The sequence below is a fragment of the Bos indicus genome, chromosome 20 (genome assembly GCF_029378745.1).
Source record: "Bos indicus isolate NIAB-ARS_2022 breed Sahiwal x Tharparkar chromosome 20, NIAB-ARS_B.indTharparkar_mat_pri_1.0, whole genome shotgun sequence".
Lineage (NCBI taxonomy): Eukaryota > Metazoa > Chordata > Mammalia > Artiodactyla > Bovidae > Bos > Bos indicus.
In genome coordinates, this window is record NC_091779.1 from 64,761,787 (window position 1) to 65,915,219 (window position 1,153,433).

The 1,153,433-nt window shown below is 43.5% G+C and overlaps 4 protein-coding genes, 2 long non-coding RNA genes and 2 other non-coding genes across 12 annotated transcripts; 4 read left to right on the forward strand and 4 right to left on the reverse strand.

The window, feature by feature from the left end:
- Positions 1–303,007: 303,007 nt before the first annotated feature.
- On the reverse strand, positions 303,008–340,573 carry MTRR (5-methyltetrahydrofolate-homocysteine methyltransferase reductase). Of its 4 annotated transcripts, none has more exons than XM_019983016.2 (15): positions 340,494–340,573; positions 338,183–338,347; positions 336,064–336,217; positions 333,311–333,428; positions 330,078–330,450; positions 324,334–324,456; positions 322,334–322,487; positions 321,140–321,228; positions 318,566–318,746; positions 316,199–316,241; positions 315,467–315,653; positions 313,275–313,393; positions 312,002–312,094; positions 311,705–311,887; positions 303,008–309,161 (listed from the first exon to the last, which is right to left on the reverse strand). In XM_019983016.2, the coding sequence occupies exons 2-15, from the start codon at positions 338,309–338,311 to the stop codon at positions 309,020–309,022; spliced, it is 2,088 nt and encodes a 695-aa protein (XP_019838575.2). In that variant the 5' UTR covers positions 338,312–338,347; positions 340,494–340,573; the 3' UTR covers positions 303,008–309,019. The 4 variants fall into 4 exon arrangements, with proteins under 4 accessions (XP_019838575.2, XP_070630971.1, XP_019838576.2 ...); XM_070774870.1 differs by lacking the exon at positions 340,494–340,573 and adding an exon at positions 340,396–340,465; XM_019983017.2 differs by lacking the exon at positions 333,311–333,428 and having other exon boundaries at positions 336,078–336,217.
- Positions 340,574–340,651: 78 nt separating this feature from the next.
- On the forward strand, positions 340,652–352,260 carry FASTKD3 (FAST kinase domains 3). Of its 2 annotated transcripts, XM_019983105.2 has the most exons (7): positions 340,652–340,760; positions 343,110–344,593; positions 345,927–346,012; positions 348,215–348,389; positions 349,645–349,714; positions 350,051–350,165; positions 351,271–352,260. In XM_019983105.2, exons 2-7 carry the CDS (start codon positions 343,156–343,158, stop codon positions 351,367–351,369), a joined length of 1,983 nt encoding a protein of 660 aa, XP_019838664.2. In that variant the 5' UTR covers positions 340,652–340,760; positions 343,110–343,155; the 3' UTR covers positions 351,370–352,260. The 2 variants fall into 2 exon arrangements, 1 of the variants encoding a protein (XP_019838664.2); XR_002183169.2 differs by lacking the exon at positions 351,271–352,260 and having other exon boundaries at positions 349,531–349,714; positions 350,051–350,129.
- Positions 352,261–366,121: 13,861 nt separating this feature from the next.
- CFAP90 (cilia and flagella associated protein 90) lies at positions 366,122–381,578 on the forward strand. Its single transcript, XM_019982710.2, has 3 exons — positions 366,122–366,349; positions 378,787–378,903; positions 381,081–381,578. The coding sequence occupies exons 1-3, from the start codon at positions 366,203–366,205 to the stop codon at positions 381,258–381,260; spliced, it is 444 nt and encodes a 147-aa protein (XP_019838269.2). The 5' UTR covers positions 366,122–366,202; the 3' UTR covers positions 381,261–381,578.
- Positions 381,579–386,241: 4,663 nt separating this feature from the next.
- Positions 386,242–839,105, reverse strand: ADCY2 (adenylate cyclase 2). Its single transcript, XM_070774872.1, has 25 exons — positions 838,878–839,105; positions 820,058–820,255; positions 719,299–719,460; positions 605,352–605,501; positions 533,405–533,553; positions 527,987–528,098; positions 521,414–521,541; positions 517,162–517,320; positions 516,262–516,394; positions 514,410–514,586; positions 510,694–510,737; positions 505,942–506,022; positions 495,560–495,629; positions 492,754–492,851; positions 472,148–472,232; positions 458,184–458,321; positions 448,227–448,346; positions 440,525–440,694; positions 422,239–422,323; positions 418,934–419,092; positions 408,398–408,544; positions 406,087–406,194; positions 396,415–396,529; positions 391,050–391,174; positions 386,242–387,075 (listed from the first exon to the last, which is right to left on the reverse strand). Exons 1-25 carry the CDS (start codon positions 839,085–839,087, stop codon positions 386,923–386,925), a joined length of 3,276 nt encoding a protein of 1,091 aa, XP_070630973.1. The 5' UTR covers positions 839,088–839,105; the 3' UTR covers positions 386,242–386,922.
- A 55-nt stretch (positions 839,106–839,160) lies between these two features.
- On the forward strand, positions 839,161–844,549 carry LOC109575036 (uncharacterized). Its single transcript, XR_002183172.2, has 2 exons — positions 839,161–839,873; positions 843,924–844,549. It is a non-coding gene; the product is annotated as an uncharacterized lncRNA (long non-coding RNA).
- A 4,317-nt stretch (positions 844,550–848,866) lies between these two features.
- On the forward strand, positions 848,867–848,938 carry TRNAY-AUA (transfer RNA tyrosine (anticodon AUA)). The gene has a single exon. It is a non-coding gene; the product is annotated as a tRNA-Tyr (tRNA).
- A 262,041-nt stretch (positions 848,939–1,110,979) lies between these two features.
- LOC109574814 (uncharacterized) lies at positions 1,110,980–1,112,967 on the reverse strand. The gene is made up of 3 exons (XR_011562498.1): positions 1,112,603–1,112,967; positions 1,111,962–1,112,100; positions 1,110,980–1,111,249 (listed from the first exon to the last, which is right to left on the reverse strand). It is a non-coding gene; the product is annotated as an uncharacterized lncRNA (long non-coding RNA).
- A 7,531-nt stretch (positions 1,112,968–1,120,498) lies between these two features.
- On the reverse strand, positions 1,120,499–1,120,571 carry TRNAG-UCC (transfer RNA glycine (anticodon UCC)). The gene has a single exon. It is a non-coding gene; the product is annotated as a tRNA-Gly (tRNA).
- Between the last annotated feature and the right edge of the window lie 32,862 nt (positions 1,120,572–1,153,433).

The window sequence follows — 1,153,433 nt, forward strand, 5'->3', positions numbered from 1 at the left end:
TATATCCTTATAAAAATGCATTTCTTAGAGATTTTCAAATTCATTACAAGAGGTACTAAATTTTATTCTCTTTATTTTATTGTTATAGTGTTGTTATAACACTATAATGGTATTGTTTTTCTCCCTTTTTAATAGCCACTTAAATTAGGAAAGTCTACATAATTTCTCTGTTTCTCAGAATCCTCCTTTGTAGACTGGAACCGCAACACCTATGCCGCTCAATGCACATAAAGTGTCCATCGTTGTGTCCTGAGCAGCTTGGAGGTAACCGCCACGTCAACCTTGTGGGCTCTGGTTGGTTCTAACCCTGAAAGGTCTCGTTGTCTTTCCTCTGCAGCCAGAAGGTTGCCTGGGTGCTGGTGCGTCCAGAGACTGTGTATGCTGGACACAGGGCCCTCCCATCTGTCTCTCTTCTATGTGACAGACTCTGGGATAATCAGGATAATCCCATCCTGAAATGCCACACCCAGAGACTGACTTGAGCTGAGTCATTTTGCTTCCTTCCCCAGGACTACCATCTGGACGCGCCCTGGTTTGCTCCACTGGGCACCAGGCATGCCCAGACAGGTCACCAGAGACCCAGCACCAGCCTCTCTCAAAACACACGTAACAGGGATGGAGTGTCATCTCCGGGCCTTTGCAGGGGCGTCAGCCCAAGAGAACAATTTCTGTTCTTCTGAGTCTTGAGAAGTTTGATCTTCAGTGTTCCTACAGTTCCTACAGCAGCTTTCTGAAGTTTCACAGTGTGTTCTTACTTTTTCTAAATGTAGATGGTCTTCTTCAAGAAAATTTACCCTACGCACTTCAAAAATATTTACTATAGCTTTGAAAGCTAGTAAAATTCGTGTACATAGATCAAACCTACGGGAGTAAAACGGAGCCGAGCACAGAAGTTTGAATGGGGTTAAAATCACTTCTTAACTACAAATCCTGTTTTATTCCCTCACTAAGCACAGAGCAACTCTCAGTGTGAATCCACATTTTATTTTATTTTTGAGTCACATCAGTGTTCTTCGTACTCCCCTTGACACCGTGCTGACTCCACTGATTCAGGTCTCTAGGAGGCAGGTCCATGCGAGCTCAGGGCCTCCAGCTCTGCAGACCCACTCCTCTGCTCTGATTTCTGGTCCCACAACCTGTGGGAAGGAGCAGCCACCTCCTTCCAGTCCCAGGCCCTCCAGCAAACCCTTTAACTTGTTAAAACCTAGGTTTCTGCATTTGCATATTAATACAACTGTTGATGATAATACAACTATATTCAAGCAAACGGTCATTGACCTTATCACTTTGCCTTCATCACCCTGGAAAGAAGAAGAGGGCAAAACCAGAAAGAGTGGCTTGGAATTTCCTTATTCCAATTCTTGTCCAGGAATTCCTGGATTAATAGTGATTTTAATGTATCACAAATACATAACAAATGTATATATCACAAATGTATATATATGTGTACATATTAATGCATATATATATTTGTATATATATTTATTATTAATTATTAATGTACTTATTTTTTATGGAAAAAAAATGACTTTTAAGAACGTCAACCAAAGCTTTTTCTTTAATTGGAATGAATACTCCAGACAGAAAGAAAGGATTACCAATAATTTAGAAAATTATAAGGTATTCCTGCTTACTGATAGGCTTTGTTGGTATAAGAGTGTTTAAATGAGATAACTTTAAGGAATTTTTTAAAATATAAGAAAGTACAGAAAATAATACTCCCCCTGGGCTTCCCTGGTGGCTCGGACAGTAAAGAACCTGCCTGAAATGCAGGAGAATCGGGTTCAATCGCTGGGTCAGGAAGAGACCCTGGAGAAGGGAATGGCAACCCACTCCACTTTTCTTGCCTAGAGAATCCCATGGACAGAGAAGCCTGGTAGGCTACAGTCCATGGGGTCACAAAGAATCAGACACAACTGAGTGGCTAACACACCCCTTCCCATGCATCAACGACAAATGCTGAACAAATGTTGACATTTTGTCAAAGAGCCTTGGCACCTTCTCCCAGGTTCCTCCCTGCCTTCACCAGATCTTCCCCAGAGGGCCAGATGTATCATGGACCTGGGTGTGTACTTGCTGGTGTCCCCGGAAAGGGAAGAGATGAAACTGCAGATCAAGGCAACAGTGATGAGTCCTGAGCAATGTCCACATGATGCTGGGTTGGAAGAGCAGTGGGCCTCCAAGTGGCCTCGTTGTCCACCAGAATCCCCTCCTCTGACTGCTGTTCTCCAAAAAACCCTTTGGAGACATGCAGTGGAAGGCTTTTCTGGCAAAGCACTGCTTAGAAACCTGTTGCTCCCAGATTGGAGGCCTCAGAGTCAACATAGGGTGTAAGCAACCCCAGTTCTTGTTTGCTACAGAGCCCAGATGTCTTTGAGAAAACAGTCCTGTGAAGGTGGATCAGCTTTCTCATGATTTGCATTTGGTCAACACAGTTAATTGAGCTTCCCTTATAGCTCAGTTAGTAAAAAGAATCTCCTGCAATGCAGGAGACTTGAGTTTGATTCCTGGGTCGGGAAGATGCCCTGGAGAAGGAAATGGTAACCCACTCCAGTATTCTTGCCTGGAGAATCCCACAGACAGACGAAGCCTGGTGGGCTACAGTCCATGGGGTCACAAAGAGTCAGACACAACTTAGAGACTAAAACACAATCACCAGCACGGTTAATTAGAGTCCAATGCTGAAATATTGTTTCTGAATCAAGGGCAAGTCTGGGATATTCTGCCTCTTAGAAATAGGCCTGAATATGGCTCCATCTCTGCAAAGTTCAGTTTAACATGCACCTTTCTCTCTGCCTCAAAACAACAATTGAGAAACAGCAGAGAATCTGCACTTTGTGGAATCTTACCTGGTGTGGAGTCTTGCCTGGTGTGGAATCTTGCCATATGCAAGCCCTATATTTGTTAGACAGCAACTGGGCCTGGGAGAACAGGGCGTGACCCAAGTCCTCTTCTCATCTTCAGTTTTGCTTCTTGTCCTGGGGCGTCTGTTGACACCAATTTTAATTTACCAGTGGGAATTGGGCTTTTCCAGCATTGAATACTCAAAAAGTATTAAATTCTGGAGAAGGAAATGGCATATTCTTGCCTGGAGAATCCCATGGACAGAGGAGCCTAACAGACTACAGTCCGTGGGATCACAAAGAGTCAGACACGACCAAGCAACTAGACCACAACATATTATCATGTGCTGCATTATTAACCTAATTTCTGCACCATGATTAAAATGACCAGGTAACTAATTCCTAATGGTATATCAACTTCACCTTTCATCAAGAATTCTTTCTTACTTTCACCCCCTATTTTGTTAGAAAATGCATGCTTGATTGTCCACCAACGTAGGCAAAAATGTGGACTTGTGGAAACTCACATTTGCTAAATTCAAATATGATTTCTGTCCAATGAATATTATGCTAATGATGTTATAAGAAAAAATAAGCCCCCCAAAAGAGTTAATTTATACTTATTCTACTCTGAGCAGGTGGTCTGGGAATAGGCTTAAGAAAATGTACTCGCTTTTGCCTTAAGTATGGCCTGGTTTTTGTCTGTCGGTTGGTTGGTTGGTTTGGTTTGTTCTATTTTTGGTGTGTTTGTTTTGGGAAATGTGATGACATTTTACGTATGTCACTCCTAAGAAACCAAGACAGGAGCACCAGGCTTCCCTCTATCTGAACATGCAGATAGTTTGATGAACAGCTGGCATGAGAATGAGATATGCTGTTTTCTTTGCACTTTGACGGGCAGAAATCATGATTTAAGAAAAGAGTACAAATCCAGCAGTTAGCTCTTACATTTCCCGTGAGTCACATAGGTGTTTGATACATTCCAAACTGCAAAGGTGAGACAATAAAAGTATGAAGCATAATTCTTTACCTTCAAGGACCACTACCATCCAGAGGTTATGGATCACCCACCCAGCTCTGTACCAGGCTCTGGGTTACTTCTGGGGATACAAAAGGTAAATAAATGTGCCTGCTTTTCTGGATATACATGTACACTATTCGGATGTTTTGGCAGAGCTAGACTTGATAGAGTGAGTGGCAAAATCTTGCCTGCCTGCCAAAACGGTTTGCTTCAAAATAATGTTTGTATTGTAAATCTCTTCTGAGGGCTAAAGAGTAGTTGATAAAGATGTAGACTTATAATGATAAAAGCTAGTAGGAGACTGTTACGCAAACTAGAATTTTCAGCTCTTGTATTCATGAAAGAAACATATAGGCTAGCATGTTAAGGGTGAAATCTTAACTCACTATTTCTGAGATTTCTTTGAAATCTCCTATGAGTCCCCAAGGGGAGAAATCTTCTATGTGCTTTACTGCTGTCGGTGTGGTCTCAATCAAGCCTGTATTTCCTTTTTTTTTTTTAAGTACACAGATTAATTATATTTAAATGTTATATTTATACCCTCGTGGAACAGATGTCCAGAGCTACTTCATCCTGCAAAACTGAAACTCTATACCCATCGAACTGCTCCCCATTACCCTCTCACCCTGTCCCTCTGCAACCACTATTTTTAAAATGTATTTATTTTTAATTGAAGGATAACTGCTTTACAATACTATGTTGGCTTCTGCCATACTTTAACATGAATCAGCCATCCGTATACCTATGCCCCCTCCCTCCTGAGCCTCCCTCCCACATCCCACCTCATCCCACACCGCTAGATTTTCACAGAGCCCCAGTTGGAGCTCCCTGAGTCATATAGCAAATTCTCTGCCTATCTATTTTGTAGATGCGGTAATATTTATGTTACCATGCTACTCTCTCCTTTCGTCAACAACCACCATTCTACCTTTGGCATCTTTGACCACCTCACATTCTTTGTATAAGTGGAATCAGAAAGTATTACCCTTTTTGTAACTGGGATACTTTAAAATAATGTCTTCACAGATAACCCATGTGATAGCATGTGGCAAGAGTTTTCTTTTTTAAGGCTAACATTTCGTCGTATGTATATATAACATTTTCTCTATCCATTCATCTGTCTATATGGGCATAGGGGTTGTTTCGACCTCTGACTACTGTGAAAAGTGCTCGGTGTGAACAATGCAAGTGCGAGTACAAGTGACTCCGTGGTGTCCGACCCTGCGATTCCATGGCTGTAGCCTGCCGGGCTCCCCTGCCCATGCAATTCAGTCTGTATTTCTTAATATCAATTCTTCTCCACCTCCTCCTCCTTCCTCTTCTTTTTGCCTTTTTTTTTTTTTTTTTGGTGAGAATGTTTAAGATCTAGTTTAAAATACATATAAAATATTAATACTGTGTTTTCAACTATAGTCGTCAAGGCGCCATGCTGCACACTGAATCCTCAGGATTTATAACTGAAAATGCACAAGCTATGACTTACATCAGTTCGTTTTACCCTCCTCCCAGCCCTTGATATTCACCATTCTATTATTCTATTCTGTTTCTGTAATCAGCTTATCAGCTTTTTATGGAAAGAAAAGTTTCCATATATAAATGACACCATCTAATATTTGTCTTTCTCTGCCTGGCTTATTTCACTTAATGCCATCCAGGTTCAGCCACATCATCACAAATGGCAGGATTTCCTCCTTTTTTCCAACTGAATAACTTTCCATTGTGTGTATTTTTTTTATGCCTACATCCACCAAAGGGCGCTTAAGTTATTTCCATACATTGGCAACTGTGAGCAATGCTACAGTGAACATGGGAGTGTAGATATTTCTTCAAGATACTGATTTCAAGTCTTGGTGATTTTTACCCAGAAGTGGAACGGCTGAATCATATGGTAGTTCTATTTTTAATTGTTTGAGGAACCTCCATATTGTTTTACATACCAGCTGTACTGAGTTACTTTCCCGGCAACAGTTTATAAGGATTCTCTTTTCTCCACATCCTCATCAACATATTTTGTCTCTTTTCTCTTTGACAATAGATTGATTGTAATTACTCTAGGGTCTTGTACAAGAGCTTTGTGGGATTACATCTCTTTCTTTCAAATAAATGAGTATTAGATCTTAGGAAATCTTCAGTCACCACTGGCATATCTGAGATGTCTGCATTTTAAATTGTGCAAAGCGAAAGTACCACCTACCCTCCAAGGCTTTTACTTAATTCCAAGTATCAGTATGTTTAATTGGAAAGAGATTTTTAAAGATAAATAGTGTAAGTCTTAAGAGATCCTGCCGCCTTTAGGGATTGTTTTAAAATTATTGCATGAATTCTTTTCTAATTTTTTTTCCCACTGGGGGCTAGGACTGGTAGGCCACAATTGAATCTGTCATTCTCTCATCTGCTCTCATTATTTGCCCTGGGGGCTTGTAGATTAATAAAAAAAATTTCCTTAAGGTATGTTACAAGTAAAGGAAAATTAGTCAGCTTTCCCACCTCATTTTATGCTAATATATTAAATTATGAGCTCTGAAGAAATTAGCAAGGACATGAGATCAACTACTGTCTCTTCCTTTGAGCAAATTAAAATGCAATAAGTACAGATATTCTGTAACCATCAAGTATTAAACTCCTTTCCTCTTTTTTTTTTCTTTTAACATAATCAAAGCTGTGAAACCTAAATAAAATCTTCCATCTAGTTCAACCCTTTCCATTAGGAAAGAAGAGCATCAGATCTGGAGGAGTATAGTCACTGTCGGTCAATGGCAGGACTAAGGGGTGTGTGCACCTCATGTACACACAGGCACACACACGGGCTTCCCACCCGCCAACACAGGAGATGCCAGAAGATGCAGGAGGGTCCCCTGGAGGAGGAAATGGCAACCCACTCCAGCATTCTTGCCTGGAAAAAGTTGGACACAACTGAGCGACTAAGCATGAAGGCATTTATATGTGAATGTATGTACATACCATACATATAACATATATATATGTATATACATACATACATGTGTGTACATGACTGAGAGTATCACTCTTTCCTAAATAATTCTGTATTCATTTAGTGTGACACATGATAAAATGTATAATGAAATCTGGAAGATGATACTAGTTTTCTAAAGACTAGTAGGAGAAAAGTTGTAAGATTTCTATGGCAAAAAATACTTTATGTCTCTAATTAAATGCACACTTCAAAAAAGGAATAGTATTCAATCTTAACTCCCCACTCCAGTACTCTTGCCTGGAAAAGCCCATGGACAGAGGAGCCTGGTAGGCTGCAGTCCATGGGGTCGCTAAGAGTCACACATGACTGAGCGACTTCACTTTCACTTTTCACTTTCATGCATTGGAGAAGGAAATGGCAACCCACTCCAGTATTCTTGCCTGGAGAATCCCAGGGACGGGGGAGCCTGGAGGGCTGCTGTCTATGGGGTCGGCAGTTGCCATCACCCTCTTAATAAGCAATCAAGTTTTACACAAAACCCCAATGAGCTTACAGACAATTGGTCAACCCAAAGTTCTGACATGGGAGTTAAGGCAGGTGTCAGGTTGCACGTGCCAATCAGAGTGATAACTTCACCCGCATGGCTACACTGCAAAGCACCATCTGCCCCCAGCACACAGGCTGTCACTGGCATTTGGTGACAGTGGCACTCACAGTCAGTGCCTTTGGAGGAAGTATGTAAACACTCACTTCTTCAAACCCCAACTAGGTCATGATAGCAATTTGTCAACAGATGCCTTTGGAATATGCAGAACTCAGCACATTTCATTCGTCTGGCCCCAATTCCAAACACTACTTTGGTTTGTATGCCAGTGTTTAAAATGTCTCTAAAGAGCACCGTGATCATGTTCTCTCTCAGCCCAGTTACTAAAATTTTGTAATTCATGCATTTCCACATCACACACACACACACACACACAAAGGTCATGAAGACTTAGTGGTGTAAGGGATTCATCAAAATTTTGGTTGGGAGAAGAATGGCGTTGATGCCATCTGACACTCACCTGAAGACACATTATTACGTTACTGCAACATAGGGTGTTGTGGGGATTTTTTAAACATTGACTTGATTCAGTTTTGAGACCCTGGCCAAAAGACTAGTTTCTCTTCTTAAGCAATTGATAAAGTCTGTGCCCCAGCTGATGTACAACTGATGCTTTCTAATTGTGGTGTTGGAGAAGACTCTTGAGAGTCCCTTGGACTGCAAGAATATCAAACCAGTCAATCCTAAAGGAAATCAACCCTAAATATTCATTGGAAGGACTGATGCTGAAGCTGAAGCTCCAATAATTGGGCCACCTATTGCAAAGAGCCAACTTATTGGAAAAGATCCTGATGCTGGAAAAGACTGAAGGCAGGAGGAGAAGAGTGTGGCAGAGAGGATGAGATGGTTAGATAGCATCATCAACTCAATGGACATGAATTTGCACAAACTCTGGGAGACAGTGAAGGACACAGGAGTCTGGTGTGCTATAGTTCATGAAGTTGCAAAGAGTTGGACATGACTTAGCAGTCTGAACAACACAACAAATGCCCCAACTACTTCCCCTGTGGGACTCTGACACTCCAGGCCACTAGGAAGCCACTGGAGCTGCCCTGGAACAGTTATCAATCAACTAAGGCCAGCTCTGTGCCCCAGAGCCCAAGGATTGACTTAGCCCAAGTTAGCCAATTCACAGAGAGCTCTCAAGCCTCACTAACCCCACCCAGCTTGCCGTACCAAGCTGTGGTTCGCTGGTGCACTGTCCCCAAGTGTGGCCCAGGGCTGCCTTCTCTCCTTCAAAGCCAGAAGTAACAAGAGCTCTGCCTTTTGTCTATTTGAGCATCTCTGTGTTGTATCCTGCCATCCAAATAATGTATAACCCTACGTGTGCTATGCTTAGTTGCTTAGTCGTGTCCAACCCTTTGTGACACCATGGACTGTAGCCCACCAAGCTCCTCTATCCATGGAAATTCTCCAGGCAAGAATACTAGAGTGGGTTGCCATGCCCTTCTCCAAGGGATCTTCCCAACCCAGGGATAGAACCCAGGTCTCTGCATTGCAGACAGATTCTTTACCATCTGAGCCACCAGGGAAGCCCAATACTGGAGTGGGTAGCCTAACCCTTCTCCAGAGGATCTTCCCAACCCAGAAATCAAACCAGGATCTCCTGCATTGCAGGCAGACTCTTTATCAGCTGAGCTACCAGGAAAGCCCCTATAATCCTACATAACATCTTCTAACTACTAAACAATGTTGATTTGAGTAACTGATACCCCATTTCTCCAAGTTCCTTTGTGAGGCAGAAGTCTTTTTAAAGCACAGAAACTTCCACACAAACCACACAAATGTTACTCAATACACGTTGGGTGTTTGGTTTAAAAATCACTGGTAGAAGACATGTTCAGAAAGTTATCAAGAAAATGCCAGGTGTTTTCATTGTAATTTTTGTTTATGGCATTCTCAGACCATGATGCAGAGAACTCAATCTGTTTCCACTGAAAATCACCTCCAGGTACTTGGCATAGGCTAAGTCATTCAGTCACGTTTGATTCTTTGCTAATGTAGCCTGACAAGCTCCTCTGTCCATGAGATTTTTCAGGCAAGAATACTGGAGTAGGTTACTTGGCATGTAATATATATTAATTCATCACATGGAGGCTTATGTTAAGTGATAGATTTGCTAACTTCCCTCACAAACATTTACTGAACTCTGTTACAGACCAGGTCACATGCAAGTCACTGGGAGTAGAGAGATGAAAGACAAAGGTTGTTCAAGGCCAAAGGGATGAGCCTCGCTACACCAGAGTCTATCTCAAACAAGTGGAACCTCCTTAGAATAGTTAACAGCACATCTAAGTGTAACCACTGTCCCAGTGCTCTGAGTGACCAGCTGCTCGGGGTAACAGCTTTCATGGTGAGCTGTAACACTAGTCTTCCTTTAGTTTCTTTCAGTACAAAAGTCAATATATTGAGTGTGTTTGAAATTTGATTTCATATAAAATTAAAATTCAACAGGCTGAATTGCTTTCCAGTTTGTCTTTTACAACATGAAATGCAAGGTTTGTAGTTAATTACAGCCTGCTAGGAGAAAAACATTTCCTCAATAGGAACTGTGCCCAAAATACTCCCATATATTTGGAACCCAGTATGCCACAACCATTTTGTTCAATACAAGTCTTCCTTGACTAAGCACTGATCATAAAGACTGCACTTGAAAGCACCTTTCTCCAAATCGCTGGGATCCCTTTGAGATGAGGGATATAGCAGAGTGGTCCCAGGGTAGAGCTGTGCTCCAGGAATCCTGCCCACTCCTCCCCACTGGGGAGTGAGTCCAAGCTCCATCCTGGTCTTTCAGCTGCTGGGCAGACTGGCCAGCACTGCTCCTGAAAGGGTCATTGACTGTCTTCATCCATCATTGCACACTTGCCTGGCTCCATCTCTGCAGAAATGTGTCTGGTGGGGCTCAGAAAGACACCTGAAAGACACCTGAAACTTAAAGACACCTGAAACTCAGTCTACTCACCACATTGTGAGAATGACAATGGCAAGTACCTTCCACGAGCAAGGGAAGGATGGAACGGAAGGAACCTCCCTTTGTTCTGCAGAACATCTTGATGTGTTGGAATCCGTACGGTTGTGAAGAAGAGATGAAGGGAGATTAACTGTGCAGCGAATCTGGTTGATAAAAGGGGGATGAATGGGAGATTCCTCAGGAAGGTGAAAACGAAGGAGACTTCCCTCTGAGGAGGGCAGACTGGATCCTTATGCGGGGAAGGGATAGAGGACACCTGGGGAAGGAGAGTCCCCACCTTGAATTCATGGCTTCTTTGCTTCTCCGCTCCGTAAGCATCTGCTCTTTGCTCACCATGTCCTCCCTTCTGGCTGCACCTCACTCCATCTTCATCCCCAGTACAGAAAGCTTTGTGTATGTACCAATATGTGATGGAGGTGGATTCCCTGTCATTTATTTTGTTTGTTTGGTGGGAATGATCACAATAAACTGTGGAAAATTCTGAAAGGGATGGGAATACCAGACCACCTGATCTGCCTCTTGAGAAATCTGTATGCAGGTCAGGAAGCAACAGTTAGAACTGGACATGGAACAACAGACTGGTTCCAAATAGGAAAAGGAGTTCATCAAGGCTGTATATTGTCACCCTGTTTATTTAACTTATATGCAGAGTACATCATGAGAAACGCTGGACTGGAAGAAACACAAGCTAGAATCAAGATTGCCGGGAGAAATATCAATAACCTCAGATATGCAGATGACACCACCCTTATGGCAGAAAGTGAAGAGAAACTCAAAAGCCTCTTGATGAAAGTGAAAGTGGAGAGTGAAAAAGTTGGCTTAAAGCTCAACATTCAGAAAACAAAGATTATGGCATCCGGTCCCACCACTTCATGAGAAATAGATGGGGAAAGAGTGGAAATCGTGTTAGACTTTATTTTTCTGGGCTCCAAAATCACTACAGATGGTGACTGCAGCCATGAAATTAAAAGATGCTTACTCCTTGGAAGGAAAGTTATGACCAACCTAGATAGCACATTCAAAAGCAGAGACATTACTTTGCCAACAAAGGTCCAGCTAGTGAAGGCTATGGTTTTTCCTGTGGTCATGTATGGATGTGAGAGTTGGACTGTGAAGAAGGCTGAGCGCCGAAGAATTGATGCTTTTGAACTGTGGTGTTGAAGAAGACTCTTGAGAGTCCCTTGGCCTGCAAGGAGATCCAACCAGTCCATTCTGAAGGAGATCAGCCCTGGGATTTCTTTGGAAGGAATGATGCTAAAGCTGAAACTCCAGTATTTTGGCCACCTCATGTGAAGAGTTGACTCATTGGAAAAGACTCTGATGCTGGGAGGGATTGGGGGCAGGAGGAGAAGGGGACGACAGAGGATGAGATGGCTGGATGGCATCACTGACTCGATGGACATGAGTCTGCGTGAACTCCAGGAGTTGGTGATGGACAGGGAGGCCTGGCGTGCTGCGATTCATGGGGTCGCAAAGAGTCAGACACGACTGAGTGACTGATCTGATCTGATCTGATCTGAAACCTCTGATGGTTGAGAAACTAAATACAAGTTATTTTCCCAATCTGACCCTCAAGTATTAGAGAATGGCTAGAGAAAATACGGGAATAAATACACAAGGTTTTCCAAGAAGAAGCTGACAGCCCAGTCCCCCACTGACCAGTGGCCTCGCTTTGGGTCACTCTTGGCCATCCATTGCTGAGTTTAACAGTTACTCCTTAAACACTTGAAATGCTAATCAGAGGAAATGCACAGAATGGTAAGAATGCATCCAGGAGCAAAAAACAGGCTGGACTCTCTGAAGCACATGGGGACTCTAGAAAAACTGGCCAGGTGGTGCAGTGGTAAAGAATTTGCCTGCCAGTGCAGGAGATGCAAGAGACGTGGGTTCAATTCCTGGGTTGGGAAGATCCCCTGCAGAAGGAAATGGCAACACATTCCAGGATCCTTGTGTAGAGTATCCCATGGACAGAGGTGCCTGTCCGGCTACAGTCCATGGGGCTGCAAAGAGACATGACCAAGCACACACACACCCGACAACAGAAGTTTTTGCTTGAACCTTGTTTGAGATGTACTTGGTGTGATCTGGTTGCAGATGAAGACAGTTTAGTTCAACAGATGCACTGACATTCTCTAAAACAGGCATATTGCCCTTACTACATCACTCCACATGTGAAATTTCACCTCTGGTGATGAGAGTCCTCCAGGCCAGGCTGACCTCGGTGAGTGGGTTCCTGAATGAGAGCATTTTCCTGGTCTGTCATCTACTGGGAAGTGGGGCTGGGCTAGAAGAATGGGCACTCCAAAGTCAGGTGGGGACAAGTAGAAAGAGTTCATGTACTTGGTGCTGTCTGTCACAACAGGTTGTTACAATGAGCTAGGCAGACCCAGTGAAAGGGGCCTCTCCCATAGCTTCTGACTGTTCCGCATACTCACACACTTGTAGCCACAGGGCGAAGGAGGGGACGCGGGCACAGACGGAGGGCAGGGGGCTTGATCCTCCTGGGGGGGCAGATCTCCATGGGCTCCCAAGGCAGAGAGTCGCCAATACTCAGTTTATGGGCTTTCTCTGCTCTGAAGATCCAGCTGAACTCAGACTTATGAGACCAGCAAGTCTCGTAAGAGACCAGGTCTCTTACCTGGTCCAGTTCTGGGTAGTAAGTATCAGTTACTCCAACTCCTCAAATGGGTCACATTTCTTCTCTGTTTTTGGAACTGTAAATTGAAGATAACAGAGTCTGTTTCAAATGGTTGTTGGGGATGAAAGATGGTTCATTTGAAGTACTCAGCCCCGGGCTGGTACATTAGAATATCTTTCTGAATGTTTGTTTTCTTCCTTTATGCCTCTTAGCATGTGCAGAGAGGGGTCCAGGAAGCTTGAGGAAGGCGTGGGAAGGAGTCCCTCCTTTTCCCGACCTTCCAACTGCACCTGAGAAACCTGAAAGCTGTCCCGTCTCTGCCTTTCCTGGAAATGGGAACTTCAGAACTCCAGGGAAAAGTCCAGGGAATCGCTATACGCAGCATGTTTCAGGGTATCTTAAATGTGGTTCTTGTTTCTCTTTTCCTCTTGTATCAGTCTTTGTGTTTGCTTTCGTCTCACTAGGAAGCTAGCCCCTCACCTCAGAGCCGTTAGTCTGACTTATTCAGCCAATGAACTCCTGAATTGGGCTCAGGTGAGAAGTCTGAAGAGAAATTACTTTTTATCCCTTCAGTGGACTCATTACCCACAAGAAACACTTCCATTCTTCTTTGAAAAGTGAAGTGAGAGTGTTAGTCACTCAGTCATGTCCGACTCTTTGTGAACCCATGGACTGTAGCCAGGCTTCTCTGTCCGTAGGATTCTTCAGGCAAAAACACTGAAGTGGGTTGCCATTCTCTTCTCCAGGGGATCTTCCCCACCCAAGGATTGAATCCTGGTCTCCTGCATTGCAGGCAGATTCTTTACCATCTGAGCGACCAGGGAAGACATTCTTTTTTTTTTTTTTACTGGACTCAATTTCACAGGCATCATTAGGTTTTTTATGATTTTCAGTCTCTCGTGATCCCTCAGTTGTTTTTTTTTCTCTCCATCTATTTTGGTCTCATCTAATTTAATCAGGGAAAACAATTTATATAGCCTCTGGCCACGGCTTTGCAGTGGAAATTATTACAACTTTGTTTTTTTCCTGAGTTACAAAAAAATCATCTCGCTTATATTAAAATGCTATTACACAAAGTGTTACAAATTAATTTTTCATTAAGATGAATATGTTGTAATATTTTTATTGAAGTATAGTTGATTCAGAATATTATTAGTTTTAGATTTACAATAAAGTGATTCAAACCTACATATGTATACTCTTTCTCAGATTCTTTTCCCTTATAGGTTGATACAAAACACTGAGTATAGTTCCCTGTACTATACAGTAGGTCCTGATTGGTTGTCTATTTTACATATAGCAATGTGTATTTGTTAATCCAATATTCCTAATTTATCCCTCTCCCCATTTCCCCTTTGGCAACCATTTTATTTTCTGTGTCTGTAGGTCTATTTTTGTTTTGAGTATAAATTCATGTGCATTTGTATTTTTTATTCCACATAGAAGCGATATTGTGTGATATTTGTCTTTCTCTGGCTTACAGTGATAACTGCTAGGTCATGTTTCTGTTAATGGCACTACTTCCATTCTTCTAATTTTAAGGCTTAATAATATTTCATTGTCCAAATATACCAAATCCTCCCTACCCATGTCCTGGCTGCTGTAAATAGTGCTGCAGCGAACATTGGGGTGCAAGCGTCTTTCAAATTATGGTTTTCTCTGGATGTACACCCGGGAGTGGGATTGCAGGGTCATATGGTAGCTCTGTTTTAGTTTATTAAAAATGCCCATACTGTTCTCCATAGCGGCTGCACACATTTACCTTCCTACCAACGTGTAAGAAGGTTCCTTTTTCCCCACACCCTCTCCAACATTTGTTATCAGTAGACTCTTTGATTTCTATAAGACTGTGAAGAGTTTCTACAAAAACAAAGCACCATTTCCCTGCCAATGACTAGATCCCTTGGAACAAAATGTCTCTTGGGTGATGGCTGGTGGGCAGCTACCGTATGTGAAATACTTCTTTTATGTCAGCTTAGATGTGCCCCCTAGAGGATGAGAAATAAAAGCCGTGAGTAAGGTCAGTGTCATCTGAAGATGGGCTCAGAGTTCCAGGATCCTTGTGAGGCAAGCATCTCCCCATGTTCTGATAAGTCCACCTCCATCTTCCCATCTGATTTACTGCCCTTCCCACACTTGAGTTCATCAGGCACTGAGTGAGCGGCTCTGGGCACCAGTGATGGAAATGCCAGGGTTACGTGGGATCATCCATGCCCTTCGGGACCTTGGCACCCAAAGGCAGAGCGAGAATCTTAACAGGTGCTTTGAGTTAAAGCAAGACTGAGATGCAAACTTTATGACATGGAGACTTGAAAGATGAAAATGAAACCCAGTTAGAGAATTAATCACCATTAGCTTTTTGCACCCATCTAGGTTTTTGTCTCATCTTATTTTAGTTGCCAAACCAGAATCCCTGGACACCTGTAACATTTGGCACTGTGGCAATGGGCTCTGAAATAGAAATTGGATTAATTTCTGAAGGCATCACCTGAAGTGTGATATGGAAAGAGGATAAAAAGAAATCATTTGCCTTTGGGCACAGTGGGAGTTCTCAGGATGAAGGCACTCTTTGAAGAGTTTTTGCTCTCCGCTCTGAATTTAAACTCAAATCTGCAATTTTGCGGACCAGTCATTAATTTTCAGTGGTTATTGAAAGGGGCAGGTGTCAGTGGCAATCCATGTGGAAATGAAATAAAGACAGAGATGTGAGAGTCTCATTTTCCTGCCCCAAATCCACTGCTCAAGTAATCTATCTTGTGAAAAACAACAGAGATTAAAATTTTAAATGTTTTTAGGCAGCAAGAAAAATGAAAAATAAATCACATTCTGCTGGTTTGCAGAGTTCAAAGAGCAAAGACATTTCCATATCCATATAATTATGAATTCATTTTGACATTGTTTCCAAAATTAGTATTGTCCTGTGAAAAAAAATCGTATTTTATATGCTTTGCTAGTATTGCATAGCATAAATATTGACATTTGTAACACTTGCACAAAGTATAAAATCCCCACAAAATATTTAATACTTTAAGGAGAAGGATATTTAATTATACTCTACGGGAGAGTTAACCCTGGCCCTTTTCATTTATAAATATTCATTTCCTTTTCATCTTCTTCACATTTGCTGTCTCATGGCTGAAGGATGTAAAATTGGTTTTTTGTAATTAGGGTCCAGATAATGCTGCTAGTGGGAGGATGCGGGGAGGACAGGAAATGGGAGGTGGGAAAGGATATTTCTCTTCAAAGGACGTGTCACTCACCTGAAGGGGGGTTGCCTGGGGAGGACGTGTGTGTCCCAGGGGAAAGGACACTGATGGAGAGGTGGGATGATGCCCTGGGGTCCCTGCGGCTGTGCTATACACCCTAGGTTTTCATTTTTCTAGTTATCCTTAGCATCTGTATAATGACTTGCATCTTGTTTTAACTTTTTATTTTGTATTGGACTATAGCCATTTAGCAATGTTGTGATTGTTTCAGATGAAGAGCCAAGGGACTCAGGCATGCATATCCATGTATCCATTCTTCCCCCAACTCCCCTCCCACCCAAACTGCCACATAACATTGAGCAGAGTTCCCTGTGCTGTACAGTAGGTCACTATTGGTTATCCATCTTAAATACAGCAGTGTGTACATGTCCAGCCCGAACTCCTTAACTATCCCTTCCCCATCCCTTCCCCCCGGCAACCATAGTTAAGTCTATGAGTGTCCTTCTGTGTTGTAAGTATGCTCATTTGTCTCATTTCCTTTTAGATTTCACATATAAGGGATGAATGACTTACATCTTACATTCAGTTGTTAGGGCTGCCGTGACAAAATACCATAGTCTGGGGGCTTAAACAGTGGAACTTTATTTGCTCACGGTTCCCAAGGCTGCAAGTCCAAGATCAAGATGTTGGCAGGTTGGCTCCTGCTCCAGCCTCTCTCCTTGGCCTATGGATGCTAATTACTCACTTCCTTGCTCTGTCTTCACACGGTCTTTCCTCTGTGCCTGCATCCCTGGTGTCTTTGTTTAGATTTCCTTTTTTTTATAAGGATGTCAGTCAGGATGGTTTAGGACCTACTCTAACAGACAAGGTGGTTCAAATGAAAAAGAATCTGCCTGCAGTGCAGGAGACCCAGGTTCGATCCCTGGGTCAGGAAGATCCCCTGGAGAAGGGACTGGCAACCCACTCCAGTATTCTTGCCTGGAGAATTCCACTGAAAGAAGAGCCTGGGGGTTGCAAAGAGTCGGACACCATTATGTGACTAACAGTCCATGGGGTCACAAGGAGTTGGACACGACTGAGTGACTAACACACACTAACAGCCTCTCTTTAACTTAATCCCCTCTGTAAGGTCCTGTCTACAAATACAGTTAAGGCATTAATATGTGAAATTGAGTTTGAGCAAACTCTGGGAGATCATGAAGGACAGGGAAGCCTGGTGTGCCGCAGTCTATGGGGTCGCAAAGAGTTAGCAAATGAATAGCAACAATATGAAATTGGGGAGGACACGAGTTTGTCCACAACACATCTCGTAATTTTTTCCCATTTATCTTGTTTCATTTGACACATACATAGAAGATCTTATTATTCTTGCAGCTTTCAGATGAGGAGACAGGTCAGAGAAGTTAGGAGCCTGCCTGAGGAAACTCAGGACCTCTGACTTCCACTCACAACACTCCCCCACCCACCTTGGAAAAGATTCAGTCTCCAGCTGCTGGAACAAGCCCAGGCTATAATAAGCCGCTGTCTGACCTCCTCAGGAGAATCTGGCGAGGCTGTCAGGGGTGGATCCCAATGGGCTTTGTGCAGACAAGGATGCCCCCACCGGCCCTTGTGAGATCTGAGGGAAAGGGTCTAGTTTTCAGTAAAACACTGCATTCATTCGCAATGAATTCACACCCCAGTTTTTCACTGAGACGTTTTCCGCTTGCCTCGTTTCCTCCAGCTTTATAAGTTAGTCTGGAAGAATAAGGTGAAAGGGAGCTAAGAGGAAGATGGCGCCCGAAAGGCCACTAGCGGCTGCCTGTTTCTTCCTCCTCAGTGGAACAAATTGCTCTCAAGGAGACACCAGCTATATTTCATTTTGCCAATAAATATAACAAATGAGCTTGGGTTTTTGCTATTGTCTGGTACTCCTATTTTTCTAGTTAAGGCAAGGGAGGTTTTTTTTTTTTTATCAAATAAATCTGATTTTTGACATTCTTTATCTCGAGCGTGTTTTTCTGCCTTATCAGTGCCCACTCTGCCATTAGTCATCATCTGCACATATTTTACTTCGCCTACAACACACTACTTGTCCCTTGACACCTGGAGATTTCTTTCTGTGCTTGAAGGGAGACTGAGTGAAAGAGAGAAGGGAGCGGGGAGGGGGAGAGAGCGCACAGGCTGGACAAGACCTCGGTAGTATGAGGCCTATTTTTTTCAATTCTGAAGATCTTGCTTATTTCCTTCACTTCCTGTTCTCTGGGTTGGGGGCCAACACCCTCCAGTTCACCAAAGTTCAAATACTTCCCCAATCTCTTTCTTTCCTGACTTTTTGTGGTGCTATGTATATACCTCAAATATATATAAATATTTTATATACGTTTTAAAAATGTATTTATTTTGGCTGTGCTGGGTCTCTGTTGCTGTGCCTGGGCTTTCTCTAGTTGCAATGAGCGAGGGTTACTTTCTACTTTTGGTGTGTGGGCTTCTCCTTGCAGCGGCTCCTCTTGCTGGGGAGTACAGGCTCTAGACATGTGGGCTCAGTAGTTGGGGTATTTGGGCTAATTGCCCTGTGGTGTGCAGGATTGTCCCAGACCAGGGATTGAACTGTTGTCCCCTGAATTGGCAGGCAGATTCTTAACCACTGGACCACCACGAAAGTCTTCTATAAATACTTATGACAGTCACTGGTCAGTACAATTTTTCATTAGAAAATGAGGAAACTAAAGACCTCTGGAAGACAAGGGTTAGGATTAATCTACTGCCTCTACTAACAGTGAGTAGAGGCCCCTCCTTTGGCTTCTCTCTTCTCTGAAACACAGAAATCAGGCCAATCAATAACCTAACAGCAGCAGCAGCCTCTAAGTGTTCAAGCAAAAGGAAGAGTCACATGTCTCTCACATTAAGCAAAAAGCTAAAAATGGTAAGTCTTACTGAGGGAGGCATGTTGAAATTTGAGACAGGCTGAAAGCTAGTCCTCTTACCTAAACAGTTAGCCAAGTTGTGAATGCAGCCCAAAAATTCTTGAAGCAAATGAAAGTGCTGCTCAGTAAACACATGAATGAAAAGAAAGAAAAACAGCCCTACTGCCAACATGGAGAAAGTTTGAATGGTCGGGATAGAAGATCAAATCAGGCACCACATTCCCTTAAGCCAAAGCCTAGTCCAGAAGAAGACCATCACTCTCTTCAAATCTACTAAGGCTGAGAAAAGTGAGGTGCTGCAGAAGACAAGTTTGAAACTCACAGAGGTTGGCTCATGAGGTTTAAGGAAAGACTCCCACCTCTACAGCATAAGACTGCAGGACGAAGCAACAGCCCCAAGGTAGAAGCTGCAGCACCCAGAAGATATGGCTGAGATAATAACACAGGCGGTTACACCAGACAACATATTTTTAATGTAGACAAAAACGCCTTTTTTGGAGAAAAAAAAAAATGCTATCCATGACTTCCATAGCTATAGAGAGGAGAAGTCAATGCCTGGCTTCAAAGCTTCAAAGGACAAAGGGGCTAATGCAGTTGGTTACTCTAAGTTGAAGCCTTTGCTCATTTACCATTCTGAAAATCCCAGGGCCCTTAAGAATTTTACTAAATTTGCTCTGCCTGTACCCTACAAATGGAACAACAAAGCCTAGATGACAGCACATCTGTTTATAATATGGCTATTGAATATTTTAAGCCCACTACTGAGACCTACTGCTCAGAAGGAAAATAAAAGATTCCTTTCAAAATATTACTGCTCATTGACAACGTACCTGGTCAAGCAAGAGCTCTGATGGAGATGCACAATAAGATGAATGTTGTTTTCATGCTTGCTAACAGAACATTCATTCTGTAGCCAATGGATCAAGAAGTAATTTTGACTTTCAAGTCTTGCTGCTGTTCAGTCGCTCAGTCAAGTCCAATTCTTTGTGACCCCATGGACTGCAGCATGCCAGGCTTCCCTGTCCCTCACTCTCTCCCAGAATTTGCTCAGACTCACGTCTGCTGAGTCAGTGATAACATATAACCATCTCATCCTCTGTCATCCCCTTCTCTTCCTACTTTCAATCTTTCCAAGTATCAGTCTTTTCCAATGAGTTGGCTCTTCCCATCAGGTAGCCAAAAGATTGGAGCTTCAGCTTCAGCATCAGTCCTTCCAATGAATATTCAGGGTTGATTCCCTTTAGGATTGACTTGGTTTGATCTCCTTGCTGTCCAAGGGACACAGCATCTTCTCCAGCACCATAGTTCAAAGGCATCAATTCTTTGGCACTCAGCCTTTTTTATTGTCCAGCTATCACATCTGTACATGTCTACTGGAAAAATCAGAGTTTCAACTATATGGAACTTTGGCAGCAAAGTAATGTCTCTACTTTTTAATACACTGTCTAGGTTTGTCAGAGCTTTTCATCCAAGGAGCAAGCGTCTTTTAATTTCATAGCTGCAGTCACCGTCCACAGTGATTTGGGAGCCCAAGAAAATGAAGTCTGTCACTGCTTCCATTGTTTCCCCATCTATTTGCCATGAAGTGATGGACCAGCTGCCATGATCTTCAGTTTATGAATCCTGAGTTTTAAGCCAGCTTTTTCACTCTGCTCTTTCACCTTCATCAAGAGGTTCTTTTATTCTTCACTTTCTGCCATTGGGGTGGTGTCATCTGCATATCTGAGGTGATTTCAAGTCTTATTCTTTAAGAAATATGTCGACTATAGCTGCTAGAGATGGTGATTCTTCACTTGGATCTGGGCAAAATAAATTGAAAACCTTCTGGAAAGGATTTACCATTGTCAATGCCAAGGAGAACATTCATGATTTATGGGAAAAGTTGCAAATATAAATGTTGACAGGACTTTGGAAGAAGCCAAATCCTATCCTCATAGATGACTCTGAGGCACCCAAGACATCAGGGAAGGAAGTAGCTGCAGATAACAAGAAAACTAGCATTTTCTGTTTCCTGAGATGAAAGCTGCTCCCGATAAAGATGCTATTATGATTACTGAATTGACAAATGGATTCAGAATATTATATAAAGTTAGTTGATAAAGCAGAAACAGGGTTTGAGAAGATTAACTCTAATTTTGAAAGACTTTCTACCCAGGGTAAAAGGCTATCATACAGCACTGTTTGCTAAAGAGAAACTCTAAAAGGAAGAGTAGACCGATGAGGCAAATTTCGTTGCTGTCTTAGTTTTTAAAAATTGCCACAGCCACCCAAGTCTTCAGTGACCACCACTCTGATCAACAAGCAGCCATCGACATAAGAGGCAAATCCCTTGGACAATGGTCAGCATATTTTAACAATAAAGTAACTTTTAATTAAGGTAGCTACATACAATAGACAAAATGCTATTGTAGACTTAATAGTTTAGTATAAACAGTGGAGAAGGAAATGGCAACCCACTCCAGTATTCTTGCCCAGAGAATCCTATGGACAGAGGAAGCGGGTGGGCTATAGTCTATGGGGTTGCAAAAACTCGGGCGTGACTGAGAGACTAATACACTCTAGTGTTAGTGTAAGTTTTATAAGCACTGGAAAACAAAAATGTGTGTTATTTTATTGCAATATACACTTCATTGGTGCGATCTGGAACCAAAACCCACAGTATCTCTAAGGTATGCCTGTATTTCTCATTTTCTTTTATAGGAATAAACTCCAGTAACATCCCTGTGTGCAAAATTTGCTTTTGATAAGTACAATTAATCAAAATTTTAAAACCTAAATCTCTCTGATGCTTCATTCTGTGAATATCCTGTTTAAAGCTTTTCAACTAATTTTGAGCAACAGGCAAACAAAATGTGAAGCACTTATTTATAAATTTTACAAATAAGATTTAACCACATTTAGTTCATTATGCTTAGGAATATGCATTAATTTTCACTTCATAAAACTGTGTAAATAACTTTTTAAAATAAATTCTCTAATATATACTCAATCAGTCTTAAGCTATGCTTTCTCCATGTGTTTTACCAATTGTAAGTGATTGCTTTGGATGAAGGTACAGGATGATGGAGAAAGAAATATCTTCAAAAACAAGAAAACACAAGGCATGCTTTGGGAGCCAGGAGCAGTCCACCGTGGTCTCAGGGCCGAGCAGCAGTAGGCATCCCTGCTGCTGCTGCTGCTGCTAAGTCGCTTCAGTCCTGTCCGACTCTGTGCGACCACGTAGACAGAAGCCCACCAGGCTCCCCTGTCCCTGGGATTCTCCAGGCAAGAACACTGGAGTGGATTGCCATTTCCTTCCCCAATGCAGAAAAGTGAAAAGTGAACGTGAAGTCGCTCAGTCGTGCCTGACTCGTAGGGACCCCATGGACCACAGCCCACCAGGCTCCTTCGAACGTGGGATTTTCCAGGCAGAGGAACCCAGACTCTAAAGTGGACTGCAGACCCACTGTGGCGGGGGGAGGGGTTTCCATGTTAGGCCCAGGAGTTTGTTGTCAATTAGGGAAGAAGCCACTGAACTGCTTTGATTGACTGGTAGAGCCTCATTCATTCATTCATCCACTCATACACCCAACAACCTGCTGGGTGTCTCTCCAGCAAAGTACCATGAGGAAAAACGGAGAAAGTCATGGTTCTTGCCCTCATGAAACTCTGAATCTCCAAAAAGAGACAGGAATATGAGCCAATAACAAAAGTCCCCGGAATTAAAGGTTAATAAGGAGCCATGAGCAGGAGCATGAGGTGGGTGGGGTGAGTTCTCTAAGCACCCCATGGGTTCTGTGCTCCGGTCTTCAGGACGCCATGTATGATGGCGCGTGCAGTGCCCACGAGACCCTGGACCTGACCCCGATACCCCCGCCTAAGACGCAGAAGCACAGAGAGGGCGGGAACCTGCCCAGGTGCACACAGAGCTTCCAGGGGGCAGGTGGAATCCACACTGCACACGGATGCAAGCGATAGACCTCAGACCCCACTGTGCGCATTCTGCCTTCCTTCGAAACGGAACTTCCGGTAAACTGCAGACGTTAACCTCGTGTTAGTATGGAGTGTTATGTTATGACCCTTCAATGTTAGAAAGGAGTTGGTGGAGCTCTTTGACCTTTCTCTCGGCCACATATCCTAGGGCAGAGTCAACAATTCTTTGAAGAAAACATTAAAGGAGGCAAAAATTATCATCAGAGTAAGCGTAGATTCCACACCCTCCCCAGTCCTCAATGCCTCTTTTGTCTCTACTGTGCCCTTCTGAAAGAGCTGAAATTCAAAGCTATTGGAATGATGAAACTAGTTTGGTTTTAACCAAATATCTTGCTATTGGTGTCTGAAATAGCTACAGTTCCTTAGTGGTACATACACTTATAGTAGAGGAAAAAGGTGTGTGGATCAGGAAGAGGTCACACTGCTTTCAAAAAATGCAGACTGCTCCACCACTCACCCCTAAAATTGGTGGTATGGCTGGGGGTGTGTGGGGCATGGGGGTGGCAGAGGGTGGCAGATTCTGAATCAGAGAGACAGACTGAGGGTCAAGGAAGAGACTCTGGGGGTTACAAAGACCCTGCTCTGAGTTATCCTGTTTGTTCCTCATGAGAGTCCCAGGGGGCCCAGGATGGCATGATCTTCGTATGGCAGGTGTGGAAGCAGGGATGCTGAAGGACCAGGCTCCTCGCCCAGGTGGTGTGGCACGGTCAGGGGCACTGTGATGGGGTATGGACTGTGTAGAGGAGCCTCTGAAAAGGACCCAGCCTGGGAGACCCACTGGGCAGCAGGTCTGCCTCTGGTGGGGGTGCACCCACACCCTTCCTGCTGCTCAAGGCCTGCTGGTTGGAAATATACTTGCATTTTTAGATGCCAATTAGAGTCTGTAATTACAAGAGTTTGAGAGTTTTTTTATGTGTTGCTTTGTTTTTCAAAGTTACACATAGCTGGCCCATACTGAATTATAGCTATAAAGAGTTTCCAAATTCAGCAACTTCATAGAATGTATTTTCTTGTTGCAAACCAATTGGAACCAAGCACAACGCTGAAAGGCTAACCTCTGTTTGGATAACTCTACAAATATAATAAATTCCCCATGATAGACTATCCTATAATTGGCTTCGAGGGAAATAGCAGATTGCAATAACTTTGGGATATGTTCCTTTTGAAATTGCTTTCTGCGGTGAATATTTCTATTAACTCAGCCAAGTTCTCACTCCATTCAGGGTATTTTCTGCCACCTGCATCATTCCTTGTTAAGCATATTCAGGATCAAACTAGACTAAACAAGACTGCAGATACTTACAAGGTAGAACACATTTCAGTACACATTTATCCAGACTTCAGTCATGTCTCAGATGGGTTTTTGTGATAAAAGTAAGAGTTCTACAGATGGCTATCTTCTGCGTGCATGTGTGCCTGCTAAGTCGCTTCAGTCATGTCTGACTCTTTGCAGTCCTATGGACTGTAACCCACCAGGCTCCTCTGTCCATGGCATTCTCCAGGCAAGAATACTGGAGTGGGTTGCCGTGCCCTCCTCCAGGGACTCTTCCTCTGTGGCAGGAAGACATGTTTGTACGCATCTTATCAGCTGGGCTTGGTAAACTTATTTCAAGGAGTCCTTTGATAGCAGTGTAGCATATAAGCTTTCAGTTGGGGCAATATTTGGAACACATTTTGAATACTGAATATTGTTGACGTCCTTTAATGGACTGGAACCTGATGATCTGGAGTCGACAATAAGAAGGTAAAGGAGAGAGAAAGAGGCTGATATTCCTTGGTTTATGCAGAAAACCAAAAAAGTCCCTGACACAGGGCTTGCTCTGTTCACGAAGGCCTCAGGCGCCCTCTCGATGGGGTGAAGGCGCAGAGCACCTTCTCGAGAGGGTCTCAGAAGCCCGGGCAGGAAAGTCAACTCAGAGGGCCTCTGCGCTCCAAAGAAATAGCCTGAGAGAGGGAGAGAGAAAGAAAGAGAAAGAAAGACAGGGGGACAAAGCTCTGATGGAGCAAAGGTGTTTTAATCAACATGGTGTGGGCATATATACTATAGTTATTCTCAGCAAAGATAAAGATTAAAATTCCAGACTTACAAAACATAGGCAGTCTGTATTAAAGAGAGAGAGAGTTGTAAACAATCACTTTTACCATATGGTTCACAAAAAGGAGCTTCCCTAGTGGCTCAGACGGTAAAGCGTCTGTCTACAATGTGGGAGACCCGGGTTCGATCCCTAGGTTGGGAAGATCCCCTGGAGAAGGAAATGGTAATCCACTCCAGGACTATTGCCTGGAAAATCCCATGGACAAAGGAGCCTGGTAGTCTATAGCCCATGGGGTCGCAAAGAGTGGGACATGACTGAGCGACTTCACTTTCTTCTTTCTTTCACTTTCCTCACAAAAAGGAAGAGGGTACTTATCACCGTATTGAAAAACTAATGAAGGAAATACCTGGATCCCTCAGCCCTGGGAGAGGCTTGCCTCTCCTCTTAATTCGTGAATATTCAAGAATTAATAAGGAACAGAGGATTCCTTACAGATCCAAAACAGCACACAGGAAGCCTCCTGTTAAATGCTTCCTGACAGAGTATTAAGAAACTTGTTTGTGTAGATATCTGTATTAAGATAAAGAAGAGGCAAAACTCCTGCTTTATTCAATGGATATCTGTCTTAGATGCACTGTTCATTAAACCTAAGCTTGTGCTTCTGCTGGAACCAGGAACACCCAAAGGTCACCCCTTGTTTTCTCTATTTTAGGGGCATCTTCAGCAAAGGGTTACGAATGTTCTGGGTTTTGTAAACATCACTGGGGGCATTTGGTCACTAAGAGGGGACAAGAGATCTTCAATCACCTCCCCTAGAGGAGGGCCGGGGTTTAGGGGATTAGTGCAGCAGGATAGCACATGTTACGGGTTCAATTGTGTCCCCCCTCAAATATTCATATTCATATCCCTAGTTATCCAGGAAGTGATTTCATTTGGCATCAGCATCATCGCAGATGTGATTAATTAAGATGTGGACATTAGGATGCCTCCTACTTCAAAATTACTGGTGTCCTTATAAAATAGGAGAAATAGAATTACCATTATCCAGCAATCCCACTCCTGGGCATATATCCAGAGAAAAGTGTTGGTTACTTAGTCGTGTCTGACTCTTTGCGATCCCATGGACTATAGCCCACCAGGCTCCTCTACTCATGGAATTCTCCAGGCAAAAATACTAAAGTGAGCAGCCATTTCCTTCTCCAGGGGGTCTTTCCAGGGATTAAACCTGGGTCTCCTGCACTGCAGGCAGATTCTTTACCATCTAAGCCAGCAGGGAAGCTGCAGAGAAAATCATAATTCAAAAAGATACACATACCCCAGTGTTCACAGCCGCGCTACTCACAATTAGCAAGGACACGGAAGCAATCTAAATGCCCATCAACAGAGGAATGGATGGAGAAAATGTGGCATGTACATACAATGGAATATTACCCAGCCATTGAAAAGAATAAAATAATGCCATTTGCAGCAACATGGGTGGGCCTAGAGATTGTCATTCTGAGTGAAGTAAATCAGACAAAGACAAATATCATGATATCACTTATATGTGGAATCTAAAAAAAATTCCACAAATGAACTTATTTACAAAACAGAGTCACAGATGTAGAAAGCAAACTGATGTAGAGAGAAATGGTTACCAAGGGGTTAGGGGGAAGGGAGGGATAGAATGAGAGATTGGGATTGACATATTCACACTGCTGCTGCTGCTGCTAAGTCGCTTCAGTCGTGTCTGACTCTGTGCAACCCCATAGATGGAAGCCCACCAGGCTCCCCCGTCCTTGGGATTCTCCAGGCAAGAACACTGGAGTGGGTTGCCATTTCCTTCTCCAATGCATGAAAGTGAAAAGTGAAAGTGAAGTCGCTCAATCATGTCCAACTCTTAGCGACCCCATGGACTGCAGCCTACCAGGCTCCTCCATCCATGGGATTTTCCAGGCAAGAGTACTGGAGTGAGGTGCCATTGCCTTCTCCGAATATTCACACTACTATGTGTAAAACAGATAACTAATGAGAACCCACTGTATAACACAGGGAATTCTACTCAACAGTCTGTAATGACTTACATGGAAAAAGGATCTAAAAAAAGAGTGATTATATGCATATGTATCACTGATTCGCTTTGCTGTACAGCAGAAACTATTACAGCACAACATTGTAAATCAACTGTACTCCAATAGAAATTAATTTTAAAAGGTGGGAGGGTGGAATCTGGATACAGAGACAGACACACTCACAGGGAAAACACATGTGCAAAGGAAGGCAGAGGTGGGGCGATGCTTCTACACATCAGGGGATCTCCAAGGATCCCCAGGAAATCCCCAGACGTCAGGAGAGAGGCACGGACCAGATTCTCTCTCGTAGCCCTCAGAAAAAATACCGCTGACACCTTGATCTTGGGCTTCTGGCTTCGAAAACTGTGAAAACAAAACTTTCAGGTGTTAAAGTCACTCTGTTCATGAAACTTTGTTGTAGCAGCCTCAAGAGACTAATACAACACATCTCTGTGGTGTGTTACTGCCATGGGGAGTTCTCACTGGAAACACAGGGCTGCCTGTTGTTAAACCTGCCTCACTGTATACACAGCAGGAGCCTCTGGCATCTTTTAGGGACTAAACACTGAGTTGTGCTTGGGCTAGTTTGAACCAGGCCTGCGTGATCCCTGAGGAAAATGGGATATTTGCTGGGAGGTGTAGAAGGGCCAGTTCTGTCTCCATCTACTCCTCTGGGATCATAGGATTTGCACAGTTGGCATTGGACAATCTCAACTGCCTCTGTATCTTCTTTCCTTCTAGAAAGTTCTTTCTTCTATTTTACCCCAGGTTTATAAAGCGTCTGTCATAAGTACTGGCAATTTTCCTTGTGTTTGAGTCAGTCTTCCTGAAGGTGTCCTTTAGAGAGCTGAATTCTCGTTATTCCAACAAATGGAAAGTGACATGTATACCAGAACATCTATACTGAGCAACAATATGTCCCACATCATCCTCAGCTACACTTCCCCACTCAGGAAGTGAAGGGAAGTCGCTCAGTTGTGTCCGACTCTTTGCGACCCCATGGACTGTAGCCCACCAGGCTCCTCCATCCATGGGGATTCTCCAGGCAAGAGTACTGGAGTGGGTTGCCATTTCCTTCTCCAGGGTATCTTCTTGACCCAGGGATAGAACCTGGGTCTCCCACCTTGTAGGCAGACACTTTACCATCTGAGCCACCAAGGACGTTCTCTCCACTCAGGACCTGTTCCCAGAGCTGCCCCTTTGTCTTGGTAAAGTGTGTGCTTATTAGAGACATAAACTTGTTACCCCCACGAGGCCTGGTCACGGTGGGGCAGGCCACATCAGAGATGGCCAGGAGTTAGCAGAAAGACCTGGCTTCTCAGGACCCAAATGGGCATCTAAGGAGGTTCTGGGAGCAGACAGCATGGGAAGATGGCTCAGGAACCAGAGGCATGCCAGACATAGGGGAGGATGTGTCCATCTGACAACAGGGACAGGGAAAAGATGACCACCGCCCAGGGTCCTCAGACAGCGGTCCAGCCAAGAGTCAGGGAAACGCCTACCAAAATGAACTAAGCCTCCAGGTCATAACCCTGACCTCTAGGAAGAGGGTCAAGCAGAGCTTCTCAGAGAGAAGCTGAATTTAAGGTAAAAGGCAAAGTTTAAGGGAGATAGAGAAAAGAAGACATGGGAGCTTTGGGGAGGGCCAGAGATGGGTATGAGATTCTGTGGCTCAGTTGGAAAAACACATCAGACAGTACCCTGGTGACAAGACGAGACCAAACCCAGCAGCCAGGGCACACACAGTGAATCAGACCGACAGCAGACACCCAAGGCTGAGCCGACGGGCAGAACTTGGGCCCCAATGTCTTCTGACTTAGGAGATGGGCGGGCCTGTCTCCGGTGCAAAGAGTTTGGCAAAGCCAAGTGGATCCCTGTGCTTCCCCTTCTCACTTCCAGAGAGGTTCAACATCTCTGCAGTGCTTCCTTAATTGATCCATCATCTCACTATAGCTTTTTGTGTGAAATTGCTAAAGCAGCCCAAATAGTTCCCAATTCAGACCACTCATGAGAATCCCTTGGAAAACTTTAAAAAAAGAAGGAAGAAAATAAAAAAGAAAGATACTGATTCTCAGACCCCATTCCGAGACAAATAATTCATAACCTCTGTTGAGACCCACCCAAAACACACCCTCCCTTGAAATTTTCTGAAAATTGTTCTCTATTTCCAGAGTTCATGATAGTATTAAAGGGATGGTTACCCTCAACAACTGAAAACCCAACATTTATCAACTTCCTCCTGACAGTAGTAACCCAAGGCACCAAAGCACCTCATAAACCCTGTAGGGACACTGCCTCCTGAGATTAGACCTGTATCTTCCCACTTGTTCATCCCAATCCGTCAGTTCAGCCGCTCAGTTGTGTCCGACTCTTTACAGCACCATTTATGGGAGCACGCCAGACCTCCCAGTCCATCTCCAGCTCCCAGAGCTTGCTCAAACTCATATCCATCAAGTCAGTAATGCCTTCCAACCATCTCATGCTCTGTCATCCCCTTCTCCTCCTGCCTTCAATCTTTCCCAGCATCAGCGTTTTTTCAAATGAGTCAGTTTTTCGCATCAGGTGGCCAAAGGATTGGAGCTTCAGTTCAGCATCAGTCCTTCCAATGAACACTCAGGACTGATCTCCTTCAGAATGGACTGGTTGGATCTCCTTGTAGTCCAAGGGACTCTCAAGAGTCTTCTCCAACACCACAGTTCAAAAGCATCAATTCTTTGGCGCTCAGCTTTCTTTATAGTCCAACTCTCACATCCATACATGACTGCTGGAAAAACCATAGCTTTGACTAGATGGACCTTTGTGGGCAAAGTAATTTCTCTACTTTGTAATATGCTTTCTAGGTTGGTCATAACTTTTCTTCCAAGGAGTAAGCATCTTTTAATTTCATGGCTGCAGTCACCATCTGCAGTGATTTTGGAGCCCAAGAAAATAAAGTCTCTCACTGTTTCCATTGTTTCCCCTTCTACCATGTGCCCAAAATAGAACAGAAGGGCAACAGCTATTTCTGGATAAGTGAATAAAGGAACATACCAAAGACACATTTTATAAAACCCAAGTATTACGTGTTTGTGTGAGTTTAGGCCCATTCCATCCTGGTGGAAAGGGGCTGAAACATCCTCCCCTAACACCAGGTGAAGGACAGGTAGGGGACACGTGTGTGGACATGCTGGCCTATTCCATCTGCAGGTGTAGAAGGCCAAGGGGGCTCCCCAGCCCAGGACGAGCACCCATTTACAAACCGTAGCTGCTACTCTGAGTGTAGAGAGAGTTCCAGTCACCACTCCCATAAATACAAAACCCTGGTTTCAAGAAGAGCAGCTGAGGGTGTGGATAGCTCAGAACTGGGACTCCTGCAGGTGTGCGGGCTGGGACAGGAGCAGACTGGGACGCCAGGGCCCAGGAGGCTAATTCTTGTAAAAAACAAAAAGGTGCAGTAAGACTAGTGCACTAATCTCCCAAAAGGGCTGTGACAGAGTAGCACAAACTTAGTGGTTTAAACACAGACTTATTGCCTTAACTGGAGAAGGAAATGGCAACCCACTCCAGTGTTCTTGCCTGGAGAATGCCACGGATGGAGGAGCCTGGTGGGCTGGGGTACATGGGGTCGCAAAGAGTCAGACACTGCTGCTGCTGCTGCTGCTCCTGCCACATCACTTCAGTCGTGTCCAACTCTGTGCGACCCCATAGACAGCAGCCCACCAGGCTCCCCCGTCCCCGGGATTCTCCAGGCAAGAACACTGGAGTGGGTTGCCATTTCCTTCTGCAATGCATGAAAGTGAAAAGGGAAAGTGAAGTCGCTCAGTCATGGCCAACTCTTAGCCACCCCATGGACTGCAGCCTGCCAGGCTCCTCCGTCCATGGGATTTTCCAGGCAAGAGACTACTGAACAACTAATACACACACACACACACACACACAAACTATCGTCTTCAAATTCAGGAGATTAGGAGCCTGACACAGGTCTCAGAGGGCTGAAATCAAGTTGCTCTGGGCTGCGTTCCACCCTGAAGACCCAGGTCTGGTCCATTTCATAGCACTGTCCAGCTTGTAGAGGCCACCACTCTCCTTGGCTCATGGCCCCCTCCTTCAGCCTCCAGTGATGGCTTATAGGTCCTTTTCTACCTTTTCACCATGACCCGCTTCTGTGTTCACGGTCTCCCCCACTCTCCCGTCTCCACCTCCTACTTTTATTTAGTTTTATGATAACTCTTGGCCCACCCAGATAATCCAGGATAACCTTCCTGTCTTGTGTCAGATAACTAGCAACCATGATTGCATCTGTGACCTGAATCCCTCTTTCTGCAATGTGACATAGTTTCCGGTTCTGGGGATTTGGATTTCGGCATCTTTAGGGGCCACTATTCTCCTGGCACAGTCAGCAGGGCCCCATGACCAGGTGGGGACCCAGGAAAAGATGAGGACACGCCTTGTGAGGGGGAAGAACAAATCTGACTTCATATCAGGTCTGTTCCTTTCACTTCAGTCTTTGTGCTCTGTTGCTTGTGCTCAGTCATGCTCCCCTGAACTTTTTGTAAAAGGCTCAGCTGGTAAAGAATCCAACTTCAAAGCAGGAGACACAGAAGATATGGGTTTGATCCCTGGGTTAGGAAGATCCTCCGGAGAAAGAAATGGCAGCTCACTCCAGTATCCTTGCCTGGAAAATGCCAGGGCACCATCCCTGGGGTCACAAAGAGTCAGACACAACTGAGCACATGGCACGCACATAGCCTGAAATATACAGGATAGCCTGTTCTCAGGCCTCTGACCTTGAAGAGTCCATTCATATAGAGATAGAAAGTTGCAAACAGGTAGGAAAACATTTGTCTTGTTGGAGGTTTACAGGAACATGGTGACATGACCTGTGTGAACAGCTGCAAGAATAAAGGATTTCAATACCAAGAAGTCTGCAAAAACTAACCACATCCTTCACTCATCTTGCCTTTAAAAGGGCTTTGCTGAAACCCTTCAAAGAGTTTGGGGCTTTTGGAGGCATGAACCACCCGAGTCTCCTTGCATGGCCCTGCAGTAAACCTTTCTCTGCTGCAAACTCTGACATTTCAATACTATTTGGCCTTATCATGTGTTGGGCAAATGAATTTGTGTTCAGAGTGAAGGCGTGTGTGTGTGTGTGTGTGTGTGTGTGTGTGTGTGCTTGCGCACGCTCAGTTGTGTCTGACTGTTTGTGACTTCATGGACTATAATCTACCAGGCTCCTCTGTCCACGGAATTTCCCAGGCAAGAACACTGGAGTGGGTTGCCATTTCCAGGGAATCTTCCCAAACCAGAGATCAGACCATGTCTCTTGGATCTCCTACATGGGCAGGCAAATTCTTTGCCCCTGGCACCACCTGGGTATGTTCAGTAACATCTTTAATTGGGCAGAAGCTTATGTGACAATACGCACAATTTTCCTTCTCTCAGACCCTGTGTTGGGCGGCCTCATCAGATTTTCCCACCACCCTGCAATGGAAGCCTTTGTTCTGGAATACGCTCTCCTGCTTTACCAATAACTAACTTCTCTGAGCTCTCACTGTGTGGTCAAAGATGGAATTTGAGAGCAAACTGAAAGCGGGGTGAGCCCTTCTCATTAATCACACAGAGTAGAAAGTGATTCCAAGTTGAGAAGATGATGGCAAAAATAACACAAAATGCTGCATGAGTCAGGCTTTGTTTCTGGCCATGTGAATAACATAGACAGCACACTGGGTTCTGTTCCTCCTGAGGAGTCCAGATGCAGTGGGTTTGGGGCATCTTATACAACAAGCAGGATGGCAACTGGCAACTGATGTGATGTGACTTTACATTCTGAACGTGAGAGGTGCTCCCAGCACTGTTTCTCGGCTGGAAAACGCACAGCGCCTGCTGTCTGCTGGCAAAATAAAAGCATCGCATTGGGAAAGGGTGACCTTATCTGACCTTCAGGGCTCTCAAGCTGTCCTCAGCCCCCTCAGCCCCGGGTCTGCCTGTGCGGGATGATGAATGAATGGTGTGTCCAGCCTTTCGACCGGCTTTACTGACAACGTAGTGAAAGCACAGACAGAGCCTCTCAAAGGGCAGCTGGAGGCAGGCCAGGGCCGGCGGTGTGGACTGTTTGGGGCATTTGCTCCTCTGGATGGGAGCCCCTCCCCTCCTCATCCCGCAGGCCTCCACTTTCATCACTCCATCTTTTCTCTCCAAAGCACTCTATAAATGCCCATAGGCAAGCAAACAAAAGCAGACAACAAAACAACTCACTCCCACCACGCCATACGTGGTTGCAAAATTGGGCCCCTTCCCTGAGCTGGAAGGCCGCCTGCCTGTACCCAGGAAGTCTCCCAGGGCCCCTCACAGTCCGGGGTGTTCAGGAGGACGAGTAGAGGGAGCCCACCGGCCCGTCTGCATCCCAGGAGCTTCGTCACATCACAGACTCCTTGCACTTCACTCGGTCCCCTCTGGGGACCCCCAGGCAGGTGTCCCCAGGCCTCCTGGTGAAGGCAGATGGGGTCCCCGGGGCTCCAGGCATGTCTAGTGTCCTTCGTGGGCCACAGACCCTGCAGTCTGACCTTCAGATTCAGGGCAGGAAGACTCAGGTCCTGTGGACGTCACCTACCCCAGAGGGTAAAGTGCTTACACACATACGTACTACACACCACAACACACACACAAACTTACATACATACCACACACCAGCCACCGCCGGTATACCACACACACTCTGGGAAGATGTAGTGAGTGAAAGGAGTTTCAGCCTTAGACCCAAGCGTGAAATTAACTAAATTTTCGAAGTTGACTTTAAACAGCTGAACTAGTCCATGGCCCCATAGTAATTTATTTCAGAAAGAATTTTGCTCACCAATGATTATCACAGATTACACAGAAGAAAAAAATAACTATTTTTGATCAAATCCAAGTACTTCATCCTTTCTAAACAAAGCATCTATTTTGTGTTACAAAAACATAATGAAATCCAGTCAGTTTTTTTTTCCCCTCTGCTGACTTAAAAAGACAAATGGCTTTTGTGACTGTAAATTTCCCCCTGTGAGACTGTAACTGTGTCTCCCTGCACATAAATGCTCCTTCTGCTTTCTCTAAGTTCTGTAGAAACATCACAAGGCCCTCTCCTTTCCCCTAAAACTCAAGACATTTTTATGCTTTCCCCAGGTAGGGATAAAAGAGAGCCACTTTAGAGAAGCAATTTCAGAGACATTTATCCTGATGGGGAGAACTGAAGATTGTTGAGCTGTGTGTTCCAGTGTTCGACGTTTTTCAAAGGGAACAGCAGTTCTGCAAACACACACCACAGACGTGTCTGCTATTATTCAGAAGGTGACCAGGTAAACGTTAGAAACAGTCATAGAGGAAAGGGGAGTGGTCTGTCTTTATATTTCACCTGGTGTGAGCATGGTCTCAGGCCAAAGGACCACAAGGTAGGCAGCGTTAAAACAATGACATGCGTCCCACGATTCAAAATCAGCTGCTGGGTGGATGGCAGGGTAGCCAGCACACACAGGGCCTTCCTGTTTCAGCTCTGGGGAAAAGAAAAGTATTCGACAGCTCATTCAAAGCTCGGGCCTCTTTCTCTTCCTGGGAGTCCAGATCAGAAGCAGTTGTGAATCATTAGAAGTTCTCATTCAGAGAAAGGGCAATAGGTGGGTTACGGTACACACAGCAGATGCAGTTGAGAAAGATGGGGGATGTGAAATGATGTTTCCAGCCACCAACATTTCTTAAAATCCTTCTGAACCAGTCCACCTGTCAATCAGAAATGCTCACAAACGATACTGACAGAGCTCTCAAATGTACACAAAAACCCTAGGCTACCCCTGAGAATTCTCATGAGCTGGCATGTGTGCTTGGAGAAGTGTGTGTATGTGTGCCCAGGCATGTCCACCTCTTTGCAACCCCATGGGCTATAGCCCACCAGGCTCCTATGTCCATGGATTTTCCAGGCCAGAACACTGGAGTGGATTATCATTCCCTTCTCTGGGGGATCTTCTGATCCAGGGAACCAAACCCACATCTCCTGCACTGCAGGCAGATTCTTTACCAACTGAGCCACCTGGGAAGGCCATGTGCTGGGAGATGGAGACCCAAATGGTACCAGGGGCTCCAGGAGGATTTGAGAGGGGGCATCTCATGCTGCCTCTTGTTTGGGGCAGGAGAATCCTCCGGGACTTTTCTTCCTTGTTATCTTTTTGCACCACGAAGGTTAGGTTTATCCTCAGAGCAGAGGACCTGCTGAGATCCGGCCAGGTTTGAAAAGGTGTCCGGGACACGGGGTCCCCAACCCTGTCTTCAGGGCCCTCCTCCCAGTTCCTCCCTTCTGCTCAGATGGGTCTCCAGCACTGATACTTCCCACCATCCATGGCATCTCCATCTCTGAAAGGGAATCTGAAGCATAGATGCACATTCCAATCATCCCAGAGCCACTTCAATTCCTAGACTGATTTTGTGCAGGGAGTGCCTAACAGCTGGCTCTGCCAGCCCTCTTGCTTGGCCACCAGCTCATTTTCTGTTTCAGTTCAGTGTGGAGACAAGTGGATATGTCCAATTTTCTTGTGCAGATGGCAAACAGTGAGATAATTATTTTCAGATATACTCCAGTACCCTTGAAGTTCCCTTGCTGCAGATGAGTACCCTCATCGGAGACCTGGCTTCATGTCCACGATGGAAGCAGAAGCCCAAGACTCACCTGTCCTGTATCATGTTCCCAGACCCTCCTTCTCATGGCCAGGATACCTGCTGCTGGTACCAAAGAAATGTCCTCATCTTATTTCTTGGAAGAGTTACTGGTTCCACCATCTCTGTATCTAGGACTATCTTTCTTTTGTAATTATTACACCTTATCACTCTCTTTATTAGGACTTCCTTCCTCCACTTTCAGGGCTCCCCTAGTGGCTCAAGCCATAAAGAATCTGCCTGTAATGCAGGAGACCTGGGTTCGATCCCTGGGTTGGGAAGATCCCCTGAAGAAGAGCCTCTGGAGAAGGGAATGGCTACCCACTTCCTGTATTCTTGCCTGGAGAATTCCATGGACAGAGGAACCTGGTGGGCTACAGTCCATGGGGTCACATAGAGTCAGACACAACTGAGTGACTAACACTAATGACTCATTACTTCCACTTCTAGAACAGTCTGTGGGCCTCCATCTTGCCCAAAGTCCTGGCTCCCTTGTGAATTTTGTTTTCATCATTGCTCTACAATGTGCATAGAATTAAAGTTCAGCTTAATAAAATGAGAAATCTTGTCTCAAAAGAGATATCATTTACCTCAGTGGAAGGATACAACAGGGGGCAAATTAAGCTGACACATTTAATTCCTTCCTTGGCTATCTCATAAGACTGTAGAATCTAGCATGCAGAATGGATGTTTTGAATGGAATTAAAGACTGCAGTTTATCAGATGGTGAATACCTAACACAAGTGCTCCCTTTCAAAGCGAATCACTGAAAACTACTTAGAATAACTGAAAACCACTTAAACCCACACTGGGGAGCATTTTTCAAGGGCAACTCTGGCAGCTGGCGAACAAAGGGAGGTTTCAGCTCAGATGGTTGCCCTCCAAGTGAAGAGAAGAGCTTTCTTCCACCCTCAGGTCCATCAGCAGAGTGAACCCCTGCACAGAGCTGGAGCTGATGCAGCTGATGCAAGGTGGGGGCGGTAAGGTGGGGGTGGGGGGCCCTGCTGGATACCCCACCCCCAAGCTCCAGCCAGAGGGAGCCTGTGCTCCAGACCTTGTGATCAGCTGTGTTCCCAGGGAGGGCCAGGTCACAGGATGCTTGAAAGCTTCCTGGACAGCAGCCCAGGGTCTTGGAGGAGAAAACAAGCTGTGGGATTGTCCTGGCTTCTCGGAGGGTCCCTCAGAGGTGTGCCGACTGCATGAAGGGGGCTCGGGCTTCTCTGCTCTGAACCGATTGTCTCTGGGTGTCATGTGCCTGGCGGAATGGCCCCACGTGGCCACACTGCTCCCGCAGAGCCTGTGCCTACAGCTCAGGCACCCGGAGCCCCAGCCACATTCACTGACGGCCCTCACATGATGCCGCCTGATGACGCAGGGGGATGGATGCGTCGGGGACTAGAGTCCTGGGACACCTGTGCTTCGTCTCTGAGCCCCAGGAGAGGAAGGGCTGCACGCAGGGAATTCCTAACACGGACTTTAGACTTGCTGTACTGCGCTTGGGCCCTTCTCTTAGGGCGATCGACCCAACCTTGCCACTTTGCCCCCCAGCTCTTGCTGCATCACTCCCTGCACGGATATGACCTCTGACCCCTCCACTCATCTCCCTAAGTGCCTGATCAGGACACGATCTCTGGGCACAGCTGCTCCCCTAAGAGTTTGTTCCCACAGGTGATCTGTCTTTTCAGAGTCACTGAAGCTCTGAGATGCTGGAGCAGGTCTTCCGGTTGCACTGCTGGGGTGAAGGCAGAGCCAAGAAACAGCTTCCACTGACGGACCCAATGTCTTGGGCTCTCAAGTACCACACGACTTCCGGGTGGTGATGGCCTGGCACCAACTATAGGGACTGCTTTTCCTAGGTGCTGAGGTTCCTGAGATAGTTTGTTCTCATAAAGCCTATGAAGTTCTTAAAAAGTCAGTAATTCTCAGAGAGTTATTCCTCGCTATAGAGAGAAAGAGAGAGAGACAAAGAAGATAGATAGATGGATGGATACATAGATAAAGATACTCAGATTCACACACATCTCTCCTCTCATTTCACTGATCTAACCTCTTCCCCCTCTTAGCTTTCCAGTATAAAAACACAGTCTTTTATTCCTTAGAGAGAGATGGCACACGACAGTCATAGAATCTGCTTTCTTTGTGATTGCTCACTGCAGCTGAGAACATTTCTTGGTGCTTATTTTTCTTATGAGGAGAAACATTCTCTTCTCTAGAACATTAATTAACACAGAGCACTTTCTAACCTTTATTATCTTCAGCTATTAGATATAGAGAAGGCGCAGAGGTTTAGTTACTGAGATATCTGATACCCATCTTTCTCCAGGCCTTATTACATGGGCTACAGACTCTCCAGAAAGATTTAGAACAGTAATTACACCACGGTTATTTAAAATGTGTGCTACCCTTAGACGATATCTATATCTTTGTCATAAATAAGCCATTCGTTGACCCAAATGGTTTCTAGACTCTATCCTGGTAGAATTAGCCATTTGACCATATATTATTTTGTTTCTTATACGCTTTTCAACATTAAATCAAAGCATTTTTATGTGTGTGAATGTGAAATAATTTCTTGGATATGCAGAAGTATGTTTGACTGAGCTTTAAGAGAGTCAATTTCCAGATTCTTCAACCCCATGAGCTCTTTCCTAAGCTTGATGCGCCTGAGTGCCTTGTGGTTAACTGTTTCTCTTTTTCTTCTCCCCTTTCACAATTGTGCTTCCCTCACCTTACAGAAGGAAGGCACACTTCCCACTCATCCCCTGTTCCTATGATGCCTGGCTTTGAGGTGTGCAAGCCTGCAGGCACCAAATCCAGGTGTGATCTATAATTTCCACTTCCAAGGAAGAGTCCTAGGAAAGCAGAGAAAAGAAACTTCAGTAAGAAACGTTGAACCGAAAAACCATATTTAGCCAGGTACACTAAGTCCCTGTCTGTCTATCTAGCTAGCTGCTGCTGCTAAGTCGCTTCAATTGTGTCTGACTCTGTGTGACCCCACAGACGGCAGCCCACCAGGCTCCCCCGTCCCTGGGATTCTCCAGGCAAGAACACTGGAGTGGGTTGCCATTTCCTTCTCCAATGCATGAAAGTGAAAAGTGAAAAGTGAAAGTGAAGTCACTCAGTCGTGTCCAACTCCTAGTGACCCCATGGACTACAGCCCACCAGGATCCTCCGTCCATGGGATTTTCCAGGCAAGAGCACTGGAACGGGGTGCCATTGCCTTCGCCAATCTAGCTAGCTAGCCAGTTCCTATTTATCTATGATCTATCCATCATCTATCCTAGATCAAATCAGTCAATCTTCAAGGAAATCAATGCTGAATATTCATTTGGAAGGACTGATGCTGAAGCTGAAACTCTAATACTTTGGCCATCACTCACTGGAAAAGACCCTGATGATGGGAAAAATTGAGGGCAGGAGAAGGGGACAACAGAGGATGAAATGGGTGGATGGCATCACTGATTCAATGGACATGGGTTTGAACAAACTCTGCCAGATACTGAAGGAAGCCTGGCGAGCTGCAGTCCATGAGGTCACAAAGAACCAGACATGACTGAGCAACTAAACAGTAACAACAATCATCTATCTTGAAAATAGAAAAGTGTAAAGCTATTGTATAGTTATCTATTATCATGCTTATGTGAAATAAAACATGGACTCAGAGTATCTTCTTGAAGGAAGTAAGTCTGACTTGGTAAACATGAGAAGAAAACTTCACATCAATCTGTGTGTGCAGAGGACATTTTCCTTTAAGGAATGAGGTAAACTTGCATCTCCAACTGTTTGGTAAAAATAGATTTAATCCTCGTGTGTGTGTGTGTGTGTGTGTGCACGCACACACACATGCTCAGTCGTGTCTGACTCTTTTCAACCCCGTGAACTGTAACCCACTAGGCTCCTCTGTCCATGGGGTTTTCCTGTCAAGAATACTGGAATGGGTTGCCATTTCCTTCTCCAGGGGATCTTCCCTACCCAGAGATCAAACCTGCATCTCCTGCATTGCAGGCCTATTCTTTACCAACTGAGCCACCTGGGAATCCCCTTAATCCTCATACACAGTACATAATACGATAAAAACGTGTTCTTCGCAGATATGTGAAAATATATTAACAAATTTTTGATCTTTTTATAAAAATGTTCCGGTGGTCAATAGTTTTGTTTTGTTTGTTTTTTTTGTTTAGAAGCTAGGCAAGGCTCTGGAGTAGAAGATAATCCTTTTTTTTTTTTTACAAATGACAGAGGCCAAGCAAAAATAATACATTGAATTCTTCTCTATGCATTAAAGCCAGACAATTTGAGTAACTAAATTTGTTCATCTAGTTTTTGTCTTTGCTGAACTCCTAATGATGAAACTCTAGTGCCACCTATGAATCAGAGAGACTAATTGTGTTTGTCAGCTCTCCAGAGAAGAAACAGAACCAATAGGGTGGGGATGGGGTGGCGGGGAGTGGGGAGATGCAGAGACTGAGATAGGCAGAGACAGAGAGAGACAAAGAGAGATTGAGACAGCTTTACTCAATCTACCAAGTTAAATGTTTATATCAAGCAAAACCAAATATCTGGGTGCCCCGGGACCCAGTCAGCATGTACAAGTAACCATCATATTAACTGTATTATACCTTGACATATTTTATCACTGAGTATTGGGGAAAATGCTGAGTAAATGTCAGGAGAACTGAGGTTTGGTTCCAGCTTCATCAATTATGAACTGGTGACTTTGTCATTACTGAAGTTGTCTGAGCCTGGGTTTCTTCATCTATAAAAGATATAAAATAATTATCTTTTCTACTCTGTAGGGATGTTATACAGAGTTTGTGTGTAAATCCAAAATTGCTTTGTAAATTCCATTATAAAATTAATGATAGATTTATCATTGAGGACCTATACCAATGAGTTCCAAAGGATTGATACTTTTGAACTGCAGTGTTGGAGAAGACTCTTGAGAGTCCCTTGGACTGCAAGGAGATCCAACCAGTCCATCTTAAAGGAGATTAGTCCTGAATATTCATTGGAAGGACTGATGTTGAAGCTGAAACTCCAATACTTTGGCCACCTGATGAGAAGAACTGACTCATTGGAAAAGACCCTGATGCTGGGAAAGATTAAAGGCAGGAGAAGAAGGGGATGACAGAGGATGAGAAAGTTGGATAGCATCACCGACTCGATGGACATGAGTTTGAGTAAACTCCAGAAGTTGGTGATGGACAGGGAGGCTCGTGTGCTGCAGTCCATGGGGTTGCAAAGAGTTGGACATGACTGAGTGACTGCACTGCACTGAACTCGTGAGTGCACAGTCTGCATGTTAACAGCCTATGTTTTCAGACGGCAAGAAGTTCTTTGTGAATGAGATGCAACTGAACAAAAACACTCAACTGATGGTCATTTGTTACATATTGTTGGTAATTTTTTTTTGCTTTGAATTTTCTTGTTTTCTCTTTCTTTTTCATGATAGGAGCATTTATTTCCTAGGGAATGAACTTTTCTCTCAGTGACTACAGGATGAGACTCTTAAATATGTCAGTGTGCAGGCAGGAGGTGCAATTCAGGTAACAGATGATCCCAGAGTCCCAAATCTTCACGAAATTCCATCAACACAAGTGTCCCACGAATCCAGAACCTATTTTTCACATAATTTCTCTAACACATTAGCTTCGTCTCCCTGGGAGCTGGACAGTGGACATGAAGGCCAAAAGTTGGGCAAATGATTGGTGCTGATTCATGTGAAAAAGCAGCAATGGAGAGACGCCTTGTGACCACCAAGAGGAGCGTCACCCTCTGTGTGGCCCCCACAAGCATTAAAAATGGAGTGGGAACATCTTCTACGTGATATTGGTTTTATTGTCTGTGCCTTGTGCTATTTGTCCTTTTAACTCAACAAAATCTTTCTTCTTGTGAGTTCATTCATTCTGCGTGATTTAATGAGCTCTGGACTAATGTCACAGTCAAGACATCACTCACTGCTTTGAACAGTGAGGGGTAAAGGTGGAAAATAATTAGTATCTATTTTCAGTCTCGAGGTCTATCAGTGTCAATAGGAAAGAGAGGGGAGCAGAAAGACAGTAATGAGGAGAGGACTTTGCCCAGCAGGACACAGACTTAATTACCCCAGGCCAATCTGAAAAGAGTGGGAAAATGGACTCAAGCATAAAAGAACCTGTTCACACTCATGTGTCTATATTTTTCAATCACTAAGCTCATCTTATCAGAAGTTTTGTCTCAACCCTTTAAAAAACCAACCTAGTTAATTTTAATGGAGATGCTGTGTACTCAAAGCCCCAAAACGGGTACACAATCATTTACTCATATTTAATGAACTCATTCATTCATTAATACAAAATGTTGATGCTAAACAATGAAAATGCAGTTAAATGGAGGAGAACAACTTGTGAATAACCATCCTTGCAACAATAACATCAGCTTTCTCCTTGCTTTGCCAAGAAGTCCCAGATGTCACTTTCAAACAAGTGTATTTTTTTAAGTAGCCAATTGTGTGACTCCTTAAAGGAATTACACAAAGTTAGGACCATAGACCAACAGTCAGATTCAAAGCCCTGAATATATTCCAGATATCCCTGAACCATCAGGAGAAGTATAAGTGATGCTCTATTGAATCCAAAGAGCAGAAACAGTGATTTTAAACAGTTCATATGAGCATTACCCAGAGATTTGTGATCATATTTGTATTTTTCCTGAGCAACACCCCTGTGAATAGGTCTCAGCTCAACTGACTACCAAAATGAAAATGTAGTCATTGATCATGGTATCTCAGTGGCTCAGGCCCTGTGAAATCCAAAAACTCCTCAAGGTCTCTTTTCATCTCAGTTCTTGGCCCTGAAAACTTCCTCACAGCCCCTCCTTGTATATGTAGACATCTTTATTAAGAATATGCTGGTACTGGGCCGCCCTGGTGGTACAGTGGACACAGTGGCTGACTTTATTTTTTGGGGGCTCCAAAATCACTGCAGATGGTGGCTGCAGCCGTGAAATTAAAAGATGCTTATTCCTTGGGAGGAAAGTTATGACCAACCTAGACAGCATATTAAAAAGCAGAGACATTACTTTGCCAACAAAGGTCCGTCTAGTCAAACCTATGGTTTTTCCAGTAGTCATGTATGGATGTGAGAATTGAACTGTAAAGAAATCTGAGCACCGAAGAATTGATGCTTTTAAACTGTGGTGTTGGAGAAGACTTTTGAGAGTCCCTTGGACTGCAAGGAGATCCTACCAGTCCATCCTAAAGGAGATCTGTCCTGGGTGTTCATTGGAAGGACTGATGTTGAAGCTGAAACTCCAATGTTTTGGCCACCTGATGTGAAGAACTGACTCATTTGAAAAGACCCTGATACTGAGAAAGATTGAGGGCAGGCAGAAAAGGGGATGGCAGAGGATGAGATGGTTGGATGGCATCACTGACACGATGGACATGAGTTTGAGTAAACTCTGGGAGCTGGTGATGGACAGGGAGGCCTGGTGTGCTGCAGTCCATGGGATCACAGAGTCAGACACGACTGAGCGACTAAACTGAAAGCTGAACTGACAGTGGATAAGAATCCGCCTGCCAATGCAAGGGACACAGGTTTGATCCCTGGTCCTGGAAGATCCCACATGCCTCAGAGCAACTAAGCCCATGCACCGTAACTTCTGAGCCCACATGCTGCAACTACTGAAGCCCGCACACTTAGAGCCATGCTCTGCAACAAGAGGAGCCACTGCAGTGAGAAGCCAGTAGAAAGCGGCCCGTGCTCGCCCCAACCAGAGGAGGCCTGCACACAGCGACAAAGGCTCAGTGCAACCAAAAACAAACAAATAAAGTAAAAAAGAATCTGCTGGGACAACATGTGCATAAATGGTGTGGAAATGTGCAGCAGACATGCCTACAGTACACTGTGCGTTTGTGTGATGGGCAGACGTGATGCTGTAAATGCGGTCAAGTCACCTGGTGGGAGCCTCAGAAATCATACTGATTCCTGCACCGGGTCATGCTTTTCGGGGCCATCTTTGCACGTGTTTGTGGGCGTGGCTTACCTCGAGCTTGTGTAGGACCAGCACAGAAATGTGATGACCTTTTAGTGTCTTTTAGCAGAGCATTTACTCAGGAGCATATACTTGGTGAATTGTTATTGTTTAGTTGCTAAGTTTTGCCTGACTCTGTGGCCCCATGGACTGTAGCCCTCCAGGCTCCCCTGTCCATGGGATTTCCCAGGCAAGATTACTGGAGTGGGTCACCATTTCCTCCTCCAGGGTATCCTCCTGACCCAGGGATCAAATCTGCATCTCCTGCATTGCAGGTGGATTCTTTACCACTGAGCCACCAGGGAAGCCCATCTGCTACACTAAGTATCATTAATTCAAACATAAATGTTTGGCTTTATGAGTGTGTTTGGTTGGATATTTTATATATTTTAGCCCCTGAAAACACATTTCTGTCTCTTCATAAAATTAGATTTCAACTGTAGACCATGTGGAAACACTGTCTTACCCATGGATTCTGGCTTTCAGCATAGAAAGAAAGAAAGTGAAGTTGCTCAGTCGTGTCTGACTCCTTGCAACCGCATGGACTGTAGCCTACTCGACTCCTCAGTCCATGGAATTTTCTAGGCAAGAGTACTGGAGTGGGTTGCCATTTCCTTCTCCAGGGGATCTTCCCGATTCAGGGATTGAACCCGGGTCTTCTGCACTGCAGGCAGACACATTACTCTCTGAGCCACCTGCATACACTTATTCTTATCGGGTGAACCGACACTTGGAAGCTTCTTCTCCCCGACCCTTGCTTCGTGGTCCTAATTCCAGTTTCCCAGGAATACATCTACCTTAACATAGAGCACCACTTGCTGGGCCTTGCTTGAAGTGGGTTTTAATGGGCTCTCTTTCTGGTACATTAGTGGATAAGATGATAGGATTTCACACTAAAGAGACCAAGGTTTGAATCTTAACTTTCAAACACTACTTTTTGACCATTGATAAGTCACTTGGGTTTTTCAAATCATCATTTATTCAAGTGCAGAATGTTGATACTACTACACACCTATAAGGTTATTTTGTGAATCAAAAGGAAAAAATGGAACTGAGAATTTCAGCCTGACAGAACCATAATTGATGTTCAAGCAGTAACTATCATCAGTACTATGTAATTATCCCCTTATTTATTAATTACTCTGTGAATCATCCATCAATTAAGATTTCCTTCTAATATTAGGAATACAGGGAAGGAAGAACTTAGGACACTTGGAGATTATCTCTCACTTTGTTGAGAACATTGCATTTTAATCTTTCTAGGTATTTACCAATAGAAATTTTAAGAGAAACTCTTGGACATTCTGACCCATGATGTAGTGATACTGGACGGTAATTTTTGCCCTGTCAACAACCAACACTCAGTAGCTGAGGATGAGGGTCTCAGTTTTGAGGAAGTCTTGCCGGCCGTGATGCCACGATGCTCACCGCAACCACTTATGGAAACCCGAGCTTCTTAGCCTCACCTGAGTCAGAAAGCACTGGGGCCTCATTCTCATTTTCCTATAATCCCCCCTAAAAAGATATTTCAGACACTTCTTTCCTCTGATCATTTGCACCCGCTTAGAGACACCCCATGTCTCTATCTGTCAACATCAGCACGACACACGTAAAGAGAATGGGTTTTGCTCCTCACCAGTTTTCACCCCCTTGGGGGTGATACCACTGGTCGGCATGGTCAGTCTCTCTGCAAGACAGAGCATCTTTGAACGACCTGTGGCTGGAGGGAGAACTGGACCACAGCGAGTGCAGATCACTCTGTAACGAGCACCCGGAGAGTTTAGGGAGATGTTAGAGACTCCCAGGCTTGGCAGAAGTGGGATGCAAACAGCAAGCACGTCCCGTGGCTCATCTATTGTGTCTGGGAACAATGGTGCTTTGTCACAAGGCAACTTCCCAAAAATATTTAAAGACAAATGGTAAGGTTTTGGAGTAGAATATTGACATTATGAGAATGAATGAAGGTTATCTGTTGAGTTAGGCTGGGTAGACCTGGAGAGTAAAGATTATTTAAGGGGCTCTGGCAATAATGTGTGTGAGAAATACATAATAATCTAACAAGGTTTGTGGCAATGAGATAAAGGAAAAGGAAAAATTATCAAAATTGCATAAAATAGGCTGGAGATGGGCCAAAAGAAGATTCAGAGGTTGGAACCTGGATCTGAATACCTAAGAAAAATGTGTGTCATTCACATAATAAGGAAAATCAGTAAGACTATACAGTTTAAGAAAGAAAGTGACACATTTTAGCTATTGTCTATTGATAAATTTAATTGTTGGACTCAGCCACTCCATACATTTACATGTAATGGTATATACTTACCTGTGCTTTCCTGGTGACTCGAGGGTTTAAAGAATCTACCTGCCAGTGCAAGAGACATATGTTTGATACCTAGAGCAGGAAGATCCACTGGAGAAGGAAATGGCAATCCACTCCAGTATTCTTTTTTTATTTTTCCTTGTAAGCAGTTTATTTTTTTAATTTATTTTAATTGGAGGCTAATTACTTTACAATATGGTGGTGGTTTTTGCCATACACTGACATGAATCAGCCACGGGTGTACATGTGTTCCCCATTCTAAAGCCACCTCCCACCCCTCCCCATCCCATCCCTCAGGGTCATCCCAGTGCACCAGCCCTGAGCACCCTGTCTCATTCATTGAAACTGGACTGGCGATCTGTTTCACATATGATAATATACATGTTTCAGTGCTATTCTCTCAAATCATCCCACCCTCGCCTTCTCCCACAGAGTCCAACAGTCTGTTCTATACATCTGTGTCTCTTTTGCTGTCTTGTATATAGGGTCATCATTACCATCTTTTTAAATTCCATATATATGCATTAATGTACTGTATTGGTGTTTTTCTTTCTGGCTTACTTCACTCTGTATAATAGGCTCCAGTTTCATCCATCTCATTAGAACTGACCCAAGTGTGTTCTTTTAAATAGTTGGGTAATATTGCATTGTGTATATGTACCACAGCTTTCTTATCCATTTTGCCAATGGACATCTAGGTTGCTTCCATGTCCTGGCTATTATAAACAGTACTGTGATGAACACTGGGGTACACGTGTCTCTTTCAATTCTGGTTTCCTCAGTGTGTATGCCCAGCAGTGGGATTGCTGGGTCATATGGCAGTTCTGTTTCCAGTTTTTTAAGGAATCTCCACACTGTTCTCCCTAGTGGCTGTACTAGTTTGCATTCCCACCAACAGTGTAAGAGGGTTCCCTTTTCTCCACACCCTCTCCAGCACTTATTGCTTGTAGACTTTTGGATTGCAGCCATTCTGACTGGCGTGAAATGGTACCTCACTGTGGTTTTGATTTGCATTTCTCTGATAATGAGTGATGTTGAGCATCTTTTCATGTGTTTGTTAGCCATCTGTATGTCTTCTTTGGAGAAATGTCTGCTTAGTTCTTTGGCCCATTTTTTGATTGGGTCGTTTATTTTTCTGGAATTGAGCTGCAGGAGTTGCTTGTATATTTTTGAGATTAGTTGTTTGTCAGTTGCTTCATTTGCTATAATTTTCTCCCATTCTGAAGGCTGCCTTTTCACCTTGCTTATAGTTTCCTTCATTGTGTAAAAGCTTTTAAGTTTAATTAGGTCCCATTTGTTTATTTTTGCTTTTATTTCCATTACTCTGGGAGATGGGTCATAGAGGATCCTGCTATGATTTGCATCAGAGCCACTCCAATATTCTTGTCTGGAGAATCCCAAGGGCAGAGGAGCCTGGTGGGCTACAGTCCATGGAATCGCAAAAGAGTTGGACATAACTTAGTGACTAAACAACAACAACAGCTGCTTACTCCTATGTAGACCATATTTGTTACTCAAAATAAGTGCATTTAAGTTTTGTTTTAACCAGTGAGACTTAAAAGATTAGCAATTGCATTAGCTATCTAAAATAATTTGTCCTATAAAAATAGGTATTCTATTGTGATTTGAAATGTGTTTTAGCACACATTTTCATAACAAAAGGTGTTGTCAAGTGTTGGTGGACTTGTGTTTGAAGCTGTCAGGATTGTTAACTTTTTCCTGAACACAGGATGTTTCCATCCACATACTGATAATCATCTCAGGTACCCCAGCAGGCTGAAGAAAACTGTATCCCACCACTGTGCCTTCAGTGAAAAGTAGGTCCTGTGAGAATCAGTGATAGAAGTTAAAAAGGAACATTCCAAATCAAAAGATGAGCATCACGGACACAGTGGGCACATGAAAAGTCCAATCCTAGAGACATTTGTGAAGTGAGAATATCCCCTACAGTATTAATAAACAAGAAATGTCATGGCTGTTAGCAATTTCCGGCCTCCAGATGTGAATGAGGGCTCCCAAAACTGTGATCCAGTGCGTGCTGCCACCCACCACGGTGATTGCTGAGTAGCTGGGGGAATGCAAGAAGCAAGGAGAACAAGGAAACAGGATTTGGCCCCAGAAAGGCAATGGCATCCCCTCTAGTACTCTTGCCTGGAAAACCCCATGGACGGAGGAGCCTGGTGGGCTGCAGTCCATGAGGTCGCTAAGAGTCAGGCACGACTGAGCAACTTCACTTTCACTTTTCACTTTCATGCATCAGAGAAGGAAATGGCAACCCACTCCACTATTCTTGCCTGGAGAATCCCAGGGACAGAGGAGCCTGGCGGGCTTCTGTCTATGGGGTGGCACAGAGTCGGACATGACTGAAGTGACTTAGCAGCAGCAGCAGCAGCAGCAGCAGCTGAGCTGCACATGAAAGGAAAGAATTCAGTGAGCCCAGAGGCTTGCACCTTCCCATTCACAGAATGCTAAATTCCTTAACTTGATACCTGATCTTTGATGTTCAGACAGTCTTCTCCCTTTGTTGCAAACTTTTATATAGCCTCACTTCCCCTCCCTCCTCCTTGGAGCAGTTTTCTCTGAGCTTCTGAGATGCTGTTTCCATGGTTCAGAATCCTAAACATTTCCACTTAAATAAAATAACCCTATACTTCGGCAACCTGATGTGAAGAGCTGACCCATTAGAAAAGACCCTGATACTAGGAAAGATTGAAGGCAGGAGGAGAAGAGGACAACAGAGGATGAGATGGTTGGATGGCATCACCAATGGTCGTGAGTCTGGGCAAGCTCCGGAAGGTGGTGAAGGACAGGGAAATCTGGAGTGCTGCAGGTCCATGGGGTCGCAAAGAGCTGGAAACGACCGAGCGAATGGACAACTATTTTCAGGTTGTGGCTATATTTTTCAGTTGACATATTCTTCATTCTCAGAGCTTTGCAATGTGTCTTCTGGGCCTATTCTGTTATCGTGAACAGCCCTGAATAACAGGTAAGTTACAATGCTTATTGATTTCATTACTCTGGGTTTCTTTGCTATAATCAATTTTTTTCACTATGGATCTATCCAGTTGTAGTTATTCAAATAAAATTCGGGATCCAGTTTAAGGAGTGTATTACTACAGGGAGGTAAGCTCCCTAGGGGAAGTTGTAGCAATTCAAAGGCAGCCACTCCCAGAGCCAGAGCTGAAAAAACCTGATGCATGATGCAGAGGCTAAAATAGAAAAGTAGAATACACATCTTAGTTCAGCAAACACAAATGCTAGGGATTTGTTCATTAATTATACAGGCTCCAAATTCATCGTGGTGTCACAGATCCACGTGAGTTCTTTGGGTTCCCAATTGTTAAACCCACCACATGAGTAGAGACTGAATTTTCAAGATGGCTGTTTGTGTTACACATTTCAGCAAGACACACACCAGATGTCTTTGGCTTTGCTCGTAGACTGGAATTCCAATCTGTTCATCCTGGCAGAGAGATTCCCCCATCAGGTGCAAAGAACTGAAGCAACTCAAGAAAACAAGAAAACTGTGACTCTTTCTGCTACTCGCCCCCAACTTTCTCTGGGAGCCCAGACTTGCCCAGCTTCTGACCTTTGTAATGGGATTTTTATGTGCTGAACAATTACACATATAAATATGTCTTATAACGAGCTGGAGACAATAAAAATATCTTATGATTGCAAAACCCTAGGTGAGCTTACACAATCCTGTCAAATAGAATTTACATTACTTTTATACTGCTATTGAGATAGAGGCCTCATGTAAAATTTACAAATATTTTTTACTCTGTTTCCATGTGTATTAAGTCAAAGTAAAAAAGCAAGCACTATTTTCTCTCACTGAAGCTCCCATATTTAAATACTAACAAAGGAAATTGACAGGGACATTCAGTGATGGCGAAGACTATTGTTCTTAGAAAAAACTCTATGATGAAGCGGCATGTTACAAAATGCTTAGTATTCTGTCCTAGAATAATGATTGTAATTTTCCAGTATACTTCAAATTAATAGGCTAGATTTTATTTCAGTTCAACTTTTTTTTATCCTTAGAGAGGCATATATTTTATACTTAAGTCTACAGTGCCTAGGCTTCCTTGGTGGCTCAGATGGTAAAGAATCTGCCTGCAATGCGGGAGACTCAGATTTGATTCCTGGGTCAGGAAGATCCCCCTGGAGAAGGGCATGGCAACCCACTCCAGTATTCTTGTCTGGAGAATTCCATGGACAGAAGAGCCTGGCAGGCTACAGTCCATAGGGTTGCAAAGAGTCCGACACGACTGTGTGACTAACACTTTCACTTTCATGCTAGAGTGCCTAACAGAGCTTTGCACATAGCAACAAAAGAGTCAAAATTGAAATAAAATTGAAAGCCTTACATTAGGTGAGATAATGGCTAAGACTGGTTCCAAATAGGAAAAAGAGTACGTCAAGGCTGTATATTGTCACCCTGCTTATTTAACTTATATGCAGAGTACATCATGAGAAACACTGGGCTGGAAGAAGCACAAGCTGGAATCAAGATTGCTGGGAGAAATATCAATAACCTCAGATATGCGGATGACACCACCCTTATGGCAGAAAGTGAAGAGGAACTAAAAAGCCTCTTGATGAAAGTGAAAGAGGAGAGTGAAAAAGTTGGCTTAAAGCTCAACATTCAGAAAACGAAGATCATGGCATCTGGTCCCATCACTTCATGGCACATATATGGGGAAACAGTGGAAACAGTGTCAGACTTTTATATTTTTGGGCTCCAAAATCACTGCAGATGGTGATTGCAACCATAAAATTAAAAGACGTTTACTCCTCGGAAGGAAAGTTATGACCAGCCTAGATGGCATATTCTAAAGCAGAGACATTACTTTGCCAACAAAGGTTCATCTAGTCAAGGCTATGGTTTTTCCTGTGGTTATGTATGGATGTGAGAGTTGGACTGTGAAGAAAGCTGAGTGCTGAAGAACTGAGGCTTTTGAACTGTGGTGTTGGAAAAGATTCTTGAGAGTCCCTTGGACTGCAAGGAGATCCTACCAGTCCATCCTAAAGGAGATCAGTCCTGGGTGTTCTTTGGAAGGAATGATGCTAAAGTTGAAACTCCAATACTTTGGCCACCTCATGTGAAGAGTTGACTCATTGGAAAAGACCCTGATGCTGGGAAAGATTGAGGGCAGGAGGAGAAGGTGACAACAGAGGATGAGATGGCTGGATGGCATCACCGACTCAATGGACATGGGTTTGGGTGAACTCCGGGAGTTGGTGATGGACAGGGAGGCCTGGCATGCTGCAGTTCACGGGGTCGCAAAGAGTCAGACACGACTGAGCAACTGAACTGAATTGAACTGAATGGCTAAGATGAAAGCATAGCATGTGATTTTTGTCTTTGTTGGTTTGCAAACTCAGGAGCTTTCCTGGGTGAAATCTGAAACTGGCCCTGCTACATGGAGGGCAAGAAGAGATCAAAGAAAGAGGCAAATTTAACAAGCGAGGGGCTTACAGAGGAGAGTCTTAAGAACTCATGTAGATAAACTTGGGCTCGGGGGTCAGGTCCTGCCCAAAGTCTATGATTGTTCAGCTTATGAGCAAAGAATACTTTTTACATTTTTAAAGAGTTGTTAAAACACCAAAGAATATGCAACAGAGATATATGTGGCCCACAAAGAAAGAAAGAAAGTGAAGTCGCTCAGTCATGTCCAACTTTTTGCGACCCCATGGACTATAGCCCTCCAGGTTCCTCCATCCTTGGGATTTTCCAGGCAAGTGTACTGGAGTGGGTTGCCATTTCCTTCTCCAGGGGATCTTCCCAACTCAGGGATCAAAGCCTGGTCTCCCATGTTGCAGACAGACTCTTCACTGTCTCAGCCACAAGGGAAGCTCTATGTGGCCCACAAAGCTGAAAATACTTACTCTCTTTACTCTTTACAGGAGAAAATGTTTCCTGACTTCTGACTTAGAGTATGAGTAGGTACTTAGAGCAGTGGTCCCCAACCATTTTGGCACCAGGGACCATTTCCAAGGAAGATAATTTTTCCACAGACCACAGTGGGATTGGGGAGGCGGATGGCTCAAGTGGTGATGCAAGTGATGGGGGCAGCAGATGAAGCTTCGCTCACCTCCTGCTGTGCAGTCTGCTTCCAAATAGATGGGGCTGGGGACCCTTGGCTTAGAGGAAAACTAGACATAGAGATGCTTGACCGTACATCCTGACCCTGCACCCCTTCCACAAAGCGAGTGCTGTTAACTTTGTCTTCCAAGTAATTCTAAAGTGAAGCCAACAATCCTTGCTGTCAGTGAAATCAAAGTTGGTGGAAATATTTCTTTCAAAAAGGGATGGCTGCTGGTTAGTTAGAGGAACGGTAGCGACGTACTTGGAATGACTCAGTTGGGATAAAGCCCCACTTTTGCTGGACTAATACGACAGAGAGTATCTTTCTCCCTTACATAGCCATTCCATGGTTGTGTTTCTGCTCAGCACTTTGGTGGCTCAGAAGTCAGGCTTATCATCTTTGAAGTTGCCATTCATTGAGTCTTGGTGTGCTTAACTTCTAGATGAACAACAAAGATTGAAAAGAAAGAGTAAAAAAGGCAAAGTTATTTCTTAAACACACCTCCCCAAAAGTAATGCATGTCACTACCTCTGGCATAATATTGACAAGACTTCCCTGGTGGCTCAGATGGTAAAGCGTCTGCCTACAATGCAGGAGACCTGGGTTCAATCCCTGGGTCGGGAAGATCTCCTGGAGAAGGAAATGGCGACCCACTCCAGTATTCTTGCCTGGAAAATCCCATGGATGGAGTAGCCTGGTGGGCTCCAGTCCATGGGGTCGCAAAGAGTCGGACACGAGTGAGTGACTTCGCTCACTTTGTAATGCGACCTCACTTGCTGGGTTAGTAAATGAAGCCCCTGGTTGGACCACTAGAGGGAGCTCCTCACTATAGACAGGAGAGCAGGAAACCTGGTTGGCATGCAGTGGTCTCCACCAACTGTGTAGGTGTCAAAGGGCCTGGTTTCTTAGTGGAGATATCGGATTGGAAACACATGTGATGTCATCTTACCCCAGCACCCACTGCAAATTCCAGCTAAGAAACTAGAAATAATAATGTTGCTGTTGTGGCTTTCAGGAGCTCAGTCGTGTTTGGACTGCAGCACGCCAGGCTTCCCTGTCCTTCACCAACTCAGTAAGGAAGGCAGACTTGGAGGGAAACTGAGGCAATAATTATAATAAGGAGTCACTCATCTGAGCAGGGAGAGTGAGGTTCTGGAACTCTGTTCCTCAGATGACATTCTGTGCTTAAACGTGACTACAACATGGTCTTTTCAAAGTCTTCTTGGGACTTCCCTGGTGTAGTGGATGACAATCTACCTGCCAAGGCAGGGGACAGGGGTCCTGTACACGGTCCGGGAAGCTTCCACACGCAGCAGAGCAACTGAGCCCGTGTGTCACAACTGCTAAGCCCACGCGCTGCGACTGCCGAAGCCCCAGAACCTAGAGCCTGTATTCCACAAGTCACCGCAGCAAGAGAAGGCCAGCGTGAGGCAACAAAGACCCAGAACAGTCAAAAATAAATAAATTTTAAAAATTTTTTTCTTAATCTTGATCTATCAGTCTCAGAGTGGCCTTGTCTCATACTGATGTTCTGTGAAATTAAGTCCAACAACAGAACGCCAAAGTCTCCCTGCGGGTGCCAGGCCACCTTGTAACAATGCCAAGACCCGCCAGTCACGCCCGGAGACCCCCGATGCTGGGGCTGCACAGACCTTACAGACGGTGCATGGACCTCTGGCGTGGACTCCTTAGTAGCCCAGCTTCGGCAACAGGATGAGCTTGGCTTCTCTGACTGACAGGAGGGCATCTCTTCCGATATTCCAGCTTCCTGTTGTAGACCTTCAATTCTGTAGCTTATCTCCTAACTGTGTCAAGGCCGATTTCTATAATAACTGCCTTATCCCATAGCTCACGGTGTTTCTGCTCCCCTAATTAAACACGGATGGTGCTGCTGGGATAAATAAGGAGGATTAATTAAAAGCCATTTGAGAAGCACAGAGATCCCCAGAGACCCCTCTGAAAATCCATGCGTTGAGAGGCTGCCCTTCTCAGTCAATGCAAAAGAGAGGGGGGTTGTGCTCTTTAAAAAACAAAACTGACCGACTGAGGACTGAGGAGTTCCAGGTATATGTGAAGCCAGGGTAGGTTTCTAAAACCCGGGGAGTAATTTCAAAGTATGTGAGCTGAACGCTGATCTCAACGGTCTCCTTTTTCTGCTCAGCCCTGAAAGTTCAGCAGTCACACCCTGTAGAAGGAGCCTGGAAGAATTTGCTCTGTGAAATCTGACTAAATACATACAACAGTGGCGGGGTGGGGGAGTGCATTACTATCTGAAGCATTCAGTTCAGTTCAGTCGCTCAGTCGTGTCCGACTCTTTGCGACCCCATGAATCGCAGCACGCCAGGCCTCTCTGTCCATCACCAACTCCAGAGTTCACTCAAACTCACGTCCATCGAGTCAGTGATGCCATCCAGTCATCTCATCCTCTGACGTCCCCTTCTCCTCCTGCCTTCAATCTTCTCCAGAATCAGGGTATTTTCAAATGAGTCAGTTCTTTGCATCAGATGGCCAAAGTATTGGGAGTTTCAGCTTCAGCATCAGTCCTTCCAATAAATAGTCAGGACTGGTCTCCTTTAGGATAGACTGGTTGGATCTCCTTGCAGTCCGAGGGACTCTCAAGAGTCTTCTCCAACACCACAGTTTAAAAGCATCAATTCTTTGGCGCTCAGCTTTCTTCACAGTCCAACTCTCACATCTATACATGACCACTGGAAAAACCATAGCCTTGACTAGATAGACCTTTGTTGGCAAAGTAATAATATCTCTGCAACTGACTCAGTGGACATGAATCTGAGCAAACTCTGGGAGTAGGTGATGGACAGGGCATCCTGGCATGTTGCAGTCCATGGGGTCGCAAAGGGTCGGACACAGCTGAACGACTGCACTGAACTGGTGACTCCAAACAGCAGCAGTTGATTCTCTCACAGCTCTGGAGGCAGATGTCTGCAGTCACTGTGTCAGCAGGGCTGGGTCCTCCCTGAGGTTCTGAGGGAGAATCTCTCAGTGACCGCCTGGTGAAGCCTATGGGACCCTGTGGGCCTCCTGGGCAGGAAGCCTTTCAAACAGCTGCTAATCCAGGAAGGGGAGGGGATTGCAGAGACAGGGGAGAAGCAGCCAAGAAGCAGTAGCATCCAGATCCCAGTTTCACCTCAAGGGATACGCATCTTTGAGCTCTTTATAAAACTAAAGTGAAAGTGAAGTTGCTCAGTTGCATCCAACTCTTTGCGACACTAAAACTAAAACCCTCAGAAAAACACAAGGTGTTAGAATCCTTCATTCCAGCGAAGATCAGAGTTTGATAACTTTAAGAAGTTAATCAGGAGAAACCACCTGAGGCCAGATTAAAGGAATGCAGGCCTTCCACACACCCTGATCCTTATCACAGCAGCAGCCCCACCCCTGAACCATTGCTATTTCAGTTCAGTTCAGTTCAGTCGCTCAGTCCTGTCCGACTTTTTGTGACCCCATGAATCGCAGCACACCAGGCCTCCCTGTCCATCACCAACTCCCGGAGTTCACCCAGACCCACGTCCATCGAGTCAGTGATGCCATCCAGCCATCTCATCCTCTGTTGTCCCCTTCTCCTCCTGCCCCCAATCCCTCCCAGCATCAGAGTCTTTTCCAATGAGTCAACTCTTCGCATGAGGTGGCCAAAGTACTGGAGTTTCAGCCTTAGCATCATTCCTTCCAAAGAAATCCCAGGGCTGATCTCCTTCAGAATGGACTGGTTGGATCTCCTTACAGTCCAAGGTACTCTCAAGAGTCTTCTCCAACACCACAGTTCAAAAGCATCAATTCTTCGGCGCTCAGCCTTCTTCACAGTCCAACTCTCACATCCATACATTACCACAGGAAAAACCACAGCCTTGACTAGCCAGACCTTTGTTGGCAAAGTAATGTCTCTGCTTTTCAATATGCTATCTAGGTTAGTCATAACTTTCCTTCTAAGGAGTAAGCGTCTTTTAATTTCATGGCTACAGTCACCATCTGCAGTGATTTTGGAGCCCAGAAAAATAAAGTCTGATACTGTTTCCACTGTTTCCCCATATATCTGCCATGAAGTGATGGGACCAGATGCCATGATCTTCGTTTTCTGAATGTTGAGCTTTAAGCCAACTTTTTCACTCTCCTCTTTCACTTTCATCAAGAGGCTTTTTAGCTCCTCTTCACTTTCTGCCACAAGGGTGGTGTCATCTGCATATCTGAGGTTATTGATATTTCTCCCGGCAATCTTGATTCCAGCTTGTGTTTCTTCCAGCCCAGCGTTTCTCATGATGTACTCGGCGTAAAAGTTAAATAAGCAGGGTGACAATATACAGCCTTGACGTACCCCTTTCCCAATTTGGAACCAGTCTGTTGTTCCATGTCCAGTTCTAACTGTTGCTTCCTGACCTGCATACAAATTTCTCAAAAGGCAGGTCAGGTGGTTCTGGTATTCCCATCTCTTGAAGAATTTTCCACAGTTTATTGTGATCCACACAGTCAAAGGCTTTGGCATAGTCAATAAAGCAGAAATAGATGTTTTTCTGGAACTCTCTTGCTTTTTCTATCATCTAGCGGATGTTGGCAATTTGATCTCTGGTTCCTCTGCCTTTTCTAAAACCAGCTTGAACATCAGGAAGTTCATGGTTCACATATTGCTGAAGCCTGGCTTGGAGAATTTTGAGCATTACTTTACTAGCATGTGAGATGAGTGCAATTGTGTGGTAGTTTGAGTGTTCTTTGACATTGCCTTCCTTTGGGATTGGAATGAAAACCGACCTTTTCCAGTCCTGTGCCCACTGCTGAGTTTTCCAGATTTGCTGGCATATTGAGTGCAGCACTTTCACAGCATCATCTTTCAGGACTTGAAATAGCTCAACTGGAATTCCATCACCTCCACTAGCTTTGTTCGTAGTGATGCTTTCTAAGGCCCACTTGACTTTACATTCCAGGATGTCTGGCTCTAGGTCAGTGATCACACCATCATGATTATCTGGGTCATGAAGATCTTTTTTGTACAGTTCTGTCTGTGTATTCTTGCCATCTCTTCTTAATACCTTCTGCTTCTGTTAGGTCCATACCATTCCTGTCCTTTATCGAACCCATCTTTGCATGAAATGTTCCCTTGGTATCTCTAATTTTCTTGAAGAGATCTCTAGTCTTTCCCATTCTGTTATTTTCCTCTATTTCTTTGCATTGATTGCTGAGGAAGGCTTTCTTTTCTCTTCTTGCTGTTCTTTGGAACTCTGCATTCAGATGCTTATATCTTTCCTTTTCTCCTTTGCTTTTCGCTTCTCTTCTTTTCACAGCTATTTGTAAGGCCTCCCCAGACAGCCATTTTACTTTTTTGCATTTCTTTTCCATGGGGATGGTCTTGATCCCTGTTTACTGTACAATGTCACGAACCTCAGTCTATCTATCAGGCACTCTATCTATCAGATCTAGGCCCTTAAATCTATTTCTCACGTCCACTGTATAATCAAAAGGGATTTGATTTAGGTCATACCTGAATGGTCTAGTGGTTTTACCTACTTCCTTCAATTTAAGTCTGAATTTGGCAATAAGGAGTTCATGATCTGAGCCACAGTCAGCTCCTGGTCTTGTTTTTGTTGACTGTATAGAGCTTCTCCATCTTTGGCTGCAAAGAATATAATCAATCTGATTTCATCCTGCAAGGTTGGAACTTACAGTTTCTCAGGGCACAAGCCCACTGTTTCCCTCTTTATTTGGCAAAACAATACAACTATACTTCACCCAAAACTCTGTCTCTGAGATTCAATTCAGCCTTGATGCATGGAGGCTGAGGTTTCAGCATCGCTGGTGATCCTCACTATTCCTTGGCTCACAGCTGCATCCCCCCAGTCTCTACCTCCATCCTCATATGATCTTCTTCTTGGTAAGTCATGCTGTAGCTTCTTTTTGTAAGGACATCTATCATGGTATTTGGGCTTCCCAGGTGGCTCAGTGGTGAAGAATCTACCTGTCAGTGCAGGAGGCATCAGAGAGGCAGGTTCAATCCCTGGGTCAAGAAGATCCCCTGAAGGAGGAAATGGCAGCCTACTCCAGTATTCTTGACTGGAAAATTCCATGGACAGAAGAGCCTGGTGGACTACAGTCCATGGCGTGGCAAAGAATCAGACACAACTGAGCACACATCATGGGATTTAAGGACCACCCTAAATCCAGGATGACCTTACCTGAAGCTCCTTAACATAATTATATCTGAAAACAAACAAACAAAACACCTTCTTCCAAATAAATTAACCTCCATACACTATGGGGATTAGGACTTGAACCTATTTGGGGAGGGGGGCATTCAACTCAATAGAATTACTCTATTCAAGATACTGTTCTAAGCATTTTATAAGTATTAACTTATTTACTTCTTAGGTGTGTGTTGCTCAATCTCTCAGTCATGTCTGACTGCATGCCACCCCATGGAGTGTAGCTCACCAGACTCCTCTGTCCATGGAATTTTCCAGGCAAGAATACTGCAGTGAGTTGCCATTTCCTTCTCTGTGGGATCTTCCTGACCCAAGGATCAAGCTTGAGTCTCTTGCATCTCTTTCATTGGCAGGTGGATTCCTTATCCCTGTGCCCCTGGGAAGCCCTTACTTCTTATACCAAGTCTTTTACATATTTGCCAATATTAGAACTATTTTAGAAACAAAGAATCTGAGGTGTGAAAATGTTAATTTTCCCAAAATCCCACATCTGTAAGTGTTGTTGCTGTTCAGTTGCTCAGTCGTGTCCAACTCTTTGCGACCCCATGGATTGCAGCATGCCAGGCTTCCCAGTCCATTACCAACTCCCAGAGCTTGCTGAAACTCATGTCCACTGAGTCAGTGATGCCATCCAAACATTTCATCCTCTGTCATCCCCTTCTCCTGCTTTCAACCTTTCCCAGCATCAGGGTCTTTTCAAATGAGTCACTTCTTTGCATCAGGTGGCCATATTAAATTATTGGAGCTTCAGCTTCAGCATCAGTCCTTCCAATGAATATTCAGAATTGATATCCTTTAGGATGGACTAGTTTGATCTCCTTGCAGTCCAAGGGACTCTCAAGAGTCTTCTCCAACACCACAGATCAAAAGCATCAATTCTTCAGTGTTCAGCCTTCTTTATGGTCCAAGTCTCACATCCACACATGACTAATGGAAAAACCAAAGCTTTGAATATAGGGACCTTTGCCGGCAAAGTGATGTCTCTGCTGTTTAGGTTTCTCATAGCTTTCCTTCCAAGGACAAAGTGTTCAGTTATGTTTAATCCAGGCAGAAAAACTCCACAGATTACATGTTTAATCACTGTGCTTTAGATCATGCTAGCTATTCCTGACCCTGACCTATTCCTATTCCTGGCATTATTAATAATTAATTATTAATAATTAATATTAATATTATATTAATATTATATATTAATATAATATTAATATTATATATTAATTATATATTAATTATATATTATATATAATTATATTTTTATTTATATATTTTATATTATATATAAATAAATATTATATATAATATATATTATATATATATTTTATATATTATATGTATATTCATATATATGAATATATATGACTATAATATGAATGTTATATATGAATAATAATTATTATATAATATAAATAATAATTATGAATAATAACTAATAATGTTATTTATATATAAATATAAATTATTATCAATATATTTATTAATATATTATTGATTAATATTTTATTATTAATTTATTATTAATATTATATTATATATAAATATTATTGATTATATATAATATACATTTATAATATATATAATATGTATATATATAATATATTTATATATTATATATAATATTTATATATAAATATTATATATATTATATATATTATTTATATTACATATATATTATATATATGAATATACATATATGAATATATATATGAATATGTGAATATAATATGAATATTATATATGACTAATAATATATTATTATATATTGTTTATTATATATATTATATATTATATATATAATATATATTATATATAAATATTATATATATTATGAATATATTATATATTACATGTATATATGAATATATATTTATTATTTATTATATATATAAATATTATATATATAATATATATAATAAATAATATATAATAATATATAGTATTATTCATATATTATTCATATAATATTCATATTATATATTCAAATATATATTTATATGTATATATTCATATATATAATATATATATAATATTTATATATAATAAATAATATATAATAATATATATTATTATTCATATATAATATTCATGTTATATTCATATTATATATTTATATATATATTCATATATATATAACTATAATATATATAATATATATAATATTTATAGATATAATATATAAAATATTGTATATATAATATTATAATATTATATATATTATATATATAATTTATAAATATATAATATATTTAATTATTAAATATATATAAATATATATATATAAATATATATATTTAATATATTTAATAATTAAATATATATAAAATATATAAGTAATAATATAATTATATATATTATATATATAATATATATAATATAAATATATAAATCATATACATATATTAATTATATATTATTATTTAATATAATAATATATATCATTATACATTATTTATTATAATGTATATTATATGTGTATATAATGTATATACATATATATGTATATACATAATGTATAATGTATATACACACATATATAATGTATATACATAATGTATAATATATATGTATATATAATGTATATGATTTATAATGTATATAATGTATAATAATATATATTATTATATTAAATAATAATATATAATTAATATATATAATATAATATATTAATTAATTATAATAAATATAATATATTAATATAATGTATTATATTAATATATATGTATAATATATGTATATACAATGTGTATAATGTATAATGTGCATAATGTATATATATAATTATTATATTAAATAATAATATATAATTAATATATATAATATAATATATTAATTAATTATAATAAATATAATATATTAATATAATATATTAATATAGTTAATATTAATAATTAATAAACCTGACCTATTCCTGACCCTATTCCTGACATTATTAATAACAGAATAATACCTGTAAAGACACCAATGTTTGGAAAGATGCTACAGTTTAAATTCTAATATTAATAATAGAAGGAAAAGCCTCAAATCAAGAGTCAGCTGGGGCAAGTCCTGAAAAATTTTAAAAATATCCGACTTTTACTGGCATCACCCAAGTGTGACACCGGAATGCTGGATGTGCTAAAATAGACACAGGAGCCACTAGGATGGAAGCTTCTGGAAGGAAGGGAGGCTGTTTTTCATTCTCCTGTCACCGGCACCCAGCAAGATGGCACCCACGTGGTGTGGTCAGTAAGTGTGTGGACTGAATGAATGACTGAACCATAATATAGTTTTTTCAAACCAGCATTGTTAATCATCTCTCCTGTATATCATTCTCACTAGCCCTTGCCTTTTCAAGGTCAGATGGACTACTAGTCATACAAAGGAATTAATTTATGCTAATTCTTGAGCTCTATATCACATTTTTCTGGGGACCATATATGTTCAGCACCCATAGATCACACACTTCCCTATTATATTCTTCTGTTGCCCATCTTTCTCATGAATTCTCCTCATTCAAGATCAAGGTCAGCAGTGCTCACAAATAGGAGTTTATTTATGCAGATCCTTGTCTCTTCTGGTGTAGGTACATGGCAGCCCTATTACTTCCTATCCTTAGATAAAAGTTCTCTCATTAGAATGAGAAACATGGGCAGAAAGGTCGGGAGCAATTCCTCTTGGTGAGGCCCAAGGACATGGTGGAAAGCATACGGGTGTAGGGATTGGTGAAGTAGCTGGCTGAGCACATTTATTGTGGACCCAGTTTGTGCTTTGCTCTAGATTTTGGAAACAAGACAGACACCAACAATGGAGTAATAGATGAGGATGGATAGATAGATTTAATTCTCATACTGCCACTTAGTATCTGTGGAATCTTGCACAAGTTAGAGCAACAATCTAAGCCTCAGTTTAAATAAAATCATTTACATGCTTATCTTATAAGGCTTCTGTAAGAACTAACTAAATAATCATTTGTATATATGTGTGTGTGTGTGTGTGTGTGTGTGTGTGTACATTTTCCAGGTGGCTTAACAGTGAAGTATCTGCCTGCAATTCAGGAGATGCAGGAGATTTGGGTTTGATTCCTGGATAGAGAAGACTCCTTGGAGGAGGGCATGGCAACCCACTCCAGTATTCTTGTCTGGAGAATCCCACAGACAGAGGAGCCTGGAGGGTTACATTCCATGGGGTCACAAAGGGTCAGATGTGACAGAAGCAACTGAGCACACACACATGCACATATATGATCCTAACAGAAGCAGAAGATATTAAGAAGAGGTGGCAAGAATACACAGAAGAACTATACAAAAAAGATCTTCATGACCCAGATAAACATGATGGTGTGATCACTCACCTAGAGCCAGACATCCTGGAATGTGACGTCAACTGGGCCTTAGGAAGCATCACTAGGAACAAAGCTAGTGCAGGTGATGGAATTCCAGTTGAGCTATTTCAAATCCTAAAAGATAATGCTGTGAAAGTGCTATATACCAGCAAATTTGGAACACTCAGCAGTGGCCACAGGACTGGAAAAGGTCAGTTTTCATTCCAATCCCAAAGAAAGGCAATGCCAAAGAATGTTCAAACTACTGCACAATTGCACTCATCTCACACGCTAGTAAAGTAATGCTCAAAATTCTCCAAGCCAGGCTTCAACAGTACATGAACTGTGAACTTCCAGATGGATTTAGAAAAGGCAGAGGAACCAGAGATCAAAGTGCCAACATTCATTGGATCATCAAAAAAGCAAGAGAGTTCCAGAAAAACATCTATTTCTGCTTTATGGACTACACCAAAGCCTTTGACTGTGTGGATCACAATAAACTGTGGAAAATTCTGAAAGAGGTGGGAATACCAGACCATTTGACCTGCCTTTTGAGAAATCTGTATGCAGGTCAGGAAGCAACAGTTGGAACTGGACATGGAACAACAGACTGGTTCCAAATAGGAAAAGAAGTACGTCAAGGTTGTATATTGTCACCCTGCTTATTTAATTTAACTTATATCCGGAGCACATCATGAGAAATGCCAGGCTGGAAAAAGCACACTCTGGAATCAAGATTTCTGGAAGAAATATCAATAACCTCAGATATGCAGGTGACACCACCCTTATGGCAAAAATTGAAGAACTAAAGAGTCTCTTGATGAAAGTGAAAGAGGAGAGTGAAAAAGTTGGCTTAAAACTCAACACTCAGAAAACTAAGATCATGGCATCTGGTCCTATCACTTCATGGCAAATAGATGGGAAAACAATGAAAACAGCAAGAGATTTTATTTTTTTGAACTCCAAAATCACTGCAGATGGTGACTGCCACCATGAAATTAAAAGGCGCTCGCTCCTTGGAAGAAAAGTTACGACCAACCTAGATAGCATATTGAAAGGCAGAGACATTACTTTGCCAACAAAGGGCTGTCTAGGCATCATCAACTCAATGGACATGAGTTTGAGAAAGCTCTGGCTGTTGGTGATGGACAGGGAAGCCTGGAGTTCTGCAGTCCACCAGGTCGCAAAGAGTTGGACACGACTGAGTGACTGAACTGGACTGATATTCAAATATCTATATCTATTTACATATATAATGTGTGAGTGTATGTATACACAGATATATGTCTATCTATCCCTAGAGAGAAAGGAATGAGCTTGCTACATGATGTGATGCATTTGTCTTCCCTTTCTTCTCGGCCCCTGCACTATAACGCAGAGATAACTTCTGTCTGTGTATGGTGTAATCTGAGTCCCAGCTTTCTTCAAAGATCATCTCAACCTATAGTACCCACTTTGGGCCAGGATATGGCCCTGCACCTTCCTAAAAGGCTCTAAATGACTTCTAGGTTTCTGATGACCTTCACTGCTCCTGATCCATCCCTGATACAAGAAAGCACCTGGTAATAATGTTGGGCTGACCCAGGGGCAATTTCTGTCCCAGCTCCTCCAGACCTGTATGGACTGTGCTGGGGGCTGTCTTCAGATGGTAATGATTCTTAGCTGAAGCCATGGCCCCATTAAAGACATAACTCTAGAGAGAAAAAGTCCTGGATCCCATTATCAGTCCCTACTCAGACATAAATGTGGGACTCGACAGCTCTTCATGAGGCTTCCGCAGCTTAATGACACCATCAGTAAACTCCTACCTGAATCAAGGCTGCACTAATTACGGCACTAAGATGCATGGCCCTATTTCAGTTAATTGAGTTCATTTGCTAGTTTGCAAAGAAACACAATTAATAAAAGAAGTTGTGCATGCCATATTTTTTTGCAGGTCAACTTTGAAGCAATAGCGTTTTGACTGATCTGCTCTGAATAAAATAAGGAAAACAGCTCACGCTAAACTATTCACAGGCAGAGGTGATGAGCATATGCTTCTAATTTGAGCCAAGAAAAAAAGCAAAAATAAACAAAATTAGCAAATCTTAGTTCTTGACAACCGCTCACAGGATATTTCAGCTAAGAAATGAACATATGGTCCAAGGAATAAAGAAACTAGCTGATTTGGTGTGGAAATGAAATTTCTAGGCTCACAGTTTCATGACTGTGGTAATCTCATTCCTTTTGAGTCCTCTTAACTTATTCTGCCCTGCCTGCTCTAAGTTTCCACAAGTTCCCCTTTGTGGTCCAGCAGAATTATTGATCACAACTTGCTGAGAAAAGACCCCACAACTCATATTGGCTAAAATGACCTTTTAACCCATCAGCCTGGCCCTTTAGCCCACTCCAATTAAAGGGCCAAGACACGCTTCCTTGAAATTTCTAATGCAATGCTCAAGGTTAACTTTCAGGGCATCTCCGTAGGAAAGAAAACCTTTACAGGAAATTGGCATGAAAAGGGAATTAGATGCTCAGTTGTACTTTCCATTCCACCCTCACCTTAGCTGTCTCCTGTGACTTGTTTTCTTTCCCAGTAGCAAGGATGGATCTTGCAACAGTGAGATACTGAGCAGGGCCCTCTGGGGCTCCCGGGCACAAAGCCTTTCTGTGTCCCGAATTTCTTTGGTTACAGAAAACAGCTTTCATTTACCCTGCCTCATTTTCCCCAGCTTCCAACTTGCAGATTCAAGCAGTTGTTAATTAGGGAAGGGAAAGGATGCAAGACTAGGGAGAGACAGTTAAGAAAAACAATAGTTCAGCCTTGGGGCAAGGTCCTGGTTCCCCATCAACTGACACACACTGAGATATCTTAGAGCTGTTTTGCAGATACTGAAACCCTATCAAGGTGAGAGAAGTTAACAATTAAAGATGGTTCGGTGCCCACAAGCACATAGACCCCAGCAGACCAGTTGGAACCTGAGGGTTGATGATGCTGACTCCATTACTTCACCACCAACTCATCAAAAGAATGGAAGCCTGTCACTGCCTTGATCCTTATCACCTACCCTTGAACACAGGTGGTAAATCATCTGTCTGCAATGCAGAAGAGCCAGGTTTGATTCCTGGGTCAGGAAGATCCCCTGGAGAAGGAAATGGCAACCCACTCCAGAATTCTTGCCTGGAGAATCCCATGGACACAGGAGCCTGGCAGGCTACAGTCCACAGATCGCAAGACTCAGACACGACTTAGGGACTAAACCCCCACCACCAGGGAGGGAGGCACAGTCCCTGGGGCACTAGCCTACTGTGTTCCCTCTTTGCCTGGCAAGGGGATAAAGCCACTCTCTTTCTCCTCCATAATTCTGTCTCCATATCTCATTTCAGCATCAGTGTACAAAAAGCCAAGAATTTGGCATCACAGTGAAGTGTGTTCTGAAGCTTGCTAAAAAAAGTGGAGTTCTCTCACTCACCTCCTTTAAATGACCTGTTGCTGGAAAGTGTTAAAAAGAAACAAGGCCAAAATAGAGTCACTTCTACTAAACCTCACCCAAACTGAACACCTAACTCGTGGAGTGTCAGTCTCTCCACGAGTGAAATTTTATACCAGTCTGGAATTTTCTGGATTGCAGTAGTGAGGTAATCTTGCCTGAAATAATCCTTTCTGTTCTTTTGCTAATAACCTTTTTGTGGCACCCCATTTCTGTAAAAGCCTTCCGCTCTGTATAGCTCCTTGGAGGAGCTTTCTGTTTGCTAGATGTGACGTTATGCAATTCATGAACTGTTGAATAGAGCCGATTAGATCTTTAAATTTACTTGGCTGAATTTTGGGGTTTCTTTTGTTTTGTGTTTTACAAGAGAAATTTAGTTTTATGAAAATAAAACTTGATGGATAACTTTTAGCCCTTTGAGTTTTTCTCATTAACCAATCATTGTGCACTTAAATCAGAAAGATTGCCCTTAGACCATCACAGAAGAATTCCTGTGTGGCCATGGTAAAGCTAGTTAAGCCCCCTTGTGCCAGAAGTTAAGTTTCTATTTGTAAGAACTGCTGGGGCTCTAAATGACTAACTTGTCTTTTCCATTTTGTATTTCCGATGCATTCTCACTTGCTATGTACATTATTTGGAGTACAAAAAGAACCGCTAGTATTTACTTTTGCATGTCTTTGTTTCAAAAATAAGCAAAAATCTAAAAAATCATCTCTGACTAAAATAAAAATAATGCAGGGGTATAATGTACTGTGTTCAAGGTATTAATAAAAAAAAATCTGTGTGATCAATCCATATGAGAACAAAAGAAATCAAAATACTTTCCACTTGGGCATATGTCACGGTTTCAATTATTTTGTAAAAAAATTTTAATGCTATATAGTATATTATGAGGTCCATTTAATTATAGGGTTATTTATTTTTTAAACTGCATGATTAAACTGCATTTATTTCAGAATATTTCACTTGTCTTTCCTTAGTGAGGTGCTTAACAGTCCTTGATAACTGAGAAGCAGAAATGAACTTTTATTTCATATATCTGAGTTACAGTTATATAATTGATTGTCATAGTTCATCCACGGCAGGCTGTAAGAGAGTGAGAAAAAATTATTATATGCCAATGGCAGATATTAGTAATTCATATAATCAAAAGCATGTATCTGGCTGCTGTGGGCATAGTACTCAGTGCAGGAGTAAAGTTTTGGAGGGCATAGTTTGCCCCAAGAGAATATCTTGTTCAGGTAACGAAGGGATTTAAAGGAAAGTTAATTTGGGATTTATAAGTGCAATAAATGCTCAACATGTATTAAATATTACTGGATCAGAGCAACCGACTCCTCCCCCAGAAATGAAGAGAGGCAGGGAAGAAGGAGATATTTACAAAGTATGACTATATTTCATCAGGGAAAAGTAGGCTAAAAATCTTAAACTTCATCTGGTAGTTATTGAGATAGTTCTGATGACTTTTAATCAAAGAAACAAATACAAAATACTAATATTTTTACTATCAAATGATTACCATGGTAAATTGTTCTGACTTCATATTGAGGACTGGCTTCCCTGATGACTCAGAGGTAAAGAATCTACCTGCCAATGCAGGAAATGTAGAAGTGATCTGATCCCTGGATCAGGATGATCCCCTGGAGGAGGGCATGGCAACCCACTCCAGTATTCTTGCCCAGGAAATCCCACAGCAGAGAAGCTTGGCAGGGTACAGTCCATGGGGTCACAAGGAATTGGACATGAATTATTGACTAAATAACAATTGAAGACAAATTTCTGAAAAAACAAATAGCTGTTTTCTACAGTTGTGACTGGTGTCCGTGATCAGTCGCTAAGTCATTCAATCCCATGGACTGTAGTTCACCAGGCTCTTCTGCCCATGGGATTTTCCAAGCAAGAATACTGGAGGGGGCTGTCATTTCCTTCTCCAGGGGATCTTCCTGACCCACAGATTGAACCCAGGTGTCCTGTGACGCCTGCATTGCCAGGCATAAACTTTTACCACTGAGCCACTTGGGAAGCCCACAGTAGTGTCCTACTTCTGCTATTTATGTTCAAATATTTAATCTATCTGATTGCTGTTGTTCAGTAACTCAGTCATGTCCAAGTCTGTAACCACCAGGATGGCAGCATGCCAGGCTTGTCCATTACCAACTCCTGGAGCTTGCTCAAACTCATGTCCATCTAATCAGTGATGCCATCCAACCATCTCATCCTGTGTTGTCCCCTTCTCCTCCTGCCCCTAATCCCTCCCAGCATCAGAGTCTTTTCCAGTGAGTCAGTTCTTCACATCAGGTGGCCAAAGTATTGGAGCTTCAGCTTCAACATCAGTCCTTCCTACAAATATTCAGGACTGATTTCCTCTAGGATTGACTGGCTTTATTTCCTTGCTGTCCAAGGGACTCTCAAGAGTCTTCTCCAACACCACAGTTCAAAAGCATCAATTCTTCAGTGTTCAGCCTTCTTTATGGTCCAACTCTCACATCCATACATGACTACTGGAAAAATCAAAGTTTTGACTGTACAGACCTTTGTCAGCAAAGTGATGTCTCTGCTTTTAAACATACTGTCTAGGTTTGTAGTAGTTTTTCTTCCAAAGAGCAAGTGTCTTTTAATTCATGATTTAGTCACCAACCGCAATGATTCTGGAGCCCAAGAAAATAAAGTCTGTCACTGTTTCCATTTTTTCCCCCATCTACTTGCCATGAAGTGATGAAACCAGATGCCATGATCTTAGTTTTTTGAATGTTGAGTTTTAAGCCAGCTTTTTCCACTCTCTTCTTTCACTTTCCTCAAGAGGCTCTTTAATTCCTCTTCACTTTCTGCCATTAGGGTGGTGTCATCTGTATATATGAGTTTATTGATATTTTTCCCGGCAATCTTTTTTTTTTTAATTTTATTTTATTTTTAAACTTTACAATATTGTATTGGTTCTGCCATATATCGAAATGAATCCGCCACAGGCATACATGTGTTCCCCATCCTGAACCCTCCTCCCTCCTCCCTCCCCATACCATCCCTCTGGGTCATCCCAGTGCACCAGCCCCATCCAGTCTCCCAGCAATCTTGATTCCAGCTTGTGCTTCATCCAGCTCAGCATTTCACATAATGTACTCCACAGAGATGTTAAATAAGCACGGTGACAATATACAGCCTTGATGTAGTCCTTTCCCAATTTTAAACCAGTCTGTTGTTCCATGTCCAGTTCTAACTGAAAAACCTACATACCGGTTTTTCAGGTAAGGTGGTGTGGTATTCCCATCTCTTGAAGAATTTTCCACTGTTTGTTGTGATCCACACTGTCAAAGGCTTTAGCCTAGTCAATGAAGCAGAAGTGGATGTTTTTCTGGAATTCTTTTGCTTTTTCTATGATCCAACAACAGATGTTGGCAATTTGATCTCTGATTTCTCTGCTTTTTCTAAATCCAGTTTGTACACTTGGAAGTTCTACTAAAGCCTAGCTTGGAGGATTTTGAACATTACCTTGCTAGCATGTGAAATGAACGCAGTTATGCAGTGGTTTGAACATTCTTTGGGATTGAAATGAGAACTGACCTTTTCCACTTCTGTGGCCACTGCCGAGTTTTTCAAATTCCCTAGCATGTTGAATGCACCACTTTAGCACATGATCTTTTATTATTTTAAGTAGCTTAGCAAAATTCCATTACCTCCACTAGCTTTGTAGTAATGCTCCCTAAAACCCACTAGAATGGCTAAAATCCACAAAAATGACAGCAACGATTACTGACATGGATAAAGCGTGTAAAAATGCAAAATGACACATTCCTTTCGGTAGAGCTATGTAGTTTCTGACAAATTTAAACATTGTCCTACTATAAAATTGGGCTGACTTGAAAACTTATGTCCACACAAAATCTCCATGGGAGTATTTATAGCAGTATTATTCATAACTACCCTAAACTGCAAAAAACCAAGGTCTTTCAATAGGTAAATGGATAAACAAACAGTAATATATCCACACGACAGAATAGTATTCAGCAATAGGTAGAAAGAAACTATGAAATAATGTAAAGACGTGGATTAATTTTAAATATATATTGTTAAGTAAAAGAAGTCAGCTAAAAGTCAATCCACTGTATGATTCCATTTATAGAATATGCTGGAAAAGGCAAAAATATGAAGTTGGGAAGCAGATAAGTGGTTGTCAAGAGCTTGAGGTCAGGAAGGGTTGAATGGGTTGAGCACAGGGCAATAACTATTCAGTATGATGTCTCAATGGTGGACAAGTGATGTAGTGAATTTACCTAAACCCATAGAACTTTACCTCACAAAGAATGAAAACTTTAAGAAACACACAAAAACTTTAAGAAATCGTTTAGGAGATCACAAAATCCCAGGATGAAATGATAATATGGCCAAAGAATCTAACTATACTACAAATGTATGTCACAATCTCCTTAAAGAGGGGAGGAAAGAGGTAATATTGAAAAGGAGTGAATTCTTGGAGATGAAAAGCACAAGGAAATATACATAAGCACTGCACTCAATCTGATCAAGTTATTCCTACAGAGGTACAAAGTAGCAATTCTAAAACCGCTCACACGTTTATTGGAATACAAGAATTAAGTAATACATGGAAGATGGTGAGAGCCTGGTTTCTCACAGTTGAAGTGGAAGATTACAGATAAGGAGGTGAAGGAGCATGGAATAATCCTTATGGAAGTTGATTAGACTTGGACTTCAGTGTGAGCTCACATTTAACTTAATGTAAATATAGAATAAATTAAAAGATGCTTACTCCTTGGAAGGAAAGTTATGACCAACCTAGACAGCATATTAAAAAGCAGAGACATTACTTTGTCAACAAAGGTCCATCTAGTCAAGGTTATGGTTTTCCCAGTAGTCAACTATGGATGTGAGAGTTGGACTATAAAGAAAGCTGAGCACCAAAGAATTGATGCTTTTGAATTGTGGTGTTGGAGAAGACTCTTGAGAGTCCCTTGGACTGCAAGGAGATTCAACCAGTCCATCCTAAAGGAGATCAGTCCTGAATATTCATTGGAAGGACTGATGCTGAAGCTGAAACTCCAAATACTTTGGCCACCTGATGTGAAGAACTGACTCATCGGAAAAGACCCTGATGCTGGGAAAGATTGAAGGTGGGAGGAGAAGGGTGATGACAGAGGATGAGATGACTGGATGGCATCACCGACTCAATAGACATGAGTTTGAGGAGACTCCAGGAGTTGGTCATGGACAGGGAGGCCTGGTGTGCTGCAGTCCATGGGGTCTCAAAGAGTCAGACACAACTGAACGACTGAACTGAACTGAAATATAAAAGATACACATAGAAATTTTCATAGGTATGTGTATATTCATCTGTCTGGTAATATACATATTTTCTTGCTCTGGAAGCTGAGGGAGTTTGGAAGCAATGACACCCAAAGCAATGAGTACAGCTAGTACTCAGATTTACTTTCTAACACTATTCTCCAATAAAAGAAACTGGGACTCTTTGGAGAAATGGTTGGTTGTTTGGGACAGGAAATACAGGATGAGTCTGGAGTATCTTGCAGTTCCAAAAAGTGTTTTGTTTGTTGTTGTTCAGTGGCTCAGTCATGTCTGACTCTTTGTGACCCCATGGACTACAGCATGCCAGGCTTCCCTGTCCTTCACTGTCTCCTGGAGCTTGCTCAAACTTGTGTCCATTGAGTCAGTGATGCCATCCAGCCATCTCATCCTCTGTCGCCCCCCTTTCCTCCTGCTCTCAGTCTTTCCCAGCCTCAGGGTTTTTTCCAATGAGTTGGCTCTTTACATCAGGTGGCCAAAGTATGATAGCATTCAAAGACCCCACAATGATGGGTTATGTTGGCGCCAACTGAAAGAAGTCTCATTGGCCAGAGCTACTGATTTGAGCAAAATAATGTAGTACTGGGCTTAACCAAAAGTATAAAATTAATATTCACAAGCTCATACTGAAATAAAGGTCTGACTGACTCAATCAGTAGATGGAGAAGAATAGATAATTCTCCCATATAGAATAATTTTAAATAATTTCTATGGAGCCTCCACCCTTAAGAAGGTGAAGCATAACTTTTAACTTCCTAAGTGTTCACAATAGTGACTTTCAAAGAGTACTAAATGAAAAGAGGAGGAAATTACATAGCTATACAGTCAAGAAATCTGACAGAACTACCTCAGCGCAGTCAGCAAAATTAACACCAGCAGTGACAATTAGTGAGAATAGCACTTGGCCACCGTGTTCCTCCCTCAAAACACCCGTAGCCCCTGTCTCATGAGGAAAACATCAGAGAAGCCCCTGCTGAGGGATGTTCTGTCAAACACTTGTCCAGTCCTCCCCAACACAGCCACGGTCATCAAAAGCAGGAAAAGTCTGAGAAACTGTCACAGCCAAGCGAAACCTGGAAACGCAACAAGTAGGCATAATATGGTGTCCTGATGGAATCCACAAATGAGGTAAAAACTAGGGAAATCTGAATATAGCAGCAACTTGAGCTAATACTTTATCAGTATTGGTCCATACTTTTTGACAAATAGTCAATATTACATGTTAATAATAGGGACTCTGTGAGGGGAGAGATCCATGGGTTATATCTTTGCAACTTTTGTGTCAGTATGAGCTGTTCTAAAATTAAAAGCTTTGTTTTGCTTTCAAAAAACAGACTCTTGGGACTCCCCTAGTGGTCCAATAGTTAAGACTTCATCTTTGAATTCAGTGGGTGTGGGTTCAATCCCTGGTCGTGATAGCTTACAGTGAACGATGTCAGATTCATGATCTCCAAAGAAGACTTAGCTTCCGGACCAGGGACCAGCCTTGATCGCTCAAGAGCTTTTGTGTAGCAGAGTTTTATTAAAGTATGAAAGGGACAGGGAAAGCCTCTGACATAGACATCAGAAGGGGGGAGGAGAGTGCCCCCCTCGCTAGTCTTAGCAAGGGAGCTATATACTTTTTCAATTGGTTATTACAGTAAATCAAAAGAATATCTCGTTTGTAAAGGTCTTACCAGACCCGCTGCCACAATTTACATTTTAAGATAATGGGATTAGAACTAAAAATAGAAAGGTCTTACCAGATGCACTCCCAAAATTACATTTTAAGATGAAAGAATTAGTCAAAAGTTTCTCAAGAAGGAAAAACATATCCTCAAGCAGGATACATTGTTGCTATATAATCATTGGTGCAGAGTTTAAGGAAAAACATATCTTTGAGCAAGAAGGGGCTTCTCTTGTGGCTCCGTTGGTAAAGAATCTGCCTGCAATGTGGGTTGTTTTGCAGCAAGATGAGCAAGATGAGTTGTTTTGTTGTGCAATCATCAGCTCGGGGCTTAAAGAAAAAAATGTTTGTCCTTTTCTCCTCTTTGAGAACTCCTCCCTATCTCCTCCTCGAGAACTCCAGATCCCTTTCTTCTCTCCGGGGCCCTGGACCCCATATCAACCTACCTAAGAATTAGCTCTCTCAGGTGGGGAAACTCCTTGGCCAAAAAGCCAAAACATGAAACAGAATCAATATTGTAACAAATGCAATAAAGAGTTTTAAAATGGTCCACATTAACAACAGAAAAAAACTTTATGGTTAGTCCGATAGACATATGGATACTCTGGTGGCTCAGTAGTAAAGAATGCATCTGCAGGTCAGCAGCCTCAGGAGACCTGGGTTTGATCCCTGGATCAGGAAGAGCCCTTGGAGGAGAGCATGGCAACCCACTCCAGTATTCTTGCCTGGAGAATCCCATGGATAGAGGAACCCGGTGGGCTACCGTTCATACGGTAGCAAAGAGTCAGACACTACTGAACCGACTCAGCACACACACAAATGAAAAACGCATTTAGAGTAACTCCTTTAGGCAACCATCTCATGTAGCTTTGACTTCAAGTCTATCTGTCTTCTTTCCGAGGCCCTCCAGTGACTCTGTTTCCTGTATCCATACCTAAGTTGGAATCCCATTTTAAGTCACTGTCTTTGGTCGTGAAACATAGCAAGCAGTCTTTGTTCACCACTAAGAGAAAGAAGGGCTGTCCTAGTGGCTCAGATGGTAAAGACTCTGCCTGCCATGCAGGATTTCCGGGTTCGATCCCTGGGTCCGGAAGATCCCCTGGAGAAGGGAACGGCTACCTACTCCAGTGTTCTTGCCTGGAGAATTCCACGGACAGAGCAACCAGGTAGACTGTATAGTCCATGAGGTCACAAAGAGTCAGACACGACTGAGCGACTAACACTTTTGGAGAAGGAAATGGCAACCCACTCCAGTATTCTTGCCTGGAGAATCCCATGGACGGAGGAGCTTGGTGGGCTACAGTCCGCGGGTCGCAAAGAGTCAGACACAACTGAGCGACTTCACTTCACTTCAAGAGAAAGAAAGAGAAGTTGCTCAGTCATGTCTGACTCTGTGACCACATAGACTGTAGCCTACACAGGCTCCTCCGTCCATGGGATTTTCCAAGCAAGATTACTGGAATGGGTTTCAATTTCCTTCTCCAGGGGATCTTCCTGACCCAGGGATCGAACCCAGGTCTCCTGCATTGTAGGCAGACGCTTTACCATCTGAGCCACCAGGGAAGCCATTGGTGTTCACCACTATCCTACCCCAAACCTGTTCCCTGAAAATAAACTGCTCATTCTTCCCACTAGTTGAAATCAATAGTAAAAATAAGATAAGAACTCTTCTCCTTCCAAAAGCCTTTTCTGTTTGCTCCAGCCCAATCATGCCCTGTTTTTGGATGCCCAGATCTGTTCTCTCCATATAGCATCCACTATTCACATGATGCTGTTAAGCATTTCAAGTGTGACTGGTCTAAGTCAAAATGAACTGTAGGTGTAAGAAATATATGCTGGATTTTGAAGACTTAGTAAGAAAACAATGTAAAATGTGTCAAAGTTTTTATATCATTACATGTTAAAATAATAATATTCTGGATATACGGGAATAAATAAGTCATATTATTAAAATTGGGCTTCCCTGATGGTTCAACTGGTAAATAATCTGCCTGCAATGTGTGAGACCTGGCTTCAATCCCTGGGTTGGGAAGATCCCCTAGAGAAGGGAATGGCTACACACACCAGTATTCTGGCCTGAAGAATTCCATGGACTGTATAGATCATGGGGTCACAAAGAGTCAAACATGACTGAGTGACTTTCACTCACACTATTATTAAAATTAATTCTGTTTTGTTTTACTCGTTTTAGGAATTTTTCAACTCTCTATTTGGTTTGCATCATATCTTTTTTGTACTGTGTTGTTTTAGAGCATATATTCAACCCAACACAATACAGCTTATGTAATATTTTTCAGGATTCCTTGTGCTTTCCATTTGTATCATCTATATATTTCCTGACAGAATGGATAGAACTTCCTGGAAGAGGGAAGTCAGGCTCAATGATGCCTCTTGGGGATATCTGAACCCTCAACACACAGCTGGAGACTGTCCCTACTTTCCAAGAACTTGTAGTCTTCACTGGAGAATCCACCCACAGGAGGATTTTAATTAAAAAAATATATATATATATATTTATAACCTGAGAATCTGAAAAAGTCTTATCAAAATCTAGAAGATAAAATAATGCCAGTAGGCGAAAAAAAGTGGGGGTGGTGGTGGAAATATTTTTAGCTATTTAGCTATTTCAGGTAAGAATAGGTTACAGTGTTGGCTCAAATGATTGCATGTCAAAATAAATATCCAAGAGGTTCTAATAATGCATTTTCATTCTAGAGGTATTTCATTACATTTGAAGGTAGAAGCATATTTTTTTCTTTTTACGGCCTGTATTCAGCAAGGACATCTTTTTATATTTGGTCATTTATAGATCCCAGGCATAACTTATGAAGGGAAGTGAGAAAAAGAAACAATTGGAAAATATGAACTTTTTCCTTGGGACGGAAGAAACAGAGCAGAACACATCAACAATACAGCCATAGGATAATACTCCATATGTCTTCCTTCCCATAATGCTAGGGCTCTGGGCTATTTCTGCTAAATTCACAAACTTGGTAAATAATGAGTCTTTTCACTTATTAGCTTAGTTCTCCTTTCCCCACGTGGAAATTAAATCTTCAGGATTCCAATGAGAAGCACATTTTGAATAAAAAGAAGAAACCACTTTATCTTCCTCAGGAAAGCTGTCACACCGCTCACTGCATGAGCAAAAGCACTTATTTTTAGTACAGATTTCAATTTGGAGGTCATTAAATTTAACTTCTAAAACTCTAAGGCTTTATTTCTATTTACTCTTCAGAAACTTGTTCTTTCCAGATCAAGATTAAAGAAGACAATTGAAACACGTAACTTGTATCAAAAACCATAACATTGTAAAATAATTTTATGCTTTTGTGCTTTTTATCATGTATATTTGATATTCTAAGGGAATAATAGAACTGATCCAATTAGCAGCATTTTTTTCAAGTACCCACAAAATACCAGGGATGTGCTAGGGAAGAAGCCATCCCATCTTCTGGGGAGACAGACGACAAAAACTCATCACCTTGACTCTCAGTCGTGGTGTGATAAGGACAGCCCACTAGGCCCAGCCTGAGGTCCCAGGAGTGATTCCCTATAAAGGGGTATTTAAGGTGAGACCTGAACCAGGGGATCAGGGGTGAAGGATGAGTGTGGGGAAGAGGGTAGGGGACAGGGAAAAGGGCTGTTGTTTAGAGAACTTGGCCCCTTTGGGACAAATGAATAAGGTTCCCAAAACTGGTCCCTGCAGGAAGAGTGGTGAGCACGAGGGGAGGAGGGGCTGAGCTCAGAGGACTTGAGAGCCAGGTGGCTTGTTTTTTATCTACAGAGCCAAGGGAAGCCGTTAAAGAGTTTCCTTTCCATAATGTCTTTATAAATATCCCTCTGACGGCAGCCTGGAGGGGTAGCTTGGGCACAGGAGACAAACCAGAGAGCTAGAGCCACAGACAGGATCAAGATGACTTACAGACTCTACAGGGAATGGGATGGGGGAAATGGATAGATGCAAGAGCCATTTTAGAAGCAGAGCTAAAAGTACTTGGTGATTGAATGTTGGTGATTAAGAGAGAAGGAGAATATCAGCAGACCCCGTACAGTTGTGCACTAAGCAATCCAAGGGTGCCACTGCCATCCCATCTATGGGAAAGTCTCTCGATGAAGCTGTGCAGCATGGCAGAACTCGAGAGCCCAATGATGAAAGAGTGTCCCAGCCTTGACCCTGAGCAGCCGGGAAATTGTGAGTGTGAGGCAGGAGGAGAATTAGGGTCCATGATGGAGAGGGTGGGAGTAGAGCCGTAATGAGGGGAAATAATATCAGCTGAGTACCAAACAGTTTCCATTTGAATGGAGATGCACAATAGAAAAGCAAATACGTGTCTGGTCCTAAGGATACTGGTCTGCATGACAATGGATATTGATGAACGCTAACAGTCATGCAGTAAACAAGCAGAGACAAAAGAATAGAAGCCTGAATCAGAACCTTTGAAAGGACCCCATCTGATGAAGAGCAGATGCAGAGGAGACTAACAAAGAGACAGGAAGGTAGGTGTGAGACCAGGAAAGGGCAGTGCCACAGGATCCAGGGAAGAGAATGGGCAAACAGCCAGTATCTGGTGTTACAAAAGGCAAACTATATGCAATTTAATGGCGTGAGGGTCATAGGTGCCCTGATCAGAACACTTCTCTTGGAGGGCGGAGGGCAAAAGCCACATCGAAGTGAATTAAAATGTAATAGAAAGTGCAGAAACGGAAGGGGAACGTGTAAACAGTTCACTTTGTAGTTTAGTTGTGGATATCAGGAAAGAGAGCAGAGGAGACGTTGAGAAAAGGGAAGCAGTGAAGCCGTAAGGGACAATCATGTGTTGCTGTGGTCGTTGTCATCATCATTTAGTGGGATAGCAATAGGCTCTAGAACACAGATCAGCTTCCAGTAGGAGAAGGCACACCTCTTCTGTTACAATAAGAGGGTATATTCTCCCACACATTCCCAGTATTTTTTTCACTTGAGTTAGCTCAGAATGCCAAAAGGCTGTAAACTAAAAAACTTGACGTTCAGTGAAGAAGGTTTAGGGGAACCATCTTAAAAATCCATATGTTCCCTAACACAATGACTATTTCATCATTTTTCGGAGAAGTTCTCTTTCCCTTTTCAATTTACCTGTTCACTGATTTATAAAATTTTCATTCTAATAGTAGAGGAAATTCAAATAATGACATAGACACAGAAGAAAAAAACCATCAGTCTTCACCTAAATAAGTTATGGAAACCTGAGGAAATTGAAATAGTGACAGAGAAGTAGAAGAAAAAGACCATCAATCCTCACCTTAAAGCTTACGGGAACCTGTGAGGCTGAAGTTGGAAGCCGTGTCTGGATTCTTGAAAGGACAACTTTCTGCTAAAGATCTCCATCCTGACTGCCTGTAGTCCAGTTGGGAATGTTTATGGGTACATTGGGCTTCCCTGGTGGCTCAGATGGTAAGGCGTCTGTCTGCAATGCTGGAGACCCGGGTTCCATCCCTGGGTTGGGAAGATCCCCTGGAGAAGGAAATGGCAACCCATTCCGGTACTCTTGTCTGGAAAATCCCACTGACAGAGGAGACTGGTAGGCTACAGTCCATGGGGTCACGAAGAGTCAGACATGACTGAGAAACTTCACTTTTACTTTTCAGGGAATCCTGACTCATGCTGATGCTTGACTGGTTCAAACTTTGCTCTGGTCTGACTCTCACTCTGGCACACTGCTTCTCAGGAAGCTTCAGACATTGCCCAACCTCCAGGGAAATTTGAACAAAGTCTCAGATTTTACTCCTGATGGTCCATGAACTGGCATCATACTGGCTTTTGTTGAGAAGGAACTCTTCAGATACAATGAAAGGGCAGCTAGTGTACCTTGTGTGCCCAAGAGCTGGCACTTCCTCCAGTTAAGTTGGGGGCTAGGGAATAGCCTTCATTAAAAGTATTCCCCTCTGTGTTGTTCTTTCCTAGCTCAGTCTATGGTCGCAGGTCCTCAACGATCATGCTGTTAACCGTATCTTCCCTCTCATTCCTCCCTGACCCCATGTGGAAGATAGTTTTCCAAACAAATCTGGTGTTTCCTCCTATTATTTGAGTCTATTTCAAGAGTCTTTTCCATGTTCTTCAGAGGGTAAGATATTGAAAAGCAAAATCCCAGAAAGTATTATTTTTGCCCTCACTTTCTGTTGTTGTGCCCTTCCTACAAACAAGAAGTTTAGAATGAGAGCGAGGAAGAAATGGAATATTGAGGAAGAATGAAGCATAGTAAAGCAAAGTGTTCCATCCCAATGACAAATTATTAGAGTGCTCAGATTAGCAGGAAGGGTGTGAGCTTGGAAACCATACTCCCGGAGTGTGCAAGCCAGTGCAGGGTGTGTTGAACATGCATAGTCCGGGGTTGGGGGAAATGGCCAGCAGGACAGAGTCCTTAAAGCTCCATTCTTCTCCCCTTGCTGAGGGGTGCTGATGCCTATGACTTTCCAGAGAGCAAAGGATGGTCCTCACAAGGCCATGGATCTGACTCTGACCCTCATTTTAAAAAGGATTTAGTGGGGAACCTACAGGGTCGTCATTAGCACTGGAGGTGCAGGGAGTTACAAGGTAAACACAGAACTCCAAGCCCAAGGTGGGAAAGGTTGACATGAAATTGTACAAGTACATAACCAGTTATCATGTGATGGTACTATGAGGAGACTGCCTGTGATGCAGGAGACCCCCAGTTCAATTCCTGAGTCAGGAAGATCCCCTGGAGGAGAAATAGGCTACCTAGACCAGTATTCTTGGGCTTCCCTGGTGTCTTGGTCAGTAACGAACCTGGACGAAGCTGGTTTTTATGAACTTTGGGACTTTATTTTAATATAAGTGGAGGATGATTTTGGAAAGCTCACTCAGGCTGCTGTTTGGAGCAGCATTTCATGAGGCCGACAGTGGTCTGGAAAATGTCTGTTAAACAAAGTTATCATCTTCACTTTGACAAATACTGGCTTGCACTTTCAGGCACTGAAAAATCACCTGCTCCCTGTGAAAGCAGACAATTTTAATTAAACTCAAGTGTGACTTTTTACAGCTTCAGTGACTTTTTATTATCTGCTGTATTCATCAGGACGTTCTAAACTGTTTACAATAAGGTTTCCAAAATGCAAAGGCTAGAACAATAAGGCTAGAACTGACTCATTGGAAAAGACCCTGCTGCTGGGAAAGATTGAAGGCCGGAGGAGAAGGGGACCACAGAGGATGAGATGGTTGGATAGCATCTCTGACTCGATGGACGTGAGTTTGAGTAAACTCCGGGAGTTGGTGATGGACAGGAAAGCCTGGTGTACTACAGTCCGTGGGGTTGCAAAGAGTCGGACACGACTGAGTGACTGAACTGAGAACAACAGCGGTTTTATTTCTTGCTTGCAGAACAGGCTAAAGTTGTTCCCGTTGCTCTGCCACTTTAGGTGCGGTTTCCAAGGGTGTGGGGGCTCCTCACGCCAGTCAGCTGGAAGGACAGAGGATGGAGAACCTGGGGGTGGGGGAGGTTTCCTCCCGGGGACCCTTATCATGTCTGTCAGCGTCCCGGTGGGAGAACCAGTCACATGAGAACACATAACAGCAGGGAGGCAAACTGCAGTCCGCCTGTGCGCTCCAGAGGCCAGAGTGGGTTTCAGCGTATCACTGCGTCAGACAGTAGTCGGAGGGCTGCTGGTGGTGTTTTAGCTTCCGAGAGTACCTCCCAAAGATTAATCTTCCAGCTAGAGTAGGTGGACCCCAACAGCCTTCTTCCTATCTGCGCACCCAACCTGAAGGACCAGTTTCTCTCTGCTCTTGATTCTGAATCATATTTTTGGCTCAACAGAAAACAAAAAGGTGTTAAGGGCTTCTAGAGTTAGTATGAATATACCCTGTTTTAGGCAGTATCCTTTATTTTCTACTAAACCCTAAATACCAGAAGGTTTCCTTATTTGGCATAAACAGTACATCACAACCAACAATAAATTGAAGTTCGGTCCACCTGTTCTCTACTCTCGAGTCTTGCACTGTGATCCCCAGATGCCATGAGCTTCGAATGAAATAGTCTCTTTGTAAAAATTATTCATGAAGAGATTCCTCCCAGATTCTGTAGGAATCTCTGCAGGAAAAGGTTCTGTACCAGCTCTATGAACCCAAACAGCCAGTGTAATTTTTAAAGATTATTCTGTGGGGAAAACTCTAAAAAGCATTAAACTACCGTTAATAATGACTTCTGACTCTTCCTGCTCAGAGTTACTGTATCTCACATTAAAGCAGTCAGTCCTCTGTGTAAAATTCTTAATAATATTAATGTTCTGAGACTGATGCAATCTATCCATGATTGCATTCATCATACAGTTTTGTATTGCTCTTGTTTTTATTTGAATGGGACTTCAACGAAAGTAAGATGACGTCATCTTAGTTTAGGATGAAGTGAATGTGCACGCCTACCTCTCCCGTCTCAGGTCTCCGTACTTAACCTTGTGGAGCCTGGATTTTAAACCAAGTTGAGATGTTAGAAACCCAGAGACAAAGCAACACGTCTTGTAGAGCTTCTCCCTTCTTTAATTACTTTTAAAAATGACAAATTAGAATCCAACCCTTCTGTCTGAGGATGTGAGAAAATGCCTAATGGCAAAGTTAAGCATATAAAGTGTAACAGAGATACATACATGGTGTATAAAATAAACAAGGATCTACAGCATAGCACAGAGAACTGTATTCAGTATTTTTTAATAACCTGTAATGGAAAGGAACCTGAAAAAGAATAGAGAAGCATATAACTGAATAACTTTGCTGTATACCTGAAACATTGTATGTAAACCAACTATGCATGTGTGCATGTCTGCTAAGTCTCTTCCGTCACGTCCAACTCTTTTTGACTCTGTAGACTGTAGCCCACCAGGCTCCTCTGTCCATGGGATTCTCCAGGAAATAATGCTAGAGTGGGTTGCCATGCCCTCCTCCAGGGATCTTCCTGACCCAGGGATCCAACCAGCATCTCTTATGTCTTTAGCCTTGGCAGGCAGGTTCCTTACCACTAGCTCCACCTGAAAAGAGTATATTTCCTGTGGTTTGCTAGACAGCTACAGGTAAGCACTGATGTGCATGCATGTTTGTTACGTTGGGGGCGGGGAGGATTTTTGCAGATGGTGATAAACACTTGTAATATTCAAAGCTACTTTACCTTGAGAAATAAAAGCGTAGTAATGCCACTGAGGCTTTACAAGTACCTACTGATGTCAGTGCTATCGTAGCAAAATCTTTTTCCTTACGATTATTATTATGTGAAACTGTAGCTGTGAGTGTGTATTACTTAACAGTCAAATTATTCTTTTTCACTGAAAATGAAAAGCTTAGTGTTTAAGGGCATTGTAAAAACTGGAGATTGTAAGCACTGTGTTTATTTTCTCAATAAATATTTCAGGGAACAATAGTTTCTGGGGGAAAGTAGTTTAGGAAGCTTTACTAACTGTTTTATGAATACAGTGTTTGCAAAACTTTAAAAAACAGTTATTTTAAATAACCAGTGATTGCTTTGCTAAAATGTTACAAGCAATTTTTATAAGACAAGACTCATTATCCGTCTCATCAACTGCCAAAGATTCTAAAGCAGGACTCCATGTAACTAAATGCTACTGTAATACAGGTTTGAGTTTTCAAGACATTTTTTTTTTTTCCTTTTTGAAGATTTGGCAATAGTTCTCTCTCTCTCACAAATGCTGTTTAGTCACGCAGTCCTGTCTGACTCTGCGACCCTATGGGCTGTAGCCCGCCAGGCTCCTCTGTCCAAGGAATTTCTCAGGCAAGAATACTGGGGTGAGTTGCCATTTGCTTCTCCAAGGGATCTTCCCAACTCAGGGCTTGAACTCATGTCTCCTACATCTCCTGCATTGGCAGGCAGATTCTTTACCACTGCGCCACCTGGGAAGCCCTCACAAATACAGCCTGAGTTATTTACAACAAAACAGAGACATTAAATCAAACCAGGGCATTTGGGGTCTTCTGTGTGGTTCATTTTCCATCAATGTCCGTGTGTTGGCACGTCCATATGATGGCCTGTCAGCTGGAAAGCACCCTCCTGTCTGCCTCGCTGGGCCCCCTTGTTAACCCTCTCACCAGCACATCGGCAATTCTCCCAGCCTACGACCAAGCTGTAAAGCCCTGCTCTTCACTACTGTAGATCTACTCTTTTCTCTTGTGATGCAAAATTGATTGGTCCCATGTTAGATCCTCCCAGGGGTTTCGAGGGGAAAGATAAAGAAAACCCAACAAAGGACTTCTCACAGCCAGAGAAATAAAGTAAGCCATGGGGGAAACTTTGGGGGCTTTTATTTTGGTTTTGGCCGATCCATTGTTTTAAGTTGAAATGTCAAAAAATGACTTCTCTAGGTGGGAATGTAAACTGGTACAGTCACTATGGAGAACAGTATGTGAATTCCTTATAAAATTAAAAATAGAACTACCATGGTATCCAGAATTCCAATTCCGGGTATTTATCTAAAAGAAAACAAAACAGGAGTTCAAAGAGATATCTGCACACCTGTGCTCATCTCAGCATTACTCAGAATAAGCACACCACACCAAAAAGTGGAGAAAACCTAGTGTCCATCAGTGGATGAATAAGGAAGAAATGAAATGTGTGCACTCATGCACACACACACACAAAGGAATATTACTCAGCCATAAGAAGGAGGGAAATTCTGCCGCTTGAAGCAACGTGAATGGATCTTGAGGGTATTATGCTAAGTGAAGCCAATCTCATAGCACAGAATAGAAAAATGGTTGCTAAGGGCTGGAAGTTGGGGGATTTATATAAGGAGAGATTGATGAAAAGGCTACGCATTTTTAGCTACAAGATGAATGAGATCTGAGACTCTAATGTGTAACAGAGTGACTACAGTTAATAACTCTGTATTGTATCATTGAAAGTTGCAAATAGGGTAGAACTTAAATGCTTTCAACAACAAACATGTGAGGTGACAGATGTTTTAACCAAATGGGAGGAATCTTTCACAATGGATGCATATGCATCAATTCATCATGATGTACACTTCAAAATTCTTACAGTTTTGTCAGTTATACTTCAGTAAAGCTGAAAAAATGATAACTACCCTGTACAAAGAATGTGCAGAAACAAATGAGGGGAAAAAAACAGGCAAATAAATTATAGTCTTGGAAACTAGATGGTACAGTAGCTGGATGGTCTGTGGGAAGCTTGTTGATACTTTTTCACCTCATTTCCTCTTTCAGGAGATGTTCCCAAGCCTCTTCTTTATGTCTTCAATATTTGGCTTTATCTTTTTTTCATCATTTCTTGGTTATCTCATGCTCAGAGAAGCTAATAAGGCAGACTCTTAATTTTCCCAGGATGACATTTAAAATGACCTCATGACAAAACCCCCAGGACTTCTCTCCAAATCCCAACCATGATTAATGGCTCTGAATTTGGCAATTAGGATGAAAATGATAACGTGGGGGAATTTTGTTTGTTCCAGGCTGTTGAAATATGAAGAGCTTAACTTTGGCCTCCTTTCTACAATTCTCTTGGGCTTATTCTTTACTCAAATTGTGTATTTATAAGTTTTGACTAAAACCGTGAGAAAGTTTGTGTAATCTCTGCTTCTCAACTTCAGGAAGGGAAAGCTTGCTGTTGAAAATTCCCAGCATCATTTTTCCTAACAAGGTGATATTTCTCTTCTTACCACAATATTAAATATCATTTTGCTTGTCTAAAATATAGGCTTAAAATAGCCTTGCATTCCATGAAACATAAACAACTCTACTGGCAGCTGATTGAATTGTTAACACTTTCCATTACAGAGTCACAACACCATGGCAGACTACAAAATGTAAAGCTATTTCTAAAATAAATCTCAAGTCTGGATGGTAAAATAGATTTAAAATGTGCATAAAAAGAGATACGCGCATTCCCTCTGGAGAAGGGAAGAGCGACGCACTCTAGTATTCTTACCTGGAGAATTCTATGGCTAGAGGAGCCTGACAGGCTATAGTCCATGGGGTCACATAGGGTCAGACACAACTGAGTAACTGACACACACAAAAAGAAATAGGAAGCAGAATCCTGAAGACTTCCCAGTAGCAATGCAAACATTACTGCATTAGTGCAATCAGAATTGCAGTCTGACTATCTCTAGAGTGCCTGTATCCAAGTGCAACTGGGTAAGCTCAGTCCATTTGTTCTCAAGAAATGAAGAGAGAATTCTAGATTTAGTTGGGTCAAAATTAAACAATTGCCTGCTATAGGAAGAAAATAGGAAATTGGTTTTTTGTTTGTTTCTTAGCTTTTAAATACTTAAGGATGATAATTTTCTCAGATGAGTCACTGAACTTGGAATTAATTTATAATAACTCCCATTTATAATTAAATGCTTTTATTAGAGCCAAGGCCAATAAAGTAATTTTTTTTCAAGAAGTAACATGAGGTTGTTATTTCTCTAGGGTTTGATGAGAAGTGGAGACCAAATTAATTTTGACTTTTTAAAAAGAGGCTTATGTTCTTTGATATCTGAATATTAGTATATATGAACAATGATGAAATGTTTATTGCTGCCAGCTATTAAATTCCCAGCAGTTGTATTTAAGTCATGTAAATAACTTTGAAGATGCCTGCTCACTGAGGAGAAATTTATTGAACGTTTTTGTAACACTACTTTACATAGAGATATTTTTAAAATTAGAGTGCCCTGAAAATAAGCCTATATTGTATAATAGAATTAACTGAATTCTTTAACTGTATTAGCATTCTGAGAACTGTTTATCTCTTTAGGGACAATGTAATTATATATTGCCTATATGCAGACAGTGGTTTTATTGTGCTAATATTATAATTACAATATATGGAATTAATAGTTAAAACAGTTAACTTTCTTTAAAGTTTTAGAGCAAGTCTCATTAATCTGAGTTTTAATTATACTTGCACAGGGTAAACATACTGAGTAATTGATTGACAAAATTAAAGTATTAAACTTTTCTTCTCCATATGGTATTCTGGGCTTCCCAGGTAAATAACCCGCCTGCCAATGCAGAAGACATAAGAGACTTGGGTTCAATCCCTAGATCAGCAAGATCGCCTGGAGGAGGGCATGGCAACCCACTCCAGTATCCTTGCCTGGAGAATCCCCATGCTCAGAGAGCTTGGCAGGCTACAGAACATAAGTTGGCAAAGAGTCGGACAGGACTGAAGTGACTTAACACATACACGTGAATGATATTTTTATTTTTTAAAAAGCCATTACATTTATTATTCTAATAAAGAAATAGATGAAAAATAGCATTGTTAGATGGTTATTTAAATTATTAAATGTTGGATGCAATTTTCTCACACATTGATTCTAGCTTTCCCTGCCAGCTTTTCTTTACTTCTTTGAGCAATTATCTGTGACTTAATATAAGCTGTTGCACTCATAATGAATTGCAGCATCTCAATACTCTATTAGATAAAATTAATGTTTTCTCAGACTTAGGCCTTTATCAAAATTCAGCAAACACACCTTTATGATTTAAGCATTTCATCGCATATACATTTTACATAAAGCTATAAACAAATGCTGGGCTTCCCAGGCGGTGCAATGGTAAAGAATCTGCCTGCCAATGCAGGAGACACAGGAGACATGGGTTTGAGCCCAGGATTGGGAGTATCCCCTGGAGTAAGAAATGGCAACCCACTCCCACTTCAGCATGCTTTCTTGGAGAATCCTATGGACAGAGGAGCCTGGTGGGCTACCGTCCAGGGGCTGCAAAGAGTTGGACACGGCTAAGCACTAAGCACAAATGCATTGCAATGTTTTCTAATTGGTGGATCAGTTCAGTTCAGGTCAGTCACTCAATCGTGTCCAGCTCTTTGTGACCCCATGGACTTCAGCACGCCAGGCCTCCCTGTCCATCACCAACTCCCAGAGTTTACTCAGACTCATGTCCATTGATGTCCATGGCATCCATCTCATCCTCTGTTGTCCCCTTCTCCCCCCGCCTTCAATCTTTCCCAGAATCAGGGTCTTTTCAAATGAGTCAACTCTTCGCATCAGGTGGCCAAACTATTGGAATTTCAGCTTCAGCATCACTCCTTCCAATGAATACTCAGGACTGATGTCCTTTAGGATGGACTGGTTGGATCTCCTTGCAGTCCAAGGGACTCTCAAGAGTCTTCTCCAACACCACAGTTCAAAAGCAATATACATTTTATAGTTCTAGTTCTCCATCAATAGGTCAGTATGTGCAAGATATATCTTGATTGAGAAAGGAGTACAACAGGACTGTCTGCTGTTACCCTGTTGGTTTAATCTGTATGCTGAGCACATCATGAGAAATGCTGGGCTGGATGAGTTACAATCTGCAATCAAGATAGGCGGGAGAAACATCAAGAACCTCAGATAGGCAGATGATACCACTCTAATGGCAGAAAGCAAAGACAGCCTTTTGATGTGGGTGAAGTAGGAGAGTGAAAGAACCAGCTTAAAACTAAATATTAAAAAACTAAGATCATGGCCTCCAGCCCCATTACTTCATGGCAAATAGAGGACAGCAAAGTGGAAGTAGTGACAGATTTCCTCTTCTTGAGCTCTAAAATCACTGCGGATGGTGACTGCAGCCATGAAATCATAAGATGATTGCTTCTTGTCAGGAAAGCTATGACAAACCTAGACAGTGTATTGAAAGCAGAGACATTACTCTGTGGACAAAGGTCCATATATTCAAGGCTATGGTCTTCCCAATGGTCACATACAGTTGTGACAGCTGGACCATAAAGAAGGCAGAGCACTGAAGAATTGATCCCTTGAACTGTGGTGCTGGAGAAGACTCCTGAGAGTCCCTTGGACAGCAAAGAGATCAAAGCAGTCAATCATATGGGAAGTCAACCCTGAATACTCATAAGGAGGACTGATGCTGAAGCTGAAAGTCCAATACGTTGATCATCTGATGAGAACAGCCCTGATGTTGGGAAAGATTGAGAGCAGAAGGAGAAAAGGGTGTCAGAGGATGTGATGGCTAGACAGCATCACTGATGCAATGGACATGAACTCTGGCAAACTTCAAGAGATGGTCAAGCACAGACATGCCTGGCGTGCTGCAGTCCATGGCACTGCAAAGAGTCGGACACGATTGGCCAACTGAACAACAACAGCAGCAAACCAGTGATGACCCAAGTGCACATTTCCTGGTTGTGAGTTTTTATGTGCTTTTATAACCTTCATGTGCAAACTGAAACAAAAGAGCTTTTTATCTCAAACATTATATGTGCATTGCAATACACATTTTCTAGTTTTCTAGTTGGTGTGTAAGAGATGAATATGCATTTTGGGTTCTAGCTCTCTGTCAATATGTCAGTATGTACAAGACATATCTTCCCTAGGCTGAACTTGCTGTTTTGCGTTCTTAACAGTGTATTTTAATTCTCTAGTCCAGAATACTGGAGTGGGCAGCCTTTCCTTTCTCCAGGGGATCTCCCCAAACCAGGGATCGAACCCAGCTCTCCCGCATTGCAGGCAGATTCTTTCCCAGCTGAGCCACAAGGAAAGGCCATTTTAATAACAGACGTCCTTAATTTGAAAGTTATCCATCTTTAGACTTTATGGTTACAGATTCCTGGGACCTGTTTAGAGAACTTTTGGCTGCACCCAAACCGTGAGGAGAGTCTATGTTACTGTCATTTTGTTGTTGTTAGTTACTGTAGGGGAGCAAAGCTGGCCACTCCAAAACATCTCTTTAGTATGTGGATTATTTTGAGCTGAAAACAATGAACAACAAAAAGACCCAAGAAGAAGCTTTGATCTCCCCCATAACCACCTAAAAGAATTTAGATAGATAATTTGCTTCTGGAATAGAGCTGTGGCCAAAGACATCTGCAGGAAATATGGGCCAAATGAGGTGAGTAAAACTCAGCTAGGATGAGAGATCAGAGTCCATTCTGTGTCCCACCATCTCTTCATGGCCCAGCAAACATTTGTTTACCAAATCGCTGTTCTTTCAGCTCCTCGAGAATGGCCTTCCTTCTCTTTGACGTCCCAAACCCAGTACCCCCAACATCCTATTTTGTCTGAAGAAGGAATTTAAGATGATATTTCAGGCATTTTAGTGAGTTACTCTGCTTTCCTGAGTATCCCTCATTTAAAATGTGTCATTAAGGTTTTCATTTGATTTTCTCCTGTTAATCTGTCTCATATCAATTTACCTCTTAGGCCAGCTGGAAAAACCTAAAAGAGCAGAGTAAAATTTCTTCCTCCCTGACATTATCTTCTAGAAGATGCATCTTTTTTACTTTTACCTTTTAGATCTACAACTTACTTGAAATTGATTTTCTCTATGGTATAACGTAGGGCTTCCCTGGAAGCTCAGTAGTAAAGAATCTGCCTGCAATGCAGGAGCTACAGATGTGGGTTCGATCCCTGAGTCAGGAAGATCCCCTGGAAAAGGGCATGGCAACCCACTCCAGTATTCTTGTCTGGAGAATCCCATGGACACAGGATCCTGGTGGGCTACAGTCCATTGGATTGCAAAGAGATGGACACGACTGAAACACCTTAGCATGCACAAATGCATGGTAAAATGCAGAGGCCATGATGCATTTTTTTTTAACCCATATGGAGAGAGAATTGCAAGGACCATGTTCTAAAAAAGAATCATCTTTCACCAGTTGTTCTCAAAAGCCATCTTTGTCATAAATAGAGTGTGAGTGTGTGTATTGTGTGTGTGTGTATATATATGTGTGTGTGTACATGTGTTATCTTGGTTTTGAGTAGTGTTCTAATTTTTAATCACTTATAAGAAATTATATAACCTCTCACTTGAATGGCTCTTGTTAAAAAATGAGCTATTAAGAAATATGAGTTTATAAATTTTAGAATATTATTTTCCAACTCTTTTGTTATATTCAAGCTTTTTACATATGACCCAGTGATGGCAAACTATGTGTTTTTGGATTTCAGGAAAGATAAGTGCTAATTTTTTAACAATGCGTGCATATATCAGCAAACTTTGTTCTTAAGTAGCTAAATATAAAATGATATACATAATATTTGCTTACCCATGCAAAAGTGTTTTACAAATCCTCACATATCCTCATATATTTGCTTAATTTATTCCCTGGATTTCCAAGAGAGATATGTTGTACTTTTGTCAAATTCTCCTTGTATTTCTTTCAAATTTTAAAAAATATTTTAATCCCATGTTATTAACTAAAAGTAATTATTGGTTTAACTTCTTAGAATATTATTATTTTAATTAATATAAAGTATTATACTTTTTCTTTCAGATCTTAAATTAAGGCCTGTCATTTATTATTTATCATTATAACAATGATAAATATATGTTTATCATTTATCATTATAACATATAAAAATGTTATATGTTATACCATATATAACATAAATATAATATATTAAAAATACCATTTTCATTATAACAATGATATTATCATTGTTAGATATGTTTCCTTTTGCTTATCATTTTTTATTGATACTTTATTGTTATCTTTTGTGTAGCAGAGGTAGAATTTTCTATTTCATTTTCCTCATTAATAAAAAAATACACATGTCAGTAATTGCCAACATAAGTTGAAAATTTAAAAAGATAAAGCTATGAAATAAAATGGAAGGGACATAGTCAAGTTTTTCTTTTGATTATTCTTTTATATAGAACTATCCTAGTCAATCCTGTAGAGTGAAATACAATAGTATTTGTTTTTATTTTTCAAAAAAAGATATAGCTTCTTTTTAATGACATGGAACAATGGACTGGTTCAAATTTGGGAAAGGAGTACGTCAAGGCTGTATATTGTCACCCTGCTTATTTAATTCATATGCAGAGTACATCTGAGAAATGCTGGGCTGGATGACTCTCAAGCTGGAATCAAGATTGCCAGGAGAAATATCAGCCACCTGAGATATGCAGATGATACCACTTTAATGGCAGGAAATGAAGAGGAACTATAGAGCCTCTTGATGAAGCTGAAAGAGGAGAGTGAAAAAGATAGCTTAAAACTCAACATCTGAAAAATTAAGATCACGACATCTGGTCCCATCACTTCATGGCAAATAGGTGGGAAAAAAGTGGAAACTGTCAGATTTCATTTTATTGGGCTCCAAAATCACTGTGGATGGTGACTGCAGCCACGAAATTAAAAGAAGCTAATGAGGTGGATGAAACTGGAGCCTATTATACAGAGTGAAGTAAGCCAGAAAGGAAAACACCAATACAGTCTGCTGCTGCTGCTAAGTCGCTTCAGTCATGTCCAACTCTGTGAGGCCCCATAGACAGCAGCCCACCAGGCTCTGTCGTCCCTGGGATTCTCCAGGCAAGAACACTGGAGTGGGTCGCCATTTCCCTCTCCATTGCACGATAGAATTTAGAAACGTGGTAACGATAACCCTGTATGCGAGACAGCAAAAGAGACACAGATATATAGAACAGTCTTTTGGACTCTGTGGGAGAGGGAGAGGGTGGGATGATTTGGGAGAATGGCATTGAAACATGTATAATATCATATAAGAAACAAATCACCAGTCTAGGTTCCATGCAGGATACAGGATGCTTCGGGCTGGTGCACTGGGATGACCCAGAGGAATGGTACGGGGAGGGAGGTGGGAGGGGGGTTCAGGATGGGGAGCACGTGTACACCCATGGTGGATTCATGTTGATGTATGGCAAAACCAATACAATATTGTAAAGTAATTAACCTCCAATTAAAATAAATAAATTAAAAAAATAACAAAAAAATAAATAAATAAAAGAAGCTCAGTCTTTGGAAGTAAAGCTATGACAAATATAGACAGCATATTAAAAAGTAGAGACATCACTTTGCTGACAAAGGACTCTTTGTGAGCCCACAGAATGTAGCCCACCAAGCTCTTCTGTCCATGGGATTCTCCAGGCAACAATACTGGAGTGGTTTGCCATTTCTTGTTCCAGGGGATCTTCCTGACCCAGGGATCAAACCTGGATCTCTTGCATTGCAGTCAGATTCTTTACCATTGGGTCACCTGGGAAGTCCCACAATGAGTCATAGATCATAATTCTACAAAATTTTGATTAGGGCAACTTAAAATTTTTGATCTCAGTATCTGAGAATTCCATGTATCTCAGTGTGCGTGTCTCATGCTCTCACTGAGCCAGAAAGCTGGGTGTAACCAGGTTTAATCTTATTACTCAGTTGAGAAAAAGTGTAACTTACTGGTGTTAATCACTATTTGAAGGGAATTTAAAATAAAAGCTTTATATAAGGGGAGAAACTGTGTAACATGTATAATTGTTACTGTGCATCATGCCTAATTAAGATGCAAAATATATATAATTTATAAAGCCCCATCATCTTCTTTTTCCAGTGAAAGATATATGTATGGATTTAAAAGAACTATTCTGTGTCTCAGGAAGACACAGTGACCCAAGCCAGGCTGTTTTATGGTGTATAAAATTTTAATCGTTTGACATTTTCCAAAAATTCAGTGCAGAAGTATTTACATATGAATATCCAGTTATCTATTCATTCAGTAAGATTTATGGAGGACTTACTGTGTTCTCAAGGGACTGTGTCGAGACCTAGTGGGGCAGAAGTGTATGAGAAGTGGCCAGGGATAAACTAGACAAGGGATATCTTCACTTGTGTTTAAGTCTCCATCATGTCCTTCAGAGACTTTGGAGCACAAGGTTTAATTTTATGCTTAGCTCTTTTATCTTTTCATGTATTACATTAATTTCTGATATTATAAGTGAATCTGTTATGTTTCCAATCAATAACTCTTGATTCCTGATTATATAACCTGCTTTTTACTAAAGTCTCTTATTGTAGTCCTGTTTCACTGATTCTTGTGAATTTTTAAAATATGAGACCATCTTACCTACAGATACATGTAGTTTTACCCATTTTTGTTCTACATCCTAGGCCTTTAGTTAGTTTCTTCAGTCTAATTTTTTTCCTGTTTTTTGAATGTTTCAATATAAATGTGTATTCAACATTGTAACTCATTAAATCAACTATACCTCAATAAAATATATATACAAATGTGTATTAAAACTCAAAAATCATCAAACATGCATTTTCTGCAACAATGGAATGGTCATAGGATTTTCCCCTTTAGCTCTATTAATACAATGGATGTTCTTGATATCTTGTTAACCTATTCTCACATCCCAGCAATGCACCCCAGTTAACCATGATATATTATTTTCTTCAATGCATCATTTAATTAGATGTTGCAAAGTGATTAATCAAGGGAAGGTGCATTCTCCTTTTCTCCTGTTTCTACCCAGGAGACTGGCTTCCACTCAACTCCCTAAGAATGGCAACATTGGAAGAGAAGCAGTTAGTCATCCTTTGCACACTTTATTATTTGTTTCCTAAAATAAAGAGACTGCTAACCAGATTGTGTTTGTTTACCAGTGGTGAGGATATCGTGTCTGAAAGCAAGAAAGAAGAAAGTGTCTCTTGCTGTCTCTTCTAGGGATAAGAAAATCTGAGGGGATAAGAAATGGTTTTTGCTTTTTTTTCTTCCCAGGTTCAGTTCCTGGAAGTCACAACCTGGCCATATGAGAACTCGGTAAGGAGACTCCAGCAGAGAGAAAATTGCTGTTACACTGAGGTCTCCTCTGTTTTTACTCTTCCCTTTCCACTAAGTCTTACAAGTAGTCTAACCTCAGTTCTGATCCCAGCTTTCTCAAAGATATCAGGTAGAAAAACACATGAATAGAGTGATTAAAGACATCATTCTTGAGCAAAATTAAGGATGAATGTGTTCTGATCTTTTCCTTTACGATGACATTTCATTAGGGCCTTCTGCTGCTGCTACTGCTGCTGCCAAGTCGCTTCAGTCGTGTCTTTCTCTTAGCGACCCCATGGACTTCAGCCCACCAGGCTCCTCCATCCATGGGATTTTCCAAGCAAGAGTACTGGAGTGGGGTGCCATCACCTTCTCCGTTAGGGCCTTGTAATAGATGTTTAAAAGCCTGGAAAAAAGGCCATCATAACTTGATGATATTGCAATTCTCTTTTGACATCATGGTGAGAAAAACAGAGGAGATGGACTCTAGCTCCTTTGGAGTAACAGTGATTTTAAAACCTGATTGGAAAATCCTCAGAGTAACTCTGGTGGGAGATTCCTATGAAGCATTTTATGGACCGACTTTGAGTGTTACATCTAGGAAACTGTTGTGTCCATGCAAAGAGGTCACGTGCAGGCTTCCAACATCTGAGCTGTTGCCTACACTAAAACCATGCAACTGAGCCCAACTGGGTATCCTCAGATGAAGAAAGCTCTAAATTACATGAGTTGAGAAGTATGAGGTCATTGATAAGCAAATATTTAAGGCCATGTGTTAATTTTGTTGTACTATTTTATGTTTTAGATGGACCTGTACTCAGATATGAAGCAATTAGAAAGCAAGACAGATTTCCTAACCTTATTCTGGTGTTCAGTGAAAAAAAACAGAGTGGCAAGGTTTGTGTGTACATCAGTTTTCTCTCCTATTGTCAAAAACATTCTATGCTCTTTCTAGAATTTATGCACTTTATTTTCTGATGCCACTGGTGCTCACTTGGTTCTTTCAACAGACAGTTTAAGTATTCTAGCTATGTTAGCTTTCCTTTTTTAAGGCGCCTTTTGTTATATATGTATGTCATACCTTGGAAGAGAAAAATGTGGATTCAACTAATCTCTACAGTGAGCATAATTTTTAGTATTCTCTGGTAGTTAAGGTAGAATCCTAAATTTATTCATACCTTGAGACTCAATAGTGAAGGATTTCTTGGAGTTTGCCTCTGAAGAATTTTATGCAAATTATAATATTTCAAATTGAATCACCTTTTAATGCACTAGAGAAGTTCACTTCAGAAAAAAAAAAAGCAAAAGTCAAAAAACTTTAAGAAAGTGAAGAATTGGCTGTCTTTTAACTACCTCTAGTATTTGTTGTCCTGTGAAGACCAAGTTCAGCCTAATTGAATTTTCTTAGAGTTTAACAATTCTGGATTACTTTAGGAATGCTAAAAAAAATAAATAAATACTCAAGTTCAGGTTCAGATGCTAGATGAAGCTAGTTAATGTGACCTTGGTTATCTTGTACAAATAAAGGTGGGTCCATTTGTGAACTCATCTCCTGGTCTCTTTGTAACACTTTGCAGAAGAAGGAAATAGAAAAATGACCTGATTTCTTGATCAAGGGCTCCTGACCACCTGCCCATTAATAAGCTATTAATTCTGACTTCATGGCATTCATCTCGCTCCACACCTCAGCTGTCAAAATCATCATTAGACTAGCTGCTCACCTTGAGAAGGTTTCTTGTATCTACCCCTTCCTCTCCATCGTCCCTCCCACTGGCCTACTCTGCACTTTCATACCAGAATCTCCACCAGTAAGCAGTTATCGGCCACCCTGCCCAAGGCATCTATATTGATTTACCCATAAATTATACACAACTGCTAAAATATTACCTACATTATGAAACAAGTACAAAGGATGGCATTAAAAAGAATGATTTGAAAATAAACGCACACATACACTGGAAAATGTAGCACCTCTGGATGAATTGGCATGTACCCTCCAGCTTAGAGACCGCTGCTTAGACAACTGTAGTTCCTCCCCATGACTTCCCTCTGCTCCACTTTCTCTCCTGTTGTGACACAGACCACGCACTCTGCCTAGCTTTTCCAGGGTATTCCTTTCGTGATATCCCTTTCCCGCACCATTTAAGAATTTTCACACAGATCAGCTGGTTAGTTTCAAATTCCTAAACTTAGAATTGAATGATGTCCAAAATGAGCTTTGTCTTCATCCCCACCATATCCCCTCTCCCCGGGCTACCCCGTGTACACGTCCGTGTGTTGCTGTGCACCCCAGGCCAGGCAGGGGCACCCTTTTGCCCTTCTTGGCTTCCACACGCCTCTACTGAAGTCAGCCTGTCACTCTCTAGCCTGAGCCCACAGAAGAAAATAACCTTTGACAATGTATAAAATATATATATATCTTTTATACCCATTTGCATCTCCTCATTCCTGAAGAGAATTTTATTTCATGCTAATTTTAGTTTCTTAGACAGGGGTATGAGCAAGCAGGTCAAAGAAAACAAACAACAAGCAAATGAAGCATAGATACAGGCTTTTCTTTCCGTTAAATCATGTTCAAACTTGCACTTTCCATCATATTTCTAACATGAAAAAAAATACATCAACCAAAGAGATTTTTGAAATTGTGAAACTGAGTTTCAAGAGTAATAGGTTGTTCATGCACACTGGAATCACACAGAATCTTCCATTTTATTGCATTTGCTAGAAGAGAAAATATATCTAAAAGAACAAGTAGAAACCAACAAATATATATATAAGCATTAATATTTAAGGTAAATTATACATATTTTAGTAAAAGAAGCATTTTACATGAATTTTATATTTCCAAAAGACCTATATTTAGAAAGGTGCTGTTTTATTGAGACAACTATAGCTGTGAACTCTTTATTTCTTTATATTTCTTTCTTTAAACTACTCTAGAGCAATATAAACAGCAATAAAGCTACAATTGGACAGTCTGTTTTAGTGACAGATTTTTCAAATGCATGACATTTTGTTTGCTGTGTAAAAAGGCTTAAGTGAACTTGGAAGGCATGACAAGGGACTGAAGAGAAAGACCTCTTGACTCTGTATCAGCGTTAAGAGTTTGTAGGTTCAACAGTGACATCGGCCTTGGATAATGAAACCATAGCAAATAACATTTAAGGTTGAATGAATTTTTCCAAGGTCTATTTTTTCCCCAAATGGAGCTGGCAGTATCTCCTGCTTTAATGCATACAGGTTAGGATAATGTTTCAACACACATGCCTCCATAATAGACTTATACATTCCTGAATTTATTTACCAATTGTCATGCAAGAAGGACTAGCAACCCCACCAACTGAGGGTCAGAATGAAAGTAGACAGCACAGAAACATCAGGCGAGCCTGCTGGTCATTTCCTCCCCTGCATGTTCACTGCAGAGCCATAGCTGAGGTCCACCCAGTTGAGGGGGTTCTTGGCTCATTTGGGAAAGTGTAGAGAAGCTCATGTCTGAGTCACCACAGAGCAGTCTAGAAATCACAAATATGCAAGAGCTGAACTCCAGACCATGGGGCTATGGGAATGGAGGCGCCTAAAAGTACAGAAATTGTGAAGGCTTTAGGCTTCTCCAAGCCATGGAATTTGAGGTTGGAGATGTTCCTTTATCTCTTATAAGGATGACAAAATATCAGTATCAAGGCTTGGGCACCACTTCAGTGTCTCCCTATATACAACGAGTACCACTGACCTCCCCTTTCTCAGAAATAAGAAGATGCAAAGAAATCCCAAAATAAAGACCATGGCAATTCCATTGTCTCCTGCTGCAGAAGTGATGTGGTTTACTGGGAAGCTTTTAAGAGCCATAAGGTAAAAGTTATGTTTGTTGAAGTCAGAGATTCTATTCGTGTCTTTATACTCAAGCGTGGAATGGCTAGAATGTAAATGGATTGAGCTGAATAAACTCAGGGGTATCTCGAAGATGGCCCATTTGTGTGCTGTTACACCATTACCCATGCTGAGATTTTGATAATCTGTTACACACCTATAAAATCTATTTGCGATCACCCAAATTTCTTAAACTTCCCTGGTGGCTCAGACAGTAAAGCGTCTTTAAATTTCTTAAAGACTTCCCTGGTGATTCAGTGGTAAAGAATCCATCTGCCAAGGCAGGAGGTGTAAGAGACTCAGGTTCAACTCTTGGACTCAGATTGGGAAGATCCCCTGGAAGAGAAAATGGCAACCCACTCCAATTTTCTTGCCTGGGAAATCCCATGGACAGGTACAGTTCATGGGGCTGCAGAGAGTCGGACAAGACTGAGCAACTGAGGGTGCACACACACAAATTTCTTTAAATATATAGAACACAAGGACCCTAAAAGGTTGAAGGACAACTAATGGACCTGAACACAATTGATAAGAAGGGGTATTGGATGCGAATTAAACTATCTGCTTTAAAATGTGGTTTCTGAGAAGCTGCTGAAACCTCTCACTGAGAAATATCCAGTGTGGACCCAGGTCATCTGTGACCTGCAGCGTAATAGGAGGGTGTGGGGCTGTGGAAATAGGAATGAGAATTTTGCAAAGAATAGGATGCCCCCTGTGGAAAGGCAGACAACCTCGGGATAAAAGATTAAAAACAAAAGAGAGCCAGAGGCATGTTTACACGCATGCCTTCTTACTTTGTTACATATATGTCAACCATGAGTTCACTCTATTGTTACATGTATGTTAGCACAGACTTTCCTCTGGTAAGGTCCTAGTTCCATCCCACAGGGGAAAACAAAATTTCATTGGGTAATAAACTCAGGGTTTTATTGGGCTTCCCTTGTAGCTCCTTTTCAAACTGTTCATGGGGTCATCATGAGATGAGACATGAGTTTGAGTAAGCTCCAGGGGTCAGTGATGGACAGGGAAGCCTGGTGTGCTGTAGTCCATGGGGTCAAAAAGAGTTGGACATGACTGAGCGACAGAATGGAATTGTACCTCAGTCAGTAAAGAGTCTGACTGCAATGCAGGAGACCTGGGTTTGATCCCTGGGTCGGGAAGACCCCCTGGAGAAGGAAATGGCAAGCCACTCCAGTATTCTTGCCTGGAAAATCCCATGGACAGAGGAACCTGGCAGGTTACAGTCTATGGGGTCACAAGAGTCGGACACGACTGAGGGACTAAGCACAGCACAATAAACTAAGACTGATGCACTAAATATACCAGGCCCTCTGGGTTAAACACTCTTGTGGTGACTTCCCTAATGGTCCAGTGGTTAAGACTCAGTATTTCCACTGCAGAGGGCACAGGTTTCATCCCTGGTTGGGGAAGTAAGATCCTGCATGCCCTTAGCCAAAAAAAAAGTGTGTTGGTTTATAAACACTCTCGTGCAGAGAGAAAAATTCAGTTACATCTAAAATGTGTTTAATTCAGATCTGGATTGACATTTCCACTCTGAAGTCCCCCAACACCCTAGCCAGCTGGTCCATCTGGAGGGAGCGTCTGCCCTTGGCCCTGGCATGGCTGAGTCCCACCCAGGCTGTGCCAGGGCTGGGCTCCGTGATAGCTCTCCCCCTGTGCCAGCCCGGACCACCCCTCATATGTTCCATCCTATGTACTCCAGGTATTCCGAGGGTTACAACCTGGCCTGCACATTATATACTAATACATTTGCTCTATTACACTTAGGAAATTACAAAACAAGAATGTGTTATAATTCAACAGCATAAATCCATGGTAACTATATTTTTATTAGTACCATGATGTTAACCAATATTTCCTATTTCAGTAGCTAAAATGAATTTAAATTTAAATTCACATTAAGGAACTTGGTAGCATATACATATACACATATATAATACATATATGAATATTTTATATTTCCTCCAATATAACCATTTTTAAATTTAACTTCTTCCCAGTTCTAAAGGACACATAAAAACATGAAAAGAAATACCTCGGGTTTATTTTTGATCAGCATTTGTGTGTGTTTATGAGCTGTGTGTGTGTACTGCATGTGTATTATATGTATATATGTGCACATATGTATGTATGTATATGCATGTATTCCTTTGCTTAGGCAAAAAGTAGCAGACAATACATACTTTTATCATTCAGCCTGAAAATCACTCCACAGTATTACATAAATCTTATTCCTTATATACTTTTATGATAGTATAGTACCTTATTTTATGGGTGAACCATATTTTAGTCAACAAATTTTCTATTACTGGAAGTTTAAGTGGGGTCAAATATTTTGTTATTAGTTTTTAATGTTTTTGATAGAAATCACTAGAGTTAAATTTGGGGCAGATTTACTTTGGGGAAAAAATGCATGTTCTCTTAATCTGATCTAGTGATAAAGGGAGAAGTAAAAACAATATATTTTTTTTTCTCTTTGAGAATAATGAATAAAATAGTTTTGGGTCAATCTAGGGCCAAATCTGTGGGTCCACTAACTTTGACTTTCAGATTCGTCATGTCTGAAAGCATCCAGATTAGTCATGTGTGAAAACATTGCCCGTTTGTTGAATGTTAACTCCCAGGATGGAAACCGTGGGCTGCAGAGTTAGAGAATCCTGGGTTTAGCAACTGACTTGGCAATTTCCCAGCAAGTGATGCATGCCCTCTGGGCTTCAGTGTGGAAATCAAGTTCACTATAAAGAGTTAAAGTAAGGATCCCATGAGATAATGTTTATGAGTCATGAGTCATAGAGCTTCGAGTAGAATTTGGTGCTCAGTAAATGCCAAACTGTTATTATGATTATCATCAACAATGACAAAATGCTGTTGTCAGGTCACTCCCATGAATTCTTTTTGTAATCTGATATTTAAACCTTTGTCTGGGGAGCTTGGATGCATACTTGAAATTGAAGCTTTGGGCCTGATCTCTTTAGCTGACCTAAATTCCTTGGGCAAACTGTGGCCATCAGTGTTCGCACACGTTCACTCCATAACCTTCCAGGACTGTCTGAAGACCCTTAAAGACTCCTGTGAGGATAATTATCAAGGCAGTGTCAAAAGGGCTAGAGTGAAATCTTCAAATGTGATTATCCTCTCTGTATATAAGCCTCAAAATTATCTGACGAACCAACACTCATTTTACTTAATGTGCATTTTGGGTTTTGAAGAATTTCCTCAAATTAGGTATTAAAGGAAACCTACATTATTTTGAAAAAATATTTCTTTTTGTAGAACAAATTCCACCAAATTGATTAGGAAGATTTACTTTCATTGTGACTGATAGACACACGAGAATTTACTTGAAAAACTTAGAATAATCATCACACTCTAATCTTTTGCAAGTTGTGGTTTAAAAAAAATAACTAGTGAGAATAAGTCTTTTGGGGAAGATAGCATAAGAGTTCACACAGTTTTTCCCATTCTATTTGAGTCAGAATTTTCAATAAATTAGAATTCTACATGAATCCCTCTCAGGGATTATAATTTAAATTGAATATTACTACATTGTTATACTAAGAAATATCTCATTTTTCTGAGATTTTCCTTGGCTCAGCTCAATATATTTTAGTAATTTTCACTGAAAAATCACGACCTATGCAATTTAAATAAATCTGCTACTGAGCACTGGATTTCAGTATTAATTTTAGGAAGCAGAGCAGAGTAAAGAGCAGCACATAGATCCGGAAATGGTTTCCAGTCCAGAGCAGATTTTCAGGGATTCTTATTTTCCAAGCTAGGTTCCTAAAACTCAATATTTACAAATTATTGACCAAGACTTTTCCGTTTATGCTTATAATTAAAATTGTGCTAAAATGAAGATTTATAATTAGCAAAACATCTAACCTGTCATGATAAACTCATGAATTTAGTAACCTTTATCTTAACACTTCTCTAATGTTCCTAAAATCTGAAAATGACCAACATTTATTTTTTTCCCCTGACAGCAATATTGGAAAATGGTAGATAAAATTGAAGAAAAAAACAGAGAATTTACTAGACAAATGGAATCCATGGTTCTTTAAGTTAATAGCATAAACACGACTGAATCCAAACTTGTATATAAATAAACAAGAAAAGCTGTTGGTCACCAGGATGGTCTACAAATATAATGAAAGAATACTAGTCAAGTGCAAGAGTGAAAAATGAAAACTCTCAAAATATGTTGAAAAAAATCAATTTGCTGCCCACATCTTTTGATTTATGGGTCTTTCTTCCCACTTTTATAAATGCCATTAATGCTTACTAAATTAGTCAATATTTCTTTAAAATTACAATTAGTATTTAAATATCTGTTAGAGAGACTTCTACATTTTTCAACTTAAATAATCAGATAGCATTCAGCTCTAACATTAAGAGGTTTGATTGGGAAGAGTGACTGCTATCAACTTTTTATATTTCTTGGTAAAACTCTCAAACATGTTATCTTTTCAAATTTAATCATACTACTCCACTTTGCCTGCTGATTGACAACATGATCACAAATATTCTTTTTTAAATAATTCCTTTGATTTCTTTTGCTTTCATTTTGGTTTGTTTTGAGTATTTAATAGAGAAATTCTACATCAATATTTTATCTCTAGCAAGAGTATGAAATTCTTAAATTAACATTTGTTTGACATTAATGATAAGCCTGTCCCCTTATGTAAGCTAATTTTATCTAAAAGATTACTTTATCTTTTCAAGGAAGTTGAAAGAAATTTTAAATTTTATTCAAGTTTTCCACTAATGTTTCTGTCACTGTGTTCAACTTTATATAATAATTTTCATTATATCTTTTGCTATCCATTTTAGTGTGCTTCCTAAAATTTAAATGCGTTGCTGTTAAACCAGCTATATTAAGGCCATTACTGCACAGGTAAACTGAAGAATAATAAACAATTGACAGATTGAAATAAGAGTCCTCACCCCAATGACAGAGGTCATTATATGCCCAGCAGGGGTTGTAGAGTCAGATATGGCAAAATGCAGCAGGCAGTTTCAAGGTTTAATTGCTACACTTAAAGCCATTTTTCACACAGCAGCTCAGCAACCTGTTCACAGTTTAAAGAAAAAATTTCACATTCACCAGCTATCACAAAAATGAAATCCCCATGCAAAGTAAAAAGAAAAAAAAAATTCATTAGTGTCAGTGACAGAGCCTCAGGAAAATACAGAGCTTCAGAAACATGGGAAGGAAGGGAGAAAAGAAGCGGGGGAATATTTTATGCATCCTCACAGATAATATTATTTGGTGACATATCATCATATACTTGAATTCTTCTCTTGACTTATTATCTATAACTCAAATTATCTAAGTTTGACTCCAAAACTTTTATTGACTCACAATTTCTGATGGGAGTGTCACTGAGCATTAAAGGCATACACCCAGGTCCTACGCACCTCACTCTCTCTGTGGGGTAAGTGAACCCAGAGACCCCTGAGAATCTCAACTAGTCCCCAATTCTACGTGATGGCCAACCAGAGAGTGGGACATTCCCCAAATTTAAATGTGGGAGGAGGAGACGATGAACGCCCTCATTCATCCATGAGCTCAAGCACAGTTCCACATTGGAATAGAAATTAAATGATGCTGTCCTTCTCTGTTGTCCCAACGCACATGCTACCACATTGCTAGTAGAGAGCAGAGAGTGGGAAACTCTGGCAGGATCATGCACCATAACAGCATCAAATTCTGGCAACACTTGACCTTCCTGTGTAGTCACCATCACTAAGAGTGGCCAAGAAGAAAGCCTTCCACTATCAAATGGCCGTGCTTACTCTCAGAATCCCCTTTGCAAAGTACACCTTTTATAGTTAAATACCTTGATTCCTTCAGTCACTTGCAACAAAGCCTGGGTTACTATTATAACCCTGTATGATGACTTTATAAGCCCTTGCTTTTATCCATTAGGAATCTGGTTGTTGTTTTTTTTTAAATTATTTCCTAGCTTAACCTGCAGACAATGTTATTTTTCATCTCGCCAGTTTTGGAAAACAACTCATTGTAGTCCTCAAATGTAGACAATGTTGTTCTCAAAGTTTCATCAGACTTTCCTGACAGTGTTTTAAGTTGTGCCCCAAAATAAAACAGAGCGTTTAGTAAAATCACAAAATGAAAAAATTAAAACTAAAAATGAATGTGGGTATAGACATCTGCCTGCACCAAATAGACTTATAGAATTATATTTATCTAAATGAGAAAGAAAAAAAATTAAGCCTACCATCCAGACAATTGTTAATTGTAATTTTTGGTTATTTTAAAAGTAAAGAAAAGATATATGGTTTATACTCTCAGTATTCTCAGGTAGAGCAAAAAATGATGAGAAGAGACTGGAGAAGGAAACACCAAGAGGAAGTTTAAGCACATGGTATTATCTTTTGATGGCCTAGTGCATTTCAGGCTTTTATTTGTAAGCACATCAGATGGTAGGTTTATGGCAAAGCTGACATAATTTAATTTACTGGCAACCATGCCTTACTTACTCTGTATCAGCCACTAGAGGTTGAAGGCAACGTCCACATGAGAAATGTCATAATGGGCACTTTTGTCTAAAACCTAAATTCCTTTGTATTGTCACGTATCAGTGAATAGTATCTTTGTCAGAAATGTACAGCCATAGCGACGGCAATTCGAGTGAAACAAATTTCAGGATCACTTACTAGAATGATGCCTCAGACAGGACCACTCAGAGCTGGAATTGCAGGATAAACCCATGATCCTCTCATGAGATTTTCCTCCAACCAATCAGAAATCTGGATTTTTATTGCATCATTCAGAACTCTTTGAGCTTGGAGATTTGTCCTTATGTTCAGTGACCAGAGTATATATCTAAAGGGCCAGGAAATAATTCAGCAGTTAAAAATTGTAGAGCAGCTAGAGACAGTTGTTCTCATGTAGCAGTCTGGGATTCATGCACCCCAGTGTGTTCCCATGGAAACTCTAACTATGAGGATCCAGAGGAGAATGCAGAGTGGACAACGGCAGCTACAGAAATGAATGTGTTGCCTCATCCAGGGAGGCCCCCAGCCTACTCACCAAAGACCCCAGGTGGAAATAAGGCCCTGTGCAGCTGGGACAGGAAGGCTACAGGGCACAACTTTTAAAAGGATGACAGCAGAAGGAGACAACATAAACTGTTTAGAACCAACTAGGTCCAAGGTGGCAGATGAGTTGACTTCCGATAGACCTTGACCCTCAGTATGTGCTCATTGTAACACAGCATGCTGACCATACCCACAGGTGCTGGGACAGCTCCAAGGCCAACCATGAGAGGTCAAAAAGCGGGCATGTAATGATCACTATTACTATATGTATATTAAATATTAAAACATACTCACCTCTTAAAAGTAACAAAATTTGTTTGAACCAGTGAAGTTGCTCAGTCGTGTCTGACTCTTTGAGATCCCATGGACTGTAGCCTACCAGGCTCCTCCATCCATGGAATTTTCCAGGCAAGAGTACTGGAGTGGGTTGCCATTTCCTTCTCCAGGGGATCTTCCCGATCCAGGGATTGAACCTGGGTCTCCCACATTGCAAGCAGATGCTTTACCATCTGAGCTACCAATTTGTTTAGGTTCTGCCATTTTGTTAAATTTTGTAATCATACTGGGTTGGTGCTTTCTATTTTTATGAATTTTTAAGGTTTTAAAGGTAATTTAAAAATAAATATGCTTTCCACTGCTTCCCAAAGAACACACACAGGGAACTACTCCTTACCTATACATTATAAAATTGGGTATGCAATTAAAAAAAAAAAAGTATGAGTTAGATAGCAAAGCAGCAGTTCAATTAAAATCTAAGGCCATGGAACTTCCCTGGCGGTCCAGCAGTTGAGAATCCACCTTCCAGTGCCAGGGATGCAGGTTCAGTCTCTGATCTAGGATCAGTTCAAAACTGCTGTTTTGTAAATGAGTTCATTTGTACTTTTTTTTTTTGGTGGGGGGTTGGTGCTTCCCACATGGCACAGCGGTAAAGAATCCAAGTGCCAACGCAGGAGATGCAAGAGATGTGGGTTCGATCCCTGGGTTGGGAAGATGCCCTGTAGTAGGAAATAGCAACCCACTCCAGTATTCTTGCCTGGAGAATCCCACAGGCAGAGGAGCCTGGAGAACTTCAGGGGTAGAAAAGAGTCAGACACAACTGAGCCAGCATGCCTCCTTTTTTTAATTTTTTTTTTTTGAAGGATAACTGCTTTACAGAATTGTGTTGTTTTCTGCCAAACCTCAACATGAATCAGCCACAGGTGTACATATATCCCCTCCCTTTTGAACCTCCCTCCCATCTCTCTCCCCATCCCACCCCTCTAGGTTGAAACAGGGTCCCATTTGAGTCCCCATAGAAATGATATCATGTTATTTGTCTTTCTGTGTCTGACTTACTTAGTACGATACTCTTTAGGTCTACCCATATTGCTGTAAATGGCATTATCCTGTTCTTTTTTATGGTGGACTAATATTCCATGTATGTATGTACCACATCAGCTAATCTGTCAATAGACATTTAGGGGGCTTCAATGTCCTGACTATGTAAACAGTGCTGCAGTGAGCACTGGAATACATGTATCTTTTCAAATTATGGTTTTCTCTGTGTATATGCCCAAGAGTGGGAACACTGTTAAGTTTTATGGAAGCAGATTTTTACCCAAATCTCTTATAGTAACCTAATGATATAAAATTGTGTATTTAAATTATTTTCTAGCCAAAATTATCTTGAAAAGAATTAAATTTCTAATGATTTACATTTGGTTAGTGAGATCACATGTGAACTTATACATTAAAGGTAGCTATACATATACTACATAATATCCTTACGTGTACAATTTTCTTAAAATTACAAATGCAATAAACAATATTTATTGTATAAACGTTATATATTATACATATATTCTACTTATAATTATAAGTAAAATTTAAATTAGCGATGTAGTGATCACAAAGGTTTTTTTCTTATTTAGATAAAATTTGCCCAAAGAGTCATTTCCTATGTGCATGGTACTACTTTGAAAAAGCCATATATCAGTTCAGTGATTGAGCTAAAAAGTGTCAAAGTAAGTCAACCTTTCAAAAATAATAATGTGGACCTAATTTCATTCTGTTTCTCTTCCTGAGATATTTCTACTAAGCGTAATCTGTCAAGAGCAGGAAATTATTTTCACATTTAGATCATTCATATAATTAATTAAATCTGAATTCAGATACATTTTAGAGAAGTACCCTAGAGAGATTAAAAGTGTTAAGATGCAACATCATTCCTCATAGCTTGCTAGATTAGGGCTGTGTAACAAATAAAAAAGTAATACAAGAAGGACAATTTCTGAACTAGTGAATTACAGCTGATGAGTGAATACAGGCTGCTCTAAGCAGGGCTTGAAGCAAGTCAATTTCAATGAGACCTGTCTATTTCAGCCTAGCTTTCCTGGTATCTCCTATTAAATTTAAACTTTCCATTTTTGGATTTACTCTCTAATACATTAAGACCACAGCTGAAAAGATCAGGAAAAAAAATCTGATCACCACAGTCAACGTAAAAAGGGCTGAGAGAGCAATGTATTTTTGATATAATGTCAGATTTTACTTTTGCTTCTTTTCTATGAAATGGAATGAATCCAAAATCCATTCAAAGTTAATAGAATATAGTATTCCAGCCTGAAGTCTCTGGAAGAGTCCAAGGAACATGGCTTGTCTTTCTATCTATTCATTTTTCCCTTTTGAATCCTACCCTGATGAAGCTTAAGATAGTACAGAAAGAAGAATAAAACTAGAATAGAACATAAACGTGATTTCTTAAGCCTCCTGAAAATTAACGGGCAAGAACATTTCCTGTGTTCAAAGTGGATGCTGGGCTAAATGAGGACATAATTGCTAAGAATATTTTTAGGGTTTTGTTTTAAAGCTTGTGATTATATGCTAAGATTTTTAGATTCCTAGACCTTAGGTTGGGTGACCGAAGGGGATGGGCACCTCCTGTAATGGGGCTTCCCAGGTGTCTCAGTGGTAAAGAATCTGTCTACGGATGCAGGAGATGCAAGAAACTCAGGTTCCATTCCTGAGCTGAGGGGGTCCCTTGGAAGACAGCATGGCAATTCACTCCAGTATTTTTGCCTGGAGAATCCCATGGACAGAGGAGCCTGGCAGGCTACAGTCCTTGAGGTCACAAAGAGTCAGACGCAACTGAGCAATAGAGCACAGCAACACACCTCCTGTGATGAGTGAACGTTCTGTGGGTAGGAAAAAGAAGCTGTGATGTTGATGCTCAGGGAGATTTTCAGTTCCTGAATCCTATCAACTTCTCTTCACAGCAACTTAGAGAAGATCCAGAGAGTTATGACCTCCGTCTCTGGACAGAGGGCAGACCTGGTAAGGGGGCATGTGTTTTAACATAAAGTCAACCACCAAGTTCCACTAGCATCCCCTGGAACCTGGACAGGACCACGGCCCCATAGGGAGGCAGGTGCAGGGCAGGCTAGACTGCTTTCTCCATCTTTCCCCTTGACTGGACTCCATCAGCCCTCTGCTGCCACTTAGGGGAGACCATTCACCATCCCGTGAGACTGGATATCAAGACAGAATCAGACCATGCTCGTACACTCACGACCCAGGGCAAAGTCCTGGCCCTGAAACCTGCCCTAGCCTTGCAGAAAGGAGAGAAGGGCAGAAGGAAAGAGGGGAAGAGCCTGGCTGCCTTCTACCAGCAACTCATTAATCCACCAACTCCTAGGGAATTCAGATCCCACCACCCTAGGGTCTGGCCAACACACAGAGCACTGAGGCCCAGGATTTCTGAGCTTTGGTTTTCATGAAATTTCCTTTTCTGACTGTATTCACTCAGGACTCTGTGAATGGTGACATATTTCATCTCTTGATAGACTCAGGAAGGACATATTCCTATGGGGAACCATCTTAAAATAGACAAAGAATGCAGTAAAAAGCAAGAAGGAAAACAGAATTCTAAATGCCACCTTTTTACATTGTAAAATCAAATTTCACTGTAACAGCAGACAGGTTCAACCCCATTGAGTGGAATTAAATTATTGATTTACTTTAGCGTGGTAATCTTGACGTGTTGTTATTGTTTAGTCAATCAGCTATGTCCAGCTCTTTGCAACCCCATGGACTGTAGCTCACCAGGATCCTCTGTCCTTGGGATTTCTCAGGCAAGAATACTGGAATGGGTTGTGATTCCCTACTGCAAAGAATCTTCCTGATCCAGGGATCAAACTCACGTCGGCTGCATCTCTTGCATTGGCAGGTGGATTTTTTACTGCTGTACAACCTGGGAAGTTTCTGAAAGCCAAAAAATTGTAATTGCCCAAAAGCTGTTTGATAATATTTCTGCCATCCAAGAGGCATGAAGGCGTTACCTAAGTTATACTGTTCAGTGTCCACAAAACCTTAGCAATGAGGGATATTTGGCCACACCCTGAAGGAAGAGATTAGGCTACGCTTAGGCTGACACTAGAGGCTGACACAGCTGATGGTGGTGATCTTCCTCAATGGGAGTCACTAAAATATTTTCAGATCTCCAAAAATCATATCACTTCCATCTCTGCTTGCTTTTTGAATATGTATTAAAATCATTTTTCTATTTTTCTAAAAGTAATAATAAAATCAGTTCAGTACTGTTGCTAAGTAGTGTCCAGCACTTTGTGAACCAATGGATTGCAGCACGCCAGGCCTCCCTGTCCATCACCAACTCCCGGAACTTGCTCAAAGTCATGTCCATCAACTCTGTGATACCATCCAAGCAGCTCATCCTCTGTCATCCCTTTCTCCTCCCACCTTCAATCTTTCCCACCATCAAGGTCTTTTCCAATGAGTCAGTTCTTCCCATCAGGTGGCCAAAATATTGGAGTTTCAGCTTCAGCATCAGTCCTTCCCATGAATATTCAGGGTTGATTTCCTTTAGGGTTGACTGGTTTGAACTCCTTGCAGTCCAAGGGACTCTCAAGAGTCTTCTCCAACACCACAGTTCAAAAGCATCAATTCTTCAGCACTCAGCTTTCTTTATGGTCCAACTCTCATATCCATACAAGACTACTGGAAAACCATAGCTTTGACTAGATGAACCTGGTCAGAAAAGTAATATCTCTGCTTTTTAATATGCTGTCTAGGTTGGTCATAGCTTTCTTTCCAAGGACCAAGTGTCTTAATTTCGTGGCTTCAGTCATCATCTGCAGTGTTGTTTCCATTGTTTCCCCATCTATTCACCATAAAGTGATGGGATGGGATGCCATGATTTTAGTTTTTTGAATGCTGAGTTTCAAGCCAAATTTTTTACTCTCCTCTTTCAGTTTCATTAGGAAGCTCTTGAGTTCTTCTTCACTTTCTGCCATAAGGGTCATGTCATCTGGATATTTGAGGTTATTAATATTTCTCCCAGCAATTTTGATTCCAGCTTATAGAATCTAGCTCATCTAGCTCAGTATTTCACATGATGTACTCTGCATAGAAGTTAAATAAGCAGGGTGACAATATACAGCCTTGACGTACTCCCTTCCCAATTTGGAACCAGTCCATTGTTCCATGTTCAGTTCTAACTGTTGCTTCTTGACCTGCATACAGATTTCTCTGGAGGCAGGTAAGGTGGTCTGGTATTCCCATCTCTTTTAGAATTTTCCACAGTTTGTTGTGATGCACAAAATCAAAGGCTTTAGTCAATGAAGTAGTAGGTGTTTTTCTGGAATTCTCTTGCTTTTTCAATGATCCAATGGATGTCGGCAATTTGATCTCTGGTTCCTCTGCCTTTTCTAAATCCAGCTTGAACATCTAGAAGTTTGGTTCATGTACTGTTGAAACCTAGCTTGAAGAATTTTGAGCATTACTTTGCTAGCATGAGATGAGTACAATTTTGCAGTAGTTTGAACATTGTTTAACATTGCCTTTCTTTGGGATTGGAATGAAAACTGACCTTTTCCAGTTCTTGGCCATTGCTGAGTTTTCCAGATTTGCGAGCATATTGAGTGCAGCACTTTCACAGAATCATCTTTTAGGATTTGAAGTAGCTCAACTGGAATTCCATCATTTCCTCTAACTTTGTTTGTAGTGATGCTTTCTAATGGCCCCTTGACTTCGCATTCCAGGAAGTCTGGCTCTAGGTGAGTGATCACAGCATTGTGGTTATCTGGGTCATCAAGATCTTTTTTGTTTTCCTGTGTATCCTTGCCACATCTTCCTAATATCTTATGCTTCTGTTAGGTCCATGCCATTTCTGTCCTTTATTGTGCCCATCTTTGCATGAAATGTTCCCTTAGATCTCTAATTTTCTTGAAGAGATCTCTAGTCTTTCCCATTCTATTGCTTTCCTCTACTTTATTATTTATTTAATAATAAAATAAAGTCCCATAAAAGTCATACCTTATTTTGGAAAATAGGAAAGTCTGATTTTAGTACTATCTTTTATTATGATACCATAAAATAAATGATTAAAGATTTTTTAAAATGTGCACCTCAAATCCTAAACTCCTTGTACAATAGGTTTTACTTCTGCATATTTTTCTTCGTGTGTACAGATGTGCACATATATTATGCCATTGTAATAAAGTTGAAAGTGTTATCTTTTTCAGTAATTATTAACCTGTAGACCTTCTTCTCATTTTTTATATTATTTTCTCAATTATCATGTGTGCACAACCTAATGATCCTTTAGGACTTAACCATTTCCTGTGTGTTGGGTTAAAATTCTGGTGAGAGAGATGTTTTCCCTAATACATGTCTTATCCCTGGTCAGAACTGACACAACATTTGATTATTTCTGTATATATGTTGGGGCTGTCATCATTGCCACTCTAATAAGCATACCAATATGTATCAGCATATGATTTATCTCTAAAATTCAGCTGGTGGTAATCCTTATATTACTGGAAGCTAGTGGTCTTAACTGTTTCTACTTGTGAATGAAAAAATGTTGCCTGCCATATCAGTAAACAAAGGATGTTGCAGCCATCAGGTTATCACTTACAACCACCCCCATGGTGAGCCCTGAGGGGACTCAGGATGGAGACAAGCAGGATACTGGTCCTAGTTAGCTAAGTGTTAGTCACTCAGTTATGTCCTACTCTTTGCAACCCATGGACTGTAGCCCACCAGGCTCTTCTATACATAGAATTCTCCAGGCAAGAATACTGGAGAGGGTAGCCATTCCCTTCTACAGGGGATCTTCCCAATCTAGGGATCGAACCCGGGTCTCCTGCATTGCAGACAGATTCTTTGCTGTCTGTCTGAGCCACCAAGGAAGCCCCAGTTAGTTAAAGAGTACATCAAAGAAATGATTTCAATAAGCCCTGACTCTTCATCTTCCCGTATACAGAAAGGTGCTAAATTCATTCACTTGATATATCTTGTTTTCTTTAATTAACAGTCATCTTTTGAAGTTCCTACTACCTGGTATTTGTTGTAAAAAAAAAAAAAAAAAAACTCCTATGTTCCTGGCTCTTCCCTTACCTCTTCAGAGCAGACTCTCAGAGCTACCTGAGAAGCTGCATCCAGGGCTTAAGTCCTGTTTTCTCCACCAAATAAAACATAATTCTCAACCTTTAGGATGTGCATTTTTTTCAGTTGACATACTCCTTTCCCCTACAATGGCTCTGAGATTTGTAATGGAGGGAAAGTGGAGCATAGAGAAAATACAAAAGGAATTGCTAGTCAGGTGCTGTCCCTGCCTCATTAGAAAGCTATGTCTTTGTACGGTTCTGGGCAGATGGAGGGCTCTGTTCCACAATGCTTCACTCAGATTAATATTCAGTAATGACTAATCCAGAATGTTGGCACTCAGTATAGTGAGAGCACTTTAGTTATTATAGTCTAATGAACGAATGGCATTCTGCTACTTTTATAGTCGTATTATATATTATAGAGGGCAATATTTTCCATAACTAGTAACAATAATATCAATATTATCACATTATCCCTTGGAAGTGAGTGCCAGAAAATGCTAGGCTTCCTGTAGCACCAAGGGCTTCCCTGGTGGCCCAGCAGTAAAGAACCCACTTGCAGTGCAGGAGACTTGGGTTTGATCCCTGCATCAGAAAGATCCTCTGGAGAAGGAAATAGCAACCCACTCCAGGGTTCTTGGCTCTTTCCCAGTTGGCACTAGTGGTAAAGAACCCATCTGCCAATGCAGGAGGCATAAGAGACATGGGTTCAATTCCTGGGTGGGGAAGATCCCCTGGAGTAGGAAATGGCAACCCACTCTGGTATTCTGGCCTGGAGAATCCCACGGACAGGGGAACCTGGTGGGCTATAGTCCAACGGGATGCAGAGTCAGACACGATTGAAGCAACTTAGCACACCAGTATTCTTGCCTGGAAAATCCCCTGGGCAGAGGAACCTGGCAGGCTACAACCCATGGGGTCGCAAGAGTCAGACACGATTTAGAAACTAAACCATTACCACCACTGCAGCACTGAAAGCCTGACACAGTTGGTTTGTTCACATGGATTGATTGGACGAGACATTCCTGCAGCTGAACTTGGAGAAGTACCTTTATTTGGGGACAATGCAATTAGCTTGTTTCTCTGATGCTGAACAGTTGGTTTTCATTTACAATCATGTTTCAGAAATGCATAGTTAAATTGCATTCAGGAATGCAGCTTAATCTGACTTTTCCAGACTTTATGAAACAACCAAATACAGTGTCTTTCCAGGTCTTATCACAGACTGTCAGTATTGCTTCAAAGTCATTGCCAGAGTGAAAGAAACCTCTCGCTTTACTTAATGTGCTCAGTTGCTCAGTCCTTTCTGACTCTTTGCAACCCCAGGGACCATAACTCGCCACATTCCTCTGTCCATGGGATTCTCCAGGCAAGAACACTGGAGTGGGTTGCCATTTCCTTCTCCAGGAGATCTTCCCGACCCAGGGATCAAACCCCTTCTCTTGCATCTTCTGCCTGGGCAGGCATATTCCTTACCAAGCCATTCCTTCTAGTCTTAGAAGCCACCTCAGAATAGAAGTTTACAACCAAACAAAAAGAAGAAACCTAGAAGCTCTGTAGCCCTGGAGTAAAGTGCCGCACAAGCATTCATGCCCAGAACACGCTAGCCGGCAGGCAGAGAGCTGCAGTTATCTGTCCATGGTTTGCAAACGTGTCCTCTGAAATGAACGAGTTCCAACGCTCCTTGATTCTATACTGTGTGGAAAATTCTTCATCCGCAGATTCTTTAATGTTGCTGTTAGGAATCCTCAAATTTGTTCTGTTGAAACCCCATTTCCTGGGTACCTGTCGTTTCCCTTTGGTCTTGTCGGTGTCAACCAAGTCCTCTTCTCACAGTTACAGTCCTGTCGGATCCTGATGCTGCGAATCTGAGATCTGAAAATGCATATCCTTTACCCTGGATCCTTTGCTCTTGCAAGGCTTGTATTCATTTTTATTTATTTACTCCAGTGTATAAATGCAGGCAGCACTCCCTGCTCTTTGTTCAGTATTCATATTATACATACTTCTCTTCTTCATGCTTGCTTTTTAAAAAACTTTTTTTCATTTCTGCATTTTTGTTTGTTCTGTACATTTTGTTTTATTTTTTGTTCTTTTTTTTTTTTAAATAATGCAGGTTGTTGAGAAGGAGGGAAAACATTTCCTCTACCCTTTGAGGTTCTTTTGGCTGTCTAGTAATTACATTGTCATAAAATAAATTAACAGGAGAAAAACAAACTTAATTATTTAAATAGAGGAGTCCAATAAGACTGTGAGACCCAGAGGGAGTCAGGCAATTGGCACTTAGCTTCCCAGGCGGCACTTGCAATGCAAAGAATCTGCTTGCAGTGCAAGAGAGGCAGGTTCGATCCCTGGGTCAGGAAGATCCCTGGGAGAAGGAGATGGCAACCCACTCCAGTATTCTCGACTGGAGAATCTCGTGGGCAGAGGAGCCTGGTGGGCTACAGTCCATAGGGTCACAATAAGCCGGACATGACTGAAAGGACTTAGCACACACACACATACACACACACCATCCTGAGCTAAGGAGAAGGGAACAGGGCACTGGGACAGCAAAGGGGGGGAACGTAGCTCACGGGAACGTGAGAAGGGCAACTACGGGGTGAAGAGATGCTTGTCGGGTCACTTGGAGACGATGGGACACAAAGAGGAGTCTGATCTCCAGGCCCTACCATGCTCCCCCCAGCGCCCCACATCCAACCCATACACCTTGTAGTTCTCTTTGGTGATGGTTCTCTTCCTGGACCAGACTCTCGCTCTATAATCTTTTAGGCAGGTGAGGGAGAAGTAAAAGGCTCTTTCTGAGTCTTTTTTGGGTCTTGAACGTCTTCAGCTCAAAATAACCTACATGACAAAGTGGCATATTTAGGGGAGCCTCATTCTGAACCCCACTCAGGGTGAATCCACCCATCTTCTCATTTAATGCTTCTGATCAATAATTAGTGAGAAAGGAATCTTTCCTGCCATCTCAGTAAATGAAGGATGTCCCAGTCATCAGCATTTGAAGCCACCATGATTGTGAGCTGCTGAGCCCTGATGGAACTCAGGAAGGAAAGAATTCCTGCCATCAGACTGCAGCCACTCCTCACTATGAGGCCTAAGGAAATTCACAATGTGAAAACACAGGATACTAGCCGTAGATAGTAGATGCATATCAAAGGAATGATTTCATGGAGCCCGGACTCTTGATCTACCTATACACAGAGAGGAGGAGAAGGGAAGGACCGAGGATGAGAGGGTTGGATGGCATCAGCAGACATGAGTTTGAGCTACTCCAGAAGATGGTGAAGGACAGGGAAGCCTGGAGTGCTGCAGTCCATGGGGTTGCAAAGAGTCAGACACGACTTAGGGACTGAACAACAACATACACAGAAAAGCACTAAATTCCTTAACTTGGCATATCTGGTTCCTTTAATTAACAGTAATCTTTTAATGTGCTCTATGTTGCAAAATTTCCTATATATTCTAGTTCCTCCCTTTGCCTCTTCAAAGCAGTCATCAGAGCTATCTGAAACACTGCCTCTGTCCCCCAGGCTGCAGTCCTCATTTTGCTCCAGATAAAATTTAACTTGCAACACTTACATTGTGCGAATTTTTTTTTCAAAATTAGAAAACTTTCTTCTTTTCAAAATTATTTTTAATTATATCATGTTTGTGGTTTTAATTTTTCAAGTAATTTTTTTTTATTTGTTGCTCTTTAATCACTCAGTCATGTCCAACTCTCTGCAACCTGACCGACTGCAGCACTCCAGGCTTCCCTGTCCTTTACCATCTTCTGGAGTCTGCTCAGACTCATGTCCGTTGAGTCAGTGATGCCATCCAACCATCTCATGCTCTGTCATTCCCTTCTCCTCCTGCCTTCAATCTTTCCCAGCATCAGGGTCTTTTCTAAAGAGTCAGCTTTTCCCGTCAGGTGGCCAAAGTATTGGAGTTTCAGCTTCAGCATCAGTCCTTCCAATGAAGACCCAGGACTGAGCTCCTTTAGGATGGACTGGTTGGATCACCTTGCAGTCCAAAGGACTCTCAAGAGTCTTCTCCAACACCACAGTTCAAAAGCATCAATTCTTCAGCACACAGCCTTCTTTATGGTCCAGCTCTCACATCCATACATGACTGCTGGAAAAATCATAGCTTTGACTATATGGACCTTTGTCAGTAAAGTAATGTCTCTGCTTTTCAATATAGTTTAAGTTTGCCATAGCTTTTCTTCCAAGGAGCAAGTATCTTTTAATTTCATGGCTGCAGTCACCATCTGCAGTGACGTGGAGCCCAAGAAAACAAAGTATCTCACTGTTTCCATTGTTTCCCCATCTAATTGCCATCAAGTGAAGGGACCAGATGCCATGATCTTAGCTTTATGAATGTTTAGTTTTAAGCCAGCTTTTTCACTCTCCTCTTTCACCTTCATCAAAGATGAAAGTGAAAAGATATTCATCAAGAAGCTCTTTAGCTCCTCTTTTCTTTCACCTTAAGTGTGGTGTCATCTACATATATGAAGTTATTGATATTTCTCCTGGCGATCTTGATTCCAGCTTGTGCTTCATCCAGCCCAGCATTTCACGTGATTTCATTGCACAATTTCATTGTTAGTCTACGCACATAATCAAAGGAATCCTACACATACATTCACATCACAATAATTCAGGCAATGCTTTTCCCTTTATATTCCCTGAAAGTCACACCACTAACATTATCCAGACACCTACAAAATGGGTTATCATGTAAACAGTTTGAAAAGCACACAGGGGACTTCCCTGGTGGTTGAGTGTTTAGGACTTTCACAGCTGAGGACCTAGGTTCAGTTCCTGGCTGAGGAACTAAAATCCCAGAAGCCATGGGGTGTAGCTAAAAGGGAGAGAGGAAAGAAAGAAAGAAAAGCACATAGGTGTTTATAGCAGAAATAAATTGTTACTTAGATTCACGCACTGTATTTCGCCTAAATGTCTTTCCTGGTTAAAGGTTAATTAGTTTTCTGATGTATCTCTGCTCTCATTGAGATGTTACCCAAATAGATTCAACCCTGGATATCACCTGAGCTATCTGTACATTAGTTATTATCTTCTGAGTGTGTCTGTGTTCTGAGCTCTTTATCCAGAATTGCAGCACCAGTGTGAAACAGTAGTTATATACATGACAAAGATATTTCATAGATCATATATTTTCACACAATTTTTCATTTTAAAATAAATGAATACGACAGAGACAGTATTCCCATAAAGTTTTAGATGGAGTGTATTGGAAAGTTCATAAAACTGGATGATGGTAAGAGCAGCACGTTTTCATATAATTAAAGATTTATGGTGGCGTTATAATTTAATTTCTGCAAAGCAAGCTTTCATACGTGGGTTTTTCAAGCATGTAATTGTGAAATGCAATTGGAAACACCAAATGGAAGTCTGCATGTAGAATTCCTGAAGAGTCGTGTCAGGCACAATCTGCGCTTACAGGAAATTGAGGAGGTCAGAACTATGGCACTTCCTGTTTCAGTAAAGGAAGCCTGGAGTGACAACGGAAGCAGTAGAATGAGAGTGGATTCCTTACGGTGGGACAGCAGGGGACGCTGAGGTTTCCGGTGCGTATACAGACCATGGTAGCAGGGTTGTCGTGCGCTGTGTCCTGCCCTGGCACCTGGACTGACAAGGCTGCCTGCTATGTCAGTTTACAAAGGATGTTGCAGCCACCAGGCCACCACATTACAGCCACCAGGATGGTGAGCCCTAAGGGAACACAGGATGGAAACAAAGGATGCCCGCCATCTAGAGTCAACTGCGGCAGGCACCCTGACAGTGCACCCAAGGAAACTCAGGATGAAAAAGCAGACGATCCTGGCTCTGGGGAGCCAAGGTGCACATCAGAGGAACAATTTCAGTGAGCCCAGACTTTCCATCTTGCTGTACATAGAAAAGTGCTTAATTTCATTAACCTGAGATGCCTGCTTTTCTATTTTATTAACTGTAATCTTTGGATGTTCTGACCACCTGGTCTTTTGTTGCAAAAACTCATAGATGTCCTTCCCCCCTCCCCACCCTTCACCTTTTCAGCACACTCTCTCAGAGCGATCTAAGATGCTGTGTCCCAGATTTACATCCTCATATTTGTCCACTGAATGAATAAAACGTAACTCGACTTTAACGTTATGTGTTTTTATTTTTTTTTCAGGAGTGCACTGCCACATGGAATAGATTTCCCAGTTATTGTCAATTGCTAGTGACAGTCACAGAGGCAAGGGCTCAGGATACGTTGTATGATTAATAGCTCTAATGGGCTGAATTACATTCCTCTCCAATCCATGTTGAAGCCCATCTCCCCATTACTTCAGAATGTGACCTTATCTGGAAGTAGGATCTTGGCAGATATAACTGGGTGCATGCTCAGTCGTGTCTGACTCTTTGTGACCCCATGGACTGTAGCCTGCTAGGCTCCTCTCTGTGAATTCTCCAGGTAAGAATACTGGAGTGGGTTGCCATTTCCTACTCCAGGGGATCTTCCCAATCCAGGGATTGAACCCACACTCTGATGTCTGCTGCATTTGCAGGCAGATTTCTTTACCACTAGCACCACTTGGGAAGCAGATGTAATTAGCTGAGTTATGATGAGGTCGTACTGGTAGGTGTTAACCCAATATGACTGACATTCTTCTAAAACGGGAGAATTAGGAGGCAGACGCATGCAGGGAGGACACCACATGAACATGAAGGCAGCGACGGGGGGAGGCTTGGACAAGCCACAGAACACGAGGCTGAGCAGAAACTCCCCGAAGCCAGGAGAAGAGCCTGGAACAACTTTCCTCTCACAAATTTCAAGAGGAACCAGCCCTGTCAACATCTTGGTCTCATAATTCTGGTCCCCAGAACCCTAAGACAATAATTTCTATTAAGGTACTCAGCCTGGGAAACTGTTACAGCAGTCCTACATTTAAGTTAAAGAATGTACTTATAAAGGAGTGTGACTTAGTAAACAAAAATACACCTGACTAAGTTATAGATGTTATATGTTTGTAATCTCAAATCCACCTGAAAAAGCACTCTGTCAATGGTCCATGTATTTTAATTAGGCATGAGGCTTTCATGAATACAGAGTGGGTGAAATTCCATAAATATCTGAGGTATCTCTGGTTTTTTCTTGATTATCTATGGACAAATAGCTATGGAAATGAGCTGTAACAGTTAAATCTTGCCCTCTTAATGCCTGGATAACAAAGCTCTTGGGAGACTAAATTATGTAACATGAAAGGAAACATAAATATCATTACAAAGAGTATTATTTTAGATCTTTGTACTCATTAATTAACACTAAAAATTCCACTCATGCATGCATTGTTCTATTGGAAAATGGAATAAATCTGGAGAAACTGTCAAGAAACACTGTACCCAAAATGAGTGTTTTTCTTGAACACTAGTGATGTTGATAATTTTAAACCAATAAATTTAAATGGATGAAAGACCACATTCAGAAATATAAAGATGGTACAACCCAGTGTTTAAATAATATATAGGAGTCACTACCAATAAAATGTCCCTTCTACATTAAATCATTAAAAACTAAAAAGTTGTAGAGAGACAAAATAATTTAGTTGTTGCCTAGGACTGAGAATTGGAATAGGGACTAACTATAATGGAGTATAAAGTCTCTTTGTAGGGTGATATGGTAGGCTGAAAATGCTACATCCATCCCCACAACAATCTATCCATGTCTTCATCCCCAAATTGTGACCATTACCTTGTATGTATGGATATGAGAGCTAGACCATAAAGAAAACTGAGTGCCAAAGAATTGATGCTTATGAACTGTGGTGTTGGAGAAGATTCCTGAGGGTCCCTTTGACTGCAAGATCCAACCAGTCAATCCTAAAGGAAATCAGTCCTGAATTTTCATTGGAAGGTCTGATGCTGAAGCTAAAACTCCAATACTGTGGCCACATGATGCAAAGAACTGACTCATTGGAAAAGGCCCTGATGCTGGGAAAGACTGAAGGCAGGAGGAGAAGGGGACGACAGAGGATGAGATGGTTGGATGGTGTCACTGATTCGATGGACATGAGTTTGAGCGAGCTACGGGAGTTGGTGATGGACAGGGGAGTCTGGCATGCTGCAGTCCAAGGGGTTGCAGAGTCAGACATGACTGAGTAACTGAATTGAACTGAACATTATTACCTTAAATGACAAAAGATATGATTAAAAATCTTGAAATGCAAATCAAGGCTACAATAAGATATCACTTCACTTTTGTTAAGATATCTACTATCAACAAAAAAACAGCTAGATAAATGTTGGTGAGGATGTGGAGAAAAGGAAACTTTTCGGCATTATTTGTAGGAATGTAAGTTGATACAGTCATAGTGGAAAACTGTATGGAGATTCCTCAAAAAATTAAAAATAGGACTACCGTATGATTCAGCAATCCCACTTCTGGGTATACACACAAAAGAAAGGAAATTAGTACCTCGAAAAGATGTGTGCCTCTAGATTCATTGCAGCACTCTTCACAATAGATAAGAGATGGACACAACCCAAGTGTCCATCAACTGATGAATGGATAAAGAAAATATCACACACACATGCACAAGGCTATGTTATTCATCCTTTAAAGAGAAGGAAATCTTGCCACTTGCGACAACATGGCAAGTGGATGAAACTGGAAGACGTGTTAAGTGAAATAAGCCAGACAGAACAAGAAAAATTCTGCATAATCTCAATCATATGTGGAATTTCAAAAAGTCAAATACGTAGAAGCAGAGAGTATAAGAGTTGTAACCAGGGGCAGGGAGGTGGGGGAGATGGAGAGATGCTGGTTAAGATAAATAAGTCTTGAGATCTAATGTGCAGCATAATGACTACAGTTACTATTCTTATGTGCAATATCTTGTAATAAACTATAAAATGAAAGAATTTGAAAAAGAATATGTATATATACATATACATATAGATATATATAACTGAATCACTTTGCTGTACACCTGAAATGAATCGAACATTGTAAATCAACTATACTTCATCATAAAAAAACAGTAAATGGATGAGGAAGTGAATATGTTAATTGTCTTAACAATAGTAATGTTCTTGTGGAATATATGTATATCAAAACACAATGTTGTACTCTCTCTCTCAATAGGTAGATGGATAGATAGATGGGTTGATAGATGTTAGAGAGATATACAGGGAGATAGATTATACATGTATGTGTATATATATATATATATATATATATATACACACACACAATTGTATTTGGCTTCCCTGGTGGCTCAGGTGGTAAAGCATCTGCCTACAATGCGGGAGACCCGGGTTCAATCCCTGTGTCGGGAAGATTCTCTGGAGAAGGAAATGGCAACCCCCTCCAGTATTCTTGCTTGGAAAATCCCATGGACGGAGGAGTGTGGTAGGCTGCAGTCCATGGGGTTGCAAAGAGTCGGACACGACTGAGCGATTTCACACATACACTAAAAACTGTTACATGAAAAATTGAAAAGAATATTCCAACTAACAAATAAAACAGAAATAATATTGGAGTGTTACCATTTGACAAGCCCAGTGGATTAACAGATACAGGCATCAATCAACAATGGTACTAGCGTCACAAGAAACAGACAATTAGACATTGATAGCTTCCTCGTGAAAGAATGCAATTGTACCAACAGTCTGGCCAAAGAAATGGAAGCAGAATCAGCTGTTTCTGCATCCCGCTGCTGCTGGCGTATCTGAAATAAAATAGAAGAGCAGGTTAAACTTCACTGAAGCAGGCAGGCAGCTTCCTTCAGCCCAGGGGAAGCCCTGCAGGTCAAAGGCATTGAATCCACAGCAGGGACCTCCTAAAGAAGAGAGAGGAGATACACGGGAGTCGGCTGCAGAGTCTCCACCGGCAAACGGTGAGAAGTGACACGTAAGGAAACGGTCCCTACTACAGTGACGATGACGGTGCTTTCTGGGACATCCGTGCTGAGAAGCTGATTGGTTTCAGTGGGAAGACAAATTGAATAAGTTCTCAGATTTTGAGGTAAATAAATGTAAATAAACAGTCATATCCAACTCATACCCTTAGAATAAAAAATTTAAAGGAAATGTCATTCTCATATTACCTGCTAGCTCTTTTTAACACGTACATGATATAAAGTTCAAAGACAGTTTCTAAGATCCATGTTTTCATTTTCAACATTAAGATCCCCCAAGTTTTTCCTTTGACCTGGTCATGTCCCCCAAAATGTTGCTTTGTCTGAGTGCTTTACCGTGTGAGCAATTGTCAAACACTTGAGAAAAATTACTTACTTTCTTCTAAGTTGCAGAATAATGAAAGAAACATTGTTTTTTAAAATAGGGGTAGCAGTTTGAATTAAGATTTCCAAATAATGGATTTAAACTTCTTTGAAAGCAGTGTTATAATAATTGCGTACTGCTAGAGGCTGGGCGTGTGAAATCACATTTGACTTTCACTCTAAGCAGGTGGCATCACCGATGCAATGGACATGAACTTTGGCAACCTTCAGGAGATGGTGAGGGGCAGGGAGGCCTCACGTGCTGCAGTCCATGGGGTCGCAGAGAGTTGGACACGCCTGGGCAACTGAACAGCAACATAAGCAAGTGAGGATTAAGCAGGGTGATTCCATACATAGGAAAAGAAATGAAACGAGAATCATTTTACACTGATAAGTGCATTGGTTGTAACAGCTCAGAGAGGAAATAGTCTAATGTGAAGAGAGAGGAGAACCTTCTGGATGTCCAAGAGCCCCCACTTTATTCTAAAAGCTGCCCCAGTGAAACGTCCACCACTTTACCTGGTCAAGACGTCTAAGACTGCCCCCTCCTGCCTTCTGCCTCCTATTCCCTGCTGGGGTCATTCTGTCATGTGGCAGGACAGCTCTTCTATCTTTGGGGCCCCCCTGGTGGCTCAGATGGTAAAGAAACTGTCTGCAATGCAGGAGATCAGGGTTCGATCCCTGGGTCAGGAAGATCCCCTGGAGAAGCAAATGGCTACCCATTCCAGTATTCTTGCCTGGAGAATTCCATTGAAAAAAATTATCTCTAAAATGTTCTTCAATTTTAATATTTCATGTCTAATGGAAGACTTTTACATCCTGTGAATTATTTCCAATTTTGCTGTAGAGGAAGACCATGGGGGCTTGCAATGGCAGAATTCTAAACTCCCTAGAAACTTTCCATATTCACCTTGAGTTGAAAATAGTTTCAAATTCCCATTAGCTAGCTTCCCAGGGCTTCCCAGATGGTGCTAGTGGTAAAGAACCTGAATGTCAATGCAGTAGACATAAGAGACACAAGTTCGATCCCTGGGTTGGGAAAATCCCCTGGAAGAGGGTATGGCAACCCACTCCAGTATTCTTGCCTGGAGAATCCCATGGACGGAGGAGCCTGGAGGGCTATAGTCCATGAGGTCACAAAGGGTTGCGACACAACACAGCACAGAGTTTGATTTTTGAAGGAATCTAATTTCTTACTACAGTAAAATATCGCAGCTGAGAATGAGTCTAGAAAGTCTATAGAACTGTAGCAATGTCTGTCTAAATCTATAACAGAGCCCACTATGGGCCTTTTGTACCTGTGTGGAAGAGATTAGAAAGTTAATAGTATTTCTGAGCTTCATATTTAGCAGGCATTGTGTGGAATGCTTCATATGTGTTATCACATTTTATTCTCAGACAACCATGAACTTCAGTCTAATTCAACTTTTTGATAGAGGAGTGAAAGTGAAAATTGCTAGGTCGTGTCTGACTCTTTGCAACCCCATGGACTTTACAGTCCATGGAATGCTCCAGGCCAGAATATTGGCGTAGGTAGCCTTTCCCTTCTCCAGGGGATCTTCCCAACCCAGGGATCTCACCCAGGTAATTCATGCAACATCATTTAATCAACCTGAGTGGCCTTTAACCCCAAGTTTGGGCATCTCAGAACCCACTTACTTAAGAATGTGGTTTGTGACCTGAATCTCAGCCTTTCTAAGCTCCACTGAAATTGATCTGGGAGACTTCCCTGGTGCCCCAGTGGTTAAGAGTCTGTGTTGCAGTGCAAGGGACATGGGTTCTATCCCTGGTCAGGGAACTAAGTTGCACACACCATGGAGCAACTAAGCCCGAGCGCCACAACTAGAGAATGTGCACTGCGACAAAACGGTCTTGTATGACGCAATGAAGATTCCACCTGCCACAGCTAAGATATGATGAACCCAAATAAATAAAATTAAAAACTTTAAAAACAATAATAAATTGACTCTGAAGCTGATTCAGTGTTGGGTAATCCTCAGAACTTTCCTGGAGGTCATTAAAGCTCTCCCCACCATTTATTGCAGGATCCTACAAGTATGGCTTGGAAATGCCACACTGTAGGGCTTAAATCTTAAATTCATCACTGTAGCTTCCCATTTGAAGTGAGGCAGCAAAGCCCTATTGGAAACTCTGAATGTTCTCAATCCTTGCGTTTATTGTGCCAGGTCCAATCTCTGTGATTCTCCTAAAAGGAGACGTTTTTGGAGCAGGTCCTGGGGCTAGAAGAGTTTGAGGAGGAAGAAAGCAGTGAAGAGCTTCATTCTCACCCATAGCCAAGTTCACAGGTTTCTGATTTCATCACCCAGATGGTGGCTGTCCCCTGCTTTTCCGGGAGAGGCAATATGTGAAATTTGGCAGGAGTGGGGAGAGGCAGGAGGTGACACAGTAAGAGGTTCAGCCTGAGTTTTGCTTCTTCGCATTGAATTGAACCAGAAGTCACTCTCCTCTGAATCTTTCCTATTAACCTGTCTTGGACAGGTGGGAGTAAATCATTACTGAAGGAGATTGTTGTAAAAGGATTAGGGATTTCATGTTTTTCTGGTCTATAGGCAAAAAAAAAAAAAAAAAAAGTTTTGTTAGTGATTCCATGGGGAGCATCTTGCTTTTCTGTGAATCCTCCAGATGGCAGTTCCATGCAATGATGGGAAATGAAACTACTGACCTTGGGAATTTAGTCTGTGTTGCTGTTAAATCATTTTCATGCTTCTGTTTTAGGGAAGTGCCAACATCTTTTTTTCTGTGGGGTTTTTTTTTTTTTTTTTTGGATAGATCCCTTGCCCACAATCATACTTCTATTTTTCTTTAAAATTGCTAGGGCTTAGGAAATACCAAATATAAGTAAAATCTTCCCTATTTCCCATTGCTAACTTTTCTTTCTCTTGCCATTGCCTGGTTGGATAAGCAACACAGAGGACCTATTCAGTTTGTTAACATCAAGGTTTTGGCAGAAGAGAGAGGAAGCATGACAATGTCTATAAGATGTCTCTCTTCTCCCACCAAGCTATGCTGAATGTCTCTGGACCTTGTTCAGAAACTGCCTGGAGAACAGAAAGCATGTTGCACTGTGTGCGTGAGGGAGGTTTTCCTTTTGCTTAATTTGGAAGTGCTGCCTGCTGCAGTGGTCCCAAGCAGAACATTAAAATCAGAGGGCTGTGAAGCATGAGCTTCTCTCGCTAATTTATCATTGATTTGCACCTCGATCATTCTCTGACACTGAGCATCTGCCCAGTAGCTTATTGGGCCCAACACACCTCCCCAGAGCATCCCCAGCAGGAGCACAGCAGGCGGCCTCTGGACCAGCCCAAGGGAAGCCCAGTGCATCTCCTTCTATTAGCAGGTGCTGCCTGAGCTACTGTTAGCCTGACGACTTAGAGAAAGAGAGAAAAAATCCAAAGTGATGATGCCACGAACCATAACTGCTGGCTGAGTCTCCTAAGACTCATAACTTCACAACTTCTGTTCAGAACATAAATGGGGAGTTAATTAGCCATTGTTGTGACTGATTCTGAAATGCATAGTTTTCAGGCTGATTTACAGAAGGTTTAACAACCAGAGGTTTCACACCAGCGTGAAAAATAATTCACACATGCCAAAAAGCATTAACAACATCCAAATAATCAATCTCTAAACTGCCTCTCCTGATCATTAGCATCATGAAAAATAGCAACAAAAAGAAAAATTTCAAGAATTCAACTCAAGTCCCACTTTCTACCATTAAAAAATAAATAAATAAAAGACAACTTTCACATTCTAACTGGAATTTGGAATTTTAGAGACTCGACTAAAGGTACAGATGGCTTGAAGTGCAATTTGGATTTAATCTCATCAGGCTGACAGGGAAGGCATGTCATGAGACCAGCCCTGTCATCCAGGGAGTGAGGATGGAGATGCTGCCAGAGCTAGTGTTAAAATTCAGAATCAAGTGTAAATGAGAAGTTTCCAGTAGTCATGTAGAGATGTGATAGTTGGACCATAAAGAAGGCTGAGCACCGAAAAATCGATGTCTTCAGATCGTGGTGCTGGAGAAGACTGAGAGTCCCTTGGACAGCAAGGAGATCAAATCCTTCAATTCTAAAGAAAATCAACACTGAAGATTTATCGGAAGGATTGATGCTGAAGCTCCAATACTTTGGCCACCTGATGTGAAGAGCTGACTCATTGGAAAAGACCCTGATATGGGGAAAGATTGAAGGCAGAGAAGAGGGAGGCAGAGGATGAGATGACTAGATAGCATCATCAACTCCGTGGACATGAATCTGAGCAAACTCTGGGAGATTGTGAAGGCCAGCGAAGCTGGGCGTGCTGCAGTCTATGGGATCACAAAGAGTCAGACACGACTTGGCAACTGAACAACAGCAACAGCAGAAAGATGAACACATGAGTGAAATTCATAAAAGAGGTCTAGATTGGAGGTGTATATTTATTAGCTGACAAGGAAAGCATTGAAAGTTACAAGACTGGCATGGATAACCAAGGTGGTGAGCCACATGTTACAAGATGCTACAGCCAGAAAATTAGAAGTCACTCCCATCTCTCTTCTTTTTTTTATCTCCAAATATCCACTGTATTTTTCACCTTCTTCATCTCTCCTTACAAGATATCTTCTATACTGCCAGATGTCCACAGATGTTTTCTTCAAAGGTCCAGATAGTAAACATTTTAGATTCTGAAGGTCATGTGTGATCTCTGTTGCAGGGTTTGTTTTCCACAATTTAAAAATGTAAAAATTATTCTTTTTACTCAGAGAGAAACAGAACCAAATTAACTTTGGTCTACGGACTGTAGTTTACCAACTGCTGATCTAAACCATTTCTGACTCTCTGGGTTTCAACCATATTCTACCTGGCCTCCTTGTTTACATTCTTCTTCTGCAGTTTCTTCACCACAGAGAACAATAAATTACGGAATTTGTTTTTGCTGTTTTTAAATCAAGTTCACATGATGGCACTTAAATGGCTTTATATTGAAATGATGATAATGTAAATCATCATAGTTTCAGTGATAACATAAAATCTTTTTAGGATGATAACCTGAAAGCTTACCAACATTTACCTGCTCTGGCTGCTGTTGAGGACTGCCAATCCAGCCCACATCCTGGTTTTGTGAACAAAATTTTGCTGGGAAACAGTCATGTGTGTATTGTGTGCAGCTGCTTCACTTATGGCAGAGTTGAGTAGTTGTGATGAAAACAATCTGGCCCACAAAGCCTAAAATATTTACTATCTGGAGATTAACAGAAAAGTGTGCTACTCGTCTCTAAAACATCAACATTATTTACTACATACAAGGCTTTTCTATATATGAGTCCTCTGTAGGCTTTTGCATACCTAAGCCCTCCTGCTTCCACAGTTTTTTCATGGGTTCCAAGTTAAAATTTGAGTTGATTATTCTCTTTATTCATAACAAAATATCATCATTGATTTGTACAAGTTTCCTGTGGTGTATCATTTTATTGCATTGTATTTTATTTCTGCCCTTTAGTTCCCATCCAGTCTCTCATTTCACTCCCAAGTGTAGCCTAATTGAATTAAGATCTGAAAATAGAATCTGTATAATGAACTTCTCTGAAATTTGCTGTAACAAGTCATCCTTTACTTGTTAAGAACTTGTGTACCCCATTTTTATAGTTTTAATAACTAAGACATTCCTCCATGAGTCGTGAGATTATATTCACATTATTTATAAAATTTGGGGTTGTTTGATCATCTTTCTAGACAATGCAAGTTCAGTTTAGTTAAGTCACTCAGTCGTGTCCAACTCTGCAACCCCATGGACTGCAGCACACCAGGCTTCCCTGTCCAACACCAACTCCTGGAGCTTGCTCAAATTCATATCCATTGAGTCAGTGATGCATCCAACCATCTCTTCCTCTGTCATTCCCTTCTCCTGCCTTCAATCCATCCCAGCATCAGAATCTTTTCAATGAGTCAATTCTTCACATCAGATGGCCAAAGTATTGAAGCTTCAGCTTCAGCATCAGTCCTCCCAATGAATATTCAGGACTGATTTCCTTTGCTGGTTTGTTCTTTTTGCAGTCCAAGGGACTCTCGAGAGTCTTCTCCAACACAACACTTCAAAGCCATCAATTATTTGGTGCTCAGCTTTCTTTATGGTCCAACTCTAACATCCATACATGACTACTGGAAAAACCATAGCTCTGACAATATGGCCCAGTCAATCCTGGATATCCAAGAAAATAAGTCCTGAATATTCAGTGGAAGGACTGATGATGAAGCTGAAGCTGCAATACTTTGGCCACCTGATGTGAAGAACTGAGTCAGAAAAGACCCTGATGCTGGGAAAGATTGAATGCAGGAGGAGAAGGGATTGACAGAAGATGAGATGGTTGGATGGCATCACTGACTCAGTGAACATGAGTTTGAGCAAGCTCCAGGAGTTGGTGATAGACAGAGAAGCCTGGCGTGCTGCAGTCCATGGGGCTGCAAAGAGTGGGACACAACTGAGCAACTGAACTGATGACTGATATAGGCCTTTGTGGGCTTCCCTTGTTCAGTTGGTAAAGAATCTGCCTGCAGTGCAGGAGACCTGGGTTCAATTCATTGAAGAACTCCTGGAGAAGGAAATGGCAACCCACTCAAGTATTCTTGCCTGGAGAATCCCATGGACAGAAGAGCCTGGCAGGCCATAGACCATGGGGCCACAAGAGCTGGACACGACTTAAGTGACTAAACCACAACCACCACCACCACGGACCTTTTCTGGTAAAGTAATGCCGAGGTCCAGCCCCAGCTGATCCAGGGTATTCGAAGGAGAGACGGCCTAGGCGACTATTTATATGCTAATTAGAGATATAAAGAATAACAGAATGAGGATAGCTCAGTAGGAAAATTCAGTGGAGAAAAGAGGCTGAGTAGCTTGGTTTACGCGGGAGACCAATAAAACTTCAAGACAAGAAGTTTGCACCACTTACGTAGGCCGCAGGTGCCCTCTCGAATAGCGGAAGGTGTCCCACCCTAGACACCTTCTTGAGTGGGTCTTAGAAGCCCAGGCATAATTAGTAAGCATGGTGGGTTCCGCGCTCCAGATGGAGACTTCAGCCAGAATGTGAAAAGAATGACATGGGGAGACCAAGCGCTGGTGAGCAAGGCCCATAGCTTTATTTTCAACAGGGGCTTATATACCCTAAGTTACACATAGAGGATAATAGGGGATGCAAAGTCAGCAGTTTTTGATCCTTATCAAAAACCAGGGTTTCTTTCCTGCAAATTTATCGTATACAAATGGTTTAGGTGATTTACATCATCTTCTGGCCAGAAGGCCTACTAACATTTTATGACTCTTGACAAGGACTTATCAACAAAGACTTATTTTCTCTAAGAGTAATTATTTTAAGGTTTGGCGCCATCTTCCGAAGATAAAATTGCATTCCTATAGGGCGGATGTGTAATGGGTTTACAACAAAGGAAAGAATTTATTACCTTAAGGGTCTACAGTTATTAACACCAAGGCCACTACTTATTTTTTCTATATACCAACTATTAATTAATACATATTCAAGGATACAATTCAGGGGATGTGAAAACTTGGCAACAAACATTGACTCATCAATGAAATCCCTTACTAGTCTTATTCTGACAGTTTCTAACTCTCTGAGAGGCTCTAAGCTATTTGAATATCTTAAGCTTCCCGTGCCTCTCGAGGCTGGGAGACTGTAAACAATCGTATGCATAGCTGCAGGAGTCCGGGTAAACTTGTCAGGCAAGTTAGAGAGCCATCTGAGGGGTTTGGATTTAAACACTCCTAATTGCCCAGGAACTTTATTAATTGGAGCTGTAAGTTAACTCTTTGACAGAGAGAGCGAGATGGTGGTGGGGACAGCCCCCAGTAAAGTCAAAGGTGAGAGCACAAAGCAATAAAGTAGGTAGACTCTGGTTTTTGGGGGGGTAGATGCTCGAGAATATCCGGGCGGACTCCTGAGGCTCGATCCCGCCTTTGCGTATGCCGAGCCACCTTTGTCACGAGTGGAATGTTTCTCTCCAGCTCCTGGCAAAGTAATATCTCTGTTTTTTTAATATGCTGTCTAGATTTGTCAATTTCTTCCAAGGAGCAAGTGTCCTTTAATTTCATGGCTTCAGTCACCATCTGCAGCAATTTATGGAGTCCAAGAAAATAAAGTCTGTCACTGTTTCCATTGTTTCCCCATCTATTTGCCAAGTAATGGGACAGGATGCCACAATCTTTGTTTTTTGAATATTGAGTTTTAAGACAGCTTTTTCACTCTCCTCTTTCACTTTCATCAGGAGGCTCTTTAGTTTCTCTTCACTTTATGCCATGAGGGTGGTGTCATCTGCATATCTGAGACTGATATTTCTCCCGGTAATCTTGATTCCAGCTTGTGCTTCTTCCCGCCCAGCATTTCTCATGATGTACTCTGCTCATAAGTTAAATAAGCAGGGTGACAATATACAGCTTTGATGTACTCCTTTCCCAATTTGGAACCAGTCTGTTGTTCCATGTCCAGTTCTAACTGTTGCTTCCTGACCTGCATATAGGTTTCTCAGGAGGCAGGTCAGGTGTTCTGGTATTCCCATCTCTTTCAGAATTTTCCACAGTTTGTTGAGATCCACACAGGCAAATGCTTTCATGTAGTCAATTAAGCAGAAGTAGATGTTTTTCTGGAATTCTCTTGCTTTTTCTATGACCCAAAAGATGTTGGCAATTTGATCTCTGGTTTCTCTGCCCTTTCTAAATCCAGCTTGAACATCTGGAAGTTCTTGGTCCACATACTGTTGAAGCCTATCTTGGGGAATTTTGAGCATTACTTTACTAGCATGTGAGATGAGTGCAACTGCACAGTAGTTTGAACAATCTTTGGCATTGCCTTTCTTTGGTATTGGAATGAAAACCGACATTTTCCAGTCCTGTGGCCACTGCTGAGTTTTCCAAATTTGCTGGCATATTGAGTGCAGCACTTTCACAGCATCATCTTTTAGGATTTGAAATAGCTCAGCTGGAATTCCATCACCTCCACTAGCTTTGTTCATAGTGATGCTTCCTAAGGCCCACTTGACTTCACATTCTAGGATGTTTGGTGTTAGGTGAGTAATCACACCATCGTGATCATCTGGGTCATGAGGATCTTTTTTGTACAGTTCTTCTGTGTATTCTTGCCACCTCTTCTTAATATCTTCTGCTTCTGTCAGGTCCACACCGTTTCTGTCCTTTATTGAGCCCATCTTGCATGCAATGTTCCCTTGGTATCTCTAATTTTCTCAAAGAGATCTCTAGTCTTTCCCATTCTATTGTTTTCCTCTATTTCTTTGCACTGATCATTTGGGAAGGCTTTCTTATATCTCCTTGCTATTCTTTGGAACTCTGCAATCAGATGGATATAGCTTTCCTTTTCTCCTTTGCCTTTAGCTTCTCTTCTTTTCTTAGCTATTTGTAAGTCCTCCTTAGACAACCATTTGCCTTTTTGCATTTTTTCTTCCTGGGGATGGTTTTGATCACCACTTCCTATACAATGTTATGAACCTCCATCCATAGTTCTTCAGACAGTCTATCAGATCTAATCCCTTGAATCTATTTGTCACTTCCACTGTATAATTGTAAGGGATTTGATTTAGGTCATACCTCAATGGTCTAGTGGTTATCCCTATTTTCTTCACTTTACGTGTGAATCTTGCAATAAGGAGTTCATGATCTGAGCCACAATCAGCTCCTGATCTTGTTTTTGCTGACTGTATAGAGCTTCTTCTAGACAATGCAAAAACCTTCAGGATTTTAAATCTATTTAGCATTTTATGACTGAAAAAATATTTTTGTAATATAATATCCAAAACATTATTTCATACAGTGCAAGTTCATTTCTACTTGGTGCTGTGCTCAGTCACTCAGTCATGTCTGACTCTTATAACCGCATGTACTGAGGCCCACCAGTCTCCTCCATCCATGGGATTCTCCAGGCAAGAATGCTGGAGTGGGTTGTCATGCCCTCCTCCAGCGGATATTCCTGATCCAGGGACCGAGCCCAGATCTTTTGCATCTCCTGCATCAGCAGGCAAATTCTTTACCACAGTGCCACCTGGGAAGCCCTTATTTCTATTTACTCTCTTATATATCACCTCTTTTGTAAAAACATTTTTATTTAGGCATATTCAAACTTCTATCTGGAAAAAACTCCTCTCTTCCTATAGTAACTCTTTTCCTGTTTCTTTTACTTAGAACTACTGCTGATGACCTCCCTCAGTATTGGTTTATCTTAAAATATATTTATTTTGCCTTCTTTGTTGAAGGATATTTTCACTGGACATAGAATTCCAGGTTGTCAATTTTTTTCAATCTAGCATTTTTTTTTTTTTTAAATATCAAGTGTGTAATGTTGTGTGCTGGATATTCTCCTGGGCCAAACACATGTACATTACTTATACAAATGGCATTAATCTAGTAAAATCCAAATAAATCTAAAGTCGGTTTCTTAGTTTCAACTATGCAGTATAGTTATGTAAAATGTTAGTATTAAAGCAACGGGTAAGGAATATACCAAAATTTTCTGTACAATTTTGTGACTTTTCTGAAAATCTAAAGTTATTTTGAATAAAAAGCATTTTTAAATAATCAGTTCAACTTTGCACCTGTTTTTATTTAAGCAAACACTGTCAAGATAAACATGACTGATATTTGAGTATTAAGGTTCTCTAGGTCCAGCGCTTTCCTAGATCTGAGCTTTGCGATTTCATCTGATGCACATTTCATTGTTTCTTGTACAGTCTTCTAAAGATGTATTCATAGGTCAGTTTAATTCCTTGCTTCTACAAGCAGTGCTCCAAAGATTATCCTAATACCCGTCGTCTTGGACATGAATATACTCTAAGTGTTTGTCTTAATATATACACGTCTGTAATTGCACCAAATACTTCCAAATTAATTTTTATAATACCTGAAATAGTGACATCACAATCCTAGCAACTGTTTTTAATGTTTGAGATCCCACATTCTTACCATCACTTGACAAGTGTTAATAATTTTTGCCAATCTATAGGTACAGAGTATTTTCTCACAGTTATTTTAATTTGCACTTCTCTGATTGCTGGTGTGGTTAAGAATCTCTACATCTATTTATTAGTCATTTCTTCAGGATTTCCCTTTTGTGAATTGCTTAGTCATTTTTATCCTATTTTTTCTTATAGAAATAATTATGTCATGCATATTAATGCTTTGTCAATATAGCTATTGCAAATTTTGTAATTTATGTAATACATGTTACCTTTGTTTATACTGTTCTTTCTTTGAAAATAAATTTTAATTTTAGGGCAAACATCTATCAGTGTTCTCCATACTAATGTTAATATGTTTGTGGTCTAAAAAATGTCCTTGGACTTCCTTGGTGTTCTCATGGTTAAGAATCCTCAGGGATCACAAGTTTGACCCCTAGTCTGGGAAGATCCCACGTGCCACGGGACAACCAAGCCAGTGCCACACAGCTCCTGAGCCTGTGCTCTGGAACTTGCGGGCCACGACAGGAGAAGCCACAGCAATAAGAAGAATGCACAACGAAACTAGCGAGCAGCCGCGCTCACCACAACTAGAGAAAGCCCGGGCAGCAATGCAGATCCCGCACAGGCAAAAATGAGAAACAAATACAAAGTTTAAAAACTGTACTTAACAAATGAATCCAAATGTGTAAACAGAAATGCAAGAGACCAAGACTAGCCAGCACAGCACTGAAGAGCAAGCACAGTACCGAAGAGCAGGGAAAGGGCTGACTATTAACTTTAGGACTTGCTCTGAGGCAAATGACAGGCAAATGAATATTGGCCAAAAAAAAGGTAAACAGATTTATGGAAGAGAACAAAGAGAAATGCACCCAAATAAATATAGTCCACTAATCTTTGAAAAAAAGAGCAAAGCTAATTTTTACTAAATGGAAAAAGGCTAGTATTTTCAATAAATGGAACTGGAACAATTGGGCATCCCCATGTAAATCTAGACACGTAACGTACACCTTTCACAGTTATCTCAAAATAGATCATGATGTAAATATAAAAACCATAAACTTTTACAAGATAATCTAGGAGAAAATCTAAGTGACTTCAGGTTCTGTGATAAATTTTAAATACACTTCCAAAAGTATGATCCGTGAAAGAAATAATTGATAATGGGGACTTCATTAAAATTAAAAATTTTGCTCTGTGAAAGACACTGTTAAGATATGGGGAAGACAAACCATGGCCTGGTAGAAAATATCTGCAAAGGATATATCTGGTAAAGGCTAAATTATCCAAAATTTTAAGACAATGAACAATCAGTTAAAAACATGGACAAAGATCTAGACAGATACCTCACCGAAGAAGGTATACAGCACACAAAAGATGCTCACTGGGACTATGTAATGATACAGTCACTCTGGAAGACAGTTGAGCAGTTTCTTACAAAGTTAACACACTGTGACCATGTTGTTGTTCAGTCGCTCAGTCGTGTCCGACTCTTTGTGACCCCGTGGACTGCAGCACACCAGGCTTCCCTGTCCTTCACTCTCTCCTGGAGTTTGCTCAGATTTATGTTCACTGAGTCGGTGATGCATCCAACTATCTCACCCTCTGTCGTCCCCTTCTCCTTCTGCCCTCAATCTTTCCCAGCATCAGGGTCTTTTCCAGTTAGTTGGCTCCTAGCATCATGTGCCCAAAGTACCAGAGCAATGTGACCATAGGATCTAGCAATTGCACTTCTTGGTATTTACCCAAACAGAAAATTCATGCCCCCACCCCCAAAAAAAAAACCTGCCCACAGGTGTTTACAGCAAGTTTGTTTATAATTGTTAAAGCTTAAAAGCAACCAAGACATCCTTCAATGGTTTGAGTGGCTAAATAAACTGTGATATATTCATACAGTGACATATGATTCAGCAATAAAAAGAAATGAATTAAAAATAAACAGAGGAGGGACTTCCCAGGTGGTCCAGTGGCTAAGACTTAGCACTCCCAGTGCAGGAGACGAGGGTTCAAGCCCTGGTCTGGGAACTAGATCCCACATGCTGAAACTAAGACCCAACGCAGCCAAATTAATAAGTAGCTTTTAAAAACATAGGGGAAACAAATTCATATTATTAAATTAAATAAACCAGTTTGAAGAAGCTATGGAATATATGATTCTGACTATATGACATTTTGGAAAAGTCAAAACTATGGAAAAGATCAGTGGTATCCAGGGTTTGGAGGGAGAGAAGGAGGGATGAATAACACAGGAAATTGTTAGGCAGTGGAAATATTCGGTATGATACTGTGATGATGGATGTATAACATTTGTCAAAACCCATAGAACTGTACAGCACTTAGCCTTAATATAATGATGGACTTAGATGTTACAGTTAATAATAACGTATCAATAGAGAGAGAAAGAGAAGTTGCTCAGTCGTGTCCGACTCTTTGTGACCCCATGGACTGTAGCTGGCCAGGCTCCTCCATCCATGGGATTTTCCAGACAAGAATACTGGAGTGGATTGTGATTTTCTTCTCCAGGGGATCTTCCCGATCCAGGGATTGAAGCCTGATCTCCCACACTGCAGGCAGACTCTTTACCATCTAAGCACCAGGGAAGTAATATCTATTAATTAATTGCAACAAATACACAGCACTCATGCAATATATTAATAACAGGGAAATGTGGGAGGAGGAGGGAAAGTGTGAAGAAGTATCTGAGTTCTCTGTACATTTTGCTAAACCTAAACTTTCTGCAAACCTAAAATTTCAATTAAAAAATGTAGTCTATTCATTTTTTAAACATCACAACATTTAATAAAGATAAAATATGAAAGAAAGGTGGTGAAATAAGTCCTACTATAACAGTAGTTGTAGGAAACAATTTAATGATAATTTACTGTGAGTGGAACATCTCCCACATTAGATTTGTTTTTAATCCAGGAATATATTTATATCAAGAGAAAGACTTGCCTCAGGCTCTGCATTTACAGCAAAGGATAGCAAACTATGCCCATGGATCAATATAGTACCATCTGTTTTTATGTAAACTTCAATTTAAGAATTTTTTTCAGATGTATAGAACAGTCTTTTGGACTCTGTGGGAGAGGGAGAGGGTGGGATGATTTGGGAAAGTGGCATTGAATATCATATATGAAATGAATCGCCAGTCCAAGTTTGATGCATGATACTGGTTGCTTGGGGCTGGTGCGCTGGGACGACCCAGAGGGATGGTACGGGGAAGGTGGAGGGAGGAGGGTTCACGTGTATACCTGTGGCGGAGTCATGTTGATGTATGGCAAAACCAATACAATATTGTAAAGTAATTAACCTCCAATTAAAACAAATAAATAAATTTATTTTTTAAAAAAGAGAAAAAAATAATTTTTTTCATATTTTAACTGGTTTTTAAAAATCTAAAAAAGAAAAATATTTTATGATACATGAAAATTTTGTGCACCCTAAAGTTCATAAATACAGTTTTACAGGAACACAGTTAAGTACCTGGCCCTTGTGGATTATATACTTATTTTCTTTTCTTTAAATTCAAGCATGTGGTTGTGGAAGTACTCATTGATTAGCAAAGAATTACAATCGCTTATGTTACCTGAGGTGGCTTCCGAGGTGGCAGTAGTGGTAAAGAACATGCTGCCAACGCAGGAGACAAAAGAGACCTGCGTTAGATCCCTGGGTCGGGAAGATCCCCTGGAGGAGGGCATGGCAACCCACTCCAGTATTCTCATCTTAAAATCCCATGGACAGAGGAGCTTGACAGGCTTCGGTCATAGAATCTCAAAGAGTCGGACTTAGCATGAACCAACTTAGCAGCTTAACCACTGAACCAACCAACTGAACCTACTTAGCATGCACTCATGGTACCTGAGGAGCATTTTGCACTAATAAAAAGTGAAATACTCTTAAATTTGGATAGCCTAAAATATTCTTAAATCTGTATGCTCTACATACTCTTAAATATATTTAATCTAAATAATATACTTGAAGTATGATCTGATTCTTTACAGAGGCAACCACAACCAGTTAAAGATTCATCAAGACAACAATTGGAGATAAATATTAATCCAATATTAAAATGTGCTTACCTTAAAAGAAGTGTTCTCAAAGATGTATATACAATTATTTCATTGCATCACACATTAAAACTTGAAAATATCTTAAATGGCCTTACATAGGAGACCGATTAAGAAAAGTTTTATGCAAGTGTACAAAGAACCCTAGTACAGCTGGTAGATCTCTATGTAATAGCATTTAGTGAAAAAGCATGTTATTAAGAATATGTGAGAGGCTAAGTATCTGGGAATATTGCTTACCTATTGCAGTTTTTTCTGGATTATTTAGAATTTTTCACCAGGAATGCATATTTTTTCAACTATATTTCAGTTCTGGGGGGAAAAGGAGGTTTATGTGAGCTTATATATATATCAGTAAATAAATCTGAAATATTGGGTTAAAATGAGAAAGCCATATTGTACTAAAAATGGCCCATTTTCTCCCCTGGGCTGTTCTCTAGTCTAATTTTCTGTCTGCAGTTTATTTCAGAATTGCATGGAAGATTTATGGAATACCATTAGCTATGGTTGAAGAATTACTTTCATGCTAAAGTCTTGTTCTTAGCCACTTCTAACTTCTTGGGAAAAAACATTAGCCTTAAATTTCTCTTGCTGTTTTCAAGCCAAAGATAAATTTTATTTGAAAAGCTTAGAGGAGGAAAAAAAAAAAGATCCCCTTAGCTCTGTTAGTTATTTATGCATAAATCAAGGGTTTTTTTTAATGCATTGAAAGAAAAAGAATATCATTTACATTTTTAAAAATAGATAGCCTGAAAACATTTGCACTAAAAACCCTTTAATTTGTCATGGTTGTAGGTAAGAAAAATAATATAGTGGTAGCTGCAGCATTGCTGTCTTTGTGGGTTCTCTGTAACCACGATCTTCTCTTATGCAAATGCCATTCCCTAGTGTTTGTTTTTAATCATAGCAGCTGGACAAGATAGCATTTCTCCTGTTTTTATGTTGTGTTCTCTATCTCTTCTGTTTCCATTTTATTTTATAGCTAGGTAATGCACACGCATAAATTTCAATGAAATAAAATTTCAGGTGCACAAAATTTTAATGAAATAAAAAGGTAAATAGTGAAAATTAAGTCTCCACCACCCATTTTTCCCAGGATAACCTCCCAAGAGTCACATGATTGGACAAGCTTCTGTGTGTCCTGACTGTACACATTTACAAGCATTTGTGCACATAGGAGCCTCCCTTTTACTCAGGTCGATTTGTAAATATTCTGTATTGCAATCTGGGGAACTCGGAGGCTTTTGCAAAAACATCAGTTAAAAGAGGGCAGCTCTTAAACAATCTTGCCAGAGGCTGTTTTTGTATTCTCTCCTTAGTCAGCTTCAACCATTCACTGTAATCTCCCCTCACCTTGACGAAAGGAAACTTCACTGGCTTGCATTACACCTACCCGTTTACTCTGGAGAGAAAGAGGACCATGGATGGTGAGCCCTGCATGGATCTTACACTAACATTTTTAGAGTTTGTTAAATCTGGATGAGCTGTCCTCTTGATGCCAAAAATCTTGACTCTCCACCGATGCTGAAAAAATAAAACACGGAGATAGAGACTTGGAGGAAAAGAGAGATGACTTTATTCTTTTACTAGGCAAAGGGGAAAACGCAGGCCAGCACCTCAAGAACTATGCCCCTTTCTTTGGGGAATAGGGAGATGTTTTATGTCCTCTGAGGGTCTAGCATTTTTTTTTTTTTCTTCTGTAAAGTTTCAAAACGGCCGCAGCTGGTATCAGACAACTCAGCAGCTGGGTCTAGTGTCCCTGAAGTTATCAGCCATGACCTTCTTTCTGGAAGTGCAGAATGCTACAGGAGCGTTGTAGGGGGAGAAGCATGCCAGGTGCAGAGTACAACTCATATGAAGTCAGAGAGTAATTAGCTCTGTTTAGCTCTGTGAAGGACAAGTCCAGCTACAAGTGTTTGTTAGTAGTAGCTAAAGAATAACCAAGATTGCTTAACTCTTTCAGGTCTGTTTATGTTATTTTCCCAGCCTATTCATTGTTTCCTTATTTTCTTTTCTTTTTTTTTAATTTTATTTTATTTAACTTTACAATATTGTATTGGTTTTGCCATATTTCAAAATGAATCTGCCACAGGTATACATGTGTTCCCCATCCTGAACCCTCCTCCCTCCCCATACCATCCCTCTGGGTCGTCCCAGTGCACCAGCCCCAAGCATCCAGTATCGTGCATCGAAACTGGACTGGCGACTCGTTTCGTATATGATATTATACATATTTCAATGCCATTCTCCCAAATCATCCCACCCTCCTTATTTTCTTTATCTGAAAAGAAAAGTCTCATTTCCATTTTGGCTACAACACTGTCTGCTTGAGGCCACAGGCATCCTGAGATCTACACATACCCTCAGCCTGGGCATCTACCTTCTAGGGTCCCAGATAACTCACCTGTGCACTCCACAGGAAGGCCAGAACAGGTAGCCCCAGCATGCAGAGGGCCTGGGAGGCTAGCTAGGATTAACCAGGGAGGAAGCAGAGACTGAGGTCAGCAGAGACAGGACTGTATCAATACCATGCCAGTAAACTACAGCCAAGACAAGACATGAAAACAATTTAATGTCCATCGACAGAGGACTAGATAAAGATGTGGTACATATATACATATATATACACAACGGAATATTACTCAGCCATTTTTGTTGACTTTGTTGTCAGTCACTTAGTCGTGTCCAACTCTTTGTGATCCCATGGATTGCAGCATGCCAGACTTCCCCGGCCTTCACCGTTTCCCAGAGTGTGCTCCAAGTCACGTCCATCGAGTCAGTGATGCCATCTGACTCAGAATGACACTCTCTAGGTCCGCCCATGGTGCTGCAAATGGCCTTATTTCATCCTTTTTACACTTAACCACTGAGTGAGATAGGTAGACAGTTGATTAGTTATTCTTACCCATTGATTTTCACCATTTCTCAATTTACTCATCAAGATTCCTTGATTACAGAGTGTAGATCCAGATGTATTTCAAGACATAACATTTTAGCCTTTGAAAATCTATTGTTCAGAAATGCAGGGCTTCGCCACACTTTTTCCCTCTCTCTGCCTGCCACAGAAATAGCACACACTATACAAGAAATGAAGGTGCACATTTCAATAGGGAACACACATCCATGGATGGATGGGATGAAGATAGGGGAGAGCCATGCTCAGGTGTCCCTGGCAGCATGATAATGAGCCGCGAAGGGAAGTAAGTTGGGAGAAAAATACAGAGTTGCCTCTGGAGGATTAATTATGAAAAATAACAATGAGTCTCTGACAGCGCTGGGAAAACCCAGGAACACAGGCAACCAGACTGAAATGAATCAGACGCAGGGAGGCACCACTGCGGACCCAGAGGAGACCAGCCTCCACATGACGGTGTCACAGCAGAACCCCGACATTGAACAGATCCCAGAGGGGCCTACTGGCCCCTGAGCCCACAGTCTGGGGTCCAAAGCAAAGGTGAAGACCTGTGTTAGGTTCTGGGGTGGTGGAGACAATGCCAGCGGGGTGCATCCTTCACCCCTGATTTATTTTCCAGGGCATCTTCCAGGCGGGAAGATCACCGGTTGCATTGGCAGTGTCTGAGCTCAGTTATCCGCAGGGTCGTGGGAATGGGGGTCTCCACCGTGATGTGTAACAGCCTGCCCCGAGTGTGAGACCACCCAGACAGAGATGTTAACCCACCTGTCTGCCTTCTGGCCTGTGACTATCCTCCTACACTGAGATGACGGGAGGGCACAAGACTCACACCCCCTCACCAAGGGGTGTGAATAAGCAAATACACCAGTGAAAGATGCATACCAAATGCTGCTCACACCATCTGAGTGTGCAGAGCCCCACGTGCTGTTCACAGGTGCCTGGAGCAAGACGCTGTGGGGCCTGTGTTTGAAGCTGAGGATGTTAAAACCATGCAGGATGCCCAGGTGGTGACCTTAGAAAACAAACATGAGAGAGGATCTGGTTTTTAAGAGGTTAGTAAAGGACCACATGTGGGAAGCAGCATGCTGGAGAATGTCTTATAAGGAAGGATGTTGCCAAGTATTCTTCACACCCAGCTTGGTGTAAATACGTAAAACAGATCCAGGGTGAATCTTTGGTTGAAGCTCTGCTTTATTTTCCGGGGTTAAGTCAGCTCCTCAGCACATTGACAACAAAACAGGATCAATTTTATCCTCACTTTTCCCCTGTTGGAGGGTTTATCTTGTTACCATGACAACTCACTCCACAAATTTGTTGCCAGACAGGTGGCAAAAAAAAAAAAAGGGAGACTGCCTTATCTAATAAAATTGAAAATAAACCCTCAGAAGTACAATTTAAATAAGAATCCAGTAGCCAAGAGAATTAAAAGGTCATTGGAGAAGTTACTTCAGTGGTAAAACCTATTAAAAAAAATTTTTTTTTAATTTTTAAAAAATTAACAAAAAATTTTTAATTGTTAAAACCTTCACAAACAAATTTTGAAAATATATCTTCTTGAAATGTGCAAAATAAAATATTAATGTAAAACAAGTTTAACTTGTTCTAGAAATATTTACGGGCTTTGGAGTGTCCTCATGTTTATTTTACTTGGAAAGTAATATATGATGTCATACTTTCTGTAAAACAAGAGGACCATCCAGGACAGAACTTCTCTCCCTCACTCTCCCTACTTCACTCAGTTAGTAATTGCAACCTCTTCCCCAAAAGGAATCACTCTTAACAGGGTCCACCTTTCCATACTAATCTACAGTATGTACCCATAAGTGGATAAATTTCTTCTATATCCTTTTTTACAAATTTCCTTCTTTACATGTAACAAAATGATTTTGCAATCTTTTCATAGTACTGCATTCAGTTGTATACATATCAGCTCCCTTTAAAATCTGTATAGTGTAATGTGATACTCACTGAAAAAGACCCTGATGTTGGGAAAGGCAGGAGGAGAAGGGGACAACAGAGGATGAGAGGGTTAGATGGCATCACTGACTCAATGGACATGAGTTTGAGCAAGATCTGGGAATTGGTGTTGGACAGGGAAGCCTGGCGTGCTGCAGTCCATGGGGTTGCAAAGAGCTGGACATGATTGAGTGACTGAGCTAACTGACTGATAGATGTGTACTTGAACATGTAGCCAACGTTTTACTAGCAAGCATTCAGGTTGTTTCAGATCGATCATTACCCCAAACCAGGCTGCCGAGGACTCTTTGTCCTCATGCAGTAGGACACGTGGTTTATTCATTGCGTGTGAGGGATATTAAGGGTAGAAGTGCTGGTCACAGGACACACACCCGTAATATCTGATAGACACGCCAAGTTGTTCTTTAAATGGTCTGTGAAAAGCTGTCTATAAAAAAGTGAAAGTGCTCTTTTTTATATCGCTTTATATTTCCATCATTAATCTGTTTATTGTTACCAATGTGATAGGCAAATACCATATTGTATATAAACTATATGTACATATACAATTGATTTTATAATTTGCTTCCTATTACTATGGAATAATGTGTTGTCAGATAGGTGTATTAGCATTTCAACTTCTTTTATTAATGTCCTTATTTATATTCTGAATGCTTTTCTATATGGTCATTTGTATATTTTTATTGTGACAAAGGGCTCATTGTACATTTTGATATTAAACCTTTTCTGTGGTAAATGGTATATGTGTGTTCATTAGACCAAAGCTGTTCATTGTATTACACCTTTGGATTTTTTTCATATTATTTCTTTGAATTCTGAATATTGAGTATTATAATATTCAAACTGGGTTGTAGATTTCTCCTGGTAAGTTACATAATGTTTGTTTATACACTTGGAATCTTTACTAGCAGGAATAGACATGTACCCTATGTTTGTCATAGATTATAATTTTTATCTCCATAGGGGGCTTTCCACATGCTGTATTGGTAAAGTATCTGCCTGCCAATTCAGGAGATGCAAGAGATACAGGTGAGATGATCTCCTGGAGTAGGAGATACAGGTGGGATGATCTCCTGGAGTAGGAGATACAGGTGGGATGATCTCCTGGAGTAGGAGATACAGGTGGGATGATCTCCTGGAGTAGGAAATGGCAACCCACTCCAGTACTTTTTCCTGGGAAATCCCCTGGACAGAGGAACCTGGAGGCCTATGGTCCTTAGGGTCACAAAGAGTTGGACACGAATGAGCACACATAGCACAGTCCTATTTAATGTTTTTCAGCTGAAATTCTGATCTAACATCTCCAGACTTTCTTCTTTTTTAACTGATTCCTAATAGATCTTTTACCATACACTTCCTTTTCACTTTTTATAACTGTTCAAAGTACAGTTTCTAGAATCAAGCAGTTGGGTCAGTAATTGTGCTCTGCTCGTAATGTCATTTTGAGGATTAGATGATATGATCCAGGCAAAACTGGGACCAGTGCTTCTAACAGACTCAGCATATAGAACGGTGTTGCTTTATTTCTGGTGTGTGTCCTTGTAAATGACTATTAACTGAATTTTTATTTCATCTCAAACTGGGAAGAAATATATCTCATTCAAATCTACTGTGAAAACTAAGATAAGCCTTTTATATTCTTCTATTTGACTCAATTAAATATTTAACAAAACAAACTTTTATATCAATATTTAACCCTTTGTGAGATCTCTCTGATTTGAAAAGGATAAATCAGTCACATGCATCCATCAATTTCTTCTCACTTCTCAGGTGTTAAAATCGTCTAGAATTTCAATTTTAAGTTATTAATTTCTTACATGTGCCTTGACATTCTTAGGAATTGTTTCTTATCAATTGGAGTTTATATTTTCCTTGGCTTTCCTATATTTCCCATGGTTATATTTTCCTTAATTGTGGAGTCACAAATCAATCTCTTTTTTTAATTCACCATCAGTTTTGAATACTGTATTTGATCCTAAATTCTGAACTTTCCATCTTTGTAGTATTTTTGTAATTAATTTACTCTTCTTTTCCTAGCTTCTAAGGTGGAAACATAAATCAGTGTTCCAAAATCTTTCTTTTATAAGGTAAGCATTTAATATTATGTCTCCCTCTAAACTTTGAATGAGTGAGTGAAAGGAGCTCAGTCGTGTCCTACTCTTTTCCACCCCATGGACTCTAGCCCACCAGGCTCCTCTGTCTGTCGAATTCTTCAGGCAAGAATATGGGAGTGGGTTGCCATTTCCTTCTCAAACTTTGAATATTTTAGGTTTAACAGGCCAAGAGCCAAACTAAGGGCACTCTGTAAGTTCTTGCTGTGTTTTACCATGCTTAGTCACTTCAATCATGTCCAGCTCTTTGCAACCCCATGGACTGTAGCCTGCCAGGCACCTCTGTTGATGGGGATTCTCCAGGTGAGAATACTGGAGTGGGTTCCCATGCCCTTCTCCAGGGGATCTTCCCAACACAGGGATCAAACCCAGGTCTCCTGCATTACAGGCAGATTCTTTACCATCTGAGCTACCAAGGAAGCCCCTTTAAGTACTTATATAACAATATTTTTTAAAATTTTGTATCAATACAATTTTAAAGCGTAATATAATTGAGAAATTTTTGTAATACAGGGCTACTAATGAAAAAATTGGAATTCTGATTTAGGGGATAACATTTCACTTAACTTGGGTTTCTATATGACATGTAATTAAAATGAGAATAATAGCATGATTGGGATTAAGATTAAAGAGTTATCATCTATTCACCCTTCCAAAACGGTGAATATGGAGAGGTCAGTGTGAAAAGCCCTGTCATTCTTAAACTAAGATCACAAATATTCTGCCATAAACTGAGATGTAAGATGAGATTATGATTCTATTGTTTACTATTCTTTGGGAAGTATACCATGAAAATGAATTCTTAATGCTGAACTGAACAAGCAAATGTTTAGCTCACTAAAAGTTACCATTTTTATCTTAGAGCTTTTTCTACAAATAACCATATTTTTCTTTTGTTGAGGCCAAGTTTTTATTTATTTAAGATTTTTTTATGTGGACCATTTTTAAAGTCTTTATTGAATTTCTTACAATATTGCTTCTGTTTTATGTTTTGATTTTTTGGCCACAAGACATGTAGGATCTTAGCTCCCCAGGATTAAACCTGCAACCCCTTCATTGGAAGGTGAAGTTTTAACCACTGGACTATCAGGGAAGTCCCAAGGCCAAGTTTTTAGTGACAATATTATTTTAATGACTCATATCATAAAGCAGAAAAACATGGTAACAGCAAATGCTCATTAAGAAAGTTTTTGCATAAAATTATATATTAGTACTCAAAATTATCAGTTTAGGCTCACAACACAAATGTCTTCCAAATCATAATTTGAAAAGCATTCTAGAACATTCTGTACAGGCCACGCCATACACTCTCCCCCAAATAAGTCATGTGGGGCTTAATCAAAAGTTAACTTAGAGTTGTAAGCAACATCCTGATCTAATCTATTTGGAAATGTTTTAAAAACTAAAGCTAAGGTAATTGCAGTTAAAATTTGTTTTTAAGAAAGTCAACATTTCTGACATTACACTTGGTTTTTACCTGTGTATTTTCATACTTCCTCTGAAACGTGAGACGAAATGAAAACGTTCAAAGATAAAAACACATGTCATTTTCAAGTCAATTCTTCCCTTTTTCTTTCCCAGGATTGAAAAGGATGATGGAAGCCTAGAGACCTTTCTTAGACCTCTGAGACTTCCCTAGATAATGTCCCTGATTCTGTTTATCATCTTGTTCATGATAACAGATTTCTTTACTGGGTCCCAATGAGGAGCCTGGGCTAGATCCTGAGGAATCAAGATAATGAGACCTGAAGGGTTTAAAGATATTCATGAAACTGAGGGTCCATTAAGGGAAAACTGTACACACATCTCCGTTATGCTGTGTGCTCTGAAGGCAGCATGTTACACTGAGGTGGGGAAGAGGAAGACAGGGTGTTGAAATGACTACTGCCTCCCTGACAGGATCTGCTCTGGGCTGGACCTCCAGCAGAGGAGGAAGTCAGAGGGAGGTTGCAATCAAATTGAAAGATCTTTGGTAAATAAACTCTTTAAATATAATAAATTTGGTAAATGTATCTCTTTAATGGGCTTCCCTGGTGGCTCAGAAGGTAAAGAATCTGCCTGCAATGTGGGAGACCAGGGTTCCATCTCTGAGTCAGGAAGATTACTATTCAGTTCAGTTCAGTTCAGTTCAGTCGCTCAGTCATGTCCGACTCTTTGCGACCCCATGAATTGCAGCACGCCAGGCCTCTCTGTCCATCACCAACTCCCAGAGTTCACTCAAACTCACGTCCATCGAGTCAGTGATGCCATCCAGCCATCTCATCCTCTGTTGTCCCCTTCTCCTCCCACCTTCAATCTTTCCCAGCATCAGGGTCTTTTCAAATGAGTCAGTTCTTTGCATCTGGTGGCCAAAGTATTGGACTTTCAGCTTCAACATCAGTCCTTCCAATGAATATTCAGGACTAATTTCCTTTAGGATGGACTGGTTGGATGTCCTTGCAGTCCAAGGGACTCTCAAGAGTCTCCTCCAACACCACAGTTCAAAAGCATCAATTCTTCAGTGCTCAGCCTTCTTTATAGTCCAATTCTCACATGTTGTTCAAATTTTGTTAAGGGACAATGAGCAGAAGAGGTATCAGAAGCTATGGTTTCAACTTCAACAGGAGGAACATACTTAAATAAGAAGGAAAATGTGGTATTCAAGGAATTATGTATGATAAGTTCTCTCCTTGTGAAAGACTTTGGAGATGGACAAAGAAAAGGTTCCCTTATGCCTTCCAATCCATGTGATCCCCACAGCTCCTGGGGACTCCAGCATGTGTCAAACAAGTCAGTCTAGCTGCGAGCAAGGCCTGAAATTCAAAGCTCCCAGAAAGAAGTGAAATAACTAATGACATTGCCGCCCTGGGCTATGTCTGTCCACTTTCGCTCCATGGTTCCCTTCTTCTGAACAGAATGGAGAAGTCAGAACTGTGGGGGGCCCCATGCAGGTTCTGGAGCTGAAACTGCAGATGAAATTTCTGCTCATCACCTCTGAGTGTGACCTTGAACCGTTTACTGAGCCTCCTCCTACCTCGGCTTTGTTATCTCTAAAATGGGCAGAAAAAGTATTATCCATCTTCTTGTGTCACCATAAGAATTACATGAGTTAATATAAATATTAAGAATAATATTTGGCATCTAGTTAGGAGTATCTAGTAGGGCTTCCCTGGTGGCTCAGATGGTAAAAATTCTGCCTGCAATGCAGGAGACCCAGGGTTCAATCCCTGGATTGGGAAGATCCCCTGGAGAAGGGAATAGCAACCTGCTCCAGTATTCTTGCCTGGAGAATTCCATGGACAGAGGAGCATGGCCGGCTACTGTCCATGGAGTCGCAATGAGTTGGACACGACTGAATGACTAACACTTTAAGAATAGTAAACTGTTGCAATTGTTTTCTTTCCAATAGATATTACAACCCCTGGTACTTTACTTCACACAGAATAATTTAAAAGATAAACCAAAAACAGTGTCTCCAAAGGCATTGACTTGGATGCTCAGAATGTCAGACCAGAAATGATCCTGATAGCCATCTTGTCATTGTTCACTGTTCAGTCACTAAGTCACGGCTGACTCCGTCTGCAACTTCACGGCTGACTCCGTCTGCAACTTCACTCTTCTATATGGTGGCCACTAGCCACATGTGGTCACTGAGCATTAGAAATTTGGCTGGTCTGAATGAAATATAAATGCAAATACCCACCAGATTTTGAAGACTTAGACCAGGGGAAAAAAATATAAAATATTAGTAAGTATTTTTATATTGACTACATGCCCAAATGATAATATCTTGGATATATTGATCTTGACAAAATATATTATTAGACCTGATTTTACTTATTTTAATGTGGCAACTAGAATATTTTAAATGTGTTTCACATTGTATTTCTCTGGGACCATGCTAGCCTCGAGTCAACGTCCTCATTTCACAGAATAGAAGCATTCTGTTTTGTGACAGAAATCCCACAGTAAGTTCGTAACAGAATTTGGCTGGAATCAATGTCTGGGTATTGGGTCAACATACTTGCTAATACACTGTGACCTCTCTCTACAGAGATCTTCTTCCAGAATCCAAATGGAGAAATGTTTTTGAAAACTGAGAAGGAAAAACAGGCAAAATAGATTAGGTTTACTGTGGTTCTTTTGGACTGGATATTCTTGGTTGCTTTTCTCTCCTATAACTCATTTTTTAAATTTCTAATTCTCTACTCACATTGGGAGACAGGAAGAAAGAGTCATTCCCAATTATGCCACATTTTGAAAAGACACTGAATTTTCTACAAATGTCTTCCAAACTCTAGCTTCAATAAAACGAGACTCTCTAACCTTTTTATTGTCAAAGCTGTAACCCTCTGCAGCAGCAAACCGTGATGAGTCTATAAACAAATCATACAAAAAGGAGGCCCCTTGTTATTGTCTGTTGGGTTCAACACACCCTGAACCCTCCAGATAATAAAGTTAAACATCTCTCAAAGCTCTGGGTTCACACAAAGACAGTAACTCCAAGGAAATATTTTAGGCTGGATGGCCTTGTCCACTGTCTGGCCACTTTCCTAGCATTTTCCTACAGAAGATGCTAGAGTCACCCGGACTTCCAAGAATACACATGTGATGGGAGGAACAGAAGCCAAGGACCTGCAAATATCCGTCTTGACAGACTCTTTCAGGAACAGTAAGTGTTCAGGCCTATTCCTTGCCTGGATTCCTTTTCCAAGTAAAGTGAAAGTGTTAGTTGCTCAGTCGTGCCCAATTCTTTGCAACTCCATGGACTATAGCCCACCAAGCTCCTCTGTCCATGAAATTCTCCAGGCAAGAATACTGGAGTGGGTTGCCATTCCCTTCTCCAGGGGATCTTCCTGACCCAAGGATCGAACCCGAACCTCCTACATTGCAGGCAGATTCTTTACCATCTAAGCCACCAGGGAAGCCCAATAAATAAATAAAAATAATTAATAAATAAAGTGGCCATTCCATGGTGTCATCCTGAATTATGTGGCCTGAACAGCCTGCCAAGTTTTCTTGTTTCCTCAAAAAGAAACACACACACACACACACACACAAACAGAAAAACACAAGTCCCAGAACTTCCCTGGGGGTCTGGTAATTAGGACAAGTTCCTATCAGATCCAACTCTGCACCAGCATAGCTGAATATGGTTGGACAGAAACCCTTTAAATGCACGAGTTCCAACATCAAATGCTTGGTAATGCTGTCTAGCATTACCTAATTTCTCCCTTCCATTGACTTACTCTTACTCTCTTCTCTCCTTTTTCTCAAACTTCCTCCCCCAGCCTACCTCTCAGCTGAAGATCTGCATCCCATTCACTGGGAAACTGGACGCAACTCTGCCTCCGTGTTCTGCCCCACTGCTGGTGCACAGATGAATGGCCCTGAGCTGGAACCCACCATCATCTATCCTAACCTAGGAACTGCTCCAGGAATTCTTTCCCTCTCTCCTCCCTTCACCGATATTTCTCTACTAGGTCATCTCCATCTCTGATTCTGAACGTCTTTAGAAAATGTGTAACTGTCTCTTCACCCCATATCCATCTCCAGGTACCATGTATTTCTCTGCTCCTCCTCAAACCAAACTCATCCACTCACTGCCAAAGCCTCATCCCTTTTTTTTTTTTTTTAATTTTTCACATTTTTTTAAATTTTATTTTATTTTTAAAATTTACAATATTGTATTAGTTTTGCCAAATATCGAAATGAATCTGCCACAGGTATACCCGCGTTCCCCATCCTGAACCCTCTTCCCTCCTCCCTCCTCTCCCCTCCCTCTGGGTCGTCCCAGTGCACCAGCCCCAAGCATCCAGTACCGTGCATCGAACCTGGACTGGCGACTCGTTTCATACATGATACTATACATGTTTCAATCACAGCAGGATCCTCTATGACCCACCTCCCAGAATATTGGAAATAAAAGCAAAAATAAACAAATGGGACCTAATTAACCTTAAAAGCTTCTGCACAACAAAGGAAACTATTAGCAAGGTGAAAAGACAGCCTTCAGAATGGGAGAAAATAATAGCAAATGAAGCAACGGGCAAACAACTAATCTCAAAAATATACAAGCAACTCCTATAGCTCAGTTCCAGAAAAATAAATGACCCAATCAAAAAATGGGCCAAAGAACTAAATAGACATTTCTCCAAAGAAGACACACAGATGGCTAACAAACACATGAAAAGATGCTCAGCATCACTCATTATCAGAGAAATGCAAACCAAAGCCTCACCCTTCAGTCAAGTTTCTGATGCCACTTTTGCTCCGTGTGGCTCAGCTGGTTAAGAATCTGCCTGCAATGCGGGAGACCTAGGTTCAATCCCTGGGTTGGGAAGATCCCCTGGAGAAGGGAAAGGCTATCCCCTGCAGTATTCTGGCCTGGAGAATCCCATGGACTGTAGTCCATGGGGTTGCCAACAGTTGGACAAGACTTTCACTTTGCTTTGCTCCATGGAGCTTATTCTTTCTAAGGTCTCCAGTGAAGTCCCTTATGCTAAACTCAGTAGGCTAATCTCAAGTCACCCTTTAATTATATTTGATACAGTCTATCACTTCTTCTTTCTCAAAAACACACCCTCCTGTGTCTTCCAGGATGCTTGCTCACCTGCATTATTTCTGTTGTATCTTAATAAGAAAACTCTTCTTTGCGTGTTCCTTCTTATTTCAGTAAAGAATCTGCCTGCAATGCAGGAGACCAGACTTTGATCCCTGGGTCAGGAAGATCCCCTGGAGAAGGGAATGGCTACCCGTTCTAGTATTTTGGCCTGGAGAATCCCACGGACAGAGGAGCCTGGCAGGCTACAGTCGATGGGGTCCCAAAGAGTTGGACACAACTGAGAAACTAACATTTTCTCATCTCAGCCCCTTAACTCTTGGAATCCCTGAGGGCTCAGCCACCCAGACTCTTATTTTCTTCCGTCTACACTCACTCCGGCTTCCCAGGTGGTGTTAGCGGTAAAGAACCCACCTGTCAATGCAGGACACATTAGAGACACAGGTTTGAAACCTGGGTCGGGAAGATCCCCTGGAGGAAGGCACAGCAATCCCACTCAAGTATTCTTGCCTGGAGAATCCCATGGACAGAGAAGCCTGGTGGTCTACAGTCCATGGGGTCACAAAGAGTCAGATACAACTAAAGTGACTTGGCATGCATGCATGCTCACTCACTTGAGGATCTCATTCACATTTGTGCCTTCTATCTACAAATATAAGCTAATAAGTTTATATCAAGCCCGAGTCTCTCCGCAGGAGACCAGATCGTAAATCTCATTATCCTCTAAGCATCTGCACCTGAAAGTCTAATGCATACCCTAAAACCTTACGTGTTCTAAGCAAAGTCTCCAATTTCCCACACATAAAAAATGATTCTCTAGAATTCTCCCCTTGATCAATAAAAAGATAACTCCTCTCTCACAGTTGTGAAAACCAAAAACCCTGGAATAATCCTTGCTTCTCTTTTGCATCCATGTGCAACCATCGACAAATCCTTCCGGCTTTAAATTATGAACACAACAGAGACTCCCCACCACTACCACTTTCTCCAGGACCCCACTATCTTTCTGCTGGGCCAGTAGCCTCAAAACTGATCTACTACATTTACTCCTTAGATGCTATTCTCAACCAGAAATTGGGGTGATCCTCGTAAGGAACAAATCAGATCATGACATCTTTCTTCCCAGAGTCCTGGACGGCTCCAGATCTCAGTCAAAGTGAAAATCAAAGTCATCACCGTGAGTTTCATGGCCCCTCACAATCTGGCTTCCTGTGACCTCTCTGATCTCATCCACTGTCTTCCTCTCCTGGCTTTCTTCTGCCCTGTGCATCCTGGCCTACTTGCTCTTGTTGAAACTGACAAGCATGCTCTGAACTCAAAGCTTTGGGCACTCTCTATGTCCAGTACATAGTTAGATACTCCTGCTTTTCTCACGCTCTCTGTCACACTTAAACTATTTGTTTCTTCCCATTGCACATTTCATTAATATTAACATTGGTGATGTTATCTATCACTATCACTAATATGGCATGATATCAAATATAATAAAATACAATGTTCCTTTTATAAACTTATTAGTCGTTCCCAACTAGAATTTATTTTTTCCACTAGAGTTTAGTCTTCAAGACGGATTCTAGTCCATTTTGTTTACAGCTGACTCCCCGCTGCCAAATACCATGTCTAGCACACAGAAAGCACCTTTAGTAAACGCTACACTTGTTTAATTAATTAGTCAATTCATATCACATGGCCATCCAACTTACCCTTAAACCCTCTATGAACAGATATCCATTACCTCCTTAGATAATCTGTTCCATCCTCAGAAAATTATCTCATAAAATCATTGCATAATATCTATCATGTTTACTTCCGACAGTTTTGTATAAGTCCTAATACAGTCAAACAGAGTAAATTTAATCCCTCTCATATTTGGTAATAGCTCTGGATAATATCTTCATTAAGATTGCCTAAGGAATTCTGAAGAGAAAAGACCTAAAAATAAGTAGTTTGAGCAATGTAACACAGGGGATGGGGCAGAGTTTCTCTTGCTCGGCATCTCATTCTCTTCTTAATCAATAACGTGTCCATAATGATTAGCAGGGCACATTTATGTCCTCAGAATATATTTTGAGTTAGTTCATAGTCATTCTCTTGGTTCACCGAAAGATCCTCCTGGATATGGTCTGGAAAAATCTTCTTTGTCAATTAATATGCAATTGGGGTAACTCTTGAAGCCAGTTCCTAAAAATTAAGCTTTTATAAAATATACCAGCAGCAGTGAAAGAAGGGGAAAAAATAGTAACAAATAAGGCGAGAGTGGGATGATTTGAGAGAATAGCATTGAAACATGTACATTATCATATGTGAAACAGATCGCCAGTCCAGGTTCGATGCAAGAAGCAGGGTGGTCAGGGCTGGTGCACTGGGATGACCCTGAGAGATGGGATGGGGAGGGAGGTGGGCGGGAGGGTCAGGATGGGGAACACATGTACACCCATGGCTGATTCATGTGAATGTATGGCAAAACCCACCACAATATTGTAAAGTAATTAGCTTCCAATTAAAATTTTAAAAAAATAATAAAATAAGTCAAACATTTAAAAAAAAAAAAAGAATCTTGATGCTTCCTTTATTAAACTATGTTCTTATGGGCAAAAAAAAAAAAAAAGTTTTCAAGATCCAGGTCTCCATAACCATTTACAAAGCCATGCAAAGTCTTAAGATGTGGCATGAGGAACCAACCAACTAAAACATGGATTCAAGAGCTAATTCTCAATGCTTAAATTCTGACTGTGTTCTTCAATGATCTTGTTAGATTTCAGAATTATTGTGGACCAATGAATTGTGTTATTTAACTTATGTTCAGAATACATCATGTGAAAGGTCGAGCTGGATGACTCACAAGCTGGAATCAAGATTGCTGGAAGAAATATCAACAACCTCAGATATGCAGACAACACCACCCTTATGGCAGAAAGTGAAGAGGAACTAAAGAGCCTCTTGATGAGGGTGAAAGAGGAGAGTGAAAAAGCTGGCTTAAAACTCAACATTCAAAACACAAAGATCATGGCATCTGGTCCCATCACTGCATGGCAAATAGATGGGAAAACAATGGAAACAGTGACAGACTTTATTTTCTTGGGCTCCAAAATCACTACAGACAGTGACTGCAGTCACAAAATTAAAAGGCCCTTGCTCCTTGAAAGGAAAGCTGTGACAAACTTAGTGTATTAAAAAGCAGAGACATCACTTTACCGAAAAAGGTCAGTATAATCAAAGTGATAGTTTTCCCAGTAGTCCTGTATAGATGTGAGAGTTGGACCATAAAGGATTCTGAGCACTGAAGAATTGGTGCCTTTAAATTATGGTGTTGGAAAAGACTCTTGAGAGTGTCTTGGACAGCAAGGGGATCAAACCAGCCAATCTGAAAAGAAATTAACCTTGAATATTCATTGGAAAGACTGATGCTAAAGCTGAAGCTCAGTACTCTGGCCACCTGATGAGAAGAGCTGACTCCCTGGAAAAGATCCTGATGCTGGGAAAGATTGAGAGCAGTAGGAGTTGGGAGCAACAGAGGCTAAGATGGTTGGATGGCATGAACAACTCAATGGATATGAGTTTGAGCATCTCCAAGAGATAGTGAAGGACAGGGAAGCCTGGCGTCTTGCAGTCCATGGGGTCACAAAGAGTGGGACACAACTCAGCAACTGAACAACAAAGATAAAAAAAATAGGGCTTCCCAGGGGGCTCAGTGGTTAAGAATCCACCTGCCCAGCAGGAGACTCAGGTTCTATCCTTGGGATGGCAACCGGTTCTAGCATTCTTGCCTAGGAAATCCCATGGACAGAAGAGCCTGGCGGGCTGCAGTCCACTAGGACTCAAAGAATCAGACATGACTTAATGACCAAACAACACAGATAAAAAGATGCTATGGGGAAACAGTGGAAACAGTGTCAGACTTTATTTTTCTGGGCTCCAAAATCACTACAGATGGTGACTGCTGCCATGAAATTAAAAGACGCTTACTCCTTGGAAGGAAAGTTATGACCAACCGAGATAGCATATTCAAAAGCAGAGACATTACTTTGCCAACAAAGGTTTGTCTAGTCAAGGCTATGGTTTTTCCTGTGGTCATGTATGGATGTGAGAGTTGGACTGTGAAGAAGGCTGAGCGCTGAAGAATTGATGCTTTTGAACTGTGGTGTTGGAGAAGACTCTTGAGAGTCCCTTGGACTGCAAGGAGATCCAACCAGTCCATTCTGAAGGAGATCAGTCCTGGGATTTCTTTGGAAGGAATGATGCTAAAGCTGAAACTCCAGTACTTTGGCCACCTCATGCAAAGAGTTGACTCATTGGAAAAGACTCTGTTGCTGGGAGGGATTGGAGGCAGGAGGAAAAGGGGACGATAGAGGATGAGATGGCTGGATGGCATCACTGACTCGATGGATGTGAGTCTGAGTGAACTCCAGGAGTTGGTGATAGACAGGGAGGCCTGGCGTGCTGTGATTCATGGGGTCGCAAAGAGTCGGACACGACTGAGCGACTGATCTGATCTGATCTGATCTGATACTCTAGGACTTTACTCCAGGAACCATATTTAAAGGGCCTTATCCATACTTGCTACTTCTAAGTCGCTTCAGTCGTGTCCGACTCTGTACGACCCCATAGATGGCAGTCCACCAGGCACCCCCGTCCCTGGGATACTCCAGGCAAGAACACTGGAGTGGGTTGCCATTTCCTTCTCCAATGCATGAAAGTGAAAACTGAAAGTGAAGTCACTCAGTCGTGTCTGACTCTTCACGACCCCTTGGACTGCAGTCCACCAGGCTCCTCCGCCCATGGTATTTTCCAGGCAAGAGTACTGGAGTGGGGTGCCATTGCCTTCTCTGATCCATACCTGAATTGGACTCATATGATTAGATCTAGTGTACAAGCATAAGCTCAGGGCAAAGAAGTGAAAGAAAACTGAATTCTCTATTATACATTTCTCAGGTACTTATCTCTCTGATATTAAATAGCCCTAAATATAGATTAAAATTTTTAGTCAGTTACAATTTTCTTCTTATTTTTTGATCGTGTTTTTTCTGATTGAAGTATAGTCGATTTGCAATGCTATATTAGTTCCATGTGCACAACAATATTTTCATCGATTATATTCCATTTAAAGTTATTACAAAGTAATGACTGTATTTTCATGTGTTGTACAATACATCCTTGTTGGTTACCTATTTTATACAAAATACTTTTTATTCCTTAATCCCATACCTTTATTTTGCCCCTCTCCCAACTGGTAAACACTTGCTTTTTCTCTATATCCCTGAATCTATTTTCTGTTTTGTTATACACAACCATTTGTTTTATTTTTTAGATTCCATGTATACATGATAAAAAAGAGTACTTGTCTTTCTCTGACATATTTCACTAAGCATCATTCTCCCTGGGTTCATCAAATGGCAGAATTGCATTCCATTTAGTGGCCAAGTAGTATTGCATCGAGTACACACACGCACACCCCACATCTTCGACCACTCAGCTGCAGATGGACACTGGCTGCTTTCATATCTTGGCTGTTGTGAATAATGCTGCTGTGAACGTTGTGGTCACTCAGTCATCTAGTCGTCTCTGACTTTTTGTGACCCCATGGACTGCAGCACGCCAGACTTCCCTGTCCTTCGCTGTCTTCCGGAGTTTGCTCAAACTCGTGTCGTTTGAGTCAGTGATGCCATCCAGCCATTGCGGCTGCACCGATTTACACTCCCACCAACACTGCACAAAGTTTCCCCTTTCTCTACATTCTCTTGTTGTTCGTTGTCTTTTTGATGATAGCCATCCTGACTTGTCTGAGGTGATATTTCATTGTTTTAATTTGCATTTTTCTAATAATTGGTGATGTTGAGCATCTTTCTGTGTGCCTATTGGCCATCTGTGTATCTTCTACCAAAAAAATCTATTTAGATCTTCTGTCCATATTTTAATTGGGTTATTGGATTTTTATACTGAGTTGTACAAGATGTATATATATGTTGTATATTAACCCCTTATTAATCATATCATCTGCAAATATTTCCTTCCATTCAGTAGGTGGTATTTTCATTTTGTCGATGGTTTCCTTAGCTCTTCCCAGCATCGGTTTCCTGCATCCCCCTCTTTCCAGCCAGGACTGTCTTTTCTGGCACTAACTCACACAGCAGTAAAAACAACAACTGCTGGGAGTATCTTGAATGAGAGCCAATGAAATGTAAAACACAGTACACATCGTTATTTCTTTCAGTTCAAGGAAGATGCCAAAACCTAAGAGTTTGTAGCAGAAACCAGAGCACTGATTTCTCAACTACTACCAGCAAATGAGTGTCCAAAACCAACAATGGCAGGGTATGTAACGCTGAAGGTCAAGGGCCTCCTCAGTGTTCCAGAGGCAAGCTGCCCAGACGTCACTGATGAGCACATGGAGAAAAGAAATTCCTCCCACAAGCCCTGTTGGTTGAGACCCAACAGATTTCTACAAACTAACAAAGAAAAAAAAAAAGAAAACTGTGGTTGACTTTGAGTCAGGAAACCTGATATTAAGTTTAACTATAGGAGTAAGTAGGGCTTTCCAGGTGGCTCAGCACTAAAGAATCTGCCTGCCAATGCAGGAGATATAGGAGATGAGGGTTCAACCCTTGGGTCAGGAAGCTCAAGAGGAAATGGCAACATGCTCCAGTATTCTTACCTAGAAAATCCCATGGACAGAGGAGCCTGGCAGGTTGCAGTTGCAAAGAGTTGGACACAATTGAGTGACTGAGCACACACACATATGAGTTCTGCAAATCAAAGATAATCGCTTAAGCTGAAAAACCCAAATTTGTACACAGGAAATTGTATTTGTTTATTTGTAGTGGCCACAATCAGGCATGAAAAAAATGTTCACCACTACATTTCTTGAGTCCCATTATTGTAAGCCCAGCTACCTCTTCATGTCAGAAAAGTTAGTAGAGCGAACTGCAGATGAAACTCATTCTTGGGTTCTCTTCTCCCCAGGGCAGCACTACACTCTGGGGTGCACAAGAAGCCTGGCCCAGGATTGGGATGGGACCTAGGTTTCCATCAGCCCCATCAGAAGGTGCATCACTTCCACTGCATTCTGTTGGTTACACAAGCAGCCCCCCTCAGTGTGGGAGAGGGCTACCCCAGGACGTGACTCTCGGGCACACTGGGGCCACCTGGGAGAGCGGCCAGTAGTCACATCGTAAAGGGTATGGACCAGGGGCTTCCCGGCTGGTCCAGTGGTTGGGAATCTGTCTGTCAATGCAGGGGACATGGGTTTGATCCCAGGTCCATGAATATCCCATATGTCAGGGGGCAACTAAGCCTGTGAGCCACAACTGCCAAGCCCACTCACCCAGGACCAGCGCTTTCCACAACGGGAGAAGCCACTGCAGCCAAAAGCCCACACATACAACTGGAGAGCAGCCTCCGTTCACCACAGCTGGGGTGAGCCCGAGCAGCGGCAAAGAGCCCACGCGCTGCAACAGAGACCCACACACCACAACTGGAGAGCAGCCTCCGTTCACCACAGCTGGGGTGAGCCCGAGCAGCGGCAAAGAGCCCACGCGCTGCAACAGAGACCCACACACCACAACTGGAGAGCAGCCTCCGTTCACCACAGCTGGGGTGAGCCCGAGCAGCGGCAAAGAGCCCACGCGCTGCAGCAGAGACCCACACACCACAACTGGAGAGCAGCCTCCGTTCACCACAGCTGGGGTGAGCCCGAGCAGCGGCAAAGAGCCCACGCGCTGCAGCAGAGACCCACACACCACAACTGGAGAGCAGCCTCCGTTCACCACAGCTGGGGTGAGCCCGAGCAGCGGCAAAGAGCCCACGCACTGCAACAGAGACCCACACACCACAACTGGAGAGCAGCCTTCGTTCACCACAGCTGGGGTGAGCCTGAGCAGTGGCGAAGAGCCCACGCGCTGCAACAGAGACCCACACACCACGACTGGAGAGCAGCCTTCGTTCACCACAGCTGGGGTGAGCCCGAGCAGTGGCAAAGAGCCCATGCGCTGCAACAGAGACCCAACACAGCTGTAAATAAATAAAAATTTAAAAATAAATACATTCATTTAAAAAAAAGTGATGGACCAGGAAAAAAAAAAAAAAAGACATCATGATCAAGGGTGCACAGAAACTTGGGATCAGAACTCCTGAGAAGGAGGGATGTTTGTTACTTGGCAGGTGCGCTGATAACAAGATAAACTGGCTGACTCATTGCGTGAATACCACAGAGGAAGCCAGTTTAATTTAAAGAGGGGATTTGTCTATTTTGTAATCTTTATTCATATTGGATTGCAAAACAAAAGAGGAAGATCAGCAGGGAGTGTTTCTATTTCTTTTAAGGAAAACTTTATTATAAACGCCTCTCCTGCCTCTTGAGAAACCCGTATGCAGGTCAGGAAACAACAGTTAGAACTGGACATGGAACAACAGACTGGTTCCAAATAGGAAAAGGAGTACGTCAAGGCTGTATACTGTCACCCTGCTTATTAAACTTATATGCAGAGTACATCATGAGAAACGCTGGGCTAGACAAAGCACAAGCTAGAATCAAGATTGCTAGGAGAAATGTCAATAACCTCAGATATGCAGATGACACCACCCTTATGGCAGAAAGTGAAGAAGAACTAAAGAGCCTCTTGATGAAAGTGCAAGAGGAGAGTGAAAAAGTTGGCTTAAAGCTCAACATTCAGAAAACTAAGATCATGGCATCGGGTCCCATCACTTCATGGCAAATAGATGGGGAACCAGTGGAAACAGTGGCAGACTTTATTTTGGGGAGCACCAAAATGACTACAGATGGTGACTGCAGCCATGAAATTAAAAGATGCTTAGACAGCATATTCAAAAGCAGAGACATTACTTTGCCAACAAAGGTCTGTCTAGTCAAGGCTATGGTTTTTCCAGTAGTCATGTATGGATGTGAGAGTTGGACTATAAAGAAAGTTGAGCACTGAAGAATTGATGCTATTGAACTGTGGTGTTGGAAAAGACTCTTGAGAGTCCCTTGGACTGAAAGGAGATCCAACCAGTCCATCTTAAAGGAGATCAGTCCTGGGTGTTCATTGGAAGGACTGATACTGAAGCTGAAACTCCAATACTTTGGCCACTTAATACGAAGAGCTGACTCATTTGAAAAGACCCTGATGCTGGGAAAGACTGAAGGCAGGAGGAGAAGAGGACGACAGAGGATGAGATGGTTGGATGGCATCACCAACTCAATGGACAGGAGTTTGGGTAAACTCTGGGAGTTGGTTAAGGACAGGGAGGCCTGGCATGCTACAGTCCATGGGGTCACAGAGTCGGACACAACTGAGTGACTGGATTTGAACTGAACTGAACTGAGTGTATGGATGTGAGAGAGGACGTGTGTGAAAGGGGTGTGTGTTGGCATGTTCTGCAGAATTGGGGAAACGTGGTGAGAAGGGACATGGAGAGCGTCTTAGGCACTTTCCCAGGAAAACATGGACCCTGGCATTTCCCCAAACTCATGCACACGTCTTGCTGAACCACAAGACCCGAAATCCCATGAAAATGATGTGACAACCCTGCAAGATGAAAATTAGGACTCGGTAAACACAGGCCCCAGTGAGCATTCTTGTCCTGGCACTATGACGCCTTCATCTTGGTGGCAGCTCTTAGTCCAGGCATGAGTCCTTGCTCCTGATCTTTGCCTTCTCCCTCAGCAAGGGCAGGTCCCTCTTCCGGAGAAGTCCTGGATTGAAAGACTCCTGTTCTGGAGGCTGCAAACAAGTGTTGTTTGCTCGTGCCTGGACTTCCTCTCGAAGTCCACTGTAGACCCCCGTGCAGGTCAGGTCTCCTGCTGCCTTCTGTTTTCAGCCTGTCTTTAGTCTCTTCGTGCTCTCAGAACATATGATGCTGATCACTTCCAGGCAATAACTTTTGAAAGGAAATGATCTGGAAAAAGTCTATTTGCTCTCTTTAGATTCTGCTTCCATACACCTGTTATAGCAACTTATGGAGGAAAATCAGCAGAAACTTCAAGAGTTTATGAATTTGCTGTTTCTGTGTTGCCCCGAAGGAACACCTATAACTGGGCACTGAGAGCTTGTTGGAAAGTCCTAAGCAGGGGACCCGGCTGCACTATCTTCCCTTGCAGACAGAACATCCCTCCCCTGCAGGGGAAGGTCTTCCTCTCATAGGCGTTGAAGGGCTGTGGGGAATAAAGGGAAACTGTCACCACAGCCATCTCTTCTGCCAAATCTCTCTGAGAAAAGGAGTACTGTCAGCTTACATCCTCCAGAACAGCTTCCTTCGAGGCAGGACTTCTCCAGAAGAGGGAAACCCCCTCACTGAGGGAGAAGGCAAAGATGCAGGAACAAGGAAGGAAGACAGATTGTTGAACTTCCTGTGGCTGAGAACCTGGGGCTGACAGTCAAGACCCAAGGCTTTGTTCTTAGGTTTGCCTCTAGTGTGATCCTGGTTCTGAAACCATGCCCCACAGGCTTAACAGAAGCTGGTGACTAACAGAAATTCTTGAGTTTATATTTCAAGTTGCTAAAAGCCCCACTGCTGACAACCTGCCTTCCCTGAGCAAGGTCACTTTAATTATTTTGTTCCAAATCACGTACCCTCCGAGCTTCACATAACCTAAACAATAAGATGTTTGCTTGATTTGTTTTCCAGGAACTTGGGGTCAACTGTGCCTAATTTCAATTCAAACCAGCTAAGACTGGTTGGGACCACAGACTCTAAAACTGAGCCTGCTCAGGTGTCCAATGAGTGACCTTTTGACATCTGAGGACCAAAAATATCCCCTTCATATCATGCTAAGCACTTCCATTTTTTAATGTGCATCCCATGAAGAAGTGTGTGACTCAGATACACCTCCACAAACACTGACTGCCTCACCTTTTCCTACCTCCAGTCACCTGCGTTGTTGTTTAGTTGCTCAATCATGTCCAACTCTTTTGAAATCCCAAGGACGGTAGCCCACCAGGCTCCTCTGTCCATGGGATTTCCCAGTCAAGAATATTGGAGAGGGTGGTCATTTCCTTTTCCCAACCCAGGGATCAAACCCACATCTCCTATATCGGCAGGTGGGTCTTTTTACCACTGAGTCACTTGTCCCCATGCCTAATAACACCTTGATTCTCTATCCCATAAATATCTCGAGCCCTTCACCTTCCAGGAGGTGGAGCTGAGACTTGCCCTCAATCTCCTTGCTTGGCTGCCTTGTGAATAAACATTTCCTCTGCTGTAAACCTTAATATCTCAGCATTTTGGCTTGTTGCATGTTGGACACACAAACCTGGTTCAGTAATAGCTCTAGAATATGGACAGCCCCACATGAAAATACGTATTAATTTTTGAGAAAACTTGGCTTAACCCCTGAACACAGTGTATAAGCTCACAATAGAAAGTGTTCAACATAGACTTTTCAGACCTAGATTAAGAGTTTTCAGCAGTGGAACCTCCTGGAACAAAGCTGCTGAGTTACTTACTGACCCCAGCAAACAAGGATTGAGACCATTTTATCCTTTGCCCCTGGCCTTTGTTTGATGTCCACTCTGTCCCACTCTGGTACTCTTGCCTGGCAATTCCCATGGACAGAGGAGCCTGGTAGGCTGCAGTCCATGGGGTTGCGAAGAGTCGGACACGACTGAACGACTTCCCTTTCACTTTTCACTTTCATGCATTGGAGAAGGAAATGGCAACCCACTCCAGTGTTCTTGCCTGGAGAATCCCAGGGACGGGGGAGCCTGGCGGGCTGCCATCTATGGGGTCGCACAGAGTCGAACATGACTGAAGTGACTTAGCAGCTGTTGTTCTGCTGGGAAATGACCTCCTTGCAGAAGGGTCAGTGAGAAGAAAGCTGTGGGATCTTGAACTGTGACCTCACTCTGTTGCATGGTAACAATTGCTTTTTATCTTATGACAAATGCAAATGATACCAGTCCTTCACTTATCTATACCAATATATCTGTGATAAGACAGTGAAATGGTTGAGCAGATTGAAAGACTATTGTTTCTTCATGGATTTTCACTTTTATGATCTTTCCGTTTAAAGATTAAACCCAGAGCCAAAGACAAAATTCCTGCTAACAATGACAAAGGCGTTTTACTATAATTTTTAACATTTTAAGAAGCCAAGATATTTTTATTTCCCAAAAGAACATCACCTGCGGCAAGGACTATACCCTGGACTTTCCTTACTCATTTAAGGTAGAGACCCAGAAGGATTTTTGAAACTTCTTGATTAAAGAATGTAAGGGGAGAGTTCAGTTTCACATACTAATGACATTCTGGAAAATTATCTGGGTCACCTATTCAGGGCTTGTCTTAATCTTTCTACACCAGCACCTGTGGATACTCTGTCCAGTCGCAGAAAAACAACTCAATGTTCTCATCTGTTTGGCATGTGCCATAAAGGACTCAGCTTCCCAGGTGGCACTAGTGGTTAAGAATTTGCCTGCCAAAGCAAGAGACTTAAGAGACATGAGTTCGTTCCCTGGGTCAGGAAGATTCCCCTGGAGGAGGGCACAGCAACCCACTCCATTCATCTTGCCTGGAGAATCCCATGGACAGAGGATGCTGGAGGGTTACAGTCCATAGGGTTGCAAAGAATTGGACACGACTAAAGTGACTGAGCACACATGCATGACGAATTGAGAAGGAAAGAAGGCAGACAAATCAGACTTCATTTGAACATGACAGAATTTTTAATTATTAGCTGAAGTTTGTTCAGATGATCAAATTTCTATATTGCTCTGTGATTACCATGCTCTGTATCCAGGGATAAGTGCATCTCCTTCAGTAAAGCTGAGAAGAAGTGTCTCAACTTAAGCTGGTTTTGATTCATTACATTGAAAAGAAGCCAAATTGGTCTTTAAAACCAATCAATAAATGTTATCTGTAGAAAAAAATAACTGAAACTATCAAAATGGTTCACTCTAGACTTATAGAATATATACGAAGTGGGACTTTCTGGGTGGCTCAGTGGTAAAGAATCCGCTTGCCAACAGGAGACATGGGTTCAATTCCTGGAAAGATGCTAATCCTTGATGGATCAGAAACCTTCAGTACGAATCAATGAGAAAAGAGAGAGAAAACACTTGCATAGGAAGGTTTCAGACCACAGAAAAATTTGAAAAATAAAAATACTTAAAAACCTAAGCACTTTTAGCTGGTCAGATTATCTATTGCAGCTAACACAAGAAAGGAGAAAGTTCTCTTTATGTTCCTACTTTCTAGACAAAGCAGTGAAATTCAGGTCACAGCATTTTTCTGGTTATAACACTGGTTACACTGCTTTTATCTTTTCTTCTTAGCAAAGTATTTTTTCACAACTGTAATTTTTTCAGAATAAAGTGCTGCTACTGCTGCTGCTAAGTCGCGTCAGTCGTGTCCGACTCTGTGCAACCCCATAGACGGCAGCCCACCAGGCTCCCCCGTCCCTGGGATTCTCCAGGCAAGAACACTGGAGTGGGTTGCCATTTCCTTCTCCAATGCATGAAAGTGAAAAGTGAAAGTGAAGTCGCTCAGTCGTGTCCGACCCTCCGCGACCCGATGGACTGCAGCCTTCCAGGCTCCTCCATCCATGGGATTTTCCAGGCAAGAGTACTGGAGTGGGGTGCCATTTGGGCTTATTTGCTACGGAAAATTTCCAATGTAAAATAAGTTCAAAGTAAAAATAAATCAAATTCTGTTTCTTCTAATGGATTGTGTAGTGTAGTGAAGGCAAACAGTTCTGCAAAAAAGAAAATTACAGAACGTTCATAAAAAGAAACCCTGAAAAGAAAATGACTGAGAGGAAATACTGTGAGAAAACCCGCTCTGAGCAAACGATGTCTTGATTTCACATTTCCTACATCATTTGTAAAAATGTTCTACAAATGGCTTTTTGTGTTTTGAAAGACATTCAATAGATTCAGGCAAAGTTGAGTAAAAGTATCCACCAGGGAAAGCTAAAGTGCTTGGCTTTGGCGCCAAAGTTGGTCTTCAAGGCCTCTGACCCCAAGTCTCTGCCACGCGGTTGTCCTCTGACGTCACTCACGCTTGACGTCACTCACGCTTGACGTCAATGAGCAGCAGCCACGAGGGACGTCCCCCTAGGCAGGGTGAGGGTAGGTCTGTTGCTCCAGCCTCACTCACAGGAAAGAGGACACGCAAACCAGACATGGTCCTGGCACAGACTGTACAGTGTCCGTCCCCACGACAGGGAGTAAGTGACGGAGAGACCAAGGGTCCGGTACAACCCCAACCTCCTCCGCCTGTTTCCCCACCTGGGCTCTGCACCAGCTGGGGAGGGGAGCGGGGCAAGGGCGGTTGGTGAGCAGATGCCTCGCGGAGCATCACTGCAATACCTGATAGAGGCTGGTTGGGTAACACCAGCTCCTGGGGAGAAAAGGGGTTCAGCGAGCTCTGGTGCGCCCCCCGCTCCCTTCTCTGCCCAGGCCAAGGGCAGCGCCTGCGGGCAGACTCACTGGGTTGAGCAGGTGTCCCCACAGTGGACGGGACCAGGCAGCCCCAGGGGCTCAGCTTGCACTTCCCTTGGTCCACAGTGGATTCAGCTCCTCTCTGGGGCAGCGGTGAGAAGCCAGGAATCACGCAAAGGAATGTCCCTCCCTGGATGAAGGATCAAGCTTGGGAGGTGCCCACAGCACACGGGCTCTGGGTTGAGAAACCCTGACCTTGACTCCGAACCAGCCATCCAAGGGGGTCCAGCTTCCTGATTCTCAGGAGAGTTCGTTTCCTCGTTTGTAAAGGCAGAAACAGTACGTTATGTAGATTCAGGAATAGGAGATCAATGATGTGAAACACTTAGCAGATGTTTTCATACATGTAAGTTACTATAAAAATTGTCATTCTGAGCCAAATGTATATTTAGTCAATCATAATTTTCTTGGTATTTATTCCTACATTAACATCTCACTGGTTACAGACACACCACAGTGCTGCTCCATCTGTCTGTATTTATTTTGAGAAAAATCAAAGCACCCTGGATAATGGCTTATCCTCAATCAGATGCTTACAGGTGTAAGTAGTTTATGGCTAGTTTATCCCCAAAGTCCCTCTGTCACTTCTGCCTTCTTAATAGGTTTACCTTGCTTCACTGTCCCAGATACAACCTTGGTGAAGGCACCTCACACCTGTCCTCCTAAAGAGGCTCCTGGTCACAGGTCTACTTCTTCAGTCCCCACTTTGGCTAATCCAGAGAGAGAGTCTAAACAAGCAGATCAATTCAAGGACTTCCTTTGGCTCAAGACCAGATCTGGTCTCTGTGGCCCTCAGAACCTTCATCAGAGATAGTCATTTCCTAGAATTCTGAGTTCAGAGTATCCTTGTCTTCAGGCTAGGTCAGTTTCTCAAGAGCATCCTGTCTCTGAGCCTTGGCATTCTGGAATCTGGAATCTATAGTCTGTTCTCTCCCGTGCTGGAGACTTGGCTATTTTTTTTCAACTCTGTCTGTCTTTGTAACAGATTAGACATCACCTTCTCAGGAAAGTTTTCCCTGACGTTCTGAGGCTTGAATAAGCACTTATATTCAAGCCATCATCTCACATTTCACATAAGGGTAACTGAATTTTTAACTGCCCCTCCATCCAGACTAGACACTCCTCAAGAGCAGTAAATAGTTTCATGAATGTTTTCACTGCTGGGCACGAGAAGGCACAGTGTGTTAAATAACCATTTCTCTATACACACTGTACTTCAAAGTCAAATTGCCTGGGGGTTCTCAGTCCCTTTGCTGGTTCCCCAGCGTATCAAGGCTGTATATTGTCACCCTGCTTATTTAACTTATACACCGAGTACATCATGCAAAATGCAAGGCTGGATGAAGCACAGAGTGGAATCAAGATTGCAAGGAGAAATATCAATAACCTCAGATATGCAGATGACACCACTCCCATGGAAGAAAGAGAAGAGGAACTAATGAGCCTCCTGATGAAAGTGAAAGAGGAGAGGGAAAAAGTTGGCTTAAAACTCAATATTCAAAAAACAAAGATCATGGCATCTGGTCACATCACTTCCTGGCAAATAGACGGAGAAACAATAGAAACAGTGACAGATTCCAAGATGACTGCAGATGGTGACTGCAGGCATGAAATTTAAAGACGCTTTCTCCTTGGAAGAAAAGCTATGACCAACCCGGACAATATATTAAAAAGCAGAGACATTACTTTGCCAAGAAAGGTCCATCTAGTCAAAGCTATGGTTTTTCCAGTAGTCGTGTATGGATGTGAGAGTTGGACTATAAAGAAAGCTGAGTGCTGAAGAATTGATGCTTTTGAACTGTGGTGTTGGAGAAGACTCTTGATAGTCCCATGGACTGCAAGGAGATCCAACCAGTCCATCCTAAAGGAGATCAGTCCTGAGTGTTCATTGGAGGGACTGATGTTGAAGCTGAAACGCCAATACTTTGGCCACCTGATGTGAAGAGCTGACTCATTTGAAAAGACCCTGATGCTGGGAAAGATTGAGGGCAGGAGGAGAAGGGGACAACAGAGGATGAGATGGTTGGATGGCATCACTGACACAATGGACATGGGTTTGGGTGGACTCCAGGAGTTGGTGATGGCCAGGGAGGCCTGGCATGCTGTGGTTCATAGGGTCACAGAGTCGGACATGACTGAGCGACTGAACTGAACTGAACTGATGGACAGGGAAGCTTGGCAGGCTGCAGTCTGTGGGATCACAAAGAGTAGACACGACTGAGTGACTAAACTGAACTGAATTATGCACACTGTTGATACTGTGTATAAAAGAGATAACTTAGAACAGTCTTATGGACTCTGTGGGAGAGGGAGAGGGTGGGAAGATTTGGGAGAATGACATTGAAACATGTAAAATGTCATGTAAGAAACGAGTTGCCAGTCCAGGTTCGATGCACGATACTGGATGCTTGGGGCTAGTGTACTGGGATGACCCAGAGGGATGGTATCAGGAGGGAAGAGGGAGGAGGGTTCAGGATGGGGAACACATGTATACCTGTGGCGGATTCATTTTGATATTTGGCAAAACTAATACATTATGTAAAGTTTAAAAATAAAATAAAATTTAAAAAAAAAAGAGATAACTAATGAGAATTTACTGTATAGCACAGGGAACTCTACTCAGTGCTCTGTGGTGACCTAAATGGGAAGGAAATCCAAATAGGAGGGGTTATGAGTATACATATAGCTGATTCACTTTGCTGTATGGTAGAAACTAATACAACATTATGAAGCAACTACACTCTAATGTAAAGTAAATAAGTAACCATATCTCCAATTCCCTTGCTAATGAATGCATAGATAAATAAATAAATGAGATGCAAATTCAAGACATCACTCCAGTGACTCTCCTCGGTTCCCATCCAATATTCCTATTGCCCCAAGCACTGTCTTTTCATCCCAGAGACATCCCATCAGGTGTTTACATTCCATGACCCCGAGGGTAATCAGTGTCACTCTCACTTCCCTGTCTGGAATGACCAGGTTAAGACTCAAAGTCAAGGTTGCTATTGTGACAAGATGGTACAGTCAATCGATTCTCAGTATAAAGATTAAAACATGTAGAGTCCATTTGGGGAGTACTTGCGAGACTCTTTTAGAATTTTTTGCTCTCCAATTTCTTCTTTTTAACATCTTGCTATTCCTTGCTCTTTCACATCATACTTATCTCTCTCTTTTTGGCTTCATGAACACCTACTAATCTTTTAGCTTAAATATCTTCAGCTCTCAGCAATTTTGTGGACACTGGGAATAGAGCCAGTGTGTGGAAAGGGCTTTCCTTTCTTGAATGTTGCCAGCACCAGGGCAGAGTCCAGAGAAAGGGAGGAAAGAAAGGCATGACCTAAGGAGGAAGCCTCTGTCCCATAAGGCACTTTTCCTCCAGTGTTTCTCCTCTCCGCATCTCTCCACTGAACCATGGAGGTGCAGCAATCCCACAAGACGGGTGTCTAGCCACAAGCAGGCTGGACACAGGTGCTTTCCTTCAGGGTGCTTTGGCCTCCCTGGCGCATTCAGAACCTATTTTGTATGTCTTACGCTTGGTCCAGACTGGTCCACCAGGTCCAGCTTTCCCACACTGAACGCAGTAAGCTAAGTGGCTGTTAGTGGACTTTTCCTGTTTCCATCAAGTCCCTGTCAAGCTGTCCACAGGCAGCTGGTGGAGGCAGGAAAGACCCCAGACGTCAGCCACCCATCAACGTCTTTCCATCCTTGGGAATTAGAGCATCTCTCCTGAGGATGAAGGCTCTTCTCTCACCTAGTGGCCTTTGACATGATTTTACCTTATTTTTTGCCACCAGCCATTACTTCTATTACTTGTATCATCAGCTTCTCCTTCTCCTTCCCCACTTTCTTCCATGTATGAAAGTACATTCAGTGCACTTCCCTGGTGGTCCAGTGGTTAAAACCGCACATCCACTGCAAGAGGCGTGGGTGCAATCCCTGGTCCAGGACCTAGGATCCCACAGGACAGGCAGAGCGGCCACAGAAAAGAAAAGTCTCAAGAGGCGTGGGTGCAATCCCTGGTCCAGGACCTAGGATCCCACAGGACAGGCAGAGCGGCCACAGAAAAGACAAGTCTCTCACCAGTTCTAAAATCATTATTTCACTCCTAAGCCTGATCTTCCTTTTTCCTTGTATTAATACAATTGACCTATTTCCCCCTGTCCTTTCTGTCAGATTTCTACAGCATCTATGAGAGTAGTTTCTGCTTCCTGCTCTTCCATCCACTGACACCACCACAGCTTCCATAACCTCACCTGTCTCCTGAAACCTTCAGATTAAGGTTATCAATGACTTACTAATTACCACCCCCTTACAACTTGTTTTCGTTCATAGGACACTGACTAGTCTAGTTCTTAGATAAATAATGCTGGTAGAGACAAATCTGGCATTTGACAATGATCTGTTATGATTCTCCTCCAAATATTTGATTCAGCTGACATCACTTTTCTCTTGTTTCACCAGTTTATTATACTTACCCTTTCTTTTGAGTGCTCTGACATAGGTCAAATTTTTGATGGATCCAGCGTTCATATACTTCCCCAAATCATTCATTCTCGTGTCTTCTGGTGTCAATGACCAATAATCAAACTACTTTTGAATACCTGACTGCCTTCCTGAGGCTTTGATCTAGAATAACTTTATCAGAATATCCTAAAAGAAAGTCAACTTTAAACATTTCAATTAAAAAAAAAAAAGTTAAACCTGATCTCACTACCTGGACCTTAACCTTCTTTTCTTTTTTAAAAAATTAATTTATTTAATTGGAGGCTAATTACTTTACAGTATTGTAGTAGTTTTTGCCATACACTGACATGAATCAGCCATGGGTGTACACCTTCTTTTCTTCGCCTATATTCCTTCTATTACAAATAATAGTTTGGATAAATAATTAGTTCTTGCCTGAATAATTCCATGGACAGAGGAACCTGGCAGGCCATACAGTCCATGGGGTTGCAAAAGTAGGACACGATTAGCAACTAAACCACCACCACGATGCCTTTGAGAAGCAAACAATCAATTGCAAGGCCAAAGCATAAACAAATAATTGCTGCCACTTCCATGCAGGCTCCCTACCCCAGAGCCATACCAGAAAGGGAGGGGCAAGCAGCTGGTCCAGTCAGTTCGGTCACTCAGTCATGTCCAACTCTTTGCGACCCCATGGACTGCAGCATGCCAGATCTCCCTGTCTATCACCAGCTCCCAGAGCTTACTCAAACTCACGTCAAGCTGGTGACACCAGCTTATTGCCATCCCAAACTCTCTTCACTAAGACACAGAGATTTCAAACAATATTTATTATCTTCCTGTGTGTATTTTGACTGCGATTCACTTTTGTGCCTCTTTTGTTTGGCTTTCCAAAGCCAGTCTGATATTCAAGGAGCCAACGACCAAGCCCCATGTTCCCACAGCTGTCAAGGACTATGAATACATGTGTTTATATTAATTTGCAATTATCATACAAGAGAGAAATGTGTATGGTGCCACAAATATCAGAATATCCCTATAGCAAAATCTATTTTAAAATTCACTGCAGTATGCTTCCCCGCCTCAACTCACTGAATATATCCCAGAGCAGAAATAAATCTAAATGTGATATTTCTTAGAATTATCTGCACATCACCAAAACAACCTACTTCATTTAATTCAAAACTGACAGCAGTTTAAGCCATAATGCACATCTCGTATGAAACTCATGAAGCAAACCATAAAGAACCACAGATTGCAAGTGACGCCGGACAGTTCACCTCGGCATCTGGAGCGGCCCTGGAGAACCCAGACAAGTGTTCATGATCTCCATGCGCAGCTCTGAACAGAGAAATCAATATTAGCTAAACAAAAACAAAAACACAAGACTTAAAATTTTGAATATCAATTTTTATTTCTCAGCTTTCTCTTTTCACATACATTTAATCTGTTAGATAAAGCATTCATGGGACACAACTTAATTGCAGGGATAAAAATATTGAGGTGGAAGAAGCCCTCAAATTTATAAAACCAGACTAATGATTAGCGTTTTAATCAGCTGTTTCCTAGAGAGCTTGTGAAATGGCTTGTCGTAGCATTTTAACTCTAAACTCCATGCTCCTAATAAGGTTTAAATGAAGTATAAAATGAGAAGCCTCTGGGGGTCTGTGCCGGAGAGTCGAAAACTGAAACATGGGAATTAGAGAGTGCCCAGAGAACCGTGCCGCACATAGCTGAGGGTCACGGGGGAGGATAACCCGAAAGGAGGAGGACAGTGGGGAGACCGGGAGGGGCCTGGCAGACCCCGCAGAAGACCAGTGTGTAACAGGACACAGTCCAGCACGGGAGACACCAGAGGAAAACCTGCCCCACAGCGCAGAGTCAAAGGCTCCACCAGAAGCTGCGGCGATCGGGTCTGGCTTACTCCAAGCTACAAAACACACCTCGCCTGGATGGAGTAACAGTTCATTTAGATAAATGCACATTTAAAAAGGTATCAAAGTCATATGTTTGCATGGGCATTAGAATGATTATTTCTAGGCCCCCTGGGTCTCTAAGATGTTACGATCTGTATAACTATCATTTTGAAAGGAAATAATAAAACTGCCAGATATTTGGGGTGGGGGGGGCAGAGTATAAGAGGGTTCAGGATGGGAAATTTAAAAAAAAAATAATAATAATAGAGTTGTCTAACTTTAAAGAACTACCAATTCTAAAAGTGTGTGTACTCTAACTTTTAAAAAATGTGATTAGACTGCTCTGAGTGTGTGCAAAACTTTCATATTATACCTTTCAGATCTTAATAAAAACTTTCAAAATCCAAAAAAAAAAAAAAAAACCAATATTCTATAACAAGGGGACAGGAAAAGTTTTGTTTTTTTTTCTAAAGGGCCAGTTAGTAAATTGTTTAGGATTTGCAGTCTCTGTTGCAGCTGTTCTTCCCTGCTATTGTAGCATGAAGCATTCACAGACAATACAGAGATAACGAATGTGGGTGAGTTCCAATAAATCTTCATTTACAAAAACAGAAGACAGACTGGACTTGGCCTTCAGGTTGCTGTTTGCCTGCATTGTTCCATAGTGTAATCCTATGTTCTAAATTATCTGTGCGTTATCAGTCAGAGGTAAGGTTTTATTGGGAATTATTGGGCTTCACTGGTGGCTCAGATGGTAAAGGACCCACCTGCAATGCGGGACACCTGGGTTCGAACCCTGGGTTGGAAAGATCCCTTGGAGAAGGGAATGGCAACCCACTCCAGCATTCTCACCTGAAGAACCCCATGGACAGAGGAGCCTGGTGGGCTACAGTCCATGGGGCCACAAAGAGTTGGCCATGACTTAGGGACTAACACACACACAAACTGTGGCCCCCCAGGCTCCTCTGTCCAAGGGATTCTCCAGGTAAGAATACTGGAGTGGATGGCCATGCCCTGCTCCAGTGGATCTTCTCAATCCAGGGATATCTGAATCACTTTTTTGTACAGCAGAATAGAACATGACATTGTAAGTCCACTCAGCTTCAATTTAAAAAATTAAAATATACTGTGTGTGCCCAGGTGGATCTAGTGGTGAAAACCCTCCCACCAATGCAGGAGACAGAGACATGGGTTCGACCCCTGTGGCGGGCTATAGTCCATAGGATTGCAAAGAGTGGGACACGACCGAAGCGACAGCATGCACGTACGCATGTGTGTTCCCATCAGCAGAATCGAGAGCCCACAGCTGTCTGAGAACGCCGACTCTCCCCCTGCCGTGGGAATGCGGCTTCAGTGCAGGCTCAGGTCCACCTCTGGCAGGGGACAGTCACCTTCCACTCTACTTAGCACCATGGAGAAGGTGGTCAGAACCACATAACCTGTTCCTGGATTCTCACTGCAGAAGGACAAGGCCACCCCGGGCAGAGTTCCCAGTAGACTGACCTAGACGGCCACTGAGAGCTTCCCACGTGAGGAAAGGTCAGAGGGGTCAGCACGTTTAGCCAGAGGAGCAGACATGGTGGAGACCTTTCACTGAATCCCAGTTTCTGGCCAATCATGACATAAATGAAAACCTCTTTATTAAATATATGAAGTGACAAGGTGCAGAGCACAACAGCTATATGAAATTTCAGGGAGACAAGTTTTCTCTCAACATAAGAAAGAACAGTATAAAAATTAGAGCTTCCTGATAATGCACTGATTGTCTTTGGAAACTTCTCTAAAACTCTGGGTGTTGAGTAAAGACCAAATTAGCCTTTGTAAATTAAACTAACTGGACAGTGTTGTGCTTTGCTTTCTCCTACTGAGGTCCTGTCTAGACTTTTAAATTGAAACAACTTATTTAGACATTATGAACTTTCTTTCTAAATTAGGTGGATAATTTAAGCTCTCTGGCATTGTCTTAAGTGAGCCATCCTAATCAAACATTAAATTAAAGGCATGTTCTTTAATAAATAACCACCAACAATGTTCAATTATCTTGTGCCACATTTGCATACTTTCTCAGAATAAAAACCATGCTCTTCTCCACAGGGCATTATGTTGAACAAATAGTTACCCATCACTCAGGAAGCATAACTAAAGGATAAACATGAGAAAGAGGTGAGAGAGAAGCTAACAAAAATAGATCCCATAAACAACTCAAGAGCTCTTTGATTTTCCAAGTGACTATTTCATTAGGCATTCATCATTTGAGATATTTTGGTGCCAAAAAGTTAATTCACAAAAGATATTTCCATATATAGACAACCTACCTTTCTGTTTGGGGATATAGAGCCTAACCTAGAGCCTGGCCTACTTTTTAAGAAGCTAAAGTGACAGGCAAAGTAGAGAAAGGAAAGCAAATAAAGGACAAGTTCTATTCTGAAAAAAAAATAAATCTTACTATCAAAGAAACCAGATGATACCACTCTAATGGCCGAGAGTGAAGAGGAACTGAAGAACCTCTTGATGAGGATGAAAGAGGAGAATGAAAAAGCTGGCTTAACACTCAAGATCATAGCATCTGGTTCCATTACTTCATGGCAGATAGAAGGGGAAAGAGTGGAAGCAGTGACAGACTTTCTTTTCTTGGGCTCCAGAATCACTGCAGATTGTGACTGCAGCCATGAAACTAAAAGACGCTTGCTCCTTGGAAAGAAAGCTATGACAAATGTAGACAGAGTATTAAAAAGCAGAGACATCACTTTGCCAACAAAGGTCGTATAGCTAAAGCTATGGTTTTTCCAGTAGTCAGGTACAGATGTGAGAGTTGGACCATAAAGAAGGCTGAGTGCCAAAGAATTGGTGCTTTCAAATTGTGGTGTTGGAGAAGACTCTTGAGAGTCCTTTGGACAGCAAGAAGATCAAACCAATCAATCCTAAAGGATATCAACCCTGAATATCGATTGGAAGGACTGATGCTGAAGTTTCAATCCTTAGGCCACCTGATGGGAAGAGCCAACTCATTGGAATAGACCCTGATGCTGGAAAGATTGAAGGGAGGAGGAAAAGGGGATGACAGAGGATGAGATGGTTAGATAGCATCACTCACTCAATGAACATGAATTTGAGCAAACTCTGGAAGATAATAGAGGGCAATGAAGCCTGGAGTGCTGCAATCCATGGGGTCACAAACAGTTGGATAGGATTTAGCAACTGAACAGCAACAAATCAGGAAAACCAAAGCTAAAGCCCCACCTGCTGGATTTGAGCTTGTTCCTTTTAGGCCCAAGTTGTCCAAGTTCTGGATAATCTGCTCCCCATGTGCATCAGTCTCCTGGGGCTGCTGGATCAAAGTACCCCAGACCGGGGCGTACACAGGGGACATTTATCCTCTCACTATTCTGAAGGCTAGATGTCTGAGGTCAAGGTGTCTGCAGAGTTGATGCCTTCTGAGAGCTCTGAGGGAGGATCCGTTCCAGGCCTCTCTCCTTTGTTTATAAAAGATCGTTTTCCTCCTGTGTCTCTTCATGTAGCCTTCCTTCCCTCTGTGCCTCTGTCTCTGTGCCCAAATTTCCCCTTTTGGTAAGAGCATCAGTCATATGGAATTGAGCCCACCCCCAATGAACTCATTTCAACTTCATTCCCTCTGTAAAGTCCCCATTCCCAAATAAGGTCTGAAGGCGGTGAGGTCTGCTGGGGGTGAGGATTCCAACAGACGGTAAGTTCCCTACATGTGAACCTTCAAGTTTTGAGCTTTCAAAGATGTGGGTGTGCGGTCCATCAGTGTGAAGAGTGAGTCACGTTGCAGCCGGCCCTGCGTCTCCTGTTGCTGACGGCCCTTCAGCTCTGCCATCTCCCACCTCCGCTCCCTCCTCCAGTCAGTCACTCTTCTCAGCTTTTCTCTCGATGCCAGTCCCTGTGTGCCAGCTGCTGTACTGTACCACTGTACTTTCCAAGGTACTGTACTGTAAGGTTAAATTTAAAAAAATTTTTTTAATGTGCTGTTTGTGTGAAAAGTATTATAAACTTATTACAGTATGTATTATATAGCCAGGGCTTCCCAGGTGGCTCAGTGAGAAAGAACTCGCCTGCCAATGCAGGATATGAAGGAGATGTGTGTATGATCCCCAGATCAGAAAGATCCCCTGGAGTAGGAAATGGCAACCCACTCCAGTATTCTTGCCTGGGAACTCCCATGGGCAGAGGAGACTGGTGGACCACAATCTGGGGCATTGCAAAGAGCAGGACACGACTAAGTGATTGAACACGCATGCACACACTACATAGTGAATTGAGTTAGTTGGATGCCTAGGCTAACTTAGCTGGACTTATAAGTGGACTTATGAACGTGCTCTGGGAACAGAACTCATTCGTATGTAGGGGCCTTATTGTGTATCTCTTTGGTGGGAACACAATTCAACCCGTAATATCCCTGGAACATGAAAGTCTTCCTTCATGTCACAGGATTCTTATTAGCAAGGTAGGGCCTTGACTTTTGTTCAGGGCAGCTCGTCCTCATGCTTCCTAGGCAAATAATTAGGCTGGACAATGTAAAGCTGCTTCTGGAGACACCAAGAACCTTTTCATTATATCTCTGGCATTTGTGATTAATTTATCAGGAAAAGAATAGTTTCAAAGACCTCACTAAATCAAAACTGTCTTTGATCTTCTGGAAAAGACAAGTGTTCTCAACGCACTAAAGTCTCAGAGTGAGAACTCACGGTCCTCAAATCCCAGTGAGCTCCTGTCATACACTCTGACTGCCCTCAGTCACTATAAAATTGTAACTAAATGTAGACTGTTCAGCACTGTGGATCGGAGCTCAAGGTTTCTCAGCTCCAATGGATGGAGAGCTGCCAGCAACTGGTTCTGAACAGAATGTGCAACTGGGAATCAGGGTGGGTCTTCTCAAATGATGGGACTCATTAGGAACGGTCTGTGCTCATTACAGTTCATGTCAAAGTGAGCAGGAAAGGGAGGCCTGCGAGGGCATGGGTCCTCAGAACAGGAGGAGGCTGGAATTCTGTTGTTGGCTTTGTTACCACTCATCAAACGCAAGCTCTTGCACAGGCACTTCCATTTGTCAGATCCTGAAGAAGGGAAATCTCCCTTTCAGAGCATTCATGAGGGGAATGATGTTACAGGTTTTTTTTTTTTTTGGGGGGGGGGGTGTTTTTTGACTTATATTGTGTTTTGATATCAAGTTTTCATTATCATTATCATATCAGCTCTTCAGAAAAACATTTAAGGAAAATACAAGTATCTTAAAAACCATACCAGGGACTTCTCTGGTGGTCCAGTGGTTAAGATTCTACCTTCCAATGCAGGAGGTATGGGTTCAATGCCTGGTCAGGGAAATAAAGATCCCACATGCCTCACAGGTGAAAAAACCAAAGCAGAAGTAATATTGTAACACATTCAATAAAGACTTTAAAATGGTTCACATTTTAAAAAAATCTTAATTATTTAAAAAAAGATTTTTTAAGATCTTATCAGAGCTTCTTTTGGAGCAGGGCATGACAACCCACTCCAGTATTCTTGCCTAGAGAACCCCATGGACACAGGAGCCTGATGGGCTATGGTCCATGGGAGTCACAGAGAGTCGGACACAACTGAAGCAACGCGGCACAGAGCTTCTTTAACAGTATTAAGGGCTTGAGAATGAGGCAGTGTTGTGGGGTGAACTGTGTCCCCAGCCAAAAAAATAAAAAGATATATATTGACCGTCTTAGCCCCTGGTTATGTAGTCTTACTTGGAAATAAGGTCCTTGCAGATGTCATCAAGTTAAGATGAGGCAAACCTGGATTAAGATGGGTCCTAATCCAAGGACTGGCATCGTTCTACAATAAGGAAATGTGGACACAGTCATACAGGGAGAGGAGAGGGCCACGTGAGGATGCACAGAGAAGACACCATCACAGAACAACAGAGACAGAGGCTGCAGTGACAAGCCTGAAAGACAAAGAACCCCAAGGATTTCCAACACCCAGCAGAAGCTAGGAAGTTACGAGAAAACCCTAGAACCTTCAGAGTTGTTGCTTTGCCAACAACTTGGACTTCTAACTTCCAGAACTCTGAGAGAGTAAATTTCCATTATGTTAAGCTGCTTACTTTTGTAGTTTGCTATGATAGTCCTAGGAAATTAGTCCAGGCACTAAGATTCATTCCAAACATTTCACATACTCCTCCTCCATGCTGAGTCTGTAGGAGACAGCATGGTACATCAAGCATGACTCTTTTCTTGAAAAGTTCATAATTTGGGGAAATAATGCATGAATAACTACCATGCAGATAGAAAGTCACCCTGCCTGTTAAAGTAAGTTTATCATTGGAGTTTCACCTCTCACCTAAGAGCCTTCACTATTGAGTCAAAAATGAAATAGATTCAAGCCTTCTCCATGACTCCCTCTCCCTGTGTGTCTCAGATTAAAGATTTGTGGGGTCTATGTCTTCTACTTGCGGTGTCTTCCCAGGCGGCTCAGTGGTAAAGCATCCACCTGCCAAGGCAGGAGATGCAGGACTCATGGGTTTGATCCCTGGATGGAGAAGATTAAATGAATTAGATTTTAGTAGCTTTCAGGGGCCAGGGTAGGGGGTGCAAGGGAGATAAGGACTTACTGCTTAATGGAGTTGGAGTTTCAGTTTAGGAAAGTGAAAATTTTGGGAGCTGGATGATGGTGAGAGCTGCACAAAATGCGCTTTGTACCACTGAACTGTACAGTTGGATATGATCAAAGCAGTGTGTTTTATATTATGTGACTTTTACCACAATAAAAAAAAAACATTTAAAATGAATTAAATAAATTAAATATAGTAATTTACATATTTTATATAAATTTATATTTGTACATATACTTTATAAATATATAATTTATTTAAAATTTATATAAGAATAAATTAAAATATTACATCATTGGTCACTTTATGATTCTATCATTCAAGCTATGGTTAACACATTTTTATAACAAATTTTTTAAAAGGAAGAAAATGTTTCAAAATAAGGAATGTTCTAAATAAGGAATTTTTAGTCTTGCTGCCAAATCTATCCATGGGCGGATTTTCATGGGCCCCTTTTAAACCTCTTGTGGCCTAAAGAGGCTCTGTCCCAGCCCCTCCAGGTCCACAGGTATCTCTTTCCAGGGGTCCCACTCTCGATGCTGGACAGGTTGCTGTCCGTTTATTACAGTTTTGCTCTTTTCTGCGCCCTTCATCATCTCTTTCGAAGCAAGACAATGTGTTTCCTGTTTGCTTCTGTGGTGTGAAAGCACCATTTGAATAGTAGCATCGTATTCTAGGACACTGTCAGCATTATCTTATTCTATTGTAAAAGACCGCGCTCATAGTCATCAGTCTTCTCATCAGTCTTCCCTCACGTTTCGGCCCTGGGAAATGGAATTCTGCCTCCTCTACTGACCCATTTACCCTCGAAACGTCTTATAGCATCCCTTCCCAGGTTCATCAACTCCGACTTGGCCCATTTTGTGACACCCTTGATTAACCCCTCTCTGGAAGATGAGATGTCCTGTGCCTTGGTGACAGCAGGGCCGTCTTTTTAAGCCGCTCACTGAGCAATCGCGCAAGCAGTTAACTAAATCCATTCTGAAATCTGTCGCTTTCTTCTTCCCCTTCCCCTTCACTGCTGTCTTTGTTTTTTGTTTTGCTTTGAGCTAAAAACATAGCATGGGCTTATTTTTTTAATTAATTTATTTTCATTGGAGGTCAACTGCTTTACAATATTGTGTTGGTTTCTGCCATACGTCAACACGAATCTGCCGTAGCTACACAGATGTCCCCCGCCTTCTGAGCCTCCCTCCCGCCTCCCACCCCATCCCAGTCCCTCTAGGTTGTCACAGAGCAGCAGGTTTGCGCTCCCTGCATCATACAACCAATTCCCACTGGCTTTCTGTTTTCCGAACGGTAATGTATTTATTTCAGTGTCGCTGTCTCAACTCTCCCCCGTCTTTCCCCACTGTGTCCGCAAGTCTTTTCTCTGTGTCTGCATCTCCACTGCTGCCCTGCAAATAGGTTCATCCGTTCCATCTTTCTAGATTCCATGTATATGCATTAATATACAATATTTGCTTCTCTCTTTCTGACTTACTTCACCCTGTAAAATAGGCTCTAGGTTCACCTACCTCATTAGAACTGACTCAAATGCCTCACACCGGTCAGAATGGCCATCATCAAAAAATCTACAAACAATAAGTGTTGGAGAGGGTGTGGAGAAAAGGGAACCCGCTTGCACTGTTGGTGGGAATGTGAATTGATACAGCCAGTATGGATAATAGTATGGAGTTTCCTTTAAAAACTAGGACTAACACTACCGTATGACCCAACAATCCCACTGCTGAGCATATGCCCTGAGGAAGCAATAACTGAAAAATGCACACGGACCCCAGTGTTCATCACAGTGATTTACAGTAGCTGGGAGAAGGCAGTGGTGACCCACTCCAGTACTCTTGCCTGGAAAATCCCGTGGACGGAGGAGCCTGGTAGGCTGCCGTCCATGGGGTCACAAAGAGTCAGACACGACTGAGCGACTTCACTTTCATGCATTGGAGAAGGAAATGGCAACCCACTCCAGTGTTCTTGCCTGGAGAATCCCAGGGACGGGGGAGCCTGGTGGGCTGCCGTCTGTGGGGTCGCACAGAGTCGGACACGACTGAAGCGACTTAGCAGCAGTAGCAACAGAGACAAAAATAGTCACCAGAACCAGCAATCGAGCTTGGCCAAATAAAGTTCTTGATTTCCACTTAACCAAGTCGTGTTCTTCCTTCAGTTTCCCATGTTTCCCAGCTGTGGTGGGGGTCGGGCTGTAACTGTTAGGTAGTTAGAATAGGAAAAAGGAGTCCAGAACAGTGGTGGCTAAAAGACAAGGAAAGGAAAAGCCTGTGAAAAATAGAACAAAGGAAGGTCCGAGGATCGGAGTGAGGACCTCAGGGAGAACATACAGCACTCCTGACCAGCCCAACTTACAGAGGGCAGGCCATGGGGGAGGAGGAAAAACATATAAAAAGAGGAGCCAAAATTGGGCTGAGGCTTCTCTTCTCTTTACATCTTTTGGTTCAGGATTCCCTCATGCCTTGAGGATGTACTTTCCTTTACTTTCTAAATAAAATTGAGCTGTAACACAGAGCTGTAACACTGGTCCTTCCAGGGGCTATAACACTAGTCCATCCATTGCTTCAAATTTTGTTGCAACAAGACAAAACTGAGGAAATTACAAACTCTCCTGACATAACGAATACCTGACGTGTAGTATGATTATGTCGTGACTCATGAGAGGAGAAGGGAATCTCCCTGAGAGAGGACAGTGATGCACAGGAGGCCCCCTCCATGTCAAACAGCCTCTCACGTTTCCACTTCTGGCAAGAGCTCACCCTGCATTTGAGTATCTTAACATTCATTTCAAAAGATTTCCACTAAAAAGCACTATTAAAGTCCCATTGGCCTGCCCCCCATTCCCACCTCCTTCACCATGGGCTGCTATGTGCTCACCACAAAGCAGGCAAATGATCTCACATCCCCCTCAATGCGAATCCACCCAGTCCCTCTTCTGGAATTTAATGTCTTTCCAGCAGACCGTCTCTTGTGTCTCCATAACTTCAGCCAACGTTATAGCTCATTCGTCAACCTGAAATTGATTGCAGCAAGAATTTCATTTGGAGCCAGAGGGCTTTATTTTAAAGGTGTAAAAAATGTAAACACATTGGCTTAAATGCAGAGGCAGGAAGAAAATATATAGAGCGATATTGTCAGACGCACTTAAATAGAAAGATGTAGTCTCCCCAACCGTAAAAATATTACTGATTATATTAATAGGTGGACTTGACACAAATGAGTTGTTGGATTTACTCAGCATCTTACTCACTGCACCTGGGGACATTGAAGGCCGCTGTAAAAATCTTCTGCTCAGAGCAGGGACATGAGGCCTAGGCGCCCCACCCCCATCATGAGAAGGCCAACGAGACAGTTCTGAATCCATGGGAAGGGCAGGTGGTTTCTGGACCTGCACATCTGAGCACATCTGGACCTCTCTACCCCCTCCATCTCGTGTCTACATATCTAGAAGCCGAGTTATTATTGACACTGATACCAAGCAGGGCCCTATGGGATTCCTGAGCACAAAGCTTTTCTGTGTTCCCCATTTTTTTGATTATAGGAAATATCCTTCATTCAGCTTCCATGACCTTTCCTGAGTTCCAACAGGGCAAATTCAAGCAGTTGTTAATTAGGGAAGGGAGGGGAGACCTAATTAATCAGGAAGACCAGGGAGAAATAGTCCAGAGAAACAGTAGTGCAGCCTCCGGCAGGGTACTTCCTCCCCATCAATACACACATCGATATCTTTGAGCTGCTTTGCAGATACTGAAACCCCTCCAGGAGGGAGAAGTTAACGTTAACAATGATATGCTGCCCACAAGCACGGAGACCCCAGACCGAATAGAACCTGATTGATGATGCTGACTTCTATTTACCTTACCTGCAGCTAATCGGAAGAATGTCCATGAGCCAATCACGCCCTCTTTAAACCATTGCTATAAAACTCCTTACCACCCCTCCTCAGGGAAACACCAGGTCTTGGCGTCACTAGCCCACTGTGCCCCCTTTGCCTGGCAAAGCAATAAAGCTATTCCTTCCTACTTCACCCAAAGCTTTTGTCTCTGAGACTTAATTCAGTGTTGGAGTACAGAGTCCAGATTCAGCTTCAACACCACAAATCATAAGACGATAATGAGGCTCCAAACCAAACTGAAACATTTCATGTTCAAGTATTTTTTTAAACATCCCCATTCAGGTACTGTGTAAACACTGCTTAATCATGTCTTGTTCCTTTCACCATTACATCTCCACTATGATTTACTTTCCCATTCCTGCTGCATATCACTCTGAGAATATCTAAATTCTCTGAGGAATTTATCCTGAGTGAGGTAAGATGCATGATAACAAAAACATAAATATTTATGTGTCTGATTCATGCTGATGTTTGGTAGAAATGAGCATTTTCTGTAAAGCAATTATCCTTCAAATAAAAATAAATAAATTTTTCAATATGTAAAAAAAGTACATTACATAGGTGCAATATTTATTATATCATGTAAATATATGGAACAATATGCATATGCACCTCCATTTTCATATTACTGCATGTACTTTGACACAAAATAAACTTATAAGAAAACAGAGCTAAACAAATCAGCTCTGTTAATACTGTCACCTTGGCATTCTATTAGATCAGGAGAAGTCCTTGGAGAACAGAGACAAGGGTGACAAGAAGGTTACCTTCATAATCTGGGAACTGTGGCCACAGGAAGTCTTCCATTTATTATTTAAAATTTACTGCACTTGTACTGAAGCTTGCTGTTAATGTAAAGTTTTTAAATAAAAAGTAGACAGAAAATAAGGCGAGAAGAATGGACAAATTTTAGGTAAGAACAAATGCTAATCTGTTCAGATAAAAGGAGACATGTTTGTGAAAAAATATAAAGTTGACAGTGTGTTTCTGGTGGACAGTGATGGCAATGCAAAGTGTTGTTAGAACCTGTCCGCAATACAGGAGACCCAGGTTCAATCCCTGGATCAAGAAGATCCCCTGGAGAAGGGAATGGCAACCCACTCCAGTATTCTTGCCTGGAGAATCCCATGGACAGAGGAATCTGGTGGGTTGTGTGGGATTGCAAAGAGTCGGACATAACTGAAATGATTTAGCACACACGTATATAGATTCTTTCTCATGTTGTTTTCCATTATGATTTATAACAGAATATTGAACATATTTCCCTGCTTTGTTTCTTTCATCCTCTGCCTTCCCACAGTTTCAGTGTTTGAGCCAGAAGACGTTACACGACTGGTTCCTCATGCACCCTCTGTCAAGGGGTGATAATGTTTCTTAACGGCTTCTTGCAGAAGTCGTGAGGATTAATGAAACATCGTATCTGGCTTTGTGCTCCTCGGGGGAAAAAAATGGCATCAAAATGCAAGACTCACCCTCTTGTATCTTGTTGTTGTTAGGTCGCTCATTCATATACGACTCTTTGTGACCCTATGGACTGCAGCACACCAGGTTTTGATGTCCATCATCATCTCCCAGAGCTTGCTCAAACTCATGTTCAATAAGTCGGTGATGCCATCCAACCATCTCATCCTCTGTCATCCCCTTCTCCTCCTGCCTTCAATCTTTCCCAGCATTAGGGTCTTTTCCAATGAGTTGGCTCTTTGCATTAAGTGGCTAAAATATTGGAGTTTCAGCTTTAGCATCAGTTCTTCCAATGAATATTCAGGACTGACTTCCTTTAGGATGGACTGGTTGGATCTCCTTGCAGTCCAAGGGACTTGCAAGAGCTTTCTCCAACACCACAGTTCAAAAGCAACAATTTCTCAGTGCTCAGCTTTCTTTATGGTCCAACCCTCACATCTATATGTGACTACGGGAAAAACCATAGCTTTGACTAGATGGACCTTTATCAGCAAAGTAATGTCTCTGCTTTCTAATATGCTGTCTAGGTTTGTCATAGGAGAAGGCAATGGCCCCCCACTCCAGTACTCTTCCCTAGAAAATTCCATGGACGGAGGAGCTTGGTAAGCTGTAGTCCATGGGGTCCCTAAGAGTTGGACACGACTGAGCTACTTCACTTTCACTTTTCACTTTCATGCATTGGAGAAGGAAATGGAAAGCCACTCCAGTCTTCTTGTCTGGAGAATCCCAGGGACAGGGGAGCCTGGTGGGCTGCCGTCTCTGGGGTTGCACAGAGTCGGACACGACTGAAGCGACTTAGCAGCAGCATCGGCAGGTTGGTCATAGTTTTTCTTCCAAGGAGCGTCTTTTAATTTCATGGCTGCAGTCACTGTCCTCAGTGACTGTGGAGCCCAAGAAAATAGTCTGTCACTGTTTTCATTGTTTCCCCATCTATTTGCCATGAAGTGATGGGACCAGATGCCATGATCTTTGAATGTTGAGTATTAAGTCATGCTTTTCACTCTCCTCTTTCATCTTCATCAAGAGGCTCTCGTATCCTGCAAGGAAATAAATGCTGAAATAAAGTATTTTCCCTTTAAATGAATAGAAAGTTTTGCTGCTCATTTGGGCAGAAGTTCCAGCATGTGGGATCTTAGTTGCCTGACCTGGGATCAAACCCACGTCCCCTGCATTGGAAACGTGGAGTCTTAATCACTGTACCACCAGAGAAGTCCCATAAGGCCCGAACTTTTAACATCCTGTGACTCAACAACTTTCATGTTAGTGAAGAAGCACTTGTTTAGATTTTCATACCAAGGTTCCTAACTGTTCTTCTCTGATACCTTGGAAGTAATTGTTATTTAACTTCATCACCAATGCTGGGAAATCTAGAAATCTTGCTGAGCAGTAAGTAAACATATTTTTACATCTGAAACTTGATAGTTCTCATGTAATTCTATTTTAAAGTTAAAACCCAATGCCAAGGTGAATGTCAGGTCAAGCATTAAGTCCTGTGCATTATGATGTGGTGTCCATTATATAATTTCCATTACATAATATCCCCTGAGTCTTTTTGTACAAATGATCTTTTTCTCTTGCCTCTTTCATATCTGAACTGCTCCAGTTATATAATTGGCCATTTTTTCATATGTTTTTCATCCCAATTTTAACATATTTCAGTTATGAATGGATTTTACATAATTTGTTTATTTCATGGCTTTACACTAATATAAAAGAATTTGGCATAAATTAGGGTTGCAGAATCTTGCCAACAGAATCAGATGTCACCCTACTGAATCCAAAATAATGTAACTCTTCATAGTTAAAATGTGCTTCTGCTGTTGGTTCATTTACTTAGTGCAACCCCATTAAATGGATAATTTTACATCAGTCCTGCTGCCTTTACTCAAATCAACACTCCTTTCTCCATCTACTCTGAATTCTTATTAACACAGCAATTGGGCCATTACCAAGTACACAGTTAACAATAATTTACCCATTGAAATAGCTCCTATTTTCCCCAAAAGGCATAGGCTCTGATAATGAGTTTAGGAATCACTTGAAACATAGTAAAAATAGGGCTCACCACATCCAACATGGATGTTGATCTTGAGCAGCATCTAACTTAGTGAAAATGGCTTGTAAGTTGAGTTTTCACAGTATTTCAGAATTGTGTTGAGGAAAATATAAGATGCTCTTTTACAGAAAAATCAAAAAATGGCTGGTATAGCCTGAGTGAGATGTAGAAGTCTGTTTACTTTGCATGTTACCCAGCAAAGGGTTCACTGCCCCACCCACACAAAAGCCAGTACTATGGCCCTGGCTTCAAGAAAAGAAAACGCTTTATTGCAAGGTTGACCAGCAAGGAGACAAGAGACAGGGCTCAGATCTGTCTACACTATCTGGGGTTTGGTCACACTTTTAGGAGTTAGGGGAGGGCAGGGTGGTGAGCAGAAGCTTTCGCAGGCAGGTTTCCACCAGAGGGCTTTAAATCTGGCCATTTGTGGTATGGTATTGCAAAGGGGCCTTCAGCACCAGATCTTCCTGGACAAAGGACCCCTCACTTCTGAAAGGGCTCTGGCATTCAAGATCCTGTCCCGCTCCTTTGCTTCTTCCATGGTTTTGCTCTGTTTTCTCTGAAAAACAATCCAGTATCCAGTTAGAAGCAGAATACAGCCAGTTTGGTTCACTTCTGTGGTTACAGACGCAGCATATTCCAAATGGCCACTTTCTTTAGAGGTGTGTGTCAGTCACTCAGCCGTGTCCAACTGTTTGCAATCACGAGGACTGCAGCCCGCCAGGCTCCTCTGCCCATAGAATTCTCCAGGCAAGACTACTGGAATGGGTTGCCATTTCCTACCCCTCCTGACCCAGGGATGGAACCCATGTCTTTTGCATTTCCTGTGATGGCAGGTGGATTCATAACCTCTGAGCCACCTGGGAAGCTTCACTACAGGAGTTCAAATGAGTACTCACTTGAAGGCACTGGTATTTTCCAGTAATTTTAAGAGTGGCAGGAGGAGCAGAAGCAAGGCAGTGGGGTACAGATTCATGGACCCCAGGCTACATGTCAGAACCACCTGGAGAGGTTTTAAAGAGGACAGAGGAGCCTGTGCCCTGGACCCTGGTTCAGTGGTTCCAGAGATGGCTGGGGGACCTGAATCTTTAAAAAAAAAAAAAAAAACTCTCTGCAGGTGATTTCAACGTGAGGTTTATATTTGGTTCAAGTCACTGACACCGAGAAGTCACCTTTCTAATGCTCCAGAAGCTTTTCTTTTCCTGTTAAGTTAGTCCCAACCTAATTATAAAAATAAAGCAAGGGAATTTCACTTCCGAGAGGTTGAAGTATATGTACAAATATGCATCCTGCCTTCTTTCCAGCATGTGGCAAGGCTGGGCTTCTCTTTTAAAAGTAAGTCTAGTAACTTGGGCTTTTTTTTTTTTGAGAGCCTCTTGATGAGGGTAAAAGAAGAGCGTGAAAAAGCTGGCTTAAAACTCAACCCTCAAAAAACTAAGATCATGGCATCTGGTCCCATGACTTCACGGCAAATAGAAGAGGGAAAATGGAAACAGTTAGAGACTTTATTTTCTTGGGCTCCAAAATCACTGCAGACAGTGACTGCAGCCATGAAAATAAAAGACACTTGCTCCTTGGAAGAAAAGCTATGACAAATCTAGACAGCGTATTACAAAGCAAAAACATCGCATTGCAGACAAAGGTCCATCTAGTCAAAGCTATGGTTTCTCCAGCAATCATGTGCAAATATGAGAGTCGGATCATAAAGAAGGCTGAGTACTGAAGAATTGATGCTTTCAAATTGTGGTGCTGGAGAAAACTTGAGAGTCCCTTGGACAGCAAGGAGAGCAAACCAGTGAATCCTAAAGGAAATCAACCCTGCACATTCATTGGAAGGACTGATGCTGAAGCTGAAGCTCCAATGCTTTGGTCACTTGACGTGAACAGTTGACTCATTGGAAAAGATCCTGATGCTAGGAAAGATTGAAGGCAGGAGGAGGGGATGACAGAGGATGAGATAGTTAGATAACATCACCAACTCAATGGGCATGAGTTTGAGCAAATTCTAGGAGATAGCAGAAGACAGAGGAGCTCGTGTGCTGCAATCCATTGGGTGGCAAAGAGTCAGACATGACTTAGCAACTAAAGAATAACAAAAAGTATCTTGTTTGAGCCATTGATAAGTGAATGGAAGTGAAATATATCACTTCAGGTAGAAGCTTTGAGAATCAGTGTGTGACTTGCCACATTCCCTCTCATCCAGTGTGGAAACTGCAAAACTTGTACTGAAATGAATCTTTTGTCCATCTGAAGTTTGAATAACTATGAATGGCAGAACATTCCTGTCAATCTACACTGGACAGTGGTGTGAAAGAGAAATATTACTTAGCTGTTGTTAGCCACTAAGATTTGGGGATTACCTGTGACTTCAGGAAAGCATAGTTTATTCTGATTGATACCCTATAACCCAATGTCTGAAACCTTAAACCATTTTATATCCTACCTAGATAGCGTATTCAAAAGCAGAGACATTACTTTGCCAACAAAGGTTCATCTACTCAAGGCTATGGTTTTTCCTGTGGTCATGTATGGATGTGAGAGTTGGACTGTGAAAAAGGCTGAGCACCGAAGAAATGATGCTTTTGAACTGTGGTGTTGGAGAAGACCCTTGAGAGTCCCTTGGACTGCAAGGAGATCCAACCAGTCCATTCTGAAGGAGATCAGCCCTGGGATTTCTTTGGAAGGAATAATGCTAAAGCTGAAACTCCAGTACTTTGGCCACCTCATGCGAAGAGTTGACTCATTGGAAAAGACTCTGATGCTGGGAGGGATTGGGGGCAAGAGGAGAAGGGGACGACAGAGGATGAGATGGCTGGATGGCATCACTGACTCAATGGACGTGAATCTGAGTGAACTCCAGGAGTTGGTGATGGACAGGGAGGCCTGGCGTGCTGCGATTCATGGGGTCGCAAAGAGTCGGACACGACTGAGCGACTGATCTGATCTGATCTGTCAGTGATTTAGGACAATATGTTATGAAGATAATTCTGAAAGCAGCAATGTGTATTACTTATTAAAATGATATTGATATATGTTCTTTTTTTAATATGTGACATTAGAAAAAGACTGATGCTGAAGCTGAAGTTCCAATACTTTGGCCACCTGATGTGAAGAACTGACTCATTGGAAAAGACCCTGATGCTGGGAAAGATTGAAGGCAGGAGAAGGGGATGACAGAGGATGAGATGGTTGGATGGCATCACTGACTCAATGGACATGAGTTTGAACAAACTCCAGGAGTTGGTGATGGACAGGGAAGCCTGGCATGCTGTGGTTCATGGGATGGCAAAGAGTTGGACACAACTGAGCGACTGAACTGACTGACTAAATGTGTGACAACTATAAAACACCTTTATGACTTTGCTTGACATTTTCTGGTACTTGAACCATATAATTTGTAGATTTCAATCTGTTCCCAAGTTTTCTAATTCTGAAGCTGAGAACTGATAATATTGGATTCTTTGCAGGAGGCGGGGGGAGGGGGGTGGGCAGGAATTGGTTTAAAGTGACAGCACAGCTGCAGTGAGAGCTAACGTTACAATTTAGTGATCAGCGAGCTAGACTTCAATGAGAGAATTTATAGAAAATGTTCATTGAAATATATTAGCGTCCATTTTCCTCTCTGGGATTAAATTTTATTAGGTTTAGCGTTCTAGACTTGAAAGGTGTTATTGTTTACCTTTTATGGCAGTGAACTAGGTGAATGGCATTCAACTGAGTTCAGATGCATAACCTTACATGAAAAATTAAAATAGCAAGGTTGTTTAGCACAGCTGCTTGCTAATGAAGATATATTCCCAGTAACGATCATTGTCTTAGCAGGGAGAGCCACTTAAGCCTCTAAAGTCCAGAGGTGTAGTACAGCCATCAGAGAAATAGTTAAGCAAAGAAAACTGAGGAAGTATTCCCCATCAGTTCCTGAAATAGTAGAAATCAAAGTTGTTGGACATCAGAAAATGGGAAGAAACTTCCACTCCTTGTGAATGGGAAAACAAAGTTCTAAGAGTGTTTTCTGGCTGCCATCAACCTGCACTGATTTGAATTGAAAATCACTGTATCCTCTATGGGGCTTCCCTGGTGGCACAGAAAGTAACGAATCTGCCTGCAATGCAAGAGACCCAGGTTCAATCCCTAGGTCAGGAGGATCCCATGGAGAAGGGAATAGCTACCCACTTCCAGTATTCTTGCCTGGAAAATTCCATGGACAAAGGAGCCTGGTGGGCTACAGTCCATGGGGTCACAAAGAGTCAGAGAGAACTGAGCGACTAACATCCCCACAGACAGAGTCAAGGCAAGGTCTCTAACTTGTCTGATGGCTAAAAGGATAGCTTTGTTCTTTATGAATCTTAACAGTGCACTTGTACTGGAGAATTATGTGGTGAAACAGGGGAAAATCTTGTTTGATATTCTTCAGAAAGCACTCGGGAACAACAAAAATAAGTCTCTAAGGACGTGGAGTGTGAAGTGAGAGTGGACAACCAGGAAAGTCAGGTGAGCACAATTAGGAGATGTTAGTAGGACCCTGACAGAGAAGGCAATGGCACCTCACTCCAGTACGCTTGCCTGGAAAATCCCATGAGCGGAGGAGCCTGGTAGGCTGCAGTCCATGGGGTCGCTAAGAGTCAGACACGACTGAGCTACTTCACTTTCACTTTTCACTTTCATGCATTGGAGAAGGAAATGGCAACCCACTCCAGTGTTCTTGCCTGGAGAATCCCAGGGACTGGGGAGCCTGGTGGCCTGCTGTCTATGGGGTCGCACAGAGGTGGACATGACTGAAGTGGCCCAGCAGTAGCTGCAGCAGTAGCAGTAGGACCCTGAAGGCTGAATCACAAAGACTATTTCTTGCCTTGAGGAGGGCTGGTGGTGGCATCTCAACCCTTTAGTGGTAGACTGAGATATACCTGTTGGGTTGTTGTTCCATCACTGATATCTGTATTCTGTGTGTTAGTCACTGAGTCATGTCTGACTCTTTGTGACCCCATGGATTGTAACCCACCAGGCTCCTCTGTTCAGGGAATTCTCCAGGCAAGAATACTGGAGTGGGTTGCCATTCCCTTCTCCAGGGAATCTTTCTGACCCAGGGATCAAACCTGAGCCTCCTGCATTGCAAGCAGATTTTTTATCATCTGAGTCACCAGGGAAGCCCCCCATATCGGGGAGCAAGCCCCAGAGGGATTTCCATGCACTATTCTGATGAAGGCTATGTGCCACACAGTAGTTACAGACTTCCAGGAATGCTTTGATTTGAGTACTCAGCTCTTCTCTCCAAACCAGCCATGTGTTAATAATATTTGGGATCTGATGTTCATGCAGCCATCCTTGTGCTAAGACTTAGAATAGAAAAGTCAACAAGACATGCCTCTTTCTTACAACTTCCTGCTGAGAGAAAAAACTCAAAAACCCAAAAGCAACTCCCTCCACTCTTTTGATGACATAGCAGAGGGGCAGCAGCAGCTCAGAAGAACAGGCTGACACCAGCCACTGCTCAACTTTCCCAACAAGACCACCTGTCAAACCAGGGAGCATCCATTGGCCATAGTCATACAGGTGTTCCCTGTTGCCTGACCCCATAAATATGCACAGCGTCAGAGGAACTGGGACACTGCACACTGGAAGATTTGCTGCAGAGAGTAGAGATTGAGATGCTAAATAATGAGAGTTTAGGGGTTCCTACAGACTGTTTGTGTCCCCATAATTCATATGTGGAAACACTACCCCCTGACTGGATGATGCTTGGAGTTGGTACCTCTGAGAATTGATTAGTTCATGAAGACGGGGTGCTTAGGAATAGGATTAGTGCCTGATAAAAGAGAGCCCAGAGAGATCCCTTGCCCTTTTTGCCATATGTGGACACACCAAGTTGTCAGTCATCTACAAACTAGACTCTCATCAGATGCTGAATCTACAAGCACCTTGATCTTGGGCTTCCAGCCTTCAGAACTATGAAAAATAAATGTCTGTGGTTTATAAGCCACCTAGTCTATGGTTACTCCCTGGAAGGAAAGTTATGACCAACCTAGACAGCATATTAAAAAGCAGAGACATTACTTTGCCAACAAAGGTCCGTCTAATCAAGGCTACGATTTTTCCAGTAGGCATGTATGGATGCGAGAGTTGGACCATAAAGAAAGTTGAGCGTTGAAGAATTGATGCTTTTGAACTGTGGTGTTGGAGAAGACTCTTGAGAGTCCCTTGGACTGCAAGAAGATTTAGCCAGTCCATCCTAAAGGAGATCAGTCCTGAGTGTTCATTGGAGGGACTGATGTTGAAGCTGAAACTCCAATACTTTGGCCACCTGATGCGAAGAGCTGACTCATTTGAGAAGACCCTGGTGCTGGGAAAGATTGAAAGCAGGAGGAGAAGGGGACGACAGAGAATGAGATGGTTAGATGGCATCACCAACTCAATGGACATGAGTCTGAGTAAACTCCAGGAGTTGGTGATGGACAGGGAGGCCTGGCATGCTGCAGTCCATGAGGTCGCAAAATCGGACACAACTGAGTCCGAACTGAACTGAGTCTATGGTATTTTTGCCATATGGCCCCAACAAAGAAAGGTATTCATGTGTTCTGCTATTTTTTGGCCCCTAAGTGCTCCCTAGTAATGCCTATCCCCCTCCCCACCCCACACCATGTGCCAGTGGTGTCTGAAAGCAGTCTCTTCACACAGCTCAGGAGGAGCACAGACAAGCCAGCAACCAACCCAGGTGACACTGACATAAAAGTGACACTGTATTTCACCATAGAGCAAAGAGTACTGATTCTACCTGAGTCTATGAGAAGGTTTCATAGACAATGAGATCATGAGGTGGGACCCTGAGAACTGAGTAGGATTTGAACAAAGACAGGGAGAAAGCTTTGGGGTCCAGGCAAGTGTTTGGGAAGGAGCAGGGGTTTGGGTGGTGAGAAACCCTACAGGGCTCGTGTATTTATAAATACTCTTAGCAAATCACAGCTGCACAGACAGCAGAGGGCAAGGGAGTAAAGCCTGCACTGGCTTACGCTAAGCCCTCCTGCAAATACCTGTATCAGGAGGACAGCTATCATCAAGCTGTTAGGTAGTTAGAATAAGGAAAAGGAGTCCAGAATGGCGGTGGCTAAAAGATAAGGAAGAGAAAAGCCCTCAAAAATAGAACAAAGGAAGGTTGGAGGACCAGAGTGAGGACCTCAGATAGAACAAACAACGCTCCTGACTAACCCAATTTACATAAGGCAGGCCCGGGGGTGGGGGGTGGGGGAGGGAACATATAAAAAGAGGAGCCAAGAGGCTGGGCTCTCTCTCTCTCCAGCGCACTGGGGCACTCTTCTCTTCGCGTCTTTGGGTTGACATGCCCTCATGCCTCGAGGATGGATTTTCCTGTTATTATCTAAATAAAATAGAGCTGCAACACAGAGCTGTAACACTGTCTAAGAGCTATAACACCGTCTGTCCAAGACCCGAGAGCTGTGACATGCCGAGGGCTTTAACGCCTGTCACTCCAAATCTTTGTTGCGACGAGACAGAACCGAGGAGTATACACTCGCCTGACAAAGCCATGGAACATAGAGCTGAAATGGGATGAAATTCATTGAAATACCTTTTTCTCTTCACAGTGTTTTTCCATATCTCCTTCTAGGCACTGCTTCCTCTGAAGGAGAGAATCTTGATCAGAGCACACATTCTGGGAAACACACCTCTTTACATTTAATCGACACATTTTCCAAACATATGTCACAATTTTGTTTGATGTTGGATGGCATTGAAGAGTCCCATGTGTTCTCTGCAATAATTGGATTTGTGTTTTTTCTTTGTGTAAGTTCTGGTCTATGCATTTGTTGCTGAAACAGGTGTAAGGTTGTCAGTTTCAGATGTGGAAAGTCTGGTCCCCTTTAAAATTTGTAATAAAACACTTGGTGTTCTAACACCAAGTAAAATACATCATCACTCCATGACATTCTATAAAGAATTGTAATGTTCTGGTAAGGCTTATGGATATCACTGTTAGCAACATAAAGATCAGGGGAAAAATTATAAAAGGTCACCCAATTGCTTCTTTATATCTTTTCTCAAAAATGTACAATACCATTAACACAAGTTAGGATTTAAAATTTAACTAAAAATTCTATTAGTCAGGTGTTGAGGGCCTAGTTTTCCTGAGAACAAAGACTTTAAACATTTGAGGTCAGGGCAAAAATATAAACTTTATAGGAGAACTGAACTTGAAATATTCGGTTTCTGCAGATGGAACATGAATTGGTAAAAAGGGCAAGTTTATCACCTTAAATTAAAGATGGATGCAATGCTCTTTCTCATTCCTCATGCCAACTGCTTTATTTTCTTAACACGTTGCTGACTTTGACCTTCTTAACATCCATCCCCGGAAAGTTGGGGCAACTAGTCTCTCTGAATAAAAATGGCGAGGCATAACCATGTTCACCAACAATTTCTCTAAAAGAACAATTATCAACCTCAAATTCTATATTCAGTTTTCTTTTTTTTAGCACCAAAGCAAAAGAAAGATATTCTTAGGCAAACACAAGTAAAGTCCATCTATTGCAGTAACTGTATGAAAAAAAATTTAAAGAAATCTCTTTCAGTTGAAGGAAAATGACACTTCATAGAAACTTGAGAAAGATTGTGGGCAGGAGGAGAAAGGGGCAACAGAGAATGAGATGGTTGGATGGCATCACCCACTCAATGGACATGAGTTTGAGCAAACTCCAGGAGATAGTAAAGGACAGGGAAGCCTGGTCTGCTGCAGTCCATGTAGTCGCAAAGAGTCACACAAGACTTAGCGGCGGAAGAATAACAACAATAAAAACTTATATTTTCATGAAGGAAGGTAAAACAGCAGAAATAATAGTCATGTTATTAAATTAAGTTTTAAAAAATTATTTTAAGGTTTAAAGACTTAATTCTTAAACAGTTTATTCTGAAGACCCTTTAGACTAAAAAAAATGAGGATACTAAATAGCTTTTGTTTATGTAAACATATTATTTGACATACTTAGAAATATATTTAACATACTAGGAACAAAAAGAGAATCATACATCATATTATATTACATAGACAATATATAATAAACTTGGAAATAACAATAATCCCATACATGTTAATAAAAATAAGATCTTTTGAAAGATATGCTACTGCTAAGTCGCTTCAGTCATGTCCGACTCTGTGCGACCCCATAGATGGCAGCCCACCAGGCTCCCCTGTCCCTGGGATTCTCCAGGCAAGAACACTGGAGTGGGTTGCCATTTCCTTCTCCAATGCATGAAAGTGAAAAGTGAAAGTGAAGTCGCTCAGTCGTGTCCGACTCTTAGTGACCCCATGAACTGCAGCCTACCAGGCTCCTCTATCCATGGGATTTTCTAGGCAAAAGTACTGGAGTGGGGTGCCATTGCCTTAACTATAAAAAAAAAAAAACATTAAAAAGAAAATTGGGACTGTTTTATACTTTTGCAAACGTCTCTAATGTTTGAGTTAAGAGAAGATGCCTAGATTCTCACGTCTGTTTTGTATTGAGAGGGGAACAGGTAGGAAGGCTAGGGGTCCCCACCTGGCAGGAGGAAATAAACGGCAGGTGGCAGACTCTGATTTCCCTTCTCTATACAGAATTAAAGGAGGCTTCTTCTAAACTCTGTGTGGTCATGACGACACCTGGTTCCACCTGAACTTAACTTTTCTCAAACCTTGAGCTAACCAATGCATTTTTCTTACGGAAATGTTTTTCTTAAGCTATGTTAAGGAAACTATGTATTTGCCTCAGAATCTGCGTTTCTTCAAATCAGTTCCACCTAAGACTCGAACCTTGAACCGACAATGGCTCAACAAACCAGTACTTCTTACTCATGGAAATGTTCTCTTAAGCTATGTTAATGAACCTACACATTTGCTTGGAAATTTTCCTGTCTTTAAGATTCATGTCAGTTGTTTCATGGACGGGGACGAGTCACCTTGTGCCAATGCTATCTCAAAGTGCATGTTGTGGGAGAGGGGCCTGGTGCACCTCTCTCAGTTTTGAGGTGATTCTTTATCTGATTATCAACTTGCTAACAGATATATAGAAAAGAAAGAAAGAAAGTGAATTTGCTCAGTTGTGTCTGACTCTTTGCGACCCATGGACTGTAGCCTACCAGGCTTCTCTGTTCATGGGATTTTCCAGACAAGAGTACTGGAGTGTGTTGCCATTTCTTTCTCCAGAGGATCTTCCCGATCCAGGGATTGAACCCAGGTCTCCCGAACTGCAGGCAGACTGTTTACCATCTGAGCCACCAGGGAAGCCCATTTTTATAGATATATAACAGATATGTAGATGACACCACCCTTATGGCAGAAAGTGAAGACCTAAAGAGCTTCTTGATGAAAGTAAAAGAGGAGAGTGAAAAAGTTGGCTTAAAGCTCAACATTCAGAAAACTAAGATAATGGCATCCAGTCCCATCACTTCATGGCAAACAGTAGAAACAGTGGCTGACTTTATTTTTGGGGGTTCCAAAATCACTGCAGATGGTGATTGCAACCATGAAATTAAAAGACGCTTAATCCTTGGAATGAAAGTTATGACCAACCTAGACAGCATATTAAAAAACAGAGACATTACTTTGTCAACAAAGGCCTGTCTAGTCAAGGCTATGGTTTTTCCAGTAGTCATATATGGATGTGAGAGTTGGATTATAAAGAAAGCTAAGCGCCAAAGAATTGATGCTTTTGAACTGTGGTGTTGGAGAAGACTCTTGAGAGTCCCTTGGACTGCAAGGAGATCCAACCAGTCCATCCTAAAGGAAATCAGTCCTGGTGTTCATTGGAAGGACTGATGTTGAAGCTGAAACTCTAATATTTTGGCCACCTGATGCGAACAGCTGACTCATTTGAAAAGACCCTGATGTTGGAAAAGATTGAAGGCAGGAGGAGAAGGGGGTGACAAAAGATGAGATGGTTAGATGGCATCACCAACTCAGTGGACATGAGTTTGGGTAAATTCCTGGAGTTGGTGATGGACAGGGAGGCCTGGCATGCTGTAGTTCATGGGGTCACAAAGAGTCGGACACAACTGAGTGACTGAACTGAACTGAACTGAATAGTAAATAAATGAGGTAAATAGTAAATCAATAGCAGGAGGGAAGACCAAATCCCTGAATAGCAGAAATTACATTAAATTAAAAGTATCTAAATGTCTAAGTGCTCTTTAAAAATACATATAAAAGTATTTTGACAGTCTAACTCAAAACAGATACAGTAAGTCAGGATTTTTTTTTTTAAGTGGGCCACTTAAACTGTATGCTTAGTATGAAATGAAAGCCTTGGTCACTCAGTTGTGTCCCACTCTTTGTGACCTTATGGACTGGGGCCTGCCAGGCTCATCTGGAATTCTCCGGGCAATATGGAGTAGATAGCCATTCTCTTCTTCAAGGGATCTTCCCGACCCAGGGATCGAACCCAGGTCTCCCACATTGCAGGCAGATTCTTTAGCATCTGAGCCATCAGGGTAGTATACATTAAATATAAAAACAGAGTGAAAGTATAGAAAAAAAAAGATATACTATGGTGAATACTAATTATAACCATCTCCAAAAGATATATTAAGATTGGACACAGTGAACAGACTTGTGGGGCACAGTAAAGGAAGAGAGGGTGGGACAAATTGAGAGTGTAGCACAGAAACACATGCATCACCATACGTAAAACACACAGCCATTGGGAATTTGCTGCGTGATGCAGGGAGCTCAAACTTGGTGCTCTGTGATAACCTAAAGGGGTGGGATGGGGTGGGAGACAGTGGGGAGGTTTAAGAGGAGGGGACATATGTATATGTCTGGCTGATTCGTGTTGATGTATGGCAGAAACCAACCCAATATTGTGAAGCAATTATCTTCCAATGAAAAATAAATTATTTCAAAGGAGAATGGATTAGGTTGTTTTTAAGACAACTTAATGGAAAAAAAAGAAGAGCATTACATAATGGTGAGTGAATAAACCAAGACTTAAAATTTCTATATGTGAACATAACTACTACAGAGCTTCCACATACATGAACGAAAAACTACACAAATAAAGGGGTAAAAAACAAATCTACAATCATAGTGGTAGATTACACCAGTCATATCTCAACTGCCATGGCACATTAGACCAAAAAAGAAAAAAAATCCATAAAGATAGAAAACGATTGAATAATAGAGTAACACTATCAACCAACTTGGCCTTATTTATACTATGAAGCATTTTGCCCCAAAAGAGCAATGTATACATTCTTTTCAGCTGAACAATTAACATTCATCAAGATAAAAGTACATATGTGACCATAACACTTTTCAAGAAATGTAAAGGATTGAAATTATATAGTGCATGATCTCTGACCAAAAGTGAAATATATTAGAAATTGATAAAACTGTTTGAAAACTCACCCCAAATATTTGGAAATTAAACAGCAAAATTCCAAATAATACGCGGGTAAAAGAAGAAATCAAAAGAAACATTAAAAACTGTTTATTAAAGATAAATTTAAAAGTGCATGTTTGCCTCAGACAATAAAGTATCTGCCTGCAATTCAGACAATTCAGGTTTGATCCCTGGGTCAGGAAGATGCCCTAGAGAAGGGAAGGGAAACCCACTCCAGTATTTTTTCCTGGAGAACTCCTTGGATAGAGGAGTCTGGCAGGCTAGGACGATGGGGTTGCAAAGAGTCAGACATGACTGAGGGAGTAACACTTTCACTTTCACACTTCTATGAAATATATCAGATGCAGCTAAAGCAGTTCTTAATACAAGAAATGTGTAGGTTTGCATGCTTTTATTAGTACAAACAACGGAGAAGACAATGGCACCCCACTCCAGTACTCTTGCCTGGAAAATCCCATGGATGGAGGAGCCTGGTGGGCTGCAATCCATGGGGTCGCTAAGAGTCTGGCACATCTGAGCGACTTCACTTTCACTTTTTCCTTTCATGCATTGGAGAAGGAAATGGCAACCCACTCCAGTGTTCTTGCCTGGAGAATCCCAGGGACGGGGGAGCCTGGTGGGCTGCCGTCTCTGGGGTCACACAGAGTCGGAAACGACTGAAGCGACTCAGCAGCAGCAGCAGCAGCAGCAGCATTAGTACAAACAAAAGGTTCAAGTCAATGACCAAAGCTTCCACCATGAGAATCTAGTGAAAGAAGAACAATTTAAATGCTAAGTAAGTAAAAGGAAGGAAATAATAAATTTGAAAGCAGAGACAACAAAACCAGAAAGGAAATAGTAAAGAAAAGTCAATGAAATCCAGTCTGGCTTGTCAGTAGCTTGGAAGCCATCACTCCATGCTCACGAGGGACAAGTCAAACAAACTGAAAAATCAACAAATCTTAGCTCTATCAGAGAAGGAAGGTCTCAGGACAAACCACTGCACCCAAAACTGAAGATACACATAGAGAGAGAGAGAATCACAGACATCCATGAGCAGAAACCTGGAACACACATTGAAGAAACCTGCAGGAGTTTAAGCAGATTCTCACGGTGAAGATTAGAGAAAAGTCCCCTGTGCTTCTGGTAGGGGAGGGAAAAAGGAAACACTTTTAAATTAGACCAGAGCATTCTGTTCTATTAACAAGGCCTGCCCACAAGAGAAACAATTTTCCAGAGCCGAATCTATTGGAGCTTTATCAGAACATAATCAACCTGGGTTAAGGAGAATACTCAACTCCAGACCCTTTGGAGAAAGACCCTGATGCTGGGAAAGACTGAGGGCAGGAGGAGAAGGGGGCGACAGAGGATGAGATGGTTGGATGGCATCACCGACTCAATGGACATGAGTTTGAGCAAGCTCCAGGAGACAGTGAACGACAGGGAAGCAGGGTGTGCCGCAGTCCATGAACTCATAATGTTCAACACGACTTAGCAACTGAACAACAACAGCCCCATCTAGCTGTTGTGTACTATCCACAGACGTGAAAAAAAAAAAAAAAAAACAGAATCGAGAAGCATGTCTAAAGTTCAGAGTGCTAGGCACAGGTTCCCTGAAAATCTGAGAACTAATAATATAATAGGACTATAGAATAGTTCTCATTCCCCATACCTTACCACTACCTTACTAAGACCTATTTATGCCCAGTAGATCATATCTGCCCTGACACAAAAGATGGCAAGGCATGCCAAAAGGCATAAAACATAGTTTGAGAAGACAGAGCCAGCATCCAAACCAGAACAGGATATGGCAAGGACACTGGCTTTATTGACAATGAATTGTAACCTATGATTCAAATGCTGAAGGTTTTTTACTGTATTTCTTTATGTAGGCATCTAATAAGTGGAAAAGGAAGTTAAAGCCATACCATTTACGATGGCAGAAAAAAAATTCATGACATACTTAAGAACAAAATTAACAAAAATAGTCAAGACCTATACATAAAAGCTAAAGAATACTGCTACTGCTAAGTCTCTCAGTTCAGTTCAGTTCAGTTCAATTAAGTCGCTCAGTCGTGTCTGACTCTTTGCGAACCCATGAATCACAGCACGCCAGGCCTCCCTGTCTATCACCAACTCCCAGAGTTCACTCAAACTCATGTCCACCGAGTCAGTGATGCCATCCAGCCATCTCATCCTCTGTCGTCCCCTTCTCCTCCTGCCCCCAGTCCCTCCCAGCATCAGAGTCTTTTCCAATGAGTCAACTCTTTGCATGAGGTCGCCAAAGTACTGGAGTTTCAGCCTTAGCATCATTCCTTCCAAAGAAATCCCAGGGCTGATCTCTTTCAGAATGGACTGGTTGGGTCTCCTTGAAGTCCAAGGGACTCCAAGAGTCTTCTCCAACACCACAGTTCAAAAGCATCAATTCTTCGGTGCTCAGCCTTCTTCACAGTCCAACTCTCACATCCATACATGACCACAGGAAAAACCATAGCCTTGACTGCTGCTGCTGCTGCTAAGTCACTTCAGTCATGTCCGACTCTGTGCCACCCCATAGACGGCAGCCCACCAGGCTCCCCCATCCCTGGGATTCTCCAGGCAAGAAGACTGGAGTGGGTTGCCATTTCCTTCTCCAAAGCACGAAAGGGAAAAGTGAAAGTGAAGTCACTCAGTCATGACCGATCCTCAGCAACCCCATGGACTGCAGCCTTCCAGGCTCCTCCATCCATGGGATTTTCCAGGCAGGAGTACTGGAGTGGGGTGCCATTGCCTTCTCCGAGCCTTGACTAGACGGACCTTTGTTGGCAAAGTAATGTCTCTGCTTTTGAATATGCTATCTAGGTTTGTCATAACTTTCCTTCCAAAGAGTAAGCATCTTTTAATTTCATGGCTGCAGTCACCATTTGCAGTGATTTTGGAGCCCCCAAAAATAAAGTATGACACTATTTCCACTGTTTCCCCATCTATTTCCCATGGAGTGATGGGACCAGATGCCATGATCTTTGTTTTCTGAATGTTGAGCTTTAAGCCAACTTTTTCACTCTCTTCTTTCACTTTCATCAAGAGGCTTTTTATTCTTTTCGTTGCAATGGTGAATGGAATTGTTTCCTTAATTTCTCTTTCTGTTTTCTCATTATTAGTGTATAGGAATGCAAGGGATTTCTGTGTGTTGATTTTATATCCTGCAACTTTACTATAATCATTGATTAGTTCTAGTAATTTTCTGGTGGAGTCTTTAGGGTTTTCTATGTAGAGGATCATGTCATCTGCAAACAGTGAGAGTTTTACTTCTTTTCCAATTTGGATTCCTTTTATTTCTTTTTCTGCTCTGATTGCTGTGGCCAAAACTTCCAAAACTATGTTGAATAGTAATGGTGAAAGTGGGCACCCTTGTCTTGTTCTTGACTTTAGAGGAAACGCTTTCAATTTTTCACCACTGAGGATAGAACAGTCTTTTGGACTCTGTGGGAGAGGAAGAGGGTGAGATGATTTGGGAGAATGGCATTGAAATATGTATAATATCATATGTGAAACGGAAAAAAAAAAAGAGGCTTTTTAGTTCCTCTTCACTTTCTGCCATAAGGGTTGTGTCATCTGCATATCTGAGGTTATTGATATTGTGTCCAACTCTGTGAGACCCCATAGCTGGCAGCCCACCAGGCTCCCCTGTCCCTGGGATTTTCCAGGCAAGAACACTGGAGCGGGTTGCCATTTCCTTCTCCAGTACATGAAAGTGAAAAGTGAAAGTGAATACGCTCAGTCGTGTCCGACTCTGCAACCCCATGGACTGCAGCACGCCAGGCCTCCCTGTCCATCACCAACTCCCAGAGTTTACTCAAACTTATGTGCATTGAGTCGGTGATGCCATCCAACCATCTCATCCTCTGTCATCCCCTTCTCCTCTCGCCTTCAATCTTTCCCAGCATCAGGGTCTAGTGAGTCACATCAGGTGGCTGAAGTATTGGAGTTTTAGCTTCAGCATCAGTCCTTCCAATGAATAGTCAGGACTGATTTCCTTTAGGATGGACCGGTTGGATCTCCTTGCAGTCCAAGGGGCTCTCAAGAATCTTCTCCAACACCACAGTTCAAAAACATCAATTCTTCAGCACTCAGATTTCTTTATAGTCCAACTCTCACATCCATACATGACTACTGGAAAAACCATAGCCTTGACTAGACGGACCTTTGTGGAGATATCCACGTGGAGAAAATAAATTTTCACTCTTATCTCTCAACATTGCCAGAAATCAACTCAAAGAGAAACTTTCACATAAATGTAAAACAATATTCTAATATGGTTAAGCAGTTATACATTTGGGGAATTCTTTGTTGGAGCTGTCTAGAAAGCCAGAATTAACTGGTTCCAGAGACCATGCTGTCAACTCAGGCTATGGTGTTTTGTAATATGGTGTTGTCTTGTAATACGGTGTTTTGTTGTTCTTGCTGTTTTTCTTTTTTTTATTTTATTGGAGTATAGTTGATATACAACATTGCATTAGTTTCTGCTGTACAGCAAAGTGAACCAGTTATACATATACATATATCCATTTTTTTTAGGTTCCTTTCCCATATAGGTCATAACAGTATTGAGTAGTAAAGTTCCCTGTACTATACAGTAGGTCGTTATTAGTTATCTTTTTGACATATGTCATCTATTGGCTGTGTGCATGCCACTAGACATCACTTCAGTCATAACTGACTCTGTGCTATCCTATGGACTGTAGCCCACCAGGCTCCTCAGTCCATGGGATTCTCCAGGCAAGAATACTGGAGTGGTTTGCCATGCCCTTCTCCAGGGGATCTTCCCCATCCAAGAATCAAACTTGTGTCTCCTGCCTTGGCAGGCAGATTCTTTACCACTAGCGCCACCTGGGAAGCTCATTTTATATACACTAGTGTGTATAAGTCAATCTCAATCTCCCGATTTATCCCTCCCCCCTTTGCCCCGCTAACCATAAACTTGTCTTCTACATCTGTGACTCTATTTCTGTTTTGCACACAAGCTCATTTGTACCGTTTTTTTTTTTTTTTTTCCAGATTCCACATTTAAGCAACAGCATGTCTTTGTATAACTTACTTCACTCAGTGTGACAGTCTCTAGGACCATCCATGTTGCTGTAAATGGAATTATTTTGTTCTTTTTATGGCTGAGCAATATCCCATTGTATAGATGTGCCATATATTCTTTATCTGTTCCTCTGTTGATAAACATTTTAGTTGCTTCCATGTTCTAGCTATTGCAAATAGTGCTGTAGCAAAAACTCAGATCATGTATCTTTCCAATTTATGGTTTTCTCTGGATATATGCTCAGTAGGATTGCTGAATCAGGCTTCACAAATGGCGTTAGTGGAAAAGAACCCTCCTCCAAATGCAGGAGAGGTAAGAGATGCCGAGATGCTGGTTCAATCCCTTGATTGGGAATATCCCCTGGAGTAGGACATGGCAACCCTTCCGGTATTCTTGCCTGGAGAATTCCATGGACAGAGGAGCCTGGTGGGCTACAGTCCATAGGATCTCACAGAGTCAGACATGACTGAGCGACTTAAGATGCATACGTGTATAGCAGCTTTATTTTTAGCTTTTTAAAGAACGTCCATATTGTTCTCCAGAGTGCCTGAACCAACATCCATTCCCACCAACAGTGTAGGAAGGTTCCCTTTTCTCCACACTCTCTCCAGCATTTATTGTTTGTATAATTTTTGATGATGGCCATTCTGACAGATGTGAGGTGATACCTCATTGTAGTTTTGATCTGTTTCTCTAATAATGAGTGATGTTGAGCATCTTTTTATGTGCTTTTTGGCCATCTGTATGTCATATAGTGTGTCAATTCTAACAGATAAGAGAAGCTAAATACAGTAATGAAGTGACTTGCATCTTAGTTAGTGATTAAATGATATGGATCCTTCTGCCTTGGGCAAAACAATGTAGCCATAAGGAGTTTGCACACCAAACAGGAGGGGACAGAGAAGACCCTTGATTATAATAAAATATCATTAAATTGGGAGCAGGGATGGATTAGATAGAGCTTCATTCTACCCTTAGGACTGTGCAAATCTGCCTTTTTCACTCATGAGTCCAGAATGCAGGATTCAGTTCAAAAATAGGCTGATATAATTCTAAAGCATTGTGAATATTTCACCAGACCTAGCTTAGGCTTGTGTGTGTGTTAGTTGCTCAGTCATGTCTGACTCTTTGTGACGCCGGGGACTATAGCCCACCAGGATCCTCTGTCCATGGAATTTTCCAGGCAAGAATACTGGAGTGGGTAGACATCCCCTTCCCCAGGGGATCTTTTCAACCCAGGGATTGAACTCAGGTTTCCTGCATTACAGATGGATTCTTTACCGTCTGAGCCACCAGGAAAGCTTATGCCTAGAATGTGATACATTATTTATGCATATTTAAATGAGATAGAGTTCTAAGCCAAAAGGCTTGTCAAAAATCATAGTATATTCTAGGCTCTTCACTAGTTGATAAACAGGTTATAAAAGTAAATTATCCCCTCTCTATAGTGAGAAAATTATGAGTCAGGGGGTTATCAGGAAATTACAGAAAACTGTGACACAAAATAGAACATAAGTGTGCAAGAGAGTTATAACCCCGAATGCTCCAGACTGCTCAAATGCTCCAGACTGCTCAGGAAGACTTATCAGATAAGGCTTCTTGGAGAGGTAGGTATTTGAGATATCTTTAAACATAGATGTGAAAACTTACTAACAGTCATTCTGCCTGGGAGGATCATGCTCTTTATCCACATTACTGTTATTTTTCAGAGCCAGCCTTCTTCATGTTTTAAAGTTTAAAGCTCTTGGTAAGTGAACCCTGAATAAGGCTTTTGCACTTAAAGTGATTTGTACTTGGCAAGATGATGGACAGACTAATAGCACACATATTTGAAGTGAGGACTCCAGACAAGGGAGTTGCTTTAAATACCCAGGAACTTAACTTACAGAAAAACAATGGCACTGGCAATAGTGATCTTAAATAGAGTTGTGCATACTTCATGTCCATAGATATTAGCTTGACCCAAGATGGGGGAAATACGTAATAAATACAAGGTAGCAAAGAGTAAACAGGGGGCAAGGAGCAAAAACTGATGACCAATTAGATTAATCAAATTCATAAGAAAACCAGCTGGATATTCTTAGCAGACAGAGACTGGAAGAGAAATCTTGAGATAATAAAATGAATTTCAGTTAAAAAAAAAATCTTTAGCTTAATGCATGCTGTTGTTGTTGTTAAGTTGCCAAGTCCTGTCCGACTCTGTGACATTATGGACTGCAGCATTCCAAGCTTCCCTGCCCCTACCATCTCCTGGAGTTTGCCTAAGTTCATGTCCCCTGAGTCAGTGATGCCATCCAACCATCTCCTCCTCTATTGCCCCCTTCTCCTTCTGCCTTGAATCTTTCCCAGCATCACAGTCTTTTCCAATAAGTCAGCTGTTCACATCAAGTGGCCAAAGTATTGGAGCTTCAGCATCAGTCCTTTCAAAGTACTAATGCATGCTGCTGCTACTGCTGCTGCTAAGTCACTTCAGTCGTGTCCGACTCTGTGCAGCCCCAGAGATGGCAGTCCACCAGGCTCCCCTGTCCCTGGGATTCTCCAGGTAAGAACACTGGAGTGGGTTGCCATTTCCTTCTCCAATACATGAAAGTGAAAAGTGAAAGTGAAGTAGCTCAGTCATATCTGACTCCTAGCTACCCCATGGACTGCAGCCTACCAGGCTCCTCTATCCATGGGATTTGCCAGGCAAGAGTACTGGAGTGAGTTGCCATTACCTTCTCCAAACTATCCAAAAAAAAGAAAACCCCACAGAAACCCTGTTTCAGGAATATTTAGAACTAGCCCCTACTGGTTCAGAGACATTAGAAATAAGACCACTCTGGATGCAGGGCAAAACCAGAATGAAATCAAAAATCCTAATAATCATTGTAAAGGATCCCTCATGGCATGTTAACTTTCCTCACCTGTTTCTTTAACATTTAACTCTGTTTTGTATCCACATGAAGTGGAGTTCTGCATGGGACAGCCACATGCTTCGAAAACCAGAGATGCCAAATAGATCCCATCTCTAGGCAGTCTGTGTTAAAAATGAAATTCATTGGTTTCATCATTTTATATCCCCAGTAAAATTATAATCCCATGAGAAAAGAAACACTCTCCTTGATAGCATATCTCAATTTCCTCCTTCTTTCCTCTGTTTCTGGTGTTCCCACTCCATTTAAACTGGAATGCTATTTGCTTCCTAATCCTGAGCTGAGATTTTCATTCTCCAGTTTGATTCCCACCCCCCTGTTCATTTACTACTTTATGGGAACATCTAGGATGACCAAGCAAAGCAGGTGACCTCTCCTTTCAGTGCCCTAGTGTTGAAGAGTCATTTTACCCTGGAAATTGTGAAAGGGATTAGAGTGATATCTTCAACTACTCTACAAAGAACCTTCAATCTACCCATCATTTCTAGGACAGAACTATCTCCATCTAGGTGTCCCCAGGCTTCTTACTTATGAAACTTTCACAACCAGAGGGCTCAACACCAGCAGAATGCCAGAGAAGGAAAAAATTTTTTTCACACATTCAGTTCAGGTCAGTTCAGTTGCTCAGTAGTGTCCAACTCTTTGTGATCCCATGAACCGCAGCACACCAGGCCTCCCTGTCCATCACCAACTCCAGGAGTTCACCCAAACCCATGTCCATTGAGTCGGTGATGCCATCCAACCATCTCATCCTCTGTTGTCCCCTTCTCCTCTCGCCTTCAATCTTTCCCAGCATCAGGGTCTAGTGAGTCAGTTCTTCACATCAGGTGGACAAAGTATTGGAGTTTCAGCTTCAACATCAGTCCTTCCCATGAACATTCAGGACTGATCTCCCTTAGGATGGACTGGTTTGATCTCCTTGCAGTCCAAGGGACTCTCAATAGTCTTCTCCAACACCACAGTTCAAAAGCATCAATTCTTCGGCACTCAGCTTTCTTTATAGTCCAACTCTCACATCCATACATGACTACTGGAAAAACCATAGCCTTGGCTAGATGGACCTTTGTTGGCAAAGTAATGTCTCTGCTTTTGAATATGCTGTCTAGGTTGGTCATAACTTTCCTTCCAAGAAGTAAGCGTCTTTTAATTTCATGGCTGCAATCACCATCTGCAGTGATTTTGGAGCCAAAAAAAACACATTAGGGAAGGTGTATTTTTTCCTTTCTTCCCCTGAAGTTCTGTCTGAACTTCATTAGCTGGTTAACCACTAACAGTGTTTTGCTTAATGAGACGAATTAGCTTTCTACAGTTGTGTAATATCTTATCACAAAAGTAAGGGCTAAACCACACACATTTATTATCTTACTTTGCCACAGGTCAGATGTCCACGTGGCTCAACAAGGTTACCAGAGTCACCAGGCAAAAATCCAGCTGCGAGCAAGTTGGGTTCTTACCTGGCACTCTGGGATAGAATCCTCTTCCATGCTCATCAGGTCATTTGTCACATCAGTTCTCTGTGGTTGCAGGACTGAGGTCCCCGATTTATTTGCTGCTATTGTCTGAAGGGTTGTTTTTTCATTTCTAGAGGTTGCCCAGTTTCCTTGGCTGGTGGACCCATACACGTTCCAAGCATGTGGCAGCTAAACAATTCTAGTGCTTTAAATATCTGGCTTCCCCCTTGCCTTTCTCTTCTCCTTTTAGGCAGCTGTGTCATGAACTTCTAGCTAACCCAGCTAGTTTGGGACAATTTATCTGCATTAAGGTCAATTTATTAGAAGCCGTAATTACACCTATAGAATCTCTTTGTCAAGGTAACATATTTGTGAGCACAGTATCTCCAGGGTTTAGCACCTGGGATTTTGGTTGGGGGGAGGGGTGCGGTGGGAATACTCTGCCTATAAGATGAAGTCAAAAAATTATTTTAAAACATTAAAATAAGCTTCAAAATATTATTTTATTAACTCAATAATATGGCACCCCACTCCAGTACTTTTGCCTAGAAAATCCCATGGACAGAGGAGCCTGGTAGGCTGCAGTCCATGGGGTCGCTAGAGTCAGACACGACTGAGCGACTTCACTTTCACTTTTCACTTTCATGCATTGGAGAAGGAAATGGCAACCCACTCCAGTGTTCTTGCCTGGAGAATCCCAGGGACGGGTAAGCCTGGTGGGCTGCCGTCTATGGGGTCGCACAGAGTCGGACACGACTGAAGCGACTTAGCAGCAGCAACTCAATAACATCTCTTGTTGCAAGTGTGACCGCTAGTTACCTAAGCAAATTGGATTCAGACCATGTATTTTCTTTTCTTCTGTTGAAGTTATTTCTGTTTCCTGTGGTTGGCTCCAGGTCAGAGCTGGCATGGTTCTGGCCAATGTGTAAGGAGAGGTATAAGACACAAGGAGAGGTTTGCCGCTGGCTCTGGAGGACACTCCCAGAAGTGTGCGTGGAACTATCTTCCCCATTCCCAAGTGTGAATGAGGAATCATAGAGTCCAGATCCTAGCAGCCTCCTAGCTCAGGGAAGCAGCTCTGGGGAGATTTGGGCTGTAGGACAGAAAGCCTGGAAGAAGAGAAAATCTGGGTCCCACTTGACTCAGCTGAGAAGTGGGTCCTATCAACACTGAATCAATGGTACCTTGGATCTCCAGGGCATGAGCCCTGGACTCCTCGTTACTGTTCAAGGCAGATATAGTTAGTTTCATGTGATTGAAAACACTCCAAATGATACCCAGAAAAAAGAATTTGGTTTAATTAAGTGGACAATGTACACTGATAAAGAAATCACTAGTAGACTAAATCTGGGAAGTTTTCTAAACAGGAGACCTGGTCCCAGAGAACACCTTGCCTTTTAATTATAGACAAATGCAAATGTGTTATTTCCCTTTTCCAGGCTGTATTTTCTGTGCTTCCTCTTTCTTCACATGCATGCAGATTAGAAAAACTATGCCATGGGACTCAGCAAATGTGTAGATAATAGCAACACCCACCCAAAGTCAGTTATAATTAAATTTATCATGCTTCCATCTTGGTCTGATTTATTTTGAGGAAGTATGCTTTCAGATGACTTTGAATTAATACTAGACTAAACCTTACTATAATCCAGGCACTGACACAATACTTCAGAATATTATTTTAAATATTAACTCAATGACTCACTCTTGATTTCAGTTGTGCCCCTTGGATAATCTAAGTCAATCAAATTCAGCCAATCTATACCACCACTGTTTGAATATGAAATAGAATCATGGCACCATCTGAACCAACAAAACACAAGGAGTTCGCTGTTGGCTTCAGAGGAATTCCCTGTTGCTCTCCTAGGGAAGATCCTGGAGCAGCCCTGTTCATCCCAGGTCCAATTAGGAACACTGGACCCCTAGGTCATAGACACTTGACATACAGGGCACCCAGTGCTGGCAGAAGCTGGCCTGGGGACCAGAGACTAGAAATACAGCAAGCCTCGACCCTCAGTAATTTCACTGATCAGCTGGACCCATCAGCAAGGGCCAGCAGCTCCTTGACCCTTCAGGGAGTGTGTCAGGGCTTCCCATTTCCTCACTAAGCAGTTAGAAGTGGGTTTGTCCTTCCAACTGCTGGAAACACCCTCTACATGTTCACAGACCCTCAAAGCTGAGAGAATTAGGTTGCTTCTAATTACATGGACATTTGATAAAGAGAAAGTCCCAGTGGACTATGCCTGGGAAGTTTACTTGAATAGAAGACCTGGTCCAGAGATAAGGTTTCCTTTTAATTATAGGCAAATTCTTTATTGGGCTTCCCTGGCGGCTCAGCAGTAAAGAATCCACCTGCCAATGCGGGAGACATGGATTCAATCCCTGGCTCAGGAAGATCCCCTGGAGAAGGAAATGGCAACCCACTATAGTATTCTTGCCTGGGAAATCCCAAGGACAGAGGAGCCTGGCGGGCTGTAGTCTATGGTGTTGCAAAGAGTTGGACATGATTTAGCGACTATACAGCAGCAACCAATTTGTTATTTCCCCTGTCTGTGTTTTGGCCCTTCCTCAGTTTTAATGCTCAAGCAGGTAAGAAAAATCACTCCATAAGACTCAGTGAATGTGTAAATGAATGACAACACCCACACAAAGTCAATTATAATTAAATTTATCATGCTTCCAGCTGGATCTGATTCATTATGAGGAAGTAAGTTTTCAGACAACTTTGAATTAACAGCAGAATAGTATATCAGTCTACAGTAACTTCCTGAAGTCCCTCTTGACAGTCAGCCAGTGGCTGTGATTAAAATGTATTCCATTTGGAAGGCCGCCATACGAACTTCCTACAGAAGTAAGAAGAAATGAAGTATGAGCACGGCCCTCTTTCAAAATGCGCAGCAGCAAAATCCCCAGATGAAAATATTTATCATCAGACTTCACAATACGTTGATTCAGGTCTGATCATGGTTTCAAGGAACTTATTCAACTAGTATACGTCATCTCAAAGTCACTGAAATGACTGTATCTGCAGAAGAACCACTCTATTACAGATGCTGGTTTTGCACCTGTTTGAAGAAATTGACTCAGGAACAGTCAATCAAGAGGCTTCCCTGGTGGCTCAGTGGTCAAGAATCTGCTTGCAATGTGGGAGAAACAGGAGACCTGAGTTGACAAGGTCCCCTAGAGGAGGGCATGGCAACACACTCCAGTATTCTTGCCTGGAGAATCCCCATGGACAGAAGAGCCTAGCTGGCTATAGTCCATGGGGCTGCACACGGTTGGACATGACTGAAGCGACTTAGCACTTGTACACACAGCCAGTCAAATGGTCTTTCCCCAGGCTTAATATCATAAGCAAGTGACTACAAGAGGCGGGCCAGTTGGCAATCACGTCACCCCTGGAGGGAGTGGTGGTGCTGTGCAGACAGAATTCTTCACATAGCATGACCTCTGGTACCTATATCACCTTGATGCCTGTCCAGTTCTCAAGCCCTGTCCTCCAGCTTTTCCTCTGAGCTTCTACGGGGGTTCCAGCAAACTCCATCTTTGATCTAGATGGCCAGAATGGAGCTCCCCTTGTTGTTGCTAAGTCTGATTCTTTGCAACTCCATGAACTGTAGCATGCCAGACATCCCTGTCCTTCACTATCTCCCAAAGTTTGCTCAAACTCATGTCTATTGAGTTGGTGATGCCATCCAACCATCTCATCTTCTGGCATCCCCTTCTCCTCCTGCCTTCAATCTTTCCCAGCATCAGGGTCTTTTTGAATGAATCAGCTCTTTGCATCAGGTGGCCAAAGGATTGGAGCTTCAGCTTCACTATCAGTCCTTCTAAAGAATATTCAGGGTTAATTTCTTTTAGGATTGACTGGCAAAGTCTTTAAAAAGAGTAAAAATGGGAGGTGGGGGGCTTCTCTGGTGGTCCAGTGGTTGAGAATCTGCCTGCCAATGCAGGGGACACAGGTTCAATCCCTGTTCCAGGAAGATCCAACATGCCAGGGCAACTAAGGCCCCTCACCACAACTACTGAAGCCCACGTGTCTAGAGCCTGTGCCCCACAACAAGAGAAGCTACAGAAATGAGCAGCCCGCAACTAGAGAGTAGTCCCCACTCTCCACAAGTAGAGAAAGTCCTCTCACAGCAATGAAGACCCAGTGCAGCCAATTAATATATAAGAACAAAAAAAATTTTTTAAGAGTAAAAATAACATCCACAGGGTGGGCTCCAATGCAAACTGGTGTCCTTATGATGAGGACATAGACAGGCACAGAGAGAAAGCTCTGTGAGGACACGGAGAAGATGGCCATCCACATGCCCAGCAGCAAGGCCTCAGGAGAAACCAGCTCTGCTGACACCTTGATCTCCAGCTTCCAGCCCCCAGAGCGCCTCACCCCCAGTGGTGCCAGGTCTCATACCTGCTCTTTGTAGACTGCAGCTGTCTGGCTGTAACCACACAACAGCAACAACACATGGCCCTCCATCTCAGAAACCAGCGGGCATTAATGTGAAGGACACACAAGTACAACCCAGCCAGGCCATTTCCTGCCCCAGTGAGGGTCAGCTGTGTGGCAATTCACTGAAACGGCCATGATGTCTCAGAAATAGGATAATTCAGAGCAATTGTGATTCTTGAGATGACAGAAATAACCTAGTTGTTGCATTTTTGTCATGTACTTTAATCGATAAAATAGTTCAAATGAGGGGCCTTTGTATTGAACCCCCTGGTGATCTTTGTGTTATTCCAGGCTGTGGTATCTCAAATCAACAGGACCTGCAAACACAGGACTAAATCAGGGTGGAACCATAACCACTTCTGAACTCCTAGAATGTATTACTATATAAGTATAGACATATGCACACCATACATAAGGGCTTCCCTGGTGGCTCAGTGGTAAAGAATCTGCCTGTCAATGCAGGAGACGTGGGTTCAATTCCTGGGTTAGGAAGAGCCCCTGGAGAAGGAAATGGCAACTCACTCCAGTATTCTTGTCTGGGAAATCCCAGAGACAGAGGAGCCTGGTAGACTACAGTCCATGGGGTCACAAAGAGTTGGACATGACTGAGCAACTGCACATGAGCACACCATATATATGATAAAAATTTATATGTATCATATATATAATAAAAATGACCTTGGAAATCTATCTCATACCACATATAGAAAAATGAAATCCATGTGTATAAAGACTTACATGAACAAGACAAAACTGCAGTGTTGGGTAGAAACAGCAAGGTTCTCATGGAAAAGTATGTAGTATATTGCTTAATAAAACCAATATGGTTAAATATAAAGTGGAAAAAAAGGTAAAGAGAACATTCAAGCTTGCCTTTTCTCTTGGAGGAAATAAAAAGGGGAGATGGAGGATCTGAATGTCTTTGCTTTTTAAATTGGGTGGTGCCTACACAGAAGCTTGTTTAGTCATTCTACTTCATATCTTACACAATTTTATAAGGTTCTTTTGTAGCTACAAAGGACTTTTTAAAAAATATTTAAAACGTAGATATGGAAAATATGTCTTGTTAGATTATTGTGACTATCAGACATGAAAATATTTGAAGAAGCATTAAATAAATTTTTATCTACTACAAAAAAAAAATTGCACAGCATTTAGTAGAAAAACAACAACAACAACAAAAAAAAAAAACATAGTTCTGATGAGTAAAAAACCCCCACAGTCCTGGTGTGTAAAAAATCACAGTTCTGGTGTGTAAAACACTTTTAGGAAACCAATCACGTTTTTGGTGACTCAGGACCCAGAATCCTTCTAGCTTGCAGCACTCCACTCCCAAATCCATCATCTGCATCTGCAGAAGGGGAGGAGCAGTGGAGAGGAAGGTGAGCCTCAAAAGCCTCAGTGTTATTACCTCTTGCACCCCAGTGCTAAGACGTCCTCATGAGAAGAGTGAGCCCCCAATAGCAAAGGAGGCTGGGATACCTAGTTCAGCCTGGAGTCTGGCCACAGTCCCGTTTCCATGGGAGGAGAAGATGAATTTCAGCAGATAACCTGAAGGTTCTACTGCAGACTAAGGCAGAAGAAAAGCGTTAGAGCAAAGGCCAACTGGGACCGCCATTTAATCCACCCAATCACTGGTGATGATAAACCGGGCAGGTCTTCAAAACTGAGCTACCTGCCCAAGTAAGATATTGGACTTAAAAGTTACTTAAAAGTTCGTTCGGGTTAACATCATGAAGTTAGCAGAGGAGAACTGCACTGGCTGAAGGTAAGCTCACTTCTAAGAGAAGAATGGTTAGCCAGCAGGACATTCATCCCCAATAGGCTAGACAGAAGAAAGGGAAGCAGAGGTCAGGGTGTTACACAAATTGGGCCCTCCCCACAGGAAACATCAGGAGTAGGAAACAACTGTTCCACTCTAACGTCCTCCTTCAAGGGCAAACCCAATTGTTTCTACTTCCAAAAAACATTGACACTCCAGGCAGAGTCAATATGCCTTCCCTCTGACTTCCCTGTGGTGTGGACTCTCTGATGGAGCTTGCCTTCTTTTCCTTGTGTCACAGACTAGTTCATGTATATAAACTATATATACATTATCCATGAACAGACCGTAGGCTCCCAAGGAGAGTCCTCATCTCCTGTTATTTTGAACTATTCTCACTAACATTTGCCCTCAAATGCAGCAAAATCTTAATGATAAACAAATAAATGATTGGAACTTGTAATGTATGTTGAGCACAATGCAGATGGATGAGCATTTATAACAAAAGGGTGAGCTTCCTGTCCTTCCAGCACAAGACACTTATTCTCGGCATATGGAGTGCTGTTGGAACAAGCATGCTGGTTTAACTCCTACTCACAGAATGACGTGAAGCCAGTTCAGAATCTCAGAGGGCATGCTCATTGCAGGAAGTGAATACACAGACTTAGCATTTCCATTTAGCTCCCAGATGTCTAAAACTGAACTAACTACTCAACAGTTAGCAAACCAAATGACATAACATGAATTGGTCACAATTTTTTTTAAGTAAACTTGAAATATTTTCTGTGTTTGGATATCTCATTTCACCTAATGATTACAACGATGAATTATTAATATGACTGAACATTTTCCATCGGGAAAAAAAAAACTTACTAAAAGCTTTTAGTAACAGAAGTAAATTATAGACTTGGCATTTGTAAATTCTCACTTGAGGAATACCATCCCTATTTTTCAGGATGAGGACATTGTGAGGTAAAACATGAAAGGCAATATTTTCCCTTCCAGTTAGGGAAAGTCAGTTGTTGGAATCATGAATTACTGGACATCATTTTAGAGGAATGTGACATAAGAATATAAAGTAATTAAAACCCATGGCTTTGCTATTCTCCCTTTGAAACATCACCTTGACAAAAGGAAATAAATCCACTATGACTGATGTTAAGAATACTTCCATTTTAGTAAAAGAGTCTTTCCTGGTTAATACAGTACATAGTTACATAGGATTAACTCCTGGTTTATACAGTACATCGTTCATAGAAATAACTCCTGGTAAATACAGTGAATAGTTACCATAGAGTTAAGAAGAAGTGAAGTCGCTCAGTTGTGTCCGACTCTTTGCAACCCCATGGACTGTAGCCTACCAGGCTCCTCCCTCCATGGGATTCTCCAGGCAAGAGTACTGGAGTGGGTTGCCATTTCCTTCTCCCAGGGATCTTCCCGACCCAGGGATTGAACCCGGGTCTCCCGCATTCCAGGCAGATGCTTTAACCTCTGAGCCACCAGGGAAGCCCACCATAGAGTTAGCTCCTGATTACCACAGCGCATAGTTGAATAATACAGTGCATAGTTACCATAGAGTTAACTCCTGATTAATACCATACATAGTCACCATAGAGTTAACTATGCACTGTATTAACCAGGAAAGACCCTTGGAGCCCTCCCCTGGGCTAAGACCTCTCTTTGGGGCTCTTTCAACACCTGTTCAGGAGAGAATCACACCCGTCATATTGACTATCATTTTCAGCCTGCCTGTCGTCACATGTCTCCCACATGTGAGACCCTCGAGGGGAGAAATGGTCTCATTCAACCAGCACAGATCCTGGGCTAGGATGGATATTTCATGACTGATGTTCCTGAAACTAAGAATTGGTTCCTAGTGGTCTTCACACTTCTCAGCCCACCACTCCAAGCCCTTCACAACCTGATCCCTGGTTGCTTTTCCAGCCTTAGCCGTCGGCCCTATGCACGTACCCTGAGGTTGCAGAAAATCCCCCTGCCCACCCGCTCCCATGCCTGGGCTCATGCCCTTCGACTCCCAGCTCCTTCCAGGCAAAGTGGAGCAGTGCTTTGATTTTCCTCAGAAGCCTCATCCACAGAGGAAGCAGCATCTCCATCTTCCACCCACCGCCACGCACCATGGTTCCTTAGAGAATCACCTCATTACAATACCTCTCATGGTTATTGATGGGCCTTGTCATTCAGGCCCAATTGTCAGCTACTTTAGGGCAGGGGCCACATGTCCCTGGTGGTACCAGCACTTTGGGGAGCATTCTAGAACTGTTTCTTGAATTGAGACAATTTCCTAATGAGGCAGTATATTTACTGATAATATAAAAACAAGGGGGACTTGCCTAGAGATCCAGTGGTTAAGATATTGTGGTCCATGAAGGGGTGTAGATTCGATCCCTGGTCGGGTTGCTAAGATTGATCTCACATGCCTGGAGGCCAAAAATCCAAAACATAAAACAGAAGCAATATTATAACAGATTCAAAAAAGATTTTTGAAAATGGTCTGCATCCAAAAAAAAAAAAAAAAGACAATGACCTTCCTAACATTGGTGTCCTCTGTACTTAAAAGCTTCCCAAGGGCACAGTGGTAAAGAACCCACCTGACAATGCAGGAGACACAAGAGATACAGGTTTGATCCACGGGTCAGGAGGATCCCCCTGGAGAAAAAAGTGACAACCCGATCCAGTATTCTTGCCTGGAGAATCCCATGGACAGAGGAGCCTGATGGGCTACAGTCCACAGGGTCACAAAGAATCAGACATGACTGAGCATGCACACACCTACTTAAAAGCATCATTTCAAAAATAACTTAGTTATCACCACAAACTATGTCTTTTTTCATTACTATGGGGAAAAATACTTAAATAATCATCTTACTCTTAGAGTGTAAATTCAACACAATGTTAGAAGGCATCAGTGTCAAATTAAAATAATGAATTATTATTAAAAGAACAATACCCAAATTTTAAGAAACTAATTTAAAAATTTTAAATATGTTGAATATTGAAATAATTTTCTCAAAAATCCTAGAATGTATCTAAAATGAAATCAACCCTTGAAGATGTCATTTAATCAAATTACAAATGAGAATGTGATAGTGTTGGGGTAGAAACAAACCTCTCTCCAGAATAATGGCATAGAAAGAATTTTCAGTGTTTAAAGATGAGTACTATAAGCATGGTCCCCATGCCAGGGGGACCCAAGGCCAGGTCTCTTTTCTGTAACATTTCAGAAAGCATCTCTTTAACCTCTGTTACCATGAAAACAGACCCTAGTAATATAGGTAATCACTTCCAAAGGCAATTGTTAACACCCATGAAAAGTCCAAAGCAAGAAAAGTATAAGCAAATTAATATTTTGTTATGAACTAACTTGTGTTCCTACAAAATGTATATGTTGAATTCCTAGCCCCCAACCTTAGATTGTTGCTGTTGGTTAGTCACTCAGGTGAGACTCTTCGTGACCCCATGGACTGTAGCCCACCAGGCTCCTCTGTCCATGGGATTCTCCAGGCAAGAACACTAGAGTGAGTATTCTCCAACTCCAGGGATATTCCTGACCCAGAGATCAAACCCACATATCCTGCAAGTCTCCTACATTGCCAGCATATTCTTTACTACTGAGCCACCAGGGAAGCCCCAAAGTTAGATTAGATAGGGCCTTAAAGAGGTGCTTAGGTTAAATGAGATCTTAAACTTGGGGCCCTAAACCAACATGGTAGGTGTCCTTATAAGAAGAGATATCAGAGATACTTCTCCCTCTCTCTCTTTCCCTAAACACACACACACATACATACACACACATACATACACACAAACACAGAAACACACACACACAAGGCTACGTGAGAACACAGAGACAGTCTGCCGTCTGCAAACCAAAGAGAGAGATTGCCCCAAAAACTGACCCTAAAGGCACCTTGACCTTGGACTTCTGGCCTCCAGAACTGCGAGAAAATTAATTTGTTGTTTAGCCACCTAATCTTTGGTGTTTTGATATGGCAACCTGAGCAGACTAATGCAAGCTGTCTCTCTTAATTCAAGCTTATTACACATGCCATCAAAATTAATGATCATCTTTCTGGAAAAAAATATGAATTATCAGCACCTAAATGCATAAAAATTAGTAGGCATTGCTGAGGAATCTACACAGCATTGTGCATATATTTCAGTTCAGTTCATTTCAGTTCAGTCGCTCAGTTGTGTCCGACTCTTTGCAATCCCATGAACCACAGCACGCCAGACCTCCCTGTCCATCACCAACACCTGGAGTTCACCTAAACCCATGTCCATCTAGTTGGTGATGCCATCCAACCATCTCATCCTCTGCCGTCCCCTTCTCCTCCTGCCCTCAATCTTTCCCAGCATCAGGGTCTTTTCCAATGAATCAGCTCTTCACATCAGGTGGCCAAAGTATTAGAGTTTCAGCTTCAACATCAGTCCTTCCAATCAACACCAGGACTGATCTCTTTAGGATGGACTGGTTGGATCTCCTTGCGGTCCAAGGGACTCTCAATAGTCTTCTCCAACACCACAGCTCAAAAGCATCCATTCTTTGGCACTCAGCTTTCTTTATGGTCCAACTTTCATATCCATACATGACCACTGGAAAAACCATAGCCTTGACTAGACGGACCTTTGTTAGCAAAGTAATGTCTCTGCTTTTGAATATGCTGTCTAGGTTGGTCATAACTTTCCTTCCAAAGAGTAAGCATCTTCTAATTTTATGGCTGCAATCACCATCTGCAGTGATTTTGGAGCCCAGAAAAATAAAGTCAGCCACTGTTTCCACTGGTTCCCCACCTATTTCCCATGAAGTGATGGGACCAGATGCCATGATCTTCGTTTTCTGAATGTTGACCTTTAAGCCAACTTTTTCACTCTCCTCTTGCACTTTCATCAAGAGGCTCTTTAGTTCTTCTTCACTTTCTGCCATAAGGGTCATCTGCATATCTGAGGTTATTGATATTTCTCCCAGAAATCTTGATTTCAGCTTGTGCTTCTTCCAGACCAGTGTTTCTCATGATGTACTCTGCATATAAGTTAAATAACCAGGGTGACAATATACAGCCTTGACATACTCCTTTTCCTATTTGGAACCAGTCTGTTGTTCCATGTCCAGTTTGAACTGTTGCTTCCTGACCTGCCTATAGATTTCTCAAGAGGCAGGTCAGGTGGTCTGGTATTCCCATCTCTTTCAGAATTTTCCACAGTTTATTGTGATCCACACGTTCAAAGGCTTTGGCATAGTCAATAAAGCAGAAATAGATGTTTTTCTGGAACTCTCTTGCTTTTTCGATGATCCATTAGATATTGACAATTTGATCTCTGGTTCCTCTGCCTTTTCTAAAACCAGCTTGAACATCTGGAAGTTCATGGTTCACATATTGCTGAAGTGCATATGTTTACATCATGTAAAAAATTCTTTGTTAAGAATTTTTTGTTGATTTATTAAGAAATTTTGTTGATTTGTTAAGAAATTTTTGTTGTTGTATTCTGTTTCCTTGGATGGATGTGGGGACAGAAAGGGTTCCTCTCTAAAGTTTATTATTATGCTGTTCAGTGGGGAAAGCACGGCTTTGGAGTAAGTCACGAATACTTGACTTTGAATCCCAACCCTTATATTTATTAGTTGTGTGACCAGAGGCGATTTTTGTAATTTCTCTGAGCATCAGCTTTTTCCATTTCTTCAAGGGGAGAATTCTACCTCTCTTCATTGCTGAGAGAAACGTGATATTGTATTCAAAATGTCTGGTGGAGAATCAATACTACCTTTTGGTTTGCTTTAGCATTTTGTGGGCTTTCAGATACCAAAATCCGCAGAAGTTGCTTGGGAAGTAAATATTACTATGCAGATCCTCACTTGTTTATGTATTAAAGTGTTCACAGTATTTCTTTGATGGGAGGGCCAGAAGAAGAACTAGATTTTGATCAGTAGTTACTGAACAATAGGTCATGACTGTGAAGAATATTACTAGTCTTAAACACAACAGAACTGGGCTCAAGTCCGACTCTTCCACTTTCTATGTAACTTAAGCTTTATTATCTCTGCCCTCAAGCTCCTCATTTGTAAAATGGAAATAACCACCCTCTCAACCTCACAGATGTCTGTGGGATTCAAAAGCAACAAGCAAAAGCATTTTTCAATATGTCAGAAGAGAAAGTAGGCTCTAACACAAAAGAATCATTGGATTCTCAGGGGTGGTTCAGACTATAGTTAATAAGGGTTCTGGGTCACGTACTCATTCAACCACCATTTAGAGAAGTGCCAGGCACAAAGTCTGCCTGGATGGATCAAAGGAATTGGGTTCTGCCCTTCAGAGAGCTCACCATCAAGCAGGGAGGTAAGTAATACACATGAAGATAACTAATAAGTGTATTATTTTGAACTGTGATAAATCCTATGAATTAAAAGAATAGGCAGCCATGAAAAGGAATACCTTGGGGCTGGGGGGGGAGGTACTGATTTAGACAGAAGGTCAAGGACAGCCCTCTGCCAAGGGAATGAGATGGGCAGGGTGGGAGGAAGACAGGCAGGTGAGGCTGGCGGTGGGGAGGTATGGTTCTCTGGAAGGGAGGGGGTCAGTTCATGCCACCATCCTCAGACAAGACGAGGGGCCACCATGGCCAGACCTGAGAGAGTGAGGGGGTGTCAGGAGTTGGGAGGGAGAGAGGGCAGATGAGAGATGATTTTCACCCATGTGCAGTGGGAATCCAGGAGTTGATGTCACAGGGAATGGCAGGATCCAGTTAAGGTTGCAAGGCTCAATCTAGCCGTTCTGCACAGATAAAGCAGAGGGGGAACAGGCGGGTGAAGGAAGACCAGCAAGGACTGCACCCCTGCCATCAGGCTGCAGGGGTAGGGGGTAGACATCCCCTCAGTGCCGGAAGAGGATGGGGAAGGGAGTGAATCCGGGCACTGGGATGAGAGGGAGGGAGACTGGACCCAGAGAGAGGGCAGGAGATGGGCGGAGTTGCTATTATGTCTTGCAGGCAGAATAATGAAGGAGTTCTGCTCACCTGTTTTATCATAAGAGCCGGGCTGCCTTGTCACCTGTGGGAGAAGGAAACAGTGTGATGAGAAGTGTGAAATCACATGAATCATCCCTTCAAACAAAGCCTTTCGCTAAGCTGATCATTTTTGAAAAGTATCGGCAAGTCAATTTGAAGTGTTTTGAAAGTTCTTTCTTTTTCTCAAAGGAAGAGTAATGTAATTCCACCAATTTCACATCAAGGAATGAAGGTAACCCATGGCCTGGGGATAGGAGAGAAAAAGTGGTTAGTATTCTACTCAATAAAAACAGTCAATTTCCTAACCATTGTTTTTCTCTCATATTAATTGAGTGTAATAAGATTTTGTGATTATACTTCAACCTTAATATCATCAGTTATTTTTTTGCCTCTGGAATTCTTCTGAAAGCCTCCCTACATGTGTCTTTCACAGAAGTGTTTATACTTTCTTTCTTTGTGCTCTGTCGCTCAGTCATGTCTGACTCTTTGTGACCCCATGGACTGTAGCCCACCAGGCTCCTCTGTCCATGGGGTTTTCCAGGCAAGAATACTGGAGTGGGTTGCCATTTCCGTCTCCATATCTTCCTTTAAGTTACCATAATTATTTTAATTATATTTCTACTTCAATTTTATATTCTATTTTATTTTTCTTTCATTTGCCTTAATAAGGAATATGTTACCACTTTATAAGAAACAGCAGGTTTTCACAACTTTAACTTCAACACAATAAAAATAGCACTTTAACCATTTTTCCAAGGACAGCGGTTATGAAAAAAAGCTTTACATTGTAGAAACATCAATAAAAACCAAATAGAGTTTTCCAATAAAATGCCAGCTCACAGAATTTGGAATTACAATACTTTCAGGTTTCAGTCATCACCACATTTCAACTTGTCATCTCTTCTTCATTATTAATAACCCTTAAAGCATCTCTCTTTCAGTTTTTATCTGCTCTCATAACACTCTGTTCTCAAGAGTTGGCAGGAAGGGAGAATGACTGCTCTCTCACAAGAACCATATAAGTCTCTGTCATTCCTCACCTTCTTAAGTGATTTTGTTCACAGAAAATGTTTCCATAAATTCCTTCCTTTTTAACTTGCAAAGTGATTGATTCATTTTGTAATGCATCTTTCACTCAGCCATGTGCATATAAGAATAAATTATAGTTTACACCATTTCACCCAAACAGGAGTACCACCATCCTTTGCTAGCGTTAAAGATTCTATTTATATCAAATCCACTTGAAACAGACTGATAATGACAACACCAGTAACGCTATGTACTTGCATCACATCTCTTCTCTGGAACTTGAAATATGGCTAACCTGATAAATAATTGAGTCAACTCGTTTCAGAGAGATGACTGATTTTCTACCATCCAGTAATTAACTGAATCCTCTCAGGGTGGAGATGGAGACGGTTCCAGCTTCTCAAGAGCTTCAGCACTGACTTTGTCGGGACACCACACCCTCCTGAAGTACTCTCTCTCAGGAAAGGGAAGACACAGCTGGAATATAGATAATCTTAGCTTCCCTCACATTTTCTCACTGGGCAGATCCAATTGTAATTTACCCTGCTTAGGGGTAATAATGTCAAAACACTTGATCTTCTCTCTGGACCGATACAATTTATGTACATTTCAGGAACGGGAAAAAGTGGGCATTTGATATAGCTTTCATTCATGCTGCTGCTAAGTCACTTCAGTCGTGTCCGACTCTGTGCGACCCCTGAGACCGCAGCCCACCAGGCTCCGCCGTCCCTGGGATTCTCCAGGCAAGAACACTGGAGTGGGTTGCCATTTCTTTCTCCAATACATGAAAGTGAAAAGTGAAAGTGAAGTCGCTCAGTCGTGTCCAACCCTCAGCGACCCCATGGACTGCAGCCCACCAGACTCCTCCATCCATGGGATTTTCCAGGCAAGAGTACTGGAGTGGGGTGCCATTGCCTTCTCCGAGCTTTCATTCATAAATAATACAAAATTATTCAGCTAATAAATTTAGTTTCGCTTACTCATATAGATATGTTTGTTTTCTATGCTGCATAACACAACTATAAGGAGAAGAATTATAGCTATAAATGTCCTCTCTATAACTCTTCGAGGTTGATATAAGGCTCATATCAGCCCCTCCTTTTGACTTGGATGAGCACATCAATACCGAGGAGAAACAAGAGTAGCTACTGCCTCTATCTCATAGGTGTGTGTGTGTGCTAAGTCCCTTTGGTCGTGTTCAACTCTGTGTGACCCTATGAACTCCTGCTCATCCATCCATTGGATTCTCCAGGAAAGAACACTGGAGTGGGTTGCCATGACCTCCTTCAGGGGATCTTCCTGACCCAGGGATGGAACTTGTGTCTTACTTCTGCATTGGCAGGTGGGTTCTTTACCTCTAGCGCCACCTGGGGAGCCCCTGATTCCAACATGGTTTCGAATCTCACACTCAGCAACTTCTAGTCAGGCTTTCTGACTCCCATTCTGGTCTCTTCTGCTGCAGCCAAAGTCCCCTGACTGCTCCTCACTCTGCAGACCCACAGTCCTCCCACACCAGGAGTTCCTTAGGTTCTGTGGATGAAGGGATACAGGATGTGTGAAGACAGGCTTTGCGTGTGTTAAATGACCTTGGCACCTCTCTAATTTTTGACTTCATATTGACCTGGCTGTATTTTTTAAAGAGCTACCAGTGTATTTTGTTGTTTTTAGTAACTGTGAATTTTCTTGTTGCAGACAACTCTCCCACCAAGAACAACTAGAAAGATGGGAAAAATAAAAACTTCTGTTTGTGTGTGTGTGTATGTGTGTGTGTGTGTGTGTGTATTTGTGTGTTCGTTCACATCAAAGGCTTCTTTGTGATTTTTCTGTTGAGCTTTTGTTAGTTTTACCATGCTAACCTTGGGTTGTTGCTCTTCATTCAAAATTTGTGTTGAAGTTATTGTGTATTTTAATCTATGGCTTGATGTCTCTCATCAGTGCTTTAAAGTTTTAGGTCTTCATTAGTCAAATATTGCCTATCTTCCTTTCTCCTCTTCTCCTATGCTGGAGCCCCAATTCAACATACATTAAAACTTTCACCACATCCCATACACCCCTAACACTCATGTTTGTATTTTCTAGGAGAAGAAGACTTCTCAACAGAGGCAGGTGAGGCCAGGAGATCTGAGAATGTAATATGCAAAGTGTTGAAAGAAAATCAATGTCACTTTAGATATATACCCATTAAAAATATCATTTGTAAATAAAGGCAAAATAAAGACATTTTCAAACAAACGAAATCGGGTAGAATTTGTAGCCAAAAGTCACTCCCTTTAGAAAATGATCCCAGAAAGAAGATTAAAGACAACAGGAGTAGTGAAAACCAAGAAAATGATAAACATGCAGGCAAATCTAAAAGAGTACGAACTTTGTACAACGATAATATTCTACTGGCTTTGAAACAGCTAGGGAATGAAAACACAAGGCAACACAAACACAAAATATGAAAGAAGGCTGACTCATGGTGGGGGAAAGAAGAGTCTTTTGAATAATTTGTGATAAGTCAAATGGATATTCTCATGGAAAAAAATACGTTGGCTTCAAAGGCATACCATAGACAAAAATCACTTCCAAGTGGATTCTAGATATGAGAATTAAAAGGACAACAAAACTTCTACAGAGTAATATATGAGGATATTCTTTGACCTTGGGAATAGGCTAAACTTTCCTAAAGAGAATTCAATAAATGTTAACTATAAAGGAAAATAGTCCTGTATTAGGTTATGTTAAAATTACAAGCTTCTGTTCAATACAAGAAAGTGAAAAGCCAGAGTGGAAACATGCTCTCAATACATTTACCCAACAAAAATTTTGAATCAAGAGTTCCTTTAAAGTCTGACAATATAATAGTGAAGGACAGATGACCTTCAGTTAAAGACTTGATTGTGTGTGTTAGTTGCTCAGTTGTGTCTGACTCTGCGACACCATAGATTGTAGCCCACCAGGCTCCTCTGTCTGTGGGATTCTCCAGGCAAAAACACTGGAGTGGGTTGCCATTTCCTTCTCCAGGGGATCTTCCCAACCCAGGGATTGAACCCTGGTCTCCTGCATTACAGGTGGATGCTTTACCATCTGAGCTACTAAGGAAACCTAAAGACTTGATTATATGAGTTTATGTAAGCCTCCTTGGCATATGACCCAAGAAACCATGAATCAATAACTGGTATTATTTTTAGTAAAATAAGAAGTAGGGGGGAGAATGCAATGGCACCCCACTCCAGTACTCTTGCCTGGAAAACCCCATGGATGGAGGAGCCTGGTAGGCTGCAGTCCATGGGGTCGCTAAGAGTCGGACAGGACTGAGCGACTTCACTTTCACTTTTCACTTTCATGCATTGGAGAAGGAAATGGCACCCCACTCCAGTGTTCTTGCCTGGAGAATCCCAGGGATGGGGGAGCCTGGTAGGCTACCGTCTATGGGGTCACACAGAGTTGGACACGACTGAAGTGACTTAGCATAGCAAGAAGTAGGGGACACCTGAAAGCTACAACACTACTGACCGGAATATAAGCAATCATATTTTTATAAAACTGTTCAGCAATGCAGCTTATTTTTACTGTTTTAAGCTGTCTTGCCACTCATTGCTTTTTCACACTGAATTATGTAGATCAAACATGAATTTTCCCATAATTTTTATTCCCAGGCAAAAGTAGGTGTTTTGACAATGAATTTATTTGCAGGGAAGCAATGGAGAAACAAACATAGAAAACAGACTTATGGACACGTTGGGGTGGGGAAAAGGAGAGGGTGAGATGTATGGAGAGAGCACCATGGAAATGTGTATTACCATATGTAAGATAGGTAGCCAGTGGGAAGTTGCTTTATGTCTCAGGGAGCTCAAGCAGGGGCTCTGTGGAGGCCTGCAGGGGTGGGATGGGGAAGGAAACGGGAGGCAGGTTTGAGACGGAGGGGACATATGTGTACCTATGATTGATTCATGTTGACATTTGGCAGAAAATGACAAATTTTGTAAAGCAATTATTCTTCGATTTAAAAATAAATCAACTTTTTAAAAAGTAGGGGGGTTGAAATATGTTATTATTAGCTTTTCCATGTGTTCAATTTTTGTGTCTGTTATATATGTGTTTATGAAACCTCTGGGCTACCTATCTAACTCTACCAGGTTCTTAAAGCAACCATAAATGGGGAAATCAATAAACAGTAGAAAGATAAGCCACATCATATTCAGAGTGGAGTTTCCTAATGGTTTCATTCATAATCATTAACTTTGTGAATAAAAGAGACGGCATGTTTATATAGTGAACATAGCAACCTGCAGGAGAATATTCTAGCTAAATTAAAATAAGCCAGGATGGAAGGACACTTCATTCCCTTATAATTTATTGATGTCTCTAAGGGCTTCCCTGATCGCTCAGTTGGTAAAAAATCTTCCTGCACTGCAAGAGACCCTGGTTTGATTCCTGGGTCAGGAAGATCTGCTGGAGAAGCGATAGGCTAACCACTCCAGTATTCTTGGGCTTCCGTTGTGCCTCAGTTGGTAAATAATTTGCCTGCAATGCAGAAGATCTAGGTTTGATCCCTGGGTTAAGAAGATCTCCTTGAGAAGGGAAAGGCTACCCACTTCAGTGGCCTAGAGAATTCTATAGGCCATGGGGTCACAGTGAGTCAGACATAACTGAACGACTTTCACTTTCAAGCTATAACCAACTCATTTTTTCATTCCCCATGACGATTCTTTCAAATAGTTCCCCTTCTCCTAAAAGATCCACATACTTCTCATTAGAAATTCTTGTTTCTAACCTCTCAGTAATATTTACCATTGATCTGTCTCAAATTTCTATCAGTTCTTCAAACTCACCTACATTTTCATTCAGAGTTTTCCCTCTTTCAGGCCCTGGAAAGGGTTCCCCTTTCTGCACCAGTGGGACTGAGGCCTTGAAGTGTGAGGTGTGCTGCTACGCTTGAGTAAATAATGTGTAGACTAAGCGGAATTGCAGGACACTCAGCCAGTGTCAAAGAGTTTCTTGCTGGTGGGAAACACACACACTGGAATTGTTAGGTGCAGGAACTTTTAGATGCTACTATGAATGAAACTGTTTGCTTCATTTCTTTTACAGATTGCTTGTTAGCATATAGAAATGGAACTGAATTTCATATGTTGATTTTGTATCCTGCAACTTGGCTGAATTTGTTTATTCATTCTAACAGTTCATGCATGCGATGCCTGTGTGTGTGTTGTATAAAATATTTAGGGCACATTTTCTTTTAAACTGTTTTACAACGTAAGGCATAGGGAATTCACACCATTGCATTTTAGCATTGAATGTACCACTTGGGTAAGCACAAAGATGCGCCACCCGGGTGCCCCTTAAGGAAGGACTTTCTGCCCAGAGGTGGAGAGTGAGTCGGCAGACAGATGTTATTGACCTCCGTCCAGACGGTCTGCCTCTGCTTCAGGGAGCCACCTCGTCCACAGTCAAGCCCTTCCCCGGACTCCCGTCTCCAGAGACTGAGCAGGCATCAGATAAACATCTGGCCTATTCAGTTCAATGCCAACAATCCCTCACTGAGCCCCTGCCATGGTGGGAAGCTCACCCTATGAAACACCCAACCCAGCCCCTGCCCTTTCCTTTCATGGGTGATAACACAAATGAACACCTTGCATCCTAAAATCTTAGTGTCCGCTTCTGGAAAACTCAACCTGAGACATTATTATCAAAGATAATTGTTGTTTTAAAAGATGATTCCTGTTGTGTTATTTGTAACTTAAGATTTTGCAGTTTGAGAAAAGTTCATTTAAACAATGGCAATAATTCATTTTTTAGAATTCATTTTTAGAAACCTTATGACAGAAGCAATTCCAAAGTAGTAACTCTATTTCTGTTTTAATTCTTTCATCCTTGTTTTCAGAGGAATGAATAAGGATGACCTTAGGGTCTTGTTTATTTTTCCTGCAGAGCTGACATCAGGCACATGCAATTGTTTAAATCCCAGCTCCCTGTAGCTTTACTGAAAGGCTTAAGCTCTCTGAAGGGTTATTTCATATCTTGAACAGTTGTTTTAAATAAATCTATGATTAACAATCCAATCAAGAGTCATCATTATTGAAAGTTGCCTCTTATGTTTTTTCTGTACTTTAAAATGTTTTTTGTTTATGAAGACTCTGCCTAATTCCAACCCTTCAGCTTTTATTTTGCAGGGCTTTCTTTTCCATGAACAGGGATTGGGCCTCTGTCACTAAGGAAAAAGGAGAGACGCAGAATCCCTTACAGAAATGCGTCTTCTGTCTCAGCAACTTTCATAAAACCCACCTAAAGAACAGGCAGTGAGGGTGAAAGACAGGAAAAGGCAAAACTCATTCATGTAAGTTTCACATTGCTTCCAGTCCGATCAAAAGTCATCTCTTCTGGCCATGAAATGACCACATAAAATGACTAATGTCTTACATGACTGTGGCACAATCAGCCATGATCAACTGATTTTGTTGATGACTTAAAATAACAAGATTAAACATAAATAAAGCACTATATTCATACAAAGCAACTCGTTTATTTCTCATGAAATCTGCTGGTCTGGTTCCAACTTCAGAGGAAGCCTGGTAGTTATGCAATTATTGTCTCTAATGGCAATTGCCCAGATTGATAATTCAGGTAAAATTGGTCTCTGTTTCATGCTTCAATTATCAGTGTTCACTGATCCTTGCAATTTTACAATAACAGAGCAAAATAGAAAGTCACTCGATCCAGCCAGAAGACAATAAAGAAAACCATCAGGGTGCTAGTTCTGTCTAATTTGGGCACTGATACAAGTTTTCTGGGAAAACTTTAATACCATCCTTCCTCTCTTTTTACTGAAAAGCAGAATAAAGAGAAAAGTGTACTCTTTCAATATTTTTAAAACCTTTTCCAATTGAAATTCTTAGTGCCCAATGATTAAATATCAAAAGAAAACAAGAAAAACATATGTCTCTGCCTCTGTCTCTGTATATACACGTGTGTGTATGTGTATGTGTGTGTGTGTGTGTGTGTGTGCGTGCACATGAATTACTTTTTCTGTTTCACCTCTCAAAAATGCTTGTGGCTCCATTTTGTTGGTAGATATCTTTCATCATGTTTACTAAGAGTCCTGGCATTCCATTTTCCCTTGGAATATTTTGAAAACTCAGTATCAGTTAGGGTTTCCTTCAGTGTAAATAACAAACTTAGAGAAGTTAATTATCTGAATCTCTTTCTTCTCAGGTAGATAAGGACTAGAGGTGTACAGTCCTGAATGGAAAGAGTATCTACAAACTGTCCCCAGAGAATCAGGCTTATCCTTCCCTGCTCTGCCATCCTTAGCATGTGACTTTCATCCTCCTGTTCACAAGATGGCTGCTGTACCTCCAGGCACCACATCCTACATTCCAGGCAGCAAAACTGAGACAGAGACAAGGCCAAACAATATGCCATCTAAGTCTTTCCCTTTTTATCTGAGAAAAGTCTCACCCAAGAAGATGCTAATTATAGCTTACTAGACAGAACAGTCACATGGTCACTGCTAGCTAGAAGGAAGCCTAGGTAATTGAGATTTTTAGATGAACTCCAGACAAAATCAGTTCCTTAGAAATGGTGGAATAGTGATAAATATTGGGTAGACCAATTTCAGAGCCCTCCACAACTCAGTTAGTGGTGAGGATAGAGGGACATATTCATTTGTTGTCTGTTTATCTTTACTGAAGGATAGTTGATTGACAATGTTTCCGGTGTACAACAAAGGGATTCAGTTAGACAGAGGAGAGAGAGGTAGGTAGATAGATGAGACAGAGATTCTTTTTCTGCTTCTTTTCCATTACAGGTTATTATTACAAGATATTGAATATAATGCTGCTGCTAAGTCGCTTCAGTCGTATCCAACCCTGTGTGACCCCATAGGTGGCAGCCCACCAGGCTCCCCCGTCCCTGGGATTCTCCAGGCAAGAACACTGGAGTGGGTTGCCATTTCCTTCTCCAATGCATGTAAGTGAAAAGTGAAAGTGAAGTCGCTCAGTTGTGTCCAACTCTTCTCGATCCCATGGACTGCAGCCTACCAGGCTCCTCCATCCATGGGATTTTCCAGGCAAGAGTACTGGAGTGGGGTGCCATTGCCTTCTCCGATGACCAACCTAGACAGCATATTAAAAAGTAGAGATGCTACTTTGCCAACAAAGATCCATATAGTCAAGGCTATGGTTTTTCAAGTAGTTATGTATGGATGTGAGAGTTGGACTATAAAGAAACTTGAGTGCCAAAAAATTGATGTTTTTGAACTGTGGTGTTGGAGAAGACTCTTGAGAGTCCTCTGGACTGCAAGGAGATCCAATCAGTCTGTTCTAAAGGAAATCAGTCCTGAATATTCATTGGAAGGACTGATGTTGAAGCTGAAACTTCAATACTTTGGCCACCTGATGGGAAGAGCTGACTCATTTGAAAAGACCCTGATGCTGGGAAAGACTAAAGGCGGGAGGAAAAGACAATGACAGAGGATAAGATGGTTGGATGGCATCACTGACTCAATGGACATGAGTTTGAACAAGCTCCAGGAGTTGGTGTTGGACAGGGAAGCCTGGAGTGCTGCAGTCCATGGGGTCGCAAAGAGTCGGACACAACTGAGCAACTGAACTGAACTGATGGGTTAGAATATGTAAGGTTTGTAATATTTATGATGCCAAGAAGGAGTGATCTGGGGCAGAGCCATCAAACGCTGTCTGGCTAGTGAGTGGTGGTGCTCACGGGATGGTCAGATGAGCCCCCTGGAGAAGGCTCTAGTGCAGCTGCTGAGGCTGCTAGTGCATCTTCTCTGGGTGTCCTGGGAGGAGAGTGGGTGGGAGAAAGGCAGGAGGTGACCCTGGAGAGTAGGGTCTCTCTCCAGGAGAGAGAGAATGATATATGTAACCATGATGAAGGCTCACTTCTGCATGGGGCTTCAGATACCACGTCACTATTCCCCTTGATACCATGTTCATCAGAACAGAGTGTACTTTCCTGAAACCCTAAAATCAAAACAGTGTCTACTTTCTCCACAGGACACTGCTGACCCCAGGAAGGCAAGTGATTATTGTTATAAACACGAAAATACCTCCACCATGTGCTGATACTGAATAAGGCTTTTTAATGATCTTACAGCGGATCCCATCCGCCGTTAGGTTCTTTACATTTCATTTGAATGAATACGTAGTCAAAAATACGTCCTCTCGTCACTGCCTTTCATGGTAACTGAAAATATCATTTCTCTCCCCCTTGACCAGAACTTCCTCTGCTTAAACTTAGCATCTGTCAAGGCTGAAATTAACAGCAAAATTACAGGCTCTATTGTTTCCACTTCTAACTAGCTCTGTGCCAGGCTACCCATTGTTAAGTGCAACAATTGAACTAAATTACTGCTGCAAATTATCCTCATTTTATCCCCATTTCATCCACGCTATTGAAACCACACTCAGTGATTTGTTCTGTTTTGTCTTTCTTTCCTCTTCGTTTAGGGACTGAAGAGGTGAACAGATTACATGATAACCAAATCGGGCTTTGATCTTGTTCATAAGGGAGTTGTGCATTACAGTTGGTCGGAGGTCTAGTCCTCCAGATTCTGGTTGTTTCTAAGCTGGGAGGTTGCAGGATAGAAAGGATCAGATGTGGGGTGTCTTCTGCAAAATGTGTATCTGTGTTTTAGCTCCATAATGTCACTGAAAACATTTGTGGGTAGGCTAACTAACCATGGGGTTTCCCTCACAGCTCAGCTGGTAAAGAATCCACCTGCAATGCAGGAGACCCTAGTTCGATTCCTGGGTCAGGAAGATCCACTGGGGAAGGCATAGGCTACCCACTCCAGTATTCTTGGGCTTCCCTGGTGGCTCGGCTGGTAAAGAATCTGCCTGCAATGCAGGAGACCTGGGTTCAATCCCTGGGTTGGGAAGATCCCCTAGAGAAGGGAAAGGCTACCCACTCCAGTATTCTGGCCTGGAGAATTCCATGGACTGTATGATCAAAGGAGTCGCAAAGAGTCAGACACGACTGAGGGACTTTCACTTCACTTCACTTAACTAACAACCATGGGGGCTAAGAATTGTGACCATGTAGGTTAATTTTGTTTTCAGCAGTTATGGGAAAAGCAGATAGGATCCAAGAGATTAATAAAGCATAGAAAAGTGATGCATTTCCTTCACATAATGGGGGGGGGGGGCGGGCAGGTGGCGGAAATCTCTAAAAGGAAAAGCTTCAGAAATCTAGACATGAATAGCTCAAGTTCTCTGCCCATTAAAATGCCCATCCAATGTCCATTATTGGATGAATCATCGAAGAATTCATTTGTATGCAACTCTACAACTACAAGGGACTAAGCCAAGAAATTTCACGGGGCTTTGTGAAGAATGTATTCAGGACCTCAAACCAATTTTCTCCTGAGCTTTGTGACAAGCCTCAAAGATCGGGAGAAGCAAAAGATAGGATCTGGTTTGTTGTGAAAGCCACTGTCGCTTCCTGCATGAGCTTCAGTCTCGAGTAGCACGTTAGGAGGTTGGGATCTTGGAAGGGAGATGCAGACTCACTGTAAAGTTAACCGCCAGAGCAAGCCAATAAGTAGGCAAGGTAAACCAGACAAAATTCCCATTGATAAATTACCTAGAAAATCAAGATTCAGCAAAGTAAAATGAATTTAAGATAAGAACTCTAGTAAAACCAAGAAAAATAGGAACATGAAATGAGCTAATTTAATACAAGTCTGAGTCACCTGGAAACGTAGTCATTGATCTCATATTTAATTCCACAACCATTCTGTTATTATGATTCATAATATTTATTGAATAATACTGTGGAAATGTATGAAAATCAACGGCATGAGAAAAACATAGGTTATTTATGCAGAGTTTTCCATTGACAAGGGAGTCAGTACCATCACTCGTGTTTGGAAGAGACTCAAAGGCAGGCAGAGGAGTGAGAAAGGTTTTGTGGGGGAAGGACAAGAGACAGCTCAAAGGTGCCCATTGGACGATGTTGGTCTGGGGGGCCGGACGAAGCAGAAGGAGAGCATCCTGTGTGATTGGTTAGGGGTGCACATTTGGCTTTCTGTGTGTGTTTGTGCGCGTGTGTGCCCAACTTTGCAACACCATGGACTGTAGCCCTCCAGGCTCCTCTGTCCGTGGGATTCTCTGGTCAAGAATACCGGAATGGGTTGCTATTTCCTCCTCCAGTGGATCTTCCTGACCCAGGGATCGAAACTGTGTCTCTTGTGTCTCCTGCATTTGCAGGCAGATTCTTTACCACTGAGCCACCCGGGCAGCCCACGGCTTTCTCTGGCTTGTTCTAAGTTGGAAGCAGGGCAAAAGTTAGGGAAGCTGCTTCTTTAGAGCAGATGGTTCCAGGAGTTATTGTATGGTTATTGTGTGGTTGCCAGCATCAGTCCCTAGAGGTAGTCTGACTTCCTACCAGTCTAACACAGAGAGCAGACGCTTTCATAGAAAATGGGCTGGTTTCCTGAGTTGGCTACTGCAAGTTGTGGGTCGGAGTGCTATCTTTCTATCTGGTTAGCCCTTGTCCACTTGTATACTATCTCCCATTTTTCTATATTGTTGTGAAAATTCCAGTTTTACAGGGTAAGAAACAGAGGCTTCATCAGTTCAGGTTATGCAGCTGACCCACAGAGTAAGTGATGGGCTCAATGATTAGATTCAGGTCATCTGACTCAGAAGCCTGAGTTGGACACTGAGCAGGGCTCACAGGTGAGGTTGGTGGTACTTTATGATGAGGGCATCGAGAGGTAACTGAGACCAGCTTGTCTGCCTGGTTCTTCGTTCTCCATTCTATTGGGGATTTTACTCCAATCCTCTCTCTCAGTGTGTCTTTGTTTTCAGAAGAGTAAATCAACTTCTACTGCAGTAACTAAATAAGTATTAAGTGCTTCAGTCATGTCTGATTAAATGCAACCCCAAGGACTATAGCCTTTCCCAGGCAAGAATATTGGAGTGGGTTGCCATTTTCTTCTCCAGGGATCTTCCTGATCCAGGGATCAAACCCAGCTCTCTTATATTGCAGGCAGATTCTTTACCATCTGAGCTACCAGGGAAGCAGTGTGTTGGTGTCTATAGCAAGGAAATGACCTGAATGCATGAGTCTCTTGAATAGAAGGCCATGGTAGGGAAGGGCTCATATCTTCCCAGGGAAAGAATGCCTCATGCCCACCCCAGGCTTCACCTTTCATTTTATCAACAATGAACAAACAATACCTTCTAGGCAGGAGCTCAGGACACCCAGTACTAAAGTCTGCAGTAAAATCAAGTGAGAAAAGTGCTCAATTAAAAGTTTGGTCAAAAGTATAGTTGTTTCAGAAGAATGTGAGGACCTTTTAATGCCCCTTCTGAATAAATAGACCTTAAGTTGATATCCTTTAAAAATTCAAAAGCAAAATAATTTGAATGAAATAGCATAATTGGGAAATTATACAGAAATGAAGTGAAATAAAATTTGGGGAGCATGAATATTCTAATTAGATGCATTTTTGAATTTTGTTGCTATCGTAAGCCTCTGCATTTTCAAAGGTTAAAGTGCTTTGTGCTCTTCTGCTGCAGTGGGTCTGCGGCCCTCACAGATGAACATTAGGGATGCCGTGGGAGTTGTGAACATATGCAAATGACGTAAGTTCTGGATTCCATTTTGCAACATCTTTACAGAAAAAGAAAAGTGAAGAACAATTTTTCTTTGTTCAAATTGTCAAATAGTCTAGGCTGAATCAAAGATGAATCAGGATTATATTCACCAGTGCTAGAGAATATTAGAACTTGCCGTGCCTGGGAATGTGTGGCATGTAAAACAGAGGCTGGAGAAGAACACTGGCAGTGTGATTGATTTTGCTGCTCATTTACTAAGCTTCTCTGAAGAAGACTTTGGAAGTGATCTAATTCAACCTCACTGTCTACATGTTAGTCTTAGGAAAGGTGAAGGTTGAACATAGGCGTACAACTAGCTAGCTTCAGAGATAGTACTAGAAATCACTCTTGACTCCTAGCACTTTGTGCCTTAGCGACCTCCCATTTATTATTTCATCCATTTCCTCGCATTCCTTGCACGTCTTCAGTGTGACAACTATCCTGGGATCCGGATGTTAAAATGAGCAAAGAAGACAACTTCCCTGCACTGAATCAACTCTTGACGTTCTGTCTCCAAAACTGCTCTTCCCTGGTTTGGACTGTTAGACCCAATATCTTCAGATTCTGTCCAGTAAAATTTTCATTTCTTACAAAGGCTTTCTGTTTGTCCGTTTTTCTTATATATTATCATTTCTCCAAGATTAACCCGTAAGAATCTAAATAAAGCTAGACATTTTATTAGGCAAAAGAACTGCTCCTTGGCCCTTTGCTACAACTCACCTGTGGCCAGGTACTATTCCGTTTTCTTTTTGAAGTTTCAACAGTTGTTGATCTAAGGGCTCTGTCATTGAAGCCAGTTTAAATAAATATTATAAGGTATAGTGGTTTAAATGTTTTTTGTATCAGAGTCATAAAGACATGCGATGTCTGTTTTTTTACCATCTTCTTGTTGCTTTGCTGCTGCTGCTGCTGCTAAGTCGCTTCAGTCGTGTCTGACTCTGTGCCACCCCATAGATGGCAGCCCACCAGGCTCCGCCATCCCTGGGATTCTCCAGGCAAGAACACTGGAGTGGGTTGCCATTTCCTTCTCCAATGCATGAAAGTGAAAAGTGAAAGTGAAGTCGCTCAGTCGTGCCCGACCCTCAGTGACCCCATGGACTGCAGCCTACCAGGCTCCTCTGTCCATGGGATTTTCCAGGCAAGAGTACTGCAGTGGGGTGCCATTGCCTTCTCCGTCTTGTTGCTTTAGGGGCAGAATAAGAAACTAAGCTGTTAAAGGAATGTAATATCTTTTTTAAAGTCCTTTTGATGCTAAAATCCTTCATGGTTAAATGGAAATTTACTTTCCAAAATTAAAAACATGCCTCTAAAGGCTTTATGGTCATTTCTCTTCCCTGTTGGAACCTCACCATTTGCTGTAAAGGACACCTGTCATTTTTGCAGTTCACCAGCCATCACCCCTCATTTTAATAACAGCTTTTTCAGGGATAAAATGAATGACTCTTTGTGACCCCATGGACTGATGCACGCCAGGCCTCCCTTCATCGGACACATGTGGACCAAACCAGATTGATCACCCCTCTTACCCTGGAGTGATACCCTGGAGCAGAGGGACACTCAGGATCAGAGCTTCCCAGAGAGGTCTCTGGAGATGCTGAACCTGTTAATTCAGTTTCCTCTTAAATCACATCGTTTAAATCATAGCCTTATAAAAACTTCCTTTATCCCTGATTTCACCAAGTTCATTTCCATCTCTTAAAACTGAAAATACTTCATCCATAAAGTATTTATGTATTTAAGTATTTACTTAAATACTATTACTTAAAGTGAATGTTAACAGTACCTAAAATGTGCCAATCTGAGTTAAATGGAATGAAAATATTTGATATAGGTTATTTTTTATCTTTGTAACTTGGTACACCCATTACTTCATGGCAAATAGATGAGGAAACAGTGGAAACAGTGACAGATTTTATTTTGGGGGGCTCCAAAATAACTACAGATGGTGACTGCAGCCAGGAAATTAGAAGATGCTTACTCCTTGGAAAAATTATGACCAACCTAGACAGCATATTAAAAAGCAGAGACATTACTTTGCCAACAAAGTTCTGTCTAGTCAAGGCTATGGGTTTTCCAGTAGTCATGTATGGATGTGACAGTTGGACCATAAAGAAAGCTGAGCACCAAAGAATTGATGCTTTTGAACTGTGGTGTTGGAGAAGACTCTTGAGAGTACCTTGGACTGCAAAGAAATCCAACCAGTCATCCTAAAGGAGATCAGTCCAGAATATTCATTGGAAGGACTGATGTTGAAACTGAAACTCCAATACTTTGGCCACCTAATGAGAAGAACTAACTCACTTGAAAAGACCCTGATGCTGGGAAAGATTGAAGGCAGGAAAAGAAGGGGACAACAGAGGATGAGAAAGTTGGATGGCATCACCGACTCGATGGACATGAGTTTGAGCAAGCTCCGGGAGTTGAGGATGGACAGAGAGGCCTGGTGTGCTGCAGTCCATGGGGTCACAAAGAGTCAGACACAACTGAGCGACTGAACTAACTAACTAACTTGGTACAAAGAGAGAAAGTCTTTTTTGCAATTCTGCTGTATAAAAATGATCATTTATCTTTTTGCAAAACCCAACACAAATGTTGAATATTTTATAAATCCCCTTACTGATTCTCCAGTTAAAATAAAACTTAGGAAGAGTTACGCAGCAAACTTTAAAACAATAGAATTACTCAAAGTATCTACACAGTCACCATAATCACTACTGCTGCTGAAGCCACCACGGACTAGATGAGATAACCCATCGGTCAACTGTGGGGTGCTTTGCTGCTGTTGTTCAACCACTAAGTCGTGCCTAACTTTTTGTGACCCCATGGATGGCAAGCACGCCAGGCTTACCTGTCCTTCACTATCTCCCAGAGTCTGCTCAAACTCATGTCCATTGAGTCGGTGATGCCATCCAACCATATGTGCTTAGTATTATTCTAAATACTCCAAGGGTACAAAATTGTAGGCTTAGCTCATAAGCTCAAGGAACTTTCACTGACTAAAAGGGGAAAAAATAGCATAAAAGCAGGGACATGTTGAGTTTGAAAGTTGAAAAGGACATTTTTATAAGTAAAAATGTAAATTGGTTTTCCTGTGTTGAGTACATTAGGTTAGACGGAGGAGATACTATTTACAAAGGCAGTGTCTATGAATGAAGGATTTGAGATTTAATGATTTAACTGCCACTCCACAACACTGGGATTCCCAGGTGGCTCTAGTGGTACAGAACCCACCTGCCAAGGCAGGACACGTAGCAGACATGGGTTCAATCCTTGGTTTGGGAAGATTCCCTGGAGGAGGGCTTAACAACCCACTCCAGTATTCTTGTCTGGAGAATCTCATGGACCGAGGACCCTGGTGGGCTACAGTGCATAAGGTTGCACAAAATCAGACATGACTGAAGCGACTTAGCACCCACCCATAAGATTCAGTTCAGTTCAGTCACTCCGTCATGTCCAGTTCTTTGCTACTCCATGGACTGCAGCATGCCAGGTTTCCCTGTCCATCACCAACTCCCGAAGCTTACTCAAATTCATGTTCTACAAGTCAGTGATGCCATCCAACCATCTCGTCTTCTGTCGTCCCCTTCTCCTCCTGCCTTCAATCTTGCCCAGCATCAGGGTCTTTTCAAATGAGTCAGTTCTTTGCATCAGGTAGCCAGAGTATTGGAGTTTCAGCATCAGTCCTTCCAATGTATATTCAGGACTGACTTCCTTTAGGATGGATTGGTTGGATCTCCTTGCAGTCCAAGGAACTCTCAAGAGTCTTCTCCAACACCACAGTTCAAAAGCATCAATTCTTCGGTGCTCAGCCTTCTTCACAGTCCAACTCTCACATCCATACATGACCACTGGAAAAACCATAGCCTTGACTAGATGGACCTTTGTTGGCAAAGTAATGTCTCTGCTTTTTAATATGCTATCTAGGTTGGTCGTAACTTTTCTTCCAAGGAGTAAGCATATTTTAAATTCATGGCTTCAGTCACCATCTGCAGTGATTTTGGAGCCCCCAAAAATAAAGTCTACCACTGTTTCCACTGTTTCCCCATCTATTTGCCATGAAGTGATGGGGCCAGATTCCATGATCTTAGTTTTCTGAATGTTGAGATTTAAACCAAATTTTTAACTCTCCTCTTTCATTTTCATCAAGAGGGTCTTTGGTTCTTCTTCACTTTCTGCCATAATGGGGGGAGGATGTCATCTGCATATCTGAGGTTATTGATATTTCTCCCGGCAATCTTGATTCCAGCTGTGCTTCATCAAGCCCAGCATTTCTCATGATGTACTCTGCATTTAAGTTAAATAAGCAGGGTAGCAATATACACCCTTGATGTCCTCCTTTCCCAATTTGGAACCAGTCTGTTGTTCCACATTCAGTTCTAACTGTTGCTTCCTGACCTGGGATCACAAGGAGTCAGACACTACTTAGGGACTAAGCAACAACAATTGAATGTCAGGAAAGTACATGGCATGAAGTCAGACTCCTTCTAATAAGCTTCTTTCTCCACTTTGCTGAAATCAAGACCTGAAGAAATGATCTCTCTTCTTTCCTTCTACACCATCCAGTGGGAAGCTGGCTGCCCCTCCTCTGAACTAAGCTATCACTTTCTACCACTCTTTTGGAACTCATCAATGACATCCTGGAATGTGAAGTCAAGTGGGCCTTAGAAAGCATCACTATGAACAAAGCTAGTGGAGGTGATGGAATTCCAGTTGAGCTATTTCAAATCCTGAAAGATGATGCTGTGAAAGTGCTGCACTCAATATGCCAGCAAATTTGGAAAACTCAGCAGTGGCTACAGGACTGGAAAAGGTCAGTTTTCATTCCAATCCCAAAGAAAGGCAATGCCAAAGAATGCTCAAACTACCGCACAATTGCACTCATCTCACATGCTAGTAAAGTAATGCTCAAAATTCTCCAAGCCAGGCTTCAGCAATATGTGAACCGTGAACTTCCTGATGTTCAAGCTGGTTTTAGAAAAGGCAGAGGAACCAGACATCAAATTGCCAACATCCACTGGATAATGGAAAAAGCAAGAGAGTTCCAGAAAAGCATCTATTTCTGCTTTATTGACTATGCCAAAGCCTTTGACTGTGTGGATCACAATAAACTGTGGAAAATTCTGAAAGAGATGGGAATACCAGACCACCTGATCTGCCTCTTGAGAAATTTGTATGTAGGTCAGGAAGCAACAGTTAGAACTGGACATGGAACAACAGACTGGTTCCAAATAGGAAAAGGAGTTCGTCAAGGCTGTATATTGTCACCCTGTTTATTTAACTTTTATGCAGAGTACATAATGAGAAATGCTGGACTGGAAGAAACACAAGCTGGAATCAAGATTGCTGGGAGAAATATCAATAACCTCAGATATGCAGATGACACCACCCTTATGGCAGAAAGTGAAGAGGAACTCAAAAGCCTCTTGATGAAAGTGAAAGTGGAAAGTGAAAAAGTTGGCTTAAGGCTCAACATTCAGAAAACAAAGATCATGGCATCCGGTCCCACCACTTCATGGGAAATAGATGGGGAAATAGTGGAAACAGTGTCAGACTTTATTTTTCTGGGCTCCAAAATCACTACAGATGGCGACTGCAGCCATGAAATTAAAAGACGCTTACTCCTTGGAAGGAAAGTTATAACCAACCTAGATAACATATTGAAAAGCAGAGACATTACTTTGCCAACAAAGGTCCGTCTAGTCAAGGCTATGGTTTTTCCTGTGGTCATGTATGGATGTGAGAGTTGGACTGTGAAGAAGGCTGAGCGCTGAAGAATTGATGCTTTTGAACTGTGGTGTTGGAGAAGACTCTTGAGTGTCCCTTGGGACTGCAAGGAGATCCAACCAATCCATTCTGAAGGAGATCAGCCCTGGGATTTCTTTGGAAGGAATAATGCTAAAGCTGAAACTCCAGTACTTTGTCCACCTCATGCAAAGAGTTGACTCATTGGAAAAGATTCTGATGCTGGGAGGTACTGGGGGCAAGAGGAGAAGGGGACCACAAAGGATGAGATGGCTGGATGGCATCACTGACTCGATGGATGTGAGTCTGAGTTAACTCCGGGAGTTTGTGATGGACAGGGAGGCCTGGCGTGCTGCAATTCATGGGGTCGCAAAGAGTTGGACACGACTGAGCGACTGATCTGATCTGATGTGAATGTCTCCTGGGGTGGCATAAACACAGAATAAAGTACGAGCCTCTGGAAGGCACAGTCTGTGGTCATCTCAGATCCCAAACAGCCCTTGTGTCAGTCCTTCCCTGCAGTTGCTCAACCACGGTGTCTTCTTGAATGTGGAAGGATTAGTTCCAGGATCCTCACGGATGCTTCTTCCTCATCTCCATCCTCACCTGGACAGTGGCAGCCTATGAACAGCTCCCTCATGTCTAAGAGAGAAAATTCTTTCAGAACTTGGGAGGGAAAAAAAGCTGACATTTTTACTTGTCCCAATGCACAATTATGCTCCATAGGTCAGCTTTCTGCTTTTTTGATAAAATACCCTTGGCTCAGTCTATGGATGTTTATTGATGGCATGTCTTTGCTTCAGCACTCCTGGTTCCCTAGAATACTCCAAACCCACATCAAGTGCAGCAGAGCTCCACAAACTTATGCACGACCCAAAAGACAAGCACTGACACATCTCCTTGGTCCAGCTGGAAGATCAGTCTTAGGCAGTTAGGTGAGCGTGAGGACAGAGCCCTGCACGGGTCTGACAAATGGGTGTCTGTTGTTTCCTGAGGCTCAGAGCATTGCACGCCCTCTGCCTGGCTGAACTGGGGTGGGGGCCTTAGGGACCTGAGTGGCATTGATGGGGGGACAAGCCTGCTCAGACCCTCCCACATGGGCTGCTACAGCGTGTGTTAGGAAGGACGTGCACACAAAGACCCTATCCCAGGACACTGGATGTAAGAAGGGACCCCAGCCCTGACTCTGCCCCCAGTGAGACCTGGAGCCTGGGAAGTCACTTTGCCCTCCTGCCTCAGTTTCCCCAGGGGTGGGATGAGAGGGGCTGTGAACAGACTAGCTCCAAAGACAACACAAGCTGTATTAACTTTGCTCCTTAAAAATATTAGGGACCAGTACAGGTCAAATTGAGATTCATAACATTGTAAACAGGTCCAAGGGTTTCATAATATTGTAAAGGATGTGCCTCTGTCCGGAAAGACAGTTAAAATGAGATGTTTGCAGCGGCAGCCAGTCTCCTAGGATTGAGGAGCTTGTAGATGATCATAAATGCTTGTATGACAGGAAACACAAAGCAGAAGGCATCCCAAGATATCTACTCTTCTCCAGAGCATGGAAGCCAGAACCTGTGGAATTTTACATAGGGGTGCGGAATGACCCAGTGCAGTACAATCTAGGATTCCAGGTAGTTATTGGAGTAGAGCTGTGAATACGATTTTTGTCTGTTTTGTGCTTTGGGAAGATACACATTTTTAGTTCCTATCAATTATACTATCTTGAATCCAGGAGGAAATAACAAGGTGACAGGAATCATAAAGGCTTTTATCAAAACATGTTTCGATATAGCCACTGTAAAGCACAGAAATATTTTACATTGATTTTGCCAAAGATATTTTCTGAAAGATTATAAAAGTTTTATAAAGCTCTCATTGCAGTTCAGTTTCCTTTAATGGTACAATTTTCTAAAATCTAGAGTATATAAGTGCTGTTAGACACAGCTATCCTTCAATTATAATCTTCTCTGATGGGTTTATTGAAGCAGTAGAGTGTATGAAAGCCCCTTTGTGTTCAAGACAGTGGTCTATAGGATACTGTTAGGACATGGCCACCCCAGACTTCCCCTGGAGAAGCTACAGTCTGTGAGAGATGATACCCACATACCAATAACCACCAAATCAGGCAGCAATAGAGAAGCACTGTTGCAAATTTTCAGTCTACAAAGTCTTCTCTTAAACTCCTGCTTAAACTGCATAAGCTATTGCTGATTTTTCTCACCAAGTCTACAAAATAGAAGAAGGTGGGTACTCTCACTCCAAATTAACCCACAGAGGCGCCAACTCAAGTCACCAAGACCACGGTCATCAATTGAGAAATGCAGATTTTTACTTCCTCCTAATACATCAAGCTGTTCTTAGGACTAATGGGAGATACATGACATCCCCCAAGGTCAAGATGAGAAACTCAAGATGGTTTATTGAAGGTCAGCCTTCTGATTTGAGTCAGAAAGAGCAGGTGTGAGTTCTCTCAATGGAGTTGAGGCTGGTGAGTGTCTCAGAGGAGGAAGTGCGTGGACAGAGGATGGACAGGAGGCAGTAAGGGATGCCTAAGGGACCTACGAGCAGTGAGCTCTGCCGGAAGGACGGGGTTCCTGCAGAGCATGGAGAGGAGACAGCAGGTCAGAGTCTGCAGTGTCCAAGGAGGAGCCTGGGCTGAGCAGTTTATTCTGCAAAAAGTTGGAATCACTGGAAATATTTACGTAAAAGACAGTGATAGATGGAACGGGTAATTTAGAAACAGTAACCTTGAAAAGCCTTATGTTGTGTTTGTTTAGTCACTAAGTCACGTCGGACTCTTTGCAACCCCATGGACTGTAGCCCACCAGGGTCTTCTGTCCATGGGACTTCTTAGGCAAGAATACTGGGGTGGGTGGCCATTTCCTCCTCTAGGGGATCTTCCCGACCCGAGGATGGAACCTGCATCCTCTGTATTTGGCAGGCAGATACTTTACTGCTGAGTCACCTGGGAAGCCCAAAGAAAGATTAGAGTGTTAGTGTGTTAGTCACTCAGTTGTGTTTGACTCTTTGCGACCCCATGGACTGTAGCCCACCAGGCTCCTCTGTCCATGGGATTTTCCAGGCAAGAATACTGGAGTGGGTTGCCATTTCCTTCTCCAGGGGATCTTCCTGACCCAGGGATCAAACCCAGGTCTCTGGCATTGCAGGCAGATTCTTTACTCTCCGAGCCACCAGGGAAGCCCTTTCTCCTTTCAGTTCAGTTCAGTTCAGTTGCTCAGTCGTGTCCGACTCTTTGCGACCCCATGAACCACAGCACGCCAGGCCTCCCTGTCCATCACCAACTCCTGGAGGTTACCTAAACTCATGTCCATTGAGTCAGTGATGCCATCCAACCATCTCATCCTCTGTTGTCCCCTTCTCCTCCTGCCTTCAATCTTTCCCAAGGAAGATCAGTTCAGTTCAGTCACTCAGTCATGTCCGATTCTTTGCTACCCCATGAATAGCAGCATGCCAGGCCTCCCTGTCCATCACCAACTCCCGGAGTTCACTCAGACTCACATCCATCGAGTCAGTGATGCCATCCAGCCATCTCATCCTCTGTCGTCCCTTTCTCCTCCTGCCCCCAATTCCTCCCAGCATCAGAGTCTTTTCCAATGAGTCAACTCTTCACATGAGGTGGCCTAAGTACTGGAGTTTCAGCTTTAGCATCATTGCTTCCAAAGAAATCCCAGGGCTGATCTCCTTTAGAATGGACTGGTTGGATCTCCTTGAAGTCCAAGGGACACTCAAGAGTCTTCTCCAACACCACAGTTCAAAAGCATCAATTCTCCAGTACTCAGCTTTCTTCACAGTCCAACTCTCACATCCATACATGACCACTGGAAAAACCATAGCCTTGACTAGACAGACCTTTGCTGGCAAAGTAATGTCTCTGCTTTTGAATATGCTATCTAGGTTGGTCATAACTTTCCTTCCAAGGAATAAGCATCTTTTAATTTCTTGGCTGCAGTCACCATCTGCAGTGATTTTGGAGCCCCAAAAAATAAAGTCTGACACTGTTTCCACTGTTTCCCCATCTATTTCCCATCAAGTGATGGGACCAGATGCCATGATCTTTGTTTTCTGAATGTTGAGCTTTCAACATTTTCACTCTCCACTTTCACTTTCATCAAGAAGCTTTTTAGCTCCTCTTCACTTTCTGCCATAAGGATGGTGTCATCTGCATATCTGAGGTTATTGATATTTCTCCCGGCAATCTTGATTCCAGCTTGTGCTTCTTCCAGCCCAGCATTTCTCATGATGTACTCTGCATAGAAGTTAAATAAGCAGGGTGACAATATACAGCCTTGATGAACTCCTTTTCCTATTTGGAACCAGCCTGTTGTTGCATGTCCAGTTCTAACTGTTGCTTCCTGACCTGCATATAGGTTTCTCAAGAGGCAGGTCAGGTGGTCTGGTATTCCCATCTCTTTCAGAATTTTCCACAGTTTATTGTGATCCACACAGTCAAAGGCTTTGGCAAGGAAGATTATTGAACTCAAAATGTCCAGAAGTCAGATGGAAACGTGACCCTAGGGCATCCTACAAGGTCACTGTCAGAAGATTTCAACAGTGAAGACTCTTGTGAGCTGAATGGTGTCCTCTCTAAATTCAGACCCTAAAATCCTAGCCCCAGGTGACTCTATTTGGAGACAGCATCTTTTAAAAAATATTTATTCACTTATTTGACTATATCCAGCCTTAGTTTCTGCATGTGGGATCTTCACTGTGGCATGTGGGCTCTCCAGCTGTGGCTTGTGGGCTTAGTTGCCCTGCAGTATGTGGGCTCCCAGTTCCCTGACCAGGGATAAAACCCACATGCCCTGCACTGAAAGGCTGATTCCCAGCCACTGGATCACCAGGGACATCCTGGAGATAGCATCTCTAAAATAGTATTTAAGGTACAGTGAGGCTTCCCTTGTGGCTCAATCAGTAAAGACTCAGCCCGCAATGCAGGAGACTCGAGTTCTATCCCTGGGTCAGGAAGATCCCCTGGAGAAGGAAATGGCAACCCATTCCAGTATTCTTGCCTGGAAAATTCCATGGGCAGAGAAGCCGGGTGGGCCACAGTCCATGGGGTTGCAAGAGTCAGACACGACTTAGAGGCTAAAACACCAACCACCACCAGGTACAGTGAGATCACTAAGGTGGACTCCGATTCATCTTATTGGTGTCCTTATAGGAAGAGGAAGTTAGGACACAGATAAGGACAGTGAAAAGACCATGTGAAGATACCAGAAAGTGATCATTGCCATGCTCAGGGAGAACCTTCAGAAGAAACCAGCTCTGTGACAACTTAGTCTTGGACTTCCAGCCTCCAGGACTATGAGAAGATGAATTTCCATTGTGTCAGCTGCCCAGTCTATGGTTTCTTACCGTAACAGCCAGAGTGGACTTACACAGCAACTTCAGAAAGACTCTCCCAGGGATCACACTGGAGTTTGAAATTAGAATCTTGTGATTTCACATTTGTACCATTTGCACATTCCCACAGAAGCTGTGTGAGATGCTCTGAAACTCTGTTCAAGTTGCAGCTTGATTTGAGCTTCACTGGAGCTCACTGTGCTGTCATTATTTGCCCTCAACTACCCCTTAAGTGACTCAAATTCTTTAACCTATATTTAGAGGAAAATTGCTGATCAGAAGAGGCAAAGAGCCCCCTGAAATGGGGCAGTTTGCTGGCAAGCCGCAGGGAATACCGATGGCTCATCAGTGCTATAGGTGTTATTTTTTCCCCATGAGGCTGCAGTCGTGGTTCTGGTCTCTCGTGAGTTTTTCTAGGGCTTTGCTGCACCCCCTGCTTAGCTGGAGCAGTGCTCTCCTTCCCTTGACTGTGGGCTATTGCAGACACCACCTCTACGAATAGTGTGAGATGAAAGCGGAACTTTGGGGCCTGGCTGTCTAACTGTCAGACGCTCACCCTGGGAACCCAGCTGCTAGGTTGTGCAGAAGCTCAGGTCACATGGAAAGGCCACATGTAGATGTTTCAGGCCAACAGCCTGGGTTCCATGAGACAGTCACGCATGTGGGTGAATGAAGCTTCAGATGGTCCCATCCCAACCCTGCTACTTCCTCGCTCCCCCGTCTTGAGCTGCACAGACTCATGCCAAGATTTTTCCTTGAAAATTCAACGTTCTAAGGCCACCTTTGAGGAAGGGGAAAGGCACCTTTTCTCTTGGCCTCTGGCCAGCACCAGACGGCAACCTGGAGGTCCGACAACCCTGAGACCTGGTGGGGGGTCTTCAGTGTCCCTGTGAGTCTGGGGCAGCAAGAAAGTCCTTCAGGGGCATTGCAGGCAGAGTTCGTGGTCCATTGGTAATTGGCCCTCCAAGAGGCAGGTTTATTTGCGGGAACACATGGAGCACTCTAAAGACTTCCAGAAGTCATAGAGCATCCTCGGGGGAAAGAACTGAAGCTCCATTGCTCGCACGGTGGGGACTTAAACCAGGGATGAGCCTGCTACCTGCTCTCCCACAAGCATGCTTCTGCCCCTGGCAGCTCCCACAATCCCTCGGTTGAGAGGTTTACACTGTCCACGTGGGCCTCACCTTGTGCAAACTATACACTCTCATATTCTCAGACTCAAGCAGAATTCTAGATGGTTGCCACCAGGAAAGCCATCAAACTTTAAAAACATAATCCCCATAAAGCTGACAGTATGCTTGGTAAGCATTTTGACACACTGCAGATGGAGAGAACTTTGCTAAGGAACAATTTAGCGATGACACCAAAAGCCTGACATAGATGCACACAAAAAATAATTTTTTCCCAGCAACTCTTTTATTTTTTTTTATTTTTTAATTAAACAAAATTCTTCTTACATAAATTACAGGTACACAAAATACTGATTCACAATTGTTAAAGGTTATACTCCATTTGTAGTGAAATAGATGTATCAATTCGATCCCGTAACTTCACTCACAGGACTGAATCTTAAGAATCTAGTCATGGATGTACACAAAAAAAATCCTACAAAGACATTCACTGAAATTTGTTTTCAATAGTGGCTGTTGGAAACTAACTAAATCTCCAAAACAGAGATTGGGCATTCATGTAAGTGAAATCAATACAGGCACTGAGAGTGATCAGAATACCTATGCACACCTGCAGGGGGAAAATGCCTGCTCTCATGTCAGGAAGGACAGTACCTGGTAGGAAGCACTCTGAATCCATATGAACAGCTGCAACAGAGCAGGACGCTATGGTCCTTCCACCATGGCCTCTGCCTGTCTTTTGTCTGCAGAAAAACTTGAACCAAAGAACAAGTTTAATCAGAGAAGTGGGAACATGTAGAAACAAAGGAAAAGTCAAACAAGACCTAATAATAGCAGCTTAGCCGTTAAATACAATTCAGGACTTTAGCTCCTCCACTTCCCTGGTAACTCAGATGGTAAAAGCATCTTCCTGAAATGAGGGAGACCTGGGTTCAATCCCTGGGTGGGGAAGATCCCCTGGAGAAGGAAATGGCAACTCACTCCAGTACTCTTGCCTGGAGAATCCCATGGATGGAGGTGCTTGGTAGGCTACAGCCCACGGGGTCACAAAGAGTCGGACATGATCGAGCGACTTCACGAGGGCTGTAGCTAATATTCTGACCGTATCCTGTGAGCGCTATCTTGTAGACACTGTAACCCCCCACCAAGTGGAGAAGTTTACTACAGGATGGCCAGCCTGCAGCCAGGTCATAAGCTGCCACCATTCTGAGAACTGGCCTCAAAGGATGAAAGGAATGAATTGACCCTGGAACGGAAGACTAACTGTACTTAAAACAATCAAGATGACGCTGATCAGACCACAACATGACCGATTTCAAGACGACCTTTGGTGCTGACTACACTATTTCTGCACAGAGCCCCTTCCCTCCATATAGAAAAATTCTTGTCCACTGATTGTGGGTGGGGGGAGTCAGCCTTTGTACGAGAGTCCACCCTTCTCCCCCCTTACCCCTCCACCCCTGGTGCCCACCTCTGAAATAAACCAAATTTCCTTTCCACTAACCTTGCCTCTGAAGTACTGGCTTTAAAGCGATGAGTCTCCAGACCGCATTTTTGGTAACACAGCCTCCTTATCGTAAGAAACACAATCAAACAGTTTGCCATCACCTTCCTCAGGGCAGGAGGAGAGCCCAGCCAGCTCGGCTGCTGGTCTTCACGTTCTTCTTTCCCACCCTCTTCCTCACTAACAGTCCCAATCGTGCTTGGATCACAGTGTGCAAAGCACAAAGGCCTCCACTTCCCAGACCTCCCCAAAGCTAGTCAAGCAGATGAAGCAGAAGGCAGCTGCAGACTTCTGAGAAAGCCCTGCTTTAGTGAAGGGCCCCCTTTTCTCCTTGATTTCTCTGAATTCCCATCCTTCCTTCTCTCCCTTTCTAAAATGCAAACATAATACTTAGAGCAGCTGTCTTTTGTCCACAAGAGCGGATATCTTCAGGGGCCGGAGGATGAAGGACCCCTGGTTTCTGAAGGCGTTGCACCGGCCCTGGATCAGTTATATGAGAAGGACAACCCCTCAGGACATCAGGCCACCATTTCTTGGGTCTCTGTTGTTATCGTTCAGTCGCTCAGTCGTGTCCGACTCTTTGCAACCCTGGGGCTCTAGCCAGCCAAGCTCCTCTGTCCAAGGGATTCTCCAGGCAAGAATACTGGAGTGAGTTGCCATTATCTACTCCATGATTTCTGTTACTGCCTCACATTTTAAACCAATTTTAAAAAATGGGTAAAATGTTAAATGCAGAGTCAGTTTAAAAGATTTTTAATAAAATGTGCACAGGGCTGCCCTGGTAGCTTAGACAGTAAAGAATCTGCCTGCAATGCAGGAGACTCTGGTTTGATCTCTAGATCAGAACATCCCCTGGAGAAGGGAATGTTCTTTCATGCTATGCTATGCTAAGTCACTTCAGTCGTGTCCGACTCTGTGTGACCCCATAGACAGCAGCCCACCAGGCTCCCCCGTCCCTGGGATTCTCCAGGCAAGAACACTGGAGTGGGTTGCCATTTCCTTCTCCAATACAGGAAAGTGAAAAGTGAAAGTGAAGTCGCTCAGTCGTGTCCGACCCTCAGCGACCCCATGGACTGCAGCCTACCAGGCTCCTCTGTCCATGGGATTTTCCAGGCAAGAGTACTGGAGTGAGGTGCCATTGCCTTCTCCATGTTCTTTCATAATAGTGTTAAAATATATCATTTTCCTAAATATCCTTATCAAATGTCTCTACTGTGTAAGCACTTCATTTAAAGAGTGTGTGATGGTTGGAATAAAAATGGACATTTCTGTTAGTACATGAAGGGTGATGTTTGCCATTTCCAGGCATGTTAGCTGCCAGGCAGGTGGAAAGCAATGACGACCCTCTTGTACAGTTTAATTGCTTGATCTGGAAAAAGAGAGCTACTTTAGCACAAGGCTCCGGAGCTAGCCGAAATGTACAAGCACCATATCAGCAATGCTACCAAATTCTCTATACAAAACTGGAAAATGTTTTGTCTGGGTTGAAAACAAACAAAATATATCTATGGCTTTAGAATCCTGTGACAAACAAGTTGAAGTGTTAGGTTTCTCGGCGTTTATTCCATCTACAGAGCTGAAAACCATACAACTAGGAGTAAGCCCCACGGCACTGCCTTCAGACTGAAAGCAGCTCATTCCTGATTGACGTCAAGTAGCATCTCCAAACTCCCAGGCTCCTTAAATCTGAGACTGGAAAAGCGTTTAAGAACTTCAAGTACCGTTGCCCCCACAGGGCTGTCTCTCAGCCCCTCCTCCACCATATCTTTCACTCTCCCTCTTCCATCTCCTTTGTCCCGTTACCTGTCATCAACCAATCCCCTCTTTCCTGGAGGAAGGAGGAGTGAGCAAATACTTATTAGTATCAAGACCCTGATGTTGGGAAAGATTGAAGCCAAAAGGAGATGGGGCAACAGAGGATGAGATGGCTGGACGGCATCACCAACTCGATGGACATGAGTTTGGGCAAACTCCAGGAGAGAAGGAAGGACAGGGGAAGCCTGGCGAGCTGCAGTCCATGGGGTCGCAAAGAGTCAGTTATGACGTAGTGACTGAACAGCAACAATGAACAATGCAAAGTCGAGTATCTGTTAACTCAGATTTCCGATGTTTTGGTGGCAGCTTCTACTCCCAGAATCTGTGTTTTAAAAACACTAAGTGACATTCTGCGTCTTCAATCACCTGGTGGCCATCTTTATTGTACAAAGTAACATTTGACGAGCATTTTGAATATCCTAGGAGAAAGCCTGGACTCTTATACAGTCTGTGTGAAATTTTCCATGTAACTGGGACCTAAATGCATTCCTTCCAATAGAAACTACATAATACGTGTCACTGCAAAATTTTTTATAGGTCTGAGTTGATGTCATATCAAAAGGCAAAAATGCACAGTTTCTGTCCAGCCCATGTTCCGGAAGTATACAAATCTATCTGTGTAACTGCCAGTCACATTTCCACCCAACAAAGTACAGTAAGCCCGCCACACAGGCTTAGCACTGCATGCTGAGAAAGTGGGGTGGGGGCTTGTGAGTATCCCTTACCAACCTTCAGATCATAACTTTTGCACAGTTTAAGGTGAATTCTCTGGTGAGTTCTCAGGGGCTTCAGTTTCTTTATGATAAAGGACTTGAAACAAGAGAGGAGCTGGCCCTGGGAGTATTAGAAGGGAGTGGGCAGTTCAAAAAGAAAGTCATGTGTGTGCTCCTTAGACGTGGAGCCCAAGACTGTCTTGTTTTGTTGCTGTTGCTCAGTCACTAAATTGTGTCTGACGCTTTGTGACTCTCATGGACTGCAGCATGCCAGGCTCCCCTGTCCTTCACTATCTCTGATAGTTTGCTCAAATCCGTGTTCTTTGAGTCTGTGATGCTATCTATCTCATCCTCTGCTGCCCCCTTCTCCTTTTGCCTTCAATCTTTCCCAATATCAGGGTCTTTTCCAGTGAATCGAATCTTCACATCAGGTGGCCAAAGTATTGCGGCTTCAGCTTCAGCATCAGTCCTTCCAGGGAATATTCAGGATTGGTTTCCTCTAGGACTGACAGGTTTAATGTCCTGGTCTGATAAATATTTATAAATATGCTTAGGGAATTTTTTCCCACAAATTTCACAAAGACCCACCAGGAATCAATTATTCAAGAAAATTTAAATATATAGGTCCCAAACAATTTCCCTTAGAAATGTTACTTCAACAAAACATACAGTTCAGAATTTTAACACATAAATCCATCATTTTTACTCTATTAATATTTCTGAATATTCAGTAATATACCTTTAGGCATGATTAGTTGCTGACATTTATTTTATTTGACCTGACGCATTTGTCAACATGTAGGGCTAGTATTAATTAACCCTTTCCTTCCTTCACTTCTGGCATTCCACATACCCTGCTGCATGCATATTCTTCAACACTTATGAACAAGTGCAGGGCAAGTAGCTATGTACATAAACAATTTGAAATTAATCATCAGGCTCAACTGTTTAATATAAATTATATCTATGAACTTTTCAATACAGTTAAATTAAATGTTTTGAGTTTGAAGTCATTTAGACCAAAGAAATCATCAAAATTGTAAAGATTTATTTCAAGGATTATGAAAATTGCTACTAGACAATTTTAGTTCAGCTGATGGAGATATCTCTGTTTAAGTGCCAGATGATTTTAGTTCTAGGCACTTTGTTAACTGAGGGTCTGGGGTGGAAAAAAATCAGTGTGATTTTTTTTGTTTGTTTGTAAAATACAGAAGATGAAAATACTATCTACTGTCATGTCTGATCAGGAGGTTATTTTGAAACTAACAGGAAATGGAGAAGAAATCTTTAAAAATGTAAAGCATTAAGGGCATGTGAGATACAACTATGATAATCCCCTTGCTCTTTGTCATCAAATGTGTATGCTTTATGTCCTACCTACAAATGCGGATTCATAGGTAATGATGGGGGCTGAGAAAACACAGAGGGAATTTTTGAATTCAAGGTCCTGGGTTACATCTTCATGAAAGTACTTTTGTCAGTCAAACCTTCCATTGCCTTTCCCTGGGCACTGGCCTTTTCCTACCAGCCACTCAGGCTTCCCCATTTCTGACAGCAGAGTCAATATTTCCATGGACTGATCCAGCACCATAAACCTTAAAGTCAATGGGGTTCAACTCCAGGACTTTGGTATTGGAATAAGCAAGGCTTCTTCCAGTGGGTGCTCAAGAGGAAAGGGTGTCCCTGAGGAGGGTACAGCTGCAGGGGACACTGCAGGAAAGATGACAGGAGCCTCATGCAGACGTGTGTGTCAGGGCACGAACACCAGGCTCTGGACATTTGAAACTGACAAATTTTTGCTCTCACAAGTCTGAGATGGGGGCCCTTGAACTTGCAGTAAAAGATCCCTATCTATTAATAACATGCATCTTAAGACACTATCAATTTTTTAAATAAATGTATTCTTTTTAGAGACTGTTATTAGTAAAATGATAGGTAATAATACTTAGGCCACCAAAATTTAACAGAGTAGGTCCTAAATTCATTCTAAAAATATACATGAAAACTCTCCCAAATGCCAAATAGAGCGCTACATTCAAGGCCATTTAAACATGTGGTTGGCAAAGGGATGAAGTTCAGAGTCATAAAAATCAGGACCATCTAAGGGGCCCTAGAGAGGAAATTTGCACTGAAACTGCTTTGTCCTGCCTTCCCAGCTACTAATGGCAAGTGTGTGTCAACTGGTAAATGCAGGGTGTGCCCAGAGAGGGCCTCCCAGATTCCAAGTGCAGTGAGGTGGCTCCATTTGTATACCCTGATGACCTTCAGGTTCCAGCTACAAATCCAAGATATGGAAGAAAGGGCGCCAAACTCACCCCTACTTTGTGGACAAGAAAGACAAAACAGAAGAAATCCCATAGCATGTTTTCTAGATCTTACATATGCATGTCTATGTACTTAGAATGTAGCTTGCCCAGGCATCCCACCTTTGGCAGTCTATCTAATGTTCCAGTTGGCTACTGGTCCCAGGTCATTAAGAAGGGAAATTTGATAGTAGAGTTTTGGATTTGGTACTTGACAAAGACTGAGGGGGTGTCCCTCGTGACTCAGTGGTAAAGACTCTGCCTGCCAATGAAGGAGACATGGGTTTGATCTCCTGTGTCTAGAATCCTAGACATAGATTCTACACAAGAAGATCCCCTAGAGAAGGGAATGGCAACCCACTCTAGTATTCTTGCCTGGGAAGTCCCATGGATGGAGGAATCTGCTGGGCCACAGTCCATGAGGTCTCAAAGAGTTGGACACAACTTAGCAACTGAAGAACAGCAACATGAGTGATGAGACCTGTCGGCATATCACAGACCAACACACACTTTGAACCAATGGTTCATAAACATCTAAACCAAGCATTTCATCTGATTCTGCAGTCAGACTCTCAGACATTTCAAATATATCATGAAATTTGATTTGAATGGCTCTAGTTTTCTAGGTAACACTGAAAAATCAAAGTATTAAAATTTCTAAGGCAGGCTATTCAACCTTCCCACAGAGAGTTATTATGTTTTCATATTCTACACAACTCATTAAAACTTCTTTATCCTCTTTTAATCTTAAGATGTTTGTTTAGGATCTTTCTTCAGCTCATGCATTTATTTTCTAGAATTAGGTTGACTTTTTTATCATTTGTTGCTTTTGTTTCAAATTGGAAATGGCTTTATTTTTCTTATTACAAATTTAATGGACATTTTCAGAAAGAAATCATATATGAAAATACTAAATATTTAATCTATCTTTCCAAAGTTTTTTCAAGCACACATACATTCATATACATGTAATTATACAATGGATTACAATACAATGTTATGAAGTGACCTTGGCCACACTGTGAGACACTCGGAATTTTAGTTTCCCAACTAGGTATCAAACCTGCATTCCCTGCATTGAAAGTGTGGAGTCTTAACCATATGACTGCTCGGAAAGTCTAGAACAGTATTCTCTAAAATTTTTCTATGGACCTTTGAGTTCTCATATTGAGTTTCAAGATGCTAGACTGATATATATGCATTTGCCTCCACCGCCCTCCAAATCCCTCTAAAATGACTGTTAAGCCATAAAAAAAAAACAAAAGCCAGAGAGATATACCTGGGAGGCATCTCCAAAAGTTTGGAGACTCAAGATGCTGATAGGCAGGTACCTGTAGTGAAACACACAAAGAACAAGTGAACTCACACCACAGAGCCCCAGCGCTAAGTGTGTGCCAACTCTTCAGGAGTGTTTGCCTCTTTGCCGTACTCTGCTTCGTTGTCCACGAAGCTCTTCTGTCCATGGGATTCTCCAGGCAAGAGTACTGGAGTGGGTGGCCATGCCCTCCTCCAGGGGATCTTCTTGACCCAGGGACTGAACCCGCATCTCCTGTGTCTCTTGCCTTGGCAGGCAGTTTCTTTACCACCAGCACCACCTGGGAAGCCCCATATAGACCCCAAGATGGTCCAGGAACCAGTAGTGAGTGTGAGTGGGGCTGAAGAGAGGGATTGGTTACAAGTCTGTACAAGAAATGATTAAAGTCCCAAATTGCCTTCTTTACACAATGCAGTCAAACAAACACCAAGACCCCAAACCAGTAGAATATTAGCATTTCAATCCCCTGAGTAGTTGAATAGGAGACATCCTGAGTTCATGACAAGAGATGGCTGTAGGAGTGAGTATCATTATGAAAACAGGAGAGCTGAATGAAAATCTACTCTAAAAATGGTGAGTCATCCGCATCCCTTTCTATCTCAACTCGGAAAGCACAGGGAAAAGGCCTCATGGTCTAGGCAGGAGCTGGAAGAGTTCTCTTGGAGAACGCCTGCCCTGCTAAAAATCCTCCAGCTAGAAATTAGGTCTTTTGCTGCATTTACAACAGAAGTTAGGCTCCTACATGACTACCCTGTAGTGAAGTCCACCACTCAATAAGCCCTGGCTTACAGAACTTCCCCGGACTTCCCTGCAGGCTCAGACAGAAAAGCACCTGCCTACAATGTGGGACACCCGGGTTCGATCCCTGGGTCGGGAAGATCCCCAGGAGAGGTAAGTGGCACCCCACTCCAGTACTCTTGCCTGGAAAATCCCATGGAAGGAGGAGCCTGGTAGGCTACAGTCCATGGGGTCGCAAAGAATTGGACACGGATGAGCGACATCACTTTCTTACTTTCTTTTCTTTCACAGAACTTCCCAGTTCTGTAAGTTGCACGATGAGTATGTAAATTTATTTTTTAAAAACTGTCCATTTGTTTTGAAAGTATTTAATCCATTTTTTTTAAATCACCAATGACTTTGTACCATGTGTGACCACATATGTGTGGGCCTATTTCTGGATCTATAATGGTAACTTGAATTTTCTACCTTCAGGTCCTACTGGTCATTGTCATCCTACCCATGTTAAAACTCTTCAACATGTTATGATTTGAACACTCAGTTTTCTTTTGATGAGTTTAAAAAATGAGAATATTTTTCTCTTTTTTTACTATTTCCAGCATGTCTCATTAATTTATATAGATCCATATTTCCACTGGGCTTCCCTGGTGGCTGAGATGGTATACCTGGGTTAGGAAGATCTCCTGGAGAAGGGAATGACTACCCACTCCAGTATTCTGGCCTGGAGAATTCCATGGACAGAGGAGCCTGGCAGGCTACAGTCCAAGGGGTCACAAAGAGTCAGACACGACTGAGTGACTTTCACTTTCATATTTCCATCTGGGAATATTTTTATTCTTCCTGAACAAATTTAACATTTTTTTTAATTGCAAGTCTACTGGTAATTAATTCTCAGCTTTGTCTGAAAAAAAAATCCTTTATTTTATTTATAAAAGATCTTTTGGGGAAAATTAGAATTCTACCTTGAAAACTTTTTTCTTCCACTACTTTAAAAATGCTGTTCCATCTTCTGCTTCACATAGTTTCTGGAAAGAAATCTGGTGTAATCTTAGCTTTGTTTCTCTGTATGTAAAGTGTTTGTTTCTCTAGCTTCTTTAAAATATTCTTGTTATTACTAGTTTCAGAAATTTGATTATAATGTCCCTTTGTATGTATGATTTGCTTCATTTTTCTTCTGCTTGGGTTCCATGAACCTTCTTGAATGTGTAGGCTTATCATTTATATTAAATTTGTAAAAATTTTTGCCACTTATTTCTTCAAGTACGTTTTTTCTCCCCTTCCTCTCCTCTCTTCTGAGACTGCAGTTATAAATAACCACTGTGCTGTAATGCCATTATCCTTCAATTAAAAAATAAATAATAAAAAATAACCACTTTGTACCAGCCACCAGAGTTCTGTTATTTCTTTTCCAGTCTCTTTATTTCATTTGGAATAATTTCTATTAGTATGTTTTTTCTTCTGCAGTGAGTAATTTGGTTATAGATTTTGAATTTCGGGTATTGCATTTTTCAACTCTAAAAATTCCATGTAGATCTTTTCAAGTTTTTTACATTTCTCGCCTCATCGTATTCATGTTCTTTTACATGCTCTCAAACATATGAGGAATATTTATATTCCTTTAACATTGTCTGGCAATTTCAGCATCTCTTTCATTTCTAATTATTGGGTTTCTTTTGGTTTGGGGGTCATATCTTCCTGCTTATTTTTATGTTTAATAGTTTTGAGTGAATCCTAGAAATTATGAGTTTTACTTTATTTTGTTATTTTATTACATTGTTTAGGTTTCTTTTTTAACATTCCTCTATGGAGGGTTGGCATTTGGTTAAGTTCCTTTAGATCAGTCTGATTGTCTTGAGATTTGCCTTTTGAGCCATTTGATTATGATGTCCCTTGATGTGTTTGATTTTCTTCATCTTTCTTCTGCTTGGGTTCCATTGACCTTGAATGTGCAGATTGATCACTTATACTAAATTGGGAAAAATTTTTGCTACTTATTTCTTCATATTTTTTTAAAGAAATATGACCCCAAACCAGTTTTGGTAGTTTTATGGCCTATATGGACTAGTTTTTAACAATATATTTTTAAAAAACCATATATAGACTAGTGTTTAACAATTATTTCTATATTAATCTCTTTGATTACATGTAGTATGAATTAAGAACCCCAAACCAATGCATATTACAGGCTGGAATTTCTGTTTTCTTGTGGGCTCCTATGAGAAGCTTCTAAACGTAGCTTCAGCTAGAGCTCCATATGGCACCGGGTCCTGTTGTTGTTCAGTTGCCAAGTCATGTCCGGCTCTTTGTGACTTCATTGACTGCAGGACACCAGGCTTCCCTGTCCTTCACTGTCTCCTGGAGTTTGCTCAGACTCATGTCCATTGAGTCAGTGATGCTATCCAACCATCTCATCTGCTGGCATCCCCTTATCCTCCTGCCTTCAGTCTTTCCCAGCATCAGAGTCTTTCCAATAAGTCAGCTCTTCGTATCAGGTGGCCAAAGGATTGGAGCTTCAGCTTCAGCGTCAGTCCTTCCAATGAATATTCAGGACTGATTTCCTTTAGGATTCATTGGCTTAATCTCCTTGCTGTCCAAGGGACTCTCAAGAGTCTTCTCCAGCACCACTGTTCGAAGGCATCAGTTCTTCAGTGATGAGCCTTTTCTATTGTACAGCTCTCACATCCGTACATGACTACTAGAAAAACCATAACTTTGACTATAAGGACCTTTGTAGGCAAAGTGATATCTCTGCTTTTTAATACTCTGCTTTTAATAGGTTTGTCATTACTCTTTTTCCAAGGAGCAAGTGTCTTTTAATTTCATGGCTGCAGTCATGGGTCCCTAAGCATTGGGTCTCTAAGTTAAGGTTTTTCTAGTCTTTTTATTCTGGCCTTTTTTTAAAAGTGGGCTTCCAGTTCCACCCACATGAAAGGAATATTGTCCTAGCAGGGGCAGTGAACACCTAGTATGTAGACAATACGTGTTTCCAATTATCTCATGCTTAATACTCTCAGTGCTCACTCAGGCTCTGCATTTAAACCTCCCTTCATTTAGGCACTTTGTTTCTTTTTTTTCCGATCTCAGCTCTGCATTCAGTTTTACATTGATCATATTTATTCAGGCTTCCCAGGTGGTGCTAGTGGCAAAGAATCCACCTGCCAATGCAGGAGACACAAGAGACGTGGGTTTGATCCCTGAGTCAGGAATATCCTCTGGAAGAGGAAATGGCAGTGGCGACCCACTCCAGTGTTTCTACCTGGAGAATCCCTTGGACAGAGGAGCCTGGCAGGCTACAGTCCATGGGGTCACAAAGAGTCGGACATGACTGAGTGACTAACATTTTCACATTTTCATTTCCATTGTAATACAACTTAGTTGACGAACCTTTCAGTTCAGTTTAGTTGCTCAGTCATGTCCGACTCTTTGTGATCCCATGAATCGCAGCATGCCAGTCCTCCCTGTCCATCACCAACTCCCAGAGTTCACTCAAACTCACGTCCATCAAGTCTGTGATGACATCCAGCCATCTCATTCTCTGTCGTTCCCTTCTCCTCTTGCCCCCAATCCCTCCCAGCATCAGAGTCTTTTCCAATGAGTCAACTCTTCGCATGAGGTGGCCAAAGTACTGGAGTTTCAGCTTTAGCATCGGTCCTTCCAAAGAAATCCCAGGACTGATCTCCTTTAGAATGGACTGGTTGGATCTCCTTGCAGTCCAATGGACTCTTAAGAGTCTTCTCCAACACCACAGTTTAAAAGCATCAATTCTTCAGTGCTCAGCTCTCTTCACAGTCCAACTCTCACATCCATACATGGCTACTGTAGACATTTTTTAATAAGCACTTTGGGTGGTAAAGTGTTAGATGTCTGAATTTTTCCTGACTTTGCTTTTATTTTTATTTTCTTAAGGCTAGCCTTTGAGCCTTAGTAGAGTGAGCTGACGGAAATGGAAGGCTTAGGCCCAGGACACACTGGTCACAGTACTTTGGAGGTGATACAAAAGCAATGTAGACAGCTTTCCCACAGGAACTAGTTTATCTCCTCAAAATTCAGCCTATTGCAAAAGAGAAAGTCCAGTGTCGCTTAGCAGACACAGTAAACTTATTCTCGAAAGAGACAAACATTGCAACCTTCTTTCTAACCTATCATTTGAGAGTTAGACACGTTAACCCAGTTTTCTGCTTCAGGCTGTCAGAATTTTGTAAACATCCATGTCCAGTTCTGGAAGGATGAATGGAGGATTGAGATGCACACTGGATTTTTGCCCTCAATTCCTTCCCTTCTTTTGTTTCCCAAAATCTCAACTTTTTATTCATATTCATAGGATTAAACTTGGGCAAAGTGGGTTAAACCCTGAGCCCTCCTGGACTGGATAACGACTCATTGTTGACTCCGAATGCTGGTGACCCTCCCTCACAAAGAACCACCTCCACAAACTCCAACACCTCATGCTGGCCCACAAGAGGACCCACTATTACCCAAACCCCAGATTAATTTTGTTACACTGCTGAAGCTTGCTTTCTGAAAAATCTTCCAGAAAAGAACCTGACTACACTATAGAGTTCACAGTGCTGGGTGAATGGATAAAGAAGTTGGGGTACATATGCACGATGGAATATTACTCAGTCGTAGAAAAGAACGCATTTGAGTGTGTTCTAATGAGGTGGATGAACAGAGAGCCCGTTATATGAGTAAAGTCAGAAAGAGAAAAACAAATATTGTATAGTAATGCATATATATAAAATCTAGAAAGACGGTACTGATCAACCTACTTGCAGGGCCGTGGAGACACAGACACAGGGGACAGGCTTCTGGACACAGCGTGGGAGGGGAAGGGTGGGCAAATGGAGAGAGCAGCGTGGAGACACGTACACCACCGCACGTAGAGTACGTAGCCAGTGGGAATTTGCTGTATGAGGCAGAGAGCTCAGATCCAGTGCTCTGGGACATCCTAGACAGGTGGGATGGAGTGGGAGGTGGGATGGAGGTTCAAGAGGGAGGGGACACACATGTACCTATGTAATATTTTGTGTGTGTGTTTACCAGCACAATATTATATAGCAAATATCTTCTAATTAAAAATAAATAAATTAAAAAAATAAAGTTCACAGTGATGCATTTTAAAATAAACTGGACAGTTGGCTATTTTCTAAGCACTGAGAGCTCACCCTGCATCCTGGTCTCAAGTCTGGCAATCTGACCTTTATTGGCTGCCAAGGCCAGATCGCCCGTCCTTAACGAAAGTCCCATTCCTACCCAAGGGGCCTTTCACATTCCCAAGACAGCCACCATCTCTCCTTCTTTCTCTGCCTCTAGATTACAAAGCCCTTTTCACCAGCTGCACTGCATTTATTGCCTCCAGGCCTATGGAAGGACCATCTTCCCAGTGATGACTTCCGGGTGCTGTTCCTCCCGGAGTAGCAGTCTGGTTGGGGGTTTGGACAGTACCAGCTGCCCCGGGCGTGGGGAACAGCCCGGGAGAGGCAGGTGTCTCCATGTTCCAGCCCTGCCAGCTCCACTGATAACTGTCCTAAGTGTGCTGCACATACACTTTCATTTAAAAAGAAAGGAGCCACACAACGTAGAACAAAAGCAGGGACTTGCTTGGCGGCCCTGTGGTTGGGATGTCAGGATTTCACTGCGGTGGTCCAGGTTCCATCCCTGGTCAGGGAAGATCCCACAACCATGCATGGCACAGCCAAAAAATTACAAGTTTTTTTTTTAATTTTTAAACTTTACATAATTGTATTAGTTTTGCCACATATCAAAATGAATCCGCCACAGGTATACACATGCTCCCCATCCTGAACCCTCCTCCCTCCTCCCTCCCCACACCATCCCTCTGGGTCGTCCCAGTGCACCAGCCCCAAGCATCCAGTATCGTGCATTGAACCCGGACTGGCATCTCGTTTCATACATGATATTTTACATGTTTTTTAAAAAGAAGAAGAAAGAAAGAAAAGAAATTAAAGCCACTCCTCCAAGGGAGTAAGAGCTGCTTGTGATTTTGACAAAGCTTCCCAGAGCCCTGCCTGGGGCCCCCTCCTGACCCATCTAGCTTCTCCCCTCTCACCTCGCTCTACAGAAATGCTCTGTCCTGTCAAACTCTGTCTGTCCTTCCAGCCTCCCTGCAACCTGCCCCGAGCATCCTCGCCTCCCTTCACGATCAATACTGTGTGCTCTGCTACAACGTGAAGATGTTGGTCCTTCCTCTGCTCCGTTGCCACCTTTGGGGAGAGCGCCGCATGCCCAGGCTCTCAGGAGTCTCCCTTCCTCCTCCCTGGTTCTGGCAACTTCATGCAGAGCCCAGGTGCCTCCCCCTTCCAGATGTCCCAGGCTGTGTGCAGTACACTCAGCCCCTCCACACCCGACAGCTCCTCACCTGGTGCAGAGGAGCTACGTCTACTCAGGGACAGAGGAGAGTCCACCCAGGATCCGACAGAGTTGTCTCAGCATCATAAAGTCCCATTTTCCATTATTTTCTATGAAGATTTGCATTTTCAAGAAGGCATCTTCCTATAAGATTGCTCCTATGATGGAGGAGGTTTGTGTTTTGATTCAGCTGCTATAAAAGCGATCATTTTTGCTGAATTCCATTTATCCAAAGGCTTCCCACATGGCTCAGTGGTAAAGAATCTGCCTGCCAATGTGGGAGACCTTGGTTCAATCCCCAGGTTGGGAAGATCCCCAGGAGGAGGGCATGGCGACGCACTCCAGTATTCTTGCCTGGAGAATTCCATGGACAGAGGAGCCTGGCGGGCTACAGTCCATGGGGTCACAAAAGAGTCGGACATGACTGAGTGACAAAGAATAGCACATAGCACAGTACACGTCCCTATAAGTATTATAATTATCCCCATTATGCAGATGGGAAACTGAGGCATGTGAAGGTCAACTAGCATCCCAAGGTCACAGTAAGTGGCAAGGTCAGAGGATGAGCCCAGGCAGTCCCACCTGTGCCCACCCATTCAGCTGACCAATCTCCATTCCTACAAGAGGGCAGTTATAATTCCCTTGCACAACTTGCCAGATTAGTTTGAGGATATCAGTTTCTGAGGGGCAAAAGCACACTTTAGAAGATGTGTAAGTCAATATAAAAATGCAGAATATTACTCTGACACTTTGTACAATTGAGGGCTTTTTGCACTGCTTTCTCTAATGTTTACATGGTAAGTGCTTAGTTGTGCTTAGTTGCTCAGCTGCGTCCAACTCTTTGTGACCCCATGGACTGTAGCCCACCAGGCACCTCTGTCCATGAGAATTCTCCAGGCAAGAATACTGGAGCGGGTTGCTGTGCCCTCCTCCAGGGGATCTTCCCAACCCAGGGATGGAACCCAGGTCTATTGCAGATGAATTCGTTACCATCTGAGCCACCAGGGAAGCCCTTAAATGTTAAGGGATAAGTTAAATAATTTTTGAAATACTACTGAGTATATATAACAAAAGTTTGGAAAAAATGTTTCAGACTATGTGATCATAATCTCTCAGACTACTAAAATGTGAAATAGCCCCTTGGCCTGAATTCCTCCCAAAGATGTAGGAAATTACACTGAAGGTCCCAAAACCCACCCCCAACTCCCACGGCTTCCCACGTTGCATGGTTCACACTTCAGTTCAGTTCAGTTCAGTTGCTCAGTCGTGTCTGACTCTTTGTGACCCCATGAACCACAGCATGCCAGGTCTCCCTGTCTATCACCAACTCCCAGAGTCCACCCAAACCCATGTCCATTGAGTCAGTGATGCCATCCAACCATCTCATCCTCTGCCATCCCCTTCTCCTCCTGCCCTCAATCTTTCCCAGGATCAGAGTCTTTTCAAATGAGTCAGCTCTTCCCATCAGGTGGCCAAAGTACTGGAGTTTCACCTTCAACATCAGTCCTTCCAATGAACAGCCAGGACTGATCTCCTTTAGGGTGGATTGGTTGGATCTCCTTGCAGTCCAAGGGACTCTCAAGAGTCTTCTCAGCGGTGCCTAATTCTGACCATGTAGTCATAGTTAATCCATAGGATCTATTTTTCCTAGCTGTATTGTGACCTTGAGAGTAGGTAGTGGAAATCCTTTATTTCTTTATATTAGCACTGCATCTCCAGGATTAATAAAAGTCTGTGGATCTGAGCTGGCTCTGTCTCCCTCTCCTCCACACACCCCAAGCTAGGAATAGTGAGTTTTCTGCCATATATTAGCATAGTGTGGTTGACAGATTCAGACACAAAATTGTATTTTCACTTCAAGGGGAGGCTTGCGTGGGTGTCTCCATTTCTACTGCTCTAGGTGCTTTGCTGGTACATGCTGGTTTTCAAATATCTTCAGATTTAGTCAGGTCAAAAATCCACTCAGAAGCAAAGCCAGACACGGACCTCACAACTGATGGATGCTGGTCTTGCCCTGAGCATTTGGCTTTTGTTCTTAATAGAACGGCAGTCTTCTTGCTGTTTCTAAGCACAGATACACTTGTCCCAGGGGCTGCTGAATGCTGAAGTCATTGAGGCCAAAAGCTTGTCCTGGGAGGCTGAACTGATGGAAATGCCCCAGCCTGGCCCACAGCCTAGAGGCCGCCTTCCCACAAGCATTGTTATATATTTGGTTATTTTGCCAACCCCTGCCGGTTCCCTGAATTATGACACACTGCGATCTAGGTACCCACTCTGTTCTTCTCTTTGGTCCCTTCTTTCTGAAACACTGCTTGCTATCAGCAGACTTGACCATGATAAAGCCTGTCCCTTCTCCTAAGTCCTTAGAAAAAGCATTGACGCCATCCATCAACACAACCCCAGAGAACTCTCACTGTTCACCTTCGTAGGAACTGGCTGTTCACTCAGACCCTTCGTCCCCCTCACAGACAGCGGCGCTCATCTCTTTATGAACCATGTCTTCCTTAGCTTTTCATGAGCCAGTTAGAAAAAGCCTTTCCCATTTAGGAAATGTTGAGTGAATGAGGGAGTGAAGTCACTCAGTCGTGTCCAACTCTTTGCAACCCCATGGACTGTAGCCTACCAGGCTCCTCTGCCCATGGGATTTTCCAGGCAAGAATACTGGAGTGGGGTGCCATTTCCTTCTCCAAGGAAATGGTGCACATCTAAATAAATTACGTCTCCTGATATGTCAGCCATACTACGTCAACTTCAAAAGTCCTGTGATGGATTAATTTTGCAAAAACTGGCATTCTCTATTTTTCCTGTTAGTATTCAATCTCTGTTGGCTAAGGATTTACTTTGTTTTCTCTGTCCCTTTTTTTCTCTTGTTTCTCCTGACATTAGACTTCAATTCTAACCGTGTCCGCTGGATTCATGCTCACTTCAGATTCTTTTTCTCTCTCTCTCTTTTTTTTTAAGCATTTCACTCCTCATTGAATTTTTATTCTCATACAAAACCAGTCAGTGACATCTTTGGATGCCTTTTGTCAGGGTCTGTAGAATAATTACCAGGACATCTGTGTCGGTCTTTAGAGTTTATTCATGAAAGAACATCTGTACTCTAGATGGACATCTGGTCACCTCAGCGTAAGAGCTGACATTTCACACCTCTGCCCTTAGGCCTGATTGCATCTGCAGTAATGAGGGTCCATCCTGGGGTGACATTAAAGCCCCATTCAATTTTTTATCCAAAGACATCAAGTTCACATTTCACTCTAGAAACTTAAGCACCAGCAGCTATTAAATTGGGAAATATCCATCAGGAAAAGTTCAAATTAGCTCTCTCGTGACCCATATATCACACAGACATGTCCAACGGGCAGTAACTCCGTGTGGAGCTGCCCTGAGGACAGGTGTGGGTGGAGATCAAGACCATGCGGCAGTGACAGGGTCAGCGTCATGCATTCCGTCCACGCTGTACTATTACTGTGGTAGCCACACGTACGGGGAAACAAACTCACTCAGAAGAAGAATGCAGAGAGTGGAGTGCCATTTGTTATACCCACAGGCCCAAGGCAGAGTCTCCTCTTAGCCAAGTACCCCGACCAGTTTTTGTGAAAACCTTATATACCGTAAGCGATCATGCCCAAACCCACCTCCCCAAATTCCCTGAAACTAGTCTGAACAAAGGAAAAAGAAAGATACAATCAAAGTTAACTTATGATTCATATGCCTTAAGCCTAGGTAGTTAACAGTAAACAATTCTCAATACGCTTACAGTCATACCCCAATAAGCATAATAGAATGTCTGATTCTATTCGGTTACACAGATAATTAGGGTATTCTTTTAGGCGATGGAGATTCCTGGGGCTCTTCCTCCGGGGGCCTAGTTTTCCAGTTGGTATGTCATTTCCATAGGTACTGGGCATATAGCTTAACGTCCACAGTCCGGCCCAAGATGGAGTCCTGCTTTCAAGATAGAGCCTGTTCTGTTTCCTCCTTCATTGCAGCTGGAGAAGACCTAGGAAAGGCAAGGGCATATACGCACACAGGGTTGCCCTAGAAAGAGTCAGTGTCCAGGACTGAAGCTTCAAGAGAAGGAGGCTCAGGTTGGTGTTCTAATCAGTTGTTGTTGTTCAGTCGCTGAGTTGTGTCCAGCTCTTTGTGATCCCATGAACTGCACGCTGCCAGGCTTCCCTGTCCTTCACCATCTCCCAGAGTTTGCTCAAATTCATACCCACTGAGTCAGTGATGCCATCCAACCATCTCATCCTCTGTAGTCCACTTCTCCTCCCACTCTTTCCCAGCATCGGGGTTAGCTCTTCTCATCAGGTGGCCAAAGGATTGGGGCTTCCACTTTAGCATCAGTCCTTCCAATGAACATTCATGGTTGATTTCCCTTAGGATTGAATGGTTGGATCTCCTTGCAGTCCAAGGGACTCTCAAGAGTGTTCTCTAATCAGAGTGGCTGCCCACACCCAGATGGCTCAAAGGTCTCACAAGTCCCTGGTGGCAGAAGCAAATCCTCTTTCAGGCACACTTTTCTCTCCTCCCAGGTCAGATATCTGGTGCTCACCTGGCCAGGAACTACATCAGCACTATGAGGAGCCACAGTGCTGGTCTCAGCTTAGGGATGACCAGGAGAGCAAATCAAAACAGAAAGGAGGAAGTTGTTCTGCCTGGAAGTCTTATGGGAGCAGCACCCCAGAGAGGACCAAGTTTAACTTAGACTGAACCTCATGACCTCAACAGATCAGAAGAGCCTCTTAAAGGAGGTGATACAACCTCACTTTTTATTCCTTATCTGATGGTGACCACAAAGCAGCTCTTAGGCTCAACTAACCTAATGCAAATGAATTCGTTCACTTAACCACAGAATCCAGTGGTCAAGAGGAAGAGCAAAGAGAAGTGGAAAGAGAGAAGAGGTAAGGATGGTGGGAGGCAGGGATAGCATGGGAAAGACCACAAATGGTGAGGTTTAAGGAGTAGCTAATCCCTAAAATGGTCAGTGGGGAGCACTGTAGAGCCAAGCGTACTTGGCATCTAGGAGCCCTTGGTTTGGGGAGCTCTCTGGATGTCTCGCCCATCAGCTCCCACCTGCTGTCATCTCAGAGTCCCTGACTATCCCTTCCCCTGCCTACCAGGATCAGCACCATCCTGCTTTGCTGTTTTGCCCTTCCACCTGGTCAAAGCCCAAAGGAGGATAATTTCATATTCTGTGTGTGTGCATGCTCAGTCGTGCCTGACTGTGAGGCAGCCCCAAGGACTCTGGCCTGCCAGGCTCCCATATCCATAGGATTTTCCAGGTGAGAATACTGGAGTGGGTTGCCAATTCCTCCTCCAGGGGATCTTCCAGACCCACAGATCAAACTCGCATCTCCTGGGTCTCCTGCATTGGTGGGCAGATTCTTTACCACTGAGCCACCTGGGAAGCCCAGTTTCCCATCAAGCACCCTTAAAGTCCATATATTAATGCATATCTATGGAATCTAGAAAAGTGGTACAGGTGAACCTCTTTGCAGTGCAGGAATAGAGACGCAGACATAGAGAATGGATATGCGGACACAGTGGGGAAAGGAAGGCGAAATGAATTGGGAGGTAGACGTATATGTTACCATATGCAAAATACACAGCTAGTGGGAACCTGAAGTATAGCACAGGTGCTCTGTGATGACTCAGCTCAGTGCTCTGTGAGGACCTAGATGTTGGGTTGAGGGTGGGAGGGAGGTCCAAGAGGGAGAGGATATATGTATACATATAGGTGATTTGCTTCTTGTACAAATCACCTAACTAACACAACATTTTAAAAGAAACTAACACAACATTTTAAAGAAATTAACACAACATTTTAAAGCAACTATATTTTAATTAAAAAAAAAAAAAAAAGACAACCGGCAAGTTTGAAAGAAAAAAAGAGAAAAGCTATAAAAACACATTAGAATAGTTGTTTATATGATAAGAAAATGCCAACATCTGTTTCGGTGTATCCCCAGAACTGGCAGACTAATTTGCTTAGCAGTTTTCTATCAGGAGTTGCTGATATTTGAAAGGTTAAATGAAAACAATGAGACTGTGTTTTCCATAGCTTGACTCAATCGCTAGAATGGAAAACAAGGTAAGATATTTAAATTCTGATGTCTGAGCTTGATCGTTTTGGTTTATTGATCAATAGTGCCAAGTCCACAATTTTATAATTTCTGAATTGAGATTTTTTATTTTAAAAATTTATATTTTTAATACAAGCCATCAGGTTTTATAACACTTATGATAAAATCTTAAAGCCCAATCAGTTAAAGGCAAAAGCAATGACAATCTCTTACAAATGTCTCAAAATGTCAATCTAGACCTGCATACTATTTTACCTTATATGGAAAAGTTTCCAACCCTCTATGTACTCTGTTGTGTAAAACAGGCCTAAAATCTCTCAACTTATTTTTTAGCATTTTGATAGATCAATGTAATACTTTTAACTTTTTAGAATAAAAATTATACAGAAAGCCCAAATCTCTCTTTGGAAACACAGGTACAATCTCCAGAGTTCAAGAGGATATTCCTGTATTGTTTAGTCACTCAGTTGTGTCTGACTCTTTGCGACCCCATGGATTTCAGCACGCCAGGCTTCCCTGTCCTTCACCAGCCCCCAGTTTGCTCAAATTCATGTCCATCGCATCAGTGATGCCATCCAACCATCTCATCCTCTGTCGTCCCCTTCTCCTCCCGCCTTCAATCTTTCCCAACATTAGTCTTTTCAAATGAGTCACCTCTTCACATCAGGTGGCCAAAGCACTGGAGCTTCAGCTTCAGCATCATTTCTAGGTTTTGTCTTATATCTGGGAAAGATTTCAGGCCATCACCATAATTTAGAAAAACAGAACAGTTGACTGGTTTCTTGAAAGGAGTTCAGAAGTAGATACTGCATTTGAACTAAAAATCTGTATGCAATTAATGAGACAAAATAATGACGCTGGGGCTGGTTTCAGTCTGTCTGTCTCCCAGCTGTCTCCCTTGGGATCAGGAATAAGGATGCCTGCCTCAGTTAGGGTCCTTACAGCCGCCTTTTCCCGTCCTCTCCCCTCTCTAGGTCACCTAATTCTAGGACCCCGACACCTCCCTAAGCCCTTCACTCTATTTTATGGAAATCTCCTGAAACCCCTTACCCTCCCTGGACTGATCCCTCAGCCATCGCACGTTTACCAAACCCCAAGGTCTGCTGGCGCCTGCTTTCCCACCTGACTGCTTCCCCACCCGGAGGAAGGAGGGGAAGTTTCTTCCTTCTGCTGCCGGTGAACAGTGTCCGCACATGGCATCATCGCCTTTCCCACTTGTCTCTTGGAAATCCCAGGCCACAAGATGACTCCCTCTTTTCTCTCCAGCAGCGCCGGCACCTGTGTTTGTGCGCATGCTCAGACTTATCCGCTTCTTCCCGACCCCATGGACTGCAGCCCCCCAGGCTCCTCTGTCCATGGGAATTTTCAGGCAAGAATACTGGAGTGGGTTGCCATTTCCTCCTCCAGGGGATCTCCCTGACTAAGGGATCGAACCCCCGTCTCACGTCTCCTGCATTGACGGACAGGTTCTTTACCATTAGCACCATCTGGGAAGCCCTGTGGATTACTCCTCAATTCACTGTTCCTCTCTTGTTTGGAGATCTGCTTCTTGGCTACTTCTCATCTAACCTTTCTAACCCTAACCCTAACCCTAATTTGCCAGCATGAGTTCTAGCACCTCCGCCTTTATGCTTCACCAGTGATATGACATCAACTCCAGTGACAACTAGCCCAGGTGTTTATTGTCTTCAGATGGCACGGTCACACCTCAGGTGTCATTACCCAGGATGGTTCCACCTTGAAAGAAAGAGACCTAAAATTCCCTACTATGGTAACAGCCCTCTTTCTGCACTCTCTCCCCGTGCACTATAGCCTACTCTTAACTGGCTGAAATTGATTCCTTATATTCTCTGGGCACTCTTCCTCTCTAGCAGTCCTTCTTCTATTAACTATCTTTTCAATTTCATTCTTACAAATTGCACACGAGCTTTGTTTCAAGGGTTGTACTTCTTACCTTCATGGTGGTGATGACTTCACAGTGCGTACATATGTCCAAACTCATCAAATTGTATACACTAACTATATACAGTTTTTTTGGTTTATAAATTATACCTCAATCAAAGCCATTACAAAACAAAGAGATAAATGTTTTTATGCAAGGAAGAACAGAATATGGCTTTCTGGAATGAGCTTATGGTTACCAGGGTTGGAGGGGAGAGAAGGCAGGGATGGGATAGTCAGGGAGTTTGGAATACACGTGTACACACTACTATATTTTAAGTGGATAACAAGCAAAGACCTGCCATACAGCACATGGAACGCTGCTCGGTGTTATGCGGCAGTCTGGATGGGACAGGAGCTTGGGGGAGAATGGGTACACGTATGTGTATGGCTGAGTGCCTTGTCTGCTTACCCAAAACTATCACAACATGGTATACCCCAATATAAAATAAAATTAAAAAAAAAAAAAAAAAAAGAATATGGTGTGCCGGAGACAGGGTGAGTGTAACAGGACTTAATAAATGAATCATCAACAGGACCAGATACCAACCTCTTGTAAATTAAAAACCTGATTGGCTTTGTTTATCTAGTATTTCCTTTTGCCTCTGAAAATAACTGCAGAAGTTGTTTACGACGTCACAGAACCATCACAGAGCTCGTTGGTCACGTCGGAGCCTCACCCAGGAGGCCTCATTTCTGATTCCACAGGTTCGCAATGTGGGGTTTACCCCGGAAGGCATCTGCACCTTCGCTCTGACAAATGTGCTTTTTAAAGGTAAACCAGGATCTTTAAGCTGTGGTCATGCCTCAGTGAATCTGGGGATACCGGGGCCACTGAGGAGACGCAAGGGGAAGAACCATCAGATTGCTTCCTAAACGGTAGGATTTATTTCAATGCTCACACACAATGCAATGAGACAACCTGTTTACATAAAAGATAAGTACAAAGATATACTACAACTTTTTCTGTTGGGGGCCAGAGTGAGGTACTCCGCCCGTGACAAAGGTCATGAGGAAGGAGGCTCGACATACGCAAAGGCGGGATCGAGCCTCAGGAGTCCCCCTGGAAATCCTCGAGCGTCTACCCCCATAACCAGAGCCTGCCTACTTTACTACTTTGTGCTCTTTCCTACATCTCTGACTTTACAGGGGGCTGTCCCCCACCACCTCTTTCGGAGAAGGAGTTAACCTAGAGCTCCAGTCAATAAAAACTCTTGGGTGTGACAAGAGTGTTTTAACCTACAAACTCCTCTGAAGGTTCTCTGGCCTGCCTGACAGGCTCGTCCGGCCACATGTGATTGCTCACAGCCTCCCAACCTTGAGAGGCACGAGATGCTTTAAACCCTCTAAAAACAGGTTCTTTAGAGAAGTTAGAAAACTATTAGTATAAGTATAATGGGCTGATTAGAAATTGTGTTGGTGAAGGGTTTTTCATTTGTTGAGCCAATGTTTGTTGCTAAGTCTCCACATCCCCTGCCCTTACACACATTAATGAATATATAGAATTAACCTTTGATATTAATCACGTTAGACCTTAGGCTAAGTAAATTCTTTCCTTAACTAAAACCCACTACACCCTCACACTGTAGGAATGTAACTTTATTTGGGTGGCGTCTGTTTTGAGAATAATCAGCCCTGGAGAAATAAGTGTCCTGATTGACTGACCGCTGTCACAAGGAGAGGGTCGTAAATTGTCAGCAGGCCCCCCTGGCCAGAAGATGATGTAACACCCCTAAGACCTCTGTATACATTTGTATGAAGCACCTGACTTTGATAAAAGTCAGGACTGCTGACCCCGCGTGACTTTTGCATAACATCTCAGTGTATAAAAGTAGACCATGGAAAATAAAGAATTGGGATCAGTTTCTCGAAATACTGGTCTCCCCATGTCGCTCTCTCTCTCACTCTGGTTGAGTCTCCATCTGGAGCGCGGAACCCACCATGCTTACTAATTATGCCTGGGCTTCTAAGATCCGACCGGGGAGGCCTCAGTGTCTCCTCTCCTTCGGGAGAACGGAAGGACGCCTGCGGCCTACGTAAGTGGTGCAAACTTCTTGTCTTGAAGTTTTATTGGTCTCCCGCGTAAACCAAGCTACTCAGCCTCTTTTCTCCACTGAATTTTCCTACTGAGCTATCCTCATCCTATTACTCTTTATATCTTTGATAAAATATTTAAATAAATAGGTCGCCGACGCCGTCCCCGCTTTGAATACCCTGGATCAGCCGGGGCAGGACCCCGGCATTTTTCTGTACATATCAGGTACATATCTAGTACATTACTATACATATTGTATCCCCCAAATAGTTGGCAGATAGAGATGAGGAGGGGGCCACTGTGGAAGGAAGCTTGGGGGACTGTAGGACCTGGGATCGTCCCTCATGAATTGTTTATAAAGTGTAACACAATGCAGCAGCTTGGGTTCTAGAACCTGACAATTTGCCAGGAGCAGCGAGTGAGCAGGACACTTGCGCTTTCAGGGTACCAGCTCATTTTTACCTTGTAGACATGCTTCTTTTCCTCAGTGTTAAAGCTGGGAGCTGGCGAGAGTCGGTCTCCGCTGACTGGCTGTGTGACCCCCGTCCACCTCGCCCCTGAACGTCTATCACTGATCCGGGGCAGCGGGCAATGGGCTTCCTGCCTGGGCTGCCATACCGGTGTCTTATTCTGATTTTGAAAACAGTGTTATCTGTCTGGTGTCATTAGACAACTTTCTTAGATTTAGACCCGGACAGTCTCCAGTGAGCATTTGAGACCAGCGAACTGATGAACAGCAAAGATGAAAGTGAAGATCACTGGAAATCTGGATAGCACACAACCTGGTTTCCAATGACTGACAATTAAGACCACAAGAACCGAGAGTGAACAGTACCTCCAATGCCCCGGTGAGGAAACACCAGGCAAAACCGTCACATTCCAACAAGACGAACACAGTTCCGTTCTCTCCTTCAGTTGGAGGTGAAAGGCAATGCTATTTCATTCCACAGAAGCTCCACTGTAACTAATAGAGACCGCATTTTTGTTTAATGCAATTTTTGAGAAAAGTGAAGTTAGTAGTTTCTTGTGCTTTTCACCAAGGGTCGAAATTGGCTTTAGAAAATGTTCAATAACAAAGTAAAACAATTCCAAACAGATTTACTGTGTCACAAAACAGGAACAGAATTAATACAGAAAGCATTTAGTGGGCCTTCCCTGGTAGCTCAGATGGTAAAGAATCCACCTGCAATGCAGGAGACCCAGATTTCGTCCCTGGGTCAGGAAAATACCCTGGAGAAGAGAATGACAGCCCACTCCAGTATTCTTGCCTGGAAAATCCCATGGAGGGAGGAACCTGATGGGCTACAGTCCAAGGGGTTGCAAAGAGTTGGACACAACTGAAGCAATTTAGCAAGCAGCATGCATGGATTTGCCTGAGGAGAACAGTAATAAAGCTTTTAATTTCTATGTACACCGCACTGACATCCCTACTACAGAACCTACACTAAAGGGATGTGGGGATTGTCTTGTTTGTTGGTTTGCTTTGGAAGATACAAAAGTTGGAGGGATGTCAGATTCTGGAAGACAGTCTGTGTTAGTCTAAATCCTGAACAGCCCATGACATCTCTTCTGGGGCCACAAGGTGCAGAGAGATGACGGGCACATGGGTGGTTGTCTGTTCCTGAGTTCAAGGAGAGTAACAAGAACAAAGTTATTTAAAGTACAGCCTGACTCTTTGCTTCTGATTGATACCAATAACATCCAAGTGGAATGATCAATCATCATCTTAAACAAGGCACTGCCAACTTTTTATAAGAAATTAAACTGCTGCTGCTGCTAAGTTGCTTCAGTTGTGTCCGACTCTGTGCGACTCCAGAGATTGCAGCCCACCAGGCTCCGCCATCCCTGGGATTCTCCAGGCAAGAACACTGGAGTGGGTTGCCATTTCCTTCTCCAATGCATGAAAGTGAAAAGGGAAAGTGAAGTCGCTCAGTCGTGTCCGACTCTTAGCGACCCCATGGACTGCAGCCCACCAGGCTCCTCCGTCCATGGGATTTTCCAGGCAAGAGTACTAGAGTGGGGTGCCATTGCCTTCTCCGAAGAAATTAAACTATTTACATTAAAAAGAAGGAAGCTAATAGAAGAATAGTTTGGATTTTCAGAATTCAGATCTCCTTCTGAGCTTGTGAGCCTTTAACACTGAGCTTTTTAACTTGCAATCACTTTTCAAAATCCAGATGCATATCCAAATTATCTTGGAAGTTTTTGAAAAATACAAATGCCCAGGTATTGTTTTTTTCTCTAAAGCTCCAGATATGCTTCTAATTAGCAGCTGTGTTTAAAAATGACTGGACTGTATGATGATCTTTTACTTTTATTTAGTTTGTTTCACTTTTTCTATTTCGTATTCAGAGCTCTCATTTCATTTAGTTTATGTTTTCTAATTTCTCCATCTCTTCTTTTCTTTTTATATTCTTTATCAAGCATAGTAGAAAAGGCTATATATATGTGTGTGTGTGTATAAATAAATAAATATATATATATATATATACACCATGTATAATGGTGATTTGTTTTGGAAGATATATATATTCATCATATATATATATATATATCAAGCTTATTTTATATATATATACATAATAAGCTTGACTTTTTTCACTGGCAGATCTAATATGATCTTTCGAAAACACTGTATGTGAGGTGAATTTTCTGGGAACTGAACAAGGGGTGTCAGGCTCCAATTAGCTTTTTATGGGGCTCTCAGTCATTTTGCTATGGGGACTATATTTTCAAAAGAGAACAGGTCTCTATTCCTGTTGCTTCTGATACAAAATTTCCACTAATAAAACTGTATTAAAGTTGAATCAAAACTTATTCCATCTGCTAAAATGTATAATTCATCTTTAATATAAGTTTATTTTTAAAAGAGCATGGGATACAGTCATTAAAAAAAAAAAATCACTGCTGACACTTCAGCATCACAGAGAGGCAACTGAGAGCAGGGATAATATACCTCATTCATTGTTTTCCAGCATCCAAAAGAGCAAAGAAGCAAAGATTAGAGCAATATATTTTCTCTGATTTTGTCATTTCAAAACAAGTAACCTGAATGCCTTGGTTCAGTATTTATTGAGTTACAAAACATCCTTAAATCAATTATCAACCAATTATTATTAGTGATCTCAATAAGGGAGAACAGCAGAAATAAATTCCAAAATAGTGCTCAGGCTGCAAATATTTTTAACCTACATGGTAATGCCCTGTGCAATATTTCATTTCCCCTTTTGTGCATTTCTGAGGTCAAAGTAAATATTATTATACTTTCTCTCATTTCACAACCACTGACCAGAGAAGCAAGGAAGTCAGAAAGGCTTTCTGGCATCTACTATAGATAATTCACTAGTGGGTAATCAAACATTCATCAATATTAGCTCTGTTGTGTCAACAGACATCTCCAAATACACCATGAATGAATGGACACACTGGACATGCAATCATTTTTAAAAGAATAGCAAAGACTCTGCATAGGAGTTGATTTAAGGGCACCATCTGAATAGCCTACTTGTATGGAAATTTACTGCTGGAGCTGTGGTACTTGAGCAGCACCTCCATCCTATATGCAGAAGGGTTGCCTTGAAGCCGATGCAATTGAGTCATTGTAGCCACTCAAGGTAGCTCCTGATACTATCTACTGTACCCCAGAGCCAGTCTTTTGGTAGAGAAATGCTGCATTTGGACAGAAGCCATGAAGCTACCTTTTAAATGCAGGCACTATAAACCTCGATGGCGTGTAAAAGACATCCCGGGATTAGAGATAGTTGATGACCATGGGGCAAAACTCAAAGCTGAAAGTGGCTTGACAGTGTTGGGAAAATGTTTGTGATTGATTCTCAAAGTGAGGAAAATGTCAAAAAGGAGCATCAGGATATTTGTAAATGCAAACACTATGAAGGCGGCACCTCCAATGTGCATTAAGGGAGTGTTTACACAAAATGACTAGCTGAGCACAGACTTGACACATTTTTTAATAAAATTTCTTTTGACCTGTGGTTCCACTAACACATCCTTTCAGGAAGCCCCTGGGCTGAAAATTTGTCCATAACTCTGAAGGCATCTGACTCACTAACTCAGCCAAGGACTCCTGTGCGAACTCCGACCACACAGGCTTTGATGCCCATGAATTCACCCTTTGCAGATAAATGAGGAAACAGAGGCACCTTCACCTGCACTCTGGGCAGCTGATCCCGGAAGATGCAGGAATCAGACACAGGACTGTGTGAGATGATCACAGTCTCCACCTGGGATCATCCACAGCCCTGGGCTTCGAGGGACCAGAGTCCCTTCTTCACAAGGCCACTTTCTCCCAAATTCACTTCCTTTCTCTTTGACATCACTCGTGAGTCAAGGGGCCAGACCCCTGGCTCTCGCTGACCTCGTGGGCTGACCATCCCTGGGCACAGAGGTTTCTCCATGTAGGAGCCCTCACATCCACTCACCGCTTACCCCTCTCGGTTCCTTTAGGCTCTCTGTCCACCCTCCACACACACAGGGAGCCATCTTTTCCCCCAGGATTACTGCCAATTCTAGTCGGAATCGAAAGGCTTAGTGACATGTCCCTGAAAGAGCAGGAACCTTCAGATCCTCCTGTAAGTCCCAGGGGCAGCAACACAGAGGCAGGCCTAGAGCAAGTCAGGCAATAGGGGAAGAAAAATCCCAAGTCCGGGGATCCTGGGTCTTCACGCAACACAGCTTGATTCTGTGTCCCCAGAATCCACAGAGTCAAGGTCGTCCAGGGAGACAAATCCCTCAGTGTGATCAGAGCCATCATCTGCAGAGCTACTCTGAGAGGCCAGCTGCTATGCTATGAGCAGGGAGCCTGGGGCAGTGCGGGTTGGTGTTAGGCAGGGACTAATCCAGTTTAGAGAAAGCACCCAACACTGGGAATCAGATTCCAGAGAATTTCAGTGTGAGACTGAAGCCCGTTTCCTAATGAGAACCAGCCAAACTTCAACTATATCTAGAAGCAACCCTAGAAATTAAACTGTGATTAATGCCACTTGACATTTAGTCCCTTTAGCATGATCAACATGCTTGATGCAGCTTAACAGTATTTATCTCTAACTGTTCTTCTTATAATAAAAATGAAAAAAACAAAACAAAAACAAAAAAAGCGGAAAGCTCACACAGAAATTTGAAATGTGACAAGCATCCCCAGAAGGTTTTGGCAGGAATCCCAAACATCTCAGCCCGAGGAAGAGCTGCTGTGTGAAGAAGGTTCCAGCAAAAGTGGTAGACGCCACGGTGAAAGCCCACCACCACGAGGGGCTTAATGAGGGCTTCGGAGGGGAGGCGTAGACATGTGAGCAGCAGCTGTACAGGGACGGGAAAACAGGAGGCTAAGATGCTTAGACCATAGCTAAAATTATTCTAAACCAGTTGATCCTCTGTTAAGTAATTATTTAAAATGGTAGCAACAACCACTCCATTAAGATGGCTAAACTCCAAAGCTTGACAAGACTGATTACAAGGAAGAATGTGAAGCAACAAAAACTCTCACTCATTGCTGGTGGGAACGCACAGCCATCCAGCCAATCTGGAAGACAGCTTAGCAGGTTTTATAAACCTACCAGATCGACCAACAGGAAGAAGCAAACTGATTGGAAGGAGGTTTAATTACAAAAGGACATGACATGGGAAGAACGGGAGACAGGATGGCCAGTCATTTCCTTTTTTTTTTTTACTATGTGAAATAATAGATTTTATTTTATGATTTTTTTTTGTTATTGTGAAGAGCTAATTCTTTTTTTTTTATTTTAATTGGAGGCTAACTACTTTACAATATTGTATTGGTTTTGCCATACACTGACATGAATCTGCCACAGGTGTATATATGTTCCCCATCCTGAAACCCCCTCCCACCTCCCTCCCCATCCCATCCCTCTGGGTCATCCCAGTGCACCAGCCCCGAGCATCCTGTATCATGCATAGAACCTGGACTGGCAATTCATTTCACATGTGATAATTTACATGTTTCAATGCCATTCTCCCAAATCATCCCGCCCTTGCCCTCTCCCACAGAGTCCCTAAGACTGTTCTATACATCTGTGTCTCTTTTGCTGTCTCGCATACAGGGTTATCATTACCATCTTTCTAAATTCCATATTTATGCATTAGTATACTGTATTGGTGTTTTTCTTTCTGGCTTACTTCACTCTGTATAATAGGCTCCAGTTTCATCCACCTCATTAGAACTGCTTCAGATGTATTCTTTTTAATGGCTGAGTAATACTCCATTGTGTATATGTACCACAGCTTTCTTATCCATTCGTCTGCTGATGGACATCTAGGTTGCTTCCATGTCCTGGCTATTATAAACAGTGCTGCAATGAACATTGGGGTACACATGTCTCTTTCAATTCTGGTTTCCTCAGTGTGTATGCCCAGCAGTGGGATTGCTGGGTCACAGCTCCCCAACAAATGCTAAAGGATCTTCTCTAGGCAGGAAACACAGAAAGGGTATATAAACTCGAATCCAAAACAATAAAGTAAATGGCAACTGGATCATACTTATCAATAATTACCTTAAATGTAAATGGGTCGAATGCCCCAACCAAAAGACCAAGACTGGCTGAATGGATAAAAAAACACGACCCCTACATATGCTGTCTACAAGAGACCCACCTCGAAATAAGGGACACACAGACTGAAAGTGAAGGGCTGGAAAAAGATATTCCATGCAAATAGAGACCAAAAGAAAGCAGGAGTAGCAATACTCATATCAGATAAAATAGACTTTAAAACAAAGGCTGTGAAAAGAGACAAAGAAGGATACTACATAATGATCAAAGGATCAATCCAAGAAGAAGATATAACAATTATAACTATATATGCACTGAATATAGGAGCACCGCAGTATGTAAGACAAATGCTAACAAGTATGAAAGGAGAAATTAACAATAAGACAATAATAGTGGGAGACTTTAATACCCCACTCACACCTATGGATAGATCAACTAAACAGAAAATTAACAAGGAAACACAAACTTTAAATGATACAATAGACCAGTTAGACCTAACTAATATCTATAGGACATTTCACCCCAAAACAATGAATTTCACCTTTTTCTCAAGCATACACGGAACCTTCTCCAGGATAGATCACATCCTGGGCCATAAATCTGGCCTTGGTAAATTCAAAAACATTGAAATCATTCTAAGCATCTTTTCTGACCACAGTGCAGTAAGATTAGATCTCAATTACAGGAGAAAAACTATTAAAAACCCCAACATACAGAGGCTGAACAACACGCTGCTGAATAACAAACAAATCACAGAAGAAATTTTAAAAAATCAAAATATGCATAGAAATGAATAAAAATGAAAACATAACAACCCAAAACCTGTGGGACACTATAAAATCAGTGCTAAGGGGAAGGTTCATAGCAATACAGGCATACCTCAAGAAATAAGAAAAAAGTCAAATAAATAACCTAACTCTACACCTAAAGCAACTAGAAAAGGAAGAAATGAAGAACCCCAGGGTTAGTAGAAGGAAAGAAATCTTAAAAATTAGGGCAGAAATAAATGCAAAAGAAACAGAAGAGACCATAGCAAAAATCAACAAAGCCAAAAGCTGGTTCTTTGAGAGGATAAATAAAACTGACACACTATTAGCCAGACTCATCAAGAAACAAAGGGAGAAAAATCAAATTAATAAAATTAGACATGAAAATGGAGAGATCACAACAGACAACAGAAAAATACAAAGGATCATAAGAGACTACTATCAGCAATTATATGCCAATAAAATGGACAACCTGGAAGAAATGGACAAATTCTTACAAAAGTACAACTTTCCAAAACTGAACCAGGAAAAAATAGAAAATCTTAACAGACCCATCACAAGCACGGAAATTGAAACTGTAATCAGAAATCGTCCAGCAAACAAAAGCCCATGTCCAGACAGCTTCACAGCTGAATTCTACCAAAACCTTAGAGAAGAGCTAACACCTATCCTACTCAAACTCTTCCAGAAAATTTCAGAGGAAGGTAAACTTCCAAACTCATTCTATGAGACCACAATCACCCTAATACCAAAACCTGACAAAGATGCCACAAAAAAAGAAAACTACAGTCCAATATCACTGATGAACATAGATGCAAAAATCCTTAATAAAATTCTATCAATCAGAATCCAATCATTTCCTAAGACAGTGTTGTCTCCTATTTACAGGTGGAGACATGGAGGGTCAGAGCACAGGAGCGACTTTTCTCAAGGCTACACGGGTCAGGTAGATCCAATATTAACTAACGTCCCTCGTGCCCTTCTGGGCACTGGAAAGAGACTGGCTTTCTACACAAAAATGTCTGGCTCAAAAGCTGGCTTAATAGCTCATTGCAGAAGGAAAAAAATAACAAATGCACCGCCTCGTTGCCTCATAGGGAGTGGGGGGTCGGGGTGGGAGGAAGGACATTTTCTGCACTTGAAAAAGAGTTGGTTGAAAACAGCGCAAATGTTGTCTCGGGGCGCTCTCTAGTGGAAAGTTCCTGAAGTGACATCCTTTTAGGTCTTCATTTCTTGCATTTCCCTTGTTCCTTTAGAATCTACCTGAGGAAGGCCATGGGCCTTGGTTTCACAAGCAAAATGAAGAAGGCAGTTCCTCATGCGGGGGAGGGGCCTTTATCCTGACCGTCACCTGCGTCACCGTCACAGCTTTGCCAGGGCTTCCCGCATAGCTCAGTTGGTAAAGAAATTGCCTGCAGTGCACGAGACCCGGGTTCGATTCCCGAGTAGGGAAGATCCCCTGGAGAAGGCATGGCAACCCACTCCAGTGTTCTTGCCTGGAGAATCCCATGGACAGAGGAGCCTGCAGGCTACATGGCCTTGGGGTCGCAAGACTCGGACACGACTCAGCAACCCAAGCAGCACTAAACCACTGCCCAGGGCCTACCTGCCTTCTTGGCACACCTCGCTGCAGCGGCGGCTGTGGATGCCCTACGCTGATGGCCTCCACCGGGTCACCCGTGCTTAGGCTGCTGCTGTTGTGAGTTCTGCAAGAGGCTGGCCTCAAGGGGATGGATACTGGTTCCTCTGGCAAGAGGCGTGGCCCCAGGATGGACGGTGATCACTTAGACTGCAGGTTCAAAGCCGTGTCGGTTCTCTTCCTTCTCTTTCTTCTCTCAACTTTTCCCTTTTTCCCGCATCCCCTTTTCCTTTCCTGAACAATTCAGGCCTCAGGGCAGAGCCAGGGAGGCGTCTGAGGTTGGCATCCAGGCACTATGGGGCGAGCGGGCAGCATCCGGGGCTGGGCAGGGGGAGGTCACCCCAGGGCTGGGCAGCCCCTCTGGGAAAGGGGGTGTCTCCTGAGCACACCGAGGATGCGGAACGAGGTCCCCAGACACAGAAGGAGATCCCCCGGGAGAGGCTGCCTGCAGGTTTGTGCCCTGCACCCAGTCCCCGGGCCTGTACCCCTAATCACCCAGGCTCCTCTCGAGGATTCTCTGAGCCTCCTTCGCCTCACCTGTGATCTGCAGCACACGTGAGGTATTTCCTATGTGACCCTAACCCCAGGCGGCCCCCTCCAAGCAGGGCCCCTTTGATGTTCCAGGACACTGTTCCTCCCGAAGCACGCAGCGGTGGATTGGCTCCCAGAGGTAGATGGACACCTATGGGTCTTCTAGAGCCTCTAACGAACATGAGACTCCAAGATCAGATCAGATCAGTCACTCAGTCGTGTCCGACTCTTTGCGACCCCATGAATCGCAGCATGCCAGGCCTCCCTGTCCATCACCAACTCCCGGAGTTCACTCAGACTCACGTCCATCGAGTCAGTGATGCCATCCAGCCATCTCATCCTCTGTCGTCCCCTTCTCCTCTTGCCCCCAATCCCTCCCAGCATCAGAGTCTTTTCCAATGAGTCAACTCTTTGCATGAGGTGGCCAAAGTACTGGAGTTTCAGCTTTAGCATTATTCCTTCCAAAGAAATCCCAGGGCTGATCTCCTTCAGAATGGACTGGTTGGATCTCCTTGCAGTCCAAGGGACTCTCAAGAGTCTTCTCCAACACCACAGTTCAAAAGCATCAATTCTTCGGTGCTCAGCCTTCTTCACAGTCCAACTCTCACATCCATACATGACCACAGGAAAAACCATAGCCTTGACTAGACGGACCTTTGTTGGCAAAGTAATGTCTCTGCTTTTCAATATGCTGTCTAGGTTGGTTATAACTTTCCTTCCAAGGAGTAAGCGTCTTTTAATTTCATGGCTGCAGTCACCATCTGCAGTGATTTTGGAGCCCAGAAAAATAAAGTCAGACACTGTTTCCACTGTTTCCCCATCTATTTCACATGAAGTGATGGGACCAGATGCCATGATCTTCGTTTTCTGAATGTTGACCTTTAAGCCAACTTTTCCACTCTCCACTTTCACTTTTATTAAGAGGCTTTTTAGTTCCTCTTCACTTTCTGCCATAAGGGTGGTGTCATCTGCATATCTGAGGTTATTGATATTTCTCCCGGCAATCTTGATTCCAGCTTGTGTTTCTTCCAGTCCAGCGTTTCTCATGATGTACTCTGCATATAAGTTAAATAAACAGGGTGACAATATACAGCCTTGATGTACTCCTTTTCCTATTTGGAACCAGTCTGTTGTTCCATGTCCAGTTCTAACTGTTGCTTCCTGACCTGCATACAAATTTCTCAAGAGGCAGATCAGGTGGTCTGGTATTCCCATCTCTTTCAGAATTTTCCACAGTTTATTGTGATCCACACAGTCAAAGGCTTTGGCATAGTCAACAAAGCAGAGATGAGACTCCAAACAGACCCACAATTCCTGCAGCAGGCTCCTCCTCTTCATAACCTGAGGCTGGATAATCCCAGAGGGCATTACTGGAACATTCCACAAGTCTCACCTGCTCCCTGACATCCAGACCTCTGCCTACTTTTCATTTCTCCATTATTTGGTCACTGAATTAACAGAGTGGAAGGAATCCATAAATCTGTAGTCTGTCCTGATTTTGTCAGAAGCCTCCATGGCTGGACAGTTCCCAACCTGGGACCGTTGGGTGAAGCCATGCAGGGACCATTGCACCCGCAGCGAGAAGCTTTTACTCTAACCCTGAAGCAGTCCTCAAGAGAAGCAAGAGCCAGATCTTATACCTGTCGTCATTTATCCATGTGTTAGCCGTTTGGATCCCCGGGGTCAAGGCCATGTTCAGATAAAAGGACTTCTGCTGCACTGGTAACAAAGTATAACACGTGGAAGAAGTATGAATCTCTCCACATGCAGATACTTTGTCATTAGTCGCATGAATCATCCCTGCAGGTGCCTGGGGAAGGCTGGGGCCAGCTGACATGGCCGGATGATTGTATAGTCTCTGTGTCTCACACAACTAAAAACAGCTAAGTTGGAACATTTCAGTAGGCCTACATTTTTTCTGCCTAAGCAAAAATCGTGCCTATTAAACCTCTTGAATCCGCTTAGTGTGGCTCTTTGCTTTAAATACGCTGCTTGCTGTGATTGGTCAGTAAGCTGGCAGGGAAATCCCACAGTTAAGTTAGGTGGCTGATATTCTGGGCAAAGTCTAATGATATCTCAACAAACAGAAGGGAGAAGTACATATTGTCTCCCAGAGCATCCTATGATGTTGGATAATTGCTTGTGTTTACCTGCCAGTCCTAAAATGAGGTTGGCCTAACCTCTCCCCTATCTCCCTGCTGATGTATTAATACAAGCAGCCTAAAGAGTTAAGACATCGCTTCTGAGGTTTACAGACTCAGGTTTCTGTACATTCAGTCAATATCCACTGGCTTTGTAGCCAGTTGGTCAGTCTGGCTCAGACAGACAGGAGCTGCATTTCAGGATGGGATGGAGCCTTGCCTTATCTCATCCTGGGTGCTTAAGGTCCTTAAGGGACTCCTCTGTCTTAACCCAAGAGGGCCAGTCGGGGGAAGATCTGCTGGTCACAGTCAGGCCTCCCGTCCAGCTATGATCATGACACAGGCACGTGCTGTACAGTACGCGGGTGACTCAGATGAGAAGTCCAAGTCTGTAACGGATGTGAACATGAGAGTGTGCTTTTTGTCATCCATGACTGTAGAAAGTTTAAAGGATGTAGACAAAACCTCATGCCTCATTATAGCTGAGCCACCCAGAGGCTGGAGACTTAGACCAGCTGCAAACTGAGTGAAACTGTTAGTCGCTCAGTAACGTCTGACTCTTTGAGACCCCATGGACTGTAGCCCGCCAGGGTCCTCTCTCCATGGGCTTCTCCTGACAAGAATACTGGAGTCGGGTGCCATGCCCTCCTCTAGGGGATCTTCCCGACCCTGGGATTAAACCCAAGTTTTCTGTGTTGCAGGCAGATTATTTACCATCTGAGCCACCAGGGAAGCCTCTAGGTGATGTCTTGTTGTTGAGTCACTCAGTTGTGTCCGACTCTTTGCAATCCCAAATCCTGGAGCTTGCTCAAACTCATGTCCACCAAGTCGGTGATGCCACCCAACCATCTCATCCTCTGTCATCCCCTTCTCCTCCTGCCTTCAACCCTTCCCAGCATCAGGGTCTTTTCCAGTGAGTCAGTTCTTTGCATCAGGTGGCCAAAGTATTGGAGTTTCAGCTTCAACATCAGTCCTTCTAATGAACATTCAAGACTGATTTCCTTTAGGATGGACTGGCTGGATCTTCTTGCTGTTCAAGGGACTCTCAAGACTCTTCTCCAACATCACAGTTCAAAAGCATCAATTCTTCAGTGCTCAGCTTGCTTTATAGTTCAACTCTCATATCCATGTATGACTACTGGGAAAACCAGAGCTTTGACTAGATGGACCTTCATCAGCAAGATAATGTCTCTGATTTTTAATGTGTTGTCTAGGTTTGTCATAGCTTTTCTTCCAAGGAGCAAGTGTCTTTTAATTTCATGGCTGCAGTCACCATCTGCAGTGATTTTTGAGCCCCCAAAAATAAAGTCTCTCACTGTTTCTATTGTTTCCCCATCTATTTGCCATGGAGTGATGGGACCAGATGCCATGATCTTCGTTTTTTGAATGTTGTGTTTTAAGATAGCTTTTCACTCTCCTCTTTCACTTTCATCAAGAGGCTCTAGTTCCTCTTCACTTTCTGCCATAAGGGTGGTATCATCTGAGGTTATTGATACTTCTCATGGAAATCTTGATTCAGGCTTGTGCTTCCTCCAGCCCAGTGTTTCTCATGATGTACTCTGCATATAAGTTAAAAAAGCAGGATGACAATATACAGCCTTGATGTACTCCTTTCCCAATTTGGAACCAGTCATTGTTCCATGTCCAGTTTTAACTGTTGCTTCTTGACCTGCATACATGTTTCTCAGGAGGCAAGTCAGGTGGTCTGGTATTCCCATCTCTTGAAGAATTTTCCACAGCTTGCTGTGATCCACACAGCCAAAGGCTTTAGCATAGTCAATAAAGCAGAAGTAGATGTCTTTTTTGAATTCTCTTGCTTTTTCTGTGATCCAACAGATGTTAGGAATTTGAACTCTGGTTCCTCTGCTGCTGCTGCTAAGTCACTTCAGTCGTGTCCGACTCTGTGTGACCCCATAGATGGCAGCCCACCAGGCTCCCCCGTCCCTGGGATTCCCAGGCCAGAACACTGGAGTGAGTGGCCATTTCCTTCTCCAATGCATGAAAGTGAAAAGTGAAAGGGAAGTCGCTCAGTCATGTCCGACCCTTCGCAACCCCATGGACTGCAGCCCACCAGCTCCTCCGTCCATGGGATTTCCCAGGCAAGAGTACTGGAGTGGGGTGCCATCGCCTTCTCCTCTGGTTCCTCTACCATTTCTAAATCTAGCCAGAATATCTGGAAATTCATGGTTCATGTACTGTTGAAGCCTGGCTTGGAGAATTTTGAGCATTACTTTGCTAGCATGTGAGATGAGGGCAATTTTGCAGTAGTTTGAACATTCTTTGGCATTGCTTTTATTTGGGATTGGAATGGAAACTGACATTTCCCAGTCCTGTGGCCACTGCTGAGTTTTCCAAATTTGCTGGCATACTGAGTGTAGCACTTTCACAACATCATCTTTTAGGATCTGAAATAACTCAACTGGAATTCCATCACCTCCACTAGCTTTGTCCTAAGGCCCCCTTGACTTCACATTCCAGGATGTCTGGCTCTAGGTGAGTGATCACATCGTCATGGTTATCTGGGTCATTAAGATCTCTTCAGCACTCTTGCCTTGAGAACCCCATGAAGAGTATGAAAAGGTGATGTAACAGTTCAGTTCAGTTCATTTCAATCGCTCAGCCATGCCCAACTCTTTGCGACCCCATGGACTGCAGCAAGCCAGGCCTCCCTGTCCATTACCAATTCCCAGAGCCTGCTCAAACTCATGTCCATTGAGTCGGTGATGCCATCCAGCCCTCTCATCCTCTGTCGACCCCTTCTCCTCCTGCCTTCAATCTTTCCCAGCATCAGGGTCTTTTCTAATGAGTCAGCTCTTCACATCAGGTGGCCAAAGGACTGAAGCTTTAGCTTCAGCATCAGCCCAAAGTATTGCCACCTTTGCATCAGGTGGCCCATGAGTGTCCAGGAGTCTCCGGCAGACGAGTGGGTCAGTGGTGGCCTACTGCAAGGTCGGGGCACAGTGTAGGGGTGAGTGCATGGGGCGTTTTGAAGGAGGTCACCTTTATCTTCATTAGCTCCACAATAGTTTGGTCTCAGGTCAAACAATGTGAGGGAACACTGCCTTGCCCATCAACAGAAAATCAGATTAAAGATTTACTGAGCATGACCCCACCCATCAGAACAAGACCCAGTTTCCCCCACAGCCAGTCTCTCCCATCAGGAACCTTCCATAAGCCTCTTACCCTTATTCTTCAGAGGGCAGACAGAATGAAAACCAAAATTACAGAAAACTAATCAAACTGATCACACAGACCACAGCCTTGTCTAACTCAATGAAACTATGAACCATGCCATGTAGGGCCACCCAAGACAGATGGGTCATGGTGGAGAGTTCTGACAAAACATGGTCCACTGGAGAAGGGAATGGCAAACCACTTCAGTATTCTTACCTTGAGAACCCCAAGGTGATGTATAGGTGTTAATTACTTAACACTTACATTTATGTAATTAACATTCAAAGTATGGGGGATCCACGAAGGGTCTTTAGTCTGTTAATTTTGGCCACCAGAATAAATAGTGGGACTTTCCTGGTGGCCCAGGGGTTAGGAATCCGCCTTGCAATGCATGGGACACAGGTTGGTTCCCTGGTTGGATCCCAAATGCCATGGAGCGACTAAGTCCACAGGCTGCAACTAGAGATCCCACGTGCTGCAAGGAAAGATCCTGCACAATGCAACTAAGGCCCAAAGCCACACAGCTAAATATTAAAAATAATAATAAGAAGAAGAGATAGTTTATAAAAAGAGAGGAAGAGACATGATCAGAAAATATCAGAAACTGAACAGTTGGTTGAGGGGGAAAAAAAGCAAAAGCAGGCCTTCTGCCTCTTCAGGGTACTGAAAGCACAAAGTTCATGAAAGGACGATGATTTTAAAGCTTCTCTTTAAATAGACCTGTTTGTGGAATCCTGTTGTTGTTCAGTCTCCAAGTTGTGTCTGACTCTTTGCAACCCCATGGACGGCAGTACACCAGGCTTCCCTGTCGTGGAATTATGGAATACTACTCAGCAATAAAAAGGATAAAGTACTCATCGCACATAGTATGAATACATTTAAAAATCATTTTGATGACTGAAGGAAGCCAGAAAGGGGGGAATACATAGTGTATGATTCCCTTTATAGAAAGTTCTAGGAAAAGTAGCATGGAGTGACATAGAGCAGATTCGTGGCTATTTGTGATGGGGTATCAGGGTGAGATGAGTGCAGTTGTGCATTGCACTCATCTCATACGCTAGTAAAGTAATGCTTAAAATTCTCCAAGCCAGGCTTCAGCAATATGTGAACCGTGAACTTCCTGATGTTCAAGCTGGTTTTAGAAAAGGCAGAGGAACCAGAGATCAAACTGCCAACATCTGCTGGATCATGGAAAAAGCAAGAGAGTTCCAGAAAAACATCTATTTCTGCTTTATTGACTATGCCAAAGCCTTTGATTGTGGGGATCACAATAAACTGTGGAAAATTCTGAAAGAGATAGGAATACCAGACCACCTGATCTGCCTCTTGAGAAATTTGTATGCAGGTCAGGAAGCAACAGTTAGAACTGGACATGGAACAACAGACTGGTTCCAAATAGGAAAAGGAGTTCGTCAAGGCTGTATATTGTCACCCTGTTTATTTAACATATATTCAGAGTACATCACGGAGAAGGCAATGGCACCCCACTCCAGTACTCTTGCCTGGAAAATCCCATGGACGGAGGAGCCTGGTAGGCCGCAGTCCATGGGGTCGTGAGGAGTAGGACACGACTGAGCGACTTCACTTTCAGTTTTCACTTTCATGCACTGGAGAAGGAAATGGCAACCCAGTCCAGTGTTCTTGCCTGGAGAATCCCAGGGATGGAGGAGCCTGGTGGGCTGCCGTCTATGGCGTCCCACAGAGTTGGACATGACTGAAGTGACTTAGCAGTAGCAGCAGTAGCAGAGTACATCATGAGAAACGCTGGACTGGAAGAAACACAAGCTGGAATCAAGATTGCTGGGAGAAATATCAATAACCTCAGATATGCAGATGACACCACCCTTATGGCAGAAAGTGAAGAGGAACTAAAAGCCTCTTGATGAAGGTGAAAGTGGAGAGTGAAAAAGTTGGCTTCAAAGCTCAACATTCAGAAAACGAGGATCATGGCATCCGGTCCCATCACTTCATGGGAAATATATGGGCAAACAGTAGAAACAGTGTCAGATTTCATTTTTCTGGGCTCCAAAATCACTACAGATGGTGACTGCAGCCATGAAATTAAAAGACGCTTACTCCTTGGAAGGAAAGTTATGAGCAACCTAGATAGCATATTGAAAAGCAGAGACATTACTTTGCCAACAAAGGTTTGTCTAGTCAAGGCTATGGTTTTTCCAGTGGTCATGTATGGATGTGAGAGTTGGACTGTGAAGAAGGCTGAGCACCGAAGAATTGATGCTTTTGAACTGTGGTGTTGGAGAAGACTCTTGAGAGTCCCTTGGACTGCAAGGAGATCCAACCAGTCCATTCTAAAGGAGATCAGCCCTGGGATTTCTTTGGAAGGAATGATGCTAAGGCTGAAACTCCAGTACTTTGTCCACCTCATGCAAAGAGTTGACTCATTGGAAAAGACTCTGATGCTGGGAGGGATTGGGGGCAAGAGGAGAAGGGGACGACAGAGGATGAGATGGCTGGATGGCATCACTGACTCGATGGACATGAGTCTGAGTGAACTCTGGGAGTTGGTGATGGACAGGGAGGCCTGGCATGCAGCAATTCATGGGGTCGCAAAGAGTCGGACACAACTGAGCGACTGATCTGATCTGATCAGGGTGAGAGGAGGCATATCTAGAGCAACCAGATCCCACTTTCCATAACAGTTGCACAGGTTATGTTCCAAGTCATCAAATTGGGCACTGTAAAAATGTGCAGTTTATTATATGTCAATTATACTTCAATAAGGGTGTGAATAAATAATTTGTTTCTTAAATAAATTTAAAAAAATTATGATTCAATAAGCATTCTGGGCCCAGCTGTGTTCAGAAACACATTTATGAGACTTTACCCCAGAATGTGACTATATTTGGAGATGGGCCTTTCAAGAGGGAAATTAAGTTAAAATGAAGTCATTGAGGTGGACCCTGATGCAGTATGACATGTGTCCTTGTAAGAGGAGAGAGGGACACAGACACACTGAGGGAAGGTCATGTGAAGACACAGGGAGGAGACAGCCGTGCACCGTCGAGGAGAGTGGGACAAACGGGGAAAGGCGCGTTGACGTACACACTCTATTGGGTGTAAAACAGAAGCCGGTGAGAAGCTGCTGCACAACACAGGGAGCCCAGCCTGGTGCTCTGTGATGACCTAGAAGGGTGGGGAGCGGGGGAGAGGAGGGAGGCTCAAGAGGGAGGGAACATGCGTATACTGATGGCTAAATCGGGTTATGGTATGGCAGAAACCAATACAACATTGTAGAGCAATTTTCCTCCCATCAAAAGATAATTAAAAAAAAAAAGCAGGGGTGTAGCAGTTTCTCAATGAGCATTTGTTGGATGGATGAGTGAGTAGATGGGTGGACGATGGTTGGATGGATGATGAATGGATGGATGATGGTTGGACGGATGATGGATGGATAGATGGATGATGGATAAATGGATGACAGACGGAAGATGGATGGATGCAAGGGTGGATGGAAAAGGTGGATGAGGGATGGGTGGATGAATAAACATGAACATTAACCTAAAAATACAGTTCCCAGCTTTGTAGCTGCGGTTCCTAGCTGCTCCACTCCTCCTAAGCTGTCTCTACCTGAATTTCTCCAGACTCAGGACACTCCTGACCACCCAGCTTTCCAGGCCAAGTGATGCTGAGGAGGTGGAAGGGTCACAGCACCCACTGTTTCCCACAGCCCCAGGGTGGAGCGTGGCAGGACCCCTCACCCGCAGCTTGGAGGGAACCGGTGAACTGACATCCTCAGATCACCTGCCCTCACGTCCTCAGGCTCCAGACATGATTCCTCGTTGTCATCAGCACATCCTTAGACGCTGCGAGGGTCAACACTCATCACAGAGACACTCTGCTAATAGGAGCTGCTGCCTGTCTTTATTTTATTGGTCTGAATATCTTGGTCCCTTGGTCCCAGCAGCTCCTTCCCTCCACCTCTTGCCAAACCAAAGCAGCTAAGTCACAAAGGTTGATAAACTCCAGAAAATTGTTTTCTTCTGAGAACCATCTTTGACCAGAAACTCTTCCAGAAACTAGCCTACCATAGGCTGACCCTCTGGCTTCATCAGGAAAACTGAGAGGAGCAGGATTCTAATAGCTGTCCACCTGAGGACTCAGCTCAGGCCAGCTTTGGGGCATCGGTATGAGGAACTGAGCCATATTTAGGCATGTTTGAGTTTCTCTAAGAGAACCAGAGCAATGGATGGGGAAGTATTTGGAATTCTGGCTACTAATACTTTATTCACGCAGCAAGGGGAATGGCAGTTCTCAGGAAGAAGGTGAGAAAGGGAGAAGGTGAGTCTAAGGAGAAGGTGAGTAAGAAGCATCTCCCTTTGCTTCTCCCTTGATCTTGTAGATTTCATAGTCAACAACGTCTTGTGGAATTGGGACAAGTGCTGAGCACTGGGTCTGAAATTATTAAAGCATGTCAGTGCATCTCCACAGGGCTGCCTGGTTGGCAGTGCGCTCCCAAATCTTATTGGAGCAAGTCACACTCATCCTCTGGGGTTTTCTAGTCCAGCTCGAAAGAAGCCTTCCCTAGCCCATCCCCTTTGACAATTAAGTAAAAATGCAGGTGAGTCATTTCCTGCTACTACTGTAGCTTATTCCTTTGACTCTTTGCGACCCTATGGTCTGTAGCCCACCAGGCTCCTCTGTTCACAGGATTTCCCAAGCAGGAATACTGGAATGGGTTGCCATTTCCTTCCCCCGGGGATCTTCCCAATCCAGGGATCGAAATTGTGTCTCCTGAAGCTTCTGCATTGGCAGGAGGATTCTTTACCACATGAGCCACCTGGGAAGCCCCTTATTCATCTGTAACTTCCACTAAATAGGGTGCAAATGAGAAAATAATCTGTGTATGTGGCTAAGTCCCCTGGCTGCAGTGGTTCTCACATATTTTCACATATTTTCCTGAGAAACTTCATATGAAGAAAATACAACCTTCTCAGTACTTCTCCCTTGAAAATACTAAAGGAAAACAGAAATAACCTACAGATATATTGTGAAATAAGGGCAGGATTTAGCTGCTCTTAGACACAATGGAGTCACGCTGTTTGGTGAAAGTCATCCGTCTGGAAAAATAGAAACATGATTTAGACCTTTTCCAAACTGTTCCTTTACCTGTTAACATTTGGACCATGAATTAAAGCTGGTGAGAGGTGCTGAGTTAACGGCTGTTGAATGGAGAGCCGTGGAGACAGACGTTTGCACTGGGACCAGGCAGTGGGGCGGGCACTTGCTGGGCGAATGAGAAACACAGCAAAGTGAGCTGGCCATAATCAAATGCAGCCCTGAAATTCAGAGCACTCCCAGCAGCGAAGCAGCGTTACTCCCAGAGTAATGGCAGAAGAGAGAGGAATAGAAGAGACAGCAGCAACAGGAGTGGTATTAGTGCTACTAATAAATAGAAACACGTTGTAAATCCTTATTTTGTATCAGGTGTAGCCCTAAGGACTTGAAATCTGTTAATTTTTCTAAGGGACAATTGTCAAAATTCCTGTCCATTTAGGTTAAACTTTCTCCCCAGTTGCCAATATCGATGAAGATTTAATAATCTTCTCAGAAGGTGTGATGCAGGCTTTCCCGAGTCTACTGGGCAGAGCTCTCTGTCCTGTAAAGGCAAATAGACCAAAGGTACTCTTGCCCTCGAGTGTCATGCCCTGCTGTTTATCCAGAGCCACCAGCTCAAAAGACGGTCGGGATTCTTTGCAGAGAAAAAGATGCAAGGTAGCACTCTGTCTACATCATTGACTCTATGATTAACCACTAAAGAAACACCACACAATTCAGTCTCATCCTGCACAGAGCAAAAGAGCGTCCTGTTGCCTGTTCAGAAAACCTGCATCCAAGTGTGGACAGAGGTGTGAGGAGAACTTAAGCCATAAAGACCCATGAAGTCTCCGGGCTGTTTTAAGCCACATTTGTCTTACACAGTTGGAGGAAATAGAAGACGTCTTTTATAACAAATATTGCCCTTGTCCTTGGCTTATTGTCTAATATTGATAACAAAACCCAGATTTTCTTATATGTATCTGAAAACCAGTGTTAAAAATACGTGAATATTCAGAAACTAGAAGAAATTAAGATGTACAAAAGGAACACCATCTTATATTTTCTTAATTTGATGAAATTAAAAAAAAAATCCAAAGCTAAAAAGATCCTGGGCAGACTGCTTTGCAATATCTGGATAAAGAGCTGAATGGAGATAGTTGGACACCATGGAAATCAGTGCCTTGCAGTCACCAAAGCCCATCCAAGCTCATGCCAGCCACACAGGCTTTCAGGAGCATATGTGTGTGACCACGACTGTCCATTCCCCGGAAACTTGACCTTCACAGCTGCCAGGTGGCTCCATCAGAGTCAGCAACCAAGTTACAAGCCCAAGGGAACAAACAGTCCTGACCCAATGCCCCTTCTGACCAATCTTCTGACCAATATATTACAGCGGACATGCAATTCCACTTCAGCAACCTCACACCAACCAGGGCACATTTGGAAGCCGTGCAAGATGCTAAATAATTCAGAAAGTCCCCCTTTTTTTTAAAGACAGAAATAATGAAAGCAAAGGAATGACGCTCATGTGCTGGACATTCTGAGTTCCAATTTCTGTGTCTTAACATAGTGGAAAATATAAAGCATGTTAAGAAAATGGTAAAATTTTAAATCTTTTCATTCTTCTTTCATTAGGTTTTTTTTTTTTTTGATGGAAGACTTCTTCCTCTGCAACAGAAAGTGCCTCCCCCAGAAAGCTATGTTCTGTACTATATGACCCCATGATGCTCCCTCTTTCTGAAGCCAAATTTCAAGTCAGTGGTAACACATCAGGCATCTGGTAGATCATGGTTTACCATCACCTTACTGGCTCAGATGGTGAAGAACCTGCCTGCAATGAGGGAGACCTGTGTTCGACCCCTGGGTCGAGAAGACCCCCTGCAGGAGGGCATGGCAACCCACTCCAGTATTCCTGCCTGGAGAATCCCACAGACAGAGGAGCCTGGCGGGCTACAGTCCATGGGGTCGAAAGCAGTTGGACACGTCTGAGCAACTAACACTAACCAACCTCTGTGTGACAGTAATTTTCACTAGTAACTGCGTAGTGAAACATAATAATAATGACAAGAGAGAAACACAGTAAAAATTTCCTCTTATTGATCTTGATATACATATAATTGGGGCTTCCCTAATGGCTGAGATGGTAAAGAATCTGTCTGCAATGTGGGAGACCGGGCTTGATCCCTGGTTTGGGAAGATGCCCTGAATAAGGGAATGGCTACCCACTCCGGTATTCTTGCCTGGAGAATTCCACGGGTAGAGGAGCCTGGTGGGCTACAGTCCATGGGGTCGCAAAGAGTCGGACACAACTGAACAACTAACATACATATACTTTTTAATTATAAAAATCAAAATTAAATATTATAAAAATTATAAAAATATAAATATTTTTAAAAAGATAAATAGCAATCGATTGCTTCTCTTTAATTGTACCAAGTCATTCTTTGAAAAAAGGGGGTAAATTTATAACTACATATGCATCTAATGGCTTAACAAATCACAGCATTTATTTCAATCTGTAACTTCTGCATATTTGTCAAAATTAACATTCTTTGCATATTCGTGTTCAATGGACACGTAACAAGATTTGTCATGTCACTTCACCCATAGTTAATTGAAAAACACTTCTTTTAAAATTTCTCATTCTTTTTTTTTTATTTTATTTAACTTTACAATATTGTATTGGTTTTGCCATGTATCAAAATGGATCTGCCACAGGTATACATGTGTTCCCCATCATGAACCCTCCTCCCTCCTCCCTCCCCTTACCATCCCTCTGGGTTGTCCCAGTGCACCAGCCCCAAGCATCCAGTATCGTGCATCAAGCCTGGACTGGCGACTCGTTTCATATATGATATTATACATGTTTCATTAAGTTCAGAAAGTTAAGTTCATAAAGAAACATATATGTGAATTGTTAGGAGAAGTATTAAATATAAGGATAAGTTTGTCAGAGATCCATAAAAAAAATCATATTTCACAATGAATTCCAGAAACTGAAATACTGTTCCTGTCTTTGTCCCTTCAGGACTGAGTCTAATGGTTTTCGAATGTCTCTGCAATAGAAGAATTTCCCCTAATATATCTTCACCATAAATTTCTATTAAGTGAAGATGTCCAACAGAGTCTGAGAAAAGAGCTGGATGTTAAGAAACATTGAGGATGTTTAATCCACTGATTAAAGCCACTGCTTTAGAAGAACTGTCCAGTTCTTGGTGAAATTAATAAAACACTCATACAAGCCTTGTGGTCCCTTCCAGCAACCCAAGGCTGGCCTCTTTGGTCCTTCCCCTGACATTCTTCCTTAAATTGGATTCTTTTTCTGTGTAAATGTCGATTTACTTACACTTTATTGTTACATAGTTACCAATAAAATTTTGGTTTAAATTTGTGGTTTTCTCCACAATCTCTGATCTTCAGGCAGTTTTAAGGCTTGAGCTTCACTATATCATTTTTAAGGTTGTTTCTGACTGTCTATAAATATTTCTGTATCTGATTTAAAGTTTACACCAGGAAAAAAAAAGATGGCTCAGGAAAAAATGATATATCTCTACATATAGTAGAGAAGAAAATCCAAGAATGACCTGCTGTGTCCATGTTAATTTTCAGATGGCAGCGCACTGCAGAGGTTGATGTGGACATCTAGACCTGTCTAAAGCCCGTGTAGAACTTCATGTGAGCACATTATATCAACAGGGAGAGTCATTCCAGGCTATACCCAGATTTCAAAGCATTTTTTACCTATGAAGTGAGACTGAAGGAAGTAAGTAATTGTTTCCCAATTGTTTTCCAGCGTTAGAAAAGGCTTCACTGGTGGCTCATTGGTAAAAATCCACCTGCCAATGAAGGAGATTCAGGTTTGATCCCTGGATTGGGAAGACCCCTTGGAGGAAATGGCAACCCACTCCAGTATTCTTGCCTGGAGAATCTCATGGACAGAGAAGCCTGGCAGGCTACAGTCTATGGGGTCACAAAAGATTAGGACACAACTTAGCGACTAAAACAACGTTAAAAAGAAAGTCACCATGAAGGAAAACTTCGAGTGGTCATACAGAGTAACAAAACTGAAATAACTCAAGTTCTATCTGTTTGTGTCCATCATCCCCATGCCATCATTTTAAATTTTGACTCTTTTGTTCAAATATGGTAACACCTAATGCAGCAGAGATGGAAGATGGGGCCATCCTAAAGCTCTAATGAGGCTGAGCCCCTATTGATTTACTCTCAAAATAAAAACAGGAGCTCGCAGTCATCGCTGGTGGGAACACAAAACAGGACAGTCACTTTGGGAGGTAATTTGGCAGCTTCTTAGAAATTCTTGTTTACAAAAGGAAAAGAAAAGCTTAGCATCCAACCCAGAAATCCTACTCCCACATATTTATCCAAGTGAAGTAAAAAACTTATGTTCATGCAGATTTTCTTCAATAGGTAAAGGAAAAAACCATTCTAAATCCATACAACAAAATACTGTGTAGCAATAGAAAAGAACCAGATAGCAAGTCACACAATCACATGAATGAATCTCAAAGACATTTTGCTAAATGAAAGAACGTGAAAGATGAAAGTTGCTTTGTGAGGGTCGACTCTTTGTGACCCCATGGACTGTAGCCCACAAGGCTCCTCTGCCCATGGGATTCTCTAGGCAAGAATGCTGGAGTGGATTGCCATTTCCTTCCCCATGGGATCTTCCCGATCCAGGGACTGCACCCAGGGACTGAACCCAGGTCTCCTGCATTGCACGCAGATTCTTTACCATCTGAGCTACCAGGGTAGCCCTAAGACTCACCCAAAAAGCAGCCCTTTGTATCATCTAATCATGCCTCAGTCCGGAAAAGCCAAAATTAGAGAGGTGGACAGAGATCAGTGGTCATCAGGGGCTCTCTAATAGAAGGAACCGGGGCTCTTTGGGAAAATGTTTAACTGTACCATCGGGGCAGTGAGAATACAAGATAATCATGAAGCAACTCAGAGCGCCAGAAAGTAAAGAAGCACTTAGAGAACAAAACTGAGGGGCGCATCAAAGGGACTGAGAGATCTTGCAAAGGCCAAAGATGAACAATTTGAGCAAAAAACCAATATTAAACTCATAGTATTTAATACTCGAGTCCATCTAATAGGAAGAGATAATAAAAATAAAATACATAACTTGGGAGAAGGGACAAAATTTTTTTATTTTTTCCCTACAAAAGCATAAAAATAATATATATATAGATACTCCTTCAGGAGGTCAAGCTTATTTTCCCTCCCTTTTAATATGGGTTGGACTTAAGTACTCATTTCCAAATAGACCGAAAAGGAAAAATAGGAACTTCTCAGTGGAGAAACGTAGCAGGTTCCATCGGAACCAAATGACAGGCTTAACTCACAGTGACTAACCTCACATGCTATGCCATGTGCTAAAGAAGGTGACATCTCACCTCTCAAAAAACCATGACGCTAGGGCAACCACAAGCAGTGTGCTCAGCGGCACAGTCGTGTCCGACTCTTTACAACCCCATGCACTGTATCCCACCAGGCTCCTTTGTCCCTGGGATTTTTTTCAGGCAAGAATACTGAGGTTGCCATTTCCTCTTCCAGGCGATCTTCCCAACCCAGGGATCAAGCTCTTGTCTCCTGCATTGCAGGCCACTCTTTACTGCTGAGCCGCCAGGAGTTACAGGGTCTCCTGTAACCAGTAACTGTAACTCCTGTAGCCAGTCCAGTAACCAGGAGTAACTACCAGAAAACCCAAATCAAGGGGCCTCCTATAAAATACCTGAGGTCTGCTTTTGAAAACTTAGGGTCATGAAAAACAACAAAAGACTGAAGAACAGTCACAGGCTGAAGGAGACCAAGGAGATAAGAAGATTGAAAGCAACAGTGTCCTGGGTGAGGCTGTGCACAGAAAGATGTTAGTGGAAAAAGTGGCAAAATCAGAATAAGGCCTGAAGTTTAATTTTTAATCTGATCAGAATTAATTACATATTATTACTGTATGGTTTAGTAAAGCTATTTAATATTATTTGATAAATCTACTAAATTCCTATGGTTAGTATTATCCAAGTCCTATTTCCAAACTGGACTTTTTCAAATTCTAGAAACAGATTTACTTAAAGTTTTTTAAAATGTAACTTAAGAATCACAGAATCTAGTGTTCCTAAGAATAAAACGCTGTGTGGAAAAAAAAAATTACAAAACTTTAGTGAAGAACATTACAAAAGATTTAATCAAAATGAGAGAACCATTTTCCTGATAGTAAGCAACAATATGGTAGAGATTTCAGTCCTTCTAAAATCTATTCAAGGCAATTCCAATTTAAAAATCTCATCAGGATGTTGTTGATGAACTCCAAACGCTGATTCTAAAATCTACAAAGAATAACAAAGACCTGAAAATAACCAAGACGCTCATTTAGCAGAAAAATAAGATGGCATGTTTATGGGGCTGTTAAATCTTAGCCAAACCTCCTCATTTGCAGACTAGGAATAATGACACATAGCTCACAGCTCAGTGATGACTACATGAAGTCCACAAGGGTTGACACGCAGGAGTAGATGAGCGCTGTTAACCCCGGGATGAGAAGCGAGGTGGGCATGGGAGACCAACGAGCCCCGGGTCCTGAGCCGAGCTTCTCAGATCACACAACCCACTGCTTACAAATGTTATATTCACACGTACGCTCAACATCATAAATGCTGAAGAGAGACTGATCCGACAGTGAAATGCATTCAGCATTCTTCAGCCAACTCTAGTTTAACATTCTTACCCTAAAAGAATACTTCTAAAAATAAAAGTTGTTCTAACCTTAAAAAACACAGCTGAACCTCTGGTCATGAAAATTTAATGGATGTCAAAAGCAGTGTTTGGATTTCCATGAAATGTCAACCAACTCCACTTAAAAAGAAAAACGTTAGCTTTAAACGAAGCATAGATGAAAGCCTGGAAGAATCGATTTAGCAACAGAATGAGTAACACTGCTTTTAATAGTGTTCAACTTAATGTTCCTTTCTGAGTGAGGAAAATTAATCATATTTATTCAAATACTGCAAATCTACTTAAATTACCTCAGTTTTCAACTTTGATGACAATCAGTCACTTAGACCTGTGATGCACACGTGCATTAGATAAACTGCATCCCCTGGGTGATTAGAAGAGCTAATCTCTGTGGCTCACAGAGTGAGAGGGAAACCAGAACCAGCCGGATCACGGCACATGGGACATTCTACATGGCAGTCAGGCTTCCTTGGTGGCTCAGTTGTAAAGAATCCACCTGCCGATGCAGGAGACATAAGACTGGTTCAGTCCCTCGGTTGGGAAGATCCCCTGGAGGAGGAAATGGCAACCCACTCCAGTATTCTTGCCTTGGAGATGCCAGGGACAGAGGAGTCTGGCGGGCTACAGCCCACGGGGTCACAAAGAGTCGGACACAACTGACCGAATTTCACATCACAGTGCCCCTCAAGCGCGTACTGAAGCTGAGCAAAACTCTCCATAACCAAACATGAAAAAGAAAATCACCGCAGTCTCTAAAGCAAAATAAACTAAGTACTTCAATTAAAAGCAGATAAACAGATAAAAACTTAAAGTACAAATCCAGATGAAATAACTTTATAATTAGTGTGGTGATTAAAGAAGTTAAAGCTTAAATTTATTAATGTGGATAGCCTTTCCGGTATTTTATTAATCTGACTGATGAAAGAGGAAATTGAAGTACAGTCCACTTAGAACATTTCAGGAAAATTCAGTTAAAACCAAGTCATGTCTAGTGGGGGGAAAAAAAATCCAGAGCAGAGACATAGGGTTCTGAACAGGCAAGAAAGCAACACAGCTCAGAAGCTCCAGGTTATTGGAAATCATGCCGCTGCCCTGGGGATTTTAAAGCCAAGGAATAGTTTGGGTACTTGGGAGCTTGGGAAGTCAGAAGAACACCCTCAAGTCTGATCAGAAAACCCAGGTTTAAACAATACAGTATACTAACACATATATATGGAATTTAGAAAGATGGTAATGATGACCCCATATGCAAGACAGCAAAAGAGACACAGATGTAAAGAACAGACTTTTGGACTCTGTGGGAGAAGGCGAGGGTGGGATGATTTGAGAGAATAGCATTGAAATATGTATATTATCATATGTGAAATAGATCACCAGTTCAGGTTTGATGCATGAGACAGGGTGCTCAGGGCTGGTGCACTGGGATGACCCAGAGGGAGGGGATGGGGAGGGAGGTGGGAGGAGGGTTCAGGATAGGGGACACATGTACACCCATGGCTGATTCATGTGAATGCACAGCAAAAACCACCACAATATTGTAAAGTAATTAGCCTCCAATTGAAATAATTAATTGAAAAAAAAAGAAAACCCAGGTTTAAGACTTACTTAGACTTCCTTAAGGTAACTGTTTATTTTTTATGTAGCAAGTTTTAAAATTCAGTAACAATCTGATGTACAGGAATAGTGTCCTTTATTTCATCCTAAGTGATCATATTTTGCTCATAAACCTCTTAATCCAGGCTTGGTAACCAAACTGTTTTCTCTCATAATATGTCTGACACCACATGTACAGGATTTTTCTTATGCTGAGATACATTTCCTCTACACCCAATTTGTTGAGGGTTCATATCATAAAAAGATGGTGAATTTTGCAAAGCTATAAAATATAAATGAATGAAACTGTGGAAGACACAAATAAATGGAAAGGCAGTCCATGCCAATGGACTAGAAAAAGAAACACTATTAAATGTCCTTACTAGCTGTAGTGATCTACAGATTCAATGAAACCCCATTCCATTTGCACTTTCCATAGAAATTGAGAAAACAATCCTAAAACTTGTAAGAAATAACAAAATATCCCAAATAGCCAAAGCAATCATGAGCTGAAGTAGCTTTAAGGCCTTGGTAACCTATGTAAGATTGAAGGCAGGAGGAGAAGTGGATGACAGAGGATGAGATGGTTGGATGGCATCACTGACTCGACGGACCTGAGTTTGAGCAAACTCTGAGAGCTGGTGATGAACAGGGAAGCCTGGTGTGCTGCAGTCCACGGGGTCACAAAGAGTCGGACATGACTGAGCGACTGAACTGAACCAACGTAAGCCACCAAAACTTTGTGTAGTGCCTCAAGGTTAAGAAATCAAACCTAAGGACATACAATAACAAACAGCCAAATAGACTTCCCCAAATAACTCTTAAGCCATAGGCCGTCAAGGAATTTCCTTGCTTCGCTTCCCCATCTTCCCTGTAAGTCTTCTCCCTAACTTCTGTAGGTGGAACACTCCTAGAAATTTCCTGTTAGGAGTTTGTTTTTGGGTGGGTGCGGGCATGCCTCAAGGCTTGAGGGATATTAAACCTGGTGGGCCCTGGCAGTAAAAGCATCAAGTCCTAACCACTGGACCACCAGGGAATTCCCTGAATTGAATTTTGCTCTTAAAAGTTTAATATACCTCTAAATAAACACAACAGAATGTTCCTCAGTCATGAGAAAGAAATTCTGCCATTTGCAACAACACGAATGAGCATAGAAGACGTTATGCTAAGTGAAATAAGCCAGACACAGAAAGACAGAAATTGTATAGTCTGACTTATATGTGGAATCTAAAAAGGACGAAGTCAAAGTCATAGAAATGAAGGATAGAATGGTGGTTACCAGGGGCTGGGGGCTGGGGTAACAGGGGAGAGCCAGTCAAAGGGCACAAGCCTCCGGTTATAAGAATACGTTCTGGGATCTAACACGCAGCATGGTGACTACAGTGTGGCACTGGATACTTGAAATGGAGTAAATCTGAAACCTTCTCATCACACACCCTCAAACATGGTAACAATGTGAGGCAATGTGATAATTAACCCGACTGTGGTGATCACGTCACAAAGTCCACACAGACCAAATCATTATGTTGTACATTTTAATTATATACAATTTTGTTTCTTAATTGGGCTTCCCAGGTGGCTTAGTGGTAAAGTCTGCTTGCCAATGCAAGAGAATCAGGACATGGGTTCAATCCCTGGGTAGGGAAAATTCCTTGAAGGAGGAAATGGCAAGCCAGTCCAGTATTCTTGCCTGGAAAAGTCCATGGACAGAGGAACTTGGCGGGCTACAGTCCATGGGGTCATAAAGAGTCAGACATGACTGAAGCAACTCGGCACGCACACATGCCAGTTTTCTTGCCTGGAAAATTCCATGAACAGGGGAACCTGGTAGGCTGCAGTCCATGGGGTTGAAGAGTTGGATAAGGCTCAGCTACATGCACGCACACTATTTGTTAATTTTACCTCAAAAAAGCTGGGAAAAAACTTAAGACAATTAACATTTGCTTTAACATGGGTTTCCTCTATTGCACTTTTTTTTTTTTTTTCCATCGGCATCTTCTTTTATCTTTACTGCATTCTTTCAAATGTTTGGCATTTAATGTACTGGTCCTTTTCCAACTTCCCAGTATTTAAGCTTAGATCATTGATTTGTAAGCTTCTTTAATTTGATCAGAATTTAGACACAACTGTTTCCCCCAGAGCACTGGTTTAGTTGCAAACTTCAAATTTTGAAAAGTCTTTTCTTGTCTTCATCAAAATATTTTCTAATTTCCTTATGATTTTTTTCTTGAGTCATAGGTTACTTTGTGTTGCTTATTTTCCAAAGATTCGGAGGTTATTCTGGTTTCACTTAGCTATTTTTAGTTTAATTCTCAGAAAACCTACTGTACAGCTTCCATCTTTTTGAAAGTTGGTGTATTCTGGTATGTATTCAACGTAAGCTGGAAGATATGTTCTGTTCTGAAGTTGTTGGTGTTAGTGTTTTACGCATGTCCATCAGCTCCTATTGTGTTAAGTCGCTTAAACATTTACGATTTTGTCTGCTTATTCTCTGTGTGGTATGTCAACTTCCCCATCTGTGATTTTGGATTTGCCTTTTCCTTTTAGTTTGAGTTTTTGCTTTCCATCAGTATATTGAGTTGGCCAAAAAGTTCATTCAGGTTTCTCCACAGCCTCTAATAGCAAAATCCCAAAAGAACTTTCTGGCCAACACAGTATTTTTATGCTTTCTTACTAAGTGCAAGCATATTTAGGATTTTCATGTCTTTCTCATCAGTTGACTCTAATCACTATAAAAATATCCATCCCCTGCAATATTTCTTGAAGCTTCCTTAATTTTAATAATTTTTATTATTTATTTTTGGCTATGTTGGATCTTCATTGCTGTGCAGGCTTTTCTCTAGTTTGTGGTGAAAGTGAAAGTCACTCAGTTGTCCCTAGACTATACAGTCCATGGAATTCTCCAGACCAGAACACTGGAGTGGGTAGCCTTTCCCTTCTCCAGGGGATCTTCTCAACCCAGGGATAAAACCCAGGTCTCCCACATTGCAGGTGGGTTCTTTACCAGCTGAGCCACAAGGGAAGCCCAAGAACACTGGAGAGGGTAGCCTTTCCCTTCTCCAGGGGATCTTTCCGACCCAGGAATTGAACCCAGGTCTCCTACACTGCAGGCAGATTCTTTACCAACTGAGCCACAAGGGAAGAGTGGGTAGCTGCTGGGGTCCAGCCCCAGCAGGATCCAGGGGTACCCTCAGGATGACGGCATAGGCGAAAGGATAGCAAAGCAGACAGAACAGAGGCTTGATCTTCCTTGATTAACACAGAAAGCCAATAAAGCTCCTGTATTCCAAGGAGTCATCCTGAAAGAAGAGAGAGAGAAAAAGAGAGAAAAGGAAAAAAAGCATGACACGGGGAGACCAAGCTTTGGTGAGCGAGGCCCATAACTTTATTTTCAAAAGGAACTTTTATACCTTGACTTGTACATAGAGGGAAATGAAAGATGCAAAGTCATACAGAGTCAGCCCAAACATTACATCTGTTTTGTCTTTATCAAAACCAGGATTTTTTCTGCATACCTTTCCCATAAACAATGTTGTGTACATTATCTTCTGGCCTTGGAGGCCTGTGGACATTTTATGACCCTTTTTTGATAAAGGCTACTCAACCAGAAAACTTATTTTCCCTTGAAGTGTTTTTTCTTTATATTTCTAATCTATGTCAGCCTCAGAAAGTGCTAAACAGACTTACATTCTCACGGAGCAAAGGTGCAATGAGTTACAACAAAGAAAGAACCAATTAGCTCAAAGGTCTGATGTGGGTAATTCCAAGGCTGCTGCTTGTTTTTTTCCTTACATTCCAACTATGTTAACCAATGCACTCCCAGGTGCACAATGGATAAGGGATATGGGAACTTGGCAGCAAGCATTGGCCCAACAATGAAGCCCTTTACCAGTACTATTTTAATAATTTTTCACCCCTTAAAGAACTCTATGCTCATTAGGACTTTTAGAATGTTTTGGCTTCCCGTGCCTTTCAAGGTTGGGGAGTTGTGAACAATCATGTGTGTTAATTGCAAGAGTATGGATAAACCTGTCAAGCAAGCTAGAAAGCCATCAGAAGGGTTTGAATTGAAACACTCCTATCATGCCCAGGAGACTTATTAACTAAAGCTCTAAGTTGACTTTTTCCAGAGAAAGGTGGTCGGGGATAGCCCTCTGCTAATGTCAGAAGAGTTGGTGAAAGGCATAATACAATAAACAGTAGAGAGATTTTGGTTTTGGAGTAGATGCTTGAGCAGATCCAAGGGGTCCCTTGAGTTCTGATCCACCTTGCTCATCAGATCTCTTCCACATGACCTTGTCATGGGTGGGATCTCCCGTGGTGGCTCCCGGCAGGTAGCCTTTCCCTTCTCCAGGGGATCTTTCCGACCCAGGAATCGAACCCAGGTCTCCTGCATTGCAGGCAGATTCTTTACCAACTGAGCCACAAGGGAAGCCTTGTTGTGGTGAGTGGTGGCTACTCTCTAGTAGTGTGTGGGCTTCTCATTGCTGTGACTTCTCGTTGTAGCTCCCGGACTCTAGAACACAGGCTCAGCAGTTGTGGTACACGGGCTCAGTTTCCCCCGGGTGTGTGGCATCTTCCCAGACCAGACTGAACTGGAGTCTCCTGCATTGGTAGGCAGATGCTTTACCACGGGGTCACCAAAGAAGCCCTCTTGAAGCCTCCTTGTACACTAATTAAACTACACTCCCTTTTGTTTCCATGGTATTTTGTTGTTGTTCAGTTGCTCAGTCATGTCCAACTCTTTGCAACCCCATGGACTGCAGGATGCCAGGCTTCCCTGTCCTTCACCATCTCCCAGATTTTGCTCAAACTCATGTCTATTGACTCGATGATGCCATCTAACCATCTCCTTCTCTGTTGCCCCTTCTCCTCCTGCCCTTAAGCTTTTCCAGCATCAGGGTCTTTGCAAATGAGTTGGCTCTTCCCATCAGATGGCCAAAGTATTGCAGCTTCAGCTTCAGCATCAATCCTTCTAATGAATATTCAGGGTTGGTTTCCTTCAGGATTGACTGGTTAAATCTCCTTGCAGTCCAAGGGACTCTTGAGAGTCTTCTCCAGCACCAATGTTCAAAAGCATCAATTCTTTGGTGCTCAGCCTTCTTTACGGTCCAACTCTCACATCCGTACATGACTACTGGAAAAACCATAGCTTTGACTGTACAGACTTTTGTCAGCAAAACAATGTCTCTGCTTTTTAATATGCTAAGTTTGTCATAGCTTGCCTTTCAAGGAGCAAGTGTCTACAATGATTTTGGAGCCCAAGAAAATAAAATCCTGTCACTGCTTCCACTTTTCCCCATCTACTTGCCACAAAGTGATGGAACCAGATGCCACGATGTTAGTTTCTTGAATAGAGAGTTTTAAGCCAGCTTATTTTTTAATTGAAGGATAATTGCTTTACAGACTTTTGTTGTTTTCTGTCAAACATCAACATGAATCAGCCACAGGGGTACATTGTCCCCTCCTTCTTGAACCTCTCTCTCATCTCCCTCTCCATCCCACCCCTCTAGGTTGATTTATTTGCAAGGCAGCAATGAAGAAACAGACATAGAGAACAGACTTATGGACACGGGGAGAAGGGAGGAGAGGGTGAGATGTATGGAGAGAGTACCATGGAAACTTACATTACCGTATGTAAAACAGATAGCCAATGGGAATTTGCTGTGTGTCTCAGGGGACTCAAACAGGGGCTCTACAGAGCCAGATTTTTCATTCTTCTCTTTCACCCTTATCAAGAGGCTCTTTAGTTCCTCTTCCCATAACCTTTATTATCTTCTCAAACATCATAATATTTTTTCATTCATTTATGGCTCTCCTCAGTAAGAATGCAAGTTCTGAGAACAGAGGTTTTTTATCTATTTTCGTCACTGCTGTTGCCACAGTACTTCAGGACCTGGTGAAGTAGGCACTGAAAATACCTGTGAAATGGATGAAATTTCCCTCTGGGTATTGCTTTGGCTGCAACTCATGTGTATGTTTAGCATTCTGGAAGAAATCAGTCCTAAATATTCTGTAAACCATTTTCATTTCCTATGTCACACGTCATTTGCATGGGTTTAAAAATTCTTCAGTGTGGCCTCAGCGGGCTGATTATAGTTGCTTCTTAACTCTGTCAAGACTAGCAAACAATGCCTTATTTCACACCATCTGTTGTCTCCCTTTATGGCCTAGTTCATGGTCAATTTTAAAACTGTCTCAAGCATCTGAAACCAGCGTGGGTTTCAGATGCCTGGATGCAGCTCACATGTCATCTAGTTTGCCGGCTGTGAGGTTCACATTCCCACATTTTTTAACCTGACAGTTTATGACTAAGTAGATTATGTCCCAGTATTATGGTGTCTGGAATTCAGTTTAGACTGCTCCAGCGCAGATAACTAGGTGTGTTACGGAGTAAGGAACTCTCTGGGTGCAGTCAGCATTCTAATGAGGAAAACCATACAGCCAATGGCTACCTCAAGCTCTTCTACTAATTTCATCACTGATCAGCCTTATGTTACTGAAAATAATGGGTCCAGCAGTAGCTTCTTACAATAACAGGTTAGAAAGGGGTTCTTACTGAACACTTAGTGGTACTAAGATATGATGGAGCTTGACTATATTAATCAGAGGTACTCCCCACTGCTGGACAGACAAGGTCAAAAAGGACTTAACCAGCAAGACTCTTGGGGTAGTGCCTGAGGCGTAACCCCAAAACAGCACTGTGTCCAGCCACTGGGCTGGGGGTGGGGGGGCAGTTTATGATGCTGAGAGGAACAAAAGTCTGCCCTTGTCATACTCACAACCACCTTGATGTGAAACTTTTTATGTAAGACGTGGCCAGGCCACCTAGAGAGATAGTGCTGGAACTTCGTTAAGCTTACAGGCCTGGCTGTAGGAAGCGTTAGTGCCTGACTGCTAATAAAGAAAGAAAACTGTTCAAGAGCTGTGTGTGCTGCAAAATCTGGCCTGGGATCTAGTTTTACCCTCATCTGCTGGCAAGGCTGTGAGGGAGCAGCTGATTAACTCTCATCTGAACCTGGTAACTCGCAACCTAACAGAAATAACCCGGATGTTGGGCACCAACCACATGGCTCGGGCCGGGATCTGAGGACACTATGCACACTCTTCAGTTTCTCTTTAGGGGTCTGTCAGTTGTGCGGTCACATATAGGCTTCCCGTATGGTCCAGCAGTGAGGATTCCTGGTCTTCACCCAGGCGGCCCGGGTTTGACTCCCACTATGGGAACGTGGTAACTTGTAGGACTTCCCTGGTGGCTCAGACTGTAAAGCGTCTGTCTACAATGCGGGAGACCTGGGTTCAATCCCTGGGTTGGGAAGATCCGCTGGAGAAGGAAATGGCAATCCTCTCCAGTACTATGGCCTGGAAAATCCCATGGACAGAGCAGCATGGTAGGCTACAGTCCATGGGGTCGCAAAGAGTCAGACATGACTTCATTTTCACTTTCACAGGCTTCCCTAGTGGCTCAGACAGTAAAGAACCCACCTTCACTGCAGGAGACCCAGGTTTGATTCCTGGGTTGGGGAGATCCCTTGGAGAAGGGAATGGCAACCCATTCCAGTATTGTTGCCTGGATAATTTCATGGACAGAGGACCCTGGCATCCTACAGTCCATGGGGTCACAATGAGTTGGACATGACTGAGTGACTAACACTAACACAGCAACATGGACGGACAGCACTGGCACAGGACACACGTTCTCAGCTGTATTTTCTTGTTAGAATGATTAGCAAGGAATATCGTTCTTTGTCCCTTTTCATGTTTTCACCTTAAGTCTATTCTGGCTGACAGATATTAACATATGCCCATAATTTTGCTTGATATGTTGTCTTATGCCTTGTAAGTTTTTTCAGAAATATTTCTATTGTAAAAGACATGAAATATGTAAGATTAGAGGTTGTAACAAACTGCTTTGAAGTCTTAACAAATTTTAAGATTATATACCGTATTATTTTAGATATTTATTTTTCAAAATGACCAGAACCCTTTGACAGGTAGAGATTTTTTAAATGCCAATCTCTTTAATTAAAAAAACAATATATACCAGAGACTAGGAGAAAAAATTTCCATACCCCTTTTAGACTTTGTTTTCTGTTCTGACAAATACTAAAAGAGAATGGGTTGTTGGGAATTATCTTAGTCCGGTAGTCCATTTGAGCTGCTGTAACAAGATATCATGGGTAGCTTATAAACAACAGAAATCTTTCACAGTTCTGCAAGCCAGAAGTGCAGAGCAGGTGCCAGTGTTGCTGGGTTCTGGTGACGGCCTCAGGGTTGCGGACGCCGACTTCTCACTGTGTCTTCACAGGGCAGGAGGAGCAGGGAGCCCTGTGGGGCGTCTTGAAACAAGGGCACTGATCCCATTCCTGAGAGCTCCACCATCATGACCTTGTCACCCCACAAAGGCCCAGCTCCTAGTACCATCATATCAGAGGTGAGGATTCAAACATATGAATTGGGAGGCAGCGGGGGAAGCTGGGGGACATAAATATTCAGACAACAGCAGGAATTTATGAAATACAAGGGTACTAAGTAGGTATTTTAAGCCCAGGTTACAATCACAGAAATAACAATAAATTATGTGGGAAAATTTAAAAGTACATCAAAAGGGGCAGAAATCAAAAGATGGGAAATGGATCTATAATCTGAATGCAAATTTCTTTAAATTCTGGAACTGTGATACTAAGAAGAAATGACCATGCTAAGTATAAGTAAATCATATGCCAGAGTGGAATTTCAAAATATAGTTTGTATTTCCAGCATCATGAAAAGAATCACTATAAGCATTACCTTAAAATGTTTTTATCAGAAATATAGTTTTGGTAATAAACCATCTGATAAAATTATATATAAACATGTAATCAGATATACTATACATATGTAATTTTAATACACTCATATGAATACTCTCTATGGTGTATTTTGTATAAAATAAAAATTAATTTTAGATTATTAAAAAAACTGGCAATAAGTTCACAAGACCTGACCACCTACCGGGTCAGCTCCCACGCTCACATCCTGCGCTGAAAAGCTCTCACACGCACCGACAGAGAAGCCCAGGGAGCCGGTCAACGTCCCTGCAAAAATTCTCCAGGATGTGGAGGTGGCCTGTGAGGTGCTAGTGGAGAAGTCAGAGCCGCCTTTCTGCTCAGGGTGGTTTGGGGAGGGGGTGGGGGGAGGTATGGAAACCCGAATTGAAAGTTCCCCGTATGGTTAAAATGGTCCACGCCCCACCCCACCTCCTCCAAGAAATGTTGAAAAAAAAATTTTTTTTTTAATTTAAACGTTGAAAATCCCAAGCTTCAAGTCAAGTTTCATGTCAGTACTTTCAGCCAAAAAAAACCTTAATTCTCTTCTTTTACTTTCTAGGTTTATCACCAAATATCCTGAAGATACCGCTTTTCTTCTTTTAAAGTGGCCAATGTTTTCATTGCCTCTAGTTTTTCAACTCCAGTCTCTCTGCTTATTATTTCCACAAGGGCATCGTGGACATCCTTGGCCATATTCTTAGCATCTCTAGAAAAAAATGAGTAACAGCATTCTGTTTAAGAACAGGAACTGTGCACTAAATCCTCCTGCATTCACGAATCTCAGGCCGGGCCTGCGTCACCACACTGCAGCCCCCTCCATCTCTCTGGAAAGTGACCCTGAGGTCTCCAGGCACTGGTCACCACCACACCCCCCAGCCCAAGGCCAGGCCTTTGCCCAGGGACCACCAGCACATGCATTGCTGACCACCCGTTCACAGCTTTGAGTCCTTCAGCAGGCTCTGAGCTCCAGGAGCAGCCGAAATCTTGACGTGCCTGAGGGCCTCACGCACTGGGCCCTCCTTGGCTCTGCCCTCCCTCCACTCTCAAGGCCTTCCTGGGGCAAGGAGTTCCCCTGAGAGTCTAAGCCTGCATGCCTGGCAGGCACACAGGCACACAGTTATCAACAGACACATCACTGAGAACTTGCTGAGGGCTGCCCCTTCTCGGTGCAGTTCCACGGCCCAGCTCTTTCACTGCAGGCCAGGCGAGGCCCCACGCAGCCCGCGCTGCACCGTGAGCACTGCTGCCCGGCTCTCCCACTGGGAGCGGTGGCTGGCACGGAGAGCACCTTGCCCACCTCCCGTCTCCAGACACCTGCACGGGCCGAAGCGCCGGCAGGCACTGTGACATCTGCGGCATGAGTAACTGCCAGACAGGACTCCACTGTGCTGGGAGCTGAACTCGCTCTGCCCCTTCCAGCGAGATTCCTTGAGAAAGACATAACGGCTGCTCCAACGTCCTCCTCCTGCTCTGCCCAAGCACACCGAGAGCACCTCAAGGCCACCCCCATCCCCGCCCTTCCTCACGTCCAGGGCTCCAGCTACCACATGTCCTGGGCCCGGCGTCGTCTTCTTACTTGACTCTCAGCAGCAAAGGCTCCCCCTTGAGACAGTGTCCCCTGGGACGAGGGACAAGCTCGCACCTTCCTCGGTGGCTGTCCTCCTCAAGGTCCCCTTTGTTTGGTCCACACTAGAAGCCACGGGGCGTTCACTCTGAGCCCTCACCTCGGACCTCAGACCAGCTGTGAGTGTATCAACCTCACTTCACGGATGTGAAAGAATGAGGCACCAGTGATGGTGAAGGGTTACTTCTGGGCTAACATTTTAAGATCTCAAGTACCAGTTATTCATATACTTGTACATGTATGTTTGTACACGGACTTCACCTCCATTATTTTAGGGCTGCACTTAAAACTTCAGCCTAAATCTGACAGCACTCTCCTCTGCAAACAAAAGGAAGACCAAACACTTCACTAGAAGCTACATGAAAACATAAACCAACACAACATCCAGGAGCTCGGTCGTTTCTGACCTAAAGCAACTTTTTCTATCTGAGGAGTCATTAATGGGTCGTGAAATCAACTTAGGAGCCAAAGTCAGCTTTCTTTAAAAATGATACAACGAACAAATAGACATTATCAGAATGTATCACAGAGAGTAAGTCCAAAAAGTAAGTTCTGTTTTATAAATCTTTTCAATTATCTCCAGGTCATTATGCCAATATTTCTTTTTCTGTGTCAGTTTTAGAAATTAAAAAAAAAGTGTAGTTTCTCATTTCAAAACTCCTTTTTAATTAGCAAACATTTTGAGTTCCATTAAAACACGTAGCTAGTTACTAAATTTTTTTCCCCCTATGGTGATCTTGGGTTTCTATAATGGCTCTTGTCTCAAAAAGTAGATGAAATGCAAGAATGACTCCTGGTGTATGTCAACTTTGACATTACAAATTATGTCTTAAGAAAAAAATCCTAAATTCACAATCTCAGTGAAAAGTGAAAGTGAAAGTTGCTCAGTCTTTGGCAACCCCATGAACTACACAGTCCGTGGAATTCTCCAGGCCAGAATACTGGAGTGGGTAGCCTTTCCCTTCTCCAGGGACTTCCCAACCCAGGAATTGAACCCAGGTCTCCAGCATTGCAGGCAGATTAATTACCAGCTGAGCCACAAAGGAAGCCCAAGAATACTGGAGGGGGTAGCCTATCCCATCTCCAGAGGATCTTCCTGACCCAGGAATCAAACCAGGGTCTCCTGCATTGCAGGCGGATTCTTTACCAACTGAGCCATGAGGGAAACCATTCTCAGAGTCAAAACCGAAGCTCTTTTCCTAGGTCGACTGCAAAAATCACACGTTTAGTATTCACTGATCAAAATCAATTAAACAATGAATTAGGCATAGCAAAAACAAACAGAGAAACCTAATTTAAAAGAGCACAGAGCAGTCTGCAATGCACGAGTTAATTTTCTTTTGGGATCTTAGCTCCCCAACCGGGGACTGAACCTATGCCCCCTGTAGCGGAAGTGTGGTCTTAACCCCTGGACCCAGGGAAGGCTGCGTGAGTTAATTTTCACTTTCTTTTCCTGATAACAACTTCTTGGCTATCGAGGGTACATAAAAATAGCTTTAGAACTTGTATTTCTATCCCTGTACTTGAGAATCAGATCTCCCACCCATACAGGTCTGGGTCGTTAACCAATGGGCCCCTGGCTTCTTTAATGAACACCACTGACTGTCCCCACCCCCTGCACTCACCCACACACGTAGACATAACCGCTGTCCCGGAGGAGGACCCCCGCCACCTGCTTGCTGTGACGCTGGAGGCTGTCTTGCACATACTTGGCTGGGCCTTCCTCCTCCCCCACCGCAACATCTCTTGAGAAGGAGACTTCCAAGTGAGTGAGCACTCCACACTTAAGGAAGTGTCTGAGCTCGTCTCTGAAACACAATACGTAACGGGTCACTGGAAGATTTGTAATTTCATGTTGGAGAAGTCTGAGATGACAACTGTAGAGCATGGCAAAGCCTTACAACACGAGGGCTGGCAAGTACCTGAACAAATAATCCCTCTCCTTGTGTCTGCAGCCGAAGAACAGCCACGTGGCTCCAAAGTGGCCCCCTGGGTATTGTTCCTGGAGCTTCTCTCTAAGGGGAAACGAAAGCTGAGGTCTGGTAGAAATAACAGGTAACAGCAACCTCTCTTTTTTTTGCCTCTCCAGGTAGGTCTATAAAACCCAACTCTGCAGTCACTCAAAGTCCGTTTACTGAATTTACACTTCATTGTCCACAGGGTAAGTCGGCCACTTCAGTGGACGCTAGAGAAAGTAAATTTACCTCCGGGCTGAGAGATCTATGACCTTTATATGACATCTCCAGAGCAGGGGTAATTCAAATGACCACACTGTGAAACCTCGACTAATTTCTACACTAAATACTAGCAACAATCTTATGACTAAAAACTCTCAGTTAGTGTAATAGAAAAGAGGCACAGGGCTTTAAAGGTAGAACAGTCTGCTGTGCAATTTTCAGACATGGTTGACATGCCCCACTTTTTTGTTTTCTTAACAACACAAAAAAGAAAACTACACAAAGATTTTGCCCGAAGCATATTACTCCACCACCTGGGGACCGTTACGTAAGAATTGTTATTTTACACACAGGGAGAGAAGCACAATTTTATTTGTATCAGATAATTATGCCCTGATATGAAGATACATGAATTAATATTATTCTACTGAAAATTACTGGCGTTAGGGGTTTGACTTTGAAATGCTGAGTGTACTTGGGTCTTTGTGATGACCCAGTTAAGGAATAGATGGATGCTGGGAAAGGCTGAGGGCAGGAGAAGGGGGCAACAGAGGATGAGATGGTTGGATGGCATCACTGACACAACGGACATGAGTTTGAGCAACCTCGGGGAGATAGTGAAGGACAGGGAGGCCTGGCGTGCTGCAGTCCATGGGGTCACGAAGAATCGGACACGACTGAGCGACTGAACAACAACAACAAAGGAACAGATGGGGCAGCCGCACGTCAACACAGCATGAAGATGTGCTTGGAATCTGTCCCCAGCACTGCAGGGCTGGGCGGTGCGGGCAGTAAATACTATAGTAAAAAAGAAGTTCCAGCACAAAGCAAAATCTCTGGACGATATTTTCACTTTTCCCACAGTGACAAGTTATGCTATGCTATCACACATTTCATAATAATTTTTTAAAATAAAAATTTTACAACTGAAGTCCAATATCCTAAAAACCCCAGAAGAAACAAACAAACAAAAAAACGCTCTATTATCCTCCCAGCCAGGTCCACGAGGGATACATACCTGTGTTGCAGGAAGCCAATGAAGGGGGCCACGCCCGCTCCTGGACCCACCATTATGATGGGGACTGAAGGGTCATTTGGTAAGTGGAAAGAGTTTGTGGTTCGAGGAGAAATGGATATCTGAAACGTTAAGGCAATGCTCATAAGTTTGGAAAAAAAAAAAAGAACCTGAACAAAAGCATATATCCAAGGTGCTGTCTGCCAAAGAAATCAGAAAGTGAAACTTCCCCTTAATTTCATCACTATCACTTCCCCTTCCCCTTAGAAGCATCACAAAATTAAGTAGCGGCATTAAATCGTACTGAAACCACAAACACATCTGTCAACGCAGAGAAATAAACAAGTCTGTCTTGTAAATTTTTTTCTTTCTAAATCAAAAGTATTTTTAAAATGACAGGGCTTTTTCCGAGGTAGAACACTGAATAAATAAATAAATAATGAGCTATTTTTCTAGGCCCAAAGTAGTGGGCAACCCATCATACGCATCATGAAGAAATGCACACACAAAATGAAGACAGGGTCCTTCACATCAGGACATAAAGGGGCAATGCAGACGAACGCCAAGAAGGGGTGAAGGGTTTAAGCAGAAACCAGGCAAGCGAGACAGAAACGAAGGGGCTGCCCTAAGGATGCCAGAGCACCACACGGCCTCTGCTCCTGTGCATCCAGGGTTTGCTGCAAAGCTAGACTAATAAATGAGATACAGATAAAACTTTTTGCTACAATTTCAAAAGGGTTTTCTTCTAAACCATGTGCCAGGGACACTTACAAGGAATCAGCTTGTTAACATACTTGACTCTCAGTTTCACTCTGCCATATGCTTCAGTTACACTGAGTGATACTAACACTTAAGAATGACGGGAATCGTCCCTACATTGCATACAGATATAATCGTATATATTTTAGCCTTTAATTCAAGGGAAGCTGTCTGAAGTCCATCCACAGGATGGATACAGCACTTTTTAAATGGAGAACTGGCAGAGTTGCGTCAAATGGCTGTTCTCGTCTTGGAGGGAAGCTGTGATGGATATTACATTAGCCTTATTCACTTGATTCATCCACCTAACAATTTCACTGAAGGTACTCAATATGACAACCACTTAGGATGGAGAAATGAGCAAACCAAATCTATGTCGATGGGACGCATATTCTACTGTGTGAAAAAGACAATAAACAAACATTCATCTACAGAAAAACAGATAATAAGTTAAGTTCCATGAAGCAGAATAAAACTGCTGAAGAGACCACACTCCCATGTTCCAGGGACGGGGAGGAGACGGGAGAGTACTAGTCGGCTCCTGCTGCACACCTCCAGGGCCTCAAAACTGGGTAGTCAATAAAAATCTGTTACAATGGGGAAGAAGAAGCGGGAAAAGGACAGGAGGAAAGAAAGGACACGTGAGAGGCACCCACGCTTGGTGTCTGTAATGCAAGTGTCTCAGTATGCTGTCTTTAACTTTTTGGAGACCTGCTATCTCATGAGACCATGAAGTGACATGATACTTGCATGTCAGCACTATTACTACAGCATTTCTTTCCAAAAGAGAAGTTTCTCGGTTCTCAAAATTTTGTGGAGGTAAGGAAACACACACAGTAAAGCACCTGTTTCAGGCAGCAGACTGGGAAAACACCAAGTTCAAGGGCAATTTTAAGCCCCAGTCTTCTCTTAAGCTCTCTCAAGTATATATCAGAAGCCTTAATTCCCCCAAGGGCTGTCAACTTTTTAATTTCAGTAACAGAGCAACCAAACCAGGAATAAGACATTATAAATGTCTTATTTTTCAAAACCATGGAAAAGACTTCATGATAAAGACTCAACTTTTTTTTTCGATTTCAACCATTCTTATGGGTGAAGAGGGAGAATGTAATTGTTCCCTTTGCATATAGTCTCAAATGAGATTTTGACAAGTGTGAATCAAAATATAAAACACAAAAGGTCTTCTGTTTACGAACGTGATGAGCAAGGAGTGAATACTGTACTGTATACAATTCATACTTTACACATTGAGGAAACACACGGACTATTTAATACTGAGTGAAAATTATGTTCTCCTAACTTTCCAAAAGACTAAAGCTCAAGTGTGGCATAGAGTTTCCTTTGAATGGTTTGTTGGTAACGAATGATGCAGGGGACATTTTTCCAACTAAGCAATGAACGCTTTCCACGTCACCAAAACTGCATTCTCCTCATACCTTGGGAGCCAGGGCTTTCTTGCCATCTACATGGTTTGCACACATGTACGGCTGAAGAATTGATTCAACCAAGGTGGCTAGCCAGCCCGTGCACACGCCTCTCCGAAGAATCACCTCCGTGGTGTTAGACAAAAACTCCACGATGTTAAAAATGAAATGAAGCTTCCCTGGGTGAAACAGACTTGAGCTGCAAAGACAGAGGCGAGTTTTTAAACTCTGCACCAGGACTAACACACACAGGCCAGACCAGGCCTTTTTTTATGCACTGAGGGGTATTTCTGTGTGCGCACTCTTCAGAGAACAGCTCTGCTGCTTGCTGCAAAGTAAGCCCTGCCCCCAGCATCCTGGTATCACTCAGGACAGTTTCTGGTTACCTGTGTGCCCCAAAGACTAGATGAGATTTATACAGAACCCCTCCCTCTCCCCTTCCTCCTCCAGCCCAGCAAGCGGCCAGGCACACCAATAAGGCCACAGGGGGAGGACTTGGGACGCTCGCTAAGCAGGGACACGGTTCTGGACTGCAAGAGCCATGAAGATGCCACGCCCTATGCACTCTGGGAGGACGGGGGTCCAGGTCTGGTGTTCTTCACTCCTTATCACGTCTGCTGCCGTCTTCCACAAATCTGGTAGGTTTTCAGTAAATGGACCTGTAGCTAGCAAGGATCTGAAGGTCTGAGTTTCACTGTATTTTAGGAGAAAGATGCTATGTATGACGTTAATAAGCATCAGTACCTTGCGCAAGAGTACGGTCTGGGTTGGAGCTTAGGAAGATGTTCTAGAAAAAAGCAAAAACAGGCAACTATTAATTCACTCCTACTGAAAATAAAGTATATGTATACACGTAAACTACATGTAAAGGTCTGACTTCTAAGTGTTCTCTTATTTAAAATATTCAAAACAACTGTTGTTTCCGTTTTCATCATACTTTTAAGTACCTATACATTCACTGTGAGTAAGCAGACCATTACTAGATGCCACATCCAAATCTTAAAGACCAAACAGAATCAGTTTCCTTAATGTGAAGCCAGTAATTTCTACCTAAAGGCGTTTGGTTTTTTTAAAACAGCAAACAGGAATAAGAGTAAGGTCCACAAATGGGCTTCAGAGTCAAGGAACCAACTATATTGTTTTCTGGGGTGTCTCCAGAGTTTTCAGACTTGAAATACAATTGTGACTCAAAGATGATTAGACTGTGGAAAATACTGAGGCTGAAAATATTTTTCCTTATATTTATAGGGTTATAACAAAAAACTGGAGTGTAACGGTGAACACTCTTAAATCAAGTTACCCAGAAATCCAGTGATTTCAAGACACATAGGTACTCTTTCAAAAGGAGACTAAGAGTCAATATTTGAATTGTCCACTAATAAAACTCTGGAAATTTTTGTGTTCAGTATGTTATCATTTTGATAGTTATTTAGCAAAAATTTAGAAAGCCCTTTCTAAATGTCTTACAGTTGCAATGTCAGAATAAGATTTAAAAGAGGGCTCAACACAAACCCCTAGGTGTATTAAGTTTTCTCATAGACATTAGGAAATAACTGAAGTTTCTGTAAGTCTCAATTATAGAAACTTCTAAAGTTTATAAGCTGAAGCGTCTATACTTTGGTCACTTGATGTGAAGAGCCAACTCATTAGAAAAGACCCTGATGTTGGGAAAGCTTGAAGGCAGGAGGAGAAGGGGATGACAGAGGATGAGATGGTTGGATGGCATCAGCATCTCAATGGACGTGAGTTTGGGTAAACTCCAAGAGTTGGTGATGGTCAGGGAGGCCTGGCGTGCTACAGTCCATGGGGTCGCAAAGAGTTGGACACAACTGAGGGATTGAATTGAACTATTAGCTCAAAAGAAAGAGGATAAGAGTGTTCATTTGAACAGGAAAATGAGAAGAGCAGCCTCACCACTTGCAGGAGGACAGAGAACACTAAGAAGTAAAAAGGGAGCACGAGCCTCACTTGTAAAGGAGCCTGACTTGTAAAGGCCTCACTTGTAAAGGAGCCTGACTTGTAAAGGCCTGACTTGTCAAGGAGCGCCCTTCACTGTACTCGGCATCACAAGGGACCTTGCCAGCCTAACAGTACAAAGTACAGTACATGCTTTCCTGTCACTATTCGTCACTGCAGGAAAACAGACAGGAGATGACAAAAGTACAAACATAGAAAGTATTAAATAACAAAGGTTTTAAAATCCTATAAACGCTTATAGTCACCATCCCTGGTAAACGTCTCCAAGTCCAGACACCAGGTCCTTAAGGAAGATCTGAAACTCTCTTCTGCTGGAGTACAAGGACCAGAAGGCATGATCGGGGCAAAAACCAGGGTGACCTTCTATCTGGATGCCTGTCTCCCCAAGTCCACACTCGGAGGCACCCTGAGTAAGGCCACTTGTTTATGCTGGGCCAGCACTAGACCCTTGGGCTCTTGAAGAACCAAAATCTGGACCTGCCCAGGTGGGACATTTCTGAACCCTGCTCACAGAGGGCACACTTCATCACACTCCATCAATTATCACTATCCTTAAAAAAGATACTTTTCTTGGAAAGTTCATTTTTAGATAAAATTTGGCTAAGTGCTTTCTGAAAAACAGATTCTAGGCTGAAGGCTGAGTGAAAAAAGAGAATTACAACTGATTCTATTAATGGAGAAAAAGAGCCTGCTGCTGGGAAAGATTGAGGGCAGGAAGAGAAGGGGACAACGGCGGGTGAGATGGTTGGAAGGCATCACTGACTCGATGGACATGAATCTGAGCAAACTCCGGGAGACAGTGAAGGACAGGGAAGCCTGGTGTGCTGCAGTCCATGGGGTTGCAAAAACTCGGACACCTCTTAGCGACGGAATGACAATAATATTGAGAGATCAAATGACAGTGACAATGGTAGAAAAGAAAACTGAAAAAGCAAACAAAACAAAACAAAACGGGAGAGAGATCCTCTGACCTCAGGAAAGCAGTTCAGCTGGATAAGGCCCCAGGAAGCCCAGCCATGAGACGCTTGCTTACTGACCAGTATGGAAACGTGCCCCCACAGGCCTGCAGGAACTTGAGGTGCCCTTAGCACAGAGGGGCTGCCCGGGGAGGGGGCTGTGACGGCGGCCACTCACCGAGCAGGAGGCCGAGCGGAGGCTGGCAGGACGGGAAGGCCCGCAGCAGGTCGGACAGGCAGGCGCCGGCCTCCCTGACGAAGCGGGTGTAGTCGGCCGCCCCCTGCCTGCTGCACAGCTCCTGCAGCCGCCGCCTCTCCGCGCTGTCGCCAGTGTGGTCCGCAAGCGCACGCAGAAATGCCTGTGGCCAAGAAATCAACAAGTCACCACGTGCTCTGTGGTCACAGCGTCAGAACACGGGGTTGGTGTCCACCTGGGATGTGCCCAACTATAAAAAAAAAAGGGAGTGTGGCCACCAGGAGTGTGACCGGGAAAAGGGTATTTCGTTTCATATTTGCTCTGATGGCAGCCCATCGAAGTGGGAAGACCCATTTTTATTTTTTGGTCACCTTCCCTGTATCTTAAACTGACCTAATCAGTCATAAGTATGGTCTCAAGTTACATGACAGCTATATGTGAGTAAGCAGGAAGTCAAGTCTCCCAAGCAAACTTTTTTTTTTTTTAATATTTATTTATGTAGCATCTAGTTCCCCAGCATGTGGGATTTAGTTCTCTGACCAGGGATCGAACCCAGGGCCCCTGCATTGGGAGCCCAGAGTCTTAGCTACCAGACCACCAAGGATGTCCCTCATTAACCAAATGTTTTTATCTCAGGACACAATACCTGTTCCTGTCTTAGCTGATGACTACAACCTGGATTTCGACACTTATTTGAGCACCATTAAGAGCTTTTTCTGACAGGCACTGGGTACAAGAGGACACCTAACTTGCCCAAAAGGCTTCACAGGAGAGCGGGAGCAACAACGCTCCCTGAAACAGAGTGGGCACCACTGCATCCCAGGCCTGGACACCCTTGACGGGGGTGATGAGATCACATTCCCGTGGGGTCACGGGTCTCCACCGACTAGCCAAGAATCCCTGCCCAACCTACCCAGAGACCCACCAGCTACAGGAGCACAGGAGCTTACCAAGAACACTTCCAGCCAAACTTTCTCAAGTCAATAAACCCTCCTAAATTACAGGCTAAAACAGTAGCATATTTCTCATTTTACACTTAACAGAAACTTCACAGTACTAATAAAGGGAATACTGTATTACGTGGAGAACAAGTTGACAAACGTTACTAAAACTTAAATTCTAAATATTTTTAACACAGTAATTGTACTCCAAGGAATTTATTTTTAAAAGAAAATTTAGACAGGTGTATACAGATGCAAACAGAAGGTTGACCTAAATGGGTTTTTAATAGTGAAAAACTGGAAACAATGGACTGTCCTTAATCAAATCAACAAGTATAGCATCTTTTAATAAGATCTCCAGTATGGTTCCATGTTGGGATATGCAAACTCATGATTTCTGTTTAATAAAAGAAGGTATGTTACAGAACAGCATATATACTAGCAACACAAATCCAAATGTTAACTGCAGTGTGACGGTGGCTCAGTCGTGTCTGACTCTACATCCCCATGGACCACAGTCCACCAGGCTCCTCTGTCCTTGGGACTCTCCAGGCAAGAACTGGAGCGGGTTGCCATTTCCTTCTCCAGCAGATCTTCCCAACCCAGGGACTGAACCCAGATCTCCGGCTTTGCAGGCAGATTCTCTACTCTCTGAGGCACCGAGGGAAGCCCTGTTAACTGCAGGTGTCTAATTAAAAAGCACTTTTGCTTCCTGTATTACTTTTGTGCCCAGACTTTTTACAAGCATACTGCTTTTGCAGTAAGACAAAATACATTTGTAAATATACACATTGTGAAGTTTTCAGAAATGGTAGAGTTGAACTAAAATTGTGAAATTATGCAGGAAATTTTCATCACAGTGCATCGTAAATTTACTCAAATTATACCTAGGACTAAGTCTCTCTATTGAGCTCACTTCCCGAAGACTACAAATGCAGTCAGCACCTTAATAAAACAGAATGAACACTGCAGTGTGAGCAGTGTAACGTGATCATGTTTTTATTCACTGGCAATACAAGTTCGGTAAAACAGCTTGCAGAGTTCACCCATTAACATCCCTCAACAGGGCCAGAAAAACGGCGGTGGTGGGGGCACAACACAGACACCTAGTGGGTCTCCACCCCCAAGCCTGTCTCAGCGTCAACACGACCCTTCGCCTTTCCCTCAAGAATCTGACGTAATAAATTAACTACCGACTTTTACACAAAAAGGGGTCTTCCCAACCTTACATGAGTGACAGGTGAGGGAAAGCCCCACTCCCCAAGCCTCCTGTCAACTAGAGAGAAAGTGTTCGTGCACAGCTGGAAAACCCATGTCATCGAGGGCCACTTTCATCCCTGGTTACCGCGCAACATCGAGTTAACGTCTAGTAAAATAAGATTAAGGAAAAGCCCTACTTGAAATTCTTGTTTCAAAAGAAAACATAACATTTCAATACAAGAGCAATTTAAAAATATTTGTCCATGACATCACAAAGACACAGCATGGCTTGGGAACTATTCTGAACACAGGCTATGAAGACCACATTTTCCAAGCCTTCAAATGATTGAATAAGCTCTAGGGAGACATAAACATATTTTTAAGTAGATACCAAAAGAACTTAAAAAAACAGTACCTTCTTGGGAACGGCTCGTATTTCGAGGCACCAGGTGAGAAGGAACTGGAGAGAACACCTCTCAGGTACGTGCTGGGGCAAGGCTGCGCCTGTCCAGGGAGATGCGGAAGAGTTCACGACAGAAAATAAAGATGTTTCCAACCCCCTAGAAACACTAACAGCTGTAATCTTTTACACTGTAGTGCTATCAAAGTACAGTATGACTTTGGTCAACGTTTATTCAGTCAAAAGATTTCCTCAGCAAGAGTGTGAAAGAAAAATCCACTTTACAAAAACAATTTTATTAATTCAACAGTATTACTATATCAGCCATACCTATGAAATCTAGGTTTACCAAACAAAAGGAAGGGAAATTATCTAAAACCAAAGAACAAAAAAGCCCAGGAATCGAACTGGGGTCTCCTGCATTGCAGGTGGATTCTTTACCAACCGAGCTATCAGGGAAGCCCCTCCAAAAGATGGCAGTGGTCACATAACACTACCTGTCTTCCTCAGAAAGAATTTTAGAGCTGCCTGAGCTCTAGTTCCAGATTCTAAGCAAATCACTGAAAAATAATTTCCCTTAATCATGGAAAAAGCAACTATTTTCATGTATTAAATAAGCAACAACAAATAGGCCATGAGACACAAACATGAAACAACTACCTTTTTTTTGGCCATGTCGTGCAGTTTGTGGGATGGTCTCCCACCAGTAATTAAACCCGGGCCCCAGAACTGAAAGCCTGGAGTCCTAACCACCAGGGAACTCCCAACAAAAAGCAGTTTTTAAAACAGATTCATATAATATAGTTTTTCTGCATGACAACTCTAGTGTTCTAACTCAGAAACAAAGCAATGCTGACTGAAAAGAAACAACCTAACATATTGGCTCAACTAACCAACCTGCTTTTCTGAAACCACAGTTATATTCATCTTTGTGTTTCCCAGATTGCTGTAAGCTTGCTGATGTCTAGAGTTCTGGAAAAGTTGATTCTTCAACTTCATTTTTAATGTTTGTAAGCATCCAGTAAGCATAAACTCGACCACCACCTCATTCAGGGTAACTGACTCGCCCAGGGCACCTGCTGGGGATGCTAAGGACTCCCACCCAAGACCAGCGAGCGCCTGTGTCCCGCCCTCAGGCACCCGTGCAGACTTGCCCTGTCACCCCCGTGCCCCCAAGGATGTCCGGAGCAGTAAGACACAGGGCTGCACCTTTCTTCCTCGTGTCTGCCTTAATCGTCACGGCGACATGGTGCTCTCTCCTGTCTGCGAGCTGCAGTCTCTGCAGCAGGAACTGCACTTCAGAGTCGCTGTTGGGACAGATCACGTTGAAGGCATCTCCAGGCTGGTAGGAAAAATCTGTTTTCTAGAGAAGAACCAACACGAAATAAAAAAATGCCACATGAGTTAAGAGTTTTAGTTGTGGGGCAACCAACACAGTTTTTCTTATATGAACATTTGAACATACAAGTTCGTTTTTTGCAATTAGAATTATTTTGTTTCTAACAAATAAGACCAATTAACTAAACAAGCATACTTTTATTAGGAGTTATTTTTTAAAAAGAAATTTTGTAATTATCTAATGTTTTGCTTTATATCGAGTATTCACAGACTAGAAATTAAAACCTGCCTCTTCTGGAGATTAAGGTGTCCTGGTAAGTAGTGTTTCTAATAATCCATGTAAAAACCCTCTTTTGAAAATATACACACACACTTTAGGAGCAAAGAAATGACTCTTCAGTGGTCTCTCCTTACTTCTTTCCTTTGGGGAGGAATGGGGTGGGGGAGACCACTTTTCTCCCTTTAGTGACGTGCAACATTAAAGCGTCTGCCTTGGTTGTGGCTGTGCACAAACTCGGGCTCCAGGTGGAGCCCCCTCCCACAGCAGGTCTACGCACTCTGCATAGAGTGGGGTAGGGGTGTGGAGGGCTCTGGGAAGGGGCCTCTAACCACACATGCTCACACCCCTAGCCTGTGAGGAACACAGACACAGACTGGACCCACCAGTCTGCCAAACCTCACCTCTTTATGACAAAAGTGTGTAACAGAAGTGAAATGCTTTCACATATACAGGATATTTAACAGCAGGGATAAAAATGTTCAAAAGAAAATGCAATTACTCAATAGTATGAGAGTCCCTTGGACTGCAAGATCAAACCTTTCAGTCAATCTGAAAGGAACTCAACCCTGAATATTTACTTGCAAGGACTGATGCTAAAGTTCCAATCCTTTGGACACCTGATGCAAAGAGCCGACTCACTGGAAAAGACCTGGATGCTGAGAAAGATTAAAGGCAAAAGGAGAAGGGGGCAGCGGAGGATGAGATGGCTAGAGAGCATCACCAACCGACTCAATGGACATGGTTTGACCAAACTCCAGGAGACAGTGAAGGACAGGGAAGCCTGGCATGCTGCAGTCCATGGGGTCGCAAAGAGTTGGACACGGCTTAGCGACTGAACAGAACAATGGTATGTAAGCAAAACCATCTAGTTTTGATGCCTGCCATATTTCTTTTTTTTCTATCAGAAATTCAACTAAACCGCCACCAACAGCCTTGACACACTCTCTTCTGAAAGTTCAGCCCACTGAGCTCCACAGGACCCACACCCAGGGCTGAGCCGCACGACTGTGAGCAGGTCCAGTCACGGCTTCCCACCTGAGGCCAGCGGCTGGGGCAGGGGCTGGGGGAGGCTTACGGATGGGGCTCCAAGAGCCAGTACAGATACCCCCTAAAACTGTGTGCAAAATGCTTATATATAATCATTCTTCTGGAGGGGGGTCCATGATTTCTCCCAGATTCTCAAAGGAACAAGGACCACCACTCTGAGAAGTGACCGTCACAGGACGGGCTAGCCTGGGCTCGACTCCCCTGGCCGCTGACCTCAGCTTCCTTGCCTGGGGCTCCTATATGCCAGTGCTGTGCTGATTCCATTATTCTTTCGTGGCTTAATGAGTAAGGCAGCAAAACTACTCTCTCCAAGTGGAATCACCTCCAGACACTCCTCATTTCAGCCCCTCCTTGAAGTGAAAAGAAAACAGGGATGAGACAGAGAGACAAAATGATGGGTCAGGAATAAACGCGACGGGCCAGGTGGCTGGCCGCTGTCCAGACACCTCCTCCTCCCGGCGTGTGTGGGTGAGGACACACCACGGGCGAGCCTCTGCACTGACTGGCAGCATCCCTGCGCTCAGAGACACATTCTGGAACTTACCGAGATGTCCAACTCTATCAGAAGAGTGGTTTTTATGGCATCATTCGTAGTCAGCTGAACTGCCTTTGAAACTGGAACGTGAAACACTGGATCCACCAAACTCACAGATGCGTGACTTTCCTCCTTGAGAAAGAAATGTGATAAAGTGCTATAAGCGCGATTTTCAACTATTCTTACCACTGCTTCACTTAGCGGCAACATCAGAGCTACAGGATCTTTCAACGTTCCCTGATGAGATTTCAGAATTCTTCTCTAGGGTAAATGGCTACAGACAGGCCTCTCAATCTTTCAGAAGAGAAGCTCATCTATATTTTAAACTCCTTGTCTATTGGACTTTAAAATTTCTGAGATTATATGGAAAACATCAGATACTAGCACTTTCCACGGAAAAGTCTAACAGTCTTCCTAATGAACTATGCAAAAAGAGTGTGTGTGCCCATTTCAGAAGGAGATTCGAAAGGAGTGACAGATGTTTACAGTCGAAAGCTGTCTGCACAGATGGTGACAAGAGCCCTCAGAGTGGCGGGCGGTGCTGTTCCACAGAGCTTTCTGGACGGTGGGGATGCTCCATAACCTAACTGGCCGATACCTGACCACTGAGCACTGAGGCCTGGAAACATGGCTGGTGTGACTCAAGAACTGAATTCTTAATTTAATTTTCATTAATTAATAGTAGCCACACACAGATAAAATTAGACAATACAAGCCTTAGGAAACTAGAAAGAAACTCAAATCTTGGTCCTACCTCACCAGATTCATAACTTGCTGCTTCTAAGTTCTAATAAAAATAGAAACTTACATCTCGGAAAGTGCTGGTCAGTTAGCTGTGGATGAGTGGCTGTGTGGGAAGGCCATGGAAGGCCAGGGCTGAGGGTCTGAGAGTTGTAGTGACAGGGACAGGGGGACAGCCTTCGGCAAGGCTGCCGGCAGTGCTCACAGCGGGCCCCCAGCCCCTCGCCGTCACCTCCGAGGATCCTCTGAGCACTCAAGGTCACACCTCCGTCTAGAGGCCGCCCATAGCCAATAACATCAATGATTGTAAAGGTCCAGCCCCTGTGCACAACCCAGGACAACCCTGAAGGACTGCCCCGGCTTCAGAGAGCCCTGCAGCTCAGCTTCTTCTGTGCCCCATCTGGCTCCTGCCCCCTGACATCCCGGGGTGAGGATGAGGCCCCAAAGACCATCTCACAGTGATTCCCGGTAGCCCAGCCTGGGACAGCCAGAGCCAGAGTGGCCCAAGAAAGTCACTAAAATGGGCGTGTGGCGCTGGAGGGCTGCCCCGGCCGGCAGTGAGAACACACCTGGGGACAGGACACCAGCTGCTGCGGGACACGTGCTCGGGACCGAGGAGGGCGCGGCACGGATGGGGCTGCTGGGCTGGAGGCTTACGGCTAAGCTTCACCGACACTTTTGGAAAAAAATGCAAAAAGCCAAGAATAATGAGGCAATAATTAAAATCTACCAGTGAAAGCCAGAGGACACTCTTAGTAGCTTACACATGAGCACTCACCTGCCGCAGCCTGAGGGCAGAGAAAGCCAGGGATGACAAGGCAGGGAAGAATGGGGGAGCGACACCTGCGTGAACGTCCTGAATCCGGAGACAAGCCTGGCACCTGCGGAAAGGGCCGCTCCTTCCATAAGGGCAAGAGCTCCCTTCTCGCGTTAAGACAACACAGGGGCTCCACCTCGCACCCTATCCCTCCTCCTGGCTGCTGGACCAGTAACTACAGTTAAGAAGCAACAGGCCTGGCTGCCCGTGTGCTGGGCCACCTCCAAAGAAAGGGCAGGACAGCACCATGCATCAGCAGAATACGTGTGCCCCAGACAGGAGGCCGAGGTCCCGGGCCAGGCGGGGCGGGACACAGGTCCGGATGAAGGGCTTTCTAACTGGGACGCTCTCCCAGGACTCAGGCTTTCCTCACCCTGCCAGAGCCCCAGAGATGATGTAAACACGCGGACAGCAGGGCGACAGGGCAAAGAAAAAGCGAAGTGGGGCAGAAATGCCAAGACACTGGAAGACAGGATTGAAAAGCTCAGAGAAGAGGGCCTGCCAGAGTGGACAAAACCACGCAAGGTCAAACCCACCAGCCGACAGGTGCTCCCTGGAGCACCCAGAGACCACCTCACTGCCAAGGCCAACAGGACCGTGCTGGTCAGGGGGACAGCCACACCACCGAGCTCACCTGCTGACCAGAGCTCACAAAGCGGACACCCCCACCCCCGGGCACCAAGAACTGAGGGAGGTGGGAGCACTTGCCAGGAATGCCGGGGGAGGGGTGTGCACAAGGATCACAGTGAGTAGAAAAGCTGGGGGGCGGCTGGGGGCCCAAGTCCCAGAAATAACGAGAATGATGAGCACATGGCTTCCAGAGGCTCAAAATGAATGGGCAGCCAGCAAGGGCACTGGACCAGTCCTTACGAGGACAAGAAACCAAGACGTTATGAGCGGGAAGCTGTCCAATGAGAGCTCGAGACCCCCTGTCCAGCTGCTGGACCTGAGTCAGCTGTCAGACCCGGAGCCCTCCCATCCGACGGCAGGAGCAGGCAGGCCCCCAGGAGAAGCGACTCCGCGAGGCACAGAAACCGCACTCACTGACGCCGCCCCCAGGGATAAAGGTGCACTGGACTCAGGGACGGTGGGTAGAGGGGGCAGTGCGGCCGCTGGCCCTCACAGCCCTGAGATCTGTGGCCGGGGCAACCGGAGTCCAGGGGTAAACGAGCACTGGACTCGGACAGCAGGGAGAAGGGGCAGTGCGGATGCTGGCCCACACAGCCCCGAGGCCTGAGGCCGGGGGTGACCGGGGTCCAGGGGTGACCGGAGTCCAAGGGTAAACGAGCACTGGACTCAGGGACGGCGGGGAGAGGGGGCAATGCGGCTGCTGGCCTGCACAGCCCTGAGATCTGCGGCCGGGGTGACCGGAGTCCAGGGGTAAACAAGCACTGGACTCGGACGGCAGGAGAGGGCCAGGTGCGGCTGCTGGCCCACACAGCCCCGAGGCCTGAGGCTGGGGGTGACTGGAGTCCAGGGGTAAATGAGCACTGGACTAAGGGACGGCGGGGAGAGGGGTCAGTGCAGCCGCTGGCCCACACAGCCCCGAGGCCTGAGGCCGGGGGTGACAGGAGTCCTGACCCAAGTGTGGCTCAAAGGGCCAGTCAGTGGCTAACCTAGCGGTTAGCAGTGAAATCCTGGCCTGTGGGCTATGAGCCATCACAGTGGGGAGGGTCAAGAAGAAGCCTCTGAACCTGACACCTCTCTCTCTCACCTCTCAAGATAAAAGATGAAAATTAGACTATCCTGGGGAGAGCGATAGATATCAAAACAATCCTTAAAAAGCTGAAGGACACGGGAGGATGTCTATCATGGCTCCATGGAGTTCACCAATCGGGCCCCTGGAAAAACCAGACAGCTCCTGGGGGATGACCCTGAGCCAGCAGCAACCCAAACAAGCAGCAGCCCCAGGCACGCCCGGGCGGATAAGAGCAGTTAATACAGCCTCTCGTGCAGGGTTCATCCAAGAGGATGTGGCCAATGTGCTCTCTTCCATCTCCACCCACAGAGGACCAGACGTGCTCACAGGCACGCACTGTTTACCATTTTGCCCCAAGACTGTGACAGTGTTCCTGCTCGCTGGCACAAGACAGCGTGAGTAAACGGGGACCGTCTGGACACTCAGCAAACCTTGCCCAGCCCCGCCGCATCAACACCTTCACGCCGGGGAGACGACGCTGGCGTCCCCACGGCCCATGGAGACTCAGGGCTCGTGGTGATGTCCGGTGTGTCAGGACGTCCCCTCCCGAGGAGAGGATGCACTCTCTCCTCCTGCCCTTCACCGGGAGAGGTGCCTCCCACCTGGCAGGCCCCAGCAGCTCAGAGCCGCACACCCCACCCAGACACTGGGTGACACGGGAGGATGCGAGGGCTGGGGGCCCAGGGCAGGGAAGGGCTCTGGGCAGGGCCCCGAGACGCGCCCACTGAGGCCGTGCGGCACGTAGCCCTCAGTCCAGGCGGCCCCACAGTGGTGGGGGCACCAGGGACGGGGAGACGGTGCTGGGTGGAGGGAGTGGACCAGCTGTGGGCTCTGTTATGGCTGCACTGAAGCTCCAGCTTCCCAGGCGGTGCTAGCGGTCAAGAACCCACCTGCCAATGCAGGAGATGAAAGAGACTCGGTTTCAATCCCTGGGTCGGGAAGATCCCCAGGAGGAGGGCATAGCAACCCACTCCAGTATTCCTGCCTGGAGAATCCCATGAAGAGGGGAGTCTGGCCGGCTACAGTCCCTGGGGTCACCAAGAGTCGGACAAGATGGAAGTGACTGAGCGCGAGAGCACCAAAGCTCAGATTCTGGTTCTACCCAACCAGGCACCATCCTCCCCTCCCCCACCCACCCTTCTCCCCAAGGGGGTTATCCCAAGATGATGCCCTAAAACAGGAAATTTATTTTCCTCAATCCCTTATCCTCTAGGTATATCCTTTAAACAGATTTACACGTTTCCATTAAATAGTTGAGATTTTAAAAAATCTTTTGAAGACATTACCAACAACTCAAGCCTATTTAATGACACCTATCATAAAAGAAACTCTCAAGCAGATCCTAAGTGAAGCACCTTGTCATATCAATCAGAGATCAACACCCCTGCCACACACACTCACCCTTGCAGCAGAAACCCGGGGCCGGCTCACCACCCTGAGCCCACCCGCCCGGCACATTTACCACAGCCACGCCTGTCCCCAGTCCTGCCTAAGATGTACTTGTTGTGATAATCCCTTTTAATAAAGAATGAAACATGAGCGTGAAAACAATAACCCAGGGAAGGTCACATAAAAACCTACCTGTTTGTCTGAATGCATTAGAAAAACACTGTAAAAATATGATGCTGGAAACACTGGTATGCATATCAAGTGTTCGCAAACAGTTTTCAAATAAACTAGAAAGCGGCACTTAAACTGTTTCTCAAATGTCTTTCCTCATTTAATAAAAAGAAAAGCAGAAACCAGAAACCATGACAGTTGCATTAAGAGTGTGGTTTACCTGAGAAAGCCCACACAGAACTCCCTCTGAACAGAGAGGGGTCAGCCATGCGTCACAAGACTGGCTGCCCTGGAAATCTATTCCAAGCACATTGGAAGAAATTTCAGGGAACCATATGACAATAGTGGGGTAATATCAGCTATTATTCAACTTGATGCTCAGAAATGTACAGATCACTTTAAAGTCATTTATTTACTGATAGGAAAGATACTCAAGGCATAGAAAAAAAGATTTAAACAGACAAAAACAGCTTTATAAAATATCATGAACAGAAAGAAAAACCCCTAAAATGGAGTATCCCAGGACAGCAAAGATCCACACTAGAAAAGTGATCTTACTGTACCTGACTCAAATTAGTTGCTGAGATAGTTTTCTGAGAGCCCACAACTCGCCCTCACCTGACTGACATCTAAGGCAAGAAGCCAAGACATTACTTCTCCAAAGGAATGGAGAAACTGAGCTCATACCCATTTACTTCTTCAAAGAGAAGCCAGGTAATAACACAAGCGCCACCTTTAATGCCTGGAGGTAACGCCTCTTTGGGAGCTACTCAACTCCACCACTGCAGTGCAGAAGCAGCCTTGGATGGACATGGCTGTGTTCCAATAAAACTTTATTTACACAAGAGCTAGTAGACCACATTCACCCAGCACGCCATAGTTTGTTGGCCTCCACCATAACATAATTTAAAAAATACCACCAACATCACTGCTTACCTGGCCAAGGGCCTCCTCCAGATGCACCTCTAAATATTCCGGTGGTAAAGAGGGAATATTCAGAGAGGCTTGTGAAAGTGGGGGTACTGAATGGGTAAGCGAGGCCTCAAAGTCTACAATCAAAGTACTTGATTGATTGCTGTTCACTGCATTTTGTTCCAAAACTTTAGCAGCCTTTCCTCCAGAATCATCTAATTTCAGAAGTCCAACTTGTGATTCCACGTGTAATAATTCCGGCGTCACGGCGTCACGGGAGGCATGAGATGCCATCGTGAGAGTTTCACTTGTGTCCTCTCTTCCTCTGTTCGACAGAAAATGCTTCTCGAGGGCGGCCCAGAGTCCGTTAATCCATGGCTCAACCACAAGTTCTAAACTGAGTTGTAAAAAAAATAAGAAAAAAGAAACAAACCCTTTAAGTTCTTCATTTAAACACATGACTATGGGATAACGGGAGAATCTGTACACTTGACAGAATGCTGTACAACTGTCAGAAACATTTGGTATGAAGGCTATTCAGAATACAGAAATACTTATTATTTAGCTAAAAAGCAAAACATTACTGTGTTCATTAGCACTGAGCTATAAAAAAGTATGAACAAGCATAAAAGAGAACAAAAATGAAGATGATTTAGTAAAAGGTGATAGGAGTATGATTCCACTTAACTTCCTAAAATAGAGTTGGTATTGTAAGAAGACATGGTTTTAAACAGGCATGATAAATTCTGATGAGGCTAACGGGAACACACTCAAAATCCAAGTCTACTCTAATATCATAAATGATAATTACATCAAATGCACCACCAAGTTTTGCCTAGTCAATTTACTGATCTTTGTTTCCTACAGACTTAAGATACCACCAAGAAACCACTCCAGATTAATGCTCTTTGACTAAGAGCTCCACACTTCAATCATCCTTTAGGAGAGCTGGATTAACCGTAAGTACATTATAAAATATGCTCATCTACTGACTACTGGCTGGAGAAGGAAATGGCAACCCACTCCAGTATGCTTGCCAGGAAAATCCCACTGACAGAGAAGCCTGGAAGACTACAGTCCTTGGGTTTGCAAAACAGTCGGACACGACTTAGTAACTAAATAACGAACTGACTACTGGCAAAGTATGACAATAGTACCATTCCCTACACTCTGTTCACAGAGTGAATGGCTAAGAAGTACTGCATCAAGACCTTGAGAAGGACGTCTCTGTCATTTTCAATCACAACTCCAATGCGTGATCAGTTACGTTACAATTCATAGAGCTAAGTGACAAGAGGAGACACTTGTGGACCTCTGTCTTATCGAGACTTTGGCTATAATTTCATTGTATTCATTTACTGCTCACGTGGCACATAGTTAAAAGTTTGGTGACACAGTACATCCATTCTCTCAGGAACATTTGGAAGAGCAAGCGTATAAAATTAATGGCTCAATAATGATAGCTACATTTAAAACACCATTCTCAGAACTCAGAAATACTAATATGGTAATACTCTTACAAGAAAGCTCATGCCCGCTGAGTATGCACTGTATGGCAGGCGTTGTTCTAAAACATCAAGTTTTATTCATTCATTTGATGCTTCAAAGAATCTTAAATAATATTATTTTTATTATTATTGTTATTATCCATTTCACAAGGGGGAACACCAAGACACAGAAAGTTTAAGTAATTTGACCCATGCTTCATAGTCAGTAAGTGGGGAAAACCAAGAATGTGAACGCAGGTATTTTAACTCCAGTCTACATTCTTACGAAGAAGGCAATGGCACCCCACTCCAGTACTCTTGCCTGGAAAATCCCATGGATGGAGGAGCCTGGTAGGCTGCAGTCCATGGGGTCGCTAAGAGTCAGACACAATTGAGCGACTTCACTTTCACTTTCATGCACTGGAGAAGGAAGTGGCAACCCACTCCAGTGTTCTTGCCTGGAGAATCCCAGGGACGGGGGAGCCTGGTGGGCTGCTGTCTATGGGGTCCCACAGAGTTGGACACAACTGAAGCGACTTAGCAGCAGTTAGCAGCTACATTCTTAACCCCTTCAATGTGGTGGTACAGTAAGCCAAGATGTCTCCTTGAAAATATTCTAATTTTAGAAGAGTACTTAGGCTGAAAAATTTAGAGATGCAGGCTGCTGAAGTATACACTGAAGAATTTTAATGGTCAGGGCAATAAATCAACAGTGAACTCAAAAGCCTCTGAAGTAAAATATGAGGTGAGCAATCGGAATAATGGATTTATAAGCGTTTAGCATTTAAACAGCTCACACAGGACAATAAACATGTAATGCCAACAAGGTTTTTCGTGGGGAAAAGAGCCCAACACAGCAAGACAAAACTGAAAGGTAACAGGCAAGGCAATGTGGTGGAGCTGTCACCATAAGGGACATGTGCCCTGGGGCAATGGAAAAAAACTCACAGCATCACTGCTGCAGAAAATGACGGACGCATGGACTCACAAAGGTGAGTTGCGGGCAAACAGAAGTGTCTCCAACATGCCCGTGCAAGGTGGTATATGCAGGAAAGCACAGCCTTTGCTGAACTTGTCATGTTGCATAAGCCCAGATCTAGTGGGTGAGATTTACTTAATACACAGAGACAGCAGAAAAAAAGATCAAGTGCATGCCTGTGCTGTTATGACAGAATAAGGACAATTCTATAAGGTCTTTTGAGTTCACACGTTAAGAGGATTTGTAAGGTGGCACGTAGGGTGAAATACTGAACTGTAAAAACAAGAATAAATTAATGAAACAGAAATTATATTCCTGGTTGGCAGGATGGTAAATGACCATGAAGACAGGGAGGGAGAGTGTCAAGGAGCCAGGGTGCCGGGAAGGCCTGTGGCATGCCTTCTCCACCTGTAATGAGCGGCCGGGAGCCCTGCATGGGGAGGTCCAGAGTCCAGTCACTCCCCTGCAGGCACACGCTTTCCAAGTTCCTAAAGAAAACAATGACTTTTGCAAACAGCTGTACACTTCCAAGCCTGAGGTAACCGTACTGGGCTACCTTCCTAGTGTCTTCCATTAGCAGACACTGAGATGGACGGGGCACTTTGAAAAAAAAAAAAATTCAGCAAAACAGATAAATCAAGCTCTAGAGGATTTTCTTTGGTCCCCAAACTAAAATAGGACTTTCAAGACTGAAAGTTAATGCTAGTTCAAAAGTGAACCCCTTTTGTAAACTGACTTACATCATGTACAAACATGCTTTACTGGAAATGACAGAGGTACATTGCTCTTACCCTACACAGTCATCCGCGTGGCCAGTGTCGTAGAAACGCTGGGCTCCAAGCTCCTGAAGTCGTTTATCAATTACCTTCCCCCCGTTACAGAAGTATGTGTATTCTGAATCACCCAGACCTAGAGTCCAAATGGGTTATTAGCACGAAGTAAGGTTTAAATTTAACCATATTCAGAAGACAGAAACAAAACATTCAGAAGAACACCATTCAAAGCTCTTCTTGACGAAACAGGAAATAATGCATAGCTTCGTATTTTCTTATTTTTTCCTTGAGGAATACTACCTATGCAAACAGAAACAAAACAAGTACTTTGGACAACTGTTAACACAAATATATCTCACATTTTTGTTTCCATGAATCTGTGTAAAAATATGGTAATCTGAAAATAAGGATTAGCATACTAAATGAGAGGGTAACAGGCAGGAAGGCCAGGGGTCTCCAAAGGGAGGAAATAGGCTGCAAGTGTCAGACACTTTTTCTCTCTCTCTTAAGCAGCAGGAGAAAACATACTAGTGTTAAATTTTTTCCCCTGCTCTATACAGATTTAAAAAGAGGTTTCTCTTAAAATTCTGTGTTGCCATGAGGACACCTGGCTCCACCAGAACTTAACTTTTCTCAAACCTTGAGCTAACCAATGCATTTTTCTTAGGAAATGTTTGTCTTAAGCTATGGTAATGAACCATGTATTTACCTTAGACTCTTTCCTCTTAGGACTTAGAATGACAAGGGCTCAACAAACCTGTGTGTTCTACTCATGCATTGTTCCCCTAATCTGTAACTGTTAATGAAACTATATATTTTCTTGGAAACCTGCCTTTCTTCAAGATTCATGCCAATCGTTTTATGGCCCGGGATGACCCTCCTGGTGCCAACGTTATCTCAAAATGCATATTGTGGGTGAGGGGCTTGGTGCCATTCTCTAAGTTTTGGGACATCTCCTTTCTCTAATTAGCAGCCTGTTGACAGGTATACAACATACTGCTAAAGGCTAGCAGGGGGGCACTCTTTCTGTTCCCTTCTGATGTCTATGTCAGAAGTCTTCTCTATCTGTTTAATACTTTAATAAAACTTTATTACACAAAAGCTCTGAGTGATCAAGCCTTGTCACTGGCTCCAGGCTGAATTCTTCTCCTCTGGAGGCCAAGAATCCCAGCGTCATTCTTGGTTCAGCAACAACCTTTGCTCCTTTCACAAGAACATGCAATATCTGTATTTTCAGGCTTTTCTGATCCCACTGCAGGGTCTGCAAACTACAGCCTGTGGGCAATTGCCATCCATTGTCTCTGCAAATAAAGTTTTATTGGAACACAGCCAGGTCCACCTGTTCACACCTTGTTAAGGCAGCTTTCAAGCTCCAACAGCAGAGATGAATAGTTGTTAGATAGACCAGTGACTTACGAAGCCTAAAGTATTTACTATCTGGTCCTTTATAGAGTTTACTGACTCCTAATCTAGAACAAGAGCTACATCCAAAACACAAAGGACCATTTACTTGCTGTTTCTGTGTTGATATATTAAGAATTGCTTCTGTGTTTCCTCTTAAGAAATGGACTAACACTTTCATACTTGTTGAAAATTTAAAATTAAGAGCTTAAATTTTGCACTTGTCTCCCTGGATTTTTCCTACAAGAACAAGGTGAGCAATCCATTGGTGGGCCCATGCTGCTGCTGCTGCTAAGTTGCTTCAGTCATGTCTGACTCTGTGCGACCCCATGGACTGCAGCCTACCAGGCTTCTCCGTCCATGGGATTCTCCAGGCAAGAACACTGGAATGGGTTGCCATTTCCTTCTCCGGGCCTAAGATTGACTAAAATGGCCAGACAGGCTTCGGTCTTTCCTTTTAAATAATTTTGAGGAATTTTTAAAGCAATATGTACATGTTCACTCTTCTAAATAAATAAATTGGAAAAAATGAATTAAAAAGCTATACACACTCTAAAATGCTCTCTTGAATACACTACACACGACAGATCTCAGCCAGGCCAGTTACTTATCATCACACATTCCATCCTTTCTAGATACCCTCCCCAAAAGTGCTCTCTAAGGAGAACAGAGAGCGTGAGCCGGGCAAATGAACCCTCAATTCCCTCTTTGGTGCAACTATCTCACTGCACTGGTCCTTCTGAGCCTTTAATATTTTAAAGCTATTCTTCAGAGAGCCCTACCCTAGGCCAGTGCTTCTTAAGTTGGGGTACACAGTAGTCACCTGAGAGCTTTAAAAAACAATGATCCCAGGACCCTACTTCAGAATGATTAAGTCAGAATCACAGTGTGGTGGGCAGGAGGGGGGCACTCGAAGCAATGACAATGGGAGGAAAACTCCCAGCGGGTGCTAGTGTGCGGCCAGGCTGGAGAACCAGCATCCTAGGCAATGGTCGTCTGCTAAGGAAGTCGTCACATAAGACCTTTGAGGGAAAAAAAACAAAAAACACAGCATGCAGAGTTGCTCCTTGGGTTTGGCAGATTTGGGGTGAGGCCCAACCACTAACACTTCGAAAATGTTTCCCAGATGAATCTGGTGTGCGCCCGAGGTTAAGATGCAAAATGCGGCCCTCCAGAGGAGCTGCTGGTGGGTGATGGCTAGGAAATAGTACCTGGTTTACCCTCAAATATTATACACACATAAAACACATCAAAACTCAAGAAGGACAAAATCTATACAATGATGCACCATGGTTTTGAAAAACACATTTAGATACTAGCGCTAAAGCCAGCAGTAACATTCCAGTAACTACATAAAACACAGTCCACACCTAGTAATCCATACCGCAGGTGAGCCAGGAAGTCAGGCGGCAGCGTCTTGTCCTTAATGGCTTTAACAAACTTGCGGGCTGTGTCAGGCGGGTCTCCGTTGCCCGTGGTAGAAACTACCATCACAAGAGGGGCTGTTTCAGTTTTCAGATCATACTATAAAACAAGGGTATCATGTCAGAGATCTACTGCTATGCAGACTCAACATACCAGCAAAAACAATCAGCTTCATTTTCTGTCCTGTGGTCTGTGTCACATAATGGCAGAGAGGCACACAGAGCATTTTAAATGGCAAAGTGAAAGTGTTACTCCTCAGAGATCAGGAAACCTAGCTGTCAGGAAGGGCCTGACCGCCTCAGGGTTCCAGAGAGCCAAGAAAACGGAATACTGGGATCACTGGTGTTTCCAAGTCTTAAAATTCACATTTCCTTATTCTAATTCTCACCTAAATTTCAAGTACTCCCAATTAAGCACTTCACTCTCTCTATTCACAATCATGAGCTCTATCACTGGGCTCTGAGGTATTCACTTTATTTTTCATGCTGACGTTAACAGGTGAAGATTTGAGCTGACATCTTACCAGGCGACTCAACGTTTCTACAACACAACTCTGCAGTTTACAGTGAGTGACTTTACCTTAAAAAAGACAACTGATTGAGGAGGGCAGAGAGCTATTGGGTTAAAGTTGGATGAGGAACAACTGGAGAAACCATTCAGCTGAGGAGAGCAAACAACACGACTACCGGGGTATCAAAACCAACTCACTACTCACTTAACTTTTCAAAGAGCTGCTGGCCCCACCGGGGTCACTGGCGAGGGGGCCATGTCAGGGCTAGTTGTCTGATGCTGCTGACTCTGTTTCTGGGGTTAGTAACAGATTTGGACGGAGCTCCATCCTGTGGCACCACAGCTCACTCTGAACGTGCTGCAGGATCACGGAGCCCATGACTGGCAGTGCCCCAGGACCCTCCCGGCTGGGTGACTGGCTCCCCACCGGGACCCTCCTGCCTGGGTGAGTGGCTCCATCAGGACTCCGCCTGACCTGGCTACATCAAGGAACTTTGTGGTTTCCCTTCTAGGAGCTGAGCTTATAATTCACCTCTGTGGCTGACAGGCTAGTCTTTTCGACCAGACACATGGGAAGGAACAGAGGAGGTTGTGAACTGGAGCAAGAGTGCATGGCCGGGTGGTTTTTCAAGTACTGAGCTGAATCCTAGGACTTAGGGGCTGGCACATCACCATGGGTGTTATAAGAGCCCTGCTCGTGGCTCAAGCCTGAATGAGTGTTAGTCGCTTAGTCGAGTCCGACTCTCTGCAACCCCACGGACTGTAGCCCACCAGGCTCCTCTGTCCATGGGATTCTCCAGACAAGAATACTGAAGTGGGCTGCCGTGCCCTAAGGCCTGAAATGCGTGTGACTATAACCTGAAGACCTCAGACTAGGTATTCTAAGCACAGATCTGTTAAGATCTCATGTAAACAACTCAGTGAACATGAGTCTGAGCAAACTCCAGGAGGTAGTGGAGGACAGGGAGCCCTGGCATGCTGCAGTCCACAGGGTCGCCAACAGAGGGACACGACATAGCGCCTGGACAACAATCCTACAGTGGGAACTTCTGCAGAGACTGAATACAGAAAGACAAGCAGCCCCCGAGGCTCCCAAAGATCCTACACCTTCACTCTAGATTCTGTCTTCACAAAAGAATTCAGTGGTTCTGCACTTGGAAGAACTCTGGCACAAATGACAAGGTCATTATTTCAGGGAAGTTTGTACAGGGCACCAGGATTCATGAGGTGGAAAGCTCACATGTTCCTGTGAACACACACACCTCAATTGTTCCCAGGCACCCAGCGAGAAAAACAAGGCAAATATACTGGTTCCATTTATAGTTGAGAGTGGTTAGTCATCCTAGTTTTTAAGACCATGCAGTTTAATTTAACACACACACAGAGAAAAAAGTTGGCAGAAGTCTTACAACACAGTTGATAAAATGAATTTCTAAGTGTTTAAAAAAACAAAAAAAGGATCATGGTGGCATTTAGGGTCCCACTTCGTTTTTTAACATCAATTCCCAACCAAGATACTTCAAAGCGTGAAACACAGTAAAAACCATGACTTACCTTATCCGACTCACTAATACAGTGGAGATCTGCAGAAAAACCATATGTAACTGCTTTTTCACTTATCTCTTCGGCTATGGCCTTTGCTTGTCCTCGTTGTGTAGCATAGAGTAACAAAAACCTCCTCATCACCTCCAGGCATATGCTACAGCTCTAACAGTTACACTGTAAAACAGAAAGGGGAAAAGGGATTTCTCTCTTTAACTGAGCAGTAACAACCTGCAGGTATGAATTTTCTTAATTAAAAATGGACTGCAACAATATCCAGGGATAATATGAAACAGACTTACTAACTTTTTTAGCATTAATTCTTAAGGTCTAAGAAAGAGAGTATTCATGAAATCAAGGCAAATACAAGGAAAGCTCTAATGCCACAGCTCAGAAATCAGATTCTGGGGCCAGACTACCAGGGTTTGAATCCCGCCAGAAGTGACCATTCACAGGAGGGGAACTTCAGGCCGGACTCAGGCCTACTGACCAGTTTCTTGGTTCTCGCACCTTTAGAGTGGTGACAATGACGGTACCTACCTGACAAAGACAGCAGTGTCCAATAAATGTCAGATACCTTTTCTCTTTTAAAAAAAGGTAAAATAAAAAATTCACTAAAATGGTAAAACCTCGATTAAAATTGATTCCTACTTGATCCCAGTGGTAAATAAATCACAGTACTCTAGTTAATACCTTTCTTATTTAATTCAATTTCATATACATCTGCATGCATGTGTATACATACATACCTATAAACAGAGAAAAACACTTCTAATCCACTCAAATCTTTTACTAGTTTTACGTTTTTTCCTGAACAGATAACCAGGAGTAAAATAAAGGGCTCACAGATTTTTCACCACACCTCAAGTGTCTGAACCTGAGAGACTGTCAATATGTAAGGATTCAGGCTTCCCAGGTAGAACTAGTGGTAAAGAACCCACTTGCCAACGCAGGAGATATGAGACGCCTGGTTAGATTGCTGGGTTGGGAAGATCCTCTGGAGGGCATGGCACCCCACTCCAGTATTCTTGCCTGGAGAATCCCATGGACAGAGGATCCTGGCAGGCTACTGTCTATGGGGTCCCAAGAGTCGGACACGACGTAACAACTACACTACTACTACTAGGCTCCTCTGCCCATGAGATTCTCCATACTGGAGTGGGCTGCCATGCCTGGCGGGCTACAATCCATGGGGTCACAGAGAGTAGGACATGACTGAAGCAACTTAAGCACGCATGGCAAACTGAATGAAACTCAAACCCCAAACTTGGCTTTCGGGAAACGAACCGCAGATACTTTTTTGCTCCTCTGGCCAATTAGATCTGAGGACAACTTAAAGCCACGAAGGAATTAAACGGCAGAATCACAGTATTAATAAGCAGGATGCTAAAAAGCAGGGAACAACCTGCGGAACAGAACAGCGCTGGATACAGCGGGTACGCAAGAGGTTAACTCTGGATTTAAAAAAAAAAAAAAAGAAAGCTTCCCGCATAGCTCAGTCGGTAAAGCATCTGCCTGCAATTGCGGGAGACCTGGGTTCAATTGCTGGGTCGCGAAGATCCCCTGGAGAAGGAAATGGCAACCCACTCCAGTATTCTTGCCTGGAGAATCCCATGGATAGAGGAGCCTGGCGGGCCACAGTTCATGGGATCGCAAAAGCCGGACACGACTGAGCGCTCTCTTCTTTCTTTCTAACTCTATATAAATGGATAAGGGGACGACGTGGAGACAGTACACACCGAGCTGATCCAGAAGCACGACAGCGCAGTGATGGAAAGGGCTTCTACCACTATCCAAGCCAGGGACCCAGGGCACTTCGCAGGAGCCACAGGCACCGTCCGAGATGCTCGCTGCGTGAGACCCTCGGCCCCTTAACCACCTTACGGAGCAGGCACTGCAGCCCACGTTCCTCAGCGGGTGGGGTCCCCGACACCCGCAGGACAAGGTCGGGGCGGAGAACCAGCGCGCGCAGCTGGTCCGCGTGCCCCGCATCCCCGCCTCCCGCGTCCCTCCCCCTAACCCGGTGCCCCAACGTGCCCTTAGACCCCCGTCTAGGAAAAGTGTTTGGAACCATAGACCCCGATCGGGGAACGGCCCACAAGGACCTGCGGGACCGGCTCCGCCGTTCTGCACGCCCCGCGGCGCCTCCGGGAGACGACGGTGAGGGCGCAGGGCCGAGTCCCCGGCGCAGTCAGCCCTCCACCCTACCAGGCCTGAGTCCTGACCTCCTCCCCGCGCGCGTCCAGCCTGGGCGGGAAGGAGGGACGCGGAGGCTGCCGCCGGTCGCCCAGATCTGGCAGCGGCGGCTGCGGGGTACACTCACCTGAAGGAATCCGGCGGGGTTGCTGAGGAAAAAGCTCAGGGACGTGAGCCCCGGCTCCCGCGCCTGCGCACACCGCCTCGCGCCGGGGACCAATAAGGAGGCTCGGGAAAAGGAGCTGAGGCCAATCACCGCGCGCCTGGACGTGGGGCGCCCGCCCCTTCCTGGTGCAAGCGCCAGGGGCCCCCTCCGGTGAAGGGCGAGCGTACGGAGGCCGCAGAGGCTGCGGAGCCGCGTGGGTTGTTGGAACCCAGGCGCGCGCGGAGTCCGGTAGGTATCCAGACGGGCTGTGGGCTTGGCTGTCCCGGCCCGGTGTGCGTGGCCCACGGCTTCGCTGAGGCGCTCGCGCTCGCTCCCCGGCTAGCCGCCCCGCTCTTCGGACGCGGTTCCCGCCGTTCCCGGTGCGTGAGCGTAGGATTCCGCGGCGCCCGTTTTGGGGGCGCCCGGCCCGTCAGGTCCTTTCCCTCCAGAGAAGACGCGGCTCCCCGCTCCGGGCGCTCCGTCCCCCGCTGCCCCGCACCCTCGTGTTCCCGGGTCTCCCACAGCGGGGCTGGTCAAGCAAGTGTGGACGGGCTGGCCCACCTTTCCCCTTCGTTGATAAGCGTTTTATTTTTTTTTTCCTCCATCTGCAAAGCTAGACCTTCTTATTCCTCAGTCCTGTTTAGATCCTAACTCTGAGGGGAAACTGACCCCTCGGAGACCTTGAAGCTGCTCTTTTCACCCTTGCCGTGTGAATTAATGGTCACTTCAGTTGTGTGTTTGAGAACGTTGGACCAAGTGCAGTTCCTTTCGTCAACCAGCACACAGGAGGCGTGCGAAGGAACCAGACTACCCGAGTTGAAGTCTGGCTCAGCCGCCTACTAGCTGTATAAACTGGACAACATGAGATCTCTGTGCTTCGGTGTCCTCATTTCTAAGATGACTTTAAAGTACTTAATTCATTGTGTTGTTGGGACAATTAAATATAGCATTGTCTGGCAAATGATAGCGATGATTATGAGATCCAGCAGCTATTCTGTAACATCTTGGAAAATCTCCACACTTTTCCAAAAACAGTTGGAATAATCCTCCCACTCATTAGCATATGAAATTACCCATCCTATAAAAACTAACCACACCTAATTTCGCAGCCACGTTCACCCTCTGCAATGGCCCACACTCTGTGGAGTGTGCTTCTGTCTATCTGAGTAAATCCACTTTTTACCTATCACTTCATTAGGGCCTGAAACCCAGTACTGTGGGTTTTGGCTGGGTTGGAGTTCCGGCCATGTGGGTTGAAGTCCCAGTAAGGGTTTTGGCTGGGTTCGAGTCCCAGCCATGTGGGTTGAAGTCCCAAGCAGGGTTTTGGCTGGGTTCGAGCCCCAATCTGAGGTAAACAGTTGCAATTCTAAGCTCTAGGGTGCAGAGTCACTGCTCCTCTAGTACTTAGGCCTTTTTGCTGTTGTTTATTTTCATTGGAGTATAGTTGTTGCTTTACAACTATATTGTGTTAGTTTACAACTATATGTTGTGTTAGTTTCTGCTATACAAGAAAGGGAATCAGACACATGTATACATACATCCCCTCTTCTTTGATTTCCTTCCCATTCAGGTCACCACGGAGCCCTGAGTAGAGTTCCCTGTGCTATACAGGAGGTTCTCATTTGTTGCTGTTGTTCGGTCACTCAGTCATGTCAGACACTTTGTGACTCCATGGTTTGCAGTAGGTTTCCCCTTCCTTCACCCTCTCCCGGAGTTCACTCAAACTCATGTCCATTGAGTTGGTGATGCCATCCAACCATCTCATCCTCTGTCGTCTCCTTCTCCTTTTGCCTTCAATCTTTCCCAGCATCAGGTTCTTTTCCAGTGAGTTGGCTTGTTGCATCAGGTGGCCAAAGGATTGGAGCTTCAGCTTCAGCATCAGTCTTTCCAATGAATATTCAAGGTCGAGTTCCTTGAGGATTGACCGGTTGGATCTCCTTGTAGTCCAAGGGACTCTCAAGAGTCTTCTCTAGCACCACAGTTCAAAAGCATCAATTCTTTGGCACTCAACCTTCCTTATGGTCCAACTCTCACAGCCACACATGACTGCTGGAAAAACCATAGTTTGACTATACAGATCTTTGTTGGCAAAGTAATGTCTCTGCTTTTTAATACACTGTCTAGGTTTGTCATAGCTTTTCTTCCAAGGAGCAAGCATCTTTGAATTTCATGGCTGCCGTCACTGTCTTCAGTTATCTGTTTTATATGTAATATCAGTAGTGTTTATATGTCAACCCCAATCTCCCCATCTGTCCCACCCCTCCTCCCCCTTTGTTCTCTATGTCTTTGTCTCTGTTTCTGCTTTGTAAATAAGTTCGTCTATACCATTTTTTAAATTTCTCATATATGCATTAATATAGGATATTTTTTTCTCTCTGATTTACTTCACTCTGTATAACAGTCTCTAGTTCCATCCAAGTATCTACAAATGGCACAATTTCGTTCTTTTTTTACATCTGAGTAACATGGTACTAATGTTTGAGTGGGAAAGGTTTAGTGGGAATGACTCCTTTTGGATACTCATCCTTAGTTTCATAAGCATTGATGTTGAATGAACCGTGTTCTAATATATTTGACTACTTTTTTTTTTTTTTTTAGTCTTTTAACATAGTTGTAACTCAAGAGGAGCTGAGACTCTGATGGCATGGCTTTAGTTACCTTACGGAGGAACCTCTATCACTTATCTGATTTTCGGATACATGGAGCTCTGGCTGCTCTGAAAACTCAGCAAGTAAATCATGTTCACAAGACAGTCAAAGAGCATCTGTGTCCATGGTTCTGGTCGCAGCACCCTGGGCCCATCAGGGTCCGGTTCCATCATGCCCATTGTAAGAAGTTTCATTCAGAAAACGGAAATGACCTCCATCCAGTTGGGGAGCCAGGGTTCTCTCAAGTACACAACTGGGACAGGTTTGAACACAGTGTTAAAAATGTGGACGAACAGATGTTTTACAGGAAACTAAACAGCTTCACTTCATCAGGAGAAATCTTACGTTTTGTAAGCACACTGGAGACTTTGCCCGATACTATGATGGCAGGAGCCTTACATCGTATTTGTGAAGTGGAAAGAAAAGATGGTGATCAAAGGTTGCCGAAAGAAATACTGGAGAGTAGTGCCTTTCAGGCATTGTGTGATCGGTTTGGACGGGATCCCTCGGATTTGTCAAATGCGGGTTTGGTGACTGCTTTTCAAGCCCTGACTCTGTTGTGTGGCGATCCCCAGAGTCACTTGCTGATGAACCTGGAGGTGGAATGCCAGCATCGTCTTGAAAGGGGCGGCCTGGACGTTCACAGTCTTTGTATTCTGGGGGAAACGCTAATTAAACTGCACGGTCCGGGCTGTTCGACGCTAGACCTGATCATATATCAGCTGCAAGGGGAAAGTTTGGAAACATTTACCCCTGAGGATATCGTGACCGTTTACAGACTGTTGCAGGCGAGTCCTGAAAAAGCGGACCAACAGCAGAGGTTCTTAAATAAGATCAATCACTTTTCTCTATCACTAGTTTCCAACCTGAGTCCTAAATTGATGAGCCAGATGCTCACTGCCCTAGTGGTCCTTGATCAGACTCAAGCCCTTCCCCTGGTTATCAAACTGAGTAAGTACGTCGTGCGGCACATCGCTCGTTTCACTAGTGAAGAGCTCAGAAAAGTCTTAGAGGCGCTCATATACTTTGGGCACAGTGACAAATTCTTTACAGAAACCCTGGAGCAGCATGTCGCTTCACTGTGTCTCACTCTGGATCCTGAGCTTGTCAGCAGAGTCATGGAGTACTGCAGCAGAAAGCTGATTCTTTCAGAACCCATCTTCAACGCAGTGGCAGAAACTTTTGTTTGTCAAGCAGAAAAATTTTCACCTAGTCAGACTGCCAAGTTAATCGAGCCATTTGGAAAACTCAACTATCTGCCACCAAATGCTTCTGCTTTATTTAGGAAGCTAGAAAACATGCTGTTAACCCGCTTCAATCATTTTCCCCCCAAAACACTGCTGAGACTTCTCCATTCGTGTTCACTTATTGAGAGCCATCCGGTCAATTTTATGGCCAAGATATTCAGCCCATATTTTCTTCAGCAGCTGCAAGGTGAGTTGGTTATGACTTCTGAGAGTAGAAAACTTACCATTTGACCTTGATGTTTTCAAGTCACATATATAGCTTTTTTTTTTTTTGGAAAGGGAAATGGCAAGCCACTCCAGTATTCTTGCCTGAAAAAATCCCACAGACAAAAGAGCCTGACGGGCTACTCTTCAAAGAGTTGCAAAGACTTGAACACGACTGAGCAACTAAGCACACATACACAGCATGTACCTTTTTTATTGAGCCTTTATTTTTTCTTCCACTATGATCTGAAGAAGAGATCTGAAGTTGCAGATGCTAACATAAACACAGGGTTAAAGACCAGTAGAACATTGCTCAGAGAGAAAAAACATTTTGGGGTAAACAGACTCTGCTGCCCTAGCTGAGAAACTGGATCTTCTTGTAGAGATCTGGTGATGACAATGGCAGTGTCATAATAACGTGTTAGGAGCTTTGATGACAGCAGCTGTATCACTCTTTTGCCTTTATTAACTGGCCACATGTGGAACTTCCTGACCAGGGATCAGACACATGCCCCCTGCAGTGGAAGCCTTGGGTCTTACCCTCTTATCCACCAGGGATGTCCTGGCCTTTTTTTGAGAGATGTTCATCTTAATTCAAGACCACCCAAATCTGTAAGAATCTAGATCTCCATAGGTAAAAGGAATCCCCACTAATTCTAATTCTAACATGTATCTGTCACTTTTAATTATATTCTCCAATTAGGAGCTTGCATTCTTGAAAGCCAGAATGAGATTTCATTGAGATGACAGGCAGGAAGGCATAATTAATTCTAACAAGTTATTTCCCTAGTGTCATTTAAAGGTACCTTATTAGAGTGAATTAATTAACGTTGTTGTGGTTCAGTTGCTCAGTCATGTCCAACTCTTTGAAACCCCATGGACTGCAGCACGCCAGGTTTCCCTGCCCTTCACCATCTCCTGAAATTTGCTCAAACTTATGTCCATTGAGTCTATGATGCCATCCAACGATCTCATCCCCTGTCATCCCCTTCTCCTCCCACCTTCAATCTTTCCCAGCATCAGGGTCTTTTCCAAGAAGAGTTGGCTCTTCACCTCAGGTGGCCAAAGGATTGGAGCTTCAGCTTCAGCATCAGTCCTTTCAATGAATGTTCAGGACTGATCTCCTTTAGAATGGACTGGTTGAATCTTCTTGCAGTCCAAGGGACTCTCAAGAGTCTTCTCCAACACCACAGTTCAAAAGCATCAGTTCTTCAGTGCTTTTTTATGGTCACAATTAACGTGTGCATTCTGGCTATTCTCTGATTATACACAGCAAAATTCAAACTTAACTCTGACTGAGATGCTTTGTATTTCAGGTGCAGAGTCCTATTTGGACAGACTGAGCCTAGCACAACTGACCCAACTCTTCTTAACCTCAATTCTAGAATGCCCGTTCTACAAGGTAAAAGTATGAGCTCGTTGCATTACTTCCCTACAGGGATGGGTTTCTTTGCTTCCTTCTTCCCCTCCACCACTGCCCCCATCAGCCCCCAACCCCCAGTCCTCTTTTAAGTTCCTTCTCTTTTGAGCTGAGTAACCTCATTAAAAAACAGAGTTTTCATTCACTTGGAGTCAGTTGCCACCAGGTACTTTTTTCTAATCCACTCATCATGGATGGACTTACAGGCCTTTTCCAATACTTGTCTCTTGATCAGCCATGCTGTCATAAACATGCATACCTACCCTTTCATACTTAGCCCTTTTGTTGTTTTAATCTAAGACTAGATTCCTGACCATGGATGTTGCTATTCAGTCGCTCAGTTGTGTCCGACTCTTTGCGACCACATGGACTGCACCCCAGGCTTCCCTGTCCTTCCCCATCTCCCAGAGCTTGCTCAAACTCCTGTCCATTGAGTCAGGGATGCCGTCCAACCACCTTACCCTCTGGATGGCTGGACTAATTTTCGGCAGGCACTGATGGATTGATTTCCCCCTAATAGTTGTAGATGTCTCATTTCGCCAGCAGTGAATGGAAGTGACTGTCTCCCCCCATTTCTGTCGCAGTATGTTCTTAGTGCCTTTAATTTTGTCACTTGGCTCAATGAAATGCCATGTCCCATGCTTCAGTTGCGTTTTGATGAGAGTAATGAAGTTGGACGTATTTTCATGTGTTTATTGCTCATTTAACTTGCTGTGAATTGCCTCGTTATGCCTTAATTCTTATTTCTCAGGGTCGTTTGTCTTTTTTGTCTTGTGTTTTGTCCTAGTGAAAGTGAAAGTCCCTCAATCGTGTCCAACTCTTTGCAACCCCATGGACTATACAATCCATGGAATTCTCCAGGCCAGAAACTGGAGTGGGTAGCCTTTCCCTTCAGGGGATCTTCCCAACCCAGGGATCAAACCCAGGTCTCCCGCATTGCAGGTGGATTCTTTACCAGCTGAGCTATCAGGGAAGCCCTAGAACACATTGTAAAAGACATTAACTATTATGTGTGTTGCATGTATGTTCTCCTGGTTTGTTGTTTTAAATTTTTTTAGTTTTAATATTGTTTACGATGCCTTTTTGCTACACAGAAATGTTTCTTTTCTGTAGTCAAACAGTTCATTTTTTATGGCTGCTGGGTTTCCTGTGTTGTTTGTGAATATTTTGTGACTCCTAAGATAGTATAAATATTTTACTGAATTTAAGAAATACTATTTTCCTATTACGTTTAGATCTTTAATCTACCTGAAGTTAGTTACAGTCTGTAATGTGTGGCAGAACTCTAGCTTAGTTCTTTTCCAGATGGATAACCAATTACTAGCACCATTATTACATAGCTTTCCTTTTCTTACTAAACTGAAATGTCAGCTCTGTCACATTTTCCACTATTAAAAACTCAGCTGGGTGGCCTCAAGCCCCTTAAAGCAGTTCTAAGAGCTCTAGGGATGTTTCTTGAGCTGGCTTGCTTTCTTTCTCTTCCTTCCTTCCTTCCGTTTTTTTCTTTTTGTGACCACTGATTACATTTAAAACACGTTTAAGATGCTTTGAATTACTGGTCTTGAACTACAACAGGAATACTTGGCCTTGTCTCACTGGCAGCGACATGGATGGACCTAGAGAGTGTCACGCCGAGTGTGGTCAGGGAAGGAGAGGTGTCGTGTGACAACCCTTATGTGTGGAATCTAAGAGACGATATAAGTGGACTTACCTACAAAACAGAGACTCAGACTTAGAGAGTGAACGTACAGTTGCCAAGGGGAAGGTTAAGGGGAAGAGGTAGTTAGGGAGTTTGAGTTGAGATGTACACACTGCTGTGTTTAAATGGATAACCAGCAGGGGTGGGACAGGACACTGCTCAGTGTTACATGGCAGCCTGGAGGGTGAGGGAGCCTGGGGGAGAATGGACACTTGTGTGTACGGGGCTGAGTCCCTTCCCTCTTCACCGGAGACTGTCACAACTATCACTGTTAAGTCAGCTATACCCCGGTTCAAAATAAAACGCTTTTTACAAAAAGAATATTTGGCATTGCCATTTTGAGAAAGGTATTTGTGCCGAGTCTTAAGGGCACATATTGCCTACAAAGTAATCTTGGATCAGATGTTTATACTCAGGCAGCATTCATTTTATTCTCTGATTTTGTATCTGATTTTTCTTTCTCACGTTTGCACATACATTTTCAGGGTCCAAAACTTCTTCCTAAGTTTCAAGTGAAATCCTTTCTTACTCCGTGCTCTTCCCTGGAGACCCCCATGGATTTTCACCTTTATAAATCTGTGATGATTGGACTAATCGACCTGTTAGGAGCAAGACTGTATTTTTCTTCGAAAGTGTTAACACCTTATTGCTACACAATAGGTAAGTAGTAGGGAGTTTGTTGTTACACAGTCCTCTGATGGAACATGTGGGCCTTAGTAGCCACCACAGGTCTGGAAACAGAGTGGAGCTGGTCCTTCTGAAGGCAAATGGGAACAGGGGTGGGCAGTAGGGTTGAAGGGTCAGTACTCTGTGGGTGGAGTCCTGCAGGTTAGCCTCATGCAGCAGAATGTCTTTGGACATCCTTTCGGGGCATTCATTCAGAGGAATAGTGACCCAAAGTAAACAAATGAAGTAGCTCAGACTAATACCCAGGACACAGTAAGTGCTCAGTAATTATCAGCTATTCTTGTCTTCTCAGGGCTGCCCAGGCAGCTCAGAGGTAAAGAACCCTTCTGCCGATGCAGGAGACATGAGTCTGATCCCTGGATTGGGAAGATCCCCTGGAGAAGGAAATGGCAACCCACTCCAGTATTCTTGCCTAGAAAATTCCACGCAAGGACAAAGGAGCCTGGTGGGCTCCAGTCCCTGGGGTCATGAGGAGTCAGACACAACTGAGCATGTGAACGCTTGTCCTCCAGGCTGCTGCTCTCCAATACAGTAGCCACACATCCTAGTTGCTGTTTAAATTTAAATCAGTTACAATTGTAAAAATTCACAGTTCAGGCCCCCAGGTGCGCTAGCCACCCTTGAAGTGCTCCGTATCTGGTATAAGTGTTTCCATCATCACTCAAAGTTTTGCTGGACGGCACTGCCTAGAGAGTCAGAGGCCTTCTCTTTTCACACTGTTGCGTCAAGGACAATCAGCCCAAAGAGGACAGTGTTCCTGGGCTTCACACGGTCAGGTCTCACTCCCCTCCTTCATGAGCTCCTTTTACAGGGAAGGCCGGGGAGGCTGCGTGCCCAGGGCCCATGTGTCAGGGTTCTGGCTGTCTCACCGGCCCCTGGGGCACTGGAGCTCGGGGATGCCAGGTGCCAGGATGTAGGATCGTCTTCACTGTTCCCACCATCTGTTACCAGGAGAGTGAAAGTGTGTGTGGTTCACGTCGTGCCCCAGGGACCCGGAGGGCCCCCTCCTTGTTCAGGTGCAGGCGAGCCCTCATAGTTTACCCTGATGTGGTTGGGCAAAGCTCTGATTAAATTAAAGTTCTCACCATTGTCTGGTGTGGTTGTTACTTTGCAGCCTTCTGCCCAGTTGATAAACGCAGTGCGGAAGAAATCAAAACAACCAGAAGGGAAGGAAGCTAGTGTTTGTGAGGGTATCACACGAAGACTTTTTCCTTTCTTCTCTCACCAGATGTTGAGATTAAATTAGACGAAGACGGATTTGTATTACCATTTACAATTGATGAAGACGTACATAAAAGGTAAAGAAAACCGTTGTGGTCTAGATGTTACGAGACTTGTCCAGGTTAATACACAAGGACTGTTTCTTAGGAACGTGAAAAAGGTAGACACAGTTCTGGAGATAAACACTATGGCATACCAGTTTTAGAAATTCCTTGTAACATTTTATGAACCTTAATGTTGATACAGTTGAGTGCTTTTTTCATCAAATCATTGGATGACAGTCATGAGTCATTTGAAAACAGTATGGGCACAAAAGCATAGCCAAATCCCAAATAAACTCTGGCAACTAAAACTGTGTGAATATTTTGGATTGTTATGAAAATGAAGTTCCTCTCTCCTCTTCCGTTGTTTAGAGTAGCACTGTGCATCGATGGCCCAAAAAGGTTCTGTCTGAATAGCAAACACTTGCTGGGGAAGGAGGCTACTAAACAGAGACACCTGCGCCTGCTTGGTTATCAAGTCGTCCAGGTACGGTTTTGCCTTTCTTTCCCCCAGAAGCCATTTCTGGTTCAGATTTGCTTTTCCCGGGGTCCTAAGTGGTGTGGCAGCCCAGCGGACCAGACTAATGTCTAGTTATACGTCAGCTTTGTTCGTTACACTCGTCTCTTGATTTGTATTTTGAAACACGGTTTTTCAACTTGTTTTCCAAAAGTGAGACATCCCTAAATCCTATATAAGCTGTGCTTTACTTTGCTTTTAGAATTGCTAGATTATTAGAATATCTATTATTTTAATTTCCCTTGATATAATGAATAAAATGGACAAGATGGCCCATTAAAGCCAGGACCTTCATCAACTCCTAGCGTTTAAGACTCTTACTAGTCTTTACGTTGAGGGTCACTAACAGGGTCTTCAGTGAGGAGTCACCGTGCGTGTAACGGAGGTTTTCTGTCATCCAAGCTGTCAACCACCCTGCTCTCTGCTTTCCTGTGTAGTTAACTTTTTTCCACTCCGTCTTGTACACACCCAGATTAACTTTTCTAAAACAAATCATTGCCAGTGTGCTCAGAAACCTTCCTTGTTTCCTTACCGCTTACGGGATAGAGTCACACTCCTCTGCACCTCAGCATTTCGGACGCTCCGTGGTCTGCCTGTGGCCGGGCTGTCTGCTCCGAGCGTGGCGGTCTTCCTTCCGGCCTTTCCCCCTTGCCCAGGCCACTCAGGTGGTCTCCCCCTCTCAGAGTGTCCCAGTTCTAGGTCTTCATGACTCCCAGTGAGGCCGACCTCTCACCCTAATGAAATGTCAGAAACTGCCTCTCAATACTAAAGCATGATTTTCATTGTATGTTCTGCTTACGTTTTGTATTTATTGCACATTTTAAGTTGGTACCTGACTTGTAAGCTCCCTGGGGACAAGGGTCATGTTGAGCCTTGTGTAGTCACCCCCTTCAGCGCTGGCAGCACCATCGCAGGCTCTGGGCACACGGGACGCGCAAGCCGGCTCTGACGTCCTCCCGCCAGGAGCTGACGCTCTGCCATGGGGGCGGGCGTGACAGACAGACAGGCACCCCCAAAGCCAAGGTGATTTCAGATTATGAAGGATCATGATGGCTTTCTTTTCTTCTCTTCACAGACACCCTACTATGAGATTGAGATGCTAAAATCAAGAGTGGAATTAGTGGACTATTTACAAGGAAAACTGTTTTCTCAAAACTCAGGTGGTCATTGGTAATAAGAACGAATACTGACTTCTGAACTCACATAGTGAAAGAACTTGCAAATTAGCCATTTATTTATGGAATGATCTGGAAAGGGTCTCTCGTATACACTTTTGTTGTTGTTTAGTCACTAAGTCGTGTCTGATTCTTTGCAACCCCATGGACTGCAGCACGCCAGGCTTCCCTGTCCATCCCCAACTCCCGGAGTCATTGAGTCAGTGATGCCATCCAACCATCTTATCTTCTGCTGCCCCCTTCTCCTTCTGCCCTCAATCTTTCCCAGAATCAAGATCTTTTCCAGTGAGCCAGTTCTTCGAATCAGGTGGCCAAAGTATTGGAGTTTCAGCATCAGTCCTTCCCATGAATATTCAAGGTGGATTTTCCTTGAGGATGGACTGGTTGGATCTCCTTGCAGTCCAAGGGACTCTCAAGAGCCTTCTCCAACACCACAATTTGAAAGCATCAATTCTTCGGTGCTCAGCTCTCTTTATAGTCCAACTGTCACATCCAGACATGATTACTGGAAAAACCACAGCTTTGACAGTATGGACCTTTGTCAGCAAGGTGATGTCTTTGCTTTTTAATACGCTGTCTAGGTTTGTCATAGTCTTCTTCCAGGAAGCAAGCGTCTTTTAATTTCATGGCTGCTGTCAGCATCCACAGTGATTTTGGAGCCCAAGAAAATAGAGTCTGCCACTGTTTCCTTTTTTCCCCCATCTTTTTGCCATGAAGTGATGGGACCTGATGCTGTGATCTTAGTTTTTTGAATGTTGAGTTTTAAGCACTTAACCAGTAGCAAATTTAAAATTAATCTTTATTTAATACTAGTGTCATAGATACTTTTATACATCAAACAGAACTGATCAACTACAATAAAGGAGTGAGTAAATGTCATTATTTTTTTTAAGTCTTGTGTCTTGTGATGATTGTCTGCTAACTGAAAATATATTCTTGAGAGACTTTTGCTTGCTCTTCTAACAAATGTAAGAAATTTTATCTCCTATTTTTTTCTTTTATATTTTATTAGAGGAAGTAATATATGGTAAGAAAAGGAGCAAGGAAAATAGGTTTGTGTATGAACACAGAAATTATAGATTTACACAGACGTAATCCTTTAGTTAATAAAATTTCTTATTGGTATGGGAGCTTTCTTATTTATAAAGGTATAAAGATGTGAAAAAGGCGACTTAAGCAGGCTTGCGGGGTGTTGGAGGGAGAAACTTCTAAATCTAGCGTGGCTTCAAACTACCTAGTTCCCTGTGTGTGCTTCACTGTCCCATTATGGTAAGTTAAAAGTTTCGGGGATAAGAAGGGTTCTGCACCCAATTAGAATGTGTGTGTCGCGCAGGGGGATGGGGCTGTGCTCCAGCACCTGCTGAAGGTCCTACAATTGAACTCTGACCGTGTCTGCCTGGAGAGAGCTCCAGATCCCACAGGTGGAAGGCTCAGGCCCACAAGACTGTCCCCTCACCCCCACCCTTGTGACACTTGTCACATGACTTGACCAACTGGCTGTAAGTCAGAGGCTCCAGTATCCCCCTCCTTCAGTTCAGTTCAATTCAGTCACTCAGTTAATGTCTGACTTTTTGCGACCCCACGGACTGCAGCATGCTGGGTTCCCCTGTCCTCCACTATCTCCCGGGGTTTGCTCAAACTCATGTCCATCAAGTCGGTGATGCCATCCAACCATCTCATCCTCTGTCGTCCCCTTCTCTTCGCACCTTAAATTTTTCCCAGCGTCAGGCTCTTTTCCAATGAGTCAGTTCTTTGCATCAGGTGGCAAGGTATTGGAGTTTCAGCTTCAACATCAGTCCTTCCAATGAATATTCAGGATTGATCTCCTTTAGGATGGACTGGTTGGATCTCCTTGCAGTCCAAGGGACTCCCAAGAGTCTTCAACACCACAGTTCAAAAGTGTCAATTTGGCTCTCAGCCTTCTTTCTGGTCCAGCTCTCACATCCATACATGACTACTGAAAAAACCATCGCTTTGACTAGATGGACCTTTGTTGGCAAAGTAATGATGACCCCCTCCTTGGGTTCCATCAAATTGCTAGAGCAGCTGACACAACTCAGAGAAATGTTTTACTAACCAGAATGTAGGTTGATTATAAAAATGTAACTCAGGAACAGCCAGAGGGAAGAGATGCTTGGGCAAGGAATGGGGACGGTTGTGGGGTTACCCTGCCCTCTCCAGGCACCATTCTCCCCTAAGCTCCACCTGTTCACCAACCTGAAAACTCAAACTGATCCTTGTGGGTTTTTATGGAAGCTTCAGTACAAAGAGGTTACAGTAGTTTGTTATATATGCTAGAAAAAAACTAAAACCTTTTCCATCTACCTGAATTCCCATCCATTGGGTCTTTTATTCATTATTTTTCTAATTGGAATGAGACACTGGTTCTGCACTGTTAGTAGTAATGTGCTCTGCTGAGCCTTTGTCTTACTGGGCTCTCCCTTACCCTCGTCCTTCATTCATTCACTCACCAAACATTCATTAAAGAGCCCTGATAATGCTGGGCTCCCACTGAACGTCAGCGCTCCAGAGGGCAGCAGCAAAGAGCCCCAGCCTGGAGAGGCTCCACGTGGGAGAGACGAACGAGGACGTGATTATAGTGATGAGCCCACTGGCAGTCCTGAAGCAGGAGCAGGACTCTGGAAGGCAGATTTCAGGCCTGCCTGGGGGGAGAAAAGAGGCTTCTTGGAATAATTTGTGAGCTGAATTCAGAGGACAGAGGCAGGTTTCTGATTGCCATGCCCAGAGTACCCAGCACAAAGCAGACAGGGTTGCCATAGGAAATGGAAATGAAAGTGAAAGTCGCTTAGTCCTGTCCAACTCTTTGCAACTCCATGGACTGAATTCTCCAGTCCAGAATACTGGAGTGGGTAGCCTTTCCCTTCTCCAGTGGATCTTCCCGACCCAGGGATCAAGCGGAGTTTCCTGCATTGCAGGCGGATTCTTTACCAACTGAGCTCTCAGGGTTGAAACTAAATGACACTTTGTTTTAAAGAAAATTTTAATCCTGAAAATGTGTGGGGATATGTTAGGAAAACAGTTTAGGCTAACAAATAGATATGAGATTGCTGATTTCACCAACTGGAGTAAATTTGGCAAGCTCCATAAGATTATAAAGCTATGGGTGCTTATAAGCTGAATCCTCAGGCCAGTAAAATTTTAATGTCTACCTATGTAAACGATGTGAATTTTCTTGTTGAAATTACATATACAGTATGACAGACCATGGTGCCATGTATTAATAAAGTTTTTAAATAAGACATAATCTTGATGTGTTTTAAAAGCAAAGGGGGAAAAAAAAAAAAAACAAGAAAAAAATAGGTGAAAAAAGTTAACTTGCAAGCCTATATCCCCTGAAAGCAACAGTGATTATCTTCAGATTAGACACTAGAGGGCAGCAGAGGCTCGGACATTTATTGGCTTCAGCAATGAAACTAACTATAAAGCAAGCAGAGAGTCGAAGGATTGATGCTTTTGAACTGTGGTGTTGGAGAAGACTCTTGAGAGTCCCTTGGACTGCAAGGAGATCCAACCAGTCCATCCTAAGGGAGATGAGTCCTGAGTGTTCATGGGAAGGACTGATGTTGAAGCTGAAACTCCAATACCATGCCACCTGATGCAAAGAACTGACTCATTGGAAAAGAGCCTGATGCTGGGAAAGATTGAAGGTGGGAGGAGAAAGGGATGACAGAGGATGAGATGGTTGGATGGCATCACCGACTCAATGGGCATGAGTTTGAGCAAGCTCCAGCAGTTGGTGATGGACAGGGAGGCCTGGTGTGCTGCAGTCCATGGGTTCGCAAAGAGTCAAACATGACTGAGCAACTGAACTGAACTGACTGAATGGAATCAGATGGTCCCTGGTACATGTGTGTATCGCAGGCCGGAGCTGTGGAAGGGTGACAGTTTTGCCTGAATAAAATGCAGTTTTCTTAACCTCGATCTAAAGAAGGAATGTACTTTGGCTGAACCAGGCCTATCAGAAGAGCGTAGGTGGTATCTTGGGATAAAGAGATCCTGGCTGGTTTCTTGAAGACGAGGATCTGACCTACAGAATTTCTGTACACCTGGGTGCCTATGGAGACTTGCTAAGTATTAGGTGGAAGAAAAACTAGGAAGGAGTGGGATTGAGCATATTTAATATAATTCCAGGAGTAGGGGGAGATCTGCTGCTGCTGCTTAAGTCACTTCAGTCGTGTCTGACTTTGTGGGACCCAATGGACGGCAGCCCACCAGGCTCCCCCGTCCCTGGGATTCTCCAGGCAAGAACACTGGAGTGGGTTGCCATTTCCTTCTCCAATGTGTGAAAGTGAAAAGTGAAAGTGAAGTTGCTCAGTCGTGTCTGAATCTTCGCGACCCCATGGATTGCAGCCTACCAGGCTCCTCCGTCCATGGGATTTTCCAGGCCAAGAGTGCTAGAATGGGGTGCCGTTGCCTTCTCCGGGGTGGGGTGGGGAAGATCAGTTCCCTCAAAAAAAAAAAAAAAAAAAAGCTGGACCCACGGGAAGACTGTGTACAAATTCAGGGAGGGAGTCTTGGCTCCATGGTGACGAGTTAACCTCCGAAAGCTGAAATTTCCCCAACTGGAAACATATCCAGATCCACTTGAAGTCTGAACACGTACTGTAGGGTTGTCATGAAACCAAACTTGGGTCTGCTCACCTGTGCAGAAAAGCCAATCAACTGACACTGGGTTGTGCTGAAGGGAAGTACAGGGTTGGTTACAGGGCAGCAGGCAAGGAGTCCAAGCAGCTAGCTTGCTTCAAAGACCTGAACTCTGATGGACTTCAGCAGTTGAGTTCAGTCACTCAGTTGAGACCCCATGGACTGCAGCGCACCAAGCCTCCCTGTCCATCACCAACTCCTGGAGATTACTCAAACTCATATCCATTGAGTTGGTGATGCCATCCAACCATCTTATCCTCTGTCATCCCTTTCTCCCACCTTCAATCTTTCCCAGCATCAGGGTCTTTTCCAAGGAGTCAGCTCTTCACATCAGGTGGACAAATACTGGAGTTTTGGCTTCAGCATCAGTCCTTCCAATGAACACCCAGAACTGATCTCCTTTAGGATGGACTGGTTGGATCTCCTTGCGGTCCAAGGGACTCTCTAGAGTCTTCTCCAACACCACAGTTCAAAACCATCAATTCTTTGGACTTCAGCAAAGCGTTTTTAAAAGCCAAGTGAGGGAGAGGGACTCGCAGGGGCTGTGATCAGCTCGTGCATAATTCTGTGCTTGGCTGATGCAGACATAAAGAGGCCTTGTTGCAGGGGTTAACGGAATCAATCCTCAGGCGCCAGTAGGTCTGGGGGCTAAGTGCTCAGGGTCATCAGGTGGCTAATTTCTTCCATTTGGTGGTGGTTTTAGCATCTGTAAATCAACTCAGGGAGTGTGCATCAGATGCTATTATCTAGGCACTTCAGAGAAGAGCCACAGCAGAGGGTGTCGGGGGAGGGTCTGTCCCGGGAAGGCCCCTTAGGGTCCTGCCCGGTTTCAGGATCATAAAATAAGACATTCCTTGTCAGCTGTATGACAGGAACTGGAAAACAGTAAATCCCCAGCGAGCCACGCGGGCTTTTGTTATTAGTATGTGAGTTATGGTGCAGTCAGACCTCCTTGTTACAGCTGCAGAGATGGAGCCTGTCAAAGACGCTCAACAAGGAGCAATATTGAAGAGGAAAAGTGAAAATTTTTACATAACCTCCTGCTTGTCCTGCCTCTGTAGCTCAGCTTACTCCTTACAAATTCTGGATCACGTAGGTCAGGAAGTCTCAGAAGGTGGGGACTTACAATGCTAGGAATTGGAGCTTATCTCACTCACCCTCGTCCTGCAATCGCCCGGCCCCTGCAAACCTGCTTAATCATGCCTGTTCATGTAAAGCTCAGGCATTCCCCTCCCCGTCAAGATTGCTGTTCCGGCTCGCGAAACTTCTTAGTTTAAACCAGCATATAGCAGCTAGTGCTGCCCACTATCGTCTGTCTATAAAAACCCTGTAACTTCTTTGGGCCTCAGAGCTTGGAGTGTTGACACATCTGGGCCTGCCCGCGTGATTAACCTGAGTTCTCCACCTCTCCGAGTGTGCTGCTTGGTTTCCCACGTGATTAACCTGAGCTCCCCACCTCTCCGAGTGTGCTGCTTGGTTCCCGCGTGATTAACCTGAGCTCCCCACCTCTCCGAGTGTGCTGCTTGGTTCCCGCGTGATTAACCTGAGCTCTCCACCTCTCCGAGTGTGCTGCTTGGGTTCCCGCGTGATTAACCTGAGCTCTCCACCTCTCCGAGTGTGCTGCTTGGTTTCCCGCGTGATTAACCTGAGCTCCCCACCTCTCCGAGTGTGCTGCTTGGTTCCCGCGTGATTAACCTGAGCTCCCCACCTCTCCGAGTGTGCTGCTTGGTTCCCGCGTGATTAACCTGAGCTCTCCACCTCTCCGAGTGTGCTGCTTGGGTTCCCGCGTGATTAACCTGAGCTCTCCACCTCTCCGAGTGTGCTGCTTGGTTTCCCGACCACCGGTTTCAAGACCCCACAGGAAAGAGCGCACGGCCACTCCTTTCGCAGCATGCCAGACATCACGCTGAGAAACCCGGCTCCATAAAACCTCTGCTGTAATGAGAATGGAATGCACCTCGGTGGCCCGCTCCATCATCAGATGGTTTGCCTTAACATGCTTGAAATCCCGTCTCAGAAAAGCCCAAACATCTCTCTCCGTGACTCCTTGCAGTCTCTAGCATATAGGGCACACTTTTGGTGTCTTGAACTTGTATTCTAGGATCTAACATTTGCAAGAAGCAACATCTCAATGATCCTACTGGAACTTTTATTATGGAAAACACTGAAAACACATAAGCTTAGAAAGAGGGCTTCCCAGGTGGCTCAGTGGTAAGAACGCCTGTCAATGCAGGAGACTTGAGTTTAATCCCTGGGCCAGGAAGATCTCCTGGAGTAGAAATGGCAACCCACTCCAGTATTCTCGCCTGGAAAATTCCATGGACAGAGGAGCCTGGTGGGCTATACAGTCCATGGGATCACGAAGTGTCAGACACGACTGAGTGAATGAACACACATGCAAGATTAGAAAGACTGGCATAATGGGTTCACATGAGTTTCTTTAATCATCTTGAAGGATGCCCATATTTTCCAATCCTGTTTCATCTCTTTATTCCCTTCTTTTTCTTTCTTTTCCTATATTGGAATGTTTCTAGAAAAATCCAAACTATCATCTACTTTTATCCTAAACACTTCAGTATGAGCCCATAACCAATAAACATTTTTTTTTCTTTTTTATTTAACTATTCTGCCATTATTACAACAAACAAAACTGATAATTCTTGCCCACGGTCATTTAATATCTGGTCTATATTCCAGGTTTTCTATGCTGCCTCAGAAATATTTTTTAAATTTATTTTTGTTATTGAAGTGTAGTTGATTTAGAATGTTGTGTTAATTTCTACGGTACAGCTAAGTGACTCCGTTATACCTACATATATATTTTTTTATGTTCTTTTCCATGAGGCTTTACCCCAGGATACTAACTTTATTTTAGTTCCTATGCTATAAAGTAGGACCACTGTAGGAGAATAGTTTGTATCTACTAATCCCGAACTCCCAAGCCGTCTCTCTTATACCCCTCTCCCTCTTGGCACTCCCAAGTCTGTGAGTCGGTTTCTATTTTGCAGACAGGCCCATCTGTGGCATACTTTAGATTCCACAAGTAAGTGGTATCATATGGCATTTGTCTTTCAAAAATCTTTTTTAAGTGTTGACTCCTTTGAATCAGGATCTGAACAAAGACCACATACTAATTTTAGGTGTTAAACCTCTAAGTCTAAAGTCTCACATCTGTATTGCACCTCCCCCCCCCCCACCCCCACCGCCACCACCTAGGTTCCATGTCATGAATTTATTGGAGAAGTCAGATCAATTGCCCTGGAAAATGTCCCACGGCATTGACTTGACATTTTCTAACTAGTTCCTCTGCTGAATTTCCTGTTAAATGAAAAGATCCAGAGGCTTGCTTAGATTCAGCTTAACTTTTTCAGCAAGGCTGCTTCAGAGGAAATACTGTGTATTTGGTTTGCATCATACCATAATGTCCTGTTACCCTCTTAGTAATATTCATTAAGATTGATAGCAGGTTCCTGGCTCACCACCAGGCTGATCCCTCCTCTGTAGTCCCCGTCAACCTGTCACCTAAGGGCTTTAGCATCTGTTAATGACCATTGCCTAGACTCATTCTTCCAATAGGTGATTAAAAAAAGGTTTCCTCACTCTATCATTCCTTCTGCTTTTATCAGCTGGTATTCATCTCTAAAGAAGAAGTTTCTGCCATCAACTATTGGTGAACTCTAAAATAAGGTTTGGGTTTCCCTGGTGGCTCAGATGGTGAAGAATCCACCTGCACTGCAGGAGACCTGGGTTCAATCCCTGGATTGGGAAGATCCCCTGGAGAAGGGAAAGGCCACTGACTCCAGTATTCTTGCCTGGAGAATCCCCATGGACTGAGGAGCTTGGAGGGCTACAGTTCACATGGTCACAAAAAGTTGGACAAGACTGAGTGACTAAGCACAAAATAAGGTTTATACACAAACTTATGTTACTGGGGGAAAGGGAAGGAGGGATAAATTGGGAGATTGGAATTGACATACATATGCCACTACTATCTGTAAAAATTGATAACCTACTGTATAATGCAGGTGTCGACTAAAAATAATACGTGCAACCTCAAAGTTGAGAGGTTTAATTCAGTGGAAGTGTTAGGACTTGAGTCCGGGGGACAGTATCTCAGGTGACTCCGAGAGAGCTGACTCCGAGGAGGTGGGGGAGGAGCCAGACTATATACAATTTTGCAGCCAGGGGCAGGTAATCTGAATATGCGACGATTACTGTTAATCAAGAGAAAACAAAATCTCCTACATGAAGAGATTTAGTCATCTTCTATGTATAGAAAGATGCAAGCATCTGGGCTTGCTGAAATCATTTCTTTCATAAGCCTCTAGCCATCTGGGGCCAATCCTGCTTTCTTTATTGTTCACATACTAATTCCTTGTGTACTGTAAGAGAAAGCAAATGTGGAGGATGGCTGCCTCTAAATATCCCCCAGTTCCTCAGCACTTACCAGGGACGAAAGTAGCTAATGGTTTCCCAATAGCTGGCTATGTTTCACCTGGGCTCAGAAATTTGCATTTGGAAAAGGCTTGTTTCCTGGTAGAGCATAAAGCAGAAAACATTTCATGTCACACAGGCAACTCTTCTCCAACCTCTGTAATGACCCATATGGGAAAAGAATCTAAAAAAGGGTAGATATATGTATACATATGGATATGTGTATAAATGATTCACTTCGCTCTACAGCAGAAACTAACACATCTTACATCAACTATACTCCAATAAAAATTTTAAAATGATGAATTATACAGAAAAAACAAGATAACTGCGTCTTTCCTTTTATCAGGTTTTAGAATAGAGAGCTGGTTATCTGGTCAGTTTTTTGTTTGTGGTTTGTTTTAGGCTGTCTCTGAATTCATGACGTTTTATCTACTTGATGTGCTTCAATCCGTTACAGTCATCTTTTGGATGTTTACCTTGTATTTTAGACTGGTGGTGTTACGGAGTCCAAGCTCACTCTGCTAGCCACACGATGGGCCGATGAAGCCGAGAGAGGAGATGTTGGGGCAAGGAAGAGACTTTAATCGGGGAGCCAGCCGACTCATAAGATGGCAGGCTAGCGCCTCAAAATAACCGTCTTATTGGAGCCTAGATGGCAGGTTGTTTTATAGACCAGAAAGAAAGAAGCAAGGAGGAGCTGAATTCAAAAGGCAGAAGGAAGAGGGAGATGCAGTGGGGAAGTAAAGTGAAAGGGTCTTCAGTCTTGTAAAACATCTCCAAGGGAACGTCCAGCCTTCAGAAGGGTGTGTTATCCCTCCTTGAGCTGAACAAAGGCATTTAAGTCTACAGTCAAGCAGAGGGGCAGGGTCCTCCAGGCAAGCCACTGAGTATGATTATAATAATAAATAATAATTTTTTAAAAGGCTTCCCTTGTGGCTCAGCAGGTAAAGAATCCACCTGCAATGTGGGAGACCTGGGTTCAATCCCTGGGTTGGGAAGATCCCCTGGATAAGGAAAAGACTACCCGCTCCATTATTCTGGCCTGGAGGACTCCATGGATTGTATGGACATGACTGAGAGACTTTCACTCACAATAATAAAAGCCAGTCAAAGAAACAGTTTCCAACATAGAGTCAGCCCTGGCTTCCTCCCTGCCACAGTGGGATACCCGTCGTGTTGATCTATTTATCCTTTTGACCTGGAATACCCGTGTCTGAAAATTTCTTGGCAGAAGAGAGTGTCCCAGGCTCACTCACCCTCTCCTGTCTCAGCCCTGGGGTCAGCCCTCTCTAAGGAGCCTGGTTCTGACAGGTGGTCCTGCTCACTGCTAGAGTCATGGGTACTGGGGATTTTTCATTTGGGACATCTATGAAATCACATTCATTTTGATTTCAAAATCAACCAGGGGAACAAATCACAATTAAATTTACACTTATATGCCTTGAAATGTAAGTTTGATGCTTAAAGAGACTCATAAGGGACTCCATCAATTGAACGAGTCAGCCTCCTGGAAAAGCCTGATGGCAAGCATGTTTTCTAAGTCTACTGGCAGTATCCTACAGGGAGGGGAATTGGCCTGACCTCTTTACCAGGGAGGAGGTGTCGAATAAGATTAAGGCTTGTTATGCCACCACGCATCATTGCCTGTACCCCACATCTGCTGAAGGGGATCTGGAGGACAGGCTGTGGCTCCCCTGTTGATGGTGCCAAGGTTACAATTTTATTCTTTCAAACATTTGGAACATGTGTGGCAGGAGCATTCTGCCATATCCCTTGAGTTTGTAACGACCTTTAAATTTGCTGGATACACAGACCCAGTGGGGAGCGGCAGGCAGCTGAGGTCCTGGTGGCCCCGCAGAGCAGGCTGCCTAAACAGTAAGTTTTAGCCAGACCAGAGCAAAGTCATCACCCAACGTCAGCTCTGGGCACCGGTGTAGATTCTGTGATGGTGGAATGGGATTTGGAGAGTAGACATCCCAGTCAATCCTAAAGGAAATTGACCCTGAATATTCATCAGAAGGACTGATGCTGAAGCTGAAGCTCCAATACTCATTGGAAAAGACCCTGAGGCTGGGATAGTTTGAGGGCAGGAGGAGAAGGGGGCAGCAGAGGGTGAGATGGTTGGATGGCATCACTGACTCAATGGACATGAGTTTGAACAAACTCAGAGACAGTGAAGGACAGGGAGGCCTGGCGTACTGCAGTTCATGGGGTCTCAGAGTTGGACATGACTGAGTGACTGAACAACAACCTCCCAGATTACCGAGGCTGTCAACTGCAACAAAGCTATCTGATCTGCAGAGTTACTCAGGCTCAGCCTGCTTGTGGGTACTATTATCCCACTTATTTTAAGGGTAGGGTTTTTGTTCCTTTATCCTTCCCTTCCCTCACATGGGACTTTGCAAGTACAAGTCACAGACACAAGGGACTTAAATACATAAGACTTTTTGACTTTCTATTCCACTCATGTACCTGGAATATGTAATAGGATCATATAGGAAAGTATTTTTTAAAAAGCAACTAAAATCTCTTAATAATTGGAACCAGCAAAGTTCACTTGCCTACTGTTTCCTCTACCTCCGATTCCTGCAGTGCAGGATGTGAATTCACTCCCGGGGTGGTGGCCATTCCACAGGGCTCCACCACCTCCTGACCACGCATCACACCTCAAGTGATGCTGCAGACTTTCACAGTCAGGCTCCCGGGCTTCTGTGACACCAGGCAGACCCACAGGGATGCCGAAGCAGCACTGGGCTGGGGTCACACGAGGTCGGGAGTGAACTATAAGGAAGGAAGTCTCACCCCAGGAGGACAGGGAATGAGAAATAAAAGGTGCCTCCATGGTGAACGGCAGGTGATTCTGAGAGGCTGCTCCACGCTCCTCAGAGTCCTGGGCAAGGTCAAGCTCCAGTTGCCCTGAGGAGCGACCTTGAGAATTCAGCTTATATGGACTTCCCTCCTGCCCTCACTCGTCTGGTGCCTTGCTCCTGATCCCTGGAATTACCTCCCAAATAAAGCAAGAGCATGCAAGTCCCCCTTCATGGATCACTGCCTTGTCATGGAGAAGGGGCTTGTGTAACTGAAAGAGTCAATTCCTAGGTTGGTTGATAAGTCCAGGGTCCCCAAGGAGGAGAGAGGGGTCTGAGGCTCTTGAGGAGGAGATACGGGTCTGGAATTCTCAAGGAAGAGAAAAGGACACCTTAGTCCTAGTCACAGACAACTTTTTTCCTTTAATCCTGGAGCTGATGATTACACAACAAAACAACTCAGCTTAAACTCTGTACTGAGGATTATCTAACAACAATGTATCCTGCTTGAGGTCAGTTTCTCCTTCTTGAAAACCTTCTGACCAATCCTGTTATCTTAAAATAGATATTATGGGAGTGGGTCTGCTAAGATCTTTCTATTGCTAGTTCTAATCCTGTCATCTTAAAATGTAAATTGTGGCGTGGGTCTAGTAAGACCTTTACAACCTTGAGACATCTTTTGATTTATTGTAATAACCAATTGAAAAAGTAACTCCCTTTAAGACAAGCAAGTGTCGGGGCACTCTCCACCCGCCTTCTGACGTCTGTGTCAGAAGCTTTCTCTGTCCCTTTTTCACTAGGGCATCCCTGGTGGCTCAGACGGTAAAGTGCCTGCCTACAATGCAGTAGACCTGGGTTTGATCTCTGGGTTGGGAAGATCCTCTGGAGAAGGCAATGGCACCCCACTCCAGTACTCTTGCCTGGAAAATCCCAGCCTGGTAGGCTGCAGTCCATGGGGCCGCAAAGAGTTGGACACGACTGAACAACTTCACTAACCTAACCTTTTCATTTAAATGAAACTCTGTTACACAAAAGCTCTTGAGTGATCAAACCTGGTCCCTGGTCCTGAAGCTAAATCTTCTTCGGAGAACACGAATCTGACATCGTTCACCGTAAGCTATCATAACTCAATGAAGGTATGAGCTATGCCATGCATGGCCACACAAGATGGATGGGTCACAGTGGAGACCCTGACAAAACTTGGTCCACTGGAGAAGGGGTGGCAAACCCCTCCAGTATTTTGGCTGTGAGAACCCCACAAACAGTATAAAAAGACAAACAGATATGACACTGAAATATGAGTCCTCCCAGGTCTGAAGATGTCTAATATGCTATTGGGGAAGATGGGAGGGCAATTCAATGGACATGAACTTGGGCAAACTGCAGGAGATGGTTAGGATCAGAGAAGCCTGGCGTGCTGCCGTCCGTGGGCTCACAGAGTTGGACATGAACAACAACAGATCCAAGTCCCTTGTCCCAGGCTCACCTTTAGAAGGAACCCAAGCCAGTATGCCAACTGTATTTCTCTACTGAATCACCAACTATCTGTGGAGTGAGCACCTACTCTGTGCCAGACTGAGCCATCAGAGGGTGAGTGCAGCGCCCTCTGCAGCTGTCAGTCTAGTACAGAAGAGAGCCGAGGGGGAGCTGAAGCTAACTGATGTACCTCCACATAGCTGCACAAAAGGATTTTTCAACAAAATGATTTCAGTCTCAGTTTTAGCTGAGTTCTCAAGACAACTGGTATCAACCGCTCCCATTTCACAAAATGTGTTACCAGGTCACCTATGCAAGGCTATGACGGCTCCCGACCATTAGCTGACCTCCTGTGTCCGATCTTTAAAAGAGGTTTGAGAGGTTGAGGGAGGTACTTGATTATAAGAGCTTCTTCTTTTTTTTTTTTTTTATTCTCTCTCTCTCTCCTGGTGATTTTATGAGGACCCCTGCCTAGGGCTTCCAAGGGGGCGTTGGTGGTAAAGAACTCGCCTGCCAAAGCTGGAGACACAGAGAAAGGAGGGCTCCATCCCTGGGTGGGGAAAATCCAAAAAATAGAAGCAATATTGTAACAGATTCAATAAAAACTTTTTAAAATGGTTCGCATCCAAAGAAAAAAAAAACAACTAAAAAAAAAAAAAAAAAGACAAGAATGATCTTCCTAACATTGGTGTCCTCTGTACTTAAAAACTTCCCAGCTGGCCCAGTGGTAAAGAGTCCACCTGACAATGCAGGAGACACTAGAGATGCAGGTTTGATCCCTGGGTCAGGAGAATCCCCCTGAAGGAGAAAATGGCAACCCACTCCAGTATTCTTGCCTGGACAATCCGATGGACAGAGGACCTGGCGGGCTACAGTCCATGGGGTCACAAAGAGTCGGACACGACGGAGCTCACACGCGGCTGCCTAGGGAAGGGTGAGAGTGTGGTTCCCAGAAAGTTTGAAACTACAGGTGCCTCTGTGTCTCTATTTGGCGGCGCTGCTCCAGACCCTCTTGAATCACTTATTTCACATCGATCCCGTCTTCGTCACCAGGCTGTCAGATCCCAGCGGACAGTCCGCTTGGTTCAGGGCTCATCCCAGGCGCCGGCACACAGGAGGTGCAAGGTCATCAGTTGCCCAACCAACACGGTCCCAGGAAGAGACAGACTGCACGCAGAAAGATGAGCAGGTCGGAAACTGCGGATCTCAGAGGCATCTCCCCGCCTCCGGCCCCAGCAGCGGCTTGAGCCAATGGAGCTCCCCGTTGTTCCAAGAAGGGGCTGGGAGGCGGAGTTTCCAGGGGGCATGGGGGCGTGTCGGCCCCGCCCTCGCCCCGCCCTTCCCAGACTCGCGCGGCGCGGCCGCAGTCTCCAGGCAACAGCACAACCCGGACGCCTAGCAGGGCTGCACCCGGGCCCTCGACGGGCGGACGGAGCTCGGCGGCCAAATGGAGGACGACGAGGAGGAGATCACGGCCGCCGCGCTGCGGGGCAAGCCCCGGCCGCTGCCCATCTCGGCGCTGTCCGCCTTCAGCTACATCCCTCCGCGGCGCCAGGACCCCAAGGAGCACAGCTACTACTACCGCCAGGGCTGGGTGAGCTGGGGTGGGGTTGGGGCGGGGCGGGGGGGGCGGTGAGCGGGGTGCTTGAGGGCCGGGACGGAGGACTGGATGCTGGTGGGGGCTGCGGGGGTCAAGGGCGGGGCTGCATTGAGGGGAGGGGGCAGGAGGGCTAATGGGGGCGGGACTGCAAGTCCAGGGAGGTAACCGGGGTGGGGGGAGAATAGGGGCGGGGTTACAATGCCTGGGTGGGACCAAGGGGACGTGTTTGGGGCGGGGCTGCACTTCCAGGGAATGAGATGGGGGCGGTGTTTCACGAAGGGGACGGGTCCTGGGAGCTTCGGCCCAATCGGGAAGGAGTCTGGTGGAGGGGGTTCAGAGGGAGAAGAAACGGGGTGAGACAACATAGAGACATTACTTTGCAGACCACGGTCCATGTAGTCTAAGCTATGGTTTTCCCAGTAGCCATGTATGGATGTGAGAGTTGGACCATACAGAAAGCTGAGCGCCGAATAATTGATGCTTTTGAACTGTAGTGTTGGAGAAGACTCTTGAGAGTCCCTTGGACTGCAAGGAGATCCAACCTGATGCTGAAGCTGAAACTCCAATACTATGGCCACCTGATATAAAGAACTGATTCATTGGAAAAGACCCTGATGCTGGGAAGGATTGAAGGCAGGAGGAGAAGGGGCTGACAGAGGATGAGATGGTTGGATGGCATCACCGACTTGATGGACATGAGTTTGAGCAAGCTCCAGGAGTTGGTGATGGACAGGGAGGCCTGGCATGCTGCAGTTCATGGGGTCGCAAAGACTCGGACACGACTGATGGAAGGAACTAAACTGAACACTGAGAAGGAGGGTGCTGGGGGCGGGATTACACTGCTGGGAAGGGTTTCTGGGGGCGTGGATGCAGGGTGGGGCGGGGCTTCAGTGTCAGGTTAGGAGTCTGGGGATGCGGCTACACAAAAAGGCTGGGGTGGGCTTGAGCCGCACAGCCTGTAAAAGGTTCGAGGTGGGAGGGGGGCGTCAGGGTCACAGGAGTGGGAGAGTAGTAGAGAGGCCTCTCTCTGGGGTTCTTAGACCCCAGAGAACCGCTGCTAAGACCACCGTAAGTGGTCTTAGGGTGTAAGGCGGAGTAAGGCGGACCCCCGCGCCCCGCCACGGAGGGGCTGGGCAGGGGTGGAGCTGGGGTGGGCGGTGGATGGGGGGTGGGGGTGGGTTCAATTGTTAGTCGTGTTGGACTTTTTGCAATCCCCAGGCTTCCCTGTCCATCACCAACTCCTGGAGCTTGCTCGAACTCATGTCCATTGAGTCAGTGATACCATCCAACCATCTCATGCTGTGTCATCCCCTTCTCCTCCTGCCTTCAATCTTTCCCAGCATCAGGGTCTTTTCCAATGAATCAGTTCTTCCCATCAGGTGGCCAAAGTATTGGAACTTCAGCTCCAGCATCAGTCCTTCCAATTAATATTCAGGACTGACTTCCTTTAGGATGGACTGGTTGGATCTCCTTGCAGTCCAAGGGACTCTCAAGAGTCTTCTCCAACACCACAGTTCAAAAGCATCAATTCTTTGGCGCTCAGTTTTCTCTATGGTCCAACTCTCACATGCGTACATGACTACTGGAAAAACCATAGCTCTGACTAGACAAACCTTTGTTGGCATAGTAATGTCTCTGCTTTTTAATATGCTGTCTAGGTTAGTCATAGCTTTTCTTCCAAGGAGCAAGTGTCTTAATTTCAAGGCTGCAGTCACCACCTGCAGTGATTTTGGAGCCCAAGAAAATAAACTCTCTCACTGTTTCTATTATTCCCCATCTGTTTGCCATGAAGCGGGGATGGGGGAAGGAGCACAGTACACCTGGAAGAGGTGCTGGGGGGACTGGGCCTGCTGGGGTGGGGTAGGCCGGACACTCAGCCAGTGCTCCTGGCCTTTTGGGGGTGGGTTATGGCTGAGTGCTCTATGAGGAAGCGAGGGGAGTCGCCAGGTTCCTATTGCTTCTACCGGAGCAGGAAGCTTACTGGGTGCCCAGGATCTGGAGGAAGGTTGGGAGCTGGGGTCCGCCGCTGGGCGATGCTCCTTCTGGGGTCTGACTGCGGCAGGCTTGGCTGACTCGGTTTATTCTTCCTGAATTCACCAATCAGACACGGGGCTCCAACTTTCTGGGGCCAAATCAACCAAGCAGCAGAGAGATGCCCAAAGTGACCAGACCAGGTCTCCGTGCCTGGAAGGAGATCAAAAGTGAGCGAGAAGCGTAGTTCAAATACACCCTGCCACCCGCTTTAAGAAAGCTTTATTAAAACACAGTCGTGGCCTCATGTGTTTAGTATTGTCAGTGGCAACCTCACAGAGTTCAGCTGCAGCCAAGACAGGGGGACGGGCAAAGTCTAAAACGGTGATTGTCTGTCCCTTTACAGAAAACACTTCCAACATCTGCTCTGATGTCCTACTGCCCTGGGAAGGTAGGGATGGGCCTTAAAAAAGTAATGCAGATAGATTGTAAGGGGAAAAAAAACATAAAAAAACTCAGTAATGTTGATTGCTGGGGTCATAGGCAAATTCAAGTCCTGAAGCCTTTAGTGTCACAGGAAAAAAAAAAAAAAATGACCCAGGAGAAAGGCTAACACTTAAATAAAAAGGCCTTCAAGGCAGCAAGAACCACAAAATACATTTCAAAGTCCATTCTCAAGCCAACTCCCAATGGTAATGAAGTCCTTGTGTGAAGTGGTGTTTAATCAGCTTCAGGACTCCAGAAGCTGATCCTCTGACCTTGAGAGTATTTGGACTAAAGAGGATGAAGTGTGTATCACAGGTTTGCTGGGGGACCCAGCTGCCACTAAATTCTTTGTAAATAATTCCAAGCTCCGCTCAGAGCTGAGAAGAAACACTGAGAAATTAGCTCTTCAGTCAGTCTCTGTGTCACCCTCACGGGTTAGTTCCTTAGGAGCTCAGGATCCTGGGTGAAAATACTGTGTGTGTGTGCGTGTGTGTGTGTGTGTGTGTGTTAGTCACTCAGGCGTGTTGACTCTGTGAGACCCCAAGGACTGTAGCCCTCCAGGCTTGTCTATCCATGGGATTCTCCAGGTGAGACTACTGCAGTGGGTTGCCACGCCCTCCTCCAGGGGATCTTCCTGACCCAGGGATCGAACCCAGGTCTCCCACATTGCAGGCAGGTTCTTCACCAGCTGAGCCACCAGGGAAGAGCTGGGTAAAGTACTGACTCTGTGTTAATTAGCTCAAGTCACAGAGCAACCACTGCATCACACCTTGCCTATCTCTGAATCAGAGATCAAACAGAGCCAACTGCATGGAGCTCTTATGAGAATTAATTTAACTAAGGGGTAGAATTTGTATGCAGGTCAGGAAGCAACAGTTAGAACTGGACATGGAACAACAGACTGGTTCCAAATAGGAAAAGGAGTACGTCAAGGCTGTATGTTGTCACCCTGCATATTTAACTTATATGCAGGGTACATCATCAGAAATGCTGGGCTGGAAGAAGCACAAGCTGGAATCAAGATTGCCAGGAGAAATATCAATAACCTCACATATGCAGATGACACCACCCTTACGGCAGAATGTGAAGAGGAACTAATAAGCCTCTTGATGAAGGTGAAAGAGGAGAGTGAAAAAGTTGGCTTAAAACTCAACATTCAGAAAACTAAGATCATGGCATCTGGCCCCATTGCTTCATGGAAAATAGACGGGGAAACAGTGGAAACAGTGTCAGATTTTATTTTTTGGGGCTCCAAAATCACTGCAGATGGTGACTGCAGCCATGAAATTAAAAGATGCTTACTCCTTGGAAGAAAAGTTATGAGCAACCTAGATAGCATATTGAAAAGCAGAGACATTACTTTGCCAAAAAAGGTCTGTCTAGTCAAGGCTATGGTTTTTCCAGTGGTCATGTATGGATGTGAGAGTTGGACTGTGAAGAAGGCTGAGCACCGAAGAATTGATGCTTTTGAACTGTGGTGTTGGAGAAGACTCTTGAGAGTCCCTTGGACTGCAAGGAGATCCAACCAATCCATCCTGAAGGAGATCAGCCCTGGGATTTCTTTGGAAGGAATGATGCTAAAGCTGAAACTCCAGTACTTTGGCCACCTAATGCAAAGAGTTGACTCATTGGAAAAGACCCTGATGCTGGGAGGGATTGGGAGCAGGAGGAGAAGAGGACGACAGAGGATGAAATGGCTGGATGGCATCACTGACTCGACTGACTGAAGGGGTAGAAAGTGGCACACGGTAAACCCAGTGTGAGCAGACCTCTTCTTATTATTATCCTTTTTATTTGTTCATCTTAGTGATGATTAGAGTTTCCTTTCACTGAAGGCTGGGTCTCGGGGCCTGTCTTTTATCCTCCACCCTTGTTCAAAGTTGGAAATTAACACAGGTGAGGCAGGTAGTCTGAGTGTCAAAGTGTCAATCTGTTGGTTCCTAAATTCTAAGGCATCTCCCCTGTGGGAGCTCAAAGTCAAAGCTCTCATAATAGCACACTTATTCAAAGCCCGTGGCTCAGGTGGTAAAGAATATGCCTGCCCTGCAGGAGACCCGGGTTCGATCCCTGGGTTGGGAAGATCCCCTGGAGAAGGAAATAGCCACCTACTCCAGTATTGCCTGAGGAGGACAGAGGAGCCTAGCAGGCTACAGACCACGGAATAGCAAAGAGTCTGACACGATTGAGTGACTAACACTTTGACTTTCAATGCCGCGGATCTGAAGACAAATTTGTCCTCTAAAGCTGCCAGAAAAGATGCTATCAACTCCTGTCTCGCTCCCGAAGGGGCCTCTAGCAGTGTGTGCTTTCCCCATAGGTTCAGTCAATGGTATTTAAAAATGACTTTTCTTCTTCTTCCGCCTCAGCCGCTTTTCAGCTCCTGAAATGCAAAGGCTAAGTCAGAGGAGAATGACCTTTCATGAAGGTTTTGATTAAATTTTTCAAAGTCTAAGAGCTGCATTGAGAAAAAAAAACCTTAGGCAGTGTTAGAATATGGTTTCTGTCGTGCTAATGTGAATTGTGGATAGCTCTGTTGTGAAGGAAGCTTTGCTCAGAAAGCCCTATCTCAGCTTTGGTGGGATTAGCCAACTTTCCTTGTTGGTTTGTGGGAGAGACACAGAGGCAAGGGGTTGAGTGTTTCTTTACCCTCCTGATACTGAATTTCCCTTTGCCAAGTGCAGCCAACGACTTGGTAAAAAAGACCTCTGACCATGCAGAGGTGCAAAGGGGCATCTTTGAAAGGCCTGTGCCAGCATGCAGGATGCAGGAAGTGTTCAATCTCAGCTCCACGAGCCCCTCCTGAGTGGAGGAGCCTTTAGGCACCACATACGCCTGCCACACCTCGGGCAGGTGAGCCCCAGTTCTGTTGCTGGCCCACTTTTAGAATCTAGACAGGTTTCTCTCTGTTATCCAGTGGACTCTCGCACCCACACGCCGTCCAGTCTCAGCGTGTATTAGCCAAATGCAAGTATGCCCCCTGCAAGACACATTTCCGTTCCCACTCCTACCTGATTTTCTCCTTGGCATCTACTACTGTCTGACCTACTAAATATTTTCCTTAGTTATCCTGTTGGGTTTTTTTCCCCCCTCTCATTAAAATAGGAGAGCAGGGATTTATTCATATGCTTCCTGTGTCCTCAACAATTGAAAGAATGCCCACGGTCTCACAGTTGGTGTGTCATAAATACCTGCTGATGAATCAGTAAGGATGAATAAATGGATGCAGATTTTTTTAAACAAAGTGACAAGTCACTGATTGACAAGTTTAGCCTCTTAGACTACACAGAAGTTTCCTTTTGGATTATCTGCTGTTTGGGTTATCCTTGACCTTGCTCTTGTCCTAGGGGGACCAAAATTGGGAGTGGACTGTGGTTGCCTCTCTCTGCCTGGGCTGGCTGCACTTGCTCTGCTCAGTGATCTGTCCCTGGAAACTTAAGGCCTGGAGGGGTGGGGCTGAATGTCTTCCTCCAACTTAGGAAGGGGTCACCAAGGAAGGAGGATGGAGTGAGCTGGGGGGTCATGTGTGCCCTTCTAGTGGAAGTCCTCCTTCTGGAAGGAAACACCGGGAGTGGGGAAGAAGCGTTCCTACCAGTCATGACCGCCGTGTGAACACATGGTGAAGGCCCTTCTGTGTGTGTTTATGAATGTGATCATGTGTGTCAAACTTCTTAAACTAGTAACATGTTCCCACATGATTACACAACTATGTGTGTTTACTTGCAGCACACTCTTTTCATTTAACACTACATCTCAGACTCTTTCATAATCATCCCCTTTTAAGAAGTACAACAATCAAATAATACATGAAAAGTGTTAGTCACTCAGCTGTGTCTTGACTATTTGTGACCCAATGACTGTAGGGGGCGTCTCTGTCCATGGGGTTTTCCAGGAAAGACTATCAGAGTGGGTGCCATTTCCTTCTTCAGCAGGTCTTCCTGACCCAGGGATTGAACCTGGGTCTCCTGCATTACAGGCAAACAGCACTTTCCCCAATATACTTAAGCCTATTAGGCACGTGTAAGATTAGATTCAGGTTTCAGCCCACGTGGACGGCGTTTTCTTCCTGGATGTGAATTGCTGCGGGTTGGAGGTTGCGGGGGTGAATGGGGAGCTGGTATCAGTGGAAGAGAGAAGGCAACTGCCTCCCCTCTTGTTAAATTGACAAAGTATTCAGATTATTTGGAAAGTTATGAAAATTTCCCCAACTTGGGATCTTAACTCACCAAAGAGGAAACAGTCTTTGCCGGGAACCAAAGAGATAGTTGAGTATTGTTCTTTTAAAAATGTTAAGGTTGTGTCCTTGACGAGCTCCAGTTCTTCTGAGATACAGAATTTTGAACAATGTTAAAATTAATGACAACAACCTCCTTAAGCTTCATCTACTGTCTAAGTCCCAAGGAGAAGTGCTGAAAGTACCAGACGGAAAAATGAATCTCTTAAGAATCAAAGAAAACTACTTTCGGTCACCTTGGGAATTTTCAGTTTTGAAAGTAGGTCACACAGCTCTGGGTAGGCAGACAGTTCTGAAAGCCTGCAGGTGACAGGTAGTGGTGCCATGGCCCGTGAGGAGAGGAGATGAATGTAGTCCTGTCATAACCTTCTTAGTCAAGGTAGGCTGGGACGTGCTATGCAGACAAATGGACTCCAAACCCAGAGAGTCTTAACTAGTGGGGTGTCAGAGCCTGATCATACTGACAAAGGGGGATTTTAGCATTTCTTCTGGACTTTGTATTCATTTAAAAGCCTACAATTGCCACAATGGGCATACTATACCACAGAAATGATCAAATGCTACAAAATTGGGTCTTTTATCCCCAGAGAACAGGTTGTTAACACAAGCTCACCACTGGCCTTAAACAAATAAACATAATGAAATATAGCCCAGCATGTATGTTTCTCCTGGGCAGCTCTTCTGAATGTAGTGACTTGGGAAACTAGGCTTCTTCATTTTAGTTGCTCCATTATTGCCAAGGCCTGGGAATCTTTGGGGCTTTGTAGTCCTTCCTTGGATCCTTTAATTTGCTGGCCATTGAGCAAGGTGAGAATTGATGTTTTCAAACTGTGGTGCTGGAGAAGACTCTTGAGAATCCCTTGGACAGCACGAAGATCAAACCAGTCACTCCTAAAGAAACTCAAGCCTGAATATTCATTGGAAGAACTGATGCTGAAGCTCCAATACTTTGCCCACCTGATATGAAGACATAACTCACTGGAAAAGCCCCTGATTCTGGGAAACACTGAGGGCAGGAGGATAAAGTGATGACAACAGAGGATGAGATGGTTGGATGGCATCATTGACTCAATGCACATGAGTTTGAGCAAACTCTGGGAGACAGTGAAGGACAGGGAAGCCTGGCGTGCTGCAGTCCATGGGGTTGCAAAGAGTCAGACTTGACTTAGCGACCGAACAACAACAAAGAGCAGGCAGGGAGAGTGTGCAGGCCTGCAGGAGAGTTTCTCGGGGACTAGGCCTAGAAGGTGGTGTCCACTGATTTCACCCTCATTCCCTGGCCAGAGCTGTATCCCACCTGCCCTGGATATTATGATGGGAACTGGACATTGCAGTCTTCTGTTTGCGCTGGAAGAAGAAAGGTGTTTGGTGGGCACTCAGTAGTCCCAGTGGAACTGGGACTTTTGCCACAGTGGAAAAATATGTTTGTTTCCTTTCTCTTGTTTCTTCTTTGCAGAGCTGATCTGGTTTAAAGTTTCAATGGAGAGTGTATTTACTTTCAGAATGGTCTGAAAGGGAGGAGAAAATAAAGGACTTGGACCTCAGTTTGCTCAGAATCTTACCCCAACTATTTGTGTGAGAATTTGTGTAACTTCTGGGAAGACAGCTTCCAAGATTGAGAGGAGGCACTGGGCATAATAAAACCCACAGCCCTAGAGGAGATGGCCCCTAGGATCCCCGCTGCTCACCTCCTCTCTGGCCGAGGTTCTCTGGGTGCAGAAGGGGACACCCGTGGCCAGCACCAGCTGCTCCTGGTCCTAGGGAAACAGGTCATTTGGTTGCACTGTGGGCTCTTTCTGAAACACACCTATTTCATGGGTCAGCTGGGCCCGGAGGGATTCCAGTGATGATGAAACATCTAGATTACGACAAAGAGCCCAGATTGTATTACTGTGTAAATGGAGGTGACGGACTTTCAAGTTACTGTCTGTGTCTGCCTTTGGGCTTCTGCTGGGGCTGGCCTGTAGCTCTGAACCCAAAAGGGAATGGTCCACATTGCAGTAGCTCCCTTACAGAAGGTGGGCATGCTTGTTTGGAGAACCTGCCTCCCACCATCCCAACAGAATGGGTGGCAGGCATCCTTGAGCTTCTGATGTATTTCTGCAGGGCCCACTGGCCTGGGAATTATTAAAAAAATTTTTTTTTGCTGCAAGATTTCCTTAATCTGTCTAGGCTAGAAGCGAACACCCAGCCAACCCCTCCAGCTTCTGCTTCTGTGCACATCCTACTCATTGATGTTAAAGATAACTGAGATTTTGGACTTCCCTGGAGGCCCAGTGATTGACTCCATACTTCTAATGCAGGGGGGTGTGGGTTTGATCACTGGTTGGGGAATGAAGATCTAACATGCCATGCTGTGTGGCCAAAAAAATAAAGAGTCTATAAAAAAAGATACTGAGGTTTCTCTATCATTTCCTAAAGGTTTTTAAAGTTTGAATTTTATGTGATAAGCAAATTTCTGATTTTACATGGTCAGAGTGGTGGGTATTCTCTTTGCGGTATTTCCCCTTTTGCTTTTATGCCTAGGAGGCCCCTTATGGCTTTTCTTTTCAACTATTTCACTAATCCATCCTGAGTTTACTTTTGCCTGTAGTGTGATATGAAGACTTGTTTCATTTTCTTTTTCCCCCAAACAGCTAGCCAATGTTCATGGCACGAAAATCTGAATAATGTATCACCTCTCCATTGATCTGGGTCTTTGGCTTTTTTATCTGTGTGAGTACAAGGTTGGACTTCCCTGGTGGTCCAGTGGTTAAGACACTGTGTTTCCAATGCAGGGGGCAGGGGTTCAGTCCCTGGTCAGGGAAATAAGATCCCATATGCCACTTGACATGGTCATGTATGGATGTGAGAGTTGGACTATAAAGAAAGTTGAGCTCTGAAGAATTGATGCTTTTGAACTGTGGTGTTGGAGAAGACTCTTGAGAGTCCCTTGAACTGTAAGGAGATCCAACCAGTCCATCCTAAAGGAAGTCAGTCCTGAATATTCGTTGGAAGGACTGATGCTGAAGCTGAAACTCCAATACTTTGGCTACCTGCTGCAAAGAATTGACTCATTGGAAAAGACCCTGATGCTGGGAGAGATTGAAGGCAGGAGGAGAAGGGGATGATAGAGGTAAGATGACTGGATGGTATCACTGACTCAATGGACATGAGTTTGAGCAAGTTGGGGATGGACAGGGAAGCCTGGCGTGCTGCAGTCCATGGGGTCTCAATTGGACACGACTGAGTGACTGAACTGAACTGAGTACAAGGTTGCCTTCAGGAGGCTGTAGGTTGCCTTCAGGAGGGGTGAAAGTCAGGGCCGGCTAAACCAGGGCATGCACAGACCCAGCAGCTGCGTGGGAGAGACAAGGCGGTGCCGAGAAGAAGCTCCTGCAAGGCGACCTCATTCCATGCCCACTGGGGCACAGACTGAGAAGCCACAGCTCCCCCTCTAGCACTTGGAGTGACTTAGAATGCAGGCAGGTCAGCATTCCAGCATCACTGAATCAGTGTCTTGTACATGGTGCCTCTGAAACTTTGAAGAACCTGAGAATAATGTTTCTAAAAGACAGCCTTGTTTTCCTGACTAGATGGTTAATGGTGTTGTAGGGAAGAGCCAAAATGGCTCCATGTTGGAAGTGTGTTGACTTGCTTTCTGTTGCTTCTGTTATTATAATAATTCATAGTGGGCTGCCTCAGAGGGCCCTGCCCCTCTGCCTGACTGTTGAGAAAAAGTGCCTTTGTTCAGGACCCTGTCCACTTGTGATGACAAGAAGGAAGAAATTAACATCCTCTGCCTGAGGCTTGCCATTCTAGGAGATACTTGTAAGATTAATGGCCTTTTTACTTTGCTTACTTTGTCACCTCCCCAGTCCCCCACCCTCCAATCTCTGTTCTATAAAGGAACCCGGCATCTAGACCCTGATGAGATGGTCATTTTAAGATGTTAGTTTGCCAGCTCCTCGGTCAGCTGGCTAATTTCTTGCCTCAAACCCTGCCTCGTAGATTCACTGGCCTCTTGAGCTTCGAGCAGAGCAAGCTTGGGCTCTGTAGGACTGGTACCAGGACAGCAGTCATGTCTGGGTTATCTTCAGACCTTCCTGAGCAGGAGCGGACTGTCCTGCACAGGATGGATGATGCGTGAAGGCGTTTCCAAGGCTGGGCTGAAGCTTCGTCACACTCCAGCCGTTTCCACTTTTGCTGGAAGCCCTGAGTTCCCGCACTGAGAGTCTGCGGGATGTGATTTCCACCAGATGGTGCACACATCATGCATCCTTTTCACTGTGACCTTGTACCTCTGTGTCCTGCAGTTGGAGGGGGTCATTCTAGCATGAATACTAGAATTTTTTCCCTAGAATACTAGGAAAAAAATAATAAGCAGCCTCAGACCCTGTGATCCCAATTCCAGTGAGATGGCCCATCTGTGTTCACTGTTGGAGGATTCAAGGCAGATGGTTTTTGTAGTTATTAAGTCACTAAGTCATGTCTGACTCTTTGACCCCATGGACTGCAGCATGCCAGGCTTCCCTGTCCTTCACTATCTCTTGGAGTTTGCTCAAACTCATGTCCACTGAATTGATGATGCCATCCAACCATGCCATCCTCTGTCATACCCTTCTCCTCCCACCTTCAGTCTTTCCCAGCATCAGGGTCTTTTCCCATGAGTCAGTTCTTTGCATCAGGTGGCCAAAGTATTGGAGTTTCAGCTTTAGCATCAGTCCTTCCAATGAATACTCAGGGTTGATTTCCTTTAGGACTGACTGGTTTGATCTCCTTACTTTCCAAGGGACTCTCAGGAGTCTTCTCCAGCACCACAATTCGAAAGCATCAATTCTTCCGTGCTCAGCCTTCTTTACAGTCCAGCTCTCACATCCGTACATGACTACTAGAAACACCATAGCTTTGACTATACAGACCGTTATCAGCACTTGGCTGGAGGAACATAAATGACAGGCCTGACTTATAAGGTGGAAATTAGAGATTGGCTGATACATGGATTTCTTCTTTTACTAGATACCAAATAAGGCAGTTTTATTTCTGTAGTAAGAAAAATTGGGGATTAAAATTATGGAGATGTTACAGATGGTAGTTCTGTTAACAGGATCATTTTCTAACACATCAGAGCTGTGTGTGTGTGTGTTTTATGCATATGTTTGCTATATGTATAAAACACATGAATAGTTTGCATGTATATATAACATGCCAAACATATATATCTATGTTCATACATATATGAATTATAGCTTTTATAGCTGCTGTATATGATTAAAATATTTCTGTCTCTCTGAAGAAGGAGAACATCTCTTTGGATATATTGTCCTAATATTCAGAGATTGTTTGCTTTTCAAAGTTGTACCAGCCTATTAGAGAAAATTTGAGAAATTCAAGAGAAGCAAAAATGAAGGAGAAAACAGATATCAAACAGATTATTATTATTTTAAGGTTTGCGCTCCAGGATGGAGTCAGGGAGAGTGAGGAGCCTCTTCTGGGAAGAAGGGGGTCTGTAACAAGTGGAGGAAAATTGCCCCTGGAAACATCTTTACCCCGTTGGGGGCTCTCGGGAACCAGGGGCCTGGCCTCCGTGCTCTCGTCGCTGCCCACATGATGACCTTCTCTACACACGTTTGTTGCTGTGGGGAATCTCTATACATTATCTCTACTCTCCATCAGGGAGAGTTCAGGCTTTTCAAGCCCCCTGAAACTTCCACGACTCAGCCCCTGAATAAACCCATGGCTTGCTTTCTCTTTTTATTCCCAGACTGGAATCATTTCCCTGTATGACTGTGTTTTTAAGAGGGATCCAGGTTATAATCAGAAGTTACACCGAGATGACAGAGAACACGCCAAAAGCCTGGGACTCCGCATTAATGAGGAGGTAATAGCAAGAGGGTATCACCGGGCGTGAACAGATTCCCGGTGTGCGTTTTCACCACTGTGTCCAGTCGGCCGCACGAAACTCTCCCCTATCTTCCGGTGCCAGGAAGAGACGATGAAGCTGCGGTCACTGTCGCTTGGTTCTGCCCTGTTAAACAGTCTATTCATTTCTGTGACTGTTGTTTAGTCCTATGAAAGTGAAAGTGTCAGTCGCTCAGTGCTGTCCGACTCTTTGCGACCCCGTGGACTGTAGCCTGCCAGGCTCCTCTGTCCATGGAATTCTCCATTCACTGGAGTGGATTGCCATTCCCTTCTCCAGGGGATCTTCCCAAACCAGGGATCAAACCTGGGTTTCCTGTATTGCAGACAGATTCTTTATGACCAGGGAAGCCCAGCCCAGTCCTATAGAATTTAACAATTCCATGACAGCAAAACTCAGAAGTTCTTTCCAACAGATAAACAGGTCTTTGCTGAACCTCTGAGGCCTGGTATCATGGTTCCAGGGCCCTGGCCTCCCAGGAATGGAAGCACACAGGCAAGAGAGATTATTTCTCGCGAGTTACTGGGCTGCTGTGTGCACCATTGTATGGTTCAGGTCCTCTGTTTATCTGAATAGATTTCTGGAAGGAGCTGACAGGGTGGGTGGTGACCAACCAAGGGAACCAGACTTCCAGGGTGAGAAGGTCAGGCTCACAGCAGATGCCTGGGGTGGAGGGAAGGAGGAGGAGGAGGCTGTGCATCCCCTAGGCAGGGTCAGGACCATCTGCCCACTGGGTTAGACCCCACTTCCACACTAGAACATTGTCTCCATAAAGTCTGATGTGAGGACAGTATGTTTATTAAAATTCATGTGCTGCACTAATATCATCATCTTTGTACAATACACAGAAATCAGCATGTAAGAGCTTCTGGTGGGACTGCTTTTTGATCAGAGGATTTTTGCCTGCCACTGTTAATGTTTTAGAATGTCGCCATGTCAGTTTCCATGAAACTTGTAATTGACGTGAAGCTGAATGATGGAAATGCTGAGAGGTATCACTGCTTAAGTCACAGACAGGAACAGTTTTCCTGCTGTGTTGTTGTTATTCAGTGGCTAAGTCGTGTCCCACTCTTTGCGACCCACATGGACAGCACTTCCCTGTCCTTCAGTATCTCCCAGAGCTTGTTCAAACTCATGCCGGTTGAGTCGGTGATGCCATCCAACCCTCTCATCCTCTGTTGCCCCCTTCTCCTTGTGTCCTCAGTTTTTCCCAGCATCAGGGTCTTTTCCAATGAGTCTGTGGGTTTTGGTTTGTATTAATTCATTCCCAGTTAGTAGTGAAGTTAGTGCTTTTCTCTTACAAGTACGGACTTTCCTGGTGGCTCAGAGGATAAAGTGTCTGCCTACAATGAGGGAGACCCGGGTTCAATGTCTGGTCAGGAAGGTCTGAAGAAGGAAATGGCAACCCACTCCAGTATTCTTGTCTGGAAAACCCCATGGATGGAGGAGCCTGGTGGACTACAGTTGCAGAGAGTCAGACATAAGTGATTTCACTTTCACTTTTCTCACAAGTATATATGCCTAGCATGACTTAAAGTCAGTCAGACATTTTGAGCACCTCCCATATGCCACTGAGTATAAAGTGAACAAAACAGGAGTGTCTGCCCTCATAGAGCTGAAATTCCCATGAGGAGACAGAAGAAAAAAAACCAGTAAATGATGAACTGAATTCCAGGCAGTGATCAGTGGTACGCAAAGAGACACAGCCTTTTAAGGGGATGTGGAGGTCTGGGGATGTGATGGGGGCTGGGGAGATAAGGAGTTGGGGAGATGAGTGTTTGGGAGAAGGAAGGAGGGGAACAGAAGACAGGCGGGAGGAGCAGCAGGGAGAAGGGAAGAGAAGGAGGAGGAACTCGATCCTGAAGGCAGTGGGTACCTGGCGTCCCTGCAAGATCTTGGACTGTCCTCTGAACGTCTTGAGGACACTGGGGGCCTGGAGCAGAGGGGACAGAATCTGACCTGGTTGAAGAGCACCCCCCACCCCACCCCGGCGTCAGTGTGGTCTTAACCGGCTCCTTAGGGGCTGCGATGGTTCATTTGTAGGTTTCTTGTGCACCGAGAAGCCCGGTGGAGGCGGGAGGCGGGTGTGGGACACGAAGGCATGGACAGCTGAGAACGCTCTACTTCCCCTCCTACAGGAGTGCGAGCGGCCGGTGGGGGTGCTGTCGTCTTCGGTCTACGGGCGGCGCATCGACCAGCCCGTGGAGCCTCTGAACCGCGACCACGGCCGCGCGGGCCACGTGAAGGCCGACTTCTACCGGAAGAACGATATCACCAGTATCAAGGCGCCTGGCTTCGGGCACATCTCTCCTGCCTGAGCTCCTTCCATGGGCCGAAGGGCGCACGAGCGAGGCAGGAGGGAGGGCAGCGCTGGGGACGCTCGGAGGGCCTCCCGGGGCCGGTGGGCGCCCCTGATTCCCCTGGATGCGCGCTGGGTCGCGGGGAAGGACCAAGGACCACGCAGGGCTGCTTGCCTGTGTATTTCCTGGGCGACCAGCCTGGCCAAAGGCCTGCGATTCTTAGGATGGACACCTGGTAGGACGTTTTTCCGCTGGAACCAATTTCAAGATGAAATGATGCTGGAGAGTGATCCATTGCGGGCATCTGAATAAAGTGAAAACTTTGTTCCCCCTTGACCGCGGTTGGTTTTGCTTTCTGTTTGCTCCTCTGCAGGTTTGCGTGTCTCCCTGACAGGCGCTCATAGCAATGGTGTTCAGATGTTTTTCTTACCAGTTATGGGAACTGCTACCGTCTCTTGGCACAGGTAACACTTAATGGGAGATAAAATAAAATTGCTTTTGGCACAATTAGACTCTAGATTCTACAACCGCCCCCTCCCCCGCCAGAGGTCTGAGGCACAAATCACAGAAATTTGCATAACTAAGGACAAAAGCCCCCTGCAGGACCAGTGGCCAGTGAGCAGGGGCAGTACTCCCCCAGGGGGTGCAGGGGCTTCTCACTGCCACGGCTTCTCTGGCTGCGGAGCCTGGGCTCTAGGGCTTCTGGCTTAGTTGCCCCAGGACAGGTGAAATCTTCCCAGACCAGGGATTGAACCCGTGTCTGCTGCATTGTAAGGCAGATTCTTAACCAGTGGACCACCAGAGAAGCCCAATCTTTAAAGTGGGAGTTCCAAGCCTTGAAGAGTTTGTGTGGGAATCAAGGGGCCACTGGAATGTGGTCTTCGATGACCCCATAGGGCAGTGACGGTTCATTTGTAGTTTTCTTTTAGGAAGCAGCTGCTGCTTTTAACGAAAGTTGGAAATGTTTACTCTGGAGATGATTTGAAACTTATTTCAAGTGTTAAGATTTGGCTATGGTTTAAATGAATGGATCTCTTGGAAGAAATCACCCCTCATCTATTGTGATTAAATTTCCCACAGCTTAGCAGTTAATGGGCAGGTGATTAATTAATTTCAGTGCTGATTCCTCCATTGCTCCTTGTATTGTTCTAAGGACTTTATGACACTGTGTTCCTGGCAATTTCAAGGTTGAGCGGCTCTTAAATATTTCTTTATACTTTTGAAAATGTTTTTTCACTATGAAAAGTGAAAGTGAAGTGGATCAGTCCTGTCTGACTCTTTGCAACCCCATGGACTGTAGCCTACCACACTCCTCCGTCCATGGGATTTTCCAGGCAAGAGTACTTTCACTATAGCTGGCTTAAAAAAAATTTTTTTTTTCAAATAACTAGCAGTTTATTTGGAATGCCTTTGGGTGTGTTAGCTACATTTATAATAACATCATAGAAAGTATACAAAGTTTGGGTTATGGAAATTTTTATAAATTACACTTTTTTCAGTCTTGATTATCGAGAAAGACAAAGCATCTCAAAGAAATGCCTTCATCTGAAAGTAGTTGCCGTAAATTAACAGACTAGATTACTTTCAGTTACCTTAAGTCAGACCCCACTCCCTTACCCTTCCACTGCTTTTAAAAAGCAGGCCTTGAACTGGGCAAGATTTCAAAAATTCACATTTGTTAGACAGCAAGGGAAAATTAAATGTATTTATTTTAGCATCTTGACTTTTACACTTCAAAGACAACAATGAATGCCTGTTAGTCAACTTTATCAAAGAGAAACATATATTGAAAGGATTTGTTTCGACCTATCAAGTTTCCACCACGAGTCAGTGTTTTTCAAAAGCAGAGTGTTGCTGTCTTTAGGAAAGCGCTGCTGCACTGGGAAAAGGAAAAACATGGAAGACTGATGATAAGGTAGACTTCTTTAAACAGGCGTATCGAAAACTCTGCAGAATTAAGGGGACTGGATCCACAGCATTTTTCATTGGAGCGGAATTCCTACAAGACTTGGAGGTTCAGAAGAGCCTGAGGAGTCTTACCTGTTGTTGGTGTCGCAGGCATGATGGCTGATGGACGTGGATGACAGGTCCTCTCATTTGCATGATCTGCTCATGGGAATGTCTGGAGTTGCCCAAACTGCGGGGGCCTTGACCCTGAGCCACAACTTTCAGATTCAGGAAACAAGCAGCTTTCCGTTTTATCTCATCTTGGTCATCTGGGAAACTTGGGGCAAGCCCCCGGACCTCTCTGCACCCCGTTTCCTCTCTTGCAAAATGCAGGGGGTCTCAGGCTTGCCTGTGGATCAAAATCATGTGGAGTTGTTCTCCTAAGCACAGCGAGCGTGCTCCCCCACTGCCCACCAGGATTTCCAACTTGGCAGATCTGCGTTGGGGCCTGAAGCATGTGCGTTTTTAACATGTTCCCAGGTCATGCTGATGCTGCTGTCTGGGAACCTCACTTTGAGAGAGCCAGGTATGCACAGACCTTTGAGAGGTGGACTCTGATAATGACTCATTGCTTTAAAAAGTCTACTGTTTGATGAGACTGGAGATACAGCCTTGGGGGCAAAAAAAAAAAAAATCTGCCTTTGCATTCCAGGGCAGGGGTTGAGGGGAAACATTTAAGAGTGCCTGGCAGAGACTTCCCTGGTGATCCAGTGGCTAAGACTCCGAGATCCCAATGCAGGGGGCCCAGGTTTGATCCCTGGTCAGGGAACTAGATCCTATATGCCACAAATAAAAGTTCGAATGCCTCAACTAAGACCCACCACAGCCAATAAATAAATATTTTATAAAAGAGAGCTCTTGGGTGTACATGTGTCCCCCCCTGTCCCCAAACCCCCTCCCACCTCCCTCCGCATCCACCCATGGCTGATTCATGTCAACATATGGCAAAAACCACCATAATATTGTAAAGTGATTAGCCTCCAATTAAAATAAATAAATTTTAAAAAAAAAGATCTTTTGGTGAATCACTCATTTGCAGGTGTCTTCTTTTAAGGGCAGGTGACATGGGAACCCTAGGGCGGCTGCTGTAGGCTGTAAGGGAAGAAGAACCCACAGGCACCATCTGAAGTCAGTGAACCTAGGGCGTCCTAGCCCAGATTTTGGTTACAGTGAAGACAAATGCCCTTATACCATTTTTCTCCTTTCACTCACCTTTCTAGAGAATTAGATGTATTAAGGCCAATGCTGAGTTGCAATTATAGGATTAAAAATTTTCTGACTGAGGCAGACAAATGGACCAGTCATGCTGTATCCCCACTCTGGGATGAAGGCTGGTTATTAATTTTGATAAGCGCTTTTTACTGAGTATGTGCCACGGTCCTGGCAGGGCGGCCGTGTTGATCCTGCAATGCACTGGCAGGAGCAAGGCCTGGGTACCCGCCAGCCTCTCTCGTGGTCATTAGCTCTGTTAATCAGACTTGACCCCATGAGCTGCCAATGAGGAAAATACTCCTAAGAGAAACTGAAATGTGTGTTCAAAGTCTCACAGCTAGCAAAACACCAGAGGCAGGGATCAAACCGAGGGCTTTCCTGCTTCAAGTCCAAGTTCCCAGCCGCTTCCTAGTGGATCACTGGGGTCTTCTACCTTTTACAGAGTCCTACCCTGAGCTACAGTCTGCCCAGACAGGCTGGCGTTTGCAGCTCTACTTTTAGACATTCCATTATGCATGACCTGGGTTGGCCAAAAAGTTCTGTTTGGATTTTCTCGTAACAGCTTACTGAAAAACCCGAACAGACTTTTTGGCCAATCTGCTATTTACTCCTCTCTTTGGTAAAGTATTGGACTTCCCTGGTGGCTCAGACGGTAAAGAATCTGCCTACAACCCAGGTTCAATCCCTGGGTTGGGAAGAGCTCCTGGAGAAGGAAATGGCAACCCACTCCAGTATTCTTACCTGGAAAATCCCATGGATGGAGGAGGCTGGTAGGCTACAGTTTATGGGTTTGCAAAGAGTCAGACACCACTGAGCAACTTCACTTTCACTTTGGTAAAGTATGATATCTTTATGTAAAGAAAGACACCAAAACTTTAGTGTTGGATTTACAGAAACACGCTTTTCCAGTGTTCCTGTCTTCAACAATGCACAGCTGTTGCCTTTGTGCCATCTTAAGTCTCCTCAGACATAACCGGAAACCCGTGGAGTTTTGGCAGCTTCTTTCATTAGCTCAAATTACTGGCATGCTGATGTACAGAATTCCAAATTATTCTGTGTCTCACAGCTCTACTGAAGTATTACAGTGGACCAGAGTGTGTGAACAGAGCATGTGCTGATGCTAGCAGAGGATCGTTCTACTGGTAAAATAGTTTTCCCTGTAAATCTTCTGTGTTGTTGAGTAGCTAAGTCATGCCCAAGTCTTTTGTGACCCCATGGACTGTAGCTCACCAGGCTTCTCTGTCCGTGGGCCTTTCCAGGTAAGAATGCTGGAGTGGGTTGCCATTTCCTACTCCAGGGGATCTTCTTGACACAGAGATTGAAGCCACGTCTCCTGAAAATGCTCTATAGAGAGGTCAAGATGAAAATCATGTGACACACTTTCCAGAGCGCTGCATAATCAGTGACCAGCACCACAAACTCTGTCTCCATCTAAGTTACTCAAGGAGAGCTCAACAGTCTCAGGGACTTCCCTGGTGGCTCAGTGCTCTGGAATCCTCCCTGCAATGCAGGGGATGTGGGTTCCATCCCTGGTTGGGGAACTAGGATCCCACGTGTCTTGGGGAAACTAAGCCTGAGCGGCAACTACTGTGCTTGTGGGCCACACTGGAGAGACCATGCCCTGCGACGTAAGGTCCATCGTGATGCAGTGACGATCCCATATGCTGCAACTAAGGCCCGAGGCAGCCAAATAAATAAACATCAGAAAAAGGATAGCTCCTCCTCTGCTTCTGGGAGAGTCCCTTCTGAAACAGCTCTGTCCAGGGGAGAAGACGTGGAAAACCAACTCAATTCTGGAAAGAGGGCGGGGGGTGTGGTGGGGAAGACACAGACTATCAACCAAAGTACATAAAACTTTTAATGAATTAACCTTACAAAAGACAATGGCATCAAAACATCAGACGCGTCTGGTACAAAACTAGTCCTAGGTCGTAAGAACTAATTCTGGTGATGGATGGTGAGGTGTTGCTGGCACGAGACACGAGAGAGCAGGGTGACGGGGGCCCCCGGGTCCCAGCTGGGCCCGTGGACAGTCACTGCAATGAGACACGTGGGCGAACACGTCGGATTCCAGGTGGGGCAACAGAATCAACTTAGTCACAAATACTGTGTGTTTTAGTATCAGACTAGCGGATGCGGTTGGCGAGCTACCATATTTTCCAGAAAAGAACATGCACCGGAAGATAATATACAGCCCCCCTCCCCTAGTTTTATTGCCTTAAGAATTTTTGTTTGTTTCATTTCTCCCCTCTTTGTCAGTTTCGCTGAAGGCTCTTCTGCGGTAATGCGCGCTCCTGTTCCTTCTGCTAGGAGTAAGCACAGTGCGAGTGGCAGGGCAATCTTGGCACACGTCAGACACCGAACGGCAGGCCACCAGGTCACAGGAAGGAGTCTGCAGAGGCTCCGGAGGACAGAACAGAGCACACACACACACCACAGACGAGGGACGCGAGTGGCAGTCAGAAAGTGCGTTGTCATCGTCCTGAAGGTACAGTCCTCCCACCGAAACAAAGGCGAGGCTTCAGGAGGTCAGGTTGCTCTGAGAAAGGGACCGTGACATCTCCGTGTTGACGAAGTAGGTCTTCAGGTCCCCCTTTCCTTTCACATTGATGATTCCCCGACACGTGCACGTGTAGCCTAGGGTCTGTAGGATGATGCTCGTCTCCTCTGTCACCTGGAAAAGCACAGTGACAACTGAGGAAGCACTTGGTGCCCATATGGACACGACCCTCTCAGGGAGGTGTTTGACTACAAGGATGAAGGTGAAAGTGAAGCTGCTCAGTCATGTCCGACTCTTTGCGACCCCATGGACTGTAGCCTACCAGGCTCCTCCATCCATGGGATTTTCCAGATAAGAATACTGGTGGCTCAGATGGTAAAGCATCCGCCTGCAATGCGGGAGACCCGAGTTCAGTCCCTGGGTGGGGAAGATCTCCTGGGGAAGGAAGTGGCAACCCACTCCAGTATTCTTGTCTGGAAAATCCCACGGATGGAGGAGCCTGGTGGGCTACAGTCCATGGAGTCAGAAAGAGTCGGACACGACTGAGTGACTTCACTACAAAGATGGAGAGCCCCCAGTGCTCATGACTTCACTACAAGGATGGAGAGCCCCCAGAGCTCATGACTTCACTACAAGGATGAAAAGCTCCCAAATGCTTGTTCTCTTTTGATTCATTCATTCCACTCCTGAGAAACCAGTAGAAGAGAGGGTAATCCATGAGAAGAGAAGCTTTCTAAGGACAATGCTTGTTTTTTTTTTTTAATTTAATTAAAAAATTTTAAAATTGGAGTCTCACTGCTTACAACGTTGTGTGAGTTTCTGCTGTGCCACGTGGATAAGCCATATGTATGCATATACCCCGTCAGGTCACAGCAGAGCTCCCCGGGCTCCAAGGCAGCTTCCCACTTGCGACCGACTCTGCACATGTAGTGTGTGCATGTCAGTGCTACACTCCCAGTTTGCCCCCCGTCCTCCTCTCACTGTGTCTGCAAGTCTGTTCTCTGGGTCTGCGTCTCTATTCCTGCCCTGCAGGCAGGTTCGTCTGTACCAGTTTTCCAGGCTCCATATGTATGCATTAATATACGATACATGTTTTTCTCTTACTTCACACTGTATCGTAGACTCTAGGAGCACCCACATCACTGCAGAGAACTCAGTCTGTCTCCTCTGGCACGCGGGAGACACGTGCGCTGGACGGTCACACCACTGTTTTGTTTCCGGTGTGGACGCTGTTGGGGACGGTACCGTGGCAATGGCTACGGCAATGAGAGAGGTGAAGAGAGGCCCGGGGGCATCTGTCACAACAGACACTGTCATCAGAACCAGAGGAGGGGGGTTTCCCTGGCGGTGCAGTGGTGAAGACTCCAAACTCCCAGGGCAGGGGCCCAGGTTCCATCCCTGGTCGGGGAACTAGATCCCACAGGCCTCAACTAAGAGTCTGCACGCCACGACTAAAGATCAGGCATGTTGCAACAAGATCAAAGATCCCGAGTGCGCAACTAAGACGCGGCACAGCCAAATAAATTACAAAACAAAACAAAATCCCGGAGGAGGATGGGGCTTCCAGACCCCAGGACAGCATTTGGGGTCGCCAGAAGAAAGGATGAAGGGCATGATGTGAAGAAAGGATGAAGGGCATGATGTGAAGGTGTCAAGGGCCGGTTATGGGAAGAGCTAGAGAAATCTGTCTTCTGTCACGTGATCCAGCGGCTGGCCCCTCGCAAAGGGGCCAAAGGGTGGGTCTTTCGGAGTAGATCAGGAGAAGAGGGGGATGCAGAGGCCAGATACTTACATTCTGCCCTCCCCTGGCCGGGCCCAAGTTCCAGGGGAGGATAGATGTAGCTCAGGAATATCAGATAAGAACTGAAAAAAATATGGAGGTAGGCAAGAAACTCAGATGACAAATATGCTCTCCTGATTAGAGTTCTTATGGCAATCAAAATCGGAGAATGCTACAGACATTTGGGGCGTCCCAGGTAGCTTGGTGGTAAAGAACCTGCGTACCAATGCAGAAGATGTGGGTTCGATCCCTGGATCGGGAAGATCCCCTGGAGAAGGAAATGGCTACCCACTTCAGTATTCTTGCCTGGAGAATCTCACGGACAGAGGAGCCTGATGAGTTACAGTCCATGGGGTCACAAAGAATCAGACATGACTGAGCGTGAACTCATGAATTCTCCTTTCCTATCTTCACCTTCACACACACACATACAAACACACACACACACACACAGACACACACAGACACAGACACATGCACACTTCGTGTCTGGTTTTCCACACAGAGAACCTACACATTGTCTGAAGTCTGGCAGGTTAATTTCGCAGTTGAGGCTGGTACTAGGCATGCCTTTGGCCAACTTTTGAGCTAGTCATTGGAATCTGTAGCACCAACCACATAATTATCATGGTCGGGAGGAGGGAGCCATCACCTTGATTACCTCAGCCATCAGGTGGCTCAGTCATAAAGTGCCTGTCTGACAATGCAGGAGATGTGGGAGACCCGGATTTGAACTCTGGGTTGGGAAGATCCTTTGGAAGAGGAAATGGCAACTCATTCCAGTATTCTTGTCTGGAGAATCCCGTGGACAGAGGAGCTTGGTGGGCTATAGTCCACAGGGGTGCAAGGAGATGGACATGACTGAGCACACATGCATGCATTATTCCTCCAAGTTCAGGGGCAGCCTGGCTGGGTGATAAGGGGCTTTCTAAAATTTCAGGCATAGAAAGCATATTCTCTGTAATAAGAAGCATCTGTTCTGAAGGCCCAGGGGACACTTTTAATATTCTCAGCATCATTTTTTATATTTATTGGCATCTCACTACTGCTAAGAAGCTAGTGCAGCTGTAGGGAAAGACACCCTCAGGAGAAGAAAACCTACGCAAAGGTGGACCCTCCAGCCACTGAGCTGAGTGGACACACAGATGGGCCTGTGGACTGACCCCTTGCTCTGGACGAACAGGAATCTGTTGTGTTTCCTCCCCGGGCTCAGAGCACACGGAGGCAGTCCAGGGGGCTGCGCTGCACTAAACCACACAGAGTTTTAAGAAGCCCATTGCCCTCTTAGAGGGGTTTCCCAGGTGGCGCTAGTGGTAAAGAACCTGCCAGCCAATGCAGGAGACATAGAGACACGGGTTCCATCCCTGGGTCGGGAAGATCCCCTGGCAGAGGACATGGCAACCCACTCCCGTATTCTTGCCTGGAAAATCCCTTGGACAGAGGAGCCTGGCGGGCTACAGTCCAGGGGGTCGCACAGAGTCGGACAACTGGAGTGAAGAAAGAAAGTGTCCACTGTATTTTCAGGGGGCAGGGATATTAAAGAATGTCGGCCAAGCTGAGATGCAGAACAGGGACTCGTGGAGCTCTCTGAAGAGGACACAAAACTGATAAAGTCTACTATTTGTGCCTACTATTTGTGTATGTGATTTTCATACAAATTTGCCATTTGGCAGGAAAGTATCCTCCAGATAAACTCCAGTCGTAACAAAGCTGGGGTGAAATGTGGAACATCGCTTTTTGACGATGATGAAAACAAAGATACGAATAGACACACAGGTGTGCACACACAGACACACACACACACACACCCTTTTCATTCGGAGAGAGTGTCTTTCATTCTAGATGCCAGCACCACAGCCCAAGCAGGTGCACGCAGTCACCACTGCTTTTGTCAGGTCTTGGTTTCCGCTCCCTTGGCTGGATTCCAGAACGTTCCAGTCATCTCCAGATACCCAAACCCCAGGCTAGTCCGTTCTAGCGCTTTCATCTCACATCACTCCGGCTCATCTCTCCCTCTCCCTCCCCTTGCTCTCCCAGTTCAGCCCCCTGGGGAGAGGAAGGCAGGGCATCACGCCTGGTGTGCATACCAGCAGGGAGGGTACCCCGCTCCCCTCCCCTTGGGCGGGGCATACTGCCACGTGGGTCGGTCTGATCTACTTTTACAAATGCCATATCCTTCACACTTTGACATAATGTTTTACTCTTCACAGTAAATGCAGAAACCAATTAATATTTCCTCAATAAAAAGTTTAAGCAAATGACAATGTTGACTTTCTTTCCTTTGCTTTAATGTTATCCTTATTATACGCTTATTCATGGTTCCCCAGAGGACAGACATGGTGGATACCCACAGAGCCCACTGAATTACCTGGATTTTGTCCAGGACTCCGGTGCTGTCCATCCTGCTGGCCACATTGACGGTGTTGCCCCAGATGTCATACTGCGGCTTCTGAGCTCCAATCACACCGGCTATGACAGGGCCATGGTTAATACCTGGGACACACCAGCATCAGGTTAGCGAGATTCAAACCATGAACTCAACAGTGCAAGCAACAGTCTCAAACAGAAAGGTTTTACAAGGCCTTTCTTGAACTGTCATTATCAAGCGAACATGAGCCCAACTCAAAACAAAGCAAAAAAAAAACTGCCAAAACAAAGCAAAATCATTCCTCTAACCTCATCATCTCAAAAATATTAAAACGTCTCTCTTCCTTCCTCTCCTCCGCCTTGATTCACGCTCAGATGTCTATTTGTTACTATTCCACGATGGCGTAAAACTGGTATACTTTACGAAACTAAGCATTATAATTGCTTTTCTATGTTGCCGTATAATCAAGAGATATTCATTATGTTACTTTCCAATAGTTTTGTAGTTAATCGCTTTTAAAATTGGGGTATAAATGGCAACCCACTCCAGTATGCCTGCCTAGAAAATCTCATGGACACAGGAGCCTGGTGGGCTGCAGTCCATGGGGTTGCAAAAGTCGGGCATGACTGAGCAACTAACACTTCTTACTTACTTATACTTGCTTTACAATGTTGTGTTGGTTTCTGCTGAACAGCAAAATGAATCAGCTCTGTATATACATATATCCTCTCCCATACCCCTATCCCAGCCCTCTAGGTCCTCAAAGAGCACTGAGCTGAGCTCCCTGTGTTGTAGAGCAGCTTCCCACCAGCTATCTATTTTATGCATGGTTGTGTAAACACGTCAATCCTCCTCTCCCAAGTGATCCCACCTACTTCTGAAATGAATATTTAAATATTTTAAATTTTTAAAAATTTAAATTAACATATTTAAAATTCCGCCTAACGTTTCGCTGAAACCACCACCCTCCCCTTGACATGTGCGTGGTCCTTTCTAGCTGCGGTGCGCTATTCTGTGAGCTGGACGTGTGCAAACCTCTAATCCTCACACCAGCCCCGGGGATGTGTTCTCTTGTCATCAGCTTCCATCTTCAGTGGAGGAGGCAGAAGGCGCAGGCAGAGCACAGAGCCGGGCAGTGGGCTCAAGGCTCTGCGCTTGCCCTGCTCTCCTCTCTCTGCTGCGAGCTCCTTGTGCACACGTTTCTTCCCCCGCTCGGGGGGCCCACTTTCACGGACATACCCCACGTGAGAGCTCACTAAGTTCCAGAGGAACATGTTTGCGCCTTCTTTTCTTTTTAACCTCTTGGCCCCTCTGCATAGAGTGGGGCATCTTAGCTCCCCGACCAGGGATCGAACCCTCGTCCCCTGCAATGGAAGGTGACGTCTTAACCACTGAACCACCAGGGAAGTGCCAGCATGTTTGTGCTCTTGATTCCCATCTGACTCCCCCAGCTTGCACCAAAGCGAAGGAGGGAGTCCCCATGGTAGCATTAAAAAAAAAAAAAAAAAAGAAAGAAAAACCCAGCAAATCTTGATATATGTAATATAGAGATTTCGATGCAATTCAAATTGGGGGAAACTTTTTCACATGAGAAAATGACTGGCACTTAAAAAAAAATACATAACTGGGTAAAGACAAGAAGGATTAGAGGGTTTCACACGTCCAGCTCACAGAATAGCACACCACAGCTAGAAAGGACAACGCGTGTGTCAAGGGGAGGGTGGTGGTTTCAGCAAAACCTTAGAGGGAATTTTAAATATGTTAATTTAAAATTTAAAGAAGATGGAGGGAGGTCCCCATGAGCGTGATGTTTGGTGGGGGAAGCCAGGGCAGATAGAGACCATCCCTCTGCAGGCAGGAGAGACACCAGCCTGCGACCTTCAGACAAGCTTTGGGAGGCCTGCTGGGTTTTGCTGTTTGGGTTTTGGTCTCTGGAAGCTGGCTTCCCTGGTGGCTCAGATGGTAAAGAATCTACCTGTGATGTAGGAGACCTGGGTTCGATCCCTGGGTCCGGAAGATCCCCTGGAGAAGGGAATGGCAACCCACTCTAGTATTCTTGCTTGGAGAATCCCATGGACAGAGGAGCCTGGCGGGTTACAGTCCATGGGGTCGCAAAGAGTCAGACACAACTCAGCGACTCTTTCACTTTCTTTCACAGCACTGCACCCCTCAGAGTGGGGAAACCCAACCTCTGGGGCATCAAGCCTCCTCACAAACTGCCATCCTCCAAGGAAACTGAACCAAAGGTCCCTGGAAAAATTCATGAGTCACTTCTCTTGAGGGCCCTGGCCGCATGGTCACCAAGGCACGAAGGGTTTCTTGGATTCCTGGTCTCCATGGGCACTGTGCCCAGGTTCCTCTCCAAGACAATCAGTCACCACCACCAAGGAAGGGCACGGGAGCTCTGACCACCCCCTCTTTGTAATGGCAACTGTAAAACCATGGTCATTACAGGTGCATGCCGGAGGTCAGGGTGTGCTCCGACCTTGGATGGATATGGACATAGCATCTGCTGTCAGGAGCCGAGGCTTCAAAAGTCTGGTCAACATCCCTTGTCAGGGAGAGGCTGGGCTCCCCCCAAGCCCCCACCCAAGTGTAGCGGGTAGGATGGTTCCTTGATTCCAGAACTCAGTTCAAACACGCTGACCCACAGTTGTTACGGGCGCAGTGGGGACATGGGCCACAGAAATAGAAACAGAGGCGTTGAGATGGGTTGATTTTCCCCTCTTGCTTTTTCTCCTGGCTCCTCGCCTCCCAGCCCTATTGTGGGAGTCAAACTGTATGGGTTAATGAGGGTGTTTCTGAGAGATTTCAGTTCCCACTACTGAACTGCTTCGTGTACATGGAGTGCTAGAAGTCGGAGGGCAACACCTCCTCTTTGCAGTGGAAAGGGAGGCAGGAAACACCATAGCAACACTGTCCCGCAGAATCCCTGAAGGTCTGCAGGGCCGAGAGGGAATTCTCTCTTCCTGTGGAGTAACTTGGTAAAGCTCACATCTCTGCATCGGGCACCCCAAATAACTTATTCCAGCTGCCAGCCAGTGATCCAAGCCCCGCTGCCCTCAGTTTCCCTTCTGGCTGCTCTGACTCCTTTTGGTCAGTGGCTGGGGGACTGGGGCTGTGTGTGTGGGGGGCTGGGGAGAGCCTGGGCCCATATTACTGGCAGGAGAGAGATCTCTGCTGAAGGGCAGGGGTTTGCTGGGGCTATGGCTCCCACTCATTGATCCTTTCAGCTTGACATACAGAAAAGGACATTAGGAGCAAATTTGGCTCTTACTATAGCTTCCCTGGTGGCTCAGACAGTAAAGAATCTGCCAGCAATGCAGGAACACAGGTTCAATCCCTGGGTTGGGAAGATTCCCTGGAGAAGGCAATGGCAACCCACTCCAGGATTCTAGCTTGGATAATTCCATGGACAGAGGAGCCTGAATTGCAGAGTCAGACACAATGGAGCAACTAACACTTTCCTTTTCATGTGTATCAACATTTTGCAGGGGCCGATGTGAGCCTTCTGTGTTCCCATCATAAACTGCCACGGGACGGCGTGATGCCTGGAGGTGGAGCAGGGAGCCTGCCCTTGGGAGAGGCTGAGGGTTTGGGGATGCCTTCTCAGGCTTCGGCAGAAATCCAGAAGAGCTGGTGTGTGGGGGCGAGTGTATGGCTATTAATAGTTACTCAATAATCAGTGTGAAGTAAGCACTCAATAACTACCTGTTGAAGGAAGCCCACTGACTTGCTCACATTAATTTGGAAAACAGGGTTATGGTCCAGACCAAGAGCCCAAGGCTTCTGATGTGATGGACGTGACTAGCAAAGAACTGTCTCATTCCCCCCTCAGTGAAGGGCAATATTATTTTGGTCCATGCATATTTGACAACAGGTGGAGGGGGCAGGTTAGGGTTAGTAGATGTAAGCTTTTATATATAGAATGGATAAATATCAAGCTCCTACTCTGTACCCCAGATAACTATATTCAATATCCTATGATAAGCCATAATATCAAATATGAAAACCAAGATAATAAAAGAATATAAAAAAGAATGTGTGTGTGTGTGTGTGTATATATATATATATATATATATATATATGTATGTATGTATAGCTGAAGCACTTTGTATATAGCAGAAATGAACAAAGCATTGTAAACCAGTTATACTTAAAAAAAAACAAAACAACTATTTGACAATAGAGGGGTCATTCCACCATGCAATTGATTTTTTTTAAAGGAGGATACTATGGAAAATTGAGGAGCCCATTTTCCAAGCTGTCGAATCAATAAAGAAGCTCTAGGTGAAGGGACCACCTCCACGTTTGATGGGAGCAGTGTCCTGCCCACCTGGCCCTTCTGGCCTTTGTACAGGTGAAGCCAGGTAAAGGTCCATTGGGCATACAGGTGGGACAATCTAAATAAGGCGTCTTATTTAGGCATCTGTGTCCAGATGCCGACAATAAGACATACAAGCCATGAAGAGAACCCCGTTTTCTCAAGAGACATTTCTGGGTTTTAAAATTCAGAACATATGGATAGCAAAGGAAGAAAATAGTTTCAAACACTGGAACTTTCAACTCCAGGAGTGTGGGACTGTTCTGACAATTTCTAGAGTTTTTTTTTTTTTTTTTTTTTACTGCACTGCCAGGTATGTGGGATCTTAGTTCCTTGACTAGGGATTAAATCCATGCTCCCTGCAGTGAAAGCATGCATTCTTAACTATTTAAAAACACTTTTACATCTCTGAAGTCTGGATGCATCCTATATAGCTGTACCGGGCCCCAGCAGCATAAAAGGATGGAGGGGCTTACAGTTAGTTGTACCTGGTCCTTGGATGGTTGAAGCCTATGCCCCCTGTGACCCGCAGAAATGACCCTGGCGGACGGACTCAAGCCTGGTTCACCGTCCACTTCTGAAACTAAGTGTTTGCAGCCTGGGTGCAACCAAAGAGGGTATTTTTTCCCCCTGCATGGGTACTAAGTTGTTACAGTCATGTTGGACTCTTTGTGACCGTATGGACTGTAGCCTGCCAGGTTCCTCTGTCCATGGGATTCTCCAGGCAAGAATACTGGAGTGGGTTGCCACGCCCTCCTCCAGGAGATCTGCCCAAGCCAGGGATCAAACCCAAGTTTCCTGCAGCTCCTGCACTGCAGGCAGATGCTTTATTGCTGAGCCACCAGGAAGCCCATTTTTCTCCCCTAATTTGCACAAAAGTGCCTCCTGAGCTCACAGCCATCCTGAGCATCCATGTGCCACCCAGTCCTGCTACTCTAACCACACATTTGTCATTGTGCTGCTCCAGCACTGCAAGGGCTGTCGACCTTGCTTTGGATGCCAGGCCTTCCCCACAACCCACCCCAGATCGGCACAACGTACCTACTCGTAACTTGAAGTCATTGAAGGAGTGCTTGTTGATGGCATCCAGCTTCCCCACCAGGGCAAATGCAAACTCCACCATGGTGCCAATGTGCATGTACTGCCTCTCCGGCTCCTGGAAGAGAACAGACAGGGCAGGTGGGGTGAGGACTCAGCGGGAGGGGAGGGTGAGGACTCAGCAAGTGGGAGGGAGGTGAGGGCTCAGCAGCAGGGGAGGGTGAGGACTCAGTGGGAGGAAGGGGTGAGGACTCAGTGGGAGGAGGGGGTGAGGACTCAGCAGGAATAAAGATAAAACCAAATATGATGGTTTCAGTGGGAATGAGTGAGAAGGAAAACAGACAGAACCCGCCTATTCAGGATGACAGGCAGATGGGGAAAACCAAGGTACCAGCTAAGGGGAAGAGGAACAAGACAAGAGGGCGATCAAAGGAACCCATAAGGGCGACAGCACTAAAGCAAATCTCTCAGCTCAGGCACAGCTGACACTTGGGTGGGATTATTCTCTGTTGGGGGGCATCCTGCATGCTTCAGGAGGTTAAACAGCATCCTTTGGATCATAAAGAAAGCTGAGCACCGAAGAATTGATGCTTTTGAACTGTGGTGCTGGAGAAGACTCTTGAGAGTCCCTTGGACAGCAAGGAGATCAAACCAGTCAATTGGTATCCTCTGGATATCAGTCACATCTCTCCTTCCAGTGTGACAACCAAAAATGTCTCCACACATTGCTAAATGTGCTCTGGAGAATGAAATTGCTCCCAGCTAAGACCCAGTGGCTAAGTAATAAGGAATCCACCTGCAATGCAGGAGACATGGGTTCGATCCTTGGGTCAGGAAGATCCCCTGGAGAAGGAAATGGCAACCCACTCCAGTTATTCTTGCCTGAGGAATCGCATGGACAGAGGAGTCTGGTGAGCTACAGTACATGGGGTTGCAAAAGATTTGGACATGATTGAGTGACTAAACAACAATAAGACCACTGCACTAAATAACATACAGGGACTTCCCTGGTGGCCCAGTGGTTAAGAATCTGCCTTGCACTGCAGAGGACGTGGGTTTGATCCCTGGTCAGGAACTAAGATCTCACATGGTGCAGAGCAACTAAGCCTGTGCTTTGCAGCCTGTGTGCCACAACTAGTGCGCTGCAGTGGAAGGTCTCACATGAAGCGATGAAGACGCCAAGTGCCCAACTAAGACCAGATCAGTCCAGTTCAGTCACTCAGTCATGTCCGACTCTTTGCAACCCCATGAACCACAGCACACCAGGCCTCCCTGTCCATCACCAACTCCCAGAGTCCACCCAAACCCATGTCCATTGAGTCAGTGATGCCATCCAGCCATCTCATCCTCTGTGATCCCCTTCTCCTCCTGCCCTCAATCTTTCCCAGCATCAGGGTCTTTTCCAAAGAGTCAGTTCTTCACATCAGGTGGCCAAAGTATTGGAGTTTCAGCTTCAACATCAGTCCTTCCAATGAACACCCAGGATTGCTCTTTAGGATGGACTGGTTGGATCTCCTTCTTGCAGTCCAAGGGATTCTCAAGAGTCTTCTCCAACACCACAGTTCAAAAGCATCAATTCTTCCGTGCTCAGCTTTCTTTATAGTCCAACTCTCACATCTATACATGACCACTGGAAAACCCATGGCCTTGACTAGATGGACCTTTGCTGACAAAGTAATGTCTGCTTTTGAATATGCTGTCTAGGTTGGTCATAACTTTCCTTCCAAGGAGTAAGCGTCTTTTAATTTCATGGCTGCAATCACCATCTGCAGTGATTTTGGAGCCCAGAAAAATAAAGTCAGCCACTGTTTCCACTGGTTCCCCATCTATCTGACATGAAGTGATGGGACCGGATGCCATGATCTTAGTTTTCTTAGATTTTGGAGCCCAGAAAAATAAAGTCAGCCACTGTTTCCACTGGTTCCCCATCTATCTGACATGAAGTGATGGGACCGGATGCCATGATCTTAGTTTTCTGATCTGAGCTTTACGCCAACATTTTCACTCTCCTCTTTCACTTTCATCAAGAGGCTTTTTAGTTCTTCACTTTCTGCCATAAGGGTGGTGTCATCTGCATATCTGAGCTTATTGATACTTCTCCTGGCAATCTTGATTCCAGCTTGTGCTTCTTCCAGTCCAGCGTTTCTCACGATGTACTCTGTATATAAGTTAAATAAGCAGGGTGACAATATACAGCCTTGACGTACTCCTTTTCCTATTTGGAACCAGTCTGTTGTTCCATGTCCAGTTCTACCTGTTGCTTCCTGACCTGCATATAGGTTTTTCAAGAGGGAGGTCAGGTGGTGTGGTATTCCCATCTCTTGAAGAATTTTCCACAGTTTATTGTGATCCACACAGTCAAAGGCTTTGGCATAGTCAATAAAGCAGAAATAGATGTTTTTCTGGAACTCTCTTGCTTTTTTGATGATCCAGTGGATGTTGGCCGGATGCAGCCAAATAAATAAATAAGCAAATAAATATTATTTAAAAACACATATATAGCCATGAAATTAAAAGACGCTTGCTCCTTGGAAGAAAAGCTATGACCAACCTAGACAGCATATTAAAAAGCAGAGACATTACTTTGCTGACAAAGGTCTGTATAGTCAAAGCTATGGTTTTTCCAGTAGTCATATATGGATGTGAGAGTTGGACCATAAAGAAAGCTGAGCACCAAGGAACTGATGTCTTTGAACTGTGGTGTTGGAGAAGACTCTTGAGAGTCCCTTGGACAGCAAGGAGATCAATTCTAAAGGAAATTAGTCCTGAATATTCATTGGTAGGACTGATGTTGAAACTTCAATCATTCACCTGATGCAAAGAACTAACTCACTGGAAAAGACCCTGATGCTGGGAAAGATAGAAGGCAGGAGGAGAAAGGGACAGCAGAGGATGAGATGGTTGGATGGCATCACCGCCTCAATGGACATGAGTTTGAGCAAACTCTGGGAGTTGGTGATGGACAGGGAGGCCTGGCGTGCTGCACTCCATGGGGTTGCAAAGAGTTGGACACAACTGAGCGAGTGAACTGAACTGAATATATATATATGAATGAGGACTGAAAGTTATGGCCCAGAGAGAGAGATTTCTTCCTTTCCTTGGGTGAGTTGTATCATTCCAGAAAAAGACAATGAAATACTACCATTGCTATAAACTCACAACTTAAAATTGTGGGAGCAAATCAAACTATTAAAAAAATTAGAACCATGAAACAGACTGTCAGCTAACTTTGGTGGAAATGCAAAGAGTCATTACTTAAGAACAGCTACACTTTTCCATCAGAGCTAGATACTATCTCTTGTCTCATGACTTAGGCGCAAGTCTTGATTTGGAGGTTTATGCAATCGGCTGGCAAACATCTTGCTCCTTGACGGGAAGCAGAACATGTTAAATCAACAGACAGGTTCCTGTGCCATAAAAATTACAACTGTCCTGGTAAGGAGAACAGATTGGCCTCGGGAGAAATGGTTTGCTTTTTACGAAATCAAGGTTCAGCAAACAAGTTTCACTCCCTGATAAATTACCACCCAATCTGTTTCCCAGCAGTAGGCTTAAACTGTGGGTTTGACGTGACGTCAGTGAAAAATGAAGAGACTGTGCTCTAGGAGCGGGCTTTAAATCCAACATCAATATCTCAATTGGGTGTAGTAACCCCTAGAGAAAACTATGCTCAGTCTCTAGAAGAGCTCAGTTCATTTTACAAAGTCCTTATCACTGAGCTTTTGATAAATGCTTGATGACAGTCTGAGAAGCAGCTCTTTCTCCCATGATCCAGATAATTTCTCCCATCTCCAAATATTTAACCGACTTCCGGCTACATAGTGAGAGCACTCATTCAGTTTCCTGGAACACATTTGATAAGCTGTTTGCTTTGCAGGTTTCACCTGCAGGGAACACGGCATAAAGTAAATGCATGTTTGTTGAGGTTATTGTATAACCCAAGTGACCGGTATCCACTGAGGTGACATTAACACAAGGCTCGACTCCCGGCTTCTCTTCTCTGCCCCCCTTGCCTTCCTCCCATCATGAAACTTCCACAGAGTTCCTGCTATAGTGATGTTCGTCTGATTCTGAAGATTTAGAACTGCTGTCTAAGGAGCACTTGGTTCGTCTCCCTGGGGCTCCCAGGAGAACGGATCAGACCTCACAATTTTCTGGACAGTCAGTTCAAGCAGTTGAGTTGATGGTCCCTGTGTGGAGATTGGCCCTCAGTACAGTGAGGGCTCAGAACACTGAGTTTCAGGCACCTGAGAACAGGACTGGAATTCATAGCTTCCCAGTATTTACCAAAACTCAGGCATGAAATAATATTTATGAAAAAACAGCCTGATTGCTGGGTCATCTGTGGATTCCTCTGTGTCCAGTGAACTTGGATTACACTGGATGCAGTGTTCTCCACCCGATCTCGCCCTACCAGAGAATGTATTTGATTCAAATGTTCTTTAAGAGGAAAAAAAAAGGTAAAAGAAGAAACAAATTGAGAAATAAAAAAATAAAAACATTTTAAAAATGTGCATTAAGAGATCTTCTAGCAGACATCCCCCTCTCCTGCTGTCAACATGTTCAACCATTTTCCAGGAGAATGTTACCAAGCACACTGCTCACTACACGCCCATCCTGATGTGAGGGCCTGTTTGTTAGCTTGGATCAGGGACCCAGTGGAGCGTCCAAACGCAGCCTGATGTGGCCTGCTTTCAAATATATTAATGAATGAGTGATTTAATCTCACTTTATGAACACTAAAGTATGCCACTTGTACTGGCTGCTGGAAATTTTGGATTAATAGCAATAGTGCATGTAAGTGTGTGGAGCAGGAAATGGCAACCCAACTCTAGTGTTCTTGCCTGGAGAATTCCATGAACAGAGGAGCCTGGTGGGCTTCAGTCGCAAAGAGTTGGACATGACTGAGCAACTGAGCACATGTACCTGTGTACTTAATGCTCATAATGACTCCCATGAAGGAGCAACTGTCTGTATCTCACTTATGCATACAGAAGAGGGAGAAGTGGAGAGGAAAAGAACCAGGCTTTGCAGCCAGGCAATCTGACTCCAGAGTCCTCAGTCTTCATTTATTCTAAACATAAATGGACTAAATATTCCAATCAAAAGACATAAAGTGGTTGACGGATTAAAAAAAATAATTCATATATATTCTGCCTACAAGAGACTCACTTCAAATCTAAAGACACACTCAGACTGAAAGCGAAGGCCTAGAAAAAGGTGCTCAGTGCAAATGGAAACAAAAAGCTGAGGTAGCAACACTTCTGTCAGACAAATAAACTTCACCATCCTGCCTTCGTCCCCCTGTGCCTCCTGAATGTGGTCAGAACTTTTGCTATTTGGTTTGCATTTTATTGTATCATCCTAATTTTTGTTTCTGTCTTATCTTTCAAGCTGCATGTTAGTTTATTAATTTAAATTTTTTCTGCATCATGTTCACTTTTGTAAGGTTCTTAGGAAGGGATTTAAATAAAATAGGCACGTACATATGGACAAATTGGTAAGCATTATTCCTTGACGGTCTTGTTGCTCAAATGGTGACAGATGTATTATCCAGCTTATGGAGAACTATAACCAAGAACCCTCATCTCCTGCATTGGCAGGTGGATTCTTTGTTACCGAGCTACTTGGGATATTTTGCCAAACTACATATCTGACTGTGGTGAACATGTTCTATTGCCAAACTAAATATCTGGCTAAACAATAAACAGAAAGTTTTTTGTTTGTGAATAATAAATACAGAGTTTTTGTTTACAACTAGAAAAACAAGTAGGTAAGCTACAAAAGGCAAACGGGACATTCATTTTTTATAGAGACTAATATCCATTTTATTTGTCAAGCATTTTACTCCCCCCCCAATCAAACATAATGACTTTCCTTTTAGATTTTCACTAATTTCAAATATTTCTAGGATAATCTTACCAAGATTCTAAATAAATATTTATAAATAAAACTAGCTCATATTGAGTAAAAAAATCCCTGCATGGACATGATATTTCATTTATGTTCCAAAACCCTTTTATCTGTCCAACAGTGTGTAAGCCACAACTGTATTATTATTGCCATTAGCATTTTTAATACCTGTGGAAAAGTTATGCCTGTGGAGCATTGTGCGTAATACTGAGGTCCTCCCCACAGTCTTAGGAAATGAGGAGGATCTCCACTGTGCATAAAGGGACATGCACGTGCAGAACGCTTAGCTATCACAGCAAGCAAGGAGCAGTCTCACCGGAAAGCCACCCTCTTTCCAGTCCACCATGAAGACATTACTCAAGAGTCAGGATGCAGCCAAGGAGGCAGGTTTTGTGGTCACGGGTGCCAAGGACAGAAGGGATTGGGCACCCTTTGAAGGAGCGCTCGGGCGAATGGTGTGGATGCAAACTGGTGGGTGCAGACGCCAACACAGTGAGGGGCTGGGGAGGAAGAGGCTTGGGTGAAGTCGCATGAGGCCTGTGGGCAGATGGAGGTGAGGCCTGCACCCAGAGTGCTGGGGTCTGCAGCCCTGCTCGCTGGTTGCTAGTTCTCTCCACCGGCAAGTCACTACACGGCTGTGCCTCAGTTTCTCCATCTGTAAAAGGGGCCAGGGGTGGAGCACTTCCCTGACTCAAGAGGCACTGAGTAAGTGTTCCAAAATACCAGGATGATAAAAAGGGACCATTGGGAGGAGCAGGTTTGTAAAACAGGCACGAGGAAGTGAGTGCTGTTCTGGGAAGCATGGGGGACACACACCACATCATGCACCAAATGGATGTGGCTAGTTGCAGAAAGCGAAGAGGAGCTGAAGAGCCTCTGGATGAGAGTGAAAGAGGAGAGTGAAAAGTTGGCCTAAAACTCAACATTCAGAAAACTAAGATCATGGCATCCAGTCCCATTACTTCATAGCAAATGGATGGGAAACAGTGGAAACAGTGAGAGGCTATATTTTTTGGGCTCCAAAATCACTGCAGATGGTGACTGCAGCCATGAAATTAAAAGACGCCTGCCCTTGAAAGAAAAGTTATGACCAACCTAGACAGTATATTAAAAAGCTGAGACATTACGTTGCTGACAAAGGCCCGTCTAGTCAAAGCTATGGTTGTTCCAGTAGTCATGTATGGATGTGAGAATTGGACTATAAAGAAAGCTGAGTGCTGAAGAATTTATGCTTTTAACTGTGGTGTTGGAGAAGACTCTTGAGAGTCCCTTGGACAGTAAGGAGATCAAACCACTCAGTCCTAAAGGAAATCAGTGCTTAATATTCATTGGAAGAACTGATGCTGAAGCTGAAACTCCAATACTCTGGCCCCCTGATGTGAAGAACTGACTTATTTGAAAAGACCTGGATGCTGGGAAAGATTGAAGGCAGGAGGAGAAGGGGCTGACAGAGTATGAGATGGTTGGATGCCATCACAGACTTAATGGACATGAGTTTGAATTAACTCCAGGAATTGGTGATGGACAGGGAAGCCTGGTATGCTGCAGTCCATGGGGTTGCAGAGTCAGACACAACTGAGAGACTGAACTGAATTGAATTGCTCTGCACAGCGCCCCCTGCTGGGACTTTGGGGAATGCGACTTAAGACCAGTTGTTCAGTCGCTCTTTCATGTCCGACTCTGCCACCCCATGGACTGCAGCACACTAGGCTTCCCTGTCCTTCACAATCACCCAGAGCTTGCTCAAACTCATGTCCATTGAGTTAGTGATGATATCCAACCATTTCATTCTCTGTCGCCCCCTCCTCCTCCTGCCCTCAATCTTTCACAGCATCAAACTCTTGGGCACCTGCTCTAATCTGCATGCAGGGTAAGAAACACATGAAAATGTTCCTGTTTACATAATTTTATGTTAGTTTTTTAATGGTTAGTTTTTTCAGAACATTAAAGATGTTGAAAAACGTGTAAGTTTTCTTCCATTAAAGCTGGGAAAGTAAAACTACAATTAGCTCTATTTTTGGTATAAATAATATATTTAAAATGAAAACAATGTTGTACATTTTTAATACCTTTATTGCCCAATTTTCCAATAGTTCTTCAACACTTGAATGTTCTGGCAATAAAAACACAATCCTTAAATATACATAACACCCCATAAACAGGGGTGCCCTTTTTTCCTTCTGCATCAGGCATCACGATGGCTTGGGAGGGCACTGCTCAGAGCTTAAGATTTTTCCAAAGTTCCTTTTATTGCTTGTTACTGCTCCTTATTACTTGTAATTTGTGCCTGTGTGCTAAGTTGCTTCAGTTGTGTCTGACTCTTTGCGACCCCATGGACTGTAGCCCACCAGGCTCCTCTGTCCATGGGGATTCTCCAGGCAAGAATACTGGAGTGGGTTGCCATGCCTTCCTCCAGGGGATCTTCCTAACCCAGGGATCGAACCAGTGCCTCTTATGTCTCTTATTGCAGGTGAGTTCTTTACCACTAGCGCCATCTGGGAAGCCTGAAGTAGTCTGTATTCATGAAATAATAACGTGGAAGTGACACCTAAGTAGAAGAGCACGTGGGACATATATTACCTCTCTCACTTGAAAAGAACACCTATGTTAACCTTGAGTCAGATATTTCACATTCTCTTCTCCGCCCACAAATGTTATCGAGGAAGAACGCCCTTTCTTGATGTTCCTGGGGAGCCCTATCTGAGCAAGTTGCTGTCCCTCTGTCCCTCTCTTGTTAGGGGGCTAGCAGCTTAGAAGGTGGCGGTGAAGTGGAAACTGAGCACATGAGGTGCGTCCGAGCTCTTTCTCTCTTTGGGGGAATCCACCCGCCTCCAGCAAGCCATGTTCTGGTAAGTTCCGTTTCCCTGTGCTGTGCCCACCACCTCTGTCTGCCCCATGCAAATATGCTGGTGCCCATCAGGGAGCCCACTGTCCTGAAGGGAAACAGGTCTTGTTATTGACCCACAAGTTAACAAAACATATCTATACACACACAGAAACAAAATACAACTTAATAGAAAACCCTCTTCAAAAACCCTAGTTGAGTGAGGATACTCAATTTTGACCAAACCACCTTTTCAACCAAATTTCTAGGTGGTCAGCATGTTTTTTGAGCAAATTGCTTTAAATAAGAAGCCCAGGAGCCTTCCTGTAATAAAATTGAAATTTGTTCAGTTGTGTCCAACTCTTCGACCCCATGGACCGTAGCCCACCAGGCTCCTCCGTCCATGGGAGTCTCCAGGCAAGAATACTGGAGTGGGTAGCCTTTTCCTTCTCCAGGGCATCTTCTCGACCCAGGGATTGAACCCGGGTCTCCTGCACTGCAGGCAGATTCTTTACCATCTGAGCCACCTATAATGAGTCACCCTGCATCACCGACTTGATGCACATGAGTTTGTGTGAACTCCGGGAGTTGGTGATGGACAGGGAGGCCTGGCATGCTGTGATTCATGGGGTTGCAAAGAGTCGGACACGACTGAGTGACTGAACTGAACTGAACTGAAATCTCCTTTCTTGTATATTTATCCGGTATTAAGCAACTGCCTTGTTTTTTCTACCTTGTCCGCCAGAGAAAGGGGTTCAGTGAACACAGCCACAGAAGACTCCAGAATTCTCATCTTTTCTCATGAGACCTTAATCACTGAGGTTTGGGTTGTGCTTAGAGTACAATGTATGGGCCACTGCATGACTGTTTTGGCTCATGGATGACCTGTGGGCGGAGCCAAGGCTCACGTGTGCCGGGTGTCACCGACACGTGTGTACCTGGGCGTGCTCCTGGCTGGGCACCGCGCTCAGACCTGTCGCTGCCATGTACGTGCTGCCGATGGTCTTGATCTTTTCAACACCACTGAACTTCGGCTTGGAGAGCAGCTGGGAAGCAATGAGAATCATAGTTACTCATGTGGGTGCTGACCCAATGCCAAACACTTAAGAGACATTCTCAAATTCTAGTGCTCAGTCACGGGAACAGGGCACCATTTATTCACCCTTTGACCCTGGGCATCTTGGGAAAAGCACACTTCATCAATTTCACAAAGCATGTGTCCTTGGAAGGAAATACAGTATAATAATTTACTTCCAGTTAACACAAATTATTTTTCAGAATTTCCTAGTGAAGAAAGCAGGATAGCCTATCATGTGAGTGATAACTGCCTCATTAAATTTTCAAATTTTCCTCAAATACATTTCCTACTCTGTGTTTGAAGCACCTAAATACAAAATGATTCAAAGTGTGAGGTCTTCCCTGAATGGTGAGGGTAATTTATGACCAGTTATAGTGCTGGGGCTGGAGAAGGGCATGGCACTTCATTCTTGCCTGGAGAATGCCATGGACAGAACCTGGGGACGACAGTCCATAGGGTCACAAAGCGTCGTACACGACTGAGGCAACTTAGCACAGCATAGCACACCACACGCGGTGCCAGGGACTGGCCTTTGCCCTCTGAAAACTTGGAGTGGAGGGAATAAAGATCTAGAATGGCTCCTCCTATTAGCCCTGCTCCTAATTTATTTTTTTGTCTCAGCTTCTGGCACCAATAATCAGTTTCTTACTGGGCTCCTCTCCATCCACTATACTAAGCCTTAGGGTGGGATGGAAGAAAGGTAGAAATAAGATAAGTGGTAGGAAAGAGAAAGACCAGATGGAGAGAGCAAATGAAGGAAACTCTGGAAGGTTCTGTATCTGCTCAGCAGGACAATGGCAGGGACAGAAGGCTGAGAACACCTTCTAGAGCCTTCCTTGGTACTCCTGCTTTCAGAGGTGGTTCCATGTTAGAGAATCTAAGATAGGTGAGCAAATCTCATTCTCACATCTCTATGAGCCAATCAAACCTGCAAGGACACTAATGCTGGAGAACATCTATTTTACAGAGGAAGAGCTGGAGGAAATATGCCCCCATTTTCCTCTAGGGACCCAGCATAACAGTGGAAGCCTCCAGTTGTCATTACTTCACCACAAGTCTTGAGTCAACCTCGAGGTAACAACGGTGGTAGTAGAGAAACGCATTTAGATGCTTGGCCTAAGACCTTCCTATTACATCATTCATCACTGTATTTCAAAGTTCCATTAATCACGATGAACCTATGTTCACTGATGTCAATTTTTCCTATATTTGCACGATATTATTAAAAATGGTGTAGCATCCATATCTTTCATATCAGGAGTCTGTCTGTTCTTCCTAGAAAACAAAGCACGTTGTTCCCTTGGTAGGCAGAAAATTGAAAAATGACATCTATTTCAAAATCTAAGACATATACTTTGTCCTTTCTAAAATATATTGTACTGCATTCATATTGCTTTTTCAATAATAAAGTAGGCCATCCATGCACACTTCAAGTTGATATCTGACAGAGACCTTGGAGTCTATACAGAGAGACATGCCAATAATCCACTATGATAAATATATTCATTATCTTTTTTATGTATAAAGATATGCGCAAGTATTTTCCTTGGAGTTCAGGCCTTTCAAGAAAATTTATGAGCATACTGGAAAGGTATTATTGAACGGATTTTGGTAGTTGTTCCTAGCAATCACATCAACTTTGCAAACAGTATGTGTTTGCCTCACCAAAATTAGTAACCTAAATAGAGCAAAAAGATTAATGCCAACCACCAGCAATTTTGCCAAAGGATGAGTTTTCAGATATGCCATGATATTGCACTAACTTCAAATGTGCCAGTCCATAGGAATGTCAGAGTGTGGGGCTGGGGTCACCTCTGCCCATCAGGGGTAACTCTTTTTTTTCTTTTTTTAACTTTTTATTTTGTATTGGGACTCAGGTTCAATCCCTGGGTCAGGAAGATCTCCTGGAGGAGGCGTGGCAACCCACTCCAGTATTCTTGCCTGGAGAATCCCATGGACACAGGAGCCTGGGGGCTATAGTCCATAGGGTTGCCAAGAGTCAGACACGACTGAAGCGACTTAGCATGCATTTTGTATTGGAGTATAGCCGATTAACAATGCTGTGATAGCTTCAGGTGGACAGCAAAGGGACTCAACCATATATATATATACACTCACACATGTATCCATTCACCACCCACCCAGGCTGAAGGGTAACTCTTAATACCTACATCATCAAAGTCGGCAATGATCTCGTTCAGGAGCCGAAGGCATTCCAAACCCTCCTTGTTCACGTCTGATTCTGTATAGAATTCTTTGAAATCAGGAATGGAGGCAAACATGACGCAGACGCAGTCGTAGGACTGGTGGTATAACTCCTGCCCAGGAGAAAAGGAACTGCTGAGCACTAGGAAACTTTTCAAGGAAAGCTGCTCCTAGTGCAAGTGCTTCTTTATGTCAGGACTGGTGAAGAAATCACCCAGTGGCCACTGCGCCCGCCCCGCCCTCTCGTCCCCGGCCTATTTCACTGAGCACAGGTGAAGGCTTCCGGCGGGCTGGATTCAGGCTCAGAATCATCGACGCCACACGGCCACTGTCACTACCAGCTAGTATGAGGTACCCTTCCGCTCACCCCTCTCTGCCCTCTCTATCGTAGACAATTACAAGAGACCACAGAAGGGGACGACAGAGGATGAGATGGTTGGATGCCATCACCGACTCCATGGACATGGGTTTGGGTGGACTCCGGGAGTTGGTGATGGACAGGGAGGCCTGGCGTGCTGCGGTTCACGGGGTCGCAAAGAGTCGGACACGACTAAGTGACTGAACTGAAGGGAACTGATAGACTTCTTGCTTAGGGGAAAAAAGAATGTTCTCTAAACAACTAAAGGGAAACAAAATGATTTTCCAAACTATGACACTGTCCTAATGTGACTCGTTATAGCTACATCCTTTGGATTGGAGTGTGTTGTGAATTTTTCTCTTTAGAGTAATACAGGCTCATAGTTCTTTATGCACAGACATGATTCAAATGTCTTGTAAGTACAGTTTCAAGGTGTTGCCATAATTTCCCCAACACACAGAGAAACCTTCAAGTTCAGCGGGGATTTCATAAAGAAAGGGTCACTACGTGGGCGCGGGAGCTGGTCCTGGGGGGCCGAGGATCTGCTCTTCCACTGGTGCTGGCTCCTCGGGGCCCTTGGATGGCCGGCCTGACACAGGCAGAATGGCCAGGCGCCAATGTGGGCGCAGTGCATGATGGGAAGCACTCCACCCAGAACCATGAGAGTTCTGTTAAACAAGATGGCGGCCTCTGAGCGGAGGGGAGAAAGCTCCCAAATGGCACTTCCTGTTTGCCCGCTAGACCAAGGGGATCCACCCTGCATGACTGTTACCAGTGTGTTCTGCTTTCTGGGGCACCCAGATGAATCCATTACCAGGGAGTGGGCACTCTGACAGCACCGTATCTCCAAAGTTTGGTGACCTCTCAGAAAAATCATATTTCCTCCATAGAGGTCTCATAAGGAACATATTGGGGCAATGGTGACCCGTGGCAAGACATAACTGCTTCCTGGGAAAGCTACACTTCTGTCATCTTCTTATTTCCAGAGCCAACCATCCTGTAATGCCTTCTGTTACGGTCTCACAATCTGTATAAAATACGTGAACAACAGACTTAAGGTTTTCCTTTTCTACTCTGCTCTCAATATGGTTAGGTTGGCTCTTTGTGCAGACCTGTACTTCCTCTCTCTGAAAGGTGGTTTTTGTGCACATTCATATCCTGGGAAGATACTCTGTGGCATGTGTGACTGTCAAGTTTAGGTTGCAGTAACACTGACTAAGCCAGGGTGCCAAGGTAATGGGGGAGAGAAAAGCCCCTGGAAGCCTGCTCTAGTTAAAAATGCCAGTTTCCTAAAAGTAGTGTAGGCTCCACAGACTTCCCCAATCTTTATGAAAAGGGGTACATCAAGCAAGGCAAGGATATATTTTCTGTACCTTGCGTTTCCCTGGCATCTGCTGACATCAGCCGAAGTGACCCTCTGGGGAATGGTGATGATGACAAGAATACACACGACAATCGCCAGCACTGACTGAATGCTCACTGCGTGGCAGGATGTGCGCCCCTCTGAACTACCAGCATTAACTTGCCCCTGACGAGAATTTTAGGCAGAGCAGTTACAATACTTTCCCAAGGCTACCAAGTCTGATGTAGACTTCACTCTTACAAATACTACGCTGTACACTTCACCCTGCATTTCCTGGTGACCACACACTGTGCGGCCTGAATTGGGGGCAGCATGGGGCCTTGAGTCACTTGTAGCTCATGTCACTTTGCCTTTCTTCTCTCCCCTGGGGTCTTTCCAGTGTCTGGGGTGGGGGATAAGGAAATGCAAGACTGAACTGACTGGCAGTTTGGAAATGAAAGTGAAAGTGAAGCCACTCAGTCGAGTCCGACTCTTTACAACCCCGTGGACTGTAGCCCACCAGGCTCCTCCGGTCCATGGAATTCTCCAGGCAAGAATACTGGAGTGGGTTGCCATTTCCTTCTCCAGGGGATCTTCCCGACACAGGGATTGAACCTGGGTCTCCCACATTTCAGGCAGACGCTTTAACCTCTGAGCCACCAGGGAAGCCATGAGGGATGATTTTAACTGTGCTGATTTGGGATCTGATAAAATATCTTCAGGTTGACACTCTCAGAATTGTCCTCTGAACTCTTGCCCCAGAAGACCTAGGTTACTGAAGCTGGAAGGGGCCTGATGGGTCATCTTATTCCAGTCTTCAACAGGAATGCCTGGGAGAGTCACCAATGAAACTTTCAAGAAGGTGACACCGGGGCCTCCCCATGACCAACTGAACCTTGCTCCTGGGGCGTGCTCTGAGAATGCACATCTTTTTGTAAAGCTCCACGGGTTATCCTGTTGTGCAGCCTTGATTAAGAATCACAGGACAAATGAGGAATTGTTAGTTCAAGGGAGTTTAGTGACGCACCAAGGCTCCCACCGGCTTAGAAAAAAGAATTGTTAATCTCTGGAGTCCTGGCCTGGTGCTCTGCAGGCTATAAGTGCTGCTGGGACTGGGACTGCAAACTGCTTACCCACCCTCTTTTGACAAATGGGTCACTTGGAGCCTCCGTGGAAATACACGGAAATACTAATACAAATACACTGTTGAGTGAGTGGGGATCCCTGACTCTCTAGTTCCTGGCTCAGGGTTGCCACAGGGCTATTCTGGAGAATTAGGGCAACTTCGCAGATGAGAAGCTTTACAGATTCACTAGAGCTAATGAAACTTGCAGGTTTTAGAACCATACCCTAAACTCAAGAGAGATTCCTTCAGGTCTTTGGGTTGGGCTTGGAGCCAGATTGGTTGGTGACCTGAGCTTATCTTATCCTTCCAGAGGACCTGGGGTGAGGCTAGGGTAGGTGGAAAGCCTTGGAGGAGATTTTGGAATTCAGAGTCTAGCACGGGTGACCCTTGTCCAGCACACAGCTGCCAAAAAGAATCTCACCGAGCTTTGGAATGGGAAGCGTAGATGCCATTCCAACATTCACTCAAATGTCACCATTCTCCTGAAGAAGCTCAAGTTACAGAAAAACCATCACGAAGCAACTGCACTTTTGTGCCTGCTGTCCTTTACAGTTTATTGAGTGAGATTTAGTTTTTTTTTTTTTTTTCCTAACTCTGGATGAAAACTTGGGCTAACTCCACGACTCTTCTTGCTATTCCCAGGTAACATGAGTCCTGTCATCAATAATTTAAGTATCCAATATAACGAGAAGTCAAAACTTAGATCCCCATGGGATGTGTGGCTTTCTCCTTCCCCACTGTGGGCCTCCTGGGGGAGGGTGTCTGCAGAGTGAAAAAGGCCATGGTTGGCTTCTCTATCTCTGCTCCTCGTGTTTCTGCTCTGACCCCTCCCTAGATGGCTAGTCAGGTTTTCCAAAGCACCTCAGGGGTGGAGAACAAGGAAAAAAAGAAGTGTCTTCTGGAGAAGGAACACGTCCCATTAACTACATCACAGTTCCTTGAACTTCAACTATGAACTTAAGCCTGGTGGCCATTTCCTTGGGTTATTTGGAGACACCCCATCACTTCCCTGATCATGGGACAATCTGCCAAGCTTCCCTTGACGTGGACCACGCCCTCCTCTCTTACTCATGATTATTGTCTTCACCCCCAGCTTTCTGGTTATTCTTCTAGCTTCTCTATTGGGACCTACAAGCAGCTTTTCCAAACAGGATCTAAAAGGACCGCACACCAACTGTCTTTCTCTTGCTGGCTCGCTGGAGACAGTCAGCATGCTTTGCGCTCCCAACCTTCAGAGTCCCTACCTACAGCCTTCCAACTGTCTTGGCCCAGACACTCCCATCAGCCCTGCCCCCCACCCCTGCCCCACCCACCCATCAGGAACCCACCAGGCATCTGTGCCCCCTTGATGGTGCTGCTGCCCCAGGACCACTCAGAGACACAAATCTAAGGTACACATCCCAGGCTGTCACTCAGTTCAGTCACTCAGTCGTGTCCAACTCTTTGCGACCCCATGGACTGCATCATGCCAGGCCTCCCTGTCTATCACTAACTTCCAGAGCTCACTCAAACTCATGTCCATTGTGTCGGTGATGCCATCCAACCAGCTCATCCTCTGTCATCCCCTTCTCCGCCTTCAATCTTTCCCAGCATCAGGGTCTTTTTTTAGTCAGTTTTCGCATCAGGATGAGTGGTCCATTTTGGTCCAGTTACGAGACATGAAGGGAGGATTTCTCACGTCCTTTGCAGAGGGCGCTCCCTTCTCACTACATTCTGCCTCTGATCCCTCCCGCCCCTGGTGTGCCTGGGAGTGAAGACCTGAGAGTTGTGCAGCACTCCCTTTGGGATATGAGTCCTCCTGTCTCTCGGTGTCATGGGCTGGTATTCACTTTAGCATCTGCTGTATAGACACACAGGCACGCACACAGCCTCAAGGGGGCCTGCTGCAGGCAGGCTTCACACCAGGTATTAGGGACACAGAGAGACAACATGAGCCCTTCCCTAAGGAGCTTAGAGTTGGGCTGGAGAGGAGAGGGAAGCAGAGATCAGGAGAACAAAGTGTGGTTGGTGCAGCTTATGCCCAGGTATGGAGAGGTCTGCTTGGTGTGCCCTGGAAGATGGTCAGAACTGCCACAAGCTTGGGGTTCAGAGTCTGGGCCCGGCACTTTCTCTTGCTGACTCAGGCCACAGCTGGGAGGAGATGTTCCCACCTTTCTCCTCCCCCAGGTAGCCTGTGTTTATGCTCAGCCTGCCAGCTTGTGTCTGAAGTCTTCAGGGGAGTCAAGTCATTAGAAAGCACAGAAGCATCTCTCAGCCCCTGTGGTTTTCTAGCCTGACTGCAAGGAACAGGTTGAGAGAGCTGCCTGGGTGTTGAGAGGGGGTAGATAGCTGAGAAGGGGAAGCTCTTTGCCTGCCTGGTGACCTCCTCACCCTCCCACCCTGTACCCACAGTGACATCTGTGTCTAATTTTTTTGTAATTTAATTAAATTAATTGATTTATTTTTGGCTGTGCTGGGTTTTTGCTGCTGCTGGGGCTCTTCTCTAGTTGCGGCGAGCACGGACCACTCTTGAGTTGTGCACAGGCTTCTCATCACGGTGGTTTCTCCTATTGCAGAGCACAGGCTCTAAGCCTTGTGGGCTTCAATAGCTGTGATTCCTGGGCTTCCTGCAGTTCGAGCACAGGCTCAGTAGTTGTGAGGCATGGTCTTAGTTGCTCCGAGGCATGTGGGATCTTCTCAGATCGGGGTTCGAACCTGTGTCTCTTGCATTGGCAGGCTTTTTTTTTTTTTTATATTAACCACTGAGTCACTAGGGAAGCCCCTGTATTTTGTTTTGGTCAAGCCTCCGCTATCGCACAGTGAGGCTGCCTGGCTCAAAAATCACACACAACCCTGACCACTGGGGACTCGGCAAAGGGGCAACTGAGGAGAAAATGTGGTTTTCTTCAACAAGGGACGGGAGCCGGCCGGGATGTCTATTTTAGGGACCTCTCAGCCCCGCTCCTGCCACAGTGCAGCAGTCTGGAGCAAAGGCTTTGTAAACCTGTGGGCTCTGTCTGGGCGCACAGAGCTCGGTCCAGACTCTGAATGGCCTGAGGGTTCAGACCTGGTAAGGACGGTCAGCAGCTGGTGGAGAACCTTGGGATGTCTTAAGGGAAACCAGTGCCCTGGGGAAGGGAGAAGAAGAGCCTGCAAAGCTGGACACAGCAGCTCTCTGGCACAGATCTGGAGCACAGGTGCAATGAACAGTCTTAAATCAAAAGCAAAATCTTTTGGGGATTACTGTCATTAAATCATTCTTTATTCTGTACTTCTAAAGGGAGAGGAGTTTTGTCTGCATGTGCATATGGCAGGTGGAGAATCAAAAGGCTCTTTGTTAACATGGGTCTTCAGTTCAGTTCAGTTCGGTTGTTCAGTTGTATCTGACTCTTTGCCACCCCATGGACTGCAGCACGCCAGGCCTCCCTGTCCATCACTGACTCCCGAAGTTTATTCAAACTCATATCCATTGAGTTGGTGATGCTATCCAACCATCTTATCCTCTGTCATCCCCTTCTCCTCCTGTGTTCAATCTTTCCCAACATCAGGGTCTTTTCCAATGAGTCAGTTCTTCTCATCAGGTGGCCAAAGTATTGGGGTTTCAGCTTCAACATCAGTCCTTCAGAAATTCAGGACTAATATCCTTTAGAATGGACTGGTTGGATCTCCTTGCAGTCCAAGGGACTCTCAAGAGTCTTCTCCAACACCACAGTTCAAAAGCATCAATTCTTTGGCACTCAGCTTTCTTTACAGTCCAACTCTCATATCTGTATATGACAACTGGAAAAACCATAGCCTTGACTAGATGGACCTTTGTTGGCAAAGTAAAGTCTCTGCTCTTGAATATGCTATCTAGGTTTGTCATAACTTTCCTTCCAAGGAGTAAGCGTCTTTTAATTTCATGGCTGCAGTCACCATCTGCAGTGATTTTGGAGCCCCAAAAACCTGGGTCTTAGCCGAAGTCATAGGTCATGTTTCCAGGGAATGTTCCAGAATACCATGGAGTATTAACATTTACCGTGGAACTGAAAGATACACTGCCATTTGTATGCGAGTGTGCTAAGTTGCTTCACTCATGTTGGACTCTGTGTGATGCTATGGACTGTAGCCTGTCAGGCTCCGCTGTCCATGGGGTTCTCCAGGCAAGAATACTGGAGTGGGTTGCCATGCCTTCCTCCAGGAGATCTTCCCAACCCAAGGATCAAACTTGCCTCTACTGGACAATTTTTTCTTATCACTAAACCACCTGAGAAGCTCAGACTTGGTTGGGTCTCTGCATTCAAAAGATGTGAGTGCTCAGCCTGCCCCAAAGAGAAGGAGCTAAGGAGGTGATGCTTCTGGATAGCGGCAGGGTGATGATGTTTGTTTTATTGTCCACTCTAGTCCAAACTTGAAAGGCTGTAGGGTAGCCACATCCTGGACAGATTTTGATAAATTCCAGGAGGCAGTGGTTCTCAAGTTTTGTGTTAAATTTGGGATATTTGCTTGAAAGGTAACTAAGATTGAGTGTTTACTGCATGCCAGACACAACTCTACAAGTTTCGCACCAATTACTGCTTTGGAAATTAGTTAGAGCCTCTGTGAGGATGGAGCCTGAGTCCAACAGCTAAGAAGGGCCAGGCCTGGGACAAGAGCTTTGTTGTCAGTGGCCAAGTGGGGCCTCACAGGAGAGGAAAGTGGCCCCGGAGTCTGAGAGGGGCACGTGTAGCTGGTACCTCGGGCATCCCTTCATTTGGGGAAGCCCTGCTCTTGGGTTTGGGACGTCTCTGGTCCCAGCATTGGCTATGACCTTGCCCAGTTTGGGTCTGGAAGCCCCCAGGAATGATCCTGTTCCAGAGTCTGCATGTTCAACAACAGGCAGCACTTTCCCTCAGGGAAGCCTTGGGGGCGGGGTCACAGTGGGAAGGGGTGAGAGCGCTATCACACACAGGGGGCATCTATTTGACCTTGACCCCGAGGATGGGCCAGGAGCCTGGACCATATCCACACTGTTAAACAGCACAGACCCCATCGCTGTTTAGCTGCAGTAGGTCCGACAACCTCAGCCTTCCTGGCCCAGAATCACGAGCTTAGGATGAGACATCCCCGGGTCAGGGAAGTGGGCTTTTCTGCCCAGGGATGAAGTCAACTGTGGACAGGAAGGGTCATCTGTGTTCCGAGAGAAGTCAGGCAACCTGCCCATCCATAGGGAAGTCAGAGGATGGGGCAGGAGTTTGCTATGCACTCTAAGGAATCTCTTTATAATAACTTTGTTACTGGGTTGGCCACAAAGTTCATTCTTGTTTTTCCATAACACAGGGAAAAACCCAGAAAACAAAACCCTCCCTTATGAGGTTCACGATTGTTGTTGTTGTTCAGTCACTAAGTTGTGTACAACTCTTTGCGACCTCATGGATTGTAGCCCGCCAGGCTTCCCAATCCTTCACCATCTCACGGAGCTTGCTCAAATTCATGTCCATGGAGTCAGTGATGCCATCAAACCATCTCCTCTTCTGTCACCCCCTTCTCCTCTTGCTCTCAATCTTTCCCAGCATCAGGGTCTTTTCCAATGACCTTTTCTTGGAAAAGAGATTCCCGATGGGAGCTCTCAAATCTTTTAGGCAGGGAGCTAGAGGCTCTCCTTCTCCTTCAGCCTCATTCTGGGTGCTCTCTTCTGCATTCAGGATTCTCCACGAGTATTGTAGCAACAGAACCTCCTTCATTACCTGTCTGATCTTCAGCCTGACAGGCTTCTCTGTAATTTTTTTTGTCTCGTGGCATTTGGGATCTTAGTCCCCTGGTCAGGGATTAAACCCATGCCGCTGGGAGTGGAAACATGGAGTGTTAATCACTGGATGGGCAGGGAATTTTTTAATCCCCAACAGTCACAGCGGCTGCTTGAGTACCTTCCCACCCCTGCTTCCTCCTAATATTTACCTAACCAACAAAAATTGGTAATAAAATGTGGGAAGTCACAGCCCAGGGGCGTTCTGTGTTGTCTGATGAAATACAGAGATTTTTGCAGTCCCAGATTGACAGTTGGTAAAGAATCCGCCTGCCAGTGCAGCAGGTGCAAGAGATGCAGGTTCAATCCCTGGGTCGGGAAGACCGTCCGGAGGAGGGCATAGCAACCCACTCCAGTATTCTTGCCTGGAGAGTCCCATGGACAGAGGAGCCCGGCAGGTTATAGTCCACAGGGTCACCCAGTGTTGGACATGACTGAGCACGCACCTTTTGCAGCCCAGCACTATGCAGAATGAACTCACTTCAAGGACAGTCTCATTGGCCTGATGCCCCTGATTTAAGATTCAACGTGTGCAGCTCTATCCTCTGAAACAAAGTCAGGTTGGCAGCTAGACAGAGCAAATCGAATGATGCCTAGGGGATCAGGGGTTCCTAAGTGAAAACTAGACTCCTAATATGTGGTGAGGGAACTTGGAGTTGTCTGTGGCAATAAGAGTTTGTAAAACTTTGACATTGAGCTTCTGTTTGTTTTCCTATGGGGCTGCAGCTGGCCTGGGTCAGGAGTATGTTTCCTGCATGAAGGAATAAGCTGGGTGCTTGGTGAATGGGTGCAGACTGTCTGCAGGGAAAATCATTTCACTGCCTAAGTCAGGTTCATGCACACAAGGCACAATGTGGACATGGAGGGGGCCACCCCCACCCCCACAGAATTCACCTTCTTGATACGACAAACTAGGCAACAAAGTCCAGAGCTGGTCTCATCGAAGTGTGCTGACTCCTACTTGGTCCTGAAAAAGTTCCCAAACTGCCTTTGCAGCCAGGTGGCACCTGGTCCAAGGTTCAAGCCCACTCTGCAGCCTTCCTCATGGAGCCCATGGGGGTGGTGAAGGCTGTAGATGACTCTGTGTGTGTTCTTAAACTATTAAAATAGTGCGATGATGAGGCAACTTGGGAGAAAATGTCATCCCCGTCTTGGGAGCACCCAAGACACACTGGGGACAGAAGGTCGCTGGCCTGCATGCAGCGGCAGCTGTTGTTCAGTCACTCAGTCATGTCTGCCCTTTGCAAGCCCATGGACTGTGGCTCAGCAGGCCAAGCACCGGCCTGACACAGGGCAGGGGCAACCTTAGATACCTGCTGAATTCATAGACTGAACCGACAGTGAGACATATAGACAAAGACGCTCTTACATTGTTAACGAAAACAGATGGTTCCTCCTTAATAGATGTAATGATTTCATTATCTCTGACCCACAGGCAAATGAGTTGCTGAATAACCTACCTAAAGCTGAAAACACCAGGAGAAAAAATAGGGAAGTGAATGGAGCCCCTGGACTGGCTGACCACGCCCAGCACACTTCCAGAAAGACTAGGGATAAGGTCCGGCCCCTCCCCTGCCACGAGGCAAGTTCTTCTCAACATAAACTTTAATTATTGAAAAATAAAGTGTTTTTTTTTTTTTTTTAAATAGAAAAATACTGTTACAAGCCTTCTCACTCTGTGGCTTTGTGTACATCTGTGTCATCAAGGTTCAGCTTCTCTATTAACAAGTTCATCCATCCATAGGTTTCTGGATCCCTCATTCCCTCCCAACTATCAGTGAACATTTCATAGGAACGCACATAGTATCTTACACATCTCTGAGCCCTGCCTCACCTCGTAAGCCCCGCCTCTCCCCCATAGCCCCGCCTCCCCGCATCAGCCCCGCCTCCCCGCATCAGCCCCGCCTCTCCCCACCAGCCCCGCCTCTCTGACCTCGTTCTTCAGGCTCCGCGCCAGGAAGTGCTCAGCCACGTGCGCAGGAAGCACGTTCTCCAGCAGCACTCGGTTCAAGTTCTCCATGGTTTCTATCTCCTCCCGCTCTTTTTTGAACTTGTTCTTCCATAAGAAGTCTAACCTACAGTAATATTCATTCTGTTACAAGAGGACACAGAGGTAAAGAAACAATAGGCATCTTGTCCTGCCGGAGAGTGGAGGTTTTAAAGAGAAAATAAAAAGAATGAGACAAAATCTAAAAAAGAACGCCCCCAAACAGAATTGTCATCCTCCCTACCAAACCCTCTGTTTACCCCAACTGTCTCTCATTCACCTTCTAACGCAGATATGCAAAAACGCAAATTTGGGAAGCAACCAGCCTCAGGAACAGAGGAAATAGTGAGGCTTGAAAGAAAAAAAAAAAAAAAAAGATGACATAAAAGCTTCTTACACAGTTATATTAATAAAAGGTGGCTTGAATTATTTTTTGAAATGAGGCATGATAGAATATAAATAATGAATAAATGAAACTTGGAAAATACATTAGTAGAGAGAGTGCATTTCATGATTTGCATTTAAAAAATAATAGTGTTCATTTGTGGCAGTTTGCCTTTAATCTCTGAAAATCAGTTTTCCTCTACCACAAATTATATAATTAAGTGTTCATTGAAAAGTAAGTGTTTTTCCATTTGGGGCTGCACTGTACTGAGAGAATGACATTATATTTAGACAAAAGTTCATTTTTATATCATTTAATTAAGATGGTGCCTGCTGGTAAACACATATGTGTTCATGCTTATAATGTATTAAAATTCAAAGTTTTTGAAAACCAGCTGTTATTAACATTGTATAAATAGGCTCAATTACTGTCACAGAGTCTCTTTGGTTTGGCATCATTTTGTGTCTGCTCTGATGTATATAATTTCATATAATGAAATAACCTTGAATTATCTTCCTATAACAGAAGGGCCTAAATAATAAAGTGTATCTCAGCACAGATACTGACAAATAAACGCAAAGAAGAACCAAATGGAGCGAGTTTGTTTTATGGGTTTGATTAGATACACCAGTAATGGCACAAAATAAAACAAAACACTCATAAATGGCCTCAGGCACAGATGGCAATTAAAAAAAAAAAATTACATTTCAAAGTCTGAACGAGCAATGATCATTCACTGAAATTAGGTTTGATTCAAACTATATATGATATACACAAAAATTACTCCTCTTCCTCTGGGGAGGCATTTTTAAAAAAAGATTACAAAAGAGATATTTAAAAAGTTTTTTATATTACTGTTACATTTCTCCACATTCTGTATTTATGGAAACCATGCTATGTATGTACTAGAAAAGGTCTCTCACTTGGAGAACAGATTATTTACTTGGATTTTTTTGAAGGTGGGGGGCAAATTAGTGGTGTGGCTGGTTTTAAACTAAAGTGACAGAAGCAATCTATGGTGGTGGCTTTGAGAAGACATGGGTTGAAGATCAGAGAAAAATGAAACATGAGCAGAGCCAAGGAGTCAGTGTAGGCAGGCAGCAAGCCCAGTGTGTGTATGTTTGAGCATCCAAGGATGCTAACGCTCTCACACAAGGACCTTGGCCTCACTCTCAGGCACCAGGTTGCCACTGCTGCTGCTGCTGCTGCTAAGTTGCTTCAGTCGTGTCCGACTCTGTGCGACCCCATAGACAGCAGCCCACCAGGCTCCCCCGTCCCTGGGATTCTCCAGGCAAGAACACTGGAGTGGGGTGCCATTTCCTTCTCCAGTGCATGAAAGTGAAAAGTGAAAGTGAAGTCACTCAGTCGTGTCCAACTCTGTGCAACCCCATGGACTGTGTAGCCCACCAGGCTCCTTCCATTCATGGGATTTTCCAGCCAAGAGTACCAGAGTGGGGTGCTCTTGTCTAGGACTTTGTTATTTCTTCACTAAAGTTTTTGAGATGCCTAAAGCAGTATTTAGCATAAACATTTTCTTAGAAAGCACATACATGGTGATCATTTCCAGAAAGATGGTCATAGGGCAGGGGAGCCATCAGGACAAATAATAATGAAATAAGTTGCAAAGTGTCTGTGCTATTTTTTAAAACATATTCAGAAAAGAAGTAACTCTGAGGCCATGAATTCTTATGGCACTTGAAAACCTTATTTATAATAAGGTTTTATAATACAGCTGCATTTCCTGAAGTGTATGCAGAAGCCCGGTGTCACAGACTTCACAGTGCTTGTTATCCCAGAAGACTTTGGACCTTAGTAAATCATTCACTTAATGATTCTGGAGTGAAGATCAGCCTCCTGGCTCCCCATGGTGAATCTGTGCCAGGGACAGAGGTGCGGACGACGATGAGGGGACCCAGGTCTTCTGAGCTCTGTGTCAGGACCACAGTGGAGCACTCCAGAGACTGGAGAGGGCTGCACTGTGGCCTCCAGGAAGATGGCAGAGGATGGCTGGCATCCCTACGTGCTGCACTGATTGTCACAGGCCTGGTTTCTGCCCTGACCGTGAGATCAGTAATTGCTTCCTCCTGGTGAGAAATGGAAGCTGGACCCACACTCCCAGTTGATAGTTTGCGTCTCATATAATGTTACAGTTTAGAGGTGTATATGTAATTTAATTGGCCTTGCCTTTTCCTTGGTTGTCTCCAAATAAACCACTTCTCTGTTTCATGTTATCCATCAAAGAACTTAAAACAAAATGTTGGTTGAGGTAAAGCTAGCTGTATGGGATACTCTTTAGTTTGTGGGTGATTGTCCTTGTTTGCAGGCAGAGAAAGAATATTGCCCAACAAAGTCCTGCACCCAGAGGTTCCACTGGGAGGCCAGAGGGGCACAGAGGCCGAGGAGGACATTTCATTTGTATTACAAAACCAAAGTTTTGAACCGGGACCATACTTCTAGGGATAACTGCAAGTGACAGCAAGGATGTTTAATACCAGTTCAAAGAAAAAGAAGTCATACCTTCTGAAATGCAGACGAAAACCCCAGGCAAGGGACATTTTTCCCAATTAATGTCAGCTATTGAGGGAATACTTTTGGAGGCTTACAAAACTTACGTATTTATTTTGAGGCTTCACAGGAAATTCATTGACTCACATTTCTACCATTCACAAAGTCTGCCTCTTAGGGAAGCAATAGAGGCCTTTTCCTAGTGTCTACATCCAAGCACCTTGTGCTACCTGCTTTTCTGTTGTTATAAGACGCTGCTGCTGCTTCAACATTTGTTTGCATGAAGCAACAGCAATGTGCAGGAGCAAAGTATTATTAATACAGCACTTTAGAGAAGTTATAGAAGAAACAAGCTTCTTACCTGTCTGCCCAGAACAAGCAGTGTGATGAAAAATATAAAGAGAGATACTGAGCCCATGGTCTTTAGGTCTTTCCAAATGCCTGGTCTATTAAGAAACAAACAGACGAGAACAATACGAGAAAACAACATACACATAGGACTTAGAATTCATGCATCAACAAGTTTCAGAATCTCTAAAGCCTGTCTATATTCTACACCAATCAACCAAACACACACACACACACACATTTTAAATATATTTGCAAACTCAGATTGCATCAAGAGAAAACAAAATAATCCTTATTTTGAGAGCTCAGTAAAAGAAAAAAATCTTCCAAATGACTATAGATTTCTTACTTTATACCAAGCTCTAGCAAATATATAAAAGAATAACAGAATATTTGTAATATTTTCTTTTTATTTCTGGGATCAGTATGGATAGTTTGATTATATGATTTGTATTTTTTTTTTAGTAATTATTTGCAGAAAGAGACAGTGTGCTAGGAATGAATGATCATAGGAGATACAAAAATGAAGTAGGGAACTTAATTTCTATAAGCCACTTGGACTAAGGAATAATACATGCTCTTACAGCTTTCTGGCAGGTGTTGATTCTTAGTCCTCCTTCCATGGGGTTTTGTATCACAAAGGTGTAACAGATGGACACCCCTGGCCCACTGCCCCACCAAGTTCCTGGCCCACTGCCCCAAGAGTTCTTACCATGCTGGCTGGAGCCCTCCATCCTTACCACAATCTTGTAGGCAATGGCCACAAACTCATCCTACTTGGCATGTGTGATAGTCCATTTTTTTTGTGTCAACATAAGGGTTCTGTTTTCTGGGAGAACCCTGACAAGTTCAGCAAACAAGGAGAAATCTACTTGATACCCCAGGGGAATCTTGCAGAAGCTGACAAATGATTATTCCCCACAGTAAATGAGACTTCAGAAAGGAAAGTTGATAATGTATGGGCATTATGTCACATAAACAGCATAGCCTGTATTTAATCAAGTGTAAAATATCAGGTCATCAGTTTCTGCTTGTGAGTTGAACTGGTGGTGAGATTTTCCTTTTTCTCCATAGAAGATTCTAGGGCTGATGACATAGGAGAAATTGATCAAGTACCCAAGAGCGCAGGTGGGCTTTGACGTAAGTAAACGAGGATGGAATCATGTCTCCCCTGCTCTAGTCTAGTGAGCTTGGCACCTGGGATAAACTCCTCTAAACTTCACCTTCCTCATCACCCAAAGTGGGTACTGATATCCATCATGTAGGCTGCCTTGGACAGTAAGTCAGATACTGATGTAACTGGCACACAGCCTGGCACACAGGAGGCACTTTATAAGTGGCACTCATGATTTTTAGTATTAACCATACAGTGATAAGGGAATGGGGCGAGGAAGCTAGAGAAAAAGATAAGAGAATGCAGGCTGTTGAATTTCATTAGCAGAATGACAGGTGGATTCTAGTAGAAAAGAGGAAACAGAATCTCCAGTCCCAGTGGCTGATGGGTGTCAGACGTAAGAGAACTCTCCAGAAAGGCTATGCTTGTACTCAGGTCTCTTTCCTCCTCCTGAGCCCAACTGTGGCTGGAAAAAAAAAAATTTGAGCTCAACAGCCATAAGGAGGTCACCAGTTTCTCTCTGTGAATAAAGTGGGCTGAGAAATGTCACTTTCCTGTCTCAATAGGACAGATTTTAAGAAATGAAGATCCAGAGTTGCTTCCCTGGTGGCTCAGACGGTCAAGAAATGAAGATCCTTTTTGAGCCCATGGCATCTGTGTCTAATAGTGCACTTGAGGTGACTGTGAGGAGCGGATGTTTATAAACAACGCAGACTTCAGTCACTTTTAAATTCATACCCCCTCCCCCCACCATATGGGCTACATGGACAGGATTTTTTATTTATTTTAGTTGTTCAGTCATGTCTGACTCTTTGTAACCCCATGGGCTGTAGCCAGCCAGGCTCCTCTGTCCATGGAGTTCTCCAGGCCAGAATACTGGAGTGGGTTGCCATTCCCTTCTCCAGGGGATCTTCCCCATCCAGGGATGGAATCCGGGTCTCCTGCATTGCATGCAGATTCTTTACCATCTGAGCCACCTGGGAAGGATACTGACAGGATACTGACCAGTTAATAAAAGTGGTGCAGGGAATTCCCTGGTAGTCCAGAGGTTAGGACTCTGGTGCTTTCACTGCTGGGGCTTGGGTTTGATACTTGGTTGGGGAATTAAGATCCCACAAGCCTCACAACTCAGTAAAAAAAAAAAAAAAAAAAAGTAGTACAACATAGCCAACACTGCCCAAGAAGCTGGTGTGGGCCGTTTTTAATTTTCACATTGCTTTACGGACACTCTACTACTTTAAAATTCTAGGGTCTGAGAAAATTGTTATGACACCCTCCATGACTGTTTCACTTATCACCCTGTAAACCTAAACTGAGAGTAAAATGTTAACTCTGAGGTCGGCATCTTACAGTAGCTTAATCAATGCAACCAATCAGAACTCAGGTCCCCAGGGAATCCCCAAATAAGGGAATGGATGCCCCACCTTTACAGAGCCATCTCTGATTCTTCTCACTGATGGAGAGGAGGTAAGACCCTCCTTGTGCAGTTCAGGGCAGGCTGGGTTTTCAGATAATCACACAGAAAATACATGCAAGCAACCTAGAGGGAAAAATCCTTTACTGGGACTCCTCACACATGTAAACGTCAGTTTAGGAGTAGAAATGACCTTCTCTACATAACTCCCAGATCCTGAGCCTTAGTGAGGAATTGTGGCAAGTGCCACTGTGGACTTGGAGAAAAACCACACAAGGAAAGACTCATTGCTGGCCCAGGCAGTGCATTGGAAAGTGCAGAACTCAATGGACCTCTGAAATAATTGCGTGCAACATGGCCTATGAGACAGACTTGGGTACTGATACACAGATGCCTTATTTCTTTCTGATGTTCTTGGTTGACTAGGAAGAACTGTAACCTGCTGTCTTGGATTTCATTTAGATTTCTCAAAAATTTCTTTGATTCATCCAGCCCCAAAGAACTGCTGACTTCAATCAGAGCCCGTCTCTCCCATGTGGGCCATTCACAGGCCAGGGCTGTTGGGCTCCTGAAGCTTGAAGGATGAATTTTTCCATCTACAGGCCCATTCCTGGGTTCCTTGCTCTTACTGAACGCAGGGTAGACTGGGAGGAAGAGGAGTAGGTAGCATGTGGGAGACATCAGCACAGACAGAATAAGATTCCGGGATGTCTTCTGGCAACGTCTAGTCAACCAGGCCGGTCGTATTCGTTTCTTGTGGCTGCTGAAACCATCTCACAGCATGGCTTAAATCAGCATAAATGTGTCACCTCACGGTTCTGGAGGCTAGACATTCAAAATCAGGGTGCCGGCAGGGCTGCCCTCCCTCTGAAACCTGCAGAGAAATCCATCCTTGTCTCATCCTGGCTTCAGTGGCTGGTTGGGCACTGTTTCATTCCAATGGCCATCTTCATCATCACGTGGTTCCCCTGACCCCATCCTATGTCTGTCTCCATATAGCTGTCTTCTTCTTCTTTTTTTTTCAATCCACATAATTTTTTAAAAAATCACTATTTTTGGCTGTGCTGGGTCTTTGTTGCTGTGTGTAGGCTTTTTCTCTAGTTGCGATGTATGGGCTTCTCACTGAAGTGGCTTCTCCGGTTGTGAAGCATGGGCTCTAGGGTGCGTGGGCTCCAGTAGTTGGGGCTCCTGGGCTCTAGAGCACAGGCTCAGCAGTTGTGGTCCATGGGCTTAGTTGCTCCGTGGATGTGGGATCGTCCCAGATGAGGGATCGCACCCATGTCCCCTGCACTGCAAGGTGGATTCTTAACCATCGGACCACCCTGGCCATCTTCTTATAAGGACACCAGTCATATTGGATTAGGGCCACCCTGCTCTCCCTGATGGCTCAGCAGTAAAGAATCTGCCTATAATGCAGGAGTTGCAGGAGACATGCGTTTGATCCTGGGGTGGGGAAGATCCCCTGGAGAAGGAATGGAAGCCCACTCCAGTGTTCTTGCCTGGGAAATCCCATGGAACGAGGAGCCTGATGGGCTGCAGTCCATGGGGTGGCAGAGTCAGGCATGACCTAGCACAGGCAGCAGCACACCAGCAGGACCACATTGTAACTGAATACACGTGCAACGACCCTATGTCCAAATGAGGTCACCTCCTCAGCCACTGGGGTTTGGACCTCAACACATCTTCGTGTAGGTGACACAGTTCACGCATTAACAACTGTGTCGGCCATTTATATAAAATTGACAGTCACTGGGATATGAGGTCTCTCTCCTTTAAGTTTTAGGGTGAAATCCACTTTGGACTTGACCATGTTAGGGTCGTGTTGCCACTTTGTTATGAAGTATGGAAGACAGAGCTAATATAACAGAAAGTTTCTGACTCTAGGATTCTTTGCTTGACAGTGCTAGCCAAAATGTGACCAGACAGCTTATTTTTCAGTCTGAAAAATTGGGCTCTGGAGACACAGACACCCAAATGTGCCTGTAGCCACACACTAATTTACAGCCAGCCCTCACCCTGAGGCTGTTAATGGAGCCATCACTCTGGCCCTCAGGTTTCCAGAGGCCAAGAAAACAAAGAAACCTAACAAATTGGGTGAGGGTGATGGAAGTGCTTGGTGAACAGTCTCTAACCTAAAGGCAAACAGCTCCGTGAGATAAAAATGACATTTTCACTGCTCTCAGGGGAGAATGCAGTCCAGGCATGTATCCACACACATAATATTTCAAAACTTTGTGTTTTCTATACATAAGCCTCTTATTAAGAAGGAGACCTCAAGAAACTGAGTTTCTGTGGTATTGGAAACAATACGCAAACGGAGGTAAAAATAAGACCTTCCCAGGCCTCTCACTGGGATCAAAAGTAGTCTGACCTCTGGGGCCCTGGTTCCTGAAGCCCATGTTTCATAAAGAAAAGATCCACGAAGAGACGATGGCTCCCGCCCCCTTCCTCCCACGTGAGACCCTCGTGTTGAACGGCTGACGATCAGTTTACTTCTGGATGTAGCTGTGTGATACCAGTAAGTTAGGAACTGCCTGGCTTTACCGACCAGACCCCTCTGAACCCTCAGGCATCTTCACTGTGTGCTGTGCTTAGTCACTCAGTCCTGTCCGACTCTTTAATATTCAGTCGTGTCCACTTCAATATTCTTGGCTGGAAAATTCCATGGAGAGAGGAGTCTGGTGGGCTACATATGGCCCAGGGGGGTCACAGAGTCAGAAATGACTGAGCAACTAAACATCACCAGCTGAGTCAGGGCCGGGAGTGACCTGTGTAGACACTTTGTCTTATGACATATTTCATTGTGACCCTTTGGACTGTAGGCCGCCAGACTCTTCTGGAGGCATGTGGGATTCTCCAGGCAAGAATACTGGTATGGGTTGCCATTTTCTTCTCTAGGGGATCTTCCCGACCCAGGAATCAAACCCGTATCTCCTATGTCTCTTGGATTACAGGTAGATTCTTTACCCACTGAGCCATCATTGTGAAGGGATGCAAAAAGCTCAAGTTTTGGCCAAGTGGATGCTGCTGCAAGGATGAATCTGCTGCACCTTGCAGAGCATAGGACTGGGATCTCAATTACAATGTCAGAAGATGATGCTGTCCAGAATAAAGCAAAAACACACTAGAGAGGAAATGCTGGCGTTAAAATGCAGAAGGCAAAATAAAGACGGCCAATTGCCCTGTCAGGAAATCTTCTTCCAAGTCTGGCTGGAGAAGGAGTTGCTGAGATGTAGGTACCACTTTTCTGACACTCCCTTCTGGTTTTCCAGTTAAACAGCATATAGCATCCTGCTGATATCTGCTCTCAGAACACTCTTCCCCTCTGGTCACCAGCACAGTGGCTGAGTCCTGGCGAGGCGATGCTGGTGGGTGATGAAGCGTGAAGATGACAGCTCATCTAGGATTCCTGTACTCTACTTCTCAGACTCAGCAGCCATCAAAGCACATCTATTTCCCGACGGCTGATCTGTTTGTTTCCAATGACTGCCAGGGCTGTGGTCAGACAGGAGAGTTCTACAACAGCTCAGTCATTTAAAAAGATAAACCATTCCTTTCCAATGGTGGGAGATGCATCATATGGGCTTCCCTGGTGGCTCAGTGATAAAGAATACACCTGCCAGTGACTGCCGACACAGGAGACATGGGTTCAATCCATGGGTTGGGAAGATCCCGTGGAGAAGGAAATGGCAACTACAATATTCTTGGCTGGAAAATTCCATGGATAGAGGAGTCTGGTGGGTTACAGTCTAGGAGGTCACAGAGTTGGACATGACTGAGTGACTAAACTTCACCAGCCAAGTCAGGGCTGGAAGTGACCTGTGTAGACACTTTGTCTTTTGATATATTTCAGTTACTTTCATTCTAGTTTTATTGAAATATAACTGACTGTGTAAGTTTGAGGTGTACAATGTGTTTTGATACACTTACATATTGGAAAATGTTTATCACCATAGCGTTAGCTATCACCCTCATCACCTCAGCTCAGTTCAGATCAGTTTAGTTGCTCAGTTGAGTTTGACTCTTTGCCACTGCATGGACTGCAGCATGCCAGGCTTCCCTGTCCATCACCAACTCCTAGAGCTTGCTCAAACTCATGTCCACCAGGTTGGTGATGCCATCCAACCATCTCAACCTCTGTTTTCCCCTTATCCTCCTACCTTCAATCTTTCCCAGCACCAGGGTCTTTTCTAATGAGTCAACTCTTTATATAAGGTGGCCAAAATATTGAAACATCAGCTTCAGCATCAGTCCTTCCAATGAATATTCAGGATTGATTTCCTATAGAATTGACTGGTTTTATCTCCTTGCAGTCCAAGGGACTCTCAAGAGTCTTCTCCAATACCACAGTTCAAAAGCATCAGGTCTTTGGCGCTCAGCTTTAGTCCAACTCTCACATCCATACATGGCTACTGGAAAAACCGTAACTGACTAGATGGACCACTGTTTGAAAAGCGATGTCTCTGCTTTTTAATACACTATTTAAGTTGGACATAGTTTTTCTTTCAAGGAGCAAACGTCTTTTAAGTTCATGGCTGCAGTCACCATCTGCAGTGATTTTGGAGCCCAAGAAAATAAAGTCTCTCACTGTTTCCATTGTTTCCCCATCTATTTGCCATGAAGTGATAGGACTGCATGCCATTATCTTCATTTTTTGAATGTTGAGTTTTAAGCCAGATCTTTCACTCTCTGCTTTTACTTTCATCAAGAGGCTCTTTAGTTCTTCTTCACTTGCTGCCATAAGGGTGGTGTCATCTGCATATCTGAAGTTATTGATACTTTTCCTGGCATTCTTGATTCCAGCACGTGCTTCATCCAGCCTGGCATTTTGCATGATGTACTCTGCATATAAGTTGAATAAGCAGGGTGACAATATACATCTTTGATGTATTTATTTCCCAATTTGGAACCAGTCTATGTCTTGTTTTAACTGTTGCTTCTTGACCTGCAAACAGATTTCTCAGGAGGCAGGTAAGGTGGTCTGGTATTCCCATCTCTAAGAATTTTCCACAGTTTGTTTTTCCACAAAAACTTTCCACAATTTTACACAGTGAAAGGCTTTAGTGCAGTCAATAAAGCAGAAGTAGATGTTTTTCTTGAATTCTCTTGCTTTTTTGATAACCAACGGATGTTGACACTTTGATCTCTGGTTCCTCTGCCTTTTCTAAATCTACTTTGAACGTCTGGAAGTTCTCGGTTCACATACTGTTGAGACCTGGCTTGGAGAAATTTGAGCATTACTTTGCTAGTGTGTGAGATGAGCACAGTTGTATGGTAGTTTAAACATTCTTTGGCATTGCCTTTCTTTGGGATTGGAATGAAAACTGACCTTTTCCAGTCCTGTGGCCACTGCTGAGTCTTCCCAATTTGCTGGCATATTGAGGGCAGTCCTTACACAGCATCATCCTTTAGGATTTGAAATAGCTCAACTGGAATTCCATCATCTCCACTAGCTTTGTTTGTAGTGATGTTTCCTAAGGCCCACTTGACTTTGCACTCCAGGATATCTGGCTCTAGGTGAGTGATCACCCCACTGTGGTTATCTGGGTCATGAAGATCTTTTTTGTATAATTCTTCTGTGTATTCTTGCCACCTCTTCTTTGTATCTTCTGCTTCTCTTAGGTCCATACCATTTCTGTCCTTTATTGTGCCCATCTTTGCATGAAATGTTCCCTTGGTTTCTCTAATTTTCTTTGAAGAGATCTCTAGTCTTCCCCACTCTATTCTTTTCCTTGATTTGCTTATATTGATCACTTAAGAAGACTCTCTTATCTCTCCTTGATATTCTTTGGAACTCTGCATTCAGATGTGTATATCTTTCCTTTTCTCCTTTGCATTTCTTTCCTCTTCTTTTCTCAGCTATTTGTAAGTCCTCCTCAGACAACCATTTTGCTTTTTGCATTTCTTTTTCTTCAGGATGGTCTTGATCACAGCCTCCTGTACAATGTCATGAACCTCGGTTTATAGTTCTTCAGGCCTCTGTCTATCAGATCTAATACCTTGAATCTATTTGTCACGTCCACTGAATAATGGTAAGGGATTTGATTTAAGTCATCACCTCAAGTGATTACCATCTCCTTTTTGTGGTGAGAACACTGAAAATCTATTCTTTTAGCAACTTTCAAGTATATAATACAGTATGATTATCTGTAGTCACCACACTGTCCCTTAGCTCTTCAAAACATATATTCATCTTATAACTGGAAGCTTGTGACTTTTGGCCAATTATCTCTCCACTTTCTCCCACTCCCAGCTCCTGGTAACCACCATTCTACTCTCTGTTTCTGTGAGTTCAGCTGTCTTAGACTTCACATATAAGTGAGATTATACAGTATTTGTCTCTCTGTCCGACTTACTTCACTAAGCATGATGCCCTCAGGGTCCATCCATGTTGTTGCAAATGGAGGATTTCCTTTTGTCTCATGGCTGAGAAAAAAATATCCCCTTATTTCCTTTTCTCCACATCCTTGCCAACACCTTCTATCTGTTGTCTTTTTGATGACAGCCATTCTAAGGAGTGTGAGGAAGTATTTTACTGTGATCTTGATATGCATTTCTCTGATTGTAATATTGAGCATTTTTTTACATATTGTTGTCCATTTGTATGTCTTCTTTGGAAAATGTCTATTTAACTCTTCTGCCTACTTTCAAATTGATTTTTTACACTGAATTCCACGAGCTCTTTGTGTATTTTGGATATTAATCCATTATCAGATATATTACTGGCAAATAGTTTCTCCCATTCCATAGCTTCCTTTTTCATTTCATTGACAGTTTCTTTTGCTAATCAGAAGCTTTTCAGTTTGATGAGTTTCACTCACTTATTTTAGCTTTTGTTGCTTGTGTTTTTGGTGTCATATCCAAACAAATCATTGTCAAGACCAATGTCAAGGAGATTTTCCCCCTTACGCTTTCTTTCAGGAATTTTAAATTTTCAGATCTTATATTTATAAGTATCTTATCCATTTCAAATTAATGTTTCTTAGTGGTGTATAATAGGGGTCCACCCTCATTCTTATGTATGTGGTATTCAATTTTTCCAATGTCATTTATTAAAGACACTATCCTTTTCTTATTGAGTACTATTGACTCCCTTGTAAAATATTAGTTTATTGCATATGCAAGGGGTTATTTATGGGCTTTGTATTCTGTTCCATTGGTCTGTGTCTATTTTTATGTCAGTGCCATACAGTTTTAATTACTGTAGCTTTGTAGTAGCAAGGATCCCTTAGAAGAAATGGAATAGCCCTCATAGTCAACAAGACTCTGAAATGCAGTACTTGGATGCAATCTCAAAAATGACAGAATGATCTCTATTCATCTCCAAGGTAAACTATTCAATATCACAGTAATCCAAGTCTATGCCCCAACCACTAATGCCAAAGAAGCTGAAGTTGAAAGGTTCTATGAAGACCTACAAGACCTTCTAGAACTAACACCCAAAAAAGATGTCTTTTTCATCATAGGGGGCTGGAATGCAAAAGTAGGAAATCAAGAGATAATGTGGAGTTAACAGGCAAGTTTGGCCTTGAAGTATAAAATGAAGCAGGGCAAAGTCTATCAGAGTTTTGCCAAGAGAACACACTGTCATAGCAAACATCCTCTTGCAACAACACAAGAGGCAACTCTACACATGGACTTCACCAGATGGTCAACACCGAAATCGGATTGATTATATTCTTTGCAGACAAAGATGGAGAAGTTCTATACAGTCAGCAAAAACAAGACCACACTGACTGTGGCTCAGATCATGAACTCCTTATTGCAAAATTCAGACTTAAATTGAAGAAGGTGGTCTCTCCCTGGCCCTCAGACTTGGGCCAGCTTTCTGTGCATGCCCAAGAGCTGTTGGTCCAAGCTCCCTCTCCATGCTGCCATTACGAGGGAATATGCACAGGGACCTGGCCATAGGGTGGGGGTGTGTTTGAAGCATGTGGCTCAATGGGGGTCCCCGTGGGCTAGCTGGGGGGAATCTGTGAGTGAGGTGCTCCCAGTGGCTTGTGGGTAGGCTTCTTGACAAAGGCGGTGATGCAGTTAGTAGGATCTGCATTCCTTTAAAGCCCTCTGAGAGTCCTATCCGCCTCTCTCCCAGCTTGGTAGCACCCAACACAGCTGGGAAGCTGAGTGCTCACAGAAGAAGTTACAGGCTGAGAAGATCTCTCTTGGACTGAAGCTGTGCCATCTTGGTGGAGGTGGGGTGGTATGGACAGAGTCAGACTGTTTCTCTTATTCACTTCTTATGTCCAAATTCACATTTTTTGCTCCAGTGTGGTGCTAGAACTTCTCCTCTGAAAACCTGGCCTTCCACAAAGGCTCTCTCATCCATGGGTCAGTGGCTAAGAGTGTTTCCAGGGGCTCCATGTCTGAGAGTGGCTGAAGCCGGATGACACGTCACTGCAGTGTCTGCAGCCAGGATAAAGGTCTGTATGCCTGCTGCCAGACATGTGGATGGGTGAGATTCCTCCTGGATCCAGTTTGGCACTGGATCCCACAGCTCCGACCAAGGCACTTCTGTCCACAGGGATTACAGACAAATTATTGTTGGGGACAAACATGAGGGATGTCTTATTCCGCCATGATGCTGATGTCACTCCTCCCCTATCTTTTTGGATCTCCACAGTTCTTCAAGGTCTGTCCAATATTACAGTAAACTCTGGACCACTTAACCAGCTCCCAGTCAACAGGTTCACTCAGTTCCTAGGCAGGTTGTAGGAACTCAACCTACAAGTTGCCTTTTGGTCTTCTGGTGAGACATACTTTTCTAACAGAGAGATTTTGTAAGTTCTTGAGAGCAGAGAGTACATTTTACTCATCTCCATGTGCTTGGGCTCCAGCATCAGGCCTGGAATACACAGCATGTTCAATGAAACTGTGCTGTAAAAAAGGAATGAATGGACAAATGGTTGTGTCAGTTTGAAACTTAAGGGGTTTCATTTCTAGACACTATTCCTTCCCCTGGCTGGACACAGATGCACTGGAATCCTACAGTCTTCTGGAGGCGGCCTGGTGTCATCCAGGGACAAAGGGCTCAAAGCCTCAAGCTTTTTCTGAGTGTTATGCACAAATGCCAAGCAAAACATCCTGGGATTGCAAAGCACGAACATAATGGGGGTTAGGCTCATGCTTAGAAAAAGTCCTGGAAGCAGCTGCAGGTCGAGAGAGATGGTGAAAGTGGGGCTGCAGAGGCAGTGCTGGCCTTCTGCTATGGAGATAAGATGCAGTCTGATTAACGCGGTCATCGTTTCATCCTGCGGAGAAGAGTGGTTTGAAGTGGGACACGACGGATACGTCAGTGTGACACCATGGGGGCTGGCACATCAGATACCACGGGGCTGTGCGCCGGGCTTTAGTCTCCTCCACTGGAGGGCTGATGACAAGAAGGCTGTATCCTGCCTAGTCTGGGAGTTCAGGCTCTCTGCAACCTCCTTCCTCCTCTCATTCTAAAATCAAACAAAACAAACCAAAAAAACGGCCTACAAATTGAGTATCTTCCTGCAAATGGGTCCAAATCACAGAGCATTTTCTTTTTTAGGTTAGATAGCAAAGGAGCTCATTAATGGTTGCTTTTTATAGGATGAAAGAAAGCCTGGTAGAATTTGTGTAGCCCTAGGACAACTTTCTTTGGTTGTTGCTGTTGTTAAATTAGGCAACTCAGATCACTGACCTCCTTTTACGTCTCGGCTCTGCTACCAGTGGCGTCGGCCACAGAGAAACAAACACGTGTTCTGTAGTTTCTAGAGATGGCACTTGGGTGGGGGGAGGGGGAAGTGGGAAGGGGGAAGGACTCTGAGATATTAAATTTGAAAGTAATTTAAATCTTTTCAATACTAACTTGGATATATTTTGGGCTTGAATACAAAGGTGGCATACTGTTTTCATTTAAAAGAGGAGGCCTCCAAGAGAGACAGATGTTTGGAATACCTCCGGGCCACCTCCCTCAGGGCTGGGCGTGCACCATTCTTTCTCCTGAGCACAAAGAATGCTGTGGTCCTTCCTCTAGGAGCCCCTTTGCATTGGGCTCCTCATCAGTTGATACACAGATGGGATACTGTCAAAACATTATAATATGCCAAATTCTAGCCACTGGATTTTCCACGAGACAGAAAAAACAGAATGCAGAACCATACTGAAGGTGCTTGACTTGGCTCCACTCTATGGAGCATTTCCATCGTCCTCTTTGGTATGGAGCTGTTGCTAAGGTCACCAAGTTAAATGACATGACAATCCAGAGCTTCTCCTTGGAAGAAGAAATGGCAACCCACTCCAGTATTCTTACCTGGAGAATCCCATGGACAGAGGAGCCTGGTGGGCTACAGTCTATGAAGCTGCAGAAAGCTGGACACGACTGAGTGACTTAGCATGCATCAGAACTTCTGAATGATGCTGGGTACTAAATATAACAGTGCTTAGTTATACACATTATTTATATGCTGCCCCAAAGTATTTATTTTATTAGGCTCAGGGTCCACATAGAGCTGCTTAAACGGGCTGGACTCCAGGTTAATCCTCTGTTCAGATTCTCGATTCCCCACCTTTAGAAGAGAAGGCATATTTCTAGTATTCAGGTGAGTTAACATAATGACTGGGTCCACATGAAATATTAACATTCATCCCCTGATATTTTTCAGCTCTGTAAGAATAAAAACACATGGGAAAAATCTGACAATGTCTTGCAGAGCCTGTAACAAGCCTTTGTCAGCAGAAGGAAAAGTGTCTTCAGAAAAAAACAGCTTCTGGCAATATCAGTGATTATTACCATCACCATCACCAAGTAGAGCCTCTGTAATGGTGCTGGCTGAGGGGTCCGGAAGACGGTGTCATGGACTGGAATCCGAATCACTGATTGATTGATTTAGCAATGCATCTTGTACCCCAGACGACACAGAGGACTGTTGTAAATGCCAAAGTATCCGGATACGGATTTTTCCAGACCTCCTAAAGATCGGACACTTCTGAGCTTCTTTCACCACGAGATCACTGATCATAGTCATGTGATGGCAAGTGAGGAACTGGGACTCTGCAGGCCTCCAATCGCATGGAGTTTTAATGGCACACTCTCTCAAGTTGACTCTTTTTTTGTTCTGTAAAGTTGGTTTTCTGCGCTCGTGAATCTGTACGAATATCTTTGATATCATTTTCTGAATTTTCATGGGTCTGGTGGCTTTCTAGTGCACACTTCTGTTTTCTTGGCTGACCCTTCTGGCAAAAATATCCCTATTGGCTTGTCCATGGTCAATGTTAAATTTGGCTCAAAAAAGACCCCTGAATCGTGGCAAACTCGCATAAAGGACAACAGCCCAGTCCGAACTGTGTATTCAGAAGATGGCCCAGTATTCCCCTATCACCAGAGATGCTAAAGCCGAGCAGGACTGTGGTTCCCCGTTTCTTGTTTGTAGGGAACAGACTCCAGCCTCCATGACCTTTCCTGAGTTCCAAAGGGCAGATTCGAACAGTTGTTAATCAGGGAAGGGAGGGGATGTGGAGACAAGGGAGGAGACCACCTGAGTCCAGATTAAAGGAGTGCAGGTCCCGCCTGCACCTTGACGCTTATTAGCAACCCTGTCCCGAGCCACTGCTACAAAACTCCTCATCATTCCTACTGGGTTGGGATGCGCAGTTTTGAAGCATAAGCCCACTGTGTCCCCCTCTGCCTGGCAAAGCAATAAAGCCATTTTCTACTTCACCCAAAACTCTGAGATTCGATTCAGCAATGGTGCACAGAGTCTGAGTTTTCAGCATCCATAGTGACCAGAATCAGGCCAGTGAAGGGATGGGACCAAGCAAGTAACTTCAATGGCCCAGGCCAGCTGGATCAGGAAAGGAGGGGCTGTTGGGCCCTGGTTTAAGCCAGCTCCCTCCTTGAAGGGCGTGGGATGAAATGACACTCATTCTAGAACTATATCAGACCAGCTTTTTTTAAGTTCTTAATTTCATATTTGATAGAGGTGTTTCACCATTAACAAACCAGATAAAGGATGAGGAGACCTTCATCAGTTTTTTGATGGGGGAAGGTCTTGAATCTCAGAAAAGGGAAAGAAAACATTGGCCTTGATGGGTTTTGGCTCTGGCATGAGACACGTGGTTAAATCAAACACACAGTGCAAATGGAGAGATCAGGGGATTCCAAGCTGTCGCTCCCAAACCTACAAGTCGCTCAGTTGTGTTCGACTCTCTGTGGCCCCATAGACTATAGCTTGCCAGGCTTCTCTGTCCATGGGATTCTCCAGGCAAGAATACTGGAGTGGGTAGCCATTCCGTTCTCCAGGGGATCTCCCCAACCCAGGGACTGAACCCAGGTCTCTCGTATTGCAGGTGGATTCTTTACCATCTGAGTCTGGTTTCTCACGTGGGGTTCGTTTTAAACTGCTATTAGAGAACATTTGTTAATTTCGAGGTATGATGTTATTATGTCAGTAATATTTATCTTCTGGGGCTTCCCTGGTGGCTCAGTGGTGAAGAATTTTCCTGCCAATGCAGGAGATAGGAATTCGATCCCTGGGTCCAGGATCCCCTGGAAAAAGAAATGGCAACCCACTCCAGTATTCTTGCCTGGAGGATCCCGTGAACAGAGGAGGCTGGCAGGCTACAGTCCATGGGGTCACAAAGAGTCAGACACGACTGAGGGACTAAACAGCAACAAGGACTCATCTTTTGGCCAAGGGATGCTTCCGGGAGTCCCGTGGCAGCTCAAGCAGGAACCTGGAGATGCCCAAAACTTAGCCTGCTGTGGCCGCTGGAAGGAGAAGAAGGACTCCATCATGAAGACTGTCAGCCATCTTAAGGCAGGATGTGAACTGAGTCTGAACCCTGTTAACCATTAAATAAAAACCAGGAAACCCCCTCCTCACAGATGGCAAACAAAGACTGGAAGTAAAGGTCAGGTTATCTCAGTTGGATTAACAATAATGCCTGTACCTGCATGTTGCAATTCCTAATACTTCTGCACCTGCGTGTTGTAAAGCTAATTACTAACTAACCCTACTGACTCCAGTATTCTTGGGGTCCCCTGGTGGCTCGGTTGGTAAAGAATCTGCCTGCAATGTGGCAGATCTGGGCTCGATCCCTGGGTTGGGAAGATCCCCTGGAGAAGGGAAAGGCTACCCACTCCAGTATTCTGGCCTGGAGAATTCCATGGACTGTATAGTTGACATGGTTGCAAAGAGTCAGACATGACTGAGCGACTTTAACTTTCAACTAGTCATGTAGTGGAGGGTTAAAAACAAGTCCTCCAAAATCATCAGGGTCCTTGTTGAGAACCGATTCCCCTTGGACCTGCTAGCATAATAAACTGTACTCCACTGTCTTGAATGTCTTCTGAGGACTGTTTTGTGACTCTGGATTCTACAAGAAGTCAAGATGAGGGAGGTGGGCTTCCCTTGTGGCTCAGTGGTAAAGAATCCAGCTGCCAGTGCAGGAGTCATGAGTTTGATCCCTGACCTGGGAATATCCACAGGCTTGGAGCAACAGAGCTCCTGAGTCACAACTACTGAGCCACACACCCTGAAGCCAGTACTCTGCAACCGGAGAAGCCCCGCAATGAGGAGACTGTGCACCACGAGTGGAGACCAGACCCCCTCGCTGCACCCAGAGAAAAGCCCATGCAGCACGAAGACCCAGCACAGTCTGATAAATGAATACAATTAAAAAAAAAGATCAGGGAGGCAGGTGCACCCTCCTAGGGGCTTCCCTGGTGGCTCAGATGGTAAAGAATCTGCCTGAAATGTAGGAGACTTGAGGTCGGAAGGAAAGGCAGGTGCCTGAAGCTTGTGAGGTCAGCCCTCCCAGCTAGAAGGTGATTATAAAGACAGAACCAAGAAGCACACACTACAGACCTTGAACAAAACAAAGGGCTCTGAAAGTAAACCTTTTCTTCAACCAAATAACTACTTTCCTGCTGCTGGGGTTCTCATCAGAGGTGGTGTGTCTCCCTCAGGTCTCCAAAGCAATCCCCACCCCCATCAGAAACTTGCTAATCTAATTTCTTCTTTTGCTTTGACTTTAAATTTAATAAAGTGCAATTCAGTTGTGTCCTCAGCCATGCGTCAGAATCAGTGATGCTACATTTATTTAGGGATTCGATACAGGCTCTCCATGCAGTAGAGAAATAGTAAAGCATGTATGGTTGGTAATTTTGAGAATGTATCGGAAAATCAATTTCTGATTTCATTCTCATCTTGGCTAAGGAATCACAAAATTACCTTAATGCAATTATGTACTTTTACAACTCCACCACTCACCACTTGACTACAGATTATTAGGGTTTCATGGCATGCAGGATGACAAAAATTAAGTTAGGTGAAGAGAGTGTGGTGTAGTTGTGTTTCTAAAAGCAATCGTTTTGAGAGGAAAACTTTACACAGTGAGGTTCCTGTGTTGTTGACATCAGGCCTCCCTTGGCAAAGTAGCCATGCTCTGTCAACACAAAACATCTTTCGGCAGCAAAAAAATCTATGCAAATATTTAAGGCATTTATTTTATGTTACAAGAAATACAGAAATATTATGAGAGATTATGCAAAGTGCTCACAGGAAAAACCTGAAGTCTGAAATAAACTTAACAGTTGATACAAAATGTGTTTTTGCTGTCAAGATGTGAGTTGGAGAATATCATGATTAAAACTCTTTTTTTTTTTCAAGCAATGAATAAATATTTATGATAGGTTTGCAGAAGCAATTTGATAACAGGAGACATTTTATAAATCCAAAGGAGTGGACTTGGGAAGATCCTTCTTGAAGCATCCAGTCCTAATGTTGGCAGAGTAAACACAACCACATCCTTGGGGGCCTTCCCTGCTGTCTCAATGGTAAAGAATTCTCCTGCCAATGCAGGAAATGTGGGTTCGATCCCTGGGTCGGAAGATCCCCTGGAGAAGGAAATGGCAACCCACCCAGTATTCTTGCCTGGGAAATCTCACGGACAAAAGAGCCCAGTGGGCTACATTCCATGGGGTCACAAAGAGTCAGACAACGACTTGGCAACTAAACAGCCATAACAACAATCCTTTCTTGGAACTTGCCACAGTTGATAGTATTCCCTCTACACCAGGATGTTTTAGGAAATCTTCAATTAGAAATTTTGCATTATACCTTGTGAATAGAATCATTTATTTTCCCCAGTACTTTTGTGTATATGGATTCAGTTGTTTTGACCTGGGGGCTGTACTCTCTTGCACGACACATTCTTCAAAGTCTGGAGGCCTTTACAGTGTTCGTGACTTGCGGTGGAGGATTGTGTCTGGCATCTAGCGGGCAGAGGCCAGTTGTTCTTGTTTAGTTGCTAAGTCGTCCTTGAAACCCCATGGACTGTGGCCCGCCAGGTTCCTCTGTCCATGGACTTTCCTAGGCAGGAATCCTGGAGTGGGTTGCCATTTCCCTCTCCAGGGGATCTTCCCGACCCAGCCAAGGGTGCTGCAAAATAACCTTCAATGCATAGGGAAACCCCTCCTCCCAAACTCTCCCTCCAAAAATTATTTCAGTCCAAAATATCAATAATACTGATGGGGAAAAAGATTATTCTTATTAATATAGTACAGATTATAACACAGATGGTCTCTCTAAACCCTTTCACATCTACTGATCATCTATAATCATGCCTAGATCACACCTATGTAATCTGTGATACAAACACAGAGCATCCTCCAGAATCACCACTTCAAAGAAACTCTCACACAGATTCCCAACAGCAATGCCATTCATCTACTCCACACACTCTTCTGTTACCAACATCCCATGAAAGGACTAAAGTAAAGAGAAGGGAGAGGAAGAGGGTTACCTCTCGAACAGGACCTGGCTGTAGTCGTCCAGGAGGGGAGCGTGAGTGTGGAGGAAGATGGTGTTGTAGCCCACCAAGGCTGCCATCATGATCAGCATCTTCAGCTCGTAATTCACACGCAGGAAGACGGAACAGGAGATCAGCCCAAGGATGCAGCTGTATATAAAGTACTGGAACCGGGAAATACATCGGGTGAATACTGAGGATCTGTTCTGAGGAATGCCGGAGTGAGAATTAAAACTGGGGACCACCACCAAGCTCCCTGGGTCAACTCCCAAACTGATCGTGAAAGCAGATGCCTTCTGTGCTCTTTGATCCAGTGGTAAATGACTAAACACACTGGATTTAGAAAAGAATTCCTCACGGCATGGCTTGCTCACCCAGCGTAGCATGTTTAATCAAAATAATCAGGCATATGGCCAAATACTTTTCACAAAGAAGTTTTAGAAATCTATGCTGAAGCCATGTCATTATAAGCAGATGTCATTTGCTTCTTGAAAATGAAACAATATGACTCCCCACACATTTATAGATTACAACACAGTGACCGTCCACAGGATCTTTTGTGGGCTTTCAATGATTTAATTCATTAAGGGGATACAAATCATTACAGGTAATTCTGTTAAAGGTGTAACAAAGCCCAGGGGTTTTATTAAAAGGGCAGTTGTGTGTCAGAGGGATTATCTAGAATAAAAAGGACTTAAGAAACTAAAAGTTTTGAACTATGTATATGATAAGCAACAAGTACCTACGTATAGCACAGGGTACTCTACACAGTATTCTGTGATAACCTGTATGAGAAAACAACCTAAAAAGAATGAGCATATGTTTATACACAACTGAATCACTGTGCAGCATACCTGAAGCTAACACCACACAGCAAATCAACTACACCCCCAAAATTAAAATGTTAACCATTCTAAGGCATTCATAGGCTTCACCGGACTGCTCAGGAATCTTTATTCGAGATGAAGAATTACAGCAAAGATGATTGAGAATAAATTAAAGCACCATATAAAGTAAAACAAAGCTTCCCAGGTGGCTCAGTGGGTTAAGAATCTGCTTGCAATTCAGGAAACGGGTTTGATCCTCAAGTTGGGAAGATTTCCTGGAGAAGGGGATGGCAACCTACTCCAGTATTCTTGCCTGGAGAATTTCATGGACAGAGGAGCCTGGTGGCTACAGTCCATGGGGGTCGCAAAGAGTCTGACATGACTGAAGCAACTGAGCACACACACAGAGTGAAACAAACAAGATTAACATATGTTGAAAGTCACTGGCCGTAGACGTGAGGGTTCACTCCAGCTCTCGCTCCCACCCCACTGGTCTGTGTTTTCCTTACTCCAGTTTCACACTGCCTTGAATACTGTAGTTTGATAGTAAAATTTGAAATTGAAAAACAAAAAACTAAAAGCTTTGAGCCTTGTCCAGGGGATCTTCTCTGGTGGCTCAGATGGTAAAGAATCCACCTGTAATGTGTTCAATCCCTGGGTTGGAAGATTCCCTGGAGGAGGGCATGGTAACCCACTCCAGTATTCTTGCCTGCAGAATCCCCCGGACAGAGGAGCGGGCTACCGTCCATGGGGGTCACCGAGAGTCGGATACAACAGAGCAAGTAAGCACACACAAAAATCTTTGATCCCAGTGAGTCGTGAGTACCCTGGAAGTGGACAGGCACCCGAAGAAATTGAAGACCCCGGTGTAAGGAAGAGGCCGGGCACGGCCCATCTTCTGTGGTCCACGGGCGGTAAGCGGCAGGCCCCCCCGTGTGAGCACTCTTCTGTTAACCACAATGCACATCATTAAAACAGCACAGCCCTGGACTCAATCGTGCTCCAACCAGTCATTGGCTGAGTCACTTCAGGCCAGTCACCTGACCTGCCTGTGTCAGTGTCCTCATCTGAAAAATGAGCGTAATAATGTCCTTCTTCTAGATCACTGAGAAGAGCACACAAAGCTTGGAGCTCACTGCCCTGCAGGCCAGGGGGTGCCCGCCAAGTGGAAACAGTTTCCATTCTCACAAAGCCTTTGTCTGCTGGATCAAGGGGCTTTAAGAAGGGTGAGCTACCATCTCCGTGTTACTGCAGCAGAAGCAGCTCTCAGTAAAGTCTAATCATTTCAATAAAACACATCCGACTGATGTTTGATAAATCCTGCCTTTAAGAAACAGCCCAGGGTGTAAGCTGCTCCATTTTAGTTTCATTATAAGGGATACACCATGTACAAACTGCTTATTTTTGTCATTCTAGCTCTTTTATTTCCCCAGCCAAGGTCATTTACAGTCAGCCCTGGCTGAGAGTTGGTCTATAAAGAAGGCTGAGCACCAAAGAATTGATACTTTTGAACTGCGGTGCTGGATAAGACTCTTGAGAGTCCCTTGGACAGCAGGGAGATCAAACCAGTCAATCCTAAAGGAAATCAGTCCTGATATTCATTGGAAGGACTGATGCTGAAGCTGAAGCTCCAATGCTTTGGCCACCTGATGCAAGGAGGTGACTTACTGGAAAACACCCTGGTGCTGGGAAAGACAGGGCAAAAGGAGAAGGGGGCAGCAGAGGATGAGACAGTTAGATAGCATCACTAACTCAATGGACATGAGCTTGAGCAAACTTGAGGAGATAGTGAAGGACAGAGAAGCCTGGCATGTTGCAGTCCATGGGGTTGCAAGGAGTTGGACACAACAACAACGGGGAAAAGCTCCTGATACTAGTGCCTCAGCCCTGTTCTTGGGAAGAAAGGAAAGCAGAAAAAACAGGCTGCAGCGTTCCCACCAGTGTTCTCCCTTCCCTGTGAAAGGCACCCACGCAGCATCGATGCAGATCCCTACCCATGAGGACTGAGGCCTGGCATCTCAGCTTCAGAAGGAAGACCAGCAATTAATTCCCCAGGGACCCACAACAATCAGGTCAGTCCTTGGCAAGGAAAGCACCCCTCGGCCGGGAGCCATGATGGGCGGCAGCAGGCTTGGGGATGCTGAGGGTCTATGAGCTCAGTTTCTTTGGCAACAATGACCTCATGTCAGCTCTCCACTGTTCTGACCACTGACCCTCTGAACGACAGAGGACAGGAAGAGGGGGCAACAATGACCTCATGTCAGTTCTCCACTGTTCTGACCACTGACCCTCTGAACGACAGAGGACAGGAAGAGGAGGCAACAATGACCTCATGTCAGCTCTCCACTGTTCTGACCACTGACCCTCTGAACGACAGAGGACAGGAAGAGGAGGCAACAATGACCTCATGTCAGTTCTCCACTGTTCTGACCACTGACCCTCTGAACGACAGAGAACAGGAAGAGGAAAGGAGTCTCGGAAACACATCCTGATGGGCCAGTTGAGCTGGTGGAGAGGAATTGTGGAACCCAGAGTCTGGGAGAGAGAAGGGCTTCCCTGGTAGCTCAGCTGGTAGAGAATCCACCTGCGATGCAGGAGACCCCTGTTTGAATCCTGGGTCGGGATGATCTGCTGGGGAAGGGATAGGCTACCCACTCCAGTATTCTTGGGCTTCCCTGGTGGCTCAGCTGGTAAAGAATCCGCCTGCAATGTGGGAGACCTGGGTTCAGTCCCTGGGTTGGGAAGATCCCCTGGAGAAGGGAAAGGCTACCCACCCCAGTAATCTGGCCTAGAGAACTCCATGGACTATATACTCCAAAGGTTTGCAAAGAGTCAGACATGACTGAGCGACTTTCACTTTGGGTACTTTTCACTTTTGGGACAGAGAGGACGGGCACCACCGACTCAGTCTCCCTAAAGCAAAGGGTGAGGTGGCCTGGGCTTTGAAACCAGCCTCATTCATAGCGCACTTTGCCATTATTACCTTGTTGTTCAGTCGCTAAGTCAAGTCCGACTCTTTACAACCCCTTGGACTGCAGCACACCAGGCTTCCCTGTCTGTCACGATCTCCTATAGCTTACTCAAACTCAGGTCCATTGAGTCAGTGATGCCATCCAACCATCTCATCCTCTGCCGTCCCCTTCTCCTCCTGCCCTCAATCTTTCCCAGGGTCATGGTCTTTCCCCTTTTCCACCAGGGTCTTTTATTACCTTAATGACTTAAATCACTTATGTACATACTTAATGAGTAAGTATTGTCCTTAGAGGTCAGGTGGGGTGGGAGGCTCAGTGACACATGGGCATCAGTACTGGGGCCGCCTCTGAAAGCAGCTCAGGGAGCCCTCCAACCGTCTGAGGGTGCTCAGGGGGCCTCCTTGCCTGTGGGCACGTGCCCAGCAACCTGACCGGGCAGGTGTCTTTCTGGTGAATCAAATAAAACATGGGCTTGTCCTTTGTATGTCATCTTTTTTTTTTTTTTTAGTTCATTTTGGGGCCCCTCCACTATTAGATTTTTCAAAAGTATCTGTCCTTACCAAGAGCTACAGAATCCTTACTCTTTAGTCAGTAGTCACGGTTGTCTTACAAAAATGCTCCAAAAAAAGCCATGAAATCACCTGGCACCTGGCAAGGTTCCCACTCAGGGTCTCACCCTTCCACTCACAAAGGAGCTCATTGGTACAAATCATTAAAGGCATGCCTGTCCTCTGAATAGGTGATTGAAGGTAGGGAGGATGACAAGGCCTACTTTAATAATTCCTGTGAAGACTGAAGAATGTAATGAAAGTAAACAGCAGAGAGCAGTGCCTGGTCCATATGAAGCCAGATAAATTGTGCTTTTATTGTTATAAAATGGGCTGTGTGTAAGATTTGATTTTAAAAAGGATTTTGCTGCTAAAACTATGCTGAAAACAATTATTAGAACTCAGGTTTTTGATAATTCAGCCTAAGTGAATGAGAAGCGGAATTTGTTGTTGTTCAGGCAGTCAGACAAGTCTGACTCTGTGACCCCATGGACTGCAGCACACCAGGCTCCCCTGTCCTTCACCATCTCCTGCACTTCATTCAAACACATGTCCATTGAGTCGATGATGCTGTCCAGCCATCTCATCCTGTGTGGCCCCCTTCTCCTCCCGCCTTCAACCTTTCCCAGCATCAAGGTCTTTTCCAATGAATCAGCTCCTTGTATCAGGTGGCCAAAGTATTGGACTTGCAGCTTCGACATTAGTCCTTCCAGTGAATATTCAGAGTTGATTTCCTTTTGGACTGACTGGTTGGATCTCCTTGCAGTCCAAGGGACTCAAGAGTATTCTCCAGCACCACAGTTCAAAAGCACTGATTCTTTGGTACTCAGTCTTCTTTATGGTTCAACTCTTATATCCACACATGACTACTGGAAAAACCATAGCTTTGACTATACTGTCCTTTGTCAGCCTAGTGATGTCTCTACTTTTTAACACACTGTCTAGTGTGGTCATAGCTTTTCTTCCGAGGAGCAAGGGTCTTATGAACAAGGCATGGGGATGGCTCCGAGGCACACCCTCTTTCCTGGGGTTGATGGACCGGGTGTGCTAACGACATCCATCAAGTAGAGGGAGCCAGACTGCACAGGGGTTTTAAATTTTTCTCTAAAGAAGGGGGCTCCGAACTGCCCATGGTGAGGTCACAGCTAGTAAACCCTCGTCATGAATCTCGTCCCTCACATAACTAAAAATAGAAAAGATGCTGCCTCATCCTCAGTGGGTTCACAACACTGCTGAAAATGAAGGCCAGGACCCCAGGAAAAAGGGATGAAGCTTATATTGTCCTCTCTTCCTGAGCCTGCGGGGACCCTGTTGTGGACTTTGGACAGCTGGCCACTGAAACAGTCACGGCTTAAAGAGCACCAGATGCCCCTACTATCTGTACACAGACCTTTGAGCACCCCAGAAAACTGAAATGATGAGATGGGGAAAAGGATGAATGCCTAATGTCAAGGGGATCAATCAACAAAAGCAAAGTGAAGAAAGGAGACTTCACTGTTATAGTTGATGGAGTTTAAGAAACTGGTAGAAAAATTTAAAAATATACATCTTAAATGACCAATTTCCATGAGTCTGGACTAGTTCATCTAGCACTCTAGAAGCTACGGGAGACAAACTAAATGTATGTTACTTTTAGACGATTATTCAGAAAATCAAAAGAAGAGTATCAAAATCATTTTTTTTTTTACACACAAAATTCATAGAAGAAAGAAGTCGTTAAGCAGTAAATAACTAATTTAGTTCTTTGCACTTAAAAAGACTGATGTGTTAGTAAGTTTTGAAATTTCAATGTAGGCCCTTCTGGACCTTGGTTAAAATGGGTTGTTAGTAAGGATTATTTGAGATATAATCACTGGATGGCATTTGCAGTTGAAGAAGAAGAAACATGAGCTTTGGACCCAGTCATCACAGAGTCAGGAAGCTAATTCATGGAGCAGGACCCAGTTATCACAGAGTCAGGAAGCTAATTCATGGAGCAATTAGTGAAATCTGTAAGCAACACACCCAGAAATTCAGTGACATACAACTGAAAGCAACATGCTGGGGTGCACACTATAAAATGTTGTGTCAAGATAAACTGGTGCTGTCACTACGCAGAACAGTATGGAGGCTCCTCAGAAAACTAAAAATACCAGCAATTTTAACTGGTCCAGCAATCCCACTCCTGGGCATATATCCAGACAAAACTATAATTCAAAAGGACACATGCACTATTTATAGTAGCCAAGACATGGAAACAACTGAAATGTCCGTCCATACGTGAATGGATAAAGACGTGGTGCATGTATACACAATGGAATACTACTCAGGCATGAAAAGGATGAAACAATGCCATTTGCAGCTACGTGGATGGACCTAGGGATGATTACACTAAGTCAGTCAGATCATTCCAAGTCAGATCATCACTAAGATGATCATTCTGAAGTAAGTCAGACAGAGAGAAACAAATACCATATGCTATCACTTATGTGCGGAATATAAAATACGACACTGCTGCTGCTGCTGCTAAGTTGCTTCAGTCGTGTCTGACTCTGTGCAACCCCACAGATGGCAGCCCACCAGGCTCCCCTGTCCCAGGCAAGAACACTGGAGTGGGTTGCCATTTCCTTCTCCCATGCATGCAAGTGAAAAGTGAAAGTGAAGTCGCTCAGTCGTGTCTGACTCCTAGCAACCCCATGGACTGCAGCCCACCAGGCTCCTCTGGGGATTTTCCAGGCAAGAGTACTGGAATGGGGTGCCATTGCCTTCTCCGAAAATACAACACAAATGAACTTATCTACAAAACAGAAACACACTCACAGACACAGAACACAGACTTATGGTGCCAAGGTGGGAGAGGGTTACCCTGGGAGTTTGGGGTCAGCAGATAGAAACTAGTATGCACAGAATGGATAAACAACAAGGTCCTATTGTATAGCTTGGGGGATTATATTCCACATCCTGTAATGAGCCATAATGGAAAAGAATATATATGTAATAAACCATGATGGAAAAGAATACATATCTGTAAAACTGAATCACTTTGCTGAACACTAGAAACCAACACAACATTGTAAATCAAACGTAAGTCCGGAAAAAGATGAACATGTAGCGTTAAGAGAAGAAGGCACAAAGTCATCTGTGAGAGCCGCAAAATGCCATGGAAAGTTTGTCCATGTGGTCTAATCAGTTTCTACTGGCTGGGAGTTTTCCATCAAAGGCTGCCAATTTTTACCCCATCAGGAGAGACTCAGGTGTAGAATCTAAACAAGGAGAATAAAGTGTACGGTGGAAGAGGAAGTGGAAGGCACAGGCACTGAATCGGTAACAGCACACAGGAAAACAGTAAGAACCCGGGAGATGTGCTTACCGGCAGGAAAAACAAATTTTGCGCACGCAGAATTGCTGCCTGGTTACTTGCGCCAGAAAGACTTGTGTTGGACGCGTTGGCAGTCGGAAGAATTGTTTCCTCTGAGTCACTCAGGAAAAACTGCAAAGAAAATGTTGCTGCAATGAATCAGTGCAAAGGAGAGTAAAGGGTTAGCAGGTGGGGGCTCAGCTTACTAAGGACATGTTTCTTCGGCTCATTGAGCAGCGTTGTGGGGACTGTTCAGCCTCTTTACTTCACTGCTAATCCCTTCATCTTCTCTTTGAGACTCTGGAAATTTCTATCGAATAAGTAAGGAACTCTTGCTGTGCTCCACAATGCACAGTGAATTCCAGAACTCCCAGACTGATGTTAAGGAAAACAGAAGCACCTCTCTTAAACAGGAATTTAAAATGAACCAAGCACAGGGAAGACAGCTTTGTTAGAATGACGTTGGAGGCTGTCGTTGCCATCCGCACAGTCAACTCTCCATCATGAGATGGGAGTCTTCACTCTGTGTTTTTGCAGTATCTTCATCTTCACCAAATGCATCAATGGAGTCTCCTGAATTTTGTATCTTAAGAAAATAAATTAATTTTATGGGAAACATGCAATAGCTGACGCCAACATTTGCTTCTACTATTTGTGAGTGTTTGGCAGCTCAGGATCACCAGGGGTAAAATGGGAGAGAAAGGATGCTCTCAGGACTATTGGAAAGGGGGTCCTAATTTAAAAAGGAAGCAATCCTGAGAAAATAAATATGATTAGCTCTTATAGGGGCTTTCCCACTGGCTCAGCAGTAAAGAATCTGCCTACAAAGCCAGAGATGCAGGTTTGATCCCAGGGTCAGGGAGATCACCAGGAGAAGGAAATGACAACCTACTCCAGCATTCTTGCCTGGGAAATCCCATGGACAGAGGAGCCTGGAAGGACACAGTCCATGGGGTCACAAAGAGTTGGACACGACTTAACGACTAAATAACAATAGTGGGTACCAACAGCAGCACCCAGAAGGAAATGGCCAGTCAGTTAGCAAGGGAGGAAAAATTCAATCTCTTTCTTTCTGTTTCTCTCTCCTTCACTCACCCGCTCTCCTCTGTTTCTCTCTCTGTCTCTCTCTTTCCTGGAGAAGCTACCATACAGATTGCTTAGGATCAGTCACTTGCTATCCTGTGACTGTGGGTCAGACAGCTGTTCAGTGAAGATGAAGCAGAGAATCGTGGGCCAGGTTCCCTTATGAAAGATATCCCTCTCCTCCATGAAACTAGGCTAGGCTTTCTGCCAGGGCTCGCCATCTATGCTCAAGGTCTAGAGAGGAAAACTTCCCTGCAATTTCTGCTGTTTTGTTTGTCCTTGTTTGATGGCGGGCTTCTTGTCAAAGACCTCCAGCAATTTACTTAGGTAAATAAGAAGGCATTTGTTTAATATACTCTTGAGAACATTTCCTCTCAGATTCCAAGAATGGTTCTAGATACAATGTTTCTGCACATTATATATTTTGATAAAATGCTGCAAAATACTAATTTAAAAGTCAAATAAATGTAGATTTCTTTATTTATGAATTGTTGTTGTTTGGTCACTAAGTTGTGTTTGACTCTTTGCGACCCCATGGACTGCAGTATGCCAGGAGATATTATTATTTACTATTAATACTAAATAATTTATCAAAAATGTCACAAACCCTGGATGAAATATAAATGTGATGATAACTTGGAAAAAATATAACAGGAAAAAAATGGAGTAATTGGTGGCCAAATACAAGACTCCAAAATGTAAAAATTTATATTTGACAGACCCAACATACATTTGATTTAAATACTAATGGAAACAACAAATAGAAGGAGACCATTTAGATTGACAGGTTACTAGTCTCAGGAATCTGAGATCTTAAAATAATTAAGGAAAAAACCTTCTTAATTATATCAGCATAAAAAGAAGAAAATAAATGAGTAATAATATATCCTGTGAAAGCTTTGTCTTGCAAGAAGGCTCTGAAATAGTAGGATGGTTGAACTTGAAAAGCAGTGGAGAACTTTAATTACCACATTCAGGAATGCTTCATTAACCCCCTTCAGCTACTTTTTTCTGGTATTTAATTAACTACCCCTAAAATCAAGACCTCTTCGTTCTGTCTCTGTGGCTTCACACTGCATTTTGGAACCAATTTTCCTCTTCTGTCTCCTTAGCCACTTAAAAATAACAAACTCCTAATTACAGCCAGGCCAAGCTTGAGGGTTATCAATCCCACATCCTTCTCCCTCCTGGGTTAAGGTGCCACAGTTTTCTGCACAGAATGCATTTCTAGTTTCATAATTATTTAGGGGAACTCCTCTCTGGACCTATTTTAGTATTTCTACAACCTTTGCCCTAGTTGGGAAAATGGTATTCTCAAACCAGACAAGATATCCCAACTAAGTGCATATTTTTTAGCCCTCCTTCCAAATGTTACATTTCCCAGACAATGTAAAGCACCTCAGAATTATGTTTGTCAAACAATATGAAATTGTGAACATGCAATTTAATACTGTGCTTGTGCCCGATAACATCATTGCTTATCATTTGGTTGGAGTTAGAAGTAATTATCCAATTAGAATTAGATGATCAATTAACCACTAGTTAACCATGGCTAACTCTGTGTCTAGGTGGCTCACAAATCTGGGCTATTTATAATTATTCTCTGCAGTTTCTTGGAAAAGGTGCAAAATTTTGGGAGGCATCACGTGATCAAAGTGTCAAAATGTCAGAAAAAAAATGGAAGAGGATTTGAGCTTCTCAGACACGGCTCTGAATAGACAGCTGGGAACTAAAATGGAACAAAACACACAGGTCTTTTGCTATTTGATACCCCAAACCCTATATGTGGGGGAAAAAAAAATCAGGATAACTGGTTGGTTTTCTCTACTTTTTATTGGAGCATGGCATTTAAAATGTCCTGGTAATATCTCACAATTCATTTGAAATGAAGCTGACCTGGACATTTTATCATTTATGTTAGTGTGTGCATGTATGCGAAGTCACTTCAGTTGTGTCCAACTCTTTGTCACCCTCTGGACTGTGTCAGGCTCCTCTTTATATGGGACTCTCCAGGCCAGCATACTGGAGTGGGTAGATGTGCCCCCCCAGGGGATCTTCCCCACCCAGGGACTGAACCTGTGACTCTTCTGTCTCCTGCGTCGGCAGGCGGGTTCTTCGCCACTAGCAGCACCTGGGAAGCCCATGGTAGCCTGTTGCTGCTGCTGCTAAGTCACTTCAACCGTGTCCGACTCTGTGCGACCCCACAGACGGCAGCCCACCAGGCTCCCCCGTCCCTGGGATTCTCCAGGCAAGAACACTGGAGTGGGTTGCCATTTCCTTCTCCAATGCATGAAAGTGAAAAGTGAAAGTGAAGTCACTCAGTGCTGTCCGACTCTTTGCGACCCCATGGACTGCAGCCTACCAGGCTCCTCTATCTGTGGGATTTTCCAGGCAAGAGTACTGGAGTGGGGTGCCATCGCCTTCTCTGATGTTAGTGTGTAATGAGAAGTAAAAGAACACCATCCCTATTGACCCTGGCTCTTACAAAGGCTCTGAGACTTCAGCTCAGGAGAAACATTAGTGACTGAAGATCCACATGGAGGCTCAGCATGAAGGGGCCCGTCCACACAGTCAGGAGCAGAGAGAGCTGGCGGGGGGTCTCAGTCCTCACATCACCCCTGCGGCTTCTCTCTCTCCCCCAAGGGAAAGGTGATGGCAAGGGGTGACAGAAAAGCAGTTTAATAAGGGCTGTTTACCACCGGCTGGAAAAATCCAGGGCAAACCGGGAGTTTTTCCCTGCTGTGAAGGGACTCGGCATCAAAGAGAAAATGAGAACCTTAAACATGTTATCTGAAGTGGGATGAGCCAGACACAAAGAGACTAACAGCAGGTATCTCATGTGTATTAGGTTTTCTAGGGTGGGCAAGTTCATCGTGGCAGAAAGCAGAGTAGACGTTACCAGGAGCTGGGGGTGAGGGGAAGTCGTTGTTCGCGGGAACAGAGCTTCTGTGTGAGACGATGACAAAGTTCTGGAAATGGATAGGGTGAGGGGAGCACAAAACTGCAGATATACTGAATGCCCCTGAATGTACACTCAACCACGGTTAAAATGATAAACTCTGTTACACATAGTTTCCCCAAAGGAAAAACAACAAGCACTGAAAACAGAAAAAGACGGGGGAGAAAGGGAAGAAAGGAAAGCATTTTTTCCTTTACCCTAAAAGAACACTCCAACATCACAGGAACCACAGAAGAGGCTCTGAATGTGCTGTGACTTTAAAATGATGACCTTCCGTGAACAGAAGTCCATCTTCTTCCCAGTGACTTAGGGCTTCCCAGGTGGCTCAGTGGTAAAGACCCCAACTGCCAATGCAGGATATGCAGGAGACATGGGATCCTTTCCTGGGTCAGGAAGATCCTCTGGAGGAAGAAATGGCTACCCACTCCAGTATTCTTGCCTGGAGAATCCCATGGACAGAGAAGCCTGGTGGGCTACATTTCATGAGGTTGCAAAGAGGTGGACACGACTGAGTGACTGAGTATGCGCACACCCAGTGCCTTAAGGAAAGCTTGCTCAGGAAGGCAGCCCCTCCCCTGAACAAAAGAGCTGCTCTTCCCCTTGGAATGTTAGTCCAGAGCCTGGATTAGCTTCACTGGGTTAATCACTGCTAACAAATAGCAATATGCAGAGTACATCATGAGAAACGCTGGGCTGGAAGAAGCACAAGCTGGAATCAAGATACCCAAGAGAAATATCAGTAACCTCAGATATGCAGATGACACCACCCTTAAGGCAGAAAGTGAAGAGGAACTAAAAGGCCTCTTGATGAAAGTGAAAGAGGAGAGTGAAAAAGTTGGCTTAAAGCTCAGCATTCAGAAAACGAAGATCATGGTATCCGGTCCCATCACTTCATGGGAAATGGATGGGGAAACAGTGAAAACAGTTGCTGACTTTCTTTTTTTGGGCTCCAAAATCACTGCAGATGGTGACTGCAGCCATGAAATCAAAAGATGTTTACTCCTTGGAAGGAAAGTTACGGCCAACCTAGATAGCATATTCAAAAGCAGAGACGTTACTTTGCCAACAAAGGTCCATCTAGTCAAGGCTATGGTTTTTTCCAGTGGTCATGTATGGATGTGAAAGTTGGACTGTGAAGAAAGCTGAGCACTGAAGAATCGATGCTTTTGAACTGTGGTGTTGGAGAAGACTCTTGAGAGTCCCTTGGACTTCAAGGAGATCCAACCAGTCCATTCTGAAGGAGATCAGCCCTGGGATTTCTTTGGAAGGACTGATGCTAAAGCTGAAACTCCAATACTTTGGCCACCTCATGTGAGGAGTGGACTCATTGGAAAAGACTCTGATGCTGGGAGGGATTGGGGGCAGGAGGAGAAGGGGAAGACAGAGGATGAGATGGCTGGATGGCATCATCGACTCAATAGACATGAGTTTGGGTGAACTCCGGGTGTTGGTGATGGATAAGGAGGCCTGGCGTGCTGCGATTCATGGGGTTGCAAAGGGTCGGACACAACTGAGCAACTGAACTGAACTGAACAACTTGGGAATAGGGCTGTTAGTCTAGAAACTGTATTCTTAAAAAAAGTACCAGGATAAGTTTAAAAGCTCTACTGCATTAAATAGTAGTCTCCCTAGGAAGGAGATTTTTCAAGTGGGGCTAGGGAAAAAAAAACACAGACTTACTTCTGAGAGCATCTGACCACATAAAGGTAAAGACTGGTACCCGCCTCCCCAGTGGGAGAAGCCATCTTTCCTGAATGTGAATGAGGGTCCTGGAGCCCACTTCCCTTGCCTGGCACCCCCTGGGGATGTGTGTGACCCCAGGGCAGTCACAGCACCCTGCAGTGGGCCTGGGAACACTGGACCTTGTGTCTGCCTTATGCAGTCAAAATTCATGTGGCTGAGGATCTAGTAGCTGGAGAACATTTCTCTGTAAGTCATCAGATGTGATCAGAGAGGGCACTTGATGGACCAGTCCTTCCCATGATGAATAAGACATGATAAGAAAACCCACTAACTAGGGAAAGTATTTCTTCTCTCTACCCAATATTGGATTTTGTACTGTTTTGTGATATTTCCTTGAAACAAAAATAAGAGCCTCTGGATGGGGAAGAACCACTAAATCCATCAGGAATTGAGAAAAATAATGGACAGGAACAAGTAACTTAAGTCTTTTCCTTGCTCCAAGGCTCTAGTCCTATAGGAGGCAGCCCAGTGAGCTGAGCCTCATTTCATTCTTTCTCAAAGTTGATCCATCAGACTTTTATTGTGCCTTCCATAGACTTCTCTACTGCACTTGGCAATGCACTTCTTTCTTTTTGAGGAAGGAAAATGACACTGGAAGACATATTTTGGGTACAGAAAATGCATTTCTTCACTCCAAAGGGATTGCAGTTACTGTGAAAGTGAAAGTCGCTCAGTTGTGTCCAACTCTTTGCGACCCCATGGACTGTACAGTCCATGGAATTCTCCAGGCCAGAATACTGGAGTGGGTAGCTGTTCCCTTCTCCAGGGGATCTTCCCAGCAGTTACTGTAAAAATGTGTTAATCGGTGGCTTCCTGGTGGCTCAGACGGTAAAGAATCTGCCTGCAATGCAGGAGACCCAGGTTCTATCCCTGGGTGGGGAAGATTCCCTGGAGGAGGACACGGCAACCCACTCCGGTATTCTTGCCTGGAAAATTTCATGGACAGAGGAATTTTGTGGGCTACAGTCCATAGGGTCCCAAAGAGTCAGAGCTCATCAAACATTTATAGACAGTGACTGAACTGCCTGTCAATCACTAATTATCCTAGGAGAAATACAACCAGCTTTCACATCAGATTTGTTTCCCATTTCAATTCTGCCTTTTAAAAATTAGGTGATGAATCCTGGTTTTATAATATCAAACTGGATTTCATAAAAAAAAGTTTTCATTCATTCATTCCTCTCTCATTTAGTAACTGTGGAATGGCCCTTCCTTGTATAAAAGGTGCTTTCCTGGGATGCAAGAAAAAAAAAAAAAAGACCTCACCATTAGGTGTGTGATGTTGTGTTAAATGCTGTGTCAACTTTCAGGATGCGTGCACAGGTGAGCGCACACGTGAGTGAATACACTTTGAAGGGATGTGTGCTGTGTTTAGTCACTCAGTTGTGTCTGACTCTTGGTGACCCTTTGGACTGTAACGCACCAGACTCCTCTGTATGTGGGATTCTCCAGGTGAAAATACTGGAGTGGGTTACCATTCCCTTCTCCAGGGGATCTTCCCGACCCAGGGATCAAACCTGGGTCTTCTGTGCCTCCTGCACTGGTAGGTAGATTCTTTACTCAATGAGCCATCAGGGAAGCCCTCCAAAGGGATGAAGAAGCCTAATGATAAGGGCTGGGGGCCACAGGACACACACTTGGTGTATCAGAACCCCCCAAAGCTCTAGCTAGTGCTATCCTTCAAGGATGCTCTGCTTCTCCCTGCGCCACCCCTTTTCATGGTGAAGTCCACTCTTTTCAAGCTGTTCCCCCACAGCTCACTTTACCAAGCTCTTCCTGGAGCTGGCTGGCACTTTCTCCCAGAAAGCTGGCTCCCAGAGCAGCAGGACTAACGCACACAGGCTTGCTACGAAGTCCAGCATGAGGAACCCGCTTTAGGAAACGCCCCTGTTTCTCCAAGGCTCCCGCCACCCCCCGTGTCTCTGTCCGCATTCCTCTGTGGTGATGTATTCACGAACATGCCATAGCCAGTGATACTGCCCATGTGGGAAGGCTGGAGTGCAGCAGATAGTAATCCACTTGCTGAAGGGCTCTTCTGGGAAAGGCTAGTGTTCAGTTCTGCATCTCACGATCCTCACCAGGAGGCCACCCCCACCCCCAACTCTGCTGACCATCCTGGGGCCACAGTTACACTCTCCTTGGGTCATCACGCAGAGAGCCCTCAGGCGGTTGTGGGGACGCCTCATGAACACAAGCCTCAGGCTGATGGTGGCCAACATCCCCTCCAGCCCTTAAGATCTGAAATCCCTCTGGAGTAGGATCGTTCTCCTACTCCAGAGGGATTTTCCTGTCCAGACCAGGTACCATGTCCCAGCTCTTCCCTGGTCAGTCCTGATGATGCCTTTGTTAGAAATAAGTGCTGTCATGATCCAAGGATGCTTGAGATCTAGAAGAGAGGGTCTCCATCCCTGGGGCACGGTGTCATCACCCTTGGCGCAGGAAGACGGCCTTGGATGCTGTGCATGTTCAGGGAGAGGGGAGATGGGCTGGGAGAAGTCCGGGGGGAGGGCTGGGATGGTGGAATTGCCATGGTGAACGTGACACAGCAGGACAACACCACACAGGAACCCAAGACCAAGGGCCAGCTGGTCCTTGGGAAGTCTTCCGTCTGCATGGACTTGACTGCAGAGCCCTTTCTCCCAACAGACACCATCAGTTCTTACTGCACAGGCCCAGCTGGGGGCAGCCTCTTTGCAAGCTGAGCTCTGAGGCTCAGCAGGTGTGTACCAAGGAAACAGGAGTCGCAGGGACACCCCTCAATGGCCCTTGCCTTGGAAGAAGACCTACCTTAGGGCCCGCGCTTCTCAGGGGAGCTAGCAGGAGCTGGGCTGTGTAGTCAGGGGAAGCGGGAGGAGCCAGCACAGCTGCTAAGCCCACGGGAGGACACCCAGGAATCCACACTATCCCCGCCCTGATGGACAGGAAGAGGAAGAAGGGAGGGAAGCTGGTGCTTGTCTGCCACCTTCCTCCCGGGTGTCCTTAAGGTGGACTTCGAGGCAGAGTGAAGGAGAAGGGGCCAGTCCGCCCCGGCCACTGCTACCCCAGCCCATCCGCCTTCCAGTTGGCGTCACCCTCACCTGAATCTCCAGGTGCATCCGTACAAACCATGTGACCCATGGTATGACGCTGAGGACAGATCTCAGGCACACCGTCAAGGTCCCTGCCTACTTCTTCAGCCTTACTTTTTGCTGCTTCATAGGATACATTTCTCTCTTTGTCCTGATGCTAAATGTCTTCCCTCCTGATCTTCCCTCCATCATCCGGAGAAAACTACTTGTGTCCATTTTCAGAATTCCGTCCTGCCGGCCCAGCTCCCCTGTCCTTGCCCCCACCCCTCACACTTTCACTGTCAGACTCTCTCATAACCTCTGACCCAGCTGTCAGTTTCCTAAACTTGGCCATAAACTCTGGGGAGACAAAGTCGCTTTGGGTTCCTAGGATCTAGTGAATTACCACATGCATATTTATGCTCAATATATGTTCTTCTTTTTTTTTTTGCTGAGTGAACGCCTGGTGGTCGATGGTGATGACGTGAGAATAATTAAAAGGATGTGTCTTAATTGGCACTGATTAGTGACATGTCTGCTTTGAAGGATATACCTCTAAAAACATTGATACGGTAAGAGCAACCCCTGGTTCAGTACTTACCAAACGCCTGATGCCATCCTAAGTGTGCTAGGAGCATCACTTCATTTACCTGAAAAATCCACCTTAGCAGAGAAGTGTCAGTTCTCACTGAGAAAGTCTCAGCTTTCTCATGAGAAGTGAAGTGGAGCCTGTGGAAGCTTTTAATGAAAATTCTCCAAAACCGCCCAGCTGGTTAAGGTGGGAGTGATGGTGATGTCTGAAATCAGGCCCTTTAAAGCCCAGAGCAGCACCCCTTTCCCACTGCAGCCTCTCTAATTTGCTGATTCTGGTCTTCCTGGTGATTAGCCTGCTAACATTCAGTGGCATTTCCGTAGCTGGAGTCAGGACGAGCTAGGGGGTGGGAAGCTGCTGGAAGGAATCTCCCTCCCTCCCTGGGGCCTCCCCAGGAAGCACCTTTCCCCTATGCAAAGCGGTTGGATGTTGAATTTAAACAGGCAGCAGTGGGTGTCGCCGAAGGAGCTATGGGGAAGGTTTCAAAATGCCACAAGATGGACCAAATCCCACGAGATGGACAGCACGTCCGGGCCATGACTCACCATATTGAACACGGCCATGGTCAATATGATGGCCGTGGTGATGACCGTCAGGGAGATCCGAGGCCAGGGCCGGTTGGCGATGATGCCCGATGACTTTAAAAGCCACAGGAGAGAAGCAGATGCTTTCTTGCTGCATTGCTAAGAGCGGAGAGAAAAAGAAACGCGTTGCTATTTTACGTATTTTTCTCAAGTTTCTCAAGGATGTTTACAACACGAGATGCACCGATCTTCTTCACACACGAGACCAGTAGACCATGTCGGCATTCTTCTTACAAGCTGGGAACAAATTCACTAAATTTCTATGACATACTACGACACGCTTCTATGTCCTTTAAGAGAGATCTGAAATTATGTTTAAAAATTCTTCTGGTGAAGGAAAAATATGCCAGTCAATTAAACGACTCTGGCGGATGTGTTGGGTCTCAGATCACAGCTGTGAGGAAGCTGTTTTCAGAAATTCAGGTGATTTGTGTAGAAAACAGCCCAACGTGCAGCTAATCTGAAGAGTTCATCTGGACCACACAATACGATAGTTTGGAACCTGTCCCTGTGAAGATGAAACCCAGCGCTCTCCGCTGTGATTGTGGTGATGGCTATACCTCATCCTGTCCTGAGAGGGCTTCCCCCACGTGGAGAAGCTCTACTTTTTATTATAAAAATACTATTTTTAATTGTGTTAAAATACATAAGATAAAATTTACCCTCTTAACTGTTTTTTTTTTTTTTTTTTTTTAACATTCTTAGGGCTTTTAAAAAAATTGGAGTATAATCGCTTTACAACGCTGTGTAGGTTTCTGCCATACAACAAACAAGATGAATCAGCTATATGCATACTTATAACCCCTCCCTCTTGAGCTTCCCTCCCACTTCATCCATCCCACCCCTCTAGGTCATCACAGAGCACTGAGTTGCTGCTGCTGCTGCTGCTAAGTCACTTCGTCATGTCCGACTCTGTGCGACCCCGTAGACGGCAGCCCACCAGGCTCCCCCGTCCCTGGGATTCTCCAGGCAAGAACACTGGAGTGAGTTGCCATTTCCTTCTCCAATGCGTGAAAGGGAAAAGTGAAAGTGAAGTCGCTCAGTCGTGTCTGTCTCTTCGCGACCCCATGGACTGCAGCCCACCAGACCCCTCCGTCCGTGGGATTGTCCGGGCGAGAGCACTGGAGTGGGGCGCCACCGCCTTCTCCGGCACTGAGTTGGGCTCCCTGTACTAGACAGCTGCTTCCCACCTGCTATCACTTCACACGTGGTCATGCACATACGTCAGTGCTGCTCTCCCAATTCGCCCCACCCTCCCCTTCCCCCGCTGTGTCCACGTCTGATCTGTAAGTCCGTGTCTCTGTTCCTGCCCTGCAAAGAGCTCCTAACCATCTTTAAGTGCGGAGTTCAGTGGTGTTAATTCTGCCCGCTTTGCTGTGTTGCCTTTCCAGGTGGTGCAGTTGATAAAGAATCCGCCTGCAAATGCAGGACACATGGGCTTGATCCCTGGGTCGAGCAGATCCCCTGGAGAAGGGAATGGTAACCCACTCTAGGATCCTTGCCTGGAGAAGTCCAAGGCCAAAGGAGCCTGGTGGGCTACAGTCCACAGGGTTGCAAAAGAGTCGGACATGATGGACGTGACTGAGCAAGCACCCATGTACACTACGGGATGAGAGATGGTTAGAAAGGTCATCAGCCCTGCGGCTGCGGCATCAAGCCCCCCACGGCTGTGAAACTTTGTGCAAGTTACTGACCTTCTCTGGCCTCGGTATTTTCCTCTCTGAAATAAGAATAGCAATAGTATCTGCCTCTTTGGTTTTTTAAGAGATTTAAATGAGCTTCATAAGGTGCCCAAAACAAGACGTATGTGTTAGTTTCTCCTCTATTTGTGAAGAAAACATATTTCTCAGGAACATTTCAGGGACTAAAAATCTGTTTGCTTTATATCTGCATGCGTGTGAAGTCGCTTCAGTCTTGTCCAACTCTTTGTGACCCCATGGACTATAAACCACCAGGCTTCTCTGCCTACGGGATTCTCCAGGAAAGAATACTGGAGTGGGTTGTCCTGCCCTCCTCCAGGGGATCTTCCCAACCCAGGGATCGAACCTGTGTCTTTTACATCTCCTGCATTGGCACGGGGGTTCTTTACCACTAGCACCACCTGGAAAACCCTAGATGAATGTAAAAAACACTTTTTTCTCTTCTTTCTACTATAGTTTTTTTTTCCCGTCCAGCTCCTGGTATAAAGAGATGCAGAACATTTGTCTACAGCATCTAACCCCCTGTGGTGTGGAATCCCAGGGCTCATTCTTTGGGCAGAGTCTCCTGGGACCTCCTCTGGTTTCTCCTACAGCCTGTCTGGAGGGATGAGCCAGTGCTGCCCTGGGCTCCAGGGGCTGAACCTCAGGCTAGCGGCCAGGCTCTGCAGAGCGTCTTCCTGTTAGCAAGTCAGGGGGAGCCAGATTTATGCCTTAAGTTTCTTCTCCAAAGCATGGTTCGGATGGGGGCTGGTGATGTCCTTAAATCTGTTGTCTGAAGAGAGGCCCTTCAATGCTGTGGACATGTGGTATCATTCAGGATGACACAGCTGGAGGACGCTCACCTGAAAGTGTATCATTATCCTTCTAGCACATCCTACACTGAATAATATTAATACCACACTGAATAATATTATAATTAATTAATAATTATTATAAACATAATATATTTATAAATATATATTTGTAATATATTTATAAATATAATTATTAATAAATTATTAATATAATTAATAATATTAATACCTACACTGAATAATATTAATAAGCCACAGTACTTTTGAACTCTGGTGTTGGAGAAGACTCTTGAGAGTCCCTTGGACTGCAAGGAGATCCAACCAGTCCGTCCTAAAGGAAGTCAGTTCTGAATATTCACTGGAAGGACTGATGCTGAAGCTGAAACTCCAATACCTTGCCACCTGATGGGAAGAGCCGACTCCTTGGAAAAAACCTTGATGCTGGGAAAGATTGAAGGCAGGAGGAGAAGGGGACGACAGAAGATGAGATGGTTGGATGGCATCACTGACTCGGACATGAGTGTGAACAAGCTCTGGGAGATGGTGAAGGACAGGGAAGCCTGGTGTGCCGCAGTCCATGGGGTTGCAGAGTCACAGAACTTAGTGACAGAACAACAACAATACCATAGACCAGAGTCAGATCTGCATTCCAGAGGAGAAGCTATAACAGAGTGTAAAGAGCAGAGATTCAAAAGAATATCATAGTCATCCAGCTCATATTAAAATAGAAGATGATGCATTTGGCTGGATCCTGGCAAATGACAATATTTATGTATTTGCATCCTAATTGACTAGGATTAGGGTTTTTATTTAAAAGAAAATTATTAAAATGGATGCTTTTGTGTCTGTACACAGAAACTGTCAATAGATATGATAATAAAAATCTTAAGAGCAGAAAACACAAAACTGCTATTTCAAGAGAGTGTTTAACTCTAGCTCAGATTCCATGTCACAGTCAATTAAGTAAAATATCTAGTTATTACACAAACATATTGTTGAAACTGTAAAATTTTAAAAATGACTGTTTGAATTTTTGGAGCAATGCATGGTGATGATATTGCCAAACATGCCAGCTGATGGGACTCTGTCACGTTCTGCCCATGCACTAGGCATGTGCTGAAGCAGATGTGGGCACACACACACGTTTTTCTGCTCCTGTGACGCTCTGGGCAAAGTGACACAGTGCTGGCCCTAGAAACTGCTGCCTCTGTTTGCCTCCTGAATACACCGCAGACTGTCCTGGAAATCTGCCACGGTCCTATTCAGTCCTGCAAAGAGCGATCTCCTTGAAGCTGCTCACTAAAGATGCACGGGTTTGGTGCGCACTGGGCCCCAGACACCAGGTTCAGAATGAAGTGGGTTCATTTCCGTCTCTGTTGAGTCTTCCTGTGCGCCTCCAAGCCCTCACATGCAATCGTTCTTTAACCTGTTATATCATATACTCATTGTTCTCCAGGTCATAGAGGCAGGCAGCTGCCCCTATCTTTTCATCCCTTCATCAAATCGAGGCAAAGTAAATACAACTGTTCTGAAACATGGAAACTGGTAACACTGCTGGTGACAAGGGCAAGGACGTAGATGGTGGTGATGGGGATACAGATCCTGAACTATAAAGACACTGCAGGAAGAAGAGGAGGAAGATAACGACGAAGTACCCGCAAAGAAGTCTCCACTTATATAAAGTGAAATGTAATAAAGTGAGAGACGTTTCAGAAAGTTTTAAATATATCACAGTGGTTCGGTAACAAACTTTTATCATTAAAAAATAGAACTGCTCTTGTCTGAAAACCATGGTGAAGTTAGTCATGTAAACACGCACTTTTGTGTATTTGTCTAAAGGGACGCCTACCGTGGCATTTTAATTGGGCAAGGACTCTCACTGTCATGCAGCAATAATTACTTCATACATTTGGTGTCACAGAGACTGATGTGTCTACTTTAATTATCTAATTGTACTTGGACTTCCCACAGGCTTTTAGTTCTGAGGCTGGGAAAGACTGAAGGCAAAAGGAGAAGGGGGATGACAGAGGATGAGGAGGTGGGATGGCATCACCGACTCAATAGACATGAATTTGAGCAAACTCTGGGAGATACTGGCAGACAGATGAGCCTGGTACACTGCAGTCCATGGGGTCAGAGTTGGACATGACTTAGTGACTGAACAACAACAAATATTTTACAAAATCATCCTGTTTCTCTCACATGCCTTGGCTGAGCCATATTCCTCTGTTATTCATCCACTGGGTGGCCCTCACAGCACCATCTACATCATGTTAGTGAAGTGAAGTCACTCAGTTGTGTCTGACTCTTTGCGACCCCATGGACTGTAACCCACCAGGCTCCTCCATCCATGGGGTTTTCCAGGTAAGAGTGCTGGAGTGGGTGCCATTGCCTTCATCGTGTTCTCTTTGCCTAAATGCTTGTCTCTGGCCACTTGGAGACCTGGTGGAGCCACCTCACAACTCATATGTGTGTGTGTGTGTTTGCCACACTGCACAACTTGTGGGATTTGGTTCCCTTTCCAGGGATCAAACCCAGGTTCTCAGCAGCGAAAGCACTGAGTCCTAATCACTGGACCACCAGGGAATTCCCATCACAATCCTTGCATTCCCAGAGGCACCCCAGAATTCAGCAAATAGAACTCAACAGATTCTCACTGCAAAAGCTCACTGTCTTAACAGTGGACCCAGAGAGGAATTCCTAGGGGTGTAAAACAAAGAAGGAGGCTACTGATAGAAGGATGGAGACCGTGGGATTGGCCCCAGAGTGTCCTGGAACTGAGCATCAATGGGCTGGGCTTTTGATGCCCACAGGGAAAAGATGTTGTCTTGGGTCTGCAACAGGTGGGCAGCTGGGACCAAGACTGCTAAATAAAACCAGAAGCCTCAGAAGGGTATTCTCTCCAAGTGGAGAGGTCTAGAAAGTCCAAACTCTAGACCAAGAAAGTATAAATAAACTTCCAATGCGAACTCAGACTCTAAATACGGGTGTTGGTTTTGAAATCACATCATCTGCTTCATAATGAGAATCTCAAGGTGAGTGGTTACTGATCAGACCAAAAACCAGAGAAAGGTCTTGGGGCTGTGGCTGCAGCAAGAACAATGCTACTTATGATGACACATCGAACTGCAGGATGCGGTGCACACGCCAGTGGGAGGGGCAGTCCCTACTGGACACGGTCTCACAACAAACAAGAACGTTGAGTTACATAAGGGGCTTCCCAGGTGGCACAGTGGTAAAGACTCTGCCTGCCAAAGTAGGAGGTGAAAGAGACACGGGTTCGATTCCAAGGTTGGGAAGATCCCTTGGAGAAGGAAATGGGAACCCACTCCAGTACTATTGCCTGGAAAATACCATGGACAGAGGAGTCTGGCGGGCCACAGTCCATGGGGTTGCTAAGAATCAGACACGAATAAGCACGCATGCTCGCACTATGAGCTGCAGAAGACAATGGGCCGTCCAAGGAAGAATCAACAGAAATAACAGAAAATAGAATAAGTATCATAAGATTCGCAAATCAATCTGAAGTAGTCTATAAAATAAGGTTAAATTTTAAAACCCCATGGATTAGAGTTCATAATGATAAGCAGTTAAGAGAAAGTAACAGCTTTACTTTATAAATGAGTTCCAGAGACTCTTTAGTGACAAACATGTAGAAATTGAGATTAAATACTCAATAGTTATGCTGAAGAGTTACCTTTAAGGAGACAACCCGTAAAATAGCACAGAAATATAGAGATAAAACGTATGCAGTTGAGGCACAGGAGGTACAATAGAAAGAATGAACATACTTGTAATGAAAGCGTGAGAAAAAATAGACTGAGAAAAAGGCAAAATACAGGGAAATATGGGACAACGACGTCATGGACCTGGAACAGAATATGAGCTCTGGAGAAGGCAATGGCACCCCACTCCAGTACTCCTGCCTGGAAAATCCCATGGATGGAGGAGCCTGGTAAGCTGCAGTCCGTGGGGTCTCTGAGAGTCAGACACGACTGAGTGACTTCACTTTCACTTTTCACTTTCATGCATTGGAGAAGGAAATGGCAACCCACTCCAGTGTTCTTGCCTGGAGAATCCCAGGGACGGCGGAGCCTGGTGGGCTGCCGTCTATGGGGTCACACAGAGTCAGACACGACTGAAGTGACTTAGTAGCAGCAGTCGAGATGAGGCACTGAGTCCCATCAAGGTAAAAGAAAAGTAAGCCTCTTCCTCAATACAAGAATCTATTGCCAGGACAAAGAGCAAGTTCTACAAAAGTAGAGAAAGGACATCTTATCAAGGAACCACAGCTGGACTAGATTTCTCCTCAGCACATTAAAATCCAAGAAAATATGGACTCATGTTTTCAAAATGTTAGCAACATTATTGTAAATGATTGGTCAAAGAGGAAAAGAGGCTGTTTTTCTTTTTCTTTTTAAATATAAAAGCTGATTGGGGTATATTATACATAGGCTCTCATGGAGAGGATTACAAGAGGAATAATCCTATGGAAATATGAACAGCGCATCTGGAGGAAGGCAGGACATCCAGAAGAATGGTGAGTGAAGAGACCATTAACCCAGAATACCGATAACTACGAATAACACGAGCAGTGTAAATTCAGAAAAATCTAGACAACGTTGGAGGACAGTGGACAGGATTACAGCATGGGGCCTGCATTTTTCAACAAGAAGATGGAGACGACAATGGACCCGGTGAGAAACGTGCATGTTACACATTTTACGTTAATCCCTGAAAGAAAAGACGAGGATATCTAACTGCCGAGTCACTAGAGGGAATAAAGGAGACTCAATAAACTCCATTTGTCCAGGAGATGACAGGAGAAGAGGAAAAATAAACAGAAGCAAATAACATATATAATGGATTTTAAAAAAGCAAAAGACGACTAGCAATAACTGTAATACACATAAATGCACTATGCTTGCCAGCTAAAAGAAAGAGACTCTTGGATCAGAGAACATGACATACACTTAGATGTTGTTTACAAGAGACACACCTGTATAGCAAGGAAAAGCCGAATAAGAGATGGGAAAATACTAACCAAGAGAAAGCTGGCAGGCTTATATTGACATTAGAGAAAATAGACTTCAAGGGAAAAACACTCCTGTGGGTAGGAAGCTTTTCTATCAGCGGGCATGTGGCCTATTTTCTGTCCCCAGGACTATCTCTATATTGGTGCTTTCATCTCTGCTGGGAACAAGGTTGGTGGGCTGATACTGTGTTATCTCTGCCATACAAAGTGGCAAGAAAGCCACACGGAGAGAAAAATTTCTCCTGACATTTTCTAACATTTTCATTTGCTGAATCTGGCGTAGTTCTTCTAAAAGACATTTCATCAAGAAGGTTTTGTGGGAGGCGTCTTTGTTATTTATGGTTACATCTCTTGTGTTTCTTGCAGAGATTTAAGTCTGCTTCAGGTAGTTTAGAGAAGTTAAACTTGGCAATAAAAATGCACTTATTGTTATTACTACCATGGTGATGACAGCTATTATTATTTTTTATTGCTGATTGTTATGGAAGTATAAACTTGAATCTCTTATTATGCATCTTAGTTTCTACTTAGATAAAATGGATTGTTTTGATTATCAAATAAAATAATACTTAATCAAAACACTTTGAAGGGCTCTCATATATGTGAAAATACTTTGCAAGTATTACTATAAACTTTCTTACTTAGAATATTTTGAGTCTAAATTGACTTATAAATGAAATTTTTTCTCTGTCTTACTGAATGTCTTTTAAGATGGACTTATACCTTGTCCAAAATCCAGTTTTACATAAACTAGGTCAACAGCTGAATATACTGGAAAACTAGACAAGAGGCCACTGTGAATTAGGTTCGATGTGATGTTATCTTGCCTGACTTTTTTGCCTTTGAGCCACTGATGCTCAGCAATCACCACGAGGCCGCTTCAGTACCATGATGGTCCATGACCAGGACGTGGACGTTCCTCCTTCAGCGCTTGCCAGTGTCTCTCCACACACAGTCCAGCATCCTCTGGAACTTGCCTCCAATTTAGTACAAGGATTCTAAGGCTTCTTCCCAAAGGCTCCAAAACCTACTTGTTGTATAGTAATACTTCAGGGCAAGTTATGAAACCTCTGGACCTTCCCTTTCATTAACTGTAGAGTGAGCATTCCCTCCAAGGACTCTTGTGTGGATAAATGAGCCAGTATACATAAAATGCCTAGCAGAGTTAAGTCTTCACTTTTAATATAATACAACATTTATCATTTTTAAACTGAACTGAGGTCAGATATAGAACTATTCACGGATCTCGCCCGTCCTAAGCAGTCTACATTGGTTCTGAAGGTTCTTATCCAAGGACAGGGAACTTTTGCAGATCTTACGGTTCTCATATTCCTGACCGTGATCCAAAGTCTCCATCTGCATCCTCAAGGGATCTACTTATGGCTCCTGCATTATTTTTCATGCAGGGAAACTTTTCTTTTAAATAAGTAGAAATGGAAACTCATGGAAATGAACAGCATCTCGGGCCCTGGGTCCCTCATCCAAGTGCAGACCAGGACAAGGTTATGTCTCAGTTCCCTTTCAGCTCTCAAGATTACGACTCTGAAATGCTAACCAGCATCTGCTATAGAAAACCAAGGACCTCACCAGAGAAGTGATGTAGAAGCGCTGAAGGAGACCTGACAAGTAAGTACACAGGATGCTGGCCCAGGATGCTGGCAGGCCAGGAGCCTGTCAGAACTGGGAGCAGGGATGCGGCAACTGCGAGCTGGATTCAGAACTGGGAGCTTGGGAGAGGTCAAGTCTGGGTGAGGCTGGGGTGGGGCTTTTCTGAGCAGTGGTGCCAGGTGGTTGCATTTGCAACCCGACATTCCTTCAAGCTGCTGCTGCTGCTGCTGCTAAGTCAGTTCAGTCATGTCCGACTCTGTGCGACCCCATAGACGGCAGCCCACCAGGCTCCCCCGTCCCTGGGATTCTCCAGGCAAGAACACTGGAGTGGGTTGCCATTTCCTTCTCCAATGCATGCAAGTGAAAAGTGAAAGTGCAGTCACTAAGTCGTGTCTGACTCTTCACAACCTATTAAATACTTACTTTGCGTTTCAAGTGTCTAGAACAGTCAGTGAACAAAACAGGGCTGAGATGAACTCATTCATGGTTTTGTTTTTTTTTTTTTTTCGTCTAAAAGAATACAAATAGGAAGCCCAACAACCAGGCACTAGGTGGAAAAGGCTAGTTTTCCTTTTGCTAATTTTCTTCAGAATTAGCTGGTGAAGGTCACAAAATTGTTTCCAATGGAAGAGCCAGCTCGAGGCACTTCAGAGTCAAGGAATCATGGCACACGTGAGAAGGAATTTCAGTGCAGCAGGATGAGGGCTGTGGACCACCATTCACTCCTTCATACATTCATTTACAATTCATTTACACACCAAGTCCATCCCCACCCAGGGCTTCTGGAGGAAGGAGAACGATCAGGGCTCACAGGGAACATAAGTGCCTGAGGATGAACACGGGAGCGGGGTGGTGAGACAGAGGAGGTGGTACGTGGAGCCCAAGAGTGGAGGAAGGGAAAAAGAACCTCATGGAAATGACGGACATCCAAAAATGCTTACTTGCGTGCGTGAGCGCCAAATTGCTTCAGTCATATCCAATGCTTTGCGACCCTATGGACCACTCCTCTGTCCATGGGATTCTCCAGGCAAGAATACTGGAGTGGGTTGCCCTGCCCTCCTCCAGGGGATCTTCCTGACTCAGGGATCAAACCTGAGTCTCCTATGCCTCCTGCATGGGCAGGCAGGCGATTTACTACCTGCGCCACCTGGGAAGCCAAATGTTTATTTAGCACGCACTTATTATAAACACATCTACACGTCCAGCATTCGGCTGGATTTAGCACGCACTTATCATAAACACATCTACATGTCCAGCATTCGGCTGGATTCACTGGGAGACAGAAAGCAAGAGAAGGAAACAACCCTGGTCTTAAAGATCCTTAGGTTAGTGTGACATCCTTAGTGTGACAGAAACCGCAGTCATGCTCAGCAGAAACTTTTTAAAAAGGGGATCAAAGGGGTGTCACTTATTGAGCGCTAAACGACATGGCACAGACCCTGTGTCCCGTGGCGCTTCAAGAAGGGCCGTCACAGGGGCCGGCGAGGTTCCCGAGGAAGTTTCTAGGAAGGAGAGCAGGTGCAGAACCCACCCCCACGGGCAAGAACTGAGACGTGGGCAATGTGTGCGGGGGTGATCGCTTCTGGAAGAGCCTGGGGATGGGGTGGACTGGCAGCAACCAGAGTGGATGGAAGGGCAGGGCTTCTCACAGCAATCGGGATGATAACAGATTCCCTGACATTTTTCTCTGAATGCGTCACTGAACAAATACCACTGTTTTTTTTTTTTTTTTTTTTAATATCAACAGGAAAAAACTGCATTTGATTTATCACTCTTCGTTTTTACCCATTTTGACGTGTCCCTACCTTCTTATTAAACCCAGCTGGTCAATGACCCAGCAATTTTACTTACTTGTGCTGCACTTTTTGTGCAAAAGACGATAATAAAGGTAAAACTTGTGGAGGAAAAAAAATATCTGCCAGGCTTACCTTTTTTCCATCCCCTTTACAGAAGTATTTTGATTTCATTTTTCATGCAGAGAATTTAATACCAATATTAGCATTGATACTGCCTTTGGCATTAAATTTTCAGAAGGTTAACATAAGTTAGTAGAACATGAGCCTGGGATATTCAGTAGTCTTTCATAAACCCAGTATTTAATCCATAAAAAAGCACAAATCACAATCAAATCTCATACTTCTCCATGACCACTGTGGAATATTTGTGATATATGTAGGGCTTTTTCCTTCTTCAACTTAAATTTATTCTTTGTAGAGTGACACTAAGTATTATATTACATGTCATGTGTAAGAATGGTAATTTTTTCTAAAAAAGAGACAGAAGCAAGCATTTATCATTTTGATCTTTGTTCTAAACACTCATATTAATTTTAAAAAGTTAATGCTGGTTTCTGTTGCCTAAAATACAGGTTTGTCTAAAGTGCTCTAAGAATCAGTTCAGTTCAGTTCAGTCGCTCAGTCGTGTCAGACTCTTTGCGACCCCATGAATAGGCACTCTAAAATATGCAGTGATGGAAAATAATACTAGTTGCTGTTTGTTGAAAATCTGTTAGTATCCTGTTAGGTACTTCTATCTCCAATCGTCCCGAGAAACTTTGAAGACGGTTGTTCTCCAAACTTCATGTGAGGAAATTCTGGCTTAGAAAAGACAACAAGAATCTCAACGGTGATACGTGTAGTTTTGACTGAATTTGGAGGGTTGAATAGAAAGCACATTTAAAGCCTTTGTGCAATACCATGTTTGATGTTGTACGTTAAAGAAAAAATCCTTACAGACTATTTTAAAGAGTGAAAAGAACCCCCTAGTGGAACCAGAATTCCTTCTTTAATTTTACCAGGATTACATGTGGACTAAGGATCTCAAGAGGCCAGTAGGGGGAGACTCGGGCACAGATCCTATCCATTCAAGTTGAGAGAGACCAGATGTCTTTAAGCTTGGTCTTCCTGACCACTTTGGCAAAGCACAGGCTTCCCCTGGGGAGGAGGTAAACATAGGTTCATTTGCAGCCTTAAACTTTTCTCTTTGGGACAACGCAGAGTTAAAAAGGACTTTGTAGCATCTGGTGTGTGGGCATTAGAATCCTGGGATGCCCCCAGGGAAGGCTCTGGTTTCCAGGAGGAACCAGAAGCCAGGAATGTTGGATTTTGATCACCCCAAGGCTCTTACAGGAAGGACCCAAAGCCATGAAAGTTCAACACTGTGGTCAGATTATAGTCGGGCTGAGAGGGGAGACGTTACTGAAACTTTCTCACCAAGGCAGGAAAGTTGCCCCAGGGATTCTCCCTTCCTCCTCTGGCTCTGTCTTTCTTTTTTATAGCAACTTAGTGGACCAGATGGTAAGGAATCTGCCTGCAATGTGGGAGACCCGGATTGATCCCTGGGTTGGGAAGATGCCCTGGAGAAGGCAATGGCAACCCAGTCCAGTATTCTTGCCTGGAGAATTCCATGGACAGAGCAGCCGGGCAGGCTACAGTCCATGGGGTTGCAAAGAGTCAGACACGACTGTGTGACTGGCAGTTTCATTTTCAGTGGAAAGAAAAGTCAGTCTGAAACCCTAACTATGGACTATACTCCTGCCACCCTCAAGACTGGATTCCAAAAAAACGAGAAATATGTCTACTCAGACACAAGGATATACACAGCTTTAATGAGAGCAGGGTTTAGATTTCCAACAGAACCACAAATGATCATCCCTATTCTGAAAACTGGAGAAGCAGGCTGCAGGTGTCTTTGGGGAGTCAGGAAGAGAAAGGGTAGAGTGTGTGTGCGTTTCCACCCAAGGGGAATCTGCACACAGAAAGTCAGGCTTCCTCGTATGTTAGGAATTCCTCCTATCTCAGAACTTGACAAAGATCCCCAAGGTCAACAGTTACTCCATCTTCTCTACAACCTGTGAGGTCTTCAGGGGATTTTTAAGTGACTTGAGATGCCATGTGTGCATTTGAGGAAATCAGAAACCACAGTCTTACTTTTGGAAGACTTTCCAAGCCAATTGGAAACATTCAAACTATGACATAGCAAACGGAACCCACCAAAGTCTGCAAAGGTCCACGGCAGAAGGATGCAGCATCCACTGTCCAGAGGGAGAGACATGCTTTGGAATCCTAAGCCCTTTTTTGGCCCAATGATACCATATATCAGACCAGAATGCAGCCAGTGCTGGGACTCCAGTTCAGTCCTGTTTCGACTCACTTCCAGTGAACAAAATGAAACCTTGACTATCTTTCGGGACTTCTGTCTCATCGTTGGCTTTCTCAGGATGCTCTCACAGATTCAGGGCCACCCGGCAACAACTGCTTTACACTCAAGAGTCCAGTGAGGTTTACTTCTTATATCCTGAACGAGCACTTAAACCATAAGCACTGACAATGATTGGTTTTAAGCTAAAACACTAATAAGAGATATTTTTACATTTGTTATTTTCATATTTTCCAAAATTTTATACCTTGTGGAAGTCATTACCAAAGACACACTTGGTTTACATTTTAATTCTCCTGGTCATTAAAAGCCTCCTTATTACACTAGTATTTGCTGTTATAAATACTCTGAAAACTTAAGAGGGATAGTACAAAATGTTGACAGAAACAAATAAACACAAATGTGATTTTATAGCATGCTATCCAATATTTCAGGTAACCTTTGAGTTAGTGTCTTGGTTGTTATGGGCTTCCTCAGTTCATAGTCTGGGCTGTTGACATGAAGGATTCTGGCCTCTCTACTGGGCTGTGTATCTCATGAAACAGTAAATCAACAAGCTCCTATTTTGATAGAGCAATCAGTTTTCAATGAGTACACTTTTCAAAGAAATTCCGTATGTGAAGTACCTACCAAAAGCTGTCCAGCAAAGCAGACGAAAAGGATAAAGGCAAGTGAGAGAAACGCCGCTCCAAAGGAAATTCCGAGAATGGACGTTCTACCGGGAAACAAAAAGGAACATGTTAGTGTGGACAGCTTTAGTTTTCCTGGAAAGCCATTGCAAATACTTGTGGCTTGAATTAGGGTTTTTAAAATGAGGACTTCATTCCTCACTAATATCTTTGAGAAATGAAAATGGCGCTAAAAACAAACCAGAGATACGTCCATAGGAAAATGTATCTACGGCTGTGTCTGAACAACTTGCTGTGATAGACATTAAAACTGTCCTGCTGCTGCTGCTGCTAAGTTGCTTCAGTCGTGTCCGACTCTGTGCGACCCTATAGACGGCAGCCCACCAGGCTCCCCAGTCCCTGGGATTCTTCAGGCAAGAACACTGGAGTGGGTTCCCATTTCCTTCTTCAATGCATGCAAGTGAAAAGTGAATGTGACGTTGCTCAGTCGTGTCCGACTCTTAGCGACCCCATGGGCTGCAGCCCACCATGCTCCTCCAGCTGTCTTACCAGCATCATTTCTTCATAAGAGAAAAACCCTCTTTACACGACTTGCCTCTGCAACCAGCACCTTCATGCCCACACCCGACCATGGCCATCATGGTGTCCCCTTCCCTGCCTCGATGTCCTGGCAGTTTTGCCTCCAGGGCAGCCTCATCGATGTCAGCGGAAACCTCATTCATTCCCCGTTCTCACTCTGTGGCCTTTGCATTTTTGCATGAGCCAATGAGCACACAAGGTTCCTGTGATCATGTGAGAAAAGTACCCACTAAGTTACAGGTTCTGTCACCCTCCGGTTACAAGTAGATAAAAGTGGTCACGAGAACTGTATGCATTTCTCAGAGTTCCTGTAAACAATTCAGAAATTTACGGTGTCTTAAAACGTGCTTTCATCCAAAGGATAAAACTGTTTGCAAGAATTGTATGCATTTCTGAAAGGTCCTTTATACAATGAAAACTAAAGACCTCTTAAAACATCATGTAATCCAAAGGAAGAAGGGGTTGGGAGTATTAGAAAAGATGAGCCATAACGAATAATCCAAGATGAAATTTAAATGCAACATCCAAAGAGAGGTCAGGTGGTACCTGAGATCACAGTGGAAGCTCGAGCCAATGAAGTTGGCTAGAGAAACTGAAGAGACAGGAGACTTGGTACTGAGAAGCATGGGGACACTAAGAAGTGAATGTTGATGCATCAAAGGAAGACCCAGGTATGAGCAATCTACAAGCTGAAATGCCCAGTGAGTGCACAGCTGTGAGCCCCCAGCAGGGGGAAAAGAAGCGAGCCATCAGTGAACTAAGGAACCCCTTCATGCCATCAGGATAGGAAGGGTCCACTCAGTTGGCACTCAGATAGTTGTTCTATCTTGAGAGATAGCACACATCAAGCAAGATCTACAAAACCTTGACTTCAAACCACTGTGCACTCAAAGCTGCCCCAAGGATGTCCTTATGGAGTGCTGAGTTATGTCCTAGACACGATGCACATGCTTTCAAATACCAGCCTGATAATGACATTTGTTCACATTTTACGAGTAACGCTAAGTGTCTGCTAGGAGGGTACAGATACACCAAATACACCTAGATTGTTGACTTGTCTCGTGGCCAGGTCCACGCTGGGTTGGAAGGGAGCAAACATGAGTAAGACCCGTGTTTTGAGTAACTCACAGTCTCAGAAAGGTAAGCTCTGTAAGCCTCCTCGCCTCCCCCATCCCAAACACCTTTTGTCTCAGACATTGCTCCTTAATCCCTGCTCAGAATCCACAGTTTCAGCATCTCCCCATCACAGACTCTCAGGCCTCCTGTTAGCACCGTGGACGGAGGGGAGCATAGGAAGACTCTTGCTATTCCTGCAATGGAAGGGACACCAGAACTCATCTGCTCAACTTCCACTGGCCATTCTTTTCACGCATCTAAGAGAGCTCTGATGGGTCTCCTGGGACTCTGTGCTCCCCTGGTTCCTTGTTGGTGTTAAGGTGATGCCATCTGCATAAGGTTGATGTCAGAAAAATAATACTTTTTTCTTAGGTCTGTAACTGTTCAAATATGAATGATCTCTAATTGAAGGTCTGGTAAGTCTCAGCTCTAAACCATCTGGTGACAGGAGGGTGAAGCTGATGGTGGCATGACATGATGGCATGATGATAGCATACTGTGTGGCCAGCACTGTTCTAAAGGCTTTGTATGCATATGTAACCCTGGACAGCAGGGTTACTGTTCTTACCTCATTTTCTGACAGAAACTGACACCCAGAGAAACTGAGAAACCAACCAAAAGTTAACAACCCTCCCAAGTGGTATGGGTTGGGATTAAAGCCCACACAATTGTATACCTGACCCAGGTTGTGCTTCTTGGAGTAAACATGTCACGTTTCAATCATGTTTACTGCTTTAACTTTCCTGGGAAATTATCCTTTTCATTTAAATTTTGAATGGGAGACATTCTACTTAATATTCTCTTACAATTTTTGAAGTTGTTATAGTTGAAGCAGTTTCTTCTTGTCCTTCATGTTATTTTTCTGATTCTCTTTAGATAAGACTTTTGAAGCTTTGCATGTTTGCTGAACTTCTCAAAGAATGAACTTTTGGCTTATTATTAAGGTCCATGCTTTCTGATCATTTTCTTTATTATTGGTTTCTAATTTAACTTAAAATAATCCTTTCCTCCTTCTTTATTTAAACTTTCATTGTTCTTTTTCTTGATTGTCATTTGCTGCTAATCTTTTCTATTTTCTAATAAATGCATTTAAGGACATAAATATTCCTATAATTACTGCTTTAGCCAAATCCCACGGCTTTTGATTTATAGCTACTCATTGCCATTCTTTTCTAAAAAGCCTATAATTTCAATTTTCTTTTCCTTTTAATACAAGAGTAACTATACAGGGAAATTATTTTCGGTCTGTCTTTGTTATTTCTAATGTCATTAGGTTTGATCAGAGATTGTGGTCTCTATTATTTTTACTTTGACAATTTCTTTTTCTTCTGGGATGTGATAAATACATTCCATTTCTATTATGTCTTATGATACATATTTACATTTCCTTTTTGTTGGAAACAAAGCAAGTTCTTTCAGTGAGTCTATTGTCAGAGCTTGAGGAGTTAGTCAGATCCCCAGTGGGCTGATTTATTGGCTCAATTTGATCTGTCAATTTTAGAATATATTAACATTTCCAACTAAGTTTGTGGGTTTGTCAATACATCTGAACATTTTAATAGTGTCTATTTATTTCAAAGATATGCTGGAGTGCATAAAGATTCATGATTGTTAACTTTTCTTGGTGACTGTACTGTAAAATAAGCTTCTCTGTTTTCATGCTAAATGTCTTTCACTTGGATTTAGATTGTCAGAAATTCATACTACTACAGCTTTCCTCTTTCTGGAAGCTGTTTCCTAAAATAGCTATTTACTATGCTTTATTTCCAACCTTTTCACTTTTAATTTTAGCTAGATTTTTAAAGGTGGTACAGAAGTGACATTTGGTTTATAGCCTCAAACTTTGACTTTCTTTCCAAGAACAGGACATTTTCCTCCATTCACAATTATGAAATTTATTAATATTTGACCAGTTCTCTCCATCTTATTTTCTTAAAATGTTTGGTAAAGTTCAGACAGAACTTGAGTAAAAAACAAATTTAATACAAGGACAGGGGAGCCTGGCCTGCTGTAGTCCATGTGGTCGCAAAGAATCGGACATGACTTAGTGACTGAACAACAACATCATATAAATATCCATTTAAATTTTCAATATGTGTTCAATTTGGTAAGTTGTACAGTCCATGAATTTTCCCATTTTATCTAAGTTGTAAATTTTTTGGCCTTGAGTAATTCATAACTTTTCATATTTATCCTGTTAAAATCTGTAGAGTCTGTAGTAAATACCATTTTATTTCTTATAACATTAGTTTGGGTGGTTTGTGATTATTGTTCTGTTTTTCTTTCTTAGTCTTGCTAACGGTTCGGCATTTAACTGTTTTTTTAAAGAACCAACGTTTGTCTTTATTACTTTTCTATTTGTCTTCCGTTTATTGATTACTTTTTTCTTAGTGTATTTCCCTCCTACTTATTGGACTTGCTCATCTGTTCCCGGCTTCCTAAGGTTGAAAGGTAAACAACTGACTTCAACTCTTTCTTCTTTCAAATATAAGCATTTAAAGCTACAAATTCCTCTCTAAATTACTGTTAAGCGACAGTCCACACAGTTTCTTTTAATACACAAAACATCTGCTAATTTGTCTTGTGACTTTTTGGATTTATTTCAATTTTTTAATTGAAATATAGTTGATTTACAAAGTTGTGCCAATCTCTGCTGTACAGCAAAGTGACTAAGCTGTACACATATACACACGTTTATGCTCTTTTACATTATGGTTTATCACAGGGTATTGAATACACTTCCCTGTGCCGTATGTGAGTGCTCAGTTGCTTCAGCCATGTCCGACTTTTTGTGACCCTGTGGACTGTAGCCTGCCAGGCTCCTCTGTCCATGGGATTGTCCAGGCGAGAGCGCTGGAGTGGTAGTCTTTCCCTTCTCCAGGGGATCTTGCCCACCCAGGGATAGACCCATGTTGCTTGCAGCTCCTGCATTGGCAGGTGGGTTCCTTATCGCCAGTGTCGCCATTCTTTTCCATTACGGCGTATCACAGGATATTCAATAGTTTCCTGCGCTACACAGCAGGACCTGTTCTTAATCCACTTTAATGCACTAGCTTGCATCTAGCAACTCCAATCCCATGGAGAGAAGGGCCTGGTGGGCTACAGTTCATAGGGTCCCAAAGGGTCGGACGGGACTGCAGCGACTTAGCACGCACGCGCGCACCAGCTCCAAGCCCCCAGTCCGCGCCTCTCCCTACCGCATCTCATCTGCAGCCACAAGTCTGTCCCCCACCAGCTCCAAGCCCCTAGGCCGCGCCTCTCCCTACCGCATCTCATCTGCAGCTACAGGTCTGTCCCCATGAACGCGCGCACCAGCTCCAAGCCCCCAGGCTGCGCCTCTCCGTACCGCATCTCATCTGCAGCCACAGGTCTGTCCGCATGAACGCGCGCACCAGCTCCAAGCCCCCAGGCCGCGCCTCTCCCTACTGCATCTCATCTGCAGCCGCAGGTCTGTCCCCCACCAGCTCCAAGCCCCCAGCCGCGCCTCTCCCTACCGCACCTCATCTGCAGCCGCAGGTCTGTCCCCTAGGCCTGTGAGTCGCTTTCTGTTTTGTAGATGTGTTCATTTGTGCCACGTTTTGGGTATTTATCTTTCTCTTTCTGACTTACTTCACTTAGCATGATACTCTCTAGTTGCATTCATGTTGCTGCAAATTTTATTTATGGCTGAGTAACATTTCATTATATGGGCTTCCCCAGTGGCTTGGCAGTAAAGAATTCACCTGCAAGGCAGGGGATGTGGGTTGGATCCCTGGGTTGGGAAGAGCCTTTGGAGAAATAAATGGCAATCCACTCCAGTGTTCTTGCCTGGGAAATCCCATGGGCAGAGGAGCCTGGTGGGCTACAGTCCATGGGGTTGCAAAACAGTGGGACATGACTTAGTGACTAAGCAACAACGATATTCCATGATACATATACAAAAACCACATATTCTTTTTCCATTCGTTTGAAAAATTGACTTAAAAAAAAAAAAAACATTTTATTTAGTATTCTTGTTCAGTCGCGAAGTCGTGTCTGACTCTTTGGGACCCTATGGACTGCAGCATGCCAGGCTCCTCTCTCTGTCAGTATCTCCCGGAGTTTGCTCAAATTCATGTCCACTGAGTTTGTAATGCTATCTAACCATCTCATCTTCTGTAGCCCCCTTCTTCTTTTGCCTTTAATCTTTCCTAGCATCATGGTCTTTTCCAATGAGTCACCTTTTCGCATCAGGTAGCCAAAATATTGGAGCTTCAGCTTCAGCATCAGTCCTTCCAATGAACATCCAGGACTAATCTCCTTTAGGATGGACTGGCTGGATCTCCTTGAAGTCCAAGGGATTCTCAAGAGTCTTCTCCAATACTACAGTTCAAAAGCATCCATTCTTCCGTGCCCAGCTTACTTGATAGTCCAACTCTCACATCCATACATGACTACTGGAAAAACCATAGCCTTGACTAGATGAACCTTTGTCACCAAAATAATGCCTCTGCTTTTGAATATGCTGTCTAGGTTGGTCATAGCTTTTCTTCCAAGGAGCAAGCGTCTTTTAATTTCATGGCTGCAGTCACCATCTGCAGTGATTTTGGAGCCCCCAAAAATAAAGCCAGCCACTGTTTCCACTGTTTCCCCCATCTATTTGCCATAAAGTGATGGGACCAGATCCCACGATCTTAGTTTTCTGAATGTTGAGCTTTAAGCCAACATTTTCACTTTCCTCTTAACTTTCATCAAGAGGCTCTTTAATTCTTCTTTGCTTTCTGCCATAAGGGTAATATCATCTATATATCTGAGGTTATTGATATTCCTCCCGGCAATCGTGATTCCAGCTTGTGCTTCATCCAGCCCAGTGTTTCTCATGATGTACTCTGAATAGAAGTTAAATAAGCAGGGTGACAATATACAGCCTTGATGTACTCCTTTCCCAATTTAGAACCAGTCTGTTGTTCCATGTTCAGTTCTAACTGTTGCTTCCTGACCTGCACACAGATGTCTCAGGAGGCAGGTCAGGTGGTCTGGTATTCCCATCTCTTGAAGAATTTTCTACAGTTTGTGATGATCCACACAGTCAAAGGCTTTGACATAGTTAATAAAGCAGAAATAGATGTTTTCCTGGAACTCTCTTACTTTTTTGATGATCCAATGGATGTTGGCAATTTGATTTCTGGTTCCTCTGCCTTCTCTAAATCCAGCTTGAACATCTGGAAGTTCACAGTTCACCTACTGTTCCAAGACTGGCTTGGAGAATTTTGAGCATTACTTTACTAGCATGTGAGATGAGTGCAATTGTGCAGTAGTTTGAACATTCTTTGGCATTGCCTTTCTTTGGGATTGGAAAGAAAATTGACCTTTTCTAGTCCTGTGGCCACTGCTGAGTTCTCCAAGTTTGCTGGCATATTGAGTGCAGCACTTTCACAGCATCATCTTTTAGGATTTGAAATAGCTCAGCAGTCTTCTCCAGCACCACAATTTGAAAGCATCAGTTCTTCAGTGCTCAGCCTTATTTATGGTCCAACTCTCACATCTGTAAATTCTGTATTTTTGAATTGAGGTATAACCAATTAACAATGCTGTAATAGTTTCCGGCGAACAGTGAAGGGACTCAGCCCTACCTACACATTGTCTTGTGGTTTTTTATTTGACTAGGTTATTCAGAAGTATATCTAGTTTAACACTAAAATAGTTGGGATTTGTTTTAGATATTCTATGTTTTACATTTTAAGTTGATGTTGGTGTGGTTAGATATGTTTATAAGTTTTCCTAGCTTTCATATTTCAATCTTTTCAAAATTATTTTTAATATTTTTTTAATTTTATTTTTAAACTTTACATAATTGTATTAGTTTTGCCAAATATCAAAATGAATCCGCCACAGGTATACATGTGTTCCCCATCCTAGACCCTCCTTCCTCCTCCCTCCCCATACCATCCCTCTGGGTCGTCCCAGTGCACTAGCCCCAAGTGTCCAGTATCATGCATCGAACCTGGACTGGCAACTCGTTTCTTACATGATATTTTACATGTTTCAATGTCATTCTTCCAAATCTTCCCACCCTCTCCCTCGTGCAGTTTAAAATAACATGTATTTTACTGTTGGATTTAGTGTTCTATGAATGCTAATTCATAGGAAGTTAGTCTTACTCAGGTTTTCAAAACTCTTATGTCTAGCAAGGGATATAAAAGGAATATTAAACATCTAATTCTAGTTATTGGTTTGTCTAATTCTCTTTGTGTTTTTCAGGTTTTTTTTTCAAGTATTCTATAGCTGTGTTTTAAGTATATACCATTTAATGATTTTATGTTTTCTGATAAATTGAAGCTTTTGTTAATTTTCAGTGCTGCTCTTTACCTTTGTCCATACTTCTTGCCTCCATGTCTCCTTGTCTGATATCAATGTATGGATGGTAATTTTCTTATACTTACTGTTTATATGATGTCTATTTTCCATCCTTTTAATTCCAACCTAACTTCCTTCTGTGCTTAAAGAGCATCTCTTGTAGACAGTATATGGCTTCATCACGCTTTTATTTGGAGTATTAGTCCTTGTACATTTAATAATAAACCTATCATATGACCATCTTTTGTCTGGTGTACTTCTGCTTTGTCTGCATGGTGTGGTCCATGACATTAGATGCTATTCTTCATTACAAGTCTACCATTTTACTATTTGTTTTCTGTCTGTCTCATGTCTTTTCAGTTCTGTTTCTCCCTTATTGTCGTTTTTCATTAATATCATATTTTCACAGGATTTTTGGTTTCTTCTATTGATTTGTTAGCTATACCTCTTTGTATTTTTAGTGATTGCTCAAGACATAAAATATACATGATTAATGTATCAGAAGTTACTTAGCATTAATATTGTAACACTTGAAAAATATAAATGTCCTGACAACAATATAGAAAGAAAGCTGAGCGCCGAAGAATTTATGCTTTTGAACTATGGTGTTGGATAAGACTCTTGAAAGTCCCCTGGACTGTAAGGAGATCACACCAGTCAATCCTAAAGAAAATCAACCCTGAATATTCATTGGAAGGACTGATGTTGAAGCTGAAGCTCCAATACTTTGGCCGCCTGATGTGAAGAACTGACTCATTGGATAAGACCCTGATGCTGGGCAAGATTGAAGGCAGGAGAAGGATGACAGAGGATGAGATGGTTGGATGGCATCATTGACTCGATGGACATAAGTCTGAGCAAGCTCAGGGAGTTGGTGATGGACAGGGAAGCCTGGGGTGCTACAGTCCACGGGTTTGCAAAGAGTCAGACATGTCTAAGCAATTGAACTGAACTGAACTGACAACAATATAATTCCCCTCTTCTCTGCATCACAATACTTAGTGTAACTATTATTTTTTGCCTTAAATGATCAGTTGTCTTTTAGAAAAATTAATACTATATAAACATATGGTCTTTTATATGCTCATGTATTAAGAGCACATTCTTCTCTTCATTCCCTCCTGTAGATTCAAATTTGCCTCTGTTATCATTTCAGTTCAGCTTGAAGAACTTCCATTAGCATTTCTTATACTATAGGTTTGCTGGTGATGAATTCCTCTAGCTTTCTTTCATTTGCAAAATGGCTTTCATCTCATTTTAAAAAAAGGAATAGTTTTATTGAATACTTAATCCCGGATTGAACATGTTTATATCAATGGTTCTGATGAGAAGTCAGTAAAAATTTCCATTATTGATCCCTCGCATTCACAATGTATTTTTTTCCTTGGACTGCATTTAAGTGTTTTTTTTTTTTTTTTCTTTTCTCTTTGGCTTCAGCCGTTTGAGTATAATATACCATGTGCAGTGTCATTTATATTTATTCTTCTTGCTGTTTACAGATGCATCTCAACAAATTTGGGAATATTTGTCACTAAATGTGCTGATAATTTCATTTGTTTTCAAACATTTTTCCACGCCATCTCCTACACACTCCATTTTCCAGATTCTTTGCAAATGGTTCTAACATGGTTTGGCCAGTGGGAAGTGTTGAGGAAAGACTGGAAGGGGAGAAGGAGGAAGCCTGGGTATTTCTGCTGCTTCTCTATGTAACTGTCATTCTCTGAATGGGCTGCACCTACTGCCGTCTCCGCGGGCCCACACCCCTGTCAGGGAAGCATCGTGGCTGCTCACGGTTCTCGGATCCTACATTTCCGGTGACACTGCGTCCATCCTGTGTCCTTCCCACCTAGGGTGGTAGCAGTTTGCCGCCTTGCTCACCGCTTGGCTTCTTTGCCATCCCCTGTTTGACTTCTCAGCTTTGCCCCCATCTGTAAGCACTTCAGTGTATTAAATTCTCTTGATGAAATTCCTGAGGCCATTTCTGTTTTCTTTATAGAACTCTAATCCATTAACTAGAGTTTTTTTTTTTTTTTCTTCTAGGTACTATGATAGCATTAGTGATCAGATTGAAACCTAAGAATGATTAGAATCAGTTGCTTCTCCAACTTTCTTCCCTCTTCCTTTGAAAAAACAGCAAACCATTCAGTTTTTATTAGAACTATGGAGAAAATACCTACATACTTCATAGGATATGCCATATATCAATTTCCTCATGAATGAATAACTGATTATGGATTACACTGGCCTTTAACTACAAAAATCTTAACAGATTTAACAAAAATTACCATGGGTTGATCTGCTTTCAAATCACATAATTAATTTTATGAATCAGAATTTAAAAAAAAGATTCTTGTACTAAAGTAAGATCCATGGGCTCCTGTTTTCTAAAATGCATTTCAGCGTCTGTTTTCAGGAATAATTATTCCACCATACATGTTTGAAAGAGATCCTGGGCCTTCTGGAGTCATGTCAAACAGCTACATTAGAGCCTGAAAAAACAAGTGTCTTAAAATTTGACTCTCACATTTTACAATAATCCACGGGACATGGGGAAGAGCATCTGGTGATATTTTTTTCTGGATGTATCTAGTTTGCTTTTTTTCTCAAGCGTAAGAATCCATTAAAGGAAGATAAGAGGTTGTTAAGGGAAAAAACTGGCCCTAATACCACAGACTGTTTGTGTTCTGCTGAAAAGGATGACAAGTGCCCAGAAAAGCAGGAATGAATAGTCTTAAAAGTATGATAAGGGACAGACTACCAAACATGACTTCATAAGAAACAGAAAATCTGAATAAATCTATAAAAGAGCAATTGAATTAGCAATTTAAAAACAAAACAAAAATAAAAACTACTCACAAGGAAAAGCTCATGCCCAGATGGCTTCATTGCTGAGTTTTACAAAACTCTTAAAGAAGAATTTATATTACTTTTTCCACAAACTCTAGAAGATAAAGGGGATGGGACAGTTACTAAGGGATTCTATGAAACCACTATCACCCTGGTACCAATACCAGATGAGGACCGCACAAGAAAACAAAACTAGAGACCAGCATCTCTTATGAATTTAGATTCAAAAGTCCTCGACAAAATATTAGCAAACCAAATCTAGTCACACATGAAAAGGATTAAGTATACCATGATCAAGTAGGATTTGTCTGAGAAAGGCAAGGCTGGTTTAATACCTGAAAATCAATTAATGTGATACACTATATTCATAGAACAAGGGGAAAAAAGCCTCAAATGATTATCTCAATAGATCAATATGACAAAGCCCAACACCCTTTCATTGTAAAAACACTCATCAGGCCATGATGAAAGGGATTTTCTTTCTCCTGATAAAAGGCATCTGTGAAAAACACACAGATAACATCATACTTAATGATGAGGGACTGGATGTTTTCCCTCCAAGATCATGAACAAGACTATATGGAGCACTGTACTGGAGCTTCTAGCCCGGGAAGTTAGGCAGGAAAATGAAATGAGAAGCACTAGACTGGACAGGAAGACGTGCGGCCGTCTCCATGTGCAGCTGATATGGTCTCGCATGAGCACATGACGTCACAACCTGAGGCCCAGAGCTCTGGTGGCCTGCTCCCCCAGGGCGCTGTCTACTCTCCAGTCCACGGCGCACTGGCATCGCTGTTGGGCGGGATGTAACTCTCATCCCAGCGAACAAGAATTCCCATGATCAAAGTCATGCTTGGTCAAAAGTCCGTAATTATAACCATTTATCCTGCCTGTTCTATCAAAAGCATGTTCAGGCTCATTAAGCATACCCAGTTGTTTGTGTAATGCAATCAATTTTAATTAACATTCTGGTTGCAAAGCTTTTTTTTTTTTTTAACATAGAGGCATAATTGATCTATATACTCACTGAAAAGCAAACTCGACTCTTTGCTATCAGGAAGCAAGAAAAATTACACTTTTTAGTGATAATTTTTGACTAAGGCACTTTAATCCAGCATATTGTTACAATATATGGAAAAGGTTATTTGAATCCAGGTCCTTTCTCCTTTCTCTTTTTTCCTCCAGTTTATTTTATTGCTTACGGGGTTTAGTTTATTGCTTACAGGGGGTCTTGATGAAGAGAGGAAGCATGCTTACTGACATGAGATATCCAGCTTCCTCCCCCCAAGACTGATGTAGACTCTCTCATCAACGCTCTGTTCACATGTAACAGATTACGTGGTATTTAGTAAGGATAATAGGAACAGAGGAGGGGAAAAAAAAACTTTTAACTGTATGTTAGCATGATATAATAAAAATCTCTCCCTTTCTTTTTTAAGTGACAGGTGATAGAACCTCAAAATAAAAAAAATTATTTGTTAAAAAAAAGAATTGAAAGGTGGAAAAGGAGACAAGGCATTTAAATATTCATCACCATTACAGATTATTACAGCCTCTCTCCAATAACAGGACTTAGTGGAATTGACATGTTCTGGCCACTTGAAGGTCTTGTGATGCTGGACAGGGAGAAGGAGTTATACTTGGCAAAGTAAAGTGCTTCCACTCCATACCAACAACATGGGTCAAAGACTTGAATTTTCTGAAGGTCCATGGTCTTCTCTTTGTACACTCTTTAGTTGAGCTCATCTCCTCCCAGGTTTGTAAATTACCTATGTGTTGATCTTTCCGAATTATGACTTCGTCCATCCTGACTCCACTCACGAACCATGGGCTCTCACACACCCTCCCTCCCTCTGTGAAGCCCCACCTCCTGGATGCTAATATTAACACACACACACACGTCTGTGATGCTCTGAGCTGAGCCCTTCATCCTATGCTTCTCTCTGACTTGTTCCTTCCCCAGGAGTCTCCCACACTGTAAACGGCTGTCCAATTTTTCCTTGTTGTCCAGGCCAACAACAACAAACAAGCAAGCAAAACCCTACAGAACTTAGGTTTCTCTTATTCTTTGTCTCCCACCCAATAGCAAGACTTCCCTCATCATTCTTTGTAACATGTCCCAGAACTGGACCACTTTTTACATCTCCATGGCTGCTAGGGTACAAACCATCTCCTTATATGGTCTTCCTATTTCCGCCTACCCCCTTCCAGAGCAGCAAGAACAACACTTCAAGCACAGCTACTGCACGTCCTCAGCTGATAATCTTCCAGGGCTTCCCATTACACTCAGCATTCAGTCAACCCTGTGGGGGTAACATGACCTGCTGGTCTCACAACTGCTGTGATGCCGTTTCCACACTCCCTGGCTCACTCTGCTCCCAACCCTTGCCTCCTTGTTGATCCCTGAACACATGTGTGACCTCCATCATCTAGAATGTTCTCTTGACAGGTACCCATGCTTACCATTTCAATTCATTCAGACTTCTCTTCCACATCACTCAATCCATGATGCCTTCCCTGACAGCCCTCATCTGAAATACCACCTTCCCTCACTCTACAGGATCCTGTCTTAATTTTTCTTAAAGCTTATCACTACTGAATTATTAATATTTGTTTATTATGTTATTGCTGTGCCTCTTCATAGAATTCAAGCTGTATGAGGGAAAGGATTTTTGGGGTCACTGCTACTTCCATGGCATCTCTATAACCATGCCTGGTATATGGTAGCTTGATACAGAACTGTTGAGTGATTCCATAAATGATGGACTGAATGCATGCATGAATTTCTCAAGAATTTCTATTTTTATTACAAATGCTCAGAGTATAGCTCGGATACAAAGTAAAAGTATACTGGCCGGTTTTGTTGAGTAAAGACACATTCAGCTTCCTTTTTATTGTTACTGTCCCTCAAATCTTACTATATCAGTGACATACAGGCAGCCATACTTCCTGGAGTGAGCACTGATTCCCACGAAATCCACTTTTTCTTAATAGAATTTTCAGATGGGCGTCCTGTTACACATACTAAAGGTGACACTTTCTAGCTTCCCTTGCAGCTAGGTTCACACATGTGACTAAGATCTGTCTTGGCTTATAGACCAAAGTGTCATGACGTATCTTCATAGTTCCTGGGAGGTATCTTCAGAGATGATGGTTTTAAATGCCTTTTGCCCTCTGCCTCTGGGTCTGCTCCTCCATCCTGTGCTCAGCACAGGATACTGCCATCTTAGACAGTGAAGATGAGGACCAAAGTCTAGGGAAAGCAGAGTCTGTGCTGGAGGGACCCAAGGTCCCTAAGGAATCCGAGAAACCTCTGGTCTTAGATTATGGGTAGGGAACTAAACCATTTGGAGAAGGAAATGACATCCTACTCCAGTACTCTTGCTTGGAAAATTCCATGGACAGAGTGGCTTGGTGGGCTGCAGTCCATGGGGTTGCAAAGAGTTGGACATGATTGAACAAGTGAACACACTAAACCATTAACTTGCATTCAAGCTAATAACTATGAGGCACGTCCACACGTTCAGAGGACCTGAATTCAGAGTCAAATATTGTTCACTTCAGTAAAAGCTACGTGGTTCATTTATCTTGGACAGTGAGAATGATCTTGCTTCATTTTTTGTTTGTTTTCTTTTCTTTCTTTCTGTTCTCTCTTTTCCTTTCCTTCCCCCCTCCCCCCAAAACTCATATCCACTGCATCAAGATAATGCAAGAAGCAACTCACTTTCATGATATCTAGTATGACTGATGGCTTAATGGGTAAAGAATCTACCTGCAATGCAGGAGACATGGGAGATGCAGGTTTGATCTCTAGGTCAGGAAGATCCCTTGGAGAAGGAAATGGCAAGCCACTCCAGTATTCTTGCCTGGAAATTCCCATGGACAGAGGAGCCTGGTGGGCTATAGTCTGTGGGGTTGCAGAGCCAGGCAACCCTGAATTAGGGACTGAACACAGTATTGGGGCTCACAACTTTGCTTGCCTACCAAAGCAAAATTGCCTTCACAATAGTCATTATCCATCATTTGTGTTTAGAAAAATTAAACTCTTCCCTATTTGTTTCCTTTATGAAGATAAAAACAAAATAAAAGTGACTCTTTTGAAATCATTATTAAATCATTAAAGAGCATTGATTACTGACATGAGTAATAGAATGCATATTAAAGAATCTCAGTAGAAATAATAGTTCTAAGATATTAAGATTGTAATTTGCTATTAATTTCCCTTAAGGAAAATGTCATTATTCTTGATTTTGCTTGGGTTAATGAAACACATCATATTTCACTGAACATTATTACAAAAAATCATTCTTATTTTAATAATTGCCATGACTGATTTAACATAATCTATTTAGTTTACAGACAATATGAATGAAACTACTAAAAAAGGCAAAAATTTCTGCTTGATCATTTCTGATCTTTTAAGGTAGCTCACATTTCTCATGGGCTTTCCAAGTGGTACTAGTAGTAAAGAATCTGCTTGCCAGTACAGGAGATGTAAGAGATGCAGGTTTGATCTCTGGGTCAGGAAGATCCCCTGGAGGAGGGCATGGCAACACACTCCAGTATTCTTGCCTGGAGAATCCCATGGACAGAGGAGCCTGGAGGGCTACAGTCCATGAGGCTGCAAAGACTCAGACACGACTGAAGCGACTTCCCACACATGCACACCACATTTTTGATAAAGTTATAGTATAAGGCAGACAGAAATGAGAGAACAACTCCAAAAAGAGGAGCCAGCTAATAATTTAATTATATCTGCTTAAATCCCAAGACTAGAGCCAGATTGAAAAATTATGGGTCCAAAGGGGATGATGGAAGGCCCTCTTTCATGCAAATACTTCCCCTTACCAGTCCTGCCAAGATCACATCTCCCTCTGTTACTGGTTATTCATTCACTCAGTGTTTTATTCGTTTACTTACTTATTTCATCACATCTCTCCTGTTTTTCAAAAAACAGGCAGTTCACAAAAAGGAGAACAGACAAAATAAAATAAAACTATAATCCAGTGTATTTGAAAACAAGTCAGGGCATGTCAGAAAAAGTGAAAAGCATATTATCCCAATACACATGCTTCAGAAAGTATAACAGACTTATCATGTTTAAATTGACACACTCAGAGAAAAGACAAGAATACCCTAGATACACAGAGGGTCTCGAAAGCTGGTGCTTAGAGGTCTTGATGCTAAATGGCTTGGGAGGAACCAGGGGCAGACATGTGCCATGAAGTGAGTGTGAGATTTAATGTCAATGCAAGGTTGGTGATGCTTGCAGGATTTTCTTAATGGAAAATTAGAACTGAGCGCTTGAATCAAGTCAGAAGCATAAAGTGCTATCCTATCAGGAAACAGGAAACATAAAAACTATGTCCACTAATTTTCAGGGACACTGACTATGTAGGGTCCCAAATGGAAAAAGAGTAACCTTGGAAAACTTGAGATCCCCAACTGTGATCCACGTTAAGGGGCTAATCAAATTCACATGACCTATTTAGTGAAGGAACCTAGACCTAAGGATTTCCAAAAAATAATGTGGCTTGAACTGGCGAACCCCAGACATACCTGGCAGAGATACAGTGAAAACCTATCACAGAAAACCTATCTCAGAAAACATGAGACCACCCTGGACCCAAACCCTTGCTTTGATGAACTCACAGCTGAAATTATAGATGACCCAAGAAGACACATGGCCATGAGAGGGACAACAGCAAGAGTAAGTAACAGAATTCATGCATTTGTGAAGCATAAATACCAGAAAGAAACAAGTGATAATTTCATACAATATGTTTAAAATCTGAAAATAAGAGGAAAAAATATATGCATAAGCAAAATAGAGAATTATAAGAAAATCTCAGATAAAATGTCACTCAGTCATGTCTGACTCTTTGTGATCCCATGGACTGTAGCCTTCCAGGCTCCTCTGTCCATGGGATTCTCCAGGCAAGAATACTGGAGTGGGTTGCCATTCCCTTCTCCAGGGGATCTTTCTGACCCAGGGATTGAACCCAGGTCTCCTGCACTGCAGGCAGATTCTTTACCATCTGAGATATCAGGAAGGGCAGGAGGAAAACGGGGTGACAGAGGATGAGATGGTTGGACAGCATCACCAACTTGATGGATGTGAGTTTGAGTACACTCTGGGAGACAGTGAAGAACAGGGGAGCCTGAAGTCTGCAGTCTATGTGGGTCACAAGGAGTCAGACATATCTTAGCGACTGAACAACAACAGATAAAAAGTAGACTTCTTAAACATGAAAACATGATCACTGAGATTATAAACTCATTGTGGATGAAATATTCACCGGAATGCTTCACAAAGAAGTAAAGAGGTGGGAACTTGGAGGAGAAATTGCAGCACCTGGAGCATAGAATGAACAGTGCAACACGCAATTAATAAGTTTCAGGAGGAAATAACGAACAAAGGACAAGAGCCATATGCGAAGTAATGCAGGCAGAGGGTTGGTAAGAACTAAGCAAAGACCTGAATCTTCAGGTGGAAAAAAAAGATCACATCTGGTCACTTAGCGAATTAAGAACCAATGCATATCTAGAAACAATATAGTGAAAACCAAGCCTCCCTCCCCATCCCCCCAAAAACAAAGCTGAAAAGCATACAAAGAGGAAAGACCCATTACCTATAAAAGAATGCAATGGGGTTGACAGAAGACATTCCTTAGCAACAATAGAAGCTGAAATTCAATGCAATAGTATCAAAATACTAAGGGAAAATAAGAATTTTATACCCACACTATTGTTCAAGAGCAAATTAAAATAAAGCAGATAAAAGCATTTTAATAGAAACAAAAATAGGAGCTGCCACTACTCACAGATATTAAATAAAAGATAAATTATACACATTTATATGATACACATCAACAAGAAGGAAAATAAACTTGGAAGAAATAATTTTTACAAAGTACTGATGAGCAAATAAAGTGATAAACAATGCAGGTAAGTCTAAATAAATATTGACTATAGTTACCATCTGGAACTAATATTCTAAGACATAATTACAGGAAGAGACATAATGATTAACTTCATAATTTATTAAATTAAGAATGTGTTAAAATTTCAATGGCAGTTATTCAAAGAAAAATATATAGGATCCTCCTTCTTGCTCCTCTCTCTCTCCATATATATATATATATATATATATATTTCCCAAAAAAGAATATGAATAAAGCAAACTTGATCAATCCTTTAGCGGTTAAGAAGATGGGGGATGTGGGGTGTGGAGGAAATAAACCAAAGAAAAGCAGAGTAAATGAAACATAAAATAAGACAGTAGAATTGAGTCCACGGGCATCAATAAAAGAATCAAAATACAAATGGAATAAACACACATTAATATACAAAAGATGTCAGACTGAATGAATAGATAAGACAAAATAACAATAACAACAGATACTGTTTGCAGGAAGCTTACCCAATGAATAAAAGTCCCCACGAGCACAGAAACATTATGTATAGTCAATATGACACAGGCTCAACATTTCTGACATATGGATGGTGTGAAAATGCATATCTATTATGTTCAGTATTTTTCTGTATCTTGGAAGTATTTCACAGTAAGAATTTTTAAAAAGAAAAATTAGGACAGTAACATGAAAGAAAAATGAAGGAGAAAGACATAAGATACTAGGAGGCCAGGACTGAATGCAGGTGTACAGTTTCCCTGTGAAAGGTGTCCACAGACCTCACTCTGAACTTTCTAACTGCCAACACAAAGAGGGAACCATAACCCACACCTATTTCACAATTTTCACGCTCAAAATCCAACTTGTTGCTCAAGAGAAACCCAATAATTTGTAATGATGCCCAAGGGAACAAACTTTGATGGGTTCTCATAAAATAACACAACAGAGAAGAGACAAAAACTTAAATAAATAAAAGCAAAGACAGAAAAGACATCAACTTTTTTCTTTTTTTTTTAGGGCTAATTCCATGAAATGTTTTCCCCGGTTCCCAGAAGCCTTTTCATCTCTGTTTTGCCATCATCTTTTGTAACCCCTTAATCACATTCTCCCCTCCCAACAACTGGGGATAAACGCTGTCTTAACTGTGATGTAGAAGATATAAAACCACTCATCCAATAGGAAGATGTAGCAAATGAATCCCTCTGCTTTAGAAATAAGGGCCTGTCCCCTTGGTGATACTTGTTTCAGCCACATCACTGTTTACATGCCCTGCAGTCCTGCTGCTCAATAAGCTTTGTCTGTGCAGGGGCAGCTGTTTCTCTCCTGCGCCATGTGGCAGAGCCTGGAACTCAGAAGGAGCTTATTTTGTTAACATGTTTTCTTCTAGTGGAAAACCGACAGATTGACCTTGGCAGATTCCACTGAAGATTGTGTAAGTCTAAAGGAAGAATTCACTGGACAAATGCATTCAATGCTCATCAATGGGGAGAAGGGGATGACCAGGTTCAACACTTCTAAAAGGGGGCAGGTAGCTTTGGGACTGTACACATATAAGTGATGCTTTGCCTTGTATTGGCTCGGTGCCCGGAAGAGCATCCCTTGGGGTACGGAGGGAAAGGCAGACCATTTCTTTCTAGTTTGCTCCGAATTTTTGTGGGACAAACTGTTGCCCTGCTGCAGCAACTCAGGTTGCCCACAAATGCTGGCTGCACCGCTGACGCGAAATGCCGTCAGTCAACTCACTCCAGGTAGACTGAAAATGATAACTGTAGCCTTTACAAAAGAGGCAATGATGACAGGAAAGGAAATTTTTCTTAAATTTCTAATCCTCAATTATTAAAGATAGACAAGAGTTTTCCTTTCCTTTAGATTTCATGATGAGAAAGAATAGGTCAGTTGACATATTATGAAGTACTGTAATACTGCACTCATTAAGATTTCCTAGCAGCTCAGATGGTAAAGAATCTGCCTGCAGTGCAGGAGACCTGGGTTTGATCCCTAGGTTGGTAAGATCTGCTGGTGAAGGGAATGGCTACCCACTCCAGTATTCTTGCCTGGAGAATCCCATGGACAGAGGAGCCTGGCGGGCTACAGTCCATGGGATCCCAAAGAATTGGACACCACTGAGCGACTAACACTTTTACAAGATTCAAGGCAAAGTCTACAGAGGAATCCTAGAGTGACTGGATTTTAGCAGTAGGTGGTAAAGTGAGAGCTCTGGTCACTCAGTTCTCCCATCTGTACCCAGGGGTCTCCTGGGAGGGGGGAGTTGGACGGTAACTCATAACAGTCAGAGATGGCGGAGCTGGTGGGCTTCAGGGAGCAGAACATGAAATCAGAATGGACGGTGGGCAAACTGAGCCCAGGGGAGGCTCTGTCTTCAATACACAATAACGTTTGTTTATTAGAAACAATATCTAGTGATTCTGCTCTTTCTGGGTAAAGGTATTGGGTTACATTTCTTAGACATGGGTATCAGAATAATACAGAAATAAAGTGAAATGATTCTATTTATTAAAAAAAAAAAATCCCCGTAAGGTGAATCTACATGGCCACTTTGAAAATTCAAAATTACTATAACTAAGACATGGGGCCCTTCACCTTCACACGTCCTGAATTAACCCCCCAGCCCGACATCGTCTCCGCATCCTGGCCCCCACCCTTCCCCGTACCCTTCTCCCCACCCTTCTTACATAAATGCTCAGTTGGGAAATGTGCATCCTCTTGTATATAGAATAACTGAGTCTAGATATACTGTATAGTATAACTTCAGTATAACAGTGCGGTGGAAAGGCACGCCCAGTGAACATCCCAAAGGTGAACCGCATGTACTTACTTGGGTAAGACCAGAACCTGCACGATAAAGATGCAGAAGAAGATCAGGCAAGCGCAAGTCACGTAATACTTGAAGGCCGGCAGTGCGGTGGCTCGGTACTAAGGGGAGAAAGGAAACCAGGAATGATGGTCCTCCAAGAGAAGTGCTGAGACAAGCCCCAGCAGCCTAACTGCGCCCAGTTCAAGCATCAGGCTTGCAGGAGGTGGCAGAAATGAGCAGGACAACAGCTGTTCATCCCTGATGACGTGCGCTTCCTCCCTCCAGACGAGCTATGAGGGGGACTCCGGACCACGGTTTTAACCAGTAGACCGGTTCAGAAGCCCATTTAGAGGTAACTGAACCCTCCAGCAAGGAGACAGAGCACCTGGCCAGAGAGACGAGCGAGCAACCTTAAGGAACAAGGAGCAAGCAGGCATCCTGGTTCCCCTGAGGGTCTGAGTTCCACAGCTACTTGGGGAAAGCAAATGGCTTTTCATAGAGGAGTACTTGACTTTGAAGAGTATTGAGGAAATGCAGTTTGCTCGTTTTATTTATTCATTTAACTATTTTATTATATTATTGAGAGGTAGTGAGTGAAGTTACAAGACCAGACCAGCAGGCTCTACTCTCTATGAACATTCGTTGGCCTGTCTGGGCCCGGCTGTTGGATTCTTTCTACCCATGCTGCGGAATCGGCCAGTTCAAAGGCTTTCCACAATATCCAGGATCATTGACTGATCAGTGCAGCTACCCGCCTGGGGCTGCCCCTGGTGATTTATGCAGGAAAAGCCAGCCAGCACTGTATTCATGATGACAATGGTCTGTCACACGTCCCCTTTACTATGTGATGGTCTGCCGGGCACGTGCAATGCTTTGAGTGGACTGAGTCATTTCATCCTCAACAAAAACTTCCTGCAGCAGGAACTAGTATGGTCCCGAGTTTTGGTTGAAAAAAACCTCGAACCAGGATGACTCATGAACATTCTCAGAAACACACACACACAGCAGGATTTCCACCCAGGTGGACTGGCTCCTGAACCTAGGCTTCCAAACTGACTGCCCCTCCAAAAGAGGTTCTATGATAAAATTTAAGGAGATAGAGTTTTTGTGGCAAGGCTCCTGAAACTCCCTGAGACAATGCTGGCAGGTAGCGTTAGTGTGTCTGCACAGACTGTTTGCCGAGTTAACGGAAGTTAGGTATGTATTTTGGGGGTATAGCCTCTGGGGTTTTGGTGCAGATATTGGATCTCTGGGTTGTCCGGATTCTCTTCTTTGTCTTGCAGCCTTTTAACCCTCCTGCTGGCCTGCAGAGCAGGCTCGAGGCTGGAGGGCAAGAAGTGAGCTTGAATCTCAGTGCTGTCTAAAGTCGGTCTCAAAGGCAGCCTCTGCGAACGCGTACACCAGGGAAATGTCTGCACACGTCGCATGTTTCAATAAACATCACTTTATGTTTACTAGAATATTCCTTTGATTGCTTTTGTGACTTCAGAGCCAGGGTAAGTTACAACGCTGATGAAGAAACTAACATAATTGCTGAAATGTGATTATATTTTATGCATTCAGTTATGCCCTTATCTTCTTTCTCTGGGCCTGTGTAGAGACATGAGTTGGAATTTCCTTGTGGTATTAATAAAGGAAAAGGACTTCTATCAGGAAGGAACTAATTTAATGTTTAAATAATAAGTAGTCATTAGTCTCTAAGTTCTTTGATAACAATAATAATAATAAATTGTATCAAACATCAATTTGGTAAACTGTCTGTAGTCAAAGTTCCTGACTTACAAGCAGAAAATTGATTTTCTCGACCACTAACTAGTATGAAAGAGTGCTTTGGCATCACTGTAAAATCCAACCTTGATGAGCTTTGGAAGGAATTAGGAATTTTGATATTTGTTATTTCCTTTCAATATCCGGAAAACAATGAACTAGATTTTCTCAACGAAGTTTTAATATCTGGGCTGTGACTGTGGCCATCAATAGAGTAGCTTTTGTTCAAACTAAGACTGTAATTGCATAGCAAAGTGGTACAAATGACCTCTACCCTGCTCTTTTTCTAGATTAACATGAAACAAAAGGCAGATGAATCAGGCCAACCTACAACAGTTGTCCTTTCTGCGACAATAATTCATTTTAGCAAATCCCGGTTTAAGCTCGACATGTACAAATGATGTCTGTTTATATATTTGTGCCTGAAACAGCTCTACTTTAGGAGTCATAATGTGAAAGTATTTAAATGCAGCAAGACTTAAAAGTTTGAGGTGTCTAATTCTCCCAACCAGGGGTTCATTCTTCTCATACTCTTATAAAAAGTTAAAATAATTTGTATAAGGACACTGTAAAATTGTCGCAAGGGGTTTTGTTTTCTTTTAAAACATTTATGTCTAAGAAAATTTCCCACTGAGAAAGCAAGATACTGTTGTTTTTTGGTCATGCTGCATGGCATGTGGGATCTTATTTTCCCCACCAGGGATCAAACCCACACCCCGACACTGGAAGCATGGAGTCTTAATTACTGGACTGCCAGGGAAGTCCCAAGATAGAAAGGTATTAACTCCTTCCCTTCCCTTCACCCCACATCTCCCGGATATCATTTACTAATAGGAATGTTGAGAGAGGCGACGAGCCAAAGACAGAAACTTGGTAACCAGAAGTGTGGTTAAACAGTATTCGCACAGAAGAACCACAGGAAAAGCTAGAAAGAAATCTGATATGGTTAAAGGCAGTTTAAATGTCACATTAAAAAAACATGAATATAATTTCATGATGGAGTTTTTAAAAGCTAATATTTTGGAAAAATGATTGATTTTGAAGAAAAAAAATTGCTTACTTCTTTTTCTATTATTTTATTGTAGAAAAGCAATGAGATTCTCTGAATGTCTTCGGACTTGAGCCATTGCCTGGAAATAAAAAGGACAGACACATCATTAAAACCAAACCTCCAACCAAACACCTGGAACTTAAAAAAAAAAAAGACTTGCATTCTTCTTTTTTCATATTGCCAAATAACTGGAATATGGAATCTAGGTTTGTTAACAAGATCTGCAAATGTAATATTCTTCTTCACACATTGCCTTCCTTTGAAAATTCTATATTGCAAATCAGCTGTCATACCAATCAAGTTATCCAACTTAAATAATTAGGGAGGTAAGTCATTAAAAGGACTCAAGTACATCAATGAGTTTATTTGCTGATGTTTTAGTGAAATCACATGGCGAGTTTTGTCTCCTAAAAGGGTTTGGTTTATACAGAAGTATTATTTTTCCTCAGTTTATAGAAAGCAATTGATCACAGAGCATCAGAAACATTTAGAGTAGCTTCCAGGTCTGGGAAAGAAGACTTTACTCCTTTCATGCTTACTAAAAATACTTTCATTGTCATATTTTTCATTTGTGGAAGGTAAAAAAAAATTGTGCTTTAACTGTTTTCAAAAACGGGTAAAAATACTAACAGAAGAAGCAATCAGGTCAGATCACTAACATAGTACATTGATGCCAACATAAACACACACATACATAATACATATATATCTTTCAGATGTTCAAAAATAAAAGTTATATATAAGTAAGCATTCTTACACATTTACTTACTATGAGAAATCTGTTTTGAGAAAGCAGTTGAGGTAGAGAAAGATCTTAAAGACAAAACCCTTCACCAGAACATCGAGTATAATCCCTGGTTAAACAGCCACCCTGGGTGTATGATCCAGCGAGCTGAGCATATAATGCCTGGTGTAGTCACACATTTTGCAACAAAATAAACAAATACTTTATGAAATAGAGTTAAGTGAAACAGAGAGATACATATTGTTATAGTCATGAGTACAGAAATGTAAGAAAAATTGATATCAATGCATCAAGAAAAATACCTAGAAATAAATACTAACAAAATAAATTACCATCTAGGTTGTCAAAATACTTTGGAAGTTTGACTTTTACCTGTACTTTCTGATTTTCCTTTAGAATAAAAACTTTTATAGTTATAATTACCTGAATTACATGCATCTATGCATGTAGTATCCGAGAAGGCAATGGCACCCCATTCCAGTACTCTTGCCTGGAAAATCCCATGGATGGAGGAGCCTGGTAGGCTGCAGTCCATGGGGTAGCTAAGAGTCGGACACGACTAAGTGACTTCACTTTTACTTTTCACTTTCATGCATTGGAGAAGGAAATGGCAACCCACTCCAGTATTCTTGCCTGGAAAACCCCATGGACAGAGGAGCCTGGTGGGCTGCTGTCTATGGGGTCGCACAGAGTCGGACATGACTGAATCGACTTAGCAGCAGCAGCAGCATGCATGTAGTATATACATATAAATACCTGCATATTTATGTATATGTCTACAAGTACATATAATGATATAGCTATATCTATGTCTATATCTATACCTATGCAACTGTGTAAAGGGAGATAGAGAGTATATATATATGCTTTTGGAGATAAAATTATATTTTTTGTATATAAAATGTTATACCTGTGCAAACAATGACCAATTCTCAAGAATTCCTATATACAGTAGTTATGTTTCTATGGATTTTGATTATCTGCAACATATTTGGAAGATAAAGATAAATGGGGAAGGTCTTCTAGGATCCAGGAAGAAAGACCAAGTGACTGTCATGCATTACTCTGTAATGACAGGGACAGCCACGTCCCGATTTCAGAGTTAGGTTTCAATGTACACTGAGGTTTCACACGACACTTAACAAGCAAGCTAGCCCAGAAGCTCAGCCCATTTGAGCAGAAGCATCTCCAGGGCTCCCTGGAAGTCCACGTGCCCAGGCCCTCTGGACCGATCTGAAGATGCTTACGGCTCACGCACCACCATGCACTTGAATTTCCCAGGAGCCTGAACCACAGCAGTGCAGTTTCAGCTAAGGCCCAGGAGTCAGTCATCTGCTCCAGAATGACTGCCATTAAAAGTGAGAACTCTAAAAATACTTTTGGATTCAAGGTTATAAGCTTTAGATATCAGGCAAATAAATTTTTTTTTTTTTTTTAGTATTTCTTATGATTGCACCAGTTGCAGAGATCTGTTATTGCTCTCTCTTTTATGGGACTAGTTGGAGGAATCAAAAGTTGGTTAATATTAGAAGGAGTAGAAAGTAAAATTTAAGATAGATTTTAACTGTCCTCATTTTTAGAACTCTGTATTCATTATGGATATCAAATTATGAATAATGCATGCCAAGAACTTATTAAAAACAGTTTTTTTCTTTACTGAGAATGAAAAATCCATTTAAAAAATGCTCCTGGATAATATAAGCTTGGAAATAAAATATGAACGAAATTTATAAGGTGGAGACAAAACCAGCTCCTCATTAGTTACTGGGGCTCCGATACTTCTACATTTTAGTTACCTGTTTGTCTTGCAGGTGGACAAGAAGTACTCAAGATAAGATCTGGCTTTTCTTGTGTTCCAGCACCTACCATAAGTTCATAAGACTTGATCCCTGGATGGATGCTTGGGGAAATGACTGAATTCCAAATGCTGATTCTAGGAATTTGCCTATTGTCACTGTACAACTAATTAGCCCTAGGCCATTTTGCCACAACTGATAAAACGGCTGATTCACAGCTTTGGATTCATTCCTCTAGAAGATGATAATATATCAATCTTAATAGACCCTTCAGTGAGCAGTCATGTCTCCCATCCATCAAAACCGGAAGTTTACCAAACCAAGGCAAATAAATAAAAGGCGGGCTAGTAACTCACAACAGTCTCCAGGAGCATTAAGTGTTGGTTCTTTGACTTCTTTAGATACAATAGCTTGTTTTCTCTGCTGTCTCTGCCAAACTTATCATGCAACTGAAGTCAGAGGCAAAGAAGACTCAAGGTCCTCTCCTCCCCACCCTGAAAATGAACGGTTGTGTGATTGCTGATGAGTGTAAATTTCTGAAAGTGGTGAACACTTTTTTGCTGTTTGATAGTGAATGTAATTTAGACAGAACTGTGGTATTTGGCACAGAATTTGGTTTAGATGATTTGGGGAAATATAATCACTGGCCATGTGATGGGACATTTCAGTAGAGTCTGGCTATGTCTCACCAGTGATACACGTTACACATATTGATGAGAAATAGCAGCGTCCCTCCGCTGTTCCTTCTACTCCCAGGGGACTCTGAAGACACTTAGCACAGATTCTTTTTACATCGTAAAGAATGTACATTTCACATTAGATCTTGAATCCTTAGTGATCTATCTTGAGAAAGAAAGCATCATCCCTTTCTCTAAGATACATCCAAATACTATAACCATGCATTGGGTTGGCCAGAAAGTTCATTTGGGTTTTTTTGTAACATCTCACAGAAAAATCGAACAAACTTTTTGGCCAACCCAATATCTGCACACATTTTTAAGAGCATCTAAGCATTTTTTGCATTTTTATTTTTCACAGTCCAATCTTTAAAAATTTTGTTACAAATGTTTCACGAGGTCCATTTCAGTGTTCCTCTTTTATTTCCTTTTATTTATTGTTTACGGCAAAATTGTCTTATGCCAATTAGTCCTGAGGCTGAATCCCTTGCAGCAAAGAAGTTTAGGGTAAGAATATGGGACCCACGACTGTCACCTGTCCCTTCCTTTTCTCCAGCAGGTCGGGTTGGGCCAAAGGCTTTTTCCATGAAGCCATAACTGATGGGCATATTCTTTCTTTTTTGTTCTCGCCATTAAGGAGGGTAAATCCTTCCCACAAGCCTCATGCCTCTGTGGGTTCTCTGAGGTGGCCTCTGTTCTGGTTATCAATTTTCTAGGAGATTCAGAAATTTATAAATGTAATAGGTCAGGAAGCAACAGTTAGAACTGGACATGGAACAACAGACTGGTTCCAAATAGGAAAAGGAGTATGTCAAGGCTGTATATTGTCACCCTGCTTATTTAACTTCTATGCAGAGTATATCATGAGAAACGCTGGGCTGGAGGAAGCACAAGCTGGAATCAAGATTGACAGGAGAAATATCAATAACCTCAGATATGCAGATGACACCATCCTTATGGCAGAAAGTGAAGAGGAACTCAAAAGCCTCTTGATGAAAGTGAAAGAGGAGAGTGAAAAAGTTGGCTTAAAGCTCAACATTCAGAAAACAAAGATCATGGCATCTGGTCCCATCACTTCATGGGAAATAGATGGGGAAACAGTGGAAACAGTGTCAGACTTTATTTTTCTGGGCTCCAAAATCACTGCAGATGGCGACTGCAGCCATGAAATTAAAAGACACTTACTCCTTGGAAGGAAAGTTATGACCAACCTAGACAGCATATTGAAAAGCAGAGACATTACTTTGTCAGCAAAGGTCCATCTAGTCAAGGCTATGGTTTTTCCTGTGGTCATGTATGGATGTGAGAGTTGGACTATAAAGAAAACTGAGCACAGAAGAATTGATGCTTTTGAACTATGGTGCCGGAGAAGACTCTTGAGAGTCCCTTGGACTGCAAGGAGATCCAACTAGTACATCCTAAAGGAGATCAGTCCTGGGTGTTCACTGGAAGGACTGATGTTGAAGCTGAAACTCCAGTATTTGGCCACCTGATGCGAAGAGCTGACTCATGTGAAAAGACCCGAATGCTGGGAAAGATTGAAGGCAGGAGGAGAAGGGAATGACAGAGGATGAGATGGTTGGATGGCATCACTGACTCAATGGACATGGGTTTGGGTGGACTCTGGGAGTTGGTGATGGACAGGGAGGCCTGGCGTGCTGCGGTTCATGGAGTCAGAAAGAGTAGGACATGACTGAGTGACTGAACTGAACTGAACTGAATCTGGATACTTGGAGTAGGAAAGAGTTGTGTGTGCTGATAAGGTCAAATATTTTGGGGAACTGGAACTACAGGGAGAGAAGAGAATGGAGAACATGTTGTTTTCAGTCTTCTGACACTGTTCCTGACCCAGCTAGTCTCTGGCATGAAGAAAGTCAATCCCCTCCTGGGCTACACAATAAATGAATCTCAATTAATTTATGCTAACTTGTTTTTGTGATAGGCTGAGATTAACAAAGGAAATTCTAAAGAAGATTTTGACTTGAGCTGAGGGGCAAAGTACACCTACATCCACATGTGGAATTATTTTTGAACAGGCTTCCCAGGTGGCCCAGTGGTAAAGAATCTGCCTTTCATTGCAGAACATGCATGAAACAGTGCCCAGGGTTTGATCCCTGGGTTAGGAATATCCTCTTGAGGAGGAAATGGCAGCCCGGTCCACTGTTCTTGCCTGGAGAATCCCATGGACAGAGGAGCCTGGTGGGCCACAGTCCATGTGGTCACAAAGAGTCGGACACGACTGAGCAGACACGCACAGGAGCACACTGGATGCTGATCTAGAGAGGAGACCACTTTCCTCCTGTGATGGACTGAATGTCTGTATCCCCTGCTTCATATGTTGAAGGCCTAACCCATGGTGTGTGTATGTGGAGATGGGCTTCTAAGGAAGTGATTAGAGCTGATTGAAGTCCTAAGGGTGGGGCCCTGGCCCGAGGGAATGAGTATCCTTATAACACCAGAGAGCTCACTCTCTTTCCCTGCACTGCCCTGCGGAAAGGCCACAGGGACACACAGTAAGGGGGCTGCCTTGTGCAAGTCAAAGAGAGTTCTCACCAGAAACCACGCTGGCATCCTGCGCTCAGACTTCCAGCCTTCAGAATGGGGAAAAAATAAATTTGTATTGTTTAACTCTCAGCCCATGGTATTTTTGTCCAGCAGCGCCAGCTGAGGAACATACTTATCTACATTTACACGTTGATTCCGAAGGCCTCTGTGGCCTCAGCTATGCATTAACGCCCTGGGTGACCCGTGGCGTTTGGGAAGGTGGGTCCATGAACCGACAGCTGAAATAAGTGATTCTGGACAGGTGTTCTCTCACTGTGGATGCCCGATCCTTCCTCAGCCCTGGGGTCTGCCAGCATCCACCTGGGCACGGACTCCACTCCATTCAGACACAATTCAACTTGACTCCCGCGTCCTTCATGAACTCACCAGCTTCTTTCCTGTACCACAGAGGCCCCTGTTTTTCCCCTTTAAACTTTTCACATGACCTCTTTCTTACTTTTTTTTTTTTTTTAAACCAATTTGGAGGAACCTGACATGGTAATTCCATTCTGAATATTAACTATACAGCACACCCTTCCATTGCCATGAATCTTACAGGAGTGCGCACGGCTCCAAGAGACAAGTGCTGGTGTGGGGGTGCTGGCCTGGTGCTCCCCCACACGGGGCCTCCTCTCTCCACTCTGCACCTCCCAGAGAAGTTTCGGGTGTGACCCTATGCTGCAGACCTGCTGGACATGCTTCCTTCCCTCTGACCTTGCTGCCAACGAAAAATTGTCACTTGCCACCTGTTGCTACAAGGATTAAGTCACTGGCCACTGCAGTCAACACACCCTCAAAGAGGTTCAGGGCAGAGATCAGGAATGAGGCTCTAAGGCTCTGTGGTCTAAGAAAACTGCCAAAGAGGTCTTCAGAGAGATATTCTCAGGAGGAGATGTTATAAGCTGTTTCTTGCATCTTCGCATATCTAGAGAAACACTAGAATTCTAGTGGGGACATCCGCTCCTCAGGACTAACAGAGCATTTTGCCAAACCGTGTGCTGGATTGCAAGTATTCCTCTTTCACCAAAGTCATGCATACACTGACCTCCCACCTGTCCTCTTCGAAGCAGTTCCTTAGTGCTCCTAAGAGTCTGCCTCCTAGGCCAGGCTTGCTAAGTCACTTAGGTGTGTCCGACTTTTTGCGACCCCATGGACTGTAGCTCGCCAGGCTCCTCTGTCCATGGGATTCTTTCAGCAAGAATACTGGAGTGGGCCATTTCCTCCTCCAGGGGACCTTCCCGACCCAGGGATGGAACCTGTGTCTTACGTTCCCTACATTGGCGGGGGTATCCTTTACCACCAGCACCACCTAAGGCTTCCCTGGTGGCTCAGAGGTTAAAGCATCCACCTGCAGTGTGGGAGACCTGGGTTCGATCCCTGGGTCAGGAAGATCCCCTGGAGAAGGAAATGGCAACCCACTCCAGTATTCTTGCCTGGACAACCCCATGGATGGAGAAGCCTGGTAGGCTGCAGTCCATGGGGTCGCTGGGAGTCGGACACTCCCCTATAGTTCTCATTTTGCTCAAATAAAATTTCACACTCTCAAGTTGTACATACTTTTTTTCAGTCAGCACCACCCACCCAGGCTAAGTCAAAAACCTCTTCTCTGAGCTCTGTCCTCACGGGGCCTGACCATATCTGGTTTGGCCCTGCGGCATTCACTTTAGGATCTACCTGTCCTAACAAGTCCTCTGCACACCAGCAGAGTGGAGGTGATCACACAGTCACTGCTTAGAACCCTTCAAGGTGCCCAGCCTCAGCATTTCAGGCTGACTTCTCAGGGCATCCAGCTTCCCATTCAAGCCTCTTTACCCTGAGAGATTCCTGCAGGGCACCCTGTGTCCTGATTGTGTTAAAAACTTCACTCCGACCCAGGTGCATCCTGCAATCACACCTTGAAGCTTCCCTTTTTCTCTTAGTTTCCTCCAAGATTTAGCCCAGGTGTCACCTCCTCCAGAGACTCAGCCTCTGGGGTGTCCTGCTCCTCTCTACCTGTCACGACTGTAGGGCATCAGAGCAGAGATCTCTCTTCCCCTCACTTGGAGCTTTGACGAGTAACACTGCGACTTGGGTCTTGGGATGTCTAATGCCAAGCAAGTGATGACAATGCTCCACCTTTAACAAATGCTCGCTAAATGAGTCAAGGAATGAATACAAGGAAATCTGCATACAAATCACTATTTTATGTCAATAGCAGAGAACAACTGAATGGTATATCAAACCTAGAGTCCCTACCGAACCCTCAAGCGAGAATCAAGTAAGATGGAAGAACATCTTATAGATGAACAAGAGAGGTTAATGAGTAGGGGGCAAACAGAATGGGAGTGATGCTAATTAAAAAATAGGTGCATAATGGCTTCCATTTACAAAAGTTCCCTTTTGATCTTCCAGTATAGCGTGACTTTTTTTGCCCATTTGATTTCTGAAATGTGTTGGGAAAATTACAACATAAGCCATTACACCAACGTTAACCAAGACTTTAGAATAAAACTGCATTAAACCACAAATGTGGTAACTAAACATGTATTTGAATACAAAATGACACAGTAGAGACAGACAATTCACAAACAACCTTGACAAAAATAAAGCAAAGCCAATGATGTACTTTCTAATGATTCCTTTAGTAGGAAGGTTCTAAAAGGTGGGCACAAAAGCAGTTTTAACAGGCGGGCGTCCTGCATGAAGACATGCTGCGGCTGATTCTATACATTCGCTTTTGATTACTACTATTATCATTGTAATTGGCTAAACTTTGTCAGGGAACAAGATTTCTTCCTTCTTCTGCTGTGTTTTATTCCAGCAGGCTGCAGAGTAGGCAGTAACTGCTATTTCCTCCGGTTGAATGAATCTACATTGTGTGAGATCAGACTTCCCTGGGTTTTAGCTTCCAGTACATTTCCAGGAAGTCATTGTTCCTCAGTTGTGGGGTGCTGGGGTTCAATCAGGGTGGAGCTGAGGCTGTTTTGTCACTTTGATCCTGGTACCAGCCAAAGCAGAGCACCTGTCCAGGCACTGCTGGCATACCCTGCATGCTCAATGGCAGGTGGAAGGCTTTATCCATTTGGAGTATATGAAAGGGACTAGGCAGGTGTGCATTCAGTAGGCTGGCATATCCGAATTTTAACTCTGCCCTACATACGAACCTTCAAGCTGTGAACTTTTAAAGATGCAAACGTGCCTTTGCTTGTCCAACCATGTCAGGCGTGAGTGACGTCGCAGCTGGCCCTGCATCTCCTACTGCTGACGACCCTTCAGCTCTACCATCTCCTGCCTCTTCTCCATCCTCCAGTCAGTACATCTTCTTGCCTGGTCACTTGATGCCAGCCCCTGTGTGCCAGCTGTTATACTGTACTACTGTACTTTCCAAGGTACTGTACTGTAAGAGTCAATGTTTTCTTTATTTTTTTGTGTTTGTTTTTAATGTATTATTTGTGTGAAAAGTATTAGAAACCTATCACAGTACAGTACTATAGAGCCGACTGTGTTAGTTGAACACCTAGGCTAACTTAGATGGACTTAAACAAAAGTGGACTTACGAAGGTGCTGTCAGAACAGAACTCGCTCGAATGTAGGAGACTTACTGTACTTTATTGTGTATGTACACAAGGCCACACATACACACGTCACTTGCACACATACACACACTCATGGGATTCTTTCACAAGTCCTGTAAATAATCTCCACGAACACTCAAAAGTCACAGTCTGGAAGAGGCATGCCTTTTCCAAAGCTGTCTACCTTAATTTTGGGGGCAGAATTCTAGGTGAAAAATCATTTACACTTCCCAGGAGTCAACTTTCATGATAAAAATTCAATTGGTTTTTGTAAGGATGAAAACATCTGCATAAAAGCTCTTCATTTGGATCTACTCAGGTTTTCATCGCAATTTAATTCAACAAACCTTTATGGAGCATCTACTGAGTAGCAGGCTGCTTACTGAGCTGCAAAACTGCCCTCCATGACTTTAGCCATGGAGAGTTCAAAGGCCAGTGAATGTAAGCCCTCTGTCCAGGCCATGGAAGTCACCACCTTCTTTAAATCCTTTCTCCAGCATTCTTGGACCATTTACAACTACAACAGCAATTCTTGGCTTTCTAGACTGAACAATATTTTGCCCTCTAAAGACTCGGTCTTCCTCCCGCTCCCTCTATGAATTCAGACTCTAACACACAAGGCACGCTTTCACAATTCAGAACACAGGTGCCTCCACACACTCTGCTTTTGGGGGTGGGGGAGGTAAAGGCATTTTGAATGGATAGTGTCACACAATAACAACTTAATGATTCTACCATGTGGCGTCTCTCTTGATCTTTAAAAAATATCCTAACTGAACACATTAAGCTATAATTTTTCTCTCTCTAATAACCTATCATGTTGTTCGTCAGCAATTTACTTGGGGAGGATTTATTAGGCAGGAATCAAACATTTTTTGAGATGAAATACAATGAACAAAAGCTATTATTAGGAATGATTGAGGTGAAAAGAATGAACTGTCTTAGAAACCTTGGCTTTGTCGTGATAAGTATGACAGAGTTTGGGGTGAAATTCTTTTGGAAAATATATCATTATTTTCAAATCATAGGGTTGAAATAAGAGATGAATGATAATTGAAGATGAAAAAGTACTCACTTTTGTGCATTGATTCCATCGATTGCTTGAATCATCCTTTCATTTAATTCCTCTTCAAATCTTTTCTTTTGTGACTTGGTTCTGTATGACGGAAGAAATATTTTGGGTAAGAGTATTACTAAACAGTAAATTTGTGGTCCTATGATAGCAAAATCTCTGTCTGATTCTGTTAACTGAATTTTTTTTAAAGAGGAAATTATAGTCTATATGCAGCCTTTTGTCTATTAAGATATAGTCACTTTGTGGATTGAATGAATTGGTTAGAGTTTTTAGTGCCGTAAAATGTTCCTTTACCACTGAGTGAAATTAAAAAGCAACACTGAAAGATATGTACTTGGTGTTTGAGAAAAAAGAGGTTTCTGACCTAAGAGATGCACTAGCCCTTGAATTGTTGCCTCTATAAACTTTATTTTTTGATAGAACATACTGGCTTTGGAAATTCCTTTGCAAAAATTTGGACTGGCTGACAAAATAATCATTCTTGTTTCATGTTTTCCTTGGTCAGTTTGCAAGAATTTGCAGAACTGCAGTCTTCTTTGAGATGTGTCTAAGCTTATTTGTCTATAATTAAATGTTCCTCACTTTTTGAGAGTACTGTTCACAGAAAACCCCTCTTACACTTGCAGACTACTCACTTGATCTCAAAATGAATAATCTTGGGCCATAATATAAAATGCTTTGCATTTTATTGTGCCAAGACAAGAATGCGTTCTCCAAGGTTAATCTGACAATTAGCATAAGAATGATGTAAAAGAAAAAATGAAAATAATATCTGTTTTTAAAAGTTAAACATCTACTGCAGAGTATAACCCATCTGGCCCTTCAAAAACTGGCTTGAGCCAGCCTGCATCTGAATCCAGGTGTCCACAAATCATCTAGTCCCATGGGAGTGAGCACAAGGCTTCTCTGTGCTGTGTTTGGTTAAGTTACTCACTGAACAGACCTTCTACTTTGGCATAAAATAATACTCTTCCAAATTTAGAACTGCCTCTCTATATAGATGAAAATAGTATTAAATGTGCAATGTCATATTTATCTGTAATCAAATCTGGTGGAATTATCATTAATGAGACAGATGGGTAATACAATTATTACATCACTGTTTGTGAATTCCCACCTTCAAGTCCTGCCTTCTTTAAACAAGTCAAGGTTAGGTTTGGTTCAAAAACAGAACAATATTAAGTGATCCACCTGTCAACACCAAGCCAATGGAATTCAGAGGTTTTAGCAAGCCAAATTCCAAGCTAAACTGGGAGGCAAATTAATTTTGATCCTTCTTTTAGAAAAAGGCTGTGCATCTTAGCAGTCACCTAGGATGGCTTATTCTCATTTGTGACTGAGGAGCTCCCTCTATTTTCTTTTTTATCAGCCCTGTGCCTAGACTTGAGATTCTTGACTTCAACTTGGTCAAAAAGTTGAAAGCTCTCTTTCAAAAAGCATCACCAAGTCTAAGAAGGAACAGTGTAGATGCCTCGAAGCTCACAGGAAAATTGAACCCTTCACTCATGTGTCTGGGGGCTAACGGTGACACCGTCTTTGTGAATCTGCTTTAGGATTAGCCTAGACGATGCCAGGCTTCCCTGGTAGCTCAGCTGGTAAAGAATCCACTTGCAATGCAAGAGAACCTGGTTCAATTCCTGGGTCAGGAAGATCTGCTGGAGAAGGGAGAGACTACCCACTCCAGTATTCCTGGGCTTCCCTGGTGGCTCAGCTGGTGAAGAATCTGCCTGCAATGTGGCAGAACTCAGTTCAATCCCTGGGTTGGGAAGATCTGCTGGAGAAGGGACAGACAGGCTACCCACTCCGGTATTCTTGGGCTTCCCTCGTGGCTCAGCTGCTAATGCTAAAGAATCCGCCTGCAATGCAGGAGACCTGGGTTCAATCCCTGGGTTGGGAAGATCCCCTGGAGAAGGGAAAGGCTACCCACTCCAGTATTCTGACCTGGAGAATTCCATGGACTGTGATGCCAGGTGGTAAAGAACCTGCTTGCCAATCTAGAAGATGTAAGAGACCTGGGTTCAATCCCCGGGTCGGGAAGATCCCCTGGAGGAGGGCATGGCAACCCACTCCAGTATTCTTGCCTGGAGAATCCCATGCACAGAGGAGCCTGGTGGACGCAGTCTAGAGGGCCAAAAGGAGTTGGGCACGACTGGAGTGACTCCGCACACTGCAGATGATGCCCGTGTGGTGCTCAACCCAGCACATATGGCGCATGGAGTAGCCGACAAGTGCCCGTTACAATGCATCCTCTTATTCACTGACTTCCTCCACAGCAGTTCTTAACATATAGAGTTTCCTGGTCTCCGTAGCTTTGTGACCTCTGCTACAGAAATGAGAGGCTGTGCTTGGGGCTGATCATCTCCCTCTGAGGAATTCTTAATTCACCAGCCAGGGCCTTGCTCTTCAGGCTGTCAGCATTTCAGCATTTCTGACCTTCCTGGTCTGGGCTCCCCTGTTGGCTTCCTGGGTGCTCACAGACCCCAGCTCTACCCTCAAGCCCCCTTTCCATTTTCTCTCTCTTAAGCTCCGCCCCCCCCAACCTGCCCCACCCACAGGCTGGGCCACTCTACCTAAGGAGGTGTGCTTCCTATTGTATCTCAGATGATGTTCTACTGCCCTGGGAGGGCCCCTCACCACCAGGCTGGGGGTTCAGAGAGGTTTTATGACCTCAGCTATGTTACAAAGCCAGGATGTGCTAGGGAAGTCTGGGCTGACTTGAAAGACAGGCTCTCTCTGTGAGGCTTGGGGCCACCAAAGACCACCCACCACGGAGAAAAGAGGAGGAGATATGGAGGAGGCTCACAGGAGGGCAGGCAGGACAGGAGAGCAGCTAGGAACACAGGCGTCAGTGTCCTAGAGCCTGGGCATAAACCACGGGCGTGCCTCCCCAAGCCATGTGGCTCTGGTCCTCTCCTGACCTGGCACCTCTGTTTCTTCCTTCCAAAATTGATAATGGCTGTAGTATCCACCCTAGAGTAATGCTGTAGGCATGAAATTAGATTTCCCATAGCCCTGGTGCAGATAAAAATGACAGCCTTACGATCACTGTCTTTCAGACAGCGCTCATCCCAAAAGACACTGCCCACGGCGCACTCGCCGCAGGAGCCCTTCTCACTGTAATCTCAGTAAATCGACTCTGGAAGGAGACTGCGGGGAGGAGCAGACAGATGAGAGGCCAGACCACATACAGGAAGTCCCTTATATATGAACCTTCAAGATGTGAACCTTCAAACACGCACACGTCGTGTGCCAGCCCCGGTATGCAAGTTGCTGTACTGTGCTACTGCACTTTTCAAGGTACTGAATTATAAGATACAAAATGCTTTCTTTAGCCTTTGTGTTTGCTTTCTGTGTACACATTATTTGTGTGAGAAGTATTATAAACTTGCCACAGTACAGTAGTATACAGCCAATTGTGTTAGTTGGGCACCTAGGCTAACTCTCTTGGACTTTTGAACAAAACTGGACTTAGGAACGTGCTCTCAGAACAGAACTCATTCGTATGCAGGGGACTTACTGTACAAAGTGGAAGGATGTTTGTGAAGTTCCATAGACAGCTGTTTGCAGATGTGCTCATTTCTTACTGGCTTGAAGAGCCAGGCCTTCTAAAGATACGTTACGGGGTCAAAAACGCTTCTTAAAATAGCTTAAGCTTTCTTTAATTGGGCATTTGCCACCAAAAAAATAATACTTCAAAAGCCCAAGAACTCCATTTTCCATATAACAAAGGGCTCTAAGTGTGATAGGTCAATATTAAAATTTCAAGTTTTACACAAAATACAAATCAGAGGTCATGACAACAAAGATAAAGTCACGCAGAGGGATTCGGGAGAGAACGCACTAAGATCTGGCAGCTAATGATCTAATTATTTATGTTCATTTTCCACTTTGATACAATGCATTTTCTATAGGAATAAACCCATCTCTTCAGTGGGGAAAGAAAATTTTAAGTTTGGGGCCGTTCATTAGTTATCCTAGTGTTAGTCCCTCAGTCATGTCTGACTCTGTGTGCCGCACGGACTGCAGCCCACCAGGGTCTTTTTTCCAGGGGACTCTCCAGGCAAGAACACTGGAGTGGGTTGCCATTTCCTTCTCCAGGGGATCTTCCCAACCCAGGGATTGAACCTGGGTCTCCAGCATTGCAGGTAGATACTTTATCATCTGGGCTACCAAGGAAGCTCCCAAATTATCCTAACATCTTCAATAAAAAGTACTTAACTCCCAAACTAAAGGAACTCCCAAAGCTAGAGGAATACAGACAAGGGAAAGGAGTGATGTCTGAGAGCTTGTGGAGGATGACAATGGCATCCTTGGACACTTGGGGAGGCATTTTTTCTTTGTTTGAGCAGGGTGGGTTGCACTTCTTTTCACTATTGAAAGGCTGGACTTATCTTGCTTTTATCTCTAGGATTCAACCTCAAAAATATAACTTTAAGATACTCATTTTAAGAAAGTTCAGTTCTTTACTTCAGATTAATATGAAGAATGTTTTTTAAGAAAACAATTTAAAGTTCTAAAGAGTTTACTAGGCAGTGTTTTCCCTCTTTTAATTCTAAAAAGAAAGGATATCAATAATCCTATTTTTAGAAGCTGAATACAACTTGAGAGGGCTTTTCACAAGCAGCTACTCTTTTTTTTTTTTTTCAGAAGAAATAGCCTTCAGAATTATTATAGTTGATGAAAATTACTTTCAGGAATAAATAAAGAACAGTTAAGCCTTTAGAAAATTAGAAAATAGAATGTATACCATACCTTAAGGTGCGATTTTGAAAATTATGCTGACCCATTGGTACATCCTATTAAAGAAAAAAAAGATTATTAGTTGCTAAAACATACATTAAGAAGTTTGAAAAGATAATGATGTGTATTTCCTCTTTTACCATGGTAAATATCATTTAGGTAATAAGCAGCTAAGTGGAGAAAAAGAGCTTAATTATAAGCATGAAATAAGGTTAAAACTTCATTTTATATTTAGAATGTTGGTGTAATCTATGAACTCTGGATATTGGAAGTGTCAGGATTGTTGTCTAGATTTTCAAAATTCCTATCCTGATATTTGCAGATATTATTTACAACAATGCCTGCAGAGGACTATTATTAAAGTTACTGTAGACAACCTAAATCATGTAGAACTGTAGTTTTAACATGAGACAAAAATTTAGAAAATGCTTTAAAACACAAACATAATCACAAAATCTATAGACAATCTTAATCAGTGAATCGAACTGTTAAGAAATGAGACCATTGATTAAGTATGTGAAACTGAGAATCACTGATGAAAAAGAAGAAATGTACATAAGTGCTGGTATAACAGTTCCTGAAAAAGGCTAGTGAGAGGGAGACACTGAATCCATTGCTAAGTGTTCAATAACAGACTTTAAAAACCACAAGATTCACTTGTATATTGCAGTGGAAATTAAAATAAAAGTCAGAACAAAGAAGCTCCAGAGAAACTTTTCTTTGTTGCTTTAAGCTCCAAGGTTAGATAAGGAAATGTATTTAGCCTAGGGAAAGGTAGGCTTAAAAATGATAACTGAACTCCACATTTTATTATATAGAGTATTAATAAAATAATGCATTATTCACCAGCTCCATCAATGTTAAATCAAGAGTCAATGAAGTTCTGCATAGGGGATTAGATAAAAGAAATAACTTTTGGCAATGACAGCTGTTCAATCCTGGAAGGTACGAGTAAGAATGACAATGGGACCTTTCTGAAAGTAAGGGGCATAGTCCTATGGGCCCCAAGTGCTAACCAGAACCTCAGAGGTCTTCTGTCCCTGCCAAGGAACTCAGGCCTGAGACTCTGTCTGTGACTGGCAAGGCCAGCTGGTCAAGAAAACAGAGTCTGTTCCAGACATCCTCTGTTTTTTATACACTATTTTCTGAAGCTCAAAGCCTTAGGCAGTTATACCTCTCTCGAAGGAGGCATCTTCACTAACACATAACAACAGATTATGTTGAGGTTGGAGCCAGGGTGAAATCTTCCCTTGGGTGCCTTGCTAAGATAGTAAGGGAGAGGGTTGCTCTTAAGTCCTGAGACAAAGGACTGATAAGAAATTAGCAACCACAACAACATCAATAATACCACCCATAAAGCAAGGCCTTATTTTTGCAGGTACACAGATGAAGTAGCACAGAAAATAATGCTTTAGTATTCAGATATAATTCTTATTTCCTGAAAAATAACAAACCAACCAGCCAACCAACCAACCAGCCAAGCAGCCAGTCAACCAACCAACCAGTCAACCAACCAGTCAGCCAACCAACCGTCAACCAACCAACCAGTCAACCAACCAACAACCAGTCAACCAGCCAGTCAACCAACCAGCCAACTAGCCAGTCAACCAACCAACCAGCCAGTCAACCAACCAATCAGGCAACCAGCCAGTCAACCAACCAACCAGCCAATCAACCAATCAATTTGTTTATAACAAATCTCAATCAGAGATAAAGTTATTAGCCATTAGCACTAATAATAAATTTAGTGTTGAGGTAAAATTATCTGATTCTTTTCATAAGAGGGATAGAAGCATTGACTTTCCCTGGCAATTAGATTCTAAGTCTTAGCATGCTTTTCCTCTAACAGGTCTAGTTGCTGGGAGGCCCCCAGTGGCTCTGGTCCTCGCTCCTTGCATCTCTTCTCTTCTTGTGACCACATCCAGATCCACAGCTTCAAATAGCACCTAAAATCTGATGCCTATCACATCCACACCTCCTACCAAGACCTCTACCCAGAGTTCCAGGAGCACACCCCCAACTGCCAACTTCTGAGCTGCAGTCTGGTGTCTGAAAGGCATATTGATTTGAAGATGTCCACTAGCAAAGTCTTGATTTTTCTACCCCAAATTCTCTGACTTTGCTCTGAGTATTTGTCAGTTCAGTTAATGGGATTATCATTCTCCTAGGTGCACAACCCAAACATGTGGCTTCGTCTTTGAACTTCCTTTCCACACATATTGACTCCATCACCAAGTCTTACTTGTTCCACTTTCAAATTGTACCCTGAATTTGTTTCTCACTGTTCCCACTGCTAAAATCTCAGCAAAGGAGGACACCACTCCTTCTTGTAGCCCTGCTCTCTTGGTTCATCATCCAGAGTGCTAATTACACGATGCCCTTCCCTGCTTAGGACCCTCTAACAACTTCCCACTACAATCAGAATAAATTATACATGATTACTTGGAGCCTCTCACCCTAATGACCTCCCCTGGCTTACTGTTGATGATCTGACAGCCACACAGTCTCTTCTCTGCCTCAAAGACACCAATTCATTTCCATTTCAGGGCAGCTGTATTTGTCCTTTTGCCCCTGACCCTCCCCACTGACCCCTCCCCTTCTCGGAGACTCCCCCCAGCCACACCCCCAAGAGGAGCCATGCCAGTCACTCCCCAAGACATTCCTTCCTTTTCTTTTCATCACAGCCCTTGGCAGTACCTGGAGTCATCTCCTTTGTTTATTTGAGTCCTACTTAGGGTCTCTTTCTTCCCAATAGAATATAGACCCCTCTAGGACTTGCCCTGGAGGTCTCCCTGTTGACCCCTTGAAAGATCACAATCTTCTATCAGATCGTTTATATTTCAGTTGGAAAAGAACAAAGGAAGTTGAAAGAAGAGATAAAACCAAGACAAAACAGGAATGCTGACGCCTGCATGTTGGGTTTGCGCATGTCACTGGGACAGGCCTATGGACACAGGCAGCTTGGAAATGTCCACTTTTACCTGACAGCCTCATATGTTGTTTCCTCATCAGCTAATAAGAATTACGGAACATCTCATTTTTTTTAAACCTCAACCACATCCCTAACACAGTGAATACCATTTAGCATGAAATTGTACTCAGAGACTGTTTTAATATCTAAATATACCATTGGGACTATTCTAAGTGCTCCACTGTATTTCCTTTCCTCTCCTCTCCTGAGTTTTTCTATTCTTCATCTGCATTTCAGCCATCTTATTGAAAGGTCCCTGTGGTCTGGAGCGGTGGGACTCCATTCCCCATTAGAAGTTGGGATGACGTCCGTAAGGGACGCCAATAGAATGCACTTTGCTTCCGACACAGGCTGAACCTCTGGGGGATGAGGACAGGGTTAATGATGCTGCTCAAACCGCAAGGATGTCAGGCCCTCATTTGTTCTTTTATGAAGATGCTCGGGCTTTCCACTTTGTGGTAGCCAAAGCAAACTGCAAACCTGGATTGAAAAAGAGTTCAGGGGTATGCGTGGCTACTGCCCATTGTCAATAACCGTCTTCGATAAGAAAGTGATCACGCAAAGTCACTCTTGGTTGAGACCCTTAGCAACTGACACTCAAGATAACCTGATGGCAGGTTTATTTAGGCCTGTTTGTCAGGGGCCTCTCTGGGAAGTCAGAGACAGCAAGCTTCCTTCGTTACAGACCCGACTGGTTTTGGCAGGACATGCCTTCTGTTTGGGGAGCTAGCGTATGCCCAGTGCGGGGAGGGCGTACCGTGGTGCTGATCTTGCCGTTCTCCGTAGTCATGCTGTCTCTGTGATGCAGGTGTGCAAAGGGCTTGGCCGCCCCCCAGGACTCCAGGTACCGGGTCATGCGGACAGAAGCCCTCATCTTCGCTCCGTCAAGGGTGTGTCGAGGCCTAAAGAGGTGCTGAGGGCTCCGCCGCTCTCCCTTGGGGTGAGAAGCACAGTATCACACCTGGAGGCCACAGCACCTCTTCCCTCCAGCCCCCTAGAAGCCTCCCTTGCACAGGCGGAGTCCTCCACCATCACCGCCTTCACTCTGCGGGCTCCTGCCCTCGGTCGTGCGGGGTCACCATGGGGCATGGCCACACCCCAGAGAAGCTGAGTCAGTTTTTTTCAGACAACAAAAACCTACCTGTACCTGAAACTTGGGAAAAAACAATAGCCATTGGAAGGGACATTTTTATAAAGCTGACTCTTAGACAGAATATGCTGATCTGTTTCCATGTTTTAATGGTTTTGTTTGTTGTTTTCCTAAAGTGATGGCTGTAGGGATTGGGGCTGTTTTTGGATGCGAAATGGCCTTGAATATTGATGTTTTGGTATTCTTTGCCTGAACACAGTGTTCTCTGGACACGTTTTTTTCACCTTTTCCCTGCACCTGCCACCTCCACACCGATCATCCCATAGTTCCTCCTGCTTGTCACACATCTGTCTCCAGATCAGCTGTCTAGTGGGTTGGAAGTTTGTCCCCAAAGGTGAACAGGGAGTTTCAGGGAGGCTCTTGTGAGTAAACACTCGTAAACTTGACTTCACTGATTTTGTGATACTTGTTTGGACAATTCAGAGGAGTTTCTTGCTGCTACCTGCGTTGTTAACCAGCCAGTGATTTGAGGGAAGTTACATAAACCATCTGAGACTCAGCTTCTTAATCTGTAAATAGCAACAGTACCCATTTGGCAGGAATTTGGGGAGGGGTAAAGATGAGAGCTCTTTTGATGAGCCCCCTGCTCTGGCCTGACACATGATGGGAAGAGAGTAAAAGACAGCAGCTGTCTGCATGGGATAGGTGGTTTTTATCATGTTAAAGTTCACATGTCTGCACATAACATGCTCACCCCAGTGTATGTGACAATTAGTCATTAATCTTTCAGTAATTTCTTTTTTTCTTATATCTTCATCCACTTAATCTCATTAAGATTTTTATCAGCTGAAATCCTGAGCACACTTTTGGTCTTCATTTAATTTTCTAACTGCCAGGAAGGGCCCATCATGGACTAACACAGTGGTACCCAACCTTTTTGGCACCAGGGACCTATCTGTTATGTGCTTAGTCGTGTCTGACTCTCTGTGACCCCATGGACCGTAGCCTGCCAGACTCCTATGTCCATGGAAATCTCCAGGCAAGAATACTGGAGTGGGTTGCTGTGCACTTCCCCAGGGACCTATTTAGTGGAAGACTACTTTTACATGGACTGGGGGTCGGGATGGTTTCTGGGTGATCAAATGGATTGCATTTATTGTGCATGTTATTTCTAATCTAATGCTCTTGCTGATCTTGCATGGAGGTACCAGTCCATGGCCCAGAGGTTCACACCCGTGAACTAACGTATACATTGGTAAGCATGACTAACTAACCTCTACAACCTTATAATGCAGACAATACCCTTGCCACATAAACAAGCAATTCATTTCAACTGCTTCTTTCATAAATATTTGAATGCATTTTTACAAACACAGGCATTTAAAATAGTTTTAGAGGCAAACACTAGCAAAGAATTACACCGGTTCTTGACTAAAAACAACTTTTCATATCAGTCATTTGCCCTCTTGACTTTTAATCACAGAAGTCATGGGCTAATTATAGACTCTATGATACTGACCTTGGGGTTGATTACAAAGTAAGTTTTCACCAAATGTTGCTTTAAATACGGGTCTCTGATGTCACCATCGCCTTCTTCCACTTTGTAAGCTCCATTCAAGTGTTGCAGGGTAACAGAAGAAATGTGAACACGTCTGAAATTCCATTTGAAAACCACAATCAAGATACAGAAGAAGGAACATCCAAGATTTTCTATTAATTTGGGACTTGAGAAAGAATTCCTTCTGCCACAGGTGAAGGAAAGGCTATAGGTTCATAGTCTGTTACCCACAGCTTTGGGAAAATGCTCCCCGATATCAAGAGCTGCTAATATTTGGAGCCTCTCTGCACTCAGTGAAACCTAGGTGGTGAATTATAGCACATAAAACGTGATCATACTGAATCTGGAGGCATGAGGATAGTTTTCGGAATTGCATGGCAAAGTCATTTGAGAACACGTGCTGGTACGTATAAAAGTATGGGCTTTCCTTCTCAATGCCTGCTCTCATACTTCTCCAAATTACAGCACTTGCAAAGATTCTCTTGTCATCTGTCCAGATGGTACCATCTGCTTATTTTAATAGGACTGGTTTCAGAGGTGACCAATAATACAGAAAGGCCACATATCTCTAGTGCATTATAAGCCATCTTTAACTTAGGTCTCTATTCATAAATACGCAATTAAGTGAAAGTCTGTAATTCAGGATCTGACATCCTGTCTCTAACCATGGGTCCCAGGGGTGGTGGAACTGGGGCCTGAGAGCTCACATCCATCTGGTTAATGGAAGAGGTCACGGAGTAACACAGTAGTAACCAGGGCAGCAGAAGTCACCGAGCACTGAGCAGTCAGCTCTCAGCCTGCGGACCTCGGATCCTAAGCCCAGGGCCTGCTGGATGAGAGGAAGCCCATGTCCTGCCTTACCCAGGGACCCCTCCAGCTTCCATGTGGTTGGCCAGGGTGACGTCATGTGACCACACGTCGTACTGCCACTTCTGCAGCCCGATCACGCCGCACAGCACGTTCCCAGAATGCACTCCCACGCGCATGTTGATGTCCACTCCGGTGGCGTCCCTCACTTTCCTAGAGAGAAGGAAAGTCACATCACCCTCCAGGGCCAGTCTCTTCTTCCTGTCGTTCCTGGCCGATTTTCTGGGCATTTTATTATTCAGAATGTCTCAGACTGTTGAAAATAATGGTCATGAGTTCCTTCTGTGGTGTAAGATTGCTGCTCTGAGGGCATTGAAAGGGTTTTTCTCTCCAGTTATTACCAGGCTAACCCATCAGTACCAAGCCAATGCTCCAGCCAGTAAAGCCTCAGGCTGGCTAGGGCCGTGATGCAACATTTTGGTTTTAGCTTCTACTTTTCCAACCAATACATATCAAGCACCCATCATGTGCTAACCCCCTCCTTGAAGTTTTCATACTAGACTCGTGAGACATTGCCTTGTACTGTCAGAAACAATCTTAGATGCCATTAGCAACTCTAAGGCTTATTAGCATAGCGTATGTCCCCAAGGAATATTTTCTGCTGATGAGACAATAAGGCTTATTTGTGAGCTTAAATGACTTCAGCCTGAATAGGAATTAAAAAAAAATAACCACAAGCTGAATGCTTTTCCACTGTGCATGTTTCTGTAACAAAAAAGAGAAGCGAGTACTCTTTAAGAAGCTTTAATAGTGCATAAGGTATCATTAAAAAGAAATGAATTTTTAAAAACCACTTAAAAAATACTTTAGGATCCTATCACCAACTCATTGAAAGAGACAAATGAATAACTTCCTTTGATTAGGACAGACATATATACACGACCATGTGTAAAACAGATGGCTAGTGGGGAGATGCTGTCACAGGGGGCTCAGCTCGGTGCTCTGTGATTACCCAGAGGGGTGGGGTGGGGAGGGAAGGGGGAGGTCCAAGATGGAGGGGATATATATACATATACATATACATATAGCTGATTCACTTCACTTAATAGTGGAAATGAATACAACATTGTAAGGCAATTACATTCCAATTAAAAATAAAAGAAAAAAAGACAACTTCTTTTAAGGGAAAATGGCAATGATTGGTGATGCCTATTTGTTTCTGCCAGTTAAATATGTTTATCGATTAAAATATAGTTGTAAAAGAAAAAGGTGTCCCTAGCAGGAAGGTGTCCCTCATTCCATGGAGCGAATCACCCCAGGAAGAAACGTGGAGGGAAGTGATGACATTGATTGCAGCAGTTAAGAGGAAGGGTTCCCAGGTGTGGGATGCAGTAGAACCCGAACCATCTCAAAATAACACAGGTACGCATGTGGGATGGCATCACCGACCCAATGGACCTGACTTTGAGCAAGCTCTGAGAGATGGTGAAGGGCAGGGAAGGCTGGTGTGCTGCAGTCCATGGGGTCGCAGAGTCGGACACGACTGAGCAACTGAAGAACGAACAACAATGAACAATGAGTGTCAAGCTTCAGTGATGAAGCAGAACCATCCGAGCATACTATGATAAGAAGAAATGGGTCCATGATATAAAAATAAATGACTTCCTGAGAAAATAGTACAGAGGCTGTTTCTTTCCCTTCCCTTTCTATCGTCCTTTTCTGTTTATATTTTGTCGTAAAATGACAACCTATATCAAGTACTTTGCAAGTCGTCCACACCCTTCAATCCTGCTCCCAGAAGGAGCATCTCCATGACACAGGAGGCTTGCCTTGCCGCTTTGCCCACAGTAGCTCTGAGTGCAAACGGCTGCTGGGGGGTGTCTGGTCCCCCCAGGCTTGCTCAGGCTGGTTCATCTCTGCTCCCCATCCCCCTGAGTCCTGCTTCCTGACAGCATCCAGGAGTAGTCAGAAAGCCAGTCTGATAGCAGTGACTGGTTAGTAACTCGAGTCTTTGAAATAACCGTCTTCATGGGCTTCATGTCTGTTTTAGAAAAATGAGTTGATCAAGAGTTCAGATGAACTGACTGACCAGAAACATTTTAATGCATGTAGATGCAGATGAAATCTGTGTGATCCATAGACAAATGTCGAAATGATGGCTTAGAGTTTGCGCTAATAGTAGACAATCTTTCTAATTTAAGAGGAGCTTTAATCACTTACAAAATCAGGGTTCTGAGAGCACTGCCTTGATTAAGAACAGTTTACATTTTCATGAAAGGGGGGAAAAACGTCTCTTTAAATGCTGGGAATATTCCAAAACTGCAGCCAAAGAACTTCTGCAGTGTTGACCTAGCTAACAGGGAACGAGGCTCTGAATAAATGTGGAGGTCCCCGCACGGAGGGAAAACCACGGACAGACATCCCTGGATTCATGTTGCTGGTTCCCAGGAAAACTAGAGGTCATCTGGCAAAATTTCAAGTGCTAAGTGTACACTTTCTCCTCACCAGCTTCAAAAACTGAAATTCCTGTATTTATTCTCATCTTATGGCTTAAGAAATGGGAATGGAAATGCTTGCTTTTGTATGTAAGAGAGAACAAAGAGTTTCCAAAATTTGCCGAGGTGTTCGCTCTTTCCCTGGGCTTCCCTGGTGGCTCAGATGGTAAAGAATCTGCCTGCAATGCAGGAGACCTAAGTTCGATCCCTGGAGAAGGGAACGGCTACCCACTCCAGTATTCTTGCCTGGAGAATTCCATGGACAGAGGAGCCTGGAGGCTACAGTCCACGGGGTCACAAAGAGTCAGACACGACTGAGCGACTAAACAACAACAAAAGGGTATTTTGTTGAATCGAATGCGCTACTGAGTCACAAAATGTCATCCTTCACAAAACCCATCCATAGAGCCTGTTTCCTCTCACGTTTGGTTTTAAACATGAACGTGGCTTCCAGGGGTGGTTACAAATGTGAGAAAATCTGTTAATTTTACATGGATTGAATGCACTTACATCTAGACCTGTAATGTCTTGAATAGTTAATGATTTTTAGAATACAGTTGAAAAGCTTTTTTTTTTCTTATACCTCCAAGAAGACAGATGATTTATTTTGGGGGAGAAGCAGGGGGGACGGCTAATTCCCATACAAAGTACCTCAGGTGGCAAGCTGAGGCCACACTGCCCACCTCTGCTGTCTCGACTCTTCCCTCCTTTCTTCCCTATGTCTCTGCCCACCCAGTCCTGACTGCCACGTAGCGGCCCCGACACTGCTGAGCTAGTGAGTCTGGACATTCAGGTCCGCAGACTCTGCTGAGGCTGGAGGTGTCATCATCCTTCCCTGGAAAGCACTGGAAACCCACCGTCAAACCTCTCAGTCCATTTCAGCCCACGGCCAACACCACAGTGGGCTAAACACAGTGACAACTAACTTGATTTGTTGCTTTCTCACTTAACATCCCAGTTACCCCAACCCCGAGAAAAGGAATTCGAACATCAAGCACATAATTCCCATCCCATTTAGAACAAAAATATGCGGAGGAGAAGAGAAAATCACTTGACCAAAAATAGGCAATCCCCTACCAAAAAACCCTTAAACTCAAAGTTTTCAATCAAACAATCAACAAACAAGAGCTTTTTATCATTTATAAGACTATCAGGGCTTCTGTGAAGGCACTTATAGAGAAGTATGCGGTATCAGCAGTGAAAATTCACTTTGTAGCTCACATTTTCACACTACACTTGTCAGCTGTAATGATACCATTATTCTTTGTAAGCAAATATTCTCTACAAATCTTACAATGAAAGAAACTATAGATACAAAGCGGAAAATTATTACGGATAAAAACTGAAACTAAATTCACAGAGCTGAGTGTGTTTGACTAGATGGAGTTATTCTGGGCTAGATTCTCCTCTTCATTGCAGTCTGGTGGTAAAAACTACTTTCTCTCTTACAATTTATATGTCCTTGTCAAAAATCAAGACAGACATTAAGAGTACAAAATTGTCCCTTAAGATTGGAAGAGACTTTTCAATTGTTTACAAAGAAATTATCTTTGAAATTAATGACACAGCCCCTTCCCATAGATTTCTAACACCATGTTCCTGTAAAATAAGATGAATAACAACAATACAAAACACAGAGCCTGACTCTGGACTGAGTTCTCACATGCCAATAAATGAGTCTTTGCCCGTTTCTGTGTAAACGAACAATCACGTATACAGTTTCAGTAGACAAAAAACCAGAAACAGTTGTAAGACCGACAATGAAAATGTATTATGCAGTTTAAAAGGCTCTTACTACTCATCACACTTACTTTATGGCTTCACACATATCCAGTCCCATTTTCACACAATTCTTGGCATGGTTAGGGAGAGATATAGGCAGTCCGGACACACAGTAGTAGCAGTCTCCTAAAATTTTTATTCTCATGCATTCATTCTCCTGAAAGAAGAAGTCACAGAATTTCAACTGCATTGCTTGTGTGCTAAGTGGCTTCACTCATGTCCAGCTCTTTGAGACCCTATGGACTGTAGCCCGCCAGGCTCCTCTGTCCATGGGGTTCTCCAGGCAAGAATACTCGAGTGGGTTACCATGCCCTCCTCCATAGGGGATCGTCACGACCCACGGATTGAACCCTTGTGTCTTGCATCTCCTGCATTGGCAGGTGGATTCTTTACCACCGTGCCAACCTGAGAAGCCGTAAACTAGTTCAATTTCTCTTAATTGCCCATCAAGATTAAGCCACCCTCACCCACACACCCCTCTGCCAAAGCAGGAAGGATGATGGTAAGGAGTGGGAGGGGAAGGCTGAGAGAATATTTTGGAATGAATTACACTTAGCAGAGAAATGTGAAGATAGGCCCATGCTTTATAGTCTGAACATCCTCAAATACTGACAGTGAAATGAAGCGTTCTGTGCAGAGCAGAATCTTTCAGGATAGAAAATGGTGATCAGAACTCAACTGGAATTAGAATTGTATGTCATTTCCTACTACATTCATGGTTTTCCTCACTTCTTTCAAAGCTGAAGCAAATTCTTACCTGCAGACATGTAGCTTCTGATAAACATCACTACAGTGTAATGCAGTATAATGAGCCACCATTCAACATTGCCAAGTGATTTAAAACTTAATTCTGCCCTTAGGTTAAACCATTTTAATATCAAGTTAGACGAACTCATTTTTCGTGGCTGGGCTGTATTTATATTACAATATCAAGATCAATTTCATTCATATGAATCAATCCTACATCCATTTCTAACCTTTTCAACTAGCTTATAGACTCTTCACTCAAATTTAAATACATAAAGAAGTACCAAACACAGATTTTTTCCCCTTCTTAACCCACAGGCTTATGGATAAACTGAAAATATTTGAAATAATAAAATGAACATAAGATCTTTTTGTCCTTAAAGCATGCATTAGATTTATTGAAGGTTTTTGCATGTTTCTTTCCCTGTCTCATAGAGAGCTTGTGTACTTTCATGCTTATCTACAGCACTGTAGAGGATGTGTTAATAAATCTTGATAGCAATTTTATATAATAAAAAGGAAAAACATTGTTTATTAATCAGGTTTACCTCCCTGATAGCACAGTTGGTTAAGAATCTGCCTGCAGCGCAGGAGACCCTTCTTCGATTCCTGGGTTGGGAAGATCCCCTGGAGAAGGGATAGGCTACCCATTCCAGTATTCTTGGATTTCCTTGGTGGCTGAGCTGGTAAAGAACCTGCCTTCAATGTGGGAGGCCTGGGTGCGATCCCTGGGTTGGGAAGATCCCCTGGAGAAGGGAAAGGCTATCCATTTCAGTATTCTGGCCTAGAGAATTCCATGGACTGTATAGTATGGGGTTGCAAAGAGTCGGACACGACTAAGCGACTTTCACTTCCTAAATATGTATTCTGAGTCTAGAAGCAGTAAGATTAATAACAGTGAATTCTTGGTACCCTTATCAAAGACCAGTTACATGGGATTATTTCTGGTCTCTCTATTGTGTTCTGTTGCTCTATATGTCTGTTCTTAGTATCCTACTGGTTTGAATTGTTGTAGCTGGAAGATATTTTGAAATCAGGAATTTTGAAGCCTCTAGCTTCGTTCTTCTTGCTCAAAATTGCTTTGGATATCTGTGGTCTCTTGTGATTCTATATAAATTTTAGGATTGATTTTTTTCTATTTCTGTAAAAACCACATTGGGATTTTGATCGGGATTGCATTGAATTTGTAGATAGCTTTGGGTATTATTTTAACAACATTAATTCTTCCAATCCGTGAATACGGAGTATCTTCCTACTTACTTGTGTCTATTTATATTTCTTTCATCAGTGTGTTATAGTTTTTGGTGTGTAAGTCATTCACGTGCTTGCTTAGGGCTGCTCAGGCGGTGCAGTGGTAAAGAACTGCTGCCAATGCAGGAGGCGTAGAAGACGTGGGTTTGATCCCTGGTCAGGAAGACTCCCCGGAGCAGGAAATGACTACCCACTCCAGTATTCTTGCTGGTAAAAATCCCATGGCCAGAGGAGCCTTATGGGCTACAGTTGATGGGGTCGCAAAGAATCAGACACGACTGAGTACACAGTCTGTTTCGTTAAGTTTATCCCTAAGTTTTTCATTCTTTTTGATGATAATGTACATGGAATTGTTTCCTTGATTTTCTTTTGAGATACTTCATTGTTAGTGTATAGAAACACAACAGATTATTGTACACATATTTTGTATCCTGCAACTTTACTGAGTTTATTAGTACTAACAGATTTTTATGCTTCCCTCCTAGCTCAGTTGGTAAAGAATCTGCCTGCAAGGCAAGAGACCCGGGTTCAAGCCCAGTGTTGGGACGATCTCCTGGAGAAGGAAATGGGAACCCACTCCAGTATTCTTGCCTGGAGAATCCCATGGACAGAGGAGCCTGGTGGGCTACAGTCCATGGGGTTGCAAGAGTCAGACATGACTTCACAACTAAACCACCAACCACCACCAACAACAAATTTTTGTGGACTCTAAAGTTTTCTACATATAAGGTCATATAATATGCAAAAAGTAATAATTTTACTACTTTTTTGACTTGAATGCATTTCTTTTTCTTGCCTAAGGCCTGTGTCAAGAACTTCCAGCACTATGTTGAAATGAACTGGATAGAGCAGGTGTCCTTGTCTTCTCCCCAGTCTTAGAAGAAAAGCTTTCAGTTTTTCACTGCTGAATATGATGTTCACAGTGGGCTTTTCATATATAGCTTTATTGTGTTGAGCTGAGTTCCTTCTTATTAGTTGAGAGTTTTTAATGATAAAAGGGTGTTCAGTTTTGTCAAATGCTTTTTCTGCAATTGATTGAGATGAACATGTGTTTTTTATCCTTCATTATGTTAATGCAGTATGTATGTATATATATATATATATATATATATATATATATCTCATCAATTGATTTGCTATGCCATCCAACTTGCATCCTAGAGATAAATCCCATTTGGTCATGGTATATGATTTTTTTAATGTGCTGTTGAATTTGATTTGTTAATTGAAATAAATTCTTCAGCGCTCAGCCTTCTTTGAGTTTTTGAACTGTGGTGTTGGAGAAGACTCTTGAGAGTCCCTTGGGCTGCAAGGAGATCAAACCAGTCAATCCTAAAGGAAATTAGTCGTGAATATTTATTGGAAGGACTAATGCTGAAGCTGAAACTCCAGAACTTTGGCCACCTGATGCAAAGAGCCAACTCATTAGAAAAGACCCTGATGCTGGGAAAGATTGAAGGAAGGAGAAGGGGACGACAAAGGATAAGATGGTTGGATGGCATCACTGACTCAACGGACATGAGTTTGAGCAAACTCCAGGAGCTGGTGATGGACAGGGAAGCCTGGTATGCTATCGTCCATGAGGTTGCAAAGAGTTGGACACGACTGAGTGACTGAACAACAATAAAGTGAAATAGGCCAGATACAGAATGGCAAATGTCACATGATACCACTTATATGAGGAATCTCATTGTTAAACTCAGAAACCGAGTGTGGAATGCTGGTTTCCAGGCCTGGGAGAGGGGGAAATGGGGAGGTGTTGGTCAAAGGAAAAGGTCAAAGTAAAAGTTCCAGTTACGCATGATAAGTAAGTCCTAGAGATCTACTGGACAGCACAGTGTCTATAGCTAATAATACTATACTGTATACCTAACCACAGGCTGCAAAGGTTGATGTTAAGTATTTAATCACAAAATAATAATACAATGATGATAATGATAATAATAATAAATTAAAAGGGCAAAGTGAAGATCTGTAGGTAATAGATGTTTATGGCATAGATTGTAGTGATGGTTTCAAGGGTGTGTCCCTAAAGTTCGATAAGTTGCATGTATATTAAATATGTACAGCTTTTTGTATGCCAACTATATCTCATTAAAGTGGATAAAATATCACAGTGGATGAGCAATGATGTTGAGTTCCTTAATGTAAACTACTGTGCTTTCCATAGCATTCACTCAATGGACTGAGCTGTTTGCTTACAAAGCTCTCTGACTCCATGATCTGAACTATGAAACATGAACTGATATCCAAAGCACGCTGCCCCTGTGACCAACAATGCATGGACCAAGCTATCCTAGTCCAGACTGATATTGCCTGGACGTTCCTTTGTTATAATCATCAGACAGGAGCAGGAAATCATACCAATTACCTCTTCTATGTGATATAAACTCTGTCCTCCTCCAATTCATATGCTGAAATCCTAACCCCTGGTACCTGTAAACGTGACTTTATTTGGCAGTAGTGCAGCCATGAAATTAAAAGACGCTTACTCCTTAGAAGAAAAGTTATGGCCAACCTAGATAGCATATTCAAAAGCAGAGACATTACTTTGCCAACAAAGGTCCATCTAGTCAAGGCTATGGTTTTTCCAGTGGTCATGTATGGATGTGAGTTGGACTGTGAAGAAAGCTGAGTGCCGAAGAATTGATGCTTTTGAACTGTGGTGTTGGAGAAGACTCTTGAGAGTCCCTTGGACTGCAAGGAGATCCAACCAGTCCATTCTGAAGGAGATCAGCCCTGGGATTTCTTTGGAAGGACTGATGCTAAAGCTGAAACTCCAGTACTTTGGCCACCTCATGTGAAGAGTTGACTCATTGGAAAAGACTCTGATGCTGGGAGGGATTGGGGGCAAGAGGAGAAGGGGACGACAGAGGATGAGATGGCTGGATGGCATCACTGACTCGATGGATGTGAGTCTGAGTGAACTCTGGAAGTTGGTGATGGACAGGGAGGCCTGGCGTGCTGGGATTCATGGGGTCACAAAGAGTCAGACACGACTGAGTGACTGAACTGAACTGAGGGTTATTGTAGATGTAATTAGTTAAGATAAGGTCATACCAGAGTAGAAAGTGTTTCTTGCTCAGTGTGACCCCATAGACTGTAGCCCACCAGCCTCTTCTGTCCATGGAATTTTCCAGGCAAGAATACTGGAGTGAGTTACCATTTCCTTCTCCATACAGGAGTAGGGTGGGCCCCTAATCCAGTATGATTGGTGTCCTTTTAAAGAGAAGTAATTTGGACACAGCCTTGCATGCAGGGAAAATGCCATCAGAACACCAGAACCCTGCTGTCACTGGCCAAGATTGGAAAGTTTCTTCCTGACATGTCACCAGGCAGTGCAGCAGAAATGACCTTTTATTAACTCAAACTTTTAAGATATTATTTTTTAACAGATAATCTCTCTATGTGTTTATTTGGTTTAATAATCATTCATTGACAAGTATTTCCTTTTCCCCCCTTAGGTCACAAGGAACCAATAACTGGCAACATAGACAACTGGCTGCTCCTTCATGGAGAATATAGTCAAGACATTGTTTTCTTTCTTTTTTTTTTCTAAAGATGAGCCCTCTCAACCCCAACTCAACCTTTTCCTTTGATTTGGTAAAGGAAGGAAACAGAGCTGTACTCTCAGTGAATTTTTTAGAATCCCCAGTGAGATTTGTCATGGTCAGTTGGGCAACATAAGGCATCTCATGGGGAGCTTGACCCAGGAGTGACTCTGAACATCTGAAAGCCAGATTTGTGCCTAGGAGCTTGGCTGGAATGTTCTCTGTTGTTTAAGTGTAAGGGAAATTTCACCATGAACTAAACTTGGAACTAACTCTTCCTAATGTATAAAAATACATTTTGATAAGCATAATAAAGGATTTTTGTTGGGAACCACTCAAAGACAAAAATTAAGGCCAGGAACATTTTATGAGACAGAAATAGAGGGCTAGCAAGCAAGAAAAAACACCAATATTCCCACCAGAAATCTTAATTGTTCCAATAAATAAGTCTGGAGTGAGATCTGGTATGGTTTTAAATCAGCTGTCATCATTTCTTCTCTATGAAACTCCCCACAAATGAGCATATGAACAGTGAATACTGAGCTTACATTTCTGCAAGTGGCACAAAGGCCAATGGATGAAAATGAGACAGCAGTAAATAAGGCCTTAGGAAGAAGGGATGCATCCTGTCTTCAGGATTTTCCCAGCATGCCGCTTAACACTGTGAATATGTAAAGGTTACAACTGGAGAGGAAATTACGTTTCCAACTCATCGACATCAAAATGCCTAAAAAGAGAAGCTAAGAACAGCACAGTGCAGAGAGATGTGCAAATCAAGTCTTGTTATCTTGAATGTATTTATTGTATGTGTGCTGAATTATATATAAGCCAGAGTCTTAAAAATAAACGAAGGCATATGCTAATTATATGCCACAGCATTTCTCTTTCCCAATGTAGGTCTGAGACTTATCAATGGCAAATAAATCCAACAAATCTATAAATAAGATTCCTAAAGGATGCTTTTATGAAGAGGCAAAAACCTGGTAAGGATCAAGAAAAGGGAAGCCCCAATTTTATATACCCTCAAAATAGAAAGCAATCACTAATACTCACCTTTGCAATTTGATCGAACTTTCCAAAGAGTTCATTCAGCATATGGACGAGCTCTCCAGGGGAGCAGTCACTGGCCAGACGGGTGAACCCAACAATGTCCGCATAGAGGATACTGTGGGAACAAACCAGTGGGTGCCATATTTGCAAGTTTATATTCGCTAAGAAAGCAATGGTAGTCTTTCCCATTAAAAGAGGATGATTTCTTACGCTTTATATTTTTGCAAAACATCATTCCCCTGGGTATGGAATACATAAACATGTTGCTAAACTTTCCCATTAATTTTTTTGATGTTACATTTTTATAATTAAGATCGGGGAAGAAAGCCTTGTGATACACTTTCTCTATTCTAGTCCATTCTTACTGACAACATTTCTCCTCTCAGGGCCAGCCTCTCCTTCCCATTCTGGCTTATGTGGTCTTCATCCTGACAGTTCGTTACAGTGTCATAATTCTGATATCAAAGGAGTATGTTTCTGTTTGAACTGTTACGTGATTTTATTAATTTATTTATTTTTAAAATTTATTGACTTTAATTGGAGGCTAATTACTTTACACTATTGTATTGGTTTTGCCGTACATCAGCATGAATCCGCCACGGGTGTAAACATGTACGTGATTTTGTATTGTAAGCATTCCTAAGTAGAAGAAGCAAAATCATAAAAGTTAAATCCTGATTGAAAGACATCAATAAATTCTGATTGAAAGACAAAATTTTGGGTTCTTTACTATCTTCCAGGAAAGGAGATGCATCTTCCTAAAGCTCAGAGCTGAGTTTGGGGGAAGCATTAAACAAGGAAGGATGCCAGCTAATGTCCAGTTACAGTAATAACAAGTACAATAAAGGCAAACAGTAGAATGCCATAAAACAGAGTCGTAGGGGTGGTGAGCTGAGCGCCGAAGAATCGATGCTTTTGAACTGTGGTGTTGGAGAAGACTCTTGAGAGTCCCTTGGACTGCAAGGATATCAAACCAGTCCATCCTAAAGGAGCTCAGTCCTGGGTGTTCATTGGAAGGACTGATGCTGAAGCTGAAACTCCAGTACTTTGACTACCTGATGCGAAGAGCTGACTCATTGGAAAAGACCCTGATGCTGGGAAAGATTGAAGGCAGGAGGAGAAGGGGACGACAGAGGATGAGATGGTTGGATGGCATCACCGACTCAATGGACATAAGTCTGAGCAAACTCCAGGAGTTGGCAATGGACAGGGAGGCCTGGCGTGCTGTGGTCCATGTGGTCACAAAGGGTTGGACACAACTCAGCGACTGAACTGAACTGAACTGAGGGGTGGTGAAGAATCTGGGACACAGTCACTAAGGAAGTGACAGCACAGCTTCCCCTCATGGCAAGTATAGGCTGGGGGGCAAATGCGAGATTCCTTAGAGTTTTGTGTGCATCAAGCTAACCTTGATGAATCAGGATAGAAGAACACAACACCTGTGTGTGCATTACAACTTTACCTACATAGAACGTGCTTATGTTTTATATAAAGACCTAATATGTGCACTGTGTTCAGTTGTGTCTGACTCAGACCCCAGGGACTGCAGCCCACCAGGCTCCTCTGTCCATGGGATTCTCCAGGCAAGAATACTGGAGTGGGTTGCCACGTCCTCCTCCAGGGGATCTTGCCCACCCAGGGGCTGAACCCACTTCTCTTGTATTTCCTGACTTGCCAGGTGGATTCTTTACCACTGTACCACCTGGGAAGCCCCAAGGACCTAATAAAGAAGCCTAAAATTGCTGCTGGGAATTTGAGTTTCAGGTAATACATATGGTATGGTTTAAGATGGGCCATGAAACAAAAATAACTGCCAATTAACACTCATTGGGATATCTTTTTTTTCTTTTTAAAGAAAATAACAAGTGCTGCTGAGGATGTATAGAAATTAGAACTGGTAAGTACGCTAGGGGAAATGTAAAATGGCACAGGCACTATGGAAAAGAGTATGATGTTTCTTTAAAAAAAAATGAAACACAGAATTACTGGATGAACTGGCAATCCCACTGCTGGGTATACACCCCACAGAACCAAAAGCAGGAACTCAGATATTTGTATACCCATGCCCACATCCTGCCTCAGGATGAAAAGGCCATAGGTTTCAGATTTCTTTTAAAATTAATTGGTACTACATGACATTTAAGTTTCTGTATTTTTAAGTTTTAAGTTATGTATTTACTTTAGGAGCTTCCCTCGTGGCTCAGACTGTAAAGACTGCCTGCAATGCAGGAGACTCAGGTTTGATCCATGAGTTGGGAAGATCCTCTGGAGAAAGGAATGGCAAGCCTTTCCAGTATTCTTGCTTGGAAAATTCCATGGACTTGGGGGAAAGCAGGTGGGCTACGGTCTAAGGGTCACAGAGTCAGACACCACTGAGCAACTAACATTAACACTTTTCTTTAGGACGCCAAATATATTTTCTGAATTTAAATTTGATTAAATACTGCAAACATATTGTATACAATCTCTGAAGGCAGCCGAAGCTGCTTCACCAACCCTTTGCCTTAGACTGTGTGGTACCTGGCTTCCAAGATGGCCTCAGTCATCCTCGCCTCCCTTGTATTGTTCCTCCCCATAACGGGTAGGAGTGACTTGTGTAACTAATAGAATACTGTAGGAATAGCAAGAAATGACCTTTCATAAAAGATACAGCAACTTCCACCCGGCTCTCTCTTGGATCCTTCCCTCTGGGGAAGCAAGCAGCCATATTGTGAGGACACTCAAGAACCTGTGAAGAGGTCCAGTGGTGAAGATCTGAGGCCTTCAGCCAACATGAAGTTAACCTGCTCACCAGGTGAGAAGCCACATTGGGAGCAGATCCCCCAGCAGCCTGAAGCCTTATGGGGAAGTCTGCGCCAGAACCATTTAAGATGCTCCAAAACTCCAGCCCACAGAAACTGTGAGATGTCTATTGTTCTTTAAATCCACTAAGTTTTGGAGTAATTTGTTACATAGAAATCGATAATACAGGTATTATGCAGATTATTTATCAACTGCCTGAAATTGGTCATGTCATGTTATTTTTGCAGGTCTAGTGTTCCTGGACTATATCACAACTACTTAGAGTCTGTGATCCTCTTTATATACAGACATATTAATATTTATTTTTACACATTTTGAATACCAATAAGTGTCTTAAAAATATTGTAGGAGATGGAAGGGCCATTCCTGATTTTCAGACAATTGAGGTCTGTCTAGTCAAGGCTATGGTTTTTCCAGTGGTCATGTATGGATGTGAGAGTTGGACTGTGAAGAAAGCTGAGCACCAAAGAATTGATGCTTTTGAACTGTGGTGTTGGAGAAGACTCTTGAGAGCCCCTTGGACTGCAAGGAGATCCAACCAGTCTATTCTAAAGGAGCTCAGTCCTGGGTGTTCATTGGAAGGACTGATGCTAAAGCTGAAACTCCAATACTTTGGCCACCTCATGTGAAGAGTTGACTCACTGGAAAAGACTCTGATGCTGGGAGGGATTGGGGGCAGGAGGAGAAGGGGACGACAGAGGATGAGATGGCTGGATGGCATCACTGACTCGATGGACGTGAGTCTGAGTGAACTCCGGGAGTTGGTGATGGACAGGGAGGCCTGGCATGCTGTGATTCATGGGGTCCCAAAGAGTCAGACATGACTGAGAGACTGAACTGAACTGAAGGCTAGAAAGAGCAATTTCTAGTAAAATACAACTTATCAGATACTATAAATTTTTTTTTCTTTAATCATGTAGGCAAAATGCTTAAAAACCTAAAGGAAGCTAGTGTTTTAAATAATTTCACTCATTAATATGTATGAATGTTCTCTCTGTGTTTATACACACTCACACACACAGATGTATATACATATACACCCATAGTTCTTTCCTATTATTCCAAAAAATGATGGGGACTTAAAAATATTTACTTCTGATTCCTCATTGATATGCAACTTTTTTCTGTTATCTTCCTCTCAATATACATTTTTTATTGTATATTAGCTCTTTGTGTGCTTGGGCCACACCTGTTTCTAAAATCATGTGTCAAATTGAGATTTGTCTTAGCAATGCATTCAAGCTACAGTTAGGGGTTCCCTGGTGGCTCAGATGGTAAAGAATCCACCTGCAATATGGGAGACCTGGCTTTGATCCTTGGGTCGGGAAGATCCCTCGGAGAAGGGAATGGCAACCGACTCCAGTATTCTTGCCTGGAGAACTCCATGGGCTGAGGAGCCTGGCCGGCTACAGTTCATAGGGTCGCACAGAGTCAGACACGACTAAGTGACTAACATTTTCACTTTTATTTTAAGCTACAGTTAAATTTCTTTCTTATTAATCAATTTCAGAAATCCTTGACCTGAAGTGATTAGACCCAAGGCAGCAACATGCAATGGAAAAAGTCTGGAGTTGGGGGCAAACACCCTGATTTTGATTCTAGATGATGAGCTACACAATTTCAGTTTTGCTTGTGATTGTTGTTAATAAACTGTTGAATGGAGGGGCGAGTAACCCTGACAACTAAAGGAGTAACCTGATGAATGAGGCAGGCACAGGTTACTCACTGAGATAACCCAGCCAGAAGAGCAAGCACCACTGTAACACAATGGAACAGATAGAAGGACAGGCCTCCAGAGAACTGGGATCAGAAACAGGTGGGCATGGAGAATGGTGAGGACCAGAGTGCCTAGTCTGGAGGGGCCAGAGACGATGGGGAGCATGAGACGGAGCACCCACCCCAGACTGAAGTGAGGGCCCACCTGGCTCCCGTCCAGAGCTCAGAGGAGAAGAGGCCTTACACGACCTCCCTTCTGACCACAACCCCTTGTTAGTTTTCCAGTTACTAAGATTCCAGGAATGGCTCCCTGCGAAGCATCTATGACTGCCACTCCTGGACAAGCTGTAACTTTCACCGTAATTTGATTAGGGTGCACGCCATCACCTATGATGCTGGGTACTGGCCATACCCAGAGACGTCCCCCTCCAGCCCCCCCCCACCGCCTCCCCCCCTACGGCATTCCTGATGGACAGCAGGATACTCAGCCGCCCTGGAAAGTGCTAGCTCCTCGAGCCCTGCCCCTGCCAAGCCCATCTTGAGGAACCAGTCCTTGTGCCTAGAGCCCACCAATTCCCTAATCTTACTGACATACAGAGTCCTGGGTGCCTGGGACACAGTGAGATCCGACCCGAGAGTTCCCAGAATGAAGGCCCCACCGGCCACTTCTCTCCCCTTTGTAACGGCTGGTTCCAAAATGCCACAAGTAGAAGGGTCTGTTTCTTATCTGAACGACAGACGCCCTCACACACAGGTAGGTGGAGTGGACACTATGCTTTGCGCCAAGATGAACAGCCCCCAAGGGCACGTGACGCTGTAAGATGGGCACTTCCGGTGACCTACATCCGCCACCTGGCGTCGGGCTCCCCAGCCTCGCCGAGGAGGGAGGACGGCGCCGCGTACCTGACGTTGGTGTGCCGCTTGACGTAGAGGTTGTGGAAGTTGTTGGTGTTCTCCATCTGGCCGGCTTTGGGGCCCTGCAGCCTCTGGATGATCTCCGCTTTCATCTCCATGGCTATGTGTGCCGGCAGCAGGGACAGCAGCAGCCGCTCCTGAAGCCAGGTTGGAAGGAAGAAGGAGAGAGGTCACACCACCGGGGTCACAGCAAGGGCCGAGCGAAACCATCACGGGGCCCGAGCGGGGCCAATCTGAAGACTCTAACAAGTTCAAATACAGAGTCTAGAAATACATGTTAAAAAAAAATCCGATTTTCCAAGGTCAGAGTGTGTTATTAGATTATTTATTGAGTTCTAAGCATGTGTTCTGCAGTGTGCAAAGAAAAGGAAGGCGTAGTTATTTCCCCAAGGATATTATTTATCTATTGTGATTTTAAAGGAGTGAAACGGAGATAATACGAAGATGCCAGAAAGTAGTGGTCAGTCGGAGATAGAAGACTCTCATTTTCGCCTACTCGTTCGCTTGAAAGATAAAGTACAAGCTGTATCGCACTTTTGAAAGTCAAGCAATATTCCACATTTCCTAAATAAGACAGTCACACGTTTTCAAATATTTCATTTCCTCTGTGGTGATTGTGCAATCCTTTTTCGTGATTCTGAACTATTGTAAAAACAGAGTCAGAAATATTAGTCTCTGAGAAAATGTCATCTATGAGCAACTATAGGTGGGTCACAAAGAAGTGAAAACATGAGCCTTTCTTACATTTTTAGTCTTTAAATTTAGTAAATCCTGTACATGATAGCATGCAATATTATACATATGTTAATATGCATTTATTATGCTTAGAGTGGCACTTTTTCATTCCCTTGAAGGAAATTGTATTTTTTTTTTTGTGAAGAAGTATCACAGAAGGTCAGTCTTTGAAAGTTGGTATTTACTCTAGAGTACTTTAAACATAAATCTATTATAGAAAACACCATATATTCCTCAGGTATTGTGGGTTTAGCTAGTGATATTCAGTGTATATAGATGAGCATCTGTAGAGCAAAAGATTTTCTCTTCTTCCACGTTTTCTAACAAATTTCTTTGTGCACAAAGTGCTGAGAGAGTAGAGGAGGGTGGGGGAAGCGGGCTTTGCCCCCAGATTCACTGGTCCACATGTTTGTCCCTGGATCCACCCACACAGCACATCAGTTTGGAACTTTGGGGAACTTTCATGATGGAGCAGAGGGGAGGCCAGAAGTACATCTTGATGAAGATGAAATGGCCCTCACCACAGCCTATCCCCAGCCTGCTCCAGGAAAACACAGATGCAAAGTCAACAGGAGACTCCATGTGGGCCTGTGCGGGGCCTCAGTGTGTGGTCAGGGGCGTCTCTCCATGAACTGGCATATCTGAGTGTCGGTCATCTGTTCTCTCCTTCCTTCATTCACCCAATCAGGAAACATCCATCACTGCCCACTGAATGCCAGACTCTTGATGAGCACTAATGATAAATGCAAAGATGACGGAGACAGTGTCCCTAATAGCACAGCTGTCAGATGAGACTAGGACAGGCTGGTGTTTAGAGGAATCCACATACCTTGGAAAACACAGGGGAACTAACAGAGCAGGAGCCCCTGCCATGCACCACATGCTTCCAGGAGCTCTCTTTGTATGCTATATCAATATCAGAAAAAGAGTGTAGATATTTCAGTCTTAGGGGAAAAGGATTTAGAGGTCCCCATATTTTTTAGAAAAAAAATTTTTTTTGGAGGGGTAGCAATATCACTAGATTTTACTATGGACATTGGCAACATAACCCTTTATATGGTTCCTTGCACTCACAGAGACGGGTGATGTGAACGGTAGTTAAGTGGGGGGCTTTTTTTTGTTTGATTTCTCAACTCCTAGAGGAGTTCCTGGAAAGTAGCATTTTCTCTGTAGTTATTTGCTGAATGCATGAATGCCCTGCAGTACATTTTGTCTGGGGCACAATAAACAGAAATCTCATCTCAAAACCTGTGTTCATCATTGGTACTGCTTATGGAGACCTGGGTAGGCAGGGCGTATGTTTTAAGATCAGATTAATGACCTTCTTGGTCATCAATACCAGGCCTGGGCAAGATCTGGGTCAGCGATATTCACCCAAAGGGAAATTTGACTATTCCGCAAAGCAAGGCATTGATTATTTTGGGTTTTTGTCTTTGGCAGACAAAGACACTGGGAGAAAGAATGACTGCCTCTCCCCATCTTCACATCAGCAGGTTGCACTAAAGGAGAAAGGGAATACTCAAAGTGTCTCCTGGTTGGAAAACCATTGGTAAACACCGGCAACCACTTGAAGTCACATTTTGATTTGATCCCTATTCTGAGCTTGAATTTCCTTCCATTATTCTCCAATTTTCACTAATGACCTAACAATACAACAGCATCATGTTAGCTTAAAGGTGAGGAGGTGAATTCCAATTTTGGACTAAAGCAAAATTTTGAAAGAGCAGGAACCCTGTCCAACTGTGAGACCTCTCAGTATGCAGACAAGGGCCAAGATGAGCAACAGCAGGAGGATAGAGAATAACTGAGCTCAATAATAGAAGAAATCAAGTCAGGTTTTGGTTTGTTAATAGAACAAGTGACCCCAGAGAAATGGAGCCACTTGGAACTCAGAATACCAAGAAATTACTAATAATGTGAAAAATGTTGTTCAGTTGCTCAGTTGTGTCCAACTCTTTGCAACCCCATGGACTACAGCACGTCAGGCTTCCCTGTTCAGCACCATCTCCTGGGGCTTGCTCAAAGTCATGTCCATTGAGTCGCTGATGCCATCCAACCCTCTCATCCTCTGTCATCCCCTTCTCCTCCTGCCCTCGATTTTTCCCAGCATCAGGGTCTTTTCCAATGACATGAAAAATGGATGTCCATATTTTAAAACTTAGAATAAAACCTGTATCCTTGTTACATGCAAATTGAGAGTTCAAAACATTTGGCTGATGATCTAGTGTCTCTACAAATTTGATCCCTCTATTATCTCAGAACCCAGTGAAAAGGTACTGGGATTTATTTTTAAAATAAATGGCACTTTACTACCTTTTGAATCTTACTACAAAGTAGAGCTATTCCATCATCTATTTGTCTTTTGCTACCTACCCATCAAATACATGTAATTGCCTCTTACTTTCTTTTTTCTACATTTTGGCTTCCATGACCAACCATATGGTTAGACATTTGGGAAGTCTGAAAGTCACAAAATATGTGATACATCCAAGGAAGTACTTAGATGATAGACTTTGCTTCTTCAAGTTTGGAACCAAGCTATGCTAATGTTGCCTTCACTCAACTCCATTTTTGGTAGCTACTGAGCACACTGTGAGTACTGAGTAAGTCTGTATGGGATGGCCTCTGTTTCTCTATTTACTGATCACTGTATTGGATGATTGTATGTGAGGTCAAAATTGTATGAAGTATTCATAATGTTCAAAATCTATTTAAACAAATAGAGAAAATCCAGTGAGAAAACTGTGTTATTGATGTCAACAAAGTCAGAAGACTCATCTGGTCATCCTCTAAGGCACGATGAGACGGGAGACAAAGGAGGCATGTTGCTGTGTGTTAGTTGCTCAGTCATGTCCGACTCTTTTGCGACCCAATGGACCTTGCCAGGCTCCTCTGTCCATGGGATTCTCCAGGCAAGAATACTGGAGTGGGTTGCCATTCCCTTCTCCAGAGATTCTTCCTTACCCAGGGATAGAACTCACGTCTCCTGCATTGCAGGCAGATTCTTTACTGAGTCAGTCAGTTCAGTTCAGTCGCTCAGTTGTGTCCGACTCTTTGCAACTCCAGGGACTGCAGCACGCCAGGCTTCCCTGGAGCTTACTCAAACTCATGTCCATCGTGTCAGTGATACCATCCAACCATCTCATATTCTGTTGTCCTCTTCTCCTCCTGCGTTCAATCTTTCCCAGCATCAGAGTCTTTTCCAATGAGTCAGTTCTTTGTATCAGGTAGCCAAAGTATTGGAGTTTCAGCTTCAGCATCAGTCCTTCCAAAGAATATTCAGGACTGATTTCCTTTAGGATGGACTGGTTGGATCTCCTTGCAGTCCAAGGGACTCTCAAGAGTCTTCTCCAACACCACAGCTCAAAAGCATCAATTCTTCTACTGAGTGAGAGATGCCATTGCATCTCTATCATAAAGCAAGCAGACCCTGAACACAGATTTGTTAACTTCTAAAACAGTGACAAAAAATGCTGGCATGTAGGATATAATAGATTATGAATCTGGTCTAGGCTATCTATTTAGAAATCTCAGTGGAATCTGTGTCTACAGAGATGTCTGGTGATCGGCTTAATTAGATTATAACCAGCTTTGTATTTTCTGTTGGATGACGGATGAGTCAAGGGCTAAGAAAAATCAAAGTGTACCAGGTTGCAAATCTCAGTTGACATCCTTCTGCATTATCACCTTATGAGGATAACTTGTGTGTCCCTGTGGACTCAGCACAGTCTTCTGTTGAATTTAAAGATATCAGTCGATTCTCCCATGGTTTACATTAATTTCCAGTCATGGTTCCAGAGCCTATATTGTTGGCATCCTAACCATATTCCCTCTCCATTCCTTGGAGGTTGCCTGCAGCCTGGTCCTTTCTAAATCTACAATTTCCTGTGCCTCAACCAATGAGGAAGTGATTGGTAGATAAATATCTCAGCTCCCACATCCACACCCCTCGGTGGGCAGACCTGAGCATCTTCTACTCTTCCCTCCAAGGGTCTCCAGATGGATTGAGCCCCCGTTGCCAGCTACCCCTTTCAATAGCTGGAGCTGGATCCTCCCTGACACACTCCCTCACTCGGCCACCTGAAACCACATCCAACTAAATGTCCAAACTCACATCCTCGTCTGAGTGTTGCTCAGGGTAAACCTAACTGAGACTTTCGCAAGCACCTTCATTTTCTGCCTGGACTTCGTTTCCACCAGGACTTCCTAGTGGCTCAGATGGTAAAGGCTCTGCGTATAATGTGGGAGACCAGGGTTCAATCCCTGGGTCAGGAAGATCTCCTGGAGAAGGAAATGGCAACCCATTCTAGTATTCTTGCCTGGAGAATCCCATGGATGGAGGACCTGGTAGGCTACAGTCCATGGGGTTGCAAAGAGTTGGACACGACTGAATGGCTTCACTTCTTTCACTGTTTTTTCGTTTTCTGCCTACATTTTGTAGGCAGAAACTAAACCCCAAGGGGCTTCCCAGATGGCTCAGTGGTAGAGTCTGCCTGAAATGCAGGAGATGCAGGAGTCACAAGTTCGATCCCTAGGTTGGGAAGATCCCCTGGAGGAGGACATGGCAGCCCACCCCAGTATTCTTGCCTGGAGAGTCCCATGGACAGAGAAGCCTGGTGGGCTATAGTCTATAGGGTCACACAGAGTTGGACACAACTGAAGCAATTTAGCACACATGCAAACCCCCAAGACCACAGAGTCAGCCTTCCCTAAAGGACAGATTCCATGAACAAAAAAGATGAATTAAACAAAGTAATTCTCTTTCATGCCCTTAGCTTCATTTAATGACCAAATGTAAATCATGGACTTTAATTTAGTCCCACGTGTAGACAGATGACTGGCTTTTTATAGGTAGTTTGAAAAATACAGGAAATCAACTCCATATGTTATGTAAACCAAATTTTTCTTTGTGTGTGTGTGTTAAAGAATCTTTGTGAAGTTAGAGTGGAATAAAGATGTTGGTAACAGCCTACCAGCAAAAAAGAAAAGAACCCAAGTCTTCTCAATTATCATGTGATTCTGGTGCCCCTGATGGACAGCAATTCGTGTTCTGGGGTCTGCACACATCCTCTTGGTCATCACAGCATTGGATAAAGGGGTAAGCCTTAAATGAAAGTCTGTACTTGAACATTCTGAATCAAGTCACTTTTAAATACGTCTTTCTTCCCTTATAAAGTGCTGTGCTCTAAAAGGAAAGCCCAATATTATGGCACACATGATAAATTTCAACTCAACTCATAATCTGACAAGGTTAATATTTCCATTAATATTTCAGCTTTTTGATAATGTAGCTGTGTGCCCTGCCAAATTATCTGAAAGCAACACACAAACTTAAGTGCTTAATATGCCGGATATGACTTAGCTACATTATCTCCAAATACACTGGAGAAACTCCTTAAGGGGATTTTTGGAAAATCAAGTCGTCACAGAACTGATTGATGTACACCATCACTATTTCTTTCTCTTTTTAGAAAAGACTGTCGAGTGACAGAGAATTTGGCTAATTCCAGCCTACTCAAAGATTATCCAGTGAATAGGTCAGCCATAGTTTGAGAGTTTCATTTTAACACATCTTTTTATTAAGCCTCTAACTAATATTCATTAAATTCATATTTTTTTCTGAGAATGTGTACTTTTAAATTATGCCATGTAGAAAGCTACAGAGTTTGTAAATTTCAATGTACTATTGATCAAAATTCAAGACATTCTCCAACTCCAAATTGTTTCTAACATAATGAAACAAAGCAGATATTTAACTTTACGTTTTTATGCCATTTTTGAGATTATTTCAGTTGACAGGAAAATCCAATTTTAGCAAAGATGATGTATGCTTAAATTCTGAGCTATCATATATTGATGTACATTATATCCTGTTTCTTCTTTAAACCATGCATGTGATAAATGTTTAAAACTGCTGCATTTTCGGAAAGGAGGATGACAAGGACTTGCTCTTTCATAAGAATCAAAATTTTTTTCCTCTTTCAAAATTCTTATTTCTATCTAGTTCTTATTTTAAATGCCATTCAGTTAACTCAGGATGGCAAACCAATTCGATATATTAATCCTTCTATTGTATTCATTCCTTTCATTGAAGGAATAAGTTACACATTTTCTCTTCCCAACAAAAAGTAGTCACTGGCATAAACAGACACCAGATCCCTAAGCAGCTACTGTGTTACAAGAGGTACTGAAGAGATATGCTGATATGCTGCCATTCAGTATTGACCTGCAGCATGAAAGGATCAGGTATCCATTTAGAATCAAACATGAAGCCTCTGTACTTGGAAAGCTCCCACCAGAGGTGTGTATCTGTGTCAGTATTTTCCCCAGATATACCTTCTCTTGCAGCCAGCTTCACGTGTGCAAGTCTCAGTGAAAAACCATCTGTTATTGCCACCAGCCTCTCTCACCTGCACACTTCTGAAGTTAAGGTATAGTTTTTGCTCAGTCGCTAAGTCATGTCTGACTCTGCAACACCATGGAAACTCTCTGCATCAGGTGGCCAAAGGATCGGAGTTTCAGCTTCAGCATCAGTCCTTAATGAATATTCAGGACCGATTTCCTTTAGGATTGACTAGTTTGATCACCTTGCAGTCCAAAGGACTTTCAGGAGTCTTCTCCAGCAGCACAATTTGAAAGCATCACTTCTTCGGTGCTCAGCCTTTCTCACGGTCCACCTCACACATCCGTACATGAGTACTGCAAAAACCACAGCTTTGACTAGACGGACCTTTGTCAGCAAAGTGATGTGTCTGCTCTGTAATACTCTGTCTAGGTATATACTAAGGTGTAATAACAGCTGCCATTACTGCTTTTTCTTGCTATTCAATTTAGTTCGTTTCTCTTCAGATTCCAGCCTTAGGAATCTTGCTTTACAGGAATCAATCAGAACACAGTTACTACTTATTATTTGAAAGGTCTTGCTTTATCTAACTTTGATTTTTACAATAAAATCAGTTGTCATATTTATGCATGATGAAATCCAGCACTGCCTAGTAGAGACAGCACCCAAGTCCACATAGATCTGAGCTCATGTTCTTTCTCTACCACGACCTACATGACCTCAGTTAAATCCCTCCAGCCTTGGGAGCCTCAATTTAGTTGTTTAAAAAAATATCTGTTAGACTTGGTGAGTTGAAGGTCTGCAGGTCCCTGTAAATTCCTCGAATTTTATGGAACCACAAGAGGTTTCTTCCTAGAATTTGCCTCTTACTGTTTCAGACTCAAACACAAAGAAAAAGAGACCAGTGCTCACAACCGCAGACCACAGCCAAGACGGTTAAGAAGCACTGCGGGAAAGGAGAGGCCTCTTGACAGAGAAACCCTTCCGTGAAGGGTCACTTCACTGAACTGCAAGAGGACAGAGAATGGCGAGGGGCTATGGTGTGCCGTGTGAACGGCCAGCGTTTGTGTGCAGAGGGCAAGTCAGCGTGCTTGTTACACAGTGTAGGGAGGCCGAAATGCTTTGAGCAGATGAAAATCAATATGCCCTTTGACAAGTCACTGTTCCCTTTTACAAAACCATCAAGGCCTTTCGTTGCATTCCTATATTGTTGTCTCATTTTATAAACCCTGGCTATATTAAATTCTATTTAAATTTAAACACTTTTGACCAAAAAGGGGCGGGGGGGGGTGCAAAATAGATAAAACGTTGTCTCAGAGCGAGTAGAGGGAGGTGGTACTCACTAGGGAGTCAAGACCTGATGAAATTTGCATCTTCCAACTTTATGGTCACTGATTTCTCATCCTACTGGCTAATTTGTAAGCTCAGCAGAAGGATTAAGACAGCTGGGGTGCTTTTACAGAGCACATCAGTAACAAAAGATGGAAGGAAAGAAATGATCACTTACATGTGATTACTCTCCAGCGAGGAGGAGTTAGAGAACACAAGGCTAAAGTCAAGTTATAAAGTGTGTTTTCAGTCACAGGTGGCAGTAAATTGATACTTTTAAATTCAAACTGCTAACCATCAATTTAATTCTTTAATACGGAGCCTCTAGGGGGTCTTCCTGGTGGCTCAGACAGTAAAGAATCTGCCTGCAGTGCAGGAGACCAGGGTTTGATTCCTGGGTCAGGAAGATCCCCTGGAGAAGGGAATGGCAACCCACTCCAGTGTTCTTGCCTGGAGAATCCCATGGACCGAGGAGCCTAGCACTCTACAGTCCAAAGGGTTGCAAAGAGTCAGACGTGACTGAACAACTAACATTTTCAGTGGAAGAAACACCGTTCATAATGTAGAAAGCCTTCAATCCTTGGGTGGGAGACTATGGAGGTCCTGAGATAAGAGGCACAGCTCTGTTCCCCGACCAGGCAGCAGGACACACGGGCACCCACAGCAATACGGCAGGATGGTCTATGAGTTTCATATGTGTCTCCAAGGCCGCTGCTCCCATGAGGCCCGAGATGTCACAGCTCAACACCAGGGCTATGAAAACACCCAAAGGGGAGCTCATCGTGCAAACAGACCTCCACACCCACACACTAAAAAGTGAAAAAGTAAATGCTCCAGATTAACAATGACTCTGGTCTGATTTGCCCCTCCAAGGTCATCTGCCTATATGCAAGGAATACCCTCCAGCCTGAAACAGGCAAAGCTGATTGAAGAAAATGCAGAAAAAGAAAAGACACTGTGTGAAGACTGACCCCTTTCCTGGATTCTGGGGAAAAGAGAAACTCAGGGTGTACAGGGGGCTAGGTGATTTCTTCTGAGAAGAAGTAAAGATGGAGATGCTGACAGAGGAGATGATAAGAAGATAGAGACAAATATGTGAGATCAACTATATTAAATGCATTATTGACTGGAGACATATTAATGCCAGTGGTGTCAGTTTCTGCAAAACTCCCCCAGTTGATAAATGCTAAATATTGCAGGGAGTAAAATGGAATACTGTGACATCCAAGTGCAATCCGTCGATGAAACTGTACACCACAGATGACCAGATAACAATGTAGCTATATACACACAACAGTCACAGTCACTCAATCGCTGTTCTGAAATACGTGTTGGCCCTTTCTTTCCTTGCTCCTCTGACCATAAGCTTGGCCACATGGCTTGGTCTGACCAGTGACCTGTGAAGGGCATAATGTGTGCTTCTTCTGAGCACAAGCTTTAAGAGCCAGTGTGGGGCATACCATTTCATTTCCAATTGCTCTGGGGACCAGCAGTGTCCCAGCAAGAGGCTGCTCTGAGCCTGAGTTGCACGTAAGATGCAAAATGGAAGCTCATCTGTACTGGAGAAATACAAGGTCTCTTTGGCATTATCATTGCCTGCTCCTTCAATCTGGGGGTGATTTGTGCCACAGCTGCCCCGAGCTCTTTGGACAGATGCAACACTGAAGGGCGTGCACACCAACCCATGTGCTTGGTCCTTGAGTGCACGTGATTTTCACGGCTATTCTGATTTGGGGCAATTTCACTGAAATTTCTTTACTTCTTTGCACAGAGGCAGCTTGGAGTTGTATTAAGTGGGGTAGGAATTACCCAGGGCAGGAACTTCCCCATCTAGGATCAGATGCTTCTCTTCAGTTGTAAAAACCAGGGAACACTTCTCTAAAAGATATTTCTCCCCCTAAGGAAAGGCCGTGGAGAAGGCAATGGCACCCCACTCCAGTACTCTTGCCTGGAAAATCCCATGGACAAAGGAGCCTGGTGGGCTGCAGTCCATAGGGTCACTGAGAGTCGGACGCGACTGAGCGACTTCACTTTCACTTTTCACTTTCATGCATTGGAGAAGGAAATGGCAACCCACTCCAGTGTTCTTGCCTGGAGAATCCCAGGGACGGGGGAGCCTGGTGGGCTTCCGTCTATGGGGTCACACAGAGTTGGACACCACTGAAGCGACTTAGCAGCAGCAGCAGCAAGGAAAGGCTGAAGTTGTGAGAATTCACCCTTTCTACTGGCTGCAGGTGTCATGTTACAGGCTAACTGTTCCTGTTCTCCCAAGTGCTTGTTCTCACCGGATGCAAAGCACTGGGCTTTCATCAGGCTGACAAGCGCTCCCACACTTAAGAATGTTGGCAGCGCTGTGTCACACAGTGATGTTCATAACATCAACCATGAAAAGGACTGAGAGAGCATGGGAGTGTGTCTGCTGGGGTGCAGGTCTGGCTCCTCCTTGATGGTGGTGAGACGGTGGGTTCACTCAGTTTAATCCCTCAGCAGCTCGAGATGCTAGTCTGGAGGAGGCGGCTCGGTCTAAGGATGGATGTTCGAGTGTATGAGACATGTGCGTGTAATAGAGGTGGGGAGAGGTGAAGGGGAGACTGGAGGCTGTGGAGCTCTGCGGGGGAGCCCAGGCCCTCCAATGTTGCTAGTAAGTCTGGTCTCAGGAAAAGCTCTGAAAGTTCATGTTTGGGACACTCAGAATTGTTAATTGAAGAACAGACCTCTCTTTTACACAGAAATGAACTTCCTATTCTTCCAGGAAATGCCAGAACTACTTGAATGCAGTTGCTATGTTTTTTGTTTATTTTATTGAAGTATAGTTGATTTACAAGTTGCATTAGTTTATACTGTACAGCAAAATGATTTAGTTAAACACATACCTGGCATGCTTTAGTCCATGGGGTCACAAAGAGTCAGACAGAATTGAGCAACTGAACTGAACTGAAGTGATAGGTATATACTTTTTTATATATTTTTTTCCATTATGGTTTATCACAAGATATCAAATACAGCTCCCTATGCTATACAGTAGGACTTTGTTGCTTTATTCTAAATATAATAGTTTGCATCTGCTAATCCCAAACTCCCAACCCATCCCTCTTCCGCCTCCCTTGGCAACCACAAGGCTGTTCTCCATGTCTGTGAGTCTGTTTCTGATTTGTAGATAGATTCATTTGTGTCATATTTTAGATTCCACATACGAGTGATGTCATATGATATTTGTCTCTGACTCACTTCACTTAATGTGGTAATCTCTAAGTGCATCCATGTTGCTGCAAATGGCATCATGTCATTCCTTTTTATAGCTGAGTAGTGTTCCACTGTGTGCACGCGCACACACACACACACACACACACACACACACATCCCATCTTATTCATCCATTCATCTGTTGATGGACATCTAGGTTGTCTCCATGCAGTTTCTGCGCTCTTAATTCAAGGTTCTTTCCCCCATAGTAATTGACTAATTTTCACATATCAATTCCAGTTCTAAGCAATTTGTAACCATTATCTCGCTTAAGTCTTCCCCACAGCAAGGATGTAGGTATTATTAATTTCCTCAGTTTTATCAAGAGGAAACTGAAGATAAACTGGTTTGGGGACTTGCTACGTATCTCACATCAAGCTGGTGGTGGAGCCGGGATTTGAATCCGTGGAGGCAGCCAGTGGGTAGCGCTCTCCTTGACCATCCAGAATAAGAGACAACATGTAACTAAGCACAGCAAGAAATCCCAGCACCAGCCAGTGGCGGGGAGGGGTTCCATGACACATGGTGGTGTCTCCAGGCATGACTGATTCCTCCACGATTTTTTTGATGGGGAGACTAATCCTTTTTCCTAATTGTGTGGAACGTGGAGACCTGAACTTCAAAGCAAACTCGGTCTTGGGGCGAGCCTCACAGTGCCCGATGCTGTGGACAGCCCTCAGCCTCTTCTCACCCTTCATGCAGACTACCAGAGGGGCAGCCCAGACCACCTGGGGCACAGAGCAAAGCCCAGAGGATACCAGAAGGCATTCCTTGAGCAGGGAAGGAACAGAGGAGATTTCTGGAAGACACTGCTTGACACTTCCATCATGAACACAGGACTGTATCCTGAAATGAGTATTTGCTTTTTCTCTGCTCTGAATGCAAAGTCAAGTGGCTGGCTTGGAGAGGTGATCCAAAGACTCCCCGGCGTGGAGGTAGGTGTTCAAATTTATGCTTATTTATCCTGAAAAATCAAGTCTCCAGAGAAAAGCCTCCATAGTCAAAACCCTGCAGATAATACCATTTAAATAGTGCACCTGCCCTCAAACACTAACGGTCCCCTTGGGCACCGATGCAGCTGGTACCAGGAGATGGCCCCATCATTTCTGCAGGGCATCAACTTTTCAGGGAAGGGATAATAAATGAGGAAAGAGAAAGAACAGAGCTGAACTAATTCTCATTCTGCTCATAAAGCAATGTCCTCAGCTTCCTCAGATACAAACGAAAGATGCAAGCAGCAAACGGCACAGCAAAGTCATCACGGCAAAAAGCTGGAGGGCTGTCACACTGCTAGAATTTTACTACAAGTGACTCGAATGAAAAGACTGTGGTAAAAACTCAGGAACGCAAGTGATCTCTGCTGAAGTTTGCTGGACTGTTCATTTGCTACACACCCGATCTGGGAGCTAATTTTGTTGTCTGTGCGTGCTCCATCAATCAGCCGTGTGACGCCATGGACTGCAGCCCGCCAGGTTCCTCTGTCCATGGGATTCTCCAGGCAGGAATACTGGAGTGGGTTTCCACTTCCTTCTCCAGGGGATCGTCCCAACCCAGGGACCAAATCCTCATCTCTTGTGTTTCTTGCATTGGCAGGCAGGCTCTCTCTCACTGCACTACTTAAGTTTTATCGTTGTCTTTAGAAAATGCATTCTTTGTACTCAGACTGGAGATTTTCTCTAACCTAAGTTTCACTAACAGGTGTGTCTTTGGAGAGAATGGCGTCAAATATTAGCTAAAAACAGTGACGCTGGTTCAGGATCTCAGATGTAACTGTTGGGGCTCAGAGCAGACTCCCCAAGACGCACTGCAGTGACACCCTGGTTATTTTGAATTAAAGTTACTTGCACTCCCTGAGCAAGGAGGTGGAGAATCCTTAATGGCAGAGACAGGCAGTTCAGGACAGAAAGATCCCTGTAAACAAACCTTGTTACTTTTTAAATTCACTACCCCAAATGTGGCTCAGTGGTAAAGAGGCTGCTGGCAGTGCAGGAGACCCAGGTTCAGTCCCTCGGTCAGGAAGATCCCCTAGAGAATGGAACAGCTACCCACTTCAGTGTTTTCGCCTGGAAAATTCCATGGACAGAGGAGCTTGGCGAGCTACAGTCCATGGGGTTGCAAAGAGTTGGAAAGGACAGAGGCACTAAACAGCCAAGTTCAAACTCTGTTTAGAGTCTTCATAATTAAGCGCCCAAGCCTGAATTTGTCTCCTCAGTTCCTCACAAATGTATTGTTTCTTTGTCTAAACACAAAAACTGCCCTCCTTGCAACTTCTTAGGTCCTATTTCTATGAGTTCTCTAAATTTGTATTTTTCCTCCTGTTCATCTGTCTTAGGTCAGCCCGAAGAACTCAAGAAGGGTAGAGGGGAAATTTCCCCTGCCCCAGCACATGGCTACCGGACAAAGAAAATAAATCGTGGCTTGACACTTCTAGAATTTAAGAAAAATAGCTCATAAGAGAGTTCATCGTGAGTTACACATGATGATAACTCAAGCTGAAATCACACAGGTAATGGAGAAGGAAACCTGGACTTGGTGTGCTTGCTAACTCATTTCTTCCCTCGAGGCTATAAAGTCTTAAGAATTCATCAAAATTTTAAGCCCAGAGGAAGCCGACTGGCAGCCACGTGCTGAGCCTTGCCAGGCAGATGAGCTCGGACTGGCTTGCAGGGCACACAGGTGTGTTTGTGCCTGTGAAGGCCGAAAAAACGTGAACACTGTTATGCAGGGCGTGTCAGTCATTGTACACATTCACCGTGTTGGCCAGTCCTCTAAATCTGACTTCTCACCTTCAGCGCTGTGGGTATTTGGTGCTGGAGAGTTCTTTGTTTTGGGAAGCTGTCCTGTGCATTAAAGGATGGTTAGCACATTCTGTCCAATAGACCTAAAGCTAGACTGGACTTTAGTAGCTCCTACCCAATGGGTACCCGGAGCGAATCCATTTCTATCTGGAAACAACCAGAATCATCTTCAGTTCCAGTTCAGTTCAGTTCAGTTCAGTGGCTCAGTCGTGTCTGACACTTTGCGACCCCATGAATCGCAGCACGCCAGGCCTCCCTGTCCATCACCATCTCCAGAGTTCACTCAGACTCAACGTCCATCGAGTTGGTGATGCCATCCAGCCATCTCATCCTCTGCCGTCCCCTTTTCCTCCTTCCCCCAATCCCTCCCAGCATCAGAGTCTTTTCCAATGAGTTAACTCTTCGCATGAGGTGGCCAAAGTACTGGAGTTTCAGCTTCAGCATCATTCCTTCCAAAGAAATCCCAGGGCTGATCTTTAGAATGGACTGGTTGGATCTCCTTGCAGTCCAAGGGACTCTCAAGAGTCTTCTCCAACACCACAGTTCAAAAGCATCAATTCTTCAGCACTCAGCCTTCTTCACAGTCCAACTCTCACATCCATACATGACCACAGGAAAAACCATAGTCTTGACTAGACGGATCTTTGTTGGCAAAGTAATGTGTCTGCTTTTGAATATGCTATCTGGTTAGTCATAACTTTCCTTCCAAGGAGTAAGCGTCTTTTCATTTCATGGCTGCAGTCACCATCTGCAGTGATTTTGGAGCCCCCAAAAATAAAGTCTGACATTGTTTCCATTGTTTCCCCATCTATTTCCCATGAAGTGATGGGACCAGATGCCATGATCTTCGTTTTCTGAATGTTGAGCTTTAAGCCAACTTTTTCACACTCCTCTTTCACTTTAATCAAGAGGCTTTTTAGTTCCTCTTCACTTTCTGCCATAAGGGTGGTATAGATCTGCATATCTGAGGTTATTGATATTTCTCCCAGCAGTCTTGATTCCAGCTTGTGCTTCTTCCAGCCCAGCGTTTCTCATGATGTACTCTGCATATAAGTTAAATAAGCAGGGTGACAATATACAGCCTTGACGTATTCCTTTTCCTATTTGGAACCGGTCTGTTGTGCCATGTCCAGTTCTAACTGTTGCTTCCTGACCTGCACACAGGTTTCTCAAGAGGCAGGTCAGGTAGTCTGGTATTCTCATTTCTTTCAGAATTTTCCACAGTTTATTGTAATCCACACAGTCAAAGGCTTTGGCGTAGTCAATAAAGCAGAAATAGATGTTTTTCTGGAACTCTCTTGCTTTTTCCATGATCCAGAGGATGTTGGCAATTTGATCTCTAGTTCCTCTGCCTTTTCTAAAACTAGCTTGAACATCTGGAAGTTCACGGTTCATGTACTGCTGAAACCTGGCTTGGAGAATTTTGAGCATTACTTTACTAGCGTGTGAAACATCTTCAGGCACTGCCAAATGCTCACTAGTGGGATAGCGGTTACAATAAAAAATCTTCCCTGATTGAAAATCATTGCTCTAATGTGAGACTCCTCCTTGGGACCTCTAGCCTGACTCCTTCTCCCCTGTGGCTCCTCCTGTCTGCTTTCTTCATTCTGTTCCTCCATGGACTCATAAAGAAAGCTGAGCACTGAAGAACAGGTGCCTTCAAACTGTGGGGCTGGAGAAGACTCTTGAGAGTCCCTTGGACTGCAAGGAGATCCAACCAGTCCATCCTAAAGGAAATCAGTCCTGAATATTTACTGGAAGGACTGATGCTGAAGCTGAAGCTTCAATACTTTGGCCATCTGATGGGAAGAGCTGACTCATTGGAAAAGACCCTGATGCTGGGAAAGATTGATGGGAGGAGGAGAAAGGGTCCACAGAGGATGAGACAGTTGGATGGCATCACTGACTCAATGGACAAACTCAATGGAGTTGGAGCAAATTCCCGGAGATGGTGGAGGACAGGGAAGCCGGGCATTCTTCAGTCCATGGGGTCTTGAAGAGTCAGACATGACTGAACAACCACAATTGGACTCCATAGACCATCACTTCAATCCCTTTCTTGTCCTCATCTTTCAGGAATGGAGGAGGACACCTCTCCAGAGCATCCCTTGGAAGTTGATCATGACTTCTGCTCAAAGGCCAGTGAACAGAGGTCATCAGAAAGCTTGGGCTTCCCAGATGGCATGGTGGTAAAAACCCACCTGCCAATGTAGGAGATGCAGGAGACATGGGTTCGATCCCTGGGTTGGGCATATCCCCTGGAGGAGGAAATGGCAACCCACTCCAGTATTCTTGCCTGAGAAATTCCCTGGACAGAGGAGCCTGTCATGCTACAATCCATGGTGTTGCAAAGAGTCAGACATGACTGAGAGACTGAGCATGCATGCAGCACACCTCTAAGGGATGCTAGCACATGTTTTTGTTTAGAATGGCATGTGCCCAGGTAAAAAAATCCTCTGGGTATAGAAGAAGAAAAGAATGGATATTGCAAGAAAAAGCAGTGGTCCCTGTCACATTCGGAGAACTCCAGTGCTACATTTCCAAGACGGAAACCATCACCTTCCCTCCAGAGCTGTTCCTCACCTTGGAACCTTCAGTTCAGTTCAGTTCAGTCACTTAGTCATGTCCAGCTCTTTGAGACCCCATGGACTGCAGCATGCCATGCCTCCCTGTCCATCACCAACTCCTGGAGTTTACTCAAACTCATGTCCATTGAGTCGGTGATGCCATTCAACCATCTCATCCTCTATCATCCCCTTCTCCCGTCTTCAATCTTTACAAGCATCAGGGTCTTTTCCAATGAGTCAGTTCTTCGCATCAGGTGGCCAAAGTATTGGAGTTTCAGCTTCAGTATTGGTACTTCCAATGAATATTCAGGACTGATCTCCTTTAGGATGGACTGGTTGGATCTCCTTGCAGTCCAAGGGACTCTCAAGAGTCTTCTCCAACACCACAGTTCAAAAGCATCAATTCTTCAGAGCTCAGCTTTCTTTATAGTCCAAATCTCACATCCATACATGACTACTGGAAAAACCACAGCTTTGACTAGATGGACCTTTGTTGGCAAAGTAATGTCTCTACTTTTTAATAAGCTGTCTAGGTTGGTCATAGCTTTTCTTCCAAGGAGCAAGAATCTTTTAATTTCATGGCTGCAGTCACCATCTGCAGTGATTTTGGAGCCCCCTAAAATAAAGTCTATCACTGTTTTCACTGTTTCCCCATCTATTTGCCATGAAGTGATGGGACCAGATGCCATGATCTTAGTTTTCTGAATGTTGAGTTTTAAGCCAATTTTTTCACTCTTGGATCCTTAGTTAGGTTAAATATTGATCATATGTGCAGATAATCAAGCAGAAACCACACCCATCCTTGATAACTCTTCCCTCTTACGACCCCACATTCAAAGAAGAAGAGATTCCTGTCCTTCACACTGTGGAATTTGTTCCTTCCCCTTGACCTGTGGCTACTCCCCAGTTCTCGGTCACCCTTGGCATCCATCTGATGAATGAATCATCTCCTAACTGGGCTTCTTATCTCCTGTCATCTCCCCATCCTTTCTCTTCTGCAGAGGAGGTCTTTCTAAAATGTGAAGCAACCACATCAGGTCAATCCCAGCTCTGAATGCCTCTATGGACAAATCCTAAACCCTCTGGTATGTCACAAGATATGTTGTTGTTCAGTTGCTAAGTTGTGTCGAACTCTTTGTGACCCTATTAACTGCAACACACCAGACCTCTCTGTCCTTCACTGTCTCCTGGAGTTTGCTCAAATTCATGTCCATTGAGTTGGTGATGCCATCCAAGCACCTCATCCTCTGTTGCCCCGTTCTCCTCCTGCCCTCAATCTTTCTCAGCATCAGGGTCTTTTCCAATGAGTCAGCTCTTTTTTGAATCAGTTGACCAAAATATTGGAGCTTCAGCTTCGGCATCAGTCCTTCCAGGGAATATTCAGGGTTGATTTCCTTTAGGACTACAGCCCAAGGGACTCTCAAGAGTCTTCTCCAAAACCACAGTCCAAAAGCATCAATTCCCCAGCACTCAGCCTTCTTTATGGTCCAACTCTCACATCTGTACATGACTACTGGAAAAACCATAGCATATGCTACACTGCTATTAACTCGACCACCTTCAGTTCCTCCTCCCCAGTCTTGAGCCTGTGGTCCAGCCCTTCTGAGTCATGTGCAGCCCTAGTCTGGCGCTGAGTTCACCTCCTCCCTGGAGAGCCTGCTCCCCTGGAACCCAGACCCCAGGCTCCATCACCCTGTTCCCACCTACACCACCATCATTCACTAAAGTTAGCCCTGTTCACTCTTCAGTCAAGCTTCTAATTCCACATGCACTGCTTCTTCCATCACCTCTGAGACCTGTCTGGTTAGATGTAGTGTCCTGTTTTCACATACAGGGTTTACGCTCAAACTCTAAGCATCCGTTTACATTCCTGCTCAAAACTGTAGATGATGCTAGGCCTGAATTGTGCCTTCTTTAATATTATGTTCCCAGCATGGAACTCTGAGCCAGGAACACAGTAGACAATAAATTTGTCAGATGGACACAGGAAAGAATGCAAGAATGTGTGACTAGTGCTTCGTTAAACTCTGAATAAAGATTTCTGCCAGGCAGCTCATTAAATAGTCTGCCTTTTTGAGGATGGAGGTCAGGAGAATATCCCAGCTGCAACTCTTGTCACTCAGTAAGTGGATGGTGGGTAAGAAAAGTGGACAGTGGCTGCCAGTTTCTTCCTAGTGGCCTGCAAGGTGTCTGAGTATGCTTCTGCTGTCTCTACCAATTTGAGATTTCTCCCACCCTGTAAGGAGCCAAGATGAAAGGGGGAAACATCCTTGAGTGTGGCAGCAGAAAAGAAACACATTTTGAATTTTCTGGGCAACTTTGAAAAACTTGTGATTTTCTCCATTAGAAGAAATGATGGAAGATTGTATATAATAAATATGTACATGTGTAATATATGTGCATGTATATCCATACCCTTATATCTGTAGGTGAATAGATAGATGCCTTTTAATTTTGTCCCCATACACATTAGTTGGCATGCATGCATCTACATTCTTTTATTTTTCTTGTGTGCATGCTAAGTCGTTTCAGTTGTGTCCGACTCTTTGGGACGCTATGGACTGAAGCCCACCAGGCTCCTCTGTCTGTGGGATTTTCCGGGCAAGAATACTGGGGTGGGTTGCCATTTCCTTCTCCAGGGGATCTTCCAGATCCAAGGATCGAAACTGCATCTCCTGCATTCTTTGCAAATAGGCAGATTCTTTGCCCTTTCAGTAAAGATTCTTTCCTGAGCCACCTGGGAAGCCCATACAGGGGCTCTAATCTCTGATCTTTCTAGATCTGATGAAGTGGGCTCTCTTCTTTCAGCTATTCTGCAGGGACGAATTCAAGTGCTCAGGAAAATGATGTGAGGAAGGCTCCCCCTGTGCCTGGTCGCAGTACTCTGTGTGATGAAAGTTGCACAGCCCAGTGCACAGCATGGAGGAGCTGGAGAGGGAATGAATAACTTATACGCTGAAGCCCTGCCAGAGTGCAAAGGGGGCAAGGTTTCTGCCAGGAAACAAAAACCGAGATCAGCATGGGAATTAACGTGCGGCTCGTGAGAAGATGCTTAACTTCTCAGGGCGAGACGGGCAGGGTGGAATGAATCAGGAGAATAGGACTGATGTACATACACTCTCAAGTGTAAAATAGACAGCTAGTGGGAAGCTGCTGGACAACACAGGGAGCTTGGCCTGGGGCTCTGTGCTGACCTAGGTGGGTGGGATGGGGGCAGGAAAGGACCCAAGAGGGAGGGGATGTATGTATCTGTAGAGCTGATTCACTTCATGTATAGCAGAAACTAACACAACATTATAAAACAGTTATCCTCCAATAAAAAATTTTAAAATATATATTTTCTAGTTTTAAAATTAAATTTATTCATTTTTAATTGAAGGATAATTGCTTTGCAGTATTGTGTTGGTTTCTGCCAAACATCAACATGAATCAGCCATAGGTATACCTATGTTATATCGATTGATTAATTTAAATGAACTACATCAGCATATATAAGTTGGGAATTCTCAACTTTGTCATGCCAAAAAATATATGTGTCAAATAATAAACAGATTTTTAGGAGCACTAAATTCATATGTGAAAGGCTGGTGTCTGAGGCCATACTGAATCCTATGCAGTGATTGCCAAGGGAAAGAGTATGTTACTCTTAACAGTTCCTGGGCTCAGGTTTCCTGGTTTGAACTAGGAAGGTATTTCAGTTATTCACTGCTGCAAAACAAATTGCCCCAAGACGAGGGGTTTAGAGCAATGGTATTTTTTCATTTTCCTCCTCCTGACTCTGTGGATCAGCTGGGTGGTTCCTAGGCTGGTTTTCCTGTGGACCAGTCACAGGACTGCATTTAACTGGAGGCCGGCCTGGCCAGAAGGCCCATGGCGGGCCTTTGGCTTGTTTGGCGGTTGTGGTTGGCTGGCATCTGGGCCTGGGTTTCACTCCCTGTGGTCACTCATCCTCCATGAGGCTGGACTGGCTTCCTGATGGTGATTCTAGAAAGTAAGAGGGAATCTCGGGGCCTCAGAAGGCCTTGGCACAGACGACAGCACCAGTGTCCCCTATTCTATTAGTCAAAGTGAGAAACGCACCCACCCAGAGTCAAGGGATGGGGGAACATTGTAGTGTTTCCATCTGCTGGCATGATAGACGCTTCCAACGCTCATCGTTCAAATGCATGGTGGATCCAGGGGTTAAGTAATTTCTACAGGCCCTGCAAGGAGATCCAACCAGTCCATCCTAAAGGAAATCAGTCCTGAATATCCATTGGACGGACTGATGCTAAAGTTGAAGCTCCAATCCTTTGGCTACCTGATGCTAAGAACTGACTCCTCGGAAAAGACCCTGATTCTGGGCAAGATTGAAGTCAGGAGGAGAAGGGGACGACAGAGGATGAGATGTTTGGATGGCATTACTGATGTGATGGACGAGTGTGAGTAAACTCCGGGAGCTGGTGATAGACAGGGAGGCCCGGCGTGCTGCATTCCATGGGGTCACAAAGCGACTGAGCGACTGAACTGAACTGAACAGGCCCTGGAGGCCCAGGACTTCTCCATGAAGGACCCCGGGTGCCCAGTTTAAGTCTTCACCTTGACTTTCTGAGAATCTACCTTGTATCCAGCTCTGCACACAGCTTATCTCTCTTCTCATCCTCCTCCAAACACATGCCCCAGGCTGGGCTTAGACTACAGAGGATAGGATGCTGGAGGGCTGGCTCCTGGGAAGAACCAAGGAGAATGCTGCCAAATTCTCTCTCTGATGCTCACATTTTGGCTTCTATCTTAAATTAACACTTGGTAAATAATTCTCAGAAATGCCTTAAAGCAAATAAGATAGACAATGGAAATTAAGCAGATGTCTACAAATGCAAGGAACCACTTTCAGCTTATTTTAAGATTGTTTTAGACATAAATCCATTTGGATTAGCTCCATAAAAATGTGATTTTAACAAACTAATGTTGAGTTTTTTTGTCCAGAAAATAAATGTAAGAAAAAAATTAGATAGGATTGAAGGGCTTGCTTAAACAATTTTGAAAAGGAAGGGGAAAATTAATGAAATGGCATTCAGATATGTTTCATGATTCACTCTTAAATGATCCATTGAAATATCTGGGAATGTTATGTTCTTTGAGTAATTTTATTAATATTAATCCACTTTTCTGGTAGCTGATAAAAGCACACCATACTAACACTAACCAAAGCAAGATGCTCTCTGCATATGAAATATGCAGTTTAATAGAAGAGAAGCATCCAAAACTTTCAAGTCAACTGCTGGACCTCAAACTCCTTATTCAACTTGGATTCAAAATCATGAAATTCACAAAAAATGAGATGTCTGAGCCTCAGTTATCCACCACTCAATACTGCCAAACTACAGAATTAAAAAAAAATCTTGTTTTAAAGTACCAAACATTTAAAAGTTAAATAGAATTATCTATTAACTTTTAAAATAATTATTTTTAAAAAATCATGATAATAGATACTTGTATTTATGAAGGTTCTACCACAGCTGAATGCTTCTATCAGGACAACTATGCCTTGCTTACTTTAATTTAAGACATCAGCACCTTATCAACAACAAGGTCAGCGACATCTTAGATATAGTGAACTCAACAATCCCTTCCAGGACAGTTAAAAAACACCACCAAACTTCTGGTCTAGACATTCCCACAACATCATCCAATCCAATCTCACCCAAGTAATTTTCCACCATTTCATTCAGAACACTCCAGTTTGGTTGGGCTAATTTCTCCCTGAGTATAAGCTCCTATTGCATTTTGTGTTTTGTTTTGTTCTTCTTTCCCCTTTAAGATTTTCTCTTGCCCCTCATCTTAAAGGGGTTGAGAAGAGCCCTTTGCAATGAGGCTGCTGTGAGGTTAAGAGGATTACTGTTCAGAAAGGGCTTAGAACATGCCTGGCACGAAGGACGGTCTGCACATTACCCTTGATGATCAGAAATCGCCTTAGACTAGTTCAAACCTGCATACGTGGTTCTATTCTCTGAATTAGCACTTGCTTCATTGTCAGTAATGCCCACTTGTCATCTAAGTAGTCTCTTTCACTTACATTGGCTCCCCAGTTATAACTGAAATTACTTTGGGGCGGGGAGGGAGAAGTATGCAGAGATAATGCATTTTATTTATATACCATTTGCAATTCTACATGTTTCTTTACACTTATGAAGTGATTAGTAATTGTGTGTCTGTGAATGACTATAAGTATATAAATAAAATCAGTGGTCAAATTTAGGTGTCAGAGTGAAAATATAGGGCAGAATTTACCTCTCACAATACCTAACAGACCAGTATTTACAAGAGCAACAAGGAAAATTCACCAACTGCATCAACAACACAAAATCGGGCACAGCACAGTGACATAAACTCCTGGAACAGATGGCCAAGAAGAGAAAGAGAAGATTCTCAAGCTGAGCATGAAGTGGGCTGTGCTTGGCTCTAACCTCTGCTCACTGTCTCAAGCAGCCTCCCTGAATGGACAAAAGCCCAGAGAATTTTGGGCTTCCCTGGTGGCTCAGACAGTAAAGCATCTGCCTGGAATCCAGGAGACTAGAGTTCGATCCTTGGGTTGGGAAGATCCCTTGGATATGGAAATGGCAACCCACTCCAATATTTTTGCCTGGAGAACCCCACGGGGTGGCAGAGAGTCGGACACTACTGATCAACTAAGATTTTCACTTTTCACCGGAGAATTCTTACCAATTCCTACAAACCTGGAGAGAGGCAAACTAGAAGACACTCTCCATTTCTGACTAAGGGACGATGGAGACCACCACATGGTAGAAGCAATATGGCCCACAAGCTGCTTTAAAGGTGCTCCTGCTTGATCCCAATAAATTAGGAAAAATTTATTTTCCTTATTGTAACTGATACATTGGATAAGAAAGGAAGAGTGGCAGGGTCTCTACATGTCTATGCCAGTGGTTGCCAGTGGGACAGTTCTGTACCACCCAGGGAGCATCAAACAGTGCCTGCAGATGTTGTTGGCTATCACACCTGGAGGATGCTACTGGCACATGGTGGGTAGAGGGCAGGGATGTTGACCAACATCCTACAGGGCATAGGGCAGCCCCATAACAGGGAAGGATCAGCTCCAGGTGTCAACAGAGCTGAGACTGAGAATACCTGCTCTAGGCATCCCATTTCATCCCCTATCAGGTTCACTGCCTGTGCTTAAAACTGCCTATGCTTTGCTGAAGAATGTGATGAAATAATTGGGTAAATAAAATCATAATTCTTGTCCTCTGGGTGTTGGAACTTACGAATCTTGGAGAACCATGGTGTTAGTGTTACAAACATGTTCGTGTCTGACTCTTTGTGACCCCGTGGACTGCAGCACACCACGCTCCTCTGTCCTTTGCTATTTCGCTTGCTCAACTCACGTCCATTGAGTTGGTGATGCCATCCAACCATCTCATCCTCTGTCATCCCCTTCTCCTCCTGCCTTCAATCTTTCCCAGCATCAGGGTCTTTTCCAGTGAGTCGACTCTTCCCATCAGGTGGCCAAAGGATTGGAGTTTCAACTTCAGCATCAGTCCTTCCAATGAATATTCAGGCCTGATTTCCTTTAGGATGGACTGGTTGGATCTCCTTGCAGTCCAAGGGGCTCTCAAGAGTCTTCTCCAATACCACAGTTCAAAAGCATCAAGTCTTCGGTGCTCAGCCTTCCTTATGGTCCAACTCTCACATCTGTACGTGCCTACTGGGAAAACCATAGCTTTGCTACAAGCACATGTGGGCTGTGTAGTGCTGAGCAAGACAAGGGATGTGCATCCCTCCAAGTCACTTGTCCCTGCCAAGGTGGCCACGTGAGGTGGTCTAGTGTTCTAGGGCTGTTGTTAGAAAGCACTACAGATGGAGGTTTAAACAAGAGAAATGTACTTCCTCAGAGTTATGGAGGATGAAGTCCAAGATTAAAGTGCTGGCCATACTAGTTTCTCCTGAGACCTTCCTCCTCAGCTGGCAGATGGCTGCACGCAACTTGTGTCTTCACGAGGTCTTCCCTCTGTGTGTCTGTGTCCTTATCTTCTCTTCTTATAGAGACACCAGTCAGATTGGATTAGGGTCACTATAATGGGCTTCCCTTGTAGCTCAGTTGGTAAAGAATCTGCCTGCAAGAGACCAGGGTTCAATCCCTGTGTCGGGAAGATCCCCTGGAGAAGGAAATGGCAACCCACTCCAGTATTCTTGCCTGGAGAATCTTATGGACAGAGGAGCCTGGCAGGCTACAGTCCATGGGGTCACAAGAGTTGGACTTAGCAACTAAACCACCAACAAGTATTAGGGCCTTCCCTGGTGGCTCAGAGGGTAAAGTGTCTGCCTGCAATGTGGGAGACCAGGGTTTGATCCCTGGATCAGAAGATCCCCTGGAGAAGGAAATGGCGACCCACTTGGGTACTCCTGCCTGGAAAATCCCACGGGCAGAGAAAGAAGCCTGGTAGGCTACAGTCCATGGGGTTGCAAAGAGTCGGACACAACTGAGCGACTTCACTTTCACTTAATGGCCTCATTTTAATTTAATTTGCTCTTTAAAGACCCTGTCTGTAAATGCACTCACATTCTGAGGTGCTGGGGGTTAGGGCTACACCATATGATTCTGGGGCAGTTCAATTCATTCCCTAACCTGGTCCTTCATCAGGAGCCTTGGGAAGGAGGTGGGCGGGAGGCTGCGCCTGCCTGTGGGTCTGCTGGGATCCATGAGCAGCAGACATGCCCTGCTCTGGCTTTTTCTCCCCTGCCTCTTCATCTCCAGTGCCTCGCTGACTCCTTGCCTAAATATTCTCCAGCCTCCTTAAGTGTTCTCTGATCTCTCCTCTACCTTTTCCTAGCCCCAACCCTGCTGCCTCCTCTGGGACCCTGTCACCCAGTAGCACCCACACTCCTAAGCAGCAGGAGTGGCCACTGGGCAGCTGCTGTGCCTGGTCATTTGGCAAGGGGCTATCTCCACTCTGGGGCTCCAGAATCACCAATGGCGACTGCAGCCATGAAATTAAGAGATGCTTGCTCCTGGAAGGAAAGCTGTGGCAAACTTAAGACAGTGAGTTAAAAGCAAAGACGTCACTTTGCCAATGAAGGTCTGTATAGTCAAAGCGATGGTTTTTCCAGCAGTCATGTATGGATGTGAGAGTTGGACCATAATGAAGGCAGAGTGCTGAAGAACTGATGCTTTTGAATTGTGGTGCTGAAGACTCTTGAGAGTCCCTTGGACTGCAAGGAGATTAAACCAGTCAGTGCTAAAGGAAATCAAACCTGGATGTTCACTAGAAGAACTGATACTAAAGCTGAAGCTTCAATACTTTGGCTACCTGATGCAAAGAGTCAACTCATTGGAAAAGACTCTGAAGCTGGGAAACATTGAGGGCGGGAAGAGACAAGGGTGGAAGATGATTAGATGGTTGGAGGGCATCACCAAGTCAATGGACATCGTTCGAGCAAACTCTGGAAGATGGTAAAGGAAGGGAAGTCTGACGTGCTGTGGTCCTTGGGGTGGCAAAGAGTCAGAAACAACCGAACCACTGATCAGCAATTCAGCTCCTGACAGACTCCTTCACCAGCAGCCCAGAGAAGGAGGCAGGCAGGACACGGTGCCCCTACGCGGCTGCTGGCATCCTTGAGCAGACGTACTTCCCTTCTCTTCATCTCCAGTGCCTCACTGGCTACTTGTTTAAATATCCTCTAGTCTCCTTAAATGTTCTGAGATCTCCCTTCTGACTGTCCTGGTGCCCACCCCGCTGCCTCCTCTGGGCCCCTGTCACCCAGCAGCACACACACTCCTAAACAGCAGGAGAGCCTGCTGGGCACCTGCCGAGGCTGGTCATTTGGCAAGGAGCCGTCTCCTTTATGGAGTTGTGGATTCTCAGGGTCTTACAGCCTCACAGTGAAGAGGCAAGACTCTAACCCTGGGAGGAAAGAGCACCTGACACAGAGCGTCCACTCATTTAGCCTAGAGCAGGGAGATGCGAACCTTCTGCCAGGAAATGAATGGCTCAGGCTTTGTGCCAAATCACTTCTATCACAACTGCTCAGCTGCCATTGTAGCAGGGGAGCAGCCATGGACAAGGAGAAAAAAAAGTACCTGTGAGCCAATACTCTATTTATGGAAACAGAAACCTTAATTGCATGTCTTTTTCATGTGTCATGGAATATTATTGTTCTGGTTTTTCTCGAGAGCGTCACACTGGGTGAAGTAAGCCAGATAGAGGAGAAATATCGTGGGACACCCCTTTTTATCTAAAATGAAATGAGACAAATGAACTTACTTACAAAACAGAAAGTCACAGACTTAGAGAATGAACTTACAGTTGCTGGCAGTGGGGTGGGGGAGGCAGAAAGCATGGGGGGAAGGGACAGTTAGGAAGTTTGGGATGGACAGGTACACACTGCTGTATTTAAAGTGGATAACCGACAAGGCCCTACTGTCCAGCACAGGGAACTCTGCTCAGTGTCATGTGGCAGCCTGGATGGGAGGGGAGTCTGGCTGGGTATCTTCCCTGTTAACCTGAAACTTTCACAACATTGTTAATCAGCCATGGTGGCGGGTTAATCACTAGGTCGTGTCCGACTCTCATGACCCCATGGACTGTAACCTGCTAGGCTTCTCTGTCATGGGATTCTCCAGGCAAGAATACTGGAGTGGGTTGCCATTTCCTTCTCCAGGGGATCTTCCCGACCCAGGAATCAAACCCAGGTCTCCTGCGTTGCAGGCAGATTCTTTACCGACTGAGCTATGAGGGAAGCCCAAAATATAAACTTGCTAATAGGATACTAGGATAACTCACAGAATTCAAGAATTTGAAAACATATAGCAAGAATTCTGGAGCAGGGTGCCACTTCCTACTCCAGGGGATCTTCCCGACCCAGGGATCAAGCCTTTGTCTCTTGCATCTCCTGCATCGGCAGGTGGATTCTTCACCAACTACGCCACCTGGGAAGCCCCAATCAGCTACACCCAAATACAAAGTTAAAAAGTTAAAAAAAAATCAGGTAACAATGTGAAACACTTAGCTCAGGAGGCCATTAACAGAAGCCTGCAGCGGCCGGATCTGACCCTCACGCTGTGGTTTAATGACTCCTGATGTAGAGGAAGTTGTCCCGAAAAATCACACTTAAAGTCACACACATCAGAACTGTCACTGACAACTGAAGTGGTGAGGATAAAGGGTATATCCTTCACCAAAGGACACTATTATTGTTATGTCTATAATCTCTCTTTATAAGTTGCTCTACTTTCTGATGAAAGCCAAAACATAGATCTTGGAAACTCCCAAGTCCTTACTGTGCTCTCAGCTGAGACGACAGGGCAGCGGTTCCAAGCACGTGCTTGGCTGAGCTCAGGGGTGGAAACAGATCCCAGCTCCCCACGTCCTCCTGTGCTGATGCTGCTGACTGATTCAGGGACCTGGATTTAAACAGCTGGCTGTGCTAGAGTCAGCCATCCCACCACATCATTAGGACGATGGAGGGGCTGTAGGACGCTGACTGCACGAAACTAGAGGAGGAAAGTCACGTCTGGGCTGACCACTCCTTTGTGTGAGACTCCAGGCCACTCACTCATCGCCCTGGGCCCTGACTTCTTCACCCTGAAACAGACTCTGGACCAAACAACCCCCAACCTTATCCCTAAAGAAGCTGGTGAGGCAATACTTCTATAACTCTTATTTTTAGATAAAGCAAAAAAAAAAAAAAAGGCAACTTGAGTTTAGCTGCAAACAAAAGTATCTCATTTCCCCACTCAATAGCTAATTCTCCAGCAGTCAGAATTCAGAACACATGTTGCTTGATTTACAGTGGCAACCAGTAATTTGCGTGAGAAAGACTTAATTTAGAAGAACGCAAATGTCATTTTTTTTCATAACCAAGTGAGAGTTACAATTAGTTTGATTCATATGCTGTCAGGGATGTCTCCAACACTCGCACAGTGAACAATACAAAGTTTCTCAGGCAGCTCGTTGATCGAGAGAACTATTTCTTGGTTGTGTAATTAATACTAAACATAAATCCTCCTCCATTTTCCTTTTGAATACCCCGTGCCTACTGGAGTATCAGCTCCTGTGAGTGGATCACTAAGTAGAAAAACCACAGAACAGGCTCACTTTTAGTGAATTTTGCTCTGAGCATTCAACCTTTGGGAAATTTCCATAATAAGTATATAACAGTGAAATACACAAAATAACCATCACCAATGAAAAAAATACCCTCACCTTTTTTCCCCATTTTCACCTATATTTTAACACAGCAAAATTTTAATTAGTATCATTCTTGCAAAAACTAGATAAATCAAAATGCATTCCAGTTTGATTTAGAAATCAAGGTGATGTAAAACTGGGTTTAAAATAAAAATGGGTATGCTCTTGATAACTGAAGAATCAAAGTGTTCATGATCATTTCATTTCTAGTTGCAAAATTCCTCTCTCATTGGTCTTCTATCCATCAGTCAGACATGAAAGTTAAATAAAATCGCACAGGGACTGATGTCATCAGGAAGAAATAAAGAATTACCCACCAATCAAATCTTAGAGAAGTTATATGTGATATAGCATAATGGACCCAACAGATGTTGGCAATTTGATCTCTGGTTCCTCTGGCTTTTATAAAGCCAGCTTGAACATCTGGAAGTTCTCAGTTCAAGTAATGTTAAAGCCTGGCTGGGAGAATTTTGAGCGTTACGCTGCTAGTGTGTGAGATGAGTGCAATTGTGCAGTAGTTTCAGCATTCTTTGGCATTGCCTTTCTTTGGGATTGGAATGAAAACTGACCTTTTGCAGTCCTGTGGCCACTGCTGAATTTTCCAAATTGTTGGCATATTGAGTGCAGCACTTTCACAGTATCATCTTTTAGGATTTGAAATAGCTCAATTGGAATTCCACCACCTCTACTAACTTAGTTTGTAGTGATGCTTCCTAAGGCCCACTTGATTTCACATTCCAGGATGTCTGGCTCTAGGTGAGTGATCACACCATCATGATTATCTGCATCATTAAGATCTTTGTTGTATAGTTCTTCTATGAATTCTTACCACCTCTTCTTGATATCTTCTGCTTCTGTTAAGTCCATACCATTTCTATCCTTTATTGTGCCCATCTTTGGCTAAAACATTCCCTTGGTATCTCTAATTTTTTCGAAGAGATCTCTAGTCTTTCCCATTCTATTGTCTTCCTCTATATCTTTGCACTGATCGCTGAGAAAGGCTTTCTTATCTTTCCCTGTTATTCTTTAGAACTCTGCATTCAGATGGGTATAACTTTTTTTTCTCCTTTGCCTTTAGCTTCTCTTCTTTTCTCAGCTATTTGTAAGGCCTCCACAGACAGCCATTTTGCCTTTTTGCATTTCTTTTTCTTGGGGATGGTCTTGATCACTGCCTCCTGTACAATGTCACGAACCTCCATCCATAGTTCTTCAGGCACTCTATCAAATCTAACCCTTTGGATCTATTTGTCACGTCCACTGTATAATCGTAAGGGATTTGATTTAGGTCATACCTGAATGGTCCAGTGGTTTTCCTACTTTCTTGAATTTAAGTCTGAATTTTGCAATAAGGAGTTCATGATCTGAGCCACAGTCAGCTCCTGGTCTTGTTTATGCTGACTGTATAGAGCTTCTCCATCTTTGGCTGCAAAGAATATCATCAATCTGATTTTGGTATTTACCATCTGGTGATGTCCATGTGTAGAGTCATCTCTTGTGTTGTTGGAAGAGGGTGTTTGCTCTGACCAGTGCACTCTCTTGGCAAAACTTAGTTAGCCTTTGCCCTGATTCATTATGTACACCAAGGTCAAACTTGCCTATTACTTCAGGTATCTCTTGACTTCTCCTTTCGCAGTCTAGTCCCCTATGATGAAAAAGACATCCATTTTTGGTGTTAGCTCTAGAAGGTCTTGTAGGTCATCATAAAACCATTCAATTTCAGTTTTCTTCATCATTAGTGGTTGCAGCATAGACTTGAATTACTGTGATATTGAATGGTTTGCCTTGGAAATGAACAGAGAACTTATCTGCCTCCTGAGAAATCTGTATGCAGGTGAAGAAGCAACAGTTAAAACCAGACATGGAACAACGGACTTGTTTTAAATTGGGAAAGGAATACGTCAAGGCTGTTTATGGTCACCCTGCTTATTTAACTTATATACAGAGTTCAGTTCAGTTCAGTTCCTCAGTCATGTCTGACTCTTTGCGACCCCATGGACCACAGCACTCCAGGCCTCCCTGTCCATTACCAACTCCCAGAGACTACTCAAACTCATGCCTATCGAGTCAGTGATGTCATCCAACCATCTCATCCTCTGTCATCCCCTTCTCCTCCTGCATTTAATCTTTCCCAGTATCACGGTCTTTTCAAATGAGTCAGTACATCATGTGAAATGCCAGACTGGATGAAGCACAAGCTGGAATCAAGATTGCTGGAAGGAATATAAATAACCTCAGATACACAGATGATACCACCCTTATGGCAGAAAGCAAAGAGGAACTAAAGAGCCTCTTGATGAAACTGAAAGACGAGAGTGAAAAAGCTGACTTAAAACTCAACATTCAAAAAACTAACATTATGGCATCTGGTCCCATCACTTTATGGCAAATAGATGGGGAAACAATGGAAACAGTGAGAGAGTTTATTTTCTTGGGCTTCAAAATCACTGCAGATGGTGACTGCAGCCATGAAATCAAAAGATGCTTGCTCCTTGGAAGAAAAACTATGACTAACCTAGACAGCATATTAAAAAGCAGAGACATTACTTTGCTAACAAAAGTCTGTATAGTCAAAGCTATGATTTTTTCCAATAATCATGTATGGGTGTGAGAGTTCAACCATAAAGAAAGCTGAGTGCTAAAGGATTGATGCTTTTGAACTGTGGTGTTGGAGAAGACTCTTGAGAGTCCCTTGGACTGCAAGGCGATCAAACCGGTCAATCCTAAAGGAAATCAGTCCTGAATTTTCATTGGAAGGACTGATGTTGAAGCTGAAACTCCAATCCTTTGGCCACCTGATGCGAAGAACTGACTCATTGGATAAGACCTTGATGCTGGGCAAGACTGAGGGCAGGAGAAGAAGCAGACGACAGAGGATGAGATAGTTGGATGGTATTACTGACTCAATGGACATGAGTTTGCGCAAGCTCTGGGAGTTGGTGATGAATGGGGACGCCTGGTGTGCTGCAGTCCGTGGGGTTGCAGAGAGTTGGATGTGACTGAGCCACCTGTATGCAGGTCAAGAAGCAACAGTTAAAACCAGACGTGGAACAATGGACTTGTTTCAAATTGGGAAAGGAATACGTCAAGGCTGTTTGTCGAACAGCAACATCAATCCCACCAAGTGCCAGGACTGGACCCATGACACAAACTCCACCCTCATCAGTTCTTAGCCTGCATAGAGGACTTCGGACATGAAACACATCCTAGCGATGGACTTTGCTGGCTGTGTTACTAGAGTTACGAGGTACAGATGAGACAAGATAGAAGATGGGTCTAGGGAAAGGAATCAGTGGGGCAAGACCCACAGTGGGAGAGGAATGAACAGGGCACCAGGAGGGGACAGGCGAGCCCCAGTTCCTAGGGTCTGTGGTGCAGGGCCAAGGGTGAGGCATTTAGACCCAGGCCACCAGGGCAAAGACTCCCCATCTCGATATGAACCAGTGCTGTGTTATCTTGAACTTCGTATTGGAATCTTAGCTTTGTCATCGACAGTATAAGAAAGTCCCACCCACCCTGCCTGTTTTCATTGAAGTTCTTAATAAAACATGAACTGTTTCTGGCTTTATGTGGGCACCGAGTTAAATGCTAGTTTCCTACCTCCCAGGCAGCCAAGAGAAAGGCATCTTTAACATGTAGGCGGGAGCATGGGCACACAGGGAGGTGGTTCCTCTCCTTCCTGGAACTTGGAAAAAAGTCGTACAAAATTTTTCTCTAAGAATTATACCAAAAACCAAACATAAATAGATCCAGTACAGACATCTTAAAGAAAAATGTGCCGCAGAATGGCAGGTCGGAACCCAACAGAGGGCAACAGACAGGGGGCGGCGATGACACACCAGGGAAATGGAACAGGAGAGGCAAGGGGTGGCATGGTCCAGGCAGAGGCTGGGCAGGCTCAGGGCCACAGAGTCCAGGGTGTGACCTGTGAGAGGCTCCTACAGGGCGATGGAGTGTGACCCAGTTGTGACAACAACCCTTCCAGGTCCACTCATTCTGATTCCTGCTCCTGGGGCATAATTACAAACGTAACTGAACCTCTGACAGGGACACAGCATCAACTGATGTGCAAACATGAGCGTCTTATTTAGGTGGTGGGGGATTTCTCAGTGTAAATACACAAAACGGTCCGTCCGCCTCTAATGATGGTCACACAGGTGAATCCACCCCTGAGAGCAGAACGCCTGCTTGGAGGTGGTGCTGATAAACCGGGGTGCTGAGCCACCAAAGCAATGCGCCAGCCCTGGCTGGGGAGAAAGCTTCAGCCACCATGTTGGAAACGCACGTGGTAGGCGTCTGCTGGACCCCTGAGACAGGTAGCGGACATCTGTGATCACATCGTCAGGACCTTTCAGGGCAGCAAGACAAGAGAGCAGGACAGATAGCCTAGCGGTAGCCTGAGTACCAGCATCTCATTTCAGCCACCTGAAAGAGGCTTTCTTATCATCCTTCTTTGACACTGGAAGTCGTATTGGAGAACAGAGGTAGGTCTTCACAATTGACGTCCAATCTTTAAAATGAGTTTTCAATTCAGTGATGGGAGGGGAAAAAAAAAAAACACAAAAACTCACATTCTTTGCAGATTGCACAATCTGTAGCTCTGTCCCTCAGGCTATTTTGTTCCATCTTGTGCCATTAAACGTTTTTTATTAGATGCTTTATGGAGAGATCCTTTTGAAGCATTCATATAACCTCAATTTTGATGGTTTCCATAAACAGAAACTGCCAGTGTTCCCTTGAAAAACCATTTCTACTTGACAAGGCTTTGGAGCACTAAACCTGGATGCTTCAGCTTGCACTCAACGAAAAGGATCGCCTGTTTTAGGCATCAGAGATCCACAGGGGCCTCTCCAAAGAGCCCTCTTTTGGAAACCGTCTTTTGGAAACCACCTTCCAGCAAAAGTGGCTTAGTTCCTCCAGATCTCTCCCCCGCCCCTGACAGTCCCAGCTCAGTAAAGAATTCCTAGATGGACAGAACACATACCTCTTCTCCAGAGCCCCTTGTTTAAGAGTGCCCACCCCGAGCATTTGGGTCTGCCCTGAACGTGTTCCCTCTGCCAGCCTCTAGTAGCAGAGGGCTACCAACAGCCTTCCGGAAGAACCCGTGTTGAAGGATCAGGCCAGGTAAAGAGGCCAGACCTCAATGAGTCCTACCCCAGGCCTTTCTTAAGGATCCCAAAGAAACCTCCTTAGTTAGTTCTCCAACCTGGAATCCATTGGCCCATAATGCAGAAGTCGTGATGTCTTCAGAGTATCCCAGTTAAAAGCCACAGTTCTGAGCACCAGGCTGGAGGCTCCAAAAGAGAGGTGTTACAAATACAAAACAGCAGATCCAAGGAGAGCATCTCTCACACAGGAGCAAACTCTCAGCAGAGAGAAGGGCGACAGTGCTGTGGGCCCACAGGCAAAGTGCTTTTCACAGGCCTGGTTACATCCCCGCCATGTGAAATGCCTAGGCTAAGACTTGGTGCTGGCATGGGATTTCTTGTCTTTTTTTGTGGCTAATATGTATCCATCTAGGGTTTCTTTGGTCGCTCAGTGGTAAAGAACCTGCCTGCCAATGCAGGAGACACAGGAAACGCGCGTTCAAACCCCAGGTCAGGACAATCCCTTGGAGGAGGGAATGGCAACCCACTCTGGTATTCTTGCTTGGAGAATCCCATGGACAGAGGAGCCTCGTGGGCTACAGTCCACGGGGCCACAAAGAGTCGGACACGACTGAGCAACTAAACAACACCACCACTCTGTGTAACAGGCTCCAGATTCATGTTGATGTACGGCAAAAATCACCACAATATTGTACGGTAATTTTCCTCCAATTAAAATAAGTAAATTCATTAAAACAACAACAACAAATGTATTCATGTAAAAGTTATATCCATACTCTGCCACTGGAGCTAAGTAATGCAGGTCTATAGCAGTAGTATGAACTCTGCCAGTGATACAAGAAACAAAGAGATGAACCAATTGACATACACACGGACTCTAACTCTTCTGGATTACTCAGTTAGGCCTCTAACATCCACTTAACCCAGTTTAATGCACCAATACATTAAAGAATGCTTGCTTATCTTTTGCTAAGTCACACTGACTATGGGAACGTGCTGCCCTGAATTTCACTGCTGACCTAAAGACTCGAGGTCCACATAGAGACGAAGACCTCCCAGCGCTCTTCAACCAGATGCAGGTTTGGGCAAGCTCTCATCACCCTTCTGATTTCCTTTCTCTTCCTAACTTTCTGCACATGCTTCTGAGTATGGCAAGAGTACTCAGAACTTTCTGAGCTCTTGTCCTCTTCTTAAGAAACCTTTAAAAATCTTGTCTCCCTGGAGGTTCCTGACTCAGAACGGAGGCCCAGGAAATAGCATCTATTAGGGCATCAGTTGGAGAAGGAAATGGCAAACCACTCCAGTGTTCTTGCCTGGAGAATCCCAGGGACGGGGGAGCCTGGTGGGCTGCCGTCTCTGGGGTCGCACAGAGTCAGACACGACTGAAGCGACTTAGCAGCAGCAGCATCAGCAGCAGGGCATCAGTGAGTGATGCCATCCAGGTAAATGGGGGCTAGGGAAGAAGTTCTGACCCCAGTAGCTTTAGGGGAGAAGGGAATAGCCTTCTGCACAAAGCTTTCCTAGATCTAATGAAAAATTGTGTTCCAAATCCTGTGGCATGCTGGTAAAACCACCATGGCCCCTGCACTAGAAATTAAAAGTAGCACAGAAAGTGCTATAGCTGTGGGGCAGGGCTACCAGCCGATCACTGGGCACAGGAGTCTATGGACTTCGAGGGTGGAGAGAAGAGACCAGGCTTCTTCTTCTGGCAGCAGCTCAGCCCAGGGGAGGGCAGCAGCTGTCTCTACACTTGCCACAGCTGGATGAAGGCGTCTCAGCTGTGTTTCTGCTCTGCCCTTGGAATGGGAGAAACATGTTTGCCTCTTGCTTTCCAGAATACTAATTGATGCTACATTTGGAACATTTGCTTGATTGGAAAATGATTACATGCCAAGCTAAGGAGTTCTATTACCCTTTTGACCCCATCGTTGTCTTCCTAAAATCTGCCATCTTTGCTTTTTCTTTGTGGTATACACATGGGTTAGAGAGACCCGCAACTTGAAAAAAATTTTTAAATTTGATTTCTAATTGGAAGATAATTACTTTACAATATTGTGATGGCTTCTGCCGTATAGGAACATGAATCAGCCAAAGGTATACGTATGTCCCCTCCCTCTTAAACCTCCCTCCCACCTCGCTCCCCATTCCACCCCTCTAGGTTATCGCAGAGTCCCGGCTTTGGGATCCCTGCATCATATACCCAGTTCCCATTGGCTATCTATTTTACATATGGTGATGTATATGTTTCAATGCTATTCTCTCAAGTCATCCCACCCTCCCCCTCTCCCACTGTGACCCAAGTTTGTTCTCAACCGTAACATCTTTCCAGATTCCATATAAATGTGTTAATATATGATATTTGTCTTTTTCTTTCCAATTTTCTTCTCTCTGTATAATAGGTTCTAGGTTCATCTGCCTCATTAGAACTGACTCAAATGAGTTCTATTTTATAGCTGAGTAATATTCCATTGTGTATATGTACCACAATTTCCTTATCCATTCATCTGTCAGTGGACATCTAGGTTGCTTCCGTGTCCTAGCTATTGTAAAAGGTGGAACAGCAACTTTTATATTACCACTAGAGTGATGGATATTCACAAAAGTGATGAGGTTATGTATATTCCACTGAATGATGACCTAAGATGTCCACATCTGCATCCCAAACACTGTGGAGAGGTCACCTTATTAGGCAAAAGGGACTTTGCAGATGTGCTTAAGTTAAGGATATGGGATGAGAAAATAATCCTCCATTATCCACTTGGGCCCAATAAAATCATAGGGATTCTCATAAGAGGGAGACAGAGGTCACAGACAGAGAAAAGGTGAAGACGGACACAGAGGGAGAGCCAGGAAGATGGCATGTGGTACCCTGCGGCTCTGAAGATGGAGGAGGCTGTGGACAGACTATAGAAGTTAGTTTTGAAATAAATATCTTGGCCAAAGATGGAGCGTTCCTGCCTGGTGTGCCATGTCAGCAAATTCAAACTTAGATGACTTGTGTGCCCCTGTAAAGGCTCTGCTTCGGAGAAGGTGATGGCACCCCACTCCAGTACTCTTGCCTGGAAAATCCCATGGGTGGAGGAGCCTGGTGTGCTGCAGTTCATGGGGTCTTGAAGAATTGGATACGACTGAGTGACTTAACTTGCACTTTTCACTTTCATGCATTAGAGAAGGAAATGGCAACCCACTCCAGTGTTCTTGCCTGGAGAACCCCAGGGACGGGAGAACCTGGTGGGCTGCCGTCTATGGGGTCGCACAGAGTTGGACACGACTGAAGTGACTTAGCAGCAGCAGCAGCAGCAGCAGCAAAGCCTCTGCTTGGCCAGAAATGCAGTGTATCCAGCCAGCCAATTCCCAAGATCCAAGCCATCTCTGGACTCTATACTTACTTCTGTGTTCCTTCTCACCCCAAACAAGGCTGGCCATGTGATCTCCCTACCAATCAGATATTTTCCATTTTTCTCTTTCTAATTCTTATCCTACAAAAGCTTTCTCCCTTCTGACCATTTTGAAGTTCTCCAAATGGAGACTGCTTCATGAAATGTTAGATGAAGCTTTTTTGTATCACTTTAATTGTCATCTTTTATCCTTTTTTAACCCTAGGAAAACTGAAGATCACTGCATTGGGGACTGTAGCCATGAAATTAAAAGACACTTGCTCCTTGAAAGGAAAGCTATGACAAACTTAGACAGCATATTAAAAACCAGAGAATCACTTTGCCTACAAAGGTCCATACAGTCAAAGCTATGGTTTTTCCAGTAGTCATGTATGGATGTGAGATTTGGACCATAAAGAAGGCTGAGAGCCAAAGAATTGATGTCTTCAAACTAGGGTGCTAGAGAAGACTATTCATATTCCCTTGGACAGCAAGGAGATCAAACCAGTCAATCCTAAAGGAAATCAACCCTGAATATTCATTGGAAGGACTGATGCTGAAGTTGAAGCTTCAATAATTTGGCCACCTGATGTGAGGAGCCAACTCATTGGAAAAGACTGTGATGCTAGGAAAGCTTGAAGGCAGAAGGAGAAGGGGGTGACAGAGGTTGGATGGCATCACCAACTCAGTGGACATGAGTCTGAGCAAGCTCCGGGAGAAGTGAAGGACAGGGAGGCCTGGTGTGCTGCAAGGCTTCCCTGATGGCTCAGCTGGTAAAGATTCCACCTGCAATGCAGGAGACCTAGGTTCAATCCCTGGGTTGGAAAGATCTCCTGGAGAAGGGAGTGGCTACCCACTCCAGTATTTTGGCTTGGAGAATTCCACAGACAATATAGTCCACGAGGTTGCAAAGAGTCGGACACGACTGAGCGAGTCTCATTTCACTTTCATCACCGAGATGTGACTTGTGTTACACATGTGGACTTGAGGACCAGGGTAAATTCTGAGGGACGTTCTTAGCTTGACAAGCTTCCAGTCTTGTTCCCTTGACTAACACTTACTTAACATGATTGGCTAATATCATTTTCCAAAAAAACGTAACGAGCACTCTGCTCCTCACCATGAGGATACTTTGTGATTCCTGGGTTGGAAAGAAGGTTCTAGAAGACAGATTCAAGGAGTGTGTGGAGAACACACTGGACCTTCTACACAGTGCCTCTTTTAAAATTAAAAGTGAAAATGCAGCCAGGTGCTTGGTATTCATACCTTGACTGGCAGTGGCACCCTTCCAGGTGACGGCCAGATACACGATACCCGGGTGGCGCCTACAAGAGAAGGTGCATCTGGACAAAGACAGGGCTTCCCAAGGAGAGTACTGGAGCTGGGACCTCGCTGGGGTGTCAGCTCACTGCGTGTCACAGCACATGATGACACCTGCTCTAGAATGTTCCATGGGTCTAATTCTATAGAGAGTAAAATCTGTACAACACTTTCTAGTATGATGGACTTTCATACCACACAGGGCTTTCCTTGTGTACAGTCATAACACTGAAATAGGTATTATATGTATTTTTTAAATTTAATTTTGACATATACTTGATTTACAATGTTGCGTTATTTTTATATTTTATTTTTTTTGCCAAAATTGCAGCAGCTCAAATTTGTTGCTCTCTCCTGTCATGACAAAACTTCTATTAATAAATACTATTCTGTCTCAGAAATATTTTTAAACACACACACACACACACACACACACACTGTACAATTAATGTTCTTTCAAAGTAAGATAGTCATTTTAACCATGAGGGAGAAATAATTTTTTCTACAAAAACACAAGCTCTGGAGAAACCATTTGAAAGGCACTTAGAAATATCACCTCTTTACGTGATGTTCTTGCCAAAAACAAAATAAAAACTCTTATAATAGTGATTTATATTCCTTAGAAATAGAACTTTTAAATTCAATTAAAAATCTCCCAAATGAAGATTCAGTACATCTTGAACACATTTGGTAAAAAACAAAAATGCAATACCTTCTGGTTGATTTGCAAGAACTAATTGACATCAGGAGAAGAAGGAGACTTTACAGCTGAATTTCATCAAAACTCTTTCATAAGTGTGGGGAGAATTAGAAAATGAGTATCATCATTTAAAGACCCATCTCTTGAGTCTTTCCTCAGTTTCATCATCTGATTATTAAACCAAATGTCAGAATTAACTGAACTTAGTTCAGAACTTAAAAGCATTCTACCACAAAGTGTTAGCCCAATAACTCTTGAGCAGGGAAGCATATTCCACCATAAAGCTCTTACTAAGAATCAGCGTTAGTCATTCAATCATATCTGACTCTTTGCAACCCCAGGGACTGTCGTCCACCAGGTTCCTCCATCCAGAGGATTCTCCAGGCAAGAATACTGGAGTGGGTTGCCATTTCCTTCTCGGGGTATCTTCCGTGACCCAGGGATTGAACCCATGTCTCTTGCACTGCAGGCAAATTCTTTACACTGAGCCACCGGGGAAGCCCCTCTTACTAAAAATACTAAATGTTAAAAAACACTAACTAAAAAGATCTAATGTATTTTCAAACTATTAAGAATTAATAAAAGATTATTTTCATTGTTTATTCTTAATACTAGCCTATTTTATAATGTACATAAAATATTAATATATATATCTTATGAATAGACAAATATACATACAAAGGTGCATGATTTGTATTTTTTAACCCTAAGTCTGTACTGTGAAAACCAATTTAATGCCTTCTAACTTAGAGCTATGCTTCCCTGCCCACATAACCCTTCATTGGCTCCAAAGTAGCAGAAAGAAAGACACATCTGGGCAAAGTCATCCATGCAGTGTGAAACTGCTGAGTGAGATTCATGATGCCTGGTGTTGGAGACCCTGAATTCTGCCTCTAAGAGAATCTGGAAGGATCCTGCCCACCTTTCCCCACTGCCACTTTTTCCCATTTCCACGCTGTGATGGTTAACTTTATGTGTCAATTTGGCAAGACTATGGTGACCAGTTGCATGACCAAACAAGTCTAGACAGTGCTATAAAGTATTTTTAGGACATCACTAACATTCACAATTGGCTGATTTTAAGTAGATGACAATTCATAATGTGGGTGGGCCTCATCCAATCCGTTCAAGCCTTAAGAACAAGTTTACCAAGGAAGGAATTCTGCCTCCTATCTGCAAGATGGAAATTCTGCCTGAGCTTCCAGCCATCAGATCCAAGACTGAAATATCAACTCTTACTTCAATCTCCACCTCGTTGGACTGCCCTACAGACTGTGGATTTGCAAGCCCCAATCACTGCATAGGCCTCCCTAGGTGGTTCAGTGGTAAAGAATCTGCCTGCCAACGCAGGAGATGCAGGTTTGATCTCTGAATCAGGAAGATCCCCTGGAGGAAGAAACGGCAACCTACTCCAGTATTCTTGCCTGGAAAATCCCACGAGCAGAGGAGCCTGGTGGGCTACAGTCCATAGGGTCACAAGGAGTCGGACACGACCAAGCAACTAAACCACCACAAAGTGAAGACAAGAGACGTGAAAGTTCAGTGTCCACAATCATACGCCTGGTTCTATACTTAATCACTGTGTTTACTTAAGTCTGGCTGATCCTCCCATGATAGCCAATCAATTTCATACATCTGTTTAGAAAGATGGCAATTTGTACACGAAAGCTCTCCATGAGCGCCTGAACAGTTGTGTGTAGCTGGGCCACGATTCTAACTATAAAGGCAACTTTCCCAAATACGCCTAGGAAGTTTCACTTGTGTGTTAACTCGTTAGATGAATGAAACTTTCCCGTAAGTTGCACCACTCTGCAAAGAGATGGTTCTTGGCAGAGGCATCATTTATCCTTAGTAACTGAATGTCCTGGTCCCACGAGTGTCCTGTTACAAGCCATGGATATATGCCATCTTTAGAGATGGCAAGTATAAGTCTTAGAAACCACAGAGCTGTGGATTTCAACACCAACTGCTAGAGGTTTTCAGCACGTTTGCAGAGAAACAACAATGATTTTGGTATCAATTTACCAGACTGCTTTAGTCTCCATTACAAATCTGGTGGCAAGCAAGGCTATACCTTACAAGGTACAGTAACCTGGGTATTATAAAGTTCTTCAATAGAACACACACACACACACACACACACACACTCTTGCACATAAAGAAGACACTTTGGTTTATGCCAAATCTCATCTTAAATTACACTGCATTGGAGAAAGCTAAATAATTACACAGTATTTGACTGGCACTGAATTGAATAGCATGAACAGCTGCAAAATAAGAAAAACTGTATCTATACTGAAATGTGAACCCTCACAAAGTTAAAGCTGATGGCATTTTTTGTTTTCTTTTTAAATCTCAGAATCCAAGTGATAGGCATGTTGAAATACGTGGTTTTCAAGATTCTTTGCATGAAATACATCTTAGTGTTATTTAACAAAGCACTGAGAAAGCTCCGTATGAGCTGCTTTTATGGGTCAAGTGGGCTGAGCCACAGTGCCCAGATATGTGGTCAAAAGTGATTCTGGATGCTTCTGTGAGAGTGTTTGGGGTCAGACTTATATTTAAATTTGTGAGCTTTGAGTAAGCAGAGTAACCTTTCAGAGCACTGTCATTGTTCAGTCAGTCATGCCGATTCTTCGAGACGCCATGGGCTGCAGCTCTCCAGGCTTCCTTGTCCTTCATTACCCTCTGGAGTTGGTTCCAGATGTGAGTTTGAGCAAACTCATGTCCATTGAGTTGGTGATGCCATCCAACCATCTCATCCTCTGTCACCCCCTTCTCCTCCTGCCTTCAATCTTTCCCAGCATCAGGGTCTTTTCCAAATAGGTGGCCAAGGCATTGAAGCTTCAGCTTCAGCATCCATCCTTCCAATGTATATTCAGGACTGATTTCCTTTAGGATGGACTGGTTGGATCTCCTTGCAGTCCAAGGGACTCTCAAGAGTCTTCTCCAGCACCATAGTTTGAAAGCATCAGTTCTTTGGCACCCAGCCTTCTTTATGGTTCAACTCTCATATTTGTGCACGACTACTGGAAACACCATAGCTTTGACTAGACGGACCTTTGTTGGCAAAGAGCCTCATCCAGTCAGTTGAAGGCTTGATTAGAACAGAAGCCTGGCCTCCCCAAGCAGACGGAGTCCCGCCACAGATGGCCCTTGGGCGTGAGCTGCACCAGCTGCTCTCTGGTGCCCACCGCCTCCTACTCTGTAGATTCGGGACTTGCCAGCCCCTGTGACTGTGTAAAGCCAGTCTCTTAAAGCACACCTCTTTCTGTATATACACACATGCTCTTAGTTCAGTTCCTCTGAAGAAGTCTGACTCATAAATTCAGGATTAATAAAAACTAATGCTTCTGTTTGCTTAGCTTTGTGTTCTCAACAGAAGTGCTGCGGTGAATACAGATTGCTTCGCTAACGAGAAGGGAAAACAGAAACTTGCCACAAAGGATGCAGTGAACATATCAAAGAACTGCAGAGTCCAAGAGTGAAAGAAAGAAGTCTCGAGAAGTGGGGTTATGGGAATATATTAATATGTGTTCGTGAGAAAGCTGCGGGGACCGAGAGCGGTGGCCTATGGAAATCAGAGCTTGTGTTCTGGAGAGGGGGTGATATCCTCCACCTCCTTCCAGCGTTCCGAGCAGTCTCCAATCGGTGCATTTGACCATAATTCTCCATAGTGAGAAAAATCTGAAAAACGCAGGGCACTCCTTGAACCTGGAGGTCAGGGCGCTGAAGGACAAGGACGCTCAGGTCCCTTGCGTGGTTCCTTCTATCTGGCTGGACAGCCGGACAGTTCACCGCGTCCATGGCTGCCCTCCTTGCCGGGTCTTATGACCTCGCAAGAAAATTATGTGTTGGAAATTCTGGCACCTGAGTTTCAGTAGAGAGTAAAGCAAAGGTCTGGATCATGGGCCAGCATGCTGTGAACCCAGCCAGGGGATCCGAGGGGAGGGGTGACTTCAGAGGCACGGGGTGGGCCCTGATTGGGCTTTGATTCAAGAACTTGGGTCCTTAACCCTCCACACTAGTCAAACCCTTGGGAGGAAAGGATAAAAGAGAACAGCTCTGCTGAAAACTTTGCTTGCGGGTTAAAAATCAAAAACGCACCTAGTCCTCAAACCTGCAGGTTGGGGCGCTGAAGGACAAGGACCTCAGGTTCCTTGTGTGGCTCCTTCTGTTGGACACAGTGTGTCCATGTGTGTGCAGGTGTGGGGGACACAGGGGGCGGCACGGACCGAGGTGGAAGGCACAGGGGGCCGGGATCGCACTGGCCAGGGCTTGGAGGACCCCCATCAGCTTCCTGTGACACAGGGACTCTGCTCAATCCCCTTTGCTCCCTGTATCAGAGGGAGACTTCCTCACAGCACACAGCTCCTCCCGTTCTTCCAGAAGACTTGACCCTTAAATACGCACCTGCAGCAAAGCACCCATGATGAGGGAGACGGAACTTAATGAGCCTCACTGATACTTAACAACCCACCACTCATGCCACCCAGTCCCATCGTGGGCTGGCATTTCCCATGCCCCTTCACTCACGGTGATTGTTAATATCACCTCTTCGGCATTGGATGGGCTTATCATAGAAGACTGTATGCCCAGGGGCTCTTCTTCACCCCAACTCCATCTGAACCCAGCAAATGCTGTTCCTCCTTCTCAAGGATGCCTGTCTTACACCCACCTAAGCACACTGACCTGCATCCCATCTCTGGCCTTCTTGCTTCTGTCCTGAAGTGGCAAAACACAGCTACCCAGAGGTCAGTATCCTGGCCTCCTGGCAGGGTGAGAATGAGAAAGGATGTCTGACCATGGGGCTACCTGGCAAACCCTAGGCTTATTTGGACGTGAGAGACTAAAAATATTAGTAACCAGGGCTTCCCTGACGGCTCAGTGGTGAAGAATCTGCCTGCCAGTGCAGGAGATAGGGGTTCGATCCCTGGGTCAGGAAGATCCCACATGCCACTGAGCAATTAAGCCCGGGCACCACAACGATAGAGCCTGTGCTTTAGAGACTGGGAACGAAAACCACCGAAACCCACGCGCCTAGAACCCACGTTCTGCAACAAGGGAAGCCACTGCAGTGAGAAGCCCGCACACCATAACTAGAGAAAATCCCTTCAGCAGTGAAGACCCAGCACAGCCATAAATAGATAAATAAAATTATTTTAAAAATTGGTAACCATTTATGGTCTTTCTGCTCAATATTATCTAGTGAATTAATCTGCATTCCCCAGTTGGTTCTCTCAGAGTACTAATTACTCTGAATCCATTGGTCAATCTTGTTTTAAACATGCTTAAACAACCTTTAAAGCACAGAAGTGATATAGAATCAATGCAAAGCATGTAAGCCAGTGTTTCAAAAAAACAGTAGCTCACTTCTGTGGATAGCGTTCTATGGGTCAGAGCTGTCCTAACTGCCTTCTGTGCTAACATCACAAACATTCTTCTTTTCTGAGTCACAGCTCCTGGGCAACAGGGACGCGTCTGCACCCAGCCAGCACAGCTCCGGGGGCGTCTCCCACATGGTGATCAGACACGGGTGGGCGGGGGCTTTGCTTGGTTTTCCCACAGCTCCTAAGCCATAATAAACAAGGTTATAAAAAGGATGTCGTTAAGTCTGAGAACTAAAATGTGAGCTTTCTTACAGTTCCCTTAATTGGTCCTGAAAACATTCAGAAACAACAATGCAAGCAACAAAGAGGATTTCCCTGGTGGTCCGGAGGTTGGGAAGCCACTTTGCAACGCAGGGGACGCAGGTTTGATCCCTGGCTGGAGAATCAGGATCCCACATACCACAAAGCAATAAAGCCCAGGCACCACAACCAGAGAATCTGTGTGTCCCAACGAAAGATCCTACATGACGCAATGCAGAGCCCACAGCCCACAGCTAGGACCTGACTCAGACACAGAAATGAATGAATGAAGAAATATTTTCTAAACAGCAACAAAGAAACACAGCCCAGAAAAAAGCCAAGCAAGTAGAATTCCTCCCTGACACAATCAGCTTGCAGCTACAGTGGGATCATGGGTTTCCAGCCCTGAAACAGGAACTCTGAATCACGTTGAAGCCAAGGAGCTTTCTTGCAGAGGGGGTTGTCAATCCCCGAAGCCCCCCACATGTCTCTAGATATCTTAACACCTTAAGCCTAGCAGGGATCTAGTTGTTGTAGTTGAGTCTCTGACTTGTTGCTGACTCTTTTCAACCCCATGGACTGCAGCACGCCATCACCAACTCCCGGAGCTTGCTCAAACTCATGCCCATTGAGCCGGTGATGCCTGCCAACCATCATCCTCTGTTGTCCCCTTCTCCTCCTGCCTTCAATCTTTCCCAGCATCAGGGTCTTTTCCGATGAGTCAGCTCTTCACATCAGGTGGCCGAAGGACTGGAGCTTCAGCTTCAGCATCAGTCCTTCCAATGAATATTCAGGGTTTATTTCCTGAATTGACTGGTTTGATTTCCTTGCTGTCCAAGGGACTCTCAGGAGTCTTCTCTAGCACCACAGTTTGACAAGCATCTAGAAGTGCATCGAAAACTCGATGGAAACATTTATGCAGTATCTCCCAAGCACAGATTTCAGAAAGACACAATGGCTAGGAAGCAAGGCTCATTTATACATATTGATTTCCTAAGTGAACATTTTCCTGTCTCAAAGTTTGGCCTCACTTTTTAGTATTTCAGGACTTCATAGGTTACTCACGCAGACGAGTGATGTCAGTATTCGGGTGATCATGTTTTGCCACAGAGTGGACTCTGCACCCTCTGTCTAATGCTTCCCCCCTCTCTCTGCTGGACCTGCAGCTAGGAGGCTTTCTCCCCCACTGCCCTGATAGAACCTACTGGAACCGCTCTCCTTAACAGACACAGCTGAGTGTTTGCCATCCTCCTGAAACTGTTTACTTGGCTTTCTGAGCAGCACCCTGGCCCAGCTCCCCGCCTGCTGCAGGATTTAGCTCTTTGAGTGCCCTTTGCTGACATCTTTTCTCCTGGGTCTCTGGCTGTCAGGGTCCCTTGGTGGCTCTGTCCAATCTTAGAACTTGAAATACTATCGATCTGCTGGCTCCTCTCAATGTAAATATGTCTCCAGCCCAGCCCACAGCCCTGGACTCTAGACTACAGCTTCAATTCCCTTCTCAACGCCTCTTGGATTTCTAAACTCTACTCCTCATTTGCACCCCCCCCACCGCCCCCGCCCAGACTGGCTCATCTCCCAGGAGCCAAGATTTGTTCATCCTGAAGAACAGCAAAAAATTTGAAATTTTTGAAATCTCATGCTTCTCGAGATCACTAGTATCAAGCACATGATATGATTTTAAACCTATGAAAATAAACGGTCTCAACTGCAGACGGTTATCTCAGGTAACTTTTGCTTGAATCAGTATGCACATATGACTGACTGCATCTCCAGTCTTCTAAATAACAAGGTAAATAGAGACGATGTGAAGAATAAGAGACTACCTGATATGTTTGGAGCTACAGGTGCTAAGAAAAGAGTCATCTCTTCATCTTGTATGCATTTGCGTGCATTGGTCACTCAGTCGTGTCCGACTCTTTGCGACCCTGTGGACTGTAGCCCGCCAGGCTCCTCCGTCCATGGGATTCTCCAGGTAAGAATACTGGAGCGGGCAGCCACTCCCTTCTCCAGGGGATCTTTCCGACCCAGGGATCAAACCTGGGCCTCCTGCTTTGCAGGCAGATTCTTTACCATCTGAGCCATTAATCCTCATTAAATGCTGAGTCATGGGGTGGGGATGGTTACCAGCCCCGTTGTTACATCTTGGAAGTTTGAGTAAAGAGAGTGCTTTGCCTGACATCTCGCAAATGAGCCAAACCCAAACCCAGGCTGGATCCACTGTCCACACTCCAGGGGAGGGTATGGGAGTCGTCATGGGAAAAGGAAAGGAAAAGAGAAGGAAATATTCTGAAATCCAAATTCTTAGCAATTGGACTCAGTGCCCAAAAAACAACAAGCCCACACATCTGTTAACAGAGCACTAGGACGTCGCACTGGAATCCAAGCCCTCCCGTGTCTACACCCACAACCCTAGCGGAGTCAAGCGAGTTGAAACGTTATCAGTTCCAACACAACATAACATGGAAAAAAACAGAATCATGGAAGTTACACTTCCTCTCCACTCCAAAATCTCATTGCCTTTCCTCCTCTTTTATTATTTTTACATTTATACTTTCCCTCTGAATAATATTTCATTACCACAAACTTGACAGCATGTCAAGTTAGCATGTCATAGCCCAGGCAAGTCACAGAGGGAGAAAGCTTTCCCAAGAAATGAAGGGAAGCAGTCATTCCAAGACAGCCATAAAGAGCCCAAGCCTTGCCCTCCTGATTTAATATGTGCACATTTAACAAAATAAATGGACTGTAGCCCGCCAGGCTCCTCTGCCCACAGAATTCTTCAGGCAAGAACACTGGAGTGGGTAGCCATTCCCTTTTCCAGGGGCTTTTCATGGCCCAGGATCGAACCCAGGTCTTCTGCATCGCGGGCAGGTTCTTTACCATCTGAGCCACCAGGGAAGTCCCAAAGACTGACAAAAGAAAGTCAGTGTCAAAAGAGCCACCTTCACTTCAGACACTGAGAATCAGACACGCAACCCCTCTGAGGTCTTGGAGGGACAGTGGGCTCCATCTGATAAGAGGAAGGATAAAGGACAGATAACATTTGCAGCCTGAAGGAAATGGCAACCCAGCAACCCACTCCAGTATTCTTGCCCTGGAAATCTCACGGACAGAGGAGCCTGGCGGGCTACACTCCATGGGGGTCACAAGAGTCAGACAGGACCTAATGACTAAAAATGACAACAACAGCCTATAAGTATTTCCTGTTGTCATCAACAGTGGTAACAATTACACAGAAAAGGTAATGGTAACTTTTTAATAGCATCCAGAACTTTTCCTACCTTCAGTTCAGTTCAGTTCAGTCGCTCAGTGCTGTCTGACTCTTCACAACCCCATGAACCACAGCAAGCCAGGCTTCCCTGTCCATCACCAACTCCCGGAGTTTACTCAAACCCATGTCCATTGAGTTGGTGATGCCACCCAACCATCTCATCCTCTGTCGTCCCCTTCTCCTCCTGCCCTCAATCTTTCCCAGCATCAGGGTCTTTTCCAATGAGTCAGCTCTTCCCATCAAGTGGCCAAAGTACTGGAGTTTCAGCTTCAGCATCAGTCCTGCCAATGAACACCCAGGACTGATCTCCTTTAGGAGGGACTGGTTGGACCTCCTTACAGTCCAAGGGACTCTTAAGAGTCTTCTCCATAAAACAAATCTTTGTCTATGTCATTGCCATAATGTTTATTATGTGTCCACACTTTAAAAATGATTCAGAACATTTTTTTTTTAATGGTAAACACTGGAAAGCTGGATTTTCCTTCAGCAAGACAAAGAGCCATTTTAATCAGTCTTTCTCAGCATTCTCTCCTCTCTGTTTTCTGCCCCCTCTCTCTCGTAATGTAAATGGCTCAATATTTTTATACATGTCACTGCTTAATGGAAAAGGTAATGGAAGGGCCCATGGCTATAATCAGAACATGATTTAAAACTTTTACCTTTTATAGTTCTATTGATCAGTTTTTATGTCCGTGATAAATGTTTGTAAATCTTCTGGAAACCTCAGCAGGGTGAAATGACTTCTCAGGTGTGGATGTGGGAGGATAGTTATTAATGGACACGTAATTTATTTACTAGAAGAGGCAACCATTAAACAAATTGCACTTTTGTATATCGGTCCCGCTATATTCTTGCCAACACACGGCTTTAAAGAAGAAGGCGTTGATGCTGAGTTTCAAATCAGGACTCCTGGGCCCTGCGCTGGAGACAGCTGCTGGTCAGTTCGGCATTTACAAGGTCCAGAAAGAAGAAGAAGCTGCCGGGCGGGGCCCCAGGTGCTGTCTGCAGACCTCTGCAGGCATCCTCTGCCAAACCGCTAAGGAACGGTTCACTAACCACTGAGGGAGGAGCCATCAGCGATCTCCCCATCAGCATCTTTCTATGCAAACAATACTCCCTGGGCACCTATCCCACAAACAAGAGAAGGATGACAGCTGTGCCCAGTGAGGAGTTCTCAGAACCACCCATTTTATGAGAATGTGGGAAAACATCTCTTCCTTCTATCCCATTTGCTTTTTTAAATTGATCATTATTCCATGAGGCTCATAAGAAAGGAAATCTTTTCAAGAAAGAACCTTCACACGCTCTCGAACTGTCATTTCATTCAGAGCCATGGCAGCAACACTGGAATGTGTATGAGGTGTGGGAACGTAGAAAGGATGGTCAGGAGGTGCTCAGACTCAGTGACCTCACAACTGAGAAAAACCTTCAGGATTTGTGTTTCTGGAGGTACACTTGTGTTCCTTATTTTTCCACTTGCATAGTTAGTGCTGCAAACCACTGTTTTCCAGCATTACTAACCCTGACTTTTTATTGATGCGGACCATTTTTTTAAAGTCCTTATTGAATTTGTTACAATATTACTTCTGTTTTATGTATTTTGGGGGGGCCATGAAGCATGTGGGATCTTCGCTCCCCAACCAGGGATCGAACCCGCACTCCCTGCAGTGGAAGGTGAAGTCTTAACCACTGGACCGCCAGGGAAGTCCCTCTGTCCCTGGTTTTAAGGTGACCAGAGTAACTTCATTCATTACTTGATATCTGATTCATGACCTACCTGCATTTGTCTTAATCAGAGACGGGAAGACAGGGCTATGCAGGAATGACTGTAATAAAGAAGAAGATGCCCTGGGACGGGGGCGTGGCATGTCACGGAGGGCCACGGGGTCAATCGGGGCAGAGGGAGTGAGGAAGAAAACGTGGGTATGTTTTAGTCGTGGTTTCGAACGGCAAGGAGGCTTCAGACTGGCTGGTCTGAATAAGCTCAGTGGGCTCTGCAGATGCGGCTAGCTGTCTGGGACCTGGCCTTGCAGTGATTAGGGCAGAAGGACCTTGGGCTGGAGAGAGAGAGCCAGAGAGTGGAGGTGGCTGGGTGCGCTTCCTGGATTGGTTAGTTCATGTGTGAAAGGTCCTTGTCTCTCTCCAAGAGTTGCCTTCCAGGGGGCAGCCTCCAGGAAGAGCCAACATGAGAAAAATACAGAAAATAAGACCGTGTGTGTGTCTAATACAGGGCTCTCTTTGTGGTGGCCATTACTCTAGAGGTTGTGTGTTTATTATTTCTGAACCTGCTTGCTCAGGGACAGAGAAGCAAAGTGAGGAGTGTGTGTGTGCCTGTGCACACGTGTGTGCAAATATGGACAGGGAAGTTTACAGCTTATAGGAAACACAGCTGAAATCTCAGTGCTCTTCTTTAAGCGGGGAAAATATAATAAGTTCTGAAGGTCTGGAGGATTTAAATGTAACCTTTCCGAGTCTGCACACTGCTATGTGCATTCATAGACAGACGGTGAGGAAAAGAGGAAGAAAACAACCTGAATTTGCACAGGGCAGGTCCCCTTATGACGATATTTTTTTTCATTAAATACTAAAGCACTACACAATCTGGATGGTTGAACCCACACACATGGAACCGTGGACACGGAGGGTCAAGTGTGGGACCCAGCATCAGTGGGTTTTGGTATCCGTCTGAGGTCCTAGAATCAGTCCTCTGGTCCTTCCAAGGGACCACGTGGAAACTCTCTCATCCTGTATTTAGTAAATCCTCACTGAAGGCTGCAACATGGCTTGTGACTTCCCTGGTGGCTCAGATGGTAAAGAATCTGCCTGCAATGCAGGAGACCTGGGTTTGATCCCCTGGAGAAGGGAATGGCTATGCACTCCAGTATTCTTGCCTGGAGAATTCAAGGACAACCCATGGGGCTGCAAACATTCGGACACGACTGAATGACTAACACTTTCACTTTTTTTCAAATTCTGCAACGTGGGGTGTGGATGATTCCCAGCCCCATTTTTAGATCCTGGAAGTTTGAACAAAGAGAGTATTTTCCCCATAACGTTCAGGGGTACTTCCCGGTGTTCACACAATAGATGAATCCCTGGGCGAAAGCACTGGTTCACGACTCCTAGGCACGAGAAGCCTGAGAGGCTGACAGTCTACAAATCTCCACCTGGTGACTGCGGCCCAGGCGCACTGGGTGTTCGTCGTCAGTCAGTGATGCTGCAGGTCCCCAATGGACACATCTCACCCCTAGAACAGCCCCGTGGGTCTGATACTACCACTGCTCATATTGTGTGCTTAGCTGCTCAGTCGTGTCCGGCTCTCTGCAACCCCATGGACTGTAGCCTGCCGGGCTCCTCTGCCCATGGGATTCTCCAGGCAAGAATACTGGAGTGGGTTGCCATTCCCTTCTCTAACTCATATTATACAGGTCAGGAAATCCAGGTGCAGGGAGATTAAGGACCAACCAACCAAATCAAACAAAAATCACTCCAGAGTCGATCCTATTACCAGGCAGAGCTCTAGTGAGGAGCCGAAAGGTGCACTCATATGGTCCAGAGAGGGACAGAAGGGTTTGCTCAGTGAGGGCTTCTGGCTCGAACAGAGGCCCTCACCCTTTCCTGAGGGCACCCGACTTTCCTATAGCAACTTTTTCCAGGACGAAAGCTCCAGGCTGAATGCGTCAGTGGGGAGAGGGTGGGGAATGTCCCCGGGATGCCTGGAGGTCAAGGAAAATGCTCGCAAGAGACCACATCATTCCCAAATGAAGTCTACTGTGTTCAGGAAGTTGAGTGAAACTGCCCATCTACATAAGCTCTTGCTATAAACTCAGTAATTCCCTGCCCGACGTATGTATGGCTATCGCACGACAGTATGAGACAATTCTATGGAATGTGGTATTTATGACATTTACAAAGAACTCACTTCCCTTAGATGAAAGATATAAATGCAGGTACCAATAATGCTGAAATGAATAACATGCTTCAGGGGATTCTGACTTTCACAGCTTAAATGTAATAAGTGCTATTTACCTGGTCCTTTTTTAAACTGAGATTTTATGGCTTGTGGATGGAAGAAAGATATTAAAGACTGAGCATACAAAACTGCATAATTCAGGGTGGCTGATCCTTATATAAGCAATGATCTTTTCATTTGCAATGAATTTCGAATTACCACTTAAAGAGTTTTTCAGACTTAATACATGATCTGCTTTAATGAATAAAAAAATCTAATTCCCCCTTTAATTCTGATGGAAATTAAAAATATTCAGAATGACTGAAAGCAATGGGGTATGCCATTTCTCATTTTTAAATGTTACTTTCTAAAAGAAATCAGTTTTTCTAGATAAGACAACCTCAACCCCATAACTCCTCAGCTGACATCATCTGAATTTTAAAATGTTAGAATTTTGTTCTTCTTGCTGTTTTAATTAATAGTGCTATTTTTATACTAGGCAACTGTAATTATTTAGTCTTATTACTTAGAGTTCTCAAGTTTCACCAGTTTCTTGGCTCATGAAGTTTCTCTTATCCTCTCTTTTGTTTGAATTTATTTTTCTTTGTTTCACTGTGGAAATATTCAAATCTCCGTGTCGTTATACCTATATGGGGGTTGCATTTTCTGAGTTATGTGGGCCTGAAAATCAGTGTACATTTATGAATGGCAGTTTGACTTGGTGTACAAACTGAACTGCAAAATACTTTTCTGAGGTATTTTTAAGATTCTGCTCTACTGTTTTTTAACATCTGGTGTTGATTATAAGTCATGCAAATCTGACTTGTCCCACAGCAATTATCCTAGTCTTTTTTCTTCTTTACAGAAGCTTTTAGAATTTCTCTCCTTCTCCTTAATACCGACATGTTAGCAGCACAGAAATGAGTCCAACATGAATATCTAGATGCCTGTCACTGAATAAACAAAGAATTAGGCCCATAACTCATGTATTTTATAATTTCCTTATTTTTTTCAGTATAAAGATGGTATTGGAAGCATATTGGAAAGGTGAAAAAGCTCAAAGAGTGGGTGCCTCATGAGCTGACTGAAAATAAAAACATTGATATTTTGAAGTGTCATCTTCTCTTATCGAATGGAACAACAACGAACTGTTTCTTGATCAGACTATGCGACAAGAAATGGATTTTATAGGACAACCAGCAATAACCCGCTCAGTGGCTGGACTGAGAAAAAGCTTCAAAGTACTTCACCAAGTTAAACTTGCAACAAAAAAAGTTCACGGTCCCTGTTTGATGGTCTGCTGTCTATCTGATCCACTATAGCTTCCTAAATCCTGGCTAAACAATTACATCGGAGAAGTATGCTCAGCATATCGATGAGATGCAAGGAAAACTGCAATGCCTGAAGCCAGCATTGGTCAACAGAAAGGTCTCAACTCTTCTCCACAATAACTCCTGACCATACTTCACACAACCAATGCTGAAACATTGGGCGAATTGGGCTACGGAGTTTTGCCTCATCCTCTGTATTCACCTGACCTCTCGCCAACCAACCACCCCTTCTTCAAGCATCTCGAGAACTTTTTGCAGGGAAAACTCTTCCACAACCAGCAGGATGCAGAAAATGCTTTCCAAGAGTTCCTCAAATCCCTAAGCATGGATTTCTATGCTACAAGAATAAGAAAATTTATTTCTCATTGGCAAAAACATGTAGACTGTAATGGTTCCTATTCTGATTAATAGAGGTGTGTTTGAGCCTAGTTGTAATGATTTAAAATTCACAGTCCCAAACCGCAACTACTTTTGTACCAATCTGATAGTAAATGTATATGTATTTGTATAAACGGGGGATAGGGAGTATACATACATACACACACGCACACACACACACACATTTACTGAGAACATGCCCTTGCTCAGTGATAATAAAAATGTATAATATGACCAAAATTCTACAGAGGTAGGTAAAGTCATTATTCCATTATTGTGTCTGACTGACTGTGTCCCCCTGGTATTCATATGCGGAAATCCGTCCCCCTGGTATTCATATATTGAAATCTGTCCCCCTGGTATCCATATACTGAAATCCGTCCCCCTGGTATTCATATACTGAAATCTGTCCCCCTGGTATTCATATATCGAAATCCTAGCCTCCACATGAGGAAGTGGCCTGCACTGGGGGGTGATTAGGTCATGAAGGCAGAGTTCTCACTGCTGGGATGAGCAGTGAGTCCTTATAGAAGAGCCTCCAGAGAGCTCTCTTCATCCACATGAAGAAACAAGGAGAAGTCAGCTGTCTGCAACCTGAGTTGGGTCTGCACCAGAATTTGATCATGCTGGCTCCCAAAACCTGGACTTTCGCTTCCAGGACTACAAGCAACAAATTTCTTCTGCTGTTTACAAGCCACTCCACTCATGGTGTCTTGTTAGAGCAACCTGGACGGACTAACACACACACCCACTGTACAGATGAGGAAACCAAAGACCAGAAAGGTTACACAACTTTCCCCAAATCAGGCGGGTATCAAGGGGTGTCAAAGGATTCGAAACCACAGCCACAAACTCAAAGGATGAGGAACCACAGCCACACTCACAGTTCGCTGTTACCGCCTCTCACAAACAGCTCGAAGAACAGCTGCTCAAGGGCACTGCATTATTAACCAGGTCGTTGTGTTTATGGGCTCAGCTTTGCCCTGATACTAACCATGCCTTTCAAGGATTAACATGGCATGAATCTGATGAGGGCAGGGCGCAGCAGCAACACGAACTCAGGAGGTGGCGGTGGGAACGGCAAATATAAACGACACGGCAGAAACACAGCTGGCTTTATGGGAGAAGCAAAGGATAAAGCAGAGAGGGGGATTTAAACGTGGGCTGAGGCTGAGATGGGGAGAGGCACTGACAGAAACAGGATGACAAAGTGTGGTCTGGGAAAAAATGGGGTCCGGTTTCATTCTGAGTCCGTGGTATGAATGCAAATGAGTTTATAACCCAAGGAAAGAGGGAGGCAGAATGAGTGCATTGAGAGCCATCGATCAGAGAGAGCGACTGAAAACGTGTGCAGAGCTGAAAGCTGAGCAACACAAATACGGAGAACAGAGGCCTCCGCACCTGTGACAAACAGGCATGTGTGCTTGGTGGGTAGAACAGTGTCCGCCTAAAACTGGGGAGAGAGAAAAACAAGTCAGAGATCCTGGGTGGGACCAGCTGACAGGCACCAACAGAGACAGATTTTGTTTTCTCCTCCTCGGAGGGAAATAAGTAACTCTGAGGACATATCTGATAGCATTTGATTTTCAAATTTCTCATCTCTCCAGGGCGCTCAGGGCCGGTGCACTGGGACGACCCTGAGGGATGGGATGGGAAGGGAGGTGGGACGGGGGTTCAGGATGGGGGACCCACGGCTGATTCATGTCAATGTACGGCAAAAACCACCACAATATTGTAAGGTAATTAGTGTCCAATTAAAATAAACTATTAATTTAAAAAATTTCTCATCTCTCTATTCATGGGGCATCTGATGAAGAAAAGCTGACCAGTGAGAAAGGACAGAACTTTCTCCAAAAAGTAACTTTTCCAGATCTCTTCTCAGCTGGAGTGTTGTATTAGCCATTTCTTCTTTAGACACAGAAGACCATGGGAAATGATGGGAACATCTTTCATGAACACATATAAAAGGCAAACTTCATTTAAAAGCAAGCTTAAAAGTAGTTTTCATTATTCATCAGCACCTCTGAGAGATCTCTCAGTTCTCTCTGGTATAGAGGTTGACCCATTCGATGTTCACGTATATCAGCTGATGAAGTCCATTGCTCTTTAATGAAAGGATCCCCCTGTTTTTCAGGAAGTGTTCAAAATCCTGCTCACAGCTTTTCAAAAAGCTCACTCATCTGAAAGTGTTACTTCTTCAGAGCCCAAGTTTTGAGCTCCTCTCTGCCCCTTTTAAAGAGTAGAATCTGTTGTTGACATTTGTGCTGACCCATCCTTCAGAACACCTACTCCTAAATATTCCCTCTAAACACTTTTTTCTCAACTTGATAATAAAATTCACCAGGAGAGATCTGAAACAGTAATTATGTTAAGTGCTGTATTCATCAATGTCAAAATCTAACGCTGTTTTAAAGATTCATTATCCTGCAAATTGTTATCACAATTGTATTCATGAGCCAAGCATTTCAATACAGGCTGGTTTAAACGCATGTTCTTCAGCAGATCGGGATCAACCTAATGGCTGGGTGATTTCACACTTGTATTTTATCTCTGACATAAAACTGTATCATTCATAACACATACACAAACACACACACACAATCCGTGTGTACGCTCCCTACTGGAAAGATGTTGATCCTTTCTATGACAATGAGATTTAAACAACACACATTCATACAGACATCTCAGCCAAAATTGTACTAGAAACTTTTGGGGAGAGGCATATGGGTCTGGAAGGACAGGAAATGGCAGAGTTTTGCCGTTTATTCTTTCTGAAGATTTAATGTGGCCAAATATTACTTCCCTGAATAACCATGTAAGCGAGCCTTATAACGGAAAGACGTATCTGACAGCATCGGGGTTTGTTCAGAGCTGACTCATAAGAACACTTAATCTGCAGAGAGTTCAGAAGAGACAGAAGGAAAGATGTGTGAATGGTGAATCAAGATGGTGTGTGATCACTCAGGAGTCCAGGGGTTGCTATAAATTGTTGAGGATCCTGTTTGGGGACCACTGGTAATGACCAAGTTAAACCAACTACTTCCATGTCGCTACATAATTAATACTTGCATGATAAAGGTTGAACTTAGAGATGACAGGAAGTGGGGAGGGAGAGAGAGACGCACAGGATACACCAATGTGTCTTGTCAGCTGGTGTGTAATAGTATGTTCCCTGGCAGGTGACTCAGTGGTAAAGAATCCGCCTGCCATTGCAGGATATGCCAGAGACACGGGCTCAGTCCCTGGTCTAGTACAGTCTCCTGGAGGAGGGCATGGCAACCCACTCCAGTATTCTTGCCTAGAGAATCCCATGGACAGAGGAGCCTGGTGGGCTACTGTCCATAGGGTTGAAAAAGAGTCGGACATGATTGACTGATCTGAGAACCGGCCTATTCCATGCAGGGAACTGTGCCAGATTCTACAAACATATGGAAAAATAATGAGATAATAGACAGCCCTTGCCACCCAAGAAGTCACAGTCAGGTTTCAGGAGTGGGCCCCAGGCAGGCCTGCTAGAAGGGTGATGCCTTTGGGAAATTCACCCACGTCATTTTACCTGGCTGTAAAGGCAGCTGCCACGATGGTGGCCACGTTCTGACTCCTCCTGACCCACGGACACGAAGGGCCATTGAGAGGAGCCCAGGCAAGGACATTTTCACAGGTGGCACCCTGCATCACGTGACTGGACTTTGCATTTTGCTTTAATGCACCTTTCTTCCTCCAACCACTGAATCTTGTCCCGGAGTGACAAAGATGTCACACAATTAGCTAAAAGTTGTCCAAAGAATGTTCATCTCCTTCAGGGCTGAGATGCCTGCATGGTCTGGGGCCTTAGATTTCATCTGATTGGTCTGAGCTTATCCTACAGTCAATGATAAAATATTCCTGCTTTTATTCTAAGCCACTTCTCTAGGAAATGAAGTCATCTGGCACGTGCTGTGTGCGTGCTAAGTCGCTTCAGAGGTGTTTGACTCTGTGTGACCTTATGGACTGTAGCCCGCCAGGCTCCTCTGTCCATGGGATTCTCCAGGCAAAAATACTGGCGTGGGTTGTTGCCATGGTTTCCGCTAGGGGATCTTCCCAACTCTTCCCAGGGGATCGAATCCACGTCTCTTACATCTCCTTCATTGGCAGGTGGGTTCTTTACCACTAGTGCCACTTGGGAAGCCCTCGTTGTTTCTATTTGGGTTCAAAACTTTCTAGGAGCCATCATCAGAACAAGAACCTGCATAAACGGGGCAGTACCACAGTTATCAGTAATGTACTCCAGCAACTGAGCTTCTTTCTAGAAAATCAATCAATTCCTCTGCCCATCCCTTCCTGAGAATCGAAGATCCAGAATAAAAGAAAGACACGCTGGGGAAACGATGTAATACAATACAGCCTATTAATGGCTTAACATGTGCTACCAGAGATGTCGCAGTAAGATATGTAATACACTACTGCTCTCTATCTTGGGCAAAGAAAGTCTGGACTGGGGGCTTCCTGAGTGGTCCAGCCATTAAGAATCCACTTGTCAATGCTGGGGACACGAGTTCGATCCCTGGTCCAGGAAGATTCCATGTGCTGGAGAGCTACAAAGCCTGCATACCCCAACTACTGAAGCCCGTGTGCCCTAGGGCCCATGCCCTGCAACGAGAGGAGCCACTGCAGTGAAAAGCCCACATACCGCAACGAAGAGTAGCCCCCACTCACTGCGACTAGAGAAAGCCGCACACAGCAACGAAGACCCAGCATAGCCTGAAATTAATTAATTGATTTTAAAAAGTCTTGGCCAGTTACAATAATTAATCAAGGATTTGTAATTAATTAAATATATGCAAATGCCTCCCATATCATGGCAGTGAAAGAAAGAAAGTGAAAGCTGCGTCCAACTCTGCAACCCCATGAACTATACCGTCCGTGGAATTCTCCAGGCTGGAACACTGGAGTGGGTAGCCTTTCCCTCCTCCAGAGGATATTTCCAACCCAGGGATCAAACCCAGGTCTCCTGCATTGCAGGAGGATTCTTTACCAGCTGAGCCACAAGGGAAGCCCAAGGACACTGGAGTGGGTAGCCTATCCCTTCTTCAGCGGATCTTCCCGACCAAAGAATCGAACTGGGGTCTCCTGCATTGCAGTAGAAAAGCTAAATGGTAAAACAGGAGCACTTTTGGCTCCTCTTTCCTGCTACACGTGTCAAAGGAGCCATCAGTACTCACACCTGCCCTTCCTCACCTCCCGTTCAATTTAACCCCTCTGCCCAGGTGACAGGCAGTCACGTGCCCATACCCTGCCCTCTGTGACTCACCATTGGACCAAGTTGAATGCTGGCCCCCAAACTCCCTCCTTTGGCCTCTACTGAACCACACTCTCTGGCTTTCCTCTCACATGATGGGTGGTCTGTTTCAGTGAATGGCTCCTTGTTTTCCTCTTATTTCTTCTCAAATATTGGTGTGCTTTGGGGATTGGTCCTGGCTCATTTTTGTCTTTTCCAACCCTAATCTTTCCCTCAGTTCAGTGCAGTTGCTCAGTCGTATCCGACTCTGTGTGACCCCATGAATCGCAGCACGCCAGGCCTCCCTGTCCATCACCAACTCCCGGAGTTCACCCAGACTCATGTCCATCGAGTCAGTGATGCCATCCAGCCATCTCATCCTCTGTCGTCCCCTTCTCCTCCTGCCCCCAATCCCTCCCAGCATCAGAGTCTTTTCCAATGAATCAACTCTTCGCATGAGGTGGCCAAAGTACTGGAGTTTCAGCTTTAGCATCAGTCCTTCCAAAGAAATCCCAGGGCTGATCTCCTTCAGAATGGACTGGTTGGATTTCCTTGGAGTCCAAGGGACTCTCAAGAGTCTTCTCCAACACTACAGTTCAAAAGCATCAATTCTTCGGTTCTCATCCTTCTTCACAGTCCAACTCTCACATCCATACATGACCACAGGAAAAACCATAGCCTTGACTAGACGAACCTTTGTTGGCAAAGTAATATCTCTGCTTTTGAATATGCTATCTAGGTTGGTCATAACTTTCCTTCCAAGGAGTAAGCGTCTTTTAATTTAGGGACTCTCATTTTGTCCTTTAAAGGTGGCTCAGAGGTTAAAGTGTCTGTTTGCAATGCGGGAGACCTGGGTTTGATCCCCCGGTCGGGAAGATCCCCTGGAGAAGGAAATGGCAACCCACTCCAGTGTTCTTGCCTGGAGAATCCCATGGACAGAGGAGCCTGGTGGGCTAGAGTCCATGGTGTCTAAAAGAGTCAGACACGATTGAGCGACTTCACTTCATACACTGATGACTTCCACATTTACATTTTTGGCTCTGGATTTTATTTACAATTGCCAACATGGCATCTCCTCTCGGACATAGACTAGGGATCTCAAAACTCATCTCTTGATTTCTACTCCACTCCCAACCCCCAACCAACATCATTCCCAAAGAATCCAAAATCTTAGAAGTGGCACACCAACCATGATCCAATGGCTGGAATTTTCATTTAGGAATTTTTCTTGATTATTTTATTTTCTTCTCACCCAACATCTAATCCAACAGTGATCTATACTGGTTTCATTTCATAATAAGTCCTGAGTATGTCCACTCTGACCCAAGCTCTTCCTGGCTCAGGCATGGACTATCGCTGTAGCTTTCAGGAGGTCATCCTGCCTGCAGTTCCTCCTCAATCCACTCTCCACCAGTCACCAGAGAGATCTTTAGGAATATTAGCCAGAAAACTAAAATTCAAAAAGATACATGCATCCCTACGTACACAGCAGCACTGCTCACGATGGCTAAGACATGGAAACAACCTAATCGTCCATTGATGGATGAATGGACAAAGATGTGGTGTATACACAGTGGAATACTGCTCAGCCAGAGAAAGAGTGAAATAAAGCCATTCACAGCAACGTGGATGGACCTAGAGACTGTCACACTGAGTGAAGTCAGTCAAAGACAAATATCGTATGACATCACTTAGATCAGGAATCCAAAAAGTGATCCTAATGAACTTCCTTACCAAACAGAAACAGACTCACAGACACGGAAAACAGACTTGCGGTTGCCCAAGGGGAGGGGGTAGGGGAGGGAAGGGCTGGGAATTCGGGATTAGCAGATGCAAACTGGTACATATATTGAGAGGATGGCCCTACTGTATAGCACAGGGAGCGACGTTCAATATCCTTGGATAAATCACAATGGGAAAAATAAAAAGAATGTCTACATGACCGAATCACTCCTCTGTACAGCACAAACTAACACAGCATTGCAAATCAACTACACTTCAATTAAAAAAAAAAGATAAACACAGCGTTAGTCAGTTCGTGTCACTGCCTTACTCAAAACGCTTTTGTAACTTTCCACTCCACATCTAATAAAGCCCCACGTCCTTCACTCACCTTGCAAGGCCCAGTATGTGGTCCAGCATCTAGCTCCTGTCTCCCCCTCCATTCTCCTCTCTTACCCAACAATCCCACTGACTTCTGTGTCCCCCAAACAGGCCAATCTTGTTCCTGAGCCTGGACCTTTGCAGGCCCACTCCTGCATAGCTCATCGTGTCATCGCAGGGACACATCCTCCCGGGATCCATGTTACAACTCAGCTGTCACGTCCCCAGAGAAGCCCCTGGTTGGCCCCTCCAACATGCCCCTCGGCTTATCCCACTTAGCTCTGTCGCATTATCTTTCTGTATCTTCTCATGAGAATTCTGCCTTCAGACAGTTATGGTCCGTTTCCTGCCATTCGAATATAAGCCCAAAGACACAGGGGGCCTTTAGCCTACTACTAAAATACTACTCTGTTCCCTGGGCTAATCCCCTGGCACTTGGCAGATAATCAAAGACAAAACTGTGAAATAGAAGTTTTCAGACAACTTAAAAAGCGAAACTCCAGAGAGCAACACTGTTCGAAAACATACACACACAAACAGAATTCTAAAGCTCCTAACTCATGCTTTTCAATTTGTTAGAAACATTGGTGGGTGCTGTGGTTCGGTAAACACAGCCCTAGGGCCACGCGAGGTATTTTTATCTGTGACTGTGCTCATGGTGATAAGCTATTAAACACAGAAAATCAATCACTTCCCACGCCAGTGAGTCCAGAAAGCCTTCTTCCCCACTATCAGGTATCCTCCTGGACTATCTGTGGTTACGTCTGCAGGAAGTAAGACACGATTGCAATCACAGGAGACTTGACATTTGACTTTGATTTTGAGTTTTCTCTGGTGTGTGACGCATACCAGAAGAATGGAGACTGCCACCAAAGGACTGATTCTGGAACTCCTTTTTATTGGGTTTATTTTACTCATATCAAGTGATGTTGATCTTATGTGAATATTTCCACTAGATTATTTTTTGCCTGCTATATAGAGTCTTGTCAGCATCAAAACACCACATCACAGAGTAAAAAAAACAGATGATCTCCAAGGGAAACTGACAACTTTCAGAAGCCAAAAATATCACAACCAGGTGCTTCTCCTTTGTGTGTGTGTGTGTGTGTGTGTGTGTGTGTGTGTGCTTCTCTAGTATTATCAACTGGCTTCCCTGCTGGCTCAGTGGTAAAGAATCTTCCAGTCAATGCAGGAGATATGAGACACAGGTTCTATCCCTGGGTCAGGAAGATCCCCCCTGGAGAAGGAAATGGCAACCCATCCTAGTATTCTTGCCTGGGGAATCCCAGGGACAGAGAAGCCTGGAGGGCTACAGTCCATGGGGTTGCAAGAGTTGGACATGACTGAGCAACCAAACAACAGTATTAACAAAGATTAACCTGTGATGATCTGGAGTAATAGAAATGTTCCCCAGGTGTTTCTCAAACAAGACAGGCAAATGGCTTCCTAACCATGGACGCTGGATGGGGGTTTTGCTCAAGTGGCTTACAGGGAGGAAATTTCTGGAGGTTTTATTTTACCATATAGCTTTTTCTACTGTGCAAAATTGTTCAGTCATGTCCAACTCGTTGAGACCTCATGGACTGCAGCCTGCCAGGCTCCTCTGTCCATGGGATTCTCCAGGCACAAATACTGGAGTGGGTTGCCATGCCCTCCTCCAAGGGATCTTCCCGACCCAGGGACTAAACCCAGGTCTCCCACATTGCAGGCAGATTTTTTACTGTCTGAGCTGCCAGAGAAGCCCAGCTTTTCTACTGTCATTATACAAAAAGACATTTGCATATATTTAATTAATTAAAAATCAGCTTGATTAATTACTATAACTGTATTTTACTTTTTCCGTTTAGAACAGGATGTCTAACTTTTTACAGAATGAACACTAGTACTATTTTGAGCCCCTATTACTAGCCTCCTGCAGTGGCAGTCTTCATTAGGCATCATGATTTGACAGTGATTCCAGCTGTCTTCCTCTTCTTTGCCCTTGATCACTGATGTAGAATTGTTGATTTCTCCTTAAAGGAGCCAGAGTATACATTCACAGCATGGCCCTCATTGCAGTCTTTGAAAATATGTTCTAATCCCATCCATTCTAACTAAAGGACTCATCAGAAAATATTTCGGGCTTGATGGTTTGAGAGTTACTTATATATTTTTTCTGGAATTCATTTTCATTTCTCATCAAAAGTACCCATAAGCCTTATGGCATAATATACATTGCAACATCCTGAAATCTATTACCCTAGTATTTCTCAATGAGACATAATAGCTGAGCTTCGTGAGAACTGAAGCAATCAGTAGGATACAATGCAGTGCAAACTGTTCAAGCAATTCTTGAACTCCATTCCGATGCATTCAAATGGTAAACACTGTGAAGAGAACTCTTTTATGAACTCTCAACCCTTCATTGTTACAACTTCCAAGTAAAACAGGTGCTGTCTTCTCCATCATTCGCTCTATCACGAAGGAGTGCCGAGGAAAAGAGGTGGCAGGTGGACTATGTCCTCTCCATCAAGGTAACGATAGCTGGAGAAAAGTAGGTAACTACTCACTTAATAAAACAGAAAGAAGCGGTGACCAAGAATTACACAACTTCTTCAAGGAGGAGATATCAAAGGAAAAATTATACAATCGATTATTAAATAAAATGGATAAAAAGTGGATCGGGTGGGGTTGGGAGGAAAGTCTTTAAGGATCTTTGAGGACACAGGTGGGGTCAGCCTATCCGAACCAAACTGTACATACCATGTGATGTTTAATGTTTCTCATCCTCTGCTCGTTGGAAAAGACCCTGATGCTGGGAAAGACCGAAGGCAGGAGAAGGGGACGACACAGTATGAGATGGTTGGGTGGCATCACTGACTCAACAGACATGAGTTTGAGCAAGCTTCAAGAGATGGTTAAGGACAGGGAAGCCTGGTGTGCTGCAGTCCACGGGTTCGCAAAGGGTCAGACACAACTGAGTGACTGAACAACATCCTCTGCTGTCTCTGCCGGTCACATGATCCTACCCAAAGGTCACGGGTAACATTTCTACTAAAACTTGCTGCTTTCATGCTTCAGGAACTGCAGTGAGAAAGTCTCACTAGCTTGAACTCTTCTTGAGCTCAGCCAATTCGGCTTTTATCAAGAGGCATATACTGTGAGATGCTCCACCCTGGGCTCCATGTGCCAACTCAGATGCAGACAACTGGGGTAAATGACGAGTCCTGCAGCGTGGGCAGCTGTGTGATCGCCTCACAGCATCCATTCTGCTGGTGAAAAGGAAACTCCCCAACAGAGTGACATGGGGCTGATAAAAAAGGGTTTGGAAGGACTCTCCATCACATGTTCTAGCAGACACAGCAGAACTTTTCTCTGTTTGATCTGTTTGCTTCAAGGAGGAAGGGAACTTATTATGGAGAGCACTCAGGGGATGGCATAGCCAGCACCTATCTCTCCCTCCAGCCTCAGTGCGGTCAATGGTTTCACCAGGGTGGCAGCTGATTTGCTTAACGTTAGGGCATTATGTCATTAGACATACTTTGCCAACAAAGGTCCATCTAGTCAAAGCTATGGTTTTTCAAGTATTCATGTGTGGGTGTGAGAGTTGGACTACAAAGAAAGCTGAGCACAGAAGAATTGATGCTTTTGAACTGTGGTGTTGGAGAAGACTCTTGAGAGTCCTGTATACTGAAAGGAAATCAAACCAGTAAATCCTAAAGGAAATCAGTCCTGAATATTCATTGGAAGGACTGATGCTGAAGCTGAAACTCCAATACTTTGGCCACCTGAGGTAAAGAACTGACTCCTTGGAACAGACCCTGATGCTAGGAAAGATTGATGGCAGGAGGAGAAGGGGACAACAGAGGATGAGATAGTTAGATGGCCTCACTGACTCAATGGACACGAGTTTGAGTAAGCTCCGGGAGTTGGTGATGGACAGGGAGGCCTGGTGTGCTGCGGTCCATGTTGTGGCAAAGAGTCAGACACGACTGAGCGCGACTAAACTGAACTGAACTGAGGGTATTATGTCATGAGAATTCAATGCAAGACCAGCTCATGATCACTCTTAACAGGACATCATTTTGAATGCTAGAAAGACTCTGAAATTTGGTAAGAAATTAAGTAGAACAACTTCCATCAGAGGAACCAAGACATGAAGAAGTGAGGGAATTTGACCAAGGTCATACAAAAAGATCACATAACCAAGATTCAACTCAGGTGGTCTTCCTGCAGGGTCCATCACAGAATGGAAATCCAGCCACAGACAGATTTAACACTGTGGCTTCTTGTGGGAATGATCTTTCATGTAAATTTCTAACATTCTCATGGATAATATGTTGCTTACCATGGCCATGCATAACCTAATGACGTCAGATAAGTGTGTGATACTGTCTTACCCTTTCTTATGTAACTAGTAATGGAAAAAAAACATAGTTAACTTAAAAAGTCCTTTATGGGTAAGAGAAATCTCTATTCTCAAAGATAACTCAAAAAAACTTAGCAGAACCAACATGAGAGGCAGAAATATCCACACTTAAGAGCTGAGTGGTCTTGGACAAGTAACTTGACAATTACTTTGACTTAAGTGGGAAAAGAGACTTAGGTCATAGAGTTCATACGTATATTAAGAAGACAGGATGGTTGGCTGAATAATGAACCTGTAAAAAGCACCCTGTTCGATTAAGAATCCCCAGAACCTGTGACTATGTTACCTTACATGGCAAACCCAGAACTTCGAAGATACAGTTAAATTAAGGACCTTGAGGTGGGGAGATTTTCCTGGATTATCCTTATGGCGGGGAGGTAGGAGGGATAATGAAAGGACAAGAAGAAGATGCAAGAGCACAGTCAGAGATCTGAGAAGTGGGTGAAGAGAAAGACAGAGAGAGAGGAGAGAGAGGCTGGAATCTGTGCTGCTGGATTTGAGGATGGAGGAAGCGGCTGGGACCCAAGGATGCAGAAAGGCTAGTCTAGAAGCTTGAAAAGGCAACTGGATTCTGCCCTCAGGGCCTCAGGAGTCCAGTGCTCCCAGCACCGTGACAGAACCCATGAGACTGATCTTGGACCTCTGATCTCCAGGACTATGCAACACTGGATTTGTTCTGTTTAAGCCACTGGACTTGTGGTCATTTGTTACAACAACAGTAGGAAACTGATACCACAGCAAATGTGAAAGCACTAAATAGACAGCCTGGCACATTAAGAGGACTCCAACAAATGTCATTCCTTCTTTTACCCATTCCCTCATGAAAAGGAACCACATTTTCACATCCCAAACCGGAAACAGCTCCAACACACTCTACCTAGCATTTTAAATGATTTGTGCAATACATCTGGTAATGCCCTAACATTACCAGCTATAGTATCAGGATAAAGATGGATACATTTATTATCAACCCAACCATGAACACAAAAGGACCACTTACTTGTTCCATTGAAATTTTCACAATTTTGTCCCCAAGGAGATGCAGGGAGCCTACTGGTTCACTAAGCCCGCACAGTGGGGAACAGATTCAGGAATAACATGGTGTCCCCACCTCACTTGACTAGTATTCTCCACTGAAAGGCATATTGTAGCATATTTAACCCACAGGGTGTTTCCAGAAGAAGGCAGTCCACATAAAGATTCTCACAATTACATTACTTGAAAACAAAGACAACATATAAATTGAAGAGTGTTTATTTTCTCTCTATAAAAAAAGCAAACCTAGTTTTCAGTCCTACAGAGGCCACATTTATTTCCACTGCCCCAGCAGTTACGAGAGAGGGTTTCTGTTTTGCCCTGACTCCAGCTCTCATCAATTCCTGAGCGCCTATTACATACTCCAGGGAGAAACACCTCTGTTGACTCGGATTTGATAAAGAGCCTCTATTGCACTGACACGGTGCACAAAAAATGGCTTTTACTGCAGGATGTGAAACTCAAGACAAAAGTCAAAACACACCGCTTTCAGGCCCCAAAGGTGGCTTCAATACTAATTGAGTGCATTACGTTTCTCACTTACTAAGAAGAAAAAAATTAGTGTTTATCCAGGAGGGCATTTTTAGGGCAAGAACACAAACACCAAGAAAACCTCTGCTAACATTATTCATTCCTTCTTATCCTCAAATCTTCGAGTACAAATAGCCACGTTGTTCAAAAATGGTTTTAATCACTAGAAATTTACCTCATTTGCATCTAGGAAAGAAAAACACAAAATTTGAAGGAAAAAAAGTACAGAGTTGAGCGATTTTGATAAGACTGTAGAATCCCTAGAGCCTTCCCAGTAATCTCAACTATGTGTTGATAACCCCTAGCGGGGCTGCAGAAGGACCAGCTTCCTGGGCTCACAGGACATCTGCCCTCCTCCCCAAGGTCTAAGCGTGGCAGGGGGTCAAGCTGTGAAAGGCGCCCAGTAACTATTCAAAATGGCAACCCTCAGCCTCCAGGAGCATCAACTCATTCTGTGGTAACTGGAAATACGACCTTAAAATGGACACCATAGATTTTATCCAGATGGGGGCTGAGACAAATCCTCTTGCAGCTGCTTAGCACACCCCACTACGCCTGAAGAAGCACTCTCAAGGACACTGTTGTGTGCCTCGGTGACTACGAATGAAGCAAACATACAATATACACATGACATATAGAGGTATCTATCTATAGATGTAGACACAGATATATATATATATATATACACATATCTGAATCACTTTGTTATACTCGACACAACACTGTAAATCAACTACACGTCAAGAACATTTTTTAAAAAATGTTTTGTGGCAACAGATGGATAAGAAATGGCACACGGAATCCTCAGACCCTAATTTGGTCTGCGGCAACACTGGCGTCATGGTCTCTGAGGCCACTCTTCTGTATGAAGGGCACCTAGCTTGCCAATGGCTAATTTTTATTTGTTTCCTTAAATCTGTACATTTATACTTTACTGATTTTATTAACTATGGGAATTTTTCATTCCCATTTAATTACACGCTGGTCTGGAAAAAGACCAAATAGGAAAAGGAGTACATCAAGGCTGTATATTGTCACCCTGCTTATTTAACTTCTATGCAGAGTACATCATGAGAAATGCTGGGCTGGAGGAAGCACAAGCTGGAATCAAGATTGCCGGGAGAAATATCAACAACCTCAGATATGCAGATGACACCACCCTTATGGCAGAAAGTGAAGAGGAACTAAAAAGCCTCTTGATGAAAGTGAAAGAGGACCGTGAAAAAGTTGGCTTAAAGCTCAACATTCAGAAAACGAAGATCATGGCATCTGGTCCCATCACTTCATGGGAAATAGATGGGGAAACAGTGGAAACAGTGTCAGACTTTATTTTTGGGGGTTTCAAAATCACTGCAGATGGTGACTGAAGCCATGAAATTAAAAGACGCTTACTCCTTGGAAGGAAAGTTATGACCCACCTAGATAACATATTCAAAAGCAGAGACATTACTTTGCCAACAAAGGTCGGTCTAGTCAAAGCTATGGTTTTTCCAGTGGTCATGTATGGATGTGAGAGTTGGACTGTGAAGAAAGCTGAGCACCGAAGAATTGATGCTTTTGAACTGTGGTGTTGGAGAAGACTCTTGAGAGTCCCTTGGACTGCAAGGAGATCCAACCAGTCCATTCTGAAGGAGATCAGTCCTGGGTGTTCATTGGAAGGACTGATGCTAAAGCTGAAATTCCAATACTTTCGCCCCTCAATGTGAAGAGTTGACTCATTGGAAAAGACTCTGATACTGGGAGGGATTAGGGGCAGGAGGAGAAGGGGACGACAGAGGATGAGATGGCTGGATGGCATCAGCGACTCGATGGATGTGAGCCTGAGTGAACTCCGGGAGTTGGTGATGGACAGGGAGGCCTGGTGTGCTGCAGTTCATAGGGTCGCAAAGAGTCGGACATGACTGAGTGACTGAACTGAACTGAACTGAAAAAAAAAAAAAAAAAAAAACAACTATGGACCTTTATTCTATCCTATAAACATATTTTTCAAAATATTAACAGAAGTACTGCATTCTGGGCCCCAGACCCTGAGAGTTGACTCCCAACTTTGGTAGCAAAATTCATACATTGTGTCAAATTATATTTTATTAAACATTACTGGAAGGACTGATGCCGAAGCTAACCCTCCGATACTTTGGCTACCTGATGCAAATGGTGGACTCGTTGGAAAATACCCTGATGCTGAGAACAACTGAGGGCAAAAGGAGAAGAGGGTGGTGGAGGATAACATGGTCAGTCGGATAGCATCATGGACTCAGTGGACATGAACCTGGGCAAACTCCAGGAGATAGTGAGGGACAGGGAGGCCTGGGGCCTCGCAGTCCACGGGGTCATAAGGAGTCAGACACCTGAGCGACTGAACAACAAAGTATTAGTATAAGTTCTTCTTTTTCTTCCAAGTGTCCTTTTTCTCCTCACATATTTTTAAAAAGATCCTTGACTCTTTTTCCTAGAACTTGTAAATAGATGCCCTAATAGTATCTCCCATGATGGTCCTATGAAGTCTGTAACACGAGGTGTGCCTCACTGGTCTAGTTCTGGAGCCATGTAAGGTCAGAGCATGGCCTTTCTGACTGCATGGACCCACAGATCATCATGACAAGGGATGACACCTCGTCTTGGCTGCTCAAGGTCTCTTCATGGAAAGAGGCAGTGTAGAAAAGGTCAACAGCCTGACTTAGTGTTGTGTCAAAGCTGGTGCTATAAATATTAGGTTATACAATCCTCTGACTTGGAATTTCAGTTCTTCCTAACCTTGGTGAAGGTGATAGAAAAGAAAGTTAAATATGACTGGCAGGACCAAACTTATCCAGTAACCACTGTTTGAAAAAGGAAACTGTCTACCTTAAAACACCTGAACTCTGTAGAGGGAACAATTGTGAACACTAAGCACTGTGTGTTGAAACTACAGAATTTTCTAGAACCTAGATTTGAACCATTACTCAACATGGATAAATACACAGTATATGAAGTTTTACTGGTTAACTGTCTCATGTTAACAACTGTCTATTTCTCTTAATGCAATCCAGAGTTTGATATACATAGAGACCAAAGAATTAAACAGTAATTACTGAATACTTCTGCTATGCATGTTGAAAAACAAAATGTTTTTAAAACAAACCATGAGATTTGCTAATATCAGTGAGAAAGCAATATTCACAGCCACACGCCAATGTCTAGAATCATGCCCTCCACAATCTAGGTGCTCAATTAATATTTATTGGATGAACAAACAGAACTCCCTGTTTTCAAAAAGGAGTACAATTACTATTCATCAATTCATACACAAATAAAAGTCTAGTATAAGTATTTAAGGGATTTTTTTTTGCTCTCATCACCATAATACATTTTAATAAAATTATATAAAATGGACTAAACACAATTTAATGAGTGATAGTGACACAATTATGTGCCAAATGCTGATGGATGCACTCAGAGAAGGGACTGTGGGTTTCATGCTAGAGAGTCATGCTAACCATCATCTTTAGAGATGGCAACTGGGTTCCTGCTGATAAATTTGAAAACTGAAGGGCAAAAAGAAAACTCTTCACATGGATCTTCTGCTGAGACCTGAAGTTAAATGTGTCAAGTACAGGATCCCCGCTTGGTTTCCCCTCCAAAGCACGTCTGCTTCATCTGCTGGCCACCATCTTGGATAAGCCCACATGGCTTTGCTCCTTCCACCCTTGGTTTATCTCCATTTCTTATTTTCACAGGGTGTCATCAGAGCCCATGTATTCTCCTGATGTATGTGTCCATGAACCACCACAGCAATGACTGTAGGACAGCCCCTGACACTACAACTTGTTCCCCTCCATACCCTCCCTCCCAACTCCAATCATCTCCCTCAAGGACAAGTTCACACATCTCATCCCATTTCAACATCCCAGGTGGAAAACAGGCACTATACGAAGTGTTGTTGATGGCACAGGAAGATTTCAGCTGGGACAAACCCTGGCCACAAACACTATCGCAGAGAAACGTGCTGTGACCAACAATGAGTGTCTTAACCAAGTGTCACTATAACAATCATCATCATTATTTGAATTTTCCCAGCCTCGTGTTGGTGGTGGTTGATGTACCTGTCAGCACGTGGGTGATCCTGGGGGTGCGGGCTGGGTTTGAGTCTGAAGATGCCATCTCTGCTCTTCGGGTTACAATTCAATCCACTGGGCATACAGCCCAAAGCTGGGCGGGCAGGACAGCCGGACGGCTACCCTGGCTTCCTGCTGATGCCCGTGAGAGGATGAACTGCAGCCTTGACGTTAGCAGTGACAACATCATTCCAATAACGTCTCAGATAACGTGGAAGTAAGACCGAACGTGTATTTTACCTGCTGACGTTTTTCAAATTCCAACTTGATCCGGGACTTGATGCAGTTGCACGTGTCCTGATACGTCTGCTGCAGAGCGAGCTCCATGAGGTGCTTATGGTATGCCCCCGCCAGGTTCCCGCAGATGAAGATGATCACGTTGGCCAGGATCTGAGGACACAAAGAGCCACTCAATAGGGTGAGCGTGTATCGTTCACGAACACAACACAAGGTACGTGGGCAACAGTCTCCAAAGAGATGACTCTGTCCAAGGTTGATTTTATTTCTGTACCAAAACTAACATTTTTATTTATTTAACAAAAATGGATCCCATCTGCTTCTTGGGTCCGTGCCCTCTCACAGGTGATTTTGCTGTCCTCCCTTATCTTTGGGCTCAGCCATGTGATCCACTTGGAAGAAAAGCTATGACAAACCTAGACAGCATATTAGAAAGCTGAGATGTTACTTTGCCTACAAAGTTCTGTCTAGGCAAAGCTATGGTTTTTCCAGTAAGTCATGTATGGATGTGAGAGTTGGACCATGAAGAAGGCTGAGCCCTGAAGAATTGATGCTTTTTGAACTGTGGTGTTGAAGACTCTTGAGAGTCCCTTATATTGCAAGGAGATCACACCAGTCAATCCTAAAGGGAATCAATCCTAAATATTTATTGGAAGGACTGATGCTGAAATTGAGGCTCCAATCCTTTGGCCACCTTATGTGAAAAGCTGACTCATTAGAAAAGACCCTGATGCTGGGAAAGATTGAAGGCAGGAGGAGAAGGGGATGACAGAGGACAAGATGGTGGATGGCACTGCTGATTCAACAGACAGGAGTTTGAGCAAGCTCTGGGAGATGGTGAAGGACAGGGGGGCCTGGCGTGCTGCATTCCATGGGTTGCAAAGAGTCGGACACGGCTGAGTGACTGAACAACAGCAAATGTGACCTGCTACAGCTAATGCAATGTGGGTGGGAGTAACCGAGAGCAGATCCAGCCCAGGTTTGGAAGGTCTGGCATGTTTGGGGTGCCTCTTCTGTATCTCATCAGGAAAAGAACATGACCTGACCAGCCCACTGGTCCCAGGAAGGTGAGGTACCCTTGGAACAGAGACTGGCAGCCAACCAATAGTCCACTACTGTGGGCACCAAGATTTCATGGTTCTTACACAGCATTATTGTGACACTAGGTGACTGATACAGATTGTTGTCACATGGAACCTGTGTTCACTGAGCCTAGAGGAGGGATATTCCCCATTACCTAGTATTTGTGTAAGAATATAGGAACCTTTAAAGCACATCACTTGTTCCTCTGTTCATAAAAACAATTTGGGTTCACAAAAATTTGGGGTGAAAGAGAAAATACAGAAAAGTTGAAAACAACCTGTAATTGTCCTGCCCAGGAAGAACACTCAACTGTCCATACGATCTTACTTTAGCCCTGTCCCCTTCACTTCTGTAAAAGGACCATCTCTTACTTCACCAAAGATTCTGCAAACTGTGTCACTGCTGGGTTTGCTTTGAAGAACAGCAACCCAAAGAGTGCAGGAATGAGAAGCCCTAACACAAACCAGATGGCCCAGAATTAGAAGAACTGTCTCTCTCCTTATTAGGTGCAGTGGAAATAATAATAATAATAACCCTGCTTATCTATGAGAGCTTCTTCTTTTGTTTCCTTAAAAATGCTATCAAAGATGCAAACATTTTAGGAAGTCAGTTTCTCCAAAATAAGAACCAAATGGAAGCAAGGGAATTGAATGAAGCCATTCTCAGTGCCCTGGGCTCCCCTAAAAGGGAGTATGAAAGGGATGTCTCTGTTACTACACTGTCAGCCTAACCTAGCACCCTGGCAGCTTTGCGATGTCAAGGTTCTTAAAGAAAAGCCTTCTTTTGGTCATTTGTTCATTAATCTGGGCAATGGATGTGGCATTGCTTCAAACAATATGTAATTCCAACCCTCCGTGGCTACAGATAATCGGAAAGAATGCATTTATGGATTTTTATTCAGATATGCAAAGAAATGTTCAAGAAATAAACAGCTAAGCGTTTTAATGCCAAGCAGTTATGGCATTTCTCTTCTGGTGGAAAATTTAATCAAATTACAAGCAGTTTGCTGATACCTGCTTTCATCCTAAAGTGCCGTATTCTAAGGTTAATAGAATTAGTCCTGGTATTTTAATGACTACACACATTTACAAATGTGACTGATGCCCTAGAGCATTTTTCTTTCAAGAGGGCGCGTTCATATTATGACTCTAGGGAACCCAGGCACAAGGAAGTGATGCAGCTGAGATTTTCTTTTCAAAACTAATATCACAGCATTTTGTTTCCCAGAAGACACAGTAAAAAAAATCCTATTTTCACAATGTTGGATTTATTTTATAACATCATACTGTCTTGATGCTTTCTTTTATCTGATTGCTTCATTTAGCCACTCTCACATCTGTCAGAGAATAGGAGGGGAAACTTGGCCTCTCAAGGGACATTGTGAAGAAAATAAATTGTTTAAGGTAATAACATTAGTCTGGGTTTTCCCTGAAGATGCAAACTAGGCCTTGAAATGGAGTGTGACCCATGCTCCAGACTCTGTGCAAACCGGACTCGGCCCACTCGTCACAGAGGCAGGGTCCTCCGTCACTTTCCACATCCCCGTCGTCACTTGACATGCATCGCGGAGGAGTCGTCAGCACTTGTCTGTGAGTCTCAGGAGATGCATAAAACACGTCCTGTGCTGGTGGGAAGGCTGGTATCTACCAGCAAACTGGTTCTGTTTCTTTCACAGCATCATCATTGATCTTCCAAACATACCTCATTTCATCCTTGCAAGAGTCCAGAAAGTAAAACACCCAGGAGGGTGGCCCCTCTTGTTATTTCATCTTATCGGTGAAGAAACAAAGTTCTAACATATTCAGAGACTGGAGGGTAAGCCCCTGAAGACTCTAAAGGACTGCCCCGGACCACTGCCACAAGGCCAAATTTGGCTTAAATAAAACATGGCCCCAGGAAACGAGTCAGGACAGGTTCACCCAGCGCAATTCAACTCTCTACTAGGGCATGGGGAGAGTGATTCTGAAGAATTTCCAAAGAGACCTGTGTAAGCGCTGAAAACAGCTAATGTGGTTTTCCTTTAGAGAGCATTTGTATTTGATGCTATAAAGCGCCTCCATCATTTAAAGTCCTTTTAAGTGGCTGCAGTTTGGAGGCCACACTGTGGTCCACAGAGCACTTGATTGTGAGGCTGGAGTTGTTGGTGTGTCCATGTACTCAGAGCAAAGGAACAAAGTGAGGCTGTTTCTAACTGGGTCAGGTGACCAAAGAAGAATGATCTGAGCAGCGTTCCTTCTTTTTGATAAATTAATTTTTATTGGAGTAAAGTTGCTTTACAATGTTGTATTAGTTTCTGCTGTACAGCAAAGTCAATTAGCTATTTGTTGCTCTTTAGTTGCTAAGTTGTGTCCGACTCTCAGATTCCACAGACCATAGCCCACCAGGCTCATCTGTCCATGGGATTCTCCAGGCAAGAATACTGCAGTGGGTTGCCATTTCCTCTTCCAGGGGATCTTCCCGATGCAGGGATGGAACCCACGTCTTCTGCGCTGGCAGGCTGATTCTTAACCACTGAGCCACCTGAGCAGCCTGAATCAGCTATATGCATACACATATCCCTTCTTATTTGGATTTCCTTCCCATTTAGGTCACCACAGAGCACTCAGTAGAGTTCCCTGTCCTATCCAGTAGGTTCTCATTAGTTAATCTACTTTACCTATGTCTGAGTCTTTAATTCCCATGCTGGGTTATTTCACCTGGGAAATGGACATTTAAGGAAGGGAGCTCACTGTCTTCAAACATTCGAGAAATTATTGCAAGGATTTGGTGGCCACTCAGGTCCTCTGTGACTCTTTTCAGTTCAGTTCAGTCACTCAGTCATGTCCGACTCTTTGTGACCCCATGAACCGCAGCATGCCGGGCATCCTTGTCCATTACCAACTCCCAGAGTCCACCCAAACCCACGTCCATAGAGTCGGTGATGCCATCCAACCATCTCATCCTCTTCTCCTCCTGCCTTCAATATTTCCCAGCATCAGGGTCTTTTCAAATGAGTCAGCTCTTCGCATCAGGTGGCCAAAGTATTGGAGTGTCAGCTTCAACATAAGTCTGTCCAATGAACATCCAGGACTGATCTCCTTCAGAATGGACTGGTTGGATCTCCTTGCAGTCCAAGGGACTCTCAAGAGTCTTCTCCAACACCACAGTTCAAAAGCATCAATTCTTCGGTGCTTAGCTTTCCTTCTAGTCCAACTCTCACATCCATACATGACCACTAGAAAAACCATAGCCTTGACTAGACCGACCTTTGTTGGCAAAGTAATGTCTCTGCTTTTTTAATATGCTATCTAGGTTGGTCATAACTTTCCTTCCAAGGAGTAAGTGTCTTTTAATTTCATGGCTGAAGTCACCATCTGAAGTTATTTTGGAGGCCAGAAAAATAAAGTCAGCCACTGTATCCACTGTTTCCCCATCTATTTGCCATGAAGTGATGGGACTGGATGCCATGATCTTAGTTTTCTGAATGTTGAGCTTTAAGCCAACTTTTTCACTCTCCTCTTTCACTTTGAGTTTTAAAATTGTTCAGTACTCATTCTTATTTTAGGCTCAGGGCTGCCAACTACAGGGTTCACAGAGGTCAGCAGTCAGGGTACATGCCAGTTGAGTGCGGGGTGAGGCTCCTGGTACTGAGGAAACCCCATCCCTCAAAGCCATGGTTTCTCTGTGAGTGAACTGCACAGGGCCGGGGGAGAAAGGACATCACAGAATTTAAAACAGGTCCCCAGCTTAAAACAAACAGATCATAAATATGCAAAAACACCAATTATAAGTCAAAGGAAAATAAAAGGGATTATAAAAACTTGATGAACAGAGCTGCAAATGAATATTCAGCAAGCTCACTGCATCTCGTATGCAGCAAATTTGGCTTAAATAAAACAATGTTCTTGCTTGGGAGAGAAAATGATCAGGTACAATCTCCCTTAACTGAGCTCTCAAACATGGCTGCAGAGAATCCCAATCCCATCTCCTCGGCATTTCCCTGCAACCCCCAAAGAATTACATTAGCTCTATGCCCTGGCCTCAGGATCTCTGCTTTTAATTAGTCTCTTGCAGTTTGGTTTCTAAGTCATGTCCAGCTCTTTGCAACCCCACGGACTGTAGAAGACCAGGCTCCTTTGTCCTCCACTATTTCCCAGAGTTCACCCAAACTCATGTCCATTGAGTCGGTGATGCCATCCAACCATCTCATCCTCTGTCGCCCCCTTCTCGTCCTACCCTCAATCTTTCCCAGCATCTGGGTCTTTTCCAGTGACTTGGCTCTTTGTCTCAGTCTTTTAGTGCGAACCAGACACATGGTGCTTTGGTTAATAACATCCAGTGACTTTCAGATCATGTGTTGGAAACTTCTTTAAATTTAACATCCCTCCAGATGAGGAGTAGAGTCAGAAAGGGCTTCCCTGGCGGCTAAGTGGTAAAGCATCTACCTGCGATGCAGGGAGACACGGGTCTCATCCCTGGGTCAGTAAGATTCCCTGGAGAAAGAAACGGCAACCCACTCCAGTATTCTTGCCTGAACAATCTCAAGGACAGAGGACCTTGGCAGGGTGTGGTCCATCGGGTCACAGAGTCAGACATGACTGAGCGACTGAGCATGAGCATGGTGAGAGTCAGAAAGTATTATGGGCTGAATGCATATACTGGGAGGGTAGGGGGTCCTTCCCACTGGCATACACTGAAGCCCTACTCCCAGTGTGATGGTGTTAGGGGCTGGGGCCCTTGGGAGAAAATTTAGTTTAGATGAGGTCATGAATGTCCACCTTTATGATGAGATTAGTGTCCTCGTAAGGAAAGGAAGAGACTCTGTCTTTCCGCCATGAGAGAAGGGGGCCTGTCCGCCAGGAAGACGGCCCTCACCAGAAGTGAATCATCGGCACCTTGGTCTCGGACTTGCCAGCCTCCAGAAACATGAACAGTAAGTATCTCCTTTGGGCAACCCCCAATTCTGGTGTTTTGTTTTGGCAGCCTGAGCTAAGACAGAAAGTTAAGAAGAAAACTGAAAGACCAGCCATCTTAACAATGGTTGTTATTAGGCTTTGGTTTGTTCAGCTAGAATTACAAACTGGGTGTCAAATGCAATTTCATTTCCTATGGAAAAGGCCCCTAGAAATAGACAGTACTGTTGGCAATGGTGATTATTTTCATTATTCTCTTTTCTATTAGAGCTGTTGTTATTAAGTCTTTTTGAATAGCATACAGTTTTTGAGACAGCATACATCACTTTTGAATTATGTTATTTTTTCCAGCTATATTTGGGATAAAGGGCTAAGGCTAAAGAATCTTCTTAGGGTTCAAGTTCAGTATCACAGCTAAGTAAAATTGCAGGGGTGTTTGAGAGTCACTTCTTCACTCAGCTCATTACAAGCCAATAAGAAGAGACTCAAGATCTTGATAGAAAGTTCCTCCCACAATTAAGTCATTGAAAACACATCTTCCCTAGAAGAAGGGAAAGCTGACTTCACCAGGCACAAACCCAGACTTGGATGTCTCAGCTCAGGGACTGCAGATTTGAAACTGATGGGGAGAAAGCTGGCTTGATGAATAGTTTAGAATAGTATAAAGAAGACAAAACATCGAGTTTCCAATATTTAGAACTCAGTGGAAGGAGACTGCTGAAGCCTCCCTCCCCCGAGATCCGTAGCTCGCATTGCTTTGCATGTTTGTTCTCTCATCCAGTTCGTCCCTGATTTCAAGCTTGTGGAAGAATCTTAGCTTTCCAAGCTTAGTTCATCTCCACCACAGGAAGAAACAAGCAACCAAAGAAACTCTATGGAGGGAGGGAACCGCTACCTCCGTAACTAGCAATCTATCTCCAGTCCCCAAAGTGGGCGCAGTCATTTCTGTCTTGTTGCTGATTATTCTGCAGGTCATTTCTGCAAAGCAAGGCTTGGAGACAGTTTTCTCCACACTCCCTGTGTTTCACAGAGCTGGACTGAGAGTTCACTTGTGATTACAAAGCACTTTGTAAAAAAATATATATATTGTTCGGACCTTCCTTTTTGTAATTAATTAATGAGTTAATTAATGTTGGCTGTGCTCTCGTCCTCATTGCTGCAGAGGTTTCCTCTAGTTGCAGTGGGAGGCCTCTAGGGTGCCCGGGTTCAGTAGCTGCGGCTCGAGGGTCCTAGAGCATGGGCTTAGGAGTTGTGGTGCATGGGCTGAGGTGCTCTGAAGCCCATGGGATCTTCCAGGACCAGGGATCGGACGTGTGTCTCCTTCACGGGCAGGCAGATTCTTAACCATGAAGCACTTTTATTAGAGTCGGTCTCTGTCTGGTCCAAACTGCCTTCTGCCCCACAGCCTGCTGGCTCGGTGACACCTGAATGACTACATCTGACACTCGGTCAGCCAATCAGTGATTAACTGAACTTTACGTATTTACCAATACCCAACAGAAGCCACTATCTCCTTGGTCTTTGTGAGGCCAGAGAGTTGAACGAAGGTTAATTGTTCTAAAGAGGTTCCACTCTTTCAGAACCCAGGGGGCCAGGTGGTCCTGGATTGTCCAACAGGCTTAACAGATGCTGGTTTCTGTGTCCTCCTGACCCCTCTGCCTCATGTGTAATGACATATACACAATAGAAGAACACGCTCTAAGGGTTGCGTCTCACGTGTTTCAAAACTTTAGAAACATGTAATTATATACTATTTAAAACCGAAATTTTGTTAGCCTTGAATCAGCTCTCTTAAGGATTTGCACTAAGCAATGTATAATTTGCCCAATTCTGGTGATTTCAGTGGACATAAAAGTGAAAACAAAAGATATCCGAACACACTTTAGGTTAGACTTTCCATTAACTTAGATAATCTCTACTTAATCTGGATCAATGAAATTAAGCTTCATTTAAACACTCTACATAATTCTCTTCGTTAACTACCATTTTATAGGGGACACATCCATTCATTTAAAAATTGAAGAGCCAGCAGGTGTTCAGATTCAGTCAACGACCACATGACCAAGGCGCCCAGACACTCTAACTTGTACAGCTTGGTTTAAGATGAAACGATATACCACTTCACACAAGATAAGTACGTCTCTTCGGCTAACAGTGTATGAGAAGGGAGGCACACCTTTCATGGTTACTCGGGGTACATTTCCTTTGCTACCCCATTGGCAACTTACATTATGACCTGCTTGTGATGCCACTTCGAATCTACACAATAGGAGATAAATTAGAACTAAGCAAACCAAGCACGATATACCCTGCCAATGATGAATGAAGAAGAAGACACCTTACGAGGTTAAGGTAAATGGACCTAAATGTAGGTATCAGATGTAACATGACAGCAAAGGGACGAGTTTGTCAAGGGCAGTAACAGGACAGGTTTAGCACAGCCCATCCTGGGCGTGGACCTAAAGCTGACATGAGCAAGTGCCTTCATTCAGAAGTGATGGGTTTGCCAAGGCCTGTGCAAACAGTCACAGACTCCAAATACAGGGCAAAAAACAACGAACGCTGCGATTCTCAAGGTCTACTCTGAATTTTTAGTCAGAACAAAAAATATTCCATCAAGTCATGCTGTGATTAAAAAAGATAAGTAACTGCTTGGATGAAAAACCGAAACCTTCTGAGAACTGGAAAACAAAAAAATTTCCTTCTGCAAATGAAACTAGATGTTTCATTAATGACACTAATTACGTGAGGGCATGCCTGGCAGCAGCTTGCCTTTTAAGAGGATAAAAGGCTGAAATGTACTTGAAAGCAGTGTCTCCCCCAAGTGTGCTCCTGGGTTTCTCACCACTTTCTTTCCTCTCCCACTGAGTATTTTCTTGAAGAGTGTGTACCGAAGGAAGGCAAACTCGAAGCTTAACCACTGAGACCTGACTCTGACTTCTGGACAATTTCAACCAGAGAACAGACATTGTATGTATGTGCTAAGTCACTTTAGTCGTGTCTCTGACTCTTTGTGACCCCATGGACTACAGCCCACCAGGCTCCTCTGTCCATGGAGTTCTCCAGGCAAGAATACTGGAGTGAGTAGCCATCCCCTTCTCCAGTACATTACCTCACTGGTACTCATTTATTTTATAACTGGAAGTCTATACCTTTTGACTGCCCTTCACTCAATTTCCCCAGTCCCCAGCAGACTATTGAGTTTTTTTTCTACTTTTTAAAAAAAGTATTTACAATGTACAGCCTTTTTCACGTTATCACAAGTAAAATCCTCATATTTTTATAAAGAAAGAATGCTCCATGATTTTGATTGACAGATCTTTTTCAAATATATTTTATCTTCGGATTCTCCTAATATTCTTACGAGGAAGGAATTCCTAACTTCATTTTACAGATGAGGAAGCTGTTTTGAGAGAATGTAAATGAACTGACTGGGGAATGGCCAGTGGTAGAGCAATGATTCTAGATCAAGTCCTTTTGGTGACAACTACTCTGTTTTTTGTACGTTATTCTACAATGATTTCAAGATCCAGGAAGTTATAGCAGACTTAAATACACTCTGCTATAAAATCATAAGGCTCCCCTGGTGGTTCAGTGGTAAAAAAATCCACCTGCCAAGCCGGACATGCAGATTTGATCCCTGGGTCGGGAAGATCCCTTGGGGAAGGAAATGACAACCCACTCCAGCAGTCTTGCCTGGGAAACCCCATGGACAGAGGAGCCTGGCGAGCTACAGACTACGGGGTCGCAAAGAGTCAGACACGACTGAGCGACTAAGCACACAGTATGATGTACAGATTTCTGCAGTACAAAGTGACTCAGTTATACACATACATACACTCTTTTTTACATTCTTTTCCATTATGGTTTACCCTAAGGGATTGAATATAGTTCCCTGTGCTGTTTCAAACACAGATTATTTATAAGTTATCAGAAAATTCACTTAAAGGTTAAGCCCGCATTTCTTAGAAATGGCAACCCACTCCAGTACTCTCGCCTGGAAAATCCCATGGGCGGAGGAGCCTGGTAGGCTGCAGTCCATGGGGTCCCTAAGAGTCAGACATGACTGAGCGACTTCACTTTCACTTTTCCTTCCATGCATTGGAGAAGGAAATGGCAGCCCACTCCAGTGTTCTTGCCTGGAGAATCCCAGGGACGGGAGAGCCTGGTGGGCTGCATACAGTCCATGGGGTCTCAAAGAGTGTGACACGACTGAGCGACTTCACTCTCACTTTAATCAACTGTGAGAAGGCACACTTGATTCGACCAAAGATATATGTGACTTATGGGCAGCTTCCGCAGAGGTGCCTGTTCATCTTAGGTAAACCTGGCCTGAAAGTATTATTGTGCAGGGTTTGTAAAATGCACAGTAGCAAAGGGCTAACCTTCGGGGTTTAGGTCTTCTCTGAGTCATCAGTGATTCCAAGTCCACTAGTCCTGTTTTGGGGAGCAACAAGCAGCCATCAAATATAACCCAGGAATCCAGTTTCAGCTGAGACTCACCCCCAAATAAGGCATAGGCAAAAGAAGCAAAATCTTATGAAATGACAATTTACCAAAGTACCCATTTGGTTGGCTTCACACAGTTTCAGCCAATCAAAGAAAATCAGAGTTAAAACTGCAACCCTTGTTTGGGACCATAACGATTACATTTTTAAAATCTCCAGTGTTTTCCAAGTCTAAACGCATTTCTGTGATGAATTAACATGCTTCCTGATGGTGTAAAAGAAGTATTTCAAGCCAGGAATGAAACAGAAATCTACCCAAGGCGACTAGAATGCCAAACAATGAGTATAAAAAGTTAAAAGTATTCACTTCTATTTCCCTGTGGACATATTACATAATAAACCTGCCCACTAAAATTCCTGAATAAAATTATTAGATGAGCAGTCCAGAGGTACTAACTTTTTAAGGACAGTAACAAAGAGTAGATATCTTAGTTCATAACTACTGAAGTTCCCTTTATTTTCCATCATATATAAATCAGGCATTAACCAATCAGAGCAATAGTGACGATCTTGGCAATTTTTTGATCTGAGAAACAATTTAATGTCTTTTAAAAATGATTTTGCATGGCACATTTCATGGAATATGAAATCCAAGAGAAGCAGCAATGATGTTTAGTGATACATACTTAAAAGACAAAGACAGAGCATCATCTCTCTCCACTGGGAAGAAGAGACAGGAGACGCCGAGGTCCTCAAGGTCAGGTGGTCCTGACAGTTGTTAACCCCCCATCTAGAGAAACTGAAACGCTGTGCTCGCTGCAGGAAACAGTTTTCACACCTTAGGGATTTCTATAGGCAATCACCGCCCTGAAGGATGCTGATGAGAAAACACCGTGCCTGGCATCAGAACCACACGGCAGAGGACTCGGAATGGAGGAAGAGGTCTGCTTTTTAGAATATGCATTTAGAAATTTCTCTGTTGAGATGGAATGTGACAACTCCATTCCACCACTTCCAAGAAAAACACTTTTTTAACCTTGATGCCTAAGAAAACCACACCGCCTGGACCTTCACTTTGACTATCAATGGTCTCCAGGCAACAGGGACTTCAGCCTCAAGTCATTCCCCACGACTTGTCATCAATCCCAGCAGTGAGCAGGTCTGCTCCCGTTCAGGCAGTGCCCTCCCAAAACACAAACAGCACTGCCTTCTTCCTTATTTCTCATTTCACTTGAGACCCAAACCTCAAAGGATTGTTTACTTAAGCTCCTTCTACTTCTTTGGTCTCTGACTCTTCACATCCCACGCCAAACTATGTAGAAGCCTCGAGAAGCCACTGAAACAACTCTCATCACGATCACTGGTTATCTGTGGCCGTCGACTCCTTTCTAGGTGCCTCCCACCGTAACTCTGGAGCAGCCCAGGACTGGTCCCTTTTTTCTGCCAAGAATCCTGGCCTCTCTCAGCTTCCTGGGTCCCCTGCTCCCTGGGGTCTGGCCATCTCATTGACTTCTCCCGTGTGTCCATGCAGTCGATCAATCCAGTCCAACTGGTTGCGACCCCACAGACTGCAGCCTACCAGGCTTCCCTGTCCTTCACCATCTCCCAGAGTTTGTTCAAATTCGTGTCCACTGAGTCTGTGATGCCATCCAACCAACTCATCCTCTGCCTCCCTCTTCTCCTTCTGCCTTCAACCTTTCCCAGCATCTCTGACTCAAACTTTGTCCCCTCCAGGGCTCTGCCTAGGTTCCTTTCTCTGTCAGCCCCTCCAGTTTCCCCCTTACAGAGGCATCCATATACGTGGCAGCTTCTTCAACACCATCTAAATAGCATCAGTCTGCACAAGTACATCTCCAGTCTAGACCTCTGTTCTGAAGTCCAGACTCAGACCTGGCACCTCCCTTTCAGGGTCTCGCTGAACTCTGTACAGACCTGCCCTGGTCTGCATCTTCAATTCTCACTCATGTCCTACCTGGAAATTTCACTCAAGGCACTTCTGCCTTCCTTGGGGGTCTTCCAACTTGCCCATCTTTCCAGGTTCAAAGCCCTTGTGAAACAGTTCCCTCTGCCCAAGAAACTCCCACCTGACCGTCTTCCTGTGTGGGACCTGCTTACACGTGGCTTCCATGACAGATCTGCTCTGGGTATGGTCCATGAGAGCCCCCTGTGATCTACCAGCCGTGTACCTGCTATCTCCTGTGATATCATTTTCTCCCCTAAAGGTAATAGTTCGTATTTACTGATCTGCTTAGTGACTGTCTCTCCAGCTTTGCACCACAAGGGCAGGGATCCCATATGCTTTATTCCCTTGAGTAGGTATTGGGGAATTCATATAGGATCTGCCATAATATGTGCTTGGTGTATATTCTTCAAACGTGCTGCACGCATGCTAAGTCACTTCAGTCGTGTCCAACTCTTGGAGACCCCATGGACTGTAGCCCGCCAGGCTCCTCTGTCCATGGGATTCTCCAGGCAGGAAGACTGCAGTAAGTTGCCATGCTCTCTTCCAGAGGATCTTCCCCACCCAGGGATCAAACCCATGTCTCTTACATTTCCTACATTGGCAGGCAAGTTCTTTACCACTAGCACCACGTGGAAAGCCCATATTCTTTAAATGAATGAATATAATCCCTCATATCCACATGATTCACTACCTCAGAATTAGAATAATATTAATTCATATACTGAATAAAAATGCCTTTTTTTTCATTCAACACATATTATTGAGGGTGTACTATGTGAAAGAAAATATTTATGGTGCAGGGACTATAATTTTAAGTGAACTAAAAAGGTAAAGATTCTCATCTTCACAGACATTAACTTTAAACATGATTTTTTGCCTTGATCAATCCACTCTACTTTTTGCCCTTAGTATTTGGGCAGAAAGCTTTGTAATTGCTTTGTGAGATGTCATCCTTAATAGCAGGGTTATGCTTTGATATACACCTGATATCCCTTCAGTAAATTCAAGCAAATAATACCTAGGATAGACATGAAGAATTTGAACCCAAAATTGCCCCAACAGAGTTAACCTGAAAAGATTACAGATATATGATCCACCACCTGAAAGACAATGCAATTCTGGCCAGATCTGGTTCTGATCTGTTAGGTGAACAAAAGCCACTAAAGAAAGATATGTGTAAAAACGGAGGGAGGTGAGTGGGTGGTGATTTTACTTTTGGAAGCAGAAACAGAGGCCAGCCTCTGAGGAAGGCAGTGCTGTCCAGATGAGAAGGTGTCTCGCCAGTGGAGTCCAGTACCTGGCCCAACTGGCTGCTGGACCCCTCTATGAAAGTGTTAGTCACTCACTCGTGTCTGACTCTTTGCCACCCCATAGACTGTAGCCCACCAGGCTCCTCTGTCCATGGGATTTTCCAGGCCAGAATACTGGAGTGGGTAGCCATTCCCTTCTCCAGAGGATCTTGCCAACCCAGAGATCGAACCTGGGTCTCTCAGATTGCAGGTGGATTCTTTACCATCTGATCCACCAGGGCAGCCCTGAGCCATCAGGATCCTTCTAGGGGAGACACATAGTTTGGGCTGTAGAGACTACATCCCTTAAGACATACATTCTTAGTGGGGGCCATATCATCCCCAAATGAACAAGCATTACTTCTTGGGGAAAGCAAAAAACTTAGTCTTTTAGTGCATGACACATAGCATATACCACATAAATAGCTATGCAATATCCCTGTGGTGTTAAAATTTCATGGGGCTGGCTTAGGAAAAAAAAAATCTAAAAAGCCTCCTTCAAGAGAGAAGTAATGGAGGAAGGTCAAGAAACATTGCCCTAAACACACAAATCCCCACTCCAGCTCTGCGGTCACCACGCTCACAGATGACCTTTGGATCAGGTCCCTTCTTGCTACAGAAAGAAACTGTGAGAGAAGATTTCATACAACTAACTGGTCTACCTGGTAGGCATATTCCTCGGGCTAAATTAATGAATTAGCATTATGGATTATATATATATTATATATATATTATATATTATATATAATGAATTAGCATTATATAGCAATAAATATTATTCTTTCCCACTTTTGGCAGAGCTTCCCTGGTGGCTCAGATGGTAAAGCATCTGCCTGCAATGTGGGAGTCCCGGGTTTGATCCCTGGGTTGGGAAGATCCCCTGGAGAAGGCAACCCACTCCAGTACTCTTGCCTGGAAAATCCCATGGACAGAGGAACCTGGTAGGCTACAGTCCATGGCGTCACAAAGAGTCGGACACGACTGAGCAACTTCATTTTTGTCAGAGCAGATCAGCCTCCCATGGTTGGTAGAGTTTGGATTACTAATAAGATCACTCTTCAGACTCTCCAAATCCAGGGCCACTCCCCGCAGAGACCAATGTTCAGGCAGACACTACCTGTGTAGACCCACTTCCCCGGAGACACAACTGTCTGATGACATCATTCTTTAAAGCAAGACCAGTTTATTTATGGCTCCATCAGCCACAGATTGAATTCCACCCTTCTTAACCTTTGTATCTCTCCCATTTGATAATGTACATAAATTATACCCAGTTCTGTACCAGTCTCTTCCCATCTCTTACAACCATAATGAATCTAATAAAAACATCACCAGACTATATAAATGCAAATTTCATGCATAACCCATGCTCTATTTAGAGAACCAGAGATGTGTATTTTAAAGCAAGCTATTGATGATAAGTACCGTACAAATACATCTCCTGATTTTGTTGTCAGCAATTGGAAAGGCGAGATAAACTTCAATAAGGTCGTTTCATCACCAGAGCCTGCTGCACCTCCTTCCTGAAACGGGCTGTGCATTAGAATCACCCAGTGCTTTAAAAAGATGCCTATGTGCCCAGAGCCCACTCGGGAGAGTCAGCAGATTATCACTATTTTTAACCTAAGTCTCCCCCAGTGAATGTGTTGTACGCTACCACCAGAGAAATAATGTCAGATAAAAAGTAGATGACTAGACCCGAATACTGCCAGAACAAAGAAACAATTCAAGTGGAGAGCAGAGCTGAGAATTGAATAATGGATTGAATAATGGCTAATGCTAATGAGGATGAGCTTCTGGCGGGAAGTGGGGGGGGCTTTGCTATTCAAACTAAAGGTGGGAGGTGTGGTGTCATTATTTAAACCGAAGCAAAGACACTCTTCCACTCTCAGAGGAGGGCTCCAGGACTGATTAGAGGAGGGAGATGAACCCTGGAGGAAGAGTACTAGAAAATGAACTTGGATAAAGCTGATGCTGAGTGGTGTGCTACAGTGGAGAGACGGAAGGAGACGGAGAAGAGATAAGGTCAGGCCAACCCCAGACACTCACATCTGAAGAGACAGTGGGATTTTAGAGGACCTGCAGAAACAGGTGAACCAGGAGCAGGGTAGGGATGGGAAGACAACATGTACATGCTGTGACATCAAAGAAACATTTTAGAGAGGACAGTTATCTGAGTCACTTCTAAAGAAATATTGCAGGGAGGCCAGGTTTCCCAGCAGCTTCTAAAGATAATGTTTAAATGGACTCTCTCCGGATTAGAGTTCCTTCTATCCTGTGCACGTATGTTTCATTCTAAAGGCAAATAGCAGCCACTCAGGCCTTTCTAAGAGAAATGGAAAACCGAAATCCTCCGGTTTGACTTAGTTAACAGATTAGCATCCTGAAGTTATATGTCGTTCTCTTGCAGTTTTTGTAGAGCAAGTCAGCCTCTCAGGTTCGACAGCTTTTGGATAAGCAAATCTGCTGAAGTTTGGATTATTTAATAAGGGGATCAAACGAGAGCTGCCAAAATGCTCCCAGATGGAGTCTTTGCTTATAGAAAATGTTGTTTTTAAAGGATCACTGATCAAATTCAGATATACATGTAAAATTGTCTCCTTAATAATAAATCTTAAATTTTGCATTAATGGATGATTATTTAATTCATATAGATGCAGATTATCTGCATAAGCCTTTCTTTCCGGTCTCTCGTTCCTTCTCAGCCCCGCGTCATGACCGGATGCAGATTCAGAGAATGGGGCAGCCTTGCAGTGGTAGGAGCATTAGTCGCTCAGCCGTGTCCAACTCTTTGCCACCTCATGGACTGTAGCCCACCAGGCTCTTCTGTCCAAGAGATTCTCCAGGCAAGAATACTGGAGCAGGTTGCCATTTCCTTCTCCAGGGGATCTTCCAGACCCAGCAATCGAATCTGGGTCTCCTGCATTGCAGGTGGATTCTTTACCATCTGGGCCACTTATGGAAGCCCACACTGCAGCCTATGAGGATACAAGGCTGAGTGAATTTTCTGCAGCAAGAGCAGGGGCTGAGCAGAACCAATGAAGCTCTCATACACACACTCTATTAACACCAGCCATGGGTTCACTCATAAATATGACCGATTCCCCACCTAAACAGCAGCCTTGCCAGTTTAACAACTTGCCTCTGAATGACTGAGCCTTCTGGCAGCCCAGGCGACCACAGCTCATGTGCAAAACAGCATGCACCTGGATATTTAAAGGGAAAGAATCCTGGAGCCTGGTAACTTACGTACTTCGGAGACAATTATTGTCTACTAACTTAAAACTTCCAGATGTTCAAGCTGCTTTTAGAAAAGGCAGAGGAACCAGAGATCAAATTGTCAACATACACTGGATCATCGAAAAAGCAAGACAGTTCCAGAAAAACATCTATTTCTGCTTTATTGACTATGCCAAAGCCTTTGCCAGTGTGGATCACAATAAACTGTGGAAAATTCTGAAAGAGATAGGAATACCAGACCAACTGGCCTGCGTCTTGAGAAATCTGTATGCAGGTCAGGAAGCAACAGTTAGAACTGGACATGGAACAACAAACTGATTCCAAGTAGGAAAAGGAGTGCGTCAAGGCTGTATATTGTCACCCTGCTTATTTAACTTATATGCAGAGTACATCATGAGAAACGCTGGGCTGGAAGAAGCACAAGCTGGAATCAAGATTGCCGGGAGAAATATCAATAACCTCAGATATGCAGATGACACCACCCTTATGGCAGAAAGTGAAGAGGAACTAAAAAGCCTCTTGATGAAAGTGAAAGAGGACCGTGAAAAACTTGGCTTAAAGCTCAACATTCAGAAAACGAAGATCATGGCATCTGGTCCCATCACTTCATGGGAAATAGATGGGGAAACAGTGGAAACAGTGTCAGACTTTATCTTTTTGGGCTCCAAAATCACTGCAGATGGTGATTGCAGCCATGAAATTAAAAGACGCTTACTCCTTGGAAGGAAAGTTATGACCAACCTAGACAGCATATTCAAAAGCAGAGACATTACTTTGCCAACAAAGGTCTGTCTAGTCAAGGCTATGGTTTTTAAAGTGGTCACGTATGGATGTGAGAGTTGGACTATAAAGAAGGCTGAGCACCGAAGAATTGATGCTTTGGAACTGTGGTGTTGGAGAAGACTCTTGAGAGTCCTTTGGGCAGCAAGGAGATCCAACCAGTCCATTCAAAAGGAAATCAGTCCTGAATATTCATTGGAAGAACTGATGTTGAAGATGAAACTCCAATCCTTTGGCCACCTGATGGAAAGAACTGACTCAATGGTAAATACCGTGATGCCGGAAAAGACTGAAGGCAGGAGGCAAAGGGGACGTCAGAGGATGAGATGGTTGGATGGCATCATCGACTCAATGGACCTGAATTTGAGCAAGCTCTGGGAGTTGCTGATGGATAGGGAAGCCTGGCCTGCTGCATTCCATGGGGTCTCAAAGAATTGGACACAACTGAGCAACTGAACTGAACTGAACTGAACTGAATTCCTGGAGACATCAGTCCTGATTGCCTTAATCTGCTGGACCAAGGTCCATGATCCTCTACCTTTGGATTTTTTTCCTTTTTTTGAGGCAAATAAATTCCTAGCTGTTTAAGCCTCTGTAGTCTGATTTTCTGTTTCTTGCAGCTAAATGTAAAGCTGACTCATACGGCTGGGACAGCCAACTGAGTCAGCAAACACAGTGTTTCCTGTAGTAGCATAAGCTTCTGTCATATGTAGTTTTCCAAGTATGTTTGGTGTAAAGCAAATGAGTAAGTTGAGACCACATATAAAAGGAATGTGCCATAAATAGGTTGGCAAACCAATAACAGAAGGAATTCAGATGGATCTAAGAAAATTAACCTCTTTATGGTGACATATGGGACAATCCAAAGGAGACTTTTTAAAATTTCCGTGGTGTATAGCTGCCTTACAATGCTGTGTTACTTCCAGGTATACAGCAAAGTGAATCAGTTATACACACACATATATCCACTATTTTTTGTTAAGATTCTTTCCCCATATAGACCATTACAGAGTACCGAGTGGAGTTCCCTGTGCTATACATACAGCAGGTTCTGACTGTTATCCATCTTATACATTGTAGTGTGTATACGTCAGTCCCAATCTCCCAATTTATCCCCCTGCCGTCCCCTGGTAAGTGTAAGTTTGTTTTCTACATCTGTGCCTCTACTTCTGTTTTGTAAATAAGTTCCCTTGAATCCCCCTCTTTTAAGGTTTGACATATATGTGATATCATATGGTATTTGTCTTTCTGGGTCTGACTTACTTCCTCAGAGGAATGCATAAAGAAGATGCGGTTTGTATATACAATGGAATATTATTCAGCAATAAAAAAGAGTAGAGGAGACTTTTGGAAAGTCTTTGATATTTCTGGGATGAATGGGTTCACATGATCCAAAAGTTCCAGGTTATAGGCCCAGTAATTAGGGTGAAGGCCACCGGTCCAAAGTCAAATGTTAGCTTAGCTACACCTTCCATTTTTCTCCAAGACTATCTCCAACCTTTCATGTTCTCTTTTGTCTCCTTTGCACTGATCCCTGGCCTCCAGGCCTCCCAAAGACAGTATGCTCTTTATTTCAAGAGAAAACAGAGGTCCTCCTTCATTTTGGAGGTGCTCCCCACATCCTATGACCCCCATGATGCTAGTTTATATCCACACCAATGTCTACATGGGTATCTCCAGTTAGAGGTGTCCCTTCAGTTAAGGACCAGCTCCCCACCTGGACCTCAAACTCTCCCCTAGGACTTCCCACTGGGGCCTCATTGCACCTCCAGACCTGCAGTCTCCACCCACTGACTCTGTCACTACAAAGAAGGCTTGTGTTTCTCCATCTCCTGCCCGAGCCTTCTCCTTTTAGCTCTACAAAGCTTCTTGGAAGATAAGTGAGTTCCAGACTTGGAACCAAAGATTCTTGGAGGAGCTTTTATGGATCCCTTGAGCCCACTCCACAGAGACCAATGGACCAGCATCTTCAGGAGCATGCCACAGGGACCCATTCAGAAACAGCTTTCCATTCTATCCTTTATTGATGATCTTCTCTGGCTCTGACCCTCATTCCCTAGGACTCCTCTGCTCTCTGAGCTCCGTTACCCCTTGGTACCCTCCACGATCTCCGTTCACACTCACAAGCTTCCAACAAGTGACCACGTCGGCTCCCAGGGTTCCCAAAACCCCCCTGCAGGGCAGCATCTCCCTGACTGGCCTGCGTCTCCAGCCCAGACCCACCCCTGCCGAATTCAGGCCATCACAATCAGCGACCTGGCCCATACCTCCACCTAGCGGACCCTCAGGCACATTCCAAAATCTGGCCAAAAGGAATCCCCATCTTCTGTCTCTGAAGCTGCCTTTCAGTTCAGTTCAGTTCATTTCAATCGCTCAGTCATGTCCAACTCTCTGTGACCCCACGGACTGCAGCACGCCAGGCCCCCCATCCATCACCAACTCGTCTTTTGTCATCCCCTTCTCCTCCTGCCTTCAATCTTTCCCAGCATCAGGGTCTTTTCCAATGAGTCAGCTCTTCGCATCAGATAGCCAAAGTATTGGAGTTTCAGCTTCAGCATCAGTCCTTCCAATTAATATTCAGGACTCATTTCCTTTAGGATGGACTGATTGGATCTCCTTGCTGTCCAAGGGACTCTCAAGAGTCTTCTCCAGCACTACAGTTCAAAAGTATTTAGTCTGGTCAACTAAGTGACCCCAGCACTTAGCCCAGGTAGCACTGGAAGACAAAGGCTTTCAGCTCCAGTCTAAGCCCCAGCTAGGTTGGGAGGTCTCTCCTGTACCGTAGACAGCTCTCCTTTACTTTGGGGCTTCCCAGATGTTGCTAGTGGGAAGGAATCTGCCTGTCGATGCAGTAGACCCAGGTTCAACCCACGGGTGGGCAAAATCCCCTGGAGGAGGAAATGGCAAGCTGCTCCAGTATCCTTGCCTGGGAAGTCCCATGGACAGAGGAGCCTGGCGGGCTGCAGTCCATGGGGTCGCACAGAGTCAGACATGATTTAGAGACTGAGCACACACACGTGTGGTGCACACCCGGTGCTGAACTGGATTTGGGCTTGTCCTGAGGCAGGATCACCTACCTCTGAAGGTGTTCTTTCATTAAAACGTGCAGTCAAGAGCACTGACCATCCCACCACCCATTGTAATGCCAGACAGGAAGTTCCACAGCACAGGAAAAGACCTCGATGCTGGGAAAGATTGAAGGCAAAAGGAGAAGAGGGAGGCTGGATGAGATGGTCAGATAGCATCATTGACTCAAAGGACATGAATCTGAGCAAACCACGAGATGGTGAAGGACACGGAAGCCTGGTGTGCTGCAGTCCATGGGGTCGCACAGAGTCGGGCATGACTGAGCGACTGAACAGTAACAGGATGTTCCATACCTGATGGTTGAATGTGTCAGTGAGAACAAACGAATGAATGAATGATGAATGGATGGTCTATTCCAGCTCCAAGTCTCTGTTGCATGTTTCATTCCTGCTCCATAGCTCCTGAGTGAGCCATGACGTGGGAGGGCTGAGTGCCAGCCACGGAGGGACCAGGACTGGGACCCTGGGTGGTCCGTGGGCTCCTCCCCGTGGCTGTGAAACCTCGGGGTGCTCAGGGGCCTCCAGGGTGCAGCCTGAGGGCACCGGCTTCTCAAAGAGGCCTCTGTGCTGCAGCCCCCAAGCTGCCTGGACGTTTGCTTTGAATCCGGCCCAAACCACAGCCCCAGTCTCCTTCTCTGGGCCTCCAGGCATACACCAGAAATAGCAATTGCCAGAGGAAGGGAGGAATAACCGAAGCCTAACACTGTTTCCTTGCCCTTCAGACAGTTAAATAAAAGATCAGGATGAACAGAGATTCTGGATTGCCCCCTCCCTATACAGCTCCGACCTGAGTCTTTCAGGCCTGGCTCTCCCAGAACTTCAGAAACTAGCTCACAGAGTTGCTGTGCCCATCCATTCGTTTCCCCTTGACTTCACTTTCCTTGCTTATTGTGAAATTTGTTTAACTTGGGGTATCATTTGTATGCAGCCCATCTTAATACCTGTTTGAAATGCAGAGAGGGCTGATTTTTTAGAAAAATAAGCATGACTCCAATTCACTGACTCAGGAGAGGCCATGACATCAGGGATACATGAAGACTGAACTCTGTGAGTTGTAGTTTAGTTGATAAATTGTGTCCGACCCTTGAGACCCTATGGACTGTAGCCCCCCAGGTTCCTCTGTCCATGGGATTCTCCAGATAAGAAAACTCGAGTGGGTTGCCATGTCTTTCTCCAGGGGGTCTTCCCGACCCAGGGATGGAACCTGCTTCTCCTGCATTGGCGGGTGTATTCTTTACCAATGAGCCATCTGGGAAGTCCCTCTGAGAACACTAAGAAAAGTCTATTTTTAAAACATCACCAAAAAAAAAAAAGAAATCACCATGCAAAATTTCCGTAATTTGTCTCCATAATTTGTTAGCATTTAAAAATTAAATCATTTGTCAGACTAAGACACAGAAAATAAACTTGTTATTTACCAAAGTGGAGAGAGAAGGAGGGAAGGACAAATTAAGAGTACGGCACTAACAGATATAAACTACTGTGTATAAAATAGATAAGCAGCAAGGATTGACCATATAGCACAGGGAGTGAAGCCCATTATCTAATCACCTATAATGGAATCACGGTTGTTGTTTAGTCACGTGGTTATGTCTGACTCTTTGTGACCCCATGGACTGCAGCACGCCAGGCTCTTCTGTCCTCCACTATCTCCCAGAGTTTGCTCAAATTCATGTCTACTGAGCTGGTGATGCTATCTAACCATCTCATCTTCTGCCACACCTTCTTCTTCTGCCCTCAATCTTTCCCAGCATCAGTGTCTCTTCCAGTGAGTCAGCTCTTCCCATCAGGTGGCTAAAGTATTGGAACTTCAGCTCCAGTATCAGTCCTTCCAATGAATGTTCAAGATTGATTTCCTTTTGGATTGACTGGTTTGTTCTCCTTGAAGTCCATGGGAATCTTGAGTCTTCTCCAGAACTACAGTTCGAAGGCATCGATTCTTTAAAGTCAGGCAAAGCTTTGTATAGGCTGCTACTGCTGCATTTTATGAATCTGGTGATGGAATCCAGTTTCTTTAAATAACATGAAACATGTCATAAAAGTGTAACATAAGCCCAAAATGTAATAATCCTGAGACTTTAAAATAAGCCTTGCAAAGACCAGATCCTGTATTAATGTATTAACATGAGAGCACTGCTGATGGGACAGGTGAGATGGTTTGGACCCTTCTGTGAAAAACAATAATAACAGAAGCCAAATAAAGTAGCTGTGGTGTTCCACAGTGACATGATCGCTGTAGACCAGACCTGCTCTGAAGACCGTCTGGTTTTCACTGACGTGTAGGAGGGTCATGAGGAATCCAGACAGCCACTGCGCGATGGTTGGAGTGGAGGGCTGTTTCAGGAAATTGTATAGTTCCAGAATTGAAAGCCCCATGGAGCCAATGCCTTCTATCCTTTCCAGCATCAGGGTCTTTTCCATTGAATCAGCTCTTCACATCAGGTAGTCAAAGAATCGGAGCTTCAGCTTCAGCATCCGTCCTTCCAATGAATACTTAGGGTTGATTTCCTTTAGGATTGACTGTTCAATCTCCTTGTGGTCCAAGGGTTAGGGTTAGGTTTATAATTTGAAAAAATACTGATCACTATGCTATACACCTGAAAGTAACATAGTATTGGAAATCAACTATACTTCAATTAAAAATACATTTAAATAAAAAGCAAAATAAAACCCACCTAACTGTTCAGATATGTGCAGTCTGCATAGATACTGCTCACGGCAAAGGTTCTCATTAACAGTTTAAAAGAAATAAGATTTCTAATAATTAAATCATAGGTAACTTAGAGACATTCAGATCTCAGGAGATGACACACAATTATATTCTTGTTTGTGAACGTTAAAGGGGCATTTTTACTTCCAACAGGAAGGTATGTGAGGGGAAAGGGAGAAACAGATTGCCTTCCTTGGAGTTCACATCACTATTTACAAAGCCAGGAACTGAAGACATTTCATGTATGTTTGGAAAAGAAAAGAGAAAGAAAGTGAAGTCGCTCAGTCATGTCCCACTCTTTGTGACCCCACGGACTGTACCATCCTCCCAGGCTTCTCCATCCATGGAAGTTTCCAAGCAAGAGTACTGGAGTGGGTTGCCATAAGCCAACGTAAATGCTCTTAAACATTTCCGAAGTTCAGGAGACTAACATAAATAAAGAGTTATGGGAACCGACTCTTAAAAATAATAAAAGATAAACATTAAAATTATAAATACTTGAACATTAGCAATGACAATGGTCAATTAGGAATGTGTCGCTCACTGAAAAAAATAAATCAAGGTAAGATTCTCCACTCTTTAAGAACAGCTCTGTGGCTTTTTAATTGACTCCTACTTTCTTTCTGAGAGCTTGCACTGAGGTATGAGCAGGTGTTTGGGAGCTTGCTGCAAAGTGCTCATTATAAGGGACCGATTATAATTAGATAATGAACAAAACCACTATCCCTTGTAAACCACTTTGCCTTGAAGGACAAAGCAAACAGATTAAAAGGGAGGAGTGGGGGAGGAAAAGGCAAGCCCATTTAGAATAATCTACCAGTGTCTCCAATAACTGGCTAAGAGAAGCAGTCAGGACACAAACAGCGTTTAGCAGGCTCTAGATTCTGTCCATAGAAAGTGGTCTTGAGTCTCCCTCTTCCTCAGGCTTCCTTCCTGCTGTGAAATCAAGCTCATGAGGTTGACCACTGAGGGTCAAGGGGCTTCTCTTTTTATAAGAGCTTTGAATTGTTTTCTTTAAAAATTGGAAGTTGTCTCCTTGAAGTGAAGCTGTCCCTGATATAGAAAATTCATCCTCCTGGGGAAGTTTTGTTCACCCAGTCATTTATTCATCAAATATTTTACTGAGAACAAGACAGACAAATGCCCTCCTGCAGACTTAGGTTCTTCCTGGGCACAAGGACAGCCAATGTGTAAATTCTCTCACCGTCAACAATTAATTACAAACCGCAGAGAGGAAATAAGGGAAGTGCTGTGGCAGGAGCACACAAGAGCTCCTGGCTGCTCACAGAGCAGGGAAGGGAACTGGAGTAAAATAATGATTATCAGTCTAAAAACTAAAACAGCTCCAGGGCTCCTGGCCCATGACACTCCACTCAAGGTTCCTCTCCCACAAGGCTTGTTGTTGTTCAGTGGCTAAGTCCTGTCTGACTCTTTGCGACCCCATGGACTGCAGCATGCTAGGCTGCCCTGTCCTCTACTATATCCTGGAGCTTGCTCAAACTCATGTCCATTGAGTCGGTGATGCCATCCAACCATCCCATCCTCTGTCGTCCCCTTCTCCTCCTGCCCTCAATCTTTCCCAGCATCAGGGTCTTTTCAAATGAGTCAGTTCTTTGAATCAGGTGGCCAAAGTATTGGAGTTTCAGCTTCAGCATCAGTCCTTCCAATGAATATTCAGGACTGATTTCCTTTAGGATGGACTGGTTGGATCTCCTTGCAGTCCAAGGGACTCTCAAGAGTCTTCTCCAACACCACAGTTCCAAAGCATCAATTCTTTGGCGCTCAGCTTTCTTTATAGCCCAACTCTCACATCCATACATGACTACTGGAAACACCATAGCTTTGACTAGATGGACCTTTGTTGGCTCTGCTTTTCAATATGCTCTCTAGGTTGGTCATAGCTTTCCTTCCAAAGAACAAGCATCTTTTAATGTCGTGGCTTCAGTTACTGTCTGCGGTGATTTTGGAGCCCAAGAAAAGAAAATCTGTCACTGCTTCCACTTTTCCCCTTCCTATTTGCCGTGAAGTGATGGGACCAGATGCCATGATCTCAGTCTTTTTCATGTGGAGTTTCAGTACAAGGCTCCCCCCGCAACAAGGCTCCTCTCTCATGTTACTGGAGTCTCTCTTCTGGCTTTGCTTCCAAAGGTTGGGCAGACATCTGTCTGGCCCAACATCCCCCAAACCTTGGAGTCTGACATGTTGCCTCTGATTGCCTCATCCTCCCCAGTGACTGATGCATTCTCTGGACGGGTTGGCCTCTGACAAGTATCCTACCCCAGCCACCTCACACGCTTCCATTGCTAGTGCCCGGGTCCCCACGCCTCTGCCCCTCTCAGCTCTGCACTGGCCTCGAAACCAGGCTCACGACTCTACCGTCCTCTGCACCTGTCTCCTCTCAGCGTGGGAGCCACTCACTCTGACTAAAGGAAGTCAGACCAGGCCCTTCATTTACTCGTGAGGCTCTGCTGTCTTCTCAGATCACGCGAGAACAAAGTCACCACTGTTGACATTGTCCCCTGGGACCTACGTGGTCCACCCACCCCACCTGTCCCATCCCAGTGCCTTCCTGCTCCGCTCCGCACACTGGCTTCCCAGCATCCAGAACCTTCTTAACCCACACAACTGTATCCTTGGATTTCACTCAACCCTCTTCAGTGAAGCCTTCAGTGACCAGCTTATTCCAAATAACAATACCTCCCTCCCCCAGCACTGTAGAGTCTGTTTTTCTGCTTTATTTTTGTCATTCAGTTATCACACTCTGCCGTATGATATGTATATATTTTTACAGGTTTGCTTGTTGTCTCATCTTCCCCTAACTAAAATGTCAAGGTCACACAGGCAGGGTTTTTTAATTATTTTGTTCACCGCTTTCCCCAGCTTCTAGCAAAAGTGCCTATTACTAACTAATCTGTGCCGAATGGATGTCTTGAATGGATGTGCGTCTGTTTGGGTCAGTTTTCCAAAGTTTTTCATTAGTGGAACAATGCCACTCTCCTCTTTTTAAGTGTGTTTTAACAGCTTCTTTCCCCCCCACTTTATTCATCCCATCCTTTCTTTCTCCTCCTCTCCTTCCTCCTTGATGACACATAGTCCTGGGGAGGAAGAGAGAAGCAAATATGGGGTACACGCATCAGGGTTAGCAGAGAAACACTCAGCTCCACACTCTGCTAAACTGTGCCTTCTCTGAGTGCAGGTGGCTCTGACCAAGGTCGACCCAACGGCTCATTTTACTAAAACCTCTGTAAGGGTTTCACTTTCTTGAGCGGCAATCCCAACTCGTGAGGTAAGTTTGACATGCTACGCTAAAATAATTTTCATTGACCTCACAAAACAAGAAACTTCTCTGGGCTGAAATTCGAACTGTTCAATATTGGAAAGTTTTCCACTTGGAAAGTAACTTTTGGGAAGATTCCAAAAGTACTTGGGAAGGACTGCTGATGGAAGGGGCATTATCCTTGGAATATCTGTCATGTGGTATTGGGTGGCCTTTCCCTTCTCCAGGGAATCTTCCCCACCTGGGGACTGAACCCAGGTCTCCTGTATTGCATGTGGATTCTTTACCATCTGAGCCACCAGGGAAGCCCTCGTATTACTGGAGAAAATAACTCTTACATTGGCATTTTTATATCAAAAATGTCAATGTTAGAGATGGATCTAATACTTCTCAATGAGTGTTTTGGAAACTCAAGTATGTATTTCATGGATGCACCTCATGGTTTTTAATGCAAATTCTGCATCTCCTTCAGAGCAATAAAAATCAGGAAATCCTCTTCTGACAGCAGGCATCATAGATTCCTGGACACCAAGAAGCTTTTAACCCTTCTGTTCCAGGGGTTGTTACTGTTCAGTTGCTCAATCATGTCTGACTTCGCAACCCCATGGACTGCAGCACATCAGGCTTTCCTGTCCTTCACTATCTCCCGGAACTTGCTGAAACTCATGTCCATCGAGGATCTGTCTACTTCGAGGCTCCCAGTACCACCTCCTGGTCTTAGTGCCCCTTCTGGATTTATTTATGAGGTTTATGGTCCCTGCAATTCCATCCCAACCCTACCCCCTCTCAGCAGTGGTCAGGTGATTCTCATACTTTATGGAAAGAAAGGTTTTACTCTTAAGTAAGGAGAATTGCTGATGAAACCAAGTCTCTTTTGTGAATAAATAGCAAGTCTTTGATTTTATGAGTAATAGTCAGGGTCAGAAAAACCTAGTGGGCTGCCATCTATGGGGTCCCACAGAGTCGGACATGACTGAAGCGACTTAGCAGCAGCAGCAGCAGCCGCAGAAGTCAGGGTCAAGAGGAATGCTGCCCTGGAATGTAATACATGAGCAAGAATGTTTATCCCCAAAGGGGACTGCTGTTCATTCCCAAACCTGAGTTAGTCAGTGAGTTTTTGCAACCCCATGGACTGTATGGACTATAGCTTGCCAGGCTCCTCTGTCTGTGGAATTTTCCAGGCAAGAATACTGCAGTGGGTTGCCGTTTCCTTCTCCCGGGGATCTTCGCGACCCAGGGATCGAACCCACGTCTCTTTATCTCCTGCTTTGGCAGGCGTGTTTTTTTTACCACTACTGCCACCTGGGAAGCCTCCTAAAGAATCTCATTCAACCTTCACTTTCTCTCTCAGATAGAATAAAGGCTTAGTACTAGTAATGTCTAACTATGAAGTATAAGTAAGATAAAACCTCAAGCTATGTATTCTATTTTACTTCACACAATAGATCAGAACTTGCCAGGAGGAATTCTCTCTTCCAGGTAGTACAGCTCTCTAAAGGAAATAAGCTACACTTTGCTACTATTTTATAGAGTTACTTTTGTGTGGGGGTGTGTTTAGTGTTCTACATAATTACAGTCGGATTTTTTCACAACGGCCTGATGCCCAGTGCAGCCCAGAGTTTTTGTCCAAATTTACTCCATTCCAAAACCTTCCTGCTTCAGCTTGTTCCTTTTTTTTTTTTCTTTTCTTTTTTTTGGGCAGGGGGGATCTGTGCTTTACTGAACTGTTGATTTCTGTGCCATTCCAGCTCTGACTTCAAAGAAAGTTATACAGACAGATAAGCAACTTCTCCCTTACTCTTTTACTTATTTCATAATTTTTTAGAAGTTCTCAAGATCTAAACTTTCTTTAAAACTTATCATTATTTTTTCCAGTTACAGGAGAAGATGAATATGGGGCTGGAATTCCATATTAACTGGCTCTCAGGGGCTTTCTGTTGGGGGCGCAGGCACCACGGCCATTTCTTTAGGTTTCGTTTTCTGCCTTTCAATACAATTGTGCTATGGAAACATTCTGTTTGATAGTACTCTTACCCAATTACGATACCAGTTGTCAATAACAAATAGTTTTTTACTTTAGAATACTATTTTTAATTGATCTGAGGATATCAACTTCCATTTGGAAGAAAACACTTCCAGAGTTTTTTCATGTAACATTTAAAAATGATTTCCAGATGGATCAGATTTGAATTAAAACTATATATATATTAATTAATATTTCCGTTCAGTTCAGTTCAGTCGCTCAGTCGTGTCCGACTCTTTGCGACCCCATGAATCGCAGCATGCCAGGCCTCCCTGTCCGTCACCAACTCCCGGAGTTCACTCAGACTCACGTCCATTGAGTCGGTGATGCCATCCAGCCATCTCATCCTCTGTTGGCCCCTTCTCTTCCTGCCCCCAATCCCTCCCAGCATCAGAGTCTTTTCCAATGAGTCAACTCTTCGCATGAGGTGGCCAAAGTACTGGAGTTTCAGCTTTAGAATCAGTCCTTCCAAAGAACACCCAGGGCTGATCTCCTTTAGAATGGACTGGTTGGATCTCCTTGCAGTCCAAGGGACTCTCAAGAGTCTTCTGCAACACCACAATTCAAAAAGCATCAATTCTTTGGCGCTCAGCCTTCTTCACAGTCCAACTCTCACATCCATACATGACTACTAGAAAAACCAGAGCCTTGACTAGATGGACGTTTGTTGGCAAAGTAATGTCTCTGCTTTTCAATATGCTGTCTAGGTTGGTCATAACTTTTCTTCCAAGGAGTAAGTGTCTTTTAATTTCATGGCTGCAGTCACCATCTGCAGTGATTTAGGATCCCTACTATTTGGTATGGGGAAAGCCTTTCTAAATAAGACCTAGTGGTAGTAAGGGCTTCCTTGGTGACTCAGACAGTAGAGAATCTACCTGTAATACAGGACACCAAGATTCAATCCCTGAGTGGGGAAGATCCCTTGGAGAAGGGAATGGCCACTCACCCCAGTATTCTTGCCTGGAGAATTCCATTGACAGTGGCAATAAAGGAAAAGGGTCATGTTTGCAGATCTAATTAAAACAACTTTATTGAAGTATAGTGGATTTTGAGTACTATATTAGTTTAGGTGTACAACATAGTGATTCAATTTTTATAGACTATACTCCATTTAAAGTTATAAATACTGGCTGTATTCCCTGTGTTACAATATACTCTTGTTTGTTTTATATACAATAGTTTGTATCTCTTAAACGTCTGCTCCTATCTTGCCCCTCTGCTTTCCTCTCCTATTGGTAACTGTTAGTTTATATATGTGAGTCTGTTTCTGTTTGTTATATTCATTTATTTGTCTTACTTGTTAGAATCCACATATAAGTGATAATATATATTGTCTTTCTCTGTCTTATTTCACTAAGCATAAAACTCTACAGGGTGGACCTGAAATTTTAAGTTGCACAGTAAAAGCCACCATGAAAGTGAAAGTCGCTCAGTCGTGTCCGCCTCTGCGACCCCGTGGACCATGGAATTAGTGGAACTAGTCTACGGAATTCTCCAGGCCAGAATACTGGAGTGGGTAGCCATTCCCTTCTTCAGGGGATCTTCCCAGTCCAGGGATCGAACTGAGATCTCCTGCACTTTTTACCAACTGAGCTACCAGGGAAGCCCCAAAGCCACTATAAACGAAGGCAAATGATAGTCTTGGGTGGACATACTTGCAACGCGCATTAAAAATAAATTGGATTAATACTGTGCTGTGCTTAGTCGCTCAGTCACATCTGATTCTTTGAAACACCATGGATTGTCACCTGCCAGGCTCCTCTGTCCATGGGCTTCTCCAGGCAAGAATACTGGAGTGGGTGGCTATGTTCTCCTTCAGGGAATCTTCCCAACCCAGGAACTGAACCTAGGTCTCCCACATCGCAGGCAGATTCTTTAATGTCTGAGCCACCAGGGAAGCCTGGATTAATATTCTTGTTATAAATATAAATTTTACAAATTGAAAACCAAAAAGGCAAACAACCCTGTAGAGAAAAAGATTTCAAAAGCTACTTCAAAAGCAAGAAAATTCAAATGGTCAAGAAGTACAAGCATCTTCAAAAGATGAAAAGATGATCATTCCAAAATTTATCTCCTATGCTAATTTTGAAAATGGTAATTAAACTGCAGTAAAACCGAATTCCCTTTTAAAAAGGATCACAGATTCAAATCATAAATACTTTTTTCTTCAGTTTGAATGTTATTTGTGTTACCAATGGCAACGAAATCTGATAAGCATACTGAATATATAAATACATACGTTACATAGTACACAAATAGTTGTGACATATTAATAACTGACTATTTAAATGCTCAGAAGCAAAAACACACGAAACTCTTTTTCATATATGTTAAACATAACCACATTGCTAATGCAGATTTCTGTGGGCCAATTTAATTTACAACATAATATTCATTGCTTTTGATACCACTGCTAAACTATACCATAGCCCTGCCATATATTTTCTACAGCATTTCACTTTTTTTGATGGTGAAAGGCAGGCAACACTTTTTGAAATTATCAAACTATCTTCAGAGAGAAAGATATTGCTTCCTTTCTTCGGTCCCAAATGAACAATTTATTTTATTTTTTCCCAAATGCAACCAAACACAACCCCCCAATTTTTAAAATATGCCTTTGAATCAGGAGAACATAGGGAAGTCTAGAATGACTATGCAACTATTTTTAAAAACAGACTTTTTAAAAGATAGCCAAACTTTAAGTGCAATCTAATTTTGCTACAGTATGTCTTCAGTTTATGCTGTTCTCTGGTACATCTGTCAAGAACAGCTTCTGGCATTTTCTGAGTCAAGGAAATTAAATGGTGGAACTAAAAGATTTCCACTATCAGTTAATAATCTCTACTATTTCATCATCTTTTCCAAGTGCCCCCAATTTAGCTTTCTTCTATTTCTTTTTACATCATTGCTTTTTTTTGTCCTTTGCATTTAGTTGAAGGATAGTTCCCAATTGACTCATTTTCTTTATCTCATTTCCAACAGCTCTTGTCAGCTTCGATTTTGGTTTTAGTAGACAGAGTCTGAATATTCACTTGGACGCGGGATTTTAGCATCCTAAACAGCCAGGCCCATCAGTGTCAGCCGCACAGCCTACGAGCCCACTGTGTCCAACACCCATATATACAGCTTGTTGCTGTTTGGTTGTTAAGTCGTGTATGACTCTGTGACCTCAAAGACTGTAGCCTGCCAGGTTCCTCTGTCCATAGGATTCTCCAGGCAAGAATACTGGAGTGAGTTGCCAGTCCCTTCTCCAGGGCATCGTCCTGACCCAGGGACTAAGCTGGAGTCTCCTGCTTTGGCAGGTGGGTCCTCTACTGCTGAGCCTCCAGGGAGGCCCATACACGCAGATAGAAGCAACATTCCATGACCAAGGGGCCTTTGGAATCAATGGTGCAAGGACCCATTTAACCCTGATTCACACCTGCTTTACTTCCTTTGATGGTTTTAACATATTTAGGGGAGGAAAGGCTTCCAAGGTGCTTCTTCCAGCTGAGAGGAATAAGAAGCACCAGGTGGTGTTGCATCATATGACAATCCCCCTGGAGGAATGAGATGGGAACCTTTCTCTGCAGCTCCAGCTCCTGGAGGACAAAGGAGAAGAAACACCAAAGAATACAGGGCAACATTTAGACCCAGAGGCGGTCCCTTTTAGGCTTAGAAAGGGCTTCCTCACTACTGATAGTCACTCTGCTTTCCTTAATTATTTGTCTACATTTATCTCTTCATTTGGAATTTTTAAAATGTATTTATTTTAATTGGAGGCTAATTACAATATTGTAGTGGTTTTTGCTATACATTGACATGAATCAGCCATGGGTGTACATGTGTCCCCCATCCTGAACCCCCCTCCCACCTTCCTCCCCATCCCATCCCTCTGGGTCATCCCAGTGCACCAGCCCTGAGCACCCTGTCTCATGCATCGAACCTGGACTGGCGATCTGTTTCACATATGATAATATACATGTTTCAATGCTATTCTCTCAAATCATCCCACCCTGGCCCTCTCCCACAGAGTCCAAAAGACTGTTCTATATATCTGGGTCTCTTTTGCTGTCTCACATGTAGGGTTATTGTTACCATTTTTCTAAATTCCATATATATGCATTAGTATACTGTATTGGTGTTTTTTTTCTGCCTTACTTCACTCTGTATAATAGGCTCCAGTTTCATCCACCTCATTAGAACTGAATCAAATGTATTCTTTTTAATGGCTGAGTAATACTCCATTGTGTACATGTACCATTTGGAATTTATTTTGGTTTTTGTTGGATGGTAAAGGTCTGACATGCCTTTCCCCTCAGTTTTGTAGCAGTTTCTCATACTATATGTTGAGTAACCTTTATCTTTTTCACTGGTTGGTGACACCTGTTTCATAACATCTGAGTTCCTTCTGTGCCTTAGTATCTAATTTTTTGTCTTTTTTTTTTTCTATTTCAGAGATTGGCAAACTGTGGCCCACAGGGCAAATCAAATCTGCAGTTTGTGTTTGTAGAGCTAGTTCATGAGCTAAGAATGATTTTTATATTTTTAAACAGTTGCATGTTTGTGTGGGGGGAACCCAATATTTTATGACACATGAAAATTATATAAATTTCAAATTTCAGGGCACATAAAATTTTAGTGGAGCACAACACACTCATTTGTTTGTATTTTATCTATAGTCACTTTTGTACTATAACAGAGATGGCTAGCCTGCCTGATGAAGCCAAAAATAAAATTGTCTGGCCATTCACAGATAACATTTGCCAACCGTGATAATATAATATTTCATTGATCTGGGCACTGATTCTAAATTCATAAATGACAAGGCACATTTCACTGGAGATTATTTCTTGTTTATTTTTCCAAGTTCAATACATAATTATTCAATCAAATTACTATTACAGACTGACTGTCTGTGTCCCCTCCCCCCTTAATTCCTATGGTAATGCCCTACCTCTCAATGTGACGGTATTGGAAGAAGGAGTCCTTGGGAAGGAATAGGGATTAGATGAGGTCAGGCAGGTTGAGTCCTGGTTTGCTAAGATTGTTGCTGTTGTTCAGTCGCCAAATCGTGTCCAACTCTTTGCCACCTCATGGATTACAGCCAGTCAAGGCTTCACTGTCCTTCATCATCTCTTGGAGTTTGCTCAAACTCATATCCATTGAGTTGATGATGCCATCCAACCATCTCATCCTCTGTTGCCCCCTTCTCCTCCCACCTTCAATCTTTCCCAGCATCAGGGTCTATTCCAATGAGTTGGCTCTTCGAGTCAGGTGGCCAGAGTACTGGAGTTTCAGCTTTAGCATCAGTCCTTCCAATGAATATTCAGGGTTGATTTCCTTTAGGATGGGCGGGTTGGATCTCCTTGCTGCCCCAGGGACTCTCAAGAGCCTTCTCCAACACCACACTTCAGAAGCATCAGTTCTTTGGTGCTCAGCCTTCTTTATGGTCCAACTCTTACATCCATACATGGCTACTAGAAAAACTACAGCTTTGATTATATGGACCCTTGTTGGCAAAGTAATATCTCTGCTTTTTAATACACTGTCTAGGTTTGTCATAGCTTTTCTTCCAAGGAGCAAATGTCTTTTATTTTCATGGCTGCAGTCACCATCTGCAGTGATTTTGGAGCCCAAGAAAATAAAGTCTCTCACTGTTTCCTCTTGTAAGAAGATGTGCCAGGACTCTTTCTCTTCCTTCCTCCTACCCCCTAAAAAAAGGCCTTGTGATGACACAGTAGGAAACACCAAACTTGGAGCATGCCGGCACCCTGCTCTCCAGCTTCTAGGCTCCAGAGGGTGAGAAAATAAATTTCTGCCACACAAGTCACATAGTTAACGGTGTTTTGTTAAGCAAACTAACACAGTTCTCCAAAATTTTCATTGGGATGGTAAGTGCATGGTAACATTATAAATGAATTTGGTAGGACTGACCTTGTTATCACATTTACTGTTTTCACCCAGTATAATGGCATGCCCCTACTTCTCACGTATTTTTTGTTTAATTTCTCAGAAAAGTATTTTAGCTTTCTTCTATACGTCTCCTATTTTTATTATTAATTCATTCTGGAATATTGTACATTTAAAAGTATTTCCTGGAGAAGGCAATGGCAACCCACTCCAATATTCCTGCCTGGAGAATGCCATGCACAGAGCAGCCTGGAAGGCTATAGTCCATGGGGTCGCAAAGAGCTGGACATGACTTAGTGGCTAGACCACCACCACAAGTATTTCCAGTAGAATCCCTTTTCCATTCCAGCTGTCTCAGTGTGACCGAGACAAGGAAAGCCTCATTAGTTTCTTGCATTGTGTCTAATTACTTTTCTTGATTCTTTTTTTTTTTTCTTTCTGGTAACAACACATTATTTGCAATAACAATAATAGAGATTATAGAATAATATACTTCCAATTTTTCTCTAATTCTTAGAGCTTTTCTTTTCCCTGACTGCATTGACTACTACTGAATGTAATTTAATAAATCTGCTGTGCTGTCATGATCATTTTAGTGGGAGGACGGAAGGAGGAAGAGCAGTTCTAGATCCCTGGCAGCAAGACCCAGGACTGATCCTTCCTCTAAATGTGTTTATATCCTCCTCTGTGTTCTTGTATTTGTATTCCCTTTTACTGGTTCTCTCTTCTCCTTATCTCTCACTTGTCCATAACATAATGGAATCATATTTTTAAATTGTTATCATCCTAAATATTGATTCTATTTCTGTTCTTAATTTAAGAGAAGAAGCTTCATCCATGAAGTCATCCAGGAAGGTGTTTGTCAGCTACCTCCCTCCAGGCTTCCCAGGGGGCTCAGTGGTTAAGAATCTGCCTGCCAATGCAGGAGATGCAAGAGAAGCAGATTTGATCCCTGGGTCAGGAAGATCCCCTGGAGGAGAAAATGGCAACCCATTCTAGTATTCTTGCCTGGGAAAATCCCATGGACAGAGGAGCCTGGTAGGCTATAGTCCACGGGGTCACAAAAAGTTGGACACGACTGAGCGATTGCACACACATACACACACACACTCCAGTCACCTGGCCCCACTGGAGACTCGGAGAATTCTACACTGAATCTCACCCATTCCCTGGAAGGTCCAAGAAACCCACTCCCGGTAGAACTCTGGCGAGGAAGACAAGGCTCCACAAATGCAGACTCCTCTTTTTCGTATGCTTTGACTTTTCTTTTCTTTTTTACTGTATATACCATAGTAATAATAAATTTCAACACTTCTGATTTTAAGGAAAGTCAGAATCAAATTGAAACAAAAATTCTTAAATAAAAAAAGAAAACAGTGCGTCATTTAAGTACCTCCCAACAAGGTAGAAAGTAAAAGTGAAGTCTCTCAGTCATGTCCAACTCTTTGAGACCGCATGAATTGTAGCCCACGGAATTTTCCAGGCAAGAATACTGGAGGGGCTTGCCATTTCCTTCTCCAGGGGATCTTCCTGACCCAGGGATCAAACCTGGGTCTCTTCTGCAACCAGGTAGAGAAGAGGCCAACTGAAGCGCTCAAACTCCAGTTACTGCCCGGTGCTGCCAAAGACGAGCTACAAGCAAATTTCTGCACAACCTCAGGGGAGGAGACACCTGACCTAAGGCAGGAAGGAGGTCTGGCAGAGACTTCCTGGAGCAAGTGAGTTGAGCCCCAAGGGAAGAGATGACATTAGTCATGTGAATGGCATCGTGTGGCTGAAAGCAAGGGCTCTAGGTCTGGGCAGGCAAGGGTTTGGATCCTGCCCCCACCTGCCATTGATAATACAATATGGGGCACTTCTTTCACACCTGAGCCTCAGCCTCTTCATCCGTGAGCCTGGGGGCTAAGTGATCTCTGTCTATCTGTTTCTGTTAATATTTCTATCTCTACCTATCAATACCGATCATCTACCTATCTGTCACACATCTATCTACCTACCTACTATCTTATTATTGATAGAACTATCTATTATCTACTTATTTATCCCTATCTTGAGCAAACCCTGGGACACAGTGGAGGACAGAAGAGCCTGGTGGGCAGAGTTGGACATGACTTGGTGACTCAACAACAACAACAACAATTCTATTTCTCTATCATCTATCTATTTTTTAATATCCATCTGTCTCTCTGTCAATGGTGTGTGTGTGTGTGCTCCGTCACTCCATCATCTCCGACTCTGAGACCTCATGGACTGGAGTCTGCCAGGTTCCTCTGTCCATGGAATTTTCCAGGCAAGAATACTGGAACAGGTTGCTATTTCCTTCTCCAGGGCATCTTCCTGACTCAGAGGTCGAACCTGCATTTCCTGTGTCTCCTGCGTTGACAAGCAGATTCTCTATCATTGGGTCATCTGGAAAGCCTATTATCTACCTATTTCTTTATATCAGTCATCCATTAATCTACCTACCTATCTTTCTATCGATCATCTATTTTTTTATATCTATCTATGTATCTAACTATCATCTATCTGTGTAGATAAACAGATATGCATACAGATATGGGTAGCTTCCCCATAAGCATCTACATTACAGGCTCAAAGCGTCTTGCCTTCACTTGCCCACTGTTGTCATTTCAGGATGACTCTTCATCACCATATGTGGTGTGATAATACACCACCCACCGTAGTCTGCAGACTTAGGAGGTAACCCGGCTGCAGGCCTTTCTCCAGCCATCTGTAGATGAACAAGGACATGTCTGGGCAAACAGAGACAGCCAGTTAGCTACCTGAACACATCCCCTGGGACACACAACAATCAAGGTCCCTGTTAGCTGCTGATTAGATTAGTTTGTCTCCTACACTGAAATGAAGCCCTGTAGCAGACATAATGAAATTTAATTAACTGTACATTTTCTTTCTGCCACATTTGTCAGAATTCATGAGCTGACCTAGAATCGCCTGGTACAGACATTTGCTTGCGTGGAAAAGACCCTGGGAAGGAAGACGTGGCGGTAACTAAGTAGGAACGAGTGTAGGAGACGCTGACAAAGCGGGCAGACGTGCAAACGCCTTGCAGACCTTAACGCCAGCTGCTTTTTCAAAGCACATTTCCACTTTGAATTCCCACATCCATAATGAAGTGCAATTATTTTCTTAAACCCTAAGCTGCCTCTGTAAAATGGTCACGGATAAGTCCAAAGTTACAATGCCAGTCTGCCACAAAAAAGAAATGAGATAAATAAAATCACTGTTTTGTTTTCTTCCAAATATAGTATAATCCCATCAGACTTAAGATGAAAAAAACCTGGGTAGTAGAATTTGGGGGCAAGCTTATTCTTGTCTGATACAGAATTGAGTCCAATATTTGTCTTTGATTAAGAAGTCTGCATGTTCTCACTTATTATATGAGGCCTGCATTTGCATTTATTTCTCTATCCTACAGTTACTAGAATAGAAAGTGGGTGTTTAGAAAACAATAAAAGGAACAGTATCTTTTCATTCCACAAGAACCAGAGTTAGGAGACCTCGTGGTAGTAAGTCGGTGCCAGATGCCCATGACAATCTTGTCAATAATTGGTGTTATCATCTTTTTACATTAAGTCATGCTGGCCTGTGGGTAGTGTTATTTTCACTGTGATTTTAATTTGCATTTCCCTGTTGACTAATAAATCTGAAGCCCTGTGTGCTTATGGGCTCTTCATATATCACCCTTTGTGAAATGTCTGTTCAGATCTTCTGTCTGATTTTTAATTAGGTTGTTTATCTTCATACTATTGGATTTCAGAAGTTCTTTATATATTCTGGATAAAAGAAATTTTTGTCAATCCCATATTTGCAATTTGTTTTCTGAACTCTCTTACCTACTCATGTTCTAAATAGTGTTTCTGATGAGAAAATTTTATTTTTAAAGGTTATTATTTTCTGTTTCCTGCATAACAGCTGTCTATTTTAGTGCCAACAAAGCTGTTCTTTCATGCTTTCATCTAAGAAGCTTCAGAGTTTTAGCTTTTACATTTAGCTACAATTAGATGGTTCACCTGGATTTAATTTCTTTTACAATGATGAATAGAAAAAATTTTTTCTTTTTTGCATCTATGTCCACGTTTTTTCAGCACCATTTTGAATGAAAAAACTTTAATTTACCCATGAGGTGATTTTTGCATCTCTGTCTAAAATCCAGTGATTACATCAACTGGCTCTGTCTATGAATCCCCTATGTTGACATATCAGTCGATCCTCGTGGCAGCTCCACAGTTTTGATTGCTAAGGCCAGCCAAGGTTAAGTAGTTGAACTTTGTTATACTTTTAAAAGATTACTTTGATTCTCCTAAGTCCTGAATTTCAACATAAAATTTACATATCAGTTGATAAATATCTACAAAAAGCCTTTTGGAATTACAATTGGGATTGGTTGGCTATATACAACAATCTTGAGATAATTTACAGTTTAATAATGTTGAGCTTCTAAGCCATGAACATAGCATATTGTTCCCCTTACTTTGGTCTTTTAAAAATGTTTTTCAGGAAAAAAAAAAAGTACCATATGACATCACTTAAAGGAGTATGTCAAGGCTGTATATTGTCACCCTGCTTATTTAACTTCTATGCAGAGTACATCATGAGAAACGCTGGGCTGGATGAAGCACAAGCTGGAATCATGATGGCTGGGAGAAATATCAGTAACCTCAGATATGCAGATGACATCACCCTTATCACAGAAAGTGAAGAAGAACTAAACAGCCTCTTGATGAAAGTGAAAGAGGAGAGTGAGAAAGTTGGCTTAAAGCTCAACATTCAGAAAACGAAGATCATGGCATCTGGTCCCATCACTTCATGACAAATAGATGGGGAAACATGGAAACAGCGGCTGACTTTATTTTTTGGGGCTCCAAAATCACTGTAGATGGTGATTGCAGCCGTGAAATTAAGAGACGCTTACTCCTTGGAAGGAAAGTTATGACCAACCTAGATAGCATATTCAAAAGCAGAGACATTACTTTGCCAAAAAAGGTCAGTCTAGTCAAGGCTATGGTTTTTCCAGTAGTCATGTGTGGATGTGAGAGTTGGACTGTAAAGAAAGCTGAGTGCTGAAGAATTGATGCTTTTGAACTGTGGTGTTGGAGAAGGCTTTTGAGAGTCCCTTGGACTGCAAGGGGACCCAACCAGTCCATCTTAAAGGAAATTAGTCCTGAATATTCATTGGAAGGACTGATGTTGAAGCTGAAACTCCAATACTTTAGCCATCTGATGCAAAGAGCTGACTCATTTGAAAAGACCCTGATGCTGGGAAAGATTGAGGGCAGGAGGAGAAGGAGACGACAGAGGATGAGATGGTTGGATGGCGTCACTGACTTAGTGGTCATGAGTTTGGGTAGGCTCCGAGTGTTGGTGGTGGACAGGGAGGCCTGGTGTGCTGCAATTCATGGGTTCACAAAGAGTCAGATACGACTGAGCGACTGAAATGAATGAATGAATATGTAGATCTAAAATATGATACAAATGAACTTACCTACCAAACAGAAAAAGGCTTACAGACGTAGAGAGCAAATTTGTGGTTTCCAAGGGGTGGAATAGGGAGGGGTTGGGAGTTGGGGGTTAGTGAATACAAAATACTATATAAATAATGGATGAAGAAGGTCCTACTGATGGCACAAAGGACTATAGTCAATATCCCGTAAAAAACATAAGGGAGAAGAATATGAAAAAAGAATATATATAACAGAATCATTGCTGTGATTGGAAACTAACATACATTGTAAATCAACTATATTTCAATTTAAAAAAAAAGGTTTGTCAGCAGCTGAATAATTTTTAACATAGAGATCTCACATGTCTTTTTTAAAATATCTTATTAAATAATTTTTTTCTATAACTGTAAAGGGAATTATATTTTTACTTTTCTTTTTCAATTTTTTCCTGTCACTATATAAAAATATTATTGATTTTTATTTAGAAATTTTGTATCTCTCAACTTTGCTGTGTTGTTTTTCAGTCATTAAGTCATTTCCAACTCTCTGCAACAGCCAGAACCAGACATGGGCAGGTTCAAAACTGGGAAAGGAGTATGACAAAGCTGTATATTGTCACCTTGCTTATTTAACTTCTATTCAGAGTACATCACAGGGAATGCCAGGCTGGATGAATCACAAGCTGGAATCAAGACTGCCAGGTGAAATATCAACAGCTTTGCTATATTTGCATATTAGTTCTACTAGTTGTTCAATAGATTCCTCAGGATTTTCTGTGTAAACAGAATTTGTCCTGTGAAAACAGACTGTTTTACTATTATTTTCTGTTTCCTCTTAATTCTTTTTCTGTCTGTCTTGTATGACCTTCAGTGAAACTGAATACAAGTGCCCTGTCCCAGACCTTAAATGGAAAGTGTTCAATATCTGACTACTGAGTAAGACATTAACTGTATGATTTTCACATATGCCCTTTATCAGTTTGAAAGTGTCCTCTCAGTTCTAAGTTGCTGAGGGTTTATAGAAGACACTGAATTTTTCCAAATACCATTTCCATTTATTGCAATCTTCATATAATCGTTCTCCTTTATTCTGTAAATGTGGTGGACTAAATCGATTAAAATTTCCCATTAAACCTACCCTCCATTCTTAGAATAAATCCACATGATCAAGATAATTTTGTATATATTGGTAGATTTGATTCACTGAAATTTCAGTAAGAATTTGCATATACATCATTAAGAACATGGGTTAGTTAATTTCCTTATTTTGAATAGTTTTATTGGATTCTGGTATCTGGGTTATCCTGGAGAAGGAAATGGCAACCCGCTCCAGTATTCTTCCCTGGAAAATTCCATGGACGGAGGTACCTGGTGGGCTACAGTCTATGGGGTCCCAAAGAGTTGTCCACGACCGAGCACATCAGCATCTGGGTTATGCTGGGCTCATAAAACGAGCTGAGAGATGTTCTTTATGTTTTTACTTTTGTAATGGTTTGTGTAAGATTGGTGTCATTTCCCCCCTACTTATCACCGATTTATTCCAAGAGGATTTCTTACTCTTAAATTCTATCGGTTCTATTTTCCACCAACTATATAACATGCACAGCTTCCCAGGAGGCACTAGTGGGAGAGAACCCGGCTGCCCATGCAGGAGACGTAAGACAAGGCTTCGATCCCGGGGTTGGGAAGATGCCCTGGAGGAGGGCATGGCAACCCCCTCCAGTACGCTCACCCGGAGAATCCAAGGACCGAGGAGCTTGGTGGGCTACAGTCCATGAGGTCGCAAAGATACGACTGAAGCAACTTAGCACGCACACAGACCACTTGCATATTCGTGACTGTCATGATATCTTCTTAACAAAGGCACGGTCACATCATTGTGAAATGTCTGGTAATCCTCTGGCTCTTGCATGTGATATTAAAACAATCACTTCCATCTAACAGTGCTTGCTGGTAATGCTGTATCTTTCAAATCCTTTAACCTGTATGTCTGGCTATTTAAAGTGCATCTCTTGTAAACAGCATATAACTGGGCTTTGCTTTTTACCTGTTCTGATTCTATCAACCTCTTCATTAGTGGATTGAGTCCAGTCATCCTAAAGTAATTATTAACAGAGTTGGGTGTAGGTCTACTGTTTCACTTGTTTTGTTTTGTCTCATACATTTCATCTCCCCGCCGTCCTCCTTTGGGTCAACTGAATGTTTTAGATTCCATTTCAATGAGTCTATTGACTTCTGAGTTCTGTCTCTTCTCACTGCTCTTTGAGTAACGGCTGTAGCAATTACAACCTTTCCACCTAATGCAACATGAGAATCCAGTGCCCCTGCTGTGGTGGCAGTCACAGTCTCAACCCAGCACCTGGAGCCTCAGACGTGTCCTCGGCTGTTTATTTGAAGTTAGCCTGAGGTTCATATGGAGCTGATGCTCAGGACTGCGGGCTCTCCCTCTGTGCCTCTGTCCTGTCCCTCCTGTTCTTGTGACTGTTCCGTCAATCAATTTCTTCACTGGTGGAACAGCCCAGGAAAACTTCAGGGTTCTTCCTGCATCTTATCCATCCCTCCTGGGGCTGCCTGGAGTCTTCTCTAAGCCCTAAAATCCATAAAAACAGAAAACTCATCCAGGTACTGTTCCTTTACTCCCAAGGGCTGACTCCGATCTGACTCTGCTCCTTTTCAGTCACTGCCCAGTGCCTTTAGGAAGTTTCATTTTAAATTTTATCGAGAATCTGTAGTGTCATCTTGGGGATGTTTGGTTTCATGGGTGCTGTGCTACCACTGGTGGGAGTGAAATGCTATTGCCCCATTGTAAAGATGGGAAAGACTGAGGCACAGAGTTCAAATAAACTTTCTGAAGGCTTACCACTGCAGGGGGATGCTGTTAGAGCAAAACAGTGAATCCCTCAGTTCAGTTCAGTCACTCAGTCATGTCTGACTCTTTGAGATCCCATGGACTGCAGTATGCCAGGCTTCCCTGTCCATCATCAACTCTGGAGTTTACCCAAACTCATGTCCACTGAGTTGGTGATGCCATCCAACCATCTCATCCTATGTTATCCCCTTCTCCTCCTGCCTTCAATCTTTCCCAGCATCAGGGTCTTCTCCAATGAGTCAGTTCTTCACATCAAGTGGCATTTCATTGGAGCTTCAGCTTTAGCATCAGTCCTTCCAGTGAATATTCAGGACTGATCTCCTTTAGGAATGGACTGGTTGGATCTCCTTGTAGTCCAAGAGACTCTCAAGAGTCTTCTCCAACACCACAGTTCAAATGCATCAATTCTTTGGTGCTCAGCTTTCTTTATAGTTGAACTCTCACATCCATACATGACTACTGGAAAAACCATAGCTTTGACTAGATGGAGCTTTGTTGGTAAAGTAATGTCTCTGCTTTTTAATATGCTGTCTACGTTGAATCCCTCAGTGGGCAAGAAATAGGTCTGGGCTACTATGAAGAGTCCTTAGTTGCAGCTGCCTGCCTTTATTCCCACTGCTACAACCAGCCCACTAGGAAAGATCCCACATGGACTCAGAGTGTTTTTGTTCCTTCCTTCTTTCCCCTGGGAGTTCCAAAGGAGTGCCGCCCTGCTGATAGCACCCTGGGAGGAGCACAAGGCCTGGGGAGGGCTGGCACACTGATGGTTCAAATATAAAACCTGCAAGTTAACGTAAAAATGTACTGTCCCCTTTCACTGAGACAGCTCACACTGTACAGTCAGGTAAAAAGCAAGTTCTGAAAATAATATACCCACAATTCAGAAACATTTAGTGACTACCAAGACATCAGATAAACAAACAGCACAGTGTACTGCAAAAATACCCCAAACAACAAAACCGAACAAAAATAACTTGCTAAAGAAAATCATTTCTCTTTTGAAAATATCTGAGTAGTGAGTAGGCACATGAGAAAGATATTTCACCATATGGAAAGGTGAGAATAAGGACCTAAGTGTTGATGCAGGGGAAACTTCAGTGCTGTGCTTGTATAACTTTCTAAGGAAAAAAGCACTGGGTAGTCCTTCATGACTTCTCTCTCAATCTGACCACTGGCACAATCTCAGTACACAAGTTAACGCTTCAGAAGAGTGCCTACCCAGAAAATTCTCAGTTTCCTCAGGGAATTAAGCGCCAAGGAACAAAATACCAGTGATCCACAGTTGAAGCACTCTCATCTCATAGACCGTTTTAACAGAATTTTTAAAACTTTTGTTGGGAGTATAGTTGTTTTACAATTTTTTGTTCATTTCTGTTATACAGCAAAACAAATCAGCTTTATGTATACATATATCCCCTCTTTTTGGAGTTCCTTCCCATTTAGTTCATCACAGGACACTGAATAGAGTTCCCTATGCTATACAGTAGGTTCTCGTTAGTTATCAATTTTATACGTAATATCGATAGCATATATATGTCGATTCCAATCTTCCCATTTATTGCCTCTCCCTTTCCTCCCCTTGGTGTCCATATGTTTGTTCTCTATGCCTGTGTCTCTATTTCTACTTTGCAAACAGGTTCATTTGTATCTTTCTTCTAGATTCCACATATAGACATCAATATACAATACTTATTTTTCTCTTTCTGACATACTTCACTCTGTACAACAGTCTCTAGGTCCATCCATGTCTCTGCAAAGGGCACAACTTCGTGCCTTTTTGTGGTTGAGTAATATGCCATGTCTAGGTACCACACTGTGTACTGTGGGAAATTCTGAAAGAGATGGGAATACCAGACCACCTGATCTGCCTCTTGAGAAATTTGTATGCAGGTCAGGAAGCAACAGTTAGAACTGGACATGGAACAATAGACTGGTTCCAAATAGGAAAAGGAGTACGTCAAGGCTGTATATTGTCACCCTGCTTATTTAACTTCTATGCAGAGTACATCATGAGAAATGCTGGACTGGAAGAAACACAAGCTGGAATCAATATTGCCGGGAGAAATATCAATAACCTCAGATATGCAGATGACATCACCCTTAAGGCAGAAAGTGAAGAGGAACTAAAAAGCCTCTTGATGAAAGTGAAAGTGGAGAGTGAAAAAGTTGGCTTAAAACTCAACATTCACAAAACGAAGATCATGGCATCTGGTCCCATCACTTCATGGGAAATAGATGGGGAAACAGTGGAAACAGGGTCAGACTTTATTTTTCTGGGCTCCAAAATCACTGCAGATGGTGACTGCAGCCATGAAATTAAAAGACGCTTACTCCTTGGAAGGAAAGTTATGACCAACCTAGATAGCATATTCAAAAGCAGAGACATTACTTTGCCAACAAAGGTCTGTCTAGTCAAGGCTATGGTTTTTCCTGTGGTCATGTATGGATGTGAAAGTTGGACTGTGAAGAAGGCTGAGTGCCGAAGAATTGATGCTTTTGAACTGTGGTGTTGGAGAAGACTCCTGAGAGTCCCTTGGACTGCAAGGAGATCCAACCAGTCCATTCTGAAGGAGATCAGCCCTGGGATTTCTTTGGAAGGAATGATACTGAAGCTGAAACTCCAGTACTTTGGCCACCTCATGTGAAGAGTTGACTCATTGGAAAAGACTCTGATGCTGGGAGGGATTGGGGGCAAGAGGAGAAGAGGACGACAGAGGATGAGATGGTTGGATGGCATCACTGACTCGATGGACGTGAGTCTGGGTGAACTCCGGGAGTTGGTGATGGACAGGGAGGCTTGGCGTGCTGTGAATCATGGGGTCGCAAAGAGTCAGACATGACTGAGCGACTGAACTGAACTGAACTGAATATGCATTGATCCAAGATCTATGAAGTGTGGTACATCAGATCAGGTCAGTTCAGTTCAGTCGCTCAGTCGTGTCCAGCTCCTTGCGACCCCGTGAATCACAGCACGCCAGGCCTCCCTGTCCATCACCAACTCCCGGAGTTCACTCAAACTCACATCCATTGAGTTGGTGATGCCATCCAGCCATCTCATCCTCTATTGTCCCCTTCTCCTCCTGCCCCCAATCCCTCCCAGCATCAGAGTCTTTTCCAATGAGTCAACTCTTTGCATTAGGTGGCCAAAGTACTGGAGTTTCAGCTTTAGCATCATTCTTTCCAAAGAACACCTTTCAGTTCAGTTCAGTTCAGTCGCTCAGTTGTGTCTGACTCTTTGTGACCCCATGAATCACAGCACGCCAGGCCTCCCTGTCCATCACCAACTCCCCGGAGTTCACTCAAACTCACGTCCATTGAGTTGGTGATGCCATCCAGCCATCTCATCCTGTGTCATCCCCTTTTCCTCCTGCCCCCAATCCCTCCCAGCATCAGAGTCTTTTCCAATGAGTCAACTCTTCGCATGAAGTGCCAAAATACTGGAGTTATATTGATACAAACCGTCCAGGATCTTCATGATATAAACACAGCCTGGATCCTTCAGGATGTTGGAGTGTTTTTGTTTGTTTGTTTTGTTTTAGAGAAAGCTAGAGTGAGCACTGTTGAGAGTGTGATGTCTTCTCTGAGAGCTAAGATACTTGCACGTGTGTTCCACTGGCCACTCTGTCTCAGCCATAACACCTGCCCTCTCCTGCCCTCTTCCTCTGCACACAGGCCCAAGAATTCCACTTTCCTCTCACTCTTGCCAGCAATCAATATTTAAATGATTTGATCCAAATAGTTTTTCTTTTCTCTGGTTCACTGGAGTCAGGTAGCAAACACTCAAAACTTCCCCTTTTTTTCTGTTCCAGAAGCAAACTGCTGCTGTTGCTGCGTCTCCTTAGATGCTACAGTTTTGTCCAACTCGGTGTGACCCCATGGACTGTAGCCCGCCAGGCTCCTCTGTCCATGGGATTCTCCAGGCAAGAATACTACAGTGGGTTGCCATGCCCTTCTCCAGGGGATCTTCCTGATCCAGGGATTAAACCTAGGTCTCCTGCATTGCAAGTGGATTTGTTACTGTCTGAGCCACCAGGGAATGAGTTTACTGACTACACTCCAATACAAAATAAAAAGTTTAAAGTTAAAAAAAAGAATCAGTATGGCATGGATTTGTGCATGCTAAGTTGCATCGGTCATGTCTAACTCTTTGCAATCCTATGGACCTTAGTCCGCCGGGCTCCTCTGTTCATGGGATTCTCCAGGCAAGAATATTGGAGTGGAGTGCCATGCCCTCCTCCAGGGGATCTTCCCGACCTAGGGTCAAACCTGGGTCTCCTGCATTGCGGGAAGATTCCTTACCACTGAGCCACCAGGGAAGCCCCAGAGGCAAACTGGGTCCCTTCAATTTTCTTTGTTTCAATTATCATTTAATTATCCCTTTGATATTTTCTTACACTGATAGTTATAAGAACGTATAATCAAGGGGCCGACAGCACATCTAGAAGGTATTTATAATCCAACGAGAGGGTCTTCTCCAAAAGAGAGACGTTTTTCGGTGGCATGACTGCAACCAGACTTAACACTTTTCATGGCTGTTGGCTCCCTCCCCATTGTGCCAAATTCACAGATTCATCAGCATCTTATTTTGTTCATTGAATTGCAAATTCAATTCGCAGACACAGACACGTTTTCCTTTTAGAAAAAGGCTCTTAAGACAGTTAATGAGCTTCCATTGTAGCTCAGTCGGTAAAGAATACTCCTGCAATGCAAGAGACCCAGGTTCAGTTCCTGGGCCTGGAAGATCCCCTGGAGAAGGAAAATGGCAACCCACTCCAGTATTCTCACCTACAGAATCCCATGGAGAGAGGAGCTCGCAGGCTTCTCTGTCCATGGGATAGCAAGGGTAGGGTACAACTTAGCAACTAAACCAAGCCAGTTACATGGATGTCAGAAACACATACATGTGTATTAAGTGCGAATCTGATGAAGGTAAAATTGTTTTATGGTTGGATAGTATCACCAACTCAATGGAGATGAGTTTCAGCAAACTCCAGGAGAATAGTGAACAGGAAGCCTGGCGTGGTGCAGTCCATGGGGTCGCAAAGACTTGGACATGACTTAGCAACTGAACAACAACAGTATTTCCAAATATAGGATGAATCTAGCTTAATTTCTTCTACAGAACAAAAAAGAGCTTTAAAGACTATCTCGCTTTCTTTGGTCATATATTTGATGTTCACTTAAAACTGAAATTCTCATTTACTTTAATTAATATAATCATTCTCACCCCATAGGTCTGCCCTAAAATGTGACCTATTCAGACTGGCTTTCCTTGGCCATCCTGGCATATTTCAACAGTGTCATTTCTCTGACCATCAGAGACCACCTAACGCTCAGCATATGAGATACTCTAAAAACTGAGAGATTAACAGCATCTCTATCATGAACTCAAGGAAAAAAAGAGTACACTTCAACACAAATTAACTAGAAAGGAATTGAGCAAACCGAGAATTGAAACTTCTTAATGACGATACATACATTAAAGATGCAAAAAGTTACATCTTTAGTAAAGAGAAATCTATTCAGGTGAATGACACCTGCACAGAACTCTTCCCCCAACAGCTGCCAACTTTAAATAGGTTTGCCGGCTCTACTTGTTAGACAGAATATGTTTAATATTTGGGGATATGCTTAGAATAAATCCCCCTAGTAAAGAGAGCCCTGAACAATGATGTTTATGGGTGTGTGTGTTGTGTGGTTCAATTTCTATCTTCGTTGACAAGCTGTGTGACTATTAGCAGATTACTTAAATGATCTGAGTCTCCGCTCATATTCTGTTTAGTAGGAATACGGCCATTTTGTGCATTTAAACAAAATTATATGCTGAGCACTATTGCTGCGTAGTGTCCACAGCAAGCTTTCGGATATGGTAGCTCCGATTTTTCATTTCGCCAAGAACCTTGGGAATCCTTGGACGACAGTACAAGTGCTTATGCCAGCTTTCATAAGAGGGTCCTTATTTGTTTGTAACCCTGTTTCACCCAAACCCCGGGCACATGGTGTCCCGTGGATTACAAAGGCAACGTAGAAATGCAGACGCGGAGTGAGGCGTGGCGGAGGAGTTGCCGCGGGGTGGGGAGGAGGGGGGTCTCCGGAGCCTGTAATTAACGAGCGGTCTCTGCCCACCAGCCCACAGGGAGTGACTCCGGAGTGACAAGAGCCCAGTTTGCAGCCACCGCTTTCCTCCCCCAAGAAGGCATAAAGCTGCGGATTTAGCACAGAACCATGTGACAGCTCTGTTACTGCCGCCCGCCTCCTGGGAGGGCCCGTGCGCGAATGAGCCAGAAAAAATCCTCCTTGGCTCCATTTCAATGGGGGCTGGAGGGGGGAACAGAGGGCGCTGAGACTCGCAGCCTTCTGCTGGAGAAGTCTCAACCCAGAACACCGTACCCAGAGGGTGCATTCCAGCATGTGCCAGGCGGCGGAGTACTTCCGTGTCGCTTCAGTAAATAGCAAACCAAGAGAGCTCCTCGCTAAAAATAGACACACACACACCCCCTCAGGAACAGGTCATTATTTCCTAATTCTTGACAAAGTGTCAAGTCAAAGATAGTTCATTTTAAAAATACCAATTGTGTTTTTCAATAGAGCTCATTCTTTACAATACATGAGACTTTTTTAAAGCCGTGGTGTGAAAATAGAGCATTTTGGTAAAGATGGCCCATGATATTTGACTGTAAAAATACAGTTGAAATTTAATTTTTTTTAACAGATCCATAGTTGTCTATGTAGAACGTTAGTTCCATTTGAAAGAGTTAACATAAAATGAATGGTTTTATCAAAGGTACGCAACAGAATAGAATCTTTATTATTCTGATTCTGGAGATCCTAAGGTTCATCTTCAGCTAAATCAACAAAACAAGAGCAAGACATGAACCACAAAAAATGACTGCACAGACAATGCATTTCACCAATTCTACACTAACTTTGAGAAGTCTAAGCAGCCAGAGTACCACTGTTTCTAGAAAATTTTTTCATATTAAATAAATCATAATGGAGTTTTTAAAATACTATTATATGCTTATTTTAAAGCATAGAAAACAGACATTCCAAAAGAAACTACTAAGTAACTTATCATTCAAATACCTATAATTCAAAATACTTCATTTCAGAATTTTGATGAACATCTTCCAATAGTTTGTATTTATATACAGATTTTTCTTAAAAAGAATAGTAATAGTCCTATGATTAAGAATCTTGTTTATTACACATAATACTATAAAAAAAATCCCCCTATTGTTAACCTGAAAAGTCTTTTATCAGTTCAGTTCAGTTTAGTCTCTCAGATCAGATCAGATCAGATCAGTCACTCAGTCATGTCCAACTCTTTGCGACCCCATGAATCGCACGCAGCACGCCAGGCCTCCCTGTCCATCACCAACTCCCGGAGTTCACCCAGACTCACGTCCATTGAGTCAGTGACGCCATCCAGCCATCTCATCCTCTGTCATCCCCTTCTCTTCCTGCCCCCAATCCCTCCCAGCATCAGAGTCTTTTCTAATGAGTCAACTCTTCACATGAGGTGGCCAAAGTACTGGAGTTTCAGCTTCAGCATCATTCCTTCCAAAGAAATCCCAGGGCTGATCTCCTTCAGAATGGACTGGTTGGATCTCCTTGCAGTCCAAGGGACTCTCAAGAGTCTTCTCCAACACCACAGTTCAAAAGCATCAATTCTTTGGTGCTCAGCCTTCTTCACAGTCCAACTCTCACATCCATACATGACCACAGGAAAAACCATAGCCTTGACTAGACGAACCTTTGTTGGCAAAGTAATGTCTCTGTCATGTCCAATTCTTTGAGACCCAGTGGACTGCAGCACGCCAGGCCTCCCTATCCATCACCAACTCCTGGAGTTTACTCAAACTCATGTCCATTCAGTCGGTGCTGCCATCCAACCATCTCATCCTCTGTTGTCCCGTTCTCCTAAGGCCTTCAATCTTTCCAGCATCACAGTCTTTTCTAATGAGTCAGCTCTTCGCATCAGGTGGCCAAAGTATTGGAGCTTCAGCTTCAGCATCAGTCCTTCCAATGAATATTCAGGACTGATTTCCTTTAGGATGGACTGGTCAGATTTCCATGCAGTCCAAGGGACTTTTAAGAGTCTTCTCCAACACCACACTTCAGAAGCATCAGTTCTTTGGTGCTCAGCCTTCTTTATGTTCCAACTCTTACATCCATACACGACTACTGGAAAAACTATAGCTTTGACTAGATGGACCCTTGTTGGTAAAGTAATGTCTCTGCTTTTTAATATGCTGTCTAGGTTAGTCACAGCTTTTTTCTTTCCAAGGAGGAAGCGTGTTTTAATTTCATGGCTGCAGTCACTATCTGCAGTGATTTTGGAGTCCAAGAAAATAAAGTTTGTCACTATTTCCATTGTTTCCCCATCTATTTGCCATGAAGTGATGGACTGGATGGCATGATCTTCATTTCCTGAAGGCTGAGTTTTAAGCCAGGTTTTTCACTCTCCTCTTCATCAAGAGGCTCTTTAGTTCTTTTTCCCTTTCTGCCATTAGGGTGGTGTCATCTGCATATCTGAGGTTACTGATATTTCTCCTGGTCATCTTAATTCCAGCTTGTGCTTCATCCAGCCCAGCATTTCACATGATATACTCTGCATATAAATTAAATAAGCAGGGTGACAATATACAGCCTTGATGTACTCCTTTCATGATTTTGAACCAGTCCATTGTCCCATGTCCAGTTCTAACTGTTGCTTCTTGACCTGCATGCAGGTTTCTCAGAGGCAGGTAAGGTGGTCTGGTATTCCCATCTCTTAAAGAATTTTCTAGTTTGTTGTGATCCACACATTCAAAGTGTTTTTCTGGAATTCTCTTGCTTTTTCTATTTTCCAATGGATGTTGGCAATTTGACTCTGCTTCCTCTGCCTTTTCTAAATCCAAGTTGAACATCTGGAAATTCTCAGTTCACGTACTGTTGAAGTCTAGTTTGGAGAATTTTGAGCATTACTTTGCTAGTGTGTGAGATGAGTGCAATTGTATGGTAATTTGAACATTCTTTGGTATTGCCCTTCTTTGGGATTGGAATGAAAATTGACCTTTTCCAGTCCTGTGGCCACTGCTGAGTTTTCCAAATTTCCAGGCATATTGAGTTCAGCACTTTAACAGCATCATCTTTTAGGATTTGAAATAGCTCAACTGGAATTCCATCACCTGCACTAGCATTGTTCATAGTGACGCTCCCTACGGCCCACTTGACTTCACACTCCAGGATGTCTGGCTCTAGGTGAGTGATCACACCAGTGTTGTTATCTGGGTCATTAAGATCTTTTTTGTAGAAATCTTCTGTGTATTCTTGTCACCTGTTCTTAATATCTTCTGCTTCTCTTAGGTCCATACCATTTCTGTCCTTTATTGAGCCCATCTTTGCATGAAATGTTCTCTTGGTATCTCTAATTTTCTTGAAGAGATCTCTAGTCTTTCCCATTCTATTGCTTTCCTCTATTTCTTTGCACTGATCACTGAGGAAGGCTTCCTTATCTCTCCTTGCTATTCTTTGGAACTCTGTATTCAGATGAATATATACTTCATTTTCTCTTTTGCCTTTCAATTCTCTTCTTTTGTCACTATTTGTAAGGTCTCCTGAGACAACCATTTTGCCTTTTTGCATTTCTTCTTCTTGGGTGGGGATGGTTTTGAACACCATCTCCTGTACAATGTTACTAACCTCTGTCCATAGTTCTTCAGGCACTCTGTCTATCAGATCTAACTCCTTGAATCTGTTACTTCCACTGTGTAATCATAAGGGATTTGATTTAGGTCACACCTGAATAGTCTAGTGGTTCTCCCTAGTTTCTTCAGTTTAAGTCTGAATTTTGCAATAAGGAGTTCATGATCTGAGCCACAGTCAGCTCCTGGTCTTGTTTTTGCTGACTGTATAGAGCTTCTGCATCTTTGGCTGCAAAGAATAGAATCAGTCTGATTTCAGCATTGACCATCGTGTGATGTCCATGTGTAGAGTCTTCTCATCCCTCACTCTTGTGTTGTTGGAAGAGGGTGTTTGTGAAGAACCAGTACATTCTCTTGGCAAAACTCTGTTAGCCTTTGTCCTGTTTCATTTTGTTCTCCAAGACTAAACTTGCCTGTTACTCTAGGTATCTCTTGAATTCTTGCTTTTTCATTCCAGTCCCCTATGATGAAAAGGACATATTTTTTCGGTGTTAGTTCCAGAAGGTCTTGTAGGTCTTCATAGAACCATTCAACTTCAGCTTCTTCAGTATTAGTGGTTGGGGCATAGACTTGGATTACTGTGATACTGAATGGTTTGCCTTGGAAATGAACAGAGATCACTCCATCATTTTTGAGATTGCATCCGAGTACTGCATTCTGGACTCTTTTTTTGACTATGAAGGCTGCTCCACTTCTTCTAAGGGATTCTTGCCCAAAGTAGGAGATTTACCAGTCATCTGAATTAAAGCCACCCATTCCAGTCCATTTTAGTTCATTGATTTAAAATGTCAACGCTCACTCTTGCCCTTGCCTGTTTGACCACTTCCAATTTACCTTGATTCATGGACCTCACATTCCAGGTTTCTATGCAACAGTGTTTTTTATAGCATTGGACTTCACTTCCATCACCAGTCACATCCACAAGTGGGTATTGTTTTTGCTTTGGTTCAATCTCTTCATTCTTTCTGGAGCTATTTCTCCACTCTTCTCCAGTAGCATCTGAGCACCTACTGAGCTGGGGAGTTCATCTTTCAGTGTCCTGTCTTTTTATCTTTTCATACTGTTCAGGGGGTTCTCAAGGCAAGAATACTGAAGTGGTTTGCCATTCCCTTCTCCAGTGGACCACGTTTTGTCAGAACTCTCCACCATGACCTGTCCGTCTTGGGTGGCCCCACACGACAGGGCTCAGTTTCACTGAGTTAGACAAAGCTGTGATCCATGTGATCAGTTTGGTTAGTTTTCTGTGACTGTGGTTTTCATTCTATCTGTCCTCTAATGGGACAAGAGGCTTGTGGAAGCTTCCCCATGGTGGGGACTGGCCATGGGGGAATCAGAGTCTTTCTCTGATGGGCGGGACGATACTCAGTAAATCTTTAATCCAATCTTCTATTGATGGGTAGGGCTGTGTTCCTCCCTGTCTTTTGGCCTGTGGCCAAAGTATGGTAGGGGTAATGGCCACCTCTTTCAAAAGGACTTCTGGCATCATGCTGCGGCTGCTAGGACTGCTGTCCTTGGTGCCCCTGACCCCGTGGCAGGCCACTGTTGACCCATGTCTCCGCTGGAGACTGCTGGACACTCACAGGCAAGTCTGGCTCAGTAACCCATCCCTCACTGTCAGATATTTCAGTCTTTTCACTTTTTGCCATGATAAACTATTCTGTGATAAAAATTCTTGGAAGCTAAAGTTTTACATACATCCATTGGTATTTCTTTAGGATACAGGAGGACAAGCATCACTGGTAGGTCAAAGGGCATTCTACTGTGAAGTTCAATGCTATATTTTAAGATTGCCCTACAAAGAAGGGATCCAATTTAAAGGTCACAGGTCCATTTGCATAGGCATTTTACATTTATCTGAAATCCTTGCCACTTTGCAAGTGCTTTAATTTAAACATTGTGAATATATTCACATCTGTTGGCTGCAAGTGTGAGAGAGAAAGAATTGCTTCATATACATAGCCTGTGTGTCCCCTCCCCTGGCCTATTACTGTTTTCTTAATTCATTTTAAAACATTCCTTTATCCATTAAGGAAGTCAACTCTGTAATGCAGATACTGCAAATGTTTTCCCAGTTTTTTAATATGATTTATATTATTGCTTAGAATAACTTTCATGCAAAGAAATTAAAAACTCATGTAGCAAAGCAGGAAAGCCTTTCCCTCTGATGTTGCTCTTTTCAGACCCAAACATCCTTTTCCCCTGCAACACAGAAAAGGGGTGATTATTTGTCACTATTCTAAGAACAACTCTCATGAGCCCCCACCTTGACCTACCCTCTTTGGAAAATGTATTCAATAACTTCTTGTACCTTATGTGAATATTATTTTGCATGTTTTTCCATGCCTTTATCATAATGTTATATCAGCAGGTTAATAAGGTGAATTTTAAAGAAACCAAGCCTCAAATTTCTTCAAATAATGACCAAATACTATCAAATCTAAACATACTACTTGGCTCAGGCTGCCATAATCATGACTGCACACTGGGTGATATACACGACAAAAATTAGTTTTCTCACAGCTCTTGAGGCTGGAGTCTGAGATCAAGGTGTGGGCAGGGTTGCTTTCTCCTGAGACCCTTCTCCTCTACTTGTAGGTGGACTTCTTCTCAAGTCTTCACATGTTTTCCTCCCTCTGGGGGTCTGTGCCCTAACAGCTTCTCATAAGGATACCAGTTTATTGGACTAGTCCCCACCTTAATGACGTCATTTAACCTTAGAAACCTCTTTAAAGACTCTATCAAAAAACTTTCAATAAACAAAGATCATGGCATCTGGTCCCATCACTTCATGGCAAATAGATGGGAAACAATGGAAACAGTGAGAGACTTTATTTTCTTGGGCTCCAAAATCACTGCAGATGGTGACTACAGCCATGAAATCCAAAGACGCTTGTTCTTTGGGAAAAAAAAAAAAAAAACTATGACCAACCTAGACAGCATATCAAAGAGCAGAGACATTACTTTACCAACAAGATCCGTCTAGCCAAAGCCATGGTTTTTCCAGTAGTCATGTATGGATGTGAGAGTTGGACCCTAAAGAAAGCTGAGCACCAAAGAATTGATGCTTTTGAACTGTGGTGTTGGAGAAGACTCTCGAGAGTCCCTTGGACTGCAAGGAGATCCAACCAGTCCATCCTAAAGAAAATCAGTCCTGAATTTTCACTGGAAGGACTGATGCTGAAGCTGAAACTCCAATATTTTGGCCACCTGAAGTGAAGAACTGACTTACTGGAAAAGACCCTGATGCTGGGAAAGATTGAAGGCAGGAGGAGAAGGGGGCAACAGAGGATGAGATGGTTGGATGGCATCACCATCACCCACTGGATGGATGTGAGTTTGAGCAAGCTCCAGGAGTTGATGATGCACAGGGAAGCCTGTCTCACTGCCACCATAGGGTCACTAAGAGTCAGACACAACTGAGCGACTGAACTAAACTGACAGACCCTATCTCCTATCTCAGTCACATTCTGAGCACTAGAGATTAGGGCTTCAATATATAATCTGGGTGAGGAGGTGACACGATTCAGTCCAAAGCACTAATTAATACAATCCTTGTTATAGGAGAATAAGTTAAAAAAAACCCTGCAGCCCATAAATAACCTGGTCAATTGTTCAAACAAACAACATTCTTTTGTTATATCTAAGAATCAATCCAAAATTCATAAGGTCCAGAAAAATCTCAACTCACAAATAAAGGGAAAATCAACAATTACTAACCCTGATATGTCACACATGTTAAAATCATCAAAGACTTTAAAACGGCTGTTATAGCAACCTCCAAGGAGCATGGGCAAACACTTGGAAATAAAAGCAATAATAGAAAGTCTAAGGAAAGAAACAGATGACACATGGCAGAATGGAATGGAGATTTCATATGTGAATAACACAATAGCTTTTTAATTTGAAGTTTAAACTACTACTACAACCTCATTTTAGAATCTTACTTATAGTTTCAGGTTAATGGGCCACCGTTCCCAGGGGAAGCTCCAGGACAACCTCTGTGGATGGACTTCTAGAGGGAAAGAATGGCAATGACACAGCTCTAAAAAGGTTATTTGTAATGTTCACCTTGACTAATTATGAAAAATATGTTTCATCTTAGGTGTTCTTGAGTAACCTGGAAGCCAATGGTTCATAAATAAAATGGCCACTTCACACAGCTCTAGTGTTTCCCAGAAAATTCAGAAATTGAAAAGAAAAAAAAAAAAAAAATAGGGTCTTGTTCTCTTTTGGTTAAAAATCCAGCAATAAGCCAGGGTCATCCTTTTAAATGTAGTGAAGAAAATACTGAGCAATATTATTTTCCATAGATGGAAACTAAGATTTCAATTCCATAAAAGAAAATGATTCACATAATATACATATTCCAAAGTGCAAGTTATTGCTTCTGGGTTCTATAATAAACCTCTAGTTACACATCAGCTAAGAATACTCCTGGTAGGATCAACTATCAAAGAATAAACAGAAAGACTGTCTTGGGGACCCTGTAAGCCTGAGGATTGAGGACCTAATAATGAAAGAGCATTACAACGCTCAGTTCTCAGTCACTCAGTCGTGTCCAACTCTTTGCAACCCCATGGACTGTAGCCCCCCAGGCTCCTCAGTCCATGAGATTCTCCAGGCAAGAAGACTGGAGTGGGTTGCCATTTCCTTCTCCAACATTTACAATAGTCAAGGACAAATGTCTGCTGCCCTATGGTCACAACTGTTTAACACAAAATAAATAACATCACAGCATTATGACCATGAAGCTAAACTGAAATAATATTCTAATTATTACCAATGTAATGAAATTTTAAAAGAAAGTTTCAGGAAGCCATAGTCTAGCAGAAAGGGTGAAATTCTATACGGCAGGGCTTTTAAATACTTATATATTCCCGTGTGGCTTTATTCTTTACTCCTAAATACAAGCTTTAGTTTTTGTTTTAATGTCTTGGCTGATCCATGGGTTAGGAAGATCCCCTGGAGGAGGGCATGGCAACAGACTCCAGTATTCTTGCCTGGAGAATCCAATGGAGAGAGGAACCTGGCGGGCTACAGTCCATGGGGACACAAAGAGCTGGACACGACTGAAGCAATTTAGCATGCATGCTCCTTATCTTACATAGCTGGTTACTGATCATGTATTACCTTTTCCTTCTGCATTTCTTTTTCAGCTCACCTTCGGTTTTGGCCCCCATTTAATTGCTTCTACTCACGTTTCAAAGCACTGGTTTATCCACTCATGATACACTGAATTAGGAAGGAATGTCCACGCTACCTTTCCAGTCTCACAGAAGCCTAAACTGCAATGGACGCATCAAAAGCACAGAAAATATTTAAGCTGGCCCATTTAAGTTTCTTATGATGAACTGTAATCCATAGTTCAGTGGTCCTAGTCAAAAAGTCAAGGAACCACCAGGTTTGATCCATGTTTCTCTGTTTTCATTTTGTCTCTGAAAAATGTATGGCTGCCAGACACTGAGGTCACAGATTCTCAATGAATCACTAGTTCACTCTGCCTTGGAGTATGATCTTTAGAGAAAAGCTTAAATATTTAATATTTAAGAGAAACCAGACAGTTAAACCTACAGGAATGAAAAGGTTGTATGACCTTAAGCAAGTCACTTAATTAACTTCCTCTTTTATAAAATCGAGGAGATCTATTCAGAAGATATCCAAGGATCCTTACATTTCCACGATTATTAATGGTTCTATTAGTATTCACCTACTGAGAATTTATCTTCAAATGAGAATGAATGTTTCTGAACTTCTGTGAATAGAAGCCTAAATAGCAAGGCTAAATTGAGATTTGATTCTCAATAGCCTTGCTTTAGGCATTAGCAACAATCTTCTTTGTTTCTCCAAAAGCAGACAACCAATCTTTCTTTTCTTCTTCAACCTGAACAGTTCACTCTTTCAACCATGAGCTTATTACCTGGGGAACCAAAGCTTAGAGACAGCAGTTCAATAACGACTGGGCTAGAAGTTACATAGATAAACGAGATATGAATACCACTCTTCAAATATTTTCTATTCCAAGAAACTTGGAGACGAAAGAAAGGAGGGATATTAGAGAGTCAGCTAAGTGAAGTCACCTGGTAACAGAAACCTCACTACACCCCTAGGCGGGAACTGTGGCATGGCTGGATGGGAGACATTTACATATACATTCTAGGACTCTAGGATTGTGTCCTTGCATTGTTTAGAATTAGTGTGTCTTTTTATTGTTGCTATTCTTGTTTAGTCACTAAGTCTTATATGATTCTTTTGCAACCTCATGAACCATAACTGCCAGGCTCCTCTGTCCATGGGATTTCCCAGGCAAGAATACTGGAGTGAGCTGCCATTGCCTCTTCCAGAGGATCTTCCTGACTCAGGGATTGAATCCCCATCTCCTGGACTGACAGGCAGATTCTTTACTACTGAGCCACCTGGGAAGCCCAATTGTGTCAATGAAAGTGAAGTCACTCAGTTGTGGCCAACTCTTTGCGATCCCATGGGCTGTGGCCCACCAGGCTCCTCCGTCCATGGGATTTTCCAGGCAAGAATACTGAAGTGGGTTGCCATTTTTACCTCCAGGGTATCTTCCCAACCCAGGGACGAAACCTGGGTCTCCTGCATTGCACGTTGACTCCTTACTGTCTGAGCCACCAGGGAAGTAATTGTGTCTTTGGTGCCTATTATTGAAGGGCAATTTATTTGTCATAGACTACATATGTTTTTAATGGTATGGCCCGAGACCTTTTCAACCATCATCTGTATGACCTCACCTTCACACCCAAGGCAGGTCAAACCACCTGCAGCAGGTGTAGGTTCAAGGAACAGAGCTGCACTCTTAGATCTCAGTGCTTTATGTGTGGTGACCTCAGCCTTCCAGACTCAGCTCTGTGATGTCCTCTCCTCTGGGGCCACACACTGCCCCCCACTCACCCTAGGCCTGGATGAGCTCTCCTGGGGGCAGCCCGGCACTCACCATATTGAACTGGGACTGTCTGTTCCGACATCCACACCTCCAACAAAGCATATGGCCCTGGGGTGACACACTCTGGTCTATAACTATTAAGCAGGAGCCTCTTAATGCAAAGTAACTTATGTTTTAGTAGAACATGTAGTGAGCAGTCAAAGCTCTGCCATAAGCATTAGTCTGTTTGACAACCAGCCAATGAATAGACACTGCAGGTTTTATTGCCTCAATTTAACTTGAAAGGATGGGAACTCTACAGATGTCAACTTAGTCTCATGGTTGGCCCACTAAATCATGGCTGAAGAAATAAGAAAAATGCATTCCTCACACACAAAAGGAAGCTACACAGCTAGACAAAATACAACATTTTCTAGAACAGCTTCCAATTGAAGAGAATGAAGTAAAAGTTCACCTAGATCATAAACTAAGCAGCGAGAAGGGCTGGTGAATATTCTTTGAGTTCATTAGAAAACTCTGATGTTCCCTATTTTATCTCCAAGAAGGAAAAATATTACAGCTCTGGCAGCGGCATCAAACACAGGCCTTTCTGGTGAAGAATTCTCAGTCTTGGTAGGAGCAAAACACATGGTTATGCATCAGATGGATCTTAGAATTAGTTTTCATCCCCAGTGAGAAGTTCACCATAACACCACAGTACATCTCTGGGAGTGAGACCAGGCACTTAGATAACATAATTTCCATAACCTAAGAAAAATGACTTAAGAAAGGGCTGTCAAGATGCTAATTATTGTACCAGCCCTAATGATGACACTACTTCCAGTTATTAACTTTCTTTTAAATTATCTTACTATAGACTCAATGGTTCCATGGACGGAGGAGCCTAGTGGGCTGCAGTCCATGGGGTCGCTAAGAGTCAGACACGACTGAGCGACTTCACTTTCACTTTTCCCTTTCATGCATTGGAGAAGGAAATGGCAACCCACTCCAGTGTTCTTGCCTGAAGAATCCCAGGGATGGGGGAGCCTGGTGGGCTGCCTTCTATGGGGTTGCAGAGTCGGACATGACTGAAGCCACTTAGCAGCAGCAGACTCAATGGTTGGGCTTCCCCGGTAGCTCAGCTGATAAAGAATCTGCCTGCAATGCAGGAGACCCCAGTCTGATTCCTGGGTTGGGAAGATCCACTGAAGAAGGGATAGGCTACCCACTCCAGTATTCTCGGGCTTCCCTTGTGGCTCAGACAGTAAAGAATCCGCCTGCAATGTGACAGACCTGGGTTCAATCCCTGGATTGGGAAGATCCCCTGGAGAAGAGAATGGTCACCCACTCCAATACTCTTGCCTGGAGAATTCCATGGACTGTATAGTCCCTGGGGTCACAAAGAGTTGGACACAACTGAGAGGCCTTCACTTTCTTTTCATAGAGTTAATAATGAGGGCTTTCCAGGTGGCTCATTGGTAAAGAATCCACCTGCCAATGCAAGAGATCTGGGTTCAATCCCTGGGTCAGGAAGATCCCCTGAAGAAGGGAATGTCAACTCACTCCAGTATTCTTGCCTGGAAAGTCCCATGGACAGAGGAGCCTGGCTGGCTACAGTCCGTGGGGTCGCAAAACAGTCGGACACCATGTAACGACTGAGTGTGTACACAGACTTAATGAAGAGCTATGTCTATGGTTAAAATGAGAGGCTCAGGGTCTAAGTTCAGAGTCTGAGTTATAGAAAACAGTTAATATATTGAATATTAAAAATAAGATTGCCATGATAATGTAGAAATGAAAATCAGTAGCAAAATCAATGGTTCTAGGGGAATGTGTATTAATGAAAAGAAAACCTTACTTGGATTCTGAGCTCTCATCATACTACATTAAGTTCCAAATGGACAAGAAGTGAAGTATTTTTAAAATCAGACCACAAAATGTTAGAAACCAAATCAAGAATGTTGTTCTCTTAAAGCAACAGTTATAGTGGAAAAGGTGGAAAAAGGGAGAGAGGGCAACTCTGCTTTTGACAGAGATTTCACATCCAAGGTTTTCTGAGAGGTGAGTCCAGGTCAGATGTTCATTTTTGTTTCCATGGTCTGATAGAGTAAATTATATTGATAGGTACTCATCAAAGAATATGTGGATTGACTAAATACAGGAATGAAGCAATTATATAAACACAAGATAAGTCAGTACAATGAAACCCAATAAAACTAAGATGAAAGGAAAAATTAGGAAACACCAGAGATACACCTGACTGGTGAGGTCAAATATCTACATAAAACATTGGACTTCATTAAGAAAACCATGTCCCTAAGGGGCAAGAAGTTCCAGGTTTACACAATATAAACTCTAAAGAGTTTAGGGCTCCTTGGGGAAGAAAAAAGTGAGTTTCATTAGTAATTAAAGTAAAAAAGGACACAATTTCCTAAGTATCACTTAAAAAAAAATAAGGAAATGCCCAAATCAGTGGCAGAAAAAGTTGTTGTGCTTGAAACAAGAGAAATCAGAAGAGTTTTGTGAGACAATCCTCTTTGTTCTGAAGCAATAATTCAAAGGGCTATAAAGAGTACAACTAACTGCTCCTGAAGTCCAGAGACGGTGCACTGGCAGTGCTTTTAAAGCTCAAAGGCTGCAGCGATACACATGGCAAGTGTAAACCCCTTACACACATACATTCATCTAAGTCTTTACCTGAAAATAGAGGAAAATTATCTGTATAGCCCTGCTGCTGCTGCTGCTGCTAAGTCGCTTCAGTCGTGTCCGACTCTGTGCGACCCCATAGACGGCAGCCCACCAGGCTCCCCCGTCCCTGGGATTCTCCAGGCAAGCACACTGGAGTGGGTTGCCATTTCCTTCTCCAATGCATGAAAGTGAAAAGTGAAAGTGAAGTCGCTCAGTCGTGTCTGACTCTTTGCGAGCCCATGGACTGCAGCCCACCAGGCTCCTCCGTCCATGGGATCTTCCAGGCAAGAGCACTGGGGTGGGGTGCCATCGCCTTCTCCCTGTATAGCCCTAGGAAAGTGCTATAGCAACAGACAGACCTCGACTGAAAAGAATCCCCCAAATTTATTTCAGATTTTTTCTTTTTGATGTGGACCCTTTCTTAAAGTCTTTATTGAATTTATAACAGTATTGCTTGTGGGGGCCCCACAAGCATGTGAGATCTCAGCTCCCCAGTCAGGGGCTAAACCCACATCTCCTGCATTGGAAGGTAAAGTCTTAACCACTGGATGTCTAGGGAACTCCCGTGCCAAACTCAAACACTGGCTTTATGATAGAACTGTTCGTGTAATCTATTTACAAGTATTTAAATATAAATTTTACCAAATATTACTAAGACTGATCAATACATTCTTAAAATAATAAACTCTAACAAAAAGTTGTCGTAGACTTGGGTACTTAGTCACTCAATCATGTCTGACTCTCTTTGACCCTATGGACTGTAGCCCACCAGGCTCCTCTGTCCACGGGATTTTCCAGGCAAGAATATTGGAGTGGGTTGCTATGCCCTGCTCCAGGGGATCTTCCTGACCCAGGGATCGAACCCAAATTTCCTGGGTCACCAGCACTGGCAGGCGGACTCTTTACCACCTGGGAAGTCAGTGTAGGCTTAGTCACTTTAATGTTATTTCAGATCAAAAATACATTGCTTGGGTCCCGACACTGATACTTTGCAACTTCACTGGCAAATCCCGGAACATCAGATGAGGTCATGTACTGACCAGTCCCCCATTTTGCCACTGAGGAGCCTGAGGTTCACAGTGTGACACGTCCAGCCCTTGACCAGGGAGAACGGTCCCTCCAGCCAGTGTCTCAGGATGCACCGAGGCTCTGGGGAGCTGCAGGTTTCTTTGCAAAGTGGAGTTCAGGTCTGCAGAGTCACAGAGGAAGAAGAAAGGGAACTCTGGGATGTCTTGTGGCTCCTGAGAACAGCCTTGTTTCCTCTTCGGCTGCTGGGGGAGCGGCCTCACGAATGACGATTTACCACCGCCCTCAGGGGGCATGGACCGACCCTGGATGACTTCTCCCTGAATTCAGATTCTGCTTCCCTCAGGTACACTGTACCAATGCTCCCCTCACTCCAGGAGAAAAATCGTTGCAGAATACTTTGGGCTCATTATTAGACACATAAGAAGTGTCTAGATTTATTTTTTCTCTTGTTTGAAGAAAGCTAAGCAGGGCTTCTCAAAGCATTTTTTTCCTAAGAACTGAGGGTGTTAATAAGAGTTAAATGGGAACCATTTCCATGATTAACTACATTTGGGACAGCTGGACAGATGCTCTGAGCTGTTCATCTTCAATTGGTGATGGCATTTATTTCACAGGAGGGCAGAGACTGTGGAGACATCCGTGTGGAAATGAGACCCTTCTCTCTGGGGAGCATCGTGGAAACTCACACATGAAGGGGTGAGGGAAGACACTGGGGGAGCCTGGGCTGCCATCTACGGGGTCGCACAGAGTTGGACACAACTGAAGCGACTTAGCAGCAGCAGCAGCCTATTTGTTGGGCTTCCCAGGCGGCTCCACTGGTGAAGAAACCACCTGCCAATGAAGGAGACTCGGGTTCAATCCCTGGGTCAGAAGATCCCCTGGAGGAGGGCATGGCAACCCACTCCAGTATTCTTGCCTGGAGAATTCCATGCACAGAGGAGCCTGGTGGGCTACAGTCCATGGGGTCACAAAAGAGTGGGACACAAGTTAGTGACTAAACGATAAACAACAAGCCTCTTTGCTACGTACCCAGGTAGCCCCTGTAAATCAAGTTTACTTTGTAGTTCAATCAACTGTATGACATACGTTTTGTAAGACAAGATGTTTCTCCTTTCAGAACTTGTGAAGCAAACTGATGTTGGAGAAAATAAGTGACTTAAAATAGATTCTACCCGGGCATTATTCATCTCCCTATTGATATGAACTAAAGTGGGTTCCATGAAGAATTGATGGTAACCAAGGCAGTCCATAAGTTATTTTAGCACATGAAAAAGATAAGCCTGATGAAAACTCCTCAGTTCTGCATTTATTTCTCTAGTTTTGAAAAGAAACCGAAAACACTTTTGATAAACGTCTTAATGAGTTGCTCAGGATTTCATTTACATGTGCTTTGAATGGCTCTTAAATAATATCAAGTGAATTCACAATGAACTTTCAAATGTCAACAGACCAGCCCTGAAGGAATTGGGCAAGAGGGAAGGCAGAGCTTTTTCTTAGCCCACCAAGTGAGTAAACGGGTTGGCACACCCACTCTCCTGTGGGGTGATACAGCCCTGAGTGTGTGTGTACACACACACATCCACTATTCTAATCTCTGGAGATCTGGCCTTCTTAAAGAGCGAGTTCACCTCCATCTGCTTCAGCATTTCTCTTTGTTAACTGGGAGAAAATAATACAGTGGCGATTGTCCTGTCAGTGTTTCCACTAGAAAATCCACTCTGTAGAAAACAGGGAGAACTTGAATCAACGTTGTGCTTTCTTGACATCTCTATCATTTGTTGGAAAAGACCCTGATGCTGGGAAAGACTGAAGGCAGGAGGAGAAGGGGCCGACAGAGGATGAGATGGTTGGATGGCATTACCCACTGGATGGACATGAGTTTGAGCAAGCTCCAGGAGTTGGTGATGGACAGGGAGGCCTGGCGTGCTGCAGTCCATGGGGTTACAAAGAGTCAGACATGACTGAATAGACTGAAGAACAACAGAAACAAATCATTTGTAGCATCAGTTCATGAGTATCTCTTCGTAATAGTCCTGCACCTAGGACTTTAGGTTTTGTTTTTGTGTATCTTCAAGAACTGAAAGAATGCTTCCATTTTTCTTTGGGGTGATCTCCACTGTGATTTATTTCAATTGTGTTGGGTGGTACCAGTGTGGAATTAACTAGGTGACTTAAAAAGCACCTTCCTTCCAAGCTCATGATCTGATAGTGGTTCCCCCAATGCCACCATGAAAACCGTAAGTTCCCAACACTCCACGTAGGTTGGACTCCCAGCTTCACCGTCCACCAGCTGGATGGCCTGGGGCAAAGTAGTCACCTTCTTTGTCCTCCAGGGCTGCTATGAGAAGCATGTGGGTTAATGTACGTAGAGGAATTAAAACAGTGCCAGCAGGCTGGCAACCCTGTGGGTGTACTATCCGACTGTTCCCACTTAAATTACAATGAATTCCTTGACCTTTACTCTAGGTATGCTATTCATATTATAATGCCTCTCCTGTTAGTTAGAAGTGGATCTTAAATCTTTCATCTCTTGAACCTAGTCTGTAAACGTGTCCTTATGCCGAATGCTAGGATGGTTCTTGGCTCAGAAATGGAAGCCGATCAAGAGATAACCTTAGTAAACTGTTCTTGAAAAAAAAAAAATGTGTTGAGTAATTAAAGCTCCTAGTTTTATGTGGAGAAGGAACATCTTAGCTCTACTTACAAAGACTGGCTTTTATAGAAGTAACCTTTTCAAAATGATCCATTTAATTAAATTCGATCCCTGGAAGGAGGAAGTAGCAACCCAGTCCAGGATTCTTGCCTGGAGAATCCCATGGACTGAGGAGCCTGGCGGGCCGCAGTCTGTAGGGCTGCCAAGAGCCGGACGCGACTGAGCACATGTACACAAACTCAAATAGGAATATGGCATAAGCATCCCACGCAACAAAGACATGTCTGAATGCGCAGTTAAACCAAACTCTCCCCACCTTTACTCCCTCCATGATTGTGCTTGGGATGGCATTTAGGATAGAAGCAGCAGGAGTTTTTGTTTGTTTGTTTGTTTTTTAATTAAATCAGTGTTAACACCCAGCCTGTCTGATTACTCACTCAACCAACCAACACTTGGACTTCCCTGGTGGTTCAGACGGTAAAGCATCTGCCTACAATGCGGGAGATCCAGGTTCAATCCCTCGGTCGGGAAGATCTTCTGGAGAAGGAAATGGCAACCCGCTCCAGTATTCTTGCCTGGAAAATCCCGTGGATGGAGGATCCTGGTAGGCTACAGTCCATGGGGTTGCAAAGAGTTGGACACGACTGAGTGACTTCCCTTCCTTCCCTTCAACCAACACTTATTGACCACAGACAACAGAGAAGGTGCTGCAGAGACACAGAGTTGAGAACCCAAGAGGCCTCACTCCCCCAAACCTTAGCACATTGAGATAGTCATGTGCAACGAATGTTAAGATATAATGTAAAACCGAAGACCAGATGCTACCCAAGGCAGCCCTGGCTTCCCTAAGAAGCTGTAAAACTCCCAGCTCCCATTGACAACTTCCTCGCCTCATGCTTTTCAGGCTGACCAAGATGCATCCGCACCAGCCGCCAGTCGTGCTGGTCTCCTTATCGACTCGGGGAGATGCTATTCTTGTCTGGGTTATATAAAGTTATAGAAGTGGCGTTCCATTTTATATGCATGGCTTTTAAAAGCCTCCATATCTTAAGGCAGTTATGAATATGCCATCAAGAGGACTACAACTCAGGCAGTCTGCACATTTGGATTTTAAGAGTCAAACAGATTTCAAAAAGTGGGTTGTGACTGTGGAGTAGGTGTTGGTGGGATGTGTCCTAAGCCTAAAGGTCACACCCGCAGCTTCTCCTCTGGGCTCAGGCACGCTCGGGACAAAACCCAGGGCTCTCTTCCATGGAAGCACGCTCATCCTAAGTCTCAGCTCCATATTTTACTTTTTTTAAACATTTTTTTAATGTGAACCATTTTGAAAGTCTTTGTTGAATTTGTTACAATATTGCTTCTTTTTTATGTTCTGGTTTTTTTGGCCGTCAGGCATGTGGGACCTTAGGCTCCCTAACGGGGGGCTGGACTTGCATATCCTTCATTGGAAGGGGAAGTCTTAACCACTGAACTGCCAGGGAAGTCTGCATGTTTTATTTTTGATTTACCTTCTATGAAGTCTGTGTCACTGGACCCTGGAGGACAGTGGAGAAGGGAGAATTTCCATCAGTCATAAATGCAGATGACATTTATGGAAGGGCATTTATAAATATTTAGCTAGTTTGTATTGGTTTCGGTTTAAACAGTATGATTTGCTAATTCCTTTTAACTTTACTTTTTAAAGAGTAAATATCACAGATCACAAATCTTGTGAATAGGTTCCAAATAGAGTGAAATCAAAGATTAAATCTGTTTTTCAAAATGTCAGGAAAGAGAATAAGACCAACATGATGCATTTAAAAATGAAAAATCTGAAGGACAGCAAAACATGCTGATTAAGTCTGAGACTTAGAATTTAAAAAGATAAAATAAAAATACAAGGAAATGACCTGCATGAGGATGCCTCGATATTTCTCTCAGCTGAAGTAAAAATTTGATGTTGGTCTAGGAGGGCAGTTTTGGAAAACCTGAAAAAAGAAGACCTAATGACATTAATGGATTCCTAGGATGAATACCGGAGAAGGCAATGGCACCCCATTCCAGTACTCTTGCCTGGAGAATCCCACGGACGGAGGAGCCTGGTAGGCTGCAGTCCATGTGGTCGCTGAGAGTTGGACACGACTGAGGGACTTCACTTTCACCTTTCACTTTCATGCATTGGAGAAGGAAATGGCAACCCACTCCAGTGTGCTTGCCTGGAGAATCACAGGGACGGGGGAGCCTGGTGGACTGCCATCTATGGGGTCACACAGGGTCGGACATGACTGAAGCGACTTAGCAGCAGCAGCAGCAGGATGAATACAGAAAGTGGCTCAGAAAAGCACTGAGAACGTGAGAAAGGGGATTGTTTTATAAAAATTTAAAAGTCTTGAGGTTCTCAGGTTTTTAACTAACAGGCTTTTCTTTTTGAAATGTGTCTTCATCAATGTCATCAGTGTGTTTATCTACTATTTCAAGCTCTCTCCTTCTTTGTGTGTGTGTGTGTGTGTGTGTGTGTCTGTGTGTCTGTGTCTGTGTGTCTGTGTCTGTGTGTCTGTGTCTGTGTCTGTGTGTTCTGGACAGGGATGATCCAAAGGAATTACTTACATAAACTATTTAAGTAAAATAGAAAAGACGGACATATTTTCTGTTCAGCACCAAGCATACAAGAGCACTAAGAAGTAAACTATCACAGCAAATAAAACTCTGCAAGGATCGAGGGGAAGGAAAGTCAGACAGACCTCTGCACTCACATCTGGTGACACAAGAATGCATACACCAATACAGTATACTAACGCATATATATGGAATTTAGAAAGATGGTAACAATAACCCTGTGTATGAGACAGCAAAAGAGACACTGATGAATAGATCAGTCTTATGGACTCTGTGGGAGAGGGAGAGGGTGGGGAGATTTGGGAGAATAGCAGTGAAACATGTATAATATCATGTAAGAAACGAGTCGCCAGTCCAGGTTCGATGCACGATACTGGATGCTTGGGGCTGGTGCACTGGGACGACCCAGAGGGAGGGTATGGGGAGGGAGGAGGGAGGAGGGTTCAGGATGGGGAACACAGGTATACCTGTGGTGGATTCATTTTGATATTTGGCAAAACTAATACAATATTGTAAAGTTTAAAAATAAAATAAAATTTAAAAAAATTTATATTAAAAAAAAATGCATATTTCTAACCATCTTACTTAATGCCTTTCCAGGAGTTTAACTTCATCCAATAAAAGCAAGTAAGAGATATTAACAGTATCTCTTATTTTTATAAGCAATTATTATAAATTATAAATGATCATTATTCACAGACATATTTATAAGGCAAAGAAAACAGAACCAAAAGTAGAATTATTGAGTGCTCAATGAGCTGGCCTGTTAGAAGCTACAAATATTAAAATTGATAGCTTTTCTTACATATCAGAAATTGCTCTGACATAATTTAAAAAATTAAAACCCATTCACAGAGTTAAAGAAGATAAAAATACTCCAAATTTAACAACAAAAAAGGTACAAGGCCTATATAAGCAAAACTATAGGATTTTGCTGATGTATAGGGAAAATATCACACAAATACATTGCTAAATATGCTATATAGGATTCTTGGGTGTTGAAAGCTTAGTATTGTAGAGAGTCAAAATTTTCACTTTGGATCAAGTGAATAATTCAGTGGAGTTAGAGGGGAACTAGCAAGACATAAGGACTTCCCAAGTAGCACTAGTGATTAAGAATCCACCTGCCAATGCAAGAGACATAAGAGATGCTGGTTCAATCCCTGGGTTGGGAAGATCCCCTGGAGGAGGGCATGGCAACCCTCCCCAGTATTCTTGCCTGGAGAATCCCATGGGCAGAGCAGCCTAGTGGATGGCAGTCGATAGGGTCGCAAAGAGTCGGACACAACAGAAGCGACTGAGCACAGCACACACAGCAAGACATAAAGGTGGCTGCTGTGAGATGATGGCAACGAGACGGAGTTTCTCCAGGAAGGGAGCGAGAGCCCTGCATGACCCCTGGTGTCGTGCTGGCTGCCAGTGTACACACATGGACAAAGGCTGACCCGTGGACGCTCCCCATTATGCTGCAGCGCGTGTCTGCACGCTAAGTTGCTTCAGTCGTGTCCAACTCTTTACGGTAGCCCGCCTGGTTCCCCTGTCCATGGGATTCTCCAGACTAGAGTGGGTTGCCATTTTCTATTCCAGGGGATCTTCTCAACCCAGCGATCGAACCCACATCTCTTAACATCTTCTGTATTGGTAGGCAGGTTCTTTACCACTAGAGCCACCTGTGAAGCCCTATGTTACGGTAACCATGTTTAAAGACTACATATGTCTTGGCATTATCTATATATTCTAATATTTCTGCAAAGAGAGATTTATAATTTGCCTTCCTACTTAAAAATTTTGCTTTTTATCTTATATTTTAATTTGCCTGTTAAGTCATTGAGAAGGAAAAAAAAAAAAAAAAAAAAGACCAAACGGCGCGCCACTTCAGAAGGAAGTCAAGCACGAGCTTTTAAGGCTGCTTAATCAAAATCTCAACTGTTTCCCACGCACTGTTAAAAATCAATGGGAACAAAAACAATCAATAATGAGCACAAAATGCTCCTGTATTTTAAAAAACAAAGAGTGAAGCAAACGATCAAAGTTAAATACCAGAAAAATGTTAGCGGAATTCAGGCAGAATTTTTGCCATCATTGTTCTCCATGAGAAGCATGCTTGAATACGTTCAATTCAGGCTCACTCAGAAGTTTCAAGGCCATAAATTTCAAAAGACAATGTTCGGAATGACATTTGGATGTCGAACTTGTGCAAAGAGGATGAACACCATGAAAACAAACTAAGGCAGGGACTTTGGGGTGGAAAAGACAGAAAGACTTTTTAAAGTGGCGTTTTCCCCTTTACACTAGGAATTTTTTGGTTCTCATTTGTAACTGCTTTTGAAAAATGACAACATTTAAAAGAAAAGTACAGAAAAGATAATACAAGAAACACCCATGAAGCTACCACTACATCTATAAAAATGATGCAAAAACTACTGAGAAACTCCCTTTCCTTCTCTTCACAGGGACCATGGCATCCTGGATTTGCCTGTACTTTTACCATACTTGAATAGTACCAGAAATAAAACTCAGTGCTGTTCTCTGTTTTAATCACACCAAACAGCTTTCGACATATTCCCAGTATTCAGTAATTTGCTATAGTTTATTCAATTTGATGTTCTGGGTGACCATCTCTGCTAGATCCTTACAAACACAGTTCATTTTATTCAAGTTTGATTAATATTCTTGTCTATAAATGTACCATAAGCTAATTTTTTCTTTTTCCTAGAAATGGACACATTATCTGCTTTCCAGTGTGTATTGTGATTGGGCTTACATTATGATAAATGATGCTAAAATGGGTATTCTGGAAACTGTCTTCTTGGGGACACTCGTTGAAGCCTCTCCAGAAATACCAAACAAGTAGCATTTCTGTTCAAAGGCATGCCTGAGTTTATTCTAAAGGAATTATTTTAATTTTCACTATCAACGCCCGTGTGCCTCTCTCAGTCCTTCCACTGAGGAACTGTCAGGCTCTTTAAAAGTTACCAGTCTGATCGCTGTGTGACCGAAACTCATTGTTCACTCTCCTCTGACTATGAGGGAGGTTGAATATTGAAACCTCTCCTTTTTTTGTAATTTAGACTTTATCATTGAAAAATATATTTCATATACTTTCCATATATATGCAATTTTGGCTTCATAACTTATAGGAGAGAAGTTTTTTATCAGAAGTATTCATGGCAAACATCTTCTCCAAGTCCTGCTTCTTCACTTTTTTTTTTAGTGGTGTCTTTGCACAAATGAAATTTAAAATTTTAATGTTCTAAAATTACCAATCTTCCCTTTATAGATAGTGTTTTTTGGGTCTAAAGTTCTCACAAAAGCATGAGCCATAAAGCAAAAGATTTAAACACCGAGGCACAGAATGTTAGAACTTTCTCTACCACAGAAGTGATCACAGGCTGAAACTAAGTCTGTGATGCACAGAAACACAAGGCTCATGCGGAAGTGGAGTCGCCCAGGCGTGTCCAGCTCTGCGAGCCCATGGACTGTGTGGTCCACGGAATTCTCCAGGCCTGAATACTGGAGTGGGTAGCCTTTCCCTTCATCTTTCCAACCCAGGGATCGAACCCAGGTCTCCCACATTGTGGACGGGGTTCTTTACCCGCTGAGCCACAAGGGGAGCCCAATAGCTCATATAATGTGCAGCTATTAAAGACTATTTTGATGCAAATGTATTCACATATTTATTATTTATTCTTTCCTTCCTTCACTCATTTCTTTTTATTTTTGTTAACTGTTCACTGTCTTGAACAAAAGTCCCATGATACTAAAGATTTTTAAACATTGTATTTATTTCTATAGAACAGTTCTAGGAACATAATAGCTTGTCTATGAGTAGTCACTGAATGATGAATGAATTACTGCAGTTTAATTACTTTGCCAACAAAGGTCCATCTAGTCAAGGCTATGGTTTTTCCAGTGGTCATATATGGATATGAGAGTTGGACTGTGAAGAAAGCTGAGTGATGAAGAATTGATGCTTTTGAACTGTGGTGTTGGAAAAGACTCTTGAGAGTCCCTTGGACTACAAGGAGATCCAACCAGTCCATTCTAAAGGAGATCAGCCCTGGGATTTCTTTGGAAGGAATGATGCTAAAGCTGAAACTCCAGTACTTTGGCCACCTCATGCGAAGAGTTGACTCATTGGAAAAGACTTTGATGCTGGAAGGGATTGGGGGCAGGAGGAGAAGGGGACGACAGAGGATGAGATGGCTGGATGGCATCAATGACTAGATGGACATGAGTCTGAGTGAACTCCAGGAGTTGGTGATGAACAGGGAGGCCTGGCGTGCTGCAGTTCATGGGGTCGCAAAGAGTTGGACACGACTGAGGGACTGAACTGAACTGAAGGAGATATGAAAGATGTGTACAAAATTTTATACATGAAGTTTACACTACAGCATTTTGTATAACACTGAAGCACTGAAAATGACCTAAACGCACAGCTTTAGGCAGCTGGGTGAATAAAGGATGTTCTTTATCTGAGATGTCCACGACAGTAACCACGAGCCACAAATGACTGGTAAGCACATGAAATGTGGCAGCAAGGGAACCAAAATTTTGTCATATTTAACTTAAATTTAATTTTGAATAGCCACATGTGGCTTGCGGCTACCATTCTGGACTGTGCAGATCTAAACCGTAAGACTAATACAATCCAAAGGATCGGCTGCTCTCATTTCAACTTTGCTGCCAATTTTAATGTTTCCCTGGTAGCTCAGCTCATAAGGAATCTGCCTGCAACACAGGTGACCCTGGGTTGATTCCTGGGTTGGGAAGATCTGCTGGGGAAGGGACAGGCTACCCACTCCAGTACTGTGGGGCTTCCTTAGTGGCTGAGACAGTAAAAAATCTGTCTGCAATGCAAGAGACCTGGGTTCAATCCCTGGGTTGGGAAGATCCCCTGGAGAAGGGCCAATTTTCTTATACAAAAACCATGTATAGTGTATATGTATAAAAGTATGGAGATCTTTGATTCTTCTGAATTGAACTAGTATTTAAAACCAAGTCCCTCTATTAAAAGATTACATGATAATTGTACAACCATACAAGTGTGCGTGCACACACACACACGTATATGATACAAATGCTGGCCAACATGATAGGAATGCAATATTCCTGAAATAAATTAAGAAGGCTTGAAAAGTATTAATATCTAACCCTCCTATTTTAAGAACATCTTTTAACTTAATTTCTATATATTTGTTTGTAATTCTTTTTGTCCATACACATACAAAATTATATTTAAAGAAATATCCACAACAAAGCATTGAATAAAGTGTATGCTTTCTACTTGAATTTAAGCAATTGAAGCTACACAATGAACCAACTCTTCTCAGTTTAAAAGCAAAAGGTCTGAACAATTTGCCAGAAATGCACTCCTACCCCAAAACTCAAAAACAAGCTGAATATCAAGTGCTGCTTAAGTTTTTATAACTTTTAACAGAATTGGTACTTGAAGGCAACCATTCAAATATGTAGTAGGCATTCAATACATACTCACTGACTGACTACTGCTACTGAGGACATTTCCCTCCTCTGGAAAAGAAACATTCAAAGAAGACACTGCTCCCCACCCCGCCCCAGCTACAGGAGGATCCAACAGGGTATATTACATGACAGTGATTTGGACACATGACTTCAAAGATGTATTTGTCAAACAGTCAAGTACAGAGAGGCACACAGGTGAATACAGTGCATGCCCAGGTACCTGCGAAGAAGCCTGACTCGCCTGCCATCTGAGGATGAACGGATTATAACAGCACCACTGTTTTCCATCACAGCATCTTGGAATGGACAGCAACTGGAATGCCATGGGGGAAGTGGAGGCAGGACCAGGTTGGGAAGAAAAAGCAGTCTAGGATCATCACATTTTGGGAACAGTCACTGACCCCCTTGAGTTTCTCATGAAAGCTGTTGAAGCATATGAATATATTCAAAAATATTTCAAAGAATTCTAAAAGACTCTTGAGAACCCAGGAAATCTGTCATGAACCCCCAGCCCCTGCTCTGGGCTCGAATGTCCAGCCAGAGTCTGTAACCTGCTGGAAGCCTGGAGCGACAGAACAGAGGTGGCTTTGACCCACGACTCTCTGGGCTCCCCAGGTGGTGCTAGGGGCAAAGAACTAGCCTGTCAATGCAGTAAATAGAGTGAAGTGCAGGTTCAACCCTTGGGTCAGGAAGATTCCCTGGGGGGAGGAGATGGCCACCCACTCCAGTATTCTCGCCTGGAAAAATCCCATGGACAGAGGAGCCAAGCGAGCTGCAGTCCCTGGGGTTGAAAGAGTGGGACACGACTGAAGCGACTTAGCACACGCACCTCTTTCCTGGGACTCGCAGAAGCTCCGTGATGAAAGAAGTTAGTCTACACAGCGGACCCTTTTTTAGGCCGTAAGTGATGTAAGAAAGAGAAACTTGAAGTGGTCCATTTTCAAGACAAAGGCGAGGCCTGCACTCTCAAGTTAGGGTTGGGGGAAGGAGATCAGACTGGATCCTAAAGAGACAGGACTCCACCCATCACCGGTGCCCTGGCTCTAAACCTGCCTAAGGACTTGGGGACAGGACACAGGTGATGTGCCTGGAGGGTCCCTAAGCAAACACGATGTTGGGGGAAGGGATAAACCAGCCAGGAAGTGTTTGCTGAGAAATGTAGATATAAGTTGGGAAGGGAGAAAGAAGGATACCCTTTAAGGAAATAATGAAACTTGCGGGGGGTGACGTCCAGGAAGATTGTACGCTCCACAGCCAATGAGGAACCGGGGGTGGGACCTGCATTTTAGGGAATAAATTGTTTGTTGTAACCTCTCTGGGTGTGCCTGCCCACTAGATACCCACCAGCCCACCAGACCTTCCAAGACCATCATTAAAAGTCTCGATTTCGCTGTGCTTCCGGTCTCCAGGTCCATTCCTTGGTTTTGTGTTGGTGAGCTTGTTTCTCACAGGGATCAAATCTGAAGTCCCTGTGGACTTACAAAGAGCTTTATACATACCTTTTCTCAAAACACACACACACACACACACACACTATGGAAATGCACATGTGTTTACCAAATCCCACCCAGATCCTTATTTGCATCAAGTAAACATTTGGTCGCTGTAATTATAATCAAATATGTACTTCCTGTCCCCAAATAACCATTTCTTTATTAGGAATGGCATATTGTCTTCATTACAGTTAAAATGCAAAAAATATGTTCAGTCTTCAGAATGTCACTCTCAAGTTCTCTCATGCAGGATGAAAGTACTCAGATGAATTAATGCTTTCATTGAAAAATCAAGTCAAATCCTCTCATTTATTTTTAATTTAAAAGGTGAAAATGTAAGTCTGTTGCTGTTGTTCAGTCTCTCAGTCATGTCTGACTCCTTGCTACCCCATGAACTGCAGCAGCACGCGAGGCTTCCCTGTCCTTCACTATCTCCCAGAGTTTGCTCAAACTCATGTCCATTGAGTCAGTGATGCCATCCAACCATCTCATCCTCTGTCGCCCTCTTCTCCTCCCGCTCTCAAGCTTTCCCAGCATCAGGATCTTTTCCAATGAGTCAGCTCTTAGCATCAGGTGGCCAAAGTATTAGAACTTCAGCTTCAGAATGAGTCCTTCCAATGAATATTCAGGGTTGATTTCCTTTAGGAAACTGCTTTGATCATCTTGCCATCCATAGCTTCTCTTCCATAGCTAGCTTAAGCATTGAAATAACTAACAAATTCACATTCATTTCTTTATTTAAACCTGATCTTTTGATCTAATGCTCTTTTTACAGAACCAGGAGGCCTGAATGGCTTGTTTTTACTTGCCAAATTATAAGCCCTCCCTGTTTCTTAAATAGTATATACTGTAGTGGGATTTTCATAGTACCACGAGCTAGGACTCATCATTTCTCATGCCTTGCAATGCTTATTCCCATTTCCCCACATTTTCTCTTACATCCTGAGAAAGAAATGGGGGTCTCTCCCATGCCCCTTCGCCCGTGCACCCAGAGTGAATCTCCCAATAATAGTGCTCTGAAGTCACAGGGGGCTGTCCTAACAGAGGCGTTCCTGTGTGGTGGAGGGTCCCGCCTGACAAGCCCTGGTCCACTCAGTCCACGGCCCCTCTGCACTCTCTGGTTCCAACGTCTTGCTCACCATGCCCCTCTGCCACCTGAAGGGGGGCAGCGCTTGTCTTCACAACACTTCTTGCAATGATGTCTGCAGGCCCAAATGAGTTAAGTTTCAAGACCAGATGGAGACCACATGAGCTCCTGTCTTACAGCTGGATCACTTTTTCCTTCCTTTTCTTTTTTTAGGAAAGCCTGACAGTAAGATCTAGAACTTCCTTAACACAATATGTCTAAGCCCAAGAAACATGTTATTAAAATAAATGATGAGAGAAGTCTATTGCCTTTTGCTGATGACCCACGATCTCTGAAACATTAGGGGATAATGTTTTATGTCTTGACTGTTTTAGTATTAATATCTACACAGGATCACAGACTTGTGAAAACTCACAGATGTATACTTAGCATGCTGTATCTCCTGTGTGTAAGTTTCATCTCAATAAAGTTCATCTGAAGTCTTTAGGGGAGCACAGATTATGGGGGCTGCTTACTTTGTAAAAAGACCCATTTAGAACATTTTTCTTGGCTTCTAACTTCATCCCAAGAAACAGCCAGGCCCAGGAACAGCCAAAAGGCCAAATAAAGACCTTGACACTTGACGAGCACAGCACTGGACCTTCCCTTCAGGGGTAAGAAGAAGGGTGGGCCATCACTCTCATCACATTCAAAAAAGAACAACAATAAAGAACATATTTTAACTAAAGTATTTAAAAGTACTGTGTGTGTGTGCTCAGTCGTGTTAGACTCTTTACGACCCCATGGACTGTAGCCCTCCAGGCTCCTCTGTCCATGGAATTTTACAGGCAAGATGGAATTTTCCAGGCAAGAATACTGCAGTGGGTTGCCATTTCCTTCTCTAGGGGATTTTCCTGACCTAGGGATCGAACCCACATGTCTTGCATCTCCTGCACTGGCAGGCAGATTCTTCACCACTGCACTACCTGGGAAGTCCTTTAAAAATATTATATGGTTCTAAATGTTTAATATAGATAGACTACTAAAAGGAAAAATATATAGCTTCCTTTAACATTTTTTTTAACTTCTGAGATCTCTTGAAAGTTAATAAGAAGGGCAATCTATTCTGGTATTATGCATTTATGGCTGAAAATAATAAATGGTGAATATTATAAAGGAGAACTTATATAAGGACACATCTTTCTACCATCTGTTTTGAATGACCAGACCAAAAAGGGATTTGTGGGGACTGGAAGGAGCTACCACAGAACATTTATAAAATGTGTTATGTTCAAGAAATATTTCTTAGGAGACGACTGAATTGTATTATATTCCAAGGCTTCCGAGCATGTGAGGCACAGCAGGTCCAACTTCTGCTAACATGCTTAAAAATGATATTTGGGTGATTTTATGCCTTTAGAAAGAAAAAAAACAAAGTTTTGCAACAAAGGCTCACACTCACTAGTCTTGGCACCACAAAGCTTTGGAAAAGAGTCTGTCAACCATCAAAATATGGCTTTTCACTGATGAAAGATTCAGTATACAGATTTTCATTTCCAGAGGGATATTTAAAAACAATGTAATTAAAATGTGGGTTAGACAGAAAAAAAATTGCTTTTTCCTTTTCTTAACAAGTACGTTTATTTGAAGAGATTTAACCAGTACTTCAGCTGGTTTCATGAGAAACAGCCTTTTCTAAGTCTACCAGAGTCTCTAATCATGAGGGCGATTGTGACACACGTATTGCTCCATTCAATCAATAATTCTGTTCAGCGCCCCCTCCATTTATTACAGGATTCTCATTAAGTGACTGGGAGAAGGCAATGGCACCCCACTCCAGTACTCTGGCCTGGAAAATCCCATGGGCGGAGGAGCCTGGTGGGCTGCAGTCCATGGGGTCACTAAGAGTGGGACACGACTGAGCAACTTCACTTTCAGTTTTCACTTTCATGCACTGGAGAAGGAAATGGCACCCCACTCCAGTGTTCTTGCCTGGAGAATCCCAGGGACGGGGAGTCTGGTGGGCTGCTGTCTATGGGGTCGCATAGAGTCAGACATGACTGAAGCGACTTAGCAGCAGCAGCAGCAGCAGCAATAACACTTTAATTAAATGGTACAACTCTGTAGTGATTTCATTATTTCTGCGACATACTGTGGGTGAATGCAGTGGGCCTGTGATGTTGTCCTGGACTGTGTGCTGTCTCAGGTAAGTGATAAGGGACCATCTAAGTGTGATAACACCTGATGTGACGAGCCGACTCGGAAAGGACCTTGATGCTGGGAAAGACTGAGGGCAGAAGAACAACAGAGGGGATGACAGAGGATGAGACGGTTGGATGGCAGCACCAAATCAAGGAACCCGAGTTTGAGCAAGCTCTAGGAGGTGGTGCAGGACAGGAAAGCCTAGCATGCTGCAGTCCACGGGGTCGCAGAGTCGGACACGACTTCGCCACTGAGTGCCAACAACAAAGAAGTGATGCAGGTGGGTGAACTGAGCCTGCAGGCAGGGAGAGATGGCACAGGGGCGCCAGGTGTGGGGGGGAGCACGCCCCCGGGAGGGCAGAGGGCCAGGAGAAGAGAGGCCACGGCTAAGGGAGAGATGGCACAGGGGCGCCAGGTGTGGGAGGGAGCACGCCCCCGGGAGGGCAGAGGGCCAGGAGAAGAGAGGCCACGGCTAAGGGAGAGATGGCACAGGGGCGCCAGGTGTGGGAGGGAGCACGCCTCCGGGAGAGCAGAGGGCCAGGAGAAGAGAGATCATGGCTAAGAGTGAACTAGACACATCACAGGGTCTTCTCAACCAGCTTAGTCATCAGCGAGTTGACAGAGGATGTTTAAAGAATGAATGTTAATTCTAAGTCATTCAGATAAATGCAGTTTTCAATTCAAAGTCACAAATGTGGCTTGGATCACTGCCACCGAGCTCTTCTGCAGAAGAAAAGTCAAAAGTCTAATTTCTCCCAGCCATGCTCATACTGGCAATACATTTCTTACTGAATGATGCTCCTGGGCACAGAGATTTCTGGATCCGGTACACTGTTAATGGTGGTGCAAACTGTAAAGACTCTGCCTGGAATGCAGCAGACCCAGGTTCAATCTCTGGGTCGCTAAGATCCCCTGGAGGAAGGAATGGCTATCTACTCCAGTATTCTTGCCTGAAAAGTCCCGTGGACAGAAGAAGCTGTCGGGCTACAGTCCAGGGGGTCACAGAGAGTTGGACATGGCCAAGCAACTAACACTTTTTCTCTTTCACACACTGTTAATGGTTAACTTTTTCAGTGGTAAGTAAATGTTATCACAAAATTGGGATATATTATTTTTGAACTCTAAAAAAATCACTCCTTGGTCAATTTCACAGAAATCAAGAAAGTTTGGATGACACTGTTAATTGTCAGAACAGTTGTCATTTCAGGGATTGGAGATCTACTCAGGCTAATAGAGAGAATTTCAGAGATGTACAATTCAGGGAGGGCTTAGTCTGCCTCCTTGCTTTAGGAATGCTGGAATGCTAGGGCAGAGCTTCAGCTTGCAAAAAGTTTCCAGAGTCCCAGGAAAACAAAGCAGAGAGACGCAGCAGTCAATGGTCTGACCACTAGATCAGGGCATTCGGACTCCCCAAGAGGGAAGCTATGAATTAAAGGAGAAGGCGTAGGTGCTCCAGCCAGACTTTTGTGAAGCAGGAGGTGGCTGAAAGCTTGCCGGGACACTGTAGATACTAGCAGGAGAGAGACGGGTATGTGAATCCCATGCGCTCCCCACGAGGCTCGCGTGTACCCCAGTCTCCTGCCCAGGAATTACAGCTAATGCTCCTATGTACAATAAGAAAGGCAAGAGAGACGGGTGACTTTGTAGGGGCCTAAAAATGAATGTTAGTTGCTTAAAAATCAGATGATCACAATTTGGCCAGAAGAGTCACAGTGACATGAAGGGAACCATTTAGATATCAGAAGTGACGGACGAACGAGTCAGCAGCCAATGAGCATTTGCTTTAAGAAGTCTTTGTTCTCAGAAAACAAACTGCAGAAGTCTGCGGGCGTGACAGCCCCAGGTTTGGTAAATTGGGCTGCTGTCCCCAGAGTCTGCACCGTCCTGTGGGGAACTCTACGGCGCTCAGCTCCACCTGCTTCAAACTGGGTCACGTGACTTGGGATGCCTTTCCTGTTCAGGGAACTGTATTTCTCTTTTCAGCTAGCATGATGTTTGACCCAAGACTTATAAGGGGAAGTGACAGGAGCCACATTTGAGCAGAAGCATTAAATGCCAAGGCGCAACTCTGCCATCTCTCATCCCTCGTTCCCATTCTAGATGAGACGGTCCCTTCACCTGGAATCTGGAGGAAAGAGGATGTAGTGAGGCTTGCAGCATTGTCTATGATGAAAACGCAATGTGAGCAAGAAGTAGAACAACAGGTAGAACTCTGGGGACTTCCCTGGTGGTGCAGCGGTTAAGACGCAGGGGGTGTGGGTTCAGTCCCTAGTCAGGGAGCGAAGACCCCACACGCCTGGTAGCCAACAAAATCAAAACATAAAACAGAAGCAATACTGTAACAAATACAATAAAATCTAAAAAAAAAAAAAAGAAATAGAACTCTGCTGGCCATCACTGATATCCAGGACCATTTGTTACGGCAGTATAACCTCATACTCATTGGAGGGACTGATGCTGAAGCTGAAGCTCCCCAGTCCTTTGGCCACCTGATGCGAAGAGCTGACTCACTGGAGAAGACCCTGATGCTGGGAAGGATAGAAGGCAAAAGGAGAAGGGGATGGCAGAGGATGAGATGGTTGGATGGCATCACCGATGCAATGGGCATGAACTTGAGCAAACTCCAGGAGACAGTGAAGGACAGGACTGGCGTGCTGCAGTCCACGGGTCGAGAAGAGTCAGACGTGACTTGATGACAGAACAACAACAAAAACAACAACCTCATCTACCCTGACTGCCACATTCACAGCATCCATGGTCCTTCATAGGAATTATAATTCCAACAGGACAGAGCCCACAGTTGTTACATAACACTACTGGCTTTACGAGTGCCTTCTGAACTTTCCTTTTCAGTACTGATGTCCTCGCCTGCAAAACACCACCTGGAATTATGTGCCGCTGCCTGTACACGCAGCGAAAACTGCCCAGCCTTGGGCTTTCACCGCAAATGAATGCGCTCAGCCTGCTCGCCCTTCTCCCAGGGCAAGCGACAGAGGCGGACACACAAATATTATGGTCGTGTGTTTATTTTTAATTTCATAAAGTTCATCTATATGCAAATTACGGATGGCTTTGGGGTTCTAGGCAGGTTGCCAAGAAGAATCTTGAGGTCCTCAAGTCTGGGCAGACAGTCTTGACTCGCCTGCACTTGCAACGTATTTCAACGATTAAAGTGCTTGAGCCCAAAGAAAGATTTCAGATCCACTCCTATTAGGAAGAGGTATTCAAGCTACTGGAAAAGCAGAAGCTGTAATAGCTTGCTCTAAAGGGACAGAATAATTGGGAGCCACTGGGCAGGACTGAAATAGAAGCAGTTTAAGCAAAGACATGCACGGCACAGGTGGTGGCATCTAGGTTCCTGAGGTCAAAACTCTGCCAGCTATGCTAAACCAAATCCTTACTCTCACCCACAGTTATTCCCATGAAGGACTTTATTTTCTCACCAAAGTTTTAATTACTGGCTTTTATATTTCAAGATATATATGTATATGCAGTAATATATTTTATGAAATAGACTCATTATGATTATTTTAAGTATGCAATGCTAATTCTTCTCTTCTTATACTGGTGAGAAAAATCAGTTTATAAAGAAATCATGAGTGGGGGATGGGATGGGGTTGGGAGGTCAGAAGAAGGTTCAAGAGAGAAGGGACATGTATTTCTATGGCCGATTGATGTTGATATATGGCAGAAAACAACACAAAATTGTAAAGTAACTGTCCTCTGATTTAAAATAGATGAATTAAAAAAATAAAAGTTAAACATTAAAAGAAAGAAATCATGAATTTAGAGACGCTTGAGTTGCGAACATTTGACCCTTCCAGGCAAAACTGCCTAATTTAGAAAGATTCCTGAGTTTCATGTGCTTAATTTGGCCCTACACAAACATGAAAGCAGAATCACGAACGCTGCTGCTTGCTGCCAGGTTCGGCCTCCAGATGAGCATGTGTCAGTCTAACCAGCGATGTTTCATTTCAGTTGCATATGGATCCCAGACGGAGGATCCAAGGCTTCAGGAAACTTCCTTCTGTGGAATTTAGGAACATGCAGCAGCTTGTGGGGGGCAGGAGATCGGATGAGAGTGCCTTCAGCAGGGAAGCAGTGAGCCTTGAGAAAGGTCCTTTCAGGAAGAACAGCTGCCTGTGGTCCCCAGCAGGAGGTCAGAGGACATGAGGAAGGGGTGGAGCTTCCATTCTTGGCAGAAAGGAAAGCCACTGAAAGCAGAGCCCTGCTCAGTACAAAATGCCACCCGTCAGCTCTCAGGACGGGCAGCCTCAGATCCACGTGCTCAGGAGGAGGGTCGCAAGGTGTGCCTCTGATGATGGGGAAGCAGGAGGCCAGCGAGCTCGAAGCTTTCTAGTTTGGGAATGGGCCTCCCTGGTGACTCAGATGCTGAAGCATCTACCTGCAATGCAGGAGGCCTGGGTTCCATCCTTGGGTCGGGAAGATCCCTGGAGGAGGGCATGGCAACCCACTCCAATATTCTTGCCTGGAGAACCCCATGGACAGGGGAGCCTGGCAGGCTACAGTCTGGGGGATCACAAAGAGTCAGACAGGACTGAACGATGAACACTTTCACTTTTGAAAGGCCCAGAAAGTGCCCTTGGGAGTTTACCCAGCAGAACCAGGGCACTGCAGGCTCCAGCTCCCCAGACACGCCCATGGCTCCCCCTGTACCCTCAGCCTAGAGAGACACCATGTAACACCTGGGCTAGGATCTGGGCCAGCAAACCTCCTGGGCTGAGTTAGGGGCTCCTTGCTTGTGCCACCCAGCCCCGATACTCAACTGTCTCAGCCCCAAAATCTCACGACTATAACTGAGTATCTGTCCTGTCCACTAGGGGACGAGTTCATGGAAGGCACGGCACAGTTCCCAACCCGAGTCTCTGTCAAAGGGACATTGGATTAGAATGAATAAGATGAGGAGGCCTGGGGCCCGAACCCGCCCACTGCCAGGCACCAAGCAGCCAGCCCTCCCCTCGAGGAGACTCCTGCAGACACGCAGCTTCATCCACGGGTGGTGGTGCGGGGTGCTGACCCTTTGGGGGTGTGCAGAAACAGCACCTTCTCAGAGCAGACCCCAGCCCCACCAGCCCACGGAGCTAGAGGCTGAGCAGGTAACAGACATGGAGCACATACACAAGGGTACAGGTTCGAGAAAGGACAGGGAGGCTTTTATGGCAAAAGGGGAAAGGCTTAGGGGAAGGGGTGGAGTCCTTGGGTCTGGAGGAGTCAGTCTGTCCAAGGACGAAGCCGAGGCCTGTGGAGGAAAAGGAACGGAAGGAAGGAAACGGTGCAGAATGTCCAGGTATATTCTGGCATGACCCAGAAGGGGGGCCTGATTTGGGGGGGTGGGAGGGGGAGTCTCTCCCTGCTGTTCAGGGACAGAACTGCCCATGAACACAGGAGCTGGGACTGGAATCCCATCTCTGCCTCCTAAACCCTGTGTGCCTATGGGCAAGTCCCTTCATCTCCCCAGGCCTCTGTTTTCAAATCAGGAAAAGGGTGAGAGGAATTTTATGACCAAAATTAAGTAAGATAAAACCTGTTAAATGCTTGGGATTAAATAAAATGAAACACACATTAAACTCAAAAGTGAAAGTGAAAAGTGAGTCTTAGTCGCTCAGTCGTGTCCGATGCTTTGTGACCTCATGGACTGCAGCCCACCAGGCTCCTCTGTCCATGGGAGTCTCTAGGCAAGAATACCGGAGTGGGTTGCCATTCCCTTCTCCCAGGGATCTTCCTGACCCTGGGATCGAACCCAGGTTTCCTGCATTGCAGGCAGATTCTTTACCATCTGAGCCAGCAACTTAGCCACAAATAAAGGCTGTTGGCCATCATTCTATTATTGTCATATTTTCTCAAGCATCGTTATTCATTCAATGATGGGGGACAGTGAGAAAATGTCAGATGAACTGGATTTCTATTTTGTCTTGTGTGGGGAAGACCTTGGGACAGGCACAGAAAAGCATAAGCTTCGTCAGTGTATGTTTAAGGCATTTCATACCTACTAATGGGGCTTCCCGGGTGGCTTAGTGGTGAAGAACCCGTCTGCAATGAGGGAGACTCAGATTCGATCCCTCCGTTCAGAAGATCCCTTGGAAAAGGATATGGCAACCCACTCCAGAATTCTTGCCTGGGAAATCCCATGGACACAGGAGCCTGGCATGCTACAGTCTATGGGTTGCAAAAGAGTTGGGCATGACTTAGTAACCAAACAACAACTTACTAATGGTGGGAGGCTTAGGATGCATGTTTCACAGATGAAAAGGAGTAGTGAGAGCAGGGATGCAGCTGATTTGGACGAACAGCTTCCAAAGACAGAAAAAGTGAACTGCTGCCAGTGGTTCTAGAAAGGATCATTTGGAGGCAGAAATTTCCTCCTGCTTCTGCAGTGCTCCCCCTGCAAAGATTGAGTGCTCAAAACTCCCGTGAAGCAGCTGTGGGGAGACCGATAAGACATCCAATCGCCAAGCCTTCAGTGTGGCTGAGCTGTGCGTACGGTGGGGATTACCGAGGAACGGCAATTGCAGAGAACAAAGGTGCAAAAGGGCTGCTTATCGGCGGCAGCAGGGCGGGGGGCACACTGATGCCACGTTGAAGGATTAGGATGCCCTGTCACCACTGAAACAACCTTCGGAGAGAAGCAACTGACCTTCTAACAGGCCAAGTTCTCCAAGCATAGCAGCTGGGTACATTGAAAAGCTTCCTGGTGGCTCAGATGGTAAAGAATCTGCCTGCAATGTGGGAGACCTGGGTTCAGTCCCTGGGTTGGGGAGATCCCCTGGAGAAAGGATAGGCTACCCACTCCGGTATTCTTGCCTGGAGAATCCCATGAACAGAGGACCCTGGCAGGCTACCGTCTGAGCAACTAACACTTTTTCACACACTGAAAATAAATACGGTGGAAATGCATTGCTTTCCTAAACTCGGGCATCTGTGATCATTGGGATTGGGCATGGTGGATTTGAACAAGGTGTTCGTGCCCTGGAAACTTCTGCTAGCCTCCAGGATGGGATGGGCATTTACTCCTCTGCTTCGTGGGCACACACAGCTTCCCACAAGCAGCTCCTTCTGTAACAGGGAGGAGAAACTTCCCTGGATTTGCAAGTGGCCAGCCTACCGATTCACTAATACAGATAAGAAAGGCAGAAAGGCATCTGTTCATGGACAACGAACTCAGTAGCTCAATCAGGATGGTTCAGAGACGCACTGTATCATGGGATATGGAACCACACCTAAGGGTGAGGCATGTGTCTGCACTAGCCAGCTGCTCGGATGGCCCCCAACATCCCCTTCCGTTCACACCCATGTTACCCCCTCCCCTTGGATGCGGGACCCAGTGACCTGCTCCCATGACCAGAACCTGCAAAGGCGATTGCTCAGATGTCACTTCCCAGCTGAGGCTGCGAAGACCGTGACTTTGTCTTCCTCCTATCTTCTCTTGCTGGTGCCCTGTTGCCTCATCCCTCACTTGCTCTGAAGAAGCCAATGACCGTGTTGTGAACCGCCCTCTGGCAGGAGCCAAGGAGCAAGAAACTAAGGCCACCAGCCAATAGCTCTTGAGAAAGGGAGGCCCTGAGACAAACCATCCACGAGGAGCTGAATCCTTCCGACCAATGTGTGAGGGGGCCCGGGTCCATCCCTGGCGGGTCTTGGGATATCTTTGTCCCTGCTGACAGCCTTGAGACAGAGCCCAAGTCAGGGGGCCCAGCAAGGCTGTGCCTGGACCCCAGGCCCCCAGAAACTGAGACAGACAGTAAATGTGGTTTTGAGCCACTAGCTTTGGGGGGGGGTTTGTTATGAGCTAGACGTGACTACTACACACCCAGAGCAGTTACACAGAAATGAAGGACTTGAGAGGCCAACTTAGAGGAGCAGGGGTGAGGCAAACCAGACGTTAGAGACAGAGGAAGCCCACCCGACCCCATGCCAGACCCCAGGCTGGAGGGAAAGGATGGAGGTGATGTTAGCAGAGCCCACAGGTGACCGGAGAGAAGCAAACTGGTCCAGTTGGTCAGGAGATGACACTGGGAGAAGCAACGTTAAGGTCACAAAGTAAAGAAGAAGGGTTATGGGCTTTCTTTTCCTGTGTCCCTCCAACTCTTGCCGGTGCTGAGAGCCTGGAGCACCCTGGTGCCAGGTCAGCCCCTGTGCTTCTGAGCAAAGAGAAGTATAAGGGGTGGTAGCTGTTGTTCAGTTGCTCAGTCACATCCAACTCTGCGACCCCATGAACTGCAGTGCACCAAGCTTCCCTGTCCTTCACCATCTCCCAGAGTTTGCTCGGATTTATGTCCACTGAGTCAGGGATGCCATTCCAACCATCTCATCCTCTGTCGTCCCTTTATCCTCCTGCCTTCAATCTTTCCCAGTACCAGGGTCTTTTCCAATGAGTTGACTCTTCACATCAGGTGGCCAAAGTATGGAGTTTCAGCTTCAGTATCAGTCCTTCCAATGAACAGTCAAGGTTGATTTCCTTTAGAATTGATTGGTTGGATCTATTTGCAGTCCAAAGGACTCTCAAGAGTCTTCTCCAGTACAAGGAGTAGCATGACCAAACAGGCTCAGGCCAGACCCAGGAGGCACCCCCATCAAACACCCGTGACAACTCGGGCTTCGTCCTTGGGAACCTGTCTCAGGTCGGACTCCCAGATCAACCTGGCTTTTGCTTATTTGTGATTCCCCTCTCTCATGTCTCCACATGGAGGGAGTTTCCTGGAAATGCTCCCAGCACTCTTCCCTTGTTTATTTTTGCAGGTGAGAGTGATGTGATGGATGACACAGGAGAAGGCACCTGTGCGGTGGGCTGAACAGCAACTTTTCCCAAGACCCCCACATCTTGAGCATTTTGAGTAGGCCAGGCCGTGGCCAGAAGACGTCCACACCCTAATCCTCAGAACCCAGGGATGCAGCCTGAGAGGAAAAGTGGAGCTTTGTAGATGCGATTAAGGTAAGAGTCTTGAGATGAGGAGAGTATCCTAGATGGTTCAGGTGGGTCCAGTAAAAAGGGATTTGTATTTATAAGAGGGGGCACAGAAGGATCAGAGGGGAAATAGGTGATGTGATGACGGAAGCAAGAGGTTGAAATGATGCAGGAAGGCAGGCAGCGTCTGGAAGCTGGAGAAGGCAAGGAGACGGAATCTCCTCCAGAACCTTCAGGAGAAGCCGCCCTGTCAACGCCTCGACTCTGTCCCCACTGAAATGGATGGCATCCTTTCAGACTCCAGAACTGAGTGAGAAGAAAACTGCACTGTTTAAAGCCACCAGATTCACGGTCGTGTTTTACAGCTGCCACAAGAGACCCGGACCGTGTGCAGGTCCACGCTCTTCCCTGGTTCTGTGGGAGCACAGATTCTGCTGAGGGGCTCGGTCTCACAGAGCAGGCGTCAGACCGTGCGGGGAGGGGGAAAGCATGAGGCAAAGAGCAGCGAGCTCACTTGCTCTCAACTCTGTCTCTCAGAGTCCTGAGTGCATCTCAGTCAGATTTTAAAAATATTTGGTATTGTGGTAAAAGTCACATAATATAAAACACACTGTTTTAACCATATGTAACTGTTCAGTTCAGGGGCACTAAGTACGCTCACGTTGCTGGGCAGCTCTCACCATCATCAGCCTCCTGAACATTCCATCTTCTTAAACTGAAGTGCTGTCCCCATTAAACACTAACTCCCGTTCCCCATCCTCACTCCCCCACCCTTGACTCCTGTACTTTCTGACTCTATGAATCTGCCTATTCCAGGCACCTCGTGTAAGGGGAGTCAAACAGTATTTGTCTGCACCTAATGCATCGTTGTTGCTGTTGTTGTTTAGTGGCTAAGTCGTGTCCGACTCTTTGTGACCCCATGGACTGCAGCCCACCAGGCTTCTCTGTCCATGAGATTTCCCAGGGGAGAATACTGGAGTGGGTTGCCATTTCCTTCTCCAGGGGATCTTCCTGACCCAAGGACTGGGTCTCCTGCATCTCCTGCATCGGCAGTCGGATACTTTACCACTGAGCCACCTTGGAAGACCGCACCTAATGTACACTGGAATGCATGTTTAAGGCTGAAAGAAGCAGATTCTAATACGATATGTGTTCCTGAACCTCAACCAGCTTCTGTTTTCATGAAGAACACTGTTTGAAATACCTGTTACCACTAATCAAAGCTGCCACAGTCATTTTAACTTTGATAACGCCAACTTCAGAGCAAGAGAGATTATCATGGATAAAGAGTGACTTTACAAAATGGAAAAGGGTGAATTCTCCAATAATATATAATAATCCCAAATGCATATACAACAACCCCAGAGTCAAAATACGTGAGGTAAAAACTGATAGAACAGAAAGGACAAACCCACTCTGAGAGCTGGTGAACCTCACACTGAGCTGAACCACCAGCCAAGTTGACATTTACAGGACACACCGTCTTCACAATGGCAGAAAACACGGTCTTCTCCAAAATACGAGGCAAAGTCACTGCAGCGGACCACATCCTGGGCAATAAAACCATCCTTAAGACACTTGGAAGGATATAAATCCTACAAAGTATGTGCTCAGGCCAGAATTGAATGAAACTAGAAATCAGTAGCAGGAAAGTAGTTGGAAAAGTCCCCAAATATTTGGAAGGTAAAAAATATACTTCTAGATAATCCATCACTCAAGACAAATCTTAAGGGAAATTTAAAAATATTTTGAAGTGAAAACAAAAATTCCATCTATTAAAATTTGTGCGATGCAGCAAAAGCAATGTTTAGAAGGAAGTTGGTAGCATTACATTTGAATGTTAAAAAAGAAGATCTAATGTCTATAACATAAGATTTCATTTTGGGAAAGTAGAGAAGGAAGACAAAATTAAGCACAAAGCGAGCAGAAGAATGGAAGTAACAAAATTAGAGCAGAAATTAATGAAATTAAAAATCAGACAATGATAGAGAAAATCAAGAAAAATCAAACCTGGTTCTTTGAAATGATCAATAATATTGATAAACTCCTATCTGGGCTAATCAACAATTTAGAATAACTTGAGAGACTTATAGTATATCTATTTTATATGGTGCAGTATCAATGCATTTAAAAGAAATACAAGGGTCTTCCTGGGGGACTCAGTGGTAAAGAACCTGCCTGCCAAGTAGGAGACACAGGTTTGATCCCTGGTCTGGGAAGATCCCACATGCCATGAGCAGCTAAGCTCCTGCACCACAGCTATTGAGCCCGTGCTCAGGAGCCTGGGAGCTGCAACTACTGAGCCCATGTGCTGCAAACCTACTGAAGTGCGTGCACCTTACGGTCTGTGCTCCACAATGAGAGAAGCCCACACCCTGTAACTGGGCAGCAGCCTCTGCTCTTTATAACTGGAGAAAAGCCCACATAGCCACGAAGAGCTGGCACAGCCACAAATAAATGAATTATAAAACCATTCAAAATCAATCATTTTTATTTTTTTTTCAATCAGCACAGCCATAAATAAATAAATTATAAAATCATTAAAAAAAGAAAAAGAACGATGCTATTCTGCTTCCCAGCTGGATAGCTGAGTCAGAGTTTAAAGCAGCAGAGTGATAAGAAATGAACTGATAAAGGTCATGTGGTCACTAAGCCTACAGTTCTGGAAGCTGCCATTGAGTGAAGAGCTCAGGACGGTTCCCCGGAGGGACCAAGGACGTGGTCCTTAAGATTGGGAGCCTGAGTGGCATCACTTTGCTGCACATCAGGTCTTCGCTTGAGGGTGTCTAATTTTCCAAAGGTTGTTCAGAGTAAACTGATTGTAGTTTTTGAGTTTGGGGCTTCTTTTTCATCAAAAAACAAATATAGAAAGCAAGAAGAAAAAGAACTCCAGTGGATTTTAGCCTGAGTCTGGGCAAAGAATGTGGACTGAAGTCATTCCCATTGGAACCCCATCGTCAAGACTTCTAACTGGATTTTCTCCACACTATCTCATAACAAACGCCTGGGCCCCATTTCCCAACCACACCAGCACCGGAAACCTGTTAGTTCCTAGTGGGTCAGATCTTTCTTCCCTTTCATTATGTAATAGAATAGTTTTTACATAGATGCTCTGCACTTCTTTTACATAATCAAGAAAGAATAAAGCTGGAAAAGAAATTAGGATTGTTTTCTCCAAACCCCTCATTCACAGATGAGGTCATTAGCCCAGGGACAAGGACTAGACGCACAGGCTGCTTCCTCAGTGGTGGACCAGACCACCACGTCCCCAGGGTCCTGGGCCAGCGTTCACTCCTCTGTCCCCATCTTCCTGTTCTCACTGTCCCTGCTGGGAAGGGTGATCCTGTACGCAGAGGCCTGATTTACAGATACAATGGGCCATCAACAGTGGGGCTAGTTCACCCTTAGGCTTTGAAAAGACCTGTTCTTCTCATGATGCTTTCACTGTCCTTCATTCAAATGATAATGAACCCCGTGGTCAAAAATCTAATTCCTCCTCAGTCTACCATTAAAGTCAGGAGAATCACCTAAGATTATCTTTCCATTTCCCCAGTGGCTCAGCAGTAAAGAATCTACACTGCAGGAGACTCGGGTTCAGTCCCTGGCTCAGGAAGACCCCCTGGAGGAGGGCATGGCAACCCACTCCATATTCTTGCCTGGAGAGTCCCATGGACAGAGGAATCTGGTGGGCTACAGTCCATGGGGTCAGAAAGAGTCGGACATGATTGAAGCGAGTGAGCACTCAAGCATCCTTTCATGATGCGACCTCTGGGAAAGCTGAGTTTTCTATTGAATAGTTTACAGCAGTGGAGGTGGGAGACAGTGTTCAAAAAACCCCACAGCGGTGAGGGACCTGGGCCTGAATCCAGTCCACACTCACCATCTACAAGCTGGGCAACTCTGAGGCCCCTGCTCCCACACCTGGGCTCAGGTTCCCCTCTGCAGTGGAGTGTTTGACTGGGTCAAGATGCCTGGGAAAGCAGATGTTAGTTAACTCATGGTCAATCAAATAGTCAATGTTCATCCATTAGTTACCATCAACTGATTTTCTGGAAATGCATTTCTCAGTAAAAGACACGAAGGGAGAGGAGTTTCTGTTGATATCGTTATTTTGCTTTTGTTTGATGTGGACACACTGCACATGCTCTTGCTTGGGAGAAGTCATCATTCAGCACCAGTTCAAACCAATCACATGCAATTTGCAGACACCTCAGTTCAGTTCATGTCCGACTCTTTGTGACCCCATGGAATGCAGCACGCCAGGCTTCCCTGTCCATCACCAACTCCCGGAGCTTGCTCGAACTCATGTCCATCAAGTTGGTGATGCCATCCAACCATCTCATCCTCTGCAAGACACCTAAAATCCTTCAAATTCTGTCATGAGAAATCCTGTGACTCTCCGCTTCTCCTGTTTTTTGCTTCCGCAGATCACCTTTCGACTCATCCATTCAAAATAAGTCTCATCTTAAGTGATTTGTCACATGTCCTAATTGGACAAAATTGCTTTTGTCTCTGTCTTCAACTTCCATCACACACCGTATCTCCTCCAGACTCACGTCATCAACATTGCTGGAGGGGTGCCTTCAGCATCACCACTGTCACCAGACAAGCCTTTGATTGGAAATGTGGGACAGGCAGAGGCAGGGGTGAGTCTGCGGAGTGCACCTGAAGGCTTCCTTCCATACTGATGGGGGAGGCACGGGGCACACTGGGCCCGCCTGCAGCGTCCGAGATGGACCCCGTGTGTGACACTGCTTTCGTTCTCAGACCACACCTTCCTGTCTCACCCTCATGACCTCAGGCGGGATCTCCTCCAGTGCCCGGCTAGAACTCAGACTCCTTCTGTCTCCAGCATCCCCCCAACCTAAGAGTCCAGTGTGTCTACCAAGAGCCTGTGTTCCCATCAGACCTTCAATAAATAGGAAAGAGTTCTGTATTTTCCCGCATATATTTTCATTTTACAAGTCTTGCATTTCACACCATCTGCCGATCTGGGCACTTCTCAAGCTGCCAGTCAGCGTACATTTTATTTTTAGATGCCAGTTTTGGGCAGACCATGAAAATTCTGCACCTTAAATTTTCAGACGTTCTAAACAAAGTATCTCAATCTTTTAAAGACCTCCTGAGAGGGGATGGGGTCAGAAGCCTAAATGACTGAGAATTCTTTGGAAAAGCGAAATGAAAACAGCTGCAAATGGAAAGGGGTCAAATAACTGATGCTCATGTAACTGTATCCTGCACACTAGTCAGGAGCCTTGGCTATATACAAGCAATCATACGAGAGATGCAGCTTTAGGGGATCTCTCAGCCAAGAGAGTAAAACCTGACGGCTGAATAAGCAGATTTCTGGGAAGAACCCCACCAAAGGATGGAATGAAAATCCTTGTGTCTTTTCTAAGAAGGTTCTGATCTTCCCTTGATCCCTCCCTCAATTTGGACTTAATTTAAAAAAGGAGAGAGAGAAGCAGAGGTAGGAATGCATAGGACCTAAAGAATCAACGATCCTTTAGCAAAATGTGCAGTCCGATCTCACCAACAGCTGCCTGTCTCTTTAAATCAGAGACCCCACCAGGATACAAGCTGGGAGAAGTGTTAATCCATATGTCCCAAGACATTTTTATTCTCTTCTTTTGAAGACTCGGGGGGGAAATGTTTAGCAGGACCCCATGAGCTGAAAAAATGTATGGCGTGTACGTGTGAACTTCCGTCAGTGACACGTGGTTGAAAATGCTAACTGTGTCATGTGAGGCCCTGGAGCATCTGCTCAGAATCCTGCCAGTGACGTGCATACACATCCAGGGCACTGCAGAAACAAGAGATGGGAAAGAATGAAAATCCTCGTCTCACATCCCGAGTGGGGGTGCTGAGACCCCTGAAATAAAAATCCAGCTCCTATTCATTAAGAATGTGATGCAAGCAAGGCCTCTTATGCGGCTCACAGAACAAAGTGGAGACCTAAGAGAAAGGGTGGCTTTGGGAGTGGCGTATTATAAATTTCTGCAAAACAGCAAACTATGTTCAAGGGAACAGAAGTGAAATACCAGGCATTTAAAGATTTTGTGGGCTGAGGAATTATTATTACAGTGAAGAGTGAAACTAGGATTGCCAGTTGTTATTCTAGAATGAGCCATGTGCCAAGTCTGACTTTGTAAATAAAGTTTTATTGGCTCACAGCCACATCCATTTGCTCTCATGTTGTTCATAGGTGTCTGCAGTTTCCAGCAAGCAAAGTTGAGTAGCTGCCACTGAGACCAGATGGCCTGAAAATTTGAAAATATTTACTCTGTGGTCCTTCCCAGAAAAAGACTGTGAACCCCTGTTCTAGAACATACACAGGCCTCCTTTGCGGTTCATGGTAATACTTGTAAATCCAACTGACAAATCTCACAGTTGAGTGAAGGAGAGAGCTGCTATCACTTTAAATCACCTTCTAAGTTCTTTTTTCTTTTTTAAAGAATTTCTTTTTTTTGATGTGAACTATTTTTAAAGTCTTTATTGAATGTGTTACAATACTGTTTCTGTTTTATGTTTCAGCTTTTTGGCCGCGAGGCATAAGGGATCTTTGCTTCCTGACTCAATATTGAACCCGCACACTCTGTACTGGACGATGAAGTCTTAACCACTGGTCAACCAGGCAGGTCCTTCAGCCTCTAAGTGCTAAATGCAGAATCTAGGAGTGTAGACGTCTTACTATGGTGAATTGCTGGTGAAGAACTGTATCGCCGAGGACACAATCACCACCCCAAGTAAATTGCTATGAATCTATATTTTTGTTTCTCAATGCTACTTACATCTCCTAGTAGATGTTAAAGTGCTTGAGGTTTTGTTGTTGTTTTAAATCATCCTCATTTTGGAAGCACTTAGTAAAGGACTAGAATCCAGCAGTTATTCATATAACGTCTTCACAGGCTGGTGAACTTAGAAGCGACATTAATTTAATAGACTCTCTAAATCTACGAGAAACAGATTTATTGTAATCTGATTTGTAAAAATACTACAATTTAAAGTTATTATTGTTATTAAAGAAATTAGTTTTGAAAGCTCCTTCTTAAATCACCTCCCATACTACATAATGGCAGTCTACAGTTTTGGGCATTTCGTTGTTGATCTAACTGACAGAGGTTATACTGGTTATAACTAAGCACAATACAATACTTCCTTGACAAAACTTCCTGAGATACGTTTAAGGCAGTTTACTTCAGATCAATGTCCTTGGTGTCTTCAGGGTTTTTGAAAATGTCTTTATTTCTCGTTTAAAATGGAACCCAAATCAGTGACCTTCTCTGCCTCCTTAAACAGCTAAAATATGGTGACTTCTATGGGTTCAGAGACAAAGCTCACAGGGGCTGCTCGACTCAGGCATTCAGGCTGTTCTTCCTATGGATCGTGTTAATATCCGTATTCAACATTATCTTATGTTCAACATTATCTTATGTAAGGCCAGTTCAACATTATCTTATTTTTCTGTCAATGATGAATAATCCCAGATCCTTGAACTTCCCTTACATATCTAGTTTCCTAATTCTTCAGTCATCTTTGAGTCTTTCCTCTGATTCCTCTGTAAGACTTTAAGTCTGACTTAAAACTTACCTAAAATTCAAGTGAGGATCTGACTTATCTTGAAGAAAACAAAAGGATAAACTGAAAGTCTGTGGATGCTGGGGCCATGGTCCCCTCTTCCTGATTCTTTTTAAAGGACACCATTACTTCACCTAGCGGTCATGCTCGGAGACGGGTTAAAGAGAAAGAAGTGTCTGCTACCGCCCTCTCTGGGGTCCAAGGCACACGGGTGCTTATGAAGCCTCTGTATCCGGTTGTGCATTATTATCTCATCCCTCAGGCATCTACTCATTTTTAGATAGCATTACTGACTCAATGGACATGAACTTGAGCAAAATTCCAGGAGATAGTTGAAGACAGGGAAGCCTGGCATGCTGCAGCCCCTGGGGTTGCAAAGGGTCAGACACGACTGAGCGACTGAACAACAACAATACTGGTTATAATGGTTCCCCCTAGGTTTATATGAGTCTCCCATTAACTGTTCTAAACTATCATCACGGGATATCTTGCTAGATGTAGAGCATTTTCACCCATCTAAACACTTCAGGAATAAATCCTCTAATGTTAAAAGTTGACTACGTGTGTAGAACTGAAAAATAACAAAAAATAGGCCAGAGAGAGAAAATCCAGAAATCCATAACCTAATGGATGCCTGACATTTATTGAACACAACACAGGCCAAACACTCAGCTAGGAATACAGACACACAGTCTCTAATCCTCAGTCTAGTTCTGTCATTGGCCTTCTTTACATATAAGTAAACAGATGCTCAGAGAAGCTAAGTCATTTGCTCAAATTCATATAACCAGTTCACCCACAACTGGGATTAGAGCTCAAGTCTTTCAGGCTCCAAAATGAAAGCAGTCCCGTTCTATTCAGAATTATGCATCAGGCTGCCTTTGAAAAGGGGAAACACCATCTTTTAGTTCTGGGGGATTCAGCAAAAATACTTTACAAAAGAATTCAACTTCTGCTAGGACATCACACAAAAAGCAAGTTTTCCCAGTTCTATAACTTGAGGTTCATAAGATCAGATGCAGCAGAAGCATGCTACATATTTGGGAGGCATCTGCCCACCCGGAGATAGAAAAGACAGATGCCTTTTATAAGGATTATCCCGATAGTGCAGGAGCCTGAAAAGAGAGCCAGTGAACTTGAGAGAAGAGGAGCATGACCACTGGGCTCCTGGGACAAGTTCTCAGGCCATGGAGGACTTTCTCTGGGGGACACCAGCTCACTCTCAAGGACTGGCTGGGTGATAACCGCAGGGCGCGCCAGACGGAGGACAAAACAGATGTAACAGCCCTGAAGTGAGAGGAGAGGAAGCAGGACAAGGCACCCGCAAGTCACTCAGCATCTGCAGGGCTCAGCGTCCACGGGGAAGGGGCGGGGCTGGGCTGCGGGGGGTACAGGGCCTGCTTTGCTGTCCCAGGAGATCTGCAGGGAAAAGAGAATCCCTGGAGGAATATGAAGGTAGGCGTGAGGTTTACAATGATCCCTTGGAGAGCTGGGGGTCAGCCTGGAGCTTCCCCAGGAGTCAGAGAGGCATCCAGGGCAGGGGAGACAGGATGAAGGGCTGAGGAAAGTGACTTCTGACTAATACTGAAAACAAACGTTTCCTGAGACCTGAAGCCAGAGGTAATCAGACTGATTCTTAAGTTATATGCGTGACAAAAGGCCTGGGAAGAAACGGAAATACTTTTTTACCATTTTTTTTTAAACGGATGTTATAAGCATTCGATTTCAAAACATGTCAAATAAGAAATGAGACTCTTCAATTGATCCGAGAGATAAGCTCAAAATAGTTCGTTCTTAAGATTTTCTCTAAGAATCTAACACCAGGGTCAAATTTCTACACAACTAGCACATCCACAAAATTCTTTAAATTCCGCATGAGACAGAGGGAAGGGAAGGGAAGGGAAGAACTGTTAAGTCTGCACACTTACTTTCAAATTTTGTTTAAAAATGATAGCTTTTGTTCTGAAAACTAAATCAACATGAAGACTTATTTATAAGAAAAAACTGACCAAAATTCCTCAAAATTACAAAAAAGCTGTTAGATAGGTAGTAAAGGCAAATCACAGGAGAGGGAAACGTCCAGAATGGATTTTGATGCACAGAAGATCATGCAACAACAACAAAAAACCTAAAAGTGTGGGGAAGTTGATTTGCATGCAATCTTGTTGCTCACGTCACAGCCAAAACGCAATACTGTTGCCCCCAGGTCCTAGAGTCCTCTGAGAAACTTTTCTTTCTTCATTTCACTGGAGTATAACTGCTTTACACTGGTTTGTCAATTGCTTCTGTACAGCAAAGGTAATTAGCCATATGTATTCATATATCCCCTCTTCCTTGGATTTCCTTCCCATTTAGGTCACCACAAGCACTGAGTAGAGTTCCCTGTGCGGTACAGTAGGTTCTCATTAGTTATCTATTTTATATATAGTAGTGTATATATGTCAATCCCAGCCTCCCAATTCATCCCACCTACCTTCCCTGAGAAGATTTTCTAAGGGAGGGAGTGAAAATGATACTCAACTGAGCCAATTCTTACTGAACCAACTCTGTAGGGTTGCCAAAGGACGACGGGAATGGCAGTGTGTCTCACCCGCACAGGTGAGGCTCTTCCGGTCACACCTCCTCCTCTGCTGGGGTCCACACACCTCAGACTCGAGAACCATCATCTCCAACCTCACATGCCCAAATGCGCCAGAAGTGACCGGTCCACTCAGGAACCTCTGTGTTTGGCACACAAGACTTCCACCCCATGATAAGAAGAATTTCCTAAGAGTCCAGACACCCTTTGGAGGGGAAAGACTAGAAGGCCTTCCATATGAAAGCCTAGCCCTGCCTACAGAATTCTCTCATGCTCGAAGAGAAGCAGTCTTTGACCTGTTAATAAACCTTAAATCAAAGGTTTAGATCACAGTAAAACCCATAGGTGGAAGCACTCAGTGCAATACTGCCTTGACAAAACTTCCTCAGATACACGGGTAAGGCAGTTATTTCAAATTAATGTCCTTGGTGTCTTATGGATTTCTGAAAATGTCTTTATTTCTCCATTAATGGAATCCAAATCAGTGACCTTCTCTGCCTTCTTAAATAGCTAAAATATGGTGACTTCTATGGGTTCAGAGACAAAGCTCACAGGGGCTGCTCAATGCAGTCTATTCATCCTTGGATTATGTTAATATCAGTGGAGCCAGTTCAGCTTCATCTCATTTCTCTGACAATGATGAGAAACCCCAGATCTTTGGACTTTGCTTTCTGTAACTGGTTTCCTAATTCTTCAATCACCTTTGTGTCTTTCTTTTGATATCTATGTTAAGACGTTAAGTCTGATTTAAAACTTATCTAAAATTCAAGTGAGGATCTGACTTATCTTGAAGAAAACAAAAGGATAAAGTGAAAGTCTGAGGCTGCCACAGCCGCTGGAACTTTCTGACTCTTGGATGCCATGCTTTCACCCACAGCCGCTGGAACTTTCTGACTCTTGAAGGCCACTCTTTCACCCACAGCCGTTGGAACTTTCTGACTCTTGAAGGCCACTCTTTCACCCAGCGGTCGTGCTAGAGACAGGGCAAAGAGAAAGAACTGCCCACCAGCACCCTCGCTGGTGTTGTCCAAGGCACACGGGTGCTTGCACTGTCTCTACATCTGGTTGTGTGTGCGTGTGCCCATCATCCCATCCTGCATGCATCTATTCATTCAGGCATCCACTTAACATTATGTACCCTCAGAGCTGGGACAAATACAAATATTAAAGAGCTCGGGTTGCTGCCACAGATCTCAACAGCTCCTCTCATGGCCCAGGGAATGTGTGACAGAAGGGCGTACAGACAAAAACGTACAATGTGAGGACTCCTGTAGAAAAGCATAAGAACAGCACCAAGCAGGAGAGCACGGGGTCCTCAGGAGGGTCCCCACGACCTCAACCGTCATCTCCAGATCACCGATTCCCCACCGGTCCCTGAGGGCCGAGGACCCAGGTCCCTTCACCACCTTAACTCTGCGTCTGGTCTACTCAGGTCTGCCTCCCGACAGAACAGTTTCAATGAGACAGGAGAGTGGGGATGTCTGAGTCTCAGACTTGCTAAACTGGCAGTAAACCAGAAGACCAACTGCTATGGACTGAACTGTGTCTGCCTCCCCAACTCACATGTGGAGGCCCTAACCCCCCCACACCCCCAGCACAGCCTGGCTATAGTAAGGAAGGAATTCAGATTAAATGGAGACCTAAGAATGGAGCTCTGAACTGATCTGATTTTAGTGTCATTCCCCCATGGCTCAGTGGTTAAAGAATCCAGCTGCCAATGCAAGAGAGGCCAGAGATGCAGGTGGGATCCCTGGGTCAGGAAAATGCCTGGAGGAGAGCATGGCAACCCACTCCAGTGCTCTTGCCTGGAGCATCCCAAGGACAGAGGAGCCTGGTGGGCTACAGTCCATGGGGTCGAAAAAGAGCTGGACATGACTGAGCAACTGAGCACAGACAGAGACAGACACACAGATCTGAGAAAAGACAACAGAATGCTCGCTTCCTCTCTTTCTCTCTTTCTCTCCTCTCCCTACCGTATGAGGGCCCAGTAAGAAGGTAGCTACCTGCCACTCAGAAAGAGAGCCATCACTAGAACCCAGGCTGGTACCCTAATCTCAGACTGCCAACATCCAGAACTGGGAGAAAGCAAATTCCTATTGTTTAAGCCATCCAGTCTATGCTATTCCGTTACAGCAGCCAGATAAAATACATCAACCCCTGGCTAGGAATCTGGGAACAATATTCCACATTATAATACAACTCCATTTAATCTTTTATCAGTCATTTTCTTCTTCTCCTTCCCATTTTTGGTCAATGTCTTGATCAGAGTTTGAGGCTCAGGTATAGCAGAGAAGGTGAACTTTTAAGAATCCCAAGAAAAGGTGAAAAATGAAATATTTCCAGTTTGACCCACAAAGATAAAAATTATCCTTCTTTTCCTAGAAATCATCCAGAACACCAAAAAGTATAGGAAATGCAGAAGTAATTTGTATTTTCAACAAAATCAGAAAGTCAATAGAACCTCCAGACTCCAAAATGGGTCTGAAAGCTAATGAATGTAGGCAGGACCAGAGGTAGGAAAGCGAGAAAAGACACCCCGAGAGATCATCGAGGGGGCTGTGGATTCAGAAAGGACGCGGAGATGTGCCTCAAGGTGAGAGGGCTGTGGAAGCCTTGTCTCTGCTTTGTAGGAACACTGGTGGGAGCCCTCGTGGATTCAGAATGTTCAGGAGATGGGGCTTGAGAAGGAGGGGCATCCCTAGGAGTATTGCAGGAAGCAATCCCACTTTGAGGCAGGAGGTTTGGGCAGTTAGCATCTCCACTGGCTGTAAGAATACTATGACTAGGGTGACATTTCGTACAGTGATCCACCCCTACAAGTGGTCCGAGAGCTCGGGAGCTAATGATGACAATGATGGGCATAGCTGTAGTAGCTCATATATTAAAAGGGCACTCTGAGAAATAGCAGATTAAATGCAAAGCTTTGATAAAATATCAAATTTCAGGAAGGCTGTTGGACTTCAAAAATAATGAAGTCCGTTGGGAAACTAGGTAGAAATGTCAATTCTATTATTTAAAAAAAAGGAGAAATTCAGGCTGACCTTAGATGAGCAAACTCAGACTTGCTAAACTCAATACATTCTAAAAAGTAGAAGAAAAAAAAAACTCTAATTTTAATGCAAAAGAGGCTAACATTAATTTTTTAAAAAGCAGAAGAGAAAACCCCCTATCATCTAAAAATAAAACCACAGCAAAAGTTTCTCTTGTGTCAAAAAAGAAATCCAAATCAAATCAGCAAAATATCTAGAAAATAATGAGGATGAGCTCATATATAGCACAGAGCTAAAGCAGACTCAAGAGGAAAATATATAGCTCTCAGTACCCATATAAATAAATAAGAGAGAGAAAACATATAAATGGATAAAGCATCTAACAATATAATCACAAGAAGTTCAAAACACACACACAAAAAGGAAAATTAATAAAGAAAAAATTGAAATTAAAAAAAAAAAGAACCAATAAAAATAACAAGTACATTCCACACTCATTCTTTGGAGAAATAAAGAACAATAAATTTTAAAAAATTGCTTGATGTCTCACAAATTTATACAGATAGGACAAATCTGAAGAATAAGAAACTAACCAGGGAAAAGTAACATAAGAACAGAGGTTACAGAAAAGAGTCTCATGATAAACGATCCCTGAATGCTGCAAATATAATTGCAACCTTGGATACAAGAGACTGTATTTATAAGAGTAAATCCTTGAGAAAAACACCCCAGAAAAGAAAATAAATCTAAACAGAGGATATGAACGGGTAAAAGGGAACACTCTCTAAATATTTGAGAGGGAGGGAAGGGGCCCACCCAGAGTGAAGCGCCCAGAGTCCCCCCGGCACCCCTCAATGTGCCTGTATTTGCTGTTATTATTGTTCAAAGAGATTCAATATCCCTCAATTTATTAGTCAAAAGAATCAAGCAGCAAATTAGATAAAAACACGACATGACATACTGAGTTAATTCCAAAAATTCAATAATAGTTCAGTACTATAAAGGAAGGGAAATCATACAATCTTGCCCATGGGTTACTTTTCTTAAAAAAATTCTCTTGAAAAAGTTCAAGATCATTGTTTAAAGCAAATGAAAACAGAAAATGTCTCAGAAGAAGAATAAATGGTCACATCCTTCAGATTGTAATATTTATTTAACTTAACCCAAAAGCCAGCATGCTGATTTAAGGAACAAACATCAACCCTACTTTAACAAAACACACACACACACACACACACACAAAAAGACAAGTGTGTCTATTCCCACCACATTGATACTAGTTTTTTTCTGGAGGTACTAAACAATGCAACGGGAAAGAAAAGGTGGATTTAAAAATCAGAAAGTGGAGATTCACTTGAAAATGATATTGATTATATACCTGGAAATTCTAAGATTATCAAATGAAAAATTACTAGAAGCAATGAGAAAATTCAAAGTGGCTGGAAGATGCATATTCACTGAAAACCTTCTGAAAACTTTTATCTCAACTTTTTAGAAAAATGTGACCATATCTACTATGTTTTTGCAATGGGGCAAAGAGCCAATGACAGCAGATGTTTAGTTCCCCTACCTATCTGTAAGTGATCCTCAGGAATCCTTGTTGATTGCCGTATGGATGAGAGTTCTGTTTAAATAAGAGTGGAATTCCCATATGTTTCCTCATTCTAAATTCTAGTTTTGCTTTATTTTCCCATGTGTTACCATAAATATCATCCAGGGAGGTATCTCTGTATGTTGCACACCACAGAGCTTAGAAATACCCGAGCACTCAAAAGAAGGGGAACCCCACAGGCTCTGATCTTGGAGAACGCATGGAGGGTCTGTAGCAAGCCATGCAGGAGAGGAGCGGACCTGCTGTCCAGCCACGGGGCTTGGTATTGGAAGTGGGTTGAACAAAGGGCCCCGAGTTATGTCTACTGGGAAACTCAGCATACCACCCCCTTTTTGGAGTAAGGGTCTCTGTGCTGGCAAATGGCATATAGGATGTGCTAAGTCACTCAGTCATGCCTGACTCGTTGCGACCCCATGGACTGCAATCTGCCAGGCTCCTCTGTCCCTGGGATTCTCCAGGCAAGCATACTGGAGTGGGTTGCTATTTCCTCCTCCAGGGGATCTTCTTGATGCAGGGATTGAACCCAAGTTTCTTATGTCTCCTGCATTGGCAGATGGGTTCCTTTCCACTAGCGCCACCTGGGAAGCCGGTACCCAAGGGTCTTTGTAAGTATAATTACATTAAAGATTTTGCTATGAGATCATCAGAGTGATCATCAGAGTGGGCCCTAAAAGCAATGGCCAGGGTCCCAATAAGAGACAGACAGAAGGGAGGCAAGACGCAGAGGCATTAAGAGCAGGCCACGTAAAGATGGAGCAGAGATTGGAGCTCGAAGCCCCAAGCCAGGGTATACCAGGGATTTCTGGCAACTACCAGAAGCTGACACTGTTTCCACTGTTTCCCCATCTACTTCCCATGAAGTGATGGGACCAGATGCCATGATCTTCGTTTTCTGAATACTGAGCTTTAAGCCAACTTTTTCACTCTCCTTTTTCACTTTCATCAAGTGTCAGACTTTATTTTTTTGGGCTCCAAAATCACTGCAGATGGTGACTGAAGCCATGAAATTAAAAGACGCTTACTCCTTGGAAGGAAAGTTATGACCAACCTACATAGCATATTCAAAAGCAGAGACATTACTTTGCCAACAAAGGTCGGTCTAGTCAAGGCTATGGTTTTCCCAGTGGTCATGTATGGATGTGAGAGTTGGACTGTGAAGAAAGCTGAGTGCCAAAGAATTGATGCTTTTAAACTATGGTGTTGGAGAAGACTCGAGAGTCCCTTGGACTGCAAGGAGATCCAACCAGTCCATTCTGAAGGAGATCAGCCCTGGGTGTTCTTGGAAGGAATGATGCTAAAGCTGAAAATCCAGTACTTTGACCACTGCATGCAAAAAGTTGACTCATTGGAAAAGACCCTGATGCTGGGAGGGATTGGGGGCAGGAGGAGAAGGGGACGACAGAGGATGAGACGGCTGGAAAGCATCACCAACTCGATGGATGTGAGTTTGACTGAACTCCAGGAGTTGGTGATGGACAGGGAGGCCTGGCGTGCTGTGATTCATGGGGTCGCAAAGAGTTGGACACGACTCAGCGACTGAACTGAACTGAACCAGAAACTAGGAAAGAGGCACGAAAACCTTCTTTCTCAGAGCCTCCAGGGGACCCACCTCTGCCACAAATTGGTTTTGATTTTTGTGAAATGATGAAGTCCAGAATTAAGAAATTGCTGATGTTGAAAACACCCAACTTTGTGGTAATTTTTTCAGCAGCATCAAGAAGCCAATACAGTATCTCAACTGAGGGGCTGGAGGCGGTCATGCAAAGAGATGGAATTGTATACATGCACATGTCCAGGACCATAAATCTGAGTTGCAGGATGGTCAGATCTGGTGGATTCAGGTACCATTGGCTGAGCAATCCCCAAGGTGGGCTGGGGAACAGAAGTAGGCTTCTCCAGGTAACATGACACTCCAGAGAAAGAGTTCAGGATGTTTAGTTGGCAAGTGATCCTACATACTCCTCCCTCTCACTCCTGACAAGCGGCGAGCTGTGTCTTAGGTTTCCAAAATCAGGTGTTCCATTAACTTACAGAAGCACAGGTCCTCAGGTATTAGCTGAACTTCTGAGCTTCACTCAGCAGTGTAGTGTGGTCTGTGAGCACCTCACCAGGATGGGATTCACTACCTTTAGTCTGCGTAGGACACACCACAGGATGGTCAACCAGACATGACCTGGGCTCTGAGGGTCCTAGATATGTATGATGCAACTTTCGTTCCAGAGATCATTTGGACTTTGATTAACATATATTCTCAAAGTATGTCTATGTTTCCATTTATCTGAGCACTTGTAAAGGTCATTTAGACTTAGCAGAAGACATTACCCCTGCTGCTGCTGGACTGACCAGCCTGACAACAGGTTCTTCCTTATACACCAGGTCATCTAATCAGCACCAAGGCCAGCAACTACCCAGGGAGGCTGGTGCTACTGCTGCCATTTCAGAGATGAGAAAACTGCGTCAACTCAAGACTCAGGTCAAATTTATGCAATGTCACAGTTTGGTTCTCTAGGAAGCACAAGTGAAACACGGCTGAGTGTTTATCAGAAAGTGCCCTTGGGATCAACCCCTAAGTGGAGGGAAGGACTGGGGACCTGGTAGAGGGAGAAGCTGAGCTGGGATGCAGGTCTGAAAACTCCAGACAGACTCACAGACAATCTGGAGCTGAAATTAGAATTGTCCTGCATTGGGCCAAAAGGAGAGAGGACTTATACCCCCACTCAATCAGTTATGGACGTGGGCCACCCATGGAAAGGTTGACCTTGGGCAGGCAGCTCTGTGAAGCTGGGGCAGCCTGGAGACTAAGATATGAAAGTCTGCTGCTAACAATACCCTCAAAGGCTGGACAACCAGTCTTTCTTTGAGAAGGGATCTTGGGATCCATCTTTCAGTCCAAAATGTGCAGCTATAAAGTGGGAGAAACCAAATCCAAACCCAGATTCCACCTGAGACCAAAGTGCTCTCTCTGTCCACCATTCCCTGTTCTCAGCTGTGTCAAGACACTCAGGAGCTGCTGAGGAGACCACAGGTGATGACCCCAGAGTCTGGCCGGCAGGATCTCACAGCTCCCAGTGATAACCGCTCAGTCGTGTCCGACTCTTTGCGACCCCATGCACTGTAGCCCACCAGGCTCCTCTGTCTATGGGATTGTCCAGTCAAGAATACTGGACTGGATTGCCATTCCCTTCTCCAGGGGATCTTCCTGACCCAGGGATTGAACCTGCATCTTCTGCGCTTCCTGCATGGTAGGAGGATTCTTTACCTTTTGAGTCACTGGGGAAGTTCAGGAGGTTGCTGGGTGGAGTTTAATTGAACTGGCTTGACTCCAGCTGGGACCTCCTTCTCACCAGGTACTGTGAGCCTGAAAGTAAAACTCCCAGGGGAGGTAAAAACTGATGTATATTATTCTCAAAGAAGCCATGCTATGATTATTGATGCAAAAATGTATACAAAGTATTAATACATCCCCTTCTTCTGCTCCCAGCTTGTCTAGTCTGCTACACTCCAATAACATAATGAGGGTGTTTTAAGTCTGTCACCATGCAGTTATTCTTATTAACATTGTTTACTAACTGGCTTCTGAGGTGGTGCTCATGGTAAAGAATCCTCTTGCCAATGCAGGAGACATAAGAGACCTGGGTTCGATCCCTGAGTGGGGAAGATCCCTTGAAGGAGGGCATGGCAACCCACTCCAGTATTTTTTCCTGGAGAATCCCATGGACTGAGGAGCCTGGTGAGCTACAGTCCATGGGGTGGCAAAGAGTCAGACAGGATCGAGTGTCTGAGCATTACTAACTGATGCATTAACCATGAACCCGGCCCAGTTAAATCCTTTTCATTTATCATCTCATTCAATCATCTCTGCTGCCCCAGAAAAAAGCCATCATCATTAGTCTCACTTTACATATAAGTAGGAGCATCTTCAGCCCGTCTCTCCTTGAAATGTCTCCCTGTGACTATGTGTACATCCTCTCTCCATTGTACCAATTCCTTGGGCTGCTCTCTACTCTTTAAAGATAGCTTAGAACCACAGGAAAGTTCTCCCCTAAGTCCAGCTGCAGATATATTATTCTCTCAAGTTCACACAACTTAATAGAGTCACCATTTGTTCTGGAAGTACACAGGGAGTCTGTCTTGTGTGACTCCCTATAGGGGTGGCTGAGTTTTTCATTGTCCATTAAGGGTTTTAAATAGCACCACTGATGGTTCATGACTAGAAATCAGTATCTTTCACAGAGCATCCTCAAAAATAAACAGTCGAAACAGACAGAGCCTCAGATCTTTGTGTATCACGCAGCAAACATGCATGGGTTTGTGAAAGTACAAGGAAAGCCACCTGTTAGGATGTCAGTCAGTGGGATGTGCCATTCAGCCAACACTTAATCAGTCTCTAATGAGGAGTCTCATTTGGCATGAATCCATTGCTTTGAATGAACAGAAAGCATAGAACTCAGATGACAAGTTCAAGAAGAGTACAGAGACAGCTGTTGGGTGATTGATGGCATTTTTCATCTTTAGAGAAACCCTTCTTTTCCATGCTCCTTTGATCAAATCTCTGAGACAAACTTAAGAATCTGACAGGGCTTCCCTTTACCTGTTTCTTCTATCCCTTCCCTCAAAACAGTCTTACAAAGTTTGGAAAATAAACCTGGGTCTCACTCTGTCATTACAGTCAAGTAATCACCAACGTGAAGCCTGTCTGTTTCACATTCTCTTTTTTACTGAAGTGCAATTAATTTACACTGTTGTGTCGATTTCAGGGGCAGAGCAAAGTGATTCAATTTATATACTTTTTTCATATTCTTTTCCATTATAGGTTGTTACAAGATATTGAATATAGTTCCCTGTGCTCTACAGTAGGTCGGTATTGGTTATCTATTTCATATATAGGGCTTCCCTCATTGTTCAGTCTGTAAATAATCTGTCTGCAATGCAGGAGACCTGGGTTCAATTACTGGGTTGGGAAGATCCCCTGGAGAAGGAAACAGCAACCCACTCCAGTATTCTTGCCTGGAGAATCCCATGGACAGAGGAGTCTGATGGGCTACAGTCCACGGGGAAGCAAGAGTCAGACATAAATTAGCAACTAAACTACTAGTGTATATCCCTCCCTTCCCCCTTCCCCCTTCGGTAACCACTGTTTGATTTCTATGTCTGTGAGTCTACTTCTGTTTTGTAAATAAGCTCATTTGTATTATTTTTTCAGATTCCACATATAACTGTTATCGTAACTTAGTTTAGCATGATAATCTCTAGGTCCATCCATGCTGTTGCAAATGGCATCATCTCATCTTTTTGATGGCAGACTGATATTCCATTGTATACATGGACCACATCTTCTTTACCAACTTATCTGTGAATGGACATGGATGTTTCCATGTCCTGGCTATCGCAAGGAGTACTGCAATGAACACTGGGTGCATGTACTTTTTTGAATTGTAGTTTTCTCCTGATAAATGCCCAGGAGTAGTATTGCTGGATCATATGGTAGCTCTATTTTTAGTTTCCTAAGGAACCTCAGTACTGTTCTTCCCAGCGGCTGCACCAGTTTCCAATCCCACCAACAGTGTAGGAGGGTTCCCTCAAACGTCCTTAAAATTGCCGGAGCAGTTTTAAATGATTTGGCATCCTTCAGGGCAGTGCTTATTTCTATTCTGCTCTTCACTTTTCCTACCAAACTCTCTGACGGGATGATGCTGTGAAGTTCCTGCCCCTGAGAGGAGAATGGGGTTTATCTGTCCAGCTGGGGGAAGGATGGGAAGGTGAAACCAGGGCAGAACTGTGAAGTGCATCTTGATTTGCTTTAAGACTTAATCACATTAGGTACTTTTCTGTTTTTACTTCTTCTCTATGATTACCCGACTCCTTCCAAATTACAATGTCTCCAGAACAGATAAAGGAGAGCCTGTTAAAATAGCCTATGGATCACGCTCAATCAATAGCTGAATGCAACACAAAATGAACAGTGATACAGTCTCTTTTCCCCGCTTGTGGAAAATATTAATATTGTGAGCTTCTCTAAAGATAAATAGTAGGAACAGAGATCCAAATTCCTAAAAATTATTTTCTTCCATAGCCAGAAACTGGGCAGCTGGTAACCTGCTGTTTTTCCTTTGAGCTCCTCAGATTAGATCCTAAATACAATTTAACTCCAGACTCCAATATACAGTTCCTGAATTATACTGGCAAAGAGTCAGTTATGTAACAAATCTGCATTACTCCCAACTGCACGCGTGCCACAGATAACAGGCTACATTTTCTAATTTAGGTCCAAACTAAAATGTTTTAAATTGTGTCACAACTTAAATACCTTTAAGTATCCACTGCATGAAAGTGTATAAAATTTCTCTGAAAAATGAGTAACCCTGTTGGAAAATCAGTAAGCACTGTTCAGCTTATCTTCTTTAATAAATATGGATTCTTATATAACCTGCTTGCAAAAGAAATCTATATTCAAATTCCTCCCTCTCTCACGAGAAATTAAAACATACAGAAAATGAAAATTCAAACTGTGTTAGGAAGATGCCAGACATAAAACTGTAAGAAACTTAAGTAAATTTCAAACACAAAATGCAATATTGTTAATGTGTAAATAGGGATATTTGGAAATTCCTTGAGGATGGCTCAGTATCCTGCTGTTGGTGATGCTGACCTATAGAAGTTTAGCAAAAGAACCAACACAATGCACATATACAGGGTGAAGTAAGTGCTACATACGGGCGGGCTGCAGGCTGGACCGGGCTCCTGACTGATGGACTAGCTGATCTGTCTAGGGGCAAGACCCTTCCCAGCTCCCTAATCTTGCCTAATGGCTGCATAACTGCCACTCCACCAAGGCCCAAGCAGGGGGTAGGCACCGTGGCATAAGGTGGGAGGTTTCATGTTGTTTTCTGCCTCAGTTTCCCCTTTGCCTGGATACAACTATAAGCAAAAAAAAAAAAAAAGACTCCTTGCTGCTTTTATGAAACTTTCAGGCAAATGCATGCTATCCTACTGATACAGATAAAATCTGTATTTTCGTGTTAACCAGGAATTGTAAAGAACTTTTGCTGTCTATGTTAAGTTTATGGTAGACAAACAAAGTATCCTTTTTACACAGACAGTACAAAATGGGCTTCTCTGTAAGTCTTCTCTCATATCGAAACCATGCATTCCATTTTTTATTAAGGGAGTCTAAACTCCCTTAAAAAATCTTAGATTCCAGAAAAACTCTTCTTTGAAATCTGGTTCCAAAACAAAGATAGAAAAGACTGAGAAGAAAAGGGGCCAAGAGCAGTGCACAAAGAACCACCAAGAGGAAGCGAAAAGCATCTCTTCCTTTTCCACAGTCACGTCCGTCCAGAACGTACCCACTGTCTTCCTCTTCCTGGCCCAGCCCCTTCCGCTTCCATTCCTGTACTTCTCCTTCCGGCCTGAATAACCGAGGGCAAAGCCCTCAGGTGAGTCGCTGCCAAGATGCATTGGTACCAACAGGTGACGCAGGAAGGAAGCCAAACCCACCGCAGGTGACAAAGCTGGGCTAGGAGTGCAGGGCACCCACAGTGGGCAAAGTCAAGTACAGGGGATGGAGCCTCAGATGGGGGAAGGACAGCCTCACGTGGATAGGGTGTTGGAGCCCGGCAGTGGGACGGCGGGGATGGAGGGGTGAAGGGAGGGAAGCTGGGCCAAGTCACAGGGGAGGGGGAGGGACTGACAGTTGAAACAGGAGACTGGTTGCACACACAGATTCATCGAATAAATGAATACATTAAGAATCACAAGGGCTAAATATTTTTCACTGTTGGACTTCCCTCGTGGCTCAGATGGTAAAGTGTCTGCCTACAATGCAGGAGACCCGGGTTCTATCCCTGGGTAGGGAAGATCCCCTGGAGAAGGAAATGGCAACCCACTCCAGTATTCTTGCCTGGAAAATCCCATGGACAGAGGAGCCTTGTGGGCTACAGTCCGTGGGGTCGCAGAGTCAGACAGGACTGAGCAACTTCACTTCCACTTTTTTTCAAGAGAGCCTCAGTGAAGACAGAAAACTGCCAGGAAATGTACGCTGCATTGGAAATGAAAATACCCATGTGAAGTCATGGTGTTTTCATACGGCAGCAAATATGAAAACTAACTGAGGGGTAGAGCGTGCGGCCTCGCCTTGGAGTCCTGACTCCCCAATGGCAATGGAAGGACCAAAAGCCCATATCCTGCCGCGAAACGTTCTTCCCCAAAGAGAACCAGGGCTCCTTGGGGAGATGGCTGACTTCAGAGCCAGAGCAGGGAGGGCTCAAAGTGAAAGTGAAGTTGCTCAGTCATGTCCGACTCTTTGTGACCCCATGGACTGTAGTCCATCAGGCTCCTCTGTCCATGGGATTTTCCAGACAAGAGTACTGGAGTGGGTTGCCATTGCCTTCTCCAGGGAGGGCACAAGAGCAGACCAAAATAACTTGTGCTGGAAATTGAGGAAATACTCAAAAAATCAGAGGGACAAGTATCTCGGAGGGACATCTGCAGACCAGGTCTGAGGCCACATGGGCATTAAAATGGGGCTTCCCCAATGACTCACAGGGCAAAGAATCTGCCTACTATGCATGAGACACAGGAGACATGGGTTTGATCCCTGGGTCGGGAAGATTCTCCTAGAGGAGATGGCAACCCACTGCAGTAGTTTAGCCTGGAAAATCCCAAGGACAGAGGAGCCTGGAGAACTACAATCCGCAGAGTCGCGGAGAGTCAGACATGACTGAGTGACTAACACTTTCACTTCACTTCCACATACCATCAATGGATTGCAATGTTCAAAAAATAAAATGAAACAAAAAATGATTAGTAGGGACCCATGTTAAATAAATGCACTGCTTCTTTGGAGCGTTAAAGATAAGGTGACGCTGATCATCAAGGATGGGATGTTATTGTGTAGTCGCTCAGTCATGTGTGACTTTTTTCCAATCCTATGGTCTGTAGCCTGGAAGGTTCATATATCTATGGAGTTTCTCAGGCAAGAACACTGGAGTGGGTTGCCATTCCCTTCTCCAGGGAATCTTCCTGACCCAAGGATCAAACTCAGGTCTTCTGCACTGATAAGGGGATTCTTAACCACTGAGCCACTTGGGAAGCCCCCATCGATGGGTACCTTATTCTTTATATCAGAGCAATATTCTTTATTTTAAATAGTTTTGCTTCAAACAATTACTCCAGAGCAATATAACTATCTACTCTACAGCATTCTGTCTTTTATACACTTTTCATAAAAGGGAGTCCATAAAATGTTTTCCTCACATCACAAACCAGTGTTATTTTTAGGTTCTATTTCTAGCAGTGGCCAAATGTACTTAAAACTCTTCTACTTCATTACTTTGATGTTTACCTATGAACCTTCCATTTGAAAGCCGTTGGCAGAGTCTGCCTTTCTCAGCTCTTGAAATCGCTGTGAAATTGTTTCTGAGGGGATGGAAACCTGACCTTTTATTCTTCTGTTCCTTTCAATGTTATGCTTATATGAAATACTACGGAATGAAGAATTTTTATTCTTTTGTTATTCTGGAATCATCCTATCTCTGCCTGTCCAGCAATAAGAGGTATTTTTCTTTGTTGGTTTTAGAAATTGAGAAAATAAAAACTTAAGATTACATCCTTACCATATATTTTTTTTACCAATGCAAGAAAATAACTGTGCTTAAAAAAAAAACTCAACACAGTACTTGATATCTAAAAGATGCCAGGTTCTTTGCAAATCACTCCTTTTTCCTTTTATTTTAACCCCATTTGATCCTTACAGGCAGGAATCACCATCCTCATCTCCCAGATGTCTTCTCTATTACACCTGCAGCAGCAGACACTTCCTTGATTCATGAAGAGGCAGAAGAAACAGGTACAAAATGTTCAGGGATGTGTTCCAAGGTAACCCGAGACCAGGAAGATGCTGTGAGCTGGGAAATGTTTGTGTGCCCTGTTCCCTGTGTAACCAGGACTTTCCTGCAGTGATTTTTATAGTGTAAACTGGCAAAGCAAATTGTTATTGTTACATAATATTATTACATAAATTATTATGTACTCATTCCTACATAAAACATACCCATCACCCTGACCTGCATGTGACCACCTAAGGTGGAGCTTAATGACTCTACTTAATGGAGGATGAAAGAATGGAATGTATGGGAGGAATGTCCCATGAATATCCTCATGGGAGGCTCCGAAATGGAGGAAAAAAAAAAAAAAAAACAAGTAAAAGCTGAGGCGGAACTCAGGTAAAAAGGAGCATTTCTTTCACCTCTTCCCAGGCATGACTGGATTATTTCTTTTCATAAAACACGCACCTTCTTTCTTTCATTTAATTAGTTACTGACCAGCCGCTGTGTGTGTCTCTGGTGATGCAGGGTACTGATAAGTGTCTAGTCTGCTTGATCACGGGGAAGAAAGTGTTTCCTCCGCTGCCTGGAGTGGACAGTTCTTAGTAAAATCCAAACAAGTCACTGTGAAGCTGACACTCGCAGTGCTAAACCAGGAGCTTTCCCCTCATTCAGTGCCCACCCAGGACGTCTCACAAATGCTCAGCCTACTTTTAACACATGTTTGTTATGAGCACTAGGAGAGGAGTATTGAGAAAAGGGGTCCCTGGAAAGCTTTCCAACTAAGAGCAATTACTACAGACCCAAGGGTAGGTCTCCATTTCCACCTCAAGTTTCCAAATAAAATGTGCCACCAAGTGAAGGACAAACTGGTTTCTCAGACCCACAGGGCTCAAGAGACCCACATCTAAAATCCCCTTTTCAACAACACTGCTGTTCGTAACCACTCCTCTCAGATCCACTGCGTTCTGAACACAGGCTGCATTTGTTACATTTGACTCCAACAGAGCAAAATAAAACATGCTTTTTATAGGTTAAAAAAAGAGACTGTTAAGAATAAGCCCAAAAACACTGCCCCTCCTGTTTACAACTGTACACAACAGGAAATTAAATGGCTTTTTAAATGCTTTCAACTAATTAAATAGAAAGGCTTCGTGGAAATGCCATTTAGCACTAAAGCTAAATTTTCTGCTGAAGCATTTTAAGAAACTATTTTGTATGTCCTTGGGCTTGCCAGAGGATTAAGAAATAGAGAACTCTTTTGTCCTCTATAAAGACGGGGCTTTGGATATCTCTCAGAGAGGGAGATAGGAGGGAATCATGAATTTAATTATATAAGTTGCTTCACTCTAAAAATAAGAGTGCTAAATTATAACGCATAATAACAGCTTTTAACAATCAATCAGCAAAATGGAACTGCCATTTCCAATTTTCGCCATTGCCGATTGCTAAGTGACTGCCGATTCCACCCGCAGAGGGGGCGGGGAACTGGCTACCCATTAGCAATACTCAGAGTCAGTGTTGGAGAGCAGACCTGGGGCGCCTGCCAGGCACTAGCCAACAGTCACACCTGGGGCAGGTGTGTGGTGCTTCCCCCATCCCCGGAGGGATGGGGAAGGTCCCGTGCAGAGGTGGAGGTGCACCTACCTGCCAGACCAGGTGCTCCTTGGCCCCTGGTGTTGCAGACAGGCAAACGCTCAGCACGATGGTGTGAGAAGAGGAGGTGAGGACGCTGGCGATGATGGCATCTCGCATGTTGAAGGGCAGCATGGTGTACACCACGAAGATGATGAAGAGGAAGAACGACACCTGCAGGTGGGGAAGAAGGGCAGTGAGAGTCACAGAGCATCCCTGTTCCTAAGGTTCCCTCTCTCCTTCCCATTATGGCTTCACAGACCCCCAGGAACCACCACCACTCAAGAAACGATATTATGACAGAACAAGAAGGCAGGTGCAAACAGCTCCACTGGGTCCCAAGAAAGGACTAACTGTTGTGATGGAGGGGGAAAAAGGTTATTTTTCAAAATTTGGGGGTTTTCAGTTTCAACATCCAAATCACTGCAGACATTAGGTGAATCTGAGCACCTCATGGGCATGGATGCAAAGCTGGTTCTAAACTCTCAGGATTTAGTATCTGTGCTTCAGAACACATATCAGGACTCTCTACATTTTTTTAATCACAGCACTTTAAGAATAGACCCAAGGAGAATGGATGGCTGCCACCTGTGGGGAGTTAGTTGAAGTAGATACAAAGAGCAAGAACGTGAAATTAATAAGATAAAGCAGCTCAGAGGTGATTCCCCAAGAGGGAATCTCAAAGATTAAACACACAATTACTATATGACCCAGCAATTCCATTCCTAAATGTATACCTTAGAGAACTGAAAACAAGTACTCAAACAAATACATGTACACACACATGCTCATAACAGCAATATCCACAATACTCAAAAGAAGGAAACAACACAAATGCTCATCTAAAAATGAAAGGATAAATGACATGTGGGCCGTGCATACAATGGAATACTATTCAGCCCTGAAAAGGAAGGCAGTACCAATACAGGCTACAATGTGGATGAGTCTCAAAGGCATTAGGTTAGGTGAACACAGCTAGGGCAAAAGAGCCCTTACTGTATGAGTCCACTTACAGGAAGTATCCAGAATAAGTAAATTTATATACAGAAAGCAGGGGCTGTGGCAAGGAGGAATGGGAATTAACTTCTCAATAGGCAAAGGGCTTGATGAGAATGTTCTGGAAACTAGACAGAGCTGGATATTGCACACACTGTGAATGCACTAAAAACCACTGAATTCTTTCCTTTAAAGTGGCTAATTTATGTTATGTGAATGTCACCTCAATAAAAAAAAAAAAATCAATGTGAAACAGCTTAGAGGAAAGTTTGGAATGGAAAAGAAAATGGTTTAGTAGGTAATAAAATAGGCCATTTTCATTACAAAAGCAGCAGAACATCAAAAGGGATACACAGGTGATAAATCAAGTGGAAAAAAGACCAGACTGAAGTCAGAAAAACAGGGAGCATGAGGATTTGGTGAGCGTTGTTCAGGACACAGGTCTTCACCCTAAAAGCCAGTGAGGCTAAGGAAAGAGCTTGTCCCACTGTTACAGGATGACCCGGGTTACTCTGATGTTGTTGTTTAGTCACTCAGTCATGTTTGACTCTTTGCGACCCCATGGGCTGTAGCCCACTAGGCTCCTCTATCCATGAGATTTCCCAGGCAAGAATACTGGAGTGGGTTGCCAGTTCCATCTCCAGGGGGTCTTCCCAACTCAGGGATGGAACCTGAGTCTCCTGCATCTCCTGTATTGCCAGGTGGATTCTTTACTGCTGAACAACGAGGGATGCCCTCAGGTTACTTTAAGGATCCTGAAGCCCAACACAGTGGGAAGGACACAGAGCCGGGGCAGAGCTGTTCTGCAGGAGTTCGTATGGTGTGAATTCACATGAAGGACATGGACGATAGTCTCTGCTCTGGATTTAACAAAGAGAAGCCTGGGTGGACACCAGGTGCGATTCCCCTCCTGCAGTCACGGGACCTTGTAACAAGCATTACAGTCAAGAAGTAACTGTGCAGATTCTCTTAGGCAGGGTGTCAGCCTCAGCACTACTGACACCTGAGGCTGGAGAATTCTTCATGATGGACACTGTGCACTGCAGGATGTGAGAGCAGCATCCACAGCCTTGACCCACTAGACGCCAGTAACATCCCGCCTTCAGAGCTGTGACAACTGACATGTCTCCCGCCCTCGTCAGGAGTCTTCCAGGGCATAACACTGCCTCTGTGAGAACCACTAAGCTACAGGGGAAAGTTTTTTCCAAGAATGAGAAAAACAACTGCTGCCCAATCCCAGCTCAATGAGAAAGTTAAACCTACTTTGGGATCCATAATATCCAGCAACTTTACAGGAAAGACTTTCAATCAAGGTATTTTTATTTCTACACGTAGGATTTATGCCAAATCCTCATATCCTACGTGTGTGCTAAGTCACTGCAGTCATGTCTGACTCTTTGTGACCCTAAGGACCATAGCCTGCCAGGCTCTTCTGTCCATGGGATTCTCCAGGCAAGAATATTGGAGTGGGTTGCCATGCTATAAGAGGTATTAAACTAATGTTTTCAGGTATCAAAATTGACAATTACAAAGGCAAACTTCTTTGGCAACTACGTGTTTTTCTTCTAATGCAAAATCCTTTAGTATTTCTTTGAAATTAACAAAACTTTTGAACAGCTTAATTTTGGACAGCTTTTAAACTCGAATGTGATTTCAGTTAATACACACTCTGCTAACAGTTTGAGCTTTGAAATGCAAGCACGCAGCAAGCTTATCTGCAGTAACCAAATGGAAAAAATAGAGGCGGTTGGTTTTCCCAATACATATGGTTGCTCCTGTTATTCACTTTGGGATGACAAAATGAAACTGTTAAAGGTCAACTAAGCAAGCCATATTCAATCAAGTTTTGGATTTTAGTGGCAGCATTTCAGGAGCCAAGTTTTGGGAGCTCAGGGGGTGATGCCCAGCTGCATTCAGCAGACTGGAGGGAGAGAGCCTAGTACCATTTTAAGACCCATGGTGGGACAGTCCTCACTTTTTATTAATCCCAAAGGACTCCATTTTTTTTTTTTTTTTTAGCCTGGTTTCCAAAACAACTTCAAATAGGGCCATATGTAAAACCACAATGGATCTGGCACACCTACAAAAGTGGGTGGGTATAAACTCCAAAATGTTGAATGCAGGCACTTGGGTTCCATGTTACCATGGGGACATTTCTGCCACTGATTCCCCTTGGATGTGTCTCTGTCCAAAGCCTGAAAGGAGAGGAGGACAGGACCAATCTAGTTCTGGACACTGCACAGAAACCCACATGAGCACCGGATCTGAAGAGACAGCCCTCATCTCAACAGAATCATTTCGAGAGTTTCTCTTAACTCTGGTCCAGCATCCACCTTTTGCAAGACATGTGTTATCTTCCCCTTGAAGGTCCACTTGACTTTCAAGCTCCACAAGTTTCAAACCTACTATGAAACTGTCCTTTATGTTCTTAAACCTGTTCCTCTTACCTGATAACTCAGTTCGAATCAGGATGCCTTCCTCTCCAATCAATCCAGGCATCAACGTTTGAGAATCAGTTCTGACAATTGTTCACATACATACTTAAAAAAAAGAAAACCTTCTGACTACCGAACTCCAGCATGTGGCATCTGACTGCTCCTCTCTGCTGTCATGGCCACGAGGCGGGCTCAATACCTTTCCATTCGGTAGGAAACCCTCTTCCACAATTTCCCTCTCTATTCTCCCCAAAGAAAGCATCCTTCCTCCCTTCTGCCCGTTCCATCCCTTCCTCCCCACTCCCGGCAATCATCAGGACTCTTTTCCAGACAGTTCTACCTCTCCTCCTTCTCAGCATCAGTAGAGATGCATTGAGCATTTCTTTGAAATTAGCTGAGGCCATATGATTTGCTTTGACAAGTGAAGCATAACCAGAAATGATTCATGTCCTTTGTGGGTGGAAACTTTAAAACCAAATGCACCTTTTCCCAAGTCCCTTCCCTCCCTGGCAATCGTGGAAACATGACATTGGATGAAGCTCCTCCCAGTCTTGGTTGCAAAGGAAGGACAAAGCCCCTCAACTGACCCACCTGGGCCTGTGAGCATGTGAGTGAGTAATTACCCTTGATGGTGGCAAGACCTGGGCCCCTAAGCACAGCCTGGATGGTCCTGACTGATACCAAGCTCATACAGACACATACATACACACTTGCACACATGCATGCACACACATGAGAGGTTTTATTGATGGATTAAGTGGGATGCTCTTATATGAATTACTCTGAAATTTGCTTATATCACTGAACTATACATACACCATAGGCATCTTTCCAAGCCTATAGGAGTGGATACATTATTTACTTTTTCAGGTTAGTTCAGTTCAGTCGCTCAGTTGTGTCCAACTCTTTGTGACCCCATGGACTGCAGCACAGCAGGCCTCCCTGTCCATTACCAACTCCTGGAGTTTACTCAAATTTAAGTCCATTGAGCCGGTGATGCCATCCAACCATCTCATCCTCTGTCATCCCCTTCTCCTCCCGCCTTCAGTCTTTCCCAGCATCAAGGTCTTTTCCAATCAGTCAGTTCTTCACATCAGGTGGCCAAAGTATTGGAGCTTCAGCTTCAACATCAGTCCTTTCAATGAACACCAAGGACTGATCTCCCATAGGATGGACTGGCTGGATCTCCTTGCAGTCCAAGGGACTCTCAAGAGTCTTCTCCAACACCACAGTTCAAAAGCATCAATTCTTCAGTGCTCAGCTTTCTTTATACTCCAACTCTCACATCTATATATGATTACTGGAAAAACTATAGCCTTGACTAGACAGACCTTTGTTGGCAAAGTAATGTCTCTGCTTTTTAATATGCTGTCTAAGTTGGTCATAACTTTCCTTCCAAGGAGTAAGCGTCTTGTAATTTCATGTCTGCAATCACCATCTGCAGTGATTTTGGAGCCCCCCAAAAATAAAGTCAGCCACTGTTTCCCCATCTATTTGCCACGAAGTGATGGGCGTGGATGCCATGATCTTAGTTATTACCAGTAGCAAAATATCCCATAGAAATGGATGCACCACACGACTCCAGAATTTCCTTACAGACTAGCACTGCAGCATGATAGGAAGCCCCAACTGCTGAAGTAATGCTCTCACAGGTCTACTTCCCACCAGCGTCCTCCCTTCTTTAATCCAGCCCACATACAACTGCTGGACTGGTGATTCTGAGTGCGGAAGTCTGTTCATGTTTTCCTTAGATCACATTTCCTCAGGCTCACCCTGTGCTCTGAACACTTCTCTCCAAGGTTTCTTGTGATCACAGAGTCACATGGAAACCTTATGGTCTGGAGGTGTTTTCATCCTCGCCCCCACCCCGCTCTGCAAGCATCCTCTGCTCCGGCCCACCCAAATCATCCCCTCACTGTGAGCCTGGGGTGCTCCTGCCTCTAGGTCTGCCATTCCCCATTCTCAGATGGTCCTGTCTCCTCTTCTTGATCCGTTGAAATATCACCTCTTTCTAGACCCAGTGCATATACAGACTGTTACATTTCTCCGACAGTCTCCAGCGGCTCCCTGTCTCACTCAGAGGCAACTCCCAAGACCTGGCAACGTCCCGCCCATCCTCTTGTGGCCGCCCTGCCCTCCACTCTGCCTGCCTCCGCCTGCCCTTGCTTGCATCCAGCATCTACGGCCTCCTGACTGCTTCTGGGGTTTGCCAGGGATGTTGCTGTGGTCCCTCTCCCAGGCTCCCTCCTCTCACTCAGATCTCTGATCAAGTATCTATCACTCTACCTACTAGGCTTCCCTGGTGGCTCAGACAGTAAAGAATCTGCCTGCAATGCAGGAGACTCGGGTTCAACCCCTGGGTCGAGAAGATCCCCTGGAGAAGTGAATAGCAAACCACTCCAGTATTCTTGCCTGGAGAATCCCATGGACAGAGGAGCCTGGTGGGCTACGCCCCATGGGGTTGTGAAGGATCAGACACGACTGAAGCAACTTTCACTTTCTCTTACCTACCCGCCTTCAGGGACTGCCCTGCACAAAACAGCAACTCCACTCCTTCCACACCCTGGTCCTCGTCACCTGCTTTACTTGTTTATACCTATTTGTTGTTGCTGTGGTTGCTAAGTTGCGTCCCACTCTTTGAGAGACTCTACAGACTGTAGCCCGCCAGGTTCCTCTGTCCATAGGATTCTTCAGGCAAGAATACTGGAGTGGGTTACCATTCCCTTCTCCAGGGATCTTCCCGACCCAGGGATTGAACTTGCATCTACCACTTCTCAGGCGCTGGCAGGCAGATTCTTTACCACTGAGCCACCTGGGAAGCCCATAACACCAGCAGTTCTGAATTTGTTCATTTTCTCCCTCAGTGAAGCTAGATGACATCATAAGGGTAGGAACTTGTTTCACTCACAGCAGAGACCCAGTGCCTAGGCCCCCAGTGGTGGGCACCACCTCGTAGGTGCTCCATGAATATTTGCTGTCGGCATGAAAACCTCTATTATACATCCCGATATGACCACAACCACATTCACACTATTCGCATCTGCTCACCCCATGCATCTCTAAAGACATCTCCCCATCTTCCTTGATCCAATTGACCTTGCCATGAACTCACCTAGACCAGTATATTTTATCTTGTTCTTTGATCATACTTTACATAAAGATTACTTTGAGTCACTATTACATTTTTTTTTAGTGCGAATATATTTTTAGTGTAAAACGGTCTTTAATTGGGAAATCCTTAGTCACCGATTTTTAGCGCTAGTGCATCAGTGTGTGTTAAGGCTTCTTTGAGCGTCCCTTTTATGATCACCCTGGTTTTCAAGTTTAACTTTCTCCTCTTTCTTTCTCAAGGTCTTCCCAAAGGAGAGGGGTTCATATCTGGATATACAGATCTCCTATACGTATGTGTGAGCATACACACATGAAGGCATTATGCTGGTGAGATAAATCATACAAAGAAAGACACCGATGTTTTGTTTATATGTACGATATCACTTCTGGGTGGAATGTAAAAATTCCAACTTGTAGAAACTGAGTGGAATGGCGGTTCCCAGAAGCCAGGGTGGAGAAACGGGGAGACGTTTGTCAAAGGATGCAAAACATGCAGTTCAAGGGTAAGTAGGTCCTCGGGAAATAAGCACAGTATTGTGTTTACAGTCCACAACACTGTATTACAGACATCAAAGTCATGGAGAAAGCAGATCTTAGATGTTCTCATCACAAAGAGAGAATGACAGTTATAGGACGTGGTGGAGGCATCAGCTAACGCTCTGGCGGCACTCAAAGGGCTCTGTTAATGTTCGATCTGACCTGTCGCTCCTCCTCTGTGTACATCCCACCACTGGCTTTCTACAAGACGAAGAAACACGCAAAGCCCTCGGCATGCCGATAGGGTTTCCTGCTGATCTGCTCTGGCTGAAGCCCCAACCTCATATCTCCCCAACTCCCATCACCCCATGTTCACGGAACCTCCATACTGGTCCCACTGAAGTTCCTGCAACACCTCGGGGCCTCCGCACTTTCTTTTCTCTTGCCCCAAGTGTTCTTCCTTGATCTTCCCTTGGCTGGCCGCTTTTTGTCATCCAAGCCTTACAGCTCAAGCATCACCTTCCAGAGAGAAGCCACCAACCTCCCATCTAAAATAACATCCCCATCCATCCTCTAGCTAGTCACCCTGCTGAACAACTTCCTCTCATTATTGGAATTGGAACCCTTATATTTATATTTAACGAGGATGCCTGAGAGTAGAGGACCATCACAGCTGCCTGAAAGGCCCTCGTCCGTGAAAGTCAAACCAGTGCCGCCGAGCACGCAGAGTCAGCTGCATGCTCGGTGCATTTGCTAACCTGTGGGTGTCTGACGACTTCTGCCTGGGTGTACTCACAGTCTTGACTGTCTGTCCTTCCAGTTTGGGGAAGTGCAAACCTCTCTGGCACATCCATTATTCTCCAGACTAGTGACGACCCTGAACCAGCTCTTGCTTTGCAGGGTTCAGATACCTGCTAACTGTGGGCCTTGCACCTAATGCAGCCTCACCTGAGAGCTTGCTAGAAGAGTGGGCACTTGAGCCCCAGAAGTTTACTGCATCTGACTTTGTATCCTCACCCTGTTACCAGGTGGCATGCCTGGAGCCACACAGATCTGATGGGCCCTGGGTGCGTTCAGCGGTCAGCATTACTCTCACTTTTGTGGCAATGACTACAGAGAATTTCCAGTACGCTGACTACATGGAGACACTAGACAAGGTCAAAGCCTCCTGCTAAACAGACACTGATTTAATCAACGAATCAGTGAACTATGAATAATTACTTATCTTCACCTTGGTTACTAGATTTTATTTCTTGAAGTCTCCAGACCAATTTTATTTTAAAATAAAGATCAATTTAAGAAATGATTTCCAGCTTCACTTCTACTACATAAGCCAAAAACCCCAGGCCAGCAATTACTGCTGACATGTGACGTCTGGGCCATTTGACACACCTTTCTCCTTGTGGTCACTGCCCAGTTCTGCTGTTTTGATTTTCTAGTTGGAATCTCTCGTTTCAGAGGAAGGAACTGAACTGTCCATTTGAGTCATCAAGTTGTATCTCTCATTGAACTCTGCATAGTTCAAGGAGAACTCCATCTTACTATGAAAAATATGCTTAGAAGTTCTAGGAAATTAACTCTATGCTATTCTAAAACATCCTTAATGACCATCCTTCAGGATAAAAACTCTGGGACACCTTGAAGACTCAATGATAGAAAAGCTTTTATTTTTCTTCCAAAGATATTTTTGGCCAAGAATATTTTCTGCATATCAACTCCATCTTTACAAAATATGAAAACATTTCTTTAAATGTTATATTATTAAGGGAAAGAATGCATATTATGTTCCCTGATGGAATGCCTGGGCTCCAAAGAGTACTGATGAAATCATGAATCACAGGGTAGCTTTCATTCTTCTGCTGAAAATGTTATTCAGAGTTAAGAGAGATTAATGACGGAATCAGAGGTAAAACAATAACCTTCACTGTGCCTTTTTTTTTTAATTTAAAATAGGTGGGAGGTATATCATACATTTTTAAAAGCATGAACAAAGAGAATAGTAAGATGTAGAAAAAAAAAAAAAAAAGCCTGGTATCCTAGGGGAACAAAAGCAGAGTGCTGTCTTCGCCAGCCCTGTCTGTCCAAATCCTCAGCTCCTACTTTGAGACAGTGATGACTAACGCAGTTTCCTAATTTCCCTTCCACGGTCCCTTCTGTTTCTCCTGTTTTCTTGTTTGGACCTGGGTATCCATCTACGTATATGTTTCTTCTTCCTTTCTTCATCATTCACATATTCACTGATTCACCAGTATTTAACTCTACAATATACGAGGCATTTTGTTCGCTATCAGGGATAATATGCGGTCCTTGCTCTTAAAACAGGTCACATCCCTGGAAGTGAAGGATAATCTCCAAATTTGTTCATTTGTTTCCTGACTGACACTCACATAAAGGCAGCAGGGTCTGTCTGCAAGTCTGATTTGTTTAGAACTAAAAATTTGTTTTTTCATACCGTTCATGGGGTTCTCAAGGCAAGAATACTGAAGTGCTTTGCCATCCCTTCTCCAGTGGACCACGTTTTGTCAAACCAACCTACACAGCATATTAAAAAACAGAGACATTACTTTGCCAACAAAGGTCTGTCTAGTCAAAGCTATGGTTTTTCCAGTAGTCATGTATGGATGTGAGAGTTGGACTATAAAGAAAGCTGAGCACCAAAGAATTGATGCTTCTGAACTGTGGTGTTGGAGAAGACTCTTGAGAGTCCCTTGGACTGCAAGGAGATCCAACCAGTCCATCCTAAAGGAGATCAGTTCTGTGTGTTCATTGGAAGGACTGATGCTGAAACTGAAGCTCCAACACTTTGGCCATCTGATGCGAAGAACTGACTCATTGCAAAAGACCCTGATACTGGGAAAGATTGAAGGCGGGAGGAGAAGGGGATGATAGAGGATGAGGTGGTTGCATGGCATCGACTTGATAGACGTGAGTTTGAGCAAGCTCTGGGAGTTGGTGATGGACATGGAAACCTGGCGTGCGGCAGTCCATGGGGTTGCAAAGAGTTAGACTCGACTGAGCGACTGAGTTGAACAGAAAATTTTATTTTGAACTAAAATACCAGACTTCTCTGGTGGCACAGTGTAAAAGAATCTGCCTACCAATGCAAGGGACACATGTTCAACCCCTGGTCTGGGAGGATTCCACATGCCCTTTAGTTTAGGGCAACTACACCCACGGGCCACAGCTTCTGAAGCCCATGCTCCCCAGTAAGAGAGGCTACTGCAGTGAGAGACCAGCGCGGCACACCTAGAGAGCAGCCCTCCAAAAGCAGCGAAGACTTAGCAGAGTCAAAAGTAAGACAAATAAAATAAAAAAAACTGTAATCCTCCTGTACTTAGCAAGCTGCTTTGTCTGAATGTGAGCCACCAGCCTTGTCATTAAAGCATTTATGTGGTGTTTCTTGTGTCTGGAAAACAGTACAGTGTTTCCACACCATCCTCCTGTTTCCCAGAGCACCTCTTCAGTTTTTTAAAGGTTTGTTCCTCATGGTGGTCACCTGGTCAAGATAACGAGAACACAGGGCACCTTGAACTTGGCTCAGTTAGGCTCAGTTTCCTAACATAGGCGACGTGGACACAGTTCTTTCTTCTCACCTCGCCCTTGCCATGGAGATGAGTAGCTGGAGTATTCATCTCTACCCCACTGACTTTGGACTTGGTCATGAGACTTACTTTCAGTAATGAGAAAGTGTGCTGAAGTGACAGCTACCTGTTCAGAATGGAGGCTTTCAGAGGCTTCAGTTCATGTGTCTTTGTTGTGTCTTGAGAGATCTTTTCTGCACTGCAGACTCTCCAGTCCTGGCACGCAGGCTCAGTGGATGTGGTGTGCAGGCTTAGGTGTTTCAAGGCATGGGGGTCTTAGTTTCCTGACCAGGGGTTGAACCTGAGTCTCCTGCATTGCAAAGTGGATTCGTGACCACTGGAACACCAGCAAAGTTCCCGACCTGCCCTTTTGGATGTCTGGTTTTCCACAACGAGAAGTTCGTGGTCCAGAAAGACAAAGCTCTTTCAACTGAGTCTGGGTTATAGATCTGAGCCTAAAACAAAGTCTGGAATATTCCCTACCTGCCGAGTCTGGGGAGCGCCAACAGAGATCAGACAAATCCCACCCCTTCAGATAGTGAGTATGAAAAAGAAAATATGCTATTACTGCTACAAGCCACTTGGATTTATTTGTTATTCAGAATTATCAGAGCAGAAACCTGACTAATACAGCAACTGGTATCATAAATGATGTTCTACTCTAATGAAAACCTCAAATATAGGTCACTGCCTTTGGGACTTCCAAAGACTTCTTATGTTAACCTATTGGCAAAATAATTGGTAAGCATGGCTTCTAAGAAAACCATTTCCCAAGATGCCCAGGCTTCATAAGGTCTTGGAATTGCATGAAAAAGTCTTTAGAAACAACAGAAAAAAGAACTGGGAACAGGTAGAACATTTCCAGAAATAACTGTTAGTGTGCAGAAAGAACGTCATCCAACTTAGAATCAATATTTTGATGATCCCAAGATACACGACAAACAAGACCTATTGACAAGTGTTTTCTTATCTTACAATTAGGAAGATGCAGGTGCTGAGGGATTAAGTATTTTGCCCAGTCATAAAGCAACATAAAAACAAGCCATGATCTTCCTGCTGAAGCTAAAATGTTATTTCATCCTAATCCCTGAAGGTGAACAGGGCAACATAAGGTGAGCGTCTCTGAGTGTCAGGGGTGTTCATGTTATTCAAAATAAAAAAGAACCTTGTGCATCCATCTGCTCTACCGAAAGAGCTTGTTCTAACACCAGGAAGTCCTTTTCCTTGAAAATTATTTTTCTCATCGAATGCAAAGAAAGAAAACAGGAAGGTCATTTGGAAGCAATCAGGCAAAATGATGTCCATTAGAAATCATCTGCTCACTCTTGCTAGTTATTAATACATGATTAGAAAAAATAATGTGCTCCTTGATGATTTTTAAATCATTTTTTTCAGAAGGTCATGAATAAATTTCTACTTTCTAAGCTTATATTTTTACAAAAGTGACTCTGTGAACATTTTCATCTCTCCATGGCTCCCTTTTTGTGTGTACCAGAATGGACCAGGAGCCCACCCTGCGCGTGAAGGACTTCTCATCCTTCTAATCTGGCAAGTGGGTATCAGACAGTCAAGAACACATATCACAAACTCAACCTTTCCTATTTCAGTTATATGGACTTCACTTTCATTAACTCTCTGGTTTAAATTATACAGTACGCCACCATTAAAACAGCACTGATTATAAGGTCATATGCTCACAGACAGTCACAGCCTTGAGTAGCTAGTGTTACAAAATAGACAGCAGTGCACTTCCACTTTGAGTAATTGCAGGAGTTAAAGTAAGAATACCCAGACAATTCCATTAATAGACTTAATCAATCAAATATGACATACTGGCCCCTTTTAAACCAGCTGTTTGGGTAAAAATAACTGCAGTCTTAATTTGTTCATCTTTTTTTCTTTCTACTCAAATGTCAGCTGCTTCATTCTATCTTTACCTCCAGCCCTTAAGGAACTCGGATAAGGTCTCCACCGTTTGTGTTCCCAGTTTATGATAACCTAAATTTTGCATGTATGTATACTTTGAAGATTTAAAACATTGACTTTTCTATAGAGGGCTTCCCAGGTAGCATAGTGGTAAAGAATCCACCGGCCAATGCAGGAGACACAAGAGACGTGCATTCGATCCCTAGGTCAGAAAGATCCCCTGGGATAGAAAATGGCAACCCACTCTAGTATTTTTGCTGGAAATCCCACGGACAGAGGAGCCAGGCAGGCTACAGTCCATGGGGTCTCAAAGAGTCAGACACAGCTGAACACAGCAGAGCAGCATAGCTTATCTACAGAAAAACTAAAAACTGTTCTGCTACCCTCTATCTGTATGAACTGGCCACATTTCTCAGGGTACATCCTTAAACAATCTATTAAAAAATTGTTTTCTCTTTTAAAGTTCCTCCAATTGTTTAGACAAAGACAGTACGGAGGAGTTCCCATCATGCTAGGCTGAATCTATGGCTAATGGGTTGTGCCATAATCAAGTACTACCTTAATTCTACTTAGTAAAGGAAAATACTGTTGCATGAAACAATGTAGAAAAGCAGTATCACTGCTTCAGTAGTAGGTGTTCTGTAGAAGATAAGGTGTCCTGGAAAATCACTTTGAATAATATTATTTAACAAGAACAACAATAACAACCAAAAAAAAAAAAAAACCCCATAAGGTCTTAATAAAAACATAAAATGTTATGTAAACGGGCTTTTATTTATATTCGCTGTTTTGGTCTTTATGAATATTCACGCCCAAATTCTTTTGAAACATTACATTTATTTAATCTGAAAGGCCAGTGCTTCAAATGAGAAAAACTCATGTGGGGAAAAGAAGTGAATTATTCATCTAAAAGCAAATATTGTTTGATGACACCATTTTCTTTTTTTTTTTTTTTTTGAATTTCAAATTTTATTTCATGTTACAAATGTTAGCTTTGTAAATTTAGCCCTGCCTCACATACCCTATACTTAGCTTTCTTTTTTTTTTTAATTTATTTTTTTAAATTTTATTTTTAAACTTTACAATATTGTATTAGTTTTGCCAAATATCGAAATGAATCCACCACAGGTATACATGTGTTCCCCATCCTGAACTCTCCTCCCTCCTCCCTCCCCATACCATCCCTCTGGGTTGTCCCAGTGCACTAGCCCCAAGCATCCAGTATCGTGCATCGAACGTGGACTGGCGACTCGTTTCATACATGATATTTTACATGTTTCAATGTCATTCTCCCAAATCTTCCCACCCTCTCCCTCTCCAACAGAATCCATAAGACTGTTCTATACATCAGTGTCTCTTTTGCTGTCTCATACACAGGGTTATTGTTACCATCTTTCTAAATTCCATATATATGCGTTAGTATACTGTATTGGTGTTTTTCTTTCTGGCTTACTTCACTCTGTATAATAGGCTCCAGTTTCATCCACCTCATTAGAACTGATTCAAATGTATTCTTTTTTTTTTATTTTTAAACTTTACATAATTGTATTCATTTTGCCAAATATCAAAATGAATCCATCACAGGTATACATGTGCTCCCCATCCTGAACCCTCCTCCCTCCTCCCTCCCCATACCATCCCTCTGGGTCGTCCCAGTGCACTAGCCCCAAGCATCCAGTATCGTGCATCGAACCTGGACTGGCATCTCGTTTCATACATGATATTTTACATGTTTCAATGCCATTCTCCCAAATCTTCCCACCCTCTCCCTCTCCCACAGAGTCCATAAGACTGTTCCATACATCAGTGTCTCTTTTGCTGTCTCATACACAGGGTTATTGTTATCATCTTTCTAAATTCCATATATATGTGTTAGTATACTGTATTGGTGTTTTTCCTTCTGGCTTACTTCACTCTGTATAATAGGCTCCAGTTTCATCCACCTCATTAGAACTGATTCAAATGAATTCTTTTTAATGGCTGAGTAATACTCCAATGTATATATGTACCACAGCTTTCTTATCCATTCATCTGCTGATGGACATCTAGGTTGCTTCCATGTCCTGGCTATTATAAACAGTGCTGCGATGAACATTGGGGTACACGTGTCTCTTTCCCTTCTGGTTTCCTCAGTGTGTATGCCCAGCAGTGGGATTGCTGGATCATAAGGCAGGTCTATTTCCAGTTTTTTAAGGAATCTCCACACTGTTCTACGTAGTGGCTGTACTAGTTTGCATTCCCACCAACAGTGTAAGAGGGTTCCCTCTTCTCCACACCCTCTCCAGCATTTATTGCTTGTAGACTTTTGGATCACAGCCATTCTGACTGGCGTGAAATGGTACCTTATAGTGGTTTTGATTTACATTTATCTGATAATGAGTGATGTTGAGCATCTTTTTATGTGTTTGTTAGCCATCTATATGTCTTCTTTGGAGAAATGTCTATTTAGTTCTTTGGCCCATTTTTGATTGGGTCATTTATTTTTCTGGAGTTGAGCTGTAGGAGTTGCTTGTATATTTTTGGATTAGTTGTTTGTCCGTTGCTTCATTTGCTATTATTTTCTCCCATTCTGAAGGCTGCCTTTTCACATTGCTAATCAATGATTATAGTAAAGTTGCAGGATACAAAATCAACACACAGAAATCCCTTGCATTCCTATACACTAATAATGAGAAAACAGAAAGAGACATTAAGGAAACAATTCCATTCACCATTGCAATGGAAAGAATAAAATACTTAGGAATATATCTACCTAAAGAAACTAAAGACCTATATATAGAAAACTATAAAACACTGGTGAAAGAAATCAAAGAGGACACTAATAGATGGAGAAATATACCATGTTCATGGATTGGAAGAATCAATACAGTGAAAATGAGTATACTACCCAAAGCAATTTATAGATTCAATGCAATCCCTATCAAGCTACCAATGGTATTCTTCACAGAGCTAGAACAAATAATTTCACAATTTGTATGGAAATACAAAAAACCTCAAATAGCCAAAGCTATCTTGAGAAAGAAGAATGGAACTGGAGGAATCAACCTACCTGACTTCAGGCTCTACTACAAAGCCACAGTTATCAAGACAGTATGGTACTGGCACAAAGACAGAAATATAGATCAATGGAACAAAACAGAAATCCCAGAGACAAATCCACGCACATATGGACACCTTATCTTTGACAAAGGAGGTAAGAATATACAATGGATTAAAGACAATCTCTTTAACAAGTGGTGCTGGGAAATCTGGTCAACCACTTGTAAAAGAATGAAACTAGAACACTTTCTAACACCATACACAAAAATAAACTCAAAACGGATTAAAGATCTAAACATAAGACCAGAAACTATAAAACTCCTAGAGGAGAACATAGACAAAACACTCTCCGACATACATCACAGCAGGATCCCCTATGACCCACCTCCCAGAATATTGGAAATAAAAGCAAAAATAAACAAATGGCACCTAATTAAACTTAAAAGCTTCTGCACATCCATTTTCCACTTGTGTGTTCAACACCTCCATAAATCAGCATTTAGTGAAGCAGCCTGTTTGTACAAGGGCTTCTTCTCACAAAAAGACCCACCAGGTTCTAAATGCCTTTGTTTGCTTGTTCTCTCCTTCTGAAAGAGGAAAATCTTACAAGGGAGAATGCATATCCTTGAGCTGTAAAATGAATTATTTTTGTGTCTGTGTTGGCTCCGTGGGGCTTTCAGTTCTGGAGCTGGGATCAGCGCGGTGGCTGTCTGGATTCCTCATGACCCTCCTACACGTCAGTGAAAACAAGACGGTCTTCAGAGCAGGTCTGGTCTACAGCGATCATGTCACTCTGGAACACCACAGCTACTTTATTCGGCTTCTGTTATTATTATTTTTCACAGAAGGGTCCAAACCATCTCACCTGTCCCATCAGCAGTGCTCTCATGTTAATACATTTATACAGGATCTGGTCTTTCCAAGGATTATTTTAGTCTCAGGATTATTACGTTTTGGGCTTATGTCACTTTTATGACATGTTTCATGCTAGTTAAAGAAACTTGATTCCATCACCAGATTCATAAAATGCAGCAGTATTAAACTATACATTTTATCAAACTATACATTTTATCAAACTTTGCCTGACTTTAAAGAATTGATGCCTTCGAACTGTAGTTCTGGAGAAGACTCGAGAGTCCTTTGGACTTCAAGGAGAACAAACCAGTCAATCCAAAAGGAAATCCACCTTGAATATTCATTGGAAGGACTGATACTGAAGCTGAAGTTCCAATACTTTGGCCACCTGATGCGAACAGCTGACTCACTGGAAAAGATCCTGATGCTGGGAAAGATTGGAAGCAAAATGAGAAGAGGGTGGCAGAGGATGAGATGGTTGGATGGCATCACTGACTCAATGGACATGAATCTGAGCAAATGCCAGGAGACACTGAAGGACAGGGAAGCCTGGTTTGCTGCGGACCGTGGGGTCACAAAGAGTCAGATACGACACAGGAACTGAACAAAACCAAGAACAACAAAGTCCTTTCAGAAACAAGAAAGCACCACACATAATTCTGGCTGGACAGTGCTTAGTGTTGAAGGGATAACTCCCCAATTACTACCTGAATATTAGTAACTGCGAATTGCTTACATAGGCACCATATTTCAGAGATCAAAGCTAACTAAACAGAAATGGGAAAATTTCACACTCTGGGTACATCCATAATTCTGTTACTTTGAAAATGCTTATGTTAAAACAGACTCACTGGGTTTTATTTTAAAGAGTACTCGATTCCAGAGTCTGTAAACTTTGATACCTGGCTGTGTGTCTGAGTCTATTTCAGCTTTTTGTTTCCTGCTTCATAGCTGACCTGACCTCTGTCATTTAGTAAGTGGGTCCCTTGAACTACGAGGGGAAACCCCAGATAGATGGGATCGTGGAAAGGGCATGGAGCCTGGATGGCACGGGCTGATACTGCTTCCAGAAACCAGCTGCTTGGTCCTCTCAACTCCAGAAGCCAAGGCAGCTGAGATAGAGCTCCATATAAAAGCACCTCGACATCAAGGGCCCAGCCGAAACTCTCACTAAACTTGCCTTTCATCGAGTTTTTTCTTTTTTTTTTTTATGGCTTGTAACCTCCCAGGAAGGGCAACCATAGGGAAAGTAAATATGCTTACTTTCCATACTGCTTTTTTAGTAAACATCTCCATCATGATATTCTATCCTCCTAAAATACCATCCCGACCTTCCAAACAAATGGGTTAAATTATGATCGTTCCTCAAGATGTGTCTCTATTCCACTGCTAGGCTGGCGTGTCCCACTACAGTGCCCACGAGCCCCCTCTTCTCAGTTCCACGAGGCTTCCCCGGGTGGGGACCACACTGCCCTTCCCCTAATGTCCATAACATCACACAGCCAACAGAATCCTGTGACAGCCCTATCCAGTAGGGTTCTCTGATGGCTAAGGAACTGAGTCACAGAGACGGGGAGCACCTGCCCAGGTCCCCCCCCGAACAGCAGGCAGGAGAACGTGGGTTGAAACCCTGAGAGTCTGGTCTTCAGGGTTTCACAACAGCCCCCTGCCGCTTGCCTCTGAGCTCAGCCCCAACCAACATACAGCTACTAACTGATGTGACTTGAGGACTCAGCCCTTCTTAGAGTAACAGAGGTACGCTGTTGTTCAGTTGATCAGTCATGTCTGACTCTTTGTGACCCCATGGACTGCAGCACGCCAGGTCTCCCTGTCCATCACCAACACCCAGAGCTTGCTCAAACTCATGTCCATTGAGTTGGTAATGTCATCCAACCATCTCATCCTCTGTCATCCCCTTCTCCTCCTGCCTTCAATCTTTCCCAGCATCAGGGTCTTTTCCAGTGAGTCAGTTATTCGCATCAGGTGGCCAAAGTATTAGAGCTTCAGATTCATCATCAGTTCTTCCAATGAATATTCAGGGTTGATTTCCTTTAGGATGGACTGGTTTGATTTCTTTGCAGTCCAAGGCACTCTCAAGGGATATAAGAAAACAAAGGTTCAGGATGGGGAACACATGTATACCTGTGGTGGATTCATTTTGATGTATGGCAAAACCAATAAAACGTTGTAAAGTTAAAAAATAAAATTAAATTAAATTTAAAAAAAAGAAGACAACGACTGATTCCTTCTTGTCTCCTATTCTTACCAACTTTCAGGTGTATACCTGTTGTCGTGCACTCCAATGACTACGTACTTTATCATGTTACATAACTATAGCACGCTTCTAGGACACTTTCAATATCTCAGGAGATTTTTAAGAACAAGGAAAAGCACCTAGGACAATGTCATGAATCCAGGGGAAGCCAAGAAACAACTACTCTGGGCAAAGATGGGGTCCAGGGAGGTCTGTGAAATGTCCTTTATTCCCACACCAAGCACCTACTGTGTGCTATCATGCTTCATGCTTCACACAGATACGTCAGAGGGCAAAGGGTGCCGTGTCTTACTCTCACGGAGCTGGTGCCTCTTAGGGACCGGATAAACAGGCATCTCTGACAGGGGGGACAAGCACTTGGAGACTCAGGGAGTGCCACAGAAAACGCAGACAGGGGACAGCTTTATCTTGGGGAAGAACATTCCAGGGAGAGGAGACCATGTGGGCAAAGCCTGGAGGTGACACAGATTAGTCATATGAGGGGATTTTGTTCTACTGGCTTCCAAGCCCTCCAGTGGATCACTTCAATTGTGCCAAGTGCTATACATTACTGGTATCAGTGAACGCCAGCGTAGACCAGGGTCGTTTACTCCTGTACTACAAGACTTCCACAAAGCTGCTAAGAACATGAACGGGTGAATTACACTAGAAGAGCAAGTGCAAATCGACAGTTCCTTAAGACCTGAGCATGCCACTCAGCAGTCGCTGACAAGTCTACACCCGAATGATCTGCAGACACGGTTTCCTTTGTCTTTAGCCACCCACCCTCTTTCATCAACCACGGAGGCCACACTCTCAGGCTGGGGTCAGATGGCAAGAGACGTGACGCTGAAGAAGCAGGCAGCCCACAGCCTGCCTCCCTGACTTCCAGGTGAGAAAGGCAGTCTGAGACAGGAGGGCCATTCTCTGCTCTGTTCTGGGGCAGCTGGTTGATCATTCCCGACTGATGAGGATGCCCAGAGCGAGGAAACTCTGCCTGCTCTCACACTTGGGGCGCTGGCAGAAAACAGCTGCCCTGCCTTGATGTGGGGGTTGCCTGGTGTGGGTGGGCAGAGGAGGGCAGGGGTTCCACTCCTGGGTCCTATAGGTGGTCTTGAGTATGGGTGGATGACAGCTTCTTTTCTCATTGCTGGCTTTCAAGAACTGTGGAGCACCCTGGGGGCACCCACCATATTGCACAAGAAATGTGGGCCCCTGGGTGCAGCCACCATATTGAGGTAGTACCCCATATATTGAGGGTACCCCATGCAGCAGGAGACAGGCCCCAGGTTGATGCAGCTGGTGTCCTGCTGATGCTCTGAGGTGGGGTATCGCTGGGAACACTGGGTCCCAGCTGAGTACCATCTTATGCATTTCCCAGCTGACACCTGTGCACAGAAGGCCCTGAGTCTAGGGGAAGGACAAAAAGGAGGAGAAGATGCAACTGGACTCCATCTTGGCTGAGATGTCTGTGCACACCGAGACCAAACATGGAGCTGACTGGCCAGGAATATCCAGAAAACAACCCCTAAATGAGCAACCTAAGCTGCCCTCATTGCACGCAACTCTGAGCTCAGTTGTGTGGCTCTTTCACATGTATTTTGCCTTTTCTACTGGTACTTCACTTCTAGTAAATGCTTCTGTTGTTTTTCACCGCTTGCTGAATTCTTTCTTGAAAGAAGACAAGCAGCAAGGCCCTTCTTCCCACCGCTGGAATCAGCAGAGCTGGGGACCCTGTGCATCTGCACGAAGTCATCACGCCGTAGGAAGGCGGGGCAGTGGTGCTGTGCCTGGGTGGCTGTGTGTCTCTCCCCTGCTCCGTGGATATACCCAGCAGGCAACCCATCCATCCTGAGAGCTGGAGGACAATTCTAGAGGCCACAGGCCCTCAGGCTCTGGGTGGCCAGGCCAGGCAAGGTTGAGCTCAAAGCAGACTGGGTCCAATCTCTCCAACAGTCTACACCTGCCTTCCCCCGCATCGTTTGTTTTTCCTTTGGAAGAGAATTTCAACTGATTCTGTATTGGAAAGAAGAAAAACACACTCTTTGGGTTAGAAAACTATCAATGTCTAAAACTCAAGTAACAATTGTTTCTATAAGTCTCTCACCAGCAAAAGCACATTTCCTAAAAACTATTTCTCAATTTTTATTCTACCCCCAAACAACTCAAGTTGGGCTTATGAAGCATCACTACAAAAAAGCTAGTGGAGGTGATGGAATTCCAGTTGAGCGATTTCAAATCCTAAAAGATGATGCTCTGAAAGTGCTGCACTCAATATGCCAGCAAATTTGGAAAACTCAGCAGTGGTCACAGGACTAGAAAAGGTCAGTTTTCATTCAAATCCCAAAGAAAGGCAATGCCAAAGAATGTTCAAACTACTGCACAATTGCACTCATTCACACACTATCAAAGTAATGCTCAAAATTCTCCAAGCCAGGCTTCAATAGGACATGAACCATGAACTTCCAGATGTTCAAGCTGAATTTAGAAAAGGCAGAAGAACCAGAGATCAAATTGCCAACATCCACTGAATCAGCAAAAAAGCAAAAGAGTTCCAGAAGAACATGTGCTTCTGCTTTACTGACTATGCCAAAGCCTTTGACTGTGTGGATCACAATCAACTGTGGAAAATTCTGAAAGAGATGGGAATACCAGACTACCTGACCTGCCTCCTGAGAAATATGTATGCAGGTCAAGATGCAACAGTTAAAACTGGACATGAAACAGACTGGTTCCAAATCAGGAAAGGAGTACGTCAGGGCTGTATATTGTCACCCTGCTTATTTAATTTATATGCAGAGTATATCATGCAAAATGTTGGGCTAAATGAAGCACAAGCTGGAATCAAGATTGCCAGGAAAAATATCAATAACCTCAGATATGCAGATAACACCACCCTTATGGCAGAAAGTGAAGAAGAACTAAAGAGATTTTTGATAAATGTGAAAGAGGACAGTGAAAAATTTGGCTTAAAACTCAACATTCAGAAAACTAAGATCATGGCATCTCATCCCATCACTGCATGGCAAATAGATGGGGAAACAATGGAAACAATGACAGACTTTATTTTTTGCACTTCAAAATCACTGCAGATAGTGACTGTAACTATGAAATTAAAAGACACTTGCTCCTTGGAAGAAAAGCTATGAGCAACCTAGACAGCATATTAAAAAGCAGAGACATTACTTTAGCAACAAAGGTCCGTCTAGTCAAGGCTATGGTTTTTCCAGTGGTCATGTATGGATGTGAGAGTTGGACTATAAAGAAAGTTGAGTACTGAAGAATTGATGCTTTTGAACTATGGTGTTGGAGAAGACTCTTGAGAGCCCCCTGGACTGCAAGGAGATCCACCCAGCCCATCCTAAAGCAAACCAGTCCTGAATATTCATTGGAAGGACTGATGCTGAAGCTGAAACTCCAAGACTTTGGCCACCTGATGGGAAGAACTGACTCATTTGAAAAGACCCTGATGCTGGGAAAGAATGAGGGCAGGAGGAGAAGGGTATGACAGAGGATGAGATGGTTGGATGGCATCACCGACTCAATGGACACGAGTTTGAGCAAGCTCCGGGAGTTGATGATGGGCAGGGAAGCCTGGCGTGCTGCAGTTCATGGGGTCACAAAGAGTCGGACACAACTGAGGGAGTGAACTGAACTGAACTGAAAACTTAATTTCTTCTCAAACCGGATACTCTTTAAAAGCATATAACTTGGGTTTACACTTTAAAAGATCCATGATTCTGTTCAAAAAGCATCAGTAATCTTCACGAAATAATTTCTGTTGAATAGTCACATCATTTTAGGGCTTAGAGTTGTTAATTTTTTGGAACTGTTTGGCACATTTAAGCATCTTCATTGAGCTTGTTTCCTATGAGGATGGACAGGATCTCGAAGGTACAGCCAAGTTTCACATTAGCTTGTACACTCTTCACATGTAAACAGATAGTGGAACCAGCACTAAACGAAACATCACGTCAAGGTCCCAAGCAGGACTTCCAACAAGGGAAGAAAACGGAAACACTTATTTTTTAAAAAAAGACTTTATTTAAAAAGTAACTATTACTCATGAATCAAATATAAAAAAGATATTGAAAGTTTTCTGTAAGAGCATACATAAAGGTAAAATTTCTTAAATCCATCACCATCATTTCAACTGTTAAATCTCGCAACTAACTTAGATTACACACTTCAGAAAAAAACACCTCTACTGATAAATTAAGCACATGTTGATCATGTTCAAACAATACTTTTCCACCTCAGACACAATCAAGAATTTCTCCAAGGATCCTGATCTTTTTAAGGGGAAGAATATTCAGAAACTGAGAACTGGGCACTAGCTGTGACCATTTTTTTCTGGTTACTTTCTGTGGGCCCAGGTAAGAAATAGATATGTGAATGAATAAGTCATGAGTACACAGTGATTCTACTTTAAAACCAGCACGCACTACATTGTTCTTCTTCATCTTACTCAATTCATATGTACATTTATCTTCTCCAGTGACAACCCTGTTTCCTGACATCATTAACATATTTATTCTATCCTTCAGTACCTACTTTTAATGATATCTTTAGAATTACTATCTCAACACAATGGCCCCCAAAAGCCAAGTAAAGTCCAGAATGTTTTCCAGATCTTTCTGTCCTTATAAAATTTTCACAAAGATTATATAGCCAGGCTACTGCATTCAAAATTTACCTGTTTTATCTTTCTGTGTAGTGACCAATATAATACAAAAATAAGTGAAGTTCTTAGCCGCTCAGTCTTGCCCAACTCTTTACCACCCCATGGACTGTAGGTCACCAGGCTCCTCTGTTCATGGAATTCTCCAGGCAAGAATACTAGAATAAGTTGCCACTCCCTTCTCCAGGGGATCTTCCTGACCCAGGGATTGAACTCAGGTCTCCCGCATTGCAGGCAGATTCTTAACCATCTAAGTAAGCCACCAGGGTAATTTGAGAATTTTTTTTTTTTCCCCTGCTTTTCCAATTTATTTATTTATTTAATTACTTACCTATTCCTATCTCTTTTCTACCTTATTATTTTTTTTTTTTTTAACTTTTGATGTTCATCTCTATCACCTGGCTGAGGTCATGTTCACCAGGCTTCTCCACCCTAAAGTTACTGCCCCCAACCTCCCCCTAATCCCTACCTTCCACAATGCCCTCTGTCAAGAAGTTATTTTGTGCAGCCCACACTTCCAGGGTGAGGGGCTACACCCTCCGTACTTGAAGTCAGGACATCTACATTAATTATGTGGAACTCTTCTGCCTGGGAGATTGGACTATTCTACTCATTGACACATTGAATCATTCATTTATACCAGTGTGGATTCATGAATGTTCATTCTACAATGTGGATTATACTCCGATAGCTCCTTGTGCACTTTGGTGTTCAAATTGCTCCAGCTCTAATGTTTCCTGAGAAATGGCTGATTCTAGCACTCGGGCAGGAAATACATCCAATCAGCCTTGAGCCCCTTGTACTGCAAGTAAATGCTGTAAGAACACAGAACCCCACAGTGATGCCGTGTGTACAGGGGCACAGCATGGGGGGCGATGAAAGGGCGTCCAGATTTTCAGCCTCTGTGAATCACTGGAAGTGAGTCTCTTGTACGAAGTACAGACTTGAGTTTTATTGTGGGAGACAATATAAGAATACAAATGGACTTAACCCCCTTTCAAGTGATACGACTGTAGTTTCTATTGTCAGTTTCTATTAATTTTACTGTGACTATTACATTATGTTTACTGGCGTTCATATATATGGACAGTTTTCTCTGCTTTCTCCATTATGTATCTATTTAGAAAGGTGTGCATTTTTTGTTTTAGCAGCAAACTACTGCATACAAACACATTAGTACCCTTAGTCCTTTATTTCCCTACAAAGTCTGCTATTTGCTTTGTCAGCTTTAAATTCTATCTTTTGCCTCTCATTTATTGTACCACCTAACCAACAACCTGAGCTTCCCTGGTGGCTCAGAGGGTAAAGCGTCTGCCTACAATGCAGGAGACACGGGTTTGATCCCTGGGTTGGGAAGATCCCCAGGAGAAGGGAGTGGCAACCCACTCCAGTACACTTGCCTGGAAAATCCCATGGATGGAGAAGCCTGGTAGGCTACAGTCCGTGGGGTTGCAAAGAGTCAGACATGACTGAGCGACTTCAAGCAACAATCAAGGACTTCATTTTATTTTTCATCTGTTCTCTTTGCTTCTCAATCAGCAAAGAGCCAGCTCATTGGAGAAGACCCTGATGCTGGGAAAGACTGAAGGCAAAAAGAGAAGGGGGCGGCAGAGGATGAGATGATCAGACAGCCTCATGGACTGAATGGATGTGAGTTTGAGCAAATTCCAGGGAAGAGAGTGGAGGACAGAGGAGCCTGCTGTACTGTAGTCCATGGGGTCACAAAGAAGTAGAATCTGACTTAGTGACTAAACAAACAACAACAAATATTTATTGAAGCATTACTCACAATGGCCAGAATATGGAAACAACCTGTGTCCATCAGCAGACGAATGGAAAAAGAAGTTGTCATGAATTTGTGTACAAACACACACACACACACACACACACACACACACAGATACACACAAAAAACAGTGAGACATGCATATATTCAGCCACGAGAAACAAAATCCTGCAATTTTTGACATAAAGGTATTATGCTTATTATGAAATTAATCAGAGAAGGCAAACTCTGTATGATATCATTTATATATGGAAGCTAAAAAGGTTGAAGAAAAAGTCATAGAAACAGAGAGCAGAAGGGGAAAGGGTAAATCCGGAGATCTGGAAAGGCTAGAAACTTCCACTTAAAAGATAAGTTCTAGCGATCTAATGTACATCATGATGATCATGGTATAATAATACTGAATTATACACTTGAAAGTTGCTAAGAGAAACTTAACTGTTCTCATCACAAATAAAAAGAAGGGTTCTGATTTTTCATTCTTTGGTTGCTGTAGGATTTCAATTTCCACTTCCAATTTTCTTTTCTTCCATTCAGTTCAGTCGCTCTTTGCAACCCCATGGACTGCAGCAACACCAGACTTCCCTGTCCACCACCAGCTCCTGGAGCTTACTCAAACTCATGTTCATCAAGTAGGTGATGCCATCCAACCATCTCATCCTCTGTCATCCCCTTCTCCTCCCACCTTCAGTCCTTCCCAGCATCAGGGTCTTTTCAAATGAGTCAGTTCTTAGCATTAGGTGGCTAAAGCATTGGAGTTTCAGCTTTCATCATCAGTCCTTCCAATGAATATTCAGGACTGACTTCCTTTAGGATGGACTGGTTGGATCTCCTTGCAGTCCAAGGGACTCTCAAGAGTCTTCTCCAACACCAGAGTTCAAAAGCATCAATTCTTCAGCGCTCAGTTTTCTTTATGGTCCAACTCTCACATCCATGCATGACCACTGGAAAAACCATAGCTTTGACTGCTGCTGCTGCTCTGCTAAGTCGCTTCAGTCGTGTCCGACTCTGTGTGACCCCATAGACGGCGGCCCACCAGGCTCCTCCGTCCCTGGGATTCTCCAGGCAAGAACTAGATGGACCTTTGTTGGCAAAGTAATGTCTCTGCTTTTTAATATGCTCTCTAGGTTGGTCATAGCTTTTCATCCAAGCAGCAAGGTCTTTTAATTTCATGGCTGCAGTCACCATCCGCAGTGATTTTGGAGCCCAGAAAATAAAGTCCATCACTCTTTCCACTGTTTCCCCGTCTATTTGCCATGAAGTGATGGGACCAGATGCCATGATATTCGTTTTTTGAATGCTGAGTTTTAAGACAAATTTCTCACTCTCCTCTTTCACTTTCATCAAGAGGCTCTTTAGTTCCTCTTCACTTTCTGCCATAAGGGTGGTGTCATCTGCATATCTGAGGTTATTGATATTTCTCCTGGCAATTTTTCTTCCATTACTAGGCATCTAAGGAGTCTCTTCTCTCAGAACCCATGCCTTTCCGTGACTGCCACCCCTGCTCCTGGGCATTTTCAATCTGTTTCTTTACATTCTCCATGAGTCAGTGCTTTGATCAGGTAAGGTTCAGACCAGGTATCAGGGTCTTTTTCTCTCTGGAGATGATTTTAGTTTTTAAATTAATTTTTATTGTTGTTTACAATGCTGTGTTAGTTGCAACTGCATAGCAAAGTGAATCAGTCATACACATATCCCCTGTCTTCTGTACTTCCTGTCCGTTCAAGCCCCCACAGGGCATTAAGGAGAGCTCCCTGTGCTCTACGGGGGGTTCTCACTACTTATCCCCTTTATACGTGGCATCAGGAGTACGTATGTGTCAGTCACAGCCTCCCAATTCTTCCTCCTTCAATTTTCACTCTTTATTCCCCTGGCTGTCACCTTGCACTTCTGTTTTCAGAATAATTTCTTCTTGGCTCTGATCAGGCATTGTCTCCAAATATGGCTCTGCTGGTAGCTGGTAAGTGGAAGTGTATTTCCCACCAGACACATTACATAAGCACTTGATAATTTCTGCCTCCCAGTTATGCTTTTGAGATGTGTTACAGATGACCTCATTTGCTCTCTTTATTGATGTGAATGTTTTTGGAGGGATATGTGGAGAAGTTTAGATTATGTGGCCATCTAAATACGAATACTTACACCAGAAATTGTAATTTCCTGCTTTTATCCACAAATGGTTAGCTAACACTTTTTTTGAAAGTTCAATTCATTTCCCACTGATTTGAAATGACACATAAATACTTGTGACTATTTCTGTTCCATCCATCTGTCTATTTTTATTTCAGTCGCCTAATCTTTTAATTATTATACTTTCACACATTCTAATATCACAAAAATTCAAGTAACCATCACTTGGATCTTCTTTATACAACTTCCCTGGTTGTTCCAGTGTGTGTATTACTTTTCCTTGTTAAAGTTAGTGACATGTGATTCAGTTCCCCATATTTATATGTGCATTTTGACTGAGAATAAAGACTGGGGGGAAAATTACGTTCTTGTTTTAGAACACTGAATTTCCACTGGGCTTCCCTTATAGCTCAGTTGGTAAAGAATCTGCCTGCAATGTAGGAGACCCTGGTTCAATTCCTAGGAAGATCCACTGGAGAAGGGATAGGCTACCCACTAAGATTATGCTAACTTCTGGATTAACTAATATCTTTTCTCATGACTCTTTAAAGATTTATAGTTTTCTTTCAATTCAGTTCAGTTCAATCACTCAGTCATGTCCAACTCCTTGCGATCCCATGGACCACAGCACGCCAGGCCTCCCTGTCCATCACCAACTTCTGGAGTTTACCCAAACTCATGCCCATCTAGTCGGTGATGCCATCCAACCATCGCATCCTCTGTCGTCCCCATTTAACTCTTACGTTGATCTCTAGACGTATTATTTCTGATATGTTAAAATAATATATTCCTAGGGCTTCTCTGGTGGCTCAGTGGTAAAGAATCCACCTTTCAGTGCAGGAGACATGGGTTTGACCCTAGACCCAGGAAGATCCCACATGCCGCAGAACAACTAAGCCGGTGTGCCACGACTACTGAGCCTGTGCTCTGGGGCCTGGGAGCCGCGGAGCTGAGCCATGTGTCACAAGTACTGAAACCCACGCGCCCTAGAGGCTGTGCTCTGCAACAATATAGGCCACTGCAACGAGAAGAAGCCCGAACACTGCAGCTAGAGTAGCCACAACTAGAGAAAAGCCTGAGTAGCCACAAAGACCCAGCACAGCCTAAAATAAAGGAATAAATACAAGCTTTAAAACAACATAATCCCTAGAAATACTCATGTTAAGATAAAAAGGGTAATGAGCCCACTATATTTGCTAATATTTTTTACTTTTATATTAAAAAGCACTGAAGCTTTACATAGGAACTTAATAACACCATGACTTACGGAATCCCTCCATTAAGGCTAATGGTTTGCAACTGTGTACCTTTGATGTCTCGGGAGGTAATAACAAAAATGAATTAACATTTACCAAGTGTACGTACTATCTGCCAACTACCATAAGAGAGGCCCCTTGCATGCATTATCCAATTTATTTAAACAATAAATTTGTGAAGTTTGTGGTCTTAATAGTCTCAGTGATGATATTAAATATTAAAGCTTAGGTTAAACAACCTGGCCATGATCATACAGCTTTTATATACCAAGGTCAATGTACAATAGCCACAGTTCAGTTCAGTTCAGTCACTCAGTCATGGCCAACTCTTTGCGACCCCATGAATCGCAGCACGCCAGGCCTCCCTGTCCATCACCAACTCCCGGAGTTCACTCAGACTCACGTCCATTGAGTCGGTGATGCCATCGAGCCATCTCATCCTCTGTCGTCCCCTTCTCCTCCTGCCCCCAATCCCTCCCAGCATCACAGTCTTTTCCAATGAGTCAACTCTTCACATGAGGTGGCCAAAGTACTGGAGTTTCAGCTTTAGCATCATTCCTTCCAAAGAACACCCAGGGCTGATCTCCTTTAGGATGGACTGGTTGGATCTCCTTGCAGTCCAAGGGACTCTCCAGAGTCTTCTCCAACACCACACTTCAAAAGCATCAATTCTTTGGTGCTCAGCCTTCTTCACAGTCCAACTCTTACATCCATACATGACCACAAGAAAAACCATAGCCTTGACTAGATGAACCTTTGTTGGCAAAGTAATGTCTCTGCTTTTGAATATGCTATCTAGGTTGGTCATAACTTTCCTTCCAAGGAGTAAGCGTCTTTTAATTTCATGGCTGCAGTCACCATCTGCAGTGACTTTAGAGCCCCCAAAAAATAAAGTTTGACACTGTTTCCACTGTTTCCCCATCTATTTGCCATGAAGTGATGGGACCAGATGCCATGATCTTCGTTTTCTGAATGTTGAGCTTTAAGCCAACTGTTTTCACTCTCCACTTTCACCTTCATCAAGAGGCTTTTTAGTTCCTCTTCACTTTCTGCCATAAGGGTGGTGTTATCTGCATATCTGAGGTTATTGATATTTCTCCCAGCCATCTTGATTCCAGCTTGTGTTTCTTCCAGCCCAGAGTTTCTCATGATGTACTCTGCATATAAGTTAAATAAGCAGGGTGATAATATACAGCCTTGATGTACTCCTTTTCCTATTTGGAACACAGTTAATGCTAATTTTTCCTTTTCTTTTCCTACATGTATACTAATATTTCCTCTGTTTAACTCATTTTTTTTTAAAGTACATTATCCAACAGAATTGATAGCATACATCCTTCTCTGCTCTTCATCTTAATGGGAATTCCTTTGATGTTATATCTGCAAGAATCTAGAGGCTGAATTGGAGTTATTTTTATAAAATGTTAAGAGTATTTTCTTTTGATTTTTATTTTACCAAGCATTCTCTCCACCTAAGAATTGGAATTAAATTACTTAACTGTTTTGGGGTATATACCAAAATGACCTGTAATTTTCCATTGGATAGATTAAAATATTAAGTAATATTATTAGATTTTCTAAAGCCAAACCTTCCTTGTACTCCCAGAAAAATACTACATAGTTATTTATGGTATGTGTGCCCTTGGGCAAATTCGTACATCTCTATGGATCTGTTACACCATTTTAAAGAGAAGGGAAGTTTTACAGTGTCAATCTAATGTTGTTATAATATTAATTCATTGATTCAATAAATTTATTGATTTTTTTTTTGTTTTGTGCCCTGCACAATTCTAGATTCTGTTTTTATCAATGAGGAAAACAAAAAAGACTTTTTGAGCTTGCATTCTAGCAATGCAGGAGACCTGGGTTCATTCCCTGGGTCAGGAAGATCCCCTAGAGAAGGGAATGGCTACCCACTCCAGTATTCTTGCCTGTAGAATCCCATGGACAGAGGAGCCTGGCCGATTACAGTTCACGGGGTTTCAGAGAGTTGGATATGACTGAGTGACTAACACTTTCACTTTCTAGTTAATACAGCAACATAAAATAGAATAGTACCTGGTATGTACTATCATACCAGAACTTAGAATAGTACCTGGTATGTAATATCATACATGTAAGTATTAGCCACTTTTAATATTACTGTTTAATATACTATTTGGCTAATTTGCCAATAATTTTCTTAATATTTTGCATCTACGGTCATAAAATTTTCCAGTCCTACTACTTGTGTTACCTCCATCAAGTGAGAATGTTAGGATGATGCTAGAGTCATAAAAATGAATTAGAAAACTTTCCTTTTCCTATTCTATAATTGGCTAAACATTTCAGGAACCATCCAGTCCTAGAATAGACCTTTTTGGGGGCTGTATTGCATGGCATGTGGGATCTTAGTTCACCAACCAAAGATTGAACCTGTACACCTCCCCGCAACAGCAGAAGCAGAGTCTTAACCGCCGGACCACCAGGCACCAGAGATGTCCCAATAAACCTTTCTGATACTAGAACCTTTTAAATATTAAGTTTTGTCTTTCTAAAGTTGCCTTGATTCTGTTTAGGTCATATATGTTATATTAAAAATCCATCTATTTCATTAGATTTTAGTACTTTCCAGCATAGACAGCTACATAGTACTACTTAGCAATTTCCTAACACCTGCACATTGCCAAAGAGTGAAGCAGATATTTAAAAGTGCCTTAGAGAAGGCTAGTGAGGAAAATAAAGAGCTTTTCTACCTCCTGCCCCATTGCCCCTCAGACAAGTTTTAAAACTGAGGAAACAGAAATGAGTCATCAGAAGTATGCAGCTATTACATACCATCTGAAACAGACCATCTCAATTTAAGTCAAGTTATATCGATGAAACACAAATATGGAAAGAAATCAATAAAGCAAAAGAGGTAGTCTCTCTAATGACTCATTGGTCTTCTCATGTGCTTTGCTGATGTTGGTTAGAAATTATATGTGTATGTTGCCTGAAATGTTGCAATAGACATCCACTAAACGGGTTAAATATTCTATCTACTTATCATCTGTTTATTATCTAGCTAGCTATCATCTATCTATCTATCTCATCTACGAATTGATTTTTCAGTGCATCAGTGTGAGAATGCACTTTAAAAATTCCTTTAAGGTTAAGTCATCATTATTATATCAGAGCAATTTCTTTCTTTTGTGAGAGCATGTTCCTTTGCATTTTTTGCACATGGAAATCATAAATTTAAATAAAAATCAAAAAAGTCTAGTGAAACAACCCTGATACTTCCAGTTTTTCATTTGAAAATTTTAAGCATCTCCTCCATGTTTCAACCTTGGACTGTCTTTGGGCAACAGGAATAAACAGTCCTGCACCGTTTTCACAGGACATCCAGCATTTACTGTGGGTTACTTCCAGGAAATGGACACGTATTTTGGTGGTTGTAAGAGAAAATCATTTTGATAACTTCAGTCATCTTTCACATGATAATTCCTTTTTCCGAAATGAATGACGACTTTCCACTGACTGGCTAAATAATTCATTGAAACAGCCTCCAAATCTATTCCTGAATTGAAGAAATAATTATTCCACGGGCTATTTTTCGGAAAGGATGTCAAAATCTTCAGATTTAGAACAGTCGCGTAAAGCAAGTCTCACCGTCTAGGGAGCCTGGAGGGTTCCTTGGGCAAGGGATTGGCTCTGTTCACAGGATGGGATAACAATGGTGCAATCAGAGCCCAGGTGAGGGGCACCAGCCTCCACTCCTAACAGCCGGGGAAACATTACAAGAGCCAGGTCAGAGGTGAGTACGGAGGATGGATGGCCTGGGGACTGAAGCCAAGAGATGAGGAGACGCCACAGCAAGTCGTGGCGGAAGAGGTCTAGACGTGATCAGGGGATGGGAGGTGTCAATGGCTCCCAGCAGCAGGAGGGCCTGATGGCATGTTGACTTTAGCAAAGTCAGCCTGCCCCGGAGAGAATGGACAGCGGGGGCCTGGAGGGAAGGCAGCTGGAGGCTGAGGAACACAGTAAGTCCCCTACATATGAACCTTCAAGTTGCAAACTTTCAAAGATGGGAACGTGTCCTTGTATGCCACATATCATCTGCAATCTTGATTCCAGCTTGTGCTTCATCAATCTGGCATTTCACATGATGTGCTCTGTATATAAGTTAAATAAGCAGGGTGACAATATACAGCCTTGATGTACTCCTTTTCCTATTTGGAACCAGTCTGTTGTTCCATGTCCAGTTCTAACTGTTGCTTCCTGACCTGCATACAGATTTCTCAGGAGGCAGGTCAGGTGGTCTGGTATTCCCATCTCTTGAAGAATTTCCCAGTTTGTTGTGACTCACATTGTCAAAGGCTTTGGCATAGTCAAAAAAGCAGAAGTAGATATTTTCCTGGAACTCTCTTGCTTTTTCAGTGATCCAACAAATGTTGGCAATTTGATCACTGGTTCCTCCACCTTTTCTAAATCCAGCTTGAACATCTGGAAGTTCATGGTTCGTGTCCTGTTGAAGCCTGACTTGGAGAATTTTGAGCATTACTTTGCTAGCGTGTGAGATGAGTGCAATTGTGCAATAATTTGAACATTCTTTGGCATTGCCTTTCTTTGGGATTGGGATGAAAACTGACCTTTTCCAGTCCTGTGGCCACTGCTGAGTTTTCCAAATTTGCTGGCATACTGAGTGCAGCACTTTCACAGCATCATCTGAGCCACTATACTACTGTTCTTTTGGAGGTCCTGTACTGTAAGATTAATTTTTTTTAATTTTTTTGTGTTTGTTTGATTTTTATATATTATTTGTGTGAAAAGTATTATCAACCTATTACAATAGAGGACTATATAGCTGATTGTGTTAGTTGGGTACCTAGGCTGACTTTCTTGGACTTATGAACCAACTGGACTTATAAAATTGGACACAGAGGCTCTGGCACACTCAAGAAGTTCCATTAGTCCTGTTTTAAATTTAATAAATGACTGCAATGTGGAAAATGGAAACAGGATGTGCTAAATGGATGGATGAAGAAAACAAAATAACTTATTCAGTTATTTCTGTGTTTATAAAAAGCACATTATAATTATCCCACATGGAAATAAGTAATCATTAAAGAAAGATAGAAATGAATAATATAGAACATTAGTTTTAATTAAAAGTATGATGACAACACCACAATTAGGGGATACAGCTTCTTTGTTTCATAAGGTAGTGATTTGCAGTATCTATTTTAGATCTGGATATCAATGGCCTATTTTAAACTATATGCACCAAAATGATTGGAACACATCCTTCTGCATTAAATGCACAAATGCAAAAGAAGCAAAATGATAACTCAAAGTGAAAATAATATTGAGTTAACTTACTCCCTTATGAGATTCACCTAAAATCAGTGTTATGTAATTATTGTTTTATCAGTTTCTAGAGTCTTATGAACAGAAGGGTAAATGGAAGAAAGTAATGCGATACAAAATATCCCTTTGAATGGAATTACTTTCATAGCCAAGCACAGATAGGTGAGACTATATATTGAAGATTATAGATTCTAGTTATTAAAGAGATAACATTATAATTTGTTGATGAATCAAGAAAACCTTCAGCTGCCCTTTGTCAATCCATATTAAGGCATTTCCCTTTATTTAATTGGGTTCCCACTTAACATTATTAATCTCATTTTGTGGTTTTATTCTTAGCCTTTCAAATGTAAAGGACATATTTATTTTTTTAATGCAATAGCATTGTCCCTTCCCTCAAGTTCATGTCCTCAGTTACATCTTTCACTGGAAAAGTTTCTGTTTCTTGCTTGTATCACAGTTAATGGCCCTGTTTTTTCATAGACACCTGACTTAGGGTGACTGTGTCTTACAGCATTACCAGTGTGCAATCTCCAAACACCTGCTGACGTAACACATCTGTTCAGGTCAGCCTTTGAACAGGTGACTTGACGGACCTTAGACCCAACAGATTTAAGATACTTAGTCATTTGTCAAGCAATTCCATCCCCAAAGTGATGCTTAACAATTCATACATACACACACACACACACACACACACACATATATATATATAATATTATTTTATATTGGAATATAGTTGATTTATAATGCTGTGTTAGTTTCAGGTGTATGGCAGAGAAATTCAGTTATACATATACATACATCTATTCTTGTTCAGATTAGTTTCCCATATAGGTTACTATACAGTATTGAGTAGAGTTCCATGTGCTCCACAGAAGGTCCTTGGTGATTATCTGTTTTATATGTAGTAGTGTGTATGTATGCTAATTCCAGCCTCCTAATTTATCTCATCCCCCCACCTTTCCCCTTCAATAACCGTAAGTTTGATTTCTAAGGCTGTGAGTCTGTTTCTGTTTATTTTTAGGCATCACTTAAAAAAGGCTGCCTAGAGTCTTTTCAAGAGTATGTGAAAGTTCCTTATAAGGTACATTTCTAGCTATAACTTCTTTTTTTCCCTGCAGATCAAGGCAATAAAGTCAGCACAGAATTTTAGTGTGTGTGTGTGTGTGTGTGTGTGTGTGTGTATGTGCGTGCCTCATTGTTTCTGTATTCTAATCGTAAATTCCCCTAATCAAAGCGACTTTACCTCTGAGCAAGAGGCAGAGCTCTATACTTGCACTTGTTTCTATTCACCCTGCAGATGGGGTGTGGATGGAGCTGGCTGAAAGTCAGTTTGAAATGTGAACAGTTAAATATTCCCATTTGAAAATAATTCCATTTATTAATGGAGAAAAGAACTTCTAAAAGATCTAATGACATTAACAGAATGAAAGCACAGCTCATGTGGAGGTTATTTATATTACACGACTCCTACCAGTTGTAAGGGAAAAAAAGCTAATATCAATCATACATATTTTAGTCCATGAAAACGCCTACTTTACTCTCCCAGTAATAATGAATCTCCAATCACATATCGAATTTCCTTCTTTCAGAAGTAATATCCATTTCCACTAAGAATAATACAGTTTACCATTCCAGTCCTCAAAGTTTTTACTTCTGCTTCTAAGAATAATACATTTTTACCACTCCATTCCTCAAAGGCTTTACTTCTGCTTTAAATAAAATGTTCAATTTGTCTTCAATATTCAATCAAAGAGCACAGAAATCAAGTCCAAGAGGCACAATCTCACAGCTCAGCTCCACGCAGCTCACTCCACATCTGCCACCTGCTTATCCCAAGTTATCAGCATAGGTCTGTTGCCTGGGTCTCGAAGAGCGAACTCTCCCCCCACACACTTGGGCAGAGAGCAAGTGTAGAGGCAAGTCAAGAGGGTACCCTATTTGGGATATTCCAAGTTTTCCTTCCTGGGAGAATCCTGAGAATTTAAAATCCTAATGTCCCACACCAAGTTGAGGTTGCTGACTGAGGGGACATGGAAACATGTGTGTATCCATATATATGTGTGTTTGTGCACCTGTATATATTGCAATAGCCAAAGTTTATATATATACACATGCGCACGCATGTGTGCTAAATTGCTCAGGCATGTCCAGTTCTTTGCAACCCCATGAACTGTAGCCCGCCAGACTCCTTTATCCATGGGATTTCCCAGGCAAGAATGCAGGAGTGGGTTGCCATTTACTTCTCTAATTCATCACAATAGGTAGTCATTAAAGAAAACACAGAAGACTCAAACAAGATGGTAAATCCATATGTCTAATACCTATAGGTCACTCATTTTATTTTCTGGATATTTATCCTTCTATCATTTTTTGAGGATAAACTGAAAAACAAAATTAAGATTGTATGATACATATTACTTTGCAGTGACATACCAGAATTAGAATAGAAATAAGCATTCATATTATAATTTTTACTAATGTAACAAAAGGTATTTTGTAACACAGCGTTTTGCTAAGCTCCTATGAAGATGCAGTAACACATTCTGCCTGTTTGTGCAATTATGTTCTTAAGATAGCTTCCAGATCTGGAACTAATATGTTGAAAGAGATGCACATTTTAAGATTTAGGGAAAAACTGGCCAAATCTTCTACAGCTGCGTAGCAATCCACACTCCACTGCCAGGGTATAAACATGCCTCCTTTGGTTTGCATTATTCTTGTTTCTGTTTTGAGAATGTCACATCCTTGATGGGTTAGTTCAAATTTATTACTGGTAAGACTGAACTTACATTTTTTTTTTCATTTACATTTGTCCTGTGAATTCTATACTCACGTCTTTGTCTACTCCACAGGGAAGGTTTTAACCGCTCCTTTATCAATCTGAAAAAGCTCTCTATATTTCAAGAACATTAATCTTTTGCCTCACATATGAGTATTTTCCACAAATGATGGTTTATTTTTAGACATGTTTATTGTGTGTGTGTTTTCTTTTTGGACTTATAAAGGTTTTAAATCTGTGTGCAGTCACATCTGTGCAAGTTCCAGAGACAGAAAGAAGTGCACTGCATGCAAGAGTGGGCTGAGAACTGACCACTGGCTTTAGTAACAAGGAGTCACCAGTGACCTTGATAAAGAGGCCTTGCTTGTCAAGAGCTGATTCCTCCGAACGGGCTGGCTGTGACCTCTGCTCTCCTCTGGCTACTCTTCCTTCTTTACTGATCTCATCCACGGTAGACCAGTGTGGGTCCAGGCATGTTTATGATTACAGAGCACAGACAAGGAGCTTTGATATACATAAAAAGAGAATGGGGTGGTAGTTCATGGGAAATGGGGTCTAGAGAGTCATTTTGTAAGATGTAAGAACAACCTGCTATGCACCTCTATGCTTGTAGCAGGACTATTTATAATAGCTAAGACACGGAAGCAATCTAAATGCCCACTGATTGATGAATGGACAAAAAAAATGTGGTGTGTATATATATATATATATATATATATATCTCCATATGTATATATCTCCATATGTATATATCTCCATATGTATATATGTGTGTGTGTGTATATACACACACAAAGGAATACTACTCAGCCATTAAAAGAATGAAATAATACCATTTGCAGCAACATGAATGAACCTAGAGACTGTAATACTACATGAAGTAAGTCAGAGAAAGACAAATATCATATGTTCTCACTCACGTGTGGATCTAAAATGCAACACAAATGAACACGTCCATGAAACAGAAACAGACTCCCAGACACACAGGTCAGATTTGTTGTTGCCAAAGGGAAGGAGGGTGGAGGAGGTAAGGACTGGGAGTTTGGGATTAGCAGATGCAAACTATTATACATAAAATTAATAGACAACATGGCCCTACTGTCTAGCACTGTAAAAGCACCCCCACCCCCCCAAAAAAGAACAGCATGGTAATGTGCAGAAGGAGGGAGATTCAAGAGGAAAAGGAGAAAACAGCCCCTTGGGTAACTGAAGATACCTGAAAACCAGTCAAGAGGAAGAGTCAGCCCAAGATCCAGGGACCCACAGGCAGCAGGTCAAGGGCATGACTAGGAAGATCCAGGCCAGAAGCGTAAGGAGGGTGACGTGAGGGAGCGCGGCCAGTCAGGTTGCTCAAAACTATCCAGTGAAAGAGGAGACTATGCAAGGTTATCATCTGAGAGTGAGAGCGGGAGGGAGGGGTGAGAGGCTTGGAACAACCTTCTGAGAGCAGTTACTTCCCTGGACGCTGAAGGGAAGTGGGCAGAGCTGGAGTTTCCCCTGCGGATGCAATAGCGTTTCATTAACTCAGACTTCACTCCGTCCACCAAAACACCTTCACTGCTTTCTCCATAACGGTTGTGTCTGTTCTAGAGTCCACCCCTAACACCTTTGCAATTCTGTAGATCTTATAAATTGGATTATTTCTCCCTAGTACATTTTCTAATTGGATGTTGTTGTTGTTATTTAGGTGTTAAGTCACGTCCTACTCTTTTGCGACCCCCTGGACGGTAGCCCACCAGGCTCCTCTGTCCACGGAGTGCTCCAGGTAAGAACACCGGAGTGGGTTGCCATTTCCTCCTCCAGGGGATCTTCCTGACCCAGGGATCGAACCCCTGTCTTCTGCATTGGCAGGCGGGTTCTTTACTACTGAGCCACTTATGAAGCCCTAATTGGGTGGTGGTGGTGGTGGTGGTGTTCAGTCACTAAGTTGTGTCCAACTCTTTTCAACCCCGTGAACTGCACACACCAGATTTCCCTGTCCCTCATTATCTCCCGAAGTTTGTTCAGATTCATGTTCACTGAGTCAGTGATGCTATCCACCATCGTATCCTCTGTTATCCCCTTCTTCTCCTGCCCTCAATCTTTCTTTGGGTGTTATTACATTATATATGAACTTTGAAAACTGATATTTATTTTTTTTACTAGTCCCTTAGAAGACCCTAGTTGGATTTCTGGGTTGGGAAGAACCCCTGGAGAAGGGATAGGCTACCCACTCCAGTATTCTTGGGCTTCCCTGGTGGCTCAGTGGGTAAAGAATCTGCCTGCAATGTGGGAGACCTGGGTTCAATCCCTGGGTTGGGAATATCCCCTGCAGAAGGGAAAGGCTACCCACTCCAGTATTCTGGCCTGGAGGATGTAATCCATGGGATCGCAAAGAGTCAGATTCGATTGAGTGATTTTCACTTAGAAGACTTCTCAAAGCATTCATTGTCATGTTTTCAGTACAGTAGCATACACATGAAATAAAAATTTGGAAAGCTATAACTGACCTAAAATTATTTTTTGTTATGAGGAAGACTATTTCATGAACAGGTGGATGAAAAGTGGACATCCGTGCCCTAGAGGAACATCATTCAACTTGTTAGACCCTGAGTTTTCTCACCAATAAAAGGTAAAACCTGTTCTATCCATGTTTTGATGTCAATAATTTGAGTTTGTATACACATATGTACAAAATGCCCAGTGATATACAATTGACATGTTATTATTAAAAAGAGAGACAACAGCAAGGCTCCACAGAGTAAACATCAAGTGAAGTGCATCTTGCACGGGGATCAGGATTCACAGTGGAAGAGATGAAGCAGGAGGAAGAGGAGGAACCAGGAGAGGGTGGGTCCTGGTGGAGGCGCCAACGGCAGCAGGGCGGCCACAGAGGTGTCTCGACCTGTCGCCTCCAGAGGCTTCACATCCTCAGAACTGCGGAGGGTGAGCAGCCGGACAGAACAGCCTTAAGCAAAGGAGCTTTCATACCCCATGACCTTGAGGAGTGGAAGACTCTACCACATTAAAAAAAAAAAAAAAATAAATAAATATATATATATATTTTAATACATGAACCATTATCTTAAGTCTATATCGAATTTGTTATGACACTGCTTCTGTTTTAGGCTTTGGTTCTTTGGTCATGAGGCACATCAGATTTTAGCTCCCTGACCAAGGGTCGAACCTACATCCTCTGCATTGGAAGGCAAAGACTTAACCACCAGACCACCAGGGAAGTCCAGCTATGACATTTTACATGACGTTCAGGAAAGGAAATATCTTCTGTGTTCTGGTTAAAACAATTTAAAAGGCAACTGGTCTTTCTCAGGTAGAATGCATCTTTCTTGACATATCTTGCAGTTTTCAGTCACAGAGAAACGGGACAAATGTGTGCATTCTTCGATCACAGCCCTCGGGGACCTTTGCCCTTTTTGAAAGTTCAAGTCTTCAACCGCTGATGAATCAAAAGGGGAAAAACACACATGTGGACAGGCTGAGAGTCATGATCATTCACCTTACATCCTGACTCTTGAAACTTCACTTAAAACTGGCTTCTGAGAGTGATCGCCTGAGAAATAAACAGGGTGAATTTTAACTGCTGGAGCAGGTTTTTAAGCTGTGAGATGGGAGCTAAATTCAGACACCTTTTGTGATGGAGGCTTGAGTTATTTTTATGCTCGTGAGTAAAATACCTTGCGAGCCCAGCAAGTAAAGGAAAAAGAAGGAACCAGTGAATATACCTGAGCCAGCAGGCTTTATTTACAAATCGTGTCACGCTTTCCAATGTGTCCCCCTTTTTAAAAAATGTATTTTTAACTGGAATGTAACTGCTTTACACGGTTGTGCTGGCTTCTCCTGTACAACAGTGTGAGTCAGCCATAAGGATACATATGTCCCCTCCCTCTTAAGCCTCCCTTCCCATCCACCCATCTAGGTCATCACAGAGTGCCAAGCGGAACTCCCTGTGCTGCACAGCCGGTCCCTGCTCATCACCTACTACTTATCTATTTCACACATGGCAGTGCATAAATGTCAGCGCTACTCTCTCAACTTGTCCCACCCTCTGCCTTCCCCGTTTTGTCCACGTCTGGTCCCTATATCTGCCCCTCTGCTGTGGTCACTGTTCAGCCGCTCAGTCGTGTCCAACTGTTTGCGACCCCATGGACTGCAGCACGCCAGGCCTCCCTGTCCATCACCAACTCCCAGAGTTTGCTCAGACTCATGTCCATTGAGTCAGTGATGCCATCCCACCACTTTCTCCTCTGTCGTCCCCTTCTCCTCCTCCCCTCAATCCTTCCCAGCATCAGGTCTTTTCCAAGGAACTGGCTCTTCACATCAGGTGACCAAATTATTCCTGCCCTGCAAACACGTTCATGAGTACCATTTTCACACATCCCACATATCCACGCATTAATACGCCACATTTCTTTATCTCTTTTTGACTTGCTCCACTCTGTGTGGCAGACTCTAGGTCCATCCACATCACAACTGATATAATTCCATTCATTTTTATAGCCAAGTAGTATTCCATTGTACATATTCATATATATGTATACATACACACACCACATCTCCTTTATCTATTCATCTGCTGATGGACTTTTAGGCTGCTTCCACATCCTGGATACTGTGAACAGTGCTGCAGTGAACACTGGCGTACACGTGTCTTTTTGGATTACGGTTTTCTCAGGGAATATGTCCAGTAGTGGGATTGCTGGGTCATATGATAGTTTTATTCCTAGTTTCTTAAGGAATCTTCATACTGTTCTACATAGTGGCTGTATCAATTTACACCCCCACCAACAGTGCAAGAGTTCCCTCCTTTTTTTTTTTTTTTTCACAAAAACTGATATATTTGTTCCATATTCCTCATGCTGAAAATTGGGCCCCCTAAAAGCACCAACACATAAAACACATGCACGAATCAAGTGTGGAATACATTAACCTACTTGAGATTCGAAGGATGTCAACAATGATACCATCATAAATTTAACCATGGTTTCTGCTAAAATTTTAACCACCCAGTTCAGTTCACTTCAGTTCAGTTCAGTCGCTCAGTCGTGTCCAACTCTTTGCAACCGCATGAATTGTAGCACGCCAGGCTTCCCTGTCCATCACCAACTCCCGGAGTTCACTGACTGACATCCATTGAGTCAGTGATGCCATCCAACCATCTCATCCTCTGTCGTCCCCTTCTCCTCCTGCCCCCAATCCCTCCCAGCATCAGAGTCTTTTCTAATGAGTCAACTCTTCACATGAGGTGGCCAAAGTACTGGAGTTTCAGCTTTAGCATCATTCCTTCCAAAGAACACCCAGGGCTGATCTCCTTTAGGATGGACTGGTTGGATCGCCTTGCAGGCCAAGGGACTCTCAAGAGTCTCCTCCAACACCACAGTTCAAAAGCATCAATTCTTCGGTGCTCAGCTTTCTTCACAGTCCAACTCTCACATCCATATATGACCACTGGGAAAACCATAACCTTGACTAGATGGACCTTTGTTGGCAAAGTAATGTCTCTGCTTTTGAATATGCTATCTAGGTTGGTCATAACTTTCCTTCCAAGGAGTAAGCGTCTTTTAATTTCATGGCTGCAGTCACCATCTGCAGTGATTTTGGAGCCCCCAAAAATAAAGTCTGACACTGTTTCCACTGTTTCCCCATCTATTTCCCATGAAGTGATGGGACCAGATGCCATGATCTTCGTTTTCTGAATGTTGAGTTTTAAGCCAACTTTTTCACTCTCCACTTTCACCCTCATCAAGAGGCTTTTTAGTTCCTCTTCACTTTCTGCCATAAGGGTGGTATAGATCTGCATATCTGAGGTTATTGATATCTCTCCCAGCAATCTTGATTCCAGCTGTGCTTCTTCCAGCCCGGCGTTTCTCATGATGTACTCTGTATATAAGTTAAATAAGCAGGGTGACAGTATACAGCCTTGACGTACTCCTTTTCCTATTTGGAACCAGTCTGTTGTTCCTTGTCCAGTTCTAACTGTTGCTTCCTGACCTGCATACAGGTTTCTCAAGAGGCAGGTCAGGTGGTCTGGTATTCCCATCTCTTGAAGAATTTTCCACAGTTTATTGTGATCCACACAGTCAAAGGCTTTGGCATAGTCAATAAAGCAGATATAGATGTTTTTCTGGAACTCTCTTGCTTTTTCCACCCAAACCCTATGTAAAAATTAAATTTACAAAATAAAAGATAAATATTGAATTCCATAAGATTTTTTTCATCATAAATTGGGGCAGCATTTTACTAGTATAAATAACATCCTGAAATATCAAGTTATGATGTAAAACATCTGCAGTCTCAATAGAGAACAAGCTGTTACTGAGCTCCCTGCACACAGCTGAGGTCATACCTCAGTGCTTTCCTACCACTCAGAATACATAATATAATATCTGTCCTCTGTTTCATTTACTCTAATGTGTCATCAGTGAAAAGTAAACAGACTTTTCGAATGAAATGTGTCTCACGCCAGGGACTATCCCTTTAAAAACACATCAGAGTGTGTTGTGTCCAATCACCCTGTACAAATAGAGGTACCTTTGTTTGCTGCCAAGATTGGCTTCATGTAAAATATTAGACCTTGGAATAATTGTGCTTTATCAAATGTGCTTCCTCTTTCTTCCAAACAGTTCACTAAACATTCATTAAGTAGTAGAGACACACCATTCATTCCACAAATATTTGAGCACTTTGTCTGTTTAAATCCATTCTATGATTACTAAGGTTATATAGACACACTCCCACAGGCATAAACACATATGAGAGTAAGTACCTGTGCAAAAGAGTCATGCAAAGAATGACAATACTTTTATGTGAATTCATATTTCCGTGATCTACTCGGGCTGTATATGCTGATTAATGGCTATGCTAATATTAGTCTATATGTTTGTTTAAAGCTTTCTATTTTGGTAGAAACAGAATCTTTATTAAACATTTTATTTTCAGTACATTAACCAGGTGCGTGCTAAGTCGCTTCATGTGTATCTGACTCTTTATGACCCTATGGACTGCAGCCCACCAGGCTCCTCTGTCAAAGGGATTCTCTAGGCAAGAATATTCAAGTGAGTAGCCATGCCCTCCCAGGGGATCTTCCCAACCCAGGGATTGAATCTTCGTCTCTTATGTCTCCTTCATTTGAGCAGGTGAGTTCTTTACCACTCGTGCCCCCTGGGAAGCTAACAAGTCCAGCTGTTCAGATGCTGAACCCATCATCCAGACAACCTTACTTTTAGAGGTTAGCGGTTACACTGTTTTAGAGTTTAGAGGTGACACTGCCCCAGGAGAAGATGAAAAGGGACTAGTCTTATGTTACAGTAACTTCTCTACAAACGACTAAGTTTTGTTCTGAGAGTGTGTTCATAAGTTCAATTTTGTTCATTCCAACAAAGTTAGCCACTAGGAACCCAACCATACAGAAGGCTGAGCACTGAAGAATTTGCTTTCGAACTATGGTGCTGGAGAAGACTCTTGAGAGTCCCCTGGACTGCAAGGAGATTAAACAAGTCAATACTAAAGGAAATCAACCCTGAATATTCACTGGAAAGACCGATGCTGAAGTTGAAGCTCTAATACTTTGGCCACCTGATGTAAAGAGCTGACCATTGGAAAAAGACCCTGATGCTGGGAAACACGGAGGTCAGCAGGAGAAAGCGATGACAGAGAATGAGATGGTTAGGTAGCATTACCGACTCATTGGACATATGTTTGAGAAAACTCTGGGAGATAGTGAAGGACAGGGAAGCCTGGCATGCAGCAGTCCATATGGGATCGCAAAGGGTCAGACACGATGTACCGACTGAACAACAACAACAAAGGCACCCAACTAACACAACTGGCTATAGAGCACTGTACTGTAACAGGTTTATAATGCTTTCACACAAGTAATACTCAAAAAACAAACACAAAATTATCTTTTCATCTTCAGTCCAGTTGCTCAGTCGTGTCCAACTCTTTGCGACCCCATGAATCGCAGTATGCCAGGCCTTCCTGTCCATCACCAACTCCTGGAGTTCACTCAAACTCACATCCATCGAGTCGGTGATGCCATCCAGCCATCTCATCCTCTGTCGTCCCCTTCTCCTCCTGCCCCCAATCCCTCCCAGCATCAGAGTCTTTTCCAATGAGTCAACTCTTCGCATGGGGTGGCCAAAGTACTGGAGTTTCAGCTTTAGCATCAGTCCTTCCAAAGAAATCGCAGGGCTGATCTCCTTTAGAATGGACTGGTTGGATCTCCTTGTAGTCCAAGGGACTCTCAAGAGTCTTCTCCAACACCACAGTTCAAAAGCATCAATTCTTCGGCGCTCAGCCTTCTTCACAGTCCAACTCTCACATCCATACATGACCACAGGAAAAACCATAGCCTTGACTAGACGGATCTTTGTTGGCAAAGTAATGTCTCTGCTTTTGAATATGCTATCTAGGTTGGTCATAACTTTCCTTCCAAGGAGTCTTTTAATTTCATGGCTGCAATCACCATCTGCAGTGATTTTGGAGCCCCGAAAAATCAAGTTTGCCATTGTTTCCACTGTTTCCCCATCTATTTCCCATGAAGTGATGGGACCAGACGGCATGATCTTAGTTTTCTGAATGTTGAGCTTTAAGCCAACTTTTTTTTTTTAATCTTACAGGACATTATCTTGAAAAGTTCAGTAGTATAGTACAACAGCTGGCATACAGGGGCTGGCATTGAGTGAACAGTCAAGAAATAAAGACACTGTACCATTGTGCAGTGTATACAGCACTGTATAGCACTGCACAGTACACAAAAGCACAACTATTTGAAGAGGATGCACAAAAGTGACAATGTAAGCCAGATGCGTGAACTAACAATGTGACTGGGCATGCAAATGCATGTTTACATCTTCCAAAGTTCACAACTTGGAGGTTCATACGTACGGGACTTCCTGTACTGATAAAGCAAACACATACAGAAACACCACGCCACCATCACTGACATGAGCCAACATTTTATATTCCTTCATCCATCAGTCATTAAATTATTTCTGGGTATCTCTAATCTCCCAGGCACCATACAGAGTAAAACACTGAGTTTTAACGACATGCCCTTATCAGCTGTGTCCATTCACAAATAGTAAACTGCTCTCTGCCAAAGTACATGTATACAATGGGTGTAACAATGCATTTTTGGTGGTTTATTTAAATCCCTGCATGTTAAGGCAGTGATGATGAAGGATCTAGTCCCTGGCCAGGTCAGTGAATTTCACACAGAGGTGGGTTTCTGGTTTGCAGACTGTGTCCACAGCTCTGAATAGGCTGCAAAGCCTGCTTTAGGCAAAAGTATTCTGTATAAAACACAGAAATTCCTATAAACTGAAGTCAGATGAGAATAGACCTTTAGCAGTACTCTATAAAGAGAAGACAACATTGCTTTAGAAACAGGCTGTGCCGTCTCCAACACAAAAGTGATGCAAAGGTGATAGCTATGCAATGGGCAACAGACCTGCCATCCTCATGGTGTAACTGACAGAGAACCACAAAAACGAGCCTCTCAATCCAGCTTATTCCGACTCAACGTCAAAAATGTGGCAAGTAGAATATAAATAAATGTACCGCTCTGTATATTTATTTCCTTAAAATTGACAGTTACAGAATCCTGCAAACAATAGTTGATGCACATGGTGAAGTCATGCAAGACCTCAGGCTGGGGTTAAAGAGATCAAATCACTTTCCTATATATTTTTCTTTTAATTCAATGCCCAATGCCTCTGGAGTTGGCTTGCATCTTTTCATGGGGTCTTCTGTAGAGGAAACACCAAGTCTTGGCTGTGAAAAGATCCTATCGCTTCTGTTACTGACTATTCTACCAGAGGAGACTCAGAGGGAAGGGAGGATAAACACAAGAATGGGAGAGGTGACGTTCAATGAGACACACGATTCAAGTTGGCAGAAACTATCTGCAGAGATGAAGTTTGACGGTTTCCAAGAAGTACTTTTCAATTTCCTGGACTCACAGATGTCCTCCAGGGGCCAAACAAAAGGCAGATGTGACGTTTCTTGTCATGTTGCTCTACAGCCTATCTCCTGCTCTGGGACACTACTGCTGGCTCAGAAAGAAGGAAAGACAGTGAACTTCAGAAACAGTTCTCATCGGACACATTGTTTACCAATTAGAGGGCAAGACACTGACTTCTACTTAGGAGATCCATGTGAGCTAAGCAAATTTCTAAAATTCTGGAAGAAAGAGATTTATTGGTATAGAATTTTGGAATGAGAGCTTTCTAAAGATGGCCTATTGGATGGCCATTTGGTAAACTCCTTATCTGAACCCGGCAAGCCAGAGAGCCAGCGCTGGGAAAGATCTGCTGGGAGTCTGGGCGGTCTTGTGTCACTCAGTCCACCAGCAGACGGGCAACTTTAGGCTGAGAAAGTTCCTGCTGGCACCCAAGGAAAAGGGTCCAGTCCTGGCTTTCGGGAAACAAAATAGGATGAAATTTTCATCCTGCTCATCCAGGTGGCACGAATGGTAAAGAACCCGTCTGCCAATGCAGGAGACGTAAGAGACACGGGTTCAATCCCTGGGTGGCAAAGATCCCCTGGAGAAGGGAACGGCAACCCACTCCAGTATTCTTGCCCGGAGAACCCCACGGACAGAGGAGCCTGGTGGGCTACTGTCCATAGGGTCGCACAGAGTCAGACACGACTGAAGCAACTTGGCATGCACGTGGGCATCCAGGGTGCCTCAGGAGCCTCTGACCCTGTTTGTGCATCCTGGCCCTCTGCCCCTCCCTGGCACTGCCCCTCTGTTTCTCACCATTCACTCTCTGCTCTTCCCCCCACCGTCTAGATGGAAGGCATCCATATGGCTTGGCCGCATACCAGTTCTTCTGGCCAAACATTTATACATTTTTATCCCCAACCAGATCTCCCCTGTTAAATGTAGAACAGGCTTTACCACATAAACTGAATCTGGAAAAATATTCACAGAGCTAAAATTCTATGGTTTTTAAGAAGCATTTTTTTTTAAATTTTTTAATCTGATAACGAAGACCACAAGTATCTGAGAAAAGAAAAACATTTTTTCCTAGCTTTACTGAGACGTAACTGACATACAGCATTGCACAAATGTAAGGTATACAATGTACTTATCTAATAATACACTTATATTTGTAAAATGATGACTACCATAGTATTAGCTAATATCTCCATCACTCACAAAATTACCATTTTTTGGGGGGGGATGAGGTCATTTAGGCCCTACTCTTTTAGCAACTTTCCATGATTGTTAATTACAGTCACCATGCTGTACATTAGGCCCCCAGAACTTACTCATCTTATAACTGGGAGTCTGGAACCTTTGGCCAACTTCTCTCCACTTCCTTCTCCCCAACCATAACTCTACTGTTTCTATGAGTTGGAATTTTTTAAAATTCCACATGTCTGACTTATTTCACTTAGCATAATGCCCTGAAGACCCAGCTACATTGTCATGAACGGCAGTACTTGCTTCTTATTCGTGACTTATGGTGATAATATACCATTAGACAAACCATATCTTCTTTATCCATTCATCCATAGTCAGACATTTAGGTCACTTCCATATCTTGGCTGCAGTGAATAATGTTACAATGGATATGAGAGTACAGATGTCTCATTGAGATCCCAATTTCATTTCCTTTGGATAAATACCCAGAAGCAGGATTGCTGGATCATATGGTAGCTCTATTTTTAATATTTTGAGAATCCACCATCCTGTTTCCCATAGCGGCTGCAGCAACTTACATTCCCACCGACGGCGCACACCCTCTCTTCTCCACATCCTTCTCCACATCCTCTTATCGCTGGTGTTTTTGGTAACAGCCGTTCTGGCCGCCGTGAGGTAACACCTCACTGTGCTTTTGATGTGTGTTTCCCTGGTGATTACCGATGCTGAACACCTTTTAATGTACCTGTTGGAAAACTGCATGTCTTTGGGAAAACGCCTACTCAAACCCTCTACTTATTTTTAAACTGATTTTTTTTCTTCTGCTATTGAACTGTAGGAGTTCTTGGTATATCTTGGATATTAATCCCTTATCAGGTATACGATTTGGAAATCTTTTCATGCTGCTCCGTGGTCTGTCTATTCCTCTCTGATGTTACTCAGTTCAGTTCAGTTCAGTCGCTCAGTCGTGTCAGACCCTTTGCGACCCCATGAACCACAGCACACCAGGCCTCCCTATCCATCACCAATTCCAGGAGTTCACCCAAACCCATATCCATCGAGTCAGTGATGCCATCTGACGTTACTACTGGGTTATAAAAAATAAAGACAGTGAACTTCAAAAACATGTTCTCATTAGATGCATTATTTATATATCTGAAGACTTTTTCAACGAGGAGAATGCATATCTTAGAAGAAGACATATGACTTCTCACTTGACATCTCCTCTTGACAGACCCACACTACCTCCAAACCATCAGTCTCGATTCCTCAGTCTGACATGGTTCTGGAAAGCACTCTCCATTTCCAAAAAGATGCTGGTTTCATCCTGTTACAAAAACCTGTGAGTTATCCCTGACCTTGCCTCCCCCGTCAAATCTTACCCAACGAGCTCTGCCTGTTCTAGGTTCAAAATGCATCTCGTGTCCATCCCACTTATCCATGATCACTCCCAAGAGCCAGGAGGAGCCCCTTGTGCACCCACATCGCCACAACTGCATCTTCTGGATCATTCCTGAGTGCCAGGAGGAGCCTCTGATGCACCAGTCGCTCATCACCATGTTCGCATCTTCTGTCCACTGTCTGCACTGCAGGTGGACTGACCTCTCCAAAGGGGAATTCAGGTCCTCTTCCTCCCAGAAGAAGTGCTACAGACTTTGTTTCCTCTTCCATTCTGTGACCTCCACTCTGCCCTGTGCCTGAGAGGCTGATCTCTGAGAACTAGGCTAAAGGGCTCTGTTCCATTTGGGGTTCCACTGGGGTTTACCAGTTGGATACTCGAGCACGAGCTGGGAGGACTTTCCCTACTGAATCACTATGAGCCAGCATCACTCCAGCAAAGGCATTGGCACCTGAGGAGACTCCTGGGAACCCATCTTCCCCAAGTTCATGGCTATCAAACCCTCCTTTTCACTTTAGGCTCAGTGGTAACAGCTCCTGGCTGCGCCGGAAAGCTCTGGGGCTTCACCATGCCAGCTCGGCTTCTTTGCAACTTGTCTTGACCTTGTAAAGCCCAGTTTCCTTACGTGCCTCTCAGTTCCCCATCTGCGTATGTCATCTGTTTCCTGCTAGGACCTTGGCTGATACACTCCACTCCACAGTGCACCAGCCACTTCCCAGGGCCCTTAGAGCATGAGCCAAGCTTCTTTCGCTGGCAGCCTGCAGGATCGGGCTCTCTCTGTGTCTCCCACCTCACTCAGGAGGCTCCCCTTCCGGGTTCAGTGCCACCTGTCAGTTTCGGTAGCAGCCCCCATCTCAGGTTCCTTTGACATTTTCTCTGTCTAGAAAGTTTTCCCCAAATCCCTGCCCCTCAAAATGCCCACAACCACAACTCTTAATAAGTCTGGCTTATTTTCAGCCTTTGGGTTACAGCTCCAGTTTTATTTCTTCAAGGAGACTACCACCCACTACCTACTCCTCCAAATCAGACACTTGTCTGTGGCTCCCTGTCCCCCAGAGAGGATTCCTATTATAGCACCCGGTTACTCTCCTCCACAGCAAGAGCTATCAGTTTTCTTTCACTTCATTATTTATTTCATGTGTATGGATGGGAGCCCTACCTCCACTGCGGAAGAACAAATGGAAGAGAGGACTCCCACCCAGGCAGGTAGGAAGCTGTGAGCTGCGACTCTGCATAAACTGCTGAGGCTGAGTGAGAAGACAGACCCCGGGAGCTGAGATACAAGGAGAACGTCTACCCCTTCCCAGGCTCTTCTCCACAGGCCTCCACCAAGTGCTCCTGGAAAAGACGAAAGCACAAGGTGGAAGGCTGGGAGAAGCATCCTTTGAAGGTCCATGCTTAGAAGAAGAGAATGGCCCTCACTGCAGAAAAGGGCACAAAGCCCAGCCCAGCCCTCCTCCCCCTGAGATCCAAAGTCTCGAGCTTCTGAGAAAAGGCAGCAAACCTTGCCATCCTCAGAGCACAAGGGAGATCCACTGCACCGGGAGGAGAGTGCATATGGTTTTTAAGAAAGGTCCTGTATCCCTGGGAGGTGGGGCAAGCAACCATCTGAGTCCAGATGGGAAGAACTGTCCTCACGCTGGGGAGGCGCAGGACCACTGAGAAACCCCATCCCTGATAGCCACGGACGCAGAGCTCACCTAATCCTGATGCAGCAGAGAACTCCAACTTCTGATCCCCATTATCAGGTGTGTAAGACCGAGTAATAAGTAAGACAAGGACACCACTTGGGGAGATGCAGAAAGGGAAAGAGAGACCCTCTCTGGGAGACAGGGCACGAGGGAAAGATACAAAGCTGAGGATGGAGCAAGAACATTGGAAAAAAAAAATCAGAACACACACTAAGGTCAAGGTCAAGGTCAAGATCTAGAAATCAGTGGTATGTAGTGAAAGTGCAAGACAAAACCAAAATCCGCACAGCTCCTGACAAGCCCAACTCAACCGTCCACCCTGTTGGTCGTGCTGAAGGAGAGGCATGCCCATCTCTAAGCATAAATTCTATCTCAGTCTCTACTTATAAAGTTCATCATTAGATCAAAAAGTAGAGCTATACAAACAAAATGCAAGAGAAAATGCACCAAGATACAAAGCAAACTAGAAATCCAGATACACAGATGACCCCGAAAGGGAACTGAAAAACATCTGTGCTTATGCTCAATCACGCAGTCTTGTCTGACTCTTTATGACCTGATGGACCACTCCCCACCAAGCTTCTCTGTCCATGATACTGTCCAGGCATTACTGGAGTGGGTTGCCATTTCCTTCTGCAGGGGATCTTCCCTATCCAGGGATCGAATCTGGGTCTCCTGCATTGCAGGCAGATGCTTTATCACTGAGCCACCAGGGAAGCCCCAAAATACGCGTAACTAATACATTAAGTACTCCAGTGGAGAAAGTAAACAACATGCATGGCATGTAGAGAATTTCTTAAGGAAGAAGAAAATGGAAATGCTAGAAATAAAAATATGAAAGCTCAGATGAAGGAAGACAGATTCATCAGCAGAATCAGCAAAGATTAGGCAGCAATCAGTACAGTTGAACCTGGTTTGATAGAAATGAACCAAAAGTGAACAAAAAGAGAGGAGAAAAAAAAAGAAAAGTGCACCCCAACATCATTATATTACTATATTACATATAATATGCACATATATATTACATATGCTATTTCAGGAGTGGAATAACAGCAAACAGCCTCTAAAATACATGTGAGCAGAATCCTCAAAGAGAAGATGGGCACAGAAGAAACCTCAGATGAGAATGTTTTCAGAGATAATGAAATATACCAAACAACAGATCCAAGGACCTCAGGATGGCTGCAAAAAAAAATCCAGACACATTATTTTCAAACTGCTGAAATCGAAAAACAAAGATATAATCCTGAAAGCATTCAGGGAAAGTGAAAACATCACATAAAGAGGAGTAGACTGAAGAATTACAACCAACTCTTCATTAGAAACTATGCAAGATAAAAAACAATAGGTTGTCATCTTCAAATTATCCACAGGAACAAAAAAAGGCAAACCAGCAATTATTAATATATCCAGAAAAATTGTCTCTCAAAGTGAGGAAAAAATGAAGACAGTTTTTCTTCAGACAAATGAGAACTTAGAGGATTCATTATAGCAGGGCTATACTATAGAAACTTGGGGTTTACACAAACAAATGAAAATCTCCAGGAATGACGAAAATGATGCTAGATGTAAAATAATTTTCCTTTGTTAAAAATCACTCTAAAATACAATTTATTTTATCAAGGATAAACTGTGCCTTTGAAACATATGGAAAAATAAGATAAAGTGATAGCACAAAAAATGGGAGCGAGTTATACAGTTACAGGTACTCTCACAACTTGTGGGGCTTCCCACATAGGTCAGTTGGTAAAGAATCTGCCTGCAGAACAGGAGAGACCAATTCTGTTCCTGGGTTGGGAAGATCCCCGGGAGAAGGGATAGGCTATCCACTCCAGTATTCTTGGGCTTCCCTTGTGGCCAGCTGGTAAGCAATCCGCCTGCAATGTGGGAGACCTGGGTTTGATCCTTGGGTTGGGAAGATGCCCTGGAGAAGGGAAAGGCTACCCACTCCAGTGTTCTGGCCTGGAGAATTCTGTGGACTGCATAGTCCATGGGGTCGCAAAGAGTCAGATATGACTGAGGGACTTTCACACAACTTGTGAAGTCAAATAATGTTATTTGAAAGTTGACTGTATTAAGGGTGTCCAGTAAAATATTTAAGAGGCATAAGTAATAAGCCAATGTCAGAGAGAAAAACAGAAGCATAAAAAGTACTCCAGCAAGAAGCAGACAGATAGATTTAAAATTACAAAAGAACAGATGGAACAAATAGAAAATGGCTAACAAAACAGTAGACCTTAATCCAACCTTATCTATAATCACATCAAAGATAAACACATAAACACACCAATTAAAAGACAGACATGGGCATCTCAGATAAAAAAGTAATACCTAACATGGTTCTGTCTATAAGAAGCCCAATTTAAACATAAAGACAAAGATGGACTGAAAGAAAAAAAGGAAAAAGATATACCATATGACTCTAGCTGAAATAAGCTACAGTGGCTATATTTTATCAGGCAAAGAATACTTTGGAATAAACTTCAGAATAAGGAATATTACCAAGAATAAAGAAAGACATTACGTAACGGTAATGGGGTGAATTTATAAAGAAGGCGTAAAAAACTGAAATGTAATGATTTATTTAACCATAAGCTTTCTGAGTGATTACAGAGAAAGATGCACAATTGTCTAAAGGAGTTTTTAATTTAATGGGATATAAAAATAAAACTGTTCTTTTGGAAATGCAACATACTTTTGTTAGAAAGACCCCCTAAATGATTTTTTTTATTTCCCAGTGGAAACAAAACTCAATTTTTAGGAAACATTGTCGAATCACAGAATTCTTTCCTGAGGGCAGAAATCTGAAGATTCAAGGCTGCAAAAAAACTCATATCACCAGTGTTTTGAAGGCAAATTAGCAGATGCTTCACGTGCACACAAGATGGCTTTGACAGTCATGGCGACGCGATGACCCTTCTCCATGGCAAATGACGATGTGGGTGACAGCAGAAGTGTCCTGGACATGCAGAGCTTCTCAGGTGCAAATCGTGAGGCAGGGAGGGTGACTGACCACATGTGGAGAAGAGGGAACTAAGACAAAATACAGGTTGGCTGACCCCTCAGGGGTTATTTGGACCCAAGAGTTCTCCTTCTCTGGAACTTACAAACCTGTGTGTTGCTGTTTTGTCCTCTTTTGAGGGGTAACATGGCTCAGTGGTTAAGAGAACAAGCTCAAAGCCAGTATTTGGGTTAGCAGCCTAGTTCTACCGTAACTAGTGGCCTACAGACAACTGAAGCTCTCTCTGCCCGAGGGTCCTCACTCACATCCAAACCAGTGCCTGCCCCACAGATGGCTGTGGGAACCAGGCAGTCAAGATGCTCAGCTGGCTGGACCTGTCATTATTACTTCCTGTTCCAGAAACATGGGTGGCCCCGATTGAACCCCAAATGATGTCGTCTATCATGTACATCTTTCCCAAGGAAACACAATTAAGAGAAACTCCATCAGCCTCCTTAACTGATGGGCTCTAGCAGCCAGTCAGTGGCTTTCTCCAACTTTGGTGCTTCCCCTGGGCATCCAGAGGTCATAGGGCACAGTGGGGAGGGGCACAGGCACCCGCAGGCCAGGGCTGAAACACAGGCTCTGTTACACACCGGCTGGATGACCTCAGAAGTCATTCAACGCAGCACACCTCAGTGTCAGCTGTAATGTGTCACCTGTAAGGCCTTGATGATGAGGGCCTCACCCTTCTCAATAGAACCGTGGCACTGAATGAACAGCTACCATATGTAAGGGGTTCAGGATGCTGGGTGGCGTGTAGGAAATGCTCCATCGACACTAGCTGTCTGGATGGACCTGGAGACTGTCATGCAGAGTGGAGTAAGTCAGAAAGAGAAAAGCAAATCTAGCAGGGTAACAGATCTGTGCGGAATCTAGAAAGATGGTGCAGGTGAGCTTATCTGCGAAGCAGAAATAGAGACACAGATGAAGAGGACAAACATATGGACACCAAACGGGGCAAGCGGGTGTGGGATGAATTGGAAGATTGGGATTGGCATATATGCACTGTTGATACTATGTATACTCTGTATAGGGCTTCCCTGGGAGCTCAGCTGGTAAGAATCCACCTGCAGTGCCAGGAGACTCCAGTTCAATTCCTGGGTGAGGAAGATCCCCTGGAGAAAGGATAGCCTACCCACCCCAGTATTCTTGGGCTTCCCTGGTGACTCAGAAGGTAAAGAATCCACCTGCAATGTGGGAGACGTTCGCTGGTTTGATCCCTGGGTTGGGAAGATCCCCTGGACGGGGGCCTGGAAACCCACTCCAGTATGCTTGCCTTGAGAATCCCCATGGACAGAGAGGCTGGTGGGCTACAGTCCATGGGGTCACAAAAAGTCAGACACGACTGAATGACTAAGCACAGCAAATCCTAGGTATAAAACTAAGGAGAACCTATTGTGTACTGCAGAGAACTCTACTCAATGCTCTGTGGTGACCTAAATGGAAAGGAAATCCAAGGAAGAGAGGATATATGTAAATGTACAGCTGATTCAGTTGCTGTATAGCAGAAATTAACACTACATTAAACAGCAACAATACTCTGATTAAAAAAAAAAAAGGATATTAGTTGTTAAGCACAAACAAGTCTAGGACTATACTAAAATAAAAATTAAAACAATCTTGTATTGGTCACTGCCTGAGGTTACATCTGAAGGAAAACCTGGAGGTATATCTTGGTAACTTTACTCAAAAAGTAAAATAAAATCAGGGTGAAGTGAATAACGTAGTCACAGATACTCACCTATAAAATATTTCTAATAATGAACTAAGAATGAAGAATTTCATCTCAAAAGGTTTTCCTTTATTCATTGTACATAATAAGGGTTCTAGTTCTCACAGGAGGAAAGGCTATTTTTAAAAAGGCAGGCTCTCATTTAGCTGGGGTGATTCACAAGTCTATAAAATAGATTTTTATCTGCTAGGATCTTCTCCAATGAGGTACAATAAACATGAGGCACAAAAGATGTAAACATAACACCCTCTTTTCAAGGAAAGTCCTTGGGAGAGGGGCCGTCTGTCCCACCCGACGCCTCTCCGAAGTTAGCCAAGTCCATCACACAGGTTTCAAGCTAAGAGGACGAGGACTTTTCTAAAATGATTTAGAATTGGTATATTCCATATTGATCTACATCCACACATCTGTAAAATTTCATTAAGCTGTTAAACTGTCATCCTAACATTCATGCACTTTGCTCATGTAAGATGCTCCTCAAAAAAGAGAAAAATACATTAATAAAGAAAGAACCAGTGTAGATTCCATACGAATAACCACAGGTGTCTCATTGACTTTTTCCTATATACAGTTTTGATCATATCTGCAGCACCTCTACCCTGGACTGGCTATGCACTGACGGTTAGACAGGGAAACAGCCAGAAAAAGGGAAGCTGACAGCCCAGAGAAGGTGACTTTCTTTGGACAAGAAAGTAGTCGGATTCTGACTCTGATCTCACATGGAGCTTACTGGACTTGAAGAAGCATCCATGTGACCTGTGGGGGCAAAGACCTAAGAGGAAGGACAGGCCATTGTCCTTGCCTGAGTGACACTGTGTAAGATGAAAGCTCTCCAAAGGAAGGTACCTTCTGGAAGAAAAAGTAGAGATTCAATTTGGGGGTATTTCTGGGACAGAAGGGAGGTCCAGGACGTTAGCTCTAATTGGTGTTGTCAACTCAACATTCCACCAACTCACGCTCAACAAGTCCGCTTCATACCATGTACTGTCAGCACTGAGATGGAAATGTACAACCAGAGACTTCAATGATGTCACATCCGGTGGGACAGCCGGCCCCTCTCCCCAACTCCCAGCCTTCTCCCTGCTGAAGTGAGCTGACCTGACCTGTTCCAGTTACTACTGCTGCTTAACCACCACTGCTGGAATTCAGCCCTGAATTCCAAACAGCAGTGTCATCTTTCAGCTCAGTTTTATGGGTGAGGAATTTGGGCAGGGATCAGCTGGCAGGTTCTTTTGCTCCATGCGGCATGGCTGGACGTCAGGTGACAACACTCAAATGGATATTGGATGGGTACAGAGGGTCCAAGCCAGATTCTCGCATATTTGACACCTGACAGGGTTGGCAGGAAGGAGGGACCGTAGACCAGACTGCCTACACGTGGCCCTTCAGCAGGGTGGTCTCAGGCCAGTCAGACCATTGACACAACAGCTCGTGGCTCCCAGAGAGAAAGTTCTAAAGAACAAAGGAAGTTGCATCTCTGCTGGGATCCAGCCTCAGCCCTCAAATAGCTTACATTACATAGTGGGGAAGACAGACCAGGAAAAAAAAAAAGTGCATAGGGTGTTTTCAGATATTAATCAGTAGCATACAGAAAAATAAAATCAGGGGACAGGTTATAGAATAAATTTCCTAAGTGTTAGTTGCTCAGTCATGTCTGATTCTGTGACCCCACGAACTGCAAGCCTGCCAGGCTCCTCTGTCCATGGAATTCTCCAGGCAAGAATATTGGCATGGTTTGCCATTTCTTCCTCCAGGGTATAAACCTCCTAAAAAATACTCTAAACAACTGTCATTTTTCTACCCCAAATTTCCAAAGGCTTTTCCGTATCTACTCAAAGAAATTCAAATTATTTTTGATGTCCTCTAGGACACCAAAATATAAGTCAAACCAAAGAATTCAGGACCCTGCCTCATGCTCACTAAGGCTGCTCTTCTTCGTAGCTTTGCCACTGCTGTTACTTCCTCCACCACGTGCCCTTCCTTCTTGTGATCCTGTCCTGCCTTGGAAGCACCGTCTCCTTGAAACAGTCTTAGTCCCACAACCTCATACAATTCCTTCCTCCTTTGGATTTCTTTGTGGGGGAGACAGTCAGGTAAAGAATGTTCCTTTATCTACTATGCTAAATGAAACAGACACAGCTCACTCCTTTCCCAGGCCACGTCTCATTTCTGTGCGTCTATCTGCCTGTGCTCCCACGTCATTCAATGATGGATGGGGTGTCAGGACGGCTTCAAGTTGCAATGCCTGAGCTCTGGAATGGACCCTGTTACAGCTCCAGGTCTATATATAGGTCCCACCAACAAAGGTCTCTGTGTCCTTGGGAACATTACACAACTTCTTTGGGTCATACTTCCCTCAACAGCAAAGTGGGAGGCTTGGTCATAACCAGTTCAAAGGGCAAAGCCACCCAGAATGGGGCTCACCCCAGCATACGCAACATGGAAGGATTGCTCTCTTCACTGTCTTCATCACAAAGCTGTGGATATTGAATGCTGCTGCTGCTGCTGCTAACTCACTTCAATCATGTCCAACTCTGTGAATAAACCCTTGCAAAACTGAGGCCCAGTGCTGAAAAGAATGTGATGATAGGACCACAAAGGAACTGGGCAGTCATACAGTGGAGAAAAACCACCTGGTGCCATGGGGTGGGTATAAATGTACGTACCGTGAAAGTGAAAGTCGCTCAGTCGTGTCCAACTCCTTGTGACCCCGTGGACTATACAGTCCATGGAATTCTCCAGGCCAGAATACTGCAATGGGTAGCCTTTCCCTTCTCCAGGGGTATCTTCCCAACCCAGGGATCAAACCCAGGTCTCCTGCATTGTGGGCGGATTCTTTAACAGCTGAGCCACAGGGAAGTCCAAGGATACTGGAGTGGGTAGCCTGTCCCTTCTCCAGCAGATCTTCCCAACCCAGGAATTGAATCAGGGTCTCCTGCATTGCAGGCAGATTCCTTACCAACTCAGGGAAGCCATAAGTACTGTACTTTGTTTCAAAAGTCAACTTCACAAGCATGTTTATTCACACAATTTGTGATTTAAACCATCTTTTTATTGACTCTAAGGGACACAGAAGCCAATTCAAAGGAAAGTTGAATTAGATCTCAAATTCACGGACCTCATCTGGGTATCACAAAGCCATCTGCTGTGTTCCCCTCCGACACTTCTCTGAATTCATCCTGTCTGCTCCCAGATTCACTGCATGCTGCTGGGCAGGTCCCCACCTGTTCGTTAGCCCCTCCATCACCCGGACCACCTGCAACAGCCTCTCGGCTGGCACCGCTCTGCCAGTGCAAAGAGCCACAGGTACCAAAAACTTAAATGTCTATCTACTAATCCAACCTCCACGCAGGATGACACAGAGAATCCCACTTCACAGAAAATCACTATTTACACCATGAGTGCCCGACTGACGCTGAAAAGAACTAAAATGAAGCAAAGCAAATATACTGGATATAATCTCACCAATTTGATGATTCAAAAGCCACTTTCAGGTTTTTAGGTATTTTCAGTTAAGAATTGCCACCACTTACTATTACAGTTTTAAACTATCACTAATAAAATGTCAAATAATTTTATTCTCTTGTAGCTACATTTGACAATCTGACTTTTTTTTTAAGAAAGAGAGAAAATATTTCCTAGGAGAGATAGGAAGTGTCAAATACATTAGTTATTAACTTCAATAGGTGTGAATAAAACAGCAATATTGGGCATGCCATCGAATCAAGAAATTAAAACTTGGCGACTGAAGTAGTATTATCAATCAGTAGCTGAAAAACACAATTTGGAGACTGACATGTTTGTTACTTTCATCTGCCAGTATTTTTTAAACATTTTCATTAATTAGCCTGAGAGATTTATGACTCTCTTCCAAGTGTTATTCAACTGCTACTTGAAAATAATAAGGTTAGGCAGAGTAAGATGCAGTGTTTGGGTCCTTATGCCGTTGTTAATTAAAACACATTAAGCTTAATCGAATACTCGGGCCTCATTTTGTAGACAATCCTGCTGATCCATCTATTCATCAACTTGCTCTCTTAAAGGAGAAACAGCTCATGTCAACAAACTGCCATCAAAATATGCCCACGCCATAAACCAACTGACAGGAAAAGCATCTTTACCAAAACCATCCATCCCTTCCTCTCATTAATAGTTCAAATCATACACAAGAAACCCCCCTTGTCTTTCAGCGCATTTCCTTCTCTGGGGGATCCTGACAAAGCTTCAAATATTCAAGAATGATGATTTGTGTGAAAAGAAGTTAAAGTATGAGATCTGAATAGAAATCATTTCTGTTATTAGCAATCAATTAAAGTTTCAAACGTGAATTTCAAAATAAGAGTGAAACAGTTTTTAGACTGCCTGGGCAGCACGACCAACATTCTATATCATATCAATAAATCCACAACAAAGACGCCTGTAAGCATTTACCTAGTAAATCCCACTCCAAAACTGGGAGGACGTTTTTTTTAATATATTTTGGAAAAATGTTCAGTTTTCCCATAAAGAGCCACACACAAAGGAATAACTCAACTAAAAGTTCCAAGTCTTTAGAAAAACATGGTTTGATTAGCTTGGAAGCTACATCTAATTCTGAGATGCGCCAGAGGCACATATGTGGAAACATAATCAGAGCTTTGAGGCAGTTTACAAAATAAATAAAAGCTACAGGAAGGCAAAATATTACCCTGAATTATTATGCTACTAAGAATGTAACTAAAAGGTTGTACATTCTTAGTACAATGCACAATATTCCTAAAAACACTCAGAACATTCTCTAAGACAAATTGGGTGATGTGCATTTAGACAGAGCTTGCTGCATGCCCCCAGGATCAAGCCTTAAATTTCTAGCAAAGGTAAAAGAATCTCAATTCTTTGCTAACCCAACCCAAAGACTATATTATCCACTTCCCTTCCAGGTAAGTGCGATCATCTACCCAATGAGAGGCGGGTAGAAGTGTCATAAGGTCTCTCCGAGAAAGCATCCTTCCCACCCCAGGTTTATTGAGATATGGTAAATGTGCTCAGTCATGTCTGACTCTTTGTGATGTCACGGACTGTATATAGCCCACTAGGCTCTTCTGTCCATGGGATTCTCCAGCCAAGAATACTGGAGTGGGTTGACTTTCCTTCTCCAAGGGATCTTCTTGACCCAGGGATCGAACCCAAGTCTCCCAAGTCTCCTGAATTAGCAGGTGGATTCTTTACCACTGACGCCTGGGAAGCTCTTATTGAGGTGTAAATGATACATAAAATTGAAAGATACTCAGAGGTACATCATGGTGGTTTTAGAAAGATTATTTTTCATCGTGGTGATTTGACACATGTGTATGTTGTAAAAGGATTCCCCGAATCTAATTATCACTTCCATCTCCTCACATATTTTTTTTTTGAGAACATTTAAGCTCTACTTTTTAGCAAATTTCAATTATACAATACAGAGTCATCAGCCATAGTCAGCATGTTTTACTTTGGATCCTCAGACCTCGTTCATTTTACAGCTGAAAGTTTATACCCTTTCACCAACCTCTCCCTATCTCCTGCACCCCCTCACCCCCTGACCACCACTTTTCTACTCTTAAGATGTTGACTTTTTAAAAATTCCACATGTAAGTGATACCAATGCAGTACTTCTCTTTCTCTGCCTGGCTTATCTCACTTAGCATAACGCGCTCGAGGTCCGTCCATGTTGCAGACGCAAGGGTTTCCTCCTTCTTCATAGCTGATAATCTCTATGTGTGTTTAGAAAAATCATATTGTCTTTACCCATTCGTCTATCAACATACATTTAGGTCGCCTTTGTATTTTAAACTGAAACTGAAGTCTCTCAATCCTATCAGGCTCTTTGCGACCCCATGGACTGTAGCCCACCAGGCTCCTCTGTCCATGGGATTCTCCAGGCAAGAATACTAGAGTGGGTTGCTATTCCCTTCTCCAAGGAAATCTTCCCGACCCAGGGATTGAACCTGGGTCTACTGCATTGCAGGCAGATTCTTTACTATCTGATCTACCAGGGAAGCCCCTGTGATGTACATAGAGGTGCATTATCTTTTCAAATCAGTGTTTGTTTTCTTCAAGTAAACATCCAGAAGTAGAATTGCTGAATTGTATGGTCATTCTATTTTAATTTTCCAAGGGACCTCCATACTGATTCCCATACTGTGTGTACTAAGTCATATTCCCACCAACAGTGTACAAGCATTCCCTTCTGCCCACAGCTTGCCAATACTTGATATCTCCTGTCTTTCTGATAGTAACCATTCTAACAGGTGTGAAGAGATATCACACTGTAGCCTGGACGTGCATTTCTTTGACAATTAGTGATGCTGAGCACCATTTCATGTACCTGTTGGCCACTGTCTGTCTTCTTTGAAACAAATGTCTATTCAGACTGTCCACTCATTTCCAACAGGGCTGTCTTGTTTTGTTTCCTTTTCTGTTGAGTTGTACGAATTTTTTAAAAATATATTTTTAATATTAACTCCTTATCACCCAGTAAGACTCTATGCAAAGAGTCTTCCTATTAGCCTGGGATGCACCACGGTGGCCTGAGGTGGGGCTGTGGCCTTGGAGCATGCTGGGAACAGGAAGCAGTTTGCGGCAAGGAGTGAAGTCTCTGCAGGGTCCTAAAGCCTGCTCTCCAGTTCTGGATTCCTAACTCGGGACTTCTCTGTAGTGTGACAGAGACAATATTTCCTGCTGTATAAACATCTGTGGTTTGAGACCGTTTCTCCTCTTTAAATGTAGTGGAACCTAACTTTAAATGATGGTGGTGATGCACGAAGAAAGAACTGAAAATGTTTATTGCCTTTGTAGATCCCAACCATCATCATACCCAACTCCCTCCTTCAAGCTGGTGTCTCCTCCTTGCCCTCTTCTAAAGAAAAAGAGACAGGGAACATTATAATAAGCACTAAGTAATCCCATAAGAAATACAAGCTTGTGTGTAGAATGTCTACAGGAACAACAACAATTTAACCTGAGTCAGAATAAGACATTTAAGGTACATGGAGGGAAAAAATCAACGCCAAGTGAACCTGAACTTAGGTTGTCATTCTTGACATCTTCATTTTGAAGACACTCTTAAGAAACAAGCGAATCATTATTACGAATCAAATAGTATGCACCTAGTACTCTTGCCTGGAAAATCCCATGGGTGGAGGAGCCTGGTGGGCTGCAGTCCATGGGGTCCCTAAGAGTCAGACACGACTCAGCGACTTCCCTTTCACTTTTCACTTTCATGCATTGGAGAAGGAAATGGCAACCCACTCCAGTGTTCTTGCCTGGAGAATCCCAGGGATGGGGGAGCCTGGTGGGCTGCCGTCTCTGGGGTCGCACAGAGTCGGACACGACTGAAGAGACTTAGCAGCAGCAGCAGGACATTATTAAGTATAAATTTGCAAGATTATAACTCGAGTTCTAATTTTGATAATGCTGAATATTTATATTTAAATCCAAAAGGCAAACAAAACATTTATAATTTTATGGTTAATATACTTTATATTTCAAAATAAAAGGACCAAGTAAATGTTTCCAACATTCTTAGTGTTATAGGCAAAGGGTCCTTGCTTATCAACTGTGCTAACTATAGTTTTCAAAGATAAGCTCTCTAGGTGGAACGGAAGTATACCTTCATTTCTGCAAAGAAAAATTACCTCTTAAATTGCTACAGATAGTGCATTCAAATTATTTCCCTTGTTAATGCTGCTGCTACTGCTAAGTCGATTCAGTCGTGTCCAACTCTCAACAGGAGTTGGTGATTGACAGGGAGGCCTGGCGTGCTGCAGTCCAGGGGTTCCCAATGAGTCGGACACGACTGAGCGACTGAACTGAACTGAACTGAAGATAAGCCAGTACTAGCCAGCCCACAGTCTGAGTGAGGAACATACCAATTTAAGCTTCAAACTCAGTCCATCCCTCCTCATCCTCCCACTTGGCAAGTCTGTTCTCTACAACTGTGAGCCACTTTATATTTCGTAAATAAGTTGCTTTGCGTCATATTTTAGATTTCCATAAAAGTGATATAGTATGACATTTGTCTTTCTCTGCATTGTGTTAGTCACGCAGTTGTGCCTGACTCTTTGAGACCGCATGGACTGTAGCCCACCAGGCTCCTCTATCTGTGGGATTCTCCAGGAAAGAATACTGGAGTGGGCTGCTGTTTCCTTCTCCAGGGGATCTTCCCAACCCAGATATCAAACCCAGGTCTCCTGCATTGCAAGCAGATTCTTTACCATCTGAGCCACCTATCTGTATAACTTCACTAAGTATGATCATCTCTAGTTCCATCAGAAACATTCTTTATGATTTAAGCCATTGAGCTTGGGGTGATTTGTTTCTCAGCATCCTTGTGGCCACGATGACTGATCAAGACTCAAAGCTATTTGGTCAATCTCTGGAGTGACTGTTCTGTTCCACCCAAGCCAGCATCACAGTGGTCCTGCCCTTCTTCAGCAATTATGGCATAAGTCTAATTTCTTCAGAGTGAATACTTCCCTCCTAGCTACTGCAAAATCAATCCCACCTGACTCTTTCTTTGCTTGGTGTACCAGCAAGTCTTAGATAAAAGTCTGTGCTATATTATCTATCCTTCTGTGATTGTTTTACTATTGTCTGATAATGCAATTATACTCCTTGGGCAGTATCAAGCTCCCTGAAGGCACAGCCTTTTTCTTATATTTCTTTTCAGTTCAGTTCAGTCTCTCAGTCATGTCCAACTCTCTGAGACCCCATGGACTGCAGCACACTGGGCTCCCTGTCCATTATCAACTCCCAGAGTTTGCTCAAACTCATGGCCATCGAGTCAGTGATGCCATCCAACCATCTCGTCCTCTGTCATCCCCTTCTCCTCCTGCCCTCAATCTTTCCCATCATCAGGGTCTTTTTCAATGAGTCAGTTCTTCGCATCAGGTGGCCAAAGTATTGGAGCTTCAGCATCAGTCCTTCCAATGAGTATACAGGATTGATTTCCTTTAGTATTCACTGGTTTGATCTCCTTGCAGCTCGAGGGACTCTCAAGAGTCTTCTCCAGCACCACAGTTCAAAAGCATCAGTTCTTCAGTACTCAGCTTTCTTATATACTGGGCTGGAAAATTAAAACTTGTGATCCAGAGGGCAAAAGCTTCAAGCAGAATGAATGCCAGGGAATATGTGCCTTATTTTTTTTCTAAGCATGTGGGGGGAAAACAATAAAAGGGTATCTCTAAAAATATAAATTATGTTAGGAATATATCTGATCCAATTCTTCCACATCAGCAAATTATCTGAAAATGCAAGTAAATATTTCTTCCTCATTACATAATACTACTGTATGTAACAGTTTATTACCACCATTAATAATTTAAAGTCTAAGATGAAATATTCAAAACCACTATGCTTATTATAAATAAGATTAAAGACCAATTCTTTTCTTGGTCCAAAGTTCATTAATCAGAAACATACTCCTTTCTTTCCTGCTCTTTCTCTAGTCTTAACCGATCATAAACACTCTGATAACTTAAGCAGCAGCAAAACAGTACCAGAGTACTCCACAGTATTGAAGTCTCTCTATGACCATAATTACTGTCACCAGAGCATTGCTGAAAACATGATCAGCTGTGTGTGGAAACTAGAAACTTCCTCCACGTCATCTCTTAGAAGGATACACTCTAGACATCACATAGGGTTGAAAGTGAGGATGCTAGTTTTGAAATAAAATACTTTGGCTTTTACTCAGCTTGTTTTATTTATTTTTATTTAATCAACTGCTGAGGTTCATTTGTGGAAAAGGAAATGGTAACCCACTCCAGGATTCTTGCCTAGAGAATCTTGTGGACGGAGGAGCCTGGTGGGCTGCTGTCCATGGGGTCGCAGAGTCGGACACGACGGAAGCGACTTAGCATGCCTTCGTGCATTGGAGAAGGAAATGGCAACCCACTCCAGTATTTTTGCCTGGAGAATCCCAGGGACAGAGGAGCCTGGTGGGCTGCCATATATAGGGTCGCACAGAGTCAGACACGACTGAAGCGAATCACCTGCGGCAGCAGCAGGTTCATTTGACTTTTGCAAACACGGTCTAATCGTTGGTATAGTGCTGACTCAGGGACTATGAACACACCGCACTCCCTTTCATCAGTTGGGCCATACTTCTCAGCGTCAGAGAGAAATTATAAAGCTTTCTGCAGGAATGAACTACAGAACGGAGGGACGGAATTCCTTAGCCAATAAGTAGCTATCATGGAACCTGGGCCCCTGCGTTGGTGATGGACTATCTGCCCATTGTCATCCCTTGCCTGATCTTCTCTCCTTGAGGGTTTGACTTTGCATCCCTTCCCGTGAAGAACTGAAGTCCTTCCCTCGGCCCCTTGAAGCTGGGCCGACCTGGAGTCTTGGGGAGGTCAGGAGGAAATGCAGAAGTGAGGGCTGGGTCAAGCCTGGCTGTTTCCTCGGGATCCTGTGAATGTGCCTGGAGCAGCCTATGGCAGAAGGATGGGCACGAAGGGGACAGACAAGGCTCCACAGGTGAGGGCATCCCCAACTATCCAGCCTGCAGCAGACCACAGACACACGAGGGAACAAAGCCAAGACCGGAAGAACCGCCCAGCTGAACCCACGGGGTTGTCATAAGCCACTGGATTCTGGGGTGGTTTGTCTACCAAAGCTTTACTGATATATGGGGTCTTCATCCAAAACCTGAGTCTATTTCGTAACATCCTGAAGCATCAGTGCAGAAGATGAGGAAGGTGAAATTCAAATGGGAATATTTGGTGAAAAAAACGACATCTGTGGCAGCCACGGAATCAGCTGGAGAGACTGTTAGCCACAGGCTGCTGGGAGCTCGCCTAGGGTTTCTGATCCAGGTGTTCTGGGCGGGGCCCGACAGTCTACATTTCTGGCGGGCTCCCAGCTTTCACTAAGGTTATTGGCATGGGTACCACGCCACCTGATACGAAGAACCAACTCATTGGAAAAGACTCCAATGCTGGGAAAGACTGAGGGCAGGAAGAGAAGGGGGTGACAGAGGATGAGACGGACATGACAGAGGATGAGACGGTTGGCTGGCATCACTGACTCAGTGAACTTGAGTTTGAGCAAGTTCCGGGAGATGGTGAAGGAAGGGAAGCCTGGTGCGCTGCAGTCCGTGGGGTCACAGAGAGTCGGGGATGACTTAGGGATGAACAACCACCACCACCACACACAGAGATCCTTCTTCTACATGACCAAATGTATTGCAAAGAAAAGATTCCCTTAGAGAATATACATCTCACTAAATGAACCGAATAAACGCACCTCTTCAAAAATCCAATTCAACAGGGAGTCCAATCAGATTTCAACATAAAGAAAAGGAATTATATTTACTATTCAGTCATGTTGGACAAAAATCAGCTAGGGCCACCAACACTTCATGAATTACCCCCAATGCAACAACTTATGGCTGTATTTAAAACTAAGGTTTTTTTTTCTTTTAAATGTAAATAATATGAATCACATTTTATGTTACAGCAGGGATAAAGTGTTTCTGTATAAAATTAATATTTAAAATATGAAAATCACAGCAAGCAGAGAATTTATTTCTTTGAGCCTGTTCATGATAATATTTCAGATATTATTCACATTGCTGATGCCACACATGGTTTATGGAGTGTACACGCTTCCACTTCAGATGTCTTACTTCGGTAAGTCAAACATATCTGCATTCTCTGAAGCTCTGAGAATTATTGACAGAAATTCCTGACTTTTCAGGCACATTAAACTATTTCTATCCAGTCTTCTTCAATCTCTGCATTTGAAAGACCATTAGTGTACACCGAATTCCTAAAACACACACAACTCTTCAAGGAAAATTCATTTTGTTCTATCAAAGACACAACTTATAATTTAGAAAACTGACTTACTTAAAAATAAACATTTTTTGGCTCTGTTTTCATTTCAAATTAACAATTAATATAACGTAAGGCAAGGTTTGGAGAAGGCAATGGCACTCCACTCCAGTGCTCTTGCCTGGAAAATCCCATGGACGAGGAGCCTGGTGGGCCGCAGTCCATGAGGTCGCTAAGAGTAGGACACAACTGAGCGACTTCACTTTCACTTTTCACTTTCATGCATTGGAGAAGGAAATGGCAACCCACTCCAGTGTTCTTGCCTGGAGAATCCCAGGACAGGGGAGCCTGGTGGGCTGCCGTCTATGGGGTCGCACAGAGTCGGACACGACTGAAGTGACTTAGCAGCAGCAGTAGCAGCAAGGCAAGGTTGTCTTTTCATTTCTCTTGTTTTCCACTTTTTTTAAATGTTTTTATTTTTACACAGTTTTTTTTTTTAATTTTATTTTATTTTTAAACTTTACATAATTGTATTAGTTTTGCCAAATATCAAAATGAATCTGAAGATTACTTTCCAACTACTAGAAAACATCAGCTATATTCCCTACGTTGTATAGTCCATCCCAGTGGTGCGTGCCTCCCACACCCCCACCCCAGGTGGTCTTTCTCCCAGCCCACTGGAACCACTAGTTTGTGCTCTAGGGGTTTGTTCTCTGGTTCTTCTGTGTTACATTCACTGGCGTGTTGTAGTGAATACAGTTTGTTTTAGATTCCACATGTAAACAGTATCACACAATGTTTATCTTTCTCTGTCTGACTTACTCCACTTAATACAATGCCCTCCAAATCCTTCTATGTTGCTGCAAATGGCAAAATGCCATCCTTTTTTACTGCTGAGTAGTATTCCATTGTATATCTATAACACATCTTCTTTATTGAAGGCACCTTTAAACCTCATTATTACATACACACTATCAACACATCTAAAGAATAAATTCAAAGCAAATGCTGTGTTTGTATAATGGGATTCCTCTCCTTCTCATAGAAACTATCAAGTACTTTATCTCAAGTCCTCATTTGTTCAAGATGGGAACAGCAGGCAGAATTATTTATCTTAAATTTCATTTCTATGAACTAATCACTAAGGTAATATATATTATACAAATGTGATACGTTATTATTACATTATATAATTATATGAAAGTGAAAGTAGCTCAGTTGTGTCTGGCTCTTTGCAGCCCCATGGACTATATCATCCATGAAATTCTCAGGGTCAGAATATTAGAGTGGGTAGCCTTTCCCTTCTCCAGGGGATCTTTCCAACCCAAGGATCAAACCCAGGTCTCCCGCATTGCAGGCAGATTCTTTACTGACTGAGCCACCAGGGAAGAATATATAATTATATACTAGTATATAATTATAATATTATTATGAATATATGGTTTTTTATATATATATATATATGTTGCTGCTGCTGCTGCTAAGTCGCTTCAGTCATGTCCGACTCTGTGCGACCCCAGAGACAGCAGTCTACCAGGCTCCCCCATCCCCGGGATTCTCCAGGCAAGAACACTGGAGTGGGTTGCCATTTCTTTCTCTAGTGCATGAAAGTGAAAAGTGAAAGTGAAGTTGCTCAGTCATGTCCGACTCCTAGCAACTCCATGGACTGCAGCCTACCAGGCTCCTCTGTCCATGGGATTTGCCAGGCAAGAGTACTGGAGTGGGGTGCCATTGCCTTCTCCATATATATGTTATATATAAGTAAACGTATTTTATGAGTTATGTATAAAGTATTGCATATATCAAAGATAACATAGTAATTTATAAAATACACCTATTATATAAATTTGTGACTATATTTTTAATTGAATAGGTATTGGTATTATTTCAATTCTATGTAATAAGTAACATCAACACATTTACTGGAGACTTTTCCCTGAAACACCCATAGTTTATGAACCTTTTCATCAGTGGTGATACAAATTTCAGTTGAACAACGTATAACCATGGTTCTCCCATTTCAGACAACCTTTATATCTGAAGCTGTCTCTTAGCACACCTCAGAGTAAGTTTAGCCTCTTCAGGGGCAGAATATCAAGGTGACAACAATGTAAACTCAGCTGTAACAACCAGTTGTGTTCTGTGTTACTCTCAAAAGAATATTCATTACTCTATCGTCACACAACAGAGCCTAAGAAAAGATGGCAAATGTGGTGAAGTTTCCTGTGGCTAAAAAAATAAAAGAATGAAACCTTATTTCACAGGTAGGTAGAAAATATTAAAACTTCCTTGCAAAGCTTCCTGGAAGTATTCTGTGGAAACTTAGAAATACTCTTTTGGACGTTTCACTTTTTGTAACGTATATTAAGAAATGACTGTGTGTGCGTATATACTGAGTTGTTTCAGCCATGTCCAACCCTCTGTGACCTCACAGACTGTAGCCCCCAGGCTCCTCTCTCTATGGGGTTTCCCAGGCAAGAGCACGGGAGTGGGTTGCCACGCCCTCCTCTAAGGGATCTTCCCGACCCAGGGACTGCACCTGCGTCTGTATGCCTCCTGCACCGGCAGGCGGATTCTTTACCAATAGCACCACTTGGGAAGTCCCAAGAAATGACTATGAAAAAGGACAAAATACGTTCTGTGGGTAAAGGGAGGCTTTCACAGCACAATTATACTAACGAGAACATTTAGAATAAGCTGACTGAGCCATTGAGCACACACAAATATCTGACCACAAGAGCTCAGGTGCAAATGTGCAAGGAAGTAAGTAATGCCTATGAAGAATTTTAAACACCTCCAGAAAAGGTAAGCTGTTAAACTGAAGATAGAATATGTCCGTCAATGATGTATCAAGGCAGAGGAAAACACCTCAGAGGAGCTTCCAAAATGGGCAGTGTAAGCCCTCAAAGTTGCATTTATCTGTGGACTTCCGTTCTTCTTTGCATGTGAATGAACTTTTATTGTATGGCAATTTTTGTAACAAAATGTTACTTTACAAGGTAAAATCCTCCAGCATGAATAAGTCCCTGTCCTTCATAAATCTTCCGCTAAATTTTGCCAGAACAGAATCCCTGCCCAACGCTCAGAAATGGTAAATGAAAACCTTCAGGGACAAGGCGGCAACGTAGGACTGGTGGGGGAAATTCACACAGTGGATTCTGAAATAACCGAAAACTCTTTTCTTTATCAGAAATTGAGAACTAAATCCTCTGTGTCAAATTGGCTATGTTTAAAGTGGAAAGTCAATCACCTATTCCTCCCAGTTTCTGTGGTCAGTAGTTTTGTGTCTCAATAGAGAAATAAATTATTTTCTTTTGTGTTGTTTTTTTATGTGGCTGTTCCATGTGGTACGTGGGATCTTGGTTTCCTGACCAGAGATCAAACTTACGCCCCCACCCGCACTGGAAGGGCAGAGTCTTAACCACTGAATTGCCAAAGAAGTCACAGATTTCTCATTTTATTTATTTTTCCATTATATTTTTATTTACCTTTTTGGCTATTTGTGTTCAGTAGCACAAATGGCAACCCACTCCAGTGTTCTTGCCTGGAGAATCCCAGGGACGGGGGAGCCTGGTGGGCTGCCATCTATGGGGTCACACAGAGTCGGACATGACTGAAGCGACTTAGCAGCAGTAGCAGCAGCAGCGCAGCCTGAGAGTGGAGTTGCCATATATTGGTTGTTCTTGCTTTGTTTAGCTTTTTAATGCATACCAATCAAGTCCTGCATGTACAGAGAACCAGGGCAGAGGGCACTTTCTGTTACTCAGTTGTTAAAACCGGTATCAAATACACTGAAAACACACCTGAAATACTCTGTTTAAAAAGAGAGATGGATTTTGCTTTTCATAATATTTTGCGGGGGTCAACATTTTTAAATGAAAGCAGGTTCAGCTGCTTTGGGACAGAAAGTATAACTTAGCGGATTTGTTTTCATGAGTTTTTGGTCTTGAGAAGCTGACGATCAATGCATGAATCTACTCAACACCAAGATCTGTGACTGTTAAAGGCCTGGGATGACACTCAGGCAGAAACATCCCGTAGCAGTAGGAGAAAATCCAGCCCGGGAGCCACTGCGGGGAGGGGTCCTCTTGTACCCGTGACCCCGACTGAGAAGGACGGTGGACATCATCACCTGGTCTGGGTCTTGTGTGTGGCATTTTTCTGCATCCTGAGTCTACTCTCCTGATGAAGCACTTTAGGGAGAAGACAGAAATTAAATCCCCATGGAAACACATCTGCAGCTGTGGGAAACAATCACCAGAAAGCCGTCATCTCCCTGGAAGCCGACTCGCTGGAAAAGATCCTGATCTCCCTGGAAGCCAACTCGCTGGAAAAGACCCTGATCTCCCTGGAAGCCGACTCACTGGAAAAGACCCTGATCTCCCTGGAAGCCGACTCACTGGAAAAGACCCTGATCTCCCTGGAAGCTGACTCACTGGAAAAGACCCTGATGTTGGGAAAGACCAAAGGCAGGAGTAGAAAGGGCAACAGAGAATGAGATGGTTGGATGGCATCACCGACTCATGGACTTGAGTTTGAGCAAGCTCTGGGTGATGGTGAGGGACAAGGAAGCCTGGTGTGCTGCATCCATGGGGCAGCAAAGAGTCAGACACGACTGAGTGACTGAACAATAACCCCTGGAAAAGTCACTGAAGCCCCAGGAGGTCCTCTCCCCACTGATCTCCCTTCGCAGATGCCCCAAAGGTTCACACATGCGCTTACATGTGGCAGAGCTGAGACCCAGAATATGGAAAATGTCAATAAACAGAAACGGCCCTAACCTAGCTGTCAAAAATATTTTCATGCGATAAAACAATCATTGTATTCTATACACAAGAAGAGACTCTTCAATTACCCAGAAAATTTAAAAATAAAAGGATGAAAGAATATACAGAAATATGGGCTAAAGCAGTAAAATGCAGTGGGGTGACAATTGTGGTACCAGAAATGGTGGATTTCGGGACAAAAAAAAATATTTAAAGGCAGACAAAAGCAGGCACTTTATAATGCTAGAGACTACAGAGAGCAATCAAAATCCTTAAATATACGTGATTATTTCAAAGATCAACAGAATTCATTTCTAAAGACGTCAAAAAGGCATTTAAGAGAATACTAAAACAGTTCTTTATAAAAGCACCCAGTAAAAAAAGAATTGATGGAGGCATACTTAACGTTGAACACAATTACGTACATAAAAAATCTTAGTCCAAATGCCAAGATCCTACTTAACAAGGAAACACTGGAGATGTTTAACATGAGAAAAACAACCCAGGCGCCAACCATCACCACCACCGGGGATGAAGCAGAACTTCCTACACACGCCTCCAAACAGGGACGCGGAAACTAAAAGCCTGACCAGTTCAACTGAACAAGTAGTTGAAATAAAACTTCTGCGTGCAAAGCCTCACGTGAAAATTCAAAACACAAGGGATCAAGTGGGGGAAAGGAGCACAACTTATGTCAAAGGCAAATCATTAACATCACTGATAAGCAAGGAACTCCTCAAAATGGAGACCATTCTATTAACTAAAACCCAGAAAACAGGCAAACGACAAGCAAGCAGTTCCTGACAGCTGCTTTGGAAGCACACGACTCGATTTACATGTTTACTGTCATTGACTCAGTTTGAGGAGACATGGATCATCGTTAAATTGGCAAAACCAATACAATATTGTAAAGTAAAAAAAAATAATAATAATAATAAAGAAAATGAAAAAATTACCATGATCCAAGCAGTACAGCCTCCTCACCTGCAAGCATTCCTCCTGCACCCCTTCTTCTGTGGTCAGAACACGTGAGAGCCACCCTCTCTACACACTTCGAAGTGCACTGACCGTGTTATTGTCTGGAGGCGCCACGCTGCACAGCGGGTCTCTGGAACTTTACCATCCCGCGTGATGGGGGAGTTGATTGTTTGGCAAAGTTTCAGATCCTACACTTGAAGACATCTGTCCACAGCCTCTCCAGCCATGGCCTGCAGGGCACTGGGACCCCACGTTGGTCCCAGATTGCTCTCCTGATTCCGATCACTCTTGTGATGTGGTTGCTGCCTTCTCTGTCTCACCTGTCCTGTCACACAGCTCGGAGCTCTGCCACCATCATGCTCTGATCTCGGTTGTTTTAGTTCCATCGCTAAGTCATGTCTGACCCTTTTGCCACCCCATGGACTGTAACCAACCAGGCTCCTCTGTCCATGGGGTTTTCAGGGCAAGAATACTGGAGTGAGTTGTCATCTCATTCTCCAGAGGATCTTTCTGACCCAGGGATCGAACCCCACATCTCCTGCATTGGCAGGCAGGTTCTTTACCACTGAGCCACCTGGGAAGCCCACCCTCATCTCTACTTTTGAAAATTTTTTTACTTTTATATAGTTTCAAAGATTAGTTTTCATTTACAGTTATTACAAACTATGGACTATATTCCTGGTACTGTGTAATACATCCTTGAGCCTATCATACACCGAATAGTTTATGCTTCCCAATCTCTAGAATTAACTGTATTTCTATAGCTATAAAATATCACCCCTATGCTGCCCTTTGCCCCTCCCCATGGGTGACCACTCGTTTGTTCTCTGTATCTGTTAGTCTGCTTTGCTTGTGTTACATCCACTAGTTTGCTGTACTTTTTAGATTCCACATGTAAGTGATATCATATAGTATTTAGCAGAATGTCCTCCCAAGTCCATCGGTGCTGGTACAAATGGCAACATTTTGTTCTTTTTTATGGTCCTGTAGTATCCCATTTTATATAGCTACCATATCTCCTTTATCCACTCATCTGGTGATGAACAGACACGTAAATTGCTTCCACAGTTAGCAACTGTAAACAGTGTTGCTATGAACACTGGGGCACACCTATCCTTTCAACTTAGTGTTTTTGTTTTTTATTTTTGGATATATATACCCAGGAGTGAACTTGCTGGTTATATGGTAGTTCTATTTTTAGTTTGTTTAGAAACGAAATTCTCACCTCTACTTTGAAACTAACCTTTCTCTTGGGCTCCAAGCTCCCATCTGGTGTCTGCATTTCTATTATTTGCCAGTTGAATAAAAGGTCGGCATCACATGCAGAGATCAGGAAAAGATATCAGGATATAGGAAGGCTTATCACACCCACTCACATTGACTGAGCACCTATTGCCATGTGTCAGGCGCTGGGCTCACAATGACCCTCGATGCCCAGCCCATGACCCTCAGAGCTGCTGCGGATGTGATCATGATTTTCTTTTTATTTCTTTATTGAAGGATAATAACTTTACAGAATTTTGTTTCCTGTCAGACCTCAACATGAATCAGCCACAGGTATACATATATCCCCTTCCTTTTGAACGTCCCTTCCATCTTCCTTCCCATCCCACCCCTCTAGGTTGATACAGAGTCCCTGTTTGAGTTTCCTGAGCCACATGGCAAATTCTTGTTGGCTATCTCTTTTGCATATGGTAACGTAAGTTTCCATGTTACTCTTCCCACACATCATACCCTCTCCACTCCTCTCCCCCCATGTCCATAAGTCTGTTCTCTATGTCTGTTTCTCCATTGCTGCCATGAAAATAAATTCTTCAGTACCATTTTTCTAGATTCCATATATATGTATTAGAACATGGCAGTTTTCTCTTTCTGACTCTGATCGTGATTTTATAGATGGGGAAACTGAGGCCTGAGCAGGAGCTCATACTTGTACAATGTGACACTACAAGGCACTCTCATGTGACTGGCAGGGCCAGGTTCTGCTCTAGCACCCCACAGCCTCACCTCAGCGTGTATTACACCTGCATGCATGGAATCCCATCTGTCCTCTGCAGAGGGCCTGGGCAGCCCATCCCCAGGGCAGAGGCTGGGGGACAAGTCAGGAAGCTGGGTTTCCACAGCAACTTCACCCCTTTACTAAGCACCATGGTGGCTTGAGGGGGCTGATGGAGACACGAGGTGGGGCTGAGCATCTCAGGGCTCAGTAACCTCAGGACCCGCCATGGGTTACTGTAGAACAACAGCATTTCTTAAAAATCCTGTCCTGCTACACTGCTCCGATGCTCTCGGCCTGCGTCCCTGCAGTCTCTGCAGGATGGGAATCAGCTCCAGTCCCACCACTGGTGTCTGCAAGGCAAGGCCAGGCCTGATCCCAAGGGCCCCGTTAGAGGGCCTCTTTCCTACTCAGTGTCACTCCAGGGACAGGAAAGTCCCTTGTGAAGGCAGAGAGGCTCAGAAATAAGAGCAGCCTGATGGCAGAGAAGGTCCCAGGACACTCGCCGAGGAAGTGGCAGTGTTTGACCTGAAGCAGGGCCCTCCCCTGCCCAGGAGCCCTCATGCGCCTGAACATGGTCATCTCTCAGAGCCCAGGAGAGTTCGGGGGGGTCGGGAGGGGGTGTGTGCCTCACCCCCACGGGGCACCTGTGGTCAAATCGGTTGCCAAACACCCCAGATGCTCATCACCAAGAGCGGGGATCACTCATCCAGGACGCTCCAACCGAAGGATCTTTGTTCCCCAGTGTTAACCCTGGAACCCTCCACCCTCCAGGAGGACCTGTTTTTCTGGTTTTCTAAAGCTATCATCACTCTGCAATATTTCAACAATGAGCTGAACTGAGTGAGACCGAAACAGAGCTCACAGCCATAGCAAGGCCAGGGCACATGCTATTTCAATACAGCACATATGAAAACGGAAAGGGCGACGGGAGAGTCAGAAGTTTGAATCCAGGAGTTTCAGTGTCCAATGCCATCTTGGGGGACTGTTACAATGACAGTCCTCACAAGGTAAGGTGGGAGGTAATGTTATTACCCAAGGTAAGGTAATGTTATTCGCCCTCCCAAGGTAAGGTGGTCCACTGTCCTCACTCCGCATAGTTACAGCTATACCATCACCATGATGGTGGGTGCGTATGAGCCCAGTCACTCAGTCATGTCTGTAGCCCTTCAGGCTCCTCTGTCCATGGGATTCTCCAGGCGAAGAATACTGGAGTGGGTTGCCATTTCCTCCTCCGGGGGATCTTCCCAATCCAGGGATTGAACCCACATTTCCTGCATTGCCAGGAATATTCTTTGCCACTGAGCCACCTGGGAAGCCAGAATTTGTGAGTACCGAACCATTAAAAATGGGGCCAGGCTCCTGCAGGCCCCTGGTCACAGCATTTTCCTCAACCGATCAATACAGAACCTTGTTTTTATTATATTTCTGTTAAAAGCACCTTATTTTCTATATAACGCTGATTTAACACTGAACTCACAGCCAGTATCTCTGGCTTCTCTGACACGTATTTTCTCCAGAAGGCATATCACTGCCATCCTGATTTCAGCAACACTGGACAGCACCTCAGCAAGATGTTTGGAGGGCAGTTGAAGCAGTGACATCATCAACACAAAGCACCAAAATACAAAAAGAAAAAGGAAAAAATGCGGCAGTAAGTAAACTATGAAAAGGATGCTTGCATATGGCAGGCGCTGAAACCATGAGGCAGAGCTGCGCCTCGTTGCAGCTCAGCGGAGATCTGTCCATCTCCAGAAATGACCTCAACCATCACCTGTGGGGTCATGAATGCATTTTAGCAAGTAGTCAAATTCACAAATCTGAAAGCCACAAATAATGAGAATCATCTGCATTTCTATTCAATGAGACTCTGCTCAGAAATCAAAGAGAGAATGTTGAGATTTCCAAGGGCTTCTAATATTCTAACACTGGCCTTTATCTACTGAAATCCACCATTACTGAGTCACTTCATTACCACTGGGGGAAAAAATACCTGCCAACTTGAGGAGAGTATTCCTATCCAACAGCTATAAGTGTTGGAGTTTCTGCTGTTTGGTCCTGTTGGACAGAAACATCTCAGAGTTATGAGTGAGGCCAGAGCCACATTTCAGGGTTCACTAGGGGTCCCACTGCTGACCACACAGGCATGACGGCCGATACCCAAACTATTACAGAAACCTCAGCTATTCTCTCAGCTGTCAACACAGCCTCCAATCAGCCCTTCTTGTTGTTGTTTTTGTTGTTCAGTCACTAAGTCGTGTCCAATGCTTTGCAACCCCAAGGACTGCAGCATACCAGGCTCCTCTGTCATTCACTGTCTCCCAGAGTTTGCTCAGATTCATGTCCGTTAAACTGTGGAAAATTCTGAAAGAAATGGGAATACCAGACCACCTTACCTGCCTCCTGAGAAATCTGTAAGCAGATCAGGAAGCAACAGTTAGAACTGGACATGGAACAACAGACTGGTTCCAAATCAGGAAAGGAGTATGTCAACCCTGTATATTGTCATCCTGTTTATTTAACTTATATGCACAGTACATCATGAGAGACTCTGGGCTGGAGGAAGCACAAGCTGGAATCAAGATTGCTGGGAGAAAGATCAATAACCTCAGATATGCAGATGACACCACTCTTATGGCAGAAAGTGAAGAAGGATTAAAGAGCTTCTTGATAAAAGTGAAAGAGGAGAGTAAAAAAGTTGGCTTAAGGCTCAACATTCAGAAAACTAAGACCATGGCATCCGGTCCCATCACTTCATGGCAAATAGATGGGGAGACAGTGGAAATAGTGGCTGACTTTATTTTTTGGGCTCCAAAATCACTGCAGATGGTGACTGCAGCCATGAAATTAAAAGACGCTTATTCCTTGGAAGGACAGTTATGACCAACCTAGAGAGCATATTAAAAAGCAGAGACATTACTTTGTCAACAAAGGTCTGTCTAGTCAAGGCTATGGTTTTTACCAATAGTCATGTATGGATGTGAAAGTTGGACCATAAAGAAAGCTGGGCACCAAAGAATTGATGCTTTTGAACTGTGGTGTTGGAAAAGACTCTTGAGAGTCCCTCGGACTGCAAAGAGATCAAACCACTCCATCCTAAAGAAGATCAGTCCTGAGTGTTCATTGGAAGAACTAATGCTGAAGCTGAAACTCCAATATTTTGGCCACCTGATGCAAAGAACTGACTCATTTGAAAAGACCCTGATGCTGGGAAAGATTGAGGGCAAGAGGAGAAGGGGATGACAGAGGATGAGATGGTTGGATGGCATCATCGACTCAATGGACATGAGTTTGGGTGAACTCCGGGAGTTGGTGATGGACAGGGAGGCCTGGCATGCTGCGGTCCATGGGGTCGTAAAGACTCAGACACAACTGAGCGACTGAACTGAACTGAACTGAGTTGGTAATGCCATCCAACCATCTCATCCTCTGCCCTCTTCTCCTTTTGCCTATCAAGGTGTTTTCTAATGAGTCAGCTATTTGGAATTTACGCACTTGGAATTAATTAGAAATCTTCCTGAACTCTTCATGGACTTCCCTGGTGGCTCAGATAGTAAAGCATCTGTCTACAATGTGGAAGACCCAGGTTTGAGCCCTGGGTTGGGAAGATCCCCTGGAGAAGGAAATGGCAATCCACTCCAGTACTATTGCCTGGAAAATCCCATGGACAGAGGAGCCTGGTAGGCTACAGTCTGTGGGGTCGCAAAGAGTCAGACACGACTGAGCAACTTCACTCACTCACTCACTCACTTCCTGAACTCTTAAGGAAAAGCGTATCTATTTAGTTAGGCAACAGCTTATATGCAATGGTAGTGTTCCCAGAGCTTAGAAATGGCTGGTCTTATGCTTGAACTGTCCCTGCTGGACACAGACTCCTGGTCCTGCTGGAGATTCCCATGACATCAGACAGCAAAAGGACAGGTTCCCACAAGGGGACACGGGTTAAATGATGAGCAAAGGAGCATCCAGAAGAGATGACATCAGTCTAAACCAAGCCTCGGTTTTCCTCCAGTGGAAGAAAATAATGCTCGTATTCTCAAATATCTGTCCTCTTCCCAAACCAACTGTCTATAGGAGTTGGCTGAAGTTGGCTGAAGTTGGCTGAAGTTGGCTCCTTTGAGAGTATCAGTATGATGTTGAAACTGATCCTGGAGGAGCTCCAAGCAACAGAGCCCGAGACTCCTGCCCAACATAACCTGCCAAAAACAACGACCTCATTCTACTCTTTAGACTCTGTCACAGCCTGAATGAAATACCCAAGGAACGATCCTGACCGTCTTTGTTCTGATCTGACCTTCAACACACACCCAACTGAATAGATTTCCCAGGTAACCTAACACCAGAAAGAAGGTATTCTGGTTAGCAGACAGGAGCACTCTCTAAACAGCAGTCAAACCATGAATTGGCATTCTGGGTGAGTGTGGATTAATCCCCATCATCAGATCAGCCTGTCAAGCCACAGCAGAGATGCTGGCCCCTCGCGGTCATGGAACAGGACAGACACCTGAGAAATTTCGGCTGAAACAACTGGCTGTTGATAATCACAACAGGTGGGACACAACTTTGTAGGAACCCCCCACCCCCACCGCGGGGTCAAGCATCTTTGCATTCCATAAATAGTGGGGAGTTGCTGATAGCACAGGAGATCAACCTAGGTTTGTGATGACCTAGGTGGGTGGGGTGGGGGCGTAGGAAGGAAGTTCAAGTGGGAGGACATTTATGTTACAGGTATGGCTGATTCCGTTGTAGGGCAGAAACCAACACAACACTGTAAACTCATCATCCTCCAATTAACAATAAATTGGAAAAAAAAAAAAAAAGAATCTCTGTGTTCTCCCCACTGTGAAACTCATAGATAATCTGACAAAAGCACAGAAGTCACAGCAGAGGCCAGGAGGCAGAAGCACCCCCCAGACTGTAAAGGCCTGTTTCTGTTTGCAGTTCCTGAGACAGCCCTTGGGGGTTGTGCCCATATCCTAAGAGTACAGAGTATCCATATGCCCCAGCTTAGCCTGGGTGCCTTTACATTTCCAACAAGGAGAGAAGTTAAGTATCTACATGCTAAGTTTTATCCTCCTCAATGGCATATGGAGGAAGAAGATGACCTAGGATGCAAAGCATTCAATGTTGACCAAATTTCTGCACTCAGCACACTGAGGTTGACTGCGGTGAAGCCCCAGCAAATAACTGAAAAAGAAGACATGCCAGAAAGGAAAAAAAGAAACAGTCAAAGGCAGAGAGGAATGCAGCTTTTGGAAATACATCATCACTAAAGAATATTTAAGCATCTTTCTCTCTTGATGCATGAAACAAGTCTCTCAACAGAAGTCTAAAAAGACCACATGGAAGCAACCTAGATGTCCATCAGCAGATGAATCGATAAGAAAGCTGTGGTACATATACACAATAGAGTATTACTCAGCCATTAAAAAGAATACATTTGAATCAGTTCTAATGAGGTGGATGAAACTGGAGCCTATTATACAGAGTGAAGTAAGCCAGAAAGAAAAACACCAATACAGTATACTAATGCATATATATGGAATTTAGAAAGATGGTAACAATAACCCTGTGTACAAGACAGCAAAAGAGACACTGATGTATAGAATAGTCTTATGGACTCTGTGGGAGAGGGAGAGGGTAGGAAGATTTGGGAGAATGGCATTGAAGCATGTATAATATCATGTATGAAACGAGTCGCCAGTCCAGGTTCGATGCATGATACTGGATGCTTGGGGCTGGTGCACTGGGACGACCCAGAGGGATGGTATGGGGAGGGAGGAGGGAGGAGGGTTCAGGATGGGGAACACATGTATACCTGTGGCAGATTCATTTCGATATTTGGCAAAACTAACACAATATTGTAAAGTTTAAAAATAAAATTAAATTAAAAAAAAAAAAAGACCACAGAGTTTAGTAAATGAAAATTATTGACAGGGGAATAATTATCGTGCTAAATGGAACTTAAGCCAACAAAGGTCCATCTAGTCAAAGCTATGGTTTTTCCAGTAGTCACGTACGGATGTGAGAGTTGTAACATAAAGAAAACTGAGCACCAAAGAATCGATGCTTTTGAACTGTGGTGTTGGAGAAGACTCTTGAGAGTCCCTTGGACACCAAGGAGATCAAACCAGTCCATCGTAAAGGAAATCAGTCCTGATTATTCACTGTAAAGACTGATGCTCAAGCTGAAGCTCCATTACCTTGGCCACCCAACGCGAAGAACTGACTCTGGAAAGGACACTGATGCTGGAAAAGATTGAAGGCGGGAGGAGAAGGGGACGACATAGGATGAAGTTGGTTGTATGGCATCACCGACATGATGGACATGAGATTGAGCAAACTCTGGGAGTTCGTGATGGATAGGGAGGCCTGGCATGCTGTAGTCCATGGGATCGCAAAGAATCAGAATCGACTGACTGAAATGGAACCTTGATATAGAAAAATCAGAACTTTAAATCTCAAATTCGGAGCTTGATAAAATTCCGTCCTGCGCATTTATAGGATGCATTCTTCCCTTTATCATGAGGCTCTTTAGATCCCCAGTACCACTCCTCACCCCTGCCACTACTCACTTAAAACATATGTGTTACAGGAATTGTCGTTGCCTTTTTCTTTATGGATTCCTGATTCTGCTGCTTCCTTATCTCTCTCCTGTTCCTCTCTTCTCCTCTGTGTTCTGTCCAGGGTTTTCATCGACAAAGTAGTAGGAAACATATAATTCCAAAATCCACGTATCTTGACCCTCTCAAACTTGAGAAAGAAGAGTTTGTTGATACGATTGGGATACATGTTTTTCCTAGTAGACTTATTGAAGCTTTTTATTGAAGTCAGATTTTGGTCTTCTATGTCTAGAAATTCTAAAGTTTTCTGTTGACTATGAATAAATTTAGGTGCCATAGTTTTAAAGTATTAGCATTTTGTCGGAAAATTAGCATTTTCCTGAAAAACACACTTTCAAATCACACACACAAAAAAGATGTGGAGAAGGTAACTGATGGAAGAGGATGACAGGATTTGAATCAATCTACAATAGCTATTTCACTTAATTCTTCTGTGCTAATGTGGTCATTGTTATCACAGGTCAACAGAGAAAAACTGTCAAAAATACAACCATGTCACATTCAACAATATGCATATGTAAAGTTTGAAGGCACAGATTCCTTCATTTTAATCCTTCATTTTGTCAACAGCTTTGCTTTGTTTTTTTGTTTTTTTTTTTAAACAGTTGGAAACCAAGGGAAACAGGTAATATTCTGCCTTTTAAAATATTTTCTTGGCCAAGCCCTACAGCATGTGGGATCTTAGTTCCTCAACCAGGGCAAGTTCCAAACCCTTAGAATTGGAAGCACAGTCTTAACCACTGGACTGCCAGGGAAGTTTCCAAGGAAAACAATTAATTCAATTAGAATAACAATTATTTTATAGGATTTAAGGATTATGGCCATTAATTAATCCCCCAGGTATTTATTCCAGGAAAATGTGATTATATCACCATTCAGCTATTTCTTTTAAGTGATCATATTCTTTGAACATTTTGAGTTTTGTTACTGTTAAATATGGATCCCAGTGACCAAATCACACCATTGCTCAGTATTACATTCCCAAGCATTGGCAGAATGCTAAAGAGTATTTTTAAAGTTTGAAAAATAGAACATGTTTTATTACAACTAGCAAAAACACACATTTGGGTTTAAAAAAAATGAGGAGGGCTGTAGTGAAGGACAGGGAAGCGTGGTGTGCTGCACTCCACTGAGTCGCAGAGTCAGACATGACTTAGCGACTGAGCGATGTTGTTGTTTTTTTTCCAGGACGGTGAACAATCACCCCACAGAGGCTGCAGGACAGATAGCAGCGGGAGAGATGCTGCTCTCAAAGGCTGATAATGGGGTCAGACTCCAAAAGCTGGGCTGGGACCCACCACCCACAGCAAACCCAGGTCAAAGGCAAAGTGGTGTTCAGTAGAACTGATGTTCTTTCTATTTTATTCTAAAATGTGAAGCACAGAATAAAACCAGAATTTTTAAAAGTACAACAAATCATATGACAGCTTCTCCTAAACACAGCTCACAAACTGAACATATGTCACAGTAGCTTTCAATTTTTTCATACATACACGTATATATTTACGAAACACTCACACTGAGAAAGCCACAGCTAGTCTCCTTTTCACATTATCTTTTCTTTCCTCCAAAACCAAAAAGCAGATATCAGGGCATTATTCTTCTCATTCATGTTTTTTTTATTCTTTTGATACTTGCAACTGTAAGTATTCAATATAGAGCTATATATAAAATTAGCATCACTTTGCCACTTCCTTTTCCACTCAGCTTCCAAGATTTCTCGGTGTTTATATACATATGTAAATCTATTTATTCCTTTGAGACTTATTTGGTATTTCATTGAACAAAAACACTGTAACTGATTCACCCGTGTCCCCACCAATTCGTCTACGTACCTCCTTGGGTACACATGTAAGGCCGCTTCTTGAGTGCCTACAAAGAAAGGACAGTAACCGGGGCGGGTCTTTCCTTTTACGTCTCGCCATCAGTGTTCTTTCATAGTTAAAAAAAGAGTTTTTCCCCGTCATGCCTTATTTAAGAAACCCTTCCCTACACTGGTGTTATAGAGATTTTTCTCTACATGTCTATGAAAACCTTAATGATTTACTGTCCTCATTTAGATTTTAACCCACCTAGGATTCATACGGAATAAAATAGGAATCAGATTCTTTCCATAAGAAAACTCAACTTCTTTCGTTTGTTCATTTATATCAAGGATTCTTTTTTTTTCACTTACTGAATAGTCCACCCCACCCGCACTATGTTTTAATTCCATCTCTGCTGTAAAAGACAAGTCTCTTGAGTTCTCTCTCCCCTTGGTCTACTCATCTGTACCTGGGTCAATGTGATAAAGTGATTTTTTATTTTATTATAACAACCCCCCATTTATTTCCCTTCTAAAAGAACTTTGGTTCACCTGTCAACCAAAAAAAGTTATTTCATTGCTTCACCATTTTTAGAGGAATTCATCTGTGTTACACTTCTTAAAAGCTTTGGTTCTTTAGTTGCCTTCTCCATCAGGAGGTACAACAGTAATAAAAGGCTTTTTCCCCCCATGTGAAGGGTATTAAAGGAAATACAGATTGGTGACCTAGGCATATTATGCATGTACCATGTTCAATTTTAAAAATTCTTTTAAAAAGCAAGCTGAACAGAGACTGAATTTAATACAACTCAGCAACTGATTTCTCCATCTTATAAAAAATTAAATAGGTAATAAATCTGTGCTCGAGGAATCATCTCCTTTTTAGACTTGATAAAAACAAAAATATTACCATTCTCTTAGACCACCTCAGCAACTTCATCCTCCTTAAAGACCGCACCTTTCTTTAGACACTATAAAGGCGACAGGGGACACAGCCAGAACAGTACGGCAGCTCACCCGGGGTCCCAGCCTTCCACCTGCTATGTGGTTTAGGGCAATCACAGAGCCTCTTCCCGCATCTCAGGTTTGGGGGTTTCTCTTTCTTATTTAAAATGGGAATGACACCTCCCACTTGAGGATACTGTGCCCATAACACAGAATGGAGGATGAAAATTCTGTGTACGAAACCTCATACACCAGTTTTACCATTTTGAAAGTGAAAGTCGCTCAGTCGTGTCTGACTCTTTGTGACCCCATGGACTGTAGCCCACCAGGCTCCTCTGTCCATGGAATTCTCCAGGCCAGAATATTGGAATGGGTAGCCTTTCCTTCTCCAGGGGATCTTTCCAGCCTAGAGATCGAACCCAGGTCTGCCGCATTGCAGAGGGATTCTTTACCAGCTGAGCCACCGCTGAGATGTAACTGCTGGTAGAGTCCACTTCATATGCTAAGCACAGGTGTTTCTCCAGGTATGTGCTTTGTAACTCTTTTTTCCAGTCTTTGGCTTGCATGTTTACTTTCAAAAAAGTGTCTTTGAGTAGTAAAAGTTTTTACATTTTTTGATCAAGTCCTACTGATCAGGGCTTTTTCTTAAAAGCTGACATTAAGCTTCCTAACCCAATGGTACCAAGATTTTTTCACATGTTTTCTTCTGGAAGTTTTATATTTTTTAGGACTAACTTTAACCCTATGATCCATTTTGAGTTAATTTTTTCTTTTGTATTTATTTTTTGCCCAAGACCATCTAATTTTTTCAGCAGCTATTGTTGAAAAGCTTATACCTTTCCCCCATTAAACTGGCTTGGAACACAGTCAAGAATAAATTGACTACATAGGCATGGGCTATTTCTGGATAATCTATTGTTTTCCATCGGCCTGAATGTCTATTTTTACACCAATGCTATCCTAGGTTGATTACTAGAGTTTCATAACAAATACTGAAATCCAGTAGAGCAAGATCTCCATGTTCTGCTTTTTTTTTCGTATTTGTTTTAGCTCTCCTAGGTATTTTGCATGTCCATACATATTTTAGAATCTGCCTGTGACTCTCTATACAAAACATGCTGAGGCTGCATTGGCTCTACAGAAGGAATTAAGGGAGAACTGCCAACTTAGCCACACTGAGTCTTCAGATCCATGAACAGAGTCTGTCTCTCCACTTACTCATTTCATTCATTTCTGTTCAACAAGGTCGTATATTTTTCTGCACAGATGAGTTATACACATTTATTCAAATATACTCCTAGGTATTTTACATTTTGATACTGTATTAAATGATATGTTTTTCAATTGCTGGTTGAAAGAGTCTCATATCTAGGAATACAATTTATGTCCGGCCTTATAAACTACATGCATGCTTAGTCACTTCAGTCATATCCCAACTCTTTGCAACCCTATGGATTGTAGCCCTCCATGCTTCTCGGTCCATGGGATTCTCCAGGCAAGAACACTGGAGTGGGTTGCCAACCTCACTAAACTCACTTCCTCGTTCTAGCACCATTTTTTAAGTTCCTCAGGACTTCTAATATAATGGACACTGCAGACAGAGAGATAAAGCCAGCCTAACTCCTTACGTTCCTGTGCCTTTTGACTCTTCTCCTGACCTTATCCAGATCCCAAGTGACAGCTTTCAGTTCTTCCCTTATAAGTATGATGCTATATGGTGCTACACTTTTTTGAAATTGCTCTTTATTGGTTTGAGGAAGTTCCTCTCTTTGTAGACTGCTGAGGGATGCTACCAAGAGTAGGTGTTGAATTTCATCAGATATTTTCTCCGTATCTACCAAAATGATGGTTCAGTTCAGTTCAGTCGCTCAGTCGTGTCCAACTCTTTGTGACCCCATGAAACGCAGCACGCCAGGCCTCCCTGTCTATCACCAACTCCCGGAGTTCACTCAGACTCACGTCCATCGAGTCAGTGATGCCATCCAGCCATCTCATCCTCTGTCGTCCCCTTCTCCTCCTGCCCCCAATCCCTCCCAGTATCAGAGTCTTTTCCAATGAGTCAACTCTTCGCATTGAGGGGCGAAAGTATTGGAGTTTCAGCTTTAGCATCAGTCCTTCCAATGAACACCCAGGACTGATCTCCTTCAGAATGGACTGGTTGGATCTCCTTGCAGTCCAAGGGACTCTCAAGAGTCTTCTCCAACACTACAGTTCAAAAGCATCAATTCTTCAGCGCTCAGCCTTCTTCACAGCCCAACTCTCACACCCATACATGACCACAGGAAAAACCATAGCCTTGACTAGACGGACCTTTGTTGGCAAAGTAATGTCTCTGCTTTTGAATATGCTATCTAGGTTGGTCATAACTTTCCTTCCAAAGAGTAAGTGTCTTTTAATTTCATGGCTGCAGTGATTTTGGAGCCCCAAAAAATAAAGTCTGACACTGTTTCCACTGTTTCCCCATCTATTTCCCATGAAGTGATGGGACCAGATGCCATGATCTTCATTTTCTGAATGTTGAGCTTCAAGCCAACTTTTTCACTCTCCACTTTCACTTTCATCAAGAGGCTTTTTAGTTCCTCTTCACTTTCTGCCATAAGGGTGGTGTCATATGCATATCTGAGGTTATTGATATCTCTCCCTGCAATCTTGATTCCAGCTTGTGTTTCTTCCAGTCCAGCGTTTCTCATGATGTACTCTGTATATAAGTTAAATAAGCAGGGTGACAATATACAGCCTTGACGTACTCCTTTTCCTATTTGGAACCAGTATGTTGTTCCATGTCCAGTTCTAACTGTTGCTTCCTGACCTGCATACAAATTTCTCAAGAGGCAGATCAGGTGGTCTGGTATTCCCATCTCTTTCAGAATTTTCCACAGTTTATTGTGATCCACACTGGCAAAGTCTTTGGCATAGTCAATAAAGCAGAAATAGATGTTTTTCTGGAACTCTCTTGCTTTTTCCATGATCCAGCGGATGTTGGCAATTTGATCTCTGGTTCCTCTGCAATTATTGAAATGACCTGTTAATGCAGTAAATCACATGAATTGGTTTTTGAATGTTAAACCAACTCGGCATTCTTGATATAAACTCCATTGTTTTGCTGGGCTAAATTTACTAAAAATTTTTAAAAATTTGTGTGTCTGTGTTCAAGAGAGAGACTGATCTGTAGTTTCCTTTCCTTGTAGTATCTTTGGCTTTGGTATCAGAGTAATGCTGGCCTTATAAGTTGGGAATTATGTTCCTTCTCTTTGCAGAGGAACTTGTACAGCTGGGATTATTTCACCCTTAAGCTTTGGTAGAACTCACCAGGGAAGGCATTTGGATCTGAAATTTCCTTTGTGGGAAGATATTTAATAACATGTTCAAATTAGTTCACACATATAGAGCAATTTAATTTTCTATTTCTTCTTGAATGAGCTTCAATAGTCTGCTTTCCAAAGAATGTGTCCATTTCATCTAGATTGTAGAACTTAACAGTGTAACACTGTTCATATTTCCTTATCTTCTTTTTAAGAAAGTAGGATATATAGGAACAATCTTTCTCACATTTCCAACCTGGTGATTTTGTCTTCTATCTTTATTTCTGATTAGTCTGGATAGAGATTTATCAATTTTATGCATCTCCCTAAAGAACTGGTTTTGACTTCACTTTTTTCTGTCCACAACTTTTTGTTTTTTTTTTTTTTTTAATTCCCTTTTATTTCCTTTCTTCTAATTTGTACTCCTTTCCCCAGTTTCTGACATTGGAAGCTTCAGTTGTCGATTTGAGCCCTTTCCTCTTTCATACTATAAACATCCGATGCTGTAAATTTCTAAGTGCCATTTTAGGTGCCCCCTACAAACTGCGATCTATCACGTGTTCATTTCATTCAATCCAACATACTTTCCAAACCCCCTTGTAATTTCTTCTTGGCCTTCAGGGTCATTTATAAACAGGTTGTTTAGTTTCCAAATATTGATTGATATTTCAAACTCTTTTATGTCATTGATTTCTAATTTAAGTCCATTATGGCCAAAGCACAAACTTTGTGCAAAAAGTGATCCTTTTAAGCATAATGGGACTTTTATGATCCAGAATATGGTCCCTCTTGGTAAATATTCCACATGTGCTGAAAAGAACACACATTCTGTATGGTTGGGTGAAGAGCTCAAAAAATATCAATCAGAACAACTTGTCTGGTGATACTTTGTGAATCGTCTATATCCTTATTGATTTTCTTTCTTATTGTCTCATCTGTTGGAGATAGGGTGTTTCAGTCTCTGTGTTAGATATGGGTTTTCACATTATTTGGATCTCTCTTAGGTATACAGGTTTTTGGAACCATTACGTCTTCTTGATGAACTGATTCGCCTTCAGTACTGAAGAATCTGTCTCTCCTGCTTGCTCTCCAGGTCTTGTGTGTTTGCTCAGCCGTGTCCAGCTCTTTCGCGACCCTATGAACTGTAATCCACCAGGCTCCTCTATCTATGAGATAGATATCTATGGGAAATCTATGGGCTTTCCCAGAGAGAAATACTGGAGTGGGTCTGCAGGCCGTGTCCCAGGAATTTCTTTCCCAGAGGTTCTTCTCCCGTGTGTACCAAGCTGGGCTCAGGCAAGACTCAGGGACCCTCTACAAATCTTCAGAGCTCCCTCTGTCTCTGTAGTTTTCTCCTCTCTCCTCTTAGGTTTTCTGTCCTGCGCATTTCAGCACCATCACCTTTCCAAACTCTGATTTCTGGTTTTTCAACTCTCTGAAATTGCTGGGTGAGGATGATGTTAGCGGCTGCTGAGCAAAGGAAATCTGAAGTACCAAATATCAAGGAAGCTAAGTAAGGTGTTGCTTAGCAACTCTTAATAGGAAATAATTTAAACTCTGGATGTATTTTTTTTCCTGAGAACTTGCTGCTCCAGCCTGGAGTCTAGAATTCACCCCCCTTCACACAGGCAGCTCCCCTGCATGCACACGTGGGTATACACACACACAGTCCCCATCTGACAATTACAAGTTCTATTATTCACCAGCTCCCATGAGTATGTCTCTTTGGATACAACAACATCATCCACGATTCAAGGTCAAAGTCACTGGAAGTCTATGACAAATACAGCATTTTACAAACTCATCTAGCAAATACAAGGCACACGATGCAGGAAGCGCTAAGATATCACCATCAAAGACATTTCCATTTAATGAGTCAGTAACAGATGTGTTGAAAGCTTAAAGAACATTCTTCCTCCCCTGTAAAGTTCGAGCTCTTTCAGGAAAACACTAGAGACCCCAGACTACAAGCCTGATTCCTTCTTCTGACCTCACACTGACCTCTCCAGAGGCCGTGAGAGCTGCACACAGGACCAGGATCCTGGTGACAGTGGCCACCCCCAGGGCACGCGTACCTTACTGGAAGAGTGGGCCACCCAGTAAAAGGACTTTTGAGCCTGAAGGGTTTTTCCAACAGGGGAGGAAGTGGTTGGTTACTAGTACACAGAAGCTAAGACAGACCCAGATGAGAAAACGAGCAGAAAGAAGTAAATTTACAGGGAATCAGTTAATAAGAGTTACATTCATTTCAGTATAAAAGCAATCACTGATTTCCAAACAATAATACTGACTAACATGGACATGTGGACATTAGATCCCTGGGCCGAAATGTCCCATTTCTCTTACTGACCCGTCCGATGAATGAAAATACCTCCAGATGGGAATATCACTAGCAATTCAGAACAGTGATAGGATTAATTTTTGGCATCTCTGAAGCAATAGCTCCCCCCACCCCATGAAGTTTTTCCAGATCACATGCAACCCCAAAGTGATTCAGAAAGAACAATCCAGAATTCCCAAATGCCCCCATTCCTCGATGCACAATAGTTCACCATTTGCCAAGGCACCACAAGGTCGCCAAAAACACGAGGCAGGTGGAGATGACGTGTGACGATCGTGGTGCCAGAATGTCGGGTTCAAATTCTGGCTCTCCTACTCACTGTGTGACACTGGGAAAGTTGCTTCACCTCTCTGGGTTTCAGCTTTCTCATCTTCAAATTGCAGGTAATAATAGTATTGTCTTCGCAGGGCCTTACAGACCAGGAAGTCACGTATGTAAAGTAAATGAATGCTGTCTGGAGCATGGAAGAACCAGGATCCAGGAAGTGGCATCTCTCCTCGTAACCGGGGAGGAGATGAGCAGAGAGAATGTGTCCACTCGTTCGGTTAGTCTGTCAAGTATTTGCAGTGTGATCTCCACGTGTCTGAAACCGTGCAACATGCTGGGAACAGAGCAGCAAACAAAAATGCCTCCAGGGCCACTCGGCCTTCAAAAGGAGTGTTGACCTGGGGGTGGGGCAGAGTGAGGACCACAAAGCTGGGAGGTCAGAACAGCAGCATCCCTCCTGCAGTCAAATAATCGTTTAAGGGCAGATGCCAATCTTAAGGACCCTGGCTTAGGCTCCTCTAGAGAAAAGCATGGGAGGAGATAAAAGAAGAAGGGAACACACGAAGGGAACACACAGATTGTTCCAGAAACACCGATAGAACTGTCTACTCAAGCAGGGTCGCGGGGTTGGGGCTGGGAAGCCCCAGGGAGGGTGGTGACACGTTCTCAGTTCACTGCAAGCCTGTGTGGTTTTCCCAGTGCTCGGGCTGGGAACACACGGTAGAGAGAATATAGAAATGCCACCTCCACGCTCAACAGCCAGAAATACGTAGTTATCTCAAAATAACTACCCTTCGGGCTGCGTCCAGCTGTGCTGTGCTTCCTTCAAATACACACTTCATCAGTATGTTTCTGGCCTTTGTTTTTTCCAAAAAACAAAAAGCAGAGGGGTTAGAAAAAAAAAAAAAAATATATATATATATATCTTTGTCATTTAATGACATAATTTGTATATTACTTTACATTTTTCTCAGATTTGTTCTTTTTCATATTGAGTCCAAAATGTCACCTAAGAAACAGCTGAGGTGCAGAGAAGCACCCAGAGATGGTTTTCTTGGCTCCCCAGGAACACGCTGGGTTTTCTCCTTTCATCCCTATGCTACTAGGTTCTTTAATAGCTTTCCAAATCACTGCACTTACAAACCAACTCTGTACCGTTTCAAAGCCAATAAGAGGCCTTTCTTTTCTTTCATTTTTCACCCTTTTCTCAATAAAAAAAAAAAAATGATGTTCAAGCACTGATGTCCTATTTTTGTAGGAAAACACACATGGGAACATGCTGAATGGCTGGCATCCTTTTAGGTAACAGGACAAAGAAAGTTCCTTCTTCCCAGAGCAAAATGTTAGCCGTTCACGTTGGTAAGTTAACAAATCTATACAATAACACAACCTGGTCTCCCTGCCAAGGCAGAAATGGGGCTGCCAGAAATGGAAGATTTTATTTAACTCTATTCAGTGAGCCCTTAGTACGAGGGAAGCAGAACTCTGGAATCAAACGCAAGTACAGCTCACTCTCTGGTCCTCACTTGGCCAATCCAGGGACCACAGGCTAACATCAGCCATCATAGACAACTGCTTTCCTGACCCGCCACCTTCTCAACAGTCTTCTTATCTCAAAGGGAAGGTCCTAAGTCAGTGGTTTTCAGCTGAGATGCAATAGATTTGCTTTGTTAGAAAGTCATAAATTAAAACATCACCTAGGGTTTCCCTGCTGTCTCAGTAGTCAAGAATCTGCCTGTCAATGCAGGAGAAACTGGTTCCATCTCTAGTCGGGGAAGTTCCCATAGGCCACGAACCAACTAAGCCGGTGCCCCGTAACTACCGAATCTACATACTGCAACTACTGAAGCCCGTGTGTACAGAGCCTGTGCTCTGTAACAAGAAAGGCCACGGGAATGAGAAGCCCATGCCCCATGACTAGAGAAAGACAGTGCGCAGCAGCAAAGACGCAGCACAGGTGAAAATACATACATAAATTACATATATATATATATATATATATATATATATATAATATCACCTAAAAGTTAAGGCTTCACTAAGTGAACCAAAGATACCACAAAAAAGGAAAATGTCATGTCATGCCTATAAAAACCCCAAAGAAGCCTTTTCCTTATCAGACAGGCAGAGCAAACCAACCTAACATGCAAACATTTGTCTACAAGGCAATGCGCTTGATCACAGGTCATTTTTCTCTTTCTGTTCCTGACTGTGGATGATTGATTTCAGCAGGCTAGTCACACATAAGAACATTTCTACTTCTGCAGACCCTGGTTTTAAAATGGGTCAAAAACCTCCACTGCTGCTGCTGCTGCTAAGTCGCTTCAGTTGTGTCTGACTCTGTGCAACCCCATAGACAGCAGCCCACGAGGCTCCCCCGTCCCTGGAATTCTCTAGGCAAGAACACTGGACTGGGTTGCCATTGCCTTCTCCAATGCAGGAAAGTGAAAAGTGAAAGTGAAGTCGCTCAGTCATGTCCGACTCTTAGTGACCCCATGGACTGAGGCCTACCAGGCGCCTCCGTGCATGGCATTTTCCAGGCAAGAGTACTGGAGTGGGGTGCCATTGCCTTCTCCGAAAAACCTCCACAGCATACATTTAATCTCCAGGTGGACTTGCAGTTTAAGTGAAAGTCAACATCAAGAGCAGCTGTCAAATATCTAAGAGTGGGAAGTAAATATGAGAGCCAACAGGCCACAAGATGGGATTGGCTTCCTGCAGCAGGAGACTGTCCTCCTAGGCAACAGGGTGCCTTCCATGAAACGCTATCATGAGTTGAATGGTGTCCTCCCCAAAGATGTGTTCAAATCCTCACCCCTATACCTGGGCCAGCCAGCCAGTGAGTGTTCAGTTGTGTCTGACTCTCTGCGACCCCATGCACTGGAGCTCACCACGACAAATTCCTCTGTCCCATGGAATTCTCCAGGCAAGAATACTGGAGCGGGTTACCATTTCCTATTCCAGGGGATCTTACCGAACCAGGGATCAAACTCACATCTCCTGCACTGGCAGGTAGATTCTCTACCTCTGAGCCACCTGGGAAGCCCCACCTGTGAATGTGACCTTCTTTAAAATCAGGGTCTTTGCAAACATGGTCAAGTTCAGCAGAAATCATGAGAGTTCCCTAAGTCCAATATGATGGGTGGCCTTATAAGAATCGGAGAGACACAGGTATAAGAGCACCATGCGATGATGAAGACAGATGTTGAAGAGGTGTGTCTGCCATCCACTGAGTTTCCCAGCAGCCACGTGATGCTGGAAGGGGCAGGGAAGGGCTGGACCCAGAGCCTTCGGGGAAGCGTGACCCTGTCCACATCTTGATTTTGGACTTTACGCTCCAGAGCTGGGAGCCACTATTTGTCAACTGTGATGAGGCCTCTCTGGATAGGACCTGGCTATCAGGAAGGCTGCTCAGACAGGAAGAGCTGCTGTGCCAATGTGACGGCCCCGGGCATCCGCAAAAGAGGGGACTGGGGGCCCCAGACGTGCTGCCACTTATGTCTTTAGAAAAACAAAAATGATCCCTTCTCCTAAAGGAATACAGGAGACTGATACCTTGTTTCCTCCTCTCCTAGCCAAGTTTAAATTTTTCATGTGGTTTCCAACCATTCAGGAAAAGAAGGTCAAGTGCGTTGATAGCACCTCCACCCTTTGATCATGAGGATGTCATCTCGCACACGATGGGGAGGGGGGGGTGGTGGTGGTGGTTTAGTCGCTAAGACGTGTCCAACTCTTGTGACCCCATGGACTGTAGCCCACCAGGTTCTTCTATCCATGGAATTCTCTAGGCAAGAATACTGGAGTGGGTTGCCACTTCCTTCTCCAATGGGCAGTGGGCAGGGGATTTCAGCAAACCCAATCCAAGCTGAAGCAGGCGGGCAGACCCTCCCTGCAGAGGTGTGTGTGTATGTGCATGTATGTACACTTAGCATGTATGTGCACTTAGCATGTATGTGCGCGTGTGTGCACTTAGCATGTATGCATGTGTATGTGCACTTAGCATGTATTTGCGTGTGTGTACACTTAGCACATACACACAGCACTGTTAACAGGAACCCCGAACTCTGCGGTTTACCACCCAGCTTCCCTCTGACTGCTGGAACCACCAACAAAATGTCATTTTTAAATAATTCTCGTCCAGGAGGCGGCTGCATGGAACACACGTCAGCTAGGTGGGGATGATGGCAGCATGGGCTGGGAGGGGACTCAAATCGGGGGTGACATGAGCTGAACTAAAACTACCAGCGACGCCAGGTCTCCGCACGCACTCAGGGCTGGGAGGCCAAAGCCACCAGCTTCTTCTCCATGTTTTCCTTATTTCACCAGCGGCTGCTTCCAAACCACGTCGATGCCCAACCTCCAAACCTGCCACCTTTTCTCCAGCGGGTACATTCTCCAGTCCACATGCTGCAAAATCATGCCTCTCTGATCAAAAGCAGAACCATCAGTCTGAAGTGGTGCCCTGGCCACTCAGGACAATTTCAGTTACTGAGCCTTTAAGAACTGGGTCTTCAGAAGACAACATGGACAGGCAGCCTTGGTAAACACAGAGTTTCTTAGACGCAGCCCCGCAGACACTCGGGCTGGGTGATCCTTAGACATGCTGCTGGCCCGTGCGTTGTAGGCTGTTTGTAGGATTCTCAGCAGCATCTCTGGCGTCTACGCACTAGATGACCCCTAACCAGGCTGTGATAGTCAGAGATACTGCCAGACTGGGAAATGTCCCTGGGGGTGAAACTGCTCCCAGTTGAGAACTACTGGGATCCCAGGTAAGGCTGCCCTCTGGAGTCAGACCCTCTGAGTTCAAATCGCCTGTTCCGCTCACTCCCCAGCAGCCTGGCTGTGATCAAGGGACCTGTGTGGAAGTCTAGGTGCTGGGTGAGCTCGGGTACCACGGCACCCACCCCACGGAGCTATGAAAAGATGGAATGGGTTTGTGGAGGGAAAGTACCCAGAACGGGGCGGTGCTGTCCAGACGACACCGGTGCTGGCGGCTCCGGTCCTGGGTTGTGTGCTGGCTGTTGATGGCTGAGCAAAACTCCACCCACACGTGTTGGGAAGAACCAACCTCAGCAGAACGAGATCAGCCTTTGCCCTAGGCTCCTGGGAGTGGATCACTCGGACCCCAGGAATGCCCCGCCTAACAGGACTGTTTGTGTCCCTGGAGGCTCTGGCCAGCAGACCATCTGAGATGTGATTCAGGAAGGGGGCTCAGGGCCACACAGAGTCCGCTCTATCTGTAGAGGGGCTGAGACCCACAGCCAGCTGTGCAGGGGCACGCAATGAGTCCTAGGCAAAACATGGGCACACGAGGGTCTGATGACGCTCCCAGGGAGGCGCTATTCCCCACACATGGCATGACATGCTATAGCTAGGAGGCCATGGCTGTTGTGTCTCCAGATGGACCAGACAACAGATGCTCCACACTCTGCAGTTCTCCTGCACACTCTCCTTGGCTGATGCTAAACTGTGTTCTTTAGGAAACCATGCGTGTGTGCTAAGTTGCTTCAGTCACATCTGACTCTTTGTGACCACATGGACTGTAGCCCACCAGGCTCCTTTGTCCATGGGATTCTCCAGTCAAGAATACTGGAGTGGGTTGCCATGCCCTCCTCCAAGGGATCTTCCCTACCCAGGGACTGAACCCAGGTCTCATAGCTCCTGCATTGGCAGGCAGATTCTTTACCACTAGTACAACCTGGGAAATCTGTAAACATGAGTATTAACAGCTTTCAAGGGTTCTGTAGGTCCTTCTGCAAGTTATTGAACCTCATGGGGGTCTTGGGATCCCCAAACCTGCCACTGTTGTCAGCGGTGAGGGGGGCCCCGTGTGGACTGTCCCCATCGGTGCACCCCAGCCACTCCTCACAACAGCACCGGGAGTGGAAGCATCCTCTCTCAGATCAAGCCTGGAGCTCACTCCCTCGAGCACAGTGAACCGACTGACACTTCCCGGAGGTCAGAACATCAGCGTTCATCAAGGGGCCTGCATCTGTGATGTTGACACCAAAAGACGCCAGGGAGACAACTTTGGGTTAACCGGGCAGAATGACCGCATTTCAGGTTTCCTCCTGAACGATCAGGAGTGTTGGGAAGGAGTTCAGACTCCAGCAGAGGAATGGGGCTCAAGTGGCCTCTTCTGTTTGTTTTTTATTTTCTTGCATTTAGAATTTTACTGGAGGGTCTAATGATGTGCACATGTCAAGAAGAAATAAGACATTAACATTGGAATGAAATAAATAAAGCTTCCTATTCATAGATGGCGTGGACACAGCGAAAAATCAAAGGATGAGCACCACTTAGCTCAAGTAATTTCTCAGGTATTTGGACAACCAACAGGGTTGTCCCCAACAGGACCTACTGTCCAGCACAGGGAGCTCTGCTCACTATTATATACGAAGCTAAATGGGAAAGTACTTTGAAAAAGAATATATACACATTCGCTCTCCTCCACCGCGGGTGCCCAGCTCAACTCTTCTCTTGGGCACCCCATCTCCTTCTAAGTGGGCGCCTCCAGCCCCCGTTGTGTGTGTGCGTGTGCTCAGTCTCCTAGTCGTGTCCTCTGTGACCCCAAGGACTGCAGCCTACCAGGCTCCTCAGTCCATGGGATTTCCCAGACAATAACACTGGAATAGGTTGCCATTTCCTACTCCAGGGGAGCTTCCCGACCCAGGGTCAAACCCACATCTTCTGAGTTGCCTGCATTGGCAGGCGGACTCTTCACCACTACCATCACCTGGGAAGCCCTTACTCAACTGTGAGTGTGTGTGTGAGTGTGTGTGTATGTGTGTGTGTGTGTGTGTGTGTGTGTGTGTGTTACTTGCTCAGTCATGTCCGTTTCTATGCAACCCCATGGACTGTAGCCCACCAGGCTCCTCCATCCATGGGATTCTCCAGGCAAGAATACCAGAGTGGGTTGTCATGCCCTCCTCCTATACTCCAATATAAAATACAAAGTTAAAAGAATAAATTAATTAGTTCAAAGTGGACCTCTTTTGGCAAGAGGTGTGAGCAGCCCCACAGCATGAGGCAAGTGGCCCGGAACAGCTGTGCCCCTAGAGGCGTGCCCAGGCCATGGGGGAGGCCGGACCCCCTGCATGCCCCATCGACAGGGCTGAGGCTCCATGCAGGAGCCCACCCTGCCCAGGGTCCTGGCGGCGTGAGGCCGACAACCCTGACGTGGGTGGGATCACGGGCAGGGGCCAAGGTGAAAAATATCAGCATGAGGTTGTAAACACCAGCATCCAAGCTAAAGCCAAGAAACAGAGCCAACCAACCAACAGCTGGGAAATTGATTTCAAGTAAACGGAAGTCAAGTGAAAGTGAAAATGTCAGTCGCTTAGTTGTGTCTGACTCTTTGCGACCCCATGGGCTGTAGCCTGCCAGGTTTCCCTGTCCATGGAATTTCCCAGAAAAGAATACTGGAGTGGGTTGCCATTCTCTTCTCCAGAGGATCTTCCTGACCCCAGGATCAAACTCTGGTTTCCTACAGTAGAAGCAGATTTTTTACTGCCTGAGCCACCTTAGCAAGTAAAATGACTCTGAAATAAGGATGCTTAAGGCGCTCAAGCTCATCATTGACTCAACGGACGTGACTTTGAGCAAACTCCGGGAGTTGGTGATAGACTGGGAAGCCTGGCGTGCTGCAGTCCACGGGGTTGCAAAGAGTCGGACACAACTGAGAGACTGAAAAACAGGAACGGAGATGCTTAAAGAGGTTTCTTACAAACAGGCTGAGAGCAGCAATAAAACCCGAGCGTGTGTCGTAAAACCAGAAGATGAGTAAAAACAGAAAGAAGTGGACACACATACAAATCCAACAGCAACAGACGGGAAAGGAAAGACCCATCTACTAAGGCGAGTCCTGCGCCAGCAGCTCAGGGTGCCATGGATGGACGGCACCGATAGGTGCAAAGACACAGCAGGGAGCAGTCCGCGGGGAAGGAGTTTCGTTCTCCGGGCGAGACGCTGATGAACAGCTATGTAACACGCTCTGCAGATGGCCTAAGTGCTGAGGGAGGACCAGAGAGGGTGGGGGTTGCCTGGTGCGAGGGCAGCCAGACACCTGGGGAGGCCGCTTTGGGGAAGCCCCCAGATGAGGTTAATGAAGCAAACACGTGAGTGTCCCCCGATCACGACAGGGTCTGTCATTCACGCAAAAAAAGGAAGCTCAGAGAATTCTGAACAGAAGGAGTATTTGTCCTTCCAGACAGCAAAGTGAAAGTCGCTCAATCGTGTCCGACTCTTTGGAACCCTAAGGATGTACAGTCCATGGAATTCTCCAGGCCACAGTACTGGACTGGGTAGCCTTTCCCTTCTCCAGGGGATCTTCCCAACCCAGGGATTGAACCCAGGTCTCCTACATTGCAGGCAGATTGTTTACCAGCTGAGCTATAAGGGAAGCCCAAGAATACTGGAGTGGGTAGCCTATCCCCTCTCCAGGGGATCTTTCCAACCCAGGAATCGAACCAGGGTCTCCTCCATTGCAGGTGGAGTCCTTACCAACTGAGATATGAGGGAAGCCTCCAAACAGGAAGTCTTCTTCGAAAGCTCCATTGTTAAAAGGTGGCTGCAGTGCTAGGAGAGACCCGGGATCCATGCCACAGACGGCAAAGATGCTCTTAACCTGCTTCCTGCTTCTGTCCTCATGCACTGGGGTGACGGTGGAGGGACGGTGGACCACGTGGGCCACTGAGAGCAGCAGGTGAGGGTGTGCAGGGAGCAAACGGGGAGCAGAGGCGTGGGGGCGGCGCCCAGCGCTGCAAAAGGCTTGAGTCGGGGAGCGAGGGGAGCAAGGAGACACCAGGGGAGCCTCTCCGAGCACGGAGCCTCTTTGGGGAAAGGGACAGCACCGTCTCCATCTGGGCCCCCGTCTCAGCATCCTTTACACCAGAGAGACCAACCCGAGTTCACTCTGCCCAGCCTCTCCCTTCACAGAAGGAACTGAGGGTCAAAGATGAGGATGCTTTGTCTGAGATTGCAGGACAGAACTCTCTGGAAACCCCATTCTTGGGCTCCCTGTGGGCTCTGTGCAGCTCAGGCCCTTGCCCTGGCACTCGAACCCCCTTTTTTTTTCTCTTTCTTTTTTTATTTTTCAAATTTTGAAAGTATGATAACACATTTACAGGAGACTTGAAAAATACAAAACAAGGGTACACATAGCTCTACTAGATATTATAATTATTTTCTAAGTAGATAAATTAAGGTTTTTCAGTATGACAGTCTCAATATGAAACTGTCAAAAATTAATAGAAGGAAGAGACAGGAAAGTATAAGGATATAGTAGACCTGAAAAGCACCATTAACCATTTCAGCATAATTAAGATTTATACAGCATTCACACAACAGTAGGATACAGATTCTATTCAAGTTCCCATAGACTATAAGGACAGAAAACAAGGTGCAAAAGTTGCATGGTCTAAAGGTATTGAGATCAGACAGAGTCTGTTCTCTTTTCACTGTGGAATTACGTTAGAGATCAATACCAAAAGATAATGAAAAGTAACACACACATCGGCACTTGAATCCTTCCGTGTGTTCCACCTTGAGTCTCTCTTCTCGGCCTCCCCAGCAACTCCGGGGAGTCTCCTAAGGACTGTGGCTCCTGCGCCTCTCCCTCCCCATCTCTTGGCCCCCAGCAGCTCAGCAACAGCCCTCCTGGCATTCAGCTTCCTCTCTCCCGCTACGGCGACAGAACCCCTTGGCGTCAATTACAAGCTTGAAGCTAGTAACTAGGATACCCGCACCCGCGCCTGGAACCATCTGATCAAGCAGCCAGCAGACGAGAGCCACGTGGCCCCAGCACAAGGGGAAAAGCCCACTGGACTACAGTCTCCTAAAGACCTAGCATCCCCCAGACATGGCCCTCTTCTAAACCAAGAGCCTCCCGGGTTCAACATGAGGAACGGCGGGTCTCCCTGCTGTTATGGCATCATCATGTTGACACCAAATCTGGAGATCCAGTCCCTGAGCAAACAGTTCAAGTTCAGTCTTTGCGACTTCAAGGCACAGACAGCGGTGCCCACCCCAGGGGGTTCCAGAACAATGGGAGAGTCAAGGGGCTGGAGGAGAAGGAAGTACTAAGGCGTGGTGTGAGTTGCAAAGGCAGCCTCAGCCATTGGAAACAGGTGACAAGGTTAGCCCGGGCGGCCCCTGACCGCCGGCAGGTCTGATGAGTTAAAACGGGCACCAGGTGACTTCACTCTGCAGAGCCCCGTGGGCCAGCTATTTCCGAAGATGGTCTTCTCAGCCTCTGTTTCCAGTCTGGGGCCAGGTGTACAGAACCTGGTATGTCACAGATCAAAACACAGAAAGCATTTCAACATCTTACCTGGTCCCAGGGAGAGACGGTGCCCCCGAAACACATGAACAAGTAGCCCATGGCCACGAGGCAGATCCATATCACCAAAGAGAAGAGGCGCAGCAGCTTCTTAAACACCGACTCCACGCACACCAGGATGAAGATCGCAAAGAAGATCGCCAGGGCAGTCGGAACTGTGATTAAAAATGCCACGTGGTCTTCAACTTCCTAAGGAGAGGGAAAAAAACATCACAAAGGGACAATTTAGAAAGCCTGTGGTACCCATGACTTGTTATTAATATTGAAATGTTATCAACATCAGTCAAGGTTTAAACAGATCAGGTTTTAAAAGGGACTTCAGAAGTAGAAAAATTTGAACTTTCAAAAATTTAAGTTTATTATTAAATAACCATGTTTTTCTACATAAATAACCCAATACTGGGCTTCTCGGGTGGTGAAGTGGAAGAGAATCCTCCTGCCAATGCAAGAGAAGTGGGTTCAGTGCCTGGGTTGGGAAGATCCCTTGGAGGATGAAATGGCAACCCACTCCAGTATTCTTTCCTGGGAAATCCCATGGACAGAGGAGCCTGGCGGGCTGTAGTTCATGGGATCGCAGAGTTAGACACGACTGAGTGAATGAGCACACGCAATCCAGGACTGGATATTTATACAAAACAGCCATGCCGTCGAATGCAAATTTTCCCTGGTAAATGAAGAAATGGATTTCATTCAAAAGCAAATGCAAGAACACAGAATGTAAGGATAAAATAAGGCAAACAACTTCAGACAATCAGGTATGCTCTAATCATAGGAAATTAAGGCCTGCAAATGATTTTGAAATGGTTTATTAAAAAAAAAAAAACCTAAATACTATCTTGGATTCTAAAGCTAGAAGCTTTTCTTTTAATGCATTGCAATTAATGTTTTAACAAGATCAAGGTTAATAGAAAAGGGTCAGAAAGTACTAAAAATAGAAGATGAGAGAGTGGGAAATATTTAGAAGACTGTGCCATTTAGCTAGCTTCCTTTTCCGCCTTTCTTGGGCTCTAGCAGCAAAAGGAAAACGGACATTATTAGCCTGTTACTAATGCATTTTTTAAAACTCTACATTTGCACACTAATAGGCATTTTCTATTCATCTCTATCTAGCCACATAACCCTTCAAATGCACACTATTACAATTCCACACAATACAATAGACCTTGCATTTCCTCTGATTATCCAAACCTGGATTTAGGCTTTAGCTTCTCCAAATATTCTGCTGGAAACTTGCTCTGAACAGCACACGCCATGGGATGGAACACAGTGTAAAAGCTTTAATCTTCAGCTAATACATTTAGTTGATGAAATACTCAAAGGAGTTTCAAGCAAAACAATCCATATAGCCAGGGCCCTAAGAACTTTCACTGAAGTTTCGGAATATTAACACTTACAGTAGAGGGCTTCCCTGGTGGCTCAATGGTCAAGAATCTGCCCGCCCATGTAGGAGACATCTGATTTGGGAAGATCCCACATGCCACGGAGCAATGAAGCCCGAGCACCACCACTACTGAGGCTGCGCTCTAGAGCCTGGGAGCTGCAACTGCTGCAGCCCACGGGCCCCAGAGCCCACGCTCCACAAGGAGAGAAGCCACCGCCATGAGAAGCCCAAGCACTGCAACCAGAGAGTGGCCCCCGCTCGCTGCAACTAGAGAAAAAGCCCATGTAGCAACCAAAACTCAGTTCTGCCAAAAATAAGAAAAAAAAAAAAACTCAAAAGTTACAGTACAACCTGGGACATATGGGGTAGGTCTTTCAAATACCAGAGTCTGGGGAAGCCCGCACCTTTTCTGGTGGGTACAGGGTTCACTCTGGGCAACGAGCATCTCTAACTTCACCCTGGAGATGCCCCACCACCTCCTTCAGATATCAGCCCATTGACCACAGGGAGTAGGGCAGGAAGGCGGATGAGGCACACCAGGTGGCAGGCCCAGGCTGACACTCAGGAGAGCAGGGGGGCCTGGACCACCTTTAGCGCCTTCTCTTCCCTTTCCTCTCTCACAGTTAAGTATGTCGAGGAACAACTGGGAAAAAGGCAAGAGCAACAATAATCACAGCAAGTACTCACGTCAGTTGCTATTGAGTTGCTAAACTGTGTCTGACTATGACCCTATACACTGCAGCACACCAAGCTTCCCTGTCCTTCACCATCTCCTTTGCTAAAATTTATGTCCTTTGAGTCGATGATGCCATCCCACCATCTCATCCTCTATCGCTCCCTTCTCCTCCTGCCCTCAATCTTTCCCAGCATCAGGGTCTTTTCCAATGAGTCAGTTCTTCGCATCAAATGGCCAAAGTATTGGAGCTTCAGCCTCAGTCTTTCCAATGAATATTCAGGGTTGATTGCCTTTAGGATGGACTGATTTGATTTCCTTGCAGTCCAAGGGACTCTCAAGAGTCCTCTCCAGCACTACAGTTCGGAAGCATCAACTCTAACATGGATGTTTTTCTGCTAAGCACTCAGATACATTAAGGTCTTTTATTCTTACACCAGCCGTATGAGTGTAGGCATGGTTGCCTGCACAGGTGAGAAAATGCAGGCCTCTGAATGGGAAGGAGGCACCAGGGTCATGGGGCTGACGGAGAGAACGGGGCTTCACCCAGGGAGTGGTCTGTGTTGCCATCACAGCAGAGCCCCGTGCCCTGTGTGCCTAAACGATGCACGAGCCCAGGTGTAGCCAGTTCCCCAGTGGCCGAAAGAATGTTTCCAGAACAGCCAGAAGACAGAAGGGCCCAATGGGATGTTCTCACAACCTCCCTCCCCTACTATTTCTGTCCACGATTAAGTGCCTTCTTGTACTCTGACCTTTAGACACAGGTTCCAATCACTGCAAAAGGTTGTCCGGGATCCACCCACACCACAGTGCTCCCCAGTACCCAGGCACCACGGACCAGGGCACACAAGGACACAGTAGCCTGTTTTCTGAGGACGTCTCATTCAAGGTCATGGCTGCTGCGCACACAGAGCCATGAAAACGTGATTTTACTTTAAACTTCCCCAAATGAAGTTAACTGAGCTGCGAACAGAAAGCCAACCCGTAGAGAAGCAGGACAGCTGCCTTCCTGGTGTGGCTTTTCCATCATTTCATTAACCCCGAAGGAAAGCAACAACTGTTGACTGTATTGGCTTCGGTTATCCAGAAAGGATGAAAGTGGTGTGAAAACCTGCGTGACTGTCAACTGAAAAGTGTGAGTCACTCAGTCATGTCTGAGTCTTTGCGATCCCACAGACTATAGCCTGCCAGGCTCCTCTGTCCCAGGAAATCTCCAGGCAAGAATACCGGAGTGGGTTGCCATTTCCTTCTCCAGGGGATCTTCCAGACCCAGGGATTGAACTCAGGTCTCCTGCATTGCAGGTGGATTCTTTACCGTCTGAGACAGCAGGGAAGCCCATCGAGTGAAAATCAGTAGCTAAAGGAACAGAGAAGCTGTGACCTGTGTCCTTATGGGAAGAGGAGGATGAAGTACACAGCCCATAGGTGCTTTCCCTGCATTTCTCTGCTCAAAGATCCAACTGTGAACAAGGGAAAGACTCAGTGCCTTGGTGAGCCAGGAACATTATATAATAAGACTTGATACGGGTTTGGGGTTTAAATATTGGCATCTCTCTCTTTTTTGTTTCTTACCATCAGGGTCTTGATCCCAGACAGCCCAGTAGTCTGGGCTGCAGGGCGGCCTCTCCACTAGACACAGTGGACATTGGTCCCCTAATATTTTTAGGGCCCCACAGAAATGCTTTATTTCTTTCAAAATCAGAACAACAAAAGACCCAAGCTTCTAGTCTCAAAAGATACATACACCTCCGTGCTCACCCAGCGTCAACTAGGACTGTGAATGTACGTTTAGGGAAGAAGGGCAGACAAAGGCCTCTCCATCCTAAAAGGACCCGAGGGCGTCGTGTCCCTGCTCACCGGATGCATGGCATTGCCTGGCCCACCCCACCCCCCAGAGAAGGACTCCCCCAAGCTTTGAAGTCCTGTCCCCAACCCGGGCAGGGAGGCCCGTTCCCAGATGGCCCGTGGCTTCACACAGTCAGTCTCTGCTCACAAGGCCAGTGGTCCCTGACCACTGCAAAACCTGAGCCCTTTGAAGAATCCCGGCTCTTCCAGAAAGAGAACAGCCGTCAATTTATTCTGCGTTGCCTTTTGAACCTTAACTCCAAACAAGTCTTAATATGGACTGCTCCACTAAATAGAATCTTTTGTAAAGAGGGGTCAAGGGAAAAAAAAACAGTAGCGTATTCATTAAAAATGTATAAGCTTATAAACCACATTCTTTCCTAGCCCTGCATTTGGATCATGCGTTTTTCTTAAGGCAAATAAGTAAATGAAATAGCGGAACGCCCTCAGACCTTGAATTACACGCCCTCTCCCCCCTTATTCCAGCCCCAGTGGACAGGAAGAAGAACGAAGCCGCAGCAGCTCACCCGTGGCTACTCTTAGGAAATAGCTGAGTTTTCAAAATCCAGAGTATAAAACAAATAAGAGCAGCTGAAAATAAAGTGAACGAAAACAGTGAAAACACTGTCGATCTAAATTAAATATGTTTATGCAGCCCAACCCCACCTCCCTTCGTGGAAATAAAAAAATGTACCACGGTACACAAACTAAATAAAATGTACAGAAATGCCTTTAAGATATGGCTTTAAAAAGATTTTTTAAAAGTCACCATACAATGCAAACTAAATGTGTTAACACATCTTTAAAAGGAAGACCGCAAGCGTCCCATTACCTACCGTCATGATAATGGGCTCCCATCACTCTCCAGGAACGTTTCATCCTTCTCTGTTCAATGCATTTAATTTGGGAAGGAGTCAAACTGCCAGGCCGATTAAACACCCATTGCTTCTATTTATCGTACAACAACAGCCTCGTTTCTTGGAGGCTTTTCCATGGAGCAACAGATTATGTATATTTTCAATATTTTCCACATGTATTTTTCATTCTTTGTGTTAAACAGTACTGTTTTCCTTTTAGATGGCAAAGGACACTCTAATGTAAAACACGTTGTTGTTGCTGTTCAGTCGCTCAGTCGTGTCAGACTCTTTGCAGCCCCGTGGACTGCAGCCCCTCAGGCGCCCCCCGCTCTGAATCTGTCCTCCTCCCTCCTGCACACCATCTCTCCACTCTCTCTTCCATCTACCTCCTCCACATTTAATTTTATCAATAGTATCAGTGATTCAGTCGTGTCTGACTGTGAGCCCATGGATGTAGCCCGCCAGGCTCCTCTGTCCATGGGATTCTCGGGGCCAGGATGCTGGAGTGGGTTGCCATTCCCTCCTCCAGGGGATCTTCCCAACCCAGAGATCAAACCCAGGTCTCCCACACTGCAGGCAGATTCTTTTACCAACTGAGCACAGGAAGCCCAAGAAGACTGGAGTGGGCAGCCTGTCCCTTCTCCAGAGGATCTTCCTGACCCAGGAATCAAACCAAGATCTCCTGCATTGCAAGCGGATTCTTTACCAACTGAGCTACTGGGGAAGAATGGGTCATAGATCTAAAGGCAAAATGCAAAATAATCTTAAAAAACTCCAAAAGTCTTCCCATGAGCAAACCTGTACTGTGCAGTGAGAGTGGTGCTCGGAGGGAAACTGGGCATCTTCCAAGTTGGACTCAATCTCCTACTGCTGGCTTGGCCTTACTGGGAGTTGCATTTCTTAGATCCCCTTTCCCTCCACGGCTCTCACTTAGAGTTGAATAGAAGAAGAATTTGTGGCAGGACTGGGAGCAGAACGTGGAGCAAGTCCTCACCAGAATCTCTTCCCGGAATGCTCCCGAGTGAGAGCAGGCCTTCGGAGAGGCCTGCCCAAGATTTGGGAGGCGAACGCCAAGCCACCCCAGGAAGGGCAATGTGTAGGATCAGATGCAGCTGAGACACGTGGGGAGGAGCCTGGAGGGGCCCAGCCAGCCCAGGTCTGTGCTCCACGTGCAGGACTCCAACCAAGTCAGCCGGACCAGGGTCCCCACTAGAGACTGTCCTGATGGGGCTCCCTTGATGGGTGAGCAAGCTCTGCTTTTGGAGAACCCCACAAGCCCTGACTGCCCAGGGATTCTCTACTGATTCAAGGCTCCCTGCTGCTGCCAAGGTTCATGCAAAGAAAGGAGGCTGAAAACTGATGAATTAAAGATCCCACTGCAGAAATCTGGAAAAGAACAGAGGAAGCCCAAAGCAAGCACTGAGTTGGCCCAAACATTCGTTAACGCGTTTCCACAATGGAAAAACCCAAAGAAACTTTGGGGCCAACCAAATAGAAAGAAAATGTGGTGGTCAGGGACTTTCCAAAATATTTCCTATTTCTTTCTTCTGGGTTCCTTCTGGATTCACCTTCTAACCTTTTTTGAAGTTCCAAGCAGCCATTTTGAGCAAAAAAAAAAAAAAGTGAATAAAAGTGAAGTGTTTCTCTCCCAGGCAGAGGCACGTAAAAGCCATTGTGAGGCTGCTGGCACTTTCTTTCCACGGTGCAATGATTAAAGGGGCATTCGTCATGAGGAGGACTCCTACAGCCCAGCCCAGGTGAGCAGAGCCCCCTCCTGCCCCACACTGGCCAGGACATGCTGCAAGAAGTCCGCCTCTGGTGTGGGAGCTACAGGGAGCAGGGTTGCACTACCGTTGCCAAACTGCTGATTCAGGAGGAAAATAAAATATGTGAGTGTTTTCAATCACTAAACCACGTGGGGGGTTTTATGCAGCAACAGATAACTAGAATACTGAAGTCTGGTCAATGAAAAGTGAAAGTGATGGGGCACTTCCATGTGGATGACGTCAATTGCCAGAGAGAAGCACCGTCTTCTTCCCTGTGCAGTATAGTCACTGGAAGGACAGATGCTGAAGCTGAAGCTCTAATACTCTGGCCACCTGATGCGAAGAGCCGACTCACTGGAAAAGACCCTGAGGCTGGGAAAGATTGAAGGCAGGAGGAGGAGGGGACGACAGAAGATGAGATGGTTGGATGGCACCGACTCACGGGACATGAGTTTGAGCATCTCCAGGAGACAGTGAAGGACAGAGAAGCCTAGCGTGCTGCATGGGCTCACAGGTCAGACACAACTTACCAACCATACAACAACAACACAGCAATCAAGGAAGGAAGGATGCTGTGGGATGCAGCTTCCTTCATTCTAAATCTCTGAGTAACTGATGTGAGAGAATTCCTCTGCTGACTCACATTTACTGTGCAGCTCAAACAAAATATAAACCTTTGTTGTGTTAAGCTACTAAGATTCTGGAGTTGTTTGTTTCCATAGAGTATCATAATCGAATATGTTTTGATTGACACTGAGGTAGTGAAGACAGAAAGCAAAAATGCAACACAGTGTATCAAAAAAGACAATTTTTTTGGTAAAAAGTTAAGACAAAACAGACATCTAGTAAGATTAAGTTAAAAAAGAAAGAAAGCATCTAAGTATTATCAAATATTACCATCAAACTTGAAAATTGGGATGAAATGCAAAGAGTCCTAGAAAAGGCTTATTGAAACTGACTCAAGAAATAAAGTTAGAAATACTATAATCCTATTACTATCAAAGATACTAAAGCAAAAAATTTTAAATCTCTCTCCAAAGAAAGCAACAAACCCATGTGGTTTTCTAAGTAAATTCCTTCAACTCTTTCTAACATAATGAAAACTTTTAGGAAACTAAGAATAAAGGCATACTCCCTGAGTTTTAAGACCAGAAAAACTTATAAAAAAGAAAAATGCCAATCTGATAAATATTCCAAATTCATTTTACCAAAGACTACGTCAGCAAAAACCTTAAAATGTTAGCACTTCACATCCAGCATTTTATAGGATTCTATCATAAAAACTGTATTTTTATCATGAATATAAAAATTGCTCAATAATAGAAAATTATTATTCATTTCACTGACTTTAAAACACATCAAAAAATCTTTTGATTATCTCAGTTTGGTAAAACTAAACAATCATATTTAAACTTTTTCTATAAATTAACCAAAAGGAATCTCGAAGAATATCTATAAAAATCTATAACCAGCATCATCTTAAATGAATAAACTATTAAGGAATTCTATTTAAAACCAGAAAAAAAGGCAAGGGCACTCACAATCACCAGTTTGTCAACAGCATATTAGTTTCAGGCCAACACAATAATATAAGAAAAAGAAGTGAGAAAAGAAATGTATGGGACAAAATAAAATAAAACTCTCAGTACTTGCAGAAAAACTAAAAACATTCAAAAACTAAGATCATGACATCCAGTCACGTCACTTCATGGCAAATAGATGGGGAAACAATAGAAACAGTGACAGACTTTATTTTCTTGGGCTCCAAAATCACTGCAGATGGTGACTGCAGCCATGAAATTAAAAGATGCTTGCTCCCTGGAAGAAAAGCTATGTCAAACCTAGATAGCATATTAAAAAACAGAGACATTACTTTTCTGACAAAGGTCTGTCTGGTCAAAGCTATGGTTTTACCAGTAGTCATGTATGGATGTGAGAGTTGGACCATAAAGAAAGCTGAGTGCCGAAGAAATGATGCTTTTGAACTGTGGTGTTGGAGAAGACTCTTGAGAGTCCCCTGGACTGCAAGGAGGTCAACCTTAAAGGAAATCAGTTCTGAATATTCATTGGAAGGACGGACACTGAAGCTGAAGCTCCAATACTTTGGCCACCTGATGTGAAGAACTGATTCACTGGAAAAAACCCTAATGCTGGGAAAGATTGAAGGCAGGAGGAGAAGAGGGTGACAGAGGATGAGTTGGTTGGATGGAATCACCAACTCAATGGACATGAGTCTGAGCAAACGCCAGGGGTTGGTGATAGACAGGGAAGCCTGGCGTGCTGTAATCCATGGGTTGCAAAGAATCAGACAAGACTTAGCAACTGAAGTGAACTGATTTGGAGATGATATGATTATTTATGTAGAGAACCTGAAAGTGTCTGCATTTCAGTTACTAATAATAAAAAGGATATGATAAGCTGTATAGATATAAAATAATATCTAAAATTAAGTTATACTCTTTTACAGCATCAACAAAAGAATAGAAATACCCAATTTCATAATTTTTAAAATACAATTTACAGTAAGCAATAAAATACACAATATCCTTTGGTATCAAGGAGTAAGAACAACCTATGGAAAACTATAAAACATTATTGAACCACATAAATGAATGGAGAGATGGCCCATGTTCATGGATAGAAAAATTTAATATCACAAAATTGAATTCTCAGCAAATGAATCAATAGATTAAATATAACACTAACAAGATCCTACTTGAGTTTTTTTATATTGAGGTTAAAATAAGTTGATTGTAAAGTTTGTATGGAAGAAGAAAAAGTCAAGAATAACCAAAAAGCTTTTCAAAAAGTTGAATGTTATTTCCCTTGCCCAATATAAATACTTATTATAAAGCTTTATTAATTATACTCTGTGCATGTGTATTTAAAAAAGAAAAATGTAACCAATGGAGCAGAAAAGATAACCCATAACAAACCACTTGTGTGTGGAATTTTGATTTATAACAGATATGGTGAAAGAAGTAACTAAAATGGATAAGTAAAAATCAATTCTCCACAAGAAAAAAGCATGTAAATGTGTCGTGGTCCTTTAATGGACCGGAACCTGGTGGACCGGAGTCGACCGATAATAAAGTAAAGGAGAGAGAAAGAGGCTGATATTCCTTGGTTTATGCAGAAAACCAATAAAGCCCCTGCACGGGGCTTGCTGTGTTCATGAAGGCCTCAGGCGCCCTCTCGATGGGGTGAAGGCGCAGAGCGCCTTCCCTAGAGGGTCTTAGAAGCCCGGGCTGGAAAGTGAACTCAGAGAGCCTCTGCGCTCCAGGGGATCAGCCTGAAAAAGAGACAGAGGGAGAGAGAGAGAGAAAGAGAAAGACAGACACGGGAACCAGAGCTCTGATGGAGCAAAGGTGTTTTAATCGACATGGTGTGGGCATATATACTGTCTTACAAGGTAGTTATTCTCAGCAAAGATAAAGATTAAAATTCCAGACTTACAAAGCCTAGGCAATCCATATTAAAGAGAGAGAGAGTTGTAAACAATCACTTTTACCGTATAGTTCACAAGAAGGAAGAGGGTACTTATCACCGTATAGAAAAACTAATGAAGGAAATGCCTGGGTTCCTCAGCCCTCGGGAGAGGCGTGCCTCTCCTCTCAATTCCTGAGTATTCAGGAATTAATAAGGAACAGAGAATGCCTAACAGATCCAAAACAGCACACAGGCAGCCTCCTGTTAAATGCTTGACATAAACGGATCTTGATCACTACCTTACACCTCACGAGTACCACATGATATATACAGGCATGCATGACAAAATGGATAAAATAAACAGAAAGAAATGACAAGAAGTGTAGAGGAAGTCTACTTCTGAGGGTCGGTAGGGAAATGAGAGGTGCAGCATACAGGCTGATTGACATTACTGGGGTATTCTAGTTTGGACTGGGGACACGGGTGCTTATTTTTAGTGTAAACAAACAAACGTTATCAGTGAAAACTGAGCTCAGTAATCAAAGTTTAATTAAATTAGTCAAATGATAAATCCCATTCTGTGCACCTAAAGTCCAATTCTGAAGAACATGGGTGTTATAGGTTTGAATTAACTGCAAGTCAACAACTGGGAAAGAGTAGATGCTAGATCAACTGTATGTCTGAACTATGCTAACATTTCTTCATTACCTCTTTCATCTTTATTCATCTGATCTCCTTATCCTCCTCATTTTTAACATCACATGGCTTTTGTTCTACTGGTGCACCAGTCTAAAACTTCCATTCTTTCCTAATATTGACAGATCACTAGTAGCTTGAAATCTTAATTATTTCCCCTGTTTTATATAGCTTAAAAGATAATACAGTACATTAAAATACACAGGCAATAATTCAGTCTTTGCAGTAAGCCTGTAGGAATGGAAGCCTGCACCTGTGATGTTACACTTGTCCTGGCCATGCTATCCCAAGATCATTACGTCTGAGGGACAGTAAAGGACGCTGGTACAAATGGGGAGACGCTCTCATTCTGAAACCCTGCAGTCAGGGCTCTCATCACCAGAGCCCTGCCTGGTCCACCTCTGTCTCCAGCAGGAACCTTCAGGGAGGTGGAGACCCTAGACACGGACTTATTCCTAAGCTCCTCTCTGATAACAGTCATCATCTTGAGCAATTTCACGTTCTCAAGAATTTCAAGTTCTAAGAAGAAGCTATGGTACTTTATATTTGTATGTTTCCACTGCAGATGGTGATTGCAGCCATGAAATTAAAGTTATGACCAACCTAGAGAACATATTGAAGAGCAGAGGCATTACTTTGCCAACAAAGGTCCGTCTGATCAATGCTATGGTTTTTCCAGTGGTCATGTATGGATGTCAGAGTTGGACTGTGAAGAAACCTGAGCGCTGAAGAATTGATGCTTTTGAACTGTGGTGTTGGAGAAGACTCCTGAGAGTCCCTTGGACTGCAAGGAGATCCCACTAGTTCATTCTAAAGGAGATCAGTCCTGGGTGTTCTTTGGAAGGAATGATGCTAAAGCTAAAACTCCAGTACTTTGGCCACCTCATGCAAAGAGCTGACTCACTGGAAAAGACTCTGATGCTGGGAGGGATTGGGGGCAGGAGGAGAAGGGGACAACGGAGGATGAGATGGTTTTTAAAAGGATTTGGTTCAACTCTTGAGATACAGCTGGACTTCTGCATCCTTAACGGCGATAGAGCAATAATAACCCAGGTCTGTAGTCTCGTCCCCTCTGTCCTGGCACTGTCGTTCCACAGCCCTGGGAAGAATCAGAAAGCTGGCCAGCAAAGCTGCTCATGGGGATTTTTAGGCTGGGGTTCTCTACTCTGCCCATCACTCTCTCTCTCCTGAAGCTGGCACCTGGGGATGGAAGTGTAAGCCCAAGTGACATGATGATTTGTAATGTGAACCTCCAAACTGCAAATCTCTCTGGGTTCCCATCCTTGTGGTTTTTACTGGATCCTTATACAAAGAGGGCACTGAAGCAACATTATCCAAGTCTTAACTGGGCCAAATGGATCAAACACATGTGCTGATTCAACAACCCTTTTCTCTCCTTCCAAATGCACTGGGGGCTGCAAACCAAAACTGCCAGATGCATGTCAATTTCCCGTGGACAGCCTGACACAACGGAGCACAAGTGAAAGTCGCTCAGTCACGTCTGACTCTTTGCAACCCCATGGACTATACAGTCCATGGAATTCTCTAGGCCAGAATACTGGAGTGGGTAGCCTTCCCTTCTCCAGGGGATCTTCCCAACCTAGCAATCAAACCCAGGTGTCCCGCATTGCAGGTGGATTCTTTATCAGCTGAGCCATAGGGGAAGCCCAAGAATACTGGAGTGTGTAGCCTACCCCTTCTCCAGTGGATCTTCCTGACCTAGGAATCAAACCAGGGTCTACCACATTGCAGGCAGATTCTTTACCAGCTGAGCTACCAGAGAAGCCCTGGTAAATATTATCTTATCACTCTTGTTCATTCATATAACAGTATCCAAAGCTAACAAAATTTAAAAATATGAACGTCAATTCACGTGTCAATTTGGCAGAATTTTAGTGCTAGAGACTGGTAATGTGTCAAAACATTACTTTAATTAAACTATCTACAATTCTTGATTATTTTTTATAAAATAACTCAAAGCTATATTCATACTTATCATGTAAATAGAAAAACAACCCATTTTTTCTACCTAGATTTTAAAATTCTAGTATTCATTTAGTTGTCAGCCTGAAATACATCTACCCTGGAGAAACCTGGGTGCTGCAAATATAATAACCAAAATGACCACACTTGTTGTAGGTAAGACGGGTGCCCAGCTCTGTGCTAAATGTCCACAGGGTCCATTTTACTCAGTTCCCAAACGAACTCCCTGAGCCTGGTCGCGTTATTCATTTCAGTCCACAGCAGACAAATCAATTTTTCAGGAACACTAAGTGGCAACACTGAGACCAGATCCAGATCTAGTGACAGTTTTATGTTCTTAACAAGAGGCCATACGATGGGAATGACAGCTGCTAAGGAAAACATATCTATCCCCTAAAATGTACATGTTAATTACACACCTTCCGTCTGGTTAGTGCTGCATTAAATATTGGGGGTGCTAAGTTTATTCCCTGTAAGAATTAACAATTAGTTGAGGAGACAAGATGAACTCAACAAAGTATTCTGCAGGTCAGACAATAGTCATCGAGAGGGAAAATTATTTCATGTAATGAGTGAGCTCAAGGAGATGAATCCAGTCAATCTTAAAGGAAATCAACCCTGAATATTCATTGGAAGGACTAATGCTGACGCTGAAGCTCCAATCCTTTGGCCACCTGATGCGAAGAGCTGACTCCCTGGAAAAGACCCTGATGCTGGGAAAGACTGAAGGCAGGAGGAGAAGGGGGCGACAGAGGGTGAGATGGTTGGATGGCGTCACTGACTCAGCAAACATAGATTTAAGCAAACTCCAAGAGATAGTGGAGGACAGTGGAGCCTGTCATTCTGCAGTCCATGAGGTCGCAAAGAGTCAGACATGACTGAGCAACTGAACCACAACAAGAATGGATGAGCTCTGCAGGCATCCAGTACAGATAGGAATGCACAGCACAGGCCGGACTGCTGAAGCGTGAGAAGGAGAGCTTGAACTTGGACAAGCGGCATAGGGAGGAGGAGGCTTCCAAGCGAGGGGACGCACTGGATGCACTGGAGGAAACAGAGCAAAGCTAGAGAGGACCAGCTGCAGGTGGAGTCCAGGTTGACCGACCACCCAGAGCAGAGAGGCCGACAGCAGCGGGCCAGAGCTGCTCCAGGACGGAATACCCCCCGGGGGGATGCCCACCCCAGTGCTGGTCCCAGCGGACGCTCCATCCGCATCACTGAAGGAAGAATGAGTGGACTGTCCAGCGGATGGTGCTGATACCAACACTGAGTTACAGGCAGAAGCAGAGTACCCTGGAGCAGGAAATGGCAGCCCACTCCAGTATTCTTGCTTGGAGAACCCCAGGGACAGAGGAGCCTGGCCGGCTGCAGTCCAAGGGGTCACAAAGAGTCAGACCTGAAGGATGGACTGAGCACACAAGCCGCACAGCACACACTTGACTATCCAAAGGATGCTTCCACGTCTTTTCCTGCTGGGCCTGTAAACTGTAAAATGAGCCAACGTTTCTGCAGAAAATGACAGTTTTTCATTGTCTTTTGTTTATACCACAGCGAAGTAATAATTAAAATGACATTGAATTACCGGTTGTGATTACAAATACCTGCCAAATAAGTCTCCTGCATGGATAGAGACAATCACAGAAAGATGTACCTTGAGATTCCTCCTCTCCAATTCCTGAGAGCATGCACTATTTCCTCCCCATCCCCCGCCCCCAGCCCCAGAATGATGAGACTGGAGAAAGTACGCAGAGAATTTCCTACTCCCCAGAGGAGATGTCAGACATGTTCATCTGCCTTCTCCAGCCTTCCACTCCCCAAGGAAGGGGTGAAAGACTGACTTTCTTGTCAAAACATTCTTGATTCTTCCACCCACTGGGGGCGCTGAAATAGTCCCTGCAATCATAAAACTATTCCCCTCTACAATGACTGGTTTCATTTATTTGCTTTGGAAAAATTAAGATTCTTTATCCATGTACAGAGAAAAGAAACACTCCGATACATCTGCCCTGAGGAAAAACACCTGATGCTGGGAAAACTGATACGTCGTGAAGTACTTGTGGTCATCGCTGGAAAGAGCTGGCATGCTCAGTCACAGTGAAGGCAAGAAGGTAGATCATAATTGGAAAAATCATATGTATTACATATTTAATAAAAGCTTATTTGATTTCATTACTAAAAAATAGACCAAAAAGTCAGTTTTCTTGCAATATCTGACTATTTAAAATTTATAGGAATGAAATTTTTCCAGTTGAAATACTGACCACCCCTAATCATAAATTTTAGCCAAAACAAATCTGGCTGGAGCTAGCCTAAAAAAATTATGTCAACCTTTCCTAACTATGACAGGCAAATTTTGAGAAAAGTTGGCTGCTTTGGGACATAATAAACGAGAGAGGATTTAATTCTGAGATGAGCTTGTCATGCATTTAGTAATAAGAACCAGTCCTGGACAATGAAGTTAACTCCTAAGACTCAGGACTTACAAGGTTGGTCTCATTAGTTCCAGGGTCTCTGATGCCAGGGGGCAATTTAATTTTGTTCAGCATGCCCATAGTATCGTCAAAAACTTTCAACATAAGCAAAAAGAAAGTATTTTTAACATTATTAAATAAGAGATTAAAATTCAAGTCATGGTATCATATGTGCTACTGTTTTCATGTCTTGATATTTCTTAACAAATATGGGGTTAAACCTATTTAACAGCTTTTTATGTAAAAAAATAAAAAGCATTTAAGCAAGATGGTAAAATTTCAATTCAGAATTTACTTTACAGTATAATAAAAATACTTTGCAGGTTACTTTAACTTCATGATCAATGATGCAAAAGCATGGATTGACCACAGATTGAAATTAAGTGAAAGAGGTTTGTGAATAATGTCAATTACAGGAACACAATTAGGGAGCTGAAGCTCCAATCCTTTGGCCACCTGATGCCAAGAGCCGACTCATTGGAAAAGACCCTGGTGTTGGGAAAGATTGAGGGCAGGAGGCGAAGGGGACGACAGAGGATGAGATGGTTGGATGGCATCACTGACTCGATGAACATGAGTTTGAGCAAACTCTGGGAGACAGTGAAGGACAGGGAAGCCAAGAGTTGGACACAACTAAGCGACTGAACTGCAACAACAAAGGGGAATACAAAGTCAAGATGAAGCTTACTTTTTTAAAGATATATTTCCAGTCACTTCACGCAAAAGCAATTACAATATTGCAAAATAATCACCATGTATTCAGACGATGTTAGGATCATTTTGTGATCCAAATGTTGCAGGAGACCATGGATGTGCATGAAGTAAGTTGCCAGACATTTCCTACTACAAGAACTGGTAGAAGTCTAATGGAAATCAAAATCAGGCAGATTCATAGGAAAGAAGGAATCTGTCCAAGATTACAGGAAGCAAAAATAGATCTGCCGAGCTCCTGAATTACATCAGAGCCTAGCAATTCTAGTAAAGGTGGAAACCTGGGCCTGCCCCAAGCAGCTATTTCTGTCTCCCGAGGTAGATCTCTGGGAAGCCACACTCTGGTCATTCTGAGAAATGAACTCACCTCACCCACTGTGCGCATGGGCCTCTGTTACTGCTGCACTGCCTTCCAAAGCTCCTGACCTTGAACGGCAGGGATAGAGAATATGGTTTTGCAAAGTGAAACTGCTATTTACGTTATTACTAAAAGCAAAATAGAAACGAGCTGTCCAGACCTCAGAACCGATCCAGTCCTTCTGAAGGTCAAGTTTCAAAGGACAGGGTCCATTCCTCCCTGGCGTTTACCAATTCCCACCCAGCCCAGCAGCCCCAGCTCCTGCTTGAAGGTCACCTTTCCACCAGACCCCATTACCCTTCCTGATTCTGGAACATTTCTGCACAGCTCATCACCTAGAGGGGTTTACAAAGAGCAGACATGACCGAGCACGGCTTAGGCTGAGCAGAGAACAGGATCCATTCCATCATCTCTGGACCTCCCCCTGGGCTACAGCCCCTCCAAGAGAAGTGCTCGCTTTCTGCTTAAAGTGATTTTGCTGAATGCCTAGACTGTGGCAATGATCGATTTACCAAGAAAAATGAAGATGCCTGAGCAAACTTTTCAAAAAGATGCCATTCCAACATTTGTTCCCCATGAAACAGAATGTAAAGCAACTGGATGCGTTAAGTGCATGCTACGTCATTTCAGCTGTGTCCAACTCTGCAACCCTGTGGACGGCAACCCGCCAGGCTCCTCTGTCCATGGGATTTGTGGGTTGCCTTTCCTCCTCCAGGGGCTCTTCCCCACCCAGGGACTGAACACACGTCTCTTATGTCTCCTACAACTGCAGGGTTCCTTACTAGTGCCACCTGGGAAACCCTAAAGGAACTGAGTAGAGAAGCACACAGATCAAAGGCAGATTAGAGACGGGAGCTTCCAGCTGACTGCACTGAATCTCTCAGGGCACGGCGATGCGTTCAAACTAGATCAAGGTTTAAGAAGTTAGAGATCCGTATCATAGCAAAGTGGTGTGTGTCAGGGAGGCACGAACTTCACACTTGTTTTTAAATATATTAATGGTGCTATAAATAGGCCATCACCTGCTCCTCCTCTTCCATTTAGAAGAGAACCAGCCAGAACGCTTTGAATTACAGATTCGCCAGAATCACAAGCAGCAATGTCCTGGCAGAACAGATTTGCAGAGGAAGAGGGACGTGTTTTCTCCCCTGCAGGAATGGTAATGAACAGGAGATGCCTTCAGAGAGTCTGCTTGCCAAGGAGACGGAGCAGAAGTCTCTCCTCAAGTCCTCCTTGGCCCTAAAAAGTGGTGAGAAGACAAAAAAAGATGCCATTCCAGGAAGCAGTGCAGGCTGGCAAGAAGATTGTGAAGACTGCCCTGAACTCACACCCAGAATGCAGAATGAAGGTGCTCTCTGCTCTGTGTTGCATAATATAAGACCCAGTTATGATCGGTGGCATCCATGATCTTCTGCTTTCTAATTTTTTTTTCCTTATCTTGTTGAATTCCATGAGAAGACAACACCTTTGACAATTGTGGGGAGAAGGCAAACTTCATTTTTTAAAGAACCCATGACGATAACAAGTTTTCCCATGCATAATATCTAAGCACCATCTGGCTCAGGATATGAGGAAAAAATTGCCAAAAACCAAGGACAGAGATTTTGCACGCAGTGGTGAAATAAAGGCACGTACCCACGCCTTTGCTCCGAGGACAGGAATATAGGTTTATGTTCATATTCTATGCTAAAAAGACAGCATTCCTCCCAGACGTCCCCAGATCAACCACTGACCAAAAATATCTCACTGATTAATCAATGCTTGGCACCTGAGCTGCACAGGCACATCACAGGCAGTGCAAAAGTTTGAACCACACCAACACAAAGATCAGTAACAGGAAGTTTACCGCCATCTACAGATTTCCTCTCACTGCTTAAGGGAGTGAGCCAAAGGCTCCTGCTTGAAAAATACAAATTGGCAAAACTGACATCAGCTGTAGAGTTGCACTGCGGTCCCAGCGATGAAACCCAGTTGAGTAACCTGTACCAAACAGCAGGCACGATAAACGACCCCCCTAGAAATAGGAAGGTGACAGTCCACCAATGCTTGTGACTTAGACACTCAAAGGATGCAGGCTCACAACAGGTCAATACCCCCACCTCTCTGCCTATGGGACTAAATCTGCCAGATTTAAAGGCAAAGATGGATAATAAATACTTGTATTTCTTTTTTTTTTCCCTCGTCATTCACCACTTTCCCGAGGCAGGATTTCTACAGACTTAAATGACGTCCGATCCAAACTAAAACGCCAGCTCGGGAGCCGGGCAGCGGCCTCGCCAAGAGAGGCGCGGTGCTGATTCGGATGGAGACCCGCTGGAGCGGATGTCGCGCGGAAAGCGCAGCGAGTTTGCCGGCGGGCGCGCAGAGATGGAGAACGCACGCCGCGGCGGTCCACCTGGTGCACACACCCCGGAAACTTTTATTTTTGGGTAGAACCTCCCAAGGAAAACTTTTCTCCTGCCCGCAGGGCTCGCTCGAGCCAGGCCGGCCGCTGGCGGGCCGAGGAGGGGCCGGGAGCCGCGCGAGCCGAGGGGCCGGGAGCCGCGCGAGCCGAGGGGCCAGCCCCCGGGGCGGGAGGCGCCCGGGCCGGGTCTGTCCCTCGCCTCCCGGGGCCCGGGGGGCGCGCGGGGAGGACACTCACCAGGCGGAGCGCGAAGAAGACGGCGAGCAGGGCGAGGCAGGCGCCCATGACGATGAGCAGCAGGAAGACGATGAGCGGGTGCTGCTGGCTCATGCGGTAGTAGGACTCGTAGAGCCAGTCCCGGGACCGCTGCAGCCCGTCTCCGCCGCCCGCCGCCGCCTCGGCGCGGTCCCGCAGGTAGCGGCGCCGCCGCATCGCCTCCTGCCACATCGGGGCGGCTCGCGGGGCGCCCGCCGAGCGCGCCCGGCCGGGGCTGCGCCGCCCGCCCGCGTGCCACCCCCGCGCCGCCTCGGCCGGCCCGGGCTGCCCGCGCTCCGAGCTGCGCGCAGGGGCCTCCGGCGCGGGCGGAGCTCGGCGCCCCGGGGCTGGGCGGCGGCCTTGGGGGCAGCTCCCGGCGGCGCCGCTGCCGCCACCGCGCGGGAGGGGGCGGGCGCGACAGGGGCGCTCGGCCCGCCTCTGCCTCCACCCGCCGCCGCAGCCGCCGCCGCCCCCCGACGGCCGGGCCGCGCGCGCTGGGGGCGGCACCGGGCCGAGGGCCGGGTGCCCGGGAGGAGGAACCGGCCGCGCCCGGATACCCGGGCGCCCGCCCCTTGGACACGCCCACACTCGGCCCCGGGGCGGGCCGCCTCCCTCCGCGGTCCCCGCCTGGGCTGGGGGCTAACCGGGTGCTCCCACCGTCCCCTACGCGGTCCGCGACCGGCCTGGGGGGTTCCCCCTGTCCGTACCCCTCCACCTCCCACCTCGCTGGGACGACGCGGGGGCTCCTAACTGCTCCCCACTAGCTCCAAGAGCCGTGAGAAGGGGCACTCCCACCCTCTGGCGGCCCCAGCTCTGAGTGGTCTGCGGGGGGCTGGGTGCGCGCCCCCCCTCCTGCCGACTTTGGCGGAGCCGAGAGGAGACCTCGCCTTCTTCGGTACCTAGGGCTCAGAGGACCGCCGGGACTGCCTCTCCGGGCGAGTGAAGGAGGAGTTGCCTCCTCTCCGCATCCCCTACTGGGTAGGGGGTTTCTACCCTGGGTAGGGGATTCCTACTCTCGTTTTCTTCGACTCTGCGCAGAGGGCTTGGGGGCTTCACGGTCCTCTCGACTATCTGGAGGGCCCGGGGCTTCCTTGCAGGGAGCGGGAAAGCGCTGGGGCGCGAAGGGACCCCCGGGCAGAGAACAGCCCCCCAAGTGCGCAATGCAGGAGGGAGGCTGCACCCCGCCACGTTCTCGCCCTGCAGTTTCAGCTTAAGTCAATCTTTGGAGGGACCCCATGGGGCAAGATTTGTCGACTCGGAGTTTAGGGGGAGCCCTCTGACGGATCCAGGGTCTCCGCCGAGTCCCTGCTGCGCCGCGAGGGCGCGGCGGGGAGAGGGCGCTGGTGCGGGGGATTGCGGCGGGGGCGGGGGGGGGGGTCGCGCCCTGGGACCCCCTCCCTCCACGCTACCTCGAGGCACTGGGCGCGGGGGCGGGGGAAGCGATGCTGGAGACCCGGCCGGAGCCGCGTGGCTGGGGGGAGGATGGGGCGGCGGGCGGCTGCCGGGGAAGGGGCCCATCCCGACAAGCCCAGGAGTCCAGACTTCTGGCCCTCTCCCGGGCGGTGGGGGGCGCTCGCTGGCGCTCTCCGAGGGAACCCACCCCTCTCTGGAGGGTTCCTCCTGTTCAAGCAAAGCCCACCTCTCCGCACAGTGGACCTCGACCCTCCCCTCTCGTGCTCAAGCAAACAGCCCAGGGCGTGATCCTGTGCCGTTGTCCGTCCCGGGACACGGGACCGGTGCAGGGGGCCTCTGAGCCCTGGCACCGCCCAGCACTTGGCAAACCTTCCCGAAGCGTCCCGCTGCCCGCTCGGGCACTCCTGTCCCCCTGCCCGGCAGGGGCATGTGAGCCGGGCAGCTGCGTGCCCAGTGACCACGAAACCCAGGCCACGGATGGAGGAGGACCCGGAGGGCTGTATTTTTAGGCTGTATTTTAGGGCTGTATTTTCTAAGGGCTGTATTTTTAGCTGCAGTTGATGCCTTCTCTGCTCAGGGGGTGTAGAGCAGAGAAGGACACAGCCGGGCCACCTGGGGGGGCTGGTCACGATGGGGTAGGCAGAGGGGGCGTGTCCCAGACCCCAGAGCCTGGACCAAGGCCCTGACCTCCAGATTCCACTTGGTCCTGGGCCTGCCCTCCCACCCTGGACCTGCAGATGAGGAGAAAGAGGAGGCGGCAACGCATGGGAGAAGGGGGTCCCACGGCCCCCGCCCAGTCAGAGGATGGAACTGTCTTCTCTGTCCAGCTTCTGGTTTGCTCCCCTCACGCCGCTTTGCCTGCCCGCGCCTGGCTATAGACCTTTAACCAGGTGAATTCCAATCCTATCGTTTCCCTCGGGTCTGCTCACCCACTGGGCTCAGCTCTTTGGTTTGGACCGAGGGAGTTGAGGATTTTGGTGGTTCTGAGAGCAAGCTGTAAGACAGCTCTGATGAATCAGATTGTGTATAAACAGCTAGAGCCCAGAGCCTCCTAAGGAAGCCCAGGTGAGTGGGAAGTTGCATTTTCTGGCCTGAAGATTCTGCTTCTTCTGGCTCTGCCCCAGGTCTGTCTGGGTTGCACTTGCAGTAACTTCTCTTCTCTGATTCATGAGGCATCCTCACCCTTTGCCTTGATAAACGGCTTCCTTTACCCACTCAAGGAGGAAGGAAAAGTAAATAATCTGTAACTTAGGTTTATGGTTAAAAGTACTGAGAGAGGTGCGAGGGAAAAGTACCTATTTAATTATTTTCTCCTTCTCTCTAGGGGGCAATGGGGTGTTTTTAACAACCACTATCTATCTCTCTATTCGCCACATGGTAAAATAGGGTTGGTGTAAGAGTTCTAGGAGATTTGTTAAATATAATTTAAAAGAGACTCTGCTTGAAGGAAGCATTGTCTTTGACCCTTATGACATTTTTTATCACTCACTCTTTCGTTAATTCCTGCAATAGATATTTATTTTGTGCCTGTCCTATGTCAGATGTCAGGTAGTCCCTGGTAGCTCAGTGGTAAAGAATCCGCCTGCCAGCGCAGGAGACACTGGTTCCATCCCTGTGTCGGGAAGATCCCCTGGAGAAGGAAATGACAACCCACTCCAGTATTCTTGCCTGGAGAATCCCATGGACAGAAGAGCCTTGTGGGCTACAGTCTATGGGGTCGCAAAATAGTTGGACATGACTTAGCAACTAAGCAGCAACAAGTATGTCAAATGTTCAAGGGGGAAAATAAACCAGGCCTAGGACCCTTCTAGGAATTCCCAATGTACTTTGAAAAGTAGGGCTACAAAGAACAGAACATGAGAAAAAGATCAACATTCATCCCCAACTCCCCCATACAATTTAAATTTCACCATAGTAGACAGGTGATGAAAGGAATATACTATAATAATCAAGATATGTCAGGCTTCCCAAGGTTACACTGGGTTTCAGTTTGCGGGCTTATTTTTTTTAATTTATTTTTAATTGGCCGATAATAGCTTTACAATGTTATGTTGGTTTCTGCCATGCGTCAACATGAATCAGCCATAGGGGCTTATTTTTATGAGGACCTATTTATACAAAATAAAATGTGAACCAATATAATGATTATAGTTATTTTATCAGCATTTTAGAATCAATTGCACCAAGTATACCTTTTTAAAAGTTCACAACAGTTTCTATTTTGAAGGGAGGGAGAAAAGAAAGGAAAACCACGAAATGATAATCCACAAGCAGCGTGAAGTGGAGTGAGAAATGCCCTTTAGTACAAAGCCAGGAGCATGAAATCTGTGATTTCATGACTCATGTGATTCAAGGGACCCTAAGGAGTCCGCAAGTCCATTTCCATAGTTTTAGGTGGCAGGGAGGCTATGCCAAGGGTAACGCACAGAGAATAAAGGGTTTTCCCATGAACTCACTCGGTATCAAGGCATTTGTGACAAAACACACAGAGAAACTGACTGTGGAAGCTCTAACTGGGCCTGAAGAAGTGGGGAGGGGGAAGGCATTGGGAAGGAGGATTCATTTTTCTCGTGCAGCGCTAGAGGGCAGCCTTCCATGCTTAGAACCCAGAAGGCAGGATGGTGGGCCTGTGGGAGTGTGGTTTGTCCTGGGGTCGCCCCACACTTGATTTAAAGTCCTGCTGTCATCATCTTGAAATTCTTGATCATTTGTGAATGAGGGGTCACCCATTTTTATTTTCCCTGGGCTCTGCAAATTCGAGGGCCGGTCCTACTCACAGGAGGCACTGAGCTGTCCTGGCATTCCTGCCTGCGTGCAGAGCCTGAGGGCTGCAGGCTGCAGTTCAAGCAGGCAGACCCTTCGACCTCCAGCAGACAGACCGCAGGCACCCCTGCCTGCTAAACTGATCATGTTTCACACAGATGATAACACACCTGAGCGATTACACATCCGTTAAATAATGATGCCGCAGAACCGGATTTTTGAATCAATGGGCCTTGCTTTAAAAATAACCCATCTTCTAGTTCCTATTCCGAACCCAGTTAGATTAGCTTCGTCAGTAAGGACGCCGTTGTGCTCTGCCCAATGTCACAGCGCTCTGATTGATTAAAGGCAGGCAGGCAAACTGTGCCAAGGACAGACACAGACGTGTGCCAACCCAGAGCATATAGTAGAGCTGAGCGCAGAGTACTTCCCTATGTATTCATTTTTCTCTCTGGCAAATACATCACTACAATTTATATAATAAAGTGTGAACAGTATGTCAACAGATTCATTATCACCATGAAATACGTTTTGTGTACCCAGATAACATTTACATTTTGATTGAACTGGAGTCTATGGCTACAGAAACCACACCACCAAAGCCAGTTTCGGCTCCGGGAAGCCTCATTGACTCTTTCAGCTCACTAAGGAGCTCCCCTGCAGTTCACTTTCTACAGCATCAGAGTTGCTGAATGGACCATTAATATATTTATCTTCTTTCTCCTTTGGTGTGGAATGCTCCCGACTTGTCTTTGAGAAATCTTGCCTCCTTGGTTCATTTGATAAATTATTTCTCAAGTGACAAAACTGGGATCAATATTTAATAAACTCATCTTTAAAATCTGATTTCAGGTGACCGATTGGGACTTATGGCCCTGGATATATGATAAGATTATTTTGAGACACACCTTTCACAAAAGCCCACTGCCGTTCCAAAGTTTGTTCCTAGGACCTGTTTCAAGAACCACTGAGACACTGGAATTCCTTCTGTGAGAGGCCGGGAGTGAGAACCAGTTAATGACTAATCAGCGCCAGGACCCGCACGTCTACAACCGAGTGAGAGGAATCGATTTCTCAGCTCCTGCCCTGAGAATGAGATCTAAAAAGTCATGACTCATAGAGCAAGCTGTGTTCTCCGGATGTGTTGCCTAGGGAGGTATCAGGAGAGGGGCTTTATGTACCAAGCTTGAATGATTCAGAAACCTTGACTTTTACTTTTATATCCTTTTAGGTGTCCCTTAAAAGAGTCAATGAGAGAATAATTCAATTACACTCTAACACTGTTAAATAATGTACTTTGAGGGACAAGAAGTGGTCTCTAGGAAAAACAATGCTATGACATCTTTCATGGCTATTTTTGCCCAATTCTGAATTCATTCAATTCGGATAACTTAATTCAAGATGTTAAGCTACTCTACCATGTTTGATTCGTGGTTTTATGTTTGCATTTGAAAATAAACTCACTGCTTGTATTCACACAGCTGTAATGGTTGTTAATATTCTTGTAATAAGTTAAACAGAGAAGGCAATGGCACCCCACTTCAGTACTCTTGCCTGGAAAATCCCATGGATGGAGGAGCCTGGAAGGCTGCAGTCCATGGGGTCGCTGAGGGACAGACACGACTGAGCGACTTCACTTTCACTTTTCACTTTCATGCATTGGAGAAGGAAATGGCAACCCACTCCAGTGTTATTGCCTGGAGAATCCCAGAGACAGGGGAGCCTGGTGGGCTGCCGTCTATGGGGTCGCACAGAGTCGGACACGACTGAAGTGACTTAGCAGCAGCAATAAGTTAAAATGCTGGATTTTTGCTTCTCTCTGACACCAACTGTATGGGGATCTTTGAAGATGTCATAAATATCTCTGAGCTTCAGTTTATCGGTAACATGATAAGAATGAGTCCATTAGTCTAAGCATTTTCCTAAAACGTTTATACTACCCTGGGCCGAGTAAAGGGATGAATTTTAATCAGCTTTTTTATATGGGAGCGTATGGGAATGGTACACATGCAGAAAAAGATTGTTGGTTTGTATATACACGTTGATAACAAGTACTGTTTCCTTTCATACAGTCCATGAGGTTTTCAGGGCAAGTATCATTGGGTGGTTTGCCATTCCCTCCTCCAGTGGATCGCAGTTTGTCAGAGTTCTCTGCTATGACCCGTCCACCTTGGGTGGCCCTGCGTGGCATGGCTCATAGCTGCATTGGCATCGTTGGATGTGGCATCTTTGGTGAAGTCCCTGATGCTGGGATGGCTGGACTGCATCACCCATGCAATGAACATGAACTTGGGCAAACTCCGGGAGATGGTGAGGGACAGGGAGGCTTGGTGTGCTGCAGTTCATGGGGTCGCAAAGAGTCAGACAGGACTGGGCGACTGAACAACAACACTGTTTCCTTAGGTGTAAAGGCAAGTGTGAGAATGTTTCAGTGTGTGTCACGGCAGTGAGTAGACACACAAATCTTTTTTTTTGTCTTGGTATGGCCATTCTCGGAGAAGGCAATGACACCCCACTCCAGTACTCTTGCCTGGAAAATCCCATGGATGGAGGAGCCTGGTGGGCTGCAGTCCATGGGGTCACTAGAGTCAGACACAACTGAGCAACTTCACTTTCACTTCTCATTTTCATGCACTGGAGAAGGAAATGGCAACCCACTCCAGTGTTCTTGCCTGGAGAATCACAGGGACGGGGGAGCCTGGTGGGCTGCCGTCTATGGAGTCACACAGAGTCAGACACGACTGAAGTGACTTAGCATGGCCTTTCTTCCCTCTCTAGTGCGTGTTAATCGCTCAATCACGTCCAACTGTCCGACCCCATGGACTGTAGCCCACCCGGCTCCTCTGTGCATGGAATTTTTCAGGCAAGACTACTGAAGTGGATTGCCATTCCCTTCTCCAGGGATCTTTCTGACTCAGGGATCGAACCCAGGTCTCCTGCCTTGCAGGAAGATTCTTTACCTTCTGAGCCACCGGGGGAAAATACCCTCACTAGAAGGTCAATTAATTAAGGGATGGAGATTTTGTTTCTTTTGTTCACTGTTGTATCTCTATTACCTTAAATTTGCAAAACACATAGTAAATGCTTAATAAATATTGACTTGGTGAATGAATGAATAGATGGAAGAATGAAGATATGAAGTGATTTTATTCTGTAAAAAAAAAGTACAATCGGCAAATAATGCTACTAGATCTTTAATCAGAACTTGATTTGGTAGAAATTCTACCCAGGTCTTGAACAGGTTACACGTATTTAAATGTCTTCTATTGACATCACATTGATTTTTTTTTTTTAACTCAGAATGTTTTCAGGTCCTAAAATGGCAAGATTTTCCTACAATATTGAACTAGTTCCGTTCACTCCAAAGAGCAAAAGCTCATCGTGTATATGAGTTGAGAAACTGAAAAATAACCATAAAATAAACACGTCCAGGAAAAGAAAAAATTTGCAGAGAAAGTACCATTGGGGTTAGTTTTTCTCAAGAGAAAGCAGACTCTGATGCCATAGCTCCCAGTCACACTGCAGAGGCAAAACAATTCCAGGCAAGGAAGACGCTCAGGGTTTGTGTCCATTTAAAACCTCATCCTTTCTGTAGCTTGACCAGGGCTGAGAATGCAACGGAAGCAGAGGGAGGATGGAGTGGAGTGGGCCACCTGCGCGAGTGGTCGCCCTAATGACCAAGCAGCAACACCCAGATTAAGGGAAGGAAGATGAAGACACCGGCTGGGAATAGCCTTGTTGGATTTTGTTGCTGCTAACATTTTTGGCAAAAGTGATATACTGCTGTAAATCCGATTCTAACTAGTATGATCCTCGTGAACAGAGTTCCTTATTACAAATTTAGGACGTTTTACTCTTCAGTGGAAGGTTTCAAAAAGAACCCCAAGTGAACTGTTCAAGCAGGACCGTTGAGTGTTGCAGTATGTGATAGACACAGGTCTTCATACCTAAGTTAAGCACTTTCCTTTTAAATAGTATCCCAATCACAGGTGGCAGGTCCCACACTGGACTCAAAAACATGCCTGCCAACCCTTCCAGCCCTTCCGTGCCTGCATGCTTGCGTGCTCAGTCACTCAGTCGTGTCCAACCTCTTTGTAACCCCCTGGACTGCAGCCCTCAGGACCATCTGTAACGTGAATGAGCCAGAACGAGGACAAATCCTCCACTCCTGTGCTATCGCCTGTCCACATCCCAATAACCCTTGTTTCTCCACCTTTATCGCCGTCTCTTCTCATGCCTCCTTCTCCTTCGTCCCACTCTCTTGTCTGTCAAGTTTCAGGATTGCTCCCCTGCCTTGCTGCCAGCTCAGATCCATCCCCTCAGTGTTCTACCTGTGACAGAAATCTGGCCATGTCCTGCCCCATTACCTATGCAAGAAAGCCACCTTCTCCTGTGAAATACCAGGTCTCTTAGAACAACCCTGCTGTCTCTTGATGCCTTCATATGCCCTGATTTAGGCTCTAGATAAAGGGAGCTGCAGCAAGCCTAGAGGTTGCCACTCCCCAACCTCATATCTGAACCTACTCGCTTGCCTCTTCCTGCCCAGACGGCACCCCTCCTCTCTGCACTAGTTTTTAAAGGGAGGTCATTGGAGAGAGGTGGGTCTAGTGCCTGCATTCCCTGACTAAGCAAACCAAAACCTAACCTAGAGTCCATGCCTTGGAAACTGAGGAAGTAACACTTAAGAACTACCCATCAGTTCGGTTCAGTCACTCAGTCGTATCCAACTCTTTGCGACCCCCATGGACTGCAGCACGCCAGGCTACCCTGTCCATCACAAGCTCCCGAAGCTTGCTCAAACTCATGTCCATCACGTCGGTGATGCCATCCAACCGTCTCATCCTCTGTCGTCCCCTTATCCTTTTGCCTTCAATCTTTCCCAGCATCAGGGTCTTTTCCAATGAGTCAGCTCTTCACATCAGGTGCCAAAGTAGTGGAACTTCAGCTTCAGCATTAGTCCTTCCAATGAATATTCAGCACTGATTTCCTTTAGGATGGACTGGTTGGATCTCCTTGCAGTCCAAGGGACTCTCAAGACTCTTCAACACCACAGTTTAAAAGCATCAATTCTTCAATGCTCAGTTTTCTTTATAGTCCAACTCTCACATCCATACATGACTACTGGAAAAACCATTACTTTGACTAGACGGACCTTTGTTGGCAAAGTAATGTCTCTGCTCTTTAATATGCTATCTAGGTGGTCATAACTTTTCTTTCAAGGAGCAAGTGTCTTTTAATTTCATGGCTAAAGTCACCATCTGCAGTGATTTCAAAGCCCCCCCAAAATAAAGTCTCTCACTGTTTCCATTGTTTCCCCATCTATTTGCCATAAATTGATGAGACCAGATGCCATGATCTTAGTTTTCTGAATACTGAGTTTTAAGCCAACTTTTTCACTCTCCTCTTTCATTTTCATCAAGAGGCTCTTTAGTTCTTCGCTTTCTGCCATAAGAGTGGTGTCATCGGCATATCTGAGATTATTGATATTTCTCACAGCAATCTTGATTCCAGCTTGTGTTTCATCCAGCCCAGCATTTCATGAGAACCTCATGAACCACCAGTCACTACCAATCGCTCACAACCAATCAGACTATCCCAAATAAGATAACCCCTGAAGCTCTAGCCAGTCAAATGATTGCTTTGCTTCACTTCTGTGTCCTCTGTGGAAACCCCAGCCTAGTTTGGTGGAGCCTCAATCCTGGGGTGAAAACTCACGCCTCAATGGGGTGAAAACTCCCATCCACTTTGGGTTTGGCACTGTCTGATTAGAACCCGTGTCTGCTCAAAAAAGGACTTCCCTGGTGGCTCAGACGGTAAAGCGTCTGTCTATAATGCAGGAGACCCAGGTTCGATCCCTGGGTTGGGAAGATCCCCTGGAGATGGAAATGGCAATCCACTCCAGAACTATTGCCTGGAAAATCCCATGGACAGAGGAGCCTGGTAGGCTACAGCCCATGGGGTCGCAAAGAGTCGGACACAACTGAGCGACTTCACTCACTGCTCAAAAAAAGCACTTAAAATTTTTTAATGTGACTCTGTTTATTTTTACAACACATACACCCACATCCATCCACCCACACTCCATTTCCCTTACCTGTAAAACTGATGTTCATCGTCTTACTTGGGAATCTCCTCCATGTACCTGGGCCAACCATTCTCCATGAGCTGGCTGTAAGGCTACATCAACCCTGATTACTTTCCTAAAATAGAAAGGCAATGTTATCAAACAATATTTTTGATATTAGAAGGTTAAGTAAAAGACTTCCTGAAATGATTTTTTTTAATTTTTTTACTAATCCAGTGTGATGAATGACTAGCATCCAGGGTTATTTTGTAGTTCATTATTATAAAAGCGTGATCATTTACAATGATATGAACACAGATTCCTAAACACTGGGATTTTTCTAAAAAAAAAAATAGAATGCTAAATATATAAATACATTTTAAGATAAAATGAGTTAAATATTGTCAGTTGTACATGATATTTCAAAAGGAGAATCAATTGACCTTGTGGACAGAATCTGCTTTCTCTCACATGAGCACCTGAGATGCAACTTTCTCAGCTCCCACTTCAGCAGCAGGTGGCACCTGGGACAGTGGTGTGGAGGGCTGCTGGGTTCCTGGGCCCAATTGCCCTAGATTAAATAACCTCTAAATGGCCTGATGTGGTTAAGTGCCAACTCTATCTAGACAGGCCACATTTACATTGTTACTGGGAAATGCTGAAGACTTTTTCAAGTTCAGCAAGCCAGAGATTAAAAAAACAATCTTAAATCTAGACACTCATTATTGCATTATAGATCTAATAACATACACACATACACACACACACACACACACACACACACACACACACACCTGTCTTCCCTACTGCGGTAGAGCTGCTCTTTACTTATAAACATATTTTTCCCAAGAGCAAACAAGGGGAGAAAATTGGAGATGAGAGTAGATGCCTTGAAAAAGGTAATAATGCATATTGGGACTGAGTTACAGGCTTTAAAAGTGAAAATGGCTCTGTCTTGCCACGCTGATTACCGGTGGATACGCGTGACATCTTTAAAGGTAAACGAGACAGATTATGAATGGGAAAAAATCAAAAAACATATCTCAGGTGTTTGCAACAGCTCTGACATTGGCCTGGACTTAGGGAAATTTCATAATCAAATACAGACCCTGGAACACTGTCGACTGGATTTTACCACCGCTGGAGCAGCTAATGACTTATTTCACACCTTCTCTAACTTTACTTCTGGAAAAAACATTCTGTCTAATATCTTTAGTTCTAATTTTGCTTCTCATAATCATTCTTCCTTGTATTGTCAGGATTCTTCGGCAGAATATTCAAAAGCTCGCGACTGAGCTGCATCTGGCTGTTTTAAGAAATAAAAAACGGGGAGATGCGGGGAGCGAGCTCCGCTCCTGGCAAAGGTCATGAGGAAGGAGGCTTGGCATACGCAAAGGTGGGATCAAGCCTCAGGAGTCTCCCTGGAAATTCTCGAGCAATCTACCCCCAAAACCAGAGTCTGCCTACTCTCTGCTTTGTGCTTTCACCTACACCTCTGACTTTACGGGGGCTGTCCCCCACTACCTCTCTCTGAAAAAAGAGTCAGCTTACAGCTCCAGTTAATAATTCCTGGGTGTGACAGTGTTTCAACCTACAAACTCCCTTGGAAGTCCTCTAGCCTGCCTGAATAGGTTTTTCTGGCCACATGTGATTGCTCAGAGCCTCCAAACTGTGAGAGGCATGAGATGTTCTAAACTGTCTAAATACAGATTCCTTTGAGCAGTTAAAAGATTGATTAGAAATTGTATTGGTGAAGGGATTTTCACTTGTTGGGCCAATGTTTGCTGCTAAGTCTCCATATCCCTTACCTGCTGTGTCCCTGGCAGTGTATTGATTAATATAATTGGTGTAAATAGTAGCTTTAATGTTTGTAACCTGGGACCCTTGAGTTAATTCTTTTTCTTGTTATAGCCCACCACACCTTTGCTCTGTAGGAATGCAACTTTATCTAATGCTTTTGGAGGGTGGCTCCTGACCAATCACCTTTACAGAAAAATAAGTTTTCTGAAGAAAAGGTCTTAAAATGTTAACAGGCCTCCGGGCCAGAAGATGATGCAAATCACCTAAGCTTTTGCATATGATAAGTTTGCAGGAAGAAAGCCTGGCTTGCTGCAAGACTCTACCCCTTCCCCTATTATCCTCTATGCTTAACTTAAGGTATAAAAACTACTTTGGAAAATAAAGTGCGGGCCTTGTTCACTGAAACTTGGTCTCACCATGTCGTTCTTTCTCTTACCTTCTGGCTGAATTATTCAGCCCCTTTTCTACACTGAATTTCCTCACTGAGCTATCCTTATTTCAGCCTCTTTTCTCCACTGAATTTCCTCACTGAGCTATCCTCATTCTAGTACTCTTTATATCCTTAATTAACGTTTAATTAAGCAGTTGTTTCCTGATCTTCGCCTACGCCGTCTCTCCTTCGAATACCCTGGATCAGCCGGGGCTGGTCCCCGGCAGGGGAGTTTTTGTTCAGTTGCCAAGTCGTGTCCAACTCTTCGCAACCCCATGGACTGCAGCACGCCAGGCTTCCTTGTCCTTTACCGTTTCCCAGAGCTTGCTCAAACTCATGTCCATTGAGTCAGTGAGACCACCCAACCATCTCATCTTCTGTCGTCCCCTTCTCCTCCTGCCTTCAGTCTTTCCCAGCATCAGGGTCTTTTCCAATGAGTCAGTTCTTCACAGCAGGTAGTCGAAGTATTGGAGCTTCAGCCTCAGCATCAGTCCTTCCAATGAAGAGAAAATAAACATAGACATGAATTGCATGAAGAAACACTGAACCTCGGGGTGGGTGTATTATCAAACATGGATACAGTCAAAAATAGGGGTGAGTACCAGCTTCACTGTCACAAAGAGTTGAGCGACTGAATGCAGCAACTGGCTCCACTCAACCTGTTAACCTACTGATTGTTGGGAGAATAAACTGTAGGAATGTTTAATGATTTTTTAAGCATTTAAAACATGATTACTTGTGCTCATTTATGTTCTTTTTGATCATTGGCTCAGGAGTCATAGATAAAGTCTCACACAATCACACTTTATAAGACTTTCAGGGAAGGGAACACATCTGCTTAAGCTGTTCAGACAGATGGATGATCCACAGTCATAATCTTGTTTTATTTATTATTATTATTTTTACCCTAATACATGTGTAATCCTGTAATCCCTTGAGTTGCCCTGTTTGTCTTAAACAGCTGCAAGCTTTTCTATTTCTTAATTGACTGATAATTAATTGAACCCTGCCCCACCTCCCCAAGATGGATTACCGGATTAGTTGCAGTCCCTGATTGTTCTATTTTAAGTAAAGTGAGTGGATGACAGAGGATGAGATGGTTGGATGGCATCACTGACTCGATGGACATGAGTTTGAGCAAGCTCCGGGAGTTGGTGATGGACAGGGAAGCCTGGCGTGCTGCAGTCCATGGGGTCGCAGTCAGACATGACTGAGCAACTGAACCAAACTGACTGAAAGCTGCTCAGTCATATCTGACTTTTTGTGACCCCCATGGACTATATAGTCCATGGAATTCTCCAGGTCATAATACTGGAATGGGTAGCTGTCCCCTTCTCCAGGGGATCTTCCCAACCCAGAAATCGATCCAGGGTCTCCCACATTGCAAGCTGATTCTTTACCAGCTGAACTACTAGGGAAGTCCTTTTTTTTTTTTTTTTTTTTTTAAGTAAGGCTTCATTTAAAAGTTAATTCCTGGCTGATTCATGTCAGTGTATGGCAAAAAAAAACACTACAATATTGTAAAGTAATTACTCTCCAATTAAAATAAATAAATTAATTTAAAATAAAACAAAAGTTAATTCCAACTATTTTGGAAATAGGTGGGATATACAGATTTCAATTAATGATAGTGGAACACAGAAGCTAGAGATAATGTACCTAATTTTAAATTATTGATGAGCATACAGGAAATCTAGACTTGATTATGGAAAGTATACACTTAGTTTTTGAAACTAAATTTTAGAAAATAATGCAGAGCAACTAAGATTCTACTGAAGCTGGTACCCAGTGCAGAGCCTGGGGGTCAGAACCCACCTGCTGGTGTTTCTTGTGGAGCCTTCTAGAGAGGATTTAACCTTGAGAAGAAGTGCTTCAACGGGACAGAGTATCATCAGCAGTTGCTCTCCCCTGACACTCAGATGTGCAGAGAATCTCGTTTCGTTTTCCTATTAGCTTTCCTCTGAGCTTTCCCACATGTTCCATCCCTCCTGAGCAGAGAGGGGAGAAAGTCATTTGAGTGCAGTGCAGTCTCTAGTCTGGCTTTTTCACTGAAGAGCCCCTTTAGGTAACCCAGGCTCTGCATTGGTGGATCCAGGTAAAGGCTTCTGTTATTCCGATCCCTGTGCCAGCTCTGGGCACTCTGCTAGCCCTGGGCAATCCACTGGCATTTGCTGATGGAGAGTGTGACTGGTGGTCAGCCTGGTCAGGGTCCTATGGTACTCCAGACTGAGCAGAACTTTCATCATCTCTCACCGAGTCCTGGCCATGTCCCCTGGCTAGGTGACCACACCTGGGACCTTGTTAGAGCCATGGACAATGGCCACCTCTCACTTTAGCTGCCTCTGGGCCCCTTGAAGTTCAGAGACATCCTCATGTGGGGTGGGGTGGTGGTTTAGTTGCTAAGCCATGCCCAACTCTTGCAAATTGTAGCTTACCAGGCTCCTTTGTCCATAGGATTCTCCAGGCAAGAATACTGGAGTGGGGTGGGGTGGTGTTTACAATCTGAATCTATTGTTCTCTTGCCTATTTGCCTGTCACTGTTGATGTTACTCTGATGCAGTCACCCCTAGGTGAGCACAGGGCAGTGAGCACAGACTTTGATGGGTGATACTCATGCAGCACTAGTGGTAAAGATCCTGCCTCTCAGTGCAGGAGACAGAAGAGACATGGGTTCGATCCCTGGGTTGGGAAGACCCCCTGGAGGAGGGCATGGCAACCCACTCCAGTATTCTTGCCTGGAGAATCCCACAGACAGAGGAGCCCGGCAGGCTATGGTCCATAGGGTTGCAAAGAATTGGGCATGACTGAAGCAACTTAGCATGCATGGACCCATACCACACTGATTCTTTTTTTTTTTAGTTTTAACTTTTTATTTTGTATTGGGGTGTAGTCGATGAACTCATTCCCTGGTGGCTCAGATGGTAAAGAATCCCCCTGCAATGCGGGAGACCTGGGACTGTGCCTCACCCGGAGAGAAGTCTGGAGGCAGGAGTGGCTCCATGAGGTCATCACAGCCACCTGTCTGCTTGTCCCTCCCAGACGTTCTATTCCTGCTTAGCTTGCCACCTGTTGGGTGCAAGTTAGCCACTGCAGCCAGAGATGTTACACTCTTAGGGAACGGGCATAAGTGGATTTCTCCTGGAACATCTTCTCTTCCACCCAGTTGAGAAATCTGGCCCCTGCATACAGAGCAGAGTTCTCCTGACATCCATCGGCCAGAACAGGGCCATATGCTCTTCTTCAAATAAATCCCAGGAAGGGAAGTGAGAGCGTAGTGATGCCCTCTGGAACCTACCTTCCCAGAGTAGGTACTCCCCAAACAAAATCGGTGTAGGTTACCAAGGAAGACCAGGAAAGTATTGGTTGAGTTCACGAGCTACAGTGTCCATGCAGGGGAAGTGGGAAATTCACAATATTCTTTTCTCTCATGACAATGTCTTTTTACAGTTATAGTCTTGCTAAAAAGTCAAGGGTTTTAGTAGTAAAAACAAAAAACAATCAATGCCCTTGTTCTTGGTGCTATCTTTCCTCATTCTTCTGGAGCTACAGTAGCATATACAATAGCATGGGGGGAAATAAAGACTTCTCGGTTTATTATCTGTAAAATTAAAGAGCTGTTCTGAAACATTTTCAGGCTTGTAGTTATAGGATTTATTCATATAATGGGTGTACGTTAGGAGTGGCCTCTGAGCTCTGTGCTAAGACATGAAAGCAATTTGTTTGATAATCTGTGATGGGATACAATTTTTAAAAATAAATTGAAATTAATGTAAGATATATTTTGGCTCAGTATCAAGAAGAACTTTTCTTGTTTGGAAGTTAATTAAACTATAACAGTTTGTCTAGAGAGCTGGTGATTGGGAAGCACAAGATCTGTGATGGATTGTTATGAAAGATGACTTCTGATTCTCTGATTCCAATGTATCAATAAATTTGGACCAAACCCTAATAAACAGGAAGACCACAAATGAGCAAAAAATAATTAGCATTCATGCTAAGTGCTTTTGTGTTGAAATTATGATTCTAATAATATGACATTCAATGCATTCTTTTTCTTTAGAATCTACAACAATCAACTGGCAATAGCCTTAACTTTTTTACAATTTATACTTAGGAAATGGTAAAAATTTCAACCTTACTGTACATTTTAACCTACCAGAAAAACTTGACATATTTTCATGGGATTGTTCCATTATACACATATAATATATATAACATTACTTTTAAAGTATTTTAAGCTATTTTAAAAGTACTTTCTAAACTTTTTTTTTTTAGGGAATTTGAAGCATCTCTTTCAACCTCAGAGTTTTTAGAATCAAGACACAAATGGTACTAAAGAAAAATGCATAAATACTAAGTGATCACATATATTTTATATTATGATAATTAAAATTTTTTTCTTTCACACAGAAAGAATCAGGATAAATAATTTGATTCAGTTATAAACAAAATCAATGATATTATGAGATGCTTAATAATAGTTTGTATTTATGAATTGAATTCTCTCTGTTGGCAGCCTTTCTAATCGATCCAAGGATTCCTTTTAGAATTCTGTAATTTTATTTTCCAAGGGAAGAATAATTTAAACTAGTATCATTATTGACAAGAATTGTTATTACCTGGATATCAATTTTAGTGTAAGGGATAATTAAAACAACTTTTAAGAAATTATTGTAATTATAATTGGATCTATTTAATGAATTTCAAGTGTGCTTTAACCTTAAAATTATATTTAAATATGCTTTTGCTTTGTGCTTAGTATACACTGTACACGAATCTGGGAAATGGTAAAGGTTCTCTGACACTATTTTGAATTGTATTTAAAAGCAGTGGTCTGAAATTCCTGATTTATGCAAAGGAAGAAAGTCTATATTACAACAACCTTCTGCAAATAATAATGAACACCTCTAACTATGTGCACACACACACACATAAACTGAAAATTTTATATAAAGCAAAACACAAAATCAAAATACTTTTAAGGTAGATAAAATTGGAAAAAATTAAATTCTAGCAGAACTGCACTATAAATAATAATAAAGGAAGCTTTTCAAGCTGGACAAAAATGACATTAGATGGAAATGATCTTAATTTATCTTAAAGAATATTAATATTTAAAGCATAAGTGATTATATTAAAATGTAGAGTTTATAGCACATATAAACTTTATTACTTTATAAAATGTATCACAATAATAAAGAAATTGGTGGGTAAATTAAACTCTGACAGTAGCAAAATACAGGTGGATAGGTTAAATTGTACTTTTCAAGGTTTTAAATTTTACTATTAGGTTTAAACAGACAGTGATAAATAAAAAATGTATCGTTTAATTCTTTGAATAGCCACTAAAAGAATTATAAGGTATAACCAAAAAGCCAATAGATGTGTTGAATGAGAATTCCTATGGCAAATGATTGATTCTAACAGCCAAAGAAGACTGGAAGAGAGGAACACAGGAATCAAAACCAGGTGAAATAAAAAGAAAATAGGTTGCAAGGTGGTAGAACTAAAGAGATTCTTGACGAGGGTGAAAGAAAAGAGTGAAAAAGCTGGCTTAAAACTCAAGATTCAGAACACTAAGATCATGGCGTCTGGTCCCATCACTTCATGGCAATAGATGGGGAAACAATGGAAACAGTGAGAGACTTTATTATCTTGGACTCCAAAATCACTGTAGATGGTGACTGCAGCCATGAAATTAGAATACGCTTGCTCATTGGAAGAAAAGTTATGACAAACATAGACAGTGTATTAAAAAGCAGAGACATCACTTTGCCAGCAAAGGTCCATCTAGTCAAAGCTATGGTTTTTCCAGTAGTCATGGTATAAAGAAGGTATAAAGACCATAAAGAAGGCTGGGCTCTGAAGAATTGAGGCTTTCAAATTGTGGTGTTGGAGAAGACTCAAGAGTCCCTTAGACTGCAAACAGATCAACCCAGTCAATTCTAAAAGAGATCAACCCTGAATATTCATTGGAAGGACTGATGCTGAAGCTGAAATTCCAACACTTTGGCCACCTGATGTGAGGGTTGACTCATTAGAAAAGATCCTGATGCTGGGAAATTCTGAGGGCAGGAGAAGAGGGTGACAGAGGATGAGATGGTTGGATGGCATCACTGATTCAGTGGACATGAGTTTGGGCAAATTCCAGGAGACAGTAAAGGACAGGGAAGCCTGGTGTGACGCAAGTCATGGGGTCACAAAGTCAGAAATGACTTAGCAACTGAACAACAACGACATATCAATTGTTACCTAAAAAACAGAGACTAAACATTTCAATTAAAAGGTGGAGATTGGAAGACAAGATAAAAAAGCAAGAGGCAAATATATTTAAGGAAAAATCACTTAAATGTAATCACAGATGAAGAAACATAAAAGGGGAGAAAAATATATACCATGAAAAAATAAGAATAAGGAAGCTGGTGTTTTTCTATTCATATCAGACAAAGTACAATTCAAGATTAAGAGTATTATTAGACGTAGTAATCGACATTTTTTTAATGTAAAAAGATTCATTTCATCAGAAATACATAACAAATGCCACTCCAAAATTCAATTAAACTGATCAAATCCCCAAATATAAAAGTTAAAACTATAGATTTGGTAGAAGAAAATATCAGAGCATATCTTCAGTATAGGTAGCAATGATCAGGCCACTCAGCACAAAAGATCAATATTGATCATTGGATGTTATTTTTAGAAATTCTTTTCCAAAAGTCATAATCAATAATAATAATAATAAAACAAACTACAGGATGGGAGAAAATATATAGAATATGCATATTTTTAAAACATCTTGGACCCAGAATTTATAAACAATTCTTATAGTTCAATATAAAGAAGAAAATAAAGCAAGGAAAAATGGGCAAAAGACTTGAAGGGATGCTTCACAAATAAGACACAGGAAAGATCAATAATCACATGAAAAAATGTTCATCATTATCAGTCCTGAGGGAAACCCAAATTGCATCTGCAATAAAATAGCATTTCCCACCTTTCCAGGAGTTAAATCAAAGAGTCTAACATCAGATATTGAGTAGCCTCAGAGCAACTGAAACTCGTAAAATATTACTTTGGAAAACAGTTTGGAGTTTCTGATAAACTTAAGCTTACACCAACTCTGTGACCCAGTGATCCCACTCTTAAATGTTTAGCAATGAGAAAAGTAATAACCCCCCAAAAGTCTTGTTCATAATAACTTTTCCTATAAGTTGCAAAAACTGAAAAAAATCTACCTGTTCATCAAATGAAAAATGAATTTAAGTGTCAGGATACATTAATACAATGGAATAGTATTCACTGATATTTAAAACTGATTTAAATATTTTAAAAATATGCATTGATATTTAGAAAATGAATTATTGATACAAACCACAGTATGAATCAGTCAATCCTGAAGGAAATCAGTCCTGAATATTCATTGGAAGGACTGAGGCTGAAGCTGAAACTCCAATCCTTTGGCCACCTGATGTGAAGAACTGACTCACTAGAAAAGACCCTGATGCTGGGAAAGATTTGAAGGCAGGAGGGGAAGGGGAGGCCAGAGGATGAGATGGTTGGATTGCATCACAGACTCGATGGACATGAGTTTGAGTAGGCTCCGGGAGTTGGTGATAGACAGGGAAGTCTGGCATGCTGCAGTCCATGGGGTTGCAGAGAGTCAGACATGACTGAGCGACTGAACTGAACTGACAGCATGAATGAATCTCAAGAACCACAAGCAAGAAGAAACCAGACACCTACACAAATTCAGTCCATTCTCCATTCTGCATAAAAATTCAAGAAAAGGTAAAGTCTTGATAACCCAAATCAAAACAGTGGCTGCCCAAGATGGATGGGGATCAATAGAAAGGGGTTAGAAGAGAACTTTCGGGGTGATGGAAATGTCTGTCTTGATTGTTGTAGACATTGATCAAACCTCATTGCATTGTGTGCTTAGCATCTGCATGTGACGTAGAGAATAAGTATTGGAATAGGTTGGAATATTTATATAGAAATGAATTCAAGTAATATTAGTGTTAGTCACTCAGTCACATCCGACTCTGTGATCCCATGTACTGCCCTGCCAAGAATACTGGCCATGTCCTTCTCCAGGGGATCTTTCCGACTCAGGGATCAAACCTGGGTCTCCTGCATTGAAGGTAGATTCTTTACCATCTGAGCCACCAGGGAAGTTCTATTTTTCCCTAATGTTTCATTAAACATTTCATGAAATGAAACATTCATTTCAAAAGTACACATTTGAAAATCAAACCGTATGGCATTTTAACTTCAGGTTGAAAACCCTTTTCTGAAATCATAACATGAGTAGGAAAATAATAGTAAAACCACTATAAAGTACAGGAACATTTAAAATGTTCCATTTAATATAAAGTATGTGAAAATAAATGTGCCTTCCCGGGTGGCCCAGACAGTAAAACCTCTGACTACAATGTGGGAAACTCGGGTTTGATCCCTGGGTTGGGAAGATCCCCTGGAGAAGGGAACGGCCAGTATTCTTGGCAGGGCAGTACATGGGATCACAGAGTCGGATGTGACTGAGTGACATACTTATTCTCTACATCACATGCAGATGCTAAGCACACAATGCAATGAGGTTTGATCAATGTCTACAACAATCAAGACAGACATTTCCATCACCCCGAAAGTTCTCTTCTAACCCCTTTCTATTGATCCCCATCCATCTTGGGCAGCCACTGTTTTGATTTGGGTTATCAAGACTTTACCCTTTCTTGAATTTTTATGCAGAATGGAGAATGGACTGAATTTGTGTAGGTGTCTGGTTTCTTCTTGCTTGTGGTTCTTGAGATTCATTCATGCTGTCAGTTCAGTTCAGTCGCTCAGTCATGTCTGACTCTCTGCAACCCCATGGACTGCAGCATGCCAGACTTCCCTGTCTATCACCAACTCCCGGAGCCTACTCAAACTCATGTCCATCGAGTCTGTGATGCAATCCAACCATCTCATCCTCTGGCCTCCCCTTCCCCTCCTGCCTTCAAATCTTTCCCAGCATCAGGGTCTTTTCTAGTGAGTCAGTTCTTCACATCAGGTGGCCAAAGGATTGGAGTTTCAGCTTCAGCCTCAGTCCTTCCAATGAATATTCAGGACTGATTTCCTTCAGGATTGACTCCAGTACTCTTGCCTGGAAAATCCCATGGACGGAGGAGCTTGGTTAGCTACTGTCCATGGGGTCACAAAGAGTCGGACACGACTGAGCAACTTCACTATCACTATCACTATATGTGAAAATAAAATTTTTTTCCTGTACTGATAGATACCAAGATAAAAGGTGAAGATCAAAAATGAAATAATAATAAAAATAATTTTAAAAGTGAAATAATTTTAATAATAAAGTTCCAATCACATGATTCATTTAACAAATTTTATGTGAAAGTAAATAGTTTAGTTGACCTAAAGTATAAGTATAATCAAATAATGAAGTCATAGGTCTTTCTAGGAAGTGCATAATTCAAGTAGTAAACTCCCAAGTCCTTTAGAGATAGGCTCTTCCTTTCTGTGCCTGTTCCTCATGTTCACTCAGGGAAGTCGCCTCCCAGAATCACAGAATCCTGACTCTATGCACCCTCTTCTTTTCCGAGGTTTTCTTCATAAGGGTCTTAGAAACTGACTTCACCTGGAGACGTGATGGGGAGAACTCTTCCACGTTGACCTCAGGCAGCAACAGCTAACCATTCCACCCTGAGGGTGCAGGTGCCCCGTGATGTCCACTGATTCTCCAGGGAGTAGAAACGTATGGTGAACTGGGGCAACCACACGTGACTGTCCCTTTGTGACGCTTCCCTGGAAGAGTCATCACGGGCAGGTTTGATCATTCCTGCTCACTCCTGAGAGGAGGTACAGACTCGTCGCGGCTCTTCTTGGTGCTTCTGACGTTTCTGTTCAGTAGAGGCCTCTCCAGAAAGGCAGGTGTGAACCTAGAGGCTCGATTCCTCTGTGGGTTTATGTGCTCATTATCCCAGATCTTGTGCTGCAGTTCTTTTTGTGTCTGTGTGCTCATGCATTTGATAATGTCAACCTAAATCATAAGTGAGAAATGCTTCTGACCTTTGTTTGCAAAGAATCCGATTTGTTAATTTGGCAGGAGTTCAAAATCTGAAGGACTAAGCAATTGATCTTCTAAAAGGTATAGGATGAGGTTTCTTTTAACATCATATTCTAAGACACTTGATTATTAATCACTCAATTCACCTCGAATGGTTCAGAGACAACTTCAAGGTCAGCATACACTCCCCTATGTGCTGTGTGCTCACTCATGTCTGACTCTTTGTGACCCCATGGACGTCACCTGCCAGGCTCCTCTGCCCATGGGATTTCATGGCAAGAACACTGGAGTGGGTGGCCATTTCCTAAGCCAGTGGATCTTCCCAAAACAGGAACTGAACTGGGGTCTCCTGCATTGCAGGTGGATTATTTACCACTGAGCTATCAGAGAAACCCTGAAAAATGACCATCAAGGAACACCTGTGGCAGATATTTGAATAACGCCCCTTCCCAATATGGCTAAACTCTAGTCTTGTCGGAATATGACCAAGCCATTACGTTTGTGCCTGCAGTGTATATAACCATTCTTTCCTGCAAAGTACTTGCACAGAGCCATTGACAACCAAGGAAAGAAGGAAATTTTTCAAGAATGCAGGTGATGACAGTACAGTCTCCCTCTTGTATCTGTGCTCCTGGATCCCAGGATATGGAGAGCCCACGGCACTAGCTGATTTTATATAAGGGATTTGAATATTCTCAATTTCAGTATCCGAGGGGGAGGAGGAGCATGGTTAGAAGATGACAGAAGATGGGGAGATGATGAGGAAAAAAAAATAGAAGCGTGACAAAGAGAGCACACAGGGGAAATGATGTCTACAGCCTCATTTATCTTCCCTTCTTTATTTCTCTGTCCTCAAGATGTTCTTGTTAAGCGTCCTACCCCAAAGCCTGCTCAAGAGCCCTCCAGGGACATCTAGATGGGAAGTCACACGTCATACCGACCCAGGGATTATTTTTTATACAATACTGATCTCATTAACACCGTCCTTATATTTTGTCACTGTTGGGGCTGATCATGCTCTTTCAGAAAATTAGTGCCCTAAAGAAAGAAGAAAAACAGAAAGGAAGGGACGGAGGGAGTGGATATATCCTGAGAGGGCCAGGCAAGACTGAAAGAGAAGGTGACTGAAGTAAAGATGAGGGTGATTAGGGAATGTGCATTCCCGGGAAGAAGAGATGGTCCATGCAGCAGAGCTGGCGTGAACAACGCAGGGGGAGAAGAATCCCACGTGCCATCTCTTGGGGCATCTGGGGTAAGCTGTGGCCAGAGCAGGACAGGCTAGCAGAGGTTGGGAGCTGTTACCTTGGAAAGGAGGGATGGGGTCACTGAAGCTCATGGGTTCCAGAGTTAAGCAAACATAGACTCAGTAGTGTCTACTGACAAACACTGACCCTTTGAGCAGCCTTGAGTAGTGTCTTAACCTCCCTGGAGCTCATTGTAAATGGATGTCCTTGGTCACACCACCTCTTGGGGCCCTGATGGTTAAATAAGTTAATGTGCACAGGTAGCATTCAGAAGATTGTAACCTGGCAATGGGAGGTTGTTTGTTTATTTGCCCTCCCCTCCTGGCCCTTTCTATCAGAAGAATACAGAGGATGGAGGAGGCCTGCAGTCAACTTTGAATTCATTGTTCTGATGCACCAAGCCGCACGCCCTGAAAAGTGAGAATGACCCAGGCCAGTCCTTCCCAGTCTTGAATGGTCATCACCACGAAGATTAAGGCCCAACTGCCACATGAGACACTGTCTCTAAAGTTGATGTAACCTGCATCCCAAGGCCAACAAGTAAAGGCATCATCCTGAAACTGAGAAAGAAAATTCCCATGATGAGAACTGGGTACCTGTGACTGATTCATGTTGATGTAGGACAGAAACCAACATGATATTGTAAAGCAACTATCCACCAAATAAAACAAATACATTTAAAGAAATGAAAAAATAAAGTACTTTCACCATATCCCCTAAAAGAACTGGGGTCTTTCAGGCTAGAATCCAAAGATAGGATTTAGCACATTTGCTTTATTTTAAGTTATCTCAGTCATATATGCACGTGTGATCAGTTGCTTCAGTCGTGCCCAACTCTTTTTGACCCCATGTAGTATAGCCCGCCAGACTTCTCTGTCCATGAGATTTTCCAAGCAAGAATACTGGAGTGGTTGCCATGCCTCCTTCAGGGGATCTTCCTGCAGCAGGGATTGAACCCAAGCCTCCTGAATCTCCCGATTGCAGGTTGGTTCTCCAACTCAGTCGCCTGGGAAGCCCATCTCAGTCATATAAGGCCACCCAAACGCTTTTACCACAGTAAAGGTATTTTAAAAGTATACTGTCCATTTCCTGCTGAAATGTAATGGAAAGATGTTACAAAATATAATGATAAGGAAACATACTCAAGCTCTGTCTATAAGGTGAGGAATGCATACATTTTGTGTATTTCCTGATACAGAGGGAGAATTGGATGTGCTTGCCCAAATACGTACGCCACACAAATTCATATAGTCCCCAAACTGAAAAGAACTCACCCTGTAAACCAAAATGAATGAAAAATTGGATTTAAAAAGTTTGTATATTCAAAGAAAGCCTTTGGAAGATATAGAGAAAATCACTGAGTAGAGTTAGTTTTGCAGAATGTGGATTGGAAGCTTGGGGCAGGAGAGTACAAGGGGAAATGTATGACGAGGGTGGAGCCCTCGTGAAGGGAGTTAGTGCCCCTGGGAAAGAGACCCACAGAGATCCCTCACCCGACCCACTATGTGAGGACACAGCAAATAGACAGCTGTCTGTGAACCAGAAATTGGGTCCTCAACAGACAGAGTCTGTAGGCACCTTGGCCTTGGGAGTCCCAGCATCCAGACCTGTGAGAAACAGGTTTCTGTTTATAAGCCACTCAGTCTGTGGTATATAGCAGTCCAAATGGTCCAAGACGGTAGACTTTAGATAGATAGTAGATAGAAAGATGATAGCTGCTGCTGCTGCTGTGTCGCTTCAGTCGTGTCCGACTCTGTGTGACCCCATAGACGGCAGCCCACCAGGCTCTGCTGTCCCTGGGATTCTCCAGGCAAGAACACTGGACTGGGTTGCCATTTCCTTCTCCAATGCATGAAAGTGAAAAGTGAAAGTGAAGTCGCTCAGTCGTGTCCAACTCTTAGCGACCCCATGGACTGTAGCCCGCCAAGCTCCTCCATCCATGGGATTTTCCAGGCAAGAGTACTGGAGTGGGTGCCATTGCCTTCTCTGTAGAGGATAGATAGACAGAATGAAAGAGGGCAACATACGTTTAGAGGTTACTCAATATCTGTAAGAATAGCATGAGATTGAATACTCAAAAGACTCTTTTTTTTAAATTAACTTTTTATTGAAGGATAATTGCTTTACAGACTTTTGTTGTTTTCTATCAAACCTCAACATGAATCAGCCATAGGTATACATATACCCCCTCCCTTTTGTGAATACTCAAAAGACTTTTAATGATCATGTTTTTAATAAAAATATAACATGTGAAAACTAATTTGAATAAACAATCAGGGTAATTATTACTCATTATTACTTCAATTTTTAAAGTAAAAACACAAGCACATATATTATCATTGATAAACTATAAATGGTGGAATTACAGACTTTTTATTCTCTTAAAATTTTTTCCTTTCCATATTTTCTAAAATGATTGTTTTCCTTGTATAAAATATTTTCTAAGCCCTAAAAATAACTAAAGCATTTGAAATTAAGCCAAGGACTAGAAGCAATAATGAGAATATTCTCATTATTTCCACAATGATAGTCATTCCATTTAAACACATTAAGGTATTGCTTCAAATATTCAATGTGAATTAATGAGACATAGGTCATTTTTTTGACATGCTCACAAAACACCTGATAAGCACTTTTGCAAGATCTAGTTCAGTAATTAACTACAAAATAGACATTGCCTTGTAAGCAGAGCTTTGAGATTCTGTTGGGAAAATCTCTAGGTCTGAAAGATGAGGGATTTTACTGCTTAACTCACTGAAATCCAAATGTAATCCATACCCAGCTGTCTAGCAGAAATTAAACTCCTTCTCTATCAGTGAGGAGAGAATCAAAGAGTGAGGCATAATGCTCTTTTAGTTCTCAAAAACTTTTCTTTAAATAAAAATTCAGAGAACCCCTTTGTGATCCGAAACCTATCAAGATGAATGGCTGGATTCTCTCCTGGGGCAGGCACCTCCACTTGATATAGGAAAAAAGAACCAGCAAGAAATAAGATGCAAATAACTTCTTCATTCTGAGCCCTTTGAAAATTTATTTGATAGTGAAAGATTATGATCTTGCTGTGTTCACAGTTTTCCTCCTTTCTCTGTTCTTTTTATTCAAGAAGAAACATTTTGCCTACGATCACTGACAGTTTCTTCCCATTCAATTTAGTTTTGGCTGCAGTAAGGACATATTGAATATATTCTCACTGTATCAGCAACCTGAATCGTGAGCAACACATTGTTCATTTCAGGATTAGGATAACTAATTAAATGGCTTGATTGCATTCATTCTTTATTGACTCAAGAATCAAATGTGTTGACCATTCGATATATTCTGAGTTGGTTACCAGAGGGAATCACAGGATTATTCTTTCTTAATTCCTTATCTGAAGAGAAGATGTGGAGATTAAGTGGTATATTTTGATTGTCATGTCCATGAGTTTTCCAGTTTGGATACAGGAAGCAATATTGACATCTATGTAAATATTTCTACATGAACTGAGATATTAAATAAATTTGATGCTTGACTATGTATTTTTATGATACTTTTAGTAATGAAGGGACAGGATTATTTTGATTCTCCATTGCCACTCTTATTTAAGAGCTGGTTAAAACAAGAGAAGGCTCTTCTCACTCAGCCAGTTATAGCACAAACAGATTGCAGGTGTATCTCTAAAGCCCCAGGAGGTCGGGAGCCAAGAACCACCGCATCCTTGTTCTTTCTGGGGTTATTGATAACACAAGCGCCTGCTTCTCTCCCTGCATCTATGTGATCCCCCCCTCTCTGCAGTGACCTTGACTTTCTCTGACACATTTGCATCTAATTCAGGCTTAGCCACCCAGCTCTGAAATGATATCATATCATAGGTCATATCATGGTTCAGGCTCTGAGTTTCTTAATGTGAGCTCATGAGAGAAATTCAGCATACCTCAGATTGGGATGAAAGTGATTAGGTAGAGAGCAGTTCTGGAGAAGACTATAAGATGTGGGGAGCTGCTGATTTGGGGTGGGCGTGTGGAATGGAGAATGAGTTGGTTAAGAAGACATAAGGAAGCGAGGAGGATACTTCTGATATGCCTAGAACAGTAATAATTTCCTAGGTCTATAATAATTCAAAATTCAGCTCTGGCTGCAATATTACATTCAGGTAAACAATTTGCCCATTAATTAAATTCCAAGTATATCTGTCTAAAACACTAGGCCAATTTCCTGTCTGGCCTTATTAGTCATGTCTTTGTATTACGCATATGTAAGCTAAGTTTCCTAGAAGTGGGCTTCCCTGGTAGCTCAGATGGTAAAGAATCTGCCTGCAATGAAGGAGACCCAGGTTCAACCCCAGGTTTGGGAAGATCCCCTGGAGAAGGGAATGGCTACCCATTCCAGTATTCTTGCCTGGAGAATCCCATGGACAGAGAAGCCTGGCAGGCTACAGTCCATGGGGTCACAAAAGAGTCAGACATCACTGAGCAACCAACACTTTCTAGAAGTTGAGCCTCTGAGGAGGGTTCTTGGGTGGTTTGATGAGAGAGCTCTTAAGTGAGGGACAGCAGAAGAAGACAGGGAAAGAAGGAGAGGTACAAGGTGGTCCAGATTGGAGAGTCAGTTCACCTGGGTTAATCAGTTTCACCAGAGTCATTCCCTATTAGGCAAAATGGCCAGGCCTTTGAAAATCTGTGGCCATCGGTCCTTGGATGCTAATGTTACTACTTGCTAGAGAGGGGACATGTGGCCAAAGGCCAAGGCAAATCCTGCCTTGCAGATGCAACACACCAGAAAGGGGGCAGCTGTGTGCCATTGACTGCCAAGCTTAGCAGCCAAAAGGAGCATCTACAGCATACCCCACAGCATTCAGGGCTGCAGGACTTTCCAAACTTGTCTAGGATTGCACAAAATGAAAGGCAAAGTCAGGTTAGGTTATTTCAATTGCCTCATCCTTGCCATCCTGCACATCATTTTCTGGTGGTTGACTTCTGCAACTTGCCCTTGAGCATTGGTCTCTGGTTGGTTCTCTCATCCATGCATTTATGGCCACAGACTCAATTTCTTTGGAAGCTAAAGTATCAATATCCAGTAGTCATGTATGGATGTTAGAGTTGGACTATAAAGAAAGCTTAGCTCTGAAGAATTGATGCTTTTGAACTCTGGTGTTGGAGAAGACTCTTGAGAGTCTCTTGGACTGTAAGGAGATCAATCCAATACATCCTAAAGGAAATCAGTATTGAGTATTCATTGGAAGGACTGATGCTGAAGCTGAAACTCCAATCCTTTGGCCACCTGATGCAAAGAACTGACTCATTGGAAAAGACCCTGATGCTGGGAAAGATTGAAGGCGGGAGGAGAAGGGGATGACAGAGGATGAGATGGCTGGATGGCATCACTGACTCAATGGACATGAGTTTGAGCAAGCTTTGGGAGTTGGTGATGGACAGGGAAGCCTGGCATGCTGCAGTCCATGGAGTCGCAGAGTTGGATACAACTGAGGGACTGAACTGAACTGAAGGTATCAATCTAATAACTCAATGAACAAATCCAAGTTCTTATGTTTATGGGTGAAGATTAGAAGTACATTCCCAGAGACCAGGTTGTTCTGGTTACAATGAATGAGTAACAAATTACCCCAACATAAGTGGTTTAAAGCCATGATCATTTACGATCTCTTATGGTCTCTGTGGGTCAGGAGTTTAGACGATGGACAATAAGATGTCTTCCTTCTGGTCCATGATACTGTCTTTTATGACCCAACCTTGAAAACTGTACCGTGTTACGTCTGCCACATTCCATTGGTTGAGACTGTTACAAAAGGCCAGCTGATTTCAAAGGTGGGAGTGTTCAGAGTTCCACTCTTGATGGAAGCATGTTGACATCCTATTTTAAGAAAAGCATGAAAGGGATTTTCTTGGCAGTCCTGTGATTTTAGACTTCACCTTCCAAGAGAGTATGGACTCTAACCCTGGTTGGGAAGCTAAGATCCCGCATGCCTCGTGGCCAAAGGCAAAAAAACCCTACATAAAATAGAAGCAATATTGTACCAAATTCAGTAAAGACCTTAAAAATGATCCATATCAAAAAAGTCTTAAGAAAAGCATGAAGTATTAGATAAGTTTAGGGAAAAAAAAAACCAATCTGTTACTTGTATGTGTTGATTCATGCAACAACAAAAAAAATTAATGGACACTTTCATATAAGAGGTTTGGTGCTAACCATTTTGACTATGGTTTTTTAAAATCAATATCCCAACCCATGCTTCACAATGATGATGGCCCTCTCTGCTTCCTCTATGGCCTTGTTCTCTGATGGCAGGAAGGACAGTTGAGGAGAAGGCCAAGGCAAAAGAAAGTGAAAAGGTAAAATTGAAATGCACTGAGCTCCAAGGATACATGTTGTTAGCATATTTGTCATGTATTATTCACAACCAGCTCTAAAAGCCAGAGTTCCTTTCTCTTCCACTTGGGTACATTTATCCAGAAAATTTCAGAAAGTTCATGGCCCTAAATGTCTCTTTGCCAATGGGTCTCAGATGACTAACTCAAGCCAGGTCACTCTGTCAGGCTCCAGCCCTCCTGGTGTATGTGTGTGTGTGTGTGTGTGTGTGTGTGCACAGTCTCTCAATTGTGTCTCACTCTTTGCGACCCCATGGACTATAGTCCTCCAGGCTCCTCTGTCCATGGAATTCTCCAGGCAAGAGTACTGCAGTGGGTTCCCAGGGGATCTTCCCAAGCCAGGGATCAAACCTGGGTCTCCTGCTTTGCAGGAGGACTCTTTACCATCTGAACCACCAGGGAAGCCTGTCATCATATATATATATATTACTTGTAGGCGAGGGAACAAGGCTTTGTTAGTAAGTGCCAGAGGAATTGTCAAGAGTGGTTTTCTATCAGTAAATCTTTCAGTCTTACTGCTTCATCACATTACTAAAGTCTGGCTGGGTCAGCATATATGTGCCTGGCAATCTCTAAACATTACCTAAGTAAGGGGAACACAGGCTCTGAGTAGGAACGCCTTTAATCAAGAATGAAATTCAGTGACACCCAAACAGCCCCTCAATCCTTTTTAGAGGAATGCTTGTTTTGAGGCCAAACTATTGGCAGCTGGCAACATCCCAGATCTAGACATGATTAAATTGTTGATTTTCTTCCAAAGTCTCCCTCAACCAAACCAGAGAGGGACCTAAGAGAGGATGGTGTGAGCTTTTAGCATTGTTGAGGGCCAGACACTCCAATTCAGAAGGGCACATTACATTTCTACTCTTCCAAAGACAAGAGGACTATTCTGTGTCCATTATGATTGAAAATAGGTTAATGGTTTATTTCCTGTTTTGACTGTGGCTGACCCAGGAATGATCATTCATCCTCATTAGCCAGCTTTGCTGCCTGGTCAGCTCACAGGAAAGGAGATCCATGGACATGCCGCTGGATTTACTTCCTTTTCACATGAAAAAAATGGCTAGTGGAAGTTGTATGAAGGCAGATTTAAAGTTTTGGCTCAGATGGTAAAGAATCTGCCTGCAGTGCAGGAGACGGGTTCAGTCCCTGGGTTGGGAAGACCCCCTGGAGAAGGAAATGACAACCACCTCCAGTATTCTTTCCTGCCTGGAGGATCCCAAGGATAGAGGAGCCTGGCAGGCTACAGTCCATGGAGTCGCAAAGAGTCGGACACGACTGAGCGGCTAACACTTTCACTTTCAAAGGAAGTTGACTTAGCTGATGAAAGTTGTAACCTAAGGAAGGGCTGCCTCTCAGAATGGTGAGCGTTCATCATCAAAGGTGTCTGTTGGAAGAGGACCAGATCACTATTTCCATCTGAAAGAGCAAGGTTAGGGGTTTCCAGAGATCAGAGGCTGGGATTCTGAGCTCCTTCCCTGTCTGGGATCTCAGCTCGGCAGTGATTCGTTGTCCTTGTTCTGATAGAGGCCATCACCCGGCAGATGGAGGTCTTCAAAGGGGGCTTTCGTGAGTGATCCTCCCCCTTCTGAGTACTCTGCCTTTAATCTGATACATCAGATGTATCATTGCTTTTTATCTGTGCCTTGGTCCAAAGCTCTAAACTTTCTTTATCAAGATTATTTGAGAATGTACCTGTTTGTCTAAGCCCTAGTGAAGAAGATGGTTATGCATTTTGAAAACCACCAGCCTTTCAAAGCTCATGAAAACATGAGCTTACAAGACACTTACATATCAGAATGGACACTACCATTTTTATACAGGAAACAAGTATAATATCTCAGATCCTTCTTTCCAGAGTCCAAGTTGACATTGGATTATACAAAATGTGAAGAGCATTTTATAAGATTTTCTGATATATGAAGAATCTGACTTTGAACATTGTGAGTCTGGGAAGAAGATGTAATTCAGTGGAGGAGGGTGATTCCAAGTTAAAGGGCAGTATTGCCGTTTTACAGAGAAGGCAATGGCACTCCACTCCAGTACTCTTGCCTGTAAAATCCCATAGATGGAGGAGCCTGCTGGGCTTCAGTCCATGGGGTCGCTGAGGGTCGGACACGACTGAGCGACTTCACTTTCACTTTTCACTTTCCTGCACTGGAGAAGGAAATGGCAACCCACTCCAGTGTTCTTGCCTGGAGAATCCCAGGACAGGGGAGCCTGGTGGGCTGCCGTCCATGGGGTCACACAGAGTTGAACACGACTGAAGTGACTTAGCATAGCATAGCATAGCATAGCATTGCCGTTTTATGTAGGAAAAAGATTACTTCACAGAAACCCATGTGTATGCTAGCTAGTTTACTTTTCTCAAGTTTTTTATGCATCAAAAAAAAAAAATGCTTTTTAGAGAGAATTATATAGTTACTTCATTGAGTATAGATGCATTTTATAGGCAAATTCCATCATAATCACTCAGTGTTTGTTAAATAAATGAATTAACAATAAGAAAGTCTGTCAGCTCTTTTTAAAATTTTGAAGAATGAGAAAAATGCATGGATGATGGGTATGAGTCCATAAATGTTCCTTAAAATATTCAAATTATTTTAGAATCTATGATTTAAATATCACTTAGTCTTTTCTTCCCAAAAAGAACTGCCAGAGAAGAGAATGAAGGAAGGGAAAATAAAACTATTTTCTTCTGAGTGCAAACATTTTTAAAAAGAAGAGAAGAGACATTCAGACTTGCCTGGTTTTGTCTATATTACAATGTTACATTGAACGGAATTAAAATTTCTCAGTCATGCATCCTTTCTATGGAATAAAGCACACGTTCTGGAAGACAGATAACGTGAACATGAACTATACACTGTATAAGTGAATAGAGGAATGGGTGACTCTGGTTTCTAAAGAGGGACTTGAAGTGGCACCCCTCCTCAAAATAAAAGATGCAGAAAGTAGCTTCTGGGAAAGGGATATTCAGAATTTCCTAGAGAAGTATCAGAATATGTGTAAAATCACATGAGTATTGATTGAGTGATAATGATCATATCAAGTTTGCCACATAAGAAATGAAAACTGAGAGATTTTTAAAATGTGTACTCATTAAACTTCGTAAGTCCATTGCATATGTATAAAATAACGTATTTTGCCCAAAGTATATTCTCCTAAACCCAACAAAAATCAATGAGATAAGTGGCTTTGTTTCACATTTTAGATCTGTCCAATGTGTGGTTTAATGAATGACAGCTGGATTCTAGAATCTGCTTTTTACGTTCACTCTGTCATGTCATTTTGGTTGAAATTATATAAAGAAAACCTGGCTTCATACAGATGTATAACTTGAAAAGGAAGGAACATTTTAATAGTCTTCTCTGATAACTGTGATTAGAGTCTTCTTTGTTACTGTACCAAAACTCAAAAAGTAGTTTCTGCTTGACAGTTAATTACAATGTGATCTGAAACCTTAACAATGAACTTTCTGTGCAGCTTCAAGTATACAATAGGATATTGTTAATTGAAGTCACCAGGCTGTATATTATAATTCTAGAACTTACTCATCCTAAAACTGGACGTTTGTAACTTTTGACCACCTACACCCACCCCACCCTCCACCTCCTCCATCCACCCCCACCTCCTAACTCTTCCCGGCACCCCTCCTCCTGACAATCATTAACTTACTCTCTGTTGCTATAAATTTGATTTATTTGTTTTTTTAAGAATTAGAATCTGTTGGCCTGAAACAAATAGACTGTCTGAAACTAACAGGAATTTCTCCAGCAAAGATGGGCTTATTGGGGATGGGTTGTTCAGTCCTCAGTCGTGTCTGGTTCTTTGTGACCCCATGGATTGCAGCATACCAAGCTTCCCTGTCCTTCACTATCTCCCAGAGTTTTCTCAAACTCATGTCCATCGAATTGGTGATGGGGATCAGTAGACAGCTGCAGTTCTGGATCTACAACCACGGTGAGCTGCAGGTAAGACCCCTGAGTGTATTTTTCTCAGATCCCAGCCATAAATGCCATACCATATTTGTCTTTCTGGAGAAGCCACAGGTCTAGGAGGGCATTCCTAGTGCCCTGCTGAGCTGACCTGGGGGTGAGGTCCAAGTGAGCCTGTTCCTCTCACCCTTCCCATGTGGTCCTCCTCATCTCTGTGCTCCAGGGGCTGCTTCAGCCTCAATGCAGGTTCTGGATTTTCCCAGTGATGTCTTGTTTATGAATCAAAGCCAGTTGGCCTTCCTGGGTGAGGGATGGGGGGAGTGTAGGGCTGAAGTCCAGAACAACCTATGGTGCTATCTTGATGATGTCACCCTCCAATTTTGGCTTAAGAAAAGTTTTGACCTTGTAGATCTCTTGGAAGGCTTCTGGGGACCCTGGTCTTTCCTATACTACACTTTAGAAGCTGTTGTTTTAACCTACCATTTTGGTGTAGTTGCTTGGGAGGTATGTATAAAAAAGAAGTGTACATAGCTCAACAATTCCAGCAGGCTCTTTTTGAAGATCATAACAAGTGCAAAATTGATAGGGAAAGGTAAAGAACTCAGAATTACCAGTGGTAGCCTTGAGAAAGAAGGACAGCGTTTGAAAACATGCACTCCTCATTTTAAGACTCACTATAAACCTATCCTATAATTGAGATAGCGTATTTCAAGCCTAAGGACAGAGAGATCTAGGAAACTGTATAGAGCCCATAAATAGTTCTGCATACACGCAGCAAAAATTAATTTAGACAAATATGCCAATGGAATGCAATGGGGAAAGGAGAGTCTTTTTAATAAATGATAGTGGAACAACTGGATATCTGTATGAAAAAATTAAAATTGAACTTGATAAATACCTGACTTGAAAATTGACAGACACTGATGGTTTCCAGGCAAAATTTAAAAGCTAAAATTATGAAGTTTCTCCAAACATATAGGGGGATATCTTTGTGGCCTGTGTACTCAAATATTTCTTGGAGATATTGCAAAAGCACTTAACAGGGGAAAAAATGGTAAATGGGACTTTATCAGAATAAAAAATTTTCACTCTTCAAAACTTTCTTAATAAATAAAAAGACCAATCACAGTCTAGGAGAAATATTCACAATCTATGTGTTTATATATATATGACAAAGACTTGAATCTAAATTTTATAATTTGTCCATATAAAACACAAAAGACAAGCAATCGAGTAAGAATTGTCAAAAGACTTGGATAGGTACTTCACAAAGGAGGATGTAAGAACCGCTAATAAAGTGCATGCAAAGGTGTCTTTTAACAGTGTTAGTTACCAGGGAAATGCAAATTAAATCCAGAAGCAAATTCACCTAAGCGGCCAAAATAGTGGCTTAGTTTAAGTAACTTCAACACCAAGTGCTGGAGAAGATGTGCACTGCCACAGATATCTCACGCTGGTAGGATGTATAATGGTACAACCAGGTGGGAACTGGTACCTCTTGTAAAACTAAGTACATACCTTCCTTATGATCCAGCAATTCCACTCTAAGCAGTTATTTCCAGCAGAAATGAAAAATATTTGTACAATAATGTTTAGTGCAGCTTTATGCATAATATCAAGAAATTTAAGCAATTTAAATGCTCACCAACGGGAGACTGAACAAATAAATTCTAGTATATCCATCCAATATTACCAGGCAGTAGAAAGAAATGAGCTATTGATACACACATGTACATGAATATCAAAAATATTTTGTGGAGTGAGGAAAGTCAGACATGACTATATCATATGTTCCCATTTGTATAAAGTTCAAGAACTAATTTGTGGGACTATAACTCATTAGGGTGTTCATTGGAAGAACTGATGCTGAGGCTGAAACTCCAATACTTTGGCCACCTCATGTGAAGAGTTGACTCATTGGAAAAGACTGTGATGCTGGGAGGGATTGGGGGAAGGAGGAGAAGGGGACGACAGAGGATGAGATGGCTGGATGGCATCACCGACTCGATGCATATGAGTTTGGGTGTACTTCGGGAATTGGTGATGGACAGGGAGGCCTGGCGTGCTGCAATTCATGGGGTTGCAAAGAGTCGGACATGACTGAGCGACTGAACTGAACTCAACTCAATATGGTGGTTGCTCTAGGTGTAAGGAGGGAAATACACTATTTTAAAAATTAATTTGTATTAGAGTACAGTTGCTTTACAGTGTTGTGTTGGTTTCTGCTGCAGAGCAAAGTGAATCAGCTAAATGTCTCCATACAGCCCCTCGTTTTGGATTTCCTTCCCATTTAAGTTACCACAGAGCATTAAGTAGACTTCCCTGAGCTATACAGTAAGTTTTCATGGTTATCCATTTTAAGCGAAGTGAAGTGAAAGTTGCTCAGTCATGTCCAACTCTTTGCGACCCTGTGGACTGTAGCCTGTCAGGCTCTTCTGTCCATGGAATTCTCCAGGCCAGAATACTGGAGTGGATAGCCATTCCCTTCTCCGGGGGATCTTCCCAACCCAGGGATCAAACCCAGGCCTCCCGCGTTGCAGGTGGATGCTTTACCATCTGAGCCATTTTATACATAGTGTGAATAGTGGATATATATCTCAGTCCCAGTCTCCCGGTTTACCTTACCCCTGTTTTTCCCCCTTGGTGTCCATACATTTGTTCTCTACATCATGTCTCTATTTCTGCTTTGCAGATGTATTCATCTGTATCATTTTTCTAGATGCCACATATATGTGTTAATACATGGTGTTTGTGTTTCCCTTTCCGACTTACTTTACTCTGTGTGGTAGTCTCTAGGCCCATCCATGCCACTTGCAAATGGCCCAGTTTTGTTCCGTTTCATGGCTGAACACCATTCCATTGCACACATGTACCACATCTTCTTTATCCATTCCTCTGTCGATAGGCATTTAGGTGGCTTCTACGTCCTCGCTGTTGTAAGTAGTGCTGCAGTGGACACTGAGGTGCATGTGTCTTTTTGATACATGGCTTTCTCTGAGTATTTGCCCAGAAGTAGGATTGTACTACTGAGAGAAGTGATGGGAATGTCCAGGGTGAAGGCAATGTTCTGTGTTTTGGCTGGATGTTGACTCCAAGGGTACATACATTTGTGAAACTTGTCAGAGAGTGCACTTAAGATCTGCACATTTTACTCTATGTCATTACACTTCAATAAAAATATAGAAATGCATATGCTGATCATCTGCACAACTGTCATGAATATTTTCTTGGTTTATTAAGTGAGGTGTTCAATCAAAGATGTATATTGATTGAATTATGACTATGAAACATGTTGATTACCAATCCATATTCATTTGAAAACCTAGAAGCAGAAGCAAAAACTACCATGTGTGATGGGAAGATGGACTTGCCTGCTCTTCGGTTTTTAGTTTTCAATCTCTCGTCTATTAATATGATAATTGCCTTTAATGACTTTGTTCTCCTCAGTGTAATCAGACAGGAAACTTTAGATGGAAATTGCATAAATTATTCTAATTCCTGCCAGGGAAAGAATCCAAGATTTTAATCAACTTCTGCACATTTTATTCTTCTTGTTAGGAAGTTTCCTTTATATTCATACTTAACTGACAGGCCCTCTCTGGAAGAAGCAGTCCTTATTAAGTGCCCTCATCAATAAAACTTTGTTGCCAGGGTAGACAACAGATGACATTCTTATTCAAAGAGTCAACTGTGCCAAGGAAGATTGAGCAAACTCACCCGACTCTGATGTTTTTACATATAATCTCACAAAAATATTAACACCATTGACAGTACTAACTTTATATATATATTTTTTTCAGTTTATAAAGTATTCTGCATTCAAAGTAAACATCTGGGAGGAATATAATAAGAAAGACACCATTGCCTCCATCCTACAGAGAAAAAAATGGAAGTGTATGGCATTGAAGCTCATTCATCATTACTTTAATGAATGTGGGTCATGCTCTCGTAGACACAACTAAAGTTTTTCTTCTTTCCTAAAGCTTTCCTAAATCGAGCTTTCCTCACTTCTCACTAGATCTTCACAATCAACCTTCTCAGTATTTGAAGCAGCAAGGAGTCTCTGAGTTGAAATCCTCATTCAGTCGTAGGAATCCTAGGTAGGGGCAGGCAGAAAGTGGAGGTGGAATCCGCTTAAGAGCCCAGGGGGATAACAGTGCCTGTTTGGTGGATTCTGTTCATAGTCTAGGCCACGTGCTGTGCCGGGATGAGGGGCACCAAGCCGTGTATGTATGGCTGAGCCCCTTTGAAACTACCACAACATTGTTAATCGGCTATACTCCAATAGAAAACAAAAAGTTCAAAAAAATGTAAGCAACCTAGATGTCCATTGACTGATGAGTGGGTAAAGAAGACGTGGTGCCTATATACAATGGAGTGTTACTCAACTGCAAAAAAGAACAGATTGGATTGGCGTCAGTTGCAGCGAGATGGATGAACCTAGAGCCTGTTTTACAGTGTGAAGTAAGTCAGAAAGAGAAAAACAAATATTGCATATTAATGCCTATCTATGGAATCAAGGAAAAAAGAGTACTGAACCTATACTAGGTCTGAATAGTAATGAGCCTACTTGCAGTGAAGGAATGGAGATGCAGACGTAGAGAATGAACTTGCGGACACAGTAGGGGAAGGAGGGAGTGGAAAGCGTTGACGCAGTAGCAGTGACAAGCATACACTAGCATGTGTGAGGCGTGCAGCTAGCGGGCGCTGCTGCGTGACACGGCACACTCAGCCTGGCGCTCAGTGACAACAGAGGGAAGCATGGGGGGAAGAGGAAGACTCAAGAGGGAGGGGATGCATAGCTATATCCATATCTAATCATGGCCAATTCACGTTGTTGTCTGGCAGAAACCAACACAACATTGCAAAGCAATTACCTTCCAATTAAAAAAAAACACACACACACCTCCCAATTGCAATGGAAAATGGCAAAAAAGCAAACTGAATGCTCTTTCTTCCCATTTCAAGAAAGGCCACCTCTGCTAAAGATCTGCAGTCCAGGACTTCTTGAGCTAAGGAAACACTGAACAGAATACATTTTATTTGATTCTGAGCTGCATCATTCTAAATGTTGGCTTAAAGAGGTCTCTGATGCAGAGAAACTTTAGTGTCCGAGTATTTCCAGAGGAACCTAGTGCCCACCTACAACACAGGAAAGAATAGCAACCATCCATATGGTACAAGATGTGGTGCTAAAAACCAGCACTGGTTTAGAAGACAAATTTGGGTTTTGGAAAGGGTTTGAGATCATGAAAGCTTGATCAGCCCCAGACCCATAGCCTGAATATGTCACAATGCCAAACATCGGCTTGCTCATCTGTAAAATGGGGATAATAATATCCTGTCCTATCTATAACCAGGAGACCTTCCAAAGATTAGGAAAATAAACATTGAAAGCATTTTAAAGCTGGAAGAGTTTTGTCCACCTGACGATGTGGTTGCCATGACAATTTGCCACTGCTTCTTTGCCTTTCTTTGAAGTTGGTCATAAGACTGAATTTCTTCTGGGCTCATCCCTTGGCTTACTTGCAGCCTCTTAAAAGCCAGAACCTTCTCATTATGAATTTGTTTAGAGATCTATCACCAATCTTTGCTCTTTTAGGCAATTTTATTCTATCTCATCCTGGGAATGTCCCATTTGTAATGTCTGCATGTCCACTCTGGCAGGAATGGCGTGTGCATTTGTGTGTTTGTAATTGAAAAAGAGAAAATATATATCATTTCCTTCTCATCCAAGAATCTTCATCACAGGTGAACCTAAAGAGTCCAGAAGCTGAGGTCTGAGGGTCTGTGTGACGGGCCCTTGGGCCAACGATAATGTCATCAGGTGTATCTCACTCTCTGCCTTTTTCAACTCTGCTTTCTTTGGCCTTGGCTTCATTCTCAGAAGAACTCAGACTGTTCCCTGTGGGTCTTAGGATGGTGCTCTCAACTGAGCTCTCAACTCCAGGAGGACCACCCAACTACTTTAGGCAGTCCAGGTGCTATAACAAAGTGCATAGATGGGGAGACTCCCAAACAACCGAGGCTGGAAGTCCAAGGTCAGGTGCCCTCGTGGTCAAGTGAGGGGCCTTTTCCCATGTCCTCACAGGGCAGAAGGACCCTCTGTTGTGATAAAGGCCACTCTCCAATCATGGGGCTGGACACTCAGGACCTAGTCACCTCCCAAAGACCCTGCCTCTTAATAACATTATACTGGGGTTAGGGTTTCGAGATTTGAATTATGCTTTGTAATAATCCATTAAGGAAACTATTATATATACATGTATATATGTATATATAAGTATATAATCGAATCATTGTTGTATACACCTGAAACTAACATGATATTGTAAATCAATGATACTTTGATAAAAAAAATTAAACTCAAAAAAGATTTGAATTTGGGGGAGACACAAATATTTAGCCCATTGCATTATTTCATTAGCTATCCAACATCAGAAAAAGGTTTCTCTCCTGAGGGCACAGATAAAAGCATGGTAATTATATCTCATTGGCTCAGATGGTCTGCTGGCTTGGGTCCACCCATCATAGTGACCAAGCACATGCGGGGCTCCACCCGTCTCAGGTCCGAGTCACATGGACAGCAAGAGGAAGCTGAGGGGGTCTCAGGAAAGCCAGGGGCTGCCAACAGATGAATTCTGAGCACCCTGTGGCCTGAGGCTCGCTGCTGTCTCCTTCCTGCATGACAGAGCGGGCTGATGCTGACCAGCTGATGCTGGTCCTGTGAGCATGCCATCAGCAGCAGCATGGGACTCTCCTGCCCTCATCCCAAGACGCCCCATCATTCTCCTCTCCCTCTAAAATGAAGCTTGGCACTTGTGATCAAGGACAAGAGCGTGTAGGAATTTCTCAAGAAGTTCCTTTCTCTAGCTATTCAGTGAAAAGCATCCTTCTTCCCAGGTGGCGCTAGTGGCAAAGATGCCACCTGGCAACGCAGGAGATGTAAGAAATACAGGTTCGATCCCTGGGTCAGGAAGATTCCCTGGAGAGGGAAACAGCAACCCACTCCAGTATTCCTCCCTGGAGAATCCCATGCTTGGTGGGCTACAGTCCATAGGGTCACGGAGTTGGACACGACTGAAGCAACTGAGCACACAGAGCTATTCAATGAGACGCAGAATTCTTCAAGGAAAGTAGTCAAGCAGCAGTTTGGTTTCCAGACTTTGTGTGTTTTGACTTTGATGGATGCATTCCTTTCCTGTGGCTGCCGTAGGCAATGACCACAAACTTCATAGCTTTAAACTGCACAAGTGTGCTAGCCCATAGTTCAGAGGTCAGGAGTTTGACGTGAGTCTCACTGGGCTAAAGCTGTGGTGTGGGCAGCTGTATTCCTCCTGGTATCTCTGAGGGAAAACCCATTCCCTGGTCTACTCAAGCTTCTAGAAGCCATGCTTCCAGTTGCCTTGGTCCATGGCTTAGCCTCCATCTTTGTATCTTCTTGAAATCTCTCCCTCTCACTTGACAATACTTTTTGTCTCCAGAAACAACTCAGCTATGAATCTGCATGATTTACTAGACATAGGCTTTACCCCTGACTTTGAAATGATTGGCTGAAGGTTTTTCATGTTTATTTCCCAATAAGTAATGTGTCTCATCTGTCAAACAATGCTTCTTTTCATTTTATCTTCTGACTGCTCTTGCTTGTAGAAGCTTTTCCAGGAAACTCTTTTAAGAAATTCTGTTGGATGGATGTTTAGCCTTGATTTCTTCCTTAGTACAATGTCTTTTGAACATTTACAAATAAAATAAGAGTGACATGTCTGTGTTATAAGATAAAAAAGCAAATGAACTACCCCTGTTGAGATAAAGATACATGTGACAGTTTCCTCTTTAGTTTATGTGGGAAATCTTCAAGTGCCTTTGCAGGTGGGCTCAGTCGTGTCCACCTTTTGTGGCCCCATGGCCTGTAGTCTGCCAGGCTCCTCTGTCCATGGGATCTTTCAGGCAAGAGCACTGGAGTGGGCAGCGATGTCCTCCTCCAGGGGATCCTTCTGACCCAGGGATGGAACCCAAGTCCTTTGTGTCTTCTGTATTGACAGGCAGATTCTTTACCACTGTGCCTCTTGGGAAGCCCTCAAGTGCCTTAGAAAATGCTAATGCTGAAGCTTCCATAGATACCAAAGTCAGAAGAAAAGAGAAAGAGCATGCTCACTGTACTCCTAGACGATCAGCTAGGTCATCTTGTACTGCATGGCAATTGCTGTAAGGTGGAAGAGCAGGAGAGGCCCAGTAGTAACCTAATTGACCAATCAATTAATTATTTGAGCTTCCATCCAACAAGAAAATACAGTAAAATATAGAAAATATAGGAAATGTATAGAAAGTACAGTCTTGCTATAGTATAGCAAGTAACGTAATATTGCAATTTCCTCTCATGCTTCAAATAAAAGCATATTTAAAGCACAAGAGGAAATTACAAGGCTTCCGATAGTGCTGTCTTTCAGTGAACTATCTTATTTAAAGTATTTTCCTTAAATGAACCATGCAGCATCTTTGCCACCAATAGGGAAAATATTAAAAGAGAAATAAATACATGTAACCCGTCCCATTTCTTTTCTTGTAAACTCCTCCCAAACTGCTTCGTTCATGTGATCCACCAGCCAGAAGTGATGCGTTGAAAATAGCCTCAGCTAAAAGCAGGTATAAGGCGAGGTAGCCAGGCTTATTATGTAGGATTCTACAGGCAAACTGTGTGATTTGAGGAGGAATTTGAGGAGGAAGTGTGAAGATTTGCTCTTTTTTTCTTTTAGAGAAAACACCCAACAGATGCTTTGAAATATTAAAACCCCTTTTTTAGTTGCACAGGGAGCAGAGTTTCTGCAGAGAGGCTGGATTTATACAGCAGTATCCTACTGTGGGCAACTTCATGGCCAGTCACAGGTAGTTCAGCAGAGGACCCAGGTTTGCACAAGTGACGTAACATTCTGCCTCTAAGGACGAACACATTCTGGGATGCAATCAAATATAGGCCCATGCTGATTCTGATGAACACAGTTTAAGAAGCAGTCGTTGACCATGGGGTGACTCAAATATTTATTTAATGTGTTGTTGTAATGGGTCAGCTGTTGGGACAGGGGTTCTTAATCCTTCAAATAGGATTGTGACTGCCACACCCTCTACCCACGCCCTCTCCTCTCCTGCAGTTGCGGCTGAGGGTGATGGACCTTGACCTTTCTGTGTTATTCAGCAGCTAATAATTCTGCCAGTGTTTCTCACTCTTCCCCTGATACCCAAGCCTGAGCTTTCAAAGAACTGGTTATTTCTGCACAGAGAATCTCGGTCCCAAGAACCCTCTTGGCTTCAGTGTAGACAGCACTGATAACGTCTTACTCTTGAGAATAACTTCTACATCTATAAAGTAATGTTATCATACCTACAGCTGATGTTTCCCATGGATGTTGGGAAATTTGTCAAAACCTTGGAGGATGGGCTATATACCTATTGCTGTTCAGTCGCTAAGTCGTGTCTGACTCTTTGTGACCCCATGACTTCAGCACCCCAGGCTTCGCTGTCCTTCACTGTCTCCTAGAGTTTGTTCAAATTCATGTCCATTGAGTTAGTGATGCTATCTAACCATCCCATCCTCTGTCACCGCCTTCTCCTGCCTTAAATCATTCTCAGCATCAGGGTCTTTTCCAATGAATTGGCTCTTTGCAGCTGGTGGCCAAAGAATTGGAGTTACAGCTTCAGCGCCAGTCCTTTCAGTGAATATTCAGGGTTGATTTCCTTTAGGATTGACTGGTATACTGGCAATGTATTATTATCTCTCTAAGAATTAAGACTGAATGCCTTAGTACCTATGTCCGAGTCTAAGAACATCTATTTTAAAAGTTGCACATGTCTTATTTGTCATGTTAACTCATTTCCTATTTCCTATAAGGCTGAACTAATTCCAGCCTTCTATTCATGATCAAATTTATATGATAGAAAAGCCAGCATGGTGAACAATTTCTTGCATGAAGTTAATGATAGCACAATATGCATGAAAATAGCACACAGACTGTGGAGATGCCTTTCCTAAAGCACTACCAGGGATATTCCATAATTTCTTATTAAAACAGTAACAAAATGTGTGCCCTGGACAGTATCTTATCTGAGCAGTGGAATTTTGAGTAGTTTTCAATAGTCCCATGCTCATATTCTTTGACCATCCACTCAGGTTCAGAACTGAGGGGGTGAGTTCCACTAAATATCTTCAGCAATATCTTTTCACTTCAAAGTTATTTATTATCTTCTCTTTTCTTTCCCTTTTTCTTTTTTCCTTTCTTTTCCTTTCTTTTTCCCCCCAGTCGTAATGGCAACCCATACCTAAATTAAACAGCTTGGCGATAATTACATAGTCGCCTACTCTTGCAAGAGAACAAGTACACCTCTCAAGAGTTCTGATGGTCTTGCTCGTACTCTTCCCCAGGGTAATTTATATTTAAATCTGGTTCTTTGACGGTGATGCTTGACTCAGGCTCCAGAGCTTTAGAGTCTAAGTCTGCAGTAACCATGACCTGCATCTGAAGGTCTGAGTGAGAAGTACATGCAGAGTGTGGGTTACTCAACTCCTTCAACGTGCAGCTCTCCTGCTGAAAGCCTTTCTCATTTGCTCTTTGGCTCAGAGCTAGAAACCTTCAGTTCTGACTTCCAGGTTCTCATTAAACACATCTGACAACCACCCAATTTCCCCTTTACGACTCCCCTCGTCCTCCTCTAGTTCTAATCAAACCAGTCTCTTATTCCATTAGCTGCCCTTCCAATCTCCGAAGCCCAGTCTCGGCTCGTCTCCCACTTTGGAATTCCATTTTGGATGGCTGTCAGCTGTGTTCCCCCTGCCAGGGCAAGTCCTGCAGGTGCTTTTCAAGCCAGGCTGAATGTTCTGACCATATTAGCAGGCTTCTTAAATGAACACTCTTTCAGAATTACCCTTCCCTCACTTTGAATTCTTTCAGTGCTGACACACACATGGTGTAGCACACTTGTTCCCTCTTCATCGTTGTGACGACTTCTTAATTTACACCTGGCTCCTCTGACACGTGTATTTGTTTCCCCAGGGGACAATAATCTCATTCATTTCTTCTGAACTTCTCACAGCACCTTGCATGAATCTTTGACAACCTATTCGTGCATTGCATCTCATTGAATTGATTTTCATTATATAATGAAAAGATATTGTCCAGTGAATGATGCTTTTTTAAACCTTTTATGATTCTCCCAAACATAACATTCTACTGAATTTTTATAATATTCTGAAAAAAACCAAAATAATAAAGATGACTTTTTGTAGTACAGTTTCTAGGAATTCACCTAATATTAGATACTAGACACATTTCCGTCTCTTATACCATTTATGCTCACTCAGTAGGGAGAACCAGTATGCAGAGGTAAAGTAAAATCCTTATGTAAACACTCATCAGTACTGATGGAAAAAATGAATGCCTGAATAGAAATGTTTAACTATGTTTGGGACAAAGGGGACTCTTTATCTTAAGCCTCTGTTATCTTTATTTTGATCCAAGCATCTGGATATTGGTAGATAGTTCAAATCAATGGGGATTTTACTGGATTAAAAAAATCGTAAAAATATTAAAATAACATTCAGTTTGCAATTTTTAGGCATTAGTGTGAAGAAAATGTACAGATTCCATGTATGGATATAAGAATTGGACCATAAAGAAGGCTGAGCATTGTAGAATGGATGCTTTTGAACTGTGGTGCTGGAGAAGACTCTTGAGAGTCCCTTGGACTGCAAGGAGATCCAACCAGTCAATCCTAAAGGCAATCAACCCTGAATATTCATTGGAAGGACTGATGCTAAGGCTTGAATCCTTTGGCCACCTGATGCGAAGAGCTGACTCATTAGAAAAGACCCTGATGCTAGGCAAGATTAAAGAGGAGTAGAGAAGGAGGCAGCAGAAGATGAGATGGTTAGAGAGCATTACCAACTCAATGGACATGAATTTGAGCAAACTCTGGGAGATAGAGCAGGACAGAGGAGCCTGGCGTGGTGAAGTCCATGGAGTAGCAAAGTGCTGGACAAGACTTAGGGGGCCTGAGAAACAACAACAAAGGAAATACAAACCTTCTTGAGAAAAGTCTCATAATAGTTAATTTCAAGGTAGTATTTTGGGGCCATGCCTTTGAACTCACTGTGGAAGTGAAGTAAAAGTGAAATTCACTCAGTCGTGTCTGACTCTTTATGACCCCGTGGACTATAGAGTCCATGGAATTCACCAGGCCAGAATACTGGAGTGGGTAGCCTTTCCCTTCTCCTGGGGAATCTTCCCAGTTGGGATCAAACCCAGGTCTCCTGCATTGCAGGTGGATTCTTTACCAGTTGAGCTACAAGGGAAACCCAACTCACTGCGAGCAAAGGCCCAGATTTTTACTTCTCATTGATTATGGGCTGATGTCTTTGTAAAATACAAAGTCATGCTCACCGATGCCACAGTTAAATGGCTATAAAACTTTCCAAATACTTACTTCCACTTTCTGGATTTCTTTCATTGGTGGGTAACAACTGCTTCATGGATGCCAGCAACCTGTGGACCACCCTTTGAATTGCAGAGTCACTAGAACAGAAAAATCACACCAGAGAGAGACCTGCTATATTTTCTGACAAGAAGGAAAAAGGAACACTTTAAAAGATTAATATTATATCCATTAAAAATAAAGAAGTACTTGCAGCTGAAGGTGGACGGATTTGGACTCTGTGGACAGTTACTTTGCAATAATTAAGGCAAAATGTTCTAGGCAGCTGATTCTATTCTCTCTGAACAATGTAACCCCTGCAAAAGGAAGCGGGCCGGGAGGCCTGCCAACTTTTCTGGTGAAAAATTATCTTGCCAGAGGACAGATTCAAAGAGCAGATGTGGCTGACCCGTCAATGGGAGGTAGGAGTCTGGTGTCCCTCATGTGTAACTCTAAACTTCCTTTGATGGCGGGTGGATGGCCTGGGCTGTGACTTTCCACAGCCCGTTCGTTTCTTCTCCCCTTCTCAGCACACCCCTTGTGGCGGCATCTGAGGGGCATGACATGATAACGAGGGGACAGTCAGGAGCTGCAGTCAGGGCAGTTCTCCCAAAGCAGCCGCTTTGCAGGGCGGTCAGAGCCCAGGGTCTGATCCTCCAGCTTTGCGTGTGCAAAACAGCTTTTTGCGGGTGTACTTAGTGTTGGAGGGAATCAACAGCTAGACAGCAGTCAGGAGGGACTGATGTGTAGACCCGAAGGCCGGGTTTTTAACTAATGTAGGAACAGAAATGGCCAACACACTGTGACTTTTATGTCAGCAGGTGGGTGCGTGTTCTCTCTGATGGGAACACTGTAGGGGAAATTAACAGAAACTGGAATCATATTTCACAAGCATGATATTAGAACATTAGGAAATAGAATGCTACTTTGGGTGGCATTAATGGCCAGTGTCATCCTGTAAAGATGTGATGCAATTAAACCTCTCTCTCAATTTTCATATTTAGTGAAAAATGTACTGAGCATCCTGCTTTGACTTGAAAGATATTCTGTCATTTAAGGGAATTGTGAGACAATCTTTGGGAGTATAGATGTCATTAATTCAACTCTCAGAGGGGAATATTGTTCTGACTCTTTGCAGGCTTCACAAGTGCTGGTCCTGTGCACCAGTTTTGCTCCTGAAAGAAATGTGAACATGTGTATGTGTGTGTTTAGTGCTTTATATCATATGATATTAATATTCTTAAACTTTTCAGCACAAAATATGGATATTATTTCTCACTTTCTCACTTGCTATCATGTTGTACAGTTCAACTTGCCTTTGAAAAAAGAAAGAAATTCCATTTCTATGACAAAGAATATGATTAATAGGTGCTCAGCTTTAGTTTCTTATATATATATATAGTCAGATAGTTAAGAAAACACTCATATCCCAATGGCTAACCATTAATATTAGGACAGTAAAGAAAAATAAAGGAATAGTAACAGCAAATTTATAACATTGTGTTGAATACAGGCAGTGTAAATTACATCTAACTTAGGAGCTTCCCTTGTGGCTCAGATGGTAAAGACTCTGTGTGCAATTTGGGAGACCTGGGTTCGATCCCTGGAGTGGGAAGATCCCCTGAAAAGGCTATTCATTCCAGTATTCTGGCCTGGAGAATTCCATGGACTACAGTCCATGGAGTTGCAGAGTCGTATACAACTGAGTGACTTTCACTTTAAGAATAATGTAGGAAAATTTATTTCTAATTATGGCAAATCACAATCCTTTAATTAATAACTTGTGGTAAGTTTTTTCTGTAATCAACCTATACTATAGAGTTTTATCTTATTATAATATGTATGCTTACAGTGCTTGTCTATGTGTATATATCACATGCCTGAATACACGTGTTTACATGTATGTGTGTATGTATAGAGAGAGGTATGTATGTGTGACTTTATTTTACAAACTCATATAGCAGTTATTATGATAAACTAAAAATGTGGAGTATGCTTACTGAAAAGCCCTACACAAGCAATAAAATTGAATGGATTTTTAAAATCTTAAAACAATTTTTAAAATTCTTCTTTCATAGATCAATGGAACAGAATACAGACCCAGACACAGAGACACACAACCTTGTTCAACTGACTTTTTTTAAACAGCTGGTCATTCTTTTACTTTTATTAAAAAATTAGTTTTAACTACTGAACTATCAGGGACATCCCTCAACTGATTTTTTTTCCCCTGAGGCAGTGGCAAGATTTTATTGTGGCATTTTTCAATGACATTTATATACTGTCTCCTTTCATAATTTGAGATGCTATAATGATTTTTGTTATAAATTTCTTCATAAATATTTTTACTGGTGAATGATGCATTTATTTTTGATAAAGATGCAAAACCATTCATTAGAGGAGGTAATGGGGGAAAGCTTTTTCAGCAATTGGTGCTAGAGAAATTAAAAATCCAAGGGCCAAAAGCAGAAACTAGACTAAACCATATGCCTCATACAAAAATTAGCTCCAAATAAGTCATGAACTTAAATATGAACACTAAAACTATAAAATTTTTAAAAATCCTAGGAGGAAAAACTTGAGGATATAGGTAAAGAATTTATAGACTTGCTGCCAAAACACAATCCATAAAAATATTGCTTAATTAGACTTTATCAAAATTAAAAACTTGTTCTCTGCAAAGGAGCATATGAAGAAGGTAAAAAAAAAGTAAAAGAGAAAATACAAACCATATGTTCAACAGAGGACTAATATCTAGAATAAAGAATTCTCAAACTCAACAGTTAAAAAAAAAAAAAGAAATCTAGGTAGAAATGGGTAAGACCTTAACAGGAATGCTGGCAACTGAGAACCTGGAAAAATGTTCAACATCATTAGGCATCAGAGATGTGCAGATTAAACCCACGATGAACTGTTGCTGTGTACCTCTTGGAATGGCTAGAGTAAGAATAGAGATGACATCAAATGTTGACAAGGATGAGGAGCAAACGGATTGCTCCCACACTGACGGTGGGGATGGAAGTGGTCCCCGGCCATTCTGGAAAACACTTTAGAAGCTTCTTATAGAACTAAACATGCAAATACAATACTATCTATCAGTGGTATCTGTGGGCATTTATCCCAAAGCAATAAAAGCTTATCTTTATACCAAAATATATGCTAATGTTTATCATAGCTTTATTCATTAATAGCCCCAAACAGGAAACAGTCCAGACATCCCTACAAAAACAAATGTTAAACAAACTTTGATGTTTCCATACCATAGAATGCCACTCACATTAGAAAAGATAAACTATTCCCATTCATCCAACAACTTAGCTCAATCTCCGAGGAATAACACTGAGTGAAAAAAGCCAATAAAAGAGTTATATACTTTATGATTTATGATTCCACTTACACAACATTTTTGAGATAATGAAAATTTAGCAGTGCAGAGTATATTAATGGTTGCCAAGGCTTAGAGAGGGCTTCCCTTATGGCTCAGATGGTAAAGAATTCATCTGCAATGCAGGAGACCCAGCTTCCATCCCTGGGTCAGGAAGGTTCCCTGGAGAAAGGACTGGCTACCCGCTCCATTATTCTTGCCTGGAGAATTCTATGGACAAAGTAGCCTGGCAGGCTAAGAATCAGACATGACTGAGCGACTAGCATTTTCAAGGATTAGGGGTTAGAGGAGGAAGGGGTGGGATGGGTTTGGCAAGAAAGGGGGTATGGTTTTCAAAGAGGAAAAGATACAGCTCTACCCTGTACCTAGAGTGTAATGGACACACACGTGATAAAACTGTATGGAACTAAGCACACGCAAGGACTAATGAGCTGTGTCAATGTTAATGTTCTGACTGTGATATTACAGTATGGTTTTCCAAGATGTTGCCATTGTGGGAAACTGGGTAACGTTTAAAAACACACAGGGTCTCGGTATTGTTACTTACAAATTCTCTGAATGCATAATTATCTTAATAAAAATTTCAACTAAAGGCAACTCCCCCTTTTTTTTCATTGATTTCTTGGAGATGGACCATTTGGGGTTGCCCTTGGTAGAAGATAGTGGGTGCGCTCCGTCAAGGCTGGTTCTAATTCTTTGGTCAGGTTTTACATGGGCTGTGAGTCTTGGGTGGACCATAACCCACCCGTTTAACACAGCCCAGCCTTGACGACATCATAGTCCCAAAGCTAACCATCCATGTGAAGTACACAGATTTTTTACAGCTTTCTTCTCTGCCACATTGTCTTCAGATAGATCCTGTGAAGAACCTTCTGTCTCTCTTATCTGATGCCATGCCCAGAGCTCTGGATGTCTCACCAAGCCCATGTTTTTGGTTTGATTGTCTGGTGCCACATTCTCAGAAATGCCAGGGTTTTTTGTTTCATTTATTTCTTTAAGTATACAGAAGCTTGAGTGTCTTTTCAAGAGCCCACAATGAGTTCAGAATCAGAGTGTACTTTTGTACTTTCCTAACCACAAGAAGTTGAAGCTCAGTTCAGTCGCTCAGTTGTGTCCGACTTTTTGTGACCCCATGGACCTCATCGTGCCAAGTTTCGCTGTCCATCACCAACTCCCAGAGCTTGCTCCTCAAGTCCATGGAGTTGGTGATGAAGAAGTTGAAGGATATTATCAATACCTTCATGATTATAGTAATAATCTCTCTCTTTGATCCTAGAAATATAGGCTCTGAAATGTATACACAAAACGTTCACACAGTAATAATTACAACTGCAGAGTAAGCCTGCCCTATATAAAGCAAGCACTGTGCTTAGTTCCACAGACTTCTTTTACCCCACAGCCCTTAACTTTCCCCTCTTTTCTCTTAAGCTATGGAGAAAAATTAAAAAAAAAAATAGTACTCTCCAGAGTGATGTCCTAGTCTTCCCCTTCGGAGCAGAAGTCCCTCCAGGGCTTCAAGGATATCAATTTATTCAGCAACAAGACAGAGCTTTCCCCGGGAGTTGCTGTTACATAACGTTGAGAGAGTGTCCTCAATAGAGCAGGCTGGAGATTACATTAAAGGAGATGCCAACGGCTCCTGTTGAGAATTAGGACAACCTCACTATTCACTGCTCAGGCTCAGACCTCTCTTGGCTCTGATGACCCTCTGGAATCTCCTTTCTCCCTCAGCTGGGCCCCCCTCTAACTCTTTTTCTGAAGTTCTGATGCCTCTGCTGCTTCCATGCTAAAACTTGGAAAAAGAAAAAAAATGACAAATATCTTGAGTGCCTTGCAATTACTGCACGGCTGCCCTGGTTCTCACTGGCTCTCTAATGAATCTTCCAGCTGGCTTTTGCTGTAGCCGGGGAGCCATGGAAGACTTCATCCTAACACAACCCGAGAGTGTTAGGAACCAGAACAGAAAGCTGCTCGGCCCCTGCCTCCTAACTCTGTGGGCTCTAGCGTCTTATCTTTACAATTTCCCAATGATGGGAGCAAAGCAGGGTGCGCTCTAGTTCATTAGACAGAATGTGCGTATACAAAGCTACAGGAAGATATTTTATAAATGAATGCCGATATTTCCCCTTCCAATGTAATTAGATATTCTGTTTCTATCTAAGGTCCTTATTACGCCAAAAAAGAATAATGAGGCTTTCAAACACGATACAGCTGGGCAGATTTCAGCATCCGCACAGAAAAGCCAGCCTGCCAGCCCTCCAAGTTTCAGAAGGAGGAGGCTGGAGGGGTGGGCAGAGGGGGAGGAAATCCAGCTCCTTTGTGGGGGAGAGTCGGAGGGGGTCTAAGAAACTCCCGATCCAAAAAAAAGAAACACATGCGGGGTTGGCTGCCTGTTGTCTAAAATTTTTAAAGGCAGAGCAAGGTTTAAATAGGGGGCCAGAGGAAGAGGTGAGTTAATCCCTCTACTGTTTTAGGAAAAACCAATTCAGCTCATGCCTGGTTTTATCCCTAGTTTCCCCGCTCCACAGGCTCCACTGAGGAGACCAGCGAGCTTCCAGAGGATGCAGAGAGTTTCGATCACACAGTAGGAGAAAGATAATGAAACTCAGCTTCAGCATCCGTGGAGATGCCCCGCATAGAGCAGACCTACTGTGGGGAGGATCTTTTTGGAATCCTGTAGGCGCTGGAGGGACTCAGAAGCTGTTAAATGATGCAGTTTAAAAAGAGCTTCATATGCCTTATATGTGGAATTTTAGGGGGAAAAAAAAGAGATACAAATGAACTAACAAAACAGAAAGAGATTTCCAGTCTCAGAGAATGAACTTATGGCTGCCTGCGAGGAGGGATGGGGGGAAGGGATAGTTGGGGAATTTGGGAAGAACATGTACACACTGCTATGTTTGAAATGGATAACCAACAAGGAACTATTCTAGAGCACATGGAACTCTGCAGTTGTTCTGTGGCAGCCAGAGAGGAGGGTGGTTTGGAAGAGAATGGATACATGTACATGTATCGCCGAGTCCTTTAGATGCTCACCTAAAACTATCACAACATGTTTGTTGATTAGCTATGTTATTGTCGTTTAGTCGCTAAGTCGGGTCTGACTCTCCTGTGACGCCATGGACTGTAGCCTGCCAGGTTCCTCCATCCATGGGATTCTCCAGGCAAGAATACTGGAGTGGGTTGCCATTTCCTCCTCCAGGGGATCTTCCCCACCCAGGGATCGAGCCTGTGTCTCCTGCATTGGCAGGTATGTTCTTTACCACTGAGCCAACAGGGCAACCTGAACACAAAATAAAAAGGTTAAAAAATTTTTAAAAACAAAATAAAAAGAGATCATACAGATGATACACAAGACCCACACTGAATACCTACTGCCCTGAGGATGGGCGTCGGCAGTTTGGGGGGGTGGGATGGGCTGTGGGGGCAGATAGCCCAGGATGGGGTGAAGAACACGGGAACTGAAACCTAGACCCCCCTTTGGCTGTGTAATCGGGGCCAAATCAGTTGGCTATTCTGAGCATCTGTACCCTTTCCTTAAAATGTGTATGAAACCCACTGCACTAAGTTGATGTGGAATTTAAATAAGGACCGTACAACATGTCCAGCACGTGGTCATGATCAACAAATTTTAGCCCCTTCCCCAGACCTGATTCCTGAGCAAAGGCCCCACCATCTAAAGCAATGCTTTGTTAACTCATACATCAAAGATGCTAGAAACACTTCATATTCTAGAAAGAACTTAGTGTCCATTGGATATTCCTTTTGGTAAATTGAGTAAGCACTCTTTAAAAACATGTAAATCTAGATTTCCTGATAGACTCTGCATTAGATGGTTGATTGGAGGGAACACACCAGCCAATCCTTTTAATCTTGGAGGCCTCAGTTTAATTACTGTCCACGAATCCTCAGTTTAATTACTCAGCTCAGAACTCAAGAGGAATTGTATGACTCCAGCCCTGGGTAAGCCAGCTGTCTAAGAAAGTAGGGATGGGGAAGGTTATGCCTTTAAGGTCCTTTCCACTCTTCCATCCCTGGAGGAGTTGGGGCCATGAAGAGGACAGCAGGAACAAAAGTGGGGATGTACCTGGGCTCCCTGTAGAGACTTACCCAGGTCACACCTACATTCTCTCTATTAAGGAATGTACATAAGAAATGTGTCTTCTTTTTCCGACTTATTTCACTTCGTCTGATAACTTCTAGTTGCATCCATGTTGCTGCAGATGGCATGATTTCATTCTTTTTAATGGCTGAGTAGTATTCCATTGAGAAAACCAAATACCACGCATCACTGTATGTGGGATCTAAAATATAAGACAAGTGAACCTGTCTACAAAATGGAGACAGATTCACAGACACAGAGAACAGACTTGTGGTTTCCAAGAGGGAGGAGGGTGGGGGAGGGGTGGACTGGGAGATAAAGTGAAAGTGAAGTCACTCAGTCGTGTCTGACTCTTTCGGCCCCACGGACTGTAGCCCGCCAGACTCCTCTGTCCATGGGATTTTCCAGGCAAGAATACTGGAGTGGGTTGCCATTTCCTTCTCCAGGGGATCTTCCCCACCCAGGGATCGAACCCAGGTCTCTCGCATTGCAAGCAGACACTTTACCGTCTGAGCCACCAGAGATGCCTCCAGGGAAGCCCAGGGAGTGGGAGATTGGGATTAGCAAATGTAAGCTTTTGTATATAGGATGAAAAAACTACAAGGTCCTACTGTATAACAGAGAACTACATTCAGAATCCTATGATAAAGCATAATGGAAAAAAACATAAAAAAGTGGTATATGTATGTAAGAGCGTCCTTGGTGACTCAGATGGTAACGAATCCATCTGCACTTCAGGAGACCCAGGTTCAATCCCTGGGTTTCAAAAATCCCTTGGAGAAGGGAATGGCTACCCACTCCAGTATTCTTGCCTGGAAAATCCTATGGACAGAGGAGCCGGATGGGCTACAGTCCATGGAGTCGCAAAGAGTAGGACACTGATGAGCAACTAACACTGTCAGTTTTCACTTTCAATTTCCATGAACTGAAACATTTCTGTACCCCTTAAAGAACCCCTACAGCAGTGAGTTTAAGATCAAAGGTGACTTCATGTGTATAATTGAATCACTTTGCTATGCAGCAGAAATTAACACAGCACTGTAAATCAACTATACTTCAATTTAAAAAAAATTTTTAAAGAGTGTAAAGAAAAGATGTGTTTATAAGAATAGATATTTGAAAAACAAAATTAGCATTTTATTTAGCATTAGCAAAATATCTGCACAGTAATAGTAACATCAACACTTACGGACTGGGGCTGTATGACGGGCCCTCCTCTCTCTAGGCTCATATAACTCATTATTAACTTACACCATCTGCCCAACAGCCCCACGAAGGAGACACTGTTATTATCCTAATTTTAGGGATTAAGAAACTCGGACCCAAGAGAGAGTCAATGAATTATACAAGATCCCAGAGCCAACGGCAAGGATCTGGACCCAAGGCAGACTGGATCCTAAGTCTGGGCTCTCGACTGTTCATTTGTTTCATTGGATCATTTGTACAGTTTTCTTGCTCAGAGAAAAGCCTTTCCCTAATTCCAATCTTAAACCTTTAGATCTATTTGTTCAGTATGTTTGCAGGGAATTAAGTAGCTGGAATAGTCTCTGCTGAAAGCAGTTATGACTAAATTTGACATTCAGGTGTATGAAGCCTTGTTGATTTTATTTCCAAGTGAAATAACTTTTCAGTTGGTTTTATTGGCAATGATATTTTAGCAATTTGTTCAATGGCAGATAAGTCCCACTGAAGTTATTCATGTTATGAAATGGAAGAAAAGTCATTACTTTCATTAATTGTCTCTTAGGTTATAAAAACCTAACCACAGAGCACCCTACAGATACCACCCATGGGACAGAGCCAGACGGGTGGGCTTCGGGCTAAAGCAGAGCCTTTGGGCACCCTTAACTGTAGTTTCAGGGGAACAAGGAAGGGATAGGAAGACAACGAGATAGGAACTGTAGTAAAAATAAAGTAATTGAGTCATATCAATAGCCAGTCCTCCCGTGGTGTTCGCTGCACGGAACTGTTGTCTTTCCTTACGTGTGGTGACTCACTCATCTTGGTCCTGGGAAGGAGGCCTGGTTCATACCCCCACGTCAGAATTATCTGATAATCTTACAGAATTCTAGGGCTTCCCTGGTGGCTCAGACGGTAAATTGTCTGTCTGTAATGTAGGAGACCCAGGTTCAACCCCTGGGTCAGGAAGATCCCCTGGAGAAGGAAATGGCAACCCACTCCAGTACTCTTACCTGGAAAATTCCACGGATAGAGGAGCCTGGTAGGCTACAGTCCATGGGGTCGAAAGAGTTGGACATGACTGAGTGAATTCACTTTCTTCCTTTTCTTTACAGAATTCTAAAAGTTATCCTTTGTTTACCCAAATCAGAACACTTCTGTGTTTTTTGATTTGGTATAGGCCTGAAAGTAATCACTGATCAGCAGGATGACCATGGGCAGAGCAGATCACATCTCTGACCCTCAGCTTCCCCTTCTGTCTCCCACAAAAGGCACCGTCGACAGTCCCCGGGACTGTGTGTGGGCTACACAAAACAACGGAGGGGTTGCGCTCACAAATTCCTGGCACAAGGTAAACAGTGACGAGGAGGCATGGCTGTTATCTGCATTGTCCTAAAAGTGAGCAAGTTAAGAGCTATTTGTATTTTACCTAAAACCCAATTTTTCTCTCTTTAAGCAGCTTCTGATGATGACACCAGGGCAAGGTGCTGTATTAACCTCCCAAGGCCTCCCCAACAAGTACCACGCTGAGTGGCTTATAGTGCAGGAAGTGATTGTCTCCCAGTTCTGGAGGCTAGAAGTCTGAAATCAAGGTGTCAGCGGGGCCATGCTCTTTCTCTGAAGTCTCTGGGGACGATTTGGTCCAGGCCTCTCTCTGAGCCACTGGCGTTGTCCCCAAGCCTTGGGGTTGCCTTGCTCGTATCTGCATGGCTCCAATCTCTGCTCCCACCTCACATGCCTTCTCCTCTGTGAGTTTTCTCTCCCACTTGTAAGGACTGGACTTGAGTTGTTGCTCTTATGATCTCATCTTAATTTGATTACTCTGCTAAGTCCCTACTTCCAGAAGGATGACGCTCATGGGAACCAGGGAATGGGACTTGAACGTACATTTTTGTGGCACACAATTCAGCTCATCACAGGTGCCCCCAAAGACCTGGCTATAGACCTGTCACTGGTGAGAATATAAATCTGCAAACAAAACCATTTCCTATTAACTTTGTGGCGTGAAAACACCGGTTTGGGGGTGACAGTCTGCCACTTCTTGCTTAGTTTATCTTTTTCTGGTTCACATGTATTCTTTCTCAAGGGCTACAAAATCACAACCTAACAACTTTTGAAAATCTCAGGGTTACACTGAGAAAAGAAAACGCTGTTCAGTTTTGAATATTTGGCAGCGGAAACTGTTCAGCGGAGTCTATCAACCTGCGTGTTCTGGTACCTGTGCATCCTTCGCCCACCTACAGGGCGGCACTTGATTGTGGCATTTGGAGCACCTGGATGCAATTAGCACCAGCATCTACCACCATCCACGGAGGAGAGGAAGATTAAAGCCCTGAGCCGTTTTGATCCTTACTGGAATTTGTATAATTAGTCTGAAATAATTACTCAAAAAAATCCCCTGCTGAAAGCCTTTGCCCCCTTACGGTTTTATGCTGACAGTGTCGGGGAACACTGTTATCTGCCTCTCAGGGGCAAAGACTGGAAGCAAGTTCTGTCTACCTGACAAATGGTTAGTGCCGCCTCTGGGTGGGGCTGCTTCTGCCAAACCACTCTGTTCTGAGTGGGCATCCATCTCCCCCAGCTTTTCCTGCAGAGACACAAGAAGGGGCAAGACCAGGGGACTCACTGCTGCCAGCAGGGAGGGACTTTTCCACGAAAGCACAGGTGGGTCAGGTGTTGCCCCAAATATTCTGTTGACGGAAAGGAAAATCGAAGTCCAATGAGACAGCTAGAGACAAGATAGGTCTGAGGTCTGGGTCTCCTGATGATTGAAAACCCCAAACCTCGCCTCTGTCTCACTCTCCCTCACCCCCAGGTAACCAGTCCTTTGCTTTCTGTCTTTACAGGCTTGTCAATTATAGATGTATCATGCATATGATGGGCTTCCCTGTGGCTCAGCTGGTAAAGAATCCGCCTGCAATGCAGGAAACCTGGGTTCAATCCCTGGGTTGGGAAGATCCCCTGGAGAAGGGAACAGCTACCCACTCCAGTATTCTGGCCCAGAGAATCCCATGGACTACGCAGTCCATGGGGTCACAAAGAGTCAGACATGACTGAGCGACTTTCGCTTCATGCATATGGTACAAATAACTAATGAGTATTTGAAGCCCTTTTCCCACCAGGGCTATTCCTATATTTCATATTGTATTCTGATCTCGCAACTGGTGTTTTCCAAGTGGCAGGAGGTAATATGAAACATCGCAGTTTATCTTTACCATTTTTATGTTCTGCCTGACAAAATTATGTTTCACTTGCTATCTTACTGAGCTTCTCTGTAAGCCAGGCTCTGCACTGGTCCCAGAGACTCCCCAGTGTAGGAGATGGAGATGGATGTTCCCACAAGAAGCTTGAGTTCTATAAAGAACGTGATGCACATAATGTTGAATCTCGTGTTACTTTAGATCTTCTTCTGGATACTGCAGTGTGCCACTTTCAAGAGGAGGTTTTTCCGTAGGGCACTTTTTCATGGGCCTTATGCTTGCTTCTTGGAAGTAAAGCTGTGACAAACCTCAACAGTGTATTAAAAAGCAGAGACATCACTTTGCCAGCAAAGGTCCATATAGTCAAAGCTATGTTTTTTCCAGTAGTCATGTACTAATGTGAGAGTTGGACCATAAAGAAGGCTCAGTGCCAAAGAATCGATGCTTTCGAACTGTGTTGTTGGAGAAGACTCTTGAGAGTCCCTTGGACTGTAAGGAGAGCAAACCAGTCAATCATAAAGAAAATCAACCTTGAATATTAATTGGAAGGTCTGATGCTGAAGCTGAAGCTCTAATACATTGGCCACCTGATATGAAGAGCCAACTCATTTGAAAAGACCCTGATGCTTGGAAAGATTGCAGGCAGGAGGAGAAGGGGACAACAGAGGATGAGATGGTCGGATGGCAGCACCAACTCAATGGACAAGAATTTGAGCAAACTTTGGGAGATGGTGAAGGACAGGGAAACCTGGCATGCTGCAGTCCATGGGGTTGCAAAGAGTTGGACATAAGTTGGCAACCGAACAATAACACTTAATTCTGCAGGCAAGATTTAGTTATTTGCTAACAGTCAGGGAACACAGGGCTCTGCTTTCTGTCTATGTTAGAGACACTCGAGTTCCCAATTCAGGGCGATCGCCCGCCTCCCGGTTCTTGTGGCCAAGGCAGTGAGTGTCACTCCTAGGCTGAGTGTCTGGTCATCTCACTAGTACCCTACTTGTCACCACACCTGCCCACTGCCCTTGACTCTGGGCTACTCTTCCTCACTCTCTGCCGGGTTGTCCACTCTGGTGCCCTGCAAAGACTGGGTCCTGTGAGATGTACTGGTGTCTGTAGAGGTGGGGCCAGAATTGGCTTCGAGCTTTTCTAAGCATTTCTGAGTCATGGAGTGAGGGCTGGGTCTGCAGAGACACGAGCCCTTGAAATTCACATGACATGCCCCAGATGTGGCCGTTAGACTGCATTATCACTACTGGGAGGTTTTTCATCTCGTTTTTGGATTTCTAGTATCTTTAAAAGTATTTCGGGAAAATGATTTTAGAGAAGATTGCCACACAGATCCTGCCTATTGCTTAATACACAGAAACTTATTAAACTCCATCTCAAAATGTGAAGCATGCCTTAGCATGCCAGTGAGGTAAGATGCAGGCCCTCTAGTACTTTAGAAAACATATGACGTAATTTGTCTCCTCTGTCTGAGCCAAGGGGGAGATGTCTTGATCATGCAGCTGTCCTGTACACAGTGGGACAGTCACCCAGGTTGAGACGATTTTGTAAAGAGCTCCTTCTGGTCCTTTGAGAGCCAATCATCTTCCACGGGATAAAAGAAAAACCTGCCAAAGCTCTTTGGGGAATGATGTTGTCATGAATCGCTAATCATCGATCATGTCTGATAAGTACGGGGTGAAGGTTTTATATCCTTGAAAGCAGTCTTTCCGTGAACCGGAGTTACACCACTGAACATGCCCAGAATTAGAAGTGACGCTTCTTTAAATGCAGATTGCTTCAGAGCCATTTTCCAACTCCTAAAAAAAAAAAAATGTGCTGTCAGCTCCAAGAAGCCACTCTCTCCTGATGGATAATTCTTGGGTTCATTTGCTGCCAACAGTAACTGAGCCGTGGCCGCCTCCTTCACTCCTTCCCCAGCAGGCAAATAGAGTGGTTACCGGGAGAGAGGAGCGTTCCTCTCCCAACACCGTGTGCTGTCTACTCAGCATCACGTGAGTGTGAGCTGTCGAGCCAGGCTCCAAGCCACAGATCGTCATCAGCAGAGAAGGGAGTGGGGCGACGCGTTATCCATTTTCTGAGCTGGCTTTGGTTTGCAGATTTCTCCTCTAGCGTAGACTTTCTGTCATCTGCACCTCTCTCCCCGCTCCGTGGAGAAGATGGAGATTCTATCTCACAAGCGTGTGTGTCCCCGGGGAACACTAGATGGAGGTGGGAAGGGTACAGGAGCGGAATCCTAGATTCATTATTCTCACACCGAACATGTATGGGCTGGGTGTTGCAGGTTGGTTCTCGGATGTGGACTTGGAGATGGACATTCGTGCACTGGGACATTTCTCAAGGACTTTGGCATGGTGGGGGGGGGGGGGTGGTGGCTGACACCCATGGGAGGGAAAGGAGGCGGAAGGGCTGGACAGAGTGAGAAGCTGACAAGATCCTTGGCAGACCCTCTAGGATGCTCTAAGGCCAGGGTAATTCTTCAAGGTGTCCCACGTTGGGGAGGGGGGCCCGTGCCTTTATGCCCCCGTGTTGATCACTTGTGGGATGTGGCTGCCTTTGGAAGGAGGCAATGTTTTGGCCCAGGCAGTCACCCAGGAAGACTGAGGATGGACGGCTGTCTGCCTGGCACTGAGCCCAGGAGCTGGGGCCTCCTCACTGCCAGAGAGAGTCTGGACAGCACTAGATAGCATCCATTAAACCACATGACATTGGGAAGCTCCGGGCCCACTGACAGCCTCGGTCTCCTTATTGAGAACTGCATGATTATAAGGCCTGCTCACAGAGTGGTGAAAAGAGATCCCAAACAATGGAGCACGCTGAAATGTTTAGCTCAGTAAGTAACAGAAGTCTTCCCCAGTGTTGACTCTGGAAGATGAAAGAGCAGATGTCATTGTTTAGAGAAGTCTCCGATCTGGCTTAGATCCTACAAACTAAGTAAGTGTTAGTCGCTCAGTCGTGCCCGACTCTTTGCAACCCCACGGCCTGCAGCCCACCAGGCTCCTCTGTCCATGAGATTTTCCAGGCAAGGATACTGGAGTGGGTTGCCATTTCCTTCTCCAGGGATCTTCCAGACCAAGGAATTGTACCTGGGTCTCTTGCACTGCAGGCAGATTCTTTACTGACTGAGCTACAATCCTACAAGCTCTCTGCTTAAGAGAAAAGATTCTTTATATATGTGTGTGCTGTGCTAAGTTGCTTCAGTCGTGTCCGATCTGTATAACCCCATGGACTGTAACCCCCCTAGGCTTCTCTGTCCATGGAGATTCTCTAGACAAGAATACTGGAATGGGTTGCCATTTCCTCCTCCAATATATATTATATAAAGACAGATTCTTCATTTATACATATCATTTATTTATGATTTTTGGCTGTGCTGGGACTTTGATGCTCTGCAGGCTTTTCTCTAGTTGTGGTGAGTGGAGGTCACTCCCTACCTGTGGCCGTGGGCTTCTCGCACCAGCGACGTCCCTTGCTGCGTAGCACAGGCTCAAGGGCATGTGTGCTTCGGTTGTGGCATAGGGGCTCAATCGCTGTGGTTCCCGGGCTCTAGAGAGCAAAAGCTCAAGAACTGTGGTGCGCGGCCTTAGCTGTGCTGGGGCACGTGGGATGATCTTCCCAGACCTGGGACTGAACCTGTGTCTCCTGCACTGGTAGGTGGATTCTTTACCACCCAGCCACCAGGGAAGCCCGAGGACAGAGTTTTAAATGTACATTGCTTGTCTGCCCATCACAACCTTGTCAGGAATTGAAGTTCATTCCCTGGTAGAGCTTTCTGACCTCTCCCCACCCTGGGGACGGGGCTGCCTTTTACGTGACTAGCTAGTCCACCCCTTGGACTAGCTTCGTATGGTGGTTGTAACACATTACCGTAAGGTTGGCGACTTGAAACAATACACATTTATCCCCTTAAAGTTCTGGAGGTCAGAAGTGTGCGGTGAATCTTACAGGGCAAAAGTGAGTGTGTCAGTTGTCCGATTCCTTCCAGAGGCTCTACAGGAGGCTCCATCCCTGGTGTTTTCTGTCTTACAAAGGTCACGCTCTTTCCAGGGCTTATGACCCTACATCTCTCGCATCACGTGTCTTTTTTCCCCTGTTCCTCACGTCACCACCTCACCTTCTTCTCCTCTGTAATTGGCTCTCCTTCCAGCTTCCCTTCACAAAGACACTTGGGATGGCATTTCAGGCTCACTTGAGAGCCTAGGATAGTCTTCTTACATCAAGATCCTTGATCGTACCTGCAGTGTCCACTTTTCCATTAAGGCAGCATACATGGGATCTGGAAATTAGGAGCTGGATCTCTTTGGGGGCCATTATTCATCTTGCCACACACCCGCAACTCTTTCTGTCTTTTAAGACACATGGCCATCTGCTGGCCCGTGAACTTCAGGAAGACAGTGAACTTCACCTGGCTTTTTCCTTCAGGACAAGCAAGTATCACACACACAGGATGTTCCCAAAGCACTTACGTGATTGGAGCCAAAGCTACTGAAAATGAAAGTGTTAGTTGCTAAGTCGTGTCTGACTCTTTGCGTCTACGTGGACTGCAGCCCACCTGGCTCCTTGGTCCATGGGATATCCCAGGCAAGAATGCTGGAGTGAGTTGCCCTTCCCTTCTCCAGGGGATCTTCCTGACCCAGAGATCAAACCTGGGTCTTCTGCATTGCGGTGGAATCTTTACCATCTGAACCACCAGGGAAGCCCCAGTATCCCTACCCCAAAGCAGTCACTCATTGTGAGGTCCATGGGGTCATGAAAAAGGGGTTGGATACGACTGAGCGACTTCACTTTCACTTTTCACTTTCATGCATTGGAGAAGGAAACAGCAATCTGCTCCAGTGTTCTTGCCTGGAGAATCCCAGGGACGGGGGAGCCTGGTGGGCTGCCATCAATGGGGTCACACAGAGTCAGACATGACTGAAGCAACTTAGCAGCAGCAGCAGCAGCAGCAGCAAGCTGATAAGTGCTCCATGGGTGAGAAGCTAAGATAAATGGTGTTTTTGCTCCTTCAAGAAGCAGTAGATTTGCTCAAGGCCATTAGCAGTCCTTCTGAGTCCTCCCCTGACTTCACGGCCAAGGACAATTCTACCTTCAGCAAGCTCCTTTGCATGGAGATGGACCACTGTACCAGTGTGGATTTGCAGGATTTCTTCCTGCTTACCTCATTCCCTACTTCCACCTATAATTTTACACACCGAAGTCCTAGTGTCTTGCTTTGCTCAGCTTCAGTACCAAGTAGGGTCTTCACAGGTGACACTAGCGATAAAGAGCTTCATACCAATGCAGGAGCCAGAAGAGACACGGGTCCCACCCCTGCAGGGTGGGGGTGGGGAGGTGGGGTGGGGAAGAGCCCCTGGAAGTGCATGGCAATCCACTCCAGTATTTTTGTCTGGAGAATCCCATGGACAGTGGAGCCTGGCAGGCTGCAGACCATGGGTTGCCAAGAGTTGAACACAACTGAAGCAACTCAGCAGCAGCAGAAGTACAAAGTAGAACCTAAAAAAATTATAATTAAAAACATAATTATTATAGTTAAAGCTATGGTTTTTGCAGTAGTCATGTATGGATGTGAGAGCTAGATAGACATCCACTCAACTAGAAGGCTGAGCACCGAAGAATTGATGCTTTTGAACTGTGGTGTTGGAGAAGACTCTTGAGAGTCCCTTGGACTGCAAGGAGACCCAACCAATCAGTCCTAAAGGAAATGAACCCTAAATATTCATTGGAAGGACTGATGCTGAAGCTGAAGCTCCAACCCTTTGGCCACCTGTTATGAAGAACTGACTCATTGAAAAAGATCCTGATGCTGGGAAAGATAAAAGTCAGGAGGAGAAGGGGATGACAGAGGGAGAGATGGTTGGATGGCATCACTGACTCAATGGACCTGAGTTTGAGCAAACTCCTGGAGTTGGTGATGGACAGGGAAGCCTGGCGTGCTGCAGTCCATGAGGTGGCAAAGAGTCGGACATGACTGAGTGACTGAACTGAACTGAACTTACTCAAGTTGTCTTCCCAGGGATGAATTTTGACTAGGTCCTTGGGTCCAGGTGAGAGCTGGTTGGGTACTAGGGCATCATAGCTGAACAAGGGGACAGATGAGCAGAAGCATGCCATGGGGGTTGACGGGAGGGGAGGGAGCTCCACTGAGGATGAAGCAAGGCCAAGAGGCTGATCTGATGGGAAAAGGCAGCTCAGGTCAGGGGCTCTGGAGAAGAGCAATTTCAGACCACAGAGAGTGTGGAGTTCTGGCATAAGGAGTGTGGTTGCTTCCGAGGTCTGTCTGTTCCCCAACTCTGTTTTCCTGGAGTACTTCCCTGTCTCCTAGTTGCTGGGGGTCATGTTGAAGGATGGTTTGTCATCCTCTGATCCCAGGGCCATAGAGAGGTCTGTGGTGCAGGCTGGCCAGTCTTATAACCCAGCCCATTGACAAGGATGAATTGTCCCAAGGGGCAAAGGTCCACCTGGGCCATTGAGACCCTTCCACGGGTAACTTCATCCATGTTGAGAGCGAAGAGTGTCTTTTCTGGCAAGGGGCTTTCTAAGCCAGGAGCTGGAATCTGAATCTGAAGCTGATGCAACTTCATATCTAGACAGACTTTTCTAGAAAGACCTGAAAGCCCCAGCCTGGGCATAGAGCTGAGTTCCTTCCATAGAGCAGTGAGGGCCAGCCATGTCCCACACCATCCAGCTGCAACCAGTTCCACACTCCAGGGTCGACATTTCCCACCCCTCACTGTCCGGTTGTGCAGCGTTCCACTAAGGGCTTTGAGTCCATGAAGCACTGGGTCCTGCTGGACTCTCATTGAGGAAGAGCACATGCCAGTTCCTTGAAGACATCTGCAGGTAGGAAGAGAAAGGCAAGCGAACAACTTGCCAAGAAAACAAGCTGAAACACACAAACTCAGTTTTGCCAAGCAGGGCTCTCGATGGCAGATGTCTGCATCTTATCGAGGCAAATCCGATGCGTTATGGTCACTTCAAATATGCTTGTACAGGTTGCCTTCTTCTTCCAAGGATGCTGGGAGATGAACTCAGTCTTCGATGTAAAATAACTTAATCACGAAGTAAAATACAGTGAAGAGAAAGAGAGGGCAGGGGTGAAAGAAAGGCATAGCCTTGAGGTGATGTAGAGTTAATAAAATATACATTGGCTCATAAAGCTTTGTTTGAACCTTGTATTTTATAAATTTAGTCTTATGTGAACACAAATCAGTGGTGTGGTTTTTTTCCCCCTCAGTTCAGTTCAGTCGCTCAGTCGTGTCCGACTCTTTGCGACCCCATGAATCGCAGCACGCCAGGCCTCCCTGTCCATCACCAACTCCCGGAGTTCACTCAAACTCATGTCCATCAGTTGAGGGTAATTCACACTGAGTCCTACAAAATCAGAGAAAAAGAAATATCGTGTACTAACTCATATATACGGAATCTAGAAAAATAGTACCAATGAGCCTATTTGCAGGGCAGGAAAGAGACACAAAGTCAGGGAACATGCAGCAAGGGAAGGGGAGGGTGGGATGAATTGAGACTGTAGCCCTGACATATATACAAAGTGCTGTGCTCTGCTATGTCTCTGTCGTGTCTGACTCTGTGACCACATGGACTGTAGCCCACCAGGCTCCTCTATCCATGGGGATTCTCTAGGCAAGAATACTGGAGTGGGTTGCCATGCCCTCTTCCAGGGGATCTTCCCAACCCGGAAATCGAACCAGCGTCTCCTGTGTTGCAGGCAGATTCTCTACCAGCTGAGCTACCTGGGAAGCCCGTACATACACTGCCATGTGTAACATAGATAGCTGACAGGAAGCTGCTCTATCGCACAGGGAGCTCAGTGTGGGGCTCTGTGATGACCTAGAGGGGTGGGATGGGGGAAGCGAGGGAGGCTCAAGAAGGAGGGGACATATGCATAATTAAGGCTGATTCATGTTGCTGTATGGCAGAAACCAACACGACATTGTAAAGCAATTATCCTCCAATTAAAAAAAAAAAAAAAAGAATTCTGCAGCTCTAAGTTCCAGTTTCCCAGGCGTGCTTCCCCCTGGGCTGCCGTGGCTTGGTCCGTCTTTGTGGTGAAGCCCGAAAGGCAGAGGACACCTCCTGAAACAGGAGCCGCAATACCCGTGCTGTGGCTCTGTCCTCTCTCCATCTTTGGAGGAAACATTATGATAAAGCCCCTGTGAAACCAAGCATAATAACTGTGAAGATGAGCGCACATTATGCTTCATAACGAGGCCGGCGAGACACGTCGGAACAATCTGAAGATGCCTTTTCTCCATCAGCAGTAATTCATTCCAGGGCAGCCCGAGTTTAAGGCGGAGGCCCAGGGAGAAGACTGCAAAGCTTCCTGGAACACTTCAGCCCAACAGAGAGCGTGCACGTGCCACTGTGACCTTTGTGGAAATGAAGAAAAATGGCTTCAAATATTGAATATTTAACAAAATGCCTCTTCCTGCCATTAAAGGAAAGGCGATGCTGATGACTGCTTTCTCGTTTCAGAGGGGACAAACTGAACCTTCTTCAATTCTGAGATTCAAACTAAAGGCCTAACTTGCTAGAGTATGGAGATTTGAAAAACATTTTCTATATCAAAATAACAAGAATATTTGTATGGTAAGACCTGGTGTGTGAGTGTGTGTGTGCATTCAGACTCTTCGTGACCCTATGGATTTTAGCCTGCCAGGCTCCTCTGTTTATGGAATTTTCCAGGCAAGAATACTGGAGAAGGTTGCCATTTTCTACTCCAGTGGATCTTTCTACCATCCCAGGGATTGAACGTGCATCTCTTATGTCTCCTGCATTGGCAGGAAGCTTCCTCACCAATTAACTATGTAAGGATATTTTAAAATTTTTGAATGGCCAATTGAAGAAAGAGTAAAGAAAGTATTTAGGAAGAATAAGAGCAGAAAACATTTTCCACTCTGGGAAAACTGGAAGAAAAACAAATCATATGGTTATAGCTTTTATGTTTATGGGCAATATGTAAGAAAAATACACATCTAGGAAATGAGGGTGCTTTCTGCTATGAAAATATAGTAAAAGTCAATACATTAGAGACTTCCCTTTATGAATTCATTTTTTCACTGAATTCTAAATTTCACCAATGTAGTAATTTGGAAGGATTTTTGCTATATCTGAATTTGCATGAGCAGGATGCCTTCAGGAGAGGTGACTGCCAACCGGTCAGAAGTCACGTTTATGCCTTCAACCCCTCGGACCACTTTCCCTGAGAGAAAAGGAAAGGTAACATCTGATACCCCAGGGGTGTTTTAAAGGATGTGCATCCTGCTACGGTGGGCCCTCAGATGGGTTTTCAACTCTAATGGCAGAAAGTGAAGAGGAAATAAAGAGCCTCTTGATGAGGGTGAAAGAGAAAAGTGCAAAAGCTGGCTCAAAACTCAACATTGAAAAAACTAAGATCATGGCATCTGGTCTCATCACTACATGGCAAATAGATGAGGGAAAAAGTGGAAACACTGACAGATTTTATTTTCTTGGGCTCCAAAATCACTGAAGATGGTGATTGCAGCCGTTATGTTAAAAGATGCTTGCTCCTTGGGAGGAAGGCCATGACAAACCTCGACAGAATATTATAAAGCAGAGACATCACTTTGCCGACAAAGGTCCTTAAAGCCAAGGCTATGATTTTTCTAGTAGTCATGTATAGATGTGTTGAACCATAAAGAAGGCTGAGTGCCAAAGAACTGATGCCTTCTAATTGTGGTGCTGGAGAAGACTCTTGAGAGTCCTCTGAACAGCAAGGAGATCAAACCAGTCAATCCTAAAGGAAATTGACCCTGAATATTCATTGAAGGACTGATGCTGAAGCTGAAACTCCAGTCCTTTGGCCACCTGATGCGAAGAGCTGACTCAGTGGAAACGACCCTGATGCTGGGAAAGACTGAAGGTGAGAGGAGAAGGGGACAACAGAGCATGAGATGGTTGGATGGTATCACCAGCTCAATGGACATGAATTTGAGTAAACTCCAGGAGATAGTGGAGGACAGAGGAGCCTGGCATGCTGCAGTCCATGGGGTCGCAAAGAGCGGGACACACAGCTTAGTGACTGAACAACGGGAATCCAGAGGGTGGAATTTCAACCAATAACTCTGCTTCCTTGGCTTCTTGGTTCCTAGTTCTGCCATTCAATGCCCTCTTGGAAGACTCTGAATTAGACCCGAGTTACATGAAGGAAGGCAAGGCACTAGGCCCCCATTGGTTGGTGTCAGATGGTGACAGAAATGCCGGCATGTAGTCTGAAAACACGGCCGCAGCTTCTGGATTTAGGAGGCGGCTCCAACGTCTGCCTGATGCCTTAGCAGCAACGACAGGGCTCCTCTGATGTCGGCAACAACTCTGCAGCTCTGCGGCCAGCAGTTCTGCAGTCATCAGCACTGCAAACAACTCCCTGATTTACTACAGAGGAGAAGAGTCTGGCGACGGGGCTTTGTTCCTAGCAGAGTCAGTAGAGCCTGCTTCCCCAGCCTTCCCTGATGGTTTGTGAACGTATCCTTTCCTGTATTAGGTTCCTTTTTACGGAAACCTACTGGGGTGGATGATGTCAGCAACTAGACCCTAACTAGGGCAAAGAACTCCCCAGAAATGAACTCCAAAAGCCCGAGAGATACTTTATTCCAGTTACACACATAGATTTCTTTGTGCAAAGAAGGTAGATCAAGAGAAGCACGGACTTGGTTACAGGGACTTGGGCACGTGGATTCATGCACCTCTGATGACACATAAGTAGCTACTGTCACAGCTAACTGGGGATAGAAATCTCCAGGCTTTTCCATGAAAGCTTGATTGGGATGAAGCCACCCAGCTTTCTTTAGAAGGTTTGGTTTAAACCCAGCAGGACCCCATATGGGGAAATACTCCTGTCAGTATCGTGACTTTAGGATCTTTGCACATTACAACAGGCTGGTTTAGCAAGGCTGGGGTCTTTGGCTAGAAGTTGTAATATGGGGCCTGTTAGCAGGATATGCTCCATAAATACAGTCATGGTCAATTCAATTCTTGTTACTACAAGGGCTGCTCAAATCAGGGATCATGAAAGCCGTCTTGATAAAATGCAAGTTCTCACTTTAAAAAGTCAGAGTACTTATGGGAGGGGTCACTTTTCCACACCTGAGTCTCATTAAGGATGGTGATTGCAGCCAGCTGAAGCAGTGCTATAGAAATTATTGTGTAATATGTTTTTTCATGGAGATCAATTGCAAAGAACACAGAGAAGTTGAATATGTAGAGCCTGCACAAATCCCCTCATATATAGTGAAATAGAGGGAGTTGCAGAGTTGCACTGGGGGTGAGGGCCCCGAGCTTCTTGTTACGGTACTGAATAATCTAATTAGCCAAATGGTCTTAGGAGAGCCACTCACCTCTATAAGTCCCAGCCTTTTTGTTTGTTAACTTTGTCAAGTACTAAATCAACAAGCTTCCTAGGTGGCGCTAACGGTAAAGAACCCTCTTGCCAATACAGGAGACTGGGGTTCAATGCTGGGGTCAGGAAGATCCCCTGGAGGAGGAAATGGCAACCTACTCCAATATTCTTGCCTGGAAAATCCCATGGACGGAGGAGCCTAGCGGGTTATACTGTCCATGGGGTCCCAAAGAGTTGGACACAACTGACTTAGCACAAAGTAACAAGCTCCTTTCACCTGTAAAGCTCTAAGATTTGTTACATGTATCCATTTGAAAAGTCTTTGCTTTTTAAATATGCCTTTAAAACTACTCATCCCTTGGATGAAAAAAAACCTACCTCCATCAAGTACAAGAAAACTGGTCTTGTAGTGAAAAGAGAATTGGCAATGGAATAAAACTTGAATGTAAAACTTAGCTCCTGAATGACCTGACTTTGTGACCCTGGGCAGCTTAATGAATTCTTCAAGGCTCTCTCTCTCTCTCTTTTTTAAAATAACAGCTCTCTTATCTGTTCTCTGGGGTCATGTGCTGAGTAAATATAACATGAATTGACAGTGTTGCAATTAATAAGGTTTTATAATGAGAAAGCATGTTAAAGAAAAGGGAAATACAAATTACACACTGGGAGAGAAAATGTATGCAATACAACTGACAAAGCAATCATGCCAAAAATATAGAAAGCAGAGAGAAAGAAGAAGAGACAGAGAGACTGCGACTGACAGAGGAAGAAGCAGAGAGATGCTGAACATCGCGGGTGACCAGAAAGACGCAATTCAAGACCACGATGGGACACCATTTTTCAATCGTTTAGATGGCAATAATTTACAAAATCTGAAAATACCAAGGGCTGAAGGGAATGTAGGTCTGTAGGACTTCTTACCCACTGAGAGTGTAGAGTCTACAATGGTGCAGGTATTTTGGAAAACAGCATGGCATTCTTGCTAAACTGAATCATCCACATACTCAATATTCCAGTGCAGGCGTTTCCCTTGACCAGGAGGACACCTGATGCATGGACAAAGGGGGCACATATGGGACTGTTCACCAAAGACTGGGGACATCAACCAAAGAACAGGGAAATCTGCCGTCCAAAGTGGAACCCGTGACAGCAGACAAGATGCGTGAACTACCATCAAACACAGTTTCAAAGGAGGTAAGCTGTGTGATATGAAGTTTAAAAAAGTTAGTACTAAAAGTTTACATAAAACATACCTTTTATATAAGGCAAAGACGGTCCTTCTCCAGGGGATCTTTCTGACCCAGGGATCGAATCCAGGTCTCCTGCATTGCAAGCAGATTCTTTACCATCTGAGCCACCAGGGAAGCCCATTTTATAAGACAAAAATAGCTTTAATATTAATATAAATGTTAATGATACATAAAGTTGCAGTAAAGCTACTAAAAAGTAACGAGAAGATCAAACATAGGATTCAGGGTGTGGTTGCTCCAGATGGGTGACTCTGGGGGTCTGTGGATGTAAGATGAAAGTCATTGTTAAGGTCTTTGGGGAGGTGTAATTGCGGGTGCTTATGGCATTGTTAAAACAACCAAATAAATAAAACATAAAGCAAATCATGCATAGCTAATGATGAGAGTGTGTTATGAGGCAAAAATTATGGTGAATCCAATTCTTGCACCTGGAGTCCAAAGAGCGTTCATCTAGCCTTTACAACACCTGCTGCGTTTCAGGTGTTTAATGGTATTATGATTGCCACCCACCGTGGAACTGCGGCAGTTTCATCCCCAGCTCTGCCAAACAGGTGAAGTTCAGTTTTGCAAACAGCTTCCTCTCTCTTTTGTTGAAGTGTATTTTTGCTCCATTCATATGACGTCAGTTCAGTAGGATCAGTCCTTGAGAAGCGCTGCCTAAGTATACAAGTGTGAGGCTCTCCTTAGACGTTCTACACCCTCTAAGACTTTAGACATAAATACAGACCAGACAGGGGCTCCTGCAAGTAGCTAAAATCTGACTGTGAGTGGACAGGAGGTAGATCAGAACTGACTTCATTCAGATCCTCGGATCGCTCTGTTCTTTAGCTGCTAAGTTGTGTCCGCTGTTTTGTGACCCCATGGATGGGAGCCTACCAGGCTCCTCTGTCCATGGGGTTTTCCAGGCAAGAAGGCTGATGGGGTTGTGATTTCCTCCTCCAGGGGATCTTCCTGACCCAGGGATCGAACCTGTGTCTCCTCTATTGGAAAGTGGATTTTTTACCACTGAGCCACCATGGAAGCCCCACTTGGATCACTACCTCCTTTTTTTTTTCCTTAAGACTTCTTTAGAAGCCCGCAAGCCCGCCCCTATTATCAGCAGATTGGTACTTTTTTTCTTTAACCAAGGATGGACCTACATTAACATATCATCAGCTCCCCAAGTTCATGGTTTACCTTAGAGTATGACTTCACTTTAATCTTTCTTAAAATCAAAAACGCCCTCTCTCCAACGTGATTTGGAGATTCACGCACTATTTGAGTCAGACCCACTCAGCCCTTACTGCAAATCGACAGCTAGTTAGTTGGAGAATACCCCATTCAGACTCAGTGGTGCCCCATCAGGTGGTCCCCTTGCCACTGTCTGATGCTTAGGACAGTGTAGCTCATATAATCTTTCATTTTAAGAAGTATTTGAATGTAGACTTTATGCCTCCAGCTAGACATTCATTCAAGAAATGGATGTTTCCCTTACAGTGTGGCTTATGGTAGAGTGAAGGGGTCTCACCTGGAGAGTATTTTATGAAGTGGTCTGGAAGCTCTTGATCAGGGGGGCAGCATGTGGTGAATGGGAGGCAAGCTTGTACACACTCACCAGCCCAAGTTTGCACTGCGAACATGACAACACATGGATGACCTTCTTTTAGACCCCATCCCACAAAAGCAAGGGGAGTGGTATTGATGTTGGCGGTCCCTAAGCAGGTCTTTCAGGCAGGGAGGCGGCAGGACCCAGGCGTGCTGCTGAAAACAGAGCTCTGAGCAGCCTCTGGCCGTGTCTGCAGTGCACAGCAATGTTTCCTTTTGTTTGTTTGGATCAGATCCATTGAGGTATATTTTGCATCATTATACCCAGTATGTACACAGAGTAAAATTCACTCCTGTGAGTGTACCATTCCATACATTTTGGATAAAACTTACAATCAAGTTACCACTGCTGTAATCAAGAGATAGAAGGGTTTTTATCACCCTCCAAAGGTCTCTTGGGCCCACTGTAGTCAGCTATGGGGTGATCTTCTCCCTCTGCAGTTTTGCCTTTTCCAGCAGGTCGTACAAATGGAATCCTAGTGTGTAGTCTTTTGAATGTGCCTTCTTTGACCTAAGGGAATGTGTTTGTGATGCATGCATGTGGTTGCATGTGTTTGAGAGTTATTCCTTTTTATCACTGGATCATATTCCACTATATGGAAGTATCACCTCCTGTTTATTCATTCACCATTTGATGGGCATTTGGCAATGAAGATTTTGGCAGTTGGAGATCAACCTACCATGATGTCTTCAGCTGGGGGCTTGCATATAATGTCAGATAATAAGCTTTCACTTTTTGTCTCTATCCACACCCTCATTCAATACACAAGTAAGAGTCAGGGGCATGTGAGTTGGACATATTTATTGTGAGACGGGTTCTAGGCTATGCATGTATATTTCCCCCTTTCTTCCACACTGTATCCTTATGATCTAGAGACTTAGCATCTCCATTTTGTACATGAAAAATTGAGACTGGAAGGTTAAGTGAGTGCCTGTGCACGCATGCTTAGTTGCTCAGTCGTGTCTGACCCTTTGTGACCCTGTGGACTGTAGGCCTGTAACCTGACAGGCTCCTCTTCCTCTTGCCATGGCATTTTTCCCAACTCACTGGAGTGGGTTGCTATTTCCTCCTCCAGAGGATCTTCCCAATCCAGGGATTGAACCAGAATTTCCTGGGTCTCCTGCATTGCAGGTGGATTCTTTACAGCTGAGCCATCAGGGAAGTAACTGTCCACATTCACCTACATTTTTAGTAGAGTTTGAAAGACCATCCTACAGCATAGACAACTAATTTGTTACCCCAAATGAGCCCATGTAAGTATACTAACTCACCAAATAGGGTATGGATTTCCAGCCATTGCTTTATCTGAGCCTAAAGAATCGTGCATGCCATCTGGTGTCTGGGTCCTGAAAGTCGAGTGTGGTCTTACGATCCAAACCTCCTGAGCCTTCTGGACACCAGACACAGAAGTGGCTACAAAGGAAACCATTTCTTCTGGAGTCAATTTCACATGTTGCAGAATCAAAGCTTTGCCTTGTAGCATCTTAACTTTGGTTAGAATATGCTATTTGGGGGAATATTCAAGCTTGGGGGTTGAGTTTTTTCCCTTAAGATAACCATGACATTATTAATATGAAATTCCTAGGGTCCATCCATGGCCCTTGGAAAAGTCTTTGCAAGTGGGAGCTATGTAACTAAAGCTCCATTAGCTTCATGATAAACTCACCTCTGGTGCTGTTTGTATTTATCATCTGTTAACAACACCAGTAAATATTTTGAGAAAACTTCAGTAGATTAATTCAATAGTGTCAGCTTTTAAAAATTATGGCTTTGATTTTTTTTTTTTTAGCTGTTCAGTTCAGTTCAGTTACACAGTCGTGTCTGACTCTGCGACTCCATGGACTGCTGCACACCAGGCCTCCCTGTCCATCACCAAATCCTGGAGTTTGCTCAAACTCACATCTGTTGAGTCAGTGATGCCATCCAACCATCTCATGCTCTCATCCTCTTCTCCTCCTGCCTTCAATCTTTGCCAGCATCAGGTTATTTTCTAATGAGTCAGTTCTTCAGCATCAGGTGGCCAAAGTATTTGAGTTTCAGCTTCAGCATCAGTCCAGCTAATGAATATTCAAGACTGATTTCCTTTAGGACTGACTGATTTGATCTCCTTGCAGTCCAAGGGACTCTCAAGAATCTTCTTCAGTATCACAGTTCTCCAATACCAAAGTTTGGTGCTCAGCTTTCTTTACAGTCCAACTCTCACATCCATACGTGACTACTGAAAAAACCATAGCTTTGACTAGACGGGTCTTTGTTGGCACTTTTTATAAACACTTTTCTCTAAACAAGAAAATGTTAACCATATGGAGCAGTCTATCAGACCCAACAGACTGAAGCCAGTTGGAAATTGATGAATTGATCTACAGCATGTGGAGAGGACAAAAAAAAGTTCTAATTTAGTTAGATCAAAATAGAAAACAGATCTAATAGGTAAAATTTTACCAGGTCACTAACTCAGATGAGCAAGCAACATAGCACTTTTCTGTACTTTACTTTTATTATAGCTGAATTTATTTTTGTCTTGAGCCTCCTCTACCACCAGTGACCACAACAAGTTGTGGCTATTGTTCAGTCACTAAGTTGTGTCTGACTCTTTGCAACCCCATGGACTGCAGCACACCAGGCTCCCCTGTCCTTCACTATCTCCCAGCATTTGCTCAGATTCATGTCCATTGAGTTGGTGATGCTATCTAACCAACTCATCCTCTGCCACCCCCTTCTTTTGCCTTCAGCATCAGGGTCTTTTCTGATGAATTGGCTCTTCACATCAGGTGGCCAAAGTACTGGAGCTTCAGCTTCAGCATCAGCATTCAGAATATTCAGGAATGATTTCCTTTAGGATTGACTGCTTTGATCTCCTTGTAGTCCAAGAGATTCTCAAGAATCCAGCACCACAGTTGAAAAGCATCAATTCTTCGGCTCTCAGCCTTCTTTACGCTCCAACTCTTACATCCATACATGACTACTGGAAAAACCATAGCTTTGACTAAAGGTACCACAACTTCATCTTAGCTGATTGTGGACAACCAGGCACTGCACAGCCTCCTCTCCAGCCCTCCACAGGGTCCTGTCTAAATCCTGGTGTAGTAGGGTGGTGTTAGCACAGAGCCAAGGTTGGGTGGAGGTGCTGATACTTGGCCCTGGATCATCAATTTTCTCTGGCCTCCCCTGGATGCACTGCCAGGACTGCCCTCCCTCCACACCAGCATCCCCCTGGTCCTTGCCTGTTCTCTAATTGTTAGTGCTTGGTCCAGCAGCAAGGTTCTGATGGATGTGCTGTCTTTCCAGATCAGTCTGTGCTCCTTTCTTGGGTACATATTTTATTGCTCCCTGTGGTGAGTTTAAGGACTTCAGGACTGACCAAGGCAAAGACAGGACCATGAGATGACAGCACCACATGGTCTGCTAAGTGGCCCTGGGACAGGATTCTAGTTCTCTAACCAGAGAACCTTCAGAGAAAGCTGCAGGGGGCCACTGGCCATAACAGACAGAGGACAAGGGGAGTTCTGAGGGCAGGGGGGTGGAGAGGGTGTGCAAGTCAAGATGATACTACTCAGACCTGGTTGGGGGATCTCTGGGTCGGATTGCTCTGGGGGGTGGTAGAGGGTTGGGTCTTTTTAGTCACAGGGTTTCTCTTTCCTACAGTGGGCAGATATTGGGTGCAGATTCATGGGATATGCAAATTAAGCATGATCCAAAAGTCTGTGGATTTGGGTTCTATTGAAAGCAATTTATGTGTGCCAGTAGGCTTTAAGCCAATGGTCATATCCTGCTGTGAAGAAGCAAGACAGTGCCTCTGTCGAGGGGCCATATGGGACTGATTTATGACAATCCCTACACAGCACAGGCTCATGCAGGCAGTTTTGAGGCTTCCTCAGCACTGAAGGTATGAAAGTGAAAGTCACTTAGTCGTGCCCAAGTCTTTGTGATCCCATGGACTGAGGCCAGAATACTGGAGTGGGTAGCCTTTCCCATCTCCAGGGGATCTTCCCAACCCAGGAATCAAACCCAGGTCTCCTGCATTGCAGGCAGATTCTTTACTAGCTGATCCACAAGGGAAGCCCAAAAATACTGGAGTGGGTAGCCTTTCCCTTCTCCAGTGGATCTTCCCAACCCAGGAATCGAACCAGGGTCTCCTGCATTGCAGGCAGATTCTTTACCAGCTGAGCTCTCAGGGAAGCCCGCTCCTTAGCACAAGCCCCCATGATTTTCGCTTGAGTGCTGTGCTTGAGTATCAAGGGGACTCCAAGACTCCCTCCCTCTCCCAGGCTATGAGTGCTTCTCCAGTCTGTTCCCAATTGGTCTAGGCAATCTACAGCAAGTATTTTAGAGTGAGTCACAGAGTTGGCAAGAAAGTAAACAATTAAAGCGAGAAAAACCAGAAAACCTGGGAGGTAGGGTCCAGGACAACCTCAGCTCAAAGGCAGAGAAAATCTGATGTCTTGGGTGCCCAGTCACCTCGCATTCACACCTCAAATCCAGCTCCATCATTTTCTCCAATCCCAGAACTTAATGATGTCAGATTCATTTGTGTGTAGATATAAAATCTATCCTTGTGCAAATATGTACTAACCCTAATTAGGCTTTGTTCGTTGTGTTGCCTGCAGTAAGTGTGATAAAGAGAATCTCGAAATTAAATCTGTCTCTGAAAATTAAATATCTGGAATGTTCATCACTATCAATATTGACGTAGACGACGAACTCATTTACTTCATAAAAGTTGCCTAAATGCCTACAGTATTTTATACTTAATCCCTGAAACAATGATGAAATTTTTCTAAGACATCTTGTAAAAATTTCCAACCTCACCCAATTTTTGTTAACAGTCTTCCTTTTGTATAGAAAAGTAATTGTTTCCTGTAGTGGGAGGTTATTTTCCACTCAATGCTGCTAATGTTGAATCTATCATGGACAGATCTCTACTATTTCCTCAGGATTTATTATTCAATTATTTCTCCCAGTATTCTGATAGAGCTTCAAAGAGGAAAATAATGGCAGAGATAACATCCCTAATGTTTGTCCATTATTCACTGTTGCTAGAACATGGATTTGTTTTATGACAAAAAATAATAAGCCATGTAGAAGAATATTGGTTTCTATGTAAGTTTTTAAAATGAAAGAATTTTGCCTGAAAAGAAAAGAAAGTCAATAACCCGTGTAAAATATCTGCAGGCAGGTTTTAAATCTAAGAGCTCCTCCTTCTTTGCTAAATCCATCTTATTTCTGGACAGAATCTAGAACACTGATGTGGAGAAGATTTCAATTTGAATTCAGATTTTCCAGACAGTTTTGTTACAGAAAACATCTTATCATTGATCAAATAATCCAAGCTCATTGATGTTACTGTTTGGTCCCTAAACAGTGAAGATGAAAATGATTGGGGTGAGAAATTGAAATGTGGGGAACCCAGCTAAATGTAAAGTCAATGATCTGTACCAGACCCTTCCAGTAAAGCATGTGCCTTTTAGATCCAATCAGAAATATCAAAAGTGTAGGTATAAGTTTAAACAATCAGAAAGCTTCATCTTGTAAAAGCCTTACGAAGGAAGGAGTGAGAATGGATTCGTGTGTGGGCATGTGAGGCCGCTGATGGAGTTATCACCCTGCACTCAGCAAAGAGGCCCAGAGGCTGTCAGCAAACGTCCACAGCCGGCAGCACTTTGTCATGGCCTGCACCTGCCTTGTGGCTGACGTCAGTCACACCCAGAAATGGAACCCAGGAATCGCCACGTTTCCGTGAGCTGTCTGATGGATGGTGTCTGTTTCAGGGGACAAGGATGTTGTATTAGGAATAGCTATGATATTACATATCAGATTTTTGGTAATCGTGGTAACAGCTAATAAGATTTTGAACTCCTTCTCTGCTCGAGTGCCATACTTATACGATGTATCTAACTTAATCTTCATTTAACCCTAATTACACCAGCTAGATATGTCAGAGCCAAGACTTGAACCCAGATTAGTGATTCATCAACCCAAAGATGTCAGCAACTGCACTGTGCTTTCATTTCCTTTACTGTTAATTACCATGTGTGTGTGTGCTGAGTCACTTTAGTCGTGTCCGACTCTTTGTGTTCCCATGGACCGCAGCCCATCAGGCTCCTCTGTCCATGGAATTCTCCAGGTTAAGATATTGAAGTGGGTTGCTGTGTCCTCCTCCAGGGGATCTTCCCAACCCAGGAATCGAACCCAAGTCTCCGGCATAGCTTTACTATCTGAGCCGCCAGAGAAGCCCATAAATAATCACAGTTCTTTTCAAAGTCCTAATTTAGGATCTTACAGACCGTGTTATGTTGCTGTTGCTTCAGGGAAGAGCAGTATTGTTTTTGGTAACTCTACCTTCAGCTCCTTCTGGATCTGAGATGCCTCCATGCATCCCGACAGTCCTACTATATTTAACTTATTTTTCTAAGAGAAGCTGTTCTCTGTATATACTCTTTGTTTAGATTTCTGAAAGCCTTTCTAATGGAGTGAACTCTAGACCGTGGATTTTACATGGCTCATCGCAGCAATGTTGTTCATTTGCATTTGTGACTGATCTGTTTCACACTTGTAAATGCTGTGAAAAAAATGTGCGACTTTGTCATCTTCATTAAGCTCTGATCCTCGAGGGTAATCCATCTTTAGGAGAGGGTGATGGGACCCACTTGCCTATAATAAATGTGTCTCATTTGCAGGCCCTCTATAACTATCTGTTCTCAATTGACTTCTTTAGAGTCACCCCCACATTTATTTTCATCAGTCCGTGTTGAGTTTTGTGAACCGCGATGTTCCAAATTTAATGTCAAACAATTACTTTTCCAAAGTATCAATCTATGTGCTCCTGATAACAACAGGAACAATCAACAATTTGAATATACCACTGTGTTACCCACTGTTTCACACACTAAAACCCATGCTATTCATTTTAATGGAAAGAAAATTGCCTTTATATAATTAAAATATTTCACTTCAATTTGACAAAAATGTTAATAGGAAGAGGAGACATGAAAAATTTGTAGAAAATATACTTATTTCTTAATGTTTCAATATGATATCTTAAAGCTTCAATTTTGTAAACAGAGTTGTTTTCTGAATAGATATACATCAGTGGTTATGTACTAAGATTTCTCAATAATTATTCACACTTTCACCCGGACAATTCTTTGGTGTGGGTGTCTGTCCTGTGCCTTGTAAGATGTTTATCAGCATCTCTGCCCTCTATCCCCTAGATTTCAGTAGCAAGCTCCAAAAATGTCTTCAGATATTGCCATTGCCAAGTATTTATTGGGAACTAAATGTCACCCAGTTGACAATCACTAACATACATATAAGGGGCTTCCCAGGTGGCTCAGAGGTAAAAGAATCTGGTTGACCAGTAGGAGACTCAGGTTCAATCCCTGAGTAGGGAAGATCCCCTGGAGAAAGAAATGCCATCCCCTCCAGTATTATTGCCTGGGACACCTCAGGGACAGAGGAGCCTGGTGGGCTAAAGTCCATGGGGCTGCAAAAGAGCTGGAGATGAATTAGCTTCTAAACAACAGCAAATATACATATTGGGTTGGACAAAACATTTATTTGAGCTTTTCCAGAAGATGTTATGAAAAACCCTAACAAACATTTTGGCCAATCCAATATATGCTTTGTTTGGCTTTGTTATTTTTCAGGGACAAAAGAGAGTAACTAGGGGAAGAAAAAAAGTCTCTATTATCTTCAGTTCAGTTCAGTTGCTCAGTTGTGTCCAACTCTTTGCGACCCCATGAATCGCAGCACGCCAGGCCTCCCTGTCTATCACCAACTCCAAGAGTTCACCCAAACTCATGTCCATCGAGTCAGTGATGCCATCCAGCCATCTCATCCTCTGTCGTCCCCTTATCCTCCTGCCTCCAATCCCTCCTAGCATCAGAGTCTTTTCCAATGAGTCAACTCTTCACATGAGGTGGCTAAAGTACTGGAGTTTCAGCTTTAGCATCATTCCTTCCAAAGAATACGCAGGACTGATCTCCTTTAGAATGGACTGGTTGGATCTCCTTGCAGTCCAAGGGATTCTCAAGAGTCTTCTCCAACACCACACTTCAAAAGCATCAATTCTTTGGCACTCAGCTTTCTTCACAGTCCAACTTTCACATCCATACATGACCACAGGAAAAACCATAGCCTTGACTAGATGGACCTTTGTTGGCAAAGTAATGTCTCTGCTTTTGAATATCCTATCTAGGTTGGTCATAACTTTCCTTCCAAGGAGTAAGCATCTTTTAATTTCATGGCTGCAATTACCATCTGCAGTGATTGTGGAGCCCCCCCCCAAAAAAAACAAAGTCTGACACTGTTTCCACTGTTTCCCCATCTATTTGCCATGAAGTGATGGGACTAGATGCCATGATCTTCGTTTTCTGAATGTTGAGCTTTAAGCCAACTTTTTCACTCTCCACTTTCACTTTCATCAAGAGGCTCTTTAGTTCCTCTTCACTTTCTGCCATAAAGGTGGTGTCATCTGCATATCTGAGGTTATTGATATTTCTCCCGGCAATCTTGATTCCAGCTTGTGCTTCTTCCAGCCCAGAATTTCTCATGATGTACTCTGCATATAAGTTAAATAAGCAGGGTGACGATATACAGCCTTGACATACTCCTTTTCCTATTTGAAACCAGTCTGTTGTTTCATGTCCAGTTCTAACTGTTGCTTCCTGACCCCTGCATATAGGTTTCTCAAGAGGCAGGTCTGTTATCTTATGTAACATAAAAATAGCATTCCTAAATAAATGACCGGGTGTATATACAGAAGTACACCAATAAAGAACAAATATTCATTGATTTAGGAATGACACTGAGTTAGCTATCTGTTGTTTACCAAATTACCCCAAAACGTAGAGTTTTAAACAGTAAGCATTTGTTATCCAAATTTCTGTGCAACAGAAACTCAAGCTGAATGGGCATTTCTGGTCCTGAGGTCTCTGACGAGGTTGTAGGTCAAGATATCAACAAGGCATCCAGTCAGCTCAAGACTTGACTGAGGCTCAAGAATTCTCTCCCAAGACACTCACGTGGCTGTGGGCTAACTTCAACTCCTCCAGGGCTGCGGACGGAGCCTTCTGCTCTTCACCACGTTGGCTTCTCCACAAGGCCACTCCCACAATATGGCGGCTGGCTTCTTCCTGCTTGGGTGATCCGAGAGCCAGGGGAAGTTGTGTGCTTCTCATAATCGGATTTCCGTCACTCCTGCCCTATTCTCTTGCTTTGTGGTGGGTATGATGTGCCCGTACTGGACAGAAGGGGATGACACCAGACTGTGGTTATAGGAGGCGGAGAAGCTGTCTACCACCGTCTCTCTCATGTACACACTTAGCTTCCTATTTGCTTTCTTGGTACAATTCCACAGCAGGGAACCCTTTTCTCAGGTAAATCAGCATTTCATCTGAGGGTCGGCCTCCCTCGCTCAACTCTTATAAAGAACTCCCTCAATCATCCTGCCGTTAGCCTCTCAGCTTCCAGTCCAAGCTCCACCTCTTACTGTGCCTTTCTGAGCTCGTCATTTTGACCTCAAATTTCTCTTGGTAGGTCAAACTTCTCTTGGGCCTGGTCCTAACCTACCTCTCAGGACTGTTGTGGAAATGAATCAAAGAAGCACGTGGAAAGTTCTTAGGCTGCAAAGACTGTTTGCAATGAAAGTTTTCATATGCTCATCAATGTCTATAAAAGGGTAGTTGTTCACAGTAGTTCACATGTAGGGCTCGGTACTTGTGTTAAATTATGACTAAGAACGGCTTATCAGTGCAGCCTGGGTTTTAGTCACAGTGAAATTTGAGTTACTTGGGAAAATGCTTTGAGTTCCAAAATGTCTGCCTTGGAATGAGCTTTTGAATGATGGCTTATTTAAATTCAAGGATAGTCTGTGAAAGTGAGATTTGTTTTCTTGTACTTGCTAATGAGTTTAACTAGAATTCCTGATAGAACCATCCTCTTAGAGTTCAGAAAAGATTCCTGGAATAGGAAACAAGAAATCTGGAACCAGGCCTCATACCAATTGTTGGGGCCATTCTGGACAAGTGGCTGGATTTCAGCTGGCCTCATTTCCCTAAGTTTACAACAAATGAGACATATGGATGAGGTAATTTGTGAGGCCACATCTGATAAAGCTCTGTGCTATTCATCTTGTTATAACAATAATGTCAAGTGGAAAACCAGTCAGTAAAGCAAAAAAAAAAAAAGTTTCTAAAATACACCCTTAACTTATAATGCCATTTAGAAAGATTGCTAGTCCATTTGCTGGGACAGGTGTATAGATGTATAGAACAGTCTTTTGGACTCTGTGGGAGAGGGCAAGGGCGGGATGATTTGTGAGAATGGCATTGAAACATGTATATTATCACATGTGAAATGAATCGCCAGTCCAGGTTCAAGGCATGATACAGGATGCTCAGGGCTGGTGCACTGGGATGACCAGAGGGATGGGATGGGGAGGGAGATGGGAGTGGGGTTCAGGATGGGGAGCACGTGTACACCCGTGGTGGATTCATGTTGATGTATGGCAAAACCAATACAATATTATAAAGTAATTAGCCTCCAATTAAAATAAATAAATTTATATTAAAAAATGTATTGAGCTATGATTTTGAACACTCCTTGCAAATCCAAATGGAAAGTTGTATAAAGTCTTTCTTTAGTAGAAGCCAGTAACTGTGGAAGAATGCTAGTGATCAACATATTTTGAAAACAGGTAATAAAGGAGAAGAAACAAAAACTTATTTGCTTTTTCCTAAATGAATTGTACCACTGGCTGACCAAATAGTGGATGAAGAGAAGTTTTTATTTATAGAAGCATTCTAGTCAATAAATGAAGACATTAGAATACAGCCATTGTATGATTCCAGTGATTAGTGAATTCAGTCAATGAGCTCAACAGAAGGCAACAGAAGTCAATGTCGTAAGAAGAGAGACAGTCAGACCCCATGAGCCTTCTCCTGGAAAACCGAACCACCACCAAGGAAGCGGTCTCGCCATGAAGACTGAGTCTGATTGAGCTCACTTGGATCCAATTATGAATAGATAGGAAAAACAGAGGACAAACAACACATATAAAACAGCTTGTGGGAGCAAACAGCAAAAGCCAATCTGTGGCAGACTCTAAGGAGAAATGGATCTTATATCTTCTCCAAATATATTCCAAGGAAAAAGTGATGTAGAGAGAAAACTCTGCTGATTAAAGGAGACATAGGAGATTGACCAATTGATTATAGTGTGTGGATTGCATCCAAATTCAAACAAGCTGTAAAAATACAAAGAACACTTGTGACTTTAATAAGACAATTAGACTTTTGAATATTTACTGCAGATACTTGAAGATGTTAAGAAACTGTAATTTTTAAGTATAATAATAATATTATAGTTATGTCAAAGAAAGGCAGCCCATATATTTTAGATACACTGACATTTATAGGTGAAATGAGACATTTTCTTCAAAGTCATGTTGAGAGTAATATAAGGGGAACATAGATGCATAACTGGTATGATTTGGAAGGGTAGGAGTAAAATAGGCATGTGGGGGATAAATTAAACTAAGATGATCAGGAGTGAAAGAGCTGACATTAGGTGTCAGAAACAAGGAAGTTTATCACACTATTCTTGTATAAATATTTGGACTTTTCCACAGAATTTAGTCTAAAAATGTGTACATACCAGTAATTGAAAAATATTATTCTATCTTCAAATCTTTTCTGTATTTGTAAATGCAACTGAAAATTTAAGTCTTTTGCTAAGTGCAATCTCTGTTGTCTAGGTTGGTCATAGCTTTTCTTCCAAGGAGCAAGTGTCTTTTAATTTTATGGCTGCAGTCACCATCTGCAGTGATTTTGGAGCCCCTAAAAAATAAAATCTGTCACTGTTTCCATTGCTTCCCCATCTATTTGCCATGAAGTGATGGGACTGGATGACATACTCTTAGTTTTCTGAATATTGAGCTTTAAGCCAACTTTTTCACTCTCCTCTTTCACTTTCATCAAGAGGCTCTTTAGCTTTTCTTCTCTTTCTGCCATAAGGGTGGTGTCATCTGCATATCTGAGGTTGTTGATATTTCTCCTGGCAATCTTGATTCCAGCTTGTGCTTCATCTAGCCCAGAATTTCTCATGATGTACTCTTCATATAAGTTAAACAAGCAGGGTGACAATATACAGTCTTGATGTACTCCTTTTCCTATTTGGAACCAGTCTGTTGTTCCATGTCCAGTTCTAACTGTTGCTTCCTGACCTGTATTCAGATTTCTCAAGAGGCAGATCAGGTGGTCTTGTATTCTGATCTCTTTTAGAATAAGCAGAGACATTACTTTGCCAACAGAGGTCCGTCTAGTCAAAGCTATGGCTTTTCCAGTAGTCATGTATGGATGTGAGAGTTGGACTATAAAGAAAGCTGAGCACTGAAGAACTGATGCTTTTGAACTGTGGTGTTGGAGAAGACTCTTGAGAGTCCCTTAGACTGAGAGGAGATCCAACAATTCAATCCTAAAGAAAATCAGTCCGGAATAATCATTGGAAGGACTGATGCTGAAGTTGTAGCTCCAATACCTTGGCCACCTGATGCAAAGAACAGACTCATTTGAAAAGACCCTGATGCTGGGAAAGATTGAAGGCAGGAGGAGAAGGAGGCAACAGAGGATGGGATGGTTGGATGGCATCACCGACTCAATGGATGTGAGTCTGAGTAAACTCCAGGAGTTAGTGATGGACAGGGAGGCCTGGCGTGATACAGTCCATGGGGTCACAAAAAGTCAGACATGACTGAGTGACTGAACTGACTGAAGTGCAATCTAAAATGGACTTACTTTATAAAAATTCAACTTTATAGCCAATAATAAAATGCTAGCTTTCCACCTAGCTTTAAGGGTTAGAAATTGGATATAAACAGTGCTATTTGGAGTCAAGTCAGGCAAGCTCATAAGAATTATTACATTTCTCAGTTGTTAAGCACAACTCTTATTAAAATCAAATTATATAGTTATTATTTTATCAATCCTGCTGTATTAAAATATGATAAATATTAAAACTCAGGAAGTCTCGGTTATCTGACTGTGTTTTCCATCACCTATGGTCTTGCAGGCGTTTGTATACATGTATTGTGTGCATGCATGGAGGCAAGGCTGCATTATGGTGTGGAACTGTGTAGTGTGGTATGTTTCTTTGCACCTCCAGATTCAGTGATATCACAATGGTTACTTGAAATTGGCCGTGTTGGGAGTATTTACACCATGGAAAGTGGCCAACACTAAAATCCAGGGCTTTTTGATTTCACCTAAGAGCCAGTTTGTTTATCATTTACCAGCACATCGCTTATATAAGGAATCATTCATTTGGTTCTAATAGGATTAAAATGTGCTTGTAAGACAAACTTACACAGAGAAATACTGGAGAAGTGACTAACTATCTCCAAACCCCCTCATTCTTTCACACCTATACCTCTATGGGTCTGTCGCCACTATTTGCCTGTGAGCTTCTTGCAGGCAGACGTTTACTCCCCAGCCTGTCCCCAGTACTAGCAGAGGGGCTGGTACATTGGGCAGGCTGAATGAAGAATAGATGAATCTCTATTTAGCATCTTCAGTGTGCTCACCATTGTGCCAGGTACTGTGGAGATGCATAAGGAGTATAAACACTTTCTTTACCCTCAAAGGGTTTTTAGTATATTGGGATACCCCACTGGTAGATTATCCCACAACGCTATGTGCTAATTTATTGGATTGAAACTCTAAGTTCCAAAAGAGGCTGATGGACAAGAAGATCAGAGAGTGCAGGTGCATTCAGTGAAACATGAGTTATCTTGGGTGGATGCTCACTTATCTCAGTTCTCTGTTTAGGAACTTACCATACACCAGGTACTTTGCTAAGCAATTTAGATGTATTTTATGTAAAAGTGTTAATGATACTCTTGAGATAGCATTACTAGTCCAGTTTTATAGGTGAGGGAACTGAGCTTGAAAAAGATTAATACTTTTTCAGTGAGAGGCAAGGCTTAGATTTTGTCTTATACTATCTGCTTTCAAAGCTCAGACTCATAAGTGTTTCACATACTGTGTTAAAAAAGAGGGAGGATAAAATTTGTTCTTGAAAGATTGGTAGAATTTGAAGAAAAAAAAAAGAGAGAGAGAAAGAAAGGATAGTTGTGTTTTAGGGAGAGAGGCATCGCCAAGGCAAGGTGGTGGGAAGAAAGAGCTATTTGTGAACCAGTGAGGAGGCTGCCCTGGCTGATGACTGCGTCAGTTTTGGGAAAAGCATGAATGCGAGGCTGCTTGAAAGAATTGACTTTTTTGAAAGCCAGACAGAGGATTTGGCTCTGAAATGGGGAACCAGTAAGGTCTTTGAAACTTAACTTAAAAAAAAACAACAAAACTAAGATCATAGTGAGAGTCATTTCCTAGGCAGGTTGATAGGGAGTCTAGGGGTCCCCGAGGAGAGAGGGGTCTGGAATTCTCAAGGAGGAAAAAAGGACATTTCTCCACATTCCTTAGGATTATATACCAATAATGTATCCTGCCTAAGGACAGTCTTTGGATTCAACCTTCTGTTATTTTAAAATGTTAATTATGGGAGTAGGTCGGAGGAGGTCTTTACAACCTCCAGACATTCTTTGGATTATATAACCTCATTGTTAACACTAGCAAGGGGGTACTCTTTCTACCCCCTTCTGATGCCTATGTCAGAAGCTTTCTCTATCTCCTTTATACTTTAATAAAACTTTATTACACAAAAGCTCTGAGCGATCAAGCCTCGTCTCTGGCCCCGGATTGAATTCTTCTCCTCCGGGGGCCAAGAATCCCGGTGTATTTGCGTGATTCAACAACAACCTTTCATCTTGGGGGCTCGTCCGGGATCCTTCAGGACAAGGTAAGGATGCTTGGAGCTTTAGTTCTTTGTTCTCTTAGCGAACACGTTTTCTGCTGTGCTTTACTAACTCTACCGTGTGCTTGTGTGAATGAATGGCATGCCCTGCGTGAAACAAGTAAGGAGCCCTGTTCTGTGGTTCCACGGTGATCTCATAGGGCTTATGGCAGAAACCTGTCGGGGCGTTATACCGACCTGCCAATGCCAAGAGGCACCCAATGTCTCCTTCGGGAACCGACCAGAAATGGGCAAAGCGTGTGGACCGAACTCTCCTTTCTCGGTCAAACTTTTCGGTCTCTTTGACCATTTCATAACTCCTTGGGAATTAGAAGTACTAACCTAATCTATCGGATCATAGACTTTCAAGGGACTTGTGATCTATACTGTTACTGTGTACTGTGGCTTAGGTCCCAAACTTGGATTGGTAGTCAAGAAAGTGTCTAGCCTCGCTAGGAATCGAAAGTTCGGAAGCTAGATGGAGCTCTAGCTCCCAGAACATCTCTGAGGTTAAAGGTTACTCAGATTGGGACTGCGATGGGTTTTTTTTCTTTGGTAATGCCAGCTCTTGGTGGATCAGGAGAGGCTGTTATACTGGTATGGTGATGCTTGGAAAGAACATCTCAGTTTTATGTTCGCATCAGTCTTATTGTGGTCAAGAAATACTCAGGGTCGTGCACAGGCACTCAGGTGACAAATGTTTCCCACAATGGTCTTAGCTTGGGAGGCATTCCGGAAGGTTACTCTGATTCACCCCGGGTGACATCAGAGGCAAGCAAGGTTAAGGGTGAAGAGCTGGACGTCAATTAGGGATGCTATCAAGTCTACCCCTGGTACATCCCCACCCCATCTCGGTGGTAGAACCGGGAGGGACGAGTACGGCGCCTGAGTCGGTAAGGGACAGACTAAGTCCGACCAGGAAGGAAAAGCTTTTGGTGTAACGTCTGTCTACACCCCCATCTAGAGCAGGGAGGGACGCCTCCGGTAGAAAAATGGCCTTGGTTGCTTTTTTTCTCTCTTACAGATGGGAGCTAACAATTCCAGCCTCACTCCTTTGAACTGTATCCTGAAAAACTGGGATAGATTTGATCCCCAGGGCTTAAAGAAGATACACCTGGTCTTCCTATGTGATACTGCATGGCCACGGTATCCATTGGAGGACGGCGAACGGTGGCCAGTTGGAGGGTCTCTTAAGTATAATACTGTTCTACAATTAGACCGGTTCTGTAAGGAACAAGGGAAATGGGTAGAAGTAGCATATGTGTTGCCCTTTTTCTGTCTGCGAAATATGCCAGACTTATGTCCTAAGGGTATAGATTTGGGTGTGAAACCTTCAGCTCCCTCCTGTCCTCTTACTTCGCCCCCATACTTGGGACTCCAAACTGGGATTCAAACTGCCCACATGGAGGTCCAAACAACTCCTGTCTCAGTACGACCTCAGACTACTCTGGTTTCAGTAGAAACTCAGACCATCGAAGTAAGAGATGAGATGGAGGACAGGAGACAAAGAGAAGAGGAGAAACAGGTTTCTCCAATCTATCCCTGGGATCATATGCGCAGAGCAGCCAGAGAGACTGAGGAACAGCCACACAAGCTGTTGCCTCTTTATGAAACACCCACCGGGAGAAATAATCAGTCTGTGAGAGTTAATAAGCCTTTCTCTTATCAAGAAATACAAAGAATCAAGGAGGATCTGGGAGACTATTTAGAGGACCCAGAAAAATATATCAGAGCTTTTAAAGGTGTTACTCTGCTTTATGACCTCACTTGGAAGGATGTGATGTATATCTTGGGACAAACGCTGACTCCTGAGTCAAAGACTCGAGTTTTGGGAAAAGCGGTTGCTTATGGAGATGAGTGGCTTGGTAATGAATCAGTAGGGAAGAGGGAGAACAAGATAGCGGCCCTCCCCACTGGGAATCAGGCGGTCCCAACTATAGAACCAGACTGGGACTACAACACAGCTAAAGGAAGATGGGATCAGAGTCACTTTGTTAGATGTATTCTTGAGGGACTTAGGCAGGCGCGTTCTAAGCCTTTAAACTATGGCAAATTGGCAGACATAGAACAGGAGGAGAAGGAAGCTCCTGGTAAATTCCTAGATAGACTGAGACAAGGCCTTCGCAGATTCACTGAGATTGATCCCGAAAGTGAAGAGGGAAAAGTGATCTTAAAAGATAGATTTCTCACTCAGTCGGCTCCAGATATCCGCCGTAAGCTATTAAAACGGGCGTATGGACCAAATCAGTCTTGAGATACTCTGTTACAACTGGCTCAGACAGTCTATTATGGTAGGGAATATGAGGAAAAGAAAGAAAGGCAAAAAAAGACAAAGGAAAAGGCGGAAGCCTTCGCCATGGCTATGAAAAACGTTCTTACACAGCCTGAGAAAAATGCCCAGAGGGGCCCAGGTGAAAAGGGATGGGCTTGCTACTGCTGTGGAAAGGAGGGGCACCTCAAGCGGGATTGCCCTCAGGCATCTAAGCCGCCCCCGGCTCCATGTCCGGTCTGCAAAGGACCACACTGGAAGAGAGACTGTCCCCAGAGGCGTAGGTCTCCGGGGTCGGACTCTCAAGACAATCAGGACTGAAGGTGCCCGGGGGTCCCCACACAAGCTCCCGTCCTAATTACACCTGAGGAACCCCGGGTATTAATAGTTGTGGGGGGCCAATCCGTCGATTTCCTTTTAGATACTGGGGCAACTTATTCTGTGCTTACTGAAGCCCCTGGCCCACTTTCTTCCCGATCCGCTTCCGTAATGGGACTGTCTGGACGAGCCAAAAGGTATTATTTCAGTTATTCTTTATCTTGCAACTGGGATTCTGTGCTGTTTTCACACGAGTTTCTGATTGTGCCAGAATCTCCCTCACCCCTTTTGGGAAGGGATATACTGAGCAAGGTCCATGCCTCTGTTTTCATGAATATGGAGCCCTCCCTTTCTCTCCCTTTAGTTGAACAAAATGTAAATCCTAGAGTATGGGCTGATGGAAAATCTGTGGGTCGAGCACAAAATGCTATTCCTGTAGTTGTTAAGCTCAAAGACCCACACATATTTCCACATAAGAAGCAGTATCCACTGAAACCTGAAGTTAAGAAAGGATTAAAACCCATCATTGAAAATTTAAAGGAACAGGGACTATTAATTCCCTGTAACAGTCCTTGCAACACTCCTATTTTGGGTATAAAGAAATCGAATGGTAAATGGAGACTAGTTCAAGATTTACGAATAATAAATGAGGCTGTAGTTCCTTTACACCCCGTGGTGCCTAATCCTTATACTCTATTGTCTGAAATTCCTGAACGGGCCAAATATTTCTCAGTAATTGATTTAAAGGATGCTTTCTATTCAGTGCCTTTGGCGGAAGAAAGTCAATTCCTATTTGCCTTTGAAGACCCTACGCAGCCAGCTTCTCAGTTAACCTGGACAGTTTTGCCCCAGGGATTTCGTGACAGTCCTCACTTATTCGGACAAAGTTTGTCACGAGATTTACAAAACTTTAATAGCTCTGAAGCAGTGGTGTTACAATATGTAGATGATATTTTGCTCTGTGCTGAGACAGAGGAAGCTTGTTCGCGAGCCTCAGAAGATTTCTTAAACTTTCTGGCAGGCTGTGGTTACAAGGCATCAAGAGAAAAGGCTCAGCTTTGTCAACAATCGGTTAGATATCTGGGCCTAATCATATCAGAAGGGACTAGGGCCATAGGCCCTGAGAGAATTAAACCTATACTAAATCACCCCCTACCTATGACTTTAAGACAATTGAGAGGATTTTTGGGAATCACAGGTTACTGTCGCATTTGGATTCCGGGTTATGGGGAACTTGCCCGGCCTTTATATAAACTTATAGCTGAAACTCAGCAGGCCCAAACCGACAAACTGGTTTGGTCTCCAGAAACTCAAAAGGCTTTTAAGGTTCTTTAGACTGCTCTCCTGCAAGCTCCAGCTCTGAGCTTGCCCACAGGGTCAGAATTTAATTTGTTTGTCACTGAAAGAAAAGATGTGGCATTGGGAGTTTTGACACAACCCCGAGGGCCTCACCAGTAATCTATTGCTTATCTAAGCAGAGAATTAGATGTAGTTTCATGTGGGTGGCCCCACTGCCTAAGAGTAATTGGGGCAGCGGCTTTATTAGCACCTGAAGCTTTAAAAATAATTAATGGACGAAACCTTACTGTACTGACTTCTCATGAAGTGAGTGGAATCTTACATTCTAAGGTTAATATTTGGATGACAGACAGTAGGCTTCTTAAGTATCAGTCATTGTTGTTAGAAGGACCAGTAACTAAACTTAAAGTTTGTGGAAATTTAAATCCTGCCACTTTCCTTCCTGAGAAGGAAAATGAAACACCTGATCACGATTGTTCTCAATTCCTAACTTTAAACTATGCAGCTCAGGAGGATCTAAAGGATATCCCATTAGACAATCCTGACATGGAAATATTTACAGATGGCAGTTCTTTTGTTCAGGATGGAAAGCGTAAAGCAGGTTACGCCGTGGTGACTGCTGAACAGGTTTTGAAAGCAAAATCTCTCCCCTAGGGAACCAGTGCTCTGTTAGCGGAGCTTGTGGCTCTGACCCGAGCTCTAGAGTTAAACAAAGGGCAGCGGATGGGCCTGATAATCTATGTGAGTCTACTTCTGCTGACTCCAAAAATCCTGAGTCTGCAGTTTGATCCTCAAGACAATGTCTTCCTGTCCTGGGCTCACTCTTATGCTGCATTCCACAATCGGTCTAACTGCTGGGTCTGCGGAGAGCTCCCCTCTTCATCAGTGGAAGGCTTCCTGTGGTGGACATCCCCACTTCAAGATAAAGACTTTCTCCAAGTCTGTGAATACCTTCGACAACAATCACATGCGATGCCTCTTCTTCATCTGATGACATCTACCAACCCTAAAATGGACTGGTGCAACTTTGCACTCTAACTATGGACATAATGTGACTTTTAATTTTGATTCCTCAATTGCCTCACTTTGGGAGACATTAACTAGTTCCCCATGGTGGACAACTATCTTAATTACAATAATTCTGATTGTTTTGTTTTTACTGTTTGCTCCCTACATCTGTAACTGTATAACTGGATTTGTTTCTAGCCGCATGAAAGCTTTTAAGTTACAAATGGTTGCTCAAACTCCTGCTACTGCTGTAGCTTCCTCCAGTTACTATTTGGGGCCCCTGGATCAGATATCCTCAATATGAGGATTAGGAGAATATGTTGCCTCACCAATTTAGGGACAATGCCCCTTGTCAGCTCGGAAGTAGTTATGGAATGAGAACGACGCCCCTTTTCCCTAGGCAACATAATTCTCCTAAAAGAAAAGGGGGGAATGAGAGTCATTTCCTAGGCAGGTTGATAGGGAGTCTAGGGGTCCCCGAGGAGAGAGGGGTCTGGAATTCTCAAGGAGGAAAAAAGGACAAACTTTTTTTCTTTCTCCACATTCCTTAGGATTATATACCAATAATGTATCCTGCCTAAGGACAGTCTTTGGATTCAACCTTCTGTTATTTTAAAATGTTAATTATGGGAGTAGGTCGGAGGAGGTCTTTACAACCTCCAGACATTCTTTGGATTATATAACCTCATTGTTAACACTAGCAAGGGGGTACTCTTTCTACCCCCTTCTGATGCCTATGTCAGAAGCTTTCTCTATCTCCTTTATACTTTAATAAAACTTTATTACACAAAAGCTCTGAGCGATCAAGCCTCGTCTCTGGCCCCGGATTGAATTCTTCTCCTCCGGGGGCCAAGAATCCTGGTGTATTTGCGTGATTCAACAACAACCTTTCAATAGCATCAGGCCCATCACTTTAAGGCAAACAAAAGGGGGAAAAGTGGAAGCAGTGAGACACTTTATTTTCTTGGGCTCCAAAATCACTGCAGATGGTGACTGCAGCCATGGAATTAAAAGACGCTTACTCCTTGGAATAAAAGCTATGACAAATCTAGACAGCATATTAAAAAGAAGAGACATTACTTTACCAACAAGGGTCCAGATAATCAAAGCTATTATTTTTCCAGTAGCCATGTATGGATGTGAGACTTGGACCATGAAGAAGGCTGAACACTAAAGAACTGATGCTTTCAAATTGTGGTGCTGGAGAAGACTCTTGGGAGTCCCTTGGACCACAAGGAGATCAAAGCAGTCCATCCTAAAAGAAATCAACCCTGAATATTCGTTGGAAGGACTGATGCTGAAGCTGAAGCTCCAATCCTTTGGCCATCTGATGCAAAGAGCTGACTCATTGGGAAAAAACCCTGATGCTGGGAAAGATTAAAGGCAAGAGGAGAAGGGGGAAATGGAGATTGAGATGGTTGGTTAGATAGCATCACTGACTCAATGGACATGAATTTGAGCAAACTCTAGGAGATAGTGGAGGACACAGAAGCCTGGCGTGCTGCAGTCCGTGGGATCACAAAGAGTCAGACATGACTGAGTGACTGAACAACAACAAAGGTCTTCGAGCTAGAGAGTACTGTGCAAATCACAGAGTTCAAAGTACATTAGGAAATATACCAGGTGGATGGGGAGAGTAAGAATGGATGAAGATGTAGCGATAAAGATACAAAGCGCCATCAGTAGAATCATAGACATATTCTTGGGACTTGGTGACTGAACAACAAAACTGGAATTTGGGAATTTGTTCCTAAATTATTGCTCATAATTAATAATGATGATGAAATCAGAAGACCAGTTTCCATAGCTGAACAAGTAATGACTTTTTCCACTTAGTAATAATAGGACAAATATAGTCCTACCCTAGAGGAGACTGGCTCCTCAGGCAGAATCCAGCGCTCAGATGCAGGAAGGCACTGGTACCTTTCAGGGGAGAGGGTTTGCTGTGCACGGGAGTTAGCATCTTATGCTCCAGGGCACCAAAAGCCAGTGACGAAGCCACTCATCTTCTCTTCCCCCGCTGTCCTAGCTTGTTTCCGAATGTCCTGCAGGGAGATGATGTGTGTGCATACTAAGTCGCTTCAGTTGTGTCTGACTCTTTGTGACCCTATGGACTGTAACCCACCAACCTCTCAGTCCAGTAGAACTCTCCAGGCAAAAATACTGGAATGGGTTGCCATGACCCTCTCCAGGGGATCTTTCTGACCCAGGGATCAAACCCACATCTCTTCTGTCTCCTGCATTGGCAGGTTCTTTACCACAAGTGCCACCTAGGTAGCCCTCAGGGAGAGAGAGCCAGCCCCAAAGGAGAACCACTCAGATTGTCAGACAACCACTTGCATTTAGTTTAATATTCTTTATTTCCAGAAGTAGCTCATCCAGTGAGAAGGCGTCATATCAAACAATCTGTATTTTTATTTCCAGGGAAGACTTAGAGATTTAATTATTCATCCCACTCACCTTCCAAATCTCTGACCAGATGAATTGTTTAAATTCATTTGAAATGTTTCTTAATGGCAAAAAAGAGAACAGTATACAAGGGCCATGCACACAACCTCAGAAGCGGAGGGGAAAATGATGAGCAATCATCCGTAATAGTGAAATTACAGCTAATTCAGATTGTAAGAGATCTGAGGTGAAGATCACTTTATTGTACACTCAATGGACCAAATGAGAAATAAGAATGTAAATTCCTCTGAAGGAAAAGACAGATAAATGTAGGAGTGAATGACACCAGTAGGTTTTAAAATAGCTGAGTAATTTTTAGGGCTTCCCTGGTGGCTCAGACCGTAACGAATCTGTCTGCAAGGTGGGAGACCCTGGTTCAATCCCTGAGTTGGAAAGATCCCCTGGAGAAGGGAATGGCAATTCTCTCCAGTATCCTTGCCTGGAGAATCCCATAAGCTTTTAGTCCTTGGAGATATATTATATTTCTAAAGTCACATTCAAAATTGGTGTTTGTAAAAATGAGTGGGTGGGGATGTGTGGGTTTTATTGACCTCCACGAGTCCCAGCTTACTAGCTGTCTTACCTATGACAGCTGTCATAGTCCTCAAGAAATATTTCTGTTCCCAATCCACCCCTTTGCAAAAAGAGTTATAATAGTCAATACATTAGTGTGAAGCCTTCCTCCCTCTACTAAAAGCTCATTGTCACATTCTCAGTGGGATTTCAGTGGTGTCACAAGCAACTGGTTGGCAGGTAACAGAGGTTAAAGATGTGGGGGAAAATTATATCAAATCAAAAGATTTGGGGGCAGACAGACTGAAATCCCCAGGAGGAAAGGGAGAGGATGAGGTCACCAAGAATGAGAGAAGCTATTGGAGCTCACCTGTGCTGGGACTTCAGGATCAATTCAGGGATGTCAGGGAAGGCTCTGTGTCCAAGGGTGACTCTGGTTGTGTCCACACAGTCCTGATATCACCAAGTAACTCTCAGTTCAGTCGCTCAGTCATATCCGACTCTTTGCAACCCCATGAATCGAAGCACACCAGGCCTCCCTGTCCATCACCAACTCCCGGAGTTCACTCAGACTCAAGTCCATCGAGTCAGTGATGCCATCCAGCCATCTCATCCTCTGTCGTCCCCTTCTCCTCCTGCCCCCAATCCCTCCCAGCATCAGAGTCTTTTCCAATGAGTCAACTCTTCGCATGAGGTTGCCAAAGTACTGGAGTTTCAGCTTTAGCATCATTCCTTCCAAAGAAATCCCAGGGCTGATCTCCTTCAGAATGGACTGGTTGGATCTCCTTGCAGTCCAAGGGACTCTCAAGAGTCTTCTCCAACACCACAGTTCAAAAGCATCAATTCTTCAGCGCTCAGCTTTCTTCACAGTCCAACTCTCACATCCATACATGACCACAGGAAAAACCATAGCCTTGACTAGACGGACTTTGTTGGCAAAGTGTCTCTGCTTTTCAATATGCTATCTAGGTTGGTCATAACTTTCCTTCCAAGGAGTAAGAGTGTTTTAATTTCATGGCTGCAGTCACCATCTGCAGTGATTTTGGAGCCCAAAAAACTCTAGTTAGTACAATATTTCTAACAGTGTATTAAAAAGCAGAGACATTGCTTAGCTGACAAAGATCCACATAATCAAAGATCCATAGTATTTCTTTGCTAGTAGTCATGTACGGATGTAAGAGTTGGGACATAAAGAAGGCTGAGCACCAAAGAACTGATACTTTTGAATTACAGTGCTGAAGAAGATTCTTGAGAGTCCCTTGGACTGCAAGGACAGCAAGTCAGTCAATCCTAAAGGTGATCAAATTAGTCAATCCTAAAGGCTGTATATTGTCACCCTGCTTATTTAACTTCTATGCAGAGTACATCATGAGAAATTCTGGGCTGGAAGAAGCACAAGCTGGAATCAAGATTGCTTGGAGAAATATCAATAACCTCAGCTATGCAGATGACACCACCCTTATGGCAGAAAGTGAAGAGGAACTCAAAAGTCTCTTGATGAAAGTGAAAGAGGAGAGTGAAAAAGTTGGCTTAAAGCTCAACATTCAGAAAACAAAGATCATGGCATCTGATCCCATCACTTCATGGGAAATAGATGGGGAAACAGTGTCAGACTATTTTTTTGGGCTCCAAAATCACTGCAGATGGTGACTGCAGCCATGAAATTAAAAGATGCTTACTCCTTGGAAGGAAAGTTATGACCAACCTAGATAGCATATTCAAAAGCAGAGACTTTCCCAACAAAGGTTCATCTAGTCAAGGCTATGGTTTTTCCTGTGGTCATGTATGGATGTGAGAGTTGGACTGTGAAGAAAGCTGAGCGCTGAAGAATTGATGCTTTTGAACTGTGGTGTTGGAGAAGACTCTTGAGAGTCCCTTGGACAGCAAGGAGATCCAACCAGTCCATTCTGAAGGAGATCAGCCCTGGGATTTCTTCGGAAGGAATGATGCTAAAGCTGAAACTCCAGTACTTTGGCCACCTCATGCGAAGAGTTGACTCATTGGAAAAGACTCTGATGCTGGGAGGGATTGGGGGCAGGAGGAGAAGGGGACGACAGAGGATGAGATGGCTGGATGGCATCACTGACTCGATGGACGTGAGTCTGAGTGAACTCCGGAAGTTGGTGATGGACAGAAAGGACTGGCGTGCTGTGATTCATGGGGTTGCAATCATGTCACACGACTGAGCGACTGAATTGAACTGAAAGGAAATCAACCCTGAATTGATTGACTGATGCTGAAGCTGAAGCTCCAAAACTTCGGCCACCTGATGCAAAGAGCTGATTCATTGGAAAAGATCCTGATGCTGGGAAAGACTTAGAGCAGGAAGAGAAGGAGGCAACAGAGGATGAGATGGTTGGAAGTCAGGAGATACCTAGAGTAACAGGCCAGTTTGGCCTTGGAGTCAAAAATGAAGCAGGGCAAAGGCTAACAGAGTTTAGCTAAGAGAACACATGGTCAGAACAAAAACCTTCTTCCAGAAACACGAGATATGACTCTACATATGGACATCACCAGATGATCAATGCCAAAATCAGATTGATTATATTCTCTGCAGATGAAGATGGAGAAGCTCTATAGAATCAGCCAAATGTGACCTGGAGCTGACTGTGATAGTGAAGGACAGGGAAGCCTTGCGTGCTACAGTCCGTGGAGTCACAAAAAGTCAGACACTAAGAGTCAGGCTTAGTGACTGGACAACAGCAACAGTACAATGTCAGGTTTTGCTTCATAGTTGAATACATACATTTGGAACAATACTATATAAGAATATTTAATAAAAATGGTGAGTTTTACAATGGCGGGAATTTCCACTTGAAACTCTCCCCTATCCAGCCTTCCTTCACCCCCTACCACCATTCTACTTTCAACACAGAGCCCTGTGGCCCTCTGAGGGAGTCAACATCACCCCTCCCTTAAGTCCTCCATGGACTTTGGCAGCCCTGGGAACAACAGCTACAGTCCTTGCAGTGACTCCCTGGCCCTGCATGATGGAACGCCTGGTACTTCTGAGATTCCATCCCTCCTACCTCCCCGCCCTCTATATCAGCCTCCTGGCCTCCTTACTGATCTTCTCACATATCAGACACACATCCTGTCTAAGGCCCCAAAGGATTGTCTCCTTGCCCTGAATTCTCTTCCCCAGACATCCATCTGGCTCCCTCTGCCTCCTCCATCAGGACTCTGCTCTATCCTCACGTTCTCAAAGCACTCTCCCTCCCACCCTCTTTGAAAGGGCAGCCAAGTCCATCCTGTGCACTCCCAAGTCTCCTGATCCGAATTTGCTATTTCCCTTCAAAGCTCTAATCATCTATATCAAGTGCATTATCTACTGTAAGTTTCCACCTGTTAGGACGAAGGGGTCTTTTTTGATGTGCAAGATGCTAGATCATTGTCAGGCCCATGTAGAAATGCAATACTTGTTTACTGAATTTACTCATTCACTCACTCATCTTCTGTTGGCCTCTGATGGACGTACTCATGCTGACGTCAAGGGTTAAAATGTGGAGAATCACAGTGGAGGACCACCTTTGACAACAGTGGGGTTTTCTGGGAGACAACCTACTTTCATGGAGCTGAACGTGAACACTGTCAGAAACCTCTCCGTTCAGATTCTGAGGACCTCTGTCTTATTAGCTGCTGTCTTCCTAGCAGCATATCAGTCGCTCAGCCTCCCTTGCTCACATTATGCTGACAAAGCCTGTTCCAATTTACATCACATCTGCAGTGTCTAATTTGTTCCCCATCTGAACGCTTGAACATGCATAGATTTCAGTATTAACCATATTCAGCATCCTGTGCATCTGCCTACCTTGGACAAGCTTCAGTAAGATGTAACTCATGCCATGGGGACTGACTTTTATCCCACAGTCCACAGCATTTGGGAGGGACTGCCTGTTACTTACTTACCCACCTTGCCAGGTCTCAACATAACTCTCTTGACTGCAGCTAACTGAGCTCTTTTGTTGAGGAGCTTCTCCTTAACAACTTCTTAAGGGCTCGAGCATGTCTAGTAATGACAACGTAAAGGACTGCATATAGAATTGTTGCTGTTATTGTTTAGTTACTAAGTCATGTCACCACTTTTGTGACCCCATGGACTGTAGCCCACCAGGCTCCTCTGTCCATGGAACTTTCCAGGCAAGAATACTAGAGTAGGTTGACATTTCCTTCTCCAGGGGATCTTTCCTACCTAGGGATCAAACCCATGTCTCCTGCCTTGGCAGATGAATTTTTTAACTACTGAGCCATCTGGGACGCCCATTGAATAGCTAATGGCAATTGAATGACTATATCCTTAACAGTGAAAATTACTCAGTTGTGTCCAACTCTTTGTGACCCCATGGACCATACAGAATTCTCCAGGCCATGATACCCAAGTGGGTAGCCTTTCCCTTCTCCGGGGGATCTTCCCAACCCAGGGATCAAACGCAGGTCTCCCACATCGCAGGCAGATTCTTTACCAGCCGAGCCACCAGGGAAGCCCAAGGATATTGAATGGGTACCCTATCCCTTCTCCAGCGGATCTTCCTGACCCTGGAATCAGTCAGGGTCTCCTGCACTGCAGGCGGATTCTTTACCAACTGAGCTCTCAGGGAAGCCTTATATCTTTAAGGGCATATGTAAATATCTAACCGTAACAACAGAATGATTCTGGAATTTACCAGATTGTTCTATAAAGCCTGGTGAGGGCAGGACTGAGATGGTCTTACTCATCACTGGGTCTCTGGGTAGCAGGTAGTAGGGGAAGAGTAATTCTTGCCAAAGAGCTGCATGTCGCTGTACTTGCTGGGAAAGTTGATGCTCTTAATGGTTAAGAGGATGGGTTCTGAATCCTTGCCAGCTCTTGTGTTCAGGTGTGTGTGTGTGTGTGCCCTCAGGTGAGTTTTCTGTGCCCCTGCACCATGCCTCAGTTTCCCCACCTGTGAACTAAGGGCAGCACCATTTGCTGTCTCACAGATATATTGTGAAGATGAGAGGCATTGTACTGCATGTGGGACCACTCAGGACCATGTTCACTCTTTCTAATCCGGGATCATGGTTGGGGCCACAGAACATTTTCAGCATGCCTTTCAGAAGGCAAGTGGTATTCTGGGACCACGAAGCAACTGGTGGAAAATTTCTAATTGGAAGCTTCTCAGATGATCAGCATTGGAGTCCCTGCTGGTGTTTCAGCCTCACAAAACTGGCCCTGGTGCCGTGAATTGGCACCGATTTCTACCTGACCCAGTTGTGACTTACGAATGGCACCTATGTGCTACTGTCTAGACCTTGGACTGGATGACTTTGGACTGTGATGACCTTGGCCTGGGATGGCTTCTTCCCACGTGATCATCTCTGTCAGCCTTTATCTGCCTGACCTCGGTCCTGTGCCTTTGCTGAGATGCTCTGCTGACACTGAGCTTATGTCACCTGTCACTGAGCAGACTTGCCCAAAGTTCTCCGTGCTTCCCATGTTCTGGGACCCTGGTTCTGCCATTGCTCCACCTGAGCTCCCCACCAATAGGTACTGTATATCATAGTTTGCCAGGATGGTCATATCCATGTGGTGAGGCTGATGTTGTAAGTGAAATCCATCCTTACCTGCTGGGTCTAAAGTGTGGGCCCTTTTCAGACTTAGATAAGCTGTCAATGCCGGCAGTGCAAGCTGTCTGCTTCCCATTGCCACTTTGTAATTAGTACTGCCAATTTCAATCCTGCAGACAAAAAAGTTCTGAGTCTGCATATCTTCAATGCCCCTCACTGTTCTGAGCCATTTATAAGAAAGAACTGCTGCACGGTCAGATTTTCCCAGGTTATATACCTGGGAGTTGCATTTATATGACCTTGGAAAGCTCACGTTTTATAGGTAAGGCAACTATTTATATTTGTATGTTTATATATGGCAGCTATAAATATTTATAAATAATTAAATAAATATAAATAAATAAACATAAATAAATGTAAATATTTATATATTTATATTTGGCAACTGTAAGTGAAGAACAGGGCTTACCTTGATCTTACTGTGACTAGGAAAATACCCTTCCTTTCATCTACTTGCTGTAGTGATGTTATAATCTGCACAGCATGATGATGTGAATCCCAAGAAGTCTTACAGAATGACAGTAATTCTGGTAGACGTTTCCCCCACCAATAGACCTGAACATGTTAGTGTATGAGCCACATGTAAATTGAAATGACAAATGTCTTCAGAAGCAACTAAAATCGTACTAATGACTCTTAAAACAACTGGTGTTTATTAGCTAAAAATATTTTGGAAAATCATGTCTGAAGCTCTATGAACATTTTAAATTGAGTATTTATAAAAGGATATTTTATTCCTAAGAAAAAGAATGCCTTTGATATAGTACATTCAAAGACTAACTGCTGAGTAAAGATCTATTAAATGCTCACTCTTGCATAGATGCTATTAAAATACTATTATAAAGTAAAGGTGATTGAGTAACCAAGAGGAACATTAGCAGTTAGGTCCCCTACAATTAACAGCTCTAAAGCTTCCTCCAAAATTGGAAAAATTGTCAAATAAAATGTCACAAATATGCAGCATTAATGTGAAAATCAACTAAATTATTCACTATTAATTTTATCTGCTTTTATGTGTCTATAATTTCAAGAAAAAATATTTTTGAACAATATATGCTAGTATCTAAAAATAATCATTCATAATTTTCAATCAGACTTGTTCTCACACTGCAGAATGTTCTAAGATCTAGTTCAACAGCAAATTAGATAAATGTGTAGTTGGTTAATGAAGAGTAAAATTGGAATTCTAAAAGGTTCTAACTTGGGTTCCTCTTGAAATAGAATATAAATAATATCCTTACTTGTCCATTTTGTGAGTTTCATTGTAGGTGGGGGAGTGTATGGAGGGCTGATGATCAAGGAATAAATAATTGAAGGATAAAACAAGAGTGGAAACCTTTGGAAAGATCCCTGTCTACAAGCACAGTGACAGCTGTGCCAGACTTTACATCTGCCTCTCAGGAGCCTGACTCGCTCACAAGTACTCCACAGGCACCGACTCACTTAAGCACAGAGAGAAGTGAGTTAGCCCAAAGACAACAGAAAAGTGTCTAGGTGTGAGAAAGTGCTTTTAAAGAGAGTGATCAGGATCGGGCAAGCCACAAACAGAGCCTCAGGTATGAACATCCTCATCTCATGTAACAGGAAGCTCGCCTCTTAAAAATACAGAATGTATTTCAAATGATGGTGCTTTTCTTGCATTACTATTGTCCAGTGATGTGATCAGATTTCTGTACTCAGATTTTGAGAGATGGAAGGGAATCAGGGTTCCCCAGCCTATGAATGACAAGACCTTGAAAGACTTTAATGGAGAGATCTAAAAATTACCCATGTATCTAGGGGAAAAAGGGCAGATTCCTGAAGGAGAAAATAATTTGTCACTCAGTTGTGTCCAACTCTTGGGACCCCACAGACTGTAGCCCACCAGGCTCCTCTGTCCATGGGATTCTCCAGGCAAGAATACTGGAGTGGGTTGCCATGCCCTCCTCCAGAGGATCTTCCTGACCTAGGGACTGAACTCATGTGTCTTGCATCTCCTACATTGGCAGGTGGGTCATTTACCTCTAGTGCCACCTGGGAAGCCCGCACACTATACATATTTATGTATTTATTTTATTTATATTATATATGGATGTTCATGTCTATGTATCAAAGTTAAGGGGGTAAAACTTTCTGAGAATGATCAGATACTATATTAATGCACTAAAGTGGGGAAAAGTAGTCTCTTCCTTTCCGTTTTTATTTAAAAATGAGGCAAAATCCCATTTATCTGATGCGATGATGGTTTAGTCATTAAGTCGTGTCCAACTCTTGTGACCCCATGGACTGTAGCCTGTCAGTCATGGGATTCTCCAGGCAAGAATACTGGAGTGGGTTGCCATTTCCTTCTCCAGGGGATCTTCCCAACCCAGGGATCTAACCCAGGTCTCCTTCATTGCAGGTAGATTCTTTACTGACTGAGCTACGAGGGACACCCTTATTTGATGCAGCCATGTCTATATCCTGAGACAATAGAATGTCCAGGATGACCTTTAACACACTGTCTCTCTGAATCTGTACCTCTCTGGTTATACATTCCTTTTATTAAAACAAGTTGATAAATTTGTTCACCAACAAAGCAAGCTTTACTCTCTATTTTGGCTAAATTGGAAAAATATAACTGCAAACCCAACATCTCTCTTTGTTCCTTTTTCAAAATTAAAAAAGAAAGAAAGCCTATCAAGGAAAATGAGCTTTTGACTAGTGCTAACGTGTTGGAGAAGACTCTTAAGAGTCCCTTGGACTGCAGGAAGATCCAACCAGTCCATCCTAAAGGAGATCAGTCCTGGGTGTTCATTGGAAGGACTGATGCTGAAGCTGAAACTCCAATACTTTGGCCACCTCATGTGAAGAGTTGACTCACTGGAAAAGACCCTGATGCTGGGAAAGATTGAAGGCTGGAGGAGAAGGGGACGACAGAGGATGAGATGGCTGGATGGCATCACCGACTCTATGGACATAGGTTTGGGTAAACTGTAGGAGTTGGTGATGGACAGGGAGGCCTGGTGTGCTGCAGTCCATGGGGTCACAAAGAATCGGACACAACTGAGTGACTGAACTGAACTGAAGCACCTCAACCAATTGTAGGAGAAAAATAGCTCCTGTGATGTAAGCATTCAGAAACATCCTCAAGCTTGATGGTTTGGCATGTGACAAGAATTGTCTCTCCCCATTATCCTCAGTTCTTCAAGGTCAGAAGGAGAAGGGAAATGAACTCTAATCAGTGGAGTCGATTCTCTGGCTTTTTCAAGCACATTCAGGTCTGTTCCCTGGGCCCGGGGAAGTAGGGTGTTCTCATTGGAACGTGAAGAGGGAGGCACAGATAACGAATGAGATATTAGACAGAGATGTCCCTGTTTCTGCTTCTGATGCCTAAGTCTGCCCTGCCGATTAACTACACATGGGTTCCACAAGCATATGGCAGGCTGGTGACTAAGCCGTGATTACTTCACGCTCTGGGGAACACACTGGGGCCCTGTGACTCTGTTTTTCCATTTTTCCACATCAATCAGGACCCCATAGTCTTTGCAGTACAAACTGTAGCCTGGTTCTCCCTAGCTATCGCCAGGTAACTGTTTATCTGTGGCAGTTAAACCTACCTTCCTGTCTCCTCCAGAAAACTCCCTGATTTTACTGGGCACTTCTAGCAATATTCTGACAATTAAAATGTGCTGAACCACTTATCAGTGTATTGATGGAAAGAACAATTCTACAGAGTGTGAAATTACTAATGATGCGTAGATTGCAAGCTTCAATTTTCACCTGTTTGAGAACTGTCTAGCCAAGAACAAAAAAGTATATATCAACACTTGAGATAAAAGTGAAGAAGCAAGTCACTAGGGGAAAAATCTCCAACAATGAATTATAGGAATACTGTAGATGTAATTGTAGGACTATAAAGCTATAAATAATTCATTTTTTTCTGAGAGTTTTTAAATTGCTGTATTTTGTTCTTACCAAGTGTCTATTTTATGTGGTTTCCCCTTACATTAGGTGATGAGTTCTTTTAGCTCTTCACAAAATTAATGGCAGTTAGACCATTAACTCTGTTCAATTTAAAAAATTCTTGTTTATAATATAGGATTTATTCCAAAATCATTAATACCAGATAAGACAATGAAGATAATTTTTGTTTTCTATTCACTAAAGTTTAGAATTTTACTTTTCTCCCTAGACATTTCTTCTACTCTGCTTATTGCTTTGAAAAATTTGAGAGAAAGTAAGAACTGACTTTGTCCCGAGCTGGAGGGAATCCTCATTAGAGTATGTTAACATGCTTAAGCTTGTTGCTTGTCCTTCCTCTGTGTCTCTGGGCAATGCACAGTGAGAGACAAGATAAAGCATGACTCATGCCATCTGGTGCCCAACAGGGAGGCAGGACTGCCAGCTACACCTACTTGGTGGCAGGCCAGCCTCAGGACCCACCACGTGTGGGCACGGAGTGAATAACTTGGTTTCTTAGACAAGGGAAGGTGGCATAAGTGAAAAATGGGTTTAAAACATCTGACCATGTGTCTTTTGAAATTATGGTTTTCCCTGGGTACCTGCCCAGGAGTGGGGTTGCTAGGTCATATGGTCGCTCTATTTTTAGTTTTTTAAGGAATCTCCATAGCTGTTCTCCCTAGTGGCTTTATCAATTTACATTCCCACCAATGAGAAGAAGGTCCTCTTTTCTCCACATTCTCTCCAGAATTCATTGTTTGTAGATTTTTTGATGATGGTATGGTATGAGCCACATGCCCTCCAGTGTTCATTGCAGCACTATTTACAATAGCCAGGACACGGAAGTGACCAAAATGCCCATCAACGGAGGAATGAATAAAGATGTGGTACATGTGTACAACAGAATACTACTCAGCCATAAAAAGGAACAAAACTGTGTCATTTGTAGAGATATAAAGGGACCTAGAGACTGTCATACAGAATGAAGTAAGTCAGAAGGGAAAAACAAATATATTAATGCATATACGTGGAGTCTAGAAAAAATGGTACCAGTGAACCTATTTGCAAAGCAGAAATAAAGACACAGATGTAGAAAAACAAGTGTATGGACCCCAAGGGGGAAACGGTAGGGTGGGATAAATTGGGAGATTGGGATTGCCATATATACACTATTCTTAAAAAACAGATAACTAACGAGAACTTTAACCAATGAGAAATTTTATAGCACAGGGAACTCTACTCAATGCTCAGAGCATTAACCTAAATGGGAAGGAAATTCAAAGAAAGGAGGATATATGTATCTGCATAGCTGACTCATTGGAAGGACTGATGCTGAAGCTGAAACTCCAGTGCTTTGGCCACCTGATATGAAGAACTGACTCACTGGCAAAGACTCTGATGCTGGGAAAGATTGAAGGAAGGAGGAGAAGGGGACGGCAGAGGATGAGATGGTTGGATGGCATCACTGACTTGATGGACATGAGTTTGAGTAAGCTCTGGGACTTGGTGATGGACAGGGAGGCCTGGCGTGCCGCAGTCCATGGGCTCGCAAAGAGTCGGACATGACTGAGTGACTGAATTGAACTGAACTTATAGCTGACTCACTTTGCTGTACTGCAGAAACTAACACAGCATTGTAAAGCAACTATACTCCAGTAAAAATGAAAAAAAAAAAAAAAAAACAATTACAATAATAGCAAAAAAAAAAAACATTTGGCCAACCTCAGGGGAGAAAGTTGAAAGCTACACTCAGTACTTTTGCAAAGTCCTGGTGAGACACTATATATAAAGGAGCAGTAAAAATCTCCATTATGTACAGTTAGTGCAGAGTCAAACCATCCTAGCTTAATTCAAAATGAGCGAGAAACCCACTGGGACAGTGCAAAACAAAGGCTAGAGAATCAGAAGGAGAGAGTGAATTATTAAAATAACTTAAAATCTATCCTGTTTCAGCAACTCTTCTTCCACAAGTAAAACCACTGACATTCGTTTTGTATTTATAGTTAATCCCCACATTTCAGAAAGGGAGTATTATTATTCCCACTTTTCAGATGAGACATCTGAGATGTAGCTGGATCTATGCTTGTTTGAGGTCACGCCCTCCTGCTCCCAGGACAAACAGAATCAGAATTTAGACACAGACCTTTCAGATGCCTCGCATGCGGAACTCTCCTCTCATTCTCCACAGTGTTCCAGTGCATGAGTGTATTTTCCAGCAACAGATAAAAGTAAGGTTTGCAACCTCTAAATTCTTTAGACATAAAACTCTAGTATAATCCCCCAAATCCTTAGCAATTTATTTAACTCCAGTAGTTTTTTTTTTTTTAATAACTTATAGCTTATTGGGAAAGGACCAATTTAAATGGTTCAATTAATAATTGACAAAAATTTTTAGTAGCATGAGGAATATCATGTATACTACAAATTGAAACTATATAATTACCAACCATATATTCTATATATGTAATTATATATAATTCTGAGCTATGTATAGATCAGAAAATGAAGCTAGATCTTGCTCTGTATATGTCTGAATATGTCTTGGTATGTCTTTCTCTCTAGATAATATTTTTGAGATTAATTTGTAAGTGAGCTCTGTTTAACTGGCTTAAAGAAAAGTAAGTGCTTACAAACCAATAATTTTAAATTAAACAATGCATTTCAGGTTCATGTGAACTGGGAAATATTCAGTATTAAATACCTGATATTAGTGTTTGTTTGTTGATCTAACTAATATAGACATGTCTTAAGAGTAATTAACATTAAGTAGAATATTTTCTGGAAAAGGAAATAGAAACCCACTCCAATATTCTTGCTTGGGGAATCTTATGGACAGAGGAGCCTGGTGGGCTACAGTCAATGGGGTCACAAAGAGTCAGACATGACTTAAGTGACTTAGCAGCAGCAGCAATTATATATAGACACATTCACCTTTTGGAAAGTGTATAACATTCTTATATTAGTCATCAATCATATTAATAGCATTTTGAAAAAATTACTTTCTCATATTTAAAAAGATCTATCATACCATCATCTCTGTATACTAACATTTGAGGGTCATGTCTTATACATTTCTTCATTAAGATTGTCCATTTTATCTGTAGTTCTCACTAAGATTCTTAATGATATATATGCTGCATACCAATATTTCAAAGAACACATTTACTTCTGATTAAAAATAGCTCATGTTAACTATAGATATTATGGAAAAAAAATACAGAGAAGAACCAGTCATATAAAATAAATCAGTTCAGTTCAGTTCAGTTGCTCAGTCGTGTCCGACTCTTTGCTACCCCATGAATCACACCATGCCAGGCCTCTCTGTCCATCACTAACTCCCAGAATTCACTCAGACTCACGTCCATCGAGTCAGTGATGCCATCCAGCCATCTCATCCTCTGTCATCCCCTTCTCCTCCTGCCCCCAATCCCTCCCAGCATCAGAGTCTTTTCCAATGAGTCAACTCTTCACATGAGGTGGCCAAAGTACTGGAGTTTTAGCTTCAGCATCAGTCCTTCCAAAGAAATCCCAGGACTGATCTCCTTCAGGATGGACTGGGTGTATCTCCTTGCTGTCCAAGGGACTCTCAAGAGTCTTCTCCAACACCACAGTTCAAAAGCATCAATTCTTTGGCACTCAGCTTTCTTCACAGTCCAACTCTCACATCCATACATGACCACTGGAAAAACCATAGCCTTGACTAGACGAACCTTTGTTGGCAAAGTAATGTCTCTGCTTTTGAATATGCTATCTAGGTTGGTCATAACTTTCCTTCCAAGGAGTAAGCGTCTTTTAATTTCATGGCTGCAGTCACCATCTGCAGTGATTTTGGAGCCCCCCAAAATAAAGTCTGACACTGTTTCCACTGTTTCCCCATCTATTTCCCATGAAGTGATGGGACCAGATGCCATGATCTTTGTTTTCTGAATGTTGAGCTTTAAGCCAACTATTTCACTCTCCTCTTTCACTTTCATCAAGAGGCTTTTGAGTTCCTCTTCACTTTCTGCCATAAGGGTGGTATCATCTGCATATCTGAGGTTATTGATATTTCTCCCGGCAATCTTGATTCCAGCTTGTGCTTCTTCCAGCCCAGAATTTCTCATGATGTACTCTGCATAGAAGTTAAATAAGCAGGGTGACAATATACAGCCTTGACGGACTCCTTTTCCTATTTGGAACCAGTCTGTTGTGCCATGTCCAATTCTAACTGTTGCTTCCTGACCTGCATACAAATTTCTCAAGAGGCAGATCAGGTGGTCTGGTGTTCCCATCTCTTTCAGAATTTTCCACAGTTTATTGTGATCCACACAGTCAAAGGCTTTGGCATAGTCAATAAAGCAGAAATAGATGTTTTTCTGGAACTCTCTTGCTTTTTCCATGATGCAGCAGATGTTGGCAATTTGACCTCTGGTTCCTCTGCCTTTTCTAAAACCAGCTTGAACATCAGGAAGTTCACAGTTCACATACTGCTGAAGCCTGGCTTGGAGAATTTTGAGCATTACTTTACTAGCGTGTGAGATGAGTGCAATTGTGCAGTAGTTGAGCATTCTTTGGCATTGCCTTTCTTTGGGATTGGAATGAAAACTGACCTTTTCCAGTCCTGTGGCCACTGCTGAGTCTTCCAAATTTGCTGGCATATTGAGTGCAGCACTTTCACAGCATCATCTTTCAGGATTTGGAATAGTTCAACTGGAATTCCATCACCTCCACTAGCTTTGTTCACAGTGATGCTTTTGAAGGCCCACTTGACTTCACATTCCAGGGTGTCTGGCTCTAGGTCAGTGATCACACCATCGTGATTATCTGGGTCGTGAAGATCTTTTTTGTACAGTTCTTCTGTATATTCTTGCCATCTCTTCTTAATATCTTCTGCTTCTGTTAGGTCCATACCATTTCTGTCCTTTATCGAGCCCATCTTTGCACAAAATGTTCCCTTGGTATCTCTAATTTTCTTGAAGAGATCCCTAGTCTTTCCCATTCTGTTGTTTTCCTGTATTTCTTTGCATCAATCGCTGAAGAAGGCTTTCTTATCTCTTCTTGCTATTCTTTGGAACTCTGCATTCAGATGCTTATATCTTTCCTTTGCTCCTTTGCTTTTCGCTTCTCTTCTTTTCACAGCTATTTGTAAGGCCTCCCCAGACAGCCATTTTGCGTTTTTGCATTTCTTTTCCATGGGGATGGTCTTGATCCATGTCTCCTTTACAATGTCACGAACCTCATTCCATAGTTCATCAGGCACTCTATCTATCAGATCTAGGCCCTTAAATCTATTTCTCACTTCCACTGTATAATCATAAGGGATTTGATTTAGATCATACCTGTATGGTCTAGTGGTTTTTCCCTACTTTCTTCAATTTAAGTCTGAATTTGGCAATAAGGAGTTCATGATCTGAGCCACAGTCAGCTCCTGGTCTTGTTTTTGCTGACTGTATAGAGCTTCTCCATCTTTGGCTGCAAAGAATATAATCAATCTGATTTCAGTGTTGACCATCTGGTGATGTGCATGTATAGAGTCTTCTCTTGTGTTGTTGGAAGAGGGTGTTTGTTATGACCAGTGCATTTTCTTGGCAAAACCTATTAGTCTTTGCCCTGCTTCATTCCGTATTCCAAGGCCAAATTTGCCTGTTACTTCAGGAGTTTCTTGACTTCCTACTTTTGCATTCCAGTCCCCTATAATGAAAAGGACATCTTTTTTGGGTGTTAGTTCTGAAAGGTCTTGTAGGTCTTCATAGAACCATTCAACTTCAGCTTCTTCAGTGTTACTGGTTGGGGCATAGACTTGGATTACTGTGATATTGAATGGTTTGCCTTGGAAACGAACAGAGATCATTCTGTCATTTTTGAGATTGCATCCAAGTACTGCATTTCGGACTCTTTTGTTGACCATGATGGCCACTCCATTTCTTCTGAGGGATTCCTGCCCGCAGTAGTAGATATTATGGTCATCTGAGTTAAATTCACCCATTCCAGTCCATTTCAGTTCGCTGATTCCTAGAATGTCGACATTCACTCTTGCCATCTCCTGTTTGACCACTTCCAATTTGCCTTGATTCATGGACCTGACATTCCAGGTTCCTATGCAATATTACTCTTTACAACATTGGACCTTGCTTCTATCACCAGTCACATCCACAGCTGGGTATTCTTTTTTTTTTTTAATAGGTAATTATTTATAGGTAAATAATCACCTATAAATGTATAACCAAGAAAATCCCTAATATATTTGGTGAAAATGATCTTAAAGTTAAGTCTTTTTCTTTTTTGTTCCTAAATATGGGCTTTCCCAGTGGCTCAGTGGGTGAAGAATCTACTTGCCAATGCCAGATCCCTGGGTTGGGAAGATCCCTTGCAGAAGTAAATGGCAACCTACTCCAGTATTCTTGCCTGGAGAATCCCATGGACAGAGGAGCCTGATGGGTTGCAGTCAAAGAATTGGATGCAACTAAGCACACAAATATGTCATATTTTTATGACTATTGAATTGATATATGTTCAGTTCAGTCGCTCAGTCGTGTCTGACTCTTTGTGACCCCATGAATCGCAGCATGCCAGGCTTCCCTGTCCATTTGTATGCAGGTCAGGAAGCAACAGTTAGAACTGCACATGGAACAACAGACTGGTTCCAAATAGGAAAAGGAGTACATCAAGGCTGTATATTGTCACCCTGCTTATTTAACTTCTCTGCAGAGTACATCATGAGAAACGCTGGGCTGGAAGAAGCACAAGCTGGAATCAAGATTGCTGGGAGAAATATCAATAACCTCAGCTATGCAGATGACACCACCCTTATGGCAGAAAGTGAAGAGGAACTCAAAAGCCTCTTGATGAAAGTGAAAGAGGAGAGTGAAAAAGTTGGCTTAAAGCTCAACATTCAGAAAACAAAGATCATGGCATCTGGTCCCATCACTTCATGGGAAATAGATGGGGAAACAGTGGAAACAGTGTCAGACTTTATTTTGGGGGGCTCCAAAATCACTGCAGATGGTGACTGCAGCCATGAAATTAAAAGACGCTTACTCCTTGGAAGGAAAGTTATGACCAACCTAGATAGCATATTCAAAAGCAGAGACATTACTTTGCCAACAAAGGTTCGTCTAGTCAAGGCTATGGTTTTTCCAGTGGTCATGTATGGATGTGAGAGTTGGACTGTGAAGAAAGCTGAGTGCCAAAGAATTGATGCTTTTGAACTGTGGTGTTGGAGAAGACTCTTGAGAGTCCCTTGGACAGCAAGGAGATACACCCAGTCCATCCTGAAGGAGATCAGTCCTGGGATTTCTTTGGAAGGACTGATGCTGAAGCTAAAACTCCAGTACTTTGGCCACCTCATGTGAAGAGTTGACTCATTGGAAAAGACCCTGATGCTGGGAGGGATTGGGGGCATGAGGAGAAGGGGACGACGGAGGATGAGATGGCTGGATGGCATCACTGACTCGATGGACGTGAGTCTGAGTGAATTCTGGGAGTTAGAGATGGACAGGGAGGCCTGGCGTGGCGCGATTCATGGGGTCGCAAAGAGTCGGACATGACTGAGCCACTGAACTGAACTGAACATGTATCAATTCTATAGTCATAAAAATATGACATATTTGCATTGCCATAGTAAGTAGGCCCTTTAGTCTTAAAAAGAAAAAAACTTTATTTCAGACTCACAGACACTCTGAAGGTGGCAGGGTCTCCACAGGTTGTCAGGAGGCTGACTCCTCAGAGTCTCTCAGGGATCCACACTCTGAGGGCCTTGTCATTCATCATAAAGTTTTCCAAGGCTGCTCTGACTTTGGAACTGTAGCCCTCCATCTGGTGAGCCAGGCACGCTGCAGTCCACGGGGTCCCAAGGAGGCAGACGTAACTTAGCAGCTGAACAACAACGACAAAACGATCTGGTGAGCAGGTGAGAACACAGGACGGAGGCGGTGTGGCCTATACTCTGCGGCTGTCCCAGGAGGGGCAGGCCTGTCTCATGCTCACCTTCACTCAAACGAGCTCGTGCTGTCACCACGTCTTCCTACAGGGAAAGTTCAGGAATGCAGGCAGCATAGCGCAGCTGTAACTCTGCTTACTGTTGGAAAGGGGTGGAGGGACTCTGACGGATATGAAGACAGTTCCACCACTGGAGACTCTGATCCTATTTTGGTGTGTAATGCTCCATAAACTACAAATCCCGTTCATGGAATGAAGTGGAATCAGTGCAGTGCTTACGGAAAACATTTGATTTACTAGCATTTTCCTTCCTTCTCTCTAAGTGCATCTTGCTTTCCATTCTCACCCAGGCAGGTCCCTTTCCAGCTGACAGAGCTTTTAAATCACAATCACAAAATTCAAGCACTAGCAAATGGTCTCTTAGATAATGGTGTTTAAAAGACAAAGCCAATCTAATATTAAAACTCTAATATCAGCTAGAATGGCCATCATCAAAATCTACAACAATAAATGCTGGAGAGGATGTCAAGAAAAGGGAAACCTCTCGCACTGTTGGCGGAAATGTAAACTGATTCAGCCACTATGGAGAGCAATATGGAGATTTCTTTAAAAACCAAAGAATCTGCCAGCCGATGCAAGAGATGCAAGGGACTAGGGCTCTATCCCTGGATCAGAAAGATACCCTGGAGGAAGAAATGGCAATCCACTCCAGTATTCTTGCTAGAAAATTCCACAGACAGAGGAACCTGACAAGCTACGGTGCATGGGGTCCCAGAGTTGGACAACTGAGTACACACAGTTGGAATATTTCATACGGAATAAAATTACCATATGAAAGTGTTAGTTGCTCAGTACTGTCTGACTCTTTGCTGGAGTATACAGGCTTCTCTGTCCATGGGATTCTCCAGGCAAGAATACTGAAGTGGGCTGTCATGCCCTCCTCCAGGGGATCTTCCTGACCCAAGGACCGAACACGTGTCTCTGACGTCTCCTTCACTGGCAGGCAACCACTCGTGCCACTGAAAGTACCATATGACCTAGCAATTGCCCTGCTGGGCATACACCCTGAGAAAACCATCACTGAAAAAGACACACGTGCTGCCAATGTGAATTGCTGTACTATTTATGATAGCCAGGACATGGAAGCAACCTAGAGGCCAATCAACAGATGACTGGATAAAGTTGTACAGTGGAATGTTAGCCATAAAAGGAACTAATCTGAGTCAGTTCTGGTAAGGTGGATGAACCTAGAGTGTATTGTACAAAGTGAAATAAATCAGAAAGAGGAAAACAAATACTGTTTATCAATGCATACGTATTGGAGAAGGAAATGGCAATCCACTCCAGTATTCTTGCCTGGAGAATCCCATGGACAGAGGAGTTTGACAGGCTACAGTCCATGGGATCACAAGAGTCAGACATGACTTATTGACTAAACCACCACCACCACCATGCATATATATGCAATCTAAAAAAATGATACCAATGAACAAATTTGCAGGGAGAGCTGGCTTAAAACTCAACATTCAGAAAATGAAGATCATGGCATCAGTCTCATCATTTCATGGAAAATAGATGGGAAACAATGGAACCAGTGACAGACTTCATTTTCTTGGGCTCCAAAATCACTGCAGATGGTGACTGCACACATGAAATTAAAAGATGCTTGCTCCTTCTTAGAATAAAAGCTATGACATAGACAGCATATTAAAAAGCAGAGACACCACTTTGCCAACAAAGGTCCATCTAGTCAAAGCTATTGTTTTTCCAATAGTCATGTATGTATGTGAGAGTAGAACCATAAAGAGAGCTGAGTACCAAAGAATTGATGCTTTTGAACTGTGGTGTTGGAGAAGACTCTTGAGAGTCCCTTGGACTGCAAGGAGATCCAAGAAGTCAATCATAAAGGAAATCAACCCTGAAAACTCATTGGAAGGACTGATGCTGAAGCTGAAACTCCAATACTTTGACCATCTGATGCAATGAACTGACTCATCGGAAAAAGACCCTGATGCTGGGAAAGATTGAAGGCAGGAGGAGAAGGGGACAACAGAGGATGAGATGGTTGGATGTTTGAGCAAACTCTGGGAGTTGGTGATGGACAGGCGGGCCTGGTATGCTGCAGTCCATGTGGTTGCAAAGAGTCAGACATGACTGAGCAACTGAACTGGACTGAATAGAGCCTCAGACAGAGAATAGACTTATGGACATAGTGGAGGCAGGAGAGAGTGAGATGAATTGAGAGAGTAGTGCTGAAATCACCATGTGTAAAATAGACAGCTAGTGGGAAGTTGTTGTATGATACTTGGAGCTCAACCTGGTGCTCTGTGACCACATAGAGGGGTGGGGTGGGGTGGGAGGTGGGAGGGAGGTTCAAGAGGGAGAGAACATATGATTCTGATTCATGCTGTTGTATAGCAGGAACCAACAAAGCATTGTAAAGCAATTATCCTCCAATCAAAAATGAATAAATCAAAAACTGTTAACATTAAGACTCTCTTACTTCTCTATCTTTTCCTTGATCATATATAACAGAAATTTGTCTAAATAGAAGCTTTCCTTTACTGATGAAATATACTGTTATTTTTACTGTTTTTAATTTTGCTAATTTCTGCTTTTGTCTCCATTATTTCCTTCAGCTAGCTTTTGTCGTGATTGTTGCTGTGTTTCAGTTGCTCAGTCACGTCTGACCCTTTGAGATCCCATGGTCTGCAGTGGGCCAGACTCCTGGGTCCTTCATTATCTCCTAGAGTTTGCTCAAATTCATGTCCTTTGAGTTGGTTACGCCATCCTGCCATTTTGCTCTGTGTTACCCCGTTCTCCTCTGGCCCTCAATCTTTCCCACGATCAGGGTCTTTTCCAATGTTGGTTGTTTGCCTAGGGTGGACAAAGTATTGGAGCTTCAGCATCAGTCCTTCCAATGAATATTCAGAGTTGATTTCCTTTAGGATTGACTGGCTTGATCTCCTTGCTTAGAGACTGTCAAGAGTCTTCTCCAACAACTTGAAAGCATCAATTCTCTGGAGCTCAGCATTCTTTACAGTCCAACTTTTACATCCATACATGACTGCTGGAAAAGCTATAGCTTTGACTACATGAACCTTTGTTTGTAAAGTGATGTTTCTACTTTTTAATTAGCTGTCTAGGTTTGTCATAGCTTTCTTCCAAGGAGTGAAGTGAAGTGAAAGTCACTCAGTCGTGTCCAACTTTTTTCAACCCCATGGATTATACAGTCAATGAAATTCTCCAGGCCAGAATACTGGAGTGGGTAGCCTTTCCCTTCTTCAGGGGATCTTCCCAACCCAGCAATCAAACTCAGGCCTCCTGCATTGCAGGCAGATTCTTTACCAGCTGAGCCACAGGGGAAGCCCAGGAATACTGGAGTGAGTAGCCTTTCCCTTCTCCAGCAGATCTTCCTGATCCAGGAATTGAACCAGGGTTTGCTGCATTGCAGGCAGATTCTTTACCAACTGAGCTATGAAGGAAGCCCAAGGAGTAAGCGTCTTTTAATTTCATGGCTGTAATCACCATCCACAGTGATTCTGGAGCCCAAGAAAATAAAATCTGTCTGTTTCCACTTCTTCCCCATCTATTTGCCATGAAGTGATGGGACAGGATGTCATGATCTTAGTTTTTTGAATGTTCAGTTTTGCCACGTTAAGCCAGCTTTTTCACTCAGTCCTCTTTCACCCTCAGGCTTCTCTGGTGGCTCAGATGGTAAGGAATATGCCTGCAGTAGGGAGACTTGGGTTCGGTCCCTGGGTTGGGAAGATCCCCTGGAGAAGGGAAGAGCAACCCGCTCCAGTATCTTGCCTGGAGAATCGTGTGGACAGAGGAGCCTGGTGGGCTATTGTCCGTGGGGTTGAAAATAGTTGCACACGCCTGAGTGACTAACACTTTCACTTTTTTTTCACCCTCATCAAGTGGCTTTTTTGTTCCTCTTCACTTTCTGCCATCAGAGTGGTATCATCTGTGTATCTGAGGTGATTGATGTTTCTCCTGGCAATCCTGATTCCAGCTTGTGTTTCATCCAGCCTGGCATTTCGCATGATGTACTTTGCACATAAGTTAAATAAGAGGGTGACAGCCTCTTATTTAACAGCCTTGAAGTACTCCTTTCCCAATTTTGAACCAGTCTTGCTCCATCTCCAGTTCTAACTGTTGCTTCTTTATCTATATACAGATTTCTCAGGAGGCAGATAAGATGGTTTGGTATTCCCATCTCTTTAAGAATTTTCCACAGTTTGTTGTGATCCACACAGTCAAAGGCTTTAGCTTTTAGCATAGTTGAAGCAGAAGTAGATGTTTTTCTGAAATTCCCTTGCTTTTTCTATGATTCAGGGGATGTTGGCAATTTGATCTCTAGTTCCTTTGCTTTTTTGAAATCCAGCTTGTACCTCTGGAAATTTTCAGTTCATGTACTGTTGAAGCCTAACTTGAAGGATTTTGATTATTGCCTTGCTAATATGTGAAATGAGTACAATTGTGAGGCAGATTGAACATTCTTTGGCATTGCCTTTCTTTGGGGTTGGAATGAAACCTTACCTCTTCCAGTCCTGTGGCCACTGCTGAATTTTCCAAATTTGCTGGCATATTAATTGTAGCACTTTCACAGCATCATATTTTAGGATTTGAAATAGCTCAGCTGGAATTCCATCACCTCTGCTAACTTTGTTCACAGTAATGTTTCATGATTATTTTATTACTATTTTTCAATTTCTTGGTTTGACAACATATTATGCATTCTAATATTTAATTTCTTTAATAAATGAATTCACAACTATATATTTTCCTTTAAATACCACTTTAATTTCATCTCATTGTTTGAGTAGGTTATTGTCATTCAGTTCTAACTAGTTTCCAATTCTCATTTTTATTTCTCTGCGTGTGATGTTTTCAGCATATTTGTGCTTCTTCAAAAAAGTGCAGTGAAAGATGGGCCCAGCATGCATATTTTTCATTTTCTTTTTTTGGTTGTGCCAAGTGGCATGTGGGATCATGGTTCCCCAATCAGGAATCAAACCCAAACCTCCCGCATTGTAAGTGCAGAATCTTAACAACTGGACCACCAGGGAAGTTGTCCAGTATGCATTTTGAGTGTTCTTTAAAGTCTTGGAAAACATCTTGAAAATGTCTTTGGCAACAGTTTGAAACAATAATAGTCCTGTTACTGATTTATGGAGAGTTAGATACTTTTGTGATACAAATATTAGGAAAGGATCCTGGGGGAGATGGAATGGTGATTAATAAAGCAAAGAAGTCCTGATTTATCTGAGTTGGGACATTTCTTTATTCCTTTTTCTAAACTAAGATATAATTGATATATAACATTATATTAGTTTTAGGTGTGAATAACATAATGATTTAATATATGTATACATCCTGAAATGGTCACCACAGTAAGTTTAGTTAACATCCATCAACTCACACAGGTAAGTTACTTTTTCTTGTGCTGAGAACCTTTAAGATATATTCTCTTAGAAACTTTCAAATGTACAATACAACGCTAATAAGTGTAGACACCCTGCCATAACTTACAGCACTATGACATTTATTTTATAACTGGAAATTTGTACCTTTTGACCACTTTCATTCATTTTTCCCATTTTGTGTTTACTCAAAACTTACTGAGGTCTATTTTCCCCAGGGAATTAATTTCTGATTTCATTGTACTTTGATCAGTTAATATAGCTTCTACAACGTCAATTCTCTGGAATTTATTATGGTCAGTAACATGGCTATATCATATCAATGACTACAAACTTTGAATGGGTACATATCTGAAAAATTCTATATTCTGCCCTGACATTAAATTACTTTGAGGGCATAGAATTCTAACTCTAGTTATTCCTCTCAGGGATTGAAGGATAATTTTCATTGTCTTCTGAAATGTCTTAATTATAGGATAATTCTTATCCTATCAGAATTCTAATGCTGATTTTATCCCTTTTATATTATTGTGTTTTATCATTTTTGTCTAGATGTTGAGAGGATTTGGATTCTAAACTTTGTTTTCTGAAATCTCATTACATGTGTCTAGGTGTTAATTTTTTTTCAAGGTAGTTCTCAGTAAACTCTGGGAGTCCTTTGAAAATTCTGTCTCATCTTCACTGCTGGGAGAGCCTTCCCTGCTGAGAGTCCTGATTCTGCTTCCTCTCTACTCCTTGCATCCTGTCCTCTGAAAGTCCTCACGAACTGGAATCTTGTGTCCATTCACCAAATTTCTTAACTTCTCTTTATTTCTCTAATTTTCTTTATCCTGTTGCATTACCAACAGGAAGAGCTCCTCACCCTTGTCTTCTGGTTGATTAATTTGTGTTCTTTGACTGTGTGCATCATGTTATTCAGAGGAACTGCTGAAATTTTCATTTGCATGAACCAGTTTTTCGTTTTCATGCTCTTTTTATTCTTGCAAGACCCTCTTGTATCTCTAGAGGTTCGCATTCCAGTTTCTTAAAAGGTACAATCTGATTGTCCCATTAACTGCATTTCATTGGGTAAGCATCTTTCCCTCAGCTGGGGTTGCTAGTTCTCCATTCGCCAGGGCAATTTAGAATTCCGCTCTCACCTCTGTATATGAAAAACACTGCTGTTCCCGGTTGTAGACTCCTCAGGAATGGCAGGGGCCCTGCTGGGTCCTGTGGTCCCAGCTTTTCTGAAAGGGTGGCGAGGGCTCTGATGCCGCTGGCTGCACCATCTTGGCAGCCTGCCTTTCACCCCACCATTCTGGGTCCCACTAAACATGCAGGACACTGTCCAGTGCTTGGACTCAAGCTTCAGCACCATCCAGATGGTCCCTTTAGCTGCCCGGTCAAGGTGTGTGCCAGGTGTCTGGGCAGGGGAGAGGCCACCTGGACGTCCCTCAGCCGCAGTGCTCAGTCACCTCCCTGTGTTCCTGGATCCCTCCTGCCTTCACACACACCTCCTCTCATCACAGCACGTATCTGCTGCTTTTTTCACAGTTTTACGAATCTGGCATTGAGGTTTTCTATTTCAAACCAATTCATGTCTGCTTTACACATTTCAAAACACATTTTCAAAGACTTTAGAGACAATGGATGCTTTTTTGTTTGCCATCGTTGTTTCCGATTTTTAAAAATATTTTCAACCATGTTTAGAACTCCGGGGTCTGAGAAGCTCCACCTTGGTGTGGAGGATCCCCTGTCTTTGCATCTTTTAGAGGAAAGGACTTTAAGAAGTAAAAGACCAAAGGGACGAAGAAAATTTGAGGAGTTCATGTTTCCCAGGTGGCTCAATAGTAAAGAACCTGTCTGCCAACACAGTGGACTTGGGAGACGTGGATTGGATCCCTGGGTCAGGAAGATCCCTTGGAGGAGGGCATGGCTACCCATTCCAGTATCCCTGTCTGGAGAATCTCATGAACACAGGAGCCTGGAGGGCTATAGTCCATGGGGTCACAAAGAGTTAGACATGACTGAACATGCACATACATACATATAGTTAGATATTATGACTCTGGGCATACAAATATCATTTACATGAAAAGAAAGGTCTAAGACCGGCCAAAGAAGATTAAAGCTTTGATATCTCAAATAATTGGAACACATATGACAAGAAGAATATTCGGGAACAATGCAGTTTCAGCTGCAAGTGAAGAACCCGGCTCCATCTCCCACATCTGAGCTGACAACACGTCAGCGCTCATTTGCCAAATGCCCAAATGTGTGTGGCGTGCAGACTCAGCTGTGACAGACAGGGAGTGAGCTGTGCAGTGGGGAGGCTCTACTCCCCTCTCTCTTTTTCACATATAATAGCCCTAAGCTGGCATTTCTGGGCTGTGGACATCACCTATGTAAATGCCATTCATCAAGAACATAGGCTGACATACGCTGCTGGTTTCAACTCCTGGCTTCTAGGCTGTCATGGTTATTTCTTTCTAGACCAGAGGTGGGAAAGAGCATGCAGGAGCATGAGGGAGAGGTCCTAATGGTCTGGGATGAATGGGGTGCCCAGCTCCTCTCCTGTTCCATCATCCAGAACTCAATCACATGGCCTTGATAAATGCCAGGGAAACGGAGAGATGGGGACCAGCTGTGTGATCAGATCAAGAAGGGGACCAAGTGGAGATGAGCCGCTGGCTCTCAGTACCAGAGTTGACTCTGATGGCTATCAAACATCACTCTGTACCTCATTCTCATGGGAATTCTATCATCTCCCATATGGGGCACACCCCAAATTTCATTTAGTCACTGAATTCATATCAAACTGCAGGAACTTTGGGTTATGTTCATTCCTTTCCAACAGGCTGGGATGTGACTTTCTTTTATACTACACTCTGACCTGGGTGTGGGAAGATGCTAGCAGATACTAGCTTACACAGGCATATGAAAGCGTTCATAGGCTGCTTCCTGCTGGTACAAATTTGGGGCCCTCCACAGTGTCTGATGTTGAAGCTGAAACTCCAATACTTTGGCCACCTGATGCGAAGAGCTGACTAATTGGAAAAGACCCTGATGCTGGGAAAGATTGAGGGCGGGAGGAGAAGGGGACGACAGAGGATGACACAGTTGGATGGCATCACCGACTCAATGGACATGGATTTGGGTGGACTCCAGGAGTTGGTGATGGACAGGGAGGCCTGGCATGCTGCGGTTCATGGGGTCACAAAGAGTCGGACACAAATGAGCAAGTGAACTGAATTGAACAGAGTCTTAGAGTCACTGCCTTTTTTTGAGCCATTCTAGAGATTTCTTGGGCTTTCCATGAGGAGCTGGTGGTATAGAACCCGCCTGCCAATGCAGAAAACGTAAGAGACATGGATTTGACCCCTGGGTTGGGAGGATCCCATGGAGGAGGGCATGACAACCCACCCCAGGATTCTTGTCTGGAGAATCCCGTGGGCAGAGGAGCCTGGTGGGCTACAGACCGTGGGTTTGCAGAGAGTTGGAAATGACTTAAGTGACTTGGCACACACATACACAAATGTTTCTTAGGCAACATAATTCTCCAAATAAAAATAAAATTTTGATCTATTTACTTACGGTTCATGTCATGTGTCAGTAAACACACACACCCCCCCTCCAATCCTCCAAAGACATTTTTTTTTTAATTTACATTACAAAACTTCTCTCTCTTCTGCTCTCAGCGTCTGCTCCTTTCATAACATCTGAAACAAGTAAGCCTGGGGGGGAAATTATACTTAATTTCTTGTTTGCATCTCTGTCTTTCAAAACCTTTTGCAGACTTATTCCTAGCCATTGAGGTTAAGAAGTCTCTATAAAGTTTCAAATTTCTAGACTCCAATATTTTGTGTTTCTTCCTCCAAACCACTCTTTGCCTATTGCTTCTTTGTTCTTTTTGAAATAACTTGTGAACACAGCAAGTAACGATCAGCATACAGTGCCATTTCTGGCTTTTCCCATCTCTTGTCCCCCAGCTATCGGCCCAATGAGTACTCTATCTATCAAGCAGTCATCTCCCACTGTTCTAGAAGTCTTCTGCAGTATGGTGGAAGCCCCATACTTAGCCCCACCACCACCTCTGCCTCCCTACTTTTATTTCCTCATCATCTCAGCCACATCGTTGACCTATGCTGTGTGTTAAAAGTTTGCATTGCTGAGGCGCCCTGCTTCAAGACAGCAAGTGTTGCTTTACTGGCTTGCTGCCAGCTGCTCTCACACATAGTTTCACACATGAGTAATGCTCAGTCCTGATGAGTCTGCTGGTCACTACGTGAGATCTGGAGCAGGTGCTGCTGGTCAGCGAGGCTGGCTTTTCCCTGGAGGTACATCAGGACCTCGGGTGACCAGTGCTGCCGTATTTCACACATAGCTTCTAAGTGCGGTATTAATGTCTCCACCCCAATAAGCTAGGAGGGTAGCGAGAGTGACCAGCGTGTGTGGGAGCCCGCGGCGGCCGGGATGGGAATAGCAGGCATCACCTGTGTTCCAGTGTGGTTGGCTACAGCCCTGTTGTCAGCCCAAACCCAACAGTGAGGAAGGCCGGGAGATGTAAGTCCAGAGAAGTCAGCCCAAACCCAACAGTGAGGAAGGCCCGGAGATGTAACTCCAGAGAAGTCAGCCCAAACCCAACAGTGAGGAAGGCCGGGAGATGTAAGTCCAGAGAAGTCAGCCCAAACCCAACAGTGAGGAAGGCCGGGAGATGTAAGTCCAGAGAAGTCAGCCCAAACCCAACAGTGAGGAAGGCCGGGAGATGTAAGTCCAGAGAAGTCAGCCCAAACCCAACAGTGAGGAAGGCCGGGAGATGTAAGTCCAGAGAAGTCAGCCCAAACCCAACAGTGAGGAAGGCTGGGAGATGTAACTCCAGAGAAGTCAGCCCAAACCCACCAGTGAGAAAGGCCGGGAGATGTAACTCCAGAGAAGAAAACAGTGCTGGTTCTTTGAAGCATGTAATGAGCTTGTCCTCAAGGTTGAGCTGAGGCTTGTTCGTGTCATGTAGAAGACAGTGAATGGACCTAGGGGGAAGCACAAGCTGGCTCTCACCTTTAACCTATCTCAAGTTCTCCAAAGAAATTCTCTCCATGAAGTCCCTGGAACCTCAAGCAAGTTAAGATGATGAGGATTGAACATGAGGGTCTGTATTAGTTCCCCATTGGTGCCATTGGGCTTCCAGGGTGGCTCAGTGGTCAAGAATTCACCTACTAATGCAGTTGACATCAGAGATGCATGTTCAATCCCTGGGGAAGATCCCCTGGACAAGTAAATGGGAACCCACTCCAGTGTTCTTGCCTGGGAAATCCCATGGACAGAGGAGCCTGGTGAGCTACAGTCCATGGGGTCGCAAAGGGTCAGATATGACTGAAGAGACACAGCATGCACCCGCACCGTAAGAATGTACCACAGACTGAGCGGCTTAAACCTTTTAAACAAATCTAATCTACAACAATCTCACAGATAACCAATGAAAACCTACTGTGTAGCACAGAAAAGTCTACTCAATGCTCTGTGATGACCTACATGGGAAGGAAATCCAAAAAAGAGGGGACATAAGAAAATGGCAATCCACTGTAGTAATCTTGCCTGGGAAATTCCATGGACAGAGGAACCTGGTGGCCTATAGTCTATGAGGTCGTAAAAGAGTTGGACATGACTGAATGACTAAGCCACAATAGCTGATCAACTTGGCTATCCAGCAGAAACTAACACAACACTGAAAAGCAATTACAGTCCAATGAAAGTTTTTCAAAATCTAGTCTACTGCCCAACAAGGACCTACTCTATAGCACAGGGAACTCTATTTAATATTCTCTAATCACTGCAGATGGTGACTGCAGCCATGAAATTAAAAGACGCTTGCTCCTTGGAAGGAAAGTTATGACCAACCTAGATCGCATATTCAAAAGCAGAGACATTACTTTGCCAACAAAGGTCCATCTAGTCAAGGCTATGGTTTTTCCAGTGGTCTTGTATGGATGTGAGAGTTGGACTGTGAAGAAGGCTAAGAGCCGAAGAATTGATGCTTTTGAACTGTGGTGTTGGAGAAGACTCTTGAGAGTCCCTTGGACTGCAAAGAGATCCAACCCGTCCATTCTGAAGGAGATCAGCCCTGGGATTTCTTTGGAAGGAATGATGCTGAAGCTGTAAGTCCAGTACTTTGGCCACCTCGTGCAAAGAGCTGATTCATTGGAAAAGACTCTGATGCTAGGAGGGATTATGGGCAGGAGGAGAAGAAGACGACAGAGGATGAGATGGCTGGATGGCATCACTGACTCGATGGACATGAGTTTGAGTGAACTCTGGGAATTTGTGATGGACAGGGAGGCCTGGCATGGTGCGATTCATGGGGTCACAAAGAGTCGGACACGACTGAGCGACTGAACTGAACTGAACTGAACAACCTAAAAGGAAACAAATTTGAAGAGTAATAGATACATGTGTGACTGATTCCCTTTGCTGTACAGAAGAAACTAACACAGAATTGTAAATCAAGTGTAGACAAATATACAACTTGAAAAAAAAAATTCTAAAAAAAAGTATTCTCCCACAGTTCTGGAGACAAAAAAAATCTCCAAATCAAGGTGTAGCAAGGGGTAGCTCGCACTGGAGTCTCCTGGGAGGAGCCTGCCTCTCTCGTTTCAGTTCTGGAAGCCCAGGCCTTCCTTGGCTTGGGGCAGCATCATCACAGCACCTTCAGCAGCTCTGGCCATCTTCACATGGCTATCACCTCTAAGGTCTGTGTGCTCCCATGGTGTTCATGCATGTGCGTATGTATGTGTGTGTGTGTGTGTGTTCAACTTTCTTTCTTCTCATAAGACTGTTGGACATACTGGTTTGGAGTCCACTCTGATGCCTTATCTTGACTTGATTGTGTCAGCCAAGATCCTATGTCCAAATCAGGTCATCTCCACAGGTACTGGAGATTAGAACCTCAACAGATCTTTTGGGGGCAAACACGGCTTCCAAGTGGTGTTAGTGGTAAAGAACCCATCTGCCCATGCAGGAGATTTAAGAGACTGCAGTTCCCTCCCTGAGTCGGAAAGATTCCCCAGAGGAAGGCATGCCAGCCTACTCAGTATTCTTGCTGGAGAATCACATGGACAGAGAAGCCTGGTGGGCAACCATCCACAGTGTCACAGAGTTAGACATGACTTAGCAAGCAGCCCAACCCCCGCAGAGTGCCAACAAAGGGACTTCCGCTTTCACCACGCAGCACTGCGGGGAATGTACCCGAAACCTTCCACCTTGCCTAGGTCCCAACCAGTGACCTAGAATCTATGACCTGAGTGGAAACTGAAGCTGCCTCAGCGAAATGCCTCCATTGGCCTGCCGGGACTTGCTGTCTTAGTTTTATCTCCAAGTTTGCCATCTGATGGACCTAATGTGCTTTCAGGGTCCCACTAACTTACTCTCCTATATTATCAATAGACATGATTTTATAGGGAGAATGTACAAAGCACAATCTTTTCCCCTCAGGAACTTCCTTCTTCCCTCATTCCCCTTCCTGCATCACTAGGAGACACACAAGGTCTTCAGCTTCTGATTGAGCCATGACCGGTCAGTTCTCTCCTCTGCTACCCCAGCAACGGCAGCCTCCGTCTCAAACTCTGCCAAGTCAAACACCAACTGTGGGGACCAACCACCCTGGGTCCAGAGTTTATAGGAGCCTGCACCATCAGGAACCTGAGCCAAGGCCAAAAGAGGAATTATGGCTCCAGGGTTAATCTGCCGAGTATTTAGTTTTTCCAGTGGCTGTCAGTTCTCAGCAGAGTGCCACCTAACTTGTCAGGGAAGTGCTGCTTCTGATCTTGTTTTTTTTTTTTTTTTTCTTGTGGTTGAGAAGGGAGTAGCCACACGAGCTATGCAGACTCTGGCCTGCGGGCCCCAGCGATGGGCTGGAAAGGGTTGTTCAGGAACCACGAACATCTGGCTGCTTCTGTGCTGTGATGGAGGGGTTGGTACTTGGCTGTGTCTCCCTCAGGCTGGGGCAGTCGAGAGAATTACTCTTTTACTTCTGTTTCCCTGATTTTTACATTTACTCTATTGATATAACAAACGATATTGGCTTCCTATTTTTCGTACTGATAAAATTTCTTTGGAATATACATTTATTAAAGCAAGAGAGGTGATTTATAAAAAGTTGTGGGCATTTGTCGCTCAGTCATGTCCAACTCTTTGTGACCCCATGGACTGTAGCCCATCAGGCTCCTCTGTCCTCCAGGGGATCTTTGCCACCCAGGGATTGAACCCAGGTCTCTTATGTCTCCTGCAATGGCAGGTAGATTCTTATCACTAGTACCACCTGGGAAGCCCTTAAAAAAAAAGAGGGACATAAATGAGACAGAGCCTGCGTGAACTAGCTTTGGAAAATACTGTCTAAGACAATTATTAATTCAATGTTTGTATAGATTTATTCACATTCAGAAATCTTTCTGCAGTCAGTTTGAGGAGTTTATGTCTTTCTAATAATTTATCCATTTCATCTAGATAATCTAATTTGCTAGCCTTCAGTTTATCATAGGTTTCCTTTTGAAATCTTTATTTTTCTTAGGTCAGTAATTATCTCTCTCTTTTATCCCCAATTTTAGTATTTGAATCTTGTCTCTCTTTTTTTTGTCAATCGAACTAAAGGCTTTTCAATTTGCTGATGCTTTTCAAAAAACCAGATTTTTCTTTCACTAATTTTGCTTTTACACTCTATTTCACTAATTTCCACTGTAATCTTTAATATTCCCTTCCTCTCCCTGGCTCTAGGTATAGTTTCTGCTCTTTTTCTAGCATTAAAGCATAGAGTATGTGTTACTGATTTGACATCATTTTCTTTAGATATAGGGATTTCTAGTTATACATTTTTCCCTAAGCACCACTTCCATGGCCCTCCATGCATTTTGGTATATTGTATCTTCATTTTCATTCATGTTGAAGTATTTTCTGATTCATCCTTGTGGTTTCTCTTTTGCCTCACTGGTTGTTTGTGTGTTGTTCAAATTTTCAGATAACTGAATTTTCAAAATATTTTTGTTATTGATTTCTAACTTTATTTAACTGTGGTTGGATATTATATGCTGCATGACTTTGATCTTATACCTTCATTTAACGTGTCTTATGGCTTAAAAATGGTCTGACCTGGAGGATTTTCCACGTGATCTTTAAAGGCTGTGTATTTTGCAGTGTTTGGGTGGAATGTTCCATACAAGTGTGTTGGCTCCATTTGGTTTACAGTGTTCTGTATCTTGGTGAGTCTTCTGTTTATTGTTTTTCTACCCATCGTTGAGAGTGAGATAGTAAAGTTTCCAACCATTATTGTTGAATTGTCTTTTTTCTCCCCTCAATTTTGTCAGTCTTTGCTGAACGTGTTTTGGCAACTTTGCTATTACGTGCACATATGTTTATCGTGACTATAGCATCCTCATGGATTTGACTCTTTTTATTACAGAAAGTCTTTTATCTCTGCTGCTGCTGCTGCTGCTAAGTTGCTTCAGTTGTGTCTGACTCTGTGCGACCCCATAGACGGCGGCCCACCAGGCTCCCCCGTCCCTGGGATTCTCCAGGCAAGAACACTGGAGTGGGTTGCCATTTCCTTCTCCAATGCATGAAAGTGAAAAGTGAAAGTGAAGTCACTCAGTCGTGTCCGACTCTTCGAGACCCCATGGTCTGCAGCCCACCAGGCTCCTCCATCCGAGTACTGGAGTGGGTTGCCATTTCCTTCTCCAATGCATGAAAGTGAAAAGTGAAAGGGAAGTCGCTCAGTCGTGTCCAACTCTTCGCGACCCCATGGTCTGCAGCCCACCAGGCTCCTCCGTCCATGGGGTTTTCTAGGCAAGAGTACTGGAGTGGGGTGCCATTGCCTTTATCTCCAGCAACATGTTTTGTTTTAATGTCTACTTTCTCTGACACTTTAGCTCTCTTACGGTTGCTGTTTGCACGGTTATTTCTTTTTTCTATCTTTTTGCTTCCAACCTACTTATATCTTTGAATTAAAGTATGTCTCCTGTAGATGGCACACAGTTGGATATTACTTTTTAACTGAGTATTATATTAAGATCTCTTTTTTATTTTATTGTTTCATTCATTCACACTTAATGTTACTATTGATATTGGCCGAATTATGTTGGCAGTTTACTTTTTGTTTTCTATGTGGCAAGTGCTTTATTTGTTCTTCTGTCCCTCACTGCTTTCTTTTGAATTAAGTGAATATTTTTAAGGCAATAATTTAATTCCTTTAGTGGTTTTTAAAACTATATCCTTTGAGTTATCTTATTAATTGCTCAAGGGTTTACTTATCAGAGTATATTTCAGATTTATGCAAACTTAATTGCATATAGATATTAAGTTTGGGAAAATCTGAAGTACATTTGATAAGTAAACCCTTGATACATCACTAAAATAACTCAAATAAAATAGTAAAAAGTCATTAAAAATTAAATATACATGTATACACACAAATGTTCTTTTCTCATTTTATGGGCTATTCAGTTCTGTTCAGTCCCTCAGTCATGTCCGACTCTTTGCGACCCCATGGACTGCCACACACCAGGCTTCTCTATCCATCACCAACTCCCAGAGCTTGCTCAAACTCATCAAGTCAATGATGCTATCCAACCATCTCATCCTCTGTTGTCCCCTTCTCCTCCTGCCTTCAATCTTTCCCAGAATCCGGGTCTTTTCCAATGAGTCAGTTCTTTGCATCCGGTGGCCAAAGCTTTGAAGTTTCAGCTTCAGCATCAGTCCTTCCAATGAATATTCAGGACTGATTTCCTTTAGGATGGACTGGTTGGATCTCCTTGTAGTCCAAGGAACTCTCAAGAGTCTTTTCCAACACCACAGTTCAAAAGCATAAATTCTTCGGCACTCAGCTTTCTTCACAGTCCAACTCTCACATCCACACATGACTACTGGAAAAACCATAGCTTTGACTAGATGGAACTTTGTTGGCAAAGTAATGTCTCTGCTTTGTAATATGGACTATTAGTATTCTGTATGGGCTTCCCTGAGAGCTCAGTTGGCAAAAAATATGCCTGCAATGCAGGATATCCCGGTTTGATTCCCAGGTCGGGAAGATTCCTGGGTCAGGAAGATCCACTGGGTAGGCTACCCATTCCAGTATTCTTGGGCTTCCCTTGTGGCTCAGCTGGTAAAGAATCCACCTGCAAAGGGGGAGACCCAGGTTCAATCCCTTGGTTGGGAGGATACCCTGGAGATGAGGAAGGCTACCCACTCCAGTATTCTGGCCTGGAGAATTCCATGGACTATACAGTCCATGGGGTCGTAAAGACTCAGACCCGACTGAGCAACTTTCACTTTCATATTACTTCTACAGGTATTATAAACTTGACAATACATTTCTATGATTACTAATATATAATGTTCTGTCTTTGAAAGAAGTAGAGATAAAAAGAAAAATTACATATCTATGGAGCTTGCTTTTACATAAATGAGCTAAAGAAGCCTCTATATTTTGGCCTTAAGTGGTTTAGGTCTTCACAGCAGACTGGGACAGTTAGCCCAAGAACCTTTTGATACTAAAATCAAAATATCACAGGGGCAATACTAAAGTATTACTCATTAAGTGTTGTTCCTGGGACATCCCTGGTGGCACAGTGATTAAGACTCTACCTTCCAATGCAAGGGCCATGAATTCAATCCTGGGTTGGAGAACTAAGGTCCCACATACTGTGGGGTACAGCCAAAAAACATTAGTGCTAAGATGGTATTTCGATGAATTTCAGGTATATTACTTTCTGATTCTCTAAACCAATATAGAATAAAGACTAACACTCAAAGAGTACAGATATTTCAGAATTCTCCTAGCTATCCCCTAACTGCTTAGTTATACTTTTCTGAGAAGTACTTTTTACAAAAAGCTACAAAATGCCTATTCAAAACTAAACACTTTAGCATACCAAGAATGCAGATAAATTCTTGGTGGACACTCCAGGATTTTGCAGCATGGAGAGATAATTTTCTCTGGAAACTTCGTGGTCAACTGTTACCAGTCACGGTTATTAGCTTCATAAATTATGGATGCGCTTCTCATCATTCCAGTAAGTGCAAATCAGCTACCGGATGTGCAGAAGTGAAGTCTGTCATATAAGATTCTTTGCACATAACAGAATCACAAACCCTGTGGAACAGCATGTCAGGCATAGTTTGTCTGAAGAATGAAATATAGGAGTTAAGTGAGCAACAGACCAAGCGCATGGGGACCTAAAATGTGCCTGACCATCTGGTGGCAGAAACAAGTGACACTTTTTGTTAGGAGCTGAACAAGGACCTTGGACTGCAAGGAGATCCAACCAGTCGATCCTAAAGGAGATCAGTCCTGGGTGTTTACTGGAAGGACTCATGCTGAAGCTGAAACGCCAGTACTTTGGCCACCTCATGTGAAGAGCTGATTCATTGGAAAGGACTCTGATGCTGGGAGGGATTGGGGGCAGGAGGGAAAGGGGACGACAGAGGATGAGATGGTTGGATGGCATCACCGACTCAGTGGATGTGGGTTTGGGTGGACTCCAGGAGGTGGTGATGGACAGGGAGGCCTGGCATGCTGCAGTCCATGGGATCGCAAAGAGTCGGACATGACTGAGCGACTGAACTGAACTGAACTGAACTGAACAAGGACCTAGAGGTCCTGAACGAGGCAGAAACTGAACAAGGCTGAAACCCAGAGGGAGAGAAATAGGATCTGATACTGTGATACTGTAGACGCACACAGACAGCAGACCCCCAGGGACTTGCAGGTCACACTGAGATTTATTTGTGTTATTGAAGCCTGGTTGATTTACAATGTTGCATTAGTTTCTGCTGTAGCTGGTTCAGTGTATATATATGTATATGCATTCTTTTAAATATTCTTTTCCACTATGGTTTCACTGACTTGATGGATGTGAGTCCTAGTGAACTCCGGGAGTTGGTGATGGACAGGGAGGCCTGGCGTGCTGCAATTCATGGGGTTGCAAAGAGTCGGACACGACTGAGCGACTGATCTGATCTGATCTGATCCACTATGGTTTACCACGAGATATTGACTATAGCTACCTGTGCTATATGGTAGGCCCTTGTTGTTTATCCCTATATATAATAGCTTGCTTGTGCTAATCCCAAACTCCCAATCCTTCCTTCCCCACCCCTTCCCCCTTAGCATCCACAGGAAGTCTATTATCTATGTCTGTGAGTTTGTTTGAAATAATACCACTTGCAGCAACATGGATGGAACCTGAGATGATCTTACTAAGTGAATTTAAGTCAGAAAGACAAATACCATATGATATCACTTATATGTGCAATTTAAAATATGACACACACTGAGATTTTTGGTTATCTGATGGGAACAGTGGATAAAATATCTGTCTGATTCAAACAGAGAGATAACATCTTCTTATTTGCATTTGAAAATGGTTATTCTGGATTTTGTGTGGAGAATTAAATTGGAAGGGAAGCAATAATAGTAAGTTATTAACTGCTCTAAAAGACAAGGAAAGAATAGTTTAAACTGGGTTTGTGTGATTATAGGATACAAAAGCCATGCAGATGGAGAAAATGTTTTGGATGCTGAGAATGAAAGGAAAAATGTGGCACAGATAAAAAACCAGAAAAACAAGCAGTAACGTAAAGTAAAATTTAAATCTTTAGAGGTCTTGATTAGAATACCCCCACTTCTGGGAGCCAGACTACTTTAAGAAAATCCCTTGATGGCAATAACTGATGGAGACTACAAATACTTAAACATTAAGTTCAAAGCTACAGAAATAAAATCTTGTTGAGTTTAATTCAGTGTTACATTGAAAGACTTTTAACTTTGGTTTTCTATCTCATTTTCCCTTCCAGAGTTGAGCTGAGTGGGGCAAAAGACTGTCAAGCATACTCACTGGAGAGTTCTTCAAGAAGTGATTCTCTGTATCATTTCTCTAGATTCAGCATACATGTGTTAAAATATGATATTTGTTTTTCTCTTTCTGTCTTACTTCATTCTGTATGACAATGTCTAGGCCCATTCACGTCTCTATAAATGACCCAATTTTGTTCCGTTTTATGGCTAAGTAATATTCCACTGCTTATAGAATATCTTCTTTATTCATTCTTCTGTTGATGGACATTTGTGTTGCTTCTGTGTCCTGGCTATTGAAAATAGTGCTGCAATATACACTATTCAAACTATGTATAAAATAGATAACTAAAGAGAACCTACTGTATAACCCAGGGAGCTCAGTGCTCTGTAGTGACCTAAATGGGAAGGGAATCCAGAGGAGACGGGCTATCTGTAAACACACAGCTCATTCACTTTGCTGCACAGCAGAAACTTCACACACATTGTGAGGCGACTATACTCACGTGTCACCAGTGGTAAAGAACCCACCTGCCGATGCAAGAGACCTAAGAAACGCGGGTTTCATCCCTGGGTGGGGAAGAGTCCCCTGGAGGAGGGAATGGCAGTCCACTCCAGTATTCTTGCCTGGAGAATCCCATGGACACAGAAGCCTGGTGGGCTACAGTCCATAGGGTCTCAAAGAGTCGGATACCACTAAGACAACTTAACACACAGAGACACACACCACACTCCAATAAAACTCAACATTTAACAAAGGAAGTGATTCTCTATCAGCTCCAATTTGATAAGCAGCTTCTATGGGCTTATCTTTCTTTGTAGAAATCCACCCCTTTATACCACCACTGTTAACTACCCCCACTCCCACTGGTATGGATCAAGGTGGATTAAGCTGGAGGGGGATTTCCGGTCACTGTAACTGCCTAAGGGCAGCATGTGTCCTGCTCATGCCACTGCAAGGAGATGAACAGTGCTCTCTAGATGTGGACAAGGGTATGAACGACTCTCTCTGGATGTAAACAAGGTTTAATTTCACAGCTTGTTGACATTCTGCAGAAAATCATCCTTCCTTGTTTGATAGCCTGTCCTGTGTATGGTTGATGTTTAGCAGCTTCCCTGTTTCCTGCTCCTTAAATGTAGCACCCCCCTCCAGTTATGACCATCAGAAATGTCTCCAGTCATTGCCAAATGTCCTCTGGAAATTAGAATTGACTCTGGTGATGACCCACTGGTTTAAAGTCTTTGTTTTTTATTCACTAAGTTTATTTATTTTTAAGGCAAATAATCCAATTTTATTTATTTATTTTTGGCCATATTGAGTGGTATGTGACGTCTTAGTTCCCTGGCCAGGGATCAGACCTACACCTTCTGCATTGGAAGTGTGGAATCTTAGCCACTGGGCCACCAGGGAAGTCCCCTGGTTGAAATTTTTTAATTAGTTTTTTTTTATTGTTTTTTTTCTTAGCCTTTGTTATAGTTCTTGTTGATCGTTTTGACAAAGGAGACTGTTAGTTCTATGTTTCATTATTTTAAAATATGCTAGTAACTTTCTCTGATCAACAATCTTAGTTTGGGTACTTAAATAGAGAAATGTTTGATTCCATCACAGTCAACATGTCATGTTCCAAAATAAGGAACTGGTGAAACAAGCATGCTATGCAAATCTGATGAGTTTCAAAGCAGTCACGATAAATTTAAGAAAAAAACTTGTTGTCATAGGAAAATACTCTTGATAAATTGCAAAGTGAGAAAAAGCAGCCATAAAGTGATAAGTAGAATATGACATTGAAAAAACATACACACATAAATATTTATACACTCTGAAAAGATATACACTGTAATATCAGGGGATGGTGGCTTTACATATGATTTCTGACATTTACATTTTCTTTGTGCCCCTCTATTTTCCAACTTTCTTCCATTAGCAATGCATTGCACTGGCAAAGAGAAAAAACAAACCACAAATGTTGTTCTTCACAATTGTTACATTTACAGAACTTCTTATATCTTGTATTCGATAGCTGGTTACTTCAGAAATCACCATCTAAAGACATTAATCAACCTAATCACACCAATAATTCAAAAATAAAAATTCAAAGTAAAGAGAACTTTTGAACTCTTAGCTTTCATATCACGGGACTGTCCTTTTTGTATGTGACTGGGGGGGAAAGCACAGTTACTAAATTAAGTAGGAGAAAACCCTGCTATTGCTCCCTGTCTATAAAAGCAACAGATAATTACAAGGAAAGACACATTAAAATATGAAGAGAATTGGCCAAGTTTTAGCAGTACTATGTCCCGAAGATGAGATTTTACAATGTATGTTATTTTTCTGCTTTGATAGTGTTGCTTAAATATTCTGTTTACAAAAGAGGTTTGTCTAAGGAAATTCAATAACAATTGACATAATGGACTGTTTGCTTAGTAATGGAAAATACAGATGCAGTAATATCTCCAAGAACAATATACTACGAGTTTATTTGAAATATTTTCAGGCAGTTCTCATTTTATAGCATCCGAGTTGCATCAAAAAGATATACGACTTTTAATGACTCTATGCTATTATAACACACTACTAACATGCCAACCTGAGTGACCATGAAATTATTAATGAACAGTATTTTGTTTACTTCTCAGGATTTTGAAGTATATTTTAGAATGATGTGAACAGTGCTAAACTTAATAGTATGTTCAGAGAAGTTTATTTTTGGTTTCATTCAGCACATCCTGGAATAGATAGAGAGGCACTTGGTATCATTCTGCTGATCTTAGAAAGTTTCTTAAAGTATGAGTAAAAATCCCTAAAGACTGGCATTTGAGAGGGATTATCAAATCTGGTATTGGGTATTAGAGAAGTAAATAAGATAAGAGCCTACTTAAGTTTTGTAGGAAAAGATTAGGAAGTAGAACCTTGTGGCTGACCACTTCTCCCACTATGACTAAGTGAAAACATAAATATTGAAAATATCATATAGATATGTCTTAAAGACATTGATATAATTGGAATCTCAGAAAAAGAGAACAGGGAGAGTTGAGCAGAGGCAATATTTAAAGAGAAAAAGATGGGGATTAGGTAAAACTGTTAAAGACATTCATCCTTGTGTTCAGAGACCACAGAAAAAAAGCCAGGAAAGTTGAATACAAGGCAAATCAGAGACACATAGATGCAAAAAAAAAAAAACAAAGGGAAAACTTTTCTGCTGCTGTTCAGTCACTCAGCTGTGTCCAACTCTTTGTGACCCCATGGATTGCAGCCACCAGACTTCCCTGTCCTTTACCATCTCCCGGAGCTTGCTCAAACTCATGTCCATTGAGTCAGTGATGCCATCCAACCATCTCATCCTCTGTCATCCCCTTCTCCCCCAACCTTCCATCTTGCCCAGCATCAAGGAAAACCTTAAAGGAGCCAAAGAAAAAGCCATGTCATTCTCAGAGAAACAAGAATCAGAATGGTAGATGTATTCCAGGAGAAAACATCTTCACAGTTTAAGAAAAAGGCATGTACACTCCTGTGCCTTGATCAAATATCCTTAGACAAGAAGGCAAAAGAAAGACATTATCAGAAAAATAATGCTGATAAATAAATATCAAAGCTGAGAGCCATTGTCGCCAGCAGGCTGACACTCTAAGAAATAAGGAAGGAGCTCCTACTCATCAGTCAAAAGGGGCAGCTGCTGCAGAAGCACAGGCTCTCAGGAAGGAAAGGGAGAGCCCTGGGAAATGCACAGATGTGTCTGCACGAAAGAAAAAGAGAGTTATTACAGGGACACCAATAACAGCATATATCTGAGATTTAAAACATACATAGAAGTAAAGTATAAGACAGCGTTTGCAAAGTACAGAAGAGGTGAATTGACTTACACCACTCTAAGGTCTTTACATTCTCATCAAGAGGTGAAGTTCTGATTCAAGAAAGAAAGGACAAGTCAAGGGTGACTATTACCACAATAAATTATTCACTAAAATAACAATACAAAAGTCAAAAGCAAACGGTGCAGGCACTTTACTAATTGGAAAGAGTAAATCAGAACAAAGAAGAGACGAGACAATTAGAAAACCAATAGCAGGATAGAGGACTGAAACTTAACCCTATTAGGAATCAAGTTTAGCATAAGTGGGGTACGCAGTCTATTTATAAGACACTTCTTAGATTGGATTTAAAAAATGTAGATCCAACTATGTGGTCTTCGCAGGAGATACACTTTATATGTAAGAACAAAGGCTGAAAGTCACAGAAATGAAAAGTACGTATTAGCAGCATTAGGTAGCTACTGAGTCTATATTAATATCAGGCAGACCTTAGGACAAGGAGTATAAAAGGCCATTCCATAGTGAGAAAACAGTCAATTCAACTGGAAGGCATAATAATCCAAAATAACGCGTGTACCAGGTGCATAGCGTCAAGCATATGAGCTAAAGGTAGAGGAAAGAAAGGACAGGAAAGTAAGCAGTCAAAGGTGGAGAGTTTAATATGCTATACCTTTTGTATATTTTTGCATGTGGGTGTATATGCATGCTAAGTTGCTTCAGTCAAGTCCAACTCTTTGTGAGCCCATGGACTGTAGCCCACCAGGCTCCTCTGTCCATGGGATTTTCCCAGGCAAGAATACTGGAGTGGATAGCCATTCCTTTCTCCAAGGATCTTCCCCATCCAGGGGTCGAACCTGGGATTCCTGCATTGCAGGCAGACTAGGGAAGATGAGGGCAAGAGGAGAAGGGGGCGACAGAGGATGAGATGGTTAGATGGTTAGATAGCGTTACCGACTCAGTGGACATGAATTTGAGCAAACCCCAGGAGATAGTGGAAGATAGAGGAGCCTAGGTTGCTGCAGTTCATGGGGTCACAAAGGGTCGGACATGACTTAGCAACTGAGCAAGAACAAAATGTATTTATCAGGCATAGCTGTGGATCTTTTTCTGTACTTTCTTCAGTTTCATTGACCTGTTCCTCAATATTTACACAAACACCTTCAGCCCATGTCCACGCTTATCAGGATGTGTTACCTCTTACTTGTATTTCCTCTGTTCTGTCCTTCCCCTTGATGGAAAAGATGGAACAGTAGAATCCGTTGCCAAGTAGGTATATTTCCTTTCCTGTCATCTGTTCAAATTAAATCATCTACAGCAAACTATGCTTTCATCTCCATTTTCCTCTTATTTTACCCCAAATACAGAGAGAAATGAGGCTTATTACTTTAATATGCTTCATAAAGCCTTTTATCATGTTGAGAATTAAGTCTCTTGTGGATGGCTATGATCGTTTATCCATGTTCTTGGATCTATACAGCTTCTTTAATCTTTGCCATTTAGTCTATGAAAATTGGAACTGAGTGAAATAATATGTGCTTCTCAGAGGCAGTGACACAAAAATTAAGTACTGACAAATCTGTGCTCAATAACACGTCAGATTCCAAAGAATCTTTTTTTTTTCCATCAAAGAGCTAACATTTTTAGAGGCAGAATATCACTGGCTTCATAGTCCTATCTTTAACTTTATTATTACTGTTTAAGTTCTATGCTCACCAGGTCATGCATTGTGATATATAGTTCTAACCTCTGCTTGAGTCTGTCATCAGTCTTAAAAAAAATGAATCATATCTGTTTGGTAAGAGGAACCTTGGACAGGCAAGGGCAGATCTGTTGCTGCAGCTGTATCAAATGCTAAGCAGCAAAGTCATTTCAGGAGGCTTTATTTTAAAAAGTGAAATCGGAAAAAAAGTTGCAAGAGCACAATCCTTTTCTGTGTTTAATAACCACAGAAATCTTGTTCTGCATATAATTACTTCATGGGGTTCCTTGTCAAAGTCCATTTTGGATATCCGGATTTGAGAAAGTTTCAATGTAGCTCTCATAGAATTAGAGTATTTAATCTCTTAAAGCTTTTTGTTGGAATTGGTCACCATGGATTTGCTGTTATTATTTAATCGCTAAGTTGTGTCCGACGCTTTTGCGACACCACGGACTGTAGTCTGCAAGGCTCCAGTCCATGGGATTTCCCAGGCAAGAATACGGCAGTGGGTTTCCATTTCCTTCTCCAGGGGATCTTCCCAAGCAGGGATCCAACCTGTATCTCCTGCATTGCAGGTGGATTCTGTACCATGGATAACAATATTCAAATGGGTATCTTTAATTCTGAAAGTGGATCAAGAATCTACTTTTTGTTGTTGTTGTTAGACCAAAGGATATTAGACAATCATGTTTGTTCTCTCTTATCCTTTGAAGTAGTGAATCCAATGCCTCTGGTAGATTCCATCCTTTAAAACATTACGCACACAGAGTTCATTCTGTCCATTTCAGGCTCCCCTTAGAGGGCTGGAGCCCAGTGACAGAGGAGAGAGAGGGCTGATACTGTCACCCCCAGGTCTACTCACAGAGCTCGCTCACACAGCGAGGCTCCACCAGAAGCCTGTCTCTGGAAAGTCTCTGGCCAGGGACAAAACTGGCCAGGTGCAGAAATAATATGGGGATCTGTGGAGCTGGAGTAAGGGAGTCAAGAAAAATGTAAGCATCCGTATTAACATTTTCTCTAGGTGTGGGATTCATCAGATTAAAAGCAATCTCGGTGGATTTTTTCCCCTGTTATTTCTGGTGCAAATAATTTCTCCTGGATTTGAAAATCAAAGAGACATAAGTCCCTCTTTTCTTGTGCAACCTGCAGAATAAACTGCCCAGCTTTGGCGGGGGGATGGTTTCTGGGTCACTGAGAAGCCTAAGAGGAGACTAAAGTTTTTGGGAGAAAAGCCATCACAATCACAATTTCTGTCCTTCTTCTTCTGACAACAGTTTCCTCTCTTTTCATCTCCAGGGTCCTGCTGATAGGAGCACTTCGGCCCATTGGGAAATTCAATCTATTGATTCTACTCCCAGGCTGGTTGTCTTTCACCCCTGACTGATAAGTGCTGCAAAGAAAAAAAATGATGTGTGCAGAAGGTAAGGACCCTACAAGTCCCCTCTTTTGATTTATTTTCGGTTTTCTTAATTCTGACAAAAATAACAAATATTGTAGGACTAAAGCATCATATCAAACAAAACACCAATTTAACCAGCCAGAGTTTTCTCTTGGCATGTGGAGTCTTGACATTTCCTTTGATTCCTTCACATGAACTGTTCTTTCTTTCCCATTTAAGAGATTTCACAAGACAACATCATTTTGGAAGATACCATTTTTCTTTAATGTGGCATGCTCACATTCATTTTCAAACAATATGCCTTTAATAGCCCAAAAATTCATGTGTCTTTTTTTTTGAAGTATAGTTGATTTACAATATTATCAAGTATATAATATAGTGATTCAATATTTTTATAGCTTATGCTCCATTTAAATTTATGATAAATTACTAACTGTAATCCCTGGGCTGTACAATTTATCCTGTGTCTCATTTATGTCATATCTAGTAGTTTATACCTCTTAGTACTCTGTCCCTATCTTGATCCTCCTGTCTTCCTTTTCCCTTCTGGTAAAGCTATGGTTTTTCCAGTAGTCATGTATGGATGAGAGAGTTGGACTATAAAGAAGGCTGAGCACCAAAGAATTGATGCTTTTGAACTGTGGTGTTGAAAAAGACTCTTGAGAGACCCTTGGACTGCAAGGAGATCCAACCAGTCCATCCTAAAGGAGATCAGTCCTGAATATTCATTGGAAGGCCTGATGCTGAAGTTGAAGCCCCAATACTTTGGCCACCTGATGCAAAGAACTGACTCACTGGAAAAGACCCTGATGCTGGGAGGGATTGGGGGCAGGAGGAGAAGGGGACGACAGAGGATATGCAGAGGATGAGATGGTTGGATGGCATCACTGAATCAATGGACATGAGTTTGAGTGAACTCCGGGAGTTGGTGATGGACATGGAGGCCTGGCATGCTGCAGTCCATGGCGTCGCAAAGAGTCAGACACGACTGAGCGACTGAACTTCTCTGCATCTCTGAGCTTGTTCCTGTTTTGATATGTTCATTATTTGTATTCTTTTTAGATCCCACGTATAAGTGATAACATGCGGTGTTTGTCTGCCTCTGTCTGACTTACTTCAGTAAGCATCGCACCTTCTGGGGTCATCCAGATTATTGTAACTGAAAAAACTGTGGAAACCACTGGAGCACTGAAGAAGTGAGAGCACTGGGCTCTGCTCACTTTATTTTTTAATTAAAAATACAAAATCTTGTAACCTATAGTGCAACTGATAGGGAGCCATCGTTAATAATGCCATACACTCATTTTTATATTTGATAAATACAAATTTAGAAAATTTTCCAAGATTTTTATTAAGAAATATCACAGAATATTAAAAAAAACTTTAAATTTTGGATCTTAAAAATGAAATTCGCTGCTGATTTTCCTCCTTCTTGTCTCCTTGGACTCTTCTGTGAGTGAATCCCCAACAGTTGTGGTGTAAGATGGTTTCATTTCATTTAATTAACAGAGCTGGGTCTTCAGGGAATCTTCCCATTAAGTCTGAGCAGTTCTGTAAATGGAGAGGAGGCCAAAACAACCACCCACTGGCACATCCATGGAATTGATGCTGTGTTGAAGACAGAGCCCCAGGGTGATGTCAGCGCAGTCTTAATCACAGCTTCTAATTATGGACAATAAGTCACTTCAACAATTTCTGTGTCTTAGATATAATAAAAGGAATGGTTAACAGTCAGCAATGATCCACAAGCTGGTAAAGTCACATGGCCAAGAAGTCTGAGTTGTGAACCTCAATAAAGTAAAATACTTTATAGAGGGTCCCTCTACCTGGCTTATTATTAAAGGTCATTGACCAAAGAGCATGTCCTTCTAGAAGCACTCAGACAGTGACTACAGGGACTCCTGGAAGGTTATTAAGATGCATGGACCATGTGCTAAGAAAATACACTCTTAGAAGCAGACCGGAACTGTTGGTGTAGGATTGCAACCCGAGTTATTGCAAACCACCCTGGGAACCCCAACCCCACCCTCCATGCTTATGTATGTTTGAAGCAAAAACCACCAAATACCTGTAGTGGCTGTACTCCTATCCATGACCTTAATTTTATTCTTCTTTCCTTTATTATTTTCCAGATTCTGTACAATGGGTTCGTATTCCTTTTATAATCAGAAAACAGTGTTCTCTCTGAAGAATCCTGCAAGGCCTCCCCTTCTCCCGTATCCTTCAAGCTGCAATTCCTGCCGATTTCCTCTCCTCTGGGATTTTTGGACCTGCCTGTTCTCCGGTCCCCAGGCTCTCGGGGATCAGTCTTATGCCTGTCTCCCTATGTCTTGACTTGATCTCTTTCACTCCTGCCTTCAACACTGGCAGAGAAGTCTACTAAAAATGCAGTATTTTACCATTGCCTAAAACCTCCAGTGACTTCATTTTGTTTCCAAAATAAAAATAACTGAGCTTCCAACCCATCAGCTTATTGATCAGGGCCTTGTTTCCTTTGCAGCTGCACAATCCGGCAGCATCAAACAGCAGATTGCTCCTCACACGCCCCAGGCTTGTGTCAGCTGAGTGTGTCTACCTATATCCCCTTTTCTGAGCCCCTCATTCACCTGGTTAACTTACTCATCCTTTAAGACTCTCAGCTCCGAAGACACAGCCTCCAGGAAACCTTTCTTACTCTCAGCTTCTACCCCTGTGGCCACTTGTCAGCATCCCTCTGGATTATTTACACTTGTCACTCTACGTCATTTCACTGTATTGATAATTGACGTGCTGTCACCCTGACCAGATACACAGACTCCTTCAGGGCAGAAAACGTGCCTATTGTTTGCTTACTTTCACCAGGAGTCTTGGTACACGTACGATTAAGTGTCAGTAAATGTTTGTTTAATGAGTGAAATCAGATTATTGATGAGCCTGCAAGTGGTACTATAGATTTCTCCCTTGCAACAGTTTTTGGTGGTAAAAGTTAGTCAAAGGAACTTCAAGTTTCTTTTTTTTAATCATATATAAAGAAGCAAAGCAAAGCTATTGAAGATTGCTGTGAAATCTTACAAGATTTCACAAGATTGCTGTGAAATCTGTGAAAATTTTGTGAAATCTTACAAATCTTACAAGACAAATAATTTGGGTGTGGTACATCCAGTAAAATAACATTGTCATATGATAACTTAGTGTGAGACTAGGAACTAATACCACATTGAAATACAGCAATACTTTGGACACTGCGTGTAAAAGCAGAGGGTAAAATCTGCAGGGTCCAGGTGCAGTATAAAGAAGGCTGAGCACCAAAGAATTGATACTTTCCAACTGTGGTGCTGGAGAAGACTCTTGAGAGTCCCTTGGACTTCAGGGAGACCAAACCAGTCCATTCCAAAGGAAATCAACCCTGAATATTCACTGGAAGGACTGATGCTGAAGCTCCAATACTTTGGCCACCTGATGCAAAGGGCTGACTCACTGGAAAAGACCCTGATGCTGGGAAAGATTGAGGGCAAGAGGAGAAGGGGGCGACAGAGGATGAGATGGTTGGATGGCATCACTTACTTAAGGGACATGAGTCTGCGCAAACTCCAGGAGATAGTAGAGGACAGAGGAGCCTGGTGTGCTGCTGTTTAAGAGATTGCAAAGAATCGGACACAACGGAGCAACTGAACAGCAAGTTATTTATGACAAGACAGGCAAAGCTGCAGTAATGAAATCAGAGCTCTCCGTGAGCACTCTGTTGCTTCTGCTGTGGTCTGGCACAGGTCAGGTAGCCTCATCTAACAGTAACTCAGCCATCCAGATTGTTCTGCATCCAGCTTTGTCATTGCAGATTTCTTGACTTCCAGCCGTGCAAATGGTGGATGAGAAAGAGGATTCCTGAGGCATGGATCTATGGTCACACCTAAAACTGGCTTCTAATTGGTCCCACCCAGATTCTGTTGTCCTGAAGACAATCACATGCCGCTCCAACAGATCAGCCAAGGAAGCTGGGGCTCCATGTGTCGGCCCTGGGTGGATGAGGAGGGAACAGGAGTGGAGATGGGATCACACCAGACTTTGGTCTGCTGGACCACAGCACCCATGAGTGTGGGTGGTGCTACAGAGCAAGACCCTAGTGGAATTGCACAAGGCACGCCCCAGGGCCGGAGCTGATGCTGGATGCATTCACAGCAGACTACCCTGGGGAGGTCATTGTTCCTCCTGGAAACTCAATACCAAGGGTACTGAATAAGCAGCCCAACTTCATTCTTACTTCAGGACACAAGGGCATCTATGCAGAGTCCTGGAAGCAATTCTACTGCTACTGCTGCTGCTAAGTCACTTCAGTCGTGTCCGACTCTGTGCGACCGAATAGACAGCAGCCCACCAGGCCCCCCAGTCCCTGGGATTCTCCAGGCAAGAACACTGGAGTGGGTTGCCATTTCCTTCTCCAGTGCATGAAAGTGAAAAGTGAAAGTGAAGTCTCTCAGTCATGTCCAACTCCTAGCGACCCCATGGGCTGCAGCCCACCAGGCTCCTCCGCCCATGGGATTTTCCAGGCAAGAGTACTGGAGTGGGGTGCCATTGCCTTCTCCTAAGGAATTCTACAAGCTAACAATTGTAGGTTGCATTAGATATTTTTTATTCCCCTTATTTCAAATAACATCCCTTCTCTTCCACTCTGCAGTAATTCAGTTTATCAGGAATTCATTCTTATTTCTTCTTCTGTGGAGTAAAGATATAACAATAGGTAAGTATCTGTGTCTCGACCCAGTAGAAATATTTGTCATAAATACTTTTAGCTTTTAAAAACAATTGTCAGAGAATCAACTTGAAATGGAACCTCAAATTGAATTTGAATGCTATTAAGTCTGTGTGTGTGTGTGTTTGTGTGTTAGTCACTCAGTTGCATCTGACTCTGCAAGCCCATGGACTGGAGCCCACCAGGCTCCTCTGTCCATGGGATTCTCCAGACAAGAATGCTGGAATGGGTTGCCAGTCCCTTCTCCAGAGGATCTTCCTGGCCCAAGGCTGGAACTGCACCTCTTATGTCTCTGGCATTGGCAGGTGGGTTCTTTACTACTGGTGCCACCTGGGAAGCCCCAAGTCTGATGGCATAAAACATTAAATGTTTGTGTAACTATTTCAGATACATAGGTTCACGATGCATTACAAACTTGAATAGTCTGCAAGGTGAGATGACAAGTAGCAGACACAGCACAGTACCCGGGGCTGCTGAGAGAGAAGCAGCTGAGAGAGGACCACACGGTGAGCAGAGATCCTGCCAGCCCGAGTCTGGCTCAGACAGCTGTTTGTAAGGTTTGCTGGGGCACATCTCCAAGAGGGCATGTCCCCCCGCCACGGCACTTACCACTCATTTCGTGGTTGCTCACATTTGTTGCCTCTGGCAGACTGGACACCTGTGTAGGGCAGAGAGCACCCGAGGGGCTGGTGTGTGTGTGTGAGTCACTCAGTAGTGTCTGTCTCTGTGACCCCATGGACTGCAACCCATCAGGCTCCTCTGCCCATGGGATTCTCCAGGCAAGAATACTGGAGTGGGTTGCCATGCCCTCCTCCAGGGGGTCTTCCTGACCCTGGGATGGAACCCAGGTCTCCCACCTTGCAGGCAGATTCTTTACCGAGGGGTTGGTAGGTGATCAATAGATGCTTGTTGACAGAGAACACTGGCCACAGCAAGCCTGGGCTCTAGGGCTTGCTCAGCTGGCAGCTGCTGCAGTTTATTCCTGCCAGGGATGCAGCTTTGAGCTCATTCCATGAGGCCAGGGTAAAGCCAAGCTTCCTCCTAGATCTGGAAAGGACTTCCCAGATGGCACTAGTGGGAAAGAACCCTTCTGCCAATGCAGAAGACATAAGAGACAAACCTTCAATCCCTGGGTAGGGCAGATCCCCTGGAGGAGGACTTCGTTTTGTACAAAATAACAGATGATACATGTATACAGATAGCTGACTCACTTCGTGGTACAGCAGAAACTAATACAGTATTTATCAGATGTCATGACATTTGATATACTTTATTATTTTATCAACTATTGTATTTAAATGGATAGCCAAAACCTAGTTTCATTAGAATATATTGAAGTCCAACATTGGTCAAGTTCTCATGTTTCTTCAGTAATTTGGGAGGTGAATAACTGCTCTTTTAAAATTGAGCCTGTATAAAATGGATTCCTCTTGACTATATTTCTAAGTGTATTTTGTCAAATGGAGGTGCTGTGAGGTTGTAGGAAGAGGGCATGTGTCCAGTACTCGGAGCAGCCATGACACATGTGCATTGCTAAGTCGCTCCGTCATGGCCGATTGTTTGTGACCTATGGATTAGAGCCCGCCAGGCTCCTCTATCCATGGGATTCTCGCATATCTAACTGATACACAGGCCATTTCTTGTGTTGTCCTGCCCCAAACCATGCCTTTTCCACCTCAGCAAATGGATGGCAACCCCATCGGCTCAGACGCACACCCTGAAACCACCCCTAGCATCTCAGGTACACTACTGAGATCTGCCGATTGCCTCCCAAATGTGTCTTCAACACACCGCAATGCCTCTCCCCACCGCTTTGCCCCATCTTGCCGGGATTGCTCCAGCGTTCCCGTTGCCCCCTCCCTTCCCGCCCTCCCCCAGCCCACTGCGCAGAACCAAGAAATAGACTTGCTCAAATATCCCCACCTGACTTCCAAGAAGGGTGCAGGGATAGTCTTTTCGGTAGAAGGTTCTGGAGGAGGGGCCATTCGTAGGTGCCGAGGACAAATCCACTTGCCCATCACAGCAGGGCTCCGCCCACCGTCTGGACCACTTTCCTGTCTTTCCCTGTTGCACTCCTGCGCCTCCACCCACCGCACCGCAGCGGTAAGATTGACCCGCAAAGGCTCCGTCTTGCTCACTGAAACCTGTCTGCATTTTCTTCCCCTGGTGGCTCCTCTGTCTCGGCTGACTCTGAGGCAGGTGTGGCCTTAACCACCTGCAAGTTTTCTAGCCTTTGCTTCAGACACTTTCTGTTGCTTTCACCTGGGCTCCCTTACAGTTGACATCCCTCTTCCTCCTGCCCCCAAGTTCCCCTACATCTTACGCAGGTTCAGACCTCACGGGAAGGTTCAGATCTCACGGGAAAGGAGAGACCTGCCCACCAGTGCCATGTGCTTTCCCTGGTCTCTGCTGCGCTGCCCTGCTCTCACACCTGTATCTTCTCACTGACACTTTCACCTCCACCCTCGGCATCCCGCCCCTGGCTGCACTCACAGCCCCACTAGACAGCCTCAGCAGAGCCACCTCTTCCTTACCATCTCTGCCCCCATATACTGAGTCCTACCAGTCGCTGGACCTTGCTTCTGTTTCTTTTCTTCATCAGATACCCAGTTATTCCAGCGTCGTTTGTTCAAAAGGCATTGCTTTTCTCTTTAAGTCACTTTGAAACCTTTATGAGAAATCAATTAATCGTACAAATGAAAGTCTATGCCTGGACTTTTTATTCATTTCATTGATCCTTCTTTTTTATGCCAACATCATACTCTCTTGGTTACTACAGCATTTGGTCATTGTTGTTCAGTAGCTAAGTCGAGTCTGAATTCCTTAGGAATTGCAGCCTGCAAGGCCTCCCTGGCCTTCACCATCTCTGAGTTTGCCCCGGTTCAAGTCCATTGAATCAGTGCTGCCATCCAACCATTTCATCATTTTAGTCAGTACTTTTAAGTCAGCAACTATACGTCTTCCACCTTCCTTCTTCTTCGAGGTTATTTCAGCTGTTCTAAGTTGTGCTTCCATGTCTTTAGAGTCAGCTTGTCACTTTCCAAAGAAAATCCTCTGGCCACTGCAATGATGATTGTCTAGAATCTGTAATTAATTTGGGGAGAGTCGGACACGACTGAGAGACTTCACTTTCACTTTTCACTTTCATGCAGTGGAGAAGGAAATGGCAACTCACTCCAGTGTTCTTGCCTGGAGAATCCCAGGGACGGGGGAGTCTGGTGGGCTTCTGTCTATGGGGTCGCACAGAGTCGGACATGACTGATGGGACTTAGCAGCAGCAGCCATCTTCGCCATACTGAGTTTTCTGATCCGCTAACAAGGTTTATCTCTTTTTTCTTTGCATCATTACCAGGGTCTCTGCTTCCTCCCCGTCCTGTTTCGGGACTTTCTTGTTCCATCATTGTTTGTGTAACCAAATATCTATATTATGGCATATTTGAAAGAATGGTTTCCTAGCTGTAATCTGAATGGTCCACCCTGGAAGCTTCTCTTTCCATCTCTTCCTACCAATTTACAGCCAGACACTTCCAAATAGGAGTGGCCAGTCTACCTCTCTGCTTAAATACCTGTCAGGTAATGGTGAATCAGAGTGGGCTTGCCAAGTGGCTCAGTGGTAAAGAATCCACCTGTCAATGCAGGAGATGAGGGTTCCATCCCTGGGTTGGGAAGATCCCCTGGAGAAGGAAACGGCAACCCACCACCGTATTCTTGCTTGAGAAATCCCATGGACAGAAAGAACCTGGCGAGCTACAGTCCATGGAGTCACAAAGGAGTCAGACATGACTGAGCAACTGAACAACAGCAATGGTGGATCGGTACCTAGGAGCTGACTTTGCCCTGGGCCAATCCTCCTTTTGGAATGAAAATGTTAGGGGAAAAATGGAGAAATCATGAAAACACATGTGATATTAAAAACAAGCACAAACAGCAGCACTCACAGGAAAGCTTGCCATGGTCTTGTAAGAAAGAAGATGCTAGAAGTGGGTCACGGCTGCCACTTCATCAGCACAACTGCAGAGCCTCCTGCTGTCTAGCAAGTCAGTGGGACCTTGTTAACCCTGGGCCTGCAGGGCAGCACTTAGAGTTTGATTTCCAGTTTGATTTCCACACTCACAAGTAGTTTTTAAAGGAAATTTCCATTTTTTTTAATGTTGTTCTTTGGGGAAACTATCTTGATATTGAAAATGTAGGATTGTTAAGAGTTTGACAAGATGACAGTTTGCCAGAGTCCTTCTGCCTCTGGAAGCAGCAACCGAAGGCCTCCATGTCCCACACCAATCAAAAGAGATTAAGGAGAGTGCGGCTGTCATTGTGTACATTTGACAGCCAGTGAATAAAGCCTGTGCCACAGTGACTTTTAGGAATGTAGGGGGGTTGTAAAACCCTAATTGAAATAAAAGCCAATATTATGGAACACTCAAGACATCTAATTTGTAAGTTTCTTTTTTTTTTTTCCTGATTATAAAAGTGAATCCTTAAAAAAAATAAAAATAAAAGTGAATCCTACTTCATTTGAAGAGTTTAGAATGATACAGCAAGTAGAAGGGTGAAATTAAAAATCTATGTCATCCCGTTACCCAGAAGAAATTATTACTAACATCTTGGTGTTTTTCTAGCCAATCATTCCTAGAAACTCTTTTAAAAAGTGGATGCATCTCCTAATCTTTCTGATTGGAGTATAGTTGCTTTACAATGCTGTGCTAGTTTCTGCTGTACGGCAAAGAAAATCATCTGTAAGTATACATACGTCTCCTCTTTTTAGGATTTCCTTCCCCTTTAGGTCACCACAGATCACTGAGTAGAGTTCCCTGTGCTGTAGAGTAGGTTCTCATTAGTTATGCCGTTCACACTTTGAATCTTCTTTTTACCTTTTAACACTATCGCAAGTCAATTGCCTAGATTCTAGGTATTTACAAGTGTCATGTGAGTTTTCACATGCTTTAATTTTATACTCCTCTAGGTGGACCCTGACTAGGTTATTTGTAATACTGAACTTTATATGCTACATTACTAAGACCACTTGTACCAAGAGATTGAGACATTTTCTCAGCTGTAATTTTATATGTTATATCTTCAGGAACTATAATTACTGGTTCAAAGAAAAAACATTTTAGAGTTGAGAGTCTCCTGCCACATATTTCCAAGCAATTTTACAAAAATTAAGTAGCAAGTCCCACTGCCAAAATGTGAGCATCTCACTATACCTCTGTTATACTCAGCATTAGTAGTATCTATGTTAGATGCTATCTAATTCTTATTTTCTTACTTTTAAAGAACATTTTAAAGTGTTTATTTTTTAATTTAAAACCAAAGCTTTATTGAGGTAGAGTTGACAAATAAAACTGAAAAATATTTAAAATGTCCATGGTGATAGTCGACTCATTGGAGAAGACCCTGATGCTGGAAAGACTGAAGGCAGGAGGAGAAGGGGACAACAGAGGATGAGATGGTTGGATGGCATCACCGACTCAATGGACATGAGTTTGAGTAAACCCTGGGAGTTGGTGATGGACAGGGAGGCCTGGCATGCTGCAGTCCATGGGGTCGCAAAGAGTTGGACACGACTGAGGGACTGAACTGAACTGAACTGAGTGGCCAATCTAATGCTGAAATGTGGGAATATTTGTCTTAGCAGAGCAAGCCACCCTTAGTGTCTTCTGGGAAGAAGACAGGGGAGCAGACAGACTCAAAAAACAGAGGACAGAGAACCATCTACTCCAAGCACCAGTTAAACAGAGCCACAATGTGAAGTGGTGGAGGGTAAAAAAATTAAGAGGAGGACTGTTCAACAATCAGTATAATGAGGTTAGTCGCTAAGTTGTGTCCAACTCTTTTCAACCCCATGGACTGTAGCCTGCCAGGCTCCTCTGTCCATGGGATTCTCCAGGCAATAATATTGGCATGGGTAGCCTTTCTCTTCTCCAGGGGATCTTCTCAACCCAGGGACTGAACCCAGTTCTCCTGCATTGCAGGCAGATTCTTTACCATCTGATCCACCAGAGACTCACTGGAAAGGACTAGGGTGCTGGAAAAGATCGAAGGCAAAGGGAGAAGAAGGTGTCAGAGGATGAGATGGTCAGGTAGCATCACTGATTCAATGGACATGAATATGAGCAAACTCCGGAAGATAGTGAAGGACAGGGATGCCTGGTGTGTTGCAGTTCATGGGGTTGCAAAGAGTCGGACATGACTGAGAGACTGAACAGCAACAAGAACATAATAAGGTTAACAGCCTTATGATCACTTTTCTTTCACAGATGGAGGAAAGTGAGGCACGAAGGTGGTAAGAAAATTGTTCAAATCATATGACTAGTGAGTGGCTGGAATTCACATCTTTGCTTCCTAGTTTAGAGACCCTGATCTTAAACACTTCATCGTCTCTAAAGCAGGGGATGCTAAGAGCTTTCAGACTGAGGAGATGCCTGAATTGAGAATGAGACTTCAACAGAATGTGGGAACCTAAATCTCAGTGGAGAACTGGCTAAAGAACTTCCAGGCATGCCCCATTGTTAATTTCATGGTTGTCAATGAGGTTGTTAGTTCAGCTGCTGAACCAAAGGTCCCAAACTCACAATTTACTTTTCACATTGCAGAGTCTTGGTAAGTAGTCCTGGACAGGCATGGATACCAATGCAACCCTAAGAAACCCCAAATTCCTCTTCTTCCACTCTCTGCCTTCCTTGGCATGTGGCTGCCACTCGAGGGTCCAAGAAGACTGCTCTAACACACACAGTCAAGTCTTCACTCCAGCCAGGGGGAGGGGCCAGCAGATGGCAGGGTACCTCCTCCATCTCATGTCCCCCAGGTAGCTCTTGTGGACTTACTAACACACTAGGGGAACCAGGAAAGCAGTCTTGATTCTGAGCCTGTTAGATGCCCACCACAATTATTAAAGAGAGAAAGCATGAATAGATAGTGCTGGAAAAGTAGCTTTTGGCTGCTTGTGTTTCTAAATCTTTAGCGTGCTTGAATATTCTCCTAGTGCGTTAACGAGCGATGTGCTCCACAGAAGAGAGAACAAAAATGAAACAGTAAGATGCTGGAGTTAGGAAAGTAGGAGAGAGAATTCCCTGGAGGGTGGAGAAGGGCTGACTAGTGCAGAAGTCCTGCAGGAATTGTAGACGTCAGCAGAGCTAGTGAGAGCAATAAAGACCCCTGAGTTATTAAGAAAAAAAAAAAAAAGGCTCTGAACCATTTCCTGATGTGCTTGATGAAACAGTCTGTCAGAGAATTTGGGGATACATATTTAGGTATGCGGGTTACCTGGTAAAGAACCCACCTGCCAATGCAGGAGACATGAGATGCAAATTTGATCCCTGGGTCAGGAAGCTCCCCTGATGGAGGGCATGGCAATCCACTTCCAATATTCATGCCTGGAAAATGTTATGGACAGGGGAGCCTACAGGCTACAGTCCGTTGCAAAGATTTGGACACAACTGAAGTGACTTAGCACACTTGCACATTTAGGTAAGCAGGAAATTAAGTAAATGAATCAAGACAAGCAATTATTACCTTTAGGTGGGAAGGGACAGATTTAATCACAGCACAGGATGTGGTTACACTGAATTATATTACAGGACTATAAAATAATCTGCTTATAGTGGTGTCATGGGTTGAATTTTGTACCCCTCCACACACAAATTCATATGTTGTAGGCCTAACCCCTAGTATGTAACCATTTTTTGGAGATAAAGCCTTTGCTCTATCAGTCATTGGAAGGACTGATGCTGAAGCTGAAACTCTAATACTTGGGCCACCTGATGCGAAGAACTGACTCATTGGAAAAGACTCTGATGCTGGGGAAGGTTGAAGGCAGAAGGAGAAGGGGACAACAGAGGATGAGATGGTTGGATGGCATCACTGACTCAACAGACATAAGTTTGAGTAAACTCTGGAAGTTGGCGATGGACAGGGAGGCCTAGCATGCTGTGGTCCATGGAGTTGCAAAGAGTCGGACACGACTGAGCGACTGAACTGAATGAGTTGAACTGAGAGCCTTTGCAGAGGTATAATCAAGGTAAGACCATTAAGATGAGCCCTAATACAATTTAGCAGGTGTCCTTATTAAAAAGGATTTGCACACAGACATACAAACACATACGAGGAATGCCACATGAAGAGGGAGGCAGAGATGGGTCGATGTTTCCACAGCCAAAGGGACACCAAAGACGGCCAGAAAGTATCAGAAACTAAGGAACCAGCCCTGCCAACCGCTTGATATCAGACATCCAGCCTCCAAAGCTGGGAGACAGTACATTTCTATGTTTAAGCCTTCCTGATTGTGGTACTTTGTTACACAGCCCCAGCAGACTAATAAAACTGGCTGAAGTGAAACTGTGACACCAATTTGATGGGAGGAAGAATAGTAGGGGGGGAAGTGTGAAGGTAAACTCTCACTTTCCCCAGAAAAGCGAGGAGGGAAAAAATCAAGATTCCTCAATCAGTACGTGATTTAGAAAGAGTAATAAAAAGGAATCCAAGTTGGAACAGAAGAAGTAAAACTCTCACTGTTTGCAGATGACATGATCCTCTACATAGAAAACCCTAAAGACTCCACCAGAAAATTACTAGAGCTAATCAATGAATATAGTAAAGTTGCAGGATATAAAATCAACACACAGAAATCCCTTGCATTCCTATACACTAATAATGAGAAAACAGAAAGAGAAATTAAGGAAACAATTCCATTCACCATTGCAACGAAAAGAATAAAATACTTAGGAATATATCTACCTAGAAGAAACTAAAGACCTATATATAGAAAACTATAAAACACTGATGAAAGAAATCAAAGAGGACACTAATAGATGGAGAAATATAACATGTTCATGGATTGGAAGAAACAATATAGTGAAAATGAGTATACTACCCAAAGCAATTTATAGATTCAATGCAATCCCTATCAAGCTACCAACAGTATTCTTCACAGAGCTAGAACAAATAATTTCACAGTTTGTATGGAAATACAAAAAACCTCGAATAGTCAAAGCAATCTTGAGAAATAAGAATGAAACTGGAGGAATCAACCTGCCTGACTTTAGGCTCTACTACAAAGTCACAGTCATCCAGACAGTATGGTACTGGCACAAAGACAGAAATATAGATCAATGGAACAAAATAGAAAGCCCAGAGATAAATCCACGCACCTATGGACGCCTTATCTTTGACAAAGGAGGCAAGAATATACAATGGATTAAAGACAATCTCTTTAACAAGTGGTGCTGGGAAAACTGGTCAACCACTTGTAAAAGAATGAAACTAGAACACTTTCTAACACCATACACAAAAATAAACTCAAAATGGATTAAAGATCTCAACGTAAGACCAGAAACTATAAAACTCCTAGAGGAGAACATAGGCAAAACACTTTCTGACATATATCACAGCAGGATCCTCTATGACCCACCTCCCAGAATATTGGAAATAAAAGCAAAAATAAACAAATGGGACCTAGTTAAACTTAAAAGCTTCTGCACAACAAAGGAAACTATAAGCAAGGTGAAAAGGCAGCCTTCAGAATGGGAGAAAATAATAGCAAATGAAGCAACTGACAAACAACTAATCTCAAAAATATACAAGCAACTTCTACAGCTCAATACCAGAAAAATAAATGACCCAATCAAAAAATGGGCCAAAGAACTAAATAGACATTTCTCCAAAGAAGACATACAGATGGCTAGCAAACACATGAAAAGATGCTCAACATCACTCATTATCAGAGAAATGCAAATCAAAACCACTGTGAGGTACCATTTCACACCAGTCAGAATGGCTGCAATCCAAAAGTCTACAAATAATAAATGCTGAAGAGGGTGTGGAGAAAAGGGAACCCTCTTACACTGTTGGTGGGAATGCAAGCTAGTTCAGCCACTATGGAGAACAGTGTGGAGATTCCTTAAAAAACTGGAAATAGAACTGCCTTATGACCCAGCAATCCCACTGCTGGGCATACACACTGAGGAAACCAGAATTGAAAGAGATACATGTACCCCAATGTTCATCGCAGCACTGTTTATAATAGCCAGTACATGGAAGCAACCTAGATGTGCATCAGCAGACGAATGGATAAGAAAGCTGTGGTACATATACACAATGGAATATTACTCAGCCATTAAAAAGAAAACATTTGAATCAGTTCTAATGAGGTGGATGAAACTGGAGCCTATTATACAGAGTGAAGTAAGCCAGAAAGAAAAATACCAATATAGTATACTAATGCATATATATGGAACTTAGAAATTTGGTAACAATAACCCTGTATATGAGACAGCAAAAGAGACACTGATGTATAGAACAGTCTTTTGGACTCTGTGGGAGAGGGAGAGGGTGGGATGATTTGGGAGAATGGCATTGAAACATGTATAATATCATATATGAAATGAGTCGCTGGTCCAGGTTCGATGCACGATACTGGATGCTTGGGGCTGGTGCACTGGGACGACTCAGAGGGATGGTACGGGGAGGGAGGAGGGAGGAGGGTTCAGGATGGGGAACACATGTATACCTGTGGCGGATTCATGTTGATATATGGCAAAACCAATACAATATTGTAAAGTTAAAAATAAAATAAAATATATATTAAAAAAAATAAAAGAAAGAATGACATCAATGGTAGGAGAAAACGCTGAAATGTGAACCATCAGCCTTTGCAGAGAAATGGGTGGAGCGAGGGCTCCAGCTGCCTTCAAGGACCTCCTAAGCGACTGGTAGGAAACGCGCACGTGCAGTGCATTCATAAACCTGAACACGGAACATCTCTAAGATGCTTGGGGCACACGGGGTGATGCTTTTCAGCAGGCGTGCTCCTTCTGCGTCCTCAGACCCTCCTCTGCCTCTGCCGTCTTCCCAGCCTCTTCACCACCGACACTCTAACATCTGAGGATTTCCTGGGGCCACAAGACACATGCCACAGCCTCAGACACGTGGCCCTCCTGCTTCCGTCTGGGTGTGTAAAATTTGAAGTGTTATACTTAATCGTCATAAAGTCTTCAGAGGGCTTCCCTGGTGGCTCAGATGGTAAAGAATCTGCCTGCAATACAGAAGACTGGGGTTCCATCCCTGGGTCGGGAAGATGCCCTGAAGGAGGGGAAGGCAACCCACTTCAGTATTCTGGCCTGGAGAATCCCATGGGGTTGCACAGTCGGATAAGAATGAATAAGAATGAAGTGACTGAGCAGAGCCCCGCAAGTCTTCAGAGCCTGGGAACCAGCAGCTCTGTGCTGCCTCGAATTCATTCAAATGCTTAAAGACAAATGAACGCCTCACCCCCACGATTCTGAAATGTTCGGTTCCTTGACTGTATCAGCCGAGGATCAACTCTACAGTTTGGACACAACATTGACTTAGGTGAACGTTCAAATAAAAATGGCACATTTAAATCTGCTAACAACCATCTCCTGCCAGCCCCCTAAAGAAGCGCAACTCACAGAACATTGTCATTCTCCTTGAGGTCTCCACTCAGGTTCTTGGAATCCAAGGATCTTCTTTAGAAACTTTTGGATGCAGGCAGATTTTGGATACACTTTACCCTCCAAGCTTCCAGCCTGGTTCACAGCCCCCCGCCCCCCACCCCCACCCCACTGAGGCTCTGTCCACCCAGACCCCGCCTCCCCGAGTGTCTCATCTTCCAGATCCACCCCTCCTGGGTGCGGGCTGCTCCAGCTTCTCCTCCTGGTGCCCAGAGGCGTGATCAGGACTTGTGTCCTGCCAGGGGAGGCCCCTCAAAGCATCCCAGGGATGGCTTCTCACCTAGGATGAACTCCAGCTGGTAGTCAGATGTTCCCTGAGCCTGGCCTTCTGGAGGGCTGGGGAGCATGTGACAACCAGTGTGGGGGTCCCAGTGGGTCAGCATGTGCTGAGACTTGCCTGGGGCCCAGTCTCCTCAGCTGACACCATCCTGATACGATGTTCAGTTTTCCCTCCAGTGTACGAGGATGGCTCATGACGAGGGGCAATGGTGTGGGTCTGTGAGGGAGGAGTTTTGACAGAGCTGAGGTGCTTGGGGACAGCGTGAGCCGGTGTAGCTTTCACGTTCTTCCTATACACAAGGATGAGACTGTAGGGAAGAAGCTTACTGTGGTGTCCCCTGTCTCCTGGGAGCCACCACCCCTGAGAGGTGTGACAGTGCGTGTCCTGGGGCCTTTGGGAAGTGTCCCTTCTCGATTTCATCCTGTTCAGAGGCAGGGTCTCATCTTCATCCCCTCAATCTCTAAGTAGGAAAATGAGATCGAGAAACCTGTCTGTGGAAGAAAGGAAACAATTTCCTTACTTAAGCCCTGGCAGGGCGCTCAGGGCTGGTGCACTGGGATGACCCTGAGAGATGGGATGGGGAGGGAGGTGGGAGGGGGGTTCAGGATGGGGGACACATGTACACCGATGGCTGATTCATGTCAATGTATGGCAAAAACCACCACAATACTGTAAAGTAATTAGCCTCCAATTAAAATAAATAAAATAATTTTTAAAAAAAGAAATAGAGGCTGAAAATGGCTGTGTCTTAAAAAATAAGCTGACACTTGTGGAGGGAAAAAGATAAGCAAAAGCGATTCAAGTCTGCCAGTCAGTTGATATGAATCTGTATCTGATAGTCCTTTCTCAGCCCATTTAGTCATCTTTACCACGCCTCTCGTGAGACAAGGAGAAGGCCTCATGCTCTATTTTCGCCCAGAAGACAACAGATGTAGAATGATTTAAGGGCTGCCTGTGGTTTTATGGTGGAGAAAGCAATGGTACCCCACTCCAGTGCTTTTGCCTGGAAAATCCCGTGGATGGAGGAGCCTGGTAGGCTGCAGTCCATGGGGTCGCTAACAGTCGGAAACGACTGAGCAACTTCACTTTCACTTTCCCTTTCATGCATTGGAGAAGGAAATGGCAACCCACTCCAGTGTTCTTGCCTGGAGAATCCCAGGGACGGGGGTGCCTGATGGGCTGCCGTCTATAGGGTCGCACAGAGTCGGACATGACTGAAGCGACTTAGCAGCAGCAGCAGCAGCAGCAACAAGGTTTTACAGTGAGTTACTGAGAAATCAAGACTGGAAGCCATGATCTCCTAATTGTCTGGTTTGAGTTTTCAGCAGCTCTTTGCAGTAATTCCTATGCACACTCAAGTCCAGCCAACCTCAGATAGATGGGGTGCAGCCAAACCAAGACGTTCTGGGGGTGAGAGGAGACAAGACAGCAGCCCCTCAGAAACCCCTCCTCTGGCAGAATTGCCCTGGAAAAATATCTTTGTATACATGTTGCTGGTGGGGGAATCCAAATCCTTCTTTTTCAGTAGGGAAAAGATTAGGAAGCTGGGGGTTGCTTAGAGTGTGTGCGTATGTAACTTCAGATTGGCGCTCTCAAGTTTTACCAAAGAATTGTTGCCTTCAAACTATGGTGCTGGAGAAGACTCCTGAGAGTCCCCTGGACAGCACGGAGATCAAACCAGTCAGTCGGAAGGGAGATCAACCCTGAATACTCATTGGAAGGACTGATGCTGAAGCTGAAACTCCAGTATTTTGGTCATCTAATGAGAACAGCCGACTCACTGGGAAAGACCCTAATGCTGGGAAAGATTGAGGGCAGAAGGAGGAAGAGGACGTCAGAGGATGAAATGCTTGGATGGCATCACTGATGCAATGGGCATGAACTCGGGCAAGCTTTGGGAGATGGTGAGGGACAGAGAGGCCTGGCATGCTGCAGTCCATGGGGTTGCAAAAGAATTGGACACAACTGGCAGACTGAACAACACTGTTTTACACATCTGAGCGGAAGCTGGAGGGACCAAGTTTCTGAGGCTGTGATGTGTGTCTCCTGGGTCCACGCAATTCTCAGGTGTCTGAGTGCCATGGTGGAGAGGCTGGGAAGATGACAGGGGCAGAGGAGGGGCTGATGACACAGGGAGAAAGCCCGCTAGATGGCATCTCTCACGGACTGACCTACCATCACCCCCACTGAGCTGAAATATTTTGAAGATTTTCATTTTGTTCTCAAGTTTTGTCAAAGTAATGTGCATATTTCTGCTTTCTAAATAAGGCTTAATTTTCGAGAAGGAAATATGGATACTCAGACCCCCTGGTCAGTGTGGTGTGGCTGAGTGGCAGAGGAGCCATCCCAAGCTGGCTCAGGTGGTCCTGGGTTGGTGCCTGGGTCAGGAAGGAGCAAGCATCCATGCCCAAAATAGTGATTCTCTAGGGGCTGCAAGCCCAGATGAAGAGAGGCTGAGACATCCTGCCCAGCAGGATCAGGGGACAACTCAGGTCAGCCTTGCCTCGGGGAAAATATCCAGGAGAAATTAAAACTCAGAATTTTGCCTGAGTCAGGAGTTCAAATTATTCTATGTTTGAGGTGTGGGAAAATCTAATTAGAAGGATTAATATAAAATTGGTCCTAGGCCAGTAATATTGCTGAGCCATCTGGAATAATTAAGTGGGCAGCCAAAATTAAATGGAGGAATACTTCACCCGTTGAGGACTGACATGCAAAACAAGAGCCATTTCACAGTTTAAAGAAAGAAGATCTCTATGAAAATCCTAGGGAAAACACAGCAAATAGTGTATAGACTCACATCAGAGGGACCTGAAATTATAAAATACTGAATTGAAAAATTGTAGAGTGAACAGACTTCAAATCAATAAGGATTAAAGGTAAGTTATATAAACTATTTTTTAAAAAAGGGGAAGAATTGTGCTAAGAAAAATATTTAGTCCTAGGGAGAAAAAAATAAAATTATATCTCATACAATAACAATAGTAACATTCTAGAGGCATAAAAGATGTAATTGTGAATATAAAACTTTACAGATTTGAGAGTCGTGAGTCTAGCTGGGGGTGTAGACACCTGGAAAAAGTGTGGCTTACACTAATACAACAATAAAGTTCCTGATTCAGTTGTATCCAGACGAGAGCTGAGGTCACAGAGTAGCCAGATAGCTCCAGATCTGGGAGGGGAAGCCAGTGACTACAGGAAGATGAGACCCTGGTACTTACTGACCTGGGTCCCATGCAGCTGTAGCCCCTGCTAAGTTGAATTCTGCTTCAACAGTCAGTAAATTGGTGAAGGCGAAGTGGAAGCTGGAGGGAGGGTATGCAGCCCTGGGAGAAGCAGATGATGGCAGTGGGTAGTGGTTGCACATTCCTGAATGTATCATATCATACATCTCATCAGATGCTAGAGAGGAGACAGGAATCCCAAGAAAGCCACTGAGGAAGGGGCACAGAATTCCACCTAGATCCTGCTTATCCATCTTCTCCATGTAATAAAAGTCTAATCCATTGGGGAAATGAAGGCAAAAAAACTGTCTTGCACCTGTGGGAATGGAACATAAGAAATGCCTTTAGTCCTGGGTTTGGGAAGTGGGAGCAGGAGTCCAAAGGGGCCCAGAACCACAGCTGCAAGACAGACAGGAGCATTGGTGAAGTCCTACCCGCTGAAGCCCAGGACGTGAGCCCATCTGTCTAAGACTCAGCGTTCATCTGAGCACCAGAGAAGTCCATCCACCCCACACCATATGACAAGCATCGACTAAAAGTACTTGTGAATCCTTTTGGGAAATACACCAGAGACAGACTCTTCCTGAAGACCAGGGGAAAGGAAGTTGAGGTGGGGAAGTTCTAAGGTTTCTCATTTTTAGAGGAGAAACTAGAAAACCAGTGTCCATACAACAACATGGTGTTGCTAGAAGAATCTGAAGCCTGTAGGGATTGAAGGTAATCAAAACAACAGCCTCACAAGCAGCTCAACTCCTAAGTAGATCAAGGGTCAACAAACCATGGCCCACAACCAGATCTGGCTCATTGCCTGCTTAGTGAATATAATTTTATTGGGACACACCCACACCCACCTGTGTACATATTGCTGGAGATTACATTTGCAGAGGGCTTATGACTCACAAGTCTTAAAATACTTGTTAGGGTACTCTTTCTACCCCCTTCTGATGCCTATGTCAGAAGCTTTCTCTATCTCCTTTATACTTTAATAAAACTTTATTACACACACACACACACACACACAAAAATACTTGTTACTTGATCCTTTCCAAAAATGACTGCTGATTTTTGACTAGATTAACATAAACTTCCCAGGAAGGGATGAGTAAAAGAAAAGATATGTCAAACATAAAGCTGTTTATTCAGTTTCTGCAGTACTATGGACATTTTTCAATTAAAAAAACTTCAAAGCATAAGAAAAGCAACAAACCGTAAGGAAAGAGAACACTAAATAAAACCGAACTCAGGTATGAAACAGATGTTGTAACTATCTGAAGAGGAAATTAAAATAACTATTAATAATACATTCATGTTGAAGAGTCTGGTAGAAAAGGTGTCTAACATGAAAGATCAGATGAAAAAGCAGCAGGGAGATGGAAACTGTAGGGAAAAAATGTTAGAACGGAAAAGCACTATAACAGAGATGCAGAATGGTGTCCAGGGGCACATTACACACTCAGTAAAGACTAGTGTACTTGACAACATGGCAATGAAAGTTACTGAACTGAAACACAAAAGGAAAAGACTGAAAAATAAAAGAGCATCCAATGCTATGAAAAAATATTGAACTTCTGGACATGTGCACAATAAAAATCCTAGAAGGAGAAACAGTGCATAGCAACCTTATGAAATATGGCAGGATTTTCCAAAATGATTTGTAGACACCAAACCACAGATCTATAAAGCTCAGAAATGTAAAAGACAAAGAGAAAAACATGAGGGTAGCCAGAAAATAATACATTCAATAAGGAGGAACAAAGATAAGAAGTTCAGCAGAATTCTTACTGGAAATCATGTAAGAACATAATGCACTGACGACTTTAAAGTCCTGGAAGAAAATAAAATCTGTCAATTTAGCATTTAATACTCTGTGAAAATATCCTTTGAAAATGCAAGATAATTAAATCTTTCTCATACAAACAAGGAAATGCATTGCTGACAAATCTATTCTATAAGAAATGTTAAAGTATGCTCTTCAAGGAGAAGGAATATAATATCAAAAAGAAACATTAGTCTATGAAATAAAAAAGAGGGTGGAAATGTAATAAATGAAGGTAATAGCAGAGACATTACTTTGCCAACAAAGTTCTGTCTAGTCAAAGCTGTGCTTTTTCCAGTAGTCATGTATGAATGTGAGTTGGACTATAAAGAAAGCTGAGCTCCAAAGAACTGATGCTTTTGAACTGTGGCGTTGGAGAAGACTCTTGAGAGTGCCTTAGACAGTAAGGAGATCTAACCAGTCAATCCTAAAGGAAATTAGTCCTGCATATTGGAAGGACTGATGCTGAAGCTGAAACTCCAATCCTTTGGCCACCTGATGAGAAGAACTGACTCATTTGAAAAGACCCTGAAGCTGGAAAAGATTTAAGGCAGGAGGAAAAGGGGACGACAGAGGATGAGATGGTTGGATGGCATCAGCAACTCAATGGACATGAGTTTGAGTGAACTCTGAGCGTTGGTGATGGACAGGGAGGCCCGGAGTGCTGCAGTCCATGAGGTCGCAAAGAGTCGGACACGACTGAGAGACTGAACTGAACTGAATACAAAGTTCATTTTTCTTTTATTTTAATTGCTCTAAAGATAGCTGTGTAAAGCAAAAATTATAACATTGTGTGGTGTGTTTATGGTGTATATAAGAGTAAACCGGCAATATCACAAACAAGAGAGAAGAATTTATGTGTAAGTTCACTTATATATGTTATAAGAATATATAGTTGTAAGGTTCTTATACCACATATGAAGAAGTATAATATTAACTGAATACAGATTCTGATTAAGTAAAGATCTACATTTCAAACCCTAGGGCAATCATCAAAATTTTTTAAGAGGTATAAATAATAACTCAATAATAGAAATAAAAATAGAATCACATAAATTGCTCAAATAACCCAAGATAGGGCTTCCCTGGTGTCTCAGAGGTTAAAGCATCTGCCTGCAATGCGGGAGACCTCGGTTCGATCCCTGGGTCGGGAAGATCCTCGGGAGAAGGAAATGGCAACCCACTCCAGTATTCTTGCCTGGAAAATCCCATGGATGGAGGAGCCTGGTGGGCTACAGTCCACGGGGTTGCAAAGGGTCGGACACGACTGAGTGACTTCACTTTCACTTTTCACTTTTCAACCCAAGATAAGAAACGATCAAAAATAAATAAGGAAAAGATTAAATGAGTATAAAACTGCTAACCATGTGGTAATATATATCAATAATTACATTTGATGTAAGTGGCCTGAATACACAATATGAAAATAACTTTAGATTTGGTAAAAAAAAAAACTGTGCCATATATGTTTTATATATGGCAAAAACCCACCACCATGCCATATATGAGAAATTCACAGTGAATATAAAGGCATAGGTAAGTGAAAACTAATAGAATGGGCAATGATATACCATGCAAATACTAAATGAAAGAAACTGTAGTTCTGATATTTATTTCATATAGTATGTTTGAAGTAGATGTCAAAATAAAAAAAAATTATCAGAGTTAAAGAAGGACATTACAAAATGATAAAAAAAGATCAGTTCTCTAAGAAAACTTAATAATAAACACATGCATACTTGACAATAGACTTCAAACTATATGAAGTATAACTGAGAGAACTAAAAGAAGAAATAGACAAATCTATAATTAGAATTGGAGTTTTTAATACTCCTCTCTCTGTACTGAAAAGTCAAACAGGCGGAAAGTCACTAAAGATATTGGAGACTTGAATGAACAACTTTACTAAAGTGATGCTTATTGGACAACAACAACAAAACTTCTTAAAAGTAAACTTGGACCATTCATTGAACAGTTCACACTCTGGGCCGTACACAAACTTAACAAATTTAAAGGGATAAAAAGTATAGTTAGGTGTTTTCTCAAGTCTTAAGATTAGAAATAGTAACAGAAAGATGTCTGGTGAATCTTTGCCAAATATTTGGAAATTAAACAGCACACTTTGTAATAACCCATGGACCAAAGACTAAGCGCACAGTAAAATTAAAATATTTAAGCTGAATGAAAATTATGAAAATACTATATTTCAAAATTTGTGGGATGAAGTTAGAGTAGTGCTTAGAGGGAAATTTATAGCAAAACTATTCATATTAGGAAAGAAGCTCTCAAATCTGTAATCTGAGCATCCACCTAGGGGGGAAAGAGAAAATGAAATATATCACTCTGTTTGGTAATTTGGTTTCTCACAAGACTCATCGGTCAGAAATTCTGAAATAACAAACAAAAATCAAATTAAAGGAAATCTCTAAAAATAAAGTGGAAAAATCCTCTTCAAGTGCATCAAACATATGGAAAGACTGAGAACCTGTCAATGAGTGAAGGATATTAAAGACATAAAAAAGTGGATATATATATATATAACTGATTTAGTTTGTTGTACAGTAGAAGCTAATACAACATTGTATTCTTTTGCAGTGTAAAAGAAATTTAAAATAGAATTTATTTACTTAAAAAATATAAAGTGTACTTGAATAAATTAAAAAGAATGGTACTGAAAAAAAAAAAAAGACATCTGACAACTAACTGCAATGTGTTTCTTGGCACTGCACCTTGAAATAAAAAAGAGATATCGATTTTAAAACAAAATTTAAAACATTTGAAATCCAGATGAAGTCCTTAGAGTCATCTCTGTTGATAAATATTGCTGCAGTTTCTTTCTTTCTTTTTTCTATTTGATATTCTGTTATATGCATGTTACCAAGTGGCACAGATAAAAGTTTAAAAAATATTGACTAAATGATATAATACATGTATCTTTATATAGAATATAAATGTGTACGTGTAATCTGAGACTTCCCAGGTGAGTCAGTGGTAAAGAACCCACTAGCCAATGCAGGTGACACAGGTTTGATCCCCGGGTTGGAAAAATCTCCTGGAGAAGAAAATGGCATCCCACTCCAGTATTCTTACCTGGAAAATCCCAGGGTCAGAGGGGCCTGGTGGGCTACAGTCCATGGAGTTTCTAAAGAGTTGGATACAACTTAGCAACTAAACAACAATATATAATCACATGTATAGATTACAGATAAAATCACATTTGTGTATAGTATCTAAATTATAAAAATTTGCATGGAAATGAAATATCTCAACCTCGGGAGATTAATTATGTGTGTAAAGAAATAAGAATTTTAATGAATCTTTAAAGTTTTATTCCTTTTAAGAACACTCATAGGAATCTAATACTAATTTTCCAAATCAGTGGGGAAAGACTTTGCTTTGGTCTTCTCTTTACATCACTAGGACTTGAAAGGTTTACCACTGTCCTATCATTATGTCCTGGTGTGGAGATTTTATTTGAAGATAGAATATTTAAGTCCCTTAAATACAGAGGGATTTCCTGCTAAAGAGCTTCAGATAAACTCCCATTTATGAATACAAGCAAATTAAAAGCAGTAAACTACTGTATTTTACAGATATACTCAAATGCTGGTTAGTTGTTGTTTTTTAAAAAAGAATACCACAATGCTATAGCTTGTCATTGAAAAGACTGATGGTGAAGCTGAAACTCCAATACTTTGGCCTCCTGATGTGAAAAGCTGACTCACTGAAAAGACCCTGATGTTGGGAAAGATTGAAGGCGGGAAGAGAAGGGGATGACAGAGGATGAGATAATTGGATGACATCACTGACAGAATGGACATGAGCTTGCGCAAGCTCCAGGAGATAGTGAAGGACAGGGAAGCCTGGCATGCTGCAGTGCATGGAGTCACACAGAGTCAGACATGACTTAGTGACTCAACAACACAGCATCATCCCTTATCTAATCAGAAGGATGGAACACAGATAAGCTTAAGAATGAAACTAGATGCATCGTCTTTGAGGCTGAGGATGTGTTCTGTGTTTAAGCAAATCGTGAGATCATTGTCAGCATCTGCTTCATATCTTGTCTGTGGTCACGAACCCCTCCAGAGTTTGTTGATGATTGACCTAAACCAGTGATTATACTCCCATCTTATGCAATTAAAATAAATAGAAGGAAGTCCTGACTATTTTTGTATGAGTGAGTAGAAGGGGGGAACATGAGGCTTGAAACTTCACCCACTGTAACACGGGTTGATGAACTGGATGGGTACACTTCCTGGTACCCTGTGGTTACTCTCTGACACTGAGATTCCTGTAGAGACAATCCGTATGCCCACAGTGAGACTTTCAGTGTTGTTATGGACTTAACTGTGTGCTCCCCATCCCGGGTTCTTGTGTTGACATCCTAACCCCTAGGGTGACTGTATTTGGAGACAGCCCACCAGGCTCCTCTGTCCACGGAGTTGTCCAGGCAAGAATACTGGAGTGGGTTGCCATTCCCTTCTCCAGGGGATCTTCCCGACCCAGGGATAGAACCCAGGTCTCCTGCATTGCAGGCAGATTCTTTACCCTCTGAGCCACCAGGGAAGCCATTTTAAAGAACTACTTAAGCTTACATTAGGTTATAAATGTGGACTGCAAATCCAGTAGGCCGTGTGTCCTTACAAGAAGAGGGAGAAACACCAGATGCCCATGAGGAAGTGGCCACCTATAAGCCAATAAGAGAGGCCTCGGGAGAAACCAACGCTGTTGGCACCTTGGTCTTAAGACTTGCAGCCTGCAGACTGTAAGACACAAATTTCTATTGGTGAAACCACCCAGTCTGTGGTATTTTTTTTATGGCAGACCGAGGAGCTGATGGGTGCTCTACTTCAAACACCTTAAACTTGGAACAAAACAATGCTACTCGGGACACTGCCTTCTCCTCCTTTCCCAGCTGAGACAAAGAAGCAGAATTGAGAAGAGGGAATGTGGGGGGGAAGCCGTGTTCTCCTCCGTGGGTTCCCTGTGTCTCTACTTAACCGAGATTGACCCTGAGGCCACCTTCATGCCAGCATCTGCTTTTTTGCTGAGATGGTGGTCCTGGGTGGCAGAGGTTGCTCAACATCTTTCTAATACGGGTTCACAGAACTCTCTGGTTCTTTCCACTGGGGCCACTTATATTGTGCTTTACATTTCTCATCAAAAAGAGATCAATGAACCCAGATTGAAAATTTTAGTTCAGAGGAAAAACTACTGAAAGCAATTTTGCAATATGCTTTTCTACATGCAGGATATCCAGAGTGAGTATCCTATTGATAAGTGAAAATGTGAAGAGGCTGGAAACATATACTTGTGGAATTCTTAAGATCAACGCAATTGCTGAGGGAAAGAATAAAAAGAAAGAAGATAATGAAAGTCCAAAATGAGCTTGGTGAATGATCACCATGCAGGTAGTGCTAGAGGTGGTGGTGGAGGGGCTTAAAATAAGCAGTCAGAAAGGCAGGAATTGTGTTGCAGAGAAGAAGAAAGAAGGGTGGGATTCCTTGAACAAAACACCTTTTGAATTAGGGAGTTTGACAAAGGCTAGATGTGAAAAGATGATAATGATGGGGATGATGGTGACAGTAACGATGGTGGTGGTGGTGATGGTCTTGGTATCTCCCTGCACACATGTACTTCCTATGCATCGCTTAGTCTGCAATGGTAGACTTGGAATATAAGGTCTTTGAAACCAATCCAGGTCTAAATCTCGGGGGTAAATGATCCACTTCATTTGATGGCAGATGTGATGTTCTGCTGCTTTAAGATTTGGCACTACTGGTACCTAGACCAGAGCAAGATCCAATAAATGCCTTTGAATGAATTAATTAAATGACCTATAGACAGACTAGGTTTCTGACAGCATGGTGTTGATTTATGGCTACACAATAATGATCATTAAATAATCCAAATGATTTTTAGAAATCTTTTCTATCCAAGTATATCTTCAAAAGTGGGGCTGCTAACTGACATTTAAGAGAGTAAGAAACTTGATCAAAATGCCTAAAGGGTAAAAAAGACTTCTGAGACAATGACACCAATTAGAAAGAGTCTCCAAAAACCCCACCTACAGATTTGGTATTGGTATGGAGGGAGGAAGTTGGATACTACTGTGGTTCTGCAACTAATTAGCTGTGTAACCTTGAGAAAGTCACTAATTAACCCTCCAGGACATCAGGGTTTTCAGCTGTAAACTGAGAGGATTGAAGTGAATATCTTGAAGCCATTTTCACTCTTAAGATGATCAGACTAAGTGAAGTAAGTCAGACAGAGAAAGACAAATATCATAGATATTGCTTACATGTAGAATCAAAAAATGACACAAATAAACTTATTTACAAAACAGAAATGGACTCATTGTCTTAGAGAACGAACTTCTGGTTACCAGTCAGGGAAGGGAAGGGGGGGAGATAGACTGGGAGTTTGGGATTGACATGTACTCACTGCTTTATTTAAAAGAAAATGCTTTTCCCTGAAAAAAAGATTCTATGATTCTCACATTAAATATATTTTATTAAGAATTTTAAAAAACTTATAAAGACACTAATGAGTCTAAAATCTTGCTTAGTTATTGAAACAGTGGCTTAGCAGCCACTTAAATTTTTTTCAAAGTCTAATTCTTGAGGAGTATCATCTGATATAGTAGAACAGGAAAGACAAATTTTGATTTTTTTTTTGTTCCTAGCACGGTTGGAACACAAGGTATCTTTTGAGAGTGGTGGTAGCGTGTCACAGATCATAGGATTTGAATCGTCTCAAAGCCTCCCTTCAGATTTGTAACCTGATAATGACATCCACACTCGATAGAGGCCAGTCCAGCAAGGCAGATGGACTGCAGAGAGGTGAGAAAACACACTCTGTACCATTAAAAAGCCGCAGTAGGTCATCACACTGGAATAATGATGAAAATGTCAAATTGCTTATTTCTTAAGTTAGAAAAAAATCAATAAGCGTTTTAGTGTGTGTGTGTGCAGTTGTGTCTAATTCTCTGCAGCCCCATGGACTGCAGCCTGCTCAGCTCCTCTGTCCATGGGATTTTCCAGGCAAGAATACTGGAGTGGGTTGTCATTCCTTCTCCAGGGGATCTTCCTGACCCAGGGATCAAACCCAGGTCTCCTGTGTCTCTTGCAATGGTAGGCAGATTCTCTACCAATGTGCCACTTGAGAAGCCCCTACGCATTTCAGTAGATACTCATAAAATATACATACTTTGGGAATGACTGAGTGATTTTAAGGAAGATTAACATCTGATCTCTCCAGAAAAAAACCACGGAAATGTACAGTGCTGAAGTGGTTTGCACAGTGTTGCTCCAAAATTCAAGCCCAGCTGAAACCTCAGGTTGTACCTCTTTGGAACTGGGGTCTTCAGAGACATAAGTAATGAGTTCAGATGAGGTTGTACTGCATTAGCTTGGGCCCCAAATCCAATGACTCGTGTTCCTTTAAGAAGAGGAGGGGACACATAAATCCACCAGGGAAGGGGGCCAAGCAGAGACAGAAGTGATGCGGCTACAAGCCGAGTGTTGCCGGCAACACCAGAAGCTGGAAGAGGCAAGGAGTGGTTCTTCTCTGGAGTCTGCAGAGAGAGCATGGTTCTGCCAACTCCTTGATTCTATTCTTTCAGCCTCCAGAACTGTGAGAGAAATAAATGTCTGCTGTTTCAGGCCACCAGATTCATGGCAGTTTGTTCTGGCAGCCATAGGAACCAATGCAGGTATTCAGTTGGATTGTGGAATAAAAAATAAGGAAGGGAGGTGCCATATGCTTAAGTCCTGCCATGACTGTGCTCCTTATCCAACTGATTTTATCCCATTTAATTCTTACATTTAATTCTTACCTCCTCTTACTAGAGGTAACTATTATTATGTCTGTTTTACAAAATGAGTAACTGAGTTGCAGGGAAGTTGAGAGGCTTGTTCACCATCATACATATGGTTAGTGGTGGAGAAGGCTGGACACCAGACAAAGAGAAAAAATAAATAAAATTTTGTGCTCTTTTTAAGGCTGCCATTAAGGGGAGTTGAGGAGTCCACCAAACGTCTTAAGATGCGGCTACAGGAGGAGGCAACTCAGCTTCCGTTGTCGAGAGGGATGAAGAGGAGGATGGGGGCATTGAAGGGAGAGGGTGGTGGATAGGAGTCCCCCTCTTTCCAGGAAGGAGATGGGACTCAGCAGAGGAGCCCCACCAGCCTCACCGGGGCCTGAAGCTTGTTTCTTCAGATGAGCTGGAGCTGTGGGGGACGATCTAAAGGCAGCAAGAGTCCTATTGTTCTCTGAGGAAGTTTCAGACATTTTCTCTGTAGGGACCGGCCCACCCATGTGAAACGGGCGCATGTAGAAAAGGAGACCATGCAGTGACATGTTAACAGAGGCTGACGAGTTAGCCCTAGAATATGCCTATTTGGAACTGAACTATTTTTAACTTTTTATTCTGTATTGGAGTAGAGTTGGTTAACAATGTTGTGCTAACTTCAGGCGTACAGCAAGGTGATCAGTTATACACATGTTGTTGTGTTGGTCGCTCAGTCGCATCTTGACTCTTTGCAACCCTGTGGACTGTAGCCCACCAGGCTCCTCTGTCTGTGGAATTCCCCAGACCAGAATACTGGAGTGGGTTGCCATTTCCTTCTCCAGGGGATCTTCCCAACCCAGGTCTCCTGCATTGCAGGCAGATTCTCTACCACCTGAGCCACCAGGGAAGCCCCATTATACATATCTATGTATCTATTTTTTCTCAGTTTTTTTTCCCCACTTAGGCAGTTACATAATATCGAGCAGAGTTTCCTACCATAGCTTTTATTATATCCCTCCTCTAGTGGCCTGGCACTGCAGGGGCCACAAGGATGAACACAGTCTTCCTTTCAACTTTGCAGTGTAACGTGGGGGAGAATCACATGTAGTCACCGGCAGCTCAGTTATTACCACTCTTCCCATCACACAGAAAAACTGTAGGGTTGTCACCTTGTCCCCTGATTTCAAATGGACAAGATTCCTTGGTAGCTCAGTGCTAAAGAACCCGCCTGCCAATGCAGGAGATGCAAGTTCGATCCCTGGGTCAAGAAGATTCCCCGGAGAAAGAAATGGAAGCCCGTTGGCAGGCGGATTCTCTACCCCTGGGCCATCAGGGAAGCCCCAGGTGGCCCACAGTAGCCTTTATCCTTTTACACTGGGCTCCCAGAGCAGGGGAAAAAGAGGAAGCGCTGCTTGGTTCCAGCCTACTGGTCAAAGCCAATTTGAAGTGATTTATTTTGTCTAAGAAATGGCAGTTCCATGAGACAAGTGGAGATCAAATAACTCTGTGGCTGTCAAGGAAAGGACACTTAGTCCCAGAAATCCTGTCTGGGCCAGGAAGCCAGCAGGCCCCTCGGAGACTTGTCAGCGATTGTCAGACGCGGGCACAGTCCACGGAGCAGGGTGCCAGCAAGAGGGCAAGGAGCACCCGGATGTGGGCTCCTTAATCAGTAACTAAAGTCTAAATATAGGACGGAGCTAGGAACCTGGCCGTGGCTGTTTTGGTATTCGTTCTCCTTTCCCCCGCTTCTGCCATTCAGGCATTTACTCCTGTAAATCCCTCTGTTTTCCTCTACAAAGCATGCCTCCTCTGCTCCTTGATGAGTAGAACTATTCATAGAAGGGCTGGGATTCTGAGAATGTCCTGTGGGACCCCCCTGTTCTCAGGGATAAAGGTGTGTAGTGTGGTGAGATTGCACAGGGATCCGGGGAGGCAGGGGGCACACGCAAGGACCCCACCCCAGAGGTGCAGCAGGAGGACGAGGAAGCCTGACTGCCTGTCCTGGGCTGGTCCCCCTCCCTGCATCTGTGGATGAGTGGCACAGGGTGCCTGGAATGAGCAAGTCAGCCTGGCCTTGGATGCCAGGACATGAGCTGAGTCTGCACGGAGGCTAGAGAGTGTGGCCAGGAAGGCATGTGAGTTGCTGTGAGTGTATAAACAAATGTTCATACTCCATCTGGGGCCAGAGTGACCTGAGCTGAAATACCTGCCCTTAAGGAGAAATAGGAACTTTCCAGGTAGTCGTAAAGAACCCACCTGCCATAAGAGATGCAGATTTGATCCCTGGGTCAGGAAGATCCCCTGGAGTAGGGGGTGGCAACCCACTCTAGCATTCTCACCCGGAGAATCCCATGGATAGAGGAGCCTGGCGGGCTACAGTGCATAGGGTCGCAAAGAGTCAGATGCACCTGAAGCGACTGGGCACAAATAAATTGGTTAAATGAAAGCCAAAGATCCATAAGTGGGTATGAAGATGTGAGTTTCTCCTGAGCATAACTGCCTAATAGTATTGCACACAAAAAGGAAGGTGTCATCTGCATAGAACATAAACCCTGACAGTTGTCTGGTGGTGATATGCAATCGAAGTGTAGAAAAAAAAAAAAAAAAAAAAATCTATGGCAAACATATATTACAAAAATCTGACTATTTATTGCCCCTGTAGTTTTAGAGGATAAATAATAAATAGCTAATTCTTTCTTGACTCGTGTACCTTACTATCTTCTCCTCCATTAAATTCTAAGTTGGAATTTGATAGGCACTAAGGTAAGAGTTTAAACGTGGCCTCCATGGAGTCACAGAGTTTGAAGTGCTCCTCATTCTTTGCTTTGATGCAGCACACAGTGGGCGGGGTACCCAGAGCACTCCAGGTTCTTGGCGATCCTCTTCCCCTACAGCATGTCCCATCCCGTTTCCTGAAAGGATGTCACTGCTCCCAGGTTGTCTCTTTCTGCCCACCAGCGCAAACCATCTAAGAGATGAGGCCATAAGAGGATTGATTACCTGTCACTGACTAACAGACCATTCATTGGGAGTTGTTGTTGCTCAATCATACATCCACCTTCCCCTGTCTCAGTTGAGACTTCAGTCATCCATCAGCACCACCCCAGATGTCATCATCACATGACTTTGGACAGAATTTCAGAAAAACATCCACTTCTGCTTCATTGACTATGGTAAAGCCTTTGACTCTGTCAATCACAACAAACTGAGGAAAATTCTTCAAGACACAGGAATACCAGACCACCTGACCTGCCTCCAGAGAAATCTGTATGCAGGTCAAGAATCAACAGTTAGAACTGGACATGGAACAATGGACTGTTTCCAAATTGGGAAAGGAGTATGTTAAGGATATATATTGTCACCCTGCTTATTTAACTTGTATGCAGAGTACATCATGCAAAATGCTTGGCTGGATGAAGCACAAGCTGGAATCAAGATTGCAAGGAGAAATATCAATAACCTCAGATATGCAGATGACACAACCCTTATGGCAGAAAGTGAAGAGGAAATAAAGAGCCTCTTGATGAAGGTGAAAGAGGAGAGTGAAAAAACTGGCTTAAAACTCAATATCCATGGCCTCTGGTCCCATCACTTCATGGTCAATAGATGGGGAAACAATGGAAACAGTGACAGGCTTTATCTTCTTGGGCTCCAAAATCACTGCGGACAGTGACTGCAGCCATGAAATTAAAAGATGCCTGATCCTTGGAAGAAAAGCTATGACAAACGTAGACAGCGTATTAAAAAGCAGAGACATTACTTTGCCTACAAAGGTCTGTCTAGTCAAAGCTATGGTTTTTCCAGTAGTCATGTATGGACGTGAGAGCCAGACAATAAAGAAGGCTGAGAGCCGAAGAACTAACACCTTGGAACCGTGGTGTTGGAGAAGATTCTTGAGAGTCCCTCAGACAGCATGGAGATCAAACCAATCAATCCTAAAGGAAATCAACCCTGAATATTAACTGGAAGAACTGATGCTAAAGCTGAAGCTTCAATACTTTGGCAACCTGATACGAAGAGTCAACTCACTGGAAAAGACTCTGAAACTAGGAAAGATTGACGGCAGGAGGAGAAGCGGGCAGCAGAGGATGAGATGGTTGGATGGCATCACCGACTCAATGGACATGAGTTTGAGCAAGCTCTGGGAGATACTGAAGGACAGGGCAGCCCGGTGTGCTGCAGTTCATGGGGTCATAAAGAGTTGGACAAGACTGAGTGACTGAACAGCAACAACACTGTCCCACTCTTCCTGGCTCACCACCCCACTCCCAAATCTACCATGCACCTTCATGAATGTCAGCTGCAAGACTTCTCACAAGTTCAAGTTCATGTTAACCGAAACCCTCCTTTTCCCTGAGGACCCTATTTCCCCTGCAACCCTCTCAGACAGTGCCCTCATCTCTGGCCCTCTAACCCCAGGTCCATCTGGATGGCGGGTAGGTATGCCCTTTGTTCCTCACTGCCTCTGGCCAAGCATGTCTTCCTGGCTCAGGAAAACTGGTTCCACTGAATACAGACCATCAGACTACAGCTCCGGCCACCCCTCCTTGGAGGCTATTCCTTCTTGTTGCTGTTGTTCAGAAGGTGCCCAGTCTTTCCCTGTCATTTGCCAGAGATTTCAGCTCCTGACTCACTGGCTCTCCATCGCTATTTCTGTTTTCGTTCTTCACAGATTTCGCATCCATTAAGATAATCTGTTCCCAGACTTGAGCTTTCAGTTCCTCGGCCTCTCCTCACAGTCCTCCTGAGCCTCTTTCCCCGTGTCTATTGTCATTCCCTGTACTTTTCCTACACCAGCGATTAGATCACTGTGCAGCCTTCAGTTTTCAGACAATGATGTCACTTCCCAGTCCACTTTCTCTTGAGCTGGGGTCTCCAGATCAAATTACAGGCTGCCCAGTTAAATCTGAATTTCAGATAAACAGTTTCATGTATTTATAAATGATTATGGCCACATGATATTTGTGCAGGGATACTTTTACTAAAATGCGACTTGTTTTTATTCTGAAATTCAAATCAAGTGGATATCTTGGGTTATTATTTGCCAGATCTGGCAACCTTACCCTGGACCCCGATTCTAAGTGTCTCTGACTGAACTGGACTCTTTAGGCCTTTTGGGCAGATCATTTTATGGGACCTACATTTCTGTGTCTTCTTCTCAGGACTTTGATTCCTTGGTCTCTCGGTGCCATCACTTCTATATTTCCCTGGCAGAACCCCAATGACATTTAAATCTAATTCACTCTGTATTTTGTGCCTGCCTCTAAAGAACTTAATGCAGATTGAGAAAAATAAGTCATTATGCTGGCAGGCCTTTTTTTTTTTGTCATTTATGACCATGAATATCAAGTAGATCCTTAGCACTGCCCAACAATTCTACTACATCTCTTTTTTAAAATTAATTTTTATTGGAGTATAGTTGATGTATAGGATTATGTTAGTTCCTACTGTACAGCAAAGTGAAGCAGTTATATGTATACACGTATCCCCTCCTTCCAGACTGCCTTTCCATGCAGGTCTCCACAGTGCATTAAATGAAGTTCTCTGTGCTACACAGTAGGTTCTCATTAGCTATCTGTTTTATGCATGGTATCAGTAGCTTATACGTGTCCATCTCCCAATTCCTCTCACCTCTCCTTTCCCCTTGGTGTCCATATATCCGTTCTCTACGTCTGTGTCTCTACTTCTGCTTTGCAAAGAGGTTCATCTATACCAGTTTTCTAGATTCCACATATATGCATTAACACACGATACTTGTTTGACTCTTTCTGACTCACCGCACTGTATGGCCGTCTCTGTGTCCATCCACTCTACTTCTTTTGCAAACTGCTTTCATACTCCAGAGAAAACAGTTCATCCCTTCTGATTTTTTTCTTAACCCTCCTAATACCAACTTCCTTGTTTACTCTCAACTTGTAGACATGTTTTGTTTTTTTTATTATTATTTCTCTGGGAAAACAGAAAAAAACAGAGAGCAACTTCACCTCCCATCACTAAATGAGCCAAACTCCCTGCAACGAGACCTTGTGTTCTAGCTTCCTTCCTGCTTCTGTGTGAGGCCACACCTCCACTTGTACACTGGATCCTTTTCTTTTTTTTGGCTTACATTACTTCACTGCTTTTGCAATTATTCATACTTATTCATCCTTCAATGTTAGAATCACTGCAATCAACACATTAGGCCATATCTTTGTTAAAAAAAAAATGTTTATCTCATATCGCTTCTCCTTTGCTATAGTGGAGCATAATTCTGTTCCTTGACTCACCTATGCGGCCAAATACCTCAACAGAGTTGCTGAACCAATGCTTCTCAAACTTGTGTAGGGATGAGCTTGTCATAATACAGTTCCAACTCAGTAAGCCTGGGGTACAGCCAAGAGATTCTGAATATTTAACAAGCTCAGGGGTGATGCTAACGATTCAAGACCAGAGACCATGCTTTGAGGAGCAAGGATCTGTGTAGACACTTTCTATTGTATTTGTGAACCCCTCCAACAAAGCTTCCGTGTCCCTCGTTGCCCTCTCAGGGTAGCTGTGGACTGCGATCAGCCAAGTTTAAAGTCAGTCCTGGGTACCCCTTCCCTCCTGCCCTTTTCACCCCCAAATCCCCTTGCCCCACTCCACCCCCACCCCCACTCTAGAACAGAACTCCCCGCTCAGTCTGGTTTCCTCCTTCTCACTGATTTTTCCTTTTTGCCTTCTCTGATGGCTCCTCCTAGCTTTTCCAAAGTCTCCACAATGGAAGCTCCAGATTGAAGACCGTCTCTTTTCTATGTCATCTATGCTCTCCAACTCTCTGTGTGATTATATCCAGCCTGCGGCTTTGAATCTCTCTGAAGGCTAACAACTCCCACATGGCATCTCCGTCTCTGAAATATCCTCTGAGATACAATGCAGATTTGTTGCCTTGATTTTTCTACCTGGATATCTTAGGAGTCTCAAGTGTACTATGTACTAAACCAAAGTTTGAATTCTACCACCACCACCAACTTCCCCCATCTCAGGACATGATACCATGATTCATCTAATTTCCCAGACCAGGAATTCAAGAGCTATCTTTGCCTCCTCTCTGTTCACATCCTCTCCATCCAGCCCATCAGCAAAGTCTATCAACTCAGCTCTCAGAATATACCCCACTCTGAGACCACTGTCTGAGATGATACAAGCCTTGTCCAAATCCTTATCCTCTGAACCGGGAATAACTGTACTGACTCCTAACAAAGGTTTCCTGCTTTCACTCTGGTGAGAATTGTGTTCACTATAAATAAAATGACCTTCAAGTAGATCTTAGACATATAAAGGCTGAAATGACTTAAATTCTCCTTAACAAATTTTCTGAATGAAATTGGTAACTATTCAATATGCCCACCATCAAGCTATTTATATGTTCATTGTATCTACTTGTTTCAGATGTTAGAATCATACATGATCTTCCAAAAATGAACTTCAGGGACATCTTTATGAGAAGAAAAATCACAATATTTTTCTTCTTTCCCCTAATTAAAAATACTGTGCCTTCATTTCTTTCTTTTTTCTTCTTCTTTTAAAATTTATTTTTAACTGGAGGATAATTGTTTTACATATGCCTTCATTTCTAAAATGTTTTCAAGACCAAGGTAATTCTTTTTATTTCTAAGTGTTTTCTGAGACTAGGGTCTCATAAACTGTTATGCACAGGAGATTATGAAGGCAGGATTTGACCTGGGAACCTAACAGTCTCAGTATTTCTAAGTCCACTTTACAAATATTACTTGAAACCATAGAGTTGGGGAAAACCAACTTTTGCCCTGAGACCCTTGAGGCTAACTGACCCATTATACATCCCAGACTTTATAAGCTCTTAAGTTGTGAAGAATAAGAGTCAGATTCTAGGAACTTTATTAATTTTAAGTTTATATATTTGCAACATTAAATTCACTCATAGCTAATGGCTTTCTTGCTCTTTTTGTTTCTTTCTCTTAAGAGAAGATACATTTCTGAGAAGAAACACATTGAAGACTTTAATGCAGGGGTCAGCAAATTGTAGCTCATGGGGCAAGACTGGCCCACTGCTTGCTTTTGTACATACCACAAACCAAGGCTGGCTTTCACATTTTTAAAAGATACTGTTTTAAGTGGTAATGCATCTACGTCACATCCTTGATTTTACCTCCTGGTCCACAAAGCCTAAAATTTTACTGTCTGGTCCTTTAAGAAAAAGTTTGCTGAATCATGTATGTAAAGCTCCCCTGAGATTATTTCTGGGGCTCAAATTTTAATAATCAGAAAAACAAAAATCTAGTAAGCTTTATGCTTATTTCAGCTCTCCCTTCTCCCAAAAGATTGCTTCTGTTTTTTGGTTTAGTTTTTGGTTTTCTTCCCTGATTTATTTCCCAGGAGAAATTTAAATCAGTTGCTTATGTCCCCCAGTGCTTTGTCTATGGACGATGTCTGTCTTCAGCCATAGCTGCCTATCTCCTCCTTAGCATTTCAAGTGCCCACTCCCTGTGATCTTCCAGGAAGGGAGGGCATTGACTGGTGTGTGTGAAGTTAAGGGACATTTACTGGATTATGGCACCCAGGGCTGGGGACGATGCTGTGGGAGTTGAAAGGAGTCCTCCTGGTCTCCTGTAGCAGAGGTAACTAGGAAAGCGTGTTTTTGTTCTCCGTTTATCATTTCTTTTGGGAACATCCAGAGGTATGTAGAGTGTTTAGATAAAGAAGGAAAACTTCTGAGATGGAGACACGGGTTCTCAGCCAAGTGGTCTTGAAGTCACAACTCACAAAATCTCACCACCTGGTTGTGAGCCCATGGGATTGAGTCTGTCTAAGCTGCTCTGCCTAATCCTTCTTCCCTCTGGGGTGTGTGGTAGCTAATTCTTCCCTCTGGAGGAGATGGTTAGCACTTTTTGCCTTCTAGGGCTGACTGATGCTATGGCCCAATCAGACTGACTTTTATCACTAGACAAAGATGTCAGGTGATAATTTCCACTCTTTGTTCTCAAATGTTCTATTGATGCCTACAGTCTGCATATAAATATTTCGCAGGGACCAACGATATACCCTTGGGGTAAAGGTTATTTGCTTCTCACTTCAGGTTGCTAAACATTAGATGATACCAAGAGCAAAAGACCCTGATGCTGGGGAAGACTGAGGGTAGGAGGAGAAAGGGACGACAGAGGATGAGATGGTTGTATCGCATCACCGACTCAATGGACATAAGCTTGAGCAAACTCCAGAAGATGCTGAAGAAGAAGGAAGCTGGGCGTGCTGCAGTGCAGAGTCACAAAGCACTGGGCACAACTCAGTGACTGGGCAGCAGCTAAGGGCTCTGAAGGCAAACATCTTTGATGAGGTTTCAAACGGCAGGTGATGCACCCAGTAGAAACCCTAGTTCTCATGGTGATGGGCAATGGCTGAGACTCGGAGACAATCACAAAACATTATAATTTAAAAAGTGTTATTTTATTTCCTTATAAGTTATATGCTTTTTCATCAATGTGCATCATTTTGAAATAAGTATGCTATGTTCCTAGTCTATGGGTCAAGAACCATGGCATCAACAAGGACTTCTACTGTAGACAAATATACCAAAAAGAGGTTTTCAAACGGGCAGCAGTAACTGTCTCAAACCTGTTTAGCCTAACTGATTAATGATGCAATATTGAGTAAAGACCCATTGTTGGCAACTCAGAACTTTTTTTTTTTATAAAGAGCTTTCATTTAAGAGGGCCAAGGGAAAAAAGGAGTAGCAGTGGTGATTCTTTATTTTATTTTTTATTTTAAAATGCCCAAACTTCCAAGAAAAAAAAAAACTATGCTTTTTCACAGTCTTTCACAGTCCAAAAGTTTATCAAAGTCTATCAAAGTCATGAAGTCAGTGGCTTAAGTTCTATGAAAAATGGCAAAGATACTATTGTTGGATTTAGATTGATACGGGATAAAACTGTGAACAAAACCTAGGAGTAGAAGGAATCTTAAGAATCTGGGTACATTGGCATCCACAGATATTTTGGAGAGAAGCATGGACTACTCAGGCAATGGAAGTGAGCATAATCAACTGTTTTACTTGTTTGTCGACATATCTCACCTTTGACTGTTACATCATCCCAGCATCCATGAGAGGGGCTTTTCTGGGGAGATGATGCTATGAAAGTGCTGCACTCAGTATGCCAGCAAATTTGGAAAACTCAGCAGTGGCCACAGGACTGGAAAAGGTCAGTTTTCACTCCAATCCCAAAGAAAGGCAATGCCAAAGAATGCTCAAACTACCACACAATTGCACTCATCTCACACGCTAGTAAAGTAATGCTCAAAAGTCTCCAAGCCAGGCTTCAGCAATACATGAACCATGAACTTCCAGATGTTCAAGCTGGTTTTAGAAAAGGCAGAGGAACCAGAGATCAAATTGCCAACATCTGCTGGATCATGGAAAAAGCAAGAGAGTTCCAGAAAAACATCTATTTCTGCTTTATTGACTATGCCAAAGCCTTTGACTGTGTGGATCACAATAAACTGTGGGAAATTCTGAAAGAGATGGGAATACCAGACCACCTGACCTGCCTCTTGAGAAACCTATATGCAGGTCAGGAAGCAACAGTTAGAATTGGACATGGAACAACAGACTGGTTCCAAATAGGAAAAGGAGTACGTCAAGGCTGTATATTGTCACCCTGCTTATTTAACTTCTATGCAGAGTACATCATGAGAAACCCAGCTGAAATCAAGATTGCCGGGAGAAATATCAATAACCTCAGATATGCAGATGACACCACCCTTATGGCAGCAAGTGAAGAGGAACTAAAAAGCCTCTTGATGAAAGTGAAAGAAGAGAGTGAAAAGTTGGCTTAAAGCTCAACATTCAGAAAATGAAGATCATGGCATGTGGTCTCATCACTTCATGGGAAATAGATGGGGAAACAGTGGAAACAGTGTCAGACTTTATTTTTTGGGGCTCCAAAATCACTGCAGATGGTGACTGCAGCCGTGAAATTAAAAGGAAGGAATGTTATGACCAACCTAGATAGCATATTCAAAAGCAGAGACATTACGTTGCCAACGAAGGTCCATCTAGTCAAGGCTATGGTTTTTCCTGTGGTCATGTATGGATGTGAGAGTTGGACTGTGATGAAAGCTGAGAGCCGAAAAATTGATGCTTTTGAACTGTGGTGTTGGAGAAGACTCTTGAGAGTCCCTTGGACTGCAAGGAGATCCAACCAGTCCATTCTAAATTAGATCAGCCCTGGGTGTTCTTTGGAAGGAATGATGCTAAAGCTGAAACTCTAGTACTTTGGCCACCTCATGTGAAGAGCTGACTCACTGGAAAAGACTCTGATGCTGAGAGGGATTGGGGGCAGGAGGAGAAGGGGACGACAGATGATGAGATGGCTGGATGGCACGACTGACTCGAAGGATGTGAGTTTGAGTGAACTCTGAAGAGTTGGTGATAGACAGGGAGGCCTGGAGTGCTGCAATTCATGGGGTCTCAGAGAGTCAGACAGGACTGAGTGACTGAACTGAACTGAAGGTATTATGAATGATGTAGGGTAGATTAAAATTAAAAAAACAACAATAACAACAACAACAGAAGAGCAAGTCTACATTCTTGAGAAAGTAAGCCCAGTTTCAGCCTTAAAGCCAGAATTGTAAAACCTTAAGCACAACATTTTCTCTTCCTCTTAATAAGGATAATAGCTGACAAAATAAATAAATAAATCTTAAAAAAAAACAGCAGGGGAAAGGAAGCAATCTTGAACTCCAACTATCATCCAGAATGTATAGATGGATGTGATGTTAAAATAGTATTATAGGAAGATCAGGGTGGTACTTTGTACGAAGGTATTAGAGCTTGGTACTTCTCGGCAGTGGATAAAAAGCAGCCATTTTGAAATTTATGGAACGACTGTGGCACTGAGTCTCTCTTCTGAATCTCAAGAGAGCAAACTTTCTTCTTGTGTTGACACCAGAGTTTCAACGCGCCGCACATTAAACAAAGAGCATCTTGTTTTGTGAAGTTTTATTACAAACAATTGCGCTGGCTGTTAAAATTTGCTTGATGTTTCCAAGAATGCTCAGCCCCATCATGGAAACATGGACATTTAGAGACTAGATATAGCACAGCTCATGCTTCCAAGTGTGCAAAACAGCTTTCAGAGTTGAGTGGGTGGGGGTTGCCTTTCCTCAATCAACCTAGATTCAAAGCCCACCAGGTCAGTGTTTTGACGGTGGTAAGACTTACAACCACTTGTATTGTGTATAAGACTACGCAGCCAACTTCGTAATATTTGTCAAACCTAGTGGAATGTAGAAACCCGCCAATATTTTATCCTAGGCAAGCAGGAAATGGCAAATACGATTTTCTGTATAACAAGCAGATGTGGGTTGGATTGCAGTCTCAGACATGAAGGATTTTGATTCTTCAAAGCCTTGGGCTGACCGCCAGGCGTCTGATCATCTTACCTCAGACTTTAAAATGGGTCAGAGAAGAGACACTCAGCTAATCATGAAACACTAAAAGAAGTTTTGTTTTTCTTTCATGAAAACTGAAGATGGCAAAATGTCAAAACTTTGTTTACAGAGAGTTCTCTAGGGAATGGGACGGGACACGTGCGTTCTGTATGAGGCAGATCCGTTAGACCTTTGGCTAGAAACGGACCTGAGGGAAACTCTGGGGCCACTTTCATCTAACTCTCTGGCTCCTTTAACTCAGAACAGGGGTGAAGTATTTATCTCTGAGCTCTGAGATTTCCCAAGGAGCATCCCTTTACCCTCAGCTTGTTCCCTTGGATCAGGGAAGCAAGGAATGTTCCTGTGAAAGAAAAAGCAGCTCTCAGCTTCTCCTGTTCCTGGCTGTGTGATCTTGGATGTGTCATGTCTCATAACCTCCATATTCTTATCTTAAAAGGTAATAATGGAACTTCCCAGATAGTCCAGAGGTTAAGACTTTGCTTTTCAATGCAGAAGGTGTGGGTTCAGTCTCTGGTTGAGGAGCTAAAATCCACATGCCACATGGCCAAAAAACAAAAACAGAAAACAAATATCATAACAAATTCAATAAAGACTTTAAAAATGGTCCACATCAAAAAAAAATCTAAAATGGGAATAATGACAGTGACATATGATTTTCATGAGGATTAAATAAAGCCATGCTTGGAAAGTACCCAGACCAAGTACATATTCTCTAAGTGGTTACCTTATCTTCATATTATTATTGTTATCATTATTGTCATTTCAGTTGTCTCTTTGCCCTTTTAGCTCAATTCAGTTCAACAAACATTTATTGAAAGCCAGCTTTCTATCATTTAGCAGGGTAGCTAAGTTTCGTTTGCATATGTGACACCTGTCCACTTAATTCCTTCCTTGAGTTCTAGTCATTAACCCATGGAGTTCTACAAACTCTCAGGATAAAGAGGATATCAACGTTATTACCACATTCTCTTAACATTTATTTCAGCTCTATCTTCACCAGCACTCACCTTTGGAGATTTTGAATCCAAAATGCAATTGCCGGTGCTTAGAAATTATGAGTTGCTTAAGACTGGGAAATGTTGAGCATTACAAGAGTTCTCTCACTAATTACCCATTAAAGTTCAATAGCATTAAATACAGGCTATAAAAAAAAGGAGATGGAAATAAAAGGTCTTAAAAGGCCAGGTGTATCTTTGAATTGATAACAGCTATGAGATATTAACTTATGTTTATTTCTGTTCATGTGCCATTGCCCTAATATATTTGAAAGGAATGGTTCAGGACAGCCCATACCACTTTGCTCAGGCTCTATCTGAAATATGCCACTACTGATCCGAACCACAAGAGTCCCTAGGACAGTCTTTGTCTCTCTTTCACGTGCTGTGTGGGTCCCTCAAAGAATTCATGTAACCTCCAAAGGCCGTCATAGCTTGAGGTTTAGGGAAAATCTGAGTTGTTTGTCTCAATGTTCAGTTCAGTCCTTATGTTTCATTGGTGAAAATGCTTTGTGGAAGACATCAGACAAATACACAGACGTAGAGAATAAATGTACAGACACCAAGAGGAAGAGAGGTGAGACCAATTGGGACACTGAGACTGACGTATATATACGACTATGTAGCTCAGATGGTAAAGAATTTGCCTGCAATGCAGGAGACCAGGGTTCAATCCCCAGGTCAGGAAGATGCCCTGGAGAAGGGAATGGCAACCTACTCCAGTATTCTTGCCTGGAAAATCCCATGGACAGAGGAACCTGGTGGGCTGTGGTCCATGGGGTCGCAAAGAGTGAGATACGACTGAGTGACTAACCCTACTACTATTACTACGAATAAAATAGATAACTGATGAGAACCTACTATACAGCACAGAGAACTCTGCTTAATGCACATGGTGACCTGAATGCAGAGGAAATCCACAAGGGAGAGGATATATGTAAACGTACAGCTGATTCACTTTTGTGTACAGCAGAAACTGACACAACATTATAAAGCGCCTGTATCGTCGTTAGTCACTGAGTCACATCCTGCTCTTCTGTGATCCTATAGGCTGTGGCCCACCAGGCTCCTCTGTCCATTGGATTTTCCAGGCAAGAATACTGGAGTGGGTTGCCATTTCCTTCTCCAGGAGATCTTCTTGACCCAGGGGATCAAACCTGCATCTCCAAGATTGGCAGGCGGGTTCTTTACCACTGAGCCACCAAGGAAACCCAAAGCAACTATACTCCAACAAAAAGAAATTATAGGAGATCTAAAAAAAGAAAACATCAGACAAATACAAATTGAGGAGCATTCTATAAAACACTTCATGGGTACTATTAAGGTCATAAAATTATGGAAAATCTGAGAAATTGCCATGACCAAGAGGAGTCTGAGGAGCCGTGATGACTAAGTGTAATATACTGTGCTGGATGAGATCCCAGGACATAAAAAGAACATTAGATAAATGCTAAGAAAATCTGAATCATGTGGACTTGTTAACAGCAATGTATCCATGCTGGTTCTTTAATTTTGACACACGTATCTCACAAAGGTGAGAGGTTAACAGCAGCAGGAACCAAGCATAGCGTAGAGGGGAATTCTCCCTACTAGCTCTATCAAATTTCCTATAAATATAAAATTCTTCTGAAATAAAAGCTTATTTTAAAAAACAGCCACATGATTACAGTTAAACAAGTCATTAGCTGATGGAATTAAAGAAAAACAGGTCTGTGAACACTCATATTTTCATGCCGGGAGTTCTCATGGGTGTTAATGACAGACCGTGGTCTGGGCTGCTGGAAAGAGTGTGCAAAGGGAACTATTTTCGTAGTTCAGACTACCCTTTCCTCTATCTTACTATGTTCGGCTCTCCGACTGTGCCAGTCATTTCTACTTAATAGGTTGTCTGCGTGGATTTAATCTTACCTTGTGAACCTCTGCGCAGTGCCTGACACAGTAGGTATTCAGTATAAATTTCCTTCTTATTCCCCTCAACCTTCTTCCCAAAACAGGATTAGTCATGCTCTATTTTTTCTTCAGATGATAAGTACTTGACCAACCACTACAAACAGTTTTGGCCATGCGGAGTATGATTGCCTCATGAGAGATAAAGTCTCTACTGTTTAGTATCCACGGACTTTCAGTCATCTGTGAATTGTCTGCACACAAAGACAGAAGCTCTAAAAACAAAATAAAGATGTAAAATAACCTGGTTGAATCGTTGCTTTGGTTCCATGTTTTTGAGAAAACTAAATCAGGTAGAATTTGAAGGAACTTAAAAAAAAATAAAAATAAACTATTCTATAGAAATGAGTTAATCTACCTGAATTTTCCTTTTCTCCCTGCAGAATGAAAAATAGGTATGGAATAGAAAGAAACAAGACTATTCTGAAAATCTGTGGTTCTTTGTTAAGGGCCCCAGGTGATTCAAATGGAGGTTTACACACTCACTCAGGCAGTTGACTCTCAAGAACCCACTGGGTGTGAATTTCTGGGCTTCCCAGGTGGCGCTAGTGGTAAAGAATCTGCCTGCCAATGTAGGAGACATAAGATATGTGGGTTCAGTCCCTGGGTTGGGAAGATTCCCTGCAGGAGGGCATGGCAGCCCATTGAGTATTCTTGCCTGAAAGAATCCCGTGGACAGAGGAGCCTGGCAGGCTATGGTCCACAGGGCCACAAAGAGTCGGACACGACCGAAGCGACGCAGCACACAGCGTGCAGATGTCAGTTTCTCGACTTGGTGCTGGAGATGGGGGCAAAGGAGAGTCTCCACTCTTAGGCTGTTTATAATCTTGTCAGCAGATTCCACAGAGTAAGGCTTGACCCATAGCCAGGTCATGTCCCAGATCATGTATTCTCCTGAGTTTTAAAGACTACCTGGAAGAAAATGAGACAATGGAGGTGAATGCAGGGCTGAGCTCAAAGCCCTTGCCTCATGCTGCCATACACTGCAGACTCTGCAAAGACAAAAGGGTGGGATTAAAGGCAGGCTAGTATATGAGGCCGAAGGGCCAGGCAGTCGCCAGCTGCTCTGGTCAGACCTGTCCAGCTCAGGAGCTTAGTTTTCTAGGCTTCCACTGTACTCAGAACTCTGGTTGCAGGGCAGAGGATAAACTGAAGTGGAATGAGATGGGAAGCAGAGTTTGAAGACTCCAGACAACAGTCGTGCAAGAAGTGATGAGAAATTAAATAAGGTAGTGACCAAAAGAATGAAAGACAAGCCCTATTGTGACTGGTATTGATGAGATGGTTACCAAGTGACCATGGGACATAAAGTCCTGGATAACTCCCAGGTTTCTGGCTCAGCTCACTGAGACTGTCACAGTGTCCTCATCAACATGAGAAACAGAGGAGAGGGAACAGGGGTGAAAGGGAGTCTGAACAGCTCAGCTTCAAACAGGAAAATGCTGAGCTTGTAAAACCGATGGGATGTCCCAGATACAATTGAACATAAGACCAAGAAGTAATCAGGACTTCTTTTTTCTCTTTTTTAGTACGTTTTATTTTGTTGATGTATAGTTGATTTGCGGGCTTCCCTAGTGGCTCACATGGTAAAGAATCTGCCTGTCAATGCTGGAGACGTGGGTTCAATCTCTGGGTCAAGAAGAAGTCCTGGAGAGCGGCCACCCACTCCAGTATTCTTGCCTGGAAAATTCCACGGGCAGAGGAACCTGGCGGGCTACAGTTAATGGGGTCACAGAAGAATAGGACTTGGCTTAGTGGCTAAACAATAACAAATAGTTGCTTTACAATGTGGGGTTAATTTCTGCTTACAGCAAAATGATTCAGCTATACATCTATATGTGTGTGTGTGTGTGTGCACGCATGTGTGTGTGTTTAGATCCTTTTCCATTGTGGTTTATCACAGGATATTGAATATAGTTCCCTGTGGTCTACAGCAGAACCTTCTGGCTTATCCATCTACATATAATAGTTTGCATGTGTTTATCTCAAACCCCATTCCATCCCTCTCCCACTCCACTCCCCCTGGGCAACCACAAGCCTGTTCTCTATGTCTGTGAGTCTGTTTCCTGTTTTGCAGATAAGTTCATTTGTGTTATACTTTAGGTTCCACTTATAAAGGATATCATATGGTATTTTTCAGAAAGCACTAATTCTTAGTAAGAAAGAGACAGTGATTGCAAGAAATTCCATCGGAACTGGTGAAAAAAATTATTGTGAAAGGTGCTGATAGGTAAAAGCTTATTTATTAAGGACATTTTTCTTTAATAAAAAAGAAATGCAATGAATTTTGATAAAATACTGACTTAAAGAGTTAACACAAAGTGGATCAAGAAAGCATTGTTTAAGAAAAGATTGAAGAGCAAAAGACTGTGAGATCCCCAGATTAGAGTTTATATTTGAAAACGTAGGTAGGGATTCATTTGCTCATAGAAAGTACATGAGGTTAAAGAAAAAGCAAGTACTCTGCATTTGGCCTCACGCTTTGCCACACCTCTGAAACTGTACAGATCTTCTTTTATCTTTTTTTTTTTTTTTTTTTTGAGAATTTGCTTCAAACCAAAGAGTAAAGCTGTGATGCAGAAACCTGATTGAAAAGATGCTGAGACATCAAGACTCTTCTTTTATCTTCATTAATCCCCTCCCTATAAGTTCCATGTACTGACCATTGCTGACAGACAGCAAGAAACATGGTGTGCAGCTGCTTCTTCTGGAACTCTCTACCATGCCACACAGTTGAGCAACTGGATTTCTTAAAATACATCAATGTTGATTACAAGCCAGAGCAACACATCATACCGTTCATTTTCAGGAAACACAAAACTAAGACTCTCTCAATAAAATAACATGTTGTGTTAAGGCAACGGTTAGATAACTTTATACATGTATTCTGGAAAGATATATTTATTTCTTTATCACTAATAACTGTGTATGGCAATTCATCTCTATCCCTCTGGATTAGTTTTGACTGTGAGTGACAGAAAACCCCAAATAGCAGTGGCTTATTGGGGCTTTCCTGGTGGTTCAGAGATAAAGAATCTACCTATCAATGCAGGAGATATAAGAGAGCCAGGTTTGATCCCTTGTCAGAGAAGATCCCCTGGAGGAGGGCATGGCAACCCACTCCAGTATTCTTGCCTGGAGAATCCCAAGGACAGAGGAGCCTGGTGGGCTAGATTCCATGGGGTTGCAAAGACTTGGACACAACTGAGTGACTGAACAGCAACAACAACGCATGGGATTGAGGTTTATTTACTTCTAGTGTAAAAGACATCTGGCACTAGCACTGTGGTTGTCGGGGCTCCCAACCGCACCCATGGAGTTGCTGCTCCATCCTCAACAGGGGACTCCTGCGTCATGGTCTCTGGCATCCCAGTCATCACACACACAGCCCAGTCAATGGAAAGGAGGTGACTGCACTGGAACTCGGACAAAGATTTGTCTTACTCGGCAGAACCCAGCCGCATGGCCGTGTCTACCTGCCAGGGAGGGGAAGGAATTCAGTTTCTGTTCTAAATAGCCATTTGCCCAGATAGAAATGAAAGGTTTTCTACAGAGGAATGGGGGCAATGACAAGTCTCTTCCATGCCAGGCCCCTTAAGATTAGGGTGGTCTTATTTGAGAAAGAGTTTATTTTTAAATATATAGAGTCACTCCATCCAAACACTACCTATCAGCCCTTACGATGTATCAGGCACATTAAAACATCCTGTAGTATAAAGTGTTACTCACACAGTCGTGTCTGACTCTGCGACCCCATGGACTGTAGCCCTCCAGGCTCCTCTGTCCATGGAATTCTCCAGGCAAGAACACTGGCATAGGTAGCCATTCCCTTCTCCAGGAGCTCTTCCTGACTCAAGGATCGAATCCAGGTCTTCCGCATTGTGGGGAGATTCTTTACCATCTGAGCCACCAGGAAGTACAGTTGATTTGCAAAGTTGTGTTTAATTTCTGCTGTACAGCAAAGTGATTCAGATATATGTATGTATATATGCATGCTTTTTCGTATCTTTCGCTTTATGATTTATCACAGGATATTGACTATAGTCCCCTGTGTTGTACAGTAGGATCTTGTTGTTCATCCACTGTGTCTATAATAGTTTACATCTGCTCATCCTAACCTCCCAAAACTCAGGCTCATTCATAAGCAACAAGGAAACAGCAGTGAACAAAGCAGAAAAAAAAAAAAAATCCCTGTCTGCATAGAGCTTAAATTCTCATAAGAGATTGCCATGTCTTTACCCTGTGTCAGAAAACTGTCTTTACAAAGAACACACCAGCTGTGTTCTTTTTTTTTTTAATTTTATTTTATTTTTAAACTTTACATAATTGTATTCATTTTGCCAAATATCAAAATGAATCCGCCACAGGTATACATGTGTTCCCCATCCTGAACCCTCCTCCCTCCTGCCTCCCCATACCATCCCTCTGGGTCATCCCAGTGCACTAGCCCCAAGCATCCAGTATCGTGCATCGAACCTGGACTGGCATCTCGTTTCATACATGATATTTTACATGTTTCAATGCCATTCTCCCAAATCATCCCACCCTCTCCCTCTCCCATAGAGTCCATAAGACTGTTCCATACATCAGTGTCTCTTTTGCTGTCTCGTACACAGGGTTATTGTTACCATCTTTCTAAATTCCATATATATGCGTTAGTATACTGTATTGGTGTTTTTCCTTCTGGCTTACTTCACTCTGTATAATAGGCTCCAGTTTCATCCACCTCATTAGAACTGATTCAAATGTATTCTTTTTAATGGCTGAGTAATACTCCATTGTGTATATGTACCACAGCTTGCTTATCCATTCATCTGCTGATGGGCATCTAGGTTGCTTCCATGTCCTGGCTATTATAAACAGTGCTGCGATGAACATTGGGGTACACGTGTCTCTTTCCCTTCTGGTTTCCTCAGTGTGTATGCCCAGCAGTGGGATTGCTGGATCATAAGGCAGTTCTATTTCCAGTTTTTTAAGGAATCTCCACACTGTTCTCCATAGTGGCTGTACTAGTTTGCATTCCCACCAACAGTGTAAGAGGGTTCCCTTTTCTCCACACCCTCTCCAACATTTATTATTTGTAGACTTTTGAATCGCAGCCATTCTGACTGGTGTGAAATGGTACCTCATAGTGGTCTTGATTTGCATTTCTCTGATAATGAGCGATGTTGAGCATCTTTTCATGTGTTTGTTAGCCATCTGTATGTCTTCTTTGGAGATGTAACTGAACTAGGAATGGATGCAGTGTGTTTGGCTTAATAACCCCAGGGCCAATTAAAATATCTTGCCCTTTGACACATGCGGCTTCAAGGGCAGGAGAAAAATATCATTCAAACAAACAAACAAACAAAAATTAAAGATGATCCTCTCTGATCCCAGCATTGAATGTCCTCAAATTCTGTATCTGTTCAACTTTCAGCAACGAAACCAAGAGATGGTGAGGCTGAGAGTCTCCTCTGTGTCCTCTACGATGACACGAGAGATTGCAGGTACTCCTGTGACACTCCTGGGTCTTTCGTGCCATGACACTATTCAGAGTGGGGATAGCACCCTTGGGCTCTCCGTGTCACTTGGGCTCATCGTTTGGTGCTCATCTAATCAGCTCAGGATGACTAGAAACAAAGGGATGCTGTTACCAACCAGGGTTCTTGGCCTCCTTATCAATAGAAATTGATCAGAGGCCAGGCAAGGGATTTAGGCAGGGCTGTATGGGGGCCCGGCTGCAGCAGGAGGAAGTGAGAACTGGTGACAGCTTCTCTTGTCCCCTTGCTTCCTGTGGGGGGTGAGCTGGTTCCTTGTGCAGGGTGAGGGTAGGGGGTCGTCCAGGGTTGGGCCAGAGGGGCGGCCTAAGTGATTTGCCTGCTCCTTCGCTGGCGTTGAATATAGGGGGCGTGGGCAGTGCCCTGCTTTTGCTCAGGGCTCTTCAGAGGTGGCAGTTGAATTTTTGGTCTTTCTTCCACCTTCTTGTCTATAATTTGCCCCGACAGTCAATATATGTGGTTATTTCTAGTCCTTTATAGTTTCTTTGTATGTTGTTGCTGAAGGAGACATCTGTCCAGGTGCCAGCACTGCAGCCAAGGGTCCCAGGTCTTGGTCTGTCTTGATGCTATACTGCTCTGGAAAGAAAAGGGAGGGATTGGGCTTCAGATACAGTATCAGGAGCCCATGTGTTCCTCTTGTGTTCATCACTAATTACCAGTTAATGGACTGCCCATTTTCCAGAATTCAGAGGAGGTGACGAGGTGATGGGAAGTGATGAGGCTTACTGGAAACTTCGGTTACTACTTTGATTCTATGTTTGTGAGCCCAAGTATGTACATTGTTTGAGCTACAATTTTCTCATCTACAATAAAACAAGAAAAAGAACATCACCTATTTCCAAATGCTGTTTTAAAAGTGAGTGAGTTGACTCATTGGAAAAGACTCTGATGCTGGGAGGGATTGGGGGCAGGAGGATAAGGGGACGACAGAGGATGAGATGGCTGGATGGCATCACTGCCTCGATGGACATGAATTTGAGTGAACTCCGGGAGTTGGTGATGGACAGGGAGGCCTGGCGTGCTGCGATTCATGGGGTCGCAAAGAGTCAGACACGACTGAGTGACTGAACTGAACTGAACTGAACTGAAAGGAATCATAATATATGTATGACCTTTTAGTTAACCTTTTATAGATTAGGAGGTCATCAGTGTATTAATATTATTGAAATGGTGAATTCCTTGGGCAAGATTATTGAGCAGGCCAATCAAGGGGTTTCCCAAGTGGCAGAGTGGTAAAGAATCTGTCTGCCAATGCCGGAGATACAAGAGACATGGGTTCAATCCCAGGGTCAGGAAGATCCCCTGGAGGAGGAAGTAGCAACCACTCCAGTATCATTGCCTGGACAATTCCATGGACAGAGGAGCTGGCAGGCTACAGTCCTTGGGGCTTCGAAGAGTTGGACACAACTGACTGAGCAAGCTATTTTATGAGTGTGCACTTTGATTAATGTTATCGTTGAGAAAAGATAGACATTCAAAACTTTCTGATTCATTGTAGGTGTTTAGATAAGCTTAGCTGACCTTTTCCCAAACCTTGACAATTAGTGGCTGAAACAGGATAAGCCCTGTGAGAAGAACACACGGTGTCCTTTGCTGCTCTGATTAGACAGCCAGGAAACCCAACACCAAAGAGAACGCTGCAAAGGCAATTAAACCTGGAGAGGGTGTCAGCCCGACATGCGACCAAACAGAAAAATCTTGGTAACAAGTGGTACTTCAATTGGCCGTGAAGCCCTGTGTTTTTACCAGGGAAAGCGCTGAACTTGTTTTCAGCAGACACAGTTCATATTTCTCCAGAAGAAAGTTTCCTTTTGAACCGAGTTTTCCAAAGTCATCAGGATGAGCAGTCTTTTTATACTCTGAACTGTTCTAGCCGCTGTCATGGCTAAGCTAGAAAAGACTTTTTTTTAATTTATTTTTTTAATAGAAGGATAATTGCTTTACAGAAGTTTGTTGTTTTCTGTCAAACCTCAGCACGAGTCAGCCATAGGTATACATATATACATATATTTGTCTGAGAAACACATGTCATGTTTTTATGGATGTGGTTGGGCCCTGCCACCAAATAAAGGGTGGGATTCGGAAAGGGAATGGAAAGTCTGTGGATGGACAGCAAAGAAAAGCTGAGAGGAGACTCACCAAGAGATGAAAGACAGTCCCTGACAATTCAAGAGAGGCTGTCCTGTATCTCCTGGTAATTCTCAGGGATCTTCTCTCCGCTGCCTGCCCTCCCATATGAGGGCTTCTCAGGTGGCTCGGTGGTAAAGAATCCGCCTGCCAAAGCAGCAGCCTCAAAACACGCAAGTTCGATCCCTGAATTGGGAAGATCCCCTGGAGGAGGAAATGGCAACCTGCTCTGGTGTTCTTGCCTGGGAAATCCCATGGATAGAGGAGCCTGGCGGGCTACAGACCATGAGGTTGCAGAGTCAGACACGACTTAGTGAGTGCGAGCCTCCTTTCATGGTAACAATGCAAAATTGTTCCGGCCCAACCAGTCCATTCTGAAGGAGATCAGCCCTGGGATTTCTTTGGAGGGAATGATGCTGAAGCTGAAATTTCAGTACTTTGGCCACCTCATGCAGAGTTGACTCATTGGAAAATACTCTGATGCTGGGAGGGACTGGGGGCAGGAGGAGAAGGGGACGACAGAGGATGAGATGGCTGGATGGCATCACTGACTCGAAGGACGTGAGTCTGGGTGAACTCCGGGAGTTGGTGGTGGACAGGGAGGCCTGGCGTGCTGCAATTCATGGGGACGCAAAGAGTCAGACACGACTGAGCGACTGAACTGAACTGAACTGAGAGAGGCAATGGCTCTGCCCTGCTTGTATAAGGCAGTGTTAGCTTTTGTTGGTTATTTCTTTGATGTTTCCTTTTGAAAGGGTGACACCATTTCATCATAAGACCAGGATGAAACCTCTGCTTATCTAATCACATCTTACCAATTTCTTGTCTAAGAAAATTACATATTGAGTCGAGTGAGATGACTTTACAGAGTGTGTTTCATTTGTTGTGTTGTCATCAAGAGGTTAAATTAGTGCTGGTACCTCAGTCACGTCCAACTCTTTGTGATCCCATGACCTGTAGTCCTCCATGCTCCTCTGTCCATGGGATTCTCCAGGCAAGATTACTGGAGTGGGTCAACATTCCCTTCTCCAAGAGATCTTCCCAACCCACAAATCAATCCCGGGTCTCCTGCATTGCAGGCAGATTTTTTTTTTTTTTACCATCTGAGCCACCAGGGAAGCCCAGATTGGAGACCTGGAAATCTCAGGTGTAAAACCCCTAGATGATGGGGGAGTTGTACGCCAAGAGAGGAAGGGTTTAGACACATTGGCTTTAAAAAGCTACCAGGCAGGCCAGCGTGATTTACTGGATGTCCTTGATTTAGGATTCTAGAGCCGCAGAGAAACTGTCTCAGAAAGAAAATTAGAAGAAGAGAAATCAAGGGTGGGTGTTGGGGGGTCATGCAGATGCTGGCAATCATTTGTGAACTTTGGAAGGGTGGTCCCTCCAAACCCAAGAGTGAGCTTCCTCTCAGGTTGCTGCTCTGTGCCCCCTGACCCCCTGGCCACTCTGGAGAGCATCCTGGTGACTTTGAGATCAGTGTGTTCCCTGGCGCTAGCTGGCCCTCCCAGGGAAGGTCTACTGGAGCAGCCCCTCCAGCTTCCCCTGACTGGAGCCCCACCTCTGAAGGCTCCAGAACCACCCTCCCTGGACGTGGGCGGAGAGTCCTAATTGGCGAGTCTGGTCCTGAAGCGAACTCAAGGGCGCCAAGTGCTTCCCCACTGCGTTATCTGCATTTGGCGGAGACGATTCTGCCTGTTGTTAGATTACAACAGCCTGAAGTCTAAAGTTGAGCAGGACACACTGTTAGCAAGGAAGGAAATACTGCCCAGAAATAATTTTAAAGGAATTATCCTTATTATTGGATCTGCCAAAAGAAAGCAGTGGGAAGCGGGTGAATGGGAGATCAGAGGGACTTGAACTTAACTTGAGCTCACAGGCTTAGTACTTTTTAAATGTTTCAAATGCTGATTACCCAGGGAAACACAAAACCACGCTGGGCTTTAAGATCTGGTCCTTAGCATTCCAAGTCTCTGATACTGCTCATAAGCCTCCTGCAAGCTGCCACAGAAGCACTGCTGTTGTCGTCACCCAGGGCATTGGCCAAGCGTTGTTTTCCGTACCAAACATTGTCACTGATACTGTGACCCTAGATCCATCGTCTCCTGTGCTTGGGAAGAGATAACCGATAGACTTCTCCTCTCCCAAGAACGATTCCTGGTTTGTCGCCTCAAACTAAGTCATTTTCTCTGAATTTGTGATGAGGTTAAGTTGATTAATTAGAAAAAAAGACATTGACATACACTTGACATTGAAGTCACTCAGTCGTGTCCGACTCTTTGCAACCCCATGGACTGTAGCCTACCAGGCTCCTCCATCCATGGAATTTTCCAGGCGAGAGTACTGGAGTGGGTTGCTATTTCCTTCTCCAGGAGATCTTCCTGACCCAGGGATCGAATCTGGGTCTCCCACATTGTAGTAAGACGCTTTACCGTCTGAGCCACCAACTAGTATTCAAGTAGTCTTTAAGATGCTCTCAAGGTGACTTTTATTCAATTAAAATGTAGTAGCTCTTAAAATTCAAGATTATGGGTAGACTAATGTATCTCCACTAAATACTAACCATGAATTTTTAAAATAAGTTTCTGTACTTTAATGATTACTGTTTCACAAAAAAAAGGACATGTTTAAATGTGCAGAGCAAGGTGGAGGGTAGGCTGGTATAAAATAACAAGGGGGTTGTGGTCCCTGGGTACTTTGAGTTTTTAAGGTTTCTCATATGATTGCTTATTGTTTCATCAACTGAAATATGCCCGGAAGGACATTTAGTGAAGCTGACTCTGGTTATTAGGGTGTCAAAGACTATGGAGACTCAGTGACCTAGGAGAGATGGCAGAAGCCCGGGGGACCTTGATTCACAAGAAAGGTGTACTTTTCCTTGTCTTGTCCCAAACTTGATGACTTAATAAACTGTGACCGGTATTGGCCCCAAGTATTGATTTTCCCATCTCTTGCTTTTATCAGCCACCCTTTGGAAAACTGCTGCTGCAGGCCCCTGCTACAGAAGCAGCCCACCTGACTCGTCATCAGTGGGCTGTCTTTCTCTCTCCCATTCGTCTTAACGAGAGGGTTTCCAGCTTACTTCTGTCATTTCAGAGCCTTACAGTCTACTCCTGTCTGAACGAGCTTCACACAAGCATTACATGTAAACCATATGGAATACACATCTTACTGTTAATTTCAGAATCTTAAGACTGATTCTTACAGCTTTCTCTCTTTGTTCCTTCCCTATGACTGTTACTAACAGCCAGCAGGAGAAACTCAGGCAGGCAAAAATATGTGTGTTAGTTGCTTAGTTGTGTCCAACTCTTTGTGACCCTGTGGACCATAGCCTGCCACGCTCCTCTGTCCATGGAATTCTCCAGGCAAGAATACTGGAGTGGGTTACCATTGCTTTCTTTCAGGGTACTTTCCCCACCCAGGGATTGAACACATCTCCTGCACTGGGAGGCAGATTCTTTACCTTCTGAGCCACCAGGGAAGTCCAGACAAAAATAGATGACCAAATATCTTGTTTCTTGAGGCAGAATACAACCTTCCTAAGAAGCATGCTTCCTCTTCATGCTTTGATATCGATAGTGACCAACTGTGCGGTGATGCATAACTACCCTGCATTCTGTTTTCTATTGGTCTGATTCTCTGTACCTATGGGACACAGGACATTTCACTTCCTGTTTGCTTTAGAGCCACAGGATCTAGTGCAATAACAAGAAAATGTCTAACAAGATAAATATCATTTTTGATCTGCTAACAGGATAATATAAGTTATATAATACCATAAAAACATAAAAATTGAGACAATCTGAGGAAATGCTTCTTGATAATAGGAAATATCTAATTAATAGAAAAGCACTCAAGGGGATGGAGAGAAGTTCTAATACCCCGAACATTTCAAATTAGGTAAAAACCAGAAAAATAAAGGCTGGGCTTTGGTTTATATCTGTGTATCTCTTGGGTGTTTCTTACGCAGACCACTCACTACAGAAGTGATAATATTCTACTGTAACTCTGGACCACATCATGTAATAAACAAGTTATTGATGGCAGTGTTCTTCCAATATTAATGGCACTTTGCAATTTCTGAGCCAACGTCATCTTTGCAACACAGTTCAAAAGGGATGCTTGTATTCAAGTTGGGAAAATATGAAACTGACTAGTATACTCTGCAGACTACTCTTCTTCATGACTTTAAAGTTGACCCATGAAGCAATATTTCTTCTATTCAGGTCCTGAAGGTGTACAGGTAATTACATAAAAAATTTAAAAAGCCATCACCTTCTGAATGCATCGCGTGTGTTTCTTTTGCTGCCCATGGTCTGCTGTCCTCGGCACACAAAGGCTCATGGGTTCACAGCATCCTGATCTACCAGGTGGATAAGATGGTCTGTTTGTTTCACTTTCCACGTTAATCATGTGCAAACTTTGGACTCTATTTTTGTGTTTAAATATTTAAGAAACACAGAAATGCAAAATAAAAAGTTAATGTCCTCTCTGTCTCTCTCTCATTAATCACCCATACTCCAGATTGTTATATATTCAGTTCAGACCTCTGTTTTACTAATTTATGCACTCATGTAGACACACAATGCGGTCTTAACTTAAATAGAATCATCCTATTTTTATTTTTCTGAAATTTGCTGTTTTCAGTTCACAGTCTATCTTGGGGGTTTTTCCAGGCAAAAACGTGTGGATCAGTATCATTCTTTTAAAAGACTCTGCAGTTTTCATTGTGCTGACATTATTCATATAATCATTTTTAAAGGTATGGATGTTAGTTATTTTTCATTATTTACTTCTACCAAGAATGTTGTAATAAACGTTCTTATTTCTTTATCTTGTGCATCAGTATTAAGACTTAACACCCTTGTGAACATCTCCTATATTCCAGACATCACTTCTCACACTTTGCAAATACGACTTCTTAATCCACTCAGCTCTTTTATGAGCTGGTTACTACCATCCCATGTACAGGGGACGAAACTGAGGCAGGAAGCATTTACTGACCTTGAAATCAGGACTTTCATCCCATTAAATGTTCTCATTGGTTATTACTGATTTACTTATTTTTAAAAAATCCTATTGACTTTTGCATAGAAATCTCTTAACTAGTCTTTGCACTGAATTTACTTATCAGATTGAATAGTTTCAATGCATTGCACTGACCTTTTAAAACAGCTCTATGGAGGTATAAGAAGGGAATGGCTACCACTCCAGTACTCCTGCATGAAGAATTCCATGGACAGAGCAGCCTGGCAGGCTACAGTCCATGGGGTGACAAAGAATCGGACAGGACGGAGCGACTAACACTTCCACTTACATGCCATAAATTTCACCTGTTTTAAATGTATAACTCATGATTTTTAGTAGACTTACTGAGGTACACAAACCAGGCTTAGAAAATTCCTGGGCCTCGAATAAGAGCCTCACATCAGCTTGTAGTTAAAGCTCATCCTCACCCCTAGCTCCAAGCAACCACCAAAGTACTTTCAGTTTCTACAGAGGTGCGTTTTCTGGACATCTCATTTAAACGTGGTCGTACAATGTGCAGCCCTTTGTATCTGGCTTCTTTCACTTGGTGTAATATTTTTGAAGTTCATTCATGTCATAGCATTTGTTCCCTCTTATTACTGACTATAATTTCATTATGTGGATAAACTCTATTTATCCATCCACTAGTTGATGGGCTTTCGAGTTTTTCCAGGTTTTGCTTATTGTGAATGATGTTGCTATAAACATTGCATGTAGGTCTTTCACAGAGTGACTGTAGTCAGGAAATTAAAAGATGATTGCTCCTTGGGAAAAAAAGCTATGACAATCCGAGATAGTGTTTAAAAAGCAGAGATATCACCTTGCCAACAATGGTCCATATAGTCAAAGCTATGATTTTTCCAGTAGTCATGTACCGATGAGAGGGTTGGACCATAAAGAAGGCTGAACACTGAAGAACTGATGCTTTCAAATTGTGCTGACTTCAAGGAGATCAAACCAGTCAATACTAAATGAAATCAGTCCTGAATATTCATTGGAAGGACTGAGGCTAGGCTGAAGCTCCAATACTTTGGCCTCCTGATGCAAAGAGTCAAGTCATTGGAAAAGACCCTGATGCTGGGAAAGATTGAAGGCAAAAGGAACAGGGGGTGGCAGAGGATGAGTTGGTTGAATAGCATCACTGAATCAATGGAAATGAAATTGAGAAAACTCTGGGAATAGTGAGGACAGACAAGGCAGTTGAAGATCTATGTTGCATTTCTCTGCCAGTTTCCAAACTCCACTGTTGAAACAATATGTAGTTTTTGGAAGCTTTTGGAAGGCAGCTGTTGTGATTTCCTTTGTTTCAGGTTTTGTTTCAATAATGTTCTCTTTGGCTCTTACCTGAAATTTGCTGGTGAGATTTTAGGGACTATCTTCTTTTTAGTTGCCTATATTTTATCCATATTTTGTATATAAAATGTGTTTAGGTTAAAATCTCTCATTTTGATCTCAAAAAGGAGCTTCTTTTTCCGTATTAAAATGTTGGCAATGAAAACACACTATTGTTTTACAGATGAAAAATCAAGGTTTAAAGAAGTCGAGAGGGGAGGGAGAAATTGGCCAGAGTATTCAAACTTTTAGCTGTGAGATAAAAAATCTGAGGATCTAAGTATAGCCTGGTGCCTGGAGTTGATAACACTGTATCTTATAAGCAACATTTGCTAAGAGAATGGCACCCCACTCCAGTACTCTTGCCTGGAAAATCCCATGGACAGAGGAGCCTGGTAGGCTGCAGTCCAGGGGTTCGCTAAGAGTCGGACACGACTGAGTGACTTCACTTTCACTTTTCACTTTCATGCATTGGAGAAGGAAATGACAACCCACTCCAGGGTTCTTGCCTGGAGAATCACAGGGATGGGGGAGCCTGGTGGGCTGCTATCTATGGGGTCGCACAGAGTCGGACATGACTAAAGTGACTTAGCAGCAGCAGCAGAGCTTAAATGTTCTCAACAAAAGGAGCAGGAAGAGAAACCAAAGCAAGAAAAGGGGAAGAGAAGGGGAAGGGTGAGAGGGGAAAAGTTGAGCAACTGCTCTACAATGCTAGTCTATAAATGATAAACATCACACTGAGTTCTCTCCAAACCCTAAACTCTTAACTGTGCAAATAATTTCAAAATGTCAAATCCTGTCAAACAAGGGTTCAAATTTTGGAATCTTCTCATAACATAATGCTATCTCAAGTCTGTGACATGCAATCCAAACACAGCCTGAATAAATTACTAAATTGGGAGTCACAGTAAGTCTCTTTCTAAAGAGTCAAAGCATTTGAATATTCTAGATATTGATTTTAACATCTCTGAGCTAAACACCAGCTTCACAAAAGGGTTCCAGAGACTTGCTTTATTTTAAGCAGGTTTAAAAGAATCCATATGTGTAAATACACGAAGAGAATAAACTGGATTTTTTAACAGTAATATAGGCCATTTCCTTAAACTCTGTCTCTTAACTGAACAAATAATTATATATATGTATACATACACACACACACACACTTTCCTCTGAATCCCTTTGAATTTTAGCAAAAATGCTAAAGATACCCTCAAGGAAAATATGTGTCTACAAAGGAGTTGAAAGGAGACAGAATGGCTTTGAAAACCGAATGACTGAACATCTCTGTCCCTTAGAAGTTTAAGGAAGAGAGTAAATGATGTTAAATAAACCAGATGAACAGCCAGGAAGAAGCCAGAGAAGGCAGTTAGAGATACGCGGTGCGTTTCTCTGCCAGTTTGCAGGCTCCGCTGTGAAACAACACGTAGCTTTTGGAAGGCAGCTGCCGTGGTTCCTGCTGTTCAGGTTTTGTTTCCACAATGTTCTCTTTGGCTGTTACCTGAAATTCCTTGGTGAAATTTTAGGGCCTATCTTCTTTTCAGTCACCTCTATTTTATTCATATTTTGCATACCAAATATGTTTGGGTTAAAATCTCTCCTTTCGATCTCAAAAAGTAGCTTGCTTTCCTTTACTAAGAAGTTGGCAATGAAAAGATCTTCCTGAAACCAAAGATTCTGATGCGATTCTGGAACTAGGCCATAGTTCATTCTTTTAATGACTTTGAAGTCGATGACAATAGTTATGCTAATGGAAATATTGATTTGGGTGGGAAACTCTTTTGAACATGTACACATCATAATTAGTATTAATTTTCAAAATTCCTTTGAATTCCATTAACTTTAGTGTGAAATATTGAACTTATGTTAGTGAATAGAGTAAGAGATACTAAAACATGTAGCTTTACAGAAAACCCCACTGAAGCAGTGTTTCTCATTCACTCACCCCCAGTCAAAGTTTTGTGAATAACTTTTCAATTTCAAAAGAAGCTCTATGAACACCTGTTGAAAAACCCAAATACTTTTTCTTTCCAAAGGCCCCCTTCATAAGTGATAATTCACTGACATAGAAATACACCCAAATGCACGATTTGGGAGAGAAGATACATAAAAGGGTTAGAGCTATAAGCTTAAAACCTTACAGAGGAAAAGCAGGAGTTGAATGGGGCAGGGTTTGAAAGATGACAATGTAAATCTCGTTCTAGACTCGTATCAGCTTCCCTTCTAAGACTGTGCTGTTACCCTCGAAAGCTCTGATGACGCTGAGAACTAGTAGTGTGTATGTCCCCACCACTACTGCCTTCAGCAAACAACCACTTTGAATAGGCGCATAAAATTAAAGTGATAATTTTCTCACTAAGTAAAGACATGTGTATATACAAATTCCTATTGCATGGATCCTTGTTGTTGTTTAGTCACTAAGTTCTGTCCTCCTCTTTTGTGACCCCATGGTCCCCTGCCAAGGCTCCTCTGGCCAAGGGATTTTCCAGGCAGGAATACTGGAGTGGGTTGCCATTTCCTTCTTCAGGGGAACATTTCTGCACTGTTGGTTGGAATGTAACTCAGTGCAGTCACTATGGAAAAGAGTACGGGGTTCTTAAAAAATTAAAACTACCATATGATCTAGTAATCCTACCTCTAGTATACACCAAAGTGTATGAAATCACTGTCTTTAAGAGATAGCTCCACCCCCATGTCCACTGCTGCAGCATTCCAAAATCGAAGCATGGAGACAATCTAAGTGTCTATTGACACATGAGTGGATTAAAAAAAATGTAGGTATAATATTAAAACAATGCAATATTGTTGCTGCTTAGTTGCGAATTATGTCAGACCCTTTTGCAACCCCATGGACTGTAGCCAGCCAGGCTCCTCTGTCCATGGGATTTTCCAGGCAAGAATATTGGAGTGGGTGGCCATTTTTTTCTCTAGGGGATCTTCCCGACCCAGGGATCAAATTCATGTCTCCTGCATTGACAAGTGGGTTCTTTACTACTGAGCCACCAGAACACATATAAATATTGTTTATACGTATAAAGAAATACATTTGCATTTTTACATGGAGGAATTTTTTCTCTTGAGTGTGTTAGAAGCAGTCACTGATTTCATGGTTCTACCAAGTCCCGTTTTTGGTATAAGTTAAAGTGAAAGTCACTCAGTTGTGTCCTACTCTTTGCCACCCCATTGACTACACAGTCCATGGGATTCTCCAGGTCAGAAGGCTGGAATGGGTAGCCTTTCCCTTCTCCAGGGGATCTTCCCAACCCAGGTCTCCCACATTGCAGGCAGATTCTTTACCAGATGAGCCACAAGGAAAGCTACAAAATTGGGAAAAACACACCAAATCAAACTTCCCACCTAGTGGACAACAGCTTGTCTCCACTTAAAGAAGATCCTATTTGACTTCACACATTCTGCACACAAATACTCTATAATCTGTTGTCATCGTTGTTTAATTTTTAAGTCGTGTCATACTCTTTTACAACCCCATGAACGGTAGCACACCAGGCCCCTCTGTCCATGAGATTTCCAGGCAAGAACATGAGTAGGTTGCCATTTTCTCCTCCAGGGGATCTTCCTGACCCAGAGATCAAACCTGAGTCTCCTGCATTAGCAGGCGGGTTCCTTATCACTGAGCCACCAGAGAAGCCCACATAATCTATACATGGTGCTTAAGATGCAGCAAATTTAAGAACCAGCCATTCTCTGAAACAATAATTGCAGAAAGTAGCATTTACTTTTCCCTGGTAGCTCAGCTGATAAGGAATCCATCTGTAATGCAGAAGACCTTGGTTTGATTCCTGGGTTGGGAAGCTTCCCTGGAGAAGGGATAAGGCTACCCACTCTAGTATTCATGGGCTTCCCTGGTGGCTCAGACTGTAAAGAATCCGCCTGCAATGAGGGAGACCTAGGTTCAATCCCTGGGTTGGTAAGATCCCCTGGAGGAGGGCATGGCAACCCACTCCAGTATTCTTGCCTGGAGAACCCCATGGACAGAGAAGTCTGGTGGGCTACAGTCCATGGAGTCGCAAAGAGTCAGACACGACTGAGCGACTAAGCACAACACAGCACAGCATGTACATTGTGGGCCTAGTTATCTGCAGGGCACACTGCTCTAAAGGATTATTTCGTGTGTAACTGGTGGTGCTTAGACATTTATCCAATCCCCATCAAGGAGTCCAAGAGAGTGTTCTCAGAAAACACAGCTGGAATGTCATGGTGAGGTTCATCTTACGGTACCAAACAGCCATTCTCACTTGATGATGTATCTCCAGCAATGTCGAAAAGGGTGTCTGGAAGAAGACATGCTGTATGATGTCACCTACATATAGACTCTGAAAAAGCCAAACTCATAGAAATGAAGAGCAGAATGGTACCTACCAGTGGCTGGTGGGGTCGGCGGGCAGCGGTGGGGAGTGGTCACTGAGATCCTGGTCAAAGGATCCAGACTTCTAGTTGGCAGATGACTACGTCCTGGGAGCTAATGTAGAGCATGGTGATGATAGTTAATGACATTGCATTGTGATGAGAAAGTTGCTCAGTCCTGTCAGACTCTTTGCAACCCCATGGACTTTACAGTCCATGGAATTTTTCAGGCCAGAATACTGGAGTGGGTAGACTTTCCCTTCTCCAGGGGACCTTCCCAACTCAGGGATCGAACCCAGGTTTCCCACATTGTAGGCGGATTCTTTACCAGCTGAGCCACAAGGGAATCCCTTATATTGCATTATATACTGGGAAATTGCTAAGATAGTAGATCTTAAATATGCTTACCACAAAAAAAGAAGTGGTAATTATGTGATGTTATGTGGGTGTTAGCTAATGTTATGGTGGTAATCGTTTTTCAACATATAAATGTATCTAATCAACTGGGTGTACACCTTAAACTTATACAATATTATGTGTCAATTTCATCTCAGTAAAGCTGGGGAAAATAGTGTGTGAACATGTGAACTTAATGATTCCTTATGAGTTCATGTTTCAGTGGCCCCTCACGTTGCATACACTGGTCTTGTTCAAAGGTCATGTATAAAAAGTGAATGGGGCTTCCCTTGTGGATCAGCTGCTAAAGAATCCACCTGCAATGTAGGAAACCTGGGTTTGATCTCTGGGTTGGGAAGACCCCCTGGAGAAGGAAAAGGCCACCCACTCCAGTCTTCTGGCCTGGAGAATTCCATGGAATGTGTAGTTCATGGACTTGCAAAGAGTCGGACACAACTGAACTGAACCAAAAAAGTGAACTGCTCTCAAAAACAGGCATAAGGATCAATGCAACAGAATGGAGAGCCCAGAAATAAACCCACACAGCCATGGTCAATTAATATATAGCAAAGGAGGCAAGGATATACTGTAGGAGAAAAAAGAGTCTCTTTAACAAGTGGTGTTGGAAAAGATAGACAGCTGCATATGAACATTCCTTAATACCTCACACAAAAATAAAATTGAGTTGGTTTGAAGTCCTAAATATAAAACATGACACCATAAAACTCCTTGAGGAGAACATGGGCAAAGCATTCTTGGGCATAAATCATAGCAGTATTTTCTTCAATCAGTCTCTTAGGGCAAGGAAAGCAACAATAAACAAACGGGGTCTAATCAAACTTAAAGCTTTTGTAGCACAAAGAAAATGACTGACAAAATGAAAAGACAGCCCAGGGCATGGGGGTGTCTGGAGAAAGACGAATATCATATGGCATTACTTATATGTGGGGGCTGAAAAGCGATGTAAATGCATCGACGTACAAATCCAAAACAGACTCACAGACATAGCAAACAAGCTTACAGTTACCAAAGGTGAAAAAAAAAGGAAGTTTTAGTTGCTCAGCTGTATCCGACTATTTGCAACCCCATGGACTGTAGCTCACCAGGCTTCTCTGTCCATGGGATTTCCTAGGGAAGAATACTGGAGTGGGTTGCCATTTCCTTCTCTGGGGGAATTTCCTGATCCAGGGATTGAACCTGGATTTCCCACATTACAGGCAAATTCTTTACCATCTAAGCCACCAGGGAAGCCCTACCAAAGGTGGAGAGAGACCAGTTAGGAGTATGGAATTAACAAACTGCTAAACGTAAAAGAGATAAGCAACAAGGATTTATTGTCTAGCACAGGGTATTATATTTAGTATCTTATAAAAATAACCTGTAACAGAATGTAATCTGAAAAAACTGAACCACCATGCTATACACCTGAAATTAACACAATGTTGCAAGTCAATTATACTTCAATTTAAAAAAAAATTAGACTTGTGATATCACTATCTGTATTTTGACAAATTTTTTTTTACTTCTCATTTTTGTTAAATTTTTTCTCATCTTCACTAAACTTTGCCATGATCATTATTTTACTGTGTAACATATATAAGAAAGAATGTGTTAAGAAAAAAAAAAGTGAAGGGCCCAGTGATGACATGGGTTAGATGTCTGGTCCAGGAAGATCCCATAGGCCACAGGGCAGCTAGGCCTGTGTGCCCCAACTACTGCGCCCAGGCTCCAGAGCCTTCGAGCTGCAACTACCGAAGCCTGGGTGCCCTGGAGCCCGTGCTGCAGAGCAGGGGAAGTCAGCACAGGAGAAGCTTGAGCCCTGCAGCTGGAGAGCAGCCCCCACTCACCGCAACTAGAGAAAGCTGCGTACAACAGTGAAGACCAAGCACAGCCAAACATAAATAAAAAATTTAAAAAGTGATGTGCTCTGATTGAAGTGTGCATATATGTATTAGTGATGGTGGCGGTTGGGCAGCAGAAGAGCAGTGACCACCTACATTTTTATGAGCCATTTTCATAGATCTTAGGCATTGAATCATGTATAATATCATATGTGAAACCAATCACCAGTCCAGGTTCGATGCATGATACAGGATGCTCAGGGCTGGTGCACTGGGATGACCCAAAGGGATGGTATGGGGACGGAGGTGGGAGGGGAGTGCAGGATGGGGAACACATGTACACCCATGGAGGATTCATGTTGAAGTTTGGCAAAACCAATACAATATTGTAAAGTAAAAAAAAAAAAAAAAGATCTTAGAATTTCAATCTGAGTGAATGGCCTGAGAAGGCAGATGCTGTTGGTTGGCATCTCAGAGGGAGATGGCACATCGTAATATGACATTTTGCCTTTGAGATGATCTAATCACCTAGTTGCATCAATTTCTGACTCACTAAACATAACTTGCTTGATTCTTTTAAAGACATGTATGTTTGGGAGAGAATGCACTGATCCCTTGATGAGAATAATTTGGTCAAGATTTCTTAAGGTAGGTTAACAGGCATTTTATTTATCAGTAGGGTCTTTGTACAGATATCTTGTGCTTGACTCAGCATCATATGAATTTGATTCAAGTCGTTGAATTTTTGGAGCTGATGTCCAACTCCTAACCACAGGGTTACAAACATACATTCTTACAGGAGCAGGCATCGAGGTGAATGAGCAAGACCACCTGGGGTCAGATCCAGACTTTCAATAAGAGATAAACATCCAGATTTTTGTGGCAATATTTGTTGTTGTTCAACCAATGTCATGTTCATCTTCTTGTGACCCCATGGACTGCAGCATGCCAAGATTCTTTGCTCTTCACTATCTCCCAGAGTTTTCTCAAATTCATGTCCATGGAGTCAGTGATGCTGTCTAATCATCTCATCCTCGGCTGTCCCCTTCTCCTTTTGCCCTCAGTCTTTCCCAGCATCACAGTCTTTCCCAATGCACTGGCTCTTTGCATCAGGAGGATCAAAGTATTGGAGATTCAGCTTCAGCATCAGTCCTTTCAATGAATATTCAGGACTGATTTCCTTTAGAGTGGACTGGTTTGATCTCCTTGCAGTCCAAGGGACTCTCAAGGGTCTTCTCCAGCAGCACAGTTCAAAAACATCCATTCTTCAGGGTTCAACTTTCATTATGGCCCAGTTCTCACATCTATACATGACTACTGGAAAAACTACAACTGACTACACACACCTTTGTGAGCAAAGTGATGTCTCCGCTTTTTAATACACTGTCTAGGTTTGTCATAGCTCCCTGTCCAAGGAACAAGAGTCTTTTAATTTCACAGCTTTAGTCTGAATGTTGAGTTTTAAGCCAGCTTTTTCACTCTCCTCTTTCAGCTTCATCAACAGGCTCTTTAGTTCCTCTTTACTTTCTGCCATTAGAGTAGTATCATCTGCATATCTGAGGTTGTTGATATTTCTCCAGGCAATTTTGATTCCCACTTGTGTTTCATTCAGCCCAGTGTTTCACTTGATATACTCTGCATATAAGTTAAACAAGCAGGGTGACAATATCCAGCCTTGACGTACTCCTTTCCCAATTTTGAACCAGCCAGTTGTTCCATGTAAGGTTCTAACTGTTACTTCTTGACCCACATACAGGTTTTTCAGGAGACAGGTAGAGTGGTCTGGTATCTCTATAAGGATTTTCCACAGTTTGTTGTGATCCACACAGTCAAAGATTTCAGCGTACTCAATGAAGCAGAAATAGATGTTTTTTTGGAATTCCCTTGCCTTCTCTATGATCCAACAGGTGCTGGCAATTTGATGTGTGGTTCCTCTGCCTTGTATAAACCCAGCTTGTACATATGGCAATTTTTGGTTTGTGTACTATTGAAGCCTAACTTGAAGGATTTTGAGCATAACCTTACTAGCTGCTGCTGCTGCTGCTAAGTCGCTTCAGTCATGTCCGACTCTGTGAGACCCCATAGATGGCGGCCCACCAGGCTCCCCCATCCCTGGGATTCTCCAGGCAAGAACACTGGAGTGGGTTGCCATTTCCTTCTCCAATACATGAAAGTGAAAGTGAAGTCACTCAGTCGTATCCGACTCTTCATGACCCCATGGTCTGCAGCCTACCAGGCTCCTTCGTCCATGGGATTTTCCAGGCAAGAGTACTGGAGTGGGGTGCCATTGCCTTCTCCAACTTTACTAGCTACATGAGTGCAATTGTGTGCTAGTTTGAACATTCTTTGGTATTGCCCTTATTTGGGATTTGAATGAAAACTGACCTTTTCCAGGCCTGTGGCCACTGTTGAGTTTTCCAAAGTTGCTGGCATGTGAGTACAGCACAAGCTGGAATCAACAAAGTGTGCTTGGAAGCCGGGTCTGACCTGTTGTGACTGGAAGATGACTTCTGCCCTTGTCCTAAAACTGGACGGTCCAAGGCAGCATTCCAGAAGTTTCTGTGCTTACCACCATCATGAGTCTAATCTGAAAATGATGAACAAGCTCATGATTTCAGGGGAAATTATTCAGTTAATTCCACATCTTTTATCCTAGAGTAGTTAACAGAAGGTAATGAAACAATTATGCTAACAATGACACTATTACTCTCTAAGCACACACATATAATTTTACAATTATATATTCATACACAGCGGAGAAGGCAATGGCACCCCACTCCAGTACTTTGCCTGGAAAATCCCATGAATGGAGGAGCCTGGTGGGCTGCAGTCCATGGGGTCGCTAAGAATCTGACATGACTGAGCGACTTCACTTTCACTTTTCACTTTCCTGCATTGGAAAAGGAAGTGGCAACCCACTCCAGTGTTCTTGCCTGGAGAATCCCATGGATGGGGGAGCCTGGTGACTGCCGTCTATGGGGTCACACAGAGTCGGACACGACTGAAGTGACTTAGCAGCAGCAGTATTCATACACAGACACCTGTAGAGTCTATTTACTCAGTCGCTTCAGTCATGTCCAACTCTTTCAGATTCTATGGACTGTAGTCTACCAGGCTCCTCTGTCCATGGAATTCTCCAGGCAAGAATGCTGGAGTGGGTTGTCATTTCTTCCTCCAGGGGGTCTTCCCCACCCAGGGATCAAACCCACAACTCTAGTGTCTCCCGCACTGCAGATGGAGTCTTTATCCATTGAGCCACTTATGTTGAGTAGACTCTGTTTAGCCCAAGATGAATATGTCATTCGTCCTGCTTTGCCATTTTAAACTGGAAACCCTAATATACAAAAATCTGTAGTGAGTTTTCCATGGTGAGTTTTCCATAGTGAGTTTCTCCAATTCACACTGTTAGACCTAAGATTTATTGACCTCCCTCAAGGTCATCTTTCTCTATCACAACATGTAGAAAGGCAGATGAATTAGTCCTTCAAAATATTGGATGGATATTTTCAAAAGAAAAGCTTATGGCAAGTTCCCTGAGAAGGGATCAAACCCTGGGCCCCTGCATTGTAAGCAAAAGTCTTAGCCACTGGATCACCAGAAGAGTCCCCTGGGGACCCTTTAGCAACCAGATGAATAAAATTCAAGTTGTAGTATGAAACAGGAAAAAAAAAAAGAAAAGCTTATGGCAATGCCTTTGTAATGTTCTCAGTAACTCTTTGTCTCTTGTATCCTGCAGAGCTTTCCACTGATCGTCTTGATTAACCTCTCTGTGGCTGTGTGTTCTGGCTAATTTGTTTGGTCTGGAAAAATAGTTATGCTTTTATCTATTGCTTAGATCAATGGCTTCTGCATCTGTGTTTTCTGTCTCATCTGATGTCCAAACTTTGTGTCTTTTTTAATTTGTACACAATGAGAATACAAAGGAAATTTGACAAAAGCAGTATCTCAGTACAATTTTACAAAATGGAGCAGGAAGGGAGAAGTTCACTGAACTCTTCAAGATTTATTTATTTGCCTTGGTGGCTATGTGGGCCTTCTCCAGGTGCTGCGTGTGGGGGCTTATCTGTGCTGTGGTGAGAGGGTTTCTCACTGTGGCGGCTTCTCTTGTCGTGGAGCGTGGGTTCTAGGGTGTGCGGGCTTCAGGAACTGTGGTGTGTGGGCTCGGTAGTTGCAGCACATGGGCTTAGTTGTCCTGTGGCATGTGGGATCTTCCCAGACCAAGGGCTGACCCCATTACCCCTGCATTGGCAGGTGGATTCGTTACCACTTAGCCACCAGGGAAGTTCCCTACTGAACTCTTAATTCAGGGATGAGTCTTAAAGGTGTTACCTCCATCCATCTTGCCAATGATGAGAGTTAGTTCACGCAGTGGTATTTATTAGGCTGTGCGGACAAGTTGGGAAAAACAGTCAAACAAGGGCTTCATTCCTTCATTCCTGTGGCCCCACAGCAGGCGGTGGAGGAGGGAGATGAAGCAAAGGTGAGCTCAGGACCTCTTACAGTCCTGATTTCTTTCTCTGCCGCAGCTGAGATGCAAATGAACCCTGACTTTGTAGCTATATTTCTTTCTCTTTTCCCTCCCTGTCCATGGCCCTCTTTGTTCTAAGCAGTTAATGTGTTCAGGCTCTGACAATTGCTGCCATAAATTGAACAGTGTAGGACAGAACTCACGCTGAAATATTGGTAATTCAGTGGGCTAATCAATCCAGAACTTGTATTTTAAGAGCATGGAATGGGAAATTACATAATTTAGTAAAATTAGTGCCTGATGGTCATGTGTCTGCCACTCTGAATCTTAGGTGAGGAAGTAAGAGAGACAGAGAGGGAATAAAGCACTTGGGATTAGCTTTTATTATCCTTTAGAAAGCACATGCTGTATAGATCCCAGAAATTACTTACATTACATCATTGAAACGCTATACTCTCTGATTACCTGCCATGTAGCACAGTCCTATAAATCTCAGTACTGCGTGTGAGTGCTCAGTCACTTCAGTCATGTCTGACCCTTTGAGACTCTGTAGACCATCGCCTGCCAGACTCCTCTGTCTGTGGGATTCTCCAGGAAAGAATACTGGAGTGGGTTGCCATGCCCTCCTCCAGGGGATCTTCCAAACGCAGGGGCTGAACCCACGTTTCTTACATCTCCTGCATTGGCAGGCGGGTTGTATTGGATATTTAAAACTTGCTAAAAATTTTATGTGGAATTTATGTTTCTTACCACACATATCCACAATATTCTAATAAAATGGGTGGATATGATGGAGCTCTGTTTGGCCTTGATAGTGCTGGTGGTTTCATAGGTTTGTATGTACCACCAAATTCATCAAGTTGTATACATTAAATATGAACAGCTTTTTATTCATCAATTATGCCTCAATAAAATGGTCTTAAAAACATCATACCATGAAGGTAACTGCTTTCCGCATAATGCACTGCAAAAGAACAAATAATATGAAAACTCTTAACCAAGCTTAATATAGCCAGTCTTTCCAAATCAGTGAAGCCTTTCCAAAATGATGTGCCAGCAAACAAGCAGGATGGCATCAAAGACCCCACATTAACCACTGTTAGCCAGTATTGACATCACCCTGAGGTTGCTCAGCCCAAGGTGACCTGGGGCTTGAGTTATCCCGTTCACTCCTGCACTGCAAGACCCAGGCAGTGTACCCAAGACACACTCAGCAAATGAGTGGATTCAAGAATGAATGTAGCCCATGGAAGGCGAGAATTGCATAAATCCCACCGAAAGCCAAGCGAAGGACCATGCAGATAAGCGGCGAACGCTTATACAGGGAAACTCTTCTTCTTATAAATCTGTATTTCAAAACATCTGGACATCAGGGAGATGGTCTCCATGACGTGCGACACCCTTGATGTGATGGAAACTAGAGCAAGGCCAACCTTAATTTCCCTGCTGATTCTGCTGCATAGTAGCTGGAGAGTCTGCTTTGGGAGAATCCACTTTGGGCAGGAGAATCAACCTCTCTGAACCTGTGTGTTCATCTGTACAATACGAACGATGCTTACTTCAAGGGAAGCCGAGAGTACTGACTGAGGGTAAGTGAGAGATGAAACACGACCAAACTCTGAACTCAACTATGATTTCCCTTTCATCTCATTTTCTCATATTTTTCTTGCAACATTTCCTTCCCTGCCTCCCAATACCTGGATCATGAAATATTTTCATTGTTATTGAAAATATCATTGTGTTCCATCTCCTCTAGGATCACTCACCCATCGTGTGAATTTAGACAAGTTACTTAGTTCCTTTAGGCTGTTTCTTCATCTTTAAAGTGGGAGAAGTGATACTACCTGTATCACAGAGTTTTGGAGATGAAATGAGGTAATTAACAAAGGCGCTTAGAAGAGTTTCGTGCATTTAGTAAACACTCCATAAACCTCAGCATCGTTGTTGTTAAGATCAAGTATACTTGTAAAGAAGGTGAATAATTTTGGTAAAAGTAATTTTGGGAAGCACCAGATAGCTGATAAACAAAGATTAGGAGTCACCATGAGCTTCTGTGGTGGCTCAGATGGTAAACAATCTGCTTGCAATGCAGTAAACCTGGTTTTGATCCCGGGGTCAGGAAGATCCCCTGGAGAAGGAAATGGTAACCCACTCTAGTATTCTTGCCTGGGGAATCCCATGGACAGAGGAGCCTGGTGGGCTACAGTCCATGGGTTCCCAAAGAGTTGGACTGAACTTAGCAACTGAACACAAGCATGAGGAATCAACGTATTTTGTATAAGTCTATATCTCAGGTCTAGGAGGAAGCTCAAAAAAGCATCTTTCTAAACATTCGCCACCAGAGACTCTTCTTAGGAAAAGACCAATATCCGTCTAGTTGTCTAACTAATATGCTCTATTTCTAATATACAACAAGCGTCCTTGTTTTGATGCAATTCACAGTGTTATTTCTTAGCTGTGTGAGCTTGGAGACTTTATTTTACCTCTCTGAACCTTTTCATAAAATTGAGCTGTGAGCATGTAACGTCACAGACAGACCATGGCGTGAAGTGGTTCAGTAAATAGAAACCACATACCAACTTCTGGTGGAATAACTGTTGATTTCCTTACTATGCCACCCTGACCTGGACCCCCGGTTTTGGAGAAGTTAGTTGTAAGACTGCCCACCAAGTTAGTGAGATAGCGAGGGGTCACGGGAACCCCTCCCATAAAAGCATATTCATTAGGGTCCATCTCCAACCTCTTTCATCCTTATTTCCCTTTGAAAATTATGGTTACTGTATTAGTCAGGAAAACAGACCCCACTCCAAGTATGTACAACAGGAGGAATTTAATTCAGGAGGTTGGTAACTCAGTCGGTAACTGGCAGTTGGGAGACCAGAAGGAGACTGGGGAAATGCAGAGACTGACAACAGCAGGAGGCAGGCAGACCAGGGGCAGAGGTGAAGCGATCACAGGCCAAGGATAGGTGGCAGGAGCTGGCTGAGACAACGAGGGAAAAACGCCCCAGCTGCGTCCTTCTCACTCTCTCATCTCCTGCCATGGGCGGAATGAGGTCAGGAACCAGCTGAGCTAGGAGGATGTACAGTCCAGGGTGGAAGCCAACGATGCAGACAGAGAGCAGGGGAAGGGCGTGAGTGCAGCTGCCAAGGGAGCATAGTTGCAGGGGAGCGTGGATTGCCTGCTGACGGCATTCAGATCCAGCACACGTGGCTGGTCATCACAAAAGCCGCAGCTGGAAACAAAAGCACTCAATTTAGTAGAGATGCATAGGATACATTTAATGTGGGGTAAAAATTATGTCATTACATATGGCAGCAAAGGGCTTCACAGGTAACGCTAGTGGTAAAGAACTCACCTGTCGATGCAGGAGACACAAGAGACGGGGGTTTGATCCCTGGGTCAGGAAGATCCCCTGGAGAAGGGCATAGCAACCCACTCCAATATTCTTTCCTGGAGAATCCGATGGACAGAGGAGCCTGGTGGGCTACAGTCCATGGGGTGGTAAAGAGTCAGACATGGCTGAGGTGACCTAGCACATGTGGCAGGAAAAGACTACTGGGATCTTGAATCTAATCTCTCAGTTCAAATGTGGATTTCCCCGAATGTTTACATTAAGTGTAACTTTAAAAAAAAAAAAAAAACTCCAGAACATTCTTTCCTGACTCCTAAAATAGCATAAACAAAACACTCACTCAGTCTTTATATCAGAAGGGCAGTTAGTGTGAAGAGAAAAGTGTATAAAGAATGATTTCCAGTGGTTTATGTGTTTCTCCAGTCGTTTCCAGGGTCTTTTCAAGTAGTGTCAGTTATTCCATAAAAAAACCATAGGTAGGTTTAGATTTGTGCAAAGTCAACTCTTTCCAAAAGCAAGTCCCCTGCTTCTTGTAAAGTCTGCTAATCCGCTTTTCCTCTGCCACTCACCATGTCTTTATCAATTCAGTATTTACTGTCTTTAGCTTTGTGTGATGAGCAAATATGCATAAGATGCTTGCTTCCTTACAGATCCTGTGCTTTACTTGGAAAAGAATGCAGGCAAAGGGAACATAAGTTACAACATAAATTATAGCGAGAGAGGAATGATGTGTTACAGGGGAGGGCTGCAGTCTGCAGGCTGGAACTTGAGTTGGGTTTTGGCTTTTACTGTTGTTTTAACCTTTTGAGCTGACACCACTGGAAAGTGGCTGTCGTCGGTGGGGGTTATCAGGCAATATTTTGGTTTGATATACTAGGCACTAGGTGAAAATATCTCTTAACAAAATTTTCACTGCCTTTCTACAATTCCAAATTAGAGATTTCTTTCCAGCAATCATTGCCCCCTTCTCCTCCACCCCACACACAGCACTTGCCTGGTACTGCTCCACTCTGGTGCCAAAGTAATTGATCCCAGTGGTAACTTGCAGAGGATACTAAATTGATAAAGGCATGGTTAACTGTGGAGGAACAGCAGATTGCAGGAATTTACAAAGCCAGCAGGGAACTAGCTTTTGGAAAGAGCTGACTTTGCACAAATCTAAAATCACTTTAAAAAGTGCTGGGCTATTTACAACATCTAGGAAGAAACCTAGATGTCCATCAGCAGATGAATGGGTAAGGTAGTAACGGTACATATATACAATGGAATATTACTCAGCTGTACAAATGAATGCATTTGAGTCCGTTCTAAGGAAGTGGATGAACCTAGAGCTTATTATACAGAGAGAAGTCAGAAAGAGAAAGACAAACATCATATATTAATGCATATATATGGATTCTAGATGGATGCATATATATGGTGATGGACAGGGAGGCCTGGTGTGCTGCAGTCCATGGAGTCACAAAGAGTCAAACACGACTGAACTGAACTGAACTGATGGATTCTAGAAAGATGGTACTAATGATACTATGTGCAGAGCAGCAAAGGAGCCACAGACATCAAGAACAGACTTTTGGACTCAGTGGGAGAAGGCGAGGGTAGGATGATTTGTGAGAATAACCCTGAAACATATTCATTATCATATGTGAAACAGATAGCCAGTGGGAGTTTGATGTGTGACACAGGGTACCCAAAGCCAATGCTCTGTGATGACCTGGAGGAATGGGGTGAGGAGGGAGATGAGGAGGGGAATTTCCATAAGATGGGAATTTTTATGTGGTTTATTTATTTTTTTTTGTATGGGAGAAAAGAAAACTAAGAAAATGTGGGGTTTTCTAAGTGTACTATAAAATAATGGGCTTCCCTGATGCCTCAGGAGTAGAGAATCCACCTGTCAATGCAGGAGATGCAGGAGACATAAGAGGTTTGGGTTCCATCTCTGGGTCACAAAAATCCCCTGGAGGAGGAAATGGTGACCACTCCAGTATTCTTGCCTGGAGAATCCCATGGACAGAGGGGCCTGGCGGACTTCAATCCACGGGGTTGCAAAAGAGTCAGACACAGCTTAGCGACTAAACTACTACCACCACCATTATAAAATAATAATGGATCCATGATCAACCAAAAATATTCAAGTGTGATCACAGGAATTTCCTGGCAATTTCTTTCCTAGGCCTGGATGGGACGCATGAAGTAGGGTTCCCACCACTTCTCTTGGCATAAAATGGGAATATTTCTCTTGGATTCAGGACAGGAAAGTTCCATCCTGAGAAGCTGGGTCATTAGTACCCAGTGGACCTGCCAATGTAAGCTACTTTTTCACGAACTCCATAGGCTGCAGCCCTGGAAACAAGTACATTTTCCTGCCTGTGTTTCCAGATTGGCTGGGTTGACTCACTTGTGCTCTCCTGAAGATAACTTGGGTGCCCTCCGAAGATTTCTGATGCCTACCCCACAGGTGTTAGAACAGTCTTGTTAGACATTACAATGCTGATAAGCAAAATCTGAGTTTCTCATGCACTGTTCTAACACGAAGGTGGAGTGAGTGGGGTATTCTCTAGTCCAGGAGAAGGACAAGTATTTAGTCTTTCTAAAATTTTCCTTGCTCTGTCTTCTTCCCCACTTATTCCCACCTGTGAGGTCTGGGATAAGGGGAGAAAGGACTGGAGAAAAATTTATTTTGATTCAGCTGGCACTATTTAAAAAGTGTTCTCTTGGCTCCGAAAGAGACTATTCCTCTCTGGGAGCCAGTGTGATTCTGTGGAGACAGCCCTGGGGAATGGCAGCCCTGTACAGACTCATGACTCAGGCGATCCCTCCCCCACAGCACCTGCCTGCTGAGGGCACCCCCACCCTGGGCCCTGGGCGAGGCCCGTGGCTGCTGCCTTCCCAAGGCATAGACAAAGGCGGATCCCGCTGCAGCCATCTCACCTGGTCTTTCCACGGCTGTGCCAGCCAGCTTCCCATCTTCAGACTCATCCAGGTGAGAGTCAAGCACCGCTCTCTGCCTCCAAAAATGGGGCGTGGACACAAGTTGGGCTCTTCACTTGTTTCCTCAATGCTGCATTTGAAAAAGGCAGGTTCTGAGAACTTGTGGCTCAGTCAGCTTCCAGCCAGGCTGAGAAAACGCCCTCCCTTTTAGCAAGCACCCCTCCCCTCAGCCCTTTCTTGGCTGGAGGGGCAGCATTGGCAGTGGGGGGAAAGAATGCTGCTTGTCTCCAGCTTCAAGAGAGTTTCTTCCTCTCAGCCTTGGTCTTCTAAGGATGGCTGTTAAGGAGGTAGGTCCTGAGAAGAGGCTGGTCATCTCTGGACCACTCTGAGGAGGATGTTCCCGTACCTGTCTTTAGAATATGGGGCAGCATGATTCATTATTCTCAGCTACAAAACGTTGAAGAACATTCAGGACAGTGAAGAAACTCCCACTCTCCATTCGGTTACGAGTGTACAGTTTTTCCATCATGGCTTCCAGAGGCCTTGGAGCTTCAGCAGCTCTGTGTCGAGCCCTGGAGGCATTTCCTGCTGAAGGCAGAAACTTAATCTCTCTCCTTGTTTTTCCTGCAGCCCAATGTCTCCATTTGATGGTTTTAGTCTATTGTATCATGATCTTATGTTGAAGCAAAGTAGGATTTAAATAAGTCCATACATAAGACCACTCAATGTCGGTTGCTGACTTTATAAAGTATGAAAAAGAAGGGCGATATTACCTTCTCCACTTTACAGGTGGTGAATAGGAGATAAAATTAGTTTAGATGAGTTTTTCAAGGTCACTGAGCTAGCAACTGGCCTTCCGAAACACCAACTCTTTCTGACTGTGGAGTATGTTCCCTGAATATCGTATTACAATGGAACGACAGATGTGACACCCCCTTGACGACACACCAGACTCAGCTTGGGCAGGCACTGCTGTGGAATTTGTCATTCGGGCTTATTTCGGAAGAACTTGTGTGTGTTAGTTGCTCAGTCATGTCTGACTCTTTGCGACCCCACGGACTGTAGCCTGGCAGGCTCCTCTGTCCACGGAATTCTTCAGGCAAGAATACTGGAGTGGGTGGTCATTCCCTTCTCCAGGGGATCTTCCAGACCCAGGGACTGAACCTGCATCTCTTGCATTGCACGAACATTCTTGACCCTCTGAGCCACCAGGGAGGACCTTCAGAGTAGCTTGCTGCTAAGTAGCTTCAGTCGTGTTAGACTCTGTGCGACCCATAGACAGCAGCCCACCAGGCTCCCCCATCCCGGTGATTCTCCAGGCAAGAACCGTGGAGTGGGTTGTCATTTCCTTCTCCAATGCATGAAAGTGAAAAGTGAAAGTGAAGTCGTTCAGTCGTGTCTGACTCTTAGTGACCCCATGGACTGCAGCCTACCAGGCTCCTCCATCCATGGGATTTTCCAGGCAAGAGTACTGGAGTGGGTTGCCATTTCCTTCTCCGATGCATGAAAGTGAAAAGTGAAAGTGAAGTCACTCAGTCGTGTCTGACTCTTAGTGACCCCATGGACTACAGCCTACCAGGCTCCTCCATCCATGGGATTTTCCAGGCAAGAGTACTGGAGTGGGTTGCCATTGCCTTCTCCGTCAGAGTAGCTTAGATCTCCCTAAAAGCAGGATGTATCTTTCCTGTTGGAAACTTCACCAAAGACGTACCTGAATCAATGATCAGTCTCTCTGGAAGCCCATGGCCCTTTGACCCTCCTAAGAGAGGGGAGGAGCTTTGGGCAGGGCTTCTCAAATGAAATGCTCCAAGCCTCAGAGCGCACGTGGACTCACTGCTGGGCACACTCTCCAGATGTTGCATGGCGAACAAGAGTAGTTATTTTTACTGTCACAGACTCTGTGATGAAGAGAGACAACTTGAAGCAATTCTCTATTCATGAAAAGCCTGCCTGCTTTTGCATATATTTGATAGAAGTTGAAAACTGGGGTAAGATAGAATGTGTTTCTTGTCTCCTAGTTATTTCAGTAAGAAGGTAAGAATAGGTTTACCCGATTCTCTGAAAAGAGAACAAAGTTATACTTGATTAAAAAAAAAAAAAAGAGTTAAAAATCAGCACTAGCTGCTGACAACGTGACCTTGGTTGCATAAACTAAACTTAAAAAGTAAATATAAGTGAATTTTCAGACTGTCTGGGAAGGTGGGAAGGACGTTTCTGTGGGAGTCAGGAAACCCAGGTTTTAATACAGCTTCTCCCACTAACAGATGACGCTTTTAACTAAATTGCTTTGAGATGGAAATTCTCATCTGTAAAGTGGGGGAGAAGAACCAGGTGAAAGATGCTTCACTTTCTTTAAAATGTTTTTATTTGGGAGATTCCCCAGCAATCCAAAAGTTAAGACTCTCTGCTTCCACTACAGGGAGCACAGATCTGATCCCTGGTGGGGTAACCAAGATTCCACATGCAGTGCGGTCAAAAACAAACAAGAAAGCAAAAACTTTTATTTGAAAAAATTCCAGAAAAGTTGCAATAGCAGTATGTACTTTGAGCTACAGAGTCTAATTCTTCTATTTTTTTTTTAATTTTTTAAAATTAATTTTATTTTATTTTTAAACTTTACATAATTGTATTAGTTTTGCCAAATATTCTTCTAGATTCACTGACTGTGTCTGCTTGTTTCTCTCTTTTAGGTACTAATGAAAATGACGGTTATAATGATACATAATTATTAACATTTGACAAACCCTTCGAGGGTCAGTTGGAGACATTGCACCCTTTTAGGCCTAAGGAAATACTTCTCTTGTCAACCACTTCCAAAACCAACATGTGGTTATCAAAGTCAGAAAATCTACACTGACCTTAGAGTACTGTATAATTTACAATCCATTTACAATCCATACGTAAATATCCCAGCAATGTAGGTTGTAGCGATGTTTCCTTCGGTTTAGCTGATCATGCTTGCTTGGTCTCCTTTGGTCTGGGACATTTTCTCCTACTTCTTCGTCTTCTGTGATTCTGACCTTTTTGAGTTGTAGAGCTGAGGCTTGGGGTTCACCTGAGACCCTCACGTTCAGATCTGAGCTGTGCACTTCAGGCCTGTAGACCCTGGCCTGAAGGGTGCCCCGCTCTGGAGGCTGAGGCCAAAAGACCAACGTGTCTTGGTGGTGGTGATGTCCACTTGGATGGGTTGGTTGAAGAGTGTTCCCTGGGTTCCTCCACTGCAGCGACCACTCTTTCTTTACTGTAACTCACACATAACCTCTGTGGAGACACTTCAAGGCTGAGTATACATCTCCTTTCCTCATCAAACTTTCATCAGTGACTTCAGCTCCCTTTGACAACTTGCCTGTTTTTCTCTCCCTCTTTCTACGTTTACACGTTGCTTACAGCTTTAGGTAGAGGTTCATCCTGACCCACTTAGCTGTTTCCTGTCTATTTTGTGTCTCTGTGGACTTGTAGTTGAAACATTTTTTGGACACAGACTCTGAGATACTGACCTCAGTGGTCCATCTCCCTAGAAAAACATGCACACACAAACCACCACCAAAGTACATGTATTTTTCAGCTGTTAACAGAACCTTGAAGTCTATTCATGGCCCAAACCTAAGATAACTTATGGGGACTTATATAATGACACTTCTGGCTCTAAAATGACACTGAATCTGGGTCTCCTGCTTTGCTGGAAGATTCTTTACTATCTGAACTACTAGGGAAGCTCCAAGAATACTGGAGTGGGTAGCCATTTCCTTCTCCAAGGGATCTTACCAACCCAGGAATTGAACCAGAGTCTCCCACATTTCAGGCAGATTCCTTACTGTCCAGGCCACCAGAGAAGCCCCAATACTTCTGCATCTGCTAAAATTATTTGTGAGGAAGTGGGTGGTAAGTCTATTAAAATGAGTGTAACAGGTGCTTTCATATCTCCTCAATTAGCCAACAGTTTCTAGGAAAACAAGTTACTGCAGTTTCTTTTAGGAACACCACTATGCAAGTGCTCTTGAGCTCAGTCTTAAAACCTTGTAGTGTCCCTTTAACACTCAGGAAGTGAGATCGACCCTCCCCCTGGCTCCTCTTTCTTTAACCTGTGGGTCCTTGGTGCTTGGAGGGTGACACTGGCTCTGTTGATTTCGTGAGGCTCATCACGAGTTCAGCGTAGCTTCAAGTCGCATCTCAGCTCGGCCTGTTTCCTGGAGACAATGGCAGGAAGAGATGCCCCACCAGTGGTTCTGCAAAGCATCAGTGAAAACGAAAGTCGCTCAGTCGTGTCTGACTCTTTGAGACCCCATAGACTACACAGTCCATGGAATTCTCCAGGACAGAACACTGGAGGGGTAGCCTTTCCCTTCTCCAGGGGATCTTCCCAACCCAGGGATCGAACCCAGGTCTCCCGCATTGCGGGCGGATTTTTTACCAGTTGAGCCACAAGGGAAGCCCAAGAATACTGGCATGGGTAGCCTATCTCTTCTCCAGCGGATCTTCCTAACCCAGGAATCGAACCGGAGTCTCCTGCATTGCAGGCGGATTCTTTACTAGCTGAGCTATCAGGGAAGCCACATAAAGCATTAGACCTTACCCTAAAGGAGGGGAAACATTGTCAGCGCTGGAAATGATCCATTTGTGTTTCGGACTCTGAAGCGGACAGACCAGAGTTCCAGACCCAGATCTGTCACGCAGGCTTGAAACTGCTATTAGTCAATCTTAAACCTCAGAGGCTCAGTCCAGACGGGAATCAGCTCACTGCCCTGGGCGGTGACCCGGAGCCTCTCTTGATGGATGGCGTCCCTGGACCGCAGTTGCTCTGTATCTGGGGCCTCGTGCTCTGGCTGGAACTGTACGTACTGTCTCGGCCACTCAGCCAGACCCTGGTCACTTGGGAAGATGGGCTTGTCCTTTGTTCCTGGTTTCTTCTCTTGTCCCTGCCCAGGTCATCCTGGACTCACAGTGAATAAGCCAAGGTCAGGGCCTCAGCCCTTGGAATTCAGCGCCTCTCAGCTCTGCAGAGCAATAAACAGTGACCTGAAGGAAGAGTCTAAATCCGTGCTAAACTGGGGGGTTAGAGGTCACCTTCGCCCAGGTTTCCTTGTTCAGTCCTGAGGAGCAGAGGTGGCTGCTCTGGACCAAGGGTCAGAGAGAGCAGCCTCGGGGCCGGGGAAGGGAGAGCTGGGCCGGGAGGAGGCTGGCAGGGCTTTGGCGCCTCAGCCACCCTGCAGCGAGCGCACTTCATTCATTCACTGACTCATTCCTGCCTTCCCGTCTTTCATCCACAAACATTCACTCAGTGACACAAAGCACAGTTAAGATAAGAAGCACCAGTTCAGTTCTTGTACCAAGAAAAAAAGCGACTACTTCATTGCTGTGTTCCTAAGTATCTTGCTGTTATTTTTGAGGAAAGCTCCTTGAAGATTTGGGCTTTCCAGGTGATTCAGTGGTAAAGAATCTGCCTGCCAGTTCAGGAGACACCAGAGATACGGTTTAAACCCCTGGGTCAGGAAGATCCTCTAGAAGAAGAAATGGCAACACACTCCAGTATTCTTGTCTGCAAAAGCCCATGGACAGAGGAGCCTGAAGGGCTGCAGTTCACAGGGTCGCAAAAGAATCAGACACGACTGACCATGTGCGTGCGCACACACGCGCGTGCACACACACACACACACACACACTTTTAAGCTTTATCAATGTCAACATATCGGGGACAGGATTTCTAGAAATGCCTATCTACTGTTCAGATCATTTATTTCTACTTTTCTCACCTTATGTTTTCCAACAAAGATGATTTTGAATGATCATTTCATTATTCTTCTGATTATAATATCCTTATTATTTTAAGATAAAGGAAAGGTTATTTCTGCTACCCATACTTCCTTGGCAGAAATTCCCTGCTTCTTTGATAAAGTAAAATGGAGGAAAAAACGGAAAGACTGCAGAGAGACAAAACCAAGTGAGGACAATGTGCAGAAATGATTTATTCAAGGATCTACCCGAAGGAGCAAACAAAACATTGGGAGTCTAACTGACCTGGCCTAAGCATGAGTGAAACACTGTTGCTGCAGGCTGTGTGAGCTGGGAAACTGGGGAAGTGAACTCAAAATGTACCCTCCTCCCAGCAATAATTTTGTTCCCAGTTCCTTCCAACCCTTGAAATGTTAAAAACAAATTAATGTCATGTCCGAAGAAATTCAGAATCAGATAAGGCTCATGATAAATGCTCCAAGACTTGATGCAGTTGTAGCAGTTGGGGAAAAAAAAAGGAGCTTCAGTTTAAAGAAGTGGTGGAGTGGAGCCTTGGGGTAGACGGTGGGGGTTGGGGGTGTGTGTGCTCAGTCACTCAGTCGTGTCCGACTCTTTGTGACCCCATGGACTGTAGTCCACCAGGCTCCTCTATCCATGGCATTTTCCAGGCAGGAATACGGGAGTGGATTGACATTTCCTCCTCCAGGGGATTTTCCCAACCCAGGGATCAAACCTGAGTCTCCAGCAGCTCCTGCATTGCAGGCAGATTACAGCTGAGCCACCAGGGAAGCCTGGGGGATGGGTAGGAGTGGGAAAATGAAAAGAACTCTGGACCTGGCTTCAGCACCTGACGTTGTGATTTGCTGATAGTTGGCGCTTCACTGGGGATAAGAGGCCTTTTATTACGTAGGCTAGCTGTAAAAATCAAATGAAGTGATGCAGAAGGTTATATAAACTGTAATGTGATGGGTGAATGCAGCCTATTTTAGGAAGCATTTCTAAGCTGAGGAGAGGCTCCCTGTGATCGCCACGTGGCCTGAAGCCCTGCTCTACAAGAGCACAAGGTAAGGAATCACAGATTCTCCATAGACACTGACCTTGTGTGAATCAGCTACTTGTCTCGCAAAACTGGACATGTTAAAATGTTTTCTTGAGACAATCAACAGTAAAGAATCTGCCTGCAATGCAGGAGACCTGGCTTCGATCCCTGAGTTGGGGAAGATCCCCTGGAGAAGGGAATAGCAACCCACTCCAGTACTCTTGCCTGGAGAAGTCCATGCACAGAGGAGCCTGGCGGGCTACAGTCCATGGGGTCGCTAAGAGTGGGACACAACTGAGTGACGAACACTTTAGTAATCAGTAAGCACCAACTGAATCCCCACGATGTGTCCGAGTACCGGGCCTGGCCTTGGGGATTCAAAAGCCAAAGGCCTTCCTTGAACTGCAGGCGTCTGGGGGAAGAACACACCCGAAGGGGCAGTTGTCCTCAGGAACCGGAGCAGCGGAGCACAGCCTGGGGTAGAGGCGGGACGCGGGAAGCTCTCCTGAGGAAGAGAAGCTGAAACTAGGGCAGCGTTTGCTAGAAGAGGAAGACGTGTGTGTCGGGGGTGAGGGTAGCCTCGGCGGTGGGGAGAGGAGGGGACCGGGGTTGGGGTGGGCTCTGGGATCAGGGGCTGGGCTGCGGTTCCAGGGAAAAGCACTTGCGCCCTGACTGAGACGGCAGAGTTCCCTCAGACTGACTGAACTTCTGGTCGCCAGACCCCGGGCTTCCGTTTACTGAGAGCATTTCCTTGAGAAGACTCCCCACTGTAATGCCCTTTTCTGCACCTTTGACACGTAGAGCTTCTGTCAGCCTGTTCCCGGTTTCCCAGCCCAGGAACTGTCTCCCTCAAGGACTGGGGAGCCTCCTCTGCAATGTGACTGCGAGTCAGAGAGGCTGGGAAGGACCTTGTCTCCCATTCTCTGTGAAAGGACAGGTCCCTCCGTTAGACGAGCAGCACTTAGAGAGCTCAGGTCTTAACCACATTGACCGTCCTCCCCATGACATCCGGCAGTACTTTCCCACCAGCTCAACCCAGGGCTTAGAGGCTCATCTTTTGTTGCAGTGGAATTGAGTTCAAACTCTCTCCCCTATATCAACAGACTGTCTCACCTACTGCAATAGTCTTTTTTTAAAAAATAATTTTATTTATTTGTTTCTGGCGGTTCTGGGTCTTCCTTGCAAGGTGGGCTCTCCTCTGGTTGTTGCAAGCAGGGGTTGCTCTTTGTCACGTGCATGGCTTCTCATTGCGGTGGCTTCTCCTGTTGCAGAGCACAGGCCCCAGGGCACACAGGCTTCTGGAGTTTCAGCACATGGGCTCTGTAGTTGCAGCTCATGGACTTCGTTGCTCCACCTCTTGCGGGATCTTTCCTGATCATGGATCTAACCGTGTCTCCTCCATTGGCAGGTGGATTCTTTGCCACTGACCCACCAGGGAAGCCCTACTGCAATAGTCTTGAATAAAGTCTCCCTGGGTTTGGGTGGACTCCGGGAGTTGGTGATGGACAGGGAGGCCTGGCTTGCTGTGGTTCATGGGGTCGCAAAGAGTCGGACACGACTGAGCGACTGAACTGAACTGAACTGCAGGTATAACTGATCCAGTGTAATTTTTCTTTTCCAAGACTAACCCAGAGGAATGAGAACAGAGGATTAGAGTGAAAGGGTATGAGCTGCAGTTCTGTGACCACATGGACTGCTTGGATTCTGAACTGCGCTCTAGCTCGGCATCCCTGGGTCTATGCTTCCTGAGCTGTGGTGGACAGCAGGTTGTTCTGCTGTGTCTGCCTGGCTGAGAGGCAGCTCTTGTGAGTGAAATACCCACCGCATAATGCACAGTAAACAACTACCTTGAAACAAACAACCACAACCTCCTAAAGCGTAATTCAGAGAGCTAGGGAAGACAGCTTTTCCTATGAAGCCAGTTGGCATTGGCTTTGAGGGGATAAATGCCTACCTTTTTAAATATTGATGGATTGGAACTCTATGGAACCTGACTGTGGTGCAGGAGTAAGAACTGGGGAGAAGAGAGAGTGTATGTGTCACAAGGAAAGATTGATGGGTGGGTCTCATCACTCATGTCTGCGTTCCCGTGGTGTCCCATGGTATAGCTGCTGATTTCCATTTCCACGTTCCTGCTCTCAGGTACAGTTAACTTAGTTGACCTGTTGATGGCTGGCAGACCAACCTAAACTCTCCACTCGCATTAGATTCCAAATCACCGGTGCCTTCTAATGGAATTTTACCTGATTACACATAAGAGGGCTGCTAACCAGCATGGATGTTCCCGGGTGATGCTGGAGGGTGGCTGTGGGGTTGGAATTGAGTTGATTTGACAGGCTTCCTATGGCAACTCACTGTCCTTATGGCCCTGACAGCTATTGGCCTTCTTTGATGATATCTGCTCATTGGCATGCACCAGTGGTTTTAAACCCAAGTCATCTCCATCAGTGTGTTGGTATTTGAATGTTCAATCCATGTATCCAAAGGCTTATCATAAAAGAAGACTCAGTTGGGACAGCAAGCAGCTTTTTCTTTCCTGCTGCTGGTTGTATTTTTGCTCTTCCAGATGAAAAATTGAAGAAATAATATCTCCCAATAACTTCCACTCAAAATTTATTTTCTCAGCTGTAGCTTCTAATGCGGTAGATCATTTAAATCCTTTTCTTTCCTTTCCGGCTACTTCCAAAATCACATTCTATGGTCATGGGCTATAAATCAAGAGTTCTCCCCCATTACTTGAAAGTGTACAGGCACTTGAGGGGGATGAAAGGTTTGCTACTGCTGGAAGGATGTCTTTCAGCCAGCAGCAGAGCAATAAGGTACTAACTGAGTCCCAGACAGTTTCACTGGACCCCAAGTGCACCAAAGAAACCAGTGGGCCTATGTTTTAAAAAGGCCTCTGCTTAAATATGCATCGGGGCCTCCCTGATGGTTCAGTGGTAGAGAATCTACCTGGCAACACCGAGACGCGGGTTCCATCCTTGGCCTGGGAGCGTCCCATCTGTGTGGGGCACTGAAGCCTGGGCACCACTTCTGAGCCTGTGCTCTAGAGCTGGGGAACCTCGACTACTGAGTCTATGTGCTGTAACTGCTGAACCCCGAGTGCCCTTGAGCCCGCATTTGCTACAAGAGAAGCCACTGCAATGAGAAGTCTCCTCACCGCAACTAGAGAAACCCTGTGTGCAGTATCGAAGACCCAGTGCAGCAAAAATAGTAAGGAAATACATAAAATTATTTTTTTAAATGCATCCTTAAATTGTCCTTTTAGAATATCAGTCTTACTGCATGAGGGAAGGCCTGCTGCTTGTGAACCAGGCTTACAGATTTTATGAGTCGAATACCAGCCTTTGAATAGAGTCAAAGATGACCAATGCAGCTTGTAGGGATATATGTGGATTTTGACATGAGATCTAAATTGATTTCTCAACACTCAAGCCATGTGGGTAGAAATCAGCTCTTCTTAAAAGCGCCCATCTCTTCACAAAAATTCAGTCTTAATTTGTTTCATTTAATGGGTTTAACACACTGAAGGAGAGTCCACTTTGCCGAAGTAGATTACCATGTCCACAAAGGTTTTTCTTAAACATTAGCTCTTGGAGAACAGGGTGATGGTAAACCAGTGGGTCAATGGCTACACGTAGACACATTAAATAAAAGTGTTAAATTCAACACCACCTAATATTAAAGTAGTGAGTCGAAAATAAACTTGAGGAATCAAGTAGTCATGACCCTTGCCTGCAAATCGGTACATTTTCTATTTTCCAGGAGTGAAAGGATTTGACTGGTCTGTCTTCTCCCTCCTCTCCCCTGACCACCTAATGATTTTTAGGAATCCTTGGTCAGTCTTACCGTCAGAAAGTTCCTCCCTAGGTCTAATCCCTCAGTTTAGTCCCTCAGTCATGTCTGACTCTTTGCAACCCCGTGGACTGCAGCACACCAGGCTTCCCTGTCCATCACCAACTCCTAGAGCCCGCTCAGAGCAAGCCCTACTTATTCTAATTTATACATTATTTGAACTTATTTCCGTGTGTGCTCGTGCTCAGCTGTATCCGACTCTTAGCAGCCCCACAGACAGACTGTAGCCCGCCAGGCTCCTCTATCCATGGAATTTCCCAGGCAGGAATACTGGAGTGGGTTGTCATCTCTTACTCCAGGGGATCTTCTCAATCCAGAGATCAAACCCACATCTCTTGCATCTCCTGCACTGGCAAGGTGATTCTTTACAAACTGCGCCACCTGAGAAGCACTTTACTTACTTTAGCTGGAGAATAAGTAAGATATCTGTCTTAGTCTGCTCAGGGTGCCATAACAAAGCCATAGACTAAGAGGCTTAAATAACACATATTCATCTTCCCACAGTTCTGCAGTCAACAAGGTCATCTTCTGGTGGGACCTCTCTCCCTGGCTGGCAGACTGCAGTCCTCTAGCTGTGTATATGAGGATGAATGGGGAGAGAGAAATCAAACTCTCTGTGACTTTTCTTAAAGTCTCTTCTTACAAAGGCACTAACCTCATTAATCCAGGTGTCTGTTCTCATGACTTCATCTAACCCCAATTACCTCTCAAAGGCCCCAAATCCACACTGGGGGCTGGGGCTTCAACATACGAGTTTGGAAGGACACACACATTCAGTCCATAACAATATCCCATCTCCTGCTTCCTTTGGTTTTTATAATTCTGAAATTCTAAATATGTCAGAAAATTTACTTTATATTATTTTGCATGCATGCCTGCTTCAGTCCCTCAGTCGTGTCTGACTGTTTGAGACCCTATGGACTTGTGAAATGAAAACATCTCCTTTCATATCAATAAACAGCAAATAGCGCGGCCATCAGCAATTTCTGGCCTCCAGATGTACAGGAGGGCTCCCAAAACTGATCCAGGAGATGCTGGCACCCTGAAGGTGATTCCTTAGGAGCTGGGAAATAACATAAGAAGCAAAATGAACAAGGAAACAGGATTTGGCCCCAGGTAGCCAGGGTGCATACGAAAGGAATGAATTCAGTGAGCGCAGAGGCTTGCACCTTCCTAGGCATAGAATGTTAAATTCCTTAACCTGATACCTGATCTTTGATGTTCAGACTGCCTGCCCCTTTTTGGTGCAAACATATGTCCTGATTCCCCCTCCTGCCTCATTGGAGCAGTTTTCTCGGAGCTACTGAGATGCTGTCTCTTGGGCTTGGGGTCTTAAACATTTCCACCAAACAAAACAATTCTTTACTTTCAGGTTGCGACTACATTTTTCAGTGAACAGACTGCAGCCTGCCAGACTGTAGGATCCTCTGTCCTTGGGATTTCCCAGGAAAGAATACCAGCATGGATTGCCAGTTCCTACTCCAGAGAGTCTTCCCAACCCAGGGATCGAAACTGGGTCTTGTCTCCTTCATCTCCTGCATTGCAGGCAGATTCTTTACGGCTGAGCCATAGGGGAAGCTCTTATATTAATTTAAGAAATCATTAATGCCTCCCTCCTAATCCTGTGTAGTTCTTCCTTGGTTCTCTAAACATGTGATGCAACCAGACCACCTATAATACACATATATACAAATATACTTGCATATTTGTGTGTATGTATCGTGTATCAGTTAGGTTCAGTCGCACAGTCACATCTGACTCTTTGCAACGCCATGGACTGCAGCACGCCAGGTTTCCCTGTCCATCACCAACTCCAGAGCTTGCTCACACTCATGTCGTTAGAGTCCGTGTATATGTAGGTGAGGTGTCTAACTAGCACCTGAGAAAAAATGATAAATCAGGATTCCTACTTGACCACTGATCATCAAAATGAACTCCAGGTAGAAGTAAGAATCAACTTTTAAAGAAATAAATTGTAGAAATACTGAAAGAGAATATAGGAACTTTACTAATAATCTCAGAATAGGAGAGACATTTTAAGCAAATCCGAAACTGAAATCATATGAACAAATGTTACATTTGACTATATAAAAAAGTTAAATTTATCACATGGCAAAATAATGTCAGAAATAAAGTGAAAATAATGTAATAAATTAAGAAAATATTTATAACACATATTGTTGCAGAAACCAGTATTCAAGAAACCAAGTACCATACTCGGAGAATTGGAGAACTTTGGTTTATTATGCCGGCGGGCCCAGAGGAGTTACAAAGGGATTACGGAGTTTTAATAGACAGACTGTAGTGGGCAACACTAGCTGTTAATAGGCTGGTTTAAACTTAGGGGTTTCGGGCACATGAGGGAACAGCAGTCAAGATGGGGAAGGGGATGCCTGACCTGGACAGTCATGATTAAGCAGGTTTGCAGGGGCAGACGAATGTAAAGAGCAGGACAAGGGTAAGTGAGATAAGTTCCAGTTCCTAGTATTGCAAGTCCCCACTTTCTGAGACTATGTGACCTACATGATCCAGACTTTGCAAGGAGCAAGCTGAGTTACAGAGGCAGAAGAGAAGGAGGTGATGTAAAATTTTAACTTTTCCTCTTCAATATCACAGTTGATAAGCTAATATTTTCAGAACGCAAACAATGCTCATGAATCAATAAAAACCAAGGGGTGGGGGACATTGTGTGTGGCTTAGTGGCTCAGTTGTGTCTGACACTTTGCGACCCTTTGGACAGTAGCCTGCCAGGCTCCTCTGTCCGTGGGATTTTCCAGGCAAGAATACTGGAGTGTGTTGCCACTTCCTTCTCCAAAGGATCTTCCCGAGCCAGGGATTAAACCTGGGTCTGTTGCATTGCAGGCAGATTCTCTCCCAACTACACCACCAGGGAAGCCCAACCTCTAACCTTAACTAGCACTTACCTATTTTGCACTGTCTACCTGATGATACTGTATCATTGAATATATTGTAAATATGTTCATTATTTGTTAAGGGTTAACTTTGTATCCTTTATTCTATGTTTTACATAACAACCCACATTTTCTGAATACCCACTATGTATATGCCAGATGTTTGGTAACATTAAAATAAAAAAAGGAGGGGATCTCTTAAAATCCAGTTGACAGTGCTGCCACCATCTGAACACAAAATCCTCTAATAATTAAGCAATAAATAGAGTTTCTTTGAAAAATACTTTTGCACATCTCCATTTCCAAAGTTTGAAGTGACAATTGTAATAACTAAACTAACAATGATGATGACTCAAAAGGGTTGAAAGTTGGGTACTTTCAACATACGACAAAATAGGGTACTGAATTTTGCTGAGGGACGTCATTATTTTCTTAAATTCTTTTTCTAAGCTTTATACAGGTTTTTTGATTTTACTTCTTTTATTTTTTCTTTTTCTGAAAAGTGCAGCTGAGCACAACTAGGTCAAGATGGTTAAAAAGAAAATTATTTTTAGCCACTTATCTCAGCCAGGAAATCTATTCAAAGTGAATTCAGTGCTGTCAAAAACGTTGTGTAATACTAGTGTTTAAAAGTACATGGCATTTTGAATTTGATTTCTTGGAATGAAATCCAGGTGGGGGAGAAGTCCCCACAGCGTCTGTTTAAAACTCTTCTGTTTTGACTCATCTGCTTTCGAACCCTGTCACTTTATTAACGTGGTACGTCTGTGTGAATTATATTAACGGGAATCCTTGTTCATTTAGAGTCACTTTCACTCAGAATATTCAACAAGAAGTAATTCCTGCAAATGGTTTAATCAACATTATTATAAATTGCCATATCCTGCTATGATTTTCATAAAAAGAGCTAAACTTGAGAGAACTGCATTTGGGGGGAAAAAAATAACAAAATTCTCAACATGGAAGAGTCCAGATCATGCGGTTCTTTGCAGCTCTGCTTTTGAAGATGCAGACATCGAGATACATTTTTCAATAAAAAATATAATTAGGAAACCTCACAAAATCATTATGTATTTGAGCTGACTAGGAGCAAATCTTTGTTCATTTTCTCCCTTGCACTCTGGGATATTAACCTTCAGAATATTTCCCAGCAGACCAAAGACATTACTTTTAGAGAAAAGGCCAATTCAGTTAAGCCAGGTGGCACTGTGCTATATTTATCACCCAGTAGATGCAGGCTCTGGGTGGAGCTGGGCGGTATAGCGGTGAATCTATCACTGTCAAATCTGGTTAGGGGGAGCTGGGTCTCTAGTACCGTGAAGTTGTCAAGGAGTTGCTCCCCAGACTTGTGGCCGGGCCTGCACTGAATAGTCTAAAACACCAGCCAGGAGAGGCGAGAGCTCCATCAGGAGAGGAGAAGAGCGTGCAGAACTTCCCAGAAGGCAGAAAGACCCCGGTGCTTCCAGGAAGTGCCAGGCTCCCTGAAAAGCAGTGCAAGTGGACCAGGAACTTGAAGCGTGGACGAGAGATTGGATAAAAGTACGCTGAGACCTGAGGATTCTGGGAGAAGCCGGTGCTGTCAGCCTCAGATTTTAAAAAGCACACTTCAAGGGTCAAAAAGATGCCTAAAAATAGTGAGCCCAATGATGACAATTACAACAAATCCCTCTGAGCTAGACAATTGCCTCCTCGTCATCAGCCATGCCCACACTTATCCTGATTCACCTCGAATCCATGTTTCATCAGTATTGTCATCAGTAAACAGAGCCAGTGATGCCCCTGTTTTGTTTTGCCCCCAGGATGGCTCCCATTTCCTGAGAAGTCCATGACGTCACCCACTGCAGCCCGTGGTGAATCACGTTCAAGACTGCACTCGGCACACCTGTTTTCAGAGGTGCCCTTCAGCGCAGGCAGCGGCCCTCCCGCCTCTGAGGTTTGTCTTCCTCAAGTGCGTGTGCTTGGGTGTGTTTACAGGATCGCACCTGGCTGCTGAGTGCCCACTGGGTGCACATTTCCATCCCAAAGTTCCATTTCACACCTGGTGATGACACCTGGCACAACCCCATTGACGAAATCTAGAGAAAGAATTATTAGGAGGCCAGGCCTGACCTCACTTCATCACCACTATAGCAACTGCTGTAAGTCTACACAGGGCCCTTTGAATTTAGTGAAGATAAAGGTTATAGAAAGAGAATTATAACGTGGGAGAACAATTTATAAATTATAGACTCAATATGAGTTTTCCCTTTACCATCTGAGCCACCAGGGAAGCCCAGTTTTCCCTTAATTCGATGAAAAAACCCCCAGTAGAAGGTAGATTTTGTCCTGGGGACACTCTTGCTTTGCTGCTGTGTCTGACTCTAGGAGAAGACACTTCCCACCAGACCTGCCCAGAGGTGCACGACCTTGCCCATCAGTGCTCCAAGGACGACAAGAGCTCAGCAGAAACTTTCCCGTGCACTGGGTTGGATTGGGTCTCCCCGAAGCACATGGCCAAGACCTAAAACGTGGGCAGGGGTTGCAGTGATGTTACCGTATGCCAGAAATGCCGAGAGTCACCTGAAGTTGGAAGACGCAAGGCAGAACTTTTCCCTTAGAGACTTCAGAGAGAGAATGGTCCTAATGACATATTGAGTTTAGACTTCTGGACTCCAAAACTCGAAGAGGATAAATTTGTGTTGTTTTAAGCCACCAATTTTGTGCTCACTTGTTTCAGACTCAAGAAACTAAAATACCCCAAATCTGTGTTATTTAGTCTGGGTCAGGCTAACATTGAGGGGAGGAAACTGAGGGCTTGATGTTTAAGGGTCAGCAAGGAATGGCCCACAGAAGGACAAGTCTGACCTTGAAATAAGTGCTCTAGCATCAAGCATGGACCACTTCTCTCTGTAGACCGGGACCTGGATGGAGTAGACTGAGTCACCAGTCAATCAAATATCCTCCACACATCCTAAAGAGAAACATAAATTATGAAGATGGTCCATCTTGTCCCATATTAGCAAATAAGATGTGCCCTCAGTCCCTTTGGGACCCCATGGGCTGTAGACCACCAGATCCTCAGTCTATGGGATTCTCCAGGAAAAAATACTGGAATGATTCACCATTTCCTCCTAGGGGACTTTCCTGACCCAGGGATGGAACCTACCTCTCTTGCATTGGCAGGCAAATTTTTTATCACTGCACCACCTGGGAATCCCGGGGAACAAAAATGTTTCCCTTAATGCAGTGTGATTTTCACATACCCCTACCTGGAACAGAAACTGCAGAGCATACTAAGGTGAAAAGTCGAGTCTGCCCCAGTCTCCTTCCAGCCATTCCGTCCTCTAGGCTCAGGTTTGCTCTCGTACCTGCCTGCACAGTAAAGACAATGATAATGTTGATAATCATGGTGTAAATAAAAATAATAGCAAACATTAATGCAGCACTTACTTTGTTCTAAGAACTGTTCTAAGTAGCTTCAGTTCAGTTCAATCGCTCAGTTGTGTCCGACTCTTTGCGACCCCATGAATCGCAGCAGGCCAGGCCTCCCTGTCCATCACCAACTCTGGAGTTCACTCAAACTCACGTCCATCCAGTCAGTGATGCCATCCAGCCATCTCATCCTCTGTCATCCCCTTCTCCTCCTGCCCTCAATCCCTCCCAGCATCAGAGTCTTTTCCAATGAGTCAACTCTTCACATGAGGTAGCCAAAGTACTGGAGTTTCAGCTTTAGCATCATTCCTTCCGAAGAACACCCAGGACTGATCTCCTTTAGAATGGACTGGTTGGATCTCCTTAAAATCCAAGGGACTCTCAAGAGTCTTCTCCAACACCACAGTTCAAAAGCATCAATTCTTCAGCACTCAGCTTTCTTCACAGTCCAACTTTCACATCCATACATGACTACCGGAAAAACTATAGCCTTGACTAGACGGACCTTTGTTGGCCAAGTAATGTCTCTGCTTTTGAATATGCTATCTCAGTTGGTCATAACTTTCCTTCCAAGGAGTAAGCATCTTTTAATTTCATGGCTGCAGTCACCATCTGCAGTGATTTTGGAGCCCCAAAAAATAAATGGCATTGACACATGTGAAATGTCATGTATGAAACAAGATGCCAGTCCAGGTTCAATGCACGATGCTGGATGCTTGGGGCTGGTGCACTGGGACGACCCAGAGGGATGGTATGGGGAGGGAGGAGGGAGGAGGGTTCAGGATGGGGAACACATGTATAATTTTTTTAATTAAAATTGAATAAAAAAAAAAAATAAAGTCTACACTTTTTCCACTGTTTCCCCATCTATTTCCTATGAAGTGATGGGACCAGATGCCATGATCTTAGTTTTCTGAATGTTGAGCTTTAATCCAACTTTTTCACTCTCCTCTTTCACTTTCATCAAGAGGCTTTTTAGTTCCTCTTCTTAGATACTTATAAATATTACATCTTTTAAAAAAAACATCTGAGAACATCATCTGAGATGGTATCCCCGTTTTGTAGAAAAAGTGAACACTGAAAGGAATTTACTCAAAGATACACTTTGCTAGCAAGCATCAGGGACTCAGTCTCAGAAAGTGAAAGTGTTAGTCACTCAGTCATTTCCGACTCTATCACCCCATGGACTGTAGCCCACCAGCCTCCTCTGTCCATGGAATTCTCCAGGTAAGAATACTGGAGTGGGTAGCCATTCCTCTTTCCAGGCGATCTTCCTGACCCAAGGATTGAATGCAGGTTTCCTGCATTGAGGGCAGATTCTTTACCATCTGAACCACCACGAAGTACAGTTGACGTACAATGCCGTGTTTGGGTCCTTATATTGCAGGCAAATTCTTTACTGTCTGAGCCACCAGGAAGCCCCCTCATTAAAGAACCTACACGTATATCTGGAGACTATTATGGGTTGACTTGAATTCTATGACAAAGATAGGATGAAGTCCTAACCCCCAGTACCTGTGAATGTGACCTTATTTGGTCTTTACATGCTGCCTGCTAAATTGCTTTAGTCATCTTCGATTCTTTGAAACACTACGGACTATATCCCACAAGGCTCCTCCATCCAGGATTCTCCAGGCAAGAATATTGGAGTGAGTTGCCATGCCCTCCTCCAGGGGATCTTCCTGACACAGGGATCCAACCCTCATCTCTTATATCTCTGGCAGGCATGTTCTTTACCACTAGCATGACCTGGGAAGCCCCACTGGGTCTTGAGAGATCAATTCAATTGCTCAGTCGTGTCCAGCTTTTTGCTACCCCATGGACTGTAGCATGCCAGGCTTCCCTGTCCATCACCAACTCCCGGAGCTTGCTCAAATTCATGTCCATTGAGTCAGTGATACCATTAAACCATCTCATCCCCTTTTCGTCCTGCCTTCAATCTTTCCCAGCTTCAGGGTCTTTTCAAATGAGTCAGTTCTCATCAGATGGCCAAAGGATTGGCGTTTCAGCTTCGGCATCAGTTCTTCCAATGAATATTCAGGACTAATTTCCTTTAGAATTTACTGATTGGATCTCCTTGCAGTCCAAGGGACTCTCAAGAGTCTTCTCCAACACCACAGTTCAAAAGCATCAGTTCTTCGGTGCTCAGCTTTCTTTATGGTCCTACTCTCACATCCATACATGACTACTGGAAAAACCATACCTTTGACTAGACGGCAAAGCTTTGTTGGCAAATTAATGTCTCTGCTTTTTAAGCTGTCTAGGTTGGTCATAGCTTTTCTTCCAAAGAGCAAGAGTCTTTTAATTTCATGGCTGCGGTCACCATCTGCAGTGATTTTGAAGCCCAAAAAATAAAGTCTCTCACTGTGTCTATTGTTTCCGCATCTATTTGCCATGAAGTGATGGGACCGGGTGCCATGATCTTAGTTTTCTGAATGTTGAGTTTTAAGCCAACTTTTTCACTCTTGTCTTTCATTTTCATCAAGAGGCTCCTTAGTTCTTCGTTTTCTGCCATAAGGTGGTGTCCTCTGCATATTTTACGTTATTGATATTTCTTCCTGTAATCTTGATTCCAGCTTGTGCTTCATCCAGCCCGACATTTCTCATGGTGTACTCTGCATATAAGTTAAATAAACAGGGTGACAATTTACAGGCTTGACGTACTCCTTTCCCAGTTTGGAACCAGTCTGTTGTTCCATGTCCAGTTCTAACTGTTGCTTCTTGACCTGCATACAGATTTCTCAGGAGGCAGGTCAGGTGGTCTGGTATTCCCATGTCTTTTGGAATTTTCCACAGTTTGTTGTGATCCACATAGTCAAAGGCTTTGGTATGGTCAATAGAGCAAAAGTAATGTTTTTCTGGAACTCTCTTCCTTTTTCTATGATCCAACAGATGTCAACAATTTAATCTCTGGTACTATGGAATATAAAATCTTTAGAGATGGAATCAAGTTAATATGAGGCTCTCAGGGTATGAGTTACTCCAGTATGACTGTGTCCTTATAAAAAAAAAAAAGGAAATTAAAACACAGACCTGCACAGAGAGAAGACACAGACCCTGAGGGGACAGAGAGACAGGCATGGTGCTGCCACAAGTCAGTGGAGCCTGGCACTACGTAGCAGGGAGAATCTGACATCTGGAGCTTCAGGTCAGTGCATGGCCCTTCCCACACCCTGACTGTGGACTCCCAGGTCCAGGATGAGGATAGACTACACCAACGCCTGCTGTTTTAAGCCACCTGGTTTGTGGTATTTTGTCACAGTAAGTCTGGGAAACTAGAACAGAATTGTGGTGAATTTCTATAAATTACTAACTTTCTTTTTCTCTTTTACTGGTGTTCAGATTTTTTTAATGTGGAATACAAATCTAGAAAAGCAACAGATAAGAAAGTAAGAAAGCAAGCACTCCTGTACTTACCCCCAGGTTGAGAAATACAACAACTTCCAGTATCCCCAAAAGCCCCGTGTACAGATAAAACTTTTCTGAATTTTGTATTAATTCTTCAGATTGTTTCTTTAATTTAAAATGTGTATATATTCATTTACCTCCTGGGTCTGCACCATAATACTGTGGTTGGGTTTCGCCCATTTTTAACCTTGTGAAAAGAGCCATACTACAAGGATGGGTCACTATTACCATCAGTATAGCGGTCAGCAAAGGCCCACCTGGCCTCCATGAGGTTGCATGGAAAGACGAGTGAACCATATATTATATGTCATATGTTCATATATATGTCAGTAGTTCATATGTCATATGTTCATATATATTCAGTAGTCATATATATTTAGGATTTCTAAAATCATGTTTCAAAAATATGGTTGTTTTTAAGTGTGTGTTTATGTACAAAAGACTTCAAAAATGGTATATGAATGTTATACTTTGTTTTTCCATTTTGGAAAACAAAGTGTATAAAATTGGTATTCTTTCTTTCTTAAATATGGGATAGAATTTAGTGATGCTGCCATTTGGGCTTGGGAATTTCTTAGTCCATTTTGGTAATTTGTGTCTTTTATGAATGTGTCTGTTATGTCCAATGGGCTTCCCTGGTGGCTCAGACAGTAAAGAATCTGTCTGCAATGAAGGAGACCTGGGTTTGATCCCTGGGTTTGGAGGATCCCCTGGAAAAGGGAATGGCTACCCACTCCAGTATTCTTGCCTGAAAAATCCCATGGATGAGGAGCCTGACCGGCTACAGTCCATGAGGTCACAAAGAGTCGGACATAACTGAGTGACTGACACTTTCACTTCATTACATCCAAACGCTAAATTTTTTAGAGCAGTTTGTAATGTCCCCCTGTGATCTTTTCTAAGATGTGTAGATTTGTGCTGAGTTGCCCTTTTTCAAGATATTAAGAAGAGGTGGCAAGAATACGCAGACGAACTATACAAAAAAGATCTTCATGACCCAGATAATCACGATGGTGTGATCACTGACCTACAGCCAGACATCCTGGAATGTGAAGTCAAGTGGGCCTTAGAAAGCATCACTATGAACAAAGCTAGTGGAGGTGATGGAATTCCAGTTGAGCTATTCCAAATCCTGAAAGATGATGCTGTGAAAGTGCTACACTCAATATGCCAGCAAATTTGGAAAACTCAGCAGTGGCCACAGGACTGGAAAAGGTCTGTTTTCATTCCAATCCCAAAGAAAGGCAATGCCAAAGAATGCTCAAACTACCGCACAATTGCACTCATCTCACACGCTAGTAAAGTAATGCTCAAAATTCTCCAAGCCAGGCTTCAGCAATATGTGAACCGTGAACTTCCAGATGTTCAAGCTCATTTTAGAAAAGGCAGAGGAACCAGAGATCAAATTGCCAACATCTGCTGGATTATGGTAAAAGCAAGAGAGTTCCAGAAAAACATCTATTTCTTCTTTATTGACTATGCCAAAGCCTTTGACTTTGTGGATCACAATAAACTGTGGAAAATTCTTCAAGAGATGGGAATACCAGACCACCTAACCTGCCTCTTGAGAAATTTGTATGCAGGTCAGGAAGCAACAGTTAGAACTGGACGTGGCACAACAGACTGGTTCCAAATAAGAAAAGGAGTACGTCAAGGCTGTATATTGTCACCCTGTTTATTTAACTTCTATGCAGAGTACATCATGAGAAACGCTGGACTGGAAGAAACACAAGCTGGAATCAAGACTGCTAGGATAAATATCAATAACTTCAGATATGCAGATGACACCACCTTGATGGCAGAAAGTGAAGAGGAACTCAAAAGCCTCTTGATGAAAGTGAAAGTGGAGAGTGAAAAAGTTGGCTTAAAGCTCAACATTCAGAAAACGAAGATCATGGCATCTGGTCCCATCACTTCATGGGAAATAGATGTGGAAACAGTGGAAACAGTGTCAGACTTTATTTTGGGGGGCTCCAAAATCACTGCAGATGGTGACTGCAGCCATGAAATTAAAAGACACTTATGCCTTGGAAGGAAAGTTATGACCAACCTAGATAGCATATTCAAAAGCAGAGACATTACTTGGCCAACAAAGGTCCGTCTAGTCAAGGCTATGGTTTTTCCTGTGGACATGTATGGATGTGAGAGTTGGACTGTGAGGAAAACTGAGCACCAAAGAATTGATGCTTTTGAACTGTGGTGTTGGAGAAGACTCTTGAGAGTCCCTTGGACTGCAAGGAGATCCAACCAGTCCATTCTGAAGGAGATCAGCCCTGGGATTTCTTCGGAAGGAATGATGCTAAAGCTGAAACTCCAGTACTTTGGCCACCTCATGCGAAGAGTTGACTCATTGGAAAAGACTCTGATGCTGGGAGGGATTTGGGGCAGGAGGAGAAGGGGATGACAGAAGATGAGATGGCTGGATGGCATCACTGACTCGATGGACATGAGTCTCAGTGAATTCCAGGAGTTGGTGATGGGCAGGGAGGCCTGGCATGCTGTGATTCATGGGGTCGCAAAGAGTCGGACACGACTGAGTGACTGAACTGAACTGAACTGAAATATTAATTAATATATATATATATATATATAGTTTTAATTCAAATCTGATCCATCTGGAAATTGTTTTTAAATGTTACATGAAAAAACTCTTAGCTATGATTGATCAGTTTCATTTCTTTTTAAAGGAGCAACTGTAGTTCTTGATGACCATATATACTCCTCGTACGCTTTCTGGATCGTAGACCTCTGTTCTTCTCCCTACTGTTTCTTTACTTCTGACATCTACTGGGTACTTTTGCAGTCTTTTTTTTTTTTTTTTTGCTGCACTTTAGGATGAATGTTTAGATCATTGATGTTAAATCTTTCTTCTACTTTAAGTGTAGTGAAAAGCGACCCAGTGACATTTTGGAAAGCACTGTTCTGGCTATGCTCAAAAAATATAACATATAATTAGATATAGACACTTTAAGGTCATTTCCAAAAAATTAAATAAGCATTCAGAAGTACATTTAGTAGCAAGTTGGTATTGCAGTTGCAGAGTTGCTTCAATGATTAATACACAAGCAAAATAATTGAAAAAGAAGAGATCATATAGAAAGTCATATGTGCATGAATGTGAAAGTCGTTCAGTCCTGTCTGACTCTTTGTGACCCCAGGGACTATACAGTACGTGGAATTCTCCAGGCCAGAATACTGGAGTGGGTAGCCTTTCCCTTCTCCAAGGGATCTTCCTAACCCAGGGATTGAACCCAGGTCTCCTACATTGCAGGTGGATTCTTTACCAGCTGAGCCACAAGGGAAGCCCAAGAATACTGGAGTGGGTAGCCTATCCCTTCTCCAGTGGATCTTCCCCACCCAGGAATCGAACCAGGGTCTCCTGAATTACAGGCAGATTCTTTACTAAATGAGCTATCAGGGAAGCCCACATATGTGCATAGCGAAGTGCGAAAAAAAACTTGCACAGCAGCCCCCTGCGTGTTACACCAGATGGGAAATGTTGTTGCTGCTGTTCAGCTGCTCAGTCGTGTCTGACTCTTTGTGACCCCGAGGACTGTGCCAGCCCAGGCGGCACTCGTGGTAAAGGACACACCTGCCAGTGCAGGAGACACAGAGACTCAGATTTGATCCCCGGGTCCAGCAGAGCCCCTGGAGAAGAAAACAGCAAGCCACTCCAGTATTCTTGCCTGGAGAATCCCAGGGCCAGAGGAGCCTGGTGGGCTACAGCCCATGGGGTAGCAGAGTCGGACACAACTTAAGTGACTCAGCACAGACTGCAGCATGCCAGGCTTCCCTGACTTGGAAAATGAGGCTTCAACAAATCAAACAAACAAGTCAATGGCTTTATTTTATCATTATTTTTTAAGAAAATTAAATTTTTCTAAAAGGTTTTATTTGTTCATTTATTTCTGGATGTGCTGGGTCTCAGTTGCTGCACATGGGCTTTCTCTAGCTGCGGTGAGCAGAGGCCGGCCTCTAGTCGTGGTGAGCAGAGGCCGGCCTCTGGCTGTGGTGTGTGGTTTTCTCGTTGTGGTGTCTTCTCTTGTTGCAGAGAAAGGGCTCTAGGCGCTCAGGCTTCAGTGCTTGCGGCAAATGGGCTCAAGAGGGTGGTGCACAGGCTTAGTCGCCCTGTAACATGTGGAATCTTTCCAGACCAGAGATCAAACCTGTGTCCCCTCCACTGGCAGGCAGATTCTTAGCCACTGGACCCCCAGGGAAATCCACCATGGGTTTTAAAGACAAAAGATATCCACACTTCTCAGGACACGCAGTGCTGGTTTTAACCTTCAAGTACATATTCATAAGACCTGGTAATGAAAATTAATTGAATTAATTAATTCAATTAATTAATGAAGCTTTTATCTTCTGAATGAGCAGTACTTGGCTCGTTAATTCATTTTCTAGCATTTAGTATAAAGCAAAGAAGAGAATACTGTGATAATTACAGCTGAACCAGTTCACATTGACTTGATTTTATCAGAAAACAAACAAACAAACAAAGAGCCTATCAAATTGACTTTGTTTACAGAGAAGATTAAATTCAGTTTTTTTCTTTTTAAAATTTTTAATTGGAGGATAATTGCTTTACAGTGTTGTGTTGGTTAAAGTTCATGTTTTAAAACATATATTAAATGGAAAGTTAAAAAAGACTCAGACTGCACAACTCAAGTACTAATATCTGGAAAAGGTGAGAAATCTTTACTAAATTGTCAAAGCTTTTTCCTAGACGAAATGCACTGTTGCAAGTGTGTGGCAAGTGGTTTGAGTCCGTTACTGAGCATGTTCTTTGCAATAAGAGATATCTCCAACAGCTAACCACCAAAAATGGAAACTGACATAACAATGTGGAGAACATTTCTGATGAGTTTTTTTAAGCAAAATCATAATACAATGGCAAGAAGAAATTTAGGAATTCAAAAGGTTAATCTTGAGAATTACAAAAGCAATAAAAGAAGAAAATAAGATTCCTTAGACTAACTGCTATCCAGATCTACTAGTACTGGGTTTAGACAACAATGGTTTTAAAATTTGATGTAAGTTTCTTTAAATTTACTAAGATCATGGCATCCAGTCCCATCATTTCATGGCAAAGAGAAGGAGAAAAAGCAGAAGCAGAGACAAATTTTATGTTCTTGGGCTTCAAAATCACTGCAGAATGTGACTGCAGTCATGAAATTAAAAGACACTAGTTTCTTGGAAAAAAGCTATGACAAACCTAAACAACATATTAAAAAGCAGAGACATCACTTTGCAGACAAAGATGCTTGTAGTCAAAGCTGTGGTTTTTCCAGTAGTCATGTATGGATGTAAGAGTTGAACCATAAAGAAGGTTGAATGCCAAAGAATTGATGCTTTTGAACTGTGGTGTTGGAGAAGACTCTTGAGAGTTCCTTGGATTTCAAGGAGATGAAACCAGTCAATCCTAAAGGAAATCGACCTTCAAATATTCACTGGAAGGACTGATGCTGAAGCTGAAGCTCCAATACTTTGGCCACCTGATGCAAAGAGCTCACTCATTGGAAAAGACTCTGATGCTGGGAAAGATTGATGGCAAAAGGAGAAGAGTGGGGCAGAGGGTGAGATGGTCAGATAGCATCACCAATTCAGTGGACATGAATCTGAGCAGTAAATTGGAAACATATGTGTGTGTGTGTATATATATATATATGTGTGTTTGTGTGTGTGTGTGTGTGTGTGTGAAAGTGATTAACTCTAAAAATGTATTTCTAATTTACACAAAGAAGTATAGGTTTATCAATTAATTATTTTCTTTTAATTGAAGGATCATTGCTTTACAGAATTTTGTTGTTTTCTGCCAAATTTCAACATGAATCAGCCATAGGTATACATGTGTCCCCTCCCTCCTGAACCTCCCTCCCACCTTCCTCCCCATCCCACGCCTATAGATTGTTACAGCCCCTGTTTGAGTTCCTTGAGTCATACTGCAAATTCCCATTCTCTATCTATTTTACATTTGATAATGAATGTTTCCATGTTACTCTCTCCATACATCCCACCCTCTCCTCCTCCCCTGTTTATCAATTAATTTTACTTTAACAAAAGTTCCCAAGTTGATAAAAGTATGGTAAAATAGGCAATATTATACCACGATTGTTTGTTGCTGTTGTTTTTCAGTCACTAAGTCATGTCTGACTCTTTGTGACCCCATAGACTGCAGAAGGCAAAACAGTCTCCTCTGTCCTTCATGTCTCCCAGAGTTTGCTTAAACTCGTGTCCATTGACTCAGTGATGCCATCCAACCATTTCATTCTCTGTCACCTGCTTCTCCTCCTGCCCTCTAGCTTTTCCAGCCTCAGAGTCTTTTCCAATGGCTCTTTGCATCAGGTGGCCCAAAGTACTGAAGCTTCAGTTTTATCATCAGTCCTTCCAATGAATATTCAGGTTTGATTTCCTTTAGGATTGACAACAGGATGTGGAGTTTATTTAAAATAAGCTTGTCATCAGTACAGGACATAATACAGCTGTGATTGTATTTTGATGGTAGGATGATGCAAGATTTTTCTATTCTTTTTTACACTTCTATGTTTTGAAAGTCCTGATATAACGTGAACATTTGCGCAAGTAGATACACATACAAGATAACAGCAAAGAAAAAGAGAACCCATTTGAGTTTGTACTAACTCTAAATGAACATGTACATATTCTGTGGCAGAGCTGGGAGTGGGTGAGAATGTTTTTAAAATGCATTACTGCCGCCTCACTATTTGCAGAGCAGTCATCTGCTCCTAATTGGGACAGAAAAGATACTAAATCCACATGGTTGGCTTCATATAATGTGTCAAACACCTTTTTAAAAGTTACAAGCATCATTAAAAGAGCACATATAATTAAAACATAAAAAGGAAAACAGAGAACAGGGCGTTTAATGCAAACAGAATCAATGCTTTTCCAATGCACTTGACGTTCTAAATACCAGGTGATTGAATTCTTCCTCGGGGAACACAGAGCAACAGATAAGGGCCCAGAATACCCAGAAACACTCTAATGGGCCACCATGAGAGCAGGGGAGTGTGGTTTAACGTCTGGAGAGGTTCAAAAACCACGAAGGATTTTGTGGATGGTGTTTAAGTTATAAAAATTCAAATCACAGGCAAGAGCCTAGTGGTAAAAAAAAAAAATACATCGTGGAAGAGGAATATGTCAGTCAGTTTTGAAGTTTATGATGACATGTTCAGAACAAAATGTATTGCAGACAGGAAAAAAATAAGTCAAAATCCCACCAAGAATTAATTACAGTAAGCCCCCTACATCCTGATACAAACCTTCAAAGGTGCAATCGTGAGGCCCATCAGCGTCAGGTGTGAGTGACGTTGCAGCTGGCCCTGCGTCTCCTGTTGCTGACGACCTTTCAGCTCTACCATCTCCCACCTTCTCTCCTGCCTCCAGTAGTAACTCTTTGTGCCTGTCCACTCGATGCCAGCCCCTGGGTTCCAGCTGTCGTACTGTACCACTGTACTTTCCAAGGTACCATACTGTAAGATCAAAAATGCTTTCGTAGTTTTTTGTGTTTGTCTTTTATGCATTATCTTTGAAAAGCATTATAAACATATTACAATACAGTACTTTATAGCCGAAGTTAGCCTAGGGACCCAACAATAGGCTATACCACTGTAGCTTTGTTTGGTTGCTAAGTCATTTATGTCCAACTCTTTTCACCAGGGTCACAGAGCATTGAGCACGACTAAGTGACTAAACAACAACTATAAAGCTGATTGTGTTAGTCGGGTACCTAGGTAACATCACTAGACTTAGCAAATGAGTTGGTGCTCTTGAAAAAAAACAAGCTCTTGGAAGGAAACTTGTTTGCATGTAGGAGTTGTTATTGTTGTTCAATCGTCTAGCCATGTCTGACTCTTTGTGACCCCATAGACTGCAGCATGCCAGGCCTTCCTATCCCTCACCATCTCCCAGAGACTGCCCAAGTTCATGTTCATTATATCGGTGATGCCATCTAGCCATCTCATCCTCTGACACCATCTTCTCCTTCTGCCCTCAATCTTCCCCATCTGGGACTTTTCTTTTTTTTTTAATTTTATTTTATTTAACTTTACAATATTGTATTGTTTTGCCATATATCAAAATGAATCTGCCACAGGTATACGCCGTCTGTTCACATCAGATGACCAAAATGCTGGAGCCTCAGCTTCAGCATCAGTCTTTGCAGGGAATATTCAGGGTTGATTTCCTTTAAGATTGACTGGCTTGATCTCCTTGCTGTCCAAGGGACTTTCAGGGGTCTTCTCCAACACCACAGTTTGAAGGCACCTGTTGTAGCCACTCAGAGGGACAAGCAGAGAGTGGAGTGCAGTTTATTACACCAGGGCCCAAGGCAGAGTCTCCTCTTAGCCAAGGACCCCGAGCAGTTTTTGTGAAAACCTTATATACCGTATAAGGTTTGCCCAAACCCACCTCCCCAAATTCCCTGAAACTAGTCTGAACAAAGGAAAAGAAAGATACAATCAAAGTTAACCCATGATTCATATGCCTTAAGCCTAGGTAGTCAAGAGTGGACAATTATCAATAGGCCTGTGTTCATACCCCAATAAGCATAATAGAATGTATGATTCTATTGGGTTACACAGATAATTAGGGTATTCTTTTAGGTAGAAATTCTAGGTATGAGCCCTGGGGCTCTTCCATCCGGGGGGCTTGGTTTTCCAGTTGGTATGTCGTTTTCATAGATACTGGGCATACAGCTCATAGTCCACAGTCCAGCCCAAGATGGAGCATGTTCTGTCTGTTTCCTCCTTCACATCAACTAATCAATCGGTCCCTGTGGCAGGAAAACAAGTGTGAATGCTTGGGTGGGATGAAGTGTGATACGGGAGCAGAGAGAGCTGCTTCCACAGGCACTCGAATCGCAAAGCCCCCATTTCCCAATGCAGTCTGAATTTCTCCTCATTACTTCATTTTTTAATTATTGGATAGATTTTTATTTTAATTGAACTTGATTTTATTTTAAATTTTAATTAAAATGTCATTAGCAACTAGCATTTACAAGACTAACAGTGTCAGAGTTTGTGGGAGAACGTTCATCTATTCATCTCGTGACTCTGGTCCTGTGCCTCATATGCTGTTCTGGGCCATCTAAGGAAGAGCCCACACGTGTCTGCGGTGTTGGGAGAACAAGGCAAAGGTCAGCGTCTTTCAGGCCATGAGGAAAAGAGCCCCAGGGGAGGAGGCTGCGATCATGAAGCCAGGAGACAGATCTTGAGGGATTCATTCATCCAAGGAAGAGACTTTAGATTTTATTTCCAATGTGATGGGAAATTCATTGATTTTCCTTGGAGTGACATTATCTGATTTAAAAGGAGCATTCTATTTACTCAGCCACTAAAATGAATGAAATAATGCCATTTGCAGCAGAATAAATGGACCTAGAGGGTGTCATACTGAGTGAAGTAAGTCAGGGAGAGAAGTAGGAGTATTTCATGACATCACTTATTTGTGGAATCTAAAAAGAAATGAAACAAATAACTATTTACAGAACAGAAACAGATCAGCAGACATAGAGAATGAACTTATGGTTGCTGGTGGGGAAGGAAGGAGGAAGGGATAGTTAAGGAGTTTGGGATGGACATGTACACTGTGCTATATTTTAAATGGAAAACCAACAAGGACCTACTGTACAGCACAGGGAACTCTGCTCAATGTTACATGGCAGCCTGGATGGGAGGGGAGTTTGGGAGAGAATGGATACATGTATATGTGTGACTGAGCCCCTTCACTGTCCAACTGAAACTCACGACTTTGTAAATCAGCTATACTCCAATACAAAATAAATTTAAAAAATTGAAGAATCATTCTAGGTTTTGCAGGGACAAGAGTAGAAGCAAAGAGGTGGGTTCAGGTGGCAGAAATGAAGGTGGTAAAATATGATCTTATTTGGAATATGTCATGAAGATACAGCCAACAAACCCAGCTGGTGGGTCAAATGTGGGGTGTCAAGATAATGGAGCTGATATTTATTGAGATGAACAATAACAGCTTTTCAAAAGGAAATCAAAGGATTTTTATACAGAATAAGTTTAAAATGCCTATTAAATACCCAGGCTGAGGTCATAAGTTGCCTGTTAGATTTATGAGCCAAAATTCAGACAACAAGGTGGAAACTAGAGATAAAAATTTAGAAACCAACCACATACAAATGAGTTTGAATGAGATCACCCCAACAATAGGCACCTAGACGGTAAATCACGAAAACATGGAGCTAAATCCTTTTCATAGATAGAAAACATTTGTGTCTTGATAGAAACTATCATTGTAAACACGGAACTTCTCTCCAAACTCATCTATAAATTTGATGCCACCTTAATCAAAATCCCAAAGGAAACTTTCATGGAATCGGAGCCTCTAATTTTGCAATGGGTCTGCCCTTATGTTAACATGTTTTGGCATTTGAGTAACAGACCACCGAAAGTTTAGGGGAAAGGGCTACTCCTTCGGTCGTGTACCTGGGAAGTCCAGTGATGAAAGTGCTTTAGACTGGTTTATTTCAGTAGATTAGGGTGTTTGGTGCTTTGGGTTGCTGGGCCATATTTCCTTCTCTCTGTTGTCTTCATCTCCATCCTGGCTCCCCTGAGTGCAAAATTCATGTTGCTGTGCCAGCTCCATAGCAGAAAGCACTGGTGGTCTAGTGCAGGAAGGAACACTTCTCATGGGAGTGAGTTTCTTTCTCCTAAAGATACAGAAGTTCTGTCCCTAGAGCTCCCTGGCAGTCTGTCATCCAGGCTTGGCCTGCACAGGGGCACGTGCTTGTGCCAATTCCTGGGCCTCAATCAGTGACATCAATTAATCTTAGGTCTGGAGCTCTGTCAAAGCTATGGTTATTCTGGTAGTCATGTATGGATGTGAGAGTTGGATCATAAAGAAGGCTGAGCACTGAATAATTGACGCTTTCAAATTGTGGTGCTGGAGAAGACTCTTGAGAGTCCCTTGGACAACAAGAAGTTCAAATCAGTCCATCCTAAAGGAAATCAACCTTGAATATTCATTGTAAGGGCCAATGCTGAAGCTGAAGCGCCAATACTTTGGCCAGTGAATGGGAGTCAACTCTTTAGAAAAGACACTGATGTTGGGAAAGATTGAAGACAAAAACAGAAGAGGGCGGCAGAGGATGAGGTGGTTGGATGGTATCACTGACTCATTGACCATGAATTTGAGCACACTCCGGGAGATAGTGACGGACAGAGGAGCCTGGCATGCTCCAGTCCACAGATTTGTGAAGAGGTGGACGCAACTTGGCAACTGAACAACAATAGCAGCAACAACAACTGATGGTTTGTGCTGAGGGGCAGGACCTGCAAGGCAGAGGGAGGCAGAGATGGCTGAGTGAAAGCCGATGGCTTTCAATTAGGGAGGGTAAAGAGCAATGAACCCCAGGCAAGAAAGCAGTGATACACAGGACTGGAATGGAGAAAAACTGCACCCCAAAAGCAAAGTCATGTTTGAAAAGAAGAACAGCAATGAAGAATTTGCCTCCTAAATAACAAAGCAACCTGTAAAATGGCAGTGATAAAAATGTGTGCTATTGGGACCAGAATGGACAAATGAGCCCATTAAAGAGAAGGTTCCAGAACACACACACACACACACACATATATATATGTGTGTGTGTGTGTGTGTGTGTGTAGATAACCTATGCATCATACACATGTATTATGGGGCTTCCCTGGTGGCTCAGTGGTAAAGAATCTGCCTGCCCATGCAGTAGACACGAGTTCAATCTCTGGGTCGGGAAGATCCCCTGGAGGACATGGCAACCCACTCCAGTGTTCCTGTCTGGAAAATCCTGTGGACAGAGAAGCCTGGAGGGCTTCAGTCCAGCCCTCCAGGACAAAAGAGCCAGACACGACTTAGATACTAAACAACAATGCATATATTATACACACACATACATGGAAAGCATTTACTGTAGAATAAAGGCTGCATTTAGAACCAGTAGACAACAGAGTGGAGAAGGCAATGGCACCCCGCTCCAGCACTCTTGCCTGGAAAATCCCATGGATGGAGGAGCCAGGTAGGCTGCAGTCCATGAGGTCGCTAAGAGTCAGGCATGATTGAATGACTTCATTTTGACTTTTCTCTTTCATGCATTGGAGAAGGAAACGGCAACCCACTCCAGTGTTCTTGCCTGGAGAATCCCAGGGATGGGGAGCCTGGTGGGCTGCTGTCTATGGGGTCGCACGGAGTCAGACACGACTGAAGCGACTTAGCAGCAGCAGCAGCAGCAGACAACAGAGACTTGCCTGTGGTCCAGGCAAGTGAAGACTTTGCCTTCCAATGCAGGGGATGTGGGTTCAATCCCTGGTCATGTAGGGAGGTAAGATCCCACGTGACTCTCGGCCAAAATACCAACGCATAAGCAGAAGCAATATTGTAATAAATTCAATGAAGACTTTAAAAATAGTCCACTTCAAAAAAAAATCTAAACAAATAAAAAACAGTAGATAGCAAATAATTCAATAAATGGTACTGTATGATCAGCTACACATTTGGGAAACAATGAAGTTAGGGCCTAACTTCACAAGACACAAAAATAAACTCCAACTACAAACAAAGAGCTTAAGATAGAATGGGTGTGTTAATTCTCAGACATGAGAAAATATTTTTTAACAATCTTTTGGCAAGGAAAAGCATTTCTAAGCAGGTCACAAAGCCCAGGAACAGTAAAAGTAAAGGCTGACACATTGTGCAAGATGAAAATTGAAATCATTTGTGTGACAAGAGATGACATTCTAAATCTAAGAGCCTGGGAGGAAATATTTTCATACTAATGGCAGGTAAGTATCTAGGTATTTAATATCCAAAATATGAAGAGAATGCTTGCAGGCTTCTAAGTCCAAGACCTTCAAGCTTGGAGAATTTCCTGCTCATGGGTGATGGAAGCCCCCACCCCCAGGAGGCCCACAGACAATGACTGACAGGTACAGGATCAGAAGGACTGCTCTTTGGCCTTTAAGGGGACCACTCCATGGTGTCCTGCAGAGCCCCAGCCCACCACCACCAACCAGATCAGCCAAACCCTGGGAAGATTCATTTTGATCAGCTCTTCCCTTCCTTGTTTTCTTCCCTCTAGTCCACGCCCCCATCCTGTGGGCAGACAAGATCCACTGCTGGTGACCTCCCTGCCCCTACTGCCCCATCCTAGTTCCTCCTGATAAAAGTCACCCCAAAGGGAAGTTCCTCTGACCACCCCCAGACCAACGCAGTCCCCTCTGTTATTTGCCCTTGGCATCCCTAACCTCTGTTACAGCTGTTACATAAGGCCACTTCACAGATCCATCTCCCCTGCTGGGAAGCTGAGGCTTTACCTCTGTTGTTCTGTGTTCAGTTGCTAAGTTGTGTCTGACTCTAGGACCCCATGAACTGCAGCATGCCAAACTTCTCTGTCCTTCACTATCTCCCAGAGTTTGCTCAAACTCATGTCCATTGAGTTGGTGATGCCATCCAACCATCTCATCCTCTGCCGACCCTTCTCCTCCTGCCTTCAGTCTTTCCCAGCGTCAGGGTCTTTTCCAGTGAGTCAGCTCTTCCTATCAGGTGGCCACAGTATTGGAGCTTCAGTTTCAGCACCAGTCCTTCCAATGAATATTCATGGTTGATTTCCTTTAGGGTTGACTGGTTTGATCTCTTCCTGTTCAAGGGACTCTCAAGAATCTTATCTTGTTATAATATATTTACCCCAAATCTGTATCCTCTTACCTCAATTCATATCCAAACAGGGGTAAAAGAAAGCTACCAATGAAAGATCCCTTAGCCATCTTTTCTCTGGATAAAAGCTCACATGAAATGAGAAAAGGATTAGAAAAATGCTCAGAAAGTTGGGAGAAAATTTAAAAAAAAAAAAAAAAAGGATTGCCTTCCAAATAAGAAACACCATTATTCACATCTTAAAATGGATCAACCTGAAACCCAAACTTAGAATGAACAAATTGTTAGACTGATCATTTTTTAAAAGGCAAATGAAAGAAAGTAAAAAACTATGACAGTGTAAAGAGGGGGAATAAACCATTTTCAAAACACTGAAGCCATTTGATAATTTGGAGAAAAGATGAAGTCACAAAGAAGAAATATAGGTAGACCAGATCTACTGGCAAAACTATCCATCCCCCAGCATGGAAAATCATTCTCACTCTTGGGGAACTTCCCTGGATACTTGAGTGGTCCTCTGGATCTTTGCCACAGAAAGATGCCATTGGAATGATCCAGGAAGAACCCAAGCTTAGTAACAGTGATGGCTAAGGCAGACAGTCTCTTGGACCGAATTATCTCATCTCTTGTGTGAAATTGACATATGAAGGATGAGTTATCATGTGTTTATTAACGTTTTTACTACCGTTTGGGAATCTATCCTCTCCACACATTACACAGTAGGAAGCATGCTGCCATTGGTTCAAATCATTGATTAAACTGTCACAAACATGAGAGTGATTTTTTTAAACATATTGTTGCAAGTAAAGGAAATTATCTTGAACTTAATGTCTCTCAAAGTACTTGAGAGAATCCTCACAAAGTGAATCCCCAAATCTCCAAAACCCTAGGAAACTGCTGCTGCTAAGTCACTTCAGTCGTGTCCGACTCTGCGACCCCATACACGGCAGCCCACCAGGCTCCCCCATCCCTGGGATTCTCCAGGCAAGAACACTGGAGCGGGTTGCTGTTTCCTTCTCCAATGCATGAAAGTGAAAAATGAAAGTGAAGTCGCTCAGTCATGTCCAACTCTTAGCAACCCCATGGACTGCAGCCCACCAGGCTCCTCCGTCTATGGGATTTTCCAGGCAAGAACTAGCAGATGAAAACAATCACAGATAGGAGGGAAATGAGCTGCTCAACAAATGCTATTAATATAAAGCATATTGCTGTGGAATTGTAAAATTCTCTGCAGATTACCAGAGACCAAAAAAAAAAACCTTATAGATATTACATTGCTAACTATTGTGCATTGCATAGATTCTGAACAAAACCAGAACAATATTAAGATACACTCTGAAGACAAATCTCTCCATTTAGTTCCCAATTAATACTTCTAAAACAATTTTTATTGACTGCTTTTCAACACCAGATATTTTTTTCTTTTAACTTAAAAACATTTGTAGAGCAGCTTTAGATTCACTGCAAATTTGAGTAGAAGGGACAAGGGTTTCCCTGGACCTCCTGCTCCCACATGTGCACAGACTCCACCATGATCAAGAGCCCCGCTGGAGTGGTGTATTGGTTACAACTGATGAACCCACATTGATATAATCACCCAAAGGCCATAATTATATCAGGGTTTACTCTTTGCACTGTGTGTTCTACAGGTTTGGCTGTGTAACCACATGTGTCTGCCATCATAGTATCATACAGGGTGCTTCCATTGCCCTAAAAATCCTCTGTGCTCCATCTGTTCGTCACCCGCATTCCCCTAACCTCTGACAACCACTGTGATTTCTCCTGTCTCCATAGCTGCTCTGTTTCCAGAATATCACACATTGGAATCACACTGTATATACTCTTTTCAGACTGGCTTCTTTGACTTAGTATTGATAATATGCATTCAAGTTTCCTCCATGTGAAAAAAACATTTAAGATCTTTTCATGACTTGGTTGCTCATCTATTTTTAGCATTGAAAAAACATTCCATTGTCTAGACTACAAAGTTTATTTATCCTTTCACCTACTGAAGGACACCTTGGCTGTTTCTAATTCTTAGCAATAATTCATCATAAAGCTGCTACAAACATTCATGTGCAGATTTTTAGGTGGGCAGAAGTTTTACGCTCTCTTCGGTAAGACAATTTTTAAATAATGACAATACTAGAAACTCACATTTACTGGGCTGTTGAGAGCATTACATAGATTAACACAAGTCCGTGTGATCAACTCAGAGCCTGGCTTATGATCAGTGATCAGGAAACTCAAACAGGGCTCTGTATCAACCTAGAGGAGTGGGATCGGGAGGGAGATGGGAGGGAAGTTCAAAAGGGAGGGGATATATGTATACCTCTGGCAGATTCATGCTGGGGTTTGACAGAAAAAAACAAAATTCTATAAAGCAATTATCCTTCAATAAAAAATAAATTTAAAAAATAGGTGATTCATTTTGATATTTGGCAAAACTAATACAATTATATAAAGTTTAAAAATAAAATAAAATAGGTGATAAGGAAATATTAGTCTAATGCAAATATTCTTTATTCCTTTCCTGGCTAGGAGGTATCCAAAAGGTATTTACTTCTCTTAGGGTCAGTATGTCTGTGGACAGGGCTTCCTTTGGTCTAGAGGTTTTCAGGAATGGGCCTCAGAGATGGATGGGCTTCCCAGGTGACTCTAATGGTAAAGAACCTGCCTGCCAATGTTGGAGACATAAGAGACGTGGGTTTGATTGCTGGGTTGGGAAGATCCCTTGGAGGAGGAAATAACAACTGACTCCAGTATTCTTGCCTGGAGAATCCCATGGACAGAGGAGCCTGGTGGGCTACAGTCCATGGAGTTGCAAGGAGTCAGACATGAGTGAAGTGACTTAGCACGCAGCAGGATGGATGGGAACAGCAAAGGATGCATGTTGCATGATGTGGGGTTGGAGTGCACTTGCAATCTTTGGCCCTGCTCTTGAGAAGAGGATTCCATCTCCCAGAAAGGCTTAGCATGGCTTCTCATGAAAGAGTGATTGGAAGAGTCAAGGGTGTTAGAAAGTTGATTAGTTAGAAAGTTAGGAGAAAGTATTAGAAAATTAACACTTCCCCTAAGCTTGTGGAAAGTGGAATTTCACATTATAGAAGTGGTTTTCTGGAACTGCAGGCCAGAAGTAAAGACTAAGGATTATGTTAGTTACTTTAAGCATAAAGAGACATCTTCTCTCTGCTTCTCCTCTGTAATGAACTAAGACATCCTAATATTAAACAGGCCTCCATATGCTAGGGGAGAGGGGCTGGGCTGCAACGCCTGGGGGTTGGAGAAGCCACATCCCCTCTCTGCGCATCTCAAATCAGAGTTCCAAGGGGAGACTTTCCATAGTCAGAAACTCATGCTTCCCGGGGGCCTGCTGCCAGTGAGACGAGAAGCACAGGGGCTCTTAGTGTGCATGGGGCTCGACATGAATTCTTAAGTCTGATTTGCAAGAACATCTGTAATTTGGTTCAATCTTCCCTTGGCTTCATTCACCCTCACAGTGTCCCATCTATTGACCTTGGATGCTCTTTTGATGTCCTGCAGACTGTAACCTCACTTACTTGGGGATCTTCCCTGGTTACACTTCCCTCTGCTGGAACGCCACATCCTCTGACTACCCACACCCTCCCCGTTGTGCAGGGCCAACCTCTCCAGATGCTGCCAAGGTCTGCAGCATCCCTGCGTTGCTGAGTGGCCATCACACAGCTAGTGTGCTGATTTTGTAGTTGATGGCCAACAAATCACTGTTAGGTGATCTAAGAGCCCAGGCAAAGATACAGCATGTATCATGTGTATTTAGAGAACAAAAGTAAATTCAGGTTTATAAAAGAGAAAAATCAGCATGGGCCCGAAAAAGAGATGACAACAATGAAAATGAATTTTGTCCTCAAAATAGTCCACATGCAAGGACCATTTACAGCAGTTTTTAGACTCTGTGAACTTGCACATGCGTGCGTTAGTCACACAGCTGTGTCCAGTTCTTTGCAATCCCGTGGACTGTAGCCTGCCAAGTTCTTCTGTCCATGGAATTTTCCAGGCGAGTATGTTTGAGTGGGTAGCCATTCCCTTCTGCAGGGTATCTTCCCTGCATTGCAGGCAGATTGTTTACTGTCTGAGCCACTAGGAAAACTTGTGTATAAATTTTAAAACAGGTTCTGATGATCTTTAAGCTGCATCCATTCTTGAGTTTGAATTATTTGCCTGCATTCTCTTGTTGATCAGGGTTACAGACCTCAGCCCTGTTGACAGGTGGGGCTGGATAATTCTCCTGATTCAGCTGCCCTGGACACTGTAGGGTGTTCAGCAGTGTGCATGGTTTTAATGTACTACATGCCAGCAGCAACCCCACAGAGACATCAGTCATGACAACCAGAAATGTCTCCAGGCACTGACAACTGTCCCCCGCAGGAGCAGAATTGCCCCGGGGTTGAGAATCATTGCTGTAAAATAATGCTACATTTTTACGCTACATGCCAGGTATTAATAGTACAGAGGAGTGATTCCCATAACAAGTTTGAGTCAGCCGTACCTGGGTTCAAATAACACCTCACATTTACATGGTAAATGTGATTATGATTACTGAACAAGTTAAGTTACTTCACATCATTTAGCCTGTTTGCTCACAAGGTCACTTTGAGAAATAATTTGGACCATTCATGTGAAGCACTTAACACAATGCTTAGATTATAATAAGCAGGTAATAGACAATAGCCATCATTATTCCTAACAATAAGCAGCAGACTGCATCCAGAGACTTGGTTTAATGCTATTGTGAATATCATGATGTCTACAGCTCTCCATGATGAAGAATCCTATTTGGCATAGGTTTAGGTGAGTATTTAAAGTAGGCTTTCCTGGTGGCTCAGACAGTACAGAATCCATCTGCAATTCAAAAGACTGAGGTTCCATGCCTGGGTTGGGATGATCCCCTGGAGAAGGGAATGGCAACCTCCTCCAGTATTCTTGTCTGGAAAATTCCATGGACAGAGGAGCCTGGCGGGCTACAGTCCGTGGGGTTGCAAAGAGTGGGGCACAACTGAGTGGTTACTGCTTTCACTTCCACTTGAGGTGAAGATCTAAAGTAATGAGGTGCAAGACAAACACCGTAACGTGACGGAGGGTGGGGGCGGCAGGGTGGAAAGACAGCAAAGAGTGCTGTTTATTCCCCCATTTCCTCATTCATTCAATGAGCTCTGCATATCCTTCCGAGAGTGTGCAGTGGAGGAAGGGGGACAAGATACAGTCTCTGATCCTGAACTGCTCAAAGTCTAGAAAAATCTCAGAGAATAAGAGAAAGTCAAGACCACTGAGAGAAGCTGCCAGGTGGCAGGAATTTTGGTGAGCGCTTGGGAAGATGGCAAAGCCTCCCTGGGCTGTATTGACTGGATGCAATTAAAGTCTCCTGTTAAAATTGGAACTCTGAGTGAGCACAGACACAGCCAGTCCTGCCGGTCCTGAGAAGCAGCCATTGATTGGTTTTTGGGGAGGAGACATAAACCGGAGTCCTTTTCAGTTCAGTTCGGTCCAGTCACTCAGTCATGTCTGACTCTCTGCAACCTCATGGACTGCAGCATGCCAGGCCTCCCTATTATTCACCATCTCCTGGAGCTTGCTCAAGCTCATGTCCATCAAATCGGTGATGCCATCCAACCGTCTCATCCTCTGTCGTCCCCTTCTCCTCCTGCCTTCAGTCTTTCCCAGCATCAGGGTCTTTTCCAGTGAGTCAGTTCTTCCCATCAGGTGGCCAAAGTATCCTTTTCTATGCTCCTGCAGATTCTTTGATTGTCTATGTCACACACTTTGGTGTTGGATAAGATGTATCTAGCTTGAGTGTCCACTAAGAAAGATGTCTCAGTCCAGAAACGCTCAGGGTTAATCTCCCCACGAGGTAAACGCTAACTGATGAAAATGGAAGAGAGGTGGGCACAGAGCCCACGCCCAGAGAGGTGCTGCCTGCCAAGTGAGCGCCCCTGCTGGGCAGGCTGCTTGTCCTTTTGTGGCTTCCTATGAAGCACCGTTCAACCTGCAGTGCAGCCTCACACTGCCGCCCGTGGTTCCCGCTCTTCTGCCTTCCAAAACAGCAGCTCTTGAGGTGGCTCAGACCAGAAATAATCTGCCTGCAAAGTAGGAGGCCCAGGTTCACTCTCTGGGTCAGGAAGATCCCCTGAAGAAGGAAATGGCAACTCACTCCAGTATTCTTGCCTGGAGAATCCCGTGGACAGAGGAGCCTGGCGGGCTACAGAGTTGGACACAGCTGAGCGGCTAACACATAGGTACACACAGGCTTTGTTTCAGGTTCTGTCTTTCTAGAGGCACTTGGTTACAATACCACGTTTTCTGAACTAGAAAGCTTCCATAGAATCTGGATGTTCAAAGACAAATTCAGTACGATTTGCTTTAGCTTTTATTGCTGCTTTTTTTTTTTTTTGGACCAACTCATGGACAATAGGAATTGGATGTTAACATCAACGCAGTATTGTATTATTCATGGGTTGTTGTGAAAAACCACATTTACTGAGTTGGCTAAAAAGATCATTTGGGTTTTTCTGTAACATGTTACAGAAAAACTCAATCAAACTTTTTGGCCAAGCCAAATATACAAATAGATACAAATGAATATGTGGGCCCCCTCAGTTTGGGAGAATTAATAGAAAAATCTAGAGAAAGCTGCCCAGTTAGGGATTTTCTTGCCTGAGAGGGTTACAAGTCACAGTAGAAGCCTCCAGGAAGCATAAAATCCAGCAAGACGAATTATTCCCACTCCTAAATTTAGTTTTATGCACCTATAGCAACAGATTGGCATAGTAAATCGACTGGATTTGTGATACGACTGGTGGACATTTAGTAGCTAGTGGGAAAATGGCTATAAGCATTTCCATCTCCCCTAGCAAAAGAGAAATATGAGTCTATTATCTTGAGTATAGTAGTCTGATTTTATGGTTCTAGAGTGAAAACTCTTCACATGAAGAGACAAGCTGTCAAGTAGCTCAAAGATTATTTTCAAGAAATTCTGAACATTCAGTGAGATGTATATAGCCCTGTAGGGAACTTATTTGGACTTTCCAGAAGAAGCAGAGATAGCATTAGGACTGTGGTGTCTGCTTTTGTAATGGGCCATTTAAAACAAAAAATTAGAAATTGCCTGGATAATGTAGTTCACTATTATTTTTTAAAGGTAGGAAAAGTTATCCCAGATATTATTAATCTAATATCTTAATACTTGAAAGAGGAAAGAATAATAGAAAAAGATCTTAAAGAGAAAATGTAAATTACTAATATATCTTAAAGATTATAGGAGAGGCCGTTGTCATAATTATGAAACATATAATTAATAATAACTGAATTTTAGTCAATATGAAAAATGAAGGTTTTCCTGAAGGGGTTGAAAATTATGTTGGGGAGAGGGGGAAAGTCTTACTCTCATATATAAAACACATATATACACGGAATAAAGAACATCTATAATGTATATCTGTGGGATTAAGATTTCATAAGGGCAATTAGAGGAAATGTGTCTAAAAATTCCTTAGGGGAATTATAATGAAAATAAAAGTTTAAGAAATGTTACATTAGGGGGTTAAATTGTTCTGTAAGAGAAACAAATTCAATTCAACGTATACTTATTAAAAATATGTGTTAAAATATATTATCTAGCATATTAAATATATGTTGCAGTTATTGTTCAGTCACTAAGTGGTGTCTGACTCATTGTGACCCCATGGACTACAGCATGCCAGGCTTCCCTGTCATTCACTATCTCCCGGAGTTTGCTCAAACTCATGTCCATTGAGTAAGTGATGCCATCTAGCCATCTCATCCTCTGTCACTCCCTTCATCTCCTGCCCTCCATCTTTGCCAGCATCAGAGTCTTTTATGATGAGATGAACTGGCTCTTTGCATCAGGTGGCCAAAATATTGGAGCTTCAACCTTCAGCATCAGTCCTTCAAATGGTCGTTCAAATGCATGTTTAAGGTGGGTTTCCTTTGGGGATTGATTGGTTTGGTCTTCTTGCAGTCCAAGTGACTCTGCTGCTGCTAAGTCACTTCAGTCTTGTCCTACTCTGTGTGGCCCCATAGACGGACTCCTACCAGGCTCCTCTGTCCCTGGGATTCTCCAGGAAAGAGTACTGGAGTGGGGTGCCATTGCCTTCTCCAATGAAAGTGAAAAGTGAAAGTGAAGTCGCTCAGTCATGTCCGACTCTTAGCGATCTCATGGACTGCAGCCTACCAGGCTCCTCCGTCCATGGGATTTTCAAGGAAAGAGTACTGGAGTGGGGTGCCATTGCCTTCTCCACCAAGGGACTCTGCAACACCACAATTTGAAGCATCCATTCTTTGGCTCTCAGCCTTCTTTATGAGCCAACTCTCACATCCATACATGACTACTGGAAAAGCCACAGCTTTGACCATATGGACCTTTGTCAGCAAAGTTATGTCTCTGCTTTTTAATATGCTGTCTAGGTTTGTCATAGCCTTCCTTCAAAGTGCCTTTTAACTTCATGGCTGCAGTCACCATCTGCAGTGATTTGGGAGCTCAGGAAAATAAAATCTGTCACTGCTTCCACTTTCCCTCCCTTTTATTTGCCATGAAGTGATGGGACCAGATGCCATGATCTTGGTTTTTTGAATGTAGAGTTTTAAGCCAACTTCTTCACTCTGCTTTTCACTCTCATCAAGAGGCTTTTTGGTTCCTCCTCATTTTCTGCCACTTGAGTGTTATCATCTACATATGTGAGGTTGTTTATATTTCTCCTGAAAGTGCCAAAGAATTGATGCTTTCAAATTGTGGTGCTGGGGAAGACTCTTGAGAGTCCCTTGGACAGTAAGGAGATCAAATCCATCAATACTAAAGGAAATCAACCCTGAATATTCATTGGAAGGACTGATGCTGAAGCTGAGCCTTCAATACTTTGGCCACCTGATGTGAAGAGCCAACTCATTGGAAAAGACCCTGATGGTGGGAAAGATTGAGGGCAGGAAGAGAAGAGGGTAACAGAGGATGAGATGGTTGGATGGCACCACTAACTCAATGGACATGAGTTTGAGCAACCTCTGGGGGACAGTGGAGGAAAGGGAGGCCTGGTGTGCTGTAGTCCATGGGGTCTCAAAGGGTTGGACAGGACTTAGCAACTGAACACCAAAAACAACAGTCTTGATTCCAGCTTGTGACTCATTCAGCCTGGCACTTTGCATGATATATTCTGCAAGTTCAGTTCAGTTCAGTTGCTCAGTCGTGTCTGACTCTTTGTGACCCCATGAATTGCAGCACGCCAGGCCTCCCTGTCCATCACCAACTCCCAGAGTTCACTTAAACTCATGTCCATCCAGTCAGTGATGCCATCCAGCCATCTCATCCTCTGTCATCCCCTTCTCCTCCTGCCCCCAATCCCCCCAGCATCAAAGACTTTTCCAATGAGTCAACTCTTCACATGAGGTGGCCAAAGTACTAGAGTTTCAGCTTTAGCATCAGTCTGTCCAAAGAACACCCAGGACTGATCTCCTTTAGAATGGACTGGTTGGATCTCCTTGCAGTCCAAGGGACTCTCAAGAGTCTTCTCCAACACCACAGTTCAAAAGCATCAATTCTTCGGCGCTCAGCTTTCTTCACAGTCCAACTCTCACATCCATACATGACCACAGGAAAAACCATAGCCTTGACTAGATGGACCTTTGTTGGCCAAGTAACGTCTCTGCTTTTGAATATGCTATCTCGGTTGGTCATAACTTTCCTTCCAAGGAGTAAGCGTCTTTTAATTTCATGGCTGCAGTCACCATCTGCAGTGATTTTGGAGCCCCCCAAAATAAAGTCTGACAGTTTCCACTGTTTCCCCATCTATTTGCCATGAAGTGATGGGACCAGATGCCAAGATCTTCGTTTTTTGAATGTTGAGCTTTAAGCCAACTTTTTCACTCTCCACTTTCGCTTTCATCAAGAGGCTTTTGAGCTCCTCTTCACTTTCTGCCATAAGGGTGGTGTCATCTGCATATCTGAGGTTATTGATATTTCTCCTGGCAATCTTGATTCCAGCTTGTGCTTCTTCCAGTCCAGTGTTTCTCATGATGTACTCTGCATAGAAGTTAAATAAGCAGGGTGACAATATACAGCCTTGACGGACTCCTTTTCCTATTTGGAACCAGTCTGTTGTTTCATGTCCAGTTCTAACTGTTGCTTCCTGACCTGCATATAGATTTCTCAAGAGGCAGGTCAGGTGGTCTGGTATTCCTATCTCTTTCAGAATTTCCCACAGTTTATTGTGATCCACGCAGTCAAAGGCTTTGGCATAGACAATAAAGCAGAAATAGATGTTTTTCTGGAACTCTCTTGCTTTTTCCATGATCTAGCAGATGTTGGCAATTTGATCTCTGGTTCCTCTGCCTTTTATAAAACCAGCTTGAACATCTGGAAGTTCACGGTTCACATACTGCTGAAGCCTGGCTCGCAGAATTTTAAGCATTTCTTTACTAGCGTGTGAGATGAGTGCAATTGTGTAGTAGTTTGAGCATTCTTTGGCATTGTTTTTCTTTGGGATTGGAATGAAAACGGACCTTTTCCAGTCCTGTGGCCACTGCTGAGTTTTCCAAATTTTCTGGCATATTGAGTGCAACACTTTCATAGCATCATCTTTCAGGATTTGGAATAGCTCAACTGGAATTCCATCACCTCCACTAGCTTTGTTCATAGTGATGCTTTCTAAGGCCCACTTGACTTCACATTCCAGGATGTCTGGCTCTAGGTGAGTGATCACACCATCGTGATTATCTTGGTCGTGAAGATCATTTTTGTATTCTGCAAAGAAGTTAAATAAATAGAGTGGCAATATATAGCCTAGTTTTACCCCTTTTCTAATTCTGAACCAGTCAATTGTTCTGTGTAAGGGTCTAACTGTTGTTTCTTGACCTGCATATGGGTAAGGTGGTCCAGTATTCCCTTCTCTGTAAGAATTTCCACACTTTGTTGTGATCCACATAGTCAATAAGGCTTCCCTGGTGGCTCAGACAGTAAAGCATCTGTCTGCCTGCAATGTGGGAGACCAGGGTTCGATCCCTGGGTCGGGAAGATCCTCTGGAGAAGGCAATGGCAACCGACTCCAGTACCCTTGCCTGGAAAATCCCACGGACAGAAGAGCCTGGTATGCTACAGTCCATGGGGTCACAAAGAGTTGGACATGACTGAGTGACTTCGCTCAGTCACTCACTCACTCACACAGTCAAAGGCTTTAGTATAATCAATGAAGCAGAAGTGGATATTTTTTCTGGAATTCTCTTGCTTTCCTTATGAGCCAATGAATGTTGGCAATTTGATTTCTGGTTCTTCTGCCTTTTCTAAATCCAGCATGTACACCTGGAAATTCTCAGTTCACATACTGCTTAAGCCCAGCTTGGAGGATTTTGAGCGTAACCTTGCAGGCTTGCAAAATGAACGAAACAGTGCAGTAGTTGTACATTCTCTGGCATTGCCCTACTTTGGGATCAGAATGAAAAGTAACCTTTCCAGTCCTGTGGCCACTACTGAGTTTTCCAAATTTGCTGGCATATGGAAAGGGCATGTTTACAGTATCATTTTTTAAGATTTTAAATAGCTCACCTGAAATTCCATCAATTCCACTAACTGTGTGTATAGTGATGCTTCCTAAGGCCCACTTGACTTCACTCTCCAAGATGTCTGGCTCTAGGTGAGTGTCCACACCATTATGGTTATCTGGGTCATTAAGACTTTTTTGTATAGTTCTTCTATATATTCTTGTCAATTTTTCTTAATAGCTTCTGCTTCTACTAAGCCCTTACCGTGTCTTTTATCATGCCCATCTTTGCAAGAAAAGTTTCCTTGGTGTCTCGAGTATCTCCCATTCTACTGTTTTCCCTCTACCTCTTTGCACGGTTCATTTAGGAAGGCCTTCTAATCTCTTCTGGCTATTCTCTGGAATTCTGCATTCAGTTGGATATATCTTTCCCTTTCTCCCTTGCTTCATTTCTCTTCTTTCCTCATCTATTTGTAAAGCCTCCTCAGACAGCCATTTTGCCTTCTCCCATTTTTTCCCCCACTTTGGGATGATTTTGGTCACTGCCTCCTGTACAATGTTTCAAACCTCTGTTCTTAGTTCTTCAGGCACTCTGTCTACCAGATCTAATTCCTTGAATCTATTTGTCACTTCCACTGTATAATCATAGGGATTTGATTTAGGTCCTACCTGAGTGATTTAGGTCCTACCTAGTGATTTTCCCTACTTCCTTCATTATAAGCCTTAATTTTGCAGTAAGAAGTTCATGATCTGAGTCACAGTCACCTCCAGTTCTCGTTTTTGCTGACTGTATAGAGCGTCTCCATCTTTGACTGCAAAGAATATAATCAATCTGATTTTGGTATTGACCATTTGGTGATATCTGTGTGAAAAGTTATCTCTTGTGTTGTTGGAGAAGAGTGTTTGCTATGACCTGTGCATTCTCTTGGCAAAATTAGCCTTTGCCCTGCTTGATTTTGTACTTACTCCAAGGGCAACCTTGCCTGTTACTCCAGGTATCTCTTGACTTCCTACTTTTACATTCCAATCCCCTATAATGAAGAGGGCATCTTTTTCTGATGCCAGTTCTAGATGGTTTTGTAAGTCTCCATAGAACTGGTCAACTTTAGCTTCTTTGGTATCAGTGGTTAGGGTATAGACTTGGATTTTTGTGATGTTGAATAGTTTGCCTTGGAAATGAACGGAGATCATTCTGTAGTTTTTGAGACTGAACTCAAGTACTACATTTTGGACTCTTTTGTTGGATATAATACATATTGAATACTTATTGTATACTAAATTAAATATTAATTTAATTATATAAATGTTTAACTAAAATACATTATATAAGTTACATATTATCTGAAATATATCATATATTGAATAACTATGGGCACATATTGAATAATTATGGGTTGCCATGCCCTCCTCCAGGATATCTTTCCAACCCAGGAAGCAAACCCGCATCTCTATGTCTCCCACATTGGCAGGCAGGTTCTTTACCACTAGCGTCACCTGGGAACTCAGATACATAATAGATGGACAGAGAAATAGAATAAATATTAATTGAATAAGTACTCATGTTAGAAAACTTTCTGGAAAAGCTTAAGTCATGCTAAGCCCTGAAAGAATACAGAGACTGGAATTCTGTGTGCTGGGAGGATGTTTTGTCTGAGATGAGGACTCACGCGTGAACTGGGGCATGAGAGTCAGAGAGAACAGTGTGTTGGCAGTAACCGCGAGCGCGGTGTGTCCAGCTGAGCGTGAGGACAAGTCTTGAGGAGAAGGGCAAGAGGCTCCAGACGAAAGGGCAGCCTCCCTCCTGATGTGGGGTGGGAGGAAGGAGCCCTGAGTTAGCGCAGAGGAGAGGACCCTGTGGAAGTGGTGAAGGAGGCGGGGCCGGAAAACCAGGGCACTCAGGATCCAGACAGGAGACTGCTTCCCAGGAAACCACTTCAGGAGAGACTGACTGAGCAAGCAGCTGGAAGCTGCAGCCTCACATTTGAGCTCTGGATTGCGGGGAGGGCTGATTCCCAAGGATAATCAAAAACACATGCGGCGTGTTTGTGTTCGGTGTGTGGAAATGTGACAAGGAAATCAAAGGCATGCAGGAGGCTGAAGAAGTCGTTTTCCACAAAACCAAGAAACCAACAAGAAAAGGAAAGATTTTTAACCACTTCTTCATCACAACTTCAATTTCTCATGTCTGCCCCCTTTATATTCTGAGAGAAATAAAAAGAACTAGACATCCCCTCTTCCTGATTAAAAAAAAAAAATGCCAGATAGTTTAAGCATATTTCAGCACCTGATTCATTGATTACATGTATGATCTGATGATATCCTCCACCACAAAAATGTCACAAATAATGGAGCATGCTTTCTACTAAAATGCAGGTTAATCATAGAGGATCTATTACATATGTTCCTCTGTTCTAAATCAAGGACATCCTCTATAGGGACTTCAGTGGGAAGAGAATATTGGTCATTTCAGTTGTACTCAAAAAGAAGTGGTGTCTGGAAATTTATGCTAAATTAAGTAAAAGAGAACAAAGAAGAATCCAGAAATGGAAAGACTTTGAACTGCATCCAGAGTCATCTCTAAGTTCACACCCTCTGAAATGCCTCATATTATTTCCCAAGTTCTCTCACATTAGCTGTGTCACCCAAGTGACGGAAAGTGGAGATAAATGACAAGACTCTGTTGCCACTAGGGGGTAAAAAAAAAATGTCTTAGAGACAAGTATCTTCTCTTAGTTTATATATTAATAGTTTTGGAGCCACAAAAACAAAGCTAATAGAATGGAGGGTGGGAATTAGAGTCTTAGACAAACCACAGACGTGATCAAAACAGACATAGATTGAGATACGATTGAAAGCTAGAGATTGCCTGGGCTTCCCTGGTGGCTCAGGTGGTAAAGAATCTGCTTGCAATGTAGGAGACCAGGGTTTAATCCCTGGGTCAGGAAGACCCACTGGAGAAGGAAATGGCAACCCACTCCAGTATTCTTGCCAGGAGAATTCCAAGGACAGAGGAGCCTGGTGGGTTTCATGGGGTCACAAAGAGTTGGACATGACTGAGTAGCTAATACACATACACACAGAGAGTGCCTATACATTGAGACTTTAAAGTCAAGCTAAATAAACTAGGAAATGGTATAGATTATCTTTCTTTCTCTTCACATGTTGAAGACAGGAGATGAGAAAAACCAGATGGATCATAAAGACAGAAGTCAGCAGGGTGTAGACAAACCCTTAAAGACTGCCCAAGCTCCTTCTTCTGTGAAGAGGAAGAGACCCCATTCAGGCTGAGGAGCAGAAAGATGGGACCCTTGGAGACAGTCCCCAGCCTAAGATCTGGAGTTTTTCTGTCGCATTATCTTCATGCCAATTAAGAACTCTTTCAAGTAGGAAATGTCCAGATTATAATTGAACATGCTATTTCTTCTTTCTTTGAATCCTAACTCATTTTTTTCTCGAGTATATAAAAAAGTGAATCCTCATCCTGCAGGTACAAAACAGGAAGTGTTTTAAAATTCTCTCCCAAAGAAACTCAAATATCTCTGGCAATAAGAATAATTCACTGCCACCACAATCTTCTTAAAAGCTAACCTAAGAGGGTCAGAGAAGATGGGCAATGGAAAAAACTTTTATACTTGGGATGGAAAAATGTCTAAAAGAGTTGAAGAAAATTAAATGGCAAAGTTTGAACACATTGTTTTTATATTTGCCTTAGAGTAGGAAAGTTTGAAGGCACAGCCATGTTGAAGGAGAAAAATGTGTTTAGAAGAATCTTCCCTAAGAGCAATGGAGAGGATAAATACCGGATTCTTTGGAACAGAAAGAAATACCATTTGCCTCTAATGAGAGTGTCCAGCATGTAGAGGGAGAGGGAAAAGTCAAGCCTGGAGCAAAGAGTTCTGAAGCTTCCATGTGACTGGAGTGAAATGGAGCGAATGTTCTGAGTTTCTGTTATCTAACCTGCTTATTGAAAAAACTGTGAGTATTGTTTGAAAATACGTCTACAGGGACTTCCTTGGTGGTTCAGAGGTTAAAAATCCACTTTTCAATGGAAGGGATGTGGGTTTGATCCCTGGTCAGGAAACTAAAATCCCACATGCCACAGGGCAAGTAGCCCATGCACCACAATCCATGTGGTGCAGCTGAAGAGTCCATGTGCCGACCCATGAGATCTAGAGCCTGTGCTCAGCAAAAGAGAAGCTCACACACCACAATGGAGAGCCAGTGCAGCCAAAACTAAATAAAAAATACAATGAAATGTGTCTACTAAGATCAGGACATCTGGTCCCATCACTTCATGGCAAATAGATAGGGAAACAGTGAGAGACTTTATTTTGGGGGGGGCTCCAAAATCACTGCAGATGGTGACTGCAGCCATGAAATTAAAAGACGCTTGCTCCTTGGAAGAAAAGCTATGACCAACTTAGACAGCATGTTAAAAAGCAGAGATCTTTGCCAACAAAGATCCATCTAGTTAAAGCTATGGTTTTTCCAGTAGTCATGTATGGATGTGAGAGTTGGATTATAAAGAAAGCTGAGCACAGAAGAATTGATGCTTTTGAATGGTGGTGTTGGAGAAGACTCTTGAGAGTCCCTTGGACTGCAAGGAGATCCAACCAGTCCATCCAAAAGGAAATCAGTCCTAAATATTCATTAGAAGGACTGATGCTGAAGCTGAAACTCCAATCCTTTGGCCAACTGATGCAAAGAACTGACTCATTTGCAAAGACCCTGATGCTGGGAAAGATTGAAGGTGGGAGGAGAAGAAGCTAACAGGGGATGAGATGGTTGGATGGCAACACCAGCTCAATGGAAATGAATTTAAGCAAACTCTGGGAGATGGTGAAGGACAGAGAAGCCTGGCATGCTGCAGTTCATGGGGTCGCAATGAGTTGGATATGACTGAGTGACTGAACTGAACTGAATAAAGTCTTCAGTGGTGCTCCCTTCCAAAAGTCAAGCGTCCTTCACTGGAGTGAAGACTGGGCTTAATGACTTGCTTCTAACAAATAGTATGCGGTGTAGAGGATGGTCTGTGACTTCTGAGATGAGATCATGAAAGTTTACTCTTTGGTCTCTCTGGAATGCCTTATTCTGGGGAAGTTGTGCCATGTTGTGGAGATGCCCAAGGAGTCTTCTGGAGCTGTCCAATGAAGTGGAACTGATCAGATCAGATCAGTCACTCAGTCGTGTCTGACTCTTTGCGACCCCATGAATCGCAGCACTCCAGGCCTCCCTGTCCATCACCAACTCCCGGAGTTCACTCAGACTCACGTCCATCGAGTCAATGATGCCATCCAGCCATTTCATCCTCTGTCATCCCCTTCTCCTCTTGCCCCCAATCCCTCCCAGCATCAGAGTCTTTTCCAGTGAGTCAACTCTTCGCATGAGGTGGCCAAAGTACTGGAGTTTCAGCTTTAGCATCATTCCTTCCAAAGAAATCCCAGGGCTGATCTCCTTCAGAATGGACTGGTTGGATCTCCTTGCAGTCCAAGGGACTCTCAAGAGTCTTCTCCAACACCACAGTTCAAAAGCATCAATTCTTTGGCACTCAGCCTTCTTCACAGTCCAACTCTCACATCCATACATGACCACAGGAAAAACTATAGCCTTGACTAGACGGACCTTTGTTGGCAAAGTCATGTCTCTGCTTTTGAATATGCTATCTACGTTGGTCATAATTTTCCTTCCAAGGAGTAAGCGTCTTTTAATTTCATGGCTGCAGTCACCATCTGCAGTGATTTTGGAGCCCAGAAAAATAAAGTCTGATGCTGTTTCCACTGTTTCCCCATCTATTTCCCATGAAGTGATGGGACCGGATGCCATGATCTTCGTTTTCTGAATGTTGAGCTTTAAGCCATCTTTTTCACTCTCCACTTTCACTTTCATCAAAAGGCTTTTTAGTTCCTCTTCACTTTCTGCCATAAGGGTGATGTCATCTGCATATCTGAGGTTATTGATATTTCTCCCGGCAATCTTGATTCCAGCTTGTGTTTCTTCCAGTCCAGCGTTTCTCATGATGTACTCTGCATAGAAGTTAAATAAGCAGGGTGACAATATACAGCCTTGACGGACTCCTTTTCCTATTTGGAACCAGTCTGTTGTGCCATGTCCAGTTCTAACTGTTGCTTCCTGACCTGCATACAAATTTCTCAAGAGGCAGGTCAGGTGGTCTAGTATTCCCATCTCTTTCAGAATTTCCCACAGTTTATTGTGATCCACACAGTCAAAGGCTTTGAGGTCTCCCATTAACTGCTCTGGGAGTGAACTGTCTTAGAAATAGCCCTTTCAGCCTGAGTGAAATCTTCAGATGATTGCAGCCCCCACCAACATTTTGACTGTCTGGTTAGAGACTCTGTGCCTGAACCATCCAGGTTAGCCACTCCCAAATTCCTGATCCACAGAAACTGTGCAATAATAAATGTGTATAGTTTTAAGCCACTAAGTTTTGGAGTATGTATTACATAGTCATAGATAACTAGACAACAAAACATGTCACCTTACAGAATAAATATGAAGATTCGATGAGTTGATGTTTGTGCAATCCCTGGGACAACAGAACGGTTTATGCAAATACATAGTAATTATTATCTTCTCCAGGTGGTGCCTCTACAATAGAAGTAGAGTAGCTTCGAGTAGAAATCAGCTCATGTCAAGACTGTAACTCACGAGGGCAAGGGTTGTCTAATTCTTATCTATACTCCACTCCACCTCTAGCAGTTGAGGCAGAGTAGCTGATTACTGAGTATTTGCTAACTGAATGAATCAACATATGTTGAGCAAATCATTCATGGTCTCTGAACTCCAGCTTCTTTCATTATCAATTAAAGGAGTTAAACTCAATGATCTCAAATGTTTGTCCTGTCTCTGAAATAATTCTAAAATGTAGTATGCAGAGATTCACATAATACTATTTATTTTTAAATATTTTTGAGTTTTTGCTATACCAGGCATTATATTAAGTGGTACACAGGTATTATCTTATTTCATTCTTTCAACAACCCTTTGAGGGTTGACTTTAAAATTGTCCTGACTTTAAAAGTAAGAAATCTACAGCACAGAGAAGTGACATAACTTTCTTAAAGTCATGTACACAGTTAAGGTAACATCTGAATTTGAACTAGAGAGACTGACCTTTATAATCCAAAGGTGAGTCTACCTGAAACCTTCAACTTTGTGGTGTAGTCTTCCTGTTAGATTCTAAGCCTCTTAGAACAAAGGCAATTCCTCTTAAATAAATATCCCCCATGCCTAATATACAGCAAATTCTCAATAAATGTTCATTAAATGAATGAATAAATAAATAAATAAATGCAGTGTGGTGTGGAAATACCCTTAACTCACACTAAATGTGATTGAAAAAAATATGAATTTAAACATTTGGGATTTCATGAGATGTTTTCTTATTATTCTTCACTTACTAGAACTTCTATTAAGGAGTCTAGAGAAATCTTAGCTGTCTCCCTAAGCCTATCCTAACCATCAGATTGTTACTACACACTCTATTAAATTATAATTCAGAGATGTGTCATAATTAAATGTCAATATAGGCAATGTGGTAGGTGTCATTCATAAATTTGTAGAAAGTCCTAAAGTAGCCACTGTCTGCGGTCAGGAGATCCAGTCAACTTTGCCTGTTGTTGTCTTGAACATGGACTTGGGACAACAAAGAACTGATGAGAACCTATGCATAAGAATTTGGAAGTTTTAAAGTAGCTTTGATTTCAATACTGTAATTCTCTTTGAATTATTAAATCCCTTCTTTAGTGGGTAGACCATTAAATCTTTGTAATTCCAGATGGTATTACAAGAGCAGATGTACCATTAAGGTTTCTCCCCTCCCTTTCAGAAATGTGAAAGAAGATACGTGGAAACCTTAGGCAATCACCTTGGGGTGGGAGAACCATGAGAGACAAGGGAACGTTGCAGAGCTGAAACCAGAGGTCAGCTAAGGGTATGAGGGGCTGATGTAGGAGCCAGGCCCAGGAAAAGAGCACAGTGCTGTAGACAGAAGGAACAAGGACCTTGTTACAGAGAAAGAATGAGGTTAAGTAACGTGAAGTCCCAGAGGGATGGTAGGAATTGTATATCCTACTCCATTCATGTTTATATGTCTTTATTCCTCAGCGATGTTTCAGCAGACACTAATATTCTTCCAGCATTTTGTTTCCTGGGCAATGTCAGATCTTTATTGCGCTCAGTAGTCAGGGCTGACTTGTTGTCCTATCCTTTGTCCTTCAATTTCTCCCCAGAATTGTTTTCATGTTGAAGGCTGTGTATCATTTTTTGTGAACCCAGTGTGACTTTCCAACTGTAGATTTGGTTCTTTTACAAACTCAAGGACTTTTTCAAGGTCCTTTGGAAGTGTATGTGATTTCATCCTCAGGGCTAGCAAGTATATCAGATCATCTTAGTCTGTTTTCCATACCTACTAGTTTCTCTGATTATAAAACAAAATATTGCTTTAATTGTCTGTACTTTGATCATCTCCAGTTTTCTTAGTGAATTATTTGACTATAGTCTGGGTCCCATACTCTTCCTCACTGTTTTACTTCTAATTCACTAAGAATATTTTGCTCTTCAAATGTGTCTTCTTGGGCACACCCTCTCCCTTTCCATCCCATTTGCTTGTTTATTCATATGGTCTTTGAGCTGTTATTTCTTTTTTTTTTTTAATTTATTTTTTTAATTTTATTTTGTTTTTAAACTTTACAAAATTATATTAGTTTTGCCAAATATCGAAATGAATCCGCCACAGGTATACATGTGTTCCCCATCCTGTGCATAACGCATTAACTTGTCACACAGCTGGAAACAATTGTGACAGATTCCTTCATGCTCCTTGAATTTCATTTTCCTTTTGCCTTCCTAGTCTGTCATTTACTAGGAGTGCTCCTTTCTGCTGTGATGTGTGATAAACTGTGATTGTGAACTTGAGGGAGGAGGTAGATGAGCCCACCCCCCTGCCCCTACCCTGACCTACAGTGAAGCAATAGGAGATTCATTCCCTATGGATGAAACTTCGAGACAAGAATAGCAGAACAATTGAGAGAGGAGGCTGGGTCCTGCCAGATGACATAGTTCTCGTTCTTGAAGTCAGGACATCTCCTCGATCACACATGTGCCCAAAGGCTCCTTGGAGGTCAAAGGGGACTGATGCCAAGAGACGCTTATTACCCATAGCCCTCTGCAGAAGAATCCATCTTGGCTAAGAGACACATTCTGTTACACAGGAGAATCCTGAGATATACCAAATAAAGACTGTGAACCAGGCAAATCAAAATGATTGGCCAAAGAAAACCTGGAAGAAACATCCCATTAAAGTAATCCAAACTGCTATGAGAGTGCGACTCAGCAACTGTCTCTCCCTGAGCCTGCCACTGTCTGTCCACACACACTGCGCTCTTTCTCCTCCTAATAAATACTGTACTTGCTTCACTACTTTCCATCCTTGTGGGAATTCTTTTCTGCAAAGCTGAAAATCCAGGGCTTGTCACTGACCGCACTGGACTAGTGGCTGAGATTTGTTGCTCTCACCACCTCGACCCAGTCTCAGTCTCTGGCTGGGAACCCAAGCCCTGCTTCAGGCTGCTGCAGGCCAGGGCCACCAGAGATCAGACTTCCTATAGAATTCTCTTTATCCTGCTCTGGATGAACCAGCTGAGCCAATACATCCTCCTTGCTCTGATATGATGCTGGTGATTTGACCCACTTCTTGCCAAATCCAGGGCAGATTTGCTTTTCCACCTGAGCTTCCAGTATGAGGTCTGGGTTTAGGGTTGCTATCTGGTCCTCTGTGGCCTAAGGACATGGCAGGAAGGAGGCATATCTGGCCAAAGTAATGTCTCTTCTCTCCTGTTGCTTTGTATGCTAAGTGCTCTGTAGGAGCTGGGGAGTCTTTGTTAACTATGGAACCAAAAAGGCATCACTTGATTTAAAAACAAATTGAAAACAAAATCAGCTAATCCTGCAAAAAGATGCCAAAAGACAAAGTTATAAGAATTTTTTTTTAATAAAGACATTGGAGGTTTGCTATTAACACGAACTTGCAACTTAGCATGGAGAATGGAAATTGCATTATAGAATCCCTCTTTCTTTGTATCCAAAGTGTAAGAAAATATTAGAAACCAGAACCCCACCCCCAAAGTACTTACAGCACTAAACAGAGAGAGGTATAGATTCTATAAACACCCTGAACTTGAAACCAAACGGAAAAAAAATTTTTATTTGGGTTGTCAACTTAGAAAATACTCACAACCTAAAATATTGAGAGTTATATTTTATTCAGTGAGAATTTTGCAAATTCAAGGCCAGGACACAGCATCTCAAGTAACCCTGAGAGGGCTGCTCCAAGGAGGTTGGGGCGGGGGGGGGGGGGGGCGGCGCTGGTGAGAGGTTATATAGAAGTTTTGCAACAAAGAGCATGTAGTCTAAAGTCAAAAGATTATTGTTAACTAAAGGAAAACCAGATACCTCAAGTTAAGGAGTTCAGTGCTTTCCTGTGTACGGGAAGATTCCAGAGTCTGGGCTCACTGAAACCATTCCTTTGTTATGCATCTCAGCTGTCTGAGGTCAGTGACCTGTGTTTTCACTTCCTGAGTTTTCTCAGGGCTCGCAGTAGGAAGCGGCTGAGGTCTCCTGGCTGCTAGATGGCAGGCGTTAGTCCTGAGTCCTTCCTGAGTCCCCTCAGGGCTCTTCAGCTCACCATCCACCATTACAGACGACTGTAACATCCTCTGTTTATCAATGTGGTGGGATCTAGGTCATTCCTCAGGGTCCTAAGGCTTCTTTCCAGTGTCATGGGGGTCACAGCTGACCGACATCCAGGCACACAGGCATCCTCACTGGCTCTCAAAAATGCCATAGCCTCTCCCACCAGCTTTGCCTCCTGCTCTTCTAGCTCCCTACAAGTTCTGCCCAAGATCTCCAGCAGCAGCTCCTCAGCCCCTCCTCAGAGACCCTCCCCTACCACAACCTGGCTGAAGTAATGCCCCTGGGGCACCCTCCCTCCCCTCTGCATTCTCCCCTCACCACCCCATAAGCATCTAAAGTGGCTCCCTCCTTCATGGATGTATTCGTCAACTGCACTAGAATGTAAGCTCCGTGATGCGGGAGACTTGGTCTGACCTGGGCAGTACTACGTGTTTACCATGAAGCAGAATTTCTTCATCAGATGAGTCAAATGCAGTCTTTGAGCTGTCAATCAAGCCTGCAGGGACTCATCCTCAGCCCCAGCTTTCTGCTCGGCTGGGATCTTTCATCACTGCCTTCTGCCCCTCAACCCACCTCTGTCTGATGGGAACTCTTCCGGGTTTCCTGACAGGGGCTCTCTTCCCAGGGGTCCTGCTCAGCCTACATGCCTGGCCAAGCCAGCAGCTGTCCCCAAGAAGGCAATCAACCTGAGGACCCCCTAGCCACACACGCCTCAGCAGCCCTTCCCTCTGTACAGTGACCCCTCCAGATCCACCCTGAGTTTGCCTTGTCTTATCGGACTCAGTGAACCTCTGAAGATGACAAAGGGGCAAGCAAAGGGCAGGTCAGAGGGGCTCACTGCTCTGATTTTAGCTGACTTCTGAAACTCTTTATTCGTGTCCACTCCAGGGGAGTGTGGATGGTTCCAGTCTCACCGCTTGAAGTTTCCGTGGCCAGAGAGAAAAATGCCCCACCTGCAGTTCAGGGTGACGAGCTGGCCCATTTCTCCATCTTATTCCAAAGTCCTCAAGGCTGAGGACAGGCAAGCTACCTCTCTCACAGAACGTATCTCCATAGACACTTAAAACTTCAGGAACAAATTCTGCTTTTTTCCAATCTGCAGCATTTTGTTGCAGGACCATCGTGCATCTGGGAAATAAAAAGGAAGAGATGGTTGTTTGATGTGCACCAAGTTTACGAGTTTTTAATTGTTCCTTTTGGGGGGTCAAGCCTGGGACACACTCTCTCCCACTCAGATCCAAGCCAGAGGTCATGGCAGAGCTTTGGTCTCTGTGAGTCACCCTTGTTCCAAGGAGGCATCTTAGTAAGAGTGACCCACGGCAGAGGTGAGATCTGAGGACCTTGTCTAATGGTGTAGCTAGCAGTGAGCCCCTGTAGGAGAATTCCCTCGTTTCCCTCAACTCAGGTTGACAGACGATTGCCCTTCTTGGAGTCGGCTCCATAACTCACTTCCAGATGAGCTCACCTCGGCTTCATAGGACTCACAAGGGAGGAAGGGGAAATTGCCTGCTTCTCTATAGCCACCAGGAGGTCAGGTGAGATTTTTAAGTTTACGTGTTTAAATGAAAGTCAGACAGCATTCACTCACTTGCGGGAAATCAGCTTCAGAAGGAAGAATCAGGCGGAAAATAGAGGATCAGATGCAGAAGTAACTGTCAGGCTGAGCGCCACAGAGTGTTTGCTTTCTGTGCCTGGAGAGACGGGTCACCTTTGCCCTCCTATTTATAAAACTGACTCCCAGCAAAGTCACTTTTAGAGTCTGCTAGAAATGGGAAATTGATCATTTCTAATGCCGTTACCTCTCTGAGCAATACGGGAAGTCTCTTTTCTTTACCCTTACCATCTACCAGCGAGGACGGGTTCCCGCGGCACAGGGAGCACAGCGCTGCTGGGCTGTGTGTGTCAGGAGGGTGTATGTTGGTGAGCCAGCAAATGCACCACATGGAGCCTGCATCCTGAGCCTGGTCCTATGCTGGGGGCTGGAAATCAAAAAATACATATAGCTTAAGTGTCCTTACCCCCAACAGTGAACCACCTAGCAAGTGAAGCTTGTTCAAGGTGCTTGTGAATGATGATGGACCAGGAGTTTCAGCTTAAGAAGTTCTATTTGCATTAGAGAACTAAATGTTGAAATTTTATCATGCTATTCTTAGAGTATCTTATACTATCACTATAAAATCGATCTCTACTACTTTAAATATTATTTGTAAATAATACAAAACAAATATTATTTGTAAATAATATAGTATAAATAATAATATAAACACAATATAATTTGTAAAAATTATAAACACTCATAATCCATGAAGGTTCTATTGAAATTGTCAACTCTCTGCTTTAAAATAGCAGATAATTAATACTATGGTGGGTTATAAATAACTTTTAAGCTACTGATGACCTAAGCAATAAAAAACTAAAAGAAATAAAATGATCTAAAGAAGTAAAGAAGAAAATAATGGAACTTAAGCATTTAAGTTTCACCTATTCATAATTATTTCCAAGAGACAGCAATTTCCACGGTCAGATTTCTGTAAATTGGATGGAAGGCTGGCATCCTTTTGTTAAAAGCCATATTCAATAGGGTTAAATACCATTACCTTCTTTGAATATTAGCTTTTAAACCTTTCTTTTGAAAGAAGCATAGACTCATAAGCAGTTACAAAAAACAGTCTCATGAACCAGTAGTGACATCTCATATGAATGTAGGACAACGTCAAAACCCAGGAACTGGCGTGGGTAGAATCCTGTTGGCCAGACGACAGATCGTGTTCAGTTTCCACCAGTATTTACATGCGCTCGTGTGTGTGTGTGTCTGTCTGTCTGTCTGTGCAGTTCTAGTCAACCTGATTCCGTGAGTGACCCCATCACAGTGAAGATGCAGGTCTGTTCTGTCACTGTATACGCCCCACCCGTCTCTGTCCCCTGGCAACCACTAAATGTCCTCCTACTCAGATTTAATTTTAACTGTCCTGTTTGGCCCACTGCACTGGCTTGGATCTTGTTGATGAAGAGTTTCAGCCAGTTTTTGCTTGGCATCCAGACGAATTAAACATTAAGGGAATATCAAAGTGGGACATGGTGACCTTCCAGCAAGCTAAGGAAGGTAATTCATTTACTTTGTTGTTCTTTCCTTTTTCCTAATAGAATAAATTTCGGTTGCTCCTTTCTGCTAAGTTCAGAAGACAGGAACTCCCTCAAAGACAATATGAAGGGAAAAGGTCTTTTATTTGCATATATATATATGTATACACCAAAAAAATATAACTTCATTTAAGTTAAAAACAAATCTTCTCCCTCAACAATTCAGCAAAACTTTTACCTTAGAGATGGTAAAGACAAAGATTTGTTTCAGTAACTTAACGATTTCCTAACCTCTTAACTCTCTAAAGTGTTCGCAACAACCACACACCCTGGGCTGACCTTCAAATCTTCTTCGCTCATATCACCTCCTGTTATTTTTCAAAGGATTACACGAGAAGTTCCCAAGTGAATTTTTGGCATCACAGACCAAAGAACAAAAATGACATGAAGCATCTGGAGATTTATAATTAAATGAATTTTTAAAAAATGTTTACACTCGACTACCTGGCAAGTCTAAAATACAGTTATTTGAAACTCCAATACTTCACCCACCTGACGTGAAGAACCGACTCATTGGAAAAGACCCTGATGGTAGGAAAGATTGAAGGCGGGAGGAGAAGGGGACGACAGAAGATGAGATGGTTGGATGGCATCACCGATGTGATGGACATGAGTTTGGCTAAACTCTGGGAGTTGGTGATGGACAGAGAGGCCTGGCGTGCTGCAGTCTATGGGGTCACAAAGAGTTGGACATGACTGAGGGACTGAACTGAACTGATACATATGCAACAATAAATTATAATATATTACACGTTATTATCTATTTGTATTGACATTATTTAGCCATATAAAGTAATGATGGTAATATATGATATAATTTTATGGTATATTAGTAAATAATATTATTGTGTGATTTTATAATCTGTGAAAGAAAATGAAAGTGAAAAAATCACTCAGTAGTGTCCAACTCTTTGCGACCCCATGGACTGTACAGTCCATGGAATTCTCCAGGCCAGAATACTGGACTGGGTAGCCTTTCCCTTCTCCAGGGGATCTTCCCAACCCAGGGATCGAACCCAGGTCTCCTGCATTGCAGGCAGATTCTTTACCAGCTGAGCCACAAGGGAAGCCCTTTAGCATATATAACACAAATACATAACACAAGATATTATTATATATGTGGTACCATATATTATCATTTTCAGTAAAATATATATTATATATTATATATAATATGCTGCTACTGCTAAGTCACTTCAGTCGTGTCCAACTCTGTGCGACCCCATAGACGGCGGCCCACCAGGCTTCCCTGTCCCTGGGATTCTCCAGGCAAGAACACTGGAGTGGGCTGCCATTTCCTTCTCCAATGCATGAAAGTGAAAAGTGAAAGTGAAGTCACTCAGTCGTGTCTGACTCTTCGCAACCCCATGGACTGCAGCTTACCAGGCTCCTCCGTCCATGGGATTTTCCAGGCAAAAGTACTGGAGTGAGTTGCCATTGCCTTCTCTGTATATATAATATATATATATTATTATATATTACTATATTATATATATTATTGCTATTATTATATAGTACAAGTCATTTGGGCTTCCCAGGTGGCTCAGCGGTAAAGAACCTGCCTGCCAACGCAGGAAGAGATGCACAAGGGATGCGGATTCGATCCCAGGCTGGGGAAGATCCCCTGGAGGAGGAAATGGCAACCCACTCCAGTATTCTTGCCTGGAGAACCCGCTGGACAGAGGAGCCTGGTGGGCTACAGTCCACGGGCTTGCAAAGAGTCAGACATGACTTAGCAACTGAGCATTCAGTCATTCAGCAACACATGGGTATGAGAACTGCACAATATACATTTTGCATTTAACATGTGGAGGGATGTTTAGGCAATTAGCTTTGCAAAGTGACTCCAAGGTTACACTTCACGGTGAGATCAGACCTCATGTTTCCAAAAGGGTCTTAGGCACCTGAGTGTTTGAGTAATAGATATTCATGCTTCTTTTTGATTGTAAGCTTCGTTAGGGCTGAGTCCTATTGTTCTTTGGAGCCAAGTAATATACAATCACAGCTCCAACTAGGTACATAACAAATAAGAAAGGTGGGCAAATCAACTAGTGTTTCTTATTTCTTTTTGGTTCTTTTTATTAGAGGACTTTGTTTTCATTTTTTAAAGAAAAACCTTCCCCCCTTCCCTCCCTCTCCCACAAAATTTGACATTCTGCTATGGTAGCTCAGACAATAAAGAATCTGCCTGCAATGTGGGAGACCCAGGTTCAATCCCTGGATTGCAAAGATCCCCTCGAGAAGGAAAGAGCAACCCACTCCAGTATTCTTGCCTGGGAAATCCCACGGCCTGAGGAGTCTGATGGAGTCTCAAAGAGTCAGACACAATGGAGTGGCTAACACTTTCACTTCCACTTATGTATGTATGAAACAAAACCTCCCGCATACCACTGCTGACTTTAGTCCCTTGGTGAGATGCTGGGGTTATGACCCCAGATGAGGCGGACAGTGAACAACCTGGATGCGGAGCCGTGGGCGTGTCCTCCACCTTCCGGAGAGCGAGATCTGGCTGGGGACTCTGCTCACCAAGTCTACCCTGGGGGAGGCCATCCTGGGTCTACTGGGGGCCACAGATCCCCTCTCTACCTGGATGGGGAATAATGGCCCCCAGTACCTTCTGGGAGAAGCACCTCCTCTTCTCCCTGCCCCTAACGTGTCTGTCCCCAGTGAGAAAGGACTCTGACACTATCCACATTGTTCTATGTTGCGCTCACACTTTAGGTATGTTTCCTTGTGTATTTCCACTGGCATAGAGCATTTGAAGTTTCTTATCACTGGCTTGGTTTCTATATGCCTCTCCAGAGTGCTTGCCTTTAAAGGGATGTTCTGCTACTTTGAGATTACACTGTACCAATAAAATTGTGTGATTGCTTGTCTACGATAGAAATTGGCCATCTGGCGAGCCTTGCTCTGGCTGCTAGAAGGAGGTCCTTCTCTCAAGGACACTTACCTTTTCCAGGCAGGACTCCCAGGCCCTTTCTAGATTTTTACAGAGAGATATGCTGAGTTCAAGGCTGTCTCTAAGATTTTCTAAAAGGGGATGAAATCTGTAATTTAATGGAATCCTCAACCAAATCCTTTATGTATTGGCTTTGAACCACTTCTCTTTGTGGGACACCTTGAAAGTGTCTAAAGATGACCATTGACTTTGTATTTAAAAGATTATTTTAGTAACAGCAATACTGTATAATATACATGAAGTGCTAAAATGTGTCAAACATGAAATACCTTATGTATACCCACCTAGAAAGTCTGTTCAGCTTTGTGAATTGTGTACATTTATCATCAACATTTTACATTTGGAGAAACTGAGGTTAAGACAAATGGAATAATTATTTAATTAGGGTCACAGAGCCAGTGATTTTTGCAGGGAAAATTCCCTGGAAATATGGGGTCGCAGAGTCTTGCACGACTCAGCACACGCACACACACATGCAGAGCCAGTGAAAGAACAACTTGTAACTGGGTCTTTTTTTTTTTGCTTGCTCCTAACACTTTATGTTTCTCCTAACACTCCCACAGAGGAGACCTTTCCTAACATAAGAGCATCATTATTATGGGATGTATCATTTTATAATTTTTAAGCACAGCATACCAAACTTGAGGCAGTATTAGTGGTAAAGAATCTGCCTACCAATGCAGGAGGCATAGGAGACACAGGATCAATTCCTGAGTTGGGAAGATCCCTTTGACTGCTGCTGCTGCTGCTAAGTCGCTTCAGTCGTATCCGACTCTGTGCGACCCCTGAGACGGCAGCCCACCAGGCTCCCCTGTCCCTGGGATTCTCCAGGCAAGAACACTGGAGTGGGTTGCCATTTCCTTCTCCAGTGCATGAAAGTGAAAAGTGAAAGTGAAGTCGCTCAGTCGTGTCCGACTCTGAGTGACCCCATAGACTGCAGCATACCAGGCTCTTCCATCCATGGAATTTTCCAGGCAAGAGTACTGGAGTGGGGTGCCATTGCCTTCTCCGAAATAGCAACTCACTCTGGTATTCTTGCCTGGAGAATCCCATGGACAGAGGAGCCTGGTGGGCAACAGTCCATGGGGCTGCAAAGAGTCAAACATGACTTAGCAACTTAAAAACAACAATATGTAGTCCTGTGTGCTCAGTCGTGTCTGACTCTTTGAGATTCTAAGGTTTGGAGCCTGCCAGCCTCCTCTGTCCATGTGATACTCCAGGCAAGGATACTGGAGTGGGTTGCCATTTCTGTCTCCTGCCTTATTTCTAACTAGCTTTAATGTAGTAAAGATTTTGTCTCCATTATTAATGTGTGATCGATTGCTTCTTTCTGGGCCCCACCATGAATGTGAAAATGACAGTGAAAGTCGCTCAGCTGTGTCTCACTCTCTGCCACCCCATGGACTGTATCAGTTCAGTTCAGTTCTGTAGCTCAGTCATGTCCGACTCTTTGGGACCCCATGAATCGCAGCACACCAGGCCTCCCTGTCCATCACCAACTTCCGGAGTTCATCCAGCCTCATGTCTATTGAGTCAGTGATGCCATCCAGCCATCTCATCCTCTGTCATCCCCTTCTCCTCCTGCCCCCAATCCCCCCAGCATCAGAGTCTTTTCCAATGAGTCAACTCTTCGCATGAGGTGGCCAAAGTACTGGAGTTTCAGCTTTAGCATCATTCCTTCCAAAGAAATCCCAGGGCTGATCTCCTTTAGAATGGACTGGTTGGATCTCCTTGCAGTCCAAGGGACTCTCAAGAGTCTTCTCCAACACCACAGTTCAAAAGCATCAATTCTTCGGCGCTCAGCCTTCTTCACAGTCCAACTCTCACATCCATACATGACCACAGGAAAAACCATAGCCTTGACTAGACGAACGTTTGTTGGCCAAGTAATGTCTCTGCTTTTGAATATGCTATCTCGGTTGGTCATAACTTTCCTTCCAAGGAGTAAGCTTCTTTATTTTCATGGCTGCAGTCACCATCTGCAGTGATTTTGGAGCCCCAAAAAATAAAGTCTGACACTGTTTCCACTGTTTCCACATCTATTTCCCATGAAGTGATGGGACCAGATGCCATGATCTTCGTTTTCTGAATGTTGAGCTTTAAGCCAACTTTTTCACTCTCCACTTTCACTTTCATCAAGAGGCTTTTGAGCTCCTCTTCACTTTCTGCCATAAGGGTGGTGTCATCTGCATATCTGAGGTTATTGGTATTTCTCCCGGCAATCTTGATTCCAGCTTGTGTTTCTTCCAGTCCAGCGTTTCTCATGATGTACTCTGCATATAAGTTAAATAAACAGGGTGACAATATACAGCCTTGACGGACTCCTTTTCCTATTTGGAACCAGTCTGTTGTGCCATGTCCAGTTCTAACTGTTGCTTCCTGACCTGCATACAAATTTCTCAAGAAGCAGGTCAGGTGGTCTGGTATTCCCATCTCTTTCAGAATTTTCCACAGTTTATTGTGATCCACACAGTCAAAGGCTTTGGCATAGTCAATAAAGCAGAAATAGATGTTTTTCTGGAACTCTCTTGCTTTTTCGATGATCCAGCGGATGTTGGCAATTTGATCTCTGGTTCCTCTGCCTTTTCTAAAACCAGCTTGAACATGAGGAAGTTCACGGTTCACATATTGCTGAAGCCTGGCTTGGAGAATTTTGAGCATTACTTCACTAGCGTGTGAGATGAGTGCAATTAGGGTTAGAGTTATAGTCCATGTAATTCTCCAGGCCAGAATACTGGAGTGGGTAGCCTTTCCCTTCTCCAGGGAATCTTCCCAACCCAGGGATCAAACCCAGGTCTCCCTCATTGCAGGCGGATTCTTTACCAGCTGAGCCACAAGGGAAGCCCAACAATACTCGAGTGGGTAGCCTATCCCTTCTTCAGTGGATCTTCCCGATCCAGGAATCAAATTGGAGTCTCCTGTATTGCAGGCGGATTCTTTACAACTGAGCTATCAGGGAAGCCCAGGCTCCACTGGAACTTACCCCTTTTGCCCATGTCTGGACAGACCGATGAGAAGAAAGGCCAGGTTTGCCCCTCATCTTTTAGGCACTGGTGGGAAATGTGAACCTCCTACACATGGGAACTTTCCCCCAGTTCTGCCCCTGAGCCATCTAAAGGGAAATCATCCTTTTTGCCTAAGTCCACCCACACTGGGTGTGCCTGGCAGTATCTTTCCCCCAAATTCTCCTGATGTATAGAATATCCTCAACACCCAAATTGAGATTTGGACAAAGGCTCCACCTGTTCCCTGCAGAATGGCCACCAAACATGTAAAAAGTTTTGGTTTGGGCCTTTAGGTCATAATTAGTCACATCATTATTTATGATTATGCAAAAAGAATGAACTAAGGTAGATTAAACTGTGCTGTTGGAGAAGACTCTTGAGAGTCCCTTGGACTGCAAGGAGGTCCAACCAGTCCATCCTAAAGGAAATCAGTCCTGAATATTCTTTGGAAGGACAGATGCCGAAGCTGAAACTCCAATTCTTTGGCCACCTGATGCGAAGAACCGACTCATTAGCAAAGACCCTGACACTGGGAAAGATTGAAGGCGGGAGGAGAAGGGGACGACAGAAAATGAGATGGTTGGATGGCATCACCGACTCAATGGACATGAGTTTGAATAAATTCCGGGAGTTGGTGATGGACAGGGAGGCCTGGCATGCTGCAGTCCATGGGGTCACAAAGAGTTGGACATGACTGAGCGACTGAACTGAACTGAAGGTAGATTCAAATGGAATATTACTATCCCAAGGCTGCTCTTTATCATAATTTTCTCCAAACTGCCTTTTGTGGCTCTGTTATTTCATATCCCAGGTCCCTGTACATCCTTTGATCTCTTTATTATGTTTTCATCTGCTGATTGCTGCAGGGTCCCTGGCACAGAGGTGAGGCTTACAGAGTAATCACAGCCCATCTAGCCTTACCTGGCTGTCCTCTGCCACCAGAAGGCCAAAGCTCACAAGCTGGTCTGTTTATCAGTGGAGAACACCTGAATATTCCTTTATTCCTTTATTCTGAAGGACTCTGTAATGGCCAGAAAGGAACAGTCGTTTCTGAAATGAGAACCAAGAAATATATAGTGGGTAATCTCTAAGTCTCATTAAATGCCTCTATCCTCAATATTCTTACAGAGCACCTGTTTCTCTCCAACCTGAAACTCTCCCGTAACTGCAGCTTTATACATCCAACTGCCAACTCTATATTTATTTTGGATCTAGAAAAGAAAATTGTAATATTGGTTTTTTGGCCACATCATACAGCATGCAGGATCTTAGTTCCCTGACCAGGGACTGAACCTGGGCCCCCTCCAGTGGAAGCACAGAATCCTAACCACTGGACCACCAGGGAAGGCCTGAAATGAAAGCTGTTGATTGATCTCAGAACACCTAGTTGGAGAAACCTCCAACTTGTATCTGGGGGCATGGACATCCACCTGAGAATACCCGTTCTAGCCTCCCTTGAAGGTACTTCTGGTCACATGACTACCTATAGGTAATGGGGTTGAAGCAGGTATGATGGAACTTTGCTTCCGCTCTTTCCTTCCTATAACACAGACCGAGGTTACAGCACAGACACAGGAGAAAACAACCCAAACTCTCAAAGGACAGCAGAGCAGCAAAGGAGGAGGAGCCTGGTCCCTGGAAGTTCACAGGACACAGCTGCCCATCTTGGACTCCCAACCCACCCTCAGGACCTCTGAGGCCACCCCTGGGCTGTTATTTGTGTCCAATTTGGCAGAAGTCAGGGCTTCCCTGGTGACTCAGATGGTAAAGAATCTGCTGCCTGCAGTGTGGGAGACCCAGGGTCGATCCCTTGGTCAGGAAGATCCCCTGGAAAAGAAAGCAGCAAGACACTCCAGTATTCTTGCCTGGGAAATCCCATGGACAGAGATTCAGAACTGTTCCTCCTTTGGGCTGCCATCTTGTTAATAGTCTTTATATCCACCTGGGGGCTCAAGCCAAAGACAGGGAAGCTGTCTTTGCTTAATGTCTCACATTTGGTTAAATTACACCTTGAATCCTTGTGACCGTCATTTCATGCTTTCTTGCTTCAGTGACCTCCAAATTATCTCCCATCCTCAAATCCATTCTCCACTTAGCAGCAGAGCAATATTCCCAACAAATCTAAATCCAGTTGTGCGCCTGATAAAACTCTCTGATAACTTACAGATTTACTTTAAATGAACCCAAATGCCTTACCTTAGTTTATATGGGTGTGAACTTTTGATATGCTAGAATTGGGTGCAGAGAAGATTAATTATAGCTAATTGGGCTGTAAATCAATGTCCAATGACTAAAGTGGATACATTTTGAAAATAAGTTTTTTCTTCCTTTTAAGTTTCTATCATAGATCTGATTAGACCACCAAAACTAAGAAAATAAAACAATCACTTTGTGATTGTGATTGATTATTATTATTACGATTAATGTTAGACCAACTCAAGTCTTGACCCAACTGAACTCCCTTAATTGAATTTATTTAATTGAATTTCCTTAAAATATTAATGTATTAATAAGTTAATGGTGCATATTCAATTTAAATATTTCCAATAACTGGGCAAGCTTAAAATCAACAATTAGCAAATTCTGGCCCATGAATTGTACCCATCATGCTGTCTGTTTTTGTAAGTAAAATCATGTTGGAACATGAGTGCACAGATTTATTTACATATTACCTATGGTGGCTTTTGAGGTCCAGTGAGAAAGGTGAGTAGTTGAAACAGAAACCGAATGACCCAAGAAGGGTCAAATTTTTACCATCTGGTCCTTTACAGAAAAAAATTTGCCAGCCCTGATCTAAGATACTAAAATCATAAAGTGTTAACGTGTTAGTCGCTCAGTCGTGTCCGACTCTTTGCGACCCCACGGACTGTAGCCCGCCAGGCTCCTCTGTCCTTGAGACTCTCCAGGCAAGAATACTGGAGTGTGTGGCCATTCCCTTCTCCAGGGGATCTTCTCGACCCAGGGATCGAATCCAGGTCTCTTGCACTGCAGGCAGATTCTTTACCATCTGAGCCACCAGGGATACATAACAAATCTCAAATGTCCTAAGTATTCACAAACTAAATCAGTTCTTTTAACACCATTCAACTTACAATGACAAGTTGAACATTTTGACACATATTGATCTTTTCTCAAAATTGTATTCTAAGTATTTTAAATATACAGGAAAGTTAAAGAATTGTACAGTGCTCATCACCTGGCTCTACATTTATTATCTTGCTTTATCTGTTTTATCATATTACTGGCCATCCATCTGTCCTTTCATATGCCCATCACTTCATCTCTCTATTTTTTCTTTTTTGATGCATTTCAAAGTTACGGATTAGTAAAAGTTATAGATTATGTTTTACTACTAAACCCTTAAGTATGTACATCTTTAGAGTTCAGCACCTTTTAATGGTTCTTTTTCCTTTTAACTTGCACACCATTTTAGAATGCAGATATTAAACGTACCATTTGAAGAGAAATGACAAATGTGCACATGCTAATCTGGAGGGGGTGATTTTTTTATTTTTATTTTTTTGTAAATTCAAATTTAGTAATAGTCACTCTTTTGACATACAGCCTCCCAGTGCTTGTCAAAGACACAAAGCCGTGTAAACACCAACATAGTCGAGATGAAAGATGTCCCATCACCCCAAATTTCCCTCCTTCTGCTCCTTCACATCCTCCTGCCTCCCAACCATTGGCATCCACTGATCCTCCTTCACTGATTCTCTTTGTCATTGGATCTCTGTCTTCACAGTTTTGTCTCTTTCAGAATGTCATAGATAACATACATATTCTGTGTTGATCACGGTCTAGAGAGGCAGGTTTAAGCAATGATGAGGTACACAGTCCAGCATCTGCATCCCCCACCTGAGATGCCAGCTTTACTCTTATTAATTATATGTATTATGTAATTATATATCTAATAGCTATACGAGAGAGATGAAAGCACGCAGAGAACAGAAAGCCAAAAAAAAAAAAAAAAAAGGCAAGAAAGAAGTAGCCGTGAATCAACCACATGAATGTTAAGTATTGGTTTGGGAAGCACGTGACTGTGTTTTTGAAGAACTTCGAAGTCACGTCTCCCCTCCTAAGAGAATTTTAAATTTGGGGACTGATGGAAATTGAAACCCTGGCTGTATTCCTCACTCCTCATTTCCATTTGGATATAGGACATCATCAGCGAAGGAATGCCGGCTGTACCCAGCACTCATTGGTGGGATAACGCTGCTGTGATTTCAGATGCTGTTGGTTGAGCATCACTCCCAGGTAGAATGTCGCTGGCTGCCTAGTGGGGTTGACACAGCAGCTGAACACATGACCAAACGTGCTCCATTGTTTCAAGGGCGCCATGTTGGGGAGGGAAGGACAGACTCCTCTCGCTATTAGAATTGTGCCTCCTCTCCGGAAAACTGCTGCCTCCAAAACCTGGACAGGACTCCCACTCCTCAGTACCGTGGCAGCTCAGGGGAGGAGTCAAACACCCCGAGAGGAGGACAGCAAAGGAAGGCAGAACCCTCGCCATGGCGTCACCAGGTCTCGAAGCTAACTCGGGCTGTAAAAGAATGTGTTACAAACTCTAGATGGCGCTAGTGGTAAAGAACCCACCAGCCAATGCAGGCGACAAGAAAGATGCAGGTTCAATCCCTGGGTCGGGAAGGTCACCTGGAGAAGCGCATGGCAACCCACTCCAGTATTCTTGCCTGGAGAATCCCATGGACGGTGGAGCCTGGCGGGCTACAGTCCAAAAGGTCGCAAAGAGTCAGACACAACTGAACCGACTGAGCACACATACACGATAAAATTACCATAGGCCTTATGCCTATTACCAATAGGCCTAATAACCAAGAAAATATTCAGTAAAATGGAAAATTATAGACCTATGCTAAGAAACTCAGTATGTCAGACAAAAATTTACGATAATGGAAAACTTTGTAAATTTCTGTTTTAACTTCTATTTCACTTATCTCCAAATGTATACCTGAAGTCCAAACATATGCCCTTGGGCAGCAGAAAGCTGACAATTTGCAGGTAAAAAATGAACACTTGAAATAAGAATTTTAGGTATCCAGCTGGTTGAACTTGAATCATCCTAAGTGTGAAGGTATGGATGTTTGTGTACTTCCTGCCACAAATTTCCCACTTTTCTGTGGCCTTGAGCATGCAACAGTGTGAAAGAAGAGCAAAGGTTTTTTTCAAACGTATCAAACGACAAAAGTTAGAGCAGTGGGCAGGGCTTGTATGCTAATCACATGAATAGCATTACAGTGTTCAGTTGAGTTGTTTATTCTCTACTTTAAATTCACAGCCCTCCAGCCCAGCCGTCAGCATGAGACACAAAGGAGTGAAGATCCCATTTTCCTTTGAGCACGTCGGGATCAGAATTCTCCAGGCTTCCTTCCTCCCCTGTGTCAGTCTGTCCATGCTCGCAAAAGCAGTTACTATGCCAGGGGTTGGTTGGGGTGGAGGGGGTCTGTGCCGCCCTCCTGCTCTACTCTGCGAGTTCCGCAGAGGCAGGTGGGGGGGGTCTCGTCCCCGCCTTCCCCCAGCACAGTGCTCAGCACCCAAAAGGTTCTTTGTTGAATTGATGAGTAGGAACAAACTGCTTACTTTGCAGTGCAATGCTCCTGGCCAGCACCCACAAAGCACTTTAAAAGTCTAATCACAGCAACAGAAGGAGTGAATATGGAGAGGACATTGGAACACCGCAAGCATCTGGCTACGTTTGGAGTTCCCCTGGGGCCAGGAAGAGGGAGCCGCTGCTCTGTGGACGTGAAGAAATTGCTAACCTAGCAACTGATGGAGCTTCATTATTTCTTCAGTTGCCCTTGGCAACCCCCTCGATGGCCCAGACACACCCGAGGCCAGCCGGGTCCTGGGCAGGGCTGGGGAGGCTCAGAGCAGCGGCTGCCCCCTGGGTTTGCTCTCAGGTGCCATCCTAGTGGCCAGGAAGCAAGTGGGAGGCTGGCTCCTCCTAAGATCAGTCACTGTAATGGGTTTTCCTGGAGGCCCGGGAGCAGTGTGTCAAAGGCTGGCTTCTTGGAACCGCGTGACCGGGGGCTTGCCGGTGACATGACTGCAGAGGGCAAAGTCACCAGTCCCACCTGGCTCGGTGGGAGGAGGGCAGGTGTACAGGTTGTGGGGAGGTGGCTACTGGGAGCGTTTTCTGCCCGAGTCCACCAGTTGTAAGACACAGGATCGGGCTGGGGCCCTGTGACACCCGCTCAGAAGCCCTGAAACTTAACAGCATCCTGTCCATGTACCTAGGAATCAGCGCCTGCTCCTCACTGTCAAGCCCACCCAGGAGAAGAAAACGGTTGCATCACTGGCATGGAACTCCCTCTGTCCGCTCACTCCCTGCACCGGGAGACTACTAGGTCACACGTCCAGCCTCATGGAAAACATTGCTGAGTGCTAAGAGGAGTTTAATGCGCTGGTAAGTGGGTCACGTGCACTTCGAATGACAAAAACCTCCTAACAGCTCACCGGACAGAAGCAGGGGGCCGAGACCCTACTATGTTCAAGGGGGCAACGTTTACGAAAACCACCTGAAATGTGGCTAATCGTCTTGGCTGGTTCTCACTGGCGAATGCATACCTGACAGGCTGTCCTTGAAACAGCAGGAGCACATTTGCTGTTTCCGTCTGGGAGCTTATGGACTCTTTAGGATGTTTGCCCTCCCATTGCTTTGCATAAGGAGCAGGATTTCTAAGGAGGTGATATTAAGTCCTCTCCCAGGGACCGCAGCAAAGCCCTGCCCTTTCCTGTGTTTCTGCAGCTGCAGGGGCTTGGCACTTGCTCTGCCCTCTTGCTTGAGGTGGGGGAGGGGGGTCCCCAGACCCCTACACAGTCACTTCTTCTCAGAACTCAGGGTCCCTTGCCCACATCATCTACTGAAACAGCCCTTCCTTGTCTAAGTAAAATAGCCCCTCCCACTCTCCTGTCCACTTAGATTAGATTTTCTATGGAGCACCTGCTCCTTGCTGAGAACAGTTCTCTCTTTTTTCCCACCTCCCTTACAGAAAAGCTGCCCGTCAGGCAGCAGAGAGGCCTTGCTCACACTGAGTCCTTCATGGGGGCACAGGAGGGGACACTGTTTTAGGGAGATGGAGAAGGAGAAGCTGCTTCCACCCCCCTGTCCCCCTGGAGATGCGTGCAGGATGGAGGGATGGGAGTGTTCCCCAAGCCCCGCTCCCCCCTGAAGCACCCTCTCTGCTCTCACAGGAAGGGCTGCCTGTTCCCCCTTGTTTCTGGGGAAAGTCCAGTGTTGGGGAACTGATGACACAAGGAAGGTTGATTTCATCACAAGCAATGAAAACAGCCGACTTTGAAGTTCTCAGCAAAGTTTATGATGGACTTTTGACCACTCTCCTCACCCAAACACTGTGCCGAGTGCTTTACACATACTAGGTGACCTACGCATGCTAAGTCGCTTCAGTTGTGTCTGAATTTTTGTGACCCCCATGGACTGTAGCCTGCCAGGCTCCTCTGTCCATGGGATTTTCCAGGCAAGAATACTGGAGTGGGTTGCCATGCCCTCCTCCAGAGGATCTTCCTGACCCAGGGATCGAACCTGTATCTCTTATGTCTCTTGCATTGGCAGGCAAGTTCTTTACCACCAGCGCCACCTGGGAAGCCCCAGGTGCCTTATAGTTTAACTAAAATGATAAGGGAACCTCTGGAGCTGTCAGAGTGGCCTCTCATTTTGGTTTACTCCTAATCTAAAACCTTTTTAAAAATGGAAACAATTCAAAGGATGGCAATCACAAAATAGCTGTTCCTGGAGGAATGAATTCACGGGAAAACACCTTAAAAGTGGTTCTTTGCTGAAATTGCCCTGAATTCTGAGGCTGAGCCTTCAAGAAAGGGAGCCAGCAGAACCTGCAAAGACTAACTCCCATTTTCCACTAGTTCTCCAAGAGGTAACTGTTAGCAACAGTACCAAATTAAACAGACGTGATGTCATCGAAGGACTGTTGCTTTCCACTCCTCCAAAGGTAACGAGGGGCTTCCCTGGTGGCTCAGACAGTAAAGAATCTCCCTGCAATGCAGCAGACCTGGGTTCGACCCCTGGGTCAGGAAGATCCCCTGGAGAAGGAAATGGAAACCCACTCTGGTATTCTTGTCTGGAGAGTTCCGTGGACAGAGGAGTCTAGTGGGCTACAGTCCCAAACACTTTCACTGCAAAAGGTAATGGAATGGATCCAGGATTCTTGGGACTAGCAGGCAGCTTCCACAAGACCCGTGGACTTGCACGGCCGTGCACTTATTGGTACTTCCTTGCTTGTACATCCATTCGTGTCCTGTTCTCTGCAGCCTCTTAAAGAAGCACTTGCTGTATACTTTGGTGAACCTAAAACACACGAAGAAATGATTTTACTTCTCTACTTTGAGTTGACCCGTTGCTCAGATGGGCTTCTCTAGTGGCTCAGATAGTAAAGAATCTGCTTGCGATGCAGGAGACTGAGGTTCAGTCCCAGGTGGGCAGAGACCATGCTTCTTGATGGCTGAAGTATCAGCTTACCTCCTAAGTGGAATAACCCACAGACCAGGACCTACCTTCTGCCACTGACTTTTTTTGTTTGGCTTGTAAATTATGAATTGCTTAAACTTCATATTCACCCCTGGAGAGCCATAAATTATTATTACTTCTTTTCTCTACTCCATTCTCCTTAGTATCTTCTCTTACTGCAGTTTCTCTTAGCTGTCAAAAACTGATATATTGTTTTCCAAAATGAAAGTTAAAGACGAAAGCAACATTGGAATAAAAAGCAATGCCTTTTTTTCTAAAAAGAAGGGATGCCAAGGAAAAGAGAAGAAGTTAAACCAAACTTGCTAGCAGAATTTATACAAGAGATTGCATCATACTTTAATGAAGACACTTTTCTAAAAATGAAAGCATTTGGCCAGGACCATTTTGCCAAATTTGCAGAAAAAGTACCCAATGGAATTGCCAGCATAATACTGTAATCGGTGTTTCTGGAATGCAGTCTAGTGTTGTTATAAAAATAGGACACAGTATTTAAAACAAGACTGTCTAATTGTAGGCACAAACAAAAAACACCTCCTAAAACAATAGGAAGAGGATCAAAGACTGTTGTTTTCCCCACTGAGTGAAAAGGAAGGGACCTGTCAAAATTTTCCTGATAAAATCAGCATGCATTTACATTCTCTCCAACTTAACAACTAGAGGCGCCCCAGGAACGTGTCAGGAAAGTGGATGTATATTGTAGGAGTCTGTTCTCTGGTGAGCAGACTGTGCAGAGGGGAAGGAGTGTGCTATTTATTCCTGGAACCAGAATTTGCTTCCCAGGAGGCTCAGTGGTGAAGAATCTGCCTGCCAATGCAGGAGACTCGGGTTCAATCTCTAGCTCAGAAAGATCCCCTGGAGAAGGAAATGGCAACCCACCCCAATATTCTTGCTTGGAAAATCCCATGGGCAGAGGAGCCTGGCGGGCTACAGTCCATGGGATCACAAAGAGTTGGACATGACTGAGCGACCGAGCATGCAACCAGAATTACAACAGATAAGAGCTTTAGTATTTCTGGCTAAGCACATTATCTGCATCTCAGGTGGTGGGACCTGCTTGTTCTCTGAGGTTCGTCCAGCTGGTTCACACAAGATGCTCTGGCTGTCGGATTTTGGATGGTCTCCTTTAGGGAAGATGGCAGCCTTTAGGGCACATCCATGCCTTTCAGAGTTCAGACTCCAAACAAAATTTAATCAATGGATGCATTGACATGTCCAGCATTAACCTAGTATTTTAACACAGCTACAAGCAATTTGGAAGACTACATGACGAGTGGCAAAAGAATCCAAGAATGCCTCCATGGAATGACACCAAGCCTGCGAATGAGTATAAACACAGAAAAAAAGACTGAAAGGAAACTCACCAGGAATGTGAAACATGAATCATTGTTAAGTCTGTATCATCAAATTATAGTCAATGTCCGTGTTATTTAAATCCTGCTTGCAGTGAGCATGGGCTTCCCTGGTGGCTCAGCAGTAAAGAATCTGCCTGCCAATTCAGGAGCTTAGGGTTCAGGCTCTCAGTTGGGAAGATCCTCTGGAGAAGGAAATGGCAACCCACTCCAGTATTTTTGCCTGGGGAGTCCCATGGACAGAGATGTCCATGGTGGGCTACATTCTGTGGGGTCGCAGAGAGTCAGATACAACTGAGAGACTAAACAACAGTGTTGTTGTTGCTGTTCAGTGACTAAGTTGTATCTGACTCTTTGTGACCCCACGGACTGCAGCACACCAGGCTTCCCTGTCCTTCACTATCTCACAGAGTTTGCTCAAACTCATGTCTGTTGAGTCAGTGATGCCATCCAACCATCTCCTCTGTCGTCCCCTTCTCCTCCTGTCTTCAATCTTTCCCAGTGTCGGGCTCTTTTCCAAGGAGTCAGCTCTTCACATCAGGTGGCCAACGTATTAAAGCTTCAGCATCAGTCCTTCCAATGAATATTCAGGGTAATTTATCCCAAAAGAGAAAATGCAAACCAAGCTACTATGTTCATTTTCAAGCATTACAAGGTTTTTTCCAGTCTTTTCTGGATCAACTGCTGGAATTCATTTTAATTATAAAGAGTTAGGAAGCTGGCCAAGTGAACTGGGCTTTCAATGATGGTTAAGATGGGAGGTGTGGCGTGGCCAGGAGGAGAGATTTGTGCGGCAGAGTGGTGCCCTCTGGTGATAATCCCGGTGTTTAGCTCATCTGCACATGTTTCATTCAGTCACTCATGCAACAAAAAAGGGTGTTGATGGCTTACCTGTGGGGCTAACTCTGTGTAGCAGTGACCCAAGCGGACAGTCTTGCTCGCTCCTCCTGGGGAGCTGGTGGAAGGGCAGCGTGAACAGCATTGAATATGCATCCTAGGAACACCCAGCAGAGTTATCAGACATTTTAGGGAGAATCAGAAGAAGCAAATCAGAACACACACAATGTAATCTTGGGCACAGATTTCAGTCTGAAAGGAAGGCTATGCTTCACCTGAAAGAAACCACTAGAAATATAAAGTAGAGCAAGAGGAATTTATACAGAAGAATGAGAATAAAAAGAAAAAGAAAGAAGTGATCAGTGTAGGATGAATTCAGCCAGGCAAAACTCCTTGAAGGGAGGACTTTGCTCCCTCAAAGGAAATAAACACGACATGAGATGAGATGATGCTTTAGGAGAGGGTATCCGTGGGAGGGTGGGGGCCTCAGAGACAGAGATGAACCGTGTTCCTCTCTGGGAGGGGGGCTGCCGGACTATGCCGGCTACCTTTTGCTCATACCAGCATGTGACTGGGCATCCAAGCCACCCTTGTCAGCACCTGCCACTCCTGCTGGTTGGTTGCATCACATTCAACTTCCCTCCCCAGGACTGGATGCTGTTAAGGTCAGGAACGTCTCAGTGAATTGCCGCTTCCCTGGCTCTTCTTGTTCTGACTCCTGTTTGAATCTCCTTGGCTCCTACTGGACAGGTTGAGTGAGTGAAGTCGCTAGTCGTGTCCAGTTCTTTGTGACCCCATGGACTGTAGCCCACCAGGCTCTTCAGTCCATGGAATTTTCCAGGCAAGAGTACTGGAGTGGGTTGCCATTTCCTTCTCCAGGGGATCTTCCCAACCCAGGGATGGAACCTGGGTCTCCCACACTGCAGGCAGATGCTTTACCATCTGAGCAACCAGAGAAGTCCTGCTAGATGTGTTATACTGCCCCCCAAAAAAAATCCATCTATTTCTATAATAGCGCAGGATCCCTGGTGGGAAGGACTGTCACCTCCGTCATTACCCTCCACTTCCAAAGCAGAATGCCAGTAGTCAGATAAAGGCATAGCACATTTTGGCACCAAATCCACACTCAGAAATTCTAGAAATACTTAACCATGGACGTTTATTAGACTCGCTGGGTGGCTGTAAGCTCATCCAAAAGGAAACGAAACTGGAAAAAGGAAAAAGAAAAGCTATAAGGTGTTGAAGAAGAGCACCAAGCCTGGCTTTAGGATCAAGGGTGTGTTTTTTAAGGAATCTCTGTATTGTTCTCCATGGTGGTTGAACCAATTGACATTCCCACCAACAGTGTAGGAGCCTTCCGTTCTTTCCACACCCTCTTCATCATTTGTTGTTTGTGTATTTTTTGATGATGGCCATTCTAACTTGTGTGAGGTGATACCTCATTGTAGTTTTGATTTGCATTCTCTAATAAGCAGTGATGTCGAACATCTTTTCATGAGTTTGTGGGCCATCTGGATGTCTTCTTTGGAGAAATGTCTGTTTAGGTTTTCTGCCCATTTTCTGACTGCATTGTTTGTTTGATGATATTAACCTACATAAGCTGTTTGTAAATTTTGAAGACTAATCCCTTGTTGGTCACATCACTTGCAAGTATTTTCTTCCAATCTGTTGGTTTCTTTTTATTTTGTTTATAGTTTCCTTCGCTGTGCAAAAGCTTTGAGTTTAATTAGGTCTCATTTGTTTATTTTGAGCTACCATATGATCCTGAAATCCCACTCCTAGGCATGTATCTGGAGAAAAATATGGTCCCACAGGATACATGCATTGCAATGTTCATTGTAGCATTATTTACAGTACCCAAGACATGGAAGCAACCTAAATGCCCATCGACAGATGAATGGTTAAAGAAGTTGTGGCACGTATACACAAGGGAATATTAGTCATTAAAAAGAATGAAATAATGCCTTTTGCAGCAACATGGATGGGCCTAGACATTGTCATACTGAGTGAAGGAAGTCAGATGAAGAAAAGTATCACTTATATGTGGAACTTTTTAAAAATGATAGACATGAACTCATTTACAAGGGCTTCCCTGGTGGCTCAGACGGTAAAGTGTCTGCCTACAATGCAGTAGACCTGGGTTCGATCTCTGGGTTGGGAAGATCCTCTGGAGAAGGAAATGGCACCCACTCCAGTACTCTTGCCTGGAAAGTGGATGGATGGAGGAGCCTGGTAGGCTACAGTCTATGGGGTCGCAAAGAATCAGACACGACTGAGTAGGCTCCGTAGCAGTGAGGACTCCTGGTCTCTTTTATAGCATCATATGGCCAGTTCCTAAGCCCTCTGGTACCAGACTCCTTTGAACTGTGGTGTTGGAGAAGATTCTTGAGAGTCCCTTGGACTGCAAGGAGATCCAACCAGTCCATCCTAAAGGAAATCAGTCCTGGATATTCATTGGAAGAACTGATGCTGAAGCTCAAACTCCAATATTTTGGCCACCTGATGCAAAGAACTGACTCATTTGAAAAGACCCTCATGCTGGGAAAGATTGAAGGTAGGAGGAGAAGGGGACAACAGAGGATGAGATGGTTGGATGGCATCACCGACTTGATGGACAAGAGTTTGAGTAAACTCTGGGAGTTGGTGATGGACAGGGATGGCATGCTGCAGTCCATGGAGTCACAAAGAGTTGGACACGACTGAGTGGTTGAACTGAACTGAACTGACCCAATTCCTGGTTGCCCAACGATTTTTAAGTATGTGTTCATTAGTAACCTCTAGTAGAGCCTCTGGGTTTTGGTGAAGATTCTCTTTGAGATAAACTGGATGCAGATTGCTATACAAATTTAAATATTTAATTTTTTTTTTACTTTTAAAGTATTCTATTAAGGTTCATCCCCATTTTAAAAATTTCAAGCAATACAGAAAGGTTAAGATGGGAGCATATATCACCTAAAATCTTACCACTGCAAAATAATAGTAAATTAGGTGAATACCATGTGAAGTTTTCTTTCCTTTATATTTCTTTTTATTGTCCTTGTTGGTTATTGATTTTAAATACAGAAGAATGTACATCTCAATCTCAAACTCCCAACCTATCCTCCTCCTTCCTCCCTGGTAACTGAAAGTTCATTCTCTGAGTCTGTTTCTGTTTTGTAAATAAGTTCATGTCTATCATTTTTAAAAAGTTCCACATATAAGTGATACTTTTCTTCATCTGACTTCCTTCACTCAGTATGACAATGTCTAGGCCCATCCATGTTGCTGCAAAAGGCATTATCTCATTCTTTTTAATGACTAATATTCCCTGTGTATACGTGCCACAACTTCTTTAACCATTCATCTGTCCATGGGCATTAGGTTGCTTCCATGTCTTGGGTACTGTAAATAATGCTACAATGGACATTGCGATGCATGTATCCTGTGGGACCATATTTTTCTCCGGATACATGCCTAGGAGTGGGAGTTCTGAGGGAGTAATGGCTTATCATACTGGATTTTATGCCTAAAATTTCCTCCAAGTTGGGCCATATCAGTTATCTGGAAACTGACTTCCGATCAGCAATCCTGGAGGTAGGTTGGAGAGAAAGATGTATTCAAGAGAAGGCAGGGGTGAGATTCACCTTCCCGCTTCCTCCCTTAGCAGCTTTTGATTGAACATTTTAGAACTAAATTTCTTCATGCTTAAATATACGAAAGAGCTGAGGTAGATAACCTAACGGTAGCATTCTCTGATTGTGGTAATTTTAAGTAAAGCATTCTTTACAGAATTTCTCATCCAATAGAATTCATGGACACTGAGAAAGTGAGAGGTGAAACATAATTATATTGATTTACCTGAGTCTTGCTATATGCCTGCTTCTCTTTAAATCTCTTTTTAAAATTCTGAATAATGCAACTCCGAACAAATAATATCAGTGATGTATTTTGTTTCTACCTAACTAATTTCTCTGTGAATCTTGTCAAGTTCATCTAGAAATTGATTTAGGGCAGAGTTTGAGCAAGATTAGCAAATGCTGGCATTTCCTTCAGATGGAATTTCTTAACCAAAACAAAGATCTCCTGGGAGAAGTTTGAGACTGGACCATTGCAATGCCTGAATCCACTGTATTTTTATCAACTTACCCCACAAAGCCATATTACCACCTACACAAAACTATCGGTTTCCAACTAGTGACAAAGTACCAGCATAGTAAGTATGTGGTATATAAATTGTCATATTTCACATTTTCCAGCAGTCTCCCTCTACAAAACAAAGGAGGAATAATACAACATATTTCATAACTGTCTTACAAGGTAGACCATTGCTTTTGGCTGGCAGGTATAGACTTCCTTCCTAATGATGCATGGCCACACTCTGAAGCCCTGTGTAATCCCTTTAAAATAAACTCCAGGAGTAAATTGTGGTTTCCAGTCTTAATTTGCAGATTAAATATTGTTCATGGGCATGGCTACTTGGGGCTTCCCACGTGTCTCAGTAGTAGAGACTCTGCCTGCCAAAGAAGGAGACCTGGGTTCTATTCCTGGGGTTGGGAAGATCCCATGGAGAAGGGAATGGCTACCCACTCCAGTATTCTTGCCTGGAGAATCCCATGGACAAAGAAGCCTGGCAGGCTGCAGTCCTTGGGGGTCTCAAAGAGTCAGGCACAACTGAGCAGACAATCATGCATATGGTTCCTTCACTGTCTCTGCTGTCTTCTTCTGAAATAACATGGCCAGTGCCCAGCCTTTTTCAAGTCATTATGGGTAAATCTCATTCACCCAACAACCCATTTACTGAGAACCTATTAAGTGCAGGGCAGTGTACTATGTGAAAAGCACAAACTAAAGAAACACTCCAGGCTGTAACTAGCTCACAGTGGTGGGGGGAGAGGCACTTCAGTGAAGAACATGATTTAACTCTCAGGAAGCCTAAGGAACAGTGTGGCTATTTCTCCTTTGGGGGGATCTCAGGGGAGCAGCACTTTGGGAGAGAGGGGCAAAGTTCAGATTTACAAGTGTCAAGCGGGGGACATTTAGGTCCTGCTGCAGATTTACATGTATTAATTATGCTCTCAGCCAAGTTATTTTTCTTCTCTACTTTTTACATTCCTGATGGACTTGGAGGGATGAAAACACCCCCCACCCCACCCCCGCCTTTCTCCATCCACATGGGTGCTGTAGAGATAACATGAGATTTACACTGAAAAATAAAAGCCATGATGTAAATGAAAGTGCAGATGCCTCATTTGTCTCTGAATGCAGCGCTCATCACTTTCTTGTAAGTTAAGCAGTGACATGCTTGAGATTTTAGAAATGGGATCCCTTTAGAACTCATAGAAGAAATCTGCATTGAGGGACCTCTTGTGAAAATGTTGGCACTTTATTCAAGTTTTATTACTTTTGGCCCCCCGTGTGTCTCTGAAATTACCTTCGGTGAGTCTAGTGATTTATTGGTAAGGAAGGTTAACAGTGGGCAATTTTCAGTGACCACAGGGTATCATCAAATGCAATTTCTGTGAATTTGGGCTGACCATGGGAGGTAACACAAAATTGTGCTGATTTTTTCAAGGTCGTATTTTGAAGGACTATAAACTTCAGCCTGAGTTGTGTGATGCTGTTTGAAGAATGCATGTGCTTGCAAGTGTGCACGATTAATTTTCTTTTTTTTTAACTATTATTATTTTCTTAATTTTATTTTATTTTTAAACTTTACATAATTGTATTAGTTTTGCCAAATATCAAAATGAATCCACCACAGGTATACATGTGTTCCCCATCCTGAACCCTCCTCCCTCCTCCCTCCAAGAACTGAGTGTGGAGGACTGTTTCAGTCTCACATAATTTCGGAAATCTGTTCCTCCAGCTAGGAAGGAGAATCATCTTTGGGTTCTCTATTTGTTCTCTGTCTCCTCCAGGAAACAGGAAGAAGGTTTAATTATCTCGTGATGAGCCAATTCTTGGTAGTGACTACTTTGGGTAAAGGGAGAACTTTTGTAGTTACTTCCATTGCTTTGCAGGTCAGAGCAGTCAAATGAGGCTTAAGGAAGGAAACTGATTCTTAGACAAATCACATGATCTTTTTCTTTTTTTTTTTTTCAATTGAAATGGTTGTACAACAATGCCAAGAACACAACTCAGGACAAGAAAGAGCAAAAACAGGTAGCAAACTGCAGAAAATTTCAACTTCCTTGCCAATGCTGTGCTCTTCATGTTCAAATGAATATAAAATACAAATATGCAAAGGAGACATTTATAGTCATAGGTGCATGACTGTTTGCTTTGTTATCCTCTTTACTTTCATATTTTTAAAAAAAGGACAATGAGAAGAACACGATGAAGAAGATTAGGAGAATAGAGAACTATGATGACCACAGGCATGAAAACCAGATGCAAATCACAACAGCAATGTGCAAAAAAGACCAGGCATGCCCTGCTTCCCCGAGGTCAATTCCAGAAGACTTTCAAAAATACACGTTCCTGGACCACAACATAGACGTCTGGAACCAACATTTCCTGGGAGGGAAGATGAAAGAATCTGTGTTTTTTGAAAGCAGATTCTTAGTGAGGTGAAAGGCGCTCAGTCGTGTCCAACTCTTTGTGACCCCATGGACTATACAGTCCTTGGATTTCTCCAGGCTAGAATACTGGAGTGGGTAGCCTTTTCCTTCTCCAGGGGATCTTCCCCACCCAGGGATGGAACCCAGGTGTCCTGCATTGCAGGCGGATTCTTTACCAGCTGAGCCACCAGGGAAGCCAAGTAGAATTTAAAAGAACCTCATTAATCCCACCAAGATGGCCCCAGCTTATACCTAGAGGATCTACTGCCCAAATGGTGCCTTGACTAACCCGACCGTACCAACCTGGTCATGCCAGTCTCTCAAGAGTCACCTTCCAACAAAGAGGGTGACCCGGACAGAGACCAACTCCACCACCATTGAAGGTCTGGTACTACGCAGTTCTTGAACTCTCTGCATCTCAGCAGCTTTATCTGTAAAAAGTGGGCCTACATGACTGCATGACAGGGATTGTGAGAAGAGCTAATGAACTGCCTGGATGTGCACACACCTTGAAAATGTGAAAATGTTAGTTGCTCAGTTGTGTTCGACTCTTTGTGACCCCGTGGACTGTAGCCCACAAGGCTCCTCTGTCCATGGAATTCTCTAGACAAGAATCCTGGAGTGAGCAGACATTCTCTTCTCTGCCCACATTGCAGGTGGATTCTTTACCATTTGAGCTACCAGAGAAGCCCACATAGTACATAAGATGAAAAATGCAAGCTTTTCTTCCCCTAACCAGAAAAAGCACCATCTAAAATCATAACATGTGTGGACAGGCTATGTACCTATGCTGTGTTAGTTTCTATGAGCTCTCTTTTAAAAAAAAAATTATTTTCCTTTTTTCTTCCATGCATGCATGCTCAGATGCTAAGTCGTGTGACTCTTTGTGACCCCAGGGACTGTAGCCCACCAGGCTCCTCTGTCCATGGAATTCCCCAGGCAAGAATACTGAAGTGAGTAGACATTCTCTTCTCCAGGAGATTTTCCTGATCCAAGAATTGAACCTGGGTCTCCCACATTGCAGGCAGACGCTTTACTATCTGAGCCACCAGAGAAGTCCACATAATACATAAGATGAAAAATGTGAGTTCTTCTTTCCCTAACCAGAAAAAGCACCGCCATAAATCATAACAATTGTGGACAGGCTATGTGCCTGTGCTGTGTTAGTTTATTTGAGCTCTCTCTGTAAAAATATTTTATTTTCCTTTGTTTTTGCATACATGCTCAGATGCTAAGTCATGTCTGACTCTGCAACCAGAGTGTAGCCCACCAGACTCCACTGTCCATGGAGGGGAATACTGGAGTGAGTTGCCATTTCCTTCTCCACCCTTTGTTCTTTGGTTAACATCATTACCAGTTTTTCTTGCTTTGCTTTTTTCAGCCAGTGTGTCAAGGGTTATTTGGTTTTACAAAATGTCTTTCTATATTATCCAGTCTTTTCCCTTGTGAGCACTGAAGACCATCGAACAAAAGAAAATCTGTTTTGATCTAAGTTAATCGAGTTTCTTTACCTTGGTCACCCTGCTGTCCTGTTGTGTATTCCCTTCTGGAAGATATGCCGTGGTGAGTTTCTAACAGTCTGTGATTGGACTCTTTAAAATAAGGACATTTTTAAGATGCTGGGTCAGGAAAAGCTCAGTGAGGCTTGAGGTCTTACCTCCTTTCAGCTGACATTCCTGTGTCCATGCCAGTATGGAAATTCACTTGTTTTCTAGGCTTTCTTTCTTCATTTCTCATTAGGATTCTACAGAGTTGCAAAATAAAACCTCTGCAAGGACAGTTAGATCCATGGCCAGTGGAACACTCTAAACCCCACATTATTTTGACTCATTTGCTTTCTTTTCATCAAATCACCAAACCAACACTATCAGATTTATTGTACATGGCAAAAGACATGTCAAGTAGATGCCCAAGACACTTTTACAGTCCTTTGGGGAGAAAATTTGAAAATCTGTCAATTTTAGATTTCTGTACACTTTAGATTTCTTAAGTATAATTGTAAATTATACTTTTGTTTTTGCCAGACTTTTAAGCTTGGCATAATTGTACCTTCTAGATTTCTCCCATTTTCTCTTTTATGAACAATTCAACCATATAAATTTGCTTCACTGGAGTTAAACCTATAAACCACAATTTATAGTTTTCTGTAATGGCCCAGACAATCAAGATTTTAATTTATAGCTAACAAAAAAGTCCCAAACTATCTCCTTTTTCTTCTTGGGGATATTTATTTAATTTTGTCCTTTTATAGAACTATCTGACCTTAGACAGTATTACAGACAAGTCATAGTCATACGACATACAAAAGAAAAACAGTTCAGATATAGGATCCTGCTTAGAATTTGGCCACAAAAACATTCCCTGCTGGTGTGTTCAGCATCACAAAGGCAGCAGGGTACCATCAGAAAGGTTTGCATCAAAAGTGAGCACCAGCGTCAGCATCTAAGTTGGGTTGAGAGTTATTCTCAGAGGGTTCCAAAACTCAACTGAAGTCCCTTTAGTTCAAAATAAACAGCCTTTTCTCATTATACTCTGTTTTTGTGAGTTTAATTCTGTCTCTTTCTGACCCTATAAAAACATTTCAGCAGAGCAGACTCCCTTCTCTGATTCCCATCAACCGCTCAGCACTTGAAAATCTAATTAATGCCCACAGCAGACCACAGCGACTGACCACAGACTGTGGAACTTACAGAGCGCCTGCTGGGCGTGTGGGGGGTGGTGGGGGGCAGGGGCATTCGTGTACCACTGGTCTCAGCCACCCACAGAAACAAGTGACAACACTCTCTTTGCAAATTTGGATCAGAAGCATTAAGAAATTTTACTATAGGCATGTCAGGGGCCATACCTTGACTCGTGTTCAAACATTACAAAACAACAAAGTTGATGCGGAAGATGAACATGAATTTACTTATTAAACCTCGGAAGGCCAGCATTTGGAAATTCCTGGTCAAAACTGGAAGACAAAGAAAATATGACTTAATCCTATAGAGATCATAAGGGGGAAAATGTGACTTTTTTTCTTTGACATTTCTTTCTTTTAAAGACTTTATTTTTTAAAAAAAGACTTTTTTAAGGCACTGGATAATATTCCATTGTCTGGATATAGCACAGTTTATTTACTGATTCACCTACTGAAGAAATCTTGGTTGTTTTGCAATTATACATAAAAGGTTCTGTGAGCATCTGCATGCAGGTTTTTGTTTTAGGTTCACAGCGAAACTGAGTGGAAGGCACAGGATTCTCTTACGCACCTCCCAGCCCTACAGACGCATAAGCTCCCTGACTATCAACATCCCCTAGAGGACTAGTGTATTTGTGAACAACTGACATACCTACATCACCCAGCACAGTCACTCAAAGTCCGCAGTTTATATCGTGGGTCCCCTCAGCGCCGCACACTCTGTGGGTTTAGACAAGCATAGAATGGCAGGTATCCATCATTATGCTGCCACACAGAGTATTTTCACACTCTGACATTTTCCAAGCTGAGAATTGTAGATTGCTTTCATAGAGGAAACCAGAACAATTACAAAGAAGCCAGGAGCATAAACACAATCGAAAAACACTTTGCTGGATTGAATACATATGTTTTTATAGAGAGTGAAAGGGCTTATACTCTGACACAAACATCCCTTTCATGGTTCTTCTTATCAATATTCTGTGCTTCATTCTGTATTAACCTTCCTGATAGTCAGTATATTGATTATAAATTCTAAAATTGTTAAATTCATAGGAAAAACTAAATGTTATATCCCCCTTAAAACTGGGTTTTCTATTGTTATGAGCTTCCAAGTAACTTTCGATACATTTTTCTACATGTTTCCAATTTTCTACAGTGGCATACATCATTCATAATTAGAAAAGCTGATATGATATTTAGGATATACTACTCTGAAAATATCATTCAAAATTAAAATAGGTATAGAAAAAGATAGGAATTCTTTAATATTTCTTCCTTCAAATTTTCTACACTTACCAAATTTCCCTAAGTTTTCTATAACTTTTATAAAGGAAAAAAAGGCAACCACATTCTAAAGCATATCTGACTTCTTGGAATGAAAGAGAATACAGCAGAGGGGTACACATGCCAAAGTGAAAGTCGCTCAGCCGTGTCTGACTCTTTGTGACCCCATGTACTATACAGTCCATGGAATTCTCCAGGCCAGACTACTAGAGCGGGTAGCCTTCCCTTTCTCCAGGGGATCTTCCCAACCCAGGGATCGAACTCAGGTCTCCCACATTGCAGGAGGATTCTTTACCAGCTGAGACACCAGGGAAGCCCACGAGTGCCAAGGTCTGGCATAAACCATCAAAGACATCTACCTGCAAGTGATCCATGATGCTCCTAAGCAAGGATCTTTTGGATAAGGTGGAAAATTTCAAGGTAACAACTTTTTATATTATGCCAACTTCTTTTCAAAATGGTATTGAGGCTTTAGGCCCATCTCAAAACCTTTATCTATATCATCACAAAACTGCACAGGTATTTCAATAATAGGATTTCCAGAAACTAAAATATCTCACATCAGATTTTAAAAAATACAGGAATCAGCACCTTAAAGTAACTCTTATGCGAGTTATCAGTCTTAGAGGTTATTGGAGCCTGCTAAGAGTTCCTGAAGTTGATTGCTTAAGGACGTCAATTTTATTTCACAAAATATTCAATTTTGTGTATTACTCAGAGTTATTAATAAGCAACAGCATTTATCAACATTAATATAGATAGTTAACAGACATTTAAGTGTTTACTCTGGGCCCACAATTGTTCTAAGAATTTTAAATGTGTGAGCTTATTTGATCCTCACAAAAATCATGAGGTAGATGCTAATACTACCTCCATTGTACAGATGAAGAAGCTGATAAAGAAAGAGACTAGGTAACTTTCTCACGTTCGCTCCAATATCATCCAATTCATATACAGACAATCTGCTTTGAGTGTTCCCCTCTAGGATAAACCACTCATATCACCCAGGGTTCTCCAGAGGAATAGAACCAACAGAATATCTATGGGCTTCCCTGGTGGCTCAGATGGTAAAGAATCCACCTGCAATGCAGGAGATCAGGGTTTGATCACTGGGTCCAGAAGATCCCCTGGAGAAGGGAATGGTTACCCACTCCAGTATTCTTGCCTGGAGAATTCCATGGACAGAAGAAGCTGGTGGGCTATAGTCCATGGGGTTCACCTCTCTGCTTTGAGTGTTCACCTCTATGATAAACTGCTTGTATCAGCCAGAGTTCTCCAGAGGAATAGACCAATAAAATACCGATATCTGTATCTGTATCTCTACATATAGATCTATCATTAGCTCAATGTCTAGTTATCACCCATCTCTCCATCATCTACTTATCTGTCGTCTATACCTTGAACTGCATTTATTGCCACACTCTCCACTCTTAATTCAACCACAGTAAACACTTAGAATTTTGGAAAATGCTATGCTACTTATTTAACTCATACATGTGTTATTTTAATAGAAGAATTTTTGCAAAAAAAAAAAATGTCACGCAGGCCCTGTGTCCCAAACACATTTGGGGTCCTGCAGCTAAGAGTTGGACATGACTGAGCGACTTCCCTTTCACTTTTCACTTTCATGCATTGGAGAAGGAAATGGCAACCCACTCCAGTGTTCTTGCCTGGAGAATCCCAGGGATGGGGGAGCCTGGTGGGCTGCCATCTATGGGGTCGCACAGAGTCGGACACAACTGAAGCGACTTAGCAGCAGCAGCAGCAGTATCTCCCAGGTGGCCAGTGCACTGCCGTCACTGGGCTTCAGGGTAACTCTTGAGTCTTAAAACGGTGGGTGCTATACTTCTTATCTGGCTTTCATGAATGATCTGCCATCTCTATATCCACCCACATCACAGAGAAGTCTTGGCAAAGGTTCATTAAGGATGTCAGCTGAAGGGAAATTTTATGTATCTTATGAAGGACTGGGCTTCCTTGATAATTCAGCTGGGAAAGAATCCACCTGAAATGCAGGAGACCCTGGTTGGATCCTTGGGTCGGGAAGGTCCCCTGGAGAAGGGAGAGGCTACCCACTCCAGTATTCTTGGGCTTCCCTGGTGGCTCAGATGGTTCAAGAATCAACCTGCAATTTTGGGGACCTGAGTTTGATCCCTGGGTTGGGAAGATCCCCTGGAGAAGGGAAAGGCTACCCACTCCAGTATTCTGGCCTAGAGAATTCCATGGACTGTATAGCCCATGAGGTCACAAAAGAGTCAGACACGATTGAGTGACTTTCACTATGAAGGACTGGGGATCAACTTCCCTGCACAGGGCAAGCATTCTAGAAGCTCTGTGATTGCTCTCCCAGATGTAACTGGCATCTGCAGTGGTGAAGAGCCGCCCTTCCCTGCCCCATGTCATCTCATTTCAGTGCTGCCAACACAGCACTAACACAGGTACTCCTCTTCCCACTTCTGGAGTTTGGAATAGGGCATCGTCAACTAAAAAATACAGTTGCAACCTGAACGTTAAGAGTTATTTTATTTGGTGGGAATATTTAGGACTCCAAGCCCAGGAGACAGCATCTCAGCAGCTCTGAGAAAACTGCTTCAAGGAGGCAAGAAGAGAAGTCAGGCTATATCCAAGTTTGCAAGAAAGGGAGCAAGCAGTCTGAATATCAAAGATTAGATATCGAATTAAGGAATTTAGCATTCTATGTATGGGAAGATGCAAGCCTCTAGGCTCACTGAATTCATTCCTTTCACATTCACCTCAGCTATCTGGGGCCAAACCTGTTTCCTTGTTCCACTTCAGGGGTGGCAGATAACTGCTCTTGCATTCCCCCAGGCCCTCAGCAGTCACAGTGGGGTGGGTGGCACCATCAGCTGGATCACAGTTTGGGGAGCCCTCGTTCACATCTGGAGGCCAGAAATTGCTGATGGATGTGACATTTCTTGTTTATGGATATGGCAGGGGACATTTTATTTTCACGGCATGAAACTTTTTCTCATCAGGTCTCAAACCTGGAGCTCTCTGTGATATAACTCAAGAGCCCTTCACGTCAAGGCTGAAGGGAAGCCGTTCCTTTGGCCTGTACTTCAGACCTTCCAAACCTTCCAGAGAAGCTCTTAGAAGCTCAGGGAGAATCCATTCAGCCTGAGCTCTTCTCTAAGGAGACTGTCTGTTTTCTCAGTCGCTGGAAAATGAACTAGGGACCACCAGGGAGATGGACCCCTGCAACTTGCAAACTCAGAGACAAAGGCAGCTTTGAACCCTCCCTCTTTCACTGTTAGGACTTTTTTCTGCCCTGAGGCAGCTGGGATTTGGCTCTGCACCTGGATTAGCTAGACGTGGAACGTTACCGTCAGTGCTCATGGGAGATTTGTTCTTCTCTTTAAAACCTCATTTTCCTCTTTGGTTTGAAAATAGAGTCGAACCTCATAAAGCTAGCTTCATTTCAGGATTCCATGGAGCCTACTCAATTGTCAGTTGTCAAGCCTGGTTTGCATGCTGCAGAGATGGCACCGCTATGTTGGTTTTATTTATCTCAGAGCTGAGAATTCTGTTTTTTCAAGTCCCTCTTTGATTATAGAATATTCCAGTCAGATATGAATATTTTTGAGGATTAAAATGCACATGGGGTTATTTCTCGAAGCACTGTAAGTTAAATCTGCCCTGTTAATTCCTAAAGAAATAGCCCAACGGCACTCCCTGGACCGTTCTGATAACCCCACTATTAACCTTAAAATTCAGATCTCTGGAGATATTGATCTGAGCTGTCAGTCACAGAGAATATAAGTAGTTGAACCATTGGCCCCAGACATCTGTGTGAGCAGTATGCACCTGAGTGGGAGATATGCAAACCCAAAGACATTATTGAGAGATTTTTAGGCAGAAAAATTATTAGAAATAAATCAGCTCCTATTGGAGTGTCTCCGAAGCTCAGTGATATTTTTCTGACAATGATAATATAGCAAGTCCAAAGGAAAAGGGTCTGAAGCCTCTAGAAAGGGGCACATTAATTTTTGAGACATGTTAATATCGTGGCCTCGAGGAACGTGAACCTACTGGGACGATCACGTCTCTGCGTCCTCCCCGCCGCGTTTCAGAGGGGAAAGTTGTCCATTGGAGGAACAACCTGGGGAAGAGAAGAGTCTGGTTCCGAGAGGGCACACCCACAGGGCTTAAGGAGCCTTGGGTGGCTGGAACCACAGGCTGCATTGCGGGCTGTGGTTTGAAATAACCCTCCTTGCTGTCCAGAGATGAGAACAGCAGGACACATTTCTAAACCATTCTATTTCTAAAAAGGAGTCGCTCAGCAACTTGAGCTTGCCAAACTTGGTAAAACCAAAATGCTGAGGCAGCTCGTGCTTTTCCTCCTTTCCTTTAATCGAGAGAAGCAAGTGCATTCTGCTTGCTGCTGTAGTTCACTCAGTGTTGCTCAGTCACTCAGTTGTGTCTGACTCTTTGCAACCCCATAAACTACAGCCAGTAGGCAGGGGAAGAACAAGGGACCGTCAGACCAAGGACTGGGTCTTCAAAATATCCATACATAAAGGATGACAGTTAAGAGCTACCTCACTAACCAGAGATGGCCCTGTGGAGTGGCATGGGCTGTATGTTGCAATTAGCTGTGAAAAATCCATTGGCCTGCCTGTAATATTCCTCGGTTAAAGCAGTTACTCAATTAACGTGGTTATCTTAGAGGATGATTCTACAGGTCAACACTCCCAAAATGAACCTGTTAAGGACAATCCTAATGTGAGTGCCAAATATTTGGTTCAATTGTTACAATGAACCAAAAGTTTCCAATGTTTTGTGTGTAACAATTCAGTCAATTGTTAACTGATTCAAGCACTGATAAATACTTATACTTCTACAGGTAACATAGAATTCATATGTTTTAAAGACTGCTTGGCACAGTATTCCTTACCTTACAAAGTCATAAGAATTCGTTGGGCACGACTTAGGGACTGAAAAACAAATATGACTGTCTGCCTCCACAGAGGAATATTACAGTCAGGCCAACATACTTTCATGGTTAGTGACAACATACAGCCCACACCACTCCATAGGGCCATCTTTGGTTGACTGAGTAGCTCTTGACTGTCTCTCTTTAAGTATGGAGTCTGAAGACCTAATGCTTGGTCTGATGGTTCTTCTTAATTCCAATACCTCAGTTCAGTTCAGTCACTCAGTCTTGTCTGACTCTTTGCAACCCCACAGACTGCAACACGCCAGGCTTCTCTGTTCATCACCAACTCCCAGAGTTTACCCAAACTCATGTCCATTGAGTCAGTGATGCCATCCAACCATCTCACCCTCTGTCATCCCCTTCTCCTGCCTTCAATCTTTCCCAGAATCAGGGTCTTTTCAAATGAGTCAGTTCTTCACATCAGGTGGCCAAAGTATTGGAGTTTCAACTTCAGCATCAGTCCTTCCAATGAATATTCAAGACTGATCTCCTTTAGGATGCACTGGTTGGATCTCCTTGCAGTCCAAGGGACTCCCAAGAGTCTTCTCCAACACCACAGTTCAAAAGCATCAATTCTTCAGCACTCAGCTTTCTTTATAGTCCAACTCTCACATCCATACGTGACTACTGGAAAAACCATAGCTTTGACTAGACAGACCTTAGTCAGTAATATCTCTGCTTTTTAATACGCTATTTAGGTTTGTCATAGTTTTTCTTTCAAGGAGCAAGTGTCTTTTAATTTCATGGCTGCAGTCACCATCTGCAGTGATTTTGGAGCCTAAGAAAATAAAGTCTCTCACTGTTTCCATGGTTTCACCATCCATTTACCATGAAGTGATGGCACTGGATGCCATGGTCTTAGTTTTCTGAATGCTGAGTTATAAACCAGCTTTTTCACTCTTCTCTTTCACTTGCATCAGGAGGCTCTTTAGTTCCTTTTTGCTTTCTGCCTGTAAGGGTGGTGTCATCTGCATATCTGAGGTTCTTGATATTTCCCCCTGCAATCTTGATTCCAGCTTGTGCTTCATCCAGTCGCATACCTACCAGGCATTATTCATTCATTCGTTCCTTGAAACATTCATCATTTCACCATTTCAACCAGTAAATCTTTATTGAGTCCCCACTGGGCCTCTGCAGTACTCTGGATAGAATATATTTTGTAAACACAACAATTTTCATCCTCATGGCACCAAACCTTTGATGTTTTTCTTCCAAGTCCTTTCTTCATCTCAAAGGATCATTGGTACCAAAAATAATGACAATACAACTTTTTCCTTTTTTCCTTTCAGTTACCTTCAGCTTTACAGACATCAGTGTAAGCCCAATTCATGCTTGGAATTATTATCACAACTTTTAACTACCAGTTTTATTGTTTTGTGGGTTTGTGTCTTAAACCCAAAGCACTAAAATTTAGTCCCAAGAGGACTTCAACTGTTCAGTTCTTAAAATTGTCTCACCTAAATAGCCATTATATACATGCATTAGTATACTGCACCGGTGTTTTTCTTTCTGGCTTACTTCACTCTGTATAACAGGCTCCAGTTTCATCCACCTCATCAGAACTGACCCAAGTGTGTTCTTTTTGATAGCTGAGTAATACTCCATTGTGTGTATGTACCACAGCTTTCTCATCCATTCGCCTGCTGATGGACATCTAGGTTGCTTCTATGTCCTGGCTATTATAAACAGTGCTGCGATGAATATTGGGGTACACATGTCTCTTTCAATTTTGGTTTCCTTGGTGTGTATGCCCAGCAGTGGGATTGCTGGGTCATATGGCAGTTCTATTTCCAGTTTTTTAAGGAATCTCCACACTGTTCTCCATAGTGGCTGTACTAGTTTGCATTCCCACCAACAGTGTAAGAGGGTTCCCTTTTCTCCACACGCTCTCCAGCATTTATTGTTTGTAGACTTTTTGATGGCAGCCATTCTGGCTGGCATGAAATGGTACCTCATTGTGGTTTTGATTTGCATTTCTCTGATAATGAATGATATTGAGCATCTTTTCATGTGTCTGTTAGCCATCTGTATGTCTTCTTTGGAGAAATGTCTATTTAGTTCTTTGGCCCATATTTTGATTGGGTCATTTATTTTTCTGGTATTGAGCTGCAGGAGCTTCTTGTATATTTTTGAGATTAATTCATTGTCAGTTGCCTCATTTGCTATTATTTTCTCCCATTTTGAAGGCTGTCTTTTCACATCGCTTATAGTTTCCTTCATTGTGCAAAAGCTTTTAAGGGTATGGCAGAAACCACTACAATATGGTAAAGTAATTAGCCTCCAATTAAAATATATTAATTAATTTTAAAAATAACCATTATAGTGCACTGCTTGTTAACAGGTAAATATTCTTTTTAAAAAAGGTGTTTCTTCTATTATTGTAGCACTTCATTTTTCTCATAGACTTAAGAACAATAATTGAATATAAGGTGATAATTGTGTAACATTTAGAATGCAGCACATTTCCTGCAAAAATGCTCTCTTTTTACAAAGATTGAGTTTTGGTCCAGATTCTGTCCTGTCGCCTTGAAGACAGACAGCCCTGGCAGTTGGGTGACAGAAAAGGGAGAAAATGGCATTCAATTCTCCTGAATTATGTTGTTCCTTTTCATTTAAATGTATTTAAATGAAGGGGTTGACTCGCCTTCAAAGCATGCATTTCTTCTCCTTTATTAGCAGCAAAATATAGCAGGCCAAGGAGCTGGAGATTTACAAGCCTTCTGGGCACCTCATTTGCTTTTCCACCCATCACTCTGACATTGTCAAATATTGGCTTTGGCAGGATGGCAGAGGCTGGCAGAGGCTGCTCGATGGCTTGACGGCTGTTCCATCATACATTGTCCAGCAACGGCAGATCTGTAGACAGTGCCCACATCAGCAAGGAAGAACATATCCATCAAGCTGCCTTCTACAATTTACCAGACTTGAATGATGTACCACATGCTGGCCAATACTTGCCTGCTGATAATGGCCATGGCAGCTAAGAAGAGGTACCATGGGAAAGTTCTGCAGAGCCTCAACGCCAACAGCATCACATGTAAGAACTCTGTCTTAGGGGCTTTTCCCCTGGTGAATTTATAATATAAAGTTGTACTGGGTTGTTTTTCTACAACAATTCTTCCAACTTTCACATCTTGTTTTTGCTTAGCAGAGGCCAACCTTCAAAATGACCTGGGACAAACGTAATCAGAAAGTGGGAGCTACAGAGAAGAGATACTCACCCAGATTTTTTAAAAGTTAAATGGAACTTACGGGAAAATGGATACATGTTTATGTACGGCTGAGTCCCTTCGCTGTCCACCTGAAACTATTACAACATTGTTAATCAGCTATAACTCCAGCAGAAAATAAAATGTTTTTTAAAACAACAAAGTTATGTATATTATCATATGTTAAACAGATCGCCGGTCCAGGTTCGATGCATGAGACAGGGCGCTCAGGGCTGGTGCACTGGGATGACCCTGAGGGATGGGATGGGGAGGGAGGTGGGAGGTGGGTTCAGGATGGGGAACAGATGTACACCCATGGTTGATTCATGTCAATGTATGACAAAAACCACTACAATACTGTAAAGTAATTAGCCTCCAATTAAAATAAATAAATTAATTAAAAATAAAGAAAACAAAGTTAAATAGAACTTAGTATTTCAACTAAAATATGTTTCTCCACTTCTATCAACTGTGATGGGATTATTTTTAGAAATATGCAGCATTATTTTGCTAGAAATAAGTACAAGTGCTTACAATATTTTTGAAAGCATGATGTCACACCCTGGGTGCTCATGCAGTTACTGCTGATGGACACAGAAGTTGATATAGTGATTCTAGAAGACAATTTGGTCTCTGGAGGCAAAACCCTTTAAACAGATTTCATAGCCTTTGATTCTGAAATTTTATTCTCAGGAAGGCATTATAGCTATAATATTTGTTTCTTTTCCTTTACATATTGCGAGTTTTTCATGCTTTGAGACATTTTCTCCCTTTCTCCAGAGAGTATATAAAGGAATGCCTTCATTTATATTCCTGAAAACTAAAGGCCAGCCTGACTGCTGGTGAAAGAAATCTCAGAAAAAGAAAAGAATGAAAATATTTATTTTTCCTACAACTAAAGAAGAACCAGCACTGATCTGTGAGTGTGTGTGTGTGTGCATGCACTCAATCATGTCTGACTCTTTGTGAGCCCATGGACTGGAGCCTGCCAGACGTCTCTCTCCATGAAATTTTCCAGGCAAGAATACTGGAGTGGGTAGCCATTTCCTTCTCCAGAGGATCTTCCCAACCCAGGAATCGAACTCATGTCTCTTGTGTCTCCAGTGTCTCCTGCATTGGTAGGCAGATTCTTTAACTACCTGGGAAGCCCCTGATCTGTGAATATGTTAACACAAATTCTGGGTTTTACAAAGTAGGGAAATCAAGACCACATAGGAAATCCCCAGTTCTCATGCTCTTATCCATATTTACTAAAATATATAACCCTATCCTGATTCTATTATGAAAAGTGCCCTTGAAAGGGTCTGTGAAACAGACACAAAAACTTTAGTAGAAGTTATTGCTACACCCTATGATATATGAACTATAACCCCAAAGTCTGCAGTGTCTCTGGTGACTCAGTAGTAAGGAACCCATCTGCCAATGCAGGAGATGCAGATTCGATCCCTGGGTCAGGAAGATCCCCCAGAGAAGGAAATAGCAACCCACTCCAGTATTCTTGCCTGGATTCTCCTCCTAGACAGAGGAGCCTGGTGGGCTGAAGTCCATGGGGTCACAAAAGAGTTGGAGACAACAACTAAACAAGAACAAAGGAAAAGAGTAAGAAAACTGAACAAAAAGATATATGTCTAAGAATATTCATGGAGCATCACAGATAACGGCTAAGAACAATCAGCCCATATCCAGTGGGTACAGGAGAGGGGTTTGACCATCTAGGCACCTCAATCCTCTCATTTTGCATATCAAGTAACTGTGTCATGTCTCCCAGATAAGTGGAAATACATTACATGTCAAAGAAAAAAATATAAAACAAGGTACTAACCTCATAGGTCAAATGAGAAAAAAATTTACTAAAAGGATTAAAAAATGTACAGAATGGTTGGCTCTGACAGAATTATTGATGGTTTCAGTCTTTTTTCTTTATATTCCTCTGAATTTTCCACTTTACTATTGAGGTAATGTTGGTTTATAACAGTATACATTGCATGTGTACATTATATTGCTAATTCTGTATACATTTTAGCATACTTAGGTTCAGTCATTCAGTCGTGCCTGACTCTTTGCGATCCCATGGAGTGCAGCATGCCAGGCTTCCTTGTCCATCACCAACTCCCAGAGCTTACTCAAACTCATTTCCATTGCGTCAGTGATGCCATCCAACCATCTCATCTTCTGTCGGCCCCTTCCTCTGTTGGCTTCCAGATGTTTAAGCTGGATCTACTTCTGCTTCATTGACTATGCCAAGGCCTTTGACTGTGTGGATCACAACAAACTGGAAAATTCTTAAAGAGATGGGAATACCAAACCACTTCCTGCCTCCTGAGAAATCTGTATGCAGGTCAAAAAGCAACAGTTAGAAGTGGACATGGGACAACAGACTGGTTCCAAATAGGAAAAGGAGTATGTCAAGGCTGTACATTGTCATCCTGCTTATTTAAATTATATGCAGAGTACATCATGTAAAATGCTGGGCTGGATGAAGCACAGACTGGAATCAAGATTTCCAGGAAAAATATAAGGAACATCAGATATACAATGACATCACCCTTATGGCAGAAAGTGAAGAAGAAACTACAGAGCCTCTTGGTGAAAGTGAAACAGGAGTGAAAAATTTGGCTTAAAACTCAACGTTCAGAAAACTAAGATCATGGCGTCCAGTGCCATCACTTCATGGCAAATAGATGGGGAAACAGTGGAAACAGTGAGACATTTTATTTCCGGGAGCTCCAAAATTATTGCAGATGGTGACTGAAGCCATGAAATTAAAAGATGCTTGCTTCTTGGAAGAAAAGCTATAACCAACCTAATTCAGTTCAGTTGCTCAGTTGTGTCCAACTCTTTGTGACCCCATGAGTCACAGCACGCCAGGCCTCCCTGTCCATCACAAACTCCTGGAGTTTACCCAAACTCATGTGCATCGAGTCGGTGATGCCATCCAACCATTTCATCCTCTGTCGTCCCCTTCTCCTCCTGCCCTCAATCTTTCCCAGCATCAGGGTCTTTTCAAATGAGTCACTTCTTCACATCAGGTGGCCAACGTATTGGAGTTTCAGCTTCAACATCAGTCCTTCCAGTGAAAACCCAGGACTGATCTCCTTTAGAATGGACTGGTTGAATCTCCTTGCAGTCCAAGGGACTCTCAAGAGTCTTCTCCAACACCACAGTTCAAAAGCATCAATTCTTTGGTGCTCAGCTTTCTTTATAGTCCAACTCTCACATCCATACATGACTACTGGAAAAACCATAGCCTTGACTAGACGGACCTTTGTTGACAAAGTAATTTCTCTGCTTTTTAATATGCTATGTTGGTCATAACTTTCCTTCCAAGGAGTAAGCGTCTTTTAATTTCAACCTAGACAGCATATTAAAAAGCAGGGACATTACTTTCTTGACAAACGTCCATCTAGTCAAGGCTATGGTTTTTCCAGTCATCATGTATGGATGTGAGAATTGAACTATAAAGAAAGCTGAGCGCCGAAGAATTGATGCTTTTGAACTGCGGTGTTGGAAAAGACTCTTGAGAGTCCCTTGGACTGCAAGGAGATCCAACCAGTCCATCTTAAAGGAGATCAGTCCTGAATATTCATTGGAAGGACTGATGCTGAAGCTGAAGCTCCAATACTTTGGCCACCTGATGTGATGAACTGACTAATTAGCAAAGAGCCTGATGCTGGGAAAGATTGAGGGCAGGAGGAGAAGGGGATGACAGAGGATGAGATGGTTGGATAACATCACCGACTTGATGGACATGAGTTTGAGCAAGCTCTGGTATTTGGTGATGGACAGGGAAGCCTGGCATGCTGCAGTCCATGGGGTCACAAAGAGTCAGACACGACTGAGCAACTAAACTGAACTGAATGAGAAAAATTATACAGTATTTATCTTTCTCCCTTTGGTTTATTTCTCTAAGCTTAATACTCTCAAGGTTTACAAATGGAAAGAGTTTATCTTTTATGCATGCATGCATGATAGGTTGCTTCAGTCTTGTCTGACTCTTCGTGACCCAATGGACACTAGGTTGCCAGGCGCCTCTGTCCACAGGATTCTCCTGGCAAGAATACTGTAGTGGGTTGCCATTTCCTTCTCCGGGGGATCTTTCTGACCCAGGGATCGAACACAGGTCTCCCACATTGCAGGCAGACTACCATCTGAGCCACCTGGGAAGCCTCAGTGTGGAGAGTTATCCTTAAATACAAAAAGTTTTTAAAAATAAAACTAAGACTGTCATTATGAGTAAAACTATATTCTCATTTGCAAATGGTTGTAAAGTACACAAAATGGAAGGCAGATTTTAGCAATTTACCTCTCCTTGCAGGTGGTGAAAGGAGCATTGAAGCAGAAATATTTTATCAGTGGTTTAGGCAAGTGTTGACACTGCTAGGAGATCAGTTCTTTAAAAAAAAAAAGATTTGTGGGGAAGTTAATCTTGGCTAAGAGCTATAAAAGAATCTATAATTTTAGCTCAGAAACCAAGAAACAATAAAAGTGCCTATTGATTTTTTTTTCCTGTGGTTTTCACGATTTACAGATCCATTGCTTTTCATATCAGTGATTTGCTGAAAATTTATGGTGAGAACAAGAGAATGACTAAGCAAGCTTTTTCCTGGTAGAGTCACTTCAGTCTGGATGCTGTGACATGTCTCCCACTGAATCAATCCTAGGCTGAGTCAGCCAAAGTTCACATGGACTCCCTGTGCCCAGGTGGGACACCAGGTTTGGGCATGGGTCCAGGAGGACTTCAGATGTCCACAAAGAAAGAAGCAATTCAAGCAATTTCAAGGAGAAAAAAAATAGGCAGAGCACTAGAAACTGCCATTTAAAGGTTCACTGA

Bases quoted from the DNA above. Each gene is read 5' to 3' on its own strand.
- FASTKD3 (XM_019983105.2), top strand. From the start codon at position 343,156: ATGGCTTTAGTTACCTTACGGAGGAACCTCTATCACTTATCTGATTTT. The intron at 349,715-350,050 runs GTAAAGAAAACC...TCCGTTGTTTAG, and splicing joins GATGAAGACGTACATAAAAG to AGTAGCACTGTGCATCGATG. The intron at 350,166-351,270 runs GTACGGTTTTGC...TTCTCTTCACAG, and splicing joins TTGGTTATCAAGTCGTCCAG to ACACCCTACTATGAGATTGA.
- CFAP90 (XM_019982710.2), top strand. From the start codon at position 366,203: ATGGAGGACGACGAGGAGGAGATCACGGCCGCCGCGCTGCGGGGCAAG. The intron at 366,350-378,786 runs GTGAGCTGGGGT...TTTTATTCCCAG, and splicing joins ACTACTACCGCCAGGGCTGG to ACTGGAATCATTTCCCTGTA. The intron at 378,904-381,080 runs GTAATAGCAAGA...CCCCTCCTACAG, and splicing joins GACTCCGCATTAATGAGGAG to GAGTGCGAGCGGCCGGTGGG.
- ADCY2 (XM_070774872.1), bottom strand. From the start codon at position 839,087: ATGTGGCAGGAGGCGATGCGGCGGCGCCGCTACCTGCGGGACCGCGCC. The intron at 514,587-516,261 runs GTCAGTATCATA...TCTCACCCCAAG, and splicing joins ACTTTGTAATCAACCCCAAG to GGAGAGCGGCGGAGCCCTCA. The intron at 458,322-472,147 runs GTAGGTACTTCA...CTCCGCTCTTAG, and splicing joins GCTTTGCTGGACAGCTTTTG to CAATGCAGCAAGAAAGCATC.
- MTRR (XM_019983016.2), bottom strand. From the start codon at position 338,311: ATGAGGAGGTTTTTGTTACTCTATGCTACACAACGAGGACAAGCAAAG. The intron at 324,457-330,077 runs GTAAGCAGTGAT...TTCTTTCTCAAG, and splicing joins TGGAGGAGGCCCTTGGCCAG to GAGGAAAGTCACGCATCTGT. The intron at 322,488-324,333 runs GTAAGTTCCAGA...GTTCTTCTCTAG, and splicing joins TGATAGAGTTGGACATCTCG to AAAACAGATTTTTCCTACCA.